We start from the raw sequence: 1,153,433 nt of genomic DNA, 5'->3' as shown, positions 1-1,153,433 counted from the left end.
GAACAGGGCAAACCAAACTACAAAAGCCAATTCTTACACTGGGAAGGAAACAAGCTACCGGGGACCGGTTTCTGGCATTTCAGCCTCTTCGGCCCGGCTTGCTTGAATCCTGATGGTGCAATGAGCAAGGGACTCACATCTGAGCATACCCTTCCACGCTTAGGGTGGACAAAAATATTTACAACAAGGGGTGGTGAGGGACAGAGTCTCTGAATTAAACAGAATACTCTCACCCAGTCAAGAGATCAGGGCTAGATCCAACACCGTTTTTTAGCTCACTGCACCATCCCAGTTTCAGAACCTGGCTGTATGCAAATTAGTCTGTTCCTGTCCCAGTGCATGATGGGAACAGGGCAAACCAAACTACAAAAGCCAATTCTTACACTGGGAAGGAAACAAGCTACCGGGGACCGGTTTCTGGCATTTCAGCCTCTTCGGCCCGGCTTGCTTGAATCCTGATGGTGCAATGAGCAAGGGACTCACATCTGAGCATACCCTTCCACGCTTAGGGTGGACAAAAATATTTACAACAAGGGGTGGTGAGGGACAGAGTCTCTGAATTAAACAGAATACTCTCACCCAGTCAAGAGATCAGGGCTAGATCCAACACCGTTTTTTAGCTCACTGCACCATCCCAGTTTCAGAACCTGGCTGTATGCAAATTAGTCTGTTCCTGTCCCAGTGCATGATGGGAACAGGGCAAACCAAACTACAAAAGCCAATTCTTACACTGGGAAGGAAACAAGCTACCGGGGACCGGTTTCTGGCATTTCAGCCTCTTCGGCCCGGCTTGCTTGAATCCTGAGGGTGGACAAAAATATTTACAACAAGGGGTGGTGAGGGACAGAGTCTCTGAATTAAACAGAATACTCTCACCCAGTCTGCCCTGTTCCCATGATGCACTGGGCCAGGGACAGACTGATTTGCATATAGCCAGGTTCTGAGCTGGGATGGGGCAGTGAGATAAAGAACGGTGATGGATCAAGCCCTGATCTTTGGACTGGGCAAGAGTGGTCTGCTTGACTCAGACACTCTGTTCATCACCACCCCCTTTTCTAAATCGATTTTGGCCACTATAGGTGTGGCAGGGTATACTCAGACATGAGTCCCTTTCTCACTGCTCCATCAGGATTCAAGCAAGCCGGGCCGAAGAAGGCTGAAATGCCAGAAACCGGTCCCCGGTAGCTTGTCTCCTTTCTGGTGAAGAATTGGCTTGGTAGTTTAGTCTGCCCTGTTCCCATGATGCACTGGGCCAGGGACAGACTGATTTGCATATAGCCAGGTTCTGAGCTGGGATGGGGCAGTGAGATAAAGAACGGTGATGGATCAAGCCCTGATCTTTGGACTGGGCAAGAGTGGTCTGCTTGACTCAAGACACTCTGTTCATCACCACCCCCTTTTCTAAATCGATCAAGTAATCTGTATCACGTCTTAAACGTAATGATGCTAACAACAGGTCCCCTTGCATGCCAGGGACAGGATCGTATCTGCAATCTCCAATTCTTTCTTTGAGCTTTTCAGCTGGGGTCGCTTTAGGTGTACGCAGCATTGCTAATTCTCTCATTGTCAATCGTTGTACTTGTGGCGGAGTGCGATAGGGACCTCCTGAAGCACCTCCTGAGGCAGAACCGTGAGCATGACTTGACGTCATTGGGTGTGGGAAAGGTATATTTATCGGGGACGACTGACTCTGAGTCGCATCCGTACCAAAAGGGTTATGAGGACCAAGAGTAGGGGGACCAGTAGGGGAGGTGACAACAGGTGCGGGAAGTTGATGACGTGGAGGGGTCGTGGCTTGATCAGCAGGAAGATGTTGTGGCAGATTATTATTGGCGGGTTGTCGAGGTACATTGGTATATGCGGGAGCTACATCATCTAAATAGGAAGAAAGAAAAATGTCTGCTGCGGTCTGTTTATGACGTACTTTAGTCGGAACCAATGGAGGGGGCAGATCATTTGGTATTTCCGGGGTCGCCTTGGGCAGGCCCTCGGCCAGAACTGGATACAGTCCTGTTATAAGGGCGTTACTCTGTCTATCGTGTTGTTCCATTCTGACTCGCTGTCCTTCTTCTAGTAGTTCTTTTTCTCTAGCTTTTTCGGAATCCTCTCTACTCTTTTCTGCTTTTCTGAGTGCTTTCTCTGTCCGTCTATGCGATTCTTTGCGCCACAATTCTATGGCATCTTTCTGTGATTGTCTGGCTTTCTTTTTCCATAACGCTTCTTCTACCCTCATGATGCACTCGGCATCCCATGTCCCTGTAACGGGCCATCTCTGATTCTCTGCCAAGTCTTTCGTATAGTCCATCCATAAGTCTAAGTACAGTATGGCATCTAAGCCATGCCTATGGTACATAAAATGTCCTGGAGTGTCCCTAGGTGGGATGGGGACTGCTTCTTCAAGTATCCCTTTCCTAGTTCCTATCTGTCGTAACTTCGAAAATAAAGGCATTGCTATTTTACTCTGGACGTGAACACAATAAACACAGTAAAGAAATGCAAACAATCACGACATTAAACACAGTGAAACATTTCGAACAGATACTGACTATTAACGAGTTCTATAACGAAAACAAAACTGAATCGCTGAATAACTGAATTACTAGATGCACTGCTAAACAGCACAGATACACTGCTAAAACAGTGCAGACCGGATCTGTGTACCCAAACCCGTCTTGACCGGATACAAATGAATGCACCCGTCTTGATGCGTCCCCAGCAACGGTACTCACCGGGAAGCACGGAACGGAAGGCCTCGGAAACTCGTCTGGACTGGACCGCTACGACGTCATTGCTGCTGCGCACTACGCATGCGCCTCGACGCTTCGGACAGGTGGGCCTCTGGACACCTCGGACACTGTTCTCTCGGCTGGGCCTGGTCGGGATCCTCCGCACTCCTCACCGCCTCGTCTGGATGTCGACCGCAGTCTCCGTCACCTCCGTAGGCCTGAGGGAGATACAGGAAAACCTGCAGATGCGCATAGGAGTCCGTCACGGCTGTGGTAGGGGGCAAGGCCTGCGACGCATCGCCGGCGCGTGGGGTGGGGGAGGGGTCTATTTTAATTTACCAGTCTATTTTTCCGTATAATTACTGACAAGTAAAAGAATAGCTCAATCAAATGAGAGGCAGAGTCCGGGGTGTCTGAGTCATACGGGCTTTAATTCGGGATGGCTCGAGCCATGGAAATCAATTCCATCAATACAAGGGTTCGGGGGTATATGCAATGATGGCAAAAAGATGTCAACGATTTATTAACAGTACATGACATATATAGTAAAACTGTGCAATAGCAATGAATACAGTAGGCGTGACAAGTGAAAAGAATATGATAAGAACACATGTGCGTAGCAAAAAGGCGTGTACAGAGGTGTGTGCTGGAAAGGTCACAGAAACGTGTCATAAGTGGGTGGATGTATAGAGGATTCTGCAGAGTCAGCTGAAAACCCATGACCTGGGTGCGCGCGCAGCTGGTATGACGTGTGATTGACGTGTATCTGGGGAAAACTGAGGGCTTGACTTTAGTACTAGTAGGGGAGACAAAAGTCTGGCATGTCAGATCGACCTGTTCCTGTAACATGTCTGATATCTGGTGTTTGGGGGAATGCTTAATCTGAAGTAAGGTCTCTCGGGCAGAGGCTATTCTATACTAAAATGCATATGTGTCTAAGTGCAATGCGCGGGGCCACGGGCCTACCATGGTAACGGGAGCAATGAATTACATGAAGGAAACAGAAAGGCTTGGCCCTTTGCTCTGCAGACGAGGATATGTTTACCTATTTCACTAGACTGGAATGTGTTTTCGAGGAGGCTGAACTGGCTACGCTGATAACTTGAAGGCAACATACTGTTTTGGCAGGCAGGCCAGGCCGAGCCAGGCACCGCTTCGCTTGGCAGGAAGTAAGGCAGAGGTCAGGGATGCATCTCCATGCTGCAGCTTTCAGAGGCAGAGACAAAAGTGGTTCGAAGGCAGAAATCAGGGCCTAGCTCTGCAGAGCCAGGAAAAACGAGAAAGTGCACCATGTAAAGACGTTGGCAAGGCATGGTTAGGAACTGAATTATCAATCCATTCATGGTGGATCTGATAGAGGACATGTTAACGTTGGACGCAAATGTATTTGCGTCTTAAGATTCGGTTGCGGAGGGAAGTTACATGCACTTTAAACTCGTACATGGAGACGTTGGGGTACACGTTAGGGGACATACCCGACCATAAAAATTTCAATTACCTCAAATTATATTTACTCATTTTACACTCATGCTGTGTGGATTATGCAGACCTCTGTCCCTCCTAAATCTGGACTATATAATCTTAGCCAAGGTCATATCCAATCGCATGTCCCAATTAATGGAGTTTATAATATCTCAGGGCCCAATCTGGCTTTGTCCCTCACCGGTCCACTTCGCTTAATTTTAGGACACTCTTTGCAGTATTGCTTAGGATTGTTCCTGTTGTCCCTGCAGTGGCATTCCTAGACGCGGAAAAGGCCTTCGACTCCTTGGAGTGGCCCTTGTGCTGAATGGGCATGCCCATGGGATTTATTGCTACCATTCCATTGTTATACAGCAAGCCCACGGCGAGACTTCGCTTCAATGGCACGCTCTCCTGGCCCTTTCTGCTTTCCCGTGGTACATGCCAGGGCTGCCCCCTGTCCCCTTTATTGTTCATCCTGGCCATGGATACGTTAATACGCCATTTTCAGGAGCAACACTTGCAGCGGGGGCTACAATTCAATATCGGCCCTCTCCTGGTCTCACTTTACGTGGACGACACGATCCTCTGTTAGGGATCCCCAGGTAAATTTAGAACCACTAATTGGAGAAATTCTCAGATCCGGCCGTTTCTCTGACCTTGGCATTAATTGGCACAAATCAGTAATATTTCTTTTAACTTCAAGCACAAAGCCATGGGAGTGTGAATTCCCACTGGAATGGTGCGCCTACTGAGTCAAGTATTTAGGGGCCCATATTCACCTAGAGCAGAGTTCCTCAAACTTTTGGATGCCGAGACCCCCCCTGTCAACATTTTCAAGCGTAAGGACCCCGCTCCTGACAAAAATTTCGAAACCTCTAGGTCAGGGGTCTCCAAACCGGTCCTGGAGGGCCGGATCCATGCCAGATTTTTTGGATATCCCCATTGAGATACATGTAGCTATTTTAAAAATCTGGCACGGATCCGGCCCTCCAGGACCGGTTTGGGAACCCCTGCTCTAGGTTATGAGGAAGGTGAGGACCAAATTATGCGACAGGCTTGACTAAATTGTGCGAGTAGAAAATGTAAATGTTCTGTGATGCTGCGTATTTTGGGGTAGCATTGCTTTATTTAGATTTTTTTTAAACACAGTAATACTGAGGAAATATTTCACCCCATCAGTACCAGTTTATAACCTCAGAAAGGTGTCTAGTCCACCTCTGTGAAGGGCCTCCCAATCCGCAGGAATACGCGCTGCCACATTAGAAGCTCACCTGGCCATGGCCGGGAGCAGCAAGGGTGCATTCAAACCGTGGCGGTCTTGTGCAGAGTTCAGCAGTTTACCCATGCCTCTTTACTCTCACCCCCTTCCTTCCATCCCTCTCTTGTCTCCTCTCCCAACCCCGGATCCCTCTCTCGCATTGCAGGCAGATGGTTATTAGCGTACATAGTGTATGTATGGTTGCCCTATCTCTCTCTAAACTAGCAAAATGTGTTATACACAAGGGAAAGGCATCCCTTAAGGATAAGACCCCTCACTCACCCGAGGGTGACATGCTTCATCATATGGGGCCTCCTTACCACTGTGGAAAACCTAGTCACCACTGGGAGCTACTACTTCGGGATTAAAAAAGGAGCTCAGAGATGTTTTGGTCGGGAGTAGGATAGTAATCCCATATGTGTGATGATGGGTTATAGTGAGGTTTGCAGCGCTGTATGGGATGAAAACGTGAATTAAAACTGCCTAGATAGGATCACAATTTGGGAAGAAGGGGACCCCTATATATAAAATTAATGCACTTGCTATACATAGGGAAACTAAATTATTTGGTAAAGGTCTATAGTCAAGTGAAGACACAAGTACTAAACCACAAGAAATATATAATTATCAATATATACTACCAGATGAACTCACTACTCACCAGATTGTAAGCATTATTAAATATGTATTTATTTTATCCTGAGAATTTGTTTTCATTTTTTTGATTTTTTTGAAAATATTCATTGTATACAAATATATCTTTTTCATGAAATACTTATAATACATAGACAGTTAAAACCATTGTGAGACAAACATGACACAACAAGTGATTTATGCAATATGACAAGGTAGGTCACAACGCGCGTTTCGGCTGGCTAGTTTTTCAGGTGGCCATATATTGCACTGAAATGTTAAAAACAACAAGGTGAGTGAGTTAGACAATTATACACATAATACATAGGTGACTTTAAACAACATTTCGTAGGACAAATATATATAAAAAAACTCATTGTCTACAGTCAAACTGAACAGTATATGTCATAATGGGAGACACATTTGAGACAGGGACCTATGTGCAATCCTACAGTATCCATTTCCTTATTGATGAATGCTAGAAACATCCTAAGTACATATCTATATTTCAGTTTGACTGTAGACAATGAGTTTTTTTATATATTTGTCCTACGAAATGTTGTTTAAAGTCACCTATGTATTATGTGTATAATTGTCTAACTCTCACTCACCTTGTTGTTTTTAACATTTCAGTGCAATATATATATTTATATATAGATATATTTGTATACAATGAATATTTTCAAAAAAATGAAAACATAAATTCTCAGGATAAAATAAATATATATTTAATAATGCTTACAATCTGGTGAGTAGGGAGTTCATCTGGTAGTATATATTGATAATTATATATTTCTTGTGGTTTAGTACTTTGGTGTCTTCACTTGACTATAGACCTTTACCAAATAGTTTAGTTTCCCTATGTATAGCAAGTGCATCATTTTTATATATAGGGGTCCCCTTCTTCCCAAATTGCTTTAATCTCATAGCCTGTTCTATGAGGGGAATTTTTGTAATTTAGTTGTTCTCACTTGTCACTTTTTAAACACCATTCACTTTCTTGTCTACAGTCATACGCATTAGGCACACGTTGAGACATTCTTCTGGGCATACCCTACTGTGGAGAACGGGGTCGGGAGAATGAGAGTCGCCACGAGTGTGAGTCTATCTTTAACCACTTTATTCGGTTTGAAAACACCGAGGTAGGTTCAAAAAGGATTTAGAGCACCGTGTCCTGGAGGGTACAAACAATAAACGCGGAGTCTCTCAGTTGGGGAACTTCCGAAGTCTTCGGTTCCAGTCTTGAGGCAGCTGGAGGTGGCCACAGGTCCGGAGATGCACTCGGGGAAAAGGAAAAGAAAAGCAGCCACGTTAGAGGCTGGGGTTGGTATATACAACAGGTGAGACGAGGGTAGGGTAGTGATGGATCACCAGGGTGCTACCACCAACTCTAGCAGTCTTGGAGTGTAGACGGCGGGCAAGGTACGACGATAGTGACCACCCTCAGGCTACCCCGTCCCACCCCGTGATTTAAACAACCCTTGAAAACGCCCTCGTACCTTGTGGAGCCACACTTCTCCCCTGGAAGTGTGGCGGGGCGGCTCGTGGTATCGTTGGCCTCCTGGCTTGTCGTCACTCAGCTCCAGGGGTCCCAGCAGCGGTTCCACGATAGTTCCTCCGTCTTCTTCCGTGGCGTCCTCCTCGTGCTTCGGCTGGCGTTCCGAAGGTTCCGCGCCCACAGTCCAAGACGGGGCTTCCTTAAACGCCCCCAGCTCTTCTGATTGGGTAGGGTCAGATGACTTCCTCTCACCTGATTGGCCGATCGTTGTAGAACATGCCCCCAGCGTCACAGAAACTGGATACAGAGATGCCCGTCCCTGAGGCAGAGCCGGGGAAACCCAGGAAATGTCCAAAGGATCCTGCGGACGGGGTGGAAAGGAAGAAACGTTAGCAAGTACACCCGTCCGTCCGAATCAGGAAGCTCATCTAGGTCAGGGAGCTCGGCTTCGTGACACATCCCACCCTCAGGATTGACCCGATCGGGGGGAATCGGATAGCGGGACAGAAAGTCAACATTTCCTTGCAAGGTACCCTTTCGATGACGGACCTCGATCTGGAAAGGCTGCAGGGCCAAAAACCAACGCAGAATGCGATCATTGTTCCCCCTGTTACGCTGAAGCCAAGTTAAGGGAGCATGGTCCGTATACAACACAAACGGTCTCCCCTCGAGATAGTATCTCAGTTTTTCCACTCCCCAACGGACAGCTAGGCACTCCTTCTCAATCGTAGAATACGCCTGCTCCCTAGGAAACAACTTGCGACTGATAAAGAGCACAGGTCTTTCAGCCCCATTCTCGTCTTCCTGGGAAAGAACCGCTCCAATGCCAACCCCAGAAGCGTCCGTCTGGAGAATGAACGGCTTGAGGAAATCAGGGGAAATGAGGACAGATGAAGAAGTCAAAGCGTCCTTCAAGGCTTGGAACGCCGAAGACTGTACCAGAGAAGGAGCGGGGAGTGCAGCAGACTTGATGTTCTTCCCGAGGAGGTGTGTGAGAGGAGCTGCCAGACTAGCAAACTGAGCAATGAACCGGCGGTAATAACCCACCAACCCCAAGAAGGCCCTGAGTTCTTTTTTTGAAGAGGGGTAGGGTAAAGCTTTGATCGCTTCCAGTTTCTCAGTCTGAGGCTTAATTTGTCCATCCCCCAAAAGGTACCCAAGATTTTTGACCTGCTGGAAAGCAAATCTGGACTTCTTCGCATTAATGTGGAGATTGGCATCCCTTAGACTGGTCAGTATGTTCCCAAGGTGTTGTAAATGGTCATCCCAGGTTTTGCTAAATACTACAATGTCGTCCAGGTAGGCTGACGCGTATTGTAAGGGAGGTGCCAGCAGTGTATCCATGACCCTCTGAAACGTTGCTGGCGCCCCATGCAAACCAAAGGGAAGTACCGTGAAGTGGTAATGACCAGATGGGGTTGAGAATGCCGTCTTTTCCATGTCTTTGGGAGCAAGGGGTATCTGCCAATATCCCTTGGTGAGATCTATGGTGGTGATATACCGAGCCTCCCCAAGGCGTGCCAGTAATTCATCGACCCTAGGCAAGGGGTATGCATCTTGTTTAGACACCCGATTAACGGCCCTGAAGTCGATGCAAAAGCGGATACTACCATCAGGCTTCGGTACCAAGACCACCGGCGAGCACCAGTTGCTGTGGGAAGGGACTATGATTCCGGACTTCAGCATACTGTCTACCTCGGCCTGGAATGCCGAGCGTCTTGCCTCGGGGATTCGGTAGGGCTTCTGTTTTACCACTGTATTGGGGAGAGTAGGTACACTGTGTTCCGTCAAGTGGGTACGGCCCGGTTGATCCGAGAAGACTACTGAATGAGATAAGAGCAGATTCCTAACTTCTTGTTGCTGGATAACAGATAGTTCAGGATTGACAGGAGCAGCACTAACTGTATGGTCTGTATTGAGTACAGGTGACACCACGTTGACTGTCTGAGGGGGTGGACCTAACCATTTTTTAAGGATGTTAATATGGTACATTTGGGTTTGCCTCTTCCTAACTGTACCAGGTACGTAGTGTGTCCTATTTTCCTCAAAATTTTGAAGGGTCCCTGCCACTCCTTCCTCATTTTATGTGTAGAGGAGGGTAATAGAATCAAAACCCAGTCACCTACATCCAACACCCTCCACTTTGTACCACGATCATACAGGGTTTTCTGTTTGGTTTGAGCTACCGCTAAATGCTCGTGAGCAAACGTCCTAAGTTTGTGTAGCCTGCTCTGGAGTTGTCTGGTGTTATCCAACAGGGCCTCAGCTTCCTGTGCTCCCTCAGTCTCCCAACTATCCTTCGTGATCTCAAGGAGTGTTCTAGGGGGTCTCCCAAACAATAATTCAAATGGAGAGGTCCCTAGACTGGACTGCTTCTGGCTACGGAGTACAAAGAGGGCCAGGGGCAATAACTGGTCCCAGTTCTTTCCATCACCCGACAACAACTTTTTTAAGGTTAGCTTAAGGGAGCCATTGTATCGCTCAACCAAACCGTCTGTTTGTGGGTGATACACAGACGTCTTGATGTGTTTGATGTTTAACTGTTTGCATACCTGTTGCATCAAACGGGAAACAAAAGGGGTGCCCTGATCGGTAACTATCTCTTTTGGAAAACCCATGCGAGAGAACACTTCAACTAACCTCTGGGCTATCGCTACTGAAGTGGCTGCTTTAAGAGGAAAAGCCTTGGGATACCGCGTGGCGTAATCAACCAAAACCAAGGCGTATTGATGTCCTCGGGAGTATTTCGGTAAGGGCCCGATTAAGTCCATTCCTATACGATCAAATGAGACCCCTATAATAGGCATGGGTACCAAAGGGGCAGGAGGTGGTGTGTAGGGGTTCCGTTTCTGGCATATTCTGCACTCCTGACAATATTTCTGTACTTGGGCGTAAATACCTGGCCAGAAAAAGTGTCGCAATATAGATTGACTCGTCTTTTCTACCCCAGAGTGTCCAGCTAACAAATGGGCATGCCCAAAGAACAATATCTGATCACGAAAATCCTTTGGGACCAGCAGTTGAGGTTCAGCATCAGCCTTGGCGAGTCTGTAAAGCAGACCATTCTTTTCAACAAAAGTGGGATAGGTCCTAGTGGTCGGATCCTGTCCATTTCGTGCAACCTGCCATGCATTGGTGAGACTTGCATCGTTCAATTGGGCAGTCCTAAAATGGGTGTCCCTGGCCCAGGGTTCTGCAGCTAACAAGGTATCATGGGGAAGGGACAAGTGGTGAAGGGTATCCAATAACAAAATACTAAATGAAGGATTATCAGTCTCTATGATTATGGGTTCAGGTAAACCAGCCATAACTCCCACAACAACTTCCATATTTTTCCCTGAAGGCGTGTGAAGCGTGACTTTGGCTATAGGATAGTCCTTAACGTCCCCATGGACACAACGGATACTGACCCGTTTCCCCGGAATGAGAGAGTTGCGGTCTACCAGCTCTTCCCTTATAACTGAATGTTTGCAACCGGAATCTAATAATGCTCTTATACTAGTACCGTTCAAAGAGACACGTACATAGAAAGTGGTTCCGGTGTCTTGTGCATAGAGGATCGACCTTGGGGCATAGCTCACGTCCATAGGTTTGTCTTCTTTCTTTGTTTTCCGACAAAACCGAGCAATATGCCCCCATTCACCACAGTCATAGCATTGAGGTCCTGAATTGGGAAGTTCGGGTCGTTGGAACCGCACCTTTGGAGGATCGGGGATGGGTTTTTGGAACCTTTTATCAGTTTTAACAGGTGGTAAGACTTTAGTGTTTTTTTCGGGTTCCTTCATATAAGGCTTACCCTGAGCCCGGGCATAACAAGTTGCCATTTCTATAGCATGCTCCAATGTTAACCCTGCATGTTGCTTAAGCCAGCTCTGGGTACTATAGGGAAGTGCCTCGATGAACTGTTCAAGATATACTTTGTTCATAATGGCGTCGATGTTTCCTTCATGGGGCTTTAGCCATAAGTCCGCAGACTCCTTTAATTTGAAAAACAAGGTTTTAGGTAAATCCCCGGGTGACCCTTTCTCTTGACGAAACCGCAGTCGATGGGTTTCCTCGTCTACCCCCAATCTATCGAGGATATACTGCTTCACAACCGCATAGGCAGTTGTTCCATCCCGGTTTACTGTCTGATAAGCTGCCTGGGCCTCACCAGTTAGCAATGGCGCCAAATAGAAGGGCCACCTATCGCCAGGCCAGGAACTAGCTCTTGCCGCTCTTTCAAAGTTCAAAAAGAAAGCAAGGGGGTCTTCGCCTGGACTAAACTTCTGTAACGGTACAACAGTGCCCGGAGGTGGAGCTGTAGCCCTTCCCTGTCCTATTACAGTCATTAGTTGTGTTTGTCCCTCCGCCAATTTTAGAATGTTATCGGACTGCGTTTGGATGGCTTGGGAAAACGCAGTTCGGTCTGCTTCCATTTGGGTCAAGAGTTCCTCCATTCTGTATCGGATGGCGTGGTTCACTGCTTGATCCGAGTCACGGCACCACTTGTGGGGAACGGGGTCGGGAGAATGAGAGTCGCCACGAGTGTGAGTCTATCTTTAACCACTTTATTCGGTTTGAAAACACCGAGGTAGGTTCAAAAAGGATTTAGAGCAGTGTCCTGGAGGGTACAAACAATAAACGCAGAGTCTCTCAGTTGGGGAACTTCCGAAGTCTTCGGTTCCAGTCTTGAGGCAGCTGGAGGTGGCCACAGGTCCGGAGATGCACTCGGGAAAAGGAAAAGAAAAGCAGCCACGTTAGGGGCTGGGGTCGGTATATACAACAGGTGAGAGGAGGGTAGGGTAGTGAGGGATCACCAGGGTGCTACCACCAACTCTAGCAGTCTTGGAGTGTAGACGGCGGGCAAGGTACGACGATAGTGACCACCCTCAGGCTACCCCGTCCCACCCCGTGATTTAAACAACCCTTGAAAACGCCCTCGTACCTTGTGGAGCCACACTTCTCCCCTGGAAGTGTGGCGGGGCGGCTCGTGGTATAGTTGGCCTCCTGGCTTGTCGTCACTCAGCTCCAGGGGTCCCAGCAGCGGTTCCACGATAGTTCCTCCGTCTTCTTCCGTGGCGTCCTCCTCGTGCTTCGGCTGGCGTTCCGAAGGTTCCGCGCCCACAGTCCAAGACAGGGCTTCCTTAAACGCCCCCAGCTCTTCTGATTGGGTAGGGTCAGATGACGTCCTCTCACCTGATTGGCCGATCGTTGTAGAACATGCCCCCAGCGTCACAGAAGCTGGATACAGAGATGCCCGTCCCTGAGGCAGAGCCGGGGAAACCCAGGAAATGTCCAAAGGATCCTGCGGACGGGGTGGAAAGGAAGAAACGTTAGCAAGTACACCCCGTCCGTCCGAATCAGGAAGCTCATCTAGGTCAGGGAGCTCGGCTTCGTGACACCTACATATAAAAAACTCTATTAGATTCACAGCGAGGTAATACAACGTACTCTATGGACATATAATCATTTTCGTCAATAAGAATACTGATATTTCATTATTTGTGACTCTGAGTCTCAGTCCATCTACCCATTAAAGCCTGGAACCATCATGGCCACTCTCCAAACTTTTGGATTTAGTGATGCAGATTTTATATCCATGGTAGGCACATCTGCATCATTTGATAGATCATCTAACGATATGGGACAGAACACCGAACTCAACAAATTGCTAGCTCTTAGGAAGAAAACCAAACGCATTGAACAACATGGTGAATTTATGCTCCAATACCTTAGAGCTGGCATAATCCCACAAGGACTTCAAATTAAAAACATACCAGGTTTCTTTGCACATATTAAAGCCTTTCTAGAAAAATGGTCCCAAATAGCCAATCGATGCTCACGAGACCTCATGATGCTCATTGTGGAAACCGCTAAAGAGCTCATGTTACAACTATTAAAGAACTTGAAAGTAAAATCAAATCATCCCCAGTGATTACTGATGCTAAAAAAGCACTAGAAGACCTAGAATCTGAACTGGTCTCCTATAGTGAATATCTAATTAAACGCAAGGCTGACAAGTTGCAAAAGGACCTTAGATTCTTCAGCAAAGAGCGAATCTATCCCTATCTGGTAGATGGATTCTACACTTCTACGGACGATACCACAATAGATCCCAGTTTCAATCAGTATGGAAAACCATCTAACCGAAAGGTGACCACTTTCTCCAACTCGTCCGACTCAGACAGTGATGGGGGGGGTCTTTTGTTTCAGACCATCGTGGGCAGGGATCTAGATATAACCAAAGTGGGCAACCTTTTTTAGGCAGGCGCAACCCATACTGAGGGAATTGGAGACCGAGATATCAGAACCACAACTATCAGTCACAACAATTCCAACAGCACATTCAATACCCACACCAATATCAGGGACCTCCTATGATAAACCAGGGACCTCCAATGATAAATCCGAATCAATATCTGGAAACCCGGAACTCACGATATTGGAGGCAGTAGACAAGATTCCAATCTTTAATCTGAGCAAAACAACTTTCGATCCATCGACTCAGTCCCTTCTATCGAAGGGTTTATCGTTTGTCCCCCACTCTGGTGTAAATAAATTTGAACTGTTCTCAGACCTCATGGCCTTTTTACGGAAAATACGGCTTAAATTCTTTTTCTGTGAAAATCCATTTGAACAACAGGCTGAGAACAAATCAGGACTAGCACCCAAATCTGTTTTTACACCTACATTGGAACAAGTTGCACCTGAGGTAGCAATTTTTGAAAAAGTTGTCTACAACAAACTTATGACAGTGACTAAATATATTCCTCGAACTCCCTTCAACATCACCTATGATGGACATTTAGCATTAAACACTCTCAAAAATTCCTCAGAGGTAACGATAAAAAACTGCGACAAGGGAGGGGGCATTGCCATTATGGATACCCAAAACTATATCCATAAAATGGAAGAGATGCTGAATGACACAAGATTTTATTCTAAAATAAACAGGAACACCACTAATGTCACAAAATCCAAAATACTACGCTTAACTACTCCAGCTTTTAATAACAACATACTCTGCCAAAAAGAATACAATTATCTTAATGTAGAGAATCCCAAGCTTGCATGTATTTATGGGACCCCCAAAGTCCACAAGGATGTTGAGAATCCCCCTTTCAGACCCATTGTGAGCAGCATTGGCTCTGTTACCGAACCAATATCTAAATATTTGGATGCGATTCTGCGTCCATACATCCAAGATACACCAGGGCACATCAAGGATACCTCTCAAGTGATCAATAGTTTTGAAGGCATTCCTTTCAACCCTAAAACACAATGGTTAGTTACCCTTGATGTGGAAAGCCTCTATTCAAACATACCCCGAGAAGGAGCATTACAGGCAGTGACTTGGTTTATTGAGACCTATCAAGTTATCTGCAATAGTAAATTCATCACTGACTGTTTAGCCATCATCCTCACTGAAAACATCTTCGAGTTCAACGGCTCTCTATACAAACAGATGAAAGGTGTCGGTATGGGCACATCTTGTGCCCCTACCATAGCAAATATTTATGTCACCTTTTTTGAACACCAATTCATCTTTAAAGAAGAAGCTCCGTTTTTTGAATCAGTGATCCAGTGGTCACGCTATATAGATGATATCATTTTTATATGGGACAGTGACCAAGATACTTTATCAGAATTTACACAATGGCTCAATTTATGTGATGAGAATCTGGCCTTCACTGCACATCACAGCAATGTAGAAATTGAATTTCTAGCTATTATGCTAAAACATGAAAACAATGCCCTTTATGTGGATCTTTATATCAAGCCCACAGCTCGAAATACAATACTACATCACAGTAGCTTTCACCCTTTGAAACAAAAGAATGCAATCCCATTTGGTCAATTCCTACGACTACGTCGTAATTGCACTAAAATCAGCGATTACGATAGTCGGAGTGAAGACATGAAGACCAAATTAAAAATCCGAGGCTACCCGCACCGTGTCATTCGGGATGCATACAAAAGAGCACGTTTCTTTGATCGCCAACACCTGCTATCAAAGAAAACTGAATCTGTGCAAAACAATTTGATTTTTGTCACACGACATTCTGTCCTCAATGAACAAATTAGGCAAATTATCAGCTCACACTGGTATTTGCTTAATATAAACAGGACTCAATCAGAACAAATACAAAAGCCCATGTTTGCGTACAGAAAGAATAAGAATATTAGGGACATAGTAGTACGGTCGAGGATGCCCCCCTCTAAACCAATACTACAACGGGGCATTTTTGACTCTCGCCCCATACATGGAAACTTCAAATGTGGGGGATGTAAGTCATGTGCTCAATGCATAGAGGGAAATTCAATATCCCATAATGGCATTACCGTGACAAGTAAGGGCATAAGTAATTGTAAAACAAAGAACTTGATATACCTTCTGCTATGCCCATGCAAAAAAGCTTATGTTGGGGAAACCTCCAGATCCCTGAACACCCGCCTAACAGAACACAGATCTGCTATACGCACTCAAAAACTTACCGCACCACTGGTATCACATTTTATGGAACATAATCACTCTCCCGATGATGTTAAGTGGTTTATACTAGAAAAAATTACACCCACAGCAGGGCTCTGCTGTGACAAGGTACGTAAAAAGCGGGAAGTCTATCACATATTCATGTTCAATACTGTTTCCAATGGTCTTAATTCAGAAATTCAGTGAGCTGACGCCATTATATAATCGGCCTATTTAGCTAAGATTGAAATTACCGACCTTAAGGAGCATAGTTATATACATGATGTTAGATAAATACTCTACACTGTTACTATGATGGTCTTAATTGTGAACAATAGTGCAATATATGGCCACCTGAAGAAGGCTAGCCAGCCGAAACGCGCGTTGTGACCTACCTTGCCATATTGCATAAATCACTCGTTGTGTCATATGTTTGTCTCACAATGGTTTTAACTGTCTATGTATTATAAGTATTTCATGAAAAAGATATATTTGTATACAATGAATATTTTCAAAAAAATGAAAACATAAATTCTCAGGATAAAATAAATATATATTTAATAATGCTTACAATCTGGTGAGTAGTGAGTTCATCTGGTAGTATATATTGATAATTATATATTTCTTGTAGTTAAGTACTTTTGTGTCTTCACTTGACTATAGACCTTTACCAAATAGATAGGATCACTAAATAGTTTTATTGATGTGTTCTACCTGACAGGATTAAAATGTAACAGCACAGTGGTATGGATTTAAAACCACTGTCTCTTTGAGGTCAACATGTTTCAGCCTGTTGATCAACCTGTGTATCAGCGGATTTCTTCAGGACCAGATGTTAACATTGCTGCTGCAAATATGTGATAAATAATAAATATTAATACACCACCAGTATTCCTGCTTTTTAGGTCTCGCAGACCTATTGTTACGGAGTCGGGTCTGAAGGGAGGCAGCCTTGGGCACGAGCGCGGATTGCTCCTCGTGGACGCGCATGCCCAGCCTCCCGGAGCCGTGCACATCTCCAGAAGCCGATTGCCAGGGTCAGCCATGCCTCTCCAGTCACACGCGCACACACACACACACTGCATACACACACGCTCACACACAGGTGCCAAGCCCCCCAAGCCCCACTTACCGCCTCAGCGGCCTCTCCTGACTTCTGCTGCCATCCACTCTGTGAGAGTGGGCGCGGGCTTCTCCAAAAGACGGAAGTCCCGCCCCACGACTGCCGTGAGCGTGCACATCCCGAGACCGGAAGTTCGGGAGAGTGCACGCTCACGGCTTGTCTTTTGTAGAGCTCACAGGATTGATTCCCAGCACATTCCAAGTTGTAGACTCAATGCTGCATGTTTCCGCTCTTTACTGAGTAAGTACTAGCCCACTTATCCTTGATAGTGAGAGCAGCTGATGACATCAACAGATATGTAATTGTTTCCCTTTTCCCTTAGGAGCCTCACCAGGTCCACCTCTACGACTCACAGGGCGGATGTCTCCCGTCGCTGCTTATTGAAATTATAAATGTGTTTGATTTCCAGAGTGAACGTGCACGATAACATGGTGCACGGCAGCTTGCCCTTCGATCTGGGGTAGGGAGATATGGGGAGTCAAGGAGCTGCGAGGGTAGTGGAGTACAGAAGTAAACTGGGGCCAAGTAAACGATGGAGTGTGTCAGTCACTATCCTGGGCACAAGATTGCAGCGCGATACTCCGTGTCCACATGACTGACCAGGAAGGAGCGGCATGTTTACTGTACGCACATAGCTGTAGTCATCGCCCAGCCCAGGGCTACCACCTGCCCCTTTAGCTATGCTTCATCTGGGTGGTCTGACCTTTAGGAGGTAGCAGATTTACATTAAGGCTGATGCGTCCGTTCCCTCCCCGGCTGTTAATTACCCCCTTTGTTACCACCTACCTCCCGTTGTTTCACTGCATCGGCGTGTGACACCTAGGCCTCCAGAAACGCTCTAAACAAACCCCCATATGCCATCTCTAACACCTGATCCTTGTATTTAATGGGTACTATATCCTGCGTTCCGTTTGACATGTGTTTGTGCTAGGCTCGCATTCAGTCAAGCCTAAACCACACCCCTCCTTATCAGCTGCCTTTTGAACCGAGGTGTGTGACAGGCATACTGCAGGAAAACAAGCATGCTGGCACCAGGCAGAAAAAGGTGAGAAAGTGTAGGGGCTGATGTTTTCCTTAAATTATATCAATATGGCTAGACGTCAGGTCATTAATAGCAGCAGAAGGACACTGTTTCTCGTTAGACCCTCTGCTGGTCACTGGTAAGGACAGCTAGCCGGAGCAGAGACTTATTGGCTGGGCCATCACCATGGAAAGGTCAAGAAACTTCAGCCACTTTTGTGAACAAAGGACAAAGCTCCCAACTTTGCAAGCAAATGTATGATTTTGCACACCCCTGCTGCAGTGTACTATTGTCTCCAACTCCCGATGTTGCTCCGTTCTGTCACAGAGTTTACGCTTCACACTACTTTGTAATTTCTCCTTTCTGGCATTCAGCTCACCCGTTCACCCCCTCCGCCCCTTTTCGCCCAATTCTCCCCTTTCCTGTATCAATGGCTTCCCTCTTGCCAGCGTTCTTTACATTTCACATTTGTCTAGATGAACTGCCTCTTGATCCCTTTTTTCCAGTCGCTGCACTCTCCTCTTTATTTTTACTGTCTATACCGCTAATCAGAGCCACTTTTAAGCATTTGCTCAAATGCTTCTTTGGGCCCAAAAACGTTAGTAGCTGAGCAGTTGGCATTGTCTATTGAGAATGTTAAATCTTACTTGAGGCGAATCAGGCCTTTTATGTAAAAAAACAAAGCCAGAGGCAATGAAGGGAGCAAACAAAATACAATTTTACATGACTAGTCATTTTTTATAACATCTGTCTATCTACCCATCTATACTTCTTTTACTTTCATCTACCAGTATTTTGCCACGACCAGCACTATACCAGGCTTAGCCATTGTAACACCGTGGATGCCCAAAGTATGCCAACAATAATAGTTATGTCAGGGTGTCCATTACTCTGTGGAGGGTACCATCGTGCTGCCCACGATATGCCTGCAATTAACACCAGCATGCCATTGAGACCCTTATTCCAGGGAAAGGATCAATGAGTCACACTCAAACTTCACTCGTATTCCAGATGAACACACAGTGTCAATATTTTCAAAAACACAGAATAATGTGTCTGTATTGTAAGTATAAAATACTTCTTTGAGAAATGCTCTGAAACGAGACCAAGCGAAAAATATTTTTTTCAAACCTATGCAATATGTAAAAAAAAATCAAACATGCATATACGAATAAAGGATTGGTGCAGTAGCCAAGCACACTGGCTCTCTTGCTAAATGAGACTCCTGTACAGGCGGCGGTGAGCGTTTGATGGTAAATCAAATTGTATTTGTGTTCTTTCAGTTGGAGTTACATGCAGATACACATTATTTTGCAGTCCTTTACTACAGAGCGTTTCTTTCCTTCTCTACCCTACAGTGTCTGTCTGATTTTGTATTAATTATCAGTAGTATTGCTCACAAATGAGTTAAGATCGGGCGCTGATAATTATTTCATTAACTTTCATTAGCATGCCTCTTTTACTTTCCTAACTACTGTTTGCAAGTAATTGGTGCAATACGTGTTGACTATGGTATGAAGCAAATTAGTAGCTCTGCTTTTGAATAAATGTTCTGTTAAGGTTCGATTTCTCTGCTGTGTTGGGGCAACAATGATGTGGTGACATTTAAATAATGTAACCCAATTTTTGCCACGTGATAATATTTTGATTTATAGATTTTTCCGGTCCCTAATTCCTTATAAAAAAATTGCAGGGACAAACGTGTTTTCTTAGGAGCCGCCACTGACACTATTGAATGCTGGGGTTGACAAAAATCTGGACTGCAAAGTCTTGTTTCCACTTCATGGTTTCTGGTCACACCTTCTGACCTCTATAAAATGTTGTCGTCTTGGGCATATGACGTTCTCATTTGCATGTGTACTCATTTCTTTACATAGACTGTGGAGCGCATATACCCCGTACAGATTACTTAGAATCTTGTACATTCAGCTTAGGGTTTTTGGTGCAATATTTTTGTTAATATAGTGTAGAAACTGCCACCAATACACATAGTGTATGCAACGCCACTCTGCTCCATGCAATGCTACTCCATCTTACACAGTACCATGCCACTCCACACAACACTACTCTCTACACAATGCTGCACAAAACCACTCCTCTCTACGCAACACCACTTTGCTTCATGCAATGTTACTCAAGGCATCTGCACTCCAGTCTACACCATGCTACACCACACAACTTCACTCAACTCAATGCCACTCCACTCCACACCACACAGTGCCACTCCACTCTACACAATACCACTCTGCTTTATGCAATGCTACTCCAAGCAGCTGCACTCAACTCTACGCCATAGCACTCCATACAACTGCACTCCACTCAACGCCACTCCACTCCACTCTACGTAATGCCACCCCCACAACTGCACATGACTCCATTCCACACCATGTTGCCCTACGCCATGCCACTCCACTCTCATACTAACTCAGTCTGTCTTTCTCACCTATTTATTTCATTCCCCTATACACACCTTATACCTCAGTGTTTCATTCTTTATCTCTGGCCTCAAAGCGCCTATATATATTATTTTATACAGATTTCAGACTCTATCCACACACTTTATAATGTGTCCTATTGCCATAAGTGCAGTCTACTCTCAGACTCTGGCACCTGTTTATTCTCCCCTAGTTTTGTGGGCAAATTCTCTGTACGAGTAATTGCAGCCATCCGTTTGTGTGACCAAAACCTAAACTAAACTTTAATGAGAATGACAATGCTTTAAAAACTTGTTGCTTGACTAGCACAGGGCAGCCTTGCTTTGACTGTACGGGCTCTGATGTTTGACCTGGGCTCCCTAAGGGCGAATCGCAGTCTTTAAAAAACCACACACAACCACACACAACCACACACACACACACACACACACCCACAACCACACACATACCCACAACCACACACATACCCACAACCACACACATACACACAACCACACACATACACACAACCACACACATACACACAACCACACACATACACACAACCACACACATACACACAACCACACACATACACACACATACACACAACCACACACAACAACACACATACACACAACCACACACACAACCACACAAACAACCACACAAACAACCACAACCACACCCACAACAACCACACACACAACCACACACAACCGCACACATACAACCACACACACACAGCCACACACACAATCACAACCACACACCCAACCACACCGTCAGTGCACACTTTCACCATGCACAGACACCATCAGTCATCAGTGCACGCTTTCACCGGGCACAAACACCACCAGCCGCCAGTGCACGCTTTCACCGGGCACAAACACCACCAGCCGTCAGTGCACGTTTCCACCAGGCACACACACACCACCAGCCGTCAGTGCACGCTTTCACCAGGTACACACCACCAGCCGTCAGTGCATGCTTTCACCAGGCACACACACCACCAGCCGTTAGTGCACGCTTCCACCAGGCACACACACCACCAGCCATCAGTGCACACATCAATTGTTAACGCATCCACAATTAACTATTGTAGCAATCGCAGTATGGCACACTTTACTTTTAAACATATTCATCTAAAGCGCAGCATGCCACCATTGATACAAAAAAAAATTCAATTTTTTTTGGCCTACAATTTATAGACTTTTGTTGCAATTAGAGTTGCATTATTTAGCAATGCCAAAAGCTCAAACTTAATTAATGCGAGACCTATTGCATTGCAAATGCTTGTTTTCTTTTGGTTTGTCAGGTCATACCCAGGGTATCCTCAGTTGTAGGATAGACCAGCCTCACCTCTACCTGATGGGCTGCTCAGGAGGGAGGCCCCGCTCTGTCCGTCGGTACCTCGTCGCGGAAGTAAGCTCGCCCTGGGGCGAGCTTACTTCCGCGACAAGGTACCGACGTGTGAGTGCATTGCGATCGCTGGGAGTGCAGGGTGAACGTGAAAGTGAAGGCGAAAATGAGAAGTGAGTAGTCTGAAAGCAGGGTGCATTCCCAGAAACTTGAAGCATAGGGTTTCAGATATAAGTTAAACTATTGCTATAATGGCATTAATCAGGGTTCGAGGGTGGAGGAAATAATGTGCTGATCCTGCAACAAACTTCCAGTCCATGGTGATCAGTGTGGGTGCATGGTGATCAGTGTGAGTGCATGGTGATCAGTGTGAGTGCATGGTGATCAGTGTGAGTGCATGGTGATTGCTGTGAGTGCATGGTGATTGCTGTGAGTGCATGGTGATCACTGAGTACATTATGATCACTGTGTGCAGGGTGAGTGGGTGATCAGTGTGAGTGCATGGTGATCAGTGTGAGTGCATGGTGATCAGTGTGAGTGCACGGTGATCAGTGTGAGTGCATGGTGATCGCTGTGAGAGCATGGTGATCAGTGTGAGTGCATGGTGATCAGTGTGAGTGCATGGTGATTGCTGTGAGTGCATGGTGATTGCTGTGAGTGCATGGTGATTGCTGTGAGTGCATGGTGATTGCTGTGAGTGCATGGTGATTGCTGTGAGTGCATGGTGGTCAGTGTGAGTGCATGGTGGTCAGTGTGAGTGCATGGTGATCAGTGTGAGTGCATGGTGAGTGTGATTGCTGTGAGTGCATGGTGATCACTGAGTACATTATGATCACTGTGTGCAGGGTGAGTGGGTGATCAGTGTGAGTGCATGGTGATCAGTGTGAGTGCATGGTGATCAGTGTGAGTGCATGGTGATCAGTGTGAGTGCATGGTGATCAGTGTGAGTGCATGGTGATCAGTGTGAGAGCATGGTGATCAGTGTGAGTGCATGGTGATCAGCGTGAGTGCATGGTGATCAGCGTGAGTATGGTGATCAGCGTGAGTGCATGGTGATTGCTGTGAGTGCATGGTGATTGCTGTGAGTGCATGGTGATTGCTGTGAGTGCATGGTGATTGCTGTGAGTGTATGGTGATCAGTGTGAGTGCATGGTGAGAGCATGGTGATCACTGAGTACATTATGATCACTGTGTGCAGGGTGAGTGGGTGATCAGTGTGAGTGCATGGTGATTGCTGTGAGTGCATGGTGATTGCTGTGAGTGCATGGTGATTGCTGTGAGTTCATGGTGATTGCTGTGAGTGCATGGTGATTGCTGTGAGTGCATGGTGATTGCTGTGAGTGCATGGTGATTGCTGTGAGTGCATGGTGATTGCTGTGAGTGCATGGTGATCAGTGTGAGTGCATGGTGATCAGTGTGAGTGCATGGTGATCAGTGTGAGTGCATGGTGATCAGTGTGAGTGCATGGTGATCACAGTGCAGGGTGAGTGGGTGATCAGTGTGAGTGGGTGATCAGTGTGAGTGGGTGATCAGTGTGAGTGCATGGTGATCAGTGTGAGTGCATGGGGATTGCTGTGAGTGCATGGGGATTGCTGTGAGTGCATGGTGATTGCTGTGAGTGCATGGTGATCAGTGTGAGTGCATGGTGATTGTGAGTGCATGGTGAGTGCATGGTGATCACTGAGTACATTATGATCACTGTGTGCAGGGTGAGTGGGTAATCAGTGTGAGTGCATGGTGATCAGTGTGAGTGCATGGTGATCAGTGTGAGTGCATGGTGATCAGTGTGAGTGCATGGTGATCAGTGTGAGTGCATGGTGATCAGTGTGAGTGCATGGTGATCAGTGTGAGTGCACGGTGATCAGTGTGAGTGCATTATGATCACTGAGTGCGCATGGTGATCGGTGTGGGTGCATGGTGATCGGTGTGGGTGCATGGTGATCGGTGTGGGTGCATGGTGATCGGTGTGGGTGCATGGTGATCGGTGTGGGTGCATGGTGATCGGTGTGGGTGCATGGTGATCGGTGTGGGTGCATGGTGATCAGTGTGGGTGCATGGTGATCAGTGTGGGTGCATGGTGATCAGTGTGGGTGCATGGTGATCAGTGTGGGTGCATGGTGATCAGTGTGGGTGCATGGTGATCAGTGTGAGTGCATGGTGATCAGTGTGAGTGCATAGTGATCAGTGAGTGCATAGTGATCAGTGAGTGCATAGTGATCAGTGAGTGCATGGTGATCAGTGAGTGCATGGTGATTGCTGTGAGTGCATGGTGATTGCTGTGAGTGCATGGTGATTGCTGTGAGTGCATGGTGATTGCTGTGAGTGCATGGTGATCACTGAGTACATTATGATCACTGTGTGCAGGGTGAGTGGGTGATCAGTGTGAGTGCATGGTGATCAGTGTGAGTGCATGGTGATTGCTGTGAGTGCATGGTGATTGCTGTGAGTGCATGGTGATTGCTGTGAGTGCATGGTGATTGCTGTGAGTGCTTGGTGATTGCGGTGAGTGCTTGGTGATTGCGGTGAGTGCTTGGTGATTGCTGTGAGTGCTTGGTGATTGCTGTGAGTGCATGGTGATTGCTGTGAGTGCATGGTGATCACTGAGTACATTATGATCACTGTGTGCAGGGTGAGTGGGTGATCAGTGTGAGTGCATTGTGATTGCTGTGAGTGCATGGTGATTGCTGTGAGTGCATGGTGATTGCCGTGAGTGCATGGTGATTGCCGTGAGTGCATGGTGATTGCTGTAAGTGCATGGTGATCAGTGTGAGAGCATGGTGATCAGTGTGAGTGCATGGTGATCAGTGTGAGTGCATGGTGATCAGTGTGAGTGCATGGTGATCAGTGTGAGTGCATGGTGATCAGTGTGAGTGCATGGTGATCAGTGTGAGTGCATGGTGATCCGCGTGAGTGCATGGTGATCCGCGTGAGTGCATGGTGATCAGCGTGAGTGCATGGTGATCAGCGTGAGTGCATGGTGATCAGCGTGAGTGCATGGTGATCAGTGTGAGTGCATGGTGATCAGTGTGAGTGCATGGTGATCAGTGTGAGTGCATGGTGATCAGTGTGAGTGCATGGTGATCAGTGTGAGTGCATGGTGATCAGTGTGAGTGCATGGTGATCAGTGTGAGTGCATGGTGATCGCTGTGAGTGCATGGTGATCACTGAGTACATTATGATCAGTGTGTGCAGTGTGAGTGGGTGATCAGTGTGAGTGCATGGTGATTGCTGTGAGTGCATGGTGATTGCTGTGAGTGCATGGTGATTGCTGTGAGTGCATGGTGATTGCTGTGAGTGCATGGTGATCGCTGTGAGTGCATGGTGATCACTGAGTACATTATGATCAGTGTGTGCAGTGTGAGTGGGTGATCAGTGTGAGTGCATGGTGATTGCTGTGAGTGCATGGTGATTGCTGTGAGTGCATGGTGATTGCTGTGAGTGCATGGTGATTGCTGTGAGTGCATGGTGATTGCTGTGAGTGCATGGTGATTGCTGTGAGTGCATGGTGATTGCTGTAAGTGCATGGTGAGTGCTTGGTGATTGCTGTGAGTGCTTGGTGATTGCTGTGAGTGCATGGTGATTGCTATGAGTGCCTGGTGATCACTGAGTACATTATGATCACTGTGTGCAGGGTGAGTGGGTGATCAGTGTGAGTGCATGGTGATCAGTGTGAGTGCATGGTGATCAGTGTGAGTGCATGGTGATCAGTGTGGGTGCATTGTGATCAGTGTGGGTGGATTGTGATCAGTGTGGGTGCATTGTGATCACTGAGTACATGGTGATCAGTGTGAGTGCATGGTGATCAGTGTGAGTGCATGGTGATCAGTGTGAGTGCATGGTGATCAGTGTGAGTGCATGGTGATCAGTGTGAGTGCATTGTGATTGCTGGGAGTGCAGGGTGAAAGTGAAGGCGAAAATGAGAAGTGAGTATCTGAAAGCAGGGTGCGTTCCCAGAAACTTGAAGCGTAGGGTTTCAGATATAAGTTAAACTATTGCTATAATGGCATTAATCAGGGTTCGAGGGTGGAGGAAATAATGTGCTGATCCTGCAACAAACTTCCAGTCTAATGATTTGGGTTACCAGCTCATTATTTTGATGGCCCAGAAATAAGCAGTCACCTACAGCTGTATTTTTTGCACTTATCTGTGAATATTTAGAACAGCAAATATAAATAGAAAGCACTTTTAATTGTGTTCTAGGGATGCCTCAATGATCCATGACTAATAATTAAAGAGAATAAAGACAGAAAAGTCACATAACTAATTAATACATACTTTTTTTATTTATAACTCAATTTGGTGTCAGGAGCAGGTCTCTGCAGGATCTTTAAACACATAGCAGGCATGTTTCTTTTGGCAACCCAACTTTATATTTCTTTTCTTTAAATGCATTCTCACACTACAGCAGTAAGTGTAAACATACAAATATAAGGAATAGGCAGAGTGGGGGCCCAGGGGGTACTGGAACCATAATAAAACTAAGCTTTGGTAATCAGTTAACAAAGGCATGTAAATATAATAATGGTCTTTTAAGACCTGTGAAAAACTAGGGGCGGGAGTTAAGACTCCAGACACTGCCCAGCTGAGGCCCCAGGAGCGTGAGCTGCACTGCAGCAGCCCGGGCTGAGACACAGGATGGGGGAGGGGGGGGGGGGGGGCTGAAGCCCTGGAGGCCAGGGCAGAAGTGACACTGTGAAGGCGTGACCCCCTTTGCATCGCTCTACGGCCCCCCTGGGGGACGCGCCCCACAGTTTGAATACCCCTGACCTAGAGGCTGCACAGATCATCTGCTTAAATTATGGTTGGGCTATTAGCATACAAGAAACACAGGTGGAAAAGTGGCTGCGATCGCCTTTATCGTTTGTGGGCTGAGTGGCGATCCTGAAGATGGTGTTACTTCCCAAATTCTTTTACCTTTTTAACAATATCCCCTTACCCCTCACTAACCGTTTCTTTGGGACATTACGCACACTCCTTACACGTCTGGGGTGGGAAGCAGGCACGTGTCCGGTGGTCAGTGTTCACACTACCATATGACAGAGGGGAAGGGAGGGGGAGGGTTAGGTGTCTCAGATTTACTATTGTATTATTTAGTGGCCCAATGCTGTTACGCACACACCTGGTTTAATCCAGACGCCAGGATACCATATCTTCGACCTGAAGCTGACTTTGTTCTTCCGGAGAGGCTCTCCACTGTCCTACCCAAGGGCGTTCCTAGGGACCCCTATGACATCCAAACGGTTTCCACTACAAGTTGGCCATGGGATAAACTAAGACGATTGACTGCAGCCATAATATTATATTCCTCTGCCTTGCCAATTCTAAACGCTCGCTGGTTCCCGATCTCAGGTGAACGTTTAGTACAGTGCACTCTGCCAACATTCGAAATTTCCAAACTGGGCGATTTATATCCCGGGGTTCACATCTTCTCACTCGCGGACGATGCCTGTTTCCAAGACAGTGGCTTTATGGATAGATTTGTCCTAGGCTGCATCCGTTCAACATTGCGCGCCACTCTGCCTACCTTCCTGATCGAACCTGAAACGTTCTTCCCTCTCACGATATGTTGCGGGGAGTCTGCACACACACTGAACTATGCACAGGAAAACTGGACCTCAGTGAATAGGGGGTGTACCAACCAACCACATCTGTACCCAAACTCCCTTGCAGACTAGCTGTAGTGTCTCATTCGTTCTCCGACTACAGCGAAGCTACCAATGATTAGACAACCCAGAATATGTAACGATATTTTGGGAATCGTGGGAGCCAGACGCTCTTTTGTTCAGCCACTCATACTTGTCCAGCCTCTTATACTTGTCCACAATGCAAGTAATCAGAGACGCAGTATAGTTTAAAATGTTTATTTCAACTAACGCGCTCTGTGGTGCAGTACATGGGCCAATACTAGCAGCAGAATGCATAAACATAATGTTCGAGGCATGTGGGTTGCTGAATTCATATCTGTGCATAGATCGCCGCCTAGTGTTGGGCCTGGATGATTGCATATTGTTGTCCTGGAAGAGTCTTCGAAGTATCACGAGATAGGTTGCTCCTCCCCTGGACTACAGTGCTCATGGGCATCCTCTCCATCCTCATTGTTTTTTCTGCCATTGGGTTCGGATGTACTTTCCTTTACTCGAAGTTTGGAATCGAAAATAACTATTCTTAAAGGCCAAAAGGTCTTCGGAATCGTCGGTATTGTTTCGATCGATGCCGACATCCGAATCTACACTTTATTCAACTCAGGACGTCGAATCGGGCCGTAGGCCTTCTCGACGCCAAGAACATCGGTCGTCGATGGAACGAAGTCCATTCAAAAGATGCCCTCTTTGTAATTCAAAATACCCACATATAGATAAACACCCTGTATGTAACAAGTGTTTATCTCCGGAACATAATGAAACCAACTGCCTAGCCTGTGCCCAATTTCGATCAAAAAAGACACTTCAGGTTCGACGGGCGCAAGGCAAATAATGCAGAAACCAGCGCCGGAGCCCGAAAATATCTACGACGATGAACAAGATCTCATGGAGGCCGAAGATTCAGATCAACAGTCTGATCAAGATTCAGAGCATGACTCCAACTACTATGTCGACGAAGAAGAAGACATTGTTGAGGTAGGAGACGACAAACAGGAGATCGGGCCGTCGAAGACTACTCCAGTGATGAAACGGGGCCTACTACATCGGGGCCAACCATGAGTACAACGCCCCAAACATACACTTCTTTGGTTCCACAGGCTCAGGCGAGGCATTGCCGAAAGGCCTTAGCCAAGATCTCGAAACACATTCTATAGCCCCGCGATACAGCTCGGCTAAGAATATTACAAAAGAGCCTTTGGTTCAACGTAATCCAAAGTTGTTGATATCGAAAGCAAAAGTGATGGAACCAAAAACGAAACCGAAACTAGTCTTCGGACCGAACTGCGTTTATCCATCTGAATCGATCCCAAAGAAAATAGTCGACAACACGGTCTTCGGACCAAACTATGTCGACCCATCGGAGTCCAACACAAAGGTAGTCGAGCCGAAGGCTGGCGCACCTACATCCACTCCAAAACAGAAGGCCGTCAAACCGAAAAGCTCGGTGTCGACAGTCGACGATGACAAAAAGGGACTCTAACCAAAAAAGGCTGTCGAACCGAAGCAGAGAGTCGACAAACCAACGGCTGTGCATCAAAAACTTATCGTGCCGAAAAAAATCGACCCGAAGAAAAGCATCGACAGCAAAGCATCGGTCTGAAAACACCGGTTCCAATGATGCAAAAAACTCAAAAGGGGACTATCGACTCGACTAAAAATGTCGGGACAATAGACACATCGGCTCAAAGGAAACAGGCACAACCTAAAAAGACTGTTGAAACTCAGAAAACTCTCAGACCGATCAAATTTGGTCTACCAATTTCCTCTAAAATAAGGCAGTTGACCCGAAAACCGGTATCGAGCCAAAACAAACTAAACCAAAGACCTTGGCAAAACAACAAAGAACTACTGAGCAGGAGATCTTATATCCAGACCCTTCATCAAAAGAACAGTCAAAACTTTACATTGACCCTAATTCTGGAAAGGTCACTCTCCACAAGAGAAAAATCAGACCAGAAACAAAAAAAGATACTTATGTCATCCCACTCAAAAAGAAAAGGGACTGTGCAACTTCACCTATTCTATTTGAGCCTATAAAACAAACTATACCAAACCCATACTCGTATACACCCACACACTCTGATGAAGAGGTGGATTATGAGGATAATGAGGAATACAATTACACAGTAGACCCTGACCAAGACAGTTACGCTCAACCATGGGCAGACCCAGTACATCCTGGTGATTCTCAGCCCATTCCAGATGCACCTGCATACCCTGCTAAAGCTTCTCCTACAGAGGATACAGCTGCTTTTAATGCACTTATAGATAGGGCAGCCCTCCATCACAATGTAGAGATGCATGCAGACCCCATTGAGGAGGATTTTCTCTTTGACACTTTTGCCACATCAGATAGATCTGTCAAAACGCTACCTATGTTAACAGGGGTACTTGAACATGCAGGGGACATATTTAAGGAAACAACTAGGGCACAAGTCATTAACCCCAGAATAGAAAAAGTACAGGCCAGCGCCAGTAGACCCCACATATTTTAAGGGACAACTGCCTTTGGATTCCCTAGTGGTATCCAATGCACGTAAACGTGCAAACTCACAATCCACTGGAGAAGCTCCACCTCCTGACAAAGAATCAAAGATCTTGGAGGCCTCGGGAAAAGGGTAGCTGCTCAAGCAGCTAATATATGGCGAATATCTAATACACAAGCCCTGTTAGCTAGTACGACAGGGCACATTATGACATCCTAGAGACACTTCTCCAGCATTTACCTGAACCTTATAAAGAACAGGCTGAAGACCTAGTAAAGGAGGGAAAGCTAATAACTAAAGCCTCCATTAAATGTGCCCTAGACGTGGCAGATACAGCGGCCAGATCAATTAACACCAGTGTTATGCTCAGGAGATATGCCTGGCTTCGCATCTCAGGTTTCAAAAAGGAAGTACAGTCTACTTTATTAAATCAGCCAGTAAACCCCGACTATTTATTTGGTCCAGCTGTAGATACAATCCTAGACAAAATGAAAAAGGACAATAAACAGCGAAGTCGATGGGAGCCTTACAATCCCAACAACATAGAGGCTCCTTTCCTCGCTCCAATTACAGAGGGGCTGCAAGAGGTAGCTCATCACAGCAGACCTTAGTCTACAAAGCAAATACACAAACCACCTACAATAAAAACAATAGAGGTGGATACCGATGCAATAACAACAAAGGCAGAGGACGAGGGAATACCACCAGATCCTCTACCAACACAAAACAGTGACTTCTTAGCGCTACCCCCAGCCCATACAACACCAGTCGGGGGACGATTACAGCAGTTCCTACCAGTCTGGCAAAACATCACTACAGACAAGTGGGTAAGGTAAATTATCCAAAATGGCTATTGCCTAGAGCTAACCTCCACGCCACCCAACATACCACCAAAACACCGTGCTATGTCTGCAGAACACCTAAACTTATTGCAGCAAGAAGTCATCAGCATGCTGCAAAAAGGGGCAATAGAGCTAGTACCATTACAACATCGGGGTACAGCGGTATACTCACTATACTTCCTCATCCCCAAAAAGGACGGGTCTCTCAGACCCATATTGGACCTCAGGCCCCTAAATCAATACATTCTATCAGAGCATTTCCGTATGCTCACTCTACAACAAGTCTTACCACTGTTGCAACAAGGAGACTTCCTCGCAACTTTGGACCTCAAAGATGCATACTTCCATATACCAATACATCCTGCTCACAGGAAATATCTACGGTTCACAATACAAAATCAATATTACCAATTCAAAGTTCTTCCTTTTAGTGTAACAGACCCAAGGGTGTTCACAAAATACCTAACAACAGTAGCTGCACATTTAAGGAGACGACATATTCACGTCTATCTGTACCTGGACGACTGGCTAATACAAGCAAAGTCGGCCCAGCAACGTGCCAGCCACATGTCCCACACCATTCACCTCCTGCACAGTCTAGGCGTCACGCTGAACTACCCAAAATCTCATCTTCAGCCGTCCCATGTACAACAGTACCTAGGAGCTACAATAGATACTCTAGCAGCAAAGGCATACCTAAACGCTGCAAGAATAAACAGTATGCAACTGCTAATCCAAAAATTCAAACCCCAACACTCACTCTCTGCCCGAGTGGTTATGCAACCTATAGGCATGATGGCTTCGTGTATCTTCATAGTCCCTCACGCAAGACTTCACATGCGTCCGCTGCAAGAGTGCTTAGCACGGCAGTGGAACCAGTCTCAAGGACAATTGAAAGACCTAGTGTTGGTGACCAGTCGTGCATACAACTCTCTGCATTGGTGGAATCCACAAAACCTTTGCAAGGGACGACTGTTCCAAGAGCCTGTACCACAGATGGTGTTGACAACAGACGCATCCCTGATAGGATGGGGAGCCCATGTCCTTCAGTACACAGTGCAGGGCCTATGGACAACACAACAAAAGAAAATGCACATCAACTTGCTAGAACTAATGGCAATTTTTCTGGCAATGAAAGCGTTCAAAGTACATTTATACAACAAGGCTGTGTTGATCCAGACGGACAACATGACAGCAATGTACTATATACAGAAACAGGGAGGAACACACTCTCCACAGCTATCACATCTAGCCCAAAGCATGTGGAAGTTGGCCATTCAAAGAAACATTTTTCTCATGGCGGAACACCTCCCAGGCAAGGACAACCAAATAGCGGATCTGCTCAGCAGACACAGCCAACAGATACACGAGTGGGAGATTCATCCCACAGTGCTACAACCATACTTCCAACAGTGGGGGCAACCAGAGATAGACCTGTTCGCCACAAAGGAAAACACAAAATGCCAGTACTTTGCCGCCAGGTTTCCACATCCGCAATCACAGAGCAATGTGATAGGGATGAACTGGTCAGGCAAATTTGCGTACGCTTTCCCCCCAGCACCGTTAATACCTCTAGTGGCACGCAAACTACGCCAGCATTCACTGACACTAATCCTGGTTGCTCCAATATGGGCGAGGCAACCATGGTACACAACCTTTCTAGAACTTTCCGTGGTGCCTCATCAAAGACTGAGGCCAACACCCACTCTTCTCACTCAGAGCCATGGAGACCTACAGCACCCAGATCCGCAACAACTGAACCTTGCAATCTGGCTCCTGAAGTCTTAGAGTTTGTGTACCTAAACTCACCTCCTGACTGTATGAACATTATCAAAGAGGCAAGAAAACCTACTACAAGAGCATGTTACGCTGCAAAGTGGAAGCGTTTTGTCATTTACTGTAGTAACAATGACATAAACCCACTAGATGCTTCAACGCAAAATATAATTTGCTATCTTTTGCACCTCCATTGTTGCAATCTAGCTTATTCATCTATAAGAATACACTTGGCTGCCATTGCAGCTTATCTTCAGAACAGGCAGTATCTTTCGCTGTTTAGAGTGCCTGCAATTAAAGCATTCATGGAGGGGCTCAAACGAATAATCCCCCCAAAACACCCACCTTCACTTGTCTGAAACCTAAACATCGTTTTAACCAGACTAATGGGACCACCATTTGAACCGTTGCATTCATGTGAATTACAATTTCTAACATGGAAGGTGGCTTTTCTTGTAGCGATTACTTCGCTTAGGAGAGTTAGCGAGCTGCAAGCCCTAACTATTCAAAAGCCATTCATCCAAATACATGCAAATAGGGTTGTCCTTAGAACAAACCCAAAATTTATGCCAAAAGTGGTATCCTATTTTCATATCAATCAGACAATAGAACTGCCAGTGTTCTTTCCAAATCCACAGTCAGTACCTGAAAGGGCTCTACATACACTAGAAGTCAAAAGAGCTCTTCTATACTACATTGATAGAACTAAGGATTTTAGGAAAACTAAATAGTTGTTTGTTGCCTTTTCACCACAACACAAGGGCAACCCCATCTCAAAATTTGGGTTAGCCAGATGGATAGTCAAGTGCATTCAAATCTGTTATCTAAAAGCGAAACGCACTTTAACAGTTCCCCCAAGAGCGCATTCTACACGCAAACTAGGGGCATCCATGGCTTTCCTGGAAACATTCCTCTAGAGGAAATATGTAGAGCAGCCACATGGTCTACCATACATACATTCACAAAACACTACTGTGTAGATGTACATTCCAAAAAGCAAGCTGCTGTAGGACAGGCTGTTCTAAAAACACTTTTTCAGACTGCTGCTACTAGCACAGGTAGCCACTGCTAAGGGAGACACTGCTATACATTCTAGGCACAGATATGAATTCAGCAGCCCACATGCCTCAAACTGAATATGCTACTTAGCAGTATGCATCTGTCCTTGGCATGTAGGGCTGCTGACATTCATATCACCCACCCTCCTCCCCGGTGCCTGTCGCAGCTGTTGCATTCATTCATTCTTACTCTTACTTTCTTGCATCAACATCTCTTACTGTACCACACTCCATCTATGCCACAATGGCAAAAAACAATCTGAGGATGGAGAGGATGTCAATGCGCACTGTAGTCCAGGGGAGGAGCCACCTATCTTGTGATACTTCGAAGACTCTTCCAGGACAACAATATGCAGTCATCCGGACCCAACACTAGGCGGCGATCCATGCACAGATATGAATGTCAGCAGCCCTACATGCCAAGAACAGATGCATACTGGTAAGTAGCATACTCCATAGTCAGCATTGTTCTAATTCCACAGAATACAAACGGGGAAGTCATGTTATAGAAAACAGTGGAAAAGGACGAAACGACCTAACCACCGTCCCCGTGACAAGAAATAGTTTATTATAAAACTGAAGAACTCTGGGCTTTGTCAGCAGACCCCCAAACCTCACAGCCTAGATGCAATGTTCACATTGCAGGACGAGCACAGGCCTTCTCTCTGGAAAGGTGTCTCTTTGTGTGTGTGAAAACAGCATGTTTGCAATATTCAAATACACTATTTCCAGAGGTGCAGCTGTGTGATGCCTGTTATGTCTTGGTGCGAGGGACAGATCAGAACAGAATAATAAGGGACTTTGTTGTTTAACCTTGAACATCATGTGCAGACTAAACCTCAGAGCACAGCAAAGAACCTGCAAAGTAGACCGTTCTCATGTGTAAAAAGGAGCGCAAATAAGTATTGCGAAATAGATGCCTGCAGTGTCGTGCGCAGGAGCAGGTTCATGGCAGCAAAGCTCATGCTAATTTAGGAATTGTCGACAATGGACCTATAAGCCTTACTACAAATAGAGAGCACGAACAGCGTGCTTCTAATTTTCAAATTATATAAAATGTGCTAATATGAGGCCTGTAAACGACGATAAGATCCGCAATGACTGAGAAATGGACTTGGGCCGTAAAATAACAGATGATCAGTGGACCAAGTGTTGTGCAGTTACAAAAGATGTCTCGCTCAACAGCAAGCACAAGCTCCTGCATTTCACATTTTTATGCCTCCTTTATTTCACTCCTGCTAAAGCGCACAGAATAGATCCATCCAGACCACACAGCTGTCGGAAATGCGCAGCACCCCATGCTGACTTAGCACAACTTACCTGGACATGTCCTAAGCTACAGCCCTACCGGGTACGCATACACAGTACTCTAGGGAAAATGATAAATCTGCCCCTTATTCCAACTCCGGAAGTGGCCCTTCTGGAATAAACGGTTAACTTCCCCAAAAAGGTCACATGGTTTGCATCACTGGGTCTGTTACTGGCGAAGCGGGAGGTAGAAATACATTGGGGCTGCAAATCAGTACCTACAGTAAGGGGCTGGCTGAGCAGCTTGGCCTACTGTAATATTAATAGCAAGAACTATGCTAGCGTAATGCCCAGTTCTTCCCGTCCTAAAGACATATGGGGCCCATATCGCTCGTATGCTAGAGCATGGTATTGTCCCGGAGGGAGTGGGGTAGCAAGCTTCAATACGTATACCCCCCTTAGAATCAGATACCCATCAACGGACAAGGCAAGTCCTGACAATATGGCTTATAAGTTTGAAAGAGTTGTGAGACTGTGAAGCTGAGGGGCAGTGGTGGCAGGGGGGTAGGAGTCCCCTTTGTGTCATAGGAATAGTCAAAAGTGTGACGAATCGCCTTCAGCAACAAGTCTCTGGGCCCGACAGGCTTGTTTCAAGTCTAACCTGCTTCAGCAGCATCAAAGTTTTCAGCAGGTACCCTGACCACAGGCATTTGCAAGCTATGGTCCTGTTCAGAGGAGTCTGGTTGCTTGTGGTACATGCGATTGAAGCTGACTGGGGCAGGCTCTCTCCTGGGCAGCCCTTTCGACCTAAACAGCGATCCAAGGTGCTCCCGACTTTCATCAACACTGTAAGTTCAGTTTTCTCCATACGAGGGAAGGGTGCTACCAACCAGATCCCAGCAACTCAGCGAGGTCCTCTCTGCATTGTCCTTAGTGCATAGGGGCTGGTCTCAATACACAAGTTCGACCCATAGGTCGCCGCTTTCATTTTCCTGGGGTGACAGCCTGAACTTGCCAAAAGTCAGTACCAGCAGCCCTTCCTGGCATACAGGTTACTGTGATACTTGCTGGCAAGGCACATACTTCTGTGAAATCACCAATACGACTGCACCCCCTCCTGCCATACTGGGTAGCTACAAAGGCTCACACAAGCATTGGTGCTTTGTCAGCACAGTCACTTCTATGGTGGCCTTCCTCTTGCATATGGGGGCACAGCAACAAGGTTGTATGAATTTGGTGCTCCCTGCACAGCACTCCATGCATGGCTGCGTTCACTTGCAATGACCCAGTCAGTGCACAGCTGTCTCCTCACATGGGCCGTCCTTTAGAGCTCCCACTGGACCTCACTCTCTTCAACGCTCTCCTCTTCCTCGTGGGGCACACTGGTCTTGGCAAGCAGGCCGGTGCTGGAACTCCAGGGCGGTGGTCTTGGTTTCTTTGGGTGATGCCCCCCCCCCCCCTTCCCCAGCATGGAAACCAGCAGGCTTTGACCCAACAGTCCTGGTCACAGGCAGAAGTCTTCAGAGCTTCCCCTTCTCACACAGCCTGTCTGGCTGCTTGGCAGATAACGAATTTTGAATTCTTAAACCTTCCCTTCTTATAGTCTATTTCCAGACCCCAAATTTTATTTAGGATCTGGGTCTTTGAAGTTTTATTTTGGGGGTTCTGCTTTTGAAGTCTACACATTTCTCTCTTCTTCCTATTGAAAGTGGTCTGTCACAGCAAGAGAGACTATGAATCTGATAGTCCCACAACACAGTCTGTGGGAGTGAATAGAGTTCACACATAGATATCAGCCACAGTGATGTGTTTCATAAGGTTAATCCAGGACTCCAAGCCCTACCCTTCTTTTATCAGCCCCCTTTCCTTCCTAAGATGTGCCCAGGCCTCTTTCTTGTGATCTGTCATTGAATCAAAGAGCACCATTTTAAGTGTGCAGAGGGAATCTCTCTCCACTCTTCTCTCTCTCTCTTTCTCTCTCTCTCTCTCTCTCCCCTCTTTCACCCTTCTTGTCTTTCTCCCTTCTCGTCGTCTTCCCTTTTGCATCTCTCCCCTCTCTTCCCTCTCGTGTCTCTCTTCACTAGTCTTTCTCTCTCCTCTCTCTCTCCTGTCGGTCTTTCTCGTCTCTCTCGTCTCTCTCTCTCTCTCTCTCTCTCTCTCTTCGGTCTCTCTCTCTCTCTCCTGTCTCTCTCTCTCTCTCGTGTCTCTCATGGCTCTCGTCCCTCCCTCTCGACTCTCCCTCTCGTCTCTCCTGCTCTCTTCTCTCTGTCTCTCTCTCGTCTCTCTCTCTTCTCTCTCGTCTCTCTCTCTTCTCTCTGTCCCTCTCTCGTCTCTCTACCTCTCGCTCTCTTGTCTCCTATCTCTCTGAGCACACAGGAATGCAGCAATACACAAATCTAGATTCCCCTCTCCTCCTGTCTTTACCAAGAAGGCTTTCCAAAATTAATCCCAATGGCCTCCATTCAATGTACCATTGCATGCACATTTTTTTATATTTTTTTATTTTTGAAGTTTAAACAAAGCTTTATTTATCCATGCTTCATTTTACACAGCTTGTTGCCACAACCCAGGGGCCGGCAGGGAACATAGGCGTTGTTTACCCCCTAAGATCTGGTTACACAGCCATTTAGCCGACAACCCAGGGGTCCGGCGGCGCAAAACAAAAACAGGAAGAATGCATCAGAGGCAGGACGCCCGCGTCCGCAGTCCTTATTCTTGGGGTCTGTCGGACATTCCGCCTCGTTTGCACACTGCACTGCTCACCCGGTCTCCTCGACATGTAAGGTCTATTCTGTGTGTCCCAAGGAAGCTTCCCAGTAGTCCATGACCCCAACAGTCCCTCACCCCCCCATTTCTAACCCTCCCCCTATTTATAAATACCTGCTCTACCCCTGCCCGAGTGTCCCTGTGCCCTCCGGTGGGTCCTCTACTCTGTAGTGATAGCTTAAGTCTCAGTCTCCACGTCAGTTACGCCAAAGTGTGCCTGTGCCTCGTCTTCATCCAACCCCGTCTCCCTTTCCGCATCTTGCACTCTCAGGTACTCCCGGTATAGGCCCCAGAAATTCTTTGGGCGGCTTAACGGCAGGAGAAGTTCACTATAGTTCTCTGTTTGCGTACAGCAGTATAACATGTCTTGTGCCCATCTTTTCATGGTAGGAAGTGGGCCACGCATCCAACACATTGCAATCACCCGTCTTGCCATCAGCATGCCCATATCTGTCAGTCTACGCAGGGATGTCGGGAGGCCCCTGGAGTGGCCCAGGAGTGCTTAAGCGGGGTCAACAGTCTGGTCAGTGGCCAGTATTAATCCCATTTCAGTGAACACATCGTCCCAGAACTTGTGGATTCCGGGGCACCACCAAGCTAGGTGCATAAAGTCCGCAATTGGTTCTCGGCACCTCTCGCAGGGAGCCGTTTGTCTAAGGCCATACCTATGTACCCTCTCTGGCGTGTAATACACTCGTTGGAGATACTTAAAATGGATCAGCCTATGCCTGCCATTTAGTGAGTCTCCTGGTGCTTTAACAGCAGTATGCCCACATGTGGTCATCTATTGTGATCTGGCAGGCCGTCCTTGCTTTCGAGGGCGAGTGTGCCCCTTGCTCCCTGTCATGCTATATAGTTTTGCCACTAGTCCCTTGGGGGAAGGCGTTTTAATGACGTATGGGAGTTCAGGGATCTCCGGAGGCTCCGCCAAGTCCGGGCCCAAGAGGTCCAGCTTGGCACTGCGAACTCTGTGATATTGGAATCGGGGTAGGAGTGAGGCTCCTCCCAGGTCCGGTACGGCCTGATCCCATGTTTTCATTGTGCCCTCAAGGAACAAGTCACCCGCGGTGTGTATTCCCATTGTGCGAAGCACCTGAATTACTCCCTTCTCCGCAATAGGAGACAACTACAATGTCCTCTCAATAGGCATTAGGGGTGAGTACAGTAACACTTTATCTTGGGCGTGGAGCAACGCATGCCATGCATGATTGGTGGTCGTGATCGAGTCCAATATGCCGATTCTGCCGTCCACAGGTCAGAACACCATGGCAGGAAGCGGTGTCGGATCCGCAAACAAGCGGAGTCTTGCCGTAGGGTGGTGGTACAGCGCACCTATCATTTGCAAGAATGGATCTCCCAGTCCCATCTTCCGCAAGACTCGTATCATGAAGGGCCATTCCACTGAGTCAAAGGCCTTCTCCATGTCTAGGAAGATGGCACTTTCTTTAGTGTCCTGCCTGACGTGATGCATAGTGCCCAGTACCGTCCTGATGTTATAGGTAAGATTCCTGCTGGGTAGAAACCCTGCTTGCTCCGGAGCTACCAACTCGGGGGCCAGCAGTGCGAGTCGCGTAGCCAACACCTTGGCGTACAGCTTGGCATCTACGTTTAATAATGATAATGGCCTATAAGAGCTACAGGAGGTCGATGCTCTGCCATGTTTGAGGATAGTTACGATCAGCGCTTCCCTCATTGATCGTGGCATATTGCCTTCAACGCATATATCGTCAAACAACGTGGATAAGTGTGGAATTAGAATATCCTTAAATGCTTTATAAAAGCTCACAGTGAGTCAGTCAGCCCCTGGAGCGCTGTCCGAACGCATGCTCGCCAGCGCTTCCGCGATTTAATCCGTGTGTATCGGTTGCATTAAGAATTTCTGGTCGGAATCCTTCAAAAAAGGCAGCTGTATGTGGCCCAGATAGTTGTCTATATCATCTTCCATGTTACCAGCCTTGGAGGCATATAGTCCTGAGTAGTATTTTTTGAACTCTTCTACTATCTCGGCTTCCTCCGTGAGGAGTAAACAGTCTGCCGTTTCCAGTTCCGATATCGCCTGTGTGTGTCTAGAGTTTTTCAATATCCAGGCAAGAAGTGAATTAGGACGGTCCCTCTTGCCGTAGGATCGGGCCGTGGCGTACTTTCCCATATGCTGCACCTCTCTATCTGCTTCTTCGTTGTATTCCGCTATGAGGGACTTGATGTCCTCCGCCACGTTTGCGTTTGCATTGCTAAGCTGTTGTTTTTCCAACTCTGTTAATTGCTTCTCTAAATGTGATAGTCTCCGGCGAATAGACTTGAGAACACTCGAATGTTTTGCCATCGCAATGCCTCGAATGTACACTTTAAATGCCTCCCAAACTCTGTGGAAGCTATCGACCGACCCTATGTTAGTGTCGAAGTACCTCTCTATTTCTTCTGCAAGCTCTCCCCTGAATTGGTCATCCAGTAAGGAGTACGGGGGAAAACGCCATGTGAAAGGCGGGATTCTTTTCGCAGGAGTCTCCAGAGCTAGGAGGAGTGGCGATTGGTCCGAAAGAGTTCGCGCTAGGACCGTACAAGAGCTGGCACATCTTGCCAACGAGGAAGTTGCCAACCAGTAATCGATTCTGGTGTGGATGTTGTGGTAAGCTGAATAATGAGTGACCCCCCCCCCGAAACTTTTAGTGCAGCGGCCGAAACCTTGCGCGGTGGGCCCGAAGATCTGTCAAGTTCTGGGTCTAACACCAAGTTCAGGTCCCCCCCCCCCCCAAACAGCATTTGTTCAGAAGTGTAAGGACGGCAGTGCTGAGTTATAGTATCGTAAAGGTCCGGAGAGTCATAATTAGGACCATATACATTTACCACAATGAGATCATATCCCTTCCCTATGCATCTAGATATTAGGTACCGGCCGTCCCAGCAAAGACAATGACAATTTTGATTTTGGGTTCACCCATGTCAATACTCCTCTGGAATGTGTCGTGAATCCTGCTACAGTGATATTACCCTCGTGTCCCCTACTACAAAGCATTTTGCTACAGAGCGGAAGGTGTGTCTCCTGTATGAGTGCCAAGTCCACTTCGTGATGCTGTAAATAGTGTACTACCTTTCTAACTTTGCGGTAATCATTCAGACCCTGTACATTCCACGTCAACGCTCTAAATGTTCCTGCCTCCCCCGCCATGGTCACCTTGTTTGCAGTGGATGCTGTAGCATTGTAACATATCTGTAAAAAGCAATAGAAACCACAAGACCACAGCAGATAGCAGTAGCAGGCAATAAGCACAACATAGTACCAAAAACCCTCCCCGTCCCTCCTCCCCCTCCCACAGCAGACCCACCCCAACTTGGCCTTGCTGAACCCCAGCCCACCCCTCCCACCCCTGTGTCATACCATCAAACATGGTGACTCAAACTTCAACCAAGCATTGCGCTCGGGGACCAAGGTCGCCTGACAGCACTTGTCCCTCAATGTTCTCAGTGTGCTTGTCAGGCCCCCACCTCCCTCCGCCATGCGCCACCTGAGGTGTAATCAGTGCTGCTGTACATTACTACTAGTGGTTCTATAGGGATCCCCTTGCCCCCCTCCCTCCACTATAATGTTCGCCCAGTCGGCCCCCATCCGGCATAATGCTGACAAGGCCGTCTCAGTCCTTACAACTTCAGCCACCCATCTAGAAGTCATTAACAATTCCCCTTGGTTCTTATCTTTACTTATCTGCAAGGTGTCTGTTAGATCGTAGATTGGACCATTCATTTAGTTCTGTCTCTTCAGCCGGATGAGGTGTGTCGGCAGCCGGAGCCTGTTCATACTCTGACCAGACTGTCGCAGCGTTCAGAGGTCTAGATCACTCCTGGTCATCTAGATGGCTATTGTCCCCATCCTCCGGAGCTTCCGCATTCCCGCTTCTCTTCTCTCTTGACCATTTTTTCAATGCTTTCTGCAGTTCGTTAGGGTCTGTGAATATGTGTGAGTGGCCTTGTCTGTTGACGCGTAGTCTGGCCGGGTACAGCATCGCGTAGTCCAGTCCTAGATCCCTGAGGTGTTTCTTATGTGGAATAAAATGTTTACGTGCTTCCTGTACTCTGGCCGTGAAATCTGGGAATATTGAAATCGCCGGTCCTTCATACTGAAGATCCGCTTTGGCTCTAGCCAGCCTGAGCGCGGTGTCCCTGTAGTTGAGCAGTTTTGCAATGATCGGGCGGGGTGTGCCCCTGGACGCGGCCGAGGGCCCAGAGACCAGTGTGCTCGTTCCACGACAAACATTGGTGAGAAGATCCCTTCGCCCAGCAGGGAAGTGAGAAGCTTCTCTACGAATAGTTCCATCTTGCCGGTCTGGGTGGACTCCGGCAGGCCCGTTATGCGGAGGTTGCAGCGTCGCGAACATGCTTCCAGGTCTTCTGTCTTGTCTTGGAGTGCTCTCATCATGCTTTCCACTTGCTTGTGAGCCGTATCTAACTCTGTCTGTGCCTCCTCGACTTCCGTTAGTCTCCTCTCCGCCATGTCGTGCTTCTCAGCGTGTTTCTCTAGGCGTTCGGCCATGCGGTCCATTCTGTACGACATGGCGTCCATTTTGGTGCCTAGCGCCGAAATGCTGGATTGAAGACTCTGTTCCATGGAACGAAGCATGCTCCTGATGTCAGAGTCCTCTGCTTGCTCCTCTTCCAGGTGTGTGTCTTGCCTGAGCTGCGCGGGGGGGCTCTGTATCTGGACTCTTCTTTGAGCAAACGGAAGTTTGCTTTAAGTCTTGTCTCCCTTCCCCATCGTGATGGGCCGGGCGTTTCACAAACACAAGTGCTTTTGCCGCTTGACGCACCAGATACACCCGTGTACCCTCCAGGCGATTCCCTTCAAATCCGGTCGCCTCTGTGTTCGGCCCGATGTCTGGTGTAATCCCCATGAGTTGGCTCTTCCTGCTACGTGCTATAGGTCAACTCCGGCTCAATTCTGCGTATCCTGCTAGGACAGTCCGAGTTAGCTCTCCGCTGAAGCTTAGCTGCCGTAAATGCAATCAGCTGTCCCCCGGACCTCGTCTCATGCACTCCACACTACTGCTTGTTTGGGCGGGTTCACGGCGTCTCCACACGGCTGTATTTACTCAGTTTGTGTGTCCATAACAATGAGTCTTCAACCAAGTCACTCTCCCGGCCTCGTGATACTAACCTCGACAGGGGGGACTACCGTTGGGATATACTGCCTTAACCTGCTGCGTCCCGCGCTATAAATTCCCCTGCTATTTCCTGTTCGTGTAATTCAGGGCCCACTGTGCCCCCTGAGGGCCTCCAGCCGCAGCCACTGTCCATCTATTTTGCCTCGAGCCTCGCAGGTGCGATGTCTACCACAGTGTCGGGCAGTCCCCAAAAATGACGCCCCGTCCCAGCGTTTCACCTCCTCTGCCGCCCGAGGTTTCTGGGTTGTGATTTGGGTTAATGTCTATATCTTCCCCTCAGGGCAGCGCTACCCTAGACTCACCACGCGCCACAGCAGGGGCTGTCCCGACCACACTACCGTAGCTTCCTTCCTCGGGCTCCCGGGGTGGCCACGCCCCTCGCAGCCGCACGCACGGGCACGTTGTCCGGACTGCTGAACTACTGGAGGTCGCTGCCTGTCGGAGCGGGGCAGTTTACTTCTCCGTGCTCATTTCCCGTGTGTTCGGTTCCTCGCTGTTCTAGGTCCGCCGGGGTCCTGGTGACTTCGGACAACCGGAGAGGGGGACGTGGGGTCAAATCCACAACTCTGAGGATAATGAAGGATAATTGGCAGCGCCTGACGGAGCTTCGGGATTAGGCGGCTATCGTGGCTGCCGGCAAGCTCCACCCCCATTGCATGCACATTTATACTCCGTTTACATACACTGCACACATATTGTGCAGTACTGTCATCTCCATGTATTTTGCTACCCCAGGCACACATATATCCAGCACATGCAATCACACTGCACACTACAGTACTGTATCCTTTATGTATTGTGCCATGATATGTTTGCAAAAACATGGTGCCAGCACACAAACACTCACTATGCATGTGTTGCGCAATACTTTACCCTTCATGTATTATACTTTTCACAAGCACACATACACCCAGCACATGCTTTAATTGCGTACACACTGCACAGCACTACATCTCTTATGTAATGTATTCCTTTCAGGCATACATGGACTTGGTACATGCACCCAGTTTAGTATAGATGCATCTCCCAAAACCCCTGCCGCCCTACGGCCCTTTGGTCAAGGTTTCCACTTCAAAACACCCCAAAAAAATCACACAACTTAATTCAGACTCGCAGTAATCTTGGACCCTCAGCATCTCCCCTGATGACTTCAAAACCATATTTAAAACAGCACGAGGCAGCCAGTAACTGGTACAAACCAACAATCCTCATCTCATTCTCAACCACAGGTATCACTTTGTATTCACACACTTCCTAGAAAGATTAAATATGCTGCTGTGAAATACCTCCAGGAGTACAAAGATGCTTGCAAATTGACTGCAACTCTTAAATGCTGAATCCAAATAGTATGTAAATCTCTTCTTTAATGCAACAGTTTTCATGTGACCTCCCCTGCAACCTACACTCTCTTCTTCCTTCCATATCCTGTGTCCCCCTCTTTAAGTCCTAACTAGCCACTTGGAGCCTTATTCTACAGACTCTCTGCAAACTCACTAAGCACTCACATAACATGCCTCAATTTATCTCTTCATTCTCAACCGTGATACAATCCTTTGCTCTCACTTCCCCTCTGAATTGATAAGTCCTACAACCCGCTAGCACACCCTGTGCCCCTCTGTTCCTTTCGGTCTACAGCTCTCCAATCCATTTACTATATAATCTGCTGTCCTCACATCACTCCCCCCTCCTTCAATCATTCTTCCTTCTGAACTTCTAGTCTTCTTCAATCCTGTTGTAGTCTTCCCCGTGCTACAGATCCCTCCTACCTGTCTATCTACCATCTGCTCCTCAGTACTATGGCTTAGCTTTATCTCAAAAACCCTTTGCAGCTGCTCTTTAGCATCCACCTCATCCTTCAATTTCCTTTCCAGTCAACCAATTAATTGGCAGATCGACTCCTTAGTGAGTCTTTACTTATGTGATCAGGTTACCCCACAACAGCCATTTCTGTTGTATTCTTGTTCAACTTTATTTCGCAATGTTGATAACCTTACCCCATCAACCATTCCTTTTTAGGCATTGTGTATACAGCAGTAAAATAGTTTGTGTTTCGTATCCCTGACTGCTTGTTCTCTGTATATCCGGGTGTTTCCTACTGTCTCCTCTCGCCTCATTTCCAGTAAGCATCCTCCTCATAGATCAGTATCTGTCCCCATCCTCTTTTCAAAACATCACTTGAACATATTTTTCGTTTACTTCTCCTCCTACATTTACGCTGCTGCTTCCCAAATCTTGTTCTCTTCAATCTTGTTCTTCTCCTTCTTTTATGGCCCAATTTACACAAAAGCCCTTTCAACATGGAGTATGGGAGTCATTAATTTCTCAATAAATGGACAATCCTTCCACGATGGTCCTTTGAGTTGGAAATGCCTAAATTGCTAACATTTGTGATTAGCAAATTGATTACTGCACCAGCTTGCTGCCTGGGATACTATATTTCTCATTTCCTTCGAATAAGACTCCTTTTCAACTTATCACTCGCACACCTGAATCCCAGCAGATAAACCAACCAGAATGATTCCTTTTTTGTTTTTAAACTAAAATGAATGATGCTGCTAATTCACCTAGATAGATGTTCAGAATCACACCGTCAATGTTGGAATCTGCCACTAAGGCTCCTGTGGTGGAAGTCTCTACTGACCGATGTCAAGCCTTAGCCAATGACTTCAGTACCAAAATGATGAACATCTGTTTCAAGAAATCATTGAAAGCGATCTGTCCATTCCACGGAAGATTAATGGGTATGAACGTTAACCTATCCTTTCCCAATTCCCCCCTCCCTTTCCCTGGACAACTTTATTGCTCTTTTTGGGAAAATTAAAACTGGATCCCCTCTGGATCGGGGACCTTTGAGAATTCTTGCTCTTGAGCCTGGAATTATTTTCACTTTTTTTATTTTTTATTTTTTAGACCTTGTCAACCTCTCCCTGGAAACAGGTGTGATGCCACTCCATGGAAGCATGCAATAATCAGAACTGACCCTAAAAAGAAAAAACCCTTGACGCTGCCTGCTTAGATAACTTTTGTCTGATTTCTTTGCTTTCAGGTTCAAGCAAAGTGGCAGAAAAACATATGAATAGATTTTTGTCAGATTTTCTGGAAATTAATTTGATGCTCCATCACACACTAATTGGCTTCCGACCTAAGCACTGTACGGATACCGCCCTATTGGCAGTGGTGAAGGAGCAAAAAAGACTATCAGGGGACCCTAGTGGCCATTGTGCTCTCATAGTGCAGCCTTTGATACTGTGGACCACCCTACACTTTTACATAAGGTGGTAAGGCTGGAGTTACAGGGAAAGCCCTGGATTGGTGAGCTCCCTAAAGGAAATAACATTCCAGGTCATTGACAGATGATTGTTCCTTGGAAATTCTGCCCATGGCTTGTAGGGTGCAGCAGAGTCCTCACTTAGTCCCACATTAATATATACTTACAACCACTGGCAGATATTGCAGCCCTCTTTAGGATCTGTATAGTCTCTTATGATGATGACACTTCGCTGTTTTTTCCCCTTGCCCCAGACTCTAATCCCCCAGCATCTATTCTGGGACCCTTTCTGGAGCGGATAGTCAGCTGGATAAATAAGTTCCTGTCTGAAGTTTAATTGAGCTAAAACAGAACTAATGATTCTTGGGAACGGTTCCTCAGTCCAAAAAGGTCTGGGTTGGCCTACTGGTCTTGGTACCGCCCACCTCCCCCAACACCTAAAGCAGTTATAAAAAGCTTGCAAATGTGGCTTGAAGATACTTTGACAAGGGATGTCAAGGACACCAAAACCTCCACCAGTTTTTTTTTAGAATGTTGGTGGAAGTTGCTCAAGACCCTACCGTTCTTTTTCCCGATCTTGAGATAAGTGGTGTTTACTTATCCTGCCCGGCCTATGGCAACTCTGTACCTGGGGTCTCCTAAAGGAGTTACCTGCAAATTGCAGGTTCTGCAAAATGCAGCTGCACACGCTGCTTGGAATTCCCAGATCCTAGTCAGTTAGGTTAGGACTGAGAGACCGCCATGATCTTCCCATCGCCCAAATAGTAGAGTTCAATTCACTATGTATTGCCCACCGAGCTTTCCAGGGTCAAGGTCCATTTATTGTATGCCAGTTCATCACCTCCTATACTCCCAAAAGATCACTTCAATCTTCGAACCTTAATTTGGCAACAGTCCGTGTTATTAAAACAGCTGGAATGGTTGGTCGATCATTCAAGTTTAATGCTGCAAAGCTCTCGAATTCTCTTCCACACAATGTTATATGAAATTATAGAGTATTCTATACTTAAACCGTTGGCCAAAACGAAACATCAGTAAATATTTTGCCAAACAGGCAATAATCAAGTATCTTTAACCAAAATAATCTTTTTCATAGTCAACAAGCGGGGCACAAATTTTACATAATGTTCCCTCTGCACAATAAAGCTACATTAAAGCAAGATTGGATAACTCTCGGCAGTCACAAGTAAACAACATAACTAATACATCAACAAAAAAGTAATCAAAGCTTGACATTTAGCAGTATCTCAGAAAATAAATACAGAGAACTAGCCAGGTAAGTTGTTGACTCACTATCTTGATCTTCTGCCAATACATTGTTAATTCAGGGCAATTTACAAAATCTGAAAGAAACAGGTTAGTGTTAGATTCCTTACCTTAGTATATCCCCAGGTATCGGGCTGGATCCGGAAAGTTTTCGTCAGCAGTACCCTTGCGTGTCGGTAGGCGTCGTCTGTGGCTCCGCGTCCATCGTCGTGATCGCCGGAATGATGTCGTCTGAGTACTTAGACGCTGCGCTCGCACACAGATGTCAGTTCTTTTTTCCGAGCCAGCTAGCGCAGATCCGGGAAGAGCAGTACTCTTAGTCATTTTTTGACTAACTTTTTGGTCTATTTTGGATCTCTTTGTTCGAGGCATATGCGCTGCAGATTCTACACTTAGCAATAGGTCGCCACCTGGTGTTGGGCTCGGATGATTGCAGGTTGTTGTCTTTTTGGAAGAAGTCTTTGTAGTCACGAGATAGGTGACTTCTCCCTTGGACAATACTGCGCATGGTCATCGACTCCATCCTCAGATTGTTTTTTTCTGCCACTGGGTTTGGATGAAAGTTTTCCGCTCCGGCAAGAAAAGACTTTTTCTGCATTTTCGAAGCGAGAAACTTTAGATAAAGTTATTTCAACATTGAATAGACTTTTCGACATCACCAGCTACATTCCGGTGCGTCGACGTGGGCCGTTGGGCCTATCGGCGCCGTACGGCCTACGCCTCATGGACAGAACTCCATTCAAGAGATGCCCGGTATGTCGAGTAAAGTTCCTTCATAACGACCATCACGAGGTCCGCAACCATTGTCTCTCGCCAGAACACGGCAAGTCGACCTGCGCAGCCTGTGCCTCTTTCCGATCGAAGAAAAACATTCGGGTTCGGAGGGCCCGTCGACACGAAATGAGGAGATCAGCGCCAGCACCGGAGGCCATCTTTGAGGAGGAGATCGTCGAAGAAGACGTCTCTGAGGACGAAGATCCAATCGAAGATGTCTCCGAGGACGAAGATCCAATCGAAGATATCTCCGAGGACGAGGCTCCACTCGTCGCCGATAAAGACTCGCCTGATCTCCAGATCATATCGGGGCAGAGGACTCGGACGATTCGATTCCATCTCGAAAACCTGTGAGTACCACTGCCCCCGCACAACATACACTACCCAAGACAAAGGCAGCGGTTGGCACTCCGCCCATGGAGCCCAGTCGAGACCGAAATTTACCCTCCGACGCCCCGCCTTCGGGCTCGGCTCGGAGAAAAAAGACTACGCCTTCCGGTGCCTCGGCACCGAAAAAACATCATGTGCCAATTCCACCTCCTCCATTGGCACCGAAACATCCTTCGACACTGAAGGATTATTCGACACCGAAGCCAAAACGCCCTTCGGTGCCCAAAGACAAAGACCCTTCGGCACCTGAACCAAAAGACACATCGGTGCTGAAGCCAAGAACCGTACCGGACCCGAAAGCTTAGACTCCGGTTCCAAAAATAAAGAAGGGAAGCCAGATTCCGGCTCCGCAGGCCCAACAAAACCAGTCTCTACGCCTAAATCTACAATATCTGGACCAAAGACTCCAAGGCATGATACAGACAAACCTAGACCACCTTCGGCACCGAAAAAATTGCCACAGGACTCAATCACTCCTCCTAAGGCAAAGAACACTAATCAACCTCTATCGGCACCGAAAAAATCAACGCCAAAGAAGATTATAGAACAAGAAGAACTGTTTGAACCAGATCCTAGACAGAAAAAGTCTATATTAATCCAAAAACTGGACATGTGGAAGCAATTCCATATAAAAAAAGACCAGAAGCAATTCCCTATAACAAAAGACTAGCAGACCCACCACTTTCACCTGTGGTTCCTGCCAAAAAGGACTGTGCAACTTCTCCAATGCACCCTTCTTCACCTCCTTCCTCTCCTAATCCTTACATTGAACCTATGACTTCTCCAGTTCAATCTCCTGCATCATCACACCACACTGACGAAGAGTATGATTTAGGTGGGGGCAATGACGTAACATACCCTTTAGATGAGGATGTCAACCCCCATTATCCCAAGGAGGACGAGGCATATGGTTTCAGACCAAACAATGCACCAGACATCCCTGAGCCTTAGTACTACCCAACAACACCTTCCCCTACAGAAGATAGTTTGGGGTTTAATCATCTATTAAACAGAGCTGACCTTTACCATGGAGTGTCAATGCACTCTGATGCCATTGAGCAGGATTTCTTACTAGACACTTTTTAGCAGTCCCAAAGGTGTACTCAAATATTACCTATGATCAAAGGAGTTATTAAACATGCTCCGGACATTTTTAAAGATCCAGTAAGATGTAGGGTGCTAAATCCCAGAATAGAAATAAAGTATAGACCAGCACCAGCTGATCTGGTCTATATTAAGGGACATCTGCCACTAGACTCTTTGGTAGTGTCAAATGCACATAAAAGAGCAAACTCCTAAACTTCTGGTGACACGCCCCGCCTGACAAAGAATCAAAAACTATTGATGCGTCGGGAAAAAGGATTGCTGCACAAGCAGCAAACATATGGCGCATAGCAAACACACAAGCCTTACTTTCACGCTACAACAGGGCTCACTACGACAAACTAGAAAAATTAATGGAACATCTCCCAGATCAATACAAAGATCAGGCAGCAGAGCTCTTACAAACTAATATCTAATGCCTCAATTGAGGGCGCACTGCGGGATGGCTGACTCCTGAGACACCTCCGCCGGACGGGAGACACTTGCCGCCAATATCGCAGTGCTGCTGCGGTAAAAATGCTCTGATTTTGCGGAGAGCCGTCGGAACACTAGCGACATGGCTGGTTGTTGTCGATAGAGCCCAAAACTGTTTACATCTGAGATTATGGGGCTGAAAGGTATTAACTGCGGCCGGAGCTTGAAAATGGTGGCGCCCGCGAACTGACACCGGATTCGGACAAGAGCCTGCAGGGACTCTGGAACATGCACGCACAGGCTCGCATGCGACTCACAAGGGACTGGCGAAGCTGGGGCAGTGAAAATTTACCTCCAATCGGCATCTGCAGGAGCCTGTGAGTACGAAATGTATTGCGTTCCACGGAGCACTGATAATGCATAAGATGGCGGCTGCGCTGGACTGCAAACGGGCTGGAGGCGCGATCCGGCTGTAACAGACACTCAACACAAGCGTTTGTGCTCTCCGATCGATGTCGGAGATGACAGCAATCATTAACGCATCCCTGCACCAATCTCCAGGCCCCCAATGCGCCGATTACAACTGTAAGTAACGCAAGCCCACGAAGATACGGTCAGCAAGTGGCAACTCACAAGCACGAACTACGAAGGTAGAGGCCTCGTGGAGCATAAGTCAGCGCGTCGTTTCAGACACCTGCAGTAATTTGTAAAGCAAGCCCGCGAAGATACAGTCAGCTAGTGGTAACTCACAAGCACGAACTACGAAGGCAGAGGACTCGTGGAGCATAAGTCAGCGCGTCGTTTCAGGCACCTGCAGTAATTTGGATCTGGGGTTAGCAGCAATATCTACATAAGAGCACAGCGAGATAAACTGAGGACAATTAAACACGCTACTGCCGCAATTAAGGAGGTGCTGTATGACAGGTGGCATAGACCTAGACTGGCACACAAGAAAGGGGCAGCCTAACATACCCAAAGCAAGGAAGTGAATGTTGGCTGACACACTACAACATGCTAATATGCACCCAGTGACTGCGATGTCCGTATAGGGGAGTGAACGCAAGCACACTACCTGCGACGTGCTCAGTGAAAATACTGCCTGTTACTGCTGGCATTGCAGACATTACAGCTGCGATCTAACCCCAGTAATTCTACTCTCACCGGATGACCACGGTGACCAGACGGGGACACGCTGTTCACGCCGTCCCGCGCTTGAGCTGTGGCACACCAAGGCCGGCAGGCAGGATGGGAAAACCGGAAAAGCAGCAAACAAAACTGCAATTTGAAGCGAAGAAGCAGAGTAAGGGAACTACCAGTGTGTCGGAGGCAGAAGGGGAAAATGACAACGATGAGGGCACTGGCATGGAAGGTATGCTACGGGCCATACAACTTAGCCTGCAAGAAATGAACGGAAAGCTGGACACCTTAACGCAGAGAGTGGACCATATGGCCGCAAAAATGGACAAACACGGAGAACGGCTTGTGGAAGCGGAAACGAGAATATCGGCAGTGGAAGATGCCTCCAGCACCAACACCAAGAATTGTGCCACCATGGAGAAAACACTGGAAGTGCTGCGCAGCAAGGCGGAGGATTTGGAAGCGAGATCCCGACGCAACAATATTCGCATAGCCGGTGTTCCGGAATCAACAAACACAGGAAAAATAGAGCAATATGTGGAAGTCCTCCTCAAAGAACTATTCGGAGCAGAGGAATTCTCGTCGGTGTTCCTGGTGGAGCGTGTTCACCGATCCCTTGCGCCACGTCCAAAGCCAGGGGCCCCCCCACGTATCATCATAGCCCGTCTGCTGAACTATAGGGACAGGGATGTGGTCCTCAGGCTGGCTTGAGAAAAGGCAGACATCACTCACCAAGGAAACAAACTTGAGTTCTACCCGGACCATACCATGGCTGTACAAATGGCCCGCAAAGAATACCAATCAGCGCAGAAGAAACTGCAGGATCTGGGAGTAGAATATTCTATGCTCTATCCGGCAAAACTCAAGGTAACTCATGCAGGGCATTCCACGGTTCTCCCCACACCACAGGCGGCGCATGAATATATCAAAAAGCTAGGAAGGCGGAGGCGAACGTCAGGTCGAGAGGAGCAGCAAGAAGACGAAGACTGAGCGGCCTTATGCAGGTAAAGATGTTCCATCACTAACTCAGTAGGGTCTGAGACTCAGACACTTTCTTTTTGTATGGACCCCATGTTTGATCAAATGCCGCCTTAAAAACTGTAAGCAATATGCAGAGGCAGTGATCAGGCCCTAAACACTAAGACCGACTGGCGCAGAGCTCAAGCATCTACGCGACAGCCGAAAAGAGGACTATTTGCACTGATGGCTGGTGGAATGCTTAGTAAATTAGGCAGGACATAATTCCCGATCCTGAGACCACTTAAATACAGCCACGCGCGTGCTAAAAGCATGGAAGATATATGGACTGCCTTAGGTTAATGGGCAGACATGGAGATACCCTATGCTAGAACTGCTTCATCATAGACCGTGAGGGGTGTGATGACTCCCTAATGACAATGCCATTTAAAATTGCACTACTGACAGCCACAAGATTTCGCGATCTGTGGATCAGCGCAGAAGAACTGTAGGCACATCTGTATGCAGCACTGTTACACGTTTTGTTGATATTGACAGGACACCCGTCCACATCCACAATGTGGGTGGAGATGTGCGCACCTAGTGGACCCCCTAGAACCATAAGTTTGTTTCACAGTTCGTTTGAGTCAGGGATATGGCTTTGGCAGGGTTGGGTTGCTGAAGTGGGAGGAGGGAGGGCGGGGTTATTTGGGAATGTTCTTTATAGATCACTGCACCTTAGAAGCATTGCAAACTCCAGTTCACATAGGAACCGCGACATAGTTGATTTCCTTGTTCTGGACCCTCTGATACCTCACAGTATGTTTAAGATATGGGACTTCAAAATGATAAGATGTACGAAAGTAACTTTCAGATAGGAGGAAAGTAGCACAACTAAACTTAATCACCTGGAACATCCGAGGTCTGAATAACCCCCAAAAAATCCGCAAAATTCACATACTTTACTAGGCTCCAGGTAAACATCGCATTCTTTTAAGAGACACCTATTACACCTGCCGCACCGACCACACTGGGTAAAAGATGGGCTGAGGCAGTCTACACCTCAAATTACTCCTCATATGCACGTGGTGTTAGTATTCTCATACGCAAGGGGGTCAACTTTCAAGTCTCTAAGGTGCTAAAGGACACAGAGGGCAGATATGTCATAGTAATTGGCCTTCTTTGGAATCAAAACATAGCACTAATAAACACTTATGGCCCAAACACAGACGACCCGGGGTTCTACACTAGCCTGCTATCCCTGAAATCCAAGTAGGAAACCTACTATGGTGGGGCGATTTCAATATTGCACTGAAAGATGGACTAGACCGCTCCCCTACACCACGGAACTGCAGGATGTTATCACTGATTTACGACTAACCGACCTTTGGAGAACACGTTATCCGGACCAACTAGAAGCCACACACAACTGCAGCGCACAACAGCTGGTCGAGAATAGACTATTGGCTGGGGTCCAGTGAGATCTCGCTATGGCCTTCCTCCATTAAGCACTTACCGCGCACACTATCAGACCATAGCCCGGTGTTCCTCTCCTTACAATTGTCACATTATAACCCCCCGCCCCCCTTCGCCTGAAGGTTCAATGCCACGGCACTCCTCGACCCTACATACACTGACACCATTCACAAAGCAATAGAGGAATATTTCGAACTTAACACACCCACTACAGAGGATCAGGGGTTACTATGGGACGCATTTAAGGCGACGATACGAGGTAGGTGCATTAGTACCACTGCGGGAATCCTAAAAGACATCAGACGGCAATTGAATATTAGGGAAGCTAAATTGAGTGAACTGGAGCAGCGCTATGCACAAACAAGGGACTCCACCATATTGGGAGATATAAAAACAACCCTATCAGACATCAGGAGTACGCCACTGATGAAATTAAATATGTTTCGAAGCGAGGGGTAGCGAAGGCGTATGGAGAGGGAGGTGAACCAGGGAGGGCCCTAGCTCAAAAGATATGTTCCGGACATGCCCGCAACACATACACACGATAAAAGATTCGGTAGGCACAGTTAGGTATGACTTAAAGGGCATATTGCACGAATTCCGACTGACATATGGCCAATTATATGAATCCCGCCTAAACGTGTCAACAGCCGATATGCTGGACTTTATGGCAGACGTGGAAATAGCATGGCTATCAGATGCACATAGAGCGTACTTGTCCCGCCCCATCACGGTTGAAGAAATCACTGACTCAATTAAAGCCCTCACTAACGGCAAAACACCAGGCCCAGACGGCTTTACGAGCGAATTTTATAAGGCATTTGCAGATATATTGGCACCGCACTTAGTGGGGATGTACGGAGAGGCCCATGAAAAGCAGACACTCCCAGCGTCTCTACGAGAAGCGATGCTAGTTGCATTGTTGAAACTGGGGACGGAGCACTGTGATTCGTACAGGCCATTATCCCTTATCAATGTTGATACCAAGATCATTGCGAGTGTCCTTGCGGCACGGCTCAAGCCTCTGATGCCATTGCTGATTAGACCGGATCAATCTGGCTTTATATCAGACAGGTCCACGACGCATAATACACGAACGCTCTTTGCATTATCTCATTACCTAACACCTGACACCAAGGCAGTGGTGGTCTTATTAGATGCCGCCAAGGCCTTTGACACAATTGAGTGGGCATATCTACACGCAGTTCTTCAGCGCATGGGCTTTCCAATCATGTTTATGCACTGGATAAAAATGCTTTACACAAACCTCACGGCTCGCATAAAAGTGAACGGCTATGTCTCGGACCCGATCAGAATAAACAGAGGAACCAGTAAGGGGTGCCCCTTGTCACCAATGTTATTCGCCCCGGCTGCTAGAGCCACTCGCATGCAAAATTAGGCAACATCATCATTATTATTCTGCTCTCCAACTCCCTACACGACCCCTACACATATTCCTATATGCGGATGACATGGTGCTATATATAAAAAAAAACGGATGAAAATCTTAATCCCCTTCTCCGGGAGTACATAAAATTCAGACAACACTCAGGCTTACAAATTAACTGGTCAAAATCACAAATATTAGCGATGACGGACAGCACCATCCAATTTACACTAGATTACTCGCTAGAATGGCGAGAAGACCCCACGTGTTATTTGGGCATCTGGTACCATAGAGACTGCCACTCTCGCTAGCGGATAGAGCTGCAATAGTAAAAATGGTGCTGCTGCCCAAATTTCTTTATCTTTTCAATAACATTCCTATCAGGCCACCGATGGAAGTCTTCCGTAATATAAACAAGCTGGTGCTCTGTCACATCTGGGTGGGTAAACAAGCAAGATTGGAATTGCAAACACTTACACTGCCCTACGAGCAGGGAGGGTTTAAGGTGCCAGTTCTTTACCTTTATTATTTATGTGCGCAAGCACAATTTGCACTCTACTGGTATCATGAAGTGCCGTTCATGTCGCATGTGGCAGTTGAAACAGGAGATGCTCAACCCATTCCCCTATCGGCGATACTACCACACAAAAGACCGCCATTTCACTCTCTCGATATAAACGCTATTGACGCAACGAACACGGCCTGGTATTTGATGGGCTAGAAAGCAGGGAAGCTACCATTATATGCGCCGGCTCTGCCGTTGGCACATCACCCAGGGCTCTCGGTCACGCAAGAGGAAATGGGCATGGGTCTACTACAACAAGCCGAAATAGATACAATGGGCGATCTCTATGAGGAAGGCCAATTTAAATCGCTGGGGAAGTTGAGTTATATAAGTAACCCTACACTGCTATTTAGCTTTTCATACAACAGACTTCAACGGGCGATGAAAGAACTGTACACGACATACCCAGCAGAGCCCCCACAAATGACCTCATTGCAATACATAATTACGGCACCTACGGCAGCTCACATGGTATGTAGGCTATACACTAGACTACATGAGGATATAGTGGGGAACACTGAGAAAATGAGACAAAAATGGAATGATATAACGACTGAACAGATAACCACAGATGAATGGTCTATAACATGTATGCTAACCAACATGCTAACTCCGAATGGTAATCTGCGAATAATTCATTATAAATACTTACACCAAATGTATTACACACCACAAAGACAATATAAGTACGGACTATGTGCGGACTCTAGATGCAAAAGGTGTAAAGCGGAGGGGGCAGGTTTCATTCATCTTGCCTGGCACTGCCCGAAAATTGCGAACTACTGGGTCCAGGTGACAGAAGCACTGAGCGTTATGTTAGAGACACCCATTGACTGTACCATACGAGTGTGCTTACTGGGCCTTGTCCCTCAAATCAGCAAAAAAACGAAAGTTCTGTGGGATAGCACTGTTGATGGCAAAGCGAAGAATCTCCATTCACTGGAATAGCTCGAGGTGGCCAACGCTGCGACACTGGTTGGAAGATCTAGCTTATTGCAAGGACACACTGGCGACCTACGAAGAAGAGCTACCAGCTAGTGTTCAAGATCCAAAGACTATTGGGTTTATTTAATCAAGTAGCTACAAGAGAGACCGCTGGAAGACCCTCTGTAAAGGGATGTAAAAAGAAGCGTCCTGAGTAAAGGGATGTAAAAAGAAGCGTTCAAGTGTACAAGGTAGTACAGTTTTCAAGTGTGAGACGGGAGGGAGAGTGCTGTGGAGCAGTGATCACTGTTAATGTTTTTTTTCTTTGGTCTTTTATTAGTTTTCAGGTTCACTACAACTGAAAATTTGTTCTACCAATCTGCTTTAGTACTTATTCTCTTCACAAGTATGATATAAATGCTATAGACACCTTAAACTTGCCGCCGGACCCCCCGGTTGCCGGTGTAAAGGCTGTGTTACTCTGGTTAAAAATAACGAGTTCTCATTCAACTGCTGAAAATGCCGCCAGCCCCAGGGTTGTAGGCATAAGGCTGTGTCACTTGTGTATAATCAAATAAAAACGGTTGAACTTAAAAAAACCAAAAAAACTAATGCCTCAATTAAATGCGCACTAGATGTAGCTGACACAGCATCCAGAGCAGTCAATACTAGTGTGATTCTCAGACGTCATGCATGGTTACGCATTTCAGGTTTTAAACCTTAGGTACAAACTACCATCGTGAACCAGCCCTTTAATCAAAACCAGTTGTTCGTGCTGGAGGTAGACAACACACTAGAGAAGATGAAAAAAGACACGGACACAACTAAGTCTATGGGTGCATTACAATCCACCCAGAATAAAAGTTCTTTTCGCCTCTCCTTCTATAGAGGAGGCTCAAAGCAATCAGGCACAGAGACCAAATCATCTTTTAAGACAAACACACAAACCTCCTCTAACAAAGGCTACTTTAGAGGAGGATACAGAGGCAACAACAACAAGGGAAGAGGCAGAGGTAATAACAACCGCTCCTCTTCCACTCCCAAACAGTGACTTCCCTCTGCCTCCCCTACAGCATTCCACTCCTGTGGGGGGCAGACTTTCACAGTACCTACCTGTCTGGAACTCCATCACAACAGACAGGTGGGTAAGACAAATTATCCAACATGGCTACTGCCTAGAACTCACAGCAACCCCCCCAAACATACCACCCAGGCAGCGTCCAATGTCCACAGACCATATAACTCTGCTTCAACAAGAAGTTCTAGCACTTCTTCAAAAAGATGCTATTCAAGTAGTTCCTTTAGAGGAACAAGGAACAGGAGTTTACTCCCTGTACTTCCTAATTCCCAAAAAGGACGGGACATTAAGACCAATTCTCGACCTCAGACCCCTCAACCACTACATACAATCGGATCATTTTCACATGATCACTTTACAACAAGTACTCCCATTACTACAACAGGGAGATTTTCTGTTCACACTAGACCTAAAGGACGCCTACTTTCACATTCCTATACGTCCTGCGTACAGGAAGTATCTAAGGTTTGTCATACAAGGACAACACTATCAGTTCAAAGTCCTTCCATTCGGGGTCACAACAGCACCACAAGTGTTTACAAAGTGCTTAGCAGTAGTAGCAGCACATCTCAGAAGACAACAAATACATGTCTTCACTTACCTCGACGACTGGCTCATAAAAGCAAGATCATTCAACCAGCGTGTACAACACACAAAACAAACAATTCAAATATTGCACAACTTAGGGTTTACGATAAACTACACCAAGTCTCACCTAGAGCCTTCGCACGCTCATCAATATCTAGGAGCTCCATAGACACATCTGCAGCTCTAGCGTATCTCAGTCAAGCCAGGATTCAAAGTATTCAGAACTTAGTCTCCCTTTTTCAATGCCAGCACTCTCTCCAAGCCAGAGTGTTCATGAAACTAATAGGCATGATCGTGTCTTGCATCTTTATAGTTCCTCACGCAAGACTGCAAATGCGCCCACTACAAGAATGTTTAGCACAACAATGGAATCAGGCTCAAGGTCAGCTCACAGACCTGGTGTTGGTAACAGCCGTACATATCGCTCTCTGCAATGGTGGAACACCCTGTTCCACAGATAGTGCTCACGACAGATGCATCGCTCACAGGATGGGGAGCCCATCTCTTGCTTTATACCACACAATGTCAGTGGAACAATCAACAGAAATAGTTCCACATCAACCATTTGGAGTTGCTAACAATTTTCCTAGCACTCAAAACTTTTCAAGTACAAATACAAAACAAAGCTGTCCTAGTCCGGACGGACAATATGACATCCGTGTATTATATACAAAAACAGGGGGGAGGACACTCTCTGCAACTGTCCCAGCTTGCACAAAACATTTGGAGATGAGCCATCCCTCAAAACATACACCTCACAGTAGAACACCTTCCAGGAATTCACAATCAGATAGAAGATCTTTTGAGTCGTCAGTCACAACAGATTCACTAATGGGAGTTGCACCCACAAGTTCTACAACCATTCTTCCAAATGTGGGGGCATCCACAGATAGACCTGTTTGCCACCCACGAAAATGCAAAATGCCCAACCTTCGCCGCCAGGTTCCCCCACCCACGGTCAGAGGGGAATGCAATATGGATGAACTGGTCAGGCAGATTTGCGTACGCCTTTCCGCCTCTCCCACTCATTCCACTAGTAGTAGGCAAGCTCGGACAACAGTCTCTCAAACTAATACTAGTGGCCCCCACATGGGCACACCAGCCGTGGTTCACCACGCTACTAGATCTCTCACTGGTTCCACATCAGAAATTACGGCTCACGCCATCGCTGTTAACACAGAACCATGGAGAAATAAGGCACCCAGAACCAAGCCAACTGAATTTGGCGATCTGGCTCCTGAAGTCCTAGAGTTTGGTTACTTAAACTTACCACCAGACTGTATGAATATCATTAAAGAAGCTAGAAAACCCACTAACAGAGCATGTTCTGTTGCTGCGTAGTAAAAAAAAATTGCAATATACTGTAACAACAATCACATTGATCCACTGGATGTTTCCATCCAAAATATCATTTGCTACCTTCTACACCTACAAAGGTCCAATTTGGCGTATTCTTCCATACCCCTGCATCTAGCAGCAATTGCAGCGTATTTATACAATAGACATCTATCTCTCTTTAGAGTACCTGCAATAAAAGCATTTATGGAAGGATTAAAACGAATAATCCCACCTAGGTTACCACCTGCTCCAGTATGGAACCTAAATATGGTCCTTACAAGACTCATGGGCCCCCCTTTCGAGCCTTTACATAAGTGTGAACTGCAATTTCTAACATGGAAAACTGCCTTCCTTGTTGCCATCACCTCTCTCAGAAGAGTTAGTGAAATACAAGCATTCACAATAGAAGAACCATTTTTCCAAATACATCCTAAGAAAGTGGTTCTTAGACCCAATCCTAAATTCCTGCCAAAAGTGATTACTCCTTTTCACCTAAACCAATCGGTGTTTTTTCAAAAACCAGACTCTGTTGCAGAAAGGGCTTTACACACCTTAGATGTTAGAAGAGTTCTACTATACAACACAGACAGGACTAAATCCTTCAGAAAGACAAAACAACTATTTGTATCTTTCTCTCCCCCACACAAAGGCAATCCCATCTCTAAAGGAGGAATTGCCAGATAGATTGTAAAGTGTATTCAAATATGCTATCAAAAAGCTAAACGTACACTATTAGTTCCTCCTAGAGCACACTCCACTCGCAAACTAGGAGCCTCTATGGCTTTCTTAGGAAACATACCACTAGAGGACATATGCAAGGCAGCAACATGGTCTACAATACACACCTTCACTAAACACTATTGTGTTGATGTGCAAGCCAAGCAGCAAGCTGCAGTGGTCCAAGCTGTCCTTAAAACACTCTTTCAGTATGCTGCAACGGATACAAGCGACCACCGCTAGGAGAGACACTGCTGCATAATCGTTGCTAAGTGTAGGATCTGCAGCTCATATGCCTCGAACTGAAAATGCTACTTACCAGTATGCATCTGTTCTTGGCATGTAGAGCTGCAGAGTCCGACACGCCCTCCCGCCTCCCTGGAACTTGTAGCCGTTCCAGATCTCATCTTACTTAGATGCACACGCATGGACATCCTTTCTCTTTACTTCTACTAACTCCATCATTTCCCATCATGGCGAAAAACAATCTGAGGATGGAGTCGATGACCATGCGCAGTATTGTCCAAGGGAGAAGTCACCTATCTCGTGACTACAAAGACTTATTTCCAAGTAGACAACAACCTGCAATCATCCGAGCCCAACACCAGGTGGCGATCTATTGCGAAGTGTTGGACTCTGCAGCTCTAGATGCCAAGAACAGATGCAAACTGGTAAGTAGCATTTTCCTTCCAAGTCGACTTCGACTCCTGGTGCCATAGGGATGCCTGGCTTCAAGCCGTGCGATGCCTGTCACCTCCTGATGTCGGTGACCCACCCCCACCATTGGTGTCTCTACTGCCTCGGGACCGACCACGACGTCAAGTCGTGCCCAGACTGCCGGGCCTTGACCTCGAAAGCTAGGCGAGAGTGGTCCCGGAAGCTACTCGAGATCCTGCAGTCGTCTCCGCGCCGCTCGAGGAGGAAGTAGACATTGCTCGTCGAGTCATCACTATCACTCTTCGGGCTCCAAGTCCTCCCGTAAGCCGAGACACTCAAAGAAGTCGTCGAAGCGGCGTTATCGCTCTTCAGACTCCGCTCGCGCAACGCGGCTGAGGGTTCAGGCGACACCGCCCACGCCGCTCTCCCCGAACCGCAGCCTCCAGGTCCGTACCCTCCGGTCCCTGGCCTGCGAGCGACGCCGGAGGAGATTCGTGACTCACTTCCCTCGTTGAGGCCTGCCGGCGTGCCATCGGACCCCGCAGACCTGACTGGGGGCCTTGGCGGGCCGGAGGCTCCGGCCCGTGCTCCGTCGGGTACTTCGGCGCCGTCGTTGACTTCGGTCCCGACGCCGCCGGCCCTCGTGGGATCCATGCCTAGATCCTGTTTGACGCCAGTTGACCTTACGACTCCTCCGCTGGCGCCAACCCCGATGGTGTCGCTCCCGGTGCCGTCCTCGGACGACGTCGGCCCCAGTTTCAACCCCAGTTCAGGTCCGGCATCGGAACGGCGCCGCTCGCGCCGGCGTCGATGGGTGAGGCCTTCAACTACGACCCGGCTCTGTCATTCCAGCCCGTTTACCAGGACATGGATGAAGGGGAGGATTGGGAAGGGGTCTAAGGACCCTCTGGCAAAGCAGTGCCAGTTGAGCCAGGACTGGGCAGATGAGTTAGGGGTGGCCAGTGGTTTGGACACATCGCTCAACACTTTCTTCATATCTCCTCCCTCCGTGGCTACGGAGGAGGGTGCTACGTATGGTGTGGTGTTGCGCAGGGCGGCCAAGGCCTTGGCTCTTGAGCTCCCTACTGTGGCAGTGAGGACTAACCTCCTCACTGGGGTGCTTCAGCCGCCAGTAAGCTCCTTGGAGCCTCTACTGCCGTTCAGTGAGGCCCTCATGGACGTTCTGATGGGCACCTGGTCCAAGCCCTCCACAGTGCCCCCTGTGGATTGGAATGTGGCCCGACGCCACCGCCCAGCTCCGGGCGACCCTAGCTTTCTGTCCACGCACCCCACCCCGAGAGCCTGGTGAGCCAGGCATCTTCGCCCCAGACCGCATTCCTGACCGCTCCTCCGGATCGGGAATCCAAAAGGTTTGATCAGTTTGGGAAAAAACTGTTCTCATTGAGTTTGGGCTGCTATCTATCAACACCGCTTGCCTTTTGAGCCGTTCTAACCACTCTCTGTGGGACACTTTTGCGGATGTGCTGTCCCAGTGCCTGGAGGAGGCCCATGCCTGGCTCGCCCAAGCCCTTGCGGAGGGGCGAGATGCGGCGCTTTATTCCATCAGGTGTGGACTGCATACCACGGACTCGCTGGGAAGGGCGATTTCCACGACGGTGGCGGTTTGCCGCCATGCCTGGCTGAGGTCCGCCAATTTCTCGGGCGATGTCCAGGCCACGCTCATAGACATGCCCTTTGATGGCAGTCGCCTCTTTGGCGACAAAGCAGACCGTGCGCTTGAGCGTTTAAAGGACTCCAGGGCTACGGCCAAGTCCTTGGGCTTGTCGGGCCAGCGCCAGCAAACATCTGCTTTTCGCCCCTTTCGTGGCCAAGGAAGGGGGTGCCCCCACACATCCTGCCAGCCACAGGCCGCAGAACGAACCTCGCCGCGGACGTGGTAACCACCGTGGCGGTGCCGGGGGACAACAGCAAGGTCAGTCCAAATACGCTCCCGCAGCATCTGCCTCAAAGCCTTCCTAGTCAGAGCTTTGAGGCCCATTTGATGCCAGTTGGGTGCAGGGTCCGCCATCACCTCCTCCACTGGCGCTTCATCACGTCGGACAGGTGGGTGCTGCAAATCGTCCAAAGGGGCTACTCCCTCTCCTTCGAGGCGACCCCTGCAGCCATGCCACCACAGTACTACCGCATGTGGGGGATCACTTGCAACTTCTGCAGGAGGAAGTTATGGCCCTCGTGGCCAAGGGGGCCATCGAGCGCGTTCCTGGGCCAGAAGTAGGACGTGGTTGCTACTCCCACTACTTTCTGGTACCCAAGAAGGGTAAAGGAGGCCTACGCCATATCTTGGACCTCCGGAGCGTCCACGGCTTTCTCCTGGAGAAGTTCAAGATGCTGACTTAAGCTCAGGTCCTGGCTGCCCTAGACCCTGGAGACTGGATGGTGGCGTTGGACTTGCAGGACGCATATTTCCACATCACTGTCCTGCTGGCCCACCGGCGCTACCAGCGGTTCATGGCAGGCCACGAGCACTTTCAGTTTACCCTGCTCCTCTTTGGCCTCACCAGTGCCCCTCGGGTGTTCACAAAAGTGATGGCGGTGGTCGCAGCTCATCTGCGCAGATCAGGGGTTTCAGTCTTCCCCCATCTCGACGACTGGTTGTTGAAGGCGGCTCGCCCCAGACAGTCGTCTCACACCTCCAGACTATGGCCGACTCCAACACTCGCTGGGTTCTCCATCAACGTACCAAAGTCACACCTGTGCCCCTCTCAGAAGCTCCTTTTCATCGGAGCGGTTCTGGACTCTGCACAGTTTCGGGTTTATCCTCCCGAGCAGCGAGTTCGGGATATTCAGGCTCTGATTCCAATCTTTTAGCCTATATCCCGAGCTTTGGTCAGGTTGACGCTGCGGCTCATGGCCTCCTGCATCCTACTGGTGCATCACGCCAGGTGGCGAATGCGGGCTCTGCAATGGGACCTGAAGTTTTAGTGAGTCTGACCACGTCCTGATCTCGGAGGGCACTGCGAGACAGTTACAGTGGTGGCTCACGGACCGCAATTGTGTTGGTAGCAGATCCCTCTCCCTACCCCAACCAGAGCACGTAGTAGTGACTGATGCGTCCCTCCTGGGATGGGGGGGCCACATGGGATAGGAGGATATCTGAGGACTCTGGCCTCCGGCGGAGTCCCGGCTCCATATCAACCTTCTGGAGCTGCGGGTGATCCGTCTTGCACTGAAGGCATTCCTTCCCTCTGTCCGGGGCAGTGTAGTGCAGGTGTTCATGGACAACACCACCGCCATGTGGTACTGCAACAAACAGGGCGGGGTAGGGTCGTGGACCCTTTGTCAGGAGGCTCTGCGCCTCTGGACATGGCTGGAACACCAGGGCGTGGTTCAACACCTGGCAGGTTCCCTGAACGCCAGGGCGGATGAACTCAGCCGCAGGTACATGATGGATCACAAATGGCGTCTGAACTCGGATGTGGCGCAAGGTCTCTTTCGGCAGTGGGGTGAGCCTTGGTTAGATCTATTTGCCACTGAAGAGAACGTGCAATGTCATCAGTTCTGCGTGTTGGTGTTTCCAAGGCGACACTCGCTTGGAGACGCTTTCCGTCACAAGTGGAGCTGCGGGTCTGTTGCACGCCTTTCCGCCTATACCACTTCTGCCCAGAGTGCTGAAGAAGATCAGGCAAGACGGGGTGCAAGTCATCCTTTTGGCTCTGGACTGGGCACGAAGATACTGGTACCCCGAGATACTCAGCATGTCAGTCGATCCCCCGATTAGTCTACCTCTTCAGGAGGACCTTCTGTCGCAGCAGTGGGATGGTCCTCCACCCGAACCTGTCCAGTCTCCACCTACATGAGTGGAGATTGAGCGGCGACAGTTGAGGCCATTTGACTTGCCTCCTGAAGTCTGTGATGTGATTCTGGCAGCCAGGCTTCCCTCCACAAAATCGGCATACACCTGCAGGTGGAACAAATTTGTGGCATGGGGCCCAGCAAAGGCTGTGGATCCACTCTCTGCCCCCCTTTCAGAGGTTCTCCTCTTCCTTCTTTCTCTTGCCCAGCAAGGCTCTGCTCAAGGCACTATCAAAGGCTATCTCTCGGCCATTTCTGCCTTCTTAAGGCTTCCTGATCAGCATTCTCTTTTCAAGTCCCCTGTTGTAAATAGATTCTTGAAAGGCATATCACACACATGTTTCCTTCTGTTCCCTTCGTGATGCCTCAGTGGGACTTGAACCTTGTACTGACTTATTTGGTGTGCGCTCCCTTTGAGCCACTTCATAACTGTCCTCTTCATCTTCTGACTCTTAAAACTGCATTCCTGGTTGCCATCACCTCTGCCAGGAGAGTGAGTGAGCCTGTTTTCTAAGCCTCCTTTCCTCTGTCCATCCGGACAAGGTTGTCCTGAGGACTCGTCCTTCTTTCCTGACTAAGGTGGTTACAGCCTTTCATATCGGGCAGTCCATCACCTGGCCCACCTACTTTCCACCTCCGCATCCCTCGAAAGTGGAAGAGAGGCTCCACCGTCTGGACCCAAAACGTGCTCTCTCCTTCTATCTAGATCGCACGTGCCAGTTCCGGGTGGACGACCAGCTCTTTGTTGGTTACGTGGGTGCTAAGAAGAGACGCGCGGTGTACAAGCAGACCATCTCTCGGTGGGTCATTTTGTGCATCAAGGTTTGCTACTCCTTGGAGAAAAAGGAGCCTCCTGTGGGGCTACGCGCCCATTCCACTCTGGCCACGGTGGCTACTACTGCCCTGGGTCGGGGAGTCCCCTTGCAGGACATCTGTCAGGCAGCTACTTGGGCCTCGCTGCACACGTTTGCTAAGTATTACTGCCTGGACAGGCAAGTCCGGAGAGATGGCTTTTTCGGCGTTCTGTTCTCCAGGACTTTCTAGTGTGATCTTGGTTCGCAGACCCACCACTGGGGTTGGTATTGCTGGGGTATCTATTCTAAGGTTAGGAATGTAACACTAACCTGTTTCTTTCAGATGCACAAGTTACTTACCTTCGGTAACGATATATCTTTAAGAAACAGTAGTTAGTGTTAGATTCCTTACCGCCCCATCCATCCTCCCCATTCTGCGAACCGATATCTAGAGTTAAGGACATCTCATTCAGGGCCCTAGTTTTATGGCCCCAGTGTCGGTTTCTATCATGGCTCTGCATTCCTGGCGCGGAAAGCTATGTACAGAACTGACATCAGCGCGCGAGGGCGGCGTCTAAGTACTCCGACGTCATTCCGGCGATCACGGCGCCAATGACGGGCGCGGACCTGCAGATGACGCCTACCGACACACAAGGGTACTGCTGACGAAAACATTCCGGATCCAGCCTGACGCCTGGGGATATTCTAAGGTAAGGAATCTAACACGAACTACTGTTTCTTACAGATATATCGTTACCAAAGGTAAGTAACTTGTGCTATATGTATAATGCTAGCTGCATACACATCGCACCTAGGGCATTTTGTCGGATCACTATCCCAGCCGGACTTAGACTATTTAGAAATTCTTTCTGGTGTATAGTTCAGTAAGCATATAGTACAGAAATTACTGCAATCGTATATTGACTGAGTGCACTGACTCCTTTATAGTGCCTAGTGCATGTTGGATAACGGTAGTTGTTACTTCCATCCCCATAGTCTTACTCCAACGATCTGCGAGTCTTCCAATATCGTTTTGCCTAGAATTTGGGATGCATTTGTACATTTGGCTTATAACAGATTTTACTTTCTCGCTATAAAGACAATCCCAGATTTCTGAGCTAAATACTTTAGTCAAGCTTAAATGCCTCACCAAATAGTCCCTAATCTGTAAGAATTTCAAAAACATGCAATCAGTCAGTTTATACTGCATCTTAAAGGGAGCGAAGCCATTATGGTCATAAACATCTCCCAAACAGCTAATCCCATATGTAGCCCAGCGTTTGCAAATCACATCCTGAAATATTTCCGGGAATATCGGGTTACCCCGTAAGGGGAGCATTTCATGATATGACAGATTACATCTTGTAAATATAGCAAGCCATATAAATATGCAGTCCCTTATGGTCTTAAACTTAACCCTTTAAATAATGTGGGTAATTAATCCTGTATAAATACATATTACTGTCTTCTCCTAAGATAAATTGGTGGGAAAACATTTTAAACTCACTAGCTGCGAAAACGCCCAACAAAAGCAGCTCAAAAATATTTCTTGAAATCAGGAAAGGTAAGGCCTCCCTGTTCATATGGAAGCTTTAACAAATCCATAACCCATCTGGCTATAATACCTATAGGACGTTTATGCCACTTCCTTAATATTTTAGCTGTATCCTTCAATAAAGAAAAGTAGTTTAGAGAGAATATCTTATCTATCTACACAGATAGCCTTACCCCCAATTGAGTGACCACAGAGCATACACCTAAAGTTGGATTCTCCGGCTCAAAATTAAGTAGTATTTGTGTTTCCTTAACATTTAATTTATACCCAGAAATAGAGCCAAACTCAAGTGCTTCATCCACAATACCCTTAATAGCTTAGGCTGGTTCAGTTGTTAAAATTGCAACATAGTCTGCGTAAGCGATAGCCTTAAGTGATGCGTCCCTTGACACAAATGGCAGAATTCGGGGGCTAGATTGTAAAGCATAAATAAATGGCTCAATATATAAAGCAAATAAACGGGACACCTCAACCTAGTTCCACAGAGAATTGGAAAAGTTGGTGACTGCAAGCCCAATATGACAATTTAGCTTGGGGCTTAATAAGGCTTCGGCTATGGCCTCGGCCATGATGGCGGCTTAGAGCTGCAGCTCTGTGGAGACCACGGGAGCAATAACTCAAAGCGGCGGGTACCTGCCTGTAAACCCTTATAAGCATACCGATTTGGCAAGAGGAATAGCTGGAACAGCGGATGAGGAAGAGATGCCTGAGCATAACCACGGCAAAGCCGAGAAAACCACCCGAAGCTACGTGGGCCGAGTGGAAGATAAAATGGTGCCCGTTATCAGTGAAGCAAGTAACGAAGCCGCCCTACTATCGCACGCTGACTCCTAGAAGAGTACACCCTGCTTCACTAAATGGCAAGTCACTTTTTATTTGTGCCAATGAGTGAATATTAGCGCGTCCCAGGCCCCTGGGAAACCCCCGTCTCGACGAGGGATCGGGATATTGTGAATTGCAGCGGGGCAGAGCCGCTCGAGAGACAGAAGACGACTCCGATTCAAGCCGCCGGCCCACTGCTCGCATTGCTGGAGACTGGCACTGGGAAGCACCGACTGGAGCAGAAATAGGCAGCCGGGGGCCGTGAAAATGGTCCTGACACCACCAACAGCTTGTCGGTTCCAAACAGGGGGCCGCAAAACTGCAGCGGGCAGCAGGGGGCGATGCTCATGAGACTATCTGGGTGGAGTCGGGTTGATTGAATCCTGGCCAGACCAGAGAACTTGCGGCTGCTGCGGACTTCCAGTGTTCTCTCAGGGTGCTGATCTTTTTTAATGTTTACCAGCTGTGGCCCTTGGTCGGCTCATCAACCATGATCACTGTCTGACCTTGAGATGGTGGATGGAATTGTTCCTGGAGGGGTGGGTTGGTTGGTTTCTGGAACCCCTGAGTCTCACCAGCACTGGGCATGTTCATCCGAAGTGCAGGGGATGCTGCAACACAGCCACAGTAGAGGAGGAGCACGGTTGTCTCGACCTGCCTGGCCCCAGGGTGGTGGGCGACATCCCTCGCACAGGAGAAGTGCAGGAGGCTTCCCTTCAGTCCCATGAGGGTCCAGATGAAGAAGCATGGCTCCCTGTTATGCCGTAGGCAGATGGGAAGGAAGGCTCTGGATCAGTGATACACAAGAGCATGTAGCCACTGCCTGACCTTAAGATGGACGCCCTGTAATATTATTTCCTCAAATGGGATCCTCTATTTCAGGCACTAATTGAACCGAATAGACGCTCTTTGTTCCCCATCCCTTTTCAGCCATATAGCCTTGGGCTGACACTGACAGGATGGAGCCATATGGGGGGCCTGGTGTACTGGAGCAAGACTCTGAAGTAGCTGTACTCTACCCCCAATCTTCCTAAAGTATTTTGCCTGGCCTCATCTTAAAGACTTCCCCCTTAGAACCCATTTTCAAGCAATGTCTACTAAGACGCCGATATAACCCAGCACGGTGACTGAATTTTGGCACTGGACTTCGTGACTGTTTGATCCCACCTAGTTTTTGGACCCGCTTACTCAAACTTTTTCGCCCCCCATGAGGTACTTTTCTGCCAATGCAGGTCCACCAGAACCTATCAGCCTCCCATCCCACTGTTCCTTCTCCCCTCCCCCATTCCCTCTATCCTCTATTGGTGACGTGTTCTATTTCTGTTTATGCAATTGTAACTAATGTAACTATGCAAACTGTTGCTCTTGTTGTTTATCCCTCACCGTGGTGACCTGAGCAACTTGGCTGAGGACCGGCGGAGCTGCTAGTCAGCTACAGAGATCGGCCCTGGTTCTCCCCCACGGCCGTCACTTACCCAGCTGGACATTGGGCACAGTTCTCCTCATCTCCCTGCTATTGTCTCCTGCCTTCTCCTCCCTCTGACGAATTTTCCGTTACATTGTTTTCCTGCCCTATGTTTTGACTATGATCTTGTAACAGGTAACTTGTAATCTCACCTATCCTCATGTAAAGCGTGCTGATACATCCTGGTCTAGCCAGCGCTATGTAAAATTCAAATAAATTAAATTAAAAATAGGTACAGCTTTGTTACCTATGGTTTGGGATACTTTGAAGGTAGAAGTAAGAGGTACGACTCAGCAATTTGTTTTGCAACAGAATAAGGTTAGGGAAATGGCTAAGGAGGCTATCCAAGCAGTATTGTAGAGCTGAGGAACTACACTCAGCGGTGGTTTTATTAGGCACTAATGATCAGGAACTGCTCCTTTTGTTGATGGATACTAGACTGGCTGTAAAGAAGACATTTAGGGAAAAAATCGTGGTTTAGGTACCATAAGTCTCGTTTCACAAAATATGAATATAGAGAGAAAATAGGCAGGGTTTTGGCTTACAAAGTGGCAGAAGATAGAGCTAATGCTCACTTAAGAAACATAAAGGGAGCAAATGGTACTCTGTATTGTAACCCACAGGAGTTACTGGAACAATTTTCTACGTTTTATAAAGAGTTATATACTCCACAATAGATCCGGAAGAGGAGGATATATGGCGGTACCTTCAGGGTAGAACATGTCCAATAGTGAATGAAGAGACATCTGCTCTATTGGAGAGAAAAGTTATGAGGGAAGAAATAGATATAGCTTCCTTACCATCTGGAAAGGCAGCTGGAGAAGATTCCTTACCTATCGAATCCTATAAAAAAATTTTTATATAAGTTATTTTATTAACAAATATAATCAACAATACAACACACAAACAATGACCAGGGTGTATCCGGTGACTACTGTTAAATATTTATGGATGCTGCTCCCAAGAATGACAGCGTGAGATTAAGAAAAAGGAAAAGGGCCTAGGAGTCCTCCCTGTCCACATCTGTAGGTTCCAGGTCTGGTGGTTCACAGATATCACCACGATAGGCATTCCAGGTTCCCCAGATCTTGACCCATTTACGGGGTCGCCCCCTGGATAGATATACTGACTTCTCACGAAACATACACCAGTCAAGATCTTCCATCCATTTCCTAACCCGAGGTGCCCGAGAGGCACCCCAGAGCTGCGCTATATTTTGTTTAGCAATTACACATGCGAGAGCCACCCAGACCTTACTATGGCTCTGCAGGTCCGTAGGCTCCCACACATTCAACAAGCATCTCCTGGCCTCCGGCTCGACCCTCACTCCCCCTACTTCACTCATTTTTTAATGTATCTTGGTCCGGAAGCCACGAACCCACTCCCACAATATGTGCAGGAACGTTCCAGGCAGCCCACATCCTCTTCGGCAGACAGCAGACCCAGCCAGGCCCATCCTCTGCAATCCTGGGCCAGTGACATAGGAGCGATGCAAAATCCTAAGTTGAACCAAACGGAGTCTCATAGGGACCGCTACCTCCTTGGGGAACGCCACCGCCTCCCTCCAATCCTCGTCATCAAGAACAAAGCCATCAGCGACCCACTGTCTACGCAACTATACATTTTTTAAAGACATCTTAGTTCCATTATTTAGATTAGTCATGCAGAGTATAGTTACTACGGGAAAGGTATCAGAATCTTGGAATACTATGCAGATGGTCTTTTTCCTTTAAAAAGGTAAGCCATCTTATGAGTGTGGCTCTTCTAGTCCAATCTCGCTTATTAACGTAGATGCTAAAATCATTGCGAAGATTTTTGCAGTCTGTTGCCAGTCATGCCTGGGTTGGTACCCTCTCATCAACATGGTTTTATCCAAAGCAGGGTCACTACAGCGCATGTCAATTTGGCAGTGGGAGCTCTTGATATGGCTAGAACGATGGCAATTCCCTTGGGGGTGATTCTTTTAGACGCTGAGAAGGCCTTTGATAGAGTAGGATGGGATTTTTTATGGGCTGTACTTGATGTGTTTGGAGTGAAAGGGCAATTTAAACGATGGATACAAGCTATGTATTTTTATTTATTTATTTATTCTAATTTATTTGAGTTTTATATAGAGCTGGCTAGACCCGGAAGTATCGGAGCGCTTTACATGAGGATAGGTGAGATTACAAATTATATCTGTTACAAGATCATAGTCAAAACATAGGACAGAAAAACAATGTTACGGAAAATTCATCAGAGGGAGAAGAAGGCAGGAGACAATAGCAGGAAAACGAGGAGAACTGTGCCCAATGTCTGGCTGGGTAGGTGACGGCCGTGGGGGTGAACCTGGGCCGATTTCCTCTGTAGCTGACTAGCAGCTCCACCGGACATCAGCCAAGTTGCTCAGGTCACCACGGCGAGGGATAAACAACAAGAGCAATAGTTTGCATAGTTACAGTTGCATAAACAAACATAAAACAAGTCACCAAAAGAGGATAGAGGGAATGGGGGAGGGGAGAAGGAACTGTCGGATGGGAGGCTGACCGGTTCTGGTGGACCGGCAGTGGCAGAAAAGTACCTCATGGGGGCCGAACAAGTTGAGTAAGCTGGTCCAAAAACCAGGTGAGATCAAACAGTCACGAAGTCCAGTGCCAAAATTCAGCCACTGTGCTGGGATATATTGGCGTCTTAGTAGAAATTGCTTGAAAATGGGTGCTAGGGGGAAGTCTTTAAGATGAGGAGGCCAGGCAAAATACTTTAGGAAGATTGGGGGTAGAGTACAGCAACTTCAGAATCTTGCATCAGCTCCAGTACATCGAGCCCCTCCGCATGGCTCCATCCCGTCAGTGTCAGCCCAAGGCTATATGGCTGAAAAGGGATACGGATTAACAAAGAGCGTCTATTCTGTTCAATTAGTGCCTGAAATAGAGGACCCGATATGAGGAAATAATATTACAGGGCGGCCATCTTGAGGTCAGGCTGTGGCTACGTGCTCCTGTGTATCACTGATCCTGAGCCTTCCTTCCCATCTGCCTACGACATAGCAGGGAGCCATGCTTAGTCATCTGGACCCTCATGGGACTGAAGGGAAGCCTCCTACACTCCTCCTGTGTGAGGAATGTCGTCCGCCACCCTAGGGCCAGGCGGGACTAGACAACGGTGCTCTACCTATGTTCTCCTTAAGAAATCGCTCAAGATGTTTCCTGGTATTATCCGAATAGCCATTATCTGAAAGCAGATATCTAGGAAAGGAGTAGGGTCTAAGTATCTTGACTTCGGGATCTAGCCTAAATGATAATAATATGAGATTATGATCCGAAGTAACTAGTGGGCAAACTTCTATATCCCATGACCTCATTATATGGTCAGACACTCAACTCATGGCATATACATCCTGGAATACAATCTATGTGGAGCAGAATAGTATGTGTACCCTGGGGCAGTTGGTTTTAATTATCTCCAAGCATCTTTAATAGATTGAAGCCGTCCTAATTCTATAATTGCTGTATGGAACTTCTGCATTCTGTGAGTAGCCCCTTGTCTAGTTGTATCTATACTATAATCCATCACACAATTAAAATCCCCCATTACCACCCGCTCCCCCTCCCAATTTACCATTTCCATGTTCAGAGCATCAATGACCGAGGGATAGTCAATGTTCGGGCCATATAGTGAAAAACAAAAAAACATATTTCTTACCCCTGATGCCCAATTGTGCAATTGTCTATCTTCCACTCTGGTCAGCCAATATCTTAAAAATCGTACATGTAAACCGTTTGTCTTAGTATAGCAGTTCCCCTTATTGAAGTACCTTGAGTTGTACATACTATTGTTTCATACCCCAAATGTTTGAGAAGGCTACAATCTTTATATGATAAATGCATCTCTGTTAACAAAACTAATTGGGGATTCTACATTTTCAACTCCTCATAAACAAGTTGTTGCTTAATTCTGCTATTAAGGCCTGCGACATTCCAAGCATGGCACTTAATTTGATCCATGTAAAAAACGTTTTTCCCTTTCAGTTTAGTACTGCCCAACCCCACTTACTTTTCATTTTCATGTATTATTTTAACAAATTTGACAAACTTGCCTCTAGCTTTCTTATATACCCCCTTGTTGACTTTTTTCTGCCCCTTGGACATCCCTCTCCTAACCCCGAACCCCTTGGAACCACCACCCCCTCCCTGTATTGTAGAGTAGGAATCATCTCCCCCTACCGGCTGCCGCTGATAGGCAGCTCCTCAAGACATCAACACAAACTGTAGCTTTCAAGCTAACCCACACCTTTATTCAAAAACACATTTATTACTTTCCAATTGAGAACGAGCCCAATAAAAAATAGGAACAAACGAAACGAAAAAGATAATAAGAAGGAAATAACCCAGAAATAATGGGTGGAAGAACGAAAAGAAGAGGCCAGAGAACAACAGAAACACAGTAATTCATAATTTGTATCTAAACCAAGCCCCATTCTCCCCCTTTTTTGACTGTATCCTACAACCAGTCCAAATTGGAACAGTCTAAATAGTATCTGTAGTCCCTTTTTGCCCTCTGCCAATTGCTTCTTTTGCTTCCTGCTCAGTCAGAAAAAAATATGATTGACCCCCACGCAGCACTTTCAAACATGCAGGTTCCTGTAGAAAAACCTGTGCCCCAGTAGCTTAAAGCAGATCAATCAATTGGCGTAACTTCCACCATCTAGCCATAGTCTCTTTGCAGAGATCAGATCGTACGAAAACAGTATAGGAATCGACAGTCAAAGGAGAACTAGGGCGGGCTTTTAGAGACACCGCATGCCAAAGCAGAAAGTTCCCCAAAAAAATCAAAAATGGTCTTGGGTAAGGAGACCCCTGTTTATTCTTAACCAGCAGAGGCCTATACACCCTTTGCAGCTGGCAGTCCCAATCTCCCAGATCCGGAAAAGCCTACTGAAGAAGCTGTACAATAAATGTTCTCAGGTCCGACCCTTTCTCCCCCTCAGTGACACCAAACAGTCTTAAATTCTGTCACCGCTGGCGATTCTCTAAAACCTCTATTTTACGCTGCATAGCTATAATGCTGTCCTCGTGCCTCTGCAACAAACTAGCTGATTGTGTAGTAGTCTCCTCTGTAGTTTCAACCCTCTGTTGCAACTCCATAATGTTGCTCGTAAGTGTCCCCACCTTAGTATTTACCTCTTTAAGTGATTGCTGGATGCTATAGTTGTCTGCTTAAGCCTGAGCATAATAAACCTGCGCCTCTGCTCTTTGATTGCCTAAAGCTTGGAGGATCAAAGAGAGTGATGGCTGCTCTGATTCTTGCACTTTCTCCAGCGGATCTTTTCCCATTTGTTGCAGCGCCTATAGAAATATACGAGGAGTCCTAAGTAGAGTCTCTAATTGCGAATTCTCCGTGTCTGCTTCAACCATTGCTATATTACTCCCAGCATCTAGTGAGCTGGCCCCTGATAGATGCAATATTATTGTCTTAACCCTCTCTCCCCCCTTTGCTTGAACCTAACATCGGAGGGGGCTATCCACAGAGGAGTCTTTGGCCCAAAATAAAACTGTATTCTCAGACCCATTGTTCAATTTTTTTGTGCTTTTCGTTACCTTGGGTCTAGTATGTTTCTTTTTCACAGACCAATTAAGGCCTGATCAACTATCACAATAAATAAAAATACGTGAAAACCAAGATCATACAGCATGAAAAACATTACTGTGCATATAAAGTAGCCCCATGATATAGTACTCATTATCCCGACCATTATAAGGCACAAAACGACATATAATAATACTTAGGACAATGCTCCTGCGCTCCTTTTAGTAAGGTTACAGTTGTTGAATTGTGGCCCATTTCTTTGGGCCATCGGGGTCCTCAGTTGAGGTTCTTACACCGCAATGTAGCGCACTGGTCAAATGCCCCCAACGTCTGCCTCTCTGGACGCGAGGGTATGCCCCTACAGTGACAAGGGAGGGTAGATGGCCTTGCATACTTCTTGCCATTGCCACCAAAAGGAAACTGCTGACTTTCTCTGACTGTACTTTGAGAGATTAACTAGCCATTTCATGGACGCTACTAAGCTTCCCCGCCATCTGCTGAGTTACAAATTCACACAAAATGGCACACACAGTTTTCAAAAGTGCTTAAAGCACTTGTTTGACCATCTATATTATTCGGCAGCGATACAAAACACAATCTGGCATCCTTGCTCTGTTGTAGTTGCTACCACATGCCCTGCCAAGCTTGAAATATGTTTTTTTTTTTTAAACCTTTATTTCAACAAAGCAATACAAATACAGGCCTACAACCACAGGGGCCGGTCAGTAACAACAAATACCGAAATCTAGAAATAGTACACAGCTCATCGGCCGTCAACCCTGGGGTTCGGCAGTGATAAAATATGCCCAGACGATATCCTTGTGATGAGAGGAGGATTAATGAAAGTTTTCACATTTTTTATTTTTTTAAAACAAACATAACAACCTAATTCCGAGGTGTCGTGTAAAGGGTATGTGACTGTCTCTGATAGCAGGGGGAGCGACCCAAATAAAGGCAGATATATGAAGGATATGAAAACATACAGAGGGAATGAAGGGGTCAGGAGCGGGCAACCAGGTAAAGTACAACAGGATATAGGCGTATGGAATGCTCGGTCACGGGGACAGAGGGATATCGGTGGTTTCTACGAAGGGTGGGGGTACAAATCTCTCCACGATATGAGTTCCATTGACCCCATATCCTCCCCCATTTCTTAGGCCGTCCACAGGCGATGTACACAGTTTTCTCTCGGAACATGCACCAATCCATGTTTTCCTCCCAAGTTGAAACCAGGGGTGCCCGTTGAGACCCCCACAGCTGGGCTATGTCTCTTTTCGCAATCATGTTGCCAAGGGTGGCCCATTGAGTCTGCGCTACGCTATAGTCATTTGGCTCCCACACATTCAACAGACACCTCCTGGCCTCTGGCAATACCGAAACACCTGTGACCTCTTCCATAACCTCATGCACTCGTTTACAATATGCCACCACATCAGGACATTCCCACAAGATATGAAGAAAAGTAGCAAGCATACCACAGCCGCGCCTACATAGCCCATCCAGAGAATAACCCATGCGAATCGGGCGTGGACCTGCAGGTAACGGAAGTGCTCTCTATCGCCCAGTTTATATTCTTGTTGGAGTTCCACAAAGGATTTGATCCTATCCTTGACCCAGAGGTCTCCTACACTGCTAATCCCAATAAGATCCCATTTATCAAACCCCTTTGTCTTCCAAAGACAGCCCAGTCTCTCAGCCGCATAAAGCGGAGTGGCTCTGCTCAGCCGATCTGTCCATCCCGTGGCAGCAGTCGCCGCACCCCACACTCGTACCGCAACCCTAGTAGGACCGGTTAGATTTTTCCCCGCCGACCTAGAGTACAACGCCCTGTTGTAGTCTCCTCCCGGCAGCTGCCATCTATCCATCTCAAATGCCGGGTTAGGGACCGGGCCATACACTGCGTGGTTGATAGCACTCAGTTGCGACGCCCAATAGTACCGTTTTATGTCAGGCAATGCTATACCACCGTCATACCAGGGCAAGGTCAATTTTGCCAACGCAATGCGAGGTCGCCCGCCCCATACCAGCTTCCTCTGGAGGCCCTCGATCTCCCGGAAGTAACTAGCAGGCACCAGGTGAAGCGTGTTTTGAAGGGCATACAGGAAGCGAGGGAGGGACATCATTTTAAACAAGGCCGCTCTCCCAACCGGGGAAAGCGGCAATCCGCACCATGCTGCAACGTCGGACCGAAGCCGATGGAGTGGCGGGAGCAGATTCCTCTCATATCGTGCGGCTGAGTCCAGGGAGATATAAATCCCTAAGTATTTAAAGCCGTCTCGCGATACCGGTATCGGACAAACATGGGGCAACAGTGGCATCTCCGCAGTGAGCGGGTAAATGCAGGACTTAGACCAATTGATGGCCAAGCCCGAGTTCCTTCCAAAGGAACGTAGTACGTCAAACAACACTCCTAGGGACTTACAAGGGGAAGTGAGGTATAACAGAATATCATCGGCGTACAGTGATATACGGTCCTCAAAGTCAGAGGACCATCTAATGCCCTTAAGCGACGGTTCCCACCTAAGCCACGCGGCCAGGGGCTCAAGAGCAAGCGCAAAAAGGAGCGGTGATAATGGACAGCCCTGTCGCGTGCCTCTGCCTAGGACGAAAGGCTCCGAAGCCCTACCGTTTACAACCACTTGGGCCATTGGTTGTTCATAAAGGAGTTTGACTCAGCCGATAAAATGAGGACCAAAACCGAATTTAGCGAGGGCCGCCCACAAATACGGCCTTTCAATCGTGTCGAAGGCCATCGAGGTGTCCAACGAAACCAAAATGGCCGACTCACGAAGGGACCCCGCCCTTGCAAGCACACCATGAAGGCGGTGTAAATTGAGAGCCGTATTACGGTGAGGAATGAACCCGGACTGATCAGGGTGTATCAAATCACCGATAACCGCGATCAAACGATTCGACAAGAGTTTCGCCAAAATTTTGGGCTCGACGTTAAGGAGTGAGATCGGCCGGTATGAAGAGCATTGATCACGAGGCTTCCCATCTTTATGAATAGCTACAATGGAAGCCAATCTCTGATCCCGGGGAAGAAGCCCAAGATCTCGCGATTCCAAAAACATTTGGCGGAGGTGTGGCGCCATTTTGTCTTGACACAATTTATACAGCTCTATCGGGAGACCATTCGGGCCAGAGGCCTTCTCTGAACGAAGGGAGCGGATAGCAAGCGCTATTTCATCAGTAGAAAAATCCACCTCCATAAGCTCTTTACCAGACTCCGAGAGGCTAGGCAGCGCGATATCCCTAAGTAGCAAATGTGAATCCTCTTCTGGCCTGTCCGAGACCGGCGCGTAGACCTTCTGAAAGTGCTGAGCAAACACAGCAACTATCCCATCCGGGTCCACGACCTGCTCGCCGTCCTCACTTACCACAACAGGCACCACACGATTCAACCTTTCTCTCTTATCCAGCCACGCAATCAACTTCCCGGCCTTATCACCAACATCGTACAAACGCCCCTGCTGCTCACGACTCATCATCCTCGCCGCATCCGTCACCAGCGCCTTGTAATCGGCCTGTTAAAGGGCCAAAACATGCAAACCCTCGGGTGTGACCCCAGATTCCAACTCTTCTTCCTGAGACGTGATTTCAGTCTCCAGTCTCACCACTTCCTCATTCTTGCTTTTTCTCGCGCTAGCGATCAGGGAAAGGGCTTGACCCTGAACAACTGTCTTAAATGCCTCCCACAGGGAAACCGAAGAGGACACAGACCCAGCATTCTCCACAAAGTAATGGTCTACACACTTAACCACCTCAGCCCTTGTTTTCGGATTGCGTAGGTGCCAGGGGTTGATTGGGGCAACCCGGCCCCCGGCTTCCAATTGCACATCAGTCGTGAGCCAGAGAGGAGAGTGATCTGAAACCCCCCGAGCAAGATGACGAATTTCCCTTACAGAGACCATCTGCACCGCTGGCACCAGGATATAATCGAGCCTAGAGACTCCTGTGTGCTCCCGAATAGAAAGTATATTGTGCCTGCCCAGGGTGTAGGTGCCTCCAGCAATCCACTAAACCCAACGCATTCAGGAAGGCTTGAAATATGTTTGATCCCTTCATCCTGACTTGTCTGAATGTCTTAAATACACACCTGTGTTTAAACATGCATGCCCTGCTTTAATCTGCACTAATTTGCCTACACTACAAACCAAATAAATCAACGTCTAATTAACCCTCCAGATATTGTCACAAAACCTTTTAAAACGGTCTGTATGGAAGCTGAATAAAAGTCGGGGAATTACTAACGATAGCCAGTGTAATTCTTCAATCACCATTCAAAAGCAACTCCATAGCGCATCAGGACCCTCTGGGACAATATAACAAACGTTCAACACAAACTCCAGAACTTTTCATGTTCGGTAACAAACTGAACGCACACCAGTGAACATACAACAGTCCCCCACCAAAAACCCATCAGCGTCACAATGCCACATCAAAACAAAATAGTTAAATTGGGAGGCAACTGAAAGCTACTAGTGACAACCTATATAATATAAACTACAGCACACAACCTGCCCTAGAATAAAATCTCAGCAGTACTCAAAAGAACAACTGTTTACCAAAAGAATCAAAATGTCAGAAAGAGTCCAGACCTCATTTCAAATTATCAAAGGCTGAAACAACCAGTCCAGATTCTTCTATCAAAAATAAAACGGACATGAACAGCACAATGGACATGATACCAAAAAGTTGGCAGAAGTGCATGGTCTAGCATTGTCTACGAAACAAAATGCAGACTATGCAACTAGAAATGAATGCGGTAAGAGCTGACATAAACACCATAAATAATAAAATAAGAGATGCAGAACAAATTATCGGTGCAGATGAAGGCTCAACCTTCCTAACAACCAAGGAGATAAAAATGCTCCAACTCTACGAAATTCATGAAAAAAGAAATTGTCAAACAAGAAAGATCGAAACAGAAGAGGGAACCTAAGAATCTTTGGTATTCCCAAGTGCTCTGAATACTCCTCAAATTCATGCATGTCCTTACTTGACAACTGGCTCCCACAAGTCAAGGGATTAAAAGTCACAAAAGAAATCGAGCTAGAGCGAACCCATATGGTTCCAACTTTCCAAAACAGCATCTAAGAACTTAACGACACCAAATTTTAAGTAAGTCACATTTTCTTATCTGAAATAAGCATCTAAAATTCTATTGGCTGTCATTGTCTTCCATTTTTCCAGGAGTACCTGTTAACTCTTGTTCCTTTGCCTCAGACATGAATGTAATCATTTGAAATGCTGCAAAGCCTTCAAAAATGACATTTTCTTTGAAAAGTGTGAGTAGGCTGTCCACCTGATGACTTCTTGTTAACCTTCAACAGCAACAAGGTTGAAACCGTTCCAGAATTTTCTATGTTCCTGTTATGAGGAGACTAGGTAGTTTGGTCTGGACTGTCCATTTTGGGACATGGGCCAAAATACTTGTTGTCAGTCCCACCAAATGGATTTTCAGTGAACATATGTTTTGGCTGAGAATTCAATTTTATGAGTCTAATGGGGGGGTCAAGAAAACAAGTAACCTTGTTACCAATTGGTCTACAAGCATCCCACAGGACGGGATATGTCCATGACCATATCTTCTCCCATATTCTAGATCTTTCATTGGGCACCTGCCCATTTGCTAGCCAGACCGTGCCAAAATAAATTTCAGCATTCATAAATAAATTGGTACCAAGGTGCACAAGCAAGACCGCTCTTGCAGAGCGTAATAACTCATACATGCGGTTTTCCTCACAAACTAACTGTTATTGATTGCAGAGTTTATACAAAGAAAAAGACACCTAAGAAGTAACAGGACAGACCACCATCTTCAGGTGTTCCCATTCTTGGAACCACTTCAGAAATATACCTCTCACGACCCACCCCTAATGAAAATGACATCTCTCCAGATACTGGCCTGGTGTCTCCCTAACAATAGAGAAGCCCATTTCATTAAAACCTCAGGACAAATAGGACTCTGCTGTCTGAATTTGATGAAGCATTCAAAGGATGATGGGAAAAAAGTCACAGCACTGTGCTGCTTACACAGTTTGCTTCAGTCGCTCACCGCGGCAGTGGCAAACATTCCCTCCATTAATGTAGACACATACAGGTTCTGTCCTGTGTCGTAAAGGGGGACAACTCTGCTTAAGAACTCTTCAGGGCCACACACTACAGACTAATTATCCAATTTGGAAACCTATACCGAGCAACATTTTCCCCTAAGTCAAGGCGCTGTGCAGAATGGCCTGGGAGAAGACTGGAGGAGAGTCCTACATTCATCCACGGTGCTCCCGAAAAGCCCAGATTTTAAATGTATCTTTAAAAAGACTATTGTGGCCTTCTGGGAAATGTTGAGCGGAATGCTGGTAAGGGATTTCGTGAGTTAAAATTATATGCCGTTTGCAGCAAAGATATATTACTGGGAACTGGCGGGTGCATTTTAGTCTGTTCGTGGGCATGCGGTTGGCAATGGGTAATAATCGCAGTGTATAATTGTATAGACATTGGGTTCAAAGAGGGCATTTTATTAGTCCAGTTTGTGTGTTATTGTGATTTCATCACTTGATAGATGTTTCAGTTTATGTGCACTTTTGATGGTGACGTTTGCAGATGAAGCAATTGAGTTAATGTGCTATTTTAATGATGGGTGGCGCAAGTCAAGCTTTTAACTTTCTTTGATAGTTGGCTATTTTTGTTGAGATCAAGACCATTTGTGCATTCGGGTTTTTAGTGGCAGAACTGCGCACGCACCTAGTGTCTGCCACATTTTTGGTGATCTCTGTGCAGCGCATATTTTTTATTAATCCACGTTTATATTATTTTAACTAGCTGCTGTCAAACTAGCTGGTACTGGTGTCCAGAAGGCTAACATGTAAGCTGCCTTTTGCATGTGTCGGTGTGTAATTCAGAGTTGTTGGTAATTAATAATCTCTGATGTGAATGGAAGGACCTCTGTTTTGAGGATGTTCATAGGGATATTGTGATCAAAAGAGGTGTACTGGGTGACCAGTCTGGGTCTGATCCAGGCCGCTATCGGTGGGGTGAGGAAAGTGGGAGCAGCAGGCGTCTGGAGAGCTGAAGGACTTGAACTATGTGACGGTTTGCTTAGTATAGAATGGAGGAAGGCTTGAAAGTTGTGCTTGTGAATTGTTGAAAGGTGGCCTAATATGAGAAAAACGGAGGTGTTTATCTTGTGGCTATTTGGTGGAGATAAAGTTGAGTTTCAAGCATTTGTCTTTTGAAAGTGTGAAAGGAGGAGCTTGCTAAGTGTTGTATTGTGATTACATTTACATACCACTTCATACCGCTGAGGAGGTTCCTAGACGCATTATCGGACTGTTCGCTCTTCTGCACTTTGAGGGAGTGTGTGGTTGCAAGGTTGTTGGCAGGTTATGTTTTCTATGTGGGAAGCATTTTAGTGTGTTGTGTGTGAGTGACTAGAGTGGTGCTATTATACTATCTTGGTGTGCAGCACTTGATAGTGTAGTGGTGGGTAGTATTGGAGTGGTAGTAACATTAAAGGGTTGCAGTGAAACGTTTATTTGGTCCCTTGTAGAAATTATCAGCTACTATATCTAGTCACCAACCCCTGTCATGTGCTGGATACAGAAGTAAAAACAGGGGCTCTGTATGATCCTGTAGGGGTCACTGAGAAACATAAAAGGGATGAACTGTATTAAAAGGATATGAGCCTTTATGTAAAGATGGAGCTGATCATGTTTAACTGTGTCCAATTGGCGGGCAGATTACTTAATTCCTTGGAAGAATGTCCTCATAGTAATGAATGAGACTGGCTCAGCTGTGGTGAGTGGTTACATATATAAACATATAGGCTCATCCTATACATATCCCGATTACGGGTTATGGACCATCCCCACGAGGAGGGGGTGGTGGGTGGGGGCTGGGAGAGAGAAGAACCCCCCAAGTACTAATTACAGTCAGCTGGGATAAATGTCTTATCAGGTTAACCCTGGAGAAGTATTTATGTATTCCAAGGCATGCAACCATTACAGTGAGTCAAAGTTGTGCACTAGTTCACTTGTCCCTGTGTCTTTCTTGGAACTTCTGTCCGGGGAGTTTCACTTTACTTTTGTGGTGGTCAAATGGCACTTTGGTTCTGCATCCTTACTTTGGGGGGGGAAACGACGTTTTACCCCCTCTACGAAGAATGAAGTATAGGCTTTCAGTTTGAGCACCTTATGAATAGTTTTTTCGTTGGTTATAATCTATGTATGTTTTCTGCTTTGTATGAAAATGACCGGCATGTGCCTTTTCTTCTAGTGATTTTGAATTTCTGCATGTCATCACCTTTCTCCTTATTTCTTTCTTTTTATGCAGGAGGAAAAGTGCCAATTATTTTCGGGCTTCTATCTCCGCAGAGGGGAGATGGGAGTCTAAAGCTGAGGTGAAATCAATCATAGACGAGCAGCTCTGAGGTTTTAGAACCAATGGCAGCCTTTAAATATTGAGGGGATACGTTTGTTAAGGTTAAAACATCGTTAGGGTTGCTGTGGAGGTTTAGGTTATTGGGAGGGGGGAATGGAGGAACTTTAGTGTTCGAGGCATATGAGCTGCAGATCACACACTTTGCATTAGATTGCCATCTGGTGTTGGGCACAGATGGTTGCACCTTGTTGTTTTCTTGGAAGAAGTCTTTGTAGTCACGAGATAGGTGACTCCTCCTTTGGGCAATAGTGTGCATGGGCCTCGACTCCATCCTCAGATTGTTTTTTTCCGCCATTGGGTTTGGATGCAACTTTTGCGCACTGGTTCGAAACTTCATTTTCAAACTTTTTTGACGTGCAACATTTTCTCTAATCACTTTAAACCTGAAAGCACTTTTGGCCGCGTTCCACTAACGGTACTGCAGTCATCTACCCGGACGTGTCGTCAGGCGAGGGCGTTGCATGACTAGGTGAGTGGGAGGAGTCTGACGGTGGCCGTGCAGCAAGGTTGCAGGAGCTGTGGGCCATTTCGGCTGGGAGACCATGTCAGTTTCCCTCCGGGGACATTGTTGGCATCTTGGGTACGGGGCCAGGAATCGGGAAAGGGATTCTGCGGCGGTGCAGTTTACCGGTAAGTCGGCAGGAGCGTGCAGGAGGAAGAAAGGGTGTGGAGAGGCGTGAGGCGCCCCCCCCCCCGCCGCCGCCACAGTGGTAGCGGGTAGTGCACCTTGTGGCTGGTCGGGCAAAACCGTAGGATTGTGCCTCTGTGTTGTGTGCTTCCCCCTGAACCGCACGTCGCCGCAAGCTTAGCAGCATCCCCTCTACCCCTTGGCTATCCCCCGTGTCTGCCTTCAGTGGTCCTGTAGGGGGCTCCCTCCTGCGGTGCTGGTCACCGTCTACTCCCCTGTGCTGCCTCGCCTGCTTAGCTTAGCCGGGCGGCCGTGTGGGTGACATAGCTGCTTTCACCACCTCTGGGGCTGCTCCCTCCGCCTCCCACCTTCGTGTCTGTTCAGCGACAGCCGGCCTTGCCATCTGCTCGGGCCGCCGACTGTCTGAGTGGTTGAGGCGGGTTCACCTCCAAACTCCCCCCCCCCCCCCGGTGTGACCCAGCCAGGTGGAGGGGCCACACAGCGGTGGGACTCTGACTCGTAGTCTGGGCTCGAGTAGTGCGAGGTGCAGGCTGCCGCGAACGAGCAGGCCGGGCAGGGTTAATAAAAAAGCGGGGGGTGCCACTATTAGGTAGTGACGAAGACCCGGTAAATCACGGCCTTAAGCTACAGTAGAGCCATCACCTCATCCCTGTCAGCCATCAACTAGCCGGCAGCCCGTTGAAGACAGGGCAAGTAAAAAAATCTACGACTTCAGAATATAAACTAGCAGCACAACACCAGTCGGTCAGCCAGCGGCGGCCAGAATTGGCAGAATCTTTAGATCTATCTGAGTCATCAGAGCCCTCAGAGCATCAAGACATTGCAAGTCATCACAATCCTCCCCAGACCTTCAATAGCTCTGGAAGCGCTACACCAGTGCTACCCCTGTCATCCAAGCCACTCCAGCAGCACCGGTTTCAGTCAACAGCTAACGCCATGAGATCTGGGAAAGTAAGAAAGACCATATTGGTACCTAAACGGAGGAAATCAAAACAACCAGTATCCGACGAGGAGCCTCACCCGGGGAACCATAAGTCCACCCGGGCCAGCCAGGAAACATTGACTGTGGGCAGATCTCCATCAAACGGCTACTGTAATTCCAGCCAAAAAAGCAAGAGCACGGACATGTCATTCGCCTTAAAACCTTCGAATTTGTTAAACTATTTCAAAAAAATTCCAACAAAGTCCAACACTTCCTCGCAGTCCCAGACCCAGTCCCAGACCCAGGAGGTAATCAAGAGTGGAGCCTCGGCCCAGCAGCCCGAAACAAGCACGCTCCTTCCACAACCGTTATCCCCACATCAGTGGCCAATCAAAACTAAAAAGACAGCCCAACCTGAGGGGGTATACATCTTCAGATCTGTATTTAACGACCCTACGCCGGGAGGGCTGGGGGATGTAAGCCTCAAACCGTTCCCTTTTAACTACCAACCAGAGCCGCAACCAGTACAGGAACCCAGTCAGCAATCTTTTCCTACTGTAGTAGACATCCAAGGAGTACGCCAGCTGCAAACTTTTCCAGTGAGCTTATGGGATATCCCGAGCTCCCCCACAGTTCAAAACCTGAAATCGGAACCATTGGTAACATCTCTCAGACAAGAGTCCGTTGTGTCAAAGGAAGCCCCAACGGCTCCACATTGTCAGTTAACTCTCGCCCAAATCCACGTGCAACGCACCCATTCGAGTAAGAACATCTCCCAAACGTCCCACTTACTTCAAACCATGAGCACACCTAAGGAGCGATTGGTTGCGTCAAGCCCCAAGCATATTGCATTCTCACCACCAGCAGCAATAATGCCATCGCCACAAAAGTGTCCCAAAAAAGCTGACCCAAATGATCAGCTCTTAGCGGACTTGTCTTTTTTCTTTAAAAATACTCAAAATCTTACCAAGGACACGTCAAACACCAACCCTAACCGCAATCAAGAAGACCCCATAGCAATCAGCGTTTGGCCTCAACTTCTGCAAACATTCCAACAAACAGTCAATGCATTAAATTACCACTCGGACAAACTGGATGCGCAGGTCGAACTCCTAAATGCTCTAGCGCTGTTCACGTCAGGGATTGACAACAAACTCGATAAATTGAACAATCTAATACTTGGAGCGCAAGCCTCGACAAAGCTCATACAGTCGGTCTGTTGCTGCTCCCCAATTATTGACTCACTATCTTCGCTTCCAGACTTCCTAACTAGTGTTATAAAGGAAATCAAGATGCTGAAAGGTAGTAACTCAAGCATAACTCCCTGCCCGCTATTGCAAAAGCCGTCAGATACGATCCAATATTCAGCTAACCTGTGGTCTACAACAAACAAAGGCACCAAGCCAAGCGGGGGAACAGTTCTCTGTCCAAACCAGCCGAGCGAGCAGCCAAAACCCGGTCAGCCACAATCCGACCCAGCCACAGCAGCAACGGGAAACGCTGGGACTCCAAGTGGGCGAACTACCGGCACGGATCATTATGCGACAGGGTCAATGGCCAGCCCAGCGATCTTGGCCCCACCCAAATTGGAAGAGCTGCCGGCGTTTGAACCACACCTTAGTAAAAGAGAACGTAAACGCCAGCGCAAACAGAGAAACAAAGCAAGGGCAAAAACAACAGCTGTTCACCCGGAATACTACCCTCTCTTCGCAAAGGCAGCTAACAAACCGGCTCTTAGTGAGACAGACGCACTTTCACCCTTAGGAAACCCTAGTGTGACCAAAGAAAAAGGGGATCTACCTGCAACTGACACTCAAATAACTGCAGGCAAGCGAACCAGTAGTGCGAACAGCAATAAACGAGCCCGGCACTGTCTCAGAAAAGCCAAGCACGAAAACCGACAAACCAAGCACATCAGGGTCCATAGAGACCCAAGCGAAAATAAAATCAGGGCATGCCCTATCCTCATCTTGGGCGGACACCACAATAACAGGAAGGAACTTGACAAAAGCAATTTACAACCAAAAAATAGCTTTCTCCATAAATCGCCGGTCCTCGTGGAAGGCCCTTCATTGCCCGACGCAACAGGAGCAGGAATTGGATGAAGGTCCGTCACTTAACAAATCCAATAAGATGGCTCCAAGTCTAAAACATATCGTGGCCACAAACGAATCATCATATTTCCCAATTCTACTGGCACCCGAATACAAATCAAAGGGCCGCCAAGATATTCTTAACAGATCGAACATTATTAAATTAGTAGATGGCATTCCGGGGTTCGCGGGTCTGGTATCGGATGACCTAGAATCTATCGAATTTCTCCCACCAAGAGGAACCCGCCCGTCGGAGGTAACCCTGGTGACACTCAAGTCGGCCAGCTGGGCAGGTGCGTTTTTGGACCACAAGGCCAAACTAAGGGATGGGGCATTCGAGTGTACCCATATTCCACGCCAGGCTACCCCATCGCCCTACTAAACCAGTCAATATCACCTCAAAAAGCTGGAACCATCAGATTGAAAGACCACCAGAAAACATATTCGATCTTAAAAAACGCGTCAGGGCCCGAAGATCATAAAACCCTTCCAACAGCGGTCTCCAATATCGACCCTAGTCAAGGATGGGAATGGCTCCCAGCCATCTTATCAACTAAAAGCTTAGAATGACCGTTCGAATTAGAGACCGCGGTCCACGACCACAAACGCTTGGTAAAGTCAACCCCCCCAGTAGTTGCACCAAACTCACAAGCGGACTCCACCTTCTTATTATGTTCCTGGAATATAAGCGGCCTTCAGCAAAAAAGTAGGAATCCTGATACTTTCTCCTTCTGAGCATTCAGTAATAGTTCTGCAGGAAACTTGGGCCACACAAGGATGTCCAGTCATCGGTTTCATCGAGTTATGGATACCAGCAGCCGCTTCGGTCATCCCAAAGGCGGGCTGTCAATATACATATCAAACACCTTAAAAGGTCCAATCTCACGATTGCCCCTCGATGAAGACTGCCTACTCGGGGTTAAAATCAACGCATGGCGGAAACAGCGCCCACTCTTCCTTCTAAACGTGTACATTAATCCCAGTACACGTACAAAAAAAGATCACCTGACACGCCTATCGGAAATCAGAACGACATTGCTGCGGAATACCCCATTTCAGACTATTGTCACGGGGGATTTTAACACCAACCTATTTCAAGGGAACGTAGCAGACTTTGAAGGGCCTTTCCCATTTCCAATCACTGAGGCTATAATACAAACCAAACCGCCCAACCAAGCTCAATGCGGATTGGGCGAGCTCTGTGTGATGAGATTGTACAGTGCAGGATACCTGGTTATCAATGGTAGGTCGGCGGGCGATACCCCGCCAAACTGGTCCTGGACAAATGGTAGCAAGCAATCCTACCTGGATTACACCATCTGCAACGCTGCCTTGCTTCACTGTTTAGCCAACTTTCGTATCTATCCACGAACCGAAAGTGACCATAGGCCCCAGGTTATATCCTTTGAGGTAATAGAAATTTTCAGGTAGCCAAAGTGTCCCCCTACCCGCACCCTATCCATGCACCCATGTTCCTTGTATGTCGTGTAACTTCTTTTCTTTTCATGCTAGAGAGACGCAAATACATTTGCGTCCATCCTTAACATGTCAGCTATCCAGCCATGCATAAATATCCTGTTAATTAGGTTTCTAGACCTACGGTGCCAACGTCTTTACATGGTACACTTTCACGTTTTCGTCCACATTTTCTGGCCCAGTCGAGTTAGGCCCTTAAACGAGGCCCCGAGTCTCATCTCTCCTGTCTCTGAAAGCTGTATGCCTCCCTGACCCTTGCCTTACTTCTTGCCTCATACGAGCGGTGCCCGGCTCGGCCTGGTTCGCTTGCCAAGATGATGTTTTACCTACAAGTTATCTGTCCAGCCTCCTCGAAAACACATTCCAGTCTAGTGAAATAGGTAAACATATTCCCGGCTGCAGAGCAAAGGGCCCTGCCTTCCTGTCTCCATGCAAGTAATTTACTGCTCCCGTTACCATGGTAGCAGGTGGGCCTCAGGACACCTCAGACTTTGCTCTCTCGGCTAGGGGCTCTGGTCGGGATCCTCCGCATTCCTCACCGCCTCGTCTGGACGCCGGACCGCAGTCTCCGTCTCCCTCGTGGGCCCGAGGGAAGATAGCAGGAAAACCCGCAAACGTGAACGGTTTCCGTCGGGGCTGTAGAAGGGGTCAAAGGCCGCGTGACTTCACCGGCGAGTGGGGAAGGGGGGGTTCCTGTTCGGGCGCCAAATTATTACACTTCATTTTCTAGATCGGTCCTTTGTGGGAGACCGTCTGCGTCTGGGAAACATGCTTTATTCATGACTGTATTCAGGTTCCCCCATATCCAATTACCTTGGGAAACCTTGGACTTACTATCTAGGGAAGACATCAAAGCAAACCATGCACCACATGAACCATTATGTGTGAACGGGTAAGGAAAGAGAGGCAGAGCTCCCTTGTATTTCTGGTAAGGTGGGAGTCGGCCACATACCCAACAATTAGTGGCATTGCTGGTCTGGTGAGTATGATGTAACATACGAATGAATGTATTGTTGCGCATTGCTAATCGATAGGAAAGTTCATGGGGAGGCAGGTCGCTGAAAGTGTGCTCCACAGTGTCATTAGAGGAAGCATGTACATGTGAATCAAGAGGGAAAAAGACATGTAACATTAAACTTATGCATATTATCGTAATACTCAGAAGAAACATGGAAAATAAGGCGATTATGCATCCGCTGTGCAAAACTTTACAGTGCTTTTTTCTTTTCTCGTTACGCCTATCTCTCTGACTACTTGGGTCTATCTTGTTCATGTCAGAAACCTGTCTAACCGCTTCACCCAGGGGGGGACTTAAACAATTAAACGCTGTCTGACTTACTAGACCTCAGCTTTAAACGATACTCCTCTTGGGTAGTTTTCTCTAGCAGGGGAAGTTTAGAGTCAATGTCCGGGAGGGGGCAGTCCTTAATCACAGTATCTGGACACAGTCCATGAATCTTCTTTATGTGGCTGGAATGCACCCAGCCCTTTCTTCCTTCCAGCTTGACCGCAGTCCTCGTCGTCATCAAAACCAACTTAGGCTGTCTCCACCTCGGCTCCAGCGGACTTTTCCTATCAAAATTCCTCACGAGGACGTGTTCGCCGGGGACCACTTCATGCGGTTTCACTTGGGTGTTGTCCGGGAAGGCAGCGGCGACCTGTGAACGACAAGATTGTAGTGCAGACATCAAGGAGGCCAAGTAATCTGTCAGCATAGAACTGTCAACATCTGTTATTTTCTTTGGCATAGGCGTACCCCACATATTGGGAGGCCGCCCAAAAATTATTTCATAAGGAGACAATCCTGTCCTAGAATGGGCTACCATACGCATATAAAAGAGTGCAACTGGCAATGCTACGATCCAATCTACACCTTTCTCTGCACATATTTTGGCTAATCGGGTTTTCAGGGTCTGGTTGTGTCTTTCGACCAAACCAGCTGCTTCGGGATGTCGTACGCAGTGGAACTTCCACTGGTAACCTAACAGGAGTGAAACCTGCTTCATGAGCTCGGACGAGAATGGTTGTCCATTATCTGAGTAAACGACACGGGGCAAGCCGTATCGCGGGAAAAATTCACGAACCAACTGTTTGGCAGTGGTCGCGGCAGTGTAATCTGGGACTGGATATGCTTCTGTCCATCGGGAAAGGGCACATACAACTACGAGGACATATTTAAAACCTCTACATCTGTCCATCTGGATATAATCCATCTGGAGGACTTTGAAAGGATGATCGGGAGGGTGGAAACCACCTTGTTCCACGGGAACACCTTTGCCTGGATTGAACTGACAACAGATCATGCAAGTACGCACTTTCTGTTTTGCTGCTGCTCGTATATGTTTATTGAACCAAAGGTTTTGAATGCTGTCTAACATAGCTTTTTCTCCTAAGTGTGCTGGACTATGTGCTGTATTAATGATTACTTGAACCATAGAGTCGGGGAGGAACCATGTGGCTCTTCCCTTCGTCATCCATCCCTGATCTGTTTGGATCCCTCCTTGTTCAGTCCATTTCTTTATTTCATCGGGAGTAGCATGTGTCTGTATGTCGAGCACATCTAGAATGGGATCCTTCACTGTCATACAATGTGTCTGTGATATATCGTCAGTCTTTGTCATGTCCGTTGGGATGTCTGTCTGAGCTGTGAGTTTGGCTGTTCGGTCTGCCAGGTCGTTACCCTGGGAAATAGTGTCGGTAACTTTAGTATGTGCTTTGCATTTCATAACGGCTATGGCTGTAGGCAAGTGTATTGCTTCTAACAGAGCTTGAATAAGGGGACCATGTTGGATCTTGGTACCGTGAGAAGTTAGAAAACCTCTTTCTTCCCAAAGAACACCGAAGTCGTGAACGACTCCGAATGCATACTGTGAATCTGTGTATATGTTTACTTTCTTGTTCTTGGCTAGTATACAGGCTTGGGTCAGAGCGATGAGCTCTGCTGCTTGGGCAGACAGTGTGTCAATGCGATGTGTTTCTAAGACTTCAGTTTCAGTGGTCACTGCATAGGCGGCCACTAACTCTCCTGTACTTGTTCTCATACATGAACCATCCACGTAAAGTGTCAGGTCTGGATCGGGTAATGCAATGTCTGTCAAGTCTTGTCTGGGCTTCGTTACTGTATTGATGACTTCTACGCAGTCATGTGGTGTCGGGTCAATCGTGCTCGAGGGTAACAATGTGCCAGGATTTAGTATGTTGCAGCGTCTGATTTCTATGTGTGGCTGAAACAATGTCAATTCGTATCCAGTCAGTCTTGCTATGGTCAGATGCTGAGTCTGGGTTCGGTTCAAAAGAACTTCCACGGAATGTGGAACTTGTACTGTCAGGGGATGTCCTAATACTATTGAACCACTTTGTCTGATTGCTAGAGCTGTCGCTGCAACTGATTTCAGGCACGCAGGCAGAGCCTGGGCTACTGGATCCAATGTACTCGAAAAATAAGCACAAGGCTTTTGGTGTCCTGCTTGATCTTGTGTGAGAACAGATAATGCTGTGCCATCGCGTTCTGTAACAAAAAGTGTAAAAGGCTTGCTGTAACATGGTGTCGCTAAAACAGGTGCTTGACATAAGGCTTTCTTTAATTCGTCAAAAGCTTGTGTGTGTTCCTGAGTCCAAGGGAGGACAGTTGAAGTCGCTGCCTCCTGTGTTGTTAACTGTATAAGTGGTTTGGCTAGAAATGCATATTGGGGAATCCATTGTCTGCAGTACGAGGTGAGGCCAATGAAGGCCCGTACCTCCTTTTGTGTCTTGGGTTGTGGCAGATGTGCAATTAACTGGATACGTTCTGGTGTCAGTTGTCTCCCCCATTTGGACAGCAAGTGCCCAAGGTATACCACTTGCTGGGCACAGAATTGTAGCTTCGAAGGGGACACTTTATGCCCCTTTTCGGCCAAGAAACATAGGACAGTTAGTGACGCGTGCTCGCAATCACGTTCGGTCCGTGCAGTTATCAATAAGTCATCTACATATTGGAGCAGAGCAGTGTCAGCAGGCATGTGAATACTGTCTAGTTGTCTTTTCAAGGCTTGACTGTAAATACTGGGACTTTCCGTGAACCCTTGAGGTGCACGTGCAAATTTAAAACTTCGGCCATTTAATGAGAATCCGAACAAAAATTGGCTTTCCGGGTGAATGGGGACACTAAAGAAGGCGTTCTTAAGATCAATTACAGTAAAGAACGCAGCTTCGGAATCAATGGCAGTCAACAAAGAAGATATGTCTGGCACTACTGGGTACTGGGGAACGATGCATTTATTTAGTTCGCGAAGATCGATCACCAGTCTGTAGACTGGTGGTGCATTTGGGTCTGTTCGTTTAAGAATCGGGATGATTGGAGAATTACATACATTGGAGTCAGTTTCTATAACTACTCCTTGGGCAATCAATGATTTTCAGTAAGGCCACTATAGCCTCTGGGGGCAATTTGTATTGTCGGATTCGGGGCAGTACAACACCTTGCTTGAGAGTGACACGATAAGGTGTGATGTGCATACATCCTACATCAGTTGGACCTTTTGCCCATAAATGTGCTGGTACATTTTTCAATCTTGGATCAAAATCACGTAACACATAGTGACCCTTAAAGTCACGTAAGAACAATCTCACTCCTTCCGGAGAACAACATATGACAGCTCCTAAGGCTTTCAACGTTTTAATGCCAAGCAGATTTTCAGGGCATGCTTTCGTAAGTAACAGGTCAGTAGTTCGGGACAATGGACCAACTTCAAGAGAAACTGGCTTTGATATTTCATTAACAATAGGCTTTCCTGAAAAACCCAGGGAAACATTCTGTGAGCCTGAGAGGGAAGCCCCTGGAACCTCGTCATGACTAATGGTCGTTCTACTTGCCCCTGTGTCTATCAAAATTTTTCTGTCTTTCCCTAATACCTGACTATGTACATAGGGACCATCTTGATCTACAGGAACCTCGATAAGGGGCAAGCCAACCTCCCTCTCTAGGCTGTCTCATGTGTACTGCTGGTAATCGGGGTAATCTGACTGTGCATACTAATACATTTGTTGCGTGACATGTTGAGTGGCAGCAATAGGCTGTGGTTGCGGTTGGGGTTGGGATACAGCTACTGTCTGTGAAGCTTGCTGTGGTGACTGTTGTGTATTCTGTGCGACATGCTGTGGGACGTGTTCCTGTCTAAGAGGACCCGGTCTCTCTTTCGTTTTACCGGTAGCAATATTGTGCTTCAAAACCAAACATTCATTAATATAGTGACCTGGCTGTTTGCAGTAATTGCAATTCCCTTTAACGGGAGCTGCAGACTGACCTGGAGGTGCTGTACCCTTTCTTTGACCGTCTGCTGGAACAGTCTGGGCTACTAGTACTTTCATTTTCGTGTCCTTCATACGTCTCTGTTCATGTTCATGTTCCTCTCTAATACGGTTCTGGTGGTACTGTAACATTTGTAACATTTGGGAAGGTGTATTTGCTTGCCATGTGCTCTCGACTTTCAGGACTCTATTCTTAACCTGGGGTAAGGAATTCTCAACTAATTTGGTCACAAAAAGATGTGGATATGACTCGCTACTTGTTTTCAGGCCACTATTAATAATAAAACATTTCTCGAATCTGGAATAAAAATCACTAGTGTCTTCGTCTTGTTTCTGTTTGCAGGCTGAGATTGCATCCCAGTCTTCCTTTTTGGTTGTCAATAACCTCGGTAAAACCTGTACTAATAATCCTGGTAATTCTTTGGTTTTGTCCCCAAGACCTAAACCTGGGGTACGTCTCGTTTCTTCGTCTTCTAATTCAGTCCAGTTAATCTTTTTATCTCCCACCTCCCATTCTTTTTCTTTGAGTTTCTTGTAAATACCTGCCGGTAACAATACTTTTAACATTTTCATAATATCGGGATATGTGTAATCTCCCATGAGTAACATGTCTTTTAATTCACGGTGGAACCCTGCTGGATCTTTATCATGACAGGGCACTATTTTCTTCATTTCCAATAATTCCATTTTACTTAAGGGCGTGTATACAAATACGCGTTGAAGCGCACCCCCTGGAGTCGTCTGTACGGGATGAACTTCTCGTAAGGGATTCTGTCTGTCTATGTGAAAAGGATGGCTTACTGGGGGTGGAACGGGAACAAAATGTGGAGTCAAAAATGTTCTGTATTTATGACGTTGTTCAAGAATCACATTAATCAAATCAGTACCTAGGCCTTTCCATCTATTCAGGAGTAATTCATCCAATATATTGTATAGGGGACCTGGATCAGAATGCTGACTCTCATATAGCATAATGATATGCTGGATCATGAATATACCAGCTAAACGTTGTTCAGTTGGAGTAAGACTCAAAAATGTTTGCGCTACTGAATCATCTTTATATACACTGCTATTTTCAGCCCACTGTACTGCGGACCGTGCTAGTTCTTGTTCACGCATTGTACTAAGTTCGTTGTAACCTATTCTTTCTTTTAGGATTTTATCAGTGGCTTGGAACAAATGTTCAAGAGAACATTGCTCTAGTATCGGGGAAAGGAAACGTTTCTTGTTTTCTAGACGAATGGGTCTGTCAAAAGGTCTATCCAAAGAATACTGTTTAGGGAGTTTCACTCTACCTACGTACGCTATCCTGTCTGGATTCTCTACTGGAGTCTCTATTTCTTCCTCCTCTGAGGATTCATTCTTGTCTGATTCGGCTTCCTGTTCAGCCTTCTGTCTGTTATGTATTGCTACTATTTCTTTACGGATCTTTCTGGTCATGGCATCTATACAAGTTTGTTTATCATGTTTACAATCTGCAATATTTTGACTCCATTTAGTCAGTACATCCATCTCTTCTTGAACTACTCCTGGCCGATCTTGTTCCCTTATCAAACCATTAATTAAGAATCTTAATATTAACCCTTGTGTCTCAACTTTCTGATATGCCATGGCCTCACGAATACATTCTGGTCTCTCCCCTGTTCTAATAAACTGATATATTTTGTCTAGATGGTCTGGCATTTCTGGTAATAGCAACAAATAATCTGTAACACGTCGTAGACGTAACGAGGCTAACATCATGTCTCCTTTCTTGCCAGGTACTGGATCATATCTACAATCAGTAATATACTGTTTAAGCTTTTCATGTGGCATCGCTTTTGGAGTACGCTGCGTTGCTAATTCTCTGATTGTCATTCGTTGTAATTGTGGCGGGGTGTGAAGGTGGCCTCCTGCGGCACCTCCTGAAGCAGAAGCGTGGGCATGACCTGACGTCATGGCGGGTGGAAAAGGTACATGTGATGGGGTTGGACTCTGGGTTGCATCTGTCGAAAAAGCATTGTGAGGAACAATAGTAGGGGTGCCAGTAGCAGCCGCAGAAGGGGAAGTGACAACAGGCGCGGGAAGCGAGTCTTGGCGTGGAGGGGTCGTGGCTTGAACAGCCGGAACAGGCTGCTGTGCATTATTAACGGGTGGTATGGGTACATTGGTATATGCTGGAGCTACATCATCTAAATAGGAGGAAAGGAAAATATCTGCTGCGGTTTGTTTGTGACGGAGTTTAGTCGGAACCAATGGTGGTGGCAAGTTACGTGGTACTTCCGGGGTCGCCTTGGGCAGGCCCTCGGCCAGAACTGGATACAGTCCTGTAATAAGTGCATTTCTCTGTCTGTCTTGTTGTTCTATTCGGACTCGTTCTCCTTCTTCTAGTAACTCTTTCTCTCTAGCTTTTTCGGATTCTTCTCTACTTCTTTCTGCTTTTCTGATTTCCTTTTCATTTCGTCTATGAGCTTCTTTACGCCATAATTCTATGGCATCTTTCTGGGATTGTCTGGCTTTCTTTTTCCACAATGCTTCTTCTACTCTCATGATGCAATCTGCATCCCATGTCCCTGAGACAGGCCATCTATACTTTTCTTCCAGACCCTTAGTGTAGTCTGCCCATAATTCTAGGTACAGTATGGCATCTAAGCCATGTTTATTATACATAAAATGTCCAGGAGTGTCCCTAGGCGGGACAGGAACTGCTTCTTCTAATATCCCTTTCCTAGTACCTATCTGACGTAATTTTGAGAACAGCGGCATGGTCGTGGACACAGTAAAACACAGTAATGAACAGCAAAACAATCATTCATACCACAACATTAAAACACATTTAAGAACATGTTACCTAATACATAGAGAACATATAAAAGTGAGACTGAAACTCGAGTTGCAACACTAGAATACTGAAATCACTGGATTACTAGATGCACTGCTAAAACAGTACAGACCGGTCCCACCTAGATAGTAAGTCCAAGGTTTCCCAAGGTAATTGGATATGGGGGAACCTGAATACAGTCATGAATAAAGCATGTTTCCCAGACGCAGACGGTCTCCCACAAAGGATAGGGACCGATCTAGAAAATGAAGTGTATGGATTAGGTAATTTTACACTTAACCTCATGATCCTGAATGTGCAGTCTGAGACTAATTCGGACTTGCCGTCTATTTCAGTTTTGCCAGTGAAAGGTGAATTATGCGTCAAAAAGAATGGTTCAGTACATCTAGGACACAGTGATTGTAATACTGTGGTCGAATTCAGTGACAAAGGAAAGTCTACTTTCAAAGCCTCACGCCATTCTTATTTTATTTGTGGACATACAGCTTATGTTCATCTGCCCCCTGATTGGAATGGGACGTGTTATATTGCGTTCCTCCTGCCACCTGTTTTTCTAGCTCCACCTGATTATCATAGAAATTCACGTCTTGTGAATATTAGACATAGACGAGACCTACCTCCTGTTATTGATGTTTCTGGTTCTCCATGGGATTATGTTAAAGGATATTTCTGGTTCATAGGTCCTGTCCAGAACAGTAAATTAATACGCAGGTTAACGAGAACACTTGAAGTGGTAGTGAACGAAACTACTTTTGCTTTAGGTAACTTGACCGAAGAGCAATCTGCTATGAGAATTGTTGTTCTTCAAAATCGCCTTGTCCTTGACGTCATCCTGGCAGATAGGGGCGGGGCTTGTAGAGTCATCGGATCCAGTTGTTGCGTTTTCATTCCTAATAACGCGCCATCCGTGTATAAGGCTATTACTAGGCTTCATGAAATAGCTCACCTGATTCACCAGAATCCAGGCACCTGGACTTGGTCCGGTTGGCTCTGGAGTGTGATATCCGCTTGGGGATGGAAATTGCTATCATTCCTAGGTATAATATTGGTCATAGTACTCAGTTGTTGTCTGTTTGCAATGTGGGCCAGCGATTTGCGGCTTGTGCGCCACAGCCTGTATTCCAGGTCCAAGTTCCCGTTCCCGAACGATAAAAGATGAACAAATGATGTTATATGAACAGATAGATGGTCTCATGAATATAAATATATCCTAAAGGGTGAAGTAGGGGCCAAGGAGGGAATGAGGTAATAGAAATTTTGAGGTAGCCAAAGTGTCCCCCTACCCGCACCCTATCCATGCACCCATGTTCCTTGTATGTCGTGTAACTTCTTTTCTTTTCATGCTAGAGAGACGCAAATACATTTGCGTCCATCCTTAACATGTCAGCTATCCAGCCATGCATAAATATCCTGTTAATTAGGTTTCTAGACCTACGGTGCCAACGTCTTTACATGGTACACTTTCAAGTTTTCGTCCACGTTTTCTGGCCCAGTCGAGTTAGGCCCTTAAACGAGGCCCCGAGTCTCATCTCTCCTGTCTCTGAAAGCTGTATGCCTCCCTGACCCTTGCCTTACTTCTTGCCTCATACGAGCGGTGCCCGGCTCGGCCTGGTTCGCTTGCCAAGATGATGTTTTACCTACAAGTTATCTGTCCAGCCTCCTCAAACACATTCCAGTCTAGTGAAATAGGTAAACATATTCCCGGCTGCAGAGCAAAGGGCCCTGCCTTCCTGTCTCCATGCAAGTAATTTACTGCTCCCGTTACCATGGTAGGCCCATGGCCCCCGCACTCTACATGAAGATCCCTTTGCATGCACTCGCATTCAGTGTTGAACGGCCTCTGCCCGAGAGACCTTTTACTCCAGACACTACATCCTCAAAACATACGATATCAGATATGCTATAGGTACAGGTCGTTTTGACACCCCAGACACCAGTCTCCTCTACTCGTGCAAAAGTCAAAGCCCCCAGTTCTCCCCGGTTACACGTCATGCTCAGCTGCGTGCGCATATAGGTTAGAAGTTTCTGCCGACTCTGCAAACTTTCACTAAGCATCCACCCACTTGTGACGTTTCATGTTACGTTTCTCTGACATGTCCAGTGCACGCCCATGTGTACGCCTTCTTACACACCTCCTATTACGTACATGTGTTCTTATCTCTCTCTTTTCACCTGTTACGCCTACTGTATTGGCTCCAATTGTACCGTTTTACTATATATAATGTGTACTGTTAATAAAAAGTGGAATGTCCCTTCCTGAACCCGAGTGGTGATGGAACCCGATGTCCCATGCTTCGAAGCATTATATTAAAGCCCGTATGACTCAGATTCCACGGACTCTGCCTCTCATTTGAATGAGCTGTCTTGTATTGATAATTATATGGAAAAATGATTAGGTAAAATTAATTTACCACACCTTCAATACAAATCCAGTGAGAAACAAATCTGCACCACCAACCTGCTGGGGAGTACACACAGAAAACCTAAAGCGCCTCAAGTGGAGCGAAGATATTAGCCCGAACATTCAGCAAGTAAGCACGGACATCATAAGAGTCGGAACCGAGCAAGAGGCCACTCCGACTGTAACATGGACAACACTCTGTTCCCATCTGACCAATCTTTTTCCAGCAAAGCAGCAGGTGCAAAGGGCAACTCAGGCTCGTCAGTTTATAATCTCACTTCAGACCAAGTCACTCAAGTAAGCTAGAAACAATGCCTTGCGGGCACTGGCAAAATCCCGGGGAATAGTGAATGCTTAAAACATTACCAAACTGCTTAAAAATCTTTCAGGCTGGCGATTACAAAAGATAAACGGTCTCACGAAAACCAATTTTGGTGCAAACTGGTGTGGGAGAGCAAGGGCAAAAACTCTAGAAAATTTGGGGCCCTAATTAACCACAGAAATTCTAGCACATCGAGCTTTGAATCAGCAAACATCCAGGAATCAGACTGGGCAACATTCCTAACTGACCATTTTAAGTCTCCAGAACACCCAGGCCCCACAGGAAGCAGCTCCTCAAATGAGATTAATTCTGGGCCCGGTATCATGCGGAGTATACCCATCGAATGCTCACACCTCGTCAACTAGGATTTCGAGGTGACACAAGAAAGGGTTGCAACAGCAATGATAAAAGCAAGATCTGATGGGGCTCCGGGCCCAAATGGCCTGCCACAGAGTCTGTTTGAATCTGACATTGCCTTCTGGTCAGGAACGTTAACTAACCTCTTCAATTACGCTCTGAGAACAGCAACTATCCCGGATTCATGGCAGGGCGCCATAATCCACCCAATTTACAAATCAGGATCACGCGCCTTACCGAACAATTATAGACTCATTGCCCTTTTGGACATTGAGGCCAAGCACTATGCAGGCCTCCTCTTGGAGGACCTAAGGCTATGGGCAAAGGACCATAAACTGATGCCGATGAATCAAACAGGGTTTGTGGCTAACTCAGGGACCAGAACTAATCTGTTAGCAGTATCAACCATTGTCGACAAAGCACTTTTAACATCTAGGTCAGTGTTTTGCTGCTTTGTCGACTTCAAAGCAGCATTTGATAGAGTCCCCAGGGCGGCTCTATGGGTAAAACTAAGGAAATGGGGGATCCCACAGAATCTATTAGAGGCAATTATTCAACTTCACTCCCGCACATGGGTTCGGGTAAAGTTAGGGTCCGGCACACATCTCTCGCAGAAAATTATGACAACTAGAGGCGTGAAGCAGGGATGTGTGCTGGCCCCCCTTCTCTTTAACCTGTTTATAGCAGATCTGTCGGCGATCTTGGACGATACAAACAGTCATTCTCCAAAGGAGGGGGGCTCGGCTCTAAGCAACCTTTTGTATGCTGATGACCTGGTTCTCTTTAGCCTCACGAGGGTCGGGCTACAAAGGCTCCTCGACAAACTGCTTAGCTAAACGATCATTAACCAACTAGAGGTCAACTTAAAGAAAATGCAAGTTGTCCCCTTTGGTAAGAAACGACACACAGGTGGCGGTTGGTCATTTAACAACACAAGCCTCGTTACAGGTCAGTCGTATAAAAACCTAGGCGTCCACCTGGATTCTAGATGCAACCTTATAAAACAGCATAATGAGATCGCAGTTAAAGCAATAACTCTTGCGGTGTCACTAGGTAAGCTTTCAAAAAATCTCTCAGGCCCAACTTTATTGCCTCTTCTGGAAGTAATGAGAGCAAAAATTGGCCCCACTCTATCATACAGTATAGAGATTTTCAGGGGAAAAATGAATACTGCCTTGAATCAGCATATGACCAAAATTTACAAAAAGGTTCTCCAGCTGCCAAAGTCTGCATCTGCTGCGCAGATAAGATTGGAGATGGGGCTATTAAACTAAGATGCCTCCAACACCGGGGCATACCTGAACCTTTGTCACAAACTGAGACAGGCGGACCCAGGCACATTAGAATCCCTAGTCTGGCTAGAAATCACCTAGAAAAATTCAGGTGGAACGTACAGTCGCCTTTTTAAAGACGCCATTCAGCAAATGTCAGCGAGTTATCTATGGTCCCTTAACCCTAGCCAGACAGCATTTAAAATCTGGATCAAAAAATGTGTGAGAATGAGATCACTTATCATTGACAAAGCACACCTTTTGAAACACAGCCATGCTTGGGCTCTTGTAAATTCGTACAGACGGCTAGCCCCCGCCACCTATTTGGGCTGCACATACTCACTGTACTTAAAACGCAGCCTTATCACTATCGGGATGGGTGACTGCCGATTTCTGCAAGATCTACCTCCCTGGCGACACACGGCAGAAGATCTAACTTGTAGAGGGTGCGGCAAAACAGCTGAAACTCTGTTGCATGTGGTCTGCCTCTGCCCAGCCTTTAATTCAGAACGCAGGTGTAAACTCAAAGCGGAATGGAATAGGCTGGGTGCCCGGACCTGCAGGCAAGCCATTATGGTCGCTTTAAATCCTGAAAATACTGTCTTAAACATAAGACTTACAAACTTCATCCAGCAAGCATACCGTAATCTTAAACAAAAGAGGCCTTGTTAAAGCGTCCCTCCCACTCCTTTTAATCATCCAATACACCCCACTACATATTCCAATCCCAAGGGAGGATTAAATGAAATGATCAGTAGCCTCAGGAATGTTGGTTGCCTTCCATATGTATGATACTACTGATATCGAGTGCAACTTAAAAGGGTTGAAGAGAAGAGTTCTCTTGCACAATATGTTTTAAGCTACCTTCTCTTTTATCATTACCATCCTGTGTTTTTTATTTTTATTTTAAAATACTAAAGGGTCAAGGAGGCTCAAGAGAGGACAACCTCTGCTTTTATAACGGCTATTTAACTGACCGTGTCTTTGCTTCTCCCTTGTTTTTATCCTATTAACTGATACATAATGTGAATTTTGTAATCTTCTTTTAAAGATATGTGTTATATCTAAATAAAGATATTTTTGATTTGATTTGACTTCAAACCTCAAATTTTCCACGCGCCTTTCATCGATTCCGTCCGTCGATGCAGGCCGTTGGGCCTATCGACGCTATGAAGGCCTACGGCTCATGGAAAGGACGCCGTTCAAGAAATGCCCCCAGTGTGGAGCAAAGTTCCCTGACAGCGCCCATCATAAGGTCTGTAACCTGTGCCTCTTGCCAGAACACAAGTCCAGCTGCCAAGCCTGTGCCTTTTTCCGATTGAAAAAGACGATCTGAGATCGTCGGGCTGGACAACACATCATGGCGCAGAGATCAGCTCCAGAACCGGTAGACATCTTTGACAAAGGCCCAGATGTCCCAGAAGAAGATTTCGAGGAGGAGGAGCTGGAAATCGTTTCAGAGGCAGGAGACTCCGATGACCCCATCATTCCAGGTCAACGAGTGAGTTCTACTGCCCCCAAAACAGAAGGCACTGGTCAAGACTTTGCCTGTTGGCCCCAGTCGCGACCGAAAGCATACTTCAGAAGCCCCGCCTCCAGGCGAATAAGAAATACAAGCCTTTCGGTAGCTCGGGACCGAGCAAACCGCATGTAATAGCCCCAATGGCGCCTTCGGCACCAAAGCCAAAAGAACACTTGGCACTGAAAGACAAACCGGCCTCGAACACCTCAAGGCCTACAGACAAAATGGCTTTGAACACTTTCAAGCCTAAAGATCACGCTTTGACTCCGAAACCCAAGCCTTCGGAACCAAAGAACAAGCTAAAGGATTCTATCACGCCTCCTAAGGCCAAAGAACAAAAAACTCACACCCCGATCGGAACCGAAAAAAACGGCACCGAAAGCAATTATCGAGGAAGAGGAACTTTTTCATCCTGATCCTGTAGATCCCAAACAAAAGATCTACATTAATCCCAATAAAGGACATGTCACAGCTGTACCATCCAAAAACTCAAACCCTTCAGTGCCTGTCAGGAAGAAGGGCTGTGCCAAAACACCTATGCATCCTTCTTCGTCTGTCCTTCCTTGTAATTCTCTTCCCAGGCCTGTTACACCACCTCAGCCTGTAATTTCTCCACCACATACACCACCACAAGATGATGATGACTTAGCGGGGGGACACCCTACTGACCCGTTCACGGATCCAGCCGATATACCCCAGGACGATTGGGATTACAACGACCCAATAGATCCAATAGACCTCCCAAGCCCCCAGCCATATCCAACAAAACCATCTCCCCCAGACGATAATATTGTTTTTAGGCAACTCATTAATAGCGCTGCTGTTTTTCCCGGGGTGACCTGGCACTCAGACACACCAGAGGAAGGTTTTCTTCTAGATACATTTGAACAGTCCCAAAATACTATACAAATTTTACTGATGATTAAAGGGGTCATTAAACATGCCCCAGACATATTCAAAGATCCTGTAAGGGCCCGGATTCTTAATCCCAGAATCGATAAAAAATATAGACCTGCCCCTGCAGACCCTGCCTATATCAAAGTTCAGCTGCCCTTAGATTCACTAGTAGTTTCCAACACTAGAAAGAGCGCCAATTCACAAACCTCGGGAGATGCACCCCCCCCCCCGATAAAGAATCCAAATTACTAGATGCATCTGGCAAAAGAGTAGCTGCACAGGCGGTCAATCATTGGCGCATAGCCAACACTCAAGCGCTGCGGTGGCTAGATGTGATAGGGTCTATAATTGGTCATAGTGGGCACTATTACAACATTTGCTGGACCAATACAAAACTCAAGCAAATGACCTAATTCAGGAAGGTAAATAATAACAAATGCCTCAATTAAATGTGCATTTGATGCAGCAGATACTGCTTCTAGGTCTATTAATACTAGTGTACTGCTCAGATGACACGCCTGGCTACGTATTTCAGGCATTAAGCAAGAGGTGAAAATCAGCCATTCTAAATCAGCCGTTCAATCAAGAACACCTTTTTGGACCGGCTGTGGACACTGCGCTCGAAAAGATGAAAAAAGACACAGAGACTGCAGAGTCCATGGGAGCACTGCAGTCTCCACACGCACGTGGCTCCTTTTATAGAGGAGCCTCTAAAAACATGGGTATGGATACCTCAGCTTCCTTTTAAAACACCACCCAAACATCCCCAACAGAGGATATTTTAGAGGAGGATACTGAGGAAATAACAACAAGGGGAGAGGCCACGGTAACAATAACACTCGCACCTCCCCTTCCGCTAAACCGTGATTTCCCTCCACTCCCCCCAGGCCATTCCACTCTGGTCGGGGGAAGATTATCACAGTTCCAACCTGTCTGGAACTTCATCACAGCAGACAAGTGGGTAAGACAAATTATCCAACATGGGTATTGCCTCGAACTTACAGCTAGCCCTTCAAACATGCCACCCAAGCAGTGTCCAATGTCCGCAGAACATCTTACGCTTTTAAAACAAGAAGTTCGCTCACTGCTTTAAAAGCAAGCCATAGGGCCAGTCCCCTTACTACATCAGGGAACAGGAGTTTACTCCTATACTTTCTAATCCACAAGAAGGACGGGACCTTACATGGAAAGTAGCTTTTCTAATCGCAATCACCTCTCTCAGAAGAGTAAGTGAGATCCAGGCTTTAACCATACTAGAACCCTTCTTACAAATACTGAAGTACTCAGCTGTTGACCGGCACTCCTTCCAAGTCAAGACCACTAGTTAAACTTAATGAGGAAAAGCCTCTGGGTGGCTAGCTGGGGAAATGGGGAAGTCTTATAGACTGATGAGGGAGTGCTGTGACTAGCCCCAGGCTACCTTGAATCTGTCTAGAAATGGTCACCCACTTAGGAGAGAAATTGTTGGTCTCAACAGGTCATCTAGTAAGAGCTGTAGGGAGTCAAGAGGTAAAGAGGGTAGCCCTACACTACACTAATTAACACAAGGATCCTGACAAGGATCAAAATAACAAAGGAGCAAGGACGCAAATGGTGCGAACTGTCGAGCTCAAGAGTAGCCATTCAGTCGCTCTTGCCAGGTACAGTCTGTAGAGACCACCCTGCCTCTACACTACAAAGTATCCATTTCCTCACGGGATGGGCCAGATTTGGTGTGAGGCAGATGGTCGCTCGAGGCTATTGCCGATAATACAACCACAATGTGCATGTGTATTCTTTTTTGGGTGGGGGGGGGGTCCTGTGTGGTGAAGCTTAACAGCATTCCTAAGGCCTAACTGGCTTGCTACTCAGTCTACTGAGAGGAGTGTTGTTTTGTGTTTCTACAGCCCATGGTAGCCTGGAAAGTGCTGATGCATGCTTGTCTCTGATTGATTAGTACCCAGACATATTTTCTTTTTGTTGAGGTTTATTTCCGTCCTGACTTGCAGACCCAGTTTCCCATGCCCTGTCTGCCAGAATCGCCAGTGGGACTGCCTGGTAGCTAAACTATGAAATGAAGTGAAACATGGATTTCAATGCAATAGGTCTCACATTCACAAGAGTTTATGCTATTGGCATTGTAAATGACAATGGCTTTATGTGTTATTTTTAAAACCGTTAAATAAAAGGCATTGTCATTTACAATGAGAGACCTATTGCCTTGCAAATGTGTTCCTGCTGTACAAAATAAAAAAAGGTGTTAGGAGAGAGCGTGCCCTGCCTGCAACAGCAGGCAGGACAAAGCTATTTGAGAAAATAGTGCTCGGAGGCTGTAATTAAAGCCTACTATGTAGCAACACAAGTAACGGGGTGTCGCCATGGGAGATTACAAAATGAGACAAGGCGGTACAAAGGAGGGACTACTAAGCTTATTAACTAATGAACAGCCACAGTTTACAGTGAACAATGACACAAGCCAATAAAAAATATGGGCGGAGAGTGGGCAGAGCTTAAAGTCCCTACCTGAATACAGCATGCCTCGCAGATCAGCACATGCGCTTCCCTGGCTTGCCCTAAAATAACTGCATACCTGGCATTGGAAGACTCCAGACCCCCCTGTGATTGAAGGACTTCCCAACTTCAGAGCTGGCAGTGGCGAGGCCACTGGGGCAGACGGCCATCTGATGACCTCTGAATGAGACAGCTAGTGGAAGGCGGGCATAAACCGCAAATTATTGGTGAATGCCCCATTATTGCCCACCTTGAAGTGACCCAGGAGCTTTAACTTGGGTGGGGCTTCAGTGGTTTAGGTGGTGTTTTTTTTGGCGAAGGTATTTCAGCTGTTTTTGATGGAAACTCAACAGTTTGGGGTTCAGCCCACTAAGTCATCTATCTGAAAGAGACACGTTAGTGATAGATTCCTTACCTTAGAATATCCCCAGGCATCAGACTGAATCCGGAAATTTTTGCGTAGCAGTACCTTGCGCGTCGGTAGGCGTCGTCTGCGGTTCCGCGTCTATCGTCGGCGTCGTGGGCGCCGTGATGACGTCGTCGGAGTACTTAGACGCCGCCTCCGCGTGCTGACGTCGGTTCTTCTTTTTTCCACGCCAGTAAGCGCAGATCTGGAAAAAGCAGTACTTTAGTCACTTTTTGACTAGTCTTTTTTGATCCCATTTGATCATTTTTTTTTGAGTCTTGCGACTCCAGACGGTGCCTAGGGGTGCCTGGTTTCAAGCCTTGTGAGGATTGCGACCGACTGATGTCGGTCACTGACCCTCACCGTTGGTGTCTCCACTGTCTCGGCGTCGACCAAGATGACAAGGCCTGCCCCGACTGCCGGGCCCTGACTTCGAAAGCTAGGCGGGAGCGGTCCCGCAAGCGACTCAAACTCCGGCAGTCAGCCGGTCCCACAGGAGGTCGAGGGACAGGTCGCGGGGTCGGAGCCATCACAGCTCCGAGAGTCGGCATCACTCCTCCGGGTCGAAGTCGTCGTCAGGTAAGCACAAGAAGTCGAAGAGACGTCATCGCTCTTCTGACTCCCCCCGACGCCTGCGCGACGCGGCCGGGGGTTCGGGAGACACCGCCCACGTGGCTCCATCGGAGTTGCGGGCGTCGCGGCCTGCTCCACACCCTCCGGTCCCTGGGCAGGACGCGACGCCGGGGGAGATCGAGCGCTTCCTCATGGCCATGAGGAACCTCTCTTCCCCGACGGGTTCCGTGGCGCCTTCGGGCCCAACGGACCTGTCTGGGGCCCCTAGCCTTCGGGTGCTTCGGCTCCTTCGGGCCCGGCGCCGCAGGGCCCCACTGGATCCGCTTCGGGATCCGGGTCGTCGCCGGTTGACCTAACGACCTCACCGGCGCCGGTCCCTCAGGTGTCACCTCCGGCGCCGTCCGTGGGTGGCGCCGTCCCCGATGCCTCCCTCGCTCCGGTTCCGGTGCCGCTGGGCGCCGCTTTCTACGCCGCTTGGGGAGTTTAGCTTCTATGAACCGGCCTCATCGTTTGACAACCCTGACTATCAGGGGATGGGTGAAGAGGAGTATTGGAAGGGGTCTGAGGACCCTCTGACCCGAGAGTGTCAGTCTCAAGAGGACTGGACAGGTGGACTTGGGGATGGCAGTGGTCTGGACACATCACCAGACACTGGCTTTGTCTCACCTCCTACCGTGGCTACGGAGGAGGGGGCAACCTACAGTGTGGTGTTGATGAGGGCAGCCTTGAGCTCCCCGTCGCGGCCGTGAGGACTAACCTCCTCACTGAGGTCCTTAAACCGCAGTCAAGCTCGGCCGAGCCTCTGCTGCCCTTTAATGAGGCCTTGACCAACGGTCTTTTGGGCACTTGGTCCAGGCCCGCTACGGGTTCGCCCGTAGATAGGAACGTGGCCAGACGCCACCACCCGGCCCTGGGCGACCCATGTTTCCTGTCCACCCACCCCACCCCCGAGAGCCTGGTCATCCAGGCATCAAATTCCCCGACCGCATTCCAGTCGGCTCCGCCTGACAGGGAATCCAAGAGGTATGAGCAGTACGGCAAAAAGGTATTCTCCTCCCTTAGTCTGGGACTGCGGTCTTCCAACACTGCATGCCTCTTGGGCCGCTACACCCACTCTCTGCGGGATACGGTTGCGGAATTGCTGCCAGAGTGTCCGTTGGAGGTACGGGCCAAACTCGGCCAAGCCCTTGTGGAAGGCCGGGATGCAGCAAAATATTATATCCGGTGTGGGCTGGATACCACCGACTCACTAGGTACAGCGATGGCAACGACAGTGGCGATTCGTCGCCACGCCTGGTTAAGGTCCGCCAACTTTTCGGCCGATGTCCAGAATACACTGATGGACATGCCGTTTGATGGCCGTCGCCTTTTTGGCGACAAAGCAGACCATGCGCTTGAGCGCTTTAAGGACTCCAGGGCTACGGCCAAGTCCTTGGGCCTCTCGGCCCCGCGCCAGCAAACGGGTGCCTTTCGCTCCTTTCGTGGCCAAGGAAGGGGCGCCCCCACACGTGCTGCCAGCCACGCACCGCAGACTAACATCCAGCGCGGTGGCGGCTGTGGAAATCAACGTGGAGGTGGTCGGGGACAACGGCGAGGCCAGTCCACACCTTCCCCCGCAGCATCCGCCTCAAAACCCTCCTAGTCCGTGCTTTCCGGCCCATGTGACGCCAGTGGGGGGCAGGGTTCGCCATCACCACTCCCACTGGCGCACTGTCACGTCGGACAGGTGGGTGCTGCAAATCGTCCGAATGGGCTACTCCCTCCCCTTCGAGACGACCCCTCAAGCCATGCCACCGCAACACCACCGTGTATCGGGGGATTATTTGCGGCTTCTGCAGGAGGAAGTTAAGGTCCTCTTGGCCAAGGGGGCCATCAAGCACGTTCCTGGGCCAGAAGTAGGATGTGGTTGCTACTCCCACTACTTTCTGGTACCCAAGAAGGGCAAAGGGGGCCTACGCCCTATCTTGGACCTACGGAACGTCAACGGCTTCCTCCGGAAGGAGAAGTTCAAAATGCTGACTCTGGCTCAGGTCTTAGCTGCCCTGGACCCAGGAGACTGGATGGTAGCGTTGGACTTGCAGGACGCTTATTTCCACATCCCCGTCCTGCCGACCCACTGGCGCTACATGCGGTTCACAGTGGGCCACGAGCACTTTCAGTTTACTGTGCTCCCCTTCGGCCTTACCAGCGCCCCACGGTTGTTCACGAAAGTGATGGCGGTGGTCGCAGCTCATCTGCGCAGGTTAGGGGTTTCAGTCTTCCCCTACCTCGACGACTGGTTGTTGAAGGCGGGCTCGCCCCAGACAGTTGTCAGCCACCTCCAGACGACGGCAGACCTCTTGCACAAGCTGGGGTTCTCCATCAATGTGCCAAAGTCACACCTATGTCCCTCTCAGAAGCTCCTTTTCATCGGAGCGGTTCTCGACTCGGCGCAGTTTCGGGTTTATCCACCCGAACAGCGGGTTCGGGATATACAGGCTCTGATTCCAATCTTTCAGCCTTTATCCCGAGTCTCAGTCAGGTTGACGCTGCAGCTTCTGGGGCTGATGGCTTCCTGCATCCTTTTGGTGCATCACGCCCATTGGCGGATGCGGGCTCTGCAGTGGGACCTGAAGTTTCAGTGGGCCCAGCATCAGGGCAACCTGTCCGACCATGTCCTGATCTCGGAGGGCACTGCGAGACAGCTGCAGTGGTGGCTCACGGACCGCGATTGGGTCAGCTGCAACTCCCTCTCCCTTCCCCAACCGGAGCACGTAGTTGTGACGGACGCGTCCCTCCAGGGCATTGGGAGGCCATATGGGATAGGCCGAGATCAGAGGCCTCTGGTCTCCGGCGGAGTCCCGGCTCCATATTAACCTTTTGGAGCTGCGGGCGATTCGTCTAGCACTGAAGGCATTCCTCCCTTCTGTCCGGGGGAGTGTAGTGCAGGTGTTCACGGCCAACACTATCGCCATGTGGTACTGCAACAAACAGGGCGGGGTGGGGTCGTGGATCCTCTGCCAGGAGGCTCTGCGCCTTTGGCAGTGGCTGGATAATCAGGTGGTTCAACACCTGGCAGGTTCTCTGAACGCCAGGGCGGACGAACTCAGCCACCGGTGCATGATGGATAACGAATGGCGTCTGAACTCTGATGTGGCGCAAGGCCTCTTTCAGCAGTGGGGAGAGCCTTGGTTAGATCTATTCGCCACCGAAGAGAACGCGCAATGTCATCAGTTCTGCGCATTGGAATTTCCAAGGCGGCACTCGCTGGAAGACTCTTTTCGACGCGAGTGGAGTTGTGGTCTGTTGTACGCCTGTCCGCCTATACCACTTCTGCCCAGAGTGCTGAAGAAGATCAAGCGCGACCGGGCACAAGTCATCCTTGTGGCTCCGGACTGGGCACAAAGGTACTGGTATCCCGAGCTACTCAGTATGTCAGTCGATTCCCCGGTTCGTCTGCCTCTTCAGGAGGACCTTCTGTCGCAGCAGCAGGGGACGGTCCTCCACCCTAACCTGTCCAGTCTCCACCTCCATGCTTGGAGATTGAGCGGCGACAGTTGAGGCCATTTGACTTGCCTCCTGAAGTCTGTAACATCATTCTGGCAGCCAGGCGTCCCTCCACAAAGTCGGTATACGCCTGCAGGTGGAACAGATTTGTGGCATGGTGCACAGCAAAGGCTGTGGATCCTTTCTCTGCCCCTCTTTCTGAGGTTCTTCTCTTCCTTCTTTCTCTTGCCCAGCAGGGCTCTGCTCTGGGCACTATCAAGGGCTACCTTTCTGCTCTTTCAGCCTTTTTAAGGCTGCCTGATCAACCTTCTTTGTTCAAGTCCCCTGTTGTTAATCAATTCCTGAAAGGCATCACACATACGTTTCCACCTGTTCACTTCATGATGCCTCAGTGGGACTTGAACCTGGTTCTTACTTTTCTGATGTGCGCTCCCTTTGAGCCACTTCACAACTGTCCTATCCGCCTTCTTACCTTGAAGACTGCCTTCCTGGTTGACATCTCCTCTGCCAGTAGAGTGAGTGAGCTCTAGGCTCTATCCTCTAAACCTCCTTTCCTTTCGGTCTATCCGGACAAGGTTGTTTTGCGGACAAGGCCCTCCTTCCTGCCCAAGGTAGTCACAGCCTTCCACATCGGGCAGTCCATCACTTTGCCCACCTTCTTTCCGCCTCCGCATCCCTCGAAAGAGGAAGAGAGGCTCCACCGTCTGGACCCAAAACGTGCGCTCTCTTACTATCTGGATCGCACACGCCAGTTCCGGGTGGATGACCAACTCTTTGTTGGTTACGTGGGCGCTAAGAAGGGAAAGGCGGTGCACAAGCAGACCATCTTGCGGTGGATCATCTAGTGTATCCAGGCGTGTTGCTCTTTGGCTAAGAAGTAACCCCCTGTTGGACTCGGGGCTCATTACACTCGGGCCACGGCGACTACAACTGTCCTGGGCCAAGGAGTGCCCTTGCAGGACATTTGCCAGGCAGCTACGTGGGCTTCGCTGCACACGTTTGCAAGACACTATTGCCTGGCCAGCCAAGTCCGGAGGGATGGCTTCTTTGACCGTTCTGTCCTCCAGGACTTTCTGGTGTGATTATTGGTTCGCAGACCCACCACCGGGGTTGGTATTGCTGGGGTATCTATTCTAAGGTAAGGAATCTATCGCTAACGTGTCTGTTTCAGATGCACAAGTTACTTCTTGTGTAACGATATATCTGTAAGAGACATTAGTTAGTGATAGATTCCTTACCGACCCACCCATCCTCCCCGTTCTGCGAACCGATATCTAGGGTCAAGGATCCAGTCTGACGACTGGGGATATTCTAAGGTAAGGAATCTATCACTAACTAATGTCTCTTACAGATATATCGTTACACAAGTAGTAACTTGTGCATTGTTGCTCCAAGACATGCAGAGCCATAGACCATTGATACCAGGGCACAAGTTGGGGGTACATGCGGGAGGATGGCATCCACCTACTATTTTCACAAGGTGGACGCTGCACTGTAAAATATGCTGAACTCATCCCGGTGTAATCTTCTAAACACCGGAATAAAATCAGCAGCACCTGCATGTTGTCTGCTTTTATTCCGAAACAACTCATTTTACAAAAACATGCAGGAAGAGGGTTTTCTTATTTCAGACTCCAGCTGGTTCCATAACAAAGGCCGAATTTGAGGAGCCATCGGGCCCCCCTTTGTTCGAATCTCCTGGCTGGGAACGATCCGAAACCTCACACCTAGATGCAAATGCAGTGGAAGGGAAACTAAGAACATACCTTAGCACTTCATGCGTACTTAAGAGATGCATTCTTTTGACTTTGTTCAGTTGTATGTGAGCTGCGCAGGTGCTGTAAGAATGTCAGATGTGTTGGTCTTTCCCAGTATTTACACAAAATAAATTGCATTTATATAGCGCTTGCTATCCCTGACTAGGTGGTAAAATAATTTAAATAACACTATTTTTTCTTTTATAGCGCTACTCCTCTTAATCCAGGGCGTCGGAGTGCTCTACATCACATGCACACAATACATATACAATAAATCATATAAGTTTGTAAATCAATGTACAGTATATGTTACATATGGCAGAGGAAGTTACAAGGTGTAGAAGTCACAAGTCACCCTTCATAGCTGTAGGAACCTGCCTTTATATGTGGTAGTGCATATGTAACGGCACACCATGCAAAAAGTCTAGACTGCTCTTATTGGTTTACAGGGCTTAAATTAATAATCCCAAGGGCTCTATTTGTGATAGTGTGGTTGAGCAGCTTGGGTTTGTCCTAGGGAAGTGTTAATTATTTTTTTTGCACGCACACAGTCAATAAATCCACGTAGGTATTACATGGGTGGTGCTTGGGCATTCCTGTGCATCCACCCAGGTATGTTGATAAAAAGCCCTATTTACAAAGACTTGTAAACATAGGTTTGCACAAAACTGGTGAGTATACCTGAGGTTGCGTAACAAGGAGAAATATCTTAATTTCTCCTTGCTATTTCTGCTTTGCATGTATGCTGCATTCTTAAGCACACATAAAAGAGGAAATAGCCTCATAGGATAGTTTTTGTGTTGCTTTGTAAAAACAAAAAACAAACGCCTAATTCAAGACAGGGCATTGCGCTGCCTTTCCTAACTGTGTATCAGGTAAGCATTACATGGTTGGTGCATTAGCCGTTCTGAACATCCACCCATGTATTTTGTATACAAATCTTTTACACAGTCTTCTTAAGGAAGGCACCCTAGCTTTCCTGGGGTCAGTTCTTGAGTTCCAATTCCCTGGAATCGAGGTTATTCCCTATTTATGTATGGCAACCTTCCAGCTTGGCCGTGCTTGTGAGTTCCAGTCTTAGACGTTCCATGATGGCTTTGAGAAAGTTGAAGTGCCTCTGCGCTGTAGTGTCAGTCAGAGCAAGCCCAGTATTGCTAGCCGAATATTCAGTCTAACCCGCTCTCCTGGAGTGATGGTTCGGAGTTCTCTGGAATGCATCTGTGGCCTGGCGGTGAGCAGAAGACTGGATGCTACGGCAGAGGCGGCTGGTGTCCATACGCTCCTCTGCCTATGTAGTAAGCCTCCCTGAATCCAGCGACAGTGTGAAAAGTGGCATCTTTCTTGCATTGGTATGCTTCCACTTTTTACTGAATTGCTAATGTGATTTGACGGAGTTTGCCCTGGGCTCCTGCCAACCAGGTGCCCAGGGCCTGTGTTCCTTCCCTAAAACTGTGTTGAAACTAAAACGGAGACGTTTACCGGAGCAGGAAGACTCCATTTACCCGACCTTCAGATTCCAGTCCAGCCTTCCGAGAGAGGCACTGTGATTTCCCTGATGAAGGGCATGCCACCTAATTCCCGAAATGCATTGGACACTTTGAAATACAGTGCCTGATTTATATACCACTGATAATGATTTTGAAGACTCAATAACTACACAAGTATGAATTGAATTTTGCAATAAAACAAAAGACTAAAAAACTAAGTACATTGAATGTAAGTCATTGTTTGAATTAAGGAATGACGATTATGTGTGTGCCAATGAAGGGATGAGACTAGAGATTCTCTAGCCTCACGTTTCTCTACATTTCAGACGTCGTGGGGCCCTCGACGCCACCTAACTGAGCACCACCAAAAACTCTTAAAAATTTAGCTAAAGACTGTTTAATCAAACAACTCAAAAACAAGCTGTGCATCTATCCGATAACTGTCACACATCCCTGTGTGCCATGGCCACAAGCTCACTGCCCTGGTATCCAACAGTCACCCCTCTATCTGTGTGCCCTATGCCAGTGGTGTGGGCACAGGTGCATGAGCCCTGTGCCCCTACAGTGCCCAGGGCCATTCCAGGGTACTGTTAGTGCAGTGCTGCCATTAAGAGTATATGGTGCGGGGAGGTTGTCATTACAAACTCCACAGCACCATGATGGCTTCACTGAAGACTAAGAAGTTTGATAGCAAACTTCTCAGCACATTAAACACGCACTGATGCCAGTTTAGGATTGAATGTAAAATGTACCAGAGGCCATCTTAGAGATGCCCCCTGAAACCTAACCTACAATCCACTTCTGGTCTGAGAGGCTGCCACCCAGCAGACATGTTGCTGGACCCCTGGGTGGAGAGCCCCCTGCTCTACTGGACCTGCAACAATACACATCCTGGACGAGCTGCTAGGTCTCCTCCCCCAGGATGGGCAGGGGGAAGCTTCAAAGGCATGCCACCTTTATGAGCTTCTTCAGAACACTTGCTGTACTCAGCAACTGGGCCCCACCAGTTCTGACCCCCACTCTGGCGGGAAGACTGGTGGGAAGCCCTACGTTAGGAAGAGGGTGTGCCAGCCTGTGCCAACCCTACCCCTCAGGTAGGAGAGGCAAGGTGAAGCACAACCCCGGCTCCGGCCATCTTTAAGTTGGGGAGCCCTGCCCAATCACAGCTAGGCTCCTGCCCCTTTCCACTGGAGAGGAGCAGACTAGGGGTGTACCCACCCCAGGACAGGAACCTATTGGTCCCTGCCCTTTCCCTACCTGTAACACCCCTAAATTTAGTATTTAGGGGCACCCTGAACCTTCCTTCCTTAGATCCCGTTTTGAAAGACAAGAAGGACGACCTGCCGTGCAGCTGCTAACAAAAGGACGACGAGAACTGACTTGGCCCCAGCCCTACCGGCCTGTTGATCCTTGAACCTGCTCCTGCTTAATTCCGGCGTCTCCTGCGGACAGCAACCTCCAGAACCCCGGAGGACCTGTCTGCCTTGACCCTCATAGAGACTGGGACTCCCATGAGCAGAGGCTCTGCTCCAACAACACTACCCCTGGTGCCAGCCAGGAACCACGAACCCAGCCCACGCTGCACCTGCCGAGCCCGGCCTGTGCCCGAGTGAACCAAGACCACGAGGGCCTCCCCCCGGCGACTGGGACACGAAGTCCAGTGCCCAAAGACCCTCTTCTGTGACCCAGACGATACCTGCAGCTTCAGAACCTGGGACCCCTCCAACCACGACCAGCTGAGGGTAAGATTTCCCGACGCCAAAAGACACCCCTGCACCCGGCGCCCCACGGTCCCCTGTGCCTTCCTTTGGGGTACCTACTCCTTCTCCAAGATCCCAACTTACCTCTCGAAGTGGTGGTCGCACCTGAAGAATCTCCGTCCCCTGAAGCCTTTGTTCACTTTTTAACTTTCCCATTGGATAACATTGAGCGCCCGACGGCTCAAAAGTGCCCTGCACCCAGCCGCCCGAATGCCGCTGGAAGTGCAACTACTACCCTACTCTACTTCCCCATTTGCCCTGAGTAAGTGACCAGGAGCTCAGCTCCCACAACCGCGTGGCCTGCTTGCATGCAGCCACCAACCACAGGCCCCCTTCCCTCCATTGCACTGCATTGGGCCTACTCTCTCTGCACCCGGCTGCCCCTGGGCCGCTGAAGGTGTAACTACTGTACCTTTCCGACCCTGGGAGACCCCTGAGTCTATGCCCAGAACCTTACCTTCACCAGTCGAGTACTCACCTGGAAGCCGATAACTCACTTTCCTTCCATAGGATAACATTGACTGTTTTGACTCGAAAAATCTTCTAAGTGTGAAGTTTTGAAACTTTAAAATCATCTAAAATCAGCCGAATAACGAATTCAGTACTGTACCAAGTCAAGTCAAAGATGCTTTCTTCGAGTTTTTCTCATAAAAGCAAATACAATCACAAATATAAAAACATCGATAAAAAAAGCACCAATACCTTCAAGAACAATTAATACATACATAAAATTATCACAGGATATACAAGTAAAATACAGACGATCCCTAAATGCAATAAAACAATCAGTTGCCTAAAACCCTCTGTCTGATAGTCCATGCCCATCCAAGGTATTTAGCTGTAGCTATGACTAAGGGCAACAAAGTGCTAGTGCAAATGATTCTTGAAGCAACATCCCTACTGGTGGTACCTTCGTTTTTGCACACTGGTGTTAACCAAATGCGCCTGGGTTCAGCATAGGATTTGCAGGCAAACAGGAAATGACCAATTGTTTCCTTTTTTGCTCCACAGGCTGGGCAGTTGCTATTGGTTGGACCCCCCCCCCCCCCCCCCCCCCCCACCTGCCTATTAAAGACCTAAGGGGGAGCGCACCGGCTCTAATTTGAAAAAAGAGCTTCCTGTCCCTGGGCGAGGTTATAGTATCCCAGTATAGTTCTAGGCTGGGATACAATTTAGCTTCTAAAAAACCCTCTGTCATAGAACCAGCCTTGGTCGCTCTCCAATTCCGGGTAGCCACATATTCCCAATACATTTCTTTTAAGGCTTTTTTACTTGGGAATGGGACACCTGCCGGGTCATCCCAGAGTGGTTGGAGACCAAGATCGCCCAGCATGGTTCTAAGGACTTTTAACCAGCCTATTTTGTGGAACACATCCGCTTTGGTTATAGCTCGAAATCCCTCTGCATAATGATGGAGCTCAGGAGTGGTCCAGAGCCTCCTCCAGTATAGAAATGGACGGAGCCTCACTAGATCAACTACAGCCTTTCTACCCAAATCGTACCTAAGTGGGAGTAGAGGAGTACTTTTGGGGAGACCTGTGATTGCCCTGAGAAACTTGTTTTCTGATGTTTGTAACGGCCCAAGCTTCTCGAAGCCCCACAACTCGGCACCATATAGTGCAGAACCAAGGGCCTTGGCCTCATAGACCTTCAGAGCTGGCTCAACTGGTTTGGTCCTAGATTTTCTGTGCTCTGAGCCAAGAGCACCGCCAATTGTCTATGTCTTAAGACTGCAGTATTTATGTGCTGAGACCATTTAAAATCATCTGTTATAAAAATACCTAGATACATAAAAGCCTTGACTATCTCTAGAGGGCGATTCTTCATACTCAGCTTTGATCTAAATCCTCGATGGGGATTGAAGGCCATTAGTTTGGTTTTCGCCACATTGACTTCTAAACCATGCTCCCCACAAAAGTTATCAAAGATGAGTAATGCAAGCTGCAGGCCGCTAGGTCTTAGATAAAATCAGGGTGTTGCCTGCAAACATTAAAATCGGTATCTTAGTACCAGCCAAAGAAGGAGCATCCACATTTGCAGACAACATGCAAGCTACTACACCGTTAATAAACAGGGAGAAGAGAGTGGGGGCCATTGAACATCCTCGCCGAACTCCCCGCTCCACTGGGAAGTCTGTAGTAACTACGCCTTGCCTCCCCCCCCCCCCCCCCCCCCCACTGGATCTTGGCAAAATTCGCTTTGTGCAATTGCATTATCATTGTCAGTAGATCTTCCGGTAGACCCAGGTTCCTCAGAACCGATCACAGTTTAGTCCTTGGCACCAGGTCGAAGGCAGCCCGCAGGTCGGCGAAAGCCTCGTACAGGCTGCCCTCGCCCAGCAACACAGTTCTCCACTGCAGTAAGGTAAATCGGAATACCTGGTCCATCATACCAGTGCACTTCCGAAACCCGGCCTGGAATGGAGACAGAGCATTGTTCTCCTCCACCCAAATCAGAAGCTTATTGACAACCATCCTCCCCACCACCTTTTGGATGGTGTCAATTAGACTTATAGGCCTATAATTCCCAGGTTTGGATCGATCTCCCTTCTTGAATACAGGTATTTTGATTGCACCTTGCCAGGATGTCGGAACAGGAGCACCCTGTGCCACTGCGTTTACTAGAAGAAAGATATATTTGCACCACAGCTCTTTGTCAATTGTGAAGAGATCCGCAGGGACCCCATCCAGGCCTGGGGCTCTGCCACTAGTCACTGAGCTGAGGGCCACCATTACTTCATTCTTACTAAAGGAGTAATAAATAAACCGGCCTAAACCCAGCCATCTCCCTACCGACTTGTGTTTCAGCATACTGAGGCTTAAAGTAATTAACCCAGTCTTCCGATGAAACATTATTTCCGGGAGGTTCAGGGACTCCACCCCTGCCCCATTTTACAATGTTCCAAAAAAGCCTGGAGTCTTTCTTCTCACTCGCTTCCTTTAGCTCGTTCCAGTGGAGCTCGTCCCACAATTTCTTGGCTGCAAATATGCTATCCTTATAAACCTTTCTAGCAATGCGACTAGCCGTCAAATCTCTCCTCTTAATTGCGGAGCCTAGAGCCAGACGGTCATTCCTACATTGAGAATTATACCACTTTGCCGGCTTTATAATCATCCTGCTAATCCCCTTAACTGATTTCAGAAAATGGTTCCTAATTTCGGAAAAACAATTGCCATGGATTTCCGTAACAACATTTAAACATGGAATGCTTGGATTGACCTGCTCCATGGCCATTATCGCTTTAACCGCCTCAGCCTTAATGACATCCATAGACCGTTGATTGTTTGCAACATTAGGCCATTTTAGTCTACGCATGTCATTTGTAGGGACAACCGAGGGGGCACTATCCTCCCCAGGGGTCAAGGTTTCATTATCGGGTGTCCACTATTTATACTCGACGCACAGCGGGTTATAGTCCCTTTCAATCCTCCATTTGACTTCCATGTCGCACACCAGTTTCCAGAGTCTCAGGCTACACAGGATGTAGTCTATTCTGCTCTTGTGCCGCCCATTATCAAAGGTACATGCCCCCACCCTGTCACTCTTGGTCCTCCCATTTAGAGCCCTTAGGCATCTTTCGAGGCAAATGGCATTTAGATGGACGATATCTTCAGACCATCGGGTGACAGGGTTCAGTTCTAGTTTGGGGACCCCCCATTGCCTGTCCTCTTCCTCTCCTGCAAAGTCGTCGCAGATGGCCAAAGGTTCAAAAGTGCGGTTCAGGTCACCGGCTATGATAATATTATTGTCCGGCGAATGCGTTTCAAGGAGGTGGGCCAAGGCCGCTAAAACCTCTGACCTCCCCCCCCTTGTTGCCTCTGGCATAGACATTATAAAAGCCTAAAGCCTAAAGATCCCAAATCCACTTTAATATGTTGAATGTCTTTACTTCCAACTTCGACCACCTTGATAGATAGCGAAATGCTTTGCCTGACCCAGATAGTCATACCACCCATAGGGCGACCCTTAGGGCATTTCATTGCTGGTACAGAGTAATTCAAATACCCCAGGGCGAAAGAGGGTTTGCACAACCACGTCTCCTGAAAAATACACACGTCGAAGGTGTTAATAAATTTTAACTAGTCCTGCGATTCCTGTTTAAGGCGCATGCCAGCTATGTTCCATGAAACTAGTTTTCCCACACCGTCCCTCTCGCCATAGGAAAATCCTAATGTGATATCTACTGGGCCCTTGATGGAAGCAGTTTCGTTATCAGCAACTGCAACAGGATAGCTGTTACCTTTTGTCGTATCAACCCCACTTGAGGAGTAAACAGGAGGGGGTTTAAAGTCTTCCTGCGAGTGGCTGCTAACTTGCATATTACGCAGTCAGTCGCAGTCATTGAGGCCTGAGAGGATGTTGAATCTATTTGTAACCTCAAGATCTGAGATATGTCCTCGGTCTCCACTATACCAAGTCCTGTTTAATTTCATAGGTATTGTATTCCACCCTCCTGTTCCCTAAGGAAAGCGAAAATTGTTTACATACATCTTATTCATGGGGTTCCAGTGATTACATTTACCCTGGATTCTGGGTCTGTAGAAAAACCCCAATGGCAGGATTTCTATCCCCTGTCCATTTGAGCTTCGCTCTAATTCCCTAAGATCCGAGGTACTGGTTGTGGACTATTGAAATTTATAACTATACAGTCGCCCTCTCTGTTTTTCCTGGAACTTCCCAGCCATGCAACTCGGCGGGCCATAATTATATTATGGCCTACCATATGCCCGCCCTCAATATTTCGTGAGAACCAGTGGGTGACCTTATTCTTTAATTGAAAATAGTCCTCTCTTTCCCCTTGGCGGGGGGGGGGGGACTTTAGCCATAACCACCACTAGGGGAGTGCTTTGAGGAGGTAGATCAAGGGCATCCATGCGCTTTATAAATCTAATTTCATTTCATTTATAAATCTAATTTCTAAAATAGGTAAGTTGCCTATAGCATTTGCCGACTTATTGGAGTCGATGGGGTCCCATTGCTGGTTTAGTTGGCTGAGCACCGACTTCCTGGTAGGACTGGAGATTCCCTGTGGGGCACTTGCTTACCTCAGTGCCCAGATCTCTATCTCTCTGGTCAATTACTCTGTTAACACTGTTTATCATAGGCCCATTTGCTGTATGCGGAGCAGTTTTACAAGGTGATGTTAGTTGATGGTTGTTGTGAACTTCCCGTTCGACTGCTTGTAAAGAATCAGCTCCTACCTTCTTTTTAGCAGATATAGAGTGTAACATTTTTTAAATATCGATGGTGACTTTTTCCATCTTGCCTAAACTAGAAGTGATTATTTTTAGTCTCTCTATTGAAGGCAATATCAGGGATCTAATTATATGTTCTAGTTGCTCCCACAAAACCCCATCCCCTTGTGCAACAACTGTTGGCTTGAACATCGGGTGAGGTTGCACTAGAGTAACAGGGTGCATAAGTGTCGGGGAAACCCTTAGATTTACCCCCTTTGTCCATTAACTTTGGGATTTTTGTTCTTTTACCTTTCTGTACACCTCCCCCTCGCTTTCTTTTGCCTGGAGGTAAGTTGCATGGAAGTGGAGAATCAACTAAATGGCTAACAGGAATAAATTGGGGGGGAGTTACAGGGCGGACAGACAACACCTGAATATCTCTACCTATCTGTGAAGTTCGGATGCTGTTATCCAAGGAAATGTTACTGAGCGAATCTAACTCTATACTAATCTGTGGAAGTCCCAGGTCACTTAGACTATTCGATTCTCTGGGGTAGTACAGTGCTGGATTAGACCCAGAGACGACCTTTTGGAGAAAATTTCAGTCGACAGTCTTTTTTTTTTAACTTTATTTTTGTTGCAAAGTTAGACATTGTACATCTTTCCATTCTGGATTACCCGCTAGTGCATACAGCAACACGTTTCATTTGCAATACAACATAAGTATAGCACAGCCATTTAGCCCACATCCCGGAGGTCGGGCGGCGTTAGTAATCATTGTCGTGATCAGCAATTGTGCTGAAAACCCTAGTCTCTGCTTTTCAAAACGTCTAGCATCTGCTTTTATAATTCCCTACCCTCTGATTCTCCTAGGTAACCAAACCCATGCTCTTAGTGGTATGTTCTTCCCAGATACTTTCATTGTGGAGCCTCGGCCTAGAGTCACTTTCCTAACTATCTTCAGTGTTCTTCTAGTAGCGCCCTGTTCCCAGCCACGCCCCATAAGGAGTCATCAGCCTAAGTCCTCCTACTTGAAAAACCTTAGAATACACCACCTATTGGGTTTTAATAGGTCCATCTATTCTGCAATAACCATAACTGTTTCCAACCTCCCAACTGAACCCCCCCCTGAACTGCAGGTAGTGTGGGCTTCGGCTCTGTCTTCTAAAATCTCAAAGGGAGGAGACCTGTAGGAATTCAACTATTCTTCTGCATCTCACATGGAACAATTCTCTAACCTTTCTCGGTTTATTCTTCTACTGGGGATAGGTTGTCACTTAACACCCTCACTAGTTCCGTCCATGCGCGCGCTGCTTCTAAACTTTTCTCATTAGCTGTACGGGCTGCCTGGCGCAGTCTGATCATGCTCTCACTATGGGAGTTCGTTCTCCCACTGCTTACTGGACGGACCTTCCCTCGACTTCCAGTGCCAGGTGATTTCCCTCTGGGATAAAATGAGGCTCAGATCGACGAATTTACTAGTTATCTTGGTCTTCCTGGTGTGAGGAAACCATAGCAACAGACAAGTCGCCATAGTATATTCCACTTGCCTCTCCGTGACTTCATTAAGAAGCGTCCCCACCTCAGTCCAGTATGACCCCAGTTTCGGACACTCCCACATCATGTGTTCTAGCTCTACATCAGGCGCTAGGCATCTGGGACACGCTGCATACTGCACGTGGAAATACTTCCTTATCTTTCCCGGGGTTAGGTAAGCCCTATGAATTATAAAAAAGTGTACCTGCTGAAATCGTGCATTCCTGCATTCTTTCCAGGTCCTTGTCATGATGCGACCCCAGGTTACGTCCGGTATGGGCTTCTCTATACTCACTTCCCACTTCTGTTTGAGAGCCGCCAGAGGTTCCAGACCTTCATTCAGCATTCGTGTGTGCAGGTACGTGACCGCTTTGACCGTTCCCTCCGCCATTACCACATATTGGCAAGCCATCGTGGTCTGCGCTTCTGATTGCCCGGTCTTCCAATGTTTCCGCATCCCAGTGGTGACTGCCATGTGCAATAGGAAACCTCCGTCAGGAAGGCCAAAATGGTCTTGTAGCGCCTGAAATGGCAGCAACTCACCGTCGGCATATAGGTCGCCCACCATTTGCAACCCCAACTCCTCCCATTCCAGCAGTTGGGACCAGTCCCCTCCATGTGGCAATGCGGTTAGCATGCCTAGAGGATCTCGGGTGCATATGGGTGTACCACTCTCGCCCTCTTTTGACTCTTATTCCAGCACAGCCTCAGGGTCTTCTCTTCCAAGGTTAGATCCCGGATCACTAGGTGCTGTTGCATAACTATGTAAGAGAGGACATGCCTCTATATCCCCGATCTGCGAGCTTCTTCTGGGCCCCTAAATTCCCGTGCTACATTTTGTGTTAGGATCTGCAGCTGCGCCGCCAGATAATAAAGTTCAAAATTAGGCACTGCTAGTCCCCCCTCCTGTTTCGGCCGTAACAGTGTATCCAGTGCTACCCGTCTCTGTCCTGTCCCCCATAAAAAATCAATGGTAAGTGTCTGCAGCTCCCGAAAATACCGAGGGGGCACCCATATCGGGAGTGTACGGAAGTAATGGAGTAGGCGCGGCAAGACCACCATCTTGAGCAGAGCAACCCTCCCTAACACCGAGAGGGGTAGTGTTGCCCAGAACGCCATATTGCCCCTCAGTGCCCTTATGCAGCGTCCTATATTTCCTTCCAACATATCTTCTGCTTTATGAAATATCTTAACCCCCAGGTAGGTGAAGCACGAGCGCTCCCACACCAAACCAACAGCCAGTTGCGGCTGGGGCGTATCTGCTCTCAATGGGAATACACATGTTTTATTCCAATTCACCCGCAGACCCGATAGCCTCCCAAAGTTCATTAGCATGGTCACCGCCCCCTCCAGGGCGACCGTCGTGTCCGCTAGGAACAGCAGCAGATCATCCGCATACAATGATATATAATGCGGAAGTCCTCCGCACACCAAGCTGCTATAAGCTGTCCCCGATCTGGCGCAGACCGCCAACGGTTCTATCGCTAGCGCGAACAACAGTGGCGATAGCGAACACCCCTGTCTCGTACCTCTCTGCACCTGATATTCCGGCGATATGGTCGAGCCCAGACGTACCCTGGCTGCCGTGGAGGAGTACAGGACCTTTGTCCAACGTCTGAATCTCTCGCCTAGTCCGAATTTCTCCAAAACCCTATCCAGATATTCCCATTCAAGGCTGTCAAACGCCTTTTCTATATCTACTGAAAGCACGGCTGGCGTCGCCTCCTCCTCGAGGTCAGTGCTTAATACTCCTATCAAGCGCCGGACATTATGTAAGGTGTTCCTCGTTGGTATAAACCCCGCTTGATCTGCATGAACCAAGGCAGTCATGTGGGGCAGTAACCTTGTAGCTAGAATGCGACTTAGTATTTTGTAGTCCACTGTTAACATAGACAGCGGCCTATAGGAAGTCACGTCTTCGCCCTCTCTCCCAGGTTTCAACAAGGGGACGACCAGCGCTACCATCATGGATTCAGGTAATTTACCCAATTCCATCGCCTCATGATAAACCTCCTGCAGCCGGGGCGCCAGGGAGTCTATGTAAGTCACGTAAAATTCTATTGGGAGACCATCCACCCCCGGGGTCTTGTTTCTAGCCATGTGTTTGATTGCTCCCCTGATTTCAGCTATAGTGATCGCCTGGCCTAGTTCTTTAACGTCCTCCTCCTCCAGCTACGGGAGCGTGACCCCCGCCAGAAAATCCTCAATATCAGGCGTTTCCGCCTCTAAGTGACTCTGGTATAGGGTGGTATAGTACCTGAAGAAGCGCAAGATAATTTCAGTCTGAGAATAGACCACATCCCCGGACTCCGATCGGACACTCAGGACTAGGGATCCCCCTGCTCTTGGGTTCGCCATTCTCGCCAGGAGCGTGCCTACCTTATCTCCCTCTGCATGCACCTTTGCTCTATATTGCTTATAATCATAACTACGCAACCTTTCTGTCTCAATGGCCATAAGCTCCCTAGCTGCCAGAAGCCGATCCTGCAACTCCCTCTGTTCCGGTCTCAACTTCTCAACTTCCCTCAACTCCTCCTCTGCTTTCTTGATATCATTTAATACCACTGTCCTTTCCCCTCTATATTTACTGATGCATAGCCCTCTTATCACCACATTAAAAGCATTCCACTCCGTTCCTCTAGCAGATGTCGAATTCTTATTTATAGTGAAATATTGTTCAATACCCCCTTGGATGTCATCCCTAAAGCCTGATCTTCTAGTGTGTCTGGGTTTAGTCGCCATGTGGGAACCTCTGCCCTCACCTGCTGCCATTTAAAGGACACCAACTGTGGGTTATGATCAGATATTGTCTTTGCCAAGTACTCTGAGTGCGTCGCCAAGGGTGCCAGTGATTGGGTGCACAATATGCCGTCAATTCTGACATGTAGCTCATGAAGAGCAGAAAAGAAGGAATAATCCCTATCTTCAGGGTGTTGCACTCTCCATAAGTCAATCAACCCCCATCCACACTGCCACTCCGCTCTCTTTTTTGCTATCTTTTGGACCTGGGATTCCCCCAACGGGGGGTGTAAACTATCTAGCGCCACATCTGTAAGTGAGTTAGTCTCCACCTAATATCACCTGGCCAGCCAGAAGATGTGCTAATTTTCCAGATATGGTGTCAAAGAATCGGGGCTGGTCCACGTTCGGTGCGTATATGCTACATAGTACCACCTCTCTCTCGTACAGCATCCCCGCTGCCGCCACATACCTACCCTCAGGATCTACCATGGTATTTGTGGCCTTGAACGGAATCCCCGCTCGCACCCACACTAGCAACCCCCTGGCAAACGCTGAGTAAGTGGTGCCAAACACCTGGCCCCTCCATCTCTTCTGTAGCGCAACACATTCCTGTTTGGTGATATGCGTCTCTTGTAGCAACGCTATTTGTACCCCCTTCTCATTAGATATGCATGTACCTTGTGATGCCTTGACATAGTATGTAATCCACGCACGTTCCATGTGATACATTTCAACTCAGGTAATGGTCCCATTGCATCCTACCCAGTCCACCTCCTCCTTTATGGTTCGTGTGCCCACACCAGCGCTGCCAAACCCCAAACACAAAAAACCCCGTAAAACTTCCATGACCCTCCCCCCAGAACAGGTCCCAATGACACATTATTAGTCCCCGTCCAAACTGCCATACCAAAACACATAATACTATCCTGCAGTAGCCACTACAGGCTGCCTTAAGGGCAGTGGGGTTGTGGTCCGGCTCTGACAGGTGGCAGCTCCCGCGCCAGCCCCCTGCCCCCAACATCCCGCAATGAAAAGGCACAGTGATAAAGTTCACAGTTGTTACCAGGCCTCCCAATGTCATTAGGTTCAGTTCGTCATCCGTGGTCTTAATCAGCGAGAAGCAACCTACAGATCATCAGCCGATCTGGGCGTGACCTCCGGGCCTTTGGTGCTTTCGTCGTCCGACGGTTCTGATCCGGAGCGTCTTCTATCTCCTTAGTAGTCTGTCCCCTTGGCCTAGTCCTCCTGCTGCGAACCAGTTATCGCGGCTGTAGCCTCCAGAGCTCTTTGCTTGTCAGCCACCATCTGCGCGCGCTGCAACTCCTTTTGTAGTTTATTTTTCTTGCGGATGCGCTGTGATTGGCGCATCCATGGCGGCTTGGGCATCCCGCCTTCTCCCATAGTCCTACGATCCGTGCCTGCCCTGTACCTTTCAAGCCATGACCAAGCTTCCTCCGGCGTCTGGAAAAACTGTGTCAATCCATCCAGTATCACCCTCAATTTAGCTGGGAACAGCAATGAGTACTGTATGCCTTCCTCCCTAAGCTCTTTCTTAACAGATAGGTATGGGGCCCTACGCCTTTGTATGTCTACACCTTTGTATCTCCTGGGTGTAATCCGGGAAGATCGTCACAGCACTATTATCTACTTGGAAAGGACCGGCCGAGCGTGCATTTTGGATTAATAGGTCCCTATCCTTATAATGGAGGACTCTAGCCACCACCGGGCGGGGAGGGCGGCCCGGCGCAGGCAGCATGGCTGGTACCCTATGTGCTCTCTCGAGTGTAAAGAAAGGTGATAGACCCGTTGGGGCCACGGTAGTCTTAAACCAGGTCTCCATATATGCAACTATGTCCGTCCCCTCAATCCGTTCTGGCAGACCCACCACCCGGACGTTGTTGCGCCGATTGCGACTTTCCACGTCTGCGGCCTTCTTTTCCAAGGTCTCTAGTCGCCTCAGTGCATCTTCCAGTTTACGTTCTACTGTGACAACCGCTGGTTTGAGGTCTTGAAGAAGCAGTTCGGAGTCTTTGACCCTATCCGCTAATTTCGAATGATCTGCTCTTAATAGCCCCAGTCCCGTTGCAACCTGAGTTATGTCCTGATGGAGGGACTCCTTTGTTGCCTTTATTGCATCTAGGATCTGATCAAAACGTTTGTTTAACATCTGTTCCGATGACGACGTCTCACCGACGTCTCCGTCTCCATGGGCCCCCGCGGGGTCCACATCCTCCTCCTTTCTGCTCTTGGGCTTCATGTCTTATCAGTTCGTAGCCCTTGTCTTCGACCCCCCCCCGATCTTGATCTGTGCGACCGGCCCTTGCTGGGTACTCTCCGAATGAAGAGCCGGACCTGGAGCAGCTCAGCCCACTGGGGATCCACAATATTCAAAGTACCTCTCTATAGCTGCCCCTCCTTTGACTTTCCCCTAAAGCCACTTTGTCCACCACCTCTCCTCAGTACCCTCCAGGGCCTCCAGCCACGTAGCTCCTAGTATGCTTATGGTTTGTCTCCGTTCCGGTGCCACTTCCTCAGCCACCGCCCGTTGCAACCACCACTCCCTTTTTTGTCCAGCTCCTCCGGCACTCCCAAGAAGGACCCCCGAGTTCACGCCGGCATACTCTGGGACTCTTCAATCAGGGCTGCTTCCCCACCCCCGGTCCGTGATCCCGTTGGACCCCAGTCGGTCATAGGCCGTTCCTTCCCACATTCCAGTGCTCCTATGTGTCCTCTGATGTGGGGTCTGCTCCTCAATGCCAGCCGCTGCTGCATCCAGGCTTCACCATGGCCGCATGTCGCCCGCTAGCTCTCCACAGCTCCCGGCTGCCCAGTGCCGCAAGCCTGCCTCCGCCCCCACCTTCGCAGCGCCAAGAACAGGCCCGCAGCACCGCACTCACCGGTGGCCCCAGGAAGGGAGCCTAAACCACCACTACTCCAGTTGTTCCGTTCCGGGGCACTCCTCACTCTGCACCGCCGTCCTGATTCCTCACGACCTCCGTCGCTGAGCCCCCGCAGATACACCGCATTACCAACGTCCTCACTGCAGTACCGGGGCTCCCGCGTCCTCGTACTGGTTCCTGGTCCTCCGCTCTTATGTGGCAGCGTCGCCGACCTGTCCATTCAGCATAGGGCCCTTACATTGATGCCGTCTCCGCCGCTGGCGCCATTTTGGCTGCTTCGTTCTCTCAGCAGCCCCCCTTCAGGCCGATTCCCAGTCCGCCTCTGCTCGCAGTCGCCTCCGATGTCCGTGCAAGGCCGCAATAGGCCTACTGCACTTCCGCGACTGTCCGTGCACAGGAGCGCGCCCCTGCACCGTATTCCAGAGGGGTCCCGGACTAGCTCCTCCTGTCGGGTCCGGCCGCCATCTTGCAGCCTTTCCTCTCGATGCAGCCACTGAGTTTAACACGCAGCCAGGGGCTCCCGGAGGCACCAAATCACATCCCGGTTGGCATAAAAGCCTCCAATCACTGTCCGACGTCCGTTACGACCTTTACCACCGTTACCCAGGCAGTATATCAGGATAACCGGCGGGATCAGGGACAGAGCTCGCCGCTCACGCCGCCTCCGCCATCGGCGTCCAAACCACGCCCCCTCAGTCGACAGTCTTTTTTCAGCATCAACAATTTCTTGGTCCAGAACAGCTGCAACCCGAGTGATGTAATTATCTAAAGTTCCCATTAGACTTCCACTGGTTGGTTTCAGGCAAGTCTTACCCCCTTTATCCAACTGAGCAGCCATGTTGGTGAGACAAGACTCTAATAGATGGATTAACGTGAAAGGAGTTTGTGCACACAACAACAAATTATCCCGTAATGGGTAGCAAAACAACTAGTACCCCTGGATATGGGAGGAAATATTAAGCAAGATCTTAGGGGGATGGCCCAGCCTGGCCTCGGACGGCCACAGACTGCCCGCCCTTTGCCCGGGCTTCGCCCGGCGTCCGCCCACGCGCGTCCCGCGTTCGCGTAGAGGGTGGACATTAAATAGCGAAAGGTAGGGCGGGAAGAGGACCAGCTGCGGTCGATCACCAGCCGCTCCGCATGCTGGTCCTCGCAGTCCCGCAATAGGCGTGCAGTTCAATTCGAGGGCACTCCAACTCCGATGCTCACCACCAGGTTACCGAGGCTTGGCAGTCCCCAAGCCCTCCTGCACGAGCGGCACCCGCGAAGCGGGGGCCGCGAGAAGTGGTGACTTTTCCAAACTGGAATCCCCGCAGTAACTGGCTCTCCCTCTCGGCAATGAGACAACACCAGGTATGCAGCGTTCACAGAGGGCGTTATCCAGGCAGAAGGTAGGGCGGGAAGAGGACTAGCTGCGGCCAATCACCAGCCGCTCAGCATGCTGGTCCTCGCAGTCCTGCAATAGGCGTGCAGTTCAATTCGAGGGCACTCCAACTCCGATGCTCACCACCAGGATACCGAGGCTTGGCAGTCCCCAAGCCCCCCTGCATGAGCGGCTCCCGCGAAGCGGGGGCCGCGAGAAGTGGTGACTTTTCCAAACTGGAATCCCCGCAGTAACTGGCTCTCCCTCTCGGCAATGAGACAACACAGTACTGTACCTTTTAGCCCAGTACTGAACCGCAAAAGTAATTATAACTGTACTCACAAGTAACTTAAATGTTCTTCCATAGGAAACCATTGACTGTTTTTCTATGAAATTTCTTCTAAGTGTCTATTTTGCAAACTACAAATATTATTTAATCTTACCAACTGCTAAAACGTAATTACTTACCTACCTTAGGTAGCGATCCCAGTGCGGAACCTAGGAGTCCAGTACTGGATTACAAAAGTTACGAGAATCAACTTTACCCGTGACTTGAATTTCCTTCCATAGAATAACATTGCTAGTTTTTCACGGAAGTTTCGTAGTGTCAACTTTGAAAATACATTTATATTCTTTAAAAATCACAACTGTAACCAAAACGCTTTTACTTAACTGTTTACAGCTTAGGTCCCGGGACTGAATCCAGGATCCAGTCCTGTGGTTAGAAAAGTAATCCTTAAAGTAAGTGCCTCAGCCCTATAGGGGGAAGAACTTTGATCCCTCCACGGCCTTTTGTACCAACTGTAAAAAGGTGGCACATTTAACTGTAGACAAAAATTGCCCCCACAACAAAGCCCCTAAGGCACCCAGTAAAGCTACTCCTGGGGCAGCAAGTCTACAAATGAGATCAGAGGAGTGCCCAGAGCAAATCTGGGAGTACACTCAAGCAAGTCTAGTCTCCTTAGGGGAAGTGGAGTTTGCAAATGTAGCTGTGTGGCCATCCAACTTGAAAAAGTATTTGCAATGCCCTTACATTAATGGAACTAGAATAGAAGCCCTGAGGGATACATGTGCCAGTGTCACTATGGTGAGAAATACACTGGTTTCCCCAGAGCAATACCTGATTGGGAAAACTCACCCAGTCACCAATGCTGACAGTGTTACCACTATTCATCCTATGGCTATGGTGGCATTAGGCTGGGGGGGGGGGTTACAGGCCTGAAACAAGTAGTGGTCTCTCAGAAGTTGCCAGCTGACTGTCTGCTTGGAAATGACCTAGAAATCTCAGCCTGGGCTGAGGTTGAGCAAGTAACCCATGCAGCCATGTTGGGTATCCCTGAATTGGTGTGTGTACAAACAAGAGCACAGAGCAAAAAAAAGGGTGAACACGTAAGTCTGGAGCCTGAAAATATGGCCAACCAACCAAGAGAAAAAGCAAGAAGACCGGGGGACCAGCTTCTACGCATCAGACCTCTCAGGACCCCTCTCCTCAGGGAGAGGACTTGGAAACCCTAGAGGGAACTGAGCCCATGGAACATGAGCCTTACCAGGTTGAACTCCTGGGCCCAGAGGGACCCACTAGGGAAGAGCTGTGCCAGGGTCAGCAAGACTGTCCCACTCTTGAAAGCCTGAGGCAGCAAGCTGTTTCAGAAGCACAGGGAGATGTCAGTGGTACCCACAGAGCTTATTGGGAAGAGGGATTACTGTATGCTGAGGCAAGACACCCCACTCCTGGAGCCACCAGGAGAGTGGTAGTGCCACAGAAGTACAGGGAGTTCCTCCAAACTTTGGTTCATGACATCCCCTAGCTGGGCATCTGGGACAAAACAAAACTTGGGAAAGGCTAGTTAGTCACTTCTATTGGCCCCAGATGCATCAAAAGGTGAAGGGGTTTGTGAGCTCATGTGTTACCTGTCAGGCCAGTGGCAAGACAGGTGGCCACCCAAAGGCCCCCTGATACCACTACCAGTGGTAGGGGTCCCCTTTGAAAGGGTAGGTGTGGACTTTGTGGGTCCACCGGAACCTCCCACAGCCTCAGGGAACAAATTCATTCTAGTAGTTGTGGATCCTGTTACTAGGTACCCGGAAGCAATTCCTCTAAGGGTTACTACAGGTCCTGCAGTAGCCAAGGACCTCATGGGTGTCTTCACCAGGGTAGGGTTTACTAAGGAGGTGGTTTCAGACAGAGGTTCCAACTTCATGTCTGCTTACCTGAAGCACATGTGGAAGGAGTGTGGTGTGCAGTACAAGTTTACTACCCCATACCATCCACAGACCAATGGCCTTGTTGAAAGATTCAACAAGACCTTGAAAGGTATGATCATGGGACTCCCTGAAAAACTCAAAAGGAGATGGGATGTCCTGTTGCCATGCCTGCTTTTCGCTTACAGGGAGGTTCCACAGAAAGGAGTAGGATTTCCCTCATTTGAACTTCTGTTTGGTTATCCTGTAAGGGGACCACTTTGTCTTGTGAAAGAGGGTTGGGAGAGGCCTCTCCAAGAACCCAAGCAAGACATTCTGGACTATGTGCTTGGCCTAAGATCCAGAATGGCTGAGTATATGGAAAAGGCATCCAAGTATCTTGAGGCCAGCCAGGAGCTTCAGAAGCACTGGTATGACCAAAAAGCTGCACTGGTTGAATTTCAACCTGGACACCAGGTGTGGGTTTTGGAACCAGTGGCAACAAGGGCTCTCCAAGACAGATGGAGTGGCCCTTACCCTATCCTGGTGAAAAAGAGTGAGGTCACTTACCTAGTGGACCTGGGCACAAGCAGGACACCCAAAAGGGTTATCCATGTAAACCTCCTTAAACTCTACAATGACAGGGCTGACATTACCATGCTGATGGTGACTGATGAGGAACAGGAATCAGAGAGTGAACCTCTCCCTGATCTCTTCTCTTGCAGCCCAAAAGATGGGTCAGTGGATGGAGTAGTCTTTTCAGACACCCTCTCTGCCAAACAGCAGACTGACCCCAAGCACGTCTTGCAACAGTATGCTAGTCTCTTTTCCCTGACCCCTGGTCTGACCAACTGCTGTACCCATGATGTGGACACTGGTGACAGTAACCCTGTCAAAAACAAAATCTATCGACAATCAGACCAAGTCAAGGAAAGCATCAAAGCTGAAGTCAGCAAGATGCTGGAGTTAGGGGTTATTGAACCCTCTGAGAGCCCCTGGGCTGGACCAGTGGTTCCGGTCCCCAAACCTCATCCACAGGTTGGAAAGAGAGAGATGAGGTTCTGCGTGGACTATAGAGGGCTCAACTCTGTCACCAAGACAGATGCTCACCACATTCCAAGAGCAGATGAGTTGATAGACAAATTGGGGGCAGCCACATTTCTCAGTACCGTTGACTTAACTGCAGGGTACTGGCAGATTGGCATGGCCCCAGGAGCAAAAGAGAAAACCGCATTCTCCACACCTGATGGACACTATCAGTTTACTGTAATGCCTTTTTGGTTAAAGAATGCCCCTTCCAGATGTTGGTGAATCAAGTCCTGACTGGGTTGGAGTCCTTTAGTGCAGCTTATCTTGATGATATTGCTGTCTTTAGCTCCACCTGGCAGGATCACCTGATCCACCTTGGGAAGGTTTTACAAGTCCTGCAATCTGCAGGACTGACTATCAAGGCATCCAAATGCCATATAGGGGTGGGCACTGTGGTGTACTTGGGCCACCTTGTTGGTGGAGGCCAGACACAACCCTTACAGCCCAAGATCCAGAGCACCATGGACTGGGCAGCTCCAACAACCCAGACCCAAGTCAGGGCATTCCTTGGCTTGACTGGATACTACAGGAGGTTTGTGAAGGGATATGGGTCCATTGTGACTCTCCTCACAGAACTCACCTCCAAGAAAATGCCCAAGAAAGTGAACTGGACTGTTAGCTGCCAAAAGGCTTTTGACACCCTGAAAGAAGTAATGTGCTCAGCACCAATTCTAAAAGCACCAGATTACTCCAAGCAGTTCATAGTGCAGGCTGATGCCTCTGAGCGAGGGATAGGAGCGGTCCTATATCAGATCAATGAAGAATGCCAAGACCAACCTGTTGCTTTTATAAGCAGGAGGCCACTCCCCAGAGAGCAGCGTTGGAGTACCATTGAGAGGGATGCCTTTGCTGTGGTTTGGTCCCTGAAGAAGTTGAGGCCCTACTTGTTTGGAACTCAGTTCCTGGTTTAAACTGACCACAGACCCCGCAAATGAAAGGGGAAAATCCGAAACTACTAAGATGGTCCATCTCCCTACAGGGAATGGACTTCTGAAGTGGTACACAGACCAGGGACTGCCCATGCCAATGCAAATGGACTTTCCGGGTTCTTCCACTTAGACAATGAAGACTCCCTAGGGCAAGGTTAGTCTCATCACCTTTCGTTTGGGGGGTGGGTTGTGTGAGAAAGTACCATCTTTCTTGCATTGGTATGCCCCCACTATTTGCTGAATTGCTGATGTGCTTTGACTGAGTGTGCCCTGGGCTCCTGCCAACCAGGTGCCCAGGGCCTGTGTTCCTTCCCTAAAACTGTGTTGAAACTAAAACCCAATTGGCATTTCGGGCCACCTGTCAGCCCCTATTAAATGGCACCCTAGGTACCCAGGGCATGGTGTCCAGAGAAGACCCTGTGCCCCTACAGTCCCCAGGGCCATTCCTGGGCACTGTAAATGCAGTGCTACCATTAAGATTATATGGTGCTGTGAGGTTGTCATTACGAACTCCACAGTACTATGATGGCTTCACTGAAGACTAAGAAGTTTGATATCAAACTTCTCAGCACATTAAACCCGCACTGATGCCAGTGTGAGATTTAATGTAAAGTGCACCAGAGGGCATCTTAGAGATGCCCCCTGAAACCTAACCTACAATCCACGTCTGGTCTGAGAGGCTGCCTAGGCTGCCACACAGCAGACTTGTTGCTGGACCCCTGGGTGGAGAGTCCCCCGCTCTCCTCGGCCTGCAACAATGCACATCCTGGGCGAGGTGCTAGGTCTCCTCCCCCAGGATGGGCAGGGGGAAGCTTCAAAGGCATGCCATACCGCCTTTGTGAGCTTCTCCAGACCACTTGCTGTACTCAGCAACTGGCCCCCACCAGTTCTGACCCCCACTCTGGCGGGAAGACTGGCGGGAAATCCTACGCCAGGGTGGGGGGTGTGCCAGCCTGTTTCAACCCCACCCCTCAGGTGGGAGAGGCAAGGTGAAGCACGACCCTGGCTCCGACCATCTTGAAGTTGGGGAGCCCTGCCCAATCACAGCTAGGCTCCTGCCCCCTCCCACAGGAGAGGAGCAGACTAGGGGGTGTACCTGCCCTTGTCCTACCTGTAACGCCCCTACATTTAGTATTTAGGGGCACCCTGAACCTTCCTTCCTTAGATCCCGTTGTGAAAGACAAGAAGAAGAAGGACGACCTGCCGTGCAGCTGCTAACAAAAGGACGACGACAACTGACTTGGCCTCAGCCTTACTGGCCTGTTGATCCTTGAACCTGCTTCTGCTTAATCCTGGCGTCTCGCAGAGTGAACCAAGAACACAAGGACATCCCCCCGGCGACTGGGACCCTAAGTCCAGTGCCCAAAGACCCTCCTCGATGACCCAGACGACGCCTGCAGCCTCAGAACCAGGGACCCCTCCAACCGCGACCAGCTGAGGGTAAGATTTGCAGACGCCAAAAGACACCCCGGCGCCCCCCGGTCCCCTGTGCCTTCCTTTGGGCTACCTACCCCTTCCCCAAGATCTCAACTTACCTCTCGAAGTGGTGCTCGCACCTGAAGAATCTCCGTACCCGAGCCTGCAGCCTTTGTTCACTTCTTAACTTTACCAGTGGATAACATTGAGCGCCAGATGGCTCAAAAGTACCCTGCACCAGCCCCCCAAGTGCCGCTGGAAGTGCAACCACTACCCTATTCTACTTCCCCACTTGCCCTGAGTAAGTGACCAGGAGCTCAGCTCCCACAGTCGCGTGGCCTACTTGCTTGCAATCACCAACCACAGGCCCCCTACCCTCCATTGGACTGCATTGGGCCTACTCTCTCTGCACCCGGCTGCCCCTGTGCTGCTGAGGGTGTAACTACTGTACCTTTCCGACCCTGGGAGTCCCCTGAGTCTATGCCCAGAACCTTACCTTCACCAGTTGAGTACTCACCTGAAAGCCGATAACTGGCTTTCCTTCCATAGCGCCTTAACCACGGCAGAAATTCCGCCTCGGTGCGGGCGTTCTAATGAGTGGGCGGGGCTGCGACGGCCGTTGGCCATTCGCAGCACTGAGGAGGGAGTGCTCCCGTCGGCCATAGGATAACATTGACTGGTTTGACTCGAAAAATCTTCTAAGTGTGAAGTTTTGGAACTTTAAAATATTCATCCAAAATCAGCCAAATAACGAATTCCGAATTACTCACCTGTGATCAGAAGAGAAGTCAGTACTGTACCTTTTAGCCTAGTACTGAACTGCAAACGTAATTATAACTGTAGTCCCCCATAACCTGGATTTTCTTCCATAAGAAAACATTGACTGTTTTTCTATGAAATTTCTTCTGTCTATTTTTGCAAACTACAAATATTCCTTAGAAATCGTACCAACTTCTAAAACATAGTTACTTACCTGCCTTAGGTAGTGATCCCAGTGCTGAACCTAGGAGTCCAGTACTGGATTACAAAAGTAACGAGAACCTACTTTACCCGTGACTTGAATTTCCTTCCATAGGATAACATTGCTAGTTTTTCCACTGAACAGTTTCTTAGTATCAACTTTGAAAATACATTTATATTCTTTAAAAATCACAACTGTAACCAAAACGCTTTTACTTAACTGTTTACAGCTTAGGTCCCTGGACTGAATCCAAGATCCAGTCCTGTGGTTAGAAAAGTAATCCTTAAAGTAATCAGTTGCATTTATGTAGAAAAACCCATTGAGCTCAATGTTAAATTGTGTTTAGAATTATGTTGCCTATTGCAACCACTGTAACTATTGTGCTTACAAAGTTTATTGCCTTTCTGCAAAGTAACTACCTAAAGTCACTCATATTAAGAAAAGTATATTTTGATACCTGTTGGTTCTAAAAATAAAACCACAATATATCTTTTGATATAAAAACAATTGGCCTGGAGTTCAGTTCTTGAGTGTGTGGAACCTTTTACTGACTGAGTGTGTACAACAAATGCTTTACACTGTCCCCTCATACTGCCTAACTGCTCGGCCAAGCTACCACTTTAGAGAGTAAGGTCAGATCTGACTTTAACCTCCTGTTATACCTCTGGAGATTGGGGACTCTATACACACTGTACTGTACTTTGGTCCAGTATATATAGAGCCACTTTCTTACAGATAGGTCTTGAGTTCACCTGGCTTGTTGAGTAGTTGAATAGTTTCTCTTCCTTCGTGCGTAATAGCTTGCTTCTCCTTCACAGCTGCACCCTGCTCCAGGGTGACAGCCCTTTCACTTCACCATGGCCCCCTTCCTGGCCCACGTACCACCCACCCCTCCCGCATTACATACGACGCCACCACCCTCTTAGCCCTTAACCCCGGCCGACTCCCCAACTGCGCCCAAGCCGCTCCTGGACACACCCATGGACCCTTCTCTTGCAACTCCTGCAAGTTCGACGGCACCAAGAACAACTCCTCATCCACGAACACAAAACAGATATCTGACACCAACCACCTACAATGCATCCTGCTCAACACCCGCTCGGTCCACAGACACGCCATCGACCTTTGGAATCTACTAGACACCATCTCTCCGGACGTCGCCTTCCTAACAGAAACATGGATGAACGCCTCATCAGCCCCTGACATCACCATTGCCATCCCGGACGGTTACAAGATTATCCGTAAGTACCGCACCAAACAAATAGGAGGAGGCATCGCTATCATCCATAAGAATTCCATCCGCATCTCAACCAGCTCAGACGTCAACCTTACCAGCGCCGAACACCTTCACTTCCAGATCCACACCAACCCCAAGACCACACTCAGAGGCACCCTCCTCTACCGGCCTCCAGGACCCCGTGCACAATTCAATGACGACATCACTGACTTTATCACCCCACATGCCCTCCCCTCCCAGGAATACATTCTATTGGGAGACCTCAATTTTCACCTGGAAAAGAGCAATGACAGCAACGCCACCACCCTTCTGGACAATCTCGCCAACCTCGGACTCAAACAACTTGTCAATACCCCCACCCACAATGCAGGCCACACACTCGACCCTATCTTCACCTCCAGCAAACATGTCTCCTTCAGTCACACCACAGCTCTCCATTGGACGGACCACAGCTGCATTCACTTTATCTACAAAAAGACCACAACCCACAACCATCCTCAACCTACTCTGCGAAGAAACTGGAACAAAATCACCATCGACCAGATCTCCTCATCGCTTCTTCAAAACCCCCCTGCCCACTCCTCAAACCCCAACCAAGCAGCCATTAACCTCACCCAATGGCTAACCAACAGCGCCGACAACCTAGCACCGTTGAAAAAACGTCAAATCAAACCAGGCAGCAAAAACGCCTCCTGGTTCAACGATGATCTTAAGAAATCCAAGAAACTCTGTCGCTCCCTCGAGAAGGCCTGGAAAAAAGACCCAAACACCAGCACGAGGGACGCCTTCAAAAACGCCACCCGCATACACCACCAACTAATCCGGTCTGCCAAGAAAGCCGCATTCAAAGACCGACTAGATAACAACGCCCACAACAGCAAGGAATTATTCAACATCGTTAAAGAATTTACCAACCCCTCAGCCAACTCCAACGACATCACCCCCTCTCAAGCCCTTTGCGACTCCCTAGCTTCATTCTTCCACAACAAAATCGCAGACATCCACAACAGCTTCGACAACCAACCCGGAGACCAAACCACCCAACCTTCTGCAGTACCTTCACCCCCCTTGAACATCCTTAATGACTGGAACCCAATCTCCACTGAAGACACCATCCGCCTGATGAACTCCATCCACTCAGGATCCCCCACAGACCCATGCCCTCACCACATCTTCAACAAAGCAGACTCCATCATAGCACCACACCTCCGAGACGTCATCAACTGCTCCCTCAACTCCGCCACCTTCCCGGAAAGCTGGAAACACGCAGAACTCAGCGCCCTTCTGAAAAAACCCACAGCTGACCCCACCGAACTCAAAAACTACCGCCCCATCTCGCTCCTTCCATTCCAGGCCAAAGTCATCGAGAAAGCTGTCAACAACCAGCTCGCCGCCTTCCTCGAAACCAACAAATCCCTTGACTCCTCACAGTCCGGCTTCCGAGCCAAACACAGCACTGAGACCGCCCTCATCGCAGCAACAGACGACATTCGAACTCTACTGGACAATGGAGACACAGTCGCCCTCATCCTCCTCGACCTCTCCGCAGCCTTCGACACAGTCTGTCATAGCACCCTATTACAACGCCTCAAACATCGGAATCCAAGGAAAAGCACTTGAATGGATCACCTCGTTCCTCACCGGAAGAACTCAGAGTCCGCCTCCCACCATTCAAATCAGTCATTTGCGGCGTGCCACAAGGATCTTCACTAAGCCCCACCCTCTTCAACGTATACATGAGCCCCCTCGCGGCCATCGCACGCCAACACAACCTCAACATCATCTCCTACGCTGATGACACTCAACTGATCCTCTCACTCACCAATGACCCGAACACCGCCAAAACCAACCTACATGAAGGAATGAAAAAAGTAGCTGAGTGGATGAAGCACAGCCGTCTGAAACTGAACTCAGACAAAACAGAAGTCCTTATCTTAGGTACCTCCCCCTCCACCTGGGATGACTCTTGGTGGCCAGAGGCCCTTGGAAAAGCACCCACCCCGACGGACCACGCACGGAACCTGGGCGTCATCCTGGACTCCTCACTCTCAATGAACAGACAAGTCAACGCCGTTTCATCATCTTGCTTCAACATTCTTCGCATGCTCAAAAAAACATTTCACTGGATCCCCACCGAAACTAGAAAAACGGTCACCCACGCACTGGTCACGAGCCGCCTGGACTACGGAAACACCCTAGACGCCGGTACCACCGCAAAACTCCAGAAAAAACTCCAACGCATCCAGAACGCTTCAGCCAGACTCATACTAGACATCCTGCGTAAAGACCACATCTCTGGTCACCTGAAAAACGTCCACTGGCTCCCCGTCAATAAGAGGATTACATTCCGCCTCCTAACCCACGCACACAAAGCACTTTACGAACTTGGACCCGAATGCCTCAACACACGACTTTCCTTCTACACCCCCTCCCGCCAGCTACGATCCTCCAACCAAGCCCTTGCTACTGTACCTCGCATCAACAAAACCACCATGGGAGGAAGATCCTTCTCCTACCTGGCAGCTAAAACCTGGAACTCACTTCCCACTCACCTTCGCCTCACTCAGAACCACCTAGCATTCAGAAAGCAACTTAAAACTTGGATATTCGACAAGTAATTCCCCACCCTTCTTCAAGCGCCTTGAGACCCTCTGGGTATGTAGCGCGCTATATAAATTATTTGACTTGACTTGACAGCGCACACAGGGGAGCGGCTATTCAGGTCACAGCATTGCACAGGGCGATGGCCCTCTTCTCGATCTGGCAATGCACCAGGATGACAGCCCTCAATCGTCACTGCAGCCCTCACCTGGCATATGGAGGTGATGGACAACAGACAAGTTTTCTGCATTCACTTTGTGCAAGTCAGCAACTAAATGAACATCTCTTTATTTGTTCTTTTTCACATCAAAGGTCAATGTTTTATCTTTAATTCTTGGCTGATGAGTTTAGAGTGTGGCTGTCAGGCAGAAGCCATATGAAAGGCAAGTGTCAAATGTTATATGTGGCCTAGATTATTATTACTATATTCCAAAAAGGAGGAAGTGAGAAATGATACATAGTTCGCTCACGTTCCCAAAAACCTAAGAACAACAGGAGGGAACCCCAACTGTGCTTAGCCTATCTCTCCATATCAGCCCAAAGTGATCCCCATAGGGTATTAAAAGGACTCTCACACACTGGAATTCCAAGTGGCAGGCTTCACATAGAGTCCTCGTCAAGATACCTATCTGGGCGGACTCAACATTGGTAGCCAAAGGAGCACTTTGGTTAATGGATGGGATCATAATTTTAAAATAGTCTAGGGTGTCCTGGGGGTTAATTATATTTTCAAAAGGCACCCTGGGTTAGTTAAAAAAAAACAGGTGGGAATGCACTAAGGAAATTAGTATCCTTTGTATCCCTGGGTCAACATATTTCAGTCATCACACAAATTCCTCACCGGGGTAGTTGGCTTTTGTCAAGACCTCACAAGGATCCCCTTAAGATCCTATTTGTCTGCATTCAATTGTGAAACTTCCATTCACCATACTCACGTACCATACATACCAACCCATTTGGTCCCTGTGGTCGCATTTCTTTAGAAGCGTCCTATTTAGAGCTTCATGAGGGTAAGGAGGCAGGTGTACCTTGTAGTTAGACTTCCCATCCATGAACCTATTTGCTTCCCCCTTTTCCTGTATCATATATTCTTATTATACATGGTGCAATATTACAGCCTATTATTTCAAACACGAAAGCGATTTGCCTAGGATCACAGAATTTGGTGAAGAGCGGAAGCCGGGATGGATCCCAGGTTTTCTATTTTCGCATTGTTCATTTCAGCCATTAGATGGACATCTCTTTATTGCTCCTCTATTCTGTTTTACATCAAATGTTAATGCTTTGTCTTTAATACCTGGCACATGAGGTTGAAGCGTGGGTGGAAGGAAGATGCCGCAACTGTGCACTTTTCTCTGGATTCTAGAGACCACAAAAATTAAAATGCACTTGTGCTGTGCGAGAAAATCACCACATAGACTTCGGGAGGGGGGTGATGGCGTTTTTGGCACACCGCCCGCGACGCGAGGCACCCGAATGTAAACCTGCACGCTCCCTCTGAACCGGGTCTTGACGATGGGAGCACAACTCTGGCTCCCATCGTCGAGATAATTTTTGTGGTCTCTAGAATCCAGAGACTTTAAAGGGAACCAACCACCAAAATTGTTTTTGTGTGGTCCCTTTCATTTGCACTTTTTTCAGACAACTTTTGAACTTTCTCGTCCCTTGGTAGGGTGGGCCTTAGCGTGTCCATACCGCCGGGGTATAATTCACCATAGATCCTGACGAATGCCAGGTAAATAAAACCGACATTGGCAGAAACATGTTGACCGTCACTTAATATTATTGGAAACAGACCATTCAACCTAGTTGGTCTAGTTCTCCAACACATTTTTAATATGTCTCTTTGATCAGCCATTAAAACAATTTTTGATACAATAAAGACATTTTTAAACTCACCACTTTACACTTTCCTTAGTCACTTAGATTGTCACCAAGATCCCACATCTTCACATTACCCGCTCCGCAGTAAATCTGGCGTTGAAGCACACTGGGGTGGCATTCGGTCACTCCCAGTGGGGCCCAATGATGAAGCATGTCACCGACTAGGTCGGTGAGTGAGGGCTTTCTAGACACACCAAATAGGTGTTGTTTTTCTATGTGCTCGAATACCCTTGTGTTTTCAAACTAGTAACACTCTTTCATTGTTGTTCATAATGCTAAAAATATGAGTCACACATTTCTTCAAGTTCATGTTCAAGATGATCATCCACCATAATGCAAGGAGTAGGATGATGTGAAGGTGGGTGAAATGGATTATTCACATATACCTTCAGTTGGTAAATAGGAAACGTAGAATGCATTTTCCTAGCTGCAGGAAGCTTAAAAAGGAGGCCCAAAATAGCATGGTTTTAGTATAATTGCTATTCAACTGGCTGGTACAAGGGGGCGTGGCTTGGACGCCGATCGGGATGGCGGCGTGAGCTCGCAGCTCCGCGCGGAATCCCGCTAATTCTCCTGTCTTTGGCACCCTGGGTGACCCGAGGTCGACGCTCCTGCCCTCTGAAGGGTGAGGGGACAGCCGGGCACGGACGGAGAGTTGCTGGGGGACTGCTGGCCCCGAGGAGACCGAGTTGGGCGACGGCCGAGGTGTTGCCGAGAGTGAGAAGAAAATGGCGCCGATGAGGACTGGCAGCCCCGGACATCAACTTTGAGCCGAGTTGTCACCGGCTGGTGGGTGGCCCTGCAGCCGATAGATCGAGACATTGGGGACAGAGGCGCCAGTTCCTGAGGTCGGGGAACAGTGAATCGCCCCGCCCGGGCCTTGTGGTCCCTCGCTGGCCGCCATCTCTATCTCCTTCTTCCCCCCTCAGGCTTCCGAGGGGACCGGCGGAACAGTGCCCGCCGCACTGGCCATTGGTCCTGAGGGTATCGGTGGAGGCGCTTGACCCTGCTCAGTGTCGGGTAGTTCGCGCCGGACTTCGAGCGCAGAAGCTGGTCGGCTTGCTGGCCTGTGACGCAGTATCCTGAAATGGCGGCGGCTGGAGGGCTGGTGGCCGAGGAGCGCGCTGAGGGGGACCTGGCGGCATCCCGGATGGGCGAGACTCCCCCGCCGGAGTTGGATCAGGAGCAGCGGCTGCACCGACGTCTAGACGCCATACTTGATGCAATCACCTCGACCAAGGAGGCGCTGCACCAGGACATTGCACAAGTGGCCACGGGACTGGGGCTACTGCGAGCTGACCAAGCGAAGCTGGCAGATAGGGTCAAGGACCATGATCAGTTGCTGTTGGACCTGAAGCCGTCGGTGGTGACCGCAGAACACCGGATCACGGATATATTAGCCCGGTTGGACTCGCTGGAACGACGGGCGGAGGATGCGGAAGGCCGCAACAGGCGAAACAACGTGCAGGTCGTAGGCCTGCCGGAACGAATTGAGGGGGAGGATGCGGTGGCCTACATGGAGAACTGGTTTCGCACAGTGGTGGCACCGGAGGGGCTTACTCCTTTCTTTACTCTGGAGCGAGCCCACAGGGTGCCTGCTCGCCCACCAGGGCTTGGCCGCCCCCCCGACCGATGGTGGTGCGGCTCCTCCATTATAAGGACCGGGATCTCCTCATCCAGCGGGCTAGGATGTCGGGCCCGTATGAGGTGGAAAACAGCAAGGTCACGATCTTCCCGGACTACACTCAGGCGGTCCAGAAGAACAGGGCATCGTTCCTAGTGGTGAAGAAGGAGCTCCGGGAGGAAGGCATCCAATATTCCTTGCTCTACCCGGCCAAGCTGCGGATCATACTTGATGGAACTACGCACTTTTTCCAGACCCCAGACGAAGTTTGGCAATGGCTGGAGTCGTATAGAGCGGGGACGGACAGGTCGCATAAAAGTAGGCGAGATCAGCCTAAGCAGCCCCAGATCAGACAATCGCAGCGCATCAGGTCCCGCAACAGGCGCCAGCGGGAGAAACGGGAGGCTCAAATGGCTGTGGAAAAGAGAGATGCGCTCGCAGCGACAGCGGCCATCACGGGGTCGCAACAGAACAGTGACCGGGTGGAAACGGACTCGGGCGGAGAAGGCAGCAGAACGGGAGAAGACCTCTCAGAGGCGGAAAGCTCGAAGGGGCCGGTGGTGACCCCCCAGACTTCTGATGGAATATTTTGCGGTTGAGACTGTGTTGGGACTTGCTCGAGACCTAATGGTAGGGCGGTATCCTGTTGGAGATGAGTGGGTTGCCGGGGGGGGGGGGGGCTGAGCGCGCAGTAGGGGATGAGGGCGCGGGGTGCGGGCTCCGCTAGCTGGGGTCGGCGATAACTCACCCCCCTTGGGCCCTTAAGGCCTGCTGTGGTGGAGACCACAGGGTAGGAATATGGGTAGTTGGTTCGAGGTTTGGATTGGGGCTGACATTGGGTTTGTAGGCTCTGTCCTGGGGAGTGGGGTTTCGGGTGTTGTTTTTTTGTTCAGGGTGTGTTCTGGGGGGGGGCAACTGCTTTGGAAGGGATGTGAACTTTTGTTATTTGGATCGGACTGCTCGATGTTGGTATGGGGACATTACCTAACCTGAAATGCCTGACGTGGAATGTCCGGGGGCTGCGAACTATGGTCAAACGCCACAAAGTACACGCATTCCTGGTGCGAAGAGGGGTACATATTGCTATGCTGCAGGAAACCCATTTGACTAAAAAAGAGTACGCTGCGTTGCAAAAAAGATGGCCGGGCCAGGTGTTCGGCACCACTTACTCAGCATATGCCAGGGGGGTGCTGATTTGGGTGAGAGCGGGGATACCGTTCCAGGTGCTGAATCAAGTGGTGGACCCTGATGGTAGGTTTGTAGCAGTGGAGGGGAGGTTGTATGGAAGGGATGTGGTTCTCTGCTGTGTGTATGCGCCAAATACTGATCAGGCTCGATATTTTGATGGTCTCTCTGGGTCCTTGGCTTCTTTCCTGGCGGGCCCGATAGTGTTAGGGGGGGACTTCAACTCGATTACGGATGTGGCTCTGGATAGGTCCCATCCCCCCCTGGTAGACTCCCCGGTGCGCAAGTTGGCCATGCACAGGAAGGATTGGCAGGACAGATGGGGGTTGCTGGATGTATGGCGGGAGCAGCACAGAGACACCAGGGATTATTCCTTTTACTCTGCTCTCCACGCGCTGCATGTGAGGATAGATTCGGTGCTCTGTAGTGGGTCCCTAGCCCCATTGATCTCTCATACGGAGTACTTGGCCAGAACCATTTCAGATCATAACCCCCTATTGGTGCACATCCAGTGGCAGCGGGAGCGCTCGGCGATACCAACATGGCGGCTTCGGCCGGAGACGCTAGAGGACTCTGTATTCCATGACGCTGTCCAGCAGGGTATCGTCCGATACTTTGATGAGAATGAGGGCACGGCCACGAGTCGGTCCACTGAATGGGATGCAATGAAAGTGGTGGTGAGAGGGGTGTGTCTGGGTAGGTTTTCGAATGCTCGTACGACTGTGTTGAATGCACTTATGAAAGCGGAAGAGACTTTGAGAGATGTGGAGCGCCGCAGGCTGGCCAGCCCGGACTTACAGACCCAGTTGTTGGAAGCGAAGGAAGTGGTCGCCACCGAGACGGAACGGTTGAGGTGTTACGACTACAGGCAGTACGCCATTAGAGCGCATGCAGAACGGGACAAGGTGGGCACACTCTTGGCCAGACTTGCTAACCCGAAACTTAGGGGTTGCCCGATCCTTAGCATTAGCAACGCACAGGGGGAGATGGTGTATTCCCAGGCAGCGGTGTTGGAGTGCTTTCGGGTGTATTATCAGGAATTATATCAGAGTCAGTTGGGAGTGGAGGTCCAGGACATAGCGGAGTACCTAGGGGCGAGGCAGCTTCCGGTCCTAGATGAGGAGGACGCGAAGGAGTTGGGTGGCCCGATCACGCTCACTGAAATACGGGTGGCTATTAAACATATGGCTCGTAATAAAACGCCCGGGGTAGACGGGTTACCAATAGAATTTTATCAGCAGTATGTCGACAGTTTGGCCCCCAGGCTCCTGGTGGTGTACACGGAAGCTTTTGAGACAGGAAGCTTGCCTGGGTCCATGCGCGAGGCCTTGATTGTCCCGCTCCTGAAGCCTGGTAGGGATGCAACGGACGTGAGGTCCTATCGCCCGCTGTCCATGCTGACGGTGGATTACAAGATCCTGAGCCGGATATTGGCAACCAGACTGGCCCCACACATGACGGGCCTGGTGCACAGGGATCAGGCTGGGTTTATCCCCACGAGGAGCACGGCGCTGAATATTCGCCGCCTGGTGGGGATAATGGACGCCATCTTGGATGGGGACGGGGCCCAAGCGGTCCTGTCCGTGGACATCGAGAAGGCCTTTGACAGCTTGGAATGGACCTTCCTGGATGGAGTGCTGGAGAGGTTTGGCATGGGTGAGGGGTTCCGCCGGTGGACGAAGGTCTTATATGCCTCGGCGACGGCGCGGGTGCGTTTGGGTGGGCTGGTGTCTGCGGCATACCCGGTGGGTAGGGGCACGAGACAGGGGTGCTCCCTTTCCCCCTTACTGTTTGCTCTGGCGATGGAACCCTTGGCGGTCCATGCGAGGTCGGGTGACAAGTATGCGGGAATAACCAGCGGCGGGCAGCAACATCATATATCGCTGTATGCGGACGACCTACTTCTGTACCTCGATGATACGGCGCGGGCCCTGGAAGGAGCGATGGACCTGTTGTCGGAGTTTGGCCGGCTGTCGGGACTTAAGGTCAACTGGACGAAGACCTGTGTGTTCCCGCTGAGAGCGGAGTCGCCCAGCCCTGCTCGTGACTTGGGGGTGCTCTGGGAGCCATCTTGCTTCACTTATCTGGGAGTCCGCATCTACCACGCGGCCGCGGACCTATTGGAGGGCAACATCGGTCGGTGCGTTCGGGCGCTGAGGGGCAGCATGGCCTTCTGGTCGACCCTCCCGCTGACGGTTCTGGGTAGGATAGCTCTTTTAAAAATGGTGGCGCTCCCCCGCTTCCTGTATTACTTCCGGACGTTGCCTATCTGGATTCCTCAGGGGATCTTTAGAGACCTGAGGACGATGATTATTGGATTCCTGTGGGGGCATGGCCGCCGTAGAGTGGCGCTGAGCACGCTGCTTCGCCCCAAGGTCGAGGGGGGCATGGCTGTACCCGACTTTGAGCTATATTATTTAGCGGCGCAATTGCAGGTCCTCACGCAGAACGTGGCCAGGGTGTTTAGGGGGCCGGAGGCGGATCGAGAGCAGGGGATACAACGCCATGTGTTGTCCTACATCGTTATGCAGCAGAGACTTGAGTTGCGGGGCCTCACTATGGAGGAACGGACACTCAGGCTGTGCTGGCAGAGGTGCCTTAGGAGAGCGAAGGCGACACGGCCTTATGCGCCGGAGATCCCGATCGGTATGCTGACGGCCTTGCCGCACGGGGGTGACTGGTCCCCATTGCTGGATTGGGAGGAGGCGGGCCTGCAGGTGGTAGGAGACCTGTACATCGATAGGGCCCTGGTACCCTTTGAGGTGCTTCGGGAACAGTTCGGGCGGCCTGATGGGGGGTTTCTCCTACATGCGGCGGTGGTGGCGGCTATACAGAAGCACTGGAAAGGGGGGCTCATGGAACCGACCACGACTATGGCGTGCCAGTATGTGGTGATGGCAGCGGGCACGTTCAAGGCTGTGACATGCCTCCATAATAGGATGCTGAATGAGGGACTGGAACCGCTCCAGGGGCTCAAGGCTAAATGGGAGTAGAGCGTGGACAGACCCATTCCAGACACGGCGTGGAGTCACATCTTGCGGCGCACGTGGAAGGGCACGAGAAATGCGCGCTTCCAGCAAGTGCATTTCTATGTGCTCCATAGGGCCTACCTGACCCCCGAAAAAATACGGAGGTATTTCCAGGTACAGGACGCTAGGTGCCCGCGGTGTTCGTCTCTAGGAGCGGACATGGATCATTTGCTCTGGGGGTGCTCACATTTGGAGGCCTACTGGGCGGAGGTGGGGGACCTCTTAAACGAGGTGACCGACAGGGAGGTGGAATTTGATATGGCTGCATGCTTGCTGCTCTGGTTCCCGCACACCAAACACACCAAGGTGACGAGCAAATTTATTGATCTGGGTTTGATACTGGCGCAAAGAGAAATAACATGGCATTGGAAGTCCAAGGGCGGGCCGTCACTGCGGAGATGGAAGAATGAATTGCTGCGGTGGTCTGAATGCGAGAGTGTGCTCCGGATGAAGCAGGCTGTCAAGCTTGGTAATGAGAAGGCTTTGGATGCAGCGCGTGCGTGGGAGTTGGTGGTGCAGGCTTTGCGTGATTCTTTGGTGGAGGATGAGGATTGAGGGAATAGGACCAGCGGACACTGCGGGGCAAACGAACACAGAGTTGTCATTGACACTGTAGTGGATCCAACCAACACATCAGCACGAAGCACACACCTTTAGCAGTTGCCGGGGTGGGGACATAGGGGGGTCGTTTAGTGGGAGTTTGGGGTGGGTCGGCAGCCGGGTAGCTGGTTGTCTGCAAGGGCGACTTCGAGTTAAGTGGGTCAGTTAGGCACCGCGCGGAGCTGGGAATGGTGGGGAGGAGCGGCCAGGTATGATAGGCTCCATAGCGCTCGGGGTGGGCCCTGGAACGGACAGTAGCATTGATCACGCAAGCGGAATGGCTGACGAAGGTATTGTTGAGGGTGGGGGGGTAAAATGCGGATACGTAAAACGATCTTTCGACCATGGTCCCTATGGGACGCTCACCGTGATGTTTTCCTACCAAGTAGAGTATAATGCCGCCCGGCCTCCGGGATGCGGGCTGAATGGCTGTGTATGATATACGTTTTACTGTTGATCGGGGGGGATGTCACGAGTGGACTGGTTGACTACTTGTATTCTGTGGTTTCTAACTCTGCAATAAAAACAAATAAAAAAATTAAAAAAAACAACTGGCTGGTACAAAACAGGAAGACAACCAAACCTTATCTCCAGGATGAAAATTAAGTGTAGCGCTTCTAATGCTATCAGCTTGAACTTTCATGGTGTGTTTGGTAGCTTGTAGATTATTTGTTATCATTTGTCTTCGTTCTTGTGACTATTTTAGAAAATCGTCAGCTCTTGCAACCAGAGGATACAACCAAAGTGTTGAAGGAAATGTTCTGGGATGAAAACCCTGTAAGCAAAAGAAAGATGAAACGTTAGTTGCCGAGTTGATGGTGTTACAATCATACAGTTGCACAGATATTTAAACCAGTTATTATGAGGTGCATGACTTTAGCATCAAAGACATTGTTCCATACATTTGTTCACACATTTCATCTGATCATTAGTCTGAGAACTAAACCACCCAGAGAATATTGACTGTTTTGTTCCAGAGCAAAAACAAAGGACCATCCAGAAACATGATAAATATACTGAGTACCTTAATCAGAGATAATGGTATGATGCCACCCATGAAGTTGAGAGCGATCAAGAATTAATTGCTTAGCCATTTGAGTAGCAAAAGGAATGGACTGGAAAGAGGAGAAATGGGCATTGTTTGAAAACGTATCTACAGCAACCTTGATTCCTCAACTGCAAACCAGATGGAGAAAGATCAAGAATAAAGTCAGTGGATGTTGTATGCTATAGTTGAGATGTAGTGACAAATGGCTGCAAATATCTAAAAAAAAACTTTAGATGAGTAGATTTTCCCTGAGTACACACTGGGCAAGCTGTGACATTATACTTCCACATCCTGGTTGACTGAAGACCAGCAAAGTGAATGATGAATTAGGTCTACAGTAGATTTGATACTGCAGTGACCTAAAATTGCAAAGTCATGACACATGTATAGAATGCTTTTGTGTAAGGAGCGGGTTGGAAAATATAAAGCCTTTTGTAGGAAATAAAGATAATGATGGTAAGTCAAAAATGCTTTACAAAGTAATTCTTCCAACTCTCACTTGTCCAGTAGAGTGTGAATGTTTCTTAAGCTCTGAAGGTAGGATTGTACAATGCTAATTGCTCATCTTGGATAGAGAAGATGGGTGCTTCTGACAACTTGATCTTAATGATGTTACTTGATAAAGCATTGAATCCTATTTCCTGAGATCTTGGAATGTAATGAATATAAAAATCTAAAGATGCCAACATTCAATATAGGCATGTTTTATGGCTAGATGGTAATGACGGAGCAAGGATTCGCACGTAAAGCGCCTTGCTCATATTCAAGAACCTCGATTAACTTGTAATATCATTAATCAACTCGTTTGTCATTAATATTGCACTTTTACAGTACACGCGGGTGTCCCAAGGATGCTTGCCTATGTGTTTATTAATCCTAATGATGCTTGCATACTACAGAATCGCTGCTTCGCAGAAATCCAGTCTGCGCATGCGTCGGTCATACCCATGTGATGTGACGCACTCGCAGTTCTGGAGGGAATATTTGCTCATGTGCAGTACTGCAAATATGACCGCTTTGTAACATGCTCTCTGCTTACTGCTGCCGCTTTTGCACATCTGTCTTTTCTGCTGTAACCTCTAACGCTATAGATATTATTAAGTAAGGGGTATAGAGTAGTTTATCCTGGTATACAGTGTAATTATATTTTCTAATTTGTTTTCGCTTACTTTTCATGTACCGCGTATCTGGGGGCAGGGAGTGGGGAGCCTCTCCATCTTTGAAGTCTATACAGACCCGATCACGTGACATGAGAACCGAGCCTTGCATCAGTGGAACTCGGCCAGCTGGCTACCAAAGCTGAGATGCTCCTGGGAATCTGCCCCCTGACCCAGGCAGAAGAAGCTGAATTTCACCTGAAACTGCTACATTTGTTTCTTTCCACTCTGTGCTCTATTGTTCTCTTCAACTGTTATGCCATGGGAACTGGAATGTAAGGGGTGGGTACTGAAATATTAATATTAATTGTGGGAACACAGAATTTTAGGTGGTGACAATGACCTAACCACCTCTCCTGACCAATCCAAAGTTGGGGATCCTGTCACTTGCAACATTTGTGGGTGGTCTAGTGACCCGAAATTAGTATAACTAGCCTGGTCTTAGCTAGAGAAATTGTCCGACTTGTCCGAGTAGCTGACCTGTCACCGACCCTACGAACTCTATAGGTGATTAATACAGAGGGCTGCGGAGCACTCTGTCCGTATTTTCCACAAACTCCAAGGAGTGGAAATAGTCTTAAGTGCTGGCGAAGCACTTTGCTGGGAGATTCGAAAACCCAATCGGGGTTATTGGCGGATTCCATGCAGAGTGGGAGTAGCGCAGTCGTTGCATCCGAAGCTGCAGGTGTTGGTCGTGCCCTTTGATTTGTTGAGGGGTATCCTGTCCTGATTTTCCATGAGCTATACCTGCTCGCCTTCTGGCATCCTAAATCCTTGAGGGTCCTTGTCCTTGCCTTTTCCAAACTGACCCGTGGCCAGGGTTAGTCCTCATTCCCGTCCTAGGTAAATATAATTGTGGGTGTTCGTCATTTTATACTCTTTCCTTTTCTTTAATAAAGCACTCTTGCCGGTGACATTTTTCCTCACCGTTTCTGGAAGATATTACATGCAAATGTTTATTTAGTTGTTCCACTTTTTCCCCTACCTGTAGAATATTATTGAACGGTTTGCTTACACAGTATGTTCCAATCTTACCTTCCCTTAGTAAATAAAGCTTTCAACTAGTAAGGTAGTATAGGGTCAAGTTTCATTTGTGACCGTTAGTTGTCCTATCCTAGTAGTAGGTTCTTCTCCACTAGCCTACCTTAGTTTAAGTCTGGATCTGAATAGCATGTTCCCTGTTACCTATACTCAGTAGTTGTCCTCTTGCACTCAATGGTGCTTGCCCTCATTCACAGTTATATCATTGTTATGATCTTGATTATTGATATAGGGTGCAGCACACACAGCCAGGGTTCTAGATACACTACCACACACACAAATGCTAGTCCAACAGTTGTTGAAATGTTTCTCCCTCCCCCCCTTCTTTTACTTCCCAGTTGTATCTTTTGGTTGACGTAGAGATTGTTTATGCTGTACTCACGCTAATACTCGATCCCCCCTCCCCATTTCCGTATCGCACAATGCCAGCTGGATGCTTCCACGCACAGGAGACGGAAACCCAGCGACCCGCATGACGACGGGGGATATGATCCTGCCCTTGCTCGCTACTGTGCTAATCAGGGAACACAACTTAAAACAATGACTGTTGGATTTTCATGACCACTCTGGCCCTTACGCGGTGCTACGAGCCGCGAGCACTGCAACACGAGACATTTCCTAGCACTGCCACTTGTGAACTAATGCATCTCCACTGGCTACTGTTTATTTTCACACATATATAATTGACATGTCAGTATGTGCTGCTAGCCGAGTACCGATTGTAGTAATGATTCATTGTTATGACATTGTGTGACTACTAATTGACTCATCTGTGAAACTAAATAAAGTTTGGGACCGTTGGTCTTAAAAAAAAAAAAAGAAAAAAAAAATGATCTTGATTATTGATATTCTAATCTGCATATGTTTCATTCTCATGTCATTCTGAAGTTAAACAACTATATAAAATCTTTAAAACCCTCCAGGTGTCCGTGGTTTTTACAAAGGTATTACTGAGTTATTAAATGAATATGGTATATTAGGTTATCTTATCTGTCATCCACTGCTAGCTCCTGATTTGTCGGGAACTCAAGTACCTGTGGTAAGTCAGGTACCCTGATCATAGTGATAAGGAAAATCACACACAAATTACTGAAGGTAGTCGTGAAAACTCGCCCGACTCACAGAATCACTGTCGTTTAAGTACGTCATGGACCCAGTGCGTGTAAATTGGTAAATAAAAGGGTCGGGCGACCTGCGCGCTCTATCAGTAATTTTCTGGTAGCAGATAGATGGTTAGGACTAGTTAAGATAGATAGATAGGACAATTTCTGACAAACTGTGAAAAAGTAAAATGTGCTGCTAAAATTTATTGCTGCTAAAATAAGTATTTTCTATTTTCTTTAAAATTGTTATGAAATGTTTTGAGATTTTACTGTTTATGAAATGCTGCTATATTATTGCATGTAACTAACAAACCCGTACGTAAAATTGTTCTGTGTAGTGTGAAATCCCCGGGGAAATAGAATAGCGGGTGGTGAGTAGAATCCACTTGGCTGTGAGGTCACTTACAGAGAGGGAAATTAGTGCATGGTTAGGCATAACTGGAAGCGCTAATTAGGATTTTCTAAATGAATTATTGAATAAACGATAGCTACGAGTCCTTTGTGAAAACTCCCGTTGTGATATCACCTAGTAAGGGTCACATGAGGAAGGAGTGGTAGGTTCTCGGCGCTTGAGTGATAAGCAAAAGAGTCCGCTGGTGAAAGTTTGACTTAGTATATATCCCGAAAAGAGGTGGATGAGTCAAAGAAGTAGCAGGTTCTCTAATGCGCGTGTGAGAGGATAGGCAGAGAAGTCTATCCAAAGTGAATGAAAAGTAGACAGAAGTGGTTTACTTGTAGTGAGAGGAAAACTTTCTTTCTTTTTAAAACCCTCAAGTACAGTGGCAAATGTTATACGTTGGTAACTAAATTGAGCACTTGCACTTTAAGAAAAATTCAAAGTTTCCGTTACCTTGTGAAGCAGGGAGTCGGTCGCAAGGCTGCGCTGACGTCACTTCGTGCCGCGCTGGTATTGGTCAGAACAGCGGGTGTGTAGTGAAGCTAGGAATTGTAAAGGAGGGGTGAGTGCCGAAGCGTGAGACCGCGTCTCGCGAAAAGGCCGCGCACCCATTGGACAAGAGTATTTGCAACCAGTGTGTTGATTGGTTGCCGCAAATTGAAAGGATCGTTAGCATTGGAAGCCCATTTGTAAACAAAATTAATCAATCCGAGCTAGAAGCTAGTTGGGAGAGGTGTATGCAGTATCCCGAATTTTTACCTGATCCAAGGAATCTAGGTTTTCATAAAGAGTAGATGTACAGAGGTAGACCTCACAATATGTACGGAGGCAAGAGAAAATTGTCATTTGCCGAAAAGATTAAGAATTATTTCAAGAAAGATAAGCCCATCCGAACAAGAGAAGGTGTAATCATTCCACCACCTAATACTCCCGTATCATTTATGATGTTTGACAAAGGGTACCATACCTGTGTATGGTTGGAAAATTGGGTAAAGTATACTGAAGATGATGGAGTCTTAGCATTTCCCCTCGATGGTACCTTTAATGGTAGAATCCTGTTTAACCTAAGGACCCGAATGAATGAACTGCACCCCAGACCCAGGTTAACGCAATATGAAGCTTTAGAGGAATGTGAGATTGAGGCTCTAGAGCGAGACAGACCCCGAATGGATAAGGGAGTAAGCAAATGGTATTCTAAGTTGCAGCGAGAAACTAAGGAGAAAAAGATGAAACAGTGGAGACAGAATATGATGGTCGAAGGACTATTTCCGATGTTTGGGGTAACCGAACACGGGGGAGGAAAAAGGTTCGAGAAAACCCGACATTTAATGGCTATGGGGGACTCAGAGGATGAACACCTGGAAGATTTATTGATGAAAAATCCACCCCCTATGCTGAAGAGTCTGAGCCTCTAAGCTCGAAAAATCCATTTTATCGATATCCTAGAAGTAGAAGGGCCAGTGAGACAGATGTAACTGGTACTGGTAGCAAAGCCAGTGATAGTGACGGATTCTGCAGACCTAGCACAGCGGTCCCAAATTACCGACCTTTTGGTGAGGACCGTCCAAGTTTGGCAATCCCAACTGCCCCGAGTATATACCCTCCATTAGTACCCCAAGTAATACATGACAATTCTATGGAAGGGTTTTACATGAGCGAGAGAAGGAAGCACTGATTAAACAGCAAAATGACTTAATTCAGACAATAGCTCAGATAAATCCCAGTCCTGACGCATTGACTATTCCAGTCACTATAGGTCCTGTTGTTCCTCTTTATGGGGACAGACAGGTCAGTCCAAGAACTCCAGTTATTACACCAGTCGTAGCACCCCCGAAGAAAGAGCCGCTCATAGTTGATGATCAGGAAAGTGAATGTGAGTCTGTGATCTACCTGATGGATTTACCCATAAGGGAACCCGGAACCAGTATACCGCGGACAGGGAACCAGGTAAAGGTAAAGGAGGTCCTGATAGAAACAGCTTCAGGTACCCGGAGTGCCACGGTATTGACCCGGATGAAATAGACCAATGGTCCTGAGAACTAGAGAAAGAATCCCCTCAGCCGAAACCATTAGATATCTATAAATTAAGAATAGAAATAGAGGAACTAATGGCTGGAAATGTGGGATTGGATAGATTAAACTCTCTTAATGAAGAAGAGTTGCTATTCATAAGCAAAAGCCTTACCCGAAACACTAGAGTATTCCATGAGAAACTAATGGATACTGCAGTCGATATGGGAATAGATGTTAGTAAATCCAAAGTCCTGCAGAAACCGTACAGAGCAGAATTTTCAGACAAAGATTTAGAGAACATGAATGTGTCTGGGAAGAAGATTCAGATAAGAGAATTACTGAACATACTGCAGAAATGGGGAGATCTAGATAAATAGAAAGCCAGATGGGCAAAGAAAAAGGAAGACCATAGGCCTAAGCAAAAAACCTCTGAATATGTCTTGAAGAGATTAATAAAGCTGAAAAATTATATCCCATGAGAGAAGCGCCAGGTGGGAAATATGTTCATGTCCCATGGTCCCGACAGGATATTGTATCCTTTACAAATGATTTCCCGAAATTAAGAGAGAAGCCTGTAGAGTGGTATAGGCAGGTTGAGCGATTTATGAAGGTTCAAAAATGTCTCTTGAAAGACCTGGATGGATTCTTTGACATTGTAGTTCCTGTCGATTTGTGGACAGAATGCAAAATTGCAGTTGATTGGCCCAGTGACGAATATGCGAGAGACTCCAGAACCGGAGCTCCCTCGCCAGAAGTAATGAGGAAGTATGATCAAGCCATACAATACCTAAAAGGGAAAGTGCCAGCAAAAGAAACTAATTCGACCAGAATAGATAGAACTACCCAAGAGCGTGATGAAACAGTGCACTCCTATTATGAAAGGTTGCTACAGGTATTCAAAACCTACAGTGGAATCGATAATATTGAAATGAAGGACATGACTCATTTCACTTACCGATTCGTGTCAGGGTTGAGACCTGAAATATCCCAGTGGATCAGGGATAATAAAATCTGTTGGCAGGGTAAACCCATAGATGATATCCTCAAGTACGCTAAGTACTGTGAGGATGAGATGGAGAACAAAAGAAAAGCCCTTAACTCCATGGCTGCTAAGGCAATTCCCCTCCTGTGCTGGGAATTGCTATTTGACATTATTTTATGACGAGCTGGGCTCGTCATCAGTGTACGAGGAGGCTACACCATGACGAGCCCAGCTCGTCATCAGCTTGGAAGGGGTTAAGGAGAAGGTGATGTGGGCACAAGAGAAACAGTTAAGTAAATTGAACAATAATAATAATTCTCAAAACACTACTTCTGGGGGAGGAGGGAAGCCCCGAGTAAAAATGAGTAAAGAAGAGGCCAAGAAAAAATTCCCCTGCCACGGGTGCGGTCAGATAGGGCACTGGAGAGACGAGTGTCCACATTTGCAGGCTGGTATGCCCCCATAAATGGTTTAAATCCACAGGTGCAGAAAGAGGGGCCACGAAAGAACCAGCAACAGGTAAAACAGCCTCCATTGCCACGGGCTCCTAGACCTAACTATAAGAATCAGGCTCAGCAAAATGAGGGGGTCGAGGTCTGGGAAGGAGGGGTTGAAAGAAATGCAGCAACTTCGCAATTCCTGTTAAATGATACTTTCCTCTGTGATGAACCATACTGACGGGGCCTGAGAGGGGAGGACGAGGAGTGCGTGCTTGGCGCCTCCTTGCCGGTAGACCAGTCAGGGCCATACATTGAAGGAAAGGTTGAGGGAAATGACGTCACCTTTCTGTTGGACACTGGTGCTACCCGTTCTACTGTGAGAACAGTGGACGTTCCAAACCTACCCCTCTCGGGAGAAGCCATCCAAGTAGTGGGTGTGTTAAACCAGATAATAAGTACTCCTGTAACTGAACCCATGGAGGTTTCTATAGGGAACTTCAAAGAAATGCACAGATTTGTTGTCTGTGACTCGAATCCAGTGAATTTACTGGGACGTGATTTGTTGTGCAAAATGAACTGTACCATCTTTTGCACACCAAAGGGCGTCGAAATTCAGACCCCAGACGAAGATGGCCTGTACAAATTGATGTTACTAAGGCCCGACACAGAAATTAAGACACTGACAATACAGGACTTACCTGAAGAGCTCCAGCAGAAAGTTATACCCACGGTGTGGGATGTCACTGGGAAAGTTGTAGGATTGATGGCAGAGGTGGACCCAGTTAAAATAGCCATTAAGACAAATGCTATCTACCCGAAAACAAGACAGTATAAAATGAGTGCAGAAGTGAAAGCAGGAGTTGCCATTGAAGTGAAAAGATTGCTAGAAGCAAACCTAATACAGGAAGTAATGAGCAGTCCTTGTAATTCACCCATAATTGGAATTAAAAAGCCTAGCGGAAAGTACAGGGTAGTGCAGGACCTGCGAAAGGTAAACCAGATAGTTGTACCTTGATGTCCTATTGTGCCAAACCCTGCAGTGATCTTGTACCAGATTTCATGGAATGCAGAATGGTTTACCGTTATTGACTTGTGTCATGCATTCTTTTCTATCCCATTGCATCCAGACAGCCAATTTCTTTTCTCATTTGAATTCGAAGGTCATGTTTATGTCTGGAATCGTGTCCCTCAAGGGTACACAGAGAGTCCTTCGATTTTCAACCTGATTTTAAAAAGATGTCTTGAATCACTAATCCTACCTAGAGAATCAGTTTTGGTTCAGTACATAGACGACCTCCTGGTGGCGTCTAAAAGTCGGAATGACTGTGTCACTGATACCATCGCCTTATTGAATCACCTAGGCCAAGTAGGACATAAAGTGTCACCTGACAAATTGCAGTTCTGTCAGAATTCAGTGAAATATCTGGGGCACCAGATAGAGAAAGGTATCCGTAAAGTCACAACAGAAAGAATCAGAATAATTAAAGACATGGATTTGCCTAGAACCCAGAAAGAAGTCCGAATGTTCCTAGGAGTTGTAGGGTACTGCAGACAGTGGATTGTGGGATTTGCTGTTCTAGCAAAACCACTGATAAAAATGACAAAGAAAGGAGTTGAGGATCCAGTTAGTTGGGATGATGAAAGTATGACAGCTTGGATAAAATTGCGAAATTGTCTGTGCTCAGCCCCTGCATTAGGAATGCCAGACTACTCCAAGAACTTTGAATTGTTCTGTGATACCCGAGACAATTGTGCACTCTCAGTCCTAACACAAGAACATGACCTGACCAGTCGTCCGGTGGCCTATTTTTCGGCCACTTTAGATCCAGTGGCTGCTGGGCTACCTGGATGCCTGAAAGCAGTAGCTGCAACTTGCACTAGTCTAGAACAAAGTGAAAATATTGTGATGGGACATCCTGTAACCGTATATGTTCCACATTCAGTTGTGATCCTGCTGACCCGAACTAAGACCCAGTATCTCACACCTAGTCGGCTGACTAAGTATGAGAGAATTCTTATAGGTGCAGAAAATGTGATATTTTCCCGATGTAATATTCTAAATCCTGCAACCTTGTTACCCATCTCCCAGAATGTAGAAGTGGAGGGTGAAATTGAACATAACTGCATTGACCTAACTGAGTTTAGCACTAAACCACGTCCTGATATAAAAGAGACAGCCTTACCTGTTGAGGACCGTGTGATGTTTGTGGATGGCTCCTGTCTAAGACATGAGGATGGTTGCCTGAGTGCCGCCTATGCAGTAGTCTCACTGGAAACGACCCTAGAGGCATCCTACTTAACTAAAATAAAATCTGCCCAGGTAGCTGAGTTAATTGCATTGGCAAGAGCATGTAAGCAAGGGAAGAATAAGAGAGTAACCGTATATACTGACAGCCAGTATGGTTACGGGATTGTTCATGACTTCGGCCAGCTATGGTTACAAAGAGAATTCATGACTTCCTCAGGTACCCCTATCAGAAACGGAAAGGTGGTACAGAACCTACTGGAAGCAATTCAGTTGCCCAAAGAATTGGCTGTGGTCAAGTGTGCTGCTCACAAATCTGGCAATGACGATGTGACAGCCGGAAATCGATATGCTGACCAAATTGCCCAATACTGTGCCCGATACAAAATGTCCCTAAAAATTAAATTATGGGGAGGCGGAAACAGCTGCCAACTTATGGTGTTTGAGAATGTATCTACTTGGGAGGAACTGAAAGAGTTGCAGCAAGCAGCAGAGGAGGAGGAAAAGGATAGATGGGAGGTAGATGAATGTCATCCTAGGGACAGGGATGGTGTTATGGTTAATAAGGATGGCATACCTGTATTACCGGACAGCTTGGTTGCTCCAATGACCAGGATGATACATGGAGATACACACATAGGGAGAGATGCGATGTGCCGTATGTTTCAAGGAGTGTTTTACAATTCGAGATTCAGGAACATTGCAGAGACTCTTTGTCAGAGGTGCTTGGTTTGTCAGCAATTTAACCCAGGGAAAAGGACAGTAGTGGAGCAGAGTACAATTGGAAAGGCAGAGGGTCCCTTTGTCAGAATGCAGGCGGACTTTATTCAGTTGCCCATGTGCAAAGGATATAGGTATGTCCTAGTTATAGTCTGCCTATTCTCAAGGTGGGTGGAGGCCTACCCAGCAAAGAAAAATGATGCCATTACTGTGTAGCCAAACTGTTGCTAAGGGAGCTAATACCTAGGTATGGTTTTCCAGAGACAATTGAAACAGACAGAGGTGGGCATTTTGCCAACGAGGTTTTAGCAGAACTCTATAAAGCATTCACAATTGAGCCCAAATTGCACTGCGCCTATCATCCAGAGGCTTCTGGAGTAGTTGAACAAGTGAATGGCACTATAAAATCCAGACTGGCGAAAATGTGTAACTCTACAAGATTGAACTGGATAGAAGCCTTGCCTCTTGTTCTGATGAGTTTGAGAAGCATTCCAAACCGGAAAACAGGCCTGAGTCCCCATGAAGTACTAATGGGAAGAGTGATGCGACAGGCATGGGTACCTGGACACAAACTGCTTAGTATTTCTGATGATTTGGTACTAGAATACTGCAAGCAGCTGGGTGACCAAGTGCATTCTATCTCTCACCAGATTGGGGAGGACGCTGTCAAATGGCCAACAACTCCAGCCCATAAATTGAAACCTGGGGATTGGGTTGTGTTAAAGAAACACACCCGGAAGAGTTGCCTTGCACCGAAGTGGGGAAAACCGAGACAAGTGATCCTTGTCACAACAACTGCTGTGAAGTGTGCAGGGGTGCCGAAGTGGATCCATGCCAGTCATACGAAGCGGGTGACCGGAGAAGACGCGACTGAAGCTGAAGGTGGTGCAGCTGAGGAGTCTCCAGATGAGGGTCCGGAACTAGCTGATATCGAACTACTGAGCACCAGTCAAGACGTCGAATGGTACCCAACAGATGATGTAAATCCTGATCCCATAAGAACCAGAAAGTATTCCTACTTAGATAGAGAGTGGGATACAAGGAGAAGATCAGGTTATCGAGAATCACATCAGACCTGATCAGGAAGTAGGTCAAGCAGGGACAGACCAAGTTATCGACACTCCTCCAAAGACTCCAGAAACTGAAAAGGGACAGATAGTAATTAAGGCTGAAGTTCATGCGGAAGAAGATCAAGGGTTCGAAGTGCATGAACAGGAACAGATAGAAATAGACGAACGTGTTCAGGAAACAGAGTCTAAAACTGTTGAAAGTCAAAGTGAAATCCAAAGTATACCTGAACAAGGCCAGCTTAGAAACCAGGCAGAAGAAACTGAAGAAAGACCTGGGACTAGTCAGACAGGAAGGGAAAAAGATACCGACAAAGAAACAGTGCCACAACTGAACGAGAATAAGAGGGCTCGTGAAGAGAGCCAAACTACTGTGACAACTAAAAGACTCAAGAAGAAGAGTGAACCCAGATACAAAAAGAGACTGAGACTAAGGTTGAAAACTGTAGAAGAGAAATTAGAAGACCGCAAAAGAACTGCCAGTGAAAGGAAAGAAACTAGAGTCCAGTCGAACAGACGAAGCACACGAGTGAAAAGACAAAACAAACTCTATCGGAGTCCTGAATGGACTTATTTGGTGTTAGAAGAAATTGATGATCCAGAAACAAGTGACAAAAGTGACGGAGACTCGATTGCTGATCGAAGTTCTGAAGAAGACCCAACTTGAGAGTAAAACTGCATAAGCCTCTTGTGTAAAGAAACAAAGAGGGGTTGGAAAGCCACTCGTAAGCCAAAAATGTCTGATTCAAATGTGAATGGAAGACCTAGGGGAAACTGTTGTAAAACTTGCTGTAAAGTATGCTTATGTAGTGTAGCAATAGTACTGATAATATGGATAGGACTAACAGTCATTATACCTTTTTTGATAAGTAAAGACACTAACCTGTATCCTACTAAACAAGTGACGCCTGACACAGAAGCTGCACAAACTGAAGAAACACCACGAAGTGTAGAAAGACGTGACAATGCAGTTAGCCTGAGACAAACAAAACCTGACTTAGATGCATCAGATGAGGGAGGACTACATTTTCACAAAATGAAGAACAGAACACACTTAAATGTCTTTGCAAATCTTTTAGTGCACTATGTAGAAGCCATGGAAATAGAAGATTATGTTCAAGTTCAGGAATTTATATAGCGCACTACTCACCCAGAGGGTCTCAAGGCGCTTGGGGAGGTGGTTCATTATTTGTCGAATAGCCAGGTTTTAAGTTCTTTTCTGAAGGTGATGTGGTTTTGTGTAAGGCGGAGGTGAGTGGGGAGTGAGTTCCAGGTCTTGGCCGCCAAGTAGGAGAAGGAGCTTCCTCCCATGGTGGATCTTTGGATACGCGGAACTGCGGCGAGGCCTTGATTTGAGGATGTCAGTTCTCTTGTGGGTGTGTAGAAGGATAGTCGAGTGTTGAGGCATTCGGGACCTAGTTTGTAGAGGGCCTTGTGTGCGTGGGTGAGGAGGCGGAATATTATTCTCTTGTTGACGGGGAGCCAGTGGAGGTCTTTCAGGTGGCCGGTAATGTGATCTTGGCGAGGGATGTCCAAGATGAGTCTCGCTGATGCGTTTTGGATGCGTTGGAGTTATTTCTGTAATTTGGCTGTAATTCCGGCGTAGAGGGTGTTTCCGTAGTCTAGTCGACTCGTAACCAGTGCGTGGGTGACGGTCTTTCTTGTCTCGGCGGGGATCCAGTGGAAGATTTTTTTGAGCATACGAAGTACGTTGAAGCAGGAGGATGAGACGGCGTTGACTTGATTGGTCATCGAGAGTGAAGAGTCTAGGATGAAGCCAAGGTTACGTGCGTGGTCCGTGGGTATGGGTGCTGAGCCCAGATCCGAAGGCCACCATGAGTCGTCCCAGGCAGAGGGGGTTGATCCTAGGATGAGCACTTCCGTTTTGTCTGAGTTGAGTTTGAGGCGGCTGTCTATCATCCATACGGCTACTTCTTTCATGCCTTCGTGAAGATTGGTTTTGGCGGTGTTGGGGTCTTTGGTGAGGGAGAGGATCAGCTGGGTGTCGTCTGCGTAGGAGATGATGTTGAGGTTGTGTTGACGCGCGATGGAAGCGAGTGGACTCATGTAAACGTTGAAAAGGGTGGGGCTGAGTGATGATCCTTGTGGTACTCCGCAGATGACTTCGGTGGCCTCTGATTTGAACGGGGAAGTCGGACTCTCTGAGTTCTCCCAGCTAGGAACAAGATGATCCAGTCCAAGGCTTTTCCTTTAATGCCGATGTTGCTGAGGCGTTGTATGAGTGTGCTGTGACAAACAGTGTCGAAGGCGGCGGAGAGGTCGAGTAGAATGAGGGCCACTGTTTCTCCGTTGTCCAGTAGTGTTCGAATGTCGTTGGTTGCTGCGATGAGGGCGGTTTCAGTGCTGTGTTTGGCTCGAAAGCCGGACTGTGAGGGGTCGAGGGAGTTGTTGGATTCGAGGAAGGCAGCGAGTTGGCTATTGACAGCTTTTTCAATGACTTTGGCCGGGAATGGGAGGAGGGATATGGGGAGGTAGTTTTTGAGTTCAGAGGGGTCTGCTGTGGGTTTCTTCAGGCGGGCGCTGACTTCGGCATGTTTCCAGCTTTCTGGGAAGGTGGCAGAGATGAAGGAGCAGTTGATGACATCACGGAGATGGGGTGCGATGATGGAGTCTGCTTTGTTAAAGATGTGGTGGGATAGGGGTCGGTTGGCGAGCCAGAGTGGATGGAGTTCATTAGACGGATGGTGTCTTCGGTGGTGATTGGGTTCCAGGCGCTGAGGTTGTTAGGGGGCGGTTTAGGTTCTGCGGGGGGTGGAGACGATTGTGTGTTGGAGCTGTTTTTGAAGCTGTTATGTATGTCGGCAATTTTGTTGTAGAAGAAGGAAGATAACGAGTCGCAGAGGTCTTGGGTGGGAGTGATGTCGTTAGAGGCTGCGGTGGGGTTGGTGAATTCTTTGACGATGTTGAATAGTTCCTTGCTGTTATGGGCGTTGTTGTCGAGTCGAATCTTGAGTGCTGATTTCTTGGTGGCTCGGATCAGCTGGTGGTGTGTGCGGGTGGCTGCCTTGAAGGTGGTCATGTTGTCGGTGGTTGGGTTCTTTCTCCATGTTTTCTCGAGCGTTCGGCATAGCTTTTTGGATTTTTTAAGGTCATCGTTGAACCAGGGGGCCTTTTTACTGTCTTGTTTGGTGTGATGGTTTTTCAAGGGTGCTAATTCGTCAGCGCTGTGAGTGATCCATTGATTGAATTTGATGGCAGCTTGGTTTGGGTTCAATGAGAGGGCGGGTGGATTTTGGTGGAGCGATGTGAGGAGTTGGTCGGTGGTTATTTTGTTCCATTTTCTTCGGGTGATAGGTTGTGGGGGGTTGTGGGTCGAGGTGGTTTTGTATCTGAAGTGAACACAACTATGGTCCGTCCAGTGGAGAGCTGTGGTGCGATCGAAGGAGATGTGTTTGCTGGAGGTGAAATTGGGTCGAGCGTATGTCCGGCAGCATGGGTGGGGGTGTCAACAAGTTGTTTGAGTCCGAGATTGGCCAGGTTGTCAATAAGGGTGGTGGTGTTGTTGTCGTTTTTCTTGTCCAGGTGGAAGTTGAGGTCTCCTAATAGGATGTAGTTCTCGGAGACGAGGGCATGTGGACTGATGAAGTCGGTGATGTCTTCGCTGAATTGTTTTCGGGTTCCTGGAGGCCTGTAGATGAGGGTGCCTTGTTGCGTGTTAATCTAGGTTCCTGATCGATACTGTGACCTTATGCCCCTATTCGGCTATAAACCCATTTATTCCCTATATTGGCATAACCGTTCAAGTGCGATTTTCTGAAAAGTCATCTCTGGCCTCACACGAACAGAGCCACATTCCAGCATGACTCTCTGCTACTTCCTTTGCGACCAATTAGTGCAATGACAGAGCAGCAGTCACTATCTGATATTCCTAGATAACACTCCGAGTTCTTCAACAAGATAAAAACTTAGCAAACCTGGAAATCCCCGCTTGCTATGTTTTGATTAGTAATGGAACTCTAATGAGCAACTGATAACTATCACTTCCTAGTGACATCTTTAATTGACGTCTTATGTCCAGCAAACTTGCGTCAAACCCGGCACCTGTCAGGTATAAATATTACCAACGTTGCCTTAAGCAATGTTCGTTGCCTGTTGCTGATGCCAGCTGCCTGCATGACCCTGTGTTGGTAAATCTAGCACTCTGTCGCTGCAGCCTGCTATCCTGTGGTGGGGAAGCTGCTGATACCATTATCGCCGCTAAAGCGCGACCTATGGTGCAGTACGCTTAAGGAGCTGAACAGCCGTCCCTCTGCGAAGACATCCAGCAGATTCCAGCTGCCCGCGGACGCTGTCCCCCCTCCTTCCTCGACGCGCTGAAGAAGAAGCTGCTGCCTTTCTCGTGCAGAGAAATCCAGTTCCGGCGCTTCCGGTTTACCCTCGCGGGTGACTGGGATATCGAGAGAGACCCCTGAAGGAGATACCAATCCTCCATCATTCTATTCAGAGGTATGGTGTTGACTAAACCCTTAGACGAGAATTCTTGAAACAAACCTTGGCAAAACCAACTTAACTTAAGCTACTTACTTACTCCCCTTTTCACGTGTTAGGCTTAGGTCAGGCACACTGGGGTAGGCTTAGTTAGAAGCACCAGTTGAGTATGTTAGCCTAATGTATATATGACTGTATATATGTTTTATTACTTTTAAACCATTGTATGGCTAAGAAACCATATCAATGCTTTTACAGTTCTATTTCGCAATACTTATCTTACTGTACGTACTTTTTATAATAACAATTGTTGCAATTGTGGCAATACATTTCTCTTGTACGAGAAGAAAGACTGTTCAATAAATGTTAACCCTTTATTGACAAACGCCCGTCTCTCTATTCTCTACATCTCGTGAAAGTAAACTGCACTAGACTGACTGAGTGAAATACATGTCTATTGTTTCACAGGACCCTAGAGATCGACTCTTGATCTGAGGAGCAAAGTTGTCATGTTGCACGGTTGTTGGAAAACTGAATCCCTTCTTGTCTGTGCCAAGGAAGCTGATCACTTCCCATGCAGAGAAGAAAGTTTCCAGTGACCTCTGAGCTAGTTGGTAACACAACCCAATTAAGTTTAGCATAGTCAGTGGAGGCCTGGAATATCCGCAGTTCCACGTCGATACTACTGTTTATGTTATTCCAATGCGCAGGGCCTAGTGGGAAACTAGGAACTACACTACATGGCGCCCAACGTTTGGTAAGGCGATAAACTAACGCAAGACAGTAGAGTAACTCAGTCTTGCATATTTCACACAGACCCCTTTCTCCCGTAAATACTCCAATAGACGTCTGGAGTGGGTGAAAGGTTAAAATCCGCCCGACCTTAGTAGGAAGAGATTCCTATGTAAAGCTCTGGTTTATTCAACGTTGAAGGATACAGTGTTCCAAAATATTGTGCACCTAATCTTTGTCTCCTTGGAGACCTACTCTGCAAACCTGCATTTTTAAAATGTCAGTAGAAAATAACGGAACCTCTGGGGCCGCAGTAGACGCGACTCAGCAAGGTCCCGAACAAGCAGACCCGGATGCTATAATCATCCCGGTCCACTTAAGAAGATCTATAACTTTAAAACTTATAGAAAACGGACTGACACCTCAAGGTGGTACAGTAATTTTCGTGATAGAGGCTCACGAGTATCGGCAGACAGAGGTATTCTATTCATGGATAAACTTTCCAGCGGCAAACGCTAGAACACAAGAGTTTCACTATTACAAAATAGAGGAACCTCCGGGAGAGTACGCTCCTTTCGAGGAGATTGAAATTCCACTTAAATTTCAAGAGCACCTGCTCTGGTTTAATGGCGCCCTAAAACACAATGATCACATAACTAGGCTCGGTCCACTAGGTAGACCAGGAGCCACGTGGCCGGTTCTAGCCAGCTACACACCACATCCTGACATTGCAAGAATGTCAAGAGAAGAGCTGTTAGTACAGCTAAACACATTAATAAAAATACATAGGCAATTAGTCCAATATGTAATGCGGACTGCAACAGTCCAGCCAGCTGTTAATTCACACCAGCTGACCCCTCATCAGGGGAACACAAATAAAATTACACCACAGAACATACAGTCATGTCTTGGTAAAACACCCGTAAAACGGGAACAAATTCCTTTCTGGTTAGCACAGAAAATCACTCAAATAGAGGCAGTATTTCCTGATACTACCCCTATTGAGAAACACAGAATCTTGACCATCTGCCTTCCTATGGGAATCGCACCACACGTGGAGGACTGTGACACTTGGGGTACAGTCTTTGCTTCCATTTATACAAAAACACACGGTGTCCCGTCTATGGCGGTTATACCAGAAGTGCTAAAACAGATTCAAAATGAATTCGGTCCAGAGCCCGCTTTAAATCTAGGTATGAAATTACTGAAAGACTTCAAGCAGGTCTCGGCTATATTATTAGCCAACATTAGAGGAGAAGCAGCATCTGTGGCGATTCGCCAGAAAGTGAGGGAAACAGATATAAAAGATCCTGTTGAGCTTGCAAAAATCATAGAAAAGTGCTATGAAGAATTAGGTAGAGACAGCTTGGGTGGGAAACCAGTAAAACCCCAACTGCTCGAAAGTCCTTAAAAATTATTTATTAAAAATAATTTAAACACTCCTAAAAAGAGCTGGGATGGAAATAAACAATCCACTCCCAAGGAAAAAGTTTTCCAGTCCAGAGGAAGGTCTCCTCGACGGAGGGAAAGAACTCCGACTCGAGAAGGCCAGTCTCCCCAACGGGAGTCCTCTGAGAAAAGATATAACCTTAGAAATAGGGATAATCTGAAAAAACCTGATAGATATCAAAGTATTGATACACGTCCCTCTCGATCTCTTCCACAGAATTCGGAAAGAAGAGGACGGTCAGACCCAGGAGAGCACACCAAGTCCAAAGACAAGGAACCTGCTCAAAATAAGAAATCTCAATTTCAGAAAAAGAAGGTAGCCAGTATTAGAGTAATCAACCATGCCGAGAATACTGAGGACACAGTTGAAAAACGGGGAGTGGGCATTGACAATGTTGGACAGTGCAGCAGAAATCAGTATAGCGCGCAAGATCTTGATGAGTCATCTGGAGACAGTGGACACGAATGAGTACATTCAGGTTGAAACTGCCGACGCCAGACTTAGCGAGCCCCATAAAATATACGAAATAACATTGCGTATAGAGGGTGATAAGACTAGGAAAATTAAGGGTCTATTTTGGGATAAGCTCTCAAAAGGCTATGATATTCTGTTAGCTGAAAAAGATTGGCCCCCGGAGTTTGTCAGGGAGTGCCCTCGTGGCGAAGAAGTGATTATGCCTGCCTTCTCGAATCACATACCGATTCACAAAAAATATACATATGCAAGGAAATGGGCAGTGGCCCGGGCACCTGCATTATATAAAAATCATGTAGGATGGGATGAGGATTCACCTCCTCACAAAATCCAACTAAAAAGTGAACCAACTGCCCAACGTCAGTATCCCATAAAGCAAGAAGCTAAAAAACAGGTCAGGGAGATCCTAGATCAACTTGAATACCAGGGGGTGATTGAAACATGCACCTCTCAAATGAACAATCCTTTGTTTCCTGTCTCCAAGCCAGACAATTCATATCGTCTAGTTTTGGACTACAGACATCTTAATACATGTTGCAAAACTTTTGCAGTACAAAACTCGCATAGTGCAGCCCTAATGAATAACATAGTTAGGAAAAAATATAAAACGACATTAGACATATCTAATGGCTTCTTTTGTCAAAACATTGCACCAGAAAGCAGATATTTGACCGCTTTCTCCGCATTTGGGTCGCAGAAAAAATTCTGTCGACTCCCACAAGGGTTCAGGAACAGCCCAGGACTATTCTCAGCTAGGATAACAGAGTTACTACAAATCTATGATGATGAAGCATTATCTTACGTAGATGATATTTATCTCACACATGACGACTTGGATACTCACTTGAAAAGAGTGAACACCATTATACTTGGGTTCGCAGCAGAGGGTTACAAATTTAACTTTAAAAAGTCTCGAATTGCCCATCTGACGGTACTGTTTTTAGGGTACGAATTATCAAGTGAAGGGAAAAGCCTAGCGGACAACTTCTTAGAGAAGTGCGCTGTACTCCAAGCTCCAAAAACGCTGAAGAATTTACAATCCATTCTAGGTTTTCTGAATTTCGGAAGAACTTACATTCTAAATTACGCAGAGAGGGTTAAACCTCTCTACGAACTAATTAAACCTGATTTTAAACAAATCAATTGGACTCAAAAACACACAGAAATTTTGAGATCGCTGCAAACAGACATGTTAGCAAAAACAAAATTAGATACACGTGACAACACATGTGATCTTGTAATCCGAGTCATTCCAGGAAATGCGGATTCACATACCTAACCTCTAATGAGGGAGAAAAGGTACCAATTTCAATTAAATCTCACTTGTACACACAAGCAGAAAAAACATTCAGTCACACAGAAAGAACTGTGAACGCAGTGCAAATCGCATTAGCAAATGAACGAGAACTAGCACACGGCAAAAGGATTAACATCCTCACAGCGGAATCCGCCTTCGAAGCGCTATTCAGCCCAGTAAACATGCCTACAGTGTCACTGGATCCGAAATGAATACAGTGTATAGATTCTCTAGAGCGGAAGACGTAAAATACTATTTCGCCCCGCAATACGAAGAACTGAATGATTTAGAGTATGAAGAAGAATATCCTCTGCCAATCGAAATTCTGCCTCTCCCACTATATGCCTGTATAATCTATACAGATAGCTCTGTACAGCATTCCAACGTAGAGAGAAAATCCTACGACGCAGCATGTGCGATCATTAAAGGTCGTTGGCTGTGCGGTAAATTCAGACCGAAAGTAACAAAAACTGAATCTGTAAGAAACTGTTCGGTTCAGAGAACTGAAATCAGATCTTTAAAGATGGCGCTCGAAAATGCAGAACGCGAATTCCCGACACTTATAGTGTGCGATTCTCATTTTTGCGTCAACTCTTACAACAATAAACTGCAGAGTTGGATCGAAAACGACTACAAAGATGACACAGGTGCCACAATAAAGCATAAATTGCTCTGGAACGAGGTAGCTCTTTTAAGTAAAGAACTACAAAAGACTCACGTGATTCACGCACAGAGTCTTCAACGTGATGGCGTTCACGTTGCAGGGAATTCATTGGCTAATACAGCCACCGCGGAAGCAACTAAACCGGCTTCCGTAGCCACAAAAAAGCGTACAGATAAATACATAGACGGGGAAACCATGCTGGCAGTAAAAACGACCGTAAAAGGCGACTGTGCGGCACTACCCGTGAACTATCCACTCAATTATGCATACATAATCGATGCAAACTCCGTTCCTTTTGCTCGAATCCCTGGAGTGGGGGACAGAGTAATTCCAAACACGAACAGGAGAATATTTTTAATAGCAGACGCACACATGGGTTTGGGTCTAAGGCACAGAAAGATCAAGGAATCACTGACTGAATTACAATCAGTATTCTGGTGGCCGGGAATGAGTGTAGAACACCAAATATATGCAAACAACTGTGAAAACTGTAATAGGGATCGCAGTAGTGAACCATGCTACCGGCTACCAGTCAGAAAGAGCGTAACGCTGCCTGCACCCCAACCTGCGTCCTATTAATTAGTTAAGGCTAAAAGCACTTAAAAAATTAGGCTCCCCGCGCTCGGCTGACGCTAGAACGGTTATAAAAGATTTGCGAGTCTTTATCGGCACATACGCAATTACCACGTTCCATTCTGACCAGGGTCCTGCTTTCAGCTCTCGAGCCTATAAGGAGGCCATGGCTAGCATGGGAATTGGGTTGCGGTATTCTTGTCCGTCGCACCCCGAAGGGAATAGTGTGGTAGAAAGAAAAAACCGTGACATAAAGCAATCTATAACAGCGAAGGTATTAGGTTCAGGCGCTGGGTGGGTCAAACATTTAATAAGTGTCCAGACTAGTCTTAACAACATGCCAAGAAATTCTCTAAAAGGTTTCAGCCCATACGAACTATTGTTCGGAATTAGAATGCGAGTTCAGGACCTCGATAGTCAGATGTCAGTGGTACAAGAAGAAACAAAGCACTTTGATGTAAAGGATCGTTTGGCTGTTTTACAGGAACTGAATGAAACAAGAAAATCATTAAGCAACATAAAGTTAAAGCAACAGCCAAGTACCACTGACGAGGCACCACCCGCAACAGCCCCAGCAAGGCCTGTCTGGATTCCAAAGATTGGGGATCTAGTCAGAGAAAAGATCGCGGTTAAGAAGGAATTTGGGCCTTCTTACAGAAAAGCAGTACCTGTCTTGGCAGTCACCGGAACAAGATCAGTTGTGCTACCGCCCCTTGCTGGTAAAAAGGAGAACAGAGTCGTGTCCATCGATCTGGTAAAACCACAAGCATGTGGCCTATAATCAACAGTAGGCCCAGTGGACTCCCAAGAAACAACAGAATACCCAAACTTGTAACAATCCAAGAGGTTCAAACTGAAAGACTCATCACATTCGATCAGCATGCAGTGCACAATGAAGGACTATGCAATAATGCCATGGAACTCGTGCCTCTTGAAACACAGATTGAAACAGTTCGTCAAGAAACAACACCAGTCTACAATGATGTGGCATCAGAAAGTGCTACCGAGAGACAGATTGAAAGAACAATCCCATCAATTGACAGAACTGCCTCTGGTTATTTCATCAACTTCGACAACTTCTCTGAAGATCAAAACGACCCCGAAGTGATGCCAGAAACAAAAAAGTATTCTAAAGAAACTTCAACAGGACTCCTTCAACAAATCAAAGAACTATATCTGGATTCACCGTTGATTGAGCATTGGATTATCTCAGGGGTATTCATACTCCTACTATGCCTAATTTTAGTTTTAATTTTAGGAGAGTTCATTACAATTGAATGGACACAGCAAGTCAGAACATCAACCTAGTCCTGAAACCACACAGATCATCCCACGTGAAGAAAAGAGAACTGTCAACAGTAAATGTCACAGCAATTCCAATACCTGGTGGGGTAGTATGGGAGAAAACAGACTATGAGATATATGGTCCGGTCGAAATCCTGAAGTATCCTCATCAACTAAAGGTTTCCTTAAATGACTTTGTGACACCAAGTACATTCTCTGATGATTGGGACTTTAACAGTATTAATGACATGATGTCTGATTTAGTAATGTCAGCTAGATTCACAGATCATGATTATTTACAAGGTTCATCTAGTTATGAGCAGTTAATCTGTTACACCCACTATGGGGATCATTACTTGCATAAATCTGCACAGCCTAGAAATGTTTTTATGTATAACCAATGGGAACATTGTTCTACACCACCTAAAAGCAGTTCTAAAGCATTTTTTGAGAAATTCAAATACTTCTCAGGGTTTAACACCAGTGATGCAGAAACGTTTTATTACAAACTATTAGATAAAACAGGAATGAAAACAATGCTGACAAATTCTAAATTGATATATTCAGAAGCATTTTATGACAAAATGATGACATTTGGTTTTGATTATTGGAAAAATAATATTGAAACGAAAACAATCTGGGGTACAAAAGATTGGCAGGTGCAAGGCATAGAAGCACTATTTAGAACCTGCATGATACCAGAACAAATGTTGTTTTTAAATGACACTATACACCAAACATCTTGTCTTGGCCTAGCTAAGAACAAAGACCTTAAAACACCGTCTATACCAAAGCCAATAGCTGAGAATACAACCACAGATATTGAGTTAGACGTGTCACAAATTTTAAATTTCAACAGAACACATCCTGATTGGAAAAAGTGGTTAATCTGGCCTACAGACACAAATAGCTGTCAAGATAGATTCCTGAATGAAACACAGGGTTTAAAAATGACCAGATTAGACTCGAGATACTCCCAGAGACAGCATCCAGGGATTATAACAACATACAGTGTAGGGAAACTCTGCCTAGAATGGCTAGCTACATCCACACTGGCTGAAATTAAGCAACACTTGTCTTTATTAAAAGATGGTGCTGATTTGCGCGATTTCATTCTTGGACCACGCAAACTGCGTCAAAAGCGTTTCATAGCGACCAGTATCTATGCTGCTTACAACGAGGCTTGGAAAGTAAAGCAAATTGAAACTGCTGAAAAAATACGAGAAATTGATCGTATTCATTTGGAGAAATCACTTTCTGTGGTAGACAATGGGTTAACAACTCTGTCTTCCAGAATATATTCGTTGGACAATATTGTATCCTCTGCCTTTGATGTGATAGACAGAGATTTGCTAATGTTACAAAATGGCCAGTCTCAATTGCGTTCTATTATAGAATTAGGCTGGACGCTGCAAAATCTTCGTTCAGGCTATGTGCCTTGGCGTTTAATCAACACAACGTCATTATTTTCCAGTTTTAACCTTACTGATAAACAGATCAGTTTGGCACAGAAAGGAGCAGACTATACAATCCTGAGCATCGAAAAACTCGAGAGATTACCATTGACAATGTCAGAGAGTCCTGTCATTGAATGGATAATACACGGAATTATCACAATTCCGATAACAACTTTCCGATTTAAAAAGTGCCTTGAGTACATACCTGCTGGCCAGTATGAACAATTGGGTAAAGGATATGTAAAATCTATATGGAAATTACCATACACTCATTCTTGCTATAGTGACAGCGACAAAAATGTATTTCTTAGTGGTGAGAATTGTAAACATTCACTAAGCGGTATACTTTTGTGTCAGGGTATTAATTTACACGGAGCATGTGATGGAAATTCAAACAACCTTTCATGCCACCAGCTAGTCACACCTGCAACTCAGATAGAGCCCTTCTTTATGCAACTCGCAAACGGGAGTTACATTCTTAGAACGGATCACAGATGTTGTGGCCTGACGCCAGGGAAAAGTTATCTAATAGAAGTAACGTCCATGGTCAAATGTTGTATGCAAGCATTGTTCCCGAGCGGGCCTCCAGACATAGTGACTCCCCTCTGGCCTCGTCTGAATCTCTATTCTATACGAATTGATACATTAAGCAAAATGAAATCTGTACTTTTACAGACAACAGTGCCTATAACGCCATCTAAAGAGACGTATGATCTTCTAGTCGCAAGGACGGCTACTGAAGTTCATGACCTTTTATCAACAAATTGCCCCGTGCATTTCGTAGAAATGTTCAGCCAACTCCTTAACATGTCTAGTGCAACAAGCATCCCAGGCATATTTAAGACAGTCTTTACGGGACTGCTAACACCCTTCCAGGCAATTTTGGGAATCTTTCCTAATTTTGTGCACTCCATTTTTGGCGGCATACCATTATTTTTGGGACTCGTCGCAGGGATTCTATTTTTGACCCTCCTGCTACGTTATGGCAAGCCTCGGCTCAGACATAGCTCCCATGGGAATGGAAGAGACAATCCTAGCAATGCGCTACCGGGACAGGATAACTAACGTCCTCGGATTGGCCAGGCTGACAGATCTAAACATGACCTGGTTCCTTTCATTCAGACCGATATGGCAAAATTGCATTTTACCTGTGCTACGGTGTATGCTTTGCGGCGATGAATGCGTGTTGGACATCTGTCTTTCACTTCCATCAGCAGTACCAATGGACGTCGAAACTTTGCTCAGTCCAATAACGGCTCACGCATTGTGTTGTCCCCAGCGGCTACCAATCCTGATGACGGCATTTGTGGAGACTCCTGTACTACAGCCAAGTGGTAACAGTGGAGCGAGTGACAAAAGCAACATCACCCAGGTACAGCGAGCTGTGAGCATTGCTGCTCCCGAATATGATGACAGCAATCATTCTCACACCTGCCAAGTTACAGCGCTATCTAATTTGGTTGAACTATCACCTGAATTTGTAGACCAATTCTTTGAGAGCCTGTCTGATACGATGTTCTCACCCGTAGAGAAACAATAACTTTTAGAAGCTCTTCCGACACACAGCGTTCCATGAACTCTGAATTCGGCCTTCAGTTTTGATCAACAATAACTGCCAAGAGCTTTGGAGATCTATTTTCTTTGAATTGGACAATTTTTTTAATATTGACCCCTTTTGGCACGAACAATTCTTTGCTTAACGTAAAAACTATTCTTAGAGAACAGAAGCTTCACACTTCTATTTCTAAACACATCTAGAGACATAACAACATTACACCAGCCTCTAGCACACATGTTATTACAATGCATTTTTATGTGATGATTTATCTCGCTTTTCTTCTGTCAGAGATACTTCATGTGTAATTCTTTATGCATAATCGTTCATTGATTTCATATGCAATAATTTTTGAATGATTACTATGCTTTAAAAAACGTACAGTACCTATATTCCATGTATTACAAGTACGCCTATTTCGAATGCATTTATGTATTTTGGGGTGGGCAATGGTACACATGCATCTAATTGCTTTAGTTTTAGTAATTTTGATGGACATTAACCCGTGGAGTGGGTGTTGCGTGTTAATCTAGGTTCCTGATCGATACTGTGACCTTATGCCCCTATTCGGCTATAAACCCATTTATTCCCTATATTGGCATAACCGTTCAAGTGCGATTTTCTGAAAAGTCATCTCTGGCCTCACACGAACAGAGCCACATTCCAGCATGACTCTCTGCTACTTCCTTTGCGACCAATTAGTGCAATGACAGAGCAGCAGTCACTATCTGATATTCCTAGATAACACTCCGAGTTCTTCAACAAGATAAAAACTTAGCAAACCTGGAAATCCCCGCTTGCTATGTTTTGATTAGTAATGGAACTCTAATGAGCAACTGATAACTATCACTTCCTAGTGACATCTTTAATTGACGTCTTATGTCCAGCAAACTTGCGTCAAACCCGGCACCTGTCAGGTATAAATATTACCAACGTTGCCTTAAGCAATGTTCGTTGCCTGTTGCTGATGCCAGCTGCCTGCATGACCCTGTGTTGGTAAATCTAGCACTCTGTCGCTGCAGCCTGCTATCCTGTGGTGGTGAAGCTGCTGATACCATTATCGCCGCTAAAGCGCGACCTATGGTGCAGTACGCTTAAGGAGCTGAACAGCCGTCCCTCTGCGAAGACATCCAGCAGATTCCAGCTGCCCGCGGACGCTGTCCCCCCTCCTTCCTCGACGCGCTGAAGAAGAAGCCGCTGCCTTTCTCGTGCAGAGAAATCCAGTCCCGGCGCTTCCGGTTTACCCTCGCGGGTGACTGGGATATCGAGAGAGACCCCTGAAGGAGATACCAATCCTCCATCATTCTATTCAGAGGTATGGTGTTGACTAAACCCTTAGACGAGAATTCTTGAAACAAACCTTGGCAAAACCAACTTAACTTAAGCTACTTACTTACTCCCCTTTTCACGTGTTAGGCTTAGGTCAGGCACACTGGGGTAGGCTTAGTTAGAAGCACCAGTTGAGTATGTTAGCCTAATGCATATATGACTGTATATATGTTTTATTACTTTTAAACCATTGTATGGCTAAGAAACCATATCAATGCTTTTACAGTTCTATTTCGCAATACTTATCTTACTGTACGTACTTTTTATAATAACAATTGTTGCAATTGTGGCAATACATTTCTCTTGTACGAGAAGAAAGACTGTTCAATAAATGTTAACCCTTTATTGACAAACGCCCGTCTCTCTATTCTCTACATCTCCTGAAAGTAAACTGCACTAGACTGACTGAGTGAAATACATGTCTATTGTTTCACACGACCCTAGAGATCGACTCTTGATCTGAGGAGCAAAGTTGTCATGTTGCACGGTTGTTGGAAAACTGAATCCCTTCTTGTCTGTGCCAAGGAAGCTGATCACTCCCCATGCAGAGAAGAAAGTTTCCAGTGACCTCTGAGCTAGTTGGTAACACAACCCAATTAAGTTTAGCATAGTCAGTGGAGGCCTGGAATATCCGCAGTTCCACGTCGATACTACTGTTTATGTTATTCCAATGCGCAGGGCCTAGTGGGAAACTAGGAACTACACTACAGCCTCTGAGTGTGGTTTTGGGGTCGGTGTGGACCTGGAAGTGGAGGTGTTCTGCGGTTGTGAGGTTATCGTCGGTGCTGGTCCTGATTTTAATGGTGGTCTTATGGACGATGGCTATGCCTCCTCCTGTTTGGTTGGTGCGCTCTTTTCTGATGATCTTGTAGTTGTTCGGGATGGCTATGGCGATGTCGGGTGCTGATGATGCGTTCATCCAGGTTTCTGTAAGGAAGGCGATGTCCGGTGACGCAGTGTCGAGTAGGTCCTAGAGTTCGGAGGCGTGTCTGTGGACCGAGCGGGTGTTCAGCAGGATGCACTTCAGGTGGTTAGAGTTGGGGCTGAGTTTGGAGGGCGTGGATTCGGTGTGGGTCTTGATGCTGGTAAATTTGCAGGAGTGGCAGGCGAAGGGTCCATGGGTGTGACCTGGGGCAGCTACGCAGCATGGAGGAGTGCGTCCGGGGTTGAGGGCTAGGAGGGTAGCGGCGTCATACGTTATGCGGGAGGAGTGCGCTTTGCGGGGGCCAGGGGGTCTGGCGCTGGGCGCGGTCCAGGCGAGGACGGGCGTAGACGGGCTTACCTTTGGCGTGCGTGGGGCGCGACCGCTGCGCGTGAACGCTGCGCGCAAATGCTTCTGCCATATATGGATAGTGGAGGGGGAGGGGCGAGGGAGGAGCAGCTGGGAGGCGGGTGCGTGCTGGAGGGGGCGGGCTCCGGGCACAACAACAACAATAATGGCGGCTAAAACGGAAGCGCAGACCGGGTTGGGGGAAACTGAATAATTATTTACACGGTGGGCAGCGAGGCGCTTGAGGAGTGGAGCACAGAAGCAATGGGCCACAGTAATAAATAAATAAACAAACGATCCGGAAATGCAAGCAAATAATACAGGCACTTAAAATTAATCAAATAATGCAAGCACAGTCAATCTCGGGCACAGTCAAGCGCTATTATGAGAAACAGAGCAGCGCTAACGATACCCAGGCAGAGTAGGCAGGGGAGAGCAGGGGCAGTAGGGAGCGACCGCTTCTGACGAAGTCAGGACGGTCACAGCGCTTCGGTCGGCAGGGAGAAGCCTTGCCTCTTAGTGGGAGGGAGGAGCGGCTGGGAGGCAGGTGCGTGGTGGAGGGGGCGGGCTCTGGGCACAACAACAACAATAATGGCGGCTAAAACGGAAGCGCAGACCGGGTTGGGGGAAACTGAATAATTATTTACGCGGTGGGCAGCGAGGCGCTTGAGGAGTGGAGCACAGAAGCAATGGGCCACAGTAATAAATAAATAAACAAACGATCCGGAAATGCGAGAAAATAATACAGGCACTTAAAATTAATCAAATAATGCAGGCACAGTCAAGCGCTATTATGAGAAACAGAGCAGCGCTAACAATACCCAGGCAGAGTAGGCAGGGGAGAGCAGGGGCAGTAGGGAGCGACCGCTTCTGACGAAGTCAGAATGTCTGCATGAAGCTACCTACTTCTGTAGCTGAAGGTGTGACCTATCACCATTTACCCCTAACCTATGGAATTTCCTGTAGTATATTAGCTAGCTTATTTTACAGAAACACCTTACAGTACTATTATTCAAACACTGACGTAATTTTTTTCTGAATTTCCTATTCGGGGAAACTTGAACCTTGTACATGTTAGAAGCGAAGTGACTCGTTACAAGGGAGAATATTTCCTGACTATAGGTGACATAGATTTAAATGATTTAGAAAAGGGGGTGGTGATGAACAGAGTGTCTGAGTTAAACAGACCACTCTTACCCAGTCCAAAGATCAGGGCTTGATCCATCACCGTTATTTATCTCACTGCCCCATCCCAGCTCAGAACCTGGCTATATGCAAATCAGTCTGTCCCTGGCCCAGTGCATCATGGGAACAGGGCAGACTAAACTACCAAGCCAATTCTTCACCAGAAAGGAGACAAGCTACCGGGGACCGGTTTCTGGCATTTCAGCCTTCTTCGGCCCGGCTTGCTTGAATCCTGATGGAGCAGTGAGAAAGGGACTCATGTCTGAGTATACCCTGCCACACCTATAGTGGCCAAAAACGATTTAGAAAAGGGGGTGGTGATGAACAGAGTGTCTGAGTTAAACAGACCACTCTTACCCAGTCCAAAGATCAGGGCTTGATCCATCACCGTTATTTATCTCACTGCCCCATCCCAGCTCAGAACCTGGCTATATGCAAATCAGTCTGTCCCTGGCCCAGTGCATCATGGGAACAGGGCAGACTAAACTACCAAGCCAATTCTTCACCAGAAAGGAGACAAGCTACCGGGGACCGGTTTCTGGCATTTCAGCCTTCTTCGGCCCGGCTTGCTTGAATCCTGATGGAGCAGTGAGAAAGGGACTCATGTCTGAGTATACCCTGCCACACCTATAGTGGCCAAAAACGATTTAGAAAAGGGGGTGGTGATGAACAGAGTGTCTGAGTTAAACAGACCACTCTTACCCAGTCCAAAGATCAGGGCTTGATCCATCACCGTTATTTATCTCACTGCCCCATCCCAGCTCAGAACCTGGCTATATGCAAATCAGTCTGTCCCTGGCCCAGTGCATCATGGGAACAGGGCAGACTAAACTACCAAGCCAATTCTTCACCAGAAAGGAGACAAGCTACCGGGGACCGGTTTCTGGCATTTCAGCCTTCTTCGGCTCGGCTTGCTTGAATCCTGATGGAGCAGTGAGAAAGGGACTCATGTCTGAGTATACCCTGCCACACCTATAGTGGCCAAAAACGATTTAGAAAAGGGGGTGGTGATGAACAGAGTGTCTGAGTTAAACAGACCACTCTTACCCAGTCCAAAGATCAGGGCTTGATCCATCACCGTTATTTATCTCACTGCCCCATCCCAGCTCAGAACCTGGCTATATGCAAATCAGTCTGTCCCTGGCCCAGTGCATCATGGGAACAGGGCAGACTAAACTACCAAGCCAATTCTTCACCAGAAAGGAGACAAGCTACCGGGGACCGGTTTCTGGCATTTCAGCCTTCTTCGGCCCGGCTTGCTTGAATCCTGATGGAGCAGTGAGAAAGGGACTCATGTCTGAGTATACCCTGCCACACCTATAGTGGCCAAAAACGATTTAGAAAAGGGGGTGGTGATGAACAGAGTGTCTGAGTTAAACAGACCACTCTTACCCAGTCCAAAGATCAGGGCTTGATCCATCACCGTTATTTATCTCACTGCCCCATCCCAGCTCAGAACCTGGCTATATGCAAATCAGTCTGTCCCTGGCCCAGTGCATCATGGGAACAGGGCAGACTAAACTACCAAGCCAATTCTTCACCAGAAAGGAGACAAGCTACCGGGGACCGGTTTCTGGCATTTCAGCCTTCTTCGGCCCGGCTTGCTTGAATCCTGATGGAGCAGTGAGAAAGGGACTCATGTCTGAGTATACCCTGCCACACCTATAGTGGCCAAAAACGATTTAGAAAAGGGGGTGGTGATGAACAGAGTGTCTGAGTTAAACAGACCACTCTTACCCAGTCCAAAGATCAGGGCTTGATCCATCACCGTTATTTATCTCACTGCCCCATCCCAGCTCAGAACCTGGCTATATGCAAATCAGTCTGTCCCTGGCCCAGTGCATCATGGGAACAGGGCAGACTAAACTACCAAGCCAATTCTTCACCAGAAAGGAGACAAGCTACCGGGGACCGGTTTCTGGCATTTCAGCCTTCTTCGGCCCGGCTTGCTTGAATCCTGATGGAGCAGTGAGAAAGGGACTCATGTCTGAGTATACCCTGCCACACCTATAGTGGCCAAAAACGATTTAGAAAAGGGGGTGGTGATGAACAGAGTGTCTGAGTTAAACAGACCACTCTTACCCAGTCCAAAGATCAGGGCTTGATCCATCACCGTTATTTATCTCACTGCCCCATCCCAGCTCAGAACCTGGCTATATGCAAATCAGTCTGTCCCTGGCCCAGTGCATCATGGGAACAGGGCAGACTAAACTACCAAGCCAATTCTTCACCAGAAAGGAGACAAGCTACCGGGGACCGGTTTCTGGCATTTCAGCCTTCTTCGGCCCGGCTTGCTTGAATCCTGATGGAGCAGTGAGAAAGGGACTCATGTCTGAGTATACCCTGCCACACCTATAGTGGCCAAAAACGATTTAGAAAAGGGGGTGGTGATGAACAGAGTGTCTGAGTTAAACAGACCACTCTTACCCAGTCCAAAGATCAGGGCTTGATCCATCACCGTTATTTATCTCACTGCCCCATCCCAGCTCAGAACCTGGCTATATGCAAATCAGTCTGTCCCTGGCCCAGTGCATCATGGGAACAGGGCAGACTAAACTACCAAGCCAATTCTTCACCAGAAAGGAGACAAGCTACCGGGGACCGGTTTCTGGCATTTCAGCCTTCTTCGGCCCGGCTTGCTTGAATCCTGATGGAGCAGTGAGAAAGGGACTCATGTCTGAGTATACCCTGCCACACCTATAGTGGCCAAAAACGATTTAGAAAAGGGGGTGGTGATGAACAGAGTGTCTGAGTTAAACAGACCACTCTTACCCAGTCCAAAGATCAGGGCTTGATCCATCACCGTTATTTATCTCACTGCCCCATCCCAGCTCAGAACCTGGCTATATGCAAATCAGTCTGTCCCTGGCCCAGTGCATCATGGGAACAGGGCAGACTAAACTACCAAGCCAATTCTTCACCAGAAAGGAGACAAGCTACCGGGGACCGGTTTCTGGCATTTCAGCCTTCTTCGGCCCGGCTTGCTTGAATCCTGATGGAGCAGTGAGAAAGGGACTCATGTCTGAGTATACCCTGCCACACCTATAGTGGCCAAAAACGATTTAGAAAAGGGGGTGGTGATGAACAGAGTGTCTGAGTTAAACAGACCACTCTTACCCAGTCCAAAGATCAGGGCTTGATCCATCACCGTTATTTATCTCACTGCCCCATCCCAGCTCAGAACCTGGCTATATGCAAATCAGTCTGTCCCTGGCCCAGTGCATCATGGGAACAGGGCAGACTAAACTACCAAGCCAATTCTTCACCAGAAAGGAGACAAGCTACCGGGGACCGGTTTCTGGCATTTCAGCCTTCTTCGGCCCGGCTTGCTTGAATCCTGATGGAGCAGTGAGAAAGGGACTCATGTCTGAGTATACCCTGCCACACCTATAGTGGCCAAAAACGATTTAGAAAAGGGGGTGGTGATGAACAGAGTGTCTGAGTTAAACAGACCACTCTTACCCAGTCCAAAGATCAGGGCTTGATCCATCACCGTTATTTATCTCACTGCCCCATCCCAGCTCAGAACCTGGCTATATGCAAATCAGTCTGTCCCTGGCCCAGTGCATCATGGGAACAGGGCAGACTAAACTACCAAGCCAATTCTTCACCAGAAAGGAGACAAGCTACCGGGGACCGGTTTCTGGCATTTCAGCCTTCTTCGGCCCGGCTTGCTTGAATCCTGATGGAGCAGTGAGAAAGGGACTCATGTCTGAGTATACCCTGCCACACCTATAGTGGCCAAAAACGATTTAGAAAAGGGGGTGGTGATGAACAGAGTGTCTGAGTTAAACAGACCACTCTTACCCAGTCCAAAGATCAGGGCTTGATCCATCACCGTTATTTATCTCACTGCCCCATCCCAGCTCAGAACCTGGCTATATGCAAATCAGTCTGTCCCTGGCCCAGTGCATCATGGGAACAGGGCAGACTAAACTACCAAGCCAATTCTTCACCAGAAAGGAGACAAGCTACCGGGGACCGGTTTCTGGCATTTCAGCCTTCTTCGGCCCGGCTTGCTTGAATCCTGATGGAGCAGTGAGAAAGGGACTCATGTCTGAGTATACCCTGCCACACCTATAGTGGCCAAAAACGATTTAGAAAAGGGGGTGGTGATGAACAGAGTGTCTGAGTTAAACAGACCACTCTTACCCAGTCCAAAGATCAGGGCTTGATCCATCACCGTTATTTATCTCACTGCCCCATCCCAGCTCAGAACCTGGCTATATGCAAATCAGTCTGTCCCTGGCCCAGTGCATCATGGGAACAGGGCAGACTAAACTACCAAGCCAATTCTTCACCAGAAAGGAGACAAGCTACCGGGGACCGGTTTCTGGCATTTCAGCCTTCTTCGGCCCGGCTTGCTTGAATCCTGATGGAGCAGTGAGAAAGGGACTCATGTCTGAGTATACCCTGCCACACCTATAGTGGCCAAAAACGATTTAGAAAAGGGGGTGGTGATGAACAGAGTGTCTGAGTTAAACAGACCACTCTTACCCAGTCCAAAGATCAGGGCTTGATCCATCACCGTTATTTATCTCACTGCCCCATCCCAGCTCAGAACCTGGCTATATGCAAATCAGTCTGTCCCTGGCCCAGTGCATCATGGGAACAGGGCAGACTAAACTACCAAGCCAATTCTTCACCAGAAAGGAGACAAGCTACCGGGGACCGGTTTCTGGCATTTCAGCCTTCTTCGGCCCGGCTTGCTTGAATCCTGATGGAGCAGTGAGAAAGGGACTCATGTCTGAGTATACCCTGCCACACCTATAGTGGCCAAAAACGATTTAGAAAAGGGGGTGGTGATGAACAGAGTGTCTGAGTTAAACAGACCACTCTTACCCAGTCCAAAGATCAGGGCTTGATCCATCACCGTTATTTATCTCACTGCCCCATCCCAGCTCAGAACCTGGCTATATGCAAATCAGTCTGTCCCTGGCCCAGTGCATCATGGGAACAGGGCAGACTAAACTACCAAGCCAATTCTTCACCAGAAAGGAGACAAGCTACCGGGGACCGGTTTCTGGCATTTCAGCCTTCTTCGGCCCGGCTTGCTTGAATCCTGATGGAGCAGTGAGAAAGGGACTCATGTCTGAGTATACCCTGCCACACCTATAGTGGCCAAAAACGATTTAGAAAAGGGGGTGGTGATGAACAGAGTGTCTGAGTTAAACAGACCACTCTTACCCAGTCCAAAGATCAGGGCTTGATCCATCACCGTTATTTATCTCACTGCCCCATCCCAGCTCAGAACCTGGCTATATGCAAATCAGTCTGTCCCTGGCCCAGTGCATCATGGGAACAGGGCAGACTAAACTACCAAGCCAATTCTTCACCAGAAAGGAGACAAGCTACCGGGGACCGGTTTCTGGCATTTCAGCCTTCTTCGGCCCGGCTTGCTTGAATCCTGATGGAGCAGTGAGAAAGGGACTCATGTCTGAGTATACCCTGCCACACCTATAGTGGCCAAAAACGATTTAGAAAAGGGGGTGGTGATGAACAGAGTGTCTGAGTTAAACAGACCACTCTTACCCAGTCCAAAGATCAGGGCTTGATCCATCACCGTTATTTGCCCTGTTCCCATCATGCACTGGGACAGGAACAGACTAATTTGCATACAGCCAGGTTCTGAAACTGGGATGGTGCAGTGAGCTAAAAAACGGTGTTGGATCTAGCCCTGATCTCTTGACTGGGTGAGAGTATTCTGTTTAATTCAGAGACTCTGTCCCTCACCACCCCTTGTTGTAAATATTTTTGTCCACCCTAAGCGTGGAAGGGTATACTCAGATGTGAGTCCCTTGCTCATTGCACCATCAGGATTCAAGCAAGCCGGGCCGAAGAGGCTGAAATGCCAGAAACCGGTCCCCGGTAGCTTGTTTCCTTCCCAGTGTAAGAATTGGCTTTTGTAGTTTGGTTTGCCCTGTTCCCATCATGCACTGGGACAGGAACAGACTAATTTGCATACAGCCAGGTTCTGAAACTGGGATGGTGCAGTGAGCTAAAAAACGGTGTTGGATCTAGCCCTGATCTCTTGACTGGGTGAGAGTATTCTGTTTAATTCAGAGACTCTGTCCCTCACCACCCCTTGTTGTAAATATTTTTGTCCACCCTAAGCGTGGAAGGGTATACTCAGATGTGAGTCCCTTGCTCATTGCACCATCAGGATTCAAGCAAGCCGGGCCGAAGAGGCTGAAATGCCAGAAACCGGTCCCCGGTAGCTTGTTTCCTTCCCAGTGTAAGAATTGGCTTTTGTAGTTTGGTTTGCCCTGTTCCCATCATGCACTGGGACAGGAACAGACTAATTTGCATACAGCCAGGTTCTGAAACTGGGATGGTGCAGTGAGCTAAAAAACGGTGTTGGATCTAGCCCTGATCTCTTGACTGGGTGAGAGTATTCTGTTTAATTCAGAGACTCTGTCCCTCACCACCCCTTGTTGTAAATATTTTTGTCCACCCTAAGCGTGGAAGGGTATACTCAGATGTGAGTCCCTTGCTCATTGCACCATCAGGATTCAAGCAAGCCGGGCCGAAGAGGCTGAAATGCCAGAAACCGGCCCCCGGTAGCTTGTTTCCTTCCCAGTGTAAGAATTGGCTTTTGTAGTTTGGTTTGCCCTGTTCCCATCATGCACTGGGACAGGAACAGACTAATTTGCATACAGCCAGGTTCTGAAACTGGGATGGTGCAGTGAGCTAAAAAACGGTGTTGGATCTAGCCCTGATCTCTTGACTGGGTGAGAGTATTCTGTTTAATTCAGAGACTCTGTCCCTCACCACCCCTTGTTGTAAATATTTTTGTCCACCCTAAGCGTGGAAGGGTATACTCAGATGTGAGTCCCTTGCTCATTGCACCATCAGGATTCAAGCAAGCCGGGCCGAAGAGGCTGAAATGCCAGAAACCGGTCCCCGGTAGCTTGTTTCCTTCCCAGTGTAAGAATTGGCTTTTGTAGTTTGGTTTGCCCTGTTCCCATCATGCACTGGGACAGGAACAGACTAATTTGCATACAGCCAGGTTCTGAAACTGGGATGGTGCAGTGAGCTAAAAAACGGTGTTGGATCTAGCCCTGATCTCTTGACTGGGTGAGAGTATTCTGTTTAATTCAGAGACTCTGTCCCTCACCACCCCTTGTTGTAAATATTTTTGTCCACCCTAAGCGTGGAAGGGTATACTCAGATGTGAGTCCCTTGCTCATTGCACCATCAGGATTCAAGCAAGCCGGGCCGAAGAGGCTGAAATGCCAGAAACCGGTCCCCGGTAGCTTGTTTCCTTCCCAGTGTAAGAATTGGCTTTTGTAGTTTGGTTTGCCCTGTTCCCATCATGCACTGGGACAGGAACAGACTAATTTGCATACAGCCAGGTTCTGAAACTGGGATGGTGCAGTGAGCTAAAAAACGGTGTTGGATCTAGCCCTGATCTCTTGACTGGGTGAGAGTATTCTGTTTAATTCAGAGACTCTGTCCCTCACCACCCCTTGTTGTAAATATTTTTGTCCACCCTAAGCGTGGAAGGGTATACTCAGATGTGAGTCCCTTGCTCATTGCACCATCAGGATTCAAGCAAGCCGGGCCGAAGAGGCTGAAATGCCAGAAACCGGTCCCCGGTAGCTTGTTTCCTTCCCAGTGTAAGAATTGGCTTTTGTAGTTTGGTTTGCCCTGTTCCCATCATGCACTGGGACAGGAACAGACTAATTTGCATACAGCCAGGTTCTGAAACTGGGATGGTGCAGTGAGCTAAAAAACGGTGTTGGATCTAGCCCTGATCTCTTGACTGGGTGAGAGTATTCTGTTTAATTCAGAGACTCTGTCCCTCACCACCCCTTGTTGTAAATATTTTTGTCCACCCTAAGCGTGGAAGGGTATACTCAGATGTGAGTCCCTTGCTCATTGCACCATCAGGATTCAAGCAAGCCGGGCCGAAGAGGCTGAAATGCCAGAAACCGGTCCCCGGTAGCTTGTTTCCTTCCCAGTGTAAGAATTGGCTTTTGTAGTTTGGTTTGCCCTGTTCCCATCATGCACTGGGACAGGAACAGACTAATTTGCATACAGCCAGGTTCTGAAACTGGGATGGTGCAGTGAGCTAAAAAACGGTGTTGGATCTAGCCCTGATCTCTTGACTGGGTGAGAGTATTCTGTTTAATTCAGAGACTCTGTCCCTCACCACCCCTTGTTGTAAATATTTTTGTCCACCCTAAGCGTGGAAGGGTATACTCAGATGTGAGTCCCTTGCTCATTGCACCATCAGGATTCAAGCAAGCCGGGCCGAAGAGGCTGAAATGCCAGAAACCGGTCCCCGGTAGCTTGTTTCCTTCCCAGTGTAAGAATTGGCTTTTGTAGTTTGGTTTGCCCTGTTCCCATCATGCACTGGGACAGGAACAGACTAATTTGCATACAGCCAGGTTCTGAAACTGGGATGGTGCAGTGAGCTAAAAAACGGTGTTGGATCTAGCCCTGATCTCTTGACTGGGTGAGAGTATTCTGTTTAATTCAGAGACTCTGTCCCTCACCACCCCTTGTTGTAAATATTTTTGTCCACCCTAAGCGTGGAAGGGTATACTCAGATGTGAGTCCCTTGCTCATTGCACCATCAGGATTCAAGCAAGCCGGGCCGAAGAGGCTGAAATGCCAGAAACCGGTCCCCGGTAGCTTGTTTCCTTCCCAGTGTAAGAATTGGCTTTTGTAGTTTGGTTTGCCCTGTTCCCATCATGCACTGGGACAGGAACAGACTAATTTGCATACAGCCAGGTTCTGAAACTGGGATGGTGCAGTGAGCTAAAAAACGGTGTTGGATCTAGCCCTGATCTCTTGACTGGGTGAGAGTATTCTGTTTAATTCAGAGACTCTGTCCCTCACCACCCCTTGTTGTAAATATAGATTTAAATGAAGCACGCAGAGATAATTTGACCTGTTCATTACATGAGCAAGAGAAAATGTTTTTGAAAATGGCAGAAAGGAGAAGGGAGAGTTTCCAAAGAAAGGCCAATGATAGAGGACATAAAATTCCTAAATGGGCTGAAAACATGGAAAGCACCTCAAATGGCGAAGCTAATCCTGCACTGTTGCTGGATTTCGAACGTAAAGGGAAACTCTGTCTTCATAGAGAAAAGACTAGTTATTATAACAATGTATTCATCAGTTCAAGTGAATGCGAACATAATTACAAGGTAATTGGAGGTTGGGGTTTCAAAAATGGGTCAGAACCTGTGTTTCCCGGAATTTATTATATATGTGGAAACAAGGCTTATTTCAAATTGCCGGATCACTGGTATGGAAGCTGGTACTTTGGCATTGTCTTCCCGAAAATATACCATGTGAACAACGCCGCTGGAAGCAATGAAAATACTAATGGTTTAGTACGTAGTAGACGAGAAAGTGTAGGAGAAATTATAGGTGATATCTTTAGTGCACTAATACCTGGAGTGGGAGTGGTTCTGAATACTCACCGTATTTGCAAATTATCTACAGTAGTGGATCGGTTATCAACTGACACTGCTGCTGGATTTCTGCTGGTCAATACTGAAATGGTTGCGATCAGATCAATGGTTTTACAGAATCGCCTTGCTCTTGATACCTTATTGGCAAAAGAGGGCGGAGTCTGCAGGATGCTGAAAGCGCAACATTGTTGCACTTACATTCCTGATAAAAGTGCAGAAATTAAGAAATATGTGCGAAACATAACTAATTTGGAAAAAGAACTCAAACCACTGGAGGTTGATAGTGCCTGGAAGAGACTGACTGATGGTCTCTCTTCTGTAGGTAGTTGGTTTTCTAACCTAGGCAAAAGTCTTGTGATGAAAATACTGATGCCAATAGCTGGAATAAGTTTGATTGTGTTTATACTAATAATCTGCTGCAAATGTCAAAAATGCAGAAAGAAGTTCACTGTAAATAAGAGAGGAGTGAAGCTGGAATTAGAAGAGTTGAGAAACCAAATATATAAGAAAGCTAAAAGTTCCCATCCTAATAAGGATGCTGAGAAGAGGCTCAACAACAAATTTGTTGAAATCAAAATGAGTGAGATGTAAGAAAGGAAGTTGGCATCTGTTTCCATTAGTAGTGATGATAGTAAATATCATCAAAGAGGGGATTGATGGAGCAAGGATTCGCACGTAAAGCGCCTTGCTCATATTCAAGAACCTCGATTAACTTGTAATATCATTAATCAACTCGTTTGTCATTAATATTGCACTTTTACAGTACACGCGGGTGTCCCAAGGATGCTTGCCTATGTGTTTATTAATCCTAATGATTCTTGCATACTACAGAATCGCTGCTTCGCAGAAATCTAGTCTGCGCATGCGTCGGTCATACCCATGTGATGTGACGCACTTGCAGTTCTGGAGGTAATATTCGCTCATGCGCAGTACTGCAAATATGGCCGCTTTGTTTGTAACATGCTCTCTGCTTACTGCTGCCGCTTTTGCACATCTGTCTTTTCTGCTGTAACCTCTAACGCTATAGATATTATTAAGTAAGGGGTATAGAGTAGTTTATCCTGGTATACAGTGTAATTATATTTTCGGTGTTTCTAATTTGTATTCGCTTACTTTTCATGTACCGCGTATCTGGGGGCCTGGGAGTGGGGAGCCTCTCCATCTTTGAAGTCTATACAGACCCGATCACGTGACATGAGAACCGAGCCTTGCATCAGTGGACCCCGGCCAGCTGGCTACCAAAGCTGAGATGCTCCTGGGAATCTGCCCCCTGCCCCCTGACCCAGGGAGAAGAAGCTGAATTTCACCTGAAACTGCTACATTTGTTTCTTTCCACTGTGTGCTCTATTGTTCTCTTCAACTGTTATGCCATGGGACCTGGAATGTAAGGGGTGGGTACTGAAATATTAATATTAATTGTGGGAACCCAGAATTTTAGGTGGTGACAATGACCTAGCCACCTCTCCTGACCAATCCAAAGTTGGGGATCCTGTCACTTGCAACATTTGTGGGTGGTCTAGTGACCCGAAATTAGTATAACTAGCCTGGTCTTAGCTAGAGAAATTGTCCGACTTGTCCGAGTAGCTGACCTGTCACCGACCCTACGAACTCTATAGGTGATTAATACAGAGGGCTGCGGAGCACTCTGTCCGTATTTTCCACAAACTCCAAGGGGTGAAAATAGTCTTAAGTGCTGGCGAAGCACTTTGCTGGGAGATTCGAAAACCCAATCGGGGTTATTGGCGGATTCCGTGCAGAGTGGGAGTAGCGCAGGCGTTGCATCCGAAGCTGCAGGTGTTGGTCGTGCCCTTTGATGAGCCCAGTCCCGGTCTAAATCCTGAGGGGTATCCTTTCCTGATTGTCCATGAGCTGTACCTGCTCGCCTTCTGGCATCCTAAATCCTTGAGGGTCCTTGTCCTTGCCTTTTCCAAACTGACCCGTGGCCAGGGTTAGTCCTCATTCCCGTCCTAGGTAAATATAATTGTGGGTGTTCGTCATTCTATACTCTTTCCTTTTCTTTAATAAAGCACTCTTGCCGGTGACATTTTTCCTGACCGTTTCTGGAAGATATTACATGCAAATGTTTATTTAGTTGTTCCACTTTTTCCCCTACCTGTAGAATATTATTGAACGGTTTGCTTACACAGTATGTTCCAATCTTACCTTCCCTTAGTAAATAAAGCTTTCAACTAGTAAGGTAGTATAGGGTCAAGTTTCATTTGTGACCGTTAGTTGTCCTATCCTAGTAGTAGGTTCTTCTCCACTAGCCTACCTTAGTTTAAGTCTGGATCTGAATAGCATGTTCCCTGTTACCTACACCCAGTAGTTGTCCTCTTGCACTCAATGGTGCTTGCCCTCATTCACAGTTATATCATTGTTATGATCTTGATTATTGATATTCTAATCTGCATATGTTTCATTCTCATGTCATTCTAAAGTTAAACATCTATATAAAATCTTTAAAACCCTCCAGGTGTCCGTGGTTTTTACAAAGGTATTACTGAGTTATTAAATGAATATGGTATATTAGGTTATCTTATCTGTCATCCACTGCTAGCTCCTGATTTGTCGGGAACTCGAGTACCTGTGGTAAGTCAGGTACCCTGATCATAGTGATAAGGAAAATCACACACAAATTACTGATGGTAGTTGTGAAAACTCGCCCGACTCACAGAATCACTGTCGTTTAAGTACGTCATGGGCCCAGTGCGTGTAAATTGGTAAATAAAAGGGTCGGGCGACCTGCGCGGTCTATCAGTAACACCTCACAGAATTACTCAATCCCAGAGTGTGAAGACATGAAATAGATAAAATACAAGTATTCCAATTCCTCACCAGGCTAAACTATCAGAAGAACTGCCTCAGCTCTTCCTTCAGAAGAATCAGTCTCAACAATAAAGTGTTGTGTTGGGGGTCAGGATGTCATAAGCAGGAGCTTGGGTGATTGCCTTCTTCATTTTGTGGTATGCTACTTCAGCTTCTCGGGGGGCAACAAAATCCATTGGTTGCATTTTCTTTTTTAAGGTATGAGAAATGTAGAATATCTTATAGGCAACATCTTGAATAAATTGTTCCTGAAAACTTACTAAGTCAAGGAAACACTTACAGAAGTTGGGAAGGCCAATCTGTGATGGCTGATATCTTTTGAGAGTCAATTGATAATCCTTGAAAAGTTAGAGAATAACCAAGGTATTCCCATAATCCTTCCCAAACTCACATTTCTCAATTTTACAGTTCAGCTGGTGTTAACAAAGGCAAACAATAACTAACTCGAAAAGCTATCTGTGTGCTGGCAAATTCTGGGAAAAGATCTTAGTGCCAATTATGTAGAAAACAGCATAATAAGAAATAAAATCAGGAAAAATATGGCCCATGAATCTTTTAAAGATGGAGCACTGCCCAACCCAAACAACATCAGTCTATATTCAAAGTGATGAAATGGGCTACAAAAAGCCAGCTTACACTCATCACTGGCCCTAATACAAAGGAGATAATGGCTCTGCAATTTAGGGACTACTGTAGCGCACCAGACATACTCCTGGACATGTTTGATGAAAGGCAAGGGATATCAGTCCATAATAGTAAACTTATTTAAACTTTGGTAATCAATATGAGATTGCAACTTGATTTTATTGGGCATACAAATAGGGAGGCCGCAGCTGGAGAGGTGGAGTGAACAGTAAGACCACTCTGCAGATTTTCCTCAAGATATTTTGAGGGCATGCTTTTCTGATAGGGAATTAATATACCTAAAAGGAAAATAAGGTTCAGGCACAATGGTTATAGCGTAGACAAACTCCCTATTTGGAACAAGGAAGAATATAGTTGGATTTTGGACTTCACCCAGAACTTCAAGATACTGTTCTGCAATATGTGCCAAAATAGCAATAATGGAAGAGTGCTAAGCCTCCTGTAAACAGTCTTTTATCAATGACAAGTGTGAACCAGAAATGTAACAATTGTCTTGATACAACTGAGATTAGAGAGAGAGTAATAATAGTCAAGCCAAGTAGTTTATGAAAGGATTTTGTCTAGTCAAGTCACGTCAGACCAAATATAATGGCATAGTTAGAAGAAGCAGTGAAGTAAAATAAAACTGTTTCGTCGTTAGTACCCATAGAACCGGAAAAAGAAATACATATTTCTTTCACTGGTGCAGAGGATAAAGGGGTTTCCTCTGCCATTTGGACTTGCTCTGGCATTTTCTTCAAGTATGAGAGAATTTGTTGTTTTCAAGTCTGCTGTTAATCAGTGTAAATTCAAGAAGCAGCACAGTGTAGTACGTTTTTACATAACAAGGGAACCTGAGAGTTGTCGTGGACCTTGGGAAAACACTATGTAGAGATGTCTAGTTGTACCATGTCATACCTCTGGTTGCTTAGTGACATATAGAATGGGAGTCAATGAGGATTCCAAGGAGAGCAGTTGATAGAGAGCATTATATGTGAAAGATGCTGTACTCTGCTGGGATGCTGTATGATTAATAAACTTCAAAGAAGATACCAAAGAAACCTGTGAAGGCTCTTCTTTTCATGGCGACGAGGGCCTGCGCAAGGGGCAGATATCAGCATTCCACCCTTGGATTAACAAGAAAAGAATAAGGCTACATCTGACAAGAGTTTGTGAGTACAAAGTATTTACTGAACTGAATGGAACTATATATTTTTTTAATCACTCTTTTGTCCAACAATTCTTTTAAACATCAAGAGATGAGAAACGGATTTTAATCTAGAAAACGTGAAACTGAATCCGCTCGTGAGCTCGTGAGATGTGGCCTGCTCAAACGTGTAAGTGACAAGAGAAAATCACCTAGCAACGCACAAGACGTGGCTTACTCCTAGTAATGCACGCGTTAAGCCAACCGTGTAAAAGAATAGACATTAATTGAAAGCTGCGTTTCCAAAAATAATCCATGTCTGCCAAGCTCGTATAAAACCAAGCACGAGAGTTTTATTTCAACAAAGCCTGCTGTTCGCGCGAGAGCTTTATTTCAGTAAAGCCTGCTGTGTGCGTGAAGAAAGAATTAGCCAAGCGTGAAGCGTGTATGAGCCTTGAGAAGATAACTTTCCAGCGGTATGCGGTATTTATTTCTTTTAAAGTGAAAATAAGCTCTGTACCTTGCCGCATTGCTGGAGTGTCCTCGATTCCTCGATCCTCTCAACAGTTGTGTTCTGTGCTGCATGCCGCATTGCTGGAGTGTCCTTGGTTCCTCTCAGCAGTTGTATTTCTGTGCTGCACGCTGGACTGCCTTACATCTGACCACATCTTTTCCGCATTGTTTCCTGTTGAAAAACGATAAACATGGAAAAAGGATCAAGCTATTGATAAGGATACTGTGGGAATGAACACTATAAAAGGGCTAGTAAGAGTAAAACACAAGAAGTAGAAGGACAATTTCTGCTTTAGACAACTTACTGAAAACTATTGAAAGTTTTACAGCTAAAATAGAATTTAAAAGAAATAAACATACCACAACAAAGGATTTTCATTATTTTAACTTATTATTTAAAAATTGTATTTTTTATTTTACATTTCTATTTTATTTTGCATTACAGATACTATGTTGAATCATGTCATCTCCACCACCCTTTTTAACATCTCCAGGAGAACCATCCATACCCTGGATAGAATGGAAAAAACTATTCATGACTTATCTTTTAGGTATGGTCCAGTAAGACGTCAAGCGATTCTTTTACATCATTTGGGAGTTGAAGGGAGAAGAGTACATGAAGAACTACCAGAAATTTCTTTAGGAACCTTGCAACATTTATGATATGTCAATGCAAATGTTAGAACTAGACTTTACACCCAAAACTAATGGTGTACTTGAACGTCATACATGTTTTACTAGGAATCAAAAGGAAGGTGAAGACATTCAATCTTATGTTAGGAGGTTTAGCTCTGACATGTAAATTTGAGCAATTAAATGATTCATTAATAAGGGATCAAATAGTACGTTGTACTAACAATAAAAAGATAAAGGAAAAGTTGTTGACAAAAGAGTATATCTTAGATGAAACCATCCAAATTGCAAAAGGAGTGGAACATACTGACCAGTGGATAAAAGAAATGGAAGGTTCTGTTACCAATTTGAAGCAAGAAAAAGTTGAAATTATTGAAAAAAATATGATAGGAAAACAGAAGTGAAATTAAATGTAGATGTTAAAAGGCCTCCATCTCAAATTGAAAAAGGAAGTTATCAACCTAGAGAAGTTAGATGTTTTAGATGTGGTGCTCCAGGGCATATAACTACTAGTCTCAATTGTATGGCAAGAGGAACCTTATGTAGAAGTTGTGGGAAAAAGGGACATTTTTCCAAAATGTGCTGTACGAAAGGGATTGGGAGAAATAGGGTTCTAGAAGTAGAAGATATTTGTGAATATGTTGATGATGTTTTATTGATGGTTGAAGGAGATCAAAAAGAATTCGAGAAGAGGAAAAATGAAGAGTTATGTTTCCATAATGTAAAGATGGAAAGCACGGATAAATTAGAAAAGCCCCATTGCAATATCTTGATTGATGAGAAGGAGATAAGTGTATTGGCGGAATCTGGAAGTTTATATACTCTTATATCCAACAAATCTTTTGTAGATAATTGGTCCAAGGAATGTGGTCCAATTATATACAATCCTGATATTTGTGCTGTGAGGTATGCAGGAAAAAGAATAGAAATGTTGGGAATGTCTTGGATGACTTTAACATTTAAAGGTGAAGCAGTTAGAGGTAGAGTATATATCACAGATTTTGGTTCTGATCTCCTTGGGTGGCGTCATCAGAGAGATTTGAACATCATTATTGACCCAAATGCTAAAGAACCTGATATGGTTTTAGAAAAGACATCTATTCAAGAAATAAGTGATGAAAATAAGTTATTTGAAAAATATCATAAGGTTTTTAATTCGAGGTTAGGACTATAGAAGGGAATTTTGCATAAAATCAGTTCAAAGGAAAATTCTAAGTCTGTTGTTCATAAGATAAGAAATGTACCAAATTTAATGTTGGAGCCTTTGCGTCAAGAAATTGATAACTTATTGAAGCAAGAGATCATTAAGCCAATTGAAGCTTCCGAATGGTTAGCTCCGATTGTTATTGCCCCAACGGATGGTGGTAAAGTTCGTCTTTGTATAGACTTGCATGATCTTAACAAGAATATTTGGGTAGCTAGAGAACCGCTGCCTAATATATCAGAAATGTTGTCAATTATGGGTGATGGGCATATTTTCAGTGTTTTAGATATATCATCAAATTAAATTGCATGAGTCATCCAGTGTAGCGATCACAACAATTACGAGGCTTTTGCGAGGTGTAAATGCCAGAGGAGGCAAAGCAAACTACATTACCCAGAAGCCTCGAGACCTGACCCGGAAGAGCCTAGATCGGCATCCCCTACAAAGCTCTTCCACGTCAGAAAGACGGGGCTTGCCAATCCAGAACCTGCCGATTATCCAGCTCGCTTCGTGTCCTAGGAGAAGAGGATTTCCGTGCTTCGGGAGGCTTCCGACGTATTAAGACCTTGAATTGCAAGTATTAAAACCCCTGGCTGGAGTGACACGCAGTCTGCGTAGTCTGTTCCTGCTTGACTGTTTCTTTGTGTGTTTTTTATTAACTCACGGCTGGAACCGAGCCTCTACTGAGGTGTTCTGCCTCTGCAACCTGCTCAGGAACTTTAAAAAACACCGTGACCTGGAGAACTGCGCAGGAGCGCATTTCCGTTCTCAGTCACTCGAGTTTGTGGGATGGGCTATTTTCTCAATCCTTTGCCCTCACATAGACCCATGCTGTGACGACTGAGCTTCTTTGAGTGAATCGAAGCTCGGTCCCCTGTTTTCCTGCATTGTATTATCCTCCTTGCTAATTTTGCTTTACAGAGTATTTTCCTCCTTGATGATTTTGCTTCACCACGAATTTTCCTCCTTGATGATTTTGCTTCATGTTTTGTTTTCGGTTTTGATGATTTTGCTTTAAACCATTTGGAGATTATCCTTCATGAAAGCACAGGAGTGCTTCATAGGTGCTTACGAATCCCCAAGCAGATTATTGGGAGGTTACTATATTATTACTTCTAAAAGCTAAGTATGCTATTGGAATCTAAGTGACTCTGCCAGTTAGAGAGATTCTCTGCACTCTGAATACTGCCGTACCCTTAGTAAGTGTGCATGATTTCTTGTAGTAAGAATCTATTGGGGTGTTATCTGATATATTCTGATCTATGGTTTATTTCTCATCCTAAAACCTGCAGTTTCCTAGTGGTAGAAGACTCCCAGTGCATCCTCGAGGGTCCGTATTCGATTACACCAATCTCTACCAGCAGAGGGGATTATTATCGGCAACCGTTTATTATTTTATCCACTTCCCTTTTCCCTGTGGAGCTTGTGTGCATAGCAGTGTGAACATAACTATATGGGTACTTGCTTCCTGGGGAAGAAGGGGGTATAGCTACGTGCCATCGTTCCTGCTGATACCTCTCCGAGGTTAGTGGTTATATAGTACCATTGACGTTGTGACATCCAGACATCTGACTTCCTTTGCCACCCCTCTTGGTGCGTTTAGGTACAAAAGGATGCCTTTTGGTTTGAAGAGCAATGAAAAATATTTCTCGGGACATAAAAAGGGTTTGGTGTTTCCAAGACGATATTTTAATGGCTGGGAATAATTATTCTGATCATGATATGTTGTTTGAAGAAGGGATGAGAAGACTTGAGAAACATAATTTAACAATAAAAAAAACTGTCAATTGAGGAAAACAAAAGTTGATTATTTGAGACATGAAATAAGTTCAGATGGTGTACGACCTAAGAAAAGTATTGTGAAAGCGATTACAATGGCTCCTGAACCATCGAATAAGGATGAACTTCAATCTTTTTTAGGATTAGCAGAGTATTGAGCTAAATATGTAGACAATGTTACTTAACTTGTTGAGCCCTTAGGGAAAATTATGAAAACAAATGTTTTGTTTGAATGGTCTAATGAGTGCAAGGAAGCTTTCGATCTTATAAAAAAAAAAATCTCTGAAGCACCTACATTAGGACGTTTCGAGATTACTGGAAAAATGTATTTGACTACTGATACCAGCGGTGTTGGTGTTTGAGCAGTATTGTCACAAGTGGTTAATGGTGAAGAACAAATGATTGGTTTTGCCTCAAGGAGACTGCAAGGTGCAGAGAGGTCTTATTCGGTTATCGAAAGAGAAGCTCTGGCTTGTTGTTGGGGAATGTGTCATTTTAAGTTTTATTTATGGGGTCTTCCTTTCAAGGTTCATACAGACCACAAACCATTATGGTACATTTTCAAATGTGGAAGGGGATTGGAAGGCAGTATAACACCAAGAATTTCTAGATGGTTGCTATCCGTTATGGAGTTCAATTATAAAATTGAATATGTTAAAGAAAAAAAAATGTGATTGCTGATTATTTATCAAGGATGCTCTAGATATAGATTGTAATGAAGTTTGTGGTGATATAAATGGTGACATTGATGTTAACAAAGGAGCCATTGCCTTGTCGTCTGAGGAGTGAAGCAGGGACAAGGAAGATGATTCTGTATTGATAAAAGTGGGACCTTAGATCGTTCAAGGTTTGAATTTTAATGAAAGCAAAGATATGGAACTGAAGGAGTTCTTTAAAGTGAAAGAGGAATTGAGTTTAAGTAATGGAAATGTATGAGGAGATGGCAAATTGTACCTCCTGAAGGGGTAAGAAAACGTATTCTTGAGATTATTCATGAAGGTCATCCGGGTCAAGGTATGTCAAAACGGAGAGTTAGAGAATGATTCAGGTGGCCTGGAGTTTATAGTGAAGTTGAAGCTTTAGTGAAAGACTGTAAATTTTGCTTAAACAGTGATAAATCTAAAGTTGTGCGTCAACCTCCTTTAGAGTGCACAAAATTTCCATCACCTTGGGAAAATTGTCTATGGATTTTATTGGCCCAGTCAACAAGTTAGGAATGAGAGATAGGTTTATTCTTGTACTGGTTGACTATCATTCCAAATGGTTTGTGGTGGAAACCATGGGAGAAATTAACACTAACAACGTTATAAAATTTCTTGAAAAGATTTTCCTTGAAGAAGGAATACCTGCTAGTATTGTGACTGATAATGGGGTACAATATGTTTCAAGGGAGATGGTAGATTATCTCAGAAGGATGGGTATTGCTCATGAAAGAGTAGCTCTTTTTCAACCCCAAGCAAATGGTTTGGTAGAAAGAGCTAATCGAATTATAATGGATAATATACAGTTGTCTCTCTCAAACGGTCTATCTTGGAGACAAAAATTAAGGAAAATTATGTGGATGCATAGGATCACTCCAGAAAATCTGTTCAAATGTTGAAGAAAGTTGAAAAAGGTCAAGAAAGGATGACGAGTGTTTACAACTTTCGAAAAGGAGTAAAACAGTTATCTGTTCAAGTGGGTAATTGGGTTGTAGTACGAAAAAATGAATGGGCTTGTAAGGGTGAAAGCAAATATATGGGACCTTTTCAAGTTAGGAATGTAAAGTCTAATGTTGTAATTTTGGAAGATGATACAACTTGGAGTTTAGGAAATGTTTGCAAAGTATGTAAGCCGTAGAGTCTAATTTTGGAATTATCTGCAAAAGTATTAAGATGTAGACTCTTATTGGTTACTTGTTATATTCATTATATCTTTATAAGAACAATTTAGTTATTAAGTTGTTAAATGTTATTTTCTTGGTTATTTTTATTATTGTCTATGTAATATTTAATTTACTTATATTTGTCTAAAAGGGAGATATGTAGAGATGTCTAGTTGTACCATGTCATAGCTCTGGTTGCTTAGTGACATATAGGATGGGAGTCAATGAGGATTCCAAGGAGAGCAGTTGATAGAGAGCATTTTATGTGAAAGGTGCTGTACTCTGCTGGGATGCTGTATGATTAATAAACTTCAAAGAAGATACCAAAGAAACCTGTTAAGGCTCATCCTTTCACACTACTATACAAAACAATGGCCCTTAGACATATGTATAAAACAATGCTAACAACCGAATGGTTATTTATTCCAAGCAATAATCAAGAATTATTATTTATAAAATCATTGTAATAGACACAGTGGGTGTGAGTGAAAAAACATGTTCGGTGTTCTTTCATAGCTGTTACACTCTCATGACAATAGTGATACGAAGTGCAAATCTAAAAACAAGAATAGCACGGTCCGTTCTTGGCTAATCAGCAATATAGAAAAGGGTCTGCAATTTCAGTCAGCGTTCCGATCCTGAAGGAGATAACCGTACTCTAGATATAACTGAGCCCTGGAATCATGATGTTAGATAGTAAAGAAACGAGAAATAGCAAGATCAACAATCATATAATTGTGACGGGCCTCTGCCCACAATCCACTTTCTCAACTCCAGACAGTGGCATTCCTGCCGAATCTTGTTTGGAAGGACATCCAAATCTTACAACAGAGGAAGGTCCTTACATCTTATAATACAGAAACGCTCAGCACTAGAAACACTTAAGCATGACACATCACTTATAGTCAAGCCTGCAGACAAGGGAGGTGGTATAGACTTGCAACATAAGAAATACTACACATCTGAAATATATCACCAGCTTAATATTGTAGAACATAATCTGAGACTTGACAGGAATCCTATCACAGAGTTTCAAGCAGAGATTAGGTGGTCAAAATCAGACATGAAAGAGGGCATGGCCAAGGAAGCTATCATGGCGGACGCAGTTTAACGGAGCTCCGTCCCGCCGATCACTAATCCGCTTAATTATCTTGTCTCCCCCTGCTCCCGTGTGCCCCGGAGCGTAGGATCCGGTGTCTGAATCGAGTGGCAAGCACCTCGCTTTCTCCTGCGCGATTTGAGGCGACGGGGGTGGGTTATTGCAGCGGCGAGGAGTGTGGCCTCGGCATAGGCGTGGAGCCCGGGACCTCGGTGAGTCCGTGGCCAGGCGAGATTAGTGGCGCATCCCGGGGGAGTAGCTTGACCTCCTCTGGACCGCCCGCCGTGACAGGTCAGCAATGAACTTGTCTACCAAATCCGCGGGAACCGCCTTGAGCTTCCATTGACGGAGGAGGAGCTGGGTACCGCTCTGGGTGAACTTAACACTGGAAAGGCTCCCAGACCCAATGAGTTCCCTAGCGAATTCTATAAGAAGTATCATCTGAAACTCGGTGCCCACTATAGAGCAGTGGTGGAAGAGGCCAGGGAACGAGGTAGCCTGCCTCCAGACTGGAGGCATGCAGAGGTGGTGGTGTTCCACAAGCCAGGTCGGCCCCCGGAGCAGCACTCCTCATACCGCCAAATCTCCCTGTTGAACGTAGAGGCCATGATTTTGGCCAATTGCAAAAACAACAAGTGATGGATCGAATGTGGATCAATGTCACACATTCCCCCAGTCAAAAGATCTGGGCCCAAATCCATCGTTTTTTTGCACTCCACACCACCCTGGGTTAGACAATGGCGATATGCAAATCAGCTCGGACCCTGTTGCCCCATGGGAACAGTCCAGTCCGAACTACAAAAGCCATGCCCTTCCCAGACCGGAATCAAGCATCCGAGGACCGGACCGGTTTCGAGGTAACACCTCTCATCAGCCCGGCTAGCTGGACTCCAAGTGGTGTGGAGTGCCTGGGACCCACGTCTGGGCATCCCCAGCGCACTTAGGGCGGCAATTGCAAAAACAACAAGTGATGGATCGAATGTGGATCAATGTCACACATTCCCCCAGTCAAAAGATCTGGGCCCAAATCCATCGTTTTTTTGCACTCCACACCACCCTGGGTTAGACAATGGCGATATGCAAATCAGCTCTGACCCTGTTGCCCCATGGGAACAGTCCAGTCCGAACTACAAAAGCCATGCCCTTCCCAGACCGGAATCAAGCATCCGAGGACCGGACCGGTTTCGAGGTAACACCTCTCATCAGCCCGGCTAGCTTGACTCCAAGTGGTGTGGAGTGCCTGGGACCCACGTCTGGGCATCCCCAGCGCACTTAGGGCGGCAATTGCAAAAACACCAAGTGATGGATCGAATGTGGATCAATGTCACACATTCCCCCAGTCAAAAGATCTGGGCCCAAATCCATCGTTTTTTTGCACTCCACACCACCCTGGGTTAGACAATGGCGATATGCAAATCAGCTCTGACCCTGTTGCCCCATGGGAACAGTCCAGTCCGAACTACAAAAGCCATGCCCTTCCCAGACCGGAATCAAGCATCCGAGGACCGGACCGGTTTCGAGGTAACACCTCTCATCAGCCCGGCTAGCTTGACTCCAAGGGGTGTGGAGTGCCTGGGACCCACGTCTGGGCATCCCCAGCGCACTTAGGGCGGCAATTGCAAAAACAACAAGTGATGGATCGAATGTGGATCAATGTCACACATTCCCCCAGTCAAAAGATCTGGGCCCAAATCCATCGTTTTTTTGCACTCCACACCACCCTGGGTTAGACAATGGCGATATGCAAATCAGCTCTGACCCTGTTGCCCCATGGGAACAGTCCAGTCCGAACTACAAAAGCCATGCCCTTCCCAGACCGGAATCAAGCATCCGAGGAACGGACCGGTTTCGAGGTAACACCTCTCATCAGCCCGGCTAGCTTGACTCCAAGTGGTGTGGAGTGCCTGGGACCCACGTCTGGGCATCCCCAGCGCACTTAGGGCGGCAATTGCAAAAACAACAAGTGATGGATCGAATGTGGATCAATGTCACACATTCCCCCAGTCAAAAGATCTGGGCCCAAATCCATCGTTTTTTTGCACTCCACACCACCCTGGGTTAGACAATGGCGATATGCAAATCAGCTCTGACCCTGTTGCCCCATGGGAACAGTCCAGTCCGAACTACAAAAGCCATGCCCTTCCCAGACCGGAATCAAGCATCCGAGGACCGGACCGGTTTCGAGGTAACACCTCTCATCAGCCCGGCTAGCTTGACTCCAAGTGGTGTGGAGTGCCTGGGACCCACGTCTGGGCATCCCCAGCGCACTTAGGGCGGCAATTGCAAAAACAACAAGTGATGGATCGAATGTGGATCAATGTCACACATTCCCCCAGTCAAAAGATCTGGGCCCAAATCCATCGTTTTTTTGCACTCCACACCACCCTGGGTTAGACAATGGCGATATGCAAATCAGCTCTGACCCTGTTGCCCCATGGGAACAGTCCAGTCCGAACTACAAAAGCCATGCCCTTCCCAGACCGGAATCAAGCATCCGAGGACCGGACCGGTTTCGAGGTAACACCTCTCATCAGCCCGGCTAGCTTGACTCCAAGTGGTGTGGAGTGCCTGGGACCCACGTCTGGGCATCCCCAGCGCACTTAGGGCGGCAATTGCAAAAACAACAAGTGATGGATCGAATGTGGATCAATGTCACACATTCCCCCAGTCAAAAGATCTGGGCCCAAATCCATCGTTTTTTTGCACTCCACACCACCCTGGGTTAGACAATGGCGATATGCAAATCAGCTCTGACCCTGTTGCCCCATGGGAACAGTCCAGTCCGAACTACAAAAGCCATGCCCTTCCCAGACCGGAATCAAGCATCCGAGGACCGGACCGGTTTCGAGGTAACACCTCTCATCAGCCCGGCTAGCTTGACTCCAAATGGTGTGGAGTGCCTGGGACCCACGTCTGGGCATCCCCAGCGCACTTAGGGCGGCAATTGCAAAAACAACAAGTGATGGATCGAATGTGGATCAATGTCACACATTCCCCCAGTCAAAAGATCTGGGCCCAAATCCATCGTTTTTTTGCACTCCACACCACCCTGGGTTAGACAATGGCGATATGCAAATCAGCTCTGACCCTGTTGCCCCATGGGAACAGTCCAGTCCGAACTACAAAAGCCATGCCCTTCCCAGACCGGAATCAAGCATCCGAGGACCGGACCGGTTTCGAGGTAACACCTCTCATCAGCCCGGCTAGCTTGACTCCAAGTGGTGTGGAGTGCCTGGGACCCACGTCTGGGCATCCCCAGCGCACTTAGGGCGGCAATTGCAAAAACAACAAGTGATGGATCGAATGTGGATCAATGTCACACATTCCCCCAGTCAAAAGATCTGGGCCCAAATCCATCGTTTTTTTGCACTCCACACCACCCTGGGTTAGACAATGGCGATATGCAAATCAGCTCTGACCCTGTTGCCCCATGGGAACAGTCCAGTCCGAACTACAAAAGCCATGCCCTTCCCAGACCGGAATCAAGCATCCGAGGACCGGACCGGTTTCGAGGTAACACCTCTCATCAGCCCGGCTAGCTTGACTCCAAGTGGTGTGGAGTGCCTGGGACCCACGTCTGGGCATCCCCAGCGCACTTAGGGCGGCAATTGCAAAAACAACAAGTGATGGATCGAATGTGGATCAATGTCACACATTCCCCCAGTCAAAAGATCTGGGCCCAAATCCATCGTTTTTTTGCACTCCACGATTTTGGCCAAGGCATTGGCCAATAGGTTACTGCCGTATATTACGGACCTTATACACTCCGATCAAGCTGGCTTTATGCCTCAGTGGGCGACAAGGCACAATATTTGGCGGATTCATGTGGCAGTGGCGGCAGTTCGGTCTACGGGGGTGCCGGCGGGACTTTTCCTGGCCGATATGGACAGGAAAAGTCCCCTCTGCATCAAGCTTAGGTGGGGTAACCCAAAGGGTGGGGGGATGAGTGCTCCCTTGAGGATAACCAAAGAGGTTGTCCCCTACAATAGCAACCGTAGGTTGAAATGGGACAAGGCCCAATTAAAGGAAGATCAACTTGAGAGTATAAAATCTCTTGTGGTAGATCTGACCTTGGACTTGGCAGCACGGGAACAGGGGATGGGACGCGCCCCGGAGCCGCCCATTGCTTTTGACACAGCCTACAAAAATACAATAGAGCAGGTGAGCCAATATTTTTCATCTAAAGGGAAAAGCCGAAGAGCTAATAATATACCTCCCATTTCTAGTAATCCTTGGTACACGGCCCAGTGTAAGGGGAAAATGCAAGAGCTAACAGCTGCCCTACTTAAAAAACGATCCCTCACTAGTTAGAGCGGCTAGGAAGGACTATTTAAGGGTAGTGGCACTGGCCAAACGAGAGTGGGAGGAACAATATTGGAAGCACTTAAACTGTGCTGTCAGCATGAGGAATTCAAGGTTATTCTGGGACCTTATTAATAAGGCTAGGCAACAGAGCGGACAGCCACTAGCTGCCCACATAACAAGTCAGCAATGGGTTGACCATTTTTCGGCACTATATGGTGGAACTGAAGTCGCCCCTTGCATAACAGGGTAAAGATGAAAAAGGAATACACGTAATCACAATGAACCTAATCAAAGTTGATACACACATGAATCAAAACAAATTTGATACAAACGCCTGAAAAGTTTAGGGCATTCAATATAGATCTTGATACACAAAAGACCTTCAACGATCACACATAAAGTATTGTGGCTCTTTAAAGGACAGGTGCCGGAGGTCTATGTAGAAAAGAGAAGCCGTCGACGTTTCGACCCCTGGCCGTAGGCTCTTCAGAAAACCTACGGAGCGAAACTCCCTACTACAGTATGGGAGTCACCACCCGAGAGGCTTAAAGGACAACTTACCGGTGGGGCAATTCCTGAGGATCAGGAGAAATTGCTCCACTAGAGCGAACTATATAAAGGAATCAGAAATTCTCAATGAACGTCTCATTGCACGTGGTTACCCCACACGTATGGTTAGACGGGCCAGGAAGAGGGCATGGTACAACCCACGAGAAAGTCTATTGAACCCTGTACCCTCCGCCCAAACTGCATGTGAACGTCTCATTTGTGTCACAACCTTCTCCACACGGAGTAATGAGGTGAAACAGGTCATCAATAAGAATTGGCATCTGGTGGCAGATGAAATAAGACAATCCAATCTTCCTCTTCACTCTTTCAAAAGGGCAAAAAGCATACGTGACATGGTGGTTCATTCTTACCTTGAACCAGAGAGTCTCCCTACGATCATAACATTATGGAATTTACCTCCCCTGATGGGTCATTTTCGATGTGGAAACTGTACTGCCTGCGACACTACTGTCCAGATTAAGTCATTTTCTCATGGTGGACGCACTTTCACATTGAGGCATCAGACGAACTGTAATTCTTGTAGTGTGATCTACATTATTAAATGCCCATGTGATCACTTATACGTGGGGCAAACCCAACAGAAGATAAAAGCCCGAATCTCGTCCCATTGCAGTAGACTGAGGTGTAAAGTATTGGGTGCGCCCTTAGTAGAGCATTGGCAGAAGGAGGGTCATTCGGTGACTGACCTCAAATGGTGGGTGGTCGAAAAAGTATTTTTGGGCACTAGAGGTGGTAACCTTCAGGGAGCCCTCAATCTACGTGAGTCTAAATGGATGTCCCTTCTGGATTCCATAAAAAGTGGCCTGAATGAACAAGATAGCAGCCTGGCACAGCTAGCGGCACTAGGTTAAATCCTTAATGAATATACATAGCAACATGGCTGTAAAGTGGTGAAATACCGTGTGATTGAGAGTCCGTTTCAAGGTTTTGGAAGTACTATTCAGTCACACTCTCGTGGTAGAGAAGTGCATGTGTTAATTAAATTGCAGTTCTCCTCTATCAGAATGATAATGTCTGTATGTGTACCGGATCATCTTTCCAATTCACTTGAGTTAAGATCATAATGTGTCATCTTAATGTTCTGTATATTTCGTGTTGTGACTCACTCGCCTACACCCTGGTGTTTCAGAGGTGCGCGAGCAATTTTTGAAGTGTTCACTGTGTGCCCTTAAGGAACAATATGCCACTTGATAGTGGTTTCTTTGCTGTGTAACAATCAAAACATATTTGTTTGGGGTTCTGCTCGCCTACACCCTCGTGTTGCAGAGGTGCGCGAGCATTATTCCTGATTTGTTGCCCTATTTCAATTGCTGTAACATCTATTCAAAATAACTTATGGGGCTTCGCTCACCTACACCCTCATGTTGTAGAGGTGCGCGAGCATCTGAGAATGTTTCAATTCCGTAATGCAGCCTTTAACTTAAAACTACAAACCTCATGCTGTAGAGGTGCACGATCATTTGAAAATGTCTTGATCTGGTTCCCAAATGAATATCAATCCACTCGCAATGCTGCCCTTAACTTAGAACTACAAATCTTGAGTTGCGCAACATCCTGAGTAACTCTTCCATTTCCGACGGGCTGTTTACCTACAGACCACGCCCACAACTCCGCGTAGCGGACTCACAGACTGACCCTGGATGCGCACGGACGCCGGCGGTAATCGCCAGCTATCAGAGGTACTAGCGCTCGGTTCCAAACAGCGGGAGCCTGAACATCAACATACAGTATATTATAATGGTCCTTCGTAATTCTAAAACCCGTTCCCCATGTGTGCCGTTTTTTCGTAGGATTGATTTTCCCGCGATAATTTTCAAAGGCAACTTCTGCATCAACCTTGTTGAATGAACCTACGGGTGATGCTGTCAGCTTTGGAACGTATCAGCACCATTGCGTGTAAGTAGGGTTTTATATCCCTTTTAGCCATTTATGTGTTTTAAATCTCAGCCGGTCTTTCTAAAAGGGACACGTCTTTTAAAAGGGACACCTCTCTATATATATTTTTTGTATAGGCTACTGGCGCTGACATTGCCTAACCTGTCTGGATGACTGACCTACGCGCTGCATCTGATGCCACGTGACAGCATTTTTGTGAGTGGAAGTCCACCCTTAATGGTGCGTAAGATTGGTACATCTGTCCATTAGCGTGCTTGCACATTAATCAGTGTAGTGATGTAGCAATTTGCTACTTTGTCTTTATTTCTCGCCCATAGCAATAAATTCTGCGGTTTAAGGCTTGGAGAAGAAGCAATCTTCCCAGATACAGTTCCATGGTGACTTCATGGTCACTTTTTTACGTAAGTTTATACGTTTCAATGGGGATTCAGTAAGGGCCATTCTCATATACCTATTACCAACCTCTAAACTTTCTAATTGCAGTCCGTGATAGATGTTTGGCATCCTAGGCCCCCGTGTGGGTCGACAACAGTAAATCTCATCAATCGGCTGATTGGTAGATAAGTTATGTGAGTTTTATACTCTCATTTTTATTTGACAAATCTTTAGCGTTCCCCTCTGTGTAGTTGTGAACTTATATCACTTTAGTTTTGAACCAGACTCCCTAGCTGGTTTCACCTTAATATTCAACATATGAATTTGTATCACTGGTGTTTGAACCGGACTTTTGCTGGTCCCACTAACTCTTTCAAAACTTAGAGGCCCATTAGGCCCTAAGCCCATGGTCAATGGATGTTAATAAATTATTCTTTCTAATCGGATGATGATTTCAACAAACAGTGATCTCATTGTTTGTTTTACTTTTACAGATAGTATTGCCCCTCCTCACCTTGCCCCTTCTGTCCTGATGAAGACCCCGTTAAAGGACCTAACTTAGCCTACGGCCAGGGGTCGAAACGTCGACGGCTTCTCTTTTCTACATAGACCTCCGGCACCTGTCCTTTAAAGAGCCACAATACTTTATGTGTGATCGTTGAAGGTCTTTTGTGTATCAAGATCTATATTGAATGCCCTAAACTTTTCAGGCGTTTGTATCAAATTTGTTTTGATTCATGTGTGTATCAACTTTGATTAGGTTCATTGTGATTACGTGTATTCCTTTTTCATCTTTACCCTGCTTTGAGCACACCCTCTCCTTCACTCCTCTCCCCTCCCCTACCTTGGGGCTTTTTGGAAATGATTTTTGAATGTATTGTCAAGTATTTGATACTGGGTATTGTAAAATAAATATCAATACTTTCATTCAGTAGCTCTGATTATTGCCCATAAAGAAAAATAAGCCTTGTTTGTAGTGTATGGTATACATAACACTTTTCCCTTGCGGGGACCCTCCCTACACATACCACATAACGCCCAGGTCCCCGCGACTGCATGGGTTCAACCCCCCTTTCATGTAACGTCCTCTGCGCAGGTGCTGACCTGCGAGGTTTCTTGTTTCTTAATTTATTTAATGTAAACCATGGTGGAATCTGAACTTTTGTCCTACACAGAGGAATATATCACTCAGCTAACGAAAGACTTGTCTACCACCTTTTTATCTACTTCTGTCCCCACTATTGATGTGACTCTTAATGACAAAATTTCTCGTCTGGAAAGACTTGAGAAAAAGCTCATTAGGACCAGGCTGCATGGACATCTGTTTACCAGATACCTGCAGGAAAATATAATTCCGGTGGGACTACAGATTAAGATCGAGCCTGCAATATTTGTGAACGTCCCTAAGTTTAAAGAAGGGTTTAGCTACGTGTCAAATAACTGCTCCCGGCACTGGATGGTGCTGGGGGTTGAAACAGCAGCTGAACAAGTAGTTACTCTCAGCAAGGAAATCGCTGACCTCAAAGCCGAAATATTGGGTGACAGCACGCTCACAAAAGCCAAAGAAGCCTTGGAGAACCTGGAGGTTTCTATCAAAGAGTTTGACATTACAGCTCAAACCAAAAAATTAGAGAAACTGGCTAGAGACCTTAAGCAATTTGACAAAAAGACTGTGTATCCCTACTTACACCCTGACTATTATAAGCAGGACACCCAGGGTCGCTTTTCCAACCGGGGCCGTGGTGGATACAGGGGAAGACGGAATTTTTCAACCTTTTCTGATTCCTCATATAGTTCAGGTAGTGATAGTGAACCAGGTCCCAGCACCTCCTACAATTACCCACCTCCAGACCAAAGCTACCAACAATATCCCCCACAATTCCAACCTCCTTTTTTAGAACAGGGCCGTGGACAATGGCGACCCCCACGAGGAAGGGGAAACAACTGGGGGAGAGGACAGGCGAGAGGCCAGCAACAGAACTCCGGCTGGGATGGCAACAGGGGCAAACAGAAACGGGTGACATTCCGGCCAGAAGTGCATGGAGAGATATCGACCAGACGCAACACCTACAGGTGGTGAATGATGCCCCCGCGGCTGGACAGGATACACCATGTCTTAGCATACAGCAAAAGAGCCCTGTAATTAACATCTCTAAATATCAATTACAAGAGGACGAAATTCAAGCTTTATGCAAAGGCCTCTCTTATGTGCCAACTGCGCCAGCTAATAAATTTCTGCTAAAAACTGAATTATATAGGTTTTTTAGAAAGATCAGGCTGAGGTACTATTTTCGCAACCAGACAATCAGACAACTGAATTCGATCACTGGGCTCAGAGAACCATCAACTTTCTTTCCACCTACTTACGCGATGAGCCACAAGATCCTAGCGTTTGAAGAGATTGTGACATCTGCAGTTGACCAGCTCCTTGAACACAAGAAGTTTGTAAAATTTAATTTGAGTAAAAAAGAGAAGAAGGCACTGACAGACCTTGGTACTAACAGTGACGTTGTCATCAAACCCGCCGACAAAGGCGGGGCAATTGTTGTGCAGGACACGACAAAGTACAAGGAAGAAATCTACAGACAGTTGTCAGATGGAATCAGCTACCGAAAATTACAGAGTGACCCTTCTAAGGACTTGGCAATGGCCATTTTGTCCATCACGCAGAAAGGCCTGGAAGATGGCTTTTTGCATGAGCAAGAATTTAAGTTTTTAAATCAAAAATTCCCTAGACTGGCGACGATTTACACTCTACCGAAGGTTCACAAGAACCTGGATGCTCCTCCTGGCCGCCCGATAGTATCGGGATGTGGTTCTATGTTAGAGCCACTCTGTAAATACATCGATTTCTTCCTCAAACCAATCGCACTGAATACCCGGGCTTACCTACGAGACACTACTCAAACGATAAACTTAATTGATGAAAGACCGTTTGATCCACAAAAGGAGCTTTTAGTAACTTGCGATATAGTATCGCTTTACACTAGCATCCCCCAGCAGGAAGCGTTGGATGTCATACAGGAGGTATTAGATCGAAGACCTGCCCCTGTACAGGTTCCCACCTACTTCATCATTGAGTTGTTAAGCATTTCAATGAAACAAAACTTTTTTATTTTTCAAAAAGAGTTTTTTGTACAGACAAAGGGGGTAGCGATGGGGGCTACTTTTGCCCCAAACTTGGCCATTATCTATATGGACCATTTTGAAACCCAGCATATCTTTCCAATCAGCAATCCTTTTCATACTAATTTGCCCGTCTGGGTTCGATACATCGATGACGTTCTATGTATCTGGAGAGGCAGCAAAGAACAATTGGCCACATTCCACCAGTGGTTGAACTCAAGAAACCCGAACATTCAATTTACAATGGAATCCAGTCACGAGTCCATTCCTTTTTTAGACATTTCCATTTATGTGGACAAAGACCATCTCAAGACAACGCTCTTCAGAAAACCTACGGAGCGAAACTCCCTACTACAGTATGGGAGTCACCACCCGAGAGGCTTAAAGGACAACTTACCGGTGGGGCAATTCCTGAGGATCAGGAGAAATTGCTCCACTAGAGCGAACTATATAAAGGAATCAGAAATTCTCAATGAACGTCTCATTGCACGTGGTTACCCCACACGTATGGTTAGACGGGCCAGGAAGAGGGCATGGTACAACCCACGAGAAAGTCTATTGAACCCTGTACCCTCCGCCCAAACTGCATGTGAACGTCTCATTTGTGTCACAACCTTCTCCACACGGAGTAATGAGGTGAAACAGGTCATCAATAAGAATTGGCATCTGGTGGCAGATGAAATAAGACAATCCAATCTTCCTCTTCACTCTTTCAAAAGGGCAAAAAGCATACGTGACATGGTGGTTCATTCTTACCTTGAACCAGAGAGTCTCCCTACGATCATAACATTATGGAATTTACCTCCCCTGATGGGTCATTTTCGATGTGGAAACTGTACTGCCTGCGACACTACTGTCCAGATTAAGTCATTTTCTCATGGTGGACGCACTTTCACATTGAGGCATCAGACGAACTGTAATTCTTGTAGTGTGATCTACATTATTAAATGCCCATGTGATCACTTATACGTGGGGCAAACCCAACAGAAGATAAAAGCCCGAATCTCGTCCCATTGCAGTAGACTGAGGTGTAAAGTATTGGGTGCGCCCTTAGTAGAGCATTGGCAGAAGGAGGGTCATTCGGTGACTGACCTCAAATGGTGGGTGGTCGAAAAAGTATTTTTGGGCACTAGAGGTGGTAACCTTCAGGGAGCCCTCAATCTACGTGAGTCTAAATGGATGTCCCTTCTGGATTCCATAAAAAGTGGCCTGAATGAACAAGATAGCAGCCTGGCACAGCTAGCGGCACTAGGTTAAATCCTTAATGAATATACATAGCAACATGGCTGTAAAGTGGTGAAATACCGTGTGATTGAGAGTCCGTTTCAAGGTTTTGGAAGTACTATTCAGTCACACTCTCGTGGTAGAGAAGTGCATGTGTTAATTAAATTGCAGTTCTCCTCTATCAGAATGATAATGTCTGTATGTGTACCGGATCATCTTTCCAATTCACTTGAGTTAAGATCATAATGTGTCATCTTAATGTTCTGTATATTTCGTGTTGTGACTCACTCGCCTACACCCTGGTGTTTCAGAGGTGCGCGAGCAATTTTTGAAGTGTTCACTGTGTGCCCTTAAGGAACAATATGCCACTTGATAGTGGTTTCTTTGCTGTGTAACAATCAAAACATATTTGTTTGGGGTTCTGCTCGCCTACACCCTCGTGTTGCAGAGGTGCGCGAGCATTATTCCTGATTTGTTGCCCTATTTCAATTGCTGTAACATCTATTCAAAATAACTTATGGGGCTTCGCTCACCTACACCCTCATGTTGTAGAGGTGCGCGAGCATCTGAGAATGTTTCAATTCCGTAATGCAGCCTTTAACTTAAAACTACAAACCTCATGCTGTAGAGGTGCACGATCATTTGAAAATGTCTTGATCTGGTTCCCAAATGAATATCAATCCACTCGCAATGCTGCCCTTAACTTAGAACTACAAATCTTGAGTTGCGCAACATCCTGAGTAACTCTTCCATTTCCGACGGGCTGTTTACCTACAGACCACGCCCACAACTCCGCGTAGCGGACTCACAGACTGACCCTGGATGCGCACGGACGCCGGCGGTAATCGCCAGCTATCAGAGGTACTAGCGCTCGGTTCCAAACAGCGGGAGCCTGAACATCAACATACAGTATATTATAATGGTCCTTCGTAATTCTAAAACCCGTTCCCCATGTGTGCCGTTTTTTCGTAGGATTGATTTTCCCGCGATAATTTTCAAAGGCAACTTCTGCATCAACCTTGTTGAATGAACCTACGGGTGATGCTGTCAGCTTTGGAACGTATCAGCACCATTGCGTGTAAGTAGGGTTTTATATCCCTTTTAGCCATTTATGTGTTTTAAATCTCAGCCGGTCTTTCTAAAAGGGACACGTCTTTTAAAAGGGACACCTCTCTATATATATTTTTTGTATAGGCTACTGGCGCTGACATTGCCTAACCTGTCTGGATGACTGACCTACGCGCTGCATCTGATGCCACGTGACAGCATTTTTGTGAGTGGAAGTCCACCCTTAATGGTGCGTAAGATTGGTACATCTGTCCATTAGCGTGCTTGCACATTAATCAGTGTAGTGATGTAGCAATTTGCTACTTTGTCTTTATTTCTCGCCCATAGCAATAAATTCTGCGGTTTAAGGCTTGGAGAAGAAGCAATCTTCCCAGATACAGTTCCATGGTGACTTCATGGTCACTTTTTTACGTAAGTTTATACGTTTCAATGGGGATTCAGTAAGGGCCATTCTCATATACCTATTACCAACCTCTAAACTTTCTAATTGCAGTCCGTGATAGATGTTTGGCATCCTAGGCCCCCGTGTGGGTCGACAACAGTAAATCTCATCAATCGGCTGATTGGTAGATAAGTTATGTGAGTTTTATACTCTCATTTTTATTTGACAAATCTTTAGCGTTCCCCTCTGTGTAGTTGTGAACTTATATCACTTTAGTTTTGAACCAGACTCCCTAGCTGGTTTCACCTTAATATTCAACATATGAATTTGTATCACTGGTGTTTGAACCGGACTTTTGCTGGTCCCACTAACTCTTTCAAAACTTAGAGGCCCATTAGGCCCTAAGCCCATGGTCAATGGATGTTAATAAATTATTCTTTCTAATCGGATGATGATTTCAACAAACAGTGATCTCATCGTTTGTTTTACTTTTACAGATAGTATTGCCCCTCCTCACCTTGCCCCTTCTGTCCTGATGAAGACCCCGTTAAAGGACCTAACTTAGCCTACGGCCAGGGGTCGAAACGTCGACGGCTTCTCTTTTCTACATAGACCTCCGGCACCTGTCCTTTAAAGAGCCACAATACTTTATGTGTGATCGTTGAAGGTCTTTTGTGTATCAAGATCTATATTGAATGCCCTAAACTTTTCAGGCGTTTGTATCAAATTTGTTTTGATTCATGTGTGTATCAACTTTGATTAGGTTCATTGTGATTACGTGTATTCCTTTTTCATCTTTACCCTGCTTTGAGCACACCCTCTCCTTCACTCCTCTCCCCTCCCCTACCTTGGGGCTTTTTGGAAATGATTTTTGAATGTATTGTCAAGTATTTGATACTGGGTATTGTAAAATAAATATCAATACTTTCATTCAGTAGCTCTGATTATTGCCCATAAAGAAAAATAAGCCTTGTTTGTAGTGTATGGTATACATAACACTTTTCCCTTGCGGGGACCCTCCCTACACATACCACATAACGCCCAGGTCCCCGCGACTGCATGGGTTCAACCCCCCTTTCATGTAACGCCCCTTGCATAACGGCAGCCAGGGGTAGAGAAGGGGAACTCATAAGGGAGCTCGAGGATCCATTTTTGCCCTCGGAAGTAGTAGTGGCTATCAGATATCTGACCCCGAAGAAGGCGGCTGGCCCGGATGGGATACCAGGGGACCTCTTGATAAAGGAACCTAGGGCTTGGGCCGAAATAATTGCCATTATAATGAACCTCGTTGACAGGGGTCACCCCGTGCCAGACTCTTGGAAGGGCGCTGAGGTGATCACTGTGTTTAAAAAGGGGGCTAGAGAGGACCCTGCCAACTACAGACCCATCAGTCTGATTGACGTGATTCAGAAAGTGGTTGGCAGGGTCATTATCTCAAGGGTTGGAGCTTGGATGGAAGAGGAACAAATCCTCTCCCACCTTCAAGCAGGATTCCGCCAGAAGGTGGGCACGATGGACCAGGTCTTTCGTTTTTTGGGATCTATTGGAAGTCAGTCACCATCAAAAGGGGTAGCCTTTATATGGCTTTCATAGATCTCAAGACGGCTTTCAACCTGGTCCCTCGAGCAAGGCTGTGGGAGACGTTGGAGAAGATGGGTTTTCCCAGGTCTCTTCTGAGATTTATTGTAAGGCTCCACGAGGGGAAATATGCGAGGATCAGATGGGGCACCCAGGGCCAGCTGACAGATAGGGTGCCCGTGAGGAGGGGAGTACGCCAGGGATGTGTTATGGCACCGACCCTCTTCTCTCTGTTTGTGAATGGAGTGGTAGATCATCTGAGAGAGGAAGAGGTGGACGCTCCATCCCTGGCGGGGAAAGAATCCCCACTCTACTCTTCGCGGATGACACCATACTGATCTCCAAATCCCCGGTGGGACTCCAAAAGCTCCTACATCGATTCAGCACCTTTTGTACAGATAGAGGACTCACCATTAACACCTTGAAAACTAAGCTTATGGCTCTTTCACCCTCCAAAAGATTGAGAAATAATTTTGCACTCAATGGGGCACCCCTGGAGTTGGTAGATTCATTCGACTATTTGGGGGTGCGGGTAAATAGTCGGATGAATTGAAAGGACCACCTGGCTAAAATGTTACTCAGCCATAAAAGAGTGTCAGGGGTGACTCTGAGAGAGCATCGGGAGTCAACGAGTAAACCTGTGGCACCGGTCATGGCAATCTGAGGGTCAGATCCTCCCGGCTGCACTGTATGGCTCAGAGCTGTGGGGGTTCGAAAATGTTTCAGAGCTAGTTGCAGCGGAAAACAAGTTTCTGAGGGACTTGGTGGCTCTTCCTGTTTCTACCCCGCTAATTCCTTTGCGGCTAGATCTGGGCAGGCGATCCCTTAAAGATCTAGTGCGGCTGCGCCCCCTACTGTTTTGGGTTCGGCTGCGAAGGACCAGGGAGCTCGCCAACTATGCTGCAGTGCTGGATGAACTAATTTTGCTGGACACCGGTAACAAGATCGGGTGGTTGAGCAATGTGAGGCAGCTGGTGGTGCAATTGGGCCTGAGGGATGCGTGGGTGAGTCAAATGCCACCTCCCAAACCAGTGATCAAGAAGTTATACTGGGACTAGGTTCAGGCAGAGGCAATACGCAGTGGGGTTGGGGGTTTACTCACAGAGCGGTTCCTAGAGTTTAAATGGTCTAGAAAGTTGGAACCCTTCCTCGATCTCATAGCCAAGCCCCTGGATAGAGCCCTTTATTTAAAACTCAGGTATGGAACCCTTCCGGTGCACGAGTTCACCTCGGGGTGGTCTAATGCTGGTGGCCCTCCGCGCCCCTGCCCCGGGTGCGCGGCTCCAAAAGAGTCTGTGGCGCATTTACTTTTTGCCTGCCCAGCTTATAAAGTTGCTCGGAAGGTTTGGTTGAAACCAGTATGCATGGGGTTGGGGTTGACGTGCCATAGAATGGCCTTACGAGTTCTCACCACTGACCCGTCTTCCTCTGCCATGGTATGCGGGGTGGCCAAATTTCTGAGCAGTGCATGGTTGACCCGTATTAGGAGGATGAAGCAACATTCCCCCCCGTTAAACAGCTAGCTGGCCCCTATTGGCAGGAATATATGTTGAGATTAGTATGGCTTTTGAAGTCATTCTAACCATTATGCAACAGTGTACTGACAAGAATGCTTGGTTGGGGCCTCATAATAACCACCCAATGTACTGTATAATGTGCAGGTTTCACTTTTTAACAATGGAATTTTATTGTGTCAGGTTTTATCTAATGTTCTTCATCTCCCTTTTTCTTTTAACTAAAAGTAATGTATAATTGTATAAAATGTATTCTTTTATGGTGAAATTTTTTACCGAATAAAGATTTATACTACTACTACTACATGGGCGAGGCCATTGCTCATTACTTGACCGAGAATGTGGGGATGGTTGCGGATACTGTGACGTTATGGGAGGCCATGAAACCCACATTGCGGGGAGTAAATATTGCCTGGTGCGCGGCTGCCCGGAGGAGGAGCAGGGCGGACTTAATTCAGGCCGAGGCTGAAATTGAGGTTGTTGGAGCGTCGCGGAAATACAGAGGGTGAGGGCCCGGCAGTGGGGCAGTTAATGTTGGCGCAACAGTCCTATGCCTCGCTATTGCTGGATGAGGCGCGGCAGCTATGGCTGGCGACGCGCAGCAGAATATACCAGTGGGGGGACAAATCGGGGACGATGCTACAGTGGCTGTGTCAGGGCGTATTTCAGGCTCAGACCCTGCTGGGGATACGGGATAGTACGGAGTCCCCTGTCACGGATCCCAAAGAGCTCACCGAGGGCTTTGCTGCCTACTACGCGGATCTCTATGCCCCGAATGAATGTATTCCCGCGGATTTGGTAGACAAGTTCATTGCTGACCTGTCACGGCGGGCGGTCTCCAATGATGTACGGAACCGCCTTGAGCTTCCATTGACGGGGGAGGAGCTGGGTACCACTCTGGGTGAACTTAACACTGGAAAGGCTCCAAGACCCAATGAGTTCCCTAGCGAATTCTATAAGAAGTATCATCTGCAACTCGGTGCCCACTATAGAGCAGTAGTGGAGGAGGCCAGGGAACGAGGTAGCCTCCCTCCAGACTGGAGGCATGCAGAGGTGGTGGTGTTCCACAAGCCAGGTCGGCCCCCGGAGCAGCACTCCTCATACCGCCAAATCTCCCTGTTGAACGTAGAGGCCATGATTTTGGCCAAGGCATTGGCCAATAGGTTACTGCCGTATATTACGGACCTTATACACTCCGATCAAGCTGGCTTTATGCCTCAGAGGGCGACAAGGCACAATATTCGGCGGGCTCATGTGGCAGTGGCGGCAGTTCAGTCTACGGGGGTGCAGGCGGCACTTTTCCTGGCCGATATGGACAGGGCGTTCGACTCGCTGAGTTGGATATACCTGTTCACGCTCCTGCCCCGGCTCAACTTTGGACCCAACTTCATGTCATATCTGCGATTATTTTATACCGATTTGACGGCATCGGTTAAAGTGGCGGGGGCTGTGTCCTTGAGTTTTGCCATTGGGCGGGGTACCCGACAGGGCTTCCCCCTCTCGCCGTACCTATTTGCTCTGGAGCCGTTGGCCGCATGGGTGCGTGTGGATGCGCAGATGCGGGGGTTTGAATGGGAGCAGGGACTGTCCGATAGAATAGCGCTATATGCGGATGATGTCCTGTTCTTTCTAACGGACCTCAATAGGTCAGGGCCCCGCCTCCTGTGCATCTTACAGATCTTGGGTGAGACCTCAGGGCTATATATGAACCCACGTAAATCTACCCTTTGGGTGTTTGGGGATGGCCCGGGGGTTGAGAACTGGGCCTCAGCGCTTCAAGTGGCGGTTGGGGGCGTTAAATATTTGGGGGTATTCCTGTCGGAGATCCCCGCGGTTTCTTGGGAGCGAAATATAGCACCGGTCTGGGAGCGGTCCGGGCGGATATCAAGACGTGGTCCTGCATGCCCCTGACTATCTATGGTAGGTCGGCCATCTTTAAAATAGTGGCCCTTCCTAGGCTGCTCTATCAACTACAAAACCACCCCAATCATGTTTCACCCCACTGGCTCCTGCAGGTAGACTCTGTATTAGGACAATTCCTCTGGGAGGGAGGCACAGTATGGGTGGCGCTACGCACCTGCTTTCTGTCAACGTATTGTTATGTTATGTTATGTTATGTTATTCGGAATTTGTTAAGCGCACGGGCACCCAGAGGTTTCATGGCGCTAGTGGTGAGGAGAGATGACAAACAGTTACCTAACCGGACGCTTGCTTGAATAACCAGGTCTTCAGTGCGCCCCTGAACTCCATAAGATTAGTGCATCTCCGGAGTGACAAGGGGAAAGAGTTCCAGACCTTTGGAGCCAAATGAGCGAATCGACACCTGCCAAGACGTTTCCTTTTGAAGGAGGGCAGAGTGAGGAGGGACAGATGGGCGGAGCGGAGATTGCGGGTCGGCTCATGTTTGGTTATAAGGTTATTAATAAACTTTGGACTTTTTCCGTGGAGAGCCTTGAAGGCCAAGCAGCCTACCTTGAATGTTACTCGTTGGGCTATTGGTAGCCAGTGAAGAGTGGCCAGCAGTGGTTTCGCCGAACTCCTGCCGTTGCTTTTAAAGATTAGTCTGGCCGCCTGACTTTGCACGATTTGCAGGCGTTTAGACAGAACCAGGGAGAGGCCTAAATAGATGGAATTAGAGAAATCTAATCGGGAGAGGACCAAGGCGATAACCACCTGAATGAGGGCAGGGTGCGTGAGTAGATAAGCAATTTTCTTAATCTTACGTAGCTGGAGAAAGCTGGACGAGATCACCGCTCCCACCTGGCTTTTCAGAGAGAGATCGGAGTTGAAGGTGATCCCGAGGCTATTCACCGAGAGAGAGGGAGACGGGGGAGTTCCCATTGTTGACGGCCAGAAATGAGGGCCCCAGCTGATTGAACTTTTACCCGGGAGTACCAGCTCGGTCTTTCCGGGGTTGAGTTTTAGGTGGTTCAGCTCCATCCACCCTTGAATGTGCAGCATGATAGCCTGAAATTCCTCAACGGAGTCTGTTGAGTCTAGTGGGAAAATTAGCTGCAGGTCGTCCGCATAGTTGTAGATTGTAACCCTCCTGAGTGTAAAAGGGGTTTAAGGTACAAATTGAACAGGAGGGGGGACAATGATGAGCCTTGCGGGACGCCGCAGGTGGTGGACAATTTGGGCGTGTGAAGTTCTCGAGCTTGACTGCCTGGGATCGGTCGCTCAGGAAGGACTTCACCCAGCCGAGGGCCGCGCCTCATAGGCCGGCTTGTTCGACACGGTGTAATAAGATGGTGTGGTCCTCCGTGTTGAACGCTGCCGACAGGTCCAGGAGCACCAATGCCTGATGTATGCCCCTATCGGCATTAGACCTCATTGTGTCCAGGACAGCGAGGATCACTGCCTCGGTAGAGTGCGCCTGGCGGAAGCCGGCTTGGTTGGGATCCAGGTAGTCAGATGTTTCTATGAAGTTAGAGATACAGCTGGCCATATGGGCCGGTAGTTCGACAGATTAGATGAATCGGCACCTGGTGTTTTAATTAATGGGACCAACGTAGCATTTTTAAACGAGTTGGGAACTATTCCCTGCAATAGGGACTCATTCAAGAGAGGGAGTATGCCTAGCGGGAGTACTAAATGAACTTCCTTTAGTACATGCAGGGGGCAGGGGTCATTGGGAGACCCGGACTTCACACGGTTCATCAATTCTGCTAACCTAGATTGGTCTATCGGAGGGAGAGCCTCAAATTCGAACGGGTTTCTGCAGATATCCGCTCTATCCGCCGTGGTAGAACTGATCGGAATGCTTTCTTCTATAATGGCGATCTTGTCCTTGAAAAAATTATTGAGCTGATTGCACAGCTTTTGAGTGGGGGGTTGAGGGGGGGGAGGGGGTTGGCATCATTACATAGATCATTCACAACCCTGAAAATTTCTCTGGATTTATTTTGGGCATTCGAAATTTTATCGGAGAAGAAAACTGCCTTAGCAGATAGGATGGAGTTCTTGTAATTCCTGTGGGCAGTTGTGTATGATGTTCTGTCTTCATCAGAGTACCCGTGTCTCCATTTTCTCTCTAATTGGCGCAATTCTAATTTTTGTTTTTTTAGATCTGCTGTAAACCACCTCCGCGTCCATGCGGCGAGCAAGTGAGAACTTGGTGAGTGGAACATGCTCGTTGCATGAGGTTAATGTCTGGGGAGGGTGCTGGAATAGAATTAGCCAAGGTGGATAGAAAATCTTGGTTGTTTAATGAGCTCCATTTCCTTACTACCCCCCCAGCGGAAACGGGGGCCTTTGTATGGCCGTGAAGAGTATAGGAGAATTGCAGTAAATGGTGATCAGACCATATGCAAGGCGTTGTCGTTGGGGTGGACAATGGGACATTGTATGACCAGATCTGGTCCAGAATATGTCCCTTTTCATGATTGGGAGTCAGGACTGATTGAGAGAAGTTCATATGGGAGAGGAGCTCAAAGAGTTCTGTGGCCTGAGGTCCTGCTTCCGGGTCCTTGTACCAGTAATTTAAGTCCCCAATCAGCATTACCTTGTCATAATTGACAGCTAAGCTTGCCATTTGCTCGGTTAGAGAGACCGGGAATGTGGGCATAGTTTTAGGTGGACGATAGATCAATACCAATATCATACTTCCCTTGTCTGTGTCGGATTTAATTACAAGGTTTTTGGTATCTGGTAGATCCAAGGAGGGAAATGTGGTGAACTTATGATCTTTATGGATGATGGCGGTGACGCCACCCCCATGCTTTCCTGGTTCTCTGTTCACTGATAATATGTAGTAGTCTGCCGGGAGAGCTGCAAGGACATCCGGTAGAGAGTCCTCGGTGAGCCAGGCTTCAGAAATAAGTAGTATGTCCGGTCTATCAGAGTTGAGCAATAAGAAGATGTCTAGTTGATGTTTTACCATGGATCTAGTGTTAAGGTATAGGCAGCGGAGTGTAAGGTCATTAGGCCTTGGAGTAGGACTAGTAGAGTAAGAGCCTTGGGGCGTGGTAGCAGGGGTGTCCTGGATTAAGTGGAGAGGGCAGATGTTATTAGCCATTAGGCAGGCGCGTTTAGCGGGGTCAAAGCAGGGGAGGCGAGAGTGTTGTAGAGAACAGAGTTCAAGGGAGGTATAGCTGTAATTTTTCCCATTCTGCCTAGTCCCTAGGCCCGACCTGGCGCGGACGGGCGCAGACGGGCTTGCCTTCGGCGCGCAAACGGCGCGCCCGCTGCGCTCGTCCGCTGCGCGTCCTAGAAATGCACATGGTTATAGGGGGGGAAGAGGCGTAGCCTGGCGATAGTGGGCGTGGCCCGGGGAGATGGCGGCAAAGAGAAAGGAGACCTGCGGCAGCGCTAAAATCCGCTGCGCGGGGAAGCCCAGATCGTGCCCTGTCACAGATTCAGGTACCAGGGAGATGGTGAGTTAAAAACACACAGTATCACAAGAAAAGGTTAAAACAATAGCAGCGATTCTCCCGGCTTCCGCCTCAGGAGTTTAGGTGGCGGTTTGGCGACCTCAGATGTCCTCCCTTATTATCAAGCTTCAAATCTTCTAGTGTTAATTGAATGGTGGTATGGGGACAGGGGAGACCCAGCCTATGCCCTGGAGCGTTTCCTGATGGGGCCTCACACGCTGCATACTATCCTATACGCGGCGCAGGTGCGAAAGGCGCTGCCGCTGGTTACACAGGTAGTGTTTGAAATTAGGAAACAAGCTCTACGTCGCATGGGGTGGTGGAAAACCCTGACAGGGGAAACTTCCCTTTGGCATAATGGACGTCTGCCTGGACTGGCGACGTTGCAGGGCTTTAAGGGATGGGACGATATAGGGATATCAAAACTGGGATATGTCATGTCAGGGGTGACTCCTAAGTCCTCCCAGGATCTAAGCAGTGAATATGGTATGCCCCGCTTTCAAATTTTCAAGTACCTACATCTCCGCCACGCTCTTGCCCCGTGCCTGGAGGGGCTGGACTCCCTCCCTGAGTTTAGCCCTTTGGAAGCCAGGGTGTTCATGGGAGATTTGGAGACAAAAAAAATCACGCATCTATCAGTCCCTGATCATACACTGTTCCTCCTCATTGCATAAATTAAGGGAAAACTGGGAAAACGACATCGGGACACTGGAGGAAGAAGACTGGAGGGAGGCTTTGGCAAGCCCCAGGGGGTGCTGCCATATCAATTCGCCTAAGGCTTATCCAATTTAAGTACCTGCATAGGGTATATTTTACTAGGCAGCGGCCGTGGCGAGCGGGCCTTATTGCATCACCGGACTGCCTTAGATGTGGCCAGGAAGTAGGGACATTCCTACACAAAGTGTGGGGCTGTGGCTCCCTGGACAGGTTCTGGAAAGGGGTGTGGGATGGTCTACCTGAGGCTCTGGGGTGGGAGCACCACTTTTAAACCACAGTTAGGTCTATTGCATGTGATGGATGGGGTGGGGGGCAACATCTATAAGAGGCACCTGTTACAACTAGGACTTACGTTAGCCAAGAGAGATGTAGCCAGGGCATGGAAGGATGTGCGGACCCCATCTGTAATGGCGTGGAAGAGAGGGCTTGATTTTTGCATGGGGATGGAGAGGCCCATATTTCTTGCCCGGGGATGAGAGGCCCATATTTCTTGCCCGGGGATGCCCACGTAAGCACTATAAAATTTGGAAGAGGTGGGCCGACTTCAGGGGATTATAGCTTGAGCCTCCGGCAGAGCAAGACCCTTCATTGGATATATGAGGGCGCTATGATAACAGGTGTGTGTATACTGTCAGCGGAAAGTATTGTGAATAAGAGAAGTGTGATGGTAATCGTGTGGTGGGGGGGGGTCCGGGAGGGAGAGGCATGTGGGGGGTAGAGTTGGAGGGAGGGGTGTTCATTGATTAGATCATGTTTCATTGTTTACTGTACAAAAAACAAAGTGGATTGCGATGTCATTACTGTGCATATTTGACTGGCAGATACCTCTGGGGTACAGAGCTCTGCGATATGTTTGTGATCTGTCAATAAAATTTGTTTAAAAAAAATAATAAATCAGACATGAAAGAGAAAGAGTAAGCAAAAACGTCCTTCTCGGAATCAGAAAAATAATACATTCTTCCTAAAGGAATGGTTGCTCAGGGCTCAAACTCTCAATGAGGAGGCAAGTTTAATTCTTTGTGCTACTCGAAAACATCTGTAAAGCTATGGGACATTGCTGGAATCTCTTCAAGGAGGTTTACCTCTCTGGACCAGAATTCTGCACCAATTGCTTGGGACTCCAGTAATCTTCAGAAGAGTAATGATCCTTATGACAGAACTGGCCTGAGCCGGAAGGGACTGCGAGGGCCTTGAGGCCCGGGGAAAAAGGCAATAAAAGGGGAAAAATAAGCAGAAAGAGGCAGAATCGGGTCAGCAATGAGCAGAAAGTGGCAAGATAAAGGTGAGAAACAAGCAGAAAGAGGCAGAATAAAGGTCAGAAACGAGCAGAAAGAGGCAAGATAAAGATATGAAACAAGCAGAAAGAGGCAGAATAAAGGTCAGAAAAGAAGCAGAAAGTGGAAGAATAAAGGTCAGCATCGAGCAGAAAGAGGCGAGATAAAAATGAGTAACTAGCAGAAAGAGGCACAATAAAGGTCAGAAACTAGCAGAACGGCACAATAAAGGTCAGCAACGAACAGAAAGAGGAAAAATAAATGTGAGAAACCATAAGAAAGGGGCAGAATAAAGGTCAGGAACAAGCAGAAAGAGGCAAAATAAAGGTCAGCAGCGAGTAGAAAGAGGCAAAATAGAGGTCAGAAACGAGCAGCAAGAGGCAGAATAAAGGTCAGAAAAAAACTAAAAGAGACAAAATAAAGGTCAGAAACAGGCATAGAGAGGCAAAATAAAGGTCAGCAAAGAGAAGAAAGAGGCAAAAGAAGGCGAGAAATGAGCAGCAAGAGGCTGGATAAAGGTCAGAAACTAGCAGAAAGAGGAAGAAAAAGGTCCGCAAGAGCAGAAAGAGGCAAGCTAAAGGTGAGAAACGAGCAGTAAGAGGCAAAATAGATCAGAAATGAGCAAAAAGTGGCATTCAGACACTCACGCAACCACTCACAGACACTCATGCACCCACTCACAGATTCATGCAGACACTCACACATTCACTCACAGACCCACTCAGAAACTCACGCACCCAATCACACACCCACTCAGAGACACATGTACCCACTCAAACATGCACCAGCTAACAGACCCACTCAGACACTCATGCAACCCTTCACAGACCCACTCAGACACTCATACATCCAGTCACAGACCCACTCAGACACTCATGCACCCACTTATAGACCCACACAGACACTCACACACCCACTCAGATCCACACAGACACTCCTGCACCCACTTACACAGCTATGTACACACCCATACAGCCACTCACATTAGACACATACAGCCACTCACACAGCCACTCAGACACCCACCCAGATACCCACTCATCTACCTATACAGCCACTAGCACACCCACTTTCGAAAGGTTACGGATTACAATGATGAAATAAAAAAAATTTAAAACATTGAAATACACTGAAAAAACCAAAGGTCACAGGGATGTTATAGTTAGCAAATAGAATTTAAAAAACATAGAAATTCATTGAAAAAAACAAATGTTACAGGGACGTTATAGTTAGGAAATAGGGGGCATGGCCGAGCCGGCGACCAAGATGGCCACCTGACTCAGAAGCTCCGGAGCCATCGCTAACAAATGTCCGCTTACCTGTGTATTCATGGCGCAGATTCCATCTTCGCGCTGCTGTGGAGTCATCTGAGGAGCTGGTGACCGGCCGTTCCCGACGTCACCCGCTGCACCGAGTTCTGGCCTGCTGTGCTTCTGGACCTGATGTGGCCCTCGGAGGCCCCGATTTGACATGGGCTCGGGCGAGCCTGAGGGCGGGGTCCGGTGAGCGTATGCAGAGCTGATGAGCAGCGCCAGCCGTGGCATATGGAGACGACTGAGGCGTGGCCTGAGGGTCCTGGAACCGACGCTGCAGCCCCCACCTCAACAGCAGGTGAGGTAGGACGGGACCCAAGGCCGACTAGAGCGGGAGGTGGGAGCTTCCCTGCAATATGGTAGACCTTGCAAACTCAGATTTGCAGATATCCCTGTCAGATACTGCCTGGTCCTGGAATTGTAAATGTATGTGTCTTGTAAAACGCACTGCTGCCCTGAGGCGTTGTGGCGCTGTAGACCGCTGGGGAACCCGTCCTGGCTATCCCTGTGAGGTGGTCCCTACTGGGTATCTCCAAGGTGAAACCAGGCATCCCCGGCGAATGTGGGGGCCGTTGTAGAGATGAGGCAAGCTAATGCCCAGAGTTGCCGAATGTGATCCCTGGTTAGAGTAGGCACCGAGGCGAGAATAATCGAGTCCGCTGACCCTGGTCCACGACCCTGCTGCGTCGGGAATTGAACCCTGGTCCCGGGCCATTCTCTGCTTCCGGGTCTGCCGCCTCTATCAGTGAGCCACACCACTCCACTGAGGCAGAATGTCCGCTCAAATGTTTGCACACTAGTATCTGGCTAAAGAGGCACTACGCTATAATCTGCCCTGCTGCATAGCTGAATCTGGGCCCTCGACTGCTCCAATTACTACTCCTTAGGCCATTCAACACTATGTGAAGTGCTAGATTCCCCTCCACATTTCAAAGTAATAGGCTGCTGTTCCCTACATATCTTATGCTGGGCATGGACAGTGCATTGTGGGGAGCCTGACAATGAGGAACCAGAGCCATATAGCCTTTACAGCGAGCGCTGCCAGTCCTGATTGCGACTTACTCCCGGTGGGTTCCTTTCCTACCCTTGCAACACAGAATGAACCGCAACCCCAAACAGCGCCAGCTTAATTTTGGTGGGGGGAAGACTCCCAGACGAGATGAGGCTGAAAGTGCCACTGAACCAGAGCCGAGCCAACTAGAGGCCACTGCCCCCATAATGGGCGAACTTCGGGCTGGGTTTCAGTCTTTAGATTCCAGTTTAGACACGCTCACAAGTCGACTAGACGACATACATGACTGAATGGATGCGCAGGATACCCGGATTGGCAATGCGGAACAGCAGATTTCGGATCTCGAGGGCGCACAACCCTCAGCTCAGAGAAGACTGGAGAGGGCGGAGAGCCTAATCAAACAACTCACTACCAAGGCAGAAGATTTAAGAGGCGCGTTCGTGCAGAAACAATATTCGCGGTGCTGGTATTGTTGAGACCACGAACACCAGCCCCATGGCCAGATTTATCAAATCTGTCCTGGTGGATATGTTCGGTAGAGAGGCTTTCTCTGCTACATTTGCTGTTGAATGGGCACATCGAACATTGGGGGCTTCCCACCGCAACCAGGAGCATCCACAAGGATAATAATAGCCAAAATCCTCAGCTATAGCGGACGGGACGTGGCGCTCTGTCCAGAGAACGTGGATTGGTCACTTATCAGGTTCGAACATCTGTCTATTTCCGGACTTCACGCCATTAGTGCAAAACATGCGCCGCAAATACATGGACATTAAGCGATCCCTTCAAAAGGCGAATGTCAAATACGCCATGCTGTACCCAGCCAGGCTTTGTATTCAGATCGGAAGTAAAACCCACATTTTTGACACCCCCGATGAAGTGGCCAAATTTTGGAAAAAACAACAGCCCATGTTTCAACAGCAGAGAAGAGATGGCGAATCGGGTCCTGACTCTTGATGGCCCACGCAATGTGAGTTCTATAGGCCGCTGTCATTATTCAACCACAACTGTAAAATTCTTGGCAAAATATTTCACCATTCACCTGTTGCTATTAGTAGACTCCACACTACGCCCCTTTCAAGCCGGATTTGTTCCCCGCAGATCGACAACACTCAAATTGCGAGCGGTTTTCTCAGTGATGAATCAAATGGAGCCTACTCTACTGGCAGCAGTTGCTTTACTTGATGTCGAAAAGGCCTTTTATTCATTAGAATGGCCCTTTCCATATGCTGTGATGCAGAAATTAGGCATACCTATTGGCTTTCTAAACCTAGTTCCCCTGTTGTACTCGAACCCGGTAGCTCGGCTGAAAGTAAATGGGGTACTAACAACTCAGTTCCCCTTATCACGTGGCACCAGACAGGGGTGCCCTCTCTCGCCCCTATTATTCATTGTGGCTATGCACCCACTTGCGGTACAAAAGGGGGGGGTGATGGACGGAGCATCTGAATCAATCAAACACTCACACCCAGTCAAAAGATCTGAGTTTAATCCATCACTGTTCTTTAGCCCACTCTGCCACCCCAGTTCAGACATGGCTATATGCAAATCAGTCTGACCCTGTGCCTCATGGGAACAGTCCAGCCCGAACTGCCAAGCAATGTCTTCCCTGGACCGGAAGCAAGCTTCCGAGGACCGGTTTCTGGCATTCCAGCCGTCTTCAGCCCGGCTTGCTTGAATCCAGTGGCAAAGTGAGCAAGGGACTTACGTCTGAGTATACCCTGCCACACTTATGGCGGCCAAAAGCGGTACAAAAGGGGGTGGTGATGGACGGAGCATCTGAATCAATCAAACACTCACATCCAGTCAAAAGATCTGGGTTTAATCCATCACCGTTCTTTAGCCCACTCTGCCACCCCAGTTCAGACATGGCTATATGCAAATCAGTCTGACCCTGTGCCTCATAGGAACAGTCCAGCCCGAACTGCCAAGCCATGTCTTCCCTGGACCGGAAACAAGCTTCCGAGGACCGGTTTCTGGCATTCCAGCCGTCGTCTGTCTGAAAGACTCCAGACCATGTACCACTGCTGAACTCGCTTCCCAGGGAGCCGCTACATATATCGATAGGTTCCTCCTCCATAGAATCCGAGGGTCTTTATTGGAAGCTATACTGGATGCATCAACAGAACCGGATGATTTTCCCCCACTCTCGCTTGTTATAAGTTCACCAGACAGTACTCCTCTAGTTTCACGCATGTACCACTCATCACAGTCCCTCCGCCCTGCAGTGGGCACTAAAGCACGGGCGTCCTGGGAGCGGGATCTTGGCACAACAATAACTGACAGCGTATGGCATTATTGCTGTGCGCAAACATGATACATCTCAAATAATCATAGGCATAAATTATTACATTTCAAATACCTCCATAGAGTGTATGTACCTCTGTAGTTATTATCCAAAATGAACCCTACCGTATCAAGTGCATGTGCTAGATGTGCGGAATCAAGGCAGATTTTTCACACTTTGCATGGAACTGTGCGCCTGTGAGGGCATATTGGGAAGACATTTTTCATCATTTGTCTATCATGGTGGAACACATTATACAACCCACACCACTGATGGCATTATTGGGTTATGTTAAGCCACTTAAGAGAAGTATTAGAAGGTTCTCTGCAATAGCCCTACTCATAGCAAAACGCCAAGTCTCTCTGCATTGGGGCAGAGCACAAACGCCAACGGTAAAGCCTGGCTCTGTGACCTTATTTACTGTGACACCATGAGTGATGTCTATGCCACATTATTACCCATCACTTCACGCCCTTGTTATATCTGGCAACTGTTGAAGAACTATTTACAAACCTAACCCATTGATATTGGTTGAAAAAGGCATACATATATAGCAGTGTAACACACCTGGCCAGTAGGTTAGGCATATGTGCAGACCGGGAGGCTTGAAAACAAACAACCACTAAAATTGAAACAGACTCTATGGGATTGTGTCATGATTACTGTAATGAATATGCTGTATTGTGATTATTATTGAACATTTGCTTGAGAATTGCTCCTTTGTAACTTGTTTTGTTCTTGGGATATGGAGTGTTATATATTGCCATCATGGCGCATTATGGCCAGCACATTCGGTCCTCTCACATTCACTCCCTGATTGCTTGTTATATTTGAAAAATGCAATAAAATAAAAATAAAAATAATAGTTAGGAAGTAGAATTTTAAAAACCTTAGGTATTCACTGAAAAATCTGAGGTTACAGGGATGTTATAGTTAGGCTTATATTTCACCCGTAGAAAACTCACACTTACAGTTACGTAAGCTAACTAGCACTTACGTCCCCACAATGCACAGCTTATGACCTCGCATATTACATCCCTCATGACATGGTCAGTGACATCACTGATGACATCATTGATGACATCATTGGTGACATCACTGATGACATCACTGATGACATCACCCACAGTCACTCACAACCCTGAATATCTTTATGTGTATATATATATGTATGTATATATGTGGCTCAATGGTTAGAGCTGATAATTAAACAAAAAGAATCCTACTCCGAGTGCACGCCCCAGGGATGGGGGACACTCAGTGTTGTGAAAAATACCCCTCACACACCAACAGGCCCCTTGGTGTCATGCTTCATCATCGGGGTCTTCGCATCCCACTAGAGGGATGCGGCGTGCTGCGACCAGCGGCTACGCGGGAGCACTGTCAGAGTCGACTATGTGTGGTGTGTGTAAGGTGTAAGTGGTGGGGTATCTGAGGATGTGAGTGAAGGGTGTGGTGAGAGTTAAAAAGTACCTGATGATCAGCGGAGCAGCGTTGGGTGGTAGAAGGAGGCAATCTCTGGCGGATTCTCTGGCGGATTCTATTACGAATCCATCAACCCACCCTGACGTTCTGGATATGCTCATGAAGCAGGATAAAACAGTAACAATGAGTCATGCAACTGCATGAACCAATACCGCTGTAGGCACACTATAGCCTCATTTCATCACTGTAAATAGTTTCACTTTTCTTTTACTTCCAAGACAAAAAGTCTTTTTCTATAAAAACACGTGAGTAGGGTTGGGAAGTTGTGCCCCCGTCCTGAAGAAGGAACACCAGTTCCTAAAACATGTCGACGCACACCAGAGGAAATGTCCATTAAGACAATTAACCTCACTTTGCACTTCTTTTAGCAGTACCAGCTTGAGATCTCGAATAAAGTTTTTTCATAGAACCTACTAGCCAGGTACTTTTTAACTCTCACCACACCCTTCACTCACATCCTCAGATACCCCACCACTTACACCTTACACACACCACACATAGTCGACTCTGACAGTGCTCCCGCGTAGCCGCTGGTCGCAGCACGTCACATCCCTCTAGTGGGATGCGAAGACCCCGATGATGAAGCATGACACCAAGGGGCCTGTTGGTGTGTGAGGGGTATTTTTCACAACACTGAGTGTCCCCCATCCCTGGGGCGTGCACTCGGAGTAGGATTCTTTTTGTTTAATTATCAGTGCCCATGGAGTGAGAATCCTATCTCTATACTCTACCTCCCCCCATTGTTGCTATTCAATGGTTAGAGCGGCAGACCCTGATGCAGAGGTCTAGCCCGGGACTAGGGTTCAATTCCCCGCCTCGGCGGGTCTTGTGCTAAAAAATTCCACGGACCTGATAATTCTTGCCTCGGTGCCTATTCCAATCATGGAGTCCCACTCTGCAACTCTGGGCAATAGCTTGCTTAATCTCCACAACGGCCTCCACAAGGCTAAGGATGCCTGGCCTCCACCTTGGGGGTGCCCAGGAGTGGACGCCTCACAGGGAAAGCCAGGATGGGTTCCACAGCGGTATTCGTACAAGCGCCTTACAACCCTTGCAGGTGAGGAGTGCGCTATACAAGTATCAATTTACAATTTACATTTATATTTGTTCTTTTATCAACCCCAACCCTTGCCCCAAATCCACCCTAAAAATTCCCTTACCACCCAAAACACAACCACCCACCCTAAGCTCTAAAAATTCCCTTACCACCCAAAAACCCAAACCCACCTTAAACCCTACAAATTCCTTTTACACCCAAAAACCCAAACCCACCCTAAACCCTAAACATCCCCTTGCCACCCAAAAAACCAAACCCACCTTAAACCCTAAAAATGTCCTCGCCACCCAACCCCACCCTAAACCCTAGAAATGCCCTTACAACCCAAATACCCAACCCCACCGTAAACCCTACAAATTCCCTTGACACCCTAAAACTCAAACCCTCCCTAAAACTTAAAAATTCCCTTGCCACCCACAACCCCAAACATACCCTAAACCTTAAAATTATCCTTACCACCCAAAAACCCAAACCAACCTGTAACTCTAAAATTCCCTTACCACCCAAAACACAAAACACACCCTAAAAATGCCCTTACTACCCACAACCCCAAATCCACCCTAAACCCTAAAACTTCACTTACCACCTAAAAACCCCAAACCACCTAAAATCACAAAAATTCACACCCTAAACCCTAAAAATTCCCTTGCCACTCAAAACTCCAAACATACACTAAACCCTAAAAATGCCCTTCCACCAAAAAACCCAAACTCACCCTAAAACCCCCCTTGCCTCCCAAAAACCCATACCCAGCCTAACCCCTAAAAATACCCTTGCTACCCAAAATCTCATACCCAACCTGACCGTAAAACTTCCCTTACCATCCAAAATCCCATACAGACCCTAAATCGTAAAAACCCCCATGCCACCCAAAAACCCAAACTTACCCTAAACTCTAAAAAATGACCTTGCCAGCCTAGAACCCATACTCAACCTGAAGCCTAAAAATACCCTTGCTACCCAAAAACCCACACCCACCCTAAACCTTATAACTTCTCTTGCTACCCAAAATCCCATACCCACCCTAAACACTCAAAACATTTCCTTGCCACCCAAAATCCCATACCCACCCTAAACTAAAAAAGATACCGTTGCCACCCAAAAAAACACACCCAACCTAAACCCTAAAAACACCCCTGCCAATATAATACTTACATGTTTCTTTGTAAAGGCAAAACACCCCTGCCATTGTAATACTTATATGTTTCTTGGTAAAGGCATGTGTGGTAAAGGCATGTGTGCGGTAAAGACTGCGTGGTAATGATTTCGTCGTAATGGCATGCGTGGCTCATATATATATATGAGATAGATATGAGATATACATAAAAATATATGTATATGATATATTAGAGCAATACATGCATATATATGTGAGTGTGAGTTGTGAGTTTATTTTTATCTATGAATTTCTGTGATAACAGGAAGCTGGAGAACCTAAAGCATGCCAGATAAATTCAAACAAGTCTGCCGTTCTGTGAACTGGGGCAAAGTCTGCAAGAACTGGCTAATCATTACATTTTGCGATGTGGTAAACTGACCCTGTGAGTTGTAGTCTCACAGTTCCCCAGGCAAGATAATTCACCCACGATTCTCACTCACATCGAGATGAAATCACGAACAGCGTTTGAAACCTGTATTTGCAGACATTGGAAAATGTGGTCGATTCCGTCGTAAGATCGGCGGCCTCCCGGGCGCGCTCAAGTGAACAAAAACAGGACGCGGTAGGGACCTTCGGAGCATTTTGGGAGCCCTCATGGCTACCGGAAAGTTCACCAGAAGTCTGGGCGTCCGACCTCTGGCGTTAGTTCTGCTATTTCTAACAGGTTTTCGAGGTGAAAAGATCCTGTCGGAGACAAAACGGTGCGGGGATCCCGGGTGCGAAAGTAAGTTTGTCATTTATTTTACAAGTACAGCACAGTGATGAGACTTGACTTGTTGTCAAAGTAAAGCGGAATGACTCAGCATATACCTGAAAGCCAAGACACTGCAAGTATTTTAATGCTTGATGGGCCAGGACATGTTTAACTTGTATAAATCATAGGAATAAATGCAATGTAGGCGCCCAAATGTTTTCCTTAGGGGCCCTCTGCTGCCGAACTCCAGCGTTCCTGAGCACCAAGGCTGCAATTCCGCCTCCTACCTCTTTCTTTCAGCGCCCTACGCTTCCTGTCTCTTTGTCTCACTTGTGAAGGGGTAACAGTTGTACATTTGGGGCTATATAAATAATAACATTTCCAATGGACTATGACATTCGATTTGAGCACATGCACTTAATTCATCATGTTATGTTGGTGCAGCCCTCAGAATGTGTGCAAACAGGATATAGGGCTGCAAGGGAACTAAAAATCCACAATTCCGGAGGAAAATCTAAATAATTAGTGTATAATTCACATGTGATATTTGATTACCTAAGCAATATTATTGTGAAGGAAATTCAACCAGTAAATTGTATTTCTGTAGTTAGGGATTCATCCATAATTACGGACTTCAATTTCCCTCCATACACTAGACTCTTATGGGCTGATTGACAAAGGTAACTTACACTTTTGAGTAATTTACAATATGGAGTAAATGTACTACTTTTCGGTATTCACAAACTGCAAGTGTTAAAACAATATTATAAGTTGCGTGTCTCCAGCAACTGGCTTTCTCTTGTGTGGGTGGGTGCAGTGGCTGGCGCCTTAAACAAAGGGTGGTGGATGGATGGAGGGAGCGCAGGGTGGGCGGGTGTTAATAATAATAAAAAAAATAACTTACTTTAACGTGCCGGCTACCTTCTGTGTTGCGCCTCCTGTGCTCTTGCTGGTCCCAGCAGCCCCTGGAATAGACTGTCATGCTATGAGAACGATTCAGAAAAGGGGGTGGTGATGGACAGAGTGTCTGAATTAAGCAGACCACTCTTACCCAGTCCAAAGATCAGGGCTTGATCCATCACCGTTTTTTAGCTCACTGCACCATCCCAGCTCAGAACCTGGCTACATGCAAATTAGTCTGTCCCTGGCCCAGTGCATCATGGGAACAGGGCAGACCAAACTACCAAGCCAATTCTTTTACTGGGAAGGAAACAAGCTTCCGCTATGAGAACAGCACAGGGATTGGCCTGAGCGGGCTGAAAAGACTCTCCGCTTAGGTCAGGGAGTATGTGGGGTTTCTCCAGCCCGGCTGCTCAATACAGCCGGGCTGGAGAAGCCTGAAATAGCCGGCCAAATACATATGCACACTTAGGGAGTGCACATAGCAATCCTCCTCCCATGCCCTGCCCTTCCTGCACAAATTGGCTCAGAGCCGGCAAATGAGAAATAAATGCTAGAACTTTGTTTTATTTTTTATTAGCCAGCTCCGAGCCAAGTAGAGGGGCGGCCACTGGGTGGGTGATGTCCCTCCCTAAATCCCTACCTTAAACTCCCTAGACCCCTTTACTCCTCCCTAATCCCATCCCCTTTTGGAGTAAGTCTGCCACTTTTGAAAGCCACTCCCCTGTGTCCCACCCACATTAACTACTAAAACGTATATTTATGTGTGGGGTCTCTGCAGTCGAGGAGTAAAACTCTGCACACATTAATGTATGTAATTATAGAGATGTAAACCCTGCACGTTGTTGGTGAATAACTTTTTGTAGTACGTTTTGTTGTACTACAAAATGCACTACAAAGTCAGGGCCAGATGTAGGTAGCCCTTTACCGATCGGAATCGGCCGAAAATACCGATTTTCGGCCGTTTCCGATCGGTAAAGGGCTAGGGAGATGTAGGTGCACATAATCGGTAATTTTACCGAATCGTTATTATTACCGAATCGGTAATAAGTACCGATTCGGTAATAATTACCGAATCGGTAATATTTACCGATTCGGTAATATTTACCGATTCGGTAAAATTACCGAAAATGCTATGTGTGTAGCCAATTTTCAATTGGCACATGGCTTACAGAATCGGTATTTTACCATGGAATACAAATCCATGGTAAAATACCGATTCCTGTGTACATGCACATCTGTGCATGTACACATGTGCCATGTGACAGACAGACGTGCCCTTAGGGCATGTCTGTGTGCCACATTGCACACATGCCCGTTTTGGGGGTGCTAGAGGGTGTCAAAGTGACACCCTTGTGAATTCATTAATTACCGATTGGGTAAATACCGAATCGGTAATGCCTAATCATTCCTATGGGCTTCAAAGCCCATAGGAATGAATGGGCATTACCGATTCGGTATTTACCGAATCGGTAATTAATGAATTGTTAAGGATTCGGTAACGAATCCAGATGTTGGGACCTACATCCCATTTACCGATTTTGAAATACCGAATCGGTAAAATTTGGTATTTCAAAATCGGTAAATGGGATTTACCTACATCGGGCCCTCAGTTTGTGAATGACGCCCTGAGTCTTGAGAGGAAATAGTTTTTATTCATGTTTTGCATTCACTCTACCACTAGGCTTGCCCTGTTGATTACCACAAGGAAAAACATTGGAAATCACAGGCATGTTTACAGCAATAATAATATCAGGGTTAAAAATTCAGAGAATATTTTGAGCAAATTGTGTTTGCATCTTAGGTCCTGATTACGAGTTTGGCGGTCCATCGGATCGCCAAACCCGTGGTGGAGGTGCGGTGGCAGTCCGTATTATGAGTATGGTGCTCGGAGCACTTTGGGACTCGTGCAACTTCCAGGGATACGCGATTCCTGGCAGTGGTGGGAGTGTCTGGGTAAGCAATATGCATGGCGGTGCTGTTGCAGTACCGCCATGCATATTACAAGTTTCCTCACTGCCAGCATTTTCATGGAGGTGAGCCTGCCATGAAAAGGCTGGCGGTGAAGAAACAAAGGGAGGCCCTACAGGCCCCCCAGTTGCCCCTGTGCATGGGGTTGCATGTGCCCCCCTGTGTGAATGCACCCCTGTTCCTGCAAGGCATGGACTCCTCAGTCCTTGCCATGCAGGAACGCCCATTGGCAGTCCTGCGCCGGTGCAGTTATAAGGCTCACTATGAGACAAGGAAATTACTCGTAATCTGGTGGGCGGGCTGTGGTTGGGTTTGGAGGTGTGGCGTCGGCCCGCTCCCACACCACTAAACTCGTAATCAAGCCCTTAGTATTTTTGCACCAACTGTTTACATCAGTCTATTAATGAGACAAACCAGGTTAGAATATTTGTTGGAATATGTCTGCAAATATTTCCTAACAGCCCAATATTAGCAGGTTTCAGTTCACCTGTATCTTTTTCCTAACCCTATACTACCATGTTATTTGCCTGCGGAAAATCCTCTGATTTACACTTTCATAGATTTTGGTTCATGGCATGTGGGGTTGTAGTGAATTCCAAAATAGGGGCAACTTTACGATGTACGGTTTGTAAGGCTGATGTCAGATCTTATGTGATCAACAGAAAAAGAGTTTGCATAAGTGCTACTGAGAGAACGTCTTGGGCTTCGCCTACGTGCAAGTCAATATTTTTGAGTACAGCAATTCAATGGATAGAAATTGTCTACTTTCACTGAAAAATAATACTTGCACTTTCTGTCTTGTACGAAATTTTACACCAAATACAGTATAACTGAGTTGGGTATGGTGGTAAGCTACTGATCAAAGCTAGAGGCCTGAAATGTGTACTATGAAAATTTACATCAGAGGCGGTAACCTGACATTTTTATTGTTAGATGAAAAAAGTACAAATGATGGACAGAATGCAGAACAATGTCATACATTCACCCCAATGCAGAAGTCTGGGCCTGAGATCCATTGTTTTTTCTGCTCACCATGCATTCCAGTTTGAACCCAGCCATATGCGAATCAGTCTTGACCCTGTGCCCAATGGTAACAACCCAGCCCAAACTGCCAGGCCAGGTCCTCCCTGGACTGGAAACAAGCATCCTTGGAATGGTTTCAGGGTTTTACCTCTCATCAACCAGGTTAGCTTGACTCCAGTGGCATGGAGAGCATGGGACCTATGTCTGTGTCAGTTTCCAGCGATGAACACCTCAGGACCAGAATGCAGCTCCATAGGGTCCACCTCCCAACACCTCCAACTCTATGAGATTTAAATTTACATAGAGTAGTGAAGTGGTTAGGCGAGGGAAAAAAGGGAAGAGGGGAAGGGGACAGCAGGGAACAAGAAGCTGTGAAGAAAGAAAACAAGACATAAATAACCGATATTACATCATACTTTCTACTCTCATTACTTCTCGCTAAACATCCAGTAAAGAAGCGTATACCTTGGTTTATACGAACGCCTTCAACAATAGTTCTCTTCCTGCTGATAGACACCATCAAATGTATCCTTAGCGTGTTTATATCTACAATAGATCACAAGCACAGGTTACTACAGTATTCAAATGCGTGCCCTCATGTAGATATATGTATATCATTCCTTCCCAACATTCAATACATACCACACACATCTAAGGGACTTCCATAAACGTAGAATCCATAGGGTAAGAATAACAAAGTCTTGTACAATAACTTCGAATACAACCAAACTGAAATGAAAGGCGTCTTCACGTTCCACTGAACGCTAATCCAAACAATATTGACTTGAAGCCAGGAGATTACAAAAGAAAGTAAGGGTACGTCCTCTTAACCGGAAGTACAGAAATAGCGTTCCTCACGCTATACTGAGAAAGTACTAAATCCGAAACAGAACTAGATCCTTTCAACGATGACCTTATTGTCATCATAGGGTAATCCGAGCACAAGTTATCAAAGTAAAGACACCAGTCTTCACTGACCTCGTGTGTGTGAAGCCCCACACACCCGCTGGCGAGGTTGCTGGCAAGGTCTCAGTTTAGGCAAGAATGAATGCAGGATCCAAGGAACACTCTGCTTCCCCACAACCGACTTCCACCTAGAAGCAGCAGAGTCCGATGCCGGAATCCAACCCGGAAGAATTACGTACGCCGATTGCGTGCGTTTCCCGTCATTTCTATCCATGCGCCCAGCCGGGCATCATGGGAAATGTAGTTTCCTTCGGCCGAAGGAAACCAGGTAGACGCCTACGAGCGCTGTGCCTGACAGTCTGGCAATACTCGTCCCACTCGGGGTGGCAAATGCAAAAAGAATAGTTGATGGACAAAATGCAAAACAATGTCATACATTCCCCTCAGTACTGAGATCTGGGCCTAAATCCATTGTTGTTTTGCTCACCATGCCATTCCAGCTTGAACCCAGCCATATGCAAACAGTCTTGCCCCTGTGCCCAATGGGAACAGTCCAGCCCGATTTGCCAGGCCAGGTCCTCCCTGGAAAGGAAACAAGCACCCTAGGACTGTTTTCGGGTTTCACCCCTCATCAGCCAGGATAGCTTGACTCCAATGGCATGGTGAACACGGGACCGACGTCTGGGCATACCCATCCCCCTCAGGGTGATAAATGCAAAAAGAACAATTGATGGACAGAATGCAGAACAATGTCATACATTCACCCCAGTACAGAGATGTGGCTCTAAATCCATCATTTATTTGCTCACCATGACATTCCAGTTTGAACCCAGCCCTATGCACATCAGTCTTGACCCTGTGCCCAATGGGAACAGTCCAGCCCGAACTACCAGACCATGTCCTCCCTGGACTGGAAACGAGAAGCCTAGGATCAGTTTTGGGGTTTCACCCCATATCATGCAGGATAGCTTGACTCTAGTGGCATGGAGCGCACAGGACCCACGTTTGGGCATACTCGTCCCATTCGGGGTGACAAATGCAAAAAGAACAATTGATGGACAGAATGCAGAATAATGTCATACATTCGCCCCAGTACAGAGATCCGGGTCTAAATCCGTCGTTTTTTTGCTCACCATGCCATTACAGTTTGAACCTAGCCATATGCAAATAAGTCTTGACCCTGTGCCCAATGGGAACAGTACAGACCAAACTGCCAGGCCAGGTCCTCCCTGGACTGGAAACAAGCATCCTAGAACCGGTTTCGGGGTTTCACCCCTCATCAGCCAGGATATCTTGACAATGGCCAGGTCTGAACTGGGGTGGCATGGTGAGCAAAAGAATGATGGATTTAACCCAGATCTCTTGACTGGGGGTGTGAATGTTTTGATTTGTCCATCCAACAATTGAGTGTCTTTTGCCTTTTGGCCCAAGTGTGCTCTCCGTGCCACTGGATTCAATTTATCCTGGTTGATGAGAGGTGAAACCCCAAAAACGGTCCTAGGATGCTTGTTTCCGTCCAGGGAGAACCTGGCTTGGCAGTTCGGGCTGAACTGTACACATGAGGCACAGGGTCGAGACTGATTTGCATATGGCCAGGTCTAAACTGAGGTGGCATGGTGAGCAAAGGAATGGTGGATTTAACCCAGATCTCTTGACTGGGGGTGAATGTTTTGATTTGTTCTGCATTCGATCCATCAATTGTGTGTCTTTAGCTTTTTTGCCCTAAGTGCGCAGTGTATGCCCAGACATGGGTCCCGGGCTCACTGTGCCACTGGATTCAAGCTATCCTGGCTGATGAGGGGTGAAACTCCGAAACTGGTCCAAGGCTGCTTGTTTCCGGTCCAGGGAGGACCTGGCTTGGCAGTTGGGGCTGGACTGTTCCCATGAGGCACAGGGTCAAGGTTGATTTGCATGTGGCCATGTCTAAACTGGGGTGGCATGGTGAGCAAAAGAATGATGGATTTAACCCAGATCTCTTGACTGGGGGGTGAATGTTTTGATTTGTCCATCCAACAATTGAGTGTCTTTTGCCTTTTCGCCCTAAGTGTGCCGGGTATGCCCAGACATGGGGTCTGGGCTCACTGTGCCACTGGATTCAATTTATCCTGGTTGATGAGAGGTGAAACCACAAAACCGGTCCTCGAATGCTTGTTTCCATCCAGGGAGAACCTGGCTTGGCAGTCCGGGCTGAACTGTTCCCATGAGGCACAGGGTCGAGACTGATTTGCATATGGCCAGGTCTAAACTGAGGTGGCATGGTGAGCAAAGGAATGATGGATTTAACCCAGATCTCTTGACTGGGGGTGAATGTTTTGATTTGTTCTGCATTCCGTCCATCAATTGTGTGTCTTTTGCTTTTTTGCCCTAAGTGCAGAGTGTATGCCCAGACGTGGGTCCCGGGCTCACTGTGCCACTGGATTCAAGCTATCCTGGCTAATGAGGGGTGAAACTCCGAAACTAGTCCAAGGCTGCTTGTTTCCGGTCCAGGGAGGACCTGGCTTGGCAGTTGGGGCTGGACTGTTCTCACGAGGCACAGGGTCAAGGCTGATTTGCATGTGGCCATGTCTAAACTGGGGTGGCATGGTGAGCAAAAGAATGATGAATTTAACCCATATCTCTTGACTGGGGGTGAATGTTTTGCCATTGTTCAACATTCTGTCCATCATCTTGTGTGTTTTCCCATGAGGAGCATGGTCAGTGCTGATCTGCATAAGGCACAATTTTGTATACAGTGGCACAGTAGGTGAAAAACAATGGATGGGAATGCTGCTCGAGCGATTGTCAATGGTTAGTCCATTTGGAAGCCTTCCTCAAATCATCTTTTGGGTGACTGTATAACAATCTAGGTGCCAAGGGTGTACCCATATGTGTGTCCCTTGCTCAATGTGCCACAGGATCCAAGCTATAACTCAGTGACAAAGACCAACAAGCCAAAACTGATCTGAGGAATGTATGATGATACAATGCACACATTTGCAATGCATTCCTTTACAACGCAGTTTTTACATCGCAACATCCTTTAAAACGCATGTTTTTACATCGCATGCCATCACAATGCATTTTTAGAAACTACATTTACAACGCATACCATTACAACGCATATTACTTCTAGGGCAATAGTAGGGTAATTGTTGGATAGTGTAGGCGTAAAATTACAATTTCAGCTCGAGTGAGTGCAGCAGTAGGGTAAGTGTTGGATAGTGTAGGGGTAAAAATTACTATTCCCACTCCCAGTAAGTGCAACACTAGGGTAAGTGTTGGATAGTGTTTGGGTAAAAATGAATATTCCCACTCCAGTGAGTGCAACAGTAGGGTAAGTGTTAGATAGGGTAGGGATAAAAATTACTGTTCCTCATTACTTACCTTATATTGCGTTCTAATGACATGTGTTGAAGTGACATGCGTTGTAATGACATGCGTTGTAGAGACATGCGATGTAATGGCTGCGTTGTAATGGCATGCGATGTAAAGATGTTGCGTTGTAATGACTGTGTTGTAAAGGTAGTGCAACGTAATGACTGCGTTGTAAAGGTTGTTTACCGATCTGATATTGCTTGTGTTCCCTTCTGAAGGCGGCCTCACTTGGAAGTTTGTGATGGACTGTTCCAAGGAGGAGCCGGTTCAGGGCTCAATTCATAAGGTGGTCCTTTGTCCAGAGTGGCACATTGGGTGAAAAACAACAGGTTGGAACGATTGCTAGTGGTTAGACTGTTTGGAAGCATTCCTCCCATCAGCTTTTGGGTGATTGTTAGAGTAGCCTAGAAGCCAGACCACCAGATCCAAGAGTAGAAATCAGACCAGCTTCATTGAGGCTATAATTCAGTATAGCTCCAATAATTATAAAAAAGGGAAAGCAAGTATTCATAATTTAAATAAGATTAAGTCTATATTGTATTTCAAAGAAACGTAAAACTGTATAAAGGTAATGAATATTATTCGCATCAATAGCTAGGCTGCCTGGTGGTAGTACGTGAATGTGAGATGGATCTTAGAAGGTTGGAATGCATGCAGATGATGAAGTTGTGGACCTTTCCCTGTGGCTGAAAGCAGTAAAGGTGAGTTCTGACTAGGCTTAGGAGAGATTTAGGAATAATCGGGTGTGGTGGTGAATAGTGCATTGATCATGAATTTTCTTTACTGGATGTAACGGGGAGGACCAGGATCTGCCAGGCTTACCTGTTTCACCTCTTTCTAACCAGCACACAGGGACCTGGAGAAACACGGATGTCCTCGGAGACAAGGAGCCCGAAGAGAGTGGTGAGCCCTGTTTCTTTAATTGGGCGGAGTTGGACCAGGACTACGTCAACTGGCACACCCCCACATCCCAGGTAAAGGCAGCCCCAGAAAGCACACAGGTGTGTGTTACACCCGGAGGCGACGGAGGTGAGAGCGACGGAGAAGAGGAAGGGTGCGGAGCAGAGTGGAGATCGGAGAAGAAGTCGGAGGAGAGGCGGGAGCAGAGGAGAGGAGACGAAAGCGGAGCGGAGTGGAGTCAGGAGGCGGAGTGGAGAGCAGAGGAGGAGAGAGACCATCGGAGGAAGAAGGCAGAGTGGAGACCAGAGGAGGAGAGAGACCATCGGAGGAAGGAGGCGGAGAGGAGACCAGAGGAGGAGAGAGACCATCGGAGGAAGGAGGCGACGGCCGGAGAAGGGGACGGAGAGAAGCCAGGCGGAATCGGGAGAAAACGAGGAGACGAACCCAACAAGCCAGGAGGCCAACCGGAAGGTGCTTCGCCCAGCCACGATCAAGGTTTTCAGGTTGGGCGGGATTCAAGTGGGCTAAACCCCAGTAAAGGCACCATACGCCTCCCGTGCACTACCCCTCCTTCACTACCCCGGCACTGCGGACCCTAGTTGATTTTTCGTGCACGTGTGTTCCCTCACTCCCTTCCCTGTGCCTTTTGGCAGCACACCAGACTAAAACGGTGCTATCTTTTCTTTCTTTCGGATCGGCGAGACTTCACGACATCGTGGAGGAAGAGGCCCGGACCACAAGTCCCAGAAGACACCGGGACGACCGTAGGACCGCTGTAGAGAAGCGCCAGCACAGACAGACGGAGGAGTCCGAAAGCCCCCTGCCCTACTACAGAAAAACAATACACAGGAAAAGGACATTTAAATTAATAAAGCCTGCGTTACCTAGAGTTCCTGTGTCCGTAAGTCTATTTGAGGGGAATTTAGCATCGCATACACCAACCCCAGTGTGCAGGGGCGTACCTGAAACGCTACACTGGACTAGAAGGGTCAGATCTTCAAGATGTTGAGTAGAATGAGTCACACTTAACGGTACACTGGTGATAAATGAGTAAGGCTGTATGTCACAATATCGAGGACAGAAATATGAACCAACAGACTTATAGGGCCTGATTTAAAATTTGGCGGATGGGTTACATCATCACAAATGTGACGCATATTCTGCCTACCTTTTTGCAAGTACATTAAAACTTACTCTGACTGCCAAACTTTAAATTAGGCTGATATTTATTTTATTTTATTTTTAACATTTGTATAGCGCACTGCAACCCTACAGGCATCCTGGCGCTGAGACAAAGAAGAAAGAAAGACTGGGCAGAAGAAAGAAAATGTAGGCAGCTAATGCGAGAAACATGTAACTGGATCAGGGCTCAAGCTTTGGGAAAGAGCCATGTTTTAATTCTCTTGCGAAAAGCATTACATTCTGTATGCCCATGATTTCCAGGGGAATACGGTTCCAGAGGCGGGCAGCCGCCACGCCAAAGGCTCTTCCGCCTAGGGTTACTCTCTTTATCCTGGGAATCCTGGCAAGGCTGGCAGTGGATGAGCGAAGGTTGCGTGCAGGTTCATGCGTTTTGAACTTATCTTGAAGCAATCTTGGTCCCTATCCATGAAGTGCTTTGAACACTATACATAAAGATTTAAACAAAATCCTTTGAGTAACTGGGAGCCTGTGCAGATATCCCGGAGACTCTAAGAGCAAGGTATTACAATAATCCAGGCGACTCAGTATAATACTCCAGACTACCATTGTTCTAACCTGGACTTTTAGCAATGGTAGTACTTTACGGAGTCCTCGGATGAGAGTGTAACAAATCCCACCTGTTTGTTATCATGGGACTCCAGATTCAACTTTTCATTAAAGCTGACCCCCCCCGATTACGTACTGTGCTCACTGGCGTCAGAGGGCCATCCGTGGTTATTGGCCAAAAATCAGTTGGCAGGCCTCGTGGGATCCTTCCCACTTTACAGTGTAAAATTTCAGTTTTTTCGCAATTGAACTGAAGCGAGTTGTTCTTCAGCCATTTCACCATTTCAAGCATACATGCATGAAACCTTTCTAGGGGATCAGCCTGACCACCGTCCAGGGACACCATGAGCTGAGTGTCATCAGCGTAGTTAACCACGCTGATGTTGTGCATTTTTATCATCTCCAGCAGTGGTCGCATATATGTGTTAAACAAGATAGGGCTTATTGATGACCCCTGGGGTACCCCTTGTTCATTTTTTACAAACTCCGATTGATACGGAGGGAGCACTATGGCTTGCCATCTATCTGAAAGGTAAGAGCGCATCCACTTCAATACCTCCCGTCACCCCTAGGCTTTCCATCCTCAAGAGAAGAATACCATGGTTGACCGTATCGAATGCGGCATTCGAAGATTGTCTAAGACGGTCACCAGGGCTGTCTCCGTTCCGTGACCAGGTCTGAAACCAAACTGCTCCTCTTCCAGTTTGTTGTTTGTCTCTAGAAAGAGGGACAACTCCCTACCAACTAGACATTCCAGAATCTTAACCGGATAAGGTAAGAGGGAAATAGGCCTGTAGTTCTTGTGGCAGCTTGGTTCTAGTGTAGGTTTTTCATTAGCGGCATGATTATGGCCTGCTTCCAGCTGAGTGGCACCTCTCTGCTGGTAAGGGATTGGCAGCACAGCTGATATAAGATAGGAAAGATCTCTAATTTGAGTTCCTTCACTATCTTGTGGGGGATAGGATCCAAAGGTGACCCGGAGGAAATTCGCAGGGCTACTCGGGCAAACTCCTCTTCCGATGGTATCATGAAACCATCTGGATGAAGGCCAACTGTCTCCAGCTCAACGCGAAGAAGACCGAGATCATGATTGCCGGTAGAAGGGCGGATCTCTGGGGGGACAGGTGGTGGCCTTCGGAGCTTGGGTCGGCCCCTCTTCCGGTGACGGAATTAAAAAACCTGGGAGTGTGGATGGATCCCACTCTCAGTTTTGTGGGGCACACGAAGAAAACGGCTGCCTGTTGTTTTGGAATCCTCCGGGCTCTGCGACCAGTCCTGAAGTTCCTCGACCCCCGCACCCGGCAGTTGGTAATACAGGCGACTGTTATATCGCGCCTGGATTATGCCAGCTCTCTCCTGGTGGGGGCTAACCTGGCTAAAGTCACCCGCCTCCAACGCGTGCAGAACGCTGCCGCTAGAGCAATTGTTGGTCTTCCTAGATCCTGCCCCGTTTCCAGTACTTTGAAAGCATTGCACTGGCTGCCAGTCAGGGCCAGAATTCAATTCAAGGTACTGTGCCTGGCCTTTAAGATTCTAAAGGGTACGGCCCCTCAAATTCTTACGGACCTCCTGTCCTGGTACGTCCCCACTCGGCCTCTGAGATCTTTGGGCCAAGCTCTTACTATCACCCCTCGATATAAGTTGTGCCGTGTTGGTGGTCGTTCCTTCCGGGTCAAAGCAGCCGAACTGTGGAACTCTCTCCCGGTGGAGATTCGGCTGTTGGAGGATCTTTTCTCCTTCCGTAAGGCTATTAAAACCTTCTTATTTTAACCTGGTTCCTTTTCTTTAGCTGTTGTGTTTCCTGTGGCTGTTGCGTGTTACCTTGCCATGCGCCAGGACGCCCCTTAGCTGGGGCAGCTGTACGCAGTACAAATTCACGTAACATAACATCCATAACAACCTTAGGTGCAGCCAAGTTAGAGTCACTATCCCAATTAAGGTTGTTCTCATAAGTCTACCCCTTTTCCTGCTCTTGGGGACCAGACGGAGGCACATCTTTCAAGCCATCCACGATCTTCTTAATTTTTTCTTTGAAGAAGAGAGCCAACCCATCACATAGCTCCTGAGTGGGTTTAATTTCACTGTTAACACAGTGAGGGTGGGTCATGTCTCTAACTATCCTAAACGTCCCTAGATTTATTGGATGATTTGAGTATGGTGGAGGCAAAGTATTCTGCTTTAGCAGTGGCTATTTCTTTTTTATATTTTATTAAAGTGATCCTCCAGTTTGCTTTGTACTTTTCCGCGTAGTTCTTTCTCCACTGTCTTTCTGCCACTTTACAAGTCAACTTAAGACTCCTTAGATTCTCTGTATACCATGGGGCTGAGGGACTACCTCTTTTCCTGATATCTTTCACCGGAGCAAGCTGGTCAATCTTCCTGATGAGGAACTCACAGAGAGCTGTATAATTCTCTGTTACCTGTTTCTCCGGGTTAAATAGGGTCCCTGTCTGAAATATAGGGCCCGTATTTGCCTTTATTAGTAATCCTTTCCAGTCCCTGCTACGAAAGGTCCTTTCTTGCTTATTCAAAGGCCTTGTTTTACTTAAGATTGACATACCAAAATTGGCTAGATGGTGGTCCGGCCATCCCACCGGCAGAGTTTCCCCCATTGTAATGAACCCTTCCTCCGCAAATATCATATCTAAGATATGACGTTCGATATGCGTTGGGTCTGTCACCCATTGTGTCAGGCTCAGGTTTGCACAGGACTGAATAAGGTTATGAAATGCCGTATCCATTTTGCCATTGGCCCACAGATAGATGTCTCCCAAGACCAGGAGCCTGGTGTACGTAAGGACCATGTTATTAATTACATCAATCAGTTCTTGCTGGTGTTGTACATTAATTGCCCCGGTGGCCTATAGCAGATCATACCCGTAAAAGAGTGTCCTGTCAGATCTTTAACAGAGAAGCCCAGTATTTCTGGGCAGGTGATTTCGTCAATATCTAACGGAGAGATCTTCAATATTTCTTTAAAAATGATTCCAGTTCCACCTCCCCGACCCCTGGATCTTGGCTTGTGAAAGGCCTTGTATCCCACTGGAAAGGCCGATTCCAGTTCTAGCCCTGCCGTGGTCCATGTCTCTGTCATAAATAAGACATCTAGGTTATGTGTCTCTATCATTAACTGTATCTCTGTGGAGTGCTTAGGAAGCGATCTTACATTAAGCTGACCACAGTTCATGCTGTCCTTTCTCAGTAAGCTAGGCATTATCCCTGTTACGTTAGCTAACGTTAGTTTGCTTTGTGCCCCATCATTTTGCCTGTCACTTCTTCCAGTTGAAGTAGGCAACAATTTGCTGGGAAAAGACGTAATCTGTGGAAGAGCTGACTGGCAATTTATGCAGGCGGGTACTTGACCTTGAAGGCGGATATTAGGTGAAAGTCTGGGGCACTTCGCCTTCCCCCTCAGAGGGTCAAGATTCATTAGGGTGTCTCTGGTATAATGTATCTTCCCTAGGGCAAAAGATTCAGGGGGACTGGCCCTGAGCCCGGTCCATTGCCTTTGGCGCGCCCGCTGCGCGCGTCCGCTGCACGACGGCGCCATATCTGCCCTAAATAGAATGAGGCTGGAATCCTATCAGAGGAAAGGCCAGCCCCTAGAGCGCCCCCTCACTACTGCTGGAAGGGAGTATTCCTGCCAAGAAATCCTCCGCTCTTCTACTCCACTCAAACAGCTACAGGGAAGCTGCGGTGGCCCGGGAGAGAGGACCGGAGTGCAAATACAGGTAAAAACAGTAGCAGCATGTAATTTTTAAGAACAATGAGCACAATCTTAAAATCAATGAAAACGGGGGCTGAAAGATAGCAGCAGTAGTGGAATTACTTCCAGAATAGCAGCGTTTAAAGATTAAAAAGCTCAGAAGTACCAGAAATTAGATTTAAATGGTCGCAGAGCCCGCAACTCTAACCTTTTTGTCAGCTGCGTGACGGCGCCATATCTGCCCTAAATAGAGTGGCTCCACTATATCGACTATTACTAAGATATCAAGGTAAGGATATATAGATAAGCACAGGGTTATTCCACATCTGTTTACCTTGACAATGTGGTGCAAATTGCTACTGTGGAGTCAACACGTATGCAGCTCGTTCATAAAGCCTTGATAATAAAGATTTGATAATGCGACTCTCCACCTGGAGGAAAGGCAAATATAATTGACAAAGTAGACCTCTTGTTTGGAGGTAAAAGGGTAGGTGTTATGACATCGAAGGAATGTTTGATGGTCGGGTAATCCTTTTGGGCTGGAAGGAGAGAAGAATGTAGTATCCAAGTAAATGCATTCTAGATAGACATTTATAATGCCACATGAACTGCTGCTACTTATGTCCATGTAAGAAGCCATTGCGAGGATGCCTAGGAGATCCCCTGAATAAAACCACGATGAGTTAAATGTCACAGGTAACATTGAAGGTCAAAAGGGAGTACTTCTTGGCACCAGCTTTAAGATCCTCTTTATAAGAGCTGTGGCAAACAAAAGTGTAAGATCAAGGGAGAAAGTTACTTTTTTCATTGTCTTTCAGTGATACACCCCAAAAGAAATACCACCAAATATGGTGTTTGTCTGAAAATAAAACTCATGTTAAATATTGCTCAATGCTCAGACTTTCTGGATAGGTGTACTTGGATTGTACAGCGAGTAAGAGAGGCACAAGGCACTCTACACATTGAGGGGAGAAGACCAAGATAGAAAGAAAATAGTTGAACAAGCCGAAACGAGATGGAGAGTTGCTGTCCCGAGGAAAACACTGAGGAGGAGAGCTGGTGGTGGACTTTGCAGAGAATGTGGCCCCTGGTGTCCTTTAAGCAGGTTTTGACCTTTTGGTATGTAGGCACTGAATGATGATTGCAGCCCAAAGGAAAGGATTTGACTAGGGAACTAACCAACGTTAGTAGGCTTTGGCCAATTGACACCTCAACCCGTTGCCTTTTTATTTACAGAAGATTTAGCATCCTTACATAACAATTTAAGAACATTATTTAATGTTTATTTTGCATCACAAAGATAATTTTACTGCTAATGTCTCAGGGCATCAGTATTTACATAGGTGCTTCAGTTGGCATGTGCTCCAAGTTTAGTCTTCCAGCTGATGGATTTGTACCTGGAGCATTGATACCAGCTAATAATTTTCAGATATCCTTTTTCTTTACAGTGGTGGTCTGCTGGCTCATGCCAACTTAATTTGAAACCGTTTCAATGAAATTCCCTTCAATAAACGGTTCTCTGGTTTGGGCTTGAAAAAGTGCACAGGAAACACCAAGCCTCATGTGCACTTTGCAATGTATTTCTCTCCTGAGAAGTTACTGATTTCTACAAGTGAATCTGTCCATAGAACAACTGTTTTATAAAATATGTTTTTTTTTTCAGTTACCATCACAAAAAGAGCACACTGATAAAGTTGTGCAACATTTACCTTAGGTTTGTCTCTCCCCTGGATTGTAGCTTTTTTACCTTCTTTTTGATTGGATGACTTGTATTGTGCCCTGCTTACATTTTGTGAACTGTTTTTTGCTTTTACTTTTTCATGCAGAACTCCATGTGAATATGTGTTGTCTTGCTTTCTCTTCGGTGCTGCTGCCCCACAGAAACCCGCCCCCACCCCACTCTCTATATTGATTCTTCCTCCCAACCCAGCTGGACCATTGCTACCCCATCACTCTTGGATTTCTGTTGTTTTAACATTTTTACCTCCACTCTCCCAAATAAGCTTGTCTATTGTTTCCCCTACTTATCTCATCTTACAACTAGTCCTGCCCACCTGTGCCACTATTTCACGTCCTCTCCACGACTCTTTCCTTTTAAATAAAATAAAATATTATTTGGAGGACCATCAAGCTTCAATTTGTTGCCAGTTCGCTCTTTTCTCATCTGAAAAAAAATGCCCTGTGGCACACTTTTCATACCTTTTAATTTTGTCGCTCTAACATGGGTGTCCACCATCTTGCAATAATAAACTGAACAAAAAATACAATTGCTGCCCTGGCATGACACTATGACATTGTGGCCACAGTACCATCATGACGCAACACATGCTTTCCTGGAAACACATGTATTTGTAGATCTCATTGTTTTATTTTCATTTTGCCAATGCTGTTTTGCGTCAACAAACTTGCATTTTAGAGCTTATTTACAAGCCCCTGGCGCTGCGTCACTTTTTTGTGACGCAACGGCGGTGCTACCTACTGCCCCATATTTAGAAGGACACTTAAAGCCACCCTGCATGGCTTTTCGTATCCATGTAAATATGACCACTTTACAACCAACACTTTGCGTGAAAAGGGCGTGCAATGGGTGTTGCTGTCAGTGTTCCCACTCAACACCCATTCTTTCGCTGCATTTCCAGATTTACGAGAGATTGTAAACCTGGAAATTAGTCAGAATGCTATGCCTCCCGAGGGGAGGCATAGCGAGTCGCACTGAGGAGAAATGTATTCATTTCTCATCGTTTATTTCCTCTTTCTATGCGTGCTGCATTCTGCAGCACACATAAACGAGGAAGTCCCCTCTTGTAATTGTTTATGTGCAGTAAGGGACACCTTCCTGCACAAAAACAATCATTAAAAAAATTACGTTTTGTAGCTTCTATTTGTGCTAATGCAGCACACAGAAGATTCAAAACGCCATTTCTGATTGGTTATGTGCAGGAAGGGACACCTTCCTGCACGTAAACAATCATCCCCTTGAGGCAGGCATCCTTGCACTATGGTTCAAGGGGGCCTGCGTCAGGGTATGGCAGCTAATTGTGCGCCAGTGCAGGGGATAGCAAAGGGCTCCGTCATATTGTTGTAGTTGTGGCGCATCCTTGTGCTTCGGAATTAACGAGGCACAGCCAAATGGCTTGCAGCACTGTGCTGCATCAAATCTTTGTAAATCAGGCCCTTAATTTTTTGTGTGATTTTTGCTGATGCACAACATCAACAGAAAGTATTGGCAAAGCCAAAATGCCATGGAAAACTTTTAAAAAAGCAAACCTATTGACTTTGACAATGCTTATTCCATAGACATCTCTGTTGCATAACCATCAGAGCATTTTCAACTTCCTAACTTCCTCAACCAAGGATGACACAAGTGCTGCATTGGGGGATTTCCAAGTCATTGCAAATAGTCTTTTGGCCAGAAGAAAAGAAAGACCATCAAATCTACATGCCAGCTTTCTCTTAGCAGGCATAGACATTCTACCAAAAAGGTAATATTCTCTCAATGTGCCAAAAAGTGCTCTGCCTTTCTTGGCATCTGGGACAGTCATCCTTTGAGGCCAGAATATTTTACACCGACATTTTGGGGTTTGCTCTAAATTGTTAAATTGTATATCTTTAAAGCTGGCATTCCACAAGACATTAGCAAGAATGATCTATCGCATTCCTGGTCTAAATCAACAATCATTCCCATCTTTAAAAAAGAGTCATAGAGAAGACCGTTTTGGTTATTGAGGATAAATTGTCAATTGACTAATAACCTGGACAAATGGTGGCACATATTATCCGATGCACAGTACCGTTTTAGAGTGTGTTCAGGAGCTGTGGATCAGTATTTGAATTTGCATTTAATTGTTAAATAATATACAATGGCTAATAAAGGTCCCCTACATATGGCTTTCATGGATCTAAGTGCTGCCTTTGATCAGGTTAATAGGAACTGTTTATCTGGATTGTTATGCTGAATTTGAGTGTTGAGGTCAACATTGTTCACTGTTTGTGTATTTTGCACTTGGATTTATCTGCCTTTGGTAGATATGGCGAAAATGGCTAATGCATTAAGCACTTTAACCTTAAGCGGGGTGTTCTTCAGGATTGCATTGGTACACCCTTTTTATTTACATTAAATGGCCGACTGTTAAGGAGCTACTGGTGGGAGCTCTCGGGCTAGGGATTGCCATATTGCATAAATCCCCAACAAAGCCCATTTATTGTGCCTTGGTTTACACTCCCTGACCCCGAAACATAGGTTTCTCATGTCCTTCAGGATAGCCCTGTTATGTATACTCCATTATACATACAACATCCCATCCACACGACTATACAAATTCTAAACAGGTGACCTTCTACCTAATAACTTGCTCCTGTCTCTTCGACACCAGGCTCTTAGTATTCTATCAGAATCCCTGTACATGACGTACATAAACATGTCCCCAGGCACGCAGATTTATTCTGTATAAGGGTCAGTACTTTTTTTCATCCTTGGCCAACAGCCAGCTGTGCATGATCACACTTGTTTAGAAAAGCATCAGGGATGCTTTTCAAAACAATTATGATAGTTTTCAAAACATCCATGGTTGTTTTAAAAACATATTGATTCTAGTAAAAACCCTGGAGTGACCACCTTAGTATAACAGACTCTCACTCCCACCTACAAATTAGAAGAGAATTCTTTCCAAGCTGAGAATGGGGTCCTGCATGCCGAATCTCCGACAAGCAGTAGTCTAACAGCCCTTGGGGGTTTTCATCCTCTGGGCAGAAACAGGGTCCTTCATTCCAAACCATCAGGTTAGGGGGCTGGTTCATCCCTAGGGATTTCTTGGCTGCCCATACAAACACCAACGCATCTAGGTTAAGCTCTGTACATTTTAGCAAATTACTTAGGACTCGCATTTTAGGAATATGCTAGTGCTACTGTTTTTATCAGAAATGTTTCTGTTAATCTTATTAGCACTATGGTAGAAATGTATCTACTATTCACTATATTGGTACTTGCAATCTCTTTTGTATGCTTCTGTCTCCTGATTGTTGCAGCACATATGTTTTACACGAGGCTGTCTCTTCACCAATAAATTCTTATTGAAAAGTCCTATTTGCCTTTGTGTGTGTTTTCTGAGAGAAAGCAAGCACGAGTGTCTGTCCCCAGGGCACCCCTTCCCCTTTGAGACTGGTAGGGAAACTACTCTTAAAAAATTAAACAGAAACGTTTAATTTTTCTTCTTTAAATGCATCACGTTTTCCGTGAAATGCCAGACCATTAACGTTTTGTCCATCACCATTTTCTCCAGATAGAACCTGGCATGTTTTGTTTACACAAAAGCCACATTTTCAGACCACTTAGAAAAGGAAAACACAATGTACCTTTTGAGCTTCCATTTTCAAGACGTAGATATTGGAATAAATCGATAATATTAAAGCTAGTAAATTTCACATCCTGTAGTATCTAATGGTTGTGATATTACCTGCCAGAATAGCTCAGGGAGCCCTAAGTACTTGTTCCACCGTTAAAAACAAATTCTGTTTTCCAGGGACGTGAAAGGAAGACCAGGGTATCTGGTCATCATGCTTGCTACAAGTGGGGTAATAACACCCTTTCCATCATGAGGGTACGAAACAGGTAGCAGTCTACATGGTCTAATGGAGAAAAGAGAGCTGAGATGGGTCTAAAGGTGAACTAGCAGGGGATTGGCCAGAGTCACCATCAGTTGTACAAATGAGTCATGGCTGCCCACAGCTAAGGGTTTTAATGGATTTAAGAAGCACCTCATGCTTCACTGCAGCAGGAGATCCCATTGGCTGAAAGTAGGAGCAAACCAAAAAAAGGAGTAACAAAATGTTCCCCGGCCTACATTTTGTGTTCTATTTAGTAGATCATAAACACACAAATTACATTCACAGCTGGTATGATTTTTGTTATCCTCAGCCAAGAAGCAACATTTTGTGCTGAACTTATTCAATGGGAGCAGGCTTACACTAGAAATAATTGTCATGACATTGGCCATAATAAAGTTGGAGGAGTCATATAGTGACGAAATAAAAGGAATACATTTGGCCTCCCTGTAAACTTGCTGGCCACTCTAGGGACCCTTCTGCTTCAGTTGTGTAAGTGTAATTGATGTATTACCTGTAGCAAATGGTTGATATGGAAACCTCCTTATCCTGGAGTGTCTGGCTAGGGGAATAAAGACAACTGGAATTAGATGGATTGAACTGGTTTAGACGATGCTTCTGAATCAATAGAATCCTCTGAGCAGTGCTTCGTTCCAGTTTATCAATGTTTATCTTTTCTGTTCTGTTAACTTTACAAATCAGTGTTAAGCAGGCTGGAAAAAAGCAATTCAGGCCAAAATGTTAGATTACACCATCTGTACATGGGAGGCAAGTGATCTACAAATATATTTTGACTTTATTGGGTCTCAACAGTGAGGTGCACCTTGATTCCCTAATGTCAAGGTCTTTGTTGACACACAAAGCTTACAGTTGAATTCATTTGAACTTTCAACATTCATACTTCATCGGCACTGTTGTGAGGTTAAATAAAGTGCAAAACTTATAAAAAATAGCAACAACATTAAGTCAAGTCAAGTCAAGTTTAAAATTTGTATAGCGCACTACTCACCCAGAGGGTCTCAAGGCGCTTGAGGGAGGGGGGTATTTTTATTATAGAATATCCACGTTTTTAGTTGTTTTCTGAAGGAGAGGTGGTTCTGTGTAAGGCGGAGGTGGGTGGGGAGAGAATTCCAGATCTTGGCCGCTAAGTAGGAGAATGATCTTCCCCCCATGGTGGATCTTTTGATGCGTGGGATTGCGGCGAGGGCTTGGTTGGACGATCGTAGTTGGCGGGTGGGGGTGTAAAAGGACAGGCGCGTGTTGAGGAATTCGGGTCCTAGGTCGTAGATGGCTTTGTGTGCGTGGGTGAGGAGACGGAACGTTATTCTCTTGTTGACGGGGAGCCAGTGGAGGTATTTCAGGTGACCGGAAATGTGGTCTTGGCGGGGGATGTCTAGGATGAGTCTGGCTGAGGCGTTTTGGATGCGTTGGAGTTTTTTCTGTAGTTTGGCTGTGGTCCCGGCGTAAAGGGTGTTTCCGTAGTCCAGTCGGCTTGTGACCAGTGCATGAGTGACCGTCTTTCTTGTTTCGGTGGGGATCCAACTGAAATTTTTTTTGAGCATACGTAGGATGTTTTGAGCATGATGATGAGACGGCGTTGACTTGTCTGGTCATCAAGAGGGAGGAGTCCAGGATGAAGCCCAGGTTACGTGTGTGGTCCGTTGGTATGGGTGCGTTTCCCAGGGCCGGTGGCCACCATGAGTCGTCCCAGGCGGAGGGGGATGATCCTAACATGAGGACTTCCGTTTTGTCCGAGTTCAGCTTTAAACGGCTGTTCTTCATCCACTCGGCTACTTCTTTCATCCCTTCGTGTAGGTTGGTTTTGGCGGTGTTTGGGTCTTTGGTGAGGGAGAGGATCAACTGGGTGTCGTCTGCGTAGGAGATGATGTTGAGGTTGTGTTGGCGCGCGATGGATGCGAGGGGACTCCTGTATACGTTGAAGAGGGTGGGACTGAGTGAAGATCCTTGTGGTACGCCGCAGATGACTTCGGTGGCCTCTGATCTAAAAGGGGGGAGGCGGACTCTCTGGGTTCTTCCGGCGAGGAATGAGGCCATCCAGGTCAATGCTTTTCCTTGTATTCCGACGTTGCTGAGGCGTTGTATAAGGGTGCTATGACAGACTGTGTCGAAGGCTGCGGAGAGGTCAAGTAGGATGAGGACGACTGTTTCTCCGTTGTCCAGTAGGGTTCGAATGTCGTCTGTTGCTGCGATGAGGGCGGTCTCGGTGCTGTGTTTGGCTCGGAAGCCGGACTGTGAAGGGTCGAGAGATTTGTTGGATTCGAGGAAGGCGGCGAGCTGACTGTTGACGGCTTTCTCAATGACTTTGGCAGGGGAATGGGAGGAGCGAAATGGGACGGTAGTTTTTAAGTTCGGTGGGGTCTGCTGTGGGTTTTTTCAGGAGGGCGCTGAGTTCGGCATGTTTCCAGCTTTCCGGGAAGGTAGCAGTGTTGAGGGAGCAGTTGGCGACGTCTCGGAGATGGGGTGCAATAATGGAGTCTGCTTTGTTGAAAATGTGGTGGGGACATGGGTCGGTTGGCGATCCTGAGTGGATGGAGTTCATCAGGCGGATGGTGTCTTCAGTGGTGATTGGGTTCCAGGCGCAAAGGTTGTTGGAGGGGGGTTTTAGTTCGGAGGTGGGTGGGGTGGACTGGTCACCAAAGCTGTTATGTATGTCAGCGATTTTGTTGTGGAAGAACGAGGCTAGAGAGTTGCAGAGGTCTTGGGAGGGAGTGATGTCATTGGTGCCGGTGGTGGGGTTGGTGAATTCTTTGACGATGTTGAATAGTTCTTTGCTGTTGTGGGCGTTGTTGTCGAGCTGATCCTTGAATGCTGATTTTTTGGTGGAAGGGATCAGTTGGTGGTGTTTGCGGGTGGCGTTCTTGAAGGTGGCCAGGTAGTCAGTGGTTGGGTTTTTTCGCCAGGCTTTCTCGAGGGTGCGACAGATCTTCTTGGATTTCTTGAGATCATCATTGAACCAGGGGGCTTTTTTGCTACCTTGCTTGATTTGATGGTTTTTCAAGGGTGCTAGTTCGTCAGCGCTGTGGGTGATCCATTGTGTGAGGTTGGTGGCTGCTTGGTTTGGGTCCGATGATTTGGCAGGAGGGTTTTGGTAAAGCGATGTGAAGAGCTGGTCGGTGGTAATTTTGTTCCAGTTTCTGCGGGGAATTGGTTGTGGGTAGTTTTGTAAAGAAGAGTCATGGAAACTTGAAGTTATCTTGAAGTTTATTGGTGAGAAAAGACCCCTAGATGTCACCACACGAACAGCTTAACTTCAACTGACATATCAACATTCTGGTGCAGATCATAGATGTGCTAACATTCCACATGAGTGAGTTAAAGGAACAGTATATCACATCATATAAGAATGTAACACATCTTCCTTTCCAAAAATAAATAATAAAGAAAAAAAAAATAGACAAAAATCAAACTATGTACATTCAAGAATACAACATGTAATCATTGAGCTTAACAGGTTTCACAATAATGCGTCCAGATAATCTTCTTGGCTTAGGGACATCTTCTTTACGAGAATTTGGTACAGAAATGTCACGGTTCTTGTTCAACCATAGGTTGCGTTCCAATTCATTGCATAAAACAACATTGCAAAAATTCCATTTGCGTCCGTCATCTAATAATACACAATTACCTTTTACCCCTAGTACCTTCTTTGGATGGGACCATTTGGAAGAACCATCTTTTGACAACCCAAAACGTGAAGATCTCACCCAATCACCAACACGAAAATTACTCACACATTTCTTGATCTTACTATTGTGTCTATCTACATACTTCTGCTGGTAAGCATTCATCCTATCACTGAGATTCTCTTTATGAATGTGACTAGAAGAAGTTTTGAGCATCCATGCAGGAGTTACCTTATTACCAGCAGAACGCCCCTTGAGAAGATGGAAAATGGAGACACTAGAGTTGCAGAATGTGGGGTATTCCTATAGCTCCAAATCATATCTTTAACAGCAACTTTACAATCTGCCCCTTCAGCCACAGCCAACTGTATGCATTCCTTCAACACACGGTTGAATCTTTCCACCATACCATTTTCCCTAGGACAATAAACAGCGGTGGTAATATGTTTTATTCCACACAAACGCAAATAACCCTGAAACTCACAAGCTACAAATTGTGGGCCATTATCTGTAGTAATAGTTTCTGGAAAACCCTCTCTATGGAATAGCTCTTCGCAAAAACTTACAATATTGGAGGCTTTAACCTCTCTAACAAACACTACTTCAGGCCATTTACTATAATAATCCATTAAGACAATGGCAAACTTTCCAGCAATGTTACCAATGCTAAACGGACCACAGATATCCATAGCCAACATTCTGCCATGGTTTGTCTGGAAACGGAACAGAACTATTAGTAGATTCTTGGGAGATATGAGATTTATCACTGCAAGTGCATGCTGAACAATTCCTGACACGCCTTTCAACGTCCTTATCCATGTCTGGCCACCAAAAATCACATCTACACCTTCTCTTCATACCAGACATGCCTGAATGCCCCTCATGGATAAGATCTAATAATCTATTGCGTAAACTAGATGGTACTACAAGTTTATCAGCTCTTCTAACAATACCAACTGCAAGATCAAAAGAAAGTTCTGGCCACACTGTTTTATACTCAGATAATTCACAATCACTCCATGAAAAACTATTGCACGGTGAAGTTAAACGTGCAATCACTTCTTTTAATACAACATCTTCCTGAACAGCTTGTTTCCACTCTTCCAAACTAATAGCACCATTACAAACTTCATCCACCGTAGCAATTGACCAGTCTTCATCTTGATCCACCACATCGTCTTCTTCACAGACTGGAAGACGAGATAAACAATCAGCATTAACATTCTTAATGCCTGGTACATATTTCATTGAAAAATCATATTCTTGTAATTTGTAAATCCATTTAGCAATTCTAGGAGTAGCCTTCCCTGCACCTTTAGTCGAAAATATATCCACAAGGGGTTTATGGTCAGTTCTCAACTCGAAATTAGTGCCCCAGACATAGTTCCTAAAATAATTCACACCCCAAAAACAAGCTAGAGCCTCTTTCTCTATGACTGAGTATGAAGGTTCAGCACCTTTTAATGTACGCGAAGCGAAAGCTACAACCCATTCCAACTTGCCCTTGCCTTGCATTAAAACAGCTCCTAAGCCATACGCACTAGCGTCCACCACAATGACCGACTTCTTGTTGGGATCAAAAGGTTTAAGTGCAACAGCATTTATGATATCCCTTTTTACATCATCAAAAACTGATTGACACTCAGCGCTCCACAAAAATTTAGCACCTTTTTTCATTAACAACCTTAAACAAAAAACTTTAGAAGCAAAGTTTGGCACACATTTAGAATAATACTCCACAAGTCCTAAAAAGGAACGGAGTTGATCTTTATCAGATGGTGACGGAGCATTTTTGATGGCATCTAATAAATTCTTCTTAGGTTTAACACCCTCTGCTGATAAGGTGTGCCCAAGATATTCAATTTCATTTGTAGCAAACTTGCATTTCTCAGCAGCAACGGTCAAGAATTTTCAGTAGTATGTCTAGCATTTCCACATCTAAAACAAAATTGTTTGTTAAAATTTTGTGTTTTGTTAGAAAACGGTTTGTTTTGTGACATGGTGTTTTTATTACTGCTAGAAAATGTTTGTGGTTTAACCTTGACATCACGTTTGGTATTATATCTATTATCAAAAGATTTTGGTTTGTTATTAACCACAGCACATACGTCACTAGAATCTTTACTGTCAGAAAACTTCTGATCCTTAGAATGTACATTGCTTAACTCCTTAACATATCGAGAATTATTCTCAACTCTTCTAGCAATAGAAATTGTTTTATGAAGAGATGGATCTTTTAAATCTAATAATTTTTCTTGACTCTTAGTGTTATTAGTTCTATTAATGAATCGATCTCTTATAATTTCTTCATGTAATTCCCTAAAATTGCAAGTGTCAGCTAATCTTCTTAAAACAGTAACATATTGTTCTACAGTTTCACCCACTAATTGTGCTCTAGAAAAGAATTGTTTTTTTTCCAAAATTTTCTTCTAAAGCTTTCAATGCGTCAAGATATTCATCTGACGAAAATAATACAACTTTTGAACTATCGAATACAACCTCTTCATCACTAGCATCTTCATTACCACCTTCACAAACTTTAGAAATGGTGTCGTTAGAGTGTATGGGTAAGGTTTTTAACACTTTCCTACCCTCAACACCAAGACTGTGCTTAAGTAATGCTAATTTACGTGATGCTAGAAAAACTTCTCCACCAATAGCATCCAGGTAAGTTTCAAAAGACTCTCGCCAATCTTCCCATAGCATAGGAGGAATACCAGGATCTTGTAGAAATTTTGGAGGAGCTAAAATAGTGTTAGTTTCCATAATAACTATAAAACTAAGTAAAAATTAATATTAATGCAGAATATATGTAGGGAGAGAAAAAAAATAATAAATTAACAAAAGAAAAGTAGTCACCGTTGTCTTGCGTTGAATTTCAAGGTAATTTGATGAAGTTTTTAAAGTCAAATATAAATTCGATTGGTGTTCACACTTAGAATCCTTAATAAAGTTTTCTTTTTAAATGGAGAGATTTATTTGTAAACAATCCAATGTGAAACGCGATATATTTTAAAAAAACGAGAGTGGTTGCTAGGAAACGCGCCCCAGAATGCATTGCGCGTCATCCACAATGCATTGCGCGAGTGACGTATTTCCAGATGCTTTAGGAGGAAACAATGGCCGTTTGATGAACGCTGGACACAGCTACATTCACGAGCGTTAACTCTGCTGCATTCACGAGCGTCGCGAGCGTCGACTTGAAAGATGCCGGCAAGAGCGAGTAATCAGGATTCAAAAAATCCAGGTAACGCAAGCACATACAGCATTCATATGAACGAAGGAAAATGTCTATAAATATCACTGCGCTCACTTCTTCTTTTCACAAACGGTAAAGTCAGTCTAAAAATATCACAGCGCTCAGCTCTTTCCTTTAAACGGTAACGTCAATTATAGGCAACCACTGTTGACAGAAAAGCCGGAAAGCTATCTTCTTAATAGACGCAAATGTTTTACTTACATGACGTTCCAAGTCAAATCGACGATAGATTGTTCAAGGATCTTCTTCGTTACTTTTCTCCTTTTTTTAGTTCTTCTTTTTTTTTAAATCTTTGTAAAAAAAAATGATGACTTATGAAAACATCTCAGGGGTCGATGGGTTGTTTTCTCCCTCGTCGCCACTTTTGTAAAGAAGAGTCATGGAAACTTGAAGTTATCTTGAAGTTTATTGGTGAGAAAAGACCCCTAGATGTCACCACACGAACAGCTTAACTTCAACTGACATATCAACATTCTGGTGCAGATCACATGAGTGAGTTAAAGGAACAGTATATCACATCATATAAGAATGTGTTAGGTAGTTGTGGGTCGTAGTCTTTTTGTAGTTGAAGTGAACGCAGCTGTGGTCCGTCCAATGGAGAGCTGTGGTGTGATTGAAAGAGATGTGCTTGCTGGAGGTGAAGATTGGGTCGAGCGTGTGACCGGAGTAGTGGGTAGGGGTGTTTACCAGTTGTTTAAGTCCTAGATTGGCGAGGTTGTCCAGAAGGGTGGTGGTGTTTCTGTCGTTGTTCTTTTCCAGGTGAAAGTTGAGGTCTCCCAGTAGAATGTAGTCCTCGGAGGGGAGGGCGTGAGGGCTGATGAAGTCAGTGATGTCTTCGCTGAATTGTGTGCGGGGTCCTGGTGGCCTGTAGATGAGGGTGCCTCTGAGTGTGGTCTTGGGGTCGGTGTGGATCTGGAAGTGGAGGTGTTCGGCGGCTGCGAGAGTATCGTCGGAGCTGGTCGTGATGCGGATGGTGTTGCTATGGACGATGGCGATGCCTCCTCCAGTTTGGTTGATGCGGTCCTTTCGGATGATCTTGTAGCCGTCCGGGATGGCTATGGCGATGTCGGTTGCTGATGAGGCGTTCATCCAGGTTTCTGTAAGAAATGCGATGTCCGGCGATGTGGTGTCGAGTAGGTTCCAAAGTTCAATGGCGTGTCTGTGGACCGGGCGGGTGTTGAGAAGGATACACTTCAGGTGGTTAGGGTCGGAGCTCTGTTTGGAGTTTGTGGATTTGGTGTGGGTTGTAGTGCAGTCGAGCTTGCAGGAATGGCAGGTGAAGGGTCCATGGGTGTGTCCTGGGGCGGCTTGGTAGCAGTTTGGGAGTCGGCCGGGGTTAAGCGCTGAGAGGGTCGCGGCGTCGTATGATATGCGGGTGGAGTGGATTTTGCGGGGGCCAGGGGGTTTGGCGCTGGGCGCGGTCCAGGCGCGGTCCAGGCACGGTCCAGGCACGGACGGGCGAAGACGGGCTTACCTTTGGCGCACCTTCGGCGCGCATGGGGCGCGTCCGCTGCGCGTGAACGCTGCGCGCAAGCTGCTCTGACATAAGTGGATAGTGGGGGGGGCGGAGCGAGGGAGGGTCAGCTGGGAGCCGGGAGCGGGGTGGAGAGCCTGGCTGGCAGGCACAACAAAAAAAGAATAGGTCAAGCATTTCTAATAGAATGTTCAAAAAGGTGACAGAAATCAGCAAGTGTGATGGGACCTGAACAGTCAGTATTGTAGAAGAGATGCTATCAAATTAGATATTTTCTATTTCGCTTTTAAAACAAAAATAACATATTCGAATACTCTTCTTTATAAATATTGTCAGGTCTGTCTATTTCTCATCTTATGGTTGTTGTCCATATCATGACATACATCAAATATACGCGGTATAATACTTTTTTGGAATGTTGATTACATGTCACTACATTTCTAGCATGTTGTAAAGCGATCACCTTTGTGACATCAGATAGTTATAGCAATGGTTGAATATTCACTCTGTTCTTCTTCATGTCATGACGCAGGTTTGATGATCAGAGCTCAAGCTTCTCGCGACTATAGGGGGCCTGACTGCAGATACCTGAACTTCAAGTCTGGAGAAGAAATACTTGTGTATTATAAGCTCTCTGGAAAACGAGATGATCTGTGGCAAGGGAGTGTGAGTATTTCAGAGGGCAACAAGTCATTGTAATAGAATTAACACTGAACTACTACAATAATTGAGAGATATGCCTGCATTTGTAGGATCTGCCAAAATAGAACATAATGTGCAAGCATAAAACAATGCATAAGCTTTCACGCTCCCTTATGCTTCATGTAGGAGCGTGACAATGGTCGGGATGATTCTAGCCTGCTTTAAGATTGTTTCCTAACTTGCATCATAAGCATTCGTTTTCCCCTGTTCGATGCCACCTACCAACAACTTAATTTCTCCTGTAATATCAGATTGTCCACTCCATTATGGCCACAATGTGTGCATTACATCTATTTTACTTTGTTTCCTGACATTAATATGTCACTGCTGATATTCCCACAAATCTACCCTCTCTTTCTAAAGCATAGAAATGTAGAGTAAATCACTCTATCACATTTTCTTTTTAATAATTCTTTCTGTTTTTTCCGTTGGTTGCAAATGAGTGATTCGGATTTAAGAAAAAATAGTCTTGAAAATTGTTTGAGAAATATTGACAATGTTAGATAGAAATGTTAAAGTAAGTCTCTTAAAATTATATCACAATATCATAGAAAAATATAACAAATGTGTTTATTTATTTTGTTTTCTGTATTTTTTGAAGCAAGGAAAGAAATATGGATATTTTCCAAAGGATGCGGTTAAAGTTGAAGAAGTATTCATTTCAAAAGAAGTGGAGGTGCCAGCTATGGTAAGTAACATCAGACTAGACATGAACAAGCATCTGATCATGATTTCCTCTTATACTTGTGTACAGGTATAGTGGTGAATTTAAATACTGTACTGTAGTGCATTTGTGTCCTAAAAATGCTGTATTTCTGTTCTGACCACAGATGCCAAACATGCTGTTTTTCATGAAACAATATTTTAAAATACACTTTCAGTCAGATTAAATGTTCCAATGTTGTCCAATGGCCTGGGATACTAATCGTAGCCAAGAACCCACTTTATTCTCCTAACATTTTATAGGTAGATATGGTGAGCAGTTAAGGCTTATTCCAGAAGGTGCCAGTCAGATACAATATAACAGAGTAATTCCACACTGTGCAGCTATAGGGCTAGTCAGAGTTATTCTTTAAAAAAAGATCTATCTTTTTAACAGAAAGGAATGGTAGGATAGTTAAATGATGCACAACATAGGAAAAAAGGTCGTTGCACTGCCTCGAGCCAAGATTCGACCCCCTTTTTTTTTTATAATACTTAAGCACTAATGCATAATAATCAGTTTTACATTTGAACCTAATTGGTAATTTTAATCTCTATATAGAGATCGCAAAAACATAGAGTACTTTTGGTCTAGTTGGGTTTACAAGCTTACAGGTTTTAATTCCAAAGCTCTAATCAGTGGAGTTTGGGTACCAGGAATCAATGTGGCAATCCCTGGCTGCGCTGTGTGATAGTTTCTGCAATTTTGGCAGCTGGGAAGAACCTCCAGCGGGTCTCAGTCAAAACTGGGATGCCGAATCCGACCACAAAATCTGACACTCAAAAGTGCAATGGAACCTAAAACAACTCAAAGGTGGGTTACTGGTCACCAGAGATAACTTAACAAATATTCATACTCAATGGATGTACGGTCTATTGGGGCCTTCACCAAATAGTGATGGTAATAGTTCAGTTTGATAAGGATGCTGGAAAAGAGATTTTCACATCATAGTTTGACATGTTAATGGTCTGCTACTGATTTCATGCACGCCCTCATAATTAGCAGACTGGACTACGGCAATGTCCTCTACTCCAGATCATCCAGAACACAGCAGCCAGACTGATCCTAGACATCCCCATCACAACCACATCACCCTACAACTCCGCAATCTCCTCTGGCTCCCCATCGAAAGAAGAATAGCCTTCAAGCTCCTCATGCACACATACAAGGCCCTCCACAACACCGGACGAGCATACCTACATAACTGCCTTCCTTTCCACATATCCAAGAGAAACCTCTGATCAGCCAACTTCTCCCTGGCCACCATCCCACACATCTACAAGACCAGAACGGGTGGAAAGTAATTTTCCTACCTTGCAGCCACAACCTAGAATTACCTCTCCCTCCACCTCCGGCAAAGCCCTTACTGCTCCAGTTCAGGAAGGACCTCAAGACCTGGCTCTTCAGATGACCCCAGCAACCAACGGAGTTGCCCCCTCACCCCTAGCGTCTTGAGACCCTCATGTGTGAGTAGCTGCACTTTACATATCCCCGATTGATTGATTGATTGATGTCACACACATTTTCCCAGGTCAAATGTGCCATTGAATAAACCATAATCGTCTATGGGTCATCTTTGATAAACCATAGATAAACAGGTGTTTAAAGTAAAGGCTATTGTTGTTTGTGGCATGAGTTGTGTGCTTTTTAACACTATATTGAACTATACTGAACATCTGATACACTTATTATGGGGTATTTGTATTAATTCCGTGGCATACTCTGTGGTGCTGCACAGCAAAGTGTAGTGTGTGGTCAATAATCAATTGTTATGACAGTTTTTCCTCATTTACTCAACTAGCTCTTCCCATGGCACTCTCAGAGATTGTATGGCATGAGCAGTATGTTGTTATATTTTACATACTTCTTGTAAAGAACTTTACACCAGCAAGGTCTTATGATGCTAGAGAAAATCAACATAACGTTACCACTTTTCCTATCCATTCCTCCATTAGGCTCCAATGTCCCCCTTTACAAATATTGTCATCTTCCTGCTCCTGAACATTATTTGTGTCACGTCATCCCTGAGTAATATAAGTCCTCCAATTAAATACCAGCGTTCAGTAGGCGGGTTGGGTGTCTGATTATGAGTGTGAGGTAGGCCGATAGAAGCTCAATCTGCATAGTCAAGCAAGGGCAAAATAAAATATTTGCACTCATTCAGTACAGCTGTTGACTAGTACATGCAGCTAGATGGAAAATTAAGCAGAGGACCAAGCCAACCCTTTTATCTGCACGACCACAGCAAGCTAGGTTGCTGTTCTCACACAATCAGAAGAATACCATTAACTTGAACCCATTCATTGCATGTGTGGATCAGCTGGAATCGAGTAACCAAGAGCTCCTTTGAGTGGCGTAACGAACCTTGAAGGGACCCCCTTGCAAAATACATAGAGGGGGCCCCCCACACTCTGGACACAGTAAGGATTTCTCAGGCCAGGGACCATTGCACAGTCCCAAAGGGGGCCCTCTAAGGCTCGGATAAGAGGGCCAGAGCTGATGCTCGGATCCCACAGCAGACAGCTGTCGGGAGTGGACTTGCAGCCTAGAGAGGCGAGATGAGAGGCAAGGACCCAGCACCGGGACACGCGCGAGGCAGGTCTGCTGGCTGAAGCGTGTGCTTGCTGGGGCCAAAACACCCTGAGCAGCCTCGGAAAAGAGTTGAAGGCACAGAGTGGCGAAATCGAGAAAGCCGTACTGAGACCAGAGGCGCGGCTGGACCCACCTCTCCGTGCTAAAGATTTGAGCCCGAAAAGAAACAGAGGACACCCGCTGGTGACCAGAGGAGGTAAGAGCAGCCCTTCGCTTTACCAAAGGCCCCACTGTGACAGGGGTTGCTGCTGAGCCTGGAGATCCGTCTCGGAGCGCCGTGTCCCGGAGTGAATAGGGGAGACGGAAGATGTCAGTCCACCGAATTTGACTGCATCAGTGTAGGGGGCATTGGGAGCGGGGAACTCCTTTGTCTATTCTAGACCCTGCTGCGGCAGAAACAGAGGCCAGGCGGCAGAGAAGTGGGACATCAAGTGAGCGGCCGACAGGAAACTGCCACAAAAAGAATGCTGAGATAGCCACATCCGCGATTAGGCACAAGGCCTCTGCCAGGGGAGAAGAGGGGCCTATTGGCCTGCACCCACGCCCGCATTCCACCTGCTACCTGCAGCCATGTGGACTATTGTACTGTGATTGTATTGTAATTGTGTTGTAATTGCATTTATTTGGCGCTTACTACCCCTGACAAGGCGATGAAGCGCTTTTTCGGCGAGCAGCTCTCTACTCCGGGACCCCTAGAGGATTAGTGTTGAATTAGTATAGGGAAATATGAAAGTAATGGATAGGTTAGTCAGTTATTTGGATTCGGAAGGATAGAAGAGGAAAAAAGGTTTGTATTTATATAGAGCTTGTTACCCCTGATGGGGTGTTGACGCGCTTTTTTTGGCGAGTAGCATGCTACTACGGAAACCCATAAAGGATTAGTGGTGGATTAGTATGGTGAAATATGAAAGTAATTTGAGTGGTGGATATTAGTCAGTTATTTGGAGTGAGAAGGATAGAGGAGGGATAGAAGGGGAAGAAAGGTTTGCATTCACATAGCACCTGTTACTCCTGATGGCTGTTGGCTCTTTTCTGGCGAGTAGCACACTACTCCGGAACCCATAAAGGATTAGCGTTGAAAATTAGTATAGTGAAATATGAAGTAATAGATGAGGTGGGTATGTTATTCAATTATTTGGATAGCGAAGGGTAGGCGGCGGGATAGAAGAGGGAAAGAGGTTTCTATTTATATAGCGCTTGCTATCCCTAATGGGGTTTTGAAGCGCTTTTTTGTCGAGTAGCACGCTACTCTGGAACCCATAAGGATAAGTCTTGAATTAGTATGGGGAAACAAGAAAGTAATTTGAGTGGTGGATATGGTAGTCAATTATTTGGATTAAGAAAAGTTGGGGAGGGGTAGAAAAGGGAAAAAGGTTTACATTTATATAGCGCTTTTAACCCTGATGGGGTGTTGAAACGCTTTATTGGCCAGTAGCACGCTACTCCGGAACCCATAAAGTATTAGTGGTGAATTAGTATTGTGGAATATTGAATTTGAGAAGTGAACATGTTAGTTTGTTATTTTGATTGAAATGGATAGTGGAGGGATAGAAGAGTGAAGGATTTGGATTTTTCTTTTTTGGAGAGGTCAGAGCAGTAGAAGGAGGCTTTTGGATGAGTAAAAAGGGGTTTGGGAGGTGAAGAGACAGAGAGAAGAGTTTAGAAAGGTTTGTTTTGGGGGATCGGTATAGTGACAAGAAGTGTCAGATGATGCAAGGAGGTGTAGAGTAGGGGAGAGTCTAGACAGGGTTATTTTGGGGATCATAGAAGTGGTATGGATTTTGGTATAAATGAAAGAGTGGGTGTAGAGGATATATTGATAGATGTATAGTGTGCGATATAGAGGGGTGCATTAGAAAGAGTAGTAGAAAGAAGTTTGAGATAAGTCAGAAAGTTGGGCTAGAAGATATATTTAGAGAAGTATAGGCTGACAAATAGGGTAATGCATTGGAAATGCTCAATTAAAAGAAAGAGATAAATATATAGATCCATAAGTACATTGAAAGTATATAGATGCATAAAGGAGGTAAGTATATGTAGATTAAAGATATTGATAGAAGTACAGGATGAGAAATAGGGCAGTGCATTGAATATGCTTTTTCAGGAGAAAAGTAACAAATATACAGATCCAAGTACATGGAAGGTAAATAGATGCACAATGGAAGCAAGTACATGGTAGCGGATTACCGAATAGCTTTCTATGGGCCCATAACCTAATCTCCACAATCCGCATTAACTGATGAGTTGCATTCATTACACAGATGTTGATTTTAGGGGCACGGGGAGGCCCCAAGCAGCAATGCCTCACCTTTGAGAAGAACACTAGCACCACGCAGGAGTCTGAAATGGTGGAGGGGGGAAGGCGGAGACCCCAGCAGCACAGAAGACAGAAATGGCCACACTTATGACTGAATTACGATCCAGATTCCGAGCCATGGAGGAACGCATTGATGGCCTGAACCGAAAACTCGATGTAAAGCGCGAACGGATAGAACAGCTTGAAGCCCGATTAGACATGGCAGAGGGTAGGATCTCTCAGTTGGAGGATGGGGCGTCGCTAGTCACCAAAAAGCTGGACTGTCTAGAGAAAGTCCTGAAAAACATGGCTCTAAAAAATGAAGATTTGGAGGCATGGGGCAGGAGAAACAATATCTGCATTATTGGCCTTGCAGAAACCACAAATACTGGCCGACTTGACCAATTCGTAGAGAGCCAGCCGTTGGACATGTGTGGCAAAAAATCCTTCACATCCACCTTTAAAGCAGAAAGAGCACACCGCACACTGGGGGCAAGACCTAATACTGGCTGCCCACTGAGACCGCTCATTGCCCACTTATCAAACTTCAGAGACTGTGACACAGTCCTGCGCCTAGCGCGCGACAAAGGACCGCTACAATGGCAAGGCTCCACCTTGACCGTATTCCCTCTATTCACGGCAATGGTGCAAGAAGCAAGATGGAAATTCACCAGAGTTACAGCTACACTACATAATCTGGGGCTGAGGTATGGAATGTTCTACCTGGCTTCTCTCCGCGTGGATGTAATTGGCAAACCGCGTATCTTTGAAAACCCATCAACGGTACAGGACTTCTGCCGGAAGTACGCAGCAGAGCGACCATCTCAAACTCTGAATCCTGAGGGAGACTCTCTGCCAAACGAGCGAGCTGGGACCAAGCTGGACATGGGGCAAGCAATATAGGGTCATGAGGCTCGAGCCGGGAGATAGCTGACAGGGGCTATTGCATTTTTAACCTTATTGCTGCTGCGATCTTGTTTTTAATTATGTTTCTTCCCACACTGATGGCCTCTGCCGGACAGACTCTTAAAACATTAATCACTTTTGCCTTTGAATCTGACTCACCCACTTTTTAAATATTGGTTATTTCTTGCTGCTATTGTTGATGCCATCCTGCTACACTGTCTGCTCAGAGTTTTGATGCACGCTGTGGGAGGGCGGGGCACATCCTTTGGAGTAAGCAGTTCACCCGACCATGCTCAGCGCCAGCCATGCTGCCCGTTTCCTGCAGGAAAATGGACCAGCTATAAGATATTCCAGAGGCCAACTGCTGAATCTGAATGTGGGTAGAGGCAGACCAAAATGTGAGAGTATCTCTGTGCAATCTAAAGCTTCCACCACAATGGACACATGTCCAAACTGCCACAGATCACTTCCCGGGATCCTCTATCAGAGAGTTAAACCCAGCAGACCTAGTGAGATTTCCTCTGGGATTGGCAACACAAAACCCAAGGATTGTGCATTAAAATGTCTACTGGTGAATGCCAGATCCTTAGTGAAGCATAGCTTCGAGTGTGTTTGACTCCTGGTAGAGCAAGACGTAAAACTGGCATTTATCATGGAAACCTGGATGGATGAGGCCTCAGGACCAGACCTAGTGACTGCCACTCCACCTGGCTTCTTGTGTTCCACCTTAATTAGGAGATGAGGGGGGCTAGCAATAATCTATCATAACTCTCTCTAAATAGCGTTTCAGACAACAAATAGCGCAGCCTGCCAAGCACTTTCATTTAATGTTGGCATATCGCTCCATCACTCCTTTAAGGGTATTTTAATGTGCCGACCATCATGGTCCAGAACATCCTTTCTAACTATGCTCAGGACCCTACTTGAAGAAGGGCTCTGCTCCAACTCATTTATCATTTTGGGAAACTTTAACTTCTATTTGGAAGCCCCCATGGATACACAGACCAAAGCGCTCCTAGATCTGATGAGCAGCGCTGACCTGATCCAATTGGTAAACGAGCCCACCCACATGGCAGGATACACGTTGGATGGGGTCTTCTCCAATCATCCCTATTTAACCTACACAGGAACGATACATTTGGTCTGGAATGACCATGTAGGAATCTTATTTGAATTAACCACCCCAGTTTACTGCCATAAACCAGGGGGGCGGGTCAAATCAGATAAAAACAAGGGCCTGGAACAAAGTGGTGAGATCTGAATTACAAGAACAGCTTAATACCAACTTGCGGCCACAGCCAACAAATGTGGAAGATGCTGCCAGATAATACACTCAATGGGTTGACTCAGCCTGCAAAAAACTAGCCCCAGATAAACTCATACATCCCAAACGAGCTTCACCAACTTCCCCATGGTACTCAGAGGAGCGCAGAAGTCTTAAACTAACCTGCAAACGGCTAGAACGCAATTGGCGTATAAAATACACTAGAGCAGAGAAAGAAGTCTATAAACAAAGTCTCATCGCTTATATACAAGCCGTTTTTAACGCAAAAAAGCTTTTCTTTATAAATCAAATTAACATAGCAAAAAACTCCTCCAAAGAACTTTATAAAACCGTATCTAGGCTAGCGTCCCCAAGTCCACCTAAGGTCGAGTCAAGTCAAGAAGTGAGTGAGGAAATTGCTAAGTTCTTCCAAAATAAGGTAGAAGTCATTTTCTCAGCCTTTAACAAACTCCAGCGAGGATCTACCGGAAATGGGATGAATGGTTCTAAGCAAGTCATAGGAGTATGTCCTACCCTTGAGAAATTTGACCCACTCTGTATCAATGACACAAAGAGGCTACTGGTCACTGTCAAATCCGGATCTCCCTATGACCCCTGTCCAGTGGCAGTGGCCAAACTAACCCTGGAACCGATTGCCACCACACTGACATCAGTATTTAATGCCATGTTTGAATCAGGTGACTTCCCTAGCTTTTGGAAGATGGCCCCTATACTCCCACTTCTGAAAAAAAAAATCTGGACCCAAAATATCCAAACAAGTATAGGCCATCTCCCGCCTCCCATTACCAACAAAAGTGATGGAAAATGAAATAAACGCTCAGCTGAGTGCATTTCTCTACAAAAACAAGCTACTGGATCCCACGCAGTATGGCTTTAGAGTAGGGCCCAGTACGGAGACCGCCATGATAAAGTCAACAGAAGAAATTAGGAAAGCCCTGGACCAAGGATGTGAGGTGGCCCTCATTATGCTGGACTTATCCGCTGGCTTCGACATGGTCCATTATGACCTTCTGATGGACCATCTGTCGGAGATTGGAGTCAAAGGAAAGACGTGGAGGTTGCTAAAAGTGTTTCGAACGGACAGGAAACAAACAGTGTCCTTAGGGAAATTCTACTCTAACCCCTTATCGCTACCCTGTTAAGTTCCACAAGGATCGTCCCTTAGTTTGACCCTTTTTAATGTGTATGTGGCTCCCTTGGCCCCTTTGATCAGATCACATGGTTTTAGTCTTACGTCATATGCAAATGACACACAAATTGTAGTGTCACTACTACCAGGGCAAGAAGTAGGCATGAACAAGAAATTCCATGACTGTATGGGAGCAGTCAAACCTTGGATGTTGCAAAATTGCCAAAAATTAAACTTAGGCGAAACCAAGGTCCTCATGATCGGAAACAAGGCTAATTTCTGGACCCCAGACTGGTGGCCAGCAGATCTGGGCATCCTCCCTAAACCCACGAAGAAGGCAAAAAATCTAGGTATAATGGTGGATAACAGATGGAAATTTGAGGACCAGATAAACGCCACAACCTCGACCACCTTTCATTCCCTTAAACTGCTATATAAAGGTCAAACCTTTCCTGCCAGAAGACAGTTTACGCACAGTGGTCTCATCCATTTTCTTATCCCGGCTGGACTACTGCAATGGGCTCTATTTAAACATCCTAGAGCGACTTCGAAACAGATTGCAGATCCTGCAAAATGCAGCAGCAAGGCTAGTGCAGGCACCCCCAATTCGTATCAGTAGCCAAAGAAATTGAAAGACTACACTGGCTGCCTGTGCAGCACATTCCGATCGCGGGTGCAGTCATGATGGCCGGGAACCGTCATCAGCACTGTGTGCCATGACGGCTCTAGGCCGTCATCAGCATGGAAGGGGTTAAGTCACTTTGTATTGTCTTTAAGGCTCTACATGGTCAGGGTCCTGATTTTGTGACTCTACAGTTTCAATTATACATTCCCAAAAGAACCCTACGTTCACTAGGAGCCAAACTTGTGAGCGTACCACCCACAAAAGAAAGCCTTGCGGGGAGTTTCATTACAGCAGTGGCCAAAGCATGGAATGCTCTCCCCTGGAGTTTGAGGAACTCCACCAACCTCCTCGCTTTCAGGAAACAACTCAAAACCTGGCTTTTTAACTTGTGAGAATTGATTGCCAATCTAACGCGACTGTTAGAGCGCTGCCCTAGGCCATTAACCCATGTCCACATTGAGTTTGATACAATCAGAAGAATACCTTTAACTTGAGCCCATTCGTAGACATCACACTAGCAAATTGGAACATTAGGGGGCTGAATAACCAACGTAAGTGCAAACAGATCCTGCGCTACCTGCAGAGACATCAGGTGTACATAGCCTTTATAAAAGAAACGCACCTGCCACCAAGAACCACACACACCTTTGCCTCAGCATGGGGACAACATTGCTTTTTCTTCGACTACAGCTTGTATGCCACAGGGGTATCTAGCCTGATACACAAGTGCATACCTTTTCATCTACTAGATCTAAAATAAGACACAGACGGACGATTCCTAAAAGTAACAGGGCAGCTACTCGAGCACTGCGTAACACCTTTATTCCCCCAACCCAGACAGCCCGGAATTTTACGAGAGCCTTCAATCTGTAATAGAATCATTGGCGATCTTAACACACTGCTCCAACCAAACCTGGACAGTACTGGTACTGCCCACACACCATCCACTAAGCCTAGATCCAGGAGGGCACTTAAGGCACTATGCAACATGCTTACACAAACGGACGTTTGGCACCAGCGCAACCCCAAGCAGGCGGCGTTTACGCATCACTCAGCATATCACGTGACCTGGACCAGACTGGACTTTTGGTTACCAACACCTAATCTCCTCCCCGGATTACCACTATCCTCCACTTCCCAACCATTCTCCCGTGGTATTTAAATTGCACACTCCGAGACCGGAAGGAATGGAGAGGCCATGGTGATTCTCAAATGTGGCTATACATGATGAAGTATTCCGGTCGGAACTCCGGGCCGCCATAAAGGAATAATTTGACATTAACAAAGGATCGGTGGGTTCCTGGTCAGTGCTTTAGGACACCTTTAAGGCATATACCAGAGGGATATGCATAGCCAAGCTTGCAGGTATGCTACGGTCGCTCTGCAGTTCACTAGCCCGCATAGAGCACAACTTAGCGGCGTTAGAAAATTGGGAGCGCGACGGTCTAGAGACTAACTGTCTCCCAAAGCATGCTAAACTGCTAGACTATTTCTGTGAGCCTGCTGACTATGGAAATACGCCTCTGCCAGAAGATACAGGGAGGAGGAAAGACCCGGCAGAATGCTGGCCAACTTACTGCGGCGTGACACATGCAAAAACAACAGTTAATGGACAGAATGCAGAACAATGTCATACATTCACCCCAGTACAGAGATATGGGCATAAATCCATCGTTTTTTTGCACTCCACACCATCCCAGTTCAGACATGGCCATATGCAAATCAGCTTTGACCCTGTGCCTCATGGGAACAGTCCAGCCCGAACTGCCAAGCCATGTCTTTCCCATGAGGCACAGGGTCAGACTGATTTGCATATGGCCATGTCTGAACTGGGGTGGCAGAGTGGGCTAAAGAACGGTGATGGATTAAACCCAGATCTCTTGACTGGGTGTGAGTGTTTGATTGGTTCAGATGCTCCGTCCATTACCACCCCCTTTTGTACTGCTTTTGGCCGCCATAAGTGTGGCAGGGTATGCTCAGACGTGAGTCCCTTGCTCACTTTGCCACTGGATTCAAGCAAGCCGGGCTGAAGACGGCTAGAATGCCAGAAACCGGTCCTCGGAAGCTTGTTTCCGGTCCAGGGAAGGCATGGCTTGGCAGTTAGGGCTGGACTGTTCCCATGAGGCACAGGGTCAGACTGATTTGCATATAGCCATGTCTGAACTGGGATGGCAGAGTGGGCTAAAGAACGGTGATGGATTAAACCCAGATCTTTTGACTGGGTGTAAGTGTTTGATTGGTTCAGATTCTCCGGTCATCACCACCCACTTTTGTACCGCTTTGTTTGCCATAAGTTGGCAGGGTATGCTCAGACGTGAGTCCCATGCTCACTTTGCCACTGGATTCAAGCAAGCCGGGCTGAAGACGGCTGGAATGCCAGAAACCGGTCCTCGGAAGCTTGTTTCCGGTCCAGGGAAGGCATGGCTTGGCAGTTCGGGCTGGACTGTTCCCATGAGGCACAGGGTCAGACTGATTTGCATATAGCCATGTCTGAACTGGGGTGGCAGAGTGGGCTAAAGAACGGTGATGGATTAAACCCAGATCTTTTGACTGGGTGTGAGTGTTTGATTGGTTCAGATGCTCCGTCCATTACCACCCCCTTTTGTACCGCGTTCAAACAAAGCAGGTATCTCTAAACCATTGGCACAAACTAGTGCATTTCAAATTCCTACGACGAGCATACATCACACCAGCCAAGCTTAACCAGATAGACCCGAAGAGGCCTGATTTCTGCCCCAAATTCAAGACACACATGGCAGATTCCATGCATATGTCATGGACATGCCACAAAATGGCTGCATACTGGCAAGACATATTCACGACCGTGTCAAAGATGGTGCAACTACACATCGATCTCGCCCCACTACTAGCGTTGCTGGGATATGTCGACGAAATTCCCAAATCCGTGCGTAGATATGTAGCCATTGTGCTCTTGCTAGCCAAAAAGGACATAGCTATACACTGAGGCAGCAAAAAAGCACCTGACAAACAAGCATGGATCAAAAGCCTAGACTGTTGGGCACAAGATCTGCCCAAACAGCTAGCAGAATTTTGAAAACTGATACTTCTAACCTAGTAGTGACTGGGGTAGCCAAATTTATTAGCTGGGCTTGGATTATTCGGGGTAGGAGTTCCCCGTGCCTGACCCCATTGTCCGCTGTATAGCTTTGTGGAAGTGGGATGACCGTCACTCCCTAGTCTTTCGGGAGGAGTACATGCCCCTATTTAGTATTATTGTCTCCCATATCTTGTTTCTTTTATACTGTATAAACTGTCAAGTCTTTTCATTGTATTTAATATCTTTTTAAAGTGATGTATATATATTTATTAATTTTAGTAATATGTACATTCCTAGCATTGAATTTTTTATTGTATGGATTTTATGGTGATATTATGACTGTATTGTTTCACTTGATGTCGGTTTTATATGGCTGCTAGCATGTCTTTTATGATGTAAATCGAAATAAAGACTTTTTGACATTGACATTGACAAAAGCCTAATCCACTGTGACACTACCAGCTAGGTATACACAAAGCTGCAACCAACCACGTCCAGGCCACGAGCCTTAGCAACCGCTAAAAGCCTACTTACTAGAATCAATTGTGAAGTAACATGGTGGGAGATGGGTGGGTAGTCGTTGACATTCCCTCGAAAGATCAAGACACATCCCCCCACACACAGATAAGGACGAATGTGAAGCCCCGCTGTGATGTCTAAAACAATATGAACAAGCATGGGACAGATATGAACTTTGTAAAATATGAAGACCTAAGACGAACAAAATCCATTACCTGTATCCTTAAAAGATCTGCAGTTATATGTTACTGTTGGAAAACTAAAAAAATAAAAGTTTTTTTTTTTTTTTTTAAAGAAGCTTTGAGTAAGTTTGTGCTGCATGTGATACAACAAACATGCTTCAGATTAGACTTTTTGATGAAACATCATTTTGGTAAAGTTTGTATAATTGTGTCAAATCCCATCTTCCATGTAGGTGTGGCAGAGAGCCCTATAACGTAATTGGAGATAACAAAATCTCTCTGTTTGATTAACAAAAAAGTCTCTCGTATAGTAGTCAAATGACTTTCCCATATGAAAAAGATCCCTTAGTAAGCAACATTCTGCCTCCTCTCATTGAAGAAATAGGTCAGGGGTCATGTCCTTGCTGAGGATCTGACGCATTTCCCTGCTGAGCTGCATGAACTAGTCATTGGCGTGCCACAAAATGACCCTTAAATATTCACATTTTTATCTGATATGGAGAGCTCTGTGATAACCCTGCAGGCTCAGCTAATACATTTCCATTCCCTTGGCAGACCTTCCACTAGTGTAACTGACACAACAAATTGTATGATATGGGCATGGGATGACCTTCAGTGCAAAGGGGAGTTTAATAATATATAAGCCCCGAGCCAGTCATTTTTGCTCAGTGGTTCATTTGAAAAACAATAAGTGCCAGGGCCCTTGTCAGGAGGCCACTGCAGCTTGCACCATACATTGTTCCTGCCAGGCTGCCAATGATAGTAACAACAGAATACTAACCATCACACTCCTACAAGTGTGACAATTCTGACTATTTCAGGCCCCCAAAGCTATAAGAATGGTTTAGGCGGCAAGTAATAATAATGTTTAATGTATATTGAATTAATAATTGCCTGTTGTTATGGTCATCTCTAAATTAGCCAGACAGCGCCACCTTGTGGCTTTCTGACACAAGCACCGGTGTTGAAAATTAAGTGCCGGTGCTAAGCACGGAAAGCAGCAACTTAAATTAAGCACTCTTTGCACTTAACCCTGATCTAACCCTGACACAGGACCTGAAAGCATGCAGACAGCTCGAATCACTGCAACTGAAGACATTAGGTGACATTTACTTGAATTTGTACTTTTCTTCCTTTGGAGTCAATGAAAGAACAGGAGGGTCATGCAGCCTTAGATATCTTCCTGCACTACAGAATGAGAGCGGTCTATCAGACCGTAAACACTCTGTTCCCAGCTCCCCCGTTGATGTTTGGGGGAAACAACTGATACATTGCAGTCATTAGATTGCGATGCCTTTACAACGCGGTTGTTACAACGCAATGCCATTACTACGCAACTCATTACATCGAGTTGCTGTAGATGGCGCTTTAACATAAGGAATAGTATAATTTACTATTCCAACACCTTCCCCACTGTTGTGTAAGCTGAAGTTGGAATAGTAAATTATACATCCTAATGTTACGGCGCCATCTACTGCAAGTTGATGTAATGACTTGCATAGTAATGGCATCGCGTTGTAACAACACGGTCGTTGTAATGACCCGCGTTGTTAAATACCACGTAGCAAAAGCACGTGTTGTGTAACATGCTATATTCATGTTTGGGCCACTATGGAAAATAATCTCATCTCCTTCACCAAGGAGGTTAATTTATATAATATATACAGCAATGAAACATGAGGCCCCGATATGCTCCTCTTCAGCGTGGCAGAAATGGGTGGCTGACATACACCTGCCCCTCACTGGTGACTAGTGGACATCCTGCAGGTGCCCTGTCACCCAACTATAGATTTGGAATAATACATTTAAAATTTCTTCAGAGTTTAATATACCCCTGAGTCCTTGCACAAGATAGGCCTTGGACCTGTAGCAAACTGCGCAGATGTTTTACATGCACTGAGAAGAAACTTTGAACGCCATCTCTGAAATATCAGGCCATGCTATCACAGCTATCTGGCTATAGCGTCACTGAGTCATGAAGGGGACTTTCCTCTACTGTTTTGTTTTGCTAATAACTGGCGCTGTTGATGAATCTTCACAAAACGTTCCAAAAAGAGGTTCATCCTCCTCAGCTTCAGCCTGGATAGGTTTGGGGTGAATTATCAAGCGGGGCTAAAAAAAAGGGTGGTTCCCAAAACACGTTTCCCCATTCAATTTCCCATAGGAACTTTAGATACTGCTACTATTGACTGAATTGAATTACATCAAATTTGGCAGAAAGCTAGATCTTCTCCCAGAAAGCTTGCTTTTGGTGATTGGCTGGAAATCTGTTCAGCTATTTAAGAGAAATGAAGGTTTTAGGTTTATAGATATGTAGTGACGCAGTACTACAGAGGGAGTACAGAGAGGAAAAAAACAAAGCACTCTGATTGGCTGGTCCTTTAGGACTGGAACCAGTCCTGCAAGACCAAGGGCTGTGACTGTGATATTTCATGTAAACCATAAGTACAAGAAAGGCTGTGAAACCGCATCTGTCCTCACAGTTTGTTATCACACGGTTCTTAAAGATTTATGACGCAGATTTGTTGCCCACAATTTAATTAATTTTGCAGATAAATTTAGGGAGTCCAGAACCCATGTATATGTATCACCCCAAAAGGGCAAAGGGCAGGGGTTGTCGGCTTTGGGAAGGAGCATTGTTCTAAAACTAGGCACTGGACCCCGATGGCTTTACTCCATCATTTACAAAACTTACCAAGAGCTTTTAGATGTCCTGCTAGCTATCAAAAGTAGTGAGATATTTTCTCTCATCTAAAACAATAGCTAACACATTGCAGGAGTTCATTAGAACACTACTCCTAAAGCCAGAATGAGACTCACCATCGTATAGCATGTATAGGCATAATGCCTTGCTAAAAAATAATATTGAAATATTTACGAAAGTCATCATTTCTAGAATATCACAGATATGGCCCTAAATAATACCGCCCAGTCAATACAGCCTAATTAACATAATAGTCGCATGATAGTAATTGTATGTGTAATAGTTGAACATAGGAAAGTAGGCTTGCTTTTTATAGCCCTCAGTGCTGAGAAAGTGTTAAATATTGTGGGCCTAACACAAAACCAATTATGGCCCAACACTAAAACCTTTGTCACTTCAAATTTTTCAAGCCCCCCCCCCCCCCCCCCCAACAGGATAAAGAGAATTCAAGAGCTGGTCGCACTTAAGTGGGGGATGAAACAGGGGTGCCCTATGTCCCTAATAATGGAACTGTTAAGCTTAGCTATCACTGCCAACCAAGATATAACAGACAAAAGATTCATCCCTCACTATTACAATTTACCTATCTAAACGGACAACAGAATGTGTTTTCTTACAAACCCAGATCGGTCCTTGCCTTCCCTACTGTGCGAACTCGACAAGTTTTCCTAAAGTCTCAGAATCCAAGATACATTTAAACAAATTAATGGTACGGAGGTGGGGATTGCTCAACTGATAGTGTGCCTAGAATGAGAGCTTGAGGGATAGAAGGGACTGTAGGTCTGTTAAAATATTTAGGCAAAATCTATATAAATAAAAATGTAAATGTTCATTTGTTAAAAATCGCAAATCTCCGAAAGTTCTTCACCGATTGCTTTGAAATTTTGACACAACATTGGATTCGAATAGGGGGGTGTTTTTATATACACAACATTGGATTCCAATACGCGCGTGCCGAATACGCGCGTGTTTTTAACCGAAAGCCCGAACAGACACATAAAAATGTCAATGTTCCTTTGTTCAAAATCTTAAATCTCCGAAAGTTCTTCACTGATTGATTTGAAATGTTGACACAACATTGGATTCGATTAAACGTGTGTTTATATATGCACAACGTGGGATTAGAATACGCATGTGTCCAATACGTGCGTGTTTTTAATCAAAAGGCCGAACAGACCCTATCGATTTGGTTGCTGCGCAAAAACTACAAGGGACGCATAGAGACAATAGTCTACATATATTCGGATGGACAGTTGGTGTCAGGATGGCAGACCGGGAAGTGGGTGGAGGGAGGGGGGAGGAGTTGGTTCACTTTGTAACATTAAGAAAGGACACATAGAGACAATAGTCTACATATATTAGGATGAACAGTTGGTGTCAGGATGGCAGACCGGGAAGTGGGTGGAGGGAGCGGGGAGGATTTGGTTCACTTTGCAACATTAGTGTGTGTCAATATATACACAAAGTGACAATAGTCACAAAAACATATTGTGTGCCCACAAGCATTGTGAAATTAAATATATTAGAAACGTGCGCTTACTCTTTTTTTTCTCTTCCATTTAACCAGACTGAGCCACAGCAAAGCATGGCAGGGTACAGCTAGTAGTCTTAATGAAACCAAACACATTTATTGATCCAATATTCCACCTTTGCTTGACATCCTTTACAAGGAATTATAAAGGTGGAGAATGTTGCCAATCTCGGGGTTCGTAGGGTATGCAAATAGCAAAATGAGATCTTTCTAAGACTATTATATGTAACACAAAAGTTGCCCATAAGTTTCACAAAACAAGCAGTTGACGGCATCCACACGAAGCTGCTAGCATTTGCATGGAATCAAAGAATTCCCTAGGATAGTAAGGGATGCGCTACATCAGACACTTCTAGTGGGAGGATTGGGCGTCTTAAACATACAGAAATTTATTGAAGTTGTAGAAATTTGTCATGCATTTAACTGGCCCGCAACACTCTATTTTAAGCCTGTTCTACGGGCTGAACAATCTTCTTTTACTATTCCTCTGGAATATACACTGTGGATCCATCACCGTTCAAGCCCTCCACTTTTATCATCATCGCTGTTGCTGTAAGTGTACTATAAGGAGGCAGTTAGATCAGGTGAAGGTACAACTTACCTCTTCATGATGCCTACAGTGTGCAATCCAGGCTTTATCCCTGGACAATAGACCCTGGGTTTAAATGTTAGAAACACAATGATCCCCCTCTTTTAGAAGAGTTCTCCTCAAATGGACAACTTATTGATGTAGAAACATGTAAAGAAAGGTTCCACTTGAATCTAATGGACAGTTATTGCATAATCTAAATAATATATTGGACTGATACAACAGTGTGAAAAAACAAGCAATATGAGACCAACACCATTAAACAACTGGTTTCACAACAAACTGGAATTATTTGTTATTAAATAAGTCAAACTTTCCATTAAGCACACAGAAAGGCTGAGATGAGAGAGAGGCCTAGGTTGTGAGACTACAGAAGAGTCTTGGTCAGTGATTTGGAGACAGATAATAAAAATATGAATTTGTTCTCAATACAAAGAAAATACATACAAGATAATCACTCATTGGTACCTAACCCCAACTCATCTTAAAGCTATTTTTCAATAGTTCACACTTATGCTGGAAGGAATGTGCAGCAAAAGGCTCTTTGTTACACTGGAGAGAGGTTAACTCAAACATAAGAGCTACAACAGGTGTTGAACCAGGGACGAGCCCTCTGTTGCTTCTTACAGGGGATGCTGGTGTGGAGAAAGCCAACTGTCTTACAACAATATTAGGTAGATTACTATCACATACATTATTAACAACCAGATTAGTTGAAGCACAATCCTGGAAACTTCCAAGCAAGCCCACCTCTGATAAACATGTTCTGGACAATAATTTTGAAAGATTAATTCTATGGAAAGGTTGAAAGCCACAGTTAGAGACAAATTCAATAAACAAGAAAGGTTATAGACCGCATTCTGGACATAGGCTAAGAAAGAAGGGGAATTTTATGCATGTAGTAGTTGAGCACTTAAATGTTTACAAAAAGATATGTTCCAGTTCTGGTGGAGATAGTGAAGTGTGTTGAGTAGTTGATTTTTTAAGCCTTTGCTGAATTTTTGCAGTGTTATAGCTAGGCCATATATGAAAATATAGAAATCAATCATCTGCACTACTTGTGTCAAGTATCATTTAATTATTGTTGTCTATAGATATCAAAATGAAAGTATGTCTGTTTGTCCATTATGCATTACTACACCATTCATCCGATCGCCATGAAACTTTGGGAAGTTGTTGAGTACACTCCCGCGAAGGTTTCTGGCAAAAAAAAAAATAATAATATTTTTTTTTAAAGCTGTTGAGTACACTCCCACGAAGGTTTCTGGCAAAAAAAAAGAAAAAGGAAAATTTGTTAAATATTGGCCCCCCGCCCCCCAGGACCCTCATAATCTTTCTAATACTGAACGTTTACAGTTTACGGTGCGACTCGCTTTTGCAATGACCATCAACAAAGCACAAGGACAATCGCTGCAAGTGTGTGGACTAGATTTGGGGAATCTTTGCTTCTCACATGGACAACTGTATGTAGCCAGCTCACACGTCGGAAAACCTTCTGATTAATCTTTCTAATACTGAAATAGACAGCGAATTTGCTAGCATCGTCGACAGTTATAACCCCCAAACGGAAATCGAATGGTCAATCTACATCAGAAGCACAAAAGAAATGATTTTCTATTCCAACTCCAGCCCACGTAACAGTAGGAAAAGTGTTGGAATAGAAAATCACACTATTCCGTAACCTCGAGCGCAATCCAGCGCAAGTCATTGTAATGACTTGCATTGTAATGGCTGCGTGGTAGAGGTTGTGCGGTGTAAACACCGTGCTGTAAACGACCTTTCCCACTGCTAGATGTATGACTGTACAACACGATCATTTTGATCGCAACCACAAAATAATAAATATGCCTCTCGCCTCAAAGCATCATTGTCCTCAGTGCTATAAATCACATGTCCAATAGTAAATGCCTCGGCAGAATCCTATATTTGGCTGCCCTCTTTAGTCTCCGTTTACCCCACAAAAAGGTCAAATCAGCACTTTCCAACTTTACAGCTAGAGTTTGTTCATTTCCAATGGGACAGTCCTAAAAATATATAGCACCTTTGGTAAGATGGCCATTTTCAACACATTGCACCGTCTAAATAGTGACAAGTGCTAATGATCATTCTATCCAGATCTTGCTTAATGTCAGCTAGTATTGGTGCCATATTAATGTCTTACACTATCCAGGGCTACTGCAAGTTTAACTCCGAGATACACCTCATCATCCACGACCTGTGGATCATTAATCCCATTCCCTCAGTGCATAATACTTGAGTGATTCACTCATCATCAGCATGACATCTGACACTTGCATGCCCTGAGTTTTAATTCTTTAATATTTCCATTACAGTTCCTAATGCAAATAAATGACAAACTATTCATGCTTCCTTGTATCAATTAAAATACTAACCCTAGAAGAAAGAACCAGATTTGTAGGTGTGTTTTATTTACAGATACCATTGTGGTTTAGCTGTGGCCTTTTCCTGACAAAGGCACTTCCCAGTTCCGATACGTGCGTAGAACACAACAATTGTCAATCGAATTTGCGCCACATTGTTTTTGCCCTATTTTCCAGGGAAAAAAATGATATAAACATGAAGTAAAGAAACTATTATTCAACAATTATATATATGATGAAGTACTATATCTATGTATAATTGCTGTCAACACTTTGATAATGTTTCTAATTGAGTTATTTGCAGTATGGTATGTATGATAATACGATTGATACAGTATGAATGGGCTATGTTTTTGTACTAAATATTATTAATAAAAGCATGTTTTGTACTTTTGGACAAAAATAGTATTCATTTTTTGGTTCTTTCTTTTTCTAATTACTATTAATGTAAGATTATTATAATCTTTTGTTGCCTTAAGTGTTCACAATAATACCTGAGTTTTGCCCTCATCTAATTTATATCCTGAACACACCCCAAATTGCTTAGCTAGATCTTTGATTTCAGGCAGCACGGCAGAGGGATCAGTGGTTACCACTGTGATGTCGTCTGCATATGCATAGACCTTATATTACCCTTGGTTGGCAATAACCGGTTTAATGCGTAGACTCCTCTTCAGTTTTCCTATAAAGGGGTCAATATATAATGTGAATAATAAAGGCAGGCATTGGCAACCTTGCCTAGTGCCCATTGAAATTCGTATACTGTCGAACTCTTGCCCCATTATTCTCACAATAGCCTTCGTAGTCTTTTAGAGGGCCTTAATGGCCTGAATAACGCTGTTGCCAAAACACTTTCCACTCTAACACCTCCCACAGAAACCCCCACAACACATGGTCAAAAGCCTTCTTGGCATATAGTAAGGCTAAGCTCAGTGGTGATCTTGAGGCTTCAGCCATGTCTAGTAGAGAGATGACCCTTCTGATGTAGTCAACTCTTAGGAATTAAACCATATTGCTGAAGTGAGACTAATGTCGAGATGGCTGTCCCAACTTATGTGCTTTCAATTTGGCGTATATCTCACAGTTTAGTAAGGCGATCGACATATAAGACCCTGGAACCACAGTCTGCTTACCTTTTTTTAAAAACACAGTTATATTGGTGGTCTCCCAAGAGGTTGGTATTGCCCCGCTTGTGCTTGCCAAAAGGTCTGTACCATGTCTTTTTGCAGAACTTCAAAAATTCTAGCAGGAGAATATTGGGACCCACGGCTATCCCCTTAGCTGGAGACTGTAGTGCCCCATATATCTCATCCAGAGTTATTGGGGGTTCCAGAATGGCTTGGTCCTTCTTATTTAACTTGCCTGTATCTAGGTCCTTAAAACAATATTCATACCCATCTGCCAGGGGTTCAAGCTCTTCCGTATAGAATGCTCCAAAAAAATCCTTAAAAATCCTAAGGCTATCAGTCGGCGAGTCAAAGCACCGCCATTCCTGTTCCATATTAGCAGGTATCCAATTTTGAACCTCCTTCTGTCTAATCCACTTGGCAAAGCTGCCCAGTACTCTCTCCAAATTAATAGCATTCTGACCTGTAATGATGGAATTTAGCGGCCACGTCACATCACGTCAATGACAGTTTTATTTTATAATTGCTATTTCTTGCCGAGTATCCAGCCCCCTAAGTAGTCCCTGGGTAAGGTCTTCTTTTTGCTAAGGACAGCTGTAGGAAGCTGACTCTGTAAATACTTTACCAAAATGAGTTATAGTGTCACAGCGTCCAGTGGAACCCCAAGGGTAGGCATAGGTAAAAGAGGATAGCACTTAACTCTCTATTTCTGGTAGTGTGGACGAGCAGTAAGGCTTTATCAGAGGGTAGTGCTAAGCATTTGTTGTCAACACTCAATTAGCAGACGATGTCACACACTCAAAGACTGAACTCAGACAATTTTGTTTATATAAAAAATATTATGTAGTTATTTTATTTCTAGAACCAAGCCAAGCCTGGTGCAGGTAAGTAAAATAAATGCTCTGCAAAATTTGTATGCAATTTTTTACAATTAAATGCAAGTTTAAATGCAGTTGATCGAATTACAGGTAAGTTACTGTTTTGATATTACTTTTTAGTTACTTTGTAAATTACCTTACATGTTACTTATTGGATTACATTTCAGATTACTTTTGCTAATCAGTGTGATATGCCTAGATATCACACTGAGACATCTCTTAGACAAACACCTTATCTTAACCATTACCGACCACATCTTACTTTTTAGTTGATCTTGTCTGCTGTGATATTCTATCATGAGATTCTCCCTTTTTATCATTAGCCCCGACCTGCCTTTCCCTCAGAAGCCCCACCATCATCCTCACCCCAACCCTCCCACCACCCTCGATCCTTCCCTGCCAACTCTTGAAAGCAGTTGGACCACCCAGATCCACAGATGGTGCTTTGCCCCCTTACCCACACCAAGACCCAATTGCAAATCTTCAAACAATAATCAGCTTGCTCCCCAGCACACATATACATGAGAAACCACAAGCCTGGTGCCCATAAACCAAAATCCATCCCCCAGTGCCCTATAGCATGTATAAATATGACCAAACCTCCCCCAGGTATATCAATACTCCATCAAGAAAATAACTAAGAGCAGCCTGAAATGCCACCAACACCATCAAAACAGAATTTATAGCATAGAATCTTCGGGCTCGAATACCTTAGCCTGAATGTAGGAAACTCCTTTGCCTTAATTTCTAATGTAAAAAAAATAAATTTATTTTACCAGACCACTTTAAACTCAACCAGATTAATTAGATAGGCCTGCGCTCCCTTAGCTTGGAAAGGTTGTGCCAGGTGATGCAGACACCACCTTCGTTCAACCGTAAAATAACAAAAATCCAGCGTATCAAAAAATGTACATCCCTCTGCTGACCATTTTCAATCTGGCCGCACCAAATCCGACACTGCCTGGTGCGGCAAGAAATTGCAGAGATAGATCAATGTTGCCCTGAGTTTTGCTCCTTCCTGCATGTCCAGGAGCTCTGCCTAAAGAGGATTCTATGGGCCTGCTGTACCTCCTGGTCCCAATCCTAGTTAGATAGTTCCAGGAAGGCTCCCCTGAAAAGCCCCACTATTTATTTGTGGATGTCTTCTCCCTCCAGTCCTTCGGGATACCCAGAAATCTAAGATTATTTTGTCTCAGTCTTTTCTCAAAGTCTTCCAATTTCCACTGGGTATCGACCATTTAAGCTTCCAGAGTTTCAATCACTTCTTATGCCTCAATGTCTCACTCTCCAGTGTCACAATCCTATTCTCGGCTTCCCCCATCCTTTCCGAGGATTTGGTGCAAGTCTTGGCAACCCTTCGGATGGCACCTTGTACGGCATGCAGACTGAGCTTCACAGCTTTAAGTGCACATTTCCTTGTGGTGTGTCATTATGCTCTGATAGATTGACTCAAGTGGTGCCACCTCCAAAGCTTCCTGAGTGGAATTCTCCCCTACCAAGGCATCCCCTTCTAGGCGGGGCAATACAGAGTAATCCCAGAGATGCCCTCTTGCCTCCACTTAAGACCTCAACTTCTGCAGTGCCTTTTTCTTCCTGACTGTGCCTGTACCGTTGATGCCTGTCGCAAGATGTGAGGCCCCGTCTCTCATCCTGACCGCTTATATCAGTGAGCATGCTGTCCAGTGAGTTAACCCTAGAGTGACCTCCAGCTAACCCCTGACTGTCCTCATCCGACCAGTCAGTGTGAAAAAAGATGATTCCTTGAGTCCATGCACACCTAAGTTACGGCGCTGGAGGACAGTTGCTGAAGTCATAAGGTGTCCTCAGTTACTTGCCATCTACATCCGGTTCTGTTACCGGGCTCCAAGGTATAGCCTCCCTGTCCAAAGTGTCATGCACATTCACCCCTGTTACAGAAATTGGGGCAGCCATACCTTCTTTATTAGTTAGCTCAATTAGTCCATCTGGGCTCTGCATAGATAATTCTAATTTTTCTAGAGAAGAGGGTGACTCCATGCTCCCTTCCAAGGAGTTTTGACTAGTGACATTAAGCTCCAAGCTCAGCAGAACACACTAGACCAGAAGCAGGAGCCGGGCTATCTGACCACAAGCCTGTAGGTGAGCCTGTATTTGAACCTGAAGGTCGTGTAGGCTTTTTAAAGAAATCCGCCATAGAGCCTGCAGAGCCCACAGTAACTATCGCTTTTGCATACCCATGGGCCCCCTTCTTCCAGCTCTGTTTCTCTGCCGGCTTTTTCACTGAAGGCTTATCCGAACGACGCAGACCTGACTCCATTCTCGTTGCTTCTTCAACACCTCTGTGTGTTTTTGAGCCTCTTACAGCTTTGCCTAGTGTCTTGTAGTTGCGGATGCACAGCAAGCCGCTCGCTAGGCCAGCTGCCTCTAAACACAATGCAGCGAGGATGATCCTTACGCTGTAAATGACCACACAGCTAGCGAAAGGCTAGCGAACCCAAATCTCTGCTCTCATCACCCAGAAAGACTGTTGAGGATCGATTAGCTATATGGTAGACTCGATAGGAGGAGGGCAGAAAACAGCCAACCTGACACAGCCACCATCTTGCTTTCTGACCAAGTCTGGGACTTCTATCTCTGTTAATTAATGCTTTGGGTGTGAGTGTTTCATAGATTGCCCATATAAACGTTTGCCTCATTGTAGAAGACAAGTCAAAAACTTTTTCAGCACAAAGTAATTTCTATACATGTTTTCTTAACAAAGCGTGATTCCCCATTCCATAAGGAAAGAAATAGAATACTGCAGCAACTCTGTATCCCAGATTTCCCAATCCATCTGGTATCATGAGTTCAGAGTACAAAATCACCACATCAGCAGTTTCGCTCAATTGGGATTCACACCAAAATTGTCAAGAGAAAGGAAGCACCTAAGTTGGTGAATGGATCACTGAATAAAAAGTTGTATTTCCAGAAATGCAATAGAGAAACTGCAGATGTTTACTGAAGTAAATAGATTATCCAAGACCAAGGACATGAGCATCCCCAGCAACATAGCGAGTTTAGAAACTGTATTTATTGATGTAGATGTAAACCATTCATAATGCTTACTCTTTAATTTACACAACATACCATGCTAGCCACTGGACAAATGCTGGAGAACTAGGCATTTAGGGCCTCATTACAGGCAGAGATATTGCAGGGCTGGAATCTCCAATTTTAGTCCCTAACTCCTCACCAAAATATTAGGCATTAGAAGTGATTGACCTCAGAATGGGAAGAAAACATGCAGACCTGGTAAAATGGGTCATTTTCTGTATCTCATTCCAAATTACAAGTCAAATAATGGATAACAATTAACAGCACCATTTACCACCTGCTTTTAGCAGGTGGCCATCGAAGATGTCCTGCGCATCTGGGGCTATGAGGGTAAACAAGGCAATGCTCGGGGAGCATTATCTGGGTGACTGTGGGCCTGGTTGTGACTTAGGCCCTGCCAGGAATCATCTAGTGTTTTTGAACATGGGATAACCGGGTCCAGAAACACCAGGGCACTTCTAATTAGTCAGAGTATTAATGTACCCCATAGCCCCTCAATGTGGACACCTCTGTGTGCAACTTGTAACAAGGCGTTTGCACTTTAACTATTTGCATTTTGCTAGCTAACAGGTAATTACATTTTTACTTAATTTTGTTCCAAAAGAATATATAATTACTGTTGCAGGTATGATTTTTTATTAGTTACTAATATTGCTGCCATAAATAAAACCATTTCTTTTTCTAGGAAACAGACTTCATTTGCCTTGATGGAGGGGAATATGTTTTTGAAAATGAAGATAGTGTGTTACACGATAATGATCCGGAAATGGACTATATGTACCCAGATATGGAACCGTATCTCACAGTGGCAGAAGGTGAGCTTCTAAAGCCGTCAAGTATGTCTCTCCAAACAAAAGAAGTAATTCATCCCACTGCAGAGAGAAATAACCATGAGGTCACACAGGACAAATCACAAAGCTCAGAAAGCTCAGAAAGCTCAAGGGTAGCTACAAAGAATACTGAACATGATCCCATTGAAGAAACAGAGGACATTGGGAGTATAGGTGAAGCTATTTTGCAAGAACCAATCAATGATGCATGGAGTGTTTCAAGCTTTACTGGATGGCTTGGTATGGGTGGCAAACAAGAATTGAAAGAACTGGATCCAACTGAAGATCCTATGCAAGAGAACTCATTCCACAGTAGAAAAATTGCAATAAGCGAAGAGATCAACCCAGATGACCGAGGGGAAAAGGAATCCAGTTGGTTTGGTAGTGGTTTTAGCGACTATCTTCCTTTTGGGAAAACGGAAACAGAACACATATTAGAGGATCAACACATTATAACTGAAACAGAAACCCAAGAAAATACCATGGATGGAGATTCAAAAAATGATGCAGTTTCTATAGTAACTGACCCCTTCACAGAAACGGAAGAAAAAATGGAAAGTGATAATGCAGGTTCTGGGTCACACTGGTTAAGCTTGGGTTTAGATAATGTTTTTAACTTGGGTCAGATAATCAAAGGAACAATTAACAAAGAAGAAAACCAAAAAGATGAAAACACAGATAGTAGTGAACCAAAACTGATCTTAGACTCATTGGAATCTGACATTAGCCCAAATCATGAAAGAAAGCTAAACATAGATGGGTCAGGGGCAGACAAAATGCGAAATGGTGAGGCAGGCAGTATATACAATGAATTATCCTATTTAGATCAAGCCAGAGATTCTAAAGAAAATAGTTCATCAGAAGAATATGAAACTAAAAAGGCAGTTGAAGAGCTTTCCACACCTAGTTGGTTTAAATTGGGCATAGATAAGATTTTTAACGTCCAGGAAAGTAGCACAGATAACACTCTTTTGCAAGAGAAACAAACTGAAGCGAACATAGAAATGAAAGAAGCGCATCTGGAGTTAACGCCAGGAGAAGCAGATTTAGGCTCAGTCAGTGAGGACCCAGCTGAAATGAGAAGTACAGTGACAGAAGACACTATGAACGACCAGACAGATCAACTCCTAAAAGAGTCTAAAAAACCTGAAAATAACCCTTTAACATCTGAGTTGTTTTCAAACAATTTAGAAAACATTTTGAATGTCAAGATCTCTACAAGAACAGATGAGTCGCCATCAGCCATTGCCATTACCTATACCGAGCAGCCTACCGAAGATTACAGTGGTGAAACTTCTTTGGAAAGTCACGTGACACAACATGCAGCAGTAGAGGAACATAATAAAGAAGCAGAAAACAAATGGAACAAACCAGGTTGGTATGAAAATATGTATGGTAACATCATTGGTTTTCACAGGCACCCGTCCGATCGAGGTACTGGTCAACAGTCTATCAATACTGAGGCCAAAGAGGTAGCAGCTGAAGCTCCACAATCCTCATCAGTTGGGAACTTCCAGAGAATGGTCATAACTGAGACAGAAGGAAATAAGGAGCAGGTTCAGAGTGAGGTGGGAATGCTACCTTCTCTTGTATCTATAAATCATTTGAAGACTTTTTGGAATGCCCAAAGTTTTACATCAAAATCTGTGGGCTGTACCAAAAAGCAAACCTTGGGTGATATATCTGAAGTAAAATTCCAATTTGAGAATAGAAAAAAACTTTTACAAAATCATAAAGGAAATGGCTTGAAAATGCAATCTGTCAGCCATTTACACGTGTGTGCACCTAACCATATTGACCTTTCAAAATATAAGGACTCCTCATTTGTAGTAGGCATCCAAACTGACAAAGATAGTGACAAACAAACAGTCAAAAGCACAACAATAGACAATGTGGTTTCTCTTCCCAGTGTACCTCTAGATTCACCTGTCTTGCATAAAGCTTATGTTGACAGGCAGCCAGTAGCTACCCTGACCCCATTATATCTCAGTGAGCCTAGTCTTAGCATTAATGAAAGGCAGGGAGTGTATCAAGGAAATGTTGTAAATGCTGGTGATCATGGTTCAAGTAACCAGCAACATCATCCTTCTTCAAATGCTGAAGACTTAGCTACCCAACATAACACTCCTGCAAAAGTATCTTCGAATAAGGAACTCAACGATAATGAAAGCTCAAAAAATCAAGAACCTGCAGCTGCAACGTCTTCTTTCGAGAAGATTCCCAAAGTGAATTTAGCTAACCATGAAGATGCTGCAATTGAAAATAAAATGGTAGTTTTTAAAGAAGTCACAGCTTCTGCCATACAATCTGATGAACTGTTAATACAAAACAGTGACAATTCCCTCCAGTGCTCTGCACTGAACAGCACATTTTCTCAGGCAACAAGCATGAATGAGGAAGTACTTATTGAAGAAGTATTTCATAATGAAAAGAAGAAACCAAACTGCAGTGTTAATCCTTCCACCGTTGCTTTAGAGACAAATGATGACCTACTGAAGCCCAAAGAAGAAAATGTGGAATATAATGAAAGTGCAGAAGAACTAAATGGCACAATTTTGACTGCACCAACTACAGAAGAGTCCAGCTTTGTAGACACCCTTCAAACACGGGGATCTTCCCATTATGACACTGTTCCTTCTATTCATGGTGTATTAAATCAAGATTTAGTTGAAATAATTGTAACACAATCTTTAGAGACATTTGTAGAAGAGGAATTGCAAAAAGTACGCATCACGGAATCAAATACCAAGGATCATTCTTTTGAGGATGTAACTATTAGAGGTATTTTGGATTTCGGTGATACTTTGCTTGACCACAAATCACAAAAACCTGACATAGAACTTAAAATATCTCTTGGAGAGGAAGAATTGAATTTGCAAGAACAAACTAAAAGACAATATACTGATGGAATCCTGAACCAAGATAGCATCCAGAAAGAAAGTAGTTTGAATGATTTGGTCACCAGAGTTGACCTTTTGTCATCCAAGGAGAGGCCTGATGTTAGCATCAAATCATATATCAAATACAGTGTTATAGAAGAAGAGATTCTGAAGCATACCACCCATATGAGGGACATTTGTTTGCCATCAGATTTAGATAAGTTACAGTTTGGACACTGTAGTCACCATGAATACGTGGAAAGCATCATGTCAAAAAGATCTGATGTTTTTAGTAGAGAGTCTGTAAAAGACTCATCAGACAGCAATGTGAGATCATCCCAGGAAATGCCCAACAAGGAAGAAGATAACAAGTACTCTGATGAGTGTCTAGAAGCACCAAAGTATCCCCCAGCTGACAAATCAGATCTTACTGACAATAGTAGTTCTAGTGAACAGTACATAGCAGATCCTCAATCAAAGGACCATGCCTTAGACCACAGTATTTTTATTGTCACTGAAACAAAAGTATTAGAACAACTCCAAATATCCCCAGAGCTCCAGAATGAACGTTTCCATCCTCAACAAGGTAACAATAATTTAAAGGAGGAGGATGACTTTTACTATGATACATTTGTAGAGGATAGTTTACTAGCTGTAGTGGAAACTAGTGGACAGCCCTCCCTGCACCACAAAGAACATAAGGAAGACATAAGATTTGAAAATGCTCAAAGATTGATGGAAGATTCTGATTCAGACACAATATGGTCTGCTGACTCACATGAACAATCAATATCCGATGCTCAGGAAAGTGACATTCTAAATCATCCTTCACTACCTAGTCTCAAACAAGAATTGAAAATGGATCGAGATCTAGAAAGTTTACATGCAGTTGATGGTATTATGACAAATGCTGAACAAACCAATGTTTTTAACCCTGTGCATCAGTATGATAAAATTATGACAGGTACTTCAGAAAATGTAGATGGTAGTGAAAGTAATGGGGAAACACAAGAAAGGCTAGAACTCCATAGTTTAGGACATCAAATACCTGTCTCAAAAAAGGGAATTATAGGTAGCATAATTTCTGACACATCTGGATTTTTGGGCAATTTATTTAGAAAAAATACAGAAGCAAAAGTTTCTAGCACAAGTACAGAAACAGAGGTATCTGACAATCAGTTAAACAAGAAAGATGACAATGATATCCAACAAATGAGAGAACGTATTGATGTACATGATGAACCAGCTTTCATCGACACTGACATTAAACTGGCATACACAGAAGACTTACCCAAGAGCAAAGTGTTAAAAATGACCAATGACAACTTACCTGTGGGATTGACTAACTTCAATGAAAAAGTGACAATGAGAGAGACTTTGAAAGATGCAGAAAAAGATGATGCAATTCCATGCAAGGCTTCTTCTGAGATAATTGGACAAAGTGTACTGTTGAATCAGGCTAGTCCAGAAGTAATCACAGTGTTCAGAGTGGTGCAGCAACTGCGTTCGGAGATGACAAATATCGAGTTAGCAAATTTTTTGAGTCTCTGCAAAGATAGTAAACTAGAGATACTCAAACAAAATCTTGAAAATGTGAAAGAAGAAATAACCACTTTGTCATGTGGGAGTGGTGTCATGGCAAGCACTCAGGGAACTGTGTTTGCTGCATACGGAAACATCTGGGACACAGCCTGTGAGAGGTGGAAGAACGAAGAAATGAAATGGTTTCACACGTGTCAAAACTTTTTCTCTGACATAAAACTCAAATGTGCAACTCAAGAAAACCTGTCAAAAGCAGAATCAGGTACTGAACACATCAATTTACTTAATAAACATGTAGTGCCGTGTACTGAAATCAATGTTGCGTGTGAGATGTGGTTGTAGACCTATGTAAACTAAAGTTGGAGTATAGTAATAGTGTATTATCACACTTTACGGTGTTCATTTGAAAGTACTGCTCTTTAAAAAGCTTTGAGAATCATTCTGTCACTTCTCTGTGGCAATTGTTATCAAGTCTTTATAGACCACTGTGAACAATTCTATTAGGTCAGAGAGCTGACCTCAAAAGAAGCTTGAGTTACGGATACATTCTGAAAAAACTTTAAAATAACTTTTTAGATAGGTTACATTCACTTGAAAAATGTATCAACACATTTGATACAATAATGTAAGGGAGGATTTTTAAAAGTTGTTGCAGAAATTTTAAAAGTAGCCCATATTGTGCTTTCCTGCTTTTGTAGTGTTGCACTTTATTGTTAACCAATACTGGATATGATTGCTGTGACTTCCTTTTATAGTACTCCTGGCTTTTTTCAGAATTCAAGTAAGGTAAGTTTCTATCAGTAGGTTTTACTATACTTAACTCCATATCTATGTACCTTGATGAAATATTCAATTTCAAGGTACGTAGATGTGGGGTTAAGCGAAGTAAATCCATATTTACCCATTCTATTTGCACTTAACTTCATGATATTTCGGTCTACAATAATTTTGACATGATATTCTGCCCACACAATATTTTTGTCTTCAATACTCTGTCAGATAACCTTTACTACAAGAGTAAGTCACATATATTCACAGCACAATATTTATAAATCATATCTTGAGCTATTAGGTTAGGTACCCAAACCTAGCCTAAAGAAGTACAGTGGCTTTGAACATCTCCAATATCAAATTAGAATGGATTATCAGGAAGCTAAAAAAAATTACTGTTTCGAAGCGAAAAGGGTGAATGTTTGACTTCCCTCATTCTCCTTTGTAGGAGAGAGCCCAAATTAATTTGAAATAATTGCTTCTCATTGGCAGTACTTTTCTTTATACAACATGGGCCAAAAATATGCATAACTTTTAGAAGTTTAAACAGTGTTTTAAAAAAAAATGTTTTTATTTGTATTTTGAACCAAGCAAAAAACGAAAGAAAGCATATCGTCGTGCAGAGACATACATATATAATCAACATCACTTATAGTCCCACATCATCATCCCTTTGGCCAACTCGAATCTGCAAGTCACACCCATTCACCGTTCTTCACTGCAGTGTCTTATGTTTCTGCCCCACCTGGAGTGCTCCAGGACAGGCGAGCCGGCAGTCATGGCCAGGGTTAAAGGAGGGACCTCTTAAAAGCCCGCTAACCATCGCCCAATCCTCCATCCAGTCCATAATATGTCCTCCATTTGCCCCATACCCTACGGAACTTTCTTGGGCAGCCTCTCCCCTATGTGACCCTCTCTGCCGCCATACCAATTCCCGTCTTCCATTCTCGGAGCTGTGGTAATGATGCCGCTCCCCATGCCCGAGCTACGTTCCGTTATGCCACCACCAGAGCTAACATGGCGAAAATGAGCTGCGGGCGGCCTAAGTCTACATCCCCGGGTATGCCTAACAGTATGAACTTAGGGTCCATTGGTAATGTTGTTTCTAAGACCTTGCTCAATTCCCCCAACACCGTTTCCCAATAGGTCTGTATGTCAGGGCAGTCCCAAATGGTATGATAGAAATCTCCCTGGGTATGGCCACATCTCAGACAATTCGAGTCACTGGCACGGCCCATACGGTGAACTTGGGCCCTATCATATTATACTCTGTGTAGTATCTTATACTGAATAAGACAGGATTTAATGGCTGCCTCTTGATGATGCATTAAGGCTGCTTCCCAGTCTATGTTCTCAAGTGTGCCTAAGGTTAGTTCCCTGGACTCCCTCAGTCTTCCCAGCCTGTCTGGTGCATTATTATTCAAGGTCCGATACGTCAGTGATACTGCTTTAGTAAGTATGTGTTCCTGTAGTAGGCAGCCCTCTAAGGGTGCATACTCTGGCAGCAAGGAGGATAAGGAGCCCTCCGCCTGCCAGGCATGTCGGAGTTGCTCATACTTCAAAAACTGGGAGGTGTGCAACCCAAAGTCTGTCTGCAGCGCCGGAAACCTTTAAGTTTACCCTTGGCTATGATGTCTCCTATGATAGAAATGCCTATGGCATTCCCCCCTCAAAGCCCTTCAGTTTGTGGACTTCTTTTAACTAGGGACAGTGCCAAAGAGGTGTCTGTTTAGTAGGTTTGCGAGCCCACCACAGTGCCTTCAACGCCCTGTCCCATACCTCTAGCATTACTTGTGTGGCCGGGAGAAGTCGTCCCTTACCCCGATCCCCCATAGAGATAATACATGCATGTGTGGTTTGCCAGAGTGTCCCTTTCAAGCCTATAGGTGGGGTGGTCTGCTGTGGCCTGTAGCCATTCATTCACCGGGGTTAGATGTTCTGCCCAGAAGTAGGCATCTATATCAGGCAGCGAGATCCCCCCATTGTACTGGTTGCGGTGTAATGTAGTCAATGCAATCCTCGGTTGCTTCCCGAGCCATAGAAGGGAACGTAATTCCGTATCTACCGTTCGAAAGGTCTGCCAGAAAAGGGGGAAGTTCTCATTATGGAGGGCGTAAAGGAAACAGGGCAGGGTAATCCTCTTAAACATAGCCACCCGGCCTAGGATTTTGAGAGGGAGAGATTTCCATCTCTGTGCATCTGCTGCAAAATTGGTTATGACCCGTTGGATGTTTCTCTGGTACAAAATCCTCCAGTCTGTGGTAAGGTAAGTCCCTAGATATGTAAACGCAGTATGTGCTATCTGCAGGGCCCCAGGGAGAGTGGGCCAAGCAGCCAAGGCTCTTGGGCTGTAGATGACCGACTTGTGCCAGTTTATGGTGTAACCTGAGCATGTCCTATAGAGGTCCATGACATCGAATAAGGCGGGAATCGTGATAGTCAGGTGAGTTATATAGAGCAAGATGTCATCCGCATAGAGCGAGATCTTTTCTTCCCCAGTATCTGTTGGTGTTATTCGGAACCCCCAAATCTTTGGGCACTGCCTAATCACGCAGGCCACTATCTCTATCGTAAGAGCAAAGAGTAGTGAAGAGAGGGGACAACCCTGTCGGGTGTCCAGTCTGATGGGGAAATCTCCAGAGACCTGGCCATTGACCTTAACCCTCGCACGGGGATCCCTGAACAAGAGACCCATCTAGTGCTGAAACGTGGGACCTATACCAAATTTAACCAAGGTGGCCTCCAGGAAGGGCCAGTGTACCGCATCGAACGCCTGAGTTTAAACAGTGTTGAGCCCAATCTTAAAATGTATTTTCACATGTTTGCCAACCCACTTTAAATGTGCTTTCTATTATTATAGGTATTTGGGGTTTTGAAAAAACAATGTGGCACAATTTGGTTATTGTTAGAATAGATATTTGACTTCTGTTTTTAACATACAAAAAACCTAGAGATCTATTGAAAAACGTGTATAAAATGTAATTGCTATTTTAATTTAATTATAAATATTTTCTGATCCCTCTTAATTTTGTTTTAGTAACATTGTAAAAGCTACTTATACGTTTCTTAAAAATTGTTTTTCTTTTCAAAATAGTTGATGAATAACTTGTGTATAATACAATTAGGAGGTACAGACAATTTATAATTTATTATAACTGATAGATTGACTCTTTGGTAGTTTTTATTGAAGTCAGAATTTAATTTGCATTGGTCAGATTTTATTCACTATCTCCTTTCAGCGTGGTGGCCCATAGGGCCAGATTTTCAACCAGCCCAATATCAACTGTGATGTAACTTGTTAAATTAAAAGGGTAGTTTTCTGCTTCAAAAAGTTGATTAGTCAACACATTTTGCCCATGCTGGCTGTGATCCCAAACGCAAACAGGGCAAAGAAGCATGATGTAAGACTACACCCCTGAATGATGCTGTAATTAAAGATGTCCTATACGAGGCAATCCATGAAATCAATTAGGTAATTTTATACTCTCATATACACTATCACTAGATGTGCATTATGAAAGGAGTTAAGGTTTTTTGTCAACCTTAAATGCTCCATTTCATGACTTTTGTGAGGTTCATTACTCTTAGCCTCAATCAACCTAAACGGTGGAAAAACACCCAGATGGACTGAGAGGGGAGATTAGCTAAATATATTCACAAGTGTTATGGCTACACGTTCACAACAGGATTCTGAAAAAAGACACCATACCGACAAACCATCCAACGCCTTTGAAACTCAGGAAGCATCGTCTCACACTTTAGTAACTTGAACCAAGCTCAAGGCAAATCCTTAAAGGGGTTACTGGGTGTGCAGTTATCAACAACAGAAATAAGGACTATGGTTAAAATATGTAAAGTCCACATCACCTTCATAAAATGAGAAATTGTATTAGCTACTGTGGATGTGCTGAGCGCCTAACATTTTACAGCTCAATAGCACACCCAGGAGCTGGGTGGATCAGGACAGTGTTAACCCCAATTTCAAAAGGCAATGTGTCCTAGAGACAAGGTACAAACATAATTTCGAAATACAGTCAGTAAAGAAAGGACTGGTTCGAAACTGGGTTCCACAGTGGAATTTAGGAAAAACATGGCTTATTACAAGATTCAATAGAGTACAATACAGTGCAAATGTAGCTAATCTCATTGAAATGCATAAAATAATTGACATGAAGACTTAGTAATATGACTAATGCAGAATTATAGGCAAAATTAATAGTAGGCAAAGTGTGCAGCAAAATCATTGAGAAACTGGGCAGCATCCCTAGTAGCACAGAAAAGGTCTCTCAAGAGTTCTGGTTCAATCTCAATTTCAAGAGTTTATATAGGCATTTTCTCCGTATATATTTTTTATTTTTTTGTATTTCACTAGAACTGCAAAGTCACAGTTGTGTGAGCAAAGAATTGCATTTTCAACAAATAAAATCATAGAAATACAAAATGTCACATAAGCCTTGCACCTTAGCACTAACCCACTACATGAATATTGATCCAGCCACTCTGGCCAAAGGTAATCCAGGGCTGTCAGAACAAACTAGTTACATTTAAAACAGTAAACCATTTGAATGAATGCAATGTCGCGTGTAAAGCGTAAGGTCCTTGAGAAAATTGTACATTAGGCCCTCTAGCAGACTCTCTTCGCAAACAGGATCATTCAGAAATAAAGAACTCCGTGCAGCAGAATTATGAACAGAAGATTAAGGCAATGTTTTGACATTCATTATGGACAAGATGGTGTTGAGGCTTAACTGAGGCCTAGTTAGCATAAACCTGGAAAGACACGCGTGGACAGGTCATATGTTTCAACTGCAATAGCTCAAAGTCAGTATACACATGTAAATTTGAGAGTTTCATTGTTCAGCACAATATTAATAATGCATGCGTGTGTCATCACTGCCAACGGCAAAAACAACTGATGTAAAATGATTTTAAAAAATGATAAAGGGAAATTGCAAAATAGTTTACTTATTCAATATTAATCACTGGGAGGTGAGTGAATGTAAACATGGAAATCTATGAGATTCCGTTTTTAGCCACTGGAGAATCATTAAACTGACATAAACGTCACCAGCCAAGGCTAAGAGCTGCCAAGAGGCCCCACAGCAGTCTTTGGAAACTCAGTTTGTCAAGGACTCCACAACTACCAAACCATCCTGGCTTGTGGCTTGTGTGTCTGTAATACCAGGTAGGCGGTGCACCAACATCAGGTGATGCTACTGACTGGTCCAAAGGGTGTTCAAGTTCAGAAGAGAATGGTACAAGTGAGAACAGCTTTTCTCATCTTCTTGATCAGAGAATCAGGAACGTCTTCAAGATCCACACCTATTACAGAATTAGAGGGCCCCAGCTTGTTCCTATAAAGATGAAATTAATATTTCTGTTGGTGTTTTCTTCAGCCTTTTGAATCACCTTTAAAACAGTGTAATATATACCTCTACTTTCAAAAAAAGATAGAACTCTCTGTCAATAAGAGCTTTCTCTTTCTGCTTTGTCAGCCCGAATGAGCACCTCAATCGAGGTCATAATCAATGAGCAGCGACAGTAAATAGATTTAGGTGTTCACATATTTTAATATGGGAACCTTACAAGTTACAGCTAGGACCTTTTAATAGCAGAAAATATATTCAACATCTTAGTTGATCTCTTTATTATGATCATATCTAGTATGACTGTCTCCAGTGGCGTGGTAATTCCTGAGTCAAACCTCAGAAAGTTATGCACCATGTCACTTCTATTGTACACATCTGGGTACAGAGCGTAGAGCTGAGAAACACTTGGCTAGCATGAGTGCCCTCACACTTTATAGCTTTATATGTGTCAGACCACACAATCTTATTGTTATGTAGGTCTTCATCAGCGGGCAGGCAAGGTACCATTACCTTTTAATTACTTTCTCATCCCAGTACTTAAATATAAGATGTACCCATACCTACCTACTAATGGAAAAAGGTTTCACTCCATTCTAGTGTGCCTACAAAGAAACTCATCTACCTAGAATTGTCCTGTTTTGTGTGTCCCCTCTAGTAGGACGTTGGCTTGTGCTTCCTTTATATGAATGTGAATTCCTTCATACCTTTTAGCATTGTGGCCCTTTTTTATTTTTGCTGGCAGTTTCTTTCACCTGCATGTTGTGTTCCCGCTATTTACTGGATTAATGCACTAAATTAAAATTATTTTGCTGAAGTTTAAATAAAAAAATAATATTTTTATTAATAAGAATTATTAAAAGTGATGTATAAAATGAATTCTAAGAACTCTAATTATATAACAAAATGTTACATTATTTTTACATTCACAAATGGTTGTTAAACTCTTCAAAAATAAAGAGTAAATGTGTTCTATTTTTAAATATTTTTTTAACATTATGTTAAGTCTTTTTATATATGTAACTACATAAAATAATTGAAAATCTTAGCAGTATAGAGAGCACCTGGCAGAGTAACACTACATACTATAAATATCAGCGTGAATGTATTCATACATTCTTGTGGTATCTCATTTACTGGTACTGAAATATTTTACCTGATAATATGTTTAAAATGTAAATATTGTGTTCAATATCCATTTCTGTTTTCAGTTACAGGTGAAGCTCCTCGAAAGACTAGCAGTGAAAAAAACTCATTTCCCAGCGGGGAGATTGAGCAGAAGAATGAACAACCCCAGGAAGTGAAGAGGGTTTTGCCAGAGGATGGAGCAGAAAAAACAAATGACTCCACTTTTCAGCTCTCTGCAAACACTACCCATGATGAACCAATGCATAAACGGGACGCAAATGAACATTCGTTTGTGGAAAACGAGCAGATGATCCAACAGACAAAGGAAGACCTCACTGCAGCCGTGGAGGACCAAGAAGACACATACATGTCATTAACAAGCAATCAAGGACATAGAAGAGAGGTTCCATCAGATACATACCTTCCGTCCCACCCACACAGTCCAGGTGATAGTATGTGTAAGAGTCTTCATGAAATGGCACATACCACATATAAATCTGAAAATCTAATAATGAGTATATATCCTGAGTCGAGAATACCTCCGCAAGCATGTGTATTCGAGGAGTACTCTATGGCTGAACATCTTTCAGGTCGTAAAGTAGTTTTCTCCATCTAGTACATTCTTAACTATCCTTGACTCTAGGATTACAGTAATTAGCTTTATAATCCAAGGCACCTACCAAAGGCACACAGCCACAGACCATCTGTATTAGATAGAACCAGGGTCCAACTGGCCTATTGGGAAATCTGGCAGTGGCCAAAGTGCTGGTCTGACAGGTAAACGTGTGTGTCGATAGTTTGGCTGTTTCTGGGCCTGTTTTATAGTCTGGTGGGTCGTTTCTCACCCTTTTTTTTACTGTTGATTTCCCTGATATAACAATAAACATTGCCAGCATCAAGCAAAAATGCATGCAGACTCCCATACCTTGCAAAACATTTATAAAGTGTGGATTTAAAAGTTCAAAACAACGCCAATATGCAAATGTGGGCCTCTTTTTAGACACCTGATTTGCTAATGAGAGCCTATTTTCATTTTGGTGCCCGAGTGTCTTTTGTGTCCCAGTCCAACCCTGGATGGAACTGATGAGTTGTCGACCCTGAGCAGATGACATTTATGAGGTCCAGTTACACGGTTCACGTTAGTCAGTTTTAGTAAAACAGACGAGGTGATTGATGGCCTCACAAGCAGACATGGATCCCACCCGAGGACTAGGCCCTACTGCTGAGCACCCTGTGCCCTGTTCTACCATCAGATAGCCCCTTAATTTGGAGGCTGTGTGATGGCCCAATGTGAATCTCGGGCATCTGGCGGTAATCCAGCAGCCTAGCTGGACCACGCTGTGGTTACCAGGCACAGAGCTGCTTACTGATGATTCATTAGCAGCTAGCAGGAAGAGGCAAGTAGGGGCAGTATAAAAAGACATGGAGAGTTGCACGTTTTAATGAACAGAGGAGCAGGAAGAAGTGGCAGCAGGACTCAAAGGGGGCATTTCCGATGACATGGAGATAGATTTGATTTTAGAGGAGCCCGTTAGGTGACGCCACCACCACCCTACAACCCAACAGTCTACATAGTACGTTCTGATAAAGGATTGCACAGTGGGGGAGCCCTCTACTAATTCTGGTCCCTTTTTACCCTCTCACCCACTTCCTATTCCCTCTGCTGCTTTTTGTACACCTGAGGGCTTCTGCATTATTGAGATAGCATCTCCTTCAGTTATGGAATTGCTGAGATGTTTTGGCTTATTCTGTCTCACCTGCAGGGATGGTACCCCAGCCCTCTCCACTTATCACCTTTTAGGTGATAAAGGGGGTTCTAGGTAAACTGCTGAAGCCAGGATTCCACTCTCCCAATGTAGTATGCTGTAGTTTATGAAACACACAAAACATAATGGGAGGCTTCTTGCAATAAGTCTAACTATGGCATTAGCTCAGGATAGCACTCCAACCCATCGTTCCTTTGCTCACCATGCCACTTCAGTTTGGACCCAGCCATTTAAAAAAAAAAATATATATTGCGTTTTTTTTATTTTCTTAATACAAACAAATCAAGCATAGGTATATATTGCACTTACATACAAGAATAATATCGCTGTGTCATTCCGTATATAATTCCAGATATTACCACTTGGTAACCACAGCGTAATTTGCCTCTGTATCGCAGAGGTTGACGTGCATTGGCAGATTGGTATGGGTATATGAAAACCCATGCATACCGTCACCTCTAATTGTGGGGCAGGACATGTCTGTCATATGTAACTTCTTCTAACAGTAATTAGTCAAATGCGAACAGGCCTATTACTACAATAACGTATGACTTGTGTACAATACAATTGTTGGATAACAAAAGACAATAAAGCATGGGTAATAGGAAGTGAACAATATCACTGATTGCATTCATTTTTTAACATTAGAAGCACTGATCTTCATTTTTTAACATTAGAAGCATAACTAATAAACATAAGATAGATGCAAAAGAAAAGGAGATATCAAGTACACAAAGGAACATGTACCTACTGTGTTAAGTGCCTTTCGAGTGAAGTCATGTCGAGGGTCATGTGCATTTTAGCAGACTTGAATTGCTTTTCCTGGTCAGTTTGTGGTTGCGTGGATGCCAAGGTGTCATGCATCTAAGGTTGTGTCCATGTAGTATCATGAAGGAATGTGGGTCATTGCCCAACCTAACAGTCATGGCTAAGGTGCCTTGCATACACGGCTTATCTGCTCCACCCAGGCAGCACGTCAGGCATCATCTTCCACCCGCTGTACGGGGGCGCACACAACATCGCATTAGTTTGTGTAAGGGCTTTCAGAATGTCATCCCAGGCCTGTGCGATGGGAAACTTATGCAGCCCAGCCGTTTCATCCCTATGAAGAATGATGCTCTCCGCCTGTGCCCAATTTTCTAGGGACTGTTTCCGGAGGGTCTCCTTGTTTCCATCTCTTGGTTATCAATCGTTTCGAAGTGATTAAGCCTAAGTCACAGAATCTAGAGCTTACTTTGTTAGCTTTTGTTCGTTTGTAAAACCCCAGATGCAAATCTCCCATGTGTTTGGCACCTCGGTGTTGGTGCTGCTGGTTAAAGTTTCCGTAATGTTGTGCCAATAGGAGTAAAGTAGTACAAAAGGGGGTGGTGATGGACGGAGCATCTGAATCAATCAAACACTCACACCCAGTCAACAGATCTGGGTTTAATCCATCACCGTTCTTTAGCCCACTCTGCCACCCCAGTTCAGACATGGCCATATGCAAATCAGTCTGACCCTGTGCCTCATGGGAACAGTCCAGCCCGAACTGCCAAGCCATGCCTCCCCTGGACCCGAAACAAGCTTCCTAGGACCGGTTTCTGGCATTCCAGCCGTCTTCAGCCAGGCTTGCTTGAATCCAGTGGCAAAGTGAGCAAGGGACTCACGTCTGAGCATACCCTGCCAACTTATGGTGAACAAAGCGGTGCAAAAGGGGGTGGTGATGGACGGAGCATCTGAACCAATCAAACACTCACACCCAGTTAACAGATCTGGGTTTAATCCATCACCGTTCTTTAGCCCACTCTGCCACCCCAGTTCAGACATGGCCATATGCAAATCAGTCTGACCCTGTGCCTCATGGGAACAGTCCAGCCCAAACTGCCAAGCCATGCCTTCCCTGGCCCGGAACCAAGCTTCCTAGGACCGGTTTCTGATATTCCAGCGATCTTCAGCCAGGCTTGCTTGAATCCAGTGGCAAAGTGAGCAAGGGACTCACGTCTAAGCATACCCTGCCAACTTATGGCAAACAAAGCAGTACAAAAGGGGGTGGTGATGGACGGAGCATCTGAACCAATCAAACAGTCACACCCAGTCAACAGATCTGGGTTAAATCCATCACCGTTCTTTAGCCCACTCTGCCACCCCAGTTCAGACATGGCCATATGCAAATCAATCTGACCCTGTGCCTCATGGGAACAGTCCAGCCCGAACTGCCAAGCCATGCCTTCCCTGGACCGGAAACAAGCTTCCTAGGACCGGTTTCTGGCATTCAAGCCGTCTTCAGCCAGGCTTGTTTGAATCCAGTGGCAAAGTGAGCAAGGGACTCACGTCTGAGCATACCCTGCCAACTTATGGTGAACAAAGCGGTACAAAAGGGGGTGGTGATAGACGGAGCATCTGAACCAATCAAACACTCACACCAAGTCAACAGATCTGGGTTTACTCCATCACCGTTCTTTAGCCCACTCTGCCACCCCAGTTCAGACATGGCGATATGCAAAGCAGTCTGACCCTGTGCCTCATGGGAACAGTCCAGCCCGAACTGCCAAGCCATGCCTTCCCTGAACTGGAAACAAGCTTCCTAGGACCAGTTTCTGGCATTCCAGTCGTCTTCAGCCAGGCATGCTTGAATCCAGTGGCAAAGTGAGCAAGGGACTCACGTCTGAGCATACCCTGCCAACTTATGGCAAACAAAGCGGTACAAAAGGGGGTGGTAATGGACGGAGCATCTGAACCAATCAAACACTCACACCCAGTCAACAGATCTGGGTTTAATCCATCACAGTTCTTTAGCCCACTCTGCCACCCCATTTCAGACATGGCCATATGCAAATCAGTCTGACCCTGTGCCTCATGGGAACAGTCCAGCCCGAATTGCCAAGCCATGCCTTCCCTGGACCGGAAACAAGCTTCCTAGGACCGGTTTCTGGCATTCCAGTCGTCTTCAGCCAGGCTTGCTTTATCCAGTGACAAAGTGAGCAAGGGACTCATGTCTAAGCATACCCTGCCAACGTATGGCGAACAAAGCGGTACAAAAAGGGGTGGTGATGGACGGAGCACCTGAACCAATCAAACACTCACACTCAGTCAACAGATCTGGGTTTAATCCATCACCGTTCTTTAGCCCACTCTGCCACCCCAGTTCAGACATGGCCATATGCAAATAAGTCTTACCCTGTGCCTCATGGGAACAGTCCAGCCCGAACTGCCAAGCCATGCCTTCCCTGGACCGGAAACAAGTTTCCTAGGACTGCTTTCTGGCATTCCAGCCGTCTTCAGCCAGGCTTGCTTGAATCCAGTGGCAAAGTGAGCAAGAGACTCACGTCTGAGCATACCCTGCCAACTTATGGCGAACAAGGGGATATAAAAGGGGATGATGATGGAGGGAGCATCTGAACCAATCAAACACTCACACCCAGTCAACAGATCTGGATTTAATCCATCACCATTCTTTAGCCCACTCTGCCACCCCAGTTCAGACATGGAGTGAAGTAAGCGGCAGGACCACAGCATGTGTAGTAGGTCAGCGTCTAGTAGATGGCATCTTGGGCAAGCGGAGGTGGTGATCTTAAAGTATTTATTGATCTTGTCTGGCGAGAGATACGCTCTGTGTAATATATATGTTTGTATGAGTTTGAAACTGTATGTGTGTGGTACCAGCCAAGACACGTCCCCAGTCCTTATCTGTCCAGGGTTGACCTCTGTCCTCAGCCCATCGCGCCCGGAGTCTCTGTGGTGGTTTTAACACGCATGTAAGCAGGGCCTGCACTAGCCAATGAATCACATGGGTCTCCTCCCCCACCACATGCAGATACTGCAGTAACTGATGTGTTTGCGGCGCAATTGTCAAATCGCCCCATGTTAGTGTCAATGTCCATATGATGGCTGCATGTAGGAGTAACTGACTCAACGGCAAGCCAGTATCCGCTGTCAGGGTTGCATAAGACAACAACAAGGCACCATCCGCGTATGGATCTCCCAGTGTCTCCACTCCTACCTCAGTTCAGGGCGTCAGCGCTACGTCCGTTACAAAGTCTCTGCCTCAGGGCGTGGACTGACCAGCGGCAGTATTGGGGCATAAGGAATAGTGTCTTTTGTAAGTTGGAGGGTCCTTCGGTAGCATCTATGGGCTAACTCTATATGTATCTGTGTTGGGCGGGGAGATTTCGTCAGTGGGTGAAATAAGCTATAGATTTGTGTCTGTGTCCACGAATACGACTCAGAGGCAGTATCTACCAGGTTCTTGCCACTTAAGCCACTTTGCAAACCATTGTAGCTGTTCAGCTAAGTAATGTAATTCTAGATGAGGAACTGCCGAACCCCCACATTCCGGTGGTGCATATAATTTCTGCAGCGCTATTCTGGGCTGCCCCGTATTCCATGTTAGACCTCTAATTAACCCTTCCAGCTCCCGAATCAGTTGCACCGGGACATATACCGGAAGATTTGCTAAATAATACAATAGCCTGGGTAATACTATCAACTCCCTGCCTCTCTATTTATGCACGGAATCGAATTTGTTGATTTTCCGTAGGCACTTAAAAACTCTGCTCTTCTCACATCCGGATTAGGAAGGCGGTCTAACCTCATAGCTTATGCTATCTGCTAGCGCTAGGACGCCTCCGGGTAACTATCACGCTTTATAAATCGTCATTCCATTCCATTCCATCTTAGTTAGAGTGATGGGACTCATCACATTGAGTGGCAGAGTCTTCAAGAATTGTATCTGCGCCCGTATGGAGGAGATGGCGTGTACCAAGTTGCCCTCCAGTATGTCCGCTGGGGATCTGTCGATGTATATGCACAGGTATCTGAACATTGTCGGGTACCAGGTGAGCACCGTCTCATTTATTGTTATATCAGTCGCGAAATGAATAAGCACCCGATTTGGCCCAGTTTACCTTAAGGCTTGAGAATTCCACAAACCTACGGAATATGTTGGATATAGCTGGCGGTATAACATGCAAGGCACTCATGTACAGCAACAGGTCATCAGCATATAGGGACACCGTGTGGAGACCATCTTCTATGGGTATACCCCAGTCTGCTCCGCTTTCTCGCAGCAGACCCGCCAGAGGTTCCATGGCAAGGGAAAGATCAATGGGGACAAAGGGCATTCTTGCCTAGTGCCACGTCTGACCCTGAAGTTTGGACCCAGCAATATGCAAACTAGTATTGACCCTACTCCTCATGGGAACAGTCCATCCCGAATGGCTAAGCCAGGTCCTCCCTGAACTGGAACACAAGCATCCCAGGACAGGTTTTGCCCTAGTTAAGGGCTCATCAGCCAAGTATAGCTTGGTTCCAGTGACACAGTGAGCATGGAACCCACGTCTGGGCATACCCATGCTTAGGGCAATACATGAAAGACATGTTGTAGCGGATAATCAAACACATGGGTTGCAGGCAAACAGTGGAGGAAGTCTGGAGGTTACTTTCTTTATGACCTGATATTCCAAACCTGTCTACCCTTGTGGCATCTTTGTTTGGTTCCTAAGTATATTTGGTATGTTTCTGTATCTACATACAAGTATATTTTATGGATCAGTTTCTGGGCGCTTCCGTTTTTCCCCAAATCAAATCAGAGACGTAGAATAATGGTAATATTAAAGTAGTGTTAAAAAAAGTTCATAAAATGTCAGCTACTCACTGTGATAGAAGGCCAGCAAAGTTCAGAAAAGGAAAATGAATGAAAACACCACAAACAGCAGTCCGCTATTCTAGATGGCAGTCAAATCCATACCTGCCTGGCAAGGGCTCTGCATGCACCTGCACTAAAGCCTACACATGCAAAGGAGAGCCTACCATAACACAGGCAGCAACAAGATGCATACTCTGCAAACAAGAGAAAGTGGAGTATGATTAAGTTTGCACTCCCTCAGATTACATGCACGCCAATACCTAGACACCAGCTACATATAGCCTTAGAACCAATGAGTTACCCGCTTGAGGGAGCTTAGATGAAGAATGTCTTATCCTCCCAGGCTGTCGAGGCATTGCCGGATGGCTACGGCTATTCATTGTGCCAGGCAGATAGAGGGAAGTACCAGCAGTTCATGGCCATATGACTATCAAATGGCAGGAGAAACAATGACATGCCACCTAGATCTGCTATGCGCAAAAGAAACCTTACCCTCCAGGAGGCAAAAATCAAGCTGTAGAAGACTGTTTTCAGCTAACGTCATCCACAGTGATGAGACGGCAGCTGACCACTGGCATCTGAGCGCCTGAATTTCGGTGTGCACCTGTTACAACGCATTTTTTACAACGCACTACCGTTACAACGCATCTATTACAACGCAGGTACTGTTACAACTCATGTTTTTACAACGCATTTTTTTACAACGCAGGTACCTTTACAACGCATACCATTACAACGTAAGTATTGGTAAGTATATAATTATTTTAAAATGTTATATGTTGGGTATTTTTAGGGGTTAGGGTCAGTTTTGGGTTTTTGGGTAAAGGGGTATTTTTAGGGTTCAGGGTCAGTTTTTAGTTTTTGGGTAAAGGGGTATTTTTAGGGTTCAGGGTCAGTTTTCAGTTTTTGGGTAAAGGGGTATTTTTAGGGTTCAGGGTCAGTTTTCAGTTTTTGGGTAAAGGGGTATTTTTAGGGTTCAGGGTCAGTTTTCAGTTTTTGGGTAAAGGGGTATTTTTAGGGTTCAGGGTCAGTTTTCAGTTTTTGGGTAAAGGGGTATTTTTAGGGTTCAGGGTCAGTTTTCAGTTTTTGGGTAAAGGGGTATTTTTAGGGTTCAGGGTCAGTTTTCAGTTTTTGGGTAAAGGGGTATTTTTAGGGTTCAGGGTCAGTTTTCAGTTTTTGGGTAAAGGGGTATTTTTTGGGTTCAGGGTCAGTTTTCAGTTTTTGGGTAAAGGGGTATTTTTAGGGTTCAGGGTCAGTTTTCAGTTTTTGGGTAAAGGGGTATTTTTAGGGTTCAGGGTCAGTTTTCAGTTTTTGGGTAAAGGGGTATTTTTAGGGTTCAGGGTCAGTTTTTAGTTTTTGGGTAAAGGGGTATTTTTAGGGTTCAGGGTCAGTTTTTAGTTTTTGGGTAAAGGGGTATTTTTAGGGTTCAGGGTCAGTTTTCAGTTTTTGGGTAAAGGGGTATTTTTAGGGTTCAGGGTCAGTTTTTAGTTTTTGGGGTACAGGGTAAATTATAATTAATTTTTAATTAAATTATTTTATAGTAAATAAATTAATTTAAATTACATTACATTATTTTTGGGGTTTAGGGTCAGTTTTGAGTTTTTGGGGTACAGGGGTACAGGGTAAAAATAAATTACTTTCTTTTAAAAATTACAATAATTAATTTAAATTAATTTAAATTAATTTACTTAAATTTATTTTGGGTGTTGAGGGTCAGTTTTGAGTTTCTTGGGTACAGGGGTACAGTGTAAAAATAATCTATTATTATTTTTATATTAAATTAATTAACGGAAATTAAATTAAATAACATTACCTTAAATTATATTTATTAAAATTAATTTACGTTTATAATATTAATTTTAACATATACTTACCAATACTTACGTTGTAATGGTATGCGTTCTAAAGGTACCTGCGTTGTAAAAAAATGCGTTGTAAATACATGCGTTGTTACAGTATCCGCGTTGTAAAATCCGCGTTGTAACAGTATGCGGAGTAAAAGTCCGCGTTGTAACATCATATATCCCTGAATTTTGCATCAGCTGTATCGGGTGCAGCAATCAACTCTGATTTAAGGGCATAGTCCCTGGAGTAGGTGGATCCAGCTACTTCCCATCATCAGCCTTCATCAAAGTACACTCTTGGTCCATAGAATCAAAGTCAGTAAACATGAGTCACAAGAGCTGACATAAAGTTAAGACCTAAAAGTGAAGGAATCTGGGAATCCCAAGGAAGACTGCCTCTGCTCACCATTGCTAGTGAAAACCCTATACTAGACCGAAAACGTATGGAATTGTAAGAGCAGCAGGATTAAGTGGTTCACCAGGGCAGCTGAACTTCTATACATTAAAGATCCTGATGGCAGCCTCTGAAATTCAAAATATAAATCCTCATTTGTAAACGTCCGAACTGATATCTACTAAAGGGAAAGAGCAATAGAGGTATCAATGTTGCAATAAATAATTGACTCAAAAATTGAAACCAATTGCAGAGCTAGAATAAATCAGGCGTTTTGTCAACAGAAGCTACTCAAAGCCCATTGTCAGGAAAATAAGTGCAGAAAATAGACAGTCTTGGGGGAAAAACAAATGTTAGATGTGGTACCTTATTAGATTAGGATTAGCACGACCCCGCCTGGGAGCATACCATTTCTTCATCCCCTGCACATGGTGCAACACTTGCCTCGCCTCCATTTGCTCATTTGAGCCATCGTGTTGGGAAACATCACTTGGTTGTCTTTTTGGAAAAAGTCTTGAAAATTACCAAAGGTTTGACCTTGTAACCTTGAACTGACCTGTAACCTTGACCTGATTATACAAATCAAAGCAAAGCCAGTAAGTTGATAATGTCCTGTGTATGATTCTGGTATTCCATCCTCTCAGAAACAACACAGCAGGTTATTGTTGAAGCAGGGTCCGCATGAGGGAGGTGATCTGAATAACACAACCCAAATGAACAGACATAATATGAGAACCCCACAGTAAAAATAGGCCAGTTTTCTGCGAGAGAGCCTTCCGCCTTTTATTTCTCCAGATTTATATAGCGCAAACTCGATCCGAAGGTATTGGAGCACTTTACATGAGCACCAGTTACGTTACACAAGGACACATTCATTTTTTTTTGGTAGGCACAGGGAGATTAAGTGATTTGCCCAGAATCACAGGATGTGGAGTTGACCCTGAGGCTCGCACCTTGGTTTCCCAGCTCCAAAGTCGGCGGCAGTCTAGCCATGAGACCACATCCTCTCCACGAAGCCTTGAATTCTGTATGGTGGAATGAATAACAAAGGATGTGACTAAAGAAGTGCACTGACTTCTTGAGACACCACAGCCTGCGCATGCTGATATGGGTTACTGCTCTTGCCCATCAGGAGTTTCCTTCTTACTGTGGTGGGGCTTTGTGCTTGCCAGGGGATTTGTGCTTCGACGTTTGGTGATTATTGCGATGATAATGCATGCCATGTTTTTTTCAATACATCTGTTTGCGCTGGTTCTCCCAGAAACCACTGCATGTTTCTCATATGATCATACAGCTAGGCTGTTTATTCAAGTCAGCTTAACCCAATCAGCCAGTGTCTAGCTTGGAGATACAGAGGTTGTCCTGGCTCCTTATGTTGCAGTGCCTCTGGTTTGCTCTCCTGACTCAGCGGATTCTTCTTGTCCGGATTTCAGCCCTCGCCTTCCAATGTGTACTGCTTTTCTTGCTGTAGCCCTGGCTACCCTGGCTTGCTCCTTCCCTTTCCAGCGCAGTATTTGCATGCTTCAGGGCAGGGGTCTCCAAACAGGTCCTGGAGGGCCGGATCCATGCCAGATTTTTTGGATATCCCCATTGAGATACATGTAGTTATTTTAAAAATCTGGCATGGATCCGGCCCTCCAGGACCGGTTTGGAGACCCCTGCTTTAGGGTGAAGCCTTTGCCCAGCTATGTCTGTCCAGCAGGTTTACGCCTTAAGATTCAATTACTATCCTGCTAACCCGTTAAATTCCTCTCTATCTTGTTATGAGCACACTAATCATCATTCTACAAGATAGTGATCTGGTTAGATTTGTTCGTTAAAATTAATAATGCCAATTACCATGGGATAGCTGCTTTGGTATGACATTTGAAAGTGTTCACAGATGTTGGAGAAGTGTGCTTGTTATATGACACAACAGCCCTGGCTGTCCATCGCCCAAGTGTTTTTCATTTTTTGGGGGGTTTATTGAGTTTTGCAGTAATGTACAACAGAAAAAGATTAAAAAAACACTTTAGGATCCCTTTGAAATTGCAATAATCGCATTAGAAGTCTCACATAACATTTGATAGTCCTACAATACACAAGTAACGTGCTAGTAACACTACAAATAAAGAAGGGGACATCATATACAAAATATACATGCTGATATAGCAGTATTTATGAGGGCATCGAGGAGGGGGTATTTCCATCCATCTGCCCGAAGTGACAAATAGGACCTGAGGGGGCTCCAAATGCCTTTGGTGCGGGGCTACTGGGCATCAATGCCCAGTAGTCCTCCAGTCTTTCTTGACAATACGCTGCGCCCCTCAGCCAGTAGTCATGCTTGGGACTTTGGCGCCTTCCACAGTGCATCACCACCCTTCCAGCAGCATTGTTGCCTGGCGCTGTATGCCTGCTGAAGTATCTTTGACAGACCTCAATAGGGTCATGAGCAGAGTTCCGGGGCACCAGACTCTCGAGCATCAAGTCCAAGGAACTAAAGCTAGCAAGCATTCAGTATTCAACGGGTCTGGCGCATCCCCAAGCAAGGAGCAGGAAGTCAGTCCCCGTGACACCGCAGTGCTCCCATCTCGCGCCCTGGGCAAGGCGAATCCTCTCTGCAGGGCAATAAGTGCACTGAAGGAATTTTATGTGTAATCAGGCGGCCAACATGTTCTTTAATCCAGATGAGTACTATTTGGAGCAGGGCATTGTGGGTGGGTCAGAGAACAGCCGATGTCGCATGTGTAGAATGCATACCCATAGACACAGAAGTAGAGATAGCTGGGGAGAGATCAACATCTGGGCAAACTACAGTGGCGACGAGTAGGACACAGTACTCTAGGAGAGAGGAGCCTCTCTTTATGAATACTGGCAGTATGGAGTCTTTACCTTATTCAACCTTAGGAAATGCAAAAGTGTATCCCTTCTTACACTTTGGGAACTGAGAAGTTTGATTAGTATTATAAGACAAGCAGGGCGCATGAGAGGGGCTTAAAAGGCAGTGGAAAGGGAGAGGAATGTGGATTGATAGGAGTACTAACTGAGAGAAACAATATTTTGTTAAATAATCAACCTATTTTAGGGATTTCGAGAGAAACGAGAGAAAGTGTGTGTGCGTTTTTGTCAATGTGTGCATAAGAAAATCCAAGGGGAATTCCTACAGACACCTCCCATGCCCGACTGAAAGTACATGTACCCAACTATTCACCAGAAAATACATTTATTTGAAGCTACGCCCCTGGTTAAACAGTGCCCCAGCTGTACACTGCCACAAGGCTGAACTGTGCCAAGCGCATGATCAATAGATATGCATATACTTGTCTGTGGGGTAATGTGCCAAAATCTGGTGCGACTGTACAGAGTTCGCTCTATGTGTGGGTCACTGCAAGCTCTAAATGGCACAGAAAATCCATTCTTTTTTAAGGCGCACCTTCGAGAATTGTTGAGAATTCAGCGGTAAGCCAACACAAGAGTGTGGAGAGGCAGCAAAAACTCATCCAATGCTGTAACTCTTTTTTTTACATTTTAAACCTCAAATGTGTGGCCAGAAGGTCCTCGCAAGCTCCTATCCTGGATAGGATTGAAGCGGGTAGCTTCTGGTCTTGTAGTGTGTCTGTACAGAGATGGCATTACAGACAGCGTCTCTTCTGGTCTGTCTCTCCTGGGAAACTAACAGTGTAGGGATCACTGGCAGGGACTGCGGTAAGGAGCTCTCGTCCCAGACAAGAAACAATAAAGAGAAACCAAGTGTGTTTTGCGTAACAGAGAGGCTGCGTATTTTTTGATATTTAAAATCTCCACAGAGGTAGATTTAAAATGAGGGATAAAAGACTAGTCCCTCATTGCAATGCGACAGGAAAGGTTTCATGAGGGATCAGGCTTGAAGGAGACAAAGTAGTTACCCTTTCTGAACCATGCATTGCCCTGAAAACCTTCCAGGCCCTGGGCTGACCCTGTACAGTTTACTCAAATTGGCTTCCTTCCACTGCCTCCTCTTTTAATTACAATTCCAGGAGCAATCCAAAGGCCAGTTGTCAAAGCATTCAAGAACTGCAAATGTAATCTGACTAGGACATGCAGATCCATTTTGAGCTGACACAAGCAGTACACAACAGGACACCTCTTTTCATTATAGGGGACCACTAGCAGCACAAATTAACTGGGGTGTAACTCACGTCAAAATATTTCCTTCATTTCGTTTTTCTTTCTCCCTGCAACATAAATCTCAGATTGGCATTCCACTCCCACGAGCGGCTCTTTTTGTCCATGAAGTATGGCATTCTCTCCGTTTTACAGTGTTGCTGTACTACATCTGCTATGAATGACGTGAAATGTTAATGTAGTGTACCTTTCCTCTTTCTAGCAGAAAATGTACTTTACTTTGGAATAATTGAGTATTTGCAAGCACAAGATATACCCAGTCACCTGAATGCTATCTGGGAAACATTGACAGCTGTTGGCCACAAGGTAAGGATTTCTAAAGTTTTGTAACTTCTAAGAGAACCATATTCTGAAAGTACATGTAGTAGTCAAAACTTGTTATATGTGAACAATGGTTAATTTTAAGACACTGGAATGTGGACAATGGGTTAGAAAATGACTTCCTTTTATTCAATTTGCCGAAGCAGCTTCTCGGTCACAATGGTATTGCACTATCGCAAATTTCTACTTTAATTAATTAGAGTTGCTCTTATTGAAGAAAATATGAGCTATAACTGGATAAATCACAGAAGAGAGATAGCAAGCTTGTTAAAGTACATTACAAAATATGTTCTAGCGGCTCCATTTCTGATTTTGGAACTTGATAACCCCAGTTCTTATCCTATGTTACTCAAAACATTGTGGACTAAACACTTTACCTCCCTGTGTCTTAAACAGATAAATATGTTAGTGTGTAACATAAAAATGTGTAAATGATTTGTAATATGAGTATGTAAGATCATGTGCACTGTGAAGTTCCAATTACTTGGTATTACCTTCAGAATAACATCCCATTTCTGTACTCTGATGTCAACCAGACCCCACACCATACTGGTCTATATACAGTACCTACTATTTGAGATGCGCCTACTACCAAAAAATGTTCTTTGGAAAGTTCTCTGCTGCTCCTTGTAGGAAGGATCATCCTACAAATATTTTGGATTATACTTGTTGCTACGATCATTAGTTGTGTCTTTACACATGCATGGTTATAGTGACCAGGGAGTAGAATCTACAACACAAATGGAGGTCAATAAGAACATGATCACCTTGAGAATATCATAAGTAAATTACAAATTCTGTTCTGACAGTTATTTCACTGGGCCATTTATCTTAATTGTAGGTTTGCAACCATCTACTTTCAGTCACCCTTCCTGAGTTTCAAACATCTCTTTTGGTCTTTAGATGTCACAATCTGCTTTCTATACTCTCTGCCCACCACTAGGATTTGTGTTTTGTGTAATTTCCAGTGCTCAGTTAAGTTCCCAGACCTTGTTGTACTGACTTTTCACCTCCTGGACATTATTCTGGACTTCACACCCATTTTGGACCATGTCTGATGTTTTGATAGCCTGCCCTGCATGCTGTTTCTCACAAATACCACGTTTTCCAGAATTCTTGTCCTTGTGGCATATACCAGTTTTGGTTTACAGCTTCCTGATATGCATTCTGGATGTATTTCACATTCTGGATTCATACAGAGTTTTGTGGCTGCCTGTTTGCTTCTTCGTCAAAGCCCCCCATTTGTAGAAAGCAGTGCTCACTGTTTCATCTGCACACCTCCACACTTGCTGGCCAAGGATGAATTAAGGAATAAGCACACTTATAGCTGGCAGGTGCTAACTGGATTCCAACCGTGGCACATGATAATTAATAATAATAATAATAATAATAATAATAAAGGAATCTTATCTTGCGCAAACTTAGCCCAATGGGCGTCAATTAGTTAGCTTTTTTAAGCCTTTGTTTCCTCAAGTCAGCAAAGGTCATTGTAGCAGTGTTTCTTATTTTCTTACCTGTTTTCAGAGATGCCAGATTTCCCAGTTAGCGCTATCCTTTTTCCCTGATTCTGCATTGTATTTTAGTGTTTCCTAGTATTTTATTCTTGCTGCTTTATTTGCCGGTTTCAAGTGTGATGTGTTTGCTTGTTTTGTATCAAGTGTTCCATTGTTTTTGGACCTGCCCAAAACTGAGGGGATATTGGGACACCGTCAGACACAGAACAGGAGAAGCGGTAAACCGTGAAGTGCAGAACACAGTAGAGGAGTGCATTTTCGGGTTGCATAAGCAAACATCCAAGTACAAAGTGCAATACCGTTTTATAGATCTAGCACTCATATTAGCTATACGAAACATTACTATGAGATGGAAGTCGCGGAAACCCCCGGATGTACTGACCTGGCACACGGTATTACTGCGCTGGGGTACTGCTGAGAGCGCAGCACTGCGTAGAGAAGACCTCAAGCGCTATAGAAAAATACCAATAGCATTGGAATGGGATGGGATGCTAGAAGCCATTAAGACAATGGATGATGTTTAGGGACTGATGTGAGGTGTACAACTGAATGCGTGGAGAGGTAACCATATCCTGTAAACGACGCAACAACAGGGAGTTTTTAGACATGCACACATGAATATGTCACAAGCCTACATCGAATAACACACATACATGAAAATAAGAAGTACGCGTGAGACGGGGGAGGGATGGTTGGAGGGAGTTGGGAACAGTTTGCTGAATTAATATGTTAGAATATGACCATCAACAGTGATCAATATTTCGATGATAATATGTGGATTATTAAAATTGCTACATTTAAGACGATACACAATATGTAACGTGATGGTTTAATATGAAACTTGAAAAAGCCAGTAAAATATGTTTTTTAAAAAAAGTGTTCCATTGTTTTCTATTCTTTTTTATAAACACTGTTCCTCTCTAGTGCATTGTTCTTTGTGGCAGTATGTTTAGTACTCCACTCCTGCATGTTCATGACTGATCGCTAGGATTCGTAAGCACAACTGACCACCTTGGTGGTGTTTCTCGCCCACTGTGAGAATTGTCTTATTTATCACCATAAGTGTCAGGTCTATAGATTCTTCTTTCAGGTTGTCCTTTATGTATATATTTTGCAGTCAGTATCGCTAACTTCAATTGTGGGCGAGAAACGAACTGAGCTTCAGCAATACCGTTTGACATATCATGAGTGCTTTACCCAACATCCCCTTTAATATAAATGTTATTATGTGGTAGTCTTGCCTGAGCTGGGTGGTAGTTATTCTGAGTGCTGAATGGCCTCTTGTGTTCCTGTCCCTCTTAAGCTTAAACATTCTGAGTTACCTTGTGCAAAGCTTCCCAATTTGAACATATGTCTTCTCTCACTCCCTGTGTGTTCTTGTGCAGCTCTGTAATCGATATTTACTTCCCATGACAACGTGTCTTCCTTCTGTCACACTTTTTTCTCAGTGGCCTTTACCTGAGAGAGTTCCTACCTCAATTGAGGGGACGTTGTTTCATTAGTGATATGTGTATTTTAATGAAAGATGTTACATTTCTTTGTTGACAAGTAAGCACAAGTCACACGAGGTTCTTCCACAATATTCTCCAATTTCTTCAATAAAAATTGGACCTCTGCTCATCTCACGGTGCAGCTCTCTTTGCACAATATGTGTCCTTCTAATCTCTTCTCAAGGTGTTTTGTAGGTGCACTAATCCTCACTTTCGAGACTGTCCTACTTATTGTTGGGGATCACTCTCTGTGCTGATTCTACGTCCTTCGTTCTTGGAACTAGTATGGGAATTCAATTGATAAGAAATGTTCCCTTATAGTTATTTTCAGGTGCTGGACATTTATCTCCTTTTCTTGTTCTCAATTTCTTCTCCGCTGTACTCTCAGGACTGTGCTCAATGACATTCTTCAGTTTATATTCAGATCTCCAATAAGCATTTGCATTATATTTCCTCCATACGTTTATGTTTTAACAGAGGATTCCCAAAGTCAGGACATGCAGCTTTTGACTGCAACACCCTAATGTACTTACTTTTTTATTGTAACATAATACTTTACTCACATCTGCGTTCCGACCCTCGTGCAATCAAATCTCATATCTGGACTCAAAATGGAGTTGGTGTCTGGTTTGGGATATGAGGGTTTGCAACAGCAACTGCAACCTTTGCTGTTCACCTACAAAAAATGACAAGGTAAAATGTGGCAAAATATTTGCTGGCAAAAACAGAGAAATTGGGAGGTGCACAGCGTGATGTTTACTAGGTTTAGTTCGTGTTCACGTAGGGATGGGTGCTCTCCAGGGAGGCGGTTCCGTCTGGCACCAGAAATCTAAGATTAATGCGTGTATGCAAAAACTTGCAGATACATCCCCTGCATGAGGCACTCCTTAAAAGTTCATAACAATGACTTCAGAAGTTCGTGATGTATTTTGACTTTATTCATCAATGTTAAATCGTTAGATAAATGTTTCAAGTGATATTTGATTCATATCATCATAAAGTATCCATGATATCGTATTCCCTTTCTCCAATGCATTTCGGGCTGTACGCCCTTTATCAAGGAGAACTAAAAAGAAGAAATGAGCCCGTATTAATAAAAGAATGGAGGTGTACAAAAGATGCTAGTGGCCAATATAGTTATAAAGCGTGCCGATTAATGGGTGTTGTGGGTAAATAAGTGTAACCTGGGGGGTTTATTCAGTGGTGACGTGTGAGGTACGTTCAGTGAGGGACTGTGTACGGATATTAAACACAGGATTGGGCAACAGGGTGGCATAAAGTGCGCGAGTGTAACGTCGTCTACTCAATTACTGGAACTAACAGTGGCAGGTCTAGGGGTTGCGGTTCCCGGGAGGGAAACTGTCAATGGAAACTTACTTGGTGGCGGGAAGCCGTAAGGATCTCCAATACGCTAATCCAAGGGTCAACGTGTGTGGCTGGCGTGGGGAAATATGAATGAAAGGATAGACGACGGACTACGAAGGAACGGGAAATGGCGGAGGCCATCTTAGTTTGGGAGAGATTACTGAAAGGGTGGGGGCCATGTTGGAATGGGTGGGTGAGAAGAGTACAGTTATAATCATACACAGTGAGAGATAACAACTGATAATGAAACATCGGCAATAAAGAGCAATGTAGTAGTAAATAACAACAGGATTTTAAAGATAACAACTAAATTCGATGCGATCATTCAATCCATGTGGTTTAAATGTCTGTAAGCAATATATCCATTGCAGTTCTTTTTTTAGTAGGCATTTCCGATTGTCTATGCCTTCAGTGCGGTTAACAATTTCCAATACTACAAATTGGAGTTGTGCTATAGTATGGTGAAATTCCTGAAAGTGCATGGCGATGTTGGATTTCTCTTGTTTGGTCCGAATGTTGGATTTATGTTCGTTTATTCGAACCTTGATTTTTCTTTCGGTTTTCCCGACATACATTTTGCCGCAGGGGCATTTCAAAGCGTAGATGAGGTTTGTGGAATCGCAGGTTGCGTTTACTTGTAATTTGATTGGATGACCTTTCATGGGGTGTTTGATGTGATTGCCCTTGATAATACAGTTACAGTTGCTGCAGTTTAGGCATGGTTGGGTTCCTTTGTAGAGTTGACTGGTGGAAATTTGAGTAAAGAGCATTTCTTTGATGTTTTTGCCACGATGTGGGCAAACAGTGGAGGAGAGTGAAAAATGTCCCGAAAGTCTGGTTCTAGTTGCAGAATGGGCCAATGGGTAAGAATGATTTGTTTGAATTTGTGGCTGACTGTGGAAAATTTGGATACAAGTACAATACGATCCTGGGGTTGTTTGACACTCTTAGAAAAGCTTTTTTTGTCTGGTGATGTTGGCAACCCGTGTTTGTGCTTCGTTCAATACTTTTTCAGGGTACCCTCTATCAAGAAAGCGTTGGTGCATTTCGCTAACTCTAATGTTATAGGTTTGTTCATCTGATACGATCCGTTTTATTCTGAGCATTTGTGAAAATGGTAAATGTCTTTTCAGGGATCCCTGGTGGAAGCTAGTGAAATGGAAGGTGTTATTGCGATCCGTGATTTTGCGATGTAGGTCGGTGGTAATGCCTTTTTCAGTGATCTTGACGAGGACGTCAAGAAAAGGAATTTCAGTGTTGCTGATTTGCCATGAGAGCTTAATGCGCTCATCTTTGGTGTTGAGTTCTGTGAGTGCATTATGAAGTGTTTCCTGTGTGTCAGTCCACATGATGAATAGATCATCTATGTACCTTACGTACATCTTGATTTTGTCAAAAAAAGGTTTGTTGGCATATATGTGAGATTTCTCGAAGCTTTCCATATAGATGTTGGCATACGTAGGAGCCGCGCAGTTTCCCATCGCCATTCCTGACAGCTGAAGGTACCATTTGTCATTTTCCTGGAAGTAGCTATGGTACAGCGTGTACATCATGAGTTCCATGATGAATGTTTGCATGGAAAGATCAATGTTACTTGAAAGTAGAGCTTGTTCAACCGCTTCGATCCCACCCTGGTGGGGTATGGAAGTATACAACGAGCTGACATCAGCCGTGCATAATATCAATGTTTCATTAGGTTCAATTTCAATCTGGGCCAGCTTGGTGAGAAATGCGGTAGTATCCTTGATGTAACTGGTGGATTGAGTTTCCAATGGTTGGAGATATCTGTCGATATATTTACCCGTGGGTTCATGTATAGATCCTCTGGTTGACACAATGGGTCGAAAAGGTGGATCGAGGAGATTTTTGTGTATTTTGGGACTCATTTGTATCCTAGGGCTTCTAGGATATTCATTTAGGAGGTAGTTTCTCGTCCGATCTTCGATGATACCTGATTCATGGGGTTTAGTGACCAAATTTAACAAGATGTTTTTGAACTCATGGGTAGGATTGTTGTCCAATTCCAGGTAGATGTTGGAGTCTTGTATGTGTTCACGTAAGCGTTGAGTGTACATGGTGTTGTTGATAATAACTAGAGCCCCACCTTTATCGGCTTTCACGCATTTGATGTTGGGGTTGTTAGCCAAACATTTGAGGGTATCTCGATCTTTTTGTGTCATATTCCGATGTTTATTGGACCTTTTGAAGTTTAATTTCGACAAGTTATTGCGTACCAATTTCTCGAAGAGGTCAATGCATTTATGGCTGTTCGGTGCCTGATAGGTGCTGAAAGGTCGTAAACCCTTGAGTTGGTCACTTTTGATGTTACTGCTCGGTTGTAGGATATTGTCAAAAAAATGCCGAAGTCTAAGTTTCCTGGTGAACTAAGTTGGTTTTTTGGTTTTGAGGTAAGAAGGGAAATTAACGAACGAAAAGTGCGAAAGTACCGAAGAGATACGCTTGATTATAAGCTAGACGAAGTATACACATGGGCAGATGTGTATGCCCAACGCCGACGTAACAGGCATTACAACACGGCATTTTTTTGACAATATCCTACAACCGAGCAGTAACATCAAAAGTGACCAACTCAAGGGTTTACGACCTTTCAGCACCTATCAGGCACCGAACAGCCATAAATGCATTGACCTCTTCGAGAAATTGGTACGCAATGACTTGTCGAAATTAAACTTCAAAAGGTCCAATAAACATCGGAATATGACACAAAAAGATCGAGATACCCTCAAATGTTTGGCTAACAACCCCAACATCAAATGTGTGAAAGCCGATAAAGGTGGGGCTCTAGTTATTATCAACAACACCATGTACACTCAACGCTTACGTGAACACATACAAGACTCCAACATCTACCTGGAATTGGACAACAATCCTACCCATGAGTTCAAAAACATCTTGTTAAATTTGGTCACTAAACCCCATGAATCAGGTATCATCGAAGATCGCACGAGAAACTACCTCCTAAATGAATATCCTAGAAGCCCTAGGATACAAATGAGTCCCAAAATACACAAAAATCTCCTCGATCCACCTTTTCGACCCATTGTGTCAACCAGAGGATCTATACATGAACCCACGGGTAAATATATCAACAGATATCTCCAACCATTGGAAACTCAATCCACCAGTTACATCAAGGATACTACCGCATTTCTCACCAAGCTGGCCCAGATTGAAATTGAACCTAATGAAACATTGATATTATGCACGGCTGATGTCAGCTCGTTGTATACTTCCATACCCCACCAGGGTGGGATCGAAGCGGTTGAACAAGCTCTACTTTCAAGTAACATTGATCTTTCCATGCAAACATTCATCATGGAACTCATGATGTACACGCTGTACCATAGCTACTTCCAGGAAAATGACAAATGGTACCTTCAGCTGTCAGGAATGGCGATGGGAAACTGCGCGGCTCCTACGTATGCCAACATCTATATGGAAAGCTTCGAGAAATCTCACATATATGCCAACAAACCTTTTTTTGACAAAATCAAGATGTACGTAAGGTACATAGATGATCTATTCATCATGTGGACTGACACACAAGAAACACTTCATAATGCACTCACAGAACTCAACACCAAAGATGAGCGCATTAAGCTCTCATGGCAAATCAGCAACACTGAAATTCCTTTTCTTGACGTCCTCGTCAAGATCACTGAAAAAGGCATTACCACCGACCTACATCGCAAAATCACGGATCGCAATAACACCTTGCATTTCACTAGCTTCCACCAGGGATCCCTGAAAAGACATTTACCATTTTCACAAATGCTCAGAATAAAACGGATCGTATCAGATGAACAAACCTATAACATTCGAGTTAGCGAAATGCACCAACGCTTTCTTGATAGAGGGTACCCTGAAAAAGTATTGAACGAAGCAGAAACACGGGTTGCCAACATCACCAGACAACAAAGCCTTTCTAAGAGTGTCAAACAACCCCAGGATCGTATTGTACTTGTATCCAAATTTTCCACAGTCAGCCACAAATTCAAACAAATCATTCTTACCCATTGGCCCATTCTGCAACTAGAACCAGACTTTCGGGACATTTTTCACTCTCCTCCACTGTTTGCCCACATCCGTGGCAAAAACATCAAAGAAATGCTCTCTACTCAAATTTCCACCAGTCAACTCTACAAAGGAACCCAACCATGCCTAAACTGCAGCAACTGTAACTGTATTATCAAGGGCAATCACATCAAACACCCCATGAAAGGTCATCCAATCAAATTACAAGTAAACGCAACCTGCGATTCCACAAACCTCATCAACGCTTTGAAATGCCCCTGCGGCAAAATGTATGTCGGGAAAACCAAAAGAAAAATCAAGGTTCGAATAAACGAACATAAAACCAACATTCGGACCAAACAAGAGAAATCCAACATCGCCATGCACTTTCAGGAATTTCACCATACTATAGCACAACTCCAATTTGTAGTATTGGAAATTGTTAACCGCACTGAAGGCATAGACAATCGGAAATGCCTACTAAAAAAAGAACTGCAATGGATATATTGCTTACAGACATTTAAACCACATGGATTGAATGATCACATCGAATTTAGTTGTTATCTTTAAAATCCTGTTGTTATTTACTACTACATTGCTCTTTATTGCCGATGTTTCATTATCAGTTGTTATCTCTCACTGTGTATGATTATAACTGTACTCTTCTCACCCACCCATTCCAACATGGCCCCCACCCTTTCAGTAATCTCTCCCAAACTAAAATGGCCTCCGCCATTTCCCGTTCCTTCGTACTCCGTCGTCTATCCTTTCATTCATATTTCCCCACGCCAGCCACACACGTTGACCCTTGGATTAGCGTATTGGAGATCCTTACGGCTTCCCGCCACCAAGTAAGTTTCCATTGACAGTTTCCCTCCCGGGAACCGCAACCCCTAGACCTGCCACTGTTAGTTCCAGTAATTGAGTAGACGACGTTACACTCACGCACTTTATGCCACCCTGTTGCCCAATCCTTAGTGTTTAATATCCGTACACACTCCCTCACTGAACGTACCTCACACGTCACCACTGAATAAACCCCCCAGGTTACACTTATTTACCCACAACACCCATTGATCGGCACGCTTTATAACTATATTGGCCACTAGCGTCTTTTGTACACCTCCATTCTTTTATTAATACGGGCTCATTTCTTCTTTTTAGTTCTCCTTGATAGAGGGCGTACAGCCCAAAATGCATTGGAGAAAGGGAATACGATATCATGGATACTTTATGATGATATGAATCAAATATCACTTGAAACATTTATCTAACGATTGAACATTGATGAATAAATTCAAAATACATCACGAACTTCTGGAGTCATTGTTATGAACTTTTAAGGAGTGCCTCATGCAGGGGATGTATCTGCAAGTTTTTGCATACACGCATTAAAATATTTGCTGGCACACAGCAAACATTCTGAGCTCATGTACCTCAGAATTGGTGAAAACACTGACAATTACCGTATTATGCTCCATTTCGAGAGTGAAAATCAGAATGGAGCGGTAATGGCACACCTGTGAAATACCACACTCACTGGTATTTCAAACTGTCTTGGCACTATTATCACACCTGTTTTTTCACAGGATTTCAATGTGCCCCTTAGCAGACTTTTTTTTATATTTCTCTAATATTACAATCAACCCCGTTTTATATTCCACTATGATTACAATCAACCCCATATCTTTCAATGGTGTTATAGAATTGTGCCACTGATTTTACACATACACGCTCAAGTGTAAAAAGTTACATGTATTCACAAATCTTTTTATAAAATAAAGCTTACTTAAATAACACCCAAGCTTCTCCCAAAAAATCCTATGTTATTATAGAAACACAATTCCACCAAATATATTCTCTGTGTTACTACTGAATTAAAACTTCGGAGACTTTGACATTTCTGTATCACATTACTTCTCTCCTGTCTGTCTTACTGTGTATACAGAACTAAAGTACCGGACTTATAGAAGAGTGATTACGTATAATTCTCTAGAAAACAGTGGTAACATAATTAGTGACGACAATTCCTCCAGGTGGGAATCCTCTGTTAAAATGTAAACCTATGGAGGAAATTATGATGCAACTGCTTATTGGAAGATTATATGTTACCACCATTCTCTGAATAAGGCCTACATATGTGTACCTTGTTTCATAGGGTTTCACATGCTGATGTGACTCTTGTAATTAGACACAATATTCTAGGTGATGCCTCACCAATTATTTTTTTTGCTGATTAAACCTTTCCCTGCAGATATCAAGATCACTGTTGCACTAACAACTGCCCTTCTACACCAGTGGTGGTAATCTTTAAGATCATCAAATGTTTGTCAAAGCATTTAATTATTAAATTAAAGGGGTTGAGACCCAGGACCAAGGCTGTGTGAGTCTCATAAGATGATGGCCCTTGTGCTAATACAAAAAAACGTTTTCAGAAAAAAATCAAAGTCAGAACCATAAAGGTTTATTCACATTTAAGAATCATTATAGAAGGCAAAAATTAGTTAGTTATTTAAATTCAGATCAGCCTCCATAATGTATCAAATAGTACAAATGGCAAGAAGATTGACATAAGATCAGCATACACAGAAAGTAAATAGCTAGAAACAAAGTATAGTTCAGCAAGAGGACTAACATAAAATCTGGTAATTTCAAAAGTCAACGAAAGTTTAAGTATAACTCAAAAGACAGACCAACGCAGAGTCTGCAAAGTTTGGAAAGCACTATAAGTCTGAATAGAAATCATGTGGCGTCTACCTTTGAGAAAGTAAGCAAAGAGTCTGGCACATTGTGGTGTTGTTGTGTCATGCCTGGAATCAGGAACACTGCTGTGTTCCGGATTCCATGGGATGACAGTTACGACCCAGGTTAATTGATATGTACTGTTTTACTTTGCTCTTCAATAAATTACTTCTAATCAGCTTTCCTGACTTTGGAACCGACTTCATTTCACTGGCGACGAGGATGGGATGTCGTAAAAAAAACAAGAATGTCAATGGGTTTCCTCCCATACCCAAGCAACTTTATGTCTGGAGGAGATAATTTTAAACCAGGAAACTCTTTTACCCATTCTTCACCAATGAGAGTGTGTTTCGCCCCTGAATCTGCCATGACATTGATTTCCTTCCCTCCAACATTTACAGTGCAGTAGGGAGAATCTTTATCACAAGCATTGACCTCATACACTGCAAAAAGAAATTCTTCTTCTAAGTAATCATCCTCAATTTCATTTACATGCTCATCAGAACCCCTTTTTTGACTAAAACCCTTACTTTTAAACTTGTTCTTATTCTTACACATTTTGCTAAAATGACCCTTCATTCTGCAATATCTGCACACTTGGCCAATTGCCGGACACTTTCTATCATTTGCTAGGTGATCCGGACTACCACATTTAAAACATGCAAATTCTCTCCTCTCTTGGAACTGTTGGTTTCTGTTTCTGAAAGAAGATCTTTCCTCAAAGTTAGATTTCTTTACAATGTTGACTTCAGCAATGCTTTTTTCTGCGAGTTGCTTCACTCCAACTTTCATATTTTCAAAACGATGTGCGATATCTAACGCTTTGTCTAAAGTCAGATCCTCAGTGTCTAACAGTTTTCCTTGAAGCTTGACATCAGCAATTTTGTGGACCATTTGATCTAATGCGCGAAAACCAGTCAAATCCACAAAGTCACCAGATCGTCATTGCTTTGCATTGGTTTTTATCCCAAAAGATGGCCGCCGTCCGTCAAAATGCGTGAAACGACGTCGTGACGTCACACGCATGCGCATCAGCTCGAGCTGCTAGACTCGCGTAGACGTTGTTACGTCACGCACATGCGCACTGGCTCGAGCTGCGCGACTCACCGGGAATCACAAAAGTGCTCAAAATTACTTCACCTCCTCAATTAAGGTCATAAAACAGTGGCGGTTTCACTCTCCCAATGCCGACACAGACCGTGACACAGCGCAGACACCGCTTTCAACTCTTCTCGCCTGTTTGTGATCCTCCGCATCTGACGAGGCGTAACGATGCAGGTAGGGACTCCAGGTTGACTTTAGGTTCTTGCCCAACGGCAAAGTGAGACTCTATGTGGATTTGAGGGATTTAAACGGGAACGTTTGGGTGGATAGACATCCGCTCCCTAATATTAATGAAATGTTCACTAAATTGAAGGGGGCATCCATTTTTTCTACTTTGGACCTGTCCAAAGCTTATCACCAGATAGCATTACACAAGGATAGTAAGCATTTGACATCTTTCATCACTTCAGAGGGTGCTTTCAGGTACAAAAGGATGCCTTTTGGTCTAATATCAGCATCTTCCGTCTTTCAAAGGGTCATGCACAATCTTTTTAAGGATTTTGACAATGTCTTGTATTTCCAAGACAACATTTTGATTTTTGCATCCAATCCGTCTGATCATTCCAAGATTTTGTATAAAGTTTTATGTGTGTTGCAAGATAGTGGTCTAACACTTACAAGAGAAAAATGTAAATTTGGTGTATCTTCTGTTGACTATTTGGGGCATACCATAAGTAAGGAGGGCATTTCCCCGAAAATGAATTTGGTAAAGGCCATAGAGTTAGCTCCAGACCCTGTGAACAAAGATCAGCTCAGATCTTTCTTGGGGCTTGCCGAATATTATTCGAAATTCATTCCCCTGTTCTCTGATAAGACTGTGAGCATGAGGAATTTGATGAAAAAGAATGTTCAATTTCTTTGGGATGATAATTGCAAAAAAGAGTTCTTGTTGCTGAAACAAAACATCATATCTGCACCTGCTTTAGCAACGTTTAATACTGCTCACTGTTCGTTTATCATCACTGATGCTAGTAATGTAGGAGTTGGTGCAGTTTTAATGCAGCGTCAAAAAGGCCAATTGGTGACAATTGGATTCGCATCTAGACCCTTAAGGGATGCTGAATGCAAATATTCCACCTTAGAAAAGGAAGCTCTTGCTTGCTGGTGGGGCATAGAATACTTCCGCAAGTATGTGTATGGCACTGTTTTTAAGCTCTGGTCTGACCATCGTCCTTTGGTGGATTTATTTACTACCAAGGGTTGTGGCAAAGCGACTTCAAGAATTGCCAGATGGCAGTACAAGCTTCAGGACTTTCATTTCAAAGTAGAATATATCCCTGGTATTAGGAATGTATTAGCTGACTGCTTGTCTAGATTGCCCATTCCTGATGACAATGTTGTGGAAGAAGATAAGGATGATGATAATGTTGTGTCAATTTGTGAAATCTCCAAAGGTTGTATTGATGAGGATGCATGGAAATTGGCGTGTGGTAATGATTCTGTTCTTGGTGATATTTGCAATTTTGTAAAAACCCAGTGGCCTCGTAAAGAGTTGTTGTCTGATGAGTTTCTCCCTTTCTTTCATGTTGCACAGGAATTGTCGGTAGTAGAAGGTGTTTTGTTTAGAGGTTTGCAATTAGTGGTCCCTCGTGACTTACAACCCAAGATTTTAGAAATGGCTCACGAAGGCCATCCTGGAATGACATCCATGAAAAGAAGGGTTAGAAGTGAATTCTGGTGGCCAGCAATAGATAAGTGCATAGAACGACATGTCAGAGACTGTTTGGATTGCTGTTTGAGTGATAAGTCTCAAAAGCATGTTCAGTGTGAACGGTTTCCCATATCTAGACCTTCACTGGTTTGGGAAAGTGTATCATTGGATATTGCTGGTCCTTTATCGTTTAACAAGAGTGTGATGTACGCTATAATTTTGATAGACCAGTTGTCTCAATGGCCTGAGGTAAAGATGGTTTCTAGCATAACATCTAGTGTAGTGATCAAGTTCTTGAATGAAGTGTTTGAAAGGGAGAGTTTTCCAGAATCTATTACAACTGACAAAGGTGTGCAATTTGTATCCTTGGAGATGAGAGAGTTTATGGAGCGTCATGGTATCAAACATAGACGCGTGTCAGTGTATTATCCTAAAAGTAATGGCATCGTTGAGAGATGGATCAGGGTATTTAAGGAAGGTCTTCAACTTGCCTTGCAGAATGGAAGAGATTGTAGACAAACCATTAGTGAAGTTCTGTGGTGTTATAGAAACACACCCAGGAGCATGGGTGACCTGTCTCCTTTGGAGAAGATGAGAGGGAGGAGGAGTGGTTCTAACTTGTCTCAACCTTGGGTGAGAATGCTTGGTTCCAGGAGGGCTGTTGACGTTGATCGTACCCCTTGTGGTGGTTCTTCCCAGTTCTGCGTCAATGATTGGGTCTGTGTCAAGAAGTGCAGAAATGTCAAGTCTGGTGAGTCTCGGTATTCCAGTCCTTTGATGGTCACGCGTGTTGGAAGGCAAGTTGTCGAACTTTCAGACGGTAACGTGTGGAACTTGTCTAGGGTGGTTAAGGTTCCTAGGTGGTTGTGGCCCAAGGATGTGTCTCCAGGGTCTAAGGTTTCATCCGGCTTGAGGTATTCCAATGGTGCAAGTAATTGGAGGAAATTCTCGGGTTCTGCAACCCTTCACAGTTTTCCTGAAAATATGTCTTCCTGTTCTTCTGATGACAATGTGCCTGTCCAACATGTACAGAGGAAATGTCATGTTCCAGTCTGGTCTAAGGACTATCATCTTTATAGATAATTCAATCTGTGTATTATGTAATTTGTTTTCCAGATATTTACACTTATGTCTTTTGGTAGTCAGTCAAAATATCGATTTTGTTATTTCGACTTACACTAATATCGAGTTGGTAATATCGATGGGACAGAATATCGATGTCCAGAATATCGATGGCCAGAATATCGACTCTTAGGTAAGTAATATCGAAATTACTTATATCGATAGCATATATATCGATGTAAGTAATATCGACATTACTTATATCGATAGCATATATATCGATGTAAGTAATTTCGATTTACTAATATGTGTTAGAAATATTAGTTAAGTATTTAAATTAATTGTTATAATATGTGTTTAATATGTTTTTATAAAAAAAAATATATAAAAGTAAATAATATGTTTTACTACCAGAGCGGGTTGTGGGTTTATAGGGGAATAGGGTGGGAAGTAATTTATTTGTAATTAAATATTTTAATGATTAATTTATTTTGCTATTCAATAGTAATTGGCAATTAATTATTTTAATTGATTAATTGATTAATTAATTGCTAATTTATGTATTTTTTTAAGTAAATTATATGTTTTACTACTGGAGCGGGTTGTGGGTTTTTAGGGGAATAGGGTGGGAAGTAATTTATTTGTAATTAAATAACTTTTTTAAATGATTAATTTATTTTGCATTTCTATATTAATTGGCAATTAATTATTTTAATTGATTAATTAATTGCTAATTTATGTATTTTTAAGTAAATTATATGTTTTACTACTGGAGCGGGTTGTGGGTTTGTAGGGGAATAGGGTGGGAAGTAATTTATTTGTAATGAAAATTTTTTTTTTTAATGATTACTTTATTTTGGTATGGAATAATATTTGGCAATGATTTATTTTAATTGATTAATAGAATAATTAATTGATAATTTATCTATATTTTTAACTAAATTATATGTTTTACTGATGGAGCAGGTTGTGGGTTTATAGGGGAATAGGGTGGGAAGTAATTTAATTGTAATATTAATTTATTTTGGGTAAATGATTATTTTTAGGGTTCAGGGTCAGTTTTGGGTTTTTGGGTAAAGGTGTATTTTTTGGGTTCAGGGTCAGTTTTCAGTTTGTTGGTAAAGGGGTTTTTAAGGGTTCAGGGTCAGTTTTTAGTTTTTGGGAAAGGGGTATTTTTAGGGTTCAGGGTCAGTTTTCAGTTTGTGGGTAAAGAGATTTTTAAGGGTTCAGGGTCAGTTTTCAGGTCTTGGGTAAATGTGTATTTTTTGGGTTCAGGGTCAGTTTTCAGTTTGTTGGTAAAGGGTTTTTTTAAGGGTTCAGGGTCAGTTTTCGGGTAAAGGGGTATTTTTAGGGTTCAGGGTCAGTTTTTGGGTAAAGGGGTATTTTTAGGGTTCAGGGTCAGTTTTAGGTTTTTGGGTAAAGGGGTATTTTTAGGGTTCAGGGTCAGTTTTCCCTACTGTTGCACCCACTGGAGTGGGAATAGTAATTATTGTTAAGTAATTATATATTATATATGATTTTTAATTATTATTTTTAAAATTAAATATGTATTATTATTTTTTTAACCATTATTATATATATTTAAATATGTTTAAGTAATTAATAACTATTATTTACAGTATTTTTTATGTTATTTAAAAAAAAAATCGATATATTTAACAACAATATTTTTAACATCGATATTTTTTTTCCGATATTTTGGTACTTACCATGCTGTACATAGGGCGTCGATATTTTTGCTATCGATATAATCACGCCGATATTTGTGTAGGTCGAAATTCTGTCTGTCGAAATTCTGTCATAGATTCATGTCTTTTCTTTCCACAATCCTCATTATGTAATATTTGCTAGTTCTCGTTCTTTATCATTTCCTTGTGTCTCTTTAATTTTCCTTTACGAAGGGGAATGTGTGGTGTTGTTGTGTCATGCCTGGAATCAGGAACACTGCTGTGTTCCGGATTCCATGGGATGACAGTTACGACCCAGGTTAATTGATATGTACTGTTTTACTTTGCTCTTCAATAAATTACTTCTAATCAGCTTTCCTGACTTTGGAACCGACTTCATTTCACACATCTCCCAAAAAGGGCACATTTTATAGGTTTCAGGCAGTGAAAGCCACACACTTGTTATGGTGAGATCTGACATGATAGGGCTGTACTTATAAAGGAAATAACTTGACATTTGTGCAACAGATAAAAACAATAGACAGTACAACTGATGAACAATTCTTAGAATAGACACGGACAAACAGCATTGAATTTATGGCAAATACGTAAACATTCTATGCATAACTTTCTTCTCGAGAAACAAAAATGTACACATTTCAGCTCGATAAGTGAACAACAGCGTGAAATGTATTCTTTTTTGTTATTTTCTGAAATGGAAAGAGACAGAAGAGAAACATTAATGTAGAAAGAACGTTCCTGTTGTTTAAAAAAATGCATTTATTTCTGCCACGGTAAAATGAATGCAAAAAAAACAAGTGATGGACGGAATGCTGAACAATGTCAAACATTCACCCCAGCACAAAGATCTGGGCGTAAATACATTGTATTTTTTTTGCTCACCATGCCATTCCAGGTTAGACCCAGCCATATGCAAATCAGTCTTGACCCTGCTCCCCATGGGAACAGTCCAGTCCGAACTGCCAGTCCAGGTCCTCCACCGATGAAAGTGGAAAAATATGTTTATTACTATGATCGGCTCCTAAAAGCGCCAAACTTCTCGAAAGAGCACTTTCAAGTCCAAAATAAAGTCTAATAACCTACTTTTGATATGTCTTCTGTTAGACCTTCCTATAAATTATGTGAAAAGTTAGCAACCCATTTTGAGAATAAAATCCACAAAATTAGATGTGAACTATAAAAGGTCATGATATCAGAGCCTTCTTGTCGTCCTCAAAGCTTACAAAAAGGGACACCAACGTGTTTAGTTCAGCAATGTCAGCTGGTTACAGCGCAGTGCCCACTGACAACATTCTACGCATGCCTCAGGATCCCCAGTTGATAATGCACCTGCATGTTTAATTGAAGTCAGATTACTGCGATCCCACCTGCTGGATCAGAGCCAAGAAGTCTCAGCTGCAGTGTCCTACAAGAGTCCATATTATCATATTTATTACTTAAAATCTACATGCTTCAGTTAGCAAAATTACTGTTTGCTTTTTGTACCTCTTTCTATGTGTATGCAGATGACACACATACTGATTGTTTAGCTGTCAAACCCAGCTTCGACCTGGACGGACGGCCCAGCTGCATTGTCTAATACTCTTTGCTGGTGATTGACAGTCAACTATATGAAAATGAATCCCGACAAAACTGAGGTACTCTTAGATCAAACAATATGACATCATCAATCCTTTTTTTCATAGCCAGAAACCATGGAAAGCTATCCCTTACCATCTGAGCTCGTCCCCAACTTAGGCATTTTGATTGATGACAAATTGACAATGAAACCTCAGGTAAATCATTTAGTGAAGACATGTTTTTGGCAGTCAAAAAAGCAATAATCCTTTTTAGCAGTTATAGAGTTAGACTCCCACATTACAACTGTAAATGCCTTGGTTCAGTTCAGGTTAAAATATAGGAATGCTATATATATATGGCTTCCCTAAATGTACCACTGAATCAAGTACAGTTGATTTAAAATGGGTCTGTAATACTTATAGAAGTCACCCTTGGAGGTCCTGCCCCTAGTAACGTAGGTATATTGGCACAGAGGCACATATCTAGGTATTGTGATTTATTGCATTAGTCTGTGGACAATGAGGAGAATGCTTAGTACAGTTTCTCTACCTCTGGTTTGCCTAGGTAAATCATGCGGCGTCTCTCCCAGGTCGTCCCCTCTGGGTCTTGTCCGTTCCCATCTTGTGAACCAAAGATCAGGAGTAAAGTGGCCCTCAGAAGAATGCTATGGCAGGGGTCAGTTATCTGTACAACAGAGGATGAGTACACTATCCTTATGGTGCTCGTCACTGTGCTCAGGTTTATAGTGCTGTGGGGTTTGCTAAGGTTGTATGTCAATACAACGCAGTGTTTACACCGCACTACCATTACAACGCTGGTTTTACAATGCAAGTCGTTACCATGACTTGCGCTGTAGGGTGCTGGACTTAGGAATAGTAACATTTACTATTCCAACACCAGCCTATGGACAGTAGGGAAGGTTTTGGAATAGTAAATCTACTATTCCTTAGCCTAGAGCGCCCTCCAGCACAAGTCGTGGTAACGACTTGCGTTGTAAAACCAGTGTTGTAATGGTAGTGCGGTGTAAACACCGCGTCGTAATGGATGTTCCCCGTTTTTTCATTTTTTACATGTGCCTCGGGCTGTGCCCGGAGTCCCGCCCACCACCTCCAAATGCCGCCTGTGCCTCCCTGTACTTGCCTTCTGCCACGGCCCTCCGGGCCCCTCAGTGTGCTCGTGTGTCCCAGGGCTGCTGGGGTGATTGGGAGCAATGCAGTCTTCTGAGGCGTCGCTCCTCTGCTTTGCGCCTGCTGGTCTCGCCGACAGTGGTGTCTCCTGTGCTGGCTCTCACCGGTCCTGCATTCCTCCTCTGTCGCCCATAGTCCTGCTGGTCTTTCTCCCTCTGTCTTCTGCACTTCCCTTCTTACTCAATGATTTGAGGTGCACCCAGCAAGGTCTTAAGGGGCCTGGGCAGGTGTGAGAGGAGGGCTCAGACTTGCCTGGTAGCTGACTAGCCAATGGTCTGCTGGCCTGGGGGTGGGGGCTGGGCAGCTGCTTCTCCTGTTCAGAATCTCCTATGAGGTTTCGGCCCTGAAGGTGACACTCACCGAGCTCTCACAAAAAACAATGTCCTTGGAGTGCCGGGTGATCCACCCAGGACACTCATCGCCAGGATCCTCAATTATATTGCTAAACACAGTATATTTAGGGCGGTTAGCCAACACAGGGATCCGACATTCGAGAATCAGAAAATTTGTATTCTTCTAGATTACACCTGTATGGTTCAACAGCAGAGGGTGTCTTTCCTCGGCGTCAAGCAAAAGTTGCATGCCATGAATCTTCAGTACATGCTTCTGTGCCCAGCAAAGTTGAAAGTCTTCCATGCAGGTCATGCACACTTTTTTACAACCCCGGAGGAAGCGTGGGTCTGGTTGGAGGTCCATGGCAAAGGAAGAATTCTGCGAAGGGGATGAGTGGTGGCAAGAAGTGGAAGTGGCAGAGACCGTGCTGGTAAACCCAGTAAAAACTCTAGATCAACACAGAAGGTGGTGGTGCAGCAAGATGGGTCTTTGGAACTGGAGTGGGCTGAATCAGGGGCAAGGGCAGGATGCTGCCAGAGCTCTGGTCGAGGTGGTGATAGCCACATGGTCGGACACAAGCATGGGTGATGAAGGACTGGGTTCTTTTGGACCCAGCGGTGCCAGGGCACAACACCTGAAACCTTCGTGGGTAACCTGCTCCGGCGTACAAGTCACAGAGACACGGGACACTTCCTCTGACGTCAAAGATTCAAGGTTTATTTTCTGCAGGGAACACAGAAGTCACAGGAAGTACATCGAGTGTAGTTCGGGGAGACTGCTTCAAATTGGTTCTGTGGATCGCTCCTTTTATACAGTTTTTACCCATAGGATAACATGATACACAAAGGTTTACAACCCGGTTCCCACAATTAGCCCCAGAGGGGTCGCTTTGGTCACTTTGGAACACATGAGGTCCGGAACATAAGTGCGGAAACATTTGGCGGTTCCCAACTGTAAAAACCATCTTCCCACCATTAGCAAATTCCAATCGGCAGTAAAGTAGATCGGAAATAGGAATGAAGACAGGTGCAAAGGAAGACGGAGACAGTGGGGAGATCGGAAAGGGTGTAAAAGGGGGGGTATCGGGAAACACGAGATACAGGCATCAAAGGGACGTGCCTAATGAGATGCACGGCTGAGACAATACGTCCGTGCGGCAAGATGAGCCTCGAGCGGCGCCATCTGCCTTACAGCAGCATCCCCCTCATCATAAAGACACTTACAAAGAACATGTGTCTTCCGCAAATATCTTGGGAGTCCCAGGGTCGCGAAGCGGACAGCGTCCGTTCGCTGGCTACTTGAGGGCAAGAGACAAAATGGATGCCGTATCTAAGATGGAACCCGTGGGTACAGATGAAAAACCTCACGTAACAAATGAACGGTTTAAGTTAGCACAGCGAAACTGCGCACACTTACTAAACTCGTCATTTGCGGTTCATAGATACCAGACTCGACCATATTCGTGCGAGTCGAAAGCACCGCTTACAATTGTCACGGAACCTCAGACGCTCCTTTTGCCCTCATGTAGGCAAGCACTAGTCGTAATCATATTCGATATTCATCAGATCATCGAGATGTTGTTGTAGCATAGCTCTGTCCAACCGAGTCCCCTTGGTAACAGATGGTTGTCTCATACACGTTGTAGCACAGAGGCCACATAAGGCAGGACCACACTGCACACAAAGGCAACACGTGAACAGGAACACTACCACAACTCCAATGATCATCAGAATTTTCCAACCCCAAGTCGACATCAGGCCCCAAAACCATCCAAGCAGCGTCCAATCCCCTACATCCACGTGTATGGATTCGGAGATCTTATGCAACTTCGAGATGGCTTGATAGACAGTAGGAGCATTATCTGGGATGAAAATGCAGCAGCTCGAATGGATCACTTTACATACCCCACCGCGATCTGCTAAGACGACATCTAAAACCATACGGTTTTGTAACGTCATAAGTCTCTCCGCCTGAAGTTCTGTGGTGATATTACCAAGGGCACTGGCAGTAATGTTAGCTGTCGATTCTACCACTCGAGTCAAATGTCTCAGGTTCCTACTATTAACCATAGGTCCCCAAAACGGGAGGAAACCCTTGAAAAAGTCTCCTGCCTCTTGACCGGCAGTGTCTTCTTCGCTAATTACGCCTCGCACAACTCTAGTCTTATGATAATCGGCATCTACAGTGAACGTCGGAGGCAACAGATTTGCAATGAAACATGTACCCATAAAGTCTGTGGGCAACCATGTGTATGCACGATCATGACAGATAAAGTATGTACCCTTGGCAGCCAGAAACACAGGGGACGGGGTCATTGGCACAACGTAGGTTTCAGTGCAAGCACTGTCTCCAAATCGGGCTTGCGGACTTTGGCCACGACCCATGAGACACAGATTACCAGTGTGGGGTACGACCCATATTGGAGGCGAGCTTTTAAGCTGCTTTTCACTAGTGAACATACTGTATTCCCCTCTACTTAGGACCTTATAAGCTCGTACCTCTTCTTCAGGGATAAGAAAAGGATCATGGATCTCATCTTCCATATCCTCTATTGCCATTGATAGCAACTTCTGATACGAGGTAGGACCAGAGTTGGGGGAACGTGGTTCTCGATTGGGGTGGAAACCCAGTGCGCTTCGAAACATTGTTTGGAATGCTCGAGCTGACCCTTGGGAACTATACGGTAACACCAGATATGGAATTCCCTTACCCGTAGTATGTGGCATCAACCCACACACCCAACAATTAGTAGTATTAACCACTAACTGATGCTGATGGAGGAGCTGAATAAAGGAATTGTTGCGGAATTCTACACGTCTAGCCTGCTCGTGTTCCGGTAACATGTGAAAGGAATGAGGAGAAGCAGTAGTGGTAAGATTAAGGTAAGGAGTAGGAGTAGGGGTAGCAAGTAAGAAGTAGGACATAGCGTAATACACCCCACCCGCCAATAATGCAGAAGCAGTCAAAAACAACATAAACAATTGAAATATGAAGCATTTAGTACGACTAAGTTGCTGCAGCTTGAATCTATAGTCTTGAGCTCCTTCCAAATCATTTAGCTTTGAGAATGCCATTCCCTACGACCGTCCGCAACGTTTCTTGACGCACTCCGTTCTGTGCAGCAATAGTCAATCCCTAGGAGTTCCCAGGAACCGACGGCCTTTAACCTAGCGTCAAGACCTACTGTCCAGAAGGAAGTACGCGCGCGGCCCTACGGCCTTCAATACACAATACGTATGTACAAGCACAATGTCTCTCAGCTGTGGAAGTAAAAAGATACAGGGAGGAAACTCAATATGTACAAAATTTCAATGATACGAATAGTCAAACTGATCACCGGAAACGGGGATAATGCAGTTATCAATTTCAACAAAGCAAGAAAAAAATTTATTTGTCCTTAGTGTGAGATCGCAAAGAATATCGATGTTTCCCGGGGCGTGTCTGTTCGTCGAACAAAGGATCTGTTGAAGAGACAGCGTCCTGCTGATCAGTTCGTTGATCTGGTCTTGAGTCTTTTGCTGACAAGTGTTCTACAGTGGCTTTCTGCTGCGCTGAGGGTTCTCCAACAAGCTGTGCGTCGCTGAAAGGTACAAACGCCGGCAATGTTTCTGTTTCGGTTGACGCAATGCCTTTCCTTACCCACGGGTCTGCCGGTAAAGGAATAGGGACTCGTTTACAATGGGTAGCATGTACCCAATTTTTCCGCCCCTCAAGACGAACGGCAGTCCTCGTGGCCAGGAGTACCTGGTAAGGTCCGGTGAATCGAGGGTCCAGATTGTTCTTGCGTGAGAAGTTACGGGTAACCACCCAATCCCCGGGCTGGAGCTGGTGGCCTGGACCCTCCGTCTGCGTTGGCAAGGCGTCGTAAACCTGTTGGTGAATTAACCTCAGTTTAGCAGTCAAGTCATGTAAATAGTCAATCAACATTGGGTACTCAAGATCAGAGAATATTCCTGGCCTAGGAACCCCCCACACATTCGCAGGACGGCCGAACACTATCTCATAGGGACTAAGCCCTATTCGGGAGTGTACAGTCGCCCTTGTTGACAGTAATGCTAGAGGCAAAGCGTCAGGCCACGAAAGGCCAGTCGTAGCCTGAGTCTTCGCTAGCTTTAGTTTAAGGGTGCCATTGTACCCTTCTACCAATCCAGCTGACTGGGGATGATTGGCGCTGTGGAATTTTTGATTAATTCCAAGGCCCTTACACACACTCTTCATTACACTTCCAACAAACTCACTTCCGTTATCTGACCACACGACTCTAGGCATTCCATACCGAGGAAAATATTCCTTCAGTAGGATTTTCGCAGTCGACAAAGCAGTATTATCCTTGAGGGGATAGGCCTCGATCCATCGGGAGAATGCACAAACCACAACCAAAACGTATTTCAGGTTATTGCATCGCTCCATATGGATGAAGTCCAATTGAATCACCTCAAAGGGATACGAAGGAGGAGCAAAACTGCCAGGGGGAGTTGGGGTTCCTTTGCCAGGATTGTACATTATACACACCATACAATTCTTCACCAACCGTTCAGCACATTTCGTAATTCCATCATTCTTCCACACAGGCGACAACAACTTACAAATACCTTTCGCGCTAATATGTGCTAACCCATGTGCCATTGTCACAACGGCCAGCACATACGCATCAGGCAACAACCATCTTTTCTGATCCGACAAATCAATCCAGCAACCACTCGCATCTAACTTTCCCGTACTCTCTTTCCACTTCATCTTTTCAGTGTCGGTGGCCTCATTCTGAATTGCTTTCACGCTCTCAACAGTATCTTCACACATACTTGATTCTGTAGGCCACCTAACCGAACTCGTCACATACATTCGAGTGCTAAGGTTCCGGGCAGTCTCCTTAGCAATCTCATCCGCAAACGCATTACCACGACCAACATCATCCGTCACTTTACGATGCGCACTACACTTAACAATCGCAACTTGTGCAGGCAAAGTCAATGCATCCAAAAGATCGTTCACAAGCTGACCATGCTGTATTTTCGTACCATGCGACGTTAAGAAACCACGCTCTCGCCACAATCGTCCAAAACTATGCGCTACACCGAAAGCGTACTGGCTATCGGTGTACACATTCACACGTTTCCCTTTTGCTAATACACATGCTCTAGTGAGAGCAATCAGCTCTGCAGCTTGGGCAGAATTCTGATTCAATCTTGCAGTTTCAACAACAGTGTTCAATGTTACAACAGCATAAGCAGTAGTCACATCGCCATTCGGCAACTTAAAACATGACCCATCCACATACAAAATGCCATCCGGATCTTCCAATGGGGTGTTTTTAAGGTCCACTCGACCTTTCGTTTCCTCTTCTGTCCGCAAGTAACAGTCATGTTCTGCTACTTCATCTGACTCTGAGCTAATCGGTAACAAAGTTGCCGGATTTAGGACATTACAACGTTTTATCTGAATGTGGCTTGCCAAGAGCGTCAATTCGTACCCAGACAACCTCGCACTCGTCAAGTGCTGAGTTTTCGTACGATTCAACAGAGTATCGACTGCATGCGGAACCATCACCGTAAGCATATTATCCATGACCAATCCTGCTGATTGTCGGATGGAGACCGCAGCTGCCGCAGTTGCTCTCAAACAACTCGGCAATGCTCTAGCTACTGGGTCTAAGGTCGAGGAAAAATATGCACATGGACGTTGCTTACCACCAAAAGGTTGCGTTAGAACACTCAAAGCACAACCTTCCCTCTCGTGAACATATAACGTGAACGGCTTGCTATAGTCGGGAGTACCCAACACAGGGGCCGAACACAATGAATCACGTAATTCAGAAAAACTTTTCTGACATTCTTCCGTCCATGGTAAAGGAGTTGAAACATCCTTGCACGTAAGAGCCACCAATGGTTTCGCTAGCAATGAAAAATTAGGAATCCATTGCCTGCAGTACGACGTGATACCTAGAAAGGCACGCACATCTCTTTGGGTTTGTGGCACAGCCATTCGCGCAATCGCTGCAATTCTCTCCGGGGTCAATCTCCTTCCCTCCTTTGACAATAAGTGACCTAGATAGGTTACTTCTTGACAACAATATTGGAGTTTAGAAGGTGACACCTTGTGATTTAACTCACAGAGATGTTGCAGCAACGACACTGTAGAAATTTTGCAAATGTCCTGAGTATCAGCAGCCACCAATAAGTCATCGACGTATTGGATTAAAGCCGCACCAACCGGCAACCTAAACGCATCCAGTTGACCCTTCAAAGCTTGACTGTAAATCGATGGACTTTCACAGTAGCCCTGAGGAGCGCGTTTGAACCGGAAGCTACGTCCACCAAGAGAGAAACCGAAAAGGTCCCTGCTCTCTTCGGCAATCGGGATGCTGAAAAACGCATTTTTCAAATCAATCACCGAAAACCATGATGCAGTAGCTGGAATCAGAGTCAGTAGCGCCGTGATGTCGGGCACAACAGGAAATTGAGGAACCACAATTTTATTTACCTCCCGTAAATCGATAACAAAACGATAAACAGGCGGTTTCGTAGGATCTGTACGTTTAAGAATGGGCAGCACAGGACTATTGCACACGTTTCCCCGAGTCTCCTCAATAACATCTTTCTCGATCAAATCATAAATGATCGCTAACAAAGCTCGTTCACCATCAAGGGAGATACGATACTGAGGAATACGTGGCAATCGCACATTCGATTTCAACTGAACAACATAAGGGGAGATATCAAGTAGGCCCACGTCATTTGGACCCGTCGCCCACAAAGACGCAGGAAGAGAACTCAATTCCGGTGGGAGCTTGTCGAGAGACAAGTACATGGGAGAGACAACTCTCTCTCCTAACGTAAGCTTTACACCCGCAGGAGAACAGTACAAAGTTGCATACAAACGTTTAAGCAAATCCAGACCCAATAGATTTTCACCACAACCCGTGGTTAAAATCAACGGAGCTTGGAGCTCACGTGGCCCAATTTGAAGGGGCAAAGGGCGAGAAACTGGATTGCTAACGGGGGCGCCAGAGAATCCAACGGAAACATTTGTTAAGCCAGACAAAGGTGCGCCAGGGAGTTTCGAATGCATGATAGAACTTTTCGCTGCACCAGTGTCCAACAGAAAAGGCTCAACGACGCCCGATGTGGCAACTGCGACGTAAGGCCCTCTCTGATCAACCGGAACTGATACCACTCCCTCCCCTTGTCTTTGGCTGTCCTAGTAATTACTGTCGTCAGTTCCCTGATCGACGTAATAATCGTCTACATTGTACTGCGCAGATCGCCCTTGCGACGATCCACGTTGATCGAAACAGTTATCAGAATTAGATGAGTTGTCTGAGCGATCGTTTTGAGCACCACGACCTCTACCACGTGATGCGTGCTGTGAACCACCACGGCCTCCTTTAGACGAATCACCACTATTACGTTCATTTAGAGCAGGACAATTGAATTTGATGTGTCCCTCTTGTCTACAATAGGCACATTGATTGTACCCTAACGATGATCTTTGGAAGGAGGAATCATTACGCGGCTGGGATCGATTCGATTGCGACTGCGATCGATTCTGCTGGGGCGCATTTTGATTAGAACGTGGCGGATACGCTTGTTGCAACAACACTTTAGTTTTTAGCTCTTTCGTCTTTTTATCGGCACGGTCATTCTCCTCTTTCTCTCTATTCTCATAATATTGTGCCGTAGCCAATATCTGAGCTGAGGTAGAAACGGCCCATGCACTTTCCGAATTCTTCAATTTATTGCTCAAGTCGGGCAATAAATTCGAAACAAATTTATCCACAAACAACCTCTGTCCACCCTCAGTACCCATATCCTGTCCACTATGATCAATGAATGCTTCCTCGAACCTCGTAAAGAAGTCTGAAACACTTTCGTCTTTCTTCTGTTTGCAAGCGGACAGTTTGTCCCAATTTACTCTCATAGCTGGCACAAGAGTCTTCATTAACGTTATTATCCGCTGAGGAAGAGCAGTAATCAATTGATCGGGCTTAGTAGCAGCCACTTGTCCAGCATCTGCCGCTGTAATGGCAGCCCAATCACCACCTAATTCATTTGCGTGATCTTGGTGACGAATCTTAGCCCATACCGGTTGCGGTACGACGTTGCCAAACAACATGTCGATATCGGCAAGATTAATTACCGTAGCATCTACGAGCTGCGATAATTCCTTATAATACCCAGTAGGATTTTTACGAGGATCGGGCAAAGATTGTTTCACCTGAAGCACTTCCGATCGTTTCCATGGAAGGTGTATCCATACTCTCTCAAAGTGCGCCGCTACTGGGTGGGCAGCATTAGTGTTATCAGCTGGTACCCAAACCGGCGGAACTTCACGCATAGGATATTGGCCAGACTCGTCTTGTCTTTCAATATCCTCAACAAACAATGCATGAGGAATAGGAGCGGGGCGAAGAGATAGCAACCGCTCAATAGCACGTCGGACATTAGTATCTACTATCAGCCCAGTTGCAAACTGAAGCCGAAGGTCAGACAGGGCGGTCAGCACCTCGTCAGGCGCATCGGCCACTATCTGATCATGAAGGAACTTGCACATTTCGTCAAACACATATCTCTGAGTTGGTATGTTGAATTGATTAAACGTCTCGAGAACAACACGGGGTGGATTTCTAAGGGGGTTTGCCATCCAACCCATCGCCATATTGTATAGCGCAACGCGTTCTCTGTTTCCAGGAAGCTGGCTACGTCTCTGAGGACCATCAGATCCAGCAGACCCAAAAACAGGTCCGAGCGACCGAAAGAAGTTTGTTGCAAGGGGAGAATTACGATTACAAGTAGAGGGAGAAGAGTAAGACACAGGACTAACAAGAGAAGGAGTAGAGACAGTAGCAACAACAGGAGTTAATAGCACAGGAGCAGTAGCGGGAGCAGGAGTATGTGGAAGCGGAGGAGCAGTAGGAATAGAAACAGACAAAGGAGCAGGAATAGTCGGAAGAGCGGGTGCAGGTTGAGGAACTGGTGGAGGAATAATAGGTGGAAGAACAGGTACGGCAGGGACCACAGGAGCTGCGGTACCCTGTACGTACGGAGGTGGCGACTTCATAAGATAGGACATTAAAGGATCCTCAACTGCCTCTTCCTTCTTATCTGACTCCGTAGGCAAAGCGGGATAGCATTTATCTATGGTCATACGCTGTAATCTCTCAAACACTTCCTTATCCTTATCCTCCTTATCACGCTGGAACTGCTCAGCTTTCTTTACTATGGTAGCAACATTATCTCGCTGACTACGTTTATGCTGTCTGATTTCTTTCTGTCGGGCTTCCTTGCGCCACAACCGAAAGGCATCAAACATGGCCGGCCTTGATTTACGTTCGAACAACTTCATTTCTAGATTATCTAAGATCGACGCCTCGAAGCTACCGTGAGGTGGCCAACGAAGGTCGCCGTCTTTCTTTGTATATTTAATCCAATAATCGTTAAAAGCAATCGGGCCTAGCCCATGTTTGCTATATAAGTCATAAGTAGGAGTTCCAACCGGAGGTATCGGACATGAGTCCTCCAGCAGGGAATCCGCACCACAAGGTCTGAAACAGCTAAACAAAGTACTGCGACCAGGCATCTTGCACACTAGCCGAGTTTCACAAACTTCAAGGGTTACGGGATTTACCAAGTCCCAGCAAAGAACAAAACCCTCGGTCTTTGGCGGCTGCAGTCGTCAAACAACACAACAACAAAGTACGCTAGCAAAGTGTCACCGACAAAAACACTCACACAGCGCGAACAACAAAGACACTCGCTAGAGTGTCAACAACCAAGAACCATGGGAGCGACCCACAAATACTTAACTCAAAGATCGATGGCGTCACCAGGAAGGCCCGTCTATCGTCTCGCTATACCAAGGTCTACGCCAGGCGCCAAAACAGGTCTACAGTCAGGGCAGCAGTCCGTCGCAGCCGTCCGGAGGCGGGAATCTTCGCGGGAAAAGTCTTCGGGCCACTTATTTCGACAACAGGATCGATGAAGCGGAGTGCACCTTCCCTCGGAGATTTCACACGAAGTTCCTCACGATCGTCGGGCTTGGACCGGTACCACTGATGCAGCCCCACGTTGGGCGCCAACTGAAGGACTGGGTTCTTTTGGACCCAGCGGTGCCAGGGCACAACACCTGAAACCTTCGTGGGTAACCTGCTCCGGCGTACAAGTCACAGAGACACGGGACACTTCCTCTGACGTCAAAGATTCAAGGTTTATTTTCTGCAGGGAACACAGAAGTCACAGGAAGTACATCGAGTGTAGTTCGGGGAGACTGCTTCAAATTGGTTCTGTGGATCGCTCCTTTTATACAGTTTTTACCCATAGGATAACATGATACACAAAGGTTTACAACCCGGTTCCCACAATTAGCCCCAGAGGGGTCGCTTTGGTCACTTTGGAACACATGAGGTCCGGAACATAAGTGCGGAAACATTTGGCGGTTCCCAACTGTAAAAACCATCTTCCCACCATTAGCAAATTCCAATCGGCAGTAAAGTAGATCGGAAATAGGAATGAAGACAGGTGCAAAGGAAGACGGAGACAGTGGGGAGATCGGAAAGGGTGTAAAAGGGGGGGTATCGGGAAACACGAGATACAGGCATCAAAGGGACGTGCCTAATGAGATGCACGGCTGAGACAATACGTCCGTGCGGCAAGATGAGCCTCGAGCGGCGCCATCTGCCTTACAGCAGCATCCCCCTCATCATAAAGACACTTACAAAGAACATGTGTCTTCCGCAAATATCTTGGGAGTCCCAGGGTCGCGAAGCGGACAGCGTCCGTTCGCTGGCTACTTGAGGGCAAGAGACAAAATGGATGCCGTATCTAAGATGGAACCCGTGGGTACAGATGAAAAACCTCACGTAACAAATGAACGGTTTAAGTTAGCACAGCGAAACTGCGCACACTTACTAAACTCGTCATTTGCGGTTCATAGATACCAGACTCGACCATATTCGTGCGAGTCGAAAGCACCGCTTACAATTGTCACGGAACCTCAGTGAGGTTGTCGAGGATACTCTGCAACAAACAGATCCTGCTTGAGTGCATAATAAGAGGACATGGTTGCTGGGGAAACAACTCATGCCTTGGTCCTATTGGGGGTGCATAGGATTGAAATATGAAGGGGTCGCTTTGTTTCTTTTTTTCCCCCCCTCCGCTTTTTCCTCCTCCCGTAGCAATGTGGGGAATCTGTATGGTCAATGCAATGGTGCAGGTAGGCATTGTCTCTTACCCCCCCCCCCCCCCCCCCCCCATATCCTCTCTTTTTCTCTATATCTGCTTCCTCTCTATTCCTTTATCCCTATTATTTTTCTTATCTCTCAACCTTTGTTCTATCTCCCTTCACTCTAGGAGGAGGCATTGCTTTACAAGGGGTGCAATATTGTGGTGATTGATTATGGATGACTTGGGGATTCATGGGAGTGAGTGCCAATTGGACTTGGGTGGGCTCGGCTGATGGACGCCCTGGTTATCCGGGCGGGGCACAACCCTTTGTCCCGATAGTGGAGACAATCAGAAGTGTCAATGGGTAGTGGCTGCGGTGGTATAAGTGGCATGATGTTTGAGTGGAGTGCATGTGTGTTTTTGATTTTGTTGGCGATTTCTATTGTGCAGATGTAAATTTAACTATTGTTAATGAGGTGTACGATTGGGGTGAGGGTTTGATGTTTGGGGATCATATGGGAATGCACGTTGGTTTAATATAGTGTGTACCCGGGAGGTTGGGTGTTTTCAATGTTCAGGGTATGGGGTTATTTGGCAGTGACCGTGGCCTAAGGCAGGTAAATAACATATATGCTGGGGCTGGTGTTTACTGTTAGTCAACGGGGCACTATAAAATTATAACATGGAATGTGAGAGGGCTAAACTCGTTTGTAACGTGTTATAGAGTTCAGACATACTTGCGGAAGCAGGGCACACATGTGGCCATGTGGCAGGAGACTCACTTACTAGACACTAAAACACAGAAACTTCAAAGAAAATGGAGGTGACAATTGTTTGCATTCACCTTCTCTTCATATGCCGGGGGGAGCTATATGGATAGCTCCATGGGTCCCGTTTAAGCTCCGCAGCTATGAAGCTGATGTAGTGAGTAGATACGTAATAGTGCATGGTGATGTGGATGGGATGAAGATGTGTCTGGTGAACGTTTATGCCCCAAATATAGATGATGCTGACTTCTTTGGTGAGTTGGGGAATCGGTTACTGCCATATATTGGGACACCAGTAGTATGGGTGGGTGTCTTCAATTGTGTGTCAGATGGTACATTAGGCAGGCACCACTACATACACCCAGCCGAACATGTCGGCGGCGCTGAGAGGGGTGATGGATAGGCTTCAGTGTGTAGACACCTGGCGTGAAACACGCCCTGAAGAGCGGCAGTATACGGGCTATATGCCGGCCCCTGCGGTCTTCAGTCGGCTTGAGCGGTTTATGCTCTCCAGAGAGTTGTATGGTAATGTGGGTGAGACTGCGGTACTGGGTCACTTCCTATCGGATCATGCCCTTGAGAAGACTAGGCCAAGATTCCCGATATGGCGATTGCAATCATCCACGCTACGTGACCAAGTATTCCGAGAAGAACTTAGGAAAACCATAATAAATTACTTTGATGAGAATTGGTCCACTACTTAAGCTAGAAGTAATGAATGGGATACATTCAAAGTGATCACCAGAGGGGACTGCTTGTCCAGAGTGGGGGGCACCAGGTGACGACGAGAGATGGAACTGAGGGGAGCTGAGGACACGTTGCTAGGCTTCAACGCGATGCCCTCTTACAGGCGCAACGTGTAGTGGGGGAGTCCTGGGATGGACTGGATTGCTTGATCCGCAGGGAATATCGGCAATTACTGCACAAAGAGGGGACAGATCAGCGAGACTACTCGCGTGGTTGTTAAAACTTGAGCACCCACCCTCAATGATTCTTACACTGCATCACCCAGAGGAAGGGACAGCTAACACGCATATCAGTGTCAATGCAGTTCTATGTGCTCACTTGGCTGATACCTACTGCGAGACCATGGGCGATGAGAGGTCAGATGCGGGTGACTTCCTTTGAGAGGTTCCACTACTGTGGCTTTCGTACGAACAGCGGGTGGAACTGGAGGCAGCTCTCCAGCTGGAGGTCCTACAGGAAGCCCTACAGGGGATGGCCCAGTGCAGGGCACCTGGCCCAGACGGTATGCCCGTTGAATCTATCAGGCATACACCGATATACTCATTCCGCGTCTGCTAGATACCTAGCAGGAGGCTAAACAGACTGGAATTCTCCCCCAGTCCATGCAAGAGGCGCAGATTGTCATTCTCCCCAAGCCTGACAAGAACCCTGAGTACCCGGCTGCATATTGAACGGTCACCTGCTCTCCTGGTATGAGCTGGAAAGTGGAGCAAAGCCAAGTTGGAAATACTCAAATTGGACATGGATGAGGTGGCCTAGGAGTGCAAGACTTAAGGCTATATTATATGGCTGGTCTATTGGAGTACGCCGCACAATGGTGAGCTCTCGTAACTTGGCCCCTCGATCATAGACCTGTCTTTGTTGAGACAGATTAGCATGCACCTCCTCCCATATTGTGGACACTGTTTCTTTTGGCCTTGAGCAATAGCTTAGCAAAGGTCTACCTTCATCTTCCTCATGAGTCAACTGTTCTACTGCCAAATCCAGAAGGCCACGTGGTTTTCTCCCAAACAACAATATGAAGGGATAAAATCCCATAGACCTCTGTTTGTGAGTTCTTATGGCAAACAAAACTGAAGGGAGTTTCCTATCCCAGTCTTTCCCTGTTTTGTTTATGATCTTTTTCAACATGGTCTTGATGGGTCTGTTATAGCGCTCCACCAGCCCATTAATTTGGGGGTGATACGCTGTTATTGTGCTTCCATTGGTGATGGCTAGGACCTCAGTTTTGTCTGGATTTACTTTGAGTGAATTAACTGTCATCCAGTTGATCACGTATCTAAGGATGTTTTGCATGCGTATGTGTGCTTGAGGCGTGTTGTCAATTTGGAGAATTAGTTGGGTGTCATCGGTGTAATTAAATACCTGGCAGTTCAAACGTGCTAGAGCCCCCACTAATGGTCTGAAATAGATATTGAACAAGAGTGGGGATAGTGCAGACCGTTGAGTGACTCCTCATCTTAATGTCCCTTTACTGGAGACGCAGTCCCCCATCTGGATCCTTTGCGCCCGGGCTGTCAGAAAGGAGGCGAACCACTGATGCGCCATCCCGCTAATGCCCATGGCTCTCATTCGTGTTAGGAGTTGGCTGTGGTAGACCATGTTGAACGCCGCCATGAGATCAAATAGAATCAGGGCACACAACTTCTTGCTGTCAGCCGTGAGTCTATGTTTGTCCAAGACCGACAGCATCACCAGATCTGTACTGTGATGGGCCCTAAATCCTGCCTGCCGATCCTAGAGCAGCTGATATTTTTGGACAGGATTTTAAGGACGTGCAGTTCTAGTATTTTGGCCAAGAAAGCAAGTTGTGATATGGGTCTATAATGTTTTAGGTTGATAACGTCTGCCCCTGCCTTTTTCAGTAGGGGTGTTACTCTGGCTTCCTTGAAGTTACTGGAACACTGCCCTTTTCCAGTGATCGATTGAGCGGAGCAAGGATCTCTCCCCCAATTACTGGTAGGGCCATTTTAAATATTCTTGTTGGGCATGGATCTGCTGGTGAACCTGATTTAATTTGACCCACAATGTGAGACAGAGAGGCATGGTCTAGCCTAGGAAAGGAGGTGAGGGTTTCCCTACCGTCACCTTGTACCAACCTCATCCATACCCAAAGGGTTCTGGCTGGTGTGGGTAGTGTTTATGTTGGTAAGGATGTCCTTCACTTTATTTAAGAAAAAGATCATAAACCTGTTGCAGTGTTACAGGCTAGCGACTGTTTCTTGCACCTGCTTTTGCCTCAGTTCATTCAAAATTCTGAAAGATTCTTTTTGCTTGTTATATGCCTCCAAGAACCTGGCCTCATAGTATGCGGCCATGCTAATTTGTTGGATGTCTTTCCCCTTTTCGTTTATGATCTTTTTCAACATGGTTTTGATAGTTCTGTTATAGCGCTCCACCAGCCCATCAGTCTGAGGGTGATACGCTGCCATGCTAATTTGCTGGAGGTGTTAAACACTTGGTTCATTAGACAGAACATAGATGGAGTGCCTTGGTCAGTTAAAATCTCGAGGGGAAACCCTACCCGAGAAAAATAGGAGACCATGGCTTGCGCCACTGACTGAGTCTTCATACTGGTTAAGGGATTGCTATGGGGTAACGTATAGCGTAGCCCACCAAAACCAGTATGTACTGGTGGCCATGAGGGGGTTAGGGGACCTAGAAGGTCCATACCAACCCGCCAAAAAGGCTTTTCAATAAAAGGAGAGGCAAAGGGGCACCTTGGCTATCCCTGCAGGGTTCAGGGTTCCCGGAAGGCCATGGGTACAACTAATTGTTCCGTGTCCTTCTCCCCATTTTGTTTTATCCTATATAACAGCCCATTCTTAGCAAATAAATAGGGCCCTCCCTGTCTGGGTCTCTGCTCCAAAGCGTGCTCCCATGCATGCACCAACAAGCCATCATCTCTTTGGGCTGACCAGAAGCTCCGAGTGGAGTCTGCAGATCTTCTGATAGCGAGGGCAAACATTTCCAGGAAGAGAGGTTAAGTGAAATTGTTTGTTCTCTCTCCCCTTTCCTTTGTCTTTGTTTATAATTTGCTGGGGCTTTGAGGTGTCTCGTTCTAGCTCACTAAATGGGGCTTCTCATAACCAATTTATAGCTATTGTCTGTTAAGTCAGATTGCATAGATACTTGTCAAAGTGGGGTATTTATCGACCTAAAATCACTTTCTCAGGTTAAGCAGGTACCATCCCCACCTTTCTTAGTTGCTGGTCTCCTTCCACTTCCAGAAACACTTTCGGCAGTGGATAGGCCTTTTAATCCCAAGATACAAGGGTCACCTGTACAAACTCACCAGGCTTAATCTGAGTTGGGGAAACAAACTTGGCACTTACTACAGTATAGTGACACCCTGTGTCCAATAAGGTGTCAATAGGTTTGCCATTTCGGTGTATTTTCTTCCTATATATTTCTTTTTCTTCCCGGTATACAACACCCTGCCTTGACTACCTCCTATTTCCATAGGTTCACCAGTATTAGCCTTCTGAGGACAGTGCCAGGCGATATGAGCCTATGCAGCACAATGGAAGAACTGGGGTCCCTGGGGCAACCCACACTCTCCCACTGGGGCTTTGGCTGAATATGTAGGTGGTCTCCACTGGGGGACTTCCTCCCCTGCTTGGATCCTTCATATTCCCGCCAAGAGGATGCTGGGGTTGTACTCTGAACTCAGGGTAACTGTGGAATGTGCAAGCCAGGTCTATTGCCGACCCTGCAGTCCAGTTGGGATGTTGTTTCACCCAGGATCTGGTATGGGGAGGTAGGGCTTCTAGATATTGCCCCTCCGGGTACATTCTCTCTGTTATTTTTTCTGCTGTGGAAGTGCTTGGTTTTAACCACGGATTTCCCAAATCCCTGATCAGATAGTATAAGGCTCTGGGGTTGTCCCCATTGCCCCACGTTTCTTTGTAGAACTTTCTCCAGTAATATTCCAGATCGCAATGCAGGTGTTCTAGGATGGCATGCTCAATGCAGATGTAGTCAGTGGTTCTATCAGGATTCACAGCTTGGTAGGCAGCCTGTAGCTCCCCAGATAGTAGGGGTGCTATAAACTGACACCATCTCTCTTGTAGCTATGTTACAGTTGTCAAACATAAGGAGATGATGGACGGAGTGCTAAAACTTTTCATACACTCACCCCCAATCACAGATCTGGGTTGAATCTCATCATCAGTCCCAGGATATTTGTTCCCGGTCCAGAGAGCACCTGGCTTGGAAGTTCGGGCTGGACTGTTCCTAGGAAGAACAGGGTCAAGACTGATGCATATGGCTGGGTCTGAACTGGGGTGGCGAAATGAGCTAAAGAAAAATGATAGTTTCAACCCAGATCTGTGACTGGGGATGAGTGTCTGAAAAGTTTCAGCGCTCCGTCCATCATCTCCTTGTGTTTGCTTTGTTCACTCTAAGTTGACAGGGTATGCCGAGACCTGGGTCACTTGCTCACTTTGCCACTGGATTCAAGCTAGCCTGGCTGATGAGGGGTGTTACCCTGAAACCGGTTCCAGGATGCTTGTTTCAGGTACAAGGAAGACCTGACTTGGCAGTTTGGGCCGGATTGTTCCCAGGATGAAGAGGGTCAAGACTGATTTGCATATGGCTGTGTCTGAACTGGGGTGACAAGTGAGCTAAAGAACAATGATGGATTCAACTCAGATCTGTGACTGGGGGTGAGTGTCTAAAACGTTTCAGCTCTCCCTCAATCATCTCCTTGTGTTTGCTATGTTGCAGTTGTTGCCACCTGTTCAAAATTTATGAAGAAATAGTCTGGGTCATCCCCTTCCTGATACTTCTGTAGGAGTGAACCCGGGATATTAGGTTGCCCCAGTGCAATTGAAATATCATCTGTTAGGTGCAATATGGCAGTGTTCTGAACTCCTTGATTCGTGTTCAACAAGGCTGCTTGTTCTGTCAGTGCCGTTTGGAAGGCTTACCTTTCCTTCTAGGTTTTCTGAGTCTGTTTCTTCATATGCACAATTTTTTCTTGAAATTCCAATTTTGTGACTATTGACCCCTACTCACCTCCTATATGGTACATTTGAAAATGAGATCAGCCAGAATTAAGAGGAAGAGTGCTCCAGTCTTTAGCCGCAACTACTGAAAAGTCTCCAAATTTGCAGGTCTGGATTTGGGGAATTGTCAGGTGGAAGGCATAAGTTGAGCGTAAGGATCTCTTTGGAATATGAAAGGAGAATGTATTGGCCAAAAATTGTGCGGTATATTAGTACACTGCCCTATGAACAATGGTCATATTATTAAAAAGGATCCTGCATTGGACTGGCAAACAATATAAGTGGCGAAAAAACTGTGATATTTGCTCTCTTTAGGAGATTGGATGAACAATCTCGTGACCCATTGTGTTTATTCTAGGTTAGTATGTAGCAAAGAAGCCAGTGATGTCATATTGCTCCCTGCAGGTAACTATCAGGACACGGGAATAATCAGTCACCTGTTAGATTGATACTTCTGAAAGTTTTCAAAGTTTTGTCCATGGCGTATGTCAAGTGTATGATTACTGAAAGACTGTGGTTCATAAGTGTAGAATCAATTAGCAGCCAGGTCTCTGCTTCTCTACTGCTAGCAGAACATGGCACAGGACCAGTTAGTAATGTGCTGGCGGTGTGTAGAAAGTTTCTTATTGGCCCTAATGCAAGCAATGGTCTCGCAGCCTGTGCTTGGATATTAAATGATAGATAGCCTCCAGGGTGCTGTTGTACCTGATGCATGAATGAAAGGAGCGTCCCTTTGTTGTTGGGGTCTTGGCTCTGCCTGCAGTCTAGCCACTTATATGTTGTGCTGGTGACCCTAGATGTTGATGTGTAATGCCCATTCCTCTTTAGGATATTTTCTCTATACAGAGGTTGTGCTGGGCCTATTTAGTCAAGCATTGAAGAAGTATGGAGAGTATGGTTAGGAGTAACAGAGCACTGTGCTGCAGCATGTTTACCCATTGAGGGCAATGATCGCCATATTAAATGCCATATATAAATATGGAAAATCGGAACTGTGTTGGATGGGTGTGCAGGGTACAGTGCTAGGTGTTGTGTTGGGTGCTTCTGCGGTTTTGCTTGGAAGGGAGTGCTGTTTTGGAGCAGTGATACATTGTAATTGTAATTGTAATTGCATTTATATAGCGCTTACTACTCCTGACGAGGCGTCAAAGTGCTTTTTCGGCGAGTAGCACGCTACTCCGGGACCCATAGAGGATTAGTGTTGAATTAGTATAGTGAAACATGCAAGTACATTTTAAGTGGTGGATAGGTTAGCCAGTTATTTGGATTTGGAAGGATAGCAGAAGGATAGAGGAGGACAAATGTTTGTACTTATATAGTGCTTGTTGACCCACGCTATTCAGGAAGGCTACAAAGGATTAGTGGTGAATTAATATGGTGAAATATGAAGTAATTTCAGTGGTGGATATTAGTCAGTTACTTGGAGTGAGAAGGATAGCGGAGGGATAAAAGGGGAAGAAAGATTGCATTCATATAGCACTTGTTACCCCCTGATGGATGTTGAATAGCTTTTCTGGTGAGTAGCACGCCACTCCGGAACCCATAACTTGAAATCTAACAATACTGTTTGAATAAAACTTTACTCCCCCAACTGGCCAAAAAAACGAAGTGCACAGGCCCTAGTAAAACACAATTTAAACAGCTCACAGAAGCACCCTCTGATGTAGAAAAAATCCCTGTTGTTTGGGGGGGAGGCAATGGGGCTGGTTTCACTGGCTTGTGAACACAAAATGGTGGCTGGGAGTGCACTGTTTTAACATACAGGTCTTAGCACAGAGCAAAGGAGAAATTTGGAGGGATAACAGAATTGTGACCAAAGAATTAGAGGGCCAAACTACAGAGGTTGGACTGCAAATCTCACAATTCAACACACTAAATGGAGGCAATAATGGGCAGGGAAAATCACAAATTTAAAACACAACACAGGTGATAAAACATGCAATTACAGGCAGGCTAAAACTACAATTTTTAACTGTCATAGACAGTAAACACAGAAAGTGAAAATCGTTTTTTAAACAACTTTTTGTTTTGGGAAGTGACGGCACTAGTCTGTCTCCTTACCACTTCCTGGACTCTACTCACTGCAATCTGGGGCACAGGTAGGATGCAACTCACAAGATGGAGGAGAATGATTGGGGGTGCACTCAGCAAGGCCTTAGGGGCCTGGGCAGGTGTGAGAGGAGGGCTCAGACTTGCCTGGTCGCTGAATAGCCAATGATCTGCTGGCCTGGGGGTGGAGCCTGGGCAGCTGCTTCTCCTGTTCAGAATCTCCTATGAGACAGACAGGCTCAATCCACACTTTGGACTTCAGCAGGTAAGGGCCTCACTAACTTGAAATCTAACAATACTGTTAGAATAAAACTTTACTCCCCCTGCTGGACAAAGAACGAAGTGCACAGGCCGTAGTAAAACACAATTTAAACAGCTCACAGAAGCACCCTCTGATGTAGAAAAAATCCCTGTTGTTTGGAGGGGAGGCAGTGGGGCTGGTTTCACTGGCTTGTGAACACAAAATGGTGGCTGGGAGTGCACTGTTTTAACATACAGGTCTTAGCACAGAGCAAAGGAGAAAATTAGAGGGAAAACAAAATTGTCACCAAGGAATGAGAGGGACAAACTACAGAGGTTGGACTGCAAATCCCACAATTCAACACACTAAATGGAGGCAATCATGGGCAGGGAAAACCACAAATTTAAAACACAACACAGGTGATAAAATATGCAATTACAGGCAGGCTAAAACTACAATTTTTAACTGTAACAACCACAGGCATAGAAAGTAAACACAGAAAGTGAAAATCGTTTAAAAAAAACTTTTTGTCTTGGGAAGAGACATGTTGGATTCGGGGTCTGAGTGTCTAGATGTGACTGCACACAGAGTCGAGAACCAAAGGGCTAGCTTGGTGTAGGGCCACAGTAACCTAAAAGTTTTTCTCAAGACTTCTCCTCAAAACCTAACATTTAAAAAAACCTTTAAAAAATGTTTTAAAAAACAAGACCGTTGAAAGGTTAGATGATTTGCCAGTGCAAATGGACAGGAATCTGGCATAACAATTAGAGTATGTTTAATTAATAATGTGTAATATTTTAGCAGCTACATATTGATGTAAAGTGCTAAAATCTTACAAATGTTATTGATATTTTAAATGTCTTTTATCTTGTTAAGGTTTTAACTGACCAAACAATAAAACTTACTTTGACTGTTGATTAATATTTTTAGATGACACCATGGGCCCTAGGCTTGGACTGGCAAGGTGGGCAATCGGACATGGGCTGATGGGCCTGCTGCTAAAGCCAGTTGGTGGGCCATTTTTTGGGTGGACTAAGCAGTCCAATAAGCCCTGGCCGTCCCTTTTTTCCACTATGCACTGCAAGTGCTGAAGGTAAAAGGCTGTTACTACAGCCTTTCGACACATATACTGAGCGTGACCCACCTCGGGCCGGCCACTGTCAGAGACAAGAGGACAATGGGCTGTGCCTTCTGTCACAGCATGAGGTGTGCCCGCCCCCTGGCTCCCTCCAGGTGTGACAGTGGCCTCAAGGAGCTGCTGATGACAAGCCATTAGCACTCCCTTTGCAGAGTAGGGGGGGATAGAGAGGAGGACTGGAAGGTTAGGTGGGGAAATGGAGGGGGGCTGGTTAGGGCCATCACCCCATTGAAAGCCAGGGGAGAGGGGGGCATAAATTAGCCTCTGTTGTTCTCCTCCGTTTCTTTACAGAGGCCAAATTCACTCTAGGTAAAACTACCCAAAAAATTACAACTGGAATGTGTGCAACTTTTTGGTGAGTGCCCCGGCCGAATTTTGATCCCAATCAGACAGTGGTACTGTTGCCCCATGTCGCCGGGATACCATTTATGAATGTCTGGCAGATGCTTTTAGATATCGGTGCACTCTGGGAGTTGTTGTCTTGGTTCATTGTAGTTGCACCAATTGAACGAACACATATGATAACGATGATATATATGTAAACGCAAAGTCCAGGCATGGAAAAGTAGTGTCTCGGTGACATGGAGCAATCTGGTCACCCGACCTATGCGTACAGAACTTGCTATACTCAGCTACCTGTTTTACATGCCGGGTGCTTGACAAAGCCTATAAATGAGTACACTGATAATAAAATGGGGCTTTCTTGATGACTAAATTCAATTTTCCGACATTTTCTGAGTTCAAACCGTCCTGATAGTGAAAAGATGCACATGTGTTTCCGGCAGCAATACTAGTTTATAAAACTACTTTATTGTGTCCGTTTAAAACGAGAAATGTTTCATTAAGCCTGAAAACAAATACGCATTGTTTCGTGCGCTCCCTGTGGACAAGACGGAGAGGGCCATGAAAGCAGCCGCTCGGTTGACAGTCCTGAATCCACCGCAGGCACCCCGACTGCTCACAGTGCCTGTCCTCACAGGCTCACTCTCCAGTTGGCAGCTTTAAGGAAGCTGGAAAGCTCCGTCCCAGGGGGCCTGACTCTGTCCGTGGAGGTCAGAGGCCCCCGGCCGGCCTCAGACCTGCTGTGCCCCCTCGCAGGTGCCCGAAGAATGGACTCCGCCGCTGGGGAGGAGGTAAGGACACGGGACGCGCTCTCGGCTCTCTGCACACACAGCCTTTAATCCTACGTGGCTCTGTGTGGGATTCACTTGTCTTGTGCCGGCAGTTTTTTTTTCTTTCTATTTTCTCCTCTGCCTGACAGTGTTTAACTTCCTGTTTTGAAGCAGCAATGTCGCAAACACTGTGCGCCTTTGTCCCATGCTATCTTGCTTGCTGTTTCGGTTACATTTTCGGAAATATTTATTGGCAACAGGACAGGTCTTTACAACCAGTGGATGTATGCGTTAAAGATTTATACTTGTCAAAGCACTAAAAGTGGTAGTTAGACAACACGTATATAGGTTGTGAAAGCACGCAAGCATTGGCAATGACGTATTTAAAGCAGCGCAGACTGTAGAGCCAGTCATGAGACTACAGACAAAACTGCATTCAAAAAGGAAGTAAAAAGACTACTAATGAACAAATTCATGTCCTAAATTTTAATTCTAGGATATCACCGAGTCATCTTTAAGATCCTATTACCGTTGCTTATCTCAGATGGATTGGATGATTCTATTGTATGTAAGACTTATATCACAGCCCTTTTTGCTCAATAATTGTATGTAGTCTAAAGCTTAGTTGGCTGTGGGCCCCCTTGGTCAACTATACATTTTATACCCACTGTGAATCGATAGAAGTTATTATATGTATGTTTGCTAGCATAATCACCTAATGTTCATTAATTGTCTATTGTACAATTTCCTGCAGAATCACAGTCCTCTAAGTTTATTATTCATAGATTTTATATTTCTTTGTACACATTGACACATTTGAATGCATGTATACCACCTCAACCATTTATGTTCTTATACTGTAAAGCGCTCTGATAACCTCGTGGGTCATATTTGCGCTATATAAAACTTTATAAATAAATACCACAATGATGGAGCGCTCAGGTGTCGCATATACGTGAGTGGGATTTCCCATCAATCAAATATGGAAAGAACTTCTTTGGTGACGGACAACACAGTCCGAAGAAAGGGAAATGCAATGCAGTTCAAGGGAACGTCCCCCCAGTAAACTATGCCTGTTTGACTGTGGTTAGAAAACATTATACTGCTCACAGAGTTCAGCTGAACAGACTTCGAGTCTTCTGAATAGCTGCCAAGTTTTTCTTTAGCTTATGTGTGATATTTCCATGTTTATAATGTCCTTAGGAGTGACACTGCAAGGCCTTATGTGTGACACTTCGAGTGACACTTTGTCGAAAGGAGGACGAAGCAGTTATAGCCCTGTAATGAGATGCAAAATAGAAATAACCACGTTCTGTACAATGTAAAGGTTTAGAAATAGCTTTAAAACATTGATAGACAACTATATTGCTTAAAAAAACGATAACCAAAATACTTTCCCAGCATGCTCGCCAAGGAATTTACACGTGCAAATCTACCCTCATAAATAATTCTGGACTTATGCAGACATGTCTACGAATCCGATTCAGGCGGGTAACTCCCGAGTTTTGTAAAAGCCAAAAACTACTTTATTTTACCTGACTCCCGCCTACATTTGCATTTGCTTCAATGTGGATCAATGGGGAAAATAAAGTCCTCTGATTTAAAAAAAATTCTCCCTATTTTTAATGTCAAAATGTTGCCATGTATGAATTGTTGAATTTATTCTTCCCTATTTCCATTTTTTCTTTCACTATCAATGGGCCGACATGTTGGTTGAGTACATCTGTCTGTTCAGCTTGAAAGGATACCTAGCTCTTGATTCCACCCGTTTTCTGAGCTAGAAAGACCGAGAACTGTTTTGATTTGAGCAGGACAATGCTCAAAGTTGCCCACAGGAGTAAATATTGTGAGAGAGTGGGAATAACTCGAAAACAAGTACATCTGAAGAGAGTAAGCTAGAATGCAATGTGAGAAAAAATGGGCAAAGATTTGACGAGCTGAAGGGGAAGGAATGGCCAAAGTTGGGAGTAACCATAAGAAGAGGGCAAATGTGACAAGGGAAAAGATGAAAAGGGCCAAAAAAGGAGTGAAAATGTGGAGTGGCACAGTTGAGGAAAAGTAAAGACCAAGCAAAGAAGAGATATGGGTAAACAGGGGTAGAAGGATGAAAGAGAGTGGGGAAGCTACACTGCAGGAAAGACAGAAACAGATGGCAAGAATTCAAGCAGTGGTGTAGACAGAATGTCATGTGCCCCAGTGCAAGGAAGGAAATTGCCCCCTGGTTTCTGTTTGAATTGCAAAATACATCAATAATCAGGGTTCAGTGGGCCTCTCAGGCCTCTCTGCCCCAGTAACACTGACCTGCTGCACCAATGGATGCTAGACCCCTGGATTTAAGTGATTGAGCGGGGCAAAGATTTTCATTATGGAAATGGATAAAGCTGGTGATAGGATGACAAGGAGAAGTGGGCAAAGTGCTACTGTATTATGAAATCAGCAGCAGCTGGTGTCAGGAAAGAGTTGCGAGGCGGGGGGATGAGGAGGGTGACAGACAAAAAAACATAAAAAGTACATACCTGTCGCCCGCTGTATTGCACTCTTCTTCTCCTCTCGACTGAAGGCACAGGCATCCAGACTCCCCTGCGGCCAATCCAGATGCTGCCCAGCATGAGAGCAGTGTCTTGATTGGCCTGAGTGCCCTCAATTTGCGCTCCCAGGGAGAATGGAAGCCTATGCCTGCTGTCTCCAACCTGGCAATGCCGCTCGGGTTGGAGACAGCTCAGTGTGCATGTCGGTTTCGCCATCCTAAGATGGCCGACCAAACCAACATGCGCACTGACGACAGTGCCTACCACTCCCCCTCCGTCACTGTTACCCTGATGGCCCTGCCCCCAAAGACTTGGCCCGGGAAGGAAAAATAAAACGATAATAAACACGTTTTATTGTTTTGTTTTTCACGTTTTTAGGCTGCTGGTGGGAAGCAATGATTCTCCATCTTAGCGAAGGAACCACTGCTGTACAAAAGGCTCAAATATGCAGACAGTGGGAGAAGGAGTAAAGGGGAGGATAGTGTTCAAGAGAGTTCAGAATGACTTGCATACTATGTAACCTGGCATTTGACCCCTGGCATGGATGAAGCTTCAACTTATAAATAAATACAGAGGTAGAAGAATGGAGACCAGTGAGACTTTTAATAATAATGTAAATTAAGTGCACTTTCTTAGTAAAGAGTGAGGTCAAATTATCTGCAGCTGTTGAGGAATAATGCTGGAAATGCGCTTTTTTGGATTTCAGATCAATTGACAGTGCACCATAAGTTTGAAAGAAATGGTTTTACCCAAAATAAAACTGCTGGATATATGTATGGCATTCGGTCCTAAGTATTTTAATTGCTTGTTCTACACAACTTTGTGACCTTACAGAAGTCATTATACCAATTCTTGTAAACTTTATTAACTGTATAATTAATTAAAATCATTACAGTAAACACAATCAGTGTATAAAAGCTAAAAACAGTGATTTCAAACTTCTGTGCTGGTTAAAATTTAACACCCCTCTCCTAGTCCAGCATAGTCGGCCTTTCCCCAGCTTTTAAGGACATGATCTTAACGCCCTCGTTTGTGCCCTGAAGTAAATCTACATTACGAAGCTCTTGAACTGCCCTGTGGTGCTCTAAGTGTCTCCCAGGTGAAAATGCTTTCTTGGGGGGCGTGCGAGAGGGGCACTGTCGTTTCTGCATCTTTGAGTGATCCCATCAGCATTCGTCCGCGAAGTTTACCATGCACTTCCCCTGGGTTATGCTACTTTTGTTGGCAACTTTTAAGGCTATTCTGATTTGATGGATACATTTTGCCAGTCTCGCTAGAGCCATTGTATTAGTGGTTGAAAAACACAAGGCTGATGCTTCGCTGCACGACTTTATACCCTTGTTGATGCAGATCGGGCGCAGAAGTCGCCGGCGTTCGTTGTTGAGGTTGGGACAGCAGCATAAGAGATGCAACCAGGATTCCCTCCTGTAGTGGCACAGTCTACAAGTTCTTTTTTCCCCTCTTTGGGCCCATGCGGGATTGAAATCTGCAATCCCAAGCGTGGTCAGCCTCATGAATAAGATTTTACTTAAGGCCTGTGTAGTGAGAGCCTCGCTTAGGTAGGGTTGTGCTTTTCCTGTCATGTGGGAATTGTTCAACGGATCTAGATGAAAGCTTCGACAGAGGGTTTTAAGGTCGAGGTCAAAGGAGATTTCGCGCACTTTGTTTGTTAACAGCTCTCTTCCAGGCATTCAGAGGGATGTCCAGCCGCGGTGTGCTTTCTTCCTCGATATTCAATAATTTGATTGCGTTTCCTAGCCTAGTTTGTCCTGCCGAGCCTGGACCCTCAAAGATAGATCTCAGATGATTTTTGAGGGAGATAGCCGGTGCCCTTAATATCCTTAGATATAGCTTTATGATCTCCCCTGGCAGATCAGGTCTGGCCTCGCCAGTCTTAGCTCCAGTCTTAGCCTTGTTTTTCTTGTTGTCCTCGGTATGTGTAGCACTGACTTGTATTCCTTGACTTGGGCTGAATTGAGGAGAGCGTCCAGTTTCACGGGGAAGGCAAGGTGGCCATAGCTAATTGCTGGAAGGAGATTTGCTCTCAGAACTGTCAGAATTGGGCTGGCGAACGGACTGATCAAGTGCTCACTTAGTTGTTTTAATAGATGTGTAACCTTGCTGACTTAGGAGCTCTGCTGTTTTAGTTGTACGTTCGCCTTGGCCCGTTCCGTAAACCAGACCCCTAGGTAGTTGTATGAGGCCCCCGTATTGATTTGCACATTTCTCAGTTGCCACAGTGCATTCTTTTTCAGATGGTAGGACCCAAAAATGATGACCCTGGTTTTTCCTTGATTAACTATCAGGTTGTTAATGATGTTAAAACTGTTTAGTGCGTTTAGGTCTCTTTGTAGGCCCACCTTCGTATGGTCCATTATAACCGTGTCGTCAGCATACTGTAGAACTGGCAGCCGCACACTTCCTAACCTTGGGGCTTCTAAACTGGCTCCTTTTAAGGCCTCCCTTGATCCGCCGTGTATAAGTTGAAGAGGATGGGGGCCAGCACGCATCCTTGTTTCAACCCATTCTCCGTGGTTATTTTAGGGGAAACTGTGCGGGCACTTGTTTTGACCCGCACCCAGGTGTCCTCATATAATGATCTTATTACCTTCAGGAGATTTGATAGAATGCCCCAGTTTTTTAATTCCAACATAATCTTTTTCTGACTACTTTGTCAAAGGCTGTACTATAATCCACGAAGCAGCAGAAGAGTGGCGATGGTTCTTCAGGATTGCCTGGGCTGAGAGGTGTGCTTGCACCAGAACATTATTCATGGTTGATGCCTGTGACCTAAAGCCAGTCTGGTGCAAGGGTATTATACCAATTGTTACAGTGCTTTACACGGTCTAGGGAATAAATGACGTAATGTGAAAATATAAACTTGCCCATGGTATGAACCAACCATTGACAAAATTGCTCTTCCTCTTGCACGTAAATTGTATCTCCAGTTTAGATATAGAACTCTTCCCATTAAAAAGTTTTGCAGTAAATGGCAAACGAATGAAATATCAGAGAATCTGTGTTCAGCCTGTTTAGAGGGACCTGAAACACTAATCCACATCTTATTTTTTTTGCCCATGTTATAACAGTCTTCGGGCAAAGTGGATAGTCCTCATTTGCAGGAACATGGGCACTTAGAAGCCTACAGAATACTTAGCACTGATACAAGTAGAGTGGTGGTCTTTGGCATGGCTAAATCTTTGATGGCTTTGTGGATTAGGCGTTCAAAGTGAATCTTAAGAAAGAAACTATTTGATGTGGGGGACTGAGAATCTACCAGTCCTACTCCCTGGCTCACTAATTGTTTTATGCTGCAATTGTATGGGCCACCTTGTATAGAGATAATTCAGTGTATGCTGCTATTGCTCTCCTTGTTTTTTTAAATACATTTTTACTGTTAGGTATTTTTCCCCTTTTTAAACTAACAAGTAGGATGGATGTATGACTCTGTTCTGGGCTCTAATTTCTTTTCCATTTCTCACTTTTTTGTGGTCTGTCCTAAACTTACGATGCAACTGTATGATCAACTTATATCGAGATAATTTTTAATGTATGTTTTTTTAGTGGGTACAAAATATTGAAATAATAACTTGGGGAATGCAAATCTTTTCTTCCCCTGTTCATCTACTGGAATAAGCTGATACTGCACGCGTCACTTTATCTTGAGCCAATCTAATGTATGTTGCCATTGTCCACCTCGGATTTTATATATAGTTTGACCGAAAGGCAAGTGTTATTGAAAAACGCAAGTTATAATTGCACATGTTCCTTTAAATCGAGATTGTCTATTGTATGTTGCTGTTGTTTGAACGGCCTGTGTCATTAATCCATATTAGTTGTAATTACACAGGTCATGTAACACATAGTCAATCTATTGTATGCTGCTATTTTGTTGTGGATCTATGAAGAATTTTGGGGCGTGTCTTTATTAAGCCCATGAGTAGGATTAACCTATGGCACAGGTCTGGGATCTAGTACTGATACTATACACTTATTCTGGTGCTGATGTTATTTGACTTTCATTCCTTTGTGTGGTTGTCTTGAGATTTTTTTCTGCTGTACTTATGTACTTGTGAGCCATTTTAGAATGATTGGATCTATATTTATATGTAATATTTATTTGTGATGTACTTTTATGATCTTGGTGATCGAAACAAAGTTTATGATGAAGATGAAAATATAAACTAGGAGTGCTGTTACCTTGTACTCTTTGGTGCTGCTTACCTTTACGGGCACAAAGATGTGGCCTTGGTGGTTCCAGGACTCTTTGACTCACCAGGCAAAGGGGCTGTTGGGCCTGCTCGCAGTGGAACAGCTTGTGATGGCTTGGGAAGCAATCGGCCTCCTACCTCTCCAGCTGCGCTAAATCAGAAACACACTATGCTGTCCAGGTCCTGGTTAAACTTAAGCTTCTTCCTCTGGAATACCTTGAAGCCCTGCAGACACAGAAATTTGAGTGGAGGCCCCACCAGGTCTGGTTGTTGCAGGACCACGGAAGGGGCTTGTGACCGCACACCAGGTCCTGGAAGAGTACCAGGCAGGTGGGGCAGGTGTTCTCCTCGTGCAGTCTGGTCTCAGGGGTCCTGATCACTTCCCCTTCGACTGCCCCCCACTGCATCCGACATTCAGAATGCCCATGATTGTTGGGTGAAAGTTTTCTTACTGTTGATGCAAGGCACCGCACCAGATTGAATCCATGTGAGAGTTGCACAGCAGACTGTGCCCGTCTGGAACTTCAGTTCTTATCACGTGGTACATAGTATGCTAAATTATTTTAATGGAACGTTCAAAATGTCGTTTTATTTCTAAAAGATGAAGCAGTATTCTAGATTGTAGCATACAATTTACCTTTTTGTTCCAAATCCAATCTTTCTTTTTGTTGTGTATGCGACTGTTTCATTTGAGGCCTCATAGTCCATCTATTTATTCCAAACTAGAGTCTGTTTGCAAGATTTGCACTGCTCCCACAAATCAAGGTAAAGTTTCCAACTTCATTTTTAGTTTCCATTTTCGAATTCCTTCCCATTTAAAGAGCGTTTTAAAACTTTCTATTTTCTGTTTTGATTTTTAGGTATGTGTACTTTATTAATCTGCTAAATCTATTTAATGTTCTAAACTCTCGTGGGCTCCCTTAGTAGGCGTCACAGACCCCAGGCTTCTGGTCTGAGTACAAGCATTCTGAAATACAACATAAGGTGATATATGCTTCACTCCCAGTCTTCTTGTGCGCTTAGCCAATCAGAAAACGTTTTACTAGTGAAACTGCAGTGTGTCGCTGAATATCCAAGTGATATGCCCTGCAGCAGCCCCTGCACCTGTCTCTTTCGACTAGGAGAAAGTGACAGTTGCTTTTCTGCCTGCCTGCAACCTCGGATTTAGCAGAGAGCATTGCAAAATAACCGCAGGGCTGCTTCAAAGCAGATAGTGAATCGCAGAGAACTCCGCTTCGTGCAGCTGAATCCGGGACGGGAAGGAAACTGCAAATAAACGGCTTTGCATAATGTGTATAATGAAATTCTCCAGAGAGATTAGTTCGCCTGCCGGGTGTCAGTCAATACATTTGAGGAAGATGTGGGGCTATTCGACAACATGTATTTCAGACAGTTCAGAGGCATAGTCATATGTTTCAAAAATAGTTATGGGCACGGTCGTGAAATGACCTAATATAGTGTAGTGCCTTTCAATAACATATGGGGACTATTGTCGGAAAAACTAGGAGGGACGACACTCATTTATGCCAAGGAGATTCAAGGGGTATGACCTTCAAACTTGGGGAGATCGGTGTCTTTTTATGAATTGTTGTAATAGCGCGAACAGCGGACGCTTTACAACAGAACTAGACTGTTACTAGTTGTTTCCTTTCTTCGCCACAGGGAGACTGAGTGATTTGTCAAGAACCACACAGTATTGAGCCAGGCCGGCATTCGGGCTTGATGTCCTTTATTCCACTGTCGGCAGCTCGTGGCTCCCCGTGTCCCTAGTTCAACTGAGATGTTGGCAAAAGTCGTCAAATTTGCGGAAATCGGAAACGGTTTCATCTCTTGTAATATTTATAAACCGCATCAAATTCAGGGACATTTGGAGACTATTATCATGAAACCTCTGAACATTTGGCCTTTTCTTGCTGTGGAAAGTGTTCGCGCCTGAATGATTGATTGAATAAAAATTCGCTGTCAAAGCAGAAGGGGTGCCTTTTTTTCCACCATCGTGCATTTGCTTAATCCGGATGTGGGTTTATCTCAAAACACACACCAGCAGGTTCACAAATGTGCTCAATAGCCTTACGCAGAGAGAAGAAATAAAACTTTGCTAAATGGGGTGCTCCGATTCCTTGAAGAACCGCGTGATAGTTGGTGGCGGGGTTCAGGCGTAGGAAAATGATGATTGGCCAGAGAGCACGAGCTCGGGCTGATGGCTTTAGCGGACAGCGCCAAAGAGTACACGGATGCTGACCGAGAAGAGACTCTGGACAGTGTGCCCTGGCAACCGCAACCCCCTTTCCCGTTGCATTGGTATCTTCCATCTCTCTCACCATCATGCGACGACGCGCATTAGGCTCTGCGGAATTTAAAGGGCCAGCAGGAAAACAGTAGTCTTGTAATTTAGAGAATGCAGTCTACAGCTCCGACAGTCATTCGAAAACACTGATAATTAGTTGGTGTCCCAACCATAATTCCCTTAGTGCCTGGTTGTACACGGGCTGACTGTTGCTGCGTATATCATAGCTCATCACCCCCCCCCCCCCGCCAGTGCATAATGGTAGTTCCCGGCAGTGGGTCTGCTAGTAGTGACAGGAGATGCCCGTGGCCGGGTTAGACGCAGCCGGCGAGAGCTGATGGCAACATACTCCTCTCTCCCCAAGGCTGACCATCGAACGAGTGGAAAATGGCCGCGGGGATGGAGAGTACTGCCAAGCGCTTCTACTTTCTGGCCGCCGAGAGGATGAAGGCGGTAAGTGGGTCAAGGCTCCGAGGGGAACCGTTAGACGGTCCTTCGCAGAGGGGCCTCCTGAGTGGCTAGAGTGGGATGGGTGCTTGGGACCGAGTCCTGACATGGCAGGTACACGAGCAACCTCTGCTGTGTGCCAGAGCCAACACCGTGGTGGCTGGATGCCTCTTACCTTATGTCCCACCCTCCAAGCATGCACCCTGGCTGTCCATCACCCCTAGCGCTGGACCTTTTGGTTCTGGTTCATAGAAACACGTCCATGCTGCGTGTTGAGAGTCATAAAATATGGACATCAGCAGGTAAAATATCTCAGTGCATTGATGCACTTGTTTCAGAGAGGGGAAGTGTCGCCCGTGGTTACAGGTTCAATTCTCAGTTTGTCTGACACGCATGCTCATTAGGAAAACAGATGACGAGTGGAGGGTATGTCCTCCTTTAGAAGTTGTCATAAGTGCTCTAAATGGGCAGACACTTTCAGGTTTTCAACTACCTGTTATGTTAAGTAGATTTGTACAGTGCATATCTCCTGGTAGGGTATCTTGGAGCTGAGCAGGTGTGAGTCTAGCCACACCTAGGGCCGAATGGGACTACTTGAAAAGCCAAGTCTTCAGCTTCTTGCGGAATTCAAGAAGTGATGAGGAGGCTCGTCTGTGTAGCAGCAGGTCGTCCCATGCTTTAGGAGTGACGTAGGAGACGGTTCGACTGATGGATCTGTTTTTTTGTATTTGTGGGATTCGTGCAAGTAGGAGCCTAGATGAGTGGAGATGTCTGGAAGGTTTGTGAAAGCAGATATGACTGATGAAGTATGCTTGGCCACTATTATGTAGTGCCTTGAAAGTGTGTGTGTGAAGAGTTTGAATTGTGCTTGTTTGGGAATGGGGAACCAGTGGACGGCCTTCAGGTGTGGTGTGTTATGAGTGCGGCGTGGGAGACTGAGAGTGATTCTGGTTGCTGAGTTCTGAAAGCTCTGAAGATTTCTAGTGAGTTTTTTGTTGAGCCCAACATAAGAGGGTGTTTCGGTAGTCCAGCTTGCATTTGACCAGGGTGCTGCATTTGAAAACCTTTCTTAGTAACTTCAGGGTCTGGAAACCTGAGGCGATGATGGTATTGTTTTGCTGTCATGTTGAGTTTGCTGTTGATGATCGCGAAGTTCTAGGCATGGGTGGTGGAGGTGGGTGTCGGTCCTAGCTCTGTTGGCCACCAGGTCGAGTTCCATGGGGATATGCTGTTCCCGAAGATCACGATTTTGGTCTTGTTGGTGTTCAGGTTTAGAGAGATGGTCTTCATCCAGTGGGTGATTTAGTCATGAAGGCATTCAACTTAATCCAGGTACTGGGTGTCTTGTTCGTGATGCAGTGTGTCGTTTGAGAGAACTTTGATGTTGTGACAACAGAGAATACTGACTAGAGGGACCATGCATGCATTGAACAGGGACCAGTTTAGGGTGGATCCTTGTGGAATCCGCAGATGAGGTCGCAGGCATCTGAGGTCTACGGTGCCAGGTTGACTGACAAGGTCTCTCCAGTCAGGAAGGAGCAGATCCAGTGCATCATTGGATTCCGATGTCGTGTAGGTGTTGGATGAGGATGGGGAGGGAGACTTTTTCAAATGCTGTCGAGAGGTCCAGGAAGATGAGGGCCACTGTGTGTCCTCTGTCCAGAGTCATGGGTAAGTCATCTTTTGTGTCGATGAGGACAGTTTTCCTGCAATTCTTCAATTTAAAAGAGAGTTCACACTGGTTTCCTCAGGAATGCACTCTTTTTACTGAGAAAGTATCAGCATGATCAGCACTAAGTTGTAATATTTTTTACACGCTCTCTACTTGTGATTTCCATTTTTTTAGCACTTTTGTTTTCAGTATCCTCCGATTTCTCTGTTAAGAGATTTCAGATATCCAAAGCTGTTGCATTTGTAAGGCGCACTGAGACTCAGCGTGAGGTAAGCTGAGCTATAGAATAATGTGAAATAAATTAACTTCTGTTTAGTAAGCCAGTGCTCTGCTCTTTTAAAAATCTATTTCAAGAACTAGTTTTTTCTTAAAGTGGTAACACAAAATACCTTGAGGCATTGTTTCACTGTTAGAGGTTTGCTGGGAAACAACTCGTGATGATGAGTTTACACCTGGTAACATTTGCATATTCATTTTCTAGTTGTCAGCTAAGCCATTAGAGTTGGGCATTGTTTTAATGTAACAACCACTGAAACAGAGGGAGCCCCTGATTAGAATGAAGGTAGAGACCAACAGGGGAAGTACACAGTTTACTCAAAAGAAGTGGTTGTCTACCTGTTTCATTTTATAGGTGCATAAAGTCACAAATTATAAAAACATAACCAGTGCATGATGGTGAAACCACAACAGGAAGGAAAATATATCAACAAGCATTTGCAATGCAATAGGTCTCGTATTTACGCGAGTTTCAGCTATTGGCAATGTAAATGACAATGCCTTTTACTTATGTTTTAAAAACAAAAACAAAAGGCATTGTCATTTGCAATGTCAATAGCTCAAATACGCGTAAATGCGAGACCTATTGTATTGCAAATGCTTGTTTTAATATATACAATAGAGGGTATCTTGTGGGTAGAAGCCTATATTAAAAAGCAGAATCGGCTTAACTCAACCCCACAGTGATTACCACGGAGCCCTCTCCTACGCTGCATACAAGTCGACCTTCCCTCATACCACCAGATAATTACTCCCAGCAAATAAGTCTTCCCTGGCCTGATGCTTTACAACTGCCCTCGATAGGAGGCCGTAGGATCTTTACTAAGGGCAGTATACTCAGGAATGGATTACCAGAAGCTCTTCTTTCTGAGCATGTATTGATGTGCTCTAAAGTACTAGAGCCCTGTTGACATACTGTGACCTCTTTCCATACCCTCCCACATGTCTCACTAGTCCAGCAGGATTCAGTGTCAGTGACCATCTCTTTTCTAGAAAGTAGATGCCCGGGCAGATCTCAGAGTCCAAGGTGAATGTTTTACAACACTTCCATGCTTTACAGCTAGGTTTGCACCACATAAATACATACGCATTATAAACCTATGGCACTGGACTCATAAGGTTCCCCAAAAGGCCAAGTACTAAACTGTAAAGGGCTAACTGCATGACTATTCTAGAGCGCAGTTTCTCCAAGGATCACTTCATTTCTGGGCGTTTATGTGTACACTTCACATGTGTATTTGTAAATGCACATTCACCCCAGCAGGGGAATTATGGCACTGACAGAAAAAACGGATGTTTATTGTTACCAAACTAATTCCTGTCATCGACCTTGGAAGGATGATAGCGCGTGAACCGCACCCCTCCCCCAGGGATTGGAACCTTTTGACCACGCAGTCGAATACAGATTCCTGCCTGAATGTATTATCACACTGAGCCCCCAGACCAAGCTTATGTTTTGCTGGAACATGTGATTCCGCTGTGGCACTTCTAAAGTGTGTTCTGGAAGCACGCCTTTAGAGCATGGTTGCCTACATGCACGTCCACACTACATCCAGCTGCCTGACCTCTGGTTGCTGCCACCTTTAAAACTGCAACATCTGTGACCAGAACCACACGCATTCACAGCAAACTCATTAGCTGGTATGGGGATCCAATTTCTTCATCAGATTCCCATAATGCCCTGGGCAGTATCACAGGCACACAGAGGTGAAACTCCAAAGGCTTCGGAGCGTGCAGGCAAGCAAGATGGCTGGCTCCTCTGATCCCCTGGTGCAAATGCTGCCTAAAGCTTAATGTGTGCCTATACTTAAGTTAAAGTGATTCAGAGACGTACACAATGGTCTTGCACAAGGGACGTGACACACGAGTCACAGTTTTTAAAGTAAAGGACTTAAAATGCACTTCTTCGGGAAATCACAAGAGACTAACAAAAATAAACGCCAACGAGCTCCACAATCAGCACATCTTAAAAAGTTACACACTTAAGGCAATACAAAAATAAACCAAGCCAGTCCCACAATCAGCATATATTAAACATTTACAGACATAAGAAAGTGCAAAAACCTGCTCCGGAGGCGCGGCGAGGCTGGCCCGGAGGCAGAGAGCGCAGAGCATCAAGAGGGGCAACCGGGACTCAGGCATGCTGACAGCGAACACGGGCGCTCCCATCACAATGCAGAACGAGCGACGGGGGCAACTGGGGCGGCGGCGGCGGGGGGGGATAGGTGTGGTGTGTGTCTGTATGTGTGCGCTCGTGTGTGTGCGTGTGTGTGTCTCTGTGTATGTGTCTGTGTGCGTGTGAGAAAGCAGGGGGAGGCTGGAGGGGCGGTCTTAGTGGCGCGAGCAACTGGAGGCTTCCAACGAGCAAAAGTGAAAACGGGAGATGGGCACAGCAAGCGCTGGACCAAATCCTGATGCGCGTACCCATCTCTTGTCTCCACTTTCGCTTGTTGTAAGCTGAGGCGACAACTATAGTTCTCGGCGAGAACGCGCTTCGCGCGCTTCTAGCCGAGACCTAAAAAGGGCTTTTATTGAGATTTGATAGTATAATACATGAACATTATTTCAGTGTAACTGCCCAAACACATCCCACAACACATTCACTCAAGCCTCAAACATGCCTTCCCATATACTCTCATTCTCACACGCCTAACAGTATCAGACATTCACTCAAATACAATCACTATGTACATTCATATAGACCCCCCCCATACGGATCCAAGATTGCACATGAGGCCTAACAAAGAAATATAAATGTGCCTCAAGATGTAAGAATCGAATCAAACTAGACAAATCAATGGCAATAAATGGCACAATAAAGTAATGAATATAAACAGATTTCCATAAATTATAAAATACTAGCAGCCCGCCCGACCTTGTCCGGGAGCAATCAGGCTTCCCCGACCCCCGCCTGCCCTGACATTGGCCATCAGCCCGGGCCCCCGACCGCCCCGTCCCCAGGCTGCCCCGACCCCCGCCTGCCCTGACATTGTCCTCCGGAGGCTTACCTCACACAATTATGCCAGAGGCCCAGTGTTGCAGTGGTGGCCAGTAGCAAAGCCTGAGGCACTGGGGAGCTTTCTGGGTAAGTGGGGCTCTGGCACTCTGTTTGCAGGGAGGCGAGGATGAGCAGAGGTTGCAGGGATAAGAGTAGGAGTTCAGAGTATGGAGCGGCCGGCGGGAGTTGGGAGCTTGAGCACCATTATGCCAGAGGGTCCCCCGCCTGTCCAGACCCCCGCCTGCCCTGACATTGTCCCCCGGAGCCTTACCTCAGCCGCCGCTCCTCAGTTCAGTGCTCATCGCCGCTCCGCCTGTCTGCTGCTGCTCACCGCCTGTGTGCCGCTCGTCAGTGCTCCTCCCCCGCGCCATGTCCGCCGCTCAGCCGCCGCTCCTCAGTTCAGTGCTCCTCGCCGCTCCGCTGGTCTGCTGCTGCTCACCGTCTGTGTGCCGCTCGTCAGTGCTCCTCCCCCGCACCATGTCCGCTGCTCCACCTCGCGTTCTTCGCGCTCCTGGACGACGTCAGCATGCAGGTCGCGGCCGGCTCTACTTCGAAGGGACTACTTTTTTTAAAATGTAAATTTTTTAAATATAACATCTTTTTTAAATTTATATAGCCTATGTCCATCTGCACAGCCTGAGGATTCTAACAATGTATCTGGCGTGTGGATTGGCGCTGTGGTTCCCGAGTTTACCCGCCTCAAAGCCTCAAAGTTCTTCCTTTATAATAGTAGTATAGATTCTTGAAAAACACATGGGGGGATTTTTTCTGCTACAACATATTCCAACAAATGGAATCCAGCACTGACGCGTGTTTCGGTGTTGAACCCCAATGTAGGCGTCACCTTCTTCTGGGCGCATGAATCAACTAGACAAACACAGTGGGATGTGAAACAGGGAGGGAGCACACTCCTGACCTCTCAGCCGGGTCGCCCCTTCGCATTCTGGTACATGCAGTTCAAACGATTCGGGACAAAGTTCGTAAGTATTACACCAAGGTTGGTGCAAGCAGGTGCTTCGTACAAGGTATCTCTAGACACGAGACATGGCTCGTGTTTCAGGATAGTATCCTTCATCAGTAGAGATCAGTTTGGGGTGGCTAAGAGGCTGCCAAACAATCCAGGCTTCGTTGCCTCTCGGGCGCGGAGGTGCTTCACCTATAGCTCGTCAGCTTCGGAGGCTCACAGGAGCCCTAAACCGGAAACAGGGAGGGAGCACACTCCTGACGTCTCAGCCGGGTCGCCCCTTCGCATTCTGGTACATGCAGTTCAAACGATTCAGGACAAAGTTCGTAAGTATTACACCAAGGTTGGTGCAAGCAGGTGCTTGGTACAAGGTATCTCTAGACACGAGACATGGCTCGTGTTTCAGGATAGTATCCTTCATCAATATGATAATGATATGATATGATAACAAATATTTATACAGCGCACGTACACAAACGGTTTCTTGGCGCTTTCGAGGACAAGCTGGGGGCATGCAACAAGGTCTGAGCAATTAACTCTAGGCTTGGGAGAAGAGCAAGGTCTTTAGAGCCCGCCTGAAATGAATCACATTTTTTTAAATAATTGTGTGTATTATTCATTGATCATTTTCAATGTAATTCATGATTTTAGTATACAAATACAATGTTAATTGTTTATACATCTGTATGAAATGGAATAAAATACTTGCATGCTCTGTATCAAACAAACTCTTGAAAATAGTTCTTGATTCATTGGAAAAGTTTTTCTGCATAAATATTTTTAACATTGTCAACACTAGCATAGTTCACCTCCATTGTTTCTAGGTTGCTTAATTGGAAGGATGCTATTATAGAACTTGTAATTTCTTGCTCTAAATTGGTTGGACTACATAGGGAGTCCGGCTGTTTGTGTGGGACACTATCTGCTTTCTTTCAGTACAGAAATTCTACACAACTCTTAACACACTTATCCTTGAAGAGTGTACCTGTAACCAAATGGACGCGCAAGAACTGGGTAGGAGGGAGCCATCCCCTCTTTCAGTATAAGTTTGCATTGCCCTAACGGTGCAGGCAGGATACATGTCACTGTCTTGTTAGGATGCATAGCAATTTGGCGTGAAGCTGCACATGTTAAGATAGCACAAAGTGTGTTTCAGAAGTTACATTGTTACTGTCTCTGGCGATCAAAGGATGAGTACACCTCAGATTAGCATTCATGACGGAGAAGAGAGGGCGGGGGAGGGGTGTCTGTGTGGGGTGTAAGGGGGTTTGTCAGGGGCTGAGGTTTGGAGAAAATTCAACAATAATTCCTATCTGTTAAAATACACCCAAAGTTAATACCGGAGATCTGTTGGTATATGTATGTCAAACATTAAACAGTAGGTCTATTTCACAAGTTAAAGAAACAATTACTGTACAAGAATCATATCAGAGTTTCATCAATATGAATTAAAAGTACTGCACAATGGTTTACAGTAAGTATTAAACAGAGATGCACCATTGTATTTATTCATATCCCCAATCATTGTTCCAACCAACCACACTTTGGTACTCCAAACATTTTCAGACAATCCTTAAGGATAGTAAGTCCATTGTACCATTGTTCAGTCACCAGATAGTGACACATAATTCTGCCATTCTTCAACAGTATTCAGTCCTTTCTCTATTGAATCACATATGGCAGTCCAGTTACATTCAAGTCTCTGTAGGATCAGTGTCACATCTCCACCTCTCTCTCGTGTTAGTGCATCATGAAACACTTCCCTCTTGATTTCATCTGCAATGTGATTTTTTTCCATATAATGTTGGACCAATGGGGCATTCATTACTTTACATTTGATCCTACATTGATGCTGGCCAATCCATGCTTTTATCTGCTGCGCTGTTTGTCTAATGAAGATGTAATTGCATGGACCCAAACGCAGTAAATCACATTTGATGTATTACAGTTTGTAAGTTGCATAAATTCAACACTTGTTGCATCATGAACGAAAAGTTTGGTTCTCTGAGTGAACCTACAGGCGGTGTAATTTCCACACTCATAGTATCCCGTTATTGTTTCTAGTCCCTACGTTTCCAGGTGTATGGATTTATGTCTGGTTGTTGAATGAATGGAAATTGTGGTCTTTAATGTTCTTGCCTCTTTTAAAGGCATGGAATATATCAATGTCCTGCAGGAGGTGGCAATGCGTTTTTCATGGACTCTGTGACCTTTTTCGTATGGGGTCAGAACGTTGTAACACACATCTAATTTCTCTTTTGACTTTTCTTGCTTGGTTCTTAAAAGTTCTGGTTCTTAACTGTTCATACCTAGGATTGTACCACACCCTTTTAAGTGCTGCTTTAAGTATTTTACCCAGATGCTCCCACTCAAGTAGGTTAATTTGTAGTATGTGTGTCTCTCTCAGATATTGAGCTCTGTATGTGCAATTGCGTCGTAGCCTGAGGAATTGACAACATGGAAGGCATCCCTTAGGGCATGAGAGCGAAAGCTCTGGTATGTAAGAAGCATGTTTCTCTCAGGAGATTTTCTAAAGAGGCTTGTATAAGTTTCCTTTCATCATGTTTTATTAGGAGGTCCAAAAATGCAATTTCTGTCTTGTTTTGCTGACAGGCGAACTGCGGTTTTTGTTTCGTAATTGATGTAAATAAACCACAAGTCTGTTAGTCTCGATTCAGTGTACTTCCCAGCAAAAAATATATCATCTATATATCTTTTTCCACATTAAATGGATGCTGTGTGTGAATTCCTGTTAGTAAGTATGCATTGGTGTTACAAAGAATCTACCTAAATGTTTTCAAGATAAATGCCAAAAACTGCTCCCATTGATGTACCACCACAGTGTTGATTAAATTGGCTATTGTCTTTGACATAATTGTCAAGACAAGAGTCAGGAGTTCAATAATGAATTCAGTAAAGATATGAGTTGGTGCCGGGCGTGTATCAAGTATTTGTTCCACTATCTTTAAAGTCTCAACCCGAGTTATAGTTGTGTACAATGACATGATATATAGTGTGACTAGCATCTCGGCCTCTGGGTGAAAGGGCAGGGACTCCACTAAATTAATCATGTATATGCTATTACTTACACGAGTCTCCAATTCTGGGACAAAATTCTTATTAAATATATTAATATATTGTCCCAGTAGCTCCAAGACCTTGCCGCCCCCTGACATGATAGATCTCCTGGGTGAAGGGTCTAGTTTTCTATTTAAGCTTGGGTAATGTATATAATATTGGTATTTTTGGATTTTTTTTTAATTCTTTTTTTATTGAGAATTTATATGGTACAAAACACAGTAAAAGATAGTCAGATTCATAATACAGGAAATTTCAGAGTGCCAGAAAATAACGAGATATCCTAATACAATTCATTAACATACCATAAATGGATCCATATAAAATATATATATATATACATATACATAAATAGGGGGGAGGCATTTCAAATATTTGCAGGGAATCTATAAAATATATCCGAGAGAGATTTGCAGACATAAGAACCAAGTACACATACCGTACCCCAGATTGGTTACAGCTGGCCATCCCTCCAATCTTTCAGGGGTGCCCATATTTTACAACCAAAATCACGTAGTTTTCTAACCTTATGCAAATACAGAGTGGATTCAATGTTGTGAATACTAAGAAGCCTAGACAGCCACATTTGAAAGGTTGGGGCGTTTGAGTCTTTCCAGGCAGCTGACAGAAGAATACGCAATACAGCAACGGCTAAAAAAGAGAAATGCCTCCATTTCACTGTTATTAAGGCCCATTTTGTTATCACTCCTGAGAATCATCACTTTCGGGGATAGGCTGGTCTTAGAGCCTAGCAGCCCCTCCAGGAATTTCTCAATCTCGGCTATGATCCTACTGAGCTTCTCACAGTAATAAAACATGTGTAATAAATCCCCCGGGCCTTTCTAACATCTGGAACAGTTGCTATCCGTCCTCATACCCAAGTCAAATAACTTAGATGGTGTGTAATAAAGATTGAAGAGTGTTTTAAAATGCTGTACCTTCAAATTTGAGGACCGTAAAACCTGTTTATCCAGATATAAGGCTTTATCGAGATCCGAATCCGGATCTTGCAGTTTAACTGCCCAGGCGGCCTCATGTTTCTCAAGATCATCGGACACCCTTTCAACTAAATCCTGATAAATGACCCTGATCCTATTCCCCCCTTTTAGTAGATATTCCAGTATGGGACAGCAGATGCCAGGGGCAATGCCAGAGCTGATAGCTTTAAGCGTGTGCGAGACCTGGACATACTTAAGGCTTTGGCTGCTAGGTAGACCAATCCTTATGCTGGATGGCATCAAAGCTCATAATACTGCCATCCCACATTACGTCCCCCACCATCTGAATACCCTGCTGTTCCCAGCAATTCCACGCACCGTCCAGGCTTAGATTTGGAAAATAGCCTGATTTCCACAACGGCGTATACATGTTGATCCTTGGGACTTGTAACAGTTTCTGGAGTGTTTTTCCACAGATCCCAGGCGCTTAAAGAAACCTTGTACCACATTTTCTTGAAGTATCTGCGATCGGTTTTCCTTAACAGGGCGCCCGCGGCCTCCTTTCCCATTAATAACTCGTATATTGATGGAATATCATACCGATCTGAAGTCGAGTCTTGGGTATGTCTTTTACTTGGTGTTGGATCAAATAGAATTGATTGACATCTGTGTCAACAGGCAGGCCCAGTGATAGTGTCTCACATTTGGGACTCCTAGGCCTCCACGTTCCTGCGGGATGGTCATGTATCTTGCTGACCGCCTTAGCTTACAATACTGCCACAAAAAACTATTAAAGATGGACTCAATTTTTTTTATTAATCCCTCCTCGATTAAGAAAGGGATGGAACGAAACAAATAGAGGGAGTTTTGGCAGCATGGTCATTTTTAACACATTTATCCTACCTATAAGAGATGGGTGCAGCGCATACAGACGCTTCAGATCTGTCAATTTTTTTTAAGGAGTGGATTAAAATTATCCAGGACGATTAATCCCGTTGCTGCATTACTTATCACCCCGAGACATGTCGCGGAATCAACATACCTTTGATCGGTTTTAATGATGTCCTTTGAGCATATTACCTGGGTTCTCACCTAATTCAGACGATTCCCAGAGTGATATCCGAATTCCCTGGTGATTTCCACCAAAGTTCGCATAGCCTCTGCAGGTTCTGATGTAATCACTGCCAGATCGTCAGCATAGGCTAGTATTTTACTCTCAAATCCACTGGTTATTACTGGCTTGATCCCAATATTCCCTAGTATCTGCCTAACCAGTGGATCGATGTAAAGTGCGAAAAGGATGGGCGAGCAGGGACACCCCTGACGGCTACCCCTGCTTATCATGATTTTATCTGAACTCTCACCCATCATCTGGATTCGGGCAACCGGATCGGAGTACATGGCTTTTATAGCCATCAAGATTTTTTGGCCAAAGCCTCTGACGCGATCAAAGGCTATTTCCGCGTCGAGGAGGATCATAGTGACCCCCTCCGCCCCAGCAGCATGAGCCTCGAACTGCGAGAATGCCCTTCTAATGTGGTCTGTTGTTCCTCGACCAGGAATGAACCCATGCTGCCAGGGGGAAATAAGCCCACCAATGACCCTTCCCAGACACGTAGCCAAGATCTTCGCATAAAGCTTATTGTCTGAATTTATAAGAGAGATCGGCCTGTAGGACCCCGGACTCTCTCTTGGCTTCCCTTTTTTGTGAAAGACCACTATGTTAGTATCCTTCCATGTTTCGGGTATTTTACCAGTGCAGATGATTTCGTTAAAAAGATCTAACAACAACTGAGCCACCTCGACCGAAAGACACTTGTATAGCTCCAGTGGGATGCTATCTGGTCCCGCTGCTTTGCCGGCCGCCAGATCGAGTAGTGCCTCCCGGACTTCATCAGCCGTTACATCATTCTCTAGCTTGATGAAAAGGAGACAAGGGGGGGTAGCTTCCACCCCAATCAAAAGCATTATTAGAGATGAGCAACAAGAGGGTAACAATACCACTCAAAATGGTTCTCTCTTGGGGAGCCAAAAGGTCCAGCCCCCCTGATTACAATTTCATCAGTTAAAGGATTTGAAACAACTGCAGGGACGTCGGTACCATCTATAGATTTAGCTACATGGAGTGAAACTTTGTTAAGAACCCTGCAGCAATTGATTGATGTCCTAAACTTTCAATCTGATAAATTTGATGTTCAGATGGATCTAATGAAATTAATTGCGGTTCATATTGCAGATATTAAGTCAAAACTGGACACTATAACAGTACACATTACAATAAAGCACAATAGTAGTGGGCATATGTCAATCACAAATTCAAATTGTGGATGCGGTCGGATAATCGCTAAACTAGAATCGCTTCCAGAAATTCTAACTGATATTTTACATGCCGTAAAACCTGTTCAAAATATGAAATTATCGGCCCAAAAAGAATTAAAAGAGGTAAATAAAGATAGAATTGGTCTGGAAAAAAACTCAAGTAATTTTCAACAAAATGGAATCAGTGAACAAAATGAATCGATGGTTAAAAATGGAACAGGAAAACAGCAAACTATCCAGCAATCAACATCAATACTTCGTTCACCAATTGGTGTCCAAACCAAAAGGCAAAGAAAACGAGCACGTAAGGCAAGGAACAACGCATGCAAACAAGTAAACCAGGAAGACAGACGGATCTATCCCTTATTTTTACAATGGCCAAACGATAAAAGTCAACAAAGTAAAAAGACTGTAAAAGAGCAACAAATCAGTCCTAAGTTACACTGGCAAGATTCTTGCGAGAACTTTAGCAAATCCATCCAAAGTGTTTCATCTATAAGCAACCAGGAAAACAACAAAACACATCAAAGTGAAGTCTCTAAAAAAAGCAAACCCAAAAAAGAGCACCCAGTAAGTTTATTGGAGATAGCCGACATTCTTGATACATCTGTTGATTGCGTTGAACCTGGTTGTGTTTTAGAAAAAGATAACCCACAAAATGAAGGGTTGAAACCAACAACACACGAGAAAAAACATACAGAAAATATAATCTGTTGTAAAGAAGACTTAAATAAATCTCTTAAAACCAAAGGACAAAAAAACCAAAAAAAGAGCTTGTTAATTTTAAAATCGAATCATAATTCAATAGTGGAAATAAAAAATAAAGAGTTTAAAAATAGTACTCACATGAACTTACAAAGTACGCACTTAATAACTGAAGTAAATCGAAATCAACCCCAAAGGGTAACACCTAATATAAAAACACAAGAAGATGTTAAAATAACTCAGGATAATAGGCCATTAACTACGGATGAAGTACTGGGAAATCCTATGGGCATCATGGAAGCAGAGCCTAGAAGCCTAATAAAAATCTCCCTTCGGAAATCAGGACGGGACTGCAAATTACCATCTGTAATTCCCACAACACAAGATCACACTAGGCTAGAAATAAGCCAAAAGGTAGTAAATTCAGAAGACGAGATTATCAGCAAGGGTAAATCAAATTCATTCAATCCATATAGGATTACTCCCAAAAATATAGTACAGAGTAGAAACACAACTTGTGATCCTCTAAACACAACATTTGTATAAACTCAATCGATTTGCAACAAAGAGACCCAGGAGAAATAACTCGCAAACTTATTTTCGAGCCCAAATATGACACAAAGGGCAGATTGGACATCCTTAACAGGGGAAATATTTTGAGACTGTTCCAAGAGACACCAGAACTATTCAACATTGGAACAGTAGATATTCTGGCCATAGAATCTTTGGAAAAGCATAAGAGTCCAGATATAGAGTTGACCCAAACAACGTGGTCCTCAATTGAAACAACTGCCCTGATATATTCTAAAAAGGAGGTCTTTGAATCCTGGGGCATATCAATATCATATCCAAAACGATTGAAATATCCATTTCCGTTATTATTAGATACAGTTGCCGCACATTCATCGGGACAAGAGCTACGTCCTAAATCGTGTTTAAGGGGGGCAAGAAGTACAACTCCTAAAAATATAGGCTTGTTGGGTAACAAGTTGGAAAACTTAGATCAAAACATATTACAATTAACACAACAGCCAGTAGATCTTTCAGATTGGTCGTGGGTCCCTCACATCCTGTGCCAACAATGATCCTGATGTAATTGATACCACCCAAAGAAAACAACACTCTGAGGTATCTGCAAGATATCCCAAGGAAACTCAAAAAACGTTTTGCTCTTGGAATGGAACATTCACGGTTTTAGGGAAATGGGCCAGGATCCAGACACCCTAGGTTTTGATATTCTATTACTGCAAGAAACGTGGAATCTGACCCCAAAAACAATAATTGGTTATGATGAAAGTCACATTCTGGCGGAATAGTTTTGTAAATATGGTCAACCGAGGGGTGGGGGGGGGTTTGTCATTATATGTCACAGAAAAATTGGACTGGTATATGGAAGAACTTGATATGGGCGGAAATCGGCTGCAAGTAGTAAAATTGGAGAGTAAAAATGTAGTAATTGTAAAGCTGTGGCAGTTGTTGATTTTAAATATATATATTCATCCAAATAAAAAGGAGAAGGATACATTATCTCGTCTGATAAACTTGATAAAGGTTTTGCAAACCACCTTCCAATGTAGCGAGCTGATAATTTCAGGCGATTTTAATACAAAAATGATGGGGACCGCTTTGAAAAAAAGAGTACGTCGACAGCTACATGATGTAGATAATCGGAAGTATGAATTCGAAAAACTTGGTCTACATATCTTAAATGGAAAAACCAAGGGAGACCAACCTGCCGGCATTACTTAAGTGGGGAAAAACAATCCACAATTGAATACACAATGGTAGGCAACAAATTACTCCAGGCAGTTGAATCATTCCACATTCAATCCCGCACTGAAAGTGACCATTTCCCGCAAGTCCTCGTTGTGAACGCGAACCTGAGTCAGAAAAAAGTCACCAAAACTTTAACAGAAATGTCAGTCATATATAATTTAAAGAAGTTAAAATGGCGTGGTAATAATATTGAATTTATCATGGAGGCAGTGCATAAATATGTAAATGACAGCAGTGCGCAGAGGGTTCAAACTTTGGAATAGGCTTGGGAAATATTCAGGAAATCCCTAGTAAATAAATTCCCAGGACGCCCAGGGTCGCAAAGAAGAATAAATGAACCATGGTACACTATCCAGCTTCGTGACCAAAAAAGGGAAATAGCAAGGGAGGTGAGAAAAAGAACTGGCGAAATAAGAGCGGGAAAAATAGTAAATAAGTGCCACACCAAAGATATGAGGAAGATATACAAGGAGAAGTGCAGGGAGGCAAAAAAAGAACACCTGGATAATCTCAGGGAGAAATTACTTTGAGCCAGCAAACTGCCAAACAGTAGCAAATTTTGGGGCATTCTAAACAATCTAATAAAGGGAACAATAACGTACCAAATGGCAGGAATAAGTGAGGTAAACTGGAGGCGACACATTCAAAACCTGTATAATCGTATAACAAACAATGAGCAACCTAGTCTGGAAAGTGACCTGAAAATAGTGCGGGAGGAAAAGCACTATCCATTCACTAAGTGTCTACCTATCTTGGAAAATGGGCGCTTTGAAAAAGACTCTAAGGAAATATGCCACATCGGATCAAACCCTTTAACTAACAGCATGCTATTAAAAGGAAAGTAATAAGAAAACTGAAAACGGAGGGTGCAGTTGTGCCCAACGGCCTCCCAAACGCACTTTTCAAGCAAGAGCCAGCCTTTTGGGCCCAATATCTTACACCATTATTTACTCATTTGTTTGCCCAAAATAAGACACTAAAATTGCGGAAAGGGAGTATATTCCACCCCATTTACAAGAACGGAAGTCGTAATGAGCCTGGGAATTATAGGCTCGTCGCCCTGATGGATGTGAAGGCAAAACTCTACGCATCATGCATTCTGTCAGATCTACAAGCATGGACTGAGGCAAAAGCTATAATTCCCAAAAATCAAATTGGCTTTAGACAAGAAATGGCACGATTACAAACTTGGCCGCGTTAGCAATTCTAACAGAGAAAGCAGCACTAAGGAAAATAGGACTTTTCGCATGTTTTATCGACCTCAAATCTGCTTTTGACAGAGTTCCAAGAGAACGACTTTGGATGAAACTAAAAGACTGGGGCCACCGCAAAAATTATTGGATGCCATACTAGCCCTTCATACCGAAACTTGGGAAAGGGTAAAGTTAGGAGACGGTAGCATCTTATCCTCCAAAATAAACATTCATAACTGCCTGAAACAGGGTTGCATTTTGGCCTCAAGCCTTTTTTTAACTTGTATCTTGCCGACTTGTACCTTTATTTGTCAAATTAAAAGGGCAGAAGACCATATACAGTATCTGCAATATGCTTTCAAAGAGTTATTAACCACCTGACAACATACTTTAATGAGCAAGGGCTAGAGATGAATAAGAAAAAAAAAGTTGTGCAATTAGCAGGCCCCAGCCCAGGAAAACGGAGGTGGTTTGCCAAAAAAGAACCAATAGAGGAAGTCAGTTCATATAAGTATTTGGGGATACATTTGGGTCGAGGGATGTCATTTAAGGAACAGAAAAGAACAATGGAAGCAAGAGCACAATCGCTAATTTTTGCTTACAAACCACTAAAACAAAAACGGAGTTGCCCATCATGTAGTCTTCTTTTGAAAGTAATGGCCTCACAATTAATCCCTGCTCTTGCATATGGTTTGGAAATATGGCACAGCCGAGAATGTGAAGTTTTAAACCATCTTCAGACAAAGGTGTACAAAGCCGTTTTTAACCTTCCAAAAAGCGCATCACCTGCACAGATTCATCTGGAATTCAGCCTACAAAACCAGGAAATCCAGCGTCAATCGGTTTTTATAAAATTATGCTAGAAATTCCGTGCAGCAGATCCTGGCTCATTGAATAGCCTTTGCTGGTCCGAAATAAAGGCTCAGTTGGTTTAGCAAAAATCTCACACATGGGGTGAGTATTTACAATCAGCATTAACAACTTTAGACATACAAGAGGCATGGAATAGTAAGATGGAAAGGGCAGCTTTTAATAAAACGTGTAATTGTGCTGCAAAAAATCTGTCCCTTGTAGAAGATAAAAGAGCCTTGGTAAAACGCAACATTCCTGAACAGTTATAAACTCTTATGTCAAACTAAAACCGCAAGCTTATTTGGAGGCTCATTTTCGCTTGTTTCTAAAAAACAGCTTTATGAAGTATCGGTTTGGAGAATATGAAACAAAGGATTTGCAACAATTATGGAAAGGAAAATCCCAAATGAAAACTGCAGTTTATGTGGATACCACACTCAATCTTTAGGTCACCTGATGTGCGTTTGCCCCTCTGGGAACAAATTTTAATTGATCTTAACATCCGCACCTGTAGACAAACTGTGAATCGTTGGTTGGGGGGGCGCATCAACAATTCTTATTTGCCGAGGGGTTACATTTCTTACCTTGATTAACAACCTCTTATGTAAAGGAGATAAACAAAATGAACTAGGCTATAAATGAGTTGGCAATATGGATGAACTGTAAAGAACTTTTTAATTTTCAAGGGTTTTTAATGTATCTTAGTTTTAAATTATGCAAATTGAGTTTAAAACAAATAATGTATCTTTAGTACAACACTTTATGGTTGTGATAACTAAAATTTATTCTACACTAGATTAATCTGTAGTGATAGTTTTGTCTGCAAAAACATTTATTTAACTTTAGTTTGCGGAAAAAATGCAGTACTGTTTTGCAATGAAAGAAAATCTCTTCTCTCATCAATAACAAGTGATTATACCTGATTTAAGAGGGATATCTCTGCTGATGAAAGAAAATGTTTGGACAAACTAAAGATCGGAATTGACTGATTATCTTGTAAATTGAGTGACTCATTAATATCCAAATTTATGGGACCACTATATTTCATCTGTACTATTGTTGCCTCATTTGGCAAACCTTGTGTCTGATTTCATTGCTTCCCCTTGTTGCCTCTGCTCCCTGTAAATATGGGCACCAAGCTGGTTATACCTTCCTGTGTGTCAGGATCTTCCGATTCCACTGATTCAAAAAGGTAACTGCCTAGCATTTTTAGGTTTCGCCTATTATCATTCGCTTGCGAATGTAATAGGCGAAAATTCAAGTGCTCCATTCGACTCCCCTGCGGTTTTTCCACAGTGCATGTGAGTCACGTGACCACAAAAGCGGGTCACGTGACCACACAAGCACGCGCAACTCCCTAATCCGCAAACAGCATTCATTCAAAAACACAGAACCCCCCGCCCCCATCAGGCTTCCCTCCGCGCATCTGCCTGCCACACTTCTCCTCCCCTCGCTCGCATTCCCGCCCCCCCACCAGGCTCTCCCGCCCCCATCCGGCTTCCCTTGTACCCTCTTAAGCCTTACGTCACAGACCGGTTTATTTAAAAAACTGTGAAGCAATCCTTGTTTATGCTAGTTATGCAACTGTGAGCAGGGACCTTTCTCCCCTACTGTTGTTTGTTCACCGTGTTCTAGCCATTGCCTATTCCGATCAAGTTTCTGTCCTGGTCACTATCTGTGCATCCTCACTATTCCGTTTTTCTCCCCATCTGTTCTGCTCTCTCCAGCTTCCGCTCACCTTTTCACTCCCATTCCTGTCCTCCTCCCGCCTTTTTTGTCACCCGGCCTCGCCCCAGGAGCCGCAGACAGCCTTAAATGAGATGCGGGGGATATTGTGGAATTCATTTCATGGAATGCAGCCACTTAGAGCTGTTACTGGCTCAGTAATTCACGGATAATGCAGATTATCTCTGTGTGCTGCATTTAATACCGCAGAGCTGATTGAATTTAGGTGGGTGGGGGCTTGCAGCAGAGCACACAGCATTTTGCTTCTCGAAGAGTGACGTGTGAGGCTCGGTTTCCAGCACAAAAGAATATGCCCCACCCTACTCAGTGGCCGGTGTTACCAATGGCTTTGCTCTCGCAGAATGGAGAAGTGGCCCTCCTACAGTCTCACTACATTGATTAATAAAACAAGCACTGGCGTTGCCAATAGGTTTCGCATTTGGAAAGTTGGAGCTATTGGTTTTGTAAATGACATTTTATATTTATATAGTGTTATTGACAATGCCAATAACGATCTAACAATATAAAATGTCATTTACAAAACCAATAGCTCCAACTTTCCAAATGCGAAACCTATTGGCAACGCGGGTGCTTGTTTTTAAATCTGTCCCAAGTGTATGTCCTATTTTGTTGGTAGTTCTGCATCTAAAGCTTGTCCTGTAGATAGGGGTATGCATTTTCTTTTGAAAAACCCTTGATATCCTTATATAACTTGTCAGCTTTTTTCTTTAATTCAGTGCTATTGAATTCTGCTATTGATGGATTTAAATTGTCTAATGCCTTGTGAGCTTCCAGCATGGCATCAGTCCCTAGCAGTTCTATTTTTTAACTCTGCAATCGCTTTTAATTTTTCTTTCGCATGGTTTAGGACAGTCTCAGTTCTCAGGACCATCCACGTAGTGCCAATCTGGACTTTTTACGTTCTCTAAATATGCCTCATAGTTTTCTCACCTTAGGCCAAGAGGAATAATACCTGCCTTAAAATACTAAGTTCGGGCCATACATGTTTTTTCGTACCTTTTTCTTGTCTTTCTATTAATGGTTTTTGCCTTGTCCTGATGCAACCCCATTATCACGTTGAGGGTGGGAACGTCGCCTACATGCATAATAAGAAAAACCCAACTTTGTCCTATCAGTTGATTTTTGTTTTGTTGTTATAAACACACAAAGAGGTCTTTATATCATGGTCACATTCTTTCTGTTAATTTTCGTTATGGTCTTCATTTCTCACTGGTACACACCGTACTGATGTTGTTAATTGAATGATAGACCAATGTTGGATGTTGATTATTGTATGCTAACTGTTGTATATACATTTCTTTGCGTATAACGGGGCCTTGGGTTTATTGATTTTTCGTGCCATTCATTGCAGATCGCAATTTTGTTTGATTATTGAAATGAAATTTGAATGATGCCAATGAGAACCACTGCTTTTCAAAGGCAGTTGGGATGGAAGCAGAGATGTCAGCATTATTATTGACTGGCTGGCGTGCCTAAGGAATAGTGGATCACATGTCGGGATAGCTACTGAGACTCCTGTAGTGCTGCATTAGGTTCAGCCATATGACAGATTTTCCTCTGAAAGAATGGTTGTGCAGGTTCAGATTCAGTTACAAGCTGAACCAATGATTGAAAGGCTCTAGTGCTGGAAAAAGACAGTCACATGTCAAGATGACCTCTGAAAGTCCGATTGGGCGGGGTCATAGTCGTGTGTCATGGTCAATCTTGTACCTAAAAGGGCAATAGCCAGTCAGCTCTCGTATACCTTTCTACATCTGACTGACTCGGTCCCAACACTATTGCATCATAGTTATGTATGCAAAAATTTGGCAAATTGAAAAAAACATTTTCTTCCCCTACTTTAAGAAAACCGTATCAAGCCTGCAAGTCTAATAACTTTGTTATGTTAGTTGACCCGTAGAAGCCGGCAGTAGCCTTTTTATTTAGTCCTGAAATATTTGATGAAGTGCGATAAGCATTCACCCAGTGGAGATCAGAGTTGAGTTTGATGGGAGTGGGCATAAGGAGGGTTGTTATGGTGAATCCCGGAAAGCGAGCAGTGGAGAATAATTGGAGAAGAGCAGAGCTGTTTGGACGGGTAGTTAGCCACAGTAATCCACAAAGAATATGTCATTTGGAAATAACAAAAAACAAATGACAACATTTAAAAATAACATGATTGAAAAAACTTTTGAAGGTTTTTAAGGCATTATTTAAAATAAATAACACCACTGCGAGTATGCACTTGAACGCCACTCCTCTGCTAGTCAGCCCACTAGTGTTTCCACGCTTGGCAGGAGGGTCCACTGTGCAGAGAGAGGGGTCTGGGGAACAAGCCAGAAGAGTCTGTGTATCCGCCTCTATTTCTGAATAAAATCAAAAGGGACCTCCGCCTTCCCTGTAAACCAAATAAAAGAACAAGACCCAAAGCATTTGGAAAAAAAAGAAAAAAAAAGAGAAGACTACTGCTGAGGTACATGCTCAAAACTAGTGCGGTGGATCGCTCTATTGCAGATTCCAATGTACTTTCACCTTGGGCTTAGTGTTGAGTGAAGAATACAAAGGATGGGTCCATGGTAAGGAAAATAATTAATGCCACTGTTCTTCAGTGATGTATAATTGCTCCTCCGGTCTTTAATTTGTACCTGAGAAATAATTGTACGTTTTTTTGTGACCGCTTTGTTGTTTCCACCTAGGATTGGTTCATGTTATGTCTCTTCATTAATGTAGGATGATTTTGCAGCAATTTGTGATTGAGCGTAGTTTGGATTGCAACAACTTTTGAATAAGCTAAAATAACTCAAATATAATATAATCGAAATAAATTAAGTAAAACCCGAGATGTGATTCGGAAACAAATTAACTAGGAAGCTGTTTAAGCTTCTGGTAGGGTTCCTTTGCAACCGTAAAATCCTCTTGTTACCTGGGAATTACATTCTCAGAATATCTAAAATTCTATCGTCCTATTTCAGCGCCACCTCAAAACAGCCCATAAAATAGGGACTGAATATATGTTGTTTCGAGGAGATAAGATAGGTTAGCCCTACTATTTAAAGCCTGCAAGGCCAACCAAAGCTGGCCCGTTTATAAGTTACAGAGCCTCACTGTAGGCCACTGGGAACCTTGCATGGGAGGCGTTTGTAGAGGGTTTCTAGGAAGTGTTTGGATTTCTAGAATACCATGCCTGCATCACTTCTACAGTACAGAGCAGGGTTGGAGACTGACTATATACATGTAATGGTTATTTATTAGTATTTGCACGGATTTAAAAGACACATTCCCTAATTTGCCGAAGGACATAATGGACTTTCACTTTCTTGGAATACATAAACTTGCTTGTTAACGAGAAACATTTAATTTCCTTGATGATTTTTTCAAGAAGCTATTTCCTATATAGTTTTTAAATATTAACTGCAATAATCCAAAATTTTTCTGGCGTCTGATATTCCAACATTCATAACAAATCATTTGGTTATGCTACTATCTCGTGTTTTTTAGGTCTCGCCTGTCAATGCGCATGCGCATTGAGCTTGCGAGACTATGGGGGCTTAAACAGACTTTAACCAACTTGCAAGTAATCGATGGCGATTCCTTGCAGTGCCCGTGAAATTCAAGCTCAATGCGCATGCGCATTGACATTAAAAGCGCGTGCACATGCCCCCAGCCGCCTGCCTTGCATGTCTTTTCCCTCAGCCGCACTCTTCCCACACCCCCGCTCCGCCCCCTCCCCTGCCTGCCGTGTCGCATTTCTTCAGGGCACCTCCCCATATCAGTTCCCCAGCAGCATCTGTTCCCCAGCCTGCCGAGAGCAGCTCTTCCTGCTCCGCCCTCTCCCCACTCTCTCTCCCCTCACGGCTTGGTGCCGCTCCACCCCCTGCCGGATCAAAGGCTTTCACGGCCGGCCGGCCGTGCTTTCAGTTTCGGCTGTGTCGCATTTCTCTTCCCCCCTCCCCACAGCAATGCCCTCCGTTTTGTTTCTCTCTCTCTCTCTCTTCAGCTCAGGTACCTGACAATGACGAGCAGTTTGTGCCAGACTATCAGGCTGAAAATTGTAAGTACCCCATGACTCATCTCTCGTGTGTGTGCCTTTGTGAAATGTTTTATTTATTTAGACTTGAACTCTGCCCTTCGTCTGGCGTCCTGGGAGAGAGTGCTGCGCTTGTTTTTTTTATGCGGCTCGTCATATTCACTATGTTGGAGCTGCTTGCACAACAGAGCACCGCCCTTTAACACGCGGGTCTTTACTTCTGCTCGGCGATGTGCAACTCCTCCCTTGTTGTCGGTTGCTTTTTATTTCCCACTTTGCCACCACACTGTAGCAGGGCTCCGTATCTCTTCACGTTGGATGGGTGGACTTTCACAGCCCTGTACAACCTAACGTGCAATGCATGATCTAATTTACAGTGCTGTATGTACATCAGAGTGCACTGCACACTCTTTATTTTAGAACACTTAATTTCATGTACGTTACTAGTATTTCTGGGTATTCCCCCTCCCGCTTCACGTTTGGGGCCCTTCCCCTACCCTCTGAGAACAAACGCAGCATTGGCCCCCCCCCACCCCCCCCCCCTTTGCCTGTGTGCTTCGAGTGAAGCAGAAAGAGGCACTGCCCTCCGCTCAGACCTGTTTCTTTCACGGCGCTCAGCCACCCACTGAGATGAGCTTCTTGGCCTCTCTTGTCTGCTGCACCATTACCAATACCCTGTCCTTCCTTACTATCCTTGCGATCTTTACTTTCACCCTTCTGCTCTTCATCTATAGCTAGTGCAGTTCCTCTTACGTTACCTGGATACTCAACTCAGTGTTTGGTTTAGTTTATTTACTGTTATGATTTGTTTATTTCCTGTTAGCATTTCCTTTTTAGTCCGAGCAAAGCTTGTTTTTGTTCCATTGGCCTCTTCCTATGCTCACTCCATTGTGCTGCGGCATCATTATTTAGCCTTTCTCATGCTTGTCTGGAACAATTACCACCCACACCCTTTATTGTATTTATTACTCAATTGTGTTTATTATACAAATGTTCCATGTAATGAACTTGAAAGAGCTATAATGCAGCGCTATGCTGTATCGTTTTACACCATTTCATAATGGCGGTGACTGTTCTTTGACACAGAGTCCTAAGTTAATGTTCCTGACCATTAGCCTACATACGCACGATACTAACATCTGTAAATGTATTATTCTACCATGCCGGCAAACTTGAACTTCTGAATAAACATCGATACACCTACATTATATGCATACGCACGGTAAGGGTAACTTTTTTTTAAAATAACATCTTGTTTCTTGCTGAGCACAGTAATGTACAACAATGCTTGGCACTCAGGGATGTAATGTTAGATATGCCACCCCTTCACCCCTTACCCCGGATCTATCCCCACCCGCTGTCCTTCTCCATCCTCCGTCTGCCCCTGGGATTCCTCACCAGGATTCTGCCTATTCCACCACCACCGCTCCTTCAGCACCGTTTCTGCGGCGTCCGTTACCAGGGCAACAATCAGGTTGAAGGGCCGTGTATGTTATTGAAATAAGATCATCTTTTCTCTGTCACAAACCCTTATGGAACCCACAGGACCACCACACCCACCACCACTACATCCACCACCACATCCACCACCCCATCCACCACCACCGCATCCACCATCACCACATCCACCGCATCCACCACCATCGCATCCACTGCATCCACCACCACATCCACTATCAACAACACATCCACCACCACATCCACCATCACCTCCACATCCACCATGACATCCACCATGACATCCACCATGACATCCACCACCACATCCACCACCACCACATCCACCACATCCACCACCACCACATCCACCACCACATCCACCACAACCACCACCCCATCCACCACCATCACCGCATCCACCATCACCGCATCCACCACCACATCCACCATCAACACCACATCCACCATCAACACCACATCCACCATCACATCCACCACCACCTCCACATCCACCATGACATCCACCATGACATCCACCACCTCATCCACCACCGCATCCACCCACCACATCCACCACCACCACCACACCCACCACCACATCCACTACACCCACCACCACATCCACTACAACCACCACCCCATCCACCACCACCACATCCACCACCACCACCGCATCCACCACCACCACATCCACCACATCCACCACCACATCCACCACCACATCCACCATCACCACCACATCCACCATCACATCCACCACCACATCCACCACCACCACATCCACCACCACTTCACCACCGCATCCACCACCACCACATCCACCATCACATCCACATCCACCATGACATCCACCGCCACATCCACCACCACATCCACCAACGCCACATCCACCACCACATCCACCACCACATCCACCACCACATCCACCACCACATCCACCACCACATCCACCACCACATCCACCACCACATCCACCACCACCTCATCCACCACCTCATCCACCACCACATCCACCACCACATCCACTACACCCACCACCACATCCACTACACCCACCACCACATCCACTACACCCACCACCACATCCACTACAACCACCACCCCATCCACCACCACCACCGCATCCACCACATCCACCACCACCACATCCACCGCATCCACCATCACCACCACCCCATCCACCACCACCACATCCACCACCACCACCGCATCCACCACATCCACCACCACCACATCCACCACCACATCCACCACAACCACCACCCCATCCACCACCATCACCGCATCCACCATCACCGCATCCACCACCACATCCACCATCAACACCACATCCACCATCAACACCACATCCACCATCACATCCACCACCACCTCCACATCCACCATGACATCCACCATGACATCCACCACCTCATCCACCACCGCATCCACCCACCACATCCACCACCACCACCACACCCACCACCACATCCACTACACCCACCACCACATCCACTACAACCACCACCCCATCCACCATCACCACATCCACCACCACCACCGCATCCACCACCACCACATCCACCACATCCACCACCACATCCACCACCACATCCACCATCACCACCACATCCACCATCACATCCACCACCACATCCACCACCACCACATCCACCACCACTTCACCACCGCATCCACCACCACCACATCCACCATCACATCCACATCCACCATGACATCCACCGCCACATCCACCGCCACATCCACCAACGCCACATCCACCACCACATCCACCACCACATCCACCACCACATCCACCACCACATCCACCACCACATCCACCACCACATCCACCACCACATCCACCACCACCTCATCCACCACCTCATCCACCACCACATCCACCACCACATCCACTACACCCACCACCACATCCACTACACCCACCACCACATCCACTACACCCACCACCACATCCACTACAACCACCACCCCATCCACCACCACCACATCCACCACCACCACCGCATCCACCACATCCACCACCACCACATCCACCGCATCCACCATCACCACCACATCCACCATCACATCCACCACCACATCCACCACCGCCACATCCACCACCACTTCACCACCGCATCCACCACCACCACATCCACCATCACATCCACATCCACCATGACATCCACCGCCACATCCACCACCGCATCCACCACCACATCCACCACCACCACATCCACCACATCCACCACATCCACCACCGCCACATCCACCACCGCCACATCCACCACCGCATCCACCACATCCACCACATCCGCCACCGCCACATCCACCACCACATCCACCACCGCCACATCCACCACCACCACATCCACCACCGCCACATCCACCACCACATTCACCACCACATCCACCACCACATCCACCACTACCACCACCTCATCCACCACCTCATCCACCACCACCACATCCACCACCACCGCATCCACCACCACCACCACCACCACACCCACCACCACATCCACTACAACCACCACCCCATCCACCACCACAGCATCCACCACCACAGCATCCACCACCACCACCGCATCCACCGCATCCACCACTGCATCCACCACCACATCCACCATCACCACCACATCATCCACCATCACATCCACCACCACATCCACCACCACCACATCCACCACCACCACATCCACATCCACCACCACCACATCCACCACCACCACATCCACCACCACCACATCCACCACCACCACATCCACCACCACCACATCCACCACCACATCCACCACCACCACATCCACCACCACCACATCCACCACCACATCCACCACCACCACATCCACCACCACCACATCCACCACCACCACATCCACCACCACATCCACCACCACTTCCACCACCACCACCACATCCACCACCAGCACATCCACCAGCACATCCACCAGCACATCCACCAGCACATCCACCACCTCATCCACCACCTCATCCGCCATCTCATCCACCACCGCATCCACCACACCCACCACCATCACTTCCACCACCACATCCACCACCACATCCACCACCACTTTCACCACATCCACCACATCCACCACCTCCACCACCACATCCACCCCACATCCACCACCACCATATCCCCCAGATCCACCACCACCACATCTATAAGTGTGTGGCTCTGTGTGTGTGTAGGTGAAAATGCAATGTTCTTGGATTTTCGTCACAATAAAATACACTGAACATAATCTTCACAAAAGTTATTTACAAACGTTTAAGCTATTGCCATTATAAATTACAATAACTTTTATTTAAGTATTAATTATTTACAAAATTAAAAGCCATTGTTATTTGTAATATCAAGACATCTAAGTCACGTAAATACAACACACATTGCATTACAAATGCTATAGGTGTCACATTTGCAAAAGTTAAAACTATTGACATTGTAACTGACAAAGCAATTAATTTTGCTACTTTCAAAACCAACACATAAATAAAAAAAGTGTCATTTACAATACCAATAGCTCAAACTTTCCTAATGCGAGACCTATTGCATTTCCAATGCTTGTTTAATAAGTGTTGCTAATGGGCTGTTGAGCCAGGTCCAGGCATTCCATTACAACCACTGAACAATATATATATTTTTAAGCTGAGCATCAAGCGATCACCGATAAATTGCTCCTCGGTGTACCAGTTTTTGCTTGCGTGCTCGGAGTGTCCCGAGACAATGTGCATTTAAAGTGAACCCGTCACCTTTATTTAGGCGTTTCTGCAAAAATTCATGGAACTGACACGAACTCCATTTCTCCGGTTTATGAAATAAAATATGCTGTTGAGTTGTTCTATAATTGCTTAGGGTCGTTTCTGAAGCTTTGGAATTTTTAAGTAAATCAGATTAGTTACATTGATTTTGTTTTTTGATATTATATTATTTATTGTATATTTATGCGAGGTTCTTAATGTAAGACTATAAAAAAAGAGAACCTGTTCCCGAGAAAATACGTGTACTGCAGGAGTAGTTTCCCTTTGTTCTAAAGGTAACAGGCAAACTTTCATTTATGGTGTGGAGAAGAGAAGATATTGACAAAAGGGGTGTTTCTACAAAAAAAGCTGTTGAGTATTTACAATGGTGAATTTTTTTCGCTAAACCTCATGTTTAGTGTAGTTTAGTTTTTATACATCAGAATTTCATTATTTTATTTTCGGTACGTCATTTATGGTTCTTTATTCATTACCCACATTATTTTGAATTGAGCTTATTTTTACATTGATCCAAGGATTAATCAATATTTTTAAAGGTAAACAGGTTGTAAAGTTTTGTGTGTGCGTGCGTGTGCAAGAGTGCATTCAGTGAACTTTGGTCCTCGTTATATCCACCATGACATCCACCACCTCATCCACCACCGCATCCACCACCACCACATCCACCACCACACCCACCACCACATCCACTACACCCACCACCACATCCACTACACCCACCACCACATCCACTACAACCACCACCCCATCCACCACCACCGCATCCACCACATCCACCGCATCCACCACCACCACATCCACCGCATCCACCATCACCACCACATCCACCACCACATCCACCACCACCACATCCACCACCGCATCCACCACCACCACATCCACCATCACATCCACATCCACCATGACATCCACCGCCACATCCACCACCGCATCCACCACCACATCCACCACCGCCACATCCACCACCGCCACATCCACCACCGCCACATCCACCACCGCCACATCCACCACCGCCACATCCACCACCGCCACATCCACCACCACATCCACCACCACATCCACCACCACATCCACCACCTCATCCACCACCTCATCCACCACCTCATCCACCACCTCATCCACCACCTCATCCACCACCACATCCACCACCACATCCACTACACCCACCACCACATCCACTACACCCACCACCACATCCACTACAACCACCACCCCATCCACCACCACCACATCCACCACCACCACTGCATCCACCACATCCACCATCACCATCACATCCACCACCACATCCACCACCGCCACATCCACCACCACTTCACCACCGCATCCACCATCACATCCACATCCACCATGACATCCACCGCCACATCCACCACCACATCCACCACCACATCCACCACCGCCACATCCACCACATCCACCACATCCACCACCGCCACATCCACCACCACATCCACCACCACCACATCCACCACCACATCCACCACCGCCACATCCACCACCACCACCACCACCGCATCCACCACCACATCCACCACCACATCCACCACTACCACCACCTCATCCACCACCTCATCCACCACCACCACATCCACCACCACCGCATCCACCACCACCACCACCACCACACCCACCACCACATCCACTACAACCACCACCCCATCCACCACCACAGCATCCACCACCACATCCACCACATCCACCGCATCCACCACCACATCCACCATCACCACCACAGCATCCACCATCACATCCACCACCACATCCACCACCACAACATCCACCACCACCACATCCACCACCACATCCACCACCACAACATCCACCACCACCACATCCACCACCACATCCACCACCACCACATCCACCACCACCACATCCACCATCACATCCACCACCACCGCATCCACCACCACCACATCCACCACCGCATCCACCACCACCACATCCACCATCACATCCACATCCACCATGACATCCACCGCCACATCCACCACCGCATCCACCACCGCATCCACCACCACATCCACCACCGCCACATCCACATCCACCACCACATCCACCACCACTTCCACCACCACTTCCACCACCACTTCCACCACCACATCCACCACCGCATCCACCACCAGCACATCCACCAGCACATCCACCACCTCATCCGCCATCTCATCCGCCATCTCATCCGCCATCTCATCCACCACCGCATCCACCACACCCACCACCATCACTTCCACCACCACATCCACCTCCACATCCACCACCACTTTCACCACATCCACCATATCCACCACATCACCACCACATCCACCACCTCCACCACCACATCCACCCCACATCCACCACCATCACCACCACATCCACCACCACCATATCCCCCAGATCCACCACCACCACATCTATATGTGTATGGCTCTGTGTGTGTGTAGGTGAAAATGCAATGTTCTTGGATTTTCGTCACAATAAAATACACTGAACATAATCTTCACAAAAGTTATTTACAAACGTTTAAGCTATTGCCATTATAAATTACAATAACTTTTATTTAAGTATTAATTATTTACAAAATTAAAAGCCATTGTTATTTGTAATATCAAGACATCTAAGTCACGTAAATACAACACACATTGCATTACAAATGCTATAGGTGTCACATTTGCAAAAGTTAAAACTATTGACATTGTAACTGACAAAGCAATTAATTTTGCTACTTTCAAAACCAACACATAAATAAAAAAAGTGTCATTTACAATACCAATAGCTCAAACTTTCCTAATGTGAGACCTATTGCATTTCCAATGCTTGTTTAATAAGTGTTGCTAATGGGCTGTTGAGCCAGGTCCAGGCATTCCATTACAACCACTGAACAATATATATATTTTTAAGCTGAGCATCAAGCGATCACCGATAAATTGCTCCTCGGTGTACCAGTTTTTGCTTGCGTGCTCGGAGTGTCCCGAGACAATGTGCATGTAAAGTGAACCCGTCACCTTTATTTAGGCGTTTCTGCAAAAATTAATGGAACTGACACGAACTCCATTTCTCCGGTTTATGAAATAAAATATGCTGTTGAGTTGTTCTATAATTGCTTAGGGTCGTTTCTGAAGCTTTGGAATTTTTAAGTAAATCAGATTAGTTACATTGATTTTGTTTTTTGATATTATATTATTGTATATTTATGCGAGGTTCTTAATGTAAGACTATAAAAATAGAGAACCTGTTCCCGAGAAAATACGTGTACTGCAGGAGTAGTTTCCCTTTGTTCTAAAGGTAACAGGCAAACTTTCATTTATGGTGTGGAGAAGAGAAGATATTGACAAAAGGGGTGTTTCTACAAAAAAAGCTGTTGAGTATTTACAATGGTGAATTTTTTTCGCTAAACCTCATGTTTAGTGTAGTTTAGTTTTTATACATCAGAATTTCATTATTTTATTTTCGGTACGTTTATGGTTCTTTATTCATTACCCACATTATTTTGAATTGAGCTTATTTTTACATTGATCCAAGGATTAATCAATATTTTTAAAGGTAAACAGGTTGTAAAGTTTGTGTGCGTGCGTGTGCAAGAGTGCATTCAGTGAACTTTGGTCCTCGTTATATGTCCTATTTTACAACATTGTTCTCTTCACCCTGGGTACATGTTGAAGCCAATTGGATTCTCTCAGAACCGTTTTCTTTAGAAGGAGACCCTAAATAAGGATGTCCATTGGCTTATGATTGACTTCTTGCTGAATAGATCAGGAGGGTTGTGCTGGTAGAAGCCTTCAGCTGGATTGGGCAGACCAAAGCATCATGCATGCCGACGATGCACTACTCTTCCTACATGACTCTGTAATGACGGGGGCATATACAATGCAAATACTGCGACTTTACAGAGATGCTTCTGGATTGTTGTAAATTGGACCACATCAACACTGATAGCGCTGCATGAGGTGAGAAACGTTATACTGTGGCAGCCCATCCTCAGGTTTACCACCCCATCCACCACCACCACATCCACCACCACCACCGTATCCACCACCACCACATCCACCGCATCCACCACCACATCCACCACCACATCCACCATCACCACCACATCCACCATCACATCCACCACCACATCCACCACCACCACATCCACCACCACTTCACCACCGCATCCACCACCACCACATCCACCATCACATCCACATCCACCATGACATCCACCGCCACATCCACCACCACATCCACCAACGCCACATCCACCACCACATCCACCACCACATCCACCACCACATCCACCACCACATCCACCACCACATCCACCACCACATCCACCACCACCACCACCACCTCATCCACCACCTCATCCACCACCACATCCACCACCACATCCACTACACCCACCACCACATCCACTACACCCACCACCACATCCACTACACCCACCACCACATCCACTACAACCACCACCCCATCCACCACCACCACATCCACCACCACCACCGCATCCACCACATCCACCACCACCACATCCACCGCATCCACCATCACCACCACATCCACCATCACATCCACCACCACATCCACCACCGCCACATCCACCACCACTTCACCACCGCATCCACCACCACCACATCCACCATCACATCCACATCCACCATGACATCCACCACCGCATCCACCACCACATCCACCACCACATCCACCACATCCACCACATCCACCACATCCACCACATCCACCACCGCCACATCCACCACCGCCACATCCACCACCGCATCCACCACATCCACCACATCCGCCACCGCCACATCCACCACCACATCCACCACCGCCACATCCACCACCACCACATCCACCACCGCCACATCCACCACCACATTCACCACCACATTCACCACCACATCCACCACCACATCCACCACTACCACCACCTCATCCACCACCTCATCCACCACCACCACATCCACCACCACCGCATCCACCACCACCACCACACCCACCACCACATCCACTACAACCACCACCCCATCCACCACCACAGCATCCACCACCACAGCATCCACCACCACCACCGCATCCACCGCATCCACCACTGCATCCACCACCACATCCACCATCACCACCACATCATCCACCATCACATCCACCACCACATCCACCACCACCACATCCACCACCACCACATCCACCACCACCACATCCACATCCACCACCACCACATCCACCACCACCACATCCACCACCACATCCACCACCACCACATCCACCACCACATCCACCACCACATCCACCACCACTTCCACCACATCCACCACCAGCACATCCACCAGCACATCCACCAGCACATCCACCACCTCATCCGCCATCTCATCCACCACCGCATCCACCACACCCACCACCATCCACCACCACATCCACCACCACATCCACCACCACATCCACCACCACATCCACCACCACACCCACCACCTCATCCACCACCTCATCCACCACCTCATCCACCACCTCATCCACCACCGCATCCACCACCGCATCCACCAACACCACATCCACCACCACATCCACCACCACATCCACTACACCCACCACCACATCCACTACACCCACCACCACATCCACTACAACCACCACCCCATCCACCACCACCACATCCACCACCACCACTGCATCCACCACATCCACCATCACCATCACATCCACCACCACATCCACCACCGCCACATCCACCACCACTTCACCACCGCATCCACCACCACCACATCCACCATCACATCCACATCCACCATGACATCCACCGCCACATCCACCACCGCATCCACCACCACATCCACCACCACATCCACCACCGCCACATCCACCACCACATCCACCACCGCCACATCCACTACCACCACCACCACCGCATCCACCACCACCACCACCACATCCACCACCACATCCACCACTACCACCACCTCATCCACCACCTCATCCACCACCACCACATCCACCACCACCGCATCCACCACCACCACCACCACCACACCCACCACCACATCCACTACAACCACCACCCCATCCACCACCACAGCATCCACCACCACATCCACCACATCCACCGCATCCACCACCACATCCACCATCACCACCACAGCATCCACCATCACATCCACCACCACATCCACCACCACATCCACCACCACCACATCCACCACCACAACATCCACCACCACCACATCCACCACCACATCCACCACCACCACATCCACCACCACCACATCCACCATCACATCCACCACCACCGCATCCACCACCACCACATCCACCACCGCATCCACCACCACCACATCCACCATCACATCCACATCCACCATGACATCCACCGCCACATCCACCACCGCATCCACCACCACATCCACCACCGCCACATCCACATCCACCACCACATCCACCACCACTTCCACCACCACTTCCACCACCACTTCCACCACCACATCCACCACCGCATCCACCACCAGCACATCCACCAGCACATCCACCACCTCATCCGCCATCTCATCCGCCATCTCATCCGCCATCTCATCCACCACCGCATCCACCACACCCACCACCATCACTTCCACCACCACATCCACCTCCACATCCACCACCACTTTCACCATATCCACCACATCACCACCACATCCACCACCTCCACCACCACATCCACCCCACATCCACCACCATCACCACCACATCCACCACCACCATATCCCCCAGATCCACCACCACCACATCTATATGTGTATGGCTCTGTGTGTGTGTAGGTGAAAATGCAATGTTCTTGGATTTTCGTCACAATAAAATACACTGAACATAATCTTCACAAAAGTTATTTACAAACGTTTAAGCTATTGCCATTATAAATTACAATAACTTTTATTTAAGTATTAATTATTTACAAAATTAAAAGCCATTGTTATTTGTAATATCAAGACATCTAAGTCACGTAAATACAACACACATTGCATTACAAATGCTATAGGTGTCACATTTGCAAAAGTTAAAACTATTGACATTGTAACTGACAAAGCAATTAATTTTGCTACTTTCAAAACCAACACATAAATAAAAAAAGTGTCATTTACAATACCAATAGCTCAAACTTTCCTAATGTGAGACCTATTGCATTTCCAATGCTTGTTTAATAAGTGTTGCTAATGGGCTGTTGAGCCAGGTCCAGGCATTCCATTACAACCACTGAACAATATATATATTTTTAAGCTGAGCATCAAGCGATCACCGATAAATTGCTCCTCGGTGTACCAGTTTTTGCTTGCGTGCTCGGAGTGTCCCGAGACAATGTGCATGTAAAGTGAACCCGTCACCTTTATTTAGGCGTTTCTGCAAAAATTAATGGAACTGACACGAACTCCATTTCTCCGGTTTATGAAATAAAATATGCTGTTGAGTTGTTCTATAATTGCTTAGGGTCGTTTCTGAAGCTTTGGAATTTTTAAGTAAATCAGATTAGTTACATTGATTTTGTTTTTTGATATTATATTATTTATTGTATATTTATGCGAGGTTCTTAATGTAAGACTATAAAAATAGAGAACCTGTTCCCGAGAAAATACGTGTACTGCAGGAGTAGTTTCCCTTTGTTCTAAAGGTAACAGGCAAACTTTCATTTATGGTGTGGAGAAGAGAAGATATTGACAAAAGGGGTGTTTCTACAAAAAAAGCTGTTGAGTATTTACAATGGTGAATTTTTTTCGCTAAACCTCATGTTTAGTGTAGTTTAGTTTTTATACATCAGAATTTCATTATTTTATTTTCGGTACGTCATTTATGGTTCTTTATTCATTACCCACATTATTTTGAATTGAGCTTATTTTTACATTGATCCAAGGATTAATCAATATTTTTAAAGGTAAACAGGTTGTAAAGTTTGTGTGCGTGCGTGTGCAAGAGTGCATTCAGTGAACTTTGGTCCTCGTTATATGTCCTATTTTACAACATTGTTCTCTTCACCCTGGGTACATGTTGAAGCCAATTGGATTCTCTCTGAACCGTTTTCTTTAGAAGGAGACCCTAAATAAGGATGTCCATTGGCTTATGATTGACTTCTTGCTGAATAGATCAGGAGGGTTGTGCTGGTAGAAGCCTTCAGCTGGATTGGGCAGACCAAAGCATCATGCATGCCGACGATGCACTACTCTTCCTACATGACTCTGTAATGACGGGGGCATATACAATGCAAATACTGCGACTTTACAGAGATGCTTCTGGATTGTTGTAAATTGGACCACATCAACACTGATAGCGCTGCATGAGGTGAGAAACGTTATACTGTGGCAGCCCATCCTCAGGTTTACACAGGGAGTTTTAAATATCTAGGACTGCACATAGCACTGAACACACTAAAAGGCATGGGACATTAATATCACTCTCGTCATGACCAAAGTCAACAAAAACCTCAATAAATGGGAAAGCTTTCCCCTAGCGATCACTGGGAGGATTACATTAGTCAGAATGACCGCCCTCTAGAGGCTTCTCTATGTTCTACCCGTCATTCCACTGGTTGTTCTGCAGTCGTTTTGCAATAAACTCAAAACAACACTGGTGAAATATCTATAGATGGGTAAGCAGTTGTATAGGCATTTATATAGCGCACTACTTACCCGGAGGGTCCCAAGGCGCTTCGACCGCTGCGAAACCCTTCCTGGCTTCCCTGAGAGATGGTCCCTTAATGGGTATCTCCAGGGTGAGACCAGGCATCCCCGGCGGTCTGGTGGGGCCGTTAGTGAGGATGAGGCAAGCTAATGCCCAGAGTTGCCGAGTGTGATCGCTGATCAGAGTGGGCACCGAGGCGAGAGAATTATCGAGTCCGCTGACCCTAGTCCAGAAACCTGCCGTGCCGGGAATCGAAGCCTGGTCGAACCCTGGTCCCGGGCCGTCCTCTGCTCTCGGGTCTGCCGCCTCTAACCAGTGAGCCACACTACCTCACTGTTGCAGCTGAGGTAAGCAGTTGAGGTTGTCTTCGGGTAAATGCACACAGGCCTCATATGATGGAGGATTAGGCATGGCAGATGTCCAGTTATATTATTGGACAGCTCACCTTACAATCCTTAATGAATGAATTTTTGGGGAGCGTGACAACCTTGCTTAGCGGCTGGAGCTTGAATGCTTTCAAGATACTAACCCCTCACATTTCCCATAGTAATCTGAACAACCTACCTATCTCCCGAGCGTCACAACACTAATTGCATGGCGCAAAGCCATGTGCCTTATCTGATGGTAAAAACAACCTACTTTGAAAACACCTTATTGGCATGGAAATTGGTTTTAGCAGCAACGTCTTATGAATTTAAAGCTTGGGACTACATACGGATTTCAAAGTTGGGAAATAAAGTGGAAAAGATGAAACCATTCACACACTTATGTGAAGAATATCAAATGCACAAATCCCAATTTCTTTTAGATTTCTCTTACTCTAATACACTTTAGACCCACTAAAGACCAAGTTGGTAAACCCCTCTCCTCCATAATTCAGTACTTTAGAAGCTAAACTGACAATGGAGCATCTGGGCAGGGGATGCTTTTTGAGAGTATACCGCTCCTTGGTCATCAAAACACCAGATCCTTTGGCCCAGTTAAAAGGCATCTGGGAAGTAAATATTGGCACACTTGATGATTATGAGAGAAGCTAAGATGCAGTCACGGCTGCTACCTAAAAGCAACAGTGGGTGTGTGGGATTGAAGGAGGGTTTGGGGAGGGGAAAATCGTGTAAAAAAATAAGTAACTTACCTCCTGGCCAGCCAGTCAGAGCCACCTCTCCTGTGTCCCGTCCTCTTCCTGGCTTCTTGTGAGGAAGTAGGAAGCACCAGGGCTCCTACACTCTCCGCAACCAATCGCAGTGCTGCAACCAGTCACAGCTTTGTGATTGGTCTGAGCGCCTTGAAACGCCCCTCAGCCAGGGCCTGTAGGAATGGGCATGTTCTCCATGCAGGCTGTAACGCAACCTGCATGGAGAAAGGGGAAAATGTGCATGACTGTTTTGGGCTGTCTGTGAGGGCCGACCAAACAGTCATTGCGCACTTAGGAGGGTTGAACCCTCCTCCCCTGCTCTTAAGCCCCGACCCGCCCCCTCACGCCAGCTGCTGCAGCAAGAGGACAAAATACAATGATAATAACGTTGCTATTATCCTTTCCTTTGCTGCTTTCTGACAGACAGGCAACGCTCCTCCACCTTAGTGGAGGAACTGCCACTGCTAAGATGGCCCCTCAAATGTGGGCAAGCTCCTCTTGTCTGAGGCTAATTCAATTGAAATACTTACAAGGAATTTACTATGTGCCTGAGCGCCTCTGGAAAATAAATGCATGTTCCTCCACAGATTGTATTAGATGCTTTGGGGTGAGGGGTAGCCTAAAGCTTATAGTGTGGAACTACCCCGATATTAAAGAGTACCTAAAGTTGCACTGCTGCGAATTATGGAAGAGATAGATGACACCATAGCAGCACTTAGTTGGATTTCTAGTCGCCAAAAGGGACATGGCTAGGGAATGTAGAGCTAAGGCTGCCCCACAACTCACAAATGGAAACAAGGCATCAATCGGAAACTATCATTGGCATAGCCAATAGGTCTTGCTTTTGGGACCTTATTAAGTATTTAGTTATGCAGCACAATATCCATGGTGCAACATCAACTGTTGCATCGGTAATCACTTATAAGGTCCCAAAGGCGAGACCTATTGGCTATGCTAATGCTTGTTATTATACTTAGCATCGAGCTGTCCACTGATTAGCGACTAATGCGGAGGCTATTCCAGGACCCTTTAATGGCATCACTGGGCTACGTGAAATAGGTTGTAAAGAGTGAGCAGACATGTGTGAAACTCTGATTACTGCACCAACACTGACTGACTGGATTACAGTTCTAGCCACATGTCGAACACACGATGAAACTACAATGAACTACTGCCCACAACTTCCTGACCAAGGATATTTGGGGCACCCTAAAAGCGTATCTGGCTGGTGTAACACCAGATTAAGAGACTGATATGGCACCACAAGGTTGGCTTCTAGCTTAGACACTCCCAAAACAAGCATTTGCAATGCAATAGGTCTCGCATTAGGAAAGTGTGAGCTATTGGTATTGTAAATTACACATTTTTTTTTGTTGGCTTTGAAAATGTATAAATTAATAGCATCGTTATTCACAAAGCCAATAGCTTACACTTTCCTAAAGCGAGTCCTATTGGCTATGGCAATGGTTGTTGGTAGCAAGCAAGGACAGTGCTGTTGTGGAGCTGAGTGATGATGTCGTTGGGCTGAGTGATGTGGTGGTGTCCCAGAGTTATGTCGTGGTGTATTAGAGTGATGTGGTGGTGCCCCTGAGTGATGTGGTGGTGCCCCTGAGTGATGTGGTGGTGCCCCTGAGTGATGTGGTGGTGCCCCTGAGTGATGTGGTGGTGCCCCTGAGTGATGTGGTGGTGCCCCTGAGTGATGTGGTGGTGCCCCTGAGTGATGTGGTGGTGTTCCTGAGTGATGTGGTGGTGTTCCTGAGTGATGTGGTGGTGTTCCTGAGTGATGTGATGGTGTCCCCGAGTGATGTGGTGTTGTCCCAGAGTGATGTGGCGGTACCCCAGAGTGGTGCCTCTGAGTGATGTGGTGGTGTCCCCGAGTGATGTGGTGGTGTCCCTGAGTGATGTGGTGGTACCCCAGAGTGGTGCCCCTGAGTGATGTGGTGGTGCCCCAGAGTGGTGCCCCTGAGTGATGTGGTGGTGCCCCCGAGTGATGTGGTGGTGCCCCCGAGTGATGTGGTGGTGCCCCCGAGTGATGTGGTGGTGCCCCCGAGTGATGTGGTGGTGTCCCCGAGTGATGTGGTGGTGTCCCCGAGTGATGTGGTGGTGTCCCCGAGTGATGTGGTGGTGTCCCCGAGTGATGTGGTGGTGTCCCTGAGTGATGTGGTGGTACCCCAGAGTGGTGCCCCTGAGTGATGTGGTGGTGTCCCCGAGTGATTTGGTGGTGCCCCAGAGTGGTACCCCTGAGTGATGTGGTGGTGTTCCTTAGTGATGTAGTGGTGTTCCTTAGTGATGTGGTGGTGCCCTCGAGTGATGTGGTGGTGCCCTCGAGTGATGTGGTGGTGCCCTCGAGTGATGTGGTGGTGCCCCCGAGTGATGTGGTGGTGTCCCCGAGTGATGGGGTGGTGTCCCCGAGTGATGTGGTGGTGTCCCTAAGTGATGTGGTGTAGCCCTAGAGTGGTGTCCCCGAGTGATGTGGTGGTGCCCCCGAGTGATGTGGTGGTGCCCCCGAGTGATGTGGTGGTGCCCCCGAGTGATGTGGTGGTGCCCCCGAGTGATGTGGTGGTGTCCCTGTACATGTATGTATTGTGGAATTATGTAGGTTGGGTTGGAATTGTTAGTTGTGGAATTGTGCGACAGGTAAATGTGTGGAGTGAAGTGGATGTGTGTAGTGGAATTATGAGACATAGTATGCGGTGGCCTTATATGGATAGTATTTATGTGATTTTGAGTGTACTGGTATTATGTGTAGGTTGATTGCGAGTAGGAACGTCTGGAAGGGCTGCGGCAGTATTAGCGGAGTAGCAAAGCCTGCATGACGTGCAACTCACTGCCACTATAAAAGGTGAAAACTGTGGTGCCTTCTAGTAAAAGTAAAAAATTCCATGTTGCCATTTCAGATACACTGTAAGGGCTGGGGACAGTGTCAGTGGCATGGGAAGCTCCTGCTTAAAGAGCAGCTCACTGCCAGTGTAAAATACGAAAAATATGGTGGCTTTTAAAAGTAGATATGCTATTCATGTGTGTCTGCACGCAGACCGCACACATGAAGGGCTGCATATTCTGTAATCAGTAGTTGCACACAATATGCCTCTTAATGCAAGCAATATAGCTCTTAACACAGCTGTTCGTTGCCATTCATGTCACAATGTGAAGTGACATTGAAAATGTGCTTGTTGATGGAAAACTATTTGACTTCAATATACAAACACTTTGAAATAGCATTTGCGCCTGACTAGATTTGTGCGTGTGTTATCTCCAAGCCACAAAACACGATGAACTTAAGCACTCATAAAAAAAGACATTCATATCATGAGCAAGTCGTGTTTCGGATCAAGTGTCTGAAAGCCCAGCTATTTGTCCTCAAGGCCTTCCTGGTTGACACAGGCACTCTGTCAAATTAATTTGCAAATATGCTTTTATCCTTAATGAACGATTCAAATGTGCATTTATTTCATGTATGTATTCCCTGCTTTTTATTTCGTTTGTGTGCACAAATACAATATTATTGTATGCAAGCAGGAATTCACATTCAGGATTAAAGTGAATAGAACAGCATCGGGCAAATCAGTTTGAAAGGAAAACGCTTCTCTTCTGGGCAGAGTTGTGAGAATTCGAAGTGGAAAACCTCTATTAGAGTGTCAGCATCACTTTAACATATGGCCACTTTGTGCGATCGACAGTGTTTGGGGCTCATTTGTGGTGGAGTCGGTTATAGAGCCGATAAGATCTCTGCAGACTCCAGATCAGCCAGCCGCTTTGTTTCTGCATTGTCACTTTCATGTGCACAACACGTGCTGTAGGCTTTCAACCTACGTGTCACTTCCTTTTACAACCAGGGGCACGTGAAAGGGGTGTGTCTTTCTGTTCTTATCTATGTTTTTATTTTAATTTGCAAGCCTTACACTTAAATTAAGGGGACAACTTGAAGAAAACAAGTCTGACTATGCTGCTGGGCATCTCTGCCTACTATATTATAATTTGTACGAAAGGCTGTGTGACCTCTGGCTGTAATGGGAAGCAGAGTAAACAAAACATGAACATTAATTAACACCGCACCCAACGTAAACAAAACAAGCGCATTGACAGGCGAGACCTAAAGAATGAGAGATGGAACGAAAGAAGGATGGACAGACAGAAAGAAGACTGAAAGAGGAATGAAAGGAGAATTGAAAGATGAAAAAGAACAATAGAAAGCAGAGAAGAAATGTAGATCGAAAGTACACAATGAAAAAAGGATTAAATGAATCAAAAGAGAAAGAGAATGGAAGAAAGTGAATACATTTACATTAAGTTTTTGACCAAATTCCTTTAGACTATGCTATACAATGCATTATTATGAACAATTATTTGCAAATGTTCATAAGGTGAACACTTTTCTCTAGCAATCATAGGAACATTTGGGATGACTCATGTTGCTCTGTTATTTATGTCATATTATTATTTAATGTCATAGGGCTCACATTTTCCTACCTACTTCCTTGTTGGTTGGTTAGTCTTCCAGAAAATCCTGAGTGTGCTATTTGAGCATATTTTCTCTTGTGCTTGGAGAGTTTGCCGGTGTATCAGGAAAATGTTGCCTTTTATGCCAGGTCCATGATGGGCAGTGGAACGAGCGCTAATGAGCCTGGGATAGATTTTTCTTGTTTCTCCTGACAGCTTATGTGTGCTGATCAGCGGCGTGCAAGGTAAGTGCCGGTCTTAGACTGGGAGGTATGTGTAGGATGTTTGTTTGCTGCTTATTGTTAGCATGCATTCCACAAGCTTACTGGTGACCCAGGGCAGCGTTAGCAGCATTCCCTTCCACGCTATTGTGTGCTTATGCTGCTAAGTAAATCGTGTTCATGCTAGTCACTTTTCCGCGTCGTCCATTTCCGTCCTCTAAACGCTTCTTGTTGTTATTCACTGCAGCTTGTTGGGGGGCTGCCAGGACGTTTGCCGTGAAACAAGATGCTGTGTCAAATAGAGGCAAATCTATTGAGCCTGTTCTTGCTCAATTGCACCCATTAGGTCGGGAAAAGGCGTCGAAACGAGAGGGTGTTTTCAAGCAGCACTTGCCTGAACAAGCCATGTCAATGGACTCTGCATTCTAGTCTGCCCTTTTGTCACCACGAGGACGGATCTGTGTGGCTCTGAATGCTTTTTCGAGCTGAAGCGGCCACAGGTCAGCTAGCCTGACTGCTGTGCCTGCCTGACAAGTGCCACTTACAGCTGTCCTTGACATCCATTTAAATGAGAGAACACCCACACCCACACTCAACACACAGGCGTGAAATCGTTTTTTCAGCGCACCCAAGTGTCTTGCAAGTCTAACAATCTCTGCACTGCTTTTTTTTTTAAAGTAGAATCTGTAATTTAAGGAATTTATCGGTTATTTTCCTCAAGGTCCCTTTTACCAGCTTGACTGCATGGATTCCTGCTACATGCAGTCTCATGGTTGTCGCAAAGCCTCTCACGTGGCAGGAAAAGCCACAGATGTGACTGACTCTGCCCCGCAACTGCTGTGGCTTGTCGTAAACTAGGGGGGTGTGAAGTTTCAAAAATGTTCCTTTGTGAAATTCCGTGATGCTCACAAATACTACAGCTACTATCCATATTTAAAAAGGGGATCTTCGTGTGGGTCAAAATCTGAATTTTTGCACGACCTTAAAGTTGCTTCAACAAACAAGCAATGTCCTGAGCAAATGGTCGGGGCCTGAAGCAGTGGAGTGGGAGAGGTGAGGGGGGAGTCACGGACCGTGAAGTGCAGGCGGGGGGCGGGGAGCAGAGCCTTTGAAGAGCCAGAGTCACAAATAAGTGAAGTGAATAATTAGGGGAGGAGAACTGGCAGGCTGATAGGCAGAAGGCTCAGGCAACCTCGTGCACGAGGTGTGCACTCCCCAAAATCCGCTGGGGAGAGCCCTTGGCCATAAGAAATGGTTTGGCTGCATTAGGGCTCTTTTCCTATTCCTGCGGAATAGGAAAGGGGCGAGCCCTAAAAAACGTATAAATGCAACGCATTAGATCCTTAGCAAGGGGTGAAAGATAACGGTCTCTTTGGGTAACATATGCGAACGAATGGTGAAATGTGGAACCCTTGCTAAATATCTGCAATAATATACCCTCAGCCTGGGGAGGTGGGGGTGGGTGGGTAGTATGTGGACAATCAGCACAACAAATGTCTAAATAATAATGCATTGTTTTCAGTCACTGAATTGGACAGCCTTCAACAGACACTCAGACTAATGTGCAAAGTATTGTACTTCCAGTATCAACCTCCAGATTTGATATTGATCGGCAAAACCACATTACTTTTTCCCTTTCAAAATGGGCCATACAACTGCAACTCTCCGCATGGTCCCTTTAAAGATTTGAATGTACTTTTGAGTCAAAGTATATTAGCAAGTCGACCCAGTTTATCTATAATATCGCAAAAGAGGTACTTAAACGTGCCAACACCCTCTTTAATACCGTTAACAAGAACACCTTGGTGAAAACCTGTTTGCTTCTCCATGCCAATAGACGTGACTGTTGCAACATCAGGTTTATGTGTTTTTTTATACTTGCCCTCCATGTGCGAGGTAAAACAAAAAAGATAGAGCATGAGAAAGGAAGGTTCAGGATCTACTGCTGCACCTGAAGGGATCACAATAGGAGACATATCGAGGGGGTCAGTATCTCAGAAATGCTGTGGCAGTAGCCCGACAACACACAGGTCAGCACAGGTCAGCTGTGCCTTATGCTATTGGACAGAATCACGCCTTCAGTCAACATTTCGTCAAAGTCTTCTTTTTCAGCAATAATACTAACTAGCATTGGTAAAAACTATAAGTCTTACCTTTCATACCCATTGGCTTTGTCAGTTTTCAGACATGCTGTGCAGCATCCCTAATGCTATACACCATGGCTAAATAGGAAAAAAGTGCCTAGGACACGGCCAGCCATGTCATCTTTTAGGCGAGCACACCATGAGTGCGCATTCCTACAAAATAACGTGGGCACTTTTGTTTTCTTACTTGTCGAAAGCTGTAAGGAATGGCCAAAAGCTGTAAGGATTGGTCAAAGGCTGGATAAAGCCAAACTTAACACCACGCTCCTCTCCAAACTGGAATTTACCATTTACAACAAGCAACATCACTGTTCACACCGGAATGTAACCTCACAAGACTAGTATACAAATAAAATATTGTACCATGGCTCTGCCACTTAAAATTTCTATTATATACATTTTTATTTATTTTTTACTTATTTTTTTTAACACCCTTAACTGCACATGAATGATGGAGTAATTGTGGCAGCGATGCAAAAACTCGCTGGTGTTGGGCACTCGCGAGCCAAGATGAAGGAAGGTAACCGGAAACTAGAATTAAAAGCACCTTTAAAAGTGTCATTGACGAGGCCACTTACAATATCGATTTTTAAATTGTGACATTTATATCCAAAACGATCTAGATAAAATCATACTTGCACAAAATACAATTAACTTTGTAAGGTTTTGCGAAGCAAAGGACTTCCCAAGAAAATAATGCGATAATTTACTTATTTTAAATCGGGTCCATCCTGGGAACGCACCTGCGACTTTGTTTTAATCGGTCTGTGGCACATATGAGTAAAATCGGTCTGTGGTACAAATAAGTAAAGAATTTAAGGACCGACCTGTTGCTTTCGAAAGTCCACCAAAATGACTAGAATACAATGCAAATAAACAATCAAACCAAAAGGAAAAATAAAGCCAAAGGCATGTATCTCTCCCGAAAACTGACTGAGATCCTCCTGCCGTATACTAGCTCTGTGCCCCAAAAAAACCCACACAAGAGTCTCACCTGCCTTCTTTTAACACAACACTGAAGTGAACATGTGTGACCTCCCAACAATCCTAGCACCTAAAAAGTAAGCACACGTCACCTCGCAGATGCAAACATCGCCCCGCATTTCTCCAAGCCCGCAGGGAGAGTAATACTTACTGCCCGCGCTGGTCAGGAAGCAACTTCCAGTGTTAGAAAACTAGCAACAGACACACAGCACTCCCAGAGTGCCGCACCTTCTGAACAGTTTCCGGAACACACACAGCAGTGCCGTTCCGACAATGAAAAATGCAAATGCGTACAATATTCTTTTGCATTTTTTTCCAGCCCAGTAACGTTTACAGGCAAGAACCTGGACATGTACAGTCACGCCTCCCTCCAGGACACACAATATGCAGTTCTCTTTACCACCCAGTGCAAATATTGGGATTTTATCATTTGTGGATTCGTTTAATTAAACTTGCTCTAAAAGACGACTAGATTGTTAACGGAGGTTTCAGGGAAAAGTTATTTTGAACTAAATAGTCAACAAAAACAAAGTGCCCCGACAAAAAACAACAAGCGCACGTGCGCCTCGCGCAGCAGCAGGGGGATGGGAGAGAGGAGGGGGCCTGCCGGATTCCCTTCCGGGAGCGAGCGGCAAGGGGCGATAAATGCTACCATATGGTGCCAGCTGCTCTCTCACGCAAGTGATTCGCCATACGTGCACGCATTGCCATTGGAAGCAATGCAACGCGTGCACGTTTTTGCAGGGAAAGCTGTGCCGATGACTAAAGGTCTCTTCCCTATGCAACGCATGTGCACTGCCTAGGCGAGACCTAAAAATGGCTTTCATGACCAGGGAAGGCCCACAGAATTTAGAAAAGATATGGTGGAGGTGGATAGACACGATGAAGGTCCATGACACCTGAATTCTAAAAGGGAGATGTGTTCTGTTACTGTATCCAATGCGGAAATGCATTGAGACCTACTACTATAATATATTATTTTATGTAAAGTACATACTCTATATGACTGTGTTCCTGTTATATTGCCTGCTTGGATTGGATAACAGGTTTTTGAAAAAAAGCATGAATTCAATGATGTCTGAAAGGGCATACAGCAATGACAATTTGAAGAGTCCTTAATAGCATGAGTGCTGGAAGGAGATAAGGGTTTCAAAGTTAAATAATTAGTCTTGGTTAATGGTGAAGATAAAGAACTTAAGGACTTCAGTATAGTTTTCATGAAGTCTGGCATTCTGTGGTGTGAATGTTACACCATTTGCTACTATGTTCACAGGGCAGATACGAAGGATGGCAAATGCTGTGTGCATTTGAGTTGAGCGTGACAATGATATGGGTAAGGGGTGCCTAAGGTGTAGGGATAGCATCATTTATTGAGTCAACAAGGGATAAGCTGGGAGAGAGAAGAGCAGCAGGGGTCATTGTGCAAGTACCTCAGGAGCGGGTAGTTCCTGAGGGTGAAGGGGCTGGGGAGAGCTGTGACAGGCTTATGAATGAGGAATTTGTCTAACTGAGGTGCTCAGGGGGAGAACAAGGTACCTTTGGTAAGGAGGATTACTCGGGGTGAGATGATTCCTTCTGGAGTAGGGTGTATAAACCCTGTGAGTTCGTAAGGGGGTAATTGAAGAGGATAGTGTGGAGATGACATTCCATAGAGTTGTTGTTGGTATCAAGATTTGAGACCCAAGAGAGAAGGAGTTGTGGGTTGTGGGAATGACATTATAAAAGCTGCAGTGTTGGCAATTTTGTTTAAAATCTGATTTTCGAAAATACCAGTTAAAAACAATTTTTTGGAAGTAATTATGTTATTTGAAAATTAAAGTGCACAGGACGGTTATAATTTAATTTGGGGACAATGGTTGTGTCCGAACCACTTTCAGAGGGCCACAGTGCAAGCAGGAGCTACCGGACCCAATTGTGGGCTTTGAGGCCATTTGCTCTTGAATTTGAATTTGAATTTAAAAGAACTTATAAAGCGCGCGTACACTGAGTCAGTTTCATGGCGCTGATGAGGTCCCTAACAGAGTGAGATAAAAGAGCTAATGAGGATTAGAGAGCTAGGTGCAAAAAGCCTGCTGGAATAATAATGTTTTTAGTGACCTCCGAAACTCCGAATAAGAGGGAGAGAGTCTTAAAGATAGGGGGAGGTCATTCCAGAAGGTGGGAGCAAGTACGGCAAACTTCTGCCCCCCTGCCCGCTTCTTTTTAAACCGGGGCGTAGTTAGTAGAGCTAGGCTGGAGGAACGAAGGTGCCTAGAAGGAACATAGGCAGAAATTGCCGAATTAATGAAGGCCGGGGCTGTGCCCGCCCTTGCTTGAAAAGTCAAGCACCCTAGCTTGAACTTAGCTCGCTCTTTTATCGGGAGCCAGTGTAAGCTCTTGAGTAGAGGGGTCGAATGATGGGACTTAGATAGGCCAAAAACCAGGCGGGCAGCCTGGTTTTGTACTAGCTGTAGGCGCTGCAAGGCATATGCAGGGGCTCCATTATAAATGATATTACCGTAGTCCATCTTTGACAGGACCATGGCCATCAGGATTAGCTTTAGGGCAGGGGTGGAAAAGAATCTGGCAATTTTCCGAATAACTCGAAGTGTGAAGAAGCAAGAAGAGACCACCGAATTAATGTGTGAATGGAGGGTTAATTGGTTGTTAAGCGTGATCCCAAGAGTTTTAACTGAACGGGAAGGAAGGGGGGGGGGACCAAGTGAGGAGGGCCAAAAAGAAGAGGACCAGGGATTGGCAGCACCGCCCGTCGCCACAAGTTCAGTTTTATCCGGATTGAGTTTTAACTGGTTGATGTTCATCCAGTCTCGGATAAATAGCATGATGGACTGGAAACTGCCAACCCCTGAAGGGGAGGAAAGGTCAAAAATGAGTTGGAGATCATCTGCATAATTATATACAGTGACCTCCATATTCTGTAAAGCATAAACCAGCGGGAAGATGTAGAGGTTAAAAAGTAGAGGGGAAAGAGCAGAACCCTGAGGTACACCACAGTTGACAGTGAGTGGGGAGGCCGAGAAGGTGCCGAGATGGACTGTCTGATTACGGTCCTGCAGGAAGGACTCGACCCAGGCGAGTGCAAGCCCCCCAATCCCCGCCGCCCTGACCCGTGACAACAAGATGTTATGGTCCACGGCTCTTGATGTCCAGGGCCTGACCTACTATGGTTCCTGAGAAGCTGTGCTAAGTACTTCCCCTTCAGAAGTTGACTCTCAGTGGTAGCGCAAGTCAAGCAGTCTAAGGATTCTCGAGGGGTGTGGGGTTGGGGAGGTAGGTGCAAGGTATACACATGCACAAGACATAAACAACATCCTGCAACCCAATTGGCAAATGTTTAGCCTCACTTTTATGACAATAGTAGTATTTATATACAAACACAAACTGAAATATCGCACACACAAGTAATATACACACTCTTTGTAAGACTTGCACTCTAGCACTGTGCTGGCAAGGTCCTGAGTCCCACTCCCCTGTCTACTGGTGAAGGTTAGTCAAATTCAAATTCAAAATTAGCTTTATTCGGTATTTTGACAAAAAACCATAAAAGCATACAAAATATAAACATAAGCAGACTAAGTAGCTTTTCTCATTAAAAACTTCTTACAAAGATACATATCATGGGTACAAAACAGGTAAAATTCGTTAAAATGCATACAAAATTTCTAAAATTCATTCATTAAGGTCTCATGAGGTTCCTATAGTCTCCTGTATTACGTATTATTTGATGTGATAAGGTACAATATAATACGATATTTTATGATTTATCCATGCAGTCCTAATCATTACCCATGGTCCCTCTGCACTTTAAAGTGAAGGTCAGAAATTTTATTGCTGTCACTATGGTGATTTCGTCTTGCATCATGTACAATCTGACCAGTGCAGTTTTACAGGTTCTCAATCCCCATGTCTTTAGCAATGGTAGCAGATATCTTTTTCTCCCCCACTGATAAAATTTACAAAAGAAAATGCAATGTATGTTTGACTGTTTGGATAGGTCGTCACACGGGCATGTTGCTAAGTTAGCCGACCAATCGTTCGGGGCAGGAAATGATATTAACCTATAGAATGACTCCGTTCTCATTCGAGTCAGGAGCATTCTATGATCACAAGAATAGGTTGGGGCTAGATAAGCGTGAAGGCCTGTACCATGTAGGATGTTACAATGGGCTACTATTGTAGACTTGTGCCCGTCTAAATACCATCTCCGTTCCTCCAGTAAGTCAAGACATGCCACTTTTAGGGCTTTTTTTGTTATTTGTGAGCATGATGTAGGGTTTAGATAGAGATCTGGTTTGCCAATGGAGAACAAAAACTTTTTCACATAGGCTAACCAGGGCTGCTTGCTGGAAGCGAGATGATTCAAGCAGTCTTGGATTACTTCCCTGTTGAAACCTGTGTCATCGCATGTCCAGATCTTGAACCACAGCATCACTGGGGCTATTTTTATCAGGTCGGTGATGTGGACTCTATCCAGTTCATTATGGCAGATTGTGGTAGATGTGGAGCGGGGGACTGATAATAGGTGTCTCAGGAAAGCATTTTCCACTGTTTGGATTTGTGTACAGTCTGCCAGTCCCCAGATACCCACCCCGTATACAGCAGTGGAGACACATTTCGCTGCATAAATCTTAAGTAAAATATCTACTGGTTTCCTGCCCAGTCTTTTAGCAAATTGTTTGAGGGCACCTATCGTGCGAGAGAAGGCCAGATTCCGGGAGATTATTGCTGTTGACCATGTACCCCTGTTGTTAAATATGATACCTAGGTAGGAAAAGGTTTTGGTCATAGCAATCTTGGTATTATTGACGAAGGTTTTACACTCTGGTATAGTTTTCCTGGTTGTACATGACATTGTAAATGTTTTTCCCTCGTTTATTTTTAAGCCTCTCATGGTCATAAAGGTTGAGAATCCTGTTCGTGAAGGTTAGTCTCTTTTCATGTGAGAGAACATTCAGTTTAGGCTTTGCTAGTGAGTACGAGTCTTAGAAGTTCTATGATGGATTTTTAGAAGTGAAAGTGTCTCAGCGCTATTGCTCTATTAGATTGATCAAGTCCCCGGCCCCCCTCCCCACCCACAGACTCTATGGCTCAGAAATCAATCTTATCAGCTCCTGCTGGTGTTGCAGTACGAAAGACCCCAGGAGTGTGCAGCAGTCCGGCTTTGTGGTAGACTGCGGCAGAAGCTTTTTTTTTTTTAAAGTGTGTTTTATATAGCGCGCAGCTACCCCAATGGGGTGTCCCGGCGCTCCTGTATGTACTTAAGCTGAGGTCTGACTTAGATGGAACTAGCAGAAGAGGAAGGTTTTTAAAGCTCTACGGAAGGGGAGTTCTTCCTGTATCATCCGAATGGAGATGGGTAGCTTGTTCCAGTGGGATGAGGCACAGACTTGGAAGGTTTTACCCCCAGAACGAACTTTTTTAAATCTGGGGGTGGTAAGAAGATGTTTTGAGCTGGAACGGAGAAGTCTGGCGTTGCTGTAGGGGCGGAGGCAGGAGGAGAGATATGCAGAGCCATTTCCCGTTATTGCCCGGTGGGCCAGAGTTAGCGCTTTAAATTCTGCCCTTTTTTGGATTGGCAGCCAGTGTAATTTTCGCTGATGTGGTGAGATGTGCTCACGGAGGGGAATGCCACAGACCAAACGTACTGCAGCATTCTGGACTGTCTGGAGGTGATGGTAAAGGCCCGAGGATAGTCCTATGTACAGATCTTTGGCATAATCCAAGTGGGATGTGATCAGTGCCTGGACGATTGTTTTCCTGGTGTGGCTGGGGAGGAAATTGATGAACTTTTTCACCATGTTGATTTTGGAAAAACAGGTAGCGAACACCGTCTGAACTTGATTATGGAATGAGAGTCTAGAATCCCATCTTACCCCTAGGTTTTTTACTGATTCCTTTGGTACATGGGGCAAACTCAGGTCAAGGGGCCACCACAGGTTGGAGTCCAGTGGCCAGGGCTGGTGGAAGAAGAGGACCTCGGTTTTACCGGCATTAAGCCGGAGGAGGTTGTTATCCATCCACCGTGCGATGTTACGAAGGCAGTTTTTTAGAGGATCAAAGGTTGTTTGAGTGGGGTTGTCGTAGGAAAACAATAACTGAATGTCATCAGCGTATGAGGTGACCTTGATTCCTGATTGAGCAATAATCTCGGCCAGGGGGGAGAAATAGACATTGAACAGGAGGGGGCTTAGGGAGGAGCCTTGGGGGACTCCCCACCTAAGCGGGCGGCTGTCCGAGGTATAAGGGGGGGTAAACACTGCCTGTGTCCGATTGGACAGGAAAGAAGCAAGCCATTCCAAGGCCTTGCCTTGAATGCCTTTTGCCTGAAGGCGATCGAGAAGGACGGGGTGGGAGACGGTGTCGAATGCTGCCGACAAGTCGAGCAGCACCAACACCGCCCTTGATCCCTCGTCCATTGTCCACCGTACGAGTCTGCCATCTCAATTAGTGCGGACTCGGTGCTGTAACCAGGTCTGAACCCGTGTTGTGAGTCATGAAAAGCGCCGTGGGCTTCAAAAAAGCTAGCCAGTTGCTGTTGCACTAGTTTTTCGAGTACTTTGGCAGGTGCGGGAAGTAGAGAGATGGGTCTGTAATTGGCTGGTTCGTTAGGGTCTGCATTGGGTTTTTTAAGGATAGGAACCAGTCGGGCGTGCTTCCAAGAGTCAGGATAGATGCCTGTCTGCAGAGAGTCGTTCCATATACCGTTTAGAGTGGGGTTGAGCAGGGGCGCCAGGGATTTGTACTGTTTGGCCGGCCAGTGGTCCGTGGGAGAGCCAGATCTGCATTTTAATAATACTGCCATAGAGCAATCTAGGGTATTCACATCAAAATTCAGGGCTCGAGAAATTCACTCGACCGCTCGCATTTGCGAGTGAGATTGATTGATTAAGGACGAGCTATTTTTAGGTCCTACTCGCCCTTTCTGGTGAGTAGGAATACAAACTTGACACTTGACCTCTGCCTCTGAAAGCAGAGGAAATGTGACAAGAAAGCAAGATTTAAAGGCATCTTTATTGCTCACGAAGTAAATGAGCAATAAAAATGCTTTTAAATCTTGCTAACTTGTCACATTTGCTCAGTTTTCAGAGTTTGAGGTCAAGTTCATTTAAGTTAGGTCGAGGAGATTTTGTAGTTTACTAGACCTGCAGGTCTAGAGCATTTTACATGATTTGTCGAGCCCTGAAATTAGTGAAGACAGGGTCGGAGTCTGAGCGGGCTATGCATGTTTCGTTAGTGCCTGAGCTGGTATTACTGGGAAATGAATCATATATAGTGGCAATTTTGCCTTCGAAATAGTCAGAGAGGCGATCGCAAAGGGTCTGTGACACCGGGAATTGACGTTTTAGGGCCAGTGGGTCAGTAAAGGTTCTGACGGTATTAAAAATTTCTCTTGACGAGCCTTGTGCCCGGTTAATTTTCTCCTCTAGATGGATTCTTTCATGGTCAGTGATCCTCTTCCTATAGTCTTTAAGGGCAGATTTGTATTTAAGTTTGCTGTCTGTGGAATAGGATTGTCTCCAGCGTCTCTCGAGCTGTTTACAGGACGATTTGCATTTACGGAGTTCGTCCGAGTACCAGGGTGCAGTGGGGGTAGCTCGGAATGTTTTAATGGGCCTGATGGGGGCAATTTAGTCAATAGCGGAGGAAATCCAACAATTAAAGTTGAACAGTCTAGTGTCCAAATCTGTGGCTTACTCAGGGACAGCCGAGGGAAGGTGAGCAATTAAGCTGTCTGAGGAGATCTTGCTCCAATTGTGGCCAACTGTTTTGGCCGGGAGTCTAGGTCGGTCTTGATGGTGTAGGGAAATGGAAAAAGGGATAAAAAAGTGATCCGACCAGATCACGGGGAGAGGTTCACTCGAAGAAATATCGGCTATATTGGTACAAATAAGGTCCAAAGTGTGTCCGGCCTTATGGGTAGGGCCAGAGATGAGTTGTTTTAGACCGCCATCCAATAGGGTAGAAAGAAAATTGAAAATGGTGAAATTGGCATTATCTACATGGAGATTGAAATCCCCAATCAAAGTAAAATTTGCGTAGCAGGGGGTTGCCTGCAAGATATAGTCAAGGAGTGCAGGGAGATGGGCGGTCTTTAGTTTGGGGGGCAGTAGACTAATAAGCCTGAGCATGTGAAATTGGCTGCCAGTTTAATACAAAAAGGTAGTGCTTCAATGCGTTCTATTTGGGCATAAGGAAAGGAGGAGATGGACCATTGTGATCTGTAAATTATGGCTACTCCTCCACCTGGATGGTTGTTCTGTCTGTTGGCGCACAGGATGTTGTATTCTGGTGGTATGGCTAGGCATAGGGCAGGGTTGGTTTCATCCCCTAACCAAGTTTCGGTGAGAAAAAGGACATCCCACTTGTTGTCCTCCAGTGATTGGGCTATGTCTTGGGAGTGTTTCACTAGTGATCGACAGTTGATCAGGCCCGCTTTTATGGTAATATTTTTGAGAGCAGGGGGGTAACTGGTTGGAGCCTGTAGAAGGGGACAGTGTGTTTTAGGGTTATTGTCACCATTTCGTGCACTACAGGGTTTGTAAGGTAGTGACATAAGGTCAGGAAGAGGAATATGCGTAAAGGTACAATTTTTGGAATCAAGATTTAGAAGTGTCTCCTTACCGTAGGAGATGATAGGAGGAAGGCAGGGACGGACAGTTTCTGACGGCCGCTGCTGCGTCATGGTCGCGGACGGGCGCAGACGGGCAGGACTCTGGCATGACTCCGGCGCGAGTCAGGCGCGACCGCTGATCGCGTCCGCTGCGCGGAGGCATGCCCATCCCCTTTTATGCTGGCCACTAGAAAGCGCCTGACGCTTCCCCCACCGAAGATGGCCGCTGCGGTTTTGAGCTTGCCCGGGGATGTTGAAGTGCCCTCATCGTCTAAATCGGCTGAGACTGACCCTGTGAGTGTAAAAATACGGGGGTGGGGAGGTGCTGAGACCGCGCTAAGTGATTCTAGCGGGGCGGGAGGAGAGCAAAGTGCAATGTGCAATTTCTGGTTACCGAAGGGTAAGAGGCTTAGTGAATCAAGCTGATCGCGTACATATAAATTAAAAGTAGAGCTTAGTAAATCAAGCAGATCGCAACATACAATTTAAAAAATCAAGCTTGGTGGGTCAAGCGGATCGTAGCAGAGCAATTTAAAAGTCAAGCCTAGTGAGTCAAGCTGAGTAGGGCAAATACAAATTAAAATACAAGGGGCACGACAAAGGGGGAAATAACGATTTCAGAGCTTAGTGAGTCAAGCGGTGATAGCAGGATAAAAGATAATACAATTCTAAGCAGAGTGACACAGCAACCTCCCGGCTTCCGCCTCAGAAGGGAATCATACACACAGTGAGGTCGAGACCTGGCTCTGGGTGCCCCTTTTATGCTGGCCACTAGAAAGCGCCTGACGCTTCCCCCACCTAAGATGGCCGCTGCGGTTTTGAGCTCGACTGGGGATGTTGAAATGCCCTCAGCGTCTAAATCGGCTGAGACTGACTCGGTGAGTGTAAAAATACAGGGGTGGGGAGGTGCTGAGATCGCGCTAAGTGATTCTAGCGGGGCGGGAGGAGAGCAAAGTGCAATGTGCAATTTCTGGTTACCGAAGGGTAAGAGGCTTAGTGAATCAAGCCGATCGCGTACATACAAATTAAAAGTAGAGCTTAGTAAATCAAGCAGATCGGAACATACAATTTAAAAAATCAAGCTTGGTGGGTCAAGCGGATCGTAGCAGAGCAATTTAAAAGTCAAGCTTAGTGAATCAAGCTGAGTAGTGCAAATACAAAAAAAATACAAGGGGCACGACGAAGGGGGAAATAACGATTTCAGAGCTTAGTGAGTCAAGCGGTGATAGCAGGATAAAAGATAATACAATTCTGAGCAGAGTGACACAGCAACCTCCCGGCTTCCGCCTCAGGAGGGAATCATACACACAGTGAGGGACAAAGAGCTGTAATTTAGTGGCTGGTGACAAGGAAGCTGGCATCCACCCGCTCCTAAGGAGATGCAGGAAGTTCCCCTGATTCCAACATCGGGTCTTGGGCTGAGGTCTTAATAATAGGAGGGAAGGACACCAGTTGGACCAAAGACTGGTGGCCACCCTGTCTGGGACCTTTACCAACTCCTGGCAGGGAAGCAAAAAACCTTGGTGTCTGGGTGGACACTAAACTCTCATTTGACAGCCATGTTAATAAAATCGTAGGGAAGTGCTTTGGAGTCAACTCTCATTTGACAGCCATGTTAATAAAATCGTAGGGAAGTGCTTTGGAGTCATGAAAACTCTCAACCGTACCCTGGACCTCCTCCCCTTGGAGGCCAGGCGCACCATGACTCAGGCCCTAGTATCCTCCCGTATGGATTATGGCAACGTGCTCCTTCTGGGAACCTCCGAAAAGAATGTCAGGAGGTTACAGGTGCTCCAAAACTCGGCAGCACGGCTTGTGCTGAGACTACCCAGAAGAGTTGCCTCTAAACCCACCCTGGCTACTCTTCACTGGCTGCCCATAAAGAAGAGATTTCTATTTAAAGCACTCCTCTTGTGCCATAGAATCATCAATCAGAAAGCACCTTCCTACCTGTCGGATGTAGCCGTTCCTTATGAGCCGAACAGATCTCTCCGATCGATGGGTACCGGCCTTCTCAAAATCCCCTGCATAAAAAAATCTAGAATGGGAGGGCGCTTTTTCCGCGCGCTGGCTGCCTGCAAATGGAACTCCCTCCCCACCACCATTAGGCTAGAGAGCAATGAAATCACCTTCCGAAAATTGTTGAAAACATACCTCTTTACCCTTTAGGCCCCTTCCCTCTTTCTGCTTTCTGACCCTTCTCCACAGCGCGGGGATACGCCGGGAGGCGTCACCAGGCGCTTTATAAGCCCCTTTATTATTTATTATTATGGGCAGCTATTCTGTATCCAATGCTTATGTTGGTGATCTGGGTGCATGGGTCTGAACCACAGCACTTCTTAGTTGCACTCTGCACTGGGTAACAACCCTCAATCTTCACAGCGGTGCATCAGAGTAACAGCACTTGCTCTTTACCTGGCCGCCCAACTTGGGTTGCACTAGGGCAAATGGCCCAATCAGTGCGTCTTTGCTTTGAATTCACAACATCCCCTTTTGGCATACGAGGGTCACTTACTTTGGCAGCACATGGCCGGATCTTAACGGATGGGCCCCCTGGCATATGGAGTTGCTGACTTAAGCAGCGCACATGCAGACGGTTCGATTAGTGAGGCAATGCTAATCTTCATGCCTGCTCCCTCTGGCATAAGGGGTAGCCGACTTAGAACATGGGTGTACGGCTTGATTGGTGCAATTGTTCTAGTCTGGACAGTGAACCTAACACTTGGCTTTAGGGGTCCACTCAAAAGGATCCCCATTGTACCTAACTCCCTCCAGGCACTCACCTCCTCCTTACAGGGTCCTCTGGTCTAGACAGGCAGAGATGTTGTTGCTCCAGGTCAAGTGGTCTTGATAGTCCTGGGTGATGTCCCTTCACCAAGCAAGGAGACTAGTATGCATTGGTCTCCGGTCCTGGTCTCCAAAGGCAGAAGTCTTGCTGAGCGGCTCCACATCTACTTGCAGCCACAGATGATTGCTTGACAGTTGACTGTTTGGGAGACTCGGGTTCCCCTTTTTTATAATCCATTTCCAGTAACCAATTTGATTTAGTATCCTTCTCTTTGAAATTTGTGTGGTGGGTGTTGCTTCGTTGCAAGTGCCTTCTCTGGTCTGTCCATTATCCAGGACGTAGTTTGTCACAGCAGGAGTGACTTTAACCTTGATAGCCCCACAACACAGACTGTGGGAGTGCCTCAAGGATCACACCTGAATATCAACTTCACTTATATATGCCTAACAAAACGTTACAAAAGTCATAGCCCTGCTCTTGATAATGATCTCTTTAGCGTTTCCCTTAACAGCCCCATCCTCTTCCCCTGAGGTGTTGCCATGCTCTCTGATCAGTGAGTCCTTTTGAAGTTTACTTGGAAGCCTGGCTCTCTCATCCTCTCGTGTGTGTGTCCCAACCAGGATTTAGGAATGTGGCAATACCCAAATCTGAGAGGGCTCGTCCACCTCCACATGCCAATCCAAGGCCAATGGTTTCCAATAGGGCACCAGCCACAGGCCTCCATTTATTGTTGTACTGAAAGCCGCACATACATCACAGCGCACACAAGCATGCTGCACAGTAGTATGATGTAGGCCAAGGGCAAATTATGCACCCACCAGCAGAACATTACAGGAGTGGGCCAGTAAATCTCATTCCAGTGATAGTTAAAAAGTCCTTTTTAAAATACTTATGCTGAGGGCATTACTTCTGCCAACTTGGCCTAATGTTCCGAGGTGACCACTGCTGGTAATCTTGCATATAGTGGCCACAAATATAATACTGTCTGACGCGGTCACTAACACAACTCTAATGTAAATATCAGGGTGATTTTAATTGAGCAAGCTCTTATTACAGAAAATTTTGGAGACTCCTTAATTAAAACAATTAATCAGCTTTTTGTTGACTCCGGGCAGTATGTAAACGGGATGGCAACCCCTAAGCTGTTAACAGTCAGAAAGATAGCTGTCTATCGCCACATGCTGTTAGATGCGTTAATACATTTTTTTGATTGGGCAGAGTGCCTACTCTACCAGAGGTTAATCAGCTACTGCTGCTCTTCGCAGTTCTCTGAAATGTTTCCGAAAATTTCTGGACCTTAAAATAGTCTCCAGGGCATCATGACTGTGCTATTCAAAATGGGAAAAGAAAATGAATGACCTTTGCGACGGACATTGATCTATTTATTTGTTAAATGGTGTTGCATGGACCCAGACTTAATAGTAGACAAGCACTTCTTGCAGGACTGTATGAAATCTTGTTTTATTTGTATTCCCAGTTATCTTTCTCTGTTTATTCCTATTCCTCTTAGTTTTCTTTCTCAGTACCCTTTATTTGGGATTTGCTTTGCTATTCTTTTGAAGTGTTCAACTCTAATGGTGATTTCATAAATGTAAACTTGCTTGTAATTCTAGGATATCTTGATTAAATTCACAAATAACCCCTGCATCCCTAAATGCTATGAGAGTAGATTCCACGAAAAGAGTTAAGGTCTTTACGGTTTATGTGTCAAAAAAATCTTCAGGCTAGCAGCCACTGTTGAGCCTTATGGGTGGCACTGCCCTAGGGCAGCCAGATTCCCTCAGGATGGTCTACTACTTTACTTACTGGAAAACCTTTCCTTCTAGGATTTCATTTGTAGCGGTTTTCCTTTCAAGAGGTCGAGTAGTATGAAGGACTAAAGCCAGACTTGTTATCTTTTTTTATTTTCTTTTTATTCTAGCTTGGCCGCCTTGAAATGTTCTTTCCGACCAACATGCAACATTTTTTTGCTGAGAGATATTTCTCTTTGTAAAAAGTGTTCTATAGTCCCACGTGTCGCCGGAAATATTTTCTGTTGTTGTATTTAATGAAAGCATCGATGATTGCAAGTGATTTTCAGCAGCTTGGCATGCCTTCTCCTGTGAGTGCTTTAGTGAAGCTGTTTATTTCCCTTTTGTTCTAGGCGGTGGCCTTTCTCCCTGAAGATGTCAGACCTGGCCCAGACCTTTACGGCGTCTCCTGGGAAATGGTGATATGTGCTGCTTTTGTTGGAGCCTTTACTATTTTCTTGTTTCTGTGCCAAGCCAGTAAAGTGGTAAGTATTCAAGTGGTTTGTCTCTAGCAAGAATTGTAGCCTCATATGGATAAGGTTTCACAGCACAGGGAGACTTGCAAGAAATGTGATTTATTTGGTTGTGCTGAGTAATGTTGAACTGACAGACATTCATACTGCGCCCTTTGAGCCACAGATTGGCACCTAACTCAGACTCCTCGTTGCTCAAAATATGATGAACTTTGTATTTGTTTTGATTCCTGCAAGGGGAGAGTTCCTTATGATTAGCTCTTGTCCATTTGTTGTCTTTGACCGAGGGAGTAATTCAAATTAGCCAGTTAAGTTTTGAGAGGTAAAGAAAGGCATGTTGATGTTCCTGCAGCCCTGGCAACATTTGTCAGAACAGACTCTGTACGGTGCTTAGCGAGTGCATCGAGCGAGCCTGACCCCTGCAAGGGGTTTTCTCCCACCAAACAAACTTGGAAAGAACTGTGAATTTTGCAACATTTGTTTTCATTATATATTCAAATGTATTGGCTTTGAAAGCTTTGTAAATGATGACTTCACAGTGCACCAATATACCCTGTCTTACCCTTAGACCTGCTTACAGAGAATACCAAAAAAGACATACTGGAGAGTAGAGAACCAGAGAACACAGAAACTAAGACAGACCAGTCCCCATGCATAGTGAACCGGACCACTGCAATGGGTCCCCCACCCCCTCCCCCCAAAAAAAGAATTGGGCAAAAATGGCAAAAATAGTGCATCTTCCTACACATTTTCATTATATATGCAAACTGAATGTACATGCTGAAGTGAAGAGGAGTGAACAGAACATAAGGGAAAATGTGTCACTCCCTTGTCTCTTACTGCCACTGTGCGAGCACTGCGATCTATTTCTACTACAGGTATAGCAGAAAAGAGAAAGCAGACTAGCTGCAGACCCTCCAACAAGCTCTGTGAAGGAGTATCTGTGGTGACATCCTAGTTTTAGGGGGCATCTAACACAGTCTCAAAAGGTGGGTCTATTGATGGTGACGTCCGAGTTTGGGAAGTGTCTGACATCTGGGGTTAAAATATTGCCTTAAGCCCCTCACAGTCTCACAAGGAGGATCTGTGGTGAGAAAAGAGGTGGGGGAGTCTCTAACACCTGAGTGGAACACCTGGGTGGAATAGTGTGCCCTCCAGCCCTTCACAGTCTCAGAAGGAGAGTCTATGGATGGTGACATCAGGGGAATCTGTCCATCGGTCCCAGTTGTTCACACGTGGGTTTAAAAAAAAGAGAGAAGCCCTGCAGTGATAGCAGATCTGTAGGGGAATGAGACAGTCAAACTTACAGAGAGTATGGATGTCTGGCTAAGCTGCTTTACATGCGTGGGGTGCAAATGAGTTTGTGAAAACAAAGTTCTCAATGCTGCTTATCAGCTCAAGTAGAACATTCTTTTTATAATCCATCAGTTATCCATGCGTCCTTCACCTACGCTATCCATCCATGCATTCATCCATCTGCTCTTTTCCATTTCACACTATTGAGTCTCCCAGGAGGCTGAATTCAGGAGGTTGTCGTGGGTGGTCCCACTGAAGTTAGAAGTTATAAAATTTTCTGAAGGGCGAGGAAATTTAAGGGGTGGGTGACCCCATTGAAGTGTATGGGAAACATGCAGCTTGTAGGGAAGGTAAATATTTTTTAATGTATTTGTAGGTTTGCAAAATTTGTAGTGAATGCGATTTATTTTCAAAGCATTAATCACTTCTTATAGACATGCATATAGAATCATACTTCTATTTGAAACAAAGGTGCTCTAGTGTGGGGGAAGAAGGGTAGGGGTGTTCTGGATCAAAACGAGTGAGTGAGGGTAATTGACAAGGGAGAGGTAATTTGACATATATACATTAAATTTAGATAGTGAAACTTGTCCGGCCTATCACAGGCCAAATATTCCAGTAAGTACACAAAGCATTTAAAGACACTGATAATTAATTTGTCGTCAGAGCTTGTATGATGGTATGTAGTAGTCAACATTTCGACCCCTTAAAAATTCAAGGTGATTCAATCCTTAGTGTGAGGTCTTCATCAGGACAGTGAGAAAAGAGCACCTGAAAACGATTGGATACTCCATATTCAAAAGTGTCATCATGACAGGATGTGAATGCTCATACTGAAAGATATTAATTACCTAATCTGTGAACCTAGTAAGTGAAGGTTCTACTCCCGGGTAGACATTTGATGTCTCTGTATAATCAAGTAGCTTGCAATCTAATTTTTCGTCTTCTCAGACATAGGAGCTTCATGGAGTCCACTCTCCTTGATTTCACAGCCTGATTCTATGTGCTGTTTGCCAGTTTAGGTAATAAATATTTTCAGTATGAGCATTCACTTCGTTGTCTAGAACAAGTGATTACTGTTTTGAAAATAAATCGCATTCACTGCGAATTTTTCACATTTGGTGTTGTGAATGCCACTATTTATTTCATATTGTTAAATTGTTGCTACTGTGATCAATTGATTTTTGTACTGCCAAAAATATTTTGGCCAAGATGTGAGTGGCTGTAGCTGTGCATAGTCCCTGCCGATGCCATCGCAAATGCTTTTGAGCCACGCTGTGGCAGTAGGGACCCGACCACTGCCCAATGCACCGCATTGCGCATTTAACAAACAAGAGTGTCATTGACACAAGCCAGTGACCAGGCTTGGGAATATCGGCAGTGTAGCCTATGAGTGCCATGAGGGGGTCAGGTGCAACTGCTACTTTGGGTATTGGTATGTCAAGTGCAAGACAAGTGCGCAAAATGTGCATTCAGGGCTGAACATTTAGGGCACTGGTCAGATCGAGTAGGGTCAAATTTTGCACTGTCAGAAGGGGAAGTGGTATGCTCGGTGGAGAAATATGAATTGCAGCAATTTATGTCTGTGGTTGACTGAAATATTTTGGGTGTGTGAACAACAGTAGGACCACGCATTGTGAGTGAGTGGAGACCCCAGGTCCACACCCTAAGCCTCTCTGACTCAGTGGTGTTGGGTTTCATGGTAATGCAGAGTCGGTATATCTGGGAGACCAACCGGTCTCCGTCAGTATCCCGGTTAACGTTATTTCAAGTGGGTGATACCTGTCTAGCTAGTGTAAATTGCGAAGTGTGCCATCCGTCCATCCATTGTCAAGTACACTGCCCAGCTCTCAGTTAATTCAGAGCACCCCAGTGAGGAATTCATACCCTTGTAGGTGCTGCAGCTTTTCTTCAAGCCATTGCTGCTGACACTTGTTTTTTTAAAACTGATCTTTATTGAAAATATTGCACTTAAAGGATTTACATCAATGTTACATCCCACTTTACATCGTACATTACAGCTGAGTCCTCCGTATGTGAATCCAATAGCCTTCACTTAAAATGCTCAGAGAGCAAAAAACAGAAATTGGGAAGCAATTCAACTCGGACTTTGAGTGCAACCAATTTAAATCTAGTGTACTGACATAATAACAGAACTAAAATGTCTTATATAGAATTGATTAAAAAAAGGGAAGGAAGAAGGGTACTGGTGATAAACAAAAGAAGGGGAGGGGCAGGGCGGCGGCAGCGGTTGATCCAGGCATCTTGCTATGTTGACCACTAAGATTCATCTGAGGCTCAGGCCTTAGGCACTCATAGCGGAAACCTGATATAATGGCAGACTGATTTCCTGCTGGGGCTTCAGGTTGCCTATGTACATATAGGGGAGGAGCGTGGGCTTCAGGTTGTCTGTGTATATACAGGAAAGGAGCTTTGGGCATCTGTAACGTCTAGACTTTGTGTGGATGCCGGACTATCTGATGTCTCAATTGTGTCCTCCTATCTAAGGATTGGTTGGTTCCCGAATGGAGGGTTTCTAACATATGCTTCCACTCATTCAGATCTCTCTCTGCGTTCTCATCTGTCCGCACCATTTTAAAGCAAATTTCCTCAGCCACTCCCCACTCCTGCATATCTGCTTTCTATTTATCTATATCCGGAGGGGCACCATGGGTCCCGTGAATTTTATTTCTGCTTTTCACAACGACCAGGCCCAGAAGTGCAAATTTGTCTCATTCGCATACCTCTTTTGCGAACCGGAAGCACTCCCAGAATACAATGTTTTAGGGAGGTTTCCACATGTATTGCTGTGGCTGTACCTATCTCCCGTCTCACTCGCTTCTAAATAGGCCTGGAGGTGGACGCAACTCCAGACCATATGGAGAAATGTGGCTGGAACGTAGCCGCACCTAGGGCATGCTGCCTATCTGCCAGGAATAAAAAGTGCCATTCGCTGAGGGATCAGATATGCGCAATGGAGATAATAAAATTGAGTCCGCTTAAATCTGCAGTTACTGGCTACTTCACGAACCTGCACAACTTCTCTTATCCACTCACCCTCCATAAGTGGGACAGGCAAATCTGCCCCCCCATTTATCCTTAATTTGAGAAAGCTCGCCTTTAGGGGCTTATATAGACGCAATATCAATCCTTTGGTGGAACCTAGATCGAGAATCAATGACAATGTGTGCGATTCCACCGGTTCGTCTGGGAACGAGGTCCAGATCTCCTGGGCCGTACGTGCTATTTTTGCATATTGCAAGAATTGGCCATCTCTGACCTGATACCAGTCTTCCAACTCTTGAAAGGTCAAAAAGTCCTGTTTGCGTATAAATCCCCAGCCGCCAGACAACCCTCACCATACCACTGTGTAATATCCATTTCCTTTTAGATTTGGGAAAATCCCCCCAGTCATTGCAGGGGGGGGCTGTTGCTTATGGGGCCCTCCGAAGAATTAAGGTGACTGCATGCTCCCATGCTGTTGCCACCTGCCGAACTATGCGAGGGAAGTCTTTAGGGGCACGGGAGCCCATCATGAGGTAGACTGGGAATGCTATACCAGCGCTTTGATCTGCCAGTAATTCTTTCTCGATGTTCCGGCCCTCTTTGGACCATTGAGCTGCGTATTGTAAAAGTCCCGCCAGATTATATAACCTAAAATATTGGAGACCCAGGCCTCCTAAATCAGTGTTGAGCTTAAGGATAGCCAGTTTGGCTCTGCTACGCCCTCCTGCCCATACTAAGGAGATTAAGAGACTGTTCTGTGTGTCAAATGTAGTTTTTGGTATTGTACAGAACTAATTTTGAAGTACATAGAGGCAATCCGGAGCATCACCATCCTTGCCATTGCCACCCTGCCAGTGGCTGAGAGGGGGAGTTTGTTTCACAGTCTCTTTAAGGCAATCTATGACTCTCCCTACATTCAATTCAACTGCGCTTCCGGTTTCTGTGCCACCTGTAAACCAAGGTATCGGAAGTGGCTGGTCTCCCATTGAAATCCCATTTCTGGTAAATCCGACATCTCCTCCATCGCTAGTGCTGCTAATGGGAAAACAACAGACTTTTGGCAATTCACATACAGGCCTGACAACACTCCGAAAGGGGTTAGGATGCCCCGAAGCACCGGGATCGCCTCCTCAGAATGTCAAATATATAAAAGCACGTCATCCGCATATAATGAGATGACATGCGTACGGCCATCAGCTGTTATACCCCACTGATTCATGTCCTGTCATAGATTGATTGCAAGTGGTTCCATCGCCAGGGCGAACAAGAGCGGCGACAGTGGGCATCCCTGCCTTGTGCCTCTCTCAATAGTAAAGGATTCCGAAATCAGGCCCCCACTGCGAACTCTAGCACTGGGTTGATAGTAAAGCAGCTTAATCTATGACATAAACTCTCGGCCCAGGCCCATTCGTCGTAAGTTTTCTTATAGATACTCCCACCGTAACGTACCTGACGCCTTTTGGATATCCAAGGCAATTACTGCCACTCACAGATCACTATCCGCTACGGAATGCAATACTTGTGAGAGGCGCCGTATATTCATATGTGTGCCTCTCCCGATCATAAATTCACATTGATCCTCATGCACCAGCAAGGTTACTACCCGACTCAGACGTGTTTCCAGGACCTTGGCGAGGTGCTTAATGTCAACATTCATCACGGACACCGCTGCCTGTAGGTCCTCCAGTCTGTCTGCCTCCAGGCTTGCATCCTGTTCCTCAGTGAGGCAGTGTAGGGGCACTCCTGGAAGGAATTCCCTATCGGCAATGTGGTCCATTTCCAACCACTCTGTATATCTCCCAAAGGTGACCACACATCAGAGTTTTAATCTCTGCCTAATGGGTACTATCTTATTCACGCTGCTTCTCATGCGAGGCATCCGTTTTTGATACGCCACCTTAGGCTGTATATTGGTCCATTTTTGTCTGCTGGGCACCCAGCAGCCTATCCTTCCCCATTTGTGGCGTGGAGTCTCACTCTCAGGGAGCCAAGGTATGCTTAATAGTTACTCTGTTCTTGTGCGTGAAGTTCATCGCCAAGGCTCAGTGTGCACCCACTTCAATAAGTTTCTGTGAAGCCCATTGATTCTCCTAGCCTAGACCCACTGCATAGCTGCTATCTCAACCGTGGCACCTTTTCTTCCTTTTTTTCCGCTTTGGATTATCATGGGGCTTTACGTATCTCTGCTTCGGTGAGCAGGAGAAGGCGGAGGGGGATTCAACGTCACCTCCTCCGACTCTCGCTCAGTGGTGTTCCCCACCTAGAGTTTCACTGGTTCCCCTGATACAAAACACCGAAGCTGGGAGATCTCTATAAAGCTGCATTCCTGTGCTCTGTTCTACTTTATGGTTAATCTGCTCATTATCAATTTTTACAACGCAGCGGCCCAATATGGCCTCCTTGCCCCCAATGGCGACTCACCGTCACTTGTAACACTCTGTTATTCTTCACTGCAGGGCGAGGCGGTGCACCATCATCCGACCACAGCAGGCCACCCCAGTCACGCCGTCTGATCCTCTGTCTCTGGGCCTCTCCTTATGTTTAATGGCTACACCTGAATGTCCGAGGCTGTGCGCTGCTCGAAACTGCAGCCAATTTCCCCTTTCCTCAGCCCTGGTGCTATCTCCTGCCCCGGGTGCTGCTGCAGTGAGGGGTAGGCGATCACTCTCCTATAGCATGGAGTCGGATCAGTCGTTGGCCACCACAAGCACCCCCGCCTGGGCCAGCAACCTTCTTCTGGCCTTGCTTGGTCCCTCTGCTGTTTTAACCTGCTGCCACTATCCACTCATGGTAGGCAGGCCAGACAGCAACTTTAGCCACCTCTACCTCTAGGCCGCACTGTATTACAAGGGCTGTGTTGTGTGCTGGACTTTGGATCACCTTAGGCCTCAGTCTGGCCTACAAGATAGTGCGGGGGCAGGTCGCGCACCAGTGACAGCAATCAGTCCGACACAGGGGTGGTTGTCGGAAGTGACGTCCATGAGCGAACGTCTTTCTTTTATTCAACCTCGCAGGCCACGCCTGGCCTGCGGATGTGGGGATGCGTGTGTGCGCTGCTGACATTACATCCCTATCCAACTATATATATTGTTTAAGAAGCAAAATGAAACAGTCCCGGATGGCAAACAGGTTAACAACAAATTGCCTAAGTACTTGCGTGTCCCTTGATGACAGCTTCAGGGTCTCAGCAGGCAGGCATAGTCTTTCAGTTTCTGGCTTGGTGGTGGATTGGGCCGCAGGTTGCAACGCCGGGAGTTAACCCTACCACCTTCGGCACCTTGGTAGGTGTTTCTGGCCGTGACAGGCGGTGTTTGAGACACCGATGCGGGTTCAGGTCCCTCCGCATGGCTCTCCGGTAATGTATTCTCGGGAGTCGTCGTCACGTTTAGCTCGCTTTCCCTTTCAGCTCCCTCCGAACCCTGTCGGTCTCCTGGTGGTATGGCCTTGAACCACGATGCATTTCTTGATACCTCTTCTTATCCTTTCAGAGCTGTGATCATGGTTCCCTTTGTAGATGTTACCGTCCAAGTGCCCGGCTGATAACAAGTTTGGAATTTTCCCCCTGGGCGTCTGTTTCGTATGATCACTCGGGTCCCCGGACTTATGCTTCTAGGGGTGGCTCTTCTGCATCGGCTAGCTTGTTGATTCCCTTGCCGTCTCCGTTCCTGTGCTTAATCAGTGGCAGCCGAAGATGGTGTCCAACCCGGGGCATTGGGAAGAAGATCTCTTCGTGGCCCTTGGAACATGAGAGTCCAAGGGCTACTTTGCGTGGTGCAGTGAGGGGTGCCCCTATATTCCCGCAGGAATTTGCGTAGCCTCTGCTCTGGTCGGCCTGTTCCACCATTGCTATCCGGAATACTTTGTTCAGGGTCCGCATAAATCTTTCAACCTCCCCATTTGCCTGGGGCCACTGAGGTGTTCTGCGGCGGTGCTGGATTCCCCTTTGTCGGAGGAATGTGGCAAATTCACCCCCTTGGAAGGGTGGTCCATTGTCACTCCGTATCTCTGACGGATACCCAAACATGGAGAATATCTTTTCCAGTGCCGGTCCCACGTGTGTGAACGCAGTGGAAGCCACCCTCTCCACTAGTGGATATTTCGAATAGGAGTCGATGGGCACTAGTGTGTGTCCTTCCCCCGGAAAGCTCCCAAAGTCTATGCTAACCTTGGTCCAGGGAGATGTGCAGGCTTCTTCAGTGATCACCGGTAAAGGTCTTTCAGGGTCACTTGTCAGTTGACAGGCCATGCATTTCCTCACATATTCCTCCACCATATTCTCCAGCTCCGGGAACCATACTTTTTCCCTCATGCGCGCCTTCATCTTTGTCGTGCATTGGTGGCCCCCATGGGCAAGTTGTACTGCCCGGTATCTCAGGTTCTGGGGAATGACTAGACGTGACCCTCTCAGCAACACCCCCTCTTCGGTAGCACTTAGTTCATGCCGGATTCGCCACATCTTCGTGAGGGATTCTCTGTCTCCCGCAGACCAGGAGTTGGGTGGGCGGAGGTAGTCAGCCCACGAGCCTTCTTGAACAGCTTGCAGCGACCTCAGATAGATGTTGTCAGTGGTGGCTGCTTCTTTTATTTCTACTTTTGTCATGCTTTGGGGGCATGATGTGAGTGCCACCCACTGGGCATATTCCTCACAGTCGTCGTCCACTGACTCTGGTTCCGGTAGGGATGGGTGGCGCGATAAGAAGTCTGCAGGGTTTTTTGCACCTGGCCGATATATGACTTCCATCTCATAGGGTTGGAGTTGGATTACCCATCGTTCTATGCGAGGTGGCGGGTGTGGAGCAGACCCCATGAAGAGGGACACCAGGGGTTGGTGGCCGGTGACCATGACAAAAGGATGTCCTCGTAGATATTGATGGAAGTGGCCACAGGCCCACTTGATAGCTAGGGCCTCCCTCTCGATCTGGGCGTATCTGGTTTCGGTTGGGGTCAGGGCTTTGCTTGCGAATGCTAGCGCGGTCCACTGGCCGGGTTCATGTTCCTGGGTCAAAACCGCGCCGAGGCCCACCGGGCTGGCATCCACTATCACCTCCGTACGCTTCGTGGGGTCAAAGTATGAATGAGTGCCTTTCTCCTGGAGAGCATCCTTGATTCCCTGGAATGCTTCATCTTCCTTCGGGCCCCACTGCCATGTGGCATCCGCCTTGGTCAGCGCTCGTAGAGGTTCGCTCAAAGTAGCTAGGCCCGGTATGAACCGGCCACAGTAGGTGGCCATCCCCAGAAAGCTTATTGTTTCCGTCGGGGACTTTGGTGCTAGGGTGTCCTTGATGGCCTTGGACTTTCAAGGGTCTACCTGAATGCCCTCCTGGTTGAAAATGTATCCGAAGAATTCTATGGAGGGCTGGAAAAATTGACACTTTTCTTTGTGGCCATGGGCACTCAGTCTCTTCAGGACATCCCGGAGGTGTTTGTGGTGTTCTGACGCTGTGGCGGAGTGTATCAGGATGTCATCGCTGACGTTTATTACCCCAGGCAGTCCAGACAGGAGTTCCCTAATGGTGTTCTGAAACACCTCCACCGCTGAGGAGATGCCGAAGTTCAACCGCTTGTAGCGTCGTAGGCCAAGATGGGTGCTAAAAGTGGTGATGAAACGACTTTCCTCCGCTAATGGTAGTTGGTGGTATCCAGCGTTTAGATCAATTTTCGAAAACCACTTCGACCCATTCATGTCAGCAATGTCAGGTGCCTCTCCCTCCGGATCGCGGCATTCGGTAGCCGCATGTCAATGCACAGGCGGATTTCACCCGGTTGCTTAGGTTTCTCCACAATGACCATTGGTGATACCCACGGGGTGTGTCCCGTGACCTTTTCTATGACGCCCAAACTTTCCAGCTTTTCAAGTTCTTTCTCCACCAGTGGACGTAAGTGAAAAGGTATTCGACGGTGTCGCAGGGCGGTGGGAGCGACAGACCTATCGATGTGTAGTTTGATGGGTTCGCATTTTATACAGCCCAGGCCTCGGAATAGTTCGGGTAATCGTCCCAATAGCTCGTCTACCTGGTGTGCTCTGATGCGATTAGCAAACGCTATTAGTTTTAGGTCTTCAGCAGTGTGGCTACTTAGCAGAGTGTCGACCTCTCGGTTGATTATGTGGATTGTCTCCATCATCTCCGACTCGTCGGCCTGGATAGGTATTGTGATCTTTCCTTTGAGGGGTAGCGGTGTGTCCGCTCCATAGGCAAATATCCTCGTTTTGGACGGCAGTACCTAGGGGCACGGGCGTAGTTTCTTGAACTGCTGCAGGCCCATTACATTCACTGTGGCGCCAGTGTCGATTATTGCCTTGACTTCATTTCCCGCCATCTGTACAATGCACGTTGGCTGCGGCCGCCGCCGCTGCTTGAGTTCTCGCGCGAACGAGACGATGTAGGCCTCTTCATCCTCAGACTCCGAGTCCTCATTCACCGTGGGTAGGTATCTCTCTGACTTCGATGGTGGTGGTTCAGCTAATGACAGCTGCCGAACAGCTTTGGTAGGCGTTCGTGATTTCTTGAATGTCTTTGACGTGTTCCTCCGGCGGCACACTGTCGCGAAATGGTTTAGAATCCCGCAGTTTGAGCAGGTTTTGCCCTGGGCTGGGCAGTCTTTGACCGCGTGGGGTTCGTGTCCACAATATCCACACCGCGCTCGGGGCGGGTCTTTCCGATACTCCTTCTGTGGTGGTCCACGCGGTTGGGTCCTTACCGCATCTGCCCGCTCAGTCTTGACGGTTTCTGACTTAATTTGGGGTTTGTGCAGTGCGTGTTCTATGGCGGTGGCCCTGACATTTGAGAGGTCGTGAGATCTGGCCAAGATTAGAATATCTTCCAGTGAGATCCCTGGTTTGCGTAAGATCGATCCTCTCAGCGCCTTGTCTCGACATCCTTGGATGATCTGTCTCCTTATAGCTTTCGGTTGATCGTCGTCCGTACAGGAACTGGCTAGCTCCCTTACGCGGGCATAGAACTGGTCTATACTCTCGCCTTCCCTCTGGCGTGCCTGTCCCAATTTGAAAACCTCAATGTCTAAGTTCAGCTGTGGGTCAAAATGTCCGTTGAGGGCAGCTACTGCAGCGTCCTAGTCATCCGCCGCCCCCGTGTTGGGCAAGTGTTTGAACAGTCTGAAAATTTCATCTCCTGCAAAGTGTAATAAGAGCGACCTCTTCACTGCTCTGTCTGTCTCTCTCGTGACCACAAAGTAGTTTTCTAGTCTCTCGAGCCATATCTTCCACCTTGGTGATGCTGTGGACGGGTCCTCAGTTTCACTGAATGGTGGTAACACCCCAGATGCGGCGTGTTGAAACGGGATATTAATAGTGGCTGCTGGCGCATCTTCGTCCGCCATAGTGGCAGTATGTCGGGATGAATTTCCTTTCTTTGTTCCTTTGCCCACAACTTTATTGGGATGATGTGTGTCTTTGCTGACCGTTTTCCCCTATTGCGCCGGTTCTGCGACGCCACGTGGCAGTTGCGCGGCTCACCTCAGCTCCGTCGAGTGTCCTGCAGGCGTCTGGTGGCGTGAGGGCGTCGGGGTCCTGGCTAAGGCCCTTCCCAAAGCTGGGTTGCTGCTTGCACTCCCTCCAGGGCGCAGTAGGACACACCCCCGGCCGTTTCCCACGTGAGCATTGGCAGGGTGTTTTCCCGCGTCTCTCGCGCAATGCGTGAGCATTGGCAGGGTGTTCCGCGGATCCGCGGCTCACGCGAGATGCATGAGATATGGCATCCAGTCGCGTCTTTGATCCGGTTCCGCTCACCACTGCGCCACGTGTCCCGGGCAGCCACAGGAACCTTCAGAGCCCAGGCGTGGAGATGCAGGGATGGGCAGGCGGGCTCAGGACAGGCTATCGCCGCGGCAGGCAGACACGTGGTGAGCACCGCGGAAGGGAGCAGGCTGCTCCGATTTGGCCACCGGTGCACGGGCGAGGGTTGGGCCCCCTCCGCTCGTCGCCAATGTTGTGTGCTGGACTTTGGATCACCTTAGGTCTCAGTCTGGCCTACAAGATAGCGTGGGGGCAGGTCGCGCACCAGCGACAGCAATCAGTCCGACACAGGGGTGGTAGTCGGAAATGACGTCCACGAGCGAACGTCCTTCTTTTATTCAACCCCCACAGGCCACGCCTGGCCTGCGGATGTGGGGATGCATGTGTGCGTGCAGCAACTAGACCGCTGCTGACATTACAGGCTGCACCTCAATGCTGGAGGCCGCGTATGCAGCTCGATCATGCGGCCGAATTCACTGACCTCGCCAGGCCTTGCTGTAATCCTCTGCGCCCCCAAGGATGATGGTGGGGGCAGGAAATCACCCCTCTGCAGTCTGAAGCTGTCGCCGGTCGGCAGGAGCATCCTGCGCCCCCAGTACTTTTCGAGTCTCACCTGGTCCCCTCGCTAATTTACCAATCTGGTATCAGCACTCTTCTGATGAAACCCACCACTCCCTCTGGGCTTATATCGCTGACCGGGCACTTGAGTCTGTAGGCCTCATACGCTTCGACGGCTACCAACTCTCTCGCAGTGGCCGATTCACCCGATGGAGGGCGTGGCAGTCACCAGGCAATTGTGCCCTCTAGGTGTCCCGGCCGCAGCCGGATCCTACCACTCCGGCCCTTGCTCTGCTGCGCTGATTCAGGAGCTCACCCGCCGCCTGCATTTTGAAGGCGATGTCTGGGTCCGTGGCCGCCATCCCCGCCTACACCTCCCGCATTACCACAGTAACTTGGTCCCACATTACATCCAGCGTTCCCCAGGCGAGCACACCACCAATGCCGGGTGAAGGTATTACCTGTCTGGTCCTACTGCAATCTTCCGTCGATAGCCAGGAGCCAAAACAGCTCCGTCCACGGTCCAGCACTCCAGCGAGCCATCTACGTCATAAGGCTCCGGGGGGGGGGCGAAGGGGGCACACATCGCAGTCAGAGCTCCTCCGGTGCTCTCCTCTGACCTCTGTTGACCAACGCCACTCTTTCTGACGTTCAGCGACCGTTTGTGGCAATTTTTAAAGGACTTTTACATGGGCAGACTCAGAGCTCTTTAGAGCACGTCTGCTCCGGTCGCCATCTTGGCCACACCCTAAGCTGCTGACACTTAATGCACTTACATGCACACTTACAGGTCATTTAAAATTAAAGGAACCATGCCACACTTCCTGCACTTTATTAGCTTGCTGCCATTCTACACCAAAAAAAGATGCATTTTGGTCATGGTCCCTTAGCATAGCATCCTTCCCCCCCCCTGATGCTCTACACACTGTCAGTCATACAGAATAGCTCATTTTCCCATTTACCTTCCCCGGTGCCCTCTTTTGCTGCCAGCCTCAAGTCAGAACTGCCCTGTCCCTTTCATACCTATCTGGGCATCAGTTCGGTTCTCACAAGGTATCCACCCCCATGGCCAGTTAACTTCAATCTGTGCGCTCCAGCTGCCAAGAACTGCATCAGTTATTCCCCACCGTCGCAGCCCCCCAAACCCCAAGGTAATCACCAAACTACCAGGACCGCTTTTCCCTTCCTGTTCACTAATCCTGGCAGTGATTGCCCCAACCTATGCCTGCTTTGCCTGCATAGAACCTGAGCTTTAAGAAAGCCGATCCCAGCTGCATTCATAATGCCATATCTGTGCTCGCTGATACGCATCCAGCTCGCTAAGGAGATCACGTCGCTATACCTGTGTCTCCTTGAACCTCTATTGGGTGCACATACTGTCTAGCTGGGGAAAAGATAGGTGAAAAGTGGAAGTGACATTCAGAGTCACCACCCCATTTCCACTGATTCCCATGGATGTTTCTATCTCCTAAAACATCCAGAGCCTTCTCTCTCAAACCTGTAAGATTTCACTCTGTCAGCTGCTTGTGCTGCGCCTCTCCTCTGCACCCTGCTGCAAGCCTGAGAGACACCTCTTGTCCAAACACCTGCCCACAGCAGCAGACCTCCTGTTGAAACTTCCCATCCTTTAAAAAAAAAAAATATTGATATTTTGTGATATTACATACAATATTATAATCAATTAAAGACAATATCTTGTATATAAAGTTTGAAAGCGTATGGAAAAGAGAAGAAGATAGGAAATTGACAAAAGTAAATGAGAAACAAACAGCAACAAGATGAAACATGCTTATTTATATATTAATCTTGAATCTTGAGTCACACAACCACCCATCATTGATAGTATACCATTGGTAAATTGTAGTGCACACCAGATGAAATAAAGAGTGATCTCCATTACCGAGTTCTCCGGTAGCATCAAGAGATGAGCTAATAGAATGATGACTAATGCACCGGTTGATCCAGATTTTAGGGGAGGAGATCATGTGTGGTATCCAGGCTCTGCGACACATCGTGGGAGGTTGTCAGTGGTGAAAGAGTGACAGTGTCTCTTGATCTCAGGTAGGCAAGGAAAGGTTCCCATATATATTTTTGGGAAGGGAGGCATCAATTTCCAGAAGTGTGACAATTGTTCAGAGCAATATCCAGCGTCCTGCAGCCAGTCTTCCACCCTTGATGCTGGGCGTCTTCCCCAGTTCATGGCCACCCTGCGCTTGGCTAAAAGGAGCATCATAGCTGTGAGCCTTTCGATGTCCAGCTGGATTGTCCCTGACGAAGCCCAGGAATCCCACCAGTGGGGTGCAGTCAAGTTGCAGTTCTGTTATCGATTGTAGGGTCATGCTTGGGCATGCCCATGCTACGTGGAGAAAGGTGGCCCATTGCGCTGCACACGACGACAGCTAGGGTCAGAGGCCAGGCCCAACCTGTGCAGCGGTGTTAGAGTATGGTTTATGCAGTGTAAGAATTTGAAGTGTATCAGTCATAATCTATAGTTAGGTGATATAGCTCCAGTTGCCCGCAGCAAAATGTCCAATGTGAGTCTGTCAGGGCTGGGTCGATATCCATAGCACATACCGCTATGACGGGGGATGGCTTATGGATTGATGCTCATGGGCCATTCGTAGGATTGTGTCCCTATCTTTATATTTCAACAGGTGCTCCACCATGGGCCGCGCTGGGGCACCCCGGGCGGAGGGGGTGAGCCCAAGTAGAAGTGCGCCCTTTCCACAATGAAGACTGTGATTGGGCCTCTCCCAAAAGGTCTTGGAGAAGTGACTCCACAAAGCCAAATAGTGGTAACAGCAGTTGAATCCAGAATACCTGTAATTCAGAGGTTATTACACTGTGACCTCGCTTCAGGGTCTTCTTTTTTGGCCTTGATAAGACCGAGGATTTTGTCCATGTGCAACATATGTTCCTTAAGCTCCGTTCAAGCATCTTCTGCAACAGTAAGGTGATACTTGAGTTGGTCTAGTCTAGTATTATGCTGGTCTACTCTCTGTTTCATATGGTCTAGCCTAATGGTCAGCGCGTCCCTGTTTGGCATCAGTGGACTTGAGACTGGTTTTGACATTAATGAGCAATTCTTTAATGTCTATATCCTCTCGGTCGCCACTTGAAAAGGACTCTAAATTTGTCTCTAAATGTGCTTCTTGGTAAATGTGGCAAGTTGTACACTTGCCCTCAAAGGATAATTTGGACTACCTGTATCGTGTTTGCCCAAGGTTGCCCCAGGACAAATGCAACCGCAATGACCAGCGGAGTGGATGCCTCATGTAGGGTTGCTCCCAGGGTTGGTGCTCAGTTGGAACCCTGCTTGTCGTGAAAAATAGCTGCGGGTTGAATCTGCGTCGCATTGGGCCCTACCACACCCAGAAACCTTTGGCGGAGTGCATGAACAGGCCTAGGACCCAGCTGAACCGTCGCCGATACTGAGAGCTGCTGAAGCAATTAAGTGATGGGCAGGTGGGCACACCGTGGGATCCTGAAAATGTTGTGGGAATCCCACTGTCAGGGAGTCTATCCTCATGGAGGTCAGGCCACGCTGTGCCAGCGTGATCCCTAAAAACATCACGCAGTAGTCACACCTATCTGGCTCAGGAGGACATAACATTTTGATCCTTGCATGAAATGGATTTGTGCAGGAATAGCGATATTAGTTTAAAACTTTAAAAGAGAATTAACACACCAACAAACGAGTGCCAGCGAGGTCTGGTTCGGTTAATTTCACTGAGGTCCCTCTAGCATCAGATGGATGCCCAAGCTAAATACGAAACGGCCCCAAAACCATTTTTCTCCAGCCACAAGTTGAACACAACAGGTCTGAGATCTGTGGTCTTTCTCAATGTTTTTTTAGACAGTAAGTCAAGAAAAAACCACTAGTGAATATATAGTTTATTAGATAATTAAAACCCGTAAACAACAATCACAAAATATAAAAGGAACGAAAAAACGCAGCATAGCCAATAAACCATTCTTAAAAAATCCCTACATGCTTAATCCCTAAACCTAAAAAGGGAGCATTATTCAGTGACGTTAAATCCCACCATTACCCCCTCCCAGTATTGGAAAGCAAATTTCATATCTGGTCATTTGAAACCATAGACCACCAGGGAGACTATCCCCCAGCAGCCCATTCCTTTCGAGGCGGAAGCCCCCAAACCACGTTAAAATGATATAGGAATAAAGCGTGGGTAATAACCAAAATGTGTCAAACTAGAAGACCGCATTACCCAGATAAAAGACAGTCCTCTAGCAGCCTGACCCCTGTGGATATTCACATATGTGGTTACATATTTAGGGGGTAGCAATGAACCGGCTATAAAGCAGTCCTCTAGCAGGCTGGCCCCTAGGAATAAAACATAGGTAACAGCCAGAAGAGGTCAGGATAAAGGACGGTATGACCCAAATAAAAAAACAGTCCTCTTAACATCCAGGCCCCTGTGGGTAAAAATGGGTGTGTTAAGCTATTAAAGGAGAGGGAGGATTTTTGATGGGTGGTCTAATATAGCACTCTATAGCCCCCACCATAGGAGCCTGCAGAGCGATAACTGCGACCTCCTTGTTAAACATGTCTTAAAATTGCACTGTTCGGATATTCAATATAAAGTTCAGTAGGTTTATGACTTAATGAGCGCACCCACAGGGCCAATAATTCTTTGCATGGCATTGACCTCTGATGACTCAACATACAAGGACAGATGCAGAATATTAGGATGGTGTCCTCTGTGATATTTTATAGCCGACATAATTTATTCACAAGACTCCCTTCTTTCAGCCACTTTGGAGTGCAGTCCAGGGTTAGGATGGACCCTAATCGCAGCATAGCCATGAGTTTTCTTTTAATATGTATGAAATAACAGGCCCCCAAGTGTGGTTGCTCCAACTTGTCTGTAAAAAAGTCTAAGACCATCTACCCATGACCCGCTTTTTAAGTGCCCTGTTGTTCTCCAACTGGCTTATTACTGCTTTTATTTTTATTTATTTTTACTTTTATTTTCAGATTTTTGCATAATAAAGGAATTGACATTGCAGTGTTAATTGCATCAAGAGGAGCAATAGACGTCTTACAAATAGGAGCATGGCAAACAATTGACAAGCATTATTCAGTAAACGTGGAGAAAAAGGAAAGTACATTATGACAGTCAATCAGGGACACATAAACCGTGCATGGGCAATAACATCAACAGCGAGCATAGGCACTCGTACAGGGAAATCCACTCCAGCATAGCAGGCAGCATGGGTGAACAGGGGGCCCATACCCAACCAGGGGAGCATGCCTAACCAATGCCCACAGGCGTGATGCCACTAGAAGCAGCCGAGTCCAGTTCAGTTCTCTTTCTGTTCACATAGTCCCGATAGGGTCCCCAAATATCTACAGGACGGGAGGCACTTGGCATCAAGGTGGAGAATTCTTCACAATTAACATTACAGTAAGCTAGGCTGCGGAGCCAGGCCTGCAAAGTGGGGACTTTCTTGCTCCCCCATTATAAAGCAATTTCGCGCTTGGCCAGTAGGAGACCCAGAGCTGACAGCTTCTTGACCTTCAGGGGGAAGTTCGCTGTGTAGCCCAAGAAAGCGATCTCCGGGGTGGGCTGTAGTTGCATGGACAAAATATCCCCTAATGTGGCGTGAACTGCCAGCCAATACTCGTGTATTCTGGGGCAAGTCCAGCTAATGTGGGCAAAGTCCGCGTAGGGAGACAAACACTCCGGACAATGATGTGCCGTATTGGGGTCAAGTCTGTGAGAGTGGGCAGGGCTGTGATATATCCTACAAAGGAATTTAAAATGTAGCAACTTGTGTCTGCTGTTTAGTGAAACCTCTCTGGTAACCCTACAGCACCATTCCCACTGATCATCTGTGATGGGTTTACCCAGGTCCTCCTCCCAGGCCGCCCTCACCCTAGTGTCAGATACAGGTTTAGACTTTCCATATTGCTTGTAAAGTTTAGAGACCAAGTGTGCCCTGGTGGAGCTTTGTATCAACAATGTCAACGGGGGAGTGTGGACAGGAGCCGCAGGAAAGGATGCCAAGGTGGCACGAAGCATGGAGTGGACCCTTTTCAAGATGAACAAATCCATACATGTTCGGTCTGCAAATCGAGTCTCTTCGGACACAGAAAAGACATGGCCGTCTGGTAATAGATCACCCACTGTGCGGATGTTTAACTTTTCTGGGGTACGCTGGACTAAAACCTCGCCCGTGATTGGAAACAAAGAAGGGTTGGGCAAGGGCAATTCGGGGGAATAAAGCAGCTCAAGAACGAGCAAGCGTCGCAACTGAGTCCATGCCCAGCACGTGGTGGATACTGTTTGAATGTCCCGTGGATCCCGGCGGAAACCCGTGGGGAGCGTATGAAATAGGAGGCGTGGATGAACCAAGTTTGCCTCCGGCTTAACGTACGGGACACGAGCATCGGGGTGTATGCATGTATGTATAAACCATTTTGTAGCGCGCTCCGTTACTTAGGAGTATCCTGGCGCGAAGGGGAAAGGCGGGAAACAGAGCCACAGAGAGAACAGCTTAGGTTACATTCTTAAATAGGTGTGTTTTTAGATTTTTCTTGAATAGAGCCACAGTTTGGGAGGAACGCAGATGGAGAGGTAGAACATTCCAGGCCCTAGCCACAATCACAGAAATTGATTGGCCACCAAGTCTGGCTCGTTTGAAACGGGGAAGGGACAGTTTACACAACGTAGATGATCTAAGAGAACGTGCAGGGACATAGCAAATGAATCTCTTTCTCAGGTAGACGGGGCCTTGGTCATGAATGGCTCTAAACGCAAGCACCAAAGATTTAAAAAGGATGCGCTGCGCAACCGGGAGCCAATGGATGGTGCTCATCTCAGCACGTACGCTCTTCCATCTGGGGATGTTAAATATCAGACGGACAGCCGCATACTGAATGATTTGCAGGCGTTTCACCAAGTAAGCCGGAATACCGCTGAACAAAGTGTTCGCGTAATCCAGCCTTGCCAATATAAGAGCTCGGGCAACCGTCTCCTTAGCCTCCTTAGGGAGCAGAGGAAAAAACTTGCGGAGCATTTTCAGCGTGGCAAAGCAGGTGCCTGTCAACTTTTTTATATGCTCCTCAAATCTAAGGTCCTCTGCAAACCAGATGCCTAGGGTTTTAGCCGGTCTCCCCATCTCTTTCGGGCTAGGAATGTTAGGGGGCCACAGTGTGTTCTTAAACGAGGGGGGGAAAGAACCATAAAAAAGCACCTCTGATTTGTCCTCGTTGCATTTCAACTGGGCCTGAGTTAACCAGCGAAATACAGAGGACAGACAACGATGTACTGCCGACGGATCCAAATTGTCGTCTGGCCAGGTAAACAGCAGTTGGGTATCATCTGCATACCCTATAATCTTAGCCCCAAACTGTTCCGCTAGATAAACCAGGGGGGTGATGTAAACATTGAACAGTAAGGGACTAAGAGTGGAGCCCTGAGGAACCCCCGTGAGAAGTGGTTTGGGTTCAGAAGCGTGGGGGGGCATCCAAACCTGCTGAGACCTGTTGGACAGGAACGAAGACAGCCAAGCCAGCACCACTCCCCCGATACCAATGGCAGACAGCCTGGCGAGAAGGAGTTCGTAGGGGACGGTATCGAACGAGGCAGAGAGGTCCAATAAAATTAGGACCGCTCTGCCGCCTCTGTCCAAACAGTCCCGAATCGCCTCGGTCATCTCCACCAGCGCTGTCTCAGTGCTATAGGTAGCTCTGAAACCCGATTGGGCAGGATGGAGGGCATTGGAGGATTCGACAAAGTTCTCCAGTTGTTGAAGAGCCACCTTCTCGCAGATTTTCGTAAGTGCTGGCAGAAGGGATATGGGACGGTAATTCCCAGGAACCGTCGCATCCAGTCCCGGTTTTTTTCAAAAGCGGCAGAAGTTTGGCTCGCTTCCACCCTAGAGGCACCTCCCCTGAGGCCAAGGAGAGGTTTACAATCTGTGTAATCTCGGAACAGACCACGCATGTGCATAGGAACATTGTGCTATGAGGTAATACAAATGGAAATCAGGAACTCCAAAACCTTCCCGCTCATACGGTAAAGTAAAGTTCCGCCAGCAAACCCGAGGTGTCTTATCAGCCCAGACAAGGCGCAGTAGCAATGAACATAACTGCATGAAAAAGGTTTTGGTAAGGGAAATGGGAATATCGTTAAATAAATATAGGAAACGGGGGAGCACCACCATCTTGATTATGGCGACTATACCCGCCATTGATAGGGGCAGGCGCAGCCACTTCACAATTTGGGACACCAGGGAGGCAATTGCTCTGCCATAGTTTAGCCTAATAATAGTGGCTGTATCGAGGTGAACATAGACTCCAAGATATTTAACTGCATCATCTCACCATTGGAGCGGGAACTCGCAAGGCTATGTGGTAGTACCGGTCGTAAGCCGAAAGATGACTGACGTGCGCCAGTTAATGCTAAGGCCAGACAATTTACCGAACCACTCAATCTCCACTATCCAGGGCTCCAAGTTCAGGCGGTGCATACGAACATAGAAAATGGTATCGTCCGCGTAAAGTGAAACCAGTAGGGGGCTGTGCGAAACAGCAATCTGCGGTTTAAGTGCATTTCCTGAAAGTGACGGACTAAGGGGTCCATAGCAAGAATAAATAATAACGGAGATAAAGGGCAGCCCTGTCTAGTGCCACGAGACAAGGGGAATGGTTCGGAAAGCGTGCCAGTTAGGCATAAGCTGGCGGTAGGCTGGGTGTTTAAAAGAGCTACTGTGGAGACAAAGCACTCAGGCATGCCCATGCGTCGCATCACAGACCAGAAAAAGGTCCATTCGAGGGAATCAAATGCTTTTTCGGCATCTAAAAGGACAGCGGCCGCCGGTGTGACCAGGTCAATCCTATGAATTACCGTGAATAAGGTGCGAAGATAAAGGGAGGTAGACCTGTGGGGAACAAAACCAGATTGGGCTGGAGCAATAATGGATTCCATAAGCAATGACAACAGTATAGCGATGACCTTGGCTAGGATTTTATAGTCTGTGTTTAACAACTATAACTGCCTGTAAGAACTGCATAATGTGGGATCTTTGTCTGGCTTGGGAAGGAGAATGATGACCGCTTCCCTAAACGTCGGAGGGAGGATACCGGACTCGAGCGATTCTGCATAGACCTCAACAAGCCTCGGGACTAAAATATCTTTATAGGACTTGTAGAAATCGGCCGAGAAGTCGTCCAGGCCAGGGGCAGAGGAGCCCCGTAATGCGTTGATGGCCTCAATAATGCTGTCCTGGGAGATATGTACGGACAAGAAATCTTGCATATACTTTTCCAAGTACACCAACGCAATTTCAGATCTGTATTCTTCCTGTGCCCGCGTATCACTGGTGACCATGGAAGTGTATCACGTTTTATAGTAGGAGAAAAAATGTGAGCAAATCTCTGGAGTAGAGTGGAGTAAGTCGCCATGTGGCCCAGCAACCACTGTGATGTAAGCAGAGTCGCGAGGGGGGCGCAAAGTTTGTGCTAATATCTTACCAGGCCTATCTCCTTCCCCATAGCGCAGCGCACTTTTTGCTAAGAAAGAGTAGTTTGCGATCAACTGCCTCCCTAAATTTAAGCATCAGGGCCAGACGCTTGGCCTCACCCGAGGCTGAAGCCTCGAGTAGAAGCTCTCGATCAAGTGCATTAATGTTGTCCTCGATACGACCAAAGTCCGAACGGAGATCGCGCAAAACCCCGCCGTGCTTGGCAATACATACCCCCCTAATATAGGCCTTGAAGCCTTCCCAGAGGACCGCCCTGGTATCAACCGTCCCAGTGTTCAATTCAAAATACTCTTCAATCGCTTGACGAATTTCTTCTGAAAAGACTGAATCCAGCAATGCGGTACTGGGGAAGCGCCATTGATGTTCGTAACCACCCGGTTTAGGAACCTTCAGATGAAGGATAACAGGAGAGTGGTCCAAAAGTGTGCGGGGAAGGGTAATCAACCCGTCCATCCATCCTGCCACCTCAGGAGAAACTAACCAATAATCTATCCTAGTCCACATGTTGTGAAACCCTGAGTAGTGTGTAAAACTCGGGAGAGAAGGGCTAAAACGTCTCCACATCAATCAAGGAAAAATGTGAACATATATCTCTGAGGGCCTGTCTGGCATGGGGTTTAGTGTCAGGGAAAAAGGGAGGTGCTGTCGCTGGACGGGTCCAACAACAAATTGAAATCCCCCCCCCAATATTAGAAGCCCGGGATCAAGGGACAAAAGCCGAACTTGAAGGTCGTGAAAAAAGGAGGGGGAGTCTGTGTTAGGGCCTTAGATTTTTACAAAGCTGACCTTGTGTCTCAGTAACGAGCCAGTGACAAATAGCGTACGCTCTTCCGGATCAGCCACCGTTTTATACAACTCAAAGGGGATTCGCTTGTATATTAATATTGCTACTCCCCGGGCATATCGACTATAATTGGAAAAATATCTGAGTGCCCCACCCCCTGGCCATGGAAGCGTGATCGAACCCGGACAAATGCGTTTCCTGAAGAAACACTACATCCGCGTGGTGTCTGACAACATAATTAAGGACTTGTCTGCGATTCCTGTCCTCGTTTAGCCCCCTGACATTCCAGGATAACATAGTAAGCCCGGAAGGACCGGGCTGCTGTCCCAGCCTAACCATAATGACGGTGGTAGCTCCTCAGCACTGCAATGCACTTCCAACACTCATAGCAAGTACGCACCACAACCAAAATTCTAGCAAAAATCGCAAAATTCAAACAACCAACCCCCCCTCCACCCCGCCTCCCAACCCACATAAGAGTCAATCCCTTCCCCCGCAAACGAAAGATCTGTGCAATGAACATAGTACACTTAAGTCAGGAATCAAACAAGCACAGAATAGTGAGAACATATCCACTAAGAGCAAAGTGGTATACACCATAGGACGAGGCAATGCCACACCGATCGGGCATTTGAAAAAGTACAATTGCATGTAGGAAAGAGCAAACCTAAGGAGTGAACAAACATGAAAACTATACAACAGAGTTGTGCAAATCAGAAAATGAAGGGAGTCAGCCATTCCCCGTTTGGGAGAAGAGTTCAACACTGTCCTGCGAGGCACCGAGGGACGGAGAAGATGGAAGAGGCTCCACTGGCGTCCCAGAGCGATTTTTCTTATAGGACTGGCAAAATTCTTGAGCCTTCGTTGAAGTGTCAAATATGCAAGGTTTACCGTCCACAAACTCTCAGTCTGGCAGGATACAGCATGCCATACCGAAGACCCAGATTTTTAAAAGTGGCCTTGACTCCATTGTACTTGCGCCTCGCCTCCTGAACCATAACAGTAAAGTCCGGGAAGAAGGCCAGTTTGTTTCTGTAGTAGGGGATCTCTGTGTATAGTCAAAATCTAGTGAATAGTCCCGCCCATGTGCGTGGACCCTGGCAATAAAAAATAATCTCTTAAGTTGTCAAAACATGCAGACCCTGCAAGACACTTAAGAGAGAATTTAAAGACAAATAATGCAGCCTATATCCACAGGCTACACTGTCCAGTACTTCAACTAGAAATTCCACCAAACAACACCACACACAACCCAGCCTGCAGTTTCTACCATAGAGAAACTTGCCTCCACCAGTAAAAGACTCTGGAATGATAGAGAGGAAGGCATGGACAGACAAGCCCCATAGGCTGCCATTATGTGGCTTAAATAGGATACTGTGCCTTTAAGAGAACTTTCCAGAACTTTCTCCCAGTATCCCAGAATGCATAGCAGGTCCCTCTTACTTTCAGTTCTTTTTTCCGGCTCCTGCTATCAGGACCCTGGTATTCCCTTGTTTCAAGGGTTTATTGGATTTTGTCACTTTTTTGGTATAAAAGTGTTTAAGTTTAGCTTTCTTGGTGCTTTTCTTCTCCCCTTTCTCCCCTGTGTGTTGGTTAAGGCGTTTTAGGGCTCTAAAATGCCTGGTCTTTTTGACAAGTGCCCAGCATGTGGAAGGAAGATGGCCAAGAGTGATCCACACGACGTCTGCATCGTCTGTCTCCCTGAAGAACATGTCCCTGAAGACAGCGACATCTGCCAGCAGTTTTCAGCAAGGACCCTGAGGGACAGGCTGAAGATTAGGCTTCAAGGCCTTGAAGAGAGGCGTCTGCAGGCTGAAGGTGGGTCTGGGCAGGCTGGGAAGGTTCCCTCTGCCTCTGCTGAGGCCTCTGGGGGGCTCCCCAGAGGCAGGAAGGCCAGCAAACGGTCCCGGTCTCCGTCGGCGTCGATTGCATCGACGACGACGTCGTGAGGGATGACGACTGTGTGTTCGCCGTCTCCCCGGGGCTCCGGGTCGAGACGGCGTGACGATTCGACGTCGAAGGGCCTGGAGAGGCCGCCGTCGAAACCACCGTCGACGGCATCGTCATTGTCATCGTCGGAGTCAACCTATCGACGTCGAAGACTGAGCGACAAGCATCGGCGCTCGCCGTCGAGGCGACACCGCCGATCGCCGTCGAGACAACGGTCGACGTCGAGGGGCTCCTCGACGTCGAGGACCTCAAGAAGGAGGAATCGACGCTCTTCGTCGAGCGGAACGCTCGACGTCGCTGAGGCGGCGTTCGACGTTGTGGAGGAAGAGATCGACGTCGCGGAGACGGCGTTCGACGCCGGAGTCGCGGAGGTGACGTTCGACACTGGAAAAGCGACGCTCAGCGTCGAGAAGGAAGAGATCGGCGTCTAGGAGTCGCTCCACCTCTCCTAAGCGGCGCAAGAGGAGTTCCACCGCGTAGGCCTGCCCCTCGGTCGGTGATAACTCCGGTCCCTCCGCCGAGGTCCAAGTCATTACCTCCTCTGCCGACACCTCCTAAGGGGACACCGAAACCTAGACCCCAGGAGGAACCGAGGAAGACTCCCTCACGGAAACCTGTGGAGCGCCACGGGCTGGCAGATCACGCTCTCGCTCTAGGAGGAGGGAGCGATCGCGCCACACATCGTCCACGAGGTCGAGACACCGCCATAGGAGGCACAGATCTCGCTCTCACACAAGGTCCTCAGGGACCAGGGACTACTCTCCGACCTTGACGGGATCACCGGACACAAGGGTGTCTCCGATTGATGACCTGGTGGCGTTCCACGATGTTCTTTTGAGAGGCGCTGCAAAGTTGGGCATATCTTTGACGGTGCCTACACCTAAGACTTCAGTCATTTTCGAGACATTGCACCAGAAACACCTGTCTCGTCCACTGCTGCCTCTGGTGCCGGGCCTGGAGGAACCGGCCATGGCCCTCTTTCTTACCCCTGCGGTGACGAAGGCGGCTCCATCGAGATTGCTGAAAAAGTACCGGGCTCCCGATTCGGACCCGGCCTTTCTAAGGGCGGAACCTCCTCCGGATTCTGTGATTGTGACGGCGGCCCGCAAACAACATGCCACCACCCCGTCATCCACAGTTCCCCCGGATAAGGAGTCTAGATGGATGGATTCAGCAGGAAGGAAAGTATGTGGAACATCGGCGACCTCTATGAAGGCTGCGAGTGCCACGGCTTTGTTGGGACGCTACGACCGCGCCCTCTGGGACTCCCTCCAGCAGTTTGCGGAACACTTGTCTCGCGAGAAGCGGGAGGACTTCCAGGAAGTGCTGAATGAAGGGATGCTGGTAGCGAATCAAATTATCAGCGCTGTGGCAGACTCATCCCTCCTAGCGGCACATGGTTTTTGCCATGGAGTTAACCAGTGACGTCACGCCTGGCTCCGCCTTACGTCACTGAAACTGAACGCACAGCAGAGGGTAGCCAACCTTCCATTCTCTGGCGAGACCCTCTTTGGGAAACATGCGGATGACGAAATGGCCCTCATGAAGGCGGAGGCCGAAACGCTCACTGCTGTGGGCCTGGAAAAGCCCAAAGAAGTGAAGAAATCGTACCGCCCATTCCAACGGCGGTTCGGTGGGCAGGGCAGAGGACGTGGCCAACCTTCGGGACAGTCACAGCAACATCAACAGAGGAGGCCAACAATCGGCTCCAGCGACCAAAGGCCCGGCCGGGACTAGGCCCTGAGCACTTACTTCCCCCGGATCTGTTACCCACTCCGGTAGGGGGAAGCATTCAATTTTTTCTGGCAGAGTGGAGAAAAATTACTCAGGACAAGTGGGTGCTCAATATTGTTTGCAATGGATACAGTCTTCGGTTCACCAGCCCGCCTCCAGCAATTCCACCGGTCAGCTCGCAGTTTCAGCTGCGCGAGCTTCAGGCGGAAACGGACATCCTGTTAAGGAAAAGGGCGATAGAAGACGTACCTCTGTCTCAGAGAGGAGGAGGGCTGTACTCCCGGTTCTTCCTGGTTCGCAAGAAGGACAAGAACGAGTTCAGGCCCATTTTGGACTTGCGACAGGCAAACAAATGGATTCGCAGGGAAAAGTTTTGCATGCTGTCGTTGCATCAGATTTATCCTCAGTTGCAACAGGGAGACTGGCTATGTGCTATAGACCTACAGGATGCGTACTTCCATGTGCCCATTGCACACAAACACAGGAAGTTCCTGCGGTTCCAAGTCGGCGCCAATCATTATCAATACACAGTACTCCCATTCGGACTAAAGTCTGCGCCGAGAACATTCTCGAAGTGCATGGCGGTGGTAGCAGCACACCTGCGAAAGAACAAGGTGTTTGTCTACCCGTACCTGGACGATTGGTTGATCAAGGCATTCTCCTTCTCGGAAGCGCAGGGCACACTTCCAGAAGACGTGCGTTCTCTTGAACAAGCTGGGGTTGCACATCAACATGTCCAAGTCTGTCCGGACTCCGGTCCAATGCATACAGTACTTGGGAGCCTCCATCAATACGCTGTCAGCAAGCGTGTCTCCTTCGGAAGAGCGACGATTATCTCTCCTTCGGAAGGCTCAGGCTCTTATGACAACTCCATCTACAACAGTGAGGACGGTGTCTTCTCTACTAGGATCGATGGCCTCTTGTATCTTCCTGACGCCACACGCACGGCTGCACATGAGACCGCTGCAGGAGTGCTTGGAAGACAAGTGGGATCAGAGGAAAGGATCTTGGGACGACAAGATACGACTGTCTCTGCATGCTCTTCAGTCTCTGAAGTGGCGGTGTTCAGCGGAGAATCTCCTCAGAGGGGTTCCCTTCCACAAGGACATTCCCTTGCAGACTGTCGTGACGGATGCTTCTCTCCTGGGGTGGGGAGCGCACTCCGGGAACCTACAGATTCAAGGAACGTGGTCACCGATGGAGGCCACGTATCACATCAATTTCCTGGAACTCAGAGCTGTTCACTTGGCACTGAAGGCCTTTCTTCCGTCCTTCCAGACCAACTCTCTGCTTGTACAGACGGACAATACCACCACGATGTATTACCTCAACAAGCAGGGGGGCTCGAGATCACGCACTCTGTCGCAGGAGGCGCAGGCGATCTGGCACTGGCTCCTAGCCAGAGGACTGACGATAACGGCTACCCATCTGCCAGGTGTGCAGAATGTTCAGGCGGACGCACTGAGCAGACTGGTTCAGGAAAACCACGAATGGGTCATAAACGACAAAGTACTAGGAGAAGTCTTCGCAAGGTGGGGAACTCCAGACGTAGATCTGTTCACCACCGCCGAAAACAGCAAATGCCGAGACTTCACCTCCAGGTACTACCAGCAGGGAACGCTGGGGAATGCGTTATGGATCAACTGGTCGAACAGCTTTCTGTACGCTTTTCCTCCCATTCCCCTGATTCCGGCGGTGCTCATCAAGCTGGCCCGGTCCAGGGCTCGGATGATACTCATTGCCCCGCAATGGCCCAGACAGTGGTGGTTTACGGACCTGCTTCACCTGTCTCTCCTTCCTCACATTCGGCTGCTGTGCAGGCCGGACCTTCTCACGAAGTTCGGGGGATGGATGTTACACCCCAACCTCTCGTCTTTGAGTTTGGCGGCATGGCTCCTGAGATAGTGCAATATGGCCATCTGAATCTGCCCGAGGATTGTATGGACATACTGAAGGAGTCTAAGAGGACTTCCACTCTGACTTCCTATGCTTACAAGTGGAAGAGGTTCTGTATCTGGAGCCAGTCTAAGAACCATGACCCGACGACGTGTAAGGAAGATATCATCCTTCCTTACCTTCTACATTTGGCGCAGTCTGGACTTAATGTTCATTACATTAAGGTTCATCTCGCTGCATTGACTGCCTACAGGAAATGCCCTTCACAGACTTCCTTTTTCCAGATCCCTGTGATCAAAGATTTTCTGGAAGGATTGAAGAAAGTATTCCCTCCTGTCAGGCTTCCTTCGCCTTCATGGGAACTGAATGTGGTGCTGTCCAGGCTGATGAAGGAGCCTTTTGAACCTATTCATAAGGCTTCGTTGCAGCACCTGTCCTGGAAGGCGGCGTTCCTCGTGGCCATTACGTCGGCCCGCAGGGTGAGTGAAATTCAGGCGTTGTGTTGCCAAGAACCTTATACTGTATTTCATGCTGCTAAGGTTGTTATGCGTACTTACCCTAAATTTCTTCCCAAGGTTATTTCTGATTTTCATGTCAACCAGACCATAACTTTGCCTACGTTTTTTCAGAATCCTTCATCTCCAGCGGAAAGGTCTCTCCATTCCCTGGATGTTAGGAGGGTGTTGAAATTTTATCTGGATAAAACCAAAGATATTCGTAGGTCTGACCAGTTGTTTATTAATTATGGATCAGTCAGGACTGGTCTTGCTACCTCTAAGCAGTCCATTTCTAGGTGGATTGTGTCCTGCATACAATTGTGTTACCAAAAGGCTAATAAGACCTTAGGAGGTAAGCCTAAGGCTCATTCCACCAGGGGCAAAGCTGCCACGACAGCCTTGCTCCGTAACGTGCCGATTGCTGAAATCTGCAAAGCAGCCACTCGGAAGTCGGTTCATACCTATGCTAAGCATTACTGTCTTGACACTGATGCCAGGGCAGATGCTCAGGTTGGACAGGATTCGCTGGGGAATTTGTTCGCACAATAGTGGTGTTAATTTCTTTCTCCACCACCGCTTTGGTGTGGGGATGGGCTTGCCATTCTATTCACTAGATTATGACTATACACAGAGATCCCCTACTACAGAAGGAGTAGTTTCTGTCCTGTAACTCCAGTTCTGTAGTAGGGGTATCTCTGTTATAGTCATAAGCGCCCGCCCTCCTCCCCGGTGAAGATAATTCTTCATGTAAGGAATGCTACAGGTCTGACGTGCTACGCCTTCAAAAAAAACTGAAAGTAAGAGGGACCTGCTATGCATTCTGGGATACTGGGAGAAAGTTCTGGAAAGTTCTCTTCAAGGCACAGTATCCTATTTAAGCCACATAATGGCAGCCTATGGGGCTTGTCTGTCCATGCCTTCCTCTCTATCATTCCAGAGTCTTTTACTGGTGGAGGCAAGTTTCTCTATGGTAGAAACTGCAGGCTGGGTTGTGTGTGGTGTTATTTGGTGGAATTTCTAGTTGAAGTACTGGACAGTGTAGCCTGTGGATATAGGCTGCATTATTTGTCTTTAAATTCTCTCTTAAGTGTCTTGCAGGGTCTGCATGTTTTGACAATTTAAGAGATTATTTTTTATTGCCGGGGTCCACGCACATGGGCGGGACTATTCACTAGATCATGACTATACAGAGATACCCCTACTACAGAACTGGAGTTACAGGACAGAAACTACTCCTTCCCTGCCAGTTGACGTCTCCTGTGTCGCGGGCGATTTCAAAGCTGCATCCCTGTCCCTGAAGTTCATAATCCTGGCAATAATGGGCCGGGGGGGGGGGGAGGAGGCCCGGTCGAGGACCAAGCGACCTGTGAGCGCGCTCTACCACAAAGCCCTGTGTGAAGGTTTCTCTGCCAAACAGTTCAATTAGCAGCTGCTCCACAAAGGTGTCCATATGCCCCGTAGCTGTCGTCTCTGGCACACCAATGATTTGGATGTTGTTTCGGTGACTACAAGCTTCTAAATCCTCATTTTTGATTGCCACTTCCTTGAGGATTTTTTCCATTCTGTCAAGCTGTTTCAAGGATGTGGACGCGCCGTCCTCGATGTCCGATACACTTGCTTCCAACATATCGAGTCGGCGGTCGTGCGCCTGGATCTTGGTGCCCATGTCCGCCAGCTTCTTGTCTAGGTCGTCGAAACGGCTATCCAATGCCTTAAAACCTGCCCGCATTTCCGCCAGCATGGATGTGGCCAGGAAGGAGGGGTCGCCGGATTCATCTTGTCCTGCGGCCCCATCCGTCTGCTTGCTCTGTTTGGCGTCTTTCCTCACCATCATGGAAGAAGGAGGAGGCTGCGTGAGCGTGAAGTGAGCCGGACAACAGGACCAGCAAGGACCAGGAGGTAACAGGCCAGTGGGTGGGCACGCAAACGGCGCTCAAGGGAGTCGCCAAAACAGGGAACATCAGCAATCCCAGCACACTATTCACAACAGGGGATCAGAAGCGACCAGTCGGGGCCTCCCCGCAGGATGGAGTCGCAGCGTGCAGGCAGAACTTTTGAGGTGGAGCCCCACATGGATCTCAAAACTTCAGTCTCCAACCATCCTTGATGGGCACAGTGCAACACATGGATAGCAATGTGTAAGATAAGCGCGTTGGCGATTTATGAGGAATGAGTCACTAGTTTCCAAAGTTACCCCACATAAGCCAATGTTTATTGCAAGCACCAAACATAAAGCTCAGAGTCCAGGCCCAAAACCAGCCACAGCTGCCAGTTTACGATGCCAGGGTGCCGGGGGCAAGGCAGTGCCCCCGGCTCCGGCACCGCGCTGTGGCATCTACCCCAATAACGGCCAGCCAGCAGGTGAGAGGGTCGGGGGAGCCAGCACACACAACAGGGTCCAGCGCCACCACAGCTCCAATGTTTCAGACCGGGACCTTCCCCACTAGCCTGCCACGCCTCCCTCCAGGAACAAAAATAGAGGCCCCGGCACGATCGTGTCCCGAAGGCCTCACCAGCCCCAGGAGCACCGCGCATGCAAACGGGACCCGGAAAGGACCTCAGCAGTGGGGGGCAGAGGGGAGAACGGCGGCGGCAAGGAGCGATGGGGAAGGAGCACCGGGCAGTGCCAGAGCCCCGCAGGGTCCTCCACTCACCGCATCCGCCGCAGCTGCGTCATCTGACGGCGAAGGCTGCGAGGCCGCACCGGCCCGTGCAGAGATCTTCTGGGCGCCGCTCACAGGGGATCTAGCCGGACGAGTTGGGTGTTGTACTCCACAGCCCCGGGCGGACATCGGGCAGTGTCTGGTGAACAATCGATGACCCTACATGCGTCAGGGAGGAGAAACAGGGCCCGATCGGCGGAGCTTCAGGCAGAAGCGGCCATCGTGGTCACCTCCATGGCCACGCCCCTCACTGCTTTTTTAAAATTTATTTTTATTTAACAAAAGAAATCAACAATACAACACACAAACGATGATCAGGGTTTATCAGGTGACCACAGTTACATGTTTATGAATGCTGCTCCGGACAATGACAGCGTAAGATTAAGAATAAAGGAATCGGGCCTAGGCGTCCTCCCCGTCCATCGCTGTAGGTTCCAGATCCGGCGGTTCACAGATATCACCTCGATAGGCATTCCAGGCTCCCCAGATCTTGACCCATTTGCGGGGTAGCCCCTCGATAGGTACACTGACTTCTCATGAAACATACACCACTCAAGATCTTCCATCCATTTCCTTACCCGAGGTGCCCAGGAGGCACCCCAGAGCTGCGATATGTTTCGTTTAGCAATCATACACGCAAGAGCCACCCAGACCTTACCAGAGCTCGGTAGGTCCGTAGGCTCCCACACATTCAACAAGCATCTCCTGGCCTCCAGCTCAATCCTCACTCCCCATACTTCACTCATTTTGGAATGTATCTTGGTCCAGAATTCACAAACCCTCTCACACTCCCACAATATGTGCAGAAACGTTCTAGGCAGCCCACACCCTCTCCGGCAATCAGCAGACCCAGCCACGCCCATCTTCTGCAATCCCAGGCCCGTGACATAGGAGCGATGCAAAATCCTAAATTGGACCAAACTGAGCCTCATGGGGACCGCTACTTCCTTGAGGGACGCCACCGCCTCCCTCCAATCCTCGTCATCCAGAACAAAGCCATCAGCAAGCCATTGCCTGCGCAACAACACCAAGGGATCCTCGGTATGGTTGATCAGTTTGCTATACGTTAAGGAGATCGCTCTAGTGGGTACTAGGCCTTCAAGCAAGCGATCCTCCAATGGGGAGGCCACTGGGGGTGTCTCACCACTGGGGACAGCAGCGCTCAGAGCATGCCTGATCTGGAGGTACCTAAACCGTTCTGTCTCATTCAGTTGGTATTTAGCCTGTAATTCCTCAAATGTCAGCACCCTATCCTTACCCCATATATCGCGAACCTGCGTTATACCAATTAAGTCCCAGCGATCAAACCCCTTGGTCTTCCAGAGCATCCCCAACATCTCAGAACTCCACAAGGGAGTAGCCAAAGTCAAGCGACCAGCCCACTTAAGGTCCCTATTGGCCTCATGCCACAGTCCGGTGGAGATCGAAGGAGGCCCCACCAACGGGAATCGACCACGCTTCGCATATAGAACACTGGTATACTCACCCCCGGAACTTGACCGCAGTCCATCGCATAACCAGGATCCACCGGCGAGCCGTAAATAGTGTGGTTTATGGGGGACAGCTGCGACGCCCAATAATATTTCCGAATGTTAGGCAGACCAATGCCTCCGTCGTACCATGGCAACATCAATTTCGACAAGGCAAGGCGCGGCCTCACCTCCCACAGGAGGCTAAGCTGTAAAGACTCAATCTCACTAAAGTACGACTGTGGCACAGGGTCAAAGGAGTTCTGTAGAGCATATAGGAATCGTGGGAGTGCCATCATTTTAAAGAGGATGTCACGGCCCAATAGGGAGAGTGGGAGCGTTTTCCACCGAGCGACCTCTGACCGGAGTCTAGCTAAGGGGGCAACAGATTCAATCGGAAGCGCACCTTGGGACCACCAGAGATCTGGATCCCTGGATAGCGAAAGCTAACCGACTCCAATCTCACAGGACAATTTTCAGGTATTATAGGGGGGTCTCCGCTCAACACAAAAAGGACGGATTTCACCCAATTGATCGCGAAACCAGAATACCTGCCAAAAATGGCCAAAACGTCCATAAAGACAATAAGGGAGCTGCGCCGGGAGGTCAAGTATAGCAAAATATCGTCAGCGTAAAGCGAAATCTTGTCCTCCCAGTCTGCGGTCCAACGCAGCCCCCTGATCGAGCGGTCCCACCGCACCCAGGCCGCCAGCGGTTCCAAAGCCAAAGCGAATAAGAGGCGAGAGGGGGCATCCCTGTTGTGTCCCCCTTCCAATAGAAAAGTCACGCGACCTATGGTTATTCACGACCACGTGAGACGTAGGGGCCGAATATAAAAGACGGACCCAGACAATAAACACAGGGCCAAATCCCAGCTTCGTCAAGACCGCAAATAGGTCAGGCCACTCCACGCGGTCAAAAGCCTTGGTGGCGTCAAGTGACAACAAAACTGCTGGTTCATAGACGTGATACGCGCCCACCACCACTCCATGCAAACAACGGAGATTAAGTGCGGTGTTACGCCGATGCATAAAACCGGACTGATCCGGATGGATCAAGGTCGATATGACCTTAACCAACCAGGTGGCTAACAATTTGGCCAGAATCTTGGGCTCCGCATTCAAAAGAGAAATAGGGCGGTACGAAGAGCAATCTAATCTAGGTTTACCCTCCTTATAGATTACAACAATGTTGGCGACTCATTGGTCGTACGGCAGGATCCCCCGATCTCGGCATTCCATGCACATATCCTTCAGATACGGGGCCAATCGGTCTGCATGTGGCTTAAACAACTCAATGGGAAGGCCATTAGGGCCTGAAGCCTTACCAGAGTGGACCCCCCTTATAGCCATTGCCACCTCATCGTCGGTGAGGGCGGAGTCTAGTAAATTCCTATCATCGTCTGTCAAGGCGGGCATCGGTATGTCGCTAATCATGTCAGCGTTGTTGACCTCTGTAAACGTACCATCCGCAGTGTATATCTCCTCATAATATTGTGCAAATTCCTGAACTATCGACAGGGGATCCGACGTGACCGCGGGGCCCACATTCAATTCCGGGACCAAACTAGACCCCCAGTCACCCTTTTCCAACCAGGCGATCAGATTCCCCGCCTTGTCACCGTGCTCATAGATCCTACTCTGCGTTGAGGCGTGTTGCGCCTTCGCGCCATCACGCGTCATAGACTTGTATTCTTCCCGGAGTAGCATGAGGCGATGACTCGCCCCAGGGTCGCTCCCCGAAGAAGCTGCGATTTCCAAGGCCACAAGCTCCGCCTCTACTCTATCCAGTTCCTCCCTCCTCTTCTTCTTCTGTCCGGATACTAGGGAGATGGCCTTTCCTCTTATTACAGTCTTGTACGCCTCCCAAAGAGAACACCTCGACGTGACCAAACCTACATTTTCGGGGAAAAAACTTTCTGTGACCCGCTTAAGTTCCTTTTTTACCACAGGGTCCTTCAGACACCATGCACTTATGGGAGCTATTCTACCAACATTGCCCTGCCCCAAGCACAACCGAAGCCAAATCGGCGAGTGGTCAGAGATCCCCCTCGCCAAATGGGCCACTTCACTAATTAAGGTCGCCTGAGCCGCCGGCAAAAGCACATGATCAATTCTGGAGAGGGAATGGTGCGCCGCGGAGGCATGTGTATACTCAGTAGCGCACGGGTGTTTGAGACGCCAAGCTTCTAGCAACCCCGACATGGAAATGAAGTCGGGTAGCCACCTACGAGAGGGCAACAACACACGGGAGGGGCGCCTATCCAGTTCGCCATCCATGACTGCATTAAAATCCCCGCCCAACACCATAATACCGACGGGCAGTGTGAGAAATATCCGACCTAAGTCACAAAACGTGTCAGCCTGAAATGCCGGGGGGACATAAATAGACACAAACGTGACCGTCCTACCCTCCCAGAGACCCGATACACCAATATAGCGACTACGATTGTCAGACCAAGTAGATCGGATCGTGAAGGGAAAGGAGTTCTTCACTAGTATACCCACTCCCCTAGATCCAGAGGTGAAACCAGCGTGAGCGACTAGCTTATACCCTCCCCTGTGCAACGCCATACATCGCTTTCCCATTAGATGCGTTTCCTGCAACAAAACGACATCCGGCAAGTGCCGTCTGATGAGTTGACTCACCATAGTGCGTTTTATCTTATCTCCCAACCCGTTCACATTCCAGCTAAGGACAGAGAACCCCAGGCCCTGTCTAGCGGCAGCCATGCATCCTACCAATAATAAACAGGAGATCCGAAGGCCCCCTTAGCAATCCCTGGTCATTTACAACCAACAAATCAACACATAAAATTCCCCAACAGCCAAACCCCCAACCCCCCACCCTGCACCCCTGCATACAGTGAACGCACATCCCCAACTCGCAGTGTGCCTGTCTCCCCCACTAACTAGTATCTAAAGGTAGAAAAAACGGAGGAGGACCTTACCACAGGCCGCCCGCCCCAACCACTCCAAACCAACCATTGCCCCCCCCCCCCCCCCCCCAACCGGAACAGTCACATCTAAAAAGAGTCTTGATCAAAATGAAATAATAGAGAAAAAATTATCCAGAAGGGGGGTTGGGGGGGAGAAATAACGAACAGCCCCAACCAGGCCCCCTGCACCAGTAATAGAATGAGTGCGGCTTACAGTCGCAAGCAGTATGCTATTCTTTGCTATCCGTTCGGGCCTGAGCCCCAGAGTCCGATGCTTCCACACGGTCCAGCCAGTCCGAGGCCACCTCAGGGTTATCAGAGAACCAAGTCTTTCCGTCATGTTCGATCCTCAGTCGCGCGGGATACAGCATTGAGTATTTCACCTCCCTGTCTCTCAACCGCCGCTTTACGGACATAAAAACTTGTCGCTGTCTCTGGACCATCTGTGTGAAGTCTGGGAAAAACAACAGCGAAATGTTCTCGTAGGCCAACGGGCCCGTGGACCTCGCCGTTTGCAAGATGGCGTCCCGTTCACAAAAGTTCAAGACCCGAGCAATGATGGGACACGGAGATGCCCCGACCTTCAGGCGGCCTCCGGGGATCCTGTGTGCTCTCTCAACAGTGAAAAAATTACTAAGGCCCTTCGGCTTGAGATGGTTCAGGATAAGGTCCTCGACAAAGAGGTCCGGGGTCGCCCCTTCGGATTTCTCCGGAACCCCCAAAATGCGAAAATTATTGCGACGTGCCCGACCCTCATACTCCTCGAGCTTGCTATCAAATTGATGCCGGGCCACCTTGAGGTCGGGCACTTCCTTCTGGAGCTCGGAGACGTCCTCGAGAAGACTCTTGTTTTAACCTCCAAGTTCTTGACCTTCTCAGTAGTTTTGGTGAGGTCAGCCCTGAGGAGGCCCACCTCAATTGCGACAGTGTCCAGTTTTGTGTCCATCTTGCCCAAGGAAGATTGGACCCCAGTGATCACGGCCATTAGGTCCTTCATAGTGGGGTCGTCACTGACCGAATCCCCTTCGGTACCTCCAGCCGGAGGTCGTTTGGCATCACTGGGGGACCCCTTGGAAATGGCATATTTATCGATGCGGTTCGACTGGACCTGTCGATTAGTTTTTGAGATCTTCTGCTGAGGCTTTTCGGAGTCTCTCGATGCCATCTCAAACGCAAATGCGGGCGAAACCCACCACTCCTCAATCGAGTATGGGTTGGTGCTGCGATGGTCGAACTCCAGGCCAGGTTGAGAGGCGCACGTCGTCGCGACCCGTATGCGACAGAGCAGGACCCGTCCGGCCACTTACTGTCTCTGTGGCTGATGTTGTTGCACTCCGTCCCGGATGGTTCCTGAGCCGGGTCCCCGGTCTCCGAGACTACAGGCCCCAATTTTCCCGGCGACGATATTCGGTCGCCACAGCCACCAAATGAACCAGAATTTCGCCGTGTCTCAGGCGCTGGTCCCCCACCCGATGGTAGGGACGGGGCTCAGGATAATGTGCCGGATAGTCGGTCAGGATGTGGCGGCCGGCGGAGCCGATGCTCAAGCGGCTATCTTGGTCGCTGGCTCGACTCCTCTCCCCCCTCACTGCTTTTTTAAACACAGTTTGACGATGGGGGCCATAACTCTCCAAGACCTAAATTTTCAAAGACCTCTTTCAAACAACTATTATAACGTGTCTTTCCTTTCTGCATGTTAATTTCTGCCAGATATAATAATCCAGAGTATCATTTGTGGTGGTCCGAATCTTATGGCAGAATTTTAAAAAGGTCCCCTTTCTGGCCAGGTTTTGTTTAGCCGGGGCAAACTCAAGCCTTTATTTTTGCTGGTAAGGCAGATCTGGGCAAATGAAATACACGTTTGTACATCTTTATCAGAAGAGTCTCCAGGAGTTTAGTACCCCACATAAGCATCAATTTACTTCAATAGGATATACCAGGTAAGAATTTAGATTTTACTGCAGCTAAAAGTGGGCTCAGAGTAGGTTCCTGTAGTCTTTTAAAAAGGGGGTATAAATGCAAAGGTTAGGGCCTTTCTCTTAATAATGTCATTCTTTGGGACAAACGATGCCCATGCATCTACAGTGAAACTTAAGTAATTGTAGGTGGATATTTCTTTTATGGGCCAACAATTGAGTAGCTGTTTGGCCTGTTTCGTGATATGCTTACGGAGCGAAATCACCTTAGTCTTGTTGAGGTTAAATTCCAGGCAGTTACCCATTATGTACTCTGTAAGATTGGTAATCAGTCTTTGCAGGCCCAGTCGAGTTTTGTTCATCAGTAGTAGATCGTCCACGCAGAAAACTTTTGATATAGATCGACTTCCCAGGTTGGGTGCATGGGAGGCCACCATGTCAAGGTCAGTTGATAGATCAGAGATGTATAAATTAAACAGGAGTGGCACAAGCGCACAGCACTGTTTCAGCCCCATTGATGTTGGTACTTCCCTTGGCCTAATCCTAATCCTAATGGCCTTCAATAGCTTCTGTGGTATGCCAGATAGTTTAGCCCACAGCTTTTCACTTGATAAAAGGCAGCTTGGAAATCATTACATTTGTGAGGGTGCCATTCTTCTTTGTGAACCCTGTTTGATTTATTGGGATTCTTCATGTGCTGATTGCCCATTTAGAGAGGTTGTTTAATAATAGGGCTAAAAAATATTTTAGGTCCTCATCTAGCCGGGCTATGAAATGGTAGATGATTGTGGAGGATGCCTTACCACCTTTGAAGATGGGATGGACAATAGAGCCTTGCCAATTCTGCAGGATTATCCCTACTTGAAGGATTTTGTTGAATATTATTGTTAAATACTTTGCCCAAACTGAGGAGCTGCATTTCAGCATGTCTTGTGGGATGGCCTTGCGGCCTGGTGCGCAGTTGGGACGTGAGCCCTCTATCACTCTTATAATAGCTCCAGTTGGATATTATAATGCTTCAACTCTGTGCGGATTGTCACTTCCCGTGGATATTTCAGGTCTCGTGTAATCTGCTCAAACAGCCTTGCTGATATTGGCATTGTTAGCCGCTAGTGGACCTTTTTCTAGGAAGTTAATGATCCTCCAGAGCCTCCTCACTCCTCAGGTCACTGCTAGTAGAGGCGCATAGGAGCCTTTCCCAAAAGTTCTCATCTTTACTTCTTTTTAGAGCCCATACCTCTTTTAAGACTTCTACGATCCTTCCTCAAAGATCTGAGTAGCACAGGATTTTGAGGCCTGGGCTTTTTTTGGCGCATAGTTCCATTGATCTTCGACTTTACAAGGAGTATATTTTAGGCAAACTAGCACTCCTTGTTCCAAGGATGTTTGTGCCTTTCAGAGGGTGTTCAAGTGGGTACTTTTCTGGTATTCGCTTAGTGAAGGATGCCCATGCCGTTAAAGGATTTCAGTCATTTTTGAAGACAACTTTCAGAGATTCTAGAGAGGTTTTAACTACTTATTGGATGTCATCGGAGCCCCATTTTAAAAACTTCACATTTTCTGTATTTTCTAGCTCAAGCAGATTTTTTGCGGGGCCTACCCTGTCAGGCTCGGCCCATGGCCATATGTTCTGGGGCTGATGGTTGCTTTTTTATGGTTTCTGGTCCTAAAATCAATTACGTTGTTATGCATAATAACTCTCACCATAGTATAATCTAGGTATGAAACAGTTTTGCCTGAGGCCCTTGTCTAGGGTGGAGTAATGTCGCTCTGAAATCTTCCATTCAGTGTGATCAACCCTGCATATTCACAAATTCTTGATAATATCTTATCTAGCTTATCCGGCCGCACCTTATTGGTGTGTATTTGCCATTGTATAGCCCGGCAAAAGGGGCCCTCCTGTGCCCTCCGAGGCCACTTCTGGTTCTGGAAAAGGTTACGGTTGAAATCAGCAGTAATTATTTTGTTGGATGCTGCATTCAAACTTTTTAGTTCTAATAGGTAGTCTGACAACTTTTCCACCATGGCTTTCTTATCTCTGGGCTTGATGTAAATATTTAGGAATATTAGAGAGGAGCTTACTTGCCAGGAACAGCCTTCCGGAAGCAGGGCTAATATCCATAGTTCTTGCAGGTCCAGCATTCACACTTTTATCGAGGAGTCTGAACCAATATACTGATAGTCCACCCTTGGCCCTTCCCTATTTTATTGCTTTCTAAACGGGTGTCCAAAATTCCACGAATGCAATTAGGGGAATGCTCGTTGGGTCCCATGTCTCCTGAAGAAGTATTATGTCAAAGTTCTTCCAATATTGTTTCAGTTTCGTGTACTCTTTCTTTGCTGCGAGACCCCCACATTCTAGGAACATTCTCATAATTTGTTATGCTCTGAAATTGTGTTCATGGGCTCCACTGAACATCAATCTGGGCTCATACCCTTGACAGGGCCAGAGGAAGCCAGCTCAAATTTGCCAATTTGTCCTTTCTAACTGTCTCCACTACTGGATCAGCATTTATTTTAATTGTTAGGCCCTGCCTCCCACATGATGTTAGCCCTACCTACTGCATCTCGGAGTATGAAAGAGGCTGGTCGCTTCTCCTTTAACTACTTGTTTTGTTTCAGCAGTACGTTGAAGTAGAGTTGTTCCTGGACTAATGTCACTTTAATGTCCCAGCTTCTCAGCTGCTGTTTTATCGATAGGATTTCCGTGTGTAATCTTGGCTCATTAAACGTGACCAAGGTGGGCTCCGTGACTTGGTTTCTATGGGATGAGAGGAATTTTATTGAGAAGATATCAGATGAGTTCCACCTGGGACAGGCCTGGTAGCTCTTTGATCAACCTTAATATGATTGAACGGTTTGAAATATCATAATACCCTCTCGAGGGATATTTAAGAACCCACAGCAGGCTTGATTTTCTACGTATTCAACGCCTCTGGTGCATTGGCAGAGAAGTCCTTATCTACCTGCGTCACAGGCCTACTGGTATCCTCGTTCTGGCTTTTCTGTGGTCGTGTATTCTCCTATTTAGACAGAGCAAGGTTTCAAGGTACTTGGGTTGGAATGGTTCCACCCAGCATCCTACTTCCATATGTTGTACTGCATTAAAGAGATTTCTGTGACTTATCACATCAATTCTACTTGGGAAGGTTGCAATAGGCAAAGATTCAAGGACCATGAGCTTCAAGATTCAAGAACAAACAGAGCATCCACCCTACGCCCTGTGTTCTGGGCCTCACCTTCTTTTATAACCATTTTACTGCGCATCCTAGCGGTATTTCATTTGCTGCCTTTTCTATCACTCTTCGGGGTTGCTGTGTTCCAAGGTATGAACTCCGTGCTTGCGAGCCTCCAAGAGTTTTAATAGGGTAATCTCCTCTGAGACCATTCAGTTTTTGCTTGACATGCCGTCAGTTGTATTTTGCAAAAAACAACAGGTGATGGACAGAATGCAGAACAATGTCATACATTCACCCCAGTACAGAGATCTGGGCCTAAATCCATCGTTTTTTTTGCTCACCATGCCATTCCAGTTTGAACCCAGCCATCTGCAAATCAGTCTTGACCCTGTGCCCCATGGGAACAGTCCAGCCCGAACTGCCAAGCCAGGTCCTCCCTGGACTGGAAACAAGCATCCAAGGACCGGTTTCGGACTTTCAGCCCTCATCAGCCTTGATAGCTTGATTCCAGTGGCATGGAGAGCACGGGACTCACGTCTGAGCATACCCGTCTCACTCGGGGTGATAAATGCAAAAAAACAGGTGATGGACAGAATGCAGAACAATGTCATACATTCGCCCCAGTACAGAGATCTGGGCCTAAATCCATAGTTTTTTTGCTCACCATGCCATTCCAGTTTGAACCCAGCCATATGCAAATCAGTCTTGACCCTGTGGCCCATGGGTACAGTCCAGCCCGAGCTGCCAAGCCAGGTCCTCCCTGGACTGGAAACAAGCATCCAAGGACCGGTTTCGGGCTTTCAGCCCTCATCAGCCTTGATAGCTTGATTCCAGTGGCATGGAGAGCACGGGACTCACGTCTGAGCATACCCGTCTCACTCGGGGTGACAAATGCAAAAAACAGGTGATGGACAGAATGCAGAACAATGTCATACATTCACCCCAGTACAGAGATCTGGGCCTAAATCCATAGTTTTTTTGCTCACCGTGCCATTCCAGTTTGAACCCAGCCATATGCAAATCAGTCTTGACCCTGTGGCCCATGGGTACAGTCCAGCCCGAGCTGCCAAGCCAGGTCCTCCCTGGACTGGAAACAAGCATCCAAGGACCGGTTTCGGGCTTTCAGCCCTCATCAGCCTGGGTAGCTTGATTCCAGTGGCATGGAGAGCACAGGACTCACGTCTGAGCATACAATTGTTGTTTTTGCATTTGTCACCCCGAGTGGGATGGGTATGCTCAGACGTGAGTCCCATGCTCTCCACACCACTGGAGTCAAGCTATCCTGGCTGAAGACGGCTGATAGCCAGAAACCGGTCCTAGGATGCTTGATTCCGGTCCAGGAAAGACATGGCTTGGCAGTTCGGGCTGGACTGTTCCCATGAGGCACAGGGTCAAGGCTGATTTGCATATGACCATGTCTGAACTGGGGTGGTGTGGAGTGCAAAAAAACGATGGATTTAGGCCCAGATCTCTGTACTGGGTGAATATATGACATTGTTCTGCATTCTGTCCATCAATTGTTGTTTTTGCATTTGTCACCCCGAGTGGGATGGGTATGCTCAGACGTGAGTCCCATGCTCTCCACACCACTGGAGTCAAGCTATCCTGGCTGAAGACGGCTGATAGCCAGAAACCGGTCCTAGGATGCTTGATTCCGGTCCAGGAAAGACATGGCTTGGCAGTTCGGGTTGGACTGTTCCCATGAGGCACAGGGTCAAGGCTGATTTGCATATGACCATGTCTGAAACGGGGTTGGGTGGTGTGCAACAAACAATGGATTTAGGCCCATATCTCTGTACTGGGGTGAATGTATGACATTGTTCTGCATTCTGTCCATCAATTGTTGTTTTTGCGTCAGTTGTATTTTGGCCATCTGTCTTCCACTCTGCCTCGTCCTTGGATAGAATCAGCGCAACCTTGGCACTGGTATGTGCGCACTCCTGGTTTTACTACTGCAACAATCTGGTCCAGGCTACCTACTCCAATAGTTATGACTTCCACCCCGTTGCTGGACTCCCATGTGCATGTGGTTGTTGACATCATCTTATCCTCCTTCTTTGCTGTGGTTTTTAACTTTTGTTAAAATTTCATTTAGTAATGAGGGTTATTGTGCCAATTTGTTGATGACCTCTCTGCAAGTACACATCGTGAAGTTTGTGCGTTTGTGGCCTGTACCCATGATGTTACATTTGTTAAGATTCTGCAGTTTGTCATCAATACCTGAGACCAACACCGCTAAAGTATTTAGCCGGTCAGCCTGTATATCTATCTTTTCTGTGTGATGGTTAAGCACTTTCACTGTTACCTGTATTGTGTCCAAAATTGTTCACCAAAGCTTTGAGTCTGTTGTGTCACCCGTGCAATCACTTCGCCCAGTCACATTCTTCAATCGATTACCCAGGGGGCTTAGGTGCCCTGGTACTGGCGAGCCGTGAAAAGGTTTCCCACTTTGGTGGTGCATATACCATGGGGAGTACTTCTTGTCTGTGTTTTGATCGTGGTCTTTTCCCAATGAGAGGGCCTTTTCAACAGATGAGGCTAAGTAATAATGGGTTTCCTTGTATGCTGGAAATGACAACAGCATGTTGAGGTGATTAGAGTATGCATCATCCTTTAAAGGCATGGAATGTTTCGGGTCATCTTAATAAGGGGGTCAGCGTTAGAAAGAGGGCTCAAGCTAATTACCTTTATGGGCGTTTCCTCAGTCGACCTCACGAGAGCGGCACAAGTTATACATTGGCTCGTAGTTTGCAGCTCCTGGGACCTCAGGATATGACTGGTTGGCTGTATAGGAGTGCTGTTTTTAATAGTTAACTATGCCATATCGCTTTTTTTAGCCATGTTGCACAGCAGCCTTTTCTGTTGTGCAATATGGTATATAAAAATAAAAAAGCATGGGTGAAGTAACACGAGGGAGGTATGGGGGAGGAGGGAGGGAGCACCAGACCAGACCAGACGGGGCAGCACCACTGGGTGGGAGGTGAAAGAAGAAATAGTACCTCAATCATAGTGCAAGCAGCGGATGGGCACTGATTAAGTGAAATCATCTGTGCTTGGTCCATGCTCCAAAGAAAGGAACTGGAAAGAGTTGTTTGGTGTACCACTCTCCAATTTATTCTTTGATTATCTTTTTAAAACATTACTATCAGCCATTGTAATATACGTTTTTCCTATTCCTGTTTGTATTTTATTCTACAGAAATATTTTGCACCTCACGTATTTCTGATAACTATATATTATATGTTTAATGTTTTTTAATTAACATTTTGTTCTCTTGATGTGGAAGTAAGACTATCACTTTCTTAAACAATAACTAATTGTTGTGAACAGGAAAAAGATCAAAATCACAATCGAAGAGTACAGTCAAGACTTTGATTTGGAGACTCCCATTCCTTATTTGCTATCCAATAATTGTGCCACAATTCTGATCATTTTCGTATAATACTTTTTAGCCAAAGAAGAAAGGCACCTTTTGAAAAGAGATGATTGATAGTCAAAAAAATCTGTCAAGGCTAACTGTAGCATACTCAAAAGGCCTGATTACAAGTGGCCCATTAAATTGCAGAAAGTAGGCAGTCACCTCTTTGCGCAGGGTTCGCAGCTCTAAGTGGTGTGATGTTTATCGCATCCGGCAATTACGATAAGTTCTCACCGTCCAATAAATTTCAAGAGGCCAAGTCTGACTGAATTTTAACAGGGGAAAAGGCCTGGTTTTTACTATGATGTGGATTTTGTTGTGATAAGCACTAACATTGTATGTTTTTCTCCAAAAAGCCATAATAGGAGATAGAAATTATATCTGTTAAATTTCAAACACCTTGGATGATATCGCAGTCAACGTGGGCTGCTTGTAATCGGGCCCTATTGTAAATTATGAACGATGTTTATAACAACACATGTTTGAATCACATCATATATGTGAGAGCTACAGCATATTTTACATCTGACATTTTGCAGAGTGCCTGCCACTGCTATCTTTCGGTGAATATAGAAAATTGTAGCAATCAATTGTTACTGGATCAGCTAAAAGTAGTCTTACAATGTACTGTTAATGTGCAAAGTTAATTGTCGAAAGTGTGCACAAAGGAGATATTTCTTCTAAATATAAATGCATTTTATTTATTTCAGATCAGAAGCCGGCGTTATGTGGGTAAGTGTTTGTTTAACTCTGTATTTTTGATACTTAAGTATTCTGATTGGTCCTTGAAGTTATGCTCTTAACTCAGTTGTTTCTACAGTGTACAGGGCTTTAAGTGGGCGCACCATGAAGCTTAGTCATGGTGCAGGCTTCAACCCACTCACTGAGAGGGAGGACCTCAGGAATGTTTTAGTTGTTAAGATGGTATCTACTAATTACCCAATGCGTGCAAAAAGGCGTGGTGAAGGGCGCAGTGCAGAAAGTGTAGTGAATTTAAAACTAGCTACAGGGTTCGGCACTTGTCTTTATTCAGGATACTCTGTGCTAGGATTAAAAACAAAAGCAAAGAAGCACAGTGGGAACCATTAGACCCGCTTGTGTTGCTTGGAGATCAACATGTTTCGGACTGTGACACCAATTGGGTAATAAGTATATACCCTCTTAGACCTCTAGACCCAAGGGCTCTTGTGTGTTTGATCAATTGAGTAAGGGGAGTATACCCTCTAAATCTTCTCTAGCCCCCATCTTTGTGTATTTCTTACTTTGAGAGATATGCCAGATGCGTGATGTCCTCCAAATACAACATCAGAAGGTATAATTGGTGGCTGTTTGCATACTGCTGGAACCTAATATCCGTGGTACTCTAGAATAGCCCAAATATGCCATTTATAAACAGAATAAAATTGTCGCTAAAACAGGTTTCATGAGAGACCCTGCAACAGCCAAGAACTGGGGCAAGGTTTGAATTGCATTTCCACGTACAGTCCTTTGGCAAGGAATGAAGTGAACTGGATAATGTATGGAAAATGAACCCTTAAGCATCTCAGGGTTGAGTATATCCATGTCACACTCTTACCGGAAAACCGATTTCTTATCCATTGTAGAGCTACATAAGGCGCCATTTCTTGCCCAGAAAAGGATGGCCATAATAGGATGACAGCTGGTAAACCCTCTTGGTCAGTGATGGCTATTAAGTAATGAAGTAACTGCTCAAATTGCCAGTGGCTTATGTTTGTTGAGAGTCAATTTTATTGCCATTGCAGCTGCCATGTGTCAGTGAGCTACTTTACAAAATACTTCCATTTCTGTCACTAGTTAAAGTAAGGTCTATGCTGTGTTTTTTAATAAGCAGCTCATATCATCATCTTTAAAAAAATATATTTTTTATAAGCATTTTCAATCATAAACATATTACAGTCTGCACAATACGTATATTTGGTGGTGTAAGACCTATTTGGAATCAGTATTTATATAAAAGCATGTGTTGGATCGTAAGTGTGGTCCCGCTGATATCCCCCTTATGGTGTACATTTCCAGCAGTAGTGTCTACTACATTACATAACGGGCAGAAGAACTTTAACAGAAACTAAACAATACCCAATAACCTCCTCCCTACCTACCATCCTTATGATCCATATTATGTCTGTCCTCTTTGCGTCTACCATTAGTCCAATATAAGGTATCCGTTATTCAGGTGTCAGAGTGTCCCTGTCCAAGTTCCACCGGAGTCACCCCCCTGAGCCTCCTCCCTGTCTTGAGAGCATTGTGTGGGATGACTCTGATCTCCCTGTAACTCTGTAATCATGGATGCCCAGGCTAATCTATCTTCCTCTGCTTTTTCATATTTTTTGACAGAGCGCATACTGCTGTTGCCCGCTCATTTATATCTCGTACCCAGTCTGGATGTTTCGGGGTCTTGGTTGCATCCATGCAATTACCACCCGTCTCTTAGCCAACACTAGACCCAGGTTTACCAATCGCATGCTTAAGTTTTTTTTTTTTAGTAGTTGGCAGTAGGCCCAGTAACACCATCTTGATATCCTGCGTAATAGTCCAGCCTATGGCCCTTCCCAGTCTTCCCAGCACTTCCTCCCAGTAAAACTGCAATATGGGGCAAGTCCAGATCATATGGATAAATCCGCCCCCTGTGTGCAACATCTAGGGCAACAGTTCTCCCGAGCGGGGTATATTACATGTAGTGTACGTGGGGTTAGATATACCTGGTGTATAACATTGTATTGGAGTAATTTAAAACAAGCATTTGTGATAACTTTACGGACCCCCCCATGAATCTTTCGCCATTCTGCCTCCGTCTGGTGCTCTTCCAGTGCATCCTCCCATTTCTGCTGAAAGCGCAGCGACTCTCTCAGAAGATCATCTCTTAAGGCTCTATATAAAATCGATATCAATCTCCCTCCTGGACTATCTTTAGCATCGTTTTAAGCATACTAGGTCCGGAAAAGCCTGCCATAGCTTTTGCGCAACCCTCGATATTTTGTCATATTGTAAAACTGGCCCGGACCTAGGTCAAAGTTAGATTGTGCCTCCTCACGGGTCAAGAAGTAGCCATTCGCATACAGATCCCCCATCAGTAGACCGCCCCCTCCCTCCAGTGGCTAACCGACATAGAATCCGCTATTGTTGCTAATGGACGAATCGCCCACAAAGGCATGTCTGGTGCATACGGAGCATGTCGAACTATCCTACGTAACACCTGTTCCCATACAGTTGCCATATGAGGTATTCTGTAGGGGTACCTATCGGGGACCAAAGATCCCTTCTTTAATAATGCGGTTAGCGACTTTCCTCCATATGTTTCTGCCAACAAGTTTTTCTCCCAGTTATCTTCATCGTCGAACCAGCGAACCGCATATTGCAATTGGGACACCACATAAAATATATGTGCCGCTGTGGAACCTCTAGGCCACCTCCCTCCCATGTTCTTTGCAGTGTTGAGAGACAGACCCTTCTTCGCTTTTACCCCCACAAGAGTATGCCAATTAGGGTGTCCAGGGTGACAAAACACAATCTCAGTATCACGTAAAAAGAGTGTTGTAAAAGATAGAAATACCGTGGGAGAATAATCATTTTAACAATTGCTCTACGTCCCATAAGCGATAGGGGTAAATCTTTTCAGAAATGTACCGAGCCCTGTAGCCCCTGAAGGACCCGTCCCATATTAGCTGCATAAATGGTGCCCCCAAAGTAAGCCAGGCGGATTCCCAGAAATATTTCCCCTTCAGTGGCCCAAGGGAGGTCTATATTTGGTCGCACCTCTGCCTGGCAAGCGGCCATCCTACCCAACTGTATCACCCTCGATTTACCGGGGTTAATACGCAGCCCCAAGATGTCTCCAAATTGCTCTAGTTCGCGTAAGAGCAGCATGATTGATGTTCCCGGCTGACGCAGATATAATAGCGTATCGTCCGCGTATAGCGAAATGACATGGTTGGTGTTACCCAACTGTATTCCCCAATTGTCCATGATTGCCCGTATGCTAACTGCCAATGTTTCCAAGGCAATCGCAAAGAGCGGGATCCAGAGTGGGCATCTCTGCCTCGTTCCTCTGTGTAATGTTATCTGTCTGGACACTGTCCTACCCATCCGCATCTGGCCTTTGGGGCCGCATAAAGCTGTTGTGCCCATTGAAGGTACCGCTCCCCAACCACTCAGGACCCGCCACATGTAAGGCCCCTCCACAGAGTCGAATGCCTGCTCAATATCAAGGGATATTGCCACACTATCGAAATCTGCTAGGCTGGGGGCATGCCACACATGCCAGACGTAGTAGATTATAAGTAGTATTCCGTCCAGCCATAATACCACTTGGTATCTTGGCATCTATGTTCATAAAGGAGATAGGCCTATAAGAGCTCGGCAGAACAGAATCTATGTCCTTTTTGGGAATCATAGCCAACAGTGCCTTGCTCATTTTAGTGGGCAGCAGCCCATTTGTAACACCTCATTATAAACTGCAAGCAATCTATCTACTAGTAGCGGTGCAAAACTCTTATAAAATTCTGCCGGGAGTCCGTCTGATCCCAGACTTTTCGCCGGCTTAAGGTGCCCAATAACCCCAAGAATTTCTTCTTTAGTGATTGGAGCGTCCAGCCTCTCCCACTTGTCGTTGGTGACAGAGTACAATGGAACCTTGTCTAAATATTCTATCACATGGCTCAGCCCCAGGTCTACCCGGTTAGTATAGATGTTTTCTAACTACTTCACTAGGGTGTCTGCTACGAACCTCTGAGTGAAGTGTAGTGTTCCGTCTGTAGCACGTATCTGTAGAATAGGAGTAACTGGTGTCTCCTGTCGTACCATGCGAGCCAGTAAGGCTCCAGTTGTATCCCCTCCCTGTATAATCGCGGTCTATACGTCGTATAGACCTATTTCTCCAGTCTGCGAGGTCTGGCATGAGTGCTTCCTTAGCGTCAGTCCACTCTTTCAGTTTCTGGGGATCTGAACTTCGTTCCGTCTGCAATTTTCCAAGTCTAGATTCATGAAGAGCAACATCTCTTTTCAACTGGGTCCGCCCTCCATATGTAGTTTTCATACAAACACCTCCGATAATAACTTTCATCGCTTCCCATTCAGTAGCCCGGCTGGAGGCTGTTTCCCAATTTTCTCTGAAGTAATTACTCAATTCTGCTGTGACCGTGGCCAAAAAAGGGGGATCAGTTTACGCCTCACTTTTAAGTGCCATAAAGGTATCTGCGATCTGACCGTACTAGTCCCAATCTCCAGTAATATAGGGGAGTGGTCCGACATATTTTGTCTGATACTTTATACTTCCAACCAGGGGACCTAGCTCAGAGGATAAAAAACAGTAGTCTAATCTACTGGAAGTGCCTGCAGCAGGAATATAGTAGGAGAACTGTCTTGTGAGAGGGAAGCGGTCTCGCCATACATCTCTGAGTTGTAAGCCCTGCAGTATGCGATGGAGGGCTAATGTCATTCTCGGTTTTGTGTGTATTTTGGGGGGTTCCCTATCCAGCGCACCATCCAGCACACAGTTAAAGTCCCCAGTGAGCAATATTGGAGCCCCAAGATATGGAGAAGCCGTTTTTAAAAGGTCACTAAAAAATGAGGGACTGACCTAGTTCGGGCATACACATTCACAATGCAGATTGCAGAGCCATCAAGCCTCCCATGCAAAATAACACACCAGCCATCTGCATCAACCACGTGATGTAGATGTTGGAAAGGGGACTCTTGGTGCTACCCATATGAGGGCACCCCTTGCAAACCCGGAATAAGAGGTGGCATAAATCTGCCCTCACCACCTTTTCTTCAGACATTTTATGAAATCACCCCAGACATGGGTTTCCTGAAGACACTGCACCGACACCGTGTACCTCTTCAGGTAAGCAAATATTCGTCTACGTTTATCAATTGTAGCGATACCACGTACATTCCAGGTAAGGAATTTAGTCATGGTGGATGCCATACCATTCTCCTTTCAACACTTCTTCCAGAAGAAATCCACCATTTTGCAAGACAGTATGTGGTGTCCCCAGGTCATGTAACCTCTGGCAATTTACACAGTATTCCACATGAAGGAAAGCCCCATCCCAACAAAGAACTACCCCAAAACCCCCCACCCCTTGGGCATCATCACATTTCCCTCCCCGGCAAACCTATGCTCAGTGAGGGTATGTAGACAATGCCCCATTTCCCTTTAGCGAACTCTGCAAATTAAAAATAACACAACTATAGTGACTGCAGCACAGTCATGTGAGTTCCCGCCAACCCCATTCCACAGAAGTGAGTGGCTTGCCGCCGAGGTGTGAGGCGAACCTCCAGCGCCATTGGCAGGTACCGGTCACTTGGGGGGCATGCCCCTGTTATAGAAATCATTGCGTACTAAAAGAAAAGTCCATGCATCAATGAATTCTCCCTGCGGCACACCTCGAATCCCCATATTAGGTCGGTCTTACCAATCAGAAGTGTTCATCATAAAGCGTAACAAATGTCCCAGGTAGGGGGCCATTTTAGGCATCCGAGTCTTCATTAGCGTCAGTGTTTGGTGGACGTCCTGGCGATGAAGCCCTCGAGTCCGGTACAACCTCCAAGGCCTGCAGCGTGCCATCCTGGCAGACCGTTATTCTGCTAGGACTGCAATGTCCGGTGGTTCCCTGAGAGGATTTTGCAATTGCCAGCTCCTAGACCGATCACAAGGACCGGGCTTGCTAGGTGTAAGTGTGGAGGGAACCAAACATGGTCCCGGAGAGCTACTTGCATCCAGCCAGTCAGTCGCTTCTCCTACTGTAAAGAAAATCAGAGCCTTTCCAGTGTGCTCTACCATCAGCTTTGCCAGATAGAAAAGGCTATATTTGAGATTTAAGTCATGCAGGCGTCTCCTCACAGCCAAAAAAGAGTATCTCTGTTCATTAACCCGTTAGGTATAATCAGGATAAATCGCAATTTGATGTCTCTCAAAAAGAAGTTACCTCTTCGTGCGCGCTAGTTGTAGTATGTGATCCCTATCCCAGAAATTGAGGAAACTGGCTATCTGGCTCTGGGAAGTGCCCCTGGTTTGGGAGGAGGCACCAGCTCCCTATGCGCCCTCTCTATTGTAAAGATCTTTGAAAAACCCTCGGGGCCGTGATCTCCATCATCCACTTCTAAAGGAATAGTTCTGCCGAAGGTCCTTCCGCCTTTTCAGGAAAACCAATGAAGTGAAGATTATTCCACCGGGAACGTCCCTCTGCGTTCTCAGCCCGGTCATCCAGGTATACCAGTTTTTTCTGGAGGGTAATCACAGTGTCCCGGAGACTATGCAGCTCCGTTTGCATCGTGCCCACCGTACGTTCTGTGGTGGTAACCCTATCTGAGATTTTTCACAAGTCGGAGCGGAGCAAATTAATGCCTATGGTGACCGCTTCAATTCTGTTTTTCAATTCACCGCTGGTATTGTGGATAGCTGCAAGTATTTCTTGACGTTGCCTTTTTGCTATGACTAATCTTTTTAAGAAGCTTCAATTATCTTTGAGCACACACCTAGAGGACACTTATAGTTCGGTGCTGTACTGAACTTACTGACCTTGCATATTGCTGGTTTTAATTGCATTGTTTCTCTTGTAAGCCTTTGTAAACAAAATAATTGCTGTGTTGAAAAAAAAACACATTTCCTCAAGCGTGTCTTTCTTGTCAACACTCTGTAATGTGGTACAAAAGGGGGTGGTGATGGACGGAGCATCTGAATCAATCAAACACTCACACCCAGTCAAAAGATCTGGGTTTATCCATCACCGTTCTTTAGCCCACTCTGCCACCCCAGTTCAGACATGGCTATATGCAAATCAGTCTGACCCTGTGCCTCATGGGAACAGTCCAGCCCGAACTGCCAAGCCATGTCTTCCCTGGACCGGAAACAAGCTTCCGAGGACCAGTTTCTGGCATTCCAGCCGTCTTCAGCCCGGCTTGCTTGAATCCAGTGCCGCCATAAGTGTGGCAGGGTATGCTCAGACGTGAGTCCCTTGCTCACTTTGCCACTGGATTCAAGAAAGCCGGGCTGAAGACGGCTGGAATGCCAGAAACTGGTCCTCGGAAGCTTGTTTCCGGTCCAGGGAAGACATGGCTTGGCAGTTCGGCTGGACTGTTCCCATGAGGCACAGGGTCAGACTGATTTGCATATAGCCATGTCTGAACTGGGGTGGCAGAGTGGGCTAAAGAACGGTGATGGATTAAACCCAGATCTTTTGACTGGGTGTGAGTGTTTGATTGATTCAGATACTCAGTCCATCACCACCCCCTTTTGTAACACTGTGTAATGGACTGAATGTTGTTTCCCAGATGGTACCCATTCCTATGTGGTCACCAGTATATTCCTATATTGGACCTTGTTTTTTGAAGCGTGCGGTTAAAATTGTTTTAGGGCTTTCTCGTAAGTAAGGGTGCCCTCAATCAGTCAATCAGGGTTGGTAAAGCGCAGCTACTCACTCGCGAGGCTCTCAAGGCACACGGGACAGCTCCCTTGAGTGGTGGGGTCATCCGAAGAGCCAGGTCTTGAGGTCCTTCCTGAACTTGTGCAGTGTAGGGGCATTTCAGGAGGTGGAAGGGGAGGGTGTTCCAGGCCTTGGCTGCGAGGTAGGAAAAGGATTTTCCTCTTGTTGTGGCCGTGTAGATGTGTGGGCCGGTGGTCAGAAAGTTCGGCTGATCGGAGGTGTCTCTTGGGTGCGTGGAAGGAGAGGCGGTTGTTCAGGTATGTTGGTTCAGTGTTGTGAAGGGCCTTGAATGCGTGGGTGAGGGTTTTGAAGGTTATACTTCTTTAGACTGGCAGCCAGTGGAGATTGCGGAAGTGTTGGGTGATGTGGCTGTGACGGGGGATGCCGAGGATCAGTCTGGCTGTGGTGTTCTGGACGGTCTGGAGTCTGCGAAGGAGTTTATTGTTGATTCCGGCGTAGAGAGCGTTGCCGTAGTCCAGTCTGCTACTGATGAGAGAGTGCGTGACAGTTTTGGTGGATTCCATTGGGATCTATCTGAACGTCTTTCGAAGCATGCAGAGGGTGTTGAGGCAGGCAGATGATACGGCGTTGATCTGGCGGTTCATTGTGAGGGATTAGTCGAGTATGATTCTGAGGTTTTTTGCGTGGTAAGTCGCGGTAGGGGTTGTTCCAAGTTCAGTGGGCCACCAGGAGTTGCCCCATGCGGAGGAGCTAAGGATGAGAACTTCTGTTTTCTCTGAGTTGGGTTTCAGGCAGATGTTCTTCATCCAGGAGGCAACGGCTTTCCTCCCTTCTTGAAAAATGTGTTTTGTGATGTTTGGGTTCGTTGGTGAGGGTAAACTGGATGTCGTTAGCGTATGAGACGATGTTGAGCCTGTGGTTCCTGACGATGGTTGCGAGGGGGGGCCATGTAGATGTTGAAGAGGGTGGGGCTGCGGGAGGAACTCTGGGTCACCCCACAGTTAGTCTCTGTCTGTTCTGAGAGGTACCAAGGGAGTCTGACTCACTGAGTTCTGCTGGTGAGTAATGAGCATATCCAGTTGAGGGCCTTGCCGAATCTGCCAGTGTTGTGGAGTCTGGTGGGAGATGGTGTTGAATGCAGCAGAGGGGTCCAGGAGGAGGAGGGCTGCTTTTTCGCCCAGGTCTGGGAGGGAACAGAGGTTATCAGTGGCGGCGAGGAGGGTGGTCTCTGTGCTGTGGTTGCTGCAGAATCTGGATTGAGAGATGTCAAGGACGTTGTTAGCTTAGATGAAGTTTTTTATCTGGACGCTCATCTCACTGTATCACTTGGCCTCACCGTAACTGAAGCCGTTGTTTGTTTGTTCTCCCGCCGCCACCGCTGCCGGAGTCACTGGGGGAAAAGTGCTGGTCTCTCTGGTCTCGAGAAGAGGAGGGCAGAGACAACAATACCCAGAATCCCAGGCGGTGCGCACGCCACCAGTCCGCACCAGGGAGGCGCTTAAAGGAGGAACAGGGCCCCCGCAGCGCGGGACGTTAATCTCATTGTATCACTTGACCTCACCGTAACTGAAGCAGTTGTTTGTTCTCCCACCGCCTGAGTCACTGGGGGAGAAGTGCTGGTCTCTCTGGTCTCGAGAAGAGGAGGGCAGAGACCACAATACCCAGAATCGTAGGCGGCGTGCACGCCACCTACGCCAGCAGTCAGCGCCAGGGAGGCGCTTAAAGGAGGAAGAGGGCCCCTGCTGCGCGGGAGGCGCACAGGCGTGCCCGGGCAAAGCCCGGGCGAAAGGCGGCCCGTCTGCGCCCGTCCAAGACTGGAAGAGGCTGGGCTGGGCCATACCCCTTGGCTGCAAGTTGCTGGTTTGTCGTTTATCTTAACTGTTGCCATCCTGATATCCAGCCATCAAGGCACCGTGATCGTGGAAGGGGGTAGGCATGTCGCTACAATTAACATTCAGCCTCCACCTGGACACATACCACAAGCTTTGGTAACATTGGGCTGTGACAGGGCGATGTTTTTTCTGGACTAGTGCTGGACATATATCACGAGCCCCTATACACAAGGGGTTAGCCCCCTCGATTTTATTGCGTTTGTGTTTATTGTTTATATTTATTTTATTAATTATCCCACTTGTATTCTGCACTGTAATCACCTAAAGCCATCTAAAGTGATGGGGAGGCGCAAGATACAGGCGGGGCTAGTTGGGACTAAGGCTGCGCCCAGCACCACTACTACAGTTGTGACAATGGACTCTTTTTTTGCAGAGGGTAGTCGCTGTTATTGATATGGAGATCGAATTAGTGAACGGACGTCTCTCTAGGTCACCTTCTAATAGCTTGCAGCCACCGCTAGTCGGACTCAGCGTGCCTCTGGCTGATGTTTTAGTCGAGTCCTTGCCTTCACTTTCACCTACCCGTCCAGGTTCCTTTCAGGGGTCACCCATGGGTTCTTTTATCATCGAAGGGTTACCATCTGTGGACAAAGCCCCTTCCCCGGCCAAACACAGGTCTTTCTCCAAATATCATAATTGAAAGTAGACAAAGTATTGTTCGCCCGCAAGGGAAGGAGAGCACTATTATACAAAATCACTCGGTTACCAACCCGCTCTTTCACTGGGAGACTACCCAACCCCCTGTTCAAGGGGCTCTCAATACTGGGGGTACCCAACCCGGCAGCTATAAACATAGACCCTTCGATCATCAAGGCCTTTAGAGATATAATATCTACTCTTTTGGATGCCAAACGTGAGCCCGATTTTTGACAGGCTGACAGTGATCTAGATGGTTCTAGTAGGGGGGACACAGTCAGACGTACCTGTAACCCATGGGGACTCAAGCATAACCTTAAAACCAAGTATTGCAACCGACCCAGGCTTAGCCACAAACTCTAGTAACACTTACAGAGACCAGCAGTGCACACAGTCACGCGTCGCATGCAGTTTGAGGGGGGCAGACGGGCCAAGGGGAGGCCAGACTTCTAGTAGGTCTCCGGCTGCCCCATCCTGTAGGCGGGACATTCAACTCCCCTCAGGCTGGTTGGATGGCCCTGCGGTGCAACAAGGGGATCTATGTCAGCGTTTGCCCATTATCCATCTTCCCCAAGAATCTAAGGTTTATGTAATGGTTCTGGGGAACGTGCCACCTCTTCCCTTGGCATTAAAGAGGATTTTAGCCAGCTAAAAAACAAGGTTCTCCACTGGCTATCGATCAATACTCCTGTGGGCCTCGGTGTGGAACGTAACATTATCATGGTACGTCGAGTTCAATGGATAGGCAGCTCGTGAAACCGGGAGGAGGTGACTGTGTAATTGTAAATTTCAACAGAACCTCCCCAGCGGAAAGGATCCTGTCCAGGGACTTCTATGTTGGTCCTTTAAATCACGGGTCTACAATACATGCACTACCATTAGGCTTGTTTTATAGAGCATATTTCCAAGGGGACAAACCAGGGCACAGCTGTGGAAATGCCCCGAGATAGGCAGCATCCAAAAAACCTTTGTGGCTAACGACCAATGGTACCACAAGTACCCCACAGTATAAGTTCAAGAGGGCCTTATCATGCCCCTACTATGCCTCCTCCCCTAGCATTATTAAACAGATTCTCTATGCTAAACACAGTTGGAGGGATGTGATTGACTGTATATCTCTATTGAGCCCGCAGCAGAGTCGAAGCCTAAGCAGAGGGTTCCCCAATGGTAGCCGAGATAGAGACTCAGCAGATGGCTCAGCTCCCACTTACACAGAGAGAGGCGTTACCCCATTCATTGGACAGTAAATGTCTCATCATGGCACATAGCAGGCCTGGCAGACAAGTTCCAGGACCCCACATGGCAGCAGTTGTTAGGCAATTCTCTGTCATCTAACCTTCAGGAAACATGGCTGGTGGATTGTAACCTGTTTTTGGAGGGATGTAAAACTTTTTCTGTCCCTTCCTCTATCAGCTAGTGGCAGAGCAAAGGGCGGTCTGGTTACTTATATCTCTGACAGTGGACTGCCATGTACGGATCCACCCTTTTTAGGGCTCGACCTCTGCCAATGCGCTTGCGCATTGCAGATGTCGAGACATATTGGGGCTTAACGAGAGCTTAACCAAACAGGCGATTTGATGCTGTGCCCATGAAAAAAGCACGTGCACGCATCAAAGCCACCAGCCTCCCTCCCACAAGCTTCCCTCAGCGTGCTCTCTGGCATTTCTCCTCCCCTAATTATTCACTGCCCACGGCCGGCCGGCACAACAAAGGCTGCTCCTTCAAACATTAGATTTCGCTTCATGTTTATACACCCACAGGTTCGGATCGTGGCTATCGACCTCTATTTCTTTGATATTGAAACTCTGACCATTGTTTGCTTTTCATTTGAATTGCAGTTAACATATAACCGCTTCCAAGATTTGCTAAGCAAATCTAATTTTGTGACCGAAAACAAGGATCTTCTGAAGGCCGGATTAGTCAGGGGACTTAGCTTTTTTTGTGCGTTTGTGTTGCTGATCCTGTCGGACGTTACCTTCCCACGGTGCACATTCTCCCGCAAACTTTAAGAACTCGTCTAAAGTTCTGTTTTGACATTCACCGCTTATGAACCCCCCCACACCCGTTAATTCAAGACATTATATGTTGTCCATGTCCACTATTGCTCTTATTCATTGCTTCAAATGTTGAAGTTTTTATGAGAAGCTCTCGATGTCTCATGTGAAGCTGCACGTTCCCTATAACACTCACAGGTCTGTGAGGTAAACTGGTTGTGATTTAGCAGCCTGCTTATATTATGAATATTTATGATGCTTTTGTACAGCTTAAACCACAGATGTAGTAATATCAGTTGATTCTTTAACGAGAGCTGACTCCCTCCCACAAGCTTCCCTCAGCGTGCGCTCTTGCATTTCTCCTCCCCTAATTATTCACTGCCCACAGCCGGCCGGCACATCAAAGGCTGCTCCTTCAAACATTAGGTTTCGCTTCATGTTTATACACCCGCAGGATAGGATTGTGGCTATCAACCTCTATTTCTTTGATATTGAAACTCTGACCATTGTTTGCTTTTCATTTGAATTGCAGTTAACATATAACCGTTTCCAAGATTTGCTAAGCAATTCTAATTTTGTGACAGAAAACAAGGATCTTCTGAAGGCCGGATTATTCAGGGGGCTTAGCTTTTTTGTGCGTTTGTGTTGCTGATCCTGTCGGACGTTACCTTCTCACGCTGCACATTCTCCCGCCAGCTGTTAGAACTCATCTTAAGTTCTGTTTTGACATTCAACGCTTATGAACCCCCCCACCCCTGTTAATTCAAGACATTATATGTTGTCCATGTCCACTATTGCGCTTATTCATTGCTTCAAATGTTGAAGTTTTTATGAGAAGCTCTCGACGTCTAGTGTGAAGCTGCACGATCCCTATAACACTCACTGGTCTGTGAGGTAAACTGGTTATGATTTAGCAGCCTGCTTATATTATGAATATTTATGATGCTTTTGTACAGCTTAAATGTAGTAATGTAGTAATATCAGTTGATTCTTTAACGAGAGCTGATAATGTCATGACTGTTGTGGCATAAATCGTATGCCGTTACCATTGTGTTACGTAGTAGACATAAATGTGTATCTTAGTAACAATAAAGTATTTGCAAGTCTGACATTTACAGCATTGACTGTTATGAATGAAAACCATGGTAATACACACCTTCTATAAAATGTGTATTGTATCATTTCTACAATGCTCTTCTGCCTCTCTCACCTCCCTCTCACCTCAATCTCCCCTCTCCTCACTATCCTCACTGTCCCCACTCTCCCCTCTCACCACTCTCCTCTCATCACTATTCCCTCTCACCACTCTCCCCTCTCTCCCCTCTCCCCTCCCACTCCCCTCTCCTCACTCTCCAATCCCTCTCTCCCCTCCCTCTCTTCCCCTCTCTTCTCACTACCCTCTCTCCTCCATCTCCCCTCTCTCCTCCATCTCCTTTCTCTCCTCCATCTCCCCTCTCTCCTCCATCTCCTTTCTCTCCTCCATCTCCTTTCTCTCCTCCATCTCCCCTCTCTCCTCCATCTCCCCTCTCTCCTCCATCTCCCCTCTCTCCTCCATCTCCCCTCTCTCCTCCATCTCCCCTCTCTCCTCCATCTCCCCCCTCTCCTCCATCTCCCCTCTCTCCTCCATCTCCCCTCTCTCCTCCATCTCCCCTCTCTCCTCCATCTCCCCTCTCCCCTCTCTCCTCCATCTCCCCTCTCTCCTCCATCTCCCCCCTCTCCTCCATCTCCCCTCTCTCCTCCATCTCCCCTCTCTCCTCCATCTCCCCTCTCTCCTCCATCTCCCCTCTCCCCTCTCCCCTCTCCCCTCCATCTCCCCTCTCTCCCCTCTCCCAACCCTCTCCTCACTCAACCCTCTCCTCACTCAACCCTCTCCTCACTCAACCCTCTCCTCACTCAACCCTCTCCTCACTCAACCCTCTCCTCACTCAACCCTCTCCTCACTCAACCCTCTCCTCACTCAACCCTCTCCTCACTCAACCCTCTCCTCACTCAACCCTCTCCTCACTCAACCCTCTCCTCACTCAACCCTCTCCTCACTCAACCCTCTCCTCACTCAACCCTCTCCTCACTCAACCCTCTCCTCACTCAACCCTCTCCTCACTCAACCCTCTCCTCACTCAACCCTCTCCTCACTCAACCCTCTCCTCACTCAACCCTCTCCTCACTCAACCCTCTCCTCACTCAACCCTCTCCTCACTCAACCCTCTCCTCACTCAACCCTCTCCTCACTCAACCCTCTCCTCACTCAACCCTCTCGTCACTCAACCCTCTCCTCACTCAACCCTCTCCTCACTCTCCTCTCTCCTTACTCTCCTCTCTCCCCTCTCTTATTCTCTCACCTCTCTTCTCCTATCTACTCTCTACCCTCTTACCTCTCTCCTCTCGTCCCGCTCCCCTCAGCACCACCACAGCATCACTCAGGGGCACAACATCACTATGCGCCACTACAGCATCACTGAACGCCACAGCATTACTCATCGCCACCACAGCATCACTCACCACCATTCCAGCATCACTCAGCACCACTAACCATCACCACATCATCACTCAGCGCTACCCCAGCATCACTCAGCAACACCACATTATCACTCAGCACCACCACATTATCACTCCGCGCAACCCCAGCATCACTCCGCGCAACCCCAGCATCACTCCGCGCAACCCCAGCATCACTCCGCGCAACCCCAGCATCACTCCGCGCAACCCCAGCATCACTCCGCGCAACCCCAGCATCACTCCGCGCAACCCCAGTATCACTCCGCACCACCATAGCATCACTCAGCACCACCATAGCATCACTCAGCACAACCACAGCATCACTCAGCATCACTCAGCGCAACCACAGCATCACTCAGCGTAACCACAGCATCACTCAGCGTAACCACAGCATCACTCAGCGCCACCCCAGCATCACTCAGCACCACCCCAGCACCACCCCAGCATCACTCAGCACCACCCCAGCATCACTCAGCACCACCACAGCACCACCACAGCATCACCACAGCACCACCACAGCATCACTCCCACCACTCAGCACCACCACAGCATCACACAGCGCAACCACAGCATCACACAGCGCAACCACAGCATCACTCAGCGTAACCACAGCATCACTCAGCGCAACCACAGCATCACTCAGCGCAACCACAGCATCACTCAGCGCAACCACAGCATCACTCAGCGCAACCACAGCATCACTCGGCGCAACCACAGCATCACTCGGCGCAACCACAGCATCACTCGGCGCAACCACAGCATCACTCGGCGCAACCACAGCATCACTCGGCGCAACCACAGCATCACTCAGCGCAACCACAGCATCACTCAGCGCAACCACAACATCACTCAGCGCAACCACAGCATCACTGGTTCAAATATGTTCTTTCAATGTTTCAAGCTGTTATCAAGCTTTCACGCTTTATTACAAATCAATTTTTTTTTCATATTTCACTTCTGTTCTTTGATTTTCGTCACAATAAAAAACACTGAACATAATCTTCACAAAAGTTATTTACAAACGTTTAAGCTATTGCCATTACAAATTAAATACATTATTTAAGTTTTCATTATTTAAAAAAATTAAAAAGCCATTTTTATTTGTAATATCAATACATCTAAGTCATGTAAATACAAAACATGTTGCATTACAAATGTTATAGGTGTCACATTTGCGAAAGTTAAAACTATTGGCATTGTAACTGACAAAGCTATTAATTTAGCTATTTTAAAAAATAACACATAAATAAAAAAAATTCATTTATAAGACCAATAGCTCAAACTTTCCTAATGTGAGCCCTCTTGCATTTCCAATGCTTGTTTTAGCCAGGGCCTTCAAACTATTACCCTCAAGAAGGGGAACAATATATTGGGCCTGATTCGTTTTTATAAGTCACTGAATAGCAAACAGGGGAAATGCAATATCATCCAGTTGGGCCACTATCTAAGGAAGTACTGTGGCCATATTTCACACTCCATTATGGTGTTAGGAGATTTTAATTTTCACCCATGTGGCGACCCAAAGCTTACAATGTCTGACCTGGGATGCCATAGAATGGGGGGGGTTCCATTTTGAGCATTCCATCCACGGGGGATGTCCCTTTCAGCTCCTAACAGTAAAGCTCTGATTTCCAACTTTAAGGGGAGGCAGTGGGTCTTTCAATGACTATATTTTAATTTCTTCTACTATTCAGTTAGCATTTCAAGGGTTCACCATCAGGGACAGCGTTTACAGCGACCACAATCCCCTATGTGTTTATCTGAGTGGTCTACTTCTATCCAGGAACTTAAGTGCACTCTTAGGTGCACCAGCACGTACGGTATTCATTTCAAACCCAAGTTGGTTTGATTCCTTCTGCTCCCAGGCGGCACGAAAGCTGAAGGTGGCCCTTAAAGTTACTCTGAAAATTCAACAATTCTTACGCTCATGTCGCATAGAATACAAACCGGTTTTGGCTACCCGTAAGGGAGCTCTCAGGGAGGAGGCATGGAAGGAGCTGCTAGAGACTAGTATCCTAAGGAACAGTTCAAGGTTTTGGGGCATTGTCAGCAGGCCACTGTTTGCTATAGATACAGGTAGTGACATAGCCTCACATATTACGGAGGAAGAATGGGTGACCCACTTCCAGTCTATGTTTAAGGGCTCTACGGCTCACTCTGGACAGCCTCCTTGGGAAGCCAAAACTGGTAGTTTGGTTTTCGAGCAGACCGAGGAGGAGGTGGGGATCGCAGGCCTAACCTGCAACAAGGCTCTGGGCCCAGACGGAATTCCGCCGGACCTTTTATAGATCGGATCCACCCTTTTGGGCACCGATCCTTGTGGCCGTGCTTAATGCGGCAGCCAGGGATGGCTGCCCTGAATCTTGGGCCATCTCTACCATCGTTCCAGTGTTAAAAAAGGGGGATCGCAACAGTACTTTTTGCTATCGGCCGATCTCCCTCATCGACTCAATCGTAAAGGTGGTGGGAGGTGTGCTATTGTAAATATTATCCTCATGGGCTGAGTAGCATAACATCATCTCCGACATCCAATATGGGTTTCGCCCGGGACGGTCAACGGTGGCCCAATGTTTAAACCTCTACCAGATCCTTGGTAAGTACATGATGGCCCGCCCAAGTACGATCTACATAGCCTTTATGGACCTTTCTTCCGCATTTGACAGTGTCAACCGGGTCAAACTGTGGCAGTCCATGAGGGCCATGAGGGTGGAGGCCAATATTGTGGACTTCCTAATGGATCAGCATAGGGACACCAAGGCGAATGTTAGATTTGCCCAGGATCTTCAGGTTTCTAGGGACTTCTAAATCCGAAATGGGGTACGCCAGGGCTGCATTTTGGCCCCCTTCCTGTTCAATCTTTACATAAATGACCTCGAAGGAGCCTTGGTAGCAACGGGCCGATTTTCCGCTTATAGGGCGATGGGGTCTCCCTGTCCTACTGTATGCAGATGAGGCGGTCCGTATAGCTAGAACAGTCAGGGTACTCCAATCTCTATTAGATTCTTTTCTGATTTTCACAGGGTCTCGAGATGTGGCAATTAACAACGCTAAATCCTATATCTTGCAGGTAGGGGCTCGGCCCATGAAAAAGTACTCCTTTGTGATAGTCCCTGAAAAGGTCCCCTTGACGACAGTGTTTTCATACCTGGGGTCCTGTTGGATGACCGCTTGAAGTGAGGGCCCCTCACACAGACGAAAAAGGGGGAGTTCACTTGAATAACTGCCGCCATTTTTAACTTTGCTGCTAAGATTTGCAAGCGCCCAATCGCAGCCATGTTGAAATATTACCAGGCCAAAGGTGTAGCAACTGCCTATTAAGGCAGTATAATCTGGGGATATACCACCCCAGATGCATTGCAGGTGGTTGAGAATAACTTCTTAAAACGCCTGCTGGGTGTACCAAACAATTTATCAAATTTGGTAGTCCACAAGGAATTGGGGGTTCCATTTTTATGTGACATTCTGGCACTGCGTCCTCTAGTGTTCTGGCTTAAGTGCTGGTTAAACAAGGAATTAGAGTTCACCCAGGAGATTATAACGGACTGTATGAGCCTTGATTATATGTCTCGAATCTCACTGTTGAAATACATTGGAGGTTGTCTTGCAGAGCTGGGTCGCCCTGATCTTTTTTTTAAAGCCCTCCATTATAGTTAAAAAAAGATGTGGAACTCGTTATGCAAGCTTTCATTTGCATTAGGAAGCTAGAAAGAGATGAGTTGGAACTACGAAAACCCAGTGTTCGCAGATTTTTGGCCCTAAAAACCAACCTATTAACTGAGCCATACCTTCTGGTAACATCGTCCACCTATGAGCGGTTTTATTGTCCAGGTTCCGCTTTGATCTTTTTCACTTGTTACTTGCCGTTCCAAAAGGGTGCAGTAGAGGACAGGTGTTAGCACCCTGTGGCTGCGACAGTGTGTCTCCACAGGACTTGCTACACTTCATGTTCCTCTGCAAATTTTATGAAATACCACAGAGACATTTTTTGCTTGCCCTCTTAAAGAGGTTGAATTTTAACCAGGTCCGCCCAGCTTTTTTGTATTTGCAGATGCTGAAACCAGACTGTATTTTTTTGTCAAAGGTCTTTTTATTAGAGATTTTAAGTGTACACAACCCAAAAGGCCCTATGTATCGTCACAGGGTCCCACGCAGGGGACACAAAAAGAAAAAACCCCAACAGGGATTCGAGAGACATGCTAAGTACAGTAATCTAAGTAAATCAGCTCCTCTCACATGAAGTAGGTCAGATAAAGGATACAGCTGCAAAACGACCTGGAGCATGGCTTACCAGTCCAACATAGTAAACAGTCAAAGCAGGTTCAGCAGTTAGGCAGGACATTATGAGACTCAGCAAACTTCCGTGACATCTCCTTCATCACATGGTGCTACTGGGGTACTGCAAAGAGGATAGACATAGTATAGCGAAACTAGTCCCAACGAGGAACATGTGTCTATGTGGTAGTAATAGAAACAACAAACAACCCTCCCCATACCCACCCCCACCCCCCGTGGTGGCAGCAAACTACACATGATAGGGATAATAGGTGACACTGGCACCACGATCAGAACTGAAAGAGATGGAGTGCTCTGACGGTAGAGGGGCACACTGCAGATGGTAGGCGACGGGAAAGAAAGGTAACCAGGGGACCCCATTTGAATTCAAAATTCTTGTAATCATCTCTAAAGATGTCGGCCATACCCTCAAGGCTAAGTAGCCTCCAAAGGCGAGAATGCCAAAGAGAAATAACCGGAGCCTCTCTCTTCTTCCACGCGGCCGCCAAAGTGACTTTAGCTGCCCCAATACAAAGCCACCTGATTATCTTATCAGCTCTGGTCTGGTATTCAAGGGTGGGATCACGAAGCCCCAAGAGGACCTCCGCCATGGAGGTGAGGATGGGGTATCCCAGCATCTCTTTTATGTGGGCCAGAGTTTCCTCCCAGAAAGGACGAATAGTCGGGCAATCCCACCATATGTGGCGAAAGTCACCCAAAAGGCCTGCACCGCCTCCAGCACCAATCCGATGAAGCGGGGAAGATCTGTCGTATTTTGGAAGGATGAAGATACCAGTCCATTATGGTCTTAAGATGGGCTTCCCTGAGGTCTGTGGAGTGATTAAAATGAGCAATGTCGGACCAGAGATGGGCCCATTCCTCATCAGAGATCGGGCGTTGGATCATATCTTCCCACATGGACATGTATCTTGGGCGTGGGGAGAGGGCAGTTTTTAGCAAGAAGCTGTAGATAAACGATATCACACCTTTCATAGTGGAGGTTATGGCAAGAAAAGCTTCAAATTTTGTAGGGGGCCGGGTAGCCGCCTCCCGGATCTGTGTGGAAAGGGCCCAGTGCATCAGTTGAGTGTAGCGGTAATGTTCTGTATCGTCCAATTGAAATTATCTTGTACAATGGTCGAAGGTGAGGGGGTCAAAGTTGTGGAACAGATGTGTAAGAGCCAGGCAACCTCCTTTCTTCCAAGCCTCAAATGGTCACTCATGGAGGGCCGGGGAAAAGCAGGGTTATGATGAATTGGGGTAAAAGGGGATGGGAATGAAGTCCACCTCTCGTCGCTAGAGACCGTATCCCAGACCTTGGTGTGGTGCGTGTAGGAATACTGATGTATGTGTTCGGGGGTCTGTCCTTACGGGGGAACCATACTAAATCCCATATGGTCCGACCCGTCACGCTACGGTCCATATGCAGCCAGTGTTTCTAAGATTCCTGCTGAAACCACTCAACCAACACTCTCAACTGGGCCGCCTGATAGTATAGGTGGATGTCTGGAAGGCCAACTCCTCCGTCGCAGCGGGAGCGACATAGCAGGGAGTAAGAAAAGCGCACCCGTCCACCCTGTCGGATAAAGCGCAGGTCATAGCTTTTACTTTTCGGAAAAAATCACGCTCAATCTCTATCGACTGTATTTTTTTATTGTGGGCTATTTAAAATCAGTGGTGAGAACAAGGGCTTGTCTGGAATCTTCTCCATTTTAGTGTTAGAAGGTACGCTTTGCTTCAAATCATGGTTTGTGTCCTTTCCTCTTGAATTATACAGATTTACTTGTTCCTTATTTATTGATCTGAATTGCAATTTTAAAAAAGTTACCTTAACTCATTGGTGAGAACAAGGACTTGTCCGGTATGCTAGCCATTTTAGAGGGAGAAGGCATCCTTTGTTACATTCTTCGGTCCATGTGTCTTTCTCTTTTTAACTATATGCACTCATTTGTTTTTATTTATTGTTCTGAACTGTAAATCCTAAAGCAGACCCCCCAGGATATAGCGGCATGGATTAGCAAATTTAGCGGCACAAAAATTGAAATTTAGCGGCACAAATATGGAAATTTAGCGGCAATTTTGCGGCATTTTATGTGGCCATTTTTCTTAGGTGTGGGGAGGTGGGGGGGGAGAGGTTTTGGTCCACTAGCGACAGTAATGATGACTCCTTTGTCTACAGCTGAGTGCCAGGTTCTCAGGTTACAGGAGAGATGCTGGATGGCAAGCGGGTACTTAGAAAGCTTTTGTCACTTCATGCAAATCGACAATTGACACATGACCCATGCTGGGATACACGTTGCAGCTCGGTGCATGTCACACTCCCAATAACAAATTGACTTTTTCAGGCTTTGTAAATGCTTGTTCTTTACAGATCCAAGTGGCATCTGCCATGTCAGTATGGTAAATAAAAAAAAGTTCGAAAATAGGGTCATTCTGCTGGGTCATGCATGCGTTGTCAAACATGCGCGTGTCTGCGGAATGCTTCAACTGGGTATGTCACATCATTGCGCCTTTTTTCCGTCTATCTATCTGTCTGTTTACTTATCTTTCTTTCTTTAACCAATGTTGCACAGCATTGAGTTGGGAAAGGCATTCTTTTTCCCATTCTCCTTACTTCCCCAACACTGTAAAGCGTCGCTAAAAGCCAGTGACCAAGCAATCAGGTACCAAGAAACAAGACCTATTGACTTTGCCAATGCCTGTTTTGACTAAAGCACAGCCGTGACTGTAAAGTGATAAATGCTCCCATAGTTTGGCCCTGTTTTCCAAGTTTTGTATGGTATTGCACCACCCTGTCCTCGATCTTGATCAGCATACCTAAATAATATCTTAGTCTGATGCATCATTTAGCGTAGCACCTTGAAGCCCTAATATTCATGCGGGAAGCAATACTAATGTGGCAGATTCTCAATTCACTTTGCAAACATTGATTATATTTTGCCCTGAAAAGAGAGGGTGGTGCTCTGCGAGTGTCATTTGAAAGCAGTTCAGACAGCAGAGCAGAGTTACAGGCCACAAAATGTCTTCCTTTTATTTCAACACACCTCTGCTTCTCTTTTTTTCGTCAGTGCCGCCCGTGTTTTGTATTCAGATGTATAGATAAGATTCACATTTAACAACGCGAATAGGTGCCCTAAATCGACGTGTTAAAGCCCGCCATTTTGACCGTTAGCCACAAATATTGGAAGCTCGCATTCACTTCGCCACGTGTTTTTGTATATAGACCTTATTTCTATGCTTTCTCGGGGAGAAAGTAAGTGCAGACATCCAAAGCAGAGTCCACCGCCCCTCCTGAGAATGACAGTCTCACTACGGTCTCACTACTGTAATTTATGAACAGAGCGTGGGCACCTTTTCACGCCTGCCTCTTTAGTCTGCCTGATACAACTGCACGGAGTCACAAGCGCCCTCCCCTACAAGCTGCACTCCCTTCCCCACACTCTCCTGTCTCCTATGAAGTGTCACCACGTGCTCCCACCTGAGGCAGGCAGCGTTTTGATCAATGCTCGGGTTAAATAAATGATGTCTGAGCCCCCGAGCCCCAGAGTGACAAGAGTTTTCTTTCCCCCATCTGTCTGACATGCAGGGCCATTCATTGACTAGAGAACTGACAGAAGAAATTAACCGGGGCCGAAATGATGAATAAGTGATATGTGCGCGTGTGGGGGCAGGTGCTGTGCACGGCCGGCGCTTGGCGCTAGCCTTTGCTGTGCCCTCTTCTGGTCGAACATTTACTGTTTCTATACGCATTAGACCCCCCCAGGATATAACGGCTTTTGTAAAAATGCCGCGATTTCAACAAAAGTGCCGATTTCGCTGGTATTTTTGTAAAAATCGCGGCATTTTTACAAAAGTGCCGATTTCGCGGCAAATCGCGAAATCGCGAAATCCTGGAGGGTCTGCTAAAGTATCACTTTTTATGAAGTGCGGACATGTAACTTTTATGGTTTTCATATTGTAAAACCGAATAAAGTTGTTTATTTGATTTGAACTGGGTGTTGATGGCCATTTCGATGACTTTAGCTGCGAAAGGATTCGGGGAGATGGGCCTGACATTTTTGAGGTCCGTCTGGTCTGCGGAAGGTTTCTTCAGGAGGGGGGTGACTTTGGCGTGTTTCCAGTGGTCGGGGAAGGTGGTGAGTTTGAAGGAGCAAATGATCATCCAACGTAGTTCGGGTGCAATGGCTGAGGCAGCTCTGTGGCAGATGTGGTGTCGGCAGGGGTCTGAGGGTGCTTTGGAGTGGATGCTTTTCATGGTCTTCAAGGTGTCTTCTGTTGTGAGAGGGTTCCAGTTGAGCAGGGTATGTCGAGTGGCGTTGTATGGAGGGAGAGCAGGAGCGGTCTTGGTTTTCAATGTTTTCGTAGATCCTCTTAATCTGGAGGTAGAAGAAGGTGTTGAGTTTGTTGCACAGGTCTTGGGAGGGTGGGACTTCTGTTGTTTCGCTGCTTGGTTTGGCGTATTCCTTGATGATGGAGAAAAGTTCTTTGGTATTATGATCGTTGGTGAGGATTCGGTCTTGGAGGGATTTTTTTTCTTATGGATTTGATGAAATGATGGTGTGCAGTGGTGGCTGCTCTGTAGGCGGCGCATGATTCCATGGTTTTGTTGATTCCTGGAGTGCAGGGGTGAACCAGTTTGCTATCTTGTGTCTTCCTGTGGCTTTCTGGAGGGGGCGAGTGTGTCGGCGCAGTTCGTAATCCAGCAGTGGCGGTTGCCTGCTGCTGTGTTGGCGCCCGGCCTAGTCAGTGGTGGGATGCTGCCGAGGGCGGAGATGAGCTGGTCTTCAGTGACTTAGTTCCAGCTTCTGCGGGGTAAGTAGTGCCCTGGGTAATGGTTTGCTAAATTTGTTGTGTACTTAGGTTCATCTGTGGGTGGCCTCCCTTGCCATTGACTGTGAGGGACTTTTTTTAGCTGTCATCTAGGGGTGCATTTTTCATCACTTCTAGAAGCAAAATCCCACTAAAATAAAATGCCTTTTTGATTTTTCATCAACTTGTGAATTTACTTTTTACTCCACTGTTTATAGATTATTAATGTTCAAGATATGGAATAGGTCCTGAATACAAAGTGACTTGGTCTTCCTTTTGTTTTGTTTTTATGTGATTGAGACTTATAGCTGCAGATTCCTTACCGTAGAATTTCCCCACGCGCCAGAGTGTATCTGGAAGATTTTTTGAGTGCTGTACCCCAGCACGTTGCTAGGTGGGGCGATCGGCTCCTTGTGCATCGTTGGCAGCAAATGTGATGCCCCAGAACCTATATAGGTGCCCACACTCAGGTAAGCTGACGTTTGTTCTTTTCTTTCTGTGCCAGCCAGCGCTGATCTGGAGAACAGCTACCCCTCAGTCAATTTTTAACTGGCCTTTTTAGATGTTTTGTTGAGTGTTTTTTGGGGTATTCACCTCCTGGTGTGACAGAATGTCATCTCGGAAGACAGGCTTAAAGCCATACGGCGCTAGTCACCAGCTGATGTCGGTGATGGACCCGCACCTTTTTTACCTGTGGTGTTTAGAGCGCGACGCTGACCCAAAGTTGTGGTCTGACTGCCACACCATGCACCCAAAGGCTTTGAGTGAGCGGTCCTGGCCCCTTATGGCGGCCCGAAGTGTGACTGTGCAAAAATCATGGTCTCAGTTGTGTGGAAGGTCCGGAGAGCGTTAGTGGAGTCCTCATAGTCCCACTCCCAAGTCCTTGGGAGATTCAGGTAAGAGTCACAAAAAGACGAGTAAGAAGTGGAAGTGGTCTTTGACTTCCCTCGGCCGACGAGACAAAGGGGCATCTGCATTCAAGGCCTGGCTCCTCAGTAGCTCAACCTAAAGAGTTTTATGAGGCTTTGCTCCTAATATTTGGGTGGCCCGACTCCTTTGGCATGCCTTCAGGCCCCGCAAGTCTAAAGGGGGGTCCCTTCTGGTTCCACACTGGCAGTTCCAGATCCAGTGGGCCACCTTGGATCCAATTCTGGATCCTGACTGGCATCCTTTGCACCATGTCTACCTTTCCCGACACCTGTACCGATGCGGACGCCCTTGGTGCTGCCAGCGAGCACCGATGACTCAGTCCCCATCCTGATTCCCGACTTCAACATTGAGTCGGAGGGACATTGCTTGATGCCGATGCCTGCAGGTCCTTTTCTCACTGGATCAGAGCCTGAACCCTATTCCTATGGGTTATGGCTCTAGGAAGGATGGGAGGGGTTGCTGGACCACCCTGAGGATTATCAGCCCTAAGAGGCAAAACCTAATATGTACTGGTGTGAAAAACTGGGTGATGCCAGTGGACTGGATACTTCTTTGGCTACGGAGGAGGGAGCTTCCTACATAATGGTGGTGTGGAGGGTGGCTGATGTCCTTGACCTTCAGCTGCCCTAGGTGACAGTCAGGATAAACATCTTTACAGAGGTGCTACAACCAGGAGTCCCCTCATCTAAATTTCTACTCCCGTTCAATGATGTCCTCACTGATGTCCTGTTCGGGACTTGTTGCTAACCCAACACAGAGGCTCCTGTGAATAGGACTATCGCTTGCCGCCATCGCACCCATGCCAGCTAACCCAAACTAACTCACCCAACATCCTACCCCAGAGAGCTTGGTGGTCCAAGCCTCAACTTCCCAGGGCTCCTTCCCTTCTGCTCCCCTAGACCGGAAATCCAAAAGGCTGAACACTTAGGGGGAGAAAATGTTTTCTTCTGCCAGCTTTGCCTTGTGGTCTGTGAACGCTGCATGCCTTTTGGGCCGCTACTCCCACACTCTGTGGGACATGGTTGCGCAAGTGCTGCCACAGGTCCCAGAGGAGGCACAGGCCATCCTCTTCTAGGCTGTTGCAGATGGGAGAGATGCATCAAAGTTCAATATTCGCTGTGGATTGGGCACGACCGACTCACTGGGCAGAGCAATTTCATTGACAGTGGCACCAGGGCTCTATGCCTGGTTGAGGATGACTGGCTTTTCAGGGATTTCCAAGCTTCCCTTTATGAACATAACCTTTGATGGTACCTGTCTCTTTGGAGACGAGGCAGATTTGCCGCTAGAGCTCTTTAAGGGCTCGTGGGCTACGGCCAAATCCTTGGGCCTCTCAGCAGCCGTACGTCATCCCCAATGTGCATTTCGCTCTTTTGTGGCTACGAAAGGGGCTTCCAACTGTTCCAATTTCCTCCCAGCAATGCATGCTTTCCAACCTCTGCTTGACCGAGGGTGAGGTACCCACAAACCTTGTGGGCCCGGTAGCCAGCGATCTGGTCCATTTTCCACCCTCTCCTCCCCCGCCGGCTGCAGCCTCCAAGCCCTCCTAATCTGCCCCCCTACGATAATGGGCATCCAGTTGGTGCAGGATTTGCCATCACCTGCCCCACTGGCACTCCATAACATTGAACAGGGGAGTCTTGCAAATTGTCCGAAGGGTCTACACCCGCCCTTTCGAGATCTTCCACCCTCCATGCCACCATCCCATGTTTTGCTGACAAAGCATCATCTTTCCCTTTCTCTGTGACGGAGTGGCATCTCTCTTGGCCAAGGAAACCATGGAGAGTGTTCCGGTGGCAGAAGTAGGCTGTGGTTGTTATTCCCGCTACTTTCTGGTCACCAGAAAGGTCAAACACTTTCGTCCTAGTCTAGAAACTCGAGCCCTCTACTTAATTCTCAGGAAGGAGAAATACTTAAAGCTCACGTTTGCTCAGGTCTTGTTTGTCCTGGATCCAGGAGAGTGGATGGTAGAGTTGGACTTACAGGATCCCTGTTTTCACATACCCATCCTGCCTGCCTTTCAGCACAATCTGCGGTTTACGGTAGTCCACAAGCATTTCCAGTTCACCGTGCTCCCTTTTGGCCTTACCAGTGCCTCTCGGGTGTTCACCAAGGTGATGGAGATGGTTGCAGCACATCTGTGGAGATCAGGGGTGCCAGCCTTCCCCTGTCTCGACGACTGGATGTTGAAAGCGGGCTCACCCTAGGCTGTTTTCTCCCACCATCAGACTACAGCAAACTTCCTGCACTCACCGGGATCACTATCAATGTTCCGAAGTCACACCTGACTTCCTCTGACGCCCACTTTCGTCTGAGCTGTTCGGGGCACAGTGTAGTTTCCGGCCTATGCTCCTGAATGGCGAGTCCAGGGCATTCAGGCCATGATACCTATGTTTCAGCCTCTACCCTGGGTTTCAGTGAGACTGACCCTGAGGCTGCTGAGCCTCATGACCTCCTGCAGCCTGCTAGTGACACATGCCCCCTGGCATATGCGGGCTTTGTAGACGGACCTGAAGTTCCAGTGGGCGCAGCATCAGGGGAATCTCTTTGACATGGTCCAAATTTTGGAGGGAACTGCAAAAGATCTGCAGTGGTGGCTAACAAACCACAGTGGAGTCGGAGGCAGACCCTTTCCCAACCAGATCTGACTGTAGTGACAGATGCGGCACTACGGGATGGGGCTGCCATCTGGGAGAGGTGAAGATCAGAGGACTCTGGTGGAATCCGGTCTCCACATCAAGATGCTGGAGCGCTGAGTGATCCGACTGGCATTGAAAGCCTTTCTGCCCTCCATTCAGGGAAGGCTGATGCAGGTGTTCAGACAACACCTTCACCATGTGGTACTGCAGCAAACAGGATGGGGTAGGGTCGTGGACCCTTTGTCAAGAGGCCCTGAGTCTCTGGACATGGCTGGAAGGCCAGGGCATCTCTCTGGTGGTTCAACATCTGGCAGGTTCTCTGAGTGATATAGCGGACAAACTCAGCTGAAGATGCCTAGCAGGTCATTAATGGCGTCTCCATCCCGAAGTGGTGCAAGGTCTCTTTCAGCAGTAAGGAGAGCCTTAGTTGCCACCGCTGAGAACGTTTAATGTCAGCTGTTCTGCAAGCTGGAGTTTCCAAGGAGGCTCTCGATTGGAGACGCTTTTCAGTTGAGTGGAGCTCAGGCCTCCTATACGCCTTTTTGCCCATACCACTCCTGCCAAGAGTTCTGAAGAACATCAAGAACGACCAGTCCCAGTGAACCTTGTGTCTCTGGACTCTATTATCCTGAACTACCGAGCATGGCTATCGATCCTACAATCAGGCTGCCCGTTCAGGAAGATCTTCTGTTGCAGCTGCAGAGGAGGGTTCTTCACCCAAACCTTTTCACTCTCTGCCTTCTTACGCGGATATTGGACGGCAACAGTTGACAACTTTCAACCTTCCTTCCGAAGTCTGTACTGTTATCTTGGCAGCCAGGCAGCCCTCCACCAAGATGGTATAATCCTGCTGTTATAAGAAATTTGTGGCTTGGTGTGCAGAAAAACATGTTGATCCCCTTTCTAAAGTATTACTCTTCATTCTTTCCCTTGCCCAGCAGGGCTCTGCTCTGGGCACTCTCAAGGGCTATCTGTCTGCTCTTTCTGCCTTCTTGCAGCTGTCTGACCAATCCTCTCTGTTCAAGTTCCCTATTGAACATAGGGTTCGAGGCATGTGGGCTGCTGAATTCATGTGTGCATGGATCGCCGCCTAGTGTTGGGTCCGGATGATTGCACATTGTTGTCCTGGAAGAGTCGTCGAAGTATCACGAGATAGGTTGCTCCTCCCCTGGACTACAGTGCGCATGGGCATCAACTTCATCCTCAGATTGTTTTTTTCCGCCATTGGGTTCGGATGTCTTTAATTCCCTCTTGTCGGAATCGATAGAAAAACTTTCTTGAGACCAAAAGGTCTTTAGTCTATACGTCGGTATTGTCTTGCGTTCGGCTTTACTTCTTCTAGCTCGGCTCCGAGCCGGATTCTCTCGGCACGGAAGGCCTAGTCGACGCTCCTGACCTATCGACCATCCATCATGGAACGAAGTCCATTCAAGAGATGTCCGGTCTGTAACTCCAAGTACCCCCACATCGACGTCCACCCGGTGTGCAACAAGTGTCTGTCGCCGGACCACGATTAGGACAAGTGTATGGCTTGTTCACGCTTCAGGTCCAAGAAGACACTTAAGCTTCGACGAGCTGCACGCCTGGAGGCCCAGCAATCTGCTCAGGCGCCTGTGGACATCTTCGATGCTGGGGATGTCGAGGACGAATCTATCCAGGACGTTTCTGAATCAAACGCTGCGTCGGACGTCGAAGAAGACTACGACGCTGATGCTGAGGTGTTCGAAAGCGAAGAAGTCGTCGAGGCGGTAGGAGACGACGACGGTGCCCTCGGGGCCATGGAGGATAGCTCGGATGAGGAGCTTCCTCAAACTGACTCTGGGGCCGTGCCTATTTATAAGGCCCAGGTTGAGGGATCGCCTTCGGGCCTTACCCAAGATCTCGATATGGGTTCCACGGCCCCGCCTTCGGGCCCGGCCACGGACATTGTTACCGAGCCACTCCCTGGCAAAACGTAACCGAAAGTAAAACCTACGGTCTCGACGCCAGATACTGCGCAGGTGCCAGCATCGAAACCGAAAGTGCGCATCGCTTTGGTCGGATCAACAACTTCGGAGGCTTCGGCGCCGAAGAAGCCGAAGGTGGCTGTCGAGCCGAAAAGTCAAGTCAGTGGCGTCGAGACGAAGTCTGCCGCGCCGAAGGCTAAAGTAAAGGTGGTCGATACCGGCGCGTCGGCGCCGAGGGCGGTCGACGCCGGCAAGGGCCTTGTCGACCCGAAGAAGGCTGTCAGCGAACCGAAAAAAACTCTTGGTGACCCGAAGAAGCGACTCAATGACCCGAAGGTCCTCGCTACCCTGCGTCCGCACGACAAGGCCAAGGGCGCTGCGCCCCGTGAGTCGACTCCGAAAGTGGCCTCGAAGGACTCCGTTGAACCGGCGCGCCCATCCGCCGCGTTCACCAAGAAGGTGCCGGACTCCCTGCAGCGCATCCGTGAGAGCACCGCGTCGGTCGAACGAAGGACCCTCCGCCTGTGGAGAAACCAGTTAAGGCGTCCACGCCGATCCACTTCACGTTGCCGCCTAAGACGGCGCCGAAGGCTTTCGCTCCTAAGGCAGTGGCTGGTGTGCCCGACCTCGACGACCTTCGGGGGATGAGCGTCAGGAACACTTCATCGACGCCAAAACGGGCAGGCTTTCCCTCCTGAAGCGGAAAATCACCCCAGAACCCCAACTGGAGACTTACAAGATCCCTCTCAAGAAAAAGAAGGACTCTGCTTGCTCTCCAGTCTTGGTGGAACCCCTTTCGCCACAGACTCATGATGTGTCGCCCACTTACTCAGATGTGGACGCTGGTGAGGGAGATGATGAGGATGAATACAGTTATCCAGTCTATACAGACCCTGAGGATACAAATGAGCCCTGGGCAGCTGGTGGTGAATCTGGGGATCCTCATTCAGGACAAGACCCTCAACTCTTTTCTGCAAAGACTTCACCTACAGAAGACTCTGCTGCTTTCAATGCCCTCATTGAACGGGCTGCTAACAATCACAATGTCCAGCTGCATGCTGACCCTGTGGATGTGGATTTCCTCTTTGACACTTTTTCAGTATCAGAAAAGACTGTAAAAACTCTGCCTATGCTAAAAGGTGTTTTAAATCATGCTGCTGAGATCTTTAAAGAACCTACCAGGGCAAGGGTGATAAACCCTAGGATTGACAAAAAATACAAGTCCGCGCCTACTGATCCTACCTACATTAAAGGACAGTTGCCTCTGGACTCCCTTGTCGTCTCGAATGCCCGGAAGATGGCCAATTCTCTACGGGTGATGCTCCTCCCCCAGACAAAGAATCCAAGGTCTTTGAGGCTTCGGGGAAGAGGGTGGCAGCACAGGCAGCCAACATCTGGCGCATTTCTAACACACAGGCGCTTCTAGCGCGCTATGACAGGGCACACTACGATACACTAGAGACCCTGTTGCAGCACCTGCCTGATCAATACAAAGAAGGGGCTGAAATGCTGATTCAAGAAGGGAAGCTAATCTCTAACGCTTCCATTAAGTGCGCTCTGGACGCAGCTGATACCGCTGCCAGAGCTATAAACACCAGTGTTATGCTTCGGAGACATGCCTGGCTGAGAATCTCTGGATTTAAGCCAGAAATCCAAACCACCATCCTGAACCAAACGGTTAACCCAGATCACCTGTTTGGCCCAGAGGTTGACACCACCCTAGAAAAAATAAAAAAGGACACTGACACTGCAAAATCCATGTGTGCCTTACAGTCCCAGCAGTAAGGCTCCAGCACTAGAGGCGTCTCAAGGGGTCAGCTCTCCCAGTCCACGCACTACAAGGGCAACACTCAGACTACTTACGCCAACAAGAGTCGAGGTGGATATCGTGGCAACAGCGCCAAGGGCAGAGGACGTGGCAACAACAGCTCCAGGTCCTCTACCACCAGCAAACGGTGACGCCTTGTCACTGCCCCCGACCACACAACACCGGTCGGGGGGAGACTCCAGCAGTTCCTGCCCGTCTGGAAGTCCATCACCACGGACAGGTGGGTCAGAAAGCTTATCCAATACGGTTATTGTCTGGAGTCAACATCCACTCCACCCAACATGCCCCCAAGGCACCGTCCTATGTCGGACGAGCACTTGCACTTATTGCAGCAGGAGGTCACCGTCATGCTGCAAAAAGGGGCAATAGAGCTCGTGCCTATGCAAGAAAGAGGCACAGGGGTCTACTCCCTGTACTTCTTAATACCAAAGAAGGACGGGTCCCTCAGGCCCATCCTGGACCTCAGGCCACTCAACTACTACATCCTGTCGGAGCACTTCCATATGCTGACCCTGCAGCAAGTGCTCCCGTTGCTCAGGCAGGGGGATTTTCTCGCAACTTTGGACCTAAAGGATGCGTACTTTCACATTCCAGTGCACCCTTCACACAGGAAATACCTCAGGTTCACCATCCAAAACCAGCACTACCAGTTCAAGGTTTTGCCTTTCGGTGTCACCACGGCACCCAGGGTGTTCACAAAGTGCCTGGCGACAGTGGCGGCGCATCTCCGGAGACGGAACATCCACGTCTACCCCTATCTGGACGACTGGCTCATCCAAGCGAAGTCAGCCCAGCAGTGTGCCGCCCACATGTCCCACACCATTCACACCATTCACCTCCTGCACGATCTGGGATTCTCACTGAATTACCCAAAATCCCACCTCCATCCCGCCCACATACGGCTGTATCTGGGTGCGACCATAAACACTCTGGCGGCCACAGCACAGCCAAATTCAGTGAGGGTCAGCAGCATTCAATCGCTGATACAACAATTCAGACCTCAACACTCGCTTCCAGCAAGAGTGTTCATGCAGTTGATAGGCATGATGGCCTCCTGCATCTCCATTGTCCCGCACGCGAGACTACATATGCGCCCGCTTCAGGAGTGCTTAGCACGTCAGTGGACTCAGGCTCACAGGCAGTTGAAAGACCTAGTGTTGGTGAGCGGTCGGGCATACAACTCTCTGCATTGGTGGAATCCACGAAACCTTTGCAAGGGCCGACCGTTCCAAGAGCCTGTGCCACAGATCATCCTGACGACGGACGCTTCTCTCCAGGGATGGGGAGCTCATGTACTCCATTACACTGTGCAGGGACTATGGACGCAACAGCAGAGGAAGATGCACATCAATGTTCTGGAACTGATGGCGATCTTCATGGCACTAAAAGCCTTCAAAGTACATCTGTGCAACAAGGTCGTGTTGATCCGGACGGACAACATGACGGCAATGTACTACATTCAGAAGCAGGGAGGGACACTCTCCGCAGCTGTCTCATCTGGCTCAGAGCATGTGGGAGTGGGCCACTCAGAGGAACATCTTCCTCATGGCAGAACACCTCCCGGGCAAGGACAATCAGATGGTGGACCTGCTCAGCAGGCACAGCCAGATGTATGATGTTACAACACGTTATTTTACAACGCAGACCGTTACATCGCAATTTTTACAAGGCAGGAACCAGTTCAAGGCATGTGGGCTGCTGAATTCATATCTGTGCATAGATCGCCGCCTAGTGTTGGGTCCGGATGATTGCACATTTTTGTCCTGGAAGAGTCTTCGAAGTATCACCAGATAGGTGGCTCCTCCCCTGGACTACAGTGCGCATGGGCATCGCCTCCATCCCCAGATTGTTTTTTTCCGCCATTGGGTTCGGATGTGTTTCGGTTCCCTCTGTCGGAATCGATAGTTGTTTAACTTTCCTTACTTGAGACCAAAAGGTCTTTAGGACTCGCGTCGGTATTGTCCATCGTTCGGGTTGGTTTATTCATCGGCTCCGAACACTTGCTGCCCTTCCGTGTGCTGTCGGCGCGGACGGGCCTACACGACGCTCCAGACTATTCAACATGGAACGAACTCCGTTTAAGAGGTGCCCAGTGTGTGCCTCAAAGTATTCACACCTCGACGTGCACCCAGTGTGCAACAGATGCTTGTCGCCGGACCACGACGAGGCCAGGTGTATGGCCTGCTCCAAGTTCCGGTCGAAGAAGACTCTCAAGCTACGTCGGGCCGCAAGACTGCAGGCCCAGTTATCGGCACCCCCACCAACCAACATCTTTGAAGAAGACGTTGAAGACGACACCGTCCTACAAGTTTCGGACTCTGACCTGGCGTCTGAGGATGAAAACTACGACGCGGGAGATGAGGAGTTCGAGGAAGTCGTCGAGGAGGTAGGGGACGACGACGGGGCCATTGCCACCGTGGAGGATAGCTCGGAAGAGGAGCATCCTCATACTGACTCAAGGGCCGAACCCCAGCATAAGGCCCAGGTCGAGGGATCGCCTTCGGGCCTTACCCAAGACCTTAATACTCGTCCCTCAGCCCCGCCTCCGGGCCAGGCCACGGACATTGGTGATGCGCCACTCCCGGTACAGAAACCGAAAGTGAAACCATCAGGGTCCGCACCATCTGTATCGAAACCGAAAGTGCAAGTCGCACTGGTGGGATCAAAGGCTCCAGAGGCCTCGGCGCCGAAGAAATCCAAAATGGCCGCCGAGATCAAGAGCCACGCCAAAATGGCCGACCCGAAGACCACAGTGTCGAGGCCGAAGGCAAAAACGCCTGACGCGGCTGCGTCGGCGCCAAAGCTGGTCGACGCTCTAAAGAGCCGCGTCGACGCCAAGAAGGTCGATGACCCTAAGAAGGCCTCCAAGAAGCGTCAGGACGACCCCAAGGCTCTGGCTGCACCGATCCCGGTCGACAAAGCCAAGGGCGGTGCTGTGTCAGCTCCGAAGACTGCGCCTTTGGTCGCCGAACCGAATCCGGACTCGGAGGACTCGCTCGAGCCAGTCCAGCCCTCCCCGTCCTTTACCAAAAAGGTCACGGAGTCCCTTCAACGTATTCGGAAGGAGGACGTGGCTCTCGGGCCGAAGAATGTGGCGCCAAAGCCTCCACAGAAACCGGCGAAGGCGCAGGCGCCGATCCACTTCACGCTGCCGCCGAAGACGACGCCGAAGGCTTTCGCTCCAAAAGATGGGGCCGGGGTGCCCTTAAAGCTGGTGTCTACGCCTAAACCATCTTTGGTGGTGCCGAAGCCACGGCACCAACCACTTGCGGAAGAGGAGCGTCGAGAGGTGGTCATCGACGCCAACACAGGCAAGCTCTCTCTCCTTAAGAGGAAGATCACCCCGGAGCCGGTGTTGGAGCATTTTCATATTCCACTTAAAAAGAAGTTGGACTCTGCGGGCACTTCTGTCCCTATGGAGCCTGCATCTCCACAAGGTCTGGGACTCTCACCCACTCACTCTAACGCTGGGGAGGGTGTCGAGGACGAGGAGGAGGAGTACAATTATCCAGCGTACTCGGATCCAGAGGAGGTAAATGAGCCATGGTCTGCTGGAGGCGACCCTGCAGACCCTCAGACAGGACACGAGCCGCAGCTTTTTGCTGCAAAGACTTTACCAACGGAGGACTCTGCAGCCTTCAACGCTTTGATTGAAAGAGCTGCGGCCAACCATGATGTCGACCTCCACGCCGACCCAGTGGATGTCGATTTTCTTTTTGACACTTTCTCAGTGGCTGAAAAGACCGTCAAGACATTGCCAATGCTGAAGGGTGTGCTAAAGCATGCGCCAGAGGTTTTCAAGGAGCCCACCCGGGCAAGAGTCATCAATCCTCGCATTGATAAAAAATACAAGGCGGCGCCCACTGACCCAACATACATCAAGGGACAGTTGCCACTGGACTCTTTGGTGGTCTCCAACGCACGTAAAAGAGCCAATTCACAGACCACGGGTGATGCTCCTCCCCCTGACAAAGAATCAAAGGTGTTTGAGGCATCAGGGAAACGTATTGCTGCGCAGGCAGCCAATATATGGCGCATATCAAACACTCAGGCGCTACTTGCACGCTACGATAGGGCGCACTATGACACCCTAGAAACACTTCTACAGCACTTGCCAGATCAGTATAAGGAGGGTGCAGAGATGCTGATTCAGGAGGGTAAACTCATTACCAATGCCTCCATCAAGTGTGCTCTAGATGTGGCTGATACCGCCTCGCGAGCCATCAATACTAGCATTCTGCTACGCCGGCATGCGTGGCTCAGAATATCAGGCTTTAAAGCAGACATTCAGACCACCATCCTCAACCAAACAGTAAATCCAGACCACCTGTTTGGACCTGAAGTAGATGCCACACTCGAAAAGATGAAGGACACTGACACCGCTAAATCTATGGGTGCCCTTCAGTCCCAGCAGTTTCGGGGTGGTTCCTTTCGCCGCTCCAATAACAGAGGCACCTCAAGGGGTCAAGCGTCACAATCCACCCAATTCTATAAAGCTAACACCCAAACCTCATACACCAACAAAGGTAGGGGTGGATACCGTGGCAACAACGTCAAGGGCAGAGGACTTGGAAATAACAGCTCCAGGTCCTCCACCGCCAGCAAACAGTGACGCCTTGTCACTGCCCCCCGACCACACAACACCGGTCGGGGGGAGACTCCAGCAGTTCCTGCCCGTGTGGAGGTCCATCACCACGGACAGGTGGGTCAAATCTCTCATTCAGTACGGTTATTGTCTGGAACTCACTTCCATCCCACCAAACATACCTCCAAGGAACCGTCCTATGTCCGGCGAGCACTTGCACTTGTTGCAGCAAGAAGTTCAGGTCATGCTGCAAAAAGGGGCAATAGAGCTCGTTCCACTGCAGGAAAGGGGAACAGGGGTTTACTCCCTGTACTTTTTAATCCCAAAAAAGGACGGATCTCTCAGGCCCATCTTGGACCTCAGACCTCTCAACATGTACATTCTGTCAGAGCATTTTCATATGCTTACTCTGCAACAGGTTCTCCCACTGCTCCAGCAAGGGGACTTCCTGGCAACTCTAGACCTCAAGGATGCATATTTTCACATCCCCCTGCATCCTTCACACAGGAAGTATCTGAGGTTCACCATTCAAGACCAGCACTACCAGTTCAAGGTCCTGCCCTTTGGGGTCACCACAGCGCCCAGGGTCTTCACAAAGTGCCTGGCGACAGTGGCGGCGCACCTAAGACGTCAGAACATCCACGTATACCCCTATCTGGACGACTGGCTCATTCAAGCAAAGTCGTACAGACAGTGCGCCGACCACGTGTCCCAAACCATTCACCTTCTGCACGATCTGGGATTCTCACTGAATTACCCAAAGTCCCATCTCCAGCCCGCTCACATACGGCAGTATCTGGGCGCGACCATAAATACTCTGGTGGCTACAGCCCAGCAAATTCAGTAAGGATCAACAGCATTCTATCGCTGATTCAAAAATTCAGACCTCAACACTCGCTTCCAGCACGAGTGTTCATGCAGTTGATCGGCATGATGGCCTTTTGCATCTCCATTGTCCCGCACGCGAGACTACATATGTGCCCGCTTCAGGAGTGCTTAGCACGTCGGTGGACTCAGGCTCATGGGCAATTGAAAGACCTAGTGTTGGTGAGCGGTCGGGCATACAACTCTCTGCATTGGTGGAATCCACAAAACCTTTGCAAGGGCCGACCGTTCCAGAAGCCTGTGCCACAGATTATCCTGACGACGGACGCCTCTCTCCAGGGTTGGGGAGCGCATGTACTCCACTACACAGTGCAGGGACTATGGACACCACAGCAGAAAAAGATGCACATCAATGTGTTGGAACTGATGGCAATCTTCATGGCCTTAAAGGCGTTCAAAGTACATCTGTGCAACAAGGTCGTGTTGATCCGGACGGACAACATGACAGCCATGTACTACATTCAGAAACAGGGAGGGACACACTCTCCACAGTTGTCTCATCTGGCTCAGAGCATGTGGAAGTGGGCCATTCAGAGGAACATCTTTCTCATGGCAGAACACCTCCCAGGCAAGGACAACCAGATGGCGGACCTGCTCAGCAGGCACAGCCACCAGATGCACGAGTGGGAGAAACACCCATCAGTACTCCAGCCGTACTTTCAGACATGGGGTCATCCAGAATTAGACCTGTTCGCCACAAGGGAGAACGCAAAATGCCAGAGCTTCGCCGCCAGGTTCCCACACCCGCAATCGCAGGGCAATGCGATATGGATGAACTGGTCAGGCACATTTGCGTACGCTTTTCCCCAGCACCCCTGATACCGCTGGTGGCACGCAAGCTCAGGCAGCACTCAATGACCCTCATCCTGGTTGCTCCAACATGGGCTCGCCAACCATGGTACACCACGTTTCTGGAACTGTCCGTGGTACCGCATCAAAGGCTTCGCCTCACACCCAGCCTTCTGACGCAGAGCCATGGCGACATTCAGCACCCAGATCCGCAACAGCTCAACCTGGTGATCTGGCTCCTGAAGTCCTAGAGTTTGGCTACCTTAATCTTCCCCCGGATTGCATGGACATCATTCGGGAGGCAATAAAGCCCACTACTAGAGCCTGTTATGCGGCCAAATGGAAGCGGTTTGTCATTTATTGTGCAAACCACAACATCAATCCACTAGATGCTTCCATTCGGAACATCATTTGTTACCTGTTTCATCTGTACCAGTGTAATTTGGCTTATACTTCCATCCGCATTCACCTGTCTGCGATGGCCGCATACCTACAAAATAGACAGCACCTTTCACTTTTCAAGGTGCCTGCTATCAAAGCTTTTCTGGAAGGACTCAAAAGGGTCATTCCACCACGGACCCCTCCAGCCCCAGAATGGAACCTCAATGTGGTTCTTACACGGCTGATGGGTCCTCCCTTTGAGCCACTACATTCCTGCGACATTCAATTCTTGACTTGGAAGGTGGCTTTCCTAGTAGCAATTACATTGCTACGGAGGGTGAGTGAGCTGCAGGCCCTCACCCTCACCTTTCTTCCAGGTCCATGCTAACAGGGTAGTGCTCCGCACTAATCCTAAATTTCTACCCAAGGTTGTGTCTCAATTCCACATAAACCAGACAATTGAGTTGCCAGTGTTTTTCCAAAATCCTGAGTCACTGGCAGAGCGGATGCTCCACACCCTTGACGTCAAGAGGGCACTAATGTATTACATTGACAGAACCAAAGATTTTAGAAAAACGAAGCAGCTTTTCGTTGCCTTTGCGTCACACCACAAAGGTAACGCTATTTCAAAGGCTGTTATTGCTAGGTGGATCGTGAAGTGTATTCAGATCTGTTACGCAAAAGCTAAACTTACTCTTACAATTCCACCAAGAGCCCACTCCACCAGAAAGTTGGGGGCCTCTATGGCCTTCCTTGGAAACATTCCCTTAGAGGACATATGTAGAGCAGCCACATGGTCTACCACACATACATTTACAAAACATTACTGTGTAGACGTGCACTCTAAACAGCAGGCAGCTGTAGGGCAGGCTGTTCTCAAGACACAAACTGCTGCAGCTGGCACGGGCGGCCGCCGCTAATGGAGGGACTGCTATGTATTCTATGCACAGATATGAATTCAGCAGCCCACATGCCTCGAACTGCAAATGCTACTTACCAGTATGCATCTGTTCTTGGCATGTAGGGCTGCTGACATTCATATCGCCCGCCCTCCTCCCCGGCGCCTGTAGCAGCTGCAGTGTTCATGTATATGCTCATAGCATTGTCATCACTCACATAGTTCACTCCATCTCGGCCACAATGGCTAAAAACAATCTGGGGATGGAGGCGATGCCCATGCGCACTGTAGTCCAGGGGAGGAGCCACCTATCTCGTGATACTTCGAAGACTCTTCCAGGACAACAATGTGCAATCATCCGGACCCAACACTAGGCGGCGATCTATGCACAGATATGAATGTCAGCAGCCCTACATACCAAGAACAGATGCATACTGGTAAGTAGCATTTGCATTACAATGCATGCCTTTACGACGCATGTCATTACATAGCAGATACTATTACAAAGCATGCCATTACAACGTGAGTATAGGTAAGTATATCTTTATTTATAAATGTAATTAAGATAATTTAATTAATGTAATTTAATTAATTTAATTAATTTTAAAATAGTAATTAATTTAATTTAATACATTTAATTCTAATTTAATTAAATTAAAAATAGTAATTGTAATTTAATTTAATTAATTTAATTAATTTAATTAATTTTAAAATTGTAATTAAATTAAATTATTTAAAATAATTTAATTAAATTAAAAAATGGAATTAATATAATTAAATTAATTTAATTTAATATAATTTTAATTAATTTTAAAATTGTAATTAATTTAATTTAATTTAAATAATGTAATTTAATTAATTTATAAATTGTAAATAATATAAATTAATTAATTTAATTTTATTTTTTTAATTAATTTTAAAATTGTAATTAATTTAATTAATTTAATTAATGTAATTTAATTAATTTATAAATTGTAAATAATGTAATTTAATTAATTAAATTTAATTATTTATATTAAGTCGTTTTTTTAAAAAAAACGGCACCCTAAAAATACCCCTGTACCCCAAAACACAAACCCAGCCCTGAAACCTAAAAATACCCCTGTACCCCAAAACCCAAACCCACCCCTGAAACCTAAAAATACCCCTGTACCCCAAAACACAAACCCAGCCCTGAAACCTAAAAATACCCCTGTATCCCAAAACCCAAACCCAGCCCTGAAACCTAAAAATACCCCTGTACCCCAAAACCCAAACCCAGCCCTGAAACCTAAAAATACCCCTGTACCCCCAAACCCAGCCTTGAAACCTAAAAATACCCCTGTACCCCAAAACCTAAACCCAGCCCTAAAACCTAAAAATACCCCTGTGCCCCAAAACCCAAACCCAGCCCTAAAACCTAAAAATACCCCTGTACCCCAAAACCCAAACCCAACCCTGAAACCTAAAAATACCCCTGTACCCCAAAACCCAAACCCAGCCCTGAAACCTAAAAATACCCCTGTACCCCAAAACCCCAAACCAGCCCTGAAACCTAAAAATACCCCTGTACCCCAAAACCTAAACCCAGCCCTAAAACCTAAAAATACCCCTGTGCCCCAAAACCCAAACCCAGCCCTAAAACCTAAAAATACCCCTGTACCTCAAAACCCAAACCCAACCCTGAAACCTAAAAATACCCCTGTACCCCAAAACCCAAACCCAGCCCTAATACCTAAAAATACCCCTGTAACCCAAACCCATCCCTGAAACCTAAAAATACCCCTGTGCCCCAAAACCCAAACCCAGCCCTAAAACCTAAAAATACCCCTGTACCTCAAAACCCAAACCCAACCCTGAAACCTAAAAATACCCCTGTGCCCCAAAACCCAAACCCAGCCCTAAAACCTAAAAATACCCCTGTACCCCAAAACCCAAACCCAACCCTGAAACCTAAAAATACCCCTGTACCCCAAAACCCAAACCCAGCCCTGAAACCTAAAAATACCCCTGTACCCCAAAACCCCAAACCAGCCCTGAAACCTAAAAATACCCCTGTACCCCAAAACCTAAACCCAGCCCTAAAACCTAAAAATACCCCTGTGCCCCAAAACCCAAACCCAGCCCTAAAACCTAAAAATACCCCTGTACCTCAAAACCCAAACCCAACCCTGAAACCTAAAAATACCCCTGTACCCCAAACCCAAACCCAGCCCTAATACCTAAAAATACCCCTGTAACCCAAACCCATCCCTGAAACCTAAAAATACTCAAACACCCCAAAACATATACCTCAGTACCCCAAAACATATACTCCTATACTCATACTTATTTTTAAAATTACTTAAATTAATATATTTAATTTATAATATAAAAAATATATATATATTTATTTATAATTAATAATAATTAAATTAATTAAATAATATTAAATAAAATAAAAAAAATTCTATACTTACGATGTAATGGCATGCGTTGTAATAGCATCTGCTATGTAATGTCATGCGTTGTAAAGGCATGCGATGTAATGGATCAAGTGTTGTAAAAGTTGCGTTGTAATAGACTCCGGTTGTAAAAGTTGCGATGTAACGGTGCAATACCGGCACAGCCACCAAATGCACGAGTGGGAGATACATCCATCAGTACTCCAACCGTACTTCCGAAGGTGGGGTCATCCAGAGATCGACCTCTTAGCCACAAGGGAGAACGCAAAATGCCAAAGCTTCGCCGCCAGGTTCCCACACCCACAGTCGCAGGGCAATGCGATATGGATGAACTGGTCAGGCAAATTTGCGTACGCTTTTCCCCCAGCACCTTTGATACCGCCGGTGGCACGCAAGCTCAGGCAGCACTCGATGACTCTCATCCTGGTTGCTCCAATGTGGGCTCGCCAACCATGGTACACCACGTTTCTGGAACTGTCTGTGGTACCGCATCAGAGGCTACGTCTCACACCCAGCCTTCTGACGCAGAGCTGTGGCGACATTCAGCATCCAGATCCGCAACAGCTCAACCTGGCAATCTGGCTCCTGAAGTCCTAGAGTTTGGCTACATGCACTTGCCTTCCGACTGTATGGACATCATTCGGGAGGCGAGGAAGCCCACCACCCTATGCGGCAAAATGGAAGCGGTTTGTCATTTATTGTGCAGACCACAACATTAACCCGCTAGATGCTTCTATTCAGAATATCATCTGTTACCTTTTCCATCTGTACAAATGTAATCTGGCCTATGCTTCCATTCGCATACATCTATCTGCGATGGCCGCTTATCTCCAGAATAGGCAGCACCTCTCCCTCTTCAGGGTGCCTGCCATTAAGGCTTTTCTGGAAGGACTCAAACGAGTCATTCCTCCGCGGACTCCACCAGCTCCGGAGTGGAACCTCAATGTGGTCCTCACCCGGCTGATGGGTCCTCCCTTTGAACCACTGCATTCCTGCGAGATTCAGTTCTTGACGTGGAAATTGGCTTTCCTCATAGCCATTACATCGCTACGGAGAGTTAGCGAATTACAAGCCCTAACTATCCAAGAGCCATTTATTCAAATTCATTTTAACAGGGTGGTGCTTCGCACTAACCCTAAATTTCTTCCCAAGGTTGTGTCTCAATTCCATATTAACCAAACTATTGAATTGCCTGTTTTCTTCCAAAATCCTGAGTCATTGGCGCAGAGAATGCTCCACACCATTGACGTCAAAAGGGCCCTGATGTATTACATCGATAGGACCAAGGATTTTAGGAAGACTAAGCAACTCTTTGTCGCCTTTGCACCACCCCACAAAGGTAACCCTATTTCCAAGGCTGGTATTGCTAGGTGGATCGTTAAATGTATTCAGATCTGCTATCTGAAAGCCAAGCATACTCTTACCATTCCACCGCGGGCCCACTCCACCAGAAAGTTAGGGACCTCCATGGCTTTCCTTGGAAATATTCCTTTGGAAGACATATGTAGAGCAGCCACATGGTCTACCACACACACATTTACAAAGCATTATTGTGTTGATGTGCACTCCAAACAGCAGGCAGCTGTAGGGCAGGCTGTTCTCAAAACACTTTTCCAAACTGCTGCAGCTGGCACGGGCGGCCGCCGTTAATGGGGGGGACTGCTATGTATCCTATGCACAGATATGAATTCAGCAGCCCACATGCCTCGAACCGAATATGCTACTTACCAGTATGCATCTGTTCTTGGCATGTAGGGCTGCTGACATTCATATCGCCCGCCCTCCTCCCCGGCGCCTGTAGCAGCTGCAGAATTCACATATACTTCTAGCATGGTCATCATCCACTGAGTTTCACTCCATCTTGGCCACAATGGCTAAAAACAATCTGAGGATGGAGTCGATGCCCATGCGCACTGTAGTCCAGGGGAGGAGCCACCTATCTCGTGATACTTCGAAGACTCTTCCAGGACAACAATGTGCAATCATCCGGACCCAACACTAGGCGGCGATCTATGCACAGATACAAATGTCAGCAGCCCTACATGCCAAGAACAGATGCATACTGGTAAGTAGCATATTCGTTCTTGAAAACTCTTCATCTCTTCCCTCCTTGACAAACCTCCCACACACACCCGGTCATACATACAATTTTACATATGGGAATGGGACTACACCTAGTCACATGGCTCTATAAAGCTATTAGGGAACTCAGAGGCGTTCCACTAGAGACTCTAAGGGCTAACTGGCTCCCTACACGAGAAGGAATGGGAAAAAGCCCTCAACTATCCCAAGAAGGTGTCCCGAAATGCGCGCTTTAAAAATATAAAATTTTATGTTCTACACAGAGCCTATCTGACACCAGCACGTCTCCAACGCTTTTTTCCCGAAACCCAGTTCTCCTGTCCCAGGTGTCAAATGCATGCTGCAGATTTCCAACACATGTCCTGGAGCTGCCACACATTACATTCATACTGGCAACACATACAAGAGTCACCCAGGGATCTTACTGGGCTCACGTTCTAAGACACGTGCAACGCCTGTGCACTGGGTATCTACCAGAGAAAGAAACAATATAAAGTACACCTCAGGTTTGCCTCATTAGCCATCTTATTATCAAAATGGAACATAGCCATTCACTGGCGGTCCCCCACAGGCCCCCGATCGACGCATGGGTGGGTGTCGTGAAAAAATGGGCATTGGCGGAGGAAGAAACGCTGAGAGAAGAAGAGGTGAAAGGGATGCGCCAACACCCCATATCAATAGATTGGACCTTCCTGCTAAATCAATTTAAGCAACCACTGACCCAAGACTACGCGGAGGGATTCCCCTCACACACCATGAATCACACAACCACATAGACGAGCCACAAATACAACAGCCAGCTCCCCACCGTAGGGCGCACTCAAAGCCATCTAGCATCAGCGCCATGTAACACGCCTCACGAATAAGCCGATCCTTGTCCCCCCCACATCCTAGGTAATTTGCTACACTACATTTTTACTGGGGCATACGCCACCCCTGGGTCTCATTCTATCTGTACCCAGCATTCCATGAGCACCCCCCCAGTTCAACCCCCCAGTTATATTCAGCCATTCTTTATAGGAAAACCTCCATAGTGACAGGACACTCGACCAGTAACTACATGAATACTGATGCATTCTGAGATAAATACCAGTAAATGTATTCTCTGAGAATTATATTTGATACACCATGTAACTGTCAATGCAAAATGTCAATAAAAATGTTACAATAAAAAAAATCTCTTCCCTACTTGACTACATATTATGCCTCAGTGAGACCTTAATTTGATTCTGCCTTTTTTGATGTGTACTCCTTTCGAGCTTCTGCACACTTGTCCTCTCAGGCTTCTCACAGTAAAAAACGCCTTCCTTGTGGCAATTACAACTGCCCACAGACTGAGCAAGCTGCAGGTCTTATCATTGAAGCTGCCTTACCTCTCAGTTTATCCTGACAATGTGGTGCTTTGCACAAGGGCCTCCTTCCTGCCGAAAGTGGTCACCCATTTTAGTGTAGGCTAGTCCAAAGAAGAGGAGCGTGTTCACTGTCTGGACCCAAAAATAGCGTTGTCGTTCTAACTTGACCGCACAAATTAATTCTGGGTGGGCGACCAACTCTTTGTGGGGTATGTTGGTGCTAAGAAAAGTTGTGCAGTAGCGAGGAATCTCTAGATGGTTCATGTACTGCATCAAAATCTGCTATACTTTGGGCAAGAAGCAACCTCCTGAAGGCTTGCAAGATCATTCCACCAGAGCTAAAGCTGCGACCACTGCGCTAGCAGGCAGAATTCCAGTCCTGGATATCTGTCGGGCTGCTATGCAGGCATCTCTGCACACATTTACGAAGCACTACTGCTTGGATAGTCGGGTCTGGTGGGATAGACCCTTTGCCCGTTCGGTCCTGCAGGACTTTCTGGTTTGAAATTAATCAGAAGACCCACCCCGGGGATGGTATTGCTTTGGTATCTATTCTATGGTAAGGAATCTGCAGCTAGAAGTCTCTATCAGATGAACAAGTTACCTACCTTTGGTAACGCCTTATCTAGTAGAGACTATTTCCAGCCGCTGGTTCTTTACCGACCCACTCATTCTCCCCGCTTTGCGAATGGATTTCTAAGGACAGGGCTGACCCCTTTCAGGGACCTGGTTATTTGCACCCGTGGCCTGTGCACTTCAAGCTCCGCTTTTCTGGTGTGGAAAGTCATGGAAAGTAACTGATGTCAGCGCGCCTGGGTGGGGCCTATGTAGGTACCGCGACGTCACACTCACCGCTGACGACGCACGCAGAGTAGATCGGCGTCGCCTAATTGCGTCCATAGGTACTGCTCACAAATAGTATTCCGCATCCATTCGGACATCGGGGGTAATTCTAAGAGAAGGTATCTGTGGCTAGATATAGGGCCAGATGTAGGAGCCCAAATACCGGTCGGAAACGGCCGATTTTGGCCGTTTCCGACCGGTATTAGGGTTTTCAGATGTAGGGCATGCATTTACAGAATCGGTATTTTACCGATTCTGTATTTACCGATTCGGTAAAATTACCGAATCGGTAAATACAGACTCGGTAAAATACCGATTCTGTAAATGCAGATGTAGCTGGCACATGTCAGAGTGCCACAGGGCTTTAAGAATCGGTATTTTACCACCCAATCCAATTGGGTGGTAAAATACCGATTCCAGGTGTGCATGCACATCTGTGCATGCACACTTGTGCCATGTGACATACAGACATGCCCATAGGGCATGTATGTGTGCCACATGGCACACAAGCCTGTAATTGGGGTGCCGGAGGGTGTCAAAGTGACACCCCCTGCACCCTTGCAAGAATAGGTAATTACCGAATCGGTAAATATTGATTCGGTATTCCAAATTGATTCCTATGGGCTTCAAGGCCCATAGGAATCAATGGGGGATACCGATTCGGTATTTACCGATTCTGAATTACCTACATTTCCCCCCCTCGAATTTACCACTTCCTAAATACCGAATCGGTATGATTCGGTATTTTAGAAGTGGTAAATTAGAATTACCTACATCTGGCCCTATAGTCTCTATCAGATAAGACTTAAGCAAAGGTAACCAACTTGTTTGACTGTGCCAGTGAAATTGCATTCTTTGTGCTGCTGCTTAATTTTCCCGCAAAGAGTTTTTTGGTAGTGTGCTTTTGAAAATAAACTAGCAGTTGGATGGTTAAACTGGTATCCATTCGTAGCTTAAACTCTGTATGTATTCTCAGTTTGACTTTCAGTGCTATTTTAGTGTACTTTTATGTTTTATGAAATTAAAACAATTAACAATAAAATGTAAATACAAGGAACTCTCGAAAAAGAGCTGGAAAGGCTGTGACTGTAAAACCAGCTAAGATACATCCATATGTTACAGTCTAATAACTTTCTAAAACCATAATCATTAAAAGGCATGACCTAACAGCGACATTTCTCCAATGCCACATGATATATTTGCTCATAAAAGAAAATACTCTTCTCTGTGGGGTGGGAAAAGAATGGAGACGATATAAAGTGGTGGAGAAGACAGTCCGGTTATCTATTATGGCACAATATTTACCTAAACCATTGGTAAGTCACATTGTGGGTTCAAAGTAGGTAGTGAAGGGTCAATCAAGCAACAAAAAAACAATTTAAAGTAGGTTCCTGTCAACACAGCAAAATAATATTCTTACGGTGTTGTGATCAGTGGTGACTGTTTGGGAACGGTGGCAGGGAAGAGGAGTGAGTGTTTAGAAAAAAAGAACCCCCCCCCCCAAAAAAAAAGTACCTTATTGTCGCCTCCCAGAATCCCCTGGTCAATCACAGCGCTGCTAAGGCAGCGTTGTTATATATATTTTTTTTTGTGTGCACATTTATATAGCGCAAACTCGACTTGAAGGTATTGGAGCACTTTACATGCGCAACAGTTACGTTCAAGAATACATTCATTATGTTTTTTGGTAGGCACGGGGAGTTAAAGTGATTTGCCCAGAATCACAGGATGTGGAGTCTATCCCGAGGCTCGAACCTTGGTTTCCCAGCTCCAAGTACGGCAGTCTAGCTGTGAGACCACATCCTCTCATCTGAGTCTGGTGTGAGCACAGTGGTTCAGTGCTCAGACAGTGGCTGAGAGGCTGGGCATGTTCTCCACCCAGACTGTAATGCAGCCTGGGTGGAGAATGTGCACAGTGCACATGAGGGTTTGTCTGGCCCGAGATCGCCAGCCAAACCCTCATGCGCACTTAAGTGCAGCAGGAACCACTCTTCCCTCTCCCAGGCAAGAGCAGCCCGCCACAACCTGGCTGGTTCGAAGAAGAAAATGATGAAAACGTAACGTTTTTTAACGTTTTGTTATAAACATTTCATTTTCTTTTTGTTTGTGTACTTGGCGCGGCTACGCTACTCCGCCTTAGCAGAGGAGCCACCCTGGTTGTGATTATATATGTCTGAGGGGCTGTATATCAATTTTCGCCTACAGGGCCACAATCGTGGCATCTCACACAGTTATGCCCACAGGATCATCTCCCCTGTATTGCAGAGCATGGAGGACGTCTGTCTCTACCTCCGCCAGTTTCAACCATTCTTTGGACCAGACACCCAGCTGTTGGTTCCTGAGATGATTTCCATCCCATGGCTATCTATGTTTTGGCAAGCAGCCACGACAAGTCAGCAAATGAAGCTTCCCTTTTGGAAGTTTTTACCCGCACATACAAACCTAAGATACTGGCTTCTAGTAAATGGTGGTGATCCCTGCCACTTACTTCGCGAATTATAGCACACAGTGAGAACTAGACAATGGCAGAACATACAGGTCACTTCAGCCAAGGGCGGATGACATTGCGGACATTCGCCAGTAATTCTGGAAAAATGTTTTATGCAGTTGGAAAGGTCTGAGATAGGCTCTGTGTAGTATAAACTTAAAGCGAGCATTTCTCCATACTGGAGATGGGTATTCTAGCAATGTTGCTTTCTCTTTGGTGGTTAGTCGTTTACCCTGGTCTTGCTCCCCGGTCCAATAGGGAGTAATATCCACCCTGGACTACTGCAGCAGGAGCGATTAAGGGGAGTGACCAGCCTGACCATGAGTGAGCAGATAGGGAAGCATCGCATCACTTTCAATGGTTGTGTGCACAATAGCATACTGTCTGACTAAATACCGTAATAGTCCGTGCAGCCATGATTTCCTTGGACCTCTACATCTTGGATAGTTTTATCTGGGCTTCAGCCTGGCAGCATACTATTTATACCACTTGTACTAATAAACACACATGTATCACTACAGTGCAAAAATCAAATTCATATTTACTACCACAGTAGAGCAACAGTGACATGAGAAAAATGCGTATTTCTGCCTCACAGATTGCATGTATGACAAATGTATAGAAGGAAACAATTTTCCTAATAGTTACAATATCTCGGAGTGTGATTTTACTTGGCTGTCGAAATGTAACTCCTTGCATCCTGATTTTGTGTAAATACATTTGTTAAAGCAAATACACATGGAAAACGTCATGTCATAAACAATGTATGCAGATGCAGAGTCTTGCTGTTGAGTTATAGCCTCTCCCCACACTCAGCAGTGGTAATAAATAGCAGAACATACTTTGTGCATATGTAATATATTTTCACTGGGGGAAAAAATTAAAGTGAAGTACTGGTTAGCTTTACTTCTAAAACTATAATGCTCTTTGTAAAAACCCTTACCTTACTAGAAAACCAACAGTTAACATGCAATTACAGTTTTAAAATTAAACCCCCAAACCACAGAAATTCACTGGTTCTAGTTTGGTAACCTAACCATAACTTGAGCCCGGTCATGCACTGCATTTGACCTTGCATAAAACATCACTTGAGACCTGGTAAATTACATCATTGATGACCTCTCAGATGACCTCATCCGGTGCTATCAATACTCAGGTCGTTTCGCCTAAACATAATTATATTTAAGTTAATCATTATGTATTAAGTGTCTTGCGTAAACAAAATTATTAATCCACATCATTTGTCTTTGACAACACCATAAAATTATACAGCATCCACTACTATAAAAACACAACTCGTCGTTATATATTATCCTCCTACTATCTAATCAGAAATAGTTTGTTTTAAAACACATGCAACAATATTAAAATAAACAAACACCCACTGTCACACAAGCACACATTTACCATCACAACATACAGCAAGAACCACAGTAAAACCACACAATTGCTGTAAAAAGAATTCTGTAGTAGGGGTATCTTTGTGATGGTCATAATCTGTGAATAGTCCCGCCCATGTGCGTGGACCCCGGAGCAATCAAAATAGTCTCTTAAGTCATCTTCTTTTGAAGTCCTGCATAGACACTTAAGAGAAAATGAAGGACAAATAATGCAGCCTGATATTAACACGGCTACATTGGCCAGCACTTGATCCTGAAGTGAAAAAGGATAGCCAAATAATATAGAAATTTACACATTTTACAGAGTTTCACACATAGAGAAACTCCCCTTTATCATGATAGAGAGGAAGGGCTGGACAGACAAGCCCCATAGGCTGCCATTATGTGTCTGGAAAAGGGATACCGTGCCTTTAAGGAACCCTCCAGAGACCCTCGGTCACCCATGATGCACAGCCAAAAGCAAGTTACTTTCAGTTTGTCTTCCACTGGGGAGGAGGGAGGGTCGCTTATGACTATCACAGAGATACCCCTACTACAGAACTGGAGTTACAGGCAAGAAACTACTCCTTCTGTAGTAGGGGATGTCTGTGTATAGTCATAATCTGTGAATAGAATGGCGAGGCCATCCCAACAACCAAATCCAGCGGTGGAAGAAAACTAGAAGAAAAATTCTTACCGAGCCAATAAATTCCTCAGCGAAGCCTGCCCAACTTGCACATCTGTCCTGGCATCAGAATCCAGGCAGTAATGCTTAGCAAATGTGTGGACAGACTTCCACGTAGACGCCCTACAGATGTCTGCAACAGGAACGTTACGTAGCTGGTCAACTAAAGACGCTTGGCAATATCGGGGCCGAAAACCAAGAATCTTTAGAGCTATTAAGCATTTATGTATTACTCATGGGTTGGTAGATGGGTGGCAGATATCGAATCATAATCCTAATGATCCTGGCTATACTTTTTATTCTAACCCTCACCAGACACATGCCCGGCTGGATTATTTTTTAATCTCCAATTCATTAAAATCGCTACCTCGTGTCCTCTCGGATCATAACCCCCTGGTATGTACAGTTGATACAGCTTGTTTAACACAGAAACAACAAGGTTGGACATTTGATAGATCTTCGCTACCTGAGAACGAATACTGCAATCACATGAGAAGCTGGATTCTTGAGTTCCTAGCAATAAATAAAGGAAGTACAACGGTAAATTTTGTATGGGATGCCCTAAAAGCAGGAATTGGGGGAGAAACTATACAATATTCCTCTAGGATTAACAAACATGCTAGAGAATCTCTAAGACTGTTACAGGACGAATTAAAGAGGGTAGAAGAAGATCTTATAAGGGCGACAAGTGGTCCCTCCAATATAGAGGAAATAGATAATATCCAGCAACAGGTTGCAATAGCCAGAGCATCAATCACAAATGAATACACCATTAAGGCAGTAAAAAAAGCTACAGCCCATCGCGAAATAATGTATGAAGTTAGCGAAACAATGGGGCAGCAGCTAGCTATACAGATGAGCAGCAGACCGCACAGAATGTCATACTCGAGATCGATGACCCGACAGAAGGTAGGGTAACTGACTCAGGGAAGATCAGAGAAGCATTCTGGCGCTTTTACAGTGCACTGTATACAGAGGAGGGAGAAATAGACCTAGACATGACTACCGAATATTTAGAAGCAGATACCTGTAAGCAATTAAACGTAGAAGATCAGGAAAGACTAGAAGAGCCCCCCACTCTTGATGAATTAATAAAAACAGTGAAGGATCTCTCCCGTAGGAAGGCAGCGGGACTAGATGCTATCCCATTAGAATTTTATATAGCATTTCTGGACCCACTCCAAGAAATATTGTTAGATCTTTGCCTACATGTATTTAGAGGAGGACAGCCTCCAAATTCATGGTCGAGGGCAAAAATTGTGATATTCCCGAAAAAAAACAAGCCCCCGGATCAGATGGGCTCCTATCGCCCTATTACTCTAATAAATGCTGATTCAAAAATGTATTCCAAACTACTGGCTAATCGTATTTCAACAATTATTCATAAATTCATATCCAGTATCCAACATGGCTTTATCCCCGAGAGAGAAACCACAAACCATACACAGCGGGTAATCAGCTTATTTGACAGTACTCAAGTGGCAGGAGACCCGATGGCGCTAATATTACTCGATGCCGAGAAGGCTTTTGACAGGGTCTCCTGGCAATTCCTCTGGCAGGCCATGTCCCGGGTGGGATTCAAACAGGTTTTTATACAGGCAATCCAAAAGTTATATAATAATCCACGGGCCATGATAATGGTTAACGGCTGCCTTTCTAAAGAATTGATAATTACGAGAGGAACTAGGCAGGGATGTCCTTGTTCCCCATTGTTGTTCGCCATTTATATTGATCCGTTTATTCGTAGACTGGAAGGCAGTAGGAACATAGCCCCTATATCGACACAAGGCTACCTAACAAGGACCTTCGCTTATGCCGATGACATTGCCATCGCTACGTCCAATCCAAACTTGGCTATGCTTACTATTGAGTCAGAGGCCAAAATATTCAGAAAAATTTCAGGGTATGCACTAAACCAGGGGAAAACGCAGATTATTATTAATAACTGTGATATGACGGACTCGCGTATAACAGAATCTGCTACCTACCTAGGGGTGACCATCACATCTGACTTAGAAAAACTTGTCGACTTAAATCTGAAACCTGCATTGAATAAAATGCAGAAAGATCTCCTCCGTATTAATAATTTACACCTCTCATTGATTGGAAGGGTCAACGCACTAAAAATGGTCTATTTTCCAAAGCTACTGTATATATTTAGAGCCATTAATCTTGAAATTTCAGACCGTTGGTTTAAGACAATGGAGCGTATCTTTACAAACTTTATCTGGTCATACAAACAACCCCGCCGCTCATACAAATTGCTGACGCTCCCCAAAGAAAGAGGAGGTCTAGCGCTCCCAAACCTTAAAACCTACTATTGGGCAACAGTCCTGTTATATAATCAGGAACTCGTCCACCTTGAGGGGATAGAGGTAGGGGAAGTTAATGAGACCCCATCAATTCGCCAGATAATACTGGGGGATAACAGCACAGGCTATCTGTGGAGATATCTATTCGATAGCTATCACAAAAAAGTGAGATTAAAAACGCTTATAGGAGCGTTTAAGGTATGGAAATCTATGAGGAAGATGGTAGGTTTAGGTTGTTTATCCTATTATACACCAACTCAAAACAATCCCTCCTTACCGGAAATCTTCAAAGATTGCTGTATTAATAGGTGGAATGCGGTTGGGATCACTCATCTGGGATGTTTTTTCTCCTCAGAGGGGCTACACTCCTTTGGAACCTTGAGGGATAAGTTTCATCTGGAATGGAAAGACTTCTTTAAGTATCTTCAGATTTTAGACTTTTTGTCAAGACATACAATGGGAGAGGGTATCATGCGTAAAATAGACATAGCCGATATTTTAAGCCACTCACAGAAAAAATTCAAGATCGGGGAGATATATTCTCTATTACTGAGATATCTTACGGATGATATTCAAAAAATCACCCAGAAGTGGCAAAGTAAAATCTCAATCTCCTCTGAGGAATTTGAACACTCATATGGGTTATCTCAAACGATCCTCATGTCTACTAAACTTCAAACCCAATTCTATAAAATATGTTTTTTTATGTATTATACCCCGGACAAAATATCCAAATGAGGTAGTGGGAGAGGTACATGTTGTTTTCGATGCAATTTACAAAATGAGGACTGTATACATATTTTTTCTGCCTGTCCCGTTTTAAGTCCTCTTAAAACAAATATTGCACGTTTTCTGACTTTGATCCTCGGGATAACGATTAATCTATTAGATGAAACCGTAGTTCTGGGTGTTACAAACCCTGCTAACCACAAAGCTGGTCGCGAATTGATTTTTATCTCGATGGGCGTAATGAGAATATGTATAGCCTCGGCTTGGCTAGATCCTATAGCCCCATCATATCAACAATGGTTTGCAAGATTGTTAGCAATTTATAATTTAGAGATGGCGATATACAAAAACAAAGGCAGGAAGAGTCAGATTAAAGGACAAAAAATCTGGTCTCCCTTAATAGAATGGTCTAAAATGCAATGATATATACAGTAGTAACCAGTATGTTTTGCTTAAACCGCAACTCAACTTTGCAATCTCACGAAATTGAATGTTAATGCATCAACTTAACTTGCAAATTTTCCTTTTCAGTATTGTTTTGTATAGCATCCAATGATTTTCAATTGGCCAATTTCTTGCTTTTCTGATCTGCTCGACCGGGGAGGGAGGGGCAGGGTCTGTGTTATCTGTTGTATTGTCTTTTTGTTGTAAAATCAAATAAAAATATTTTTTTAAAAAGGAACGTTACGTAGCAAAGCTGCTTTGCCTCTAGTCGAATGAGCCTTAGGCTTACCCCCTAGAGTTTTGTTAGCCTTCTGGTAACATAGTTGTATACAGGACACAATCCACCTAGATATGGACTGTTTGGAGGTGGCAAGGCCCATCCTGACTGAACCATAATTCACAAACAACTAATCGGACCTACAAATGTCTTTGGTCTTATCTAAGTAGAATTTCAACACCCGCCTCACATCAAGTGAATGAAAGGACCTATCCGCCGGAGAGGAAGGATGTTGAAAAAATTTAGGTAACGTGATCGTCTGGTTGACATGAAAACTAGATATCCCTTTAGGTAGAAAGTTAGGGTGAGTCCTCATGACAACCTTGGAATATTGAAATACAGTATAGGGCTCCTGACAACACAGAGCTTGAATCTCACTCACCCTGTGAGCCGATGTTATAGCCACAAGGAAAGCCGCCTTCCAGGACAAGTGCTGTAGCGAAGCCTTATGAAAAGGCTCAAAAGGCTCCTTCATCAACCTTGACAGCACCACACTCAGCTCCCACAAAGGCGAAGGACGCCTAAAGGGGGGAAATACCTTCATTCAACTATTACTACAGAAGAAATGACCCACCGTTATTTAGCAAAATAACACATTTAACCTATAAAAATCTATTAATTACTTTCAAATTATTCTGTCTCAAAAATAGTTGATCCAAAACAATGTATTACAAAAATAGGTTTTTACATATAATCTAAATTTGTGTTTCACATCTTTGGAAAAACCCCAAAGTTAATGTCAACTGCAGTATCATTGCTAAAGCCATCTTTTATGTTGGCGGTGGTGTCATCAATGTCATTTGAGATGTCATCAGTGATATCAGAACTTGGCATGACCTATGGCCTGGCAGCACCCTATGCACAACCCTTTACAGGTGGCTAACCCCTGCGCAGATATGTGTGCGGCAGGGGTTGGCTGCAGAGCCTGGTCTCTTGTTGCAGCCCACCCTCTGCCTGCCAGTAAACCCAACTGCTCAAGCTCCATGCACGAATCTCAGAGGATTGCCAAACCCTGTGCAGTAAGGGTTGGTTGCAGGTCTTGGCCTCCGGCCAGGCCCCATACCCTTCCACCACAGGCAGCAAATATCTCTCTGTGCATAGCCTATGGGAGGTCCAACAAGGTTACCACTGGTTCATGATCGTGAACCTAGGTTACATGAACTCGGGGGTCATGCCATGCTGGTACCCGCACTTCCTGCAGTGGGGTCTGTGAACTCTGCGTAACAATACATATCAAAAATGTGTTCTTTTGCAGGTCCTTTTTGGCTCTCACCTGAGCAAGTGGATGCTGCCTTTACCCCCGTTGTCTCTTTTGAGCCTATTTTTCATAACTGTGTGACCAAAGCACCGAGTTCTGTAATGACCCATCAACATATTCTTCTCTGTGTAGTGTAGCTTTGGGGGTATATGGCAGGGATGTTTCAATATATTTTTTTTAATTCCAGGCTTGCAGGAGGTACGCAATCCAGATTAGAGGACCCTCCTGGATTAATAGTCTTGATACCTGTATCATTTCATGCCCAGATTGAAACACTTTTTAAATGCCAATTTCTTAAACTATTGAACAAATTTACACCAACCCTTGAATGAAGTTCTACTTATGTGCAAAGTTTGTGTACGTTTCATTCAGCAGTGTTTTTTACTATTGAGGAGCAAGAATCCTATGGTAGGTAAAACGGAACATTTTAATTTTAACATCTCCCCCCTTTTACCACCCTTTGATTTTTAGCATTGCTTGAAAGATGCTAACAAAACGAGCCATGAGGAACCCAATTTAGATGTACTTGTGGTTTGGAAATTTTCATGCAGATTTGTCAAGCGGTACCAAAGTGATTATGAAAATAATGTCTTTTCAATGGAAAACGACCTAACCATAACTGCGCATGAGCTATATCTGTATATGTATAGTTCTGAAAAAGGGTGAAAGGTATAGGCGTGGGTAAAGGGCCATTTGGGGTGGGGGAGGGGGGTTGGCTCTGTCCTTTGAGATGAGGTGCCCATGGGCCGAAGGCGGGAGCAGTGGTAATTAGCCATACCCTGTTGGACACCAGTGGGGCTAAATGCATTGCCTAGCAGGATATGGCACATATCTTATTCATAAGCAAAGAATATGGTGTGTGAGTGTGCCTTTGACCATGCTCAGCAATAGTTGTTTGCAGGATGTGACCTGTGACCGGGCTCGCACCCAACCCGTTGTGGGCTGCCCCTGCTGCGCACAGCGTTTAGCCTTGCCCACCCATGAAGCCACCAGGCAACCACCACTGCCCATCACCTTCAGGCAGCTAGGACAAGGCTAATTTGTTTACCGTTAGCCAAGGTTCACATATCAAGAGGAGTTTCAGAATGCAAGAGCTTGCAGATCCTGGAACAGCACTGAGTTCTGTGATTCCCACAGCAAAATGTACTTTTTTAAAATTTTAACCTAAGTGGGGAGTCTTTTTTTCTGTCCATTTCATGAACAGTTCCTTGGGTACCAGGTTAAAGGTTGCAGTAAGCAAAATCCTTTCCATCCCTAGTCTTCGCACTACAGCCAAAGATTTTGTTTCTTCTGGCCCTGCTGTTTTTTTCTTTCTTTCGATTGGCAATGTATATTTTAGTCATGCGATCTTTCCTTCTACACAGCCTGATGGTCAGTTGATTAACTGCAGTAGGCTTTTATGGATGAGTTGGAGAACCTTTTTGGTGACTAAGTTCAAGTTTATTTAAATTGATTGTTTACTTAAAAGCCTTGTAATGAAGTTAAATAAACAATAAAAAACACACATATCCATCAAAGAATATAAGAGCTTTCATAGATACTTGCAGTGTCAGTGAGCGAGTTTAAAAGGCTTCAATAAATCTATATCATCAGCTGATGTGCTAACAGAACGAATGATGCAAAGTGGATTTTAGCATGTTACCACCCTTCAACACAGTAAAAAGTTGAGTAGCAAAAAGATCCATAGCTCCCATTGTGGGCGAAGAGCTGGGGTGTGCATAGTTTTGATAGGATGTGACATCTTGCAACAACATTTATTGGGGGTTGTGAATAGGTTTAAAAGAGTATGAAAAAGCTTATGGTCGGCTAAAAGCAACCAAGATTGCTATAAAGCTGTAGGCGTGTTAACATTTTTACAGAACCCACAGTATCGGCTAAACAAGCAGTCCATTAAAATGCTAGCTGGGCAAATCTGGAACGGTTTGACCACCTTTTCCTGCAGTGAGCAAAATGATTGTGCTGTCGGGCCATTAACGATTAGTGAGGTCAGGTTGATTATTTTGTCCCCCCTGAGAGTTAGTCGGTGGATTATGGCAGAGTTGGACTGAGAACAGATTAACTAATCGGAGATTCACAGGAGAGCTGAATTCAGTCACAGCAAGTCCTCTTCCAAGGAGTTAAGTCCTCTTGCAGGCATCGCCTGTTCCACAGCAGTATTTAAACTTCACGGAAAAAAGCCACACCTTATATGTGTGACACACTAGTGATTGGTACATTTCTCTTGATAGCTGAAGGAAAATTCTAATGCTACCTTCACAGATTTTCTTCTGCACCTCCTGTACTATAAAATCAATCCCTTGATGCACCATTTCTTAGTTTCCAAAATGGTAGCAGAGAGTCTAAACCAGTATTCCCTCCTTGGGCTCCCTATGTTTACACCCACGTTTTCTCGAACAGCTCTCTCCTGATTGAAGTCATCCCCGTGGGTGCCAAACCCTCATCCATGGCATCCACAACATATCCCATAATTTAGAGTGCAGAGGGAGAAGCCCAGGCCACCATTCAGCACCATTCCTGGATATCATCATCATCATTGAAAAGCTTTATTTCGGTACATTGACCATAAAAGCATATAAATGTCCACAGTAGATAAAAGCTTGAGTTAAAAAATAGATAAAAAAATTAATACAGTTCTTCCATTAAATCACCATACACATAAGCAATGACCATAAAGTGCTAGTGCAAATAGTTTGTGCAATTTGTTAGGATAAAAACCATACTAGGAACCCACACACTTGTAATATTAAAATAACTTGTTAAAACAGAAGCTGAAGCTTTGTTATTAATAAAATTGCAATTAAACACATTTTATCCTGGGACATAATTAATAAATATTATTTTGTTTCTTAAAAAAAAGGCAAGGACCGTAAGTTGTGTTCAATCATTAGAGATCGGGCTCCAAGAACTTCCTTCTTATGCGCCACATGGAGAATAAATAACGGGAGACTGAATAGACAATTGAGGAGTGCAACTCCGTTTTGAGTATTCTATAAGCCTCATTGGAGTGTCTTCTGCCAAAATTCTTACATACTTGTACCAACCAGCGTCGCCTAGTTGTCCTGTAAGAGTGGCAGTGAAAGAGAACGTGCACCTCCGTTTCCTCCACCTCGCCACAAGCGAGGCATTCAATCACATCATGGCCCCCCAGTTTTTGACAAACGAACGAAGCGGGAGGCACCCATATCTAAATTGTAAAAACAATTTTTTGGCCAACGCTGGTTGGATGCTATCCAAAATGGTCTCGGCCCAAAAGATACCTTTAACTGGAAAAAAAGCATTGGTCAGCCGACCCATTGTACCTTTACTCATCAGATTGGACAGCGATGTTCCCTGTAAGCCTCAACCAGGGCCTTCCTAGTAATAGATTGTGACACCATTCGAGGCTCCCCCCACAAATCAAACCTTCCCAACTCCACACATAACAACTTTAGGTGTCTCAGCCACGATATCTTACCCGCCCCGTTCAGCCCCAATATTTCAGTTAATTCCTCTCTGTACGGGGCTAACTCGGGGGTACTCCATAAGCGTCTCCAGAAATTTAGCGGTCTTTGTGCAGCTTCCTCGCAAATGGACCTAATTCCCAGGTCCATTCTTAATGGAATTAGGGGTATACTTATTGGGAGGCTAAAGAGCCGTCTTATGAATGCATTCTCTGTGCGTTCTAAAGTTAATGGCGCACAATGTCCCCAAATTTCTGAACCATATAGTGCAGCACTTCTTGCCTGTGCCCTATAGGCTTCCATAGGCGGAAGAACCTGCTTTTGTGCTGATTTTTTAAAAAAAAATTGGATGCCTACCTAAACCTGGGTTATTTTCAGGTTAGCCTTGCTGGTCTGTGCTCCCCAATCCATTTTCTCAGTCAGAGTAATGCCAAGATAATCAAACACCACAACTCTTTCCAGTGGTTGCCCCTTCAGGGTCGGGTTATTACGTGTACTTTTGCCCCCATTAAATACCATATACTTAGTCTTTTGGAGGTTAATCTCCAAGCCCCGATGTTTGCAGAAGGCATCGAAGTTGTCGAGAGTCCTCTGGATGCCCAGAGGGGACTTTGCGAGCAACAACGTGTCGTCTTCAAACATCAGGGCAGGTACACTGCGTCCTGCAAGCTTAGGGGCATCAATATTGGAGCCCTTGTTCAAATGGTCGATGAGCCTGTTAACAAATGGGGAAAAGAGAGTTGGGGCGAGAACACATCCCTGGCGGACACCTCGTTCTACTGGGATAGGGGAAGTTAAGTTGGCATATTTGCCTTATCTAATTTGCGCATAATTGCCCTCATGCAGGCGAGCGAACATATGGCAAAGATATTCCGGGACCCCATCTCTAAAAGAATCAACCACAGCTTCTCCCTAGGGACCACGTTGAATGCAGATTTCAGATCTACAAAGATCAGGTACAGAGTACCACCCTCGATACTCACGATCTTTCAGTGAATCATTTGTAGTCTGAAAATCTGATCGACTGTCAAAACCCGTGCTTTGAAGCCTGCTTGGAGAGGTGTTAAGATGTTAAATTCCTCCATCCAGCTATGTAATCGCTCCAGTAAAACACGTGCAAATATTTTCTGGGTCACATCCAGGAGACTAATGGGATGATAGTTCAGGGGCAGAAGAGGGGATCCCTTTTTGAAAATAGGTATGATTTCAGCACCTGCCCAAGTGGGAGGCATGATCATACCCTCCATTATAGCATTAAAAAGCTGGGTCAGATAGGGGTTCAAGATAGTGGCTTCCCTATGAAAGAAATCTCCGGGTATTCTGTCAAGCCCTGGTGCTTTATTGGGAGCTATTTTCTCCAGTGCAAGGGTTACTTCGCCGAGTTGTATTCGGGGCCCTGGTATCCTCGTTGGTACAGGTTGGCGCCCCCCCACCAATGCCAGAGAACCCATTGTCAGAAGTGGAATACAGGGGTTTGTAGTGGGCTATCCAGGCTTCTTCACAAAAGTTTGGCTCTAAAGCCGATTTATCATGCCTAGAGTCCTCGTTAACCAGATTCCAGAAAGATCTTAAATCCTGATCTTATAGGGCAGTTCGAATACCTTCCCATTTCTGGTTTTCCCAACAGGCTTTAGCCGGTTTCAATTCCCTAGCATAAATGGCCCGTGCCTCTACTACCTCTGACCTTATGTTGCCCTTAATCTCATTGACTAAATTTTGTTTGGCCGCTCGACAATTATTATTAAACCATTGATGTCTAGGTTTTACCTTTTCCCTTCCCGTAAATCTGTTAATAAAGACGGGAGCCAGTGTGTCAACTAGGCTTTTATGGTTTACGCAAATGGATTGAGTAAAATCAACAACACTGGTTTCAGAGGCTACTCGCTCCGCAATGACAAGAAAGGGGATTATTGAGTGGTATAAACTAGCTAGTTTTTCTTGCGATAATGCAAAGTCACCCCAGCGAACACTTCTCCCTCTATTTACCTGTAACAGGGCAGAGTCTATGTTCCTGGATAGCTCTACTTGCTTGTTGCCCGATGTTACACGAAAGTTTATATGCAGGGCATTGTGGTCGCTATCACTACGGGGGCAGATTTTAAATTCATAGACTCTATCCCAGCTACTAGTGTCAACTAGAATGAAGTGAATAATAGAAGTATGTCCTAATCTATTAAATGTATGATTGGCAGAGGTACCTTCCGTGAAGCGACCGTTACAGGCACGTAGTGAGAATTTTAAACAAATTCCTGGATATCAATGGGAGCTAGCTACATTTCTTTGATCATGCCTGGGCAGTATCAACCTTTCTCTGCTCTTTCCCGTGCAGGAACAGAATTATGTTCCCCGCACAGGAGAGTGCAGACCCTATCCCCAAAGTCGCTGCTCTTCTCAGGCCCCGGGATATGGGTCCCCTGGGATAATATACGGTTTGGGGAGGGGGGCACACGCTCCTCCTCTAAATTGTAGTCGGCCTCAGAGGATAGGGTCCCCGAAGCCTATATGAGGCTAGAGGGAGGGGCTATCATACCCCTTCACCTGTTTGACAATATTGGCCCCAGGGGGTGGGTTTCGAGGGGCCTCTAAGTTTTGGGGAGGAGGCAGCATGCCCTCCCTCTCAAAAAAGATATTTAAGAGGCTAACCCCCATGGGCTCTAACCCACCGAGTCCTAAAATGGCTTTCACCACATCTTTGTTGACTTTGTTGCAGCCAATCACATGTTCTCTTGAGAACTGTCCGCTCCGCAGATCCTCCATAGTGTGAAATATACAAATATTTAGAACTTTCATTTCTTAAAACTACCGAACAGATTTACACCAAATCACGGAAAGCACACTCATGCCGTAAAGTAGTTATAACTAGCCCCCCTCGCCAAGCACCGTTTTTGTCATCAATGATTTGATTTCAGATGTTGCAGTAAGGTTATCAATGATGCTGTAGAACATTTTATAAGTGATGTGATTTGTGGGGTAATTAGCTGTGCATGTCGAGGTCTTGAATTAATAGTTGCTTTAGGGTACGAATTTTAGTTCATTGAGATAATTATAACTGGTAAATTTCAGTGTTTTAAAAAAAAAATTAAACATGGTTTTGTCTAAAAGTTTTACCTAACTATAACGCCACTTTAACCTTTGTTTTTGTTAGTGAATTTCCAGGCGTTTTTTAATGTAAACTAATATTTTATTACCTTACATAAAGTCAACACCTCGCAGGCAAGCAACCCCATGCCTGCTAGCAAGCCCAGCAGTCAACCCTCGCTGTTCAGTGTTTGGCTGTGCGCGGCATGGGGTTGGATGCAGGGCCTGGTCTGTAGCCGGGCTCTACATCCAACCCATTATGAGCAGCAACCACATGCCACGCACAACCATCTGGCAGGCACAGGGTGCAGTTTCTCCCTGGTCCTGGCCACACTAAGGGAGACTTACTGACTTTGTCAAAGAGTCACAAAACCAAAATATAATAAAAAGGGAGTCTATTGGCTTTCTCAAGAGGTAAGCAAATTAATATACATAAGCAGATCTATAATCTTTCTCCAAAATCACCAATATTTTTAATCAAATGTATAGGTCAGTAATTCATGCAGTGCAATACTTAATAAAAGTTATTATTATATAAATGTTTCATAAAACTGTAATAAAAAAAGTAATTAACTAGTCTTTGAGGTTTTCTCAAAACATTGTTTTTATGATTCCATTTTGTGGGCTGAAACATATTAAAAGAAAGACTGACATTTAAAAAAAAAAAAACAACATGTCTAAGTCTTTCTGTTAACATTTTATTGCCCTCAAAATGCAATCATAAAAACAACATGTCTAAGTCTTTCTGTTAACATTTTATTGCCCTCAAAATGCAATCATAAAAACAATCACAAGAGTCTTGCACCCCAGCTGAAGAGCCTACAGCTTCAGCTGAGAGTGCTCTTAAAAAATGGTAAGTTCTCATGAGGTCATGGATTTAATGACCTAGGAGACGTACTGGTTTATTTTTGTAAAGTTGCTCGGGCTGCTTTACTTCCTGCAGCACCCACAACATTAGAAAAATGCTTTGTGGTGAACCTGCCTCTTCTAGGGGCACCACACACATAGAAATTTTGTATATTAAAACACCCTAAGAGATTATGGGGATCTCATTCCTAGGAGCAGTGAATAAAAAGAGTGGCTTTTCCTACTCATTTATTCATTTTTTTTTTTTTTAATTTTTGAAAACCTTTATTGCACAGTATCATAAAACAAATACGGGCCTACAACCATCCGGCCGGCCTCGACAACATTTGGAGCACATCAGCAAGCAATACGGCACCGCAGTAGTCCTTCAAACAAAATACAGTCGACATTGGTTACACTGGAGAAATCAGTACTACTGGGGAGCAGGAGAAGTGAAGGTTTATTTTAAAGGTTTTTTATGAAGAATATTAAACTGTAAAGACTAGAAAGGATCAAGGACCAAACATTCCATCCAAAACTGAAGTGGGCACTCAGCAAAGATATCCAGCGAGCATGGAGACAACATCAAAATGGCGGCACCAAAACAGTAGACAAGGATTGACAATCGCAGAATACGTTGTGTGCCAGTTGCTACCCACCCCCTTACAACTAACGCCATTGACCCAAAGAAAAAGGAGAGAGAAAAAGGAATGTAGAAATAAGAGAAAAAATATCGCCCATAGAAACCAAAACGGACAAAATAATATCCCCCCCCCCCCTCCCCACCCCCACCCTACACGCATGCAGAGGCTACAGCCTACCCCCCCCTAGCAGTGTGCCTGTCGCCCAAAAAAGAGTACCCGAAATAAAGAAGAAAGAAAAGAGAAGAAAGAAAAAGAAAACATGTATTACCGGAGGAGGGCCAACCATATGGACCCGAAACAGCCATCCTGAATATTATCGGCCGCCTCACCCCCGACCCCTAATCGAATCATAGCCAACGTCCAGCTCCCCCGTCTATCCATCACAGTCTTAGCAATGCAAGCAACGGTAAGTAAGAAGGGGAAAAACAGAGTCAACCCTGTCCCGTGCGATCCAGTGTGCCAGTGAGGTACAGTAGCGAAGTAGCCTTACGGAATAGGAGAAGCAGCCTGAATGACCACAGCGAGACAAGGCACCGTCTCCAGTATCCATCCGACGCAGGGCAATGTGATCCACAAAGGTACAGTATAGGCAAGCACACAGCAGCAGTCCTCCAAAGATAGACAACCAAAACAAAAGCTACATGCCCAGAATAAGGGTGCTAGTCTCGCCAGTAGATCTCGAAGGAGGTACCAGACATGGCGTCCAAAGGCAATCTCCTAGCATCTGTACCAGTGCAGGAAGCACACTTTTCTCCACTGCCGTGATAGGCCGTGCCGCGATGGTGTTTGGCTCGCTCACCCCCAGCGCCTCCACGCATCTCTGAAGAGGCAGCTCGCAACGGTCGAACCCAGGGTGTGGCGAAGTGCTCAGCACGCGAGCGCCAGTCGAGGAGAGCGGGGGCAAAATGTCGTCCAATCGGCCCTCCAGGTCCCGGGCATTACAACACAAGGCAGCTCGCAAACCGGCCAGGGTACCCAAAACATCGCCGATCTTCAAGGGCGCCTCGGGAGAGGATGATACTGCAGCTCCCTGCACATGGGGCTCGCAGGCGTGTGGCAAACCTCGAGCCCGGTCGCCGGCAACCCTTCCTAGCTGCCGGTCAGCAAATCGGCTCCCCGACGGGCACGGCCAGGGCGTGGGGACCATGGCAGCACCCTCCGTTTTAGCACCGCGTATAATGGCAACACAGTGTCGGTCGTAGCAGGCGCCCGCTGCAAAGACCAGTTCATCAACTGCAAGCGCAACCACTCCGTTCAAAATGGCCCCCTCCACTCCGCTCGAAAACAAGAAGGCTCGCATGGCCATCCGGGGAGAGGGATACAATTGTTGCAGCGGCAGCGATGTAGCAGTGAAAGCGTGGAAATCCAAAGAAGGAATGTTGCACTGCTGCGGAAGACCCAGAACATCTGCCGCGTCTCGCCGGCCGATTCCGCCCTGTCCACAATGGCCGATGTTATCGTAGTCAGGCGGGTCTCAGCCGAGAACAAAGGACCGGTCCCGTCGTCAAACACCAGCAGGAGGACAAGGGCGTCCTGTCACTCCCATCGCAGGAAGACCGACGAGGAGCACACCGTTGGAACCAGCGTCGCTTCCCGAACCCCTATACCGCACCACAGTTACAAAACAGCACAAAGGAGGAGAAGCGGTACGGGAGGGAAGCGGACGGTTCGGCGGAGCCGAGGGCTCACGGTTGCTGGCTAGGCTCCTCCCCCCCATTTATTCATTTTTAAATGTATTTTGGGTCTCTCGGTGCCCACCGGACTGGCTCTTGCAGTTTCAGTGCACACTTAAGTTAACATACTTTTAAGTTCAGTTTCTTCATTAAGTATCTAAAATGAATTATTTGTTTCTCATGTTAGCAGTGGGACCTTGACTGCATTGTTATTGGACAGTCTGTCAGCCTATTTCCCATTTTTTATTCCATCTGCTGCTCTTTCCCACATTGGGTATTTGACTTTTAGACAATATGTGCAATGTGTAAATTTTATCCTGGACTTGCAAGTCAAATATGCTTTGAGTACACTCGTAAAGAAGTCTGATTCCTGTGCCAATAAATCATTTTCTCATAGTTAGGCTGCTTCAAAAAGCATGTCCGTTCTCTGATTTGCCTGTTTAGACTGCCTAGGCAACACACATGTTGGTTACACAGCTCTAAAGATGTCCATTATTTTCCTGTAGTAAATACTGTTCACTCTTTAGTGCAGCAGCCACACTCAATCAATATTTGTCTGAACTGGTTAATTGAACCAAACTTATCAAAGGTCAGCAAGCCTTCAAAGGCTACAGTACTCTAGATAGCTGCTGCTGAGTTAAAAAATAAATAAATGCCACTTAAGAAAGCAAACAAGGCGATAAGTTTACCATGTGTTGTCCTGCTTTTCTGTTAGCTTTTTCATTTTGTAGTCCCACAATGCTTACAAAGTCTTGTGGTCAAATTACAAAAGTAAATATTTAGCGACTTTAGAGTACTGAACTTTAGCAGTTTGTTTGTATAGTTAATAAAAATAGTACTGAACTACAGCTTTGTGTCAAGTATTATTTGTTTGCAGAAGGCCTGTATCACTTTCTAAAATGTGGATTGTATTTTTAGGAAGAGAAAAAGAACTTGCAAGTAAAGTTGCAGAGCTAGTAGAAAGCAAATGCAAAGAACTTGAACAACTTAGCATCTACCAAAAGCAGGTGAGTCAATATTGGGCAGTTTTTCTTATAAAGTTGCTCTTGAAAGCTTGTAAACTGAGTTTATCCCGTACCTCTTTCTAACCTATACCAGGTTTTAAGCTAGCAGCTGTTTCTGTTAGCAGCTGTGTCTGTTTGCAGAATGCGGCAAAGCTAGTAGCTTATGGTGAGATCAGTATAGTGGGTTCAATTTTGCAACCTTCACGAACACCTGCGTATCTCTTGCCAGGTGTGATTTACTCAGTAGGTCTAGGTTTAAGTATGTTTGAGCCGGTAAGATGGTTGGGTCTTCTCCCAACACCTATGTATGTGTAGGTAGTAAATGATTAACCTTAAAGGGGTGCAACCTTCTCCTACACAGGGTGAAACTGACCCCAACCGAATTTTCATTCTTTCAAATGTTATGGTTGTGTCATACTGGGGGCAATTTAATATATTTCACCTTCTTCTATATTATCATCCCTTGCACACCTTTATTGCAGCCCCCTTGTTTCGCAGACTCCAAACAATTGGCCGTTTTGTGCCATCATTTTTGTGACCTGCATCTTTTTCTGGTCTGGGTTACTTGTCTATTGAATAACTATATCTGAAAGACACAGTTCAAATTGTCTGTAGATGCTGTTTACATCAGCTGGTAGCGGCCCTATGTCTTATCTTAATGGCCTTGCAGATGTCCTTGATACGTGGAAAAAAATGCTGCCTGCCTCTTACAAAATTTGCACTACATCTTCCTATAACCCAAAGTCCAAGCAGGTGACATTGAAAGTCCCGTTTGAAAGGATGATCTTTGCTAGACATACGCACTGAATTTTCTGTCACTCACTTCTGATAAAAGAATATAATATGTATAACCTTTCCTTAGAAGGTCAATTTTCGAAACAAGAAAACAAAATATATATATATATATATATATATATATATATATATCAACCCGAAATCGGTGAAGAAGCTGGGATGGCCGCTGGCAGCGGCGGGCCGGGACGGGATCGCCACTCCCCCGTATTCCACAAACAGTCGTTCTCCGCTCTCTCACAAGAACGATGTCCAGGCCACAGCTCGATTCAGAAATCGTGTTTATTCACAAACGCACTCGACGCGTTTCGGGAACTGAGTCCCCTTGTTCACGAGTGTTGGTGCATATTAACAATAAAGTTTAAATGCAAATCATGTGACTTGTTAATTTCGTGGACATAGAAAGCAGACTACCCATCGGATAATGTCTGGAGCTATGAAAACAGACTTACAGTTAAAGGCTAAACCATATTAGTCACAAATCATAATTAAATTCATTTTACAATATTCAAGTTACCACAGAGCATTTCGACAAAATTTGTGAATTGAAGTTGTCACAAAACCGTGATTCGAACTCCCGACCTCAAAACAACCTTCTGCTACGCGCACTAACATGCCATGCCACTTTCATCTTAGTCAAATACCAGCCCCAGTGGGCTGTCGGGCGCTTCGTATTCGTCATGCGCCAACCCGCACACTACATGTTTATACTCGTTCTCCAGCCCCAGTAGGCTTGTGGGCAAAACTTATATTGTTGTGCCACGTATCGCAAATTATCTCATTCTTTGCTTTTGCTTAAGGTGCTTTGTCCATATGCTGGTCTATCTGCCTTCCTTCAGGCAGTGCCCTGAGGTCAATCGATCACAGTATTCAAATTATATACTTGATATTAAATCAACTTTGCTCCAGCCTCTCTGTCTTTCATGTGTTGTGTCTCACATTCTCCCAAATTAATTCAACAGGTACCTGCAGTGAAAAAATAAATAAATAAACGTGAATATATCTCGCATTCAGCCGTGATTTGTGCACATTCATACATCTAAAATTTAATGTTACTGCGGCAGGTATGATTTAACAGGCAACAAATACATTAAGTTACATTTACGTTTGTCATCCAAGGTGTACCCCAAGTGCCTCATCACAATTATGGCCCAGGGGTTGCATGGTTTGGTACTTGATAATAAACCTTGATTCAAGGCGTCTCAGTTCTTGTAGTCTGTTACCACCTCTCTCTCTTACTGGAATCTGATCCAGTACTGTAAAGGATAACAGACTGTTATTACTCTGGTGGTGGGTTGCAAAATGCCTGGCAACTGGATATTGTTTATCCTAGTTCTTTATAGCCCTGAGATGTTGTAGGACCCTCTCCTTAGCCGGTTTGATGGTGCTATCCACGTAAAATTTGTTACATGGGCACCTGAGTGCATAGACAGCAAACTCACCTAAACTGATTGTCGCTGACCAGGGAACTCACCGGCTAATCCCTGCAACGTTTCTGCTGCTGACCTCATCTTTGCCACCGCTGCACCTCGCGGTACCCGCTGCGCGGGTCCCGCATCGCCCGCTCTGCTGGGCTGTCTTGCCGAGGAGAAGGATCTTTGGTGGCGTTTTATGTGAACCACAGGGCGGGAGAAGAACATCCTTTCAGGGCTGCGAGCGCCAGGTGAGGGACAGGGACTCCATTTCCCAGGAGTCCCTGTGTAGCCATCCCCTGCACCTGGACGCTCTCCCTGGTTGCCCCGCCCCCGACCGCCGGGCTAAAGCTGCCGTTTGCCAAGGAAGTTTGGGAGACGCCTAAACTGATTGTCGCTGACCAGGGAACTCACCGGCTAATCCCTGCAATGTTTCTGCTGCTGACCTCATCTTTGCCACCACTGCACCTCGCGGTACCCGCTGCGCGGGTCCCGCATCGCCCGCTCTGCTGGGATGTCTTGCCGAGGAGAAGGATCTTTGGTGGCGTTTTGTGTGAACCACAGGGCGGGAGAAGAACATCCTTTCAGGGCTGCGAGCGCCAGGTGAGGGACAGGGACTCCATTTCCCAGGAGTCCCTGTGTAGCCATCCCCTGCACCTGGACGCTCTCCCTGGTTGCCCCGCCCGCCGGGCTAAAGCTGCTGTTTGCCAAGGAAGTTTGGGAGACGCCTAAACTGATTGTCGCTGACCAGGGAACTTACCGGCTAATCCCTGCAACGTTTCTGCTGCTGACCTCATCTTTGCCACCGCTGCACCTCGCGGTACCCGCTGCGCGGGTCCCGCATCGCCTGCTCTGCTGGGATGTCTTGCCGAGGAGAAGGATCTTGGGTGGCGTTTTGTGTGAACCACAGGGCGGGAGAAGAACATCCTTTCAGGGCTGCGAGCGCCAGGTGAGGGACAGGGACTCCATTTCCCAGGAGTCCCTGTGTAGCCATCCCCTGCACCTGGACGCTCTCCCTGGTTGCCCCGCCCGCGACCGCCGGGCTAAAGCTGCTGTTTGCCAAGGAAGTTTGGGAGACGCCTAAACTGATTGTCGCTGACCAGGGAACTTACCGGCTAATCCCTGCAACGTTTCTGCTGCTGACCTCATCTTTGCCACCGCTGCACCTCGCGGTACCCGCTGCGCGGGTCCCGCATCGCCCGCTCTGCTGGGATGTCTTGCCGAGGAGAAGGATCTTGGGTGGCGTTTTGTGTGAACCACAGGGCGGGAGAAGAACATCCTTTCAGGGCTGCGAGCGCCAGGTGAGGGACAGGGACTCCATTTCCCAGGAGTCCCTGTGTAGCCATCCCCTGCACCTGGACGCTCTCCCTGGTTGCCCCGCCCCCGACCGCCGGGCTAAAGCTGCCGTTTGCCAAGGAAGTTTGGGAGACGCCTAAACTGATTGTCGCTGACCAGGGAACTCACCGGCTAATCCCTGCAACGTTTCTGCTGCTGACCTCATCTTTGCCACCGCTGCACCTCGCGGTACCCGCTGCGCGGGTCCTGCATCGCCCGCTCTGCTGGGATGTCTTGCCGAGGAGAAGGATCTTGGGTGGCGTTTTGTGTGAACCACAGGGCGGGAGAAGAACATCCTTTCAGGGCTGCGAGCGCCAGGTGAGGGACAGGGACTCCATTTCCCAGGAGTCCCTGTGTAGCCATCCCCTGCACCTGGACGCTCTCCCTGGTTGCCCCGCCCCCAACCACCTCATCCCTATATTAAGAACAGCTGATTCCCGCTACGCGGCACGCCCGGGGCTAAGCCCGGGCAAAGGGCGGGCCCTCTTTGGCCCTCAGAGGCCTGAGGAGCCTGGCCTGGGCCACACCCTTTGTCAGTTGCTTCCCAGCCCTTAGGCCCACGGACCTCCAAAACAACTGTAAGTTTGCCCTTTGTTCTTTTTATTATTATTGGGACCAATATTACAGACTGACTTTTGTGATTGCCTATACGTAATTTCTGCAACCTCGCACTGCCATTTTTTCAGGGACTGTTATGAACTGTCGAGAGACTAGAAGTATGGCAGCTGCTGGAACCCTTGATGATTTTATTGTTCGGACTCATGCCCTAATAGACGAAGGGATTATTTTAATGGATAGAAGGGTGTCTCAAGATTTGGCAATGGCCAAGAGATCTTCCTTAGGCCTCATAGCTCAAGCTTGCACCCCACATGCGGCAACAGGTCCAAATACTCTTGCTATTGTACATAATGAGGGGGGCCACAATGATTTCAGTTCTCAAGCAGGTTTGGAGGCAACACCTAATCTCGCTTTGTTAGTAGAGAGCAGTTTATCTAATGAGTCTGAAAACGCTTCTATGGTTAATACACATCAAAGGGGTATGAAAGAGGGGGCAATTCCTAAACAGAAGACCAAACCTGTTACACGCAAAGGGAAAAAAGCACAGACTACTCAGAACTTAGATCAAACTACTCTAGACCCGGTGTCTCAAAACTCGAACAGTATTCTGGTTGCTCACACTGTTGACACGGATGGAGCTCACCAAGCTAATGTGGGCCTACCCCTAAGCTTACCAGATGATACCGTTATAGACAGTAGTTTAGAGGAAATTTTGGATTTGAGTGGTGAAGTAGATAATCATGTTAGAAGCAACGAGGATAGGAACAGCTTAAACATGGTAAATAACAACATCTTCGAAATGTTAAAAATCCTCCTTGAACCCATCGAGGTTAGGCTACGTTGCTTAGAAACCATCTTAAAAAACATTCATAAAGACATAAGTGCTCTGGGGGAAAGCTGCCACCACAGGGGAGGTCCTTAAATCAAGATCCCGGTGCCGTGAGGGGAACGGCGGAAAACTTCAATTGCCAGCAACCCGACCGTCGTGAGGGCAAGGGACTACATCCCCCAGGTGCCCCGGCGGTCGGGTGACGTCAGCGGAGCGCCCGGAGGCGCGGGAACAAAGGCGGGAGAGCCGAGCGCTGTTGTGCGCGCTCTGGGGGAAAGCTGCCACCACAGGGGAGGTCCTTAAATCAAGATCCCGGTGCCGTGAGGGGAACGGCGGAAAACTTCAATTGCCAGCAACCCGACCGTCGTGAGGGCAAGGGACTACATCCCCCAGGTGCCCCGGCGGTCGGGTGACGTCAGCGGAGCGCCCGGAGGCGCGGGAACAAAGGCGGGAGAGCCGAGCGCTGTTGTGCGCGCTCTGGGGGAAAGCTGCCACCACAGGGGAGGTCCTTAAATCAAGATCCCGGTGCCGTGAGGGGAACGGCGGAAAACTTCAATTGCCAGCAACCCGACCGTTGTGAGGGCAAGGGACTACATCCCCCAGGTGCCCCGGCGGTCGGGTGACGTCAGCGGAGCGCCCGGAGGCGCGGGAACAAAGGCGGGAGAGCCGAGCGCTGTTGTGCGCGCTCTGGGGGAAAGCTGCCACCACAGGGGAGGTCCTTAAATCAAGATCCCGGTGCCGTGAGGGGAACGGCGGAAAACTTCAATTGCCAGCAACCCGACCGTCGTGAGGGCAAGGGACTACATCCCCCAGGTGCCCCGGCGGTCGGGTGACGTCAGCGGAGCGCCCGGAGGCGCGGGAACAAAGGCGGGAGAACCTCTCGCACCGCGAGTCGCGCGCGGGAGAGCCGGGCAAAGCCCGGGCAAAGGGCGGGCCCTCTGTGGCCCTCAGAGGACCGACCAGGACGGGACGGGTCACCCCCCTTGTAACTACTGCTAAAGGAGGTATCGTGTCCATACTTTATTGAAACTTTTATTTGTAACATCACCATTTCCACTGTGATCATGCCCTGTAAGGGAGGAATAAGTCTACCTGCGCAGGGGGGTCACGCGGAGCAAATGCACCAAACGTTTACCACAAGCTCTCGGCCTACTGTGCATGTTACAGACATAATCTGTCCCTGTTACTCCCCATCTAGTACTCTATCTCCTCCACTAAACTCCCCAAGAACGCAGAACCTGTCCCCGTGGGGTGAGCTAAACAGATTATGCAAAACTAAATATGTCAGTGTGGACTCACCCTTCTTTGCCAAAGGCATTCGCACCACAAAGACTAAAGGCAGCATACAGGGAACCCCCTCTTCATTGAATAAAGTCAACACACAAGCCTCTGTACTTTCATGGTTACTACCCACCAATAGAGAGCATGATGAGGACTATGCCGAAAGGTCTCAATGCAATTCCCATATACCAACTGTTACCCCCATAATGTCTGTCCACAATCTCCCTACCACCATGGAGACTGCTGTCAAACTGGTTGAACCGATACCTTATTCCCAGACCTTTCTTCTAACTCAAATTGAACAACTTGTCAAAAATATCATTTCCCCACTAACAGAAAAAATCAGTGCCATAGGGGAAAGGCTCTTGGGTCTCGAGAACAAAATCACGACCGTCCTGAAAACTATTGAAAATCCTGTAACCTCGAACCGACCCCAGCCAACCACCACTCTGCCACCAGCCAATTCATCTGCCATCCTTAAAAGCAAGCAAGCCATTCCACAATCTCCTATAATCCCAAGTTCAACTACTTTCAAAGCTCCCTGTAAACCTGCGATATCAAGGCCCTCAGAGGCCAAGACAGTACGCAATGCACCATACATTCATCTCCTGCCACAAGCAGCGCCATATGTGTCCATCCTCACAGGAGTGCCACCACTTGCGTTGGGAAAAGCTGAAAGTCAGCAGGACCTAATGAACAAAGTTATATTCTGGATGGGAAGGAACAGACCCCTACCACCGGACAAAGACGGTGGAATCCTGAGCGTGAGAAGGGTCGGCTGGTTGGGCTTATTACCAAAAAACATTTCAGGGGACCTGGTACTGGTTCGATTCAGGAATCGGAACATCGCATCATATTTAAAATCTTGTCCAGCCCAAGAAGGGGATGGCCCAATACAGACTTGGGACTTACATGATTTCTATCCCTGTAAGCCAAACATTCCCCGATTAGGAACAACCACAGCTTACCACCATCCGCTGGGTGGGGGAACCCAGGTACCCAGTGGTATTAGTTTCTCTGGTGCCAACAGATTTGTATCATTGCACAATCCCCGCAACTTTTGAGCTCACCTACTTTAAAGGACAAATCCGTGTATCTTCATTTAAGATAGGGATATACCCCTTGAAATATGTCTCACCGCCGAATCTAGAGGCGGGGGCTATGTCTTCGGAATGTGAAGTTATGTTTTTTTGTTGAATATATATATTTATTTTTAATTACTGTTATTTTTTGTATGCTTTTATGATTTTAAAAAACAAAATCGAATAAAGCTTATTCACGTCACGTCACATAAGTGCTCCCAGTTTCAGTTTGGATAACAAGATACCCCCCGCAAAGAAGGTCACGAATAAGCCTTCTATAGTTGACAAAAATATCCCTATTATCAAAAAAAATGTGCCCAGCAATTCCACTAATACCATCATCTCAGGAGGCACTACTTCAAAAACCCCTGACTCAAAACAGACATCGAATCCTGTTAAATCTAAGGTAACCCCCCAGGTCAAGTTTAAAGACCCCACACCCCCGACTTCTAAACTAGATCAGGCCCCAAAAGAAAAGAGAACCACGGAGAAACATCCACCTTCCCCCGGATGCATGCTCCTACGTTGTGATCTTGACCGGGGTCACTGAACTTGTACCAACTGAAACGGAGTTCTACCAAACCCTAAAAAATAACGTATGTCACTGGCTGTCCAAAAATCACCCACTACCGCCCGGCATGCCCCGTAACATCCTAATGGTGGAGAGAACTCCTTGGGTTGGAGGCAACAGGAAAAACCTACAAGGTGACTGCGTTGTGGTCACCTTTGAGAACCCACAGGTAGTAAATCACATCTGTGCCGGCATACCGCGCTATCAGGCGAGAACGGTCACTGCCAGGCCTCTCTCCTACTTCTATGCTCAGGGGAATCAACCCGATAGAAGATGGAGTTGGTTAAAGGGCCCCCAGGAACATAATAACAGACAGAAGTTCAATCCCCCATGGGAGGCTCAATCCCGTGGCTGGCAGGAGGGGGGTGAGGACGGGTGGAACGTGGTCAGGAGAAGAAGGGCTAGACCTCTCCAGGGTGGGTTTGCTGTAGGGCCCCAAAATAACCACCCACATTATGATTATCACTATGGGAACGGGCAAGAAAACTACTTTAATGTTCCAACGTTCAATCATTACGATTACCCGTCTTTTATGGATTGGGTAGATTGACAAACATCGGGCCCCACCGCTAAACAATTGCTAACCGCCCCACACACCTCTCCACAGAGCAGTCAGCCTGCACAAGAATTAAACCCTGAGCTAAGTACTGAGCCAACGTCAACTATAGGTCAGGGTACTGAGGAAGGGACAGCTTTGTGTGTGATTGATGGGAATGAAAGGGGCAGGCAGGGGATCGCTATGGCCACATGGAACATTGCGGGCCTTAGGAATAAAATTGATGAACCTCATTGGAGAGACCTCATAGGCACTATGGACATAATTGCCATGCAGGAAACGTGGGCGACTGAAAATTTGCTTACAGTGGATGGTTACACCACCTTCTTCCTCCCAGCTGTTAACTCAGAGAGGGCGGGCCAGAGGTGGTCTGGTTACCTTGATATCTGCAAAAATCTCAGGCACCTATAAAGAAATTCCTACTGGCAGCCCCTATTGTCTTGCAGTTTTAATTACACATAGGGGCTTTAATGCTGTACTGTTAGTGAACTTCTACAACTCCTTTGACAGAGAACACCCAGTTGACAACTTGCTGAGGTTAAACTCTTTCCTAATTAATTTCCAGGAGTCTATGGAGCCTGATTGTATTGTTATTTTACTGGGAGATTTTAATGTCCATGGTTGCCAGGAAAAATGTCCCCCCAATATTCTATTTGGCCCCCCAGAAGAAGAGAACATCCATTTTGAACACTCAGAGCAGGGAACCTTTCTAGAATCCCTGCTAGCTGAAAACGGTTTAATGTTGCCAATCGGGGGTGGGGAGGAGAGGACATTCCAACCGTTACGGGTCATGGCAGTGGGTCCACCATTGATTATATTTTTTTGAGCAGTAGTTATGGCAGTCATATTATTTGTTATACTGTTGTAAGGTCCTATTTTAGTGACCACAATCTTGTTGTTTTAAAAATTAAGAATGTATTTGATATTAAGGTTAGCAGCTTGAGTCTAGTAGACAAATGTGATTTACGACCCACTGATCAGGCCCGCCGAATTAAATGGTGTAAAATAATTCCTGAGGACTTTTTTGGTAATCTGTGTATAAGTAGTCAGGAGGCCTTTAAACTCTGCTTGAATGACCAGGCGGGGGACATAGAGGTGTTAGAGGCGTACAATAGGGTCTGCGCCGACATCGTGTCCCATCTGACACGACAGTGTAAAAGGAAAACTCAAGAAAAGGTAGGCTGGTTTTACAACAAATGTTCTGCTGCCAATCACAAGTTAAAAGTAGCTTTAAAATCCAAACTAGTAGATAGAAAGCTCGTGGCTACCCTCAGGAAAGTATACAAGACCACCATTGAGAAAAGACGGCGTGAGATTAGAGAGGATGCTTGGGCTGACCTGACCTCAACTGATGTCCTGAAAAGTAGCGCCAAATTCTGGGCCGTGGTCAACCAACCATTCTTTTCAGACTCATGCAATAATGAACTGGATTGTGGCATCCAAGAAGACAAATGGCACTTGCACTTTAAATCTGTTTATGAACAGGAAACCCCTGGGGCTGAGGACACGACTAGCTTATATCAACTCCCCTATAGCCTAACGGTGGATGAGGAAGAGGTGGCCTTAGCCATCGAAAAAATGACTAGTAACAAAGCTCCCGGGCCGGATGGGGTTCCCGCTGATCTTTTTAAAGTGGATATTTTATTCTGGTCCAAAATTTTAGCTAGAGTTTTCAACAGCATTTTTAAAACAGGTATCCCTGAATCATGGACCCAATCAGTAATTGTCCCTATTTTTAAAAAAGGAGACAGGGGGGAACCCGGAAATTATCGCCCTATATCCCTAATAGATTCTGCGGTTAAGGTCATAAGGAGAGTGGTTCTCAGCAAACTTACTGAATGGTTAGAGGAGACTAACACCCTCTCCCCCCTTCAGTATGGTTTTAGAAAGGGAAGGAGCACCATTGATCAGAGTTTAAATCTACAACTGCTGATAGGAAAATACACTAAAGTAAAGCATGGATCCCTGTACATCGCCTTCATGGATCTGTCCTCGGCTTTTGACCGAGTCAACAGATCTAAGTTGTGGGGCCAGCTCCTTAGTATAGGTATTGACCCAAACATTGTGTATTTCCTAGCAGACCTCCATAAGGACCTTACCGCTACTGTCCGTTACGACAGAAAAGGGAACTGCACAGGGAAAATTAGTATCACCAACGGTGTTAGGCAGGGCTGCATTCTTGCTCCCCTGCTCTTCACACTATATATTAACGATCTGGGTGGAATACTGGGCACAGCATGTAAAGATATACCTAGGGCAGGGAAATATACATTGCACGCATTACTGTACGCAGACGATGCGGCTCTTATAGCTAGAACTGCAGTGGGTCTGCAAAGTCTGTTGAACTCTTTTTATAATTTTATGATAAAACTGGATTTAAGTATCAATTTTGGCAAATCCCATGTAATGGTGGTAGGCCACCATGCTAAGGCCCAAAAAAATGTCATGACTTTACACTGTAATGGCCACAAATTATCAAGAGTTTCCAGATTCCCTTATCTGGGTGTAGTGTTTGACGACTGTTCCACATGGCTCCCGCAAATGCTGGAGAAAAAAAAGGTTTTGGCACGTTCCATATCTGCAGTCCTGGGTTTCTCACGTAAACTTGGGGTGAAGCCCATAGAGGCTGTCCTAAAAGTGTATGTTGCTAAATGTATAGCTATCGTTATGTATGGCGCAGATCTGTGGGGCTTCAGGCCTGTTAAATTTCTCCAAGTGATCGAAGATAACTTTTTAAAATCCATTCTTTCCGTACCAAAATCCACGGCAAGCTTTATTGTACACCAGGAATGCGGGGTGGATTTTTTGGAAGATCGAGTTTCTATGGCTCCCCTTCTGAAATGGATATCTGTGTGGCTCAATCCAGAGCTTGAAGTCAATCATGAAATCCTGAAGGACTGCCTAAAATTAGATCACTGGAATAAGATCCCCTGGCTGAAATATGTTGAACAATTGTGTGCTAAGCTGGGAAGGCCTGAACTGTTCCACAATCCTTCCGCCCTCGTGAAGGCTGATTTGAAGTGGACAAAGAACACTTTTTTGTTGCATAGTGGAATGGACAGAGAAAACAGGGAGCTGATAAAACCCTCTGTTAGGTCTCATCAACTGATTGTCTCTTCAGATCATGAACCGGAACTTTATTTGAAGGTCGTCAACAACCCAAGCCACAGGTACCTTCTCACTAAGTTCCGATTGAACAAAGTTCATTTGTTAATTTCCGGCCGCCCTGGCTGGACCAGGGACCCGGAACTGAACATATGTAATTGTGATGGCTACTCAATTATGGACACTGCACATTACCTGTTCTTTTGTACCCACTTCAAAGCCATTAGGAAAAAATTCATCATTCCCCTGTTAAAGGGGAGAGGGTTCAGGCAGGTTAAACCAGCTTTATTATACCTTCAGATGTTAACAGATATCTGGGAAATTTATAATGTGGCCAAATTTTTAACCATTGCAGTGAGACTGGGTAAAAAGATCAATTGGATGTAGAATACCCATTACTAACTTTGCCTATTGTATAACTGAATCTAGTATTTTACTCTGTAATGTTTTTATTAATGTTTGCCTTTTTTCTTTTCAATGATGTATTGTGATCTTTGGACCATTTTTTATGTGTGTCTTGTACTTTTATGGTTTTGAAAATTGAACCGAATAAAGTATTTCTTGACTTGACAGCAAACTCTGTGTGGCAGGAGACATGTTTCAAAATCTTGTAGGGGGCACAGTGTTCAGACAGCTTAATTTCTTTAGTGTTATGACTGTACTTGCAGTCCACTGGGAGAACTCCTCAGAGCTAAGAGAAACTGTACGAAACTTGTAGACTTTGAGCATGAAAAGATGGTCATGTGTGAAAGATTCAAAACTAGAGGGTACAGTAAAACATTTATTTTAGCAGCGGTCAAAAAAGTGTATGCTAAAGAGTCAACCCAGAAAGATATGGAAAAAGACGGGGAGAGCCAGGAAACAGTCAGGTTCATCAATCAATCAATCAATCAGTGACACTTATAAAGCGCGCTACATACCCGTAGGGTCTCAAGGCGCTGGGGGGGGGGGGGTGCCGCTACTGCTCGAACAGCCAGGTCTTCAGCTTCTTCCTGAAGGAGAGGTGGTCTTGGGTCAGGCGCAGGTCGGACGGGAGGGAGTTCCAGGTCTTGGCGGCCAGGTAGGAGAAGGACCTTCCTCCTGTAGTCGCTCTTCGGATGCGGGGGACGGCGGCGAGGGCGTGGTTGGCTGATCGGAGGTGGCGTTTGGGAGCGTAGAAGTTGACTCGGCTGTTGAGGTAGCTCGGGCCTTGGTCGTGTAGGGCTTTGTGTGCGTGGGTGAGGAGGCGGAAGGTGATTCTCTTGTTGATGGGGAGCCAGTGAAGGTCTCTGAGATGTCCGGAGATGTGGCTGGATCGTGGGATGTCGAGGATGAGTCTGGCTGAGGCGTTTTGGATCCGCTGGAGTCTCTTCTGGAGCTTGGCGGTGGTCCCGGCGTAGAGGGCGTTGCCGTAGTCCAGTCGGCTGGTGACGAGGGCCTGGGTGACGGTCTTCCTGGTCTCTGTGGGGATCCACCAGAAGATCTTCCGTAGCATGCGTAGGATGTTGAAGCACGCCGAGGAGACGCTGCTGACTTGCCTGGTCATGGAGAGGGAGGAGTCCAGGATGAAGCCCAGGTTTCGTGCATGGTCTGTCGGTTTGGGTGCGGTGCCCAGGGCGGGAGGCCACCAGGAGTCGTCCCAGGCGGAGGGAGAGGAGCCCAGGATGAGGACCTCCGTCTTGTCCGAGTTTAGTTTCAGGCGGCTGGTCGTCATCCACTCGGCTACCTCTTTCATCCCTTCGTGTAGGTTGGCTCTGGCGGCGGCGGGTTTGTTGGTCAGGGAGAGGATCAGCTGGGTGTCGTCGGCGTAGGAGATGATGCTGAGGTGGTGTTTGCGTACGATGGCCGCGAGGGGGCTCATGTAGACGTTGAAGAGGGTGGGGCTCAGGGATGATCCTTGGGGGACGCCGCAGATGACTTCGGAGGCCTCTGACTTGTACGGTGGTAGGCGGACTCGCTGTGTTCTTCCGTCGAGGAAGGAGATGATCCATTCCAGCGCCTTGTCCTGGATTCCGATGTTGCTGAGGCGCCGTATTAGGGTGCGGTGGCAGACCGTGTCGAATGCCGCAGAGAGGTCTAGGAGGATGAGGGCCGCTGTTTCTCCACACACACATCACAGACTATAATTCACAATCCAAAGAGGTCAGAGGTGCCATCAGTAAATTCTGGAATGCCTTGCAAACTGACAAGGACGTAAAAACAAGTATCCTTGAATTTCCACAAATAACCTACAGAAGACCTATGCCATTAAAAGACAAAGTATGTCAGACATTGGTTGCCAAGAAAAAGAGAAGTAACCCTGTCCAGGGATTTTTTGTCTGTGGCCGTTGTAAGGCCTGCAAGTACAGTCATAACACTAAAGAAATTAAGCTGTCTGAACACATTTTTTTTTTAAACCAAAAGTGCATTTTTAACTTGACTCTGAATCATCAAAGACAAGAAAACCCACAAAACAATAATGATAATCAAACTAGTGAAGCTGGAGTCCCCCTTATCTAACCCCCTCCTCACCCCCTTGGCAGCGACTGTCAGGTGTTACTGTTTTCTAATACGGGTAATCTGGCAATGTATCTGTGACTTGTTTTGTGATTCATGTTTTTTTTGGTGTGAGAGGGCTTTACAGTGTTGTGGAATTAGCCAGTGAAGTGGGCCCGGTGGAAGGTGAACTATGCGTGCTTCCATTCTCACCCTGAGATGTTACTGTAGACACTGCAGTCATCATTTGTCCCCAGTCCAGGAGATCGCTCTCCTCATTCTCATCTGATCGTACTACTCTGAGGCGACATTCTTCAGCCACCCCCATTCCCGCAGGTCATCCCTCCATTTATACCATTTGGGAGGGGCAGAGTGTATCCAGTGGATTGTTATCCGTCGTTTTGCTAGGACCAGTCCTAACAGTGCAAATTTGTTTCGTACCCTAGCCCCTGTCTTGGGTGCTGGAAGTACACCCAGAATGCAGTGATTTATGGAGAGATCGATTTGCACCCTTGTTGCTGTGCGAATGTATTGCACCACCTGGTTCCAGTACTGTTGTAGGCGTAGACGGCTCCAGGTCCTATGTAAGAATGTGGCGGGATCCACGCCTCAGCGCGGGCACGCCGAAGATGACTCTGGGGTGAACCGTGCACGTCGTTGTGGTGTCAAGTACGTGCGATGCAAATAATAGAACTGGATGAGTTTCAACCGCTCATTACTTTTTAAAAAACATATTTTATTGAATTTTGGTATGGCACACGTTCCCATTCTGTTATCAAGTTAGATTACATAACATACTTTACATAGCCATCTGGTATTGAATTACATTCAGTTTTTCTTAGTAACTCAGTTACGGTCCTGGTATCTTCAAATTGGTTGAGTTCATTCAAACTACTCTCACAACTCCCCCCCCCCCCCCCAAACTACCACTCCCTCCCACTGCAGGACATCGCAAACCCCGCCTTCCATTGTTTGCCACTTTTCTCTATTAATCATTATTGGGCTGTGTAGTCTTCATGTCTACATCTCCTAGTCATGTTTGATCCAGTTCACTTTGCTAATTCTGTGGCCATTTCCCCCGGGTCCCAGCTCTGGTTCAGGTTCAGGGTCCTGTTTTGGGGGCTCCCCTGTCTGGATCCCGCCATTATGCAGTTGTTGCCAGATTCTTGACCATTACGTTTCATCTCCTCCACCAGTGTCTCCCATGCTTGGGGCCCTCTCTATTCTGCCTATGCCTAGTCTCGCATTTCTCATCAGGACACTGATCTCGCAGCCGCCAATCTCCAGTTTCTGCCTCCACCTAGTGATGCTAGGGCCATCTGGTGCCTTCCACCTGCTGGTGATTTCCCGCTTGGCTAATATGAAAGCCAGGTTCTAAAACTTAGTGGAAACTTTGGTCTTCGCCATGTGCTGGAACATATAGAACCGCACATTATTTGTATCGTCTGCTACCTGTGCTAGAGCTCTCCTCCATTTGCCGTACGTTAGTGGGACCAGCAGGCCCTAGTAATGTTGAGATTAGACCCTCGGTCCTCCTTTAATGATTTGTGTATGCGCGAGATAAGACCTCGACTCGAGCATGGGTCTAGCATTGTCGTCACTGTGAAGGACTCATTCGGCTCATCGGGGAATGTGGTCCACAGCTCACGAGCAGTGCGTGATATTTTGGCATACTATAGGAAATGCCCCGGTGGAACCCTGAACCAGTTCTGAGCCACCTGAAAGTTATGAACGTACCATTCTGGTATAGATCTCCCCTAGTCTCACAACCCTCCTCGTACCATCCATTGTCTCCTGGATATTTTGGAAACCTTTCAACCAGCGGAGAGGCAATGCGCTAGCATACAGGGCCTTTTCGGAGAACCATTCTCATTGCTTGCTCCCAGTCTTCTGTAACCTGCTGAATTATATGTGGGCAAACTTTAGGTACCTTAGAGCTCATCATTAGGAACCACTGCAGTTGTATCCCATCGTTCCATCTCCCTAACAGGTTTGTCTCGAATGTGCGTTCCCCCATGGACCATTGTGCAGCAGATTGCAATAGTCCAGCCATATAATATAATCTTAAGTCTGGCAGTCCTATGCCACCTCCATCCATGTCCAATTTGAGTGTTTCCAGCTTGCCTTGCTTCGCTTACCAGCTCATACCAGGGAGGTCAGAGAGCATTTAATGTGTCAAATATAGACTTAGGGATTTTGCTGAAGGAGTTTTGGCGTATTTAAGGCAGCGAGGCAAGCACACCATTTTGGATACTGCCACTCTCCCCATGACAGACAATGGCCACCTGTTCCAGAACGTTATCGATGTCCGCAGTCCAGTAAGGACCTTCTCCATGTTTTATTCAAATTGGTATTCCGGCTGATGGGCAATCTGCATTCCGAGGTAACGCAATTGATTGCACCTCCAGTCCATGCCAACTGTGGGAAGATTGTGAGGTGTCCCTCGCGCCAGGGCAGCGAGTGGGAACAGTATGGTATTCTGACGATTCGGAGGCCAGAGGAAGCCCCAAATGCATCTAGTTTTTCCCAAACCTCTGGGATAGCCCCTTCCGGCTCACTCGTATATAGAAGAGCATCATCTGCATACATGGACAACCGTCCACCTCTATACCCCATGGTTCCATATTCCTACACAATCTTACTGCCAAAGGCTCCATGTCCAGGGCGAAAAGCAGTGGAGACAATGTGTCCCCCTTCCTATCTCTATGATTTCAAACACCTGCTTCTCATTTCGCACTCTGGCAATCGGTTTGCAGTATAGCAGTTTGACCCAGGCTATGTACTCGCTTCCAAACCCCATTCTCCGCAATACTTCCCAGAGATAGTCTCATCGGAGAGTATTAAAGGCTTTTTTAAGATCCAGGGCGACTACTGATACCCTCAGGTCTGTCTGCTACCTAATGCATGACGTGTGATAAGCTGCATAAATTCATATGTGTTCCTCTCCCTGGCATAAAACCACATTGGTCCTGGGGAAACATGGCGGCAGCAGGCTAGCTGCCGCGGTACTCCGCCCGAGTTCTCAGCAGAGAGCAGCGCTAATATGGCTTTCCTAAGCCAAAATCAAAGCGGTTTATGGAATTAACTCTCTATACAAGAGTGTGAGGCTCGTACAGACCTTTTTGCTGCAACTTGGCTGTTCTTTTTCCCGTATTTTTCTTTTCCCAGGCTCCGTTTGAATGGGCTTCGCTCAAGGGGGCGTGGCACCGGCTGGCTCGGCGGCTCCTGAGGTTAGCGTCGCTGGGTTTCAACCTGGGCTGACGCGGACAGAGCTGCGGCCGTTTTAACGGGCCGCCCTGGAGCTCCGTCGAGGGAGACATGTGAGGAGTCTCTGGAGGGGCTCTCGTGCCGGAGCTTTCACCGGCGCCTCGGCGGATTCACCAGTATCGGCGGAGTCAGTGGAATCGGATGAGAGGGGAGTGGCTCCAGCACCCGCACCAGAGGTGAAGGTGAAGTGGAGAGTGGTTGGGGCAGGGGCTGCGACGGTTGAGTCATCTGTGGAAGAGGCAGGGGCTGCTGTTACTGGGAGAGCAGGTAGGGCACAAGTTGTGCTGCCAGGCAAAGTCAACCCTCCCCCCTTTAAATGCACAAGCCACATTGCCTGCGACTAACAGGGACTTCCTGAGTAAAAATAACAGCAAAAAGAACATCAAAGGGAAATCGCGCAAAAAGAAGGGGGGGAAGAAGCTTGCCCAGGTTGTTCAGTCTACTCCTGGTTTGGAGTCAGTGGGCTCTTTTCAAGGCGGGGCGACACCTACAGGAGATTGTTTCCCAGTAAAGACCTTGTCATTTCTTTCAGCAGAGGTGAAGGCTAAGCGTTCAAAAAAGGGGTAACAAAGCTGTGCTTGCTTCTAGCACTAGGATAACACCTTCATTGCGCTCGTACTTTAAAGTTATACCACACGTATTGGACCTGGGGCAAGACTTATGTCAGGACCTGTGTCAGGCTCAACCCTCCTCTTCAGCGAGTCAAACCCCTCCGCCCTCGGGTACTCCGGTTCAAGGGACACGCCAATGCAATCGGACCTCTTTGACATTTTGCCAGCCATGGATGTGTTTTCTCCAGCAACAACTGTCCTAGGCGCAGCACTACTGGTCCCATCAACCTTAACTATGCAGGCAGTTGTTTTGGAACCCTCGGGGAGGGGGGTGGGAAGCACAGCCTCTAGTAGTACTACCCAAGATAACTGTTCTATGTCCTCTTCACCCCCAAATTCTTCAACTGCCCTGGTAGAGGCTCCATTGGGACCCTTGATTGAGGCTTCCACAGATCGTAGCATCGTTTCAGGGTCCTCTACTCCATTAATTGCTGTCTCATCCACTGTTTCATCCACTGATGTATGTAGCAGGGCGAGCAAGGCCAAGTAGATCAGGGGGGGCAAATACGTGTGGAGCTGTCGGATCTTGGCAGCTCACTGCAGATATCCCTTGATACACCTCCCACAATGGAAGGTGGGAGTAATGCTATGCTCACTCCCACTCTCACTCCGATTCCTACCTCCGCAGCATGTATCACAGTAGCCTCTTTGCAGCTTATGTTTTCTACCCTTTCGGCTGACATCAAAAGGGGGTTTGAGGAGTCCGCATTAAACCAGAGAGAAATAAGAAGCTACTGTGAATCCTTAAATAGTAAAATAGACGGTCTCACCTCAAGAACTGAAGTCTTGGAAGGGGCAGTCGGCGGGTTTACTTAGGATCTTGAAAATGTAAAAGATGATATACAGAAAGTTAAGAGGGAAGAATTGGCAATTGCAGAGAGAATGGAGATTTTGGAAAATAATGCAAGGCGCAACAACATCCGAATTCTGAATGTTCCTGAGGGGAGCGAGGGTACTGACATTAAAAGCTTCATCATTCCCTTTTAAAGCAGTCTCTGAACTTGGATCAGCCTGAAGATGAGATAGCTAAGGATATCCAACGGATACATAGGGATCCTTTTAAAGCGTAACCACCAGAGGACTAAGCCAAGGAAGATCTTAGTAAACTTCCATACGTACACTCTTAAGAGCAAATCCTCAACCTAGCCCTAAGGCAAAAATCCTTAGCAGGGAAAGGGTTTACCTTTCAAATAAGATCTGACCTATCAAGGGTAACGCTGGAAAAACAATGGGAGCTGGGAAGGAGGATGGATGCCTTTCGGAAGCTTGGCGCCACGGTCCAGATGGGCTTTCCTGCCGCCTTAAAAATCATGTTTAAAAACAAGATGCACAATATTCGTTCTGTTCAGGCGGCAGATGAGTTACTGATGTCTCTTGATGGGGACAAAGAGGGCTCAGGGTAAAGGGTAGCTATTTCGCCTTAATAGACTAAGGCCTTTCAATCCTAATTTCTTTGTTTTTTGTCTTTTAGCTCTCAAGTTTTTCTCTCTTTTTATATATATATAGGGTGCACTGGAGGGGATTTGTTGAGTAAAGTAAAGTAAAGCAAGCTATACTAACGAATATGAGTCCACACAATAAGGGTAGTTCTCGTATAAGAAAAGAATAAGTAAAATGTAAAAAAAATGTAAAGGAAAAAAAGAAAAAAAACTTTTTTTTTCTTGAGAAAGCACATAAAATAAAAAAATAAAAAGGAAAAATTCTTCAACATGCACTCTGCGAGGGGTTGGGTAGGGCAAGGGGTACCATTAACCGGATCTGTTCCGGTTAGATTTGTACATGGGTTTCCTGCGGGTGGGGGGGGGGGTCACCTGGGTGTAGGGGGTAGGGTAAAAAAGCATAAAATATTCCTCATTGCCGTTCTGGTTACTGACAATTGTTTAGACAAAACAAGGATAGCATACTTAATTTGGAGTGTTCCTTTTCCTGTAGCTAGACTTGGTGTTTTATGGGGTCAAAAAGGTTAGCTGACCTAGGAGTAACCTTAGGATTCTCTCCTGGAACGTAAATGGCCTGCGCACCAAACCAAGAGCAAATAAGATCGTGCAATATCTACGCGATTCGGATGCGCAGGTCATTATACTCCAGGAGACCCATTTAATTGAGGCAGAAATGCTTGAGTTAGTCGAGGAATAGGTGAATAGACATCTCAATATCTACCTCTCAAACATTAAATATAAGGGGCGTGACTATTCTTTAAAAAAAACCTATGAATGCAAGGGTTGTTATGCAAGAGGTGGATCCCGGGGGAAGATGGGTAATCGTCGCAGTTGATATAAGCGGAGCACGTTTGACTTTAGTAGGTTATTATGAGCCTAATCGTGACGACCCCACAACTCTAGAACTTCTTCTTTCTTACCTTTTGCATTTCCCTGAGCCAACTATTATAGCCGGGGATTTTAACATCGTGCTTGATCCCAAGCTAGATAAGACTTCTAGTAGTAGGCAACAAGTTTTTTCAAGGACGAGAGCTTTCTTACTTAATTGTATGAATCAGTATGGATACATAGACATTTGGAGGGCAAGAGCAGGATCAGATTCTGGATTTTCCTTTAGTAATTATAAATATCGTCACCAATCCAGAATCTATTTTATTTTAATAAGTCGTAATCTGGTAGACTCTGTAAAAAATGTAAGTTATTTGCCATCACACTTGTCTGATCATTCATCAGTATCCTTTGATCTTGCTGGGGTTAGTAAACCTCCCTCCAGATCCTGGTCTTTTGATAGATCTTTCCTCTCGTCATTGGAAGATGTCTCATTTATCAAATCTGAAGCACGGGAGTTCATGCAAGTAAATATGGGTTCTGCTGCGCCCGGCATAGTATGGGATGCATTTAAATGCTCCCTCCGAGGTATAATCCAGAGCAAGGTGGTGTTTCGAAGGAGGCAGTATATGCAAGAAATAGAGTCCATCAAATCTAATCTGCTTGCAGCACAAGCCAAAATAGATGCTAGCAGTAATGATCCTACTTGTGACGTACCATTGTTACATAGTAATTGGCTCGCATTAAAGGAGAACTTGGCTTCCGTCTTAAATCAGCGTATCCTCCAGAGGTGGGAGGCGAGTAAGCTAGCCCACTTCGAATACGGGGAAGGCGCTGGTAAATTATTGGCCTGGAAATCAAAAACAGACCGGGCACGTAACATCATAGACTCGGTTACAACTGGCCATGGCACCGTTCATTCATACGAGGACATCAGGTTAGCCTTTAAAGACTTCTTCCAGAACATATATCAGGAGGATAGGAAGATCAGAGGATAGTATAGAAAGTTGGCTCGACAGTATTTCCCTTCCGTCGCTATCCTCTGAACAGAAGGCCGTCTTAGACAAAGTGATTACCGAGGAAGAGGTCGCGTTGGCGGTTCAGGGCAGTAAGGGGGGTAAGGCTACCGGCCCAGACGGTTTGCCAGTAGAGCTTTACAAAATTTTGGTAGCAGAGATCTCTCCCTTCCTTGCTGTCCTGTTCAATCAGATACTCAAGGAGGGGGCGCTTCCACCATCATCCTGGAACAGCGCAACCATTTCGCTCATCTTAAAACCGGGTAAGTCTGCTAACAACTGTGGCTCTTATCGTCCCATATCAATCCTCAACGCAGACTATAAAACCTTTGCATCCCTCTTAGCAAACAGATTGGGCCAGGTCGCCCCCAACATTTTGCATCTTAACCAGAAGGGTTTCATTAGGGGTCGTCAACTCTACGAATTAACCTATGATCTTATAGGGGCTATAGATATTGCGACTAAGGACTCCATCCCATTGAGCATCCTCACGTTGGATGCCACCAAGGCCTTCGACAGGGTCAATTGGATGTACCTGTCGGGGTGCCTTGGTCAAGTACAACGTGGGCGAGGGTTTTCGCAGAGCGGTAAAACTCTTGTACCATAGCCCAACCACTTCTGTATTGGTGAACGGGGGTCTCTCAGAACCATTCGCAATTACGAGAGGAACACGGCAGGGCTGCCCCTTATCACCTCTACTTTTCGATCTCTATATTGAGACGTTTGCTCAAAGATTAAGAGAGGATGATTCCATCAAGCCTTTTATCTGTGGAGATTGGGAAAAGAGGGTTGCTCTCTACGCGGACGACGTTATGATAATGACATCGGAGATTAGTACCGCGTTTCCTGCTGCCATAAAGCTGGCCTTGGAATTTGGGGAAGTCTCAGGCTATGAGGTGAATGCCTCAAAGACAGAGATAATGGTATGGAGCCACGAGGTGAGCGGTTTTAATGAGCAACTGAGTACATATCTGCGCTACCTAGGGCTAAACATTGTTAAGGATATTAGCCTGATCGCCCCTTCGAACTTTGCTTTGGTAGCAAAGGAATGTCGGAAGCTGATATGAGCATGGCAGCACCTCCCTTTGTCTCTACTAGGTAGAGTCAATCTAGTAAAGATGTCTATCTTACAGAAGATTTCTTTCTTGTTTAATACAATTCCTTTATTTTTTTACCCTACTTTGCTGACTAAATTACAGGGCAAAATCACTTCATTTATTTGGAACAATAAAAACCAAAGATAGCCTGGAAAAAGATCAGGTGTCGCAGGGAGAAGGGGGGACTGGCAATCCCAGATTTGCAGATGTATGCGTGGGCATTTCAACTCTCACACGCACGAATGCTGCTAAAGATGCCAGCACATGGGGGCATTGGAAGTATGTTTGCGGCTTTATTGAATAATGAAGGAAGTGGGCAGTCTGGTTACCTCTTTAAATTTGGGGATCCCAAATTAAAAAAATAAAAATAAAACTGAAGGTCCTGCAGGGCTTAGCGAGATCATGGGTCAAGGTGAGGTCTTCAATAAAATTGGGATATTACTCCAGCAGATCACCAATATGGGACCTTCCCTTGGCTCCAGGTTGGGTGGGCGACAGCTTAGCGCTCCCACTTAGAGAGGGCAAGTTAACAGTATGGGGGATCTGTTTACGGATGGGACCCTGCTCCCATGGGAATATCTGGTACAGAAGGTAGGGCCCGGTCTTTCGAGATTTCAATACCTGCAAATATCAAGTTGGGTTCCAGCTGCAACTACTCGAACTCCACGTCGAAACAACTTGCCAATAGGGGGGGGCAGCAAACTTGAATCTCTTCTGCTAGACAAACCACCAGCAAAGAAAGAGATATCCCTTTGGTACAATTTGATACTGGAAGAGACTGACGGTGATTTTCATCTTCCCGAATTACTGTGGGGTGACCTGATGCCAGGCTTGAACGTGAAAGATCTGTGGTTAATGTCTTGCAGCGTAATGTGGGACTTAGTCAAACCAGCCTGGCTTCGCAGAAACCATCTTTTTACTCTGCACAGGGCGTATTACTCCCCCCAGAGGCTGTCTAAATTTACCCCGGGGTGGGCCTGGTGGCTTGCCTACGTTGTGGTCTGAAGGAAGCCCCAGACACGCATATGTTCTTTGACTGTCCTCATCTAGTACCTTTTTGGGAATCAATCCACAGTAAACTTTCATCTTCCCTGGACTTTACAGTAGTGATTGACCTATGCCTCGTCATTTTTGGAGTTGGGGACCAGACTCGCAGTCCCGCAAAGAATTTTTTGTTCTATTCTATTCTGGCACTTCGCAGAGAAATCTGTAAGCGGTGGAAGGATGCTTCCCCCCCGACCTTCTACGACTGGCGCACTTCAATCCTTCAAATTTCGAAATTAGATTTCGCCAGGGTTGGAAAGCCAGATAAAAGAGCATTTTGGCATATGCTTGATTGGTCCCAATGAATGATTGAACCTGGTCTCGGAGTGCGGATGGTTGCAGTCTCCATATCGGGACTCTCTGCCTGCTCCTCTCAGGTCCCCATTCTAGCAACATAGGGGCATGATCCGATAGCAAGCGGTCCAGCACTGCAGCCCCGCCCACACTGCCGCACAACTTTCTGGAGAGTACGAAATGGTCAAGTCTGCTGTAGACCTCACTGGCCGGCGTATAGCTCGTGTACTACCGCTCTACACTGTGCATTTCACGCCAGATGTCCACATAATGAAGCCTATCCATAACCCCCTCAGTGCCGCTGACATGTTGGGCTTAGTGTGGCGTTTCGAAGGATGACTATCTAATGTATCATCTAGCACTCAATTAATGTCTCCCGCACATACCACTGACATCCCGATATATGGTAGTAACCGGTTATCTATCTCATTAAAAAAGTCAGCGTCATCTGTATTTTGGGCATAGACATTCACCAGACACACTTCCATCCCATCTATATCGCCATGCACTATTTCGTATCTACCCACAACATCAGCTTCATAACTGAGCAGTTTAAACGGGACCTGTGGAGCAACATCAGCTTCATAACTGAGCAGTTTAAACGGGACCTGTGGAGCTATCCGTATAGCCACCCCCTGGCATAGAAAGAGAACGTGGATGCGGACAATTGCCCCCTACATTTTCTGTGAGTTTCTGTGTTTCAGTGTCTAGTAGGTAAGTATCCTGTAGCATAGCCACATGAGTGCCCTGTCGCCCTAAGTATGTCTGTATTCTATAGCGCTTCACAAACAAATTTAGCCCTCTCACATTCCATGTTATGATTTTGTAATGTCCCATGACCAACAGCGATTACCCGACCCAGCATGTATGCTATCAATTTGCCTACTGCCAACGTAGCTGCCAAGTGACCCCATATCCTGAATATTTGAAAGAAACACCCAACCCCCCGCAAAATAAATTTTTATAGCAGTATTCTAGCTATATTGGACTTATTTTGCTTGTTTTATTCATCAAAAACCTTCTAATCTAAAAAGAAAGTTACCAGTGTAAAAACATGTCACTAGAGTTCTCTTTCACAAATCTATTTTATGTATCAAAACCTTGTTATTTATTTTCAAAGGTATTAAATAAACCTTGCCTACAGCCACTGGCTGGAAATTAATGTAGTCCGACTCAATTTGGTTTAATTTACTACTCCAATATACCCCTCTCCCCACTGCCATACTAGTGTTGATGAGTGCATCTTTCTAGTTCAGAGTCGGATCGACAGATTAGACCATATTTTATTGCTAACTCTGGCCATTTGATTCTACTCCTTCTTAGAAGTGATTAGTATAACCCTTGGATATATTGGACACGTATTATTCCTTAGGAAGAATGGCTAAGAATGAGGCCCAGATTTTCTAATATCTTTAATTGTGATATGGCATATCAGATTTCCTCCGTACCCATTGTGTCCTATATCCTAGATATCCATTCTTTGTAATGTGGCGTTCTCTCTTTTTCCCATAGTGCAGTAATAATTCGCTTCTGCCTCTTCTAGAATCGAGGGATAGGTCCGCTTATTAGCCAAATCCCCTAATTACTTATGTTGTTAAAATTGGGATAGAGGTGAAAGAAAATGTAATCTATCATATTCAGAACTGTCTTCGATCATGTCTGTCAGCTGGGACAATGAAATAACAGGTGTACTAACATATTCCTTTATCCACGACCTTTCCAGCATTTCTCAGATCTATGTTTATCCCATTCACAGAGCTTAACCAGGATTAAGTAACAGTAGGTGGTGATTTTAACTATGGCTTCTTTAGTGGCAGCGGACCTCGTCATATTGTGGGTCCTGGTAAGACTTTGTTCTGCTCCACACTTATTCACAGGCACCTAATTCGCGTTCCAATCTCCGCCTTCCAGGAGCCTTCCTTTGCTCTCCCTGCAACGGCAGAAGTTAATATAGCTCAGAAACCAGCCTCTAGTCATCCTCCTTTGGGAGCAGAAGTGTACGCCAATATTCAGGAAAACCCAAAATTTGAAATCATCCAAAATTTACCTCGTATAGTTCTCTTGCGGGTTAAACTTGCATGAAAAGTTACCCTCGCCTACATCAATTTAGCAGAGTAACAATTATAAGTAACTGGAAGGACTCTATAATTAAGTGCTAGATCGGACGAAAATTTAAGGGTTTTATTGCAAACATCTTAGAAATCAAGTGGTACAGAATAAATGCAGGCTTAAATGCAAAATCATACGGAGTAATTCAAAATCATTGAAATCAAAGTCCCAAATGAACTTAAAATTCATAAAGAAATCGATCAGCACCTCCTGTTAGAATAGTAAAGTCTTCTTTTTCTGCCCCCCAAATATCCAAGGAGTTCTTATATAAAATTCTTGCCTAACAAATAAAAAAAATAGCAGACTCCTAATTGTATGATTAAAAGTAACAACTCTCTTTACAAAACAGAATAAAACACATCATTACCCAGGAACTTGAGCACGATCCCATTCTGAGAAAGCATCTACCATCTTCCATGCTACCTCCAACCAGTGTTTTTCAAACGAATATGAAACATTTCAACAATCGTGCTTCACACAAATGAATAAGGCTAGGCCCAATAACGGAACTACAGTGTAAGGGCATTGAATACTTCACCAGTTAGGAATACAAGAGTTTATGAGAAGAGAAGATGTGCAGGGGAACGGGATGGGAATACAGGAGTGAAATAACAGCATCCATGGTATCCAAGATGAAGTTTCTATGTATATGTGGTCCAACTAAAATATGCTAATAAACACATTTCTATTCATCAAAATAAACTCGTTTCATCTGTAATAAAGTTAATTCAGTATTTGCCTAAATGATCCAACATAAAAATCATACTTCATTATTATTTTTCAAAAAAATATTAACCCAGAAAATCACTACCACACTCCTTTGCAAGTGTGGATTTTTCATATTTTGTCAGTGGTTTTTTAATTAGGAGCCTTGTATTTGGATGTAGCACCTAGTGGCTTACTTAGATATGTCTTAAAGATTCTGATCTGAAAGAAACACGTTAATTATAGATTCCTTAACAGGTGTCAGACTGGATTCGGAAAGTTTTTTCGTCAGCAGTACCTCTGCACGTTGGAAGGTGGCATCGGTCAGCTCTGCATCGTGTCGCCAGGATGACTTTGCGGCAGCTACATAGACGCCGCCCTCGCACGCTGACGTCAGTTCTTTCTTTTTCCGCGCCAGCCAGCGCAGATCCGGGAAGAGCGGTACCTCCATTCACTTTTGGACTGACTTTTTCTTGACTTTTGTTGACTTCTTTTTCGAGTCTTCGACTCCTGGTGCACGAGGGATGCCCGGCTTTAAGGCATGCAGTTCCTGAAACCGATTGATGTCAGTGACGGATCCGCACCGAGTGTGCCTCTTTTTTGCCTGGAGCGCGATCACAACCACAAGTCGTGCTCTGACTGCCGGTTGATGGCGCCGAAGGCTTTGAGGGAGAGGTCCTGAAAGCTGCTTGAGCGCCAGCAGTCGGCTCTGCGCCGTTCGAGGTCCAGGTCGAGGAACTGGTCGCGGAGCCGCCATCAATTATCCAAATAATCGAAGTCTTCGCACTCTGGGTCGGGTACGTCGAAGCATAAGAAGAAGTCGAAGAAGCACCCTTGCTCTTCGACTTCTCCTCGTTGGTCAGCCGATCCGATGAGGGATGCGGGTGGTGCCCCTCCCGCGACTCCACGTGCAGAGCCTGAAGAGTCGACTACGCGTTTCCCTCCCTTTCCGGGACCCGGAGCGACTCCCGCCCAGCTTCGTACGCTCCAAGAGGCGATGCATGCAATCTTTGGGCGGCCCGACCCGCTGGCGCGCCTTCGGGCCCCGCAGAACCGGTTGGAGGGCCTAGGCCTTCTGCACTGACTGGTGCCGTAGGTCCCCCCTTTGCTCCAGGCCTGGATCCGGATCGGCACCTGTTGACCTCATTACACCTCCACCGGCGTCGCTTCCTCCGGCACCATGACCTCATTCGACGCCGGTCGGCCCCCGGCCGGCATCGACCTCAGCCTCCATCCTGACGTGGACCCGGAGCCGGACCGACATCGCCCGATGCCGGATCTGGCGCAGCGAGGGGTTTTTGTGCCCCTGTTCACTCCTGGGGTCCTTTTCAGCCAGATTGGCACCCAGATGATGAGGAGGAGGACTGGGAGGGGCCAGGAGACCCTTTATCTGATCAGGTAGAATCTGAAGAGGACTGGAGAGAGGAACTGGGGGATGCCAATGGTCTGGACACCTCCCCTGAGCGTGGCATGTTGGCTCCTCTTACCGTGGTTACGGAGGAGGGAGCTTCATACGCAGTGGTGTTGCGTAGGGCCGCCGAGGCTCTCCACTTCAAACTCCCTACCGTGGCAGTCATTGTGCTAGAAGGTGCCATGGTTAGCCCAAGAATGCTAGGAATATGCCATGGATGACTACTGCTATGTAACTGAAGGGGAATGACTATGCCTCAAAAACTCAACGTGTTTAAGAAGGCTTGCCCATTTTTCCAGGATCTTCCTTCTCCACGAGGGGTTCGATATGCCAGGAATGGTTTCATTTTGCCAGAGACCGACATCTGTGTGCAGACGAAGCACCAGAAAGGACAAGTATTGATGCCAGGGGTTTCTGGCAGGCAGAAGTCGCAAAGTGCAAGAACAGTCACCACACCAGTCACACTCACAGACGTGCTCAGTGCAAGCCACTACATGAATGAACGAAAGAAAAACAAAAAAACTAAAATGCACACTCACCCTTCATGCACCCCTTCTCTCACAAACACACACAACCTTTACATGCATATACACCAACACATGCACAGATAAACGCACACACCCGTTCCACACACTCACACCACTTACAAACTAACCTAAACTCCCCTAGTTGCATGTGCCTGTAGTGATCTTTGTGTATGTGAAATGACTTTGCATTTGTATGAGCAGTTAATACCACATGTACAAATGTATGCAGACTATTTAAAATAAGTCCATTATAACATTTATTGAGCATAATTTAAACATGCAGTAATTTACTCACATTTCTATTATTCTTGGTGAGTTGCCCCTTCTTGTATTAAGAAACATTTTTGGCCGACTTTCTTGTGTTAAGATGAACTGTAAAAAATAATCAGAGCAGCAGGGGTCACGGTATAAATCTGCTCTCGTCATAGCTGCACTAGCAAAAAGACTGTTTAATTCAGGTCGTGTGCTTTCACATTTTCAAGAATGCAGGAGGCAAAGATGAGACAAGGGAGAACTTTTATAGCTCTTTATTGTAATTTTCTTCTTGTAGTTAAGTTGTTAAACTTTTGATTTTGTCTCAGTTACCGTCCTTTATCGGTAAGTCTCATTTAATCCTCTTTGCTGTTAAATATTATAATGTTTTTGTGGTATCAAACCGAGTGTCTGCTATAGCTCCACAACACCTTTCCAACTACGTTCCACCGTTCTGTATTCCTTCCCCCCTTGTCAGCCATCTAACCCAAGCAGGTATTGACTCATATTTAAAGCACTGGCCATGTAAACTGCTTCATTAACAATAAAGCCGGTCGACTTGTGAGCTCTTAAGGCAGGGCAAGAGAATTCTCATTTGCATGTAGAAAGGTGGGATAACATGGGTGTCCAAATAGAGGTACATATGTGAGTTGTCTGCCCCAAGACTTCGATTTTCTTCGTTGTTAGCAAGCTTGAGTTGGCAAAAACATTCCTTGTGAATGAGACCATTTTGAACCCTTCACATAGATACCAGAGCTTGTGTTGCTGCTAATTGTATGTTGGCGACGATTGGAGTTTGGTGACCTTTGGTGGAAAACCTAGTAGAACTTATCAAATATATTGGGAATTGCAATGGTCGGAAGCATTTCTTTTCACCAATACAATTTAGATTTAAGCATGTAGCTTGTTAATGAAAATTGAAGTAACACATTCTAACACACAGCGGGATGTTTTATATTTGAAGGCAACACATTTTCAAGCATATATTTTTCCAACTTCACAGAGAAGTGCAAGTCCTGCCTGTTATGTTCATGTACATTGAAAATGCTTGGGCAGGCCTGGCACCATTCATGTGGTGCATAACTTCATTCTAAAAGATCCGCAGTCTAACTTCAGATCTTCTTATTGCACAGAAACAGCACTGGCAAATAGTAGGGTAGACCACCTCAGGGCAACACACAAACTTGATCCTCCTCAACCTCCCAGCTGTCTGCAATACCGTTAAACACTCCACCCTGCTGGACGGGTGGAAGGAGTGAGTGGGGTTATCCGGGATGGCGTTTGTCTTCATTTTTGGAAACAACATATACTGATAGTCCTTTGTTTCATTGTCCTGTGAGGTGCAATTCATAGTCTCCTATGGGTTCTTAATCTCTCTGCTACTATATAACATTTAATAATTCCCCTAGTTCGGGTACTTTTTAAAAATAAAATAACATATACATATCAACATGTACATATCAACAATCATAGGAGTTAGAAAAAAAAAGTCATTTGCAGCCACAAGTTGTAATCTGCATTGTGCAGCAGTTTAGTAGTCAAATAGACACTGGTATGCAAATGCGGCCAACATGTCAAGGCTGACCGCTTTATCTAGCAGCAAAACCAATGGATCTTGCCTATGTAAGAGCTATTAGCTTTGCCAATGTATTTTAGTCATGTTGTACACCAGTGTGGCTGCTGTTCAGCATGGCTTAAAGTTAGTGAAATAGAGTAGAGTGGTGAGGAATGGTGAACAGTGGCGAACAGTGGAGTATCGTGGAGTGGGTAGATTTGACTTGAGTGTCGTAGAGTGGCATGGAATAGGGTAGAGTGGAGTGGAATAGAGAAGAATAGAGTGTTGTGGAGTGGCACAAAGTGTCATAGAGTGGTCTAAAGTGGCATGGAGGGAGTTGCGTACAATGGTTGTGGCATGAAGTAGATTGTCGTAAATTCTTGTCAGATTCTGGGCCCCATTCTCCGATTAGAAGCAGATTACCTCTCTTTGAGGAAACTCCTGAAAACCGAGTTTTCAAACAAGCTTTCAACTGCACCCAATGTCCACATGGAAGCGACAGAAGAATGGCAGATATAGTTTCACTGCACACATATGACAAGACTGAGTCTTGGGGAAAAGGTGTTCGTACATATAGCCCAAACTCTTATGAACTTAGAACCCCTTGTTATTTTCTTTATGTTCATTTCAGCACCCTCAAGGAATATAAAGTGCGCCCGTTAGGCGAGGGGCACAACAAGATGTATTCTGATCTGCTACTTTATTTCTGGTTGTTTTAACAGCCCAAAAAAACTTTTCGAATGGTGCAATTTCAGATCTGGACAGAAGTTGCATATTGAGCGCTTTGATTTGCAAAATGCAGTATTTTATATTTTATCATATATATATATATATGTTAACTTATACACTTATGTTTTTAGTATGAAGAGCTTGAGCAGTCCTTAAATGATGCCAACCTTTTGAAAGAGTCCTGTGAAACAAGTTGTCTTGAGGTATGCTCACCAGAAATAACAGCTTTTGTCTTCATGTTGGATATATTTGTATTTCAGATGCCTTATTTATTACTCTTGTATTACTGTATTTTACCTGGCAAGTGTTGTATCTAATCTTGAAAATAGTTCCTGCTAGCTTGCAGCATTCGGGATGCCCCTAAACTTTTCACTTATTTTATTTACCCTCTACTTGGTTTAGATGTCATATATGAAAATTGTTGATTAAAACAATTGTTTTCAAATGTTGTATTTAGTTCCTTGCTCAATTATGAGTTTGCTTTCTCTTTTTTTCCTATTATTTGTTGGGGTGGGGGGGGGGGTATTTATTTTTTAAGAAATCGGGATGTACTGGAAAGGCAGTTATGTTTGCAGCTTGGTATTCTTGTAGGTATCCTTAGAAGATGACTTCGATGGAGCTTATGTTGTCCCCAAGTTGAAGTTGTGTAGAGAACTATTACAGCTTCTCCATTGGGTATTATCACGCTGCATACCTTCATGCCTTTTCCTTACTTCTGTCCACTCCTCGGGCATCCTCCTGCCTGGTAATCTCCAACTAATGGAAACCACATACCAGATGTATTCCTGTTAGGGGCTTGGGCTAGAACTCCTGCATCACTGCCACCTCCTTTCATGTGCCTCACCAAACACCCTGCATTGCCAATCCCAGCAATCACATGAGACCTAGATCTCAAAACACTCACTTAGCGTCTTCACAATACACAAACCCAACCTCATAGACACCCCTCTAAACGCTGCACGCCCTGAAAGCATCAGGCACATACTCCAACTCATACTCATCAGTGAACGGTATACAATATACCATGCTTTAGCCCTTATAACATCTCATAGTCTTGATGCATTCTTCATCACAGAAACCTGCGCACCACCACATCACTCGTCAACCTAGATGTCTTTCCTCTCAAAGGGTAAAGCATCCAGAAAGTGGGTGGGGCTCATAAAAATTAAGGACGCCTCACCATCATCATCATCCAAAAGTCCTCCTAGTCTGCACTATGTGTAAGCAAGCAAGCAACACTCCATTTCATAGAGCTCCTCTCATGCCAATTTCTTGTCTCCACAACTCATACCTCTGTATTACCTCATCTGTTCATCATACTCACACCACTTTCCTCAGGAACTTCAGCCTCTCTGACAACTGACGCATGAAAAATACAAGAGACTCCACCCCCAACCCCATCGGTACACTCAACTTAGTACAGTATGCTACATCATCAATACATTACAAAGCACACATGCTGTACATCGTCTTCTCAACATTGCCAACCATCTAGTGCAAGCTTCCCATACTCCTAGACTGTACTGTTCTCATTGGCATCCCTTGCTCAGATTCCAAACAATACATGAGGGTCAACCCAAAGGAAAACACCAAACCTTCCTATCCTTCAAAGACATCTCCACAGACAACCTAAAGATCAAACTTCTTTCTTGCCCTGCCACCTTCAGGTCTGATGTCATCACTCTACTATGCATTTCTGGAAAATTATTTGAATATCTATGCTCCAACTAATATGCAGGCAGAAGCCTTCAGCAACCTGGTATTTCGAAGCACTTGCTGACAACAAACGGTACACTGCACTTCCAGGAAAAATAATGGAATAAAAACAGAACCAGACAACCTCATTCTACTGAAATGCCTTCTCATAACATGCAGACAACTTATCATATCAGCCAGATGTTATTACTTTATACTAGTATTTTTACTGATACTGACCCAAACAGAATACTCTTCAAACTAATCAAACACTCCACCAACCCACCCTGTCAACTACTGCTTAATTGAAAAACTACAGAAACTCAACAGCGCATTGACAAAAACAAAATGGTTTCTCCTCTTACACGCACTCCTTCTCACTACATTTCACTGTGGTCATTCTTCAACCTTGTCTGTCAATAACGTTGCAGAGACCCTCTGGTCCCCCCAAAGCCACCACCTATAATCAATCCCTGGAGAAGCTCTCTCACTCCCAATTACCATAGTCAACACCTCCATGATTCAAGGCCTCTTCCTGGAACTCTCAAGACAGGGCAACTGGTCCCACTGCTGAAGTAACCATTCTGGCGACCTTACCAACTACTTCCAATCTCGCATCCACCCTTCCTTAGCCAGATCGTTGAAGAAATGGTCTATACATAACTTCGAGAGCGCATTCACAGATCGTAGATTTTTCCCCCCAGCCACAGATATAGATGAGCCCTGACTTCATCTATTACTGATTCTTTCAGCTACATTTGATTGTTGACCACCCTACTCTCATCCACACCCTGAAGACTTAAATGGGGTTCACAGGAAACATCCAGCACTAATTCTCCTCTTACCTAGCTAACTAACACCAATTTGTTCACACGGGCACCTCCAGACTCAGAAGTTCCTGATCGCCAGTGGAGCTTCTCAGGGTTCCCTCTTATGCTCATGTTCAACCTCTACATGGGGCTCTACTCATAGATAACAATATAGAAATTCACCAATGTTCTGAAACACAACTGTATTTGAAGGTCTACACTGCCCTGGACCTCCAGCCCCTCAAACAATGCTTGCATCCCATTCGTTTCTGGATGTCTGACCCCTACTTGAAGTTTAACCCAATCAAAGCAGAGTTCTTGCTGTTGGCCAAGACTAAGACGTGACAACTAGTCTAAACCTGTCTCACTGACTTGAACTTGGATGGATTCAAGCCCTACTTTCACCCAAAGCCAAGTCTCTTATTTTCACCTTGAACACTAGTCTCACCCTCAAGGAACACATTGCCAAGAAAACCAAGATGGCCTAGTCTCAGTACTCTCATAAGGAAAGTGAAACCATCCCTCCCAGAAAGCGACTTCAGAATTGTTGTTCAAACCATTGTACTCTTGCATCTCCTTGGTGGTGATGCCCTGCCTCATGGGCTCCCAGGCTCCATCCACCCTGATGCCCCTTCTTAGGGGTACCAGGACTACAGAATCAATGGCCTGATGCATTATGACCACATACCGCACACCCTGATGTAACTCCTCTGCCTGTTCTTGACACCCTGCACCGTCAATCAACTGCATCATCAACAAATCCAATACAACTGGCACCCTAGCTTTTCTGGCTCACTATGACACGATTTCTGACAGCTCTCTGCATATCTTGGAAACCATTAGACTGGAGATGAAGTATAAAAAATGTAACAAATAAGGCATCAGGCCTCACCCATCTATTTAATTGGGACCTCGAACAACATCCCCAAATTTATCAGGGCTTCCCCATGCCAGCTGCAATTTAGGAATGAGCTGAAGACACACCTCAGTAACAAACCACTTTTGCTTCTAGGAATCCACTACTTCTACAATAACACGTTGACTGTGCCTTTGTCTTAGACCCTATGAAAAGCTATGATTTCTTATGACTAAATTCAGGCTCTATAAATACCACAAACGTACATACATGAACCCTTCCATAGGGACATACATCAAACGATTTTAACAACGGATTTTATTGTACAGGTCCCTTTGATAACGTTCTTGGGTCAAATGAGTTTGAGCCATATGAATAAAAATTATGAAAGTGTTCTCACTTTTTTTCTAGCTCATTTCCTTTGCCAAAAAAACAGAGGAACAGTGTTTCTGATGTTGTCTTGCCTGCTTGTTGTTTGAGCTTAAAGTGGTAAGAATCATGTTTACTGTTAGCTCTAAAAGTCTAGGACAAAAGAGGGAGCAACTAGGGTGACTGCAGAGTTAATTCGGTGAAATCCAACATCTTCCTGCTCAAAGCCCGTTTCTAAGCAGGTGTAGAAGACTTGAAAGATGTTGGCAAACACTAGCATTGTGTGTTCAGTGGCTTGGTTATAAGGTGTAAAGTCTCTAGAAAATCATGAATGTGAACCCATTCCCATTTGGGTATTGATTTGAATGAGTCCACCTTTGCAAACCCTCCCTTAGCAGAACAAATCAAAGCATTCACCCCCAGATCTCTTGACTGATCCCATGATTTGTTCTGCTTTCCGTCCATCAATTGTGTGTCTTTTGCTTTCTGGCCCTAAGTGCACCAGGTATCCCCAGACGTGGGTCCTGGGCTCACTATGCCACTGGAATCACGCTATCTTGGCTAAAGAGGGGTGAAACCCCAAAAACGGTCCTAGGATGCTTGTTTCCGGACCAGGGAGGACCTGGCTTGGCAGTTCGGGCTGGACTGTTCCCATGAGGCACAGGGTCAAGACTGATTTGTATATGGCCAGGTCTAAACTGGGGTGGCATGTTGAGCAAAAGAATGATGGATCTAACCCAGATCTCTTGAAGGGAGGTGAATGTTTTGATTTGTTCTGCATTCCGTCCATCAATTGTGTGTCTTTTGCTTTCTCTCCCTAAGTGCGCCAGGTATGGCCAGACGTGGGTCCTGGGCTCACTATGCCACTGGAATCAAGCTATCCTGGCTGAAGAGGGGTGAAACCCCGAAACCGGTCCTAGGATGCTTGTTTCCGGTCCAGGGAGGACCTGACTAGGCAGTTCGGGCTGGACCTTTCCCATGAGGCACAGTGTCAAGACTGATTTGCATATGGTCTAGACTGGGGTGGCATGGTGAGCAAAAGATTGATAGATTTAACCCACATCTCTTGCCTGGGGGTGAATGTTTTGATTTGTTCTGCATTCTGTCCATCAATTGTGTGTCTTTTGCTATAAGAGGTGGTCTGCCACCTTCTTTCCACACCCAGCTTCCTTTAATTTTTGTTCAGTTTAATTGTATAAATGTTCTCTAGTCCCATCTTCCAAGATGAGACTCGCTGCTTTGGTGTGGAAAAGTAGATGGCCCTGTATTATGTTCTAAATTCAGAGGACTTTGGGGTCGATTACCGCCATCGGCAGGCTGCAGTTGGTGGTTTCATCGCCATCGCCAATCACTTCTCTGCCCGCCATATTATGATGGCTGGGGTTGTGCTGGTGCACGCAAAGTCCGCCAGTCACTGGTCCACCTCAGGCAATCGTTCCGATTGCCTGGCAGACTCGGCCAGCATGTGTAGAACGGTGTCGGTGCCTAGCAGGCACTGTCCACCAAATTACGATTCTGCTTAAAGCCAGCCTTTCCATGTGGTGAAACCGTAATGGAAAGGCTGGCGGGGATTGGATTTGGGGGCCTTGTGTTGGTAGAAGGTGTTTGTGCACTGGGGGGGTGTACCCATGGTACATTTGCATGCACCAGATGGGTGGCACCGTGTGGTGCCTGCCACGTAGTGCAGTGAAACGCACAGCATGCTTTTTTAGCATTGCAGAGGGTGCTGCAGCTAGCAGCACCCGCCGCAATGTTAAACTTGCAGGATGCGACCGCCACAGTGGTGGTCTCATCGTAATCGGGGGTGCCCGACCGCTGCCTTACAGGCGGGGGCGGCCCAGTCCCTATATCGATGGCGGATGGACTCAAGTCAGTCTGCTGTAATCAGCCCCTTTGTTATTGTGGTGGATAGGGGTATAGAGGAAGCATCCTAGAAAACTGATTTATGGGCTTTCTATTTAAAATGTTAAATCCACGTAATGATACATTTATGAAATATGACTTTCTTTGGCGATTACCTTAATTTTAAAGTCTAATTCTTAAAACCTTTCCTGTATCTCTGAAATGTGTCAAAATGATGCCCAAGTAGGAAACCTGTCAGTGGATGCGTGCCCACTCCATCCATTGACATAGTGTGGGTGTGCTTCACTTTTGAAAATGGAGGTGGCTGTAGATGTGTGTCGTCATTGCTGCAGCAGTGCTCTGTGCCTGAAGTTTCTACAAACACATTTAATTGAAGGATTTCAACATTCTACCTTTATTCGTGAATTTCTAAGCAGTCTGAGGCAAGTGGGGAATCCCAATGTGTGCTAAGGTCGGTGGCAGCCTCTGTAGAACCTGCGCGTGTGAAGTTTGAGTTTAGAGAATTGTCAATTACTGTTATTCCTCACGAGCATGTTCAAATCTGCATTCAATTTAACACATTTTTTTTTATTTCAGTGTTTGTGGGTAATTTAGATTACAGCTTCAAAGTCAATACATACAGCATGTTCTTGAATTTACATTTTCTCCATATATAAACAATGGATTATCAGATGGTCTTTAATGTCTCCTTGACCCTTTTCTTAAATCATTCTTAAGGGGGGGGGGGGGGGGGGGTCGAAGTTGGCCGGATCGGAGAGGCACGAGGTGCCAATACTTTTCTAATCTAAGTAAAACAGTTCCCATACTTTTTGACACGAGAACCGTTCCCGAGCGCTTAATTCCGAGAGTTCAGTTGAAATTCTTGAGCAGAAGTGTAATGTAATTTCCTGTGCTTTGAAACCGAGGGACGGGGAGACTGGTAAACACGCCTTCTTGCCAGGTTGCCTGCTTTCCTGATAGAAATTAATTATGCACAACTGGTTAATATGCAAATCTACAGGGTGCTTGGAAGGCGGTATTGGCTTCAGTAGATAGAATCACTTGAAGCTTCCTGGTGGCAGGTTTATTCAAAGGGAGTTACCAACTGAGCTACAGAGTGTGTGCTTTTAATGGACAATTACAAAACAAATTATGCTATGTATGGGTAATACCAAAATCTATATTTTGTTAGCACTTTATCGTAAACTTTTTGCGCATTTGTCGCATACTATCTTATATCTTCTTTTAATACTGGGGACATTTACAGTAAAAACCGGCCCAGCAGATCATAGAGCAGGCCGACAAATAGCCAAAACTTGGCCCACACACTGACCTGTCAGACCAGCCTTTCGGGCGATGCCGGAATGCCTAAAGGCCAGTCCGCCCCTGCCTGCCACATGGAAGCCTGTATCTCGGACTGATTGTTCATATTTGCAGTCCCTTTGTCCCAGGACTTGTATCCGGGAACAATTACATAATCACACCTCTGTGTTTGAATTGCTTGAGTGCACCGTCCTACGGCTCTGTAAATATCCTTCTGCCTGCCTCTCTTGGACTCTCATGGTCTTTATCTGTTTAAGTCTTTCCAGGCTGCCGTTCGAGTCCATACACATGTAACAATCTAAAGATGCAAAAACTGATTCGTATGCTTGCAGCGTGGCATTCATTTTGAAGTCTAGCTCCTTCGGCTTCCGTAGACGCTGTGGTGCTGGTGTCACACTTAAACTTCACACATTGTGTTTGGGCTTATTTTATGTTTGCCATTATGCCAACTAATACCTCTGACTTGGCCTCCGCATTTTTAAGTCTTAGTTTGTAACGCTCCTCAAACTTGGCACTTGGAAACATCATTTTCAGAGCTGCAGGCTCCTTATGTGAAAGACGTCTAGGGAAGCTTTGAAGCTTATCTTCTCTTTTGTCGGAGAGGACGTCGACTGTCTCAGTGGCACTCTCCTCTTGGTGCATGTTGAAGTCTTATGGACATGGCTGGTGGCCTCAGTGGTGATGCTTGCTTTTGCTCCTCTAAGAATCTTGGCTGGTCCGTTCATGCATGGGGGAAGTGTGTGTTTGCTCGCTCTCACACTACTTGTTTGGTTCTCACAAGGATTTCTTACCTAGGACCCCTTGCAAACCTCAAACTTTGCTAAAAACACACAGTTCCAAAATCTGCAAGGAGCCACAAATTTCCGATTTATTTATTTATTTGAGTATTTTGTAGAGCGCGCAGCGGCCCCAACGGGGCGTCCCGGCGCTGAGAACTCTGAAAATAGAGGCCATAGGGTCAGATATCCGTCTCCGTCACTATCTGTTCTACTACTCAACACCAGGTCAGCGGTCAAGCACCATCATGAGCTGTTCGTCCTACTCGACTCAGAGAAGCCTGACTTACTGCTCTTGACCGAAACCTGGTTTTGTGACTCTTCCCTCCCCGTTCTCTTGGCTACCCTTCCCCCCTCCTACGTTGCCCTACGTGCCGACCGCCCGACGGGCAGGGTTGGTGGTGGTGTGGCGTTAATCGCTCGATCTGAATTGAATTTTCAAACCCTTCCCTTTCCCCCCATCCCCCCCACAGATTTCCTGGTAGTCCGTTCCCTTTTCTTCTCCCCCCCGATTACTTGCCTCCTAATGTATCGCCCACCCCAGTCTTCGTCTTTATTCCTACCGGCATTTCAAGACCTGCTGGCCAACCTAGTGGTCAACTACGCTTCGGTCTTGGTGCTAGGGGATTTCAATTACTGGCCCTCAGACCCACTTGAGTGTACTGCCTCGAAAGAACTCACAGAATCCCTTCTTTCTCTCAACTTTGTACCGCATATAACTGTCCCCACTCATACTCACGGGCACATACTTGACCAGGTCTGGTCCCTCAACCTCCCAGTGTCTTCGGTGACTGTCTCTCCCTGTCCCTGGTCCGACCATGCTCTTATCTCCTTCTCCATCTCTCTTAATCCGGTATCCAAAGCTCCGCATGCCAAAAACACCAGGGCGCGGAATTGGAACAGACTGGATCTTCCCTCCTTGACCTCCCTGCTTCGGAACTCCACTCCGACCCTTTCTGGTATTTCATCCGTCTCTCAAGCCAACGCCATTAATACCTGGCTGGCTGGAGGCTGTGACTCAGTGGCTCCCCTACGCCGCATTTCCATCCGTCGACCTAAGGATTCCAACAGGTGGTTTATCGACCACCTAAAAGAGCTTAAACTGAGCGTCCGACGAGAGGAGAGGCAATGGAGGAAAAATTACTGTCCCTTACTAAAAACCCTTTTTCTCACATCACTGGCCAAATACAAAACTGCAATTCTCGCCGCAAAAACCACCTACTTTTCAACAAAAATAATGTCAGCCGAAAATAAACCCAGGGAAATCTTCGGCATAGTGAATGACCTGGCCTTCTCAGATAGAACTTCACCCCAAATCCCTCCTTCCCAGCTTCTATGCGACCAACTCAACACCTATTTCTTGGATAAGATCGTAACCATCAAGGCCAACATCCCCCCGCCCTCGCCTGCCTTTGTTGATCCCTCCCCTCCCACCGTTCAACGCCATCTTACCTCCATTCCCCCCCTCACTCAGGAAACATTTCTGGAGATACTTCCCAAAGTGAAGTCGGGTTCCCCGGCTGACGTCTGTCCGGCACGAATCCTGCAACAAATCTACTCCTGCTGTCCTGAACCCCCCATCACTTTCCTCAATAGCTCCCTTGCACAGGGTGTAGTGACCCCTGCGCTCAAAGCAGCCACCATAGTGCCCATCTTAAAGAAACCTGGCGCGGACCCGTCCATCTCAGCCAACTACCGCCCCATTTCCCTGCTTCCCTTTTTTGGGCAAGGTGCTGGAACGCCATGTCACCGCGGTACTCAGCGCCCATGTAGAGGTTAATGGGGGACTGGCATCCCGCCAGGCCGGCTTCCGTCCTAGGCATTCGACTGAATCAGTTGTGGTCTCAGTCCTAGACAACCTCAGAAAGGGTATGGATGATAACAAACACCAGGCACTGGTCCTCCTCGATCTATCCGCCGCCTTTGACACAGTGGACCATACCATCCTACTTTCCCGTGTCAAGGCGGCTGGAATCGGGGGATCAGCTCTGGTCTGGCCCTCCTCCTTTCTGAGGGACCGCACCCAGGCGGTCCGGTTAGGAGACTTTACTACCACCCCACTTCCTGTCACTTGTGGTGTTCCCCAGGGATCCTCTCTCTCTCCCTTACTTTTAAACCTTTATATCTTTCCTCTTATTTTCGCACTCCAGCAGCTGGAGGTTACCGTGTACAATTATGCGGATGACCTCCAGCTCATCTTTGATCTATCCTCCTCCTCCCTCTCCGTCTCTAATTTCCAGTCAACCATGACATTCATCAGGGACTGGATGAACCACAACCATCTTAAGCTGAACCCGGACAAAACCGAGTTGGTTCTCACCGGTGGTTCTTCCAGCCCCTGGTACTCCCTTTTCTGGCCCTCTTCTCTTGGTCCCGCACCCTCCCCCTCAACTACGGTCAAAACACTGGGTGTCAAAATGAACAACCAGCTCACCCTCCATTCACAAATCAGTTCTGTGGTCTCCTCCTGTTTCCTCACTCTTCGAACCATCCGCACTGTTTCCCGTTTTTTCTCCCCACAGGCACTTAAGCTGATCATGGCCGCCCTGGTGATATCGCGGCTGGACTATGCCAACGCCCTCTACCATGGCATCCCAGCATACAGCCTGCGGAGACTCCAGATGATCCAGAACCAGGCGGCCCGGTTGGTCTATGGTCTCCCACGCTATCACCACTCCACACCCCTTCTCAGGGAGCTTCACTGGCTTCCCGTAAAGGAGCGTTCCCTTTTCAAGAACGGCTGCATGGTCTTCCAGGCCCGCCAAGGCACTGCCCCCGCCTTCATTTCTTCATTAATAAAAGAATACGTTCCCACCAGAGAGCTTCGTTCGTCTTCCAAGTCTCTCCTTCAGATCCCACGCTTCAAACGCAAAAAGTGGGGTGGGACCAACTTCTTTTCCCTGGCTCCCACGTTCTGGAACTCCCTCCCTGACCATCTCCGCTCTGCCACCCACTATCTTTCCTTCCGCAAGGATCTAAAAACGTTCCTTTTCAATCAGGCCTTCCCCGTGTAACTCTCCCCGTCTCTCTTTCACAGGCTCCTTGTCTTTGCCCTCAGTTGCCGAACCCCCTACTAGCGCCAAGAAACCGTACAGTGCACGCTGCGCTTTATAAATGTTTTAAATTAGAAATTAGAATTAGATATCCAGTTTTAAGAAGAGAATATATGTGTTTTCAGGGATTTACGGAAAGCTGATTCTGTCTGACAGGTGCGTAAGGCTAGTGGGAGCTTGTTCCAACGCTGAGTAGTACAGACCTCAAAGGTTTTTCCACCTGCCCGAGAGCGTTTAAATCGGGTAGTTTCCAGGAAATGAAGGTTATTGGAGCGTAAAGTCCTAGAGTTGGCATAAGGTCGCAGGGCATTTTTCAAGTGTGCCGACCCACTGCCTTTTGATGCTTGGAAGGCCAGTGTCATGGCCTTGAATACACATCTTTTAGCTATGGGCAGTCAGTGTAGTTTGCGGAGGTGTGGAGAAATATGGTGTCTAGCAGGGATTCTCTCCACCAGCCGTGCGGCGGCGTTCTGGACCGTCTGAAGTTTATGGCAGAGACCTGCTGTGATACCAAGGTAGAGGGCATTGGTGTAATCTAGATGGGATGTTATCAGTGCCTGGATCACAGTCTTACGGCAGTCCGCCGGCAGGTAATTGATAAGTCGTTTTATTGTTTTGATCTTTTCGAAGCAGGAGGCTGCTACTGTTTGTACCTGATTGTTAAAGCTAAGTTGGTTATCCCAGCGTACTCCTAGGTTTCTTACCGAGTCTTTGGGGGTGGGGGCTAGGCTCAGGTCTTCTGGCCACCACATACTAGAATCCAGAGGGGATGGTGAGTTGAAAAACAGGATCTCCGTTTTTCCAGCATTGAGTCGGAGGGAGTTGGCATCGATCCAACTCGAGATATCCCTAAGACAGGATTTCAGTGGATCAAAAGCTGAGGCGGAGGGGGGAGTCGAAAGTGAAGAGAAGCTGAATGTCGTCAGCGTAGGGAGTGGATTTGATCCCCGTCTGGGCGATCAGTTTAGCCAAGGGGGTGAAATACACATTAAAAAGGAGCGGGCTCAGGGAAGAACCCTGAGGGGCTCCCCATTTGAGTGGTCTGGCAAGGGAAGTGTATGGAGGAGTGAAGACCTGCTGTGTGCGGTCTGAGAGGTAGGATGAGAACCATTTTAGAACAGCGCCACCCACCCCAAGGTCCTCCAGCCTTTTCAGCAGGATATTGTGAGAGACGGTGTCGAATGCTGCTGAAAGATCCAGCAGCACTAACACCGCCCTCGACCCTCGGTCAAGCGTCCATCTCACCGAGTCAGCAATTTCGATAAGGGCCGACTCGGTGCTGTGGCCCGACCTCAGCACCGCATTTCCACATGTCTCCAAATTAAAACGGTACCCAAATTGTGCGGGTGGGCCTTGCATCCACAACAGGAAAGGGCCCAAAATGCAACATATACAGATCCATATTTTCACTTGAAAATGGCAGTTTTCTGCAATGTGAGTTCCTGTGTGTGAATTTGGGCTTTGGCTTAGCCAGCTCCCAGTGAAACCTACCAAACCCACACATTTCTGAAAACTAGACACCTGGGTGCGTCGAGGATGGCGTAACTTGGCCCCCACACACAAGTGAGGTATTGTTTTAACAGAACAAGTGGGTTTACTTACGCTGGGTGGTAGAAATATTGTGGATCCATGCAGATTGGGGAACATCCTTTACAAAGCGGATGTTACACTGCAGTTCCCTTACGACGCAACTTTTACAACGCAAGTTGTAACAACGAATTGTGCTGGGGAGGGTGCTCCAGGATAGTAAATAGTTTAATTTACTATCCAACTCCTTCCCTACTATCCACGGGGACTGGAGTTGGAATAGTAAATTAAACAATTCACTATCCAGCCCCCAACAACGCTAGTCGTGGTAACGACTTGCGTTGTAAAACATGCGTCGTAAAGTACTGCGATGTAAAACATCGCATTGTAACGACATACATCCCCTGCGGATTAGTTTTCAGAAGTGTCAATGATTTAGTTAGTTATCAAAATTTCCGGCAAAGTTTGTGAGTCAGTCCAGATCATAGAAATGTCACCTGTATACCATTTCCAACATTTATTAAACATTCTTAAAGGGTTATTGTCAGTGAGTGCCAGGAGCGGCTTGTGTCGGAAAAAAGAGGCGGGAAGGCAGTCGAGGAGGTGGGGGAATGGTGGATGAAGGAGACAAATAGGAAAAAATAATAAAAATAACTTACCTGTTGCTCTCCATCATCGCATTGCGCTCTTCTGCTCCTCTCTTCTCCAGGCAGGCACATGCGGGAGCCAGCCATTCCGTCAATCCTGAAGCTGCTGCCATGAATGAGAGCAGCTTTAGGATTGTCCTGAGCACTGATGATTTGCACTCCAGAACAGAGTTGGAGCCTGTTCCTTCTCTATTCAACCATAGCAATGCAGCTGGGGTTGGATAGAGCTTCACTGCGCATGTGGGTTTGGCCGGCAGTGAAGTCAGTGCCCACTACTCTCCCTCTTTCGTGTCACCACCCTAGCCCCGCCCCCAAGACTCGACACAAGAAAAATAAAACAGGTTTTAAACCTGTTGTTTTATTTTAAAATTTTCTAAAGTGCTGGCAGGAGGGGTGATGCTCCTTCACTATAACGGAGGAGCCGCTGCTGGTGAGTGCGAATTGTTGAAAAGCATCCATCTACAGGTTCACTAGATTCAGAGCATGGAGGTTCTGCTGCACTGCTCATAGTGCTCATTATTCTATGCAAAGTTGTCAAAAGATCTATTGGGGAATTTAGTTGAAACCTGTATGAGGTTTGGATATGTGTTCAGAATCTGTTGAATGACCTCAATGCTCTCTTTTTAGGCTATGTTGGTGTACATACATTCTATATCTAATGTCACCAGCATGTTGACATTAGGATTATACTATCTTTTACAGATGTGTCAATCTGTAGTACAAAGTATTTTATTGAAAAAATATATAAATATATATCTATATAAAAAATCTGATTCTAAATTTTGGAGATGTGGGGAACAAGATTGTGACATTGTGCATATTCTGTGGTCATGCTCAAATGTGCACAGATACAGGGGCAACTCTGGACATGTATAAAAGTTGATCTGATGGTCACAAGTGACTTAAATGGAAGACTGGCTCTACTTCCCGATAAAAGTGACCTTTCTAATCTGCCCTCTTACTTGACACTAAATTTAGCCACTGCCTTAAGGGTCGTAAGGATGAGGCTCTTACAGTGCTGGAAAATGAAGCAACCTCCTGCATTTCGAGAGTGGCTGGAGGGCATACATGATATGGTGACCTTCAAAAAACTGATCTGTAAAATAAATGATAGACTCCCCTTGTATGAGGGGGTGGGGTGCAAGTTTTCAACAGAGGTACTTTCTGAGCTTAGACCTGAAACACATTACTGACACACAATGAGACTTTGTAGAAAATTGTGAGTGAATGCTGTGATACCTTCTGTACCGACCTGTAAAGTCATAGTATACCCGTACATAACAGATTGATAGACCACATTGATAATTTTCGAAGATTATTTGTTACTGGTTACCTGATGCCTCACATGTGATGGGGTATTTGCTTCTCGGCTGCTAGTTATTGTTTTTTTTGTGCTAAACTCTATTAATTTTTTCTTTCACTCTTTTCTTCCATATTTTACAGACCTTTCTTATATCTTCTGTGTGGTTGTACAATATCTGAAGCTCTCAATCAGTTTGCCTGCGAGCCGTGGGGGACTCGAGCTCGGATGCTGACTGTAGTCTGGGTGTGCTCTAGTTTTAATCAATGGTGACAGTTGTCTATGTCTGTCTCCCCTGGGAGGGAAACCCTTAACATAACAGGCGACATATGTAGGCACCAGCAGTGAAGATCGCCTAGTCCCTCACTATGAGCCTGACGGACCCATTCATGAGGTTTTTGCGGATTGGAATGAGTTTTATATTGCACAAGTGCTTGCATGTAGATATTGTCACACTGGAAGTACATGACTTGTGATTATTTTTCATATGTACATTTATGTACTTTTATGGTTAAGACTAACCAAAATAAAGTATAAAGAAAGAGCTGTCGTCATATGTAAATTGTATTTTTTCATATTGTTGATTTCAATATGGTTTCATTTTTCTTTTAAATACCTAAGAAATGCGAGGCAAAAAGAAATGTATTTCTTGCAGGTAGGCCCCCCAGCTACCTTCATGTCCTGATGAGACCCCATGATTATTTTTAGGGTTCAAAACTTCATTGACACTAAAATACAAACAAACTTGTTTCCACGCTCGATCTGACCCGAATATCGGCTATTTTCTGCATGTCACATTGGATAGAAATTAAGGTGTTTTTATAGCAACACATTATTGCTTCCTCCCTTGCTTTAATTCACTACTTCCTTTTGTGGTTATCCTTTTCATTTGGGCCACTCTGCATTTACCTGAACATAGAACATGGTCTGTGTTTGGTTAATGCTGTACTAAATCATTCTCTGAAATTAGTACCTGTATTTTGTGATTATGCATTGACTGTTTGCAGTGACTTCACTGTTAAAAAAAGGCTATTATTGTTAAATGAGATCCATGTGAATTAGTGGTCCAGACGCAGCGGGGTGTGACAAGGCTGGTTCACTGGAGAAGCACACAGCGGCTGCTGCTCCGATGGTGATGCTATGTACGTGACCTCCAGGTACATAGCGCCTGACTGGGCACCCTATGGACGTGGAGGTCTTGTCCATAGTGTCCAAGGTATTAAAGGTAAGTAATGTTTTCCTTTCTCTGCATCATTGTTGATAAGAATTACGGGTCTGACTTTGCCTCATTACACAGATTCAACCAGCCAGAAGTCCGTTATGAACATGGGTCTAAACTCATGCACTCTGTTTTCTGGTTAAATGGCCCAACTGCTGCAAATATTGTTGTTAAGGTCTTCGATAATAGCTGTCTGAAATGAGGTTTAGACTAATTCTTTATATTTTCGTTTTTTTAGTAGAAAACATTTGATGGTTCCCACCAAGAGTATGGTGTCCTTTTATTTCATCAGCCAGTTTAGGTATGGCCACTGCCAGGATGATTTACTGTGACTCTCATTAGAAAAATATTGTATCCACTTCGAGCGTTCAGTACATTACGCTTCGGTTAAGTGAATAGTCTATACTTCCTGCCTACAGGTCTGGCAAATGATTTTAGGTATCAAAACTCTTGGTTTGGGTAGACCCCACTTGAGATCAACTCACTAACATAATGTAGTCCATACCGAATAAAACTCAAGAAACCAATGCAAATTCAGAAATCGTTTGAACAAATTAAAAATACCTTAACAAACTTGATCATTTATAGGGGCCTGTCTAAACCTTAATACCTCACTTATAGACTTAATATTATATTTTAAAAACAAAGAACATAACCGAAAGCTCTAGCCTGTGTTATGGTCTGGCAAATAAAAAACACATAATTAAAATCCTGAATGCATCTCATACAAGTGTTTCAAATATATACAGCAAGAGGGGGTGCCTGTCCATGCCTCTGTTGTGGCACTCAGTGGGAGACCATTACATCTTAACATAATAACTCGAAGTCTATATAGGGTTGGATTCAGTTAACTGTGGCCAATTCCGCTATTGTTCCATAGTTTTGAGCAATGTTCCCTGCCCTTATCAAAGCTTATTCGAGACCCTGTGTCTTTTGAAACTTTTTTTAATGGTCGGTATGAGAAATGTCTGATGGTCGGGTCTTTTAGTCCCAGTTGCAGAGCATAGGCAAGGTTTCGTAGTCCGTTTAAAAAGACCTTGCTTCAAAAGAAGCTGAAAAAAAGGAAGGCATTTGGGTAGTGTAATAGTCGATCACCCCAGCAAATGACCCAGGCCAGAGCCAGGGTGAAAAAAGCCCTCAACAAAATCCGATCTCCAGCCTTTCGACATGAACTAGGACTTAGCCAGACAATTTATATAAGATCTCTATACACTTTATTTAGGTAAGACTGGCATGTGTATGGTTATTGGATAGAGTAGCACAGATGGAAATTAGATGTTTAAAGTGTCTTCCTCCTAAGCATTTATAGAGGGAGCCAAAGCTCTCCAATGGGCTAGTGCATCAGCCACTTACTCAGTCGCTTGATGTATAGTGGGTGAGTCAAAGGACAGGATTCTTCCTAAATAAGGATATACTTTTACATTAGTTCCTGACTTAGTTTCTAGGTGACTCTAGGTGACTCTTCTTATTTTGACCTCTAAACATCACTACCTTACTTTTTTGCACTTCGATTCTCAGAGAATGAGTGGATGCACAAACATTAATTTCATCCACACATCTTTGGAGACCCCTTGCTGTAAGATCAATAAAGATCATATCATTAGCTTACATTAAGGTGCAAAACGGGACAAGACCCTAGTTTCGCAGGAAACCTAGTAAATTGGCAGTTAATCTAGGGAGATCTTATGAATGCAATGCAAAGAGAAGTGGAGTTAATAAGCTGTCCTGCTTTAACTCATTTTGAGTCTCAGTGTTCAGGGACAGTCCTCTACCCTCAGTATTGTGCACATTACACCTGATAGAAGAAAGGAATACAATAATCAGTTTCTGGAGTCTGGTGGATTCTCCAACGTCACTAACTTTCTGCAGTGAGTATGTCGATTAACTCTATCAAACTTTATTGAGAAAATTATGAATACCACATATACAAGTTGTTTCCTGACTCTTAAATATCTTTTCAGCATAGATTGTACAGCAGCTTTGTTGTTCAATATAGAATGATTGACTTTGAAGCCTGACTGCTCACACAATATAATAGTAAATTCCATATATTAAGACTGAAGGTGCTCAATGGTGCTTTTGCTGAAACCTTGCCCCATTCTTTGATGGGGATATTTGATGATAACTTCTAACCGCATTTCCTGGGCACTTTTTGTACAGGGAAATTAAATACTATCCAAACACACCCAATCATAAAGCAGTAGTGAAACAGAGGGTCAAGGAATGTGCCCCGTAGATCTGGATCTTTTTTCAACATCACTTCAGTAATTTGGTCACGTCCCATTACTACCAAGTATCTTAATCTTCAATTGAAACCAGTTATCTCCTTCCCTGATGGAGGTCTGTAGGTAAGGGTATCTAGTAACCTATCTGCTTCCTGTTCATACTGCACAGACACCTCTCCATACTAATAACTTGTCCCTCCGCATACAAATCGAATAGGAAATCCATAGTTTTAAGATTTGTCAAGGCATGCTATTTATTGCCACCCTATCACCATGGATGGTGAAGCAAAGGATTTGTTCTTCTGAATATGTTTTATCCTGGAATGTAAAGATTTCTTAGCTTTCATGACAAAGTTTCTTATTAGATTAAGGACCCAGAGGCAATAATTGTGCTTTGAACTTCCTTTACAAAAGTTATCATCTTTAATATGATTGAACCCACATTATTATAGATGGGATGAGTGTAAACGTTTTCTTTTCTCCAGAAGCAACCCTCCAAGGTTCATTTGGCCACTTGTGATTGGAAATATTTCCACATAACGCCACATAACGCCCATTCAGACTTCCATGACAGCCTCCTATTTTGAGCCAGGATGACTTGTTTCCCCTCTTTTGGTCTCGAAGTCTTTAATGCTGTTTGTGTTCATTGCCTCAAAAATAAATGCATTACTAGGTTCGATGTGATTTTTTTTATTTTATACAGTAGTTGCATTAAGATTGTCAGAGCAATCTGGAACCTATTTTATTGTTTTGTTTGCATTACTATTGAATTAATAATTTCAGTCTTTTGGACTCTCCGAAGGGTCACCTCAAACCTTCTGACTTCACCGATCCCACTTTTGCTGAAATCATTTTTGTTGACCTTAGGACTCTGTGCACTTTACCACTGCTAACCAGTGCAAAAGTACATCTACTCACTCCCTAAAACCTGGTAAAATTGGCTTACAACTGATCGGCATATTTAATTTACTTATAAGACCCTAGTAAAGATGTATACCACATACCTAGGGCTGATAAATTAAATGCTACTAGTGGGCCTGCAGAATTATTGTGTCAATCAGTCAGTATTTGTGAAGCGCAGCTTATCAGCTGTGTGGGTATTCAGATGCTGGGTTGCTGTGCTCAGTCTAAAAGCCAGGTCATGAGTTTCTTCTGAAGTCTGCCAGCGAAGGTGATGTTTGGAGGTGGATAGGAAGGCCGTTCCAGGACTTGGCCAGGTGGGAGAAAGAACAGGCTCCATTGTGGCGGGGGCGGATCTGTGGAGGCAGAGGGAAGGTTTCTGTACGGTTGAAGGAAGTTCAAGTGGTGGTTCATGTATGCAGGTCCTTGGTGGTGGAGGGCTTTATATTTGGTTGTCAGTATCTAAATGGCATCTTTTCTGGACGGTTTGTGGTTTGTTGGTGTGGAAATGGGACCTAGTTCGGCATGCCACCAGATGTCGTTCCAGGGGGAGGTGTGATTGCCAAAGATCAGCATTTCGGTCTTGTCAGTGTACTCGGTTCGTCCTTCAAATCATATTCACAACAAAAAGACAAGAATCCAGCTATACAAAGGAGACTAACCCTCCACTGGAGAAAACAGAGTTTTCTGGTTAAACCCCCACCCACTGCGTTACCACTTGGTGGCATACTTCATCATTGGGTCCATCCCGTTCCGCTACGGAGTGGGGCATGCTGTGACAATATGGGGTAAGAGGGAGCTCCTGAATGGTTATACAATGATGAAGGAGATGATATAAAATATAGGTATGGGGGGGGGGGGGGTTGGTGTGCTGGAGTGAGTCTTAAAAATACCTGGCTATTGGGTTCATCTATTTATTCTGACCTAGTTGGTATGAATAAAAAAGGGGGATTTAGGAAAAAAGGGTATAATGTATCCGATTTCCTAAAAGGTTGTCATGTTTCAAGCCACGCCACAGTTGGCTTTTCATCATGACCTAGGGAAACACATTCTATTATAATAGTACCATCGAGGGATTAGGTGTGCCGCAACTTATCTTGAGTGGTAGGGTAGCCGCAGGAGGAGGGCAGGGGTTTGGGGAGATTGGGTGGGGGTTAGAATAAAAATAAAAAAAGACTTACCTTCCGCTCCGCCGCCGACTACCTCACTGCTCCTCTCGTTGCCGTCAGGACGGAAGGGGATGACCCCTTAGGGCACAGGCTCCACACCCAGTACAGACAAGCAGCGCCAAGATTGGTCTGTGCGCCCACATTAATCGTTCAGACGATGCATTGGAGCCAGTGCCTTTTCTCCAACCCTGCTGTGTAACATGTTGGAGAAACATAAGTGAGCATGTGTGCTTGGCCAGCCTTTACACATGCACACTTATGAGTGCACTCTACTCCTCTTTGACACTCCCTATAGTCATTGCGTGCTCGGACAGACAGCAGAAATAAAATGAAAATAACTGTTATTGTCACTTTATTTACCATCTGCTGGCGCAGGCTGTGGGGCAACGCTCCTCCATAACTACGGAGGAGTCCCGCCAGTTAGAAGACTGCTTTGCTGCACCTGGAAGGACTGTTCTGCCTCAATCCTGCTTTGAGAAACTGCTCTGAGAACCGAGAGGAGACTGGGACGAACCTCCTCGACTACCCACCTACCTAGACTACCCACCCAGGGTGCTTCGCTGGTTGGCCTTACTTCGCCACCGCTCCCACTACGTTCTGCTGTGCAGCAGCAAATCCTGTTTACTGGTCCTTGTAACAGGGGTATCCAGCCTCTTGGTGCCCTCGTCGGCTACTGCCTTCTTTCTCATCCTGCCGGAGATTTTCAACTGCTGAGAAAGAGACTAAGTCTGAATGTGGTGATCTTCAGGGCAACACCGCCTTCTCCTCGGGTACTGCCTTCAGCCTTGCCTCGAGGAACTTATGCCTTCTCAGCCACTTTTTGTCTAAATGTCCGAAGATAAGCGCCAACCAGGCCCAATCCACTTCTTGTATCTGACTCGCGCTCGGCCACAGTTTTTTTGACTTTGAGCCGATCTTGCTTGACTAGATGTCCGTGTTTGGCCCTTTGATCTATTATGTGCTATTTTGTACCTTAAACTTTACAAATTCCGGTTCTAAATCCGTGTGGGATTTTTCTATGTGTTCTGTTTCCACTTTATTACTGTTAGTATGCTGCATAAATACATTACACATTGCTGCTAAGTGAAGCCTCACTGCTTTTGTGCCAGTCCAGCAGAGGGTTGAGCACAGGTTCATTTAGTGACTTTTGTGGTTCACTCTATCTGGGATTATAGCTGTTGCATGAGCAGGGTTAACACCCCACACAGCCCACAACCTATTCCTCACAGATAATCCTTTTATTTTCTTTAAACTGTGGAGTTCAGTGTTACTTCATCTACTGAGTTGTGCTTTCCCTAATATAATTTTTATTGTGTTACCTGTATTTTAAAATATTATTTACCTTTTCCTACTTTTAACTTATATTTATTTAGATTGACCCAAAATCTATTTTCAATTACTTTCCTGTTCCCTTTCAGATCTATTCGTCCAAAATCGATTTAATTCCCAATGTTTCGGTCCTAATTGTACTGTGTTGCTAAACTCTTCTCGTTCCCTTATACTTTAACTATGGACATTTTTTTATTATATATTCATTCGCTGTGTAGGGCAGTTAGAAACTATACTTAAGCCAGTAGTACATATATAGGGTGGCATAATGCTCACCTCGCTTTCTTTAATAGAATTGAAAACTTTCTCTACGAAAGTTAGAAAATGTTATTCTCATGCGGGAAATCCAGTTGATTTTGCAATGTCTTGCAGTCTTGCCTGTAAGGCAAAGGATTTGGTTGTTATTTACCCTCTGAGTAATAGGGTGCCAAATCTGGTAGTGTCCATACCTGCTTCTGACATGATCCAACTAAACCATTGTACCAGCTATGTAGAGAAGTCTGAAGAGAGTGACTTCCTGTTTCTGAACCTCCTAGTTAAGTCACATAGGCCTTCAAACATATGATTGATATATATATATATATATATATATATATATATATATATATATATATATATATATATATATATATATATATATACATATACATATATACAACAATGTTCCTGTTCGCCAATGCTCGGCGAAGGGAAACCAGGTGAGGACCTCAAGCTCGCCTCCACACTCGCAGCAATCAGGACACCAAAATCCAATTTTCAAGTGAAGAGCAGAGTGGATAATTTATTTAACAAAAAATAAAGGAACTAATGTCCATCCATGACGCGTTTCGCTCCACGAAGGAGCTTGGTCACATGATGCGCCCGAGAGTGCATTGCAATTAAATAGTAAACATAGAAGTAAGAAAAAAAACATTAATTAAACACACCCATGAAGTGAATGGAAATAATATAAACATAAAAAACACTCATCATAATACTGCTTCAAAATCCTCAACATAGTATTTTACATATTTCGGGACTTCAAAATTTTCACCAATTGCCAATTAATATCTACAGAACCACATAACGGATGTTTGCAAAAAAGTATATAAAAACAGTCCAGACAAGTGTTGGAATGTGAAATATTGGAAAAAGTGATCTTAACAGTTGTCAAAAGCTATAGATATTAAAGAGAATAAACAATGCATTCATAATTGGCAACTCTTAATGATGGCTTCAGATTGGCGTAAACTCAAGCTGGAGGAGTTTGTTAGGATATTGGAGGCACAGCCCCTAGGCAAACTGCAGAATGTGGAACAGGGATACGAACAGTTTTGCAACTGGGTCCTTACTGCCCTCGATTCCCTTATACCCCTGCGTTGGTCTAAATGTCACGCCAAAACTCGCAGTCCTTGGTATAACGAGACTCTTGCCGAGCTTAAGAGAACCTGCCGGCGAGCTGAGAGGGCCTGGAAGAAATCCTTTGACTCCACGTTAAAATCGCTGTACTTTGCCCAGCTTAAGACCTACCACAGAGCTATCTGTCAAACCCGAGCCGCCTATTACGCAGCTGAGTTTTCCAACAGCCCCAACCCTTCCAAATTAATCTTCAAGGTACTCAAAGACCTGATGGGGAAGCGGGCTACCTCGCTAGAAATCTGCACGGACTCGCACTGCGAAAGTTTGGCATCCTTTTTCGTGGAGAAGGTGCAGGCAATCTACCGAGGATTTATACCATCTGCTCCCGGGGATGCTCCTAGTGATGTGAAGGTCTCGGTTTCTGAAACTCTGTCCTCCTTAACGGCCATGTCTAAAGAGGTATTTGACACTCTGAGCCTCAAAATTAAATCTGGTTCTCCCTTAGACCCGCTGAAGCCGGAGTTTTTTACTCTTCTCCCGCCCCTCTGTCGTGAGCCATTTTGGATCTGATCAATCTCTCCCTCAGTGAGGGCGTGGTTCCTTCCTCCTGGAAGCAAGCTGTGGTCAGCCCTATTCTGAAGAAACCCAATCTAGACCCCTTGCTCAAGAGAACTACCGGCCCATCTCCCTCCTGCCTTGGACCGCGAAGGTCACTGAGGCACACGTAAACTCCATCCTGTCGGCCCATCTCTCTCGTAATAATATTCTTGACGAGAGTCAAAATGGGTTTCGCTCTCAACACAGCACTGAAACTGCGTTGCTCTTTATGACTGAGCATTTGCGGTCAGTGCTGGACGCGGGGCAGACTGCGGCGCTCCTATTGTTAGACCTGAGCGCCGCGTTCGACACGGTGTCTCATGACATTTTGATACGCGTCTGGAGGAAGTAGGTATTGTGGGGAAGGCTCTTCAGTGGTTCCACTCTTTCCTTTCGGACCGGTTTTTCAAAGTAGCCATTCCACCTGGCCAGTCCTTTTTCCACTCTCTGGGTCTGGGAGTCCCTCAGGGCTCTGCCTTAAGCCCCACACTATTCAACCTGTATGTGAAACCGCTGGCTGCTGTCGTCAGGCAATGTGGCCTTACCATGACATCATACGCCGACGACACGCAGCTGGCGGTGACACTTAGTGGGGACCCTGAGGTGAATGCGCCCAGATTCCGTGCAGGACTTATAGCTGTGGCCAACTGGATGCGTAGCAACTGCCTACAGCTTAATGCTAAGAAAACCGAGGTCCTGATTTTAGGGAAGCAGGCGGAACTTTGGGGAGACCAGTGGTGGCCTTGGGGGTGTCCCCCATTCCAGCGGCCGAAGTTAAAAATCTGGGGGTCTGGCTGGACTCTAACCTCTCTTTCACCAGTCATACAAAGAAGACAGCAGCTACCTGTTTTGGTATTCTGCGAGGACTAAGACCTATCCTCAAGTTCTTCGACCCTCCCACGCGGCAACTGGTGGTTCAGGCCTCTATCCTTTCTCGGCTGGACTACGGGAGTGCTCTGCTACTTGGAGTTAATCAGGCTGAGGCTACCAGGCTTCAGAGGGTGCAGAATGCTGCTGCACGGGCCATTGTCGGCCTTCCGAGACGATGTTCTGTATCCACTGTTCTGACTTCCCTTCACTGGCTTCCGGTCAGACAGAGAGTCAAATTTAAGGCTCTCTGTCTGACATTTAAAATCCTGAAGCTTTCCTCCCCTCCTGCCCTCGCGAGCCTCATCTCTCCGTATGTCCCCACGCGGTCTGAATCTCACCATCTGGCGATTAAGCCCAGGTTCAGACTGAGTAGGATGGGAGGACGTTCTTTTCGTGTTCTGGCGGCTGATCTATGGAATTCCCTTCCTGTACACATTCGCGCCCTAAATAGCCTAACTCTTTTTAGGCGCGCCATTAAAACCCACCTGTTCGCCTCTGTTAATTGATTCGTTTTCCTTTTCAGCTCTGACCTGTTATGTTATGGTACCTGATCAGGCGCCAGGACGCCCCTTCGCTGGGGCAGCTGTGCGCCGAATAAAAGTTATTAACATAACATAACATAACATATCATGCTTACATAGTCGTTTTAAGTATCAAGAACAATAAATTCATAGCAAAATATTCAATATATAAATGGCAGCTTTTTATGTAAGAAAATATAAAATGACTGTTTGGGTCATGATTACTTTGCCCTTTTAAATAGATTGACAATTGACTATTCCCAATTTTCAATAAACAAACCCATGTGGTTAAATGAATAATACGTCCGAAAGTTAGAAAATCCCCCATGAATAATTACTAAGAAACGACGTAAGTAAAGTCTGACAAAAGTTCAAAAGTGCTATATGAATCAAAAATGTCATGGTTCTAAAATTTTGTTTAAATATACAAAGAAATTGTATATGATTTCAGCGTTTAAAGCAACTGTACAGAGAACAACTATTTCTTTTAAATAACAAATAGCTATAAGATTGGATACATAAGTGTGTGTATATATATATATATATATATATATATATATATATATATATATATATATATATATATATTATTCCAAGTTGCCTCAGAGCTCAAAGACGCGACTCCACAGCAGGATGGTAACAACCTTTTATTTCCAAAACCGGCTCACCCTCCAATTTGTATCAAAACCCCTAACGCGTTTCAATGCAAACATGCATCTTAATCATAGGGCGGGGGCTGGCAAAATCACGTGTCCATAGTTATTATCTCCACCTTTCAATCCGTGGGATGCTGGGTCTTGTAGTCATTGATTTCTCCCTTTCAGTAGGGTCCGTTTTTAATGCCAGAAATAAAGAACCCCCAATGTCCTTTTCAATGTGTCTGACTCTCCAGTGAGCCTTGGCAAGGTGCTCCGGTTTCAATTTTGAATCCTCTGTGCCGGAATCTGGTTGTCATTTCTTTTAACAACCACGCAGACCTGTTTTTCAGTTTGCCAGGCGGTGCAATCTTCCGCGGCCGAGGCCGCCGCGTGAACATTATTCCAAGTTGCCTCAGAGCTCAAAGACGCGACTCCACAGCAGGATGGTAACAACCTTTTATTTCCAAAACCGGCTCACCCTCCAATTTGTAGCAAAACCCCTAACGCGTTTCAATGCAAACATGCATCTTAATCATAGGGCGGGGGCTGGCAAAATCACGTGTCCATAGTTATTATCTCCACCTTTCAATCCGTGGGATGCTGGGTCTTGTAGTCATTGATTTCTCCCTTTCAGTAGGGTCCGTTTTTAATGCCAGAAATAAAGAACCCCCAATGTCCTTTTCAATGTGTCTGACTCTCCAGTGAGCCTTGGCAAGGTGCTCCGGTTTCAATTTTGAATCCTCTGTGCCGGAATCTGGTTGTCATTTCTTTTAACAACCACGCAGACCTGTTTTTCAGTTTGCCAGGCGGTGCAATCTTCCGCGGCCGAGGCCGCCGCGTGAACATTATTCCAAGTTGCCTCAGAGCTCAAAGACGCGACTCCACAGCAGGATGGTAACAACCTTTTATTTCCAAAACCGGCTCACCCTCCAATTTGTAGCAAAACCCCTAACGCGTTTCAATGCAAACATGCATCTTAATCATAGGGCGGGGGCTGGCAAAATCACGTGTCCATAGTTATTATCTCCACCTTTCAATCCGTGGGATGCTGGGTCTTGTAGTCATTGATTTCTCCCTTTCAGTAGGGTCCGTTTTTAATGCCAGAAATAAAGAACCCCCAATGTCCTTTTCAATGTGTCTGACTCTCCAGTGAGCCTTGGCAAGGTGCTCTGAGGCAACTTGGAATAATATATATATATATATATATATATTTTTTTTCAGAAGAAAACTAAACTTGAGTAGGCTTTAGAGCTGGATTTAGTTAGTCTATGGATGATCAGCACTACTCTTTCTGTAGTAAGGATCCAGTTCTAGAGCACACCCTCTCACTCAGCTACTTAATATGTTACAAAGTTGATACTTGTTTCCTGGACATATCTTCATTTAATGGCCATTCCTTCATGAAGCAGAGAAGTATGTTGGCATACATGTGTTTCAGAGAAACTATTAATCCAGTTCCCTTTAAACCTTTGAAGATTTTCACTCTAAGTGGTGGTCCCAAGTGGTGCAACTCAGTGAGGAGCACATCCTTTTCAGGTAGCTGCTCTGTACAGGTTTACTCTCCTTTGAACAAATATTTAATTGGCTAACTTTGAAAACAAATTGAGAATATTTATAACACCTGCCTTTTACCTCTGGATCATTAGCCCCGACCATACACCAGCTAGTGCAGCATATCCATGCAGACGGTTATGTTTGTTAGAGTTATCCACATAAGCTTCTTGGATGCGAAAAGAAGGCTATTCCGAAATGTCTGAGACTTACCTGAAACCTCCTAATCTTCCACATGTCCTTAAATCCCTGAGAATTGGTCCTCATAATAGCAGACTTGAATACTGAACCAGCATGAAGGTGGCATTTTAAGGGGATGCCCCGGTCACAGATCCTCTCTCTCTACCTCGCTCTCTCTTTCTGCTGTGGCAATGTGCCATTGAGGATTGTACCAGCAACACAGAAGGAAGTTTCTGTTCTGCCACCAACTCGTCACTCTGTGCACTCTGCCTTCTTTGAGGTTCAAAGACCTCACTCACCGTACAGTCATACTGGTGATGGGTACCCCGGTGTACATCAGATTCACCATAAGAGGTAACTACAAACCTCTTATTTTGCAGAAAAAGGATATTTTCACTTCATGAGCTATTGCAGGCTAATTTAGCCAACATTTCCAGTAGAGATCATGGTAAAAGAGCACCTTTTCTCCTACAACCGTTTTTTCCCCATGCTGTTGAACACAATGATTTTGCCCATTGTTGAACAGACCCCAACTATTCAATATGCATCTAAAATGTAATCAACAGATTAGCAGTTGTCTACCCCTAACCCACTGTCACCATTCATCCAGAGGGAAAAGAGAAAGGACGGGTCAGAACCCTAGAGTATCCCAAGAAGTCGGAGAAACCACCACATACCAAGGCCAAGACAAAAAACTACAACTAATGCAATCTGATGCTTTTGAAAAAACGAAAGAGGGCCTACCTTGCCATGAACAAGTCAACTAAGTAACTGCCTCCTCTGGAACAGAAGCGCCATTTAATTGCTCATCATAGACCGACTAGACTATATCCTTGATGAGGGAGAGAGAGTATGCTCTCTGCACCCCAAATGAAAAACATGTTTATGGTGACACTACCTTTAAATCTGATGATGGGTATGAAGCAATGCATAAGTCATGTTGGCTTTGAGAAAAAGCCTAGAAAATGAGGTTCAGAGATTAACTTGATTCCCATAACACTCCCAAATGCAGGTTCTAAGACCATCCTGGACCATATATTTAACTCTGACAACACTTTTCACTTTTGTCCTCAGCTTGGGTTCCATCACATAAAGTGGCCATATTCATGCTGGCGCACTTAAGAAAAATATTTGACAAGGAGATGCTTAACCACATTCAGACTGATTGGCTCAGCGGCTCTCTGGGGACAGTTTTACCATAGTGCCTAAAATGGACCTCTAAATTATGACCTCAATGGGCAAATGTTTGAGAGTCCCAAACAAAGGAGTAGACCAGTCACAGAATTCTTGTCTGAACAAATGTTTGTGCATGGCAGGTCGTATTATGACAATACAAGATGTCTCAGAAAGAGAGAAAGGCACTGAGAGTGACCCATACACTTTACCAGGGTGGGTGCAGAGAGTGGCACGCCTTTTAGGTAGTGCCAATTGTGCCATTTCAGTGAGACATAATGATCTGTTTTCCTACAAGTGCCTAAGAAACTGGGCAATTTAGCATCTTTGGAAGGAAGACCTATTGCTTACTTTTCTTTCATTGAATAGTGAAGCAGATTTTCACAGTGTTAGATAAAGCCCAAAACTCAATTAATAAAGTATACAGCTCAGTGACTTTTGTCGGTTTAAATTATGGCGAAGGCTGAAGGGGCATAGTCAGCCCTTTTCCCCAGCAAAGCCCATATTTTCACTTGACTTTTAAAAGAAATAATTGGAAAGACCAGAGCTGGATTGCAACTTTTGTTCCACCATGGGCCAAAGATAGCTGCAGGAAGTCACCCAGAACCAACAGTTTTACTGGAAAGTATTTAGGTGAATTAGGTGGAATTTGTCCACAACTGGTGGGACTTGACTTACAAAGCCTTGTATTCCAGACAGTACAAGGGTTCCATATAAAAGTTTTCAATGGGGATATCCAAAATATCTGGCATGGATCCGGCCCTCCAGGACCGGTTTGGAGACCCCTGCCTTATGTTATGCTTATCTGAAAGAAACAGGTTAGTATTAGATTCCTTACCTTAGAATATCCCCAGGCGTCAGTCTGGATCCGGAAACTTTTGCGTAGGAGTACCCCTGCGCGTCGGTAGGCGTCGTCTGCAGAAGTCTCCTGCGGGTCCGTCGTTGGCGTCGTGCGCCGTGATGACGTCGCTGAAGTATATAGACGCCGCCTCCGCGCGCTGACGTCAGTTCTTCTTTTTTCCGCGCCAGTTAGCGCAGATCCGAGAAGTGCAGTACTCCGGTCTTTTGACCTAAGTTTTGATCTTTGATCTTTTTGACTCTTCTTACGGTGCCAGTAGGATGCCTGGTTTTAAGAACTGTGATGACTGCGACCGCACCATGTCGGTCACGGACCATCACCGACTCTGCCTCCGGTGCCTGGGCCCCGACCACGACGTGGACGCCTGTGTCGATTGCCGGGCCTTGACGAGTAAAGCTAGGCGGGAGCGGTCCCGCAAGCTACTCGAGCTGCGGGTGTCGGCCCCGCGTCGAGAGGTCCCGGTCCGGCCGGAGGTCAAGGGAGCGGTCGAGGGAGCGGTCGCGGAGCCGTCACGAACGCTCCAGAAGTCGTCACCATTCCTCTGGTTCCTCAGGTAGGAAACACAAGAAGTCGGGGCGTCGTCATCGTACCCCCGACGCTCGCGGGATGCGGCCGGGGGTTCGGGTGGCCCCACCTCCGCGGCTCCGCGTGAGCCGCCAGCGCGGCCTGCTCCATACCCTACGGTCCCTGGGCAAGACGCGACGCCCGAGGAGATAGAGTTCCTCATGGCCATGAGGGCACTGTCTCCTCCGACGGGGCCTGCGGCGCCTTCGGGCCCTGTGGCCCCGTCCGAGGGCCCTAGCGGATCGGGTGCCCCTGCCTCAACGCCGCCGGGTGCTTCGGCCCCGGTGCCGCCGACGGCTCCGGCCCCGGCGCCGCAGGGGCCTTGAGGATCGACGCCGGCTGGCCAGCCGACCTCTTCGGCGCCGATTCCTTCGGGGTTGCCCCCGACGCCGTCCCCGCGCGGCGCCGGTTCTCCGGCACCGGCTCCGGGCGGCGCCGTCCCCATACCCTCTCCGACTCCGGACACGGAGTCGGACCGGCGTCGCCCGACGTCGAGTCCGACGCCGATGGGGCCTGTGAACCCCGGGGAGCCGGTCTACATTGTTGATCCTGAATACGATGAGGATGTAGATTACGGAGAGGATTGGGAGGGGTCTGAGGACCCTCTGTCACGCGAGTGTCAGTACAATGTGGACTGGACGGGTGACGCCAGTGGTCTAGATGAATCCCCTAACCCTGGCTTTGTCTCGCCTCCTACCGTGGCTTCGGAGAAGGGGGCAGCTTATTCAGTGGTATTGATGAGGGCTGCCAAGGCCTTACACCTTGAGCTCCCCGTCGCGGCCGTGAGGACTAACATCCTCACCGAGGTCCTCAAACTGCAGTCATGCCCACAGGAGCCACTGCTGCCGTTCAACGAGGCCTTGACTGACGTTCTGTTGGGCACGTGGTCCAGGCCCGCTTCAGGTTCGCCTGTTGATAGGAACTTGGCCAGATGCCACCGTCCGTGTACGGATGACCCCAAGTTCCTGTCCACCCATCCCACCCCTGAGAGTCTGGTGATCCAGGCCTCGACTTCCCAAACCGCATTCCCGTCGGCCCCGCCCGACAGGGAATCTAAGAGGTACGACCAGTATGGAAAAAAGGTCTTCTCGTCCCTGAGTCTGGGACTGCGGTCTTGCAACACTGCGTGCCTCTTGGGCCTCTACACCCACTCTCTGTGGGATACGGTCGCGGACTTGCTGCCAGAATACCCGCCGGAGGTACGGGCAAAACTCAGAAAAGCTATGATTGAAGGCCGAGACGCAGCAAAATACTCCATCAGGTGTGTTCTTGATACGACCGACTCGCTGGGCAGAGCGATGTCCACGACGGTGGCGATTCGTCGCCACACCTGGCTGAGATCCGCCAACTTTTCGGCAGATGTCCAGAATGCCTTGATGGACATGCCGTTTGATGGCAGTCGCCTGTTTGGCGACAAAGCGGACCACGCGCTGGAGCGCTTCAAGGACTCCAGGGTCACGGCCAAGTCCTTGGGTCTCTCGACCCAGCGCCAGCAAACGGGTTCGTTTCGCTCCTTTCGTGGCCAAGGAAGGGGCGGTCCCACACGTGCTGCCAGCCACGCGCCGCAACAGAATTATCAACGCGGTGGCGGCCGTGGAAACCGCCGTGGAGGCGGTCGGGGACAACGGCGAGGTCAGACCACACCTCCCCCCGCAGCATCCGCCTCAAAGTCCTCCTAGTCCGTGCTTTCAGGCCCATGTGACGCCAGTGGGTGGCAGGGTTCGCCATCACCACTCCCGCTGGCGCACCATCATCTCGGACAGGTGGGTGCTGCAGATCGTCCGAAGGGGCTACTCCCTCCCCTTCGAGACCAATCCTCCAGCCATGCCACCGCAGAACCACAGTGTGTCGGGGGACCACTTGACACTTCTGCAGGAGGAAGCTACGGCCCTCTTGGCCAAGGGGGCCATCGACCGCGTTCCTGGGCCAGAAGTAGGACGTGTTTGCTATTCCCACTACTTTCTGGTACCCAAGGAGGACAAAGGGGGCCTACGTCCTATCTTGGATCTAAGGAACGTCAACGGCTTCCTCCGGAAGGAGAAGTTCAAGATGTTGACTTTGGCTCAGGTCTTGGCTGCTCTAGACCCGCAAGACTGGATGGTAGCGCTGGACTTGCAGGATGCGTATTTTCACATCCCCGTCCTGCCGGCCCACCGGCGCTACCTGCGGTTCATGGTAGGGCACGAGCACTTTCAGTTTATCGTGCTCCCCTTCGGCCTTACCAGCGCCCCACGGGTGTTCACAAAGGTGATGGCGGTGGTCGCAGCCCATCTGCGCAGGTTGGGGGTTTCAGTCTTCCCCTACCTAGACGACTAGTTGTTGAAGGCGGGCTCGCCCCAGACAGTCGTCCACCACCTTCAGATGACGGCAGACCTCCTGCACGAGCTGGGGTTTTCCATCAATGTGCCGAAATCACACCTGTGTCCCTCTCAAAAGCTCCTTTTCATCGGAGCGGTTCTCGACTCGGCGCAGTTTCGGGTTTATCCTCCGGAACGGCGGGTCCAGGATATACAGGCTTTGATTCCCATCTTTCAGCCGTTATCCCGGGTTTCGGTCAGGTTGACGCTGCGGCTGCTGGGGCTGATGGCTTCCTGCATCCTTCTGGTGCATCACGCCCGGTGGCGGATGCGGGCTCTGCAGTGGGACCTGAAGTTTCAGTGGGCCCAGCATCAGGGCAACTTGTCCGACCATGTCTTGATCTCGGAGGGCACTGCGCGACAACTGCAGTGGTGGCTTACGGACCGCGATTGGGTCAGAGGCAGATCCCTCTCCCTTCCCCAACCGGAGCACGTTGTTGTGACGGACGCGTCCCCCAGGGCTGGGGAGGCCACTTGGGAGAGGCGGAGATCAGAGGCATCTGGTCTCCGGCGGAGGCCCGGCTCCATATAAACCTGTTGGAGCTACGGGCGATTCGTCTAGCACTGAAAGCATTCCTCCCCTTTGTCAGCGGGAGTGTAGTGCAGGTGTTCACGGACAACACCACCACCATGTGGTACTGCAACAAACAGGGCGGGGTGGGGTCGTGGGCCCTTTGCCAGGAGGCTCTGCGCCTCTGGCAATGGCTGGAACATCAGGGCGTGACTCTGATGGTTCAACACCTGGCAGGTTCTCTGAACGCCAGGGCGGACGAACTCAGCCGTCGGTGCTCGATGGATCACGAATGGCGTCTGAACTCGGATGTGGTGCAAGGCCTCTTTCTGCGATGGGGAGAGCCTTGGTTAGATCTATTCGCCACAGAAGAGAACGCGCAATGTCATCATTTCTGCGCGTTGGAGTTTCCAAGACGGCACTCGCACGGCGACGCCTTTCGGCGCGAGTGGAGTTGCGGTCTGTTATACGCCTATACCACTTCTGCCCAGAGTGCTGAAGAAGATCAGGCGCGACCGGGCCCAAGTCATCCTTGTGGCTCCGGACTGGGCTCGAAGGTACTGGTATCCCGAGCTACTCAGCATGTCAGTCGATCCCCCGATCCGCCTGCCCCTTCAGGAGGACCTTCTTTTGCAGCAACAGGGGACGGTCCTCCACCCGAACCTGTCCAGCCTCCACCTCCATGCGTGGAGATTGAGCGGCGACAGTTGAGGCCATTTGACTTGCCTCCTGAAGTCTGTGATGTGATTCTGGCAGCCAGTTTTCCCTCCACTAAGTCGGTATACGCCTGCCGGTGGAACAGATTTGTGGCATGGTGCACAGCAAAGGCTGTGGACCCTCTTTCTGCCCCTCTTTCCGAGGTTCTCCTCTTTCTTCTCTCTCTTGCCCAGCAGGGCTCTGCTCTGGGCACTATCAAGGGCTACCTTTCTGCCCTTTCGGCCTTTCTGAGGCTGCCTGATCAACCTTCTTTGTTCAAGTCCCCTATTGTGACAAGATTCTTGAAGGGCATCACACACATGTATCCACCTGTTCCGTTTGTGATGCCTCAGTGGGAATTGAACCTGGTTCTAACCTTCTTGATGTGTGCTCCCTTTGAGCCACTTCATTCCTGTCCTCTCCGTCTCCTGACTTTAAAGACGGCCTTCCTGGTTGCCATCACCTCTGCCAGGAGAGTGAGTGAGCTCCAGGCCCTTTCTGTCAAACCTCCTTTCATGTCCATTCATCCAGACAAAGTGGTTCTGAGAACTAGACCTTCTTTCCTGCCCAAAGTAGTCTCTGCTTTTCACATCGGGCAGTCTATCACCTTGCCCTCCTTCTTCCCGCATCCGCATCCTTCAAAGGATGAAGAGCGGCTCCATCGTCTGGACCCAAAACGTGCGCTCTCATTTTATATGGATCGCACACGCCAGTTCCGGGTGGATGACCAACTGTTTGTGGGCTACGTGGGTGCGAAGAAGGGACGGGCAGTGCATAAAAGGACCATATCTCGGTGGGTCATTCTGTGCATCAAAGCGTGCTACTCTTTGGCTCGGAAGGAGCCTCCTGTTGGGCTAAGGGCCCATTCCAGTCGGGCCACGGCGGCTACTACTGCCCTGGGCCGGGGAGTCCCCTTGCAGGACATTTGCCAGGCGGCTACGTGGGCCTCACTGCACACATTTGCGAGGCATTACTGCCTGGACAGTCAAGTCCGGAGGGATGGCTTCTTTGGCCGTTATGTCCTCCAGGACTTTCTGGTGTAAGTTTGTATTGGTTCGCAGACCCACCACCGGGGTTGGTATTGCTGGGGTATCTATTGTAAGGTAAGGAATCTAATACTAACCTGTTTCTTTCAGATGAACAAGTTACTTACCTTCGGTAACGATATATCTGTAAGAAACAGTTGTTAGTATTAGATTCCTTACCGCCCCACCCATCCTCCCCGTTCTGCGAACTGATACATAGGGTTAAGGACATCCCTTTCAGGGCCCTAGTTTCAAATGGCACCAGTGTTGGTTCTTACATGGCTCTGCGTGTTCTGGCGCGGAAAAGCTGTGTACAAAGAACTGACGTCAGCGCGCGGAAGCGGCGTCTATATACTCCAGCGACGTCATCACGACGCCAACGACGGACGCGGAGCCGCAGGAGACGCCTGCAGACGACGCCTACCGACGCGCAGGGGTACTGCTATGCGAAAGTTTTCGGATCCAGACTGACGCCTGGGGATATTCTAAGGTAAGGAATCTAATACTAACTACTGTTTCTCACAGATATATCGTTACCGAAGGTAAGTAACTTGTTCTTTAGTGCACAATGTTGCGCTCCAGTGCTACTACAGGAATCAGTCTAGTGTCTCTACATTACTCCTGGTTTCTGGTTGAAGTATGGGTATTCCTTTATTTTGAATATATCATCATGACTCCTATGCCAGGCACTTCAGGCCCTCTTTCTTGTATTTCTGATCAAAATAATAATTGATCTCTTATTATCAAATATTATGGAAGGTGTTTAAGGATAAATTAGTAAGTGTGAAACTTTTCTCACATAAGATTAAATTTAAAGAGAGTAACATGCCAGTAAAGCGTTCAGTAAGAAACCTTTAAACATTAGACAAGAATGATCAAGCACGCTGAAAGGCGTGCAAAGAAGGTGTAATCAAACCAGTAGAATCTGCGTAACTGATCTCTCCTGGAATGGATTAGATTGAAATCGGCTTTTGTATAGCGCATGGATACCCGGGGGCATCCCAGCGCTGTATCAGGACTCCTATAGTTCTGGTGCTTAAAGAGAGGCAAGTTGACATTGTGCTTATTTCAGATCCCTCAGCAAACAGATTCTGGTGGATTACCATTCCTTATCCAAGATCCTAGAATTATGCGCAGTCATAAGTGAGACCAAATACTTTTCAACCCTTGATTTGCGTACAGCTTTCTACCATATACAGTGAACTCCCAATTGTAGACATCTGACCACTGTCACTCCTAACTGGTGCCTTTTGTTATTTGTGCATGTCTTTTGATTTGGCAGCTGTCGCCTCTGCTTTCTAGAGACTTTCTGACAATCTTTGTGAAACACAGAAGCTAGACTGCTTTTCAGAATGACAGTGCTGTTTTTGGAACATCTCTGGAAGAAATTATCATGAGATTGTGTAAAGTCTTGAGCATTTTGCAGGATGAAGGTGTGGCACTCCTTATGGGGAGATGTAGATTCCTTTGCAAGGTAGTGGAGTATTTGGGACACTATAACTGGAGATGGTATTTATACCTAAGGAATCCCCTACTAAGACTACCAGTGATACCCATCACTCAATCAAAAGAACTGCTGGCTTTGTTTTTGGGTTCATGAAAACATTACTTAGGATTTATTTAGACTTTTTCTAAGTTAGCAGCATCTATGAGAGTACTCATGAAACAGAATGCTAAATTTGATTGGGCGCAACAGATGACAAATGATTTCATGTTAATGATTGCCCTGCTTACGCCTTTTAACGAAGAAGTCAAAAGCATTCTCTCAGCTGATGTCATCGGTGTTGGGCTAGATGCTGCACTCACACAAGAGTGTAGAGGGAAAAATATTGTTTCATTTCCTCCATAGTGCCTTCTAATGTTGAGCAAAAGTATTCAACAAATGAAAGACGTGCTAAATTATATGTGTGCTGATGAACATGTTCATCAAATTCCTCATATTTTTTCCAGTTTTCAGTTGAAGAGTGAGATGTGTGTACTTAACTTCATGCTTATGCTCAAAGTTACCTGTGCTTGTGACTTATTTCATATTCCCTGTGTGGCTTGTCGCATGCGTGTGTTGTCTCATGCTGCCGTCTTTGTCCGTCTATTCTGTCTGATGCGGGCAAACCAGTGTTGGAGTGTATTTTACTTTCTGATTCAACCATATCAACCCAATGGTAGTCGGCCAAAGCAGAACATAATTATCAGAACATAAAACCAGTCTGTGCAACATTGCATAAGAGTGAAACATGTGGCTTTGCAAAGGTACATTCAGGGATATGACAATGTTTCCACTAGCTCTTATTCACATGATGTTGTAGATGAAAAAGATAAAACATTTCCAGTGATTAACCAGCAATGAGCCAATGTTATGGTGGGTTCAGCTGGACTTTGGCTTGCTGACAACCTAGTCAGACCCCACTTCAATTGCATAATAAAACCAAGATCAAGAAACTTTAAGACAGCATGCACCTAATCTCCCTCTATGTTTTTGGCGTGCTAGAAATAAACTGATTCATTGATTTGTTACCATTGAGTGTGGATCTATCACAACCTACTAAACACATGAGATAAATCTTATTAGCTGTTTATTACATTCAGCAAAGTTAACAATTGGCTTTCAACCCTTTTCTTCATTATGGCTAGTAAAGTGAGCTAAGGATCCCATTCACAAACTTGATATTTGATTACTGGAGTAATAATGCAAATGTGGAGTTTGAACGCGGCTGGCCATAAGTGCTCCTTTGGGCAACGTTGATAGAACCTGCCACATATTTTATTCTAATAAGCCACGTACACAAATGTTTCCTACAAATATTTTTCAACTTGTTACATGTTTTTTTGCACTGCGGCTGGACTCGAACCTTGTTCCTCCTTAGTTCCAAAGTTGGCAGCTCTGGCTGTTAGGCCAGATGTCCTTCCAAATATTTCAAGTCCTTTTGAGTTTTCGTATGATTAATTAGCTTTACATTTTTAAGACATACTGTGCAATTTTTAAATGGCCATGGAAGTTTCGCCTGCCATATAACCAACCGCACTGCAACATGCATGTTTGTGTTATGCGAGTATAGTGACAAAGTCACTTGCACTTCGGCGTGGCCTTTATATTGCTCAAGATAGTAAAACATACAGCCAGTCCTGCATACCCGAGGCAGAATGGCATCCATCAAGGGTTTGTTGAGTGTTGGACATACCACTAATTACAAGACCCATAATGTAAGTAGCGGCTTCCTGCAATTATAATTGCATTTCTAGAGGAGGGCTATAGGCACATGTAGGACAGGGCCCTCACTAGACACCCTATGCTCACCATTTGCAACTGGGGACTTAACTCACGATTATGGATCAGCCACGACTTCGAATTGCAATATCGCAGAAATTGTAAGGGCTGAAAAGAAGTTTATGATGGTATCGCAATCAGCGCCCCTACTTGAGCCAACCAAACAGCACCCCAATAGAAAGGTTTTTATAAAACATATTTGTGACCCTTTGAACCTAGTAAGGGGGCAATTACATACTCTTACTGCAGGCCATGGGTGAAGGATAGTGCAAAGACACAAGAGGTTGAAGCGAGAAACGTCTCTGCAAGACCTTCCGAGTGTTCTGTCAGGGTATTAGTAAAACCTGAGAAACAGCAATGAAAGTGCTGTGTTCTTTCATGTACATCTCCCCTTCTATAGGTTTCGGACTAACTTGCTCTCTATGAATTATATTCCCCTAGGAAAAATGTCAAGAGCTGAATCGATCAAACTCTCTGCTCAGCGAAGAAATTGAAAACCTTGAAAAAGAACTGGAAGAAGAGAAATCTGTGCGATCACAGCAGGATGATTTTGTAAGCGTTTTTCAGCTTCATTTGCCTTTATTCGTAAATATTTGAGAAGGTCGCCTAACAATCTTTAAATGTAATGTTATAGCATTTGGAAACATTTTTATACAGAAGAGGATGGTATGTTTTGACTGATTTAAAAAAAAAAAAATCCTTCAAAGGCCTATAATTGTACATGGAGTAAATCTATATTCAGCTAGGGTAAAAACTGTATTTGAGGAATATTGATGTTACAAAATCTTTAGTTCATGTTTTTTTAACATGCGTCTCCCGAGTGATGGGAAGATCACGATTCTTGTACTTGTTAGAAGTGGGTTGTTTGTACGCTGGGCAACCTGCATCGGGCTGCACTCTATCTGTCTGGGATCTGTTGTTTTGAGGCATTAGTAGAAGAAACTGGGCAACCAGGAAACATTTTGACTGACTATGGTGGTGAAACAGCATGGTTGTTTGAATTTGTTGCCAGGTTCTAGTAAAAAAAATTGAATCATTGTTATATTTCATTGTCACGTTGCTCCCCAGTGAGAATTTGAAAGCGTACAGATGAGCTGTGTGTGAATAGGTATTTATTGGGATTGTATTTATTCCCCCGCACATAGTAAGATTGGGAAACCTCAAATATGTAAGTAAAGACATTGCTTAACACCTTGGGTGCTTGAGATTTTTTCCTCCTGTGCTGCATTCCCTGATTTCCCATTGTTCATGACGAGCTCAGCTCAACCGTGCCTCATGACGAGCTGAGCTCGTCATGAGCATCGAAGGGGTTAATATTTGGTGGTGGTGGTAGGTGATGGGCACTGATTGTGGGATCTGAGACATATTTATCAGACTTTCACCCAGAGTAAGACCGAGAAAGGCTAAAAAGGGAGAAACGAGAAGAAGATTGAGTAAGATAGGAAAGGTGTGACAAAAGGAGAAAAACAGGATCAAAAATAACCTGCATGAGATAGATGACGAGTGTAGCATGGTGGAATTAAAAGGTATGAAGTGACATCAAACTTTGCAGCCCCTCTGCATTGGGCACTCACAACTTTTTTTACTCAAAAACTGCTTGTTTTGAGGAATATTTAAACAAACCTTGTTGAATAGGTAGGACAACCTACACATATAGCTTAGGGGTACACACAATACAGCAGTTTTTTAAAACCGATATTGCCAACTCCCTTAGAAGCAATTTCTTCTGCACCCATTTCAAAGGTGATAAGTTGGGTTCCAATTCAGATCCGTTGTCTGGAACTTACTGCTCCTTCCACCATTGTTGCCTAAAACAAAAGAAGTGAAAATGCCAGACTTGTGGTTATGAGGTATTTCTATCACTTAGTTCCATTTTGGAGCAGCACTAACATGCTTTCAGAAGAAATTGAATCTTGCATTCTTCCACACTATCAGTTTTGGTTTTCATTTTAATTATCAATAATACAGATACATTGTCGTTGCCTGAATGTGAGCTATTCTTTCATGCTGAGAAGATTTACTGCCTGGCACATCAGCCAGCTAGGGTACCTAAATTATCAAATTATCCCTATATCTTGGTAGCTGCTCTAGTGCCCATCGAGGCCTTACTTTCCTTCATCTAAGAAGTTTGCATTGCAGATCTGAAGGAAAGTTGAAAAATGTAATTTATTTTGAGGGGCCTGGCCAACCATCATGGTCGAGTGGGTGTAATCCGCTGAGGTTTTGCGCTTTCCTACTGCATTTTACCTCTCACAGGCGGTTGGAGTACTCCACGCTAGGTGGAATCAAGAGGATCTGCTGGAACGGCAGTCGAAGGCAACGAGAAGCGCACATGCTGCCTGTGAAACTACAAGAGACATAGTGAAGCAGCGCCTGGACCTGGTAGCTGAGACTGTTGGCTGTGAATGCGGTGGCTCCAGTGGGGAGGAAAGGCAGGAGATGCTGTTCGCCCAGAGAGCGTCCAAGGGTGGAAGCCGACCAGCGAAGGCTCCATCCCCCCAACGCTGTGTGGTACAACGGGGAGAAACACCATACCAGGTAATAGCAGAGCCCGTGCCTGTTCTCAAAATGGCAAAAACCACAGTTGATGGACAGAATGTAGAACAATGTCTTACATTCACCCCAATACAAAGATCTGGGCCTAAATCCAGCGTTTTTTTGCACTCCACACCACCCTAGGTCAGACAATGGCTATATGCAAATCAGCCTTGACCCTGTGTTCTCAAAATGGTACTGTAAGTGAGGCGGCACTGAAGAGGCCTATGGAACCACACACAGCCTACACGAGCTGATGCACTGGGCCAGGGACAGACTAATTTGCATGTAGCCAGGTTCTGAGCTGGGATGGTGCAGTGAGCTAAAAAACGGTGATGGATCAAGCCCTGATCTTTGGACTGGGTAAGAGTGGTCTGCTTAATTCAGACACTCTGTTCATCACCACCCCCTTTTCTCTTGACTGAGAGGCGTCACGGCTGGTTCCCTAGTCTGACGGGTGGCCAGTCTAGTAGACGCCTCTTTGGTGTTTAAAAGTGGAGTGGGCCATAACAACCACCCCAGTAGCTTCTATGCCACCAAAAAAGGCCCAATCAAATAGAGGGGCCCCGGCGGACACCTGCCTCCACCACATCTAACACAGAGCAGCAGACATCATAACCCGAGCTCCAACGAATCATCAACCGCTCCTTCGAGACTGCCTCCTTCTCCATCGACTGGAAACACGCCCAGATAAACCCTCTCCTGAAAAAACCCTCGGCGGACCCCACCAACCTCAAGAATTTCAGACCAATCTCCCTACTCTTATATCCAGCCAAAGTCATGGAAAAAGCTGTTAGCAGTCAACTCGCCGCCTTCATAGAAGAAAACAACATCCATGACTCCTCCCAATCAGGCTTCAGGAAGAACCACAGCACCAAGACCACCCTCCTCGTGGCAATAAGCGACATTCACTCCCTCCTCGATAGAGGAGAGACTGTGGCCCTCCTTCTCCTGGATCTCCCCGCGGCCTTCGACACAGTCCCTCACCGCACCCTATCACACAGACTACATGACGCGGGAATCCGGAACAAGGCCCTCAACTGGATCCTCTCTTTTCTCTCTGGCAGAATGCAACGGGTCAGACTCCCTCCTTTTCTCTCACAACCCACACCGACCAACTGCGGAGTCCCACAAGGATCCTCCATCAGCCCGACCCTGTTCAATATCTACATGGCCCAGTTGGTATCCATCGTCAGATCACATGGACTCCACATCACCTCGTACACAGACGACAACCAACTCATCCTCTCTCTATCCAACTAACCCAACATCACCAAATGCAACTTTCAAGAGGGAATGGAAGCTGCCGCCAGGTGGGTTAAGAACAGCTGCCTACAACCTTACACGGACAAAACCGAGGTGCTCATCATGGGCCCACACCTCAATGCCTGGAACTCCACCTGGTGGCCCCCCACCCTCTGGACCCCCCCCCCCCCATCACGGACCGCGCACGCAACCTCGGAATCACCCTGGACTCCAATCTCAAAATGGACTGCATGATCAATGCCATCACCTCTTCCTGCAACCACACCCTCCACCTACTCTAAAAGACCTTCAACTGGATCGCCCGAACACAGGAAAACCGTCCCTCATCAGCAGCAGACTGAACTACGGCAAAACACTCTACGCCGGGATCAACAAGACCTTCATCTGCAAACTCCAGAATGCCACGCCATACTAGTCCTCAACGTACTGCTGCACTGCCACATCCGCCAACACCTACGGACAGTACACTGGATCCCCGTCGAGAAGAGAATCACCTTCAAGCTTCTCACCGATGCTCACAATGCCCTTCACAACATCAGAACCGCCAACTCCGCCTCACGTTCCATGCTCCCCAACGTTCCCTCCACTCGGCCCAGCTCTCCATCGCGACAGTACCTCGCATCAAGAAAACCAGTGCAGAAGGACCCTCCTTCTCCCTCCTTGCTGCCAAGGCATGAAACTCCCTCCATCTTCACCTTCAACAGACTCCATCACACCCAAAGTTCTTGAAGGACTTCAAGACCTGGCTCTTCTACTGAACTCCAGGATCTCCCTGGATCTGCGAGCCCACCACCCCTTATTTTCCTCCCCTTCCTTCAGTGCCTTGAGACCCTTTCGGGTGAGTAGTTCACGCTTTACAAACCCCTGATTGATTGATTGAGTCACTAGCTACTTTACGCAACCAGACTGGGCCATGCTGGTAAACACAGGAAGTGACATGGCACTCACAAAGAAGGACCTACACACATCCCTAGGGGACTTTAAAAAAGAGCTACAGGAGGAGTGGAAAGCCGACCTCGTCGCATCATTGCAGGCCTTGAGAAGCGACATAGTCTCACCTGTCTTCTCTCCAAGCCATAAATGCAAGAACACTAGAACTTGAAACAAAACACCTTGATCTGAAGAACAGGCTGACCCCTCTGGAAACTGAAGCAGATAATCTTCGCTCCCAGCGACATAGCACAATATACTTAAATGTGAAGATTTGGAAAATCGTTCCAGACGAGACAATATCCGCATAGCGGAGAGGGCAGAAGGGCCTGACCTGGAGGCCTTCGTGGAGGGCCTGTTCTCAAACATCCTGGGAGACCAGCACCCAGAGGTGCACCTGGAAAGGGTCCATAGAGTGTGACCACAGAATTCTGGAATCAATGTTCATGCTTGAGATGTGTTAGCCAAGTGCAGTAACTTAAGGTGAAGCGGAAGATCCTTCTAGAAACCCATAAACAGGAACCCATATAGTTCCAGGAAGCTACATGTACCCTTTATCAAGATGTGGCCCCTGCTACTCTGGCGAGGCAAATGCATCTTAAGCCGGCCACTAAACACTTGCAGAAAAATCAGGTTAGCTATAGATGGACATACCTCTTTGGCATATCTTTTGAATATCAAGACAAATCACAGCATTTTACAGAACTGGAAGGTGCGGCTGAACCAATGGGGATAGAAATCTCTACTCTGTAAGATGAGGCTTGTAAATGGAAAGAAACCACAGCAGATTTGTTATGTGCTGGGCCGCGGGGATGGCATTGGTAACACAAATGCAAGGGCCGCTGTGCTGGGAAGTGAGACAGTCTGTAACACCTTGAAGTTCCTTGACAGGGATGAGTGTTTTGAAGAAGAACTAAGCAAAGATATTACCAGATTTGGCCTGGAAATCGTTGAGACCTTGCTCTGATCATTTTCCACAGAATATGGACCCATTCTGGCTTAATGAAGGAGGGATGCTGCGCTCACAGGGAAAGGATCTCTGGGTGACCCCTGGGTAGCTTGGTCTGGTCTTCTCTACAAGTCTACACTCTATAATCTTTCAAAAAGATGTAACGCATTGGAAATGCCAAACTGGGCCACATTACCCAGATCAATGTACCTAGTTTGGACCTTTGAAGGGGCGAAGGCTCTAAATTCACTGTTTATTGGTGGGAGGACTGGGCAGGGGAAGGAAAGGGCGCAGGGAGGCCCAAGATGTTCAGGAGGGCCGGACTGTATGGTGATAGGTGTTATTTTACATCAATAACTGATAAGTACCCTCATTCAGTTACATTGGGTACCTGGAATCTTAAGGGCCTCAATTCCCCTACAAAAGAGGTACATTTTGAAAATACATTGGGGATCATGGGCTTTGGATACTGGCCTTACAAGAAACCCATCTGAAACGTACTGAGGAGCACAGACTGTGGCATAGGTTCTATACATTGATTTACAAGTCATCTACAACCTCTAAACACAATGGGGTGGCACTAATATTTCATTCTTCTCTTAACTTTCAGACTGTGGAGGTTACATCTGATAAGGAAGGTAGGATGCTAATGGTCAAAGGGAATCTCCATATAACACCGATGCGCCTTTGCTATGGTCTATTACCTACATTCATATCAGCAGGCCTATCTCCTTTCCTTTTTCGACCAACTGCGAGGATTTGTAGAGGGCGAAATAGTTGTCTTGGGCGACTAATCTCTTTGGGACCCGGCTCTAGATAGCACGCACTCCCAACGCAACAGGGTTTTTTCCCCAACAGAAGAAGCAAGCAGTAACACAGTTGGGTTTTGTTGATGCATGACGCATGTTCAATCCCAATACCAAAGATTATATTTTTTTCTCCCACACACATAAGACGTATTCCTGAATAGAGCATATCTTTTTGAGCCAGGCACTATGTTATGTAATATTATGTTAAATAAACTTATAATGTGCATGGCTGCCCCAGAAACAGGGCGTCCCAGGGCAATCAGGCGGTAGGTAGAGAGAAGGGAGCTAGATGGTGGAAAAGAGCCAAGTTCTGATCAGTTTTCTTAAAGTCCAGTGATCCTGTGTAGTCCGGGCGGCAAGAGGGGCAGAGTTCCACCAGATAGGGGCACAAGCCCTGAAGGAGCGCCCCCTGCTCTACGCCTATGCACTCGAGTAGTGCGGGCCAGATGAAGGTTAGTAGAGCGTAGGGCTCAGAAGGGAACATATGTAGTACACAATCCCTGGAGAATTTGGGGGCCCGGACCTTGAAGAATCTTATGAGTGGTGCAGAGAGTTTTAAACTTAACTCTCTGTTCGATTGGTAGCCAGTGCAAACGACGAAGAAGGTTGGAGGTATGGCAGTGCTTAGGTAAGCCAAAAAGAGTACATGCAGCCGCATTCTGTACCCCTTGGAGTCGTTTGGTCACAGTTTTATTTGCACCTAGTAACAGTCCATTGCTGTAATCTAGCCGCGACTGCACTACAGATTGAACAATTGTTTACCGAATTGGGGCATCAAAAAACCCCTAGAATGGCTTATGGGCCACGGAGAAGACCAAAGCATAGCCCGGCCACTTTTTTAGCATGTGGTTCAAATGAAAGGACCCCATCTATCAGCACACCTAGGTTCGTGACCACCGTTTTTAGGTAGTGGGGGGGCCCAAAGCTGTGGGCCACCATTGACTATCCCATTGATGTGAATTGTACCCTACCAGGAGCACCTCCGTTTTGGAGGCGTTGAGTTTTAAATAATTGTCCGCCATCCAGTCAGTAATGGCCAGAAGATCCTCATGAAATTTCAGTTGGTCTAGATCGATATTATTAGAGAAATTGAAAACCAATTGTGTATCATCAGCGTATGATACCATTTTGATGTTACGTGCTTTGGCCAGCAGAGTCAGTGGGTGGACATATACGTTAAATAGCGTTGGGCTCCGGGCAGAGCCCTGAGGAACTCCACACCCCAAAGGATGAATACTGGATGCATGGGGGGCATGTACCTGGAAAGAGCGCTCGGATAAAGATGAAAACCAGGTCAATGCCTTGTCTATGACACCATTCTCCCTTAGCCTTTGAAGCAGAATTTCATGTTAGACTGTGTCAAAGGCTGCACTTAGATAGAGCAGAATCAGTGCTGAAGTGTTCCCCTCATCCAGCGTGGCCCACAATTGCTTGGTGACCGCCAAAAGAGCAGACTCAATGCTATGTTTGGAGCGGAAACCATTTTGAGAATTGTCTAGAATCTCATTGACCTCCAAATAGCGAGTCAAGGTGGTGTTAACATAAGCTTCCATAATCTTAGCCAGATACGTAAGCAGCGAAATGGGCCGAAAGTTCTCTGATAAAGATGGATCCAATGCAGGCTTTTCCCATAAGGGGATAACGTTAGCGTGTTTCCACGATTTAGGGATTTCTGCCAACAGAAGAGACTTATTCATTAATTCCCTGCCCTCCATCGTGAGACAATTTTGAAGTTTTCTAAAGACATCAGGTTTTAGAGGGTCATCGGGAGAGCCTGATTTAACCTTGGCTGCTAAGACATCCAGATCTTTAAGGAACATGGGTGGAAGAGCTGGTAGAGAGTAAGGAATAGCTGTAGGGTTATTGGCTTCTAAAGATTTTTTTTTTTTATTGTGTTTATTATGCAAAAATAAAGGCACATTACAAAGTGCTAAGAGCCATTTGCCTACATCCCATCTCGGGCCGGCAGTGGGCTGCTTCACCATAGCCATGGCACATACAGATAGCAAACAGAAGGATATACAGATCAAGCTCAGGTCTCAGCAGCAGTGCGGGCCTGGCAGGACTACCCCCGCCTGCCAGTCCTATCTGTGTTGCGGTGTGCACTGTATATATATGACCAAAACTGTACATTTTTATCATTTTCTCCCAACCAATACCCCAACCCATGAACCCCCCCATCCCACAACTGGTCCCCTGTTTGTGCTCCAAGTGTTTGTTAGTGTGCGTCTCGGTGACGTGTTTTGGCTCGTGCCGCATGCTACCCCCCAGCAAACTAGAGGGTGTCTCCTATTGTCTCACACAGCTACAGGTGGGATGTCATCTCCCGCCCAGTGACATACTATAGTGTAGGGGAGAGCCCTGACCGAGTCATCCAGGCTCCATGTGCGAGTCACTCTCTTGATCTTCCCCCTCCCCCTCCACAGATCCCTCCTCGTCCAGTCTGGAGGATAGGTAAGTCTGGTACAGTCCCCAGAAGTTCTTGGGTCGACTCCGGGGCGGGAGGAGCTCGCTGTATGCGTCCGCCTGAGTGATGCAGTACTGCATGTCGCCAGTCCACCTCTTCAGTGTTGGTAGGGGGCCCCTCATCCAGCATAGCGCCACTACCCGTTTTGCAAGGAGCATGCCCATGCTCACCAGCTTTCTCACTGAGACTGGTATCTCCCTTGTGTATCCCATCAGAGCGAGGGCCGGGTCAAGTACTAGGTCCAGCTCCACTATTTTGCTAATTTCTGCAAATACGCAGGCCCAGAACTTCTGAACACCCGGGCACCACCAGGCTAAATGCAGGAAGTCCGCCACTAGGGCATGACACCTCTCGCAGCGTGGCGTGTCCCGTAGGCCGTACCTGTGCAATCGCTCCGGCGTGTGGTACACCCGCTGCAAGAATTTAAAGTGGATTAAGCGGTGCCGCCCATTCAGGGAGATGCGCCTGGAGGCCGCACAGCAGTACTCCCACATGCCGTCGTCAATTTGGGTCCCTAGATCAGTCTGCCAGGCTAAGCGCGCCCTAGTGTAGTGCAGTGCCGTGTGCTCATGGCCTATCCTATAAAGCCTAGAAATCAGCTTCTTCGGGTTCTCAGTGTCTATGACGTATACTAGCTCTGGGACCTCAGGGGGTTCTTCCAAGTCGGGACCCAACTGATCCAGCAGCGCACTTCTCACCCTATGATACTGGAAGCGTTGAAGCAAGGAGGTACGCTCCCCCCGTGCGCTAGTTGCTCCCACGTCTTCACCCTGCCCTGCACAAAGAGATCCCCCATGGTGCGTGCTCCTAGTTCGTTGAGGGCCTTGCATACACCAGGCTCCGTCAATGTTGGGAGCCAAAGCGCCCACTGTATCGGCATGTTGGGTGCATACAGCAGCACCTTGTCTTGCCGCTGCAATATAGAATGCCAGGCGTGGTTAGTTGACAGCAGGGAGTCCAGCACGCCCACCCTGCGGTCCATGGGACCGCAGATGGTCGCTGGAAGTGGGGTGGGGTCCGCGAACAGCCGCTCCAGGATCACATGCGGAATGTCCTGGTCGCCATGGATCCAGGTGTGGAGGTGGGAGGCCTGCGCAATCCTGTAATAGCGCTCCAGGTCTGGAGCAGCCAGTCCCCCTTGCTCGTAAGGTAATTGTAGCACCTTCCATTGCACTCTAGGTTGCTTTCCAGCCCACGCCAGTCTTATCAGTAATTTGTTCATGGTCGCAAAGAAAGCTTTCGAGAGGACCATCGGGAGATTATTGAAGAGAAACAGAAACCTCGGGAGAACAACCATTTTCATCATAGCAATTCTACCCAACAGCGACAGCGGAAGCTTAATCCAAAGCTCCACGTCGTCTACGAGTTTACTGTAGGCAACCCCGTAGTTCTCCCTCATCATAATGTCAGGGTCCGTGTGGAGCATAATGCCCAGATACCTTACCGGTTCTGTGGACCATTGTAGCGGGTAGTCCATCTCGAAAGGTTCGGTGATTGGGGTCAGCGGGAAGGCTACTGATTTTGACCAGTTGACCTTTAGCCCCGAGAGTGCGCCAACCCTAACCACTTCCCTCAAGACCGAAGACAGGTTATTGGCCGGGTCTCTGACGTACAACAGGGTGTCGTCCGCATACGTGGATATGCCAATCTTGTAGGTAGGGTAGTTGATGGCTTCATAAGAGTGGTATTCCCGAATTGCACACGCCAGTGGTTCCGCCACCAGTGCGTATAGTAGCGGGGAGAGGGGGCAGCCCTGCCTCGTGCCTCTGGTAATGGTGATCGGCTTCGAGACCGAGTCCCCGAGTCCGATCCTCGCCGTGGGCATATGGTAAAGCGCGCCCAGGAGTTGGAGGAAGAGCTCCCCCAGCCCTAGCTTCTTTAGGACTTTACGCATGAAGGGCCACTCCACAGAGTCAAAGGCCTTCTCCATGTCAAGGAAGACCGCCATGGCTTTGGTATCATGCCTAGTGTGCTGCATGGCCCCCAGGACAGTACGGATGTTATAAGTGAGGTTTCTAGCTGGGATAAACCCTGCCTGCTCCGGGGCAACTAGCTCCGGGGCCACCAGTGCCAGTCTGGTCGCCAGGACCTTCGCATAAAGCTTAGCGTCTACGTTTAGAAGGGACAGAGGGCGGTATGAACCTGGAAGATCAGGAGGCTTGCCTGGCTTCAATATCGTGACGATGAGTGCCTCTCTCATCGAGGGCGGCATAACGCCGTACTCGCATATCTCGTCGAAGAGGGTGGAGAGGTAAGGCAATAGCTTGTCCTTGTATGCCTTATAGAATGCCACTGTCAGTCCATCAATCCCGGGCGCACTTTCGGACCTCATGGTGTCCAGCGCGTCTGATATTTCCTCACGGAGTATGGGTGACATCAGGAATTCCCTCTGCCAGTTCTCGAGGAACGGCATTTTGATATAGTCTAAATAGTTGTCAATTTGGTCCTCCACCCCTGTGATCTTGGTGGTGTATAGGTCCTCGTAGAATCTCCGAAACTCCGCTAGAACGTCGTCCTCCGTTGTTACCCTCACCCCCCCTGGAGTTCGCAGTTCCGGGACTGTCTGTCTGCGCCTGGTGCCCTTCATTATCCTAGCTAGCAGTGCTCCGGGTCGTTCTCCCTCTCCATACGTGCGCGCTGTCGCATACTTCCCTAGATGTCTGACCTCCCTATCTGCTTCCTCGTGGAACTCTTTCAGAAGGGCTTGCAAGGACCCATCCCCGAGCGGCGTGGAGTCCAATAGCTGTCGGCGTTCGCAGTCTGCAATTTGCCCCTCAAGACTCTTAAGCCTGTTTCTAATCGCTTTGAGGACACTGGAGTGTTTCGCCATGACTACCCCCCTGACGTATACTTTGAATGCCTCCCAGACTGTCCCAAAACTGTCCACCGATCCTACGTTAGTGGCGAAGAAGGTATCTATGTCCTCCCCCAGGTCAGCCCTAAATGCCTCATCCAGTAGTGAATAAGGCGGGAAGCGCCACGTGAACGGAGGTATCTTCTGCTTGGGAGTCGACAGCACTAGCAATATTGGGGAGTGGTCTGACAGGGTGCGGGGAAGCACCCTGCAGCCCCTGATCATGGGGAGCAGTGTGTGTGAGGACAGCCAGTAATCTATCCTGGTATGGATGTTATGATACGCGGAGTAGTGTGTGTATCCCCCCTCGTCGCTGTGCCTATCTCTCCAGACGTCCACCAGACCCAGTCGTACCATTTCAGCTTGCATCTGTAGCGCGGCCGCCGCTGGGCGCAGAGGGGGCACGCCGACCTATCAAGTTCTGCGCTAAATGTAAAGTTGAAGTCTCCCCCCCAAAGCATTCTGTCTGTGGGGCACTCAGCACAGTGGTCCGCTACAGCCGCATAGAAGTCAGGGGAGTCATAGTTCGGGCCATAGACGTTCATGACTAGGATGTCGTGGCCCTTGCCTACGCACCTGTTCAACACAAACCTTCCTTCAGGGTCCGCTTTCAGTAGTGTGAGGGATAGCTTGGATTTCGGATTGACCCATGTGAGTACCCCCCTTGCGTGTGTGGTGAAGCCTGCGTAAGTGGTGTTTCCCTGAAGTCCCCTATGTGTGAGCATCTTACTAGTGTCGGGCAAGTGCGTTTCCTGCAGTAGCGCCAGGTCTATGTGATGTCGGAGTAGGTACTGCAGGACCTTGCGGAGTTTCCGGTAGTCATTTAACCCCCTCACGTTCCAAGTGACGGCCTTGAGGGTCTCTGTATCACTCAATAAGTCATCGTGTGATGCATCAGCCATTGTCCTTAAAAGAGCACATCAGTGTCAAATCTCCCATGTTCACCACCCCCCACAGCACGTAGCAGCCGCATACGCCCTCCATTGCATACAACATTTCAGAGCACAGTTTGGACCCCCCCCCCCGAACATTTCTGAACCCACAACTCTCATCACCCCCACCTCCCACAGTCAACCAACCCCAACCTGGTGTGACCGAGTACCCTGAACCCCTCCCCCCCACCCGCCTTCAATCCCATTCAAAACACCCCCAACCAGGCTCAAGAAGAGCCGCAGGCACTGTAAGCACTAGGGCAGAGGAAGCCTACAAAGGTACTTTATCGTCTACCGTCCGTTCGGACCTCACGTGCAATGTCCATAAGCTGCTCCTTGCCAGCGCCCCCATATACTAGTGCAGCAACGAGTAGTAAGTGCAGTATCCTACCGACAATTACAGGCCTCCACCCCCCCCCCCCCCTACACACCCCGACCTCCTTATGCCTTTCCATGTGTCAGGCCCCCCGAGACCGCCCCAGCCCAGATTCACAGTAGGATGGTGCACGCAGCCCCCCAGGAGTGTCAATGCAGCTTGTGTAGATCTCATCCATAGTCTCGAATGCAGTAGTCCTCCTGCCTCTGCGGCGCGCTCCGAGTGGGCACCTCCCGGACCGTCAGGTGGGGATTGTCACATTGGCCAGAGTATCTGTGTCTCTGGGAAGTGCCTCCGAGCCCCCTACTCTCTTCAATCCTGCTCATCCAGTTCTCCTTGGCCAGTGTGTTCCTCTCCAGGCGCCGTCGGGTCTCCTCGGCTCTCCTTCATCCATTGCTTCAGGGACTTTTGCAGTTCTCTGGGATCTGTAAAAAAGTGCGAGTGGCCCTGCCTGTTGATGCGCAGCCGCGCCGGGTACAACATGGCGTAGTCCAACCCCAGGTCCCTGAGTTGCTGCTTGTAGGGGACGAATCGCCGTCTCTCCTCCTGTACCTTGGAGGTGAAATCAGGGTATAGCGAAATGTTTATTCCCTCGTATTGCAGCTTCCCCTTCTCTCGAGCGGCGCGGAGGGCAGCGTCTCTGTCCCTGTAGTTGAGGAGTTTCGCAATTATCGGCCTCAGATTCGCGCCTGGAGGAGGCCTTGGACCCAGGGTGCGGTGGGCACGCTCCACTATAAACATGGGGGAAAAGGTGTCGTCTCCCAATAAAGCTTTAAGAAGTTTCTCAATGAATAGTTCCATTTTACCCGTTTGGGTCGACTCCGCCACACCCGTGACGCGGATGTTAGACCGCCTGGAGCGCGCCTCCAAGTCTTCCGATTTCTCCTGTATCACCTGAAGTAGCCTCCCAAATTGCTTTCGGTCAGCATCCCATTCTGTCTGCGCCTCCTCCGCCTCCGTCAACCTGCGCTCTGCCATGTCCAGCCGCTCCGCATGCTTGTCCACTCTCTCCGTCATCCGGTCCATCCGATACGCCAGGGCGTCTATCTTGGTGCCAATGGCTGACATACCCTCCTGTAGGCCTTTCTCCATTGTGTTGAGCATACCTTTTATTTCTGCACACAGTCCGGCACTCGGGTCAGCAGCAGCCCCCGGGGACTGGGCAGCCGGAGGCTCCGGCACCTTCTGTCTCCGCTGGTCAAACGTGAGTTTCGACTGCGTCTTGTCCCCCTTGCCCATCGTTCCAGTGGCTGAGTAGGCCAGTGTCCGCAAGCCTTAGAGGTCGATAGCCCCCCAAATGAGCGATGAAGGGTCGCTCCCCGTCCGTAGGCCGGTACCGGGGGTCCGTTGGTCTAGGCTCCCTTTATGTATGGCGTGCTCAGTGGGGCCTATAGGCCAAGATGGCCGGTCGGCGATAGTCCTCACACAGGGTCGGTCAGCCCCAGGACGCCCCGATCCTCCTCAGCGTGCAGTCCTCGTGTCGCGGGCCCTCCGTCCCACAGCAGCCTCTCACTCCCCAAGTCGTGCGCCGCAACTTCAGGCGACCAGGGAGTCCTTACCGGCAGTGTGCAAAGGTGCTTGTACTAGCGCGGGGCTCCGCCGGCGCCACGTGGGCTCAGCCGATGGCTACCTTTCAAATTCGCCTCACTCCTGGTTCCACTGGGTACTCCGGCGTAGTTAGCGAGCTCTTCAGGGGCCCTTAGCTGTGTTTGCAGCGTGCAGGTGGAGCCGTGGGAGCCGCCGATCACGGGGCTCAATCAGCGTCTTTTCGCCCGTACCAGGCGGCCGCACGTCGGGTGACGCAACCCGGCTGCGTGTCCCAGGAGAGGCCGGGGATCTTGGCCTGGTCCGGCGTTCTCCGATCAGCGGTGTTGCAGGTGGATCCCGTGCCCGCACCTCGCCCAAATTCTCGTCGGAGGTCCGCAGGGGGTAGGGGAGTCAGCCCCCGCCGGAATCAAACGGTGTTCGCCGCTGTGGAAGGATAATTTACGGATCTTTGGCAGCGCTAGCACGGAGCTCCGCTCTTATGCGCCCGCCATAGACGCCGGCTAGCTCCGCCCCCCATTGGCATCTAAAGATTTAGAACCTTCCTGCCTAATGTCGAGTGTGCCATACATATGTTCAACCTTCTTTTTTTTATATATTTATTTTTATTAACCACATCGCTGCTGTGGTTATTTTTCCCCTGTGCTGCAAATTGCCATTTTGCTGGTGTCATGACGAGCTCAGCTCGTCATCAGCACAGCTCAACTGTGCCTCATGACGAGCTCAGCTCGTCATGAGCATGGAAGGGGTTAAGTATAACAAGCAAGGCAAGAAATCAATATACAGAGTGCTTTGTTCAAACGAGGATGGATAAACAGTACATCAAATAATCAATAATCACTATAAGGAAGGGAGGGGAATAGGGGCGAAGCAGTAAACAGACAATAGTGCAAACATTAATGTAGGGTCAGGGGGAGAGTGGGATATCGATGTTATCCACTGCAGGCGGTGTACATATGTCTCCACAATACCCGTTCCATGGCCCCCACACTCTATGCCATTTCCGGGGACGGCCCCTAAACATGCACCGGTCCATGTTTTCCTTCCATACTTAGACTGTAGGGGGCCTCTGGGACCCCCACAACTGCGCAATATCACTCTTAGCAATCATGGCCCCCAGGGTTGCCTACTGGGTCTGGGCTACATTTAACAAGCAGCGCCTGGCCTCCGGTAAGAGAGCAATACCCGTCACCTCTTTCATTACATTGTACACCACGTTCCAATAAGCCGCGACTTCATGACATTCCCAAATAATATGAAGAAATGTCCCCACCTGCCCACATCTCCGCTTACACAGACCCTCCTCAGAAAAGCCCATCCGAACCAGACGGGGGCCCGTGATGTACACTCTGTGAAGAATCTTAAGCTGAAGCAGCCGAAGTCTCGCTGGAATCGCGACCTCCTTGGGAGAGGAGATCGCCGATTGCCAGTCCTCGTCATCCAATTCGAGGCCGTCACGGACCCAGAGATCACGTAAGGGCAGCAGGAGGTCCGACCTATCATTGATCAACTTTTTATAGACAAGGGAAATAGTACTGTCTGGAACATGACCGTCCAACAATCTATCTTCAAGCGGGGACGACTCAGGGACTACCTCCCCTATCGAAAAGACTGACATCAAGGCATGGCGCGACCTTGGACATAGCGGAAGTACTCAGAGTTCCCTAATTCAAACTCCGTCCTTAAAGTCTCAAACTATTTCACTTGTCCCTTAACTCAGAGGTCTCCCACCTTGCTAATACCAATGAGGTCCCACTTGTCAAACCCCTTAGTCTTCCACAGTTTACCAAGTCTATCAGAGTCGAAAAGTGGGGTCACTAAAGTTAAGCGGTCCATCCATCCCATCGAATTAGTTGCGTCTTGCCATATACCAACTGCCGTCTTCGTAGGCCCCGTCAAAGACTTGACCACTGATTTCGAGTATAGCGCCCTATAGTAGTTACCCCCAGGCAGCAGCCATCTATCCATAGTGAAAGCAGGGTTCAATTCAGGACCATACATACCGTGATTAATGGCCCCCAATTGAGACGCCCAATAATATCGTTTGATGTCAGGGAGAGCAATACCCCGATGTTCCACCTTCTTAATAAAATACTCTGCTAATGACTCGCATCGTGTGTTTGTAGATATAATATTAGATGTCCCTACCTGGGGTTTCACCATTTCCTTCATCAGGGAAATGATAGTTTTTGAGTGGGTTGTTACTAGAAGATGTCAGATTAGCGTAGAACATAGCTTTAGTCTTCTGAACTAATTTGTGATAGGCTTTAATCGCAGTCCTGTAGGTTAATTTCACAGCAGCATCATACCTACGCCTCCAGGCTCGTTCCAAAATGTTATATTTTCTTTTCTATACATAGTCCGGTTGAACGAAGCACTACAGCCAAACATTGCCTCCATTAAAGGCACCCAGTCTCCACCTCGGACCATGCTACATTGGAAATTGTGCTAAACTGGCCCCACCCAAAGTCATCATTCCGTAGATGTTTTTTTCCAAATCATCGGACATGAGATTGTACATTTAGAGACTAACTTAGGTCAACCATTAGAGACTACTTTCCTACAAACCAACCCCAGGATACTAATTAAGTTACGCACTTGGATGCCTTTAAGGCGGAAGTGCGAGGGAAATGCATATCTCTGATGACTACACTTATGTAACAAAAAAACGAAGGAACGTCTGACACTAGAAACCGAGCTAATGTGAGTCGAAAGGGCCCACAAGACTCACCCACATTTCAGCTGCAACGTTTGGTGGCTGCTCTCCAGGGTAAACTAACAGCTATATACTCTAACAGATTGCAACTCACCCTTCTACGACTTAAGCAATCGATAAGTGAGAGGGGTAATAAGGTGGGATCCCACTTAGCCTGACAGCCACAGGCAAAGTAAGAAAAATAATATATAGGTTTCATTCGGGAAGCATAGGAGACTTTGATTCATATTGAAGGAGGCAAGGTGAAGGCTTTTAGAGGGTTCTATAAAACTCTCTATGCTAAAGAGAAGGTGCCCACCTCATCGCAGTGTAAGTATTTGGCAGAATCCGAGTTATCCATAAACTCGGCAGCCCAACAAGAACTCTTAAACAAACCAAATTGTGCAGAGGAAATCCAGTCATCGAGAGTCGTTAAAATTGCAGAAGTCCCCATGCCTAGATGGGCTAACAAGCTCAGTTTTACAAAACCTTTAGTTGACTCCCCACTTGACAACACTGTTTAATTCAGTCGTAGAAACTAAGGCTGTCACTTCATTCATGGAGGAAGCACTCATTACAGTGATTCCAAAACCCGGAAAGGATCCTGGCACATGCTCCTCATATTGTCCGATTGCCTTGCTCCATCTCAATGCAAAGTTGTATACCAAGGTCTTGGCTAATAGACTAGAAGAAGTCATGCCAGTTCTGATACACCCTGTTAAATCAAGATTTATTAAGGGGAAACAGAACCATGGTACACTACGACAGGTGGCCCACCTGATTGAGAAGGTGGAGAAGAAGAAGATACCAGTGGTATTAGATGACAAAAAAGCATTTGACCAAGTGGATTGGTCCTTCCTCTTATTCACTCTACAACGATTCGTTTTTGGCGACAAATTCATTACAATGATTCAGGCAAACTATGCCACTCTCCGCTCGCGAGTTATGGTTCACAAAACAATCTCAGATTTCTTTCCGTTGGGAAGAGGGACACGATAGGAGTGCCCTCTCTTCTTTTTGCACTCAGGATTGAACACTTGGTGGCGAGCAAAAGAGCCTCTCTGGATATACAAGGGATTCCCTTTGGGTCAGTCAATCACAAGATCTCATTGTTTGCAGTCGACGTGCTTTTGACGCTCACCTCCCCACAGACTTCACTGTCAGCCCTATAACAGGAACTGTGAGAGTTTGAAACACTGGTGGGATATAAAGGTGAACTCTGACAAATCATTTCTTCTTAATTTGACAATCCCAACAGCGGAAATGAGAACTATAGCCGCTAATACGCCCTTCTGGATAACTCGCAAGAAGATTACATATCTAGGTATCAAGATCACACCCCGGTTCACTGATCTCTACAAAGCCAACTACCCACCTCTACTTCGCCAACTACAACAAGATCTGAAGAGATGGTCCCCCCTGTATTTAACCTGGCTGGGTAGAATAAACACCATTAAAATGTTGGTGCTTTCACAAGTGCTTCATCTCTTTCAAGGCCTTCCAGTGGAAGGGGACAAACAATTATTTTCCACTTTGCGCTCCCAACTCACGTGTTTCATCTGGCAGAAACGCAGAGCTTGGCTCTCTAATAAAGTACTGACGATGCCGAGAGGTGAGGGAGGTCTTGCAGTTCCAAACTTCTTGTTGTATTATAAAGCAGCACAATTCAGGGTAATCTCAGAATGGTCCATGAGGGAGTCCGATAAACACTGGCTCCATATGGATAGGGCAATAGGTGGACGGACAATTTGGGATGTAATATGGAAGCACAAGGAGGCTAGGCTCCCCATTGCCTATCTGAGTACACCCACTAGAAGTACAATAAAAGTGTGGGATGAGGTGACCCGCAGGACTGGACTGACAACCTTCCTGTCTCCATACACCCCCATTCCCGACAATAAAGATTTCCTGCCTGCCCATCACACAGTAGCCCTTTGGTCTGTGGCAAGAAGGGAGGTGCCTCACTATCTCAAATCTGTATCACAACTGGTCTATATGCACATTTGACAACTGTTTTAGAGATTTTAAACTTACCAACACAGAGAGGTTTCATTACAATAAACTGATACACTGGGTCACGCAACCTGAGAACAGACAGACAGCCACCAGAGAATTGCTCCCTGTTGAGAAATGTGTCTGTCAGGCGGAGGGTCCTAAGGGGAATATTTTCTTTCTATACACTCTGCTAAACACAGTTTCCGCAACACATATCTTGAGACACAGGGGCTTGTGGGATCAGATTTTGGGGAGTATGGTTAATCCAAAACCATGGAATAGATTGCTGAGTGATATCCCTTGATATGATTGCTCCGTGGGTCTAAGAGAGGCTCATTATAAAGTTTTATACGATTGGTATCTCTACCCCTCAAAACTCCACAAGATATATCCCAATACATCTGATCGATGTTGGAGGGGGCTAGGCACCTGGGCAATTTTAGACATATATGGTGGGATTGCCCCTCAAACCTTATTGGAGTGAAATCCTGACTCAAATGAAGTAGATATTGGGATACCACATTCCACAGGCACCTGACTTTGTTCTGCTGGGACTTCGGGATCCATCTTTATTGAAATGTAGTTAAGTTACTGAAACCCCCAAAGACAGCAGACCCTAGTCTCAAAGGTATTCGTAACAGTCGCTAGTTTCCAGATGTACTCATGGAAACGTTTTGAGGGTACCCTTAAGGCTTAGGCGTGCCTGTATGTGTATGGTTTACAATAATGCGGAGGAAAGTGGCACCATAATAGTGCAATAACACCCTACTCTGATTTTTTAGGTCGAGCGTAGCGAAGGACCTATTGTCGGCGGTTTTGGGGGAATCTGAGACCGCGTTCGTGCACGCGCCTCTGCTGTCTCAGATTCCTCCTCGAGGGCGCGCACGGCGCCGTGCACATCCCCTGCCTCGCATTCGCAGCCTCTCTCAATCACACACAGCCACACTCACGCATGCGCGCACACACACATACACCCACGCAGGCACAATGCATCGGGACACACATATACACACGCACAGCTAACAGACACACAGCCACACATATACATACACACGCACAGCTACACACGCGCGCACCCCCCCCAAACCCTCCAAACCCCACTTACCGCATCGGTGCAACTTCGGAGTTCAGCCGCCACCGCGGGGCTCTCCCTCGGGCATGGGAGCCCCGCGTCACCACTGCTCCTCTCCTAGCCAGCCAATCCGTGGGCGCGGGCTTCCAACAGGAAACGGAAGTCCCGCCCCACGGCAGTTTTCCGCACGCACACGTCACAGTGCTCAATTGGTTCATTAGTTTGTACACTGAGGGCTTGCTTGCCCTTCCTCACAACCGAACGGTAACAATTCCAGGGAGAACGTGCAGATCTCACTAACACCTGTCAAGCTAAGCACAGCTTTCGGGGGAATCAGCCTGCCAACTTCACGAAGGGAATCTGGGGGCCGGAAAGCAGGTCTCCAGCTCAAGCTGTTAGGAGCCGAAATCGGATTAACGGGTTTCAGAAAAGCGACTGAGGTGAGAGAGATCTCACGCCGGAGGTGAAGTGATAACACGCAATCATCCAGCACTGGAAGAAATGTGTTCATGTTGCTGTAGCATGCGGCCGCCTACGTGTGCCTGATAGAGATACTGGCTTCTTTGGGGGTTGTAGTTTAAATGGAGCCCTGGGACAGGGACGTGGGGGCTGTGATCCAATCCGTATCAACAACAGTCACCAAGAGAGATTATAAAAGCGCAATGCCTCTTTGAAAGCCAAACTGTAGAGCATTTTTCGGGGATGTATATAGACGGAGGGGGGAAGCAATGATCTTCTGTACAGATAGTAGCAGGTTTGCTTGTGTGTATACCGCGTACGTGTGGTGCAACTGTGCTTCTGTGTGTGACCACCCATATGCGTTTGGTACGCTTCCACACTAAAATTTAAACAAATTCCTCTACCTAAAGTGCTTGCTGCCACAGTCTACTACTTCTAGGCGTGGAGAATCACTAGGTGACTCTAGCCACCATGGAACATTCGGTGGATCTTGAGAGATGAAAGTAAGAGTCCGCCTGCCTGCCATGCCTCGTAGCTGTAAACTGCATGCAGCGCAAAAATGTCAGCAGCAGCCGCCATAACACCCTGAGCTGTATTATCTTCTCACCAACGTGCACCGATGAATTAGTGTATATGCCTATTTGATACTTCATCTATAAAGACCTGTGTGATTTTGGTCTATGCTGTGTGGCTCGTGTGTGTGCTGTATGGCCGCGTGTACGGATGTCACTGCCTCTGTGTGGGTGCATGGGCTTGTGTTCAGTGGTCCACCCTTGCCTATCATTTTTCTATAGAGAGAGCTCCTGAAAGCCATTGCTTTAGAACACTGCCATGTGAGATGGACCCTGCTTGCAAATAGAGATGTGTGCAACTAGCAGCGCCGAAAATTTGGTGTTTAACGAAGGGGCAATGTCTTTGACATACTCACTCGACAGGGCTTGAGCACACCTGGTTGTTGTAATGCCCTTTTGTTTTTAAATGATTGGAGGTACCCAGCTGGCAAGTTGCACAAGTCATCGTTATAAGATGGGCTGCCCTGTTATCTGCTCAGGGATGGCGGCGTCATGCCGAGCCCTTCTTCAGCTCTCTGAACCTCTGGTGCTGTGTCCCTGAAGAATTGTTTCCTGCAACACACACTGCGGAATTCACCAGTTCTTGCAGCAGGCAGGCCTAGCACACCTGCTCTCAACCCTGCCACTAACCGGATAAGCTCCCCTTGGTGGCCCTGTCCATCGTTAGACATGGCAATACACTGCCTCACCAAGGCCTTCCTCCTACTGCAGAACAATGCAAGCCAGAGCCTGCAGCTTCTGGGCGAGCACCTGAGTATTTACTCCTGTGGCAGCCCTCCGCATTATTAAAGTTTGAGCTATTGGTGTTGCATTATTTAGCAATCCCAATAGCTCAAACTTGTTTAAATGGCTACTGCATCATGACGTACACGTCATCGCACTGGTGTCACTGGAGTGTCTTGACAGATACATGCACATGTGAGATGGGCATGTGCTTATTTTCTTTGTTTTTTGGGCGTTTTTTGGAAATGCCTCTCGCCATTGGAAAACAAGCACTTTTTTTATTTTTGCTCATTCACAACAACATAGGCAAAACAATTGACATAGCAAGAGATCGAGTTGTGCCTTTGGCTAAACCTATTGCACTTGCCAATTATTCATATTACTTCTGCCAAGAAGGACCACGTGAAGTGTGATAAGTTCAGCCAGTTCAGCCCTTTTTTTATACAGCAGCTCTTTGCATGCTGCGAGTTATTAACCTATACTTACGCTGTTAACAGTGAAACTACAGGTCCCAGCATGCAGTGTGCTTTTGGCTGTAAAGCTAGACCTGGCTGAGACCTCATATGTGATATTGGGCAACATTGTAGCTGTGTTGACCTCAGAATCAAGGTGACGCATACAGTGTTAGTATGCAGATTACCACATATGAACACGAATTTTGCTTTATTGCCAAATTTAAGCACCCACAACTTCATCTTTGACTCTTCAATCTGGGTCACCCTCACACACCCTCTCACACCCTCACCCTCACCCTCCTCATCCTCACCCTCGCACCCCCTCATCCTTACCCTCACACACCCTCGCCCTCACATCCCCTCATCCCCCTCACCCTCACACACCCTCACACACCCTCACACCCCCTCAACCTCACACCCCCTCAACCTCACATCCCCTCAACCTCACCCCCCTCACCCTCACACCCCCTCACCCTCAAACCCCCTCACACCCTCTCACACCCCCTCACCCTCACACCCCCTCACCCTCACCCTTACCCTCACCCTCACAAACACTCACCCTCTCTCACCCTCACACACACTCTCACCCTCACACACACTCTCACCCTCGCACCCCCCTTCACCCACCCCCTCATACACCCTCTCACCCCCTCACCCTCACTTACCCTCTCACCCTCACTTACCCTCTCACCTCACCCTCACTTGCCCTCTCACCCTCACTTGCCCTCTCACCCTCACTTACCCTCTCACCCTCACTTACCCTCTCACCCTCACACACCCTCTCTTACCCTCTCACCCTCACACACCCTCTCACCCTCTCACCCTCACACACCCGCTCACCCTCACACACCCTCTCACCCTCACACACCCCCTCACCCTCACACACCCCCTCACCCTCACACACCCACCTCACCCTCACACATACTTTCCCCCTCACACACCCCCTAACCCTCACACACACCCTCTTACCCTCACACACCCTCTCACCCGCACACACACCCTCACCCGCACACACCCCCTCACCCTCACACACCCCCTCACACCCCCCTCACCCCCTCAAACCCCCTCATCCTCATCCTCACACCCCCTCAGCCTCTCATCTCCTCATCTACCCTCACACCCTCTCACCCCCTCACCCTCACCCCCCACACCCTCACACACCCCCACACCCCCTTGCACCCCTCACACCCCCTCACCCTCACACACCCTCACCTCCCTCACCCTCATTCACCCTCACTCATCCCCACAACCCACGCCCCCTACCCTCACGCCCCCTCACCCTCACGCCCCCTCACCCTCACGCCCCCTCACCCTCACGCCCCCTCACCCTCACACCCCCTCACCCTCACGCCCCTCACCACCCCTCACACCCCCTCACCCCCCCTCACCCTCACACCCCCTCACCCCCTCATCCTCACACCCCCTCATCCTCCCACCCCTCATCCTCCCTCACACCCACACACCCCCTCACTCACCCTCACCCATGCTCACCCACCCTTTCACCCTCACCCTCACTCACCCTCACACTCACACAACCTCTCACCCACCCCTTCACCCTCACACACACACCCTCACTCTCGCACACCCTCGCTCACACACCCTCGCTCACACACCCTCGCTCTCACACACCCTCGCTCTCACACACCCTCGCTCTCACACACCCTCGCTCTCACACACCCTCGCTCTCACACACCCTCGCTCTCACACACCCTCGCTCTCACACACCCTCGCGCTCACACACCCTCGCGCTCACACACCCTCGCTCACGCACCCTCACTCACGCACCCTCACTCACTCACGCACCCTCACTCACTCACGCACCCTCACTCACTCACGCACCCTCACTCACGCACCCTCACTCACGCACCCTCACTCACGCACCCTCACCCTCTCACACACCCTCACCCTCTCACACACCCTCACCCTCTCACACACCCTCACCCTCTCATACACCCTCACCCTCTAACATACCCTCACCCTCTCACATACCTCTACCACTCTATCGCCCTCACTCTACCACTCTACCGCCCTCACTCTACCACTCTACCGCCCTCACTCTACCACTCTACCGCCCTCACTCTACCACTCTACCGCCCTCACTCTACCACTCTACCGCCCTCACTCACTCTACCGCCCTCACTCACTCTACCGCCCTCACTCACTCTATCGCCCTCACTCACTCTACCGCCCTCACTCACTCTACCTATCTATCTATCTATCGCCCTCCCTCGATCAATCTATCTATTGCCCTCCCTCGATCTATCAATCTATCTATCGCCCTCCCTCACTCTATCTATCTATCGCCCTCCCTCACTCTATCTATCACCCTCACTCTTATCTATCGCCCTCACTCACTCTTATCTATCGCCCTCACTCACTCTTATCTATCGCCCTCACTCACTCTTATCTATCGCCCTCACTCACTCTTATCTATCGCCCTCACTCACTCTTATCTATCACCCTCACTCACTCTTATCTATCGCCCTCACTCACTCTTATCTATCACCCTCACTCACTCTTATCTATCGCCCTCACTCACTCTTATCTACCGCCCTCACTCACTCTACCGCCCTCACTCACTCTACCGCCCTCACTCACTCTACCGCCCTCACTCACTCTACCACCCTCACTCACTCTATCGCCCTCACTCACTCTACCGCCCTCACTCACTTATTCTACCTATCTATCTATCGCCCTCCCTCGATCAATCTATCTATCGCCCTCCCTCGATCAATCAATCTATCGCCCTCCCTCAATCTATCAATCTATCGCCCTCCCTCGATCAATCTATCTATCGCCCTCCCTCGATCTATCAATCTATCTATCGCCCTCCCTCACTCTATCTATCTATCGCCCTCCCTCACTCTATCTATCACCCTCACTCTTATCTATCGCCCTCACTCACTCTTATCTATCGCCCTCACTCACTCTTATCTATCGCCCTCACTCACTCTTATCTATCGCCCTCACTCACTCTTATCTATCGCCCTCACTCACTCTTATCTATCGCCCTCACTCACTCTTATCTATCACCCTCACTCACTCTTATCTATCGCCCTCACTCACTCTATCTAGCGCACCACCACAGCATCATTCAGGGGTACCACAGCATCACTCAGGTGTACCACAGCATCACTCGGCACCACCACAGCATCACTCAGGGGCACCACAGCATCACTCAGGGGCACCACAACATCAATATGCGCTACCCCAGCATCACTGAACGCCACAGCATCACTCGTCGCCACCACAGTATCAATCTGTGCAACCATTCAACATCAACTGGTTCAAATATGTTCTCTCAATGTTTCAAGCTTTATTACAAATGTCACAAAGATGTTAATATTTCACTTCTGTTCTTGGATTTTCGTCACAATAAAATACACTGAACATAATCCTCACAAAAGTTATTTACAAAAGTTTAAGCTATTGCCATTATAAATTACAATAACTTTTATTTAAGTATTATGTATTTAAAAAAATTAAAAGCCATTGTTATTTTTAATATCAATACATCTAAGTCACGTAAATACAAAACATGTTGCATTACAAATGCTATAGGTGTTACATTTGCAAAAGATAAAAGTATTGGCATTGTAAATAACAAAGCTATTAATTTTGCTATTTTCAAAACCAACACATAAATAAAAAAAATTGTCATTTACAAGACCAATAGCTCAAACTTTCATAATGCGAGACCTATTGCATTGCAAATGCTTGTTTATTTCTTGTCAGAGAAAATATCTTTCCCTCTGGAGAAACCCCGACCTTGTACCCTCCCAATTCTGGGCGTGTTCCCTTCACATTCCTGTGCTTAAGGGGGGTTACTTCTGCCCTTGACAGAAGTATACTCCAACTATTTCCAGGATGAGAATACGTTGAGAAAATGTTTGACACTCGAGTTATGGGTGTAACCAAACTTTCCAAGGCATTCCTGCTGCACTACTCTTCTGTCGAATCATTTACTCTTGCATAAAATTATATATTTTTATGATAATCTTACTCATTGGTATATCATTTTAGGGCAGCAAGTTTAGCCTTTGTGTATTTCTATTACAGTTACCTCGAGTCACTCGCAGGTGTAAGTTAAATGTACATGGGAGCCACATGGAGTTACGAAACTCCCCAATGTTTTATTAAAGAACCAGCACTTGAAGTCATCTTCTTGCAGCCAAACTATTGACTTGATCCAAAAATCTAAACTCCTTTAATTTCCTGACTGAAAATCACACCTTTGAAACTTTGGTGGCAAGATTCAATGCTGCTTTATTCATTTTGATACTCTGCATTGTTTCGAAAATAAACTCACAACTTTTAAACACAAATAAAAATAAAATGTTTGTACTAAACTTGTGCACTATTGTATTCAATTTTGCAGATTGATGAAATTCAGAAACGAATGGAGACACTGGAAATAGAAGTAAAGACAATCAAATCTCAGGCAGACGAAGTAAGTGTATCTAATTATTTGAGCCTGTAGTTCTCATACTAATATCAGGTTTATTAATGTGAAATATTTTGTAATAGGTTTTCATTGAAAGCACAATCTCTGTGTTATTTGTCATTGATAAGATTGTTGTTATTGGCGTAAAATGTGGTTGTTCCTCTATTGATTTACTAATGCATTCACATAGTTAAAATAATTGGAATATTCAGAGGTAGGGTTCTTGATCATCAAGGAGTAAGGGTTGCTGAAGGTTTATACAATTGTTTAATGTTTAATGTTGTTGTATTGTCTTCTTTTAGTTTCCATTATACCAGGGTAACCGCTCTCACCTGCTTGTATTAATGGTTTTAAATGATTTTCATTTTTTCCCCTGTGTTTTTAATTAAAGCAAGTTTTTCTTGTTAATAAACAACACAAATGCTTCCCCATATCAAGCAAAGACATCTACAACTCTAGAATAAATTGCAATGTTAACTTGTTTTGCAGAGGTTAACATTTAAGGCCAACATGGCCTTCTGCTACTCCATTCAGTCTCTGATTTTAACTTATATTTCACACGTAGTTTTCAATGGTAAAAATTCTTTATTTTCATAACCCATTTAATGTGAAGATGGTGTCACATTCTTGCATTCATTCAGCACACCGGTTATCTCTCTCAAATCTTGCAAATCTTCCATTAATCCATCGTTAGTCTAACTGAGAACATATGTATCTTCTCCAAAAGCCATTCTCTTAAATCCGCCTTCCACATGTCGAATGAACAGCCAGTGCTGTGTACCAAGTGTGTTGCAATATGTCTCTTTTTTGCAAGTATTTGAGACCGTGCTACTCATTTGTATTGTGTCTTTCTCTTCTTTGGTCTCAAGTGTAGACCCAGTATATACTGCTTAGAATTATAAGTTACTGCACCGTCCGCTGTCATTGAAATTTGTGCTACTACTCGCTTCCAAAATTCCTTCACTATTGGGTACAACCATATCAAATGTATTAAATCTGCCATTTCATTTTTGGATCTGGGGCATTCATTTGTCAAGTAGGGTTACTTTTTGTGCACAATCAGGGGAGTAACATATACCCTAGAAGTACATTTATATTGCATGTCCTGGATTCAAGCAGTACTAGTCACCTTCGTGTAAGACCGTATTCTTTGCCAGTCAACTTCGGATATTGGTCTGCTAATGTCTCACATTTTTTTTAAAATGAAGTGGCATCCAATGACTATCAACACCAAGTGCTCTATTAAGTGTTGATATTGCTCTGCCCCAACACTATTAACAAATAAAATTTTACTAAAGTGATTGAGTCATGTAATCTCGCAGAAAAAGTTTCCCATGTAAAAAGTACCGCCCTGGTTAGCATGCTTGCAATCACAAAGAAAGCTTTTGCCTCCTTAGATGTAACAAAAACACCTCCAATAAAAAGGTGGGCCAGTACTCGACTACCTCCCTCTATGTCACTACATACATCTCTTTCCAAAAATTATAAAAGGTGAGCTAAATCCTAGAGCATAGTCTCAAACGAAAACCATGTTCTCCTCATCACCCTCTTTACTGTCTTATATTTTACTTTGAACATAAACGCCATTTAGTACAGTTGCTGGGCATATCTACATCTGAAACAAAAAACGGGACCTACAAAGAATCAACTCTGGCATCCACTCAGCATGGATCTCTCCTAGTTAGCCGAGCTTTCAAGCTATATCACTGGAACTTGCCTCTGTGAGGTTAAATAGGACTCGAAGTCTGCTAAGTTCGTAAGTAAGCCGAATGATGGGCAGCTTTATTTTGGGGGTGCGTTCCGGCCCATATAAAAGACATTGATATACAATTAACACCTATGTGCACTAGTGCCATGTATTTTTCATATCAACATTTTCGAGTAGCCTCAACAGGTGACTTGAGAATCTTTGTTAAGGGCCCAGCTTCTGAGGAGGTCTTCCTGTTGTGCCTGCTGTCACACTATTAATGGCTACCATTGTGGAGAAGTGTGGCTCAGGGGTTAGAGGCGGCAGACCCGGAAGCTGAGATCGGCCCTGGACAAGGGTTCAATTCCCCGCCTCGGCGGGTCTTGGGCTAAAAAATTCCACTATAATTCTCGCTCCGGTGCCTTCTCGACTCACGGGTTCACACTCTGCGACTCTGGGCAATAGCTTGCTTAATCTCCACAACGGCCCCTCGCGGCGGGATGCCTGGCTTTCACCTTGTGGATACCCTGCCGGGGTTATCTCACAGGGGAATACCAGGACGGGTTCCCTAAGCAAGCGCTTAGATACCGACCTCGGTCAGTGATTTGCGCTATATAAATACATGTACATTTACATTTACCATCCATGCCGTTGCGAGTCTGACAATTGTGACACTACGTCTACTAATGTAGAACCTTCAGCGTCTTCCGAAATTGCATTTACCTGAAATGGACCTGAAATAGGACCCATCCTAGACCAGAAGGAATATGATGCAGAGTCAGGGGTGTGGAATTTAATCACATATCGAGTTGTCCTTGGGACAGGTTGTTTCATAAATCTATTTGTCCTGCAAAACAATCGTCTTGTCTCTTTGGTGCCACGTAGTGCAGCGACAAATTATGGCCGAAATCTAATTTTTAAAAGTTCTGATATTATCCTTTCTGACTATGGCATGCTCAAACTTGAATTCTAGAAATTTCAGTATTTGCCTTCTTTCCACAGATCTACATACTGGGGCTGTAGGTAGAGTTAAGCAAAGTTCCAGGGTTGGAATGCCCTTATAAGTGTGTGCAACTCTACTAAATTGCTTGTTTTAGGGGTTTTCGCCAGCTCTTCTCTAATTTTTTCCCCATAATGAGAAAGGTTGGAAATTTACTCCTGACAATGACAGAAGTAAAACTTCTTCCAGGTTTCGGAAAAAAAGTGGTTGGAGGGAAAGTAAATTTGTAAACACTCAACAGATTTTTGCATGAGCAAATCTATACCTGCACATTTGTATATTTGCTCATATTAAAAAACAGTTAACAATTATTTTCTAGGCTCACGATTTCCTGCCTACTTCTGTGAATTCGTGAAATTCTTAAAGTGCACTAATGCAAGGACATATACCATGGGTACAATTTTGTGACTTCCTTTAAGAATTGGACCTTTAATTAGGTCTGGAGTTAACCAAGACCTTTTTGTTTTTATTACAATTCTAACTGTCTTTATCCATCGACTGGCTTCTGCTGCTTCTGCTCTTTCTGCTCTTTCACAGGGAGCATATTGGCACGCAAAGTATTTTTGTTCATTGCCAGGGACTACTATTGCAAAGTGTGCTTTTGGGACAAAAAATTATTATTAATTTTCCCTAATGTGTGTTATAATAGTGACTGTTTGTATATGGTCCCGCTTATATATGCTGGCCTATGTGTGTGGATTGTATCCAGGGAGGAGGGAGTAACTATTAGGGAATCCTTCAGTCGAAAGGGTCTAGAGGTGGCGTTTGGGTAGGGTATGGTCCAACTCAGGAGGGGAGACGCAGAGTTAGGGGAGATCATCTTAGCAGGAGGAGGAGATGCCAGCTTAGTGTGATAAGAAGTAGATCGTGCTTGATTGTGTCTGTTCATCCCTGACAACCTGCTTGAACATCAATCAATAGCAAGCTCTGTGGTGAGGTTCATTAGCTTTTGTAAGTTTGTCTTAAGTTGTTGAAGGTCCAGAGTGATCTCATCTAGACTGGATTAAAAAATGAAGTGGCGCTAAGTAGCCGTGGAATGGCTCTCGGGCCAGGAGGAGATGGGGCGTTCCTGATGGTGGTGTTAAGGTACTGCTGGCCTGACAGACATAAGGAGGGAAGGTTGAGTTGGAGAGGAAGTTAAGCTTGCAAGAGGGCGATTAAGTAGAGACACTGGGGTCGTGTGGGTAATGATGGTCGGGATTGGCAGTTCAGACTTGAAGGTAGTCCATGTATGATCCATGTGAAGTGTCATAGGCAAGTTAGTAGTGTGTAAGCTAGTGCATTCGAGGAAGCAGGTAGGTATGGATTGGCTGAGTGTTCCATTGTTATGTATATCAGTGATCCCTGCTTTAGATGAATGGTAAGGGTGCTGACTAGATTGTCTGATCAAGTTGGTAAATTTAGATACCCCTTGAGTGGTGGTGAGTTGGGAGTATGTGTGCTGCTCGTTATGGAGGAGTTGGGGGGGGGGGGAAGGGGTGGATTACTTAAGTAGGTGGTGCTATGTAAGGAAGTTGCTTGAGGATCTTGCGGATTGAATGAAGAGCTAGACCACCTATTCGATGTGTCGGGGGTCATTGTTAGTTATGGAATTCTTGATAATGGGGAAAATGTCTTGTAAAAACCCCTAGGTTGCAGCTTGGATGAGGATGATCCTGTTATTTATGGAGATGGTAGCATCTGCTCTATAGGTGGATGAAGGGGCTACTGAGAGTCTTAGACCACGTGGGAATTTTTGGGAGATAGTGATCAGGAGTATTGAGTGGAGTGCTTGCCTCCATTGAGCTCTTCTTTTCATGTAGTAGATGAGATCACTTATTGTAGTTCCTTTTTGAAACAGAAGTATGGATCAGAGATTAGGGTTTCTAGATAAGATTTAAGAAGTCTGTGTTTGAGGCATTTGGATGCATTTTTTGGTAGGTTATGTTGGTATTTAAAGCATTGTGACCCACCGGCTCCAGCTTGGTGTCAAGTACTCTCTGTAAAGTAGGATACATGTCTGTCCAGAGAGATGGGGTTATCTTTCTGTTTCTGGTTTCCAAAAGATTTGAATTGCATGACTCTATATAATCTATGGACATCAGCTATCCTGGAGGGGAAGGGAGACCTCCTACCCTTACAGGAACTGACAGAGTAGTGGCTCTTTTTCAATCAAACCAAAATTGTATGGTAATCGGGCGGGGTTGACTACAATTTTGTGAGAGGAAAAGGATTTTGTGGTGGTGAATGATATAGGATGGAAGGAGGGAGTGTGCGTAGAAACAAGCCGGGACACTCCATAATCTGTCACGTCATAGATGCCCAAGAGATTAGAAAGCTGCACCATTCTAAGATGCCCTCCCCCTTGGAGTTATTAATCTGCTATTGAGCCCCTGAGTCTTTCTTTACTGTCAATGAAATGATTCGACCAGGTCCCATGTCGGTTCCTATTCTGATGGTATTGCCTCCATTTTAAGTTAGGAGGGGGGGGGGGAGGGAGAAAACGACACGCAAAATGAAGAGCAAGCCAAGAGATGCAGCAAGCTCATTAAGATCCCCACTAAATTTAATAAAAACCTAGACACCTTCAGCGTAAATAGGTTAGGCATCGACATGCCATCAGTAGAAAGGAGAGCCTCCCAAGCCACAGCGAGTCAAGCTCAGAGCAGGTCAACAGTGATGCCGGGAGAACCATGGGGGTAGGGGCGCTCCAGAGCACTAAAGTGAGCAGCGCCGGAGCCCCTTGCACAAAACTGCATGATGAATGGTCCAGAGGATTATAGGAGGCCGCCAGTGGAGTGTGAGAGCCCTCCAAGTAGAAAGCAGCACCCGGGGCACTCACACCTGGCAGCTGCAGTAGCTCTTGCGGGCTGAGGCAAGTGCTTGCATGGGCGAGAGCACAACAAAGGGATGCCGTGAGGGGGGGGGGGGGATTGTTCACTTATTTACCAAGCTAAAGGTCCGTGTCTCATTCTGATCAAGTTCTCCATTCAGGTGTTAGGGCAACATCATGTTTCTGCTCAATACCTCACTTTCAGAGGTGGGAATCAGCCTCAGGTTTCAACCACCTAGGGGTACGCATTTCTATCCTGTTCCAATCTTCTGCTTTTTTTTTTTTACTTACATCAACAGTTACTCAGAAGCCTCTCTACTTTGCTTCTTGAGTGCCTCAGCAGGTTTTGGATTTTTGGTCACTTAGAGGCCCCACCCTGCCCAGTTTAATTTGTTCTCTCTCAAAGCCTCCTATGATGCTGTCTCAGTCCGCAAGGTGTACAGATCCCGCTCTCCACTCTATGCATGTATCACAATCCCTACAGGAAGCTGCTCACCTATTCAGTGCCACAAGAGGTGCGTTCAGTCTTTCTCTCAGGAAGTGACGGCATGATCAGTCCAGCACTGCCTTCCGTGCTAGGAGCACTAGGTAGATTTAATTTATTTTACAGCTTGGCAACTCAATGGAAGAGCCCACCTCCAATTGATTTCCTTGCTGCAGCAGTCTTAACCAGGTACAGAATCCTTTCAAATAGCAGCAGATTGTTCCCACTGCCTTTCCATTTCTTTAAAGGCAGACACTGTTTTAAAATGAGCTTAATTATTTAATGACCTACTTTGGGCCGGAGCTTGTACAGATCATGTCCTAGCAGCCCTCTTAAATGCCCTTTGTTTTCCTGAATGGCATTGATCATCAGTGTTTGGAATCACTTGAAGCCTCTTTTTGACAACACGAAGGAGGAAAGCTGTTCAAGAGGCATGTAAGTGATCACTGAAAAATGTAAAATGGTGATATTATTGATTACTGTGTCTATTGTTGGCTATTCAGCTTGAATGATAACCATGCCAACGTTTCAAGCACTCTGCCTGTTAAGTTGAAGCAGGATAATTGTGGACTTCTCCAACCCCTCACTTAAATGAAATGACGATGTCAAATCAGCATTTGAGCAATACATTTTAAGTCCTAATTTGAATCTGTTTCTTTACTTACGTGTGAACCATAGACCTGTTTTATTTCTTTTATCTGATAGCTGCAGATTCCTTAAATTAGAATATTCCCCATGCATCTGACTGGATCTTGAAACTTTTCAAGCAGTGGTTAAGTGCACCACCACAGCGCACTAACATCTGTTCTTTTCTTTCCATGCCATCAGCACAGATCCGAAGTGAGCAACCTCTGTCCACTTTTTGGGCAACTTTTCCCAACATTTCATCGAGATTTGTGAGACTTTGTCTCACAGCGTGCAAGGGATGTTACCCAAATAACCAGTACAGTATAAACTCAGTGGTTCCTGTCACGGACAGATGTCTGTGACGGACCCCCATCTGGTTTTTCTCTGGTGCCTGGAGCTGGTCTACGACTCCAGGGCCTGTGAGGAATGTTAGGCCATGAACCCCAGGGTGCTGCAGGAGCATTTTTAGAAGCTCATCATTGCTCGATGCTGGTCACTTCCACAATGTTCCAGGTCCCGGTCACTAATAAGGTCCCGGGCCCGTTTGTGGAGTCGTTCCAGGTGCTAGTCACCGCACTCGAAGTATTCTGGTAAGTTACACAAGGAGTCAAAGAAGTTAAAGTAGTCTAAGCGCTCTTCGACTTCACTGTGCCAGTCCAAGTCATCGAATGAAGCGTTGGAACGATCTCACTCTAGGCCTTTCTCCCATGCAGAGCATCTGAATTAACTCTGTGCCTCCCTGAGGCAGAGCAAATCCCACACAGTTATGAGTTTTATCAGGCCATGCATCTCATTTTTGTGTGGGCCTACCACTCTAGTGCCTTCAGGCCCTGTGAGTACACTGGGTGCCCCCACTGGATTTCTTCCTGCGACTCTGCCCTCGGGCAATTGGGGCCCCCTGGATCCAATTCTGAATCCTAACTGCTCAGATTGCAACCTGCCCCTGAGCCCGTTCCAGTGATGGTGTTCCCAGCATCGTCGAAGCCCCACTTTAGCGCCGATCCCATTGTCATACCCAAGTCCAATATGGAGCCGGATCGGCGTTGTCAGACATCGACTTCTGAGTTGGAGCAAAGCCTCCTTTCTGCAACAGGACCTCCAGGGATTATGATTGGGGCAGCTATGAGAAACCTTATGGTTACCAGAACCCCTTTGAAGAGCCCATGGATAACTGATATGAGTATGAGGAACTAACGGATGCCCCAGTGATCGGGACACCTCACCAGACACTGTCTTAGTCTCTTCTCCTAGGGTGGCTACAGAGGTAAGGGCTTCCTTTGCCATGGTGTTGAGGAGGGAAGCTGAGGTCCTGGACCTTATGCTGCCCTGAGTGGCAGTCAAGATGAGCATCTTGACATAGGTGCTTCAGCCGAGAGTAGCCCTCTCAGAACCGGTCTTCCCCTTCAATGAAGCCCTCACAAATGTCCTGCTCGAGGCATGGTCCAAGCCCTGCACAGGGGTTCCTTTGCATAGGACAAATGCCCGCTGCCTTGGGGAGCCAATTTTCCTCACCCAGCACACCATTCCAGAGATTCTGGTTGTCCAGGCCTCCACCTCCAAAGTCAACCTTGGCACATTCCCTACCACATCACTAGATGGGGAATCCAAGAGGCAAGAGGACGTTCTCTTCCAGGAGCCTAGCACTGCTGTCTTTGAACACCATTTGCCTTTTGGGCTGATACACCCACACAGTCTGGGATTCAGTTGCACTGGTGCTGAGCATGGTCTCGGAGATGGCATGAGCCAAACTAACCCAGGCTCTTGCCAACGGCAGAGATGCAGCAAAGTTCACCAATTGCTACGGACTGGATACAACTGACTTTCTAGGCAGAGGGATTGCGTCCTCAGTAGCACTCAGATTTGACGCCTGGTTGAGATCTACTGGCTGCTTCGGGGATGTCCAGACATCCATTATGGACATGCTCTTTAATGGCATCTGCCTCTTCGGTAATAAGGCACATTCCACACTGGAGGCATTAAGGACAGTCGGGCCACTACCCTGTCCCTGGGGCTCTCCATGGCCTCATGTCAACCTCATTCTGACTTTCTCCCATTTAGGGGCTACAGTAGGGGCTATCAGCCACATACATTTCTGCCCAGCCACCAAGTTTCACAAACATCCCAGTCCTTTTGTGGCAGCAGCTCTAACAAACGTTGTGGTACACACAGCCAGAGGTCAACCTAGTCTGTCATGGGCACCCAGTGGGCCGCTGAATCCGACATCGTCTATCCCGGTCGCAGTCTATAACATCATATAAGTAGTTACTTCAAATTGTTCAGCGGGTAATTCCATCCCTTTTTTAGAAACCCTGCCACCCCCAAACTGATCCTCTCTCTCTGCTCCGTCAGGAAGTACAGGCTCTTGTGATCAGAGGAACCATCGAGTGAGTGCCAGCATAAGAAGCAGGTTGTGGTTGCTATTCCCATTCCATTCTGGTACCCAAAAAGGATAGAGGCCTCCGCCCCATTTTGGACGAGTACCCTCAACTTCTTTCTGAAGGAGAAATTCAAGGTCCTCACGTTGGCTCAGGTTCTTTCTGCCGTGGATCCTGGAGACTGAATGGTAGTGCTGGGCTTGCATGACGCCTACTTCCACATCCTCATCCTGCCTGCCCACAGGCATTGCCTATGGTTCATTGTGGGCCACAAGCATTTTCAATTAACTAGGTTGCCTTTTGACCTCACCAGTGCCCCTTGGGTGTTTGCCAAGGTGATGGCGGTTGTCATCTACGAAGGTAATGGGTTTTAGTCCAGCTACCTTGACGACTGGCTGTTGAAGACAGGCTTGTCCCAGACAGTCGTCTCCCACCTCCAGACTATGGTGGACCTCCTGCATTTGCTGCGGTCACTATCAACGTGCCAAAGTGACAAATGACCCCCTCTCAGATGCTGCCTTTCATAAGAGCCTTTCTGGACACAGTGCAGGTTTGGGCCTATCTTCCGAAGTGGCGAGTCCAGGATATTCAGGCTATGATTCCGATGTTTCAGCCTCTATCCTGGATTTTTCTTAGACTGACTGTGAGGCTGGTGGGCAGCATACCCTTCTGCATCCTGTTGGCAATACATGCTTGCTGGCATATGCAAACTCTGCAGTAGAACCTGAAGTTAAAGTGGTTGCAGCATCCTGGAAATCTCTCCGACCGGTCCAGATATCGGAGGGAACTGTAAAAGATCTGCAGTAGTGGCTGATGAGCTGTGATAGGTCAGCTAAATACCCCTCTCCCTTCCCCATTCAGAACACACAGTAGTGACTGATGCGTCACTCCTGGATTGGGGCGGTCATCTGGGAGAGGTGGAGATCAGGGGACTCTGGTCTCTGGTGGAGTCTCTGCTCTACATCAACCAGTTGGAGTTGAGAACGATCCAACTCTCATTGAAAGCCTTTCTTTCTTCCATCAAGGGAAGGCTGGTTCAGGTGTTTACGGACAATGCCACCATCATGCGGTATTGCAACAAGCAGGGAGAGATATGGTTGTGGACCCTGTGTCAAGAGGCCCTGTATCTGGAGAAGTGTGGCTGTGGAGAAGTGTGGCTCACCGGTTAGAGTGGAGAAGTGTGGCTCACCGGTTAGAGGCGGCAGACCCAGAAGCAGAGGTTGGCCCGGGACCAGGGTTCAATTCCTGACGCGGCAGGGTACGGAACCAATGTCAGCGGGCTCGATAAATCTCGCCTCGGTGCCTCTCTAACCATGGTCCCACGCTGCAACTCTGGGCAATAGCTTGCTTAATCTCCACAACGGCCCCCTCCCTGCCGGGGATGCCTGGCTTCACCTTGGGATGCCCAATAGGGACCATCTCACAGGGAAAGCCAGGACGGGTTCCCCAGTGGCACGCAGCACCAAGAAACCCTGGGGTGAACGTGCCCTCTACAAATTCATACTAACATAACATAACATCTCTGGACATGACTGGAAAGTCAGGTCATATTCCTGGTGTTTAAACATCTGAACGCTAGAGCAGACCAAGTCAGCCGTTTATGCCTAGCAGATCTCAAATGGCTTCTCCATTTGGGAGTGGTTCAAGGTCTCTTCGCAGATTGGGGAGAACCTTGGTTAGATTTATTTGCCACTACCGAGAATGCACAATGTCAGCATTTCAACGTGCTGGAGTTTTCAAGGCGACTCTCGCTCGGAGATGCGTTTTGTTTTGAGTGGAGCTCATTCCTCCTGTACGCCTTTCCCCGATTACCACTCCTGCCACGATTTCTCAAGAAGATCAGGAAGGACCGGGCCTCAAGTTATTCTTGTAGCTCCGGATTGGGCACAGAGAGCATGGTATCCTAAACTCCTGAGCATGAGCCTCGGCCCTTCGAAAAATCTACTGTTGCAGCAACAGAGCAGGGTCCTGCACCCAAACTTGCGCATGTTCTGCCTTCATGCACGGAGATTGACTAGTGGCAGTTGACAGTTTTTTACCTCCCTGCAGAAATCTGTGATGTCATTCTGGCAGCCATGCCTCCCTCAACCTAGTCAGTATACACCTGACGTTGGGACAAATTTGTGGCTTGGAATGCTTCCAAAAATGTTGAACCCATTTCTGCACTTTAACTTGAGGTTTTAATATCTGGTCGCCCAGCAAGGAATTTTTGTTGAACACAGTTAAAGGGTATCTTTTGGCCATATCTATGTTATTGTGGTTTCTGGATCACCCTCTCTGTTTAAGTCACCTGTTGCGACTCGTTTCCTCAAAGGACTGCAACATATGTTCCCTGCAAAACCCTTCATCATGCCCCAATGGGACTTGAATCTGCTATTGACATATAAAAATATATATATTTTTATTGAAGCTATCAAAGACAAACGAAAAGACCACACCTTACCCCATTTCACAGTAGTTAGGCCTGTTACCCATATATCACTTGCAGATATGGCAATATGTGTTTGTCCTTTGTCTGCAGAGAACCCCCGCCAACCCTCACCCCGGACTCCCTGAACATAAGGTCCAACCTTGTCAAGTCACAGACAGTTAAGAAGTTCATCATTGCCATATCTGCTTGGAAGGGCGGGGGAGAAGGGTGTTGAGTCCCCGGACATTAAGGCTAAGGACCTTTACTGACAAGGAACTTGAAACTCGCTTTAGGGACTTGAGCATGCATGTGTAGTGGCTATTAGTCCTCCAGTGTACTATTGGTGACCGTGTGTGGAGTTTGTTAGGGATTGTGCTATATGCAGGAGTGCCCCGCCCTCAACTCTCATGATAAAAACCATTGTAACAACTCTCTCCCCCCCCCCCCCCCCCATCCAGCTGGAGGTTTTCAAAGGGAAAACTGGACTGAAGTGCCAGCGCATCGGGACTGTGACCAGTCTTACCAGTTCATCAATAGCCATGCCCCTTCCCCCAACCTAACCTCTTTGTTATCTGCATGGCTGTATGTCGCCTGCCCCTTCATTGTGGTCTCTCATAATCTCGGTAAAGGTCTAATGCACCTAGTAAAGAGGACTCCTCATCAGCCGCCATCAGAAGTGGGCTTGTCAGCCCAGAGTCTAAGGATCGCCTGTCTGCAGTTTGTCATGAACCGCCTTCCTCTCACACTGGATTTCCTCACTGGGGGTTTTTGATGAGGGCTTCGTGAAAGGAACGGTAGACCACTTTTTTTTATTTTTTAGATTTTGTAGACACATGCATGTTACAGACGGGGAAACAATATCAAACCATGCAGTTTCTTTCCAGAGTCACATTGTCACAGTGCACAATGGTAGGCCACATCAAAACAATATTGTGTTACATCTATTGAGCCATAGGCGCTCTTATAACATGCTCATTATGTTATCTCAAACAACCAAGTATACAAGACAGTGTGATCAAAGTTGACCATAGATTCTCGAGTTGGTGATGGGCATATATGTGAAATCAAATTTTAAATGAGTTCCTTGTGAACGTTGTTTCTTTAGTACAACTGGGCATATATGTGAGTGCATGCAGAAACCATGATAACGACTTACGACATACAAAATATAAAGTGTGTAGGGTGCACTAGCAAGCATGGGAAAACAGCGTACCTAGAATGACCTGAGCCAGGTTAACCATTGACACAATATTGGTAATTAAGTATCTGTGGCTTCTACTTCAACATCTGCAGTTGTCTCATCTTTTCCTCTAAGCCAGGTCGTGAAGGGTACCCAAATATCCTTTGGGCGAGATGCTACGGGCATAAGATCCCAGAATGCAGCCAGTTGTTCCTGACAATAAGCGGTATCCTGTACCAGGTATCTATACGGGGAATTCTAGACGCACCCCACTGTATGACTAATCTGCGTTTTGCTAATAGTAGCATCATAGCTATGAGTCGGTGTTTCTCGGGAGGAACCCCCTCAACGTAGCCCAGCAGGGCCACCAGCGGTGTGCATTCCAGTGATATTCTCGTGACCTCCTGTATGGTTCCATACACCACCTCCTAGAACCTGGCTATGAATGGCAGTCCCACGCAACATGCAGGAAGTTTGCGTTATACTGTTTGCACTTCCAACACCTTGGGTTCTGACGTAGTCCCAGTTTGGGCAATTGCAAGGATTGCGATATACCCGATGTATGAATTTAAAATGTATAAATCTTAATTTGTAATTTGGGGATAGGTGTTTTAGTTGGGAACAACAGAATGACCATTGTTCATCCGTGGGCAATTCATTCAGATCTTCCCTCCACTGGAGCAAAGCCCTCTGATCAACAACTGGGCCGTTTGACTGCATAAGATTGTATAGTCTGGTGATCAGTTTACGGGGAGATGGGCTGACTAATAAGTGTTCCAGCGGCATCATAGTAGCAGGAGATGATAGGAACGAGGAGTGCAAAGTTTTGCAAGCTGCTGCTCTTAGCTGATAGTATAGTAATGGATCCAGAATGGGTATTCGTTTAACTTCTCAGTTTAGCGGTAACTCCAAGAAAGTATCCTGTGGGTATAGGTCACCCAGCGTTGAAAGGCCCAATTTGCGGGCGTGCTTTATGGCACCCTTATCATGAAGGATAGGGAATAGTGAGTGGTATGCAAGAGGGGTAGATGGTGCATATAACAATGGGGTGCCGACACGTTTCATGAGACCCTCCCAGGCTCAATGAAGCGTCTCGACCATATGCACTGTGCTGGTTGTTCTATGATATGGCTTATATATAGCAGCATGCAAAGGACTGGGGTCTGCCACATCTACCCAGAGGGCTACATGGGGCTGAAATGGGGTGGGGTGTATCCAAAAATGGAGAAACTGGGCTTGTGCATACAATGCATAGAGTTCGAGGTCGGGGGCACCCAGCCCCCCTTGTGAAAGCGGCCATGTCAGCAGTTCCCAGCATACTAAAGACTGTTTACCAGCCCACAATATGGTTATTAAGATGGATCGAGGAGATTTGAAAAAGGCCCGAGTGAGGGGGATGGGTATATTAGCAAATAGATAGAGAAATTTGGGGAGGACTATAATTTTGTTATGGCGATTCTACCAGCCAAGGACCGTGGCAGAGCTGACCAGAATTTAGATTTGCGCTCCAACCTGTCCAGCTGTTTACCAAAGTTAATGCGCCAGATTTCCTGCATGTCTCTGGTGAGCCACACGCCGAGGTATTTTATAGTTCAGTTTCTACTGGGGCATCAGTTAGTGGCAGAATTGATGATTTAGACCAACTGATCTTGGTGGCAGACAAACCACCAACCAGAAGGATTTCACATAACACTAGATTCAGGTTTTCATCTGGTTTACGAATATATGATGTGATGTCGGCATACATTGAAATTATGAGGCTTCTATCTGAGAATCCCAGTTCACGAAAAGAATGGTGTTGCCGTATTCTGGCAGCCAGCGGTTCCATCGCCACTGCAAATAGCAGCGGCGATAGTGGGCAGCCCTGTCTTGTGCCGTGTGTTCTGGAGAATGGTTCAGATAAGAGCCTGTTAGCTCCAAGGCGAGCTTTGGGTTAGTACAGAGCAGGCTGATCAGTTTGATGAAGTTGGGGCTGAATCCCAGCCTAGGCCATATGGTGAATAAAAAGGCCACTGAAGGGAGTTTAATGCCTTGGTGGTGTCAAGAAATGCCGCAATGGCCGGCAATTGGGGGTCGATCTGGTAAGCAGTGGCAAAAAAGGTGCGCAGATTATGGGTTGTGGATCTACCTGGAATAAATACATCTTGATTTGTTCTGACTAAAAGTGGTAGGAGCGGTTGTAGCCTATTAGCAATTAGTTTGGTAAGGATCTTTACATCCACATTGATTAGAGAGAGAGGGCTATGAGTCACATAGATTTTCTTGCTTTTCAGGTTTGAGAACAGAAATGATTACTGCCTCACGCATAGTTGGTGGCAGCGTCCCACACTCAAACGGCTCTTGGTATACTTCTAAGAGTCAGGGGGCCAGCTCTGCTACATATGTTTTATACAAAGAAGTTGTCAACCCATCTAGCCCAGGTGCTTTCTCGCCAGACAGGCCGTTGATAACCTGTGTTATGTCTTCCACCGAAAAAGGTTTGTCTAAGTAGGACCTATGAGCGTCACTGAGCCAGAGCAATTGGATGGAGTCGAAGTATGTGCTTAGCTCCGGATGGGGAGAGCTTTGTGTGGAAGAGTATAATGGGGCATAGAAGCTTATGAGATGTTTGTGTGGCCTGCTGTCCTCTGACTGGAGTTAACTTGTCATCAAGTAGCTCAGTTGTGAAGGTTGGAGGTATGTGTTGTTTAAATGTTTTAGCGAGGGTTCTACCTGGCCTATCGCCCTCGCCATAGCTGCGTGCTTTCGCGTATTTCCCCAAAAATGGGGTCTCTCTTTCCGCCTCTTCCCCCAACTCCAAGATCTTCTCACGTAAAGAAGCGAGATGTGTGGACGCCCCTGTTTAATAAACCAACATTTCTGTGGATATAATGTTGTGCTCCAACTTTGATAATACATTAAATATAATGTGGCGACCCGGTATTCCTCAGGTCCCTGGTAGTGGTAATATAAAAAACAATTGGTTCTGTCAGGCGATACAATTGCTGTGTTAACTGTATTAAATACAAGAAAAAAGATTTTGCACACTTCGTTTTTCACAGTAAATGAAAAAACAATTACAGTTTAAGAACACACCAAGAAAACAAGTAGAGTTGATTTAGTCTTATATTTTTCAAGAAGTATTGAATATTAAATGGCTGTCACAAATACATGTAAATTGCGAAAAAAGGTGAATTTTGTGAAAATTTGGTTTTTGGTGACTAGTGAAGTGAACAGTACACTATATACAAAACATACAAATGTGACATAAATAAAAGGATTTTGAATTATTGTCCTGTAAATCAACTCAACTTGTTTTCTTGGTGTATTCTTAAACTGTAATTGTTTTTTCATTTACTGTGAAAAAGGAAGTGTGCAACACCTTTTTTCTTGTATTTAATACAGCGATTGTATCGCTCGACAGAACCAACTTTGATAATGTTGCCCTAATTGCCTTTAAAACCCATGCTTGCTTGGAGATGCATGCACCTCTGATAACTGTTTTAAAGTGCTCCCATAAGGTGGAGGGAGAATACACCGACCCCTCGTTTGTGGAAAAGAATTGGGTGATCTCAATAATAATTTCTTCTTTGAATGCAGCATCTAAGAGAGCGTGTGGTGGGAGGTGCCAGCTAAAAGCACGAGGTAAGGTCTGTGGTATTGACCAGCGCAGCTCAAGTGGGGCATGGTCCGACAGCGTACAAGTTAGATGTAGCACATCTGTGGTCCAGGAGGCAATGTCACCAGTAACCAGCCAGTAATCCAGTCTGAACCAAGCGCTATGATATGGGGAGATCCAAGTTCCCTCCCCGAGTCCTAGATTTCTGCTGCGCCAGATATCTTTGAGGTTATGATCAAGTTTAATGGTATTTAATTGTTGGGCTGCCTTTGTGTGTGGGATTCGAGTGGCCCTGACTCTATCCCATTCGTTTTTTAACCCCTTCCATGCTCATGACGAGCTCAGCTCGTCATGAGGCACAGTTGAGCTGTGCTGATGACGAGCTCAGCTCGTCATGACACCAGCAAAATGGCAATTTTCAGCACAGGGGAAAAATAACCACAGCAGCGATGTGGTTAAAGTGAAATTGAAGTCCCCGCCCCATATGATGTTGTCACCTCCAGCTGCTAGCATTTTTGCAAATACAGTGAGAAAAAATTGTGGGTCATCCACATTTGGTCCATATATAGCTACTAGAGTAACCTGTGTGGACATCAACAAGCCATTTAGAATGACGTAACGTCCATCTGGGTCAATCTGTGTGTTAGTAGTGGTCCAGCCCAAGCCAAGTCTGCTCATCACTGATACTCCCCTTGGGTAATTGGAATATGGGGCTGAGTGTAGCATATTTCTATTGAGTTTCTAGCAGGAAGCTCAAATCTATACGGGGTCTGAATATGTATACATTAATCTAGATTTCTGAAGTCATTAAGCCCTCTAATGTTTCAGGTAATTAATCTGGCCTCAGTCATTCTACAACTGGTATGTTATATGGTATGTACTTGTACAGAGCAGGAGCATGTTGGAGTTGAAAGCAATACAGGCAGTTTTGCTACTATAAAACCTGAGTGCCAATAGGGTCTTAAAAAGGAGGTGGGTAAATAATCCAAACTCTGACCTACTGTATGTGTATACTGAATAGCTAACAACGGCATGTCTGAAAATGCTGCAAACACCCTATCCCTCCCCCACCCACAAAAACCTCCCAATTAGGTTGTGACATTGTACCCCCCCTTTTGACAACCCATTTAACAAAACAGCAAAAACATATGAGTGGACTTGGGACGCCGGCATAAATCTGCCTGGTGGCAGGGTGGCCAGGCTGTATCAGTTTCATAGAATCCCTCAAATTTAAACTTGCGCCATTGCAGAGACAAAGGGAATAAGTAGCCTTTAACGTAGTAATATTAGTAAACAGTGTGGCCATATTTGTAATATTACATACAGAACTTAGTAGTCCAATATCTAGAAAGAACACCAGGCTAAATATATCAATCGTTGTCACTCAAGTTCTGCTCTGATCCAGTTTGTGGGAGGGGCGAGGCGGTGACTTTTTGGAGCATACATGTTTGGTGTACTTGAAAACCGCGTTGGCGTCAGTAAAAAAGTGTGACTGCCCTTCGTATGTTATCTTTAACTTGGCCGGGTACAACATAGCGTAAGGAATGGAGGCATTTTGCAGGTTGCGCTTTACTGATGCAAACTCACTGTGGGTGGCTTGCACCGATGGAGTGTAGTCAGGGGAAAAATGAAAAAGAGTTCCCCTGGTGCGTTACGGGACCCTTATCCAAGCCCGCCTATAGAATCGCATCTCTGTAATTCAGAAGGCGCGCAATTATGGGACGAGGTGCAGCTCCCACCAGCAGCCTAGGACCTGGTGAGCGGTGAGCATGTTCAACAATCAACATTGACAGGAGCACTGACCCAAACAATTCATGTAGCAGGTTCTCTATGTATGGCTCCAATTTTTAGGTTGGCAGAGATCTCTGGCAGCCCAATGATTCATAGGTTTTTGCGCCGTGAGCGCGCTTCCAAATCCTCATTTTTTGCTTTAATCACCTCCAGTACCTTTTCCATGTTTAGCAGCTGTGCCCTAGATTCAGCTTTGAAGTCTTGAGTGTCTGAATGTCTATTTTCTAGGGTGTCTAGGCGGACTTCATGCGTGTCTACTCTCTATTTTATCTTGTCCAAGTTCGAGGGAAAAGACATCGATCTTATTGTCGATTGTTTTAATGCTTGAACGTACATCTAACAATATGGTGCGCTTCCTCTTGATGTTCCGCAGAGTCTTTGGCTCCATGATTGGGGTCCGGTTCTAAACCTGCGTCTGTTGTGGGAGTCTGGCGCTTATTTTCCAAGAGAAGTTTGGACTGTCTGGTCAATTTTCCCCATTGTGCCAGGTATTCCATTAGAGTGTAGAGCGGCCAGAGAATGCAGATGACACCTCTCGTGGTGTATAGTAGGACAGGCTGTTGAAATTCTGGATCAATATGGCGCAGATGCCGCCTCCTCTCACAGCAGGTTATCAGCGCCCTCACACCAGAGTTAGCGTTGTGCAGTATGGGGTGTACGAAAGCTCCGGGCCTTACATGCAATGTGAGCTCAACACAGTAGAATCAAGGGGATTCCAACATGCGAGTCGCTCCCCCAGCAGCCGCATGAGAGGGAAGCCCCGCGCCCCGACCTCACCGCACCACTACACAGCACGGGGAGGGGCACGGAGAACAGCCCACACCCCTACTGCACGTAAGGGGAGGCCGCAGTCCACAATGCCCAACCAGCGCAACGACCTGGGCGGTGCATGGCGGAGCACAGGCCCCTACACGTCTCCCACCAGACTGAGCCCAGCCCCAGCCGGCAATTTATGCCCCAAGGAGACTAGGCCCAGACAGCGGATGCACACGTGGCCACGCACACCCCCGGCCCGCACTCACCGCACCAGGTAGCACTGTCTCTCCACCACAGCAATCCCAGGGGCCTATTCAGCAGCTGCAGTTGCTCCCTATTCAGGCGCCTTTGGAGTCAGCGATGATTCGGGACACACAGTCCGTAGACGGCCGCACCGGAGTCTCCGCTCTCTACACACCAGTCCAGCCACAGCCAAGAGCAGAGAGCTGCTGATGTAGGCGGTCCGGCCTCGGTATGTCTCCCGCTGAGTCACCACAGCTCGGCCAGAGCAGGGGGGAGCCCGGTTGAGCTCAGATATTTCCTTTTTTCGCTCTTCAGCGCCAAGGTGGCCATGTTGCATCTCAGGTCGGGCCTCAGCGCATCTGGTCCGATAGTTTGTTTCGGTCTCGCCCACACGTCTGCAGATCCACACGATTGTTGCTGGGGATGTAGTTAATAGATTCCCCTTGTTTGTGGTAGCGGATTCCACTTGCGAAGAGCAATATTTTAGGATATTTTGGCCTGGCCTGCAGAGCCCCTCGAGAAGGCGGCCATCCTGCAGCTCGGCGAAGCCACACCCCTCCAACGGTAGACCACCTTTCAGGCTGCCATGGTGATGGGTCGCTCTCCATGCAAGACCCTGCAGGGGATGTTGTTCCTGCCACATATGGTAGTTCAGTATCTATGCTGCTTCCTAGAGGGGGTGGATGGCATGCCCCTCTCTATTCCACGTGAAGAGCAAGTGAAAAGAATGGGCTAATCACTATTTCACCTCTTTGTTCTGCAGGAAGGTGGTGATGGGATTGAGTTGCCTTCGTCTTTGAAGTGTGACAGGCAAGAGTTCCTGGTAGAGCCAAATCAAGGCTCCCTCGAAGAGGGAGTCAGATTGCCGAGCTCCCTCCATGATAGCATCTTTCTAGCAGAAGTGATGCATGCAGGTTATATATCTGGCAAGTCGCTCACGGTGACCACTAAACTGCCCACCGTGTGAGTCCTGTCAGATTGGATGTCCGCTATAGCCAGGCCAGAGAGTAGATGATGAAACAGTCTTTTCAGAGTCCTCTATACCTCCATCTCCGCTCCACCAGGTATTTCTTGAATGCATTTATTAGAACTTCTTGATCTGTTTTCAAGGTCCTTGAGGTGTCCCTGTAGGGAGAGGGTTTGTTTCTTGAGATATACCACCTCCCTCTAAAAGGAATCCAGTTCTTCCTCCTTGGCGTTGCTCAATTCCTCCCTAAGAGAGGAGATATCCTGCTGAAGCTTGCCAAAACGTCCTTCATAAACGCTGTGGTCCGGGAGATTCTCCTTGGTGTTGCGTAGACCTTTGCAGGGAGGGGTCTCTGTTTTTCCCACCCCACCCCACCTCACCCCACACACTCGATGTTCTGGATTCGAGGGAGGTCCTGGAGGACACCTTAGATAGCATGTCCTTTAAGTTGGAGTCCATTTTAGATTCATGTGTCACAATTGTTGGCTATGTTGTCACTGCGATGGTAGATGTGGGCTGCTAGGCTAATTCGGCACTGCAATCGGCCACATTAGCCTCCAGCGGGGTTAATGAGGCCCGAAGCGGTGCTCCACCTGCCGCATTCTGCCTATAGTCCAGATACAGGGGCAGATGTTGACAGTTTGGGGAGGGTGAGCACAGAGCTGAGGAGCTCCTACTCCACCACTGTCTTTGCCACGCCCCCTGAATTGTTCATTGGAGCCAAACCCTTTGGTCTACATAACCTGATCATGGCTTGAGCTGTCCCATCCTCCAAGGTACCATTGGTCCAGAGACTGCCTTATATCACAAAGGAACACCGTGCATAACTTCTCGGTTCTTGCTGTGGTGTTTCTTTAAGCTGGCTCTTCACACACTAATCTTGGATCAGGACCTGTCTCCGCTGTGATGTGGCCGAGGGAATATTCTTACACACCGTATGGGAATGTCCTGCACATGAATGGTTCTGCCATGGGGTGACGTCATGCCTTGGTGGGGTATTGCCCTGGTCGGTCCCAATGGACCTGACACTTACACTCCTATACGTCACTGACACTCTGGATGGTAACAGATATAAATTATCTTGTTGTTTCTGGGTCTGACCCTGGTGAAACAGTACCAGCAAGGGATTTATTTTGAGAATCAAAGTTTTACAGTGTGATAGGGTCTGTCTTACTAAGACTTATCAACTGAAACAATCAGTCACCGTTATGATTATTTATATTTGCTTAAGACCTCATGGAAGCTACCACACTAGCCCTGAGGAAATAGAACAATTTAAAAATAGCAATTCTGTTCAACAAATGAAATTCAGAGAATAATGAGAAGCAACACAGGAAAAATGTACGTTCTTGATCTGAAGAAAAGGGACGCACAGGCTCGTCAGCATCGGGTCAAAGGTTGACCCGATGCTGACGAGCCTGTGCGCTTTGACCCGATGCTGACGAGCCTGTGTGTCCCTTTTCTTCAGATCAAGAACGTATCTGGACCCTGAAATAAAGAATACATTTTGGTATCTGGATCACCACGTGGAACGCAAGCAAAGGGATAAGTTGTTAAATCCCTGAGGGTATGAATTCACACGTTGAACTGCACTTCTGAACATTCATAGTGCTTTCTGTGTTTTATTATAAGGGTCATCCGTACTGCATTAAAATTCTCCGTCCTGATGATGGTCTTTGGATAAAAACTTTTAAGACCGAAACGTCGACACACCAGTCCATGTCTACACCCTGCATCTGACTTTCTGTTTATTTCAAAAAGGAGTCAATTTTCTATTTAATTTACAGACTGGATTGTTTTTCCTATGTATTGATGGATTGATTTTGTCGCTTCCTTATACCTAAGATTTATTTGCAATTACTTTGATTATGAACCCTTGCAAAATTTGAATTTGATTTGAAGATACAAATAATAAGTTTCTTTGAAAAACATTTTTCCTGTGTTGCTTCTCATTATTCTCTGAATTTCATTTGTTGAACAGAATTGCTATTTTTAAATTGTTCTATTTCCTCAGGGCTAGTGTGGTAGCTTCCATGAGGTCCTAAGCAAATATAAAGAATCATAACGGTGACTGATTGTTTCAGTTGATAAGTCTTAGTAAGACAGACCCTATCACACTGTAAAACTTTGATTCTCAAAATAAATCCCTTGCTGGTACTTTTCCTTAACCATATATTTTTTGCCCAAGCCCGCAAGGGTATATTGGGTTACCCACTTCTCTAATCAGTCACCTGGTGAAACAGGACACAGCAAAGAGTGGAAGGCCTCGTCCACCCACCTCCCCCGTCCGTTGCTGTTGGTGTGGTAGAAGGGGATGGATCATTTCAGGGTCTTGTAGGTGGCGGTATACAAAGCTCAAGGCTGTCCGCAGAAGCACCCAAGATATGGCAAGCATGGGCCGATTCCAGAAGAATTGGTTAGAACATGTCTGTTCTATGAGACACATGATGAATGATGATATTCGAATGTTCATGGGATCTGTTGGGTTTGGAGGGCATGAACCTTGTGCTTTGGTTTCTGAAATTGCCGTGTTGTTTGTGTTGGTGTGTCGGCGGGGGTGGGATGGGGCTGAATCTGCAAGTGTTTCTTTATATCTATGCCTGTTTTTTATTTTTATTTTTCTCTGTAGGTGTTCTACCACAAAACTCCACAAACTTTATAAAATGTATTTAAATTAAAAAAAAGAATACCAGAAATAATGCTAAGTAACCTTTAAGCCTTGAAAGGGATGATAGACCAGGAAGATGAAATTATAGACAATTATAGATGTGTTGATGAGGATGAAGTCGTGTGCACCAGTGAAATTACTTTTAAACCTCCGTGTCAATATAGTCTACATGAGTAAGAAGGTGAAGCCAGGAAAGGGGGCCACATTTTACAGAGCTGTTATTTCTTCACCAGGCTAGAACAACATTAAAAGTATTCCAGATAAACAAAGGAAGGCTGGAGACAGCCCTGCAAGACGCAAAAGAGGAACATCTCCGCTTTCAGGAGAGCAATGAACAGGTACGCGATGGTTAACGTCCTCTTTATGTACTTGTTGTGGTCTGACGGTTCTCTCAGGTGAAAATGTTTTAAGTTAATGTAAAGTGTCAATGTAATGGAGGCTCTCTGGTTTACAGACATGTCATTTTATGCTGGTTCTTTTAGTTCTTTTCTATTTTTCTTGTGTGTTATACTCCACATCATCCCAGCTAGTTATGTAACAGATGCACAATGTGTAACTCCAACGATGGGATTTATCTTTCTAAAAAGACAAAATATTCAAATGCATGAGTATACGGATATGGCACTTAGAACCCAAGTTATTGCTGTATTTTATCATAATGCTCATATGCCCTTCCTCGCATTACTTTAAACTGTTGAGTTCATGTGTGCACACAATTTTAAAAAGTATTAGGTCTCACAGCGAGTTTCCTGTACTTCGCATTTGCACTGCAGCAGAAGCACACTTGAATGTGAGTCATGGTTTCTCTAAGAAAGGGACGCTTTCTCTTTTCTGCTTTTCTTCAGCCCCTTTAAAAGCCAGCGTTGGGGGGCGTGGCTACCGGCCGAACGAAATGGCTGCATGCTAGCAGAGCTCTGTGACTAAGAGTCACATTCCCCAGAAATCCGGCCACTCATCCTGACATTTGCAGGTACAGCTATCGATAATCTTCAACGGGAGTACACCCGATCCCTATAACGCTGCTCCGTGAAGTTAAACTCCTGGAAATCGCACTGTACGGCCAAGGGGAAATTGTGGCCTACAAGTCACGCCAAAGCCGGGGACTAAATTTCCGCGGCAGCCCGAAGCCGAGTTGACCTGACCGGACCTGCCTGCCACGGCCAGGACGTCACGGTGGGGAGGAAAGACCGGATACGCTGCACACGTGTACAGTCTAAGAGCGGGGACGATGGCTCCTATGTGGGAAAGACGGTGAGATAGCCCGATAGAGCCCTGAGAGCCGCTGGCTGGTGCCCAGAGGCGGGAACCTTCGGATCTTGGTGCAAATTTAATGGCGGCCTAATTCGCGCACACAGTCTCTGTACATCGCTGCTGGGAACCACGCTCCTTAGAATTACCGGCCTGTGTTAATGCGTGCAAGCTGATAGCGCGGCTGAAGGTCCCTGCAGACGGAACACTGCGCCCGATATTCTGCGCTAGTGACACCAGCCTACAACATTGCGGATTGGATGCAAGACGGCGCACCCTAGCCGTAATACTGTAGCGGGCGTGGGAGACAACACTGGACCCTCAGAATACGAAGAAATGCGCTGATTGACATAGGAGCCCTAAAGCACAGTTCCTACCACTGAAGTGCATAACTGACAATCCATAGCAGCCCCACTAACGGCCGTGGTGGTCCTGGTCCCCACAACTATCGTAAGAGACACCACTTAGGAACTGGCAACATGAGCGGCAGGGGGCCAAAAGTGCAACAAACCCCGCGCCTGGAAAAGTATGCATACGTCAAAGAACCCCAACACAACTCGCAGGGCGAACCGTCGCCCACATCACCACAGGCGAATAACTCACCTTCCGACGCCAGCAGGATCACCCTAAAAGACGTTATGACGGCCCTACAAACAATGCAAACCTCGATGGCCGCAATATCCACAGACATTTCTCTAATGAGGGCAGACTCCTCCAAAATGACGGATCGAATGAAAGAGGTTGAGAAAACAACGTCAGACCTCACGAGTGACACTGCAGACCTTAAAATTAAAGTACAGAGATTGGAAGATGACAACCTCCTGCTAAAGGCAAAGCTCGACGAGCAAGAAGGCCGCTCACGGCGTAATAACGTGCGCCTGGTGGGGGTTCCGGAGACGACAGGAGTCCCAGCACTGTACCTCTTCGTAGAAGACCTCATCCAGAACATGCTGCAACCAAAGGGGATATCCAAATACTTTTCGGTGGAACGTGCTCACCGGGTGCCGGGAAGAAAACCGAGGCCGGGAGCACCACCGCGTCCGATTTTGGCAAGGATCTTCAACTTCCGGGACCGGGATGCCATCCTGCAGGCCGCCCGAGTCTCCCCGCCGATTAAAATAGACAACACAGAAATCACCTTATATTCGGATTACACGGCGGCAGTGGCACAACAACGGCGGAACTTCACGGAGGTGAAAAAGGAACTCCGGACCAGGGAACTCAAAAACTCGATGCTGTTCCCAGCGAAGCTACGTGTCGAAGCAGAAGGAAAAACGTGGTTCTTTGACTCGCCCAGGGACGCGCAGGACTGGCTGGAGGGATGGCGACAGACGGGTGGATCGAAGAATCGAGAGTTACAACGTAATAACCGCTAAAGTGAGGAAAAAAGCCCATGACAGGCCACGCCAGCAACATACGACTCCAGTGAGACCCATCAGGAAACAGGAACAATAACAACGACTATGCTTCACGCCACCATGAAGGAACACTTCTGGGATGAACACGGCGATGGTAGGGAATGTAATCTGGGTGGCGGGTGGTAATATCTGGGCCAGCACTGCGGAGGCACTACATGGGACAAAATGCTGATGCACATAATGAAGACTCCGACAGGTAGGACCTATGGCAATGATGCAGTACTGCATAGACAATATTTGGGGGGAAGATGACTGAACAAGTCACAGTAGACTCACCCTCACGAACACTACCTTATGTTCAGGGAAATAAGCACGCTGCACAGTTGGGGGTGGTGGGTGGTTTTGGATCCGCCAGGCAGGGAGGCAGGGTGGGGGGCTAAGGGTTAGTTGTTATAAGCTTTCTTTGTTTTTGCTTGTCATTCAGCTGCAATCGCCCACTTTACGGATGCCAATTGTTTACCAATGAACCTAGTGTTCAGTTTCGGGGATATCCAGTTCTAGCGGGATTTATGGGATCTGGGACTCAGAAAGCAACAATTGAATGGTTTACATTTTTCATACATGTTTTTTCGAAGTTTATCTGTAAGTGTCATTTCCACAATGTATGCATGAGCAGAGCAGATAATGCAGGGATGAACTTTACAATGATGTCTGACAATATGAAACATAAACTGTGCACAACATGACACTCAATGCGGGAGGTGGAACCACTAATCAGTCACTACTTAAGCCGGGCCCTCCCTTGTCCATTATCTTGTGGAGCGTGAATGGATTAGGACATAAAATCAAAAGGGGGTTGGTCCTACAATATTTAAAGCGTAAGGGGCCCATGGGCGCATTACTCCAAGAAAGGCATTTAAAGGGCTCAGAATGTAAGGCACTTGACAGATGGGGCTTCAAGATGGTTGCTCATGCAGAATTTACGTCCGGATCTAGAGGGGTGGGAATCCTAATTCATAAAAGCTCCCCATTAATGGTAAAAAACACTTGGGCTGACGATCAAGGAAGGTTTGCAGTTCTCACTATGCAGTGGGAAGGGAAAATATACCACGTGATCTCAGTATATGTCCCCCCCACACTTCACCAGCAGGCGTTTCAAGACCTCGGGAGGCTCCTACTGGACCTCCCCGAAGGGGGAATTGATCCTGGGTGGGGACTTTACCACAGTGGTAGACCCAACCATCGACCGCTGTCCATCCAGGGACCATACCCGATCGACTCAAGCACTACAAGACTATATACTGGCAATGGGGCTGATTGACATTTGGCGACTCAAACACCCAACAGCACATCAATACACATTTCATTCAGGGGCACACGGAAGTCTCTCCCGAATAGATTATATATTGACGCTAGGGATCACGCCTGACATAGTATGTACTGTGGAACACTTGCCAAGAGGGATTTCATATCATTCACCGATCCAGCTAACTTACACTGCCCACATCCCTGGAGGACGAAGAATATATCCGCTCTACCCGGGGTTCCTGAAAAACGATAAAATCACACTGGACCTCGTGAAATCCACTAAGCATTATTTCACGGAGAATGACCAATCAGTTCAATCCCTGACCACATTATGGGAGGCCTACAAGACTGTTATTAGAGGACAGGCCATCTCAACCATCGCACGCCACAAACGCATAGGGAAACCATTGACGCTCTAGAAGAAGCTGTGCAGCAAGCGGAGAGAGCACATGCATTAAATCTCAATGAAGCCACGAGCCACTCCGTAACATTGGCAAATCAAGAACTTAGAACCTATGCATGGGAAACCGCAAAGGACAAATTTAACGATACCCTCCACAGAATCTACGAATTAGGAGATAAAACGGGGAAAATGTTGGCATGGATAGAAAAGCGCGAGAAAGCAAACAGATGGATAGCACAAATTTGTTTACATGATGGTACTCAACAGCACCTGAGCAAATAGTGGAAGAATTAGCAATGTATTTTGAAAAGGTATATACGCCACAGGCAGTAGCTACAATAGGGGAGAACGTGCAATTCCTGCAAGACATCAAGATGCCCACACTTACATCTGATGATACGAAAGACCTTGACATGGACCTCTCAGCGGAAGAATTGGGACGGGCACTAGCGGCACTTCACACCGGGAAAGCAATGGGCCCAAATGGACTACCAGTAGAACTATATAAGACAGTGGCAGGAACGATCATGCCCCACTTACTCAATATGTTTAACGATGGTCTGAATTAGGGTTTGCTACCACAAGACCAGCGAATAGCTACAATTGTAGCCGTACACAAGCCGGGCTAGCCAGGACACTTATCTACATCTTAACGGCCAATATCGTTAATGAACGCAGAAGCAAAAATACTAGCCAAAGCCGTAGCTATGCGACTGCAACCACACCTTAAGGAACTGGTGCACCCGGATCAATCTGGATTTATGCCAGGACGTAACACCTCCCTCAACTTGCGGCGGTTGAACGCAGTATTGGCCCGCAAGCCGGAGATACAGAAAGATGCAGCCATCCTTTCCCTTGATGGCTTTTGACCTAGTGGAATGGCCGTTCCTCTTTGCCTTGCTTCAAAAGCTGGGGTTTTGCCCAAAATTCTGCGCATGGGTACAGCTTTTGTACACGGAACCCCTCGCACAAGTGGTGGCAAGCGGGAAAATTTCCGGAGAATTCAAACTAGGACGAGGTACCAGACAGGGCTGCCCATTGTCGCCGCTCTTATTCGCCCTGGTGCTGGAACCGCTTGCAGCATGGATCAGGCAAGATGTGTCCATTCACGGAATGAGATGGGAAATGGAATGGGAAGTAGAAACTGGTGTTTCTACTAGATATACTAACAGCATATGGGAAAGTATCCGGATATACAATCAATTGGACAAAATCGCTACTATGTGTTGCACGGACCCATGCCAAGCCTCCCCCGGGGTTGCGAAATACAAGTCGCGACTACGGGATTTAAGTACCTCGGAATATACGTCACGCCGACCGAGTCCATTTTCATGAAAGAAAACCTAATGAAGCCCTGGAAAGACTCCGGGCTGATGTTAAACACTGGAGATCCCTCCCGTTGACGCTGTTGGGAAGAGCCGCACTGTTCAAAATGCTGGCATTGCCAAGATTTCTCTATACACTCCAAAACACCCCATTTCCTGTCCCTCCAAAATACTTCAAAACCATTGAAGCTGAAGTAACCGCACTACTGTGGGATGGTAAGCTCCTACCGGCTAATCGATTACTGAGGGCACTATACACCAACAGGAAACAGACTGCACTCACGGGACCAACAGCACACACGATTAAAATATGGCATGCTGCGCAAAGGGCCCTGGGATGGGAAGAGGTACTAACACAGGCTACCCCTCTATGGGACACGTGACAATTAGGCACCCTGGCGAACACAAAGATGTTCGATAAATGGGACCTCATAGGCATTTCTAAAATAGGAGATTTGTGGGAGAAAGGGGCGGTAATGAAATGTGCAGAACTGCAAGCTAAGTACGAAATGGCGGACTCAGAACAATACCGCGACTTACAGATAAAACACGCACTGCAAAGTGCAATCCCCCCAGAGACCACGCTGAAGGAATCCTCCCCTCTGGAAGACGGACTACTTACGGACTACATGGATAAAAAAGCCACCTCCCTCACATATAAGAAATTGATTAATAATCAACCGGACCCCATGATTACACTAAAAGATAGATGGCAAGCTGAACTAGGGGACATAAAGGAATCGGATTGGATGGACGCACTAGCTAGCATCTGCCCGAGAGGCAGCGATTCCATCCCGACTTAAACTTGTTCAACTGAAAATACTACACAGAGTATATTACCCACGCACCACACTGCATAAGCTAGGACACACAACGGACCCACTTTGTCTACGAGGATGTGGTTGTACTGGAACTTTTTACCACATAATATGGGAATGCCTTAATAAACGTTATTGGGAAAGGGTTCTAGCTGTAATCTCAGAGGTTTGAGGAGCAGAAATCCCCTGTGATCCAAAATGTTGCCTCCTTAATATCTGGCAGACCACAGACTTCAACTTAGCCTTACAAAATTGGGCTACATTGGGGATGACAATAGCAAAGCGAAACATAGCTAAAAACTGGGGATCCCGAGTACTACCCACACGCACACAATAGGAGCGAGACATGGACAACGCCATGGTGGCTGAAAGGGCCGTTTACACACACAGGGGCTGCCCAAAGAAGTGGACCAGAATATGGGGTAAATGGAATGAATTCAGAGGAAATATTTGTGACCCTCCCCTACAGATCCCATCACCTGAGGTTAGTCCATAACCACACTTTGAAATTGCGGAACCGGACGGAAGCTCACTTTATACAAAGTTATATGATTGTTTCAGGAGAAGGAAGATAACACCTTCAAAAGTACTATAATGATTACTACAATTATACTGTTCATGTTGTGTACCACTGCAACGTGGTTTGATTATGGTGATGTGTAAGATACCTGCTTGATTGCATTTGCTCATGCTAAGACTAACTAATTCTATATGTATGATGATGACACGATAAAGGTTTTTGAAACTTTAAAAAAAAACAACGTTGGCAAAGCCAACAGGTCGGAATTGATGAATGATTTTAGAGGCCAGAAGAAAGGTTTTTAAATGTTTCAGAAAAGACCCATAGTTGTGCTGACCACGCAATGTAAAAATTAGTTTGTTCCCGGCCATAGCTATAGCCAGGGTAATTCCTTGAATTATGCGGCATAGGAGGGCCATAATATGTGGTAGGATTGAGTAAATAATGCGCCGAGAAAAGGCAAATTATGTGGCGTAATGCTGCACATTTTGTTTAATTATTTTGTAATTTTATACTTAACTGTCTGAGCGTTGGTTGCAACTTATTAGTACCAGTTTAACATTCAAATATAACAGAAAGGTGCCTAGTCAACATTCGCTAAGGGCCTTTCACTGCACAGCAACACGTGTCGCTGTTTTCTGATGAACTTTTGTATTGTTTGTGCTAGAAACAATTTTTGGGTTAAAATCTGTAAAATATGCAGCAGATGAGTGACTTTGCTTCAAATGCGGCAAGCCTATAATTGTGCCAAAATGCGTGGATGCACAGAATGTTTGAATCTAGGTACCATGAGGAGAGCCATGCTTGTGGAGCAAGGAGCCCATGCAGGATTATTAAAAGAAAACCATCTTTGTAGAAATAGTGAAGCGTGATCGTACAGTTTCATGGCAGCGACAAAGGGAATTTTCTTTTGTACATTTCTTTATTTCTTTTTAACAAAATGGTAAGCTTGCAGGTGCATGCATGCATGCAAGCCCAAAGTACAATATTGGTGTGGTTCTACACTAACTATTGCATCCCCCCTGCGAGACGGGTGTTCCTCCTGTACATATCAGACATAAGCTTGAGACTTTGCCCTCCACTTGTCCTGGACTGCGCTCTATAGCCGGGTGACCAGCCCTGTCCCAGTTGACTGAAGTTATATTAGAACACAATATACATCAAACTACAGTGCGACTGGACAATATTCTCATTGTATCTTGGAATAAGTCGACCCCTCAGGTACAGTTGATGCAGTGTCTTTATCATTCCAGCTGTTGTAGGTGGTTGACATAGCATCCGATTAAGTCAGCAATGGGCTATGTATGTGTGATTTTGTATTCTTGCAGAAGCAGCCATCTCTTGACATGCGCTGCTTTAACGTGTCTAATTTGCACCTGCAGTACTCACCTGTTCCGTGACCCTGTGGAGCATCGTATCCGGGTTTCAGGGTGGTCTGAGGTCGCTTTTAGTCGCAAGTTTCGTGACATTTACATCCCATTTAGCCATTATGAGCAAAGCCATTTCTGCGTTCGCCCACTTGTGTAGATTACGCAGCCAGCACCTGATATAGAGTAGCGCTCTGGCTTTCCATATCATGGCTATATGGTGTCCGAACAATACAAAAGCTAGATCTACGAACCTGCATATTTATCAGGTTTGGGTCTGTGCATCAGGCCCAGCAAGCAGACTTCCAATGCTAGGGTAATGGTGCTATCCACCACCTCTGAGACATTCTCAACCACCTCCCTTCCATGCTCGGTGGATTATTAGACAATCCCATATCACATGGTAGAAATCCGCCTGGTTTTGTGGCATCTTGGGCACTCTGAGGGTGCTCCTGGTAACATGCGTTATATGCGTTAGGTAGGTCTGATGTAAGTAAGACCCTCTTTACCTGTTGTGCTATACTCTTCCACTGTTTAATGGGGACATCCTTACCAGGTCTAATGACCATTGGTTTCTACTTTCCATGATGGTTTTATTGTAGTGTGTAAATTGTATAAGACGGTTATGGCTTTCCGACAACTAACATGTGACCGTCTCTGCAGCAGTGCTGAAGTGTCCAATTCTGTTCTACCCTTACTCCAACATGCATTAACTATGTGTGCGTCAAAAATGGACCAGTCTGTAGTCCTTATGTGTCACACGTGTCTTAGAAGGTGTATACTCTGCCCTCTGTGTATAGGCCCCCCAACAGTGTCGCTCCTGCCTCTGCCCATGAGTGTACATCATGTCTCTGCATTACAGCATGTAATTCGGGTGCCACCCAGAGCGGGAGTTGTGGGGCATTTGTATGGGGCAACTCCTTTGAGTCTATAAACTTGTGCCGCATTTTATTGCCACTCGGATCAGGTTGGGTTCGCCAGGGGTCATTTTGATGTAGCGTGCTATCAGTGTAATGATATGTTCCGCTGTTCAGAACTTGTGGTATGGCCAAGGCCCACCGTTCCGTGCTTATGGCGTCCCCCAACCAGCATATAGGCCACTGAAGTTGTGCCGCAGCGTAGCATAGTTCATAATTTGGGGGCGAGTCCCTCTTCTGCCAGTGGGCACTCTAGTTTGAGTAGGGCGGCCCTGAGCCTCCCAGTCCCCTATAGCAATTGAGACAACAACTGTAGTCCTTTAAAGAATGAGTTTTATGGGGAACACCAGCAATGCCGCAACAAAGTATAATAATCATGGGAGTATCAGCATTTTGGCCGACCCGGTTGTGATAGCGATAATGCACTCCAGAAGGGGAGGGAGCTACGGATCAATATCTGATAGAGGCTTCTAGCCGCAGATTCCTTACCTTCAAACAATCCAGTGCAACAGGCTGGACCCTGAAATTTTTAATGAGCAGTACCCCTGCGAGCCAATAGGTGGCGTAATTTGGCTCCTCGTGGGTCTGCGTGGCATCAGTGGCGCCAGAAGTACACGGTGCCTATATAGGCGCCATCCCTGTGCACTGACATCTGTTCTTTATTTTCCATGCCAGTCAAAGCAGATTCTAAGAAGAGCAACCTCTTTCCACTTTTGGACAACTTTTTTCAACATTTCTTCTTTTTGAGACTTTGTATCCCAGTGTGTGAGGGATGTTACCCAAAAAACCTGTGGGGGTATAAACCCTATGGTTCCGGTCACAGACAGATGTCTGTGACAGACCTCATCTGGTTTTTCTCTGGTGCCTTGAGCGAAACCACAACTCCAAGGCCTGTGAGGACTGTCACGCCATTAACCCTAAGGCGCTGCAGGAGCATTCTTTGTAGCTCCTTGTTGCCCAGATTTAGCTACCTCCATGATGTTCCAGTTCTCGGTCGTGAGGAAGGTCCTGAGACCGATTGCGGAGCCTTTCCAGGTGCTTGTCACCACGCACAGAGCCATTGGATAGGTCCTACAAAAAATTAAAGAAGTCGAAGTGCTCTTCGACTCACTGTGCCAGTTCAAGGCTTTTTTTTTTTTACTGACCTTTTTGACAAGATTTTTTTGAGACTTTGTCTGCAGGTGAATAGGATGACAGCTAGGAAAGCTGGTTTCAAGCCATGTGGTGCCCCTCATCAACAGATGTCTGTGACAGGCCCAACTTTGGTGTGCCTCTGGTGCTTGGAGCGCGACCACAATGCCAGGACCTGCACCAGTTGCATGCCATGCACCCCAAGGCCTTAAGGGAGAAGTCCCTCAAGCTGCTCGCCGCTCGAAGTGTGACGCTCATGATCTTGGTTGAGAAGAAGAAAGTTCCAAGATCGGTCTCGGAGCAACTTGTTGTCGCAGTCTAGGTCACAGGGGAAATGTAGTAAGTTCCACATGCATAAGGAGAACAAGTAGTCGAAGAGATATTCAACTTCGCCACGTCCGTCGAAGTCATCAGACGAGACGAGGAAGCGTCGCATTCGAGGCCTAGCTCTGTGGTGTAGCCTGCACCTGGGCTGTCTCTGCTCCTCACAGAATTTTCAGGAGCTAGAGGGACCCCACCCAACTACTCAAATTTTATAAGGCCATGCACCTCCTATTTGGGCATCCTGTCCCCGCTGGACACCTTCAGCATCCATGGACCCTGTCCCCGCTGGAGCGCCTTCAGCATCCATGGACTCGGAAGGGGCATCTACTGGTCTTCCCCCAGCCGATTCTCCCTCTCTGCCAGTTTGCCCCTTGGATTCGTTGATGGATCAGCACTATCCCCATCGTCCTCCCTGACTCTAAAACTGAGTCGGACAGGTGCCGTCCGACGCGGGCTCATGCGCCAATGGTGGGGCAGACTCTGCATGACAGAGTGAGTACCTTATTCATATGACAGGCCTGGATAAGGAGGCAAATGGGAGGGTTATTTGGACCCATATGGATACCAGTTAGAAGATCCAGAGGACAACTGGTATGAGGATCTGGCAGATGCCAGTGGAATGGACACCTCCCTAGACATGGTTATGGAGGAGGGTGCCTCATGCGTAGTGGTGGTGTGGAGGGCAGCTGAGGTCCTGGACATTACGCTACCCTCAGTGGTAGTAAAGATAAATGTCTTGGCAGAGGTGCTTCAGCCGGGAGTTGCCCCACCAAACCATTTCTCCCATTCAATGAAGCCCTTACTGCTCTCCTAATCGGGCCTGGTCCAAGCCCTACACAGGGGCTCCAGTTCATAGGGCAATTGCCCGTCACCATTGCCATGCCCTGGGGACCCCAGTTTCCTCACTCAGCACTCTTTTCAGAGAGCTTGGTGGTCCAGGCCTCCACCTCGTAAGTTCACCCTGGCGCCTTCCCTTCTATTCCACTGGAAGGGAATCCAAAAGGCTGGATACCTTTTATTTATTTATTTATTATTTATAATTTATTTGAAAGTTTTCTATAGCGCGAACAAGATCCTGGCGGATATCAGAGCGCTGTACAGACAATAGAGGTTACTTATACATCTCATAAGTATAAATTAAGGCACATATATACGGTGGTGAACACCACATGCCTCTTAGGCCTATACTTCCATACCATCTGGGAATCTGTTGCGCAAGTGCTGGCCATGGTGCCGGAGGAGGCCTGAGCCATACTCTCAAGCAATTCCTGATGAGAGGGATGCAGCCAAGTTTAACATAAAATGTGGGTTGGACACAACAGACTTGCTGGACAGAGTGATTTCCTTGTTGGTGGCCATTAAGTGCTATGCCTGGCTGAGAACTACTGGCTTTTTGTTGAATGTCAAAACCTTGCTCATGAACATGCTCTTTGATGGCTCTCTGTTGTTTTGAGAGAAGGCGGACTCAACTCTCGAGTGCTTCACGGACAGCAGAGTTACAGCTAGGTCCTTGTGCCTCTCCATGGCCCCTCACCAACTCTCGCCCTTCTTGCGCCCCTTTCGTGGCACCGGGGATGGGGACTTCCAACTGTGTCTTTACACGCCCAGCCACCCTGGCCAGAAAACACAAACTTTTCGTGGCCAAGAACGCGGTTCCCACAGACCACTTGGGGGAGGTGGGTTGTATGTGGACTGGGAATCCCTTGCAACTTGTTAAACATCATTGTGCGTCTCCCTGAGGGGAACTATGCCAGGGTTTGATGTGGTGGGAATGGCAAACTAACTCATAAAATTGCTATTAATAAGGTTGTCAGCCAAAGTTGTGTCCTGGCTCCCACCTTTTTCCATTTTTACATCTATAATTGTGTCAACTTCCTGACCAGTTGTGCAAACAATTCCCCTATGCTAGCAGGGCTAAAAATATGTGCTCTCTTCTTTGCGGACAACACTCTCCTGCAAAATCTTGTCGATAGATTAAACACTTTTTGCATGCCACACAGACTTGAAATTAATGCATAAAAAACCAAGAATACTTGAGGATTCATGTGTCTGACTGGAACATTGGAACATGGGGCACAGACCTCTAAAAGCTGTCTGTTGCCAACTCACAGATCTGCATCCATTATTAGATTTGCTAAAAAGGCTCATTGGTATCCAATTCTTGCAGCAGTGGATAGTTATAAAACTCAACCAAGGAGTGCAGCATTGTTTGGCACAGAGCTATGGGGACATTGTTCCACGGGGCCCTTGTGAACCATTGAGAGCAATTTCATAAGAGCTCTTACAGATATGGTAAGAAGTGTACTCCTCTAGTTCTGCTTAGATTATACCATGATGTTAAACCTCTCTCCAGTGCCTTAATTAAAGCCATTACTTTTTTAGGGCTCACATATGGGCCACTAAGGAACTACAGCCTTACAGAGAGTGCCTTGTGGATACCCTTAACCTACACAGCTTCAAAAAGATCAGATGACTAGCCTATGTTAATAAAATCACTCTGTGACTTGGGGCTAAGACATTTTTGGGAAGATCCTTCTTCAATTACATCTACTGTGGCCACAGTTGTTAAAGCTAGATACTGGGAGAGAATTACTGCCCAGAATGAATTGTCCAATTCCATAGGTAGTTGTACAAGGTCTTTCCTATTATGCAAGAGCGTGCCCAAGTCTGAGGAAGTTTTAGATTTTGTCTAGCACATGGGCCCCTCTACAGGCTAGGTCCACTTTATGTCAGTCATGCATGCTATCTGATGAACCAAAACGTGCTTTTTGTTTTTGCCCAAATTATTCTACACCAATGGCCATGTGGATTATGCATTTGTATAATTTATTGGGTATGTCACACCGTACTAACGCTCTTAGAATTTGCAAAAGCAATTCTACTAGTGTGGTAGTAACTGCAGTATCTAAATTACTTTTTTTCTGCATGGTTTATTAGACTTAAAAGGGGTGCAACCACCTCTACCTAAAGCCTAAGGTATTTTGATGGATATTATTAGTAGTGCCCTGATGTTTTAATGGATGTTTTCCTTGTTTTTTATCTATTTTATGATTGTAGCTTTTTTATTAACCTGATTTAATCTATCTTTGTATTGATTTTTGTTATATTTACTTTTGTACGGTTTGATATTTTGGTTGACGATGAACCATGATGTTCGACCTGTCAAACTTGAAACTTGTACCTCACTTCCGTCTGTTCATGTTCGCCGGCTCATGTTTTAAATGTTCACTTAGAAAGCCTCCTTGAAAAGGTGGGAGTAGTTAATTTCTCATCATTTCTTTGTTTGCAACTGAACCACAATCAAGCTGCCAAAAGTATTCTCCCACATTTAGCAATTTAATTATTTGATAAGAAGGTCTTCATCTGGTTTCCTTGTTGTATATTGAGACTACAATACTACCAACCCTTGCCCTAGGGAGCTTCTCTATCAAAGGCACTGGCAACTGTCAATATTACTGCTCCAATTCATATTTAATTTCAAGATAACACAAGGATGCTTATGAGTAGTCGGGACATTGGGATGACCTCTCTAAGATGTGGCCTCACCCTTAAAATGAATAACACACCCTAAGACATGCCGACCACCCCTGCTGCGCTGACAGTGCAAAGGTGTGGACGGCTGCTGCCCAGGTCAAGCGCAGGCCTGTCTACACTTGGAAGAGGCTGGCTGTGCCTCTCCCTTGGTTCTTCGCCCAGAGCTACCCAGAAGCACGCAAGGTACATTTTGCTCTGCTTCAACTGTGTAAACCAGTATCAGTGGGATTGACTTTACTGTCCTGTGCCTTTCATATTTGTTTTGAACACTCTCTAATTATTTGCAAAGTCTTCTCCATTAAAGGGCCTTGTTCTTGACTGTTTTGTTTTACTTCTAGGCTTTTCCCTTTTCACCTTCTTAGCAAATCCAAGCTTAGGACTAAACGTGGCCAACGAGCTAGTTGGGCGTTATACCACTGCACCCCCCAAACCACAGACTTCTGTTAAATTTATGCTACATACTGACTGCCTATTTTTCTACTTGGATCCTTTTTCAGTCTACATCAGGAAAATGCAAGCTGTTGAGGAGAAGGGTCCTTGTATAATCTTATGCCCAACCCACCAAGCCAATCGATCGATGCCCCAGAGCACTATAACTTGTTTTGCTTTGGAAATATTCACTATTTCATTGCTGGACTGTCTTAATGGTTAACTAGATCTTGAATGTGCTTTCATCAAATTTGTGTGACCGAAATTCATTTAACTTTCATCAGTATTGTGTTTTTGGGCAATGGAAGTAAGCACTAGCGAGATGGGGAACAGAGTGCTACAACAGGAACTAGTGTGAAAATATGACGTATTTGTAACTATTTATCAAAAATGTCTACTTTATTAGAGGAAGTCAGATACCTCTTAAATCTGTAATTTGAATAACTGCAAAACCTACACTGTACAGTTGGGTCCATATCTACGAGAACCCTCTTGGATAAAGGCAGAGGGGTGCATTCCAAAAGTAAGAGGAGTGGCCAGTAAAATGACATGCGGTAAAAAGCTAGCAAGGCTTATCTAAGCCCCACGTCAAGCAAAGAGCTAGAGCAACACAAAGAGCCTCTAGACCCAAAGGATCTGGTAAAGATGACCATATCACTTAACAAGTTTGAAGTTTCAGTAATAGGTACAGTTCAGTCTGGTCCACTCAGTGTGTATAATGTTGAATGTAGTAATTGCTTCTTAGCCCTGGCAGTAGACGAAAACCCATCAACACCCAAGACATGTCTAGTAAGTTGTCTGAGAAAGAGGGACGCAGTTTATGCACATTAAAAATGTACCTGGTACTCAAAACTTTGAGTAAGAGTAAATGGGTTGCACAAAGGAAAACTCACGGCATCCAAACTGAACGAACGGCAGCTAATGTACTGACAACAACCCAACCAATTGGAAATCTTCATTCTAGGAATGATAGGTCTATTAATCAGGTGTTCTCAAGCTAACTTGTGGTACGTTGAAAATTCGGATCCCGCTGACTTATAAAGTGATTCACTAGATACAGTGTAAAACACTGCAGCTCAATCATCAGATATCGCGTATGTAATGGACGTTTTGAGCAATACCCATTCTAAAATTGCATTGAGACTAAAGTCCGTAATCTAGAAATTGTATTATTTCGCTCCATATGAGAACCATCTCACCAGATGACACCAATATTCAACTAAAATCTAGACCCTGTTGGAAATGAGCTGCAAATACCTGTTAACCCCGATTTGTAAGGGATCTTGAGTTCTCCTTCGGCACATAACACGGAAAGACCATGGCCTCTTAAACTCATCAGTGGCCCCCAAATTACCCCGATTCTCATTTCTACCATCCCAATGTGATTGGCAGGCTTCTAAATACAATCACTTAACATTATTTTGTATAATATAGCTGGGTCAGGCATAAAGTAGAAGCTTGGTGATTTGAATTAATACATTTGACATTTGCATATTCTAGGAGACTTCAACTACCATAGCAATTTGTTTGATTGGGTATTCTAATTATAGCATTGAATATTCTATCCAAAACCGAGGCTTTCCTCTTTGGATCAAGCTAATGCTTGACTTATTAATCGAGGTTTGAACTGGGTGTATGCCCCGCAACTCAGTACACTTACTTGTTGGACAGTGCAGGGGCTGCTCATGCTTTGTACTGGCTGCTGGAGACTTCAGTGTTACATTTAAACCCATTACCTTAATACAAGATATCTTAAAAGACCATCATGAAATTTGGGATATTCCTGAATTTTCTGTACTCGCGTTGAAGAGAACAAATTATTTGGCCTTTCCACTTGCCTTGCTTTCCTCTGGGACTAGTCCAGCTTCTTTAGTTGTTCCCCTTCGACCTACCTTTAAGAATGGTAGGTGGTCGAGTCAAATTGACTATACACTGATATATGTTGTGGCGTCACGAGTGATCGCCAGTGGCTGAGATTAATTCAAGCATTCCTTCCATGATCTTGTTTTTTGCAGTAGATGCCACACGTACTATAGGTAGGCCCAAATGTAAGTCCTCTGCTTAGTGTGCCATAGGACTCAAGCTTTACCTCACTGACGAGACCTGATCAGATCGAAACCGGTCTGGGGTTGCTTGTTTTCCCATCTTGAGGGGACAGGCCTGGCAATTAGGGCTGGAATGTTCCCATTTGAGCAGGACAAAGACTGATTTACATAAGGCCACTCTCCATCTAGAATGGCATAGTGGGTGAAAAGCTATGATTCAGAATGTGGCCCAAGCGATTTCCAGCGGATGAGATTAATTCAAACATTCCTTCCATCACCTTGTTTTTTTTCACACGTTAATGCTTGGCATGATGTCTTAGGTTTCAAGGTTATCATTTTGCCTGAAAGCGACCATGAACCCCTGGCACTTAGCTTGAAATGAGAGAACCTTACAAAAGTTAGCTTTACCTGATCCCCAAGCCACTGTAACACTGATCAGTCTGTGAAACAATTGTTAGAGGATAAAAGGAGACCCAGTGTTGGAACTAGAGGTCTTGCCTGGCATTCATATCACAATTATTCCCTGCTACTGTGATTCCTCCACCCTGGACGTCCTTCTTTCTGTCCATGTTCCAAAACTAGTTGATTACTTCATGAAAAATGTGGGCACTGAGGAAAGCAAATACTGCCTCCTCATCCTTGGTACAAGAGGGCACGTAAGGAGGCCTACGACCTTTGTTAACTGTTCTTCAAGGAAACACAAATGAATTACAGTGGTAGCAAGGACATGTTACAAGTCAAACTCGAGAGCAAAGAAGTTACTGTGGGTGTTGAACCAATGGCCTGAGCTAAGTTCTGCCCTAAGGGACAAAGATACTTGAGCATAATGGCATACTGTATCACAATGATAATAGGCTTCTTTTAGAAAACCAGAAACAAATATAATGGCTGAGAAATGGCTTCAACATTGTACTCCACTGTATGATCACTGTATGCAGAGGGTGACTGGTCTAGCCAGTGAAGTCTTAAATCTAGGACCCGAGCCTGCCTGTGACACTAACCTTGTACGCTCCTATATTGATGAAGTAAATGAATCTACTGTAGTTCAGAAATCGAGTAAAGCATCAGAACTGAATAAAATCACAGTAGAACTCTTTAAAACAGAGATCTAGATATGGGACCCACATATCCAACTCATGGCAAAGGCAATAGCACAAGGGTACCTTGCCACCTACGTGTTTGGGTGCTGAAATTATCTATAAAAAGGGCAGCCATAACTATTCCATAAATTATAGTCTGATATTATGCAAAAGTATGTTCAGAAATGGTGCTGGTCAAACTAAAACTCTGCATAAACATTGATTATGCTCTCACGTCTTCAGATATCTTGTTAGTTTTTTTGTTTTGCTCACATGGATGGAAACCCTAGCCCTGTACATGGCTTTTGTCAATCTTAAATCTGCCTTTCAACAATGTGCCTCAACAGACATTATGGAAAGTTCTTTGTGATAAGGTTAGCTCTGATGATGTCTTAAGCATAATCTTTCACCTTCACATTGATAGCAATGCTAAAGTGCAGTTCTGTCCAAGAGTAGAAACTATGGCACTTATTTCTAAAAAGACATTTAGACAAGGGTATGTACTAGCACCCACCCTGTCCACTCATTTCGAGTAATGGTGTCATTGATCATCTGCTGGGGTTTGGCCAAAATGCCCCTCTTCTAACGGAGTAAAAATATGTATTTTGTTGTTCGTGGATGACACTCTGTTGAACTCTGACACTGCAATGGAATTTCAAAATCTGCTGAATAGGTTTTTGATATTTGGTGAAGAGATTGTTTGAAATTAATGCTGGGTAAACAAAGTTTAGGATTTTTAATCCTCTAAATATTTTAAGTGCACCATTTATCTAGACAACATTCATTTAGAAGAGTGTAATGAATTCAGCTATTTGAATATAAGATAATTGTATCATTTAATATTAAAGCTGGGGCTACCCTGAGATTTTGACCGTAGGCAAGGTTTACATGCCATTTCGCCGACGATAGAGGTTTCTAAAGCCCTGGTACAGAGAGTAGCTCTTTATGGCTCTGGTAGTGAAAAACGATTTGAAATTTTAAGATTCACACAAGGGGATCAGAAATATAAATCCTGTTGCACAACTGAGGCTGTTATTGTATTGGGTTAGGGAAAATTATGTACTGAAGGACTTCAAGCCTTGCAGACCATCAGTAATGCACCTTGTTTCCTTCACACAGGTTTATGTTTTGAGAGATTGGGCATTGCACATTACTGGAACATTACAGACTCAACCGCTACTACTTCATCCTGAGAATTAAAAAAAAAACTTACTGGGAGCCAGTAGACCAGAGCAGATTGTTGGAAACTACCCATGATATGCTCACAGTCATTTGATTTCAATCCATTGCCAGGAAATACAGAAATAAACTTTTTGTTATTTTACCCTCATTATGACACGCACAAGCACAGGCTTTAATAGATTTTCCCAATATTCTGGAATATGGGCATGCAGACCCATAAGATTGGTTTTCACAAATCTAAATCTGATACATCATTTCCCTTGATGTTAGTTCTGTGCCACTATATATATTCTTCCTTGGTGATTAGAGCAAAATATCTTATTCCATATTAAATTATTTAGCATTTTAACTAAACTATACGACTTAGCAGATGGTATAATGTTGATCAGTAAGACACTTTTTGATCAGTTGATGTTATTGCACTTTATAACTGTAGCTAACTTTTTAATGTTTTCAGTATGGTTGGTTGCTGTGTTTTAAGGTCCAAATACCAAAGAAGCTCTAACATCAATCCTCCAAAAATGTTACAGCTGAACTTTAAAATGTCCTCGTATTAGACATCCAGCGCCTCAAACACTGCGTGTAACTCATTTGGACTTCTATGTAGAGCACCTACCTGAAGCTCAACCTCACCGAAACCAAATTCCTGTTATTCACCTAGAACAGCCAACAAGAACTAAGCTAAACCTAGCTGAAACACATGAACCTGAATAGATTTGAACCCCGACTTTTATCCAAGGCCAAGTCACTTGGATTCGCTCTGGACATCAAACTCACCCTAAAAGAAAATAATCCCAAGAAAACCAAGACCGGCTGGTACCATCAATATCTGCTTAAGACAGTGAAACCTTTCTTCACTGAGCACAACTTCAGAACCCTTATACTCTTGCATCTAAATGGCGACAACACCCTAGTTCACAGCCTCTTAGACTCACGGCTGGCGTCCCTGAAAGAAATCCTACACATCACAGCAGATCTCATCAGGGACCTCAAGAATACAATCACATCACCCTCAGAATCATGGTACTCTAATGGTTCCCCCTGCCAGGCTGCACCACCTTCAATACCAGCTACATTATTTACTGAGTCATTATGACAAGCACCATAGCCTATCTGGACGAGAGGTCCACCAGCTCTAGTGGTTCTCAGCACCCCCACATCCAGATAACCGTCAGTCTGGAGATAACAAAGTAAATAACAGCGGAACAGTCCTTCTCCATGTGTCCTCCAAGGGTCTGGAGCAATATTCCTGTATCCAAGAGGACTGACCCAATCCTTTACTAATTTTGAAAAGCGCTGAATACCCACCTCGTTATAGAGCACTACATCACAACAGACTGTCCACTTCCTCCCTCAGAACCGCACTTGCTCTGCTATCAGTGTTTGACTGTTTATTTCCATTTGATACTTTGCTTTCATGTGTCTTTGTTTATAGTATACAAATACCACATACTTATGTACAGTGTGATTCGATTGTCTCTCTAACTGAAATGCAGACTGTATACCTTTTTCCAACGGAGGAATCTGGACGTCTTTCCCCCCCTAATATCCACACACTGAATTCTGAACAAAATAATTTCCTTATGCCTTAATTCATAAGCTTTTTTGTGTCTAGACAATTTCATACTATATGGTTAATATCTTTATTTTCGCTATGCTTGAGAATATCCCATTGTTTTCCATAGTACTCTTCCATATACCTTCTGTACACCAGACGCCTCTTAGCACACCATTCGTTCAAACCAGAGTTCCATTTGATTTTGTCACAACTATCATACACATATTAACGTCTCTGAAACGTATTCCTAACAGCATGGAGTCTTTGAGCAATTTTAAGGTGGCTGTAGTTCTGACCTTCAGCCATGAAATTTGACTTGTTTGAGACACTTTTTACACTATTAACAGTGTGGGTATATTGGGAACAAGGGTTCTATTTTGTTCGTTTTAGTTGGATTTTTTCTTTAGATCGAGGATCTGATGTGGTTTTACAGTATGCTTCAGGATACCAGGCCATAATGAGTGTGAACAAAAGGTGAAATGAATGATATAACCCCTCTCCTGAAACATCGTATGGATCGAAATGGACATACACTTTATATGGTTGTATAACATTTTAAAATACATTTGTTGAAGTTTAAATATGCACATGTAAAAATGCCAAAGACTTGCTATTGGTTGGGGTGAGGGGCCAGGGCCCTCGCTTTTAATGGATTGTCATCTCTGCCTTTAAACATTCCTTTGTAATTATCCAGTTTACAATATAATTAATATATTATGTACCTCTTTTTCTCTAGCTTCTACAAGAAGCTGAAGGGTGGGGTGAAAGGTTCAGCGAGCTTACCGAACAAACTAAAATGTTTGAGTCCTCTAAGAGAGACCTGGAGGAAGCCCTACACAATAAGGAAAGTCAAGTAAAGGTAAATCAGTAGAATTTAAGATTTTGTATTACATAGCTCGGAGGTGTGAAATAAGGAAGAAAATATTTGAGTAGTTTCTTTACATTCTAAACTCTGTATTGGTGGGTTAGTTGAATAGTTTTAACTCTTTAGTTGGCAATTCTATGTGATTTGGATTTTTTCAACATTTTTATGTGACTTTGTTAATGTATTCATTATTTTCCGGAAATCCCATCGAGGCATGTTCAGCCTGATAAAAGTACCAAGTTGATGAATACATTTGAAATTTGGTTTTGTCTAAGTCTGCATTGTAGAAAAGCAGGAAAAACTTCTTTGGTGTGTCCTTCAAAGGTTTCCAAAAGCTGGTTTGAAATATCTTATACCAGGCTTCTCCAATGAGAAGCTTGTGAACTGCTGGTAGCTCTCAGCTACCTCTCATTAGCTCTCCTGGTTGTTGCCCAGCCTACTAAATTATAACCTTTTGCTTGATTGAATTAATTTATGTATACTAAAATTGAAAACTGTGTATTTTTCAGAACCCGTAAGCTGACTTTTGGAGAAAAATGGATCAATTTCCAAAATATACTTAAAGCTGATATTTGAGTGATACATCTTGTGGTGATGGGGAAGTCTTATTACTAATATAATTGCTTTGGTGCCAAGGGAATTTCTGCTATGACTGTTATGTATTACCCATGTGAAGCAGTCCGAACTGACAAAACATTTGTTACATTACTGTTGGCAACGAGCTGGAGGTAATGAGGTGATCACTACTGGCAATATTGCATAGGGTGTATTGCATAGGGTGACGACTAAGGTATTCTTGTCTAATGTAGTGACTATTACAATACTAATTTTAATAGCTTGGGATGGTTTTCATTTAACAAAAGTAGCTCTTATTACTAAAGAGGTTGGAGACCCCTGTTCTATTTTTTTTATTGGTATTTTCTGCATTTTTTTAAACAAAATTGTCATTGTATTCATTTACAACATTTCTAAATGTATATATAGTACATACAGTACAAAAACATCGGAGTATTTCCTGCAATTCTACAGAATATTGTTGGTGATGACGTTGCATTTCCTAATGACATGGTTTATATCTCTGGTAGGTATGCACTCTGGGATGGTATACAACGGTTACCACACATTTTTTACAACGCGGTACCGTTACCATGCTACTTTTACCACGCAGGTCGTTACAACGAAATGCGCTGGGGGGGCGCTCCAGGATAGTAAATACTTTAATTTACTATCCAACTCCTTTCCCTAGAGTCCACGGGGACTGGACTTGGAATAGTAAATTAAATAATTTACTATCCAGCGCCCCTCCACGCAAGTCGTTGTAACGACTTGCGTGGTAAAAGTAGCGTGGTAACGGTACGCGTTGTAAAAGTACGCGTGGTACCGTCATACATCCCTCTGGGATTCCAGTGTGCCATCGCTCACATTACTACAACAGCTTGGTTTAGAAATTATAATCATTCCTAGACACATCCAGCTTCCTACACATTGGACTAAGAACATACTGATATATTCTTATGCATATATAACATGAACATACATCTGCTGCTTTTCGGAACCGAACATCACATCATTACAGAAAAAGAACAGAGTTTCGGTCCAGTGACAATTTACGAAAAGAGATCACTGAAAATTACCAATAAATCTTATTATCTAAAACTATACAAACAAAACTTAGACCTGTATTATATATAAAGGAATAAAGGGGGAGAAAGTTTGCAATCAACAAAATACAAACAAAATCATTTTCTCTTGGCAGGGTACGAGGAGCTATTGTTGGATCCATTTCACACAATACAAGGGGACAGTGCGTGCAGCTAGGTGTAATTGCCAACTAGCAGAGGGGACCCTCATGTCTAGTGAGGCAGCTTGGGTGTGTATACCTTCCCATTTTTGAGCTAGAGATATTGGAAATAGTCATGGGGTGTATTCACAAATCAGTGGCAGAGGTGTCATCTACAGTTATGGTGGTAGTGGCACGCAGTGTAGTGAGGAGTGCGTCCCAGTCTTGCGCAATAGGGAATTTACGGAGCCCCGCTGTCTCTTCCCTGTGCAGTACCGTTCTTTCCGCTTGTGCTCATGTTAGAAATGAGCGCGGCCAGTTAGTTGTTACTGGAGGATGTGTGCTGTTCCAATTCTTGGTTATGAGGCACTTTGCAGTAATTACGCCTAGATCGTGAAATCTCGAGGCGACTTTGTTTTCTTTAGATCTGGCATAGAACCCTAGGAGACGGGCTTCCCATGACATTGGCAACTACATGTCTGTACAGTAGTTCAAAGTTGTGACTACTTCTCGCCAATAATGCTGAAGAGATGTTCAAGCCCACAGCATGTGAAGCAGGTCTGCGTCTAGTTGACACTGTACACATGCAGAGGCGGCGGTGTTAAAGTATCTGTTTATCATGTCCGGTGAGAGGTATGCCCTTTTTGTTTTTTAACCTTATATTTTTATTGTTTATCAAAAATAATACAGAACGAAAAACATAATTACCTTTCAGTAGCATCTTATACATACATTCAGCTCAGAATGGTTACATAGTAGTATGATACATATTTCACTTTGGCACACGCAGGTGACTTTGGTAGTACAATGCCAGCACTAGAGCTGTGCGTATCCCAGGGCATTTGACTATCCCAACGCTTCATTTGTACATTAGCACGTCCTGTCATATTTTTTTACATCTAGAACACAGTGTACGATCTTATGACATTTAAAGTATCGCTTTGTTCTATCCGGCTTCTCCCTCTGCCTGCCCTCCACTTAGTATGTTCTCTCTGCATTCTCCCCCCTCCTCTGTTAGGATCATCTCCCCCTCCTTTCTCTCCGATAGTCCTACGTCTCCGCTTACTCCTCTCCCCGCGGATGAGCCAGCAAATAGCACCTCAGTGGGGGCCATATATCCTTGGGCCTGGAAGCCATGGGCAACAATTCCGCATGGTCTGATAGCCGCTCCTGGCACACTTTTAAGTCAGAGACCCACTCGTTAAACTTGGGAGCACGTCCCCTGCCCCATCTACAAGCCACCCGCCTTTTGGCCATAAGGAGCGCCATCGCTGTGAATTTATGATACTCTGCCCTTAGTGTTGCGACACATCCTAGCAGCGACATTTGTGGTCAGGCTTCTATTGATGAATCTATCATTTCGCGCAATGCACCAATCACCTGTTCCCAGTATTCAGTTACAGCGGGGCACCCCCATGCTAAATGTAAAAAGTCTGCTCCAGTCATTCGGCACCTGTCACATCTATCATCACTTCTCAACTTAAATCTATACATCTTAGCTGGTGTATAATACATCCTATGTATGAATTTGTAATGAATTAACCGTAGCCTGCTGCTGGCCGACACGCCCTCGGTCTGCGAACAAAATTTCCCCCACTGCTCATCTGGTTAGTTCTTGGCCTAGTTCTTCTTCCCATTTTCTGCGCGCTCGCGGGGGCGGGGTAACTATATGTGAGTGCACCAGCGCATATATCATTGACACCAGTCTTTTAGCTGTATCTCTCTCTAAGATATGCTGCAGTGGGGCTAGCGCTTGCGGCTCCGCTGGGAACTCAGGAGTAAGTGCTCTTATACCTTGTCTCAATCTGATATATACAAAGACATCCAGTGGCGTCCTCTGCTCCGTTTGGAACATATGATCAACAGTGCGAAATTGGCCTTCGTGATATAGATCCCCCCATGTATGAACACTCGTCCTTTGTTGGAAGTTCTTAAAGACCCTCTCCTGTAACAACGGCATTGCAGGGTGGTAGATGAGAGGCAGCAACGGAGAGTACAGCATTAGGACATCCAGCATACATCCTATGCGCCGCCACGCTATTATCGTGCACGCGAGTGCGTTAGGTGTTATTTCTTTGACTGGTATCGCAACATATAGCGCTCCTTCTAGTGGCTTAGGGTGCGAAAGTCAATGTTCCAATGCTATTTGGGACATATATTTCGGCTGCTTCACCCACAACCAGCCATACTGGGCTTGCGCGCTCAAAAAATAGAGCTCAACATCCGGAATGCCAAAACCACCTTGTGAATAGGGTCTTGTCATTATTATTATTATTATTATTATTGGATATTTATAAAGCGCCTGGTTATGCCACCGGCGTGTCCCCGCGCTATGATAAGTGGAGTAGCTGCCCCTCCCGCCCTTTCAGAAGTCTACCTACTATATAAATGGGTTTTAAGTTTCTTTCTGAACATGGTCTCAGACGGTTCCAATCGCAATTCTGAAGGTAGAGCATTCCAACACCTGGGAGCGAGGTATCTGAAGGATCTCCCTCCCATGCGAGCCTTCCTTACTCTTGGAACCTTTAGCAACCCAGTTCGGGAGGATCGGAGATTGCGCGTGGGCTCATACCAGGTCACCAGACTCTGAAGCAGAGCAGGAGCTTTGCCGCTCAAAATGCGATGACATGGTGAAAGAGCTTTAAACTCCACCCTTTTCCCCACAGGGAGCCAGTGGAGAGCCTGAAGCGCTGCTTTAGAGGGAGATCTCTTGGGGAGCCTAAGGACTAAACGCGCCGCGGCGTTTTGCAGCACTTGTAGGCGGCCCACGACCTTGCCCGTGGCCCCCAGATACAACAGATTCCCATAGTCTAATCGCGAAGTGACCAGGGCGTGCACCAGCGTCCTTCGAGCCGCGATAGGGAGGAGATCTAATACTTTCCTTAAGGTTCTCAGAACGCCGAAGCACACCCCTGCCACCCGACTGATCTGGGGGCCGAAGGCAAGATCCGCATCCAGCCACACTCCGAGGTTCCTAGCCTCCTGGCATGGGACTGGGACTTCTCCCAGGCAGGGGGGCCACCATGCCGACGACCAAGCAGACGGCCCTCCCCCCACCACGAGCACCTCGGTCTTGCTACCGTTCAACTTCAAACAGTTTGCGGACATCCAGGTTGCCAGATCTTGCATGCAAACCCTGAAGATGTCCGCTGCAAGACCGGGCGCACGCGAAAGGGAGATGACCAGCTGCGTGTCATCGGCATAGGACACCAGGCGCAGACCATATCCTCCCACAATAGTTGCTAGAGGTGAGACATAGAGATTGAATAGGGTTGGGCTCATAACCTCCCTTTGCACTCTAGGCAGTTTGCCTCCCCACACCAATCTTATTATCTCTGTTTTAAGCATCTTAAAAGAGTGCGTGCCCGGATAAAAGGGGATATTCAAAACAAGCATTTACAATGCAATGGTCTCGCATTATTAAAGGTAGAGCTATTGGCATTGCTCATGACTTTTTTTTTTTAAATCATAAATTAATGGCATTGTCATTCACATTGCCAATTGCTTAATCGTTAAATAAATGGCATTGTCATTTACAATGCCAATAGCTTAATCGTTAAATAAATGGCATTGTCATTTACAATGCCAATAGCTTAATCGCTCGCAAATGTATGACCGATTGCATTATACTCTGCTCATACATCAGAACTGTACCTGATTACAGTGTGCAGGCTGCTGACTACTTTATCTGAAGACCGTTGAATTCCACCCTTATTCACCAGCCTAGCATGTGTCTAACTGCTGACTGTCCTACCCAGACATGTTGCATCTCAGATCATTGGCGCTCCTCCTGTACCTAATGATGGCTTCAAAGCATTGTATGTGTCTGAGAAAGAGATATGAGCGGGGGAAAGAGAGCAACTAAGGTTCTATCATGAACAATGCGAGCCTGCAACACATTAGTTTTCTGCTGGTGCATGTCCGTGATGTATGCCCCTCATGCTCAGCGCTGATGCGCAGATTACCTTTGTATCAGTTAATGGACATTTTAAAAATGGGTTCTCCCTGAGGCTATACTTAACATATTCGTAATACCTGTTTTCTGCCACATTCTTTCTAAGGGATCATCTGCATTAACGGACAAAATTGCCGGGCCATAAATCACTGAAAATCTGCTGCAAGTGTGGGACTAGAGGAACGTAAACCTATTTTTCCCCACAGGCACCCTCTACTATATATTTTCATCACATGCTGTCGTATCGTACCTTTCACCCATGTGTGTCCCTTAAAATGACACGCCCATAAAAACCCACATGTAACAAGAAAAACACATGCCTTCTTTCCATGGATGTTGCACAATGATGGGGAACGCATGGCATTCCGTCCCTGCAACTTTCTGTCCTCCTGTTTATCTCTAAGCCACCCTCCAGTGGGCCGCATTAGGCTCTTTGGGCACGTCTTCTGTATGGAGAGAGCTCTCCTGGTATTCGGCCTTGGAGGCATGTGTGAGCGCCGCCACCTCTCTCTGCTAACCGCTTCCCTCTCTGTCATCAGGGATTATGCACCTGCCAAAGTTTTCAGAAACATGGAGAGCAGGCTCGAATTTCACCATGGCAATGTCAATGTTTGCAGAAAGCATTAATGACATGCACCATTTTACACATTGTCTCTCAGCTCGAAAGTACTCATCTCGGCGACCCCTAGGGAGGAAGGCCTGGTTGTCAGTGCAGGATTCACATTTGTGGCCTGCGGGTTTTCTTGGCTCTCTGGCGCAGGAGTGAACGCACCGCCCTAGTTCAAACGATACTGGTTATACATAAAGATTTGATAACTGTTTGCAGAATAGTGTACGAGGCGCCACGGTTCTTAGGTCACATGCAGGGCTCGCTGAATTGTTTATTTCGCCGGATCTGGCTGGGTTTCCGTTCTGCTTCTGCATTTCAATGTGCCATCTCCACAACCGGTATCGTGAAAGTTTCCTTGGAGCCAGCGCCTCTGAAGGCGGGAGCTGCCTTCACGCAACGCCTGCCTTGACCGTAGGCTTCGGGTCCTCCTTGGGCCACGGGCTGCTACAAGCAGCGAGCCGCCCGGAAGCGCAGGCCGAAAAGAAACTCGAAAGTGCCTGGCAGAATTTCTCCTCACAGCTCACACCTCCATGGGGAGTCGCATCCTCTCCTCCACCCATCCCTCCCAAGCAAGCCAAGAGCAGGCGACTAAGCAGCACTGCGTCCCTTCTCCTCCTCACATCTGCATGCAAGCTTTATTGCAGCAGGACCAACGCTCTAGCGATTCAATTAAGCACGATTTTATGTGTGTGCAAACATGAGGAATATCACGTTTCCCTAAATTGTATGGATTACGGGCACGCGGGCAGAGCACAGAAGTCCCGCGTAATTAGCAGGCACATTATCATACCGTGCACGCTGCCCCTCACAAGATATAGTGCTGAGATAGCCTGTAATGAGCTCACCCTCTGCCCCTCTAAGATAAATTATATCTCTCCCACCGACCCTCCAAGCAGTGCTAAATACATCTTATTAAATACACCGCCATTCAACTCCCCGCCATAGTAGTAGCAGACCTTCTTCTTGGTGCCCCCTTGACTGTACGCCATGAAGCCCTGTGCTGCTGGTGCAGCTGCTTAGAGCTGGTACCGGCGGCCGAAGGAGGAGGGGTGAAATCCCACTACTACCGCCAGAAACTGATCAGCCGCCAAGCACTACTCGACGTCAAAACAAAACCAAAATAGGCCTTGCCCAGCAAAACGACGTCAATCGGGTAAACAAAACAACAAATTAAAAGACCAGCATTAACCACCAGTTTCATGAACCTGCCGTAGTCTTGACACTTTTAGCACAACAGCGAGCTCTGGGAGGAGCCACCCAGTGGAGCGGCAGCAGGTCATGGCGGCGCAGGTGACGATCCGGGTACATCAGGAGGGGGGCGGGATACAAAAACACGGACACCGGGAGGGGGGGCGGGATACAACGGGAACCAAGACACGGACAGCGGGAGGGGGGCGGGATACTATGGGAACAAAGACATTGTATCCCGGGGCGGGGCGGGAAAAAAGACGGCGAACGAGGAAAGAGCAGCCTACCTCAAATTTACCAGCAGGAAAATGGCGGCCTCAAGCTTCAGAAATTTTTCAGATTCGGGGGCGTGTTCGGTGTTCTCAGAATGGGCGTGGCCTAAAAGTGGAAAGAAGAACACCGAACACACCTCCAAATCCGAAAAGGACAGAGCCTATTCGGAAGGACAGCTCTCTCCTCCAATGGCTGGCCTCCGTTTAGGAAGCCAGCCAATGGGAGAAAGGCAAAAACAGAGGGGGGACATATAGTCCACACTAAGAAACATTAAATCTCGGTACTTCCGGTTCTGCCTTCAGCAGACCGGATATTACCTCGACCTAAAAAGGTATAGCAGACGTGGGAGTACCACCATTTTTATCAAAGAAGCGCGTCTCGCCATGGAAAGGGGTAGTAATACCCAGCGCGTCACACAGTCCTCTATTTTCATCATGGCCGTCCCATAATTCATTCGCATTAGCTCCTCTTTATCTCTGGTGATTCTAATGTCCAAGTACTTCAGTTCCTCTCCACACCACTCTAGTGGGAAATCCAATGGGAAACGCGCAGTTTATCTGGACTCCCGATAGCCGCCCAAACACTATGAATTCTCTTAAAATCGGGTTTAGGTTTTGCTGTGGGTCGCGCATGTATAATGTGATGTAATCTGCGTATAGTGACACTAGTATCTGGCGCAGATTACATCGGAGTGCCTTGTCATTTTGGCGCTGCCGTAGTGCCGCTGCCAGCGTCCCCCTGCCGCGTCCTCCTAGTGATGCCAAAAGTCTGCAACGTGTGACGGTTTGAGGACCTTCGCCACTGGCCCGCAGTATAGCAGCTCAATCCACGACAAGTACAGCAGGGGGAAACCCATACGCAGCATCACTCCAAAAATATAATCCCACTCTATGGAGTCGAACGCTTTGGTAGCGTCTAAAAAAATGGCGGCCATCGGGATTTCAGGCGATACGTTGTTTAAAACTGCAAATAGCTTTCTCAAATTATTGGAAGTAGCCCTGCCAGGCACGAATCCCGATTGATCGGGAAAGATCAAGTTTTCAAGCAGGACCTGATATTGCCACTGCCATCACCCCTAGCCATGTTATCTACAGAAAAGACAGAATCAGTGGGAAGGGGGGTGGTGTTGCTCTGGTCATTGACAGGCGCATCACATGCTCTATCCTTCCCTTGGACAACCTCACGGGATGTGAGGTTCTTGCCTTTTCCCTCTCCCTATCACCTCAGCAATCATGTATAGAGTTGTTGGTCTATAGGCCCCCTGGCCCTACGGGCACTTTTTTTGAAGAACTCCACTCGCTGATTTCTACACTATGCCTCCGGTCCAACCACTGTTTGCTCCTTGGCGATTTTAACATTCATATGGACAAGGTGGATGACTCGGACAGTATTAATCTTAACAATATCATTTTACTCTTAGGATTCCTTCCGCATCTGCGGTCCCCAACACACTGTAAAGGACATATACTAGACCAAATTTTCTCTACTACTCCTATTGTCCTGACATCCCTTGCTCCTGTCCTGTGGTCAGACCACTTCTTAGCGGAATTTGAGATTCCTCTTATAAAAAAGAGCGTAGACAGCGGACAGTGGCGCCATGCGCCTCCCTCCAGAGCTTTTCATCGAGTCTCCCCAGACATGCTGTCGAAGGCTTTAGAGACCCACCCTTGCCTCTTATCTGGCTCCTTGGAAAAGGACCTTGATCAATTGCAGGGTTGGCTGACCCAACAACTCGCCGACCTTGCCCCTCCCCTACCTCCGAGGACACGTTCGGTGAAATCTTCTGCCCCTTGGTTTTCCCCGGCACTAGCCGTCAAACGACGGCAATGTAAAAAAGCCGAAAGGATTTGGCGTAAACACTATGACGCCAGCTCTAAGGAAACCTACAGGGCAATGACTAGAGAATATCACCACGATATCACCGTTAGCAAAAAGGCCTAGCAGAATAGAGGATGCTTCTAACTCTTGCAAAGAAATCTTCAGGATAGTCAAGGATTTTATCCCCCCCCTCCCGGTCCACTACCAAAATCTCACACTTAGAGTCCTGGATCTCAGAACTAGCTGTTTTTTCCCCCAGCAAAATTAGGACTATCCAGACTTCCTTTAGGACCTCTAACTTAAACAACCCGCCCATTTCTTGGTCTCTCGACCCCGCCCAGATCTCGACAGCTCCTTCCCTTCGGAATTTTCCTTCACTGTCCCTCCAGTCCTCCTTAGACCGCCTTTCCAAATTAAAATCTGGCTCCCCTCTTGACCCGTGTCCTGCTAAATTCCTTGTGCAAATGGCCCCCACTCTCAACCACCTCATTGACCCTATTCTCAACCTTTCGCTCAGCACAGGTGAAGTCCCTCAGTCTTGGAAACATGCCCTCATCTTGCCCCTGCTTAAGAAAGCCAACCTGAACCCTGAATCTCATGCCAACTACAGACCCATCTCCCTTTTGCCAGCTCTTGCGAAAGTGGTCGAGAAACACGTCCACACGACCCTGTCCCACTTTCTTGAGACAAACGATATATTACACAGATCCCAGTCTGGCTTTCGCTCCAATCCGAAACAGCTTTGCTTGAGGTCACCGAAGCGATCAAAGAAACCTTGGACAGGGGTGGAAAAGCTACGCTGGTGATGCTTGACCTCTCCGCTGCCTTTGACACCGTCCCCCACGACCGCCTCCTATCTAGACTCTGGGAGGTGGGTCTTAGGGGGACGGTGTTTAGATGGTTTAGGTCCTTTCTCTCCAATCGCCAGCAAACCATCTGGGCCCCACCTTTTTCTGCTGCGATGCCGCTTTTGGAGGTCGGAGTTCCGCAGGGCTCAATTCTGAGCCCTTCGCTCTTTAACATTTACATGACCCCTCTGGCGGCACTCGCTGAGGATTTTGGGGCCCCGATCGTGTCGTACGCCGACGACACACAACTCCTGTTCACTTGCGACAGAGGCCACGACTTTGACGGGGCGTCCATTCGGGGTTGCCTTGGGGCTGTGTTCGACTGGTTCAGTCGTCACAGCCTCAAGTGTAACTCCCACAAATCCGAAGTGCTCTTCGGCTGCCCCGCGGACCTCAGATGGAAAGAGTGGTGGCCATCCGCCATGTTCCCTCCGGTCAGCGACTCAGAGGCTGCAAAGAACCTGGGTATTCAGGTAGGCAACTGCCTCTCCTTCAAGGCCCAGGTATCGGGCCTGGCCGGCAGATGTTTTGCGATCCTGAAGATGTTGAGGAAGTTCTTGCCGCTCCTATCTTTGGAGCACAGAAAGACCTCTGTGCAGGCCCTGATTGACTCGCGCCTGGACTACTCCAATGTCCTGTACCTAGGACTGCCAGAATACCTTTTATCGCGTCTCCAGATTGTGCAAAATTCTGCGTCCCGTGCAATCTTTGGCCTCACTAGGAGAGCCAGGGCCAGTGAGCTCCTCAGAACCCTCCATTGGCTGCCCATAAAGAAGCGTATCACTTTCAAGGCCCTGACCAACGCTTTTAAGGCCCTGCATGGCACAGGTGCCCGCTATCTCCAAAAATGGATTTGTTTCTATCTTCCTTCCAGATCCCTGCGCTCTTCAACCCAGGCCAGGGCAGTCACGCCATGATCCGTCGTGCTAGATGTGGCGGACACTCTTTCAAACATCTTGCCCCCCGGCTGTGGAACAACTTCCCCCTTTCTCTCAGATCTAGCCCCAATCTGCTGGCTTTCAGTAAAGATCTGAAGACCCTGCTTTTTATGCAATAATACAGCCCCTTACAAGCTACGCTCCTTTCACCTGTCCTTTTTGTCTCCTCTCTGGACTTGTGAGGCTCTGACAGCGCTGGTCACTCCTTGGAGTAGCCTTGCGCTATAGAAGCACCCCCGTTAACATTAACATTAACATTTTCCATAAGCAAGCTCAGGCGAGTTGCGACCAGTTTGGCCAGAATCTTCGCACTTTCCCCGGTTTCAGCAATGATCGTATAAGCGCTTCCCTCATTGAGGTTGGCAGGTGTCCCACTTCTAGTGCGTCTTCGTATACCTCCCCCTCCGTGAGTATAGGGGCCATCAGATCTACGTACGTTTTGTAAAATTCCGCTGGGATGCCATCTGTCCCAGTGGTTTACCCGGACTGCAGTCCCATTATGGCCTCTCGCACCTCAACAAGTTCAAACGGTGCGCACAGGAATGCCCTCTGCGCATCACTAAGCCATCCCAGCGTTATATCTCCCAGGACGCCTCTAAATCAAGCTTATGCGCTCTAGTTGTGGTATAGAGCTGCTCATAGTGCGTCAGAAAGGCCTTAAGTATGTCCTCTGTATCCCGGCATGTCTTCCCCTCCTTATCTTCCACTACCATTACATAGTTAATGCAACGTGGCTGCCTTATTTTCTGTGCTAAAGCCTACCTTGGCCTGTCCCCTTCACCATACTGCCGTGCGACCCAATGTTTGCCCCGGAACCGCGTTCCTCTGCGAGCCTCATCCAAATACCCCGTAAGCTTATCTTGAAATGCTGCCTGCGCTGTGCCCCCAGGTTCCCTGGCTATTTCCTCTTCCAGAGTTTTTAGCTCTGCTTCAAGTTTCTGCAGTGCACGTAGTATATTCTTAAGGACCCCAGTCCCTTTAGCTATGCAGAACCCCCTTATTGTCACTTTAAATGCTTCCCAGATGGTCTCGACACTCTTCACCGAATCTTTTATTGCGACCTCCTGGAATACAGAGTCAAGTAGACAGGAGGCATGGAGTCGCCATGGGAGGTGTGTAGAAATCTGCAGAGGAGAGCACCAGCACCACTGGCGTATGATCTGAGTAAGTTCTTGGTAGGTGCTTTACCGTCTGTATTGCAGGGGGTTTCCCTCTGGAGACCAAGTAATAGTTTAATCTGGCCCATGTCTGTGACTGTGCCGTGAAATGTGTACCTTTCTGCGCGTGTGGATGCGTGTGTCTCCAGGCGTCGGTCAACTGATATCTGGATGTAATGTCTCGTAGCACTACCTGGGACTTGGTGTAATCGTGCGGCGCGGGTTGCGATCTGTCCAATCCAGGGCAATAGGTCACATTAAAGTCCCCTCCCCAAAGTACATGGGTGGAATCTATCTCAAATATCTTAGCCCACAATGTATCGAAAAACCCCGGAGAGTCCGTGTTCGACCCGTAACAGCATGCAAACGTGACCGTAACAGTTCCTAAGTGTCCCCAAGCCAGACAACACCTTCCCTCCAAGTCCCATGAGGTTCCCTCCATCCGAAAGGGGACCTGTTTTTTAATCAGTATCGCCGTGCCCCTTGCATACGTAGAGTAGGAGGAAAAGATTCTATAGTCTGCCCATCTGGCAGCAAAGACGACTGGTTTTTGGCGGTCGAAATGAGTTTCCTGCAACATTGCGATATGCACCTTATGTCTGTCCAAGTATGCCAGTATGTGTCTCTTTTTCCTGGGATCTTCCAACCCCCGTACATTCCATGTAATGATATTAATTGTATCTGCGCGCACCTCAGCCATACTCACAGGTCAATGTATGCATCTCTATTGCTAACCATGCATTAGCACACCAATCTGGCCTTAAGTCATATACAATCGAAGCTCCCTGAGCACAATGAAGTATTTCGCACTCATCATCTAGCGATATCCCCCTAAATGAGGCGTCTTGAGCCCCCCCCATTCAAAAACAAGACTCCCCAACTGTGTTCCCTTCCTTCCCCCGCCCACTGAAAATCCTATCTAGCCAGAATCCACGTCCCTCCCCCCTCCCCAGTTCCCAACTTGTGCAAACATGAATGAACCATCCCCGCACGTATTGTGCGATGTTAGTCTTTGGGGGAATACCCTTTGGGGGACATATCTAGCAGCAGCGCAGCTACTCCGCTCTTCCCAAGCCCTCACGGGATGGAATGTCCGGGCTCGGAGAGGAGAGTATAGCCTGGAACGCAGGATTAGTAGGTCAAACGAGTCAATTGGAAGTGTCTCACCTCTGGGCAGCCAGCATGCTCACCCCTACCCACCAATCCGCTTACTATCACCTCGTGGCGTGCATGACGGATTTTTCAAGAAGATCTTTATAAGTCATCAGGATGATTATCGGCATTGGCTTGTTGTGGGGCCTCTTTGTTTCCTCCACCTCGGGTCGCCTGTTTCACTGATGAAGTCCATCGAATGTTCCGGGTTGGTTAAGAATTTTTGCTTCCCCTGATGCATTACCCTGAGTTTTGCAGGGTACTGTAGCGCGTAGTCTATTTGTGCCGCCCTCAATTTCTTTTTCACATCAATAAACTTGCGCCTCTCTTCCTGCACCATAGGCGTGAAGTCCGGATAAATCGAGAAGGTGTTGCCCTCATACGCAAGTGTCTGCTTATTCCGAGCTGCTTGCAGGGCCACATCCCGGTCCCTATAATTCAGCAGTCTTGCAATTATGGGGCAAGGGAGGTTACCCGGCGTCGGTCTAGGTCCCAGCGATCTATGGGGCCTTTCCACTATAAATTGCGTGGGGAACGCTTCCTTCCCAATAGCCGTCTGCAACATCTTTTCGACATAGTCTTCCATCCGCCCAATATTGGTTGATTCTGGAATACCTACGACGCAAATGTTATTGCGTCTACTTCTGGCTTCCAAGTACTTTTTTTTTTTTGGCCGCTTTTATTCGCAATAGGTTATCCGTTCTCGAGAGCTGTGTTGTGTGGCCAGCGGTGGTGTCAGATATGCGTCTTTCCATAACCGTAATAAGTTTCAATCAATCAATCAATCAATCAAAGCATTTATAAAGCGCACCACTCACCCGTAGGGTCTCAAGGCGCTAGGGGAGGGGGGGGTCCGCTACTGCTCGAACAGCCAGGTCTTGAGCTGCTTCCCGAAGGCGAGGTGGTCCTGGGTCAGGCGGAGGTGGGTCGGGAGGGAGTTCCAAGTCTTGGCGGCCAGGTAGGAGAAGGACCTTCCCCCTCTGGTGGCTCTTCGGAAGCGGGGGACGGCGGCGAGGGCGTGGCCGGTCGATCGAAGCTGGCGTGTGGGAGCGTAGAAGTTGAGGCGGCTGTTGAGGTATCCTGGGCCTTGGTTGTGTAGGGCTTTGTGTGCGTGGGCGAGGAGTGGGAAGGTGATTCTCTTGTTGACCGGGAGCCAGTGCAGGTCTCTCAGGTGTCCGGAGATGTGGCTGCGCCGGGGGATGTCCAGGATGAGACGTGCTGAGGCGTTCTGGATCCGCTGGAGTCTCTTCTGGAGTTTGGCGGTGGTATCGGCGTAGAGGGAGTTGCCGTAGTCAAGACGGCTGGTGACAAGGGCCTGGGTTACCGTCTTCCTGGTCTCAGTGGGGATCCACCGGAAGATCTTACGTAGCATGCACAGGATGTTGAAGCACGACGAGGAGACAGCGTTGATTTGTCTGGTCATGGAGAGGGAGGAGTCCAGGATGAAGCCCAGGTTGCGTGCGTGGTCTGTTGGTTTGGGTGCGCTGCCCAGGGCGGGGGGCCACCAGGAGTCGTCCCAGGCGGAGGGTGAAGATCCCAGGATGAGGACTTCCGTCTTGTCCGAGTTCAGTTTCAGGCGGCTGTTCATCATCCACTTGGCTACGTCTGTCATCCCTTCGTGTAGGTTGGCTCTGGCGGTGGCGGGGTCGTTGGTGAGGGAGAGGATCAGCTGGGTGTCGTTGGCGTAGGAGATGATGTTGAGGTTGTGTTGGCGTGCGATGGCTGCGAGGGGGCTCATGTAGACGTTGAAGAGGGTTGGGCTGAGCGAGGAGCCTTGAGGAACTCCGCAGATGACTTCGGTGGCTTCTGATCTGAATGGGGGGAGGCGGACTCTGTGTCCTTCTGGCGAGGAAGGAGATGATCCACTCCAGTGCCTTCTCCTGGATTCCGACGTTGCTAAGGCGCTGCACTAGGGTACGGTGGCAGACAGTGTCGAAAGCCGCGGAGAGGTCTAGGAGGATGAGGGCCGCTGTTTCTCCGTTGTCGAGCAGGGCTCCGATGTCATCGTGGCTGTGATCAGGGCGGTCTCGGTGCTGTGGTTGACCCGGAAGCCAGACTGCGAGAGGTCGAGGGATCCGTTCGTCTCGAGGAAGGCGGACAGCTGCTTGTTGACGATCTTCTCGATGACTTTTGCAGGAAACTGGAGCAGCAAGATGGGGCGGAAAGTTCTTGAGGTCGGTGGGGTCGGCTGATGGCTTCTTAAGTAGGGCGCTGAGTTCGGCATGCTTCCAGCTCTCCGGGAAGGTAGCGGTGTCGAAGGAGGTGTTGATGATGTCCCGTAGGTGGAGTGCGATGACAGCGTTGGCCTTGTTGAAGACGTGGTGAGGGCAGGGGTCGGTCGGAGATCCGGAGTGGATGGAGTTCATCGTGCGGACGGTGTCTTCGGTGCTGATCGGGGTCCAGGCGTGGAGGGTGGTGGTGGGGGGCGGTGGTTCGGTCGTGGCGTGCGTCGGTTGAGTGCTGAAGCTGTTGTGTTTGTCCGCAATCTTGTTGTAGAAGTAGGAGGCGAGGGAGTTGCAGAGGTCTTGTGAAGGGGTGATGTCGTTGATTCCGGCGTTGGGGTTGGAGAGCTCTTTAACAATGTTGAAGAGTTCCTTGCTGTTGTGTGCGTTGTTGTCCAGTCGTTTCTTGAATGCCGTTTTCTTGGTGGTGTGAATCAGTTGGTGGTGTTTTCGTGTGACGAGCTTGAGGGCAGTCATGTTGTCCGGTGTTGGGTCTCTGCGCCAGGCTTTCTCGAGGGCTCGGCAGTTCCTCTTGGAGCTCTTGAGTTCGTCGGTGAACCATGGGGCTTTCTTGCTGCCGGGTCTGCTAGGCGGGGTCCTCAGAGGGGCGAGGTTGTCTGCGCAGTTGCTGATCAACTTTGTGAGGTTGGTGGCCGCCTGGCTGGGGTTCGATGCGCCGGTGGGAGGGTTCTTGCTCAGGGAAGTCGCAAGCTGGTCGGCTGTGATCTTGTTCCAGCTTCTGCGTGCAACCTGTTGCTGGTGGTGGTGGATCGTGGTCCTTCTGAAGCTGAAGTGGACGCAGCTGTGGTCCGTCCAGTGGAGTCCGGTGGCGTGGCTGAAGGTGATGTCCTTGCTGGATGAGAACACAGGGTCGAGTGTGTGTGGGGGTGGTCACCAGCTGCTTGAGTCAGAGGTTTGCGAGGTTGTCCAGCAGGGTGGTGGTGTTGCGGTCGTTGTTGTTCTCCAGGTGGAAGTTGAGGTCCCCGATTTGGATGTAGTCAGCGGAGGGGAGGGCGTGCGGGCTGATGAAGTCGGCGATGTCTTCGCTGAATTGTGTGTGTTGTCCCGGGGGTCTGTAGATGTGGGTGCCTCTGAGGGTGGTCTTGGAGTTGATGTGGATCTGGAAGTGCAGGTGTTCGGCGGGTGCGAGGGTGTCGTCGGTGTTGGTCGTGATGCGGATGTTGTTCTTGTGGATGATGGCGATGCCTCCTCCTGTCTGGTTGACGCGGTCCCTTCGGATGATCTTGTAGCCGTCCGGGATGGCGATGGCGATGTCGGGCGCTGAGGAGGCGTTCATCCAGGTTTCCGTGAGGAAGGCGACGTCAGGGGCTGTGGTATCGAGCAGGTTCCAGAGCTCGACAGCGTGTCTGTGGACTGAGCGGGTGTTGAGCAGGATGCACTTCAGGTGGCTGCTGCTGGTGCTCGTCTTGGTCGGTGCTGGTGTAGTGCAGGTCCGGATGCAGGTGAACTTGCAGGAGTGGCAGCAGAAGGGTCCGTGGGTGCGTCTCGGGGTGGCTCGGTAGCACCCCGGGATCCGGCCGGCGTTGAGTGCGTTGAGCTCGGTGGCGTCGTAGGTCCGGCGGGTGGGCTGGTGTCTGGGAGTGCCAGGGTTCCTGGCACTGGGCGCGGTCCAGGCGCGGAGGGGCGCAGACGGGCTTACCTTTGGCGCACCTTCGGGGCTCAGTCGGCGCTCCCGCTGCGTGCGTCCGCTGCGCGGTCGCTCTGGGGGCGTCAAAAGTGAGGAGCCGGGAGGGCGGGTCAGCTGGGTGGCGGGAGCGGGGCGGCCAATGGGCAGGAGGGGGGCGGAGACGGCGGAGGTCTGTGGCGGGAAGGAGGTCTGAGGGCGGCTCAGCAGCGGCTGGGTCGTCCGGCAAACGGGAGGAGACACAAGGAAGGGGGAGGGCAGCAGAGGGGGGAAAGGGGTACACAGAGGGCAAACTGGAAAAATAGAAGGGAAAAACGAGTGTAGCAGCAGAGGGGAAAAGGAAAACGATGAAGGCAACAACGAGGCAGCAGGAGGGGGAAAGTTACAGAAGGCAGCAACGAGGCAGCAGGAGGGGGGAAAGTTACAGAAGGCAGCAACGAGGCAAGGCAGCAACGAGGCAGCAACGAGGCAGCAGAGCAGGGCTCAGGCAGGCAGCGGGCTCAGGCAGGCAGCGGGCAGGATCAGCGGAGTGGGGGTGACCTCGCCTGGTGAAGGCTTAGCGGCAAGTTTGTCATGGCTATCCAACTTGTGTGCTATTGCATCCATCCTCGAAGACATACGATCCACTTTATCCATCACCGTCACATTTCTTGCAGGATACTGTTGATATCAGCTGTCTGTGATGGGGCCCCCTCGCCACTGTGGTGCGCAGCCATAGAGTCTTGACCCTCTTGCGTGTGTTTGTTTCCTTTCCTTGCAGCATCGAAGCTCAGTTTAGCTTGTTTGGCATCCGGTTTCCCCATTGCGCCCAAAATGTTCCAGTTCGACTCTCTGATGCAGTAGTGCCACTCAACCCAGCGTCTAACGTCACAATCTGTGCAGGGCTGGGCGCCAGTCATCGCCCCTGTTATTATTGACAAGGGGCACAGACACGATGCCGCAGGGGTCTGCCCACACGGTGCTCCAAGCGTACTTGGGGGGGTGCAGTCCTCACCCTCAATTCCTCAGCTTCGAGGTCTGTTCGGGGGGGCTGTGCCTCTCCTCACTGTGCGTGGTGACTTACTGCAGCTCTTTTCACCTCAGTTCCCTGGGGGGTTCAGCTTCCCAAGTCTGCCTCCTCACACCCCAGTGTGGAGCCTCAGAGCCAGTACTGTCTACCACTTGCACAAGTCTAGTTCTTAAAGTTCTATGCTGCTGTGGGGCCGTCTGCTATAATTGTAGTGGCTTCTTCTCGATCTTTTTGCCCCCCCCCCCCCCCCCCTCTCACCTTTGCAATGTCAGTGCCACCTCTGGCAGGAATGACGGCCCGCTTCTGCTTCTTTTTCTGTGCCCCCCGGTGTGGAATCTAATGTTCAGCTTTGCACGTTGCCTGTGCGGGTCCTGCCTATGCCGTTGGTAAGTTCCCCATGCTTCGATCCAGCGGAGGTCCCGGCCCTAATCCTCCGTAGTCAAAGCGGTCTCCCCTCGTACTCGCGTCTTCTCCTCCTCTCTGTGCACCTCAACGGAAGCGCGATCACAGCGCCCGCCGCCGGCAGTTAATTCCGGCACCTCTGCTTGCCAATGCGCTCCTTGGGGGGGTTTCCACATGGCGGGTCTCAGGGCAGCGCACTCACGGCTTCCAACAGTATGGCGTCTTCATTGCGCGCTCCGGCCTCTCACGCAGCCCGTCAATTTACAGCTGCATCTTCCGCGCTCTTACGAGCCCTCACACAGCTCTCCCCTTTAGTCCTCTACGGACCCAGCAGACGCGCACCCCTCGCCTGGTATTCACGCTGTGATCCAGCCGCTCCCAGCACTTGTGGCCCGGTGTACACGTGTGGGGCCTCGGGCTTTCCTGAGCTCTGCCGCTGCCTTCTGATTACTTCACGCTCCATTAGCCAGCTCGGTCACATCTCTCATCGCCCATTATGGTGGCTGCCAGTCTTGGTTTACGCCAAAACTCTCACCAAATAGAGAGCCGAGCTAGCGCGGCCACATTCCTGAATTTTGTCGACTGTTGTGCTCATTTAGACAAGGATAAATGCAGGATTTCAGTTCCAGAAGGCAGGAGCCTCACAGCAGTTCGGCCATTCGGCTTGCGTGCTCTCTAGCGCCCCCGAGGTATGCCCTTTGTATGATATGTTTGTATGAGCTTAAATTTAGAGTTTCTCTGTATGTTCGTGGCTCCTGCTAATATGGCGTCCCATTCCTTATCTGTCCAAGGTCGGCCCCTATCCGTCTCCAATCTAACGCGAAGACGCTGCATCGGATTCAATGTGTGTGCAAACAACACCTCCACTAGCCAGTGTACTGTGTGCGATCCCGCCCCCATAACATGCAGATATTGCAACACTAGATGCGTCGGTGGTTGGGTTGCCAGATCTCCCCAGACGGTTGACAGAGCCTTCAAAAGGGAGGTATGCAAAAGGAATTAGCCCTCTGGCAACCTAGACTCTTCGACCAACGCCTCAAATGATAATATTGCACCGTCTCTATATAAATCGCCCAGAGTGTGCAAGTCTGCCGCGTGCCAGGTTGCCAATGCTATATCTGATGTGCCCAACATTCCTCTTGACGTCCCCAATAGTGGCAAGATCAAGGCATACGGGAGTGTTGTGCGGGTAAGATATAAGCACCGTTTGTAGCATTTATGGGCCAGGCCTAGATATAATTGTGCTGGGTTTAGCAATGGGGTGGAACAAATGGTAAATTTGAGTGTGTCCAGGACTTCTGCGTAGTTGCGGTATCCTCCAAATATCTACCGTCCAACCATTTTGTCACCCACTGGCGTTGGGCAGCCAAATAATAAAATTCCTATTGGGGACGGCTGATCCACCTTGGCCAATAGGAGCGTACATCTTCCATAAAACAACTTGTGGTCTGCCCCTATTCCATATTAAATCTTGAAACAATCGTTCCAGCTCCCGAAAGATCCTAGGTTGGACATAAAGAGGGAGATTTGAAAAATAAAAGAGCAATTTGGGAAATACAATAATTTTCAATAGGGCAATGCGGCTCGGTACATTCAATGGAAGTGTTTTCCAAAATTGCAACTGGGCTCTCAAGGCTGAAATAGCCCGTTACGGATCACCCTCCAATAAATCGTAAGGCGATCGATATATAAAAATACCAAGGTATCTGAAAGTGGTGGGATACCACGTGAGAAGCGATCCATTCAGAATTATATCCTCCTCAACTATTTCAGCATTGAATGATTAGATCCCTGATTTGGCCCATTTGACCCGGAGACCTGATTTCTCCTCAAATGTCTGAAATATATCTGCAATGGATGCCGGATCGCTGTAACATCCCAAAGATATAACAATAAATAGTCTGCATACAGGGAAACTGCATGTAGCCCAGCCTCCAACTGTATACCTCAGTCCTCGCCATCTCTCCTGAGCAGCCATAGCTAGGGAGAATAACAATGGAGACAGCGGGCAGCCTTGGCGCGACCCGCGTCTCATCCTAATGCAATTGGAGACCAGATTTCCGGTGCGGACCCGGACAGTAGGTCGCTGATACAATAGACAAACCATATTCAAATAATGTTCCACTATTTCATATTTGTCTAGCACAGCTGACAGGTAGGGCCATTCCAAAGAATCGAATGCTTTTTCTAGATCTAATACCAGTCAGCTTGATCGGGGCCAGCTGTACGCTGCATATTGTTGAACTCTAAAGAACCTCCGTATATTGAGAGAAGTGCACAGCGAGGGGACAAAGCCATTCTGGTCGGGGTGCACCAATGTTTTCACTAATGGCGAGATGCGTCTGGCCAATAATGATGCAAATATCTTGTAGTCTGTGTTAAGGAGCGCAAGCGGCCGATAAGAGCCCAAAAGCTCTGGGTTTTTATCAGGCTTGAGGAGGGATACCAGCAGGGCTTCATTTTTTGTAGTCGTGAGGGTGGAGTCATCCAGTGCCATCTAGTAACCTTTAACATTTGGGGTACCAATATGTGCACATATGCCTTGTAAAATTAGACCGGCAGATCATCCGGTCCCGGCGACTTCCCATTAGACAATGAGAAAATGTTGTCTCGGATTTCCTCAGGGTTAAGGGAAACGTTTAATTCATCACTTTGAGTGCGTGTGGGCTTTGGCAGAACTAGGTCTTCCAGGTAAGCCTGCAGCTCTAGAGATGTAACCTGCACATGCAAGTGATACCGAATGTTGTGTCCAGGAAGGTTGCAAGCAGGGGGAATCCCCTCTACAGCCCGGGGCATCTGCTCACCTGCTTCCACCATCAAAGCGCCTCAGACGAATCATCAGCTGCAGCATCACTCTCCACCTCACAGCGGGGGATCAGGTCGGCCGCTACCTACAGGCTATCCACGTCTTCACTGCCTAGTCCTTCAGACGGACTCTGGATTCAGTAGCCGATCACATCCCGACAGTTCACCAGCTCCGCGCAGTCAGGCCCAGTTGGCGGGGCCGATCCCTGGCCTTACATGGAGGCCCGCCGCCGGCGCCTCCGTCTCTCTTCCTGCAGCTCTAAGGGCAATGAAGTTAGCCACCATCCCCTCTCCGCTGGATACAGTCCATGTCAATTTTGAGTCGGCTGCGATTATGAGCAGTACGCATGGCCAGTCAAATCTGTTACATCCGGTAGGGCCTAGGGGGTGGAGCCAATCCCCGGCCTTGCGTGCCTCACAGCATTCCGCACTGTTGAGGTGCGCTCTGTGAGGCTATAGGCTGGGGTGTTCAACACAGTGCTGCACAGTAGCCATCCACTTGGTATTGCCACCGAGACATTGGGCTGTCATAGGAGCAGTCTCGTCTGGCATCGGCCCCCTTAAGTCGGTTGTTGATGGAGTATTTCGGCCAGAGCCGTGAGCCGTTGACGGAGCTCTACAGCGACTCGTCTGGCTCCATTGCTGGCTAAGCAACACCCCTTTGGAGACCCATGTTCTATTTTGTGAACAAGCATCCACATTCCCAAGGTATATAATCATAGTTGTTTCACCAGAAGTCTCATTGCATCATTATGTAAAGCAGTTTTGGGCATGTCCTATACATAAGCTTGATGTTAGTACGAGCAGCATTGCCAGTCTGATTTACATGTTGCTTGTTTTGCAGCTTAAACCTAGTTTGAATTCACCTGGTGTGCCTTTTTATTGGCAGCCTAGTGGTTGGATGTGGAGTTTTCAGTTTAATCTTTGAGCGCCAGCTGTAGTCGGAGTCTTTATGGCTGATTATGACCTCTGTCAGCAGTGCACAACCACCATCTTTAGATTGTGTTTTTCCACTAGTGGGTTCACAACAAGAAAGAAAGCAGCCCTGTCGGAGAAAAAACAGTAATTACAGTGTAGAGGACAGAGGCTGCATCCCTATAGAGGTTTGACAACGACCATAATCATATCAAAAGGTACAATTTTTTCCAAGGTATTGGATTAAGTCAAATAAAAATATTTACAGGGAGTTTGTTTGTTTTCAGCTCTGCTTTGATGGACTATATCCTGCTTCTCCAACGAGTAGCTCATGAGCTGCTAGTAGCTCTCTATTTACCTGTAAGTAGTTCTACTGTGTACACCCTGGCCACTAAATTAGAAACTTTTACTTGGTTGAATTAATAAATGTACTAACAAATTGAAAAGTGTGTATTTGAGACAAATGTGTATTTTCAGAACGTTTAAGCTGATATTTGGAGAACAATGGCTGGATTTCCAAAACATTTAAAGCTGATATTTCAGTGATAAATTGTGTGTAGTATTGGGGAGACTTATTTCGAATATCATTACCTTGGTGCCCGCGACATTGCAGTAATGGCTTTTATGTAATACCCATGAAAGGGCTTTCCAAATTGACCAAGCCTTTTTATTACTGCTGGCAACCTTCTACTTTACTGAGGTGACCACAGTAATCGTGCATAGGGTGGCCACCAAGGTAATCTTGTCTGATGTGGTTACTATTACAATACTAATATAAGTAGATTGGGATGATTTTCAGTGAACAACAGTAGCTCTTATTACAGAAAAAGTTGGAGACTCCTGGACTAAATTATGTAAAATACACTTTTTAATTTTTGCCTAAATAGCCCTTGTAACTTTACTGTAGAGGATGAGCATCTGGTATGCACTTTTTGATAATCGAATGGCAAGAAGTCATAGGATTGTAATGCTTGCTTGTCATTTAAATCTAAAATCTTGAGAGAAATCCAGAGAAGTACCATTGGCACATTAAAAGCTGTCAAAGGAGCCACTATCAATAGCACACAGATAGACAACATCAAGCATCCATGACAGAAATGGGCTTCTCAGAAGATGGAGTTAGACCTGGATTCAATCCTAAAGATATTCTTAAAATTATGCCACAAGACCCAAAGCCACCAGTGCCTCATAACAAAAGACAATAAAAGCTGAAAATGGCACCTAAGTCCAGAGCAGGCCTTTTGAAGTCAACACAGCATCCTTCTAAGTCAAAAAGAAAGAAATCAATAAGGACAACTCGCAAACTGTCCGCTCTTTCTTCTTATACTTTGTCACAAATTAGGACTGAAGAGGATATATAGGATACAGAAGCGTTAACACAAAAAGTGAAGAGCTGGTTACTCATGCCCCTTTAAAACAAAATGAAGAGTCAGAAGAATACACTACATATTCATGCAATGGGGAAAAGTTTAAGTCAATCTCCGGATCACAGTGACGGTGAGATGATTATAACACATGGCACAATACTGACACAGATTCCACATACAAAAACGATATAGAAGTTTATTCTTTTAGGCCATCCCCGCTTGACGATGTAGCAATAGATTATGCACTTTTAAAGTGAGTTACTTATGGTACATAGTTGGAAGAGAAGCAGGAAAAGTCAGTGGGAAGCTACATGGAGAGAGCAACAGCCAGACAGTGGTGAATTGTTAATTGGTTCAAATGCTATACCAAGAATTTACAGTTGTCAGGTGTATGGGAAAATTGATTACTTAATCCATCATTTACCAGTGCAAGATTGAAATCATCACATGACTAAGCAAGTAAAGGTCTGCCTGCAGAAAGAGTGTCACACAGACATGTAGGGATATACATTTCATATTTCAAACACGAAGTGCAACCTGAAGTTATTGTAAGAAGGGAATACTCATTGATTAGAGTGGAAATGATTCCTTCAACACAAGATATAGGCAAATCACCACCAAAATAATGAGAACATTACAAACAAGAGGCTGGTTTAGAAGAGATGCAACTAATAAAGGAAGAGGGAAAAGGTGTCAATATTTCATGCCTAATCAGTTTCAGACAAAGCCATGTTCAACATCCTATCAAGCACACACTCGGGAGTGAACAGTGCCACCAAGACATCTCTTTATGTGCGAGAGGAAGAGCTCAATAGGTTCTTCACCAGCTGAAAAAAAGCTCTACTCATTTGAGTCTACATCAAGTACGGTTAGGGGGCAAGATAAGGAACAATCTAAAACAGTGGCAGTTGATAACGAAAGAAAAATTGCTCTAATAATGCATGGATGCTGTATTGCGTTCATCAAGACCTCACCAACGATTGGACTCCAAAACTAAGTATACAAAAGAGAACATATACCTCTATTACATAAGGAGATAGAGGCGCTAACACCTAAAGAGGCGATAGAGTAGGATGTCCCTCAAAAAGAGAGAAAACAAAAAATATTCTAAGGGAATATACTATGTATATATTCTCCTTCTTAAACATAACTTCGTTTTGGACTTGTGTATCCTGAACAAGACGCACAAGTTTCAGAAGGCACTGCTTCTCAAGATCATGCCTCTGACCACAAATTTAAACAGATTTATAAGATCTATTTAAGGTGGTAGTTCAGTCATGTATACCCATACGTGGAGAACTGGCTGGTAGAGGGGAATTTGCTTCACCAATGTGAGACATGCATTCATCAGACAGGAACCTGTTTTGATTGGGGGTTTTGAGTCAAGATGAAGACATCATCACTACTTTCCACAAAGTTTGTTAGGAAGCAGAACTGAATACAGAGAAATCAGTAATGTTTCCAACTCTAAAAAAGTTTTGACATTTGTGTAACAAAATTGACTTTACCAGACCCTTCAGTCTCTGACATCTTAGAACTGTGATAAGATTGCTGGGGATGATCCAAACATACAACTAAATGGTTACAAATACCAGCTGAATGTGAGGATATATTGCTGGTCACAAACTAGTTGCAAAAATAGTTAACATGGTGGACAAATAGCAACATGATAAAGGGAAGAAGTTTCATACAGTCAGTTCCTACATTCATGAACACAACAGATGAGTCACAGGGGATGAGACCCACCTCCAGGCGCATTACAAATTAGGGGATACATAAAACATATCAGTTATCTGGTACTAAAAGCTGTCTTTGTAGGCCTGAAAGCAGTTCAAGGTAAGTAAACAAACACGTTGTATAAATCCTAACAGATAATATGACCGTGTTCTATTCTATCAAGCAAGTCGTCACAAAGTGTTACATGCTACCAATACCCAAACAAGACATCTGGCACTGGTCCATTACTAAGTATTTTAATCACCATTTCCCAGAAGAAGAAAATGTTCTGACAGGTGTATTAAGCACACAAATGGGCATATCTCATCAATAGAAGTTTAAACAAAAACTGATCGTAAACATCTTCAAACATTACGGAATACCAAACATAAATCTTTTGACATCAGGTGAACACTCAACAAATCACAATACCTTTCCTTTAAGTATCCACAGCCTCTGTGGAATCCACTGTCTTGTGTATGCTATTCCACTGTTACCACTGGTTCCTCTGCTAATCAACAATTGCTGGATCTTAAGCATGACCACTGTTCAAATATCTCCACAGTGTGTGAGACAACTATGATACTCACATCTAGTAAGGATGACACAACAGAGCAAGCCTCATTCAACATGCTAACCATGTAAAAGAAAATGTTTATCACTCAGATCAAAAAAGGCTGCAACTGGCAGCATGATATGTTAGTCCACATATATAGTCAGCTTCTAAACTTAATAGAGAAATGTATGAAGGTTGTCAAAGAGGTCAGAAAGCCATCTACTGGAACATGTTATTCTATCAAATGGACCTGCTACTAAAAGTGGTGTAGAGACATTTGGAAGTTGAAGTAACTCAAGAAAGGCTGATGGTGCTATATCTCATCTTCTGTATTATATATTTAAGTAACTGTTCTTTATTAATCCCCTTAAAAGTGAGCACAATATAGATTAGGGTTATAAACCCAAAATACATTTTTGCAATACTAGTTTTAAACTGTTTCAGGAAAGAGCAAAGTGGCTGTACTGAACACATGCACCAAGATACAATTTGAAGATGGTCTTGGCAGGCCTTATAAAGGAATCCTTTGAACCAATGCAGAAAACTACTTTACGTTATTTTAAGATTACATTTTTAATAGCATTTACATTACTAAGAGTTTGTGAGATTCAGGACCGTACTATGCAAGGGCCGTACCTTGTTACAGATAATTAAAAGATAGTCATGCAAACAAATCCAAGTTTTGTTTTGACTGTAAACTCTTCACATACATTATTTTTCGGAATCCAATGATTTCTGCTAAAGGGTGTTACATATTGTAAATGGTAGAAGAGCAGTCATGTATTACATATAGGATACTTAACCAATAAGAAATACTGAATATTTTTGTTTTGCTTATGTCATAAGTTTTGGGTTCACCTAATACTGAGGGAATTATAGTAAGATGAACGGTGCAAACAATCCAATGTTGTTACTCTTTATCTAATGAGACTTCAGTAGTCAGACCAAAGACACGTTGTGCACAAAAAAGAGCAATGCTAATATGCATTTAATATTTGATTAAATGGCATTAGTGCAGCTACAACGTGGTCTCCCAAGTCATACGTTTACTAAACATTACTGCTTAATGTTATTGCTTTTCTCTTTCCATAAGAAACTCATAGGTCAGACAGTAATTACATATTTGTTTAGCACCACTCCTCCTTCAAACTGTCCTCCACACGTTGAAAATACCACTTCTTAACCTATGCGCAGCATGTGAATTTAGAATAGGTCCAAGCGGCTGGAAAAGAAACTAGTTACCTTTTAATAGTAGTTTTGCAGCGTGAATTACTTTTTGACACAAACATCACTCTATGGTGAAGTGGTGAAGGAGGAGAGTTAGTACTCAGATGAAACATGTAAATACATAAAAAAAGAAAGGCAAATCAAACCAGTGTCGCTAATCACAAAAACAACTGTTTGTTGTAGACTTGTGGTCGATGTCTACGAGACTCCTGACACAGCCTATGCTCGATGCATCAAAGATAAACTTTGTTTACTTCAAGGATAATTTTAAACCTAAACACTAGATGGTTTGTTATTTTGCTTTACGTTGCACCATATGTCATATATGTTGTTCTGCTTCAAAAACTCAAATTTGGAACATTTTCTTTTGCTATGCAAGATTGATAATATGGCCAGTAATTTTGTTATTTCTTCGTAGTCCCTCACTGAATGTTTGCTGACAATGAAAGATTGGAGTGCAGAGTTGAGCCAAGAGAACAACATGGATAATAACAACTGGGAAGAAGATGTAACAACCCAAACTGAAAATGGAGAGCACCTGGGTAATGTTCAGTGTTGTTAAACTTAAAGTCAACCAGGTTTGGGATTACATTTTGTTAAAAACTGTGTAAAACAAACCTTCAATTAAATCATCAGAATTTTAATTTACTGGGTTTCATAAACTTTTTAGAAACATCCTCCCCCTGAAAATGATCTCTCAACTGGTGTGTGTCTTTGAAACCTAATTAACAAGCTCTTTTGCAAAACAACCTAGTATAGAATTCAACCAAAGAAGGAAATTAGAACAGTTAGTGCAGTTTGGGATTTGGAGGCACTGTATTTTGAGGTTAACAGAAAAGGTACTCGAACCAAGAGAATCATTAAATATTTTTTGGACAGCATGACCAGCCAGAGTTGAGGATAGCAATTGTAAAAACAAAAAGGCAGTTCCGCTGATGGTAAATATTTCTTGCCACAAGAAATTGAATGAGGTGTCTGAGGGCTGGTCTATAAATGTCGCAAAAAATATCAAATGTATCATAGTATGAACAGATAATTTGTCACATGGACTGATTGATCAAACATCCACCCATTTGGGAATGATACCAGGTGATATGAAATTCTAACTCTGAATCTACATAATACATATATTATTGTATCTTAAAAAGCAGATTCAGATCCGGCAGTATCCTAAAAGAAGATTTAATTGAAGAAAAAGTCCTGGTTCTAGATGGAACAACTTTAGTTCCTTCCTGTAGCATAACCCTTCTTTATTTAATGCTTTTTTGACTAGTGTTTATTAGGTTTACTGATGTTCCAAGTCATCACATACTGTTCAGTATGGCATAAATCCCTAAAAATATATTTGCACTACTTAACCATTTAATTTTATTAGCGGAATCTAAGCACATACAATCACAGATAATCTACATTTTCCAGTGTAGACCCTGGATTGGTTCAAACTAAAAACCATAAGGAAGATGTTGCAAATGTAAAAGCATACTCCAAATGCTGGAGTCCCAGTTCTTCATTGCAAGTGAAATGCGGTGTGGTTTGAGAATGACCCAACACATGCTGGTTTCAATGGTACCTACCCCAGACAACTGTGCCACACGAGGCAAATGATGCACATTTACTGTGCAAGAGTTTGTTATTTATTTTGGACAAGAAATGAAAGACTGCCCTAACAGATCATATAAACTGATCCCTTGTGACTTATAGAAGATTGGCATACTTAGTATTAGTATTGTCAAACAGTACACCTCGATACAAAACAGTGGCCCTTTCTTAATGTCGTGATCATTGACACTAAAAGTTCTATCAATCAATCATAGTATTTGTAAAGCACACTACATACCCGTGAGGGTCTCCAGGCGCGTGGGTGGGGGGGAGGAGGTACCGCTACTATTCGAAGAGCCAGGTCTTGTGGAGTCTCCTAAAGGTCAGCAGGTCCTGGGTCTGCCATAGGTGGATGGGAAGGGTGTTCCAGGTCTTGGCGGCGAGGTGGGAGAAGGATCTCCCTGCTGAGGTCGCTCTTCGGATGCGGGGGACAGTGGTGAGGGTGTGGTCGGCGGAGCAGAGATGGCGAGTGGGGGTGTAGAAGCTGAGTCGGCTGTTGAGGTACGCTGGTCCGGTGTTGTGGAGTGCTTTGTTTGCGTGGGTGAGGAGCTTGAAGGTTATCCTCTTGTTGACGGGACCCAGTGCTGGTCTCTCAGGTGGGGTGTGATGTGGCTGTGGCGAGGGATGTCGAGGATCAGGCGTGCAGAGGCGTTCTGGATGCGTTGGAGCTGTTTCAGGAGTTTGGCTGAGGCTCCTGCGTAGAGGGCGTTCTCGTAGTTCAGTCTGCTGCTGACGAGGGCCTGGGTGACCGTCCTTATTGTTTCAGTGGGGATCCACTTGTAGATCCTGCGGAGCATGTAGAGGGAGTTGAAACAGGAGGAAGAAACGGCGTTGACCTGCTTTGTCTTGGAGAGGGTGGAGTCGAGGATGATCCATAGGTTGCGTGCGTGGTCGGTGGGTTTGGAGCTGTTCCTAGTGCAGTTGGCCACCAGGAGTCGTCCCAGGTCGAGGGGGTGGAACCGACGATAAGGACCTCCATCGTGTCCGAGTTGAGCTTCAGTCGGCTGTTTCTCATCCAGTCGGCGATGGCCTACATTCCTTCGTGGAAGTTGATTTTGGCGGTGTGGGGGTCCTTGCCATGTAGCTGTTGAATAGCGTTGTGCTGAGGGATGAGCGCTGGGGTACGTCGCAAATGATCTCGGTGGCTTCGAAGCGGAAGGGGGGAGCTGGAAGCTCTGTGTTCTGCCGGAGATGAAGGAGGTTGTCCAGTCCAGGGCCTTCTTTTGGATCCCAGCGTCGTGGAGGCGAGTTCGTAGTGTGCGGTGGCAGACCGTGTCGAAGTCGGCTGACAGGTCCAGGAGGATGAAGGCCGCAGTTTCTCCATTGTCTAGTAGGGTCCTGATGTCATCGGTGGTGGCGATGAGGGCCGTTTCGGTGCTGTGGTTGCTGCAAAACCCGGACTGGGACGGGTCCAGGATGTTGTTCTTGAGGAAGCTGGTCAGTTGTTTGTTGACGGCCTTCTCGATGAGCTTCGCCTAAATCTTTTAGGCTTGGGTTCAGTGGTTTAAACCAATGTCTTGGAGAAATGTGTGGTGAAATAGTGGCCATCTATAAAAATCAAATTACGTTCTATCAGATTCTTTAAGCCAGTAGCGGTATGTGACATCACAACAGTGTTGTCTGCATATGAAGGGAACACATTTGAAGCCTACCATATGGGTGCCCTGTCCAGCTTATTTTAAATGTCCCTACTACTGACTAATTTAGAGAATAAACAAAAGGGGGACAACATCCATCCATGACACACACCTTCACAAATCAAAGCCTTTAGAACGCTCACAACAATTAGAACACTCACCACCTTATTCATGAGGCAGCTACCTTAGGCAGTTATCTCAAGATGCTCAACCCGTTAATGAACTCTGTTGCTAGAGGAAGGGTAGGTATGTAGCTGCTATTTAATTATGAATCTGCCATTTTAGAATTGTCTGTCGGAAAATCGACGGCTTTTAATATTGAAATCGGCAGGATTTTTATATACAGAATGTTTATTGAAACCTTTCCTTTTTTCAGTAATAATAAGTGTGCAATAAAAATATCAATAAATTACGATCCAAATATGTCTCATTGATATAAAAAAAAACTTTAAAAGTAAGACCTAAGGGACTATAGAGGCTGTTAGAGTAACTAAAGAAGCAGAAAAAGGAAAAAAAAGGGAGATCAAGGAAAACAGAATATCTGGGTCATGGCAGCGAATCCTTGCAAAGACATATGGTACCTCTTTGAGGTGAAAATGATATTTTTCATGAGATCCAAGTTACAGAGCCCACTTAATCTGAGTCTGATCCTTAGTGACTGCAGCAGAGGTGGCGTAAAGTGTCATGTTGCTTGATGTTCTTGCCTTTCTGGAAAGACCTTCAATTGCTAGAAGGGCTTAAACCAAAAGTGTGCTTCTAATGTGCTTGAAAGATCCACAAAGAGATGACTACAAATAGGTTTTCAAATTGTTAAAACCTACATTCTTCCTATGTTTGAATTTTGGAGGGTATGCTATCTAAATAAGATTAACAGATTATTGTACTACAGAGCAGAGATAATGGGCATATTAAAGGATTAGGCTATGTATTAAATTTCATGTAACTTCTTTGATCTTTAATCCATTGTTCGATATTCTGAATTTCTTTGTGATTAAAACACTGTGCACAATGTTGATTACGTATGGAAAAATTGGGAAGTGGATTTTTGTCATATAAACAAAATTCCAGGTTAAATGTAAGTATTCCAAATCTATGCATTGTTGATATATTGAAATTGCATGTTGCCTTATATAGCTCTTACTACCCCTGAAGTGGCATTGAAGTCCAGTGCTTGCTGTTATTCCCTGAACATTATTTTGCCTGACCCATTTTCCCTTAATATCTCTTTTTAGATGATAATCAAAAGCGAACTGTAAAGAAGCTGATTTACGCAGCTAAGGTATGATACTTAAAAGGAAACTGTATAATCATAAAACTGGTATTTATTTAATTTTTCTTTAATAGACGTTATTCTAAAGAGCATTACCACAAAGATGTTTTTTGTGCAGTATCTGTTTGACTTTATGTGCATCGTGTGAATGATGCACACAGACGCACATTTTTAAAAGTGGAAGGATTTGGTTTAATTGAATTATCAACAACTTTTTTGTAACAGTCTATTTACCAGCCAGCGTGAAAATTAATGTCATGAACTTTTCCCTAAAAATATCACCCATCACCTGCAATACTGGTAATCAATTCTTAAAGTTCTTCGCCAGACACTATTTTGTTAAAGAAATGTTGCCTATCCGAGTGCCCAAACAGGCATGATATTCTACATGTCTGTGTTCCCGCAATCTGTGCATTAACAACATGACAATTGCAAAACAGCATATATTATGAGTTCCCAACATTCTCACAAAAACTGTAAGTCACAGAGACACCTAAAAAATTTACTTTTAACTAATTCATGAAATATTCTTCATCTTTGTTTAACCTTCATCATCACAGACTATACTTGTGATGGTAAATAATTATCACTCACGTGTGTTCCATCTGACCCACCTGAAAACTTCCATAATTCGTTTCATCTGGGCATTGGAACCAAAGGCTCTTTATAACCCATCACGTCCTTCTTTTGAACTTTTGCTGTTTGAAAGGTTTAGGCCCTCTTGTGTACTTTCCATTATTGGGAGGTATATTGATTCGGATGTACTATTTCCTTGTATGTGACGTTGGCTTTTCCTCCCCATGCCTTTTCTTTGGTCTGTCTCCCACCAGTGCAAAGGCATGTGTTCTGGAGGCTGTTTCTGTGATTTTTTTCATTTTCCTGTGTTTAGCTTTGGATATTATCGGGCCTCGGTCCAAGGCCTATGACAGGGAGTGCTACGTTTGTTAATTCAATAATTTGAACATCAGTTATATATAGGGATAAACAGACAAAACCGACCAAAAAATTATGTTCACCAAGTAATTTAATGTACTCAATTTCTAGTGAAAACTCAAGTAATATTCAAGCGGTACTGGTTAGATAAAAGGTCCGACTTAGTGCACATGGGGAATTCACAACCTCGGCCGTGCGGATCTGCTTCAGGACTGGGGTGGTTGGGGGCAACCTAGATGAAGGCGGCCAAGTCGCCTAATGGAATTCCGGTAGATTCGCACGGCCGAGGTTGTGAATTCCCTAAGTCGGATTGAAACGTCGACGCCCTTGGATAGGCCTAGACTTACTTTCTTGTTGTGTTCTTTAGCGTGCAAATTTTGAATTCCTTTCTGTGAATATACATACAATATCAAGCTGTATATAAATAATTGTGAAGCTAGGCCGCATATGACTGTGAATGACAACCGCTCATTTTGCTTTTTTTTTCAAAAATAATACGTACTTCTTTTTCCTCTATACCACTGAATTCCTTTGCTTTCCTCACACTGAGCACCCCTCATCTTACTAGCATGTTCCACCTTGGAGCAACCTCTTAACTAACCAGTACCTCTTGAATATTACTTGAGTTTTCACCAGAAATTGAGTACATTAAATTACTTGGTGAACATAATTTTTTGGTCTGTTTTGTCTGTTTATCCCTATATATATCTGATGTTCAAATTATTGATATAGATCCTCAGGAGTCTGCCTCAAATGTTGGCTCTAGGCTCCATCACCAACATACAATTTAATTTAACTATGCTATTTAATTGACTTGAATTGAATTGATTTAAGGACTAACCTTGGGTAAAACAAACTTTTGGGTGTTTTTTTTTACGGAAAGTTGAGGTGCTCATGGAATGATTCACTTAATAGTAATGACGCCAGTTGCTATGCCTCTTAGGTGCTTGCAATGAAATATGGAGAAGAGAAACACCCCACTTCTCCCTCTACAGTCCTATGATTGCATACACGTTTAACACAGTTTTTGCAGGACACCCCTTATCCATAATATCATTCAAATCATAGATACAATAGAACAAATCATTGGGCTCTTGTATAGTTCCTTGGTCTTTTTTATTTCTTTTCTACTCCAATCCCCACAAGCCAACGCTCTTCGCCGTGGTTAACAAAAACCAACCGGCTTCATCAGGGCTTATTCTTTTTTTTTCGCACCCCTCTCTTGGGACTCGCGTTCCGTGATTTCCCTTCTCTGCCCGAGTTTCAGCTGTGTCATATAATCATTCCTCTCCTTTTTATGTAAACAGGTTTTTCACCCCTTCAAATTGCAGATGCCTGGTTTCACCTTGGAGATACCCAGTAGGGACCATCTCACAGGGAAAGCCAGGACGGGTTCCCCAGCGGTCTACTGCGCAGAGATACTCCTTCGGGAGTCGATTCTAGCGCATTACAAACCCACAATTAATAGATGAGATTATGTACCTCACATGTCGGTGGGACAAGTGTGCTAGGTGAAAGTGTAAACAGATCTTATCTTTATGTCCGTGATTAGTCTTAATAAGAGTATGATATAAATATTGTCTAGGTTCACATAAATTGTAGCTACATTTGATATGTTCTTATATGTTCTTATAGTTTCCTTTTTTTTTTTAACGATGTCTTTAGATATTTCACCTAGTCTGGTCTCCAAGTGCAGGTGCCTTGCAATAAGAGATCTTTAAACACCATCATTGTGTTCTTGCTGGACTTAGTGCACGAAACCAGCCCAGATGTTTATTAATGTACTTCATTCACTTAATACAAAAATCATAAAGCAGACCGAATTTTCGTACTAGATTATTGCATTTGACATTAGTACACAACAGCTTTGATAATATAATTTAATGTAAATAAATAGATTCTAGCAAAAACAAATACAGATAAAATACACACATCTAATAAAAAGATACTGGGTTAAACACTCCTCAAAACTGCAATCACTGAATAATAAAAAATATCTAAAAACTTCATACATTAAAAGAACCAGTATTTGAAATACAAGAATAGAATTGCATTTAAGTTCATATTGATTGGGCGAACCTATCGACGAACAGAATTGGCAATATAGCTGTACGCAACTCACACTTCTCACTTCAAATTGTAATCTGCGCATTATACACTTCAAATTCCTTCACCAAATCTACTACACCCCACTAAAACTACACATATTGGGTCTCCGGGACACTGACTCCTGCCACCGCTGCGGCATGGCGGGTGCAGATTTTCCACACCAGGCCTGGTCCTACCCTGGCCTGCAGCCGTATTGGCACGCAGTCACTGACGCATTGAGTACCATGCTCTCTGAGCGCATTCCAAATTCACCCTTGACCTGTCTGCTGGGTATTCAGAAGCTCAAACACGCTAGGCGCAGGAAGTTCTTGGAAGTGGCGTTGCTCCTTGCGAAACGGCGAGTGGCAATGAAATGGGGGAGCAAAAAGCCACCTAGACTGAAAGACTGGATAACAGAAATGACATACTGCAAGACAACACTAGAGACATATGCGGAAGGCATACCATTGGCGTCCCGACCCCGAGACTTTTGAGAACCATTTGTGCAATACTTGCAAAACGATGCCAGTTAACTACTCTATCATTGGGCTGCATGTTAGACGGACATATAAACTGAGGTGTGGGATTGTCATACTGATATGGCATTGAAAGGGATGTGCAAATGTATGTTTGGTAGAGTTGTGGAGATTTCTAATTCCAATTACATACAATGTAACTGTCCCACATTATATAGGCTGTATACTGTACCTGTCTGCTGAGTATTTATGTTGTGTTTAATGGATGTGAAATGTACCCTAATGTTGATCATTGAGATGTACTGTCAAATGTCAAACTCTGCCGGTTGGAATGAAAAATAAAATACAAAAAAAAAAAAAGTTCATATTGATTATCATAAAACGAATACCCAACAGATAAACTCTTTGTAAAAAATAAGACCACGTCATAATCTATTACAAAAGCATATCGCTGTATTTTTAAGACCTAATCTTCAGGCATTTAATCCATAAAATTCAGCAAAAAAACGACTTACTGCAAAGACAATTGGGCCTTAGGTATCTGTTTTTAGGATTCTGCGTGCAATCAAATAACGTGGAATTTTTAAGTTTAAACAAATTGGGCGTATCTAGCACTTGTGAAGATGATAAGACACAGTGCAGAAAAAAGGACATGTTCTTCTGTTTCCGGCACTAGGCCACATTCTGTACACTTATCTGAAGCTTGCTCTCTAACCCAATCATCAAAGGCACTTCGCGGCAAGCAGCACAATCAAAATCTCAAGTTCAAACTCTTTGCTAGTGGCGGGGAAACCATATAAAAAAAAGTTCACATTTGCATTTTAACTTATAACTCAGAAATTAACTGGTTAAACGTCCTGCCTTTGTACTCAAGGTATATTTGTCATGCACATATTCCCAGTATTTTGTTTGTACAGTAGGTAGCACTACCTTACTTATTCCCTCGAGGTAATCCCATAGACAGGCCAAGTAATTTAAACCAAATCAGGAAGTTTCTGCTGTAACCAGTACATCAATGGTTTAAGTGAGGGAATATTGGCAATTCTTTTAATGCCTATATCATAAAACAAGGGGACAAGTGGGGTACTAGTGGGGACCGAAACAAGAGACCTTACAAAATTATTTGCCCTACTACAAGTTTATTAATGTCCACATATCCCCATATCTCAACTCCAATGTTTGCAGCACCTTGGGATTTTGCATGATAAACCTCCAGAGCTGGGCTTCCTGGACGCAGTTGGCTCTGCTTTAAAAAATAGATTTCAGCTTTTGATCTTTGTACTATAAGCAGGTGCCTTTTGCTGAGTTGTGGCTCCCAATTTAACTCATTCAACGTCCTAACACCCAAAATAGTCACAATTGTGAACCTGCTCCAGGGGCTTTCTGTCAATTTCTACCCTTTCCAAACACCATAAAGTTTGTCATTTTTGTGTTGAGTTCCAGTCCTCTACATGCACAAAAATTCAAGAATTTATCTAATAGTATCTGGAGCCATCAGGGGTCTTAGATATTAATAAGGAATCATCAGCAAACAGAATTTGTAATTTCCTCCCGTTCAGACATGACAATTAATTCCTACAATCAGCAAGATCATTTACCACCCCGTTTATATACAGGTTAAATAATGTTGGTGCCAAAATGCACCCAGGCGTACTCCACGCTTTATGGGTATTCTTTCAGTTAGCTCTCCATATTTCCCTCATCGAACCTGAGCGAATTAGCTTCATGCATCCTGGCTATTATGTTTATCAAGTTAATAGGGGCTCCCCTGCTTAAAATTACACTCATAAGCTTTATAGAGTGGCAAGATCAAAAGCTGATCTTAAGTCTATAAAAGCAAAATACAGTTGCTTGTTGTTTAACAATACATGTTTCCAGTTTAATAATGTGAACCTAAAAGCTTGATCACAAGTACTTGCTTTGGCACATAAGCCTATCTAAAGAGGTGAAAGGACACAGTTTGTGTCCATCCAGGCCTGCAATTTATCCAGTACTTGGCTTGTATTTTGTTTCTCGATATTGTTTAAGCTAATGGGCCTGTAATGCATTGGGCTGGAAGCATCACCTTTCTTGTACTCTGCAATTATCCCTGCACCTCTCCAAGAATCAGGAATTTCTCCCCCACAGCTACTGCTTTTGATGTAAGATTAATAAACGGTCTCTAGATTAGTGGCTCTGACTTAAACAGATTACCAGGAATATGATCTCGGCCGAGAGCTTTTGCTGATTTTAATCAGTTGATGGCCGTGCATGTATTTTCAAGGCTGAAAGTTAGTTCAACATCAGTAGATCTATCATGGCGAAGAGTGTTTGATACTATAGACTGAGGTGTAATAGCAATTGTATCATTTTTGTTACATAGTGCAGAACCATTAACAACCCTCTTCTCTGGCAGAATATGGTAGCAAGGAGAGTACTAATGCTATCTAAACTTCCGTGCAAAACAATGTGCCAGAAGGAGCAGTTATCCTTAACCCTAGCAGCTATCAAAAACTTCTGCCAGTTTTTTTCAGCCCATTCGTTTTTAGGTCGAGCAGACGTACTCTCAATGCGTGAGCATTGAGAGTGTCTGCTATTAGGTCGAGCAGATGTACTCTCAATGCGTGAGCATTGAGAGTGTCTGCTACAGACCTAATGTGGCCCGTATTTAGGAAAGTGGACACGACTCAGACGTGCGCTTTTGCAGTCTCAGTTTTGACCGCGGGAGCGTGCGTCTGAGCCGCGCTTGCGCAGAGTAACTCACAGCCCCTGCTCACACACACACAGCCAGCCCCCACCCCTCTGCATGCACGCACACACACACAGGCGCGCGCGCACACACACGCTGCCGCCCCCCACGCCCCACCCCCTGCATACACAGAGACACGCAAGCACGGAGCCCCACTCACCGGGACACAGCCAGCCCCCACCCCTCTGCATGCACGCGCACACACACACACACACACACACACATACACACGCTGCCGCCCCCCACCCCCCTGCATACACACAGACACGCAAGCACGGAGCCCCACTCACCACGACTTCTACTCCGCAGGACTCTTCCGACGTCAACGGGCACAGGTACACCGGCACTCCGCTCCTTGGCTTCCCGGCTGCACGCAGGGCTCTCCTCTCTCTGCACCGGAGCCATGCGCCAGCCACTGCAGCCTGCCTCCTGGGAAGCTCCGGTCGCGTGTCCGGCCCGCCCCCGTCCCAACAAAGGTTGCCTGGCTTCCTGTTGAAGCCGGGCTGTGGCGGTGAGGTTGCTTGTTTGGTTTTCTTGCTATGTGCGTCCCATGAGACGCTGGAGAGGCGTTCTTTGCCACACCATTGAATTTGATATCGGACATAGTGATATAATAAGTGATGGGCAGAGAGGTGGATACATCAAAGTGGTGTACGAGAAGTCGAAAACATTATACCATCAATCGTAGGATGTCACTCCGAGGAGCCTATGTTTAGGCGAAACACGTTGTCTGTGCTACCTGAAAAAGGATTGGAATAAAAGAGGGAAAATACGGAGTGACTGATTCAATTTGCTTCTTCCAGTACTGTTGTTAATGTGTTGACTGTTACACTGAGGTTTGTTGTTGCCTCTCATCTTGTGTTCTAAAAGTCATTTATGTATGACCAATTGGAATGGGTCAATTTTGAGGAGGGCAACTTCGGCTTGATACATTGATTGCTACTTCAAGTGGTTCGGTAAGAGATCCCCTTGCTGCAATAATCTGTTGTAAAGTAATCATGATTCACACGGTTATTTACATTCAGTTATAGTTCTCATCAGTATGAGCTCATATCTATGTTAGCCCGCCGGACGTCATAAATTAACCTTCAATTACTATTTATTGTTCAGGTACAATATTTTTGAAAAACTAGAAGTAAACACACTGAAAAAACTGTCCTCGCCAGAATGTCACCTGTTAAAAGGTTGCAGTCAGATAGTTGCCGAATGCCCTGTGTCATGCGTGACACCTTCACCCGTCAGGTCTTTTTAGCCAATCGCACTCTACATGCCGGGAATTTTCAGACATAACATACTTCAAATGTTAAAAGCATAACTAAAAAACCTGGGATGCGATTTGTTTTTTTCCCGAAAAGTCGGTACTGGATGAAAGTGTCACACATTCCACTAGGCAGTTATACGCACTGTTCTGGAGCCAGACCGAAAGACACTGATTACCCTTCCAACTTTCAAAAAGTTTTCGAAAACAGTGTTCTCTAAAGTGGCATTTTAATAGTACTGGACCAACTCGTCACACCCAGGGGCGTGGCTACCATTCGTGCAGCTGGTGCAGTTGCACCGGCACTTAGAGCCCAGAGGGGCCCATTGAACCCTGATAATTGCTGAATTTTACTACCCTAGCAGCAGTGAAGGGGTAATTTTCCATACTTGCACCAGGGCCTATGGCATCCTTGTTACTCTACTGGCCCCGTCCACATCCCACCTCTCCCACAAAGAAGAGACGAGACCCTGGAGACCCTGTCTGTCCCACTGGCAGCTAGATTAAACTAAACGACATTGCAGTGCTGCAAAGTGCTGCAAACCTTGTAACACATGGAATTTCTTGAAAACAAATAAACAGAGAATGACTTGCATGGCTGCCCCTAAAGGCAGTGCTCTTTGTTTTCCTTTCTGTTCACAACATCACTCAGCGCCACCACAGCATCAATCAGTGCAACCATTCAAAAGCACCTGGTTCAAATATGTTCTCTCAATGTTTCAAGCTTAATTACAAATGTAACAAAAAGATGTTAATATTTCACATCTGTTCTTGGATTTTCGCTTTCAATAAAATACACTGAACATAATCTTCACAAAAGTTATTTACAAAACTTTAACCTATTGCCATTATAAAATACAATGACTTTTATTTAAGTATTAATTATTGAAAAAAATTAAAAGCCATTGTTATTTGTAATATCAATACATGTAAGTCACGTAAATACAACACATATTGCATTACAAATGCTATAGGTGTCACATTTGCGAAAGTTATAACTATTGGCATTGTAAATGACAAAGCTATTAATTTAGCTATTTTAAAAAACAAAACATGAATAAAACATTCGCCATTTACAATACCAATAGCTCAAACTTTCCTAATGCGAGACCTATTGCATTGCAAATGCTTGTTTACTTTGGCAAGTATATCTAAGCCCAGCTGCTGAAATGTCCAAGCGGCTACACTCTATGAATAGCTGGTAATGATGCAGGGGAAAGAGTGGCATTTGTTATACCTATTAAAAATTGCAAGAACAAATGATAAATCCTAGAGTGCAATCCACAGTCTGCTAAAATCCGGGGTCAAGTGATTCTTCTGAAATTATTTGTTAGGATGGGCTCCTGAGCTAAATCATAGCAAGGAAACAAACCACTCTTGAGTGAGTCACCAGACAGACATAAGAACAATGGGTTGTGGTCGCTGTCTGAACAAAAAACAATTCCCCTGTCACTAAGTAGTGGCCAGAGCGGTATGTCTAGCAGGGTGTAATCGATAACACTACTACTAGTTCCTCTTTTGAAGGTAGGCTGCCTATCTGTATCATAACGAGTCCGGGCATTACAGGCGCTTAAGCTCCTCCCAACCACTAAGGAAGCCAGCTGAAGGACGGCATTATGGAAAACATGTTGAGCCTTACCAGACAAATCGGAGATATCCTAGAGCTCATCTTCCTCTTCTATCAAGGCATTAATTGAAGGAGATGGCTCAAATGAAACATTGAAATCCCCTGCGACCACAATTTTATCCTGCTACTGATAAACACCTAGATCATCAAGCAGCCAAAACTAATGAGTCAACACCCAAAGAGACTCATCTTGCATAAGTATTAAGTACAATCCTTTTTAAACCGGGAGGAAACTTGAGCTGGAGCACCATTATATCAGGGGAATCGGGGAAACTGCTTGTGAATATAGGCAATCTCATTTTTTACTCTAATCATTAAACCTCCGATCGCTCTCCCATCTTTTTCCGGAGGTCTGGGTTCAACGTTATATTTAGGGTAACCATTTACATACATTTTATCCACTGCCCATGTCTCCTGGAAAGCACATATGCAATTTTTTCCAATAAACATAATCCAATCAGGGTTGGAAAGTTTAGAGGTAATCCCGCCAGGTTCCATGGCTTCAGAGTCAAACCAGCATATATATGAGGATCTTTTTTGTTTTTGGGATCGTCAGAAGTAGAGTTTCAAATAGGGGAGGTCACTCTCTGTTTTATTACCTGTGCCTTCAACAGAGTAACAGAGTACCAGAAATTGTAAGAATACTCATTGGCTCACCATACAACTGCCTTTGAGCCTGGGCTAAATTCGTCATCAAGTTAGAGGGTGTTTACCCCCCCGCCCCACCCCCCCACCCACTCAACAGTGAAAGTAACCTCTTCTACATCAGATCCTTTAACCTCACTATCAAGGCTCAGACTGTGCAGTGTGATTTCTTTAGCACTCAGTCAATCACCCATTTCCAATGCATCATAGCGATTTGAGACTGGTATGGTGAAATTCCTACTGAATCATTGTTGATCATTATAAAGGGGCATGTTAGTTTACAAATACTTTAGCAACGGATGGTAGTAGTCTCTGTTGGCATTAGACCTAGGTTTATAAAAATATCCTAAGGGCAAGAGAATAATAGTTGAATGGCCACCTTTCCGCTGTACATCATCAAACCTCAATTTCCACGCCATATTAGGGTCCCTGAAATTAATGATGATACAATCCCCTGGACTATCCAGTCTTTTCTTCCGAATCAATCCCATTCTGTGTGAGAAAAGAATGTTGTGTGCTAATGAGTGTGGGAAATTCCTATTTTTCACAAGCCAATCCAAACATTTGTTCCTCAGGTGTTTCAGTCTGGCCAGACAGAATTACTACATATAGACAGGACTCAGGTGGTAAATTATTGACTGATGGCTCCTTAAAAGTATCTTATACTATAGTTCCAGGGTGCTTAGTCTACTTCCCTTCCATTGCATTTGAGTCTCCCCCTGGTTCCCAACAGTAAGCTGACTAGAAGATGGTTGGTTCATTTTAGTTGATGGTAAAGAAGCAGTAGGAGCAGGGCCCTTGCAAATGCATCTTCTGTCTGGACTTTTGATGAACTTGTTAGTGTTGCGTGGGGAATCATCGTCACTAGTTCTATGCCCCGATGATATTGGGTTCAAAGTAGCCTTTTGGGCTTGTTATGTAATTTCAAGGTGTGCCAAGATTAGTGTCAATCCTGCATTCTTAATGGCTTTAACCTTATCAGCTATTTCAGTTACCAGTTGCACAACCAACTTGGTTGCAAATCAAATCTGGACGGGCCCAGGCACATCCAGCAATGTGTGACTGCAGCACACCAGAAGTAGCGCTGGCCAGATGAGCCTCAGGTGTTTCCAGGCACAGGGAGTTGTGGGACTTGCAGTCCCCAGCAGCCGCAGCACTCCCAAAACGGCTATCCCTGTGGAGCAACTGTGTACAGTCTCCTTACTATCGTCAGGAGGACAGCAGGGCAACAGGAAGAATCTCACTCACAATCAAGATGACAAGTGCAGTTAATTAATGTACTTGTACTCATTTACTTCTGCTGGCATGATAATTTCCGCTGCTAGTATACATTTTAATTCACGATCTAGTCTTTGATTGGTTTCTGTCCTTTTCATAGTTGGTCAACTCTTAAGCCAGTATTAATCAGCGTAACTATTATTTTAGTTTAATTTAAACAGCTTCATTGTAAACATTGTCAAGATGGATCTGAAGTCCTTTCTTCCATGGCTGAAAGGTCAAACTGAATTGGCGAGTGATATGTTTCTCTTGTTGAAACTAATGTCCATATAGTTTAGTAATTCTTGGGACAAGCATTGATCCCTCAGACAGTTGAGGTACTATGGATTAAAATGGTGCGTTACAGAAAGTCTGTCATGCTGGCATGCATTGTAGACCTAATGCCACCTACAATATATAGCATGCTCTCTTTCCAGATCAGGGTACTTCTTCTGTCTTAACGTAAGTAATGCTTCTCCATGCACTGTGACTTTTCTTCCACTGTTTGGGAGATGTTTCAAACATTTGCTTTACATGGAAGCTCTGGACAGAAAGGGTGTCATTTCCAATGGTGTCTGTTATACAGTGCTTTGCCACATTTTCAATGAGGAATGAGAACAAAGATGACGGAAGATATGGTTATCTGCTAATTTGCTATATGTTTTGCTAAATAGTGTACTAAATTGTATTGTATTTGTAGAATCACCTTTAAAGTGGCAGTTAGTTTAACATGAGTTTATAAATGATTTAATGTTTCAGGAAAATAATAAATAGCTTTTAAAATCTAGAATGAGGGAGGAGGAGCTTCGCGGGCAACCAAGATGGCCGCGTGAGCTCGGAGCTCCGAAGACCCTCCGATCCTCCGAATTAATCCTGCTATCTATCCTGTCCCACACTAGTGGGAATCTGTCGCTGAACTGTTGCTGATGCGGGACCCGTTCTCTGATCGAAGATCCGAGCTTCCTACGCGGAGTTAAACCGTGTTGAAGATTGGGGACGACGACGCCATAATAGCCTGGCATTACGTGGGCGACGGCGGTGCTGCTACGCGGTGGCAGTCTGATGAGGTGGAAACTGCTTTGTTCTGCAACAGCGGCCGGACCAGACCACTCAGCGGATTGAAGTGCTGGAGGGGCGGTGGAGGCGAATACTGACTTCTACCGACTTGGGGCTACAGGACCGACCGGGTCCTTCTCCTGACCGAGCGACCCCCGTCACCCAACATGGCGGACAGGGGTGATCCGGACAAAGGGAAGCCTAGGGTCAGCAAGAAATCCTCCCTTTCGCAGCCCACTATTTCTGAGCGCTTCACCCTCCCGAAAGGATCGCCTGGAGCCTCAGGCCGCACTAAAGACACGCAGCGAGATGTGTCACCGGATGACTCGGAACCCACCCTCCGGGATGTCATGGGAGCCATCGCGGGCATCAAGGCCGAAATGCATAAACAACATGAAGTGTTAACGCACAAGGTCGACACGTTGGCGATTGAAGTCAACCTCATCAGGGCCGATCTCGGCAAAACTAATGACAGGGTCAAGTCGCTCGACATAAAGACGTTGAGTCTAACTTCTGACGTGACCGACCTACAGTCGGAGATTCGGGACCTGAAAGCCACGAACATGTTGTTTGCCCGCAGGCTCGATGATTTCGAAGGACGGGCAAGGCGCCAGAACGTCCGTATCATAGGTGTACCGGAGGGCATCGAGGAGGATGCTACCGACCTTTTTGTCGAGAACCTTGTATTAAATCACTTGGCTCCCGGTGGCCTGAGCAAGTTCTTTTCGGTGGAGCGGGCGCACAGACTTCCTGGAGGCCAGCCGAAACTGGGAGCCTCTCCGCGCCCCATCATTGCCAGGGTCTTCAACTTTAGGGACCGGGACGCTATCCTGCAGGCCTCGAGGAGAGGTGGACCATTAAAGTTTCAGAACGCTGATATCAACTTTTTCCCCGACTTCACTCAAGCCGTGCAGAAACGCCGGCAAAGTTTCATGGGAGTCAAGCGTAGGTTGAGAGAGTTGGGGATTAAGTACTCTATGTTATTCCCAGCGAAACTTCGGATTGAACACGACGGCCGGGCGTTGTTCTTCGACATGCCGGAAGCGGCTGGGGACTGGCTGGACACTTTGCCTCAACGACGGAGTGCCCCCGAGGATCAGTCGGAGGGGGCGTCGGGCGGACCGGATCTTCAGGAGTGAGTGAACTTTCTCGGACTGCCTTCGGCGGATGGGCCTGCACATGCAATCAGTCGCGGATTATTGTTTTTTATTATTGCTCTTTTTCAGGATTGGGGGATACGGGGGGGATAGGCTGTCTCCTTTCTCCTCTGGGGGCTTTTCGTAGAGTTTTTGGGGCGACAGGCACACTGCTAGTTGGGGGGGCTTTTTAGTCTAATGCAGGGGTGCAGGGTGGGGGGTGGTTGGGTTGACTGTTTCCTTTGTGATTTTCTTTACTCTTCTTTCTCAAGGCAAGGTGATCACTCTTCTGAATACTATGTAGCGGTGACTGCTCTCTGGGGGGGTGGGGGTGGGGGTGGGGGGGCCGTGCTTTGATGATGGGGGGTAAGACGTTAAATGTACTGAGTTGGAATGTGCATGGGCTGGGGGATCGCATAAAACGAGGGGTGGTGTTGCAAATGTTTAAGAGGTGTGTGCCCGATGTCATCTTGTTACAAGAAACTCATCTCATTGGCAATACGTGCCATGCACTCAACAGGAAAGGGTTTAAAATGGTGGCACACTCGACGTTCTCTTCGGGGTCCCGAGGGGTGGGGATTATGGTGCGCATGTCTCTCCCGTTTGAGGTGGAGACTAGTGTAATTGATGATAGAGGACGTTACGTTGCCGTCACGGGTAGATGGGAGGGGCGTACCCTGGTTTTGGTTTCTGTTTATGTCCCCCCTGGCTTACAATCGACGACCTTTCGGGATCTCGGGAGCGCCATTTTGGGCCTGCCGGAGGGATTGCTCATAGTTGGTGGAGATTTCAATGCGGTTGCATCGGGGACCCTTGATAGTTTCCCATCCAGAGATCTTCGCGGTGCGCAATCTTGGCTCCCTGATTTCCTGAGTACCATGGGACTTATTGATTGCTGGAGGCTTCTCCATCCCGCCCAGCGGCAATATTCCTTTCATTCGGGTGCGCACGGTAGCCTCTCCATGATTGACTACATTTTGGCTCCAGCTGCCCAGGCTTCGGCCATCTCCGGGGCTCGCTTGATGGCCAGAGGCATATCGGACCACTCCCCGGTCTGGGTGTCCTTTGATTTTGGTATCGTGGCAGCCTCTAGGGTGGCGCCGGTCAATCCATGGTACTTTCGTAACCCTAAAACTCGTGACCTCCTGGCTAAAGCCATTGACCTGTATTTTTCCGAGAATACGGGCTCGGTGACGTCGGCCTTGTCCCTATGGGAGGCTTTCAAAACTGTCCTGAGAGGAGAAGCTTTCTCCTTAATAGCCGAGGTGCGCAGACGCAGAGATGAGGATGTGGTGCGGTTGGAGTCGGAGATTGAGGATCTTGATTCTCAACTGGAAGCTGATCCGGCGCCTGCCCTGTTACATGCTCTCTCTCTAAAGCAGGCGGAGTACCGGGCCACTGCTACTGACGCAGCCAAGGTGATGGGCAGAGAACAGCAAGGGAGGATCTACGACGCAGGGGATAAGGCAGGCAAGCTTATCGCTTGGCTGGATAAGAAGGAGATGGCTTCTCGTGTGGTGCCCGAGGTGCTGGGTGACGACGGGGTGGTTGTTACTGACCCCAACGCTATAGTCACGGCCTTTGCCGACTACTTCGAGTCCGTCTACACGTCGGTTTCTACCACAACTGAGTCGGATTCGGCTTCTCTCCTTGATGGGATTGAGCTTCCTTGCCTGTCGGATGCCGAGAGTGACGACATGGACAGAGGCATTACGGCGGACAAAGTGGCGCTTGCGATACGCTCCTTACGATCTGGTAAGGCTCCCGGCCCCAACGGTCTTCCGGTAGAGCTTTATAAAATTAAGGCTGATACCATTGCTGTACCCCTGCGACATATGTTCCTGGAGGCGCGCGAGGCCGGTGAGCTCCCTCTGGATCAACGACTGGCCACTATTGTGGTTATTCACAAGGAGGGGAAGCCCAGAGACCTTTGTAGGTCGTACCACCCGATTTCCCTGCTGAATGCCGAGCCTAAAATTCTGGCTAAGTTATTGGCCAACCGGCTGGTGGGTGTGATCGCTGATCTGGTTCGCCCGGACCAATTGGGATTTATACCCCATCGCAACACCGCCCTCAACCTTGGGAGGCTCCACGCGGTCATGGCACGGGTTAGCAAACTCTGTGAGCCGACCGTCTTGGCATCACTGGACGCAACAATGGCGTTTGATTCCCTCGAATGGAATTACCTGTGGGCAGTGTTGACTAAGTTTGGTTTTGGCCCTGAATTTCTCAATTGGGTTAGACTTTTATATGCCTCCCCACTGGCCAATGTTACGGTCAACGGCCGTGTATCAGCTTCCTTTGCTTTGCACAGGGGCACCAGACAGGGCTGTCCTTTGTCGCCGCTCCTTTTTGCTCTTGCGCTTGAGCCGCTCGCTGCTTGGATACGCACCCACCCAGACATCTGTGGGATTAAGTGGTCGCCGGGCTTTGAGGACCAGGTGTCGTTATACGCGGACGATATCCTGCTCTACCTCACCTCCCCTTGTAAGTCCTTGATTGTGGCCTTTGACGTGTTGGGTACTTTTGGAAGATATTCGGGCCTAGTTATTAACTGGTCGAAATCTTACCTTTACGTACTTAGCAGAGAGACCCCACGCCTTCCCAGGGGCTGTGCTATACAGATTGCGATGCAGGGATTCAAGTACCTGGGCGTCTATATATCAACTGATGCCCGGACAAGATACTCCAATAATTTGCTTCCCCCTCTTGCGCGCCTTCGGTGCGACGTGGAGGGTTGGAGAAGGCTGCCGCTGTCCCTGCTTGGACGTGCGGCATTGTTTAAGATGATGTCCCTGCCCAGATTCCTGTATGCGCTCCAGAACACACAGGACCCCGTCCCTTCCAAATATTTTAAGGAGGTTGAAGGTTTGCAGCAGGCCCTCCTATGGGAGGGCAGGCCGCGTATTGCTGTTGCCAAGTTGACGATCCCTTGGTACGACGGGGGTATCGCTTTGCCTGATATCCGGAGGTACTACTGGGCCTCAACTTGCCGCTCTTAACCATGGCTTTTATGGACCGGCTGACAGCCCGGGGTACGCCATGGATCGGTGGCTCCTGGACGATGGGAAGTACTACAGAGCACTATATTCAAGATCTCTGGATGGAAGAATGACTGGCCCCACCAGGACCGCTGTGCACATTTGGAGGGCCATTACGAAAGCACAGGGGTGGCAGGGTAGGCTTACTATGGCCACTCCACTCTATGACTCTGACTTGTTGGGCAGGATGTGGCATACGAAGGGGTTTGACCGGTGGGACCTCATTGGAATCTCCAAAGTCGACGATATGATGGCCAGGGGTGAGATAAAGTCTTTTGACGCTCTGCAAACTGAATTTCAATTGGGAGCCACAGAATATTTTAGATATGCTCAATTGCGACATGCCCTTGCGGCAGCACTGCCGGTAGGAGAGAAGGTCCCCGAATCGTCCCCGCTGGAAGATAGGGTACTGGACGGCCATATGCCAGACAGTGCCATTTCCCTGATCTATAAAAAGTTGATCAACGTTCGCACGGATCTTTTGTTGGGTGTTAGAGACCAGTGGGTGCGTGATGGAATTGAGCTGGACGATGAGGACTGGCAGTGTGCGGTGTCTTCCCCTAAAGAGGTGGCGATTTCGGCCAGATTGCGTCTGGTTCAATTGAAGATTCTCCACAGAGTCTATGTGACTGGCCCCAGGTTAATTCATATGGGACTCTCAGTGGACGGTCTTTGTAGGCGTGGTTGTGGAGAACTGGCCACATTCTTGCACACCATCTGGGAATGCCATGCTATAGCCTCTTACTGGAAACGAGTGCATGCGGTGATGCGTGAGGTAACGGGGGTAGACCTGCCAGCGGAGGCCCGGCGCTGCTTGTTGAATGTGTGGGGTCCCACGGACTACAGTAATGCCCAAACTCAATGGGTCACGCTGGGGAACATGGTGGCCAAGCGGGATATCGCCCAGAAGTGGGGGGCCCCATCTCCCCCCTCCGTGGAACTATGGAAGACCAATATGGATTGGTGCATGCTTCGTGAAAAGACAGTGTACGTGGCTAGGGGTAAACCCGGGAGGTGGAGAGTGGTTTGGGGGGCCTGGAATGAATACAGGGGCGACATTTGTTTACCTCCCGATGTTGATCCGATAGAGGTTCGTCTTTCTCCCTAGCCCTCCCTTCCAACCATCTTATCATTTAGCTGGTATCCTGACTCTCTTCCCCCCGTGTTTGTTTGCTTTATACAGTATAGTTGCTCTATGAAGCCGTTTGGCCCTGCCTACCTCCCGGGACTATGTGTTGTCGCTTTTGCATTATTCCTTGCCTATTTCTTTTTTCTTAGAATTTCTTTTTCGTTAGTATTTTATAGGTTTATTGTTCTCATATTATAAAATTAAACCTGATATGTTTTTTTGATCTGATTTGTGCGCACCTTCTATCCGTTCTCTACAATGCTGCCTAGCCTCAGGGATGTAAGGCTGAATAGCTGTGTGCTTTGGATTTTAAATGAAGGTTTTCAAAAAAAAAAAAAAATCTAGAATGAATCCTATGGGCTGTAGATCATCAGAAAAAGTAATGATAGAAGATGAGCCCATCTTTTGTTTCCTGATTCAACCCCTAGTTTGAAGGTAAAAAGGACTGAATGACCGAAGGACCCTAAGCTTCTGTAGGATTTCCAGGCAGAATGACAGTCGCTGATCTTGGGAAGAAACCGGTTTTAGCAGTGTTCAGGCTGTGAGAGCTATTTTGCAGAACTTAAATGAGTGTGAGGAGAAGAACGCTGAAGGCATCTGGGTTGTTCATGGCGATACAAGCACTTTACAGTCTAGTATTCTTGTCTCAAAGTTTGCTTTCCTCTCTACGCGGTAATCTGTGGTCTTAGATGCATGCTGTAAACTGTAGTTAACATTATACTGAGAATGCATTTTGTGACATCACAGTATGAACTTAATAAAAATGAAAGTAAAAGCCTATGCCACTACTAATAACACAACACAGTATATAATTATCTGAAAAGTTAATTGCATTGAGATCTATCTTTCAGATAACCCTAGCAAACATTTCTTATATTTTAATGTTATTTTTAAAGTGAAATGTTAAACTGCTTCAAGATGTCTAAACACTGTATCGTATTTTAATGTTAATTAAGTTGCATGTGATAAAACTGATTCTTTTTTTGTTTGGAAGCTAATGCAGGTGATGTGCTTTTGCACTTAAGCTGATCACATGTAAATTGATTAAGACGTTGAATGCATTTCACTGGAAATTGTTTCAGAATAGCGTGAAATCCATCTTGCAATTGCAGTGTCAAATCATTTCAATAGTACGTGAGTTATGCCTTTGCTCAAGTGCGAATTATAGTAATCCTTATAACTCTCACTTTAGTTTTGTACTCTATTCTTAATAAATTATTCTTCAGAGCCAAAATATTCACATCCAACCTGTTAATCTGGTGATAGGTGAGGTTTGAGTATAGCCTTTAGAATTTAAAAATAAGAAAGCTAAATTATTTTAAGGCTTTGGGGATGTAAAAATGTCTAGTGATATTACTAATAAATAATATTTTAACAGCTAAATGCATCTTTGAAAACCTTGGAAGATGAAAGAAATCAGCTGTATGTCAAACTCTCTGATGAAGTGAAGTTTAAGGAAGAACTTGCAGGTATGACAGTTGGTTTACATGTTAATGCAAGAATTCTTTTACAGATATCTTTGGTGCTCTTGTGTTTTTATACATTTCATTTATATTTATAGATGTATAATGGGAGAGAAATGCAAAGTAAGGATGCCAGTTAACTCAAAGATAGGATGCAAGACATTGTAAGGCGGTAGCACAGCAAGCAAGAGGCAGAGAGGCAATTAAAGTAATCTTGGTTGTGGTTGTTTGGATGTGAGGAGTGCAATATTTGGAATGTTTGGTCTGGGTTGAAAAACTGATTGAATAAGTAGGATTTCACTAGTTATTAAAACAGTAGTTGTTGTGCAGCAGTTCTGATATGGCCTGTGTCCGGGTGCCAGACGCAATGAGTGCTACTGCTTGGAACAACAATTTTTTTTTACCAAGGCATGCATTTTTCATCACCAACATACCCAGGCCAGCAGGACGAAAGAATTAAAACCAAAAGTCCTAGAAACAGGTCTTTGTTTAGTCCCATCAATAACAAAAAAACAGAGTACACTGATATAAGCCCCAACCCCCGGAAAAGAGCCCACAGAACATTGTTAGGATTCTCAGAAACGTTCCAAATACTTAGGTCAGCAAGGTGGGCAGTGGAAGGAACCTGTATACTACTTGCACTTGTCAAGTGTAAAACTATACATAAACAGCATCTTCTATTGCAAGGTTAGTGCGTAGAGTGGGAATCTTCAGTTTTCACTTCTTTTTATGGTTAGCCTTTCGTCTGGTGGATTTCACTCAATTCCTTCAAATTCCTCCTGACCCCACTGTCTCCCAATGATGTCCTCTCTCCTCTTTTACCACAAATCATTCTTTCTCCTTCCTTACCGTGTTTGCTGTTGCTTTTCCATAGCACCAGTGGGTGGTGCACCCTCTTATTCTATGCTCTCTGCCCACCCTGTTTCTACCCTCTCTTTCTTTCTATCCAGAGAGCTTGCACCTTGATCTTCCACCTCATCCCCAATAAACCCAGACATCGGCGCACATTATGCAATGTGTCCCAAGGGCACAAATGGGATGTGCAACCACTTTCTACAATCCTGGGGCACGTTGGTATTTGAGAAGGGGCCGCAGACGCTTGTGCTGCCCCTAGTACCAGTGCACATTTAACACCAGCACTATCCTAAATGGACCCATATAAGTGAGAGAAACACTTCTTCTCTGCTCCCATGCCATATACTAGACTCTGGCGCTGAGAGAAAGAGGCCATCAGGAGGCACACTGACTGACTGAGACTGAGTGGTGAAGGGGTTCCGATGGTCACCCTAAGGCCTTTTCCCTGCAGGCAGGTGAAGTCACTAACTGCACCTGCCTTCAGGGAGATCTCTGCAACCCATGAAAATGTAAGCCGGTAGCCACCTGCACTGTGAAAGATGGACTGGCTACTTTAATTGTCCGGTCTGTCTTTTGCTTATGCGCTGCCCCCAGGTCAACTCACATTCTTAGCTGCCCAGGGGGCAGCACATTGTCAGTAATAGGGCATGCTATACCTGTATGCACGCCTAGTTAAAGGTGTGCCGTGGTGCAAACCGAGACAGTGCGCCATTACTGTAATACACCCCAGAATGCTTAATTCCTCACCATTACCGTTATGACACTTAACTTCTGGTATGTGTCTGGTCAGTCCATGAACTAAAGCACTGGCTGGCTCTTATGCATGATCTCCCTCGTCTTGTACTCACCCTGCTGTTTAGGTCTCGCCTAACGACGCAGCACATGCGCTGCTTGCCTTAGAGAGATCTATTGTTGTGGATTTCTTTGCGAAGGGGGTTAGGACATGTGCACTGCCCCAGAATACAGGTGATGTGCACGGCTCGCCGCGCCCTTCTGGACAGCCTTTATGCATGTCCACGCGCCCAGAAGGCAGGAGATGAGCATGCAGGTACGCAGCAAAGCTGAAGCTTGAAAACTAATACAGCAGGCAGACGAGATGAATGAAATACTATTTGTAAAGCACGATGGCTACCCTGGGGCCTCCCAGTGCTATGTACAATGCAGCCAGTAATCAAGATGAATTAGATGCAGTTCTTAAAGAGCAATGTTTTTAAAAGTCTACGAAAAGACAGCAAATTGGGCTTCTGACAAAGAGAAATAGGGAGAAGATTCCATAGGGTAGCCAAATTATATGCGAATGATCGTCCACCAAATCTTGCTCTTTTTACTTTAGGTGGTAGGAGAAGATAGGCAGTAGTTGACCGGAGGTTGGTAGGGGGTGACCAGGTATTGGATGATGGCAGGGCCATGCTTTCAAAAAGATTTGTGGGCTAGGCACATGGCTTTAAATTGGATCCTTTCTCTGTTCGGCAGCCAGTGCAGGGTCACTAAAGCTGATTTTGCAGACTGTTGGGGAGGAATCTGCAAAAGCAGACGAACAACAAAAACACTGCACGAGTATAATCGTCGCCAAAATTGTTGTTAAGTAATTCCTGCTTGATATATTTGTTAATCAAGTACTGAAGTGGGAAGGACCAACACGTCCAGCAACCAGAAGGAACCGCTTGTCACGAACGTTATAGAATCCCCGCACTAGACCCATAATGACATATCAACATTCCTGAGAGTGCGGATAGGAATTAATTACACGCCCCCATGCCAACTAAGTATAAACACACAGCCTTCTGAGCCAAACGTACAGCGATGATATACCTGTACAGCAGACTAATCACGTACAATAGGTGCACAAGACACCACACACCTGTACACGAGCGGTACATTAAAAATCCAGCATATACGTTGTACCTTGAGCAGAAAGCCACCTAACACCTCTTTCAACTTCTGCAGGTGCTTCTTGATGTAGGAGTGTCCCTTGCCAGTGAAGGAGGTCTGTCGGCAAACCGAGCAATAGTGCACCCCCATGACTGAACATAGATGGCAGGTTGTGTGGCGGCCGTCATCTCTCATCCCCCCTGGAGCAGACAGTGCCGCCACCATCTTCTGAAGATAAAATATTTCTGAACTTTGTTCCGGGGTCACAGGCCATAATAGCTACAGTCACTAGGACTGAAAGTATCATCTAGAGCATTTCGCAGTTCTATTTTATTTTCTGCCAATATAAACCGGGCTCAATGTTGGGTGGAAGTTTCAGATTTTTTTGTAGCGCCTTGAGCTGCTCACTAGTAGCACAGTGCTCAGATTTCCATTATTCCGGCTGTAGTGCAGTTGATCAGTTGTTATCACAGAGGTACTAAAGTTAAATAAATCACCTCTTCTCCTCCCGTACCAGGGTTTCCAGTGCACCTAAAATGTAATTGGCCGCAAGTAGAAAGTTTGGCGACATCCGCTTCAGCTCATAACGTTCACGCATGCAAATATGTCGGTGCTGTGCGCGCATCAGGGATACAAAGAAGTCTCCCAGGTGCAATTTCTGCAGATTACATTACATGTAAGTGTTGGAACTTGTAATATTGGCCTTCCTTCCTATATTACATATTTTATTGATAGAACGTCCCCCCACCCTTGCGTCTATCTCTGGAGTTTCTCGCCTCAGCACACCAGGGTATGCCTGACTTCCGGTGCACCAAATACATCACATTTGGAAACAGTGCTCACATGGAAACAGGTGAAACACAAACCAAGACCTCTGCTCCCTTTAAGAAGATGAAACCACCAACTCCCAGCGTCCATCTCTCCTGTGGACCACACCGTCACCTTGACTAACAAACATTTGCAATGCAATAGGTCTAGCATTTACGCTAGTTTGAGCTATTGACATTGTAAATGACAATGCCTTCTTTTTGATTTTTTAAAACTTAAAAAAAAGGCATTGTCATTTATAATGCCAATTGCTCAAACCTGCGTAGATGCGAGACCCGTTGCATTGCAAATGCTTGTTTTCCTACTGCAAATGCTCACTTATTTGAAAAGACCAAGATGTGAGCTGATCTGTGTACATGTAACTGTTGCTGATGTATGTAATGTATGGTGTTTGAGTGATGCTGGCAGACCAGTGGTATGCATCACTGAGCCTGTATTACAATTGGCTATCTTTGAATGACCCACCGATTGCCGTACCAATTCCCTCAACAGCATAACATGTGACAGTTGCCTATTTGATGTGGGATAGAGGAAGGGAGGAGAGATTTTTCACAAATCATTGGTGAATTATGTAAATTCTGTTTTGTGATTTTAACTTTTGAGTCAACAGCTATGGTTTAATTGGAGGGAGGTATAGAGCAATGTAAACCGAGTTCACGGGGAAACTTCCAGAATAGAATTTTAAATGAATAGTCAAGCAAATTGTCCCTTCAATAATGTACTGTACTGTATGTACAGAAGTTCAAATTCATTTTATTTGAATGTCCAAGACAATCATAAAAGGTAAACATAAAAGATTCTTCAAACATACATGACACTCATTAGCATCAATATAAAGATACATTAACTGAAGTCAATACTTGTTCCGGTAAAACTGAAGAAAACTGCTTACTCTAAAACAGACATCACTACTTGCCAATGATTGTAGGAACCTAAGGGCGACATTATTGTTTAAAATTGTAGGATTTAAAAAGAGGTCATAGATAAAGTTTCCTAAAAGGTTTATACAGTGTGCAAAATATCATAAAGTGTAATGAAGATTGAGTGGAGACATTATCACAGGCACATTTCTTATCAGTTAAACTGCCATAATGAGACAGTAGAAAACACAACATATAACACATAATACCCGCCATTAGTTTTAAAAGTAGAGCTCTTTCTCAGTTATTGGTCATATACGTTAAATAAGGCTCTAGACAAGCTTGCTCAATTATAGATGTTCCAGTTCCATATAATATTTGTCTAGAAACAATCATTTCACAGTGATTTTATCAGCCTTACGTACAGATGCAGGATTGTCAAACAAACCAAACGGAAGAACAGAGGCTTCGACTGGTAAATACAACATTCTCTTCGGCCAGGACGATTCCCATAGAAAAGCATAGTACAGAATTTACACAACTGGCAAATTCTTCTTGACATCAAGTGACATTAAAGTTATGTTTTTTTGGCAGAACGCATTGACCAACTACAAAAAGAGCAAAGCACGCTAGACTCCGAAAACTCCCATTTTGAGTCTGATGTTCAGAAGCTGCAGCAGAAGCTGAAAGTCATGACTGAAATGTATCAAGAAAATGAATTGAAGCTTCACAGGTACCACAACATATATGGGGCATGTTTTCGTTGTCACAGCATTTGGGTTTCACATCCTCTTCATTGTTTTTTTTTTATGTCAGTTGTACTTCGGGCTTAGTTTTTATGTTCTTATGATGCTGTATTTTATATTTTTGATGTTTGTAGTGTACACAGTGTTAAGATGTGCTGCCCACTTAGTGCATTGTGTTTGTTTGTTACATAACAGTTACATCATATTTGTTTTATTATGTCTTTTTGTTTCTTAAAACGTGTGCTTACTCCATGCAATTTGGTACATCTTATTTTATTATTAGATCATTCTTTCTTTTTTTCTTAAGCTGATTTATTCTCCGCAGTAAACATTATTTTCTGGTTAAGAGCTAATGTGAAACAACAGAAATGGCAAACATAGCTCCTATATGTATTGACTACCAGCTGACCATCATCACCTTACGTTTTAGGCTGATCAGCTTTTCATATGCCAAGCATAGATTACCTGGAGCATAGTCCAGATATGGTGCTGTGATACAAGCTGTGGGTGCCTTTTTGGTGATTAGTAATGATTCTGTCAATAGTGTGTTCCATATCTACTTTCTTATTCACTTTTTTTTAATGATGGAGGAATGGATACAGAGGATGGGTTGTACAGTTGGCCTACTTTTGTTTCATAATGTCCTTAGTTCATGGAGATGTGTTCACGATAAAAAAGAAAGAATTAATTTGTCATTGTGATGATTTCTACTGAAAAGCCCTAGCACCTCATAATCTGCTGGAAGTATACACAATATGACTACAGAGTTAGCACCACCAAAGATCTAAGCCCAGCTGCAACAAGCCTTTTGGATTGGCTACTTAAAATGAGGCAAAGAACCCTCCAGAACAACTCATTCCTCACAAGAGAATCTGGATCTAACATCAGTTTAATAAGTGCTGATGACATTCTGCCAGCAAACAACCATACAATGGACACTGCACCATAAACACCATTTGAATATTACTCTGGTTACTGCAAGCAGCTTTCAGAGGATGATCGTCTGTCTACTAATAGCCTGAAAAATGTGATGGCACATGGAAATATTAAACAGCGTGCTAAAAAATAGATTATTGCTATCCCCCCTCAGTACGCTTTGAAAGTGATGACACTTTTGCATTTTCTTACTTTAGATTGTGTAGAGAAATGTCTGTAGTGCAAAAGCTTCGTCTTTAACAAACTTGATTCCTCCTTTTGATGTGTTTTACAGATTATTGGTTTTAAACACAGGGCTGTAACTATGGTCATTCATTTTTTAGGGCACATCCTTACTTGGAAAGTTTTTTGTTTCCACAGTTTCAGTAAATATGAATTTAAAAATTTGCTTTCACTACTAATTTATATGTTTCAGAACCTTGAGAGAAACTAATACAGCTGCTAGTCTCCAAATTTAGATCTTCACTAAAGTCACATATTACATCAGGAGGATAATCTAATAAACCTTGCCACTTGTTCATTTGAAATTAATCAGTTTGAAAGCCTCTTAAATCCATCCACTTTTTGTCACTTTTTTTTTAGTACATGAGGATCTGTTGTAAATGTTACCCAATCTGCACCCTCAAATATTGTTCATTAGGCATAAGAGTTTCCTAGGGGTTTGAGGTTAAGACATTATTGTATATGAACTGTCTGAAAAGTGGGTGAAGATTTTGAGGTATGTTATAAATGTTCTTTTATTTTGCCTCCTTTTTGGTTTTGCAGCATTTGCTTGAGGGAGACATGATTTTAAATAAGCATGCTGATAAAATCTCTCTGATATCTAACCATGAATCAGTGTGAAGCCCGAAAAGCTTCAAGTCCAAAAGACTCATATTAGGAGAGGGTTACTTTGTTTTTCTTTAGATACGTATTTGAAGGCTGAGTGTTGAGGTTTCAGATCTGATGATAAGTTGGCACATATAATCATAAAAGAGAACTGTACATAAATAGATAGCTTAGCTTGAGACTGTATCATCAAAGAAATTAAAGCTCTTCAGCTTTGTTGACACCTGTCTGAATACTGCATTCAGGATCATAATCTTCTGCATCAGCTCTCTGTATCAGTAGAATCTTTGCTTTGAAAATATTTTTCTCTGTGTCGTTGTCCAAACCAATTTCCTCAGTATCTATTTTTATTAACTTTATTCATGAAGGTCCTGATGCCATCCGCTTCAAGGGGTTTCATTCCCTAACTTAACATTGCCTTGGTATTTGTCACAGTGAAGGGGAGGTTAGCTTTACGGGTGCGTCTTTCCCAGCCACCGCTATCAAAAGCCTCAAGTTCAAAGCAGTAGACTGAACATCTGTCAAACATAAAGACCATTAGCCATTGAGATGAACTTCCGTTTTTTCTCAAGCTAAGACATTATTTGACACAAAGAGATTCTTAAGGTCTCACAATCGGTTGATAGTGATGACATTGGTGCCTTCAGAGGAACTGGAAGGGGAAGAGGCACGGAGTGCTTGGTATGCCTGCAAATAACACCCCTTTTTGCAGGAGCTATCATTGTGTAGACATACTTCACTATTGGTTTCTCTGGCCTAATTTACATGTCTGCAGCAGAATATAGTTTCCTTTCCAATCCTTAACTTTATTTCGATCTCATGGACCATAAAAGTACATAATCAAAAAATTGCTCCCGAGCGATTATACACAAGTGAACTATATGTAAAAGATAACCATAAAATTAGTTCATATAAAAGAGAGCATGCTAAAAAGTGTCCCAATAAATAACTATACAACTTGACACATTTGGCGATAATAATGTGCATTTTGAAATCTTCGAGGGGATAAGCCGAAGAAAATCATATCTCAACCCATCCAAATCAAGCTGCCTGGAAATTACTAGAACAGGAACATGTATAGTACGATGCAGTCAGGAGTTTAAAAACTTACTTCATCAAAAGATATTATCATTAAGACTTTAAAAAAGGTAGGAATAGATACATAAAAAAAATACAGACAATGCTAGTTCTAAGACCGTAATGGCTGGTTTAAAAAATCCAACATACATGCCACATTGAAGTTAAAAAACGAGATACAGCAAAGACAATGGGGGCATAAGTGTCGTACTTTAGGACTCTCAGTGCCTCTGCACAATGTACGAAACCTAGATTCCTACAGAGTTGAATAAGTCAATGCTGCCTGGGCAATTTATAGCCAGAGCAGAAAAAAAGACATGTAACTCTGTCTCTTCCTTATAATTACAGGCAGGGCACCCTCTAGGTAGACTTTTGGACCATTTATTCGAAAAGGCCCGGAGCTGTAGAGTCCAAAATCTAAACTGTACATATCATTTCCTTGCCAGAGTTAGTTGGATATCCTTCAGGAAGGATTCTCAGTTTCAGTTTATTACTTTATTATGATCTCCGAGATCCAAAAAAGTGCATAACAGTACAGATATATAATACCTAAAATGTCATCAAAGTTCCACTACACTTAATACAACAATTCATTTTCGAGTTAGTAGAATATTTATAAAACCCATGGTCAAGATTAATAAAATCCGGGGGCGTGGCCAACAGCATGGCCGGTTAGGACGTGCTAACGCGGAGCTCCCGATGAGCTGCTTCCTGATCCGACGACATATTAGGTTCTACTATTCCAAAATGATGGTGGTGGGTCCAAAGGTGTCCTACACCAGATAGGGGCAAGAAACTAGAGGAATTTCGTTGCTCCGGCTGAGAAAATCGCTCCGGAATCACCCACTCGTGCACCCGACTACACCAAGATGGCGGCCGTCAGCGCCGGGGTGAACCGGGCACTGTGATAGCTGGATCCTCGCCCCACAGCTTAAAGTTGTCAAGTGTGGGAGACACAATTGATAGCGTGCGCACCCTGAGCAGACCCTGGAGTCAGCCCCCCTGAGGAGAACGTGCACCACGAGAAGACCTGCACCAAGATGGCGCCCGGAGACGCGGTGGAGCTCCGGCGGTGCTGAGAGGCGCAATCCCAGTCCCCGACTTGAAAACGTAGGGAGAGCGGTGACGGCGGGGGAACTAGCAGACCACTGCCGTACTCCTGAGAAACAGCGGAGCGCCCTAGATGTGAGGGGCCGAACATACCCGCAACACTGCACACTGGGCTGCGAGAGGGCAGCAACCTCTTTGCTATCGGGTCTCAACATAGGTCTGGCTCCTGGAGGAAAACAGGGTACGAGAAAAGGAACGGCAGACAACGCTCGCCTGCAAAGGGATTACTGCGACGGAAGGGAAGACTGCCGGGGCCCCGGGACATCCGCAGGCCACACGGCACCACATTGGACACACTCCTGAGGGACTAGTTCTGGAGGGGCAGCGGTGGTGCGCGAGGAGAGGCCTAGAGGCATCAGTGGATAGCCACGCACAGGTGGCATCGGTATGACACAGGGACCTGCTGCCCTCTTCCGCTGAGTTGGCCAGTCCTGGGACTGCAACAGAAACCAAAGAGATAGTCGACGAAGACATAATAGGCGCTACCGGATCCTCATAAGGCTGCCAAACACCTGGGCACCACTGGGCACCGAGGCAGAGACGGAGCGCAGGACTAAGCCACGGAAGGAGGCGCTCCGGGGGCCCGGGAGCCGACCCGAGTGGAGAGGAGAGACGGAGCCTGCCGAGCTGGTGCAACCCGGCACTGCGACAGTCCAAGGTCAGGAGGAGCAGCGGGCGCCCGGTACGGCAGAGATTGCCCCCGGGGGGTACCAAGTAAGGATCTGGCAGTTATTCGGAGCCTGACCCGGGAACTGGAACCACAGGGCCCCGGGGGACGAGCGGGGGCAGGTCCGTCTGGGACTCCATGTGTGTGGCAGGTCTCTGCGCAACAGTGAGACATCGTGGGAAGTCTCCGGAGAGCTAGTGGCAGAGACTATACTTGGTGTGCAGCACTTGAGCTGAGATAAGGCCTCCCTTTGGACTAGGTGGAGAACGTGGCAGACATTGGGTGCACTGCTACAGGGGTCACTGTTAGACGCCATACAGTCGGAGATCTAAAGGGAATGGTAGTGGAACCCCTCGCTGCCGATCCGGCCCAGGCACAGTGACTCTACCCTTGCTAGATAGGGGCAGTACCAACGGGCTCTACCAAATAGCTGGACACTACCTTTGAGCAGGAAGCTGAACCTCTATGGAGATCCCAACACCCGGTAACCAGAAATAGTGTCGCGGACGCCCGGACACAGACAGGAGCGGTCTCCCTGAGCGCACTCCGCCAGGCACGGGTAGACTGCCGAGGCACTGACGCGGCCTGTGCCCCGTCCACTCCAGGGGTCCGTCCAGAGGCCCGTCCCTCACCACCCCTGACTCTCCAAGACGACGGGAGTCTGTCCGAGCTGCCCCGGGATGCATAGGAAGGGAGCGGCCGAGAGAGACCCCCACAGGAGACACCGGGGCGAACAAACCGGTCGGGTGTTCTCCGCAACAGTCCGGAGCGAAGAGAGGAGGAGCGGGTGGCGACTCACGCAAACATCGGTGAACGGCTAGGGGGCCCCTGTGACTCCGAAGATACTACTGAGGAGAAGGCTGATCCGTTGGAGCGCGACTACTGAGCGAGACACAAGGTGAATATCAATTGATCCCGAGTGGCTGAACCACCTGCTGTGCAGTTATGGGGAAGAAGGACACTGTACCCAAACCGACCAAACAGGGGCCCATGGACAACTTTGCCGCGCTACGACAGATGGTGGACACTCCCTCGAACATGTCTGGCGTGCGCTCGGACACTGATCTACTCATGGGGGCCATTCAGGCATCCCGAGCCGATATCCAGGAATCAAGGGCCGCCCTGGAGGTGAAGATAGGCGAAGTGGGATCCGAAGTCACATTGCTGAGGCAGGACTTCCGAAACTTATCCGACAGGGTAACTTCAGCGGAGGCGCGGATGGGTGAAGCTGAGGACTCGATTACGACCCTGAGAAAAGACATGGCGGAACTCAAGGCGTCACACCACCAACTCCTGTGGAAGGTTGATGACGCGGAAAACCGAGCGAGACGCAACAACCTTCGTTTCGTCGGTTTTAGGGAAGGAATCGAGAAGACGGATATGGTGTCCTTCCTTCACTCCTGGCTGAAAGAGACCTTCCCGGCGGTGCAATTTTCACCCTGCTTCATTATCGAGAGAGCACACAGGGCCCTCCTGGCGAAACCACCGGAGGGTGCAAGACCGCGACCGGTCATTGCGCGCTTTCTTAATTTTTGCAGACAGAGATCTGATCCTCCGGGAAGCAAGGAAACTGGGGGAGATCCGGCTAGAAAACGCACACATCATGATTTTTCCGGACTACAGTCAGGAGGTGCAGAAGCAACGCCGCTCCTTCGACGCTGTGAAAGCGAAACTCAGAGACTTGAAGATTTCCTATATGCTGCTCTTCCCAGCCAAGCTCAAGGTGCTGTACAAGGATCAATCGCTCTTCTTCGCTCATCCGGAGGATGCCTGGCAGTGGCTGGAGGAACGCCCAATCCTCAACAGTAGGGAGGCCGCCGGACGGGAGGAGCTGGTCAGATCTTTACGAAATGGGCCCATGTGGGAATTGCCAAAGACACGCAGGATGCATTCCAGGCGGGCAAAGAGACAGAACCCTGCAACACCTTGTGTGAGTGTGAGGGGCCTAAAAAAGTGCAATAGTGAGCTCACTATTGCACTTTTTTAGGCCCCTCACACTCACACACCCGTTGGCTCGGAATAAAAGAACTCCGCCAAAGTGCAGCCCCCCATGCTGCCCGACGGGCATTGCACCTCCAGCCTGCCGTAGGAGCAGGATACCAATGATGACGCTGGACGGCCATCGGATGGGATGACAGTAGTCGTCCAACCGGTAACCTGTGTGAGGTATCCTTAAATTCCGAAAAGGGTTCACATCATGCACTTCCCCTGTCATATCTAGTGAGAGAAAAGCTAGCTTGAGCCAATCTTTTGGCTCCCACTGGGGAACTCTGTACAACCACTTTGCTTGCCTCTGTGGCATTGCCAATGGCTGACGGAACTCCGCAAACTCCGTGGTTTCCGGGGGTGGGACGACATTGGCATCTCCACAATAGGGGATGTAATTGCCAAGGGGGAATTGTAATCATTCCAAACACTCAGAACTGAATTTGGGCTACATCACTCCCAACTCTTCAAATATACCCAACTACGCCATGTGTGGGGTGCACAGAATGTCCCACTTACTGACATCCCGGAATATGCTCCTTTGGAGGGACGGCTCCTTCAGGAGAAGATCCCGGGAAAAGCGGTCTCCCTAACCTACAAGACCCTGACTAATAATATGTTGGGAGACCTGCTGAAATTGAGGCACACCTGGGAAGGGGACTTGGGGGTCATGGAGGATCTGGACTGGGGGTTGTACTCATGCACCCAAGGGAGGTAGCAATCAAATCCAGGCTGCGACTCATTCAGTGCAAGGTGCTCCACAGGGCGTACTATGACAGACTAAGACTACATAAAATGGGAAAGGTAGAGAACCCACAATACCTCCGGGGATGCCAACAGGAAGGGGATTTTTTTCATACTGTATGGTCCTGCGACAGGATTCAGACATATTGGAAACACCTCTTTTCTGAACTGGTAGAGGTCTTGGGGATCACGCTTCAGTGTGAACCTAAGCTAGCACTTTTGTGCATGACTAACGACGTTGATTTACCACGCCTGCTTATTATCTTCTTGGTACTGGCACTAGTAGTGGCTAAAAGAGGCATTGCAAAGTATTGGGGGGCTCCGAAATCGCCGGGATTGGAGGAATGGAGGAGAGGGTTAGACCTGTACATGGCAGCAGAAAGAGTGACGTATAAAGCAAGGGGGTGCCCGAAAAAGTTTAGGAAAGTATGGGCCAAATGGCGACAGTATCATGGGTTGGATGGGGGGTTGTGAGTGAGAGATCCATGCAGTCATGAGTGATACTATCATAGCTTATGCTTTGAAGATGCACCATCCTGGGAGGGAAAGGGGACTGTTTATGGTGATGGAAATAGACTGCTATGTTTGTTTGTTTTATGAGGGATTGTTGGGGGGGGGGAAGAGTTTCTTATAAGGGGGGGGGGAATGCAAAAGCAGATACCCTTCGAAGTGCTTAGAGGCATTCAATAATATTGAAGTCATTAGCCGCCCGGCCTTCGGGATGTGGGCTAAATGGCAATGTGAGACCTTTTTAATTGTATTCAATACCGCAATGATGATCACCTAACCTATTGATTGAATGCTGCAACTCTTTTTCTTGTGTTTCTGCAATAAAAATTTAATTTAAAAAAAAAGATTAATAAAATCCTTAAAAGTTGTAAATCAAACTAATTTCTTCACTACCCAAGTAGCAGCAATTCGTTATCAAGTTGGCATAGTGTTGCTAACAGAAAAACGGCTAAAGTAAATTCATTGCTTTAACTTTCCCCGCCTGATCCACATGGCAAAAAGAAACCGAGAAATACCAAATACTATCAATCTACATGTATCTGTTGATAACCATCTCAAGATTTCTAAATAATGTCCTGGACCAATGGATCGGCACAGTGGTGTTATCCAAAGAGTATGTGGACAATAGATTCAGTACAGGCTTTGCACGCAGGACATAAATCATCTACCAAAGGAGTCACGCTCCATCCTGAGCAAAATGCCTTGGTAGGTAAGGTCTTATCACTAAACTGTAAAAAGAGCTTTCTTTCCACTGGAGGAGTAATTTCTTTTATTGATGCTTCAAACAGTGGAATTGATTTATGCAGCAAAAAATCTTTTGTTAGCCCTGTTGAATATCCTATTAGTTCTAGTTGGAATATTTTTTTCCAGTGCATTCCTTTCAGCTCTTCCCTCAAAATACCACTCATGGAATCAGGGCTGAGCCAAAAGCTGTCCATCTTTAACCTCTTAAGTAAATCGCGTAAGCAAGAGAACCATCTCAAAGTCTCTGTCTGGGGAGATCTTAAGAGGTCCTTCAAAGCCTCCCCGTATGGGTGCAACTCTGCTACCTTACAAAGCATATGCCAGAAGGATAACATTTTATAATTTACTCTATGCTTTAATTCTTTATGTGCTATATCGAGGTTAAGAGGCACCAGGGGAGTATTGGCGGGGATATCAACCAGTGATCTTAAAAATCGATTTTGTTCTGTACAGAGGCTATGGCCCCAGGAAGGATTCTATAATGTACTCATCATTGAGAATTGGGCTGTGCAACGGCCATAGGACGAGCTTTCCTGGATGTTGGCAAACTTGTGCCTCCTAAAAGATTTTACCAATTTTGACCGCGAAATTAAAATGCACGCTTCTTCGAGATTGCTCCATAAGCCTGCTTTGCCCAACCTGTTACAGACATCCTTTATGCATACAAATCAAGGTATTACCCGGGAACTCAATAGCTCTTTAAGCTCAGACTGATAGGTCGTCAGTTCTGTGGTCACCCACAATCTGCGCCAGAAAGTTATGGGTCTAAAGCCGATCTCTTCCCCAACGGGCCTAATGCCCAGGTCCAGGCGTAGAGGGATGAGGGAGTGCTAGGGGGGAAACCTAACAACTGCCTCATAAAGTTGGTCTCTACCTTGTTCAGGCTACTAGCAGTGCAGGGCCCCCATAATTCTGCCCCATATTATGTAGCACCCTTTGCTTGTACTTTGTAAATCTCAGCTAATGGCCCTGCTGGTTTGTGGATGGAAGTTCTGTACATTTTTGCAATTCCTCCTATGGTCTGAGCAAGCTTAAGGCTTGCTTTAGCCATTTGTGGCCCCCAATCCAGGTTTTCTGTCAAGGTGACACCTAAGTAGTCAAAGACCGACACTCTTTCAAGCATAGTGCCATTCAAACAGGAGTTGGAGTGAGACTTGTTGGCAGCATTGAAGATCATGAATTTGGTCTTCTGTGTATTAATCTCCAACCCCCTGATGTTACAGAAGCGAACACAACTATTGAGGATCCGCAGGATTCCCGTAGGCGACATTGAGAGCAAAAGTGTGTTGTCAGTAAACATCATTGCTGGAACCTTACTACACGCTATCTTGGGGGTGTATTATCCTTAACCTTCCTGAATTTGTGAAACAGTGCATTAATGAATAAACAAAATAAAGTAGGTGCAAGCACGCCCCCCTGCTGTACCTCTTTGTTGACTGGAAAGCGGGGGGCTAAGGAGACAGGGGGGAATCCCCAGATCTCTAAGTACACCCCATAATTTAGCCCTGGGCCCGAGATCAAAAGCCGACTTCAGATCCACAAATATTAAGTAAAGGCTGCCACCTTCTATTGTCACTGTTTTCCAGAAGAGAAGTTGAAGTCTGAATATCTGGTCGACGGTAGAGGTGTTTTTTCAGAAACCTGTCTTGGTAAGGGCTCAAGATCTCTTGTTCTTCCATCCACGCCTGAAGGCGGTCAAGGAGTACCTGTGCAAACAATTTCCGGGTGACTTTGATCAAACTGATCGGCCTGTAATTAGTGGGTAGAAGGGGTGAACCCTTTTTAAGGACTGGGACAACTTCTGCCCCAAGCCAGGTATCTGGGAGTTCCATGCCATTCATAATGGCATTAAATAAGACCCATTGATAAGGTCCCCATATTTTTGGTTTCCCCCGAAAGAAGTTCCCCGGTAATTTGTCCTGACCTGTCGCTTTGTCGAAGGGAAGCTTGTTAATTCCATTTAGCTGTTGCACACTCTTAGGGAGTGAGTTAATGTAATTGAGTTAATCTGGAGTGCCAACGGGGACCAAGCTTTGATAGGTTGAATTTGTGGATCTGGGATTAGCCATTGTGGATCCTCCTCGCTGGGGATGGTGTTAATTGGATCAGCGAGTGGTTCAAATTGGCATTTGAAATCACCCCCTACAATCAACCATATGCTTGGATCAACAGTGGAAATAAACAGGCTCAGTTGTCACAGATTCCTGGCTGAGGCTAACAGTCCGAGTGTAAACATTGATGAAGGCAATTTTTAGCTTTGAGGACAAAGTAAGTACTACACACTGGATATCATTTAACAGGGTAGTCAACAGTTCGGCTCTGCAGCCCAGATGCGAGCCTATCCAAATGGTTAAAGCCCCCGAAGGTCCACCCCTTTCCCCCGAGGTAGAAGGGACTTTAAATGAAGCAAAGCCCACCCTCAGAGGGTCTTCCCGAGCCCAGGTTTCCTGGAACATGTATACATCATAATAGTCCACAAAGACACCCCAATCTAGACAGGACAGTTTACTTCTGAGTCCTGCAAAGTTCTAGGATAAGACCATCATTGTATTACCTTGCACTCTTTTTCTAAATATGCATTCAAATGTATTGGCGTTGGGATTTTGAGTGTCCCTCTTTTGAGAAGTAAGCTGGTTATCCACTGGCCTCGTAGACCAGCCTTCTCTTGGTTTTTCACTCCGGGGGACGGGTAGTGGGGCTAGAGGTACTCCTGGCGATTGTATCCCTGCTCCTTCTGGGCCAACGGTCTGGGGTGTTCTAATCTGAGTCCTTGCTTGTTGCCCCTCGCGCAGGGCATGTTGTCTTAGCATTCTTTTTCCGACAACTGAGTTACAGATCCCTGGTCTGGAGTCAGAGTAACTACTTGTCAATCTACCTCATCCAGGACCCTGAATCGGTTGTTTACTGGAATGTTAAATAGTAAAGGTCTGGGGGGGCATCCCAACTACACACAGTTGGAAAGCTTGGCGGCCATCTGCCTGTTTCTGGAATAATGTAGGCACTGGGTTGGCATTTGAGAGTGAGTGTAAAAAAAAGTCCAGTGGAAAGTGCCTAATCCCTGTGAGTGGTTCCTGGTGGAATGTTTTCTGGTTGAGTAGGTTGCCCACGGTTTGGGGATTTTTAAAGTTTTTTGACTACACAGTCCCCTTGCATTGTTTTTCGTCGGTTTCCCACCCAGCTAACTCTACAGACCATTAGGATTTCCCCTGCCCTTTCCTAGTCAAACTGCCCGTACCTCCCTAACCAGAATAGGAATTTGTTCCGAAGATCCAATTGTGTTTCCATCTGGTCATTTTTTATTGCGGTAACTCCTGGCAATATAGCTACGTACGGGGAAGAGGCAGGGGATATATTTATGGTCAGTAAGTTCACTACTTCAGGCCTACCAGCAGTGCGTTGTCCCTCGCCAACCCACTCAGGCTCCGTGAGCCCATGTAGAGGGGGCTGTTTTTATCCATGCCCCTCTTGGGGGTACTAAAATGTTGTTCCCAGCCTCATAATTGGAACTCCTGCCTGCCTGGTGATTATTGACATTTGGATATCTAATCTCCTGGGTTGTGGTGGGGTCCAAGTTGCTCTGTACTCCCAACGCGTCCAGAGATAACATAGTGTCCACCTGGCAGCCAAAATCATTTCCCCTTGCTACTACATGAGTACTGCTTACGTTGGAATTTACTTGCCAGCTATCCCCCATTGTTACCACTTTTTCTGTACGATTGAGTAGGGGGCAGATTCTTCCCTTACAATGGCTCCAAGTTGGTTCTGTAGGTCAGTCAACAGATTCAATGCCCAGGTAGGGTTATCAATGTCTAATCTAGTAGGGTGGGGGACATCTTGCATTTGAATCAGGCTTCTCGGAATACTCTGCACTAGATGATGGCTCCTCACTTAATTTCTTTCTTTTAGCTCCCACCCCAAGTGCTTGTTTACGCTTCCTGTTCTTTGCAATACTGATAGTATTTTTCCTCTTTAGTGCTACTGCTTTAGGTGCAACTTGGAGTGGGGATGAGGATGGTTCACCTAAAGGGACTGGGGTGGCAGTTTGTGAAATACATAAATCAGACACTGGAATGCATAAATCAGGAATTAGTAACAAGCGCCTCTAAGTGAGCTCTATTTCTATATTGACCACTCCTATAGCCCTCTGTAACATCCTGTCAATTGAAGTTGGTAGCAATGAAGATAGGGGGTGGTTTTGGGCAGAGGTGGTTGCTTCGGAGGGCAGGTACGCTTCCCCATTATTCAGCCTAAGCCGGCCTATGCCACAGCCGCCTAGATGAGAACAATCTAGAGCTGTCGCAAATTACAGTGTAATCTGTGCAATCCAGGTACAAAAATAGTTAAGAACGGCCCACATGGTGGGTGAAACAAGGGAGGGTTTTAATGGCCAACAATCACGTGGCTACGCTACACTCGCCACCCTGCTCAGGCTTTCATAATAATCCTATTGTAGGCAGGCGGTTTAATATCTAGATCTTCAATGTTCGTGTGAAGAAAAAATGTCATAGGTAAAACCCAAACCCTTAGCAGTAGGAGTATAAGAGTCACAAATGATCTGTATGCTCAGGAAAGGACTAATGCCACAGGGAGTGTTCCCTTTTTTGTCCTAGTGCAATCAGGAACAGTTATTGTCAGGTAACTACGTTGAGTTAATCAGAATACTTTAATAGGTAACGCTCACAGGAAAAGGAAGGAGATGAATGTCATTAGAAGGTATTTAGATCAAAAAGTCTTACCCCCAAGCCGACAAAGAGTTGAAGCCAAGGGGGGTGGCCCTGCCCTGCCTCTACCTGTCGCTGACTGCAGACAGGCACGCCCACGCTACGGAAGCCGCAAATTACCTTTGAGCGCCTCCAGGTATGGGAAAAGCAGCGTCTGCCCCTCCTGGCACTTGGAGTTGTGGGGCTTGGAGTCCCCCCTGGCACAAATTGCGTCTTATTGCTGGCGGCTCCCGGCCTGCGGGAGCCGCAAAGTACCTTTGTGCGCCTCCGGGCTCGGGAAAAGCAGCGTTGGTGCTTCCTGGCGCTTGCAGTTGTGGGGCTTGGAGTCCCACCTGGTGTAAGTGGCGTCTGATTGCTGGCGGCTCCTATATACTACATCTCTTTACTGGCCGCAAGACACTTGGGGTGCTTATTAAGTTTTTGACAGGCTGTGCGACATTCTGCCAAAAGTCAGCAGAGGGATGTACTCCACTCGCTTGGCATATTACAGGCTGCTGTATTTAGAAATCTACACCAGACAGGGAAGAACTCTTTTCATTCAGAGGACTCGCAGCAACTCCTCCAAAAATACTGAAGCTTTGCTGTGCAGATGCCATGTTTAGTAAGGCTGAAGAGCAGATTTTTCGTTTTTTTCAAAAACAAACTGCAAAACAAGGAGTTTGTTTCTGAAAAGCAAAAAATAATGCTTGTTATTTGATAGTAGTATTTGTGTAACCCATGGGGGTATTAATGTTATTTACAGTTCTGGACTGCCAGGTTTTCAGTGGCTGTCCCAAGCCGGAAAGAATGATGTTGGAATGTCCACCTTCAACAGGGCTGACGGTCTGAAATCCATAGATCTATGGGGCAATGTCACTTGTGCCTTTGGTCAAATTTTTCCGGCGTCAGACACATGATGGTTTCCACAACTCTATTGAGAGTGGGGGAAATGTAATTTTGGCAAACAGGGTTCTCCACCGTGTTTGGGGTGGAGTACTCTGCCTGCAAACTCTAAATAATCCTGCAAATGTTTGTAGAGGGAGATATTAGATTGCACTTTAGTCTCATGCACTCTGAGTGCTACACCTTAAACAACTATTCTGTTTCACAAAGAATTCTTTTACTTGGCCGATGATTTCTCTTCCTAGTCTGGCGAACAAGTATAAAGTTCATTTGTTTGATACATTTTTTGTTGAAGGACATATAGACCACGTTTTATGGCCTCTGTTTTCTTGCCTTTAATATTCTTGTCTGATGGACTATGTGCTGCTTTTCCCAATATGAATATCCTAATATTAGGGGCCTATCCGTATCTCCCCACTTAACACTTTTACCCGTCCTTTTAACAAATATGCAAAAATCAGGGTTACAGATTTACTATGTAAAGAGTGTGGCATCATTGATTTTGAATGCCCTGAGGTCTACTCTGGAAACTAATAATTAGCTTGAATGATGTGTACTACAGAAGAGCGTCTCCAAAGAAATTCTCTGAAGTCAGCTTGTCTCCCGAAGATTTGGTAACGTTTGATAGGCACCTTTTTCACCATGTCTGTCCTGGTGAGCAGATAAAGCTCCCAGACCAACTCAGTAATGCACCAACTGCCACTGCTGGTCTTCCGAACCCAGAAACGAATTAAGGCCTAAAGAACAAATACTACTTTGGACAGGAAGTATAGAGGTTGGGTAGAGGTGAAACTTCCCCCAAAAATTAGGAACATTATGGAATGCTCTGAAAAGAGCTTTGGCAACAATGTTATGCTTCTACCTGCAAAAGTAGTTTCACTAAGCTTAAAGAGTCCTTTAATTACTTAAAATCCTGGACCATTTTCATCTCAGGAGACCTTGATTAAGATGTTGATGAGGTATGGGAGAGTCCATGCTCATCCCCTGTGGTAAGCAAAGTAATTCCCCCCAAGCACATACAGGTACCTGAAGGAACAATTTGCTCTTTTAATACCCTACGGTAGGAGCCCAGTAGCTTTGGTCTATGCACCGCTTGACCAAAAGACCACGCTCCTTGATTAATGTGGGAAGAAACACTATACAATACCTCACTACACCTCACCCAGCCAAATGTAGACAATATCAAGGTAGGAAATAAATGTCAGAAGAGCATTTTGCATACATCCAGGCCAGTATAAATATGGGCATGTAGTTCACTGTACATCCCCTTCGCTGTAATCTGGAACATGGTTACCTGGGACATGAATCTAGGAGTTGACACACACCTTCAAGGTTAGAACTGCTCAGCTTACCTCGATCAGGGAAAATATTTGTATCTTCCTTTTGAAGAAGAGGAGAGGTTTGTCTATTCTACAAAGGAATAGCCCCCAAAATGTAGATCTAGAGTCAAAACAGCTACATGCCAGTCATAATCTCTTCAGAACCTGCCTCTTGGCCTTTACAGTGCTCCCTGGTTCCCAACCCTGATTTAATCCGGGTTGGTGGCTTAGTGGACTAATGTATCCAAAGTATGGGCTTGTGTTTGACCTCATGGTCACAGGCTCAAATCCTGGTGGGCCCATTCAGCCTTTCATCTTTTTATGGTCGATAACATGAGTACCATTGACTTGAGTAACTATAAACATCTGTTATTCAGTGCCAAGATACCTTTCTGCTGAACGTGCGCTTTACAAATATGTATGTTATGTAATGTTATTTATTAGCATGAGCTAGGATGCTTGATGGGGTTTTCTGGTTTCACCAGCTAGCAGAACGACTAGGAAAGATACAATTGTGCCAGAAGAGGAAGTAATAAAAGTCCTCAAAGGGCTTTTACCTTTCCCCTCCACTCTCTGCTGGCTTTCTGCTGGGCATAATAAACCACATTTACTCTACCCTGGGGGTCGTGGAGAATAACTTTGTAACAAGGACTGGGGGTTCCTCCCATTTTTCTGTTTGCAGGGACTTTATTCAGGACACATAGACATAATAGGTCATGATTCTGGATTCCATTTCTCACTCCCTCTTCCTTTACCCATTATCACACTAGCACAGTCTCTCAACACCACCTTTTGGAGTTGTAGAAATTGCAAAATCTGGGTGGGTTGGACTAACAGAGTGAATTAGAGTTTTGAGCTTTAATTCAGGTTTTTGTGTTGGTTTTCAAGAGGCACAAGAGGATTTTGCACTATCCTGGACCTCATCCTCTATGTTCTCTTTCTGTCAAACAACTCCGTTGTGTCTATCCTGGCCACACCCTCTCAGCTTTTCAAACTACACATCAGTATGTAAAGTAACTGTGTGCTGATCACCAAATATTTGTATATTTCCACATGCCAGCACAGGCCCCTTTCCCTTGGGATTCAACTCGCTGCATAGCGTGATTAAGTTCATGACAAGGTATTGGCGTCCATCTCCAGCATTTCTGATGCGCATCTATGTCTACATGAACAACTGGCTTTTGAAGGCTTTTTGGTATTTTATGCTAGAACTTATCAACTCACATACACTGAGACTTCTTGGCCCTATTAAACAAACAACACAACAGCGAATAAGAAAAAACGGAGATTAGATAGTCAGGGAAGAGATTTAAAGAAACAGTACACCAGGAAATGATTATCGGTTGAATATTAAAGTTGTTAGGGTTTTTTTTTCAGGAAAATAGTATAGAAGAGATTGTTCATAATTCAAGAGGGAGGTTGTTTCATTCTTTAGCGGTGACAACTGACCAAGCCTTATTACAAGTTGAAACAGATTTAGTCCTAGGGATGCTTAACAAGAAATAATTGGAGAAACGCAGTACACATTTAGAAATGTGCAACTGAAATGTGGCGGTCTTAAATTCAAGGGTGTTTAAATAGATGATATAATGCAGTATGACAAGAGATTTTCCTAATGGGTAGCCACAGTAGGGATCTTAGAATAGGAGTGAATTGAATTGGTTCATGTTACAAGCCTAGCTGTGACATTATCTTTAGGCTGAATATGTAACCATTTATAAAGGAGATCCAGAGATATGGAATTTCCATAGTTCAAGTGTCATTGTATCAGGACCATTACCAATCTGAAATGGTGATTGCAGAATTTCCCCAACCATTTGATGTGCAAAAAGTAAAAGATAACGACTTTGTAAATCTGGGTCTCCAACGATGTACGAGTCAGTAATGATTCATAAGATGTGCACCACTTTAACTGGGGTGATGGACACTTCATGGTATTTAGGCATAATGTAAGGGTTCCATTTAGTATGTTATGTGTAGGTATTAAGAGCTCTGTTTTATTGGGGTTAAGTTTAGAAAGTTTGTGGCCATCCATTTCTGTTTTAATCATGATGAAATTTCATTTTTTGGTAGATGAAGATTTGCGGTTTGCCTGTCTGAAAATAATTTGTGCATTGCCTTCATAATTGTAAAATAATGCACCCATTGAATTGAAGGTGTCGGGCGAGATCAGATTCAGAAAGCGTCTTAAAATATAGCTATTCCCCCTGTAGTTTTGGGTCAATTTTTAGTACCATAGGTGCACGCTCTGACTCTCTCAGCACTGGAAAGCCTTACGGTAACTATGCGCTTTATATGTCAAGATAAGAAGATAAGGGAGTATGGTCTAGAGGCAGCATATACACATTGAAAGGAGATAGAACAGATTTCTGTGGTTCTTCATGTTTAATGGACTTTGCCACTGACTGAAACGGAGAGAAGCTAAGTCTGGGAACTTTCAGTGAGGAATTACCCTTCCCGTATCAGTGCATGGTCATCAAGTCCAATTAGATGAAATCTTTGTGATGTGACCAAGACAGCAGAGGGATCAGTATATATACCTCTCACACGTCACCCGGGATTTGCGTTTCGCGCGGCAGCACGTAAAGAACTTATCAGAGTTCCCCTTGTGTGACTTAAGGACCCCTACTTGTAGGCATGGACTAGCCTCGATCTTAGAGTTGCCTTTTCCATGCCCGATTACTGCGCGTTGAACATTGGACCTAACATAGTCCTACCTCCAAAGATACCCGCTAAATAGCACGCTGCCGCATTGGGAGAAAGTGGTTGATTACACATATTCACCGCATTGAGAACATAGGACCTATCTAAATCCTATTGTTGGAGGGACCTAAACAGCAACACGCCGTCTTATTTTGCAGGACCTTCCAATGTACCTTTCTTCCTAATGAAATAATTTAGAAGAAACAAATACTGTTCAGACATACAAATCTCCCAAAAATAATTATATTTAGCTGGCCTTGGGGGTACGATAAGCCGCTTTCGTCTGATCAGGAAACTACCTGTCTTTTAAAATAAGGTCTAAGAACTTATTTGTTCTGGGAATCTTTACGACACGCCTAAGATGTCTATTAATGACAAGAAGAATAAGCCTTGAGGAAGTTACGTTTAGTAACGAAACATGTGTCGGCTGCCTGCAACAGTTGTTCGGGATCAAATCGAAGAACGCGCTACAACACTGCTTATATATTGCATTATGTCGTGTTAACAAGAATTGTATTGAGAAGAACTTTATTCAATGAGACATTAAATCTCTGAATGAATGCAATATTTTGATGTTCTCTTTCTACATATAGACCTAGGTAGTGTTTGTTCTATAGATCAGTAATCAGGACACTCTAAACAGGTCGGGATTGGGAATTCGCTCCGCAGATAACGAATGCTTGTATGATACTAAATATTGGAGTGCCGAGGTACAAGTAGTTTAAAAAAAGGATCAGTATGTATATATATATATATATATATATATATATATGTATATATATATGTATATATGTATATATATATATGTATATATATATATATATATGTATATATATATATATATATGTGTATATATATATATATGTATATATATATATATATATTTGTGTATGTATTTTATATGTGTATGTACATTGTGGACTCTGGAGATCAGCCGTAAGACTTGTCTGCTTCCGCATAGGGACTTTTTTTCTGTTCAACTGCCTCTATTTAACGGTCTTGATAGAAAACGACCAGCAGAGGTCAGTAAAATACCGAATTGCTTTCTGCTGAAGGACTTTCTTTTTTAATTTTTCTGGCAACTGCCTATATTTCACTTTCTTGATAGAAAACGACCAGCATAGGTCAGAAAAACACCAGAATCACTTTAGCATTCTCTAGATTCCAGTCCATAGAAATTGTCTTCTTCGAGCACCCGTAGACAAGAGTATTTTTTCTAATCTTGTATTTTCAGTGATATGACCACCGAAGGCCCTGATTTTAAATTAAAAACAGAGCTTTGGACAATACCATTTCCCGCTGAAGGGCAATACTTCTCTCCATGTGTTCCCATACCTGGTGTGTCACACATCTTTGTGCTTACTTTCCCTCCATGTGAAAGAATAGTAGATGTTTCAGCACCCAGGCTAATGTGCTGCGTAGCTTAATACATATAAGGTCCCAATGGCGAGACCAATTGCATTGCAAATGCTTGTTTGATCTTCCTCTCACTCTTCTTGCCTGGGTCCAGCAACTCTGTTTCGTTGTGTGTTAGCATTTCTATTCACATTTGTCCACTAATATTTTTCAATAACCTTCCTCGTCATTTTCTCTGTTTTTCTTTTGTCCGTTTACAGTTTTTCTTTATTGTATTTTACCATTCCCCACTATTGCCTTGTTGGCATTTAATTCTTTGTTTCAGTCTGTTTTTCCTGCTCTGCCATTCCATTTCTTTTTCACCTTTATTTGTTTGTTTTCCTTTTAAGAGGGATTCATCTCTGCTCCCTAAAATCTGTTCCTCCCATCTCAGTATACATTCTTTGTTTTGTATTTGAAGCAGCCCATTGCAGATCACACAAGTAATTCCGACAGCTGCAATAGCTTCAGCTGCAAATGTTTACAAATCTATTGTTTTCTGTCATAATGCTGTAGGGTATAAGGCTTGTCAATGTTGATTCAGTGTAAAAAATAAGAAGTCAAATCCTGCCATAGATTCGGAAAATGAATGCCCATTTAGTTGCCCTCTGTCACGGTGGCAGATTAAATGAGATGCCGAGGAGTGACACAATTCGGCCTGGGCAGCCAAAGAAAAAGTGGCCCGCATTCGCAGATCTCAACCTTTTGCAATACACTGCTTAGTTAGGATAATGGAGGTAAATAATGGCAAAAATATGCGGTTATAAAAGTATTTTAAAGCTTATAGGTCCAGTGCATCTGTGCAACAACACCTCAGCACTACCTCTGTATCAGCGCAGCGTCACTTTAGCACCACTCAGCACAACTTCTGCATCACTCAGCAGCACCACTGCAGCACAACCTAAGCATCATTCAGCAGCAATTGAGCACCAGTAAAACTCCCCAGCACAGCACCACCTCAGAATTTCTCAGCCCGAGCGCAGCACCACCTCATCACCATCACAGCACCTCCTTCGCATCTGCTCTGTACCAGTGCAGCACTACCAGCGCTGTTTGTTACCCCCATAACAAAAAATCCTTTAACAAACTAGCATTAGAATAGTCAGGAAGAATTTGCTACCACTGCAAGGAGAAAAAAACGAGTTGGCATTTTTTATGATAATTCTATTTTTAATAGGGTCGTTTAGTTGTACAAAATATCTTTTTAGTTATATATAAGGTAACAAAAATGCTTAGAACACTTTTTATTAGAACATTTTAACATGCTGCACAGCAGACATGCTGCTCTGCAACATAACTTAAAGACATTCGCAAAGCCAATAACACTTATAAGGTCCACAAGGCGAGACCTATTGGCTATGCCAATGCTTGTTCATTTAGTGAATGGGATTGGACATACTAATATGTTCCACCAACTCACTGCAGGCCCTTTACTTTAGATCCCTTCCTCTAGACAAAACCCATTCCTTTCTTCAATTCTTCTCTCCAACCTGTCTGTATCTTTAGGTAGACCAAGAGAGAAAGTCTGAGTTGTGGGAGCAGATTCATCGATGAAAACGACTCCAAAAATGTTAGTTCTGATTATCAAAATTTGTTCTGAAGCTTGGCCTTGCTGCTCTGGGCACCCCATGAGTCTAGAGGCAGGAGAAATTTACTAGTGTAACTTTATCACTGTAGTTCTCTAGAATCTATTCAACCAACCATCATCCCTCCTGATCTGAGGTCTGAGGCTAGAATGGTTTTATTCTTCGGAACTGACAAGTCGGAACCCAAGCTAGGACAGTGCCACTAATGGTGAGCAGGATGATGGATGCTCCGTACCTCGTTTTTCAAGTTTTTCCTGGATCCTGTCACTGGAGTGCCCATTTATTTTAAAGTGTTCATCAACGTAGTATTCCACCTTAGTGTTAACATATGATTGCTAAGTAACTGTCTGTTTTAAATGTAAGGTGAGCAGTGCATTTCAGCAAAGGTAAAACTTTATTACGATTGAGTCTAAGTTATTACCATTTTGTTTTTAGGAAATTAACAGTGGAAGAAAAAGATCGTTTACGAAAGGAAGAAAAACTTTCTAAAGTTGATGAAAAGATTTATCATGCTGCTGAAGAGCTGCACAATTATAGGTATTTCTCGTCTAACTCAGAATTTTTTCAAAGCAATTTGTTATTATCTTGTTTTGACTTATTTTGTGTTTGCAGAACACGAGCAAAAGACCTCGAAGAAGAACTGGAAAAAACAATTCGATCATACCAAAATCAGGTATACATATCTATATGGCTTACATAGAGCCTGCTTTCCTGCTTAACTATTATGCAAAAACCTTTCTTAATTCGGGGTACTCTAACTGTAATCTTCAGACAGCAGTATTAGATTATCATATCTGGAACACTTTTAGAATTAGGAAGCTTCTCATTTATAATAGGTTAAGCTTGAACATGCCTCAAAATCATATTTGTGCGATGATCCACTTCTCTTACACTCTTCAAATAATTTTAGATCAAACATCTATTGGACTCATGCTTGATATATCTAGGAAAAAAATCTGAAAAAGGCTAGTATCACTGACTGCTACTTAAGTTAAACAGTAGAAACATAGAAATACTTTCAAAGCTCCCTCTGCAGCAAATGGCTGCCATATATATTACACAAGTTAGGACCTAGTTGCCATAGGATGATTTTTTAGTTTGCCAATAACTTTGTTGCATTTGATGAATCTCACAAAACTTTACAAAAAAAAGTTCATCCACTTCAGCTTCTTCCGTGAAGGTTTTGGGATGATGCACAAGCAGGGCTGAGAAAAAGGGGAGTTCTCAAAACACAATTTTCCCCATAGTGAACTTTATGGATCAATTCTGTTTATTATGGGCAAAGCAGGTCAGTAACATACACAGCTACTCACCAACAACCCAGGGGGGGCGGCAGTATTAAGTGAGGCAGGAGTATCTTCATCAACACAGCTATCCGCCTACAACCTGGGGCCGGCAGCGTCACTTAGGCATTTTAAAATGTAACATAAATACCCCAATCAAACATAATCCCTCTCCCAATAGCCTTCCTTAGAAATAGCTAAGTGGTCTGTAGTGGTGGCATATTGGGATCAACAAGATAGATTCACGGGTATATAGTGTTCTGCAACGTCCTGTTACGGTTGAGCTTTCAGTGGATGTGGCTTCGGGGAGCAGGCTAAGCAACTTTAGGTAGATCGGGCATATCCGTTAGCAAAATTTGGAGAAATTAATGAAAGGTGCTGTTTGGAATAACCGTTAAATACAGTTTCTCCATAGGATAAAACCACAGTTTGTGGAGCCAACTGATATAATCGGGGTTCCTGTCAGTACTGTATAGGGAAAGACTCACCTGATGAGCTGGTCCCAGAGCTAGTTCCATTTGCTTCTCTGGCATAGAGCAAAGTGTTTAGATCAAGGGGTCAGGAAGCCCCAGTATTGTGTAGGCAGGGAATTTTAGAATTGAGGTGTTAAAAGGCGTGGTCAATGTCATTCAGGATTTAAACCCAGTAACTGGTTAATTTCAGGCAGTGTCACAGAAGACGGATTAACGTGCCAATTTCCCCGCACCACCTCCAGTACTCCTTTGAGCGTCTAATTCCAGAAGTCTCACTGGGGACAGCTTCAAGTATGACACTATATGCTATGCTTTTTCGGTGCTTGTCAGGTTATGTTCCATGTGTTAGACTCTATAGTGGATGTCTTCTCACTCTTTGGGAGGAAGAGTTCTGCCCAGCTCAACTTCCTATCTCATCTGCCCCCTATATTTGGTCAGTGAAAACCCTTACCCAGTAGGGCATAAAATTCTGAATCAAGGCGCTTATCATCCTTTTTAAGGACTACCCACTTTTCAGAGGGGGTCCGAGCTCTTCCTGCTTGTGGCTTAATGTCCGGTTGCATCGCCCAGTGTTGTACCTGGAGGTATTGGATACGATATATTTTGTGTAAGACTTAGTCAGATTAAAATTTTTCATAGGTGATGATCCCTTGGGCATCAAATAGGTATCCTATGCATTTGCAACTGCCCTCCCGCCAGTGCCAGAACCCATCCTGTTGCATCCCTATTGTAAAATCTGTGTTGGCCTGAATCAGGATCATAGGGGAGGGGAAGGTAGTAAAGCCTACCCTAATCGCTCCAGCGCCCACGCTTTGAATGATGAGTTAGTTACCTGCAAGGACTATAGGCCCCTAGGCGATGCTAATATGGAAACAAGGGTTCCTTCCATATGTTGGAGCCCACTACAACTTGGTCCAGGAAGCACCAATGCTTTTCAGGGAGCGGTCAGGTCCTTTCTCTTAGCAAACTGAGTTGGGAGGCTTGGTAGTAAAACAGTAGCATAGGCACTGCCATTTCCGCCTTCTTGTGTCGATCAATAGAGTAGGTGTTTGTGGAGACAGGGTTTCTTCCCATCCCAAATATATTTGTTAATTTCTAGTTGGAAGGAACATGAGAATGTGTTTTGGCGGGGTTTAACAAAGGGTCTGAAAGAGATAGAGAACGTGTGGTAGCGTTGTAGTTTTCACTGCTGACATTCTGCCCTTCAATGAGAGGCAGAGGCGACTCCAGTTGGTCCCTGCGGATTTGCGAGATGAGAGTGACATAGTTGATGGATATGGTCTTAGGAATACATCAAGCCAGCTTGATACTGAGGTAAGGTATGGAGTCAATTGCCCATTTTAAAGGAAACAGTGAGCATGAATGAACTATATGAAGTGGGGTAACCAAGATATTCAAGATCGGAAACCTCTGCATATATTTGCTTTAAATCCAAAGACTTCCCCAAATGCCTGGAGTTCGTCCACAAGTGCATGGAGTGAGGACATCGGGTCAGCGATAGATAATATTTCATAAACCGCGTAAAGGCTGATGAGATGGTGTTCAAAGGGAATCCCAGGATCAGTTGTCCCACGACAGTTGAGCTAGGGGCTCTATATACAAGGCAAAAAGAAGTGGGGAGAGGGGACCTCCCTGACGTGCACCCTGTCTGATAGGGTAGGGCAAGGATGTCACCTGTGGACTGTCACTGAAGCCCGCAGGGCACTGTTGATGCAGCGGTCCCAACTGCAACATTTTTTAAATAGAGCCTCTGTCCAGGATCTTTGGGTCTTATTCATTTTTTGCCAGATGCATTTAGTGTTTTCTCCACAATGGCGAGTGGGAATGAAGCCTGCTTAGTCTGGTTCAATCAGGCCAGGCATTTGGGGGTTAAAGGTTAAGGCGATGGGCCAAAATGCCAGTGAATAGTTTAGCATCTATATTCAGAAGGGAAGTATGTCTATAGGACCCACAAAATGCTGGTTCCTTGCCAGGCTTCAGGATTTTGGAAATTGCGGCTTTGAGCATAGTCAGTGAGGTAAATTGAGTTGCCAAGGGCTTGTAAAGGTGTATGAGCAAGGGAGCCAGCTCCTAGCAAAAACTTTGCAGAATTGTGGGGAGAAGCCATTGGGCGCAGGGGACTTCATCGATTTTAAGCGAGCGATGACTGAGATCACTTCCTCTATTGTAATGAGCTTCTGCAGTTCCTCGGAATGCCGGTCAGGGAGGGGGGTGAGTGTGACATGGTGCAGGTAGCTCGAGTGGTACTCGCCGGGGCTATTGGAGCCTGTGTATATAGTGCCATAGAAAGTCTGAAACGCAGATGCTATTTGTGTGTTGGTGCATGCCTCAGTTGTTGGGCCAGTATGGATCACCCGAACTGACCCAGATGGATTTTGGCCCGAAGGCAGTTAGCAAGCATTTTCCCACAGCGATTGCTCCCTAGATAGAATTTATGTTTCAAGCGTGCCATTGCATATTTTGCTCTGTCGAGGCTTAAGCATTTTGACGAGTAACCATGCCTTTTCCAGTTAATACACTGGAGGCCCCAGTTCTTTTGTGTATAGCTTTAAGTTCTGAGACGGTCTATTCCAAGCTCTGTCTTTTTTCTGTTCGGCCGATATCGTCTGCTGCTGTGATGGCAATGAATTCCTCCCTTACTACTAGCTTCAAAGCTTCCCAAAGGGAGGTTAGAGAGGTCTCCCCTATGTCATTATTGTGGAGATAGTCAGCGTTCACCCTGCGGAGATAGTCCACCATGGACTGAGAATGGAGCAGGGAGTCCCTGAGGCGCCAGAATGATGTCCTGAGATGGCTGGAGTTGAGGTGTAACACTAGGGACAGAGGTGCATGGTCCAATAAAGCTTGGGGAGCAATAAATCCATCTGATATTAGGGCTTGCATGGCTGGAGTCCCTAGAAAGAGGTGCATATGGGCATAGGTTTTGTGTTCCATGGAAAAAAATGTGTTGTGGTGGGGTGTAATTTTTGCCAGAAATCCTACAGTCCATCGTAAGTTAATTAGCGTAGATCCTGAGCCGAGAAGGCCCCAGTTTGGTCGTTGCATTGGCCTGAGTGATCCATGTCGGTGTTCATTACTAAATTCATATTGCCACAGATCAGAATGGCAGCATCAGGGGAGTGGAGCACAGGCGCCAGTAAGAAATGTCTTTTGGTGTTCATTGGGCGCATTGATGACAAGGATAAAATGGAAGACACCTACCGTAAGCCTGTATGCCATTAGGAATCCCTTGACTACCTTAGATAGGATCACCTCTTTAAAACCTTTTGACAAAGGAATCACCACGCTGCCCTTTTCAGAGGATCCCGAGGATCAAAGTTGGCGTTGGAACCATCGGAACTGCATTCTAGGGATATCTTTGGGAAGTAGATGGGGTTCTTGTAAGAGGCATATGTCACTGCTGTACTTCTCTAGAAGGGAAAGGACAACCTCTCATTTAATAGGAGTGTTGAGGTTTCGAACATTGAGGTTTGTCATCTTAAGCTCCATGAGAGCAAGTAAAGGGGACTGTGCATGGAGGGTTATCACGAAGTCAAGTGAGGAGCATGACACAGGGAAGCGGCCTAAAAATGTACAGACAGCTGTAGCGGGCACTAGAGACCACAAGTAGACCAACAGAGAAGAAGTAGTAAAAACCAGCAAAGAGCATCCCCTAGGAGCTGTGGGATCAGAACTATAAACTGGGAAATTCTATTGTACATGGCAGTTCGTATTGGGACTATAGGCCGGCAGTGTCAAAGCAGTTGGTCACAATCACAGTTGAAAGGTGGCCCTTCGATATAAAAAAAATATTTAAGGGAGCATGTAGAGATACCCTGCCACAGTGGCCTAGTGTTGGAGCTAAAAGTTAAAAATAAAAATTATTTTTTTACTACAATCTCACAGGCTCGTAGTTTGAAAGCAAAAATGAGGGCTGCCCCTTTTATTTACAAACCCCTGGAGTGGGGAATGCCCTTGCGCTAGTTATTTCTTTTTTAGTAGATGGGGCATGGGACTCTCCTTCCGGTGCCAACTTAGGGCCCCTGGGATCTATATCCCAGGAGCACTATGGTGGCCCATTGCGGTTGAAGACGGTTGAAGACGTCCAGGTACATCCCGCAGGATATAGGTGGCTTATCCAGTGATAGATGTACAGGCACATACCGCAGGCAGGTTGAGTCTCATGAAGTGGTACCACCAGTGCCGGCAGGCATCCGTGAGTGATTTGATTTGGTGGAGTTGACCCTCTCATTGAAAAACTAGTCTAACTGGATGACCCCAACTGTAGGACACCTCCTTGGAGCTCAAATAGCCGATAACAGGTTTAAAGTACCTGTGGTCAGATGGTGTGGCCACGAAACTGGATGGGTTGTTTGTCTCTCTCTACCTGAAGAATGTCCTCTAGGATTTGAAAGTCATGTACACAGGCTAGAATATAGATTTGACAATAGGTCCTCTGGGTCAGCCGTGGGGACTCCTTAGAGGCAATTGTTGTTGCTCCAGGCCGGTTTTCAAGATCCTACCTCTAGGCTTTAAGGTCATCATGTTGCTCGTCAAGGCGAATTATCTCCACTCCACTTCTTCCCCCGCATGGTTTAATTATCTTCCAGGTTGTCCCCCGATCGCCTAATGAGATCAAGTCGCGTCGCAACACTCATCTCCTGGGAGAGGTCCCTCTTGAGGTCTTGAATAACAGTTTTTAAGGAATCAAAAAGGGAGACCAAGAAGGCCACTGATCTGAAACTGAGGATCCCCTGGCGTCAGGTTGCGACAGAGGCTATAGGTTGGGGGCTGTCTTTTGCAGGGGTCGGAGTGGCGCTGGTGAACATCTCTCGCACTAATTGGTTGCATTTGTTTTTAGCCACTGCCATAGTTTGGGGCCCCACTGTGGGCCAGGATCCTGGGGGTCCCAGCAGTAGACTAGGCTCTCCCCTAAAGAACCCCCATCAGCTACAGTGCTCAGATAAGCAGGATAGGTGGTGGCCAGGAAGCTTATGCACAACAGTTAGGGGTGTCGCAGCGTAAGGCAAAAGCAGGAATTCAACAGGGGTCACATGGAGCCCATGGAGCGAGGCATTTCAGATCCTGTAGAGGTCACATAAGACAGTGGACCAGGTGCATCAAACTCCCTTTCCTCATGAGTATGCTTGTAGGGTGCAGCAAGTATGGGCTGCCCACCGTCCCCCCGCTTTCCCCCACCACGTCTCTCTGTGTTGTGCAGTCGTCAGAACCCCACTCATCCATGGGCAGTTCACCAATCTTCGCTGTCTAGCTGTCTCGGACTGTACTCATGCATGCAGGTGGTCCACGCTGCTGAGTTGGAAGTACAGGGGGCCTCCCATCTCCTCTTAGTCTGTAGAAGGGAGTTGTAAGTCCAAGCAGGGGCGATCAAGCTCTCTAGGAGCGATCTTTGTAGAGAGAGGCCCTGGTCGAAGGTGCAGCCTATGAAGTGCAGGACCTCAGACCTCCTAGCAGTGTGGAAGGCTTTTGTGTCCCGGGCCACTCCACAGTGGTTGGAACTCCTGCCTCCTTCAGTTATCCTCAGTACATGAGGTTGGGCAAGACGGGGGTGAAGGGAGGGAATTCCTCCACATAGGACCCGCAGTAAGGGGCGATGTGGCCGGGACCACATATGCGCTGTCTCCCAAAGTTCATCGCTTGCAGGGTGTATGTTGCTGCCATAGAGAGAGGCCCAGGCCTCCAGATGCCATCACATAAGTCTGGAGCCTGGTACCTTGCTGCCTTGTTGGAGGCCTCTGCACTCTGGGCCACTCCTCTGCAGTTGGTGGCATAGTCTTATCCTGGCGTGCCCAGCTACATGAGGCTGTCGGTGCAACAGCCGTGCTAGCTCTATGGGGACGTGCAATCATGCAGCCGCAATTTTGAAGGAAACACTAAGCGCCACTCCGGTAGCTTCCGACACCCTGAATGCATTCCACCAAACATATATAGTCACCCTGCCACCCAAGGCGTCTCCGATGTGTGGTTGTTGGGATTTGCCGGGGGCCGTCCGACGCATGGAGCGGGTTAAAATTAAGATCTTTGAATATGGTTACAAAATCTATTAATTTTAATGATGAGCCCTAACATCATCATTTTTTCATAAAGGTAGTAATCCCTTGGTTACGCCAATATGTTTTTCTTTACATATTGATGTGATGACTTCTTAACAAAACCAATTGGCTGGTCTTCATATAATAATGTGATAGCTCCTTGACAAAGCTAATAGTCTGTCTTATATATTGATGTAGTCACCTCTAGACAAAGGCAATAGCTCGGACTTTTATTTATTTATTTATATGGTCCTTCCTCCCCCCCCCCCCCCCCCCTTGTCAAAGCGGGATGTTTTGCCACCTGAGTAGGGATATACATTTAAAAAATCTAAAAATTCACAGAAAAAATAACAAAGGTTAAAGTAACATTATAGTTAGATACAGTAATAAAATCAATCAATCATTTGTAAAGTGCACTACATACCTGCGTGGGGTCTCAAGGCGCTTGGGGGGCGGGGGGGGGCACTACTGTTCAAACAGCCAGGTCTTGAGTATCCTCCTGAAGGTCAGCAGATCTTGGTTCTGTCGTAGGCTCAGTGGAAGGGTGTTCCATGTCTTGTTGGCGAGGTGGGAGAATGATCTCCCACCGGTGGTTGTTCTTCAGATGTGCAGGACGGTGGCGAGTGAGAGGTCGGAAGAGCGTAGCTGGCGGTTGGGGATGTAGAAGGAGAGCCATCTGTTGAGGTAGGCTGGGCCTGTCTTGTGGAGTGCCTTGTGTGCCTGGGTGAGTAGCTTGAAGGATATCCTCTTGTTGACTGGGAGCCAGTACAGGTTTCTCAGGTGGGGGGTGATGTGGCTATGGTGTGGTACGTCGAGGATCAGTTGTTTTGAGGCGTTTTGGATGCGTTGTAGTCGTTTGATAAGCTTGGTCGGGGCTCCCACTTAGAGGGCGTTTCCGTAGTCGAGTCTGCTGCTGATGAGGGCCTTGCTGACTGTCTTTCTTGTATCGGTCGGGATACATCTGTAGATCTTGCGGAGCATGCTGAGGGTGTTGAAGCAGGAGGAGGGGACGGATTTGACTTGCTTGGTCATTGAGACCGTTGAGTCGAGGATAAAAAAACAACTTCAAAATTAAATGAAAAAACTAATGTTCAATTGACATTGTTAGTTGAATGTCAGTTCAAACGTAACATTTTAAACAAAAAAAAGCCTGAAATTCATCCATTATAGTTAATTGAAGTAGATATAACTCGCCCCTGACATGCAATGCTTGTTACCTCACATATTACATCACCCATTACATGTCTATGATGTCATTGACAACATCAATGCGACATCTGAAGTAACATAATTGATTACAACACTGTGCATGGTGAGTACTTGGTAATCTACAAAGTAAAGTTTAGCTTTCTGCATTCCCACATTTTCTTTTTCACCAACCACTTGCACGTCTGAAATATAAGAAGTGGACCACTATACATTTAGTTTATTATTCCTTCTGAGATTCAAAAGTATGCAAATAATGATCTGAAAGTGACATATGTAAAGGTTGTTCATTCAAAAGAAGATTCTGTTGCACTCTCTATCTCTCTTTTTGTTCTTAAGAATTGCTATTCGGATTTGATCGCACCATAGAAAAAAATTATTCTCGTAACTCTGCCTTCTCTTGCAAATATACCAGACATCCATAAAATTAATGTGTATCAGGAAAGCATCATGTATTTGTGTCAATGTTTACTCTAAAGTAAATGTTTCTTTTATGTAACAGATAGTTTCCCACGAGAAAAAAGGCCATGATAATTGGGTAAGTTCCATGGTAATTGAGTAAATTCATATTTTGAGTTTGTTCTTTAACATGTAAACCAGTCTGACTGTAAAGGAATGTCAGTTGTTCTTGTACACTTTGCTCGTTGTGTGTCTAGTTTGCCTTGTAATTTCTTAGCAGATCAGCTAAAAAAACTGCGAGGCTTTCAATGCAAGGACTCTTAAACTACAACAAAAATAGCATTTACACTTCCCAGGATCACATGTTCATGTTTCATTTAGTGGACAGAGAACAGGCCCTTATTTAAGAATGCCCCAGAACTGCCTCACTGGAATTTCACATTGGGGTACAGTATTCATTCAGTATGTTTAAGAAATGTAATCAAGATATCTTGTGTGTTCTTTCAGAACCTTGATATGCACTTTCTACCCCATAAGACCTGCTCCTGCACGTCCTCTTTTTGCCAAGCAAGTTTTTCACTCCAGGCCTCTTCCACTTTGAGGTGCCCTGCATTGATGCTTCGGACATGGATACTTTTTTTACATCAAGGATATTAACTTAGTGATATGACCATCAAAAACTTTAATGTTGAGGGGCTTTATACATTACTCTACACATTGCTTCCCTGTGAATGAAAACCCTAGAGCTGTTCGCCAATCTTTAAAAACAAAAGACTATGCCTAATTTTACATTAAGAGACTCAGCTAGTAAACACTAACGGATAAAAACCACCACTTTGTGCATTCAACTGTGTAAAATATATTGTTCAAGAGACTCTTCCACATTCTAATGCAGATATTTTGTGATTTATGACAGCCATCATTTTCAGGTTATAGTTAGACTACTTACCTTTAGCCGCAGAGTGTGTTAACAGAATATTTAGTGCTTGCACCAGCTCTGTTGAAAATGCAAAAAGAACAATTGATGGACAGAATGCAGAACAATGTACAGAGATCCAGGGGCGTAACACAGGCCCCTGCAGCCCCTGCGGTTCGGGGGGGGGGGGCTCTAGCTCAAAGGGGCCCCCTCGGCACTGTACTCTGGCCGAAGAGCTCCTGATTGAGTCTGGAGGGGGCTCTCTAAGTACTGTGCAGGGAGGCCCCCTCACTTTTCGTTACGCCAGTGCAGAGATCTGGACCTAAATCCATCATTTGTTTGCTCACCATACCATTCCAGTTTAAACCAAGTCATATGAAAATCAGTCTAGACCCTGCGCCCAATGGGAACAGTTGGGTTTCAGGGTTTCACCCCTCATCAGCCCGGATAGCTTAACTCCAGTGGCGTGGACAGCACGGGACCCACGTCTGGGCATACCCGTCCCACTCGGGGTGACAGGCGCAAAACGAGTAATTGATTGACAGAATGCAGAACAATGTCATACATTCACCCCAGTACAGAGATCTGGGCCTAAATCCATCATTCTTTTGCTCCACATGCGATCATGCATGCACATTTTAGGAGTGGCATAGGGGGAGCTTTAATTTTATCAGCTTCATGTTTAAAACAAATAATAGATCATATATTTGTATATGCATATATATATATAGAGGGGTTTTGGGACACCCATCTTCATACATTAGTCTGTTCAGCTCTAAATAACATTTTGCTTCTGTATGGGCCAATTCATTTCAGCCACTGGCTCTCTTGCAATGAGTGATGGTATTTTCCCTGATTACACATGCACACCCGGCTAAAATTTAGTGGATTTCATTGCCAGAACGAAGGATCAGTACCTTACATTTCCATTCTTCCACCGTATATTTTTTAGTGATCCATCTGTGTGTGTCTGTATGTGTGTGCTGTAAACTATGTCTTTAGGTTATGATAATTTAAAACAAAAAGTGTATTTTCTTTGCACAAGTAACACACCTGCCTTTTATACATGTCTGAAATACACCCACCTACTAGAAAGCAGGTGAATTTGTATTTTTATTTTACATTTTTATGGCAATTACATTGCTGCCAAATTAGGTAGCATGTTTTCTTGTTTTGCTTTTTCTGGTTTTTATTCTTATGACATATGCTTTCAGTAAGCAATAAGACAATCAACCCTTGTACTATCTTGCCAAGGTTAAAACTGTTGGCTTTGCCAATGATTGTTCTGTTTATGGATAACTAGCTAATCAAAGCTGTTCTCACGGAGTCAGCTTCCAATGTCCTTGATTAAGCTTTTGGGCTCCTCCAACAACTTGTGTTGTATCGCATATTAGAAGTCATGTACATTTCCCCCAACTTGAGTAGCCGTTCCAGAAAATATATTTCACTTATTACTGCTGTATTTCAGTACTCTTATGTTCAGCTCTTTTGCTTTGGCAAGATTGCCAGAAAACAGACCTATGCTTTTACAGCTCTGCCAAAGACATTCTTGTTACCCCACTCAATCCTTCAGTCTATTGTTCAGTATGTAATTTCTTTACAACAAATTCTCCCTCACTTGATTAATCTTTCCGAATGCTGTGAGAAATTGGATCGTTGGTTAAGGGGGGTGAAACCCTACTCAAGTAACAGCCACAATCCTTGTCCGCCTGAACCACAAAAAGTCAATAAAATAACCTGCAATTAACCCTCTGGTACCTTGGCACAAAAACACTCAGTTTTATCTTAGAGGCAATATGTAAAGTGTTTAAGCAGCATTTAAACAGAAATAAAGTGAAAACACAAGAATATTCCACACCAGTTTTGAGAAATACAATAAAATGTAAATTATTTGACACCAAAATGACAAAAATCCAATCAGTAGATAATGCAATTTTAAAGATGCCAGATAAGTATTGTGCCTAAAAGTACAAAGCACCACTCACAGCTATCTGGTTACGTGAGACTGGGTGAAAGTCACAAGTTCAGCCCAGCTATGATGGAGCATGGGCCAGATACAGGGACTAGGTTAGTCCCACTGAGTTACCTTCTAAAGTCCAGCAGGAAAAGTACCATTTGCAGTGGAGGAGGGTGCCAGGAGTAGGAAAAGCAATTTGAATGGTTGTTGCTGTACAGCGAAGAGCAAGCCGGTGTCACGGATGGTCATTGCTGGAGATTCGCATTGGTGGTCACCACGGGCTGTTGATTTATTTTTTTAAGCAGATTTTATTGCTATTTTCAAATAGGTTGACCCATGTTTACCATAACCTCACAACAGGTTAAAGAACATGAGATGGATAATAACATCACTGTGGCGGCACATGCAGTATAACAAAACCACATTAGAATTACCCTCTCCCACTCACCCTACGAAAATCTACATTATGCTAAAATCAGTCAACGCTCATAGCAATATTACTACTTATCCTAATTCAATTCTATCCCCCTCCAACTAGCCTCTCCCACCAGGCATGTCACATATAATCAACATGTGAGTTGTAGTTGGGATCTGTTGTCAATTTAGGTGCGCAAATGCATCAAAAATCATATGTTGTGATCGAAGCTGCAATGATGGTGGGACGCACTACTTAGGTTTAAAGTATTTTATTGCAGTAAGAAAAGAAAGGGGACAACATCACAAACAAATAACCACAGGTGCTCCCCAAGGTAAATGTACACAATACAATAGATGCGTGAAGGCAGTTCATTCAGTGCGGTGGGCACATTCGTGCCAAAGTCTCACGGCTAGCGCACCTGTGGGTGGGAACAAAAGAAAAGAAAGGAAAAAAAGGACAACTCCCCCCCCCTCCCAACCAATCGCCCACCTCAACCCCCCAATTTCCCCCCCCCACCCCACCCCACCCCCTGTACTGTGCTGTCAACCCTCGCTCTCTCACTGTGGCAGCCAGGTATCCATCCCTCCCTCCAACTGCCCACATGGTCAGTTCAGTCTGGCGGATCTGGCGGCGGCGTCAGCCGTAACAATCTGAGATACCTAGGGCAAGTGATTTCCTTAAATTCTGATCTTAACAAAGCATGGAATGGCGCCCACAGCTCTTCAAAAGTGTCCACCTCCCCTGCCACCACTAGGGACAGCTTTTCCATGCCCAGGACATGCCACAGTCTGTGTAGCCAGCCAACAACAGTGGGAAGTGTGGTAGTGCGCCAGTGTATGAGTATGTTCTGTACTGCCGACAACAGGGCTATCGCTGTCTGTCTTCCTCTCTTAGACCTTAGTGGGTACATTAAACCATTCGGCAAGCCCAGTAGAACATAGGCGGGGAAGCGGGGTAATTCAATCCCAAAGCACTTATCAATCTCATTCAGTACCTCTTCCCAGTAAGGAGCTAACAGGGGACAGTCCCATAGTATATGAGTGAGCGTGCCAGTCTGGCCGCAGTTGCGCCAGCATGTCTTGGGTATCGAGTGGTCCATGTCATGTAATTTCTCGGGGGTGCGATACCAATAAGTCGTAATTTTGGTAAAAGTCTCCGTGAGTCTGGTGTGATAGGCAGAGTGACGCGCCCGGTAAGAAATGTGGTCCCATTCAGTGTGGCTCAACGCTCGACCAAGTTCTTGTTCCCACCGCTCCCTCCCTGGGTTGTAGATGTGAAAGGGGGGAGGTTGCAACATCTTGTATAGGTCGGAAATAAGCTTGGCGTCCAATGATCGAGTCACTAGCCAACGCTCATATGCTGTGATTTTCCGATCCCCCGTAGCTCGCACCTGTGGCTGTAGCGCCCAGTGGCGCGCCTGCATATATCGCATGCGTTCCGTCTCAGGAAGGCCGTAGTCCCGCCGCAAGTCCTGGAAGGAAACTACACCCTCCGGGCCATACAAATGAAATAAAGCGGAGCAGCGGGTCGCTCGCCAGAGTTCATAGGCTCCCGACTCCATACCTGGGCTAAAGTCCGGGTTACCAACTATTGGCGTGAAAGGAGAGGGAAAAGTGGTAAGGTCATGCTTGACGGACACTGAGTCCCACACACGGAGCGGGACCCGCGTCACAAAGGACGCATAGAGGTTGGGGGGGCGGTGGGCCCTCCTCAGGAAGGGCACCTCCTGTAGCGTCCTGCCCGCCACCGCCTGGTCTTGAAACAACCAGTGTTTGTCCGATTCCCACCGGCTCCACTTCACCAAGTAGCGCAATTGAGCAGCTTGAAAGTACTTATGCAGATCCGGTATCCCAAGGCCACCAGACTCAGGTGCCAGCGTGGCAATGGTTCTCTTGATCCTAGGCTTACGGCCCTGCCACACAAAACGTGTGATAGCAGACTGGGTCTGCTCTAGCCATCCCTTGGGGGGTTGCAGCGGGAGAGCTCGAAACAAGTACAGGACTTGTGGCAGGAGGGTCATTTTCACTGCGGCTACCCTTCCTAGCAACGACAACGTGCCCCTATCCCAGCGGGCCAGTTCCTCCTTGATCTTCGCACTTAGAGCCGTGTAGTTAGCCGTGACCATAGCAGGGAGAGAGGGCGCTAGAAGAATCCCCAAATATGGTATCCAGTCCCTAGACCAGCTCAGAGGGAAGATTCTCTGTAAGTCAGCCCTGGTGGTGCTAGACAGCGAGATGTCCAGGGCCGCCGACTTTCCAAGGTTTACCTTGAATCCCGCCACCGCCGCAAAGAGGTCCAGTTCTGCGATACACGCAGGCAGTGACCTCCGTGGATCATCGAGCGTCAATATGACGTCGTCCGCGTAGAGACTTAGAGTATGATGGAACTCCCCCATATGGACACCTATGACGTCGGGGTTCTGGCGAACTCTTTGTGCGAACGGCTCCATATAAAGAGCGAAAAGCAATGGTGACAGTGGGCACCCTTGTCTGGTGCCTCGCTCTATTGGGAAGTGCTGAGAGCTGCACCCGTTCACCCTCACCACTGCGGATGGGAATCGATAGCAATTGAACACCAGGTGCTTGAACTTCTCGCCGATGCCAAATTTGCCCAGGACCTTCTCCAAGTACGGTCAATGCACTCTATCAAACGCCTTTTCCGCGTCAATGGAGAGGAGCATACGTTCCCCGGGTATCCGCGAGGCTTTCTCCAGGATATGGGTCACCCTCTTAGTGTTGTCGACAGTCTGCCGGCCCGGTACAAACCCGCCCTGATCCGGGTCGACCATGCCCGGGAGGTGGAGCGCCAGACGTGCCGCTAGGATACTGGTGAAAATCTTCAGGTCTGTGTTTAGAAGTGAAATCGTCCGGTAGGACCCGCAGGCAGTCCGGTCCTTGCCCGGCTTCCGAATCACCGATACCGTAGCCTGAAGGGATTCCGGGGGGATAGCGCCCGGCTCCGAGAACGTGTTAAATAGGCGCGTTAAAAGCGGTGCGAGATCCTGGCAAAAGGTCTTATAGAAGAGAGGGATAAAACCGTCAGGTCCCGGGGCCTTCCTGTTTTTGAGCCGGGAGATCGCCGTGACCACCTCCTCAATCCGAATCTCCCGCTCCAGATATTGGGCCTGGTCCGACGTCAGTGACGGGAGTGACACCGACTCTAGATAGTCTGCTTCAGCTTGCGCTGAGGGGGGAACGCCGGCGTAGAGATCCGCGTAATGACCACGGAAAACTTCCGCGATCTGTCCGTCCTCCGTGACCGTCCCCCCGACGGGGGCCGCTAATTCCTTCACCCTGTGCTGTTGGTGCTGCACCCTGAGTTTGTGCGCCAGAAGCCGGCCGCACCTGTCTCCTCCGGTGTAGTACTTATGCTTCAAGCGAAGCACTGCATACTCCGCTCTGTCCATGTCAAGCGCGGACAGGAGTTTCCTGGCGGCTTTCAGTTGCCTCCAGACACGGGGGGCACCCGTCCGTTGATGCACCTGCTCTAGCTCCCGCACACGGCGGGTAAGTTCGTCCTTCTTGAGCTGGCGGTCTTTGTTCTCCGCTGAGGAGATGGCGATAAACTCACCACGGAGCACAGCCTTCAGGGCAGCCCATTGTGTCGCGCGGGTGGTGTCGTCGTTGTCATTAACGCGTTGAAAGTCCGCTATGGACTCACGGATCTGTTTCACCACCAATTGCTTATGCAGCAAAGTGTCCCTGAGGCGCCAGACCCCTCGAGGGAGACACCGGAGGCAATTGGAAGGTGCCTTCCACTGGTGCGTGGTCTGAGAGAGATAGGACCCCTATATCGGCGCTCGAGGCCAGTTCATACATCGGGCCCGTCACTAAGAGATGATCCAGCCTTGCATACGGCTTGTGGGCGTGGGAGTATGCACGGGTTGCAGGGTGGAGACGGCGCCACATGTCGTGCATATCAAGCTCCTCCAAACGGGTACGAACCGAGCCCGAAAGCTCCCCCGATTGTAGGCGCCTCTGCACCGACCTGTCCAAAGATGCTTCGAAGACCACATTCAAGTCCCCCCCAAGGACAATGTGTCTGTCAGGAGTGGACGCCACATCCTCTAGTGCCCTGTGTAGGAACTGATCCTGATGGTCATTGGGGCTATATATGGAGCCTACAGTAAACACTAAACCTCCCGCCTTGATCCTATACGCCAAGAGCCTCCCTTTCTGTTCCGCTACCTTTTGTAAAACCTCCCCCTTGAACCGCCTAGATATCATAAGCGCTACCCCTGCCGTCTTGGAGGCACAGGAAGAGAAAAGATGTGTGGGGAACCTTGGGGTCCGCAGTCTGTGACAATCTTTGGCCAGCAGGTGGGTCTCCTGCAGAAGACAAATGTCGGCCTGTGAGTCCTCCAGAAGGGACAACACAGCCCGTCATTTAACAGGGTTATTCAGCCCCTTCACATTCAAGGTAACAATTTTAAGGGCCATCAGTGAGGGGAATACCAGAAACGCACATTAAGGCGGGCAAGGCCCACCGGACATAACTCAAAGGCCACAGCAAGCGGCACCAGCGTACATAGAAAGCAAACCACCCCACAGCACAGTACAGTCCCCAAACCCCAAAACCCCCCAACTGTGTGAACCCCCCCTCCCCCGGAACCCCACACTCCCAACCCCACACTTCGCCCTACTCCCCCTCCCCCCAGTGAACCCCCAGACCCCGAACTTCCCCATCCAACTCCCCTTCCCACCCCCTTCTCCCCAAACCATTCAAAAAACGTCATTGTCCCATTGGACAAGGCCGTGGAAAGTCGTTCTAGTGGACGTCCAGCCACCACCACCAGCACCCCCGCCACCCCCCACCCCCGGAACCCCCGCACCTGCGATGAAGATATGCTACTGTAGACTCCCCCCGGAGTAAGTTCAGGCCGTCAGGGCCACATCGCCATTCGCCGTAGTCCTGGAGGCCTCCTGGATGGCGCTAGACATTTCTGCTCGAATTGTGGGCGAGCCAGGCCTCGCGGGCGGCGGGGATCGCCTCTCCCCGACCAGTTGCCAGCCATCTTGCGTGCTCCGTCTGCGGCCAGGCGCTGGGGTGTCCGTGTCCGACGCAGTGATCCCTAGTACCCTGCATACGTCCTGGAGGGACCGGAGCTGATGCAATGTTCCATTCCACCGAAAAATCAGGCGGAAGGGATGCCCCCACGAGTACTGCGTGTCATGTTCCCTTAGGAAGTCCGTGGCAATCTTAAAGGCCTTCCGCTTCTGCAATGTTATCGTGGACAGGTCCTGATAAAGAGCTACCGGGTGGTCTCTGAAGCGGAAAGGCTGCTGCCGTCGCGCCTCACGGAGAATCCGCTCCTTCAAGGGGAAGTCCGGTAAGAAGGCCAAAATGTCCGGGGGAGGCGCCGAAGCCCTGCGAGGTCGGCCAACTCTGTGTGCTCTGTCGATCCGAATCTGGAAGTCTTCGGACTCTCCTAGGATCTCGCGGAACAAGGCTCCCAAGTAGGCGGCCGCGTCTTCACCTTCTTCGTTGGACGGAACACCTCGGACCCTGATGTTGTTCCGCCTGGACCGGTTTTCAAGGTCCTCGGCGTGGGCCTGTAGATCGATCTGTTGGTCCCGCAGCCTCAGGACCTCCTGTTGCAGATGGGTGATTTCCTCGTCCCTGGAGTGGCCAGCCGCCTCCACTGTGTTCACTCGCTCTCCCAGGGAGTCCACCTCTCTACGGACTTCCCGGACCTCCCCGGCCACCTCCTGCTTCAAGGCCTGAAAGTCCTCCCTCAAGGAGCTGAACAGGGATTCCAGGAACGAGCGAGTCACCGGGGGCTCCCCACCTTCAGCGCCCCGTGAGCTGGTCGGGGGGCTCGGGGCGGGCTGGGTCCTGTCCTGTCTCGGGGCGCCGCGTCCCAGCATCTCCGGCAAAGTTCGGTCGCCCTTCCTCTGCCCCCTGGCATTCGACATCGCGAAGAGGCGGGAATCACTGGAGCCCGCGGGCCGCGGTGAGTAAGTGCCACAGGCCGGGGCCGTGGTCCAGCAGTGGGCGGCAGTTCACACAGCTCTTGCCGGCGTGGGGGCACTCCCAGCGAGGAGCCCTCGTACGAGGCCGATGCAGCCGTTCCGCACCCGTTCAAAATGGCCGCTCGTTCCGGCTCAGGGAGCCAGCGTTGAACTGGCGTAGTCCAGATCCCAGGCTATGAGTCGCGCTGCCCGGCGCTGGGGTCCGGCCCCACCAGTGCAACTAGGCCGTCTCCGAGCAGTCCCTTCAACGATCACCCCCAAAAACACATCCGATGATTCTGGCTAGGCCCAGTTCCGGGGATCGTGGCAGTCCCTCCCCGCGGGGCCAATCGAAGATCGCACAGCCGGGGGCTAAGTTCGCAGAGTGCGTGGTAGCCGGAGCCAAATGTCGCCGAGGTGATCAAGGGCACCGGAGGGTCCGGCCGCTCTCCATAGCAGTCAAAGGAGGGGCTCCGGGACGGGCCACGTGGCGCAGGCCTTCCCGATCCCCGGCCTTGCGTAGTTACTTCCCGCTGACTCCGCCTCCGCTTCCACCTGCAACGCGGCTCCGCTCCGCTGATGAAGGCCGTCCCGGCACCCACCAGGGTGTCGAGCCGCGTGCAAGCCGGCAGCCCGCCCTGTGTTGCAGGCTTTCCACGTCGGAACACCAAGGCCTCAAGATCTGCGGCTCCCGGCAAGTCCCTCGGCAGCTGCCGCCTCGGCCGGTTCTCTAGCGGTGCCGCTGCCGCGGCTGGGTAACCAAGGGCCGCAGACTGTTCCACACCACAACGGGGAGCACTGGATGCATTTTCCGCTCGATCTGGGGGAGATCAGCGGTGTAGAGCGGTGCGGGGTTTCCAGGGGCTCGGGAGCTCACGGCAAGTGCGACCTCTCAGCCCGCCATCTTGGCCACACCCCTCGGGACGCACTACTTAGACTATTCCGGGTCACCATAGCGTACTGAGCATGGGAGTAAACAAACTCATCTACTGCTTCAGGTGTTGCAGTCAAGGGAGCGTCGTCGCCAGCATCCTCAGGATTCTTTAGGTGCTCTACCAAGGCCTCCCACGCCCTAGCCGCCTCCAGGGCCGGGCCCTCTCACTGCCCGCTCTTCTTGCTAGCTGTAGACGAACTAGTCCATCACACTCAACCCACTTAATTAATTCCTTCTTCAATCTACCTCTATTAGGGCCCCTCTGTGCTTTCCAATGCATGGTGATTTTCCGCTTAACCAATAGGAGGCCCAAATCTAAAAATGTACTCGTGACCTTGTTTTTGGCAGTGTGGGGGAACCAATGTAAGATACATAACCCTATGGTCGGCTCAAGTTCTCGGTCAGTGATTTTGGTCAGTAAAGCAACCACTTCAACCCAATATATATCTAACTGCATGCAACCCCAAAAACATGTGGTAAAAATCTGCATCTTCCCTGTTGCAGCGTGGGATGCTGCCGTGTGGATGTTCAAGTATTTATCGAGGTTTGCTGTAGTGAGTTAGGCTCTGTGTAGTATGTAAAAGTACACTAATTGAAATCGGGCATACTTGGAACTCTTCAATGTGCGTTCCACTAACTCAGCCCAGGTCTTTTCCGGAATCTCATTCCCCTCATCTGCCTCCCACTTAAGTCGCAGCCTATTTAGGGGCACCAACATTTCCCGCGTCATACGTCTATAGAGACATGTGACCGCCTTAAAAGTTCCTGCCACTGTCACTAAATATTGATACCCCATTGTTGTCTGCGGTTCAATGAGTCCCTCCTTCCAGTGTTTACGGATAGCAGAGTGCAATAAAAAGTCTCCTCTACTCAAGTTATAACAGCCCTGCAAGTCGTTGAAGGGAAGCAAATTACTATTGTCATACAAATCCCCTATATTGGTCAGGCCCTTTTCATTCCAATGTGCCAGCCTCCTCCAGTTTCCCCCATGCGGCAGTGCTTCGCACATGGACATAGGGATGACAGGCGCGTACGGAATTCCAATACGCGCCTGTTCGCTACATTGAGGTCCCCTGGAAGAACATTTGTTCAAAAAGGCAATCTCAGGACGATTTGGGACAATATTTGTAGTAATGGAGCTCTATCCCGTACCTCCCCCACCCCTCGAAATCGGGCTGCTACTGCCTGCGTGAGCCACTGTAACTGAGCCGCCAAATAATAGGTCTCAAAATCAGGAACTGCCAATCGCCCTCTGACCTTGGCCTCATTAGAACACCCATTGCTACACTCCTCCTACCAGTGCCCCACAGGAATCCTGTGATCATGGACTTAAGTTGACTGAAAGATCTTGCCGGTATCGAGGTCGGCAATGTCTGAAAGTAATATAACAGTCTTTGCACAGTCATTATTTTAAGTAAGCAACCCGCCCAACCACTGACAGAGGAAGTGTCCCCCAAAAGTCAAAGGCTAGATGTAGGTAAAGCAGATTTACCGATTCATAAATACCGGATTTTACCGATTCGGTATTCATGAATCTGTAAATCTGATGTAGGTAATTATTCGATAACAAATACCGATTCGGTAGGATTCGGTATTTACCGAATCGGTAATTACCGAATCGGTATTTGCCATTGATTCCTATGGGCCTTGAAGCCCATAGGAATCAATGGCAAATACCGATTCGGTAATTACCGATTCGGTAAAAATACCGAATTGCCAAGGGGGACAGGGTGTCACTTTGACACCCTGGTGCACCCCTGTTTCTGGCTTGTGTGCCATGTGACGCACATACCTGCCCTTAGGGCAGGTATGTGTGCCACATGGCACAGGTGTACATGCACAGATGTGCATGTACACAGGAATTCGTTATTTACCACCCAATAGTGGTGATTATGTAATTTTACCGAATTATGTAAATTTACCGAATCAGTAAATTTACCGATTCTGTAAATCAAAGGCCCCCTACATTACAAATCCCAAATACCGGTCGGTAACTGCCGAAATCGGCCGTTACCGACCGGTATTTGGTCTCCTACATCTGGCCCAAAGTTGCCTTTCGTACCCCTTATTGCCCTACCTATGTTACCTTCCAGTAGATCCCTGTGTGCATGATATATTTGCGTCTCTAATTATGGGAGACATCTATATTCCCCGTTCACACCGGGAGTCTTGTGCGGGCCATTTTTATCGCCGGGAACAGGCAGGACTTTGTCATGAGCCCTGCCACTCTGCCAAGGTCATGAAGTAGATCCTTCGCTCCACAGAACGCTTCCCCCGAATTTGCCAGGAACATGAGAAGGCCGTCTGCATAAAGTGCAATGTGGTGTAACTGATCGTGGACCTGAAGGCCTTGATTGTGGTGTCCTGGCCTGGCCTTAGCTAATAGTGGCTCAATAGTCAATGCAAAAAAGAGAGGGGGCAGTGGGCAACCCTGTCATGTTTCCCGCCCAAATGCGCAGGCCTCAGAAATTAACCCGCCCGTTTTAACCCTCGCTGAAGAGGGTTTATACAACAGGTCTTTCCATTCTATAAATCTACCGCCAAGTCCAAATTTATGTATCACTTGGAACAAGTAGGGCCATTCAAGGTAATCAAAAGCTTTCTCGATGTCCACTGCAAAGACAGCTACCACATCCTCTGCATCGGAATCAGCCTCCAGGATCTGCTGGAGCCGGTGCACATTAATAGCTGTATTCCTTGTTGGGATAAACCCAGACTGGTCCCTTTGCACTAGGGTCCTCTTGTAGGGAAGGAGACGAGTTGCCAAGATACGGCTCAGGATCTTATAATCCGTATTAAGCATTGACAGTGGGCGATAAGCTGGTTTCCCAGGTTTTTTCATTGGAATATTAACAGCCTCCCTAGTCGTTGCAGGGAGCTGTCCCAGATGTTTTGCTTCATACCGCGGGCTGTTGATGCTGTAGCATGATGTACAGAACTTGCGTGGCCGGTCGCTGTAGCATGAACAGTCTGGTTAACTGGTGCTTCGCTGTCGGCGTGGGTGGCAAGATTGGGGCATGAACAGCCCTGTTCACAGTCATGAAGAGCCAAGACTTCAGGAGTTCTTTTCTTTCAAGAAAATCACTGATGCCACACCATGAGTCCAGGACCTGGAAGGTGCCTCTTGGCGATCAAAAACTCACTCCAGCAGAGGCCAGCAGTGCTCAGGCAGGTCCAGTTTCAGGTCCAGTAATGCTATGCCACTGAAGTTTATGCTTGGGGTCACTTCAACCTGGGATGAAGGGTAAAGGTCCCATCTTCCTTTTCAGCAAGCAGGGCAGGCCTCAAGCAGTAGGGTGTCCTTCTTTTGTCATATCCATAGGCTCAGGAGTGTACTGAGAGTGCGTCCGAGGCTCTCAATTGTATACCTGGGGTCCTCTTATGATGTGAGAGAAGCATCTGTAGGTTTCCCCCTAAAGAGGTGTCTGGAATTTCCTGCCTTCCGACCCAGGTCCCAGTCTGTCCTGGTGCACAATTGGCTAGTGTGAAGCCCTTATTTAGTGTGCTGGGCCAGTGCCTTTGAAGTGCAAGTGAAGTAGATGACATCTTTACCCCCCCCCCCCCCCTCTACTTAAGTCAAGATGAACCATCCTGCCAGTACCCAAACCGTCAATTATGGTACTGCCTGAAAGGAATAAAGATAGGCCAACAACACATACTCATGTGGCATGGTACCCAACGTAAAGTAAATTAAATGTACCAATGAGTGTAAGCACCAGGATAAAGGCTGCAGGCACCAAATGGTTAGGACAATTTCATTTCATTTTCTTTTAAGTTGTATATTCAGAATTGTAATTTAAATCCGACTTTACCAGTAAGGAGGGTTTTAAATTAGAAAACGTCAGACTCCAAATATGACATTCCTACCTGCTCGCACACAAAAGTTGTCACTTATTAAATGCAATAGGGTAACCCATTATTATCCTAAGGGAGAGATATTGCGTAATAAATCCCTGTAAGTGTAGTCTTGTGTTAGCTTGCTCCATCTGCTTTCTACATACTATATCAATTCATCTGCTAGCAATCAAGGAAAGCTCTCAGACATTCATGGCTATTTCATCACAAGTGAGTCAAGAGGGTTGTTCTTCTTGACAATCCTTATATAATCTTGGTACTTTATAGCTTAAAAAAACACAAATCTTCTGCCTTGAACCAGTGGATGAGACAACAGCCACTGGAGACCTAAAATATATTTCATACTCTTGAACAGTTTCTTTTACAAGATTTCTCTTATAATGGAGGTCTATTTTTTTCTTGTTATAAACAAGTCGTGTGATTAGATTGCAGACACTAATTTAGCAGCTGAGTCATAAGCTCTGGAAGACTGGTTTGTAGGGGTGTTGCAGCACGCCCCAAAGTAACCATGCTGGTGTTCACAAGGTGAATGAGCAATAAAGATGGCCATACATTTGTTTTATCTGGTAACTTTTCTTGTGCTTCAAAGAACACAGGTCAAATGTCAGGCAATATCTTTTGAGAATTGGCTGTTTATTCTTTTAGCAAGGAGATGGGTGTTTACGTTGTCTAACTGCAAAGATAGATGTTGTTTTTTTTCTAACACATAATAAAATATAAATACCTGTAAAGGAATTGTACAAATGTTTTAAAATATATCAGCAGTTTGGAAAGCAGAAATGAAGCACATTGTGTTTTTTGCAATTTTGAAGTGTGATGAAACACAGATTTTATAGGATCAAAAGAGATCATACCACACTGATTTCGACACATGATCTTTTGTGCACTTTTTATCAGTGAAACTGGTTGTCTTAGCCAGGTACCATAGAAGATTTGTTGTCCGTAAATTACACTGTGCCACCATACCATGCTTTAATAATATGTTTGTGACCGTGTTCTCAAAAAAGCACAAGGAGCAATGTAATTCACACCCTTACCACACTCCTACTGAATACATTTGCTACACTTGTTGTTTGTGTGACATCTAGATTTTTCACGATCACTATAACTTCAGTGAAGCAACACTAATGGTAGCACCACCACTATGAAAATTGTTCCAGCACTACTGAGCTGGGTTGTCATTAGAGTAACATTAGGTGTTTAAGGAGTTGGGCCTTGCCAGGACGGGAACTGAACCATGCTAAATACTTCTCAAGGGGGGTGGGGGGGGGGCCGGGGGGGGGGCTGCTACTTGCAGAGAGACTAATGTCTCAAAAATTATTTTAAACTGCTTAACAATTTCTACATGGTACTATCCTATTGGAATTTCAGGCAAATAAAATGATAAAAGATCTCTTGCACACTAACTGGTATTGCACCAGATCGTTTACTTTTGTCTAAATTAATCCTAAAACACAATGTCAGTTGGTTTGATCGTGTTAGTGTAACCAAGGGATCCACTCAAAGGAACCTTATAATATGATATTCCTGAGGGTTTGTTGGTGTACTCCAGTAAGCGCCCAGATTCAGAGGTTCAGTGCGAGACATTGTCTGACTATGCATAATCCGCTTTGGTCAGACTCTGCATAATCAGCTTTGTCGGTGAGGGCAGTAAAGTTGTATTTAGTACTTAGAGGGAAAGGACGGCTACAGACATACAAACATATTTTTTTATCTTATCAATATCATAGTTATCAATGTTAGTATCAGAATTATACTGGTTCCCTAGCTTGATTTTCAGAGCCTTCAAACTTTTAGAGAAAAAGTAACTAAAATAAGCTAAGGCTCAAACAAGTATAGTATGCTTATAATTACCTTTCTAGATTTTCTCTTTCTTCCATATCCGCAGAAGTTAAAGAGTTTAGTTGTGGAATGAATGTTCTTTATTTCGGTCACTAATATTGATGAGTGGAGAAATATGAACTGCCCTTTACTGAATATTACACAAAACATTCACCATATTATGACTCCTTGTACGCCATATAGGCCTGCTATCAGTGTAAAATGGCAGATACATTACAATCTGGGGGAATGGATTTTTATTATGTCATTTCATGACTAGATCTATGTTTTTGATTATGCACTTTGATCTAATGGTTTGGGGCATCATAATAAAACCTACAGTATTGCTATTTACATTTGTTCTTTTTTCCAGCTTGCAGCTCGAGCAGCTGAAAGACACCTAAATGATATTAAGAAAGAAAATGCGCACGGTAGACAGAAGTAAGTAATAATAATCCATATTGTTGATGAACAAGTACTGTTCATCTATTAGGAAAAATGTGAAACCATATTTGATTATAAAAAAAATGTGTGGGTCTAGGGGACAGAGAGAGCTCAACATTAATATTTAATATGTTACAAGTGTGCCACCTTTAGTTACAAATCTCAGCTTTGGCAATTGTTTGTTTCATATTCTTTTTCAGTTGTGTTTCGGGGTCTCTGTTCAGGTCCTGGTGGGTATGCATGTACCATGATTGCGTAGACATTTGGAGGAGTAACACAAAAACAACACCCAACAATTTTACACAGCTACAAAATAGTGTGTTTTGAGGCTACGCTATACTGGGTTTGATGCCGCTAATGCTGCTCTGTTTCCTGAACCCTGAATCACCATAGCAAAGAAAGCGGAGTCCCAAGTGAGGGCAGAGTTACAGATACTATTTGAACTGTGGATGGCAAAGTTTTATTGAGGTTCAGTGGTTCCCGTGCCACATTACCCAGCTCATCTCTACTGTGCTCATAAATGGGACAATATCATATCCCAGGCAAGTAGTCTTGAGCAGATGTGTGCAAACCATGACATGTGCAGTGCACTATCCAATCCTTCCAGTTGCAAGTTGAGAATTTGCCAAAACCAACCCTACATTAAAGAATTGTAACCAAGATCTTGAGCGTGCAGTGAATTTGAGATCACTATAAATCTCACAAATAAATTTGTGCACTCTGCCTTTAAAACTAAACACACAGGTCCGAAACAGCATAATGAATTCCTTATAAAATGATGGAATGCTTTTGGGTCACTTCCGACTCTACCAGTCATTGATAGCCACACTACGGCATCACTGGGGGATATGACCCTAGAACACTCAGTACACCTCACAGTACAATATTTACAGGTGATGGGGGGTGGCACACACCTCATGCGCTGGTTCACAGATTCTATGCGCTCACACTTTGCCCCCGATCTCCACAAGTTGCGACAGCACTGGGATGCAGATCTGACCCACCCCTAGTAGTGAATGGACTCTACTTCTGGCGGGCCCACAGCATATCCCGTGCAGCACTCGCTTCAAACCTATACATTTTACCTAATACATAGGGCATATCTTACTCCTAGTAATATCAGTAGGTACTATCATAGAACAGATGCTGCATGAGCACGTTGCTTATGCGCTCCTGTCCCTCGGGCTGAGTGGTCGCTCCCCAGTGTCCCCTCGTGACACTCGGTATCGTTGTGCTGCTTTTCCTCATAAGAACTGCCTAATTATAATTGCCTGCTGTGTGCCTGCTTGCCGATTTGATTTATTTGCACTTTCAGTTATTTTATCTGCTGCTTTGACTGTTTGTGCGCGTTTTCCCTAGCGCTCCGCTGTGCTCCCCCCTCCGCCTCCATTTTGTTGTTGTTGTGATCCCTGGAGCCCGCCCCGCCTCCCAGCTGAGCCGCCCTCCCACTGACCAGATCAGCGCTCCAGTACCTCATAGCGCCGTGACTCGCTCCTGTCCCTCGGGCTGAGTGGTCGCTCCCCAGTGTCCCCTCGTGACACTCGGTATCGTTGTGCTGCTTTTCCTCATAAGAACTGCCTAATTATAATTGCCTGCTGTGTGCCTGCTTGCCGATTTGATTTATTTGCACTTTCAGTTATTTTATCTGCTGCTTTGACTGTTTGTGCGCGTTTTCCCTAGCGCTCCGCTGTGCTCCCTCCTCCGCCTCCATTTTGTTGTTGTTGTGATCCCTGGAGCCCGCCCCGCCTCCCAGCTGAGCCGCCCTCGCCCCTCCCCCTCCACTATCCATATATGACAGTTCTTCCCGCGCGCAGCGTTCACGCGCAGCGATCGCGCCCCATTCGCGCCGAAGGTGCGCCAAAGGTAAGCCCATCTACGCCCGTCCGCGCCTGGACCGCGCCCAGCGCCAGACCCAGACCCCCTGCCCCTCGCGCTGCCCAGCCCTCCCGCATTACCTACGATGCCGCCACCCTCCTAGCCCTTAACCCCGGTCGCGCCCCCAACTGCGTCCAAGCCGCTCCTGGACACACCCATGGACCTTTCTCTTGCTACTCCTGCAAATTCAGCGGCACCAACAACATCTCCGCTACGACCACACCACAGACTCCCGACCACAACCACCTACAATGCATCCTTCTCAACACCCGATCGGTCCACAGACACGCCATTGACCTATGGAATCTTCTAGACACCATCTCTCCAGACGTCGCCTTCCTAACAGAAACTTGGATGAACGCTTCCTCCGCCCCAGACATCACCATTGCCATCCCTGAAGATTATAAGATCACACGCAAGGACCGCACCGGCCACACAGGAGGAGGAATCGCTATCGTCCATAAAAAATCAATCCACATCTCAACCAGCTCTGACGTCAACCTCGCCAACTCTGAACACCTTCACTTCCAGATCCACATCGACCCCAAGACCACACTCAGAGGCACCCTCCTCTACAGACCACCAGGACCCCGCGCAAAATTCAGTGAAGACATCACGGACTTCATCACTCCACACGCGCTCCCCTCCAAAGATTACATCCTTCTGGGAGACCTCAACTTTCACCTTGAAAAGAACAACGACCGCAACACCACCACCCTCTTGGACAACCTCGCCAACCTCGGACTTAAACAACTGGTCACTTCCCCCACCCACATCGCAGGTCACACACTCGACCCCATCTTCACCTCCAGCAATCATGTCTCCTTCAGCCACACTACGGATCTCCTCTGGACTGACCACAGCTGCGTTCACTTCACCTACAACAAGCCGAAACCCACCTCCAACCAACTCTGCAAAGAAACTGGAACAAAATCACCATCGAGCAGATCTCCTCATCGCTCCTTCTAAACACCCCAGCCCACTCTTCTAACCCACACCAAGCCGCCGCCAACTTCACCCTATGGTTATCCAACACCGCCGACATCCTAGCACCACTGAAAAAACGTCAAAGCAAACCTGGCAGCAAGAAGGCCTCATGGTTCAACGATGATCTTAAGAAGTCCAAGAAACTCTGCCGCTCCCTTGAGAAGGCCTGGAAAAAAGACCCAACCACTAGCACCAAGGACGCCTTCAAAAACGCCACCCGCACACACCACCAACTAATCCGAAAGGCCAAGAAAACAGCATTCAAGGATCGACTAGACAACAACGCCCACAACAGCAAGGAACTTTTCAACATCGTCAAGGAATTTACCAACCCCTCGGCCAACTCCAACGACATCACCCCCTCTCAAACCCTCTGCGACTCCCTGGCTCTATTCTTCCACAACAAAATTGCAGACATCCACAACAGCTTCGACAACAAACCCGGAGATCAACCCACCCAACCATATGCTGAACACTCTCCCCCCCTTGAACACCCTCAACGACTGGAACCCAATCTCCACTGAGGACACCATCCGCCTGATGAACTCCATCCACTCAGGATCCCCCACAGACCCATGTCCTCACCACATCTTCAACAAAGCAGACTCCGTCATAGCACCGCACCTCCGAGACGTCATCAACTGCTCCTTCAACTCCGCCACCTTCCCGGAAAGCTGGAAACACGCTGAACAGCACAGTGGTATGGATATAAAACCACTGTCACTTTAGTGACAGTGGTTTTATATCCATACCACTGTGCTGTTTCATTTTGAAGATTACCTAAACGGTAGTTTCGAGAGAGTGAGGTCCACACTACATGTATTGCTTACATACACATGAATGAGAATATAGGTGTGTCCTTTAGTATTTAGAGTCTTAATGAGGCAACACACACCCACTTGTCTTTAAACTTTCCCTCTTGACCCCCAATCTACGGTAGTGTCTTAACGAGCAGACTACCCATATAGAAAGAAAATGTAAACATAACAAAAAAGTCATGAGGCGAAAAAAAGGTTACTTAAGAAACAGATTCAAACAAAAAAATACCTCTTAAAACTTGTTCCTGTCCGTGTCTAAACTGCATTTGTGCTCCGGCAGTAGAGAGATGACTTGACAATACGTAGAAAAACATGTTTTTCTTTGCAAATAGCTTCACCCCTTTTTTTCTAATGGGCACCGGGCCTTCCAAAAAACAGTACGTCAGCCAATTGTCTATGCGAAGTTGCAAAATATGGCGTAGATTTACCAAGGGTGCCTAGCCTTTCCCAAGATCTGGGAGGGCTATGTGGCATCCCCCAGTCAGTCCCTCATCTCTTGTAACATCTAAGGGCTGGCGGGAAGGTGGTGATACCACCCTCTCGGTGTTGCTCATGGGAGGGTTGTGTGAGCCGTTAATGATGTATATAATGGGGGGGGGAGGGTTTAATATTAAATAGCTACCAGGAAATGTCCGTGCTTTTCAGGTTTGGCAGTGTAGATGTTCTGCCACCATAAATTTGTCTAAAAACTTCCAGCTGCTTAAATAATCCGTAACTAACGTTTTTGCTCTCTAAATATATGCACTATGATAAGCCTCTCTACACATGGGTAGGACTTTTCAGTGTTAACGATTTTAACAAAGATTCAGAGGACGTGGAACTAGGACTACAGGTGAGTCGTTTTCCTTCCTCCTTGTTCCCTGTAAGGATTCTTGATTTAATCGCTGACCCTGGCTCAAAGATGTGGCTCCTGAAGTGGAGTCAGCAGAGAGAAGCATCAGATGATGACAGTCTTTAAGGACGAGCCCAAGAATTCTGTTAGGGACTAGACAAATATCTAAGAGACCAAGCATTGGCATAGCCAATAGGTCTCGCTTTGGGACCTTATAAGTATTTAGTGATGCAGCACAATATCCTTGGTGCAACAACATCAACTGTTGCATGGCTAAACACTTATAAGGTCCCAAAGGCGAGACCTATTGGCTATGCCAATGCTTGTTGTTTCTGCTGTACAGCATGGGCATTGCCGACTACGACAATTATTTGTAGCAATGCCGTATAGCAGCATTGCTGCTGTGCAGCATGGCTAAAAATAATCATTTTCAAAAAGGAATATGATTCATCCAGCACTACAGCACTTTGGAAAAAAAAGTGCATTAGCCTTGGCTGTCTCATTGCACTTTTTTAACTTAATTTTAGTCACACTGCAAAGCCTTTGCACTGTTTTACAGCATGGCTCCAAAACATTGCCAAAACCAATAGCTCTCATAGACCAGACCTAGAGTCTTTTCCAATGTGTAGAATTCTGATAATTGTAGTCCTATTTAACCCATTATAATAACAGGACTACAAGTCTCAGAATTCTAAGAAAGAAACTGGATTTAGGTAACTAGTCACACCTGGAAACCTGGCAACTATGTTGTTGGATGTTTGCTTGGCAATTCTTGTTGTTTTTTCGTATGTTAGGGGTATTATAAGAAACAAACACTCGTCTTATCAGAACTGTAATACATGTGTGAAGGTTTCGGACAACAGTATTATACATGTTTAACTTACCCTTTGCAACCAAAGGCCTAAAAGTCCCACCGTGCTCACTGCTGTTGGCCAAAAAACCTGATTCTGCTCAGAGTCACGCAATGACTCACTGCCAGTGGTGAGCTATACTGTTCTGGTCTTAGAGAAATGTTAAAATCAAGGCTGTGTCAAGCTTGTTGGCTCTAAATATGCACAAAAAATATGGTGCACATGGGCGGGGCAAGAATGTATGCAGAGCTCTCGAATTCCCATTCTGTCCAGGTTATTGCTTTGCATTCTGGGACTGGTAGTTCGGTGTATCCCATTATAAAATCACAACACAACCTCGGAATCTTAAGAGCTCTGTGGCTGCTGTTTTGTTTTCAAGTTAAAACTGCATGCAAAGTACCCCCTAGGGAGTTAAAGCAATTGTTCATCCACCTACAGCTGTATTTCCGCCTGTCTACAATCTTGTAGGAATTTTGTTAGGCTGAACTGTTGGTTCCGACAAAGAATATCGCATTCTTTTTTTATTTTTTTATTTATTATTGTTTAAGTGCTCTGGGGGGCATGGAAAGGCTCCTTACAGTTCGGTTTGTGGTTGCTTCATAAGGGCGGGGTACTTTGCGTCTTCTCGTGATTGCTTTAGAATGTATTCGGTTCTAATGAACTCGGTGCAAAGGTGCACATTGTGTGTCATGCATGATCCTAATAAAGAGAATTACGCTTAATGGCTTCTCCGGCCTCGCTGGCTATAGACTGTCTGCCCCAAATGTCTTCCTGGATGCTGAACAGCTGGCGAGGAATCAGCCCAGACAAACCCAAGGCGCTGCTGCTGCTGAAGGAGGCAGTGACTAAACAAACAAGCATTGTCAAAGTCAAACGCTCTGACTTCTTATACGTAAACATGCTCAAGCTTGAAGAGGAGCTCTCAAGTTTCCTGAATCTACCAGTGAGCAGCTGCTCCTGCCTAGTTTTTTACTTTGCATTCTGAGTCCTCTAGTCCGGATTTCACAGTGGGATAAGCTGTACTACAAGACCTAAAATGCAAAGTGAAAAACTAGGGGAAAATTTACTAACAAGCAGAGGTGACGAGAAGGGCGGGGGGATAATGGAGGGAGAAGTGCAAGCAGAGGAGCCTCAATAAAGCTGATGAGAAGGGAGGGGGTAATGCAAACAAAGGAGCCTGAATAAAGCTGACGAGAAAGGAGGGGGGAGCGCGAGCAAAGGAGCTATTAGAAAAACCCAGATGGCAGCTGTGCACGTGCACGCTCTTGTGAACGCAGGCATTAGACCAGCAACACTTGAAAACCCACTTACTATAGTCGAGCAAGCAGCGCATGCGCTGCTCTAGGCTCGACTTAAAAATCTGTCAGGCCATCCCAGACCCATGGAAGTTCTCACCTTCAGGTGGTGCTGTAACCAAAGAGGCGAAAGAGAAGTAGCCTGCCGAAGAACCTTGGGAAGTTTCAAAAGAATGCTGTAATCAGGTGAGGAAGTCATAGCAGAGGAAAATACCCTTGCAGGAGAAAGACGGTGACTGGGAGAGAAGTTAGCACAACAGTACATCTCCAGTCCCAAGGGATTCCATGCCTTGCTATCTTTTCCCAAAATATTGACGAAACTGAGAGAGCTGAACATAAGATTTAGGAAAACTGCACCTCCAGTGTAGTGCTGCAGGTCTTAACCTCCTCACTTTAAATTTGATTTTTTTGCTCATTATCTCGGTCTCTGTTTCTTTTATGCAGACAGCTATAAGTTCATGGATTCAAGTTTGACACCAGCAAGGGAAGGGATTTAAGGGTGCATATAAAGAGTTAAGCAGATTCCCACACTTTCCTTTGCTAAATTGTTTTGAAATACAAATGTTGGTAATTTTGCACTTAAGATCTTCTCCTATCCTGAAGAATATGATATCGAACCAATAGGAATTGTCCTTCTAAGCACTGTGGTCCGGCACTTTCCAACAAGAGTCAACAAATGAATTAACAAGTATAATAAAGTTCTCATAGAGTCCGTTCAGCAAGGCTTAAAAAGTTCTTTATTCTTTTTCTTCACAAACAAACGTAGCCAACACGTTTCGTCCAGAGGACTTCTTCAGGGCTACAAACAAGTATACAAAAAATATACATATTATGTACAATCCTATTTACATGAGATTAAAAACACATACTTTATTACAAAACCGTTTCAAATCTATTAATATCCACTATACATGATTATTCTGGTTTCAACCATTTTTTCACCAGATATTTCAAATTCATAACAAATTCATACAAAATGCCTACTGACCTACTGACGGAAGTTTAATCACCAAGCAAGTGAATGGACACAACTTTGAAACATAAATGAGGGAAAATTGAAAAAACTATCAAATAAGATTTCTTTTGAGAGAGGAACGATTTCTGGAAAGATTGAGAGTTGTCTATAGTTGATAAGCTGTTCGGACTTGTATACATACAGGGCCTTATCCCTTAACAGAGGAGTCACTATTAGAAATGTGAATTTAAAGAAGGGATGTGTAGAGGAACACTAATGATCTAGAACCTATTAATTCTGCTCTTACCAATAAAAAGTGGTGATTTTGACTGCTCTGGTAAGCTTGACACCTTATTAGCAGGAACAAATATTCATTGAAAGCAGCACCTTATAATGAATATAAATGCGTATCAGTTGACAAATATTCTCTAATTTATACAATAATGATGATGCCATAGCAAATGTTTTATATGTACCTAATGAAAATGTGTATTCGTTCTTTCTTGTAACAGCTAATACACTTGTATTTGATAGTCTGTAGAGTACAGCAATATGTTATTCAGCCCATCCGTTTCTAATGCCGAGGAATAACCACCTAATGCAGAATAAATGTATTCCCCTTGTTAAACCATAATTTTACCATGTTTAAGGAACTAAGAACGTTTTTAAGAAGCCAAACGTACCTCGCTATCTGCGAAGGTTTCTGTAATGATCCTCCATGTATTAGATAGAATAATAATGTTCTTTCAAGTACTCCGCATCCAATTTCTGTAGTGTCTCAGATCCCCCCTTAAGAAAAGAGAACAGCAAACGGAATATGTAAAGAAACGGGAGAAATCTGTATCGAGTAGTTGCACAGTGATAATATGCCATCTGATATATACAGAGATATATAAAGAGATGATTTATTATTTATTTATTTATATTTCGGAGTGCTATTATCAATATCTAGAGCACATGTTGTGTATAAGGAGGCCTACATTTCTAGTTGAACAGTATAGGGGGCAGATATATAAGGCATACAGACAATAAGGAAGACAAGTCAGTCATCAGTATGAAGTGCCATGAAAAAGCTATAACTAAAATTAAGATATGCTACACGAAACTTGCCTGGACCACACTTATTTAGAGAAAAAAAACTTTTTAAAGGAATGGAAAAATATGTATTTACTCCAACCTGGCAATTTTATTTATTGCCAATTATTTTGTTATTTTTCGAACATTACATTATGCTGTATATGACTGAAAAAACACGATGCAATACAAAATTTCTCAGATTCAATACATAGAAAAACACACAATATCAATAAATCATATATCAACATCAAACATCATACAAAAAAAATAATACCTTAGACAAAAAACATTAGTACATACAGAGATAATTAATAACTTCAATGTGCCGTTGAACGGCTTGTTAACGGAAAGGCGTAACCATCAGTGTGTATCCTGGAGCGTGCTTTGTTTATTCGCAAAACTCGTTGAGCGTGCTTTATCTGTTCACAGAACTCAGTAAATCTTCTTTACACGATCTCCTCAACTTAAACGCGTTGTGTCCGCACAGTATCGGTAGGGATCTCAGTCAAGAGTCTTGAGAAGAAGATTTACCAAGTTCTGTGAACAGACAAGCCGTTAAACGGCACATCGAAGACAGTCAGGATAAGACGATTGAGTCCCTCGCCGCCCCCTAACATCTCACCTCCTCCTTCCTATGAAAAGGCTGATTCAAAGAATTTAAGCCCTGATGAGAGACCAGGGACGACTGTTCTGGTCTTAAAAACGCCTCAGCAGCTTTCTGGTGGAATAACAATTCACTAAGACAATCGAGACTAAGGTATTATTTTTTGTATGATGTTTGATGTTGATATATGATTTATTGATATTTTGTGTTTTTCTATGTATTGAATCTTAGAAATGTTGTATTGCATCGTGTTTTTTCTGTCATTTACAGCATAATGTAATGTTCGAAAAATAACAAAATAATTGGCAATAAATAAAATTGCCAGGTTGGATTAAATAAATATTTTTCCATTCCTTTAAAAAGTTTTTTTTTTTCCTTAAATAAGTGTGGTCCAGGCAAGTTTCGTGTATCATATCTAAATAGGGCCTAGCCTGAACCACGTGTATATGGGCCTATCTCCTTAGGGATACAATAACTAAAATTAAAGCGCTAATTACTCAAATAGGATACGAACACTGTGTCATAAGACTTGTCCCTCATGACAGAATAATATCACAACCTAATAGTACACATAGGAAGAGACCTCACCCACAGCGTTTCTAAACGGGGGGTACAATTCTCCATGTTCCGAATTGAAAGAAAAATCTGATGAGAAATAGCCCCCTCCAGCGGTTAGAAGTGCAGACAGAAAAAGCCCCCGTGTTCTCACCATAAGGGTACACAGCGTTTAAGTAGCAAAGGGGGCACCACCCAGGTGTTAGCTTACCTAATAGAGGCGCCGTCATGTGGAATCACGTCGTCGTCCGTAGTATCGTCGGTAAACCAAAGTTAGATTTCCCCGATTTTAAATAGCCCGCTCTGGTGAACAGCTGGGTCAAATTATTGCTGATTGTTAACAAGACGAAAGAAAAGCGTCCGCCATCTTGTAGTGGTGAACAATACATCGTTAATAGGCCCCAAGACATATACATTTCTCGGTCATAGGTGGTATTCAAAACCAAATGAAGACTCGTTTTCACTTTAATGTGAAATACAGTGGGCAATTCATTTTACTGACATAGTGGCACCACTTGAAGAATATATTTAGCTTAGTTTAAACGTGATCCATATTAAAAAGTATTGGCACAACGTGCGCAGTGTTGCACACCTTGTGGGGAAGGCTCCCCACTGGAGGATCCCAGCCTGCCTTCTCTCGTTAGACACGGAAAAGGCGTTCGACCGGGTGGACTGGTCCTTCCTAAGGGCGGTGCTACATAAGAAAGGGCTTGGCCAGAAGATGATCACTAGGATCATGGCGCCGTACCTTGCGCCACGGGCCAGGATCCGAGTCAACGGGCAGCTCACGGAGCCGTTCAACATCGGTAGGGGAACCAGACAGGGCTGCCCGCTCTCGCCCCTATTATTTGCCCTGGCAATAGAGCCTCTAGCGGATATGGTTCGCCGGACCCCTAACATCCATGGTATCCCCCTAGGCGGCCAAGACCACAAAGTAGCGCTCTTCGCGGATGACCTTATCCTTACACTCACAAAGCCCGAGAATCCCTGCCGGCAGTGCACTCAGCGCTGTGCCTCTTTGAGCGTGTCTCTGGCCTGAGAATCAACCACAATAAGTCCTGGGCCCTCAACCTTACCATCCTGAAGACAGAAATCCCTCATCTGGAGCAGATAGCCCCCTACCGGTTGACGGCCCAGCATATCCGATATCTTTGCCTCCAGCTGACCCCCTTGCTGGACGACTGGACGCAAGTCAACTGGAGGGAATGCCGACGATCTGTCCTTGAAGATCTGCGGCGGTGGAAGCTGCTCGTGCCGTCATGGCTGGGCAGAATCAATGCAATTAAGATGTCCATTCTACCCAAAATCTTATATTTATTCCAGTGTCTCCCCACTCCCATACCGCTGCATAACATAAGAGGTTTGCAGCGTGACCTTACCAACTTCATCTCGGGGGGGGGGGGGAGGGGGGGCTTCTCCCAAGCTCTTCTGTTGGCGCCACCAGATTGGGGGGGACTGGCCTGTTCTAACCTGGTGGAGTACTATTGGGCAGCGCATCTTCGTTTTATAGTAGCATGGGGCGTAACTGAGAGCGAGAAGGGATGGTTACACATGGACAGAGCTGTGACTGGGCGCACCATCTGGGATGTGGCGTGGAAATCTAAGACGGGGCGTTTTCCGAGTGCATACTTGGCGGTGCCCACGAAAACGGTGCTGGAGATCTGGGACAAAATAGCTATACCTATACCCAGGGGCATCACGACCTTCCCCTCGCCACACACCCCAATTGAGGGGAATCTGAGCTTCCCTCCGGCCCATCGCACTAGGGCCTTCCATAAGTGGTCACAGGGCAACTGTAGAGTACTTACGTATTTATTTGATGGGGGCTCTCTCAAGACCTTCACCCACTAAAGGGAGGAATTCCAAGTACCGCCTGAGGCTGGGCTGCAATATGCTCAACTGAGGCATTGGGTGCTGGCAGATGACACATATCAGGCCGCCACGCGTGCTTTCACTCCGTTCGAGCTGCTAGCTCGCTCCTTTACTGAATCGAAGGGCCTGATCTCAAAAATCTATCAGATCCTACAGCACCCTCACACACCGCCCTCCCATCCGTACCAGCATCATTGGCACTCCATCTCAGACACAGACATCCCCTCGGCACAGTGGTGCCGTCTGTTGCGAGACATACCCAAAATATATCATAGCATACCACAACAGGAGAATGCATATAAAATAATGACCCAGTGGTACTACACGCCACAGCGTCTACACAAAATGTTCCCGGCCTCTTCCCCTGAGTGCTGGAGGTGTCGGTCTGCGACTGGAGAATTTCTACACATATGGTGGACCTGCTCTTCGCTGACCCTCTTCTGGAAGGAGGTCTTAAGCCACATCAGAGGGGGTACTGGGGTTTCCTCTGCCTGAAACCACTAGCACGCTACTACTGGGTGTCAAACCTGCTGGCCTGAAGGCTCTAACCCGTAGCGACTGGACATTGGCGCTTCAAATGCTAGGGGCAGCTAAGCAGCTCATTGCTTTATATTGGAAAAAGACTGAAGCGCCACCCATTGCTGCGTGGTTTGTGCGACTCTGGCATGTCATAACAATGGAACTTTTCACAGCTAGATTACAGGCTCGCGACACGCGCTTTAAGGCGGTGTGGCAACCCCTGGTGAAATATTTATGTGCAGTAGAACATGCGTGATACATGCCTCCCAAGCTCCGGGCGCTACGGCTAGTAGAAGACGCTGTGGTCCCCCGTGAACCGGGCAGGCTGCTACCATAGAAGCCCCAGTGCGTGAGGCCTAGAACAATGTAGATGCTACAAGATGGCCAGCTGACCGGCACGCTGCGCTGCCCCCTTCCCCTCCACCCTCTTCAATGCACTCTGCGCCCTCTTTCTTTTCTAGTCTTATCTCCCTACTTATTCCTACTGTCTACTCTGATCTGCTGTCATCCCTTTTGACTTTTGACACTCTGTTGAAGTTCGGAGCCCATTGATCTAATTTTTCTAACCTTTCTGGTTTACTGGTTATATTTGGTCCTAGGGACTGGGCTATTAATAGCGACTCAGTGGCGGGAGGGGCAGGCTGATTGGAAATTCTGCGCCCTTTGCTACCTTCAGGTCTGGAACAGGGACGAGGGAACTGCGACTGGACGCTCGCCTGGACGGCCGCCATCTTGAAGCGGGCCAAGGCTGAGCGGTCTAGTCTTTCTCCTCCCCTGTTCCTCATAAGTCGGGATGACGCGACCGCGCGACCTGACTGCTCCTGAGGCTTGAGCCGGGAGCTAGCTAACACATATCTCTGCTATACTGTGCTTTGCTGTTTTTATCGTGATCCGAGCGCTGCTGAATTTAAAAAACTGTTGCCTCGTGATTTTGTGCATTTTACTGAGACCTGAGCGCTGTCGCATTTTTAAACTGTTGCCTCTTGAGTTGGGTACTTTTTTAATAGCGACTCAGTGGCGGGAGGGGCAGGCTGATTGGAAATTCTGCGCCCTTTGCTACCTTCAGGTCTTGAACAGGGACGAGGGAACTGCGACTGGACACTCGCCTGGAAGGCCGCCATCTTGAAGCGGGCCAAGGCTGAGCGGTCTAGTCTTTCTCCTCCCCTGGTCCTCATAAATCGGGATGACGCGACCTTGCAACGGGCGCGCCGAAGGCGCGCCAAAGGCAAGCCCGTCCGCGCCGGTCCCGCGCCTAGCTCCAGAAACCCTGGTCGAGAGGACCCTCACAAAGTAAGTCGTTACACTTACGATCGTGGGACCCTTTAGGCTTTAGGGGGTGAAGATAGATTGCTAGGCTGTTCATGTTTGGACATGAGCTGTGACCTGCAGACTGTACCACAACGATGCCTGAGTTGTAATAGGGTCCTTCCTAAGTTCTTCTGGCAGGCCTCCAAGCTCTTCACTAATACAGATAGAGGGAAGGAGAAGGAAGAACAGGCCGTGATAAAATGTCTGCTGTTAAATGCTAGATCATTGGTCAAACATAGCATTGAACTCGCGGACCTAATACTTGAGACGAAAGCCAAGATAGCGTTCATAACTGAATCTTGGACTGATGCAGGATCTGGCCCAGACATTGTTAAAGCCACCCCCCCTGATTATAGGTGTTCGGTTCAGAACAGAGTGGGAAAAAGAGGTGGCGGACTGGCCATCATCTATCACAACTCAGTGAGAGGGAATTTTCAGCCAGCTGCTATAGATCTAGGAGAAGCACTGGCTTTTAATTTCAACTTGTCGGATCACCAAACCCTCAGAGGATGTCTACTTTACAGACCCCCAGGGGCCAAGGCCCCATTTCTAGCTGCTCTAGGCAGTCTGCTAGAAGAAGCAGTATGCGCCAAGACTTTTACAGTTTTAGGAGACTTTAACTTTCTTTTGGACGGCACACCTGACACGGATACGCGGGAACTTATGGAATTGCTGGAAGGGGTGGAGTTAAGGCAATTGGTGACTGGACCTACACACAAAGCGGGTCACACCCTAGACGGTGTTTTTTCAAACCATCCCAATCTAGTGGTGTCGGCTATATGCCCGGTTCCCTGGTCAGATCATGCCGCAGTGTATTTTAACATCACCCTGCCCCCCCCCCCCTCAGACTTAGCAAGGTGAGGAACCCAGCTAGGACAATTAGGAAATGGAAAACTTAGAAGGCACGGCCCTCAATGACCTATTAAGATCCTCGATGGCGCCCTTCCCAGGAGGCGTTGAGGAGGCAGCAACTGCATACACTAATTGGATGGATAATGCATGTACGCGATTGGTACCCCCAAAAACCTACGACTCCACCCGCTCAAGACCATCGGCCCCGTGGTTTTCAGAGGAGATCAGGGATCACAAAGTCTTTTGTAAGAAACTGGAAAGAAACTGGCGGAAAAATTACTGTGAGGAGGATAAAAAAATACTCAAATTGGAGCTGGCAGCTTATAAAGAGATGATTGGAAAGGCAAAACGTGCCTATTTTACTAAGCGCATCAAGGATGCAAGCAATTCCTCTAAAGAACTCTTCCATACAGTCTCCTTGCTGGCTGCTCCCAAACCGGTGGAGGTACCCCCTAGTCGGGATCTATGTGAGAATTTGGCCAAATTCTTTCAGGACAAGGTTGAGATGATTTTCTACTCCCTGGATGATCATGTAAAGATCATCCCCCCGGAGAACAAATTAGGGAACATAGAGCTCAATGGGCAAGAAAACAGGCTCACTAACTTTGACCCGATTTGCGAGGAAGATGTTAGGAGACGACTCCAGAAGCTAAAATCTGGCTCTCCCCGTGACCCCTGCCCAGTCACGATAGCAAAGTACGCTGCTTTTCCGATAGCCACTGTGCTCACCCCACTATTCAATAACATGTTGGAAAACGGGGAGTTTCCCTCCCGTTGGAAACAGGCATCTATCCTGCCCCTCTTAAAAAAAAAAAAAAAATTGGATGTGGCCGATCTGAACAACTATCGGCCCATTGCCAGACTTCTGTTGCCGGCCAAGATCATAGAGGGCATATTGAACACTCAGTTGAGCACTTTTTTGGGTGCGGGGCAACATCTCGATCCCTCACAGCACAGATTCCGGGCGGGGCACAGTACAGAATCGGCCCTAATCAAGTCGGCAGAAGATATTAGATCAGTGATGGATGCAGGAGGCAGAGCCACCCTGATCCTGCTGGATTTGTCCGCGGCCTTTGATACGGTCCACCACGAACTATTGGAGGATCGGTTGAGGGCCTGTGGGGTTCAGGGGAAAGCCCTTAAGATTCTACAGGCTTTCCTCTCCAACAGGAATCAGGTGGTGGCTCTGGGAGATTTCGAATCTGACCCGTTTGTGCTCCCCTGTGGGGTTCCTCAGGGCTCATCCTTGAGTCCGACCCTTTTTAACGTATATGTCTCTATGCTGGCCCCAGTCATCAGATCCTTCGGTTTTAATTTAACATCTTATGCGGACGACACGCAGATTGTGGTGTCGCTGCTACGGGGGGGAGTGGAAGGCACTGCCAACAGGTTCAAGGACTGAATGCGGGCGGTCAGTAGCTAGATGGCAGGGAACTGCCTTAAGCTGAACTCTTCAAAGACCGCAGTTCTGAAAATTTCTGGTCTCCAAGATGGTGGCCAGAGGAAATGGGTGCCCCCCCTCCCCAGTTGCTAAGGTGAAAAATCTAGGGATCCTGATGGACAAGACACTGTCCTTCAGGCCTCAAGTAAACGCCTTGTCCTCAGCAACCCATTATGTCCTGAAAACAGTACGCAAAGTTTTGCCCTTCCTCCCGGATGAGCACAGGAAGACAGTGGTGGCGGGACTAATAATGTCTCGGTTGGATTACTGTAACAGCCTGTTGCCTAATGCTCAACATGGGCTGCTTAACAAACTGCAAATCCTGCAGAATGCAGCAGCCCGCTTGATCACGGGTACACCCAAATTTTCCCCGGTCGCCCAGGATCTGGTGAAATTACATTGGCTACCGGTGCGCTAAAGAATTACATTTAAAGCTCTCTGCGTAGTTTTTAAGGCGCTCAAAGGAATAGGCCCTCACTGTATGACTCCAATGGTATAAACCAGCAAGAGCCCTCAGGTCAGCCGATCAGGGACTGATTGTGGTTCCTAGAGTCAGGAAAGCACGCTGGGGGTAGGAGTTTCTCCCTGGGAGCAGCAAAGGCCTGGAACGCCTTGCCAGTTAATGTCCTTCAGGAGGGCCCTGAAAACATGGCTTTTAAAACAGTAAAACTTTCGGCCCAAGTGTAGGGAGTGGTCAGTCAGCGCCAGGACACCGGCTGGTTACAGTGCGCTTTACAAATGTGAAAAATAAATAAAATAAATATCTCGGGCAGTGACTGCCCGGCATACATCGGGTAACGTATGACGCGGCTGGCCCGGTTGGGTTGTAGGCGAAACGCTGTGTACAATGTTGTTGAGTACGAGAACTTTCAATGTTATTTATTGCATCATGTCCTGACGTGGCCAGCCCTGAGCGGGTTGTAGGCTTAACGCTGTGTAACAGTCAGTTTCTTGCTTACTCCCTATTCCGGAGGTGAAATAAAAAAAGATTTGTATTTATCAATAAAGGACTAGCTTCGTTGTGTTTTTAGGGGGACTCAGTACGTGTGTATGAAAGTGATTTAAAAGCTATGCACTCGGGACACCGCAGCAGGACTACAGGTTCATGGAGCTCGCAGACCGATAATTTCGGTCCTCTCCCCCTGCCAGGTGACCCAGGAGGCTTTAACAGCAAATAGCAAGTTAAAGCGGAGGGAATCTCCCTCCATACACGTATAGCACCTTAGCGTGTGCGACACCTTTTTAACAACACATATCACTTTATATAATTTATAATTTATAGTTTTTTCACCCCCACACTCATTGGTCCTGAGGAAAGCCAGATGTAAATATAAAAGGCCTGGCTGAAACATGTAGACCACATAGGACGTGGGAGCTCATAATTCACTCCACTGCGTCCGACTGCCTTTTTATTCGCTAGCAGGGGCCCAGATATTAAAGTTACCTATATACCCTCGGGAACTGGGACCCACTGCATAGCTTTTAAATCACTTTCTTACACACCCCCCTCACAGCACACTCAGAGAAGTATACCAGCTCCTCAGTAATCTGGAGTCGAAGCACACCCGGGACACATTCGGTGTCACTGTGGTGGGCCCGATGATGAAGCATGCCACCAACTAAGTTGGTGGGTGAGGGCTTAACAACCAAACCAAGTGGTTTGCCGTCATACGTACGTACGTACTGAGTCCCCCTAAAAACACAACAAAGCTAGTCCTTTATTGATAAATACATATTAACCAGGGGATCCGGACTGGCTTACCCAGTCCTCTCTTTCCCTTTTGATTTGCTGATAAAAAAGATTTGACTTTAAAAAATATTGGCCGCCATCCTTGAATGGTGTGTACATCAGTAGATTCTATTCCTGACATGGCAGTTATAATAACTCAAACCATTGGGCAGCTAATTGCCCTATACCCCAAGTTCTTCTCTGTTGTTTCAGGAATTGTCCTTCTGTTTTATTCAAGAGAGACTCAGAATGCGTCTTCTCCAACATCTACTCTCAGACAGAATCAGAACTGCACAGATCAGAGCAGATTGCAGCAATTTGAGTTATTGGCTGTTCTTTGTAGTTCCCAGGAAACCAATCCTTGAACTATCTTCCTAAAGATGTATACTTGTCTTCTGGCAGATTCAGTAGCAGACTTTCCACTTTCTCTCATAAGTGGTATCAGTGCTTTTCAAAACATTTTAGTATCACAAATGTAGCATCATTATTTGTCATTAGACCACTAGGTGTCACTGCACATTCAAAAGCATAAATCATTTTGGCAGACTGTGAAAGTTGACTGTGTACTTAACATAATTAGGAGCTTTGCTGTTCATTATTTTGTGTAAACCATATCTTTTTAATTACACAGATTAACAGAATTGGAGTTTAAAGTAGAACTACTGGAGAAAGATCCCTATGCCCTTGATGTCCCCAGGATGTTTGGAAGAGGTACTGATTGTGATTATTAAGATATATTTTGCTTTATTTATTCTGTTTGAGATTGTCAATTCCTTACGGAGTTTTATTGTGTTTGCCTCTACTTCTACTTGGTTTTTTTTCTGTGGTGCTATAATTGCAGAGAACTCTCCCTATGGACCTTCCTCTCTGAACCGGCCCTCACCTGAGACTAGAGCCTTTCTTTCTCCTCCAACCTTACTGGAAGGCCCACTGAGGATTTCCCCGATGCTTCAAGGCGGAGAGCGGGGTATGTTTGCAAACAAGTTTATCTCTTGTGCATTGTAGCTCCCTTTATCGCTTAATAATGTGCCTTTCTCTGTAGTTTTCTGTTAAAAGGCACCAAATGGTTCGACAAGAAAATGATTTGGCTAGAGTGTGGTGCGGAGATAGAGGAGCTGGAATTTATTTTGAGAGTGCTATTTCCACACCCAAACCTGGCCTTTACGAGCTTTTCCCCTCGAAATGGGGACTAACTAGGTGGACACGGAGTTACGATGGGACTTTACCGTGGAGTTTTCCCTTTTTTCGGTTAAAAAAAGAATAAAACAATTTTGCGTCTGCTCAGAGCAGGTGGAATATGTGAGCAAGAGTGTCCTTTGGAGCAGGCTGGGCCTGTCCAGGGGAGTACTGTCCTCTCCCCTCAGACTGCTGCAAACGGTGGGCAGAGACTGGGCAATGCTGCTTCCTGCAGCCCCTGCTGTCTTTGACACAGGCTAGGCACCTCCCAGCCTTGAATTAATATCTCTGGAATTTCAGACCTGATAATAAAGGGCCCAAATGCCTTTGAAACTGAAGCTTATGGTATTTGACCTAGCGTTGTCGCTCTGTTGAAATACCCCAAGTTGCAATAAGGGCTTTCGAGGCATTTTTGTGGCAAAAGTACACGCTGTGTGTTTCTGCCCTGTTAAGTCTGATGCAGCTATTTATTTTTCATTGTTCACTTTCAGGTTCTGTTCGGTATTAATAATCTTTTGATGAAAGGGCGATCTACTAACAGAATTAGTGTAACTAACAACAAATCATCAAAGCGATATTCATGCCATCACCCCTTTAGCAAGAATTTGGCAAACATATGTCAAACTTGTTATGATAATATTTTTATATTTCTGTAAATAAACAGAGGCAGCCTCTAAGTGTGAGCACATTGATTAAGGCAAAAGGTTGAGATAGTGTTTGGCTAAGCTCACAGAAAGCCAGTGAAGATGTTTGACCCTTATTTACTCACTTGGAAGCCTAAACTGGCTGACTTGCCACATGTTTCTTCTTTATCCTCAATCAAGACTTAAAAGCAGCTGCACAAAGGCCTATATTTGTTCGCCCTAAGTTGGCAGGGTATGCCCAGACATGGGTCCCTTGCTCACTTAGCTACTGGATTCAAGCTAGCCTGGCTGATGAGGGCTGTTAGACCGAAACCAGTCCCAGGATGCTTGTTTCCGGTTCATCGAAGACATAGCTTGGCAGTTCGGGCTGGACTGTTCCCATCAGGCACAGGGTCAAGACTGATTTGCTTATAGCTGTGTTAGAACTGGGGTGGCTAAGTGAGTCTGTTATGGGTTGTTGACCATATATTGCTGACATGCTCCATAATAAGTATTTTAATCATTCAATCCGATAGAGACTTCTAGCTGCAGACTCTCTACCTTTGAATTTCCTAGGTGTCCGACTGGATCCAGAAACTTTTTCACAGGCAGTCAATCAATCAAAACATTTATAGAGCGCGCCACTCATCCGCGAGGGTCTCAAGGTGCTGAAGGGAGGGGAGGGGGGGGGGCTGCTACTGCTCGAAAAGCCAGGGTTTGAGGTGTTTTCTGAGTGTGAGATAGTCCTGGTTCATTCGTAGGTGTGCGGGGAGGGAGTTCCACGTTTTGGCTGCCAGGTAGGAGAACGATCTTCCTCCGGTGGTGGTTCTGCGGTCCGTGGGACAGTGGCGAGGGCGAGGCTGGCGGAGCGGAGTTGGCGGGTGGGAGTGTAGAACGAGAGGCGGTTGTTGAGGTATTCAGGGCCCATGTAGTGGAGCGCTTTGTGTGTGTGGGTGAGGAGCCAGTGCTGGCCTCTCAGGTGGGCGGATATGTGACTGTGGCGAGGGATGTCGAGGATGAGTCGTGCGGAGGCGTTCTGTATGCGTTGTAGTCGTTTGTGAAGTTTGGCAGTGGTTCCTGCGTATAAGGCGTTTCCGTAGTCCAGTCGGCTGGTGACGAGGGCCTGAGTGACAGTCTTTCTGGTTTCGATGGGGATCCACTTGAAGGTTTTCTAGAGCATGCGCAGGGTGTTGAAGCAGGAGGACGAGGCGGCGTTGACTTGCTTGGTCATCGTGAGGGAGGAGTACATGATAAATCCCAGGTTTCGTGCGTGGTCCGTGGGTGTCGGTGCGGTGCCCAGCGCCGTGGGCCAACAGGAGTCGTCCCAGGCGGATGGGGATTGTCCGAGGATGAGTACCTCCGTCTTGTCTGAGTTCAGCTTTAGGTGACTGTGCTTCATCCATTCTACAACGTCTTTGATTCCTTCCTGGAGGTTGGTTTTGGCGGTGACTGGGTACTTGGTGAGGGAGAGTATCAGCTGGGTGTCGTCGGCGTAGGAGATGATGTTGATGTTGTGTTTGCGTGCGATGGTGGTGAGGGGGCTCATGTAGATATTGAAGAGTGTTGGGCTGAGCGAGGAGCCTTGGGGTACGGCGCAGATTATTTCGGTGGCTGCTGAACGGAAGGAAGGGAGGGGGACTCTATGGGTTCTTTCGGAGAGAAACGAGGTGATCCAGTCCAGGGCTTTTCCTTGGATCCCAGTGTTGAAGAGGCGGGTTGTTAGGGTGCGATGGCATACGGTATCAAAGGCTGCCGAGAGTCTAGGAGAATGAGGGCGGCTGTTTCTCTGTTGTCCATCAAGATCCTGATGTCATCGGTGGCTGCGATGAGGGCAATCTCGGTACTGTGGTTTGGCCGAAATCCGGACTGGGAAGGGTCGAGTGTGTTAGCCTCGAGGAAAGCGGTCAGCTGTTTATTGATGGTCTTCTCGATGACTTTAGCCAGGAAGGGGAGAAGAGAGATAGGGCGGAAGTTCTTGAGGTCTTTGAGGTCCGCTGTGGGTTTTTCAGAAGGGCGTTGATCTCTGCGTGCTTCTGGTTCTTGGACAAGGTGGCTGACGCGAAGGAGATGTTAATGACGTTCCGGAGGTGGGGTGCAATGATGGTGTCGGCTTTGTTGAAGATATGATGGGGGCATGGGTCAGAGGGGGAGCCGATGTGGATGGAGTTCATGACGTTGGTGGTGTCTTCAGTGTTGATGGGGGTCCAGGCGCTGAGGGTGGTAGTGAGGGTCTCTGGTTCTGTGACTGGAGGCGGAGTCTGGGGTCCGAAGCTGTCGTGTATATCTGTGATCTTTCGGTGGAAGAACGTGGCGAGGGAGTTGCAGAGTTCTTGTGACGGTGTGATGTCGTTGTTGCTGGCGCTGGGGTTGGAGAGCTCTTTGTCGATGTTGAAGAGTTCCTTGCTGTTGGGGGAGTTGTCTAGTCGCTCTTTGAATGATGTCCTTGTGGTGGTGCGGATCAGCTGGTGGTGTTCGCGGGTGGCGTTCTTGAGGGCTGTCATGTTTTCTGTAGTTCGTTCATGGAGCCAGGTTTTTTTCGAGTGTTCGGCATAATTTCTTTGAGTCTTTGAGGGCGTCTGTGAACGATGGGATTTTCCTGTTGCCAGTCTTGCCTGGTTGGTTCTTCAGTGGAGCGAGGTCGTCTGCGCAGTTGGTGATCCATTGTGTGAGGTTGTGGGCTGCGTCGTTGGTGTCGGATGGCGGGTTCTGGCAGAGCGATGAGAAGAGTTGGTCTGTGGTGATTTTGGTCCAGCATCTTCGGGGAATTTGTTGCCTGCAGTGGTAGTATGTGATCTTTTTGAAGGTGAAGTGGATGCATCTGTGGTCGGTCCAGTGTGGTTCGGTGGAGTGGCTGAAGGAGATGTGGTTGCTGGTGAAGAAGATGGGGTCGAGCGTGTGTCCAGCGAGGTTGGTGGGGGTGTTCACCAGTTGTGTGAGTCCGAGGTTGGCAAGGTTGTCGAGCAGGGTAGTGATGTTGTTGTCGTTGTTTTTCTCCAGGTGGAAGTTCAGGTACCCTAGAGTACCCCTGCGCGCCTTCGGGTGGCTTTGTTCGGTATCCCGCAATGTCGTCATTGGCACCGCAAGTCATGTTGTGGTCACCTATGTAGGCACCACTTACGTACATGAACATTATTTCTTTTTTTCCCACATCAATTAGCACTGATCCAGAGAAGACCTACCCCTCTACCTCTTTTTGATGGACTTTTTTTCTGCATTTTGTCGAATATTTTTTCTTGAGTGTCGAGAATGTCATCTAGGAAGTTAGAGTTCAACTGTGTGTTGCCTGTCACCACACCATGTCGGTTACCAACTCGCACCTTGTGTGCTTATGGTGTCTCGAGCGCGACCAAGACTTAAAGTCGTGCTCGGACTGCTGGATCATGGCGCGGAAAGCTTGGAGGGAGCAGTCCCTAAAGTTGCTTTCGGCCCAGCAGTTTGCACTGTCTAGTGCGTTTCCTACGAGGTCTCTGTCCTGATCGAGAAAAAGGTCGCTGGGCCGCTCCAGGAGCCACAAGTCGTCCTAGTCACCCTCAAAGTACTCAGGACTCGTGGGGAAGAGGCACAAGAAGAAGTCTAAACAGACTTGACTTCACCTCGTCTGATGAGTGGAGAACTTCGATGTTCCAGGCATAGTTCTGCAGAGCCGTTGCCAGGTCCAACTCCACGCCTCCCCTGTTTTTGTGAGCCGGTGCGACGCTTGCGTATCTAATCTAAAGTAGGGAATCTGCGGCTAGAAGTCTTGATCAAATGGACAATTTACTTATCTTCTGTACTGTTTATCTGTTAAAGACTATAGCCGCAGATTCCTTACTGACCCACCCATGCACTCTGCTCTGCGAATAGATTTGTAGGAACAGGGCTTTCCCCTTTTAGGGCCCTAGTTTTCCACACCAGTGGTCCGTGTTCTTCGTTACTTTGGTTTCCTGGTGTGGAAATACGCAAAAAGTAACTGATGTCAGCATGCTGGGGTGGTGCCTATATAAGCACTGTGGACGACATCGTGCACCTACCAGCATGCAGGGGTATTTCTTCCGAAAATCTTCCTGATCCAGACTGATGCCTGGGGATAATTGTAAGGTAAGGAATCTGCAGCTAGATAGTCGCTACTAGATAAGGCGTTTCTGAATGTAAGTAACTTGTCCAGTAAACAGTGCTGTACCTAAGCACTGAAAACCATAGAGAAGCCAAGTTATGTTATGTTATGCTGTTTTATATAGCGCACAGCTGCCCCAGCAAAGGGGCATCCCAGCACTGATAGCAGAAAACTGCAGAACTATTGACAACAGAAGCTGCCTACAGTGGAGGAAAGAGGTGAGTTTTGATCGCCTTATGGAATACCAAGTAGTTTTTCATGCTGGGGAGCACATTCCAAAGTTTGGCTGTCAATACACAGAAGGAACGTCCACCAGCACGAACCCTCATCACCCGCGGAACAACCGCCAGATGCTGGCCCAAAGACCGGAGTTGGCGGAAGGGGATGGGGATGTAGAATATAAGCAGATTGGCTAAGATGTCTGGAGAGGAGAGATTCCTAATTTTGAAAGACATGCAAAGAATCTTAAACTTCATGCGTTTAGTCACAGGCAGCCAATGTAGCCGACGAATAGCACTAGAGGTAGGGCATGTCCTGGGCAGACCCAATAAGGTTCTAGCTGCAGCCTTTTGGACCCTTTGCAGTCTTGCAATTTCTGCCTTGTTGGCTCCCAAATAGAGCGAATTGGCATATTCCAGTCTAGACAGAATGGAATCCTGGACAATAACCTGCCTAATAGACAGGTCAAAAAACTCTAGCACCAGTTAGAGCCCCTTTAGAATGCCAAAGCATGTTCCTGCTACTTTTTAGGTCTCGCCTGGAATAAGCATCCGAAGGATGCGTCCAGGCGGAGACTTATAGCTGCCTGTCTCGGGGGAATGAGGGACAAGAGGGTGTTACGAGCTTGAAAGACGGATATGGGTGCGCGAACGCGCATGTTCCGTCCCGCGCCGTGTACTTCCCTCCCATACTCCCAGCAAGTCAGCCTAACGCGCATGCATGCACACAGACACACACACGTGCGCACACGCACTTACTTACACACACACACAGACACACACACGTAGGCACCCAGACGCAGGCAGACACATACAGGCAATCCCCTCCCCTCTCTTACCTAACCGGGCTTCGCGCGCAGATTTAACATCGTGGACGCGCATGCCCAGCCTCCCGGCGCCGTGCACATCTCCTGTCTGTCCCACATTCACACAGCGCCTCTCTCAATCACGCACGCAGCCCCCCCCCTGAACACACATACAGACACGCACATACACACACCCGCCCCCCCCCCCCTACAACTAAGCCCCACTCACCCATCGACGTCCTCAGTAGCCCCTCCTGACTTCTGCAGCCACCGCGCGACAGCCGTGACGCTCCCGAACTTCCGGTTTCGGGACGTGCACGCTCACGGCTTGTTTATTTCTTCTTTTCCTTCCACGCTGCTATAATGGAGTAGTCCGTCGTTTGTCTCTACCGGCGTTAGTGTCTCTCGCACTGATGGCTGATGTTGCAGAAAATGCGCCTGGCGGTGGGTGACTTGTTTCTTTGAACACCACTCCTCCTTCCCTCACAGCGGTAATTTACTGGAAGATTGTAAGTCTGTTCGCAGGAGGGTAACGGTGAAGCCGCTTTTATACTACAGAGAGGGGCTAACTTCAGCACAGCATGCAGCTTCTACTTTTCTGGTACGTTCATCTCAATAAGTCAGACCAACTACGGAAGCGCTCTTTCAAAATGTTAAACTTTATTTTTAATTCCTGTCCTCACTCAATGTATTTTAATTTTTAAAGCGCTTAGAAACGGCAGGACTGCACGAAGCGCTATTAGTATTTCTCTACAGGGCTTCGCAGCACACAACGCGTATTGGGATAGCACACAAGGAGGTCGGGGTCCCTGCAGCTCACACTGCCTCTACAGGGCTTCAAAGCGCACACACACCATCTATAGGGCTGGCACACTAGGAGATCAGGGTATGTGCGCAGACTGCACAGGAGTTGGTGGCACACATGCAAGGATCGGGGTACGCATGTCCTACCTTGGGAAGAAGCGGGGTGTCCAAGACCAGGGAGCAGCCCCCGCTCGTTCCATGAGCAGCAGCCCGGTCTGACTATAAACACTCCCGCAGCTCCTGCGCGGACACCCAGCACCTGTCCCTGCCTGGCAGCCTGTCCGGAGGGGGTGGGTGTGGACAGGACCGAGGAGAGGGGAACAATAGGAGGGCCGATCCGAGAGCCCCCATTCCTCAGATATTACATTCGCACCCTGCACCCTAACACCATCAGCAGGGTGTCGAGGGCCTTGGTGACAGGGCATTGACTCCAGCAATGACCTGTGCTCAGTCCCATGTTCCTAGAACCAGTTGAGGGTTGGGTTTTTATTTGTGCTTTTTATCGAATGTGAATATCCTCACATTCTTGGTGGGAATGGTACTTAAATACGTTTACTTTCTCATTCTGGCATTCAACAACTAAGAGTGCCTATTGAAAGCTATTCTGAATGCAAGTAGAGAGTATACTTCACCCAATACTTCACCCAATGCAATAGGTCTGGCATTTGCGAGATTTTGAGCTATTGGCATTGTAAATGATAATGCCAGTTATTTATATGTTCGTTTTCAAAACAGATAAAAAAGGCATTGTCATTAACAATGCCAATAGCTTAAACTTTCCCGAATGCGAGACCTATTGCATTGCAAATGCTTGTTTTGTTTGCGTCTGAAAGCTAAGGGCGGAGTCCAACCACACCCCCAGATTTTTTAGCACCTTTTTAAGGACAGGTGCACAGCCCAACTTGGAAGGCCACCAGTGCTCGCTCCACAACCCGGTGTCTCTCCCAATCAGCAGCAGTACCTCGGACTTCTTGGCGTTAAGCTGGAGACAGTTGGCAGTCATCCACTCCTAGATGATCTCCAGATCTCTCTGAAACTTGCATGCGTCCTGCCCGGAGCCATCCGAGAATGCCACTACCAACTGTGTGTCGTCCGCATTTGACACAGCTGTGAGCCCTCTGCTTTTTGCCACTACTGCCAACGGTTAAACATATAAATTGAACAGTGTTTGGCTCAAGGCTGAGCCCTGCAGTACCCCATATTTGATGGTATGGATTTCGTAAGTGACATTGGTAACCAGTTCACATTGTTTTATTAGAACCAAACTATAACCAATTAGAAACCAGACCCGGGAGCACTCTTCCCCCTGCAGAGCCACTACACCTCAGATTTCTAGCCGCATGTTGTGTGTGATGGAGTCTCCTTAAGCTCTGCTCAGTCTAAGTGCTTTTTATCAACTTATGACCCTTTCCTTCTCTTAAAAGTGATATTTTGACCTTCAGGCAACTCAAAGGTAACAACATTTTGGTTCTTTTTCCATGTTAGCACCATGTCAGAGGATCTACGAAAGGGCTTTTCAAGCCTTTAAATCTTATGTCATAGATACCAAGAATATTTTCTGAGGATCCCCATAAAGAACTCCTTTACATCTTACACCCTCACCATAAACCAAAGGAGTGTAAGCATTGCAGAACTGTTTCGGCTAAGAAAATTTATCAGTTGAGCCATGTTGCTTCAAATCATTTTGTCCATAGCTTGACGGGGAGATCATCGATACACATCTCGCCCAACTTGCTGGTGACAACCACAGCGTCGGTAACTCCAAAAAGGACGAGTACTGCGACATCTTCCTTGTCCGTGAAGATCCTAACGACAATGTTGATGACATTACCGTCAACAGGAACCTTCACTTCGACATCGACCATACCTACTGCTCTCATACCTACGAAGAGGTCAGTTTTTTCCTTGACATCGACAAGCCCATCGACGACCCATTATGAAACAGTTCTAATATCGAAAGAAGGAATTCCTGTGGCTTTACAACCTGATCCAAGCAAAGTGTCTCCTTTACCCTATGTACGTCTCCTTGAGATGGAAGAGTCAGGGTGTCTCCTCTTCCCCTTGTGTGTCTCCTTGAAATGGAAAAGTCAGGGGATGAGGGGCCATTTGGGCCAGCCTGTACTCCCAATCAGTTAAGTGTCAAATGCCAAGGTACTGAGGACGTTGACCATGGTAAGAACACTTCTACATATTTGAAAGGGGATTTTTCTTTTCAAGACCGAGAACAATCTGCTGCTCATTGCTATGACTCTTTTCGGGAACATTATCCATATGATGAGCAGTATGAGGAACAGCATAGCTCATATGAAGACACTATTTCAGTACCTATATGCATCACTGGTAACTGATTTATGCCAAATGTTGAGCCACTATTGCAGGAGCTTCCCTGAAGAAAATGCTCCAGTACAGTCTACTTCAGGGCATTCTGAAACTGCAGGTGCAGTTTCTCTTCCATATAAAAGTCCTTTGGGCCCGCAAACAAGGCAAAACGAGTTTTACCTCCCATCACAATAAGAGATGACTATATTGAGTGATATGGAGTAACTGCTGGAAGAAGGTGAATTGGATGGTTATAAAGCTTTTTTGTAGTTTACTTTGCCTGCACCATCACCTACTAACTCTCTTCCAGGTGACATAGTAGCTAAGGATTTTGACTTACCTTTATCAGCGAAACGACTTTAAAGATTCAGCTCAAAAATCGATTCTCTTAATTCCCATTGTACAATACGTTTGAGAGGAAGGATTGAAGCTTATGAAGACCCCTGCCATGGTGGCAGCAGTTGTTCTTCGGCTGGATAAAAAAAGTATAAGACACTGGAAAAATTCACCTACATGTCTTATAGGTCATCCACACATGATCGCTGTTGTCAGGCAGTCCAGAAACCCTTCTGTCCCATGTTCAGCTCCTCCTGAAAAGGAGGGTAGATGGCTAGGTAATATTGGTAAGTGCTTTTCAGCTATGGCGGCAACTTCTATCAGGGCATCCAATGTGCTAGGCATCTTAGGATGATATGACAGACAAATGTGGACCGACATATAGGCCCTCCTAGAATTTTTGATGGAGGATAAGAGGAAAGAAGTTAAAGAAATTATTCAAGAAGTTGAGAGAGCTTCCTCTAAAATTATTGAAACAGCGATGAATCTCTCCTCAACAGCTTTTCGACAAATGGCGGGTGCAGCAGCCCTACACCATCACGGTTTACTGAAAGCCACAGCCTTTCGGCGAGAAGTATAGGCAAATATAATAGATTTGCCCTTTGTTAGGGAGAATCTGTTTGGGAAACATGTTGATGACACCCTTCATTCCATCAAGACGAAAATGGCACATTATCTGGGTACATTTTAATAATGTTCTTTTCAACCCTTTCGAGGAGGCAGATTAAGAGGCCAATTTACGTCCGAGCATCTTACAAACAGTATAGATAGAAGCCCTACTCCCAACAGGGTTATTGTCCTCAATATGCAACACAACAGTAATGCAGGGTCACTTCAGCCTCTTTATATTCAAGACAACCTGCACGTAGACATCCGGCTGGGGGGAAACTCCAATGCTCCTATAGGCATCAGTGACAAATTGCAGGCACTAGCTGCCTCATTCTGTCATCAAAGGCATCGAGGAAAACATCTTTACAACTTTTATGATCAGTGGAAGAGCATCTGTTAAGACAAATGGGTGTTCGACGTGATACAACAGGGCCACAACCTGGAATTTGGTAAAAAGTGTCCCAGTCAACCTCCTCGCAAGAGGTCTAATCGTCATCTGTCTCTGCTGAAGGTGAAAATGTATTTGCTTATCTCCAAGGATGCGATAGAAGAAATTCTGTCGATACATTGCAACAAAGTCTTCTATTCCAACTTCTTTCTCTTCAAAAAGAAGTCGGGAAAATGGTGATGGATGTGAGGCTGTTGAACAAATGCTTAAAGAAGCAACCTTTCGGAATGACATCTTTACATCTATTCAATACCGGGATTATATGACATTTTTAGATCTCCTAGATGCATATTTTCATATCACCATATATGTGAAACATCGGAAGCTTGAAGGGGGCAGGGTGCGATTACTAATTCAAACTGCTTCCATTTGGACTCTGTTCGGCTCCCAGAGCTTCCACAAAACGCATGGCCTCTGTGGCAGCTCTCTTGAGACTAATCGGTCGTCAGGTGTTCCCATACCTGGACGACTGGCTTATCAATGGGCCTCACATGGCCATCAGCAAGAAGAGCTACATGCGCTTATCTCCGGCTATTCACTTATTTTCGTACGTTCAAGGTAATGTTGGGAATGATGTCACCTTGTATTTTTTTAGTCCCAAATTGCCATCTGCGCATGAGACCCTTACAAGAGCAATTGGATGCACAATAGGTTCAAGCCCAGGGAAATTTCAAAGACCCAACCACAAATCCCACAGTTGTGAAATTAGCAATGGCTTGGTGGGGAAAAATATGAAACATCTCTTAGGGCCTACCTTTCATTCCTGTGCAGACCCATATCGTAATGACAGCAACATTTCTCTAAAGCGTTGGGGAGCTCACCTGCAGGACCTAGAAATTCATGGAAAATGGCTGTCGGGCGTGGTCTGGCCACGCAGGAAGATGGCTGCCTGAGGTGAGAGCTCCGCTGAGGGACGGACCCCCAACGAGCCTCCCTTGCCTACCTGTCTGCCGGGATCCTGCTTTTGGAGCTCCACTGCCAGCAGACGTTGCCAGGAATGCAGCGACGTTTTTCTTGTGCTGCTGCAGCGCTGGTTTCCTTAGTTCTTGGCGGCATGAAGACGTGACTGTCTGCACCGTCATCTATACCGGGACCTCCGCGGTTATGACGCCGCACTTCCTGTCAGGGTAAGCCGCGCCTCCATCAACTCCAGGGCCGGGCTTTCTCTCGCCTTAGGCCGCACCCCCTCAGCAGGCGAGGCCGCGCTCCTGCAATCAGACAGACGCTGGGACTTAACATTATGTGTATTCTTAACACACGGCGCCCTCTCCCAATACATTTATGAGGGGATTTCTCTACATACTGAACTGCAGCACTATAAAGAATGATTTTTCACGGCGCCTTTTGCATTTTTCAATGACTCTTAAGTATTTTCCATAGTGCCACAAACAATTGCCTTGCATTTCTTCAAAGTAGAGTCACATGCTTTATGTTGGCCCCAAGTGACAGTTGGTGACAATTTTCTTTATTACATTCGGTCACCTCATTTTGTTGCTCTGCATGTCTTTGCCTTTTCACCATCAGCTCAATCACTGCACTTCTGCTGTGTGGTCCAATTTATTACTTTGGTATAGCTGGTCTGCTGCTGTTTTCACTTATTATACCCGCATGCCTTCTTGAGGAGACAGTTTTGGCGCGCGACATTTGTTACTTCAATTTTACACTGATCTGGTGAAACAATACTTGCTGTTTGGAGACACCATTGTGCAGTTCTCTATTTTTAAGCACTATCTACTTGTCCTTTCCTTGCTGCATATGTATTGTTGCCTCTTGGGTGCTTGGCACGTCATTGGTCTCATCATTGCCTCTTACTCGACTATCCCATCTATTCGCACATAGCTAAGCTCTCGCAACTACATTTATGTTCATCCAAACAAGGTACAATGACCAAAGTTCAAAAGAAGCGCAGAAGCAGGTTCTTTGATGTAAATCTTCTTGTCACAGCAAGACGTTTAATTTTCTCCAGACTTGAGAATAACAAATACGCCGACACGTGTTTCGTCGTGTACGGTTGAGTCACACGACTCTTCAGGGCTTCCACTCCAAATCCAGTGTGTGGAAGGAGTAAGTCTGGACCTCTGAAGGCTCAGTATCAAGCTTAGGTTGCTATGGTGTAAAGGCGGAAAGCCGGGAGGGGATTCTTAATGGCGCCAAAAAAGGAAAGGAAACGGGTACGTGTCCTCAGCAGTGGTGTGCCGCTGCTGGCAATCCCTCCTCCGTTATTTCCCGGCGGTCGTCTCTCGTGTACTTTCCTTTTTTGGCGCCATTAAGAATCCCCTCCCGGCTTTCCGCCTTTACACCATAGCAACCTAAGCTTGATACTGAGCCTTCAGAGGTCCAGACTTACTCCTTCCACACACTGGATTTGGAGTGGAAGCCCTGAAGAGTCGTGTGACTCAACCGTACACGACGAAACACGTGTCGGCGTATTTGTTATTCTCAAGTCTGGAGAAAATTAAACGTCTTGCTGTGACAAGAAGATTTACATCAAAGAACCTGCTTCTGCGCTTCTTTTGAACTTTGGTCATTGTACCTTGTTTGGATGAACATAAATGTAGTTGCGAGAGCTTAGCTATGTACAAATGTTTTGTCTTTTGACTTGTTTGGACGGTTAAGGGTGTTTTGCCGTCTGCTCTTTACGCACTACATGAACGACTATCTTGCTTCTCACACACTTTGTAACGTTCTAACCCAGGTAGCGCGCCCATCTAGTCCTATTTTTCTAAAAAACCCCTTTGTCACGAGAATCCCATCTATTCGCTACTGTAGACCGCCTATACAACGGTACGCTGAGATGTCTGCTGCCAGGAATGGATGGTCGTGGATCTAAGCAACCACTTTTTACCGAAGTAGTGAAACAACCTTCCGCTTCGCCACCTAAAGGTAATGGTTCTGCGTCGCCTCCTTCATCGCAAACTGCGTCACCTCAGAGTGACAAGTCTTTATCTAGCACCATGCAACGCATTTTACAAGAACTTTCTGGAGTTAATCGTCGACTGGAGGGTCTAGATGTTACCATGTCATCATTAGCTGCGGAGACTAAGTCAATTAGGGTTGAACCCACTACTTTTCATACAAGGATTGACGACATTGAATCTTAAATAGTGGCTATGGAAAGTTGATTGGATTCTGCTCAAAGTTCGGACCAAGATCTCCTTTTTCTACACAGCAAGATCATCGATTTGGAAGATCGCAGTCGTAGAGACAATGTCCGTTTTTTCGGCTTTCTAGAAAATGTTGAAAAGCATGACATGAAGAACTTTCTATGTGTCACTCTTCCCACTTTGACTGGAATTTCCTTTACTCCCCCTCTTGAATTTCAACGGGCTCACAGACTGGGTCCACCTCGCTCTGATGGCTCTGCAAGACCCCGACCAATTATAGCCTGTTTTATTCATCATGAACAAGTCCGTCAAATCTTATCACTGGCTCGCTCACGAGGCTCCTTTCTGTTTCAAGGTCATACCATTCACATGGCTGCAGACTTCTCTAAGGAAATGAATGAACGGAGGAAGGCGTTTCTCTCTTTGCGGCCCCAACTGTGCCAAATGGACATCAAATATGGGTTATTTGAGCCCGCGCGCTTTCGTATTACTAGGAATGGAAATTCTAAATACTTTTATGATCCTGCGCTTCTTCAGCAGTTCTTGGACGATCTCAGGTCCGAAGATATGGAGACTCAATCTTCCTCCCAGGCGCCCCCTTCTCAATCCAAGACTTCAGTTACAAATGTGTCAACATCTTCTTTGAACGATTGTACTGACTCCAGACAACGTGGCAGGGATCTCACCCGTTTGCCTCGCTCCCAGGAGGATAGAGACTCAGCTCTGCGTTCCGTCTCCTCTCTCACTAACACACAGAAGAGAGACCAATCTAGATCGCCTCTCAAGAAGCCCCCTGATGCTGACTGACTTACACTTTCTCTGTTCTACTGTTTTCTTATTTCACACATTGGTAGCAATTTCTATTGTTGGTCATGTTTTTGCTACTTGATTCGTCAGTCAAGAATCTACATTACTATATAATGCGGTCTCCTCTACTGCATGATTTCCATAATGTTTTTCACCTCATTATTATTCTATATTCTCTATTTGACTACTGTTCTCAGTTTTCAAGTTCTTTCTTTAAATTTTAGGAACTGTTTCTACATATTGTATGAGTATTGCCTTCTCTATGGGGGATTGTTCTTCCTCTGTTCTTCCCTTTTCTTTCTTTGGCCCTTGTTTTGTTGTCCTGTTTATCAATCTACGTTTCATTCATTCCTTAGCTGTTCAGTTCCTGTTAGGTGTTTCTTTTGTTTCATTGTTATCTTCTAGAGTATTTTTCAATTCGCTGGTCTCATTCATGTTTCCAACATCTGTAGGTTTCCCCCCTCTTTTTTGCTTCCTATTCTCTTTCGGAGCTCTTGGCTTTATTCCCTCCTCTATTTTATTATTCTATTTTTCCCACACCTCTTCTCCTATGTACTTTGTCTTTCTCTTGCTTCATTCTCCTTGCTTTTATTTCTTCTCCTCATGCTCTTCTCATATTGTGTTCAGATTTAGGGGAACTTTGATGATCTTGTTCTTTTCCACATTCTATATCGCAAAAATCTCTTGTGAGGAGTGGATGGGGAGGGGGGTTCCGATTTCGATGATGTAACTTTATTTTATTGTACTCTGTATATCTCATGTTCCCATTTCTCCTTTAGATCCCCATTCTTCTTCTTCTCCCATCTCTCCTCTTTTGAATGACTTCGTTTATCCCCTTCCTTCTATGGTAGTGTTGGTTTTGTTTCTCTTCATGCTTTCTTTCTTCTTTGTATCTCCCTCTCTCTATGTCTCTCCTCTCTCTTTATTATATACTCCGGTCCCTTTTATTTTTTCACTTGTTCTACTGCCCTTTCGTCTTATCTTATCATTCTTTTCTTATTTTTGTTCTAGTGTCACGTTTTTGTACTATGCTCACTCCATTTTTGCTTCATATTGTGATTCACATCTTATTGTTCTTTATATTCTGTATTGGGTACTTTCAGTCTCCTAAGAGTATCTGTGCATTTGCCGCTCATAGATAGTTCTTCCCTTATGGAGCTTCTTCCCTGTTTCTCCCTTCCCTTATAGTGCCATTACTAATGTTCAGCTTGATATATTTACTTCATTGACTGTTTCGCACCTATACAGTATATACTCATGTTGTCGTTTCATATATATTTTACATTGTGTTATGGATGGAGGGGGGAGAGGTTTGCAACTCTGATTTCTTATATTCAGTTGCTACTGTTCCATGTTGTCATCTGTCCTTTGGATCCCCATTCTTCTTTCCTCGAAGGGGGTCCGGCCTCCCTTGGATTTGCTCTAAGTGTACCCAGACCCGTAGTTCACAGTCTAGGTTACTTTCTCTTCTCTTTTCTTCCTTCTTTTCTTTTTTTCTATACCTCTACTACTTCTTTTTTTTTTCTTTTCTACTTCCTTTGTCTATTCCAGTTTTTTGCACTCTGCCATTCTAATCTATTTTTCCTTTCTCCTGTTCCCTTTTCCCAACCGATCTCTTTACCTTCTACTCACCTTTTGTCTTTTGTTCCCCAGGGTAACATCTCTCTTCTTTTTTCTATATTTATTTGTTTCTTCTTTTCCTACTTCCTGATTTTGTGAATCCTGTCATCATGTCTTCTACTCATCCGTTATCTGTGATTTCCTGGAATGTTCATGGCCTTACCCATTACATAAAACGCAAGAAAGTTCTTTCTTATTTACAATCTAAGCATGTGGACATTGCTTTATTGCAAGAGACTCATTTGGATGATATTGAATCCAGTAAACTCAGTAGAGACTGGGTTGGTAAGGTCATCCATAGTAGTGTCTCTAAACTTGATCCCACCAACCCTCATCCGGTTCGTAAATGTGGGGTGGCCATCCTTTTTCGGAAGTCACTTCCTTTCACAATTTCTAAGACATGGTCCGATCCGGAAGGTCGGTATGTATTCGTTAAACTGAAACTTGGGAATTCATTAATTTGTCTCGGTTCTGTGTACGCTCCAGTAGGTCCCAAAAAACAATTCTTCCTTCGCCTCAATCGTCTTCTTACAGAAATACATGCATCTCAATTTCTCATGGGATGTGATTGGAATTTGGCTCCGGACCCAGTTCTTGACAGAACCGGTTGCTCGATACCATCAATGCCTCGGATAGAGCCATCTTCCGTGATATTCTCACCGACACTGGTCTTGTGAACCATTGGAGACTCGGTCACCCACAGGATAAAGAATACACATTCTTTTCCTCTACTCATGGTACGTTTTCACGTCTTGATTACTTCCTCCTTTCGCACCACTCGGTCCGCTTGGTTACAGACTCTACAATTTTAGAAGCTTCCCTTTCTGATCACACTCCTGTTTTCTTATCTCTTGATTTGGGTCTTTCGAGTCCAGGACGCAAGCCGTGGTGTTTAAATATAAACAAATACAAAATACCAGCAGGTAAACTTCTTTTACAGTCACACTTGCGTGATTACCTTATTAATAATGAGGATTCTATTTCCTCTAAAAGGATGGTCTGGGCGGCTGCTAAGGCAACCATTAGAGGTCAACTCATGCGGGATGCTGCTTAAATAACAAGAAAAACGTTGCCAAACAAGTAGATCTAGAAACCGACATTCGCGGGCTCTCTCAATTGTATATTTCAAAACCGACTCTCCAAAACTGTAAGTCATTGGAACAGGCATGCATGTCTCTTAACAATCTTTTTACTACTAAGGATGAATATGCCTTACAAAAGATGAAAGGCCGTCACTATGAACAAGGGGAAAAGGCTGGTCGGTTACTAGCTGCGCAGTTGCGTCAGAGAGAAGCCGCTGTGGCGATTCCAGCTATTAAATCAAGTGGTGGTGATATAATTACTCGACCACAAGAAATTGTTGAGGAATTTGCCTCATTTTACAGATCTCTCTACTCTCCAAGTAATCACGTAGACACACAAGTGATGTCCAACTTTTTGGATGCGGTACATCTTCCACGACTCTCAGATGAGGTTAGAGCCCTACTTGAGGGTGCTATTACGAAAGAAGAAATCTCCTTAGCTATAACTGCCTTACAGTACCATAAAGCTCCGGGTGATGATGGTCTTCCTCCTGAATTCTTTAAGTGGACTGGTCAGAGTATCATTGTTCTCCAGTATTAGGGGTGTCTTTCATAGATTCACATGCCTGAATCATTCCCCGTCGTCGGAGTGGGAGCCCACGGTACATAAAAAAGTAGTAAAATATACCCTTACTACATAAGAAATAACAATATACCCAACCAGGAAGTAAAGTAGCCCCAGCTACAGTAAATAAAACTTCCACATTAGAACCTGTCCAGGTCATTATGTATGGACCAAACTGCAGCCAATCAGGCCACAGCTCCCACCAGAATGCTCTCCCTAGAGACCCAGGCTCTCAGATTTTTTACCGCACGTCGTGTGATAGGGAGTCCTTCTGAGCTCTGCTCATTCTTCTCTTGGATCGAGTTTATTTCTTTTTCAGGGCCTGTGACTCGTGTGGAAAAGCGAGACTGTTTAAAGAAGATCCACACACTCGCTGCATCTACTGTTTGTACCCTGACCATCAGGTTAAGGAGTGTAACATCTGTCGTAAATTCTCTCCTAAAACCCTCAGGGACAGAGAGGGTCGCCTGCTGCTGTGGCTGCAGAGGATAAAGAACAAGGATGAGCCACTTTCTGAGGTAGGAAGTTTTGCCTCAGGGTCTACTAAGGGGTCTAAGAAAAGGAGAGCTGAGAGTGCTGTGCCTACTCCGAAAGCTAAGGTGGCGAAACACCAGATCGCCTCACAGACTGGGGAGCCTTCTACTTCGAAAGCTCAGAAATCCTCTGAGAAGTCTGTTAAGCTTCCAACCTCAAAAAGAACGGAGTCTTTGGTGTCTCCTGTGAGACCTGTGACTAAGGCACCAACAACGTTGCCGATTTCCAGTCAGGCTGCCTCTGCCATGACTTCTACATTGACTTTCTCCTCACCAAAATCGACTATGGTGATGTCCTCAGCCTCCTCTCCAACTTTTGTTCATGTTCAGATTCGTCCCATCTCGTCGACGAAGGTTATCACACCTCTCGTCGACGATCAGACATCGACGACACTGAAACAGTCGACGAAGAAATCCTCGTCGTCGACGGCTGCTCCGTCGACGAAGAAGACCTTGCTGTCGTCGACACCATCGTCGACGAAGATATCGTCGACGGACCCATCGACGACGAAAAAGACCCCGTCGAAGGACGTGTCGACGAGAGCGTCGTCGACGAAGGTGAAGATTGTCTCGTCGACGGCCCCGTCGACGATGAAAACTGCTCCGTCGACGGTTCCCTCGTCAACGGCGAGATCCAACACGTCGACGAAGGTAACACCACCTCTGAAATCGAGAGAGCCATCGTCTTCAACGTCCAAGGCGACGACACAGAGCTCGGATTTGCCAGACAATCCACCTACACCTAAATTGTCGTCTTGTACAGACCTGCAAGTATGGTCAGCAAAGAGCACTGCCATACCTCTTCCATCTCCAGCCACAACTGCGGCTTTATTGCAAAAAAGGTCCTCTCAATCCACGCCATTGTCGCCACTCCAAATGCCAGACAGGCTATTGGATTCTGAAGCAGAATCTGGTGATGACATGTTCCAAGCGGCTGAAAGTCCTTCTGACTTACTGATACAGGTTAAGGATCAAGAGGAAGAGGAACAGCAAATTCAGGCACCTACATTGGTGAACACTTCTGCGCCAGGAATGCAGATGCCAATGGAACTTTACGAGAATCTGCAATATATGCTGAGCGATTATTATCGCCGATTCCCGCCTTCGGAGTCGGGCGACTCACATATTACCTCCCCACAACCTCAAGTGAGTAAAGGTCCAAGGGCTAGTAGGTCGGAAGAGGCACAGACCACCCGACCTGCCACGCCATTATCTCCCCACCAACAGGATGTTGATAATTCTGATGAGGACACCCATGAAGAAGGGGAATTGAATAGGTCGGACTCGTCGGAGTATGAAGACTATCAGGCAGAGACGCCATCCCCAGAGGAACAACCAAAGGCTGAGTCACCGCCGGTGGATATAGCGAACTTCCATAGAATTATGGACAAGGCCACTAAGAGATTTCTAGTTTCAATGGAAGCAAAGCAAGATGAGTGCTTTCTTTATGATTTTAAGACTTTATCTCAGAAACAAAGTTGGTCTATTCCCATTATAGACTTTATCTGGAAGGAGGGGCTTAAGATAATGGCCACGCCAAATTCTTCTCCCGCGGTATTGCCGAGAGTCGACAAGAAATATAGGGCGCCAGCCTCTTCACCTGCTTGTCTCATCGGCCAGGCAAAGACGGACTCGGTCATTGCGCAAGCAGCACAAAAGAGGGCTAGGAACCCCTCAACTCAGATCTCCATTCCAACGGACAGAGACGGAAGACGCCTCAATACCATTGGTAAAAAGGTATCCACTATCGCGGCCACCACTGTTAGAGCTGCTAATTCGTTAGCAATTCTCGGTAGATATGACAGACAAATGTGGTCTGACATATCCCCATACATCCAGAAATTACCTGAGCCAGACCGCTCTGAGGCCACCAAGATTCTACAAGAAGGCGAATGTGCTTCGTCTGAAATTATCGACGCAGCAGTGGACGTAGCGGCCACAGGTTTTAGACAATTGGCAGGAGCTGCAGTGCTCAGAAGAGAGGGATGGTTAAAATCTATGTCCTTTCGACAAGAAGTACAGGCCAAAGTTTTAAATATGGCTTATGACGGCGAATTCCTTTTTGGCACACATGTGGACGAAGCCTTACAGTCCATTAAGAAGGATACAGAAACCGCACGTTCATTAGGTACTCTGCAGTACCGTAAATCTTCCTTTCGTGGTGCAAAAGGAAGGGGTAACTTCTCCAGCAGAGGAGGTTATTACCAGCAACGCCCATATTCGAACAACCAAAGCAACCAAAGGTACCAGCCTTACAAACAACAACCTTATGGCCAAAGACGCAGTAATTATACACAGTCCCGAGGTAAAACTACCTATCGGGGTAGAGACAACGCCAACAAGAAGTGAAAAAAGCGTCCTGCCGCCACTTTGCCTACGCCAGCCACAAATTGGAGGAAGAATATCCCTGCATTACTCTCAATGGTCCAATATTACAACAGACAGATGGGTCTTGGATGTAATCTCAAAAGGTCACATATTGGAATTTGTAAAGACCCCTCCAAATTCACCCCCAAAAGGACCACCCCCAGCACATCTCAAAGAGCTGTTCGTCCAAATCAATGCAATGATTCGGAAAGGGGCAATCGAGAAAGTACCTCAACATCAGAGAGGAAAAGGGTTTTACTCTCGTTTTTTCTTGATACGCAAAAAATCGGGGGAGTGGCGCCCCATCCTCGATTTGCGTGCCCTCAACAAATTTATCAAGCAGTTGACTTTCAGAATGTTGTCACTCCAAGAGATCCTCCAGTTTCTGACGGAAGGCGACCATATGGCAACCCTGGACCTTCAGGATGCTTACTTCCACGTACCCATCTTCCCCAGGCACAGGAAGTTCCTAAGATTCAGAGTGGCTGGCAGGGACTTTCAGTTCAAGGTCCTTCCCTTCGGGCTACGTTCAGCCCCGAGGGTATTCACAAAGATGTTGGCACCGGTGGCGGCCCACTTACGGTTGCAGGGTGTCCAGATTTACCCTTATCTGGACGACTGCCTTATCAAGGCCAATTCCTATGCCACCGCAAGCAGTCATATCCAGACATGCCTGTCCCTATTTCAAAAGTTGGGTTTTTCAATAAACTTCAAAAAATCGGACCTAACACCGTCTCAGAGGACGTCTTTCCTGGGAGCGACTCTGGATTCCAAAAAAGCTCAAGTCTTCATTTCAAACGAAAGACAAGCAAAGATCCAGGAACTGGCGAGGGCACTCCTCAGAAAAAAGTGCGTTTCAGTTCGAAGATTCAAGTCTTTCCTAGGGATGTTGTCATCATGCATCCTCCTATCTCCGAACTGTCGTCTGAGGATGAGACCACTACAAGAAGAACTTGGCCACCAATGGGTGCAAATATCCGGTTCCTTCGAAGATGTCATCGTCTTAACGCCTCGAATGAAACAAGCAATTCTGTGGTGGACTCAAGCACGCAACCTGCAAGTAGGCTGCGCCTTTCTAGCAGAAGTCCCCAGTTTCATCGTAACCACGGATGCCTCGCTGGAAGGTTGGGGCGCTCACCTTCAAGGGATGACAATCAGTGGCAAATGGAACACACAGCAAAAGACATGGCACATCAATTTATTGGAGTTGAGGGCCATTTTCCTCGCACTCAAATCATTTCAAGCGACTCTGTCAAACTCGTCCGTGTTGATCCGAACAGACAACACGACGAGCATGCATTACCTGAACAAACAGGGGGGCACAAGATCAGCCCGTTTGTCTCAGCAAGCTCAAGAAATCTGGAATTGGGCCCTGGCACACAACATCAACCTGACAGCAGTTCATGTCCCGGGAGTAGCCAATGTACTAGCAGATTCCCTAAGCAGATCCAAATGCAGCACTCACGAGTGGGAACTGCATCAGCCGGCACTGGATCAAATTTTTCAGAGATGGGGTCGCCCCGATCTAGATCTATTCGCGACCTACCACAACAAGAAATGCATCCATTTCGCGAGCTGGATTCCTCACAAGGAGTCTTGTGGGGACGCTCTCTCTATGAACTGGGAACAAATCTTTGCCTACGCCTTCCCTCCGATTCCTCTAATTCCCAAGGTCATCAAGAAAATGAGGAGACAACCGTGTCGTCTGATTCTAATTGCTCCACGGTGGCCCAGACAATACTGGTTCACACAGCTTCTTCTCCTCTCAGAGTGCGAACCAGTTCAGCTGCCTCAAATTCCGGATCTTCTGACAATTCAGGACGGCAAAATATATCATCCAGACCCTCATTCTCTAAAATTGTCAGCTTGGCTCCTCAACACCATGAGTTCGCACATTTGAACATTCCTCAGGACTGTCAGGAAGTCCTGAACAATGCTAGGGCACCTTCTACGATCAGAACTTACAGGCTTAAATGGAAGCGTTTTTGTGCTTGGTGCAAGACTATGGGTTTACATCCTATCCATGCTGAACCAGACAAGATTTTGCCCTTCTTTTTACATCTTGCTAAATCGGGCTTGGCGCGTTCTACACTCAAAGTGTTTTTAGCGGCAATATCCAGATACCGACAGGACGGTAAAAATTCACTATATTCCGCAGGAATTATCCAGCAATTCTTTAAAGGTTTATTCCGCATGTTTCCACCAGTCCGTAGGCCACCTCCATCCTGGCACTTGAATATTGTATTAGCTCAACTCATGCGCCATCCTTTTGAGCCAATTCATAAAGCTGATCTAAAATTCATCACCTGGAAAATTGCTTTACTACTGGCATTGACATCTGCCAGAAGGGTCAGTGACATACAGGCGTTTACATCTAAACCACCTTTCTTGCAATTCACAAATGATTCGGTGATACTGCGCACCAACCCGAAGTACATACCCAAAGTACCATCGGATTTCCACCTGAATGAGCCAGTCATACTTAACACGTTTTTTCCAAATCCGCAGACACCAGCGGAACGAACTCTACACTCGCTGGATATCAAGCGGTGTCTCAAATTCTATCTCTCCAGGACAGCTGCCATCAGGAAGACTGATCAATTATTTGTTGCACATGGCAAACCACGTCAGGGCTGTGCAGTGACAAAACAAACTATCGCTAGATGGGTCTCGTCAGCGATAGGGCTCTGCCATCAACAGGCAGGTAAACCCTTACAGACCTTGCCCAGAGCACATTCTACGAGAGCAGTTGCTTCTTCGACTGCTTTGTTTGCTGGTGTGCCTCTCCTGCATATCTGCAGAGCTGCAACTTGGTCCAGCAGGCACACATTCACGAGGCATTACTGTCTGGAATCTTCGAGCGATACCGATGCCTCGGTGGGAAGAGCAGTCCTGCGTAATCTTTTCCAATAAGGTGAGCCTCTGCTATTTCTCTCCCACCTCCTCTTGCTCTTTGACGCCTATTGTGTTATTGCTTTGCATTGTGTTTTTCTTGCATTGCTGCTATGTGCCTTGGCGTCCTAGAGCTATGTATATGTTATTGCTATTACTGCTCACTACTCTGATTCAGGCATGTGAATCTATGAAAGACACCCCTAATACTGGAGAAGAACAATAGTTACTTACCTGTAATCTGTGGTTCTCCAGTATTGGTGTCTTTCATAGATTCACATGCACCCACCCACCTCCCCTCAGAGGCTCACTCAGGCTGTTTTATCTATACTTTACTCCGGTACACTCCGGTGCTACAAAATCTGAGAGCCTGGGTCTCTGGGGAGAGCATTCTGGTGGGAGCTGTGGCCTGATTGGCTGCAGTTTGGTCCATACATAATGACCTGGACAGGTTCTAATGTGGAAGTTTTATTTACTGTAGCTGGGGCTACTTTACTTCCTGGTTGGGTATATTGTTATTTCTTATGTACTAAGGGTATATTTTACTACTTTTTTATGTACCGTGGGCTCCCACTCCGACGACGGGGAATGATTCAGGCATGTGAATCTATGAAAGACACCAATACTGGAGAACCACAGATTACAGGTAAGTAACTATTGTTCATACTCTTCATGCTGCCTTTGAGGAAACTGTAGAGGAATCTTCTCTTGGTTCTATTTCCAACAAGGCCATCATAGCGGTTTTGCCAAAACCTGGTAAAGATCCTTTGTTGTGCGGTAGTTACCGTCCTATATCTCTCTTAAGATTCTTGCTAGCATTCTCGCATCCCGTCTCCGTAAAGTTTTACCTTCTTCAATTCATAACTCTCAAGTAGGTTTTGTTCCTGGTCGTTCTTCCCGGAATCATTTACGTACTCTCTCTCATGCTCTATGGTCAGCCAAACATCTTGCTGATGACGCCCTCCTTCTTTCTTTAGATGCTGAAAAAGCATTTGACCGCATTGAATGGGAATACCTTTTTACCATCATGCATAGATTTGGCTTAGGTGACCAATTTATAGCTAAAGTGCGACTGCTTTATGATTGCCCATCAGCTCAAGTTAACTGTGGTGGTTTTCTTTCTACTCCATTTCCGATTCGGCGGGGTACTCGTCAAGGTTGTCCCCTTTCCACTCTCCTTTTCCTTTTGGCTATGGAACCTGTGGCCGCTACAATACGTCAGTCAAATGCAGTGGTAGGTGTTCCCCTTCCAATTGGTCACTCTAAAATGTATTTATATGCGGATGATATTCTTCTCACACTTACTGATCTTCCCCGCTCTCTCCGCGTCAATGATGATTTTTCTTCCTTCTCTGGCTATAAGATAAATTGGGATAAGAGTGAAGCACTACCCATGTCCATTGGTACTACAAAGTAATATGTTATACTGCATTTCTAAAGCGCTCAGCTACTCAGAGTATCCCGGCGCTGCTACCCTAAACCCCCACCACCAGCTGAACAGAAGAATGGGCTTAAAATAGTAATGTTTTTAGGTTCTTTATCAAGACAGCCGGATCCGCAATCCTCCTAAGAGCAAGAGGAAGCTCATTCCAAGCTAAACCAGCCAAAGGATGCTATCTCTGGTTTTCCATTTCATTGGCAACCATCTCGGCTCATATATCTAGGGATATTCATTAATAGAGGATTGGATAATATTGTTGTGGACAATTTAGCTCCTTTAATCGTACAAATGCAAAGAGACTTTGACAAATGGAAAGCCCTTGGCTTATCCCTTTGGGGCGAGTTCAGGCGGTTAAAATGGTTACCTTACCGCGCTTTCTGTATGTTTTGGGTATGCTTCCTCTGAACATTCCCTTAACCACTCTTCGGTCCATTGACTCGAAAATTAAACTATTTAACTGGGGTACGGCTAAACCACGTCTCACTTTGGCCAAATTGAAATCCCACCAATTACAGGGAGGTTTGGGTCTTCCCTCTATTGAACATTATTATCTTGCCCTTCATCTCTCACAACTCTCCTTCTATTTGCCTAAGTCTAAAGATATTCCTCAATGGGTCCCACTCGAACGTCACTTACTGACCTCTGGCCCTGGTTTGTCCCTTCTATATGGTAGGGGTACCAGCTCCTCTGACCCTAAAAATCCTGTATTATCTGCAATGTATAAATCCTGGCAAAGAAGTCATCGTATACTTAAATCCAATCCGCGGCTTCATATTTAAGCTCCTCTGTGGTTCAACTCGGCTATTTGTATTCGCGGCCGTACTTTGTCCTGGTCTACGTGGCAGCAAGCTGGCATTCATTCTCTAGAGAAACTGTTTCATGGTGACGATTTTAAATCCTTTCCCCAACTTAGTGACGAATTTCACCTACCACCCACACAATCTTATAAATATTCTCAGCTTCAGCAAGCTCTCACCAAACACCTAGGTTCCCCACCTGAGCTGTTATCTGCCTCTCCTATTCTGTCATATCTGCATTTATGGGGGAATCTTAAAGGTGTAACCTCTGGGCTTTATAAGACTTTCCTGTATCCTTTATTTTCACAACCTCTCTCAAAGGCTCTTCAATTGAAGTGGCAATCACGTCTGTCAGTTACTTACTCGAATACTCAATGGGATCAAATCTTAGAAGGATTGCATAAGGGTGTCCAAGAAGCTCGCCTCAAATTCTGTATTTTTAAAATCCTCCATGAATGGCATTGGTCCCCAGTCGAATTACATCATGCTAAATTACTCTCGCACTCTCTATGTTGGAGATGCTCTGCTTCCGGTTGTGATATTACGCACATTATTTGTGAATGCCCCCGTACTAGATCATTTTGGCTTTTTGTACGTAAGACTTTGGCTAGCATCATGTCGCTGCCTTTGCCCTTTACTTCTGCAAATATTATTTTGCACGATTTTCGTGGCCTTCCGCGGTTCTCCAAGCCACAGGTTCGTCTTCTCCATATTGCTTTGGCTACGGCCAAAATTTGTATCTTGCGTCATTGGAAGTCTCCCTTGTCTACTTCCCAGGAAGAATGGTTGGTGGCAATGGTACAAGCGGCTTCTCATGAACGTATCATCTATAATCTGCAGGATCAGGCTTCCATTTTTCTTCAAATTTGGTCCCCATTCCTGGACACCACAGTAGATAACGACTCTATCTCCTCTACTTCCTCTACTACGACTACTATTCCTTCTTAATTCTATCCCATTCAGCATCCTCCTTTTCCTACTCTTTTGCTTGTCTTCCGCCTCCTTCCATTTCCTTTGCTTCTATCTTCCTTCTTAATCGGTTTTGTTACTCTGGGGTTCTTATTCCTTTTCTCTTTTCTTTCCTTTCCTTCTCTCTCCTTTTCCTTTCATTCCTTTTCTATTTTCTTCTCTCTTTTCTTCTCTTATCTTATATATTTTTTTTCTCACATACTTCTCGCTTCATCACCTTGTAGATCATGGAATCATTGCTATTTTTTCTTGCTTATGCCATATCTTTCGTACAATGTTCTCACATGTACTATGTTTTATTTATCAATTCCTTCTGGATGTACTCTCCCTCCATTTGTATATGCATTTGAATTTACATCTAAATTTTTTCAATAAAAAAATTTAAACACAAAAGAAAATGGCTGTCTCAAGAAGGAAGGATTCATATCAATCTTCTGTATTCAAAGGCCATCTTCTTAGACCTGCAATCTTTTCTTCCCAGAATACACAATTCCTCTGCCTTGGTAAGGACATACAATACCTCCACCATGTGCTGTCTCACCAAGCTGGGGGGTAACTTAATGTTTGCCAAAGTATTATTGTGCCACCTTTTTTTTTTTACAGGTAAATAGAGTCCACAGAGCGTAACTCAAAAAGCCGCTTATGCCATGCGGACGGCCCAAAATAAGAGAAGGCCTATCCCCAAGCTCTGGCACAGTGAATCTTGGGGATCCTGACCTGGAGGCTGTTGGCTGTTGGCTGATCGAAACTTCCTAGTGAGGACGTAAAAGCTGCCTCTTGCCCTTTGTTAGCCCATACCTGTGCGATGGAGTGCTTTGTGGAATAGGACCAGCACTTTAAACAGGATCGTCTTCCTTATTGGAAGCCAGTGGAAGGCACAAAGGTGAGAGGACACGTGCGTTCTCGGAGGTAGGTTAAGAAGAAACTGGGCTGCCGTGTTCTGGACCACTTGCAGTCTATTGTTCAGGTAGTTAGGTGGTCGTAGATACAGGGCATTCCCTCAATTCAACCTCGAAGTTATGAGGCCTTGGTCAACCAACTTCCTAGCAGTAAATGAGTAGAAGTACAAGAACGTCTTTAAGATGGGCAGCAAAGCAAAGCACGCCCCTACCACAAAATTAATTTGTGTTTGGAAAGATAGACGGCTGTCAAATTTGACACACTGATTCTTGACTGTTCCCCCCACCCCCCGCCGAGTGCCTGGTGAGGGGGGTACTTCAGGCCAGGTCTGCCATGTTTCCCAGGGATTTTGACTGAAGAAAATAATTTTGGGTTTTCTCTGAGATGCACTTCAGTTGATTGGTGGTCATCCAATGAAATACACCTCCTGGACAAGATTTGATGGATTCACCTGCAATCACTTCTCTCTTTTCTCAGGAGAACAGCTATGTGTCATCTGCATATTAGATCACTTTTGCCCCTAAGACTTCCGCCAGCTGGGCTTTTGTGTGAAATTAACGTTAAACAGTGTGGGGCTCAAGGCAGAGCCCTTAGGCACCTCCACTATCTGCTCCAGGGAATTTGAAGAAAAGAAGGGACCCATACTTCCTCTTCTCTGCCTTCCAAGAAGGAAGCAAGACACTCCAAGGACTTTCCTTTTACCCAGATAGATTGGAAAGCCTGGTGTGGGGGACTGTGTTGAAGGCCGCTGACAGATATCTCAGTATACCTCTTATATTCTGTTATTTTACCCTTGTGCTCGAAATCTGAGCTGTGGTGGCTCTCAGGGGACGAGTGCTTCATGGTCTGGGTTCTGATTGGTTGAAGTTTGGTTCTAATAAAACAATGTTAATTGGTTACCAATGCCACTTGGCTTTTCTATGGTTTCTAATGCTTAGATATAGCACTGCTTTTTATTACTGTGGGACTCCCACCATGACGACGGGGAAGATTCAAGCGTGTGAATCTCTGAAAGATATCAATACTGGAGCACCACAGTGTACAGGTAAGTAACTTGTTTTTTCCTGGTGACTATAAATTCACCCAGATAATTAGCAAGCTGTAGGCCCTCGGCAGTACATAGCCGCACTCTAGCCTTAGTGACAAAGGTAAACTTACACTTTGAAGTTTACAATTTTGTACAATTAACAACGCAATTTTATGAGTAGTATCTTTACAACTGCCTATCTTTTTATGTGCCGTGTCTCTGCCACAAGTGGGAGATTCCACAGTCGTAAAGATACTACTAGTAAAATTGTTTTGTGAATTGCCAAAAATCATAAACTTACACAAAAGTATGTTTACCTTTGTGAATCGGGCCCATTGTCTTTTATTGGAACAAGGTGATACAGAGGACTCGCCTCTTTTTGGTCATCAAGATGCGGTATGATTTCTATTTCATAACACATTTTTTTCCTATATAGCTCCATAGCTGAGAACATTTACAATGTGGACTGCATTCTCAACTTACATGTTTATTAAGGAAGAGCCAGTACTCTGCATTGTATGAATCATGTTTCCATCATTTTTGGTTGCAAATAATACCAGTAGACCTGCAGAGGAGGCTGCTGTTGCTACATGGATCGGTACAGATAACTGCCACTGCAACACTCTTCATGGGATAGTCCTCCATTGGTTGTCCTAGTACACATAACCAGAGCAAATGTGTTTTTGGTGGCATTCTCCAGACATGTCTGTGTCAGATGTATATGCATGCATATTTGTTAAAAACATGGCATAAAGTTTAGGTCAGACGTTATCCAAGATCTTTTCAGTTTACTAACATTATATATAAAATATATTTCCTTATAAGGGCTTTCAGCCAGCTTGCTTGATCCACTGCTCTGTTGTTGTCAATTACATTTTTCTTCTGCCCACTGCAGCAAACCCAGTTCACAGTGAATAATGGCATACTGCTTTTTCGATTCGAAAAGTCTTTTTTTCGATACACATATCATACGAAAGTACATTAAAAGTATTAAGCATTCCATTCTCATAGGGATAACAAAACTGGCACAGTAGAAAAGTGAATCAACAGGTTACTCCATCCATACAAACAATGATTTAGTCTAAAAAGCAAGATAAAAAAGTGTAAAGAATCCCAACCCATAATACAGTAAGTACCACAGAATTGATGTGACTAGGTTAATAATTACATTAAAAACCTTTATATCAAGCTTAGCTTACGTGCATGGATTGCCCACATCCAGTGTAAAAATTTGGCAACAGAAATTGCTATAGGTTCCGTACAATCTGTTTTTAATATCCTTAGCGCCTCTTTCTCAGTTTTGTTGCCCTTCAACAGGCAAATGGGCTTCAACCATCTGTGCCTCGGATGTTTGTACACTGGGCATATAAATAAAATATGTGCTATAGTTTCCGGCTGTGTCGGACAGAATTGACATCTCGTGCTAGACTTGCAGCGCCATTTACCAGTAAATTAATTAACTGGGAGTGTACCCACCCTAAATGGTACCGTTTCCTATCACTAGGAAGTGTAGTAAAATCCCAGTGCCCTTCATAAGCATTATCGTGTTTGATCTCCAAGAAATCTCTTGTTAGAGAAGGACTAGTTAGTATCCTAAAACGTTTCATGGAGACCATATTCCAGTATAACTCCTTAAAGGCCTTTCTAGGTGGAAAAACATTAACTGCGGGGTGTAGCCACAGGGAGTTTAGACCCATTGCGTTGTAGGTTGCCTAAGCCTCTTTTAGCCATAGGATTTTGCACGCTCTATCAGTATCCCTAACCTCAAAAGCCCGGGCGAACTGGGAGAGCTCAGGGATAACCCACAGTCTCCTCCAGTAGGCCACAGGTCTGTAACGTGCCTCATCCTCTACGCACTGGCATCCCAGATCATAGAAGAGGGGCAGTAGTGGTGTGGATTGAGTGAGGCTGGTTATTCCCCTCATGAACTTACTTTGAGAATTTGTCAGTGCCGCTAGATTACTAAACCCCCAAATTGCGGCCCCATACAGGACCGAAGCACTGATTTTGGTATTGTACATTTTAAGCACGGGGGCAATCGGCTTTGTAAGTGAGAGGGGCTGTTCCTTTATTAAGGCACTAGCCAGTTGTGCATGTTTAAGGGCCAGCTGATCAATGTAAGGTTTCCAGTCTAGTTTGGAACCTAGGGTTATACCGAGATAGGAGAAAACTGCTCTAAGGTAACTTCATTCATAGCTACCCTCCCTCTTACAGACTTATGCTTATGTAACACCATGAACTTGTTCACATTAATAATAAAACCATGGTCCTTCCAAAACACCTCAAATCTCGCAATCTCCTTCTGGAGACCTTGTTGAGTTTTAGAGATTAACAGGGTGTCATCTGCAAACATTAGCAGAGGGATCTTCCTGCCATCAAGTGTAGGGGTGTCAGTAGGATGATTCGTAAAATACTGGATCACCCTGCTGATGTACAAGGAAAAGAGTGTTGGTGCAAGTACACACCCTTGACGAACCCCTCTGGCAAATGGAAATCTATCTGTTACCCTCCCTTGCTGACCCCATCGCACTTGTGCGAAGTTCGCATCGTAAAGTTTGATTAGAAAAGCCAATAAGTCCAGGGGCATACTCTGTTCCGCGAAAACACTCCACATCTTGGCACGCGTCACTAAGTCGAATGCCGACTTAAGATCCACAAATGCGACATACAGCGTGTCGCCTCTAAGGATCACCACACACCAGTAAATTAAAACCAATCTAAAAACCTGATCGATAGTGCTTGTGTGGGAGCAGAACCCAGCCTGTAAAGAAGACAGGATATCGAACTCGTCGATCCAGCCTTGGATTCTGCTCAGCACGAGCCTAGCAGTCACCTTCTGGATACAATCAATTAAACTCATGGGCCTTTAATTACCAGGATCTGAACAATCCCCCTTTTTAAAAGTCCGGATAATCCCAGCGCCCTTCCATGAATCCGGTATAGGGGAGCCTTTTGCAATAGCGTTCGCCAGGCACTGGATAAAAGTCACCCATACTTCCTTATCATGTGAAAACAGATCAGCTGGTACACAGTCCAACCTAGGCGGTCTACCCCTCGGGCCGTGTTAAGTGCTGTTTCGACCTCCAGCTTGGTGAAATGTAAGAGAGGGGTGTCTACAAGGATGTTGGGAAGACCAAGGGATGACTCAAGATCTCGAGCAGGGAGGTAAACTGAGTCATAAAATGTGAAACCCACAACTCCGGTGCTACATGGTTGGAAGGTGGTTCACTAGGCTTCCCCTTGCCCCATTTAACCAAATTCCAGAATGCAACCATATTCCTGTCTGTACTGGCATGGTACAGCTCAATCCAATACTGCTCGTCCCATTCCCTTTTTGCCTTGTGTTGCACTTTCTTATATTCCACCCTCGCTTTTTTAATTCTGTCCCTGTTTTTAGTTCTTATCGCCCTAGCTAAGGCTATATATGCTTCCCTGCAGGATTTCCCATACCATGTTTCCACCACTGGTTTGGCACTGTTCTTGGGATTTTGTACGTTAGTTGTAAAAAAGCCCATGAGCTTGTTAAAAAGTTTAGTATGGATTGGAAGGACTTTAGACTCAATTTCCTGCTGCGTAAGACAATTTTGAAGATCTACTATAGCCTCGGAGACCAACTTTCTCAAAACCACTAGGTGATCCTCTTTGTTGAGGCAGTTCAACCATTTTACTCTACTGGTATCATTGCAAAGCTGTACTTCAATACCCACTGTACAAACTTATGGGGCATAACTTCCTAGCAAATGGAGGGACAGTACCAGGGGGTTATGGTCACTTCCACCCTTTCCATGACAACCATGTCCTCGAGGAAGGACCGATGTTCCTTATTAAAAAGTATATAGTCTTACGACTACTACACTGTCCAATACTGAATGTGGGAGTGCACTGCTTGTCAGATTTCGTCCTCTCATTCACAGCCCTTAACCTGTGTTCTAAGCATAATACTTTGAGCTGCAATGTAGCTTCCGTCCACTTTTTGATGGGGGGTAGGGATAGTTGCAGGATGTCCCAAGAAAGGTCTTCCTCAAGGGCAAGATCTACATCATTACTATTTTTCACAAGGAGCACATAAAGCCCTTTTGCCGAGGACTGTTGTGGCAAAGTGGACTTTGGAGACCAAATTAGTTTTTTGCTTTTAACAGTTTTTTTTTTTATTGGCGAGGTCCCTGTAGCTCATCCAACAAAAGGTTGCAAAAAAACAATGACCAAATCATGGCAAAAACAAGCAACAAAAAAATTCGGTCAGGCAGTCAACCCCAGGCTTATTGATTTTGCCAATGCTCGATTACTGTGCTAGAACCCCAGAGGAGTTAATAGAGTAGCAATAATGCAAGTGTGAAGGGTATTCAAAGTCACTGACCCTGAACAGTGCCTGATTCAATTTGATGGACAGGTTTTCACATTTTCTTTCACATGCATTGAGAGGGAGTTACCCTAAACATGCTCTGCAAGTTCACAGCAAACAAGTTCTTTATGAACCCCTTCACTGCTGCGGCAATTCCGCCTCAGTGCTAGGGGGTGGTGGGGGGGGGGGTCGCACGGCTCACCTGCGCTTGTGACGGAACCGCCTTGGGTGAGCTGTGCTAGTGACGGAACGGTTCGGTCACGAACGCGCCCGCTCAATAGAACGCGCCGCGCAGGCGCGAAATCAGCGCCGCGCAGGCGCGTCGAGCGGGCCGTGACGGAACCGTTCCATCACTAGCACAGCTCACCCGAGGCGCGTGACGGAACGGTTCCGTCATAAGCGCCGAACTGGTTAATGTCGGTGACTAATATTTAATGGTTTTAGGGAAAAGTTTCCCCTTGGCTCTCTTCTGATCCAGTAAGACGAGACAGGGCCGAGCATTTACCAAATGTAATGTTTGCAGGGATTTGTTCTTTAAATATCCAGGTTTTCAAAACATTTTCTTCTTAGGGTGACACTCCCATAGAGCTGGACTCGAGATTATGGCTCTCCTCTTAAATATCTATATAGAACATGTGTCTAAATGTTGTATATTTGAAGTAAAGACATTTTTATTATAAATATTGTTGTATCAGATGACTATACAAACACATGTATATTATAAGCTCATACTAAAACTGATGGTTTTGACTGCTTTACCAATGCCAGTTCTTTTATCAGGCCATTGACATGTCTTCATTCTACATGTAATTATGAAATACGACTCGCAGTGCTAGCTCATCCCTGTGTACTCAGTGGGGCATTCCAATTAGTGATTATGATCTTGATGCTAGGAGTTCAATTTAACACTATACTAATACCACAGACGTTCACTCTTTTCTTGTGTTCTTCTGCTTTTAAATTATCAGTGGAGCAGCTGCCTAAGAGAATTAATAGATCAAGTCTGTCTGTGGCAATGCCACCCCAAGTAAAATAGCGGAGCCCTAAGGTTGGATTGTTAGCAAAGATGTTTTTAGTTGAACAAGAAAAACATCTTTGCCCTGCACTGGCCGAGATTATCCATCTAGACTCAGCGAATAAGATCAAGTGGATCGGTAAACTGAAGCAGTTGGTAATAGAGATTGGGTTCGGAGAGGCCTGGGCATCCCAGACCGCGCCAGCCAAGCAAATCATCAAGAAGGCATACTGGGAATGGGTGAAAGGGGTAGAGGCTCGTAAATCTAACTGGGGGGCGCTCACTGAACAGTTCCTAGAGCATAAGCCGGTTGCTAAATTTGAGCATTACTTTGATTTTATTCAATCTCCCCGGGATAGATTGCTCTACACGAAATTTAGATTAGGAAGGCTCCCACTTAATGATTTGGTAGCAGGTTGGAGGAATCACAGCTTGCCTTCTGTGAGCTGCCCAGGGTGCTATGCGCCATCAGAATCGCTTTCCCATTTCCTCTTTGCATGCCCCGCTTATAGAGCTCCCAGGAGGAAATGGTTGAAACCTATATGTAAAAACTTGGGGTTTACTGATTACAGGGCAGCGTTACGTATGTTTAAATCAGACACCTCCTCCCTCAGCATGATCTGTGCGGTACGAAAATACTTGGGTAATGCTTGGCTGATATGTTTAAAGCTCAGTAAAACCAAGAGTCTTTAGGGAGCAAATGCTGTTTTTTTATGTCAACTGTAAAGATCTGTTTTTATTGTATATAGTGTATAATCTCCACTTTTTTAAATGGACTATTTTATAACATCCTTTTTAAACTGCTAATTGTTGTAGGAATTGTCCAATTTCTACTCCTGAAAATATTTGTTATGCTTTTATGATATTTTATATCGAATAAAGTACATACAACATACAGCGTGTTTCTTAGTGACCATGACCGTCAGGCATCCATAACACTATTATTCCGCCAGAGTTTGTCATTGGTAGTATGGGCATGGCTCATTATTTAAAACCCTATAGAATATTGTAAAAAAGCAGTACCGTGTTCATTGAATCTTCTCGTAGTCTGGGTATTTATCATCTGGTTTCTGTAAGAAAATCCATGAAAGAACAATATGTTTACTCCCACTTTATATGAACCAAAGAATCTAGACAATATAGTCTCGACTCCAGAGATAAAGAATTCTCTTCTTTTTGCTAAAACTTATTGTTCCCCTTTCAGTACCTGCTTCAATACAGACACTTCCTTAAACCCCAGCCCAACTCTCATATTCTTAAAAAAATAATTTGTACTCTTAAAAAATAATCCTTATGTGGAATTGTTAACGTATAGACACCAACTCCTCCACACCCTCTATTTAAATAATAATTATATTGTATTTTTTTGCATTTATGTTGCACTGAATACCACGGCTGTGGTATTTCTGGGCACTGTTACTAATAGGTGTTATTATTTTTCCATTTAATAGAATGTTGTTTATAAATTTCCAAAGATTGAGTTAGCCATGCCAGCATTCAAATGCATAACGAGGTAGTGCCACATAGATGTCTGCAGCGAATGCTTAACTCAGTGAGCCACATGGCCGTCTTGTTATTGATATTACTGATAAAAGCACTAAGTGCTAAACACTCATAAAAGAAAACAATCGCACACAATGTTTACTGTGTGCTCCTTATATATTGATTAGGAAAAAGTGTTCACTCCAATACAATCTCTGTTACTGCCATGGTCAATAATGAGAGTAATATCTTCCGCAAAGGCATGGTACTGTGAAACCCAACGCCCATGTTTCCTATTGTATGGGGTTTGGAGGACTCGTTGTACTTTGTCAGGCTTTACCCCAAGCAGTAACACCAAATGTTGTACAGACTGTGCATGTTACAATCTGTAACTTCAGAATTTAAGTTAGCTGGCTTGAATTATCTTTATTAATATGTATTAATATGAATAAAGTACATAGACTTAATCTGTCTATACCGGCCATTTACTAATTAATTTTCAAATATGTAACTCTAACCTTATATGTTTGCTTTTTCCATTACATTTAGCCTCCAGAAGCCCAGGAGACAATGCAGAGTATTCTACTACACATGAACGAACAGAATCTGGTTCTGATCATCAAGGAGCACATTCTGATACAGGCTCCCTCTCTCCTCCCTGGGAAAGAGAGCGTAGAATAAATTTTCATACTTCAGGTAATCCTTTATCTCTGTCAGCTGATATAGAGCTCAGGCATTCATCCTCCAGAACAGGTGCTATTGAAGAAGACTATAGCTGTAAAAGATCCATGGTAAACCCAGTCAGTCTGTAGTCCTGTCTAAGGCACCAAGGTTTAAGCTGGTAACAAATGTAAAAGTGGATAGATAGTTGTTTTAAATGCAGGGAAAGAGAATTCCAAGTTTTTGCATCCAGGAAGGAAGAGGCGCCGTTACCCGTCCAAAAATGCTTGAACTTGAGCACTGAAGTAATCAGGAGTTGGGGCGGGGATCCAAATATGAAGCCTGCAAAGGATACCTTTTTATGAGGGAAGGCAGTTAACATGAGTAATGGATTACATTCGTATTGCATGTTAACAAGCTTCTTTTCCTGATAGTAAACCGTTTGTTACCTGGAAATAATTTTATACGTGGACAATATTGATAAAAGAAGAGGCAGATTATGGTATTCTACTTTGTGAAAACCTTGTTGCCCAATTAATCTTTTAGGGGTTCTATCACACTGTAAGCAGCAGAACTTTAAGGTCTGTCATAAAGATGTTGGGCATTAACTTTGAAGTGTTTTATCTGAATGCAGATAAAAATAAAATGTCTTCAATGATCTCTACGCTAACTCAGAAACTACACACTTCCCTTTACAAAGAAAGGCCAAAACACCTTGCACACACCACCAGTCAACTTATTCAGCACCACGAACTACATGCCCCTAATTAAACATAAGATAATGAAGACTATATAACAGCCTTCATCGCCATCTAATTCATAGTTTTCAAAAGTCTCTTCACGCCCACTTGTTCTAAAACACTTCATGACTAACAACCTTCTGCTTTTTGTCATGACTGGGAAATTAGGTGATTGGACTTATGGGGTAAAGTATTTTACAGTGCATGAGAATGGCGACTAAAGCTGGCTTGCTAGATCATGACATGATGTGGAGTGCAAGACCTTTTGTATTGTGTTCGGTGCATATTTGCTAGTCATTAAGTTACTCCAATATTGGAATTTTCATAGATTCAGAAAACAATTTCGGATGGATGCACAGCTTTTTATCTTAGTTCATCAAGTTTGGGTTCTCCATGGGTGGCGTTTATACCCCTAAAAACGCCAGTGAACAAACGTGAAAATGAGCTCATCTAGTAGCCCGAAATGCATTGGACATTTCCAAAATAATGATGCCTCATGAATGATTGAACCATATATGTACACTAATGTGGATAAAGTTTCAGCTATTGAATATGTTACATATTAATATTCAGTGAACTTTAACAAATAAATGAAAAACATTTGATATATACAAACTAACTGTGTGGAATCCTCTGTTGCTAAGAGGAGTAAAAGGTGTTCCCAAGGGGATGGTCCCAGTGACTCACTGGTATCACATTTTCACGAATTTTCATAGATTCACATGCCTGAATCATTCCCCGTCGTCGAGACGGGAGTCTCCGGTATATAAAAAAGCAATGCTTAGCAGTATAGCAAACTGAAAAGAGGCCTAGGCCTATTTCCCTTTTGCCACCCATAGCCTTTGTTATGTAAAAAAAAGGCCCAAACTTTTCCCTGAACCCATCAGAGCTCCTCACCTTCTAGAACACTCCTGAGAGAACCTTCTGCCCCTCCGATTTTCTACTGCACGTTGTGCTAGGGAGTCTCCTTTGAGCTTTGTTCAAACTCTTCAATTCAACTCATTTTGACTGGGATTTGAGGTTCTCTAATTTTCTAGTTTCTTCTTATTTGAAATTCCTTATTCCTCTGCCCTGTCTGATAAGGAGAAGAAAGGATTATTTAGAGCTTGTGCCACCTGCCCTAAAAAAAGGCTTTATACAGATGACCCTCATAAAGACTGCATATACTACCTCTATCCAGACCATCAGGCAGAGAATTGTAAGGTATGTCGAACCTTTTCAAATAAAACCTTGAGGGACCGTGAGGGAAGACTTCTACTTTGGCTCCAGAAGGTTAAAGCCAGAAAGGAGATCCTCTCAAGTGAGAGTGAGTAGGAGTCCTCTTCGTCTAAGAGATCTCAAAAAAGAAGCAGATCTCCTCTGGCGCTTACCTCAGGTGAGAGACCGGAGAAGGCTCCAAAAAAGACCACCACAGGATCTTCAAGGCGCAGTCCTTAAAAATCTCCTTCAGGTAAACCTAAGGGGAAGAAGGGTCCTGCTTCTGAGGTGAAACAGGTGAAGAAAACTGCCTCTGAACCTTCAAAATCTCCTCCAAGGGTCAAGATTACCATCAAAAAGACTTCCTCTACACCTGAGAAGAAAGTGAAAGGATCTACACTGTCGACTGGAACGTCGACGAGGATGATGTCATCGTCGACGACAAAAGCAACATCATCGTCGGCGAAACAGGAGGTAAAGGATATTGATAAGACGCCATTGACACTTTCACCGTCGACGGCGGTATCGAAGACTAGTTCATCGTCGGCGACTGCGTCGACGACCATGGCTATATCTACATCGATGATGGCGACGACGGGAGCGTCACCGACGAGATCGACGATGGCGGCGACAATGGCGGGAGCGTCGACGAAGACCGCGTTGACAGTAACTACAACGTCGACGATAGCGTCGACAACGATAATATGGTCGACGAGCCAGTCGACGAGAGAATAACCCCCAGAAAAGAGGTTGTCATCCTGGAAAAGGACAATAACGCCAGAGGTTACATGTCCAAGCAAGGTGTCTCCATTAGTCCCTTCTCATCTTCTGGACGAGGAAGACTCCGAAGATGAAGGTGGTCCTTTTGGATATGCGAGTAGTCCTTCGCAGTTAAAAGTAAAATACCAGGAGGAGGATTCGGAGGAAGAATATTGGGAGTTTCGAGATCATCCCCAAGAACAGCAACAATATCGCCAACAGCATCGTGAAGAGATGACAAGTGTGCCAACTTCTTTACTGAAAGACCTCCAGAGCATGTTGGAGGATTATAGAAGAAGGTATCCGGCGCCTCAAACATCTCAGGAAATCCCGGAGGTTACATCGAGACCTCGATCTGTACCGGGTACACCAGTGCGAAGAAGGGAGATCTTGCCGGAACCCACTCCTAGGTCTCCGCCACCAACATCTCAACATGACCCAGACACCTCGGATGATGACCATGAGGATGGAGATATTGCAGAACCTAGTAGAGAATCGGATGACTATCTCTGGTCCACCGTCTTACTAAACCAGGTATCCTGGGGTCAGCCCTTAGATGGCTGGTATCTTTTCTGGACAAACGATCCTTTAGGATCTGGGAAAATGGCATTATGTCAAAACCTACACCCCTCAGGGATCTTCCCTGAGCCCCACATGTTTAATGTTTATATGGCCCCGCTGGAAGAAGTAGTAGCCCCTTTCGGGATCAAATCCATCAGCTACGCAGACGACACGCAACTTGTCGTCTCGCTGACTCAACAAGGGGGATGTCCAGACAACCTCTCGAGATGCCTAACCGCAATTTTCTCCTGGATGACTGGCTCAAAGCTCAAATTAAACGGAGCTAAAACTGAGATTATGCTCCTGGGTCATCAATTTACATCTCTGCCTTCTGAGTACTGGCCGCCCTGCATGGGTGAATTGCCCCCATCGAGGGAAAAATTCAAAAGTCTCGGGGTCTGGTTTGAACCCCAATTAACTTTCAGGACCCATGCACAGAAAGTCGCAGGCGCTTGCTTTGGCCTGCTGCGGCTAGTACGGAAAGTCCTCCCCCTCCTGCCTTTCCAATCCAGGAAGCTACTAATCCAGGGCCTAATATTATCCAGGCTGGACTACGGCAACACTCTCCTTCTGGCTGCACCTAAGGCCACAATTAACACCTTGCAGCGAGTACAGAATGCCACAGCCAGGCTGCTTATGGGGGCGCCAAGAAGAGCCTCAGCTAAACCATTGCTGAGAGCCCTTCACTGGCTCCCCATCCAGGAACGAATTGCTTTTAAATCACTTTGCATCACTCACAAGACACTGCAAGGTAAAGGCCCTCCGGCCTTGAGCAACCTGATTCGCCCCTACAGATTGGCGCGTGCCCTCCGGTCTGACGGGGAAAACCTGGCTACCATTCCCAGAGTGAGGAAAGCCCGCACTGGAGGCCGCCGGTTCTCTTTGAAAGCAGCAAAACACTGGAACGCTCTCCCCAGGGATATCCGGATGGAACCTTCCTATATGAAATTCAGAAATTCCCTTAAAACTTTTCTTTTTCCTAAGATTGCATAATTCCCTTTTTCTTTCTTAGAGTTTTCTGTTATTAGTTAGTCAGCGCTGGGACGCTTCAGGGCAGCCATACGCTTTATAAATCCAATTTCATTTCATTTCATTCCTTCACCTTCAACTCCTATGCCAAAACCAGTAGATTCTCCACCTGAGGACATTGGTGGTTTTCATCACCTGATGGAAAGAGCCACTAAAAGATTTGCACTCACCATGTCGGAGGATAAGGCGGAATGCTTTCTATATGACTTTAAGGAACCCTATTGAAGATCTGTTCGGTCCTTACCTATTGTTAGTCATATTTGGGAAGAGGGCTTGAAGGTTATGGAAACGCCAGCTACAGAGACTCCGGTTCTTGCCAGACTAGACAAGAAATATAAAGCGCCTGCAGATGCTCCAGCGTTTCTTTTGGGTCATCCCAAACCGGATTTAGTGATAACGCAGGCAGCGCAACAAAAATCAAGAAATCCGTCTGCTCCAATTACGACACCACCAGACAGAGGGTAGGAAGCTGGACAACGCAGGAAAGAGGTTTTCCTTGATGTCTGCTCTGCTGGTAAAAGCTGCTAATGCCCTCGCTATTCTAGGAAGATAGGATAGGCAAATGTGGTGTGACCTGTCGCCGTACATTAACCATGTGCCAGAACCAGAAAAACAAGAAGCCAGAAAAATTCTTCTGGAGGATGAAAGGACTGCGGAGGAATTCATAGACTGCGCTATGGGTATAGCCACCACTGCATTTAGGTCTCTAGGAGGAGCAGCAGTTCTGTGCAGACAATGATGGCTAAGAGCGACGGCTTTTAAGGCCTGAAGTTCAGAATAAGATCTTAGACCTCCCCTTCAATGGAGAAGATTTATTCGGTTAACATATTGATGACACAATACAAAGTATCAAGAAAGATAAGGATACTGCGAAAGCATTGGGAACTCTGCAGTACAGAAAGGTTCCTTTTCGAGGCTCTAGAGGTAGAGGGCAATCATCTTATAGAGGGGATATCAGCAAGGGAGATATTCCCCTTATTCTGCCTCATCTCAGCCCTACCGTCAGCAGTACACTCTGCGAAAATCGGGAGGTTATACAAAGTCAACTCCGAGAGGAAAAGGAGGTCGTCAGGGGAAAGACAACACCCGACGACAATGACAACCTTAAACTTCCAGCTGCATCAACATTCCTAAGATCAAGTGCTCCCCTGGGTGGAAAGATTTCTCATTATTTTCAAAATTGGTGAAAAATAACAACGGACCAATGGGTCCTCAACATTATTCGATTGGCCACACCATAGAATTCGTACAGACGTCTCCTTGTACACCACCGATGCATCAAAAAATCAACCATCTGCATCAACTGCTGAAGGAGATTCGGACAATGCTCCGAAAGAAAGCAATAGAACCGGTACCGAATTCCCAAACGAACAAGGGGTTTTACTCCCGATTTTTTTTCTGGTCAGGAAAAACATACTCCAATGTCGTCCTATTCTGGATCTCAGATCCCTAAACACCTATCTCAAAAAGCAGTCTTTCAGGATGGTGTCTCTTCAGAACATCTTTTTGCTATTGAACCCAGGAGATCATATGACCACTTTGGACCTACAGGATGCGTATTTATATGTACCTAGCCATCCCGCACACAGACCGAACCTTCGGTTCTTGGTAGCCGGAAGTCCTTATCAATTCAAGGTACTGCCATTCGGCCTTAAGTCAGCACCACAAGTGTTCATTAAATGCCTGGCTCCAGTGTTTCCAGTGTTGAGGAAGCAAAAACATCAAATATTTCCTTACTTCGACGACTGGTTAGTCAAAGCACCATCGGAAGCACAAGCCAGGGCGTCAAAAAAAGGCCTGCATAGATTTGTTTGCCAAACTGGGTTTGACTCTACACAAAGGAAAATCAAACCTTCAACCAACAAAACTGATCACATTTCTGGGAGCAATACTAGATACGGACAGCAACAAGGCGTTTCCCTCCGAAGAAAGGCAACTGAGGATTGTATCTCTCTTTCAAGACTTTGTAAAAAGAAAGTATCTTTGAGTGCTCGAGTACAAGACATTGCTGGGCATGATGTCATCTTGCATTCCCCTTGTGCCTCACTGCAGATTAAGGATGCGCCCGTTGCAAGAACAGATCGATCTTCAGTGCCGTCAAGCGGAGGGATCCTTCGACGACACAGTCCAAGTGACACCAGTCATGGTTCAAGCAGCGGCATGGTGGACACAAAAAGAAAATGTCTCATCATTAAGGACGCCAACAGTAGACCTTTTCGCCACAAGAGAGAACAAGAAATGCTGGTTCTTCGCAAGCTGGCTTCCCCAGAGGGGAACTTGGGGGAATGCGTTTTCGATGGCATGGTCCGGCGTCTTTGCTTACCTTTTTCCTCCAATACCTCTCCTGCCCCGCGTGCTTGTGAAGATCAAGAAAGAACCTTGCAGGCTGATCCTGATAGCCCTGTGGTGGCCCAGACAACATTGGTTCACGGAACACCTGCTACTGTCGGAGGACTGTCCAGTTCGACTCCGACATATTCCAGCACTTCTTTTTTTTTTTTTGTGTTGAAATTTTTTATTAAAAAGATTTTAGATGAAAATACAAATACAAAAGCATTAAGAAAGCATCATAGGATATTGATAAATGAAAAATAATACAAATGAGAAGAAAATTTACATAAGATATGACAAATATGAGGAAGAAAAATTAGCAAATGTCATAATCCTTAATGCAATGATAATAGGAAGATACCAGGAGAAGTGCAAGAAAAGAAAAGAAGGAAAAGAAGAAAGATATAAAAAGAATGAAGGAGAAAAAGAAAGAAAAAAGAAGGAAGAACCCCAGAGTAACAAGAACAGGAAGTAGGAGCGATGGTACCAAGAAAGATGAGAAGAGTTTAAGAGCAGAGTAACAGGAAAAGGAACTATAAAAGGAATAGAATTAAGAAGGAATAGTATTTGGAGGAGAGGAAGGAGCGGAGACAGAGTCATTATCCACCGTGATTTCCAGGAAAGGGGACCATATTTGGAGAAAAATGGAAGCCTGATCCTGTAAACTATAGATTATACGTTCATGAGAAGCTGTTTGTACCATTGCCCACAACCACTCTTCCTGAGAAGGGGGCAAGGGAGACTTCCAATGACGTAGTATACACATTTTGGCCGTAGCCAAAGCAGTGTGGAGAAGACGAGTTTACGGGTTAGAAAGCTTCGGAAGGCCACGAAAATCATGTAAAATAATGTTTGCAGAAGTAAAGGGTAAGTGTAATGATATTGTATTAGCCAAAGTTCGTCGTACAAAAAGCCAAAAAGATTTTGTACGGGGACACTCACAAATAATATGTGTAATATCACAACCGGAAGCAGAGCATCTCCAACACAAAGTATGTGATAACAACTTAGCATGATGCAATTTAACTGGAGACCAGTGCCATTCATGGATAATTTTAAAAATGCAGAATTTAAGACGGGCCTCTCGAACTCCCTCATGCAATCCTTTCAAGATTTGATCCCATTGAGTATTGGAATATAGAACTGATAAGCGCGATTGCCATTTCAGTTGGAGAACGTGTGAGAGAGGTTGTGAAAATAGAGGATGCAAGAAAGTCTTATAAAGACCAGAAGTTACAACTTTGAGATTTCCCCACAAATGCAGATAGGACAAAATAGGAGATACAGATAGCAATTCAGGTGAGGAACCTAAATGTTTTGTGATAGCCTGGTGAAGCTGAATATATTTACAGGATTGTGTGGATGGTAAATGGAAATCCTCACTAAGTTGGGAAAATAATTTAAAAGTATCACCATGAAACAGCTGCTCCATAGAGGCCAGGACAAAGTGCGACCACGAACACGAATAGCCGAATTGAACCATAAAGGAGCTTTAACATGAATTTGCGAATTAGATTTAAGTATACGATGACTTCTTTGCCAGGATTTATTCATTGCAGATAAGATAGGATTTTTTGGATCAGAAGGACTGGAACCATTACCATATAAAAGGGACAAACCAAGACCAGGAGTCAATAAGTGGCGTTCAAGTGGAACCCATTGAGGGATGTCTTTAGACTTAGGCAGAAAAAAAGTAAGTTGGGAAAGATGGAGAGCAAGTGAGTAATGCTCGATAGAGGGAAGACCTAAACCCCCATGTAATTGGTGAGATTTTAATTTGGCGAAAGTAAGACGTGGTTTAGCCGTACCCCAAATAATTTTTTTTATTTTCGAGTCAATGGACCGAAGAGTAGTTAAGGGAATGTGAAGAGGGAGCATACCGAGAACATAGAGAAATCGCGGTAGGGTAAACATCTTAACCACCTGAACACGTCCCCATAATGATAAGCCCAGGACCTTCCATTTATCAAAGTCTTGTTGTATTTGCGCGATTAAAGGAGTTAAATTGTCCATTACTATATTATCCAATCCTCTGTTATTTAATATTCCTAAATATTTAAGCCGGGATGATTGCCAATGAAAAGGAAAACCAGAGATTGCAGCTTTTGTAGTACCAATAGACATAGGTAATGCTTCACTTTTATCCCAGTTTATCTTATAGCCAGAGAAAGAAGAGAAAGCATTGATGATGTGGAGGAGAGAAGGAAGAGAACAGGGAAGGTCAGTAAGTGTGAGAAGAATATCATCCACATATAAATATATTTTAGAATGACCAATTGGAAGAGGGACGCCTACCACTGTAGCAGATTGACGTATAGCAGCAGCCAGAGGTTCCATTGCCAGGAGGAGGGGAAAGTGGACAACCTTGACGAGTACCACGTCTAATTGGAAATGGAGTAGAGACGAAACCACCGCAGTTAACTTGAGCTGATGGGTTGTCATAAAGCAGTCATACTTTATCTATGAATTGATCGCCTAATCCAAACCTTTGCATAATAGTAAAAAGGTACTCCCACTCAATGCGATCAAATGCTTTTTCAGCATCTAGGGAAAGAAGTAGAGCATCATCAGCAAGATGTTTAGCTGACCATAAAGCATGAGATAGAGTACGTAAATGATTCCGAGATGACCGACCAGGAACAAATCCTACTTGTGAATTGTGAATTAAAGAAGGTAAAACTTTACGAAGACGTGATGCAAGAATCTTGACATCCGAATTTAAGAGAGATATGGGCCGATAACTACCGCCCAACAAAGGATCTTTACCAGGTTTTGGCAAAACAGCTATGATGGCCTTGTTGGAAATAGAACCAAGGGAAGATTCCTCCGCTACTTCCTCAAATGCGGCATGTAAAGTATCAATCATACTCTGACCAGTCCACTTAAAAAATTCAGGAGGAAAACCATCACCACCCGGAGCTTTATGATACGGCAAGGCAGATATAGCTGAAGAAATTTCTTCCTTCGTAATAACACCCTCAAGTAGGGCTCTACCATCATCAGAGTGTCGCGGAAGATGTACCGCATCTAAATATTTTGACATTTCGAGTGTATCGATATGAGTACTTGGGGAGTAGAGAGATCTGTAAAATGAGGCAAATTCTTCAACAATTTCTTGCGGCCGAGTAAGTAAATCACCACATCTGGATTTGATAGCTGGAATTGCCATAGCGGCCTCTCTCTGACGCAATTGCGCAGCCATTAACCGACCATCCTTTTCCCCCTGTTCGTAGTGACGACCTTTCATCTTTTGCAAGGCATATTCAGCCTTAGAAGTAAAAAGACTATTAAGAGACATGCGTGCCTGCTCCAATAATTTACGGTTCTGGAGGGTTGGTTTTGAAATATATAATTGAGAAAGTTGGCGAATGTCTTTCTCCAGATCAACTTGTTTGGCAGCGGTTTTCTTGTTATGAAGAGCAGCGTCCCGCATAAGTTGACCTCTAATGGTTGCCTTAGCAGCTGCCCAGGCCATTCTCTTAGAGGAGATTGAGTCCTTATTATTTATAAGGTAATCACGGAGGTGCGACTGTAAAAGAAGTTTACCTGGTGATGTTTTATATTTGTTTATGTTTAAACGCCATGACTTTGGCCCCGGATTGGAAAGACCCAAATCGAGAGATAAGAAAACGAGAATGATCAGAAATGGCCGCTTCTAAAATCTTTGACTCTGTAACCAACTGGACTGTTTGTTGCGAAAGAAGAAAATAGTTGAGACGTGAAAACGTACCATGAGTAGAAGAAAAGAACGTATATTCTTTATCTTGTGGGTGACTGAGTCTCCAATGAGCAACAAGACCAGTGTCAACAAGAATGTCACGTAAAATGGCTCTATCGGAAGCATTGACGGTATCAAGGCAACCTGTTCTGTCAAGGGCAGGGTTAGGGGCCAGATTCCAATCACCTCCAATGAGAAATTGAGAAGCATTTATTTCTGTGAGAAGGCGGTGTATTCGAAGGAAAAATTGTTTTTTGGGACCTAGCGGAGCGTATACAGTACTAAGACAAATGAAAGAGGTCCCAAGTTTCAGCTTAACAAACACATACCGCCCTTCCGAATCAGACCATGTCTTGGAAATTGTAAAGGAGAGTGATTTCCGAAAAAGGATGGCTACTCCACATTTACGAACAGGGTTGGGGTTGGTGGGATCAGGTTTGGAAACACTACTATGAATGACATTACCAACCCAATCTCTGCTGAGTTTACTAGATTCAACATCGTCCAAATGAGTTTCCTGCAATAAAGCAACGTCCACATGTTTAGAGTGTAAATAGGAAAGAACTTTCTTGCGTTTTATATAATGGGTGAGGCCATGAACATTCCAGGAAATCACTGATAGCGGATGAGTAGAGGACATGATAATAGTAGAGAGAAAAGAAGGAAGATGTTACTCTGGGAAACAGAAAACAAAGTGTTTGTAGAAGTTGGAAAAACTGATTAAAAAAGAGATAAAAAGAAAGAAGAGGGAAAAGGAAAGAGGAGAAGAAAAAGAAAAGAAGGTTAGAGAAGCAGAGTGAAGATCTGGAATAGACAAAGTAAGTAGAAAAATAGGAAATAATTAGTAGAGATGAAGATAAGAGAAAATAAGAAAGAAAAAAGAAAAAGAAAAGAAACCAAGACTGTTAACTACGGGTCTGGGCGCACTGAAAGCAGCGCCAAGGGAGGCCGGACCCCCTCCGAGTAAAAAAGAATGGGGATCTAGGAAACAAAGGATAGCATGGAATATATGAAACGCAATTGAATAAAATAACATCATCAAAATCGTAAGAAACCATAAGATATTATCGTAAAACATAGTCTAGAAAATAGAGAAAATCATTAAAAACGTGATATGAAAACCATACAATAAGAGAGTAATATGAGGAGAAGAAATGAAAGCAAGGGAAGTGAAATAAAAGAAAAACATGGCACATTATAGAAGAAGTGTGAAAGATATAGTTAAATAAATATGAAAGATAAAATATAGGAAGACATAGATCTAATGTCACCATAGAAAAGGAGGGAAAGGATTAGAAAAAAGAAGGGGGTAAACACATGATAATGCATGTGAGGAAAGATATAAGAAAATAACAGAGTTCAGTTTGACACATGAAACAATGAAATAAGTATATATCGCATAAGAGTGGAATATCTAGTGAAGTAAATATATAGTGTGAAGCTTAACTATGGTAACGTCACCACAGGGAGAGGAATGAACAGAAAAAAAAGAACACCCATGTAAGAGGTAATATCTAATTATCAGAAGATGAGCAAGACCTGAAATGAATAAATACTCTTGAGAGGCTAAAAGTAGTGCTCAGATTGAAAATATAAAATAAGACACATATCACAGTATGAAACACGAAGCAAAAGTGATCATATCACAAATATGGGACATGATAGCCATACGAAAAGAGAACAATAGAATAATATGACGAGAAGAAAAGAAAGCGAAAGAAAAAGAAAAACATGATACATAACAGAAGAAGTGCGAAAAATAGAGTTAAAGAAGTATGAAAGAGAAAAAATAGAGAGAAACAAATCCAACAATGCCATATAAAAGGAGGGAAAGACATAGAAAATAGAAAAAGAAGGGGAAACCCATAAAATGATGCAGGGGAGGAGAAACGAAAGATAATAACAAAGCTTAATCTAAAACACATGAAACAATGAAGTAAATATACATCGTGCAAGAGCGGAATAGCTATTGAATGTAATATATAGTGACAATGCTTAACAATAGTAACATCACCATAGGAAGGAGGATGAACAGGAAGAAAGAACCCCATGTAAGAGGCAATATCTATGTAGTGTATAATGAGCAAGACCTGAAAATGGATAACGATCTTCAAAAACTGAAAATAGTGTACAGTTAGAAAATACAAAATAACAGTAAGGCATAGAGCACAGTATGAAACATGAAGCAGAAGGGACCGTATCATATAATGCAATAAATCCTCAAGTGGCAAAACGAACAGCAAAAGCATGACCAACAACAAGAACTACTATAAACGAATAAGGTAAGAAAAAGAAAACATTAGAACAGGAAAAAGGATTCAGTCAGCATCAGAAGACTTCTTGAGAGGTGATCTAGACCTGTCCCTTTGCGGTGTGTTAGTTAGGGAGGAGACGGAATGTAGAGCTGAATCCCTATCATCCTGAGAGCGAGGCAGACAAGTGAGATCCCTTCCACGTTGCCTGGAATCAGTAGAGATGTTTAAGCGAGACGTTGGTTGATGAGGATTTAGGTTGATGAGGTGGAGTACAGGAAGAAGATTGAGTTTCCATATCATTGGACTTGATATCATCCAAAAACTGCTGAAGAAGTGCAGGATCGTAGAAGTCTTTGGATTCTCTATTTCTGGTTATACGAAAACGTACAGGCTCAAATAATCCGTATTTAATGTCCATTTGACGTAGCTGAGGCCGTAGGGAAAGAAACGCCTTCCGTCGTTCATTCGTTTCTTTAGAGAAGTCTGAAGCCACATGGATGGTATGACCTTGAAATAGGAAAGAGCCATGTGAACAAGCCATTGATAGGATCTCTCGGGTTTGTTCATGCCGAAGGAAACAAGCAATAATTGGCCTGGGCCTTACAGAAGCACCAGAACGTGGAGGACCCAGTCTATGAGCACGTTGGATCTCAAGAGGAGGAACAAAAGAAAGACCAGTCAAGATGGGAAGGGCATCATAAAGAAAGGTCTTCATGTCTTGCTTTTCAATATTTTCCGGAAATCCAAAAAAACGAATGTTGTCTCTACGAATGCGATCCTCCAAATCGATGATCTTACTGTGCAAGAAGAGTAGGTCTTGATCTGAACCCTGAACAGAATCCAGTCAACTTTCCATATCCAATATTTTAGAGTCAATGGCTTCAATCCTTGTATGAAAAGTAGAAAGTTCTGCCCTAATAGACTTAGTCTCTGCAGTCAATGATGTCATGGTAATGTCCAGACCCTCCAGTCGACGGTTAACCCCAGAAAGTTCTTGCAAAATGCGTTGCATAGTGTCAGACAAGGACTTACCGCTCTGAGATGATGCAACTTGAGATGAAGGAGGCGACGTAGAGCCATTACCTATCATTGTCGAAGTAGAGGGTTGTTTTACCACTTCAGTGAAAAGTGGCTGCTTAGTTCTACGACCACCATTTCTATTATTAGACATTGCAGTGCAGTGTTGTAGTGGTGGTCTACAATAGCGAATTGAGAAAATACTGGAATATGAGGCAATGATGAAACCAATGGCGCATCAAATAACAGAGGTAAGGAAACATATGCAGCAAAGTAGTGACCAATACAAGCAGCATACAGGTAATGCTTGAAATTGGAAAAGCACTATATTATTGCCACAAAACGGCAAGCACTGAGTCGCAAAACCAGTGCAGTACAGGAATGGAAAATTTTGCATGCCAAAACTACCTCAGAAACAGAGCATGTGGGTGCAGTGAGTGAGAATGACAACAGACCAACAATGTTGCGGGAACAAGTTGTAAAAAGGCATTAAGGTCTGTATACACTGAGAAAATGCAACTCTAAATATGAAGGCAGTTCATAAGAGAGCAAAATCCCGGTCCACTCACAAAAGAAATTTTTTTTCAGACATTCTCCATAGTGATACTGAGATAATAATAGTGAAGGAAAAGTCAGGGATGTGATAGAGGTAATTAACTCTGCACCAAATGTCTCGTAAAGCAGCAAGAATAAAGGCACAAAATCCAGTTCAAGGAGTGAAAAGAGAGTAAAACATATATTCCTGCATGTGAGACTTCATACACTGTTAAGGCCGTGAGAGTCCATGTGGAAAATGTTACTTCAAAAGACTGCACTAGTAATGCTGAGGAAATACTCCAATCCTGAATGGGCCTAGAGAGGGCGCCGTGTACTCAAAATACACATAATGTTAGGCAGAGGCTTTCAGCAGCCGCTATGAAAAGCTACCTCGTCGTCTGGGGGGGTGCGGCCTAAAGCCCGGTGAAGCACGGCCCTGTATTACTGAAGGCGGAGCACACGCTGTGAGGAGGCGCAGCGTCAGCAGCGCGCAAATTCCAAGGCGCGCACTAGAAGAGCCGACTATCTCACTGTCATGCCGGTGAAGAGGAATAGATGCCGCTAGCCACGAAAGAAGACTATCAAGGCGCTCCGCATAGCCTTCGGCGGTTGCGGCACACAGAAGAGAAGACCCAAATGCCCAGGTAAGCCAGGAAAGCTCTTCAGGGGTCCGTCCCTCGGCGGAGCTCTCCGGTCAGGCGGCCATATTCCTGCGTGGCCAGACCACGCCCCCCAATTCCAGCACTTCTGACAATGTCCCAGGGACAAGTGCTCCATCCGGACCCGAAATCCTTGCGATTAGCGGCCTTTCTCCTGAACACTGTGAATTTAGACATCTGAATATCTCAGACGAATGTAGGAGAATCCTGTCCAAGGCTAGAGCGGATAGTACCAACAAAACCTACAGGATGAAATGGAAGAGGTTTTGTAGAAACATAACATTCACCCTCTTACTGCAGCACGTCATCAAATTATCCCATACATCTTACTTTTAACCAAGTCAGGATTGGCTCACGCTTCGATTAAGGTGCATTTAGCTGCATTATCCCGCTACAGGAGGTCTTCCTCAGGCCCGTCCTTATGGTCATCAAGGATCATCAAACAATTTATGAAGGGATTATTCAGGGTCATTCCTCCAGTAAAGCCTCCATCACCACTCTGAAAGCTCAACATAGTGCTCTCACCATTGATGAAACGGCCTTTTGAGCCTATACACAGGGCGGACCTTAAGTTCCTGTCTTGGAAGGTGGCGCTTCTCATCGCTCTAACTTCAGCTAAAAGAGTAGGAGAACTACAGGCTCTCACAATTCAAGAGCCTTTCCTACAGTTTCAGGAAGACAGAATGATTCTTAGGACTAATCCAAAATGTATTCCTAAGGTACCAACTGACTTTCATCTGAATGAGCCATTGGTGTTGAAACGTTTCTTTCCTCAACCAACAACAGCAACGGAAAGAGTGTTGCACTCATTGGACGTTCAAAGCTGTCTCAAGTTCTATTTAATGGAGACGAGGAGCTTTAGCAAATCTTCACAGCTCTTCGTCGCTATCAGGGCACCCAGGAAAGGTTTCCCTTTATCAAAAAGGGGAATTGCCAGATGGATTTCCAGTGCAATTGTCTACTGTCATCAAGCTGCTGGAAAACCTATAAATGGGCGAGTTCATGCCTATTCCTAGAGAGCAGTGGCCACATCCACTGCATTGTTTGGAGGAGTGCCAATCCAGGATATCTGCAGGGCAGCGACCTGGGCATCTACCCACACCTTCACCAGGCACTACTGCTTGGAAGCAGCCACAGAGTCTGACGCGGCGGTGGGAGAGGCGGTACTGCGAAATATCATCCAGTAACGGTGAGCCTTCTTTCCATCCCTCCATCCTTTTTTCTCTTGTTTTACAAAGTCACATTTCTTGTATTTTACTATGCTTGATTTTCATGCTGTATTACATGATGATGATGAAATGCACGAGATTAAGGTGCTTTGCTATCCTGCTCGCTATTCTGATTCAGGCATGTGAATCTATGAAAGTTCCAATACTGGAGTAAGAAAACAAGTTACTTACCTGTAACTGTAGTTTTCCAGTATTGGAAGCTTTCATAGATTCACATGCACCCACCCTCCTCCCCTGAGAGGCTCTCCTTGGATTTAGCACGAAAAGTGTTTTATATGCACAAGTGAGTGAAAATCTGAGGGGCAGAAGGTTCTCTCAGAAGTGCTCTAGAGGGTGAGGAGCTCTGATTGGTTCAGGGAAAAGTTTGGGCCTTTTTTGCATAACAAAGGCTATTGGTTGCAAACGGGAAATGGGCCTAGGCCTCTTTTCAGTTTGCTATACTGCTAAGCATTGCTTTTTTATATACCGGAGACTCCCGTCTCAACGGCGAGGAATGATTCAGGCATGTGAATCTATGAAAGCTTCCAATACTGGAGAACTACAGTTACAGGTAAGTAACTTGTTTTCTTTTTGTATCCTTTTCGTGTGCATTCTTCAGTAGCTGTGAGAAATATAAGTCCCCACTTCACTATTTTATTTGTTTTTATTTATAGTTTCTAATATAGTGCAGTTGTTCACCCAAAAAGTATCATGTTGCTTAAAAAATACCAGTGATTGCATCAAAAAAGGTATCGGCTAGGGTTACTTATTCATCAGAAGAAGGAGGAAATAAACAGATATTTAAGGTTTTGTTAAACTTTAGGAGAGAAGAGTGAGAGCATAAGAATAGCAGTCCCAATCTTTACTCAGTGGTCGCACTAAATGTGTAGCATGTAGAATTTCCTTGGTGTTAATGTGTTAACAGATTAGCTAAAATATTCACCTTCTTTAGTGTCAACTTGCAGCCTTATGTATGCACTCCTTTGTAGCTGACTATTACTTTGTTGAATTAAGAAAAAACAATGACATTCTTTGTCATGCAGTTATTAATGTTCATATACATGTATTATCTCCATCTGCATTTGAGATCTTAGAACAAATTACAGTATTTCTTTATTAAAAAGTCAGTTCACAACTTTAAGCTGCAGATTTTCCCACTCTTAAAAGGGAAGAGAAATTATAGTGGACTCTGCTTCTTTAAGGGAGATAGGCTGCTCCAGATACCCACAATGCAGTACGATGTTAGGTTTTCTTTATTTTTTTATCTCAATATTGTTTGAGGATCCTTCGCTTTTGTAAGCACTATTTGTGGACACAGTAGATTTAAACTTTCTTCCTCTCAATTCTTTCACGTCTTCAATTCTTTTAGTCTTCATGGTGGCACAATTTGACAAGTGGAAACGAGCCAAGTTAAAACAACTATTTTGAAGGGGGATGGGAGCACACTGGCGCACAGGTGCATCTCCAGGAGCCTGTCAGCCCAGTGGCTCAAGGGAGCCTTTTTAAACAGAAGGGGGATGGGAGCACACTGCTTCACCTCCCAGCACAGTTCGCCCCTTTGCATCCTGGTAAATGCAGTTCAATTTAAATGCTTACTTTAAATTTATGCAGAGTGTTTCACCAATGTTGGTGCAGGTTAGTGCTGTGAATCTCTAGACACATGTGTTTCTGGATTATATTCTTCATCAGTAGAGATAAAACGAAATTCTTCTGGGGTTTGCTGAGAAAGCTGCCACAATCCTCTCAGGTCTCTGTACCTCTCCCTGGCCACAGGTGCATCTCCAAGAGCACGTCAGCCCAGTGACTCAAGGGAGCCTTTTTAAACAGAAGGGGGATGGGAGCACACTGCTTCACCTCCCAGCACAGTTCGCCCCTTTGCATCCTAGTAAATGCAGTTCAATTTAAATGCTTACTTGAAATTTTGCAGAGTGTTTCACCAAAGTTGGTGCAGGTTAGTGCTGTGAATCTCTAGACACATGTGAAAGCTGCCACAATCCTCTCAGGTCTCTGTACCTATCCCTGGCGCACAGGTGCATCTCAAAGAGCTCGTCAGCCCAGTGGCCTTCCCCCTTCTGTTTGAAATGGCTTCCTTGAGCCTCTGGGCTGACGAGCTCTTGGAGATGCACCTGTGCGCCAAGGAGAGGTACAGACACCTGAGAGGGATGTGGCAGCTTTCTCAGCAAACCCCAGATGAATTTTGTTTTATCTCTACTGATGAAGGATAAAATCCAGAAACACATGTGTCTAGAGATTCACAGCACTAACCTACACCAACTCTGGTGAAACACTAAATTGAACTGCATTTACCAGAATGCAAAGTGGCGAACTGAGCTGGAAGGTGAGCCAGTGTGCTCCCATTCCCCTTCTGTTTAAAACAACAATATCACCTGCCAGTTTACTTCAGAGTCCTTCTATTTTATTTGCCAAACAATTCCACACAGGAGAGTGAGGGTTATTAATCCGGCATTGGACCTCTTTCCGAACTACAGGATGCCAGGCTTGTCAAAGAACTAGGAGGGATAGGTTGGACATAGATAGTGCCCTGACTGCCAATGTGATCTCTGATGTTTATCTTAGTAGTTGTTCACATTCTCCACTGGTGCCACCTGGGAAAAACATGCCAAAGGGGAATATCTTTTAAAAAACGAGGGTTTGCAATAATTAGTGACTTATGAGTCCAGAATTGGAGTGGGACCACCCATGGGGCCTTTCAGTGATGTAGGGGCTTGTCATATCAGTGCACTGGAGCTAAGGGCACTTCATTCTGCTTTAAAGTATTTTCTTCTCACTAACTCAATATCTCAAGAGGAATGAAATCCACAAAATGTCAAAGGAGGTTGAAACAATCTGGTACTGGCTCCGGGTAAATTCAAGAGATGTGTTATATCTGTATCCAAGTTGTTCTGCACACTATCTTTCTTTCATGACTGGAAGTATGTTCCAAGTTCTACATCTGCCTGGAAATGTATTCCCTAGTAGCCGGAAGCATGAAACGCATACATGAAATGGAGTGATTAAGTCACTACAATAGTAACATGATTTGCTCCAACTTAACAAATTAACAGTATCTAGGTATATCTGAAAGAACACCCTTTTAAGTGGTTATTTAGTTTTCTTGTATGATTGCTTTTGAATGGCATTAAATCCATATATTTGAAAAAACATAATATGCCACGAGTCTTCAAACATGAGATTTAGAATACATTCTTCTTTTTTTTTTTTCTTTTAACCTATTTTTATTGCGTTTTTCCTTAGCATCACATAGGTATATGGCAAACCTACAGATTCATGTTACATATACATTTTTAGTAATCTCATCATGGTCCCTGCACATGCATTGCAATATATATGGTCTAACAGGAATAACTGGTCCAAAGTAAAAACAAGTAAACTTAATAAGTAACTTTAGGTCATAAAAGTTGTGTTTTCAAATAGAAAGATTCAAGAGGAATACTATTATCACCCCATCAAGTTTCCCACCCTCAAATATCTTCAGCCCTGTACACACGGGATAATGTTATATACATGCAAAATGACACTATCTCACAGCTTCCCTACAAGGTGTTTCCTTCATTTTTGTGGCGTTCAAGTTCAAGATAAGGGAAATGGGAAAATCATTAGGCCCTCGGAGCTCGATGTTGAGCAGAAGTCGGGCACTATCTCACCTTAGTCCGGAAGATCCTCTTTAAACTCCTGCAACTCATGTAGCAGATTGTCTCAATTCGCAGCATCCGGTGCCTGACACCAAGGGCAATGCGAAGTACACCCACATGCCCTGTGTAACTGTGCTGGGAAGAGATAGGCTCTGTGTAAAAGGTTATACTGAATGTATTGAAACTTGGCATTAAGGGAAAGTTAATGTGGACATAGCAGAACCCTGTTCCATTCCTTTTGTGTCAATTCTTGGCCTATGTCTTTTTCCCAGCACCTACGAGTTGATAGCAAGGCGAGGCGTTCTACGATGTATATTCCAAGGCTCAGGTAAACGTAAACCCCGTGTATACTGTGCTGCATGTGAACCAGTTGGTGCTGCTCCGGCTTCATGTCTGCAATCTGCCACAGTCAGGCCAACACGGCCTACAGACGAACATGAGCCAAGAAATGCCCTGCCGGTAATTCACACTCCATCTGTAACTGCTTGAAGGGTATGAGTATGCCATTACGGAACAGAGTGCTCAGGGTGCCAACACCTGCAGCCTCCCATGTCGTCAGTCCCCCCGTCTTGACCAATTCCCGAAAAGGCACGATGGAACTGATGCAGATGTCGGGGAGTAATACTGTGATATACTAGCAGTGTTTCTAGCATTAAAAGCTTTCCAAATGCAAATCCTCAACAAAGCAGTCCTGATCAGAACAGACAACATGACTGCAATGTATTATATTCAAAAACAGGGGGGGACACACTCTCTCCAACTATCCAGACTAGCACAGGACATTTGGAGATGGGCCATTCCTCAGAAGATCTATCTGTTAGCCGAACACCTACCAGGAGTTCAAAATCAGATAGCAGACATCCTAAGCAGAGAGTCAGAACAAATACACGAATGGGAACTGCACAACCAAATACTGCAGCCATTCTTCCAAAGATGGGGACAACCTGAGATAGATCTCTTTGCCACTCATCAGAACGCAAAATGCCAAAACTTCGCAATCAGGGACCCACACCACCTGTCCCAGGGCAATGCGCTATGGATAAATTGGTCCAACAAATTTGCTTACGCTTTTCCCCCCTCTCCCACTAATTCCATTAGTGGTTCGGAAACTGCAACAACATTCAATGACAATGATACTAGTAGCACCCACGTGGGCAAGACAGCCGTGGTTCACCACGCTACTGCAACTCTCATAGGTGCCACATCAAAAGCTGAGATGATTACCCATGCACCTTACACAGAACCATGGAGAAATAATGCACCCAGATCCCAAACAATTGAACCTAGCGATCTGGCTCCTGAGGTCATAGAATTTGGATACTTGGATTTACCTCCAGACTGTATGGAAATCATTAAGCAAGCAAGACGTCCTACCACCAGAACATGCTATGCAGCAAAGTGGAAAAGGTTTGCTGTATACTGTAACAGTAACAACATCAACCCTCTGGACGCATCCACTAAACAGATTATTTGCTATTTACTACACTTGCAGCAATGTAACCTTGCCTACACCTCTATTAGAGTACATCTTGCAGCTATAGCGGCGTACCTACAAAACAGACAACATCTTTCCCTGTTTAAAGTACCAGCAATAAAAGCTTTCATGGAAGGCCTCAAAAGAGTCATTCCACCAAGACTACCGCCTGCCACAGTCTGGAATCTCAACATAGTACTTACCAGACTAATGGGACCACCTTTCGAACCTATGCATAGGTGTGAAATACAATTCCTCACATGGAAGGTGGCCTTTCTTATAGCTATTACCTCACTCAGAAGAGTAAGTGAGTTGCAAGCATTGACAATACAAGAACCATTTATGCAGCTACACCAAAATAAAGTGGTTCTTAGAACAAACCCAAAATTCTTGCCTAAAGTAATTTCAGCATTCCACATCAATCAGCCAGTGGAACTACCAGTCTTCTTTCCAAAACCACAGACTGTAGCAGAAAGAGCCCTACATACATTAGATGTCAGAAGGGCAATATTGTACTACATAGAAAGAACACAAACTTTCAGAAAGACAAAACAGCTATTTGTAGCGTTTTCTCCTACACATAAGGGCAATCCTATCTCTAAAGCAGGCATTGCCAGGTGGATTGTAAAATGTATACAAATATGCTACTTAAAAGCAAAGAGGACATTAACTGTTCCTCCTAGAGCTCACTCTACACGTAAACTAGGAGCATCTATGGCATTCTTAGGAAACATTCCCCTAGATGACATATGCAAAGCAGCTACCTGGGTTACACCGCATACCTTCACAAAATACTACTGTGTAGATGTGCAGACAACACAACAGGCTAGAGTGGGACAAGCTGTACTAAAGACTTTATTTCAGACTGTTGCAACAGACACTGGTGACCACCGCTATGGAGATAACTGCTGTATAGTCTATTCATAATGTACCATCTGCAGCCCATATGCCTCGAACGGAATATGCTACTTACCAGTATGCATCTGTTCTTGGCATAGAGGGCTGCAGAGTGGTACATGCCCTCCCAGCCTCCCCGGAAACCTGTGCCTGTTCCAACACTATCTTATTTAGATACACTTACATGGGCATTTCTATCTGTATTCTATCATACTACTCCATCTAACCCTACTATGGAAAAACAATCTAAGGATGGAGCCGATGCCCATGCGCACTAGCACCCAAAGGAGGAGTCACCACTCTCGTGACGACAAAAGACTTCTCCAAGAGAAAAACATGTGCAATCATCCGAGCTCAACACCAGATGGGGATCTATTCATAATGTACCACTCTGCAGCCCTCTATGCCAAGAACAGATGCATACTGGTAAGTAGCATATTCCTTACTTGCCATATAGCGTGAGGGTGAAGTTCTGCCACCTTAATATCTATACTTACTATTTTTGAATTTATTTTTCAAATCTTTAATGCTTTCCAATAATCCAGGAACAGAGTTAAACAACGGAGAAAGTCTAATAAAGAGAGCCACCCAACATTACATTAATAGTACAGTGGCATTATCAGTTTCTTTACCTTTATAAATATGCTATCACTAATGTTGTATTTTTAAGCTGTTAGGTTTGGGGATGTTTGCGCTTATAATGTTTCCTATATTACTTCTACCACTGAAATTTTGGCTTCTGTAAGTGTTCTCTTGTAAAACAAAGTAGGTAAATTAGAATTATCTTCTAGTGTTACATTTAGTCTTCTGACCAAATGCAACTTGGGGTACTGATCATGTTGCCTTTTGGCCTCTCCATAATCTTTTGAAATAAGTACTAATTGTTTTAGGTAAGCAGATGAATGACATTTAGTATAGTGGTTAACTCATGGTAATGGGGCCAGGGCAGTACTTAACTGATATATGTGGTTCAGGTAGAATGTAAAATCAGTCCAGGGTCCAATGTTGGGTCACAGTAATGCGGAATGTCATTATAAAGTGAGGAAACAAATAACTAGCCGTATGTACAGCGCAGCACAGGCTAAAGGATAGATCATCCATATTACATTATTTTGCCCCACCGACCTGAGGTTCTAACCAGTCTCTAGCTTGCGACTTCGAGTGTGTTTTCAAGAGTTCGCTGAAGAGTAAATAAGTCAACAGTCCTTGGTTGGTTGTCAGCTCATTCACGCACTATCTAGGCTCTTTATCATCGGTTTCATGTTCCCACTTTACTCTTTAACCCTGTGTTACTGATGACATTACGGCTGGCATTGTATTGTGCCAGTGGAATCACTGAAGGTTAAAAGAACTGAGGCACGCCTAATAGACTTCAACACACAGAGTAAGGGTGTCTAAGGAATCATAATGGTGATGTTTCCTAATAAGCTATATTTATTTCCATTCTTTGCAAACTGAACTTAAATTAATGACGTTCATCTGCTAACAATATAATTTCATTAAAAACAGGTGTAGATATTGCAAACACAAATATCCTTCTCTCACCTTAGTAATTTGCTGTAACTTGGACGATATTTGGTGGTAGTTCATGGTGTACCTCAAGTCATTCTGTTTTTTCCAGCATAATTTACTTAACTGATTTCTTTTTTTTCAGGGCCACATTACCCTGATCCATCCATCCACCCACGAAGGCAAGAAAAATATTATGCCAACCCCCCGATTTCTGGAAGGTTCTCTGGACCTGCAGAACTTACAAGAGGCTATAATATGCATTCTTTTGACAGAGCAGGTAAGTTAAAGTGCAGCATATGAACCTAGTGAAGAAAGGTCACCATCTGTTTTGTAAACCATTATTAACCTAAACATTGTTTTCTTGCCTGTAAAGGACCAGACCTACGTACATTCTCTTCATTTATGTTGAATTGAGAAGCTTTTCGGGACTAGAAAAGCTTCCAATGTGGCAGAGGTTTACATCAACTAAGAGCTCACCTCTATGGCCGAATGCAATAATTCTGAAGCCAAAATTAGATTGTGATGAAACAAGGATTTCAAGATGTTTACCTAGATGCCGTCACCGTCATATTAAATCTGATTCCTGCCATCATTAACACTTTGAGTACTAATGTATGTAATGTAGAAGGCTTGCATTTTATTACAGACACAAAAGTGAGTGTTACGTTTCATTTTTACCCCCAGCTTGAAAGGAAACCTTTAACAATCAAAACATTACACATTCAGTTAGTACTAGGGATGCAATAGTCTTTCAAACAAATGGTATCCAGCTCACCACCATCAGAGTCTACATACTGTTTTCCTCAAGCTCTACATCCTACCTGACCTCATCTGAATTTTTCTTTGCATCAGACTGTCAACTTGTAAACCATTCTGCCTAGATTCTCCAACAAAACATACCACACAAGGCATCAAATGTTTGGTAGGATCTCCATGAGCATAGCCAAGCAACAGCTGACATATTCTGCTAACCCAGAAGTCAACAGTTGCAGAACCTTCATCTAAAACAGATATATCCGTAAATGTATACCACAAATATCTGTTTATCAGTCACATTTCTATCTGTCAAAAAGTATTTGTAGAGCGAGATAATATGCTCCACTGTGTCTTTAATAGAATACAGTCTTATTCATTGGTATAGAAAATAAAAAATCTGTTGGAAGACCGCCAGCCCAAATTATGATCATTTATAGTTTTTATACCAATGCTGAAGCCAGCTTCTCAGTGGGCTTAAAATATAATTCCATGATGCCTCATTTGCTTGTTTGATTAGCGGCTTTCACAAGCCCAGCAGTCCCATCAACAGTAAGGAAATTGAGGAGCTATTTGTGGGGCATGGCATATTCCAACTGACAGCTCCCGCAGCCAGTGCAGCTTACATGTTGGCCCTTTTATGACTCCAGGGGATATAGGTGCAGCCAAAGCTGTGTAGATCAACAAACACAACAATTGCCTGCTTCCTGCTCCCTAGCCGCTGCAAGCAGTAATCCATTGTGGTTTACCTTTGCAGGGCTCACTCAGCTTGTAGGAGGCAAAATTTGACTTTTATCCCTGGCTGATGTCTTTCACTTTGGATCAATGGGTTCTGCTGATCATTCAAAGGATGTACATCCTACCTTTCATTTCATCCCCTCCATGCATCCCCAGTCTCAGCTCACGTTTCAAGAGACTAGGCTACCGTATTATGGAGCTGCTAAATTTACTCCTCGCCAAGCGAGCCATCCAAACCGCGCCAGACTAGGAAAAAGGCGAGGGGTGTTACTCATTCCGCTTTCTCATGCCCAAGAAGGATGGAGTGCTCAGCTTCCTTCTGAATCTCCATCTCCTGATGACTTTTTATGGAAGGACAAATCCAAAAAGCTTTCTTTGCTCAGGTTCTTTCTACTCTTGACACACAAAAGTGGATGGCACCCTTAGTTTTGCCAGATGCATATTTTCATATACTCTTACTGCAGTCCTACAGACATTGATAGTGGTTCACAGTGGATTTGAAACACTTCAGATATGCTGTTCTACCCTTTGGCCACACCTCGACCCCTTGTGTGTTCAGGAAGGTGATAGCAATAGTCACAGCTTATCTTTGCAGGTCTAGTGCTGGCGTTTCAACCAGGAAGGTCATTAGGAGACATTCTTTCAGCGATGAGCCACAGGCCTCCTACACATTTTCCTACCATTACCTTTCTGAGAGTTCTCAAGAAGTTCAGGACAGACCCTGTCTAAGTCATCTTGGTAAGCCCTGGGCCAGCAGAGTGTAATTTTTACATCTTTTTAGTCTAGGAATTTGCTAGCCAATCTGGTTACTTCTTTGGGAGGACCTTCTGTCCTAGCAACAGGACAGGGTCCCTCACCCAAACTTACACCTCCATGTGCAGGGACTGAATGGTGAAAAGTGAGCAGTTTTGATTTGCTATTTGAAGTGTTAGATGTGACCCATGCAGTTAGACATCTCCAAAGCGGTATACACAAGATGCCGGTAGACGTTTGTGGCTTTGCAGTGGACACAGTTAAAGGTTACATTTCAGCCCTTTTTGATTTTTGTATGGCTGTCAGACCTGCCTCCCCTCTTTAAATCAAGTTAGAATGTGTTTTCTGAAATGCTTGATGCATATAATTCCTTTTAAACCCTTCTTAATGTCTTGATTGCTCCGTTCGTGCTTCCCGCGCAACTGTTTTTGTTTAAATGCTGTAAAGCCTGCCCACAATTGTTCGAAAACTGTAGACACCACCAGTGAAACCTCTGTACAATTCCACCTTTCCCTCCAAATTAGTGTGGCCCGGGCCGCTTTTCTGCCTAAAGTGGTATTTCCCTTTTACGCGTGAGGAGAGACTCATTGGCTTGATCTCAAGAGAACTCTAAGTTTCTACATTGAACATAATGGGGAGTATCGTGTTGATGATCAGTTCCCTCAGGGGGATAGCCACTGCCAAAACACAAAGATGAGAGGACATTGTCGAGGTAGCAGCATTAGCAAGAGTAGTTTGTGTCTTAGACACCTATCAAGCTGCAGTACGAGCATCAGTGTACACATTAACCAGGCATTATTACCTTGAAAACCAGGTTTGTAGAGAGGGTCAATTTGCCCACTCAATTCTGCAGGACTTTTTGATTTGAGTCCCCTCCTCATACCACCTTTTTGGACTGCTTGGGTATCTATTCTAAATATGAGAAATCTGCAGTTTGAAGTATCCATCAGATGAACAAGTTACTTATCTTCGGTGACATTCTTTATGGTACTATATATATCTACTCCTCCTTCTCCCTCTTAGGACCACGAGATTTGCCATCTCATATACTTTGTGGGACAAGTATGTAGTCGGTCTTTTGCCCCTTTGGTCTAGAAGCATCCCTGGGGAACTTAATAAAATAAAATCAAGCTCCCCGGCAGACACCTGTCCGGCTTGATTTTTTAAGCTATTAGCCCCTTGGCTCAACACTGCATTGAACGCTATTTGGAATTTCTCGTTGGTGGCGGGGATCTACCTACCAGCTGGAAAAGTGCATTTGTTCAGCCAATTCTAAAGAAGGAAGATGTTGATCCAACCGAGCCCAAAAATGTTAGGCCAATTTCTCTCCTCCCTGTTCCGGCAAAAATTCTAGAAAAGGAAGTCCAGAAACAACTAGGGGACTTCTTAGAGTAGAACCATCACTTCCATGACTCTAAGTCTGGATTAGATCCGGTTACAGCACGGAAACTGCTTTGCTGGAATCACAGAGACCATACGTGAAACTTTAGATCAAGGAAGCTGTGCGATGCTGGTGCTGCTGGACCTATCCGCAGCTTTTGATACAGTGTCGCAGAGGATTCTCCTAAATAAACTTAAATGTTTAGGGGTGAAGGGTACGGTTTGGACCTGATTTCGCTCTTTTCTAGAGGTGCGCACCCAACAAGTGACCCTTCATCCTCCTGTTTCCACCTCTGGCCCCCTTGTGTGTGGGGTCCCGCGGGGCTCGGCCTTGAGTCCAACGATTTTTAATGTATACCTCACCCCCCTTGTGGCGATTATTGAGCATTATGGGGTGAAGGTCGTCTTGTATGCTGAGGATACACAACTGGTGTTCTCTTTCAGAGACCACAGCGAGACGGCCTTTAAGTCAACTTTAAGCAGTGTCTTCTGAATATCTCGACATGGATGACGTAGAACTGCTTAAAACTGAACACAGAAAAAACGTAGGTCTTGTTTTTTAACCAAACTACCACTCCATGGCCAGAGCTCTGGTGGCCGGCTGAGTTAAATCCTCCTCCTCTTCCAGCAACCTCGACTACGAATTTGGGCTTCAAGTTTGATGTGCAGCTGACTGGCAAAGTGCAAATCGCCCATTTCTCTGGGCAATGCTTTTGGAAGCTGAAGGCTCTACGGAGCTTCCTTCATTTTCTGCCAATGGACTGTAGGAAGACTGTGGTGCACGCATTGGTCACCTCCCAGCTTGACTATGCGAACAGCCTCTATTAGGGGCTTCCTGAGTATTTGCTCATAAGGCTGCAGATCATCCAAATGCGGTGGCTAGGCTTGTTTGGAATGTGCCAATGCGTCACCACATAACCACCCTATCTGCTCAGTCTACATTGGCTGCCTGTGAAATTAAGAATTGAATATAAAGCACTTACTTGGGCCCATAGAGCAATAAATGGCACTGGTCGGCAGTATTTGAGGCAAAGACTTCAAAAATATAGTAAGAACAGAGAACTCTGATCGAATGACCAGAATCTCCTGGTCATTCCACAATTTGCAAAGGCCAGGACTGGTGCTAGGGCCTTTTCGGTTAAAACTGCGACACTATGGAACTCCATGCCTGAACATTTGAGAAAGACCAAATCGGAATCCATATTTAAGAAAGCTCTAAAAATATGGCTTTTCGTTCTTCCCTAAGTATCTTGATCTCCTGACGCCATGCCTTAGGTCCACTGCACTACTAGCGCCGGGACACCTCCGTCTGAGGTAGAGGTGCTCTCTACACGATGCAATAATAATAATAATGGTGGATGCTCTGTCTAACCGCAGATTCCTAGCTTCCAGTTCTGTAGCGTGTACATCTGCACATCCTGAAACTATCCCAAGTTTATTTTCGGCTCACTGTCACCTTCACTTTGCCGGAGTTGATCTTTTTCTGAAGGTGCGGAAGAAGAAAAGTAATGCAGAAACTCTGCTCCGTCACTGCTGAGGGGTGCTAGGTCGTCATGTAGTGAGCCAGCACCTCTATTCGAGTGCTAGATCTACTGCTGGTGCCTGGGACTATTCAAATTTGAGTTCTCTGCAGTTGGGTAGTCTTTCCACCAGAAAGAGTGTTACCAAAGGTAACTTATTTTGTATGTCTCAAACCTTGCAAGAGGCAACATACTAAAGACTGTTTTCCTGCTGCCACCACATCTGCCCACTCATGATGAGATATAATTGCTGAGTAGTAGGTGAGATATCGAAATTAACAGCTTGGCAAGTTTTCCAGAGATTTGAGAGGAAACTGGGTGCGTGAAGCACGCTTGCTCACTACACTCCCAGGACCGAAACTTTGACTTGATAGTTCCACAGCGTTATGTGTGAGCTCCAGTCATGCTGATTGATATGGCATCATCTTTGGTACCGGGCCAAAAACAGATCCTGAGATTTTTATTCTAGTTGATAAGGAGTCTTACCAAATGGTGAATGACTATGGCTTTGGTGTTTTGGTGAGAGGAACGGTAACAAACAAACTCTGAGCATCTTTAAACAGGGCAGTGTGAAGCGACTGCTGGAACCAAACTCAACGCTTTAGTGTTTTCCACTTTAAGTTTGAAGCCACCATCTTCACAGAAAAATTGGTCCCACGATGATATCACCCCCATTTTTGCACAACCTGTCTACTGATCAATGTTTTGGAAAGTGAAGCATCAATACCTACTGTGCCAAGAGCAAGCTAAGGAAATGACGGTGTATCGCAGGTCATTCCTTTTATCTTTTGAATCCCCTGATGATAGACTGTTGTTGTGCATGCACAGCTAATGCCTCAGGTGGGCCTAATGCTTTCCTGAGCACGCCCTCTAAAAATAGCGAGCCTAAAAATAGATGCTATGATGAAAAAGAATTTTGCATTTGGCTGTTTTAGCTCAACCATCTCTCAGTGCGCTCAGTGGTTTGGCCTGGTATCAATATTCATTGTGGCAACTAATTGAAAAAGCAGTGAAATATGTGCCCGATTATCAATCAAGAACTCTGAGGCAGTGATAATGCTTAGTTTTTCGATACCTAATTCATTTGTTAAAAGAGAAATGGATATCTTAACAGCAGCGAGGAGTTGTACTTAGCTTAAGCCATCTGTTTTTTCAATGGGTGTTAAATAGAAATGCCTTTTTGATGTGGGGGGGTCAGAAGCCAAGGTTTGGCAGTGGCCAGTCTTTTCAAAGACAAACCAGATATCCGTGATCTTCCAGGGGCGAAGGAAAGACATAAGAGTTACTGTTCCTTTGGTTATAATGACATTCTAGAATGTGGCACCAGGAGGAGACAGGCAGATGAACTTCTACTTGGAATGATAAGTACTGACCTTGGTCAAATGGGCCCTAGTGTAAATTGACTACAGTAGGCTTTTCAAGAGTTTTCTTTCAAATTGTCCTTCATTGGAACCACCAAAACGTTCTTATTGTATAAAGGAAAACTGGGGAGTTGTGGGCTGTGAATAAAGAGAAGTTCAGGGTGCCGTCCCTGGTGCCAATTCTGGCTGCATTAAGTGAAAATTAATGTAATCCCTGCACTTGCAAGATGCTCACATTTTAAATTGGCATAAGTTTGTGAACACAGGGTGCTGCCGCGATGATAAACAACAAAACCCTCAATTCAAAATGTTGTGCTTTCACGCCTCAATACTGCCTGCAGGGTGATCTGTCAATGGATGTCATTAAGAGAACAGCTAGGCTTTAGTAACGTGGTAGCGCATCGAGCAGTACAGAGAAAGTGATGGCGAGGCATTTTAAATTGAGCTTGTGACTACCATTTGTTACTGGATCAGGTGCTTTTTGTGACACGTTTGCAAACACAAGGTTGCTGACAAGAGGCTAAACAGCAGAACCCTCAGTTCACAATGCTCCATTATGATACATGCCTGTCTGAGTAGGCGACGTACTGTGTATGGCATTAGCCCGTGCACTAAGTGCCATTAACACCAAGATCACCACATGAATGCCTTCCACTCAATGTTCTATTCAATTATAAAAATAACTTCATCTGCAAATTGTTTTTGTTTGCTGCATTGTTTAGCAAAAACGCTCAAATAACTCCATATTGTACTGCACCAGCTATTTATTATGGAGGCGGCTGACTCCTAAGTAAACATGTATTTTTCATGCTGGGTGAATGACCAGAGCACAGGCAGCAGCTCAGGTGGATTGGCTTGTGGAGCTTCCCTTCCATACTACAGACCACATCTTTGGCTTGCTGGCTGTGGTTTATAGGAAACCAGTTCAGTGAATATAGATTTTTCAATTTACTACATACATTTACAGTGGCCGTGTATTCATGGCTGTTTTTAATATTTTACCACATAACATTATTAAGCGATCAAATCATCCCAATATGTCCATTATCTGAAGGTGGTCAGGTATTTATCCAAGATCATCCTTTATGTAAAATAAACTGGCCAACTTGATTCCTTTAATTCAATTTCACAATACCGGAAACAATGTCAGGGGGCGATCAGAGTGGAATGATGGTGCATACATCATCATTGGTACTGCGGTTACACTTCATGGTGTACGTCCCCATTAGTGGTTGTAAGAACTTTTATAAACTAAGTTTACAATGGCCCAGAAAAGTATAAAGTTAAACTTACCAGCTCGACTCAAATGTTTCCTTGGAACTACCTAAGGGACTACCTTACAATGATTGCTGTTGTGGTCTACTGCTGCTGGCTTCCTCTGGTTTCGCGCATGCGTTCACTCCTGGCTCACACTCCTTCCACGGTACATTCCTAGTTCCTCCATCGCCCACCTACGTTTTCTTTAAGCACTCTATGAACCCAGAGCTCTCTGTGTTCCTCTCACCACCCAGCTCGTCAATTATTTCCCTCCACTTAGGCTTCTTCTTTAAATTAATTTCTTCCCATTGCCCCACCTCAAGCTCCACAATTGGTCCCCCGTCTCAAGTGTTGTCTGGAATGGGTAATAAAATAAACAAAATGGTGCCTACATTGTTCCTTATGTGCGTCCATGCGTTGCAATGCATGCACGGCATGTGTAGAAGTCTTCAAGCATGCACTTACATACATAACCTACATTGTCTTGACACACTCCAACATGCATGCGTTCATAGGATGCCTTTTTTTTGTGCTTATGCAGAACATCATTGGCAACTGCAGAGACCAAGATAACGTGAACATGGTTATAATGATTTGTCACTTGCTAGCTAAAATGGCAAACTGACCACCAGCTACACCTTTTCCTATGATTTGAGCTCCCATTTACTAATCACAGGCTGGACTATTAAGACTATTAGGCAGAACCATAGGCTTTACTGGATAACCATGTTAATGAATATCGGAAATTGTTCCCATCCTAAAAACATCGTTTAAACACATAGGCATATCTTGTGAAAGATGGCCTGCAAGCCATGTGGTGCAGCCATCAGGATACTTTTTTTGCATTCCCTCAAAGCACTTTAACACGACAATATAAAGTTGGGCCCATAACTTATTCAGAGGACCTCTATCTGGCACCGGCATATATTTAGCATTTTAGGGCGTTTTGTAATGATAGTGTTATTTTCTCATTATTTCCAGGTTTCTTTTGGAGGAAGATCTGTTCCTTCCTTGATCCAGTGCTTTACAGACAATAAACTAAAGGGCTAGAGATGTAGATAGCCATGACTCCATCTTTTGTTCCTACCATCTGTTTGTTTTTAGCCATAACTCCATCTTTTGTTCCTCCCATCTGTTTGTTTTTGACCAGGGTCATTGAATGACTCCAGATTCTCAATTATCCAATGGATTTGGAGTGTTTGGAGTTGGGTCTGTCTAAGGCAGTGCTTTTTGCCTTTATCATTTCTCATGCTGCTATTTTCTGCCAGTTTCAGGATTTGATACATATAGGCCTATTATGGTCTTTGGTTATTAATTCTATTTTCTTTTAGATTATGTGACTATCATTGCCTAAAATTGGGAGCCTTTCTTGTGAGTCTTGCTTTCTGCCCATGGGCTGCTTTTAAGTCCATTTTTGTTTCATATTCATGAGTGATATCTTGTTTTTCTGATAAATACTTGTAACCGCAGATTCCTTCTCTTTTTTTAACAGCATTATTCTTGTGCACTGGTAGGTGGCACTATGAAGCTCCATGTTGACTTTCTTCATCTTAAGATGTGAGGATAGAGCTGCATATAACTGCTTATCCTGAGAGTTGATGGCAGCTACTTTCTTTCTGAACCTTCGTACGAAGATCCAGATCTTGTGCCTAACGTTCTCCCCATCAGTTGATGAGTTTCTCCTGAGATTACTACTTTTTCCAGTGTGCAAGGGAACTATGTTCCCTCCTAAAAAGACATAGTTTAAGCCTTTCAGGAACTGTTGATGTTAATATCTGTGACGGGTCCCCCTGAAGTGTGACTTTAGTGTTTGGCTTTTGGGCTTGGCTCCCAAGTCCTGTGAGGAGTGTACCTTTATAAATCCCAAGGCAATTTGGTAATGTGAAGCAATTCTGTATGTCGCCAAACGTCGAAAGAAGTCATGAAAGTAGAGGGCGTAGAACCTATTCCGCTCTTGGGGCTGCTTCCGTGACCAGTCCTTGTCGAGGTCTAAGTCTTCCAGTAAGGCGAAGTCACAACAGCACAGAAAGATGGAGAAAGTGCGAGGATGTCAGGGTGCCTCTTGGTCTTGCCCCAGTCCCCCACCAAGTAGCTGATTCCACAGCTGATCTTGATGCACCTCGAATTTCCCTGGGTTGTCGCAACAGATGCCTTTAAAGTAGCCATGCTGCTCATCTTTGGTACTCTACCAGCTGCCTCTGGTGTGCCTTCAATCCCCAAGAACCCACTTAGTCCTCCAGTCAGGTTTCTGAAAGCAGCTCTGCCATTAGTGCCAACTGTGCCCTTGAACCCATCTCAGGTTCTGCTCCCTACAGGAACAGACTTCCAATCTGGCACCGAAATCCACTAATGTCCCCATGACATCAATGCCGGCGCTGACACCTTCAGAAGAAGATCCTCTTCTTCGACCTTTCTAACTCCAAGCTCAATTAATTAATCTGGGCCTCAACCAAGGTCATGCCCTGACTCTATGCCAGTGCACCCGGCCGCAGCCCAGTCTGACTCTTACAGAACCATATCTCTGTCCTGGAGCTGCACAACCATGCACCAGCAACTTTTTGGTTCAGACTGATCTTAGTGAACCAGCCCTTGGAGATGACAATGAAGATGAAGGGATTATTTCCACCCACATTATGATGATGACAATTTATTAATGGACAGTGGGTTAAACACTTCCCTGAACACTGGATTGTGTTTGTCAACTAAAGAGAGTGACACTTCCCTGGACACTAGCTGCCAGATTCATGAAGTGAAATTTGCGCCCGCAATCTCTGCGAAAATGCAATTGCGGGCGCAATTTACGTAATCGGCATTCAACATCAAAATAGCGAATTCGCTAACACATAATAGCGAATTCGCAATAAAAATCGCAGAATCCGGGTAGGCGACCATTAGCGAATCGGAAAATGGGACAAACCACGGATTCTGCGAAATAAATTGTGAATTCGCTATATAATCGCAATCGGCATTCATAAAAAATCGCTAATAGTAAAAAAAACAAAAATCGCTGTTTGCGCCGCGCAAATTAAGGACAACTCAAAGCAGATGGTAACCATAAAAGCCATGAAAAAATTCCATTTGAAAAACCGTTGGCCAATGAGCAACAGGTTCAGGCCTGACCAATCACACATAAGGACTTTCAGCATCAGCATTTGGAGTGCCACAATGCCAGGAATGTACATGGTGGTGAGGCGTCGAAGGCTACAGCGAGCAGCACAGAGGAGACGCAGGATCCAGGACAGAATTTTCCTCCAGCGGGTCACCTTGCTGGGCCAAACCAGAGAGCAGATATATGCAAAATATAGGCTGAATGGGGAAATGATAATGCAGCTAATACAGGACCTTGACCCCCTGATGCAGCACCCAACAAGCCGTACCAATGCGGTGCCTACACATGTGCAGGTATTGTGTAGCCTGCACCTCCTGGCCTCCGGGAGTTTCCAGGGGATAGTAGCGGCTGCTGGGGGGATATCACAGCCCACCATGTCACGCTGCCTCCACACTTTCGTTGACGCCATGCTCACCCAGCTACACCGTCACATCAAATTTCCCACCAGCCAACAGGAATTGGACTTGACCAAGCTACAATTCTACAATGTAGCCCATTTTCCACATGTACTCGGATGCATAGACTGTACCCACGTCGCCATCTGCCCACCAGCTGCCACGGAGTATATGTTCCGCAATAGAAAGTCCTACCACTCCCTCAACATACAGATGGTCTGCAATGCTAAGACATAGATCACTGACATTGTCGCCCAGTACCCAGGGAGTACCCATGACTCCTTCATATTCCGGCACAGCGGCCTCCACTCATGACTGGTCAGGGGAGAGTTTGGGGAAGGACACCTACTTGGTAAGTGCACTTTGTAGACAATGTCACATTGCATGAAGTAACTGCGCAGCACAGCCAATCACCATCTGCTCCTCTCATTCAGGTGACAGTGGCTACGCCCTCCGTGAATACCTCCTGACCCCTTACTTCAACCCTGCCACACCCCAGCAACGGCGTTACAATGCTGCACACATACGGACAAGGAATTGCATAGAAAGGACATTTGGCCTGCTCAAGAGCAGGTTCCGCATACTGCACAAGACAGGTGGGGCCATGTATTACAGTCCAGCAGTGTGCTGCCGCATTGTGGCTGTCTGCGCAATACTACATAACATGGCAACCAAGCGCCGGACACCTGTGGACATCTCTGGCAGTGAATCTGAAGGGGACGACCGGCCACCTCCACATGTACGTCGTGCCCGCGGAGAAGATCCTTCGGAAGGACACAGGCGCCGCAACCACATCACTACAAACTGTTTCTAGTGCACACATACCACTATCACAACACTGCACCCATGCATGACGAATGAAATAATGACATGAGTGTGTATGAAGTTTGACCTTTCTTCTTTAATGTTACATCACAATAAATAGGCCTTCAAGTAACAAATTGTGTGATGGGGAGTGTATTGCTCCATACCTCCCCATGCTGGGGTAGGGGCTCTGCAGGGGTCGACTGCATGGCCTCCCTCATAGTTTTACAGTCCTCAGCGATGTTGACGACGAGACGCCCCAAGTCGTCTCTCCGCATCCTGAGGGACGGTGTTGGCCCTACTGCCTGATGTTGGCCTGCTGCTGCGGCGAGGTGCAGGCAACGGTGGTAAGGAGGCACTGCTATTGGTCGACGCAGCCTCACTTGCGTCGTCACCCCCCTCTGCTTCTTCCTGGCCAGTGGCCTGTCTGCCAAGCACAGCTGCAGTGAGTAGGTCGAGAGACCTGGCCACATCCTGGCAACACTGCACCATTTGGGCCTGCATAGCAAGTGATCGTCGTGCCAGCTGAGATGTGGCGTGACATGATTAGACCTAGTGTAGGCCGATAGGCGAGCCAGTAGTTGGCGGTGGCGTCGACGGGTCGTGTCCTGCTGGGATACAAGCAGCTGGTTGTTCTGTCTCACAGCTGCTGTTATCTGCGCAATATGTTGTCCGTTTGCCTGCATCTGTACAAGCATTGCTGCCATGTGGCGTGCCTGCGTGTGATGCACCGCCAGCATGCGGCGTTCAATGACCAGGCCTGGGTCCGGTGTATCTAGTGCCCTGCCGGTGCCTGCTGGGCCCTGGCGCTGCTGGCGCCTCTGTGCGCTGGTCTGTGACCTGCCAGCAGGTGTGTGCCTCGTCTGCCTCCGAGGCGCTGGTGGTGGAGCCTGTACCACTGCTGTGGCGGCACGGGGTGGTGGTTGTGTTGGTGGTGGTGGCTGCACTGCAGTGGCTGCAGGGGTGGCCCTGTCGGCACGGGGTGTTGGTGCTGTAGGTGGAGCTGACTGCACTGCAGTGGCTGCAGGGGTGGCCCTGTCGGCACGGGGTGTTGGTGCTGTGTGTGGTGCTGGCTGCACTGCTGGTTGCTGTGATGTGCCAGGTTGTTGGGAGGACTGTCCCTCACCCTCAGTGTCCTCCGGGCTCTCAGGGATGTGTAGCGCATCGCTGTCCGTGCTGGCTTGATCACCTGCACCTGTAATGTGAAAGGGTGCATGATTAATGTGATGTGTCTTGCGCAGGAAATGTTAACACATGCACGCAGCCTTGCTTTCCCTGACTGGGTTTTGGTTAGACTTAGCAATGAGTGGTCTGGCACTGTTGGGCTGACTGCGGGCTCATGATTACACTACAAGTACCACAATGCAATGGGGCTTTTTTGGTGAGCTTGGTCTGCATATTTGGGGATGTCATGTTGCTAGTTCAGGATGAAAGGGCATTGTTAGGGGACTGGGTCGCAGTCGCATGGCACTTACCTTGACTTTGTTGTTGGCTGGGTCGAGAGGAGTCCAGCTGAATGACCCCCACGCAGGCTGCTGGCGCAGGCTGCTGGCGCTATGGTCTCCTCGATCATGTTCTCCAATGGGGTGTTAGGTGTGGCTAATGCATCCCCTCCACCGGTGCCCAGTTGGTCCCCAAGCCTCAAAGCAATCCGCTCCTTGGAACGTCCTCTCAGGTCGTACCAGCGCTTTTTGATGTCATCTATGGAGCGCTGGGTGACACCGACAGAATTGACAGAATTGACCTTGGCGCGGATGCGCTGCCAGATCCTGCGCTTCTCGGGCTCAGGCACCCTCCGAGAGTCTTTCCCAAACAGCTTGCCATAGTCATTGCACACCCCCTCAATTACATACTCCAATTCTGCTTCAGAAAATTTCATTTTCCTCTTCCTCTCCTGCCCACTGCTCCCTGCTGCATCCTGGGACATCTTTCTAAACTTTCCTTCAGGCTGGGGTGCTGCAGGGTCTTGCTTTTGGAGCTCCTCACTTTCCTGCTGCCACTCCCTGGCTCTGTGTTCGGTTTGTGGGTGTGGTGAGCCTACTTCCTGGTTGTGATGTCATCAGTGGGATCGAAATGCGACTTCCCGTCGCAGTTAGCGAGATCGCAAATTGCGATATCGCTATTTGCGATATCGCAATTTCGGCATGAGAAATTGCCGAAACTGCGATTATTTAGCGATTGCGGCTAGATCGCAATCGCCAATTGCGATCGATTGCGAATCGCAATTTTTCCTCGCATTTTATCATGAATGCCATTTTGCGACTCCCAAATAGCGATACACTATTTTTCGCTATTTGCTAATCGCAAAATGGTAGCTTCATGAATCTGGCTGTAGGTTTTATTCGTCCTCTGGACCAATAATGGACGAGATTGCGTCATTTGTTGTGGTAATGCGACGGGCAGCAGAGTTTTTAGATTTACAACTGCCAGTTAAGGAAGTCAAAATTAATGCACTGACAGACGTTTTGCAACTTGGACAAACTGCATCCAAATCTTTACTTCCATTTAATGAAACCCTGACTGATACTCTTACGTGCATCATATCTAAGCCTTGTTCCTGCCCTCCAGTAAACAGGCAGGTTTTCTGGCAGAACGAACACACACCAAGTGACTCTGATTTTCATGATGCAGCATCCTACACCAGAATGTTTGGTGGTTTATGCTTCCACTAGTAGGGTGAGCCCCAACTCATACCCTAAGACTCCCCAGACACACTAAATGAATCGACTCATTCAGAAATAAGTGTTTTCCTCTGCCAGGTTAGTTCTCTGGTGAGTCATTGCCAGCTGGTTGCTGAGAAGATATTGTCATACTGTATGAGACATTGTTGACGAGATCTTGCTACCCAAAAAGATTTTCAGGACAACCTGGTTCAAAACATCCAGGACAGTCAGGATTCTGCAAAGTATATAATTTGGTCCGGGCTGAACACTATAGAGTGCTTAGGCAGACCAGTTGCCACTAGTGTGGAGTTTCAGCGGCACACTTGGATGAGATCCACAGGCTTCTCAGGTGACATGCAAGCCTTTTTAATGGGCATGCCGTTCGATGGAAACTCACCTGTTTTTTGAGAAGGCCAATTCAGCATTAGAGTACATTAAAAAATGCAGGGCACCCCAGTTCTTTTGGGGGGCGGGGATTAAATAGACCATGCCCTGTCCATCAGGAGCAGCACACTTCCCAGTTCTCTGCCTCCAAGCCACTTTAAGTTACCATTAATGCACACGGCCATCCTGTGGGAAGCAGGAAAAGACATTTCTACGCGGGGTGACAAAATATAACATCCAACAAGGGTGTCCTTCAGATGGTTCAGCAAGGCTTTGACCTGCCATTACTTTTAGACCCACATCATGTCCAGCCCATATCAGAGCATCTTTCCGAAGAGCATCTGTCCTTCATCCTCTGAGAAATGCCGCCTCTTTTGGACAAAGGAGCCAATAGTTGGGTTCTTGCCTCAGAAATAGAGATTGACTGTTACTCCTGCTATTTCCTCATGCCTATGCAGGACAGAGGCCTTCAACTCATTTTAGATGTCCGGCCACTGACCACCTTCTTGCAGAATAAAAAATTCAAGATGGTAACAGTGGCCCAGGTTCTGCCTGCACTGGATTCAGGCGACTGGATGGTGTGTGTGGACGCCAATTTTAATGTACCCACCCGCAGTCCCAAAAATGTTACTTGCGGTTCAGAGTGAACCAGGAATATTTGCTGTGCGCCCCTTCAGTCTCTCCAGTGCCCCACTGATGTTCATAAAAGGAATGGCAGTATATCTTCTGAAGTTGGGGATTCCAGTTTTCGCATACCTTAATAACAGAATGTTGAAGACTCCCTCACCACAGTCAGTCATGGATTACCTACAGATGATGGTAAACCTCCTGACATCGCTGGGATTCCCTAACCACATCTGACTCATTTGCAGTGACTCCACTTCATTGGACCCATCCTGGAGATTGTGCAGTTTTGCACCTTGCCTGTCACTACGAGTCTAGGACATTCGGGCTGTTATCCTGATGTTTCAGCATTGGTCCTGCGTCTCAATTAGAGATGCTCTGAGGATTATGGGTCTTTTGGCATCCTGCAACCTGTTTGTCGACTATGCCATGTAGAGTATTCTGGATTTGCAGTGGAATCTGAAATATCAGTGGGGCCAACCCCAGGAGAGCATGTCTGATTCCATCCAGCTTTTAGAGGAGAAAGCAGAAAGCCTGCAATGATGGGTCTGGTCAGCTCAGCTGCAGTCTGACTGGCGGAAAAACCCTCTTCACTCAGAGCTGGCAGTGGTGACAGATGTGCCACTACGGGATGCGAAGATCATCTGGGATAGGTGCCGATCAGAGGACTCTGGCCTTCAGCAGATGCCTATCTTCACATCAACCTGTTGGAGTTTCGGGCCATTCACCTGGCACTGAAAGTTTTCCTATCTACCATCAAAGGGCTCAAATTCTCGTGGACAACACCACCACCATGTGGTACTGCAACAATCTGAGTGGGTGAGGTCCCAGATCCTATGCCAGGAGGTATTTTGTTGTTGGAGATGTCTGGAGGGTCTGATTGTGAAACACCTGGTGTAATCTTTGATTGCGAGAGCGGATGAACTCCGTTGGAGATGGCTGGTGGATCAGAAATTGCGATTACATATAAGGTGGCACTGGGCATCTTTCAATGGTGGGGAACACCATAGCTAGGCCTTTTCGCCACCATTAAAAATGTGCAATGTCAAAACCTATGAATGCTGAAGTGTCCCTGAAGGCTCTCTCTTAAGAGACGCACTCTGGATAAAGTTGAGCACGGTATCCTGTACACCTTTCTACCACTACCTCTCCTGCTTTGAGATCTGAAGAAGATCTGGAATAACCAGGCCCAAGTCTTCCTAGTGACTCCGGTTAGGGCAAGGAAAGTGTGGTACCCGAACTTTTAAGCACGAGCATCCATCCTCTGATCAAGCTACTGCTTCGGGATGACCTCATGTCACAGCAGCAGAGTTCTGCAACCAAACCTGTACAATCTGCACCTCCAGGTGTGGAGACTGAGCAGCAGCAGTTGACTGCATTCGATCTTCCTCTCAAAGTTGTGTGTGTCATCCTGGCTGCCAGGTATCCTTCTACAAAATCTGACCACGCCGGGCACTGGTACAAGTTTGTCTTCTGGTATGCCAACCACAGTATTGATCCATTACAGGCAAAACTGTTAGTTTTCTTATTATTTATTTCATCGCTGGCCTAGCGAGCACTTGCAGTGGGCTTCTCTAAAGTTTTTCTGTTGGCCCTAACAGCCTTCTAACGTTTACCAGTCCAAACCTCCTTGTTCAAATCACCTGTGTGATTAGGTTTCTAAAATGTTTGACTTGTTTGTTTCTTCCAAAATTCTTTGTGATGCCACAATGGAATCTTAATTTGGTCCTCACTTTATGAATGTGCACATGATTCGAACCAATGCACAGCTGTCCACTTCGAATCCTGAAGACTGTGTTCTTGGTAACTTCAGCCTACTGAGTGACTGAACTCCAAAATCTCTTGGTGCAACATCCTTACACCACCTTTTGCCCAGGTGAAGTGGTGTTGAGGACCAGGATGGCACTTTTGCCAAAAAATAGTTATAGCATTTCATAGTGGGCAATCAATCACTTTTCCAAAGTTTTTCTTTCCGCCCAACCCCCTTATATCGATCGCACCAAAGACCATCAGGTGGGCAATCCTCTCTCTGTGGGGTTCTCTGGGAAAAAGAACGGCAAGGCAGTGCAAAATGGACTCCATCGGGGTGGATAGTCCCCTGCATTAAAATCTGCTATGCACTTGCCAAGAAGCAGCCTCCGGAGGTATTGGGCCATTTAACCAGGACCAATGTTGCTACCACTGCACTGGCACATGTAGTGCCTGTCCTTGAAATTTGTCAGGCTACAACATGATGTTGGTACATTTTGACAAAGCACTAAAGCATTGATAACCAGGTAGGGCATTTTTCCTACTTGGTCCTTCGCGACTTTTTGGAAAGAGCCATTACACAGGTCCACCACCTTGAGAAGTACTGTGGTGACAAATATATGCCCTGTCTGGGGCATACTCTATCTAACCGCAGATTCCTTACCACCCTTCCTTCTCCCTGTTCTGTGGAATGATCTGATATTTTATCTAAAACTGGCCCATATTAGAGATCTGCACCCTGGTATCTCTGAATATTGTTGGTCTCCACTTCCAAGAGAATTGACCGGGTCAAGAAAGAAACTGAAATCGATGCGCAGGGATGGTGCATATATGTGGCATCATTGTCTCTTCCGGGGTGATACGAAGTCAACGCAGAGCTGCATAGCGCGATCTACTGGTGTGCAAGAACAATGCTTTTAAAATCTTTCGGATCCAGTCTGGGGCTAGGGAATATTCGAGCAATAAGGAATCCTTGGTTGAATAGCGTATCCACCAGAAAAAGCGTTACCAAAGTAACTTGCTTTTCTTTCTTGTATTCTCTCTTAATACTCGCAACAGTCCATAGATTCTTTTCCTCTCAAGAAGTGAGGTTTCTCGATTTACTGCTTTGTTTTCTAACCAGGATTACTGAGTGATTTTTGTGGGTTTGTATACCAAACCAGATGGAAAAAAACTTAATAAAGGGGAAGAGAGTTGCCAGTCACTGGGATGAGGATTTGCTTTCTGTCATCGGGAACATGATGAGAAAGTCTTCAAGTTACAGGAATTAAGGTTGCAGATAAGTAGGAATAACATTACGCCACAGGTTAATGCAGGGATACACTCTCTTGCATCTGCTATTTGCTATTTGTGTAGCTCCACGTGCATGGTGGGTTATAGCTCATTCAGACATAAAGGAGTTCCGTGAAGCATCCGGAGAGCTAGAGTAGATCTCATAAGTGCCCAAAAGTCCCGTTCTAGCTAATGGATCCCCAGAGATCAGACCCTACGGTACTCTCCTTATTTAAAGAATTCAAAAAATACGCTAGGTTAAAAAAAAAACTGGAGAAAGTCAGTACTGTATAATGTTAATAGTTGCCCCCATAGACATTGTTGTTACAATAAAGGATTTGGGTACCTGGGAATAAATATTACAATAAATGCTGCACACTTTCTGTGAGAAAATCCGGAGTTAGTCCTACAAAACACAAACAGATGACAAACACTTCCTCTCACCATATTAGGGAGGGCTGCCATTTTTTTTTTTTTCAAAACCAATTTTATTGAGCAGAAGAGTATCAAAAATGTGGTATCTTCACATACCAAGATCCCCACAACAGTATCAATGCACAGTGATATACTCGTTAATCCATGAATCAAATGATGAAGCTCAGCTTTAAAGACGTCCTAACTACCCACCCCAACCCCAACTACTCCCCCACCCCTACCCAACACCCCCCCCCCACCACACATGTACAGAGGCAACATAAAGACGGTATACATAAAAGAATCAGGTATGATGCCACCAGGGCTTTGCCATTCGGGCCAGGAATGTCGCTGCGATCAAATGTCCTCCTCCTGTTCCGCTGGGGGTTCCAAGGACAGGCCGCGGTAGTCGGCCCACCGCTTCCAGATTTTGAAATGTTTGCGCGGGCAACCTCGCGCCTCAAAGACTGGTTTCTCAAGGCCCATGAAGTAGTCCAGCCCAGCCTTCCATGCAGACAGGGGGGGAGCCCTTACAGATTTCCAAGCCCTAGCCAGGTCACGCTTGGCCACGACCAGGCCCAGGAGCAACAGGTGGCGCTTATAGACGTTACCCCCTACCCCTTCCATAACGTGCAGCAGGCCTAATCGGTGGGTACGAGGAAGATCCCATCCCAGGACCTCAGCCAGGCAACTCCATACTCCCCTCCAGAATCCAGCCAGGCGACCACACGACCACACTGTATGCAGCAAAGAGCCAGGCACCTCCCCACAACGCAGGCACTCCGAGGACGCAATCAAACCAGCCTTCCACAGGCGTTCACGTGTGTAATAGGCACGATGCAAGTATTTGAATTGTATCAGGCGGAGCCGAACCGCAACAGCGGTGCCACGTGGGGACTCCAGTGCCTCCCTCCAATCATCCTCGTCCAGGGCGCCCACATCCACCTCCCACGCCTCCCGAAGGGAGCTGAGAGTGGAGGAGCAGTGTGTAACGAGGGACTGATAGATCTTAGAAACCTTCTTGTCTCCCAAGTCACCCATAAACACTTTCGCCTCAATGGGGCTGAACTCGGGCAGGGAGTCGAGGCCGGCGATACTCGGGGCCAGGGCATGCCTCAGCTGGAGGTAGCGGAAGAACTGGGAGTGAGACATCTGGAACTCCGCACGGAGGTCCTCAAAGGACTTGAGGGCGGTGCCCGACATGACCTGGCCCAGTTGTGTAATTCCAATAGCCTCCCAGCCCTCAAACCCGGCCAAAGCCGCCAATTCCGGGAGCATGCCATTGTGCCACAGCGGCGTTTCGGCTGTCAGTTTGCCCCACCAACCCATACGGCGCAGAGACTGCCGCCACACGGCAAAGACCACTTTAGTGACCGACGGCAACCCACGGCGTATACGAGCTGAATAGAGAATGGTGTGAAGCGTACGATCTCCCATTAGGTGTCTCTCTAGGGCATGGGTACTCACAAACTTTCTCTCAGGGGCCAAATTTACAGTGTGGTTTGTGGCCGAGGGCCGCACCGTTGGGGGCGGGGCCAGTGAGAGAGGGGGCGGGGCTAGAGCCACAAAAAAAACTGTGACCATGAGGTTGAACACAGGCCCCTGCAGTGGACCTCTTGGTCCACTGAGCCACCAGACCCAGCATAGACACACATATCTCTCTCCCTCTCTCTCCCTCTCTCTCTCTCTCTTCCTCTCTCTCCCTCCCTCCCTCTCTCTCCCTATCTCCCTCTCTCTCCCTCTCTCTCTCTCCCTCCCTCTCTTTCTCTACCTCCCTCCCTCTCTTTCTCTACCTCCCTCCCTCTCTCTCTCCCTCCCTCTCTCCGTCCCTCTCCCTCCCTCTCTTTCTCTAACTCCCTCCCTCTCTCTCTACCTCCCTCCCTCCCCCTGTCTCCCTGTCTCCCTCCCTCCCTCTCTCCCTGTCTCCCTCCCTCCCTCTGTCTCCCTCACTCTGTCTATCTCCCTCCCTCTCTCTATCTCCCTCCCTCTCCCCGTCTCCCCCCTCTGTCTCCCTCACGCTCTCTATCTCCCTCCCTCTCTCTGTCTCCCTCCCTCTCTCTGTCTCCCTCCCTCTCTCTGTCTGTATCCCTCCCTCTCTGTCTCCCTCCGTCTCTGTCTCCCTCCCTCTCTGTCTCCCTCCCTCCCTCCCCCTCCCCTGACTATCCCTCTCTCTCCCTCCCCTGACTCTCCCTCTCACTCCCTCCCCTGACTCTCATCTCTCTCCCTCCCCTGACTCTCTCCCTCCCCTGACTCTCTCCCTCCCCTGACTCTCCCTCTCTCTCCCTCCCCTGACTCTTTGTCTCCCTCACTCTCTTTGCCTCTGTCTCCCTCCCTCCCTCTGTCTCCCTTCCTCCTTCTGCCTCCCTCCCTCCCCTGACTCTCCCTCTCTCCCTCCCCTGACTCTCCCTCTCTTTCCCTTCCCTGACTCTCCCTCCCTCGCCCTACCCTGTCTCTGCCTCTCTCCCTTCCTCGCACTCCCCTGACGCTTTCCCTCCCTCACCCTCCCCTGACCCTCCCTCACCCTCCCCTGACCCTCCATCTCCCTCCCCTGACCCACCCTCTCCCTCCCTCACCCTCCCCTGACTCTCCCTCTCTCTTCCTCCTGTGACTCTCTCCCTCCCCTGACTCTCCCTCTTTCTCCCTCCCTGACTCTCTCTCTCTCCACTGACTCTCTCTGTCTCCCTCACTCTCTCTCTGTCTCCTCCCTCTCTCTCTCTGTCTCCCTCCCTCTCTGTCTCCCTCCTTCTCTGTCTCCTCCCTCCTTCTCTCCCTCCCTCCTCTGCCTCCCTCCCCTGACTCTCCCTCTCTCTTTCTCCCTCCACTGACCTGCTCTGTCTCCCTCACTCTCTCTTTGTCTCCCTCACTCCCTCTGTCTTCCTCCCTCCCTCTGTCTCCCTCCCTCATTCTGCCTCCCTCCCTCCTTCTGCCTCCCTCCCTCCTTCTGCCTCCCTCCCTCCCCTGACTCTCCCTCCCTCGCCCTACCCTGTCTCTCTCTCTCTCTCCCTCCCTCGCACTCCCCTGACGCTTTCCCTCCCTCTCCCTCCCTGACCCTCACTCTCTCTCCCTCGCCCTCCCCTGACTCTCCCTCCCTCGCCCTACCCTGACTTTCCCTCCCCTCAACCAACAACCCAATTTCCTACATCTGTCCATTTCCCAATCGTATAATTGTTTGTTCTATTCGATCTCCTAATTTTCTTCTATCTTGGGTGACCTTGAAGCAAGATAATTGAAGGTTTTCAATGAAATCGTCTTCGGTGATTAATGTCTTGTGAGTGAGCATAGAAGACAAGTCTATTAAGGCAGATTCATGTGCATAGCATTCTTCATATAGCACCCCGTGATTATCACACATCTAAACATACTATAAAACTCGCTATATCTTTCTAATCCCTGACTACCTCACTTGATGCAATTTTGGGCGAATCCTTAGTAGCACCTTATGTGGAGACATTTTCTCATCTCTTCGCCCTGTTCGTTAAGCTTTCAAATGCTATTCAGCCCTTTCCTATTCCCGAAAAAGGTGACGATTCTTGAGTTTGCCTGTCTTTGGAGTTCTCCCAGGGACATAATCAATTAATTACGTGGCCTGCCACAGGCAGACATTTCATTATCACATTTGAAAGGTGAGCAATGATAGAAAATAATCTGTAGGATGGTTGAATAAGCAACTCTGACAGTCCGTCTAAAAAAGCCAACCCTACAGTCAGCTCAACATTTCAGAACAAAAGTGCCAACATTTGCCTTTGTGCAGCGCTAGCCCGAAACGTGCATTGAAATATTTATGGCAGCAGTGCAGAAAGATGACGCGTTTGAAGGTGGACTATTTCATTTCATACAGGAAACGGTTACTATTTGCAAATTAAGAATATTATTACTTTCAGTGCATACACGTTATTTTGTCCGCTGCTTCCAGTTTCTGTATTCAGGCTGTTTCATTCAGCAGGGGCTCGCATCATTTTACCATCGGAGCACTTCACAGGTCTTTGAAAGACCATTAACGTGGTAATGAGGCTTTGTTCTGTTTCACCTCTTCTGAGGCCCCTGCAGCTTCACTCTATGGCTCGAATCTCCCGGCCCCCAGAGAGCAGAGCCTCTCGAGTCCAGGCTGCTACAACCGGCGTCGTTTACTGACACTCTTGATAACATTTTTTTTTTTTGAATGGTACATGTTTGCAAGGTCCGCGGGCCGCCAAGGAAGGCTTGCCGGGCCGCTGGCGGCCCGCGGGCCGTACTATGAGTACCCCTGCTCTAGGGCATAGGCCGGATCACTCCTATCACCATACCACCAGTCATTGAGGACAAGGAGGTGCGACGCCTGATAGTAGGAAAGAAGGTCGGACGTGGCCAAGCCCCCACAGTACGTGGACAGAAAGCACGTTCTCAGGGCCACCCTGGCAGCTCCGCCATCCCACAGGAAGCGGCCCAGCACAGAGTTCACCTGACGGAACCACTCCATGCCAATAGGGTGTGGGAAGTTCTGGAGTTGGTACAGCAGCCTTGGCAGCGCCACCATCTTAAAGATGGCCGACCTCCCATAGATTGTAAGGGGCATCCTGGACCATGTTTTGACATCGGTTTGGACTCGGTCCCATACCGGTAAGACACTGCGTGTCCAGGCCACGGCCCGCGAGGTCGAGAGGAAGACACCCAGATATTTCAGGCCGTCCGTCGCCACGCGCAAGTCGGCGGCCCAAGGATCGGCAACCACTCCGCCACGCAGAACCCACAGGGTTGATTTAGACAAGTTAAGATGAAGCCCCGAGACCTCGCCAAACCCATGCATGATCTCCAAGACTCGGGGACCCGAGCGCCGCAAATCAGTAAGGAACAGGAGGACGTCGTCTGCATAGAGTGCAATCCTATCAGTTAGGTGGTCGTTCCAGACGAAGCCACGTAGATGGACATCCATTCGGACCCGCGCCGCCAGGGGCTCCATGGCCAGGGCAAACAAGTAGGGGGAAAGTGGACAACCCTGTCGGGTACCACGGCCGATCCGGAAGCGCCCAGAGACCGCACCGGCGACACGGACCGAGGCCGTGACATTGGTGTACAGGAGGCGAATGTAGGACAGGAAGACCGGCCCTAGATTGAGGCGGGCCAGCAAGGTGAACAAATATGTCCAACTCACCGAGTCGAAGGCCCGGTCCATGTCCGCAAGAAGGAGTGCAGCCTGTTCATCCCTGTCTCCCATAGCGTCGATCGCTGCCTGTGCCCGCCGGATATTATGCCGGGTAGCCCTGCGCGGCATGAACCCAGCCTGATCAGGGTGGACCAGGTCGGCAATGTGGGGCAGCAATCGGTTCGCAAGGGCTTTCGCCAGAACCTTGGCCTCAATGTTGAGGAGGGAGATCGGCCTGTAAGAGTCGTGCCGATCCGGCGCCCTGCCCGGCTTCAAAAAGACCACAATCTCGGCGTGGCGCCAGTCAGGTGGCAGCTCGCCCCGAGACCTCGCCGCCTCCAGAGCGTTGCGGAAATGGGGTCCCAGTTGAACGTGGAACTTCTTGTAGAATTCGGCAGGATAACCGCTCGGGCCGGGCACCTTCCCCGTGTTCAGCTGGCCAAGGGCCTCTCCAAGTTCTTCGGAGGTGAGTGGGGCCTCCAGGGCCGTTCTAGTCTCATCCGGGACCGCCCGTGGGAGTAGGTCATCCAAATATGAGGCTATGTCGCTCTCCACCACTGGGTCTCGGGGAGCATATTGTGCCGCGTAATAGCGGGCAAAGCTCGCCGCTAGTAAACCCGGGTTGGACATGACCGACCCGTCATCCGCCGCAAGGCCGGGCAGTTCTAGGGGTTGGAAGGTCGCCTGGCAAAGCCTATGTAACATTGTGCAGGACTTGTCGCCCCACTGGTACACCCTGCTACGCGTGGCGAGCCACGCCTGTCGGGCCTCCTCGTAGAGAACCGAGGCATACGTCTGTTGGGCCTGCAGGAGCCGTCGCACGACACCCTCGTCGCCCCCGAGTCGGCTACGCTGCTCCAGGTCCTCCACTCGGGCCGCGGCGGTCACAATGGCCTCCCGATGCTCCCGCCGAGCGGCCGCACACCAGGCTATATCGATGCCCCGTATCGTAGGCTTCAGCGCTTCCCACACAACAATGGCATCGACACCCCCCACCAGGTTCTCGCGCCAAAAATGATCGATCGCTTGGCGTATATGCGTCACGTATTCCGGCCGCTGTAGCTGCTAGGCGGACATGCGCCATCGAAATGGCTGCCGTTTAGAGGGGAGGGTCACGGTGGCCAGGACAGGGGAATGATCCGAGAGGCCCCTGGGGAGTATCGCTGCGTCCCTGACACGGCTCAGGCAGGCACCCGGTACAAACAAATAGTCGAGCCTAGAGAAGGACCCATGCACCGCCGATACATACGTGTAGGCCCGCTCCGCGGGGTGGAAATGCCGCCACACATCAATCCAGCCCAGACTACGCACTGTCGCACACAACCGGGTGGGAGCAGCCGCGGGAGGGGGGTCAGGCACCACATGCACTCGTCGCCGGCGGTCCAGGCTCACATCCATGACTTCATTCCAGTCACCCCCCACCATGGTCAGGACCTCGGGGATTTCGTCCCACAGCGCAAACAACCGCTCAGACAATGCCCACTGCAGGGGGGGAGGGGCGTAAACACTTCCAAAAACCACCGGCTCGGAGCCCAGCAGGCCTTGAATAAAGACAAATCTACCCTGAGGATCAATCCACTGTTTCTCATGAACATAGGCCACCCTACGATGTACCAATATGGCCACCCCCCGTGAACCCCTCGCAAAGCCAGCATGGTAAACCTGTTGATAGCCGAACCTTTGGAGGCTGAGGGCCTTGGAGCCCAGCATATGAGTCTCCTGGAGCATGAGTACATCCACCATCTCCCTCTTCCCCCATCGCAGCACAGCCCCACGCTTGATCTTGTCCAGGATACCCCGCACATTCCATGTCACCACCCGCAGGGTTTTCGAAGGAGACATAAGCGCAGTATCAGCCATTGTCGATACACAGTCCAAAACCTGGCCCTCCCTCCCACCCTGGTGCAACCCACAAACCGACAAAAATCAAAGCCTCAGACATGTGTGGACCCCCCCCCCCAACCCACAAACACAGCGCTGCCTTCCCGACCCCGAACCCCCCCAACAAGTACAACTCCAACACTCCCCCCCACGCCCCACACCCACCACCCCAATACCTCAGAAAACATTGAAGTATCTGTCGCGGCATGGAGAGACCCGGGTCCCAAACAGAGGACCCAGGACCCACCATACCAATGGATCCCAACAACCCCGCAATGACACACACACACCCCCCCCAACAACACTCACATCTGTGAGGGTCTGAGGCCCACAAGTGGTACCCCCCAAGCCCCACTGCATCCCCATGACAACAACTGAAGTCTTCACAAGGGAATTAACCGGCACATCAAGGACAGTATGAAACAGTCTCACCGGCCAAAGCAGGGCAGTTCAGGATGGAACCTACAAAGTGCGTGCAGATCCAGCAATGTTCAGCTGCCTGCGTCGGAGTGCTCCGAGTCCCGGGCATCACCCGGCCGCGTCGCGCTGGCAGAGGCTGATCTCTTCTTGGAGCGGGACCTCCGATGGCGGCCCTTCCTGTTCGGGCGATCTGTGCGCTCCGGCGACGAACCCTGGGACCTGCCTGGATCCAGCCCCGGCTGGGCATGGGGCCTGAGCCGCACCGATTCATCTGTCCAGCGGAACACCTCCTCCGGCGAATCGAAGAAATGGGTCCGAGACTGATATATGACTCGCAGGCGAGCTGGATACAGGAGCGAGTATTGAATCTTGAGGCCCCTAAGTTTAGCCTTAGCGTCCATGAAGGATTGCCGCTGTTGCTGAACCATCTTCGTGTAGTCCGGGAAAATCATGATGGTGTGATTCTCAAAGGCGAGGGAGCCCTTGTTCCTTGCCTCCCGGAGGATAACATCTCGGTCATGGTAGTTCAGCAGCCGAGCGATAACAGGCCGTGGGCGCTCGCCTTCCGGTGGTCGCTGGGTCAGAGCCCTGTGTGCCCTCTCGACCACGAAGCACGTAGACAGTGCCCCTTCGGGGAGCCAGCTCTCCAACCACCCGGTCAGGAACCGCTCCATGTTGTCCTTCTCGCATCGTTCAGGAAAACCGATGAAGCGGAGGTTGTTGCGCCGCGCGCGCCCTTCTGCATCTTCCACACGGGCCGCCAGCGTCTTTTGAACGCTCTCCACCTCCGCCAGTCGCTTCTTGAGGCCACTAATGTCCGCTTCGGTCTCTGTTATACGGGTCTCAGCCCCAGCAATCCGCTCCACAGCGTTGCGGAGGTCTTGGCGCAGGAGCGTGACATCCGCCCCAACCGCCCCAATCTTGGCATCGAGCGTGTCTCGGGACTGGGTGATGGCCGCCAGTAGAGCTGCATTGTCCGGCCCAGGGCCACCGCTGCCACCGGCCGCCCCGGCGCCACCACTCGGCCCAGTGAATTTGTCGATAGGGCCATGTTTAGGCGGGCCACCTCCCCTGTCCCTGGTCATGGCACACGCCAGGCAGGGCGGACACCACCTCCGTGTCTTCGGACACCGTCACAAGTCTCTAGCGGAACGGCCCAGACGAGGCCCCAGAGAGAAATGCGGGCCGGCCACAGTAATCGGGCGTCTCGAAAATCGAGGTCCCGGCGTCACCCGGGTGGGACAGGCCGCTCGTCCCCACTGGCAGCTGTCCAAAGTACCTATTGAAGAAGCTGCGGGTCCGTGATCGGTGGACCGCCGCAGCAATGGGCCAGGCCAGGATGGGCAGATCCGATGCCACTGCCGTCTGCCGGGTCGTCACCGGCCTCCTCGGGGCCCAGGGACCTCCGCCTCCAGGCTGTCGCGGGGCCACGCCTCGCCGCCTCCGCTCGTCGGCCACACAGGGAAAGAACCGATGGGTAGGATCCGATGGCACCGTCTCGATCCTTCAGGCGAGTGCAGTCAATGAGACGAGCCAAGGCCGGCGCGGCGGATGCCACCCGCACACGCTAGATCGCTACCACCGCCAGGCGTCGCGAAACTCGAGGACCCCGGCCTCCGGCCGGCCACCAGGCCGCACTTCGTCGCCGCCTCCCTCCGATCACAGGAAGGGTAGAAATGCAGGATCGGCACACCAAAGTAGGCAGGAGACCCCACCCGATCAAAAGCAAGCACTGGGTACCAGTAGCGGGCTCGGGGGTCAGGATAAATGATCGGATTAAGTCCGGGCCGGCGGGAGCTCTACAAGGCTGCGACCGCCATCTTCGCCCGCCAAGCCACGCCCCCCGAGGGCTGCCATTTTTAAAATGATTATTCAGCTGTTGTATGTGATGCAAAATACCACTATGTAACCCTGGACTCCTTTGCATGACTAACCAAAGCATTGCCTACATTGTTGTGAGATGGAGGTATAGCTAGGTTAGCGCTGCAGATCATTCACAGTTCACCATACAATGTGGAGATTACACTAAGATATACACAGGCTTTCTACTGGGCCTCCCAGTTCCAGATGATTGATTGGGAGTTCACCTGCAGAAAACACCCAGCTCCGAGAATTGAGAGAATATATATATCACTCTATGCTCAACCTACACGATATCATCTACCATACCTGGTGTCACAAACCTTATTAGGCCATTTTCACTCACAGTCCTTAGTTTCCCAATTTGACAAACACAAGTATGATTCTCCCGCCTTTCCCCTCCAATCTATACAAACTGGAGCTATAAAATGAATTGGGTACTACACCCGCAATTTTGTACCAAAATAAATTACTTTGCACAATATATTGCATAAATACAAAAATGTATAAAAATTTGCTTTTTGTAAATTACCTATTTACATGTTTTTACATGATGTAATGTAACTCGCCAAAGCACATGATTGAATTCAATGTGACAGAAACATTGAGTCTTTCTTTCATTTTCTTTAAACCTATGTTACTTAATGCAACAATATGTCTGCTATGGTCATGTGACCAAGAGCCTGTGCGCTCGAAACGCGTCTGTTTCTTTGCCCATTAAAAATACCTTGAACCCTACCTGGCTGGTGTGGCTCGTGATTCCTTCGCATCTACATGGCTTGTGCAGGAGACCGGATAGAATATATATATATATAGATATAGATATATCTTGCACGAAAAGGGAAAGCCAGCACTCCGCTCGTTGGATGCAATGAAGATTTATTCAAACACTGTTACAGCCTACGCGTTTCGAACCAGATGGTTCCTTCTCACGGCCATCTGGTTCGAAACGCGTAGGCTGTAACAGTGTTTGAATAAATCTTCATTGCATCCAACGAGCGGAGTGCTGGCTTTCCTTTTTCGTGTAAGATTGAAACACGGGACCCGGTCCTTCCTGGCCCGAGTCCAGCACAGACTTGCCAAGTTGTTCCCTCTGCGACAGGACCGTTTGTGAATGAGATGTATATATATATATATATATATTTTTTTTTTTTTTTTTTTTTTATTTATTTATATTTGTCCGGGTATGAATTGCTGCCGGCCAGTAGTATATTGTTTTGTAGGATTTCGTTTAGATAGCATTTCGTATCTGTGACAGGCCTGTGAAACACTCCGATTCACAGTGCACTGCTGATGCACTTAATAGTGCGGGTTCAGTAGTGTGTGAACTCGAGTTTCCCTACTTTATCTTTCCTTGCAATATTATATAGCGCAAACTCGACAACATGGCATGAGCACAATTTACATTACAGAAGAACACATTCATTTGTTGTAGGCACGGGGAGACAAAGCGATTTGCCTCGAATCACAGGATGTTGAGCTGATGCCGAGATTTGAAGGTAGCTCTCCAGCTCTAAAGTTCGCAATTCTAGAACTTGTGGCGGGAGGTGTGTATAAAAGTGTATGTCTGTGCTGGCCATCAATGAGAGAGACCTGTGCATTTTTCAAATGGGTGGTGAAAAAATATGAGTATGTTGCTGGAGATGTGGGCCGCCGTGCCACCAATGTACATTCCGGGGGAGGGTAAACACCCATTATTGCGCAACTTTCTTTCCGCATACCATCACTCCGCATACTTTCATTACGAAAGTACCATGACTCCGCAATGCCATTATAACGCATGGCATTACATTTTATATGCTTTTACTATGCATACATTTACAACGAAATTCGTTGTAAATGCATGAATGGTAAAAGCATGTGTTTTTTTAATGTTTGGATAAGGTAAGTATGGGTATAGGGGTATATGTTTTGGGGTACGAAGGTATATGTTTTGGGGTGTTTGGGTATTTTAAGGGTTCAGATATAGTTTTGGGTTATGGGGTACAGGGGTAGTTTTAGGGTTTAGGGAAAGGTATTGGGTTTGGGGTACAGGGGTATTTTTAGGGTTCAGGGCTAGGTTTGGGTTTTGGGGTACAGGGGTATTTTTAGGGTTCAGGGCTAGGTTTTGGGGTACAGGGGTATTTTAAGGGTTCAGGGCTAGGTTTGGGTTTTGGGGTACAGGGGTATTTTTAGGGTTCAGGGTTAGGTTTGGGTTTTGGGGCACGGGTATTTTAGGGTTCAGGGCTAGGTTTGGGTTTTGGGGTACAGGGTTATTTTTAGGGTTCAGGGCTAGGTTTGGGTTTTGGGGTACAGGGGTATTTTAGGGTTCAGGGCTAGGTTTGGGTTTTGGGGTACAGGGTTATTTTTAGGGTTTAGGGATAGGTTTGGGGTACAGGGTATATTTATAGGGTTAAGATGGGTTAGTGTTTAAGGGTGTTGGGGTATTTTAAGGAGTAAGGGTGGGTTATGATTATGGGGTGCAGGGGTATTTAAAGGGAGCAGGGTGGGATTAGCACACAATATGAGACATGGCATGAAGGGCGGAACGTACCACACCCCCTCAGCATTTGTCACACCCCCAGCACATGCCCACAGCACCATGCAGACACGCCCACAAGGGACTACTTTGCTAGCACGTTATTTTACCTTTTAAATGTATATGGTGGGCGTCTGCATAGCCTATGTCCTTCTGCTGCAACTGCCCTTTCCAACGCTGTATTGGGTATTGTGAATGGTGCTGTGGTTCCTGAGATTACCCGCCTCGAAGGTTTGGGCTCAATCTTTATTATATTGGTATGGAGATAGATATATATATATATATATATATATATTCACTGAAAAAACCATAGGTTTCAGGCCTTATATAGTTAGGAATTAGCATTTAAAAAACCATTGAAATTGCTCCTATATAGTTAGTTGTACTAACTATATTTCGCGCACCCACAATCCACTGCTGATGATGTCACATTGCATAATTCATGACATGGTCAGTGATATCACTGATGCCCCCTTTTTGAGTTCTACACGTTTGTTTTTCTGCTTTCCTGTGCCTCAGTCTACCGAGGCACAAGATGGCTGCCAACAATTTCTGTTTTGGAGTGTTGACAGACATTCGCAGCCAATCGGCATGCAGCTTGCGCACGCTAAGGTCCGCGCACGTGCAAGGACAGTGCAAGTAAGGTGCGCGCATTGGCGCACACCGTGTTCCGCCCATAGATATATAATTTGAAAAAAGTCGATTTTCTCAACAATTACTGGAGGGATTTTCACCAACTATACAAAAGGCACTTCTGCATACCATTTTGCCAAGTTTGCAGTAATTCCATTCAGCCGTTCGGGCTGTAGCTGTGTCTAAAGGTCCTATGGAAAATTGCATTGGGCTACATTTCACATTCAATTTTCTCAAGAACTACTTGAGGGATTAACACCAAACATACAAAAGGCACTGCTCCATACCAGTCCCTACCATTTTCCCAAATCTGGTGTAATTCCGTTCAGCCGTTCGACTCCCCTTTTTTCTCGGCCGGCCCCCGCTTGACGAATCCCTCCGAAACTTTCAGGGAAGGAGCGGAGCACAGCGAGGCAAATTTAAGGAAAATTACAGGCAGATCTGCGCCAAAGTTATTCCCAATAGAATGTTTGGTATTTCTTATGGTAACTAGGTCCTAACTATATATACCTACTGGCTATCGCCAGTAATATATATATATATATATATATATATATATCAAAAGTAAAGGTTGCCCTTCAATGAGAAAGCCCTCATGACATCTTTCCTTCCAGCGAGGTCAGCAGCTGGCAACTGTTCTCCCATAAAGCATTGGTTGTGGGCTGACGCGTTTCGGAGTTATCCTTCATCTTGAGCCCAACACAGAAAGAAAGCGACAGCATTGGTTCAGAACACCTGCATTTATTCAAGGGAGCCCCGCCCAAACAACGAGTTCTCCCGCCCTCCTGGGCATGTTCTGCATTGCATCACGGTATTTGCAGTCCGAACCAAAATGAAACCCATGTGGGCGCTGCCGCTGAAATGCTGTGAAAAGTATTTCTCCAGTGAGTTAATGTCTATCGAAGTCGCCAGTAGGTAGTTATAGTAAGGACTTAGCTTCCATAGGAAATCCGCAATATTCTATCTGGAATAACTTTGGCGCCGGTCGACGAATCTTCGCGAAATTTTCCAAGAAGATGGCCTGCTCCGCTCCGCTCCTTCCCTGAAGGGTGATTCCTGAAGCGGGGGCCGAAAAAAAAGGGGGGTCCCAAAACGTGTTTCCCCATGCAATTTTCCATAGGGACCTTTAAGCTCGTCTACAGCCCGAACTGCTGAACGGAATTACACCAAATTTGGCAAAAGGGTAGAGTTTGGTTCGCAGATTACGCTTTGTGTTAAATGGTGTAAATCTGTGCAGTAGTTCCTGAGAAAATCAAAAGTAAAATCATAGATATATCTATGGACGTAGTACGGTACGCGTACCCTCCCAAGCACGAGAGTCGCTCTTTCAAATATCTCGCACCCCGGGCCTGGAATGCACTGCCGTTGTCACTAAGAAAGAGTGAGAATTTACTGTCTTTCAGGAAAGACCTTAAAACGTGGCTGTTCAGCAAAAATTCTTCCTTACCGTGGGGGCTGTGTTGTGGTGAGTCTGATAGCGCCGGGACACTCTGCATGAGTAGCTGAGCGCTCAATAAAACTCTAATTAACATAACATAACACTCCAAAACAGGAAGTGTTGGCAGCCGAGGCGCAAGAAAACAGAAAAAGAAACGTGAAAAACAAGAAAAGGGGGCAGGGTAGAAACACCCTGACCCCTAGGCCTGCTTAGGGGGTCCCACAAGGGCCCGAGGCCCAAAAAATGGTACTTTTTCTTTTAAAATTGCGGAATGCGCTTAGGGTACGCGTATCTTGCCGATCTTCTCCCCCCCCCCCCAAAAAAAACAAGCCCGCGCTTTAATGTTAATTAGCCCCCGGGTGGGGGCCAAATCCCGGAGGCTTTATAAAAATAAAGTGTGGAAGGGGCCCAATCCCTCCCCCCACACTGCCCCGGGGACCGCCACCCCCTGGGCAAAGTATGTATTATATCGGGGGCACACGGCTCCCCGAGGACCGCCAGCCCCCGGGCTTAAATGTATAATGATGGGGGGCCTCTAAGGCCCCCCGAGCCCTGTGAACCGCCACCCGGGGGGGGGCCTAATCCCGGGGGATTTATAAAAATAAGGTGTGGGGGGGGGACCCAATCCCCCCCCCCCCACACTGCCCCGGTAACTGCCACCCACGGGGCAAAGTATGTATTAGAGCGGGGGGCACACGGCAGCCCCGGGGACTTAAATGTATAATGAGCCCCGAGGACCGCCACCCCGGGGCTTTAACATGATGAATGCGGGGGGGGGGGGTTCAGGGCCCCCCCGCAGCCCCGGGGACCGCCACCCCCGGGGCTTCTTTAAAGAAAAAAAAACCTGTGTGGGGGGCTCAAGCCCCCCACACGTCCCGGGGACCGCCACCTCCCCGGGGCACTACATGTTTAAATTGTGGGGTCAGTGACGGACCCCCCAGCCCCGGGCCCCACCCCCCCACACTTTATTTTTATAAAGCCCCCGGGATGTGGCCCCCCTGCGGGCTAATTCGCATTAAAGCGCGGACTTCATTTTTTTTGTGGATCGGCAAGATACGCATACCCTACACTCATCCCGCGATTTAAAAAAAAAAAATAACGCAGTTCCCAGACGCATACTGGAGGTACCTGATGGGCTAGTTGGCCCCTGGGGGACCTCTGGGTTGAAGAGGAATTAATTCCCCAACTTAAAACGCGCCACAGGGCGTGTTTGCACACAAGTCACCTCAGGCCCCGCCCCTTCCTTCACTATTTAGCAAAATATTCCTCTAATATCAGCCGAACTACGAATTCAGATTTACTCACCTGTTATCAGGAGAGACCTCAGTGCTACATCTTTCAGCCTAGTACTGATCCTGAAAAGAAATTTTAACCGTAATTACCAGTAACTTGAATTTCCTTCCATATGATATCATTGCCTGCTATGTAAATTAACCCCTTCCATGCTGATGACGAACCCCAGCCGTCATGCACTACGGTGCTCGTGTGCTGATGACGGCTGGGGTTCGTCACGGCCCGCCCCTGTTCGTGTTGTTTACAGCACACCAGGGGAATCGCGGCCGCATGGAAGGGGTTAAAAAAATATATAAAATAAAATAAACAATATTACAATTTCAATGTTTTTAAGAACATTTTTTTTTCAATTTATATTAAAAATATGTAATTAATTTAAAAAATAAAATATCTAAAAGTGAATACTTTAAAATAATGTAGTAAATCAGTATAAAACATAACAATTAATACAGTTAAGAATTATCATTTACAAAACCTTTGAAAAAACCATAGGTTTCAGCAACGTTATAGTTGGGAATTAGCATTCAAAAAACCTTAGAAAATCACTGAAAAAACCATAGGTTTCAGCCATGTTATAGTTAGGAATTAGCATTTAAAAAACCTTAAAAATTCACTGGAAAACCCATAGGTTTAACACATGTTATAGTTAGCTGGACATTTCACTCATACAAAACCATTGAAATTCCCCCGTTATAGTTAGTTCAGCTAACTATAACTCGTGCGCCCGCAATGCACTGCTGATGTCACATATTAAATCACTCATGACATGGTCAGTGACATCACTGATGACATCATCGTTGTGAAAGAGTGGCAGACCTCCTCTCATCGTAATATAACCTTGATACACATATTCAAAAATAGAAACTAAAATTTTCAAAAAAATGGAGATACCAACACCAGTTACAAGAACCTATTCAGTAATTCCAACATCTAAATACACATCCACTCATTCACCAACAGTTCTATATAGTCACTCATACATGTACTCACTCATCATATGTACTCGTACACCTATACATCCTGTTACACACCAATACTTCTCCATAAAGTTACACACACATACTCACACATGCAAATAAACTATCAAACATCCATTTACTTGCATATACAGCTATACACACACCACTACACTTACTTCTACAGAAACGTACACATACTTACTCTCTTAAACAATCACTTATAGAAACACATACTTATTTATACAGGAACTCTTCCAATCTCTCACTCTCACATATACTCACTTATATACATCAATACTCACATATACTAGTTTAAAACATATGTAGTTACTCATAAAGATACTATTGAGACAGTCATTCACTCACTAACACACCCATACACACACACTCATCCACCCATACAATCCTGCACACATGTGGTCTTCAAAACACATACAGTGAGTCAGTCATTCATGCATCTGTGCGCTAAGTAATACCCCCCACCAAACCATACAGACACTCATACTGATACTCAAAAAACCAACTAATAACCCATATAGACACTCATGTAACTACTCACCAACCCATGCAGCCACTTATACACAAAGTGAGACACTGATACAGATATTTACATATTTAAACATTACTCGCTAATACGTGTATTCACTAAGATACACTTAATAAGTCAGTAATACAATCAATTTTACCAAAAAAACATCCATTTAGACACTTATTTACCCATTTATTCTTCCATCGACCTTTAGATATACATATATAAAAAAAATATTTATTTTTCAGAAAGACACACATTCACTGGATGATGTCATCAGTGATGTCATTTGAGATGTCATCAGTGATGTAATATGTGACGTCATCACCAGTGCATTGCGGGCGCACAAGTTATAGGTGGCTGAACTAACTATAACGGTGGAATTTCAATGGTTTAGTATGAGTGAAATGTCCAGCTAACTATAACATGTGTGAAACTTATGTTTTTTTCAGTGAATATCTGTTTTTTAAATGCTAATTCCTAACTATATGAAACCTATGCATTTTTCAGTGAAAATATAAATATATATATATATATATATATATATATATATATATATATATATCCTAGAGCTTAGGAGGGCACTCGGCTGGGTTCCTGCCATCTGGCTGTCATTTTCCGTTTCCCTCGTTGTGCAACAAAACGTCTTCCTTGCCTTGCGCGTCTCGATGCAACAGCATCTTAATCATAGGCATGATATAATGACAGTTGTAGGAAGTGCTCTTTTTGTTTCCATTATTCAAATTGATAACCTGCCCAAAGTGGGCTTAACTCAGTTCATTTCTTGTGCATGATGGGACATGTAGTTCTTTATGAGCATTAATTGTTCCCTTCGTAGGGTCCTGCAACATTTAATAACTTTATCAGCTTGTCAACTTTGTAGGCTTTGGCACAATGAGGAAAATCCATTAAAGAGAGCTCCCTGCGCTGTTCGGTGAGAAGGGTTTCTCTCCTCAGCCCCTCTACGACGGGGCCACTGTGAATACTTTTGTTATCCAATTGCCCTAGAGCTTAGGAGGGCACTCGGCTGGGTTCCTGCCATCTGGCTGTCATTCTCCGTTTCCCTTGCTGTGCAGCAAAACATCTTCATTGCCTTACGTGTTTTGATGCAACAGTATCTTAATCATAGGCAGGATACAATGACAGTTGTAGGAAGTGCTCTTTTTATTTCCATTATTCAGAGTGTGTGAGTGTGAGTGTGAGTGTGAGTGTGAGTGTGAGTGTGAGTGTGTGTGTGTGTGTGTGTGTGTGTGTGTGTGTGTGTGTGTGTGTGTGTGTGTGTGTGTATAGATATATATATATATATATACACACACACTCCATCCAGCCCCCACAGAATCATTCACGGAAGGAGGCACGGACTTGAGGTAGTCAGGATTTGGCATCTGTTTATTCTCTCAGGTCACCCTCAATCCCAAAGTTAAGAGACGCGTTTTGGCTTACTAGAAGCCTTTATCAATCTTGTTGGAGCCATTTGTAAAAGCACAATATATAGCCCTTCCCAATTACAACATAAATAAACCTAGAAGACATACTATAAAAAAATATAACCACAATGTGGGCCCTATATAGCATATAGATCCATGCTTCCTGCAGCTGGGTATCAGCGTTGTTGAAGGTAGATCATATCCTATTGTCTCAGTTGCACAGTACATGTAAATAAATAGCACGAAATCCCAATGCTGTAAATTAAATGGGCAAATAATATAGCATGCTCAAAATGTAAATTGCCTGCCGCAATTGGTACATTAATGGTATATTAGATGCGCCGCCAAACTTCTCATCCTGTGTTACCAAAATGTAAAACGTGAAAAATATCAAAAACATTATATATATTTATCCAGTATTGGGGTATCTTTCATAGATTCACATGCCTGAATCCTTCTCCGTCGTCGAGGCGGGAGTCCCAGTGGGACTCCCGCCTCGACGACTGGGAATGATTCAGGCATGTGAATCTATGAAAGAAACCAATACTGGATAACTGAAGTTACAGGTAAGTAACTTGTTTTCTTATCCAGTATTTGGGTATCTTTCATAGATTCACATGCCTGAATCATTCCCCGTCGTCGAGGTGGGAGTCACACTGGGACTCCCGCCTCGACGACGGGGAATGATTCAGGCATGTGAATCTATGAAAGATACCAATACTGGATAACTGAAGTTACAGGTAAGTAATTTGTTTTCATCTCCAAAGTGGATTATGTTGTTGACGCAGTAGAGGTGAAAATTGTAAGAAGAGTACAACTTGTCTACTCTCGGATCCATGAATACAATCAGTACTGGAGGCGGAACATGTGAACTGGCAGAAATTGATAGATAGTGCCCCCATTTTACAATCCAGTTTTAGAAAGCTGTATGTTTTAAATTCTGTTTTAAAGAGAAAACTATAATATTCAAATACTTCAAATCCTGCCACATTACTGGACAGCAGCATTTCTATGCAGTAGCAAATCTAGTAAATACCTATCATTGTGTAACGTCGTGCATCAGTCCCACGTGCTGTTATTAGGGCTGCATGGGCTGAGAATCCTTCAAACCTTTAAACACCCCACTATGCTCTCAGCCTGCCAGAGTATTTCCCATACAGCCAGGCTGAGATAGCATGTAAGGTTTCTTCCATTCTGTTCTGGATGGTTTTGTTTCTTTATTTTATTTATTTTCAGAGTTTTCTATAGCGCGAACTTGAACCGATAGGTTATCAGAGCGCTTTACATAGCACCAGTTCCGTTACATGTTCTCACAGCAGTTTACATAGAATCAGTTACGTTGCACATTTGAGGATCTTGAACCGATTAGGTTGTCAGAGCGCTTTACATAAGACAGCATTCAATGTCCAGTGCCCTCCTCCGCCGTGTAGCGGGGGACCTCATCCAGCCCTCCGAAAGTCGTCGAGCTGTCGGGACTAGGCTCCTGGAATTTCAGCTGACTTAGGATTACACGCGTTACAAAAAGGTGCAAATAGAAAAGAAAAAAATTGCAAATGTACAAGAGATAGAATCACACGAGGAGGAGATACAAATGGATATACTCTAGGCCTATACTGGTCAGAGGCAATAAGAGAGACAGTAGGAAAGTCAGAAGGACAGTTTACATAGAAACAGTTACGTTGCACATTTGAGGATCTTGAACCGATTAGGTTGTCAGAGCGCTTTACATAAGACAGCATTCAATGTCCAGTGCCCTCCTCCACCGTGTAGCGGGGGACCTCATCCAGCCCTCCGAAAGTCGTCGAGCTGTCGGGACTAGGCTCCTGGGATTTCAGCTGACTTAGGATTACACGCGTTACAAAAAAGGTGCAAATAGAAAAGAAAAGAAAAATTGCAAATGTACAAGAGATAGAATCACACGAGGAGGAGATACAAATGGATATACTCTAGGCCTATACTGATCAGAGGCAATAAGAGAGACAGTAGGAAAGTCAAAAGGACAGTGAGAGATCACTAAAATGGCGGAAGAAAAAGTTAGTAGAAGAGGCACGTCATATATAGAAAATGGCGGGGAGTGCGGAGGTCCGAGTCCGAAGGTTAAGAAGAGAAGGCTGGCATAGCCAGCAGGTCCAGGGGGGGACAGGCAGTCCGCAGCAAAGTCGCAGCCTCATCGTTCAAGAGGAGCTGCAATAAACTTGAAAGTAATGGAGATTTGATAGCCACGCCTTTTGGGGGTTCTTAAAAACAGTAGGGGTGCAAGTTGAGCCACCGTGGATTCCTCCATTGAGGTTTTGGGTTCTGTTGTACCTCTCTGCGTGCAGAGGATTGATCAAAAACATTTTTATCTTCAGGTAAGTTATTTCTCTTTTCAGTGATCAAAACAACCTTACATTGGTTATTGATCAGATTCTTTTTTGAGTTTTAGGTCTTTTTGTTAACTGTAGTGCATCCATAATCTCAGCTGGGAATTTTATGCTTGATATGAAAAATTATTGATTTTTAAACTTAATTGGGAAAGCTGTTCTGGTCACGTTATGTCCTATGACCTTAAAGTGCTGCATTCAGTTAGCTATTTAAAGCTGGCAACATATTGGCTGGTGCATGGCTTTTACTGTGTATTTATATACATGAGCTCATTTTAAACACAGATGGGTGCATTTAAATAGTCTCTTTTTCTCTCTCTATTTACAGATGGACAGTTGTCTATGGAAAGCAGTTTATTAAATGACTCAAATAGAAATGGTGCCAATGAAAACCACAGTGTAAGTACCCAGACAAGGCAATAATACGAAAGGAACAATAAATACTTTTCTCACTTATTTTGAACGTGATTGAAAATGCTAGTCTCTTCAGCAGGCACAAACTGATAGTATTCATTTATTTGAAAAGTTTTATACAGCGCTTGCTAGACCCGGAGGTATCGGAGCACTTTACATGAGAAAGAGCATTGTTTCAGAACATAGTTACAAAGTTACATCAGTTGCAAGTAACGTAGTTCCATGAGTTACCAAAGCGTAGTATAAACATTAGAAAGAAGAACAGGCAAGGGGAGAGAAACTTTGGGGGAGGGGGCAGGAAAGGAACAGGGGAGGTAGACAAAGACTAATAGAGGGAAGTAAGGAGGGAGGGAATAGTAAGTGCTCTGATTTGAAGTACTCTAGTATAAATTGAAGAGATTCCAACCTTTGCCTCTCATTCTCCTTTACTTCTGTGCTTCCATTTGTAACTGATTAACTGTTACAGAAGGACTGCTGACTGCACACGACCTGCTCCACACAGAGCTCTTATACAATTGTAGGAGTTTCCAGTTAAAAGACCCACAAGGCAACAGAGGCTGTGAGGGTAGTCTACAACCGTTATGACTCCAGCAAATGTGAAACCGGGTTTCCCATGTCCTACCCAGCCTCTTTGCTTACAGTGTAGCTAGCTTAGATGGCTCTTGCTCCTAATGCCATTCATTTACTGCAACCACAAAGGAAGGATGAGAGTAATACAGGGAGCTGCAAGGAACTTCACATGCCTACTTTCTCAGTAACCCTAATCTGTAAGAGAAGTGCACCAGTGATGCACTTCACACACTTTCATTTTTTACAGTCATTAGTTACTCCATCCGTACTTGAAACTAATTATTTTATGTGTGTGTAGTATTGTTTAAGAGCATCACCCTCTACCCTTTATTGACACTGGCCACCTCAACCAAACTTAATTTACAAAATGCTTCTGAACAGGTGTTATTGTCCAACCATCTCATCCAGACGGCATATCTTTATACCCAGGCAGTGGCAGATATTTGGCCTCAGCACAGTTGGATGATTGGCAGCTTTTCCCATTCAGCAATACTCAAACAAGACCTGAGAAAAGCCATCACTTACCCCAGTTGTTTCTTATTCCACAAAGCAGACTCTGTTGCTGCACTTCTTTCTCATCATGTACACACTGCAGCCAGGGCTAAATACATCCTCTACAAACGGAGAGATTTACTTGCTAGAAAGCATAATTGGATTGCCTGGTGTCAAAACTATATAAATCCTGCCAGTTCATTCTTCTTCCAGAAAACTTGCCAAATTACTGCACTTCCTTAACAGCACTGCTGCCAGGGTTACTGACACATAACACATCCTCTACAAAAAGGGGCACAAGTTTCTTTCCAGATATCATTATTGTCTCACTTGGTATCCATATTATGCTAATCCTGCTTATAAGACTGGTTACAACATTAATTACAAAATGTGTAATGCCAACAGCAGAAATACATCTCTCCAGTAAAAACAATTGTACTAGCCAAATATTTAATGTAGTCAAGGGCTATCATTTTCGACATATAGACAATCTGCTGTTCCGGGATCACAAGCTCTATGTGGCTGTTTGTCTGTGTTCATCTTTGTTACTGGACAAGATTAGAAGTTACCTTATTTCTTCACTAGCATTGTCTTCTCTTCTTCACACCCACCTGCTCTTAGCTATCCATTCCCACTTTTCCCTCTACTTATTGAATCTTTCTCCTCTCACCATTATCTTCACAGAAAGTAAGCCTAAGACATTAGAGACCACTCCACCTTTGAAGTCTGCTCGGTCATCAATCTTAAATATGATATTTCTGTTTCCCCTATCATTAGGGAATTATTTTGTGCCCAATGCTTGAAAGTGGGGTGTAGCCCTTTCCATAATAAGCCCAAAGCAGACCCCACCGGCTGGCCAGTTATCAACATGTCTTGTTTCTACTCAGCACATCTCTAATCCTTCAGATCTCTGTAGACACAGAGGCCTGTAGATTTATTGACAAGAAACATTTGCTCAACTCCATGCAAGTTGGGGTTTGTCCACGCCACATACTGGACTCCGCAATAGTGGCAGCCATTGCCTATCTTTGGCTAATGCTTGATATGGGGGTTTAGTAACACCCTAATTTTATTTTGGTTCCTCCTGCCTCCCACACTGCCCCTATTCTCCTAGACAGTCTTTCTGAGATTATAGTTAGAGGCACTGTTCAAAATGGTTAACCTTGTGTTCGTGGCATTTGTGCTGTAGATACACATACTTTTGGGTCCGGATATTAGCAAGTTATTTTACTCCGAAGAAGTCTTTCCAGTCATGAGGTAAGGTGACTCCTCCTTTCAGTGAAAGTGAGCATGGGCATTTACTCCATTGTTAGATTGTTTTTTCCGCCATCGGGTTCGGACCTGCGGCACTCTGATTCGAAAACCGTGCTTTGGGTTCCCCTCAGTGCGCAATCCCCTCTACCCTCAACAGTATGTACGGGTTTCCCTGTTCTCCGAATATCAGATCACTCAACAAACTCCATATTCGATTGAAAACTTTGTGGGCAGCTGTTGGGCCTTGGCGCGTCAAGCCAGCCTTCTGCAGATGGAACAGACTCCATTCCAATTCTGTCCTGGGTGCCACCCCAAGTACCCTCGCACCGACATACATAGAGTTTGTAACTAGTGCCTCTCTCCAGAGCAAATGGAGGAAGCTTGCGATGTTTGTAAGTCATTTTGGTACATGAAGACGCTACGCGATATTTAACTCGATGATGAGAGATGCAGCGACAAAGCATCCAACACACTCTGGATATCTTCAACCAAGGAGAGGTCAAAGCGTCTGCCGCAGAAGAAGAGGCCCTCTCCGGTCCAGAGTCCGATTCAGAGATCAATCTGGAGTCCGAAGATGTGCCTCAGGAACAGGGTGCCATGAGTACCAAAGACTCTTTGCCCCCTAAATCCTCTTTCAAAACTCATAAGGCTACGGCACCACCTCTGCCTTCTGGCCAAGAAGGTACCGAAACAATGTTTCTGGCGCCCCGCCTTCCGGCTCGGCACCGAAACAGGCCTTCTGGCTCGAGACAGAGTCAGCCGAAATTACCACCGCATCTGAAATCATCCAGCTCCAATGACAAATCTGGTTTGAAGCCTAACCTTCCGCTTCAAAACACAAACATACTTCGGAGCTGAAACATTCTAAAGACAAGTTGATTTCGACACTAATATCCAAGGACAATGTTCTCAAGCCTCCAGAACCAATTTTAGACATTCTTAAAGCCAAATTGGATCCCAAACAAAAGAAAATTTATATTACTCATGATACTAGATATATTTTTGCTAAAAATCTAGCAAAACACAAGCTTATTGAAGAGGACACTTCTGATAAGATTCCCTTAAAGAAGAAGGAGGACATGGTTACGAGCCATGTTTATCCTGCCCCACAACCCTCTCTACTCCACCATCTCCACAATTATTAATTGAAGGTCCATTACACTTAACACCTCCAGGATCTCCACATACAGATTCAGATGTGGCTCAGGGTAATGATGATACTCATTTACCTGCAGACCCATGGAATGATTACACCATTGACCCTCCAGTAGACAATGAGCCAGACTTTTATCCTGCAAAACCATCAACACCAGATTGTAATATAGCTTATCAACAGCTCATTGCCAGAGCGTCAGAGTCTCATGGGGTACAATTACATGAAGAAACATTAGAAGAGGACTCTCTATTTGAAACACTTGAGTCCACTCATAGGTCAAGTCAAACACTCCCTATTCCCTATGCTTAATGGAATGCTGAGACATGCAGATGATATATTTAAAGACCCTGTCAGAGCACGTATTTTAACTCCAAGGGTAGATAAAAAAATATATATAAACCCTCACCTTCAGATCCAGTGTTTATTAAGGGACAATTACCTCTTGACTCCCTAGTAGTGTTTAATCCTCACAAAAGAGCGAACTCGCAAACCTCTGGGGATGCACCTCCCTCAGAAAAAGAATCCAAACTTATAGATGCCTCTGGAAAACGAGTAACTGTTCAAGCCGCTTACCAATGGTGCATTGCAAACACACAGGGCCGACTAGGTAGGTACGACAGGGCACACTCGGAGGAGATGGAGCACCTGCTCCAATATCTCCCAGTTGAACATAAAACTGAAGCACAGCATTTAGTTGAAGAGGGGAATCTCATCTCTAACGCCTCAAAAAGATGTGCTTTAGACGCAGCTGACACTGCAGCTAGGGAGATCATTACCAGCATTCTCCTTAAAAGGCATGCATAGCTTAGAATCTCGGGGTATAAGCCTGAGGTTCAACAGTCCATTTTTAACACCCACTTTGACAAGGAACACCTGTTTGGTCCTGTAGTCAACCAATCCTTAGAAAAGATGAAAAAAGACACAGAAGTGGCAAAATCCATGGGAGCGCTCCAGTTCCCATCCAATAGAGGCTCCTTTCGCCGCTTATTTTACACAACAACTTGCAAACATCCGGACCCAACACTAGATGGCAGAAGTATGCAAGAAGTAGGCACTAGATGGCAGAAGTATCTAAAGTTCTACATGCCAAGAATAGGGTAAGTAACATTATCATTATATTTGATCCATTCCTAGGCAGTTTACACCTACCCCTCCATATTACCTTCAAACCAATACATTGCAGGGTTCCTTCCCAAAGCCTACTCCTTCTACCTTCACTAGGAGTAAATCCCATTTGTGTTTGTCAGCCATTGCCACTTGGGTGAATTCCAATTCTCTAAAACTGGAGATTGATGAGACTGAAATACAAATCCTCACCCTTAGTGGCACTTTGGCTTGGTGGTAGCCTTCATTTGGATCTCCACCTACATCTTGTAACACTTGTGATCCTGTTTGGTTCCAGCTTGTTACTCAAAACAGTTGACTTCATCCTGTTTACTTAGCCTTTAAATGTTGAGGGAAATCCTTCCCCTTTCACCATACAGACATGTAAAATATCTATTATTCATCCTTCAAAGTATATATAATGCTGCAGACAGGTTACTTTTTGGAATCCATGATACGCTACAAGTCCACTCATATCAAGAAGACCTCACTGGTTCCATGTTAGTAAAAGAATTAAATTAAATTACAAGAAATCATTTAGAGTTTGTAATCCTAGATTTGTTCTCCTGTCTTTTTTTGGTCCGATTTAAATTAGGCATCTGTTGTGCTGGAATAGATGGCAGTTCCTTTTTTGTCTTCTAAACTTTTGAATGTCCTACCTTTCTGCTTGCTTAACCAACCAAACCACTTAATTTTTCTCACCTTCTTAAGACTTGGTTCTTTTTCAGCACTGTCACCCTCTAATCTGTACTGCTGTGTAAACATGAATTAAATGAATACAGCTCCCACTATTTTTCCTCTGTACGTGACTCCATTGACAGAACGGGCCAGGTAGGGCAGATACCTGCCCCTCTGGATCAGCCAGTAGTCCAAGAATGTTCATCTTGCCCTGACTATAGCAGTTAGTGATTTGTATATCATCCGAATCAATGAGAGTCTCTCATAAACAAAATGTCTCCTTTCCTGGCCATGGAAAAAGAAGAAATGCGATAGCTCAGGATATCAATGCTTTTTCCTTGTCCAGACCTTAGCTGAAATGGCTTTATGAGGCTGGCTAAATTAGCCGGTTTACAGTGTTTACAATCAGATTCAGGTTTTCATTATATACTGCCTTTTGCACTTCTGATTCATTCTCTGAACGGTTAACTACAGCACAGTGGGGTATGTTATGTGGATGACATCCAGTCTTGAGGGACCACACCACTAACCACCCATTAAATCCTATTTGCCAATAACTCACTCTAAATCTTTATTGTGCTTTAAAGTGGGTAAAGGCTTACATGATGCACAATTGCTTGGGTTTCCCCTGTGTTCAAAGACCATACCACTATTAATAGCCTCCATCTCCAAATAATTGAGCCAGGAATTGGTGCAGGGATGTAGAAATAACTGTAGGCGATATGGGCACAGTGGTGTTTTTGTTTTGTTTTTTTCTTTTTATTCCAGTGATAAGCGGAATTCTATTTTATTTTGCAATCCTTCAATAGCCAGCATGATCCTATTGAGGACTTTGATATTTAGGTGAAGTCAAGACTTCTAGGTAGTCATCACTGCGATTTGTGTGAAACAATTAAAAGTTGGACATAAAACACTTTCTAGTATACCTAAAAAAAAATGTTTTCCAGTGCCCTGGCATGTGACTTCTGGAACCAACAGGCATGTGATTTCAATCTTAAGACCTCAATACAAATCATTAATTGCCAGCAGACATCGGTTTTACCATGTTTTCCTGGCAGTGTATTCCTAGAATTCAGATCACCTTAGTCGATCCAGGAAGTCCCAGAATTCAATTGTAGCATCCAGTACTTGCAGGGCCATCAAGTGACAGCCAACCCAAGACCAAACCTCCAATCTGGTTGAATCAAAGATTATCCCATGTCCATCTCAAGGTTGGGTGCATCGCCTAGAGGAAATTCACTTGGATGCTATACTTGTTAATGTAAGCAAGCAAGTGATGTTGCTTTGTGTCTCATCTTGCCTCTAACTTTCCATCTTAAACATATATGGGCCACTAATCAAGCCATTTAGTACAAGATTTGTGACCTTGAGGTCCTCTTGCACCAGCTCTCTTTTAGTCAGTGAGCATTTGCAGCCCACTTGGACATAAAGGAGTATCACATTAAGCAATTGTGAATACTGTAAGTAAACCATGTATATCCTAATCATGAACTTTGAATAATACCTTCCCAACTTCAAGGGCTATCCTTTACCAACAATACCCAATCAGAAGCTTTAATCTAGGGTACATATAGAATTCAGTGGCGATCTTACTGTATGAGCATTTCGACCCCCATACCCACAGTTGTTTCTTGCTGCAATTGGGCATTTGGAAATAGGTCTTTACAATGACACATTGTTAGATTTGTCCCTTTCTGCAAAGCCATCCCCAAACGTTTTGCCTATTACCTTCTATTCTTCTGACATCGTTTTCGTTGGCTCTAGGATTCTGGGCACTTTACCACTGCTGATCAGTGCTAAAGTGCATCTATAAATTGTGATATGATTGGTTCTCCATGATTGCCATATTTGATTTACTGGTAATCCCCTAGTAAAGTTCACAGTGTCTGCCAGGGCCTGTAAATCAAATGCTTCTAGCATTGTGTCTCTTGCTTTCTTGCACTAAGTGCGCCGGGTATGCCCAGGCGTGGGTCCCGGGCTCTCCGTGCCACTGGATTCATGCTATCCTGGCTGATGAGGGGTGAAACACCGAAACCGGTCCTAGGATGCTTTTCTACGGTCCAGGGAGGACCTGGCTTGGCAGTTTGGGATGGACTGTTCCTATGAGGCACAGGGTCAAGACTGATTTGCATATGGCCAGGTCTAAACTAGGGTGGCACGTTGAACAAAAGAATGATGGATTTAACTCAGATCTCTTGACTGGGGTGAATGTTTTGATTTGTTCTGCATTCCGTCCATCAATTGTGTGTCTTTTACTAGCAGGCTTACAGCACTGGTTGTGCCACCCACATAAGTAGACCTGTAAATATGTCTGAGACCTACCACTGTACTGTCTGCATGCACAGTTGTAAACTGCCATGTTTTCCTGGCAAGTGCACCCACTTACCAGGCCCAAACCTTCCCTTTCCTTCTATGTGAGGCACCCCTAAGATAGGCCCCAGGTACCCCCATGGTCAGGGTGCAGTATATGTGAAAGGTAGGACATGTACTGGGGTGTGAGTGACATGTCCTGATAGTGAAATACTGTGTATTTCGTTTTTTTTTTTTACTATTGAAAGGCTATCTGTCCCATAGCCTTATCATTGGGTTTGTACTGTAATATTTTTTACACGCTTAACTTTCAATAGAGACTAGAAAGAAAATTAAGTTTAGACTATCTGAGCTCAGAATTTATTAACGCATCTTTTGGTAAAGGTGGTTTTTAAATTCTTAGGTTGAAAAGGGCACTTTTAGAAAGTGGGAATTTTCTTACTTTACCATTATGAGTGCCTTTGGCTGTTTGTGTTTTCAGTGTCTGGTGTTTGAGTAACAGGAGCTCGGATGTGCATTCACTCTAGACAGTCACGGGAGGGGGGGGGGTTTTGAGGTGTGCCCTACCTCGCCTGAGTGACTCATCGCAGGGCTGAATAGACCTGGTCTGCATTTAGCTTGATCCTGAATAGGCTGCTTCTCCTTTTTCACAATGCTGTCTCTACCCCCCTGTGGTCATGCTGCACCAGGGAAGACCGGACTTTTCTGGACTAGTTTCAGAGACCCGTAGAGCACAGAGAACAATGACAGTTTGGGGTATAATTATTACACCTAGAACCCCAGGACTTTAGATTACTTCAAGGGACAAGACGACCCAGCCAAGATGAAGAGCGTAAGGACTGTGTGTGGAGCGCTGCCTTTTCTGAGTGAGGGGTGGGTTGGCCTGCAGTTGCTGCTTCTGTCTGTTGTGGAGGAAGAGGACTGATTCTTTTTGCCCTGCTGTGGTATCCTGCTTGCGAAGAATCTCCAAGGGCTTGTGTGTGCTAGCCTCCTGTTGGAAGTGTCAGGGATACAAAAGACTTCAGGAAACATCTTTACTATATCTATGAAGGACCTGCCTGGGAGGAGAGCTGGAGAAGCTGTGTGAGGAGCGCTGCCCCTGATGTGTGTGAGATGGTAGGACGGCATTCAGTTGCTGCTCCTGCCTGGAGAAGGGAAAGGACTTGACTGTTCTTCACCATTTTAGTAAAAAGACAGCCTGCAGGAGCATTGGAGTTTCCAGAGTAAAGTATTTGAAGAGGTTTTGTTCTGCAGGAACCTGGTGGCGAATGCTGTGTTCTTAATTTCCTTGATTTTAAAGCAAAGCACGTGTGGCGCACTTTAATTGACCTCCCAGCGCGGTGAGGCCGACATTTGCCAATCCTCAAGAGCAGATCAAATCCCTCCGTCAGTGCTGCTGCTAGTCAGGGGAGTCAGCACGAAGAAAAGCTCCCAGTGTTGCCAGACATCCAACGTATCTGCCGGAGTCCGGTGCTGTTGCCCCAGCAACCACCAGGAAATGCAGAGAGGAGTGCCTGCTTCAGGGCGGTGCAAGGCACTCCCCATGTGACAGAGGAGGAGCCCAGCCCTCTCCACACCAGTCACCCCAGCAGGCCAATGCCCCGCTGGCTGGCGCTACTTGTTTGTCGCCCCCCGGAGCCTTCTCCACAGAGGCCTAAACCCACAAAGCAGGAGAAGCACAGGCGGGAGACTCCTGACGCTGTGTTGCTCGACCACATCCAACTCCGACTTGCCCGGATTGTGGGTGAGCCTGGTTGTTTTATAAGAAGGGGGGACCCGGCAAGGTCCCCTCACCGGCTGCGGCTGTGTTACTCTGTAGCAGCTGCTTCACTGTGTAATCACAGGCAGCTGCCTCACAGGTGGGCAGGCATTGTCGGGGTTGGGTGCTGGATCCCGGGAGAGGTCTTGTGCATGTTCTTGAATCTTCTCCTGCAGCTGCAACGTGCAATCATGCCTTTGGGGGGCATTTGACAAACAAACTCAGATAGCTGTTTGGGGTGGCAATCCTCAACAGAGGTCCTGATGCTGCTCATGCTATTTGGCAGTTACCATACAGCCTATACAAGAAGCGCTGGGGCAACATATTTGAAGGTACAAGATGTAATACGTGCACAATGGTATCTGGGGATTATGTATGGGGTAACTGTACTTTTTCAGATCATAATGGTATGGTGTACGCCTTATACTGGTCAAAATAGCACATATTATGTTCAGGACCTGTATAATGTTTTCCCAAACGTTTTTATGACCTATGCAAGTTAGGAATACTTACCTCAGTTCTCTAATGTGATGTCATGATAATTGCCTTTGTGTTTTGTATGGTCTACATGTATTATGACACCTGTCTAGTGGCACAGTGATTTATGTGAGTGGTGTTTTAAATATGCTTTACATACTACCAAGTAATTTATGATTTATGTGAAATTATGATAAGCGACTAGTGGCACCGTGATTTAGGTGATTGTGGTCTAATGTGTTTTTATCAGTAATGCACAGGATATTTTATATATCTTTGTGTGGAGTCTCTTTTTGTGATGTGCCTTGGTATTCACTAGTGTTGGTGTGTTGTGCAAACGCTTTACACATTGCCTCTGGGATAAGCCTGACTGCTCTGCCAAGCTACCAAGGGGGTGAGCAGTAGTTATCGTGGTTGTGTAACTCCCTTACCCTCACTAGAGAGGTGGGGTCTGCCTGGCTTAGGTGTATACCCTAGCCAACCAGAAACTCCATTCTAACACACATCGTTTCTTAACTGTCTTTGAGAGGGAAAATTATGTAAAGTTGTAATTAACCTGTAAAATTCATCATGCTGTTGAGAAATGGATTATAATCACACAGATACAATGGGTGTTTGTACATCTTTGCAATCACTGCATATTTCCATTGAAAACAGAACATCTTTCTACTTGTCTTCTTTCTACAGCTGCATGTTTAGGGCAAATAAATCCTAACGCAGAATGAGAGGTATGATCTGTGATATTACAGGGACCTCTTCAAGACATTCAGTGGCACTACTAGGTTCTTCATGACTTGTAGTGGAAATGCGTCTGATAGCAAAGAGTTCAAAGTCTTCCATTTTGCTTCGTATATTTTTTTATCTGAAAGAAACAGGTTAGTATTAGATTCCTTACCTTAGAATATCCGCAGGCGTCAGTCTGGATCCAGAAACTTTTGCGTAGCAGTACCCCTGCGCGTCGTCTGCAGGCGTCCCCTGCGGCTCCGCGTCCGTCGTCGACGGACAGCCGAAGACGGCTGAAATGCCAGAAACCGGTCCCCGGTAGCTTGTCTCCTTTCTGGTGAAGAATTGGCTTGGTAGTTTAGTCTGCCCTGTTCCCATGATGCACTGGGCCAGGGACAGACTGATTTGCATATAGCCAGGTTCTGAGCAGGGATGGTGCAGTGAGATAAATAACGGTGATGGATCAAGCCCTGATCTTTGGACTGGGTAAGAGTGGTCTGCTTAATTCAGACACTCTGTTCATCACCACCCCCTTTTCTGAATCGTGCGCCGTGATGACGTCGCTGGAGTATATAGACGCCGCCTCCGCGCGCTGACGTCAGTTCTTTGTACACAGCTTTTCCGCGCCAGAACACGCAGAGCCATGTAAGAACCAACACTGGTGCCAATTGAAACTAGGGCCCTGAAAGGGATGTCCTTAACCCTAGGTATCAGTTCGCAGAACGGGGAGGATGGGTGGGGCGGTAAGGAATCTAATACTAACTACTGTTACTTACAGATATATCGTTACCGAAGGTAAGTAACTTGTTCATCTGAAAGAAACAGGTTAGTATTAGATTCCTTACCTTAAAATAGATACCCCAGCTTTTGCGTAGCAGTACCCCTGCGCGTCGGTAGGCGTCGTCTGCAGACGTCCCCTGCGGCTCCGCGTGCGTCGTGCGCCGTGATGACGTCGCTGGAGTATATAGACGCCGCCTCCGCGCGCTGACGTCAGTTCTTCTTTTTTCCCCGCCAGTTAGCGCAGATCCGAGAAGTGCAGTACTCCGGTCTTTTGACCAAGTTTTTGATCTTTGATCTTTTTTGACTATTCTTACGGTGCCGGTAGGATGCCCGGTTTTAAGAACTGTGACGACTGTGACCGTACGATGTCGGTCACGGACCATCACCGACTCTGCCTCCGGTGCCTGGGCCCCGACCACGACGTGCACTCCTGCGTCGATTGCCGGGCCTTGACGAATAAGGCTAGACGGGAGCGGTCCCGCAAGCTGCTCGAGCTCCGGGTGTCGGCCCCGCGTCGAGAGCGGTCCCGGTCCGGCCGGAGGTCAAGGGAGCGATCGAGGGAGCGGTCGCGGAGCCGTCAGGAGCGCTCCGGGAGTCGTCACCATTCCTCTGGTTCCTCAGGTAGGAAGCACAAGAAGTCGGGGCGTCGTCATCGTACCCCCGACTCCCCCCCCCGACGCTCGCGCAATGCGGCCGGGGGTTCGGGTGGCCCCACCCCGCGGCTCCGCGTGAGTCACCGGCGCAGCCTGCTCCATACCCTGCGGTCCCTGGGCAAGGCGCGTCGCCCGAGGAGATAGAAGCGTTCCTCATGGCCATGAGGGCCCTGTCTCCGCCGGCGGGTTCTGCGGTGCCTTCGGGCCCTGTGATCCCGTCCGGGGGCCCTAGCGGTTCGGGTGCTCCTGCCTCGACGCCGTCGGGTGCTCCGGCCCCGGCGCCGCAGGGGCCCTCAGGGTCGATGCCGGCTGGTCAACCGGCCTCTCCGGCGCCGATTCCATCGGGGCAACCCCTGGCGCCGCCCCCGCGCGGCGTCGGTTCTCTGGCGCCGGCCCCCATTCCCTCTCCGACTCCGGATACGGAGTCGGACCGGCGTCGTACGACGCAGAGTCCGACGCCGATGGGGCCTGTGCACCCCGAGGAGCCGGTCTACATTGTTGATTCCGAGTATGGTGAAGATGTAGATTACGGAGAGGGGTGGGAGGGGTCTGAGGACCCTCTGACCCGCGAGTGTCAGTACGACGTGGACTGGACGGGTGACTTGGGTGACGCCAGTGGTCTGGATGACTCCCCTAACCCTGGCTTTGTCTCGCCTCCTACCGTGGCTTCGGAGGAGGGGGCAGCTTATTCAGTGGTGTTGATGAGGGCTGCCAAGGCCCTAAACCTTGTGCTCCCCGTCGCGGCCGTGAGGACTAACATCCTCACTGAGGTCCTCAAACCGCCGTCATGCCCACAGGAGCCACTGCTGCCGTTCAACGAGGCCTTAACTGACGTTCTTTTGGGCACGTGGTCCAGGCCCGCTTCAGGTTCACCTGTTGATAGGAACGTGGCCAGACGCCACCGTCCGTGTTCGGACGACCCCAAGTTTCTGTCCACCCATCCCACCCCTGAGAGTCTGGTGATCCAGGCCTCCACTTCCCAGACCGCATTCCCGTCGGCCCCGCCCGACAGGGAATTAAAGAGGTACGACCAGTATGGCAAAAAGGTCTTCTTGTCCCTGAGTCTGGGACTGCGGTCTTGCAACACCGCGTGCCTCTTGGGCCGTTACACCCACTCTCTATGGGATACGGTCGCGGACCTGCTGCCTGAATGCCCGCCGGAGGTACGGGCTAAGCTCGGCAAGGCTATGATTGAAGGCCGAGACGCAGCAAGATACTCCATCAGGTGTGGTCTTGATACAACCGACTCACTGGGCAGAGCGATGTCACGACGGTGGCGATTCGTCGCCACGCCTGGCTGAGATCCGCCAACTTCTCTGCAGATGTCCAGAATGCATTGATGGACATGCCGTTTGATGGCAGTCGCCTGTTTGGCGACAAAGCGGACCACGCGCTGGAGCGCTTCAAGGACTCCAGGGTCACGGCCAAGTCCTTGGGTCTCTCGACCCAGCGCCAGCAAACGGGTTCGTTTCGCTCCTTTCGTGGCCAAGGAAGGGGCGGTCCCACACGTGCTGCCAGCCACGCACCGCAACAGACTTATCAACGCGGTGGCGGCCGTGAAAACCGCCGTGACGGCGGTCGGGGACAGCGGCGAGGTCAGACCACACCTCCCCCCGCAGCATCCGCCTCTAAATCCTCCTAGTCCGTGCTTTCAGGCCCATGTGACGCCGGTGGGTGGCAGGGTTCGCCATCACCTCTCCCACTGGCGCACAATAACATCGGACAGGTGGGTGCTGCAGCTCGTCCGAAGGGGCTACTCCCTCCCCTTCGAGACCGCTCTTCCAGCCATGCCACCGCAGAACCACCTTGTGTCGGGGGACCACTTGACACTTCTGAAGGAGGAAGTTACGGCCCTCTTGGCCAAGGGGGCCATCGAGCGCGTTCCTGGGCCAGAAGTAGGACGTGGTTACTATTCCCACTACTTTCTGGTGCCCAAGAAGGACAAAGGGGGCCTACGTCCTATCTTGGATCTAAGGAACGTCAACGGCTTCCTCCGGAAGGAGAAGTTCAAGATGTTGACTTTGGCTCAGGTCTTGGCTGCTCTAGACCCGCAAGACTGGATGGTAGCGTTGGACTTGCAGGATGCGTATTTTCACATCCCCGTCCTGCCGGCCCACCGGCGTTACCTGCGGTTCACGGTAGGCCACGAGCACTTTCAGTTTATCGTGCTCCCCTTCGGCCTTACCAGCGCCCCACGGGTGTTCACAAAGGTGATGGCGGTGGTCGCAGCCCATCTGCGCAGGTCAGGGGTTTCGGTCTTCCCCTACCTAGACGACTGGTTGCTGAAGGCGGGCTCGCGCCAGACAGTCGTCCACCACCTTCAGATGACGGCAGACCTCCTGCACGAGGTGGGGTTTTCCATCAATGTGCCGAAATCACACCTGTGTCCCTCTCAAAAGCTCCTTTTCATCGGAGCGGTTCTCGTCTCGGCGCAGTTTCGGGTTTATCCTCCGGAACGGCGGGTCCGCGATATACAGGCTTTGATTCCCATCTTTCAGCCGTTATCCCGGGTTTCAGTCAGGTTGACGCTGCGGCTGCTGGGACTGATGGCTTCCTGCATCCTTCTGGTGCATCACGCCCGGTGGCGGATGCGGGCTCTGCAGTGGGACCTGAAGTTTCAGTGGGCCCAGCATCAGGGCAACTTGTCCGACCATGTCCTGATCTCGGAGGGCACTGCGAGACAACTGCAGTGGTGGCTTACGGACCGCGATTGGGTCAGAGGCAGATCCCTCTCCCTTCCCCAACCGGAGCACGTTGTTGTGACGGACGCGTCCCTCCGGGGCTGGGGAGGTCACTTGGGAGAGGCGGAGATCAGAGGCATCTGGTCTCTGGCGGAGTCCCGGCTCCATATAAACCTGTTGGAGCTACGGGCGATTCGTCTGGCACTGAAGGCATTCCTCCCCTTTGTCAGCGGGAGTGTAGTGCAGGTGTTCACGGACAACACCACTGCCATGTGGTACTGCAACAAACAGGGCGGGGTGGGGTCGTGGACCCTTTGCCAGGAGGCTCTGCACCTCTGGCAGTGGCTGGAACATCAGGGCGTGACTCTGATGGTTCAACACCTGGCAGGTTCTCTGAACGCCAGGGCGGACGAACTCAGCCGTCGGTGCTCGATGGATCCCGAATGGCGTCTGAACTCGGATGTGGTGCAAGGCCTCTTTCTGCGATGGGGAGAGCCTTGGTTAGATCTATTCGCCACAGAAGAGAACGCGCAATGTCATCAGTTCTGCGCGTTGGAGTTTCCAAGACGGCACTCGCACGGCGACGCCTTTCGGCGCGAGTGGAGTTGCGGTCTGTTATACGCCTTTCCGCCTATACCACTTTTGCCCAGAGTGCTGAAGAAGATCAGGCGCGACCGGGCCCAAGTCATCCTTGTGGCTCCGGACTGGGCTCGAAGGTACTGGTATCCCGAGCTACTCAGCATGTCAGTCGGTCCCCCGATCCGCCTGCCCCTTCAGGAGGACCTTCTGTCGCAGCAGCAGGGGACGGTCCTCCACCCGAACCTGTCCAGACTCCACCTCCATGCGTGGAGATTGAGCGGCGACAGTTGAGGCCATTTGACTTGCCTCCTGAAGTCTGTGATGTGATTCTGGCAGCCAGGCGTCCCTCCACTAAGTCGGTATACGCCTGCCGGTGGAACAGATTTGTGGCATGGTGCACAGCAAAGGCTGTGGACCCTCTTTCTGCCCCTCTTTCCGAGGTTCTCCTCTTTCTTCTCTCTCTTGCCCATCAGGGCTCTGCTCTGGGCACTATCAAGGGCTACCTTTCTGCCCTTTCGGCCTTTCTGAGGCTACCTGATCAACCTTCTTTGTTCAAGTCCCCTATTGTAACAAGATTCTTGAAGGGCATCACACACATGTATCCACCTGTTCCGTTTGCGATGCCTCAGTGGGACTTGAACTTGGTTCTAACCTTCTTGATGTGTGCTCCCTTTGAGCCACTTCATTCTTGTCCTCTACGTCTCCTGACTTTAAAGACGGCTTTCCTGGTTGCCATCACCTCTGCCAGGAGAGTGAGTGAGCTCCAGGCTCTCTCTGTCAAACCTCCTTTCATGTCCATTCATCCAGACAAGGTGGTTCTGAGGACTAGACCTTCTTTCCTGCCCAAAGTAGTCTCTGCTTTTCACATCGGGCAGTCCATCACCTTACCCTCCTTCTTCCCGCCTCCGCATCCTTCAAAGGATGAAGAGCGGCTCCATCGTCTGGACCCAAAACGTGCGTTCTCATTTTATATGGATCGCACACGCCAGTTCCGGGTGGATGACCAACTGTTTGTTGGCTACGTGGGTGCGAAGAAGGGACGGGCGGTGCATAAACGGACCATCTCTCGGTGGGTCGTTCTGTGCATCAAAGCGTGCTACTCTTTGGCTCGGAAGGAGCCCCCTGTTGGGCTGAGGGCCCATTCCACTTGGGCCACGGCGGCTACTACTGCCCTGGGCCGGGGAGTCCCTTTGCAGGACATTTGCCAGGCGGCTACATGGGCCTCGCTGCACACATTTGCGAGGCACTACTGCCTGGACAGTCAAGTCCGGAGGGATGGCTTCTTTGGCCGTTCTGTCCTCCAGGACTTTCTGGTGTAGGATTGTATTGGTTCGCAGACCCACCACCGGGGTTGGTATTGCTGGGGTATCTATTCTAAGGTAAGGAATCTAATACTAACCTGTTTCTTTCAGATGAACAAGTTACTTACCTTCGGTAACGATCTATCTGTAAGAAACAGTAGTTAGTATTAGATTCCTTACCGCCCCACCCATCCTCCCCGTTCTGCGAACTGATACCTAGGGTTAAGGACATCCCTTTCAGGGCCCTAGTTTCAATTGGCACCAGTGTTGGTTCTTACATGGCTCTGCGTGTTATGGCGCAGAAAAGCTGTGTACAAAGAACTGACGTCAGCGCGCGGAGGCAGCGTCTATATACTCCAGCGACGTCATCACGGCGCACGATTCAGAAAAGGGGGTGGTGATGAACAGAGTGTCTGAATTAAGCAGACCACTCTTACCCAGTCCAAAGATCAGGGCTTGATCCATCACTGTTATTTATCTCACTGCACCATCCCAGCTCAGAACCTGGCTATATGCAAATCAGTCTGTCCCTGGCCCAGTGCATCATGGGAACAGGGCAGACTAAACTACCAAGCCAATTCTTCACCAGAAAGGAGACAAGCTACCGGGGACCGGTTTCTGGCATTTCAGCCGTCTTCGGCGCCGCCGCCGACGGACGCGGAGCCGCAGGGGACGCCTGCAGACGACGCGCAGGGGTACTGCTACGCAAAAGTTTCCGGATCCAGACTGACGCCTGGGGATATTCTAAGGTAAGGAATCTAATACTAACTACTGTTTCTTACAGATATATCGTTACCGAAGGTAAGTAACTTGTTCATCATGCATTGTTAATAATGTATTCCTACTTGTTTCCACATTCTCAAATGTTTTACAAGCTGCAAGGAAGGAAACTTGACTAAAATATCCATTGAGTTCCTAGGGTGATATAAGTCCTGCAGTGACAGAACCGAATCCAGTTAATTGTAATCTGAACTGCTGATTATTGTAGGTATTAAGGTTCTGCTGATGCCAGTGTAGGAAGGTATAGGCTAGATCTTAGTGTGTTTTGACAAAAATAATGATTACCAACCAGGATTCCATTTTATCTTGTTAAGGTTTTTAGGTTCGCTTACATATGTAGAATCTATTTATTTTTATTCTTCAGTCTTTAAAAGAGGTGACTTTTGAACAATCAACTGCCCTGAACTGGACCAGAGAACAACTTTTCTCAGGAGTATTTGGAAGCGCTGTTCTATGACAAATCCCCATACAAACACACCTACCCTCATGAGTCCATCCACACCACCCAGAACCTGGTTTGAGAAAAAGGACAAATAGTGTATTTGCAGTAACATTTCAAATGAAAAAGCCACTGCTTTTAAATGCAATTCTGAAGGGACATTCAGGAAATATTTCACTGCTCTCAAGGTGTTCTAGGAAGTCAAACCCTCAGCATGTGTTGGGAGGTTCACTCCCAAAGTCTAAAACCAACAGGTTCTAATTGTATTAAATGTTAATTATTGTTTTGTAGAATCCGGTAAACATTGCTGATCACTCTCTCCATCCTGATAATGAGGCAGTAAGGTCCAGTATTGCTCCTCCACCCCCTCTTATGAGAGGCCCTCTTTTGCCAATGGATCCCAGAGGACCTTTTATGAGAATTCCTCCTTTTCCTCCTCGTATGATGGACATGTATGGACCTCGGGAATATTTTCCACTGCCAGATTTTTCTGGCATACCACGTCATCCAGCAGAAAGTAAGTTCTCCATTTATTAGTCTGTACTTTATTTTAAAAAAAAATGTATCTTCATTTTTACTGACTCTAATTTTAAAGGCTATCCTCCATTTAATTTCATATTTGATTTATTTTTTATATTTTCTCTATAGTATAGTATAAATTCTTTAATAGATGATTGAAGTGTTTGTACTTTCCCAAATTGAGACCCACAGATATTTTAAAATGGTTATTTAGTGTAAATGGATCGATGGACAAGAGTGGAGCTCTTGTTGTTGAATCACTTGACCCATGAGATGCTTTTATAGATGCTTTTATAGGACAATATAAAGGTTACCAACCAACTTTCGTTTATAGAATGGAGTCTATGTACAAGGTAAATGGTTTCCATTTGATTCTGGTATCTGGTGCCTGCTTTAAATTGTGCCTCTCTTCTAGCACATCGGTTTCTTTTGCAGGTGCTTTCTATGTTCAGAAGATCTCAATCACTTTGAATATTCTGGCTCCCTAGTAAGAATCAAGAAATATATGTTCAAGGTATATGAGCTGCAGATCTTACACTTTGCATTAGATCGCCACCTGGTGTTGGGCTTTAATGATTGCATGTTGTTGTCGTCTTGGAAGAAGTCATTGTAGTCACAAGATAGGTGACTCCTTCCTTGGACGAAAGTGCGCACGGGCATCCGCTTCATCCTTAGATTGTTTTTTTCCGCCACTGGGGTTGGATGCAACTTTTCCGCTTCGGTTCAAAATCCACTTTCCAAGGACTTCGACGTGCAAAACTTTCTAAAAACAACTTTTTACATCAATATCCATAGACTCGACTTCATCAGTTTGATTCCGGTCGTCGACGCGGGCCGTTGGGCCTACCCACTTGATGAGGCCTACAACTCATGGAAAGGACGCCATTCAAAAAATGCTCCGTGTTGAGCAAAATTTCCACGCAGCGACCATCACGAGGTGTGTAACCTGTGCTTATCACCAGAACACAACAAGTCGAGCTGCACAGCTTGTGCATCCTTTCAATCCAAGAAGAACATTCGAGATCGGAGGGCCCGTCGACGCGACATGCAGAGATCAGCTCGGGAACTGGTGGATATCTTTAACGAAGGTCCATGTGTCCCCGAGGAAGATTCTGATGATCTCCAAATCGTATCTGTGGCAGACAACTCTGATGACTCCATACCATCAGGTCAACGTGTGAGGACGACTGCCCCTATCCCAGCCCCAACACCTAAACCAAAGGCTAAGGTCAAAACTCCGCCTTCGGGGCCCAGTCGAGCCCGAAACATTGCTTTGAAAGCCCCGCCATCGAGCCCGGCTCCGAAGAAAATACTACAGCCTTCCGGTAGCTCCATACCGAGCAAACCACACGTGCCGATACTACCAGCTCCCTTGACAGCGAAACCAAAAGTAGTCCCGGATCTGAAGATTACTCAGAAACCGTATACTCATAAAGACAAGACGGCACCGAAACCAATGAAGCCTGTTTCCGACGTTTACAAGCCGACCAAAACAGCCTCCAGCCCAAAATCTTCGGTGCCGAAACTGACAAAGCCTGCTTCCGATGCCTCCAAGCCCTTGAACCAGGCCTCGACTCCGAAAACATTACCTTCTGTGCCGAAAACTACGGCAAAGGACTATACAACCACTCCTAAGGCTAAAGACAAGCAGAAAACAGGCCCGGAGCCGAAGAAATCGGCGCCGAAAGCGATTTCTCAAGAAGAGCTTTTTCGACCTGATCCTTTGCAAAAAAGGATATACATAGATCCAAAAACAGGACATGTTTCCACTATGCCACATAGAAAGAGGAAGCTAGACACAGCACCTTCAACTCCAGTGCCTGTCAAGAAGAAAGACTCTGCTACATCACCTATGCACCCTTCTTCTCCAGTACCTCCTCTTTCACCTCCTATTTCTTTTAACATTTCACCTCAAATTTCACCTGCTCATTCACCACAAAATTCTCCACCTCAATCTTCACCTCCACAAACACCTCCTCAGAATGATGATGAGTATAACATAGGGGATGGGGGAGACCCAGATGAGCCCTTTCCATACCCTAGTGATGTACCAGATTGGGAATATCCAAACCCACAAGATGTACCGGATATCCCTGACCCACATACATATCCATCCAAACCATCTCCTCCTGAAGATAATATTGGGTTTGGACATCTACTCAATAGGGCTGCCATCTATCATAATGTAATAATGCACTCAGAAGAGGCAGTGGAAGATTTTTTGTTAGACACTTTTGAACACTCACAAAAGTCTGTTCAAATATTATCCATGATTAAAGGGGTCATTGAGCATGCCCCAGAAGTGTTTAAAGATCCTACACGAGGGGAGGAGCTTCGCTGCCAACCAAGATGGCCGCGTGAGCTCGGAGCTCCGAAGACCTCCCGATCCTCCGCAATAATCCTGTGATCCATCCTGTCCCACGATTGTGGGAATCGGTTGCTAAGCCGGTCCTGAGGCGGCACCCGCTTTCGGAATGAAAATCGGACATTCCTAGACTCAGTTAGCTCGACGGATCCCGGAGGCTCCGCCCGCATCACTGGCGACCGTTGTGGGGTACAGCGGTGTCTCCACATGGTACCTCCCTGCCTACGCTTCTTCATCCCGATGGGTGCTTCTGATCCTTGAGCGCCTTGCTGGGCGGCCTCAACACTGGACTTTGGAGATATCGCCGTGTGCATTGGACATACTACACTGGACTCTTTCGCCCCTGGTGTCCCCCCGTCCCGAGAGTGCCAACATGGCGGGCAAGGGAGGCTCGGACGCAGGCAAATCTCAGCGGCTCAACAGGAAACCATCCCAGTCCCAGTCCACCATTCCGGAGCGATTCTCCCAGTCTAAGGGATCACCGGTACTGGCGGGTCGTGCTAAGGACTCAGGAAGAGATGAATCGCCGGACGACTCCGAGATAACTCTTCGGGACGTCATGGGAGCGATATCGGGGGTGAAGACGGAGATGCACACTCTCCGCGAGGAACTGTCCAGCAAGGTTGACTCCCTGAAGATTGAGTTAAACCTCATCAGGACCGACCTCGGGAAAACTAATGACCGGGTGAAATCGCTGGACCTTAAGACTTCCAGCCTGGTCACGGATGTGTCTGATATACAGTTGGAGGTGCGCGACCTGAAAATGGCTAACGGAATGCTGGCGCGTCGACTGGACGAGTTCGAGGGTCGCGCGCGGCGCCAAAATGTTCGCATCACCGGTGTACTGGAAAAGGCCGAGGAGGACTCGGCTGAGCTCTTTGTGGAAGAACTGGTGGTTAAGAACTTGGCACCGGGGGGCCTGAGCAAGTTCTTTTCGGTGGAACGGGCCCACAGGATCCCGGGTGGGCCGCCGAAATCGGGTGCCTCCCCTCGCCCCATCATCGCGAGGCTGTTCAATTACAGGGACAGAGACGCTATCCTGCAAGCATCGAGGACCGCGGGCCCTCTCCGCTTCCAGAACTCTGATGTGAACTTCTTCCCGGATTTCACCCAGGCTGTTCAGAAAAAGCGCCAGAGCTTTACGGGGGTGAAGCGGAGACTGAGGGAAATGGGCCTGCGCTACTCTATGCTCTATCCTGCCAAGCTTCGCATTGAGCGTGACCACCGGACCTTCTTCTTTGACTTCCCGGATGAGGTGGGACACTGGCTTGATACCCTGCCCCAGGAACGACATGAGCCGACCGACCAGACGGAGGAGACCACCGGAGGCGCGGAAGCACGGGAATGATTGTTTGGTTACTTGCCTTCCGAGAGCTGGGTTGCCGTGAGGGGCTTCGGCTTTTGACATTGCTGCTATTATTTTGACTCGTTTTGTAATTAATATGGGGGATGACGGGGGGGGATGGGATGTCTCCTTTCTCCTCTGTGGGCTTCTTGTAGGTTAGTTAAGGGGCGACAGGCACACTGCTAGTTGGGGTGGATTATAGTCTGATGCAGGGGTGCAGGGTGGTGGGTAGTTGGGGTGTGTTTTTTCGTACTTTTTCTTTGTCTTACTCTTTGTTCTGGCTGAGGAACTACTGGACTGAAATGTTATTGCTGTGGGCGCTGTTGTGGGTGGGGGAGGGGGCGCGGAACGTCCTTGATGATGGGGGGTAAATCTCTTAATTTGTTGAGCTGGAATGTTAACGGGTTGGGGGACCGTATTAAGAGGGGTGTTGTGTTGCAGATGCTCAAGCGCTGTTCGCCTGATGTGGTTTTTCTACAAGAGACCCACTTGGTGGGACATGCCTGTAAGGCCTTGAATAGACGGGGATACAAAATGGTGGCACATTCAGGGTTCTCCTCGGGTTCCAGAGGGGTGGGCATCATGGTGCGCACGTCCCTCCCGTTGGAGGTGGAGTCTGTACTTGCTGATGAAAGAGGCAGATACGTGGCGTTGGTGGGCAAGTGGGAGGGCCGCACGCTAGTTTTGGTTTCGGTTTATGTTCCCCCGGGGCTGCAGGAGACTACTTTCAGGGACCTGGGAGGCGCCATTTTAGGTCTCCCCGAGGGATTGTTGCTGGTGGGTGGGGACTTCAACTCTGTAGTCTCGGGGGAGTTGGACCGCTTTCCATCCAGGGATCTTCGCCCTTCCCAATCTTGGCTGCCTGATTTTTTGAGTTCCATGGGGATGGTTGATTGCTGGCGATTGTTACATCCTACCCAGCGGCAGTACACTTTTCTCTCGGGCGCCCACGGTAGCTTTTCTAGAATAGACTACGTCCTCACCCCGGCTGCCCAGGCGCAGTCTGTGTCCACCGCGCGTCTCTTAGCTAGGGGCATTTCAGATCATTCCCCGGTCTGGGTCTCTTTTGACTTCCAGATCCCCGCGTGTTCGCGAGTGGCTCCCATTAACCCGTGGTACTTTCGCGATCCGAAGACCAGGGCTCTCCTGACTAAAGCTATGGACCGGTACTTTGTCGAAAATACTGGCTCCGTTGCCTCCGCTGTCTCCCTTTGGGAGGCCTTTAAAACTGTGCTTCGTGGCGAGGCCTTCTCCCTGATTGCGGAGGCTCGCCGCCGCCGGGATGAGGACGTGGTGCGGCTGGAGTCTGATCTCGCTGACCTGAGCGCCCGACTGGAGCTGGATCCGTCTCCCGACTTGATTCACGCTCTCTCCCTTAAACAGTCCGAACTCCGGGCGACCACCACTGATGCAGCGAAGGCCTTGAGCAGGGAACAGCAGGGCAGGATATATGACTCGGGTGATAAGGCGGGCAAGCTCTTGGCCTGGCTGGATAGACGGGAACTGGCGTCCCAGGTGGTCCCAGAACTGGTGGGTGAGGATGGTTTATCCCTGACGGACCCGGCGGCTATAGTTGGGTCCTTCGCTGAATACTTTGAGGGGGTATATACCTCCGCAAATCCTCTCCCAGAGTCTGTCTCGGCCTCCTTTCTGGAGGACATTGACCTTCCCTGCCTCTCGGATCTTGACCGAGAAGACATGGATCGAGACCTGTCTGTGGATGAGGTGGCCCTGGCGATCCGCTCGCTGCGCTCCGGCAAAGCACCGGGACCCAACGGTATCCCGGTCGAGCTTTATAAACTCAAGGCCGACGCGCTGGCCACACCATTGCTTAATATGTTCCTTGAAGCCCGCGAGACGGGAGAACTCCCCCTCGACCAGAGACTCGCCACCATTGTGGTGATCCACAAAGAAGGAAAGCCACGTGATTTGTGCCGGTCCTATAGACCCATCTCGCTGCTGAACGCCGAACCCAAGATCCTGGCCAAATTGCTGGCCAACCGGCTGGTGGGTGTGATCACGGACTTGGTTCACCCGGACCAGTCCGGCTTCATACCGCACCGGAACACGGCGCTCAACTTGAGGAGGCTTCACGCGGTCATGGCACGTGCTCACCTGCTTCGTGAGCCTGCAGTTCTCGCCTCGCTTGACGCCACTATGGCTTTCGACTCGCTGGAGTGGAATTACTTGTGGGCTGTACTAGCCAAGTTGGGGTTTGGGCCCACTTACATCGGATGGGTCCGACTGCTGTATACCGCACCGTTGGCTAATGTGGCCGTCAATGGTCGGCTGTCGGCCTCCTTTGCGCTGCACAGGGGCACCAGACAAGGTTGTCCGCTCTCGCCGCTCCTGTTCGCCCTGGCACTGGAACCCCTGGCGGCTTGGATCAGGACGCACTCTGATGTCTCCGGGATTACGTGGTCACCTGGCCTTGAGGACCGAGTGTCGCTTTACGCGGACGACATCCTCTTGTATCTCACCTCTCCTTGCCGCTCACTTATTGTGGTTTTTGACCTGCTGGGTACCTTCGGGACCCATTCCGGCTTGGTGATCAACTGGTCTAAATCCTCACTATACACGTTGTGTGGAGACACTCCGCGCCTCCCCCGTGGGTGCTCAATACAGATAGCCCAGCAGGGCTTTCGATACCTGGGCATTTACGTGTCGCGCGACCCCCGAGCCCGATACTCCCACAACCTTCTACCACCGCTTGCGCGGTTACGCAGGGATGTCGAGGGACGGGAGAAGCTACCGATCTCTCTAATGGGCAGAGCCGCTTTATTCAAAATGATGGCGCTACCTCGCTTCCTCTACGCTTTGCAAAACACCCAAGATCCGGTCCCGGCCAAATACTTTGGAGAGATCGAATCCCTGCAGCGAGCACTGTTGTGGGATGGGAGGCCACGAATCTCGTTGCTCAAGCTGACCATACCGTGTTACGACGGGGGTATCGCCCTACCGGATATGCGACGCTACTACTGGGCGTCCCAGCTTGCGGCCATCAACCACGGCCTTTATGGCCCAGCGGCCAGCCCGGGCTACGCCATGGATCGGTGGCTCGTGAACGACGGGAACTATTATAGAGCCTTATACTCCAGGTCCTTGGACCGGAAGCTGACGGGCCCCACCAAAACGATGGTACATATATGGCGCGCGGTCACCGACACCCTGGGCTGGAAAGGTAGGATTACCCTGGCCACACCCCTATATGACTCAGACATACTGGGAAAGTTGTGGAAAACTAAAGGTTTCGACCGGTGGGACACCATCGGGATATCTAAGGTTGGAGACATGATGGCGAGGGGGAGGGTCAAGTCGTTTGACATGCTACAGTCTGAGTACCAGCTGGCATCGACGGAATATTTCCGACACGCCCAGCTTAGTCATGCCCTCTCCCCTCACATATCTGATGGAGATGCGATCCCTGAGTCATCACCCCTGGAGGATCGGGTGCTGGACGGCCACATGCCGGACAGCGCTATCTCCCTGACGTACAAAAAACTCATCAATGTGAGAGTGGATCTGCTTGAACGATTGAGGTTGCACTGGGTGAATGACGGTATAGAGATGGACGACGAGGAGTGGCAATCAGCGGTCTCCTCCCCCAGGGAGGTGGCCATATCAGCACGACTCCGCCTTGTACAGTTGAAAATATTACACAGGGTGTATGTCACTGGCCCTAGACTCATACATATGGGACTTTCCACGGATGGCCTGTGTCGGAGGGGTTGTGGTATGCTTGCTACTTTCCTGCACATCCTATGGGAGTGTCCTGGGGTTGCCCGGTATTGGACGCGAGTGCATGAGGTGATGGAGGAAGTGACTGGTGTGGCCTTACCGGCTGAGGCCCGGCGATGCCTCCTCAATGTTTGGTGTCCGAATGATTACAGTGTAGCCCAGACCCGTTGGGTCACCCTGGGTAATATGGTGGCCAAGAGGGACATCGCCCAGAAATGGGGTGCGCCTGCTCCTCCCTCCCTCAGCTTATGGGAAACCAACATGGACTGGTGCATGCTGCGTGAAAAGACAGTGTACATGGCCAGGGGCAAGCCTAAAATGTGGAGGTCTGTGTGGGGAGCCTGGAACTCCTACAGAGGTGACATTTGCGACCCCCCAATAGAGACTGACTCTGAAGTCCAACCTTCCCCGTAAGGCCCCTTCCCGCAGTTCCAAATGGGTTATCCTGGTGTGTTACCCCCCAAGTGCCTTATTGTTGTCACTGCTATTGTGTGCTGTCTTGGGTGTGCGGCCCTCGACCCCCTCCCGCTGCGCAATTCCACTACTTCTGTACTGTCCTCAGCCACTCCTTTTTCTCTTTGACTCCCTTTCGTGCCTAGCGCACGTCTTTTTCTCTTAGCCTTTTTGAGGCTTTCCTATTCTTTGGTTTATTTATACTAAGTTTGATGCTATTGAAAATTAAACCTGATTGCTTCTGCGCACAGTATTGTACACGATCTTACCTGCTACCTCAATGCTGCCTGGCCTCCGGGATATAAGGCTGAATAGCGGTGTACTTTTTTCTACAAATAAAGGTTTTCCAAAAAAAAAAAAAAAAAAAAAAAAAAGATCCTACACGAGCTAGCATCATAAACCCGAGAATAGAAAAAAAGTAAAGGTCCGCTCCTGGGGATCCCGCTTATATTAAAGGACAGCTACCCTTGGATTCCCTAGTCATTTCCAACACTCGAAAAAGAGCAAATTCATAGACATCAGGTGAGGCACCACCTCCTGCTAAGGAACCAAAAATAATAGATGCTTCAGGCAAAAGGGTAGCTGCACAAGCTAGCAATACATGGAGTTTAGCTAACACACAAGCCCTCCTCGCAAGATACGACAGGGCTCATTATGACCAGTTAGAAACCCTTTTACAACATCTACCTGACCAATATAAGGCACAGGCAAATGACCTTGTACAAGAGGTAAGCTCATTTTTAAATGCCTCATTCAAGTGCACTCTTGATGTAGCAGACACTGCACCTAGAGCAATAAACACTAGTGTCCTCCTTAGAAGACAGACATGGCTACGCATTTCAGGGTTTAAGCAAGAGGTGCAAATAACCATCTTAAATCAACCATTCAACCAACAACAATTGTTTGGTCCAGAGGTAGACGGCGCACTTGAGAAAATGAAAAAAGACACTGATACTGCAAAATCTATGAGAGCTCTGTAGTCCACTCAAGCAAGAAGCTCCTTTCGTCGCTCCTTTTACAGAGGAGGCTCCAAACAAACTGGAGCAGACAATTCAACTTCCTTTAAAAACAATACACAAACATCCTCCAATAGAGGATATTTTAGAGGAGGCTACCAAGGTAATAACAATAAGGGTAGAGGTAGAGGTAATAACAACAATCTATCCTCTTCCACCACTAAACAGTGACTTCCTTCAGCTCCCCCCAACAGCATACCACTCCTGTAGGGGAGAGACTAACTCAGTTCCTACCTGTAAGGAATTCCATCACAACAGACGGATTATCCAGTATGGTTACTGCCTAGAGCTTACAGCTACCCCTCCAAATATACCACCCAGACAGCGTCCAATGTCCACAGAACATCTAACGCTGCTCCAACAAGAGGTTTGCTCATTGCTGCAAAAGGATGTAATGGAGTTAGTTCCTATGCAACATCAAGGAACAGGAGTATACTCACTCTACTTCCTAATATCCAAAAACGATTGGACAGTAAGGCCAATTCTAGATTCAAGGCCTCTCAATCTGTATATACACTCAGATCATTTTCACATGATCACTTTACAAGTGCTCCCATTGTTGCAACAAGGCGATTTCTTCACTACACTAGACCTCAAAGACGCATACAGAATCATTCCCATACATCCTTCCCACAGGAAGTATCTCAGGTTTGTGCTAAAAGGACAACACTATCAATTCAAAGTCCTTCCATTCGGGCTCACAACTGCACCACGAGTGTTCACAAAGCGCCTAGCAGTAGTAGCAGCACATCTCAGAAGACAACATATCCATGTCTTCCCATACTTAGACAATTGACTCATAAAAGCCAAGTCATTTAACCAGTGTGTTCAACACACATCTCAAACAATTCAGACACTGCACAACTCGGGGTTTACAATAAACCACACCAAGTCACATTTACAGCTCTCTCGTGTACATCAATACATAGGGGTTACCATAAACACCAATACAGCTCTAGCTTATCCCAGTCCAGCCAGGATACAGAGCATTCAAGCCTTAGTCACAAGGTTTTAAAACCAACACTCTCTCCCAGCCAGAGTGTGCATGCAATTAATAGGCATGATGGCATCTTGTATTTTTATTGTACCATATGTAAGACTGCAATTCCGCCCATTGCAGGAATGTCTAGCACATCAGTGGAATCAGGCACAAGGATAACTGACAGACCTGGTGTTGGTGGGCAGCCGCACACATCGCTCTCTGCAGTGGTGGAACACCAAAAACTTGTCCAAAGGGCGGCCGTTCCTCGAGCGTGTTCCACAGATAGTACTGACAAGACGCATCCCTGACAGGATGGGGAGCACATCTGCTCCACCACACAACTCAGGAAAGTTGGACCGCTCAACAAAAGGTGCTTCATATCAATCACCTACAGTTGCTGGCGATTTTCCTAGCACTAACGTCCTTCCAAGTGCACATACAGAACAAAGCTGTCTTAATCCGGACAGACAACATGACAGCCATGTACTACATACTAAAACAAGGAGGCACACAATCCCTGCCGCTGTCCCAGCTCGCACAAAACATTTGGAGATGGGCCATTCCACAAAAGATATATCTGCTTGCGGAACACCTTCCAGGAGTTCACAATCAGAGACCTGATCTGTTAAGTCGACAGACACAACAGATTCACGAATGGGAACTACATCTGCAAGTTCGTCAACCATCCTTTCACAAGTGGGATCATCCAGACATAGACCTGTTTGCCACACACGAAAACGCAAAATGCCCAACCTTCGCCGCCAGGTTTCCACACCCGCTGTCCAAGGGCAATGCAATATGGATGAACTGGTCAGGCAGATTTGCATATGCTATTCCGCCAATCCCACTAATACCACTAGTAGTACGCAAGCTCAGACAACAGTCTCTCAAACTGATCCTGGTAGCTCCCACATGGGCATTCCAACCGTGGTACACACTGCTGGAACTCTCTCTAGTTCCACACCAAAAACTGTCTCTGACATCATCCATGCTAACGCAGAACCTTGGAGACATCAGGCATCCAGATCCAGGTTAACTGAATCTGGCGATCTGGCTCCTGACGTCTTGGAGTTTGATTACCTTAACCTGCCACCAGACTGTATGAATATCATTAAAGAAGATAGAAGACCTACTACTAGAGCTTGCTATGCTGCTAAATGGAAGAGATTTGCCATTTACTGCACTAATAATCAAATTGATCCTTTAGATGCTTCAATCCAAAATATTATCTGTTACCTTCTCCATTTACAAAGATGTAATCTAGCATATTCATCTATACGTTTACATCTTGCAGCCATTGCAGCATATCTACAAAACAGATAACATATGTCCTTGTTTAGAGTACCAGCAATAAAGGCTTTTATAGAAGGATTAAAAAGAATTATTCCTCCTAGGTTACCACCCTCTCCAGTGTGGAACCTAAACATTGTTCTTACCAGGCTCATGGGGCCCCCTTTTGAACCTTTACATAAGTGTGAACTGCAATTTCGCACATGGAAAACAGCTTTCCTCATTGCTATTACCTCTCTTAGGAGAGTTAGTGAGATTCAAGCTTTCACTATACAAGAACGCTTTTTACAATTACACTGTAACAAAGTGGTTCTAAGAACTAATCCTAAATTCCTTCCTAAAGTAATTACTCCTTTTCATCTAAACGAATCAGTAGAGTTACCAGTGTGTTTTCAAAACTCAGACTCTGTAGCAGAGAGAGCTTTACACACACTAGATGTAAAAAGAGATCTTCTCTATTATATCGATAGGATCAAATCCTTTAGCAAAACAAAGAAACTATTTGTAGCTTTCTCTCCACCACATAAAGGCAACTCCATTTCTAAATCAGGAATTGCAAGGTGGATTGTTAAATGCATACAAATATGCTTATCACAAGGCAAAACGCACATTAACAGTTCCTCCTAGAGCGCACTCCACTCGCAAACTTGGAGCATCCATGGCTTTCTTAGGGAACATTCCCCTAGAAGACATCTGCAAGGCAGAAACATGGTCTACAACACACACCTTCACTAAACACTATTGTGTTGATGTGCAAGCTAAGTAGCAAGCTGCAGTAGGACAAGCTCTCCTCAAAACTCTCTTTCAAACTACTGCAACGGATACAGGTGAACACCGCTAGGGGAGATACTGCTACACACTCGATGCAAAGTGTAGGACCTGCAGCTCATATGCCTCGAACGGAAAATGCTACTTACCAGTATGCATCTGTTCTTGGCATGTAGAGCTGCAGATTCCTACACGCCCTCCCGCCTCCCCGGGACCTGTATCTGTTCCAGTTTTATCTTGATTAGATATACACGCATGGACATCCCTTCTTTATTTCTACTAACTCCATCATTTCCCATCATGGCGAAAAACAATCTAAGGATGGAGCCGATGCCCATGCGCACTATCGTCCAAGGGAGGAGTCCCCTATCTCGTGACTACAAAGACTTATTCCAAGACGACAACAACATGCAATCATCCGAGCCCAACACTAGGTGGCGATCTAATGCAAAGTGTAGGAATCTGCAGCTCTACATGCCAAAAACAGATGCATACTGGTAAGTAGCATTTTCCTTTTTCAAATAACAATTTGCCCATTCTCACCACTTTATTCAAATGATTTAAATCCACCATTCCCTTTTATCATCTGAGGAAGACTAAGAAGAATAGCAACAGATCCCATTCATAAGTCTTGTTAACTCTCAGGATAGCAGATCTCTTTTTTCTAGGTTGCTACAATGTTTGTAGAAACCACTACTGAATGTCTGTGACGGATAGACATTAGGTGTGCATCTGGTGCTTAGGTTCTTCACATGACTTCAAGGTCTGCGACAACTGCGCATATGAATCCCAAGGCGATTTGAGACCGTAAGACGTAGCTGTACATTGTGAAATACCAGAAGGCTCTGTGCCGATCTCACTTGAAGTTGAAGGTGAGGACCCCTCTCTCACACACCTGCCTGAGGCAGATCTTCCTCCCAGTCAAAATCTTCAGGTAAGTTCAAGAAACATTAGAAATTCAAATGTGACACTGCTCCTTCCCTTCTACTCTTGTTCTGCAGAGAAGGCTTAAGGGCATCACTGTGCCTCAAGGTCTTTCTCCTGTTGCAATGAGGAGCCAAATTAATTTCTGGTCCTGTTGCACCACGGGTTTCCTGGTCCATGAGCAATATAGCACCAGGTCGTGGTCTTTCGAGAGGCAGTGGTGCGCATCTTTGTAAACGCTTCAAGCTCCGCTTGGTGCCCTTTCGGGCCCAAGGATTCGCAGGGACTCTCCATCTGGCTACAGCTGTCAGGTTTGCTCATGTGCCTTCTGGGCCCCTTGAACCTGCTTCATGTTTTGTTACAGGAACAGTGCTGATATCTGCTCTGGTTCAATGCCGGCACAGAGTCCACTGGTGCCAGATGAAGAGCAGCGACCCATCGTAGTGTCTGGCTCAGAGTTGACATAACATAACATAACATGTGTATTTGTAAAGCGCACGTTCACCCTTGGGTATCTTGGCGCTGAATAACAGATGTTTATTGTTACCCAACTCAATGGTACTCATTTTATCGACCTCAGTTGGATGAAAGGCTGAGTGAACCCCCGGGATTTGAACCTGTGACCATGAGGTCGAACACAGGCCCCTGCAATGGACGCATTAGTCCACTGAGCCACCAGACCCGGATACATCACTTTCACCAAGATGTGCCTTGGCCTCTACTGAATCTATCTGACTCAGACACGATTCCTTTGCCACGCTGCTAGGCACAGATTTTACACTAACAGTTTGGCCAAATTTCTTATCCGCTCAGACCTGGCCACGAAACCTGGCCACCTGGGGCAGTCTTTGCCTCAATCTTCTACCTCTTTGGTCACAATTCCCAAGCCCATTAGTGCACTCTTAGCTGTGCACTGCCATTCGGGTGGTGGCAGGATCAGCCACATCCTGCAGGAGTGGCAACAAATTATATCCGTCAAATGAGAGCTGCAGCTTGGTCATCAGGCTATGCCCTGCCATCCCACCTACAGACCACTTCTCAGAGGACCATATGTCAGTTTTACACTAGGAAGTGCAGCCATAAAAAGATCCTGACCTCAGAAGTAGGGGCTGGGTGTTATTCCCGCAACATCCTTGTGCCGAAGAAAGACCGAGACCTGTGCCCTATCATTGATCTTTTGCCTTTCAACGCCTTCCTGCACAAGAATAAATTCAAAATACCTACCCTGTCCCAGGTTCTTTATGCCCTTGATCCCAGAGGCTAGATGCAGTTTTGGACCTGAAAGACACTTATTTTAACATCTCCATCCTAGAGGTGTATAGGCACTTCCTGTGATTCACTGTGAGCACTTTTAGTTTGCTATGCTTCCTTTTGGCCGCAACAGATTCCCATGGGTGTTCACAAAGGTGATGGTGGTTGGCGCCCAAGGATGTAACATCGGGGGGGCGTGTCTCCTACAAATAATTGATTTCTTCGCTTGGTAGTTGGGTCGGGAGGCCCTGGGTCGAGTCTCTGTTGTCTTATCTTGTTGTCCTGATTTCACTAAGAGATTTTAACTTTATTTGAAAAAAGTATTAAATATTACCTAGAGAATTACTCCTTAAATGGGTGAAAATATACTCCTTGTTTTGGAATTCGTAAACATTGTCAGTAGAAGCCATGAAAAAGCTGCACTAGTCTTAGGTTTCTGGGCATACTATTCACAACCAAACACCCAAAAGGTAATGAGAGGAATGCTTACAAATAGTCTAACCACAGGCAATCACTCAGGATAGCATTCCAACCCAACGTTTATCACCGACTGTGCCTCACTTGATAGAGGTCGCAAATTAGGTTTGGTATATCGAGTAAAGACAGTGTGGCAGGGTACTTTACATCTGCCACCCTGCCCTTACTCCTCCCTCCAAACGTTAATATGTCCGCCCACCCTGCGGAAATCTCTATACATTGGCATGGAGGTTCCTGTCAACGTAGGAAATGTTTGACGGACAGCTCTATCAAACATGATGGCAGTCTGTCAAACCTTTCATTATTTTTCAGACACTATCTGCCAAAGTGGAAATTTGTTTAAGAAAACTAATGATTGCCCACACCATCAAGTTTTATCCCACGGTGGAGAGTTTTTTTTTCTTTTCACTGTCCCTCACCGCCATGGTGTATCTGATGGTGATGGACAGTAAAAAGCCTTCTGATGGTCCACTCTAAATAGGGAAGGACAGCTTACCTAATACAGCCTCTGCTCCATCGGAGCGACATCATGACGTTTATGGCAGAACTCCAAACCATTCGGGGGGGTGATGATGCACCTCCACTCTCCCTGACATCTTGACACACGTCTAATTTTTCACCGAAAAAGAAGCTATCCTCAAAAGTGTCAGGACCAATGACTTAGTGTTTCGGGTACATACAACCTACTTGTACCAGGCCATATCTCTTGTAATACTATGCCGACGGCGAGATTTCAAACCGGTAACAGACCAACTAAGAGAATCAGAAATCCACTATCAATGGGGCACCTCTTTGCGCTCCATCTTCACTTGGGAGGGCAAACTGAGCTTTCTGGCAGAAGTGATGCAGCTGTTGGGCCTGGACATTGACTCACGGGACAGGGACCCTTCAAAGACCCGAGGGACTTAAGCCATAATAGACAACAGTATGCTCGCATCGCATGGACAAGCGACCTGCTGAAACCTTATCTCAGGAGACTAAATGCAATACGCCTTTGCTACATGGGCAAAGACACATCCTTAGTACCCTCTACAGTAGATACCCTGTGGCAGAGAGGACACTTAGATGCCCTCACTTTGCTTCCCCAGCCGCAGGTGTTGACTGCTCCACCTGCCCAGAGGCCTTTAGCTGGATGGGGCTGAGGGGGACTGGAGGAGCACACTCCTCTAACATCTTACAATGGAACTGGAACATTGCCTTATTGTCACCCCCCCACGCTGCACAACCCAGGAGGTTAACTCCTCCAGCGGGGTGCCGGTTACCGTGAGAAGCGGACTAAACTGTTGGGGACTGTTGGTCCATGTTATTGAAATGTTTTTTATCTCTCTTTTTCTTCCAGGTTAATCACTACCACCAAGAGTCGCATCACTGGAAGGCAGGTCGTTTTACACATTTCCACAACAATGGGAAGTAACTGCATACCACATCTAGCTTCGCTATTGATCACCGGGGGTTCCACCTCATGGGAAAGTGGCCACATACCTTAGGACCCGAGTGGAATGGAGGGGTGATAGCCCAGTCCCGCTCCCCTGGTAAAACTGACCTCCCATGGCTGGAAGAGCCACGCTGCCCATGGTCCTACACCTCTGTGATCCCTGACCAAGACGGCTGACTTCACATTACTCTCTCTTAATGTTCATGGCCTAAACTCTCAGAATAAACGTAGGAAGTCTGGAGGTACATCCTACAGCATGATTCTGACATCCTATTCCTACAGGAAACTCACCTTATGGGAGCAGACAGACCTAGAATTACACCTTCTTAATACCCCGCCCGCTACTGGGTATATACAGACACAAAAACACTGGGGTGGGCATTCTCTGTAAGGAAGGCTTTAGCACTGACATAACGAAAGTGGTGAGGGACATAGAAGGCCGCTACCGGTCAATGCGTATGCTGCGTGGCAAGCAACCTCTCATTCTCCTTAACATATATGCTCCAAACACTGCCCAAGATCATTATCTCCAACTCGTCTCACAGGAACAGTTAGCAGGGGTAGAGGGTGACGCAGTAGTCTGTGGTGCCCTTAACTTAGTATGGGACCTGGAAATGGACAGAAGCACTACCACTTACCAATGCACCGTGGCTATGTCACCGCATTTTAAGAAAGACATAGCAGAGGTGGGACTCCTAAACGCCTGGCATTATAAGCATCCCAATACGTGGGATTACTCTTTCTATTCCCATGTACACACATCATATTCGCTCATCGACTTTGTCTAACTCATTCCCTCCTTCGAAATCAGCTTTTAGTAGAGAAGTCAGATATCTCTTTTTTACCATGTCCATATTGAAGCGACATGGTCTAACTACCTCTCTTCACGGCGGTATCTGCTGAGATGGCGCTAACCCTGTGACTCCTCTTCGACCCAGTGGATTTAGTGGAGATTTGTAAGGGAATCAATGAATATTTCACACTTAACTCTCTGCTGGAAATATCGTCCTACATAAGATGGCACGGGTTAAGGGCCACAATCCAGGGGTTATCTCCTTATACCCGGATGCAACAACAACTGCTGCCTCGCTTTAACCTGCTCTACAGTGGCCCTTCTCCTGCCTTCGCTCCTTTTTCACTTCGATCCCAACATCAATCCCAGTCGCAGCAACCAGCGCCGCGCCACACCAGCACAAGACCCCACCGACAGAACTCACCTGCTCAACCCCAGATCATTATGCAAACATACCACCGAAGTCTGGGACACCATCTCCACCCTCACCCCCGACATTATGTTCATCACAGACACCTGGCTCACCCCTGCAGCCAACCCAGACATCGCTACGGATACGAAATGAAATTCCACACCAACTGACCCGGAGGTGGCATCGCCATTGTACACAAGAAAATAAATCATGTGCACCATCTCCAACGATGAACTCCCACCAATCATAGAACACATAAACTTCCAGTTCCTCACAGAGGATAACACCACTTTCAAGGGCAACCTCACATACAGACCGCCAGGACCACAAACCTACCTCGGCAATGCCATCACTGACTTAATCGCTGCGCTCGCTGTTGAATCCAAACACATCTTCATAGGAGACCTCAACTTCCACCTGGACGACACAACCGACACTAGCACCACCGACCTGGAAAGGACAACTTCCGACTGAAGCAGCTGGTCATGGACCCCACACACAAAGCAGGACACACACTGGACCCAATCTTCTCATTCAGCAACAGAATCAAATACCACCACAGCTCTGAATTCACCTTTTCAGACCATTTCATCGTACACTTAACCATCGCCAGAGCTGCCCTAATCCCCCCTTAAGGACACAGTGCCCCTTTTTGCTGCTGGTCAAAAGTCACCCAGCAACAATGGATCGACACCCTCTGCACCACACAGCCCAAAGACACCACCAACGTTATCCAGGCTGTACAGAACTTCAAACACTAGATCACCAGTTCCGCCGACTGAGTCGCCCCCACCAGACCAGCCAAAACACACAGACCCTCCAAACAACCCTGCTGGTACATCCCATGAACTCCACGCATCAAAATGCAGGAACAAACAACTTGAAATAAGATGGCGCACTAGCAGGAATCTCACAGACGAAGCCCCCTCAAATCACCCCTTAAAGACTCCCAAAGACAGAACAAAGGTGCAAAAAAAAAAAGAGGCCTTAAACTGCTGGATAGAGCGCCAACCAAGCCAAGGAACTCATCACCACCATCAAGGAGTTCAGCTGCCAGTCTGATACAGAAAACATTATTCCTGCATCACAGGAACTGTGACTTGCTCGCCGACCACTTCCCTCCAACCTCCTCAGCCACTGATCCTCATCTTCGGCAAACACATCGCCCCCTGGGACTACTCCTGGTGGTTTGCAGAAATTGGACCCACTGCAGCGCCTAAAGATCTGAAAGGTTTAGCGTTACTTTTTGAACGCTAAACCAGTTTTGGGATTCACTACCCGACGCAATAAAATATTTGCATTGTTTTGTACCAAAAGTAACAAAAAACAGCATGATACATTACTTTCCATGACTTTACATTAAGGGCGTGTTACATGGGTGGTTCCCATACAGCCACGTTTGGTTTTTGATGTTAAACCCGATGTGAAACCGGATGTTATACCCAATACGAAACCCGATACACTAACTTTGGTGTAAAGGCCAAAAATTAACACAGCTAAAAGCAGGCGTTAAATGGAGAAATGTTTACATTTCTCCATGACTTTCTGACTTTGTATGCGTCTTGCAGTGTGCAGCAAACATACAAAGTAGGAAATGCTTTTGGACATGTCTAGGCATAGTATTTTGCACAGGAAAGGTACCCTTCCTGCATAAAACCTATGCTAGACTCAGGAACGCACCTTAGAGCCTTGGCACTAAGGTGCGTGCTTGGCGCACTGTGGATGAAACCAGTGAGTGGGGAGAAGAGAACCATTTCTCTGTGAATATGATGCTCTCCTGCTCTCTCCCTGTCATGCAACAAAGCGCTGCTTGAGTGTTCAGAATCTAGGATTAAATGCCTCAAGCTCTGCCCACTGAGCTCAGGGTGCAGGATGTCCATTCAAGCTCAATCTTCATCCCTCTGTACCCACCAGCCCACTGTGTTCATCCTTTGGCTGAGATCTGTGTGCCCAAGCCCCAATAGAAGTTTACTTCAATGTTAACAATCGCATGTCTTCAGTCGCATCATGAGCAGTGCATTCAGTGGAGTTGTGGTTCTGCTGCTATCTGCAACAGATTAAGTTCTGTATTATTTCATTGTAGCCATTATCCATTTTAATCATTAAATCTGGTCATCAAAGGTTTTGTAGCATAAATTCAGTTTTTTTTTAAATAACCATAGACTTTATTTTATCTTTAAATAAAGAACAATAGTGTAACTTTAATAGGATTTTTCAGTATTTTTTTTTTTTAATTTGTGGGCTTTAATGCCTATACTTGCTGTATGCATTCTCCGCGCGGAATCTGTGCACTATACATACCCCTGTGCACATATGACTTCCAGCCATCTCATGCACGCAGCCCTGTGCCTCCTGAATGTGTTGTATGCAGCCTTCAGCTAAAGGCCGCCAGTCTCCTTGCTCTCAGTGCCTGTTTCATCAGGAGGGGTTTAGATAATTTTTTTCATCATTAAATCAGTAAACCTTACATCAACTTCCAAGATCCACATGGTGGCCGGAATACACAGGAAAATACCGATCCATGGGATCCCCCAGACAGCACTTCTATCCACCTCTCCTAATTTGGATCACTAGATCCCTTGACACAAAATAATCAAAAAAACAAGGCTGGATTTGCCCTTCCATGAATACTCCCCCATTCCGCTCAAAACTTTTTTCCTGGATACAGGGAAGACTCTCCCATCCACTTACAGCCCTTCCAATGTATTCATTTATGTTTTCATTATCACAGATGTCTCACATTGGGTAATGGCGGTCACTGCCTGCAACATTTTCCAGTGCCAGCCGTACTTTTTGTATTCCCAGACCTTCACGGTTAGATATTTTGAGTGTAAACCTTTGAGGGACCACTGTACACCGTCGGTAACGTGCTAAAAAAGTGAAACATAAAAAACATCTCATTGGTTCTGGATAACCCATTGCAGAGGAAATTTCAGATGTGTAATAATATCATTCAGATTAATGTGGCAGATCTTTTTAGAATGGCAGGGAGGTTTTCCTCCTGCTCGTGTGGGATAACAAACAGTCATGTCGGTTTTAGTTTTTGTAATTCGAGATTTCACAGTTTGATACAATACCCAATTGGAAGAAATGTTAATCTGAACAAAACGGGGTTCTCTTATGAGCAGGTTTCATTTTTATGTTAGTTGCTATGATTCCTAAATGTCAGACTGTTTCACACTGAAATATGTTTATGATCTTTTTTTTTTTTATATAGTGAGGATTCCTTTTCCACCTCGGCCTTATCTTCCCTTTCCTCTTCAAAGACCTGGATATTTTCCACCGCCACTGCCTCCAGAGATTCGAAGCGAGCCAATGGCTGGATTAACGCAGCCACCTGAAGCTCTACAAGCAGAAGACTCAAAGCCTCGGGAAGAAACTTGACATTTTTTTATAAAGAGAAAATAGACTGAGAAAGTAGTTGTCTATAGTTCTAAAATGCCTTTTGTTAAATTTAAGTAACATTTTACTTAAATATAATTCAAATATTTTTGCTCAAATTGATGCTTAAAATAGAATATTTCTCAGGATAGAAGTTTGTACATAAGGGTGATTTAATTGTGAATATTGTCAATAAATAATCTCTACTGTACACGTTGTTTTCTGTTGCTTATTAATTTAAATTTAAAAATTAATTTATTTTGAGTAAAGGATCGAAGAAGTTTACAAAAAGAGAAAACAAGTTTGTTTTATGGAAAGCTGATTTATGAATATACTTGCAGAGAAAGAGTTTTCTCTGCATTCTAACTGCTGTATTTCTGTACAAATTGTTAACATGTAATTGAACAGGTTACGACATACCCAACTTACAACATGTATTTAAAATAATAAACCTAAGCTATTTTAAAGTATTTTTCAGTTTCCTTTACTTTAACCGTCCTCTTTTTCTGGTAACATTATAAATACTCCAAAATCTGGTTCCTGAGCTACAGATGACAACTTAGATTGGAAATATCTGATCCAGACATCTAGCCGCAGATTCCTTACCTATAAACATCTAGGAGTCGGGCTGGATGTGGAAGATTTTTGATAGCAGTACCCCTGCGCGCCGGTAGGTGACGTCGGTAGACTCTGCATGACTTTATAGATGTTGGGTTTATCGACGTCATGATATCCGCATCGTCTATATAGACGCCACCCAGGCGCTCACAGTTCTTTTCTTTCTGCGCCAGCCAGAGCAGATCTGTCGAAGAGAGCTACCCCCTTCAATCAATCAATCAATCAGAGTACTTGTAGAGCGCACTACTTACCCGTAAGGGTCTCAGGGCGCTGAGGGGGGGGGGGGGGGGGGGTGCTCGAAGAGCCAGGTCTTGAGGAGTCTTCTGAAGGCGAGTAGATCTTGGGTCTGTCGTATGTGGGTAGGGAGGGTGTTCCAGGTCTTGGCGGCAAGGTAGGAAAAGGATCTGCCGCCGGAGGTAGTTCGTTGGATGCGGGGGACAGCGGCGAGTTCGAGGCTAGCAGAGCTGGCGGGTGGGGGTGTAGAAGCTGAGTCTGCTATTCAGGTAGGCTGGTCCGGCGTTGTGGAGTGCTTTGTGTTCGTGGGTGAGAAGCTTAAAGGTGATCCTCTTGTCAACGGGGAGCCAGTGTAGGTCTCTCAGGTGGGGGGTGATGTGGCTGCGGCAGGGAACGTTGACGATCAGTCGGGCGGAGGCGTCTTCACTTTTTGATAGACTTGGTATGACTTTGGTTGAGTCCTTTGTGTGTAGGGATATCCAAAAAGACCCCGCGGTTCAAGCTTTAATGGGCGCCTGTCACTGTGTAATGTCGGTCACGGACCCCCATTTGGTGTGTCTCTAGCACCCTTAGCACGACCACAATACTCCGATTGCTGGGCCATAGCGCCGAAGGCTTTGAGGGAGTGGTCCCTATAGCTAATCGCGGCCTGGCGTACGGAGACCGCCTTGTTGATCTCGGTCCCAGTCTCTGGCGAGAGGAAGGTCCGAGCACCTCTCCAGGGGGCCAAAGTCTTTTTCCTGTAAGTATTTACGCTCAGGTAAGAAGCACAATAAAATTCACCAGAACTTCACCCCCTGTGCAACGCAACAAGACGGAGGTGCCTCTGCGTTCGAGGCCTCGCTCCGCGGAGTGGGTGCCTGGGATGGCTCCGCGTTTTCCTCCCTTTCTGTGGCCAGGAGCGCCCCCTACCCTAATAAAAGAAATTTATCATGCCATGTGTGCCATATTTGAGCGGCCTAACCCTGATGGTGTGCCTTTGAGCCCCGCAGGTTCAGCTTCAGGAGATCCTGTAGGTTCCGCATCTCCGGCTTTGGCCTCCTTTTGGATCCGGACCGGCGCTGGTTGTATCTCTGCAACCTTCCGGGCGCCGTATCCAACATTGAGGGTCTAGGCATCACCAGCGCCACCTCCCCCATCGTCATTCAAGACGATACAGAGCTGGTCGAACACTAATGCTGTTCAACCTGTCTTATTCTGAAAGGCCTTGGAATGTAGGCTAGGAATGTATGATGTTGTCCCGCAACCCAATCAAGACCTAGACTGGTGTGAGGGCCTGAGTGATGCCAGCGGCCTTATCCAGATTCTTGCATGCTGTCTCTTCCTAACCTGACTATGAAGAAAGGAGCGTTATTTTCAATAGTCATGCATAGGGCTGTGGAGGTCTTGGACCTGCAGCTTCTTACGGTGGCAGTCAAGACTCCTGACGGAGGTCCTGGAGCCTGGTGTCTCCTGCTCGGAATCTTTGCTGCCTTTCAATGAGGCCTTGAGAGATGTTCTACTGGGCACCTGGTCCAAGCCCAGCACAGGGGCTTCTGTGAATAGAACTATTGCCCGCTGCCACAGCCTTGCACTTGGCGACTAAGCTTCCTCTCCATCCATCCCACACCACAAAGGTTGGGGGCTCAAGCATCCACTCCCTATGGCGCGTTCCCTTCTGCTCGCTGGGATAGGGAATTCAAAAGGCTGGACAGCTTTGGTGAGGAGATCTTTTCTTCCGTCAGCCTAGCATTGGGTCGGTAAGCACCTCATGCCTCTTGGGCTGTTATTCCCACTTGATATGGGGTACGGTTGTGCAGATGGGATACAGTTGAGCAGATGCTGCCAAGAGCCTTGGAGGAGGATCAAGTTATCCTCTCCCAAGCTATTTCAGACGGGAGAGATGCAGCAAAGTTTGCCATAGGCTCTAAGTAAAGCGATTTCCTCAACGCTGGTTAAAAGCCTGGCTGAGGAGGTCTGGTTTTTCAGGGGATGTCCAAGCTAATCTATTGGATATACTCTTTGATGGCGCCTGTCTCTTCGGAGACAAGGCAGACTCAATGCTTGAGCGCTTTAAGGACTCGTGGGCTACGGCCAAGTCCCTAGGCCCACCACTTCATCCTAGCCTGTGTCTGCTTTTCACCCCTTTTGTAGCTACAGAAGGAGCTTCCAACCGTTCTAACCCTCTTCCAGCCAGAGAACTCCGCAAGTTTAGCAATCTTTGTGGGGCACGGACGTGGTTCACCCCAACCCCGTGGGTTGGGTGGCCAGAAGCGAGTCAAGCCACAAACCCCTCCCCAGCTGAAAAACCTATCTGAAAGAGACATGTTAGTGATAGATTCCTTACCTTAGACTATCCCCAGGCGTCAGACTGGATCCGGAAAGTTTTGCGTAGCAGTACCCTTGCGCGTCGGTAGGCGTCGTCTGCGGCTCCGCGTCCGTCGTGGGCGCCGTGATGACGTCGTCGGAGTACTTAGACGCCGCCTCCGCGTGCTGACGTCAGTTCTTCTCTTTTCCGCGCCAGCCAGCGCAGATCTGGAAAGAGTAGTTCCCTAGTCACTTTTTGACTAAACTTTTGTGATCTTTTGATCCATTTCGAAGTCTTTACGACTCCGACGGTGCCGTTAGGGATGCCCGGATTCAAGCATTGCGACGAGTGCGACCGTACCATGTCGGTCACGGATCCCCACCGCTTGTGCCTGATGTGTTTGGGCGTCGACCACGACAACGAGGCCTGCTCCGACTGTCGGGCCCTTTCGAGGAAGGCCAGGCGGCCCGCGCCGTGTGAGGTCCCGGTCTCGGTCCCACGGGAGGTCGAGGGACAGGTCGCGGGGACGGAGCCGTCACAGCTCCGGTAGTCGGCGCCACTCCTCCGGGTCCAAGTCGTCAGGTAAGAAGCATAAGAAGTCGAAGAGACATCATCGCTCTTCTGACCCCCCCCCCCCCCCCCCCCCCCCCCCCCCCGACGCTCGCGCGATGCGGCCGGGGGTTCGGGTGACACCGCCCACGCGGCTCCTCGGGAGTCGCCGGCGCCGCGTTCGGCCCCATACCCCCCGGTCCCTGGGCTGAACGCGACGCCGGAGGAGATCGAGCGTTTCCTCATGGCCATGAGGTCCCTTTCTCCTCCGACGGGTTCCGCGGCGCCTTCGGGCCCAGTGAACCCGTCTGGGGGCCCTAGTGGGTCTGGGGCTACGACCCCGACGCCATCGGGTGCTTCGGCCTCGACGCCGCCGGCGCCGCAGGGCTCCACGATCCGACACCGCCGGTACCCTCAGGCCCGGCGCCGCAGGGTACAGCGGCCCCGGCGTCGTCGGCGCCTTCGGGCCCGGCGCCGCAGGGCGCTGCTGGACCCTCCTCGGGTGATGGATCGTCACCGGTGGACCTTACGACCCCCCCCCCGGCGTCGGTCCGTGTGGTGTCCCCTCCGGCGTCGTCCTCGGGCGGCGCCGTCCCCGATGCCTCCTCTCAATCGGTTCCGACGTCGGGACGACGCCTATCGGCGCCGATCTCGACGCCGTTTGGGGATTTTAGTTTCTATGAACCGACCCCATTCACTTACGACCCTGATTCTCAGGAGATGGGGGAAGAGGAGAATTGGGAGGGGTCTGAGGACCCTCTGACCAGGGAGTGTCAGTCTAACATGGACTGGACAGGAGACCTTGGGGAGGCCAGTGGCCTGGACACCTCTCCAGACACTGGATTTGTCTCTCCTCCTACCGTGGCTTCGGAGGAGGGTGCTACTTATGGTGTGGTGTTGATGAGGGCTGCTAAGGCCTTGGGCCTTGAGCTCCCCGTTGCGGCCGTGATGACTAACCTCCTCACTGAGGTCCTTAAGCCGCAGTCATGCTCCATGGAGCCTCTGCTGCCGTTCAATGAGGCCTTGACGGAAGTTCTTTTGGGCACTTGGTCCAGGCCCGCTACAGGTTCGCCTGTAGATAGGAACGTGGCCAGATGCCACCGCCCGGCCCTGGGCGACCCATGTTTCCTGTCCACCCACCCCACCCGAGAGTCTGGTTATCCAGGCCTCTAACTCCCAGAGCGCCTTCCCGACGGCCCCGCCGGACAGGGAGTCCAAGAGGTACGATGCCTATGGCAAGAAGGTATTCTCGTCCCTTAGCTTGGGACTGCGGTCTTCCAACACCGCATGCCTCTTGGGCCGTTACACCCACTCTCTGTGGGAAACGGTGGCGGAAGTGCTGCCAGAGTGTCCGTTGGAGGTACGGGCCAAACTCGGCCAAGCCCTAGTGGAGGGCCGGGACGCAGCAAAGTATTCAATCAGGTGCGGACTGGATACTACTGACTCGCTGGGCAGAGCGATGGCTACGACGGTGGCGATACGACGCCGAGTCAGAGCGATGGCTACGACGGTGGCGATACGACGCCACGCCTGGCTGAGATCCGCCAACTTCTCGGCAGACGTCCAAAATACACTCATGGACATGCCGTTCGATGGCAGTCGCCTCTTTGGCGACAAGGCAGACCACGCGCTTGAGCGCTTAAAGGACTCCAAGGCTACGGCCAAGTCCTTGGGCCTCTCGGCCCCGCGCCAGCAAATGGGTGCCTTTCGCTCCTTTCGTGGCCAAGGAAGGGGCGCCTTCACACGTGCCGCCAGCCACTCGCTGCAAACTGTCGTCCAGCGCGGCGGCGGCCGTGGAAACCGCCGTGGAGGCGGTCGGGGAAACAAGCGGAGCCAGTCCACACCTGCCCCCGCAGCATCCGCCTCTAAACCCTCCTAGTCCGTGCTTTTCGGCCCATGTGACGCCAGTGGGAGGCAGGGTTCGCCATCACCACTCTCACTGGCGCACAGTCACTTCGGACAGGTGGGTGCTGCAGATAGTCCGAAGGGGCTACTCCCTCCCCTTCGAGACGACCCCTCAAGCCATGCCACCGAACACCACCGCGTATCGGGGGATCACTTGCGGCTCCTGCAGGAGGAAGTTTCGGCCCTCTTGGCCAAGGGGGCCATCGAGCGCGTTCCTGGGCCAGAAGTAGGTCGTGGTTGCTACTCCCACTACTTCCTGGTACCCAAGAAGGGCAAAGGGGGCCTACGCCCTATCTTGGATCTGAGGAACGTCAACGGCTTCCTCCGGAAGGAGAAGTTCAAAATGCTGACACTGGCTCAGGTCTTGGCTGCCCTAGACCCAGGAGACTGGATGGTAGCATTGGACTTGCAGGACGCATATTTCCACATCCCCGTCCTGCCGGCCCACCGGCGTTACCTGCGGTTCACGGTAGGCCTCGAGCACTTTCAGTTCACCGTGCTCCCCTTCGGCCTTACCAGCGCCCCACGGGTGTTCACGAAGGTGATGGCGGTGGTCGCAGCTCATCTGCGCAGGTTAGGGGTCTCAGTCTTCCCCTACCTAGACGACTGGTTGTTGAAGGCGGGCTCGCCCCAGGCAGTCGTCAGCCACCTCCAGACTACGGCGGATCTCCTGCACCTGCTGGGATTTTCCTTCAATGTGCCGAAGTCGCACCTGTGCCCCTCTCAGAAGCTCCTTTTCATCGGAGCGGTTCTCGACTCGGCGCAGTTTCGGGTTTACCCGCCCGAACAGCGGGTTCGGGATATACAGGCTCTGATTCCGATCTTCGGACCGTTATCCCGGGTTTCGGTCAGGTTGACACTGCGGCTTCTGGGGCTGATGGCCTCCTGCATCCTTCTGGTGCATCACGCACGGTGGCGGATGCGGGCTCTGCAGTGGGACCTGAAGTTTCAGTGGGCCCAGCACCGGGGCAACCTGTCCGACCATGTCCCGATCTCGGAGGGCACTGCGAGACAGCTGCAGTGGTGGCTCACGGACCGCGATTGGGTCAACGGCAGATCCCTCTCCCTTCCCCAACCGGAGCACGTAGTTGTGACGGACGCGTCCCTCCAGGGCTGGGGAGGCCACTTGGGAGAGGCGGAGATCAGAGGACTCTGGTCTCCGGCGGAGTCCCGGCTCCATATCAATCTGTTGGAGCTGCGGGCGATTCGTCTGGCACTGAAAGCATTCCTCCCGTCTGTCCGAGGGAGTGCAGTGCAGGTGTTCACGGACAACAACACCGCCATGTGGTACTGCAACAAACAGGGCGGAGTGGGGTCGTGGACCCTTTGCCAGGAGACTCTGCGTCTCTGGCAATGGCTGGAACATCAGGGCGTGACTCTGGTGGTTCAACACCTGGCAGGTTCTCTGAACGCCAGGGCGGACGAACTCAGCCGTCGGTGCTCGATGGATCACGAACGGCGTCTGAACTCGGACGTGGCGCAAGGCCTCTTTCTGCGATGGGGAGAGCCTTGGTTAGATCTATTCGCCACCGAAGAGAACGCGCAATGTCATCAGTTCTGCGCGTTGGAATTTCCATGGCGGCACTCGCATTGGAGACGCTTTTCGTTGCGAGTGGAGCTGCGGTCTGTTGTACGCCTTTCCGCCTATACCTCTTCTGCCCAGAGTGCTGAAGAAGATCAAGCGCGACCGGGCACAAGTCATCCTTGTGGCTCCGGACTGGGCACGAAGGTACTGGTATCCCGAGCTACTCAGTATGTCAGTCGATCCCCCGGTTCGTCTGCCCCTTCAGGAGGACCTTCTGTCGCAGCAGCAGGGGACGGTCCTCCACCCGAACCTGTCCAGTCTCCACCTCCATGCTTGGAGATTGAGCGGCGACAGTTGAGGCCATTTGACTTGCCTCCTGAAGTTTGCAACATCATTCTGGCAGCCAGGCGTCCCTCCACAAAGACGGTATACGCCTGCAGGTGGAACAGATTTGTGGCATGGTGCACAGCAAAGGCTGTGGATCCCCTCAATGCCCCTCTCTCTGAGGTTCTTCTCTTCCTTCTTTCTCTTGCCCAGCAGGGCTCTGCTCTGGGCACTATCAAGGGCTATCTTTCGGCTCTTTCAGCCTTTCTGAGGCTGCCTGACCAGCCTTCTTTGTTCAAGTCCCCTATCGTAAATCGATTCCTGAAGGGCATCACTCATACCTTTCCTCCTGTTCCATTCGTGATGCCTCAGTGGGACTTGAACCTGGTTCTAACATTTCTGATGTGCGCTCCCTTTGAGCCACTTCACAACTGTCCTCTTCGCCTTCTTTCTTTGAAGACTGCCTTCCTGGTAGCCATCACCTCTGCCAGGAGAGTGAGTGAGCTCCAGGCTCTCTCTTGTAAGCCTCCTTTCCTTTCAGTCCATCCGGACAAGGTTGTTTTGAGGACTAGGCCCTCCTTCTTGCCTAAGGTGGTCACGGCCTTCCACATTGGGCAGTCCATCACATTGCCCACCTTCTTTCCGCCTCCGCACCCCTCGAGAGAGGAGGAGAGGCTCCACCATCTGGACCCAAAACGTGCGCTCTCGTTCTATCTGGATCGCACACGCCAGTTCCGGGTGGATGATCAACTCTTTGTTGGGTACGCGGGCGCTAAGAAAGGGAAAGCGGTGCACAAACGGACCATCTCTAGATGGATTATCATGTGCATCCAGGCGTGTTACTCCTTGGCTAAGAAGGAACCCCCTGTTGGGCTGAGGGCTCATTCCACTCGAGCCACGGCCACTACAACTGCCTTGGGCCGAGGTGTGCCCTTGCAGGACATTTGCCAGGCAGCTACGTGGGCCTCGTTTCACACGTTTGAGCGGCACTACTGCCTGGACAGTCAAGTCCGGAGGGACGGCTACTTCGGCCGTTCCGTTCTCCAGGACTTTCTGGTGTAAATATTGGTTCGCAGACCCACCACCGCGGGGATGGTATTGCTGGGGTATCTATTCCAAGGTAAGGAATCTATCACTAACGTGTCTCTTTCAGATGCACAAGTTACTACTTGTGTAACAATATATCTGTAAGAGACATTAGTTAGAGATAGATTCCTTACCGACCCACCCATCCTCCCCGTTCTGCGAACCGATATCTAGGGTTAGGGTCATCCCCTTTCAGGGCCCTAGTTTCTTGGCACCAGTGTCGGTTTTTGTCATGGCTCTGCGCTTCTGGCGCAGAAAAGCTGTGGCTAAGAACTGACGTCAGCACGCGGAGGCGGCGTCTAAGTACTCCGACGACGTCATCACGGCGCCCACGACGCCGACGACGGACGCGGAGCCGCAGACGACACCTACCGACGCGCAAGGGTACTGCTACGCAAAACTTTCCGGATCCAGTCTGACGCCTGGGGATATTCTAAGGTAAGGAATCCATCACTAACTAATGTCTCTTACAGATATATCGTTACACAAGTAGTAACTTGTGCTCCTAGTCTTATCCCTCTGGATCATGGACGTCCAGTTGGTGGCAGGATATGCCATCACCTCCACCTCTGGCAAGTTATCACCTGGAACAGGTGGGTGTTGCAAATAGTCTGAAGAGGTAACTCCCTCTCCTGCAAGACTACCCCTCCCACCATGCCAACGTACGATCGACTGACAGAGGATTACTTTGCCTTACTCTGCGAGGAAGTCAAAACTCTCTTGGCCAAGGGAGCTATAGCGAGGGTTCCCAGGCCAGAAATATGCTGTAGTTGCTATTTCTACTATTTTCTGGTTCCAAAGAAGGACAGAAGCCTTCGTCCTATCCTTGACCTCGGGACCCTCAACCACTTCCTCAAAAAGGATTAGTTTAAGATGCTCACCCTTGCTCAGGTCCTGTCTGCTCTGGACCCAGGAGACTGTATGGTAGCGTTGGACTAGCAGGAAGCCTATTTGCATATCCCCATGCTGCCAGCTCATCGTCGCTATCTGCGGTTTACGGTGGGCCACGAGCATTTTCAGTTTACTGTGCTTCCCTTCGGCCTCACCAGTGCCCCACGGCGTGCACCAAAGTGATGTCTATGGTTGCATGAGTGGTTGTCGAAGACTGGCTCGTCCTAAGCAGTCGTCTCCCACCTTCAGACCACGCCAAACCTGCAAAGGCTGGGGTTCATTATCAATGTGCCGAAGTCACACCTGACTTCCTCTCAGACTCTCCCTTTCATCGGAGTAGTTGTGGACACAATGCAGTTTCGGGCTTATTCTCCTGAGTCCAGGATATTCAGGCTATGATACAGATGTTTCAGCCTCAATCCTAGATTTTGGTGAGCATGACTGAGGCTGTTGGACCTCAAGGCCTCCGGCATCCTGCTAGTGAACTATGCCAGATGGCACATGCAGGCTCTGCAGCGGGACCTGAAGTTCCGGGGAAATCTCACCGACCTAGTTCAGATATCGTAGAGCAATGACCTGTGGTGGTGGCTGAATTGATTGGGTCAGAGACAGAACTCTCTCCCTTCCCCACCCAGATTTCACAGTAGTGACGGATCCGTCCCCTCTGGGGTGGGGTGGCCATCTGGGAGGGGTGGAGATCAGAGGCTTCTGGTCTCAGGCTGAAGCCAAGCTCCTTATTAACCTGTTGGAGCTTCGTGTGATCCCAATGGCACAGAAAGCCTTTAACTTCAGGCTAGTTCAGGTGTTTACAAACAACACTACCACCATGTGGTACTGCAACAAGCAGGGCATAGTGGAGTCATGGACCCTCTGTCAAGAGGCCCTGTGTCTCTGGACCTGGCTGAAACAGCAGGACAGTTCCCTGGTGGTTCAACATCTGGCTGGTTCTCTGAACGTCAGAGCACACAAACTCAGCCGAACCTGTCTACTCTCCGCCGCCTCACTGGAGATTGAGCGGTGACCGTCAACAGCTTTTGACCTTCCTGCCGAAGTCTGTGAGGGTTATTCTGGCACCCGGGAGTCCCTCCACTAAATCGGTATACGCCTGCCAAAGGCAAAAATATTGTACAACTGTACAGAACAGTCGCTGTCAAAGCAATGTTTATTTAGACCTTAGTCTTTAAATAGATATAAAACCAATTTACACAGATTAAAACATCACAATTTATACATTCTCAATGTTAAGAAAGTTGATAGGTTTTCAATGAGTGGTGCATAATTCGGCGCTCTTACTCGGGAAGGCACAATACATTATAAAATTGTACAATATAAAATATTCATTTAAAATACAATCCTCCTTATTTTAAATTTTAGCTTAGTAGAAAGTTAAGATTACTACAGATTTCCGCAAATTTTCTCTTAGGAAACTTTTGATTTCTTTCATGTAGTTTCCCACTGCGATCGCTATGTCAAGGTTTGGCATTTCTGTAAGTAGTTCTACTGCCTTGATCCGATGTCTTATATCTTATTTTAAAAATATTGGGCGGAGATAACATTCACGCTGCTCTAGTAGTATTATACAGTCTAACAAAATGTGCAATATATCTCCATTGGTGCCCAAACTACATTTACAGTGACCATCAAAGTGTAACATTTTCCTTTTTTTAAAAAATGTTTTTCTTTTTATTGAGCATCAAACAAAGCATAACATAGAGGATAGTGACCGCAAGGGCACCAGAGGACTTGTAGTGTACGGGGTGCAATACAAATGGCTATCATGGGTTCAGCTTCGCAAAATCCCCAGGCCTGCTACATCCCTGCACAGAATGAATGATGCTGGATTAACGAACATATAACCCCCCTCCCCCATAACAAACAATTTCTCCACCCCCACCCGGTGGTGACTAAAAAAAATATAAGAGTATAAGAATAATACATCGAAGGCAAGTTTTAACATCGGCATATTTACTAGTGCAGAGATTAAGGCAAACTCAAAAACAAATAAAAAAAACAGTCTAGGAGTCCCCTAGGGCCAACGGGGCAAAAAGGAAAACCTATAGTTGGAAGAGGTGCATGGCCCGCACCGCCTGAGGACAAACCGCAGAAGGCAGGCCCTGAGACAGAAAGGCCACCAGAGGACCCCAGCGGAGCACAAAATCTTCGTAATAGTCCCGGAAGATGTCCGCAAGACGTTCCATGGAAAGTATCCTCCACAGTCGGGCATGCCACAACGATGTCGCCGGGGAATCTGTCGTCTGCCATGCGGCTGCCCCCAAATACATCCACATAATCGCTTTATCAGTCTTAGTTTGCCTGACCAGAATAGGGTCTCTAAGTCCAAGGAGAGCAAAGTCAATGGTAACCGTAATTGGGTAACCCAATATGTCTTTGATATGAGAAAAAATCTTGTCCCAAAAAGGTTGAATCTTAGGGTAATCCCACCATATATGCCGGAAATCCCCTTGTAGCCCACATCCCCTCCAACAGAGATCTGAGGTGTCTGGAAAACTTTGCCGTAGCTTGGTAGGGTATAGGTACCAATCATGTATGGTTTTATAGTGAGCTTCCCGGAGAGCCATGGACTTGTTGTGCTTAGATATGTCTCTCCAGATATGTGCCCATTCCCCGTCTGAAATGTCCCTACCTAAAACTTGCTCCCAAAAAGTCACGTAACGTGCCCGTGGAGAATTTGTAGTGTGGAGCAACATGTCGCAAAGAGCCTAAATGGCGCCTTTCATGGAACCCGCCTTAAGGGGCACAAACTTCTCCATTTCAGTAAGCTCCCTAGTAGCCGCCTCTCTAATGGGAGGTGTTGGGAGCCAATGTTTGCGCTGAAGATAGTGGTAATGTTCACTCTGCGGGAGCGCAAATTCTTTCCTACATTCAGTAAACTTCAGGACCTCCCTATAGCGGAACAGATCAGATATCTTGAGGCAATCCCCCTTACTCCAACTGTCAAAGGGTCCCTCGTGTAACGCCGGAGGGCAATCCGGATTAAAATGAATGGGCGTGTACGGGGAAGGGAATGAAGTCCAGCCCTCTCTATGTGTAACCTTGTCCCAAATGATCAGTTGTGCGGGTGGGGGTGCTAAGATAGGCATTGAGAGGACAATCGCTCCTGGCTCTCCACAGCACATCCCATATATAGCGCCCCACGAGGCCCGGTCCATGTGGAGCCAATGCTTGTCTGATTCCCTGGCCAACCACTCAGCTGAGACTCGTAATTGAGCAGCCTGATAATGTAAAGTAAAGTCAGGCAGTGCTAATCCGCCTTCATAGCGAGGGTGTCTGAGCACATGGTGGGGCAGGCACGCCCCCCCCCTGCCAGATAAATTTGGTGATGAGTGCGGACGGACAGCAACATAGTACTCTAATTCAATAGGGAGTGCCTGGAATAAGTATAAAAATTTAGGTAACATCGTCTTTTTTATTGCATTAATTCGCCCCAGCCAAGAAACGTAAAGGGGCGACCAACGTTTAAAGTCTTGTTGAAGTTGGGTCAGCAAAGGAGGGAAATTTGTTTTATATAGGTCACCCAGCCTAGCCGTGAGACGGACTCCCAGATAGAGTAAAGAGTGCTTAGCCCATTGAAAAGGCGTCCAGTGTTTCAGGCGCAGCACCTCAGCAGGAGAAAGGGTATGATTAAGTATGAAGGATTTCGCGTAATTTATCTTGAAACCAGCTACCTGTTCAAAGCTGCGTAGCTCTCCCTGTACCACCTGCAACAAATTCACCGGATCGTCATCCGAAAGGAGGCTGTCATCGGCAAACAAGGAGGCTTTATGCTCAACACTTCCAAAAGGGATGCCCCGGATCTCGTCCTTAGACCGGAACCTGACCGCCAAGGGTTCAATACTGAAGGCAAACAAGAGGGGGCACCCCTGTCGGGTGCCTCTGCTCAAAGCAAAGGGGGAGGAAGAGCAACCGTTTACCATCACGCAAGAGGAGGGATTGCGATAGTTGGCCTTCACCATATTAAAAAAAGTGTCTCCAAATCCGAACTTCCGCATGATTAAAAAGAGAAAGGCCCAGTCCACCCGATCAAAGGCCTTTTCCGCATCGAGGCCCACTAATACTGCGGGGATCCAAAACCTTGAAGCCTACTCGATCAGATGGACTGTACACCTGTTGTTGTCGTGCATTTGCCTGCCTTTTATAAAGCCCGATTGATCGGGATGGATCAATTCCGGCATCAGATTCTCCAAGCGCGCCGCTAAAATTGCGCAATAAAGCTTAGCATCTAAATAAAGGAGCGCAATGGGTCTGTAGGAGCCGCAGAGTTGCAGATCCTTACCAGGTTTGGGGATTACCGAAATTACTACCTCCGCCATGGAGCTGATGACCTGCGCATCGGAGGCAATAGCCTGAAATAAGGCCGTAATTTGAGGAAGGAGCTCTGACGAACAACACCTGTAAAAATGGGCTGTAAGACGGTCAGGCCCCGGGGCTTTATGCAATTTAAGTCTCAAGATAGCTTCCCTGACCGCCACCTGCGTTATGGGGGAATCTAACTGTGCAGCTGACGCCCTGGATAATTGCGGGAGGACAAGGTTATCTAAGAATTGTTGTTGCTGTGCCGTGTCTGGAGTGTTGCCTTGATAGAGCTGGCCATAGAACTCCCCAAATATGTTTGCTTTAGCAGTGTCGGAGTGTGTGAGATGTCCCTAACGGTCTAAAATCCCCACACAGAAGTCCCTTTCCCTTTGTACCCTAAGCTGGCGTGCTAAGTGCGAGCCCACCTTATTGCCCTGTGCGAAGGAAGACTGACACATTTTTAGCAGATTAAATTCCACCCGATTAGAATATATAGATCGTAGTTTGCCCCTAAGAGCAGTGAGTTGTCTCTGAAGAACTCTGGTTGGGTTGACCTTGTGTGCTTGTTCCACAGTCTCCAATTCTTTCTCCAAGCCTCCCTTTCCGTGGTCCTTTGTTTGTTTAGTGTCGAATTAAGTTGGATGCAAGTCCCTTGAATCACAGCCTTAAAGGCATCCCAGGTGTTCTGTGGGGATGTGTCTTGCGGATCATTATGCACAAAAAAGTCAGCGATGGCCGCTCTAATGCCCTCTCTGGCCACCAGATCTCGGGTGATAGCTAATGGGAAATACCACAGAGGAGACCTTGGAGAGGTCCCATTCCAATGAATGCCCAGGGTGATCAAGCTGTGGTCTGATACTGCTATCGGGAGTATCTGGGCAACCTGGAGAAACTCTAAGAGGGATTGACTAATAAAAAGATAGTCAATTCTAGTATACATCCTATGAACATGGGAGAAATGTGTATAATCTTTGGTATTTGGATGGAGGGAACACCAAGCATCAAGTAACCCCAGGTCAGTGATTTTCCGTCACACTTTGCTAGAGAAGGTACCCCGCGTGAGATTTTCAATATTGTAAAAACCCTTTCAAATCTCCCTCCCAACCCTATTCCGCCGGATACCTCAGGAGCTCAGTGTGATACTCTTGCTGATTTCTTCTTTACCAAAATTGACACCATCTTTTCCTCCTTCCCCCCCTACAAATAAAGTTCTGGTACCCTTTTTCTCAGGTAGAACTCAGCCGCTTCTGGATTCTCTTCCACTATTAGACCTACCAGAGTTAGAAATCCTGTTTGCTTCAGTCAAGAGCGGCTCACCTAAAGACCCCGTTCCCTTACGAGCGCTTGCGCAAGTAGCAGGGGTAGTGCTCCCGGTGATTCTAGACCTAGTCAACTCCTCACTCGCATCAGAAGTGGCCCCTCCTGCATGGAAGGAGGCAATGGTGAGGGCTCTGTTGAAGAAACCCTCTCTCGACCCTTTGATCTTGGGAATTTATCGTCCAATTTCACTCTTACCTGGGATCACTAAAATCACGGAAAAACATGTCAATGGGTTACTTTCCTCATTCTTGGAGACCCGTAATCACCTCCATCGAACCCAGACAGGTTTCCCCCCTCTTCGGGGAACAGAAACTGCTCTGATCTCGGTTGTGGAGGAAGCCAGGAAAGTAGTGGACTCGGGAGACACAGCAGTAATTTTTTAAGCTCTACCTAAGTGCAGCATTCGATACTGTGAACCATCGGATTCTAATTCAAAGGCTGCACGATCTAGGTATCTCTGGACTCGTGCGGGCATGGTTCCAGTCGTTCCTCCTCGAGAGTAGGACCTTTCAAGTCTTCCACAACGATGCTATCTCTAAGAGAACCCCCCTCTGCTGTGGAGTCCCACAGGGCTCGTCACTGAGCCCTACCCTCTTTAACGCTTATACATGCACCCTAGCTGAGCCAGTTCTTCCTTTTGGGATCCACATTGTCACGTACACTGACGATACTCAATTGGTTATTGGACTTAACAAATCTGACAGTACCTCCCCTGATCCCTACAAATGCCTTCAAGAGATAGCCTCTTGGATGAGGGACTCCCTCCTAAAACCTAATGGAGATAAAAGTGAAATCATGGTCTTGGGAAATCGCTCGCCACTGAATGTAAAAGATATTTGGCCTCCATCCTAGGCCCTGCCCCCTCACCTAAACCCCAGCTTAAAAGCCTGGGTGTTTGGTTGGACCAAGACCTTTCCTTTAAACCCCAAGCATTCTTCAAACTGCGCGGACAATTCTTCCCATTCTACCGTTTGGGGCGAGGAAAATCATGGTACAAGCTCTGGTCTTGTCCAGGTTGGATTATGCCAACGCGCTGTATCTGGGGTCCCCGCTGGCTACCATCACCAGGCTACAAATCACCCAAAATCAGGCTGCCCGATTACTGCTTAACGTTCCCAAAATTCAATCAGCCAGACCAGCTCTTAAGGCTCTACATTGGCTTCCTATCCAGGAGCGCATTAATTTCAAATCATTATGCATTGTTCATAAATCTTTCTACAACCTAGGCCCTCCCATCCTTAAGAACATTATACAGCGGTATGAGCCTAATAGAACCCTCCACTCCAAATCTCTACTCCTGGCGTCCATCCCTAAAATCAAGAAAACCAGAAGTGGAGGTCGACTATTCTCTCTAAACGCTGCAAAACTGAAATTCTCTTCCTCTTCCCCTTCGGGCAGAACCCAATCATCTTTCCTTCCGCAGATCCCTCAAGACGTGGGTATTCCCATAGTCCTGTGTATCATCTGCCCGGGGGTCTACAAGCGCTGGGATGCCTTCAGGTCGCCATGCGCTATATAAATACCACTTCAATTCAATTCAAAAGCCCTATTGGTACTAGAACTATCAAGAGACCTCTGCCATGTAAGATTAAAATCCCCCAAAAGAACAATGGGACCTTCGGCAAATACCCCTATTTGATCAAGAGTGTGTGAGAGGAAAACAGACTGCCTGAGTTAGGAGCGTATAAGGAGACTAAGGTGCAGAGCTTGCCCCTCATTCGGCCTTTAACTAACCGCAACCTCCCCTCCCTCTCGGATTTGACAGCCTCGAGTTGGAAATTCGCAGAGACATGGAAGATCAGAGCCACCCCATTGTGTTTCGTTGCGGCCGAGGAGGTATAGATGATCGGATAGCCTCTGTGACGCAACCTAGTGACCTCTGCCCATTTGAGATGAGTCTCTTGCAATGCTACCACCTCAAATTTAAGGTCATTCAAGTGCTTCAAAATTTTTTGGCATTTCTGTGGGGAGTTCAATCCCTTAACATTCCAGGAGGCAACGTTAACCATAAAAAAAGAGAACCCCCCTCCAGCTCCGTCTCATTGACCACCACCCCTCCGAACAAGCCGCTTTTCACTGATCACAGGACCACCTCCATTGCCAATGCCCTCCGCCCACCCCTCCCATCACAAGAAGGTTATAAGCTGCAAATAAACACCCCCAACAGTCACCACCGGGATCCCTCCCCCTCCCCAACACCCCCCCCCCCCAAACAACCTCAAAGCCGTAGGACCCGGAGGTCCACGGCCCAAACATCCCCCAAATTCAAAGGGAGGAATGATGGGTAACACGGACAAGGCCCGCTCCTCCCGACCGTAAAGCCATGAAAACTAGGGAACAATATAGTGACAAGTAACCAAGAAAAATAAAAACCTCAGTGTCCTTGGTATACCAGTTTGGGCGGCCACCAACGTCCCAGTGGCCCTTCCTGCCGATGAGCCCAACAGCGGCGCCTCCATCATCCACTGCGCCATGGAGAGCCTCAGAATCATGTGGTGAGCAGGAAGGGGAAGTCCCAGAATCTACAGCCCCTCTGTAAGGTCGGAAATGTGGTGAGTTTTGTTGCCGTGATCAAAGATGAGACCAAAGGGGAAGGTCCATCTGTAGCGAATGATATCGTCTTGCAGTTTGGCGGTAATAGGTCTCAGCACCTGCTGGCGAGCCAGGATCACAGAGGCCAGGTTCTGGAAGAGAGAACAACTATGGCCCTGAAAGGACATCTCTTACTTTTTCCTGGCGGCCGAGAGGATGGCCTCTTTCACCCCGAAGGAATGGAGCTTGACCAGGACATTTTGAGGGCGCTTGCGACTCCCAGCCTGTAGCGATCCCACACGATGAACTCTGTCTATTTTGGGTTTGAGCTGTTGAGGTTCAAGAAGCTCAGCAAAGAGGCCAATGACAAAGGCCTCCAGGTCTGGCCCCTCTGCCTCCTCCTCCAAAATCCGGATCCGAATATTTTCCCTCAGGGTTCTGTTTTCCAAGTCTTCCGCTCTAAGCATAACTTGCTGGAGCTGGGCTTGAAGGGCCTGTTGCTTATCCTGCACTTTGGCCTGAGTCGCCACCAAATCCTGCGTTTGCCCCTCCACCTCCAGGATTCAGGTTCCCACTGAGTCCACATCTTGCCGAAGAGTGGTGAGCTTCTTAGTAAGATCGGCCTTCAATTGGTCCACAGAGGATCGAAGGTCCTGTTTGAACTCCTGACATAACTCAACCTTGAAATCACGTAGGGTAGCCACCAGGTCGTCTCGCGTGAGTGCCATTTCAGGCGGGTGTGTGGTGTCCCCAAGGGGAGGTGTCTTCTCAGAGGCCTTAAAGTACTGGGGAACTTTGTTAGAGGGTTTCTTAAGAGGCATAGGGCCCCCTCCCCAGACATACCTGCTTCCCAGAGAACGCCAAACCCTGGCAGGGGATTAGATGACGAGGAGTCGTGGCTCGAGGGGAGCTCCCTATGGTCAAGTAGCTCAAAGCCTCATTGGACGCACCTGGTGGGAACTTCAAAGCAAACAGCACTATGGGGCCACCCACATGGAAAGCATGGCCCGCCGAAGCCCCTCTGGTACCACAGTCCTCTTTTAAAACATTGGGCTAACTCCCTGGCAATGACCGTTACCTCGTCTCCTCACGCCTTATTTCAATTGCTGCTCCGTCAGGGACACGCTCCCCATGCCCCCACCATTACTAGATCCAAAATTACTAGATCCAAAACCGCTGTCACCTTGAGGTCAGGCAAACTAAATCGGAGCTCCTAGCTCGCTGAGGACATTATGCTGCGCTGTATTGAAACGGAGGGGGTTCGAGAGGGCACAAGTGCAACGTCTCGCCAGCCCATGAGACTCTCCGCTGCCACCTCGCCCCGCCAGAGCCGCCGCAGCACGTTACCACAGGGAAGGCGTTATTGCTGGCTCGCGTCCCTCTGTCCGCTTCGTTATTCAATGGCGGCGCCAATCAGCTCAGCGGTCGGTCGCCTCTTCCGCCCCCAGACAGGAGGCTCCCCGGATGTCAATCGGGGACACCACTATCCTCACCGGCGCTCCGTATCCGGCACAGGCACCTACAAAATGGCGCCCGAAGCCCAGGAACCCCTCCGACTCGACTCTCGGGCCCGCCGCTCCTGTCCTCCAGCGCTGCAAACATCACCCGATGGCCGAACAGCTCTCAAAAGGCATCGGACACTTAAGAGGGGAAGAACACCGTCCCTAGGCAGTAAGTAAGTTCATTAGCTGATCGGTAGTGTGCGGATCTGAGCAGGATCACCACTGCTCCGCCATCTTACTTGGCCACGTCCCCCAACATTTTCCTTTTTAATTCTTAATTTACTAGCCAGGGGTTTATACCTATTCTCGGTCTTAAGATATCCTGTCTATACCAGGAATTAGGTAAGACGTCAGGTTAAGGAAAACAATTTTTATTTTGGCCAAGAATCCCTCATTTGTTGCACCAATTTTTTTCTTCTCTAGGTATACCATATCTGCTCTTCTTGAGACTTCTTGTCCTTGTTTCGTGAGCTCACTCTTGGAGACTTCTACCTGCACGCAATCATTGGAACTTTTTACCTTTATCTTTTCACAGGCATGTGATATTTTCTTCCTTATCTCTTTAGCCCATTTAAGGCTGCTTAATTGGATCTCTTTCCTACACCATTGTGACACCTTCTGGCCTGTCTCTATATCCATACCTTTCCAAAATCTAAGTAAAATAATTTGTGCCTGTATACTCCAAGCAGTTGTACCTATCTCCGTTCTTATTGCTTGTATCATCGATGAGGGAGGTAGTGTCAGCAGTGTCTTCAGACCCTTTCCTTCCTCTGAATCCCAAGCTTGTTTCCCACTTAGGTAAAGTACCTCGGCTCCATATAGTATTTGCTTGGGAATCATTGCGCTAAAGGCCTCGGTCTGTGTGACATCGCTCCTCAATCTCGATAACATTTCTTCAAACCACAGATCGATGTGAAGGCCTTAGCCTTCTGAGCTTCTAAGTAAATATGCCACATTAGCGTCCTGTTGAACCACACCCCCAAATAATGGTACTCATTCACAATTTCCAATTTCAAATCTCCTAGCATCCAGTTAAAACGTCTCTTTTTTTCCAAAACATAACATTTTAGTTTTTCTCATATTTACGGTTAAAAATTTCGCATCACAGTATTCCTTAAAAACATTTAATTTCCTTTGTAGGCCGATTTCAGTCTGATCTAAAATCTCCAAATCATCTGCGTACAACAGGCAGGAGATTTTCTTCACTTCCATTCTCGGGCTTGCACTTCTTTCAACCTCTAGGGTTGCCGGTAAATCAGCCAAAAATATAGCAAAAAGCAGAGGGGCTAGCACACAGCCCTGTCTTAGGCCGTTCTCTATAGCTATTTTTGGAGTCAGTGACCCTTCTGTGTCCCTAATTACTTCGGCCCAATTGCCACTGTATAGCTCTTTTATTATCCTCCGCAAACCCATGGGGATCTTTTTTAATTTCTAGGGTTTCCCAGAGGCAGTTCCGATCAACTGAGTCTAATACGGCTCGAAAGTCAACAAAACAACAGCACAGCTTACCATTTTGTTCCATTGACTTGCGTGCCGCTGCCCACAGGGCAAAGCAATGGTCCACAGTGGGGTGGCCTTCCTTAAAGCCCCCCCTGTACAGTTGGTACAATTGCGAACTCCTCTACCCAGTTCTTTATTCTATTCAAGATTAATTTATTTAAAACCTTTTCCCCTATATCTAACAGGTTAATTAACCTATAGTTTTGTGGTGCATTCACATCCCCTTTTTTGTGTACTGGCCTTATTACTGCCCCCTACCAATTCTTAGGTATTTTCCCTCCTTCAAGGATTACCAGGAACATCTGAGATAGGAAGTTCACCCACCACTTCATCTCTGATTTTATTATTATCGCTGGGAGATTGTCTGGGCCAGCAGCTCGTGTTTAAATCAGCTATTGTATTTATTACATTTAATTCTGTAAAGTCTGGTTTTAGATCTTCTATCAACCCTTGCCATGGCTCTAGCACTTCTTCTACTAACTCTCTCCGGGCCGTACATTTCCTTCAAATACTTCTCCTATACTGGCTCGGCTACCACACAATTCATTGCCCCACTGGGTGGTCTGCTGCTTCTTTTACCAGTTTCCAGAACTGTCCTAAGTTCTTCGATTCGATAGCTTCCAATAGATTTTGCCAGCGTTTATCTTTATAAGTTCTTTTGGCGTTTGCAACTAACTTTTTATATTCTCTTTTCAAATTTTCAAGATGCCTTTGTCTCTTCTGATCATATTTCTTTCTAATACTTCTAGTTTCCTTCCTTATTTCTCTTTTTTTCTTCTGGCATTCTACCGAGAACCATTTCGATAGTCTTGCTGGGGCCATTTGTTGATTTACTTTTTCTCTTTTTAATTCGAATCGAAGACATTGCACCACTTGCTCTATTTTTCTCTCAAACCATTCCAGATTTTGGACCCCTATTTTCCCCAAGGGTATCTTCTGTTGGAGTTTTTCTATATATTCTTCTGTTAATCTAATAGTCACTCTTTTTGGGTATTCAACTTGTTGTGCGATTGCTTTATCATGGGGTTTCGGCATTCCCCCTTGAATTGTCAACTGCAGGGGGTTATGGTCACTCTTATATCTGGAGTATCTTAAATTTACTTGTAAGAGGGAAGTTCTAAGCAAACATAAAAATATAATGTATTGGACAATTTTGAGTGCCTATTTGGAATGTTTTCTTTGCTGGGCAATCTGAATCTAATCTACCATTCAAGCAGAACAGACCCTTCATCCCTAGGTAGTTTCCCAGCATTTCATCCCGTTTTGCTCTATCACCCAGGCCGTTTACATTCCAAATTAAGGCTATGCGACTCCCCCCCCTCATCCTACTCCGCCTCACTTAAATCTCCATCTTCCCCCATATCTTCTTTATACCACTAGGAGGGACCTGCAGGGCTGCTTCTTTGACTCTTTGTTTAGTGTGTTTAGTATGCCTCCCCCTCTACAATATTCTCCAAAAGCCTCACCTGTCTCTTCCCAAGACCTGCATGACATTTTAAGAAGTCTCTACCCGATTGAACCTTTGTTTCCAGTTCTTTCTCTACGATTAGCCGTATCCCTTCCTGCTCTATCTCATCCTCTGCTTTCCAAATTGCCAGTTTTACCAAATCTGAGTAGACTAGGACTCTTGTGATATCCTTCCCATTTGTGTTTTCTATAAAGCCCACTTGTTTCAGGTCTTTTGTACCTATTCCTCTCAGATTTGGGCATTGTGAGAATGAGAATAGAATTTGGGACCTATTTAAGGGTTGAATCTTCTGTGTTTTCTTCCCCTTTTTTTCTGAATGAACTGGTTCAAAATACAACCATTTATTACTTTTTATCTCAGTTCCAGACTTCTGGACTTCTATGCCTGGCTGTCTGTTGTCCTTCCATCTAACATTCGCCTGGTGGCTTTTTACTCCTATTTTACCGAGCTGTGGGGTTGTTTTTTCAAGGGTGCAATTCTTCTGAGCATAAATATTATGTCCCACATTCGTTGGTTTTAGTAAAGAATTTACTTCTGATTGCTTTTTACTAGTTCCCTTACTAAACTTTTTCTTTACTTGGTTCTTGGATTCCCTCCCTCTCGCCCTCCCGTCTTTCAGGCTTATTAGGTACTTGTGTAGATGCTGGGCATGCCTTAATCTCATCCTCTTGTTCCAACTTTTTTTTCCTTGTTTCCTTTGGGTTCCCTCTTTCTGTATATCACTCTTCTAGGGTGCCCACTATAGTTCCTAGAACTGTATCTTATTGTTCCTCCTCTTCTCCTTAACATCGGTTGTTTAGAGATATATATACAATATGAGAGGTTTCAGCTATTGCTACACTCACTTTCTGTTCTATGGGCTGTGGTTCTTCTATTGGTCTCAACCTATGTGGCATTTGACCTCTGATTCCTTGCAGCTCCTCCTCAATCTTTTTAGGTGTGTTTTTTGCATTTTCAAGACCCCATTGTTTAACATTGTAACTTCTAATATCCTCTGAAGGGTTTTCTGAAGCATCAACAATAGGTTCATCATTGAAGAGGAGGCTGTTGCAGAGATATCTAGTTTTTGTTGGCTGTTCCTCTCTGGATCGTCTGTTCTTACACTTCTCTGTGTTTCCCGCTGTATTTCCTTTGACCGTTGGGCTGATGTATTTAGTTCCTTCCCCCAATCAATTCTCTATCTTTCCATAGTGTTCCTCATTTGTCCTGAGATCTCTAGTGCCTGTGTATGTAGCGAGAATAATTTGGGGGATGAAGACAGGCGCGGCGCTGCCAGCGATTTTTTTTTTTACATAAGAGTGACTGATTTAACAAAGATGATGCCTCCAATACTTCTTCACAATTTCTACTGAGCCATTCCCATTCTCCTGTGCTATTTCTGCTTCCAAGGCTCTCATAGGTGGCACTACTCTTTTGTAGTGTTTACCTACAAAGTCTTTTACAGATTTAGAAACCGACAGGCGTCCTTTATTTTCTTGAAGTGTCTCTTTATTTTTCCTCTTTTGCAGTGCTGCTTTCACGCTTGCCATGGGGCTGGTCCGGCTCTCCTGGCTTTCTTCTAGGGTCCTTGATTTTCCAGAAAGTTCTCTTGCTCCGTATGCACTTTACTGATTCTTTGCTTCCTTTTTGGCGCCATAGCTCTCAACCCGGAAATATAACAAGTATATTCTTATTTTACGAACTTGTGTACTTTAATTTGATTTTCCCCTCTTTAACTAACCCCCTAAGCAGTTAGAGTTAACAGCTACTTTGGGGGGGCGTTTGTAACTGCAATCACACATACACTTTCACTTACCTCTGTTATGCCATTATCCTGCCTTGCCACCGGTTTGCATTAATCTCTGTGCCTTGTAGTTTGTAATTGACCAGCAGAACTCCCCCTTGCATCCTTTCTTCAGCGTGAGGGGAGGTGGGGGGCTTCCAGGATCAGGCATCCGGCTTTAGCAAAGTCTCTAGGTGCCCTTCGTCCCTGTACTTCCTGGGCTATAATTGCTCCTTTCTCCTGCTCCTTATCTGGCGGCACTCTCCCTCCTCCTATATCGCGGGCCGCAATTCTTTTGTACCTGTCACAGCCGCAGGGGCCCCAGGCTCGCTTACTTTCCCCAAAACCTGGAAAAAGGGGCACGGGTGCGGTGCGACGCAGTGCAGCAAGCTGCTCGCATTCCGTGTACCCCTGTACCTCGGCAGCTGCGGTTCGGGCTCTTGAGTGGGCGGGGCTCCTACGAAGCTCCACCGTTGCGCGTAGCGTAGCGTTCTCTGCGCGGCAGGACGGCAACAACAAGAGGCAGGACGGCAACAACTATGCCTCTCAGGGTCTGTCGTATTTTGAGGATCTGTTTTCTCAGAAAGGGTCCTTGGCCCGGTCTGTAAGGATTTTGCGGATTGCTGCCCTGTACCACTCCCCCAGCAGGATGGGCTTTCAGTACCGTGCAAGCTTCTGTTGACCCTTTGTCTACCTCTCTGTCGGATAATCTTTTTTTCATTCTCTCCTTGGCCCAGCAGGGCTCTGCTCTGGGCACTCTGAAGAGGTATTTTACAGCGATGCCTGCTTTTCTTCGGCTGCCAGATCAGCCATCGCTTTTTAAATCACCTCTTGTACAGAGATTTTTTAAGGGGCCTACCCATCGGTTTACCCCTCTCCTTTTAATGTGCCCCAGAGGGACCTTGTTTTGATGTGTGCACCATTTGAACCTCTGCACAATTGCCACCTCTGGCTGCTTACTATCAAAACAGCCTTTTTAGTGGCAATAACTTCTGCCAGGAGGGTGAGCCAACTGCAGGCACTGTCATCTCAGCCTCCTTACCTGACCATCTTTCCGGACAGTGTAGTCCTCTGCACTAGGGCATCTTTTCTGCCTAAGGTGGTAACACCTTTCCATCTGGCCCAGTATGCTACTCTGCCCACCTTCTATGCACCTCTGCATCCTTCCTTCCAAGGAAGAGGAGTGTCTCCACCATCTGGACCGAAAAAGAGCGTTATCGTTCTACCTTGATCGCACTGTAGAGTTCCGGATGACGACCAACTCTTCGTAGGGTACGCTGGAGCAAAGAAGGGGCGAGCTGCTCAGAAGAGGACCATTTCAGAATGGGTCATCCTCTGCATAAAATAGGTTACGCCTTGGCGCAGAAACAACCTCCTGAAGGCCATTCTACCAGGGTGAAGGCAACCATCACAGCATCTCTGCACATGTTCACCAGACACCTTTGCCTGGATTCTCAGGTCCGCTAGGAGGGTCTCTTTGGCCACTCTGTCTTGCAGGATTCCTAAGTCTGAAACTTTTCCTCTGGGGCTGGTATTGCTTCGGTATCTTTGCAAAGGTAAGGAATCTACGGCTAGATGTCTCTATCAGATGGACAAGGTACTTTTCTTCAGTAACGCCTTATCTGTTAGACATGATCTAGCTGCAGATTCCTTACCGACTCACCCATCCACCCGCACAGCAAATTGGTTTAGTGCCAGGGCTGTTTCCCCTTCAGGGCCCTAGTTGTTTTTTGACACACTACGCTCTGTGACTTCTTGGCTCTGCGCATTTGGCATGGAAAGTTGTGAAAAGTACTGATGTCAACACCGGGGTGGCGTCTATATAGACGACGCGGACGTCGCAACAAACCTGATGCCTACGACGTCATATGGAGTCGACTGACGCCACCTATCGGCGCGCAAAAATCTTCCGGATCCAGCCTTACGCCTCAAAGTAAGAAATCTGCTGCTAGATCATGTCTCTACCCGATAAGGCATTACCGAAGGTAAGTAACTTGTCCGTAAAGGTTTTTAACATACTGTACATAGCACTTGCTGGACTGTTGAAAATGTAACTTTAAATATATTAAGAAAAATGTTTGGAGCATGTGCTGCAGAAGATCACATGCTTTGCGTGCTCCAGCCATCTACTGCTAGTTGTGGACTTGGCTAGTTTTGGTAATGGTTTTGAGGTGATTTGTGATCCCTTCCATGAGACCCACAATGCACAGCGACATAAATTTCTATACCTTAAACTATTTTCTTCTGCTATTGGGTTGAGATGTATTTTCATAATTTCAAGCGAAAACGTTCTTTAGGACAAAGCCAGAATAACATTGTGCCTTCACAGCACCAGCAATATAACGAACGCCTCTTTAGCACACATTCCTTCAGCACGCAAGTCGTTTCAACGACTTGCTTTAGGGAGCCGCATTGGTGAAATGGATTTAAAGTCAAACACCTTCTGTACTGTTGTGCACACTGGAGTTAGAATAGTAATTGAAACAATCCCAAAATCCAACGTCCCCTATAGCAAGTTGCGTGCTGAAAGAATGTGTGCTAAAGACGCGTTTGTTCTAATGAGTGTCCCGAAGGCATGCGGAATACTGCCATACATACATTTTAAAGTGCTCTGGGACAATAGCTCAAGAAAACCAACATCAACAACCAAAAACTCCCACATACAAGACTTTTGTGCTGACAGCAACCACTTCAGAACAACACATACTATCACAAACACTTTCAGGGGGAGGGTATAGAAAACTATTTTGTCCAGTTTTAACAGCAAATTCCTGTGGTCATACCAGCAGCAGATCTGGAACCTTTGTTTAATGAGAGACCACAACAAGTCTGCTGTTGGATTGCAAGGCTTTTTGGTGCAAGAAAACTATCCAGCACTGAAGAGATAGACAGGGGTGCATTACAGGATACTGCACTGAAGCTTTCCAGAGCCACAGTCTAGACAAGGTGTCAAGGGGACTTAATTCAGATGGAGAAAGGGGTGGGACGTCTGAAGATGTGTGGGGAGTAAAGCACTGGGTATGTATCCACTAATGACTCTGGCCGCAGAGAGCAGCCATTTCTAGGGCCCTCTATTATACCCACTTAGAGGAGAAAGACAACATTAAGGTTTACACAGACTATGCGCAAAGGATATTCATTCTCGATTGTGCTATTCTTTGCACTGGAGTAGATGGTCCAAAGACAGCACTGCTTAAAGCCAAACCCAGAAGAAACAGACTCTCCGCCCACTGTTCCTGAGGCAGTTTGACCCTGAAAGAAGGTTTCGATACTGGATGCACAACAGACCAAGCTTTGAGGGCAAGATCTACAGCATAGTCACCAAGAGACCCTAGAGCGGTAGCCTCACTGCTTAAATACCAAACCTCAGCACCAAGAGTCTGCCCAGCTTGTCTCTGATTTGAAGCTGAGCCCGTAGACCCACTGAGGCCAGTGTAGTGACCAGTCCTTTTGAAAATATAGGGATTCAAACAGATGTATAGCAGAGGAGGATGTTTGAGGCCTGGGTGGCTGTAGATGTACTTGCTTAGCAAAAGTCTGCCATCTAGCGTTGGGCTCGGAAGTGTTCAGGTTGTTTTTCTTTGAAGTCTTAAGAGTCACGAGGTATGGTGACTCCTCTTGCTTGTAATGCACATTGTCCTCTACTCGATTGTTACAAGATAGTTTTTTTCCGCTGTCGGGTTCAGTCGTGCATGAACTTCTCTGCTTCATCTCGACATCATCAAAAAAGTAACATTTAGGCCTTTACCGTTGGTATTGTCCTCGATCACGATTACTCATAGCTTACATCGGTCACCGTCGACCCGTGCAAGCTGACCAAGGCCTGAAGGGCCTTCGCCCTTAAGGGAAGACCTTTCTTCTTCAAGTTCCATTCACACCGTGCCCATCTAGTGATGGAACGGACACCCTTTTGTTTTTGATCTCGCTAAGTTCCCACACACCGACCATCACCAGATGTGTAACTTGTGCCTTTCTATCATCAAAATTCCATTTGTGAGCCATGTAAGTCCTTCCACTCAAAGAAGACATCAAATGTTCCTCTGAGCACTCAATCAATAGTACAAAGTCTTATATGTAGTTTTCACTGATCGATTTAATGTCCAATCTTCCAAGTATATTCACATCCCAGATCCACCAATTGATATGACGCAGCCAACACGTGTTTCGTCAAGTCAGTAAGACCAATAACTTCTTCAGAGCAATATCATAAAGACTTGTGTCCTATATGTTCCACTGGTTCAGTATATGTAATTCTCAAAAGTTCAGATGTCCGAAACAAAATTTGGCTTGTATCGGATCAGTTCTTACATGTAGTTCTCCTCGTAATTCGTTACAGCGGTCGAAATTCCATCAACCCATCTATCCAGTATGTCTTCCTATGGTATATCACGAGTACGTGTCGTAACAGCGTGTCCACGAGTATAATGTGGCGTTCTGAAGAAGTTATTGGTCTTACTGACTTGACGAAACACGTGTTGGCTGCGTCATATCAATTGGTGGATCTGGGATGTGAATATACTTGGAAGATTGGACATTAAATCGATCAGTGAAAACTACATATAAGACTTTGTACTACTGATTGAGTGCTCGGAGGAACATTTGATTGCTTGCAGTACCACTTTGTGGTTAACCTTTGAGGGCTGTGGTAACCAGCCCCCCCCCTTTCTTCCTGAGCACCTCCTTGACTTGTTCGCGAACATACATTAACCTCGATTGTGCTGTGCGCTCCGATTAACTGTTACCAGCTTTTGTCACACTCAAAGAAGACTGTGCAATTGATATGAAAGATGCCTCGCAATGTCCAGACGCACAGTAGACGACAGTCCGGACATTTTTGAATCCGAAGAGTACCATCACAAGGCACACACTCAGGCCTCAGAAGCGGATGAGGGCTCCTTCTCACATGGTGACAGTTTGGGTACCAAGCTCAAAATCCAGGACGTTTCACAGGGAAAACCGTAAGTACTGTGCCCCATCCATCAACCATCCCAAATGGTTGACCATCTTGTTTGGACGACTGAAACCCACGCACGGGCACAACTGCCTTAGGGCCATGGTCAGCACCAAACAGCTGTTTTGGAGACACCATGCCGCGGCACCGAAACAACAGCACAAGGCCCATGCCCACCAGTCAAAGGCGTCGAGACTGAATAAAGAGTCCTGGAGCCGAAACCAAGTACATTGGACCAGAGACACCCGCATCAAAACAATTGGTGATTAAAGCCGCTTCGGAACTGAAGTCCTATACTTCAGCCAAACAGAAGGGCAGTTCCAAAACGGTGGAATCGGTACTTGAACATTCACAAGGACATCTGAATGCCAGGCTAAAACTGCTGATTCACCCTGACACTGGTAGAATCATGGCTACACCTCCCCAAACCAAGGAAAAGCCAGCAAAGAGACAGTTAACATTTGAAGAAGCCTTGGAGAGCCCCTGCCCACCCAAGCCCAGAACGAGCGTGGACAAGGCCACCAGTCCTTCACCCATGAGCCCACCACCAATGACAACAAGCGCATACGCTCCGCCACCTTCACCTCCTACAGATACACACTACTGCCCAGAGGGGTCTATTAATTTGTTTAGGGTCATGGGGATGATGGGGACCAATACTCAATCCCCCTCAAGATAATCTGTGGGACACTTATGACACAGACTCGCCTGCAGACACTGAGCCGGTTCAGTATCCAGCGAAACCTTCCCCTCCAGATGATACTACTACATACCATGCCATTATAGGTAGGGCAGCTAGGTATATGGTTCAGCTCCACACTGAACCACTGGAGGATGATTTCATATTTGAGACCATTTCATCCACTCAACGCTCAGCACAATACCTGCTGATGCTTAAAGGTATGCTAAGACAGACAACAGATATTTTTAAGGACCTAGTAAAAGTGGCTAAAAAATAGAGCTTTCCCCTACCAACCCAACATACATAAAGGTTCAACTTCCGCCATAACAGTGTGTATTTGTAAAGCACGTGTTCACCTGTGGGCATCTTGGCGCTGAATAACATATGTTTATTGTTACACAATTAAATAGACTACCAGTCTCGTTGATGGTTGCGACAGCAACAAAGAGGGAGAACTAACAAACATCAGGTGAGGCACCCCCACCAGACAAAGAGGCTAGGAAAATAGATGCTGCGGGGAAGAGAGTGATATCGCAATCAGCCAACCATTGGAGGATAGATAGCCAACTCCTTTGGTCTCCTTCCTGTTACGACTTTGGCCCACTGGGACGAAATGGACGGACTTCCCCAACATCTCCCAGAACAATACAAGAAACGAGCATTTGAGATTGCCTCAGCAGACAAACTAATAGCTAACACATTGATCCTCTGTGCACTAGATGCAGCTGATACAGCAGCAGGAGGCATTAACACCAGTGTCCTCATATGAAGACATACCTGGTTCAAGGTTTCAGGCTTCAAGCCAGAAGTGCAACAAAATATCCTTGCACTTGCTTTTGATGGGGAAAATCTCTTGCCCTCAAGTAGACCCCTTACTTGAGAAAATTAAGAAAGACAATAAAACGGCCAACGCTATAGGGGTTTTACGAACATTAAGCAAAGTGGGAATTTTCGTCCCTCCGCCTATTGTGGCGCAGCAAGATACATCTGCCGACACCTCCACCTCATATCAGCATCCCCCTTCACAAAATACATCCCTAAGAGGATATTATACATTTCCTATAGAAGAAATAATTCCGGAGGTAGAGGTTGTTTCAATAAACCAACAGCTGCCACCACAGAGCCTTGACTTACTTGCCATTCCCCGATCATAACCACACCTGTCGGGGGGGAAGACAACAGTTCTTTATCGCATTGTGGAATATCCTGCCCGACCAGTGGGTGTTGGATATTGTCCAACACGGTTATTCCATGGAGCTCACTTCAACTCCTCCAAACATTCCCCCCCCCCAAACACTGACTGCCAACAGACCATCAACAGCTGCTCAAAGAAGAAGTAAAAGCTCTTCTACAAAAGGGAGCAAGAGAGCCTGCACCACTACACCAACAGGGCACATGAGTTTACTCACTTTACTTCCTCATTCCCAAGAAGGACAGGTCCCTAAATCCAATCCTTGACCTCAGACCCCTAAACAGGTACATTTTATCAGAGCACTTACACATACCTGGTCACTCTACTAGATATCATTCCACTACTACAACAAAGCGTCTTCATGGCCGCATTGGACCTAAAAAATGCATACTTTCACATTCCAATTCAACCAGCACATTGACAGTACCTCAGATTTGTACTAAATTGAAAACACTTTCAATTAAAAGTATTTCCTTTTTGGGGACACTACAGCCCCCCGGGCGTTCACCGAATGTCTAGAAGAGTAGTAGCAGCTCAACTATTCGGACAAAACATTCATGTTTTCCCCTACCTGGACAACTGGATCATCAAAAGCACAAACTATCAACGCGGTTTCAACACCCTCAAACTACCTTAAACTTCCTTGATCGATTATGTTTCACAGTCAATGCAGTCAACTCCCATCTACAACCTCTTCAAATACAACCTTAACTCAGAGCCATCCTCAATGACAGGGTTAGCTTACCCAAATACAGCCAGTATTCTGTCCTCCCAAACACCAATTCCACAATTTCAGCCTCTTCAGCAGATAGCAGTAAGAGCTTTTCATGGGTCTGCTAGGCATCATGCGTAGCCATAGTACTTCGTGCCAGACTCAATATGCGCCAGTTGCAGTAATGCCTAGCACATCAATGGACTCAAGCAGAACTAGTGTTGCTCAGCCATCACGTTTCCCACTCTGCAGTGATGGAATACCAACAATCTTCTAAAAGGACATCCGTCCCTAAACCCAGACCACAGAGAACCATAATGACACACATCACTCACCGGTTAGAGGGGCACTCACAGGAGTTAACTATACAGACAGAGAGGTACCCCTTAAATAAGCCAAGGGAAATGGGGTTATTAAACCTAAGTGAGAGAGAGGGAATTCCCTTAAGGCACAACTTAGTACAGGTTTAAAATAACGAACCTTATGACGTGACAATTACATACAACAAATGCATAGGGAAAGTTAAAAATTCATTTATTTTGAATACATTAAAAAAACAACAGTTAATAGGGATAACTAAACTAGATCCCTAATCTAAAACAAAAGTAAAATTGAGACAGTACAGTTAATTGCGACCTGCACAATTACAAGCAGACAGAACAGTTACAACATAAAATTGTTGGATACAGATTTGTATATTCTTGCTCCGATCTGGTAACACCAGTATTGTATCGCTACCACCTCAGGGTATCAATTGTAGTGTTGGAGACTTGAATTATACACTTTTAGTTGCGTCAACGCGTTTCGGTGATGTTTCCTTATTATGACCACTTTTATCAAGACATGTGAATTGTCTGCCAAGCACAGGGGGTGTATACAATCGCCCCTAGGATAATATGGAGGGTCACTTGTAATAATCAAGTTCCGTGTCCTGATTGGAGCATGGGCTTCAATTATCGCCTCATTGAAAATGCTGCTGCTAGTAGAATATTCTGTTCTGAATGTATACGACTTATGTAGTTCCCACTAAACATAAGTGACCAAAGTTAAATTGGTTTTACTGTCGGCCCTTAAGTGTCTCAGTGAAGAGGCCACACTTGCCGTGTGCAGATATCCCGATCTCCCAACTTCTTACAGGTAATGTCGCGGGGGATTGTTGATGGAAAGGGATTCACGGTTAGGCTTCTCGAGAATTACCTAATGGGACGGTAAATGACTCCGCTGTCCATTAGGCTCCCTTCTGTGGCCAAATATAACGAGAGACTACCTCATCAGTGGTAAAGAGTTCTGTTCTCTCTGGGGTCCGAGTCGTGTGTCACAGCGGAGTCATTTACCGTCCCATTAGGTAATTCTCGAAAAGCCTAACCGTGAATCCCTTTCCATCAACAATCCCCCGCGACTCGGAGTGGCCAAGACGGCGGCCAACATGGCTGCATAGACGCCCGGCTCCGCCGCTTGCCCTCGCCTCCCGCACCATCCTGGCGTCAATCCTGCATCCCAATCGCGGGCCCGTGTAGATGAACGCAAGCGGTGCCCGGCCATGTAACTCCGGGAGAAAATTACAAAAAACAATTTGATGGACAGAATGTAGATCAATGTCTTACATTCACCCCAGTACAAGGATCTGGGCCTAAATCCATCGTTTTTTGCACTCCACACCACCCTGGGTCAGATAATGGCTTTATGCAAATCAGCTCTGACCCTGTGCCCCATGGGAACAGTCCAGTCCGAACTACAACAGCCATATCTTTCCCAGACCGGAATCAAGCATCCGAGGACCGGACCGGTTTCGAGGTAACACCTCTCATCAGCCCGGCTAGCTTGACTCCAGTGGTGTGGAGGCTCTGGGACCCACGTCTGAGCTACCCCAGTACACTCAGGGAGAAAATTACAAAAAACAATTTGATGGACAGAATGTAGATCAATGTCTTACATTCACCCCAGTACAAGGTTCTGGGCCTAAATCCATCGTTTTTTGCACTCCACACCACCCTGGGTCAGATAATGGCTTTATGCAAATCAGCTCTGACCCTGTGCCCCATGGGAACAGTCCAGTCCGAACTACAACAGCCATATCTTTCCCAGACCTGAATCAAGCATCCGAGGACCGGACCGGTTTCGAGGTAACACCTCTCATCAGCCCGGCTAGCTTGACTCCAGTGGTGTGGAGGCTCTGGGACCCACGTCTGAGCTACCCCAGTACACTCAGGGAGAAAATTACAAAAAACAATTTGATGGACAGAATGTAGATCAATGTCTTACATTCACCCCAGTACAAGGATCTGGGCCTAAATCCATCGTTTTTTGCATTCCACACCACCCTGGGTCAGATAATGGCTTTATGCAAATCAGCTCTGACCCTGTGCCCCATGGGAACAGTCCAGTCCGAACTACAACAGCCATATCTTTCCCAGACCGGAATCAAGCATCCGAGGACCGGACCGGTTTCGAGGTAACACCTCTCATCAGCCCGGCTAGCTTGACTCCAGTGGTGTGGAGGCTCTGGGACCCAAGTCTGAGCTACCCCAGTACACTCAGGGAGAAAATTACAAAAAACAATTTGATGGACAGAATGTAGATCAATGTCTTACATTCACCCCAGTACAAGGATCTGGGCCTAAATCTATCGTTTTTTGCACTCCACACCACAGGACATGGCTTTTGTAGTTCGGACTGGACTGTTCCCATGGGGCACAGGGTCAGAGCTGATTTGCATATCGCCATTGTCTAACCCAGGGTGGTGTGGAGTGCAAAAAAACGATGGATTTGGGCCCAGATCTTTTGACTGGGATGAATGTGTGACATTGATCCACATTCGGTCCATCACCTGTTTTGTTTGCAATACGGCCATGTAACTCCGGCATGACAACCACCCCGGACGACCGAGAACCGGCGTCGTTAAGTTTCCAGCCCTTATAGTGGGCGAGCCGGGACCTCGAGTAGCGCTGCAGCCGACTCGGAAGTGATCAACATCGGCCCCGGTCGGCCATGCTGGTCCGGTGATCCGGACCGGGACTTGAAGGCGCACACGGCCGAAGGTGAATGGGCAGGACTTGGCGCTGGACCCCTCGAGTTTTCCTGCACATGTTTTTGCTGGTGCCTGTGACTGCGTAAATACCCGGCTGCGAGTTGGAGCAAACGGCCCGGACTGGACTTTCTCCGGGGGCTGCCGGAGAGCGACCACACGCCACTTGAGGCTGATTTCGGTGGAGATTCCAGGTATGGCTGGTAAGCGGTATGCGGCATTGTGCGTGTATGTGGGATCGAGTGTGCCTCGTTATGACCCATTTGCACGCCGCAAGTAGCGATTAACTTCCCGGCCGCCTGTTGAGTCTGCTCTCTATCCTGCTCGGAGGGTCCCTGGTGACGAGGAGTGTTGTACATATCGGCGGAGGGGTGATGGAACCTACGGTGAGGGATATCCTTCTGGCTATCACGGACCTGCACTCGGCCCTGAAACGTCAATGGTTGGTCATGGATAACTTACAGACGACCACAGGATCTTTAACGACGGACGGGCACAAGGAGAACCGGGCGCCCGACCTTTCCCAGTTTGTTGACGTCGAGGATTCCCTGGGGTGTGTCGTGCTGGATCGTAAGATCAGTGAGTACGGCGGCCGGGGCTGTGTGTCTGCTGCCCCTTTTATCCTCCAGTCTGTTATTCCATCTCCTGATCTACAGTGCCTTGTTTTCTCGACGTAGAGTGAACCATGGAGATGCGTTACTGTATCAATGCTGCTGTTTTTACTTGTGGCCCGGGCGGCCCCTACCGAGATTGTTGGCCCACTGAGTTTGCCTGCTCATGGAATGCGGAGCTTGTCGACTTCTTTTCGGTCTGGCCAGGGTTGAACGTAGACTGTTTATGGTACTTTGTGGTTGATTCCGGTGACGAAGTGGAACATGGCTTGTGCTTGTGACTTAGGGGCATTGGGATGAACGTAAAGTGATGCTCACTCTCCATCTTGGTGGGCTTACATGCTTTTAGGGTTTGTGGGGGGGGGGGGGTGCGATCGGGGCTGGAGCTAGGGCCCTCCTCCGTTTTTCCCTTTTTCGGGGTTCTTGCTGGGGCGACAGGCATGCCTATAGGGGGGGTGGGCCGTGGCCTTCTGCTGGTATGCAGGGTGGGGGGTTGGGGGATGGGACGTGCTTTTTGTTATTTCTTTGTTTCTATGGCCCTACTTTCTTTCTCTTTCCTCTCTTTGTATTTCTTCTCCTTCTTTTTATATACTTCTTTACTTGATGAGGGACGGGGTTTCGGTTTCCTTGGGAAGATTTCTGTAATGTGTACTTTTGAAAATTTGTTGCTGCCTCTTGCTCTCATGAGTGGGACACTGTGGTTCAGTACAAAGCGGTTATAGCTTCATATCCTGTTTTTACCTTCCCAATGGTGAGCCTCTACTGAAGACTACTAACCTGTTTTGTGACTAGCTTAGTATACGATGTCGCAATATTGCATGCTATCAGATCCTTCTACCCTTATCATAAATTGGAATCCTCTCATATCCTGGAACAATGTGGACACATTTATTCACCAATCCTGACTTAATGGGCTACGCCGGCCCGAAGATTACCGTATTTTTTCAAATCCTTATGTGTTGTTGTCTAGTGGTTCTTCAGCCTGTGCCTGCTTTTACCTGTAATGTACCAGTGAGGTTTTCCAAATAAAAATTATACAAAAAAAACAATCCCCCGCGACATTACCTGTAAGAAGTTGGGAGATCAGGATATCCGCACACGGCAAGTTGGGGAAGGAAGAGGGATATGCTGCGGACTCAATCCTGGTTCGTGAGCCACTACTCCAATTGTCGTGCAGTGCCCTCCTAGATCTGGACACAATCGGACAGATTCCCCTGATGCTGCGCCCACTGGAACTTCAGGTCCTATGCAGAACCCGCATATGCCACCTGGCATGATTGACCAGCAGGATGCAAGAGGCCATGAGGCCCAGCAGCCTCAGGGTCATCCTGAACGAAACCCGGGATAGAGGCTGAAAGATCGAAATAATAGCCCGAATATCCTGGACTCGCTGTTTGTGAGGATAAACCCGAAACTGCGTTATCCAAAACTGCTCCAATGAAGAGGTGCTTCTGGGACGGGGTCAGGTGTGACTTCAGTACGTTGATGGAGAACCCCAGCAAATGCAGGAGGTCGGCCGTAGCCTGGAGGTGGAAGATGACAGCCTGGGGCGAGCCCGCCTTCAACAGCCAGTCGTTGAGATGAGGGAAGACTGGAACCCCTGATCTGTGTAGATGAGCTGCGACCACCGCCATCACTTTCGTGATCACCCGAGGGGCGCTGGTAAGGCGCAGGGGGAGCACGGTTAACTGAAAGTGCCCGTGGCCTACCGTGAACCGTAGGTAACGTCGGTAGGCTGGGGATGTGCAAGTAAGCGTCCTGCAAGTCCAACGCTACCATCCAGTCTCCAGGGTTGAGGGCAGACAAGACCTGAGCAAGCGTCAACCTTTTGAACTTCTCCTTCTGGAGGAAGCGGTTGACATTCCGGAGATCCAAGATAAGACGCAGGCCTTTGTCCTTCTTGGGCACCAGAAAGTAGTGGGAATAGCAACCACGACCTACTTCTGGGGCAGGAACGCGCTCAATGGCACCCTTGGCCAAGAGTGCCAAAACTTCCTGTTGGGCATGATTGGCCAGCAGGATGCAAGAGGCCATGAGGCCCAGCAGCCTTAGGGTCATCCTGACCGAAACCCGGGATAGAGGCTGAAAGATCGGAATAATAGCCCGAATATCCCAGACTTGCTGTTCGGGAGGATAAACCCGAAACTGCGTTATCCAAAACTGCTCCAATGAAGAGGTGCTTCTGGGAGGGGGTCAGGTGTGACTTCAGTACGTTGATGGAGAACCCCATCAAAAACAGGAGGTCGGCCGTAGCCTGGAGGTGAAAGACAACCGCCTGGGGCAAGCCCGCCTTCAACAGCCAGTCGTTGAGATAAGGGAAGACTGGAACCCCTGATCTGTGCAGATGAGCTGCGACCACCGCCATCACTTTCGTGATCACCCGAGGGGCGCTGGTAAGGCCAAGGGGGAGCACGGTTAACTGAAAGTGCTTGTGGCCTACCGTGAACCATAGGTAACGTCGGTAGGCTGGTAGGATGGGGATGTGTAAGTAAGCGTCCTGCAAGTCCAACGCTACCATCCAGTCTCCAGGGTTGAAGGCAGACAAGACCTGAGCAAACGTCAACCTTTTGAACTTCTCCTTCTGGAAGAAGCGGTTGACATTCCGGAGATCCAAGATAAGACGCAGGCCTTTGTCCTTCTTGGGCACCAGAAAGTAGTGGGAATAGCAACCACGACCTAGTTCTGGGGCAGGAACACGCTCAATGGCACCCTTGGCCAAGAGTGCCAAAACTTCCTGTTGGAGAAGGGCCAGGTGATCCTCAGACATGCGATGGTACGGAGGTGGCATGGAGGGAGGGGTAGTCACGATGGGGAGGGAGTAGCCCCTTCAGACTATCTGCAAACCCCAGCTGTCTGACGTGATGGGGAGGTGATGGGGGAACCTACCGCCCACTGGCATTAGGTGGCCCTGGAAGGTCAGACTAGGAGGGTTTGGAGGCTGATGCAGAGGAGGCTATGGTAGACTGGCCTGCCCGCTGGCCCCCACAACAACGCCAATGGTTCCCACATCCCCAGCCGCTCTAGGGCTGAACAGCCTGTGCTGGCCTGTGGCTCTGGTCGGGACGTAGTGGGACACCCCTTCCATAGCTGCGAAAGGCAGACTGTGCAGGGCGGGTGGTGGAGAGGCCCAAGGACCTGGCTATAGACTGAGAGTCCTTAAAGCGCTCTAGTGCACTGTCTGCCTTGTCGCCGAAAAGGCAACAGCCATCAAAGGGCATGTCCATAAGGGTGGATTGGACATCCCTGGAAAAAAACAGTTGAACACAACCAGGCGTAGCGTTGAAGGGCTACTGGCGTGGAAATCGTCCTGCCAAGTGCGTCAGTGTTATCCAGCCCACAGAGAATGGTAAACTTTGCTGCGTCTCTCCCCTCTGCAACTGCACGGGAGAGCACGGCCACAGCCTCCTCCGGGCACTGAGGCAGCACTTGCGCCACGGTATCCCACACAGAGTGGGAATAACGGCCCAACAGACATGCAGTGTTTACCGACCACAGTCCCAAGCTGGAGGAAGAAAACATCTTCTTCCCAAGTTGATCCAGCTTTATGGATTCCCTATCAGGTGGAGCGGTCGGGAAGGCGCCTTTGGAGGTAGAGGCTTGGACCACCAAGCTCTCAGGGGTGGGGTGTTGGGAGAGGAAAGTGGGGTCGCCCGGGCTGAGCGATGGCATCGGGCAATCATCCTATCCACAGGAGCCCCTGTGTTGGGCCGGGACCTGGTGCCTAAAAGGATGTCTGTTAAGGCTTCATTGAATGGCAACAGAGGCTCCGAAGAGCTCGCTGCCAGCTGAAGAACCTCTGTCAGGAGGTTAGTCCTGACTGCCACCGTGAGGAGCTCGAGGTGGAGAGCCTCGGTCGCCCTACGCAACACCAGTGTGTATGATGCTCCTGCCTCTGTAGCCACGGTAGGAGGAGAAAACATGACTAGTTCTGGGGAAGGTATCCAGACCACTGGCATCCCCCAGTTCCTCTCCAGTTCGGATCATACTCTAACTGGTCCGTTAAAATGCCACCAGGCCTCTCCCAGTTTTCCTCCTGTAAATAGCTAGGGTGGAACACAGGGACAAAAGTACCCATCTGTGCCATCTGGCTTCGTGTCCACATCGGGGCGGAAGTCGGGGTCCACGCCTGTTGGGGGACCAGACGGCATTGGCTGCGGATGTGGTGCCGGTGGAGTCGGCGGAGGTGTACCAAGGTCAACCGGTGCCAATTCGGATCCAGGCCTGGATCCAAGGGGGTCCTGCGGTGCGAAAGCTGCTGGAGTCCAAGGCCTAGGGCCCCCAGCCGAGTCTGCGGAACCCAAAGGCGCACCGGCGGAGTCAGGCTGCCCAAAGATGGGGTGCATCGCTTCGTAAAATTGATTACGCTGGGCATGGGTTGCTCCTGGTACCGGGAATAAAGGGAAGGCCGGAGTCGACCCTGAAGGTTCTGCACGTGGAGCCGCAGGAGGGGCACCACCCGCACCCTTCGTCGCATCGTCCGACGGACGAGGGGAAGTTGAAGAGCGACGATGCTTCTTCGACCTCTTTTTGTGCTTCGAATTACTAGACCCTGAGTGCGAAGACTTAGAAGAGGAGTGATGATGACGACTCGGCGATCGGACCCTCGACCTCCCACGAGACCGGGACCTTGAGCGACACAGAGCGGACTGCCGGGCCTCGAGGACCTTTCGGGACCGCTCCCGTAAAGACTTCAGGGCCATGGTTTGGCAGTCGGAGCATGACTTGGGGTCATGGTCGCACTCCAGGCAGTAGGGGCACTTGGGGTGCGGATCCATCACCAACATCGGTCGGGTAGAGGAGCCGCATTCCTTGAAGAGCCGGGAATCCCTAGTGCACCAAGTGTCGGTAGAAACTCAAAAACAAAGTTGACAAAAGCCGCAAAAAAAGTCAGTCAAAAAGTGACTGGGGTACCTCTGTCTCTGGATCTGCGCTTGCTGGCGGGGAAAAAGAAAGAACTGACGTAAGCGCGGGAGGCGTCTATATAGCTATCACAACGTCATTACGGCGACCACGACGACAACCACGGAGTCGACCGACACAACCTTCTGACTCGCAGGGGTACTGCTGACAAAAAACTTTCCGGATCCAGTCTGACGCCTGGGGGTAATTCTAAGGTAAGGAATATATAACTAACAGTTTCTTTCAGATACCAAAACTCTGCATATAGGTTCCCACAGTCCAAAGGCAATGCACTATGGATGAGCTGATCAGGGAAATTTGCTTACAGTTTTCTACCTCTCCCACTGCCTCAGTTTGTAATTTGCAGACATCTCTAACCTGTAATCTAGCAGCTCCCACATGGGCAAGGCAACCATGGTTCACCACATTACTGGAACTCTCAGTAATCCCACACCAAACACTTCTTAACTGGCAAATGCTTTTGACTCCACACCAGGGAGCACTAAGGCATCCCAACCCAAGATCTCTCAATCCTGCAATCTGGCTCCTGAAGCATGAAGACCCAGAACTAGGGTTTGCTATGTGGCAAAATGGAAACATTTTATTCATTATTGCCATTCTAAACAAATTGACTCCTTAACAGCAAAACCTCAACACTGCCTGCTTTTTACTTCACTTACATACCTCTCAATTAGCTTTCACTTCCATAAGTTTACATATAGCAGAAGAAGCAGCATATCTTCAAAATAGAGAACACACCTCTATATTCAGAATCCCTGTAATCAAAGCATTTTTGTAGGGCCTCAAAAGAGTCATTCCACCTACGGTACCCCCTAACTCTTGACTGGAACATTGTGGTAATAAGGCTATGGGTCCCCCATTTGAGCCTTTATACTCATGCCCTCTCTAGTTTCTATCCTGGAAAATTATGTTTATCATTCCAATAACTTCACTCAGGTGTGTCACTCAGACATGTCCGGGATCTTCAGGCATTAACTCTAGAAGAACCTTTTTCGAGCTTCCCATTTCCACTTAAATCAGTCTATTGAGTTACCAGTGTTTTTCCCCAACCAGACTCAGTTGCGGAAAGAGCTTTACACACACTGGATGCGAAAAGAGCTCTTATGTACTACAGTGACAGAACACGATCATTCAGGAAAACACAACAACTCTTTATTGTGTTCTCTAAACCACACTAGGGAAAAGCCATTTAAAAATCAGGTATTTCACGTTGAATTGTAAAATGTATCCAAACTTGTTACGCTAAAGCTAAACTAAATCTACCTTTCCCTCCAAAAGCTCACTCCACTCGCAAAAAGGGTGCTTCAATGGCTTTTTAAGAGAATATACCCATGGCTGACATATGTAAGGCAGCTACATGGATCTACAAAACATTACATGGCCGGACCACAAGACAATGAAGACTACTAGGTTCTAAGAACTTTATTTCAAACAACTGCAACTCACACGTTAGCAACCATGTATGAAGGAAAACTGGTTTACAGTCTATGGTAAACATGTGTATCTACAGCCACACATGCCTCAAACGGAAAATGTTATTTGCCCAATAAGCATCTGTTTGTGAAATGTAGTGCTAGAGATTCACAGGCGTCCACCCTCTTTCCTTCGATACTAGTGTGGATTGCAATTACAAATATATATCTACATTACATTATTTTGCAAGATCATCACACTAGGATAAATCATACTCACACTCCATCCTCACCTGCCTTACAGAAAACAATATTTAAATAGAGTTGAGGACTGTGCACATTGCAAGCAACAGAAGGAGTCACCATACCTCGTGACTCGAAAAACTTCTTTGAAGAAAAACAACTTGTACACTTCCAAGCCTAACACTAGATGGCGTACTCCTGTTAAGCATGTGAATCTACAGCAGTAGTGCCACAAACAGATGCTTACTTGGTATGTAGCATTTTCCTTATATCCACACCGTCTTCGGCTACACCTGGCACAGCTTCCAGCTTCACACCAGTCCTTGGCAAAAAAATAAAATAAAAAACAATGACTGACATTTGAAGAGGCTGTTTTCAGAAACTTGCCTCCTTTAAAATTCCAAAGAAAAATACAAGGGAACCTGCACAGTCTATGCATACAGTCAAATCACAAACCAGTATGGAGACCTAATGCCTACTGATGATGAGGATGCCCCTAGGCATGATTACCACGTGGACCCTCCAGATGACCAATCTTTGGAGACATAACACATTAAACATTCAGCACTAGATGATACGTCATTTCTGATGAATACTTCTAACTACAGATTCCTCAACTTAGAAAATCCCCAAGGCAACAGACTGTATTTGAAGATTTTTTTGTAGCAGTGCTCCTACATGCCATTAGATGGAATAGTGTGGCTCCACGCTACCTTGTATATATAAATGCCACCCCTTGGTGCTGGAATAAGTTCCTTTTTTTTCTTCCTTTGTATTCCCACATAGATCTAGAGATAAACATTTTCAGTGTGCTAAGGAACGATTCCACCACCAAAAACAACCTGCTTCCTACATTCATGACAGCTGGAGTCCTAAGTAAGCCTAGTGGCTGGGCTTGAGACACAACTAAGTTGTGCACTCTCATGCTCCCGAAGGAGATTCTAGACCAGGAGGTGAAGTTATTTGTCACTGAACGCAAGAAAATGTTGCTGTGTTAATGTAGATCCAGCTCCAGGTCGTGAGCTCATACTCCGTCCCAGTGTCGGGGCCATTTCAGTGACCATTCAACTTCCCACTGTAAACTCAAACATAAGCATAAAAAAGCAACGCAGGACTTGACCCAATCACACACCACAGATATTTCAAAGAACAGGCGCAAGGGGTTCAAGATGTTAGTTTCACTCCATCTAACCGATTCCTTAGTTGGTCTAGATATGCACATCGACCCTAAGCAGACCGAGGCCTTCAAAGAGGCCATGTTAAAATCTTTAGTGCACCTCCTCTCCCTCTGGTGTGCCTTTCAGCCCCACGAAACCAGAAGGGGCTCCAGTCAGGTTACCACCGCAGGACCTTCCCCAACACCATCTTCTGCATTGGGACCCATTGGCAGGCCCGTACAGAATTCCCTTCCTGGTCAAGGATCCATGCTGGTTCCCGACGCCACTGGAGCCCAATAGATGATCCATTACAAACATGGGCTCGAGCTCAACCAAATGTCACTCTACAAATTACAAAATCATCAGTTGTTATCCAGGCTGTCTCTCTTTTGGTTCTCTGATCTTGTGCCAGAGCTCGATGCATCCCAGGAGATTGATGATGATGATGGTGAAGAGGGTGTCTAGTGCCCCCTAATTCCACAGATGGTGCCTTACATTGTAATTTAAAGAAGATCAGATATCTCTCCTGATTCAGAGCTTGACTTGCCACACGGGCCACCAATTGCAGAAAGTACCTCATTTGTAGTAGTGGTTTTGTAGTGCAGCTCAAGTACAAGAATTAGAACTGCTCCTCGTCCCCCCCCACCCCCCAGACTGAAGCAAATGTTTCGACAAATTCTGAAGTGTAGGGCAGCAGCATCGGAGCCAATACTTTTATTTAATGATGCCGTCACATATTTTCTGGTGACTACCTGGTCCATACCATATTCTCGCCTGCCTGTGAACCGGTAAACGGCCAGACGTAATAAACAGGTGCCTGGTGACCCAGATTTATTGTACAAGCTTCAGCCAGTAAGATGAATCCCAACTCATTTTCAAACATATTTTTTCTTCCAACAGTCTGACACTGCGATCAAAAAAGGCAGTTGGGCAGATATCCACATGCCCTTTGGGACATGGCCAGTGAGATTTTGCCTGCTGCCTCCAAAGGATTCTTTGTCCCAGACGATACATGAGGATCCGGAAACGGCCAAGTATGTTATCAGTACACGTTTGGATACCACAGATTGCCTTGGCAGGGAGGCCAGTAACCGCCTTGTCTGTCTTAGACATGCCTGGATGACGTCCACTGTGTGAACATACCTTTCGATGGGTCTCACCTCCTCATAGGAGGAGGATTCAGCTTTGGGACACTTTAAAGGTAGTAGAGCTACAACATGCTGCTAGAGACCGTTGTCCCCTGTCCAAAAATTTCCAGACCAGTTTTGGAAATTTTGAGGTCACTCAGTAGGGCTGTCATGTAGACCTAGACAGTGAGTGATGTAGCCTACCTAGTCCTTTCGGCGCCACTCATCTGGCAGGCAGTGTGCGGACCGGAAGGCACACCAGTCATCCAACTGCTCATTTGCTACGGTGGCCAGCAAACCGCTTTAGTTTGCCTTTGGTGGTGCAGGCTGAGCCAGTGGGAGGCTGGATCCAGCACTTCCTCCCAGGTTGACGGTTCATCATGTTCAACAGATGGGTCTTGCAAACTGTGCAAAAAGGCTATGCCTGCCCTTTGTCTCCTCCCTGCCCAATATCTCTCCCACACCAGACCGAATTTCAATAGAGCATCTGTTCATCCTGCTATAGCTTTCCAAAGGTGCCCTATAAAGATAGTGCCAGAGAAAGGAGGGATGTCATACCCTCCCATTCAGGGGGCCATTGGGAAATCAGGGGTGACTGGACCACAATTGTAGGGGTTTAGGCATGTTACCACTGCTGACCTGTGGCCTGCCCTGGCTCTAAGACAGGGCCAAATACAACCCTTGCCACACTTGACTCTCAGTAGTAAAGGAAAGAAACCATAGGCTTCCCAGAAAGGTCGGTTGGGGATGGGGTAGGGGTGGCGGTAGCAGGGGTGGGGGGGTTTACTCAAACATCAATACTACCCTCCCTCAGCAGTGCAATAAGATCAAGATAATGCCCCAGTGCTTCTCTTTGTAGAAATGAGAAGTACTTTATTACACAGAAAACATAGAATTCCACTACTCAATTATTAATGCATGAATACCTGCTTTGCAGGTGCGAGTCTTAGGGGTTTATTTATTAAGATTTTGTGTCAGGATATGCAATGGAAATTCACCTGAAAGCAGCGCAAAGCAGTGCTGAGTGCAGCTTTGCATTACTTAGAACCAAGGGGTCGGTCCCCCACCCCGGTCAAGTCTTAGTACCCAGGCAGCACTTCTTGAGTGACGGTCACAGAGACACAGGTAATTCTTTGGTAGACCAGATGCTATCTTCAGCACACACTGCCTCGAGGTGACAACCTCAGTTCATGAGGTGTCTTGAGTTGCTTAATATTCCAAGTTGGCTCCTACCCAGCTACACTTTTGGCAAAGGCGTGGTCACATAGTCCACTTGTGCACCGCACAGGCCACCAGCAAGCACCTATCCTGGCTTCAGTCGATTCTACCACATTGGCACACCGCTCTAGGTGCCTGATGGCAACAAAAGAGATATATGACGTCACACCGTCCAATCTGGCAGCATCGCAAGTGCTTCAAAACACTTTCCTAGCTATCTCTGTCAGACGGACTCTACATCAGTGTCAATTACAGCAACCCCCCTCCTGCAGGGTTGGCGCTTCTTTACCTTGCTTACAGCTCGAATATCTTTGCCCCAGGTCAGTCCAGTAATTTCTCCTTCAGATCCGAAACCAGGCAATGTTCTCTCACCTCTGAGGAGTTGACTGTCCGTGCAAGACCAACACTTGGCTGCACAGTAGTCCTCTGCAGAGTCCCCTCTCCTCGGTAGAAGAGACCACAACAACGATGGATCTTGAGCTCCCATCTTTATACTGGTTTTACATATGGAGGATGTGTATTACAGGTTTACTTCCTTGAAAGAGGTTTGGGTCGGTGCCCCTTTCATGAGTATGGCCAGGCCACCCTCCAGGCCTGGTCTTTGTGTGCAAAGATGCTTTGCCCAGCAGAACGGTTTCCAGGTGGAGTGCCAACCACCAAAATACACAGAGACCAAAGCAGGCTGCACCCAGCTATTTATAAACCCACCTCCTCACAGAGGTCAATAAGAGAACTGCTTCTGTGTCCCTAACAAACACAGCTGGCCTCACTCTGTACCCTCTGCCATCTACTTAATGCCAGCTGCCGTCTAGAGTTATTTACAGCCCAATGTATCAGGAAGGGTCCTGGCATTTGAGAAAAACCAATCCCCCCCACCCCTCGTCCCCCTTTCCTCACCATAGCCTCTGGTGGAGAAAGCAACCCCTCCTCCATCTTGTATTCTGGTCCAGCTCCAGGCTTCCACAATGGAACCTGCAGGCCTGTAGTAATTATGTGTGCACAGAACACTATCCAGTCTAATGTGTAGGGCTGCCAGTCAATTGGCTTTTCCAATTTAGATTTTTGGAAAGCTTCATTACAAAAACATGGGTGTGCATGCACCGGTCTTTGAGTGTTTTTGCAGGAAGGTTTACAAAAACATTGAAAGATGGTGTTGGGATGAAAAAGCCTCATGTAAGTTGACTGACGTGCACCCTTACCGTCCCAGCTGCATTGACATCCGATTCCCTGGAAATGATTTTTGGTCATGTGTGACCACAGATCATGCCTGTGTACTTTGGTTTAGGTCCGTTTCGATTTAATGTGACTCTGCTTCCACCAGATTGTGAGCACCAAGTGTTTCCTGGTGAAGGTTGAAGCCTATTGTCCCTACCCGGAAGTGACGAGAGTCAGGTGGTTGCAACACACCCATTTTTTGTTCAGTAGCATCGCTAATATGAACAGGCCTTTTTACTCGTGTCACCGGAGTGGGGCCTATGGGCCCACTTGTGTAAACTTTGCGAGAGAGAGAAGGTGGAGACCTGTGGGTTTCATTTTGGAACCACAGGACCTGAAGGGGCAAGGAATGTTCATTGCTGGGGTCACACACAATAATGAGAGCGGTGCAGAGAGCATTCTCTGTACACATGAAATACCTCTTTTTTCATTACAGGGAGAGTTACTGGCTAGTGCAGCCTGATCTCATAGTCAGTGAGATGAGGGAACTGATAAGGTTGGTACTATCAGGTAATCTAACAGAGAGGAAATCACTGTGGAAGGAATGTCACAGACACTATTAAACGGTTACCGAACGGCAAGGCACCGGGGCTTGATGGCTTCGTGACAGAATTCTATAAGATGTTTGCAGACCTGCTAACTCCACATTTAGTGAGACTCTATGGGGCAGCGCACGAGGCCCAGACTCTACCACTGTCTATGAGGGAGGCTATGCTTATTGTACTCTTAAAGCCGGGTAAGGAAGAGGATAAGTGCGACTCATATCGCCCCCTCTCACTGCTAAACGTGGATACGAAAATAATAGCAAGCCTATTGGCTGATAGGCTGAAACCGCTTATGCCCCTGTTGATACGGCCTGACCAATCTGGCTTCATCCCGGATAGGTCCACTACACATAACACGTGCACACTATTTGCATTGGCTCACTACCTGGCACCGGAAATAAAAGCTGTGGCAGTATTATTGGATGCTGCTAAAGGGTTCGACACAATCGACTGGTCCTTTCTACAAGCAGTTCTGATACATATGGGGTTTCCCCCTATATTCATGGGGTGGGTCTCCATGTTATACACAAACTTAACGGCGCCCATTAGAATAAACAAGTATGTTTCAGAACCCATCCCAATCTGTCGAGGCACTAGACAAGGGTGCCCACTCTCACCGATGCTATTTGCCTTAATATTAGAACCCCTAGCTTGCAAAATCAGACAACACCACCATTATTCGGCCTTACAACTACTAACACGTCCCATACACATCTCGCTCTATGCAGATGACATGGTATTATATGTAAAGAATCCGGAACAGCACCTCAATCCGCTATTAAGGGAATACATCAAATTTGGTCAACATTCCGGGTTACAGATCAATTGGGCTAAATCCCTTATTTTTACACTGACGGACGGCACACACCCGACACCCTTGGACTATCCACTGGAATGGCAAGATGAGCCGACAAAATATTTGGGAGTATGGTTTCATAGGGACCCCGAATTGGTTATCCGAACTAACTATGGCAGAGCAATAACGTCCCTAGAAGATAAAATTAAGCGATGGAATAAACTGCCATTATCCTTGGCGGACAGAGCGGCGATCATTAAAATGGTACGTTTGCCAAAGTTCCTTTATCTGTTCAATAATATCCCAATAAAAACCCCGGCGGAGGTATTCCGAAACATCAAAACACTGGTGCTCAATCTGCTCTGGGCGGGAAAGCAGGCCAGGCTGGACCTACACACTATGACACTGCCATATGCTAAAGGGGGTTTCAAGGTCCCAGATTTCTATCTTTACTATCTGTGCGCTCAGGCGCAATTTGCGCATTACTGGTACCACGAAATACCTTTCTTGACCCATGTGGCCGTGGAGGCAGGGGATGCAGACCTGATCCCACTAGCTAGCATTCTACCGCACAAACGACCTAGGCTACACGGCCATGACATTAATCCTGTTAACACTACCACGGAAGCGTGGAGACTGATGGGGAAAGCAGCAGACAGCCTACCACTTTACGCACCTGCACTTCCACTGGCTCACCACCCGGCTATTTCGGTCACGCAGGAACAGGTTGGTATGGATTTGTTACGGTGGGCAGGGATAGACAGACGGCGACCTATACGACAATGGAGTCTTTCAGACGCTAGACAAATTGAAGTATATTAGCAACCCAACACTACTATTTAGTTTTAATTACTACAGGCTGCAAAGGGCAGTAAAAGAACACTTTCCAACTTACCCAGAAGAGCCCAAGGCGCTGGCACCTTTGCAGTTGATTCTCACCACGCCCACAGCTTCACACCTGGTATTGAAATTATACACAAGCATACAACATGACATAGGAGGAAACACAGACGGGTGAGGGACAAATGGAGCGCAGTATTGGAGGATCCACTTTCCGATGATGAGTGGGCAACCACTTGCCTGCTCACTGGCATACTGACGCCAAATGGGAACTTAAGGATCATTCACTATAAATATTTGCACCAGATGTATTATATGCCCCAGAGGCTGCACAAATACGGACTCAGAGACAACTCCAAATGCATCAGATGTAGGCAGGAGAATGCGGACTTCATGCATTTAGCGTGGCACTGTCGCAAGGTGGCAGGATACTGGGAACAGGTGATACAAGTGCTAAACGAAATGCTTGGGGCTTCGCTTGTATGTAGAGCAAAGGTCTGTCTGTTGGGTATTGTCCCGCAACTAAAAGAGCAGAGGCGCAAATTCTGTGTTGTTGCTCTGCTACTGGCCAAACGAAGGGTGTCTATACATTGGAACAGTAGACGGGGACCAGGGGTCAAAAATTGGCTGGAGGATCTAACATATTGTCGAGACACACTGACCACATATGAGGAAGAGTTGCCGATCAGCTCACGTCCCAGAGACTACTGGATGTACTTGCGTACCTATTTACTAGAACATGGCACGACAGAGACAGATGATAGTTAATGGCAAGGTCTAGGCCGCATGCATGGACTGGAGTAATAGACTGAAAATATATGATGAGGGGGGAGGATGCTGTGACACAGAGTTCTTAATTCTAGAGGTTTCCTTTTATTTTCTACTTGTTTTGTTGTTATCTCAGAAAAAATATATAAAAAGTAAGATCACTGGCATGAATGTAAGCATTTATAGCACTGCTTTATGTTTCATGGGCTACTTTCCGCAACGCTGCCGGTCCTATGGATGTCGGCTGATGGGCCGTGTACACCAAGAACGTAATTTGTGGAATATACGATTGTGCAGCCGGCCTGTTAAGGTTGTAGGCGCGGAAACATGTATTACTTATCTGCAAAGTGCAATAAACTTCTTACACCAAAAAAAAAAAAAAAAAAATCTAACAGAGAGGAAGACTTATGGGGCACATTTCAGTAGTGGCCAACAGCCAGGTGTGATGCCCTGCTACTCACTTTGGCCTGTGTTGTGTATCACTCAGAACTTGGACCACTTCTGCAGTGCCCCATTCTCCCTTGGACAAATTGCAGTGCACAAGAGAGAGCAGTTCAAAGGACCTCAATCCCCCAACATGAATTTCAAAGGTCGGACACTAAATCACATGTGTAGGGATTTGGACTGGAACAGTGAGAGCATTAGCCCATCAGGGGTTTAACAGCGCCTTCTCATCAGGAGAGAGTAACTAGCCAAGACATCTTTGTATTGGAACCAGGACTGAGGGCCAAAGTCAGTCCGTATACCTGCTGGGCGAGGGTATATCACCCAGAAAGCCACTCACCCGAGCCTGGGGCACCAGCCTTCTGCTTGCCAAAACCAGAACCTTATGTGAGGAGGCGCTGCGCCAAAGAGTCTGTCTGCCATCCAAGCAACGCACAAAGTCATCGGCTCCACTGTTAAATTGTGTTCCGCATGGCAGGTAAGGATAAAGCTGGGGCAAATCAACACAGGAAAAGATCACCATGCAAGAGAAGTAAAGAAGAATGACAACTGCAACAGCCAGATGTTTCTGGGGAGAAGGGTGGGCGCACGTTACTTCACAGCACTACATGCCACTAACAGATGCTCACAGAGTAAGTAGCATTTTCAATTCGAGGCCTGCGTGGCTGCAGGTACACATGCTGTGCCTAGACTGTAAACCAGTCATCCCATTAGCGGTGGCAAGCCTGTGGGTGTTGAACTTAGAAAGGGCACCGAGTAAAGCTTGACCAACGATGGCATGCTAGTACATCCACACAATAGTGTTAAGTGAAAGTGTATGGTGTGGACAAAGTAACTGCTTTGCAAATATCAGCTATGGGGATGTCCCCTAGGAAAGGCCCATGTTTTCCTGGTAGAGTGTGCGCTTGGAGGAACAGCAAAGCCCTCTTAGATTTGGCATAAAATGTTTGGATACATTTAAACTATCCACACAGCTATGTCTGACTGACAAAGCTTTACCTTTATGCGGTTTGCAAAAATTAACACAGATGGGTTACATTTTTTTATTTTTTTCCAAGACTTTTTTATTAGCATTTATAGAAAAACAACGCAGTACTTAGTATCGCCTTGAAACATCTGCACATTGTTGTACTGAGCTTATTAGATCGAGACTCTGTAGTCCACAGGTCTTCTCAAGCAATGGTAGCATAGAAGGCCTAATAAAACAGACAAAACATCATTATATGTTACCGTCAACCACATCATTAGCAAAAGGCAGTGTTGGGTGCAAAAGTCCCTATCACTGGTATCTTGGGGTTCCAATTGTCCAGTGGCAAGGGCGAAGTCTCTATGGCATGAGGCCATGTGCCAGCGTTTTAGAACTCTTTCTCTATTAAGCATGCCTTTACTGCATTACTATAGCATTATTGTACCTGTTAGCTACATACCATGAACAAATAAACAGAAGAAACAACTAATACGGAGGGGTTGAGAGTAGGGAGAGGATAGTGGGGGGAGGGGGCCTTGTGCGGCCAGTGGGGGGGGGGGGGGGGGGGGGGGGGGGGTATGATGTCCTACTACAATTTACGAGGCATGTCACACCGCTGGGAGGTGCAGTTCAGACTACACCAGGTAGTGTCTCTAATAGCATATGGGGCAAGTTCAGGGATGGCAGCAGCGATCAAAGCGTCGTGAGGTAGAATGCCTAGACCATGAAGAGTGTATAGGGGTGGTGTGCTGTGTGGTCAGTCAGTAGGTTTCGAAAAGCCCTCTGGGTCAGTGGGGTGAACTGCATCATCAAAAAGCTGTAGGGCTCAGAGTTTTGGTGGCTACAATCTAACATTTTCCAGTCGCCCCAAGTGGTCCACCAACTGTTTCCACAGCTTCGTGAATTTGGTATCCCGAAGTTGGAGGTGTGCTGTGAGTAACTCCATTACCACTGTGTGCCTAGGCGGGTGAACCACACATTTATGGAAGGTGTTTCTGCTTTCTTCCAATAGAGGGCAATAGTCTGTTTTGCTGCACCCAACATATGAAGGCTGAGATGCCGATCTCGGCGGGTCATAGCTCGCAGATTCACCGGCTTAAGTCCCAGAATGAGTGTGAGCGGATTTTCAGGCAATGGGTATCCGAGCACCCGTTTGATATGGCTGAGGACTTCTTTCCAATAAGCAGTCAGAAGAGGGCACGACCGGGTTACATCTTTTAATAAAGTTGTGTCCTTTCTACATGATACAATAGGGCTCAGTTAACATCGAAGGTATGAAGGGCCCGTTCTGCAATTGAGTCAGGTGGAGGGAAGAAAACAAGACGTTCTGCAGACTGATTAAAGTGGAATGGAGACACCACCTTAAAAAGAAGTTTAGGGTTAGTGCCTATCTCTATGAACCTGAAAGAAAGGTTTTTCCAATGTTAAAGCTTGGAGCTCACTGACAAGTTTGTGGTGACAGCAACAAGAAACCCCACCTTTCAAGAGAGGAATTGAAGGGAGCATGAATTGACCAGCTCGAATGAAGACCCTAGGAGTCTTGTAAGGAGAATACTGAGACACTACACCAGGGGGGTCTTCAAACTGTGGGGCACGACCCCCAGGGGGGCTGTGGAGCGATGCAGAGGGGGTAATGCCTTCCTAGTCACACTTCTGCCCAGGCCCAAGGGCTTCAGCCCTCCCTCTTTCCCTGTCCTGTCTCTCAGCCTGGGTTGCTGCAGTGCAACTCGAGCTGCTGGGGACTCAGCCAGTGGCATAACACAGGCCCCTGCATCTCCTGTGTAGGGAGATGGGGGGGCAAGTTCCAGGGGCCCCCTCAGCACAGTCCAGTGAATGCCCGGCCACCAGAAACCCAAAACGGCTGCATTCTCATGCTAATGCCGGGCGCCTCGGGGTGGGGGCTAATGGCTGAGTACTGGGCGAGGTGCAAGTCCGCACATGCTGCTTCTCCATCCGGACAAACAATGGTGACACTTGACCCCCAACCTCCTAAGGCTAAACAGGACACCCCACCGCCCCTAAAGCCATTGTAAATATCTAATAATATTTAACAGATTCGGACCGAGATTAGGCATGTTCATTATTATATCTGTACACATTTTAACAGTGCAAAAAAGTTGGGGGACAGGGGGTGGGTTAAGAAACCTGGGGTTTTTACATATTGGCCTAATTGCGATCCAAAACAGGCCAAGGGGCGGGGGAGGCATTTGAAATTCTAAGGACAGTGGCATGGCTTGAGAAACAAGCATTAGAAATGCAATAGGTCTCGCAGCATTAGAGTTAGTGCATTTAGAATTGTTTATGGTTTTTTTTTAAAATCTTTAGCATTTTTGTTCCCTGTAGCCAATGCTAAAGAAAAAAGCCATAAACAATTCTAAAAGCTCTAACTCAAATGCTCTGAGACCTATTGCACTGTGTGAGGGTGAGGAGTTGAGGGTGAGTGAGGGTGAGGGTGTGTGAGGGTGAATGAGGGTGAGTGAGGGTGAGTGAGGGGTTGAGGGTGAGTGAGGGGTTGAGGCTGAGTGAGAGTGAGGGTGAGTGAGTGTGAGTGAGGGTGAAGGTGAGTGAGGCTGAGTGTGAGTTAGGGTGAGGGTTTGCGGGTGGGTGAGGGTGAGGCTTTGAGGGTGAGTGAGGATGAGTGAGGGTGAGTGAGGTGTTGAGGGTGAGTGAGGGTGAGTGAGGGTGAGTGAGGGTGAGTGAGGGTGAGTAAGAGTGACGGTGAGTGAGGGGTTGAGGGTGAGGGGTTGAGGGTGAGTGAGTGAGGGTGAGGGGTTGAGGGTGACGGATTGCGGGTGAGGGGTTGAGGGTGAGGTGTTGAGGGTGAGGGGTTGAGGATGAGGTGTTGAGGGTGAGTGAGGTTGAGGGTGGTTGAGTGAGGATGAGTGAGAGTGAGGGTGAGTGAGGTGTTGAGGGTGAGGTGTTGAGGGTGAGTGAGTGAGGGTGAGGTGTTGAGGTTGAGTGAGGGTGAGTGAGTGTGACGTGTTGAGGGTGAGTGAGGATGAGTGAGAGTGAGAGTGAGTGAGGTGTTGAGGGTGAGGCGTTGAGGGTGAGGCGTTGAGGGTGATTGAGGGTGAGTGAGAGTGAGGGTGAGTGAGGGGTTGAGGGTGAGTGAGGGTGAGTGAGGGTGAGTGAGGGTGAGTGAGGGTGAGTGAGAGTGAGTGAGGGTGAGTGAGGGTGAGTGAGGGTGAGTGAGGGTGAGTGAGAGTGAGGGTGAGTGAGGGGGTGAGGGGTTGAGGGTGAGTGAGTGAGGGTGAGGGGTTGAGGGTGAGGGATTGAGGGTGAGGTGTTGAGGGTGAGGTGTTGAGGGTGAGGTGTTGAGGATGAGGTGTTGAGGGTGAGTGAGGTTGAGGGTGGTTGAGTGAGGATGAGTGAGAGTGAGGGTGAGTGAGGTGTTGAGGGTGAGGTGTTGAGGGTGAGTGAGTGAGGGTGAGGTGTTGAGGGTGAGTGAGGGTGAGTGAGTGTGAGGTGTTGAGGGTGAGTGAGGATGAGTGAGAGTGAGGGTGAGTGAGGGGTTGAGGGTGAGGCGTTGAGGGTGAGGCGTTGAGGGTGAGGCGTTGAGGGTGATTGAGGGTGAGGGTGAGTGAGGGTGAGGTGTTGAGGGTGAGTGAGGATGAGTGAGAGTGAGGGTGAGTGAGGGGTTGAGGGTGAGTGAGGGGTTGAGGGTGAGTGAGGGGTTGAGGGTGAGTGAGGGTGAGGGGTTGAGGGTGGGTGAGGGGTTGAGGGTGGGTGAGGGTGAGGGGTTGAGGGTGAGTGAGGGTGAGGGTGAGTGAGGGGTTGAGGGTGAGTGAGGGTGAGTGAGGGTGAGTGAGGGTGAGTGAGTGTGAGTGAGGGTGAGTGTGGGTGAGGGATTGAGGGTGAGGGGTTGAGGGTGAGGGGTTGAGGGAGAGCAGGGGGCATGAACACTACCAGGGTGGTGAAGTAAGAGCCTGGACATAAGGTTGTGTGTCAATTCTGGGGCATCTGGGTGAGTAGGCAATTGGTAGGGGAGCAAGGGCGGCCAGGTGGGGGGAAGGGGTGAAACACAGAGTGGCGAAGAAGCTCACGGTGGCTGTGCAGTAAGCGGGAAGAACAGAATGAAGAGAGTAGCCTTAACGTCTGCAATCACGTCATGGTAATGGGCTAGGAAGCCGGCAGGTAGGTGAGTCTAGAAGAACATACCGAGGCGGAATAGCGAGAGGCAAAGGACCCGAACTCGCGATGTGCAATTAAGTCAGACTAAGGGTGACAACGAACAGTTTCAAGGTGGGGGCCAGGAATGGGAAGTACAAAAGCCGTGGGTTAGTAAGGTCAAAGTGCAGGAGGAGGGATGTCGAAATCCTGGGGCTGATTCACTCGCGTAAGGCATAGTATCAGTGTGGCGGCATCTGGAAGTAAGCGCTCAAACCTGGTCGCAAAATTGCAAATTGTACAGAATTGTGCAGCAAGACTGCTCACGGCGACCCTCAATAGCTGTTCAGCAAGGCCCGCGTTTAGCTCCCTCCAGAGGAGGCAAGATCGCGACTGAAGCAGTGGCAGTGTGAGGTGGTGTGCACACAGCTCCCAATGGGAAACCCTGGTTCTAGCAGTTCGTAGGTGCAATAGCGCTGAAAAGAGCCTCTTCCGACTGTGATTTGGAGATTGTGGAAGTTAATCCATCTTGTGTGGCATCTGCAGTCGGATACTACCTACGCCCCCACGCCGGGCAGGTTGCGAGCCTCGCCGATTGGAGACGCCGGCGCTGGCCGCGCTGGGTGTGACGCTCACGGAGCAAGAGCTGCAGGAGAGTGACTATCGCAGTGGTTGCTGCTCGAGAGACTGAGACCCGTAAATTGGAGACTGTAGTGCTGCCGGTCTAAACGACGGCTCATAGCGGGTCCACAACGAGGAGCAGCAGGTGTGCGAGGTACTTTTGGGGGTAGCGAGCTAGTGCACTGTTAGTTGTTAACTGTTAACTGCAGCAAACTCAGCGCGGTGATCAGCGCAATTACAGCAATGGCGCAAAAAGTCAGAGGAGGCGCAAGGAACCGTGGAGGGGCATCGGTATCGGCCAATACATCTGTAGGCGTAGTGCTGGAGGGTGGCGCTACGGCTCTGGGGAACAGTGGCGACACGGAAAATGCTGCGCACTCTCATAGCGAAGATACTAGTGCTTGTAAAGGCACCAAAGCTATGGATAATAGCGGTAACAGCGGCAACATCGATAGTAATCCTGCCGCGATAATGCAAGGCACAGCTGGCATACAGAATACAGGCAGTGGTAATAAATCACAACAGGAGCCATCTACAGCCTCTAAAACACAGGGCGTGCAGGGGAATTATGATACTCCAGCAAAGCAGCGGATTGTCCCAGCAATTTTCAATAACAAGTAGTGAGGGGGCGGAGCTGGGGGAGGGTGCGAGAGAGAGTAGGCAAGGCTAGCGGCAGGCAGGCAGGGGAGGAGAGGAGGAGGGGGGAGGAGAGTAGAGGAGGCACGGCCTAGCGGCCGTGCAATCAAGTATTGAGGGGTCGGAGCTGGGGGAGGCTGTGGAAGAGAGTAGGCAAGGCGACACGGCGGGAGGGGGCGGAGCGGGTAAACAAATACGGACATGCACGCGCCCGTGACTTTTAAGGTCAATGCGCATGCGCATAAGCTTAATGCGCATGCGCATTGACCTTAAAAGTCACGGGCACTGCAAGGAATCGCCACGATTCCTTGCAAGTTAGATAAAGAGTCGATGAGCCCCCATAGTCTCGCTTGCTCGATGCGCATGCGCATCGACAGGCGAGACCTAATAAAAGGGTTTGCGTTCTTGCTTTGTTTGGTGAGGGGGTTATTTCTCCAGCAGCATGATAAACAGAAATACGGATAGCTTCCGTCTCACTTGACTTGTGGCATATTGCATCATGTTCGGTTGGAGATCAGGTCGGTAAAATAGATATAAATATAATCTCTTAGAGACGCCCCTGTGAGATGAAGGGCCTGCACTGGAGAATACTAAGAAGTGCAGGTAAGCCTTATTAACCTTCACTTCCGGGTGAGTTGAGGGAGAGCAGGAAACTACGTCTCTAAATAAAGTGTAGATGAGTTTTTTACACATATGGGGGAGCAGGTTAGCCAAGAGTGTTAGCGTGGAAATAAAACAACAGCCCTGGGGGGACCAGACCAGCCTTGGCTGGTAATCCGAACCTGCCGTGATACATCAGTGCAGAGGACTCACTATGCGTGCTAGGGTCATGCACCCGGTCATTGGTGGAGTTGAACTTGCGTCTCCCTCTTTATCAAAACTTAATTGGCAATTCATTGTGCCATAATGTAGCCCTTTGCCCACTCTTGAAGAGATGGTGGCATGCACAAGCCTCTATTGCCAGTGTGCTGGAACAGGCTTTGGGCGCTCTCCTTGGCAGCAATGGCAGATCAAGCTGTGCCCAAGCACAACAAGCCTGTCCTACTACCAGGGGATAGAACGGAGTCCATCTGGAAAGAACCAGAGCGGGTGATGGAGAGAGGGACATTGGCACCGACTGGCACAGGTGCTTTGGACTTCAGTGAGACTCCCTGGGGGTGAGTGCATTTTCTGAGGGCATCTGTGTGACACAGCAGCACTGCCTGGAGTCAGCTAGGAACAGTCTCAGTGGAAACAAGCGCTGGCTGGAAGGAGGCCCAGATAGATACCCTGGAGGTCCCACCCAGCTGAAGCCCTACTGGAGGTAGAGATCTGCAAGAGTGAAGCAGAGATACCCTGGAGGTCCCACCCAGCTGAAGCCCCACTGGAGGTAGAGATCTGCAAGAGGGAGGCAGAGATGCACTGGAAGTCCCAACCAGCTTGAGGTACAGGCCTGCAGGATGGTGGTGCAGTGGCGTAACACAGGCCGCCGCAGCCCCCGGCGGTGGAGGGGGGCTGAGTTGCATGGGGGAGGTACTCTCATTCGAGAGCTCCTGGTAGAATCCGGAGCGGGGGACCCTCCATGCACCTTGCAGTGGTGGGGGGCCTCAAATTTTGTTACACCATTGGGCTCAGCTGGGCAGTGTCTGGAGTCTTATCTCCAGCAGGCCTGAGTTTTTTACAGGTTTACTAAGGCATGTAAATATGCAAATGGCCTTTAAACTGGTTACAGAGGCTTACTTTTTTGTTCCTGGTTCCAGTACCCCCCGGGTCCCCACTCTGCCAATTCCTTACATATGTATTTTACATTTACTGCTGTAGTGTGAGAATGCATTTCAAGAAAAGTAATATAAAGTAGGGTTGCCAAAATAAAAATGCCTGCTGTGCTTAGTTTAAAGAGTATGCAAATACCACCTCTTGATACTAAATAGACTTCTAAATAAAAAAGTATGTATGCATTCGTCTGTGACTTTTCTGTCTTTGTTCTCTTTAATTATCAGTCATGGCTCATTGAGGCAGCCCTAGAACACAATTAAAAGTGCTCTCTATTTATATTTACTGTTCGAAGTGCGCACAGATAGGTGCAGAAAATATGGCTCTAGTTGACAGCTTATTTTTGTACCGTCTGGGCCATCAAAATAATGAGCTGGCAGCCCTAACCATAGGACTGGAAGTTTGTTGGAGGATCAGCACATTATTTATTTCATCCACTCTAGATCCCTGATTAATACCAGAATAGCAATAGTTTAACTTAGATCTTAAACCCTACGCCGGCGCCAATAACATGCTGAGTTACTTCAAGTGCATTCAGACAACTCACTCCTCATTCTCACCCTTCACTTTCACGCTAACCCTGCACTCACAGTGATCACAATGCACTCACTGATCACCATGCATTCACACCATTCACCCTGCATTCACAGCGATCACAATGCACTCATACTGATTACATGCACTCACACCATTCACCATGCACTCACAGCGATCACAATGTACTCACAATGAATGTGTGCTACCTCACCCTGTAGTCACACAAGCATACTACTCATCCTGCACTCATGTGACACTTCACTCACCTGTCCCCCTCACTGCCCAATATGCAACTCACTCAAACAAGCCCATCAGTAGTCATACATTCATTTGTCTCATTCTGAACTTGCATCGGCACCCAAAATCATACGCCACGTCACTCACCCTACAGTCACTCCTCTTAATGAAGCAATGCTATCCTGAAAAACGCGTCATCACATATCCTCTTTTACATTTTCTTCCCACACAATTTAGTCAAGCCTGTCGCGTAATTTGGTCCTCACCTGCCTCATAATTCCAGTAGCCCTGCCTACAGGTTTAGAAATATTTGTCAGGAGGGTGTCCTTACGCCTCAAAATGTTGACAGGGGGGTCTTGGCATCCAAAAGCTTGAAGACCTCTGCACTACACCAAGGCTAGGAGGAATTACTCTTGAGACCCTCCATTTATTTATTTTTATAATAAAGGTTTTATATAGCGCTTGCTAGACCCGGGGGTATCAGAGCGCTTTACATGATTAAACGTATAGTACAGGAGTAACAAATATTGTACATAAAGTAGAATTCAAACAGGTTAGGGTAAAAAAGCGCAAATGGAATAAATACAATTTACATTCGTCAGAGAGGCAAAACAGCTATCTACAAAAAGTGACAGGATATAGGCAGGACAGAGCAATCTACACCAGCGACATTGGATACAGGTAGTCACTTTTTGTACAGAGACATAAGATGGATGTAGGATCAATGATAGGAGGGTAGTAGTGGTGTGAAGAATATATAAAGGAAGGGGAGGTAGGAACTAAGGGGATGGGGTATGGAGGGGGAAGGAAAGGAAAGGCGAGGGAGGAGAGGGGAAAGGAGGGGGGAGAAGATAGAACAAGGGAGGAGTGAAAGGATTTTGTACCCCAATATTTGTTGAGCAGGTGCAGTTTTAGGTCTTTCTTAAAGCTGAAGTAGGAGGGGTTACAAAAAATGTCTTGGGGGAGGGTATTCCAGATGTTAGGGGCGTTTCTGGAGAAAGAGCGGGATTGTGTGCTTGTCTTTTTAGGTCTCGCTGAAGCCATCCCGTTAGGGATGCTTTGGAGAGATTAAAGTAAGGGCTTTCAAAAGTGCACCCAAAGTGCGGATCGAGTACAGTGCATGTTAGTACAACAACGCGCATTGTGCACAACTTCCATTTGTCACCAGACACTTCGTGCGCGCGCGCCGCCTCTATTGCCACACACATTCAGCTCACCCGGCTCAACCCACCCTCACCCCCCCCATATGCTCGCTCGCCATTGTCCCTCTCACCTTTCCTTTGATCTCCGCAGTGAGTCCTCACAGGCTCCTTTCCGCCCCGTTCCTTTAATGGCCCTCCCCCTCCCCCAGCACAGAGCGTGCATCGCTTGTTCACTCTAGCCTCTACCCAAAGCACTACTCACCTCCCCGCTACTCACTACGCTTCCAGTGGCTTAGTCTTGTTGTTTTATTAGAGTCTACATAGACTTGGCAATGCCCAGTACCTGGCAGCCCAGGAGCCCGTTAGTCAGCCCAGGAGCCCGTTAGTATGGACACACAGGCTTCTTTGTTGTGGCGTGGGGGGTCGTCGTGTGTTTGTGCAGCCTGTCCAGCCCACACTCTGCTGCACTTTTGTAACCCAATTAGACGATAGTTTGCTTTCCTGCTACTACTGTAGCACCTGGGAACCGGCTCCTGGAGTCACGTATTCCTCACTGTCTGTAAACCCTCACTTTACTGCTTTGGTTGTTATCTACCCCACCTCCACATACATAGCCCCCGGTTTGCCTTTCTATTCTCTCTCCACCTCGTCGTCTTAGTTGCCTCCTTTCCCACTTTTCACTCTCTCCCCTGAACCTCTTTCCACAATGTATCGCCTTCCTTCAGGCGTCATGCCTGAAAGCACAGCGCTCTCCCAAGCGCCTCGCTCTCCCCCTCCCCACTTCCTCGTCAGCTTCTCTGCCCCCCAACCTTTCCTATCCTTCCTCTTCGCCCCACTCCGTCACAATTTTTCACTCCACTTTCCCGTCTTTAGCCCTTTCATTCACTTTTCATATCATTTCCCCTCCGTACCCGCTTCCTCAGAGTGGCAACTTGATCAGTCTGCATTGGGTGGGGGTATGCATTTGTTTTCAAAAACAACTTTGAGAAGCCGTTTTGTTTTCTGATGCAACAATGTCCAGCGAGCAGGGAATTGCTTTCCGTACTTGCTGGGGCTACAAAAGGCTCATGGATACTCGCGTGTTTTTTTTTTTTTTCCACCCCCGGGCTTGTTTCCCTTTTGGTGAGGGCTTAAAGGAGGCAGTGCTCCTTTTTGACCGACGCATTGTAATATTATGCTTTAAGGCTAGACCTCGCATTTACATTTTAACAAGGCATTGCTTTCCATTCTGGATTCTGCTTTTGCAATTTAGACTGTGGACTGCTTAATTATGATAACTTCACCCAAGCGCAACTCACAGGTTAAATGTATTTATTTTCTGAAAATGAGTTTACATTGCAACTAGGCATTGCTTTCCTGTTCCAGACAGTGACTGGGGGCCGTTCTGTTCCTCCGTTGTTGCCTCTCGGGCTCTGCTGTCTAGCCATGGGAGGAGGGGGCAGGGCGGGGTGGGCGTGGAAGAGCCAGGCCTGCATCTCCTTTGCTCTCTGAGATCCCATGGGAGTAAAAGCAGCTCGTTCTGCTAATCCTGCCCTAATTTTCCAGAAGTGTCAAAGGCAGACAGGCTCGCAGAGTCATTCTTGGTTACTGAGTGACTGTTACATTTTTGCAACATTTCTTCCGTGAGCCTGTTTATTCTTAAATGTATGGGGACAAGAGTCTCAGATAAGATTCTTTCTGTGTCTTTTGCTAAGCCATAGCACGGCCATTGGGGGAGGGGGAGGGCTAAAGCTGGAGCTGCCCTTCAAGATGCTCACACCCTGCACAGCTCAAGAAGCGCTCAAAATACTGCCATGGCACAGAGAGGGATATTGCAAATTTATTATTATTATTCTTTAATGGCAATGAATCGTGATTTCACCTAATATAAGCACTCACATCAAGCTTTTCTAGGCGGATTGCCTACAGTGCGCTTGTGTGCTGGGCGCGTGCACATCGCACACTATTTGCCTGTGAGCCTCTCTCGGCAATCATGCTGGTTTGCAGCTGGCATCACACTTCAAAGGAGTCACGCGTACTTGCTAGGCCACGGGGCAAAGTGACAGATACGCCACCTAACACTTCCGAAAATGACCCCTATCCCGGCGGACTAAAATCTTCCAGGTGACCTACAAATAGACTAACTCATTTCGCTTCTTTTCACCAGCTGGTCTCTCGTGTCTAAAGCATCACTATCGTCTCCCTTAGTTGAACATGACTCATCCACAGAGCTTTCACAAATCACATCAGTTCTCATTCACAGGGGGTGCGGATTGTCCTTAATGATGCGTCCCAGTGCTCTGAAATGTCTTGCTTAATTGCTGGCAGTAGGGAGTTGAATTTGGTTTCTTTTCTTAAAAGAAAGCTCTGTGGAGTTACACGTCTAATGAAGTGATCAGCGTACCACCGCGTTGCAGCTTCAGGTCCCAAAGGATCTGATTTAACTACATCTTTTTGAGGTCGACACACATAATTTGAACTTAGTAATAATACTTATTAACGGCCTCCGAGTAATTGTATTTGAATGCGCTATGCAAATGTTATTTCTGCTGTGCAGACCAAATGCTCACACTGGCCGTTGTATACAGTGGGGATAATGAGAAACATTTAAAACCTATCCAAGCATTGCGGTGTCTGCCTGTATTAAAAAAACACACAAGCTACAAAAACGTCATGCAAATAGTATATTTCTTGTACTGTGCACAATGGGGTAAAGAGAAGCCACTGAAACTAAGTTGAAAATGATTAGATGTGAACTGAGCACCCTGTGGGTTAGCAGTTCAGTCCATTAAACTACCACAAATATGTCCATGATGCGCACACCTCCAACAAGTTATTCATAAGCAACAGACTTAAATGTGTTCTCTTCAGGACGGAATACTTTCTTCAGCATTTCTACGGATTTGTAGCCTTTTTTGAGCAGTCAGCCCCACTTATTGGGTGTAATTACTACTTTGTTTCATACCGAGCTGGATCCAGAGGTCGAAAGTTGATGTGGCAAAATGAACCCTTCACAGTTTGTGTGCCATACGCCTAAGAACAGGTGACCCCCGTATGTCCACACAGCATTACTCCTAGACCACTAACTACAGCACCATGCCACACATCACTCCTATCCCTCCTTTAGACAAGCCTATCAGGAGAGTTAGCTCCAAAATGTTATTATATAGTCGGTCTACCACAGATATCTATTCTCACAGTGCCTGAGGTAAATAATGACACCAATATTCAGATGCAGTAAAGGAGCAGAAGTTGAAGTCTAACGGTCAAACGTAAAATACAAATAGGAAAGTGAGGTGAGAAGTCTTACGCAACACTTTTGCCAAAGGATGAGAGCAGAAGCCCTTTCACCCCATCATTAACTTCAGGTCAGGGATAAAGCAAGAGTCCAGCATATTTAGGCATAATATTGAGGGTCAGCTCCCTTTGAGGGAAAAGGCTATGTGTGCACAAAAGGGGACAACACGGACAAGACAAAAGATCCCCTTTTCATGTCCTTTTACAAAGTATGGATATCGCGTCGTCTATCGCACTCACTATCTATCGCCATCACTATCTATCGATCGATCGCCCTCACGCTATCTATCTATCTATTGCCCTCAGTCTATCTATCGCCCTCACTATCTATCGCCCTCACTATCTATCGCCCTCACTATCTATCACCCTCCCTATCTATCTAATGCCCTCCCTCCATCTATCGCCCTCCCTCCATCTATAGCCCTCACTCTTATCTGTCTATCGCCCTCACTCTATCTAGCGCACTCACTCTATCAATGGGAAACAGCCATTACAACGCAACTAAAACAACGCACTACCATTACAACAAAACTTTAACAACGCATGCCATTACAACGCAGCTGCTATTACAACGCATGCCAATACAACGTAAGTATGGGTAAGTATTTAATTACATTTTAACCCCTACACCATCCAACACTTACCCTACTATTACGCCCCCCGGAAGTTAGAATAGTAATTTTAACCCCCAGACTATCCAACACTCACCCTACTATTACACACCCCTGGACTTAGAATAGTAATTTTCACCCCTACACTATCCAACACTTACACTATTACATTCCCATTAATTAAAAAAAAATACTTATCCATACTTACGTTGTAATGGCATGCGTTGTAATAGCAGCTGCGTTGTAATGGCATGCGTTGTAATGGCATGCGTTATAATGGATCCTGCGTTGTAAAAGTTTTGTTGTAATGGTATGCGTTGTAACGTCATACATCCCTATCTATCTATCGCATCACCACAGCATCACTCAACACCACTACAGCATCACTCAGGGGCACCACAACATCACTATGTGCTACCAGAGCATCACTCGTCGCCACCACAGCATCAGTCTGTGCAACCATTCAACAGCTGGTTCAAATATGTTCTCTCAATGTTTCAAGCTTTATTACACATGTCACAAAAAGATGTTAATATTTCACTTCTGTTCTTGGATTTTCGTCACAATAAAATACACTGAACATAATCTTCAAAAAAGTTATTTACAAAAGTTTAAGCTATTGCCATTATAAATTACAATACCTTATTTAAATATTAATTATTTAAAAAAATTAAAAGCCATTGTTATTTGTAATATCAATAAATCTAAGTCACGTAAATACAAAACATATTGCATTACAAATGCTATAGGTGTCACATTTGCGAAAGTTATAACTATTGGCATTGTAAATGACAAAGCTATTAATTTCGCTATTTTCAAAACCAACATATAAATAAAAAAATGGTCATTTACAATACCAATAGCTCAAACTTTCCTAATGCGAGACCGATTGCATTGCAAATGCTTGTTTAACTGTGGAGGGACATAAAATTTGATAAGCCGAATCCTAAAGAGGAAGAGGTGTTGCCTGTTTTGGAAATAAGCAGCCACAGCCGCTAAATTAACCGGATGGAGGGGAAGACTTGTTCACAGATTTGTAAATGTAACAGGCAATGTCCTGGAGACTATCTGCTAAGGGTTCAATCTGTTTTGAAATGCAGCAACAAACAAACCTTTTCCATTTGGCAGAGTAGCAGGCAAGAGTGGTATGCATTCAGGAGGTAGACTGAGGTAACCACTGCACTCTAAGGGGCAGATTTACAGGAAAGTGCCCCAGCATCGCACGCAAGCCCTTTGGCTGCACCACTTCCAAAGCACAGAAATGCAACATATTTACAATAATATGTCGAATTCCTGTGCTCACCCCTGCGCTGGTGCACAAACTGCTGCCATGCGCAGGCACCATTACACCATGGTGCAAGGATGCCTGCGTCATGGGGAAATTGTTTATGTGCAGGAAGGTGCACCTTCCTGCACAAAAACAATCACTACAGGCATTTTCCTCTTTCAATGTGTGCTGTAGAATGCAGCACTCATTGAAAGAGAAAAAAACGAGGCGAAATGAAAACATTTCTCCTCGTTGCGCCACCCCTATGGTGGCATAGCATTCAGACGTATTTCCAGATTTATGATTCCTCGTAAATCGGGAAATGTGTCTTGTTCCATGGGTGTTGCATGGGAACACCCACAGCAACACCTATGGAATGCCCCTTTCACGCAAAGTGCTGCCTGTAAAGGGGCCATATTTACAAGGACAGGAACAGCCAAGCATGGAGCAGTAACTTGCGCCACCAGCATACCACCGAAAGTGACATACTGGTGGCACATGGGGCTTGTAAATCAGCCCCAAAGACTTCAGGAGCCAGAGTGCAAGGTTGAGGTTCCTGGGGTCGAGATGCCGTATTTAATCATGGTTCTGCGTGAGATTGTCTGGCCTCTTGGGGAGCCTCTCCTGCAGAACCACAGAGCGCTCAATGAGAGTGGTGAACACAGGCTGTCTGGTCCAGGTGGGAGTCACTGGAATGAGAGGATTGGCAAAGTCTCTAAACCACAAATAGAAGGAGAGTTAGATGAGGAAAAGGGGAGGCAAATATTCCTGGCCATTTGCCCAAATTGCAATGCCCATGGACTGTATATGTGGGAATCTGGAGGCGAAGTTTGGGCATTTTGTGTTTTCTGCCGTGGTAAAGAGGTCCGCATCGCGAAACCCTCATCGTTGGAAGTATGGGACGAGGACTTACAGGTGGAGTTCTGACTCATGATTGTTGCAGCATCCTGCTCAGCTTTACAAAGTTGTTGTCCACTTGTGGACAACAATTTGCTAACAGATGGATCCTGCGGCTCAAAGCCCACTGTCAAATGGTCCGAGCTAGCAGGGAAAGCTAGTGCCTCGGTAGACATGGCTGTTGTGTAGTCCATTCGGATAAGGACTACCTTGCCCACAATGTGAAAATGAAGGTTTTAAATCGCTAGCTGAACGGCTAAAAGCTCTAGATAGTAGACGTGGAGACCCTGGTGACTGGCATTCTCCTGCTCTTGAACAGTCAGGTTCTGTAGATGCAGTACCCACCCCCTAAGACATGCATTGGTTGTAATGTTAATCTGCGGAATGGAGTTGAGAAAAGTCTGCCCATGCAACAAATTGTTGGTGTTCCACCACTGCAAAGAGTGATGGGTGCAGTGGTTGATCAACACTAAATCATCCTAAAGACCCTTGGCCTGAAACCATTGATGCTTTAAGCATTCTTGTAGTAGGTGCAGATGAAAGAGAGGTAGCAACACATGTAAGGACTGGACTCTTGTTGGGTTGTTATAGTCCTTGCCCACTTCTGCACTGAGGATTGCCCCCTAATATGGTTGGATCTGAAAGTGTTGTAGGTGGAACTTTACAGCACTGATGGTAAACCCCAGATCGTGTAAGAGGTTTATGGTGGCTTGTGTGTGTGTGTGTGCACAACCCTGTTGCTGTGTTGGCCAATCGTCCAGGTACGGAGGTGTGGTTTTAACTCCTAACAGTAGCACTGTGCCACAAACTTGAGGTAGTGATGATGTGCTGAATGAATGGGGGATGTAGAAGTAGGTGTCTGAGTGCAGCCATGAAGTTGCCTTGCTCTAGCAGAGGAATGACATCCTAAAGAGTGACCATGTGTAAGTGTTCTGACAGGATGCTGCATTCATTTAGGGGGCCTTAGGTCCGGGATAGGCTTGAGAGATCTGTCCTTCTTTGGAATGAGGGAGTAGAGGGAATATATCTCTTACCCATGTAGATTTAGTAGCACAGGCTCTATGCCCTCTGTGAGGAGTGCTTGAACCTCTTCCCGGAGCAGATGGTGTTCTGAGGAAAGGACAGGTAGTGGTATGTTGGGAGGTGAGCTCCAAACAGTTACTGTGTTGAACGATACCCAAAACCCAATGGTCTGAGGAGACATGTTGCCACGTGGGAAAGAATATCTGAAGTCATCACCCGACAGGCGTTGTGTAGTCGGGAGGAAGGTGGGGGAGCCATTGGTGTGGTTAGTTACTTTAGGGGAGCTGGCCTTGCCTGTACCTTTGGAGTGGTTACCCCAGTATGCTCTTAAGAAGTAGCCCCTTGTGGAGAGTTACTGAGCCTGCTCACATGGAACGAAAGTGAAGGTATCTGGGAAGGTGGCTTTGGAGCAGTCTTGGTAGGCTGACATGCAAAAAGACCCACAAGAGGAGGGCGTCTGAAGGCCACCCATGGCCTTCAATGTTTCTTTGTCCTTTTTATTTCGCTTTTTCATAATCTCATCAACTTGTGGCCAAATAGGTGCTCCCCCATCACAGGGCAGGTTGAGGAGATGCTGTTGGATATCCAGGTTGAAGGCTGAGACATGAAAACAAGAGCGTTTGCGTAGAAGCACGCTCAAATTGATGCTGCCAGCAGTGAAGTCAGCAGCATCAAAGGCACATCTTACTGTAGTGTTAGAAATGCGCTGGCCTTCCAACACTAGCTCATACCCCATTTTGTGGTACTCCTCTGAGATGTTGAAGTAGCTCTTTCATCTCTTTTCAGTAGGTTTGGTCATATTGGGAAAGCAGCCAGATGGAGTTGGCGCTGCGCCATTGGTTGGCCTATTGTGACGCACATACCAGCCGTTTCGATGCGCTTGCTTTATTTGTCCGGCAGTGGCAAATCTCTGGTACAGTGTGTTTTGGCTTGGTTGCGTGCTTAGAGGCCCATAGGAATGAATGTGAGGACATTCGGTATTACCGAATCGGTAATACTGGGAGGTATTTCAAGGGTGCCAGAGTGTCCAATGGACACCCTGTTGCACACTTGAAATGTGCATGTGTGCACATGTGGCCCACATGAATGCCCTAAGGGCATGAATGTAATGTAATGTAATGTAATGTGTCTTGTAAAGCGCACTGCTGCCCTGAGGCGTTGTGGCGCTGTAGACCGCTGGGGAACCCGTCCTGGCTATCCCTGTGAGATGGTCCCTACTGGGTATCTCCAAGGTGAAACCAGGCATCCCCGGAGAATGTGGGGGGCCGTTGTAGAGATGAGGCAAGCTAATGCCCAGAGTTGCCGAGTGTGATCCCTGGTTAGAGCAGGCACCGAGGCGAGAATTATCGAGTCCGCTGACCCTGGTCCACGACCCTGCCGCGTCGGGAATTGAACCCTGGTCCCGGGCCGTTCTCTGCTTCCGGGTCTGCCGCCTCTAACCAGTGAGCTACATGGCACATAAAAAAAGCAAGAAAGTGCTTTTTGAATGGAATTTGGGAATTACCACCAACTTGAACTTGGTGGTAATTACCGATTCCTTAAGCCACAAAAGCACTCTTTTATGTGCTTTCTACATTGCATTTAAGGAATTGGTATTACAGATTCCTTAAATGCAAGGCCAATTAGGAATCGGTATTAAGGAATCAGTATTTACTGATTTCTTATTACTGAATCCTTCCCTACATCACGAATGCCTAAATACTGGTCGGTAACAGTGAAATTTACCAAATTTTACCATTACCGACCGGTATTTGGGCCACCCACATCGGGCCCTAAGTGCCCACTTTGCGCGCCCCTGGGGCATATTATTATAGAAGGGGGCGCATACGCTTGTGCTGCACCTTCTGTAATACTGAAAGCGCTGGCTTTCTCAAGTGGGCATCCCTCATTTGCATGGGGACATGGCCCCATGCAATTGAGTAAATCCCTTTGCCTCTGCGCCCGCACCGTAATGTAGACGAGGGCCAGGAAGCTGTTAGTGGGCACACTGACAGTGCACCATCTAAAAGGTGGCACACTGTCACCCACTCTGGAGGGGGTAATAGGGTCCATAGGACCCCCATAACATCTCCTTGCAGATGGGTGCAGTCATTTACAGCACCAGACTGTCAGGGGCTCTCTAATCCCCCTTAAAAGTGCACAAGGGTTGCCACCTGCAGAGTGAAAGACGGAACAGCTGCTTCATTTTTCACATGATTGCATTGCCCCCAGGGCAGCACAAGTTTGCAGCTCCCCTGGGATCCATGCATTCTATGTAATAGGGCGCACTTTCACTCTTTAAGCCAGTCACACCTGTTGTAAGGGGCACCAGGCCAAACAGGGAAAGTGTGCCCTATACATAATAGGGCCTTGATGTGTAAAGAAGGGGTTCAGTGGGGAGAGTTGGGAAAGGTGACCTTTGAGGCTGGGGAGAAGTCAGTGAGGGAACAGGTGACTGAACCTGTGGAAGAAGGCTGGTAGCCTTGTTGTGCTGCTTTCTCTATTTTGGCGGTGGAAGTTCTAGAGCCTCCTCAAAACAGGGTAGTCTGATAGATGTCTGCAGGGGGAGAGCTGCTGGGTGGGCAAGGATCTGTTCTGTGTGGGGGTGGATCATGATGAGCCGCTGGCAGGTTTCGTGTTTGTCCTGCAGCTTCTGAAGGACAGATTCCACGAAGCAGGCGGTTAGTGTCTGTTTCGGCTCAAACATCCAGTGCCAGCACATGGGTTGTCGGAGGTGTAGGAAAGTGCCCTTTTTGTATGGTTAACCCTCCTCCCCCCCTTCTCCCTAAATTGTGATGTTAGGACTCTGAAAGTGCCTTTGAGCCTTGTCTCATCGAATCAAACTTCTTCCCAAAGTCAGAATGAATATGACATGCACCCAGGTAGCTACCTTAAAGGTTGCCCTAGCCTTTCCTGTGCCTTGGCAGACAACCTGCAGTGACTTTTGCTAAAACAGGAATCTGACCTCCTCCTTCTAGGAGGTGTGAAGACTCCCAGGATGCTCGTGAAAGGACACATCAAGGAGGTAAGCTTCAAAGCTTACACTGTCTCTGATATGCAACCAGGCTGCCTCCCAAAGAAGGAAACAAACAGCCATCACCCTGCCCCAGGCACATTTGCTCCCGAGCAGGTGGGAAAATTAGGTAGTCAGGAGGTGTACATTTCCAGAAGGCTAGCCACATCCCTAGGTTGGGCTGCCTGGTCTGTACAGCCAAGGTAGGTTTACACCATTTTTAAAAGTGGCAAAATAGAGGGTTCTGGGTAGAAAAGGTGCACACACCCCATGATGTGGTCACCTCAGGGGCAGATTAACTGCTGAGGCTAGCAGCATTGGCTACTTGTACCCACGCCCCTATCACTTATAAACCTAGGCTCTAACAGGCACCACTGGCACCAGACCATCAAATCTGAATTTACTTGCTACCAAAGAAAAAGAGAAGACCAGAGTCTGCCACCTCAGGACACACACAAAGCAAAGGTGCGATAACATGCCCCTGTGGCAACCACCCTGAAACTGCACAACTACGACTTGTCCCAGACCAGGAATTGGCTCCAAAGGAAAGAGGAACCCCTTTAAGAGCCAAAGGCACAAAGGGAACTCTAGAACTCCCTTGGACTAGCAGTACTAGTCCCTGGCAGCCTAGAGGGAAAGCACGCTCCTGGAACCAAAGAATCACTGCCCACCGGGCTTGTCGAGGGATCACTCAAAGGTAAAATAAATTGCCTAGCGCATTGTGGGAAACTACAGGTGAGGTTTGATCAGGTGAGCGGGAGGGCGTCACTGTCTACAGCTGGCAGCTCCTTTATGGAAGCCACCTCTGCCATTACTCCTGTTGTTGTAACAAACACCCACTGTTTGGGTAAGGTTGGTTTTACTCCCCTAAGCATGTTTTTTTTTTTTTAAATGAGTCCCATTATGGTATCGTTTGCAGCACCCTCTTAGATTTCAATGTCTCCGTATTTTTTTTATTATCTCCAGTATCTCATCAACTTGGGGCCCAAAGAGATGTTTCTTATAAAGAGGAAGGTTGATGGTTGGACAGGTCACTGTATCTCTAGATTTAAGCCTGAGGTCAAGCAAAGTGCGGTACTGGAGGATGATACTGGGATTTATAATTCTAGCGGCAGTGTTGCACCATCCAATCCCCAGCAAATACTGGCGTTCGAGATAGTCTTGCCCTCTGACACGATTACATCTCCCACTTTTGAATTTCTTTGGGAGATGGGAGTCTTCCTCATGGTGACCTGTATAACAACCTTGTGAAAGTCTTTGTATAACCTCAGGACAGGCTGTGGTTTCATCAGGGTGTGATGTCTTTATTGGGGAGTTCTCAAAGTCCAAATCACTAGGGCGGCCAACATTAAAATCACAGGGATCATCAGTGAGTGTGTCAAGAGGACCATAAGGAACCTTTACCTCAGAGTAAAAAAAGGGCAGATCACTTGAGTGACACTGGTGGAGGCACGGAGGGGAGTATGCTTGGTGGTAGTGGAAGAGGTGGTGGTGGTGGTGGTGGGGAGGGGGGGGGGTCGCCGCTGGCAGATAATCTTTGTGAAACTGGAATTATGCGACCTGGGGGAATGGAGGACAAGTCACTGCTTTGAGATGGAAGCAGCCTTGTTAGAGCAGTCCCTACCTTTGTATCTTTTTTCAGAAAAGCCAACTCGCCGCAGGACTTGAAGGTGTGACCCGCCTGAAAGGACAGCTGCTGCTGGGAGTTTTTACGTTGGGCAGTGGACGCAGACTTGGCTCCCCTTATAGGCTGAGGTTTATGAATCCCAGTGTTGGGTGACTGGAATTGCAAGGGTCCTATAACTTTAACAGGATCAGTATTGTTATTCTCTGTAGCATACTGTTGTGAACGTATCTAGGACCCTAATTAAATATTCCCGATTTATGCCCTTATGTGGTTATAACAAATGATATCCTTATAAAGGCATAAGAATCATATCCATATTTAGTAATAGCCAATGCAGTCCAAATACGGCAAGGCTACTTTCTTAGACTCCTAGAAAGTACAACAAGTTCTTTAAACAAACCAAACCTCCAGCAACCCGGGAATTCCCCCTGCTTTTGTTTTGATTTGTCCTAGAACTCCTGCGAGTCCTGAAAGAACTGCCAGTTCTTAGTGACAATCCTTATTGACTTCTTATGTCCAACCTTACGTCAAACATGGCACCTTCCAGGTATAAATATACCAGCATTTGCCTTAAGCAAGACACAGTGGTTTGGAGCAGAGCGGCTATCTACTTACCCGAAGCCCAGCTGATGCGAGTGCCGCAGGAAGCCGTCCCTCCCATTTGACGCACTGAGAAAGACGCTGTCTTTTCTCCTGCCGAGAAAATCCAGCTCCAGAGTTACCAGTCACCCTTGCGGGTTACTGGGAGATCGAGTCCTAAGAACGAGATACAAGACCTCCTTCATTCTAAAACCAAGGTATGGAGCTGATTAGATCCTTAGAGGATTCTTGATTCAGATTCTTGGCAAAACTAACTTAACTTAAACTGCAACTCCCTTACTCCTTCCCACGTACTAGGCTTAGGTTAGGTACACTGGGGGAGGTGTATCTTAGAAGCAACAGTTGAGTACGTTTAGTCAACTTTTATCATTGTAAATAATTGTATATATTTTATCCGTTTTTAAGTATCATATGGCTCAGAATCCATATCAATGCTTTTACAGTATTATTTCATAATACTCCTTTTACTGTACGCACTTTACTTTGATAAGTATTGCAATTGTGGCAATTCACTTCTCTTGCATGAGAAAGAAGACTGCTCAATAAATAACACCTTTTATTGAAAACGCCAGTCTCTCTATTTCTCTGCACTTTGGTGAAACTAAGCATGCACGATTGACTGAGTGAAATAGCTATCTATTGTTTTCACACAACTCTGGAGATATACTCGTTATTCTGGAGGGAGCAAAGTTGTCATGTTTATGCGGTTGTCAGAAGCTAATCCCTTCTTGTCTAATCAGGGAAGTTAACATCTCCCTGTTCATTCGAGAAAGTTTCTAGTGACCTCTGAGCTAGCTGGCATACCTAATTAAGTCTAACATATTCAGTAGAGACCTACTCAACCTCAGTCCTACATCTAAACTACCGTTTATGTTATTCCAATGCGCAGCGCCTATTGGGAATATAGAAACTACACTACATGGCGCACAACGTTTGGTAAGGCGATAATCTAACGCAAGATACTAGAGTAACTCAGTCGTGCTTTTTCACACAGACCCCTTTTTCCCGTAAAAACTCCAATAGATGTCTGGAGTGGGTGAAAGGTTAATATCCGCCAGAACTTAGTAGGAAGAGATTCCTATGTATTAGTTTTTGGTTTAGTCAACGTTGAAGGATACAGTGTTCCAAAATATTGTGCACCTAATCTTTGTTTCCTCAAAACTCGCTCTGCAAACTGTCAGTAAAAATGTCAGATAGTGAGGACGCGAGGGAGAGAGCTAGACTAGCAGCTCAATTCTTAGCGGACGACACAACTGTCCCAAATAACGACCCGGATACAATAATCATCCCTGTCAATATAAGAAAAACCATAACTATAAAACTTATAGAGAATGGAGTAACATCAAGAGGTGGTACGGTCGTATTTGTGGTAGAGGCACATGAATATCGGCAGTCAGAGGTATTCTATTCCTGGAAAATTTCCCAGCAGCACATGCTGTAACACATGAGTTCCACCACTACAAAATAGCGGAATCTCCAGAGGAATACTCTCCTTTCAAGGAAGTTGAAATTCCACTAACATACCAAGAGCACCTGCTCTGGTTTAATGGTGCCCTAAACCATCAAAATCACATTTCCAGGCTCCGTCCACTAGGTAGACCAGGAGCCACATGGCCGGCTCTAGCCAGCTATACACCACATCCAGACATTGGAAAAATGTCAAGAGAAGAACTCTTAGTTAAAATAAAGAATTAACAAAAGCATATAGAGATTTAGTTCAATTAACGGTTGACGGTACAACCTACCGACTAAAAACACTAACAGAAAATCCTGAAAAGACTTTCATTAAAAATAATCTCAATTCTCAAAAAAAGAAGTGGGAGGGTAATAAACAAACCACTCCCAGAGAAAAACAATTTCAGTCCAGAGGAAGGTCTCCTCAACAAAGAAATAGATCTCCAGAAGGGGGGGGGCAAGTCTCCCCAAAGGGAGCCCTCTGAAAAAAGATACAACCTTAGAAATAGGGAAAATTTGAATAAACCTGACAGATATCAAGATATTGATACACGTCCCTCTCGATCTTTTCAGACTTCCTCACAGAAATCGGAAAGAAGAGGACGGTCAGAACATAAAGAAGAGCACGTCAAGTCCAAAGACAAGGAACCTGCTCATCAAAGTAAAAAAAACAATTTCCGAGAAAGAAGGTAGCCAGTATTAAACTAAAACATGCCGAGAATTCTGAGGACACAACTGAAAAACGGAGAGTGGGCCGAGACAATGCTAGACAGCGCAGCAGAAGTGACCATAGCTCGCAAGATCCTGATGAATCTTCTGGAGACAGTGGACACAAATGAATACATTCAACTGGAAACTGCAGACACCCGAGTTAGCGTGCCCCATAAACTATATGAAATAACATTACATATAGAGGGAGATAAAACTAGGAAAATAAAATGTCTCTTTTGGGAAAACCTATCTAAAGGTTATGATATTCTTCTAGCAGAAAAGGACTGGCCACCAGAGTTTGTCAGGGAGTGCCCACATGGCGAAGAAATGATTATGCCTGCCTTCTCAAATCACATTCCAATTAATAAAAAATACACACTTGCAAAAAAATGGGCAGAGGCCCAAGCCCCTGCATTATATAAAAATCATGTAGGATGGGATGAGGATTCTCCTCACCATAAAATCCAGTTAAAAAAATCAACCTACTGCACAGAGGCAGTATCCTGTTAAGAAAGAAGCTAAAAAAACAAGTAAGAGATATTTTAGATCAACTTGAATATCAGGAGGTGATTGAAACATACACCTCGCAAATGAACAATCCTTTGTTTCCTGTCTCCAAGCCAGACGATTCATATTGTCTAGTTTTGGACTACAGACAACTAAACTCCTGCTGTAAAACATTTGCAGTGCAAAACTCACACAGTGCAGCATTAATGAATAATATCGTTCGCAAAAAATATAAAACGACATTGGATATTTCAAATGGTTTCTTCTGTCAAAACATAGCACCTGAAAGCAGATATTTGACCGCTTTCTCCAGCATGGGGACCCAAAAACTATTTGGTCGTCTCCCACAGGGATTCAAGAACAGCCCAGGATTATTTTCAGCCAGGGTAACAGAGTTACTACAAATATATGATGATGAGGCATTATCTTATGTCGATGACTTCTATCTTACAGACGATGACCTGGAGACTCACTTGAAAAGAGTGAATACCATAATACTTGGGTTCACATCTGAAGGGTACAAATTTAACTTTAAAATCACGAATTGCCCATCTAACTGTCCTATTTTTAGGATATGAATTATCAAGTGAAGGCAAAAGTCTAGCAGACAACTTCTTAGAGAAGTGTGCAGTACTCCAAGCTCCAAAAACGCTGAAAAACTTACAATCAATACTAGGTTTCCTGAATTTTGGAAGAACATACATTCTAAATTATGCAGAGACTGTTAAACCTCTATACAAACTAATAAAACCTGATTTCAAACCAATTAATTGGACTCAAAAACACACAGAAATTTTAAGATCATTACAGACAGACATGTTAACAAAAACAAAACTGCAAACACGCGCAAACGAACGCAACCTTGTAATCCGAGTCATCCCAGGAAGATGCAGATTCACATACCTGACCTCTAATGAGGGAGAAACGGTACCAATAGCTTACAAATCACACGTGTACACACAAGCTGAAATGAAATTCAGTTCTACTGAAAAAAATCTAACTGCGGTTCAAACTGCTGTAGCAAAAGAAAGAGCCCTAGCCCAAGGGAAAAGAATATCTGTTTTAACAGCATTATCAGCCCTTGAGGCAGTAACAAGACCAGGCATTCCAAATGCTATACCTCTAGATCCAAAATGGATAGAATAGGAAAATTCTCTTGCTGCAGAAACGTGAAACAGGCTTTTGATCCGAAAATGAAAAAACTAGAAAATCTGGAATACGAACATGAATGCCCTCTGTCAATCGAAATTCTGCCTCTCGAACAGTACACCTGTGTAATCTACACGGACAGATTTGCACAACACTACGTTGTGGAAAAACAGATTTACAATGCAGCGTGCGCGATTGTTAAAGGTCGCTGGCGCTTAGGTAAATTCAGACCGATGGTCACTAAAACTGAATCACTCAGAAACTGTACAGCTCAGCGAGCTGAAATAAGATCTCTAAAGATGGTGCTTGAAAATGCCGATCGCAAATTCCCGACACTAATAGTGTGCGATTCGCATTACTGCGTCCCGTCTTACAATACTTCCATGTAGACCTGGATAATAAACGGTTACAAAGATGAGACAGGTGCCACAATAAAGCATAAAAAACTATGGGAACAAGTAGTTCTTTTGCAGAAAGAACTACAAAAGACTCGCGTGATGCATACGCAGAGTTTTCAACGTGATGGCGTTCACGTTGCAGGGAATTCATTGGCTGACAGAGCCACAGCAGCAGCTGATCACTCGGCTTCCGTAGCTACAAAAAAACGTACGAAAAAACAAATAGATGGCGAAACGCTGCTTGCAGTAGAAGCCTCAATGGAAGGCAATTATGCGGCGTTACCTCTAAATTATACACTCGGAAATACATTCATAATTTATGCGAACTCCGTTCCGTTTGCTCAAATCCCTGGAGTGGGGATTAGAGTAATTCCAAACACGAACCGGAGAGTCTTCTTGAGTCAAGAAGCACACATGGGATTGGCTCTGAGGCACCAAGAGATCCTGAAATCTCTAATAGAATTACAATCACGATACTGGTGGCCGTGAATGAGCGTGCACATTTATAACTTTGCAATGAATTGTCAGGACTGCAACAGAGATCGCAGTTGTGAATCGGACCAGACACCTGCCCAGACACCTCTATTAGACAGCATCAGGCTATCTATGCGCAGACATCCAGATGGAAAAATACGATCCCATAATTATTAAGACGAGATTCATTTGGATGTGGCCCCAGCGCTCGGCTAACGCCAGAACTGTTATAAAAGATTTGCGAGTCTTTATCGGCACATACGCAATTGGCGTGCTACATTCTGACCAGGGTCCTGCGTTTAGCTCTCTGGCTTACAAGGAGGCCATGGCCGGCATGGGCATTGCATCGCGGTATTCTAGTCCATTCCATCCCGAGGGAAATGCGGTAGTGGAGAGAGAAAAACGTGACATAAAGCAATCTATAATCATCAAAGGGGAATGGATCACTTGTCCTGCTCAACCATTAGGTATACAGGAAATGAGGATGTCCCAGTGAAAAAAGGCCCTCATGCACGTGATGGGTATGGTGGTGTCTGAAGCGGTATATCTTGGTTCTCCGCTTATGGATCACGTGTGTGCATAATCATTGGGTCTGATTTCGATCTATGCAGCCTCCACCAGGAGGTTCTTACCCATGGTTGACGCAGTAGTGAGCCAGTGATAAGGGTATTATTAAAAAGACACAACAGCCGTGAGTTCTGTTACTTTATTGTACTCGGTTGTTGGTCTGGTAAACTCTGTGGGAGTGTATCACCTGGACTGAGTTACGAGTACTGGATGCACTCAGAGTGGGTATTCATCAGGACCTGGTGGTTGGAAAACGTGAGGTTTAACAAAAAAATAAGTGCTCAAATGTGAAAGAAAAGGGTGTTGACCTGTTTCTCTGGACTGGAGGTCTTATGGTACCTCGCGCATTTGCTTAATACGCTTCTGTCGGATCGTAGAGCTCTTGGAAGGGGCTGTTGCACCCGATCCTTAGCTTTCTTCATGAGTGCGCTGCTCTGCCCTACTGATCCGGAAACCTCACGTTTTCCAACCACCGGTCCTGATGAATGCCCGTAAGTCCTAAACCCAGGCAGACAAAGGCAGAAACATGTCGACCTTTTTTTAAGAATACCGCCACGACTCCCCCCTTACGTTTTTAACCACTCTGAGTGCATCCAGTACTCGTAACTGGAAATTGCCTTATACACATAGATGTTATAGAGAGGGGAAAAGAGAAGTATTTCTTAGTGGTAACAACTGTAAAAAAGCACTGAGCGGTACACTTCTGTGTCAAGGTATTAACTTCCATGGAGCCTGCGAAGGTTCATCAAACAACCTTTCATGTCATCTGCACGGCACCCCTGCTACACAGATGGAGCCCTTTTTCAGACAACTTTCCAACGGTAGCTACGTTATATTAAGTGACCACAGCTGTTGTGGCATGATGCCAGGAAAAGCCTATCTTGTGAGCGTTACTTTCAGGGTCATTAGTTGTATGCAAGTATTGTATCCAAACAGCAATCCAGACATGGAGGCAGCAATATGGCCTTCTGTGAATATCTCTTCTATTCGAATTGATACTTTAAGCAGAATGAAGTCTATTCTTTTACAAACTGTGCCTTTAACCTCGTCCAAAGAGACGTATGACCTGCAAGTTGCAAGGACAGCTGCAGAGATACATACCCTATTATCGACAGATTGCCCTGTGCATTTCGTAGAAATGTTAAGCCATATCTTAAACATGTCAGATACTAGTGGCATCGCACATGTATTTAAGACAATTTTTTCGGGACTGTTAGCACCCTTTGAAACAGTTCTGGGCATCTTGCCGAATTTTGTGCATTCTCTTTTCGGTGGCCTGCCTCTTATTTTGGGACTTGTAGCAGGAATTTTATTTTTGTTCCTTCTGCTCTGATATGGCAAGCCAAGTTAGACAAAACTCAGGCTACGATGGAAGAAACGATCCTAGCAATACGATACCGAGACCGTATCACTAAGGTCCTCGGATTGGCCGGGCTAAGAGATCTGAATACTACCTGGTTTCTTTCATTCAGACCAATCTGGCAAAATTGCATCTTACCTGTGCTTCGATGTCTGCTATGCGGAGAAGAATGTGTGTTGGACGTCTGTCTTACACTACCATCACCAGTACCAATAGATATCGATACTTTGCTTTGTCCGGTAATGACTCATGCAACGTGTTGTCCCCAGCGGCTACCGATTCTGATGACGGCATTCGTTGAGACTTCACCATTACGATTAGGTGGCGGAGAAGTACGAGATGAAAGCGGCACCACACAGGTACAACCTTCCGTGACCATTGCTGATCTAAACACCGATGATAGCAATGCATCGCAAATATGCACTATTTCTGATTTTTCAGCGTTGGCCCAACTTTCACCTACTGTTGTAGACAAATTTTTTGCTGGTCTAGCTGAGGTAATGTTCTCTTCTAACAACGAGAATAATATTTGAAAAAGCGAGCACACAGCGTTCCCTGAACTCTGAATTCGGCCTTCAGTTTTGATAAACAGCCCTGCTGAAAACATTTGGAACTATTTTTTCCCATCAAAGCAAAATTATTTTTTCCCAATTTCCAAAATATTTACCTTTTTTTGGCACATGGTACTCTGCTTAAAGTAGAATTATTCTTGAAGAACAGAACTTCTATTTTTAGAGACTCTACAGACATTATTTTGAACCAGCCTCTAGCACACGTACAATCTTGTATAACTATATGATGAAATGGTCTCGACCTTCTCTTCTGTATTAAGAGCCATTTCATGAATGTAATTTTCGTGATTCATTCAGTCAACATTCTAAATGAACAAAATTTTATCTGAATGATACCACTGCTTAAAAGCGTACAGTATAATACTCATTTTCGTGTATCTATACCATTTCAAATGCATTTGATGTATTTTGGGGTGGGCTGGAAAACACATGCATACTTATATGTTTATATATTGCTTAGTATTTAGTAATGATGGACATTATACGTGGAGTGGGTGTTGTGAACGTATCTAGGACCCTAATTAAATATTCCCGATTTATGCCCTTATGTGGTTATAACAAATCATATCCTTATAAAGGCATAAGAATCATATCCATATTTAGTAATAGCCAATGCAGTCCAAATACGGCAAGGCTACTTCCTTAGACTCCTAGAAAGTACAACGAGTTCTTTAAACAAACCAAACCTCCAGCAACCCGTGAATTCCCCCTGCTTTTGTTTTGATTTGTCCTAGAACTCCTGCGAGTCCTGAAAGAACTGCCAGTTCTTAGTGACACTCCTTATTGACGTCTTATGTCCAACCTTGCGTCAAACACAGCACCTTCCAGGTATAAATATACCAGCATTTGCCTGAAGCAAGACACGGTGGTTGACGCTCTGAGAAAGACGCTGTCTTTTCTCCTGCCGAGAAAATCCTGCTCCAGTGTTTCCAGTCACCCTTGCGGGTTACTGGGAGATCGAGTCCTGAAAACGAGATACAAGACCTCCTTCATTCTAAAACCAAGGTACGGAGCTGATTAGATCCTTGGAGAATTCTTGATTCAGATTCTAGGCAAAACTAACTTAACTTAAACTGCAACTCCCTTACTCCTTCCCACGTACTAAGCTTAGGTTAGGTACACTGGGGTAGGCGTATCTTAGAAGCACCAGTTGAGTACATTTAGTCAACTTTTATCATTGTATATATTTTATCCGTTTTTAAGAATCATATGGCTCAGAAACCATATCAATGCTTTTACAGTATTATTTCATAATACTCCTTTTACTGTACGCACTTTACTTTATGATAAGTATTGCAATTGTGGCAATTCACTTCTCTTGCATGAAAAAGAAGACTGCTCAATAAATAACACCTTTTATTGAAAACGCCTGCCTCTCTATTTCTCTGCACTCTGGTGAAACTAAGCATGCACGATTGACTGAGTGCAATAGCTATCTATTGTTTTCACACAACTCTGGAGATATACTCCTTATTCAGGAGGGAGCAAAGTTGTCATGTTTATGCGGTTGTCAGAAGCTAATCCCTTCTTGTCTAATCAGGGAAGTTACCTCCTCCCTGTTCATTCGAGAAAGTTTCTAGTGACCTCTGAGCTAGCTGGTATACCTAATTAAGTCTAACATATGCATTAGAGACCTAGTCGACCTCAGTCCTACGTCTAAACTACCGTTTAGCTTATTCCAATGCGCAGAGCCTATTGGGAATATAGGAACTACACTACAATACTATCCCCACCTGAGGTCCAAATAGGTGTTTTCATCAAAAGCCACATTATGAGGCGCTGTTGGACCCCAGTGCAGAATCCAACCACCTATGCCATGCAGGATGTTGGAGGATGATGCCCATGTTGACTTCCCTGGATAAATGCCACTACCTCCACTGCACATCGAATGTTGGCATTGGAAATGATCTTGCCTTCCTAGGTCAGCAGTTCTCCTCTTTTTCAGTATGCCTCTGGAAGGTGCTTTACCAGCTGCTCCATGCCCTCCCAGTGGTACTTGGCAAGGAGCCAGACAGAACTGCCAATCATCCATTGAGTCTATGTCCACCACAACAAAATGCTTGCCAGCTGCATAGGTATTTTTACTCTTCTTGTCAGGAAAACAGGAATTCCCAATAACCTGGGCGGAAACTCTTTCTGGGTGTGCGGATGACCAAGGAGTCTTGCAGAACATACCCCCCCATTTACTGAGTTGGGGGTGGGGGGTTGGGGCTGAGCGGGCATTATGTGGAGTTGACATACTTTTTGACAGGTTCCTTGAAACTTTCTGACACACTTGGTCATATGCATTTTAACATCTATAGATACAGCACTGCCCGTTCCATGTTGGATAGTATTTCAATGAGAAAGTAGTCTTCTTCCATCACATGAAGTTAGACCTTATGGCGGTCAGCTGTCCTTTGTATTATGGCATGGGATGCTGTGCTATCATTCACTGGGGAGGAGGCCTTAACTGGGTTAGGCTCTACAATAGTGTCCTTCTGTGGGTCTACATGATAATCCTCCCAAAGGTCATCCACAAGTGGTGCAGGATATCAATAAGGATGCTAAAGGATGTTTTGTCTTTCATCTAATTCAGCATGGTAGGAGTGTACGGATTACGGATTAGGACTGTCTGGGTCGTGCCTGGGTTGAGGGTGATGGGGTGGCAGTAAATGGAGTGTGTGACAGAAGCTGGGTCCATGACTACTGGTAAGGGTCCTTCTCTTCTTGGGTATGATGTAACCCCCCCTCTTCAAAGGCGAGCTCCCTTTTATTTTAGGGTATCAGTTGAAGTGTCTTCTGGGAGCTTAACAGAATGGGAAGGCTCACTCGATCTTGGTGTTTAGACTTTTTTCACTGCCAGTTTTGATGTTTGCTTCAAAATTGACTTCAGAGCAAATATTGGTTCTGAAGGCAGCATGTCTTGCCCTACAGGTACAGGCGAAGGCAGCAAAGTTCGAGGCTTGTGCCCTGGACTCAAAGGTTATCTGCAGCTATATGACGCTCTCAATGCACAGTAGGCTCCGAGCCTGAAGGGACATGTGAAGATTGGTGCCTCTTATGGGCAGTCTCAAGCACGATGCCAGACTCCTTCGGGAGCAGAGCTTGGCTTGTGGTTGAGACTGCTTTCAAGGTCAAACACCGAAGGGTCAAATCCTCATGTCTGGGTCAAGGAACGGAGGATGTGGGCATGTTTTGTGTCCTGTGGTTGCATGGGGAATTACAGGCTCAACGTTGGATCACTCAGATGATAGGACCTTTGGGCTCTGTTCCTCCTAGGCTGGTGGAATGTCTCATGGGCACTCAGATACCTCGAAGGCGTCCTCTATGTCTTTGAGCCAAAGATGGCCAAAGCGTTTGTTCTTTCCTTGCTCGTCCCCACCGCACCCGATTAGGCGCTGCCTGGGGTCCAGGGTCCAGTTCCTGAGCCGCCATCTTGGGTGAGGAGCAGGCAAACGGACCAGTGCTCGGCCCCTCCCGCCCTTACAGGTATAAAATGGTACCCCGTCTAGGAAGCGCAGCGGGCGCGCCAAAGACAAGCCCTGCTGCGCCCGTCCGAGCCTAGAGGGGACCTAGGGCCAGCCATGCTGTCCGTCCAATTTCATACTCTCGCAAGAACCTCATGAAATTTAACAGAGGCCAGGGACATCTGTCTGGGGAAACGTATACCCAGGCCAGTAGACAAGGGATCCTAGCTGACCATGGCAAGCTCTGACTGCAACAGTCAGGCTGAGCCTGGCTCTCACTCACACTCCTTGGCCATCCTCTATCTAAATACCCGTTCCCTGTTAAACACCAGTTGGACATTTTTCTTTTGCTAGATACGGACAAACCTGATATTGTTTTACTTACTGAGACCTGGCTGACCCCAGACTCCGCTCCCGATATAATTGCTGCACTTCCACCGAACTATTATATAATGCATGCGGACCGTGGGTTAGGCAAATCTGGCGGGGGGGGTTGCGGTAGTTATCCGCTCTAATCTGAAAGTCACCACCCTGACTTGCCTGAATCTACCGGACACAGAAAATCTGGTGCTAAAGTACGATTGCATGTGTCCTTTTGAATAGACCTCCAAATAACATGCCATCTTTTCCCTTTACTCTAGGCGATCAAATCGCTAATCTGGCTATGGACCATGCCAGGATCCTCCTGATAGGTGATTTTAACTATTGGTTTAATGACCCTATGGAAGGACCTCACTCAGGCGAACTCACTGAGCTCCTTACGAACCTCAATTTTTCACAACAAGTGCTTTCACCAACCCACTGCAAAGGCCATATCTTAGACCAGGTCTGGACCAATTCCTCGCTAGTCACAACCCTGGCAACTATCCCTGGCCTATGGTTTGACCACCACCTTCTTAAATTCAATCTCGCCTACTCTTTTACCAAGTCAACTGCTACAGTTGCAGGAGGTCAATCGAGAAAATTGAATACTTTAGATAGATCACAATTTTTACAGACATTGGCCAACTCCATCCCTTCCCCCCACCCTGACATCAATGTATCCAAATCCAACCTTTCCGTCTGGCCCCAAGCAGCTAGTGACACCCATGCCACTTACAAGAAAGTCAAACTGGCTCGACGCGCTGACGCACAAAGATGGTTTTCGCCAGATTTAAAAATAAAGAAACTGGTCTTGCGCCAACTCGAGCATCAATGGCTTCGTAACTAAGCCCCCGACTTAAAGATCAGATTTACTACAGCCAGGAAAGATTATATGAAAGCCATTCTTGCCACCAAAGCTGCCTACTTCTCCTCTCGCATTCTCAGTTCGACAAATAGGTCAAATCTTCTCCATACTCAACGAGCTAACAGATCTAGATAGTGTCCGCCCCAGCTTATCACCAACCCAGACACTCTGTGACTCACTTAATGTTTATTTTATTGAGAAATTGCGGATATTAAAGCTAGTATCCCAAAATCCCTGAATCCTACCATCCCTACAACAGTCGCTACTAATAACACTAGCATACTTAGCAGTTTTCCTCCCAATACCCCAGAGCAATTACAGGAGCTGCTAGTAAGAATTAAATCTGGTTCCCCGTCGGACATATGTCCACCTCACATCTTAAAAGATGTTTCTCTGCCCTCTCTGCCCCTGCCCGCACTCTCCTGAACGATTCCTTAATCTCTGGACTAGTGCCCCTTGCTTTTAAGGAAGCGACGGTTATACCGCTCCTAAAGAAACCCGGGGCTGATCCAACATGCAAGGCAAACTATCGTCCTATTTCCTTGCTCCCCTTCCTGGCCAAGGTATTGGAGGCCCATGTGGCTAAATGTCTGTCCAATTTCATGGAGGAATCAAACTGCCTTGAACCCCATCAGGCAGGGTTCCGCCCCGCCCATTCTACGGAGGACGTGGTAATTACAGTTTTAGATATCCTCCGGGATTGCGCAGACAAACGCTCCTCCCAGGCCTTGGTGCTCCTGGACATGTCGGCCGCGTTTGACACAGTCGACCATACCATCTTGATCAACTGTGCCATCCAGGCCGGCATCCGGGGCACTGCGGTTCGTAGGGTGAAGTCCTTTCTGGAGAACCGATCTCAGGCAGTCCGGCTCAGAGACCTAGTTGGCACCAAACAGACCATCACATGCGGAGTACCTCAGGGTTCCTCCCTGTCACCCCACTTGTTTAATCTCTACATCCGCCCCTTAATCCAGGCTCTCAATAATAAACAAGTGCCGGTGCTCAACTATGCCGATGACCTGCAACTACTCTTTACAATTGATAACTCGGAAACCTCCATCTTTAACTTTCAGTCGACTATGAGGTACATCCAAACATGGATGGACCAAAATCACCTGAAATTAAATCCGGGAAAAACAGAGTTAGTTCTCACAGGAGATAGTGTCAAATTCTGGGGCCCGCATTACTGGCCGCCAGACTTGGGGCAAGCCCCAACTCCTTCCTCCTCGAAAAAGACACTTGCAGTCACCTTGAATAGTGATCTTTCACTGAAAACTCAAGTGGGCCAGGTGGTTTCCAAGTGTTTTTTTCAACTTAGGAAAATTCGGAAGGTTCGGCGCCTCCTTACCCCGGAGGCCATTACCCAGGTGGTGATTGCCACTGTGCTATCGCACCTGGATTATGTGAACGCTATCTATCTGGGCTTGCTCCTCTATCTGTTGAAACACCTTCAGATGCAACAGAATTACACTGCTAGGCTGATCCTGAGCCAACCTAGATGGCACCCGGCCACTCCATTGCTTATGAAACTCCACTGGCTCCCTGCGGCCCAACGCTGCATCTTTAAAACTGCCTGCACGATTTTTAAATCTTTACACTGTAAAAGTCCCAAATTCATCAATAAACTTACCACGAAGCATGTCTCGTCTAGCAATTTGCGCTCAGCTCATCTGGGCCTTCTACAGATTCCTTCTTTCAAACGCAAGCGTCTAGGTGGTTGCAGATTGCAGCATTGGCCCCTCGCCTGTGGAATGCTCTTCCCCTTGAGATCCGGATCTGTCCAGACCTCATATCATTTAGGAAAGCACTAAAGACCTGGCTTTATAAACAAGCATATCAATAAATCCGTACGTGCAAAAATCTCCGGTCATGTCTTCTGTTTTTCGACAGCGCCAGGAAACCACTCGGTGTCAGTGCGCTTAATAAATCATTATTAACATAACATAACAAAGATGGGAGGCATGTTGGTGGTGTCTCAGGGTTGCACCTTGTAGCGTGCCCAGCGATGTTCTCTTCTGTACCAGATGTATTTAAATTCCTTATGGTCTTAAGAAAGTCAAAGGTTGCAGACCAGGCGTTGATCTGACCACAAGAATCCTCATTACACTTAAGGCAAAACTGGAAAGGAGTATTCTCTATACCTGTTTACAGACACAATCTTTCTCATTCGTCCTTAGTTCATGCCTGTTGTGGCCCCCCCTTCGTATACATGCCCTGATGAAGGTGACGCCGTAGATCGGGCTTGGCACCGAAACGCGCGTTGGCGTGGTGAACATCTGTCCTGCTAATAAGATCTTATCTCCCCCCAGCAAGTCTCTGAGAGGATATTGCAAGACAACCTCAGTGTAATTGTCTGCGATAGGTTGTGAGGTCCTTGGATTGTGTGAATGCGGATGAAGGAGCCGAATGTGTGAGTATGGTCTAATGGAATGAGTCTGTAAATAGGAATGATAGATGAGAGGGTGCCCAGGGGCGCTGTATTTTTCTAAACGGTTAGTGCAATATTGTGTTATGTATATATTTAAACAATGCTGTCTTTGAACACTTTTTTCATCATTTTGTTATTTTGTAATAATGAAAATAAAAAATATTTATTCTGAAGGTGCGTCAAACAAATTTTATGTGTAGTTCATGACAAGTGAGCTCGAATTGGTGCATGCTAGGACTATAGGACTCTTTATCAGCCTCTCAATTGAAACCTACAGGGCAGACATTTTGTTTTCTATTTTGGAAATAAAATGGTGTACCTTAAGTGGAGATTTATATATTTGAATTACATCTTATGTATGTATAACTGCATCTGACATTTTTACACTTCAGGCACAGGGAGATTCCCAAAAAGGAAAATGCTACTTATCAGTATGCATCTGTTCTAGGCATGAAGGGCTGCAGAACCACATACTATTGCATATATCACCATCTGGTGGTGGGCCCGGATGATTACACTTTGTTTTCGTCTTGGAAGAGTCTTTGTCTGTTGGATGACTCCTGTATATCGTAGTGCAAAGGGGCATCAACTCCATCTTCAGATTGTTTTCGCCATTGGGCAAATAATGGAGTTGTAGGAGTATAGATAAGGATGTCCATGTACTGTGTATCTAATTAAAATATTACTGGAACAGAAATAGGTAGCCGGGTGGGCGTGTGTGGTTCTGCAGCCGTAGAATAGAAGCATACTGGTAAGTAGCATTTTCCGTTCGCGGCATATGGGCTACAGAGTACACTCTATTGCATCTATTGCACAGCAGTTTTCTCCCTTAGCGGCGACCACCCGTATCTGTTGCAGCAGTTTGAAATAATGTTTTGAGTACAGTCTGGCCCACAGTAGCTTGTTGTCTTGCCTGCACATCAACACAGTAGTGTTTTGTAAATGTGTGCAGCGTAGACAACGTAGCTTCTTTACAGAGATCATCTAGTGGCATATTTACTAGGAATGCCATAGTTGCCCCTAATTTACGTATAGAATGAGCCCTACGGGGAATGGATAGATTGCGTTTTGCTTTTTGGTAACAGATTTGAATGCACTTAACAATCCACTTTGCAATGCCTGATTTTGAAATAGGATTGCCTTTGTGTGGAGGGGAAAAGGACACAAACAGTTGTTTTGTTTTACGAAATGGTTTTGTCCCATTAATCTAATATGTGTAGAGCTCTTTCTGCAACTGTCTGTGGTTGGGAAAATAATACTGGCAACTCAATAGATTGGTTGAGGTGGAATGGTGAAATGACTTTTGGCAGGAATTTTGGGTTTGTCTTTAGAACCACTTTGTTGTGATGGAGTTGTATAAATGTTTTTTGAATTGTTAATGCCTGAATCTCACTTACTCTTCTGAGTGAGGTAATAGCAACTAAAAAAGGCAACTTTCCATGTAAGGAACTGTAACTCTCACTTATGTAATGGTTCAAATGGAGGACCCATAAGTCTAGGCTGAGACTTCACCCAAGAGGGAAGGAGCTGGAGTGCAAAGCACTTGTTAGTTCTACCAACTCGTTTAAGATAAGGAGGGGCAGAGTGCAAAAGTAAATCAAAAATGTGTTTATTAGAAACTACCTATTTAGGGGTTCTAACTTTAACTTTAAAGTGAATGTAGTGTTATGGATGTATACCCGATCAATAGATAGGGTATACATCCATAACCCTACATTCACTCGCACTTTTAACCACTGCCATTTAGGATGGAAGAATAAAGTTAGAACCTCTAAATAGGTAGTTTTTAATACACACATTTTTGATTTACTTTTGCACTCTGCCCCTCCTTTCCTTAAATGAGTTGGTAGAACTAAATAGTGCTTTGCACTCTAGCTCCTTCCCTCTTGGGTGAAGTCACAGCCCACACGGGGTACCTTGCGGCCCCCGTGTGTTGGAGAAACCAAATGATGAAGCATGTCACTCAGGTAAGTGAGGGTTTTAGTCCACAACTAGGTTGTGTCCCCATTTTCTTCACTCCTGTTTTCAGCTTTATTGAACACAATTTGATGCTACCCTATATTTAGTGTGGGATTTATATAATTTGGAAGACATATAGGATAGACTTTGTCTATATCGTAGCAATATTCTTCCTGGAGCCCTCTTGTGTGTGAAACAATATTTAAATTCCGTACCGGAGAACGTGGTATTCTGGGAGGAATTATTATTTTTAATCCTTCCATAAACGCTTTCATGGCAGGTACTCTAAACAATGACAAATGTTGTCTCTTTTGTAGATAAGCTGCTATAGCAGCAAGATTTAACCTGATTGAGGAGTACACTAAATTACATCTTTGTAGATGGAGTAGGTAGCATATGATGCTTTGTATAGAAACATCTAATGGGTTAATGTTGGTATTTGTGCAATACACAACAAACCTTTTCCACTTTGCTGCGTAGCATGCTCTAGTGGTGGGGCGTCTTGCTTCTTTCAGGACATTCATGCAATCAGGCGGAAGATTGAGGTATCCAAATTCTAAGACCTCAGGAGCCAAATCGCTAGATTGAGCTCAATTGGGTCTGGATGCATGATCTCTTCATGGTTCTGTGTCAGTAGATGTGGAGAGAGTTTTAATTTTTGATGTGGTACTACTGATAGTTGTAGTAGTGTGGTGTCCCACGGTTGTCTTGCCCACTTTGGTGCTATGAGAATCAATGTGAGGGAATGTTGCTGTAGCTTGCGCACCACTAATGGAATTAGTGGGAGAGGTGGAAAAGCATATGCAAATTTGTTTGACCAACTCATCCATACCACATTGCCTTTGGACAATGGGTGTGGGTATCTGGCGGCGAAGCTTGGGCATTTGGAATTGCAGTGTGTGGCGAACAGATCTATCTCTGGCCGTCCCCACTTGTGAAAGAATGGTTGAAAAACTTGTGGATTAAGTTCCCACTCGTGTATCTGTTGTCTTTGACGACTTAATAGATCTGCAACTTGATTGTGAACTCCTGGTAGATGTTCTGCTAACAGAAAGATTTTTTTAGGAATGGCCCACCTCCATATGCTCTGTGCCAGCCGGGAAAGCTGTAAGGAGTGTGTTCCTCCTTGTTTTTGGATGTAATACATGGCTGTCATATTGCTGTATGGACCAGAACAGCCTTTCTTGATCGGTAATGTTGAAACGATTTTAGAGCTAGGAAAATCGCTAACAACTCCAGATGATTTATGTGGAGTAACTTTTGTTGTGGTGTCCATGCACCTTGTACTGTGTATTTCTCTAAATTTGCTCCTCATCCTGTGAGAGATGGGTCTGTGGTTAGCACCACCTGTGGAACAGGCTCTATAAACGGCCGGCCCTCTGAAAGGTTTTTGGTGTTTCACCACTGCAGAGAGCGATATGTCCGGTCGTCTACCACCACCAGATCGGTTATTTGTTGGTGAGCCCGATTCCACTGACTTTCCAAACACTCTTGTATGGCGCGCATTTGTAGTCTTGCGTATGGTACTATAAAAATGTAAGATGCCATCATTTCTGTTAATTGCATGAACACTCGAGCTGGTAGAGGGTGTTGTGGCTGGAATTTTTGTATAAGAGCTTGCATACTTTGTATTCTTGTTGGATTGGGGTATGCTATTGCTTTGGAGGTATCTATTGTCGCACCTAGATACTGTTGAGACAGGGATGGTTTGAGGTGTGACTTCTTTTGATTTACTGTGAATCCTAGCTTGTGCAACAGGCAGATGGTCCGATGCGTGTGCTGTACAAATTGGTGGTATGACTTGGATTTTATTAACCAGTCATCTAGGTATGGGAAGACATGAATATTGCCCCTTCTCAAGTGTGCTGCTACTACTGCTAGACACTTTGTAAACACTTGAGGTGCTGTAGTTACTCCGAAAGGGAGTACTTTGAATTGGTAGTGTTGACCTTCTAGTACAAACCAAGGGACCTTCTGTGAGACTGATGGATAGGAATGTGGAAGTAAGCGTCCTCGAGATCTAATGTGGCAAGGAAGTCGCCTTGTTTTAACAACACCAGAACTTGTTGTAGTGTGACCATATGGAAATGGTTGGATTGTATGTACAGGTTCAGGGGCCTAGATCTAGTATAGGTCTGAGGGACCTTCCTTTTTGGGTATGAGAAAGTATAGGGAGTAAACTCCTGGGTTTTGATGGTGTATTGGGACAGGTTCTATTGCATTCTTTTGTAATAGAGATGCAACCTCTTGTCTTAGAAGTATGAGAGGTTCCTGTGACATGGGACGTTGTCTGGGTGGTATTGTTGGAGGAGTGGAAGTGAGCTCCAGGCAATAACCTGACTGAATTATTTTTCTTACCCACCTGTCTGTGGTGATGGAGTTCCAGACGGGTAGGAACTGTTGTAATCTCCCCCAGACAAGAGTGGAATGATCTGGGGTGATGGAAGGGAAGTCACTGTTTGGGAGTAGAGGCATTGCGGTTTTTGTTGCCTCTGCCCTTATTGTTGTTACCTCTATATCCTCCTCTGTAATACCCTCTGCTGGGTGAGGTTTGGGTGGGCACTTTATAAGAAGAGGAGGGGTTGTCAGTTTGAAACCCCTTAGATGCGCATCTGTATGAGGAGCGACAAGAGGACGCTCTATGGGTCTGTGTTTGTAAAGCTCCCATGGATTTTGCCGTATCTGTATCTTTTTTCATCTTCTCTAGTGCACTATCAACTGTTGGACCAAAGAGATGTTGCTGGTCAAAGGGTTGATTTAAAATACTGGCCTGTACTTCTGGTTTGACCCAGAGATGCGTAGCCATGCATGTCTACGCAACAGTACTCCCGTATTTATTGCTCTAGGGGCTGTGTCTGCAGTGTCTAATGCACAGCGGATTGAGGTATTTGTAATAACCTTGCCTTCTTGTATTAGATCAGAAGCCCTGGTTTTAGATTGCTCTGGCAAATGTTGCAGGAGTGATTCTAACTCCTCATAATGAGCTCGATCATATCTCGCTAACAAAACTTGTGTTAGCAATTCTCCAGACATTGGCTGCTTATGAGATGGTGCATTTCCCTGAAGCATCTAAAAGCTTAGACTCTTTATCACGAGGTGGAGCATCCCATTGTCTGCGAGTTAGTATCAAATGCAAGAAAAAGAGCTACCAATGAGTCTAATGGCAGCTGACCTTTGAGGTATGCTGGGTCAGTTGAAGCCACTTTATTCTTTTTTCCAGTCTGGGGTTAATTACCCTGGCTCTGACTGGGTCTTTGAATACCTCTGGTGCATGTCTCACCACTCCACTAAGTATTGGTAATGTGGTTGTGGTTTTATGGGACGACAGTAGTGTATCCATGAGGAAGTCCTCTTCCACTGGATCTGTGTGTAAGTCTACTCCATGAAATGTGGCTGCTCTATGAAAGAGCTGTGTAAACCCAATAGTGTCATCTGGTGGAGATGGTCTAGCAGGGTATGCGTCATCTTGCGGCAGATCTGGTGCATTATAATCCTCCCAGGGATCATCTGATGGCCCAGGAATATTGTCTGGGTCATTTATGTCGTCTCTATGATGCTCACTTTCTACCCCAAGTGAATAATTATCATCATCATCATCCTGTGGTATAATGCTCTGTGTGCTGGATGGTGAGTGTACTACAAAATATCTGCTGGTATCTCCATTAATGGTGAAGGAATTCTTATGGGGGAAGTTTGAGCATGCTTCTTGAGAGGAACTGGAGGTGGTTTAGGATGGTCCATTTTTCTCTTTTCAGACACTGTAATGACATGTCCAGTCTTTGGATTAATACGAAGAGTCTTTTGCTTTGGATCTGGTTGGAAAAGCTCTTCTGCTGAAAAATCCTTTTTCGGTGCCGATTTATCTTGTTTGAGACCGAAATGCTTAGGTTTTACAGTGTCTATTGTCTTCGGAGCATATTTTGGTTTCGGTTCCGAAGACTTGGTCTTTCTCGGATCTGCGATCTTTGGATCCGGAATCTTTGTTCCCGAAGTGTGTTTGGAATCATCGACTTTCGGAGCCAAAGTGTGTTTCGATGCAGAAGCAAACTTCGGGTCGACTTTTTTCAGAACCGGAGTAGTCTTCGGTTCGGCAGGCTTGGGAACGTCTTTCGGTACTGAGCTTGTTTTCGGCTCGACCGGTTTCAGTGCCGATAGCTGCTTCGGTGCCGGGGTTAACTTTGGTTTGAGGACCTTTTGCTTGTCGGGACCGACAGACTGACTCCAGCAGAGTCAACTGGAGTCTTTTTTTTATTCTTCGTTGCCGAGCCAGAAGGCGGGGCGTCGGAAGGTTTTGGTCGGTATGCACCCGGACGTGGAACTGAAGCCTGCCCCGGTATGGGGTCGACGCTTGTACTCACGGCCTGTTGACCAGCTGGAAGAAGATAGTCTACTTTCGATTGATCCTCGGCTCCAGAAGCTGAATCCTCTGCTTCGGAAACAATGTCGTCCTGCTGCTGTTCTTCAGACTACTTCGATTGGATCCTCGTCTATGATGAGGTATGGTGTCGAAGATGACTGCGCCACGACTCTTCGAGCTCTACGATCCCTGATGGTCTTCTTGGACCGGAACAAAGCGCAGGCCTCACAGTCTCGACTCTCATGCTCTGGAGACAAGCACAGATTGCAAACCTCATGATCAGTGTGAGGGAATTTGTGTCCACACTGAGGGCACTTCTTGAAAGGTGTTCTTTCCATGAGCCAAAGGCCCAATGGCGCAGTTGGGCCAGACGGCCATGACGAATGCTGGAATCAAGAAGCGCAAGCCTTTCTTCGACGCAGATAACCGGAATTACTGTTGAAGACGATACCGATGGTATGATGAAATTCTGGAAGTCAAAAGGAGATCGGTAACGGGACCGAACGATAAACACATCCGAGCCCGATGGCGGAAAAAAACAATCTTTAGATGGAGTTGATGCCCATGCGCACTACGATCTACAGGAGTCATCCAACAGATAAAGACTCTTCCAAGACAAAAACAAAGTGTAATCATCCGGGCCCACCACCAGATGGTGATCTATGCAATAGTGTGTGGTCTGCAGCCCATATGCCTTGAACACACAATTTTCAGTCAGATTTGGAGGTCGGTATTGAACCGCTGGTACCCAGAATACAAAGACGACAAGCACAGACACCAGAACACATCTTCTCCCTTTTGATTTAAACGCAAGAAAGCCGAAAAAACAATGTTCATGATTGCTACTTTTTATTTTAAACTAAAATCTTCTGCTCATACAATAAAATATATAGCAAACAGACATTTTGTAATGCTTTATTCATTGATTAAAATATACATTTAACATAAACCATACAGCATCAGTCATTTCAAACATTCAGCTGGTTTCCATATAATTTCTGTCAGGAGTTCGTTTACGCTATCTGATCACATTTAGATAAAATCTCACCACATCTGGCATATTCACACTCTGTGCCAGTGGCTTCACTCTACTGATGTACATATAAAACCCGCATGGTATGTGCTCACTGGAGACAAAACAGCGCACGCCTGTCAAAGGTCTTTTATTTTAATATAAGATGGTAAAACCATTTGTAAAACACATATAAACTTTTTCCATAAATAGAATCATATCTGGACATCTGTTGCATAAATGTTTTCCAAAGCTTACAAGAGAGCAGCCAGGTCTCAGCACTGCTGGGCACCCACGTCGGCCACTTTTACTTTGTTTTTATTGCAGACTGTCCTTTTATCATTAAATGCACAACATTCGTACCACTTAAAACTGGGGTCAGGTGGAAGTCTCACAGAGACCACGTCTGTACCGCGGTTGCCCTGAAACAGTTAAATCGGCTTTTAAAGCCTCTCAGATATAACGAGATTTTAAAACAAACTTCATGGAATGTTCTTCATGCATCATAGCAGCTCAAACCTGTGATAGAACAAGCTTTTTTCTTCCCTCTTTCGATTCCTTACATTCACTAGTCACAGTGAAACAGGTGCATGTTTGTTTTAGAGTTCTGAGGTTGTGACTGAGCCACAGCACAGCTGTGTACCACAGGTCGAAAGTCGACCTTCTAATATACAATCCAGCAGTATCCGGCTGGCCAGGTGTTGGCCCGCCTCCCTGCCAGCATGTGGGCACTTCTTCATGTCTAAACTATTCTTTGGCAGCTGACACAGGCGCTGACAGAGAAAATCCAGTGACTTGGTTGCTAGGGATTTCACGACTAATGTCTGCTAGCAAGTGCGTTTCAGCTCACATAACACGAATACCCCCTCGGAGTATTTCTTTCTATCTGTACGTTTATATATATCAAGACTACGTCCTGAGCTAATCTGAATGGATCAATTAATAATGCTACAAAATCTAACCTAAGAATCAACAGGCTGGGAATTTAATGGAAGCATTTGAAAAGCTGCCTAACCTTCTTGGGTTATAGCGTGAAAACAAAATGGCCGAATCGGAGTACTGGGAGGGTGGAACTAATTGTCCAAAGTTGATTTTTAAAGGGAAGATATATATATCTCTTTGATAACAGAGGTCAAGATGTGTCCTTACAAAGTGCTGTCGTCGTTTTCACCAAGCTGATAAAATGCTACTAGAATGCATGGCAACAGTGGATTGCAGATAAACCTCCTGGACTACTTTTCATTAAAATAAAAGGTTTGGCTCCTGAGCACAGCATTCTGATACATAATAGTAAAAACACAGCTTACGCGTAATTACTTGGTAAAAAATAGAATACAATCTCAGACAACCTTCAGGTGGATCTCTCCAAAGGTGTGGTGGACACGTCCATTATCCGTGAAAGCCCTAAACAGTGTCACTTTCGACTTCTAAACCAATACCCGACTACACTCTTTGATCAAGAAGTAGAATATACATATATATTTCTATATAGCTAATACTGAATAAACACAGCACAAAGGGTTATTTCACACTACTGAGAAAACATAATAGGACCCTACTTGCTTATGTAACCACAGGAACTTTAAATAATACTAAAAAAAAACAAAAAAACAAAGAAAGCTATATGCCTTCGCTGAAGCTTTGCATCTCCCTGTAGAAGTGCCGGAATGGCTCGGCAAAGACGCCGAGCAGCTCGATGTCCATGACGGCGTGCCAAGGTCGGCCCAGCCCCAGGGACACCTGCTCTATGAGGTTGTGCACGGGGTCCACGTCCTGGTCGGTCAGCTCCCCCTGGTCGAAATCAATGCTGTCTTCCGTCACCTCCAGCACTTTTAGGTCGGACCCACGGAGGCGGGCGATCGCAATCAGATTGTGCGCCCAGACCGTGTAACCTGGAAGAAAGAGAAACAGCACATCAGAGCAATACAAGCACAATCGGAAAGGGATCGGAGAGAAAAATACATTTCACGAAGAAAAAAAAACCTTTTTACAGGCAGATTTTCGGAATGTGAAGCTTATTTGACTAAAACAAAAAAAATCGTTCAGCATACAGGTGATTTACTCATCAGTTATCAATGGCAATAATGTGACAAAATAACAAAATGGTTGACCTTAGGGCTAATGACAAACACTACACTTCTTATGGTAAAGACAACAGTTTTGTAAAAGTTAACACCATGCTGAAGGTGTGTGGTCACCTAATTAATATCCAAGAATGGATTTCCTAACATCCCTCTCCCCCAAACACAAACTGACGAGTCCTGAATGCCAAATATGCTTTGAAAGTTCAAAGATGTTTACTGTTACTTTTTTTGGGGTTTTTTTTTTTTTACTTAGCTGAAATTTTGGTTTAAGTTTTGCTTTTACTTTGGGAAACTGACTTTACTATATATAATTGATGCCTGCAAAGAACCACTTAAAAACGTGTTCTTAAAAACTGACATCGAGTGTAATAAATGCATACTTGCTCTATCCTTTTAACAATTAGAGAATCTCGTCTTAATCAACCACGCTGTACTTCTAGACCATTATTTATAATTGTCCAAATATGTATTATAACAAATCCAATAAAAATACATTAGATCCATCATCAACTTCATAAAACATCAGAGATCCTCTGTGAAGTAACAGCCGAGGAAGTTTATGGTTTGTGCAAAGCTAAAACAACTTAAGAAAGAAGCAAAATGACCATAATGTTTTGATTGCTATAGTAAATGTGTGTTACAATACAGGTCATCGCTTTCATATCCAAGATGATAGAAGCGTAACCTTGTGCCACCAACGATCACTGCACCATCCGTTGACATCCTTGTGATTTGCAGCCTTAAAAGAGCAGCACTGCTATGGACCAAGAGACGGCAAAGTGGACAAGTGATCTTGTTTGCTGCCGTGCTGGGCAATGAAGGTTCCTCGGATTGTTTGGCTGTGTTGGATGGACCGAGTAGCGTGGATGGGCCAATCTTGCTGGGAAAGAGGAGACTCGTGCTTCATTCTATCATAAGAAATGAGCTACACTGGCTTTCTTATGTAACATTCTACAACCTGGTAACTGCAGAATAGCCACATGGAGGCCAAGCCACACATTTATAAGATACTATTATGTGGATATACAAGCTAGGAAGGAGGCAGAGGTGGGTCAGGCTGTTGTAAATGCTTAGTTTGCTTCCTCTCCAGATTCTGTGTGCATATTGACACCCGAAAGGGGAGATGTTAGTGCTTTACAGTCAGTCAGTGCACACCATGTGATCTACAGGAACACATGCATGCTACAAGCAGAAAAACCTTACTAACCTGCAACACTGTAAACAATCATTTTGTAGTTTAATGCAAAACACTCCCTGTGCCACAATAAAGTAAGCCTTTATTGCAAAAGTACACTGGCATGGTTTCTGGTGTATTAAAACACTCAACGTAGAGTTAAAGTCTGTTCCCCTGTGTATGGAGTTTCAGGAGACACCCCGTGCCTTCTTTCTGCGTTGGTGGGCAGACTTGTGCGCAGTCAGGTACTCCCCCACTTTGCTGAATCAGTCCAGTAGGGACCAGAGAGACGAGGGAGGTTTCAGTACCAGGAAGACAGAGGGCACACCTGGCCTTCTTGCTCCCTTCACTGGAGGGCAGAGAGGTGGTGAATGGGACCCAATTCAGAGTTATCCGTCACAGCAGACTGGATAGCGCTGCGGACGGTGTGAAAAATCCCCCCCGCACTTCCCGAGGACTTATGGGCATCACAGAGGGGAGCAACCCAGCCCAAACTTGGTTGTAATAGCAGCCAAGACTGAGCAGAAGTAAGGAGTACCTTATCTAATAGTATGTCTAGAGTGGGGTAGACGTTGGGGGTGCAGTCACACTCCCATCAACGAACGCCCTGCCTGTGGAAAAACTAAGAACTCGCCTGCTGGCGCCGCCCCTGGATCGTCAGTGAGCCAGCAGGTGTGTAGATCTGGTTCTTCCATCAACAGTGGCCTTATAGTTCCCCCCGACGACTGTGAACCTCTGCCCTGAGGTGGAAGGCTGCTATTGTGGCCTTTTTGGATTTCTGCACAGGGATTCCCCCCCTTTTTCCTCTTCTCTGACAGCTGCTTTCTGAAGGGTCAGAGGTCTACCTGGAGCCCCTTATGACTCGGACATGGTGAAAGACCAGGGTAGAGCACCTCACCAGTCTTGAGCCAATATTGAGAGGTATATTGGGAACCCAAGAGAAGATGTGTAGGTGGAGAGTCATCTGTGACGAACGGTGGATGCGAAATGCCAGCTCCAAGGGGATGTCTCACTCTTGTGACACGACTTGCGCAAGGCAACTGAAAGGGTTATGGAGGCTGAAACCCATATTTTAACAGAGGAATTAGAACACAGCTAATGTAAACCTTGCTTTCACAATGAATGAAGGTATTGAGGCACCTGAAACAGAGGGTGGAGGAGGCAGAGGGAACAGCCCGAAGAATCAGTCTGGATATTGGGCATTCCTGAGGGTATGTTGATAGATTGCTTCCTACGACCTAGCTCCACACCTGGAATCCTGCCAACAAGTTTGCTCATTGTGCTTCCTGACTGAACAAGCCCCGTCGCCTGGATGCCCAGGCACCCCACCCCAACCCATTATTGCCAGCCTTCTGAATTACTTTGACAGAGATGATATTCGAGCGAAACATGTACCAGAGATGCAGTACTATTCAATACCCTGGAAATGTCCATCTTCCCAGACCTCAAAACACCTCGATCCACAACATAGTTATTTCTTTCTGGTAGTCCAGCAAAAGCTCAGAGTGCTTTAGCAAGAATATGTTCAGATGCTTGCTGCCAAACTCCGGGTGATCTCCCAGGGCAAGACTAACTTCGAGACACCTGAAGCTGCTGGGGAAAAGGGTTGAGGAGTGGAAGACCCTGAAAAGACCACTGGCTCGCTCCAGGCATTCTTCACAGGGAACTGGCAAAAAAACATGATCCAAGAGGAACAGTGCATGTCAAGGGAAAGGCAACATCTCACCCACAGTATTGCTGGCAAAGATAAAGAGAGCCTCAGTGGCACTTGATCCTGCTGCAGCAGTTGTCTTGGACTCCACAGATCCTTCAGCCTTGAGACCTCATCTCAGAGTCCGAGACTATGGCTTTAGTGCTGGTGGTGCCTGGTGCGACCATCTTTTTTTAGCACCCCACACCTACCCCCCACCCCCACACAGATTCCCTCGCTACCACCAGGGAAAAGTGCCTCACTTCTCTCCATATCCCCTCTCTCGCATACATTTCATTTGTTTCAAAGTACTGGTAACGTCTGGCATAACTAATCCACTCAACTATCCATATTAAATACAGCTCGGTTCTTTATGGCAGGCATATTACCAGTCTGAGCTACTTTATGGTAATTAGAAACTGCTACTTCGCAGGGAACACTGTCTTCACACCTTCACTGAAGAGGACAGCCTTTGCTGGCAACAAGGTGTTGTGTATCGATTTAGATTCAGTATGAATTTCCCGATTCATGCCCTTATATAGGTACATTTCACATTGCCCTTATATAGGCATAGAAATCCAGTCCTTATTTAGGCATAGTTCATGTACCCAAATACAGGCATGGCTACTTACATGCATTCATCTACGTCACAACGAGTTCCTGGAAAACCAGAATCTTAAGCCTTTAGGACTTTCCCTGGCTTGGATATTGATTTCTGCAAGAACTCATTTATTATGCATGAACATCTATTCCTTAGGGGTTAATGAATGACGTCCATATGCCCGACTTCTACATCATTACTGGCATTCCTAAACCCCTTTAAGATATTTTTACTTGCTATGGCAAGGCACGGTTCAGCTACCTACTTGCATGACGTGGATCGCCACAGCAAGTCCCAAAGGAAGTCATCTCCCCAACTGACGCACTGACCAGATGGGGTCATCCTCCTTGCCGAGAATCCAGCTCCAGTGTTTGTGACCCCCCTTGCAGGGTGTTAGAGAATCAAGTCCCGGGAAAGAGATACCAACCGCTCTCTCATTCTAAGGTATGGAGCGGATTAGTACCTAGAGAAACCTTTGGCATTTTTGGGCTAAACTAGACTATAGCTAAAACAGCACCTACTTCTTCCCTCGTACTAGACTTACGTTAGGTACACTGGGGTAGGACTAATTTAGAAGCACCAGTTGAGTATTTTAGTCTGTGTTATTTATTTATGTATTTTTATATGTCATAGCAACAGACCATGCTATCACAGTATTATTTTATATTACTGTTTACGCTGTACGCATTATACTTCGCATTCTGTTTGACGACTGTAGCAGTTCATATCTCTTGCATGAGAAAGAAGACTGTTCAATAAACCCCTTTTTTAATGAAAAACGCCAGTCTCTCTATTTGTATGCAGCTCTGTAGAAACGAAGCATGCATGATTGACTGAGTGAAACGGTAATCTATTGTTTCCACGACTCTGAAGATATTGTTCCGACTCTAAGGGAAACAAAGTTGTCATGTTTATGCGGTTGTCAGAAACTAATCCCTTCTTGTTCATTCGAGAAAGTTTCTAGTGACCGCTGAGTTAGCTAGCACACACAAGTAATTAAGTTTAATGTACTCGATAGTCATACTGACCTCAGTCCTATGTCAAAACTATAGGGTATATTATTCCAATGCGCAGAGCCTATTAGGGATAAAGTAACTACACTACAAAGGTATGCAGTGCATCTCTTCTCCCAAGAAACTCTTAACTGCAAGTTGCTCTGCCATTTATGGTCTCACAGTATAGCGCATAGAGGTAGGCATTTCTACATAATATTTTCAGTGACATTTTAATAATGCAGAAAATGTTCATTTTATTCTCGTTATTTATGTGTCTTGTTGCAGTTTTTATAATATTTTATGTAGCTGTTATACACGTACTAAGAAACCGATTATCCCTGCAGTAGTAAATACTTTTAACATAAAAGTGTTCATTCTTAGTACAGCGTGTGTGATACTGTGAATAACAAAATATGGTTTATTGCAGTTTCGACTGTGCCCCTGATCCCTTTATGGGAGGGTTAGTAAACCAAAAGGAATAGTTCCATGTCAATTACGCAGTGGAACGTGTTTTGCTGGGCTACAATCACATGTCACATTAATATCTGATGCACTGAACCAAGTTCACCCATGTGACCCGTGGGTGGGAAGGCACCCGTTGTAGAGTTACACCAAAGTTGTAACTTACACAACAGTACTAAACGTGACTTCTGGCAAGGGAATACCAGCGTTTACCAATCAGGGTTCACTTACGTTTTCAGTGTCGGTGGCAATCCTGGTCAAAAAATGTTTTGTGTCCATAGTTACTTCGACAGACAGAACCTCTGGGTAGGGCCCGGAGAAGGAGTGGCATGCTGAAAGGGGCATTTATGGATTTGGCATATGAAAGCCTGGTGGTTTAAAGATGAGCATTTGGGCAAACTCATTCTAGATGAATCACGGAATATTAGCTCAATAGAAAGTCTCTTCCGTGGACTACTACTCTTTGTGAGGCATTAAAAACCGTAATTCAGGGACAGGTAATGTCCTATCTTCGAAGGGAACAGGGACCAGGCGGGGTACTCGATAGAAAGAGAAACAGAAACTCTAGAGAGAAGAATCTCTGCTGGGTATTCAGAGGACACATTCAAGCAGCTGGAGCTGGCTCACACTACCTTTAAACTGACTAAATGTGTGGATCTTTTCCCAACACAGAGTGTATGAATGGGGAGACAAGATGAGGTAATTGCTATATTGATTGGCTAACAGGTAAGACAAAGGGAAGTCTTGTTCCCGTATTGAGAGACCATCCTAATCAGGAGACTTCTGATAGCATACGCATTGCGGATGCCTTTACTGCTTACTGTACAATTTAATATGTGTAGAATGCAACCCCACAAACGGAAAGGGATCATTTAATAATTATCTTCCTGCTTGCTCAGTCATAGATTAGGCGGACCATTTTCTCCTTAGCATGGTTGAAGAGATACCACAAGCAATAATAAATAAGTCTTGGGACCAATCGGAATAACACTCAAGTTTCTTAAGAGATGCGCATCAGGTCGTCTACTAATGATTTAGCAAAAGGTGCCCCACGAACATGCGGTGCACTAAGGGCGATGGAGGCGGCCCCTTCCGTCGGAGCTCCGTTCCCCCAACTCCACACCTGCTCGCAGTTTGAAGAGGTTCACTGAAAGGGCGGGGTTTGGAAGGAGGGTCTTTTCCACACATCCTACATGGTGCAAATATCTCTCCCATCTTAAAACCAGGAAAGTCACTGACAAATGTAGCAAGAGCCTGGCAAACCTTTAAGCCACAGGACTGTCCAAAGTAATACAACCTCTCATTCAGCATGACCAAAACAGCTTTAGGTCAGGCTGAAGCACTCACCACTGTCTCAGCCAACTTCACGTGGTCCTAGCCCACTGACTGCAGGGGGATGTACCGCAATTACTGCTCGACTTTGAAAAGGCTTTTGATTCGGTGCACTGGTCTTCCCTGCACCTAGTGCGAGATAAGTTGGGCTTTGCTCCACTTTTCCAATACATGAAAATGTTATATGCTAGTTCATAGGTGCAAAGCTGGGTGAATGGGGTGCTATCTTCACCATTCATACATATGCAAATACTGGGGGACCCAAAGCCATGCTTGCATCATACCGCTAGAATAGTGACGGAGGTCTCTTTTAAATACCAAGGATGTGGCTGACAAGTAACCGAGACATGGGCAGGGGTCTGAATGTAACAACACCTTTCAACATATAAGACGGGAATTCAGGGTGAACTATGTTTTCACTTATCATTATGGGGCATAATGACATCTTTCTTAGGATACGACTACTACAATTCTTAAACATTTTGCTGAATTTTCCACAACTGGGCAGATTGTTTCGGGATCTTCAATCCTCATTGAGGAATTTCTTATGAGATGGAGGTAAACCAAGTGTTTCCTGCATGAAATATTTGTTTATATTACTGGGATTCCCAGTCGGTCCCAATTAATGGATAGCCGAGAGAATCTGGTAATTAGATTGGAATTTGAACTGTTAGAACCACAAGAGTGCTCTCGCTACTTTATGGGACAACACTCCCCCAACCACTTCCTTATATTACAAAGCTACCGGTGCTTTACTGCCAGCAGAACAGTGACAGAAAGTGGTTTAAAAAGTGGTTTAAAACCCTAACTGGAGAATCCGCCCATGTGGCACGGTTCATCGGTAGTGCAGGTTACACAACAGGGCTTCTATTCTTGGGATCTTGTAGGTTTTTCTGAAGTGGGCCTCTAACTATCTAAAATCATTCGAGCAGTTGCCTGCTGAGTTTCAGCTCTATGTCACATTCCTACCACAACTGAAAAATCTGCCATACCCTGGAGACGTAGCACTGCTCTCGAATGCAGTCTTTCAGACACAAATATTACACAGGAGCGGCTGGGCAAGAAGTGTATCTACAGGTCTCCAATAATCAATACTCACAATCCCTTCATGAATCTCCAGCAGAAAAGGGAGCAAACAGGCCGATTGAGATTGGAAGGAGGAGACAATGGCTCCCACACCCTAGCGATATCAGCCTGAATACAAGTAATGCAGCTTAAATACTTCGAGCCGACTTGTCTCCCAGCAGGCTTTGGCAAATGGGTAGGACACCCAAACCCACCTGCTTCTGTTGTAAAACAGTAATTGGCATCTTTTTGCACGTGGTTTGAGACTACAAGGTTGACAAAAAAATACTGGAAGTCAGTCCACCAGTTACAGGCAGATGCACTTTGCAGTCTATCGCTCCTACCCCCAAAGTTGCTCAGTTATGAATAATGGAGGAATCAGTGAACCAAAAGCAGCCTGATCTCTCCTGGGAGAAGGATTGCTGGTGGCTAAGAGCTATAGCCTGCACGTGAAAAGTTAAAAAAGCCCCTAACACTGGAAGAATGGGTCAGGGGAATGGATTGGTGTTAAAAAGCGGAGGAGTCAAGACTATACGGTCTGTGGCTGTATAAAGACGTAGCAGAGGATTTGAGGGCGAAAGTGGAGTCGCTATAGTGCATCAGTAAATTGACTTGGGCCGGTCTTGCTACCCTTTATGTCAAACTGTGATCATTTGTATGTTTGGTTGCAGTTACAGTAGAGATGTTGGTTGCTCCGGACTTTCACCTCCAGTGTATCTGACTATTGAATGTATTATATCTCTGTTTTGTTCTATAAAACAATAAAAAGTTTTCTATAGATAAAAATAAAACGGGTTATTAGATAATACGAGAAACAAATGGTTATGAACTGTCCTTGTGCATAAGTGACTGAAGCCTCAGTAGATATTTATCCTAAAAAGACCTCTGCTCAAGTGTTCTGTATCTTAAAAGCATACTGAACCTGAACAAAAACATTAATAGTAGGTAAAGATTCTCACCCTGACTGTGTGTAGACGCGCAAAAATGCACAGATGAATTCCCTTTAGGAATCTACAGAAAGACTACCAATTGGCACAAATCAGAAGCCTTTTCCTATCTCCCGATCAGCAACACGCTGAAGGGAGCGCTGCAGAGCGGGGAGGAACTCCCGGAATCCTCTCCCCTAGAGGACAGACTACTGGACGACTACATGGCAAAAGGGGCGATATCTTTTATGTACCGCTAAATCCTTAACGTGCGTTTCTGGATATTAAATATTGTGCTCTGTCCGAGTATAAACTCAGTCTGATCGAAGAGTATAGGAGTACCCACTACCCTGTGCAGTGTGTTTGCTAGCACCTTGCAGAGCAGTTTAATGTAAGTACTTAGCATAGACAATGGTCTGTAGGAAGCTAGATCAGTGGGGTCTTGCCCTGCCTTTGGAATCAACACCATCAATGCCTCCCGCTTACTTCGAGGCAGTGTCACGGTCTCCTGCGCCTCAAGGTAATCTTCCAGCAGGCTTTCGAGGAGTTTGATCAGCATTAAGTGATACATTTCTGCAGGGAAGCCATCTGATCCCAGGGTTTATTCTGCGGCAGGGTCTCAAGCCCTTACTGCAGCTCCACCAATGGTGCCTCTAATTGTCGCTCTGCCTTCGTCAGGCCTCACAATTCAGCCTCTATAAGATGCTCCTCTAGTGTCTCCTCTATCACAGCAGGTGCCCTGACAAACCCAGTGTCAGTGTACTGTGCAAAAGCCCCATTTATTCTATTGTGGTCTAGAATATCTTCTGCTGTACCGCTCGTAGGCTACGGGTGTGTGTCTGTGGGCGCTCCTGCCATAGCAGGCACGCCAGCATCCTCCCGCCTTATCTCTCTCACGGAATAACTCCTGGCGGTAGGTCACATATGTGTATCTTTCAAGTTTACTTCAAACCTCCCCTATTCGTTGCTTAAGAGCCATCAACTGAAGTCTCTCATATGACTCCAGATCAGCTTTTGTATCCAGGCCAGCCTGCTCCCCCTTTAGTGCCTGCAATTTCTGTTTTAACTCCAGCTGGACTTCAAACACATTTGTGATACATTCTCCGCACAGTGTCACTTTATAGGCCTCCCAATCCACTGTCCTATCTGCAGCAGTACCCAATTATCCTGGAAAAACGGGGTCTTAAAGCCCCGGGTGAGAGTTCAAAATGCACCATCCGTCAGAATCTCAGCCTGGACCTGGACCTCCTAGGTAGCACTGTGACGAGCACCGGGGAGTGATCAGAGAGGTAGTGGTTCAAGTACAGCAAATGTTGATACATTTCCACATCTTCCTTGCACATAATCTAACCAGCTATGCCACCCTCCTATGAACCGGAGAGTAATAGGAGTAAAATCGGTCCCCTGGATGGTGAAGTCGCCAAACGTCAAAGAGCTGTAAAACCTGTATCACTTTCTGGAGGGCAATCGCTATATGTGTCTTGATGCTCGGTCTGTGGGGATGTTGATCCATCCTCCAGTCCAGCACACAGTTAAAGTCCCCCACCAAGATAAGTCTCATCTTGGGGCCATAGTTTTGCCCAGTTCAGAGTAAAAGGTTTTATCGTCTATGTTCAGTGCACACATAATCAATCAATCAATCAATGACATTTATAGAGCGCACTACATACCCGTAGGGTCTCAAGGCGCTGGGGGAGGGGGGGGTGCCGCTACTGCTCGAACAGCCAGGTCTTCAGCTTCTTCCTGAAGGAGAGGTGGTCTTGGGTCAGGCGCAGGTCGGTCGGGAGGGAGTTCCAGGTCTTGGCGGCCAGGTAGGAGAAGGACCTTCCTCCTGTAGTCGCTCTTCGGATGCGGGGGACGGCGGCGAGGGCGTGGTTGGCTGATCGGAGGTGGCGTTTGGGAGTGTAGAAGTTGATTCGGCTGTTGAGGTAGCTCGGGCCTTGGTCGTGTAGGGCTTTGTGTGCGTGGGTGAGGAGGCGGAAGGTGATTCTTTTGTTGACGGGGAGCCAGTGAAGGTCTCTCAGATGTCCGGAGATGTGGCTGGTTCGTGGGATGTCGAGGATGAGTCTGGCTGAGGCGTTCTGGATCCGCTGGAGTCTCTTCTGGAGCTTGGCGGTGGTACCGGCGTAGAGGGCGTTGCCGTAGTCCAGTCGGCTAGTGACGAGGGCCTGGGTGACGGTCTTCCTGGTCTCGGTGGGGATCCACCAGAAGATCTTCCGTAGCATGCGTAGGATGTTGAAGCACGCCGAGGAGACGTTGTTGACTTGCCTGGTCATGGAGAGGGAGGAGTCCAGGATGAAGCCCAGGTTGCGTGCATGGTCTGTCGGTTTGGGTGCGGTGCCCAGGGCGGGAGGCCACCAGGCGTCGTCCCAGGCGGAGGGTGAAGAGCCCAGGATGAGGACCTCCGTCTTGTCAGAGTTCAGTTTCAGGCGGCTGGTCGTCATCCACTCGGCTACCTCTTTCATCCCTTCGTGCAGGTTGGCTCTGGCGGCGGCGGGGTCGTTGGTCAGGGAGAGGATCAGCTGGGTGTCGTCGGCGTAGGAGATTATGCTGAGGTTGTGTTGGCGTGCGATGGCCGCGAGGGGGCTCATGTAGACGTTGAAGAGGGTGGGGCTCAGAGAGGATCCTTGAGGCACGCCGCAGATGACTTCGGAGGCCTCTGACTTGTACGGTGGTAGGCGGACTCTCTGTGTTCTTCCGTCGAGGAAGGAGATGATCCATTCCAGCGCCTTGTCCTGGATTCCGACGTTGCTGAGGCGCTGTACTAGGGTGCGGTGGCAGACAGTGTCGAATGCCGCGGAGAGGTCTAGGAGGATGAGGGCCGCTGTTTCTCCGTTGTCCATCAGGGCTCGGATGTCATCGGTGGCGGCGATGAGGGCGGTCTCGGTGCTGTGATTGGCTCGGAAGCCGGACTGAGAGGAGTCGAGGGATCCATTCGTCTCGAGGAAGGCGGCCATCTGCTTGTTGACGGTCTTCTCGATGACTTTGGCTGGAAACGGGAGGAGCGAGATGGGGCGGTAATTCTTGAGTTCGGTGGGGTCCGCTGTGGGTTTCTTGAGTAGAGCGCTGAGTTCGGCGTGCTTCCAGCTCTCAGGGAAGGTGGCGGTGTCGAAGGATGTGTTGATGATGTCTCGCAGGTGGGGTGCGATGACAGCGCCGGCCTTGTTGAAGACGTGGTGAGGGCAGGGGTCGGTCGGTGATCCGGAGTGGATGGAGTTCATCGTGCGGATGGTGTCTTCGGTGCTGATCGGGGTCCAGGCGTGGAGGATGGTGGTGGGGGGTGGTTGTTCGGTCTTGGTGTGCGTTGGTTGGTTGTTGAAGCTGTTGTGTATGTCCGCGATCTTGTTGTGGAAGTATGAAGCGAGGGAGTTGCAGAGGTCTTGCGATGGGGTGATGTCGTTGTTTCCTGCGCTGGGGTTGGATAGCTCTTTCACGATGTTGAAGAGTTCCTTGCAGTTGTGTGCGTTGTTGTCCAGCCGGTCCTTGAATGCAGTTTTCTTGGCGGCGCGGATCAGCTGGTGGTGCTTCCGGGTGGCCAGCTTGAAGGTGGTCCTGTTGTCTGGTGTAGGTTCCCTTCTCCAGACTTTCTCGAGGGCTCGGCAGTTCTTCTTGGAGCTCTTGAGTTCGTCGGTGAACCACGGGGCTTTCTTGCTGCCGGGTCTGCTGGGCGGGGTCCTCAGCGGGGCGAGCTCATCCGCGCAGATGCTGATCCACTTCGTGAGGTTGTCGGCGGCCTGGCTGGGGTTCGCTGAGCTGGCAGGAGGGTGCTGGCTCAGGGAGGTGGCGAGCTGGTCTGCTGTGATCTTGTTCCAGCTTCTGCGGACGGCCTGTTGCTGGTGGTGGTTTATTTACCAAACTGATCTCTATTCCATTCAACAACCCTGCCACCCGCAGATAGCTTCTGCTAGGGTCTTTAACCACCTCTCTCTTCACAAAGGGGACACTAGAAGCAATCCATGTTAAAACACTCTTGGCATATTTTAAAAATGTAGCAGCATACAGTGACACTCTCCATTTTTGTTGCATCTTAGTCACTTCTGCACCCAGCAGATGAGTTTCCTCTGTAGTGCTTAAGATATGAACGCACTATATAGCGCTTAGGACAGCCGTTTATTCCATGAACATTTCAGAACATAAGTGTATGCTTCATCTCATATATGTGTAAATAGAGGCAGTCTCCCCCCCACCCTCTTGGAGGAATGACCCCCGAACCCCCTAACTCGCTGTACTTGCTTGCAAAACTGCCTGTTCAACATTCCATCCCAACACCTAGGGCAGGACAACCAGTTCTTTCCTGATGCACCCTTCTGTCAAGCAAATACATCATACTGAACTATTCCCTCCCCACAGAACTCCAAATACAGAATTCAACTGTGTGCAACTGGAGATAGTGTTAAACACGATCGTATCTCAAAAATGGAAAATGCAGCCAGTACCAGTGTTATGTTCCCGAGTGAGCCCCATGTAGCTAAGCTGCGCATTTTCTTACACGGCCTTATTTCTGCACAATAACATTTTTTCTGTGACCTTTTGCACATATTCTCATGTGTGACAATGTTGGATTAGCTTACCTGAAACTGCATTACTTATACATCTGGCTTCGCATAACATTATCATGATGCCAAGAACACGGCGTACAGGGCCTTTTCACACGATCTACATGTTGTTCTATCCACATCCACAGGGCCATCTACAAATCCATAACAATGCTAATCTGCGCATACAATAGCAAGGATGCATTTTATAATAAAGAAAAATGTATGGGGGCTAGCAGAGGAGACACTTCAGCTGATGTCGAGGGGTCCCTGCATGCGGAGGCTTCGCCAAGCAGCTGCCTAACATCTCCGCGAGGGGTGTTCAATTCGTGACCAAGAGGGGGTCCTACATTCTTGGCCATCAGGTAATGAGGTTGAATCATCCCATGGAGGGATTCCTGGCTCTGCACCTACACACACAGAGTAGGGATTGTATAGTAGGAGTACGCCAGATTACTAGCTTGTACAATATGCCTCCATATATAAATTGCCTTAGCACCATGGTGGAACTATATCTGCTATTTACTCTTTTGGGGTTTGTAATCACTTTCATTTGCTTTTCTCAACTGATTATCCTAGCACATGTATTCTATACAAGAATAACGTTGGTTCAGTAAATATATTGAAAATGTCCCATTGTGTATTCTCTGAGAATAAGAGTGCAGAAGTAACTGAGCAAAAGGGTTCTAGATCTGTTACCACGATCCCAGAGGGGTCAGTGTTGACATGTTCAGTGTTGGCCAGAAACCATTCGCTCCCAGCTTGGGTTAGGGGGACTTATGGAGGTACTGTGAGCTAGCTGGTTTCTAGGCCAACATATACTATGGGGTGCATGTAATTGGTCTAGGCAACTCACGCAAGGTTTAAGTTGTCCACAAACATGCAGATCCTACGGATCACCCGAACCACCAGAGGTCCCGCAGGAGCCAGAACTCCTCAGCAGGTCAGACCCGCTTGCTTACCTCAGGGGGCAATTTTTTTATATTTTCTTTTTTAGAGTTTTATATAGCACAAACTAGACCCAAGAAATCGGTATCAGAGCGCTTACATGAGCACCCATTTCATTACAGAAGGGCACGTTTATTTTTGTTGGGTACGGGGAGATTAAGTGATTTGCCCAGAATCACAGGATGTTGAGCGTCGTAACCGAGACTCAAACTCGGTTCCCCCGCTTCGAGGTCGACCGCTCTAGCCTTAAGGCTACATCCTCTCAATTGATTGTGTAAAGTCTGCTCTCTTCCAGGGAACGTCTAGGGGCCCAGAGTATAGCTTATAGCGGAGCAGGCCCCAGTTGTCTATACCGGGAAGCCCCCACTTTTAGCAATACATACCGCAGCATCCAGACAATAGAACGTCATGGTACAATGCACCTCGTCCTTATGGGCCAAGACTGTCTCTAGGGCATCTCCCATCCCAGTTGAGACCACATCATCGCTCGAGGATGGGACCGAACTCATAAGCAGCGCCACAGAGTCATCTGACGAGGACTTCTCCGCCCTCACCATTGTCCCGTCCTCCCAGATTGTGATCCGGTGGGGCTGTCGGGAAGATCTCAGTCGACATCTGCCAGTTCTCCTTCACTTGCGGAGCACGCTCCAAGTAGCACCAGCCGGGTGAGACCCAGATGCACTACGCCAATCAGACCCTGCCAGGTCCACTCCTCCTCCTGGCCAGGTCCACACCTCCTCACGACTATCAAAAAAGTGACTCTTACCTTGCAGTAGGACCCTGCGGTACGCAGGAAACAGCAGCATATATTGTAGCTCCAACACACAGAGTTTCTGTTGGACTTCTAGGTAGGATTTTCTTTGGGCTAACCCTCTATGAGTGTAATCAGAGTAGGCTCGAATGGTGAGATTCTCAAATCTTTTCTGCATTGCGCGTCATTCTGCCCTGGGGATTTTGTCTCTGTAGTTTAGGATACGAGTTATCAACGCTCTTGGCTGGCGGGGCCACTAAAGCCCTATGTGCCCTCTCCACTGCAAACATGAGCAACAGACCGGTTGGGTTAAGCTCCCATCTTATCCAGTCCTCTAGGAACGCTTCCACATTGGCTCCTTTGGTCTCCTCTGGAAACTCAAGGAAGCTGAGATTATTCCACCTGGATCGGTTCACCAAGTCCTCCGAGCAGTACTGCAGGAAGGTGGCAACCCTCGCCCTCTCAATTTTTTTTATCTCCTCCAGCAGATCCTTTTCTCCGTCGTGGACTTCCAGTAGGGTCTCATTCACATGCAGAATACTGACATGGGGCACACTAAAGTGCTCTATGTCGGGTTGGCCATCTTGCTTTTTTTTTTGCAGAGTTTTATATAGCACGAACTTGACCCGAATCCGAATCGGGTATCAGAGCGCTTTACATAGAACCAGTTAAGTTACATGAAGACACACATTCATTTTTGTTAGGCAATGGGAGATTAAGTAATTTGCCCACAATCACAGGATGTTTTTAGCGTCATTACCGAGACTCAAACCCAATTCCCCAGGTTCGAGGTCGAGCGTCCTAGCAGTTAGGCCAACTCCTCTCCTGCTTGGCCATGACCTCCAGCATACTGCTTTATTGTAAGGTACGTCTATATTTACTAGTCTTAACTCCACTCATACTTACCCTGGAAGGTAAGTACAAGACAAATTAAGAACAGTAAATGCATACTAACTGTACAATGTAGCAGGCAGTGGGTCTATGTAATGAAAGCAGTATTGCTGCCATAAGAGGCATCATATGCAATACAGTCATGGACCACCTAAAAGATTAAAAGAGAGCAAAGAAAATTTAGACTGATGAAGCTACAAATGAGAACCACGAGGGTGCTAGTTAACAAATTCAACTTAAAAATTATAACGTTTATCCTTAGTCACGAATAGCTCAACAACACTGCCTGCCCTCTGAGCGGCGGGGCAAGCAGACATTGATGACTTCGACAACGATAACTGGACAGAGGCTACCTCCCACAGTGTCTTATAGGAGTTTATCCACAGATGTTCACTGTCATGATCCAAAAGGGAGGTGCCCCAAAGCTTATTAGCCAGTTGAAATTCACCATCTACCTCTTCCAATATTGCGTGGTACCAAAAAGAGACTTCCTTCCTTCCCGGGGCTTTGTTAACAAGCTGGTATTCTAGATGGTTACCCCTCCAACCGTGTATTTGCTCTGGGTGACTGTCTGCGACTGGGCCCAGCTAGCCATCTGCAAGTATTTAAACCTGGAGAAGCCAGAAGCCAGAACCAACCAATCTCAGATTCCCATGAGATAAGGGTACCTTCCACAAACAGATCTACCCAGACCTCCACCCCAGCTTCTCTCAAGGGTAAGACCAGTCTATATTGAAGCCATCCCAGGCCCCGCGGTGTATCTAACAAAGGAGCCATGCTGGAAAGATATCCTAGCGCTACCGAGCTTCTCACCTTAGCCCATGTCTTAGCTAGGTCCTGCAAAACCTTTAGCTTAATTCTTTTTTTTAATTTGGGGTCACCAAATTTAAACAAAAAACCCTCACAAGGCAACATTGCCCCACTAAGCATGGCCCGGAACATGCCGCCAGCCCCGATGTTAGTAGGCATTTTCAGTAGCATGCGAGAATGGGAGAGTTGAAAAACCCATGCATACAACTGGAGATCCGGAGCGGCTAGGAATCCCTTTTCTCTTCGCCGCCTAAGTTTTTTCCAAGCATCCTAGGAGTGTGGTATGCCCAAGTAAATGAATTAATATCGCTCTGCAACTTAACTAAGGAGGCAGCCTCGAAGTGAAGGGGAATAGTATTAAAGAGAAACGGAATTCTAGGCAAAATTTATATTTTTACTAAGTTTACCCTTCCCAAGACAGACAAGGGTAATAAGGCTCATGCACGTATAAGTTTCCGACACTCCTTCGCCACATCTGAATGATTGGTTTCAACTATTTTGGAAACATCCTGAAGGATGCTAATTCCAAGATACCCAATTTTAGAGCTAAGCTGCAGCCCTGGCTGGATCTCACCCATATTCCAGGCCATAGTTTCTGTTTTGGAAGCGTTAATCTCATACCCAGAGACCGCTCCAAAGTCCTGGGCTAGTTTGACGACCAAGGGGAAAGCTGTAGGCAACTCAGAAGAGAAAACCAAGATGTCATCTGCATACAGAGCTACCTTCCTCTCCCACTCCCCGTACCGGATGGGCTTGATGTTAAAGTCATCCCTCAGCAGTTGGGCAAAAGGTTCATTATATAAGTCGAATAGAAGAGGGGAAAGGGGGCAGCCCTGACGCTTACCTCTTATGTTCTTAAAGAGGTCTGAAAGAGTTCCTTTCACCAAAAGACATGCAGAGGGATTCTGATATAACAGCCTCACAGCTCGACAAAATATTTCCCCAATGTTAAACTTACCCAAGACACCCGACAGGTATAAACAAAAAATCAAAAGGGGAGTGAAGAGGTAGTGCTGGAAAGCACTCAACTCAGGTGGGCGCACCCTCCTCCAGTCAATGGTATAAATAAACAACAAGGTCCACCTCTAAGAGGTTTCCTGTGAGCCAAGGTATTGTAGGCATACACAGTATTTGTTAAAATACCCCTCACACACCAAAAGGGCCCCTGGTGTCATGCTTCATCATCTGGGTCTTTCCGCCCCGCTGCGGGACGGGGCGTGCTACGACTAGCGACTACGCTGGAGCACTTAGATATTGTAAGTGCTATGTGAGGTGTATTGAGTGAGTGTGAGTAGGGTCAGGAGTGATATGGAAGAGTGAGATTAAAAAGAATACCTGGCCTTATGAAAGCAAAAATTCTTTATTAGTCATAGGCTGGTATTGTTAAAAACTGTGTAGCGGAGAAACTTTAGCTTAACAATGGGCTAGTTCTTCTGGTGATGTCAACATGTTTCGAGGCTGAATGCCTCTTCGTCAGGACGGGGTCAGATCCCTCTATCACTCACTAAAGTTGCCATCAATGTGTGCTTTGTGTATATACAAGTGAAAGGATGTAAGTTATAATACCACTGCGGTAAGCGATTCAATTGATAATTACAGCCCTATCAGTATTTCTGAAGTATGGGCTAGAATAATTAGGAGTCTGTGCCCCATGAGCCAATCTGGAGGAGGGGTACATGGAACTTCCTTTAATACTCGAGCAGTCCTCGCGTCCTCCCTCATCCGCGGCTTCCGCCTACTCACACTCACTCAATACACCTCACATAGCACTTACAATATCTAAGTGCTCCAGCGTAGTCGCTAGTCGTAGCACGCCCCGTCCCGCAGCGGGGCGGGAAGACCCCGATGATTAAGCACGACACCAAGGGTCCTTTTGGTGTGTGAGGGGTATTTTAACAAATACTGTGTATGCCTACAATACCTTGGCTCACAGGAAACCTCTTAGAGGTGGACCTTGTTGTTTATTTATACCCGACAGGTATAACCAGTGAACCATGTCGAAGGCCTTGGTGGCGTTGAGAGTCAGAACAGCCAGAGGAAGAGATTCGGTAGATGCAATGTCGATAGATCCGATCAAGTCGTACGTCAATTCGGAGAGCCGTCGACCCTTAACAAAGCCCCTCTGATCCTGATGCAAGATGTCGCCTACAACCAGCCCCAGTCTTTTGGCCATAACAGAGGCGAAGATTTTGTAATCAGCATTAAGAATAGATATTGGCCTTTAGGACCCACACCTAGATGCAGCTTTGCTGGGTTTTAGAATCAGGGTTATAGATGCTTTATCCCACGAGGCTGGAGAGGCTACCCCCTCCTGAAGTATCTGATTAAAGAGGAGAGTCAAAATAGGAACAATTTCCTTGCCCAAGACCCTATAAATTTCCGAGGGAGGCCGTCAAGACCTGCCGCCTTCCCCTTTTTACAGCTCACAATGGTTGTATTGACCTCTTCCTGCGTGATCATTTGATCGAGGTGGTGCTGTTGTTCTAAGGTTAGGGAAGGCAACGCGATCTTGTTCAGCCATGCCTCAATACAAGAAGGGTTAATACATTTGTCCGTTTTATAGATATCTTGAATAAAACAACTGGAAGACCCTCCGAATATCTTCATCAGATGTAAAGGTTAGGTTGCCTTGCGTGATTGACCCGATATTATTTCGAACTTGGTCAGTCTTAGCTTGCCAGGCGAGGAGCCTGCCTGCGCCTTCACCATGCTCAAAATGAGGAATTTCACTCGCCTCCCACTTACAAAGTAAGCATGTATTTAACACGGTTTCCAACTGTCCTTTTAATCTTGTCAGTTTGTTTTGTAGCCCCTGAGGAGTTACAACAGAGGTGCTAGTGGATCAATCTAATTCAGATTGCAACCTTTTAATTCCGGCCTCAATAGTAGAGACCTCCTCTCTATATATTTTTTTTCCTATAGGCAGCCCTGCTGGTAATTTGGCCCCTTAGAAAAGCTTTATAAGCGTCCCATAGGCACCCTGTTGAGACAATCTATGTTTGTTTTCATGAACCACTGTCTGCATAATCAAGGATAAAGTCACCTCATCTTCCAAGAGTAATGAGCGATCAAAGGACCATGATCTAGAAAAGACAGGAACTATGCCCTCCAGTTCCAGCCAAACTGCAGAATGGTCAGATAAGTGAGAGGGAAGATATAGGATGGTCTTAACTATACCTTTCAATGCTTGACTGACCAAGATAAAATCAATCCTGGACTGATGCCGGTATGTATAGTTGCAGAACGAAAATCCTGAGGCATATTGTTTCATGGCATCAAGTAAGAAAGTCCTAGTTTTAGAGGGGACTGAGGCAATTTTTCTCTCTAATGACTTGCAGAAGCTTCTAATTTCAGTTTGGTTAGCTGTAGAGACTTCAATCCCCCTTTTAACCCCTTCACTGCTCATGACGAGCTCAGCTCGTCATGCAGTACACTGGTCGTGTGCTGATGACGAGCTGAGCTCGTCATGAAATAATGTATTTCAAGGCCTTCCAGCACAGGAGGGGAATTGCCTTAGCAGTCATGTGGTTAATGTCCAAAGATAGGGCTGTGAGCATGGATTCCAAGGAGGCCACCGAGGGGCCTGCCCCACCTTGAGAATTGCCTATCACTGAAGTTGTATCCTCCTGAGGCGCTGCTATTGCCTCTGTTAGCTGCTCCAGTCCCGGAGCCCCTTCAGCTGTCACCACTGTATGGCTCACTTCACCAGAGGTGATGATATCTGGGACCTCGCTATTGGGGTGGAGGTTTTCACCCGCTAATGAGGGCCCTGCCAGCTCTTCCATATCCGGGGCTCCGGGAGGGGGGAAACCCACCCAGGTACTGCTCTACAGGAGGCCCACTCTTTCACCAAATCCAAGACTTGTCGCAAAACTTTAAAATATGAGCTTAATGAGGGTGTTACTTTTGTGTTGAGAGTTAAGGAAGCCTTTGTAGGCTTACGTGTTTTTGCCCGTTTCGCCTTAACTTCCCCACACAAAAAAAGTGGAGGTATTACCTCTACTATTACTGGAAGGGGGCTCCTGGTTCTTTGAGGCCTTGCTGGACTCAGGTGGGCGCAGACTCCCCCACTTGATATCCCCCTGGGGTTCTGAGTCTTCACTCAGAGCTTCCTACCCTTCTTCGAGACTCCGGATCCCAAAGTAGCTGATTTCACCGGTACCGGTGCCTGGGCCTGTACTCCCTCCTTTCTTGGGGCCGGGATTGCCTCTGCTCCCCTGTGTCTTCGCTGGCCTCTTGAACGCCGGCACAGTCCTCCTTCACGTCGTTTGGGGCTCCTCCACCCTCGGAGACCCGAGAAGCACCAGTGCTGCCGCTGCCTCGAACGCCCCGGAGGAGGAGGCTCCGAACCCTGCGACCCCTCCGGAGCTCCAGTGCTGCCGCGCTCCACCGCGACAAGCCAGGTAAGGGGGGGCCGCAGCAACCCACAGGCACATCCAAAAAGCATGCGCAGCCCCAAATCAGAAGGGGTCAGCCAAAGAGGCCAACAGAAGTCAATAGGATAAACAAAGTTCAATGACTCCGAGCTGTGGAATTAATTAATTAATTAATTAATTGTGTGCTTATATAGCGCTGGAATCACTCCCGAAGGGGTACCTCCGCGCTTCGACCGCTGCGAAACCCTTCCTGGCTTCCCTGAGAGATGGTCCCTTAATGGGTATCTCCAGGGTGAGACCAGGCATCCCCGGCGGTCTGGTGGGGCCGTTAGTGAAGATGAGGCAAGCTAGTGCCCAGAGTTGCCGAGTGTGATCGCTGATCCGAGTGGGCACCGAGGCGAGAGAATTATCGAGTCCGCTGACCCTGGTCCAGAAACCTGCCGCGTCGGGAATTGAACCCGGGCCGTCCTCTGCTCTCGGGTCTGCCACCTCTAACCAGTGAGCCACACTACTTCACTGGGAAGCGGGAAGGCGTGTAACGGGCAGCGGCAAACAGCGAAAAAAATCTGTTTTATTTTTTAATCCAAACCCCCTGCACCATACTAATTCAGCAAAGTGGACCATATTGCAACACTTCATGAAACGCTCAGAGTAACAGCAAATATCGGCATCCCCAACGAAGCAGGGAGCAAAAAGTCATTACGGGAGCCGGAGTGCAGCAGCCGCTCAGCTAGCTACCACCATGTTCCTCCATTGCTCCCGAGCCTAGAGCAGTGGTTTTGTGAGGAAGGGCCCAGTGTCAGTTAACCTGAAATGTAGATATTGGAGTACAGGCTATACATGGTAATATAAGTGCCGGTGGGAGACACCTCGTACCATTCAGTGTAGTTGTGGATGGAAGTAGAAAATGGACTCCAGCACATGTAAACCTTTTTCTACTTTCACTGTAGTTTGCATGTCTATTCTGAGTGTGTACTGCTGTAACAAAAAATTCACCTGATGTACCCATGGCACAGCAAAGGCTCACAGATTTGATTTGTTAAATGAAAAAATATGTAGCTTATTATGAAAAGGAAGGGTGTATAACTTCATAATCTGACAGATCAGGAACAAGAGCTACCTATATTTGAAAATAGCTATACTGCTTTGAACCAGTAACCTCCATGGTAAAAAGCATGGTAATGGATGTTTGGTCAGAGATTGACATGATCAGTCTAAGGAAGCGGGCACTTGTATATTTTAACATGGGTTATGTACATACAACTGCTAGCATTCAATTCTTCAATTCTTCTATGCATAATATGCATGATAAGTGTAAGCATTTAAAAGGCATATGGGAAGAAGAGCTACATTTTTGCATCAAATACCTGAACCAGAAAGTGAAAAGGGGAGGAAAGCAAAAGAGTTATAGAATGTACACAATACAGGAGGGGTAACTGGCAATTCAATAGGCTCGTAATTGAAAACAAAAGAATCAACAATTTGGCAAAAGAAGTAGGTAAAGCATCAAACCATCAGCTATATGCAATGTGAATGTTTTTCAGGAAACGTTGCAATACCACCATGCAAATACAAAAAAGCATAGAGGCTACCTGTAGAGAGTGGAGTAACAAACTGTCCAGAGACATGAATTGCCTCTTGATTCTTTATCATACGGCAACATGGGTGAACACAAAGTTAAGGAGGATTGCTTTTGGCAGGAGTGATGCCATTGACGATGTCTCAGCCTGGCTGCCATGGGTTAATCACATGGACAGCATTTATAGGTGTTGCCCAATTAAAACAAGCTACGATTTAATTCACCCGCGTATGTATCAGGCCATTGACTGATCGCAGTCACTCTAATAGTCTCTGTATGGGAGAGTAAAGCAGAACAGGTCATGATGATCAGATATCTCAGCACATGGATGCGCAAACACTCAATGTTCGGGAGCCATGCTCCTGCAGTGAAAGATTTGGACAGACCTCTGGGAGGTGAATCTCAATGGAATATTGCAATGAGAAAGAGGGGACATGACTCTCTTCATGCACTAAAGGAGGATTGGACTGGATGGATGAACACATCCTCCTAGTACCCAACATCCCAAAGAGCATAGCCTGTGTGATCAACGCGTGGTATATACAAGGACAAATAGCTGCAAAGGCAGGCTCCGGGGAAAGGGAAGGGAAGGAGAACATGACGTTATATTCACAGTGGACTTGTGTACAGTACTTTACATTATCATAATGAGATTGTAGTCCGAAAGTCTCACCGGGATAGCTGATTTCACTCCAAGGATCAACATACTGAATTTAGATTTTGAGCAGTACCATGCAGGTTATCTAAATTAAATCTAATGAGAAACCAGGATTGATAGCATTCCCTTGCATAATACAAATTAACTGGATTTAAGCCTCTGGTGAGACACCCAAGATACTAGTTAAGTATCAATGAAAGTAGGCATGTGTTAGTAGAATACATATTTATAAATTGTAATGTGAATACACTGAATGCATTCTCTGCTCCACAAATCTAAACAGATGCTGGTTTGTGAATGTTTTTTATTATCATAAATAACTTGTAATCTAACCGTAATGACAAATGCTTTACTAAAATAACTTCCTACCCAGAAGTCCAATCCAGCTATTAATAACTGTTTTTCCAATTGTTAAATTATGAAAAAAGAATTTATTCCATTCACTACTGTTTAAGATGTTTGGAGCCTAGATACCCAGAGTAGTAGGGGCATGATGTTTTACAAAAAATTGTCTGGACTTCAGTACCTCTTTTTCCAATCACGAGTGTGAACTGTATCTGTTGAAAGAGAGGTCACAACACACTTCTGCCCCCATTATATTTGTCCTAGTCAATTGTACTACTTCACCATACCTTACCACCTGGAACCATTATTCAGCTATTTTATCAATGCATGGTGAGAAAGGAGTGATGTACAATCCAATCAAGACAAGTGGTAAGCACGAGTAAGGAATATGCTACTTACCAGTATGCATCTGTTCTTGGCATAGAGGGCTGCAGAGTGGTACATTATGAATAGATCGCCATCTGGTGTTGGGCTCGGATGATTGCACTTTGTTTTTCTCTTGGAGAGTCTTTTGTATCTTGGTGATTCCTCCCTTGGTTGGTAGTGCGCATGGGCATCGGCTCCATCCTTAGATTGTTTTGCCATAGTAGGGTTAGATGGAGTAGTATGATAGAATACAGATAAGAATGCCCATGTAAGTGTATCTAAATAAGATAATGTTGGAACAGACACAGGTTTCCGGGGAGGCTGGGAGGGCATGTACCACTCTGCAGCCCTCTATGCCAAGAACAGATGCATACTGGTAAGTAGCATATTCCGTTCGAGGCATATGGGCTGCAGATGGTACATTATGAATAGACTATACAGCAGTTCTCTCCCTAGCGGTGGTTGCCCGTGTCTGTTGCAACTGTCTGAAATAAAGTTTTTAATACTGCTTGTCCCACTCTAGCTTGTTGTGTTGTGTGCACATCTACACAATAGTGTTTTGTGAAGGTGTGCGGTGTAACCCAGGTAGCTGCTTTGCATATGTCATCTAGTGGAATGTTTCCCAAAAATGCCATAGATGCTCCTAGTTTACGTGTAGAGTGAGCTCTAGGAGGAACAGTTAATGTTCTCTTTTCTTTTAAGTAGCATATTTGAATGCATTTTACAATCCATCTGGCAATGCCTGCTTTAGAGATGGGATTGCCTTTAAGTGTAGGAGAAAACGCAACAAATAGCTGTTTTGTCTTTCTGAAAGTTTGTGTTCTTTCTATATAGTACAATATTGCCCTTCTAACATCCAATGTATGTAGGGTTCTTTCTGCTACTGTTTGTGGTTTTGGAAAGAAAACCGGTAGTTCCACTGACTGATTGATGTGGAATGCTGAAATTACCTTTGGTAAGAATTTTGGGTTTGTTCTAAGAACCACTTTATTTTGGTGTAACTGCATGAATGGTTCTTGAATCGTAAAAGCCTGCAACTCACTTACTCTTCTAAGTGACGTGATAGCTATGAGGAAGGCCACCTTCCATGTGAGGAATTGTATTTCACACCTATGCATAGGTTCAAAGGGTGGCCCCATTAGTCTGGTAAGTACTATGTTGAGATTCCAGACTGGGGAAGGTGGTCAACTTGGTGGAATGACTCTTTTGAGTCCTTCCATGAAAGCTTTAATTGCTGGTACTTTAAACAGGGAAAGATGTTGCCTGTTTTGTAGGTACGCCGCTATGGCTGCGAGATGAACTCTGATAGAGGTATATGCTAAGTTACATTGCTGCAAGTGTAGTAAATAACAAATGATTTGTTTAGTGGATGCGTCCAGAGGGTTGATGTGCTTACTGTTACAGTGTATAGCAAACCTCTTCCATTTTGCTGCATAGCATGCTCTGGTGGTAGGACGTCTTGCTTGTTTAATGATTTCCATACATTCTGGTGGTAAATCTAAATATCCAAACTCTATGACCTCAGGAGCCAGATCGCTAGGTTCAGTTGTTTGGGATCTGGGTGCATTATTTCTCCATGGTTCTGTGTAAGATGCATGGGTAATAATCTTAGTTTTTGATGTGGCACTTGTGAGAGTTGTAGTAGCGTGGTGAACCACGGCTGTCTTGCCCACGTGGGTGCCACTAGTATCATTGTCATTGAGTGTTGCTGCAGTTTCCGAACCAGTAACGGAATTAGTGGGAGAGGAGGGAACGCGTAAGCAAATTTGTTGGACCAATTTATCCATAGTGCATTGCCCTGGGACCGTTGGTGTGGGTACCTGGATGCGAAGTTTTTGCATTTTGCGTTCTGATGATTGGCAAACAGATCTATCTCTGGTTGCCCCCATCTTTGGAAGAATGGCTGCAGTATTTGGTCGTGCAGCTCCCATTCGTGTACTTGTTCTGACTGTCTGCTTAGGATGTCTGCTATCTGATTTTGGACTCCTGGTAGGTGTTCTGCTAACAGATAGATCTTTTGAGGAATGGCCCATCTCCAAATGTCCTGTGCTAGTTTGGATAGTTGGAGAGAGTGTGTCCCCCCCTGTTTTTGAATATAATACATTGCAGTCATGTTGTCTGTTCTGATCAGGACTGCCTTGCTTGTTATTTGCATTTGGAAAGCGTTTAGTGCTAGAAATACTGCTAATAGTTCCAGGTAGTTGATGTGCAGTTTCTTTTGCTGCACACTCCACTTCCCCTGCACTGTGTATTTGTCCATATGCGCTCCCCATCCGGAGAGCGATGCGTCCGCTGTTATTATCACTTGTGGAATTGGCTCTAGGAACGACCGTCCCTTGGAAATGTTTTCTGTGTTCCACCACTTCAGAGAGCGATACGTCCGGTCGTTTACCAACACCAGATCTGTAATCTGACCTTGAGCCTGATTCCACTGTGTCGCTAGACACTCCTGTAGTGGACGCATTTGTAGCCTGGCATGTGGTATTAGCAGTATGCAGGAGGACATCATGCCTAACAGTTGCATAAACACTCGTGCTGGTAGTGAGTGTTGTGGTTGAAATCTTTGTATTAACCCGACCATTGTCTGTATCCTGATTGGGTTGAGGTATGCTATTGCCTTTTCTGTGTCTATCGTAGCCCCCAGGTATTGCTGAATCTGGTTTGGTTGCAGGTGTGACTTTTTGTAGTTCACCGTAAACCCTAGGTGGTGCAGCAATTGAATTGTCTTCTGTGTGTTGTGAAGACATTCTTCTTGTGACTTGGCCTTTATTAGCCAATCGTCCAAGTATGGGAAGACATGTATTTGTTGTCATCTTAGGTGTGCTGCCACCACAGCTAGGCATTTTGTGAAAACTCTCGGTGCTGTTGTGACACCGAACGGAAGGACTTTGAACTGATAGTGTTGTCCTTCTACTACAAACCTTAGGTATTTTCTGTGGGCTTTGTGAATTGGGATATGAAAGTAAGCGTCTTTTAGATCCAGTGTAGAAAGAAAGTCCCCTTTCTTCAGTAAAGGGAGTACTTGTTGGAGCGTGACCATGTGGAAATGCTCCGAATTTATGTAAGCATTGAGAGGTCTGAGGTCCAATATTGGTCTTAGGGACCCGTCTTTTTGGGGGATTAGGAAGTATAGAGAGTATACTCCTGTCCCTTGTTGATTTTTTGGGACCTTCTCTATTGCATGCTTTTGTAGAAGTGCTAGTACTTCTTCTTTTAACAATGTCAGATGATCCTGACTCATTGGACGCTGTTTGGGGGGATGTTTGGTGGGGTAGCTGTGAGTTCCAGGCAATAACCATGTTGGATAATTTGTCTCACCCACTTGTCTGATGTGATGTTTTCCCAGACAGGTAGGAACTGTGATAGACGTCCCCCGACCGGTGTTATGTGGTCTGGGGGGAGTTCTATGAAGTCACTGTTTTGGGGTTGAGGCGTTGTTATTATTTCCGCGGCCTCTACCTTTGTTGTTGTTACCCCTGTAATTTCCTCTTGAATTGCCTTTGGGTGATGTAGGTGTGAAAGAGGTGGATTGCTGATTTGTTCCTGTATTTTTTGAGCCCCCTCTATAGGTGGATCTACGAAAGGAACCTCTTTGTGTTGGCTGTTGCAATGCTCCCATTGACTTCGCTGTTTCTGTATCTTTTTTCATTTTTTCTAATGTCTCATCTGTGCTTGAACCAAAAAGTGTCTTTTGATCAAATGGTTGGTTCAGTAAGGACGTTTGTACTTCCTGTTTGAATCCTGAGATTCTAAGCCATGCATGTCTCCTTAACATGACACTGGTGTTGATGGATCTTGCTGCAGTGTCCGCTGCGTCTAGGGCGCACTTAATGGAAGTATTAGTTATTATTTTACCTTCCTGTATTAACTGATCTGCCTTTTTCTGATGTTCTTTGGGGAGATGTGTGATGAGTTTTTCTAATTCATCATAATGTGCCCTGTCATAACGTGCAAGTAGTGCCTGTGTATTGGCTATACGCCAGCTATTTGCCGCTTGTGATGCTACTCTCTTGCCTGATGCATCTATTAACTTTGACTCTTTATCAGGTGGAGGAGCCTCTCCTGTAGATAATGAGTTTGCTCTTTTACGAGCGTTTGAGACTACAAGCGAGTCCAGAGGTACATGCCCTTTGATAAATATTGGATCCTTTGGAGCCGCCTTATATTTTTTATCAATCCTTGGGTTTAACACCCTAGCCCTCACTGGGTCTTTGAATATTTCTTCTGTGTGACTGAGAAGACCCTTCAACATAGGAAGAGTACCTGATGTTCTTTGTGCATTAGGTAGCGTCTCTAACAGGAAATCCTCTATTTGAGGTTCTGTATGTATATCTACTTTATGATATTTTGCTGCCCTATTAATGAGCTGTACAAACCCTGTGTTATCATCAGGTGGTGAAGGCTTTGAGGGATAGAACTCTGGGTCGTTGTCCTCATCTGACCCTACGTCATAATTTTCCCATGGGTCATCCTCATCTGGGATGGTTTCATCATCCCCTTGAGGTTCTCCCTCCCCTGGATCACTGTCTACATCAGACTGAGGTGTAGATGGTCTTGGTGTGGAAGGTGTAGGAATATTTGGCATGGTGTGAGGAATAGGAGAAGAGGGTGTGACTTTAGGTCGAGGAGAAACAGGAGGAGTTGTATTTGTCCCCAGTGTTCTCTTTTTTGAAGGAAGAGATTTTTCTTCTGTCTGTTCATTCTTTCTCTTCTTCGTCACTACTTTGCCGGTTTGCGGATCGATAAACAAAATCTTTTGTTTGGGATCTGTCTGTTGCTCCTGAATCGGTACCGAAGGCCCTGGTTCCGAAAGGTGCTTATGTTTTCGATCGTCAGTGTTCGGTGTTTTCGGCACCGAGTGTCTACTCGATTCCGACTTCCTGGGTATCGAGTGAGTCTTGGACGACGAATCATGTTTTTGTTTCGACATGGAATGTTTCGATACCGAGCTTTCCCTTGTATGGAGCTTCGGTGTCGAAGTCGATGTCGACCTTTTCTCGGATCCGACATGGTGGGAGGCCGAGTGTTTCGGTTTCAGTTTCGGTTTCGTTGCCGGGCCCGAGGGCGGGGCGTCGGAAACTTTTTTCTGCGGTTTGACCGGGCTCGAAGGCGGGGTCGTTACCGCACGGGGTCGGTTTTTCGGTAAGGGGACGTCGTCACTCAAGGTTTGTTGCTCGTCGAGTTCTTCAACATCCGACTGGTCCCCTTCCGACCCCGACTGATCCTCTTCTTCCTCAATTTGCTCGTCTCCGAACAGCTCCGGGATCGCCTCCGACTGCATTCTGGAAACCTCGTGTCTTCGAGCTCGACGATTTCTAATCGTTAGCTTGGAGGAGAATGCTGCGCAGGCTTCGCAGTCCCTGGATTCGTGTTCAGGCGATAGACAGAGGTTGCACACCTCGTGTAGGTCCTTGTGTGGGAACTTAGCACCACACGTTGGACATTTTTTGAATGGAGTCCTTTCCATGGACTCCGGGCTTGACTGCGTCGAGAAAGGCCTCCTGTTCGTCGACGTAGATCAAAGTTTTTTCTTCGATTTTGAATTCGCAACGCGCCGGAATGGAAGTGAAACGCGTTCGATAACAATACCGTCGATTTGGAAAGGGAATACGCGCCGATAAATCACTTTTCCGTGAAGTTGATCTGGAGCGTCTCGATCCTCATCCGAACCCGATGGCGGAAAAAAACAATCTAAGGATGGAGCCGATGCCCATGCGCACTACCAACCAAGGGAGGAGTCACCAAGATACAAAAGACTCTCCAAGAGAAAAACAAAGTGCAATCCTCCGAGCCCAACACCAGATGGCGATCTATTCATAATGTACCATCTGCAGCCCATATGCCTCGAACATGGATTTACCTTAAGTGGCACGCTAGTACTCAACATGCCCTTGGCAATTTCTATATATGAACTTTGCCCCCTAAAGATAAATCAGCAACATGGTGTAAATGTCCTTGCATATTCACAGTGGTGTTACCATAGTAGGTCAAAACCCTGTTTTCAATTAATAACGAAAACCATTATGATTTCAAGGACAGAACACGGCTATCAACTTTAGGCATTAAACAAGGGAACCTTAGTCTTTATGTGGCAAGGATTGTATATAAGTTTTGTTCCTGGAAGTAACATTCCCCCTTGCTAATGTGAAGTCCTCAAAAGAAAAATGTCATACTTGAACAGAGTCGTACTCAAGAGCTATTTCCTACATTCACCTGTGGTCACATTCCCCCGCTCCTCCTTACTTCTGCTGTGATCCCAACTCAAAGCACTGTCTTAGTCAGACCTAAAGCATGCTACCTACATGCACAGCATCTATAGGGAAGTAAAGGAAGGGTTCCATGCTGACCGTGTGTCAGTAAATGTTTTGAGAAATGTGTGATTTTGTTGGGAAAGTGTTAACATTTCAAATGTATTTTATGCAACACAAAAAGGGAAGGGTCAATGGTAGATGGAAGCATCAAGAATGAGCATGAAGTGTGAGCTTGTCAGATGTGCCAATAAATGTACTAAGAGCAAAGCAGCACTGGTCTTGTGAAAGCATTTTGTTCTTTTACCATCACTAAAACAAAGGCGAAATGCTATGTTTAACTTTTTAATATGTTTAGGAAAGATAAATATCACTTATATGGATTCAGCACATTGAATTACTGCAGCTAATTTACAGTTAGACCTCTTTCCTGTGAAATATGCGACTTGACACCACTGGCAAAGGGCCAATAAGAAGTCGAGATACATTTCCAGGAAGAGTATGTCTATCGAAGTATCCTTCATGGGGCTTGAAGAGTGAGTGCGTTTTCACATATGTGACAATTGTTCAAATAAGAGTAGAGCTGGATTCCCAGCCTGAGCAGGTACACTACCACTGATGTGGCAGTTTGTGAGCAAGAAGGGTGCTAACAGAGCCCAAAGGGAAGAGTGTTTTAACTCTGGCTTCTCAGAGTAGCTCTTGAACTACTGGTAGCTCTCCAGCGATCTTCGAGTAGCTCTCCTGTAAGCAGCCCAGCGTATTAATTAAGAAGCTTTTACTTGGCAGAAGTAATATAATTGTACCAAAATTCAAACGTGTTTGAGACGAAAATGTTTGTATTTCCAAAACTGAGAAGAATATAATTTGTGAAAAATGTCTGCATTTCCAAAATATTTTTGAAAGCGGAGTGATAAATCATGTAGCGCTGAGCAGACATTATTATTACCTTAGTGCCACAAGCTCTGCAACTATGGTCGTTATGTATCATCTATATAAAGGTATTCAAAATTGACAAACCTTTAAGTTACAACTGACAACCCTGCCTGATGCACTAAGGTGATCACTGCCAGTACTCTGGCATAGTATGACCACAAATATAATCTTACCCGATATGGTCACCAAGATAATTTTTACTGAACAAGTATCTCTTGTTACAGAAAAGGTTGGTGAACCCCGATTTAACTGCTGCCGACTTTTCTACATTGAAACTAAGAAAACTATTTCAAGGTCGTGTTCAGTCTCAACAGGAGAGTCTTCAGCCATTAATTATAATATTATGGGGACCCATCAATCATAGAGGCTAGCAGCTCACCTGTTGAGTGAGTTTCAAATTATGGATATGAATCCCTGTACCCAAACTCCCTGCCCAGTACTGGGTGCTTTCATAGTTGGGTCACTGCTGAGGAAACAGACTTCGTCTACTGGTACCAGGTACCTACGAGAAAGCGGGTCTACTTACCATATCCCCTCATGAGCCAAAGTCACTAAAATGACAAGGTGCTCAGACACCACAAATATTCATCCACGGATGTAAACAACTTTAGGTGTCTACCTGAAATAATCATGTTATTACAGAAGGGCAACAGGTTATTAGAACCATGGTTCTATTTTTAAAAGGATTATTTACACAAAAATGGACCAAAAGACACATAAAAAATGACTGGCAACAAAGTACAGAGATCCAGTTGAAAGAAAACACAATTACCTGACCCTAAAGTTCAAAGACTAATTCCAAGTGGTAGACAAAAAAATTATTGCCATCTGGGAAAGTCAGAAGGGTTCATGGAGAAAGAGAGGCGTTTTGAGGTCTTTGAAGCAGGGTGGGAGAGTCCGGTGGGGGGAAGGCACATTGGCAGTGAAAAGATGGCGTGGGAATCAGGCAATATTGTCAAAAGGACAGGCTCTATGAGCATCTACGGATTCACATTTTTTTTAAATTAAATGTTAACACAGACTTTGACAGTACTGCCAGACTCAAGGTTACTGGCAGTTTACAGTTTGCTCTTCACTCATAGATATTAAAGGATTCCCATATTTACCTTAACTTAGTAACATTTTCACAGAGTCTATTTTCTTAATGTGTTTACTAGTTGTGTTGCATACTAGTTAGTGTACTGCCATAATATCCCAGAAAAAATGAAAACAAAACTAAAGAAATAACCTAGAATGAAACCGATAATAATGATGTTTATTCATTCAGGATAGAAACATGTTTCAAGGATTAGTCATTTTAATTGGATAGGCTCAACTAGGGTGTTCAGCAGTTTTGTTAATACCAACTTATGGTTCCACATGGATGTGGGAGTACACATCTTGGCTGTGCAATTATTTTCACCCCTTTGAAGAACCTCTTGACAACTGTCGAGGTAAAAAAAAACGTGCTGTTTGTCACAATGGCACCCGTGTTCTTTTAAAGATGGGTAGCTTATTTCTCATCGAATAAATGTGTGAAGTACCTAAATCACTGTGGTGTCCCTTTTGTTCCAGCAGTGTTGAAACTGGTTTCCCCTGGCGCCGTAACGTTTCCCTGGCATTGGTTTACTGTCTTCCCTTTTCACTTCCTTGCATTTCAGCGATAGGCCCCAATGTCCAAACTATTTCTTCAGTAGTCATGCTGTTAAGTGGGGGCTTTTTGATTCTGGGTGACACACCTGTCCCCTTCTGTGTGGTTAACAAGTCTTATGAGGATGGCAGCCTTTTTACTCTTTCTTGTGCTATTCCCTTCAAGTCTGAATACCATGTCAGCCTGGTGCATTGTGTGGCTACGAGTATCATTGTTATGTATGCCCGTCTGTACTGGCTTGTGACTAACGGTATTAGATCAACTGGTGGGTAAGTGCCTGCAAATGTTATTCACCCAACAGTAGATAGGGCATTTCCTAAAACTAGTGGTGTTGATACTTGCAGGTGAAGTGTGGCAAACAGGTCTATGAGTGGCATGCTCCTTTTCTTGAAAATGTTTTGAATACCTTGTTTAAGTTTCTACTCATACGACAAGTCTCCTGGCCTGTTTAATCCGTTTGTCTCTTCGTTTTGGATGTCTGGCAGATAAGCGGCTAATAACATTACATCCTATTTCCAAATCTATTGTGCAAGCTTGCATAAGGCATAAGATTTCGGCCCTTCCTGCTTGTTGAGGTAAACTATGGCTGTGTATTGTCTATATGGAGCAGTGCTGTCTTCCACTTGATATTCATATAAAAGCCTTGTAAAGTAAGGAACACAGTTCTGAGTTCCATTATGTTTATATGCTTGATTATCTCTTCAGAGGTCCTCTAGCCAATGAGGTTTACTATCCCCCTGTGTGCTACTCATCCTTTGTGTGATGAATCGGTAAGGATGGTCACAGAGAAAGATGGTTGTTTGAATATTTTGCCCCTTAAAATGTTTTGAACATTCCATAACTGCATTTCCCTTCGAACTCTGTAACAACCACTGGATCCTCCAAGTCCCTCGACCATTGACTTTGTAACTATTCCTGGTCTCATGTGCAACCTGGAGAAGGGGCCATCATATTCAATTGAGTCATTGTTCTCTCTATTGGAGACTGTCCTTTCCAGTTAAGATGAGCTTGTTCTGTTTTTTTGTATCAATTCACCTCCGTACCAGAAAATACCTCCCATTTTTAGAGTTGCCATACGCCCCTAGGAACACCTTCTGTTTCTCAGTGTTGGGGGTGATTTCTCCATATTCAGAGTGGCACTTAACCCTTTTAGGGTGCATTTATTTATTTTGAGTTTCATAGAGAGCGAACCAAACATGTGAGGGTATCAGAAAGCTTTACAGGATTGACAGGTGATATAAAAGACTTAGGAAGGGTGGATACAATTGAGGACGAGCAGGTAGCTGCATTAAACAACTAAAGAAAATAATAAGCAGCAACAAATCCAGGATACATGTGTGATAAAAACATTATGCAAGAGAGGCAGTCTCAGTTTCCAGGTGGGATGCTCAGAAGTGCCTGGCAAATATCATCCTGAAAAGCTGTGGGTAATGTCGTAGTAGTATGTGAAACAGAATCACTGAGGTGATTGCAATGCGAGCGTTAGGAGAGGAATTTGCCCATTAGGAAAGTTTTGGCCTCGTTAGGTTTTGCCTGGCGTTACTGAGCAAGCAGTTCGCGCAGGCGAAATCCTAATGATTACGATATGGGCTATAGGAACGTCCCCCGGCTCCCATTGGCTAGCTCCATAAATGGAGGCTAGCCATTGGAAGACGGATCTGTCCGTCAAGCCCGGACCAGATTCGGTGGCGTTCCCGCGTTTTCTTCCCTGGGTGTGGCGTTCGTCTTGTTTACTCTTGCGATAACACCGGAAGCATGGTTTTTCCCTCTCGGCCACTTTAAGGAGTATCCACCTTGTAGGCGGTAGTCCTTTTTCAGGTGCCGGTCTTGTTGGGGCAGATCATGTGATCCGGAAGGAACGATCACGTGGGACGCTGAGCAACGTACTAGTTGGGCGCTCGCTCCCGCAGTAGATGTGAGCTGAATGTGAAAGAGCATAGAGATCTTACGTGGTAAACTTTGGAACGCACAGGTACGTGACCATTGTGTGTATAGTTACTTTGGGAAGACAGTGAATTGATAGTCGGATATAATGCCGTAGGAGAGCGACCGATAGTGTTTACTTTAATATTGGTGCCCTTTGTTTACAGAGTTGGCGGACACCGCTAGAACGATTTAAGAGGACGGTGGGCCACCGTGTTAGGGACCAGCAGCGAGTGTTTACTAAGGAATGTCTATGTTTAACCGGGTAAGAGAGTGGACTCTATGTTTAAACAAATAGGCTTGGTTTAGTACATTGTTTATGTTTTGCCTTTCTTGTTTATTAGAGCTACGGACTGAGTAATTCCTTCCACTGTATTTTGCTTGATCCTTATAGGAGGTTATCTAGTCCCCATATTGTTATCTTGGGACCACGCTTCAGGTGGAAGAGTAGGAAGTTACTGGCCCTCCCCTGTCTCTCTGGGTGCTGGTACTTTTATGCTGTTTATGAATAGCCTGGATGCAATCCACTTGTGATGATTTTATTGGGCGACAGTTGAGTAGTTTGTTCCATCATAATCAATCTATGACCTTCAACAGGTGCTTTACTTCAGGTATTGCAATGAGTTTTTTTCCCCCTTATGTGGATTTGTGTGACGACTAGGTGGTATTTGGTGAAGTGCTATTGTAAAGGTATCGCTTGCACTTTTTCGTGTTTTGTGCCGTTCTGCCCTCTGTTACAATCATCCCCCCTCGTTTTTGTGTCCTTCTGCCCTCTGTCTGCCTAGTTTTTTGTGCCAATCTGCCCTCAGTTATAATTGTTTCCCCTCGTTTTTGTGTCCTTCTTCCCTCTGTCTGCCTAGTTTTTTATGCCAATCTGCCCTCAGTTATAATTGTTTCCCCTCGTTTTTGTGTCCTTCTGCCCTCTGTCCGCCTGGTGTTTTGTGCCGTTCCTCCACCTGAACTGAGCCATTTAAAATAAGGCCATGCTCCAAAAAGTACCGCAGCCCCCTGCCCTGAACCATAAAAAACTGCCCCCTACCTCCGTGAAGTACTCTGAATCTGCTCCCTACCCTCCCATGGCGCCTAAAACTGTACCCTGCCATGCACCCTACAAAGCCTCGACTTAGTAAACTGTCCCTTCTCTGTGTGCTTCGAGGCCGTAAAATGTAAGCCTAGGCACAAATGTAAGCCTAGATTTTGTGGGGTAAAGTTTTATTTAATGTGATTTTATGTTGTGCGAACTTTACCCGAAGGTGTCAGAGCGCTTTACATAAGAACCAGTTGCCAAACCTAAGGACATTGATTTACATGCGTTAAGTAAATGATACAAACAGGAAAACAATTGAAATGTACTAGATGTAGTCACACAAAGAAGAGACTGTTGATTCTCGTTATATTTCTATATACATATGGAAGGGATATGAATAGATGTACTGCAAGAGTCACATAGGAATGTTAGAGTAGAAAGGTCTACTGCATATACTAGTGAATACAGTCATCTCTATATACAGAAAAAATGAGTTATATTTAGAGGGGTCGGAGTGGGACGCAGTGGGTGGATGGATGCATGATGGATGGATGTATGCATGATGCATGGATGTATGGATGTATGCATGATGCATGGATGTATGGGTGGATGCATGGATGGGTTGTTGGTTGGATGGGTTGGTGGATTGCATAAATTGTTGAGGGATTGGCTGTATATATGCATCTATCCATCCACCCATCCATGCATCTATCTATACACCCATCCATACACCCATCCATGCATGCACCCATCCATTCATCCATGCAAGCATTACAACAACAGCACGCAGCTCTCCTTCGTCTCTCCTCGCCCCCCCCTTCCCTGAGCCCGCAGCTCTCCTTCGTCTCTCCTCGCCCCCCCTTCCCTGAGCCCGCAGCTCTCTTTAGTCTCTCCTCGCCCTCCGTTCCCTGTGCCCTGCTATTGTAAATGACAATGCCATTTATTTATGTTAAAAAAAACATAAATAAAAATAATGTCAAGAGCAATGCCAATAGCTCTAACTTTAACAAAGGCAAAACCATTGCATTGTAAATGCTTGTTGAAGTGTGGCAGAGACTGACGTCTTTCACGTACTTTAAGTTGTCCATGCACTCCTGCATGGAGCTAGCCTTTACGATCCAATCGTCTAGATGAGGGGTACACATTAATTCCTTCCTCGCGAGGTGAACTGCCACCAACGTGAGGAATTTTGTGAATAAACTTGGTTCTGACTTTATCCTAAAGGGCAGTACTTTGAACTGATAATGCGATTTGTTTACCACAACCGGCAATAGTCTCTGTGCTTGTAGTGCTTTTGCATCCAGCATCCAAGTAGCTAGGTCCTGTGCTGTATAAGCCACAGAGTTAACGAAAAGTTTCTCCACCTAGTAGAACTCCTTCTGTTCCTACTCTTAGGGTTCTAGACATAGGATGTGGTTAAAGCTCACGTTGTTGTTAGTGCTCTGGTTCCCTGGTTGTTAATTTGTGACCTTCGTCAAAATCCTTTTGTCTCCCTTCAGAAGCGCCCCCATTTTGACTTTGAGCTTATGACTTTTCATTTTCCCAATAATCGTTATTTTAATGATGTTGATCTTAGTCTCTCCCCTCATTTGGGGGGTTGATGAGGTCCTTTTAGGGTCCCTGTACAGTCACGATTCCTTTTCTACATCAACCTGGGTTGAGAAGGTGTGCCCCTCGTATGGCTTTTCCTTTGGACCCATAGTGTTTTCAACAACCACAGAGATGTTTGAGACCTATTCTTGGCCAGAAGGCAACTAAGATTTTAAGTGGAGTGGAAGTTGTTTATCTGTCGCATCAATTTGTCAACCAGGCAACTTAGAAGAAAATGCCTCTCGGATTAACATGTTCTGAATCTGTAAAGCCCTCCTGGCACTTAGGAAAAACATATTTTATTTTTTTATTTTAACGAATGTGGAAGGGGTGCACTCTTTGTGAGCGAACTCCTGAACCCTTTGATGATTTAAACAAAGCTGTGTGTATGTTTGTTTTGATATTTCTTATGTTAACTGATCAGTAAATTGTTTTAACTTTAAGCAGTGACTAACTTCTTTTTTAGTTTTTGTGTTACGGACTGTAGAGTTTTTTAAATCTCCATTTTGCATTTCCTAAATAGCGAATCCTAAGGAATCCCTATTTAGGAAATGCAAACTGGAATGTACAAAAATTGTGATGTCCTAATAGAGATTCCTATGGAGTTCTAATCGCTATTAGGAAATCGCAATTTAGGAAATGCAAAAACATTCATACCTATACGAATGGTCCCCGATAGGAAATCGCAATTTAGGGAACGCAATACCATTGGTGCATTTGGCCCTTTCCCCCTTAAATAACAATCAAATATAAGTGGTGCTCATGTAAAGCGCTCCAATGAGCTCGGGCCATGTGTGTGCTTCCATGGCAATTTTTTAAAAAGCATCTTGTGGAGTTTTTTTTAAAATTGCACATGGTTACCATCGGATTGGATCCAATGGTAATAGCATTTCCTAAATGCCCATTTTGTATTAAGGAATTACTTTGTACGTGTGCTTAGTAAATCACAGATAGGAAATCCCTAAATGAGATTTCTACTGGATAGAAATCAAATTTTACGACCGCGTATAATATGCCTTTGTATATATTAGGGAAGGCAGTTAAGCATTTCTTAACAAACCAAAATTGCGATTCAGTCCATTACATGTTAACTCCTTTCATACATATGCCCTTAATAACTAATATTTTATTATCTTATATGCATAATGGGATGCTTGATGTACCTCCAAGCTATATATCTGAACTGAATTATGAGGAATCAGTCCTTACTTAAAAGAGTCCTTAAAATCCCTTACTCTCACACAGTCATCATTTACTTCACACAGTTTAATACCTTCATATTCTCCCATTATCAAGGGTCGACACATTTTGATTAATGATCTTCTCCCACTAGAACAAGCGTAATACTGGTTTGCCATTTCTGCTGGTGCTGTAACTAAAACTAAGCTAGTCTGGCTGGGTTGGGATGGGAATGCCCCCTACATGGTGAACAGCTGAGTCCCGCTGCCCTGAATGCCCGACTGTGTATCAGTTATCCTGTTTTTTAATCTTTATTTTTGGCCTCGCCTCACACTAATCTAGTCTGTGTGCAGAGACATAGGCTCGCCATTAACATAAATGATGTCCGGGACCTGTTTTGTGACTTGGAGGGACACAACAAGCATGTCCTTTTTTGCACTGACAGTGGACTACCGTTCCTATCCTAAGTTAAGTAAATAGAGAAGCGTTGGCAGCGTACCTTGTTTTGTGCATTCATCGTTGTGGCCGGACCTTATAATCTGGGTCACTGGAACGGTGGTCTACAGGCCAACTCGTGTAAATTTCAACTTCTATACATTAACCAAGATCCTATCGCTAACATCGAAACCGTATGTTGTACATATTCATGTATGTGGTCTCTGTGATACAGGTACGTACACGTAAATCAGATTAATGGAGGCCTATGGGATCCATTTTTAGAATGACCCTTATTAGCGAATGCAAGTGCACTCATGACATTCCTGAAGTTGGAAGGAGGAGACCTACGCACTGATGTGGGGACAAATGAGACAAGGATCCTTTAGAAACGAAATTAGCCTTTTTGCTGAGAATTGCCACGGATTCAACTTCCTATAGCACTGTTATTTGAGTGATGCTGAGGGCAAGGGTGGGAATGCAGCTCTGTTCAGCATGAACAAGGCCACTTTCGTGAGATCTGCCCTCTGTCTCTTTGCAGATTACTGTTCAGTGTGAGGCATACCAGCCAGGTAGAGAAAGAAATGCATAGAGTGGAGCTGTTATTCCAGTTCCAAGTTCTCTATGACCAAGGAAGGGAGTGCACTGCAGAGTACTCAGAACTGCTGTGCAAACAGAGCTGCTGTCTGTCAGACAGACTGCTTCACAGAGGTGAGGAGACATCACAAGTATAGTCCTTGCTTTAAGATGATTTTCACCTGGGGTTTACACTGTTTTGCCCAAGAGAAAATCAAGCCACCTTGCCAAGAGATGTAGGGTCTGTGAGTGCCCTACTGCCTTTGAAGTGGGTCTTTGCATAGGTACATCAAGACCACTAGTGCAGGGCTGACACAAACAAAACATATGCTCACCCATTCAGAGGACAAGCTGACAACTGCAAAGACCACCAAGTGAGGCGGCCACTTGGCAGCAGCATCCTCAAAGATGCAACATCTTCATGGGTGCCTGGAGCCGAAAAACAGCTTCACCGGAGAGGCAGCTTACAGACAAAGTTGGGCCGCAACTACCATGCTGGTGACACTAAAATTCAGCTGCCAAGACACCCTCTGTGAGAACAAACCTAGAACACTGAAAGACTGAGCACACTTTCAAAAAATGTTTGGGGGGGGGGGGTCGGAGGGGGGTCGGAGGGTTAGGGGGGCGGGGGGGGGGGGGGGGGGGGATTCGCAGATCTGCCCTTGACAATTATGCCACTGAATGTTGGAGGGCTAAGTGGGGAAAGGCAGCAGTAAAGCCCAGCACCCAGGACATTAAATTGCATCCTGTCACTATTGAATGTGTAGTACTTAGTTCTAGTATGCAAAAAAGTACGTTTCTTCTTGAAAGTAAAACGCCTGGTTCGACAATCGCTTAGCCCCGCTTGAGCGCCCCAACGCTACATCCCAGCAAAGTCTGTGTGTGACAGATCATGAACGATGCCACAGAGTCAAATGCAGAGGGGCTGTACTTGGCCCAGTTTGTAAATCCATAGTAGGGCAGACCCTGGCATATCGGAGACCAACAACCTCAAAACCCACGGTTGTGGCCTAGTAGCTCCTGCTTGCTCCTCAGCCCCCTGGGAATTGTTCCGACAACTGCCACCCAGCGGTCATGCATAAGCCTGTTTCAAGTTTAAATAGAGCAATACGTTCATCTTGTATATGTTTGGGCTTGCACATTGCAGTGAATACCATGTTAACTGGACTAGTTCCATAGCGGTCGCTCCCCCACGCTCCCAGCCACGATCTCCTGGCTGATTGCTCCACTCCTCCTGCAGAGTTTGCTGGTTTTGCCGACTGCCTGCCCCAGCTACTGCTCCTGACACCCTTTGCCTGCCTGGGTGAGCGTGCTCCGACGTCGCCTGCATTCCCTGAGTGCCTAGAGGCGAGCATAGCGCCTGGTATTGTTTATCTTTGAATCATTTCATTGCATATTGCGCTGCATTGACTGTTATTTATTTACTGTATTCTTACTTGGATTGTGGTCCCAGTTTCATTTTAGCCCGTCCATTTTGTGTTTGGTCACTCGTGGACCGTGTCTCCTCCCCGCTCTCCGCCTCCCAGCAGCCCCTCCCACGCTCTGCCCCCTCCACTATCTATATATGACAGATGCTTTTACGCGCAGCGTCCACGCGCAGCTGTCGCGCTGAAGGTGCGCCAAAGGTAAGCCCGGCTACGTCCGTCCGTGCCTGGACCGCGCCCAGCGCCAGACCCCCTGGTCCCCGCACCACCCACCCCACCCACCCCACCCGCATTTCATACGACGCCTCCACCCTCTTAGCCCTAAACCCCGGCCGTCACCCCAACTGCGCCCAAGCTGCTCCTAGACACACCCATGCATCCTACTGAACACCCGCTCGGTCCACAGACACGCCATCGACCTTTGGAATCTACTAGACACCTTCTCTCCGGACGTCGCTTTCCTAACAGAAACATGGATGAACGCCTCCTCAGCCCCAGACATCACCATCGCCATCCCGGAAGGCTACAAGATCATCCGAAAAGACCGCACCTACCAAACAGGAGGAGGCATCGCTATCGTCCATAAGAATTCCATCCGCATCTCAACCAGCTCTGACGTCAACCTCGCTACCGCCGAACACCTTCACTTCCAGATCCACTCCGACCCCAAGACCACACTCAGAGGCACCCTCCTCTACAGGCCACCAGGACCCCGTGCACAATTCAGTGAAGACATCACTGACTTTATCACCCCACACGCCCTCCCCTCCGAGGACTACATTCTATTGGGAGACCTCAATTTTCACCTGGAAAAGAGCAACGACAGCAACACCACCACCCTTCTGGACAATCTCGCCAACCTCTGACTCAAACAACTTGTCAATACCCCCACTCACTACACAGGTCACACACTCGACCCTATCTTCACCTCCAGCAAACATATCTCCTTCAGTCACACCACAGCTCTCCATTGGACGGACCACAGCTGCGTTCACTTTATCTACAAAAAGACCACAACCCACAACCATCCTCAACCTACTCTGCGAAGAAACTGGAACAAAATCACCATTGACCAGATCTCCTCATCACTTCTTCAATACCCCCCTACCCACTCTTTGAACCCCAACCAAGCAGCCATTAACCTCACTCAATGGCTAACCAACAGCGCCGACAACCTAGCACCTTTGAAAAAATGTCAAATCAAACTAGGCAGCAAAAACGCCCCCTGTTTCAACGATGACCTTAAGAAATCCAAGAAACTCTGTCGCTCCCTTGAGAAGGCCTGGAAAAAAGACCCAAACACCAGCACCAGGGACGCCTTCAAAAACGCCACTCACATACACCACCAACTGATTCGGTCTGCCAAGAAAGCCGCATTCAAAGACCGACTAGACAACAACGCCCACAACAGCAAGGAATTATTCAACATCGTTAAAGAGTTTACCAACCCCACTACCAACTCCAACGACATCACTCCCTCTCAAACCCTTTGCGACTCCCTAGCTTCGTTCTTCCACGACAAAATCGCAGACATCCACAACAGCTTCGACAACCAATCCGGAGACCAACCCACCCAACCTTCTGCCGTACCTTCACCCCCCTTGAACATCCTAAATGACTGGAACCCAATCTCCACAGAGGACACCATCCGCCTGATGAACTCCATCCACTCAGGATCCCCCACAGACCCATGCCCTCACCACATCTTCAACAAAGCAGATTCCATCATAGCACCACACTTCCAAGACGTCATCAACTGCTCCCTCAACTCCGCCACCTTCCCGGAAAGCTGGAAACACGCCGAACTCAGCGCTCTTCTGAAAAAACCCACAGCTGACCCCACCGAACTCAAAAACTACCGCCCCATATCGCTCCTTCCATTCCCGGCCAAAGTCATCGAGAAAGCCGTCAACAGCCAGCTCGCCGCCTTCCTCGAAACCAACAAATCCCTTGACTCCTCACAGTCCGGCTTCCGAGCCAAACACAGCACCGAGACCGCCCTCATTGCAGCAACAGACGACATTCGAACTCTACTGGACAATGGAGACACAGTCGCCCTCATCCTCCTCGACCTCTCCGCAGCCTTCGACACGGTCTGTCATAGCACCCTGTTACAACGCCTCAGAAACATAGGAATCCAAGGAAAAGCACTGGAATGGATCACCTCGTTCCTTACCGGAAGAACTCAGAGAGTCCGCCTTCCACCATTCAAGTCAGAGGCCACTGAAGTCATTTGCGGCGTGCCACAAGGATCTTCACTCAGCCCCACCCTCTTCAACGTATACATGAGCCCCCTCACGGCCATCTCACGACAACACAACCTCAACATCATCTCCTACGCTGATGACACTCAACTGATCCTCTCACTCACCAAAGACCCCAACACCGCCAAAACCAACCTACATGAAGGAATGAAAGAAGTGGCCGAGTGGATGAAACACAGCCGTCTGAAACTGAATTCAGACAAAACTGAAGTCCTTATCTTAGGTACCTCCCCTTCCGCCTGGGACGACTCCTGGTGGCCAGAGGCCCTTGGAAAAGCACCCATCCCGACGGACCACTCACGGAACCTGGGCGTCATACTGGATTCCTCACTCTCGATGACCAGACAAGTCAACGCCGTTTCATCATCTTGCTTCAACATTCTTCGTATGCTCAAAAAAACATTTCGCTGGATCCCCACCGAAACTAGAAAAACAGTCACCCACGCACTGGTCACGAGCCGCCTGGACTACGGAAACACCCTTTACGCCGGTACCACCGCGAAACTTCAGACAAAACTCCAACGCATCCAGAATGCATCAGCCAGACTCATACTAGACATTCCGCGTAAAGACCACATTTCTGATCACCTGAAAAACCTCCACTGGCTCCCCGTCAATAAGAGGATAACATTCCGCCTCCTAACCCACGCACACAAAGCACTTTACGAACTTGGACCCGAATGCCTCAACACACGACTTTCCTTCTACACTCCCTCCCGCCAGCTACGCTCTTCTAACTAAGCCCTTGCCGCTGTACCTCGCATCAACAAAACCACCATGGGAGGAAGATCCTTCTACCTGGCGGCTAAAACCTGGAACTCACTTCCCACTCACCTTCGCCTCACTCAGAACCACCTAGCATTCAGAAAGCAACTTAAAACCTGGATATTCGACAAGTAATTCCCCACCCTTCATCAAGCGCCTTGAGACCCTCTGGGTATGTAGCGCGCTATATAAATTATTTGACTTGACTTGACTTGACACCCTGTCCTTAAATCTGCTAAGGGACCTGTGTTTGTATAGAGGGCCCTCCCAAACAAGGGCAGAGAGGTCCTTGTGAGTTACATTAGAGACAGATAGAGAAACTGTAGGTATGGGACTCTAGGGAGGGAGTATTGTGGTGTAAGACTCTCTTAACCCCTTAGAGCAGGTTTTCTCGAGTCAGACTCCATGTGTAGCACCAGACTTGTTTTCCAATGTCACCCCTCCCTCCCAAGGTAATCACAGCCCCCAGTTTCACTGTCAGACTTCAGGAGTTATTCCCATGGGTGGGTTAAGGCCAGGGCCACTGCAAATATGTGATTATGCAGCCGCTGCGTTTTTTGCATAGTTATGGATCTGCTGCATTTGCCACATAATCCATCTTCCACTGCATAACCTGCAGATTTTCACAAAAAAACATTGTTTCTAGTTCAAATGGTCCAAAGGTTACAAAAATGCAGTGACACGCGTAACTGTACAGTGGAAGGACCTTTGCAAACGCTGATGAGTCACCTTTCTGTTGCTTATGACTAGGTTGAGGTGTTACACTGGCACTAATGAGGTGCAACCAATGCCCAGACAGTGTTAATAAGTGTACAAATGACAAAATAATGAAGTGATACTATCATAAAATGTGCTGCATCACGCCACATAATTTCCGTTTTTTTGCTGCATTAGTCCGTCAATCCAGCTGCATAATTAAGCCCTCTCCTGCTGCATAAGTCCAGTGGCCCTGGTTCAGGCTATCTGAAACCCTCACATTGCAGCTGGCTCTCCATAAGGCTACAGCTCAACCAATTAACAGCAACTCTTGGAGTACACAGGGTATTTACAGTACTCAGAAATAGATCAAGAGCTATATAAACAACATTTTTGGTATCACCTCTTCACCACAGCACCTCTTCCAATTTACCAAGAATTTTCAGAATATGAATGTGTACAAGGCTGCTTCCCCTCACACAGTACAGATGATTCCTTTGCATCATGATGGAGGAATATTGCTAGCATAGAAATACCTACACAAAATCCAATATGACTCTGCACAAATGTATTAAACACAAAAGACAATGGCCCAAATGTGATGAGAAACAAGAGCAGAGCTCAGTCTTATATATCTGTGATTAATCCACAGACCGAAGTCCCCTTTAAAACTGTGGACACATCGCTTTCCCGGTTCAAGGTTTTTCCAATCAGTTTAGGGTCATCAGCCCTTATCTCTGTTATCTATGACAACTAAATAAGACCACTGGTCCCTGTCCCTTAAAGGAAATACAATATGTTAGCCTAAACTCTGAAACAGAGCTTACTTTGTTCCCCTATGTCATTCTTTGTCAGACTGCTACTCCTCACCTTCCTATCGAAGAGCCCCTCTGGTTCACAAAGGTTTACAATTTCCTGCCCACAACACTTCAACAGAACTCATCAATAAGACGGAGAATCTGTGTACACACAAACCACTGATAAGCTGCAAATGTGCATGATGGGTTAAATCCTTCCTGACGGACAGATCTCAGGCGGTAAAGCTGGAGAACTTCACAGCCCCCACTCTCCCAACCACTTGCGGTGTCCCACAGGGCTCCTCACTGTCCCCCCTACTTTTTAATCTCTATCTTAAACCCCTCCTGCACTCCTTGAAAAACAGAAAAGTAATCATTTTTAACTACGCTGACGATTTGCAGCTGATATTCCCCCTTAACTCCCCGGATTCCGTCGAGGAATTCCAAAAGACCATGCTGCATATCCAGAGCTGGATGGATCGGAACCACCTTAAGCTAAACCCAGGAAAGACTGAGTTAGTACTCCCCTGTGACAGCGCACTCAGCTGGGGACCCCACTTCTGGCCACCTTCCATGGGCACACCCCCATCCCCTTCCCAGACAGCTAAAAGCCTTGGGGTCACTCTTAGCGCCGATCTCTCTCTGAAAACCCAGGTCGGAACAGTGATCTCATCCTGTTTCTTTCAACTGAGAAAAATTAAATAAATCGCTCATTTGTTATCTCACTCTGCTCTCATCCAGGCAGTACTCGCACTAGTCCTCTCGCGATTAGATTTCTCTAACTCGACCTACCTTGGCCTTCCCCTCACCATCTCTAAACGCCTGCAGATGGTGCAAAATCAAGCAGCCAGATTAATCTCCAAGAGCAATCGTAGGAAGTCAGCCAAACCCCTGCTAGCCTCCCTCCACTGGCTCCCCATTACCCATCGGATCATCTTTAAGACAGGCTGCATAATCTTCAAGGCTCTTCACGGAAAAAGCCCTAGGTTCATCAACCAACTCATTATCAAACATATCCCGCCCCGTGAGCTTCGGTCTGCCCACCTATCCCTTCTCAAGGCGCCGACTTTTAAAAAGAAACGACTCGGCGGATCCAGTTTCGCATACCTCGCCCCAAAGACCTGGAACTTTCTGCCCTTGTTCCATCCGGAGCTGCTCCAAGCTGATTGAGTTCAGACGTGCATTGAAGACCTGGCTATTTAAACAAGCGTACGGCTAGAACTCTACATCTTCTGACCCCTCCCTTCTGTTTTCTCTAGCGCCATGAAACCCCTGGGTGTCCGCGCGCTTAACAAATTCCGCATAGAAATAGAAATAGAAATAGATGGACATGACAATACACCTCCGCTACTACTACTATACAAAAAAAGTATCTAAACAGGAATGCAACAGAAAAGTAAACTCTGGAAATGCGAAGACATGCCACCTAAAATGTAGTGCAGTACCTACTACACTAAACTTTCTATAAATTTACATTGGGCCATACTGTTTGTTTGTCTGCGCTTTAAGCGGCAGAAACTTTCCTTACCTGACGACCCTTCCTTGCTTGGTCCCGGGTGGTAAAACTGCCACATCACATTGCGCATTTAGCGCCAGGAGCCCTCCTTGCCTGCCGGTCCCCCCCGCTGCCGCGTTAGCAACAGCAAGCGGCTGCCGAGTCGGGGGGGGGAGGGAACACATTGCCCAGAATACCAGGCCACTTCACCCTGCCCACCTCCGCCCACTGCCGCGCCCGGAAGGCGCCCAAAAGACCGGCATTATCTACGCGTCGCGGGCTAAGCCCGGGCAAAGGGCGGGCTGTCTACGACCGTCCAGGGCAGGACAAGACTGGGCTGGGCTTCCCCCCTAACCTCTACTATAGGTTTGGTAAGCCCATATATGGGTTCGTGTAATTTTCACTAATTGTGGACTAGACGTTGTTCAAATTATACACAACTATTTTTTTTTGCTCTTAACTGTTTATCTAAAAATGGCTCGCCACCTGGGGAAGGGGGGTAAGCCAGCATCTAGTATTACGGGGGGAACCATTACTGGCACTCTTGATAATTTCATTGCAAGAGCGGCGGTAGTGCTTGAGCGGGAGATAGCCCTTACTGAGAAGCGGCTATCCCACGAACTGATAGCTACCAAGAGGTCTTCCCTGGGCGACATTAGAAATGCTGTCACACCTGATTATGCTGATACCCAAAGGCCGAGTGCACTTAAATCTCCAGGCAAACGCATTGAGGGGCGTGATTCTATTACCACTGTGAATACTTCACTTAACACCACATCCTCCGATAGTCTATCCACGGAGGATTTTCACCCTATAACTCTGATCAGCAAGAATACACAGGTTGCAGATACACATAAAAACATGACTAAACATTCACTTACATGTCCTGCACATAAAGCAAAAGAAAGAGGGGCGGAGGGGGCCAACTAGGAAGGAAACCAAAGGTGCCAAAAATAACAAAAAATTCCACATTGCCCAGTCTGATTAAATCAAACATATCAACTAAAGCTTTCACAATAGTTATTTCCAATCTAACCACTTATCGAATGTTAGCCCCTTGCCTTTATCTCACACCTCAGATATAGTTATGGAGGCGACATGCACCTTATCCCAAGTTGAGCAGTTGCTCAAGTCATTTACACTCCCAAGCATCGAGAGATTAAAAGTAATTAATGACAAAATGGATAAGCTACAGAAGGCTATTGTAGAAAATACTCATACCCTAGCGAAGTTATTATCCAGCCCGACCGATATAGGTAGCACTATTGGCACAAGGAAACAGGTAAAAACACCTCCCCTTAAAACTCCCTCAAATCCATCGATGGAGACAGGCGGAATAAGGACAGTTAAAAGAAAGGAAGGGGTCATGAAGGGTAGCTCGGAAGCAGGGAAGGTGGGGGGGGGGGGGGGGTGGGGGGGTGGGGGGGGGGGTAGATACATCAAGTGACCAGACCACCCCTCTGCCAAACTCGCCATCAGCCCAACATGAAGGGGGAAAAAACCTGGTCGAATCCAGTAAAATTGTGGTTATTCACCCCGTCATTAACTTACCCTCTCAATCATCACCGTTAGTGGTGGTACTAGGTAACATCCCACCACTTATGGAGGGAGACAGGGAAGATTACCCCCAGCTAAGGAACAAGGTTGCCCATTGGCTGTCACGTAACACCACAGAAGGTAATAACCTTGGTCACAGCATTATAATGGTCCGAAGGGTATCTTGGCTGGGTATGTCTAAAAAAATCGAAATTGGGAGACTGTATTGTGATCAACTTCAATTGCCCGATAATAGCGGAAAGAGTCTTAAGTGAAGTTGCGCTTGGCGGAAGGCCAAGGGTTTCAAGTATTGAGATATTGCCTCTGGGTTATTTCTACGGTGCCCCACACCGACTAAGACCTGATAGCTAGAATGGGTGGCAACAGGTCAGGGCCCACAAGTACAGAACACAGCAGGGCGCGAGACCATTATGGATGAGGCCTGTAGCGACAGGGGTCACATTATTTTCCAACGGAACCAAACAGATTTTCAGTATTATCTGGCCTTAATGAGTGTGACTGACTGAATGATAACAACAACCCAGTTGAGTTAGCACATGGTGATAAAATTGATCTGCCACACAATATGGTTGACCCTGGGGTTCCCATAAATACACATGTAAACACGATAACTGCTTGTAACATCCAGGTGACCCCTGAAGCCGATAATCCCATATTGGTGGGAGATGCACTACCTATAAATGCCATCGCTAAAAGGGAAAAACTCATACTCAATCACTATGCCACTACTGCATTTACAGAGCAATCTTTGTCGCATGGTCTTTTCAAGATAGTCTCATGGAATATCTGTGGACTGGAAAGTAAAGTGTCCAATCCTGTTTGGGGGGAATTTATACAGCAATTTGATGTGTTATGTATCCAGGAAAACTGGCTTATGAAGGAACTACACCTGGGTGGTTTTAAAACTTATCATACCCCAGCGGAACAGTCCGCCCATGGTAGACATAAAGGAGGTATCTGTGTATATGTTTCAAACCTGTTGAGTGTACAGAGAATTAAAATGATCAAGTACTCCCCCTATTACCAAATGGTTTCCGTCACATTGCACTCAGGCACGGAATTACTGGTGGGTAATTTCTATAACATCAAAACAACTGCTTTCCATGGGGAGATGAGCAAGCTCCAGGCAGACCGTAACTACCTAAATATGGTTAAAGGGAAAGATGTAATTTTGATATGGGGAGGGGACTTTAACATCAGTATTTGCAACTTTAATGTTTGCAGATCAAGGGTTTATGTACAGGAAGAAAGCGAGGATATGAATCATCTAGTACACACAGACAGAAGAGGGGAAATAATAAATGATATAATGGCCTCATATGACCTAGGCTTTGCAAACCCGATGTGCACCAGAAGGTCGAATTTAGCTCTACATTTATAGCAAGGGGTCTGCAATCTATCATGGATTTTATTATTTTTCCCGTAAGATACTCAAGCTGGATGCAACAATTTGTAATTCATTCTAACTGCCTCAGTAACCACTTGCCCCTTAGCCTGTACTTAAACCTTCCTGTTTGTGATACATCTGCCTCTATTGAATCCTTGGCGTGGACCCAAGAAATAGTGCTGGCACGCCAAAATGGTTATGCATTGAAATGGGGCAAACTGGACCAAGTGAAAATAAACACATCCATTATATCTAAGGCCCTGACATCCATCATGGTGTGTTTAGACGAGGTATCTACTAACACCGAAATCCTGGACGCCTACGGGATGGTAACACTAGTTATACAAGACTCCCTAACAAAGAGAAACACTAAGAAAGGCAATAAGACAAATGGATAGTTTGATACAAAATGCACCAAAACCTATAACCACCTTAAAAGAGCACTCCGTGCCAAACCCAGAGACTTCTGTCTAATAAGGGGTTGCAGAAAGACCTATAATCGAGCCCGGATTAATAGGAAAAAAGAAATAAAAGAAAAGGCCTGGCAAAATGTACTTAAGGCTTCACAGCTTAGAGACTGCAAAATGTTTTGGCAAGCAGTACACGATCCCTATTTTACCAAGTTGGACATTGCAAGAATTGAAGTCGCCATAGACGAAAGTACATGGATAGACTTCTTTTCAAAGGTATATAAAAATGAGGAAGGGAATCTGGCAAATTTGGCAGTGGTAAACAACCTGGCCATTCAAGAGAGGAATTATTTCCCGATAGACATCGAAATCTCACATGAGGAAGTTTTGAATGCAATAAACAACAGCAAAGAAGTAAGGCCCCGGGCCCTGATGGAGTCCCAAATGACATCTTCAAATTGACTACTGAACTCTGGGCCCCAATCTGTACACGTGTCCTAAGGGCCTGTTGTGCGGAAGGTTTTATTAAAACCAGGGCAGAATCAATAATCATCCCCATCTATAAAAAGGGGATAGAGAATGCCCAAGCAACTATAGGCCCATATTCCTTTTGGACTCCCTCATGAAAATAGTAGGTAGGGTGGTCCTTAGTAAATTACAAAACTGGGAAAATGAAAATAACATACTAAGCCCAGTCCAGTATGGCTTCAGGGAAGGGATGGGTACAGTGGAGCAGGTACTGAACTTTGTGATGATTCAAGGAAAATACACCCAAGCTAAAAAAAGGTTGTCTTTACGCCATATTTGTCGACCTCTCAGCCGCATTCGACTGCGTGGATCATGACAAACTGTGGCAAATATTGGAGAAATACAGGGTGGAACCTGCAATATTGAACTTTCTTCGACAGCTGTATTCAGGTGCAACGGCGCAGGTGAGACATGGGCTGAGAGGAGAGTGTAAGGGGTCATTCCGCATAGAGAAGGGAGTCAGACAGGGTTGTGTATTGTCCCCATTCCTCTTCTCCATATACACAAACGCTTTGGAGAGGGAATTGGAGGCTATTGTAGTGGATTCACCCAGGTATGGGAAAAAGCAGGTGGTATCCCTTCTCTATGTGGATGACGCTGTACTAAGGGCCAGAACCAGGGTTGGTGCCCAGAAGGCATTAGCTAAATATGCACAATTTATGGAATCTAGGGGTCTAAAAACCAATGCCAAAAAATCCGTCATTATAGCATGTGGGAAAGGAAGAGCTAAATGCAAGGCCATCAAAACTAATGGCCTTACAATTGAACAGACCAAAAGCTTTTCATACCTGGGGGTGCTAATAGATGGGTCCGGGTCATGAAATGCTGCTGTCAAAAATAGAACTTTATTGTTCAAACGTTCCATCGCAGCCTTAATGAATTTTGCCAAAAAATTAGGGAAAAGACCACCTGAAATATACATATATAAGGCAAAATGTAGAAGTATAGCTCTTTATGGGGCGGGTATTTGGGGCTTCCAAAATACAGCACCCATTCAAATAGTAGAAAATTGTTTCTTTAGATATTTGTTAGTACTTCCTAAGGGTACGGCAGTTTTTAACCACATCCGTGCTGCCCCGATTTACCGCCGGTGCTGGGCCCCAATGTTAGTGGGTGTGGTCATGACGGAACGGTTCCGTCATGAGCACAGCTCGACCGATGCTCATGACGGAACCGTTCCGTCATGAGCATCGAAAGGGTTAACTGCCATGCAGAGCTAGGAATGGATTAGATTTCTGATCTCATACAGCTGCAACCAATTTTACTTTGGCATAGGGTGTGGACTGCAGAAGCGTTGTCTCTTAACAGGGAAATTCTCAAGGATGTAATGACTCTGGATAGCGCCAAATATATTCCTTGGTTTGAGTTCGTTAGGAAAACATTTAATGATTTACAAAGACCAGAATTATTTAATAACCCTGAACTATTAAGTGGATTGCCTAGGAAAGAATTAAAAAGATTGTGTATGGACCACTATGAAATGCTAAGCTGCTCAGTTGAGCTTACTAAAAAAACTGTTATCCAACACTACCTGTCACTGGTTTGTTATACTATCCAACCGTATTTATCATTATGTAGTTTGGGTTTTGAACGTTTTATTCTGACCAGATTCAGGTTTAACTTATTTCATCACCTAGTAACCTTTCCTACAAAAAATAACTGGTCCAGGAATTTGGATACATGCCCTTGTGACAACTTATCACAACAATGCACCTTCCATGTAACATTATTCTGCAAATATTATGAGAAGGAACGCAGAACATGGATTAGACAACATCTGAGATATGGTTTCTGGAGGCAATTTAGACCAGCTTACTTAAGTTTACAGCAACTGGAGAACGGAAAATGTATTATGGTTGTGATTGGCTTCCTAAAAAGTATCCTGAGGAAAACGGAATTTAATGGCTGTTAATTTTTAGTATGTAGATGCTTTGGATCGTTAATGTATCTGTTTAATACTTTTTTTAATGTTTTTTAACTTGGAAGACACTTAATATATATTTATTGTTGCTTTAATGATTTTTAATTGCTGTTAAAATCGAATAAAGCATATTCTAAAAAAAAAAAAAAAAAAAAAAGAAAACTACAAAACATCAGTTTCGACATGCATTGAAATATAAAATGTACCTACCATGAATCGCTAGCAAAGATAGCCTTGTGCACCTCCAAGATAACAGAACCAATGGATCTTCAGTCCGGTTGTCATTGAGATCAGGAAATCCTGACACGTCTAGCATGTCATTCATCAATATAAAATGAGTGAGGGTCTTGTACTGTCTGGAAATTAGGTCAACAACAGCCCCAGACACACAAGTGATGTTGGTATCAAAATGAATACGCTCCAGTGGAATGCTAGGCTTAAGAATTCTCAGCATGTCTTCGCTCTTGATGTCAAATGCCATCATGTAGACCCGAAGATTAGTGCTGTTTCGTGTTAAAGCCTTCCAGTCCTCATCTTCTGGCATCCTGACCAAAGTCTTATTCTGAAGGGAAATATAGTGAACCAACAGAGACAGGCGATGCAAAGGCACATGGTTGCTGTTGGCCAGGACCCGTGCCATTTCAGCAGTGAAATCACAGAAGTCCAAGGCAAGAGAGCGAAGGTTCACAAATCGCTCCAATTCTACTGCAGTGATGAGAGTGGTGTCGCCAGGGATGTGATTGTCAAGTAAACTTAAGTGCTCTATGGTACTGGCAACGGGATTTGACAGAGATGCCATTGAAGTGGGTGTCACAATTTCCAGCATGAACCCACAAGATAGCCATTTCAATTGCCTACTGTTACCCAGTATTTCTTCAAACAATTGCTGTATTCTGCAAACACAAAATAATCGAATTAGATACCCTAGTGGAAAATAACATTTTAAATAGACATGTTCTATACAACTGAACATACGAATATATGAGGCAGTGTCTTACAGTATAAACTTTTACATTGGTAATCATTCTTACAAAGTAAAGAAGCTTTGCTGGCAACAGGGGCAGGACAATATTACATTACAAACTTGCAATTTAAAGGTTACAAATAAAATAAAAAATAAAAAACACATTCAATTAAACAGCAACCTTCTTTCAGATGAAACACGGTGGGACTCCTATTTCAAAAACAAAGCTTCTCAGACACAGCTACTCGGTTTCCAAGTCCCCAATGTCTTGTGGAAAAAGCAGTTTCAATATATAACCTTTAGATGCTGCTTGGCGTTAGTCGCCTCTCATACCATTCGAGGATTAACAAATAAAGAGGCAGGCGCTTGAAACTGGAGAAGCGGGAAACGAAGTTTAATTCCGTCAGAACAGAACACGTCAGATCAGACAAACAGGGTATCGGCTCGAGGTGCTCTAACTGCATCTCTGAGGCCTGGCCTCTTATACACAGGTTTATGGCTTTTATTGCAGTTTATTACATATGGCACATTCGGCACATTCTTGCGAATGCTTTGATGTACGGAAAGACATCCTCGGAATCCCCGCTTCAGGCCCGTTCCCACACATATCAACAGTAGAAGTCCCCACCCCAATCTCAGTAGGTGATGACACTCCGCCGGTTCCCGGAATGTGTGCGATTGATCGGATCTCATGGGGTGGAAGCATTGATTAATCTTAGCTCCTTTGAAGAGGGGTGAGTTTTACAGTAGGAGCAATAAACTACATCCGCAGGGCTAGGTGATGGCCTGGGATCAGTTCGGACAATCGGGAAAGGAGGAAGGGGGTTATCAAAGGATCCGTGGTCATGGAAGGGATGTAGTTCCGAGGCAGGGCCGCGCTGAAGGGGTGGTTTATGGCCCGAGCATGTGAGTGCGGGGGCTGTCAGTGCGCAGGGATGCTTGCGAGGTCAGAGAGACGCGCTGGCAATCGGCAATGGGCAGAGAGGCCATGGTACTCAAAATGGCTGCTGCTTACGCACACGTATGGGCCTGGAAAAGGGACAAGATGGCGCCGATAATGTTTACGCTGCAAACTAGATTTTAACAGTCCTCCCTTTTCAACATATCTAGCCAGCTTGTCAGTCTACATCTATCCCCATTATGTTACAGATTTCCACTTCGTATAAAGCTTTCATTCGTTCAGCTTCAAAGTCCAGAGTCTTAGGGCAGATACAGCTCGCAAAAAGTAAGCACAGAGGCGGCAAGCATTGAACACCCAGGCAGAATCCACATATTACAATCGGTATCAATATGATCATAAACAACCTCCACCCCCAGTCCTTTACAGCACTCCAAAACCAGCTCCCAAACGACCATCCTTCTTGTTCTTGGTGAACCTCTGAGGAGAGTCTGTGGAGATGTTCAATGGCCTTGTAGACTAAGGGCGAATTGTCCGGCACGTAGGTGCAGCAGCTAGATCCGATGATGCAGCATGCTCCTCCACGATCTGCTAGAACCACATCTAGGACAAGGCGGTTCTGAAGAGCCACCAGGCGGACCGCCTGAAGCTCGGCTGTGTTGTTCATGAGGATGCCAGCTGTGATGTTCATAGTCGTTTCAACTGCCTGGGTCAAATGTCGGATGGCACGGCTGTTTGCCATCGGGCCCCAAAATGGAACGAGTCCCTTTACTGGGTCTAGGAACTGCGCTCCAGTGGAGTCTTTGAAGGCCTGACTGTAGATGCTGGGACTTTCAGTGTAGCCTTGGGGTGCTCTACAGAATCTGTACGAGCGGGATTTTAGGGTGAAGCCGAAGAGGTAGCGGCTGTCTGGGTGGATGGGGATAGAAAAGAAAGCATTCTTGAGGTCAATTACAGTGAAGGTGGTGGCGGTGGACGGAATCAGGGTCAGAATGGTGGTGATGTCAGAGACCGGCACGACTACTTTGTTAACCTCCCGTAGGCCGATGATGAAGCGGTACGCTTTCTCATCTCCCTCACCTTGCTTCTTTACAATGGGTAGAATAGGGCTGTTGCAAACATTACTGACTACTTCCTCTACCACTCTTGCATCCACTAGGGACTGGATGATCTTTACCAATGCCTTCTCACCTTCGGGTGATATCCGATACTGTGGGAGTTTTGGGAGTGTAGCGTTCTGTCGTACAGTCACATGCACAGGGTCAATCATCATGCGTCCTACGTCCGAGTCGGTTTTTGCCCATAAGCACGGGGGTAATGTGTCAAGCAGGGATATGTCAGCGTCGGTCATAGAGAACATGTGTCATGTGGGACAAGGTCTGAGCAGAATAGGGTTGTTGTACAGAATGACTCTAACTCCGTCCGGTGAGCATCTAATGGTGGCTCGGAAATGTTTCAACAAGTCAAGACCCATAATGGCATCGGGGGTGTTAGAGGAGAGCAGAAATGTCGTATCAGTGGTGTTATTTTCTAAGTCAAAAGAGATCGGTGTGGATAAGGGATTAGTGGAGGGCGTTCTATCAAAACCTATTGATGTTACGTGTGAGCCAGACAAGGGTGCCCTTGGAATCAGTCGTTTAGATAACGCACTACGTGTTGCTCCGGTGTCTACCAGAAATGGAGACGTTGTGCCTAGGACCTTAGCAGTGACGTAAGGGCCTTGCTGGTCAACATAGAGCTCAACTGGATCCCTCCCTTGCCCTTGGCAGTCCTATGCGAAGTCGTGAGCGTTATCGTAGTCAGACTGTTGGCACTGGTTCTGCCGGGGACAGTCAAATGTGTTCGGTCTACCGGGCCTGTCGTCGTTTGTGTCATTTGCGTACCCTCTTCCTTGTCCTCCATTCCTGGGTCCATTAGCAGAATCCCTTGCCTCCTTATTTTTATTCATCTCTAGAAGGACTGGGCATTGAGACTTTCAGTGTCCGAATCCCTTACAGAACGCACACTGGTTCTCATCTAAATCCTTCCCTCCAGTATAGGGAGCGGACGTGCGGTCTCTAGGAGGTGGGTTTCTAGGGGCATTCGATAGATAATTTCCCTTGTAGGGTTCCTTTCCTATTGTCACCCCTTGTAACTGTGCAATCATGACCCTTTCTTTGAGGTCTTTCTTCTTTTTCTCCGATGCCCTATCATTTCGTTCTTTTGATGTTCGTAGTACTGGGCCATCTGAAGGATAGCCACGGGTTTGGAGGCCGCCCAACTACTCTCACTGGTCTGCAGTTTCTGTGAGACTTTCTGCAGCAGACCTTTAACGTAATTTTGGACGAACAGATTATGTCCGGTTGCAGTGGTCATGTCCTGGCCACTATAATCGGAGAACACCGTCTCGAACTGGGAGAAGTACTCTGAGACATCTTCCTGAGGTTTCTGGCGGCAAGCTGTTACTATCGACCAGTCCACCTTCTTTTCTGGGATCAGGGTCTTCAATTTCTGGACAATTTTGTCCGGGAGTTCTAAAATGGCTTTTAAGGGTTTCTGTCCCGGGTCTCGCTGTTTATCTATGCCATCGAGTTGTATCCAGGTATGTCTGAACAGCTCAAGGTGGTCGATTTCCGGATTTGCTTCCACACATCAGCTGGCAGACATAGCCCGAAAAACAAGTCGATGTCTGCTAGGGTCATAATTGTCGATCCTAAGGCTGTACCTAGTTCTGTGTAAAAGGCAGTGGGGTTCTTCCGTAAATCTGGCAAGGATTTTCGGAAGGTCAGGATGTCTTGTCAATCCCATGGTTGGTAGACCCAGTTATAAACTACCCTTCCCTTTGCATCTTGATGATTAATGTCGTTGTGTGTTCCCTGACCTCGTGGGGGGACCCAGTCTGGAGCGGCCTCCTTTATAGGCATCATTGTGTCAATCTTCTCTGTTTGAGGTTCAGTCGTTACAGGAGTCATAGTCTTAGCTACCTGCCTTTGTTCGGTGAGGTGGGGGAAAACTTCAAGCGTAAGTGAGAAGAGGTCCGTCACATCACACTCCCTTTCATCTCCAATATCAACTTTCTTATACAAGGCAGCGAGGCGTTCAAGGCTTTTATTCTGGTATCTCTCCTCACAGGCAGTGAGGGTGTGATAGCAAAATCGTACAACAAAGTGTCGTCTATAGCTATCGGCATATGAATTATACATATCCGATATACACTCTTCGCTTTCTTTCCGTTCAACTAGAGTTTTCACTACTTTATCAATCCCCGCTCGTTCACTTTTGCTTAAGCGGTTCATTCTCGTGGAATCTTTTCTTTTAGCTTCGGGTTAGTCTAGCGTTTCTGCTGGTGCTATGCTTAGTACGAGAGGCTCGGCCGACGCGGAGGCCGTAGAGACAGAGGCTCTGGCACTACCTTCATTTGGGTTTGGGGGTTGTGGATGCGGTACTAAAGGATGAGAGGGAGCATATGGAGGGGGCATATAGATGATTGGGGGACCTAATATTAAATCATTGTTTGCTTTTTGCTTTGAGGGTGGCTCGGGGTAGAGTGTGGAGGGTGTTTTAACAGGACATTGGCCCGATGTTTCGGACTCTCGTTCTTTCTTGACTCTCTCTCTTTCTTTGATCTCTTCTTCTAGTTTTCTACCAGCTAGGTGAGCTGCCTTCCGTAGCTCTTTGTCTGCTTTTGCTTCGTCTCTCTTTTTACGTTGCGTTGCTTCTTTGCGCCACATACCAAGACTATCGAGCATGGTTGGCGTGGTTTTATGTTTATGAAGGGCTATTTCTAGAGCTTCTATTTTATTTATATCAAAAGATCCTATCAGTGGCCACTGACTTTCTCGATCTTTCTTGGTATTTTTATGCCATAGTTTACTATAGGCTACGGCGATTAGTCCATATTTCGTGAACATGTCCTTATTAGGGGTGCCTTCCAGTGGAGCTGGATGATCCACCTCTAATAAACGGTCCGGGCTAAACCAACTACCGATCAGTGGGGAGAAGATAGGCATGACGTATAGCGGTCAAAAAGATCTCAAACAATAGAGGACAAAGGTCCGCACAACCTATCCTTCGCTACTTGCAAAGACTAGAGAGAATATCTCTATTCTACGTCATTTGCAAATAGGGAATATCTCAAAAGAACCAAAATCCAAACAATCAATCAGTGGGGAGAAGATAGGTGCGGCGTATTATCAGCCCTTACCGATATGGACAAAAAGTCTGCGCTACTTATCCTTCACTACCTTCAAAGGGAGAGAGAATATTTCTATTCTTCACCGTTTGCAGGCAGAGAATGTCTCAAAAAGCAATCAATATCGTTAACCGAGGTTAAGCGATGCAATCAATGAGTTATACTAGTATTGTCAAACAATCATTTCGCAATTCGTCGTGTTACACGACCTTACCCGGACCGTATGGACAGTTTCCCGTCTTCCACTTCCAGCACCCGATCGTCCTCTATTCTCGGTTGTTGCCGCGGCACTCCTGAGGGTTCCCAGTCAGGACCGTAGATCACTCGAGAGAGGGCTGCTCGGAACCGGTGAAGTTCGGATGATCGGCTGCCAGACGAGGGTCTATCGGGCAGGAGCTCTTCCCAATCGTTGCAGTCGTTCACTCTGTCATCAGGACCTCTCCCACTGGATCCACGTGTCGCTGATGGGCCCCACGCTTGGGACGCCAATTGTGGAAAAAGCGTTTCAATAGATAACCTTTAGATGCTGCTTGGCGTTAGTCGCCTCTCATACCATTCGAGGATTAACAAATAAAGAGGCAGGCGCTGGAAACTGGAGAAGCGGGAAACGAAGTTTAACTCAGTCGGAACAGAACACGTCAGATCAGACAAACAGGGTATCGTCTCGAAGTGCTCTAACTGCATCTCTGAGGCCTGGCTTCTTATACACAGGTTTATGGCTTTTATTGCAGTTTATTACATATGGCACATTCTTGCAAATACTTTGATGTACGGAAAGACATCCTCGGAATCCCCGCTTCAGGCCCGTTCCCACACATATCTACAGTAGAAGTCCCCACCCCAATATCAGTAGGTGATGACTATCGCGCAGATGGACATTCCGCCGGTTCCCGGAATGTATGCGATTGATCGGATCTCATGGGGTGGAAGCATTGATTAATCTTAGCTCCTTTGAAGAGGGATGAGTTTTACAGTAGGAGCAATAAACTACATCCGCAGGGCTAGGTGATGGCCTGGGATCAGTTAGGACAATCGGGAACGGAGGAAGGAGGTTATCAAAGGATGCGTGGTCATGGAAGGGATGGAGGGAGGTGTTAGCCTGGTACGGGATGTGGTTCCGAGGCAGGCCCACGCTGAAGGGGTGGTTTATGGCCCGAGCATGTGAGTGCGGGGGTTGTCAGTGCGCGGGGGATGCTTGCGAGGTCAGAGAGACGCGCTGGCAATCGGCAATGGGCAGAGAGGCCATGGGACTCAAAATGGCTGCTGCTTACGCACACGTATGGACCTGGAAAAGGGAAAATGGGCGCCGATAATGTTTAACAGTCTAAACAGAGTCTCATGTATATAAATGGTGCAATCACCCTAACTTTGGGTCTCCATTAGACAAAAATTATAGTGCAACAACATCTGCATAAACCAAAATTCCCAAAGAAGTAGAAAGACCAATAATGGTATAACAAATTCATTTGATATACCTTGAGGCCAGACTCGATACAAGTTGGAAATATCCACTACCTTCTCCCCCAGCCCAGTTTTGTGATCGAGCTGCACCAATGTCCAAACAAGGGCTCAAGCATACAGCTGCTCCAGGCCGACTACATAATTGCGGAGGCATACCATTAATAACACAAGTGATTAACCAACCTGTGATCTGGAGTAATACACAATACCATTAGAAGGCCTTGCCAGACAGGAAAAAGTGCAGAACCAACTGTTGTTGCAAGCGCTCTACACTACTTTTGTGATATGTTGCTGAGCTTTAGGACCTAGTACAAACCTGTTACGGATCAATATTATTTACACACCGATACATCAAAGTGGACTGCAGGATATAATTACTCATGTTTACTACTAATGAAGCAGGCTTCTTGAAACCACAGGCTCACATACCACTAAGATCAGGCTAGTTAATAAAACTGTTCTCTTCCTTTTCAATCAACAAGGGCGTTCAAAACGTTAATGTATGGAACAAAACACAGGTTGGATGTTATTTTGGGAAAATTGTGTGGAAACCTCTACAAATACTGACTAAGAAACTACAAGGAAACGGGTATCTCATCTGTTAGTAAGACCCTAGGATACAGAATATGAATTTGTTATACTACTTTTGGATAACTACTTTTTTTTTTGCTGTTATGACTGTAATCAAGTTCCCCAATTGCATTCATGTGTGGCATGAAACCGAGAAATAAAAATGTGTAACGCGATGCAAAAAAGAAAGTACACCGCCTTAGAATGATTTTACACATTAACCTCACCAAGTCTTGATTTAATCCTAACTAATTAAAATCGAAAACCATTTGTGACAAAGAGCAAACACAAATTTTCACTTTGTAATTCATTAATGTGAATACATGATAATCACTTACATGAAACAGCTATTTGAAAGTATTGCTATAAGAGGGAATTTCACAAGTAAGTCAATCACTGGGTGCACTTTTTCACACAAGACTCCTGAATGCAGCCGATCTTTCTATTTAATAATTAATGACTATGTGACATTGGTAAGAGTTATTGGTCAATGAGGTTAGTTTTATCTACTTTTAGGACTTGGTGGGGCCTAGATTAATGTCAGACATGGCTTAATGAACAAATTACTTACCTTCGATGACTCCTTATCTGGTAGAGACTATCTGGCCGCAGATTCCTTACCTTACAATTATCCACAGGTTCAGACTGGATAAGGATTTTTTTTGGGGAGCAGTGCCACTGCATGCTGGTAGGTGGCGTCGTTCAGCTCTGCATGCCGTCGTCCACGCTAGAAGTGGCGTATGTGGTCCCTATATAGGCGTCACCCCACAAGCAAAGGTCAGTTTTTGCGACTTTCCACACCAGGAGCATGGAGTTACAAAGAACACGGACCACTGATGTGGAAAACTAGGGCCCTGAAAGGGGAACACCTCTGTCCCTAGAAATCTGAACACAGAGTGGGGAGGATGGGTGGGTCACTAAGGAATCTTCAGATTGGTAATGCCTTATCTGCTAGAGAGTCTATCAAAGGTAAACCTGTTCATCTGACCGAGATAAATTACCAAGGATTATTTTTTTGGGGTGAAATCTTTTTATTAACCTGGCTCACAGGTACATAAAAAACATAGAGTACATTTAGCAGGAGATAGTCAGCAGTCTCTGATTCATACAGTAGGCAGGTCAAAACATTCCCAAAGACCACCCCACGCTTCATACCCCACCCGCCTCCCCCCGGATCCTCGGTATTTTCGGCAGGGGCCCCAGACCTTCCTCCACTTCTTCACACACCCTCTTGCCTTGTAAATCGTCTCCTCCACCCTTTGGCACCAATCCAAGTGCAAAAACAACAGTTGATTGTCAGAATGCAGAACAAGGTCATACATTCACCCCAGTACAGAGATCTGGGCCTAAATCCATCATTTGTTTGCACTCCACACCACCCCAGTTCAGACATGGCCATATGCAAATCAGCCTTGACCCTGTGCCTCATGGGAACAGTCCAGCCCGAACTGCCAAGCCATGTCTTTACAGGACCGGAATCAAGCATCCTAGGACCGGTTTCTGGCTATCAGCCGTCTTCAGCCAGGATAGCTTGACTCCAGTGGTGTTGAGAGCATGGGTTGAATGTATGACATTGTTCTGCATTCTGTCCATCAATTGTTTTAGCATTTGTCACCCCGAGTGGGATGGGTATGCTCAGACGTGAGTCCCATGCTCTCCACACCACTGGAGTCAAGCTATCCTGGCTGAAGACGGCTGATAGCCAGAAACCGGTCCTAGGATGCTTGATTCCGGTCCAGGAAAGACATGGCTTGGCAGTTCGGGCTGGACTGTTCCCATGAGGCACAGGGTCAAGGCTGATTTGCATATGGCCATGTCTGAACTGGGGTGGTGTGGAGAGCAAAAAAACGATGGATTTAGGCCCAGATCTCTGTACTGGGGTGAATGTATGACATTGTTCTGCATTCTGTCCATCAACTGTTGTTTTTGCACCAATCCAAGTCCCACCTCCATTGGTCCCATTGTGGAGCCTCCTGCGCCCCCCCACCACTGGGCAATATTCCTTTTCACCAACCCAGCGGCCAGGGCCAGACAGATCTCTTTATATCTTGTCCAATCAGTCAGACCTTTAATCATTAATAAAAGCCACCTCGGCTCCACCGGAACTGGCGACCCTACAACTATCTCCATGGTACGATCAACCTTAGACCAGAAGGGCACCACCCTCGGACAGTCCCACAAGATATAAAAAAAGTGCCCTCCTGATTGCAGCCTCTCGCGCACAAGGGAGATTTAGTCCTTCCCCCAGGAGAACAGGTGCGTGCGCGGGTAGTAGACCCGATGCAGGATCTTGAAGATAAATTACCAAGGATTATTAACCTTAGAGTAAGTAAAAAGTTTCTAAAGCATGCAAATACTGAGGTGTCTTGGCGCTAGAGAACTACAATTTAGCTGAAAAAAGACAAACTTAGTACAAGAAATGAAGAGCCGTGTCTTCACAGATTTCCTGAAAGATATCAGATTTGTTTGACATCTCATAGGCAAGGACAAAGACTTCCAGAATTGGCCAGCTAAGTATGAAAAGCTTCTGCCTCCCCAACTGGTCTTTTATTTTAGGAATGACCAGAAATCTAGAGGAGGATGATCTTAAACCACAATGCGGAAAATACAACTTAGAAGCCTTCTGAAAATAATGATGGGCAATTCCATACAATGCTTTTGGCACCATGCACAAAGCCTTCAATTTTACCCTTTCAGAGACAGGCAACCAGTGTAGGTCACGTATACTCTTTGAGATGGGAATAAACTTGGGGATTTTTAAGAGCAAAATGGCTGCCATGTTTTGCAGTGATTGAAGACGTTTGTGAATTTCCAAATAAATGTAAAAAAAAAAATGTAAATTGATACTTGTATAGCGCACTACTCACCCGCAAGGGTCTCAAGGCGCTTGTACGAATACCGCTGTGGAACCCATCCTGGCTTTCCCTGTGAGGCGTCCACTCCTGGGCACCCCCCAAGTTGGAGGCCAGGCATCCTTAGCGTTGTGGGGGCCGTTGTGGAGATTAAGCAAGCTATTGCCCAGAGTTGCAGAGTGGGACTCCATGATTGGAATAGGCACAGAGGCGAGAATTATCTGGTCCGTGGAATTTTGAGCCCAAGACCCACCGAGGCGGGGAATTGAACCCTGGTCCCGGGCTAGACCTCTGCATCAGGGTCTGCCGCTCTAATCATTGAGCCACACTCCACAAGCGCGTTGCAGTGGTGTATCGTAGATTTATTGCATGCCAGAGGGAATACATGGAAATAATTTTTTTGTGTCTTAAGCAGATAAAAACAAGAAGAGTTTATGTGATTTATTAGTTCCGAAAAGCATAGCTGCCTATCAAATATGACCCCCAGGTTTTTCACCTTCCGAACTGGGGGTGGAGGCGGGCCAAGATTAGCAGGCCACCACAAATCGTTCCTGAACAGAATGTTGCTTCCAAAAAGAAGTGCCTCTATTTTCTAAGTATTTTACGTAAAACTGTTTTCCTGCATCCAGATTGAAATGAGCCAAACAGTTGTTAAAAGCTTTAACAACAATTTCTACGTCAGATGAGATTGATATAACAATTTGCTTATCGCCGGCGTTGGATATCGCAGAAAAACCATATGATTGAATATGTTTTACCAGGAGGCGACATAGAAGTTAAACAGCGTGGGGGAGAACAATTATAGAACAATTATCCCTGGGGCACATGGAAGACAGAATGAATTTGAGGTGCAACCACCAAACTCAATGGTTTGTTCCCTGTTGGATAGGAAGGAACTTGGAATAGCAAGCTCCACCCTCCCTTGTTAATGTTAATGTTATGTTATGTTATGTTAAATGGGGTGCTTCTATAGCGCACAGCTACTCCGAGGAGTGTCCCCGCGCTGTCAGAGCTCACAGGTCTAGAGTGGGAGAAAAACAAGACGAGCGAAAAGAACATAGCGTAGAAGGGTTGGGGATATTGCATGAACAGCAAGGTCTTCAGCTCTTTCCTGAATGCCAGCAGATTGGAGCTGGAACTGAGAGAAAGAGGAAGATCGTTCCACAGCCGGGGAGCAAGATGTTTGAAAGAACGCCCCCCACAGCGGGCACAATAGATCCTAGGAGTGACTGCCCTGGCCTGAGTCGAGGATCGTAGGGATCTAGAAGGGAGATAGAAACTGATCCATTTCTGGAGAAAGCGGGCGCCTATACCATGAAGGGCTTTAAAAGCGATGGTCAGGGCCTTGAAAGCGATCCGCTTCTTTATGGGCAGCCAATGAAGAGTTCTGAGGCGCTCAGTGGCCCTGGCTCTCCTAGTGAGGCCAAAGATGGCACGGGCCGCAGAGTTCTGCACAACCTGGAGACGCGATAAGAGGTAGTCCGGCAGACCTAGGTACAGAACGTTGGCGTAGTCAAGGCGCGAGCCAATCAGGGCCTGCACCGTGGTCTTTCTGTGCTCTACGGATAGAAGCGGCAGGAACTTCCTCAGCATCTTCAGGATCGCAAAGCATCTGCCAGCCAGGCACGACACCTGGCCCCTGAAGGAGAGGCAGTTGTCTACCTGAATACCTAGGTTTTTCGCCGCCCCCGAATCACTGTCAGGAGGGAACATGGCGGCAGGCCACCACTCTTTCCATCTGGGGTCTGCGGGACAGCCGAAAAAAAGCACTTCCGATTTTTCGGACTTGCACTTGAGGCTGTGACGACTGAACCAGTCAAACACAGCCCCAAGGCAGCCCCGAATAGACGTCCCGTCAAAGTCGTGGCCCCTGTCGCAGGTGAACAGGAGTTGCGTGTCATCAGCATACGACACGGTCTGGGCCCCAAAACCCTCCGCGAGTGCCGCCAGAGGGGTCATATAAATGTAGCTCCCTAGCTGGTTAATAAGCACGGAGTGGTTAACCGAACCAAGCACAGCCAACAGGTCCAACAGGATAAGCACAGCCCTTCCTCCCTTGTCTACCAACAGTCAAATCTCAGTGGAGACAACCAAGGCTGATTCAGAGCAATATTTCAGTCTGAAACCATGTTGTGATGGATCCAAAAAAAGTGTCCAAAAAAGCCATCAGATCTTCATTTTAGGCATTTTCCAATATTTCTGAGGGATGCGGTAAGCGGGGAATAGACAGATAATTTTTGATGGTAACAGACTACTGAGAAGGTTTAAAAAAATTATAATAATTAAACGAACCAATGCTTTTTTCCATGCTGCTGTAAATTGACCTGAAATCAAAATATTCAGGAGTTTTACCAGATGTACTACAATTGCAATAATTTGTAAGGAATACGGAGGGCAGGGGTCCAAAGGAGAAATAGATTTGGTCGTTTCTAGCAGTTTTAACACTTTGTCTTCAGTTAGAGGTGAAAAATTATCAAACCATTTGGAACATCAACGGATTTATCCTACAGCCCCACAAAAGATAAGCTAAAAGAATTAACTGCATGGATCACATTTTGATGGGGCGAAAATCTGTCATAGAAGCGGTTTACCTTCCTCTGAAAAAAAACAGCAAGTTTATCACAGAAAACCTGATGCAGGGTAAAGGATTTATTTTGGTCAAAATTTGAAAGCAAAGTGATAGTTTTAAACAGCTCTCTTGTAGGGTTTTTAGCAGTGTTTATTTTTTCTGAAAAATATCTAATCTTTTTGTAATATTTAATGCTTTGTACTCTTCAATAACAGATTTATATTTATTTTTCTCTTCTGTGCCATAATCCTGCCTCCATCTCGGTTCTTGTGCCCTACATTTTTGTTTCAGTTTTTTAATTCAAAGGAAGTAGATGGCCTTTTCCTATGGCGTTTAATGTTGTGGCTAATGGGTTATGTTATGTTATGGGTTATGTTATGTTTAATGGCTAGTTGAGGTTCTCCAGAGTCTCTCCAACCAGAAAAGTTAGAAACAGCAGTTTCAATATTAGTTTCCAATACTGGGCTGTGATTTCTCAAGGCAGTTTCGAACTCAAGTTTATCAATTTTCCTCCAAGGGCGCTTTTAATGGATTTCCCAAATTTAAAGGGTAGGATTTGCTGGCTGGAACAGCTAGTTTAAAAAAGACTGCTCGGAGAACTGTCCCTGTCAAAGGTAATGCTTTCTCAAATTTTATTGCTGAATTATTAGTGAAACTTCCATCACAGGTAGGATTAGTCCTGCATCCTCACAGAGGATGGGTAGCTTGCGCATTGTGGTGGCTGGGAGGATAAGACATGGCTGGAAGCCCCTTCCGTGGCCAAAAAAGGATCGAAAGGCGGACCGGGGTTGACGAGGGACAATGGAAAGGCCCAAGGACCTGACCATAGCCCGGCTATCTTTGAAGTGCTCCAGCTGTGATGCCATCTGGTCTCCGAAGAGACTTGTCTCAAAAGGCAAATCCATTAGCAACACTTGGACATACCCAGAAAAAGTCAGTGTTTCTCAGCCAGGAGTGTCGCCCTAAGGCCACTGGCTAAGAAACCATTCATCCCAGCGTGACGATCATATCCAGACCACATCGGACCATGAACTTGGCTGCATTTCTCCCATCTGCATTAGCTTGTGAAAGTAGGGCCTGAGCTACCTGCGGAACCATGGGCAGCACCTATTTCTTTCGAAAGGGGCCCGGCCTCTTGGATTCCCTATCCGATGGAGTGGAAGGGAATGTGCCAGGGTTTACACTGGAGGTGGAGCTTGGACCACCAAGCTCTCCCAGGTATGGTGTTGGGTAAAGAAATTGGGGTCCACTAGTGCAGGGCGGTGGCAGGCAAGTTCCAAGTGACATATGTGAAGGAGTCATTAAATGGGAGAAGCAGGGGGGGCACCCCTGTCAAGATGTTAGTCTTGACTGCCACTGAGGGAGTCCTGCACCTCGGCTGCCCTCCTCCCCACGATAGCAAAAGAGGTTCCCTCCTCTGTAAACACATAAGGAGGAGTGACCATGCCAGTATCTTGTGGAAGTGTCCAGTCCATTGGCGTCTGCCCATTCCTCACACCAGGCCATTTTGGGGTTAGGGGCTGGTAATCGCCAGGGTCTAGGTAACCCTCCAAATCCTCCCAGAATCCTAGCCCATAGGAATAGGGTTTGAGGTCCAGCCTGTAAGGCATGGCTCCAGTCCACCATGCCCCTCCGGCTCCATGTCAGAGTCTGGAATGGGGACAGTGCCACCAAATGGCGCAGAGAGCGTCAAAATCGGGTTGGGTCCTGGGGAAGGTCAAGGAGTGATCCATCCGTAGATCCAAGGGGCCCGGCTGCAGCCGGGGACCGAGCTGTTGGCAGAGAACCAATGGGGGCACCTCCCGAACCACCCCCGGGCCCAAAAGTGTGCCAGCATGAACAGGCTACCCAAAGTTGAGTTGCATGAGCTTATAGAACTCACAAAGTTGGGAGGCGTCGCTGCTGCTCCCGGAAATTCCAGAAGGTGTGGAGCCAGCCCAGGCGTGGAATCAACCATGGAGGGAGACCGCTAATTACGCACTTACTCGCCTTGTCGGATAACTACGCAAGACAGGGAAGGGGGAAATCATGTGTGGGTGGGGGTGGGGGTGGGGGTGGGGGGGGGGGGGGGGGGCTGGGGGAAAGAGCATAGCCCTCTTCAACTTTTTACTTTTCTTTGTGAGACTTACCTGTGGATGACTTCTAGTGTGATTAAGATCTTGGGCTTTGCAGCCAATCCCAGGACCTTCTTCTCGACTTGGATCAAGACAGTCACACATCAAACGAGCTAGGCACTACACACACGTCACTTAAGGTGCAGAGCTAGGCACTACACACACGTCACTTAAGGTGCAGACGATGCAAAAAAATGCTGTGTCGAATGATGTCAAGTACCGGCGCGCAGGTGTACTGCTCATGAAAAAACTTTCCGGATCTAGTCTGACTCCTGGGGATAATTCTAAGGTAAGGGATATGCAGCTAGAAGTCTCATTCAGATATGTAAAGCCACAGAACCTTAAGATGGGGTACTTTAAATCGAACAAGATCAATATAAAAACATCTGCAATGTCATCCTTTTTATTAATATATTTGTTTTTTGGAGGACTATGGTACAGTTGAACAACTTGTTTACCTTCGCCAACGCCTTATCTGTTAGAGGCAATATCTAGCCCCAGATAAGGACCTTTGAATTTCCCCAGGCATCAGACTGGTGCAGAAGATTTTTCATGAGCAGCACACATGTGCCAGTTGGTGTCATTGATCGGCTCTGTGTGGCACTCCAACACCCCACAAAGAGTTGGTCATCAACCGGGACTCCCTTGTGCGGTCAAGGTAGAAGGACAATGATCTTTTAGACTGATGAGGAGAAACGTAGAAAGTGGGAAAGGTGAAAGATTGGCTCACATGAAATGGTGTTACCACCTGTGGCAAGAAAGAGGCCCTAGCGAATGCAGGAGGTCTGCCATAACCTGGAGGTGAGAGAAGATAGCCTGGTGCGAGCCTGCCTTCAGCAGCCAGTCGTCGATATAGGGTAAGACTGGCACCCCTGATGTACGCAGATGAGCTGCAGCCACTACCTTCACCTTAATGTTTAGGTTTATGTGGGGATATTTATATAGCGCGCTGTCGCTCCAAGGAGCATCCTGGCGCTTCGACTCCATTGCTGATAGGTTAGCATGATTTACCTGATTGTAGATGTTTTGTACTCTGAGAAAGCAGACAAGTGATTTACAAACTGATTCGGCTAGCCCATAGATCCATGTTTTAAGGGATTTTTTAAAAATCTGTTCTGAAGTAATTGTGCGAAGATGGGAGGGCAGTTTGTTCCATGCTTTAGCTCCTATGACTGCCAGAGATTTTCCTCCCTTTGTGGCAAGTCTAAACTTGGGGACAGTCATCAAGTTGGCAGTAGCTGACCTGAGTTCTCTTGTAGGGTGATATCTGTTGAATTTGTTATACAGATATTGTGGGCCACGCTTGTGAAAAGCCCTAAAGGTGATCACAAGGACTTTAAACAAAATGCGCTTCTGAATAGGAAGCCAGTGCAGCATGTCCAAAGCGGTCGATGCTGATGATTTTCTGGGCCACCTTAGAACCAGCCGCGCCACCGAATTCTGTACCATCTGTAGTTTGTGCAGGGTAGATTTTGCCACCCCTGCATACAGACTGTTACAGTAATCTATCCTTGATGTAATTAATGCAATTGCTACTGTACGGCGGGCTGATAGAGGCAGGAAATCAAAGAATTTTCTAAGGCCTTTTATGATATTAAAACAAAGGGCGGCAACTTCTCTAGTTTGTTGTTTGAAAGAGAGCATCTCATCAAATTTTATTCCCAAATTTCGTGTTGCACTAATGGTGTTTGGTGGAGCTTCCGCATCAGATGGCCAGCAAGTGTGTGGGGAGAAGAGGTTGTTTTTCCCAAATGGTAAGATCTCTGTTTTAGCAGAGTTGCATTTGAGATGGTTATTATGCATCCAGTTGAAGGTCGCGGTCAGACACTCTTTCAGAACCTGTTCGGCTTTTTCTGAGTTTTCATCCAGAACCAGGACCAATTGAGTGTCGTCTGCGTAAGCTATGGTACTGATGTCATAAGAAGCAATAAGGCTGATCAGGGGAGCCATATAAAGATTAAACAAGGTAGGGCTCAAACTTGAGCCCTGTGGCACCCCTGAGCCAATCTTCTTCTCTTCCGAATGGAATTGTCCAAGCATGGTTATCTGTCTTCTGTTCAACAGGAAGTTTTTAAACCATTTTAACACTTGAGGAGCACTGGTAAGGCCAAAATGGAGCACAGTGAACTGAAAATGCTTCCGGCCTACTGTAAACCGGGGTGAACACCAATGGGCTGACAGGAGGGGGAACATGAAAACAGGTGTCCTGCCATTCCAATGCTACTAGCCAGTCTCCTAGGTCCAGGGCAAACAATACCTGAGCTAATGTGCGTATCTTGAATTTCTCCTTTTGAGGAATTATTTGAGGGCTTGGAGATCTAGGATAGGACAAAGGCCCCTGTCCTTTTGCTGGACCAGAAAGTAGCGGGAATAGTAACCACAGCTTACTTCTGGCACTTGAACCCTCTCCAAGGCCCCCTTGCCCAAGAGAGGCATGACTTCCTCATAGAGCAGGGACATATAATACTCAGACAGCCATTTGTAAGAGGGAGGTATAGAAGTAGGGCCAGTCTCAAAGGGGAAGGAGTAGCCCCTTTGGGCGATCTGCTGAACCCACCTGTCTGATGTAAGGGACTGCCAGTACTGGAGGTGACGGCAGATCCTGTCACCAACTGGATGCTCATGATCTACAGTTTAGGGAAGTTTGAAGGCTGAAGCTGCTGGGGGTGGCTGGACCTGACCGCTGGCTACCTGACCGACAAGGATGGTAGGAACTGCACACTCTTCAATGCAAAGGCTAGGAAGCTAGCTTGGCTTGCTGTTCAATCCTAATTCTATTGAGAGTTATAGGAATTGTTGCTCGATGTAATGATGCAGAAGTACCGTAAACCTAAATATCAAACCTGGGAGAAAAAAAAATGGCAAAAGGGGAGGGAAATGACAACAAAAAAAACACACACAATTTGTGCTGCTTTTAAAACAAAAAACCCTCAAACATTCTGATAATTCTAATACCATGTGTACATACTTACATTTAGCATTTCAACAGTAAGTAAGGCAACCAGGTGGCTCCGTCATCAGGCCAAGCGACTGCATCAGATCAGTTCAATGTCTTCATTATGAACACAACCATATTCGTATCAGTCAATATACATCTTTGCGATGCATTACTCTGATTTACTCCTGTTGGCTTCAGACCCAGTATACTGTATTGTTCCTCATGTCTTGCAGCTACTGTGAGAATCTTAGTGCCTTTTTCACCATCCACAACATAGCATGTGTGTTTATCATCGACAGCAGAAGTACAAACTGCAGAAACCTTCAAATGTGCGTTGTTTAACATGCATCTCTGTACTTGCGGACTGTGGCTTCAACTGTTCCTGCAAATGTGCCACAACTTTCCCTCAGACGTCAAATGGCTCTAAACAGTACCATAACCAACGCTTGTAGGATTTCCAACCTATAGTGTCACCAACAGGTAGAGTCAGATTTCATCTGTTTATGTGAATCACAGGTTTAATTTTCACTTCAACAATTCTGTATGTTTTCATACTACTTTAGCACCGACCTGTACTTGACGCTATATAACTTATACTTACTGCTTTATTTTCTTGCTGCCGGGGTCCACCTTGTTAAAGTAAGAATTTGTCAAGTTACCATTTTGCTGCAGAATGCCAATGTCCCCAAACAGACTCAGCTTCTGGAGATTTCTGAAACAACAACGAAGTACATCTTAAGCAACAAGGCAGCCACAATTTACATATAAAATGCGTTTATGTCCAAAATAGTCTCCTTCAGCTTTCAATCACAGAAAACAGATATTAAACAGAAGAAAACATTTTGTAATGGAATGGAATAGGCCAAAAGTCCGAACACAGGGTAAGCAACTGGGATAAATCTATAAAATAGCATAAATTAATCAAAACACTGAATCATATCTTTCAGTCATCGAAGGTGTCACAAGGTTTTACAACCTTTAACTATCAGTGACAAAGGAGAGGGCTCTGCTAATTCATGCTTAATTTAGCTATTACCATATCATTAAAAAAACGTTATTTAGTATTAGCTGGACCATAAAAGTACACAATAACATCATTGAATTCATCAGACAATAATAACAAAGTGCATCAACATTTTTAAAACAAAGTCAATACAAAAAGACGAATACAAGACAGCACAATCAAATAACAGACAATTTATTCCTGTAATTTACATAGTTAAAATCAAAACTGACATTGTGCAAATTAGCCAAATGTAAATGCCATCCGGGCAAATAATGGCTAATACAGTACATTCTTGACTAAGACCTCCTAAAGCAGTTATCAAAGAAGCAACAAATCACATTAAAGTGCATGACATTTGGGTATATCTAGCCTTACAGGGCATAAAACAATCATGAAAAATGTTGTGACAACACAAAAGTGCATACTAAATAACAGATCAGGTCAGCCCAGACCCAAATCGAGCGCCTTCCTCAGCGACAAGGCCTAGAACATGCAACAGCTTAAGACGTGAATATCTGGAAGTAACTTAAGGTACAAATAAACAGGAATAACCTGGAAATATTAAGAGATTTTTAACAAAAAGGTACCAAAAAACCTTTTACAAGTTCATAAAAACCACACAAGAACATAAAATGCACAAGATCCTAGGCAGAAAATGTGTCACATGTACAGGGTCTCAACTGCGCATTCGCAGTAATAAGCCTAGGTAAGATCAGTAACAGATGAAATAGATTAAATCCAAATCTAGTGAGAAAGAACAGATGATGACTGATGGATACATTAAGCAAACAGGGTTCAATAACTGACCCTGTTAAGATCTGAGCCTATCCTCGCACCGAAGGATTAGCAAGTTTTACACCCTCTCACTGCTTCCCACCATGGCAGGAAGAGTTTTTCTATGTCCAAGAAAAGTCGGTCTCAAAAATATTTTGCTGAGAATCTAACAAAGCTGTTTTACCTAGCTTAACGTCCCATTTAATTGACTGTCACCCTTGAAGATGCATATAATCAATAAGTATCTCCCCTTTAAAGTGATTCTCAGGTCTTATCCAGATGGTAAGCCAACTAATCAAGGGACGCAGAGCAATGAGGTCCGACGAAACACAGCCCCAGGTCCTCATGAACCATCAAATCAGTGGTAGATGCTGGGACTGCCAAAAGGTGTCTACAGAACACATTCTTCTCCACCTGGAGCTCTAGTGAGTCTATATATCCCAATACATTACTGTCATATGTGGCTACTGAGACCGATTTGGCCTGCTAATTCTTTATCAATACGCCAAGTGGCTTAATATAGATTCAAGAGGAAAAAGAAAGGACTACCCAGTACAGCTCACTAAGGAAGTAGGCAATGTCTACTTCCATTACCATATGCAGCAAAATGACCCACAACTGTTCACCCTGTTAAAGGCAGAGGACAGATCCATGAATGCAATAAACAGTGACCCAGGTCTCAAAGTAATCATACAGAAACTGTCTTCAAATCTAACTAATCTATGAATCTCCCAATTTATGAATTCAACAGTTTATAACCATTTCCTACAAGGTTTTTTATTGCACAAGAAGTCAGGTGTGCACACAAATGACTTCACGAGAAAGAGGGACTGGATATAAAGCTAGAATATCCTCGGTTATTACATGGTGCTTTTCTTTTAAGATTACTTTTTTGTTGGTTTTCGAATGAGTGCTCCCATTTAACCAATTACAATTCACAACCCTCCCTTAGACATTGCATGACCATGATCCTACCAACGGGAAATGAATTCAAGATTAAAGCAACTTGTGGTCACTCAAAGGGGCTATCTATCACCTTTAAGTCAGAAAGTGACGTAAAAAGGCAATCAGAAGCAGTCAGATAATTACTAAGAGAAGAACCCTGGGTAGAAATATTGGTGTAATTTGATGGAATATCACAGTCAATTCTTCCATTTGCAATCAGCCATTCATATTTTCTCAAGAGCATATTTGCTTGTTAATCCGTTTTAGTATTAACATGAAGTGTCACTGAGGGGATATTAAAAACTTCCTGTGAACAAGGTCGGGCTGCCTAGCGGAAGAACTCCGCCCTACCTGCTGCAGTGTTTCTCATTCCCCGAGACCGGACCCGGACTTGAACCCACGCCCCGCGGCACCCGCTCTGCGGGCGCCGCTCGTCTTCCTGAGTCCCTCCTGTTACGGTGCACTGAGGCTTGAAGGACTGAAGCCACTTACCAAACAAGGCTCGTCGTGGGACTGCGAGTACCAGCGGGCAGTGCGCTAACCTGCCACAGCTGGTCCTCTTCCCGCCGCCTCCCTGTACATTTAAATCAGGGGCTGGACTTGGGTTCTGTGTGCTCCTGTGAACAAGGTCGGGCTGCCTAGAGGAAGAACTCCGCCCTACCTGCTGCAGTGTTTCTCATTCCCCGAGACCGGACCCGGACTTGAACCCACGCCTCGCGGCACCCGCTCCGCGGGCACCGCTCGTCTTCCTGAGTCCCTCCTGTTACGGTGCACTGAGGCTTGAAGGACTGAAGCCACTTACCAACAAGGCTCGTCGTGGGACTGCGAGGACCAGCGGGCAGTGCGCTAACCTGCCACAGCTGGTCCTCTTCCCGCCGCCTCCCTGTGCATTTAAATCGGGGGGTGCAGGATCACCATTTCCGGCCCGCGGGACGCGCGCGGATGCGCACGGGCGAAGACCGGGCCAAAAGCGGGCCCGTTTGTGCCCGTTCGTGACCGGACCGGGTCACCCCCCCAACTGTTTTGTATCCACTTGACATCTGGACTATGGCTGGACGGGAAACACGGAGTAAGTCCTTGATCCTTACTAGGGCGAATAACATTATTGATAAGGAAATTACTACTCTGGAGAAACGCCTATCTAAAGAACTAATGTCTTTAAAAAGATCATCCTTGGGTACTCTGGCTAATGCTAAAACACCGGAAAGACTTATTGATAACTCTATCCCTGCGGCGGTTATTCAACCTCCCCCTTCCGAGGTAGAACGTCTGCCAAGAGCGGAACCTGATACCTTGGCAAATGTAATTGTAACTGTAGCTGAAATTAACCATGTTCTTGATAGTAACAATGTATCCATCATCTCCGTTCCTGAAGAGAGTTCTATTAATTCCAAGTCCCAGGGGGAGAGAGAAGGTGCTATTAGGAAACGGAAAAGATCATACAATAAAAAAGCTGGAAGGTCCTCTAAAACAGCTAATTTACATAATGAACCGACACCACCCAATATTATCCAAGAAATGATCCCCCCCAGATGCGAGGCCTCTATAGAAAGGATTGCTGTCCTATTTAAATCTATTGTATCCCCGCTAGAGGCCAAACTAGATAGGTTGGATCTTAGAATATCCAACATTGAGAAAACCACAGCCACTATCTTAGCTAATTCCATTAAGCCCAACAGCTTATGCACCCCACATATTGCTCCCACTCCCCCAGCTCCCCACTTTACAACTGTGACCCAATTCCCCGTTTGCCCTACAGCAGGCCCCTTACCTGCTCCCTCTTTATCTAGCAAAGACAATACTGCAATTTTACAACATCTCCCGGGCCACCAACCCGGTATGTCCAACCCACCTGGACCTATGGCCGAAGAGACACGAGGGTCTCCAATTAAAGAATACAAAACCCTTAGACCACGACGGCCTGATCTCCCGCCGGAAGCTAACCGGTGTATGGTAGTTTTAGCTGGAGCCCCCCCCCCCCCCCTGGAAATAGGGGAAACCGAAACCTTTAGCTCCCAGAAAAGCAAAATCATTAAATGGCTTAATTGGAATAGACCCCTACCGGCCCATTTGCACAACGAAATTATCATGGTAAGGAGGGTACCCTGGGTCGGTAAGACGCCGAAATCCATTAATGGAGATTGCATTACTGTCAACTTTAGAGACCCCCGCACGGTATCCCACATCTGTGCGGGATTCAACAGGTCCTTTGATTCTACCATCCAAACCCTTCCAGTTTCCTTCTTTTTTCCACCTAACAATGTCACCCATTATACTGGAAGAAACGACTGGACCAGGGTCGAACGTAGGGGCAGACAAAGATTATATGACACTAGACCTGCTATGCCACCCCAATACATGCCCCAGCACAATCCTTTTTAGGTCTCGCCTGTCGATGCGCATGCGCATCGAGCAAGCGAGACTATAGGGGCTCATCCACTCTTTATCTAACTGCAAGGAATCGTGGCGATTCCTTGCAGTGCCCGTGACTTTTAAGGTCAATGCGCATGCGCATTAAGCTTATGCGCATGCGCATTGACCTTAAAAGTCACGGGCGCGTGCACGTCCGTGTTTGTTTACCCTTGCCTACTCTCTCTCTCCCCTCTCCGCCCCCGTTCCGCCCCCTCCCCTTCCCGCCGTGTCGCATTTCTCCTCCCCCCTCCCCTCTCTTCCCTCCGGCTTTTTTTTTGTTTATTTTACCCGCCGTGTCTCCGATCCTTTCGCTCTCCTCCCCCCTCCCCTCTCTTCCCTCCGGCTTCTTTTGAAGTGTTCCTGACAGTTACTCGCAAGTGGGTTGGAAGTACAATAAATACATGAACTTGCCCTTTCATGTGTGGAGGCTTCTTTATAGAATTGGTGACGATCCCCAACACACTGGACTCATCAGCGTGCAACCCTGTGCAATATCGCTCCACATCCTCCTGCTGGAAATCTTTTGGATTCTCTGTTTTCTAAAAACAACAGGCAAGTACTGGCTATTTTAGCACTATGCGTTAACTAATTTCAATGAAAAATTGTATACCATGGCGGTAAGTACCTTTTGCGATGCTTGCAGCATTTGTCATTATCTAAGATGTATGTGACGGTTCAACTGTATTAACGGCTTCAACCTCAACTGTCACTGCAACACTTCATCATTACGCTTTGGTTATGCGTTGCCTCCATCTTGAGATGACAATCCGAATGCATACAGCGCAACGTTCGGTATACTGAAGCACTACGCAACATGCGTGCTACCATTCTCATTCTTGCTGTGCATTGATTGTGCTGCTCAGAGTTGTGCCTAATCATTTCCCAAAGGTTGGTTATCAGAGACTGCGGCAGTATGCCCACTGGTTTCTGCTTTTAGGTTTGGCTTCCACAGCATTGATTACTATTGCCTTCCTCAGCGGCACGCCCATTGGAAACTGAATGGATTGTTTTATTGGCTGCTTATTGGCTTCTATGGCATTGTTGTATTGGCTTCCTCAGCAGCGGTGTCACGCTTATTGGGAAACGGGTGATTTCCAGTCTCACCAGCACGCTGTAATAAGGCAGCACCCTTTGCTTATATATTAGTGGTACACTGGTCATATTGTTTGGGAAATTGTTGTTGACCGTGAGTGAAAGTACGTTTTGGGCGCCAGCATCTGAATTCTGCAGAGCATATTGTGGTGCTGGAGGTAAACTATTAACAGCTTTGTCCCAGTTCGCTTTCCTTACAGAGACCTTGGCAGTATCGTTTTGTACTTGAGCTGTATGTTTTACTAGATATTTTACACATATACCATTTAACATTCACTCCTACTCATAGTACTGTTATAAGGTTTCGCATTTCTCCTCCCCCCTCCCTTCCCTCCGTCTCGTTTGTTTAATTTAACCCGCTCCGCCCCCTCCCCTTCCCGCCGCCTCTCCCCCTCCCCTTCCCGCCGCCTCTCCCTACCCGTCTTTTTGTTTCTTTTCTCCTCCCCCCTCCCCTCTCTTCCCTCCGTCTCGTTTGTTTAATTTAACCCGCTCCGCCCCCTCCCCTTCCCGCCGCCTCTCCCTACCCGTCTTTTTGTTTCTTTTCTTGTTGTTGTAAATCTAACCCAGTAATAACAGTGGGATGGAAATTGATTTTGCAGAGAGCAAAATTGAAACGATTCTTCAGCCAGTTCCACAGAGGCACACGCGGGCCTGTTATGAAGTGCTTTGTGCAGATATCTAATAGCCTTGTGTCATTGAAAACACGGAACCGGGGGAAAAAAGCCTATCCCCGTGCGTAAAATAGCTTTTTTTTGTGGGTGCTGTCCCTAATCGTTTTTCACATTTTTTTTATAGCTAGCTCGTATGTAGTGTGTGTGTGTGTGTGTAGAGGGGGAGATCTCCCCACACACACTCCACCCACACACTATAATATCAGTGATGTAATATGTGAGGTAATAAGCAGTGCATTGCAGGGGCGTACGTTATACTTGGCTCAAGTAAATAACTGCCAAATGTCTCTGGTTTGGTTTCTCATACAAAACGAGAAACATTTGAGCTAACTATAACGTACGCCCCTGCAATGCACTGCTTATTACCTCACATATTACATCACTCATGACATTGGTCAGTAACATCACTTATGACATCATCCACAGAAGCACTCCCCCACCTACTCATACCCCCATACAATCTCTCGTATGCCACCTCACACACCCGTACAACCACTGACATATCCATACTCAGACCTAATGCTCACCCTCACTCACCCTCACTCACCCTCAACACCTCACCCTCACTCACCCTCAACCTCACTCACCCTCAACCCCTCACCCTCAACAACTCACTCACCCTCACTCACTAACGCTCACCCACCCTCACCCTCACTCACCCTCAACACCTCACCCTCACTCACCCTCAACCCTTCACCCTCACTCACCCTCAACACCTCACCCTCAACACCTCACCCTCAACTCCTCACCCTAACTCACCCTCACCCTCACTCACCCTCAACAGCTCCCTCACCCTCACTCACCCTCAACACCTCACCCTCAACCTCAACCCCTCACCCTCACTCACCCTCACTCTCACTCACCCTCACTCTCACTCACCCTCACCCTCACTCACCCTCACTCACCCTCACTCACCCTCACTCACCCTCACCCTCACTCACCCACCCTCACCCACCCTCACCCACCCTCACCCACCCTCACCCACCCTCACTCACCCTCACTCACCCTCAACCCCTCACCCTCAACCCCTCACCCTCCCTCACCCTCACTCACCCTCAACCCCTCACCCTCACTCACCCTCAACCCCTCACCCTCAACCCCTCACCCTCAACCCCTCACCCTCAATCCCTCACCCACACTCACCCTCACTCACCCTCACTCACCCTCACCCTCACTCACCCTCACTCACCCTCACCCTCACTCCCTCACCCTCACCCTCACTCACCCTCAACCCCTCACCCACCCTCAACCCCTCACCCTCACTCACCCTCAACACCTCACTCACCCTCACTCACCCTCACCCTCAACCCCTCAGCCTCACCCTCACTCACCCTCAACTCCTCACCCACCCTCAACCTCATGCTAAAGATTTACAAAAAAACCCATAAACAATTCTAAAAGCACTAACTCTAATGCTGCGAGACCTATTGCATTTCTAATGCTTGTTCTGATTATAATCGGTACAGTTGCCTAGAGGGTCTCGAGGGAGTTGACTGACTATCCCCAATCCTCACCCCTGAGCCTCCACCCCCCGAGACGGTTAATGATATAGCAGATGGGGAAGTCCCGGCCAAAGTCATATCTCCAGATGAATGTTTGGTAGTTCCATTAATACCAGATATGATACCACTGACACCCGTCCCGCATGTTGAGCTGATGGACGCTCATCCTATACCCCATGCCCCGGGTCCATTTGACGTGGGAAGTGCTAGTACAGTCCCCCATCCAAAAAATGCCCTCACAGAACAGGTACTGGTTTCTAGTCAACCAGGTTATTCAATGGTGAGCTGGAATCTTGCAGGGTGGCGACAGAGAGTTTCAGCCCTGGGATGGAGGGAATATATTCTAGGCTTTGACATCCTATGCCTACAGGAAACCTGGTCTACTATTGACATCTATTATGACGGTTTCGTTTCTTATAATTGCCCAGCCCAAGAATCTGTTATGGGGAGGGCTAAAGGTGGTCTGTTGATTTTATTGTCTGTGCACCTCCCAGTACATGTAAGATCTTGCCTCACAGTTGGTTCTCACTCCCAAATACTGGAATTAGAAAATAATAGGGGGCCGGAACATCTTGTTGATCAATCACTACAACAACACTTTTGATCCTACCAGCACTTCTGTTGTAGATGAACAGCCCTGAACAAAATTTGTAATAATACCCTCAAACCTTTTGATATTATTTGGGGTGGAGACTTCAATATTAGAACCTGCCCGTATTCATATACCATTGCTTGTGGGTTTGATGGGGATATTGGGGAGAACCTAGCACATTTGTTCCACTCCCCCTATGGTGTCTCTCTTAATAATCTCTTGTTAAAGTATGACCTGGTTATTCACCAACCTGCCCTTGATAAAGATGGTAATATCGCTCCAACCTTCACAGGGAGGAACACTGCCTCTGTTATCGACTATTTGTTGATTTCGACCCGGATTGTTCCATTCTGTACGGTCCCGATTATCATGGACTTTGGTATTAGCGACCATAATGCCGTAACTATGTTTATTCTTATATGGGGCTCTAAAAACGTTTTTACCGGCAGGATTGTAGATGAAATTACCCCATGTAGGCCAAACGGGATACGGATTAAATGGTGTGGAGCAAAATCTGAGAACTTACACCGCAAAATTGTGAGAGCTGGTACTAAAGTGATATCCCGTTGCCTCGAAATCGATGCTCCCCCTGAGAGTATCATAAATGATTTCGACGAACTTGGTACTATAATTAAGAAATCTCTTACTATTAACAAGGGCACAACCAAACGGGAAACGCTAGGTTGGTTTGATCAAGCGTGCACTCTGGCGCTAAAAGCCCTTAAGAAGGCCTTATCTAATCTCCCCAGAGATAGGGAAGTGGTTAAACATCTGAGGGATAAATACAACACCGAACTGAAGCGTAGGAAACAAGAACTAAGAGAGCAAGCCTGGGATGACCTGAATAAAGCTGCAGCCCTCCAGGATAGTAAACTGTTCTGGAGTACCATTAACAGTCCATTCCTCCAGAAGGAAGAATTCCCAGTTCTTACTGCCCAAGTAAGTGAGGATAGCTGGGTTCTACATTTTACTGGGATTTTCAACCCAATTGGGGAGACCCAGGATAATACCTGTAATAACCCCATTATACCACTCCAGACACTGGGAATTATCCTCCATGAAGTCGACATGGCAATCATTAATAGCAAAGGGGGGGGAAGGCCCCAGGACCAGATGGGGTCCCGATTGACCTCTATAAATTCGATCTGGCCCTGTGGAGCCCGCTACTGACCCAAGTATTTAATGCCGCTGTCGACGATAGTACCCCGTCAACCTGGAGCGAATCTGTAATCATACCAATCTACAAGAAGGGAGATAGAGGAGAGGCTAAGAACTACAGCCCTATCTCCCTTCTGGATTCCTCATTAAAAATTATGAGCAGGGACCTATTGCTACGTCTGGAAGAATGGGCTGAAGGCAATAATATTCTTGCAGCTTCTCAATACGGCTTCAGAAAGGGCCTTGGCACCACAGAACAGTGTATTAATTTAGATCTCCTAATAGGAAAATACACTAAGGCCAAACAGGGCTCTCTGTTCCTATGTTTTGCAGTCCTTTCTAGTGCCTTTGATCTGGTGGACCATACTTTGTTGTGGTCAACCCTACTTGATATGGGCGCACCTACTGCCATCATTCACTTCCTAGCAAGACTTTATTCCAACTTATCTGCACAGATCCGCTACGGAACAGAGGGGGAATGTACAAGAAAGATCAAGGTTAAATTCGGTATTAGACAGGGCTGTGTGCTGGCCCCGCTGCTCTTTTCCCTTTTTATCAATTCAATTGAGCAGGAATTAAAAAAAGTTCAAGCAGACGCCCCGCAAGCAGGAGGTCAATCTATTCCGGTGTTGCTTTACGCCGATGATACTGTTCTACTTTCAAGAACCCCAATAGGCCTCCAGAAGCTCATGAACTGTTTTTATGATTTTATACAGGGGAAGAAACTTAAAATTATTAACTCAAAAACATTATAGCATGCGGTAAGAAGGTAAACCATCTTAAACCTTTTTATTTTAAGGAAAATCGTATTGAGGTTGCGGATAATTTCTGCTATCTGGGCATTACCTTTAATAACGGAGGGTCCTGGACCCCAGAGCAACATAATGTAAAAGCAAGGATGGGGAAGGCCTCTTTAGGTGTTTTCCGTTTTGCCACAAAACTGGGAAGTCGACGTATTCCAGATATGTTGAACATTTATAGTGCTTCAATAGAACTATACGGTTCAGGGGTTTGGGGACATTGCACTCTAAGGGACCTGCAAATATTGGAAAATCTATTCCTAAAACGATTACTTTGCCTTCCACCCTCGGCATCCACCGATCTAACCCACAAAGAACTAGGGTTGGACTATATATCTGACCTAATTGGATTGAGACCTCTAATGGTGTGGAGATCTATTTGGACCAAGGATGAAACCAGCTTTACCAAGGAAATAATTAAAGACTGTCTGCACTTGGATAAAGTCTCCAAAATCCCATGATTAAAGTATGTGATCTCAACCTTTAATGAACTTTATGATATGGATGAATGTAAAGACCCTACAAGTGTAACTACCCTATCCAAACAGGAGATTAAAGATGAATTTCTGAGGGACAAATAAAATACGCGTAAAATAGAAACTAGAGACTACTCAACCCACGCCTTTTATCTTTCTAATAAAGATGAAGGACTTGGTCTACCCATGTACCTCAAAGTTATCAGTAGACGGTCCCATCAATTTGTCCTCTCAAGATTAAGACTTGGCATTGTACATAACCTGGTGGCATTTCCAATGATGAAAATCCATTCTGCCACCCCTTGTCCTTGCGACGGATCAACTAAGCAAAGCACTCTGCATTTCTTGCTAATCTGTCCCTTGTATAAATCCCTACGTATCTTTTATCTTAAACCACTGTTTAAGAATTATTCTGTGTCCACTACTGGAAATGCAATGACATTTTTATTCTCACTTGCCACCCCAGATTTATGTTTTTTTACCGCAACCTTTATTCTAAAATCTATTACTGCAAGAAAAAGTATGGTTTTCCAGTAACATATTCATTATAAATACTGCTGCTAGTCTATGTTCTACCTATTAAGTAATGTTATGATATGTACTTCCCCTGTTGAAAAACTTACGTGTGCTATGTTTTAATCTGTACACTTTTATGATGTTTTTACAAACAATCGAATAAAGTTTATGAAATGAAATGAAAAACTTCCTGTGCCCACAAAAACTCTTACTGAACGATTGGGCATTTGCGTTGAAATCTTCAATCAAGACTACATTTTGACAATCTTGGCTATAAAAACTAACAAGCATTGGAAAGGCAATAGGTCTCGCATTTTTTGTAGTTATAACTATTGGCATTGTAAATGGCAATGGTCTCATTATTTTATGGAGTGAATGTATGTGGTGGAATTATGTGGGTTGGATTAGGTAGTTGCAGCATGGAATTGTGTGGAGTGGATTTGTGGTGTTATGTGGCATGGTGTGCTGTACAAATATGTGGATAGTAATTATGTGGTGTTAAAGGTAGTGGAAATATGTGGAGTGGGATTGTGTGCTATGGAGTGGAATGGTATTTTGTTTTGTAGAGAGGTATGTAGTGGTGGTTAATTATGTGGTGTGCTGTTGAATTTAGTAAAACACATAAGATGATGGACGGAATGTTGCACAATGACAAAACATTCACCCCCCCAGTCACAGATCTGGGTTTAATCCATTGTTATTTTGCTCACCAAGTCACCCCAGTTCAGACATGGCCATATGCAAATCAGTCTTGACCCTGTGCTCCATGGGAACAGTCCAGACCGAACTGCCAAGCCATGCCTTCCCTGGACCGGAATCAAGCATCCTAGGACCGGTTTCTGGCTATCAGCCTTCATCAGCCAGGATAGCTTGACTCCAGTGGCTTAGTGAGCACGGGACCCACGTCTGGGCATACCCTTCCCACATTGGGTGAACAGCAAAACACACAAGGTGATGGACGGAATGGAATGTTGTACAATGGCAAAACATTCACCCCCAGTCACAGATCTGGGTTTAATCCATTGTTATTTTGCTCACCAAGTCACCCCAGTTCAGACATGGCCATATGCAAATCAGTCTTGAGCCTGTGCCTCATGGGAACAGTCCAGACCGAACTGCCAAGCCATGCCTTCCCTGGACCGGAATCAAGCATCCTAGGACCGGTTTCTGGTTATCAGCCTTCATCAGCCAGGATAGCTTTACTCCAGTTGAATTTAGTGGCATAATGTGGAGTTCTGTGGTGGGGATTGGATGTAGGTGGTAGGTTGTGCAATTGTGTTGCCGAGTTAAATTATGTGGTTTGGTGTCGGTTTATGTGATGTGGATTGGAAATGCGCGGAGTTGAATTGTGTGGCATGGAATCAAGTGGATAGCTTTGCCCTTATGGTGGCGAAAAAAAAAATAGGTGGATGCTAAGCTCCAAATGCCTTTGGGTGTTACAAAAAAAAAAAAAAAAAAAAAGGAAGACAAGGACATTTGAGTTCTTAAACTGAGTTAACCTTAACTTTGATGAAGTTTTCTTTTCATGTCCCTGCTTTCATCTGAAGTACTTTTGCTATGGGACAATAAAAAACTTGAAACCATCACAAAATGTCTTTCATTCTTCCTGTTTATCTGCATCTGTATTTCTACTTGCCAACCATTAGATCTACACAAATAATCACTAACGGCAAAAAGGTTCAACAAACGGAGCCCTATTTTGAACACAAGAGTGTTAACATTATCATCTAGATACATTGCTAAGGACCATGTAGCTAGGTCAATTTGTGTTTACCTTAATGTTTTTTTTTTAAAAAAGCTAATGTTAGAGGGTAACCAACAGTAAATAACTAATTAGCATCTGAGAAATAAAAATCAGTTATAATGTTGTTAAGCTTACATATTCTACCTATTACAAACCAATTGCAGTAGTCTTTCTGCACTAGCGGTGGAGGCAAGGGTGAAGGGGGTTGCACCAGTGGAAAAGTTAAGAAGTGTAAGGCTGCACTACTGGTGAAAATGAGGTGGAGTATAGCTGTATAGAGGTGAAGTTGTTCAAGGTTGCCATTAGGCGAAAGTGAGGATGGTTAGAGCTTCACTAGTGGTGAAGGGAAACCTTAAGAGGGGGTTTTGGATTACCCGTAGAACTCTCTCTCTCCTGCTAATCCTGAATCCTGAACTGAACACGAGAGTGCGCCAGAGATCAGTGGACGCCAAACGCCATTCCGAGCAGTTCAGCAAGACGCTGTGGGAAAACGGGCTGCCGGGTTATTACAAATTTGCCGGGATAGCACGTTAAATAGCCCGTTAAAAGCTTATCGGAGTCCACAGAGTCCACTGAGAGACCGCCGTGGATCGGGGGCTCACTGGGGTCAACGGGGCTGCTGCAGCGCCTTCTCCGCGACTCCCGAGCAGAGCCGCCGCCCCCGCCGAGTAACCGTGTGAGCTGAGGGGGTCGGACTTGGCTCCAGATTTTGAAGCAGTGTCGGCACAGCTGTACTGCTGTATTGAGCCAGCCTCGTGCTGGGCGAAGAGGCTGCGAGTCAAAAAAGCAGCCAGGTTCCCCCTGGTGCAGCAGTGCACTGATTCCCGAATGACTCCGAGTGGCTGTTGATCCAGTACGGATTTTGCACAGAGCAGCACGAGCGAGAGGCAGACGGCAGCTGCAGTAACCGCCGGAGGAGCGGTAGTCCGGCCAGACCCGCGACCCGACCAGAACAGGGTCGAAGACCAGCGGCGGCGGAGGGCCCACAGCCCCAGGGACCCAGTGACCCAGGCAATCGGCTCACAGCTGTCAGCAGCGACTCCCAACAGAGGAGAGAGGAAAACCACGGCAAGAAGCAGGCAGGAGGCAACTTAAGGAGTGAGGTGAGAGCGCACCCCCGCAAAGGTCCCGCTTCACCAGTACCCACTTATACCAGTACTTGGGAGAGGAGACGTTTGGCAGACGCTTGGTGTTTGGTGCTCGCAGTCCGCGAGAAACCTGAGAAATTGTAGCCGTAGCCTGCATCATCAGAGCCGCCCGCTCAGGCCACCTCATCTCATCCCTGTCCAGTCACCACCCCGTCACCATCCTGTTGTGCTCACCGAGAGCGAGAGCTCCAGCGGCTCAGAGTGGTGGCAGCTTGATTACAGCCAGTAACCGGTGAGCAGGAGCGAGATTGCGGAGTAGGCGAGCTGCAGGCGGGTGTTAGCGCTGCGCGGGGATAATAACCAACACGGTCCCTACGCTGTCGCTGTCACACCACCGCCGTCTCCCCCAAATGTATTCACCGTCAGAACCTGTACCTCAAGCCCCGTCTCCAGAGTCACGAGCTAAAACCCTCCAGCAAGGCGTAGGCTTCTACAAAGGCGCTGTGCGCCCAATACCTGTCCTTGTTGCAGACACGCCGGACCGCAGAGCCCCACGGCAGAAGGTGGAAGGGGAGCCCGTCCAACCAAACTAGCACCGCCCAGCTCACCCACAGCAAATTCTCAGGGGGAAATCCCAAAACCAAACCAAAACCCTTAAACCCGTCCCAGGTACCCGGTAGTTGGAAGCCAAGGTAGTCTGGGGAGGTGTCCTGCGGTGTGCCAAAACAGAGGCATCCAGACAGCAAGCACCTTTAGTACATACACGCAGGCAGAGGGTGATCAAGACAAAGCTGTGCCGAACGGTGAAGTGGGGAAAGAGCCCTAATCGGGGGACAATGAGGTCGGGGAGAACGCGACGACCGGTGGAAAACAAGAAGCCCTCGAAAAATTCAAAGAAGTTAAACGTAGTGGATACATCTTCGGGGGCTCAAGTCGACCAAAGGGAGAGGCTGGTCTCAGCACCCACTCCCGAATCAACGTCAAAATTCTCAAGCAAGTCAGGGCTCTTAAAATTCTTCTACTTAAAGGATCCATTGCAGCGATCTACACGTCAACAGCTGAAGCAAGTAACTTACCAAATCCAATTTTTCCAATTAACGTTCTACCCCCCCCTGGACAAAAACAAGTCAAGTACGAGCGACGGGCCAATCTCCTGTACACAACCCAAGGGCCTCTCACCCAAGGGAAGTATACTGACAACTGCCGCACAAGTACACCATCCAAATGCCCACGAAGGGGAGAACGATCACTCAGAAGCTCAAAAGCACACCGCGGCGGATGACACCATAAAGGACCACAGCAGGATAACAACTGGCAGTATAATACCAACCGATGTGGCGGAAGTAAATGATCCTACAGGTCCGACAAGACCCCATGACAGTATAATACCAACTAAAGTGGTGGAAGTAAATGATCCTAAGAGTCCGATAAGATCTAAGGAGGGCTCAAAAAGCCAGGCCAATCTACACGCAGAATCCATGCTTGATAGTGACCCATGGCATAAACCATTGTTCTTGTCAAATGATTCTGAATTGGAAGAACTGACGGAAAGGATATCAATGTACCTAGAAACCGAAGGTAGAGCATTACGATCCGAGCCAAGTCCGAAAAATCTTTACCCGAGTCTGGGTCTGGCGATGTCTACCCCTCGAGGGCCAGTAGAAAAAAGAAACCACCAAAACCTCACCATGAACAACAGTAACAACATGACAATAAACGACCCCTACATAAACAATACTGCACCAATTACCATCTCGTCGGGCAGTCCGATGGTCATTGATTCGAAAGTTTCAAATGAGTCTCAAGAAGACCAGTCGCCCATTTGGATTAAGTCCTTACTAAACTCTTCAGATCAAGCTATAAAAGCTCTGAACTTTCAATCGAATAAAATGGAGGTGCAGATTGACCTTATTACTTTGGTGGCAGGCCACATTGCGGGCTTAAACTAAAAAATGGACGCACTTACCTCACTATTAAGAATCCAAGGGAAACTAGAAACCCAATCAGAGTTTAAAAAACAACAGCTTTGCTGTGGTTGTGGTTCAATAATTGAAAAACTAGCAAGTTTGCCAGTAATTCTGACGGACATTCTATGGGAGGTAAGACAACCTCACAACTCAGTTGAAAAGTCCACAAAATTCACCCCGGAAAAATTACACTCCCGCAACAGGTCAATCTCAAAGGAGCATCCAACCAGTAATCACCCAAAGGACTCAACACACATCTCAAGGGAAGTGGGGCAAGAAAGATCAGTACAAGATCAGGAACCAGCTTTGTCCTCCCAAATTTTAATTGAAGAGGAAAAAATTGCCGTCAAGGAGGAAAAAACAGCAACCAAGAGACAAAAGAAAAAGGCCAGGAAAGCCAGGCTAAAGTATAAGCAGCAACAAGTCTCAGACCCAGGGAAGCGGTTTTCAATCTTTAACGTAAACACCGCTCAGGTCTCCAATTCTGATTGTCCCACCATGTCCCAAGATGGCAAGGTAGGTTCAATTCAGATGCCAGTGATTCAAGAGTCCCAAACACCCCCGAGGGTGGACAAACCTAGGCAGAGTACAACCATAACATCTGTTAACCATCACAGCATAACGAATTTGGTATTATCCGAAGCTCTTAGCGGCCCAAGGGAAAAACCATCAGTTCCAAAAAACATCCGGACTCACACGGAACGAATCGCCGACCCTACAAGGATTACCGAAAATGGAAGCCCAGAGCAAATAAGGCCTATAGAAAACACGGGAGACCACATAGGGGGACAAGGTCAGTCAAATCCGGCCAACAATAATAGTCCCCAGCCCACCGGAACACTGCTCAGCTGTCAGAAATCGGGATTCCTCCTAAATAATAAGTCAGTAGAATCTCAAGGACCACAGCTAAAAACTGTACCTATCCACATGTGCGTTACTGTTTCGGAAAAGCAGCGCACCTGTGCCCTATCACAAACTCGGCGTAACTCTCTTTCAAAGGGTTACTACAACTCAGGTACAATTCAAAGCACATCCGATCCGATGTCGTCAGCAATTACGGACCAGGGGCTAGACTCCTTCGCATCATCTTCCAAAATCAACGAAAATACGAAGTCACAACAGTCTAAAGACGCAAAAAAAATCCTTCATCATTCTGAAATAACACCACACAACTTAACATTCATCCCGGAATATTCATCAAAGGGGCTTCAGGACTTCTTAAACCGGGGCAACCTGCTAAGATTATTCCAGGAAATAGAGGAGTTAAATGAGATAACATCACAGGACCTCCTGACCGTTGAATTCAAAAGAATCCCCCAGCATATAGAATCTGAAGTCACCGTCACAACGTGGGCTTCAAAAGCCATTGCGGACAAGATATTCTCCACAAGAGATCACTTGGAAACATGGGGAATCTCGCTTTTAAGAAACACAAGCCCAAGATACCCATTTCCGTTACAAAAAAACAGCCATAATGAAACAAAGGGTAACAGGGAAAAACACCCTCCGTTCTCCTGTCTATTTGGAGCCCGTGCTACCTCTCCAGCCGCTGCAAGTGTAACGGAAGGGGTAAACTCGACAGACCACAATCAACCAACTAGGAAGCCCGGCCGGGACATAACAGATTGGTCCTGGGTCCCAAGGTTCCTGTGTAAAAAGGGACCCTAACACGGAGACACATTTTTCTCCGTCTCCACGTAGGAGGGAGGAAACGCAGAGTGCAAAAACTAGTTCAACAAAAATCACAGTATGGACATGGAATGTACATGGTTTCCACGAAATGGAGCTGGACCACGAAACTCAATCCTTTTTTTCCAATCAACATATAATCCTGATTCAGGAGACATGGAAATTAGCACCAAGTGTAATACCAGGCTTTAAGACCCACCACATCCCTGCAGAAAGACACTCAAATTTTGGGCACCCCCGGTGGTCTATCAACTCATATCACTCAAAAATTTAACTGGTCCTCTGAAGCACTGGACATAGGACTCAACTGGGTACAAGTGACCAGAATCACTGAATCTATGTCAGCTGGGCACAAAAAATGGCAAATTATAATCCTCAACGTCTATATCCACCCGGATCGTAATTTACAACAAGAAAAACAAATGTGCCTGACGTCGCTGATTAAAACGATGCAAAAAACCTACCTAGGATGTCCTCTACTAATCTCAGGGGACTTCAACTGTGATCTCATTGGAAAATTGAGGGCAAAAGAAATCACGCGACTGCCCAAAGGAGGCCTCAGGTTAGCCTTCAACCCAAAAGTCCTGGGTCTGACGGTTCTAAACGGCAACACGACGGGGGATAGGCCGGCTGGTATTACGTTCCTGAGCGGAAGGGCTCACTCAACAATAGACTGACTACACAATAGTAAGTGATGACTTAATTCCAGACATTGAGACCTTCAAAATTGTCCAACGACCAGAAAGCAACCACTTCCCCCAAATAACTTCTCTAAACACTGCGCCTAACTTGGCACCGAAATTATCAAGTCTGCTTCACCAAGCCGCTAAATTCAATTTAAAGAAACTAAAATGGAGAGGAGAAATGCTGGAAAAAATCCAGCGTGCCGCAATTGCTCGAAAATCCGAGTTAGGGATGCAAAAAAAGGAGGTCCTCGTAAAAACTGGGAGCTATTGGTCCTGGGCCTTCTTCATAAATTTCCTGCAACTTCAGGTGTACTGAGTAAGTCTACCTCTAAAAAAGAGCTCAGGTTTACCAACGAACTAAGAACAAAGAAAAGGAGGGTAGCAAATGCTGTTCGTCACCTTGCTCGGGAAAAAAAACTGGGGCTACAAACAAACAAAGGGGTTTTGACAGAAGCACTTATAGGAAGGCACTAAACATCGCAAAATCCGCCTACAATGAGAAGCTATGGAATAGATTGCTAAGTGCAGGAAAACACCCCAACAGTCGAGAATTTTGGGGCATCATTAACGACCTAAATAAAGGACAAAAACTCCATCAGGAAGCGGGAGTAGGAGCTGACGCTTGGTCTCAACATGTGCAATCCCTTTACTGCATAACAACAACAGGCCTCCCAAATAATATGCGGAAAACAAATACAGTAGAGAATGGCCAGTTGGAAATCTGCAATCCAGGCACAGAAGGACCGGTGATAAAGGATTGCTCAACAGAGGAAATAACAGTCCCAGAATTAACAACCAGAGGGGAACTCTGTAAAATCATCAACAGGCTAAAGGCTGAAGGAGCACCAGGCCCGAACGGACTGCCCAACGCCATCTTTAAACACAACCCGGTATTTTGGGCAGAAACCCTGACACCATTGTTTAATCAAATCTACCATGACACACAGGTACCTGCATCATGGAAGGGAAACGTGGTTCATCCAATATTTAAACAAGGCGACCATGGCAACCCAACAAATTACAGACTTATATCACTGATAGACGTTGAAGCAAAGCTCTTTGCCTCTTGTATCCTCCTTAAGCTGCAAGACTGGATTGAAGAATCTCAGAGAATCCCCTGGTTCCAGACAGGATTCAGGAGGGATATGGGGACAATCACCAACTTAACTTGCCTGTCACTATTAATGGACAGAACAGCAGTAAAGGGCACACGAGTATACGCCTGTTTTGTTGACATCAAATCTGCATTTGACAGAGTAAATCGAGAGCGTCTACGGGACAAATTGCAGCTTTGGGGGACGCCATCAAAATTAATACAGGCAATAAAAGTTTTGCATGAAGATACATGAGCAAAGGTTAAATTGGGAGATGGAGCTTACACAACAAGGAACATACAAACATACCAGGGCCTAAAACAAGGCTGTGTTCTAGCCCCCACCCTTTTTAACCTTTTCCTTTCTGATCTTGCAACAGTATTGGACACAGATGAGGTGCACCCTCCGTCATTGGCAAACCGGCGAATTCCCTGTCTGCAATATGCAGATGACATAGTCCTGCTGAGTAAAACCCCAGTTGGTCTACAAAGAGCTTCAAATATCTTATCAGGGTACTTAAGACAAGAAGGACTGGACTTAAAGAAAAAACCAAAGTGGTACTGCAATACGAGCAAAAGCCCAAAGTCTAATCTTTGCTTACCGGTTGCTAAAAACAAAAATGAATTGCCCGAACTATAGCCACCTCTTGAAGGTCATGTCGGCACAAATTTTACCATCATTATCTTACGGTCTCGTCACCTGGTGCGGCAAGGAAACAGACCTACTAAATGAGCTTCAAACTAAAATCTACAAAGCAGTTTTTAACCTTCCAAAGAGTGCTTCAGCCCCGCAAGTAAGGCTGGAATTCGGGCTGCAAAACCAGAAATATAGGAGCATGAGCGGCTTCATAAAACTGTGTCACAAGTTAAGATCTGCAGATCCGGATTCAATGGATTGGCTAAACTGGGAAGCCATAAAAAATCAAGGAGTGACTGGAACCCTTTGCTCTTGGGGAAAATACCTGAAAACCTGCGTGAAAGAGCTGGGGTTGGAAGGAACTTGGGAATCTGTGAAGGACAAAGCAACCATAAGTAGTTTAGCCAACAAGGCAGCAAGGACGAAATCTTTTCAAGAAGACAAAGCGTTACTTCTCAAGCGGCGACATGGTTGGACCATAATCAACTCCTTCAAAGCTGGACGACCGCACGCATATTTAACCTCTCATTTTAATGTGCATATAAAAAGAGATTTTACAGCCTATAGGATGGGAATGCACATTTCGAAAGACTTAGTACCATCGTGGAAAGGTAAACATCAGACTGAGAGTTGTAGACTTTGTGGCTATAAAACGGAATCATTAGCCCATTTCTTGTGCGTCTGTCCGGCTCTCCTGGCACAACGTCGAAGATTACTAAAACAGATCTGCAACGAGTTAAAAACCCGCACCTGTAGGCAAGCGGTAACTTATTGGCTAGGAGGGAGTTCAATTATTTTGGCATGCCGGGGAACAAAATTCCTGGCAGAAGTGAATAAATGCCTGAGTCTTGTGGAACAAGGACACGGTGAAACAAGCAGTGTAATATCTCTGCCTTGATCCCAATGACTGGTAACCTTTGCACTAACACTTAATAACATTCTGACCTCTTAAAGACGGTGGGAGTTTCCCTGGAAGAAACCAGTTTTAACTGTGTTATACCATTTTAACAAAGGAAGAGTCCAATCTTTTCTAGTAGCATATATTTTTGTATCATAATATTGACATGTGAAAATAGTAATGATTTTAATTAATTATGCAATAAACCTCTTTGACCTTAAGAGGGTGCACCTGTGGTGACAGATTGGGTAAGGAGGCCACACTAGAGTGAAGATAAGGATATAGCGGTCTCCACTAGTGCTGAATATGAGAAGGGCTGAATTTCAGGTGAAGGTAAGGCTGACGATGTGTGTACCAAAGGTAATGTCATGGATGAGTAGGGCTGCTCTAGAGTGAAAAAGTGGATGAAGAAGACTACACTGGTGCTGAAGAAGAAGAAAAGGAAGACTGCACCTATGGTGAAACGAAGGCAAGGGGTTGGATGCAGTGTTCAATACCATATACCACCACACACTAATCAAGAGACACCGCCATATCGGGTGATCTAGGGATGCGCCCTCAAATTGATTGCATTCTCCCTCACAGGACGAACCAGAGAATGCATCTACCACCCTTTACTTCAGAACTCAAGAGCATCATCTGCAGCGTCCCTCATGCCCCATCCTGTTCAACACTTACATGACAACCCTGCCAACATCGTCAGAGCCCTTGGCCTCAACATCATGTCTTACGCAGACGAAAACAAGCCTTGAAGCCTATGGGCATTTGCTGCTCTTTAGAAATCCTGGTCATATCATTTCATATATCCTCCCGCTGTCTGAAGACCCCTACACCTCTAAGACTACAAAAGACCAGCATCAAAGGGAATCTTGGCTAGAAGAACTAGCAATAAATATTCAGCTCTAAAACAATTCTAAGCCAACCACTGCACTAGTCATAAAACCAATGTATAAAATAATCAGCTTCAACAAGTACACAATATCATTAAAAGAGAAAATGAAGGATTAAATTTAAAAAATGGGAACAATTGTCACATCTAATAACTGTATTTCTAAGTCTCCGACAGATGATGTTCTTGGCAGCGGGTGGGCATTGTCCGTTACTAAAGTCACCAAGAACATACGTAGATTTACTGAACGGGTAACAAATAGTCACACTCCTCTACCTTGCATTCTGCCTGGCTATTGTTCACGAAGGGAAAAAACTGCAAAGAGGGGAGATGGTTGGTTAGGGTAGAAGTCTTGAATGTGAACAACAATCTGTACTACCAATCACCATGGAGGGGGTGTGCGTCCAAACAGCATTCCACCAATGTATGCTGGCGAGGGGTGTGCCCTGGTTTCAAACCCTCGGCCGCGCCATGGGCTGAAAACTAAACAGAGATGGAATCTCCCATTCTGATCCGGTTCCTAGTTTGTAGTTTTAGGAGGGGAAGCTGAGCCTCATGCACAAAGCTTTGGCACCAATTCATCACAAGACACGCATGCAATGTAAACATATTAATTCTATTTCAATTGACAACTAAACAAACCGCAACCTGAAACGTGGTGAATACACACATTTATAACAAAGAGAGTATCCACGGGTCTAAAACAGCATTGTCCAATCTATTATAAACCATGAAACAACCCACTCCGAATGCAGAAAGAAATAGAATATCTTCCTTGGATACCCATCAGTCACCAAACCTGATGATATTTCTCTTCATCTGGGTTTCCACAACCACATCACTCAGGGGTTTGTCAGGGCTATAAAATTGCTTTCAGCCCAGAATACGACCGAGTATGTGATCTCTATGAGAGAGTAAGTTCTTACCAGATGAGACAAATGGTGATCAGTGGGATTTATAATGCAGTGCTCAAGTGAGAAAAAGTGAAAAGTATTAAAATTGATCTATAAGACACCTAACTTTATTGATGTGTTTCGTAGTGCAAACTAAAAAACAGTGCAAAAATAATGTAAACAAATAACTATCTATAATCTTAACATGGTCAACATGTTTCAGCACTAATGGTTAACTACATCCAACTGTGCTTTCTTCAGGACCTAATCTTGTAATGATACTGCTATAAACAAATTATGTGTGTATATAAAACATACAATATAATGGATCACAATGGTACCACCATAGTCACCCACTTTGCGGTGTGAACAACTCCTTCCTCATAAACCATCCTTTGACAGACGATGTCTTATAGTTCAAAGGGAACTGCCTCACCCTACCTGGCAACGGCTCGGTATAGACAAGAAGCACCGCTCTGACCGTCGGTACGTCTCGGCGGACAGCCAAGCCGTCGGGAAGGTCTATTCACAAAGCAGCTTAACTTTCAAGATGAACCACATAGTTCATGGGATGATATAGGTAATCTGCATTCCCTGCAGGATTTGAAATCATTGCTAAGTGCGCAGTGAAGCACCCATATCATGTCACGCAACTGAACAGATTTGGCAGCCCAGCAGAAACAAGTGAGGGAGGAATGACATTGTTCACACACCTAGAGGAGTGTGCAGGAGGGGCTTGCAGAACTAGGGATTGTCGGAGCTAATTTTTCAACGCTTCCAAAAAAGCCGCCAGGCAGAGCAGCAGAGACTGTGCACCACGGAGAAACCGGGCTCTGGCTAGAAGGTCTCTCCGTCTCCATTGACCAACAGCTGGTCCAGCAGCTACCCAAGAACTGGGCACCCACACCATTGTGCCTGGCACGTGAGCTGAAATACCATCGCTGCAGACTGGCTTTGAGTCGCAGGTGAGAAGCAGATATGTTTACATGGCAGCAGCCACAATGCAGCAGAGCCCAGCACCATGAAGAGCAAGGAGGGGGCGACTGTGGTGAAGAAAACACCCTGTGTCCCGCCACCTGCAAAACAGCTCAATATCCGCCAACTGCAACATCAATCCTATGCACAGCTTTGTAAATGAGAGCAACATGCAAGGAGTGTTTCCTCGAAAGATAAAGCACAGCTTCACAGGCGCCGCGCTGAGCCAGGGAAACGCTCAACCAATTTTAAAAAAAGTTCCTGGTCAGAAAGTCAAATAGGAAAAGCAGAATGCCAACAAATCCTGAGAACAACTTGGAAAAACGAGGGACTTCATCTGAGAGTTCCTCAAATAGATGTTTTAAAGAGTAACTTTGAGACCCCTATTCATTGACCGTGATCTTTTCCTTTCTATTCATACTATTTGCCTGGCCTGTTTGCATCTTAAAGACTCTTCTTCCACTGAGGTATTTGGCAATGATCTTTAAGAACTTTAGCTGAGCCACTAAATTTCCCTCTGCCTCTAAACTTAAGGAGAGTCATTGTCCACGATCTTCTCCTCTTTATGGGCCAAACTGTGAAGGGTCTCAAAAAGCTCATCTAAAATATGTTCTGCATTATTGACTAACATTAAGTAAAGTTAAGATAGTAGATACATTCTCTCCAAACATTGAGCATAATTACCAGAAATATTACAAGAAGAATTCAGATCAGTACACAATATTGCAGATCTATGTCAAACTATTTACCAACAGCCCTACCATTCTCGCTGAAAATGGGAGCAGGACCTAGGGAGACTGGAAGACGATGCATGGGGGGTGAGGGTGGTACCCCAAGGAGGTAGCTATATGTGCAATATTCCAGCTAGTGCAGTTACAAATACTCCACAGGGTACAATTTATGAGAACTAGGCTATTAAGTATGAGAAAGATGGACCAATGTCTAAGGGGGTGTAGACATTGAGCTATGCTGCTTCACACCACATGTGAAGGCAATTCAACAATTACATGACACCCCTGGCCAACATAGTCAGAGCTCTTGGCCACAACATCATGCCTTACGCAGAAGACTTCAAGCCTAGATGCCTATGGGCATTTGCTGCTCTTTAAAAATCCTGGTCATATCATTTCATATATCTTCTCGCTGTCAGACCCCCTACATCTCTAAGACTAGAAAAAGAGCAGCATCAACTGGAATCTTGGCTAGAAGAACTAGCTAGGAATATTGTGCTCTAGAATAATTCTATGCCAACAACTGCACTAAAATAAAATAAATGTATGTTCAAAATATTCGTCTTCAACAAGAAGAAACATAGTATTTTAAAAGAGAAAATTCATGCTTAAAATAAAAAACAAGCATTGAAAATGCAATAGGTCTCGCCTTTGATTAAGTTAAAGCCATTTGCTTTGCTAATGGTATTGTATAGGAAAGCAAATAGCTTTAACTTAAAAAAGGCGAGACCTATTGCATTTTTAATGCTTGTTTTGTGAGTAGACCGGTTTGTTGAGCTACACTTAAACCTGGGCAAATGTAACATGAAAAGCAGAGCCAAGCTTTTAATAATGAAGTGCTACAAATGAAGTCTGTATACTAAACACTCTTTCATTAACGTATAAAAACACTAATCAAGGTTAATGATTTCGGACAAAATGTCCATTGAACTAAGTGAAATGCAAATTTATTTAGAGCAAGTCATCGGATGACCAAATATCAAGAGTTACACAAAGAGTTAGTATAATTGTTTTATTTTGTTTCAATCCAAATGTATAACGTTTTGTTTCCTTGTCAAAATACTCTTCCATATTAAGATTTCGTATTAATGTATTAGACCCAACGCCAAAAAAATGTCTACTATATGTATAGGCAGGGGACCCTTAAATGTATCACATTTAAGCCTTCATTATGAGGGAGCCATTAATTACACTGGTCTGTCCCATTATAGGGGTCTGTCACACAAAAATCTCACCTGCTGAAAACAGGTTAAATCTCAGTGGAAACTGAGAGGAAACATGCGGCAATCAGCAGAGCAACACAAACTCCTGCACAATATTCCTTTAAAAGGGACATTATCTGTCATTTGCCCACACCCGTATCTCCAAGGACCTATTAATGGTAGTTCCAAGGATGGGGAACCAGCAGGAATGACTCCCCGCCACTGATAATGAGGGCCTAAGGGTTGCACAACTAATATTACGGTCTTGGCTGAGAATATTTTTGAATCTCAGCTGGAGTGGAATTTACAGGTTTGTAAGAGGAGCACTATATACTGTATTGCGAGCCTGCTCTTTTATTTTCCAAGGAGAGGGAAATCATCTTTAGAAAAGAGTTAAAAATACTAAAAACAAATATGCATGAAGTGTCATTTGTAGTCGGTAACAGGAGAACATTTTAAAATAGTAATTAAGTGAACAAATACATTTACATTATTTTAGGAAAATGTATATTTGAATCACCTTCATGTGTTAATTGTTGAATGCATTTATGTGTTGTTACAGTTTGTCCAACAACCACGGTATTAAACAAATGTAGGATTAAATAACACAAATAATATTTCGAACAGCCGTTTCCACCCATAGGTTGAAACCGTAAAGCGTATCATGTTTCTTACATATGGTACTTACAAATGTGGAAAATCTGCCACAGGATTGGATTATCCGCTGCCAAATTGTGGGTTTGGGGAATAACGAATTTCTAATGTGGATGCCGTGGGAGTAGGCACAGCTGGTGATTAATAGCTAAAAACTCGTAATACTGTGGAGGTTCCGAAATACTGTCAATGCTTTCCCCACACGCATTGCACATCTAAACTCATTTCTGCTTCAAGGAGGTCTGCGTGGTTTGATCAGTGTGAGAAAGTCTGTAAACAGTCCATCTTTACAAGGGTGTGTTGGGGATGGATGGTATTCACATCAAAATATGTGTCCCGTATCAAGGGAAAAAAAAAATAGCACATTTAGGGACTGTATGTGAGGTGCACGGTGAGGGGGTGCATACAATACCCGCTCTTGAACCCTCGATAAGGGCCAGTGAATGGACCTGTGCACAGTGATATTGTTTTATTATATCGCCCAGAATGGGGAAAATATAAGGCCCTGGTTTTACAAGTCTTTACTGCTACGACTTACTTTGAGCAGGTGGTAAACGGGGGTGAGGGGTAGGTACAGGTTGTGAGCGAAGGTCAAGGTGGTCGTCCGCAACCAGAGAAAGCTAGGACAGGCGGGTGGAGCTTCGATGCTCCCCGTTGCTCTAGGAGGGTAATAAAAGGCGCCGTGCTGCACTTCTGCAACCCCCCCACCGCCCGCCTGAGCCTGGGCTCGTGATTACACCAGAAGTGTTTCAACCAGGTGAAACTGGGGTGGTAACCGTATTCCTGCACCTCGTAATATCGGTAGGGAGCACCAGGCACTTGTAGTCAGACCGAGCGGTATCCCTCCTAGGACACAACTCCATCCGACGAGTTTTGAGTTCCAAAATGTAGCTCTACTATACCAAATAGGTGTTCATCAGACACTTTGCAGCCTACTGGCAGGTTTGTTCGGGAATGGGGAATTCCCACAGGAGTAATATTATTTTAAAAAATGTGTCTAAAAATATGTAAAGTTGACAATTTCCTAGGAGTAAACCTATAACAAACAGCCTTTTTGTTTTGCTTTTCTATACAGCGACTTTATTACTGCGATTTAGGATAGCGTAAGTAGCTTTTATTATATTCAGAATTGGTTTGGCCTCCTAAGTCAGTGGTTGTGTTTTATAGTTTCTAACGCCGCAAGAGGTGGTGTTTGCTCTGACGTGATCACTGGCTTGCCAAGATTAAGAGAACGCATGTTCTTATTGGACAGGATGAAACGCAAAATGATGTGTTCTACCCACCACATTTTATGTAGGCTGACCGTCACAGAGAGATATTCAATGCCCCAGGTCTGTCCACGGACCTGCAAGAGGCAGAGGGCCGCCACATGCAGCGGGAACCCTATGACACGGCCTGAGGTGTGCATGAAGTCTCTGCCTCTGCAAGCAGGAAGGGGAGGAGCTCTAATTACCACTGGTTCCGCCGTTCCGATTAAAAGACTCAAGCATTGCTGAACTTGGGTAGCGCTATTTATAAGAAGATTCACTGAGAAATCTGGAATGTGTCTCTCTCTTTTCATCACTTGCTTGCATTTATAAATTATGAAGCACTTCGGAATGTAAATATGACTTTAGTGCGTTGGGAGAAATACTGCCTGTACAGCCTGGTGCTACGGAAGGGAGTGTGGTGGGTGGCTCTTGTGTTAGCCAGTCTCAGTAAAACGTGCATCTGTTTGTGAATATAAACATATAGCTCACATTTACTGCATTCCTTGCTCTGCAAGAAACATGTCAGCTAAAACAACGGGCTGCGTGGTATGTGCAGTGTACACTTTTGGAAATAAATATTAACTTAAACTGCTGAAAGGAACACTTTAGCTGATGATTACGCGCTGGCAGGCTCAGCAGCCTTCTGTCCCGGCCAGCCCAGGCTTGCTTGAAGTTATCTTGCTGCAGCGAGGTTTTGTTTCCGTCCGCTGACAACTATGAAGGCTATCACACTGTTTCAAACTCCATTTCTCCAAGCTATTTCTAGGGGCTTGCCTGTCATCCTCTAGCTTTCAGAACCTGCAGGGGCGTTATGAGGAGAGCATAGTGAGGAATTTCTAGGGGCTTGCCTGTCATCCTCTAGCTTTCAGAACCTGCAGGGGCGTTATGAGGAGAGCATAGTGAGGAGAGAGTAAAAAAATGCTGGTAAGGAGGGAGACGTGCTTCCAAAAATTAAACAAGCACGGGTTGCCGATTTCTTGTCTTTATGGGGCCATGTGTTTGGCCCCATAAAGAAACCTTTTGCGGCAGAAGGAAGGCAGACAAGCCCATCCAAGTGGGCCGTCTGACAAAGAGAAACGTCTACCTAAGACAAACCTCTTTCCCAATGACTGGCCGCCGTATAGCATAAACAGTGACACAGGCCAATGGGAAAGCGGGGCGGGGCTTAAGGCCTGTTACTGAAAGCTACCTCAAAACATAAAATCTCGCCAGCGAGACTGCGCATGTGCGCAGCCCACGCAGGCGAAACCTAAAAATTATAACAATTGTCACATCTATTAACCGTATTTTTATTTTATTTGTTTAGTGGTTCATTTATAGTCATACAGGTACAATTTGATGACATTATCAAATCAAGCACTATATCGTTTTCGGCAAAACATTAATACATAATATACATCACACACTGTCAGCACAGTCAGTACGTCTCCGCGTCTCCAAATTTCACCATAGGGGACACAAATATCTCCACAGTACTTATTCCACATGGAACATTTCCGAACCCACTTTTTCGGGCACCCCCTTAGCCATAAAAACTTCGGTTTCTGCCACCATGCATATGTCCAGCTCTTTTGCCCATCCAATGACAGGCGCCGTTTTGATCCCCCCCATCCTCTCGCCAGTATTAACCATGTTTCTAAGCATCTGGCAGATGACGTTCTAGGCAGGGGATGGGCTCTGGCTGTTACTTACACTACTTCCACTTCCTTTACTGCACGGCGAGTGTCACCTACTAAATAAAGACCAACTGCTTGGGGCGTGTTGACCCCAAGGATAGGTAGCCCCTTGGCTACTATGCCACATTCCCCTATGCCCCGTAATTCAGTATTATGGGGAGACCCTGCCACCAGAGAAGCAGATTCCTGATGAACTACGAAGGACACTGAAGAGCCGGAAAAAGCACAGTCTGTGAAGGAAGCCACTAACCTAATGCCAATCTGCTGTCCACGACAGAGTGCGCCAAAAGTTGTCTCATCCTGCAGCTGCTGTGCCTCCAAAGCCTGGGCGGTCTGCATGCCTTCAACAAAGAACCAAGGACTCACATGTAACAGCTGAGTTGATTCCTTCCATCCAGGATGCATCCCTAACACTGAAAGACTCCGGAAATGCAAAAATCCAACACCGCAAAGCCCCACTACACCCACGCTTCCTAGCCCGAGCTGAAGTGGGCCATCGGTGCCATCGTGGTACCCTTGCACTCCAGAGACAAAGCTACCTTGGACCCCTGGTGTGATTCTCCCACCCAGACTCATAGCTGCCACAGCAGGGTAAAGGAGGCGGGTTGGGGGGGGGGGGGATTGGGAGTGGCAGCGGGGGGTCCTCTAATCTTTGGTGCTGCCTCTGAAGTATGGCAGGGGCGGGGAAATGAGGAGCGGATAGGTTCTTTGGATTGAATATCCCCATATGGAGCATACACTAAAATGGGCCACCTCCGTGTCACTCCCGGTAGGGAACGCCACACACAGCTCACCACTTTACTGCCGATTCACTGCCCACATGCCGGCTCAATGGTTCCCCACATGGGGAAATGCCTGCTTAGCATGCACCACTTGCTCGTCGGGTGCTGTGCCCACTAATTAAGTCCCTGGACTCTGGCTTTCTGTTGCTTCCACCCAGTTCTCTAATTCCAGGGGGGGTGGCCTCCTCAAGAGCGCTGTTCCTCCCAGGCTGATTCGAGGGGAACAACCTGGTCCCACCCGCCAGCCATGGCTGCGGATTCTCGCCAAGAAGTCACTTTGTTGTGGCTCAGTAAAGTCCTTAGCAGCACCAGGCTAGATTGAGCGGGGGTAACGTCAGATTAATGGAGGTGCCAGAATTCCTATAGGAAGCAGCCGGCATGCTTGGCTGCAACCCATGCCCCCCCTCTGGCACATACAATTTTGCTCCTCGAAACCAGGAGATTTAGATGCAATTTGTCGATTTTGATAAGATCAGTTCTCACCAGAATAGCCAGAAACCTGCTGGCCTATACATTGTGAAAGTTTTACTGCTGCCATATTAAGTACTTCATGGCCTACTCCAAAAGGAGCATCAATTGTCCTGGTCTCTTGAAGATGCATCACATCAAATGTTGATAAATAGGCTACTGTATCTTCATGAATATGAAGCCGATAACAGCAGATTTGCAGTCTGTTAATTTGGCAGATTTTATGAGTGATAAACGTTTGAGGGATTTTTTTTCTCCAGAAATAGCATATTGGGTTTCCGTTACAGAATTTTTCGTAAAGAGAGCTTGAAGCAGCCATGACTAATACTGGTTTGTTGTTTCTGCAGTATCCGGCCTAAAGGTGCTAAGTAAAGAGTGGAGACGTTCAGGCTGAAAAGTATGGGTGAAAGGAGTTCATTGCAGGTGTACACATAGAAGGACAAAAGGGGGAAATAAAGAAGGGGCAATATGATAAAATGACCAACTATCCTGAGAGGCCTACTTTAGCCTACAGAACCAGATTAAACAGTTAACAGTGTAGAAGAGTAGTGTTAGCAAGAAGACACTACACACTTTAAGGATTTTTCATGCTGGACACGAGTCTTGATACTAGGGTTTGTTTTAAAGTTCATTAAAAAAGGCACTCGGTGGAATGCAACAACTAATGGAGCATATCCATTCATAATCACACAGGTACAAAAACAGACATTGTGTGGCCGATTATGATGGAGGAGCCCGTCGGCCAGTAGGAACCGGCTCGTAATCCTAAAGGGCAGGCATTTCCGCTCTTGGGATTATGATGCACGGTTTCCAGCATGGTTTTCATGCTGGCCTGTCGGAAAGAGGGTTTAGGGGCCCCCAGCAGGGCCCGCCTTTGAGTGCGGTCTCTGGCCGAGAGGCACCCTATGGTGCCCCCCTAATGATCCCTGCACCTCGTGACAGACACCTTGAGGTGAATGCCACGGGGTGCAGGGATGAACAGCACCTCCCATTTCACTATGGAAGCATGTATTAGGGCTGGTTTACGACCGTAATGCATTCTCCAATAGGGAAATGTAGAAATGCGGCAAACAGTGTTGGGAGGCTTAAGTCTGCACAACATCATAATTAGGCCGTGTGATTCTGCCTCAGGGGAGAAGCAGAAAAGGCTTGGGGCAAAGCCCATTTCACTCTTTAACAATATCAGAGGCGGGGCGGAGCCGGGCCGGCGGCCAAGCTGGTCGCCCGGGTTCCCGGCTCCGCCGGCTCTCCTCTCCCGCCGCCTGATTTCTTCGTCCGCCCCGCACAGCTCCGGAGCTCCCGTGTGTTGGAAGGGGCGCTGAGCAGATGCGTCCGACCCCGAGCGCTTTACGTGCCTCGGAAGCGGAGTTACGGACCTCCATGTTTTTGGCCTGCGCGAGACTTCCAGCCGGGACCTAGCGTGATTACGCCGCCGCCAGCGAGAGCGACAACAACGGCCGCAGAGATCCAGGAGGTACCGGTCAACTACTAAGCAGGTCAGCCCGCCCCTGAGAACTTGGCTCCAGCGCTACCCCGTATACCGGGAGGTCAGAACACACGCTATTTTTCAGCGCTGGTTTGGTGTCTCCCCCCCCCCCCCCCCTTCTCCCCTTGATGGGCTTGCTCGTCCACTACTTGCTGCTGGCTACTCGGATGGAGCGCTGTTTGGCCTGCAATGTACTGCCTACTCCCCGCATCTCCGTTACGTGGGACTGGCTGCGGCGCAGTATCACCATGGCACCTTTTGGACTGTGGGGGCCCGAAAGTGCTTATTCACCACGCAGTGGAACGAAGACACTAATGGGTAGTAGCGTGGGGGTACTGAAGACACCATTCCCTCTTTATCGGACTCGGGGCGGGCGGCCATGGCATTTGCTTAAGCGGCGTTGGGATTTGGGGTCCCCCCTGTGAGTGGTGATTTAATATGGCGAGTCCACAGACGGCGTTGGAAGTGCGCACGGTGGATTGAGGGGAGTGGAGCGGACGTCCCTCGTGCGCTGAAAGGACGGAATTGGAAACGGTTTACTGCAGGGGGGGGGCCTGGTGCCATCGGAATGGGGAGAACACATTGCCGCAGACATCTTGGTTGCGAGACTTTGTTCATGTGGCCCCTGTTCGGCCTTTGTTGAACAGGTTTTGTGGTGGGACCCTGCTCAGTCTTTCTCCGCGGCGTGGGAGAATGTTCACGCAAGTAACACTTCCTGTATGCTCTTCATTGACTGCTTCTTCGACACCTGATCCCATGGTTATGTCATTTAATCGGAGCGTCCACCGGCTATGTTTGATAATTCTTCCTTTTGCTCGCCTTTCCTGGTGTCGAGCTTTGCAACTGCAAAATGGCTGCCCTGGTTTTCCTATACAATGTACTTTGGATTGCAGACGTAAAATGGCGGCGGACGCTCCTGACGGTGCAGTTACTCGGAACATTGCAAGGCATCCTATTCCTTTTGAGTTGGCCTGCACGCTCACTGTGTTGTTCTACTTGTTTTCTCCCGCTTATAATTTTGCGCTATGTTTCGGACTCGGGCCATCGAAGTGTATGTACATCAATGACACTCAGCTCCTTTGTTCTAGCACGGGGAGGTTTCCATCTTGCCTGGGTGGCTTGCGGGGGTGGGCTGTACCTGTGATTTTGAACCTGCTTATGTCTTTGACATTTCATCATCCACCACGGTATTATTGCAGGGGTGCGGGGCGGCCTTTATTTTTCATGTTAATACTTTGGTTTTTCTTTCCTTTCTTCCTTTCTTCTTCTCCCTTTTCTGTGGGTCTTATTAGAGGTAATTCTCTGTGCGTTTTCCTAGTTCAGTAAAAGGGTTTATGTTTTAATGCTCTATGACGTGGCGGACAGGTACTGTTTGGGTGGGGGCATGTAATGTTTGTTGAATATCCTGATTTTACGTCCTGATACGAATATCCTGCCTATGATGGTCCTGCCGTAAATATCCTATCTCAGATGTAACCCTAGCATTGGCGAGGTTTAACTGTGCGACATCAGATCCTGCTTTCCCTTACTTTAAAAAAAAAAAAAAACCTTTTTAATCCTGTGACCATGTTCTATTAAGCTCTCCTGAGTTGCGCATAGATACTGTGAGGTGTACTTTCGCATTGATCCTGCTCTGTATTGTTTGACTGCACTACCTCTGTACCTTTGTTCAACCGTGACGGTTGGTGGACTTTGAATAAAACTGTGTGAAATGTTAATAAAGGTTTACCAAAAAAAAAAAAAAAAAAATATCAGAGGCAAAATATCTGCTCCTTTCTACAATATGGATGACTAGAAACCTGTGTGGTACATGTACTAATTTCAACCAAATGAATGAGTCAAAGGACTAGCACAGCAGTTCTTAAGTGTTTGACTCCAGAGGGCCCCTGATGAATCACTATTAAAAGCCAAGACTATACAAGTTCTAAAATTTAAGGCTCACAGCAATAAAAAGAAAATTATTTAATTCACAAAAAAAATCAAACTTTTTATTTAAATAGGAAGGTAAAAAAAAAGTTTTTTTTTAAAAGGTTGGAGCTTTTAAAAATGTAGTTTTATTTCTAAAGGAAGAAGTGATATTAGACTCTAGTATGTCACTGCCCTTTTTTTATCTTAATGTATGCTCTTTTTTTGACAGAGTAAACCCATGCTTCAATAGATTCAGTTTTTTGTACTTGCACTGCCTCACAAATCAAGCTACAGATACTAATTTAGGGCTAGATGTAATATGCAATTTTGAGTGTGCAGCGGCCCGATTCACAGAAATCGGGGCGTTTGAAACTACAAACATGCTCTTTCCGATTTACGTAGCCCAAATTGCGATTCAGTAACTGGTTACCAAAACGCAATTTGAGTTTTGCAATTTGGTATTTGGAAGAGACTTGTTGAGGGGGTCCATTCCTAATATTGAATCACAGTGTTATGTACCAATGTTTTATGACCAAAATGAGCTTGCAAAACATTTGCAATTTACCGGTAACTCAAAGTTGGTAGTAACCCCTTCGCAAATGGACCCCTATCGATTTTGAGAAAGGATGGAAGAATTTTTTTACGTGCAGGTAGTGGCCCAAGTGACATTGCCTTCTTTAAAATAATTGAACTTCAAAGTTAAGTTTTTTTTCTTAAATGCATCCTGTTCTCCTTTAAGGAAAATGGGCTGTGCTAAAAAAAAAAATATTAATAAATAATAAACAAATCACAGAACTGACCGTCTGCTGACCCCAGCATACCACCATCCCCATGATGGCAGTGAATCCCACTGGGTCACAAATCGCAACCTACCAGAATAATATTCATGAGATCGGTCTATTTGCAACCCACTACGAATAACTAATTAAACTCCAGAGTTTCATGCATTAGGAATAATCGATTTCCTAATTGCGAATCACAATTGTTATTGCTATTTTGTACATCTGCCCTTTCATTTTTAGCCTCCAAATTTGAGTTACTTCAGAACTAATGTTTTACAATTTTCAGTGTTACATTTTGCTTTATGTAATTACACTTCATTATTGTGCTAAAATGATTTACATTTTCTAAACTGTCATCGATCCACTGAGTAGGCATTGCGGCACCCCAAAGAATCCAAGGACCACAGGTTAATAAACACTAACCTAGCAGGAGCCATAAACTCAGAATTGACTTTTCACAAGGTCTGGGTCCCAGTCCTGCCTTCCACCATGAAGGGATAGCGGTTCCAGACCAGAGAGTTGCTGATAGCGGAGTGTAACTAAACATGAGCAAATGTAAATGTATAGGCATTTATATAGCGCACTACTTACCCGGAGGGTCCCAAGGCGCTTCGACCGCTGCGAAACCCTTCCTGGCTTCCCTGAGAGATGGTCCCTTAATGGGTATCTCCAGGGTGAGACCAGGCATCCCCGGCGGTCTGGTGGGGCCGTTAGTGAAGATGAGGCAAGCTAATGCCCAGAGTTGCCGAGTGTGATCGCTGATCAGAGTGGGCACCGAGGCGAGAGAATTATCGAGTCCGCTGACCCTGGTGACACACAACGAGATTTCCCAACAGTTTTATATGCAATGCTTTATCCTTCTATAACTGAAGGCAGCTTTGTGTGACAAGCACTGTCAGTATTGGAGACACTGGATCCAGAGCAATGGAAAACATACTGTTCCCACAGCTTGCTTGGAACGATGACATAATGAACGCTTCAGCATATACTGGTCACCACTGGAAATAATTCCCATATCCATAGCTGGATGTACCGGCTCCAAGGTTAAACAATCATTGCTTCAGATGAAGCATACATATGTCAGTAAACTTCAATAATAGGGATAGAACATATAAGTCCCTCAAATGAAACATCCTTGCCACCAGTAATAATATCACAGTACTTTTTAGGTCTCGCCTATTAATCCCGCAAGGGATAATAGGACGAGAGTATAGAGGCAAAACCAAGGTCTGAAACTATCGCGAATTTCCTATAGTTTGTGTGGTGCAATCGGGCGGAACGCGCGTCCATCAAAGCAATCAGCCTCCCTTCCACAGGCATCTGAAGCTTCCCCCAGCATGTGCTCGGCCTCAGGCATTTCTCTTCCCCCCTAATTACTTTCACGGCCGCCAGGCCGTGTCTCGCATTTCTCCCCCTGCTTTCACTTTTTTTTTTTTTCGCTCTCCTCCTCTCCTGTCGGACCATGCCTCCCTCCTCTCCTTCCGTACTGCAATCTCTCGTCCTTTTCAACTCCACTCCTCCACTCTGTTTTCCTAAAACCTCCCTGCTCAGCTTTCTTCTCTCTTTCTCCCAGTCTCCGCTTCCCCCACCAGCTTCTCCTGTTCGTAAACAAGCTCGGCACACACAACTCAGCTGCCCTGGACTGGCGCGAAGTAACGCACAGCATTGTTTCAAGTTACTTCCTTTTCAAACTCCCGTGGGCATGATGCAAAAGTGCGCAAAGCCACTCAAGCAACCCTTAGCAATAAAACCTACACTGTCTCAGAGTGCTTTGAAGTGGCCATCAGGCACCACAACAGCACTATATACAACGAACAATATTGGCTATTATCTCTGTCCAACGCTCCCATCATTTTCACTATGTCATTAAGATGCTACTGTACTGTTTTCACTCATGTTGTTATTTTAATACTCTTCGCATGTCTAATTTGATTAAAGATGGGCTCATCATCTTTAAAGTAATTTGCACAATTTGTTTAGCAAACCATTTCGTGAATGTGCCGTCTGCACTGCAACCATCTGGTCTCCGCTTCCCTCCTTTCTCCGTGCAGCTTCCCTTCGCACCCCCGTCCTCCTCCACATCGCTGGCTCGCTCTGTCGTGCTCACCCCTCTTCCTCCACAGCAGCCCTTATTGTCACCTCGGCTTACACACACCCCTCCTTTCTCCCCTATCGGACGCTTTGTTAGCAGCAGAGCTTTTTTTTTTCCGCTCTCCTCCTCTCCTGTCGGACCATGCCTCCCTCCTCTACTTCCGTACAGCACCCTATCGTCCTTTTCGCCCCACTCCTCCACTCTGTTTTCCTAAACCCTCCCTGCTCAGCTTACTTCTCTCTTTCTCCCAGTCTCCACTTCCCCCACCAGCTTCTCCTGTTCGCAAACCAGCTCGGCACACACAACTCAGCTGCCCCGGACTGGCGGGAAGTAACGCACAGCATTGCTTCAAGTTACTTCCTTTTCAAACTCCTGTGGGCATGATGCAAAAGTGCGCAAAGCCACTCAAGCAACCCTTAGCAATAAAACCTACACTGTCTCAGAGTGCTTTGAAGTGGCCATCAGGCACCATATACAACGAACAATATTGGCCACTATCTCTGTTCAACGCTCCCATCATTTTCACTATGTCATTAAGATGCTACTGTACTGTTTTCACTCATGTTATTTTAATACTCTTCGCATGTCTAATTTGATTAAAGATTGGCGCATCATCTGTGAAGCCATTTGCACAATTTGTTTAGCAAACTGCATTTCGTGAATGGGCCGTCTGCACTCCAGCCATCTGGTCTCCGCTTCCCTCCTTTCTCTGCGCAGCTTCCCTTCGCCCTCCCGTCCTTTTCACTCACTCTCTGACTTTCCTTCAACAATTCGCGCTCCCCGCCCGCCTTTCCGCTCTTGTTTTTCACCGTTGCCTGGGGTTTATATTATGCCCGTCACACTTTCTCCATCTGCTGGTTCCCTAGTCCCCCGAAAGAGAACTAGTCCTAACTCCTGGATGGTTTTAGTAAATAATAAAGCCGTTTTCCCTTCACTATGAATAGTTTTAAAAATGAATCTGAGCCAAAAGTGCCGATGATGTACATGTAGTTCTCGTACTTGCCTCGGCATCTGTTCCAGGCATTGGTTTCAGTTTTCAGATTGCTGGGAGGCCCTGGGTTAGAGCTACATATGGTATGAATTGAGACATTTCTCCTGAACTTTCTTTCACACCCGCTAATATTTACGTTATGTGCTCTGGCTTCACGAGCTGCAGTGGCTGCGATGAACCCTTCTGTTCACCCCACCCCAGAGCGGCCCTTTATTGTAAATTAATCTCAATCCCAACTTTTCTTTGCAGCCACCCACCGTCGATTCCACAGCCCCTCCACAGGCAAGGTTCAATACGTAAAAGGGCCCGAAACGAGCTTCGTAAATAGAGTTTATAGGCTGAAATACCGCTTCAGGCACTGGTGAATTTAGGCACTCAACTCATCATACAATGCCCTCTGTCATTCATCCTTGCACTCATACACCCATTCATCGGCCCACTGACGCATTGTTGCCTCTGCTTACTCACCCATTAACACATACAAACTCAATAAGTGTATGCACACACACATCTATAAATTAAAAGGAAAAAAATTAAAAACGGCACCTAAACTTGGCATGGGTATGCTTACTATCAAATAATAAAGTTAAAAAGTTAAACACTGCAAAGAGTTACCATCCTGGAATGAAATTATATGTGTAATAATAAGCTGCCAACTCTTCCTGCATCCTGATTGTTACTGCCAGTGGGGGAGTGAGCCCTGCCGCACCGCGGGGGACTTTACTTCCCATGTTTGTGCCTTTCTGCCCTCTGCATCACCACATCATCACTCAGCGCTACCCCAGCACCACCACATTATCACTCAGCACCACCACATTATCACTCAGCACCACCACATTATCACTCAGCACCACCACATTATCACTCAGCACCACCACATTATCACTCAGCACCACCACATTACCACTCAGCACCACCACATTACCACTCAGCACCACCACCACCACAGCACCACCACAGCACCACTCAGCACCACCACCACAGCACCACCACCACAGCACCACCCAGCACCACCACAACATCAATCAGCAGCACCACCACAGCATCAATCAGCAGCGCAACCACAGCATCAATCAGCAGCGCAACCACAGCATCAATCAGCAGCGCAACCACAGCATCACTCAGCGCAACCACAGCATCACTCAGCGCAACCACAGCATCACTCAGCGCAACCACAGCATCACTGTTTCAAATATGTTCTCTTAATGTTTCAAGCTTTATCACAAATGTCACGAAAAGATGTTAATATTTCACTTCTGTTCTTGGATTTTCGTCACAATAAAATACACTGAACATAATCTTCACAAAAGTTATTTACAAAAGTTTAAGCTATTGCCAATATAAATGACAATCACTTTTATTTAAGTATTAATTATTTTCAAAAATTAAAAGCCATTGTTATTTGTAATATCAATACATCTAAGTCACGTAAATACAAAACATGTTGCATTACAAATGCTATAGGTGTCACATTTGCGGAAGTTATAACTATTGGCATTGTAAATGACAAAGCTATTAATTTAGCTATTTTCAAAAACAACACAAATAAAAAAATGGTCGTCATTTACAAGACCAATAGCTCAAACTTTCCTAATGCGAGACCTATTGCATTGCAAATGCTTGTTGAGATTACACTGCAGGACCAGTGGCTAGACGGTGAATCATATGTTTGGGCCTCTTAGAAGCTTCAGGTTAAGGCCCAACCAAAACCATCTAAAACGTTTTCCCATTAAAAATATATTACAATTACCCACTTCCGATGCTTTTGTTTGGAGAAGTGGCAACAGTTTAGTTCTGCTGCAGACCTATGATTTCCTCTCGTAAAGCCAGATGAAAATCATGATGTTAAAGCCCATGGAGAAAACTGTTTAAAGTAATTGTTCAGATACAGTCTCTGGACACCGAAATCAGATGTTAATTGCTATCATCAATGAAAGCTCCCACTCCAGCAACTCTGTATTGTCGAAAATTCAAGCAAGCCCTAAAAGGATCTAAAGCATAAATACAGCACCAATAACAACCTCGCGCAGTGCCACTAAACTGGAATGTACAAACATTTATCTGTAAAGAAAATGCCATAGCCAGCTCAATTGGTAATCCGTATTTGGTGGAAAAAAACTAAAAAACCCTAGGTCTGTTATGCAGAAGCACACCAAAACGTGTTTTTGTACTCCTAAAATTGATGAAATTAAAAAACACATCCATTTAACTTCGAACCAAGAGCTCCATTCTGTAGACATGAACAATACCTCATATGTAAATACGGCGACAAGGAAAAGCAAAGTGATTAACAGAAAGTTAAAGGATTTCCAAGTCATAGGTTCTTCGTTACAAAATTTATGTATCAATGCATTATGCATGAACACATAAAAGGTCACAACGTTCATGCATGAATTCAGTGCACAAGTCAACCGGTCCTTCGTTTGGCCTGTCAAGAACAGTTTTTAGATCTTGCCTAGGCAGCGCTTGCGATGTCTCTTCGAGACATGCTGTCAGGTTTGGACTTGAAGCTCCGCACATCTTTTCAATTGGCTACTGAAACTGTCCTTTCTCAAGATAAATCACCATGGGGTGACCCAGTATCCCTCTGAACCTGGGCAATACAATTACATATAAACAGTGGTTCTGTCGGGTATACGACCTGATTACTTAAATATAAGCATTATTTCATTCTAATTCACAATGGTTCTTTGATTACTTAGTACAGGGCTCCAAGCAAGGAGCTTGCTCACAACGCAGATCCAATACCACACGGGTTCAGGGTAACCAATTACTTTTAATCTATGAATTGCATTTTTCATTCATAAATAACCCTGTTTCCACATGATTTATTTACAATTTACAAAAAGCGGCGCAGAATAAAATTGAGTGAATACATTGTGACATCAAGTGAAAATTGGTGACATTCAAACGTGCTTATCTACAAGTGAGTGAGAAGGAGGGAAGTGGGCAAAAAGGTCATTTGGTCAGTTGCAGATGATAATTGTAATTATCCCAGTAATCAACTTAATTGAATTATCATAAGAACTGGGTATTCTCCACTGATCCAATATTCTCAGTATTGTGAGAAAACCAAAAACAAACAAAAAGGGATTTATAATGCAATAGGTCTCGCATTCGCGAACATTTGAGCTATTGGAATTGTAAATGACATAAATATATTTTTTTTATCGTTATTTTACACAGTTTTATATAACCCGAACTGGACTCGAAGGTTATCGGGTATCAGAGCGCTTTACATGAGCACCAGTTGCGTTACATGAGGACACATTCATTTTTTGTTAGGCACGGGGAGATCAAGGGATTTGCCCAGAATCACAGGATGTTGTGCGTCCCTGCCGAGACTCGAACCTGGTTCCCCAGACCCGAGGTCAACCGCCCTAGCTGTTAGGCCAACTCCACTCCCCAATTTTATTTATGTGTTTTGAAAACCTGCAAGCAGTGCGTAAACACTCACTTTGTACTTTTAGTCCTTGCTCACAAGAGGCAAGGCTGACAGTAAAAGAGGCGCAGTTTCTGACAAGCCTTGCTTCTCGTAACAAACAACTATAAGAAAAAGTACGCGTTTGCGCACAGCTTGCAGGTTTTCAAAACAAAAATAAAAGGCATTTTCATTTACAATGCCAATGACTCAAACTCTCTCAAATGCGAGACTATTGCATTGCAAATGCTTGCTATTTAGTGCCTTTCTGTTACCCTTCACAATGCATCCAAAACATTGTTTTTCATGAAAAAGGAGTTGAGGGTGAGCCTGCATTCCAATCAGTCAATCAATCAGGTGTTTGGTAAGCGGGACTACTCACTCGTAGGGTCTCAAGGCTCTGGGAGTTCGCAGGTTCCAGTCCATCAAGGAGGGGGTCTGTCGACGAGTCAGGTTTTGAGATTATTTGCGAAGATGGGGAGCGATGTTATCTGTCTGAGGTGGAGCAGAAGGTTGTTCCAGGCTCTGGCCGCGCTGAAGGTGCAGCCTCCCGATCTGGTATTTCTGGTGTGGGGACCACGGTGTAGGAGAGCTGGGCTGATCATAGGGTCCTTTGGGATGCGTGGAATTTGAGTCGGCTGTTCAGGTATGCTGGTCCGGTGCCATGGAGGGCCTTGTGAGCGTGGGTTAGCATTTTGAAGGCGGCTCTAGCTTCGATGGGGAGCCAGTGGAGTGTGCGCAGGTGCTGGGAGATGTGGCATTGTCTTGGATGGTTGAGGACCAGTCTTGCGGCAGCATTTTGGATGTTCTGTACTTTGAAAGTGAGGTTTTTGTTTATTACGGCAGAGAGTGCGTTGCTGTAAACAAGCCTGCTGGTGACCAGGGAGTGAGTGACAGTCTTTCGGTGCTCAAGGGGGATCCATTTGAAGGTCTTACTTAGCAGGCAAGGCAGAGGGTGTGTAACGATCCTCGTTAGAACGAAGATGCTGAGGGCTGCCGAGTATAACCGTTGCTACAAAGCCAATTCGTCCCATCGAATATATGTTGTGTTTACTCTTGGCAGCAAGAGGGTTTGGCCCAGCTCAGCTGGACCCAGAGCATCAGCGACAGACACAGGCGGGAGAATGTTCCCACTTTCAGGCGCATTAGTTTCCAATAATCTTATTCCTGTCGTCTGTATCACCTCGTAAACCTACCAGGGAGAATATGTCCGCGCAAATGCAAAAATAACAGTCACAACGTTGAGAAAAATAACTACGTATATTTAACATTACAATGCACGCAATCAGATCCGTAAGATAAACACACTCAGGGAACATCAAACGGAAACGTAACAGGTGTGGTAATAATAGGTTTGGGGCAACCGAGCCGCATCGTGCCTACCTGTTGTTGCTGATGCTGCTCAGCACGCACAGCACCAGCTCCAGGTAGGTGCGCAACACGTCCATCCAACGAGAGCTGTGCTGCGGGTCGGAGCCAGCGAGGTCCCCTCCACCCGTGGAAGTGGCGTTCGGATAGTTTTCAGCGGCGATCTCCACCCGCAGCTCCCGCACGAACCAACCGCACTTGCGCATGAGGTATTCCAGGCGCGGCCGCTCAGCGGGCGACACCCGCAAGCTGAGCTGCAGCTCTGGCCAAAGCGCCGGGTAGAAGAGACAGTCCCGCCAGCGCGAACAAGCGGCCGAGGCCCGAAGCCGGTCGGGCGCAGACAGGAAGGAAAAGATGTGCACAATCAGCTCGCTGGGCAGCGATGCGGCGCCCACCTCCCCGCACAGCGCGGCCATGGGCTCCCCGCGACTGCCGCACACCCCCGGCTTTGCCACAACCTGCTGCCGCTGGGCTCCGGGCTGAGAGCACAACAACAACATTCAATGACAAGCGGCCAAAGAGGGGCGTGGCCGCCTTTCCTCTCTGCCCTGTCGGCGCATCCACTCAGAGCCGAGGGGATGACAGAATGATTCAGATAAGAATTAGGCTTCTGCCAAGCACTCCACGGCCGGCTACCTTCATAATTCCTTTAGTAATATTTACACTAAATGTGTGCCAAGCACCCTGGCACGCTGTACTGAAACAAGGCTCTCAATTTCAGGCTATCTGTCTAGCCTCCCCTGAGATGACATGGTTGGGCCTGGTAGATGGGCGTGTTGTTGTTTGTCGGAGCTCAAGCGTCAGTTCGATGAAGCGATCTTCACTTCCGGATGATAGAAATTGTGACGTCGTAAGAAATGAACGAAAGACTGCATAGCAGGGCTTCATGGCGCAGGAGGCGGGGTATACCTACCTAAAGACCTCTCGCGGTATAGATTGAATGTGTCTTAGGAAAGTCAAGTGTTGATTTAAAATACTTTCGCTACCTAAGCACAGCTGTGTTTTTACCTTTATATAAAATTTTTCTTAACCGTGGCATCATAGTATATTTATTTATTTAGTTATTTTTGCGTAGCGTGTACAAATAGCCAGTTTAGAGCATTAAATCTAGATCAACAGTAATTATTACGCCAATCGGATAAAGCAAGAATATGGATACCACTGCAAATAGAACTCCACATTAAGTCCTCCTCTTTGCAGATGAAGACTGGGCAGATCTAAAAAGCGCCAGGATTAGGGTTGCCACATTCCCCAAAGAAAATACGGGTTATCTGTTTACATGATAAGATTCTGCAAATGTCTGAACCATTAAATAGTCTGTACTCGTTAGGTCAAGTCTACACAGTGGTGTGCGGTCTCTTCAAGATGTTGTATATACTTTGTGGGCTTACAGCCATCCTATTGATTTTCATTTTTTTCTTTCAGTGTACTTGCTTTCAAGTGGTTATTCTTTCCTATTTGTTCCTCCTATTCTTCGATTGTTTATTTATTTACTTAATTTATTTATGCGTTTTTATATAGCGCAGACTTTACCCGAAGACGTCAGAGCACTTCACAATAGGAACAGAAAATTACAAATGAACAAAATTACAAAAGCAGACGATAAGTTACATGAGGTAAAAGTGACAATTGTGAGCAAACAAAATACATGAGGTAGCAAACAGTGCAATACAGGAGGAAAAAGTGACAAGTGTGCAGGTTACAAGAGAAAACAAAGTACAATTAGAGGTATAATACTGCAATATATGCTAGACACAGAGGCACAAGAACAAACGTTACGTAGGCAATGGTGGCACTTGTGCAAGTATCAACAGCAAACAAAATGTGAGAGGTAGCAAGGCAGTGTGTTACAGGAGAAAAGTGACGGGTGCAAGTTACAAAAGGGTACCATACACAGGTACAAGGATAATACTGCAATAAATGGTAAACACTCAAACTACCAGAACACACTGGGAAGGCACTTCCATAGTCATGGAGAATAGTTTTCAGTGATGGGAGGTCTTCCTTCAGATAATAGAGAGGGCGTGAATTTCTGTAGGAGGTGTCTTTGGAGGAGGAGAACTTTGAAGTCCGTTTTGAAGACCTGGGAGGAGGTGGTGGTCCGATGCTGAGGCGGAAGTGAGTTGCATATTCTCACTGCGTTGCCTGAAAAGGATTGGGCCATCGATCTTTCCTTCTTGAAAGTGGAAGGTTCAAGCAGTAGATTTTCTGCATTACGTGAAGGTCTAGAGCCACCAGAGAGTTTCAGCTTGTTCGGCAGGTAGCGAGGAGAGGAGGGGTGCAAGGCTTTGTGGGTAATACAGGCAGTCTTGTAGATAGCTCTAGCCACGATGGGAAGCCAGCGGAGGGTGGACAACATCGGTGTGACGTGGTCGCTTCTTTTGGCCCCATAAATGAAACAAGCTGCTAAATGGAGAACAGATCTAAGAGGGGACAAGTGGGATTTGGGGAGGCCAGTAAGAAGAGAATTGCAGTAGTCCAGTCCGGAGAGGACCAGCGATTGCACCAGGGTTTTAAGGTCCTGCTCCGGGAAAAAGCGACAAATTTCCCAAAGAAGGCGCAAATGGAATCGAGCAGACTTTGCAATTGAATTAATGTGGGAGATTAGATTGAGTTTTTTGTCGAGTATGACACCAAGAGATTTTGCGCTGTCGACAATGATGGGTTTATTGTTAAGTAGATTCATATGATCCATCCATGATTGAACCAGGGGAGGAGAGAGTGAGGAGGAGGAATTCAGTTTTGGCGGGATTCAGAATCAGTGGATGAGTTGACATCCAGTTTTGAATGGAGTCGAGTGTAGAGCTTAGGATGGAGAGATCGTGAGTGGAGGCAACCTTGAGGTAGATTTGCGTGTCGTCTGCATAGAGACGATAGTGTGGAGAAGTGTGGCTCACTGGTTAGAGCAGGCAGACCCTGAAGCAGAGGTCAGACCCGGGACCAGGGTTCAATTCCCGACGCGGCAGGGTCTTGAGCTCAAATGTCCATGGACTCGATAATTCTCGCTTCGGTGCCTGACCTAATCATGGGTTCACACTCTGCAACTCTGGGCATTAAGCTTGCTTAATCTCCACAACGGCCCCCCCCGCGGCGGGATGCCTGGCTTTCACCTTGGGGATGCCCTGTAGGGGCTATCTCACAGGGAAAAGCCAGGACGGGTTCCCAAGGCAAGCGCGGAGATACCCCTTCGGGGGTCGATTCAGGCGCTATATAAGAAACATAATAATAGTGGATCCCGGATTTACTTAGGAGATTTCCCAGTGGTTCTAAATAGATATTGAACAAAGTGGGTGCAAGTATAGAGCCTTGCGGAACACCTTGACCTACCGCCACAGGAGATGAAAGACTGTTCTCTATTTTGATCATTTGGGATCTATCTGAGAGGAAGGAGGCAAACAATCTCAGCACAGTGCCCTCCAAGCCCATTCTCTGTTGAAGAGTGTTGAGGAGAGTGTTGTGATTGACAGTGTCAAAGGCTGCAGATAGGTCAAGGAGAATTAGAAGACAGGACCCCCCCGAATCGAGTATCCTCAGCGCGTCATCAACCACTTGCAGTAGGGCTGTTTCAGTGCTGCAGTTTTGGATGAAGCCGGACTGACAATTGTCAAGAAGATAATTGTCCTTGATATGACGAGAGAGTTGTTTCGCTACACATCTTTCTGTGATCTTCGCAAGAAAGGGTAGATTAGTGATGGGGCGGAAGTTGTTGAGGTCTTTCGCATCAGCAGTGGGTTTTTTAAGCAGAGGGGTGACCTGCCCAGTTTTGAAGGAGACAGGAAGGGAGCCTTGACAAAGGGAGAGGTTGACCAGAGTGGTCCAATAGGAAAGGGAATGGGTGTAGAAGTCGATGGCATGGCACTGGGGATGGGGTCCAGGGAATGGTTGGAGGGCTTTGTTTCGCGGATGAACTTGAAGAGGTCATCTTCAGAGATGGGGTCGAAGTTCTGCCAAATGGCTGAGGGTTTGCGCTCCTCTGGAGGGGTAGGGTGAGCGACCTGATCCACAAGTGATTTCACTTTTTCATAGAAGAATATAGCGAAATCCGCTGCTTGCTTTGTAGAATCCTCCAACTTGGAGGTTGGTGGAGCAGTTAGGAATCTTGATGTGATCGAATAGTTTTTCGGGTCTATTTTTGGCTGAGTCAAGAAGGGTTTTGAAGTGCGATGCTTTCCCAAGGAAGATGTGCTTGTGGTACTTGGATCTTGCTGAGCGAAGCGTGGCCAAATTATCTGTGGAGGGCACTTGCCTCCATTGTTTCTCCAGGAGTCTTTGCTGCTTCCTTTCTTTGTGGAGGGCTTTGTTGAACCAAGGAGCTGAGGGAGTGGGCCTTATCTTTTTGCTTTTTTGTGGAGCAGCGTTATTGATTTCGGCTGCAAGGACTGTGAGGCTTTGGGAGGTGAGTTTGTCAACATCTAGGTTCGGGTCTAGCCTTGGAAGTGATAACAAAGCTGATTCACAGAGGGGTCCGACATCAATATTCTTCGCATCCCGGAACCAGGAGGTAGCCCTCTTAGGTTGACCAAGGGTTATAGAGTGTGATAGGTGAAGAGAGAATGGGATGAGGAGGTGGTCAGACCAGTCTACTTGAATGGGGGTAGTGATTGAGAGCATGCCTGCTTTAGAAATAACAAGGTCCAGGATTGAGCCCTTAGAGTGTGTTGATACTGTGCAGTGTTGGATAAGATCGTTTGCGGAGAGGAAGGTGGCTAGCAAGTTCGCCGAAGAGTCATGCGGTACACCCCAGTGGAGATTGAAGTCACCCACGAAGGTCTGATTGTCACTTCGCGAATATTGGTCGCTGATGAAGTCAGTGAGTTCCTCCAAAAATGAAGGGCCACTACCAGGCGGGCGATAAATGACATGGAATCTGAGGGGTGAGCGGTGGTGCAATTGAAGCTCAGGAGAAAGGCATTCAAATGTGTGGAAGGAGCTAATATGAGAAGCCTTAAGTTGAAGGGAGTTTCTAAAGATGACTGCAACACCTCCCCCAATGATGTCAGTTCTGTCATTCCTAAATATAGAATAGCCTGTGGGTAATAGGATATCAAATATAGAGTGAGAAGTATCTTTGAACCGGGTCTCTGTGAGGAAGAGCATGTCAATATTGTGAACGGTGATGATATCAGAGATTTCAAGTTTGTGTTTTACTGCAGATCTGCAGTTGTGGAGCAGACAGCGCAGCGCTGTCAAGACTGTTTTGGTGACGGGGGCACTTGGGCTGTGAAGGGTGATTGGGATATTGTACTTATGCGGGGGTGCTCGAGCGGGTTTAGGTGGATGCCTGGTTCCAGGGGCGGATTGGCAAGGCAGGCATTCGGGCATGGGCCGAAGGGCCGGTGCCTCAGTGCCCTCTGTGGGCCGTTTTTTTTCTCCCCTGTCCCAGTCCACAGAGAGTGGACTAGGAAAGGGGAGAAAAAAAAACGGACCACAGAGTGCACAGAGACAGAGAAAATGAAAGCAGCCTCGCAGTGCGGCCAGACAGCGATTGTCAGCTGTGGCCTCTCCTTCACCCGTACCCTCCCAAGCAATCAAGCCGAGGCTGGGTTGGGGAGGGGTGATTGTTTGCAATAATCGGCCTCCCTGGGGGCCAGGTGTTTCTCAGGCCTTTGAGCCATTTGCACCTCGGCCCCCTGGCGCCCATGCAGCCCAGAAACGGTGTTAGTCTTAACACCTCGCCCACAGCCCTTCACATTCAGGGCATAGTGGGCGAGGAAGAATGGGTCTTGCTGTGGGGGCCTGGTGATGTTTGGAATTTTTTTGTTTTATTTATTTATTTATGCGATTTTATATAGCGCAGACTTTACCCGAAGGTGTCAGAGCGCTTCACACTAGAAACGATTCAGAAAAGGGGGTGGTGATGGACAGAGTATCTGATTTAAGCAGAACACTCATACCCAGTCAACAGATCAGGGCTTGATCCATCACCGTTTTTTAGCTCACTGCACCATCCCAGCTCAGAACCTGGCTATATGCAAATTAGTCTGTCCCTGGCCCAGTGCATCATGGGAACAGGGCAGACCAAACTACCAAGCCAATTCTTATACTGGGAAGGAAACAAGCTTCCTGGGACCGGTTTCTGGCATCACAGCCGTCTTCGGCCCGGCTTGCTTGAATCCTGATGGTGCAATGAGCAAGGGACTCACATCTGAGTATACCCTTCCACGCTTATGGTGGACAAAACGATTCAGAAAAGGGGGTGGTGATGGACAGAGTATCTGAATTAAACAGAACACTCATACCCAGTCAACAGATCAGGGCTTGATCCATCACCGTTTTTTAGCTCACTGCACCATCCCAGCTCAGAACCTGGCTATATGCAAATTAGTCTGTCCCTGGCCCAATGCATCATGGGAACAGGGCAGACCAAACTACCAAGCCAATTCTTATACTGGGAAGGAAACAAGCTTCCGGGGACCGGTTTCTAGCATCACAGCCGTCTTCGGCCCGGCTTGCTTGAATCCTGATGGTGCGATGAGCAAGGGACTCACATCTGAGTATACCCTTCCACGCTTATGGTGGACAAAACGATTCAGAAAAGGGGGTGGTGATGGACAGAGTATCTGAATTAAACAGAACACTCATACCCAGTCAACAGATCAGGGCTTGATCCATCACCGGTTTTTAGCTCACTGCACCATCCCAGCTCAGAACCTGGCTATATGCAAATTAGTCTGTCCCTGGCCCAGTGCATCATGGGAACAGGGCAGACCAAACTACCAAGCCAATTCTTATACTGGGAAGGAAACAAGCTTCCGGGGACCGGTTTCTGGCATCACAGCCGTCTTCGGCCCGGCTTGCTTGAATACTGATGGTGCAATGAGCAAGGGACTCACATCTGAGTATACCCTTCCACGCTTATGGTGGACAAAACGATTCAGAAAAGGGGGTGGTGATGGACAGAGTATCTGAATTAAACAGAACACTCATACCCAGTCAACAGATCAGGGCTTGATCCATCACCGTTTTTTAGCTCACTGCACCATCCCAGCTCAGAACCTGGCTATATGCAAATTAGTCTGTCCCTGGCCCAGTGCATCATGGGAACAGGGCAGACCAAACTACCAAGCCAATTCTTATACTGGGAAGGAGACAAGCTTCCGGGGACCGGTTTCTGGCATCACAGCCGTCTTCGGCCCGGCTTGCTTGAATCCTGATGGTGCAATGAGCAAGGGACTCACATCTGAGTATACCCTTCCACGCTTAAGGTGGACAAAACGATTCAGAAAAGGGGGTGGTGATGGACAGAGTATCTGAATTAAACAGAACACTCATACCCAGTCAACAGATCAGGGCTTGATCCATCACCGTTTTTTAGCTCACTGCACCATCCTAGCTCAGAACCTGGCTATATGCAAATTAGTCTGTCCCTGGCCCAGTGCATCATGGGAACAGGGCAGACCAAACTACCAAGCCAATTCTTATACTGGGAAGGAAACAAGCTTCCGGGGACCGGTTTCTGGCATCACAGTCATCTTCGGCCCGGCTTGCTTGAATCCTGATGGTGCAATGAGCAAGGGACTCACATCTGAGTATACCCTTCCACGCTTATGGTGGACAAAACGATTCAGAAAAGGGGGTGGTGATGGACAGAGTATCTGAATTAAACAGAACACTCATACCCAGTCAACAGATCAGGGCTTGAGCCATCACCGTTTTTTAGCTCACTGCACCATCCCAGCTCAGAACCTGGCTATATGCAAATTAGGCTGTCCCTGGCCCAGTGCATCATGGGAACAGGGCAGACCAAACTGCCAAGCCAATTCTTATACTGGGAAGGAAACAAGCTTCCGGGGACCGGTTTCTGGCATCACAGCCGTCTTCGGCCCGGCTTGCTTGAATCCTGATGGTGCAATGAGCAAGGGACTCACATCTGAGTATACCCTTCCACGCTTATGGTGGACAAAACGATTCAGAAAAGGGGTTGGTGATGGACAGAGTATCTGAATTAAACAGAACACTCATACCCAGTCAACAGATCAGGGCTTGATCCATCACCGGTTTTTAGCTCACTGCACCATCCCAGCTCAGAACCTGGCTATATGCAAATTAGTCTGTCCCTGGCCCAGTGCATCATGGGAACAGGGCAGACCAAACTACCAAGCCAATTCTTATACTGGGAAGGAAAAAAGCTTCTGGGGACCGGTTTCTGGCATCACAGCCGTCTTCGGCCCGGCTTGCTTGAATACTGATGGTGCAATGAGCAAGGGACTCACATCTGAGTATACCCTTCCACGCTTATGGTGGACAAAACGATTCAGAAAAGGGGGTGGTGATGGACAGAGTATCTGAATTAAACAGAACACTCATACCCAGTCAACAGATCAGGGCTTGATCCATCACCGTTTTTTAGCTCACTGCACCATCCCAGCTCAGAACCTGGCTATATGCAAATTAGTCTGTCCCTGGCCCAGTGCATCATGGGAACAGGGCAGACCAAACTACCAAGCCAATTCTTATACTGGGAAGGAGACAAGCTTCCGGGGACCGGTTTCTGGCATCACAGCCGTCTTCGGCCCGGCTTGCTTGAATCCTGATGGTGCAATGAGCAAGGGACTCACATCTGAGTATACCCTTCCACGCTTAAGGTGGACAAAACGATTCAGAAAAGGGGGTGGTGATGGACAGAGTATCTGAATTAAACAGAACACTCATACCCAGTCAACAGATCAGGGCTTGATCCATCACCGTTTTTTAGCTCACTGCACCATCCTAGCTCAGAACCTGGCTATATGCAAATTAGTCTGTCCCTGGCCCAGTGCATCATGGGAACAGGGCAGACCAAACTACCAAGCCAATTCTTATACTGGGAAGGAAACAAGCTTCCGGGGACCGGTTTCTGGCATCACAGCCATCTTCGGCCCGGCTTGCTTGAATCCTGATGGTGCAATGAGCAAGGGACTCACATCTGAGTATACCCTTCCACGCTTATGGTGGACAAAACGATTCAGAATCGTTTTTGGCCACTATAGGTGTGGCAGGGTATACTCAGACATGAGTCCCTTGCTCACTGCACCATCAGGATTCAAGCAAGCCGGGCCGACGACGGCTGAAATGCCAGAAACCGGTCCCCGCAAGCTTGTCTCCTTTCTGGTGAAGAATTGGCTTGGTAGTTTAGTCTGCCCTGTTCTCATGATGCACTGTGCCAGGGACAGACTGATTTGCACATAGCCAGGTTCTGAGCTGGGATGGTGCAGTGAGCTAAAAAACGGTGATGGATCAAGCCCTGATCTGTTGACTGGGTATGAGTGTTCTGTTTAATTCAGATACTCTGTCCATCACCACCCCCTTTTCTGAATATGCTTAATTCACCATAAACCTTGATCTAGCTGCTAACGCTGCTCTAGCGCTGCGCGCATAACGCTCCTCATTTGCCTGTAACATTTTAAAGATTACTTGCTTCATAGCTTCGTTTTTATGTAATTTGCGTCGAGCGCTTCACGCTTTTAATTATCATTTATTTACCGCTTAGGGGGAAATAAGGGAGTTCTTACCCGCACTATAAACGCCACATACCCACATTTGTGGGATAGAAGGGACTCGGGGGCACTGCAGCATCATCGCGCCGATTTCGAGCGCCATTTTGGAGTGGGGAGAAGTCCTTCCACTCTCAGCGCCATCTTAGGTGAGGGAGAGACACTCGCCCTGCCAGGACCCACGCATTGGAGGAGGAGGTAATATCAGTAGGACCTCCTACCTCGCTCAGTCTGACCTTGATCTAGCTGCTAACGCTGCTCTAGCGCTGCGCGCATAACGCTCCTCATTTGCCTGTAACATTTTAAAGATTACTTGCTTCATAGCTTCGTTTTTATGTAATTTGCGTCGAGCGCTTCGCGCTTTTAATTATCATTTATTTACCGCTTCGGGGGAAATAAGGGAGTTCTTACCCGCACTATAAACGCCACATACCCACATTTGTGGGATAGAAGGGACTCGGGGGCACTGCAGCATCATCGCGCCGATTTCGAGCGCCATTTTGGAGTGGGGAGAAGTCCTTCCACTCTCAGCGCCATCTTAGGTGAGGGAGAGACACTCGCCCTGCCAGGACCCACGCATTGGAGGAGGAGGTAATATCAGTAGGACCTCCTACCTCGCTCAGTCTGACCTTGATCTAGCTGCTAACGCTGCTCTAGCGCTGCGCGCATAACGCTCCTCATTTGCCTGTAACATTTTAAAGATTACTTGCTTCATAGCTTCGTTTTTATGTAATTTGCGTCGAGCGCTTCGCGCTTTTAATTATCATTTATTTACCGCTTAGGGGGAAATAAGGGAGTTCTTACCCGCACTATAAACGCCACATACCCACATTTGTGGGATAGAAGGGACTCGGGGGCACTGCAGCATCATCGCGCCGATTTCGAGCGCCATTTTGGAGTGGGGAGAAGTCCTTCCACTCTCAGCGCCATCTTAGGTGAGGGAGAGACACTCGCCCTGCCAGGACCCACGTGATATCCAGCCGGCCATTTAAGATGGCTGCTAGACAAGTGCGCAGCGACGGTGCGCAGCGGGGGCGTCG

At 46.4% G+C, this 1,153,433-nt stretch overlaps 2 protein-coding genes across 7 annotated transcripts; one reads left to right on the top strand and one right to left on the bottom strand.

Moving 5' to 3' along the window:
* The first annotated feature begins 230,970 nt into the window (after positions 1-230,970).
* On the top strand, positions 230,971-933,571 carry MIA2 (MIA SH3 domain ER export factor 2). Of its 6 annotated transcripts, none has more exons than XM_086937351.1 (29): positions 230,971-231,338; positions 260,328-260,461; positions 261,099-261,185; positions 286,760-288,278; positions 298,674-299,036; positions 312,566-312,666; positions 422,888-423,019; positions 468,291-468,312; positions 533,840-533,928; positions 564,916-564,987; positions 602,407-602,517; positions 628,978-629,049; positions 651,875-651,979; positions 672,924-673,046; positions 701,054-701,177; positions 705,104-705,150; positions 723,894-723,984; positions 728,988-729,126; positions 750,783-750,884; positions 750,960-751,020; positions 759,844-759,879; positions 775,966-776,033; positions 794,238-794,317; positions 794,448-794,573; positions 830,531-830,677; positions 854,331-854,465; positions 894,133-894,203; positions 912,246-912,471; positions 932,940-933,571. In XM_086937351.1, the coding sequence occupies exons 1-29, from the start codon at positions 231,209-231,211 to the stop codon at positions 933,104-933,106; spliced, it is 4,680 nt and encodes a 1,559-aa protein (XP_086793477.1). In that variant the 5' UTR covers positions 230,971-231,208; the 3' UTR covers positions 933,107-933,571. The 6 variants fall into 6 exon arrangements, with proteins under 6 accessions (XP_086793477.1, XP_086793476.1, XP_086793475.1 ...); XM_086937350.1 differs by having other exon boundaries at positions 312,563-312,666; XM_086937349.1 differs by having other exon boundaries at positions 298,674-299,048; positions 312,563-312,666.
* A 92,945-nt stretch (positions 933,572-1,026,516) lies between these two features.
* FBXO33 (F-box protein 33) lies at positions 1,026,517-1,143,462 on the bottom strand. The gene is made up of 4 exons (XM_086937345.1): positions 1,142,936-1,143,462; positions 1,100,208-1,100,318; positions 1,081,280-1,081,962; positions 1,026,517-1,028,588 (listed from the first exon to the last, which is right to left on the bottom strand). Exons 1-4 carry the CDS (start codon positions 1,143,418-1,143,420, stop codon positions 1,028,317-1,028,319), a joined length of 1,551 nt encoding a protein of 516 aa, XP_086793471.1. The 5' UTR covers positions 1,143,421-1,143,462; the 3' UTR covers positions 1,026,517-1,028,316.
* Positions 1,143,463-1,153,433: the final 9,971 nt, after the last annotated feature.

This window comes from Lissotriton vulgaris, chromosome 9 (genome assembly GCF_964263255.1).
Source record: "Lissotriton vulgaris chromosome 9, aLisVul1.2, whole genome shotgun sequence".
Lineage (NCBI taxonomy): Eukaryota > Metazoa > Chordata > Amphibia > Caudata > Salamandridae > Lissotriton > Lissotriton vulgaris.
The sequence above is the reverse complement of the archived record's forward strand: the minus strand, read 5'-3'. Positions and strand labels throughout refer to the sequence as shown.

What these genes read in the sequence shown, in the direction of transcription:
- MIA2 (XM_086937346.1), top strand. Translation starts at nt 231,209, where the DNA reads ATGGCTACCGGAAAGTTCACCAGAAGTCTGGGCGTCCGACCTCTGGCG. An exon ending in CAGTCCAGGTGATAGTATGT is followed by an intron (nt 299,049 to 312,562) that starts GTAAGAGTCTTC and finishes TCCTCTTTCTAG; the next exon opens with CAGAAAATGTACTTTACTTT. An exon ending in GCTTCAAGGCGGAGAGCGGG is followed by an intron (nt 794,574 to 830,530) that starts GTATGTTTGCAA and finishes CATTACATTTAG; the next exon opens with CCTCCAGAAGCCCAGGAGAC.
- FBXO33 (XM_086937345.1), bottom strand. Translation starts at nt 1,143,420, where the DNA reads ATGTTGTTGTTGTGCTCTCAGCCCGGAGCCCAGCGGCAGCAGGTTGTG. An exon ending in GGCAGCAAGAAAATAAAGCA is followed by an intron (nt 1,081,963 to 1,100,207) that starts GTAAGTATAAGT and finishes TTGTGTTTGCAG; the next exon opens with AATACAGCAATTGTTTGAAG. An exon ending in ATCTTTGCTAGCGATTCATG is followed by an intron (nt 1,028,589 to 1,081,279) that starts GTAGGTACATTT and finishes TCTTTCTTCCAG; the next exon opens with GTTACACGGTCTGGGCGCAC.